Here is a 1,153,433-nt window from a genome sequence, read left to right on the forward strand (position 1 = left end):
TCCTATGTGGCCTCTGCTTCCTGTTCCGACCACTCCACTTCCTATTCAGCTCCCTTTTTGTGGCCTGGGAAAAACAGTAGAGGATGGCCTGGGACCCTGGGAGAAGCTCCTGACTCCTGGCTCCTGGCTTCAGATCAGCTCAGCTCTGCCACTGTGGCCATTTGGGGAGTGAACCAAGAGATGGCAAATCTGGAAATCTGCCTTTCAAATAAAAAGAAAAAAATGAAGCTTTAAGAAAAAATTGGTTTAGCATTTTTAAAAATGAAATCCATGCATAGTTTTCTATTAATGTGTGTTTTCCAAACATTTTGAAGACCCTATGTATGTATTTTTATATTTTTGTTTTTAAAACATTGTCGTTCTGCACACCTCCTGGGTTGGTCTCCCAGTTTTGAGGCTTCCATAGACCAATGGCACATGCAAAAACTTGGGCTTGAAGGCATGTCTGATTGGACTAGGCTGCCACATCAGGCTGCTGCAGCACCCACCAGATTGCAAAAGAACTGGATCATGGAGCAGATTCTGTTGCAGATTTGTAGGCTTGCCTCTGTGGGACTACAGCATCTGTTGGTTTATGGTTTGCATGGAAAGCTGGGGATGGTCACAGGTTAAGCCAGCTTGAACTGCAGAACTCACCTGACACTTGCAAGAACAGGGACTTGGAGGGGGCTGGTCTGGTCTGGGCCAGGCTGCAGTACCTGCTGGCACACATGAGATCCAGGGCTGGGCTGCAGCTCTTGCTGAGGAGCACAATAAATAGGCTTGGAGGCGGGCTGGTGCTTGCAAGAGCCAGAATAGGTGTGGGACAGGCTGGGCTAGTCTTTGGCACTTGCTGGTTCACATGAGAGCCAGGACTGTGGGTAGGCAAGGTTAGGCTAGACTGTAATACCCACCAATGAGAGCTGGAATGAGTGTGGGCCAGTTGGGCTAGGCCACAATACCCACCAGAGTGCCAAGGCTGGGGGCAGACCATGTCAAGCTGGGCTGCAGCACCTGCTGGCTTATGAATCTGGGGTCACACCAGGTGTTTGGGCTGAAAGGAATCAGAGTGGGAATGGTGGAAAGGTAAACAGAGGCGCCAGTGTTGTTGTACACTGAGTAAAGCCACTGCCTGCATTGCTGGTATCCCATATTGGCAGTAGTTTGTGGCCTTGCTGTTTCACTTCTGATCCAGCTCTCTATTGATGGTCTGGGAAAGTACTGAAAGATGGACCAAGTCTTTGGCTACTGTCACCCACTTGGGAGACCCAGATGAAGCTCCTGGGCCCTGATTTTGTATTGGTCCAACCGTGGTCATTTCAGCCATCTGGGGCATGAACAGAGGGAAGTGCTCTCTCTTTCTCTCTCTCTTTCTCTCTTTCTATCTGTCTTTTCCTTCTCTGTAATTCTGACTTTCAAGTAAATAAATAAATCCTTTAAAAAAATACAGAGAACTAAGAGGGTCCCTCTGGTAACGTGGAACTTAAAAAAACAACCTAACTAATGGTTCACACCAGGGGCACTCTACACAGTGCCTGACACAGTCATAGTATAGACACTGCATGTGCTTATTTAAGAAAAACACAGCTTGCTGCTCAAAAAAAAAAAAAATAGGTCATAATTTCATGTTAAATTTACTCAACATGATTTGGAACTCCTTTAAGGGAATGCTGAACTCACAGTTTTATGGTTGTATTACTAAGAACTGTATTTTCCAAACTAGAGGGGAAAGTGCCATTGAATAAATGTGCTCTATTTCCAACTGATTTACACCAGGAGGAGGATTAAGGCATATCTGTATTTATAAAGAACGGAGAGAACTCAGCAGAACTTAATCATGACTAAAGTCAGGTCGGGGGACTGGGCATTCGATGCAACAGTGCTCCTTTTTGTGTACAAAAATTGTGACTTCAAAATGTCAACACAGAATCCTCTCCAGCAACTGAAAAATTTAAGTAACATTTATTTCAGACTAAAGTTTCAAAAAACTATGGTAACAATTCCTCCTTTAAATTAATTAAAGAATCTGACTGAAGGAAAAAAAAAACTAGCTAAGAAACCATTTTGAGCTACAAAGTCAGTGTGATAATAATAATAATAATAAAAGGCAAATACTTTTCATGAATTGTTCAGGAGAAAGGCAGACTGACTCACCAAGGCCACAAAGAAGGTCAGGTAGCTGGAGTTTTCAGTGGCCAGTCTGTGAAGACAACTCCCTCCCTCCACAGCTCCCCACCCCCACCCCAAACTTTTCTCTTTCTTGTAAGCAGTCACAGCCAAATGGGAGGAATGAGAGATAAGAAGGCAGGCTGAGCTCACCACACAAGAGACACTTTCCCTGAAGGACCTTGAACAAACTTTCCAGTGGGCATGAAACCCCAGCTCACTTTCCATCAACACTGTTTTCCTGCTGACAAAGCCCTAACCAGCTGTTTTCCCTCTGTTCTTTCAATCCTTCTGCTCTTTTCAATAAAACTCTCCTGCTAAAAATCATCTTCTCAGTTTGTTTATCTGCCCCTTAATTTGTCATGGACCAGAACAGAGAAAGTTCCCAGGATTCTCATCAGCTGGAACATGGCCACTACATTATCTTTTTACAAATGTTTTTGTTAGTTTTCAAGCTTGGATTCCTAGACCAGCCAATAATCAGTCTGAAGAGTCCTTTCAGTGTCTTGTCCTGAATGTCTTCTATCTTTGGCTTAAGGAGTCTGTGTGGGAAGGTTGGGCTTTATACTTCACACAGTGCCAAAGACAGCCTTGACTTTTATTTTCTGCTCAGACAAATACTTAGGGGCAGCGAGGGGTGTATGAGTCCTATATCTCTTGTCATGTGCACAGCCTGTGCTTTCACATAGCCATTTAGATTTCACAAACAATGCTGAAGCTTGAGGCCAGTGCCATGGCTCAACAGACTAACCCTCCAGCTTCAAGCAATGGTATCCCATATGGGAATGGGTTCATGTCCAAGCTAATCCACTTTTGGGTTTGGTTCAATTCCAGCCATTGGCTCAATTCCAGCCGTTGTGGCCATTTGGGCAGTGAACTAGTGAACGGAAGATCTTTTTTTTTTTTTTTTAAGATTTATTTATTTTTACTACAAAGTCAGATATATAGAGAGGAAGATCTTCCATCAATGATTCACTCCCCAAGTGACTGCAACGGCCAGTGCTGTGCCCATCTGAAGCCAGTAGCCAGGAACTTCCTCCAGGTCTCCCACGTGAGTGCAGGATCCCAAAGCATTGGGCGGACCTCAACTGCTTTCCCAGGCCACAAGCAGGGAGCTGGATGGGAAGTAGAGCTGCCGGGATAGAACTGGCACCCATATGGGATTGTGGCACGTTCAAGGCGAGGACTTTAGCCACTAGGCCACACTGCCGGGCCCCAGAAGATCTTTTTTTCTCACCTTCTCTCTGGGAATCTGCCTTTAAAGAAATGAGTAACTTTCAAAAATCTCTCACTTTTTCTCTCTAGAAAGGAAGAAAAAGAAAAAGAGAAAGAAAGAGAGAAAGAAAGGAAAGTAAGAAAGCAAGGAAGCCAATGCTTTTCAAAGTTCCCTGATTTTTGAATTCTTCAATATTTGATTTCCAGCCTGTTCTTCCTTTTCCTAACTGGAAACACTGCCTTGGGCAACTTCAGTGTTGCAACTTTGATAATACCCTGGGGAAAGGGTGGTTTTTTGTTTTTCAGGTAAACTAAGTTCTTTGTTAAATAAGAGTTACAGACTAGGAAAAAGAGAGATGTTTCCTAGCACTAAAAGTCGGAGTGAAGTATTGATTATGTTCCACAAGTCAGTCCTCTCCAATGCTTACGAGAATGCTGGCTTTTTTGCCACTGTTACTGCTGAGCAGAGGATGGAAAGCAAACAGAAAGAGCATTCCATCCCCAGGTTAAAACCTCCCAGATCAATATTCCTGCCTAAGTTTAATAATTTTGAATAGACAATTTTGTTGTTCTTTGGAATTGGTAAATTTACAAAGTTTTAAGATAGTTGATATCAGTTATTTTGCTTGTGTTTTCATTGCTTTTGTGGAAGAGCAAATTCAGTTTTTTACTTTCTGTTCTGGAAGTTGATCTCCAGGCAGACTTGTTCCCAAACATAATGTAAATAAGGTCTCCTACATGTTTACCGGAAAAGTATTTTATGTTTTCCTGTTTTGTCCAAATCAAAAGCAATAATAAAAAAATAGATTTGTATTAAAATTATTATTTTTATTTAAAATGTTTAAGTTCTATTCATGGGCCCAACATGATGCCTCAGTGGCTAAATCCTCACCTTACTAAATCTTCATCATCCACTGTTGTACCATAGCCCCAGCCTTATCTGCCAATTCCTCACGGTCCAGTGTGCCTAATACTTGTCCCAACGCCAAAAAAGCACACTCCCTTGAGTGCTCACTCTCTCTCTTCCTGGGACCACCTTCCTCTGTTCTGAGTAAAGACCTTCTGTGTGATTAACTGCTTCTGGGAATTGGATTTGTGGCAAATATTCTTTTTTTTTTTTTTGTAAGATTTATTTACTGGGCCTGGCACCATAGCCTAGCAGCTAAAGTCCTCACCTTGAACACGCCAGGATCCCATATGGGCGCCAGTCCCCACATCCCCGCTTCCCATCCAGCTCCCTGCTTGTGGCCTGGGAAAACAGTCAAGGACGGCCCAACACCTTGGGACCCTGTACTCACATGGGAGATCTGGAAGAGCTCCTGGCTCCTGGCTTTGGATCGGCACAGCACCAGCAGTTGTGGTCACTTGGGAAGTGAATCATTGGACAGAAGATATTTCTCTCTGTCTCTCTTCCTCTTTCTTTATATCTGACTTTCCAATCTGACTTTTTTTTAAAGATTTATTTATTTCTATTGAAAAGGCAGATATACATAAAGGAGGAGAAACAGAGAAGATTTTCCTTCTGATGGTTCACTCCCCAAGTGAATGCAACAGCTAGAGCTGAGCCAATCTGAAGCCAGGAGAAAGGAGCTCTTCTGGGTCTCCCACGCGGGTGCAGGGTCCCAAGGATTTGGACCTTCCTCCACTGCTTTCCAAGGCCACAGCAGGGAGCTGGATGGGAAGCAGGGCCGCTGGGATTAGAACTGGTGCCCATATGGGATCCCGGGGCGCGCAAGGCGAGGAGCACCTTAACCACTGTACCAGGCCCCCATTCTGACTTTTTCAAAAATTATTTATTTATTTGTTATTGTTATTATTATTGGAAAGGCAGATGTACAGAAAGAACGAGATACAAAGAGAAAGATCTTCTATCCTGTGATTCACTCCCCAAGAAGCCACAATGACTGAAGCTGAGCTGATCCGAAGCCAAGAACCAAGAGCTTCTTGCAGGCCACAATGGTGGCGACTGAGTTCCTAACTCCTGCTTTGAGTAGGCTCAGCCCTGCTCTTCTATCTGGGAAGTGAGTCAGTGAACAGTAAGTTCTCTGGTTTTCTCTCTCTCTCTCTCTCTCTCTCTCTGCTCTCTCTGTCAAACAAATGCCAGCGAACAGGTATGTGCTGGGATCCTGAAACCTCTTCATTGCACCTGAGGCTCAATAGTGCCCTCTACTGATAAGAGGCTACCTGTAAGTAGGGATTTGAAGATTTGTACTTTCTCTTGTGGAACATTAGAATTGAGAGACACGTGAAATCTAAAAATGATGGATCTCTGGGACTGAAGGCCATGTAGACTTGAGACACAGAGACATGTGTTTTTGTCCAATTCTACTTTCTATTACCAGTGCCTAAATAGTACTGGTCCGTGGTAAATGCTCAATAAATATTTGCTGAGTGCATGTGTGCTGATGAACATGCAAAACCTGCTCTGCTGGGCAAAGCCTAGATGGGATCCTTTATGTTACTAGAAAGATAAAAGAGAAAAATTGCTTTGGTTCCTGACAAGTCCCTGACCAAACTTCTTATTAGTCTTACCTGGGCTTCCTGTCCTCTAGTTCTATGAAATACCCCTGTGTCTGTACAACAAATTCCTTTTCTTATTTCTTTTTTTAAAATTTATTTTTGTTGAAAAGGCAGATTTACAGAAAGAAGGAGTTATAGAAAGAAAGATTTTCTGCCCACTGGTTCACTCCCCAAGGGCCAAGACAGCCAGAGCCAGGAGCTTCCTCCAGGTCTCCCATGCAGGTACAGGGTCCCAAGGCTTTGGGTCGTCCTCAGCTGCTTTCCCAGGTCACAAACAGGTAGGGAGCTGGATGGGAAGTGGGGCTCCTGAGATTAGAACTGGTGCCCATATGGGATCCCGGTGTGTTCAACGCGAGGACTTTAACCGCTAGGCCACGCCGCTGGGCCCAACACATTGTCTTATGTATACCTTTTCATGCTATATTAATTTAGCAATATGAACTAGTGCTCTTGAACATGCATGAAACTGACATAAACTGTATATTTTACCACATCAATTCATGCTTTTAGCATTGTTCCTTTCGTATCATTTGTTTCCATGTTAACCAACTGCACCAGTTAGGAATGCTTCTGCCTGAGAATAACAGAAACTAGAGTGATTTATGCAAGGCAGATTTTTTCCCCTACAAAACAAGTAATCTGGAGATGAATGGCTGTTGGCGTTTTCTCTGTTGCTCAGTAATGTTGGGCCAGAATCTCTGTACTTCTGGCACTTTCCTTCAGAGTTGTAAGCAGAGGAATTAAGCAGTGCCAGGTGCGTTTATCTCCAAAATACTCCAACAAACTTCTGTTTATATCTCACTGATTCTCCGTGTGGCCTCTGTTCAGGAAAGAGGATAGTTAGGAGATTCAGCCTCTGGAGAGAAGGTAGAAAATGGAGAAAGAATCCAGGAATGACTGATAAGCAAATCAACCAGTGTCTGACATATTGTTCCGAAAAGAACATTCCTTCCATTATCACAGTCATTTGAATGTATCATATTTTCTATTTAACCATTGTTCTGTTTGATATTTCAAAATAATGAATATCCTTATATCAGTCTTCCTGATAGTTATTAAAATCTTTATCACATCACTGCACAGAAAAAATTGGCTATGAATTTTGTATCTTCATGTACCAGAGAGGTTTCTGAACCAAAAAAGCTGAATATTTTTTTTAAAGATTTATTTATTTTTATTACAAAGTCAGATATACAGAGAGAAGGAGAGACAGAGAGGAAGATCCATCTGATGATTCACTCCCCAAGTGACCACAACAGCTGGTGCTGTGCCAATTTGAAGCCAGGAACCAGGAACCTCTTCTGGGTCTCCCACGCAGGTGCAAGGTCCCAAGGATTTGGGCCATCCTCAACTGCTTTCCCAGGCCACAAGCAGGGAGCTGGATGGGAAGTGGAGCTGCCGTGATTAGAACTGGTGCCCATATGGGATCTCGGTGCATTCAAGGTGAGAACTTTAGCTGCTAGGCCATGGCACCAGGCCCAAAAGCTGAGTATTAAAAGATTACTCCCTCAGGGCCCGGCGCGGTGGCGCAAGTGGTTAAAGGTCCTCGCCTTGCACACCCGGGATCCCATATGGGCGCCGGTTCTAATCCCGGCAGCCCTGCTTCCCTTCCAGCTCCCTGCCTGTGGCCTGGGAAAGCAGTCGAGGACGGCCCAAAGCTTTGGGAACCTGCGCCCGCGTGGGAGACCCGGAAGAGGCTCCTGGCTTCGGATCGGCATAGTATCGACCCGTTGCGCTCACTTGGGGAGTGAATCATCTGACGGAAGATCTTCCTCTCTGTCTCTCCTCTCTGTATATCCGCCTTTCCAATAAAAAAAATAATAAAAATAAATCTTTAAAAAAATAAAAGATTACTTCCTCAAACATCAGTTTCTTGAGGTGTAAATTCAATTTTCTTTAGTGAGGGAAAGGTCATAAAATAATACTATTTGTAGAAAACTAGTAAACACACAAAAATAATTTCCTTTTACAAAGAAATCAATAAGCTCTCACAACGTAAAAAGTGTGCTCTGGGGTCAGCCTTGTTGTGCAGTAGGTTAAGCTGTCATTTCAAAGTCCAGTGTCACATATCAGAATACTGGTTCGAGTGCTACCTACTCCTTTCTCATTCACCTTCCTGCTAATGCAGTGGAAGATGGCCCAAGCACTTGGGTCCCTGTAGCCCATGTAGGACACCAGCATTGAGTTCCTAGCTGCTGGCTTTGGTCAAGCCCGATTTTGGCTTTTTTAGTCATGTGGGGAGTGAACCAAGAAAGAGAAGACTTCTGTTTCTGGTTTTCCCTCTCTCTGTAGCTCTGCCTTTAAAATAAATTAAATAAAAAACAAACAGCTTGGTATATGCTTGCAATGAAAGAATCTCAACTGAACTTGAACTGTGGCAATGTAACAAGGTGGAGGCATCCACCATGGGGGGAGAGTTGGGGGAGGGGTTGGGGGAATCCCAGTGCCTAAAAAACTGTGTCACATAATGCAATGTGATAAAAAAAATAAATACATAAAATGTAATTTAAAAAAACAAACAAACCTGAATTCTGAATTAATGCATAAACAAAATTAGGACACATCAAAAAAGAATACAAGAATCACAGATCAGACCACCTAGGATGAGAGCAACATTGCAAATCAGAAAAATGCAGGATAGTTCAGAGTCAAACCAAACAAGACCAACGAGACGAGTCACAGGCCATCTGCAACTGCTTAGTGAGGAGGACCAGATTTCTATCTGGGTCATTGAAGATTATGTTGCAAGTGAAGAAAAATTCAAGGCAAGCTGGTTTCATTAGGAAAGGAAATGACTGTTGGTTAAGAATACTGGAAAGTTCAGGGATGATTATGTTTAAATACAGATACCAGAACCTTGCTTCCAGATTGATTCCCTTTCTGGTAGCAGAATGGCTGAAGCAGTCCCAGCAGTACACCCATTAAACACAAAGTCTTAAAAAAGAGTATCTCTTCCAGGAGCTCCATTAGAGAGGGGAAGCTTTTCTACCTAGTAAACACTAGCCAGGCTTCCTTAATACCAGGTAGGTGAGGGAAATGAGATATGATGGTTTAGAGGAGGGGAAACTGGAGGACATGTCTGGGTCAGGCCAAAACATCCACTCACGTGGGAAACATGGACTGGGCTAAATAGCATCCCCTGGGCCCAGCATGGTAGCCTAGCGGCTAAAAGTCCGCTCCAGTCCGGTGCCAGTTCTAGTCCTGACAGCCCTACTTCCCATCCAGCTCCCTGCTTGTGGCCTGGGAAAGCAGTTGAGGAAGGCCCAAAACCCTGGGACTCTGCACCCACGTGGAAGACCCAGAAGAGGCTCCTTTCTCCTGGCTTCCGATTGGCTCAGCTCCAGCGGTTGTGGCCACTTGGGGAGTGAATCAACAGAGGGAAGATCTTTTTCTCTCTCTCTCCTCCTTTCTGTATATCTCACTTTCAAATAAAAATTAAAAATAAATCTTTAAATAGCATCACCTGCCGCCCACTGGCATGTGCTAAAGTTAGGGCTGGAGGCATGCCTTGTATGGGTTAGTTTGAAGTACCCGCCCAAGAGTGTTGCATTGAAGCAGGGGGTGGTGGGCCATGTCAGGCTGAGCTGAAGTACTCAGTGGCAGATTCTGTAGGGAACTTGTGGGCTCACCTCTGATGGACTGCAGCACCTTACTGATTGTGCAGTGCTGGGTTTGGTGACTGGCTGAGTCAGGCTGGATCATGGAAGTTACCTGACACAGGAGCCATGGCTGGAAAGGGGCTGGGCTGAGTCAGGCTGCAGCACCTGTTGGCACATGCAAAGGCCAAAAGTGAGGGAAAATCATGTCAAGCAGGGCCATGGCACCTGCCAGTATGCTTGAAATCTAGGACTAGGAGTGAGCAGGTAGGGAAACTTGCGGAATTGCCCTACTAAGCCACATATCCCACTGAGAAGCACAATAGCTGGGGCTGGGAGCCAACCAGGCAATCAGAGTTATAGCACTCATCAGCATTTGCATGGGCCAAATCTGGAGTCAGGCTGGTCTGGGCCAGGCCACAGTACCCACTGGCACAAATGAGACTCAGGATAGGTTATGGACTATGCCCAGCTAGGCTGGGCTGCAACACCCGCTAGCAAGAGCTGAGATTGTGGGTGGGTCATTTCAGGCTGCGTTAAAGCAGCTGCCAGCACTCACAAGACCTGGGGCTAGGAACTGGTCTGGTAGAACTCTTGGGATGCTTCCACTGGACTGCAGCTCCTACTGGTGACTGCAACTGGGGTTGCAGGTGGATCAGGCTGAGTAAGGATGCAATATCCATCAGCATGCATGTGGGTTGGGTTTGGAGATAGACCAAACTGGGCTGGGGTGCAGTACCTGCTGGTGCTTGTGAGAGCCAGAATGGGTGTGAGACAGGCCAGGCCAGGCTGCAGCATGTGCTGGGTCACAAGCAAGCCGAGTCTGGGGCTGGGCCAGGCTGGGCTGGGTTGCAGCACCAGCTGGCAGATGCTGGGACTAGGTACAAGTTGTATCAGGATGTACCATGATTACCCCTGCTAGGAACAAGATCCAGGACTGAGAACATGCCTGGCAGGAGGGTACCTCCTTATAGCCTGTACCTATTGCTTGTAAGCACAAGAACCAGAGCTTGGAGCAGTCCAGACTGAACAAGGCAGTGGCACCTTTGGCATATATGATGACTGGATCTAGGAGCAGGTCAGGCTGAGCTAAGTGCAGCACCAGATGGGGTGTGGGCTGGGCTGGGCTAGACTACAGCAGAGGTTGGCACACACAAAAACCAGGGATGGGTACAGACCTGGTGGGGATTATTAAAGGTTGTCCCGACTAGGCTTTAGCACCTGCTGGTAAGTGTGAAGACCAGGTCTATGGTGGGGTGCCTGGGCTGGGCTATAGCTCAGTTCCTGTGAGATATGGGACTTAACAAGCTGCAGCCATTGGTATATGCATTGGTTGATGCAGATGGCAGACAGCACCGGATCCTGCATTGACTGGGGTACCCAATGCATTAGTCTGAGATCACTCCAGATGAGGTTTCTTAGGGGACTCCCTAGTTAGACCACTAGCCTCAGACCCTGGCCATAGGGGAAAATCACAGGATGTGTCACCCAATTTTGAGTACTTTCTTAGTTGCTGATGCCTGTGCAGTGGACTGCATGCCCAGATGCACACGGGGGACATGACAGCCAGTTCATCTAGACCAGCAGGGATGTCAACTGCCTTGTCAGAGGACGGAAAGCACAACAGGCTAAACAATTCTCCTGGCTAAGTTTTGCAGCATGTTCCTGGGTCAGTAGATGCACTCAGGTGAACTTGGTCAGCCAACAGACCTGGAAAGATTTTTCTCAACCCTGGTACAATGAAGCCAACAACTTCTCAGAACTATCAAAACCACTTGAGTAGCACCCTTGGAATACTGTTCTCCAGATCAGGGTCTCTAGGGCATCATCAAAGGACATCCCTGGGTGCTTATGTAGTTTGACAGCAAGGAGTGGCCCTCTCCACCTTCCCCTGTACCTGACCTTCCCTACCCTAATTAAAGGCCCACATGGGCATGCATCCCTCTCAGTTTTGTAAACAATATTAAAAATAACATAAAATAAAATAAATACATTTTTAAAAAGACAACACTTAAGAAACTTGCATTCTACAATGGAGTACCTGAGTTTGATACCCAGCTCTGGTTCCTGACTCCAGGTTTTGCTAACGCACACTGAGAGGCAGAGGTGATACCTCAAGTGACTGAATACCTGATCACCCTGTGGAAGACTCATTGAGTTCCAGACTTAGTCCAGCCACAGCCTTAGGGCAGACTAGGACAGATGGGGAATAAATCAGCAGACAGGAGCACCCTCTATTCTGAGTTTGTCTCTTTCTATATCTCAAATAAATTGAAAAGTTTAAGTAAGGCTTGGTGTGATGGCTCAATTAGTTAATTCTCCACCTCCAAGTGCTGGAATTTTACATGGGCACCATTTATGTCCCAGCTACTCCACTTCTGCTCCAGCTCCTTGCTTGTGGCCTGGAAACCCGCAGAAGATGGCCCAAAGCCTTGGGACCCTGCACCCACCTGGGAGACCTGAATGAAGCTCTTGGCATTTGCCTTTGGATCAGCTCAGCTCCAGCCATTAAGGTCACTTTTGGAGTGAATCAATGGGGATGGAGGATATTTCTGTCTCTCCTTCCCTATGTAAATCTGTATTTCCAATAAGAATAAATAAATCTTTTTTAAAAAGTTAAGGTAATAACGATACTACATCTCAGAGCATGCTGAGCCCTTGTTGACAGACTTACACTTTATATGCGCACTATTACTCCTACGTACTGAGTCAATGCTTGTTCACAAACCTGTTTGTTCCAGTTATTCTTGTTTTAATTATGTATTTAATTAAATGTTATGTAACATGATCAAACACTAGGGGAAAAAAAATAACTCTCCCTATGAACTCTAGATGTATTTTTTTGGTGAAAAACTTGAAAAAGGCATATCAATTTTTCAGTTAGGTATGGGGAACACTACTGTGAGATTTAATTGTGGGGTCAGGAAAGTTATAACACCCAGAATGATTCTATATGGAGAAAATTCATATGCTGTTTTGTGTACTTATTTTACTTTAAAAATGTCAGAACAGGGCCCGGCCTAGCAGCTAAAGTCCTTGCCTTGAACACGCCAGGATCCCATATGGGCACCAGTTCTAATCCCGGCAGCTCCACATCCTATCCAGCTCCCTGCTTGTGGCCTGGGAAAGCAGTCGAGGACGGCCCCAAAGCCTTAGGACCCTGCACCTGCGTGGGAAACCTGGAGGAGGTTTCTGGCTTCTGGCTTTGGATCAGCGCAGCATCGGCCATTGTGCTCATGTGATTTGTGAATCATCAAACAGAAGATCTTCCTCTCTGTCTCTCCTCTTCTCTGTATATCTGACATTCCAATAAAAATAAATAAATCTTTAAAAAAAGATGTCAGAACAGAAAGTCATAGGTAAAACACCAATGAAGTGGATTATAGAAGAAAGAGGGATACTGAACTCCAAATAGCAGATTTATCTACAGTAAATATCTTGGTCCTATATCAAAAGATTGGCCAATCCATGTGTGTTGAACCACATGTTAAAATATTTAAGATGGGGTCAGCATTGTTTCGAAGCAGATTAAGGCCAACATCCCATTGGAACAATGGGTCAAGTATGAGCTATCTCACTCCTGAAACAGCTCCCTGCTAACGCACATGGGAAAACAGCAGAAGATGATTTAAGTATCTGGGCTTCTACCATCCCGTGTGAGACCTGGTCAGAGCTCCAGATTCCTAGTTTCAGCTTGGGCCCAGTCCAAGTTGTTACAGATATTTGGGGAGTGAACCAACAAATGAAAGAACTCTGTCTCTCTGCCTTTCAAATAATGTCCTTTGAAAAAAGATTTATTTATTTTTATTTCAAAGGAAGATGTATGAGTGAAGGAGAAATAACAGGCAGTGTCTTCTGTCTGCTGGTTCACTTCCAAGATGGCTGTAACAGTCATTGGGCCCTTGCACCTGCGTGTAACAGGGTTGGATCAGTCTAAAGTTCAGAGCTAGAACTTCTTCCTGCTCTCCCACATGGGTGGTGGGCACACAAGCACTTCAGCCATCTTCTGCTGCTTTCCTGGTCATTAGCAGGGAGCTGGATCATAAGTGGAACAACCATGGCACACAAATCAGTACTCGTTTGGGATGCGGACATCTCAAGCAGAGGCTCTTCCACAATGTGGCATAAAAGGTTAAGCTGCTGCCTGGGACACCAGCATCCCACTGTGGTACAAGTTTGAGACCTGACTGTTAACGCTTCTGATCATCTTGTTGGTGGTGGTCTGGGAAAAGTAGCAAAACATGATTCAAGTACTTGGGCCTCCAACACCCACATGGGAAATACAGAAGCTCTGGGCTTTAGCTGGCACACCTTTGGGTGTTGCACAACCATATGAGGAGCAAATTGCAGAGAGAGGATATTTTTGTCTGTTTGTAATTCTGATATCCAAATAAACAAATAATTATTAAAACAAACAGACAGGGCCTGGTGTGGTAGCCTAGTCTTCCCATTGCATGCGCCAAGATTCCATATGGGAGCTGGTTCTAATCCCAGCTGCTCTACTTCCCATCCAGCTCCTTGCTTGAAGCCTGGGAAAGCAGTTAAGGACGGCCCAAAGCCTTGGGACCCTGCATCCACATGGGAGATCTAGTATCTTCTTTCTGTATATCTGACTTTCTAATAAAATAAATCTTTCTTTTTAAAGATTTATTTGTTTTTATTGCAAAGTCAGATATACAGAGAGGAGGAGAGACAGAGAGAAATATCTTCCATCTGATGATTCACTCCCTGAGTGACCTCATCGGCCAGTGCTGTGCCGATCCAAAGCTAGGAGCTAGGAACCCCCTCCAGGTTTCCCACATGGGTGCAGGGTCCCAAGGCTTTTGGGCCATTCTCGACTGGATGGGAAGTAGAATTGCCGGGATTAAAACCAGTGCCAATATGGGATCCCAGCGCATCCAAGGCGAGGACTTTAGCCGCTAGGCCAGCGAGCCTTTAATTTTCACAAAAATTAAGAAGTGGGGTCAGTGTTGTGGTATAGTAGATTCAGCAGACACATATGGCATCACATATGGGAGATGCCTCCACCTATAGACGCTGGTTTGTGTCCCAGTTGCTCCACTTTTGATCCAGCCCCCTAGTAATGCTCTTAGGAAAGCAGAAACAAATTGCTGAAGTCCTTGGGCACCTGCACTCATGTCGAAGATCCAGATGAATATCTAGGATTCTGGCTTTGGCCTGGCTGTTGTGGCCAATGTGGGAAGTGAACCAGTATACAGAATGTCTCTCCCACTCTCTTTTAAATAAATGAATTAATTTTAAAAAAGATTTATTTATTGGGCTCAGCACAGTAGCCTAGTGGCTAAAGTCCTCACCTTGCATGCATCAGGATCCCATAGGGGTGCCAGTTCTAATCCCGGCAATTCTGCTTCCCATCTAGCTCCCTGCTTGTAATCTGGGAAAGCAGTCAAGGATGGCCCAAAGCCTTGGGACTCTGTACTAACATGGCACATCTGGAAGAAGCTCCTGGCTCCTGGCTCTGGATTAGCTTGGCTCTGGCTGTTGGGGCCACTTTGGGAGTGAATTAGAAGACAAACGATTTTCCTCTCTGTTTCTTTGCTTCTCTGTATATCTTTCTAATAAAAAGAAATCTTTAGGGCCCGGCGCGGTGGCGCAGTGGTTAAGGTCCTCACCTTGCACGCCCAGGATCCCATATGGACACCGGTTCTATCCCAGCAGCCTCGCTTCCCTTCCAGCTCCCTGCCTGTGGCCCAGGAAAGCAGTTGAGGACGGCCCAAAGCTTTGGGACCCTGCACCCGCGTGGGAGACCTGGAAGAGGCTCCTGGCTTCGGATTGGCATAGCATCGACCGTTGCGCCCACTTGGGGAGTGAATCATTGGATGGAAGATCTTCCTCTCTGTCTCTCCTCTCTGTATATCTGCCTTTCCAATAAAAAAAAATAATAAAAATAAATCTTTAAAAAAAAGGAAATCTTTAAAAAAAAGAAACAAAAATTACCTTTATTAATATGTAATTCCCTTTGTCCTTGCTAACCTTTCTTTTTGTTTCTGGAACACACCAAAGCTTAGGGTTTTCTGCATTAACTCCTCTTTCTCTTTGGAATGTGCTTCTCTCACCCCCAGCGGCTTTACAAGGCTGGATTCTTGCTGTACAGATCTGTCAGATATTTCCCAACCATCTAGTATGATGTAACTGTGTGACTCTTTCTATCACATGACTCTTTTTCTGACTTATCTCTGTCCTATCTCACCATTTTTTACTTCTTTGCTCATTGTTTTTCTTTCCCAGTTTGAATATAGGTTTCAGGAGAACTGGGAATTTTCTCATTCATTGATGTCTATTGTAATCTCTAAACAAAACATTAAGTCAATTAATTAACAAAACTAATTAAGTGGGGGACAGCATTATGATTAAATGGATAAAGCTGCTACATCTGACACTGTTGCTCCATGTGAGCACAGGTTCGAGTCCCACCTACTCCACTTCTGATCCAGCTGGTGGTTAATGTACTTGAGAGAAGCAGAAATTAGCCCACATGTTTGAGTCCTTGCACTCAATATGGGAGACCAGGATGAAATTACAGTTTCCTGGCTTTGACCTGACTCAACCCAAATTTGTAGCCATTGAGGGAGTAAATCAATAGATGGAAGAGCACAGTGTCTCCCCTTCTCTGTAACTCTGCCTTTCAAAATATTTTTTTAATATGCAAAAGAAACATTATAAGATTTACAAAAAAAATTTTCTGCAAAAAGATTTACTTATGGGGCTGGTACCTGGTGTAGCATAAAGGTTATGTCACTTCTCCATACAAGCTGGAATTTCCCCCATTCGTGTTTTTAAAAGACAGGAAGATATTCTGTGCATTGGTTCACTCCCAAAGTGGCCATAACATCGAGAGCTGCGCAGATCTGAAGCCAGGATCCTGGAGCTCATGTGGGTCCCAAGGCTTTGGGCTGTCCTCAACTGCTTTCCCAGGTCACAAATAGGGAGCTCCCCGCTCCCCGCTCCCCATCCATTTTCATACTCTAGGGCATCTGATCTAGTTTATTTTGGGCAGGGATAGTTTTAATATATTTTCATTGACTTGAGGTAATTTTGTTTTACTGGTATATGTTTTGTTTTTGTTTGCTTTTTGCACTTTCAGTCCCAGTTTTGTACTGGTCTTACTCCATTACCAATCCCACAGGCTGCAGGGCAATGCCCATATGAGAACTGAAGATGAAGTGGTGAAAGGAAAAGAGCATTTAACTGTTTCATTACAAAAACATTTGCCCTCTAAGGTTTTAATTTTCTGCAACTTTTTTTAAGCTCTTCATGACCTACTGGGAGAGGCAGGGGGCGATAACCAAGGCAGTTTGTATAAACTATTTTCAAGTTCCTGGAAGGACACTGCAGGAACCAAACACGGCATCCAGGGCTGGTCAGCAAAAGCGCTGCCTTAACAAAAGCTGAGATAATCTGTTAATAATTAGTTAAAACAGCGCCTTTTGTGTTTCTGACATAGGTAGTTCTGTGACACTGAGTAAGCTGATGATGGGAATTTAAGTTCTCTTAACAGCAATATGAGTCAGCTTCCCCCAGCGCCAATTCCTGGCCGGACGCGTTCCACTCAAACTGTTCACAACCTTCGAAGAGAGGTTTCCCGCCATTTCACTTCAATGAGTGGACGGTACAAGACCCCATCTTCAAATCACATTATTCATATTCGCAGAAGGCCTGAGCATATCCCACTATCTCTGAAAGACGAGCAACAGAATGCGCGGGGAGGGAGGAGGTGAGAGGCCGCATGACGACCCCAAGGACCCCGACTGCCCGGTTAAGCTCTCAAGGACGGGGGAACACAACCGGGGCCAGCGGTGAACGAGCCGGTTCGCAAGGGCGGCGAAGACCGCGGCGGCGGGCGGAAGGAGCGCGGCCGTTGCCAGGACGGCGGGGCGGGCGCGCCGCATTCGACTCCGGATTGGTCGGGAGCCCAGAGCCGAGTGACGACAGTCGGCGAGAACGCCTAATTTGTGAGGTGGGCGCGCGCGCGGGCGGGGAAGGCGGCGGGCGGGGTGGGGGTGCGGGAGGCGCAGCGCGCAGGCGCAGCTGCTCGGCACCGCTCTCCTCAGCGCTCCGGCCCAGCTCTCGCGGACAAGTCCCGACATCGCGCGCCCCCCCATTCCTCCGGGACCGCCCCCTCCCCCTTCTCGGCGTCGTCGAAGATAAACAATAGTTGGCTGGCGAGCGCCGAGTGTGTCTTCCGACGCTGGATTCGGCGGGCTGCGTGGGGACCGGCGGGAGCCCGGCCAGCCCGGCCATGGCGGGGCTGTACTCGCTGGGAGTGAGCGTCTTCTCTGACCAGGGCGGGAGGAAGTACATGGAGGACGTTACTCAGATCGTGGTGGAGCCGGAGCCGACGGCTGAGGAGAAACCCTCGCCGCGGCGGTCCTTCTCGCAGCCGTCGCCTCCTCAGCCGTCAGCGAGCGCTCTTCCTGGCCGCGAAGTCTCCGGGAAAGGCCCGGCGGTGGCAGCCCGAGAAGCTCGCGATCGCGCCGGCGACGCCGGGGCCTCCCCGGCTCCCGGTCGTTGCTGCCGCCGCCGTTCCTCGGTGGCTTTTTTCGCCGTGTGCGACGGGCACGGCGGGCGAGAAGCGGCGCAGTTTGCCCGGGAACACTTGTGGGGTTTCATCAAGAAGCAGAAGGGTTTCACCTCATCCGAGCCGGCGAAGGTTTGCGCTGCCATCCGCAAAGGCTTCCTCGCTTGTCACCTCGCCATGTGGAAGAAACTGGGTAAGTTCCCTGGCTTGCTGGGCGCCGGCTTTCCCCCTTCTTCCCTTTTCCTCTCTCCGCTCCGGGGTGGTTGGAGGGATTTCTTTTTTCTTTTTTTTTTTTTTTTTTAACCAGGGCGGTCCCGCGCGAGCCGCCGGCGTGGAGAGCGCGGCCGGGGAGTGAAATTGAGACCTCTCGGGCACTGGGCGCACTTCCCGGTGCCGTGAGGGCCGGGCGGACAAAGTGGCCTCCCTTCAGCCGCCCCCCTCCCGCCATCAGGAGGGGGTCGTAAGCGGCCCTCAGCCTTGGGGGGTCCTCATTTTGGTGCCAGTCGGCGACAAAGTGTTTGAAACCTGGCGCCAGATTTGGGTCAGAGGCAAGTGGTAGGACACACGCTGCTGCTCGGGTCAGAGGGAGACAGAGGGGGCTGACAAAAAAAATGGGAGGGTTTCGTTAGAATCGGTCATGATTTTTGCTTTTGAAGGATTTGTCCCTCACCCCCACTCGATTGCCTCCTGTCAGTGGCGTTAGTTCTCCTGAGGGACCCTGGCTGGCTGAGTGGGGTGAAGGGGCTCGGCTCCTGTAGAAGGGCTGGGATGTCATCACCCAGCAATTGGGAAGGGATTCTGCTGGGGATCCCGTAGTGTTTTAGGACCACTCAAAAGTAGAAGCGCAGAGTGAGTTGTTACCTCTTGAATTGGCCCCATGTTAGGGATGTGCTAACTTCCGCTAGGGCTCCCCCCACCTCTTTGATGGAAGCTAATTGCATGCATATATCACTCAACAGTTCCTGCTGTGGTAAAAATACTTAGAAATTGCAAATACCGATCCAAGCGGCAAAAGATAAGGAGAGGAGTTATGTGTGCCAACTGGTTAGAAAGATTGTAATTTCTAAAAATTCCGCTTGATTGTCGTTTGTGGTTACTGTTTCAATCGAAGTTTTGAATGTTTTCTAAGGCAACTAGTGTTGCTGTTGCCTGGACTGGTTATAGTTGTTTATCTCTTGCCATAGATAAATGACATGCATCTTTGTTAGAAAAAAAATACTTTTCATTTCAAAAAATCATTCATGGGAACACATCAGAGTTGCTTATTCCCACTGAAAAGGCAGACAGAGAGAAGAATGTTAAACAGTTGTCAAATACAGAACATTTTAATAAAGGTATTGTTAGAGTTGTAGATTAGCTGGTTTCAAAGTCTGTTTTCCATTTGCTTGGCTTTTTGCCAAGAATTCCTTGATTGACGTAGAGATCCACCAGTAGGCTCATTGGAGGCGGTTCCCATCCAATCCCAGGCGACCCTATTCCGGATTTATTTATTTATTTTTGTTGTTGTTGTAGGGACGGTAGAGCTAAAGGCACTGTGGTGTCTTCTACAAATATGTCGATCATTGAATGCAGAGGAACTGGAAGTGGCAAGCAAGGAAATAAGGAAAATTAGACACAAAGAACTGTTTAGCCTTGCTTATTTTGCAGTAGATTTGCAATAATATGAATTTACCGTTTGCTTGAATTTGAGGAATTAAAAAACATAAACTGTTACTTGACCATTCATTTTAGAAAAAGTTTGTCTCAGATTCTTGAGTGCCCCTTCATTTTTTTTTTTTTTTTAAAGATAACTTTAAATTCTGTTATTCTATAGGCCAAACCTTTTCTGGTCCAGAATCAGCTTCCCTGTTAAATAATACCAGTTTCCCCTGTTTTCTCACATTAATCTATATACCTTTTCTCAGGACATACTGAAATACTGTTTTCTTGGATTCTTTCCCCTGGAAAAAAAAATTGAAACAAAAAAAAATTCGTTATGTAAAATCAAATTTATTTGTAGTTTGCGAAGACTTCTGTTTCTTTTGTAATTAAGCATCTGTCCTGATTTTTTTTTAAGATAGAAAGGAGAGATTCTATACACTGGTTCAGTCCCCAAGTGACCACAACAGCCAGGGCTGAGTGAGGTCACAGCCAGTACAGAGGATTTTAACCCACATTTTCCATATGAATGCAGGGGCCTAAGCACTTGGGCCTTCCTCAGGAATGCTTTCCCAGGCTGTTAGCAGGAGCTAGATTGGAAGTGGAGCTGCTAGGACATGAACTTGCACCCATGTGTGATGCATCTCATGCTGAGGCTTTTCCCTTTCTGCTGCAATACTGGCCCCTGTTTATACTTTTTTTTTTTTAAGATTTATTTATTTATTTTAAATAGTTATACAGAGAGAAAGAGACACGAAACTTTTCCATCTGCTGGTTCATTTGTCAGATGACTTCAAAGACCATGGCTGGGCCAGCCAAAGCCAAGAGCCAGCAGCCAGGAGCTTAATCCAGGTCTCCCACGTGAGTGGTGAGAGTCCAGATATTTGGGTTGTCTTCCATTGCTTTTGAGCAACTGGTTACAAACGTGGTGCTGCCAGTGTTTCAGGCAGTGGCTTTTCCTGCTATGCAATAATATTTTTGTAATCTTCAGTTAGTGGCTTAACACAGTTAAACTTTTTGGACTCAGAAACCATGTAAGGGTTTTTTTTTTTGAGAGGGTTTTTGAAGAAACAGAAATAGTATACTTTAAAATTTGTGTTTAAGTTTAAAAAATTATTTAATGGAAGGAGAGAGAAATCGAGATCTTTCATGTACTGGTTCAGTCCTTAAATCCTGCAACAACCAAGACTGGATGGTGCTGAAGCCAAGAACTCTGTGGGTGGTAGGGACCCAACCACTGAGCCGTCCTCTGCTGTCACACAGGGACACGTGTTAGGAAGCTGGATCAGAAGTGGAGGAGCTGGGGCTCAAGACCAGGTACTCCAGTGTGGGTTGTGGGAAATCTAAGTGGAGACTGACTGAATCAGTGTCGCACATGCTTTCCTTTGAATATCCCAAGTGTTTTTTTTAAGGATGAGTTTATTTGAGACAAGAGTGTGTGCTTCTATTTGCTGGTTCCTTCCCTAAATCGCTGCAACAGTTGAGGGGACTAGCCCAGGACAAAGCCATAAGTTTGAAACTTTTTTTTTTAAAAGATTTATTTATTTATTGGAAAGTCAGATATACAGAGAGGAGGAGAGACAGAGAAGAAGATCTTCTGTCCGATGATTCACTCCCCAAGTGAGCACAGCAGCCGATGCTATGCCAATCTGAAGCCAGGATCCAGGAACTTCTTCCAGGCCTCCCACACGGGTGCAGGATCCCAAGGCTTTGGGCCGTCGTTGACTGCTTTCCCAGGCCACAAGCAGGGAGCTGGATGGGAAGTGGAGCTGCCGAGATTAGAACTGGCACCCATATGGGATCCTGGGGCGCGTTCAAGGCGAGGACTTTAGCCACTAGGCCACGCCGCTGGGCCCGATGTAAAATCTTTTTTTTCTGTCTCTTCTTCTCTCTTTAAAGAGGAAGCTGAAGCAGAGCAGCTGGAACTTAAACAGGGGCCTGAATAGGGAATACGGAGATTGTGAGTAGACATTTAACCTTCTCTACCACAATGCTGGTCTCAATGAGCAAGTGTTTTTTACTTAGTATATTAGTCTTTAAAATGACTGGTGCTCACTTCGGCAGCACATATACTAAAATGATTGACTGGGGCGCACATTGTGTAGTGGATTAATCTGCCTCCTATTATGCTGGCATTGGACTTCCAGTCCAACTCCCTCTAATGGCCTGCGAAAAGGAGCAGAAGGTAGTCCAAGTGTTTGCTTCCCTGCCACCCGTATGGAAGACATGGAAAAAGCTCCTGGCTTTGGGCTGAGCCAGCCCAGCCCTTATGGCCTTCTAGGGAGAAAACCAATGGAAGAAAGAATTTGTGTAACTCTTGCCTTTCAAATAATAACTTTAAAATGTAATTCTTCCTTTCTTTCAAGTAAATAAGTATATATATATATGCTTATTTGAAAGGTGGAGTTACTCAAAGAGAGGGAGAGGGGAAGGGGGAAAGGAAGAGCGAGAGAGGTCTTACATCCCCTGGAAAGACTATCAGAGCTGGGTCAGTCCAGAGCCAGGAGCTTTTGGGTCTTCCACATGGATTGCAGGGACACCGTATCTGCAAGCAGGGTGTATTGCTCTTTGTATATTTTTTTGTTCATTTTATTAGTAATTTTTAATTGTATAAAATTTATTTTTGATAATTTTTACACATTTGATTAGGGTGTGAAGGGTCAAGGGCTAGAGGATGAGATCATTGTTTTGACATTCTCTTTTTTTCCTTTCTGTATCTGGGAGGAGGGTAGAATTAAGGGGAGAAGCCCCACCCAACCTCCCACACATCCCAGGATCCCCCACATGGAGCGTGCTTCCAGGGTCCTGCTCAAGTGGTTTCGATAGTTCAACAGTTCTGTGTTGTTTCCAATCTTGCCACTCCAATCACAATGAAATCTCTCCAGACTCCACTGGCTGGCATAGTCCACCTTAGAGTCTTTGTTTGCCCAGAGTTTCACTGCCAACTCTTGGCTGGGGTTAGTGGATTGATTTGTCCTGTCCTTCATTCTGTGTTATGGTACCAGGTGTCCTCTGCAGGCTCCAGGCAGGCTCCAGTGTACTGCCATGTCCTCTATGTGCATGTGGACATGCTGTCCACTGCACGGTCTAAGCTACTGAGGAGGCCCAGCTCTAACATGTGTTCCATGATCAGACCATGGACCCTGCAGTTTCCTCCATGATTGGAGTTCTGAGTCCAGTAGTTGAGATGAGGGGAATGGTTTCCCAAAGAAGCTTCATCTGAGGTGATCCCAGACCTCATTTTTTTTTAAAATTTTATTTTCAGACCTAATTCTTGTGTGTGCAAACCAATACAGGGTCTGGCACAGTCAGTCCGTTGCCCAAATTGGTCCACGCACACACTGTTAATTGAAATTGCTGGGTCACTTGTCTCCAGCCCTGACTTCTGTGCAAACTAATGGGCACATTCAGGCCCCCATGCAAACCAGTGGGAGCTAAAGTCTAGTCATAGCGACCTACCGTGCCCGCCTCTTGCGCTGGTTCCTGTGCTTACCAGTATGTACAGCAGACTGGTTCTGTCTGTCCCACTTCTCTTTCAGCTCTTATACATGTCAGTGGGTATTGAAGTCTAGTTCAACTCAACCAGGCCCATACACCTGCCGTCGGCTGCCACTCTGTCTAGCCATTGCCTGTCCCAATCCTGGTTCTCATGCTCACCAGTGGGAGTGGCAACCCAAGAGGGAGGTGCCTATTGTTTCCCTACTGGGCCCACTCTCACTCCTGCATCTTGTACTCTCCAGGTGATACTGCAGAGTTTTCCCCCATATGCCAGCATCTGTTAGCTGCAACAAAGCCCAACCAACCGTCACCTACTCTGGCTTATGCATGTTCCAGTAGGTACCGTTGTCCCTGGTCCAGTTTTACATGCAGGCCAACAGGTGTTATAGCCCTGTCCGGCCTGGTCTGCCCCCAACCCCAGCTCTCACACTCACCAGTGGGAATAGTGGCTCAGCAGGGGAGCTCCCTGCAGACCCTCTGCCGAGTCCTCCCACTCTCCCCTGTGCCTCACGTGTGCTGGTTGGGTGCTGTGGCCCAGTCCGGTATGTATGGCCTGCCTCACCTAGGCATTTGCCAGTGGGTGCTATAGCCTGGCCCGTACTCTGTTCCAGTTCATGCTGGTGGGGACTACATCCTAGTCAGCCCAGCTTTTAAAAAATATTTATTTATTTTTATTGGAAAGTTAGATTTACAGAAGAGAAACAGAAAAATCTTCCATGTGCTGGTTTACTCCCCAAAGGGTTACCATAGCTGAAGCTGAGCCGATCTGAAGCCAGGAGCTAGGAGCCTCTTCCGGGTCCTTGTGTGGGTACAGGATCCCAAGGCTTTGGGCTATCCTCGACTGCTATAAGCAAGGCCATAAGCAAAGAGCTGAATGGGAACTGGAGCAACCTGTACATGAACTGGTGGCGGCCTTATGGAATCCTGGCGCTCACATGGGATCCTCATGCTTGGAAACTGAGGATTTAACCATAGAGCCATCACTCCAAGCCCATAGACTGCATTTGTATGTCAGTCTGTTGTATGATTTTAATTTTCAGTTTTCAGATTACTGATTTTTTAAAAGATTTATTTATTTATTTATTTTTGTTGGAAAGACAGATATACAGACAAGAGAAGATTTTCTGTCCAATGGTTCACTCCCCAAGTGACCACAATGGCTGGAGCTGAGCCAATCTGAAACCAGGAGCTAGGAACTTTTTCCAGGTCTCCCACACAGGTGCAGGGTCCCAAAGCTTTGGGCCGTCCTCGACTGCTTTTCCAGGTCACAGGCAGCGAGCTGGATGGGAAGCGGGGTTGCCAGGGCCAGAACTGGCAACCATGTGGGATCCCGGCTGGTTCAAGGCTAGGACTTCAGCTGCTATGCTGTTGTGCCGGGCCCCTGATTACTAATTTAACAGTCTTTTAAAATGTTAATGTAGGACGGTTTATTTTAATATGTATAGATTTGTTTAATTGAAAGACAGTGTAAGAGAGAGAATGCCCATGTGCTCCAGAGAAAGAGGTCATTTTCTAATGGTTCACTACATAAATGGTTGCAATGATTGGGGCTGGGCTGAGCTAGGAACGCCATCCAGGTGTCTCATATGGGTCATAGGGGCACAAACAGTTGGGCCTTTAGTCACTGCTTTCCTAGGCTCATTAGTAGTAGGGATCTTGATTGGAAGCAGAGCAATGGCAGTTTATTACCTTGACTAGTAATAGCTTAATTCACAAATGTACACTTTCATATAGTAGATTTCTTCTGGAAGTTGTTTTTTTTTTTTTTAAGATTTATTTATTTTTATTACAAAGTCAGGTATATAGAGAGGAGGAGAGATAGAGAGGAAGATCTTCCGTCCGATGATTCACTCCCCAAGTGAGCGCAATGGCCAGAGCTGTGCTGATCCAAAGCCAGAAGCTAGGAACTTCCTCCAGGTCTGCCATGTAGGAGCAGGGTCCCAAGGCTTTGGGCTGTCCTCTACTGCTTTCCCAGGCCACAAGCAGGGAGCTGAATGGGAAGTGGAGCTGCCGGGATTAGAACTGGCATGAATATGGGATCCCGGTGCGTTCAAGGCGAGGACTTTAGCCGCTAGGCCACGCTGCTGGGCCCAGTCTTCTGGAAGTTTGTGTAAAGTACATATTATGAAAAAACTGCGTGGATTTCAAAGTGTTTATGCAACAAAATATGCATCTTTTAATTCCATTTTCCCATTAACTTTTTCAAGTGTTCATGTATATATTTATTAGATTTCATCAAACAGTATACAGACTTGATGGCTTCAAACGAAGGCATGTATTGCTTCATGTATCAGGGTTCTAGAAACCTGAAATGAAGGTATTCTCAGGGTTTCTTTCCTTTGGAAGACTTTGAGGAAAAATATGTTTTGTATCTGTCTTAACTGTTGTTGGCTGCTGGCATTCTTGATATTTCTTGATTTGTATCTGTTACTTAATGTCTGCTTCCATCTTCATGTCACCTTCCCCTCTGTATCTTCTCTTTTAAGAACACTGGTGTTGGGATTTAGTGGCCACTTTAACCTTGGATGATCTCTTTTTTAAGGTTCTTAACCTAATTCTGCAAAAACGCTTTTTCCAAAGAAGCTCACCTTCACAGGTTCTGGGTAGATTTTCCATTTTGTTTGGTTTTGGAAGATACTGTTCAGCCTATTAAAAGGATATTGATTTTGTCTCAGATTAACTCTGGGCAAAATACTAATTGCTAAAGGAAAAAGATAACAGTGGAGGAGTGGGGTAGGCAACACCTTAAGTAAATATACCAGCAGTTTTAGTGAGAAAAATCATAGATATATATTCTTTGGAATATTTTGGAAAGAGAAGATCATAGTTAATATTTCTACAATATTTTTGTTGAAACAGTGTAACTTAAATTTAGATGCGAGAAAATGTAAGACCTAAATTGAGAGATGTTATTGAAATGACTGGCTTGATATTCTCAAAAGCATCAGGGAAACACTGAAGAGTTGTTCTACATTGGAAGAGATTTAAGAGATGTGAGAAATAAATAATACAAGGAAGAATTTTTTATATATCAAGCCTGGTATTAGGATAATGGATGAAATTTGAAGGATGAGAATTGGCATCAGAAAAGTTGGTTTAAGACACTACTTGAGGGCCCGGCGTGGTGGCGCAGTGGTTAAGGTCCTCGCCTTGCACGCCCAGGATCCCATATGGGCGCCGGTTCTAATCCCGGCAGCCCCGCTTCCCTTCCAGCTCCCTGCCTGTAGCCCGGGAAAGCAGTCGAGGACGGCCCAAGGCTATGGGACCCTGCACCTGCGCAGGAGACCCGGAAGAGGCTCCTGGCTTCGGATCGGCATAGAATCGGCCGTTGTGCTTACTTGGGGAGTGAATCATCGGATGGAAGAGCTTCCTCTCTGTCTCTCCTCCTCTCTGTATATCTGCCTTTCCAATAAAAATAAAATAAATCTTAAAAAAAAAAAAAAACCCTGCTGCTTCAGAATTAGGCTGGACTGCAACACCCATTGGTTCCAGTGGAAGAGAGGGCTGGAAACAGAACTGACCCAGCAATTGCAACCACCAGCTAATTAGGGCGATGGACTGTACCAAGCCCTGTGCTTGCAAGTACACACAAGAATCTGGTCTGGGATCACCTCAGACAAAGTTTCTTTGGGGATATCACAATCGAACTGCCAGACTCAGGTCCCTAACCATGAAAAGACAGAGGACAGACCAAATCAATCAACTACCCCAGCCATATGTTGGCAGTGAAAAACAGGGCAAATGGAGACTCTAAGGTGGACTAAGTCAATCAGTGGATTCTTCAGCAACCTCATTGTGCTTGGAATGGCGAGACTGGCAGCAATTCATAACTGTTGAACTATCAAAACCATTTGAGTAAGACCCTCGGAATATGCCCCACATCAGGGACCTGGGGTGGGTGGGAAACTGAGTGAGGCTTTTCCTTTTACTTCCCCCTTTATCCCAGATACAGGAAAAAAAATGTAGAAATAATAGTCTTACCCACTTTCCTGTAGCCCTTGAACTTTTGTGCCCTAATTAACTATATAAAGATTACCAAAAATAAAGAAAAAAAAAGCTACTGTTTCAGATGCCTACATTCTGTTTCAGAGTGCTAGTTTAGATCCCAGCTGCTGTGTTTCTCATCTGGCTTCCTGGTAATGCATCCTGGGGAGGCAGCAGCTGATGGCCTACTTGGGCTTCATCTCAGTTGGAGCTGAAACCAGGAGCCAGAAACTTAATCCCAATCTTTTTGGGTGCTGGCAATATACTTACTTGAGCTAACACTTTTGCGTGCCAGAGTCTATCTTTTCAGAAAGCTGGGATCAGGAGCTGGACATGGGATTCCACATCACCTGTTGAGGGATGAGGTAGCTAATCATTAGGCTAAAATGCCTGCTGTGCTGTAAGTTACCTAACCATTTAAAACACTGATATCCTCCTCTGCAAGTTGAAAATAAAGAGAATGATCTGCCTCATTTCATAGGTTTGCTACTAGTATTATTTAAGATAATGCATGTGAAGCTCACAGTACATTACCTGGTATGAGTTCTCAATAAATGTAATTTTAGGCTATAAATATTCAAAAGTTATTTAAAAACACATAAAATAGCTTTTTCTGAAAATCTTCCAGGAATATTAACAGATATTAAATGGCCGGCTAAATGATATCAAAAGCTTAAATACATCATTGTCCAGAAATGTAATTAGGCTTAAGGTAATACATGTATCCTACAATAATTTCTCTTAGATTGTTTAGAGAGTTATAGTGTGATTGTGTTATTTATAAATTCAATTTTTCAATGTATTGATTAATGGATTAACAATTTTTTTTAGTGTTGAAAATATGTTTTTTAAGCTTTTTCATGTTCAAATGTTAACACTCTTATTCAGGATATACTGTTTTTTGTATTCTAACACTATATTAATGTTTATACCTTGAAGAGTAAAATATGTTATTTCTTATTACAGCAGAATGGCCAAAGACTATGACAGGTCTTCCCAGCACATCAGGGACAACTGCCAGTGTGGTCATCATACGGGGCATGAAGATGTATGTAGCTCACGTAGGGGACTCAGGGGTGGTTCTTGGAATTCAGGATGACCCGAAGGATGATTTTGTCAGAGCTGTGGAGGTGACACAAGACCACAAGCCAGAACTTCCTAAAGAAAGAGAGAGAATCGAAGGACTTGGTGGGAGGTAATCATTCTGTTCATTTGTCTTTCTTGTCCTGGTTCTATTTATCCTTTTAGTCAAACTAACCTACTTTTCTCCTTAACTGAAATTAGTTTCTTAGTGTTATGGGTTTTTTAGTTTGCCATATGCAGACCCCATGGGTATCCATGTTTATTTTCTTTTGAGTTGCCTGTTTCACAGAATTGCTCCAGTGAGAAATATTTTGGCCTCAAAATAAGAGTACATAGAATTTCTTACTGAAAATATTTATATATAAAAATACTGCTCAGTCTGGTGCTCAGATTTTGGATAGAGTGGTTCTGTGAGTTTCAGAGTAGAATAGTTTAAGTATGGCTGGGTAGGAAAAGTTAATGTTAGGCATAACCTTCAGCTACTTTGCTTCAATTTTAGATACACTGCAATCCTTTTTAATTTTATTTTAGCTTAGTATCTCAATGTTTAGGCTGCCAACCAAAAACTAAAATTCATTTCATCACAATTTTTCTGTGATTCAAACCAAGATGAGAAACTATTCTAAAAAGTAGGTGAATGATAATATAAAAAGGGTTAGAAAATTCTGACACAATATTTTTTTTACATATTTACTTATTATTATTTTGAAGGCAGTTTTTGTTAAAGATTTATTTATTTTTTACTGGAAAAGCATTTATACAAAGAGGAGGAAAGACAGAGAGGAAAATCTTCCATCTGATGGTTTGCTCCCCAAATGGCTGCAAAGGCTGGAGCTGAGCCAATCCGAAGCTAGGAACCAGAAGCTTGGAGCTTCTTCTGGGTTTCCCACCCGGGTGCAGGGTCCCAAGACTTTGGGCTGTCCTCGACTGCCTTTCCAGACCACAAGCAGGGAGCTGATTGGGAAGTAAAGCTGCCAGGGCTAGAACTGGTGCCCATATGGGATCCCAGCGCATCCAAGGTGAGGACTTTAGCTGCTAGGCCACTGTGCCGGGCCCTCTGTCACTCTTAAACATTTAAAAAGGAGAATTAACATCTTTAAACTGTAAAGAGTTGAAAGATCACTAAAGATTGCTAATGTGGGTATAGGAACAGAAGCTGATACACCAGTGTGCAAACGAGTGAGCATTTGAAAAAAATGTTTCACATTACTGACATGTAATTCCATTTCCTGCTGTTGATCTAGCAAATTTTTAAAAAAATGAAAGAGGCAGATGTTTGGTAGTCTACTTGGAGTGTTCACATTCCATATTAGAGTGACTGGGCTTGAACTCTCCCTCTGCTTTTGAATGCAGTGTCAGGCTAGTGTGGAGGTAGCAGGTGATGATTTAAGTAGTTGGGTCTCTGCTACCCATGTGGGAGACTTGGATTGAGTTTCTGTCTCTTGCCCCTGCTTGATCTTGCCCTAAATGTGGCAGGCATTTTGGGATGAACCAGAAAATGGAAGGTTTTTGTCTCTCTCTCTTTTTTTTTTTTAAGATTTATTTATTTATTGGAAAGTCAGATATACAGAGAGGAGGAGAGACAGAGAGGAAGTTCTTCTGTCCAATGATTCACTCCCCACGTGAACGCAGTGGCCGATGCTATGCCGATCCAAGGCAAGTATCCAAGAGCTTCTTCTGGGTCTTCCACACGGGTACAGGGTCCCAAGGCTTTGGGCGGTCGTTGACTGCTTTCCCAGGCCACAAGCAGGGAGCTGGATGGGAAGTGGAGCTGCCGAGATTAGAACTGGCACCCATATGGGATCCCAGTGGGTTCAAGGTGAGGACTTCAGCCATTAGGCCATGCCGCTAGGCTCGGTTTTTGTCTCTTTCCTACTTTCTCTCTGCCTTTCAAGTTTTAAAATTAAAAAAAAAAATTAAAAAATAAGTTTTAAGAGATTTTTGGGCCCAACACGGTAGCCTAATGGCTAAATTCCTTGCCTTGCGTGTATTTCGGATCCCATATATGCGTCAGTTCGTGTACTGCCTGCTCCACTTCCCATCCAGCTCTTTGGCTCTTGGTTTTGTTTTTTTTTTTTTTTAAGATTTATTTATTTATTGGAAAGTCAGATATACAGAGAGGAGGAGAGACAGAGAGGAAGTTCTTCTGTCCGATCATTCACTCCCTAAGTGACTGCAACAGCCGATGCTATGCCGATCTGAAGCCAGGATCCAGGAACTTCTTCTGGGTCTCCCACGCAGGTTCAAGGTCCCAAAGCTTTGGGCCGTCCTCGACTGCTTTTCCAGGCCACAAGCAGGGAGCTGGATGGGAAGTGGTGCTGTCAGGATTAGAACTGGCACCCATATGGAATCCCGGTGCGTTTAAGGCGAAGACTTTAGCCACTAGGCCACGCTGCCAGGCCCAGCTCTTTGCTTCTTGCAAAGGCCCAGAGCCTTGGAACACTGCACCCACGTAGGAGACCTGGAAGAGGCTCTGGGCTCCTGGTTTTGAATAAGCTCAGCTCCAGCTGTTGTGGTCAGTTGAGGAGTGAGTCAGTGCATAGAAGATCTTTCTCTGTTCTCTCCTCTCTGTAAATCTGCCTTTCCAATAAATACATAAATAAATAAAATAAATAAATCTTTAAAATAAAGTTGTTGGTTAAGAGAGATCTTAATGTTTTGTTGAGATGGATGCTGTATTGTTGGACTATAAGTTGGTATAACCTATTATAAAAGTAATGTCTACCAATAACTAAATATTTATAATGTAGTGATTTTTAGAAATTTCCTCTAAGGAAATCTGAAAAATATACAACAAACATTTTTTAAGATTATTTTTATTTGAAAGGTACAGCAAATGGTACAGAGGTGAGGGAGAAAAGAAAGCAAGATCTTTCTGCTGCTTCACTTTCTAGATGACTGCAATGGCCCTGGCTGAGCTGTGAGCTTTGTCTGGGTTTCCCATAGGGATCTGAGGACTTAGGTCAACCTCTGCTTCTTTCCAGGTGCATAAATGGGAAGCTAGAGTGGAAGTGGAACAGTGGGATTAAAACTGGCATCCAAATGGAATGATGGATTCACAAGCTATGGCTTAACCTAATATGCCACAGCATAGGTTCCCACAAAAATAATTTAAATAGAATTATTGCAGCATTATTCAATGACTGCTAAAGGCTAGAAATCACTTAAAGGCTGAACAGTTTGGAGAATGGTTAAATATATTTAGTACATGTGTATATGACATTTCATTGATGTAGGCAGTACAAAGAATGTTCATACATACATATTAAAAATTACTGTGTTTTGAAAATTTTCAGACTTAGGGTAGAGAGAATAGTAAACTATGATATAGATTTATGTGTCAGTTAATGATGGGGATGCTTTCTAGTAAATATGTTATTATGTTTTTAAATATGGATAGCAAGCATCTGTCTCTTTACCTGGTCTCTTGATGCAGTCAAGATACATGGTAAACCTAGGATGTGTGAGGCTGCTGTTTTGTTGTAAAGCAGTCTGCCATAATAATGAGTTAAAAGTATAATAAATACATATGTCTAGGCCTAGCACGATCGTGTAGTGGTTAAAGTCCTTGTCTTGAATGCACCAGGATTCCATATGAGTGCTGGTTCTAATCCCAGCAGCTCCACTTCCCATCCAGCTCCTTGCTGGTAGCCTGGGAAAGCAGTTGAGGACAGCCCAAAGCCTTGGGACCCTGCACCAACTTGGGAGACCCAGAAAAAGCTCCTGGCTCCTAGCTTTGGATGGGCTCAGCTCCAGCTGTTGCGCTCACTTGGGGAGTGAATCATCGGATGGAAGATCTTCCTCTGTCTCTCCTTCTCTTTGTATATCTGCCTTTCAATAAAAATAACCAAAGATTTATTTAAAAAATACATATGCCAGTAAAATGGTTATTCTTATCAAGCATTATGTGTTGTATATATTTATATGCTACACTTTTATAAACAATGAGTGCTTATAATAACATTATAAATATGGACTAATACATGGTTGAGGATGTTACAAAGACTTTGACATTACTAAGAAGTAGAAGTGTTTCAGCTCTATTGTAATCTTTTTTTTAAATGTATTTTACTGTTTTTATTTGAAAGGCAGAGTTACAGAGAGAGCAAGAGACAGAAAGTTCTCCTATTCACAGGTTCACTCCCCAAAAGGCTGCAATGTCCAGAGCTGAGCTGATTCAAAGGCAGGAGCTAGGAGGTTTTTTCCAGGTCTGTCAATTGGGTGGCTGGGCCCAAGGACCTGAGCCATCCTACACTGACTTCCATTGTCAGATCATTATCATGGAGCTGGATCAGAAGTGGAGCAGTAGGACATGAACTGCTGCCCATATGGGATACAGGTGTTGAAGGGGGAGGCTTAACTTACTATGTCATGGCACTAGCCCCTTCTATTGTAATCTTATAGAGCTATCATTGTATATGTGGTCTGTTATTGACTGAACTGAAGTATTGTTAGGTGGCATGTGATTGCATATGGGGATATTTTAAAAGGTTATTATTTTTTATTAATTTGAAAGGCAAAAGTTACAGATTGAGAAATAGAGACAGAGAAATCTTGTATCTGCTGGTTCATTCTCTAAAATGTTCACAATGGCTGGAACTGGGCCAGTCAGGAATCAGATGCTTCTGTTTTCTCCTATGTGGATGCAGAGGCCCATGCACTTGGACCATCCTATGCTACTTTCCCAGGCACATTAAGCGGAGTTAAATTGCAAGTGGAGTAGCTGGGATTCTGACTGGCACCCATATGGTATCATTTGACTTATCGCTTGAAAGGCAAAATGATGGGAAGAGAGATAAAGTGATATCTTTTTCCCTACTGGTTCTCTTCCCAGATGCTCCTGGCAGCTTGGTTGAGCCAGCCCGAAGCTAGGAGGAAGAAACTACAGCAAGGTCTTCTGCATGGTTAGGTGCACTTGGATTGTAATTTGCTGCCTTGCTAGGATGCATTACAGGAAGCTGGATAGGCAGTAAAGTAGCTAGGACTTGAATCAGTACCCTGATATAACATGCAGCATCCTAAGTGGCACCTTAACCCAGTGTGTCACAACAACCACCCAGGCAGTTTTAATGATAGAGGAAAATGGCTTTTAGCTCTCCCCTCCCCCCCCAGTCATAAAGGTATATTTGAGTCGTGTGTGTAGGTGTGTATAGTAACACTAGTATGGTTGAAATTTGAGTGACATAAAAGCTGGATATATCATGGAAGGTCATAGCTACTCTTGTCCCACAATGGCCTGATTGCCTTCCACTTATAAGGTAACCTGTGTTATATACTCTTCATTTTATATATATACACACACATACATATACATACACACATATATATGGAACTGTATACTGTACAAATGTGTCATCATTTGCTTTAATGAGTTATTTATTTATTTAATTTTTAAAAGATTTATTTATTTATTGGAAAGTCAGATATACGAGAGACAGAGAGGAAGATCTTTCCTCCGATGATTCACTCCCTAAGTGAGTGCAACAGCCGATGCTATGCTGATCAGAAGCCAGTATCCAGGAGCTTCTTCTGGGTCTCCCACACGGGTGCAGGGTCCCAAGGCTTTGGGCGGTCGTTGACTGCTTTCCCAGGCCACAAGCAGAGAGCTGGATGGGAAGTGGAGCTGCCAGGATTAGAACTGTTGCCCATATGGGATCCCGGGCGTTCAAGGCGAGAGCCTTAACTGCTAGGCCACGCCGCCGGGCCCAATGGGTCGTTTTTAAAAATATATACTTCAATCGGGTTTATAAACTAAGGTTTTATTTATTGTTTTCAAAAACGCATTTGAGAAAATGAAAATTCCTATCTACTGCCTTATTCAAATCCCTGCAACAGCCCCTAGGTAGCAACAAAGCTGGGATCTGGGAATTCAATTCTGGTTTCCTACTTGAGTGACTGAAACTCAGTGTGTGAAACTCACTGCTGCTCACAGGATCCACATTAACAGAATGCTGGAGTCAGAGGCAGAGCTTCATGCTGACTGATAAAGAGATGTAGGTAGGCATTGTTTCTTTTTTAAAAAAAGATTTGAGAGTCAGTATGATGGAGAGGCAGATACAGACATAAGAGAGAAATTTCTTTATTTGAAAGGCAGAGTTACAGAGAGAGGAGAGAGAATTGTTAAAATATACTTATTTTTAGGGGCTGGCAAGTTAATCCTATGCCTGCAGTACCAGCATCCCATATGGGTGCTGGTTCTAATCCTGGTTATTCCATTTCTGGTTTAGTTCCCTGCTTATGGCCTGAGAAAGCAGTGGAGGATGGCCCAAATACTTGATCCCTTTCCCCTATGTGGGAGTCGTTGTGGCTAGGTTGAAACAAGAAGCCTGGAACTCCATCAGGGTTTCCCACTTGGGTGGCAGCGTCCCAGGTACTTGGGTTATCATCTGCTTTTCCAGGCTCATCAACAAGGAGCCAGATCAGGAGCAGAATATCTTGGATTCAAACCAACACCTCTCCAGGGAATGCTGACTTTATAAGCAGCAGCCTGTCCTGTTACTATAATGCAAGTTCAAAATTGTTTTTCTTTAATCAGTAACTTTATTTTGTCTTTTCTTCATTAGAGACACAGAATTGTAAGTAATATCCCTGGATGTTAAGGAACAAGAGAGTTTTTAATATGATTAGTTTGAAAGCAGCTACTATAACTACTTCAATATTAGGCATAATGTTTAGGAGGCGTTTTTAGAAAAGAACAATAGGGCTTTAAGGTGGAGTGGAAATTGCCTTTGCTATTTTAGCTGTTATGTAGATACTACCTTCAAAACTGAGGAACTAATTAATACAAATTATGGTAAATTAAACTACTCTGAAATTTCTGTTCTATTTTAGTGTCTATAGCATTTTCTTTCTCCCACTGTCCCTCTTTTTCCTTACTCTTTTAATGTTTCATTTAGTTGCTGAAAGGCAGAGAGAGGGAGAAACAGATTTTCCATCCACTGATTTAACACCCCAAATGAGCACAACAACCAAGGTTTGGTTAGGTTGGAGTCAAGAGCATAGAAGTCTATGTGGGGGGGCCGGTGCAATGGCGCAGTGGTTAGCTTAAAGGTCCTCGCCTTGCATGTCTGGGATCCCATATGGGCGCCGGTTCTAATCCTGGCAGCTCCACTTCCCATCCAGCTCCCTGCCTGTGGCCCAGGAAAGCAGTCGAGGACGGCCCAAAGCTTTGGGACCCTGCACCCGCGTGGGAGACCTGGAGGAGGCTCTTGGCTTCGGATCGGCATAGCATTAGCTGTTGTGCTCACTTGGGGAGTGAATCATTGGACGGAAGATCTTCTTCTCTGTCTCTCCTCTCTGTATATCTGACTTTCCAATAAAAATACATAAATCTTTAAAAAAAAAAAAAAAAGAAGTCAATGTGGGTATCTCTTGTTGGCTGCAAGCATACCAGGAAGATGGATTTCAAGTGTGTTCACGGCGAGGAGTTTTTAGTGCTAGGACACTGTGCTGGGCCGTGCGGGGCATTTTCTATTACATCATTTTGAACTTGTTTTAGTTCTCCACTGTACCTTTCAATATGGTAGCCACTCAGCATGTGTAATTTATTAAAAAAAAAAATTAGGGCGCGGCTCAGTAGCCTAGCAGCTAAAGTCCTCACCTTGCATGTGCTACAGGGATCCCATATGGGCACTGGTTCTAATCCCAGCAGCCCCGTTTCCCATTTAGTTCTCTGCTTGTGGCCTGGGAAAGCAGTGGAGGACTGCCCGAAACCTTGGGACCCTGCACCCGTGTGGGAGACCTGGAAGAGGCTCCATGGTCCTGGCTTCGGATCAGTGCAGCTCCAGCTGTTGCAATCACTTGGGGAGTAAATCAGTGGATGGAAGATCTTCCTCTCTGTCTCTCCTCCTCTCTGTATATCTGACTTTGCAATGAAAATAAATCTTAAAAAAAATTTTTTTTTAAATTTGCCCTGGCTCTATGTATAGTGCTAGTAGCCACTTACAGTGGTTACTGAATTAGACAGTTTAGAAGCAATATTTCTGTCAGTGCAGGAAGATTCTTCACACTACTACTGAAGTGTTCTTATTCATGGTGGGTATTTAGTGTGATGGTTGTTTCTTGAGATACCGTCATCCCAGATTGGAGTCAAGGTTAACTTCTGATCCAGCTTCTTGGTAATGTACACCCTGCAAGAAAGCAGTTGATGGTCAAGTACTTGGATTCTTGCCACTCATGAAGTAGACCCAGATGGAATTCCTGCCTCCTGGCTCCTTCTTTGGGATGGCCAATCATGATCTGTCGCAAATACTTGGGAAATGAAATAGCAGATAGCAAGTGGCTAGTGTTGCAGATTAGCCTGTTAAACTACCAGCTGTGACACCGATATTTTTTTGCAAGTGTGGTTTGTGTCCCAGATGCCTTACTTCCAATCACGCTCCCTGCTAACACACTTGGGAAAGCAATGGAAGATGGCCCAAGTGCTTGTGCCTCTCTGCCCCCATGGGAGACCAAGATGGTGTTCTTGGCTACTCAACCATGGCCATTGCACCCATATTGGGAGTGAAACAGTGGGTGGAAGATATTTCTCTTTCTGTAACTGCCTTTCAAGTAAACAAAAAAAAAATTTTTTTAAGATAGCGTGGAGGCCTGGCATGATAGCTTCAAATAATCTTCCCCCTTCAAGCCTGGGAAAGCAATGGAAAATGGGCCAAAGCCTTGGAACCATGCATCCACATGGGAGACCTGGAGGAAATCGTGACTGCTGGCTTTGGATTGGCTCAGCCTGGGAAGTGAACCAGTAGATAGAAGATTTTTCTGTCTTTCTTTCTGTAAATCAGCCTTTCCAATAAAAATAAATGAACCAAAAAAAAGATGAGTTGTCCTCCACTGCTTTCCCAGGCCACAAGCAGGGAACTAGATGGTAAGTGGAGTAGCTGAAAAATAAACCGGTGCCCATCTGGGATCCTGGTGCTTACATGGCAAGAGTTTAGCCATTGAGCCATTACACCCAGCCCCAAATAAATCTTTAAAAAGAAGAAGGAAGAAAGAAAAACAGGATGGTATTGATGGAAGAGCTCCCTCTCTAAATACTTTTTTTAAGAAAGCTTTCTGCTTTATTAGGAATGTTGGGTTGTATTCACATTTATTTTTATTCAGGAATGATTAATATTTTCTCATTATAAATTTTAAACTTATTTTGCTTCCCTTAGGGCTTTTATTTTATTTTATTCTCTCTTATCTCCAACATTGCCTTGAAGTTGGAGTAAAATAGAAAAAATAGAAGTGATGAGTTGACAGGCTTTACCTTAGCATGTAGAGTATTTCAGAATGACATTTGTCACCTTTACATACTTTTTTTCTTTTAGATTTATCTTTTTTTTTTTTTTATGCAGTGGGGGGAGATGGCTATAGAGGAAGAGACAGATTTTTCACCCACTGGTTTAGGCCCTAAATGGCACAAAAACCAGAGATGGGCTAGTCTGGAGCCAGGATCGCCTTCCTCATCTCTCATGTGAGTGCAAGGGTCCAAGCACAGCCAGGACATAAATTGATGCCCATGTGGGATGTTGGCACTACAGGCCACAGCTTAGTCTACAACACCGTGGCACTGCCCCTATTCATTTTTGTTTATATTATTTCTGTCTGGTGTTGTTTAACCTCTTTCAATAATCTCTAGAATCTCATCTTTTTTTTTTTTTTTAAAGATTTATTTTTTATTATTTTTGTATTGGAAAGGCGGATATACAGAGAGAAGAGACAGAGAGGAAGATCTTCCGTCCGATGATTCACTCCCCAAGTGAGCGCAACGGGCCGAAACTATGCCGATCCGAAGCCAGGAGCCTCTTCCGGGTCTCCCACGCGGGTGCAGGTTCCCAAAGCTTTGGGCCGTCCTCGACTGCTTTCCCAGGCCACAGGCAGGGAGCTGGAAGGGAAGCGGGGCTGCCGGGATTAGAACCGGCGCCCATATGGGATCCCGGGCGTGCAAGGCGAGGACCTTTAACCACTTGCGCCACCGCGCCGGGCCCTAGAATCTCATCTTACCCAGCATTTCCTGAACAGAAACTGGCTTATACATCTTTCAGTATGAACAGACAAGTCACTGCTTTGTGATAATACAATATTACTGTATTAATAAATTGAGCTACTTTTGTTTTGTTTTAGTCAGAGTATTTATATCAGCTCTTTATTTTTTAGCGTAATGAACAAGTCTGGGGTTAATCGTGTAGTTTGGAAACGACCTCGGCTCACGCACAACGGACCTGTTAGAAGGAGCACAGTTATTGACCAGATTCCTTTTCTGGCAGTAGCAAGAGCACTTGGTAAGTATATTTTAACAAAACACTGAATTTTTTCTACTATATGGTGATATAAGACTGAGATTTAATCCCTTACTTGGCACTTGGTAAGTACAGACACATGATAATAATTGAATACATGGAACCTAATTGAGGGATGAATATTTGGTACAACTACTGAGACACCTACATCCAGTGTAGGAGTGCCGTGTGTTAAAGCCCTGACTTTTCAGATTCCAGCTTCCTGCTCATGCATCCCACACTTGGAGGTAATGGGTGAGGAACTGATGATTGGGTCTGTATGACTCATGTGGGGGTCCTAGATTGAATTCCTGGCGCCTCTGTTAGGGCTGTTCCGCCCAGGAAGATCGTCCATCTGATAATTCACTCCCCAAGTGGCTACAATGGCTAGAGCTGTGCTGATCCAAAGCCAGGAGCCAGGAGCTTCTTCTTGGACTCCCGCGTGAGTGCAGGGTCCCAAGGCTTTGGGCCTTCCTCAACTGCTTTCCCAGGCCACAAATGGTGCTGGATGGGAAATGGGGCTGCCGGGATTAGAACCAGCACCCATATGGGATCCCACTACATTCAAGGCGGGGACTATTAGCTACTAGGCTACTGTGCTGAGCCCTTATCAATATTTTTAAATCAAGTGTTATATTTTTACTTGTCTTTTTAATAATTTCTCTGTTTTTAAAATTTGTATTTTGTGAAGGAGGCATGCCCATATGGACCACTGATTAGGATGGGAAGGGTAGAAGAATAGTGGAAAGTCAATAAAATCATTGTTTCCAATTTTCTTTCTTTTTCCTTTTCCTGAGAAGTGGAGAGGGCCACTCTCAGCAGCCCAACAGTGTAAGTATCCATGGATGGGAGATTGCCACCCAGTGTCACCCCAGGTCCCCAATATGGAGCATTTTCTGAGGATACTGTTTAAGTGGTTTCAGTAATTCTGAGATGCTGTTGATTTCATTGCTCCAAGGTTGAGGAAATCCTTCCAAAGTGCATTGGCTGACAAAATGCACCTTAGTGTTGTCTCCACTTGCCCAGATACTTGCTATTAAAGCTGGGCCGGGAGAGCTATCTTATCTTGCCCTCCATGGTATTAGACGTCCTCTGCAGGCCTCAGTGAACTGGTTGTTGTATCCCCCATGAGTATCTGGGCATTCTGTCCACCTCACAGGCCTCCACAACTGTGGAGACCCCAGTTGTGACACATGCACTCTATGATCAGACCACAGATCCTATGATTTTCATTGTGATTGGAGTTCTGAGTCCAGTGATCCAGGTGGGATTCTCCAAAGAAACCTTGCCAGAGGTGACCTGACTCCTGCATGGGCCAGCCCGTTTGGGGTCTAGCTCAGTTTGTCACTCACATCAGCCTACACATACACTGGTAACCTGGTTAGTTCTGTTTCCAGCCCCATCTCATATGCTGTGGTCCAGTCCATCCCTCCCCACCACACAGTTGGCCTTCAAGCACGCCAGTGGGAACTGCAGCCTATTCAGGGCAATCCCAAAATACATCCACCAGGCCCGCCTCTATCCCTTGTTCCTGCACATGACAGTATTTTCAGTATTTTCAACAGACTTATCCAGTCTGTTTCGCATCCCATTCAGCTTTTGTACACACCAATGGGTGTTGCAGCCTCGCTCAGCCCAACCAACCTCAGTATCCAGCCCACACTTATGCTGGTGGATGCCACTGCCTGTCCAGCCAGGTCCAGCCCCAGCCCTGGCCCTTGTGCTCACTGGTGGGAGCTACAGCCCATCAGAGAGGCACCCAAAGTTTCCCTACTGGGCCCACCCCCAGCCCTAGATCTTGTACTTTCCAGGTGATTCTGCAATCTAGTCTGACAGGACTTGCCCCCATACCCAGCACTTCCCGGCTGATGCTGTGGCAAAGCCTGACCAGTCCGCATTTACTCTGGCTTATGCTTGCATCATTGGATACAGTGGCTTAGCTTAGCCTGGCTCTCCTTGCTAAACCAACTCACGTGCAGGCCAATGGGTGTTTTAGTTTTGCCTAGCCCGGTGTGCCCCCTGTCCCAGCTCTCATGTTCACCAGTTGAAGCAGTGGCCCAGCAGGGCAGTCATTACTGCTTCCCTACCACCAATCCCAGATTTGTGAGCATTTGAGGAGCAAGCCAGTGATTGGAGGACCTTTGTCTTTCACTCTCTGCCTGTCAAAGGAAAGTTTTATAAAAAGAAAACCTAATTCTGAGGAAAAAGACTAATGTATTTGCTTCAGTGCCAGGTGCTCTTTGATTGTGATTCATATCTTCTGTTTGGTCAACTTGTAGTAAGGGAAGCATGTGGGTGGGCATTTGGCACATTGGTTAAAACACTGATCCAGAAGCCTGCATCCCATGTAGGAGCGTCTGAGGTTGAGTCTTGGGTCTGCTTTGGATTCTGGCTTCCCTCCTGGTCGTTGTCCTGAATAAGCAGCAGGTGATGACTCGAGTACTTGGAGTCTCTCACTCTTCTGGCTGACTTTAGTTATGTTCTATTCTTGCTTTGGCCTGACTCAACCCCAGAGGTTTAGGCATTTGGAGAGTGAACCAGTGGGTGAAAGAGCTGTCTCTGTGTCTCTGCTTTACAGATGTTTAAAATATATTTAGAAAAGAAATAAAATAAACTTAGGAATTTTTATGTATGTCTAGGCTTGGTGTTGTTCTTTAAAAAAGTATTTTTAAATGTCCTTCCCTACTTGAACTCTTAATATTTCTCCTAAGAACTTTTAAGAATTTTTTTCTTTAATTACTAAATATCAGTTGTATTGAAACAGAGAACAAATTGGAAATTACATGTATATAAATATCTTACTCTGCTATGCTAAATGGGAGTCTTCTTTCTTCTAACAAATGTGTGAGTGCTGATTTGATGTTTGGCATTAGGCTTTGGTGATAAAGTACAGATATATTCTCAGTTCTCATAGCTACATAGCTGAGAAAATAAACCACAAAAAATTAAGCTTATATAAATAAAATAATAACAGAATAGGATATACCATAGAAATCAGATGCTGTGAGGAAAGAATAGTTTAAAGGAGTAATTATTTTGGAATGTGTGGTTTTTCAGAAGTGTATTTTAACTGAAATTTTAATGCTGAAAAGGAGCTAATCTTATGAGGAGCTTATTGGAAGATTGTTTCAGATATGGATCCTGAATTGGGAAGAGCTCAGCATGTTCCAGGAATTGTCAAAAAACTGGAGTTAGTGAGGTAAACTTGGGGCTATCCTGGAATGATATTTACATTCTGGCGAGAAGCATTAAAGAATATTAAACTAAGGAATAACATTGGGTATATGATATACCTTCTATTTTATATTTCACAACTTAAGATTGTGAGCCAACTTAAATCCACTGGTTCACTCCCTGAATGACCGCAACAGTCAAGGCTATGCCAGGCCAAAGCCAAGAACTTTTTCCTTATGTCCCATGTGGGTGCAAGGACCCAACCACCTGGGCTATTCTATGCTGTCCTCCCAGGTGATCCAGCAGGGCAGCTGGGTTCTGGAACAGCACCCAAGGGAAATGCTGGTGCCACAGGTGGCTGCCTCATCATTGTGCCATAGTGCTGGCACCATGATAGACCTTTTAGAAAGTTCATTCTTGGTGACATTTGACCTAACAATTAAGATGCGGGGAAAGTCAGGTGTTCTATGTCAGAGTGCCTGGCTTTAAGTCTTTACTCCCAATACCAGTTTCCTGCTAGTGAGGATCATGGGAGGCCAGCAAGTAATGATTCAGCATAGTTGGGTCTCAACAACTTATGAGAGACCCTGATTTGAGTTTCCAGATCGCAGCTTCAGCTTGGCTCAACTCTTGGTGTTACAGGCATGTGAGAGTGAGTCAATGAATGTGAACTTGCTGTCTCAGTCTGTTTCTCTGTCTCTTTGTCCTCCTCCTTCCCCACCCCCTACTGCAAAGAGTTTATGGTAAATGGACCCAGGGACATTGATAGGGAGCTGAATCAGAAGTGTAAGAACTGGGACATAAACCAGCAACCTGTATGGGATCCTGGCACTACAGGCTATGGCTTAAGTATTATACGTAATGGTCCTAGTGTGTGTGTTTGTATGCGTATGCAGATTCTTTCTTTTAAATATTGATTTATTTGAGAGTCTGAGTTATACAGTCATTCATCTACTGGTTCACTTCCCAGATAGTTATAAGAGCTGGGGTTGGGCCAAGCCAAAACTGGAAACCATGAGCTGCTTCCAGGTCTCCTTGAGTGACAGGGACACAAACACCTGGACCATCTTCAGCTTATTTTCACAGGCCATTAGCAGGAAGCTGGATCAGAAATGGAGCAGCTAGAACATAAATTGGAGCCCCTATGGGATGCTATCATTACAAGCAGTGGCATTACTCACTATGCTGCAATGCTGGCCCCCATATATGGACTTTTCTTGAAGGGGGCTATACTCTAACTTTTAATTAATTAATTAATTAATTTTTGGGGGCTCTACCTTAATAGTATAATAACTATTTATGTAGCATTTATTTGATGTTATAATTTGTTTATAGATGGTTTAAAATATGTAGGAGGTTGTGATAGGTTGTATGTAGATATTAGGGTTTATTTTTTTTTTATTGGAAAGGCAGATCAGATTTACAGAAAAAAGGAGAGACAGAGAGAAAGATCTTCCATTTGGTTCACTTCCCAAATGGCCACAATGGCTGGAGCTGAACCAATCCCAAACCAGGACCTAGGATTTTCTTCCAAGTCTCCCATGCAGATGCAGGGCCCCATGCTTTGGGCCATCTGCAGGGAGCTGGATGGGAAGTGGAGCAGCCAGAACAGAGATTGACACCCTTATTGGATGCTGGCACTTACAAGGTGAGGAGTTAGCTATTGAACCATTGTTCCAGGCTCCAGATTATTTTTATATGGAAGGACATGAGCATCCATGGATTTTGGTGTCTGTGTTGGAATCTGGAACCTCTCTTGGATACTGAGGAACAATAAACACGTGGTAACAATTTAATATTCATTTACCAGCAAGGAACAATATAAGGGATGATAACTCCTGCTTACATTCCATGCGGATGGTACGTTTCAGATTGGCCACTCCCATTTGTATTGTTTGTGAGCATTGAAAGAGGGTAAGAGATTCAATTATTAATGTTGAAAATGGATGGTAACTTACTGGACTAAAAACTTTTACTGTAGATTCAAATGTAAGGTAAACCTTCATTTTAGAAAAGTAGGTGGTAGGTTATGTTCTGTGCAAGTGTGCCAAGGATTTCAAGAGATGCTTGAAACCCTTAGGTGATTTTGCAGGGCTTCTAGAGAGGTCTTAGAACAATCTGCTGGTTTTTCTGGTTCATACAGTTATATTCATTCCAAAAGAGTCTCTGTCTCTTTCCCACTTCTAACCCACCCCAGTTCTATGTAGGTATGGATGGAAAATGTAAAGCAAAGAAGATAAAATGCTAGTAGTTGCATCTAGGAGGAGAATATGTGGTTGTTCTTCGTCTTATTTCTATTATTTTTTTGGAAATTTTACTTACTACTTAACAGGAAAAGATAGAGAAGTAATTCAACCCATGCTTGCATGTCTTCAGTAATCTTAATGTTTCAAGGTACAAACTCCTGAATTTCTAAAAAGCTGTATTAATTTTTATTATGAGTTAAAAATCTGCCTTCTGGGGGCCTGGTGCGGTAGCCTAGCAGCTAAAGTCCTAGGCTTGCACGCGCCAGGATCCCATATGGGCACTGGTTCTAATTCCGGCTGCTCCACTTCCCATCCAGCTCCCTGCTGGTAGCCTGGGAAGCAGTCGAGGACAGCCCAAAGCCTTGGGCCCTTGCACCCTCTTTGGAGACCCAGAAGAAGCTCCTGGCAAGATCTGTCTTCTGGGACGGTGTTAGAGCTCTGTTAGCTGAATCATAGCTTATGAAATAAACATCCTGTATTTGTGACGAGCTTGGTCACAGCTAACTCTGCTTTCAGTCTTGATCTTTGCTGATGTGCCTGAGAGAACGAGCAGTGGAAGTTGGCCCAAATACTTGGGCCCCTTCTATCCATGAGGGAGATCCTTGTGGTGTGACTCAGTGCTGGCCATTCTGTTTATTTGTATTCATTTTATTTGAAAGGCAGATATTCTTTCATTTGAGAGTGTAGTAATGAACTTCCTTTTACTAATTTACTTCCTCCTTGTACCACAAAAGGCAAGAGGCTGAAATTGGAACCCAGGAACTCAGTCTAGGTCAACTGTTGGTAGCAGGACCTCAGTAATTCAAGCCATCAGTTGTTAATGCTTCTGCTTTCCAGGTTTGCATTAACAGGAAGCTGAAATTGGGAGCAGGCACCAGTTATTGAACTTAGGTACTCTGATGTGGCATTTATGCAACTGGATAGGTATATAAAATACCCATCCCTGGTTTGTAATTTTAAATGAAATACTCAGACGAGGCTCACTGAAAAGATATGTGAGTACAGAGATGAAATGCCTGGGAGTGCCTGCTTCAAAGAATGTAGGTTAAAGTAACAAATGCAAAAGTCATCACTACTCAGAAGTTTGAACTGAGTGGTTGGAAGGGTGGAGTTGCCATTAACTGACACAAGAAAGGCTGGAACATCTGTGATAAAGAGGTCATAAGTTTAGTTTTGGTTAAACTAGCTTTGAGACACATACTGAAACATTATTGTAAATGGTAATGTCTTTGAGTTATCTCATGTAGACAGGGGCTTTCATTCTGAGAGCTACCGTGTGAAAGAACTGTCCTTCAAATAAAGTGAAAATGAAATATGATTTAAAAAATATGACAACAAAGAAAGGCATTTGAATGGAGAAAAGAGGTATGACAGGTAAGAGCCGTAAGGGGATGGTGCTCTGGTAGCTAAGTGAAGAAGGTATTTCAGAAAGAATGCTTGAAATTAAGTTGCATTACATTTTGCAACTTACTGGTCATTGTTAATCCTAACAAGGAAAATAGTTTTGGTGTAACAGTCTGCAGCCACAATGAGGATTTGTTCAAACAAGAGCAAATTTTATGAAGAGGAGGAATAAAATTTGACCTAGGAAATTCATATGATTTCTCGTCTAGAGTTTGCTGTTTTAAAGAAAAAAAAAATACTAATAACTGATGAGAAATCCACTGGCAAAATGAAAGCTTGTAGGAAAGAAAATATTGTTATGATTATATTATTCAGCAGTTAATTTTTACTCAATTTTATAAATAAATATATAGAAAAACAGGTCTTGGGAGGAATGAATTTGTTTTAGTAATAAAAGATTCCCTCTGTTAATTTTCTTTTTCTTTCTTTTTTTTTTTTTGCCTTATTATAGAATTTTTTCTCAGAAAAGGCACTAACCTTTTAAATTTTAACACTTAAGCATTAAAAAAGGTATTGCATGTTGCTTTCTCAATTTTTATTCCTATACTTTGGGATTTTTAAATCTTAAAAAAATGATTAGTTTAAAACTAGAGTTACAGAAAGAAAGGAAGTCAGGAAACATATCTTCCATGCAGTGGTTCACTCTTCAGATGCCTGGAGCTCAGCTAGGCTGCAGTCATGGGCCTAGAACTTCATCCAGATCTCATGTGGGTATCAGAAGATCAAGCATTTGGCCTACACTGCTTTCCTTGATGAATTAATAAGGCGCTGGATTGGATGAACAACAGTGAGGATTCAAACATTGGTGTCCGTGGTGGAGACTTAACCTATTGCACCACACTGCTGGTTCCTACATTCCAGAAAAGCTATATGATTGGCTTTCTGAATTAGGCTTATTGCTCGTCAATACTTATTTGCCCATAGAAAATTAAATGTTAATGTTTAGCACCAATCTCATTATTTATGTTAGTTTTCCTTTCAGTGTTTTTCAGAGTCATAGGAATCTCCTTATGATTGATATCCTTTAGGCACTCAGTATGATAGTTTCTAAAGTATAATGTGGTAAAGGAAAGTGCTAATGGCTGCTGTGGAGTTGCATGTTAATTTTATAAATCACTTATTGAACAGATGCGTTTTAGTGCAATATGCAGGGAACACTGCTGTAAATGTGCAAGCACCTGATCTTTGCTGTCATGAACTTTAAAATCTAAGGAAGGAGAAGAGTATTTATTAGATGCACACAAAAATAAATGAAAAATTTCAGCTTTTAATCACTTAAGTATATGTTAATGAGAATTTGAAATATGTTTGTTTTACTTACAGAGGCCAGAGTAGTGATTGAACTGACATTGCTATAATTGCTAATAGGGGAGAGAGAAGAAAAATGTTTTAGGAATAGTAACAGTGTTTGCAAAACGCTTCATGGCAGAAAAGTATGTTCTGGGATGGACCCTATGGAACAGTAGGTTTAAAACCACTGCTTATGGCAGGTATCCATATTTTGGTGATGCTCTGAGTCCTCTTAGCTCTGCCTCCAATCCAACTTCCTGCTATGTTCCTAGGAAGACAGCAGATGATAGCCTGTAAGCACTCTGTGTGTTAAACCAACAGATGTAAGAATATCTCTTTCCTTGTCTCTGATACTATGCCTTTTAAATAAATCTCTCTTTCCCTCTCTTTTTTAAGTGTGATTATGAGACTGATAATGGGCAGTGTAGTTGAAACAAATATGGGAATAAATAAGGGATATAAGTAAAAGAAGAACAGATGCTCATATCAGATGCCATGCTTGGAGCTGGAGGTTTAGCCAATTGAGCTATTCTGTCAGGCCCCAGAGAGAGAGATCTTATATCTGCTGGTAAATTCCCCACGTGGAAGCAACAGCTGGAGCTGATCCAGGAATCCATTCAGGTCTTCACAAGGGTGGTAAGACCCTTCTTCTTGGGCTGTTAAGCATTACTTTACCAGAACATGAGCAGGAAGCTGGATTGGGAAAGTAGAGTATCTGGAACTTTAACTGTTATTCCAGTGTAAAATGCTTGCATTGCAAGCAGCAACTTATTGCAATATAATGTTGGTGTCTAGATTTATATTTCTAGGAGATGATTTTATTTCTCTTAGTTTATTAGAAAGGCAGAGTGATAGAGATATCTCCCATCTGCAGTTTCATTCCTCAAATGGCTGCATTGCCCAAGGCTGTGCCAGGCTAAAGGTTGGAGTCTTGGAACTCTATCCAGGTGTCCCACGTGGATGTCAGGAAGTGAAATATTTGGCCTATCACCTGCTACTTTCTCACTTTCTCAGGCACATGAGAATGGAGCACATCTTTTTTTTTTTTTAATTGTAAAGTCACAGATATACAGAGGAAAATCGTCCATCCGCTGATTCACTCTCCAAGCGGCCCCAACAGTTGGAGCTGAGCCAATTTGAAACCAGGAGCCTCTTTCCAGTCTCCCACGTAGGTGCAGGGTCCCAAGGCTTTGGGCTGTCCTCGACTGTTTCCCCAGGCCACAAACAGGGAGCTGGATGGGAAGTGGAGCAGCTGGGACACAAATTGGCACCATATGGGATCCCGGTGTGTGCAAGGCGAGGACTTTAGCTACTTGGCTACTGTGCTGGGTCCTGGAGCACGTCTTAAGAGGAGCATTTGAGATGCCAGCATCACAAGTGACAGTTAAATTGCAGCTTTGGTCTCATAATTAGCAGTTTTGAGGATGGATTAGAGAAGGCAGAAATTGTTAGAAAGCTACCAATAGCGGGGGCTGCTAAAACACGTGGGGTACAGACCACTGGGTATCCTGTGGACTGCTGAATGCCTTGTGTCGCCAGATTTAGTGAATCAGATGAGCCTACTGAAGCCAGAAGCTTCTTTAGTTTTTATATTGCATCAGCGCCCTCTACTGAAGAAAAAAGGCAAAAAGTCATTGATCAGGCAGCAGTCATGTTTGGTGATGTTGAAGGGTCTTCAGACATGCTGTTCCATGTGGAAGACCTGTATAGCTTCAATCTGGCCCACCCCTGGCCATTAAATCCATTTGGGAAGTGAAAAAGTGAAGGATCTCTCTCTCCATCTCTGTAACTCTGCCTTTTAAATAAACAAATCTTTCTCTTTTTTCTCTGTTTCTCTCTCTCTCATGGGATCCCAGTCTTGAGCAGGGAGGATTAGTCAATCGAACCTTTGTGCTGAGCCCTCCAATAAATCATTTTAGAATATGGTTAGGGTCAGCTTTGTGGTACAGTGAGCTAACCTGCAGTCTCCAGTGCCAGCATCCCCATATGATAGCATGAGATGCTTTATTTGCAACCGGCTTCTTGCTAATGTGCTTGGGAAGCAGCAGAAGATAACCTAACTGCTTGGGACCCTGCTATTCAAGTGGGAAACCCAAATAGAATTCTAGGCTCCTGGCTTTGTCCTGGACCAGCCCAGGTTGCTGTGTACTTTTGGAGACTGAACCAGCATATGAAGATCTGTCTGTGTCTTTTCTTGCCTTATCATTCTACCTATAAAATAACTTTTTAAAAAGATGGCTAACTTGTGGGTAGAAGGTTCCAGTTCATCAATCTATAGTCATTGTAGTATTAACTGACCCATGGAAGAATCAACAAGGATGCTAAAATATAGTATGTTTCAGTGAAGAACAGAGTATTTTACACATTCTTAAACCACTCTTCAGATCAAGAGAAAGGCAACTTGATGGTATGGTAAACAGTACTTGAACCAAATGAGGAAACTTAGCATCACCAGTAATAGGACCCAGTGTCCCTGCTTCTAAGATATTTTGAGAAAAACATATCTGCAACAGTGTATTATTTTGGCCAGAAACAAAGAGTTTAACTTGAGTACAAATGTGTATGTAGGGCCTGGCACAGTAGCCTAGTGCCTAAATTCCTTGCCTTGTGTGCACTGGGATTCCATATGGGTGCTGGTTTGTGTCCCAGCTACTCCACTTCCCCTCCAGCTAGCTCCCTGTTTGTGGCCTGGGAAAGCAGTCAAGGACGGCCCAAACCCTTGGGACCCTGCACCCATGTGTGAAACCCAGAAGAAGCTCCTGAATCCTGCCTTTGGATTGACTCAGCTCCAGCTGGTGTGACCACTTGGGGAGTGAACCAGTGGATTGAAGATTTTCTCTCTCTCTCTTCTTCTCTGCAAATCTGACTTTTCTTTTCATAAAAATAAAGAAATCTTTTTTTAAGACTTACTTATTTTTGCTGGAAAGTCAGATATACAGAGAGGAGAGGCAGAGAGGAAGATCTTCCATCCGATGATTCACTCCCCAAAGTGAGCACAACGCCTGGTGCTGTGCCAGTCTGAAGCTAGGAGCCAGGAAATTTCTCCAGGTCTCCCATGTGGGTGCAGGGTCCCAAGGCTTTGGGCCGTCCTCGACTGCTTTCCCAGGCCACAGGCAGGGAGCTGGATGGGAAGTGGAGCTGCCGGAATTGGAACTGGTGCCCATATGGGATCGTGGTGCATTCAAGGCAAGCACTTTAGCCAATAGGCCATCGTGCCAGGGCCCCAGAAATCTTTTTCTTTTAAAAAGTTTCTCATCAACAGATTAAAGAAATTATATGTTTATCGCAACAGAAGAGCTTTTTTTAAAAAAAAAAAAAAAGATTTTTTTGTTTTTATTTGAAAAGCAGATTTTGATCCCAGCCTGAATACATGTATGGGATCCCAGTGCCTGCAAGGTGAGGCCTTTAGCCACTAGGCTACTGCGCTGGGCCCTGATGAGATACTTTTTAGCTTGGAAATAATTCCCATTGCTTTTTCTTTGTTCCTGCAGGTGACTTGTGGAGCTATGATTTCTTCAGTGGCGAGTTTGTGGTGTCCCCTGAACCAGACACAAGTGTCCATACTCTTGATCCCCAGAAGCACAAATATATTATTTTGGGCAGTGATGGACTTTGGAATATGATTCCACCACAAGATGCCATCTCAATGTGCCAGGATCAAGAAGAAAAAAAATACTTAATGGTAAGAAGTGTTTTGATAATTTGCTAGTATTGTTAAACATTCTAATACTTTTGTCAGGGATCTTAAGTATGAACTGAGGATTTCTTCCTGGGTAGATTTTTACCTAGTAGTGAATAGTCACAGACTTACTGTGAAACCTTGCCTGGCTGTTTTTAAAAATTGAGATTTAATTCACAAACATTCGATTTACCTTTTTAAAATGTGAAATTCAGTGATTCAAAATGAAATCACAAAGAAGCTCCAGCACAGTGATCGCTGATTGAGTAGTATATTACTGCTTCCTCTCATAGTCATTGGCATTATTCACTGTCTTCTATTGGTCATATTCCTGACAGCGATCAGTCTTTGTATGACTCTTTGTCAGTTTTGGATATTTCAGATAAATGATAATTTTAAATTAGTTTTTATTTGAAATACACAGTGCCTTCCTAGTTCACTCCCCAAATGTCCACATGGCTTAAGCTGGGAGCTGTGAATGGCATCCAGGTCTTCCATCTGAATGGCAGCAACCCAGTCATTCCAGCCATCACTGTCGCTGCCTTCCAGAGTCTGCATTAGCAAGAAGCTAGATGGAATTAGGTGAAAGAGTCAGTGATTCATTCCAAATACTCCAGTGTGGGACCGGGATATCTTAACGATTAGGCTAAAAACCCATTCCCATTGATGGTTATTCGGGTTAAGTCCTTTTTAAAAATCTATTAAGAAGAACTGCTGTAATAATTAATGCGCAAGCTTTGATGTGAATATATGTCTTCAGTTCCACATAGGAGTGAAATTATGAAGTTCAGTCTACGGCCATACCACCCTAAACGCGCCCAATCTCGTCTGATCTTGGAAATTATGAAGTTCAGTGGGAACTCTGTTTTTATTTCTTAAATAATTTCATTTCTACAATTAGTAGTGGGAATATTGTTTTCCTTCCTTTCCGATTCACTTGAAAATCACCCCTTTATTCCGAGCAGTGATAAAGAAAGAACCTGAAGAGTGCATTGTCATTAAGGACAAAGACAGAGTTTAGGGTAATAGTCAGTGATGCCCCCTGCTGTAGACAGAGCCAGGTGGGTAAGAACAGGGCATTAGCTATTTTAGTTAGAATCTAAGTGCATGTTCAGAATGATAAATTTTAGTGACCTGATACATGGTTTAAGCATATTGTAAGTAAGTGCTTGCTATGATGAAAGAATATTTTGTAAACTAGGAAATAGACATAGTGATGTTTAAGGGCACAAGAGGGGCTGGCACTGTGGCATAACAGGTTAAGCCTTCTGTTTGCAGCGCCATCATTCCATATAGGCTCTGGTTTGATTCCAAGTTGTTCCACTTCTGATCTGGCTCCCTGTATATGATCTGGGAAAGCAGCAAGAGGATGGCCCAAGTCTTTGGGCTCCCATATCCATGTAGGAGACTCAAAGGAAGCTCCTGGCTCCTATCTTTGGATCAACTCAGTTCTGGCTATTTGTGGCCATTTTGGGAAATTAACCAGCCAATGGCAGACCTCTCTCTCAATTTCTCTGTATCCTCTCTGCAATTCAACCTTCTGAATAAAAATAAAATGAATCTTCTAAGATTTAAGTTAAGTTGATTCAGAACCAGAAGCCTCTTCCTGGTTTTCCATGTGAGTGCAAGAGCCTAAAAATTTAGGCCATTACCCCTTGTTTTCCCAGACCATAAGCAGACAGCTTGTCTAGCAGATCTCAAACCAGCACTTATATGGGATGCTGGTGATTGCAAGTGGAGGATTAGCTTGCTGTGCCATTGTAGTGGCCCCTAAAGTAATACTTTTTTTTTCTTTTTAAATATTTATTTTTATTGGAAAGGCAGATTTCCAGAGAGCCAGAGAGACAGAACGATCTTCAGTCTGTTGGTTCACTCCCCAAGTAGCTGCAACTGCCAGAGCTGAGCTGATCCAAAGCCAGGAGCCAGGAGTTCTGGATTTCACACGCAGGTGTAGGGTCCCAAGACATTGGGCTGTCCTCAACTGCCTTTCCAGGCCACAGGCAGGGAACTGTAAGGAAATGGAGCAGTTGGGAAATGAACTGGCACCCATATGGCATCCCAGCACATGCAAGGCAAAGATTTTAGCCACTAGGCTACCATGCCAGGCCTGCTAAAATAAATATTTAAAAAAGAGAGAGAGAGAGATGTTTAGGGGCACAAGAAATGTACTTATGTTACCTTAAAGTTACTAAGAGTCTTTACCCATCTGTGCTACAACTGCAGCCTTGATGGTGATAATTTTCCCCTCAATATTTATTTGCTTATTTTTGAAAGAGACAGGGAGAGATCTTGTATCTGCTACTTCACCCCCTCCAAATGGCTGCAGTGGACAGGGCTGGGCCAGTCTGAAGCTAGGAGCTAAAGAGGTCTCCCACATGGGTACAGGAGCCTAATGCCTTGGATCATCTGCTGCTTTCCCAGATACATTACTATACTTGATCTTAGCCAGAAGACTAAGAAGCAATCCCAGATACATTAGGTTAGCAGGGAACTGGATTGGAGGTTGAGCAGCCACTGATCAAACAAATGCTTAGACGGGATGTTGGCATTTCAGGCTGCAGCTTTACCCAGTATACCTCCATGCTGTCCCTGATGGTGAGGATCTTCTCGTAGTCAGGAAGAAGATTGAAAGCATTGGAGAAATAACTGGTACTGATGATATTAACGTTTAGCACACACAACACTATGTAAAATAAAAGGTCCAAAAGGAATAGTTGCCCTTAGAAAAGTTGCTCTGTTTTTAGAATGGGTGATGCTGCACAATTAGGGCTATACCAGGTCAAGGCCAGGAACTTGACCCAGGTCTTCCACTTGGGAGACAGGGACCAAACCATTTGAGTTATCACTTCATGCCTTTCAGGGTGCATGTTGACAGGAAACTAGAATTGAAGAGGGCCAGTACATGAACCCAGACACTTAAAATGGAATGTAGGTGTCCCTGCAGCATCTGAGCAAGTTTGTCAAATGCTGCTTTCCCAGATGCTGTTAATGTATTTTAATGTGGTTAAGTACTATTTAACATAGTTGGGAGACTATGGGTAATGCTTGACTATTTGAAGGTTGTATATATCTTGGCTAAACTCAATACCCAATTTTTAATTTGATGCATATGTAGTGGCAGCCAAATCTTGGTTACTAACTTCTTCCTTGTTCTTTTTAATATAGGGTGAGCCTGGACAGTCTTGCGCCAAAATGCTTGTGAATCGAGCGCTAGGCCGCTGGAGACAGCGTATGCTCCGAGCAGATAACACTAGTGCCATAGTGATTTGCATCTCTCCAGGAGTGGACAATCAGGGAAACTTCACCAATGAAGACGAACTCTATCTAAACCTGACTGATAGCCCTTCCTATAATAGTCAAGAAACTTGTGTCATGACTCCTTCCCCATGTTCTACATCACCAGTCAAGGTTAAAGCTCTTTAGTTTTAATATTTTGTTTTTGTTTTGTTTTGTTTTGTTTTGTTTTTCCATTTGAGTGGCTGACAAGAGAGAGCGCCCACGCAGATGGCTGGGACCCAGTTATTTGAGCCATTATTGCTGCCTCCCAGGGTTTGCATTAGTGAAAAGCTGAAGTCAGGAGCAGAGGGCTAGTAGCAAACCTGTGCTTTCCTAAGTAAGGGAAGGGTGTCTGAAATGGCATCTTAACTAGGCTTATCGCCCACCTTTAATGTTGTGTTTAATAGTCAAAATTTTTTTGGTTGGTGTTCCTGAAAATTTTTTTGAGATACATTATATAATAGAATTGGAAATAAGTTCAAGAAACTGATTAATCTTTGTTATACAACTTATTGACCCACCTTCATATCAGTTACAGTGCATGATTTGGAAATAGTTGTATTCTCTAAAGGATTATAGTGTTTGGAATTTTATTCACTCATTCATTATATATACTATTATAAATATAATAAATACATAATCTGAAAGGCAGATCAGATTTATGGAGAGGACACATAGAAAAATCTTCCACCTACTGGTTCACTCTCCAAGTGACTGCATGGTTAGAGCTGAGTCAATCTGAATTGAGAGGCCAGGAGTTTCTTCTGGGTTTCCCACACAGGTACAGGGTCCCAAGGCCTTGAGTCATCTTCTTCTGCTTTCCCAGGCCATAACCAGAGAGCTGGATTGGAACTGGGGCAGCTGGGGTTTGAACTGGCACCCATATGACATCCCAGCATTTGCTAGATGAGGATTTTAGCCATTGAGCCATTGTGCTAGTTCTGTTTGGAATTCCTTGATTTCTTCTTTTTATAAAGATTTATTTATTTTTATTGCAAAATCAGGGATACAGAGAGGAGGAGAGACAGAGAGGAAGATCTCCTGTCCACTGATTCATTCCTCAGGTGGCCGCATTGGCCAAGCTGAGGGATCCAAAGCCAGGAGCCAAGCAGCCTCTTTCAGGTCTCCTGTGCTGGTGCAGGGTCCCAAGCCTTTGGGCCATCCTCATCAGGCCACAAACAGGGAACTGGAAGGCAAATGGGGCCGCCGGCACACAAACCGGCACCCATATGAGATCCGGTGCATGCAAGGTGAGGACTTCAACTACTAGGCTACTGTGCTGCTGCTCCCCCCTTTTTTTCTCTTAAATATTATTTAGTAAAAAAAATATATATATTTATTTATTTTATTGGAAAGGCAAATAAATACACAGGGAGAAGGAGAAGCAGGGAGAAAGATCTTCAGTCCTTTGGCTTACTCCCCAAGTGGCTACAATGGCTGGAGCTGAGCTGATCTGAAGCCAGGAGCCTCTTCTGGGCCTCCCACACAGGTGCAGGGTCCCAAGGTTTTGGGCCATCCTTGACCGCTTCCTTTGGCCACAGGTGGGAAGTGGAGCAGCAGGAACATGAACTGGTGTGTGAATGGGATCCCAGCACATTCTATGCGAGGATTTAGCCACTAGGCTATCATGTCAGGCTCATTTAGTTGTTTCATTACAAACTTTATCACGAAATGGACTTTTCGAATTTTAGGATAATATCTGATTTCTTTTATCTTGTTTTTCAGCCACTGGAGGAGGATCCATGGCCAAGGCTGAATTCTAAAGATCACTTACCTACCCTCGTTCGAAGCAATGCCTTCTCAGAGAAGTTTTTAGAGGTCCCAGCTGAGATAGCTCGAGGGAGTGTCCAGGTGGCCAGACCATCAAAAGATCCAGATCCACTTGAAGAAAATTGCACTAAAGGCCTAACTATAAGGATACATGACTCTTTGAATAACAGCCTGTCTGTTGGTCTTGTGCCTACCAATTCAACAAACACCATCTTGGACCAGAAAAATTTAAAGTTAGCAACTCCTGGTCAGATGAAAGCCCAAGAAGTGGAAAGAACCCCTCCTGCAAATTTTAAAAGGACTTTAGAAGAATCCAACTCTGGTCCTCTCATGAAGAAGCACAGAAGAAATGGTTTAAGCCGAAGCAGTGGTGCTCAGCCCGCAAACCTACCCTCAACCTCACAGCGAAAAAATTCTGTTAAACTTACCATGCGACGCAGACTTAGGGGCCACAAGAAAATTGGAAATCCTTTACTACATCAGCACAGGAAAACAGTTTGTGTTTGCTAAAGTTTATCTGGGAAATAGAATTTTTTCAATCTTAGGATGTAATAGGGCTTTTAAGTTTGGTGCCGAGCTTGAACTTTTTTTAAAAGGACAAAATAAAAAGAGCATACAGTTTGACATATTAGAATTCAGCAGTTTTATCCTGGCCTTGTACTTACTTGTATTATAAATGTGAATTTTGTAGATGTTAGGGAATAAGTTGCTGTAAAATGTGTATAAATTTGTATCTTTCACACAAATTCAGTCTTTTTCTCTGATACATAGTAATTGTGGCAAATAGGGCTAACTGTTAAGAAAAAAACAGAAGTATCTGTTAGATTTTAGAAATGCATTTAACCTTTTTTTAAAATGCCTATTAAATGTTTGTATAAGCCACTTGAGATGAAAACTACACAACTTTTTAAGGTAAATTATTAAACAGATGGGAAAAATGATGTATTTTCATAGTGACTTGTGCTCCACTATTTCCAGAGACTCCTGGTGTGTTTTAGAAGTTATTTTCTATTTCCGATTTCGTAATTCTAAACAATTTTTCCTAGAAGTATTAAGCCATTCCAACATAGCTGGATGGTAATCTTGTCTCAACTAAAATACTATGCAGTATCTTTCCTATTTCATAGGCTTTTTCTAAAACATTAATCATCAGATACATTCACTAATCTTTGGCATAGAAGGAGTGTGTTTACCTGAAACAGTGCCCTTTTCAATCATCCCAGGCCAGTGATTATTTGGTCTTAAAGTAGTTATCCTGTTCTCGTGTTTGCTTAAAATATGTGAAGTTTTTCTTGATATTTCAATAACAGATGGTGCTGCTAATTTCCAACATTTCTTAAATTATTTTATATCATACAGTTTTCATGGATTATATATGGATATATGTTCATTTACCTAATAAATCAGTGGACTATTCCTTTTATTTCTGGACTTAAGTTGGTTGTTTCTTTTAATGTGTATGTTAATGTTCTGTTGTGTTATGACCATGCTTTAGAGCAGGGTGGGAAACCTTTTATCTGCCGTGGGTCAAGGCCATTCAGATATTTACAAGGTCCATTGTACTTAGAAAACTTATCAACTTAAAAATTAACCTTTAGCTTTATTGAGTTTGATTCCTGCTTGCATTTTCTCTGAAAGTGTGAAACCAAATGATTTTTTCACAGGGCTCTTATGACTCATTTTGATTCCTGCTTGCCACTAAGATACTATATAATTTTGGTGGATTTATTATGCAGTGTAAAATTTTAAAAATTTAACTAATTTTGAACAAGCTCTCATTGAGATTAATGAGTTAATTCTTGCATTAATTATATACCTAGACTATGCTACCAATTGTGTCATTGGAAGCATACTTATTTTAAAAGATTTATTTATTGGGACTGGTACTGCGGTTCAACTGACTAATCCTCCACCCTGTGGTGCCATCATTCCATATGGGTGCCAATTCATGTCCCAACTCCTCCACTTCCTATTCAGCTCTCTGCTTATGGCCTGGGAATTCGGAGGATGGTCCAAGTTCTTGGGTCCCTATACCCACAAAGAAGACTTAGAAGAGACTCCTGGCTCCTGCCTTCTAGCTTTGGGACAGCTTAGCTCTGACCATTTTTTTTTTGTTTTGTTTTCAAATTTTATTTTATTTTTATTGAAAAGGCAGATATACAGAGAGGAGGAGAGACAGAGAGGAAGATCTTCTGTGATGATACACTCCTCAAGTCGCCACAGCAGCGGGAGCTGAGCCCATCCGAAGCCAGGAGCGTGGAGCCTCTTAACGGGTCTCCCATGCAGGTGCAGGGTCCCAAGGCTTTGGGCTGTCCTCAACAGCTTTCCCAGGCCACAAGCAGGAGCTGGATGGGAAGTGGAACTGCCAGGATTAGAGCTGGTGCTCATGGGATCCCGGTGTGTTCAAGGACTTTAACCATTATGCTATCATACTGGGCCCATAATTTTCATTTTCAAATCCATCTTTCAAAGTGTTACTCTTGGCAATGCAGCATGGCTCAGTTTAAGCTGCTGTCTGTGACACTGGCCACCTGTATGAGCACAAGCTTGAGTTCCTACTGTTCACTTCCTATCCAGCTCCCTGTTACTGTGCCTGGGAAAGCTGCAGAAGACGGGAGATCTAATGACATTCCGTGCAACTGACTTTTGATTAGCCGAGCCCTGGCCACAATAGCCATTTGTGGAGTGAACTAGAAAATGGAAAGTCTCTCTCATGCTGCCTTTCAAATAGAATCTTGAAGTTTTAAAGATTTATTTGAAAGGCAAAGGGAGAAGGATCAATCTGCTGGTTCAACCTTCATGCAGTAGTCAGGGCTGGGCCTGCAGAAATCAGGAGCCAGGAACTCCATACATGCTTGCAATAGCCACATGGCTGGCAAGGAAATAGTACTTGAACCATAATCTGTTTCGCCCTAGACATTACATAGGAGACTATATCCAAAGGAAAAACTTAGCTTTACTTGATCCCTGACATTGTGATAAGGGTTGCAAGTGTCCCAAGAAGCAAATTAAAGCACTAGGCCACAGTGCATTAATGCCAATCCTTCCAATCAATCTAGAATGAAAAAAAAAAAAGCCATTGATAGCACTGATTCTTTACCATATATCATTTGTTCAGTGTAAGAGTCTAGTTCCATAGCCTACTAGTACTATTGGATGCCTTTTTCATTTTGCAACATACAAATTAGTTTTTTGGAAGGCTGTTATTTGCCCTAGCAATTAAGATGGCTGCATCTTCAGGCCAGGTGTGATAGCACAGCAGTTAAAGTCCTTGCCTTGAATGTGCTGGGATTCCATGTGGTTGCTGGTTCTAATCCCAGCAGCTCCTCATCCCATCCAGCTCCTGCTTGTGGCCTGGGAAAGCAGTTGAGGACAGCCCAAAACCTGGGGTTCCTGCACCTGTGTGGGAGACCTGGAAGAAGTTCCTGGCTCCTGGCTTTGAGTCGGTGCAGCACTTGCCGTTTCACTCACTTGGGGAATGAATCATCGGACGGAAGATCTTCCTCTCTGTCTCTCCTCCTCTCTGTATATCTGCCTTTCCAATTAAAAAAAAAAAAGATGCTTGCATCCTGTATCGGAGACTATGACTAGCAGGCTCCAAGCACTTGGGATATTTTCTGCTGACATTTTTTTAAAAAGACTTATTTATTTTTATTGGAAAGTAAGATACATATATAGAGAGGAGGAGAGAGAAATATCTTCCGTCCGATGATTCACTTCCCCAAAGACCGCAACGGCAAGAGCTGCACTGTTCCAAAGCCAGAAACTCTTCCTGGTCTCCCACATGGGTGCAGGGTCCCAAGGCTTTGGGCCGTCCTCATCTTCTTTCACAGGCTACAAGCTGGGAGCTGGATGGGAAGTGGGGCTGCCAGAATTAGAACCGGCACCAATATGGGATCCCAGCACATTCAAAGCAAGTATTTTAGCTGATTTTGCTGACTAATAAGGCACATAAAAAGAAATGGTGGATTGGAAGCAGACCACCCAGGACTCCAGTCAGTGGGATGCCAGTGCTATGAGTGGTAGCTTAATTTATTGTATTACCACTGGCTTTTGCCTTTTTATTTATTTGCTTTTTAAGATTTATTTATTGGGTGGAATCAAGATGGCGCAATAGGGTAAGGACACGTTTGAACGGATGGAGAAACATTTAATCAGGATGAAGCAGAGAGGACACATTCCAGGAAACAGGAAAGGACAGAACAACAGCAGAGGGGTACCTGGAGACTGACAGACACAGGAAAGCAGCAGACACAATGGTCTGGTATTGTAGTGAGTGAAACTCCAGCAGCATTCAGCTAACAGCGATCTGAACTCCACCAGCAGCCGCAACTCCACCAGTAACAAGGTGGGAAGGGACTTTCACTGGGAGCTTGGGAGGTAAACCCAGACAAAGAACTGTGCATCTCACTGGTCCGTTTGATTTGACCAGGAGCAGAGACAGAGCAGCAGATCCCAGACAGGCAATGTGAGAACAGGGTGGATTTCATAGCCCAGTCAGCCCCTTAGACCTGAATTGGGCGCCATTTTGCGTACGGAGGCAAAGGCAAGGGAAAGGACTGAGCGTGCTCTGAGCTGGGAGTGAACTCATTTCTGACTCAGTAAACTGCAACAACGTGGCATTCTACAGGTTCCACCCAAGACAGGTCTGGGTAGCCCTAAGACCTGATGGCCAGCAGATCAAGGACTGAAGTAATGGTGCGTCAGGCGCCATTTTGCACACTATGGCAACAGCCTTAGGACTGCAGGTGACACGAGTGAACTGCGCATGTGCTGAGCTCACGAGAAGTCACTGAGTTCCGTGGATTGCACTGGTCCGGCAGGAAAATAATACCAACTGTGGCATCTTACAGGTCAAAATAGGTCCGTGTGGCACCCAGACCTATTGTCCAACACATTCCGACAAGATCAGCGCCACCAACAACCTAACTATATAGGACGCTTGGTGTCTCCCTAATCCTGGGACCTGCTCCAACCGGAAGTGGGAGAAAGGTTGTAGAGACAACAGTGCAGCCTCAACACAGTATCACAGGAGGTGGAGAGTGGTGAGCCAGGAGCTGGGATTGTGGAGACCACAGTGGAAATCTAACGTAAGAACCCAGACCTGGAACTCACTGGAGGTGTGGCACAAGTGGCAGCATCAAAGAGTTGTGTACCAACTGCAATAAGTAAAATCACATTGTAGACCTGTGGGTGACACAGCTTAGAAACCTGCCCCAAGGAGAAGACTCTGCTAGCCAGAAGTACAATGACCAAGAGCAAAAGAAGAGACAAAAGCACAATGAATATTATCAAAAACTCCCCTGCAAATGAGCAAAACCCTTTGCCAACCTCAGAGTTAACTGAGGAAGACATCAAGAAAATGGGGGACACAGAATTCAGAAAACTCATTTTAAAGCTTCTGATCAACAATGAGAAGCACATACAAGAGTTCAAAGAATTTAAGGAAGCAATAAAGCAAATCAAGGCTGATATATCAGAAATTAAGAACACAGAAGAACAAATTAAAAGTACAATGGAGAGTCTCCAAAATAGAATGAAGCAAGCAGAAGAACGAATCTCAGAATTGGAAGATATTTCCCATCATTAAGGGGAAGCAAACAAAAAACTGGAAGCAGAGCTGGATCAGGCAAAAAAAAAAAAAGTATTCAAGAATTGAAAGACACTATTAAGAGGTCAAATATAAGAGTTATGGGAGTCCCAGAAGGGTGCAGAAAGAGAAGCTGAGTTTGCAAATGTATTTAATGAAATAAAGGAAAATTTCCCTAATCTAGAGAAAGAATTGGGAAACAAGATCCAGGAGGGGCACAGAACTCCCAACAGGCTTGATCAAAAGCGATCTTCACCAAGACATATGATCTTCAAGCTCTCTTCAGTTGAACATAAGGAAAAGATCGTGAAATGTGCACGTGGAAAAAATCAATTGACATATAAAGGAAGGCCAGTTAAGCTCACAGGAGATCTCTCACAGGAAACTCTACAGGCAAGAAGAGAATGGAGTGACATATTCCAGATTCTAAAAGAAAAAAATTGTCTGCCTAGGATAACATATCCAGCAAAGCTTTCTTTTGCCTTTGAAAATGAAATAAAATTCTTCCACAGTAAAGAAATGTTAGAAGAATTTGCCTCTTCCAAACCTTCCCTATTGTGCTCACTTCGGCAGCACATATACCAAACCTTCCCTACAAATGATACTTCAGGATGATCTCTTGACAGAGAAGAGGAATAGCACCTACCAAAACCAAAGGCAAATGGGAAGAACATCCCAGTAAAACGACAACAGAAGACTAAACCAATGAACAACCCATTCGTAACATGACAGGACCCCGGGCCCGGCGCGGTGGCGCAAGTGGTTAAGGTCCTCACCTTGCATGCCCGGGATCCCATGTGGGCACTGGTTCTATCCCAGCAGCCCCGCTTCCCTTCCAGCTCCCTGCCTGTGGCCCGGGAAAGCAGTCAAGGACGGCTCAAAGCTTTGGGACCCTGCACCCGCGTGGGAGACCTGGAAGAGGCTCCTGGCTTCGGCCATTGCACTCAGTTGGGGAGTGAATCATCAGATGGAAGATGAAGATGGATCTTCAGATGGAAGATCTTCCTCTCTTTCTCTCCTCTCTGTATTTCCGCCTTTCCAATAAAAAAATAATAAAAATAAATCTTTAAAAAAAATGACAGGACCAAAGTACCATCCATACAAATTAAACTCTGAATGTAAATGGCTTAAGTTCAATCAAACGTCATAGATTAGTAGACTGGATTAAAAAACAAAACCCATCTATTTATTGTCTAAAAGAGACACACTTCACCAACAAAAATCAGCAGAAACTATATCACATGGGTTTTATTGTTTTCTGTTGGTTTCATCGCTTCAAAACATTTTCTTCTGATTAAATCATTCAATGACTCGTAGATAACATAGTAGCATCGTTTTCTTCAAGAAGGTTCTTGATTTTCATTTCTTCAGCTACACGTTAGTCATTTAGTAGCATGTTATTTAACTTCATGGTGTTAATTCCTTTTTCTCCCTGGTGTTGATTTTGTTTTGTGGCTTTTCATTTAAGGGGATATATAGTAGCTGTGTAATGGAGACTGTCATATCTAGTAACATGTTATTTAACTTTATGGCATTGTAAATTTCTATTTTTCTTTCTATTGTTGATTTTGTATTATGACTTTACACTTAAGGGGGTTTACGGTAGCTGTGAAATGGAGACTAATATCCAAATGTGAGGATACAATGTAGTATGCATCTCTGCTTCCAGACAAAGATGGACTTACAATGAAACTGTTCACTATATCTTGACAATAGGATGCTGGACTCTCTGCCATTGTCCATGCCCACAATGATGGACATATGATTGTGTCTGAAGAACTGTATGTTAGTAATGACACAGAGGATCTAGGTGGGGGGAGGGAATTGGGAAGGGGATAAGGAGAATGCCAGGAGCCTATGGAACTGTATTATAAAATGATAATAATAATAAAATGTAAAAAAAAGATTTCTTTATTGGAAGGGCAGAGTGGAGAATCCTCCATTTGATGCTTCACTCCCCAAATGGCAGCAATATCCAGGGCTGGGTCAGGCTGAAGACAGGAGATTAAAGCTTCCTCTGAGTCACCCACAGGGGTGCAGGGATCTGAGCACTGGAGTCATCCTTCTGTTGCTTACCCATGTGCACCAGCAGGGTGCTGGATTGGAGCTGGAGCAGCCGGGACTCAAATTGGTACCCACATAGTTTGCTAGCATTGCAGGTGGAGGTCCAGCCCACTATGCCACAATGCAGGCTCTAGATTATTGTTTTAAGGTTATTTTTTTGCACAATTTAAAGCAGAGGGAACACCCTTTCCAAGTCAGCCCAAACTGGCTTGTTTGGGGATATAGCTATTAGAAAATCAGAAAAACAAGTTAGTTTTGTGCCTTCATTTGGGTTGGTCATTTGGACCTATGGTTGAGAAGATAGCTGTCATTAGCAATGAGTTGTGATGGGTCATGGTAGCAAATGAAAGAATCAGTATGGGGTTGCTATTTTCCACTGAAAATGAGACTCCTACCTGAGATAACTCGGTGTGAAGAACAATTTGTTGAATGGTTTCCTCATGTTTCAGTGCATTAGGGTGATTCTTGAACTGGCAATATGTACTAAGGACACAGAAGTTACTTTCGTTTAAAAATGTAATGATGGGCTACAAATTTGGTATAGTGGGTTAAGCCACCATTGGGTCACTGGTATCCCATCTCAAATATTAAAGTGCTAAGTTGGATTCTTGGGTGGCTCCACTTCCAATCTAACCTGCAGCATTGGCAGAGGATAGTCGAAGTACTTTAGCCCCAGCTACCCATGTGGAAGACTTGGAGTGAACTGGCTCCTGGCATCAGCCTGGCTCAGAGTTGGCTATTGCAGCAATCTGGAGGAATAAATCAGCAGACATCAATCTTTGTATCTCTGCCCCTCTATCTTTGAAATGAAATCAACACAACACAGGGAGAGAGCCTCTGACAAAGTGGTTATGATGTCATTTGGAATACCCACATCACATATTGGAGTGCCTGATTTGAACCCTATCTCCTCCACTGGTGTAGCTTCCTGAGTGAGTCCCTGCCATCCATGTGAAGGCCCACACCAAAATCCAAGTTCCCATCCTGACTCAGTCCTGGCTGTCTCAAGTATATGGGGGACAGAAACTCTCTTCTGTCTCTATTGTCTGCTGTGGGGTGTGAGAGAAATCATGCTAGATAAGTCTAGAATGTATTAAGGAGTCTTTTAAAAATTTTTATTTATTTTTATTTTAAAGATATACAGAGAGGAGGAGAAAAAGATCTTTTGCCTGCTGATTCACTCCACAAGCGGCTGCAATGGCCAGAACTGAGCCAATCTGAAGCCTCCAGGAGCCAGAAACTTCTTCCAGGTCTCCCACGTGGGTGTAGGTCCCAAGGCTTTGGGCTGTCCTCGACTGCTTTCCCAGGCCACAAGCAGGAAGCTGGATGGGAAGCGGGGCTTTCGGATTTGAACTGGCACCCATTTGGGATCTTGGCTCATTCAAGGTGAGGACTTCAGCTGCTAGGCTACTGCATCAGGGCCTTAAGGAGTCTTTATTAACCAAGCTTGGTGATAACAGGGCCCACTTGAAATTAGCAAGTGACAAGTCCACGTGGCAATACAGTCTGAGTCGAAATCATGAGAGGAACAAATGGTTATTACCACTAAGTCTGTCTGTTAAGCTGAAGACCTATGTTACAGCTTCTCCAGCAATATAAGTTATCTTGAGAGACATGCAGAGAACAACTTGGACACATTTAGAAAGCTGTAAACATTCATCTTTTCCTGGCTTCTCTGTCCACATTTCATTATTGCTAGGCCTCATCTCTCTGGGAACTTTTGAAAGTACACAAATTAGAAATACAAAGCATCTTAGCATTAACATCTTCACTGAGTTGCCCAAGCAGTGAACAGAGGGTAAGGAATACAGACATACAGGGGCCATACTCAGGGGGTACCTGTCCTCGGAGTCTGCGGCAAGCTAGAGAGCAAGCAGGTACTGGGGAGGTTAAGAGTCGAAGTGCCAGAGTGATGGAAGCATGTGACCAAGAAAGCGAGCCCCTCCCCATCGTGGGCCTTTATAGGGGATAGTGAAGGAGTGGGCTACACAACAATGCAATACCCTGCCCCCTCAGGTTCCAGGTGATGATAGGTGAGCATCACATGCGGGCAGAAAGAACTATATGGGTGGAGAAGGCACAACTTCCAAGGTCATGACCTTGACCTAGCTGCCTAAGAGCACACCTGTGTTTCCCACCAGCTTCCTCCCATCTCTGTCTTTCAAATCAAATGAAAATAAGAAATCTGGTTAGCACAGGATTTATTTTATTCATATTTATTAAAGCTCATGAGGGGATTGTCTGAGCCTTAAGTTTTTGTGGCAATGAAAATGGAGTACATAAAACTGGTTGGTAGTGAATGTAAAGAACTTTTGAAAATATTTATTTCACTTGAAAGGCAGAGTTAGGACAGAGAGGCAGAGAGAAGAGAATCATTGAGCTATTGGTTCAGTCCCTAAATGGGCAAATACAGGCACCCATACAGAATGGTGGCATTGCAGGCAACGGCTTAACTCACTGCACTACAGCGCCAATCCCAGGTAAATACTTAAAAAAGTTATTTTATTGGAAAGTCTGATCAGATTTACACAGAGAAGGAGAGACAGATCATCTATCTGCTGCTTTACTCCTTTCAGGGCCGCTAAGCCAATCCAAAGTGAACAGCCAGGAGCTAGGAGCTTCTTCCAGGTCTCCCACACGCGTGCAGGGGCCCAAGGCTTTGAGCTATCCTCATCTGCTTTCCCAGGACACAAGCAGGGAGCTGTATGGGAAGTGGAGCAAACAGGACACGAACTGGCACCCATATGTGATCCCGGTGCGTGCAAGGTGAGGATTTAGTCATTGAGCCATTGCACTAGATACAATACTTTTAAAGTACTAATATAGATGAAAGAGTATCTTTCCTGTTCAGTCAATAAATTTACTTATTACTGTGAAAGGAATGTGAAAGTTGTTAGAACCAAAGTGGAGTCACCTGCTGGCAACTAAAAAAATATATATTAATGAAATGAAGTAAGGAGGTTCAGAAGAATGGTTTATACAGTCTATTGGCTGATATAAGCTATCATAAAGGATGCTGCCAGAACCACATTACACAGAAGCTATCACAACCGTGCACAGAAAGTATTTCCTACAAGGACATTGCCTGGCAACTGTCTATCCAATTTGGGATTAAAGTCACCTGAGTCATTAACAACTGTGGCCAAAGATTGTTTTTTCAAAATACGCGATGAAATCCTCCTCATCTGCCTTTAAACACTTAGCCTGGCCTCGACCTCCCTGGGCTTGAACACACCCAGAGTTTAGCATGGCACGTATATTCACTTTGCAGTGTTTTCATGAAGAAGCATCATTCTCTTCAGAAAGTCTGTGCATGGCTGGGTATTGTTTGTTTTTATTTAGGTTGATATCATGAGAGAATGGCCAGGGAGGAAATGACAACAGTGGGAGACAAGATCAAGACAGAAGGAAACAGAGATAAATAAGACAGTCCGGTGTGGACTACAAACCTTGTTTAAACTGGCAAGAATAGCGCCGCGCCCCTCTCTCTTAACTCAAGGGCTGACTGGCAGGGACAAGCCTGCCCAGGCTCCCGGAAGGTAAACACATCGCAGGGGGTGGGGCCGAAGGCGGGTTCGAAATGGGTGAGTGGTCAACCGTGAGTGATGGGCAGCTGCCATGTCCACGTGCTTTGGGCTTCGAACCAGCTGTCGCGAGAATTCGATGTAAATACACCGGTCTCCCTTCCTCAGGTACCAAGCCTGAGGCGGACTGGCGAGGTACACTGGCTTCTGGGGCATTTTGCTTTTTGGAGACAAAGCCAAGAACGTGCTGTCAGCAAAGAAAATGAATATGTTTGTCATTCCTCCCCAGTGGCCTGTGTTCGCAACCGAACTTACATATTGTTGTGTTTTCCTCTCAGCCCCAGCGGATTGGCTAACTCCAGGAGGCGGGTCAGCTTCGAGTCTACTTGCTGGTTGGAGAAGCTGACCTCTAAGGGCGGTGCCCGGCCTTGGCCAGTTGGCGCCTGCGATTGGCTCGCGAGCTGGTTCCGCCGAGGCGTGGTAGGAAGTGGGAACCGTCAATCACGAAGGGAGACTCCAAACAGTGAGGCTTGAGCTGGAGCGCAGCGTTTACCGGCGGGGCGGCCGGTGAGAGGGCTGGTGGGGCTTGGGCTTGAGGGGAGGCTTGGCGAGGACGAGTGACGAGCCGCGTGAGAGGACAGGGTTTGGCCGGCAGGAATTCGACGACTGAGAGGTGTCGAGAATGGAGGGGGGAGGGGAGGAGGGCAAGGGGCCAGAGGGCGGCCGGGGGCAGCGCGGCTAGGCATTGGAGGTGAGGTGGCGAGCGCCGGGCGACTCTCTGAGCAGACAGGGGCCTGAGCGGTTGGTGAGGGGTAGCCCTCAGGAAACGGGGCCCCTCAAGGACAGCTCTTGAGAGGTAGTGGTTCAAGGAAGGAAGAGTGGAAGGGACCTGTCAGGGCTGAGGGGGCCGGTCGCGAAGGTTCCTCCTGAGGAGCTGAGGTGGTCGCGGGGCCGGTTGGGCGGAAGGTGTTCTGGTTGTAGGAGGAGGGTCTCGCCAGTTTGACGAGTTTTCACAGGAGGTGATTGAATGTTCTCTTCTCAGAAGGGATGGCTGTAGACTTATTCAAGACTAGTGTCAGGGTTGCTCGTTCTTGAGCTCTGTGAAGAGGCCTCTGGAATTTCTGTCAGTTCTCTTTTTAACCTCAAGCCAGTGGAGTTCAGGCACCCAAAGCCTTTCTAGTGATTCACACGCTGGTAAGACCAGTCAGGGACCAGGGTTTAGAGAAGGGATAGGAGAGTTTAAGGGGCTTCTCACTCATGAAAGTACCTTATGCATTTGCTTGAATGACAGTGATTAGGTTACAATAGCAAATGATTAAAAGAACAAATAAACATTTGTATCGTGGCTAGGCAGGGTTGCTCACAGATCCCCAGCAGGTTTAGTTGAGAAATTGATAGGTATCATGTCACTGCCTCAGTTTGCTTTTGTGGTATTGTACCATGTGTATTTCCACCATTTCAATAAAAAATTCCAGTTATTTGCATTATGGTTTACAAAAGGTAGCACCTGTGTTTTCCTGTTGGATCTTATGCTGCTGTTTTTACATTAATGAAGTCTGGTTACATTAACAGAGGCTTTAATAAGAGCCTTGACTAGTTCTGTGGTTTGAGACTTGGTGACATGTAAAAATGTCTTGATTGTGGGAACATTTTAAAGACCTAATTCTTCCAGTATGTTTCCCTTTCTGGTACAGTAGACATTGATTGAGAAAGTTTCTCCCATTTAAGGCCTTTTTGGCAAGGAGTTTCTAGGGAGTAACCATAAGACTTTACCCTTGTCTCCACAATAATGATTTTTTTTTTCTTTTTCTCTGGAAACAGGTTTTATGAATGAAGCTATGGCTACAGATTCTCCTCGAAGACCCAGTCGATGTACTGGTGGGGTTGTGGTTCGACCTCAGGCTGTCACGTAAGTATATTTCACACTCATCGAATAGCCTGAGAATAAATGATACACAATAATAACCTTTACCTTTTTGTTTTGAATGCTGCTTACTTTTGCAAGTCTTTGCAGTTTTGGCTTATAAAATGCACAGAATGAGTAAATAACATTGTCAATGCCAAATGAAAGGAATAATAGTGAGAGGGTGAAGTATTCAACGCATTTGTGAGGTGCTATACTAAACCCTGAGGAGTAATGCTTTCCAAAATATAAGTTGAACAAATGTGTAGGACATTAAATCAATTTAGTAGGTTCAGGACTAGGGTTTGCTTTTTAAAAATTATTATTATTATTTTAAAAAATTATTTATTTTTCATTATAAAGTCGTATATACAGAGAAGCGACAGAGAGAAAGATCTGCCGTCTGATGATTCACTTCCAAAGTGAGCACAACGGCTGGTGCTGTGCCGATCCAAAGCCAGGAGCCAGGAAGTTCCTCCAGGTCTCCCATGTGGGTGCAGGGTCCCAAGGGTTTGGGCCATCCTCGACTGCTTTCCCAGGCCACAGGCAGGGAGCTGGATGGGAGGTGTGCCCGCTGGGATTAGAACCAGTGCCCATATGGGATCCCGGCATGTTCATGGCGAGGACTTTAGCTGTTAGGCCGTGGTGCTGGGTCCTTGCCTTGAATTCTGTCAGGTTCTTCTATATGAGTGACAGAGTGCAAGCACATGGACCATCCTCTGCTGTCTTCTTTCTTTCTTTTTTTTTTTTTTTTTTTAAGATTTATTTACTTTTATTGCTAAGTCAGATATACAGAGAGGAAGATCTTCTGTTCGATGATTCACTTCCCAAGTGACCACAATGGCCAGTGCTTCACCGATCTGAAGTCAGGAGCCAGGAACCTCCTCCAGGTCTTCCAGGCGGGTGCAGGGTCCCAAGGCTTTGGGCCATCTTTGACTTTTCCCAGGCCACAAGCAGGAAGCTGGATGGGAAGTAGAACAGACAGGATTAAACCGGCACCCATATGGGATCCTGGTGTGTTCAAGGTGAGGACTTTAGTCGCTAGGCCACCGCACTGGGCCCCTCTGCTGTATTCCTACGTATACATATCAGCCGAGAGCTGGACTTAGACTTGTACAGGATGCTAGCATTACAGGTGGTAGCTTAACTCACTTTTTTACAATTTTGGCTCCAGAACTAAAGCTTTAAAAAGTGAAATAGAATACAAAATGTAGTTGGGAGTGAGTATGACTTTATTACATACACAGATATATTCACACATATTGTATGTTTCCAAGATGGTGATGTAAAATATGTCCTCTGCTGTTGGTCTCAGAGTTCTAAATGCAGTTCTGCAACTTAGATATTCTTTGTTGGAGAATTAGCTATACTTTATTGGACTTAATAGTCCAATGTGGTTTGAAGGTTTGAAATGATCAGAAAAGGTTTTATTAAGAATTTAACATTCAGTGTGCATCTTTAAACGGAAAATTGAATTCGGGCACTTCAGGTCAATTATACATTTTGGCAAAAGGAATATGGTGAGAAGCTACGGGAAAGGTGGGCTGCCTTTACAAATGCTCCTGAGGAGAATTGTACTATTTTGGCTCATTTTCTTAGTGATGTTTTCTGACATAGAGAAATACTGACTTCTCAGAGTCCAACATGTAACACGGAATGTTTCTTGTACAAATTAATTTTATTTGACTTGAAAGGCAGATTTTCAGAAAGAAAAGGAGAGAAAAGAAACAGGGATAGACAGAGATAGAGAGAAAGTCAGTTTGCTGGCTCACTCCCCAAATGCTGCAGGGGCTGCAGTTGGGACAGTCTAAAGCCAGGAAGGAGCCTGGAGTTTCTTCCAGGTCGCCTGTGTGAGGGCCTGAGAATTTGGGCCATCGTCTGCTGCTTTCCTTGGCATGCTAGTGGGGAGCTGAATTGGATGTAGAGCAACTGAGACTCAAGCCAGTGCCCATATGTGATGTCTGTGCCACAGTCTGAGGCTTAACCTGCTAAATGTGGTACCAGCTGTACAATGTGGTATTTAAAAAGAGGCTATTTTATGATAATATGTTTTTTTGCCTGCTAGATTTCCAAAACTATGTTTATTTTCTAACTGTGGATTATGGCAATGAATGAAATATATTAAGTGGTGAATTAGATCCTATTTTAATCTTCATTTTACTGATGAGGAAACCAAAGCAGAGAGAAATTTTTGTTGTACTTGATAGTAGCCAAGAAGGGGAGCTGGGATCAAAGCCAGGCAGCTTGTCTCTTACGTGTGGGCTGTTATGTGCTACTCTGTGCTGCCTTACCATACAGCATTCTTTATAGTTGTTTTTCTTTTTTTTTTTTTTGAGGATTTTTTAAAAAGTTACTTTGTGGGAGCTCAGCACAGAGGCCTCGTAGCTAAAGTCTTCAACTTGTATGTGTCCAGATCCCATATGGGTGCTGGTTCAAAGCCTGGCAGCCCCACTTCCCATGCTGCACCATGCTTGTGGCCTGGGAAATCAGTCGAGGAAAACCCAAGGTTTTGGGACCCTGCACCCACGTGGGAGGTCCTCAGGGGTTTCTGGGCTCTGGGCTCCTGGCTTCAGATCTTCCTCTCTGTCTCTCCTCCTCTCTGTGTATCTGCCTTTCCAATAAAAGTAAATACATCTTTCCTTAAAAAGTAACTTTCATTGGAAAGGCAGTTTTTCAGAGAGAAGGAGTTGTAAAAATCTTCCATCCGCTGATTCACTCCTCAAGTAGCCACAGTGGCTGGAGTTGAGCCAATCTGAAACCAGGAGCCAGGAGCTTTTACTGGGCATGGAGCTAGAAAGGAAGTGGAACAAATGGGATATTAACCTACACCTAAATGGGATCCTGGCACATGCAAGGCAAGGAGTTAGCTACTAGGTTGCCATGCCAGGTCCATAAGTTGCTTGTGTGTGTGTGCGCAATACTTAAGTTTAGTGGTTTATAAAAAAATCTCATTAACTCATTGTTCTTTTAGCAAATGATGTTTCTCATCTACTCCATGTCTAAGAGCTGGTGTGTTGATTTTCGAGATCAAAGAAAAATTTGAGAGATTTTTTCCTTCCTGAGATGCAGCTTATATTTTAGTGGATGAAATAGGAAATAAGTAAATAAGTAGCTACAGGTTGTGATCCATGCATTGTGTGCTGTGATGCAGAATAACAAGGGAGTGTGTATTTTCTTTTTAGATTTTTAACATTGTTTACATAGTTGAGAACACATCTCCATGTGGATCTCTGATTAGGGTGGGGGAGGTCAAAGTATGGAAGAAGGTGGGTGAAACAAATGTTTCAGTTTTTATTCCTGTGTCCAAAAGGAAGGAAGGGGAGGAGGCTACTGTTTACTGTAAATCTACATAAGCACCTGGGAATGGAGTGACAGTCCTTTGCTGATACCTTAAAGACCCCTATGTGAGGAAGAGTGTTCCAAGGGTGTTAGTTGAGTGGTTTTGATAGTTTTGAGGCATAATTGGCTTTGTTGTACCTGGTTTGAGAAAATCAAGGTTTAATGGCTGACCAAGTCCTTCTTAGTGTGCATCTATAGACCCAGGAATGTGATGTAAAGCTTGGCCAGGAGAGTGGTCCAACCTGTTCTGCTTTCCATTCCTTGATGAGGCACTTGACATCCTCTGTTGGCCTAGATGACTGGCTGTCACGGCCCCTATGTGCTTATGGGCGTGTTGTTCACCACATAGGCATCAGCAACTGAGGAGCTTTAGTACCAATATATACATTCCAAGGTTGGACCTTATGTGTTGTGATTTTCCCTGTGGCTGGGATTTGAGTCCAGCAATCTAGTTGGGGAGTCTCCCAAGAAACACTGCCTGGGATAACTTCAGACTTGACTTGTGTATGCCAGCCATTGCAAGCTCAGGTGTTGTCGGTTACTTGCACCAGGCAATCGACATATCAGTGGATGCATTTAAATGGTCAGTTCTGCACCCAACCCCTTCTCTCATGTGAACTTATATGTGCTGTGGCCTAGCCCATCCCAGCCCACTACAGATCGGGTCTTCATGCACCAACAAGGTGCTGTGACCACTACCCTGATAGTTCCCACTAGGCCCACCTCCAGCCCCAGTTTTTGTGTGCATTGGCATGTGTTGTGGCCTAGATGGGTCTGTCCTGCATCCTGTCTGGCTCTTTTGCATACCTGTGGGTGCTGCACCTTAGCTCAGCCTAACTAACCCCCAGATCTGGCCCACATAGATGCCAGTGGATGCTGCTGCCTTTACTAGCCTTGCCTGTCCCCAACCATGGCTCTCATGATCACCAGCAGGAACTGTAGCCCAGCAGGGTAGTGCCCACAGTTTCCTTGCTAGTCCTGTTCTCAGCCCTGGATCTTGTGTCTACCAGTAGGTACTGTAGTTCAGCCAGTCATAACTTGGCACACAATCATAGCATTTGGCAGCAGGTGCTGCAGCCTAACCTGGCTGAAATGTACTTATTCTGGCTCTCGTGTGCAGCATTGGGTCAGCATCCTAGCCCAGACTGGCCTGCTTCCAGACTGGCCCACTCCCATTCCCAGTTTTCACACTCACCAGTGTGAAAGATCTCCAAAGATCACTACCAGGTTTGTTTCCAGCCCTGAGTTTTGCAGATACTAGCAAATGCTGTGGCCCAGTCTAAGATGGTTCACCCCTCAATTTGCGTTTGCCAGCAGGTGCTACAGCCTGGCTCAGCCTGTCCCACTCCTATTCCTTGCTCCCACTGACAGATATAGCAGCCTAACCAAACCTAGTCCACTCTCAGCCCTCTTTGAACTAGCAGATGTTTTGATCCAACCCAACCTGGCCTGCACCGTGTTTTGGCTCTCAAACGTACCAGTGTATGCTGTGGGCTGGCCTAGCCCAGCTTGTCCCCAGATCCAGCTCACACATATGTTGATGGGTGCTGCTGCCATGACCAGCCTGGCCTGACCCCAGTTATGGTTCTTGTGCTCACCATTGGGAGCTACAGCCAGCAGGGAGTGCCCATAGTTCCCCTACCAAACCAACTCTCAGCCCTGGATCTTAATGCCTGCCAGCATATATTGTGGTACAGCCTGATGTGACTTGTACCTAGCTTTGGCATTTGGCAGGAGGTGCTGTGGCCTAACCTAGCTGGAACATATCCATTTTGGCTCTTGTGTATGCCGGTGGGTACAGTAGACTAACTCAGTCTTGGCTATCTCATCCCATCTCATGCTCATCAGGGGATGTAGCAGCCCAGCAGGAGAGTTCCTGAAGTTTCCATAGCAGGTCTGCCCCCAGGCCTAGGAGCATGCCTTTGATGGTCTGGGAAGCCCTCTCTGAGAAGTAGTATCTCCCAGAGATGTGAGAAAATGAAGGATGGATGAAGGAATCAAGCAGAAAGAATAAGTAAAAGATGAGCTTGTTATAGTATAAGACATTTTTCTGTTTTTCTTTTTTTTTTTTTAAAGAATTATTTATTTTTGTTTGAAAGGTAGACTTACAGAGATAGAGTTAGGGAGACAGAGGTAGATCTTTCATTGCTGATTCATTCCCCAAATGGCTCTTTTTTTTTTTTTTTTAAGATTTATTTTATTTTTATTGCAAAGTTAGATATACCAAGAGGAGGAGAGACAGAAAGATTTTCCATCCAATGATTCACTCCCCAAGTGACCACAACAGCCAGTACTGTGTCGATCTGAAGCCAGGAGCCGGAGGTCTTCCAGGTCTCCCACACGGGTGCAGGGTCCCAAAGCTTTGGGCTGTCCTCGACTGCCTTCCCAGGCCACAAGCAGGGAGCTGGATGGGAAGTGGAGCTGCCGGGATTAGAACTGGTGCCCATATGGAATCCTGGTGTGTTCAAGGTGAGGACTTTAGCCGCTAGGCCACCGCACCGGGCCCTCCCAAATGGCTCTTACTAGCCAGGGTTGGACAAAGCCAAAGTCAGGAGCTTTAAGCTTCCTCCAGGTCTCCCATGTGGGTATGGGGCTCGAGTATATGAGTCATCTTCTGCTCCTTTCCCAGATACATTAGCAGGTAGCTGGATTGGCAGTGAAGCAGTTGTGAATCATTGCCCATATGGGTTGCTGGTGAAATAGGTGACAGCTTACCATGCTAACATGGTAAACCAAAACATCAGCTGTTATAGTATGTGAATTGATGTTGTGTTGCATGTGACTGAAGAAGAGTAAGTTAAAGAAATAATGAAAAAGTGAGACTGGAGAGGTGGACCTAATTTTTTTAAAGGAAGGACTTATCAGATTTTGTATACCTAGGGTAAATCTTTTAGAAGATTTATCATTTCTTTGACAAGCAAAGGGTCAGGGTTGGAGAAAGACAGAGATCTTTTATCAATGTTTTACTCCCCAGATGGCTTCAATAGCTAAGGCTGGGTCAGTCCAAAGTCAAGAGCCAGAAGCTCCATCCACAGCTCCTGCATGGGTGGTAGGGGCCAACCACTTGAGCCTTCATCAGTAGACTTCCAAGGCAGACTCATAGGAAGCTGGATTGAATTCAGGGTTCAGAACTCAAATTAGCATTCCTGTCGGGGCTGCGGTCTAAGATTTAGGTGGCCCAATCTGTAAAGCCACAATGTTTATGCTGTTATTTTTTATAGGGTTTAGGATAAGTGATATTATATTCTTCAAGTGTAATTTCTAACTTTTCTCCTGAGATGAATTCAATTTAGTTTTTTGAAGAAACTGTTCTTCACTTGATATCCATACACTTCTTAATTAGTGTCATTAACTCTTCACCTTCATGTATTTTAAGATTTCTTGGGCCTTGCACGGTGGCCTAGTGGCTAAAGTCCTCGCCTTGAACATGCCGGGATCTCATATGGATACCGATTCTAATCTTGGCAGCCCCACTTTCCATCCAACTCCCTACTTGTGGCCTGGGAAAGCAGTCAAGCACAGCTCAAAGCCTTGGGACCCTGCATCCATGCGGGAGACCTGGAAGAGATCCTGGCTTCGGAACGGTGCAGCACCGGCCGTTGCGGTCTTTTGCAGGATGAATCATCGGACGAAAGATCTTCCTGTCTCTCCTCCTCTCAGTATATCTAACTTTGCAATAAAAATAAATAAATCTTTTTAAAAAAAGATTTCTTCATCCCATATCTGTACAAATAATTGTCAGAAATTTAATTAAATTTGGTAGTTTGGGGCATGAACCTATGATATGAAAGAGATCTCTCTCCATTTCTTTTCACTGTAACATTTGAATAAATAAATAGTTTTCAAATTTTAAAAAAGAAGTTAGAGAGTGAGCTTTCTTCTATTGTTTCATTCCCCAAATGCCCACATTGGCTGGCAAGGGGAGGCGCCTAGGCGAAGCTGGGAGTATGAGGCTGAAATCAGTCTCCTTCATGGATGATAGGAACTTAGTCAAGTGGTAACCTCTGCTTTGTGAGGGTCTGCATGAGCTTGAAGTCAAATCCTAGCGCTCCAGTGTGGCATAGGACTTCTTAAGCAGCTTTTTTCCCCCTAAGATTTGTTTTATTTTTATTGGAAAGTCTGATATACAGAAAGGAGATACAGAGAGAAAGATCTTTTGTCCGCTGATTCACTCCCCAAGTTGCCACAATAGCCAAAGCTGAGTCAGTCTGAAGGCAGGAGCCAGAGTTTTCTTCCTCCAGGTCTCCCACATGGGTACAGGGTCCCAAGGCTCTGGCCTGTTCTTGACTGCTTTCCCAGGTTATAAGTAGGGAGCTGGATGAGAAGCATGGCTGCTGGAATTAGAACCAGGGCTCATATGGGATCCCAGTATGTGCAAGGCGAGGACTTTAGCCGCTAGGCCAGGGTACCATCAGGCCCTTAAACAGCTTCCTAACTGCTGAAGTATAAATTCTTATCTCCTGAGTACTTTCTAAAACTTTTTAAAAGATTTATTTATTTGAAAGACATGGTGACATGGATAGAGCTAAAGATTTTCTGTCTATTGTTTTGTTTCCCAAATGGCAACAATGGCTAGGGATGGGCCAGGAGCCAAGAACTCCATCAGTCTGCCACATGGGTGACAGGCACTCAAGTACCTGGGCCATCGTGCTCTGCCTTTTCAGGTGTGTTTATTCACTGGAAGGTAGATTGGAAGTGGAGAAGCAAGGACTCCTAACAGGCACTTTAGTATGGGTTGTGGGCATCCCATGCAGTGGCTTGCTTTGCTGTGCCAGAAGTCCCACCCCTAATAACTTGTTCTGGTGTCTGCATCTGCAGCAAATTGTGGGCTGATTTTTCATACAGGTAAGAGACTAGGCTAAGAAACAATTTAAAGAGAATATCTGTAAATACTGAGTCACCAGCAACAATGTTTCTTATTCTAGTTAGGACATTCTTCTGCCCTGACTCAGGAGGAAGGTACTGCTTTAGACAGGTCTTCTGTCATTTCCTTCCAGTTCAAGGTAGACAATACCTATGTCAAATTGGGAGAGCATGACTCTTTTTTTTTTTTAAAGTTTATTTATTTTTATTACAAAGTGAGATATATAGAGAGGAGGAGAGACAGAGAGGAAGATTTTCCGTCCGATGATTCACTCCCCAAGTGACTGCAACAACTGGTGCTGCACCATTCCGAAGCCAGGAACCAGGAGCCTCTTCCGGGTCTCCCACATGGGTGCAGGGTCCCAAGGGTTTGGGCTGTCCTCGACTGCTTTCCTAGACCACAAGCAGGGAGCTGGATGGGAAGTGGAGCTGCTGGGATTAGAAACGGCGCCCATATGGGATCCCGGCATGTTCAAGGTGAGGACTTTAGCCAATAGGCCACACCGCTGGCCCAAGAGCATGGCTTTTTAAAAAGATACAATGTTTAAAATAATTTGCAAGCTCTTTTATATTAAATGATAAGTGCAGAGACTCATGAAACCTCTATCTATATAGCAGATAATTGGGTAATAAGAACAATTTTCCACCTTTGTTGTAATGTTATGAATAACTGTCAGGTCTTGAAAACAGAGCTTTTCCAAAGTCTGAATTTTCATGACTGATTTTGTCATTTTCACTTTTGTCCAGTGAGCAGTCCTACATGGAGAGTGTTGTGAATTTTCTACAGGATGTTGTGCCACAGGTGAGTTTCCATGTTTGATTACAGAGTGGTTTTAGCTTTGGTCAAAGGAACTCTTAATAATCTGGATTTTAAACTGGATACTAATGTCAGAGCAACTTGAGAAAGGCGTTTGATGTTTTGGCATCCCGAGCAATGAGAGGGTGGAATTTGTTATTGTGTAAGATGTGCCTAAGTTTTTGGCTTAACGGTGATGACAGTATTATTATGTCTGTACATTTGTTCTCCTCAAGGGAATCAAGGTGAGATGTTAGCTCAAATTTGTGGGACTTGTAGTCCTATGTTTGCATCCTGTATCAAATCCTTCTATTGTCTGTATTAAATATTACCTGTCAGAGGTGAGAAAAACCATTTATACTCTGATTATTGACATGAACTGCATAATTACACTTCTGCACAAATATCTTTTTTCAGTTTTTTATATCAAAAAGAATGTACCTTATTACTCTTATAAGAGGTTTTTTTTTTTTTTAAAGATTTATTTTTATTATTTTGTTATTGGAAAGGCGGATGTACAGAGAGGAGAGACAGAGAGGAAGATCTTCCATCCGATGATTCACTCCCCAAGTGAGCGCAACGGGTCGATACTACGCCGATCCGAAGCCAGGAGCCTCTTCCGGGTCTCCCACGCGGGTGCAGGTTCCCAAAGCTTTGGGCCGTCCTCTGCTGCTTTCCCAGGCCACAAGCAGGGAGCTGGAAGGGAAGCGGGGCTGCCGGGATTAGAACCGGCGCCCATATGGGATCCCGGGCGTGCAAGGCGAGGACCTTTAACCACTTGCGCCACCGCGCCGGGCCCAAGAGGTTTTTTTTTAATATTACTGTTTTATTTATTTGAAAGGCAGAGTTACAGAGGGAAAGGGAGATGGAGAGAGAGAAGATGGGAGAGATCTTCCATCTGCTTATTTGCTTAAACTCCATCCCGATTTCCCACATGGTACAAGGGCCCAATACCGTGTCCATCTTCCACTGATTTCCCAGGTACATTGTCAGGGAACTGGATTGAAGTGAAGCAGCCAGAACTCAGCTCGTATGGGATGCTGGCATTGTAGTTTGCCACTTAACCTGCTGTGCCACAGTGCTGGTCCTAACTTACAAGAGATGAAAACAGGGAGATCTTCCATCCACTAGTTCACCCTCCAGGTAGTCCACAAAATCCAGGGTGGAGCCAGGCCTGGAATCCAGGAGCCAGGAACTTCATCTAGGTGCTCCATGTTGGTGCAGGGGTCCAAGAACTTAGGCCATCATCCGTTGCTTTCTCAGGCACATTAGTAGGTAGCTGAATTGGAAGTGAAGTAGGCAGGAATTGAACTGGTTTGCCTGACAGATAGACAGAAACATCTAGAGATGTTGAGGTATCTTCCATTCACTGGTGCAATTTCTGCGCGCCTATAACAGATGGGGCTGGATCAGGCCAGAGCCAGGGTGTTGGAACTCAGGTTCTTGAGTCTTCACTTGATGCCTCTCAGGGTGCCCAGTGGCAGGAAGGAAGCTGGAATCAGAAGCACAGTCAGAACTGGAACCCAGTTCTGATGCAGCATCTGGCTGTCTCAAGAAAGCTGTCTCTGTGTAGCCAAATAGTTGCTTGGCAAAGAAATTACAATTTAACATTTTGTGCATTAGGTTTAAGTACTTTAGAAAGTGCAACATTGATAGTAGATTAGGCTTTGCATTCAGCTCTCTTGGGAGTTGAATCTTTCTAAAAACAATGTCTCTATGCCTAAAATAACATTAATTATTGTAGATTTGAGGCCTAAAGGATGTCGTATGTATATATCATAAGATAAAGCATATTTCAAGTTGTCTGGCTCAGAGGGAGTCTGATGAGACTAGAAATCCTGGGGCAGAGGAGGATTTATATCTGGCCCTCAGTTTTGAAATAATCAGAGGAACTGAAATGTTATTGTTTCTAATTACAATGGTAAGATATAGTCACTTAAAGTTACTTATTTGAAGGGCAGTTAGAGAGGTAGTCACTTTAGGAGCAACTGACTATGCTTTCGTTGGGAAACCAGTAACAGAAGTAATTTTGTCTCACTAGACATTTTGTTTTTGATTAATTGGATAAAAATAGGATTTTCTGACATTTTCTCCATGCATTGGATACAGAATTGCACATTAGTATTTTGTGATCAGCCTTTGTAAAAATGATATTTTCTACTGCTATTATGTTTGAGTCCTGCTCTGTTTCTGGAATCATCATTCCCAGGACCTAGGAATTACTCTGTTGCTCTTCACATATCCTCCTAGAGAGAGAATGAGTTGTTGTACTACATAGCAACTTCTTTATTTATCACCTATTGTATTAATTCTGTTTGGGTTCAGCTGATAGCACTGGAAGACTCTTAGAAAGCCCATAGTCATGCTCTGTGGTCTAAGAATTCCACTTAATGAACATCTATTTAAAAAGCTGAATGAACTGTTAAAGAGCGTTTTATTTTAGTATGTGTAAAATTTGCAGTTTTCATGTAAAAAATTGTGGCTATAAAAAATGTCAGTTGGGCCCGGCGCGGTGGCGCAAGTGGTTAAGTCCTCGCCTTGCACGCCCGGGATCCCATATGGGCGCCGGTTCTAATCCCGGCAGCCCCGCTTCCCTTCCAGCTCCCTGCCTGTGGCCCGGGAAAGCAGTCGAGGACGGCCCAAAAGCTTTGGGACCCTGCACCCGCGTGGGAGACCCAGAAGAGGCTCCTGGCTTCGGATCGGCACAGTATCGACCCGTTGCGCTCACTTGGGGAGTGAATCATCGGACGGAAGATCTTCCTCTCTGTCTCTCCTCTCTGTATATCCGCCTTTCCAATAAAAAATAATAAAAATAAATCTTAAAAAAAAAAAAAATGTCAGTTATACTTAAGCATGTGGTGATGTCATTGTCCCCAGAGAACAATGTAGTGTAATTCAAAGTTATACTCCTGGGCCCAGCACAGTAGTCTAGCAGCTAAAGTCCTTACCTTGCGTGCACTGGGATTTCATATGGGTGCCAGTTCTAATCCCAGCAGCTCTGCTTTCCATCCAACTTCCTGCCTGTGGTCTGGGAAAGCAGTGGAGAATGTTCCAAGGCCTTGGGACCCTGCACCCGCGTGTTATACCCTGAAGAGGCTTCTGGCTCCTGGCATCGATTGGCTAAGCTATGGCCATTGTGGCTGCTTGGGGAATGGATCATTGGATGGAAGATCTTCCTCTCTGTCTCTCTTCCTCTCTATGCATTTGCCTTTCCAATAAAAATATATATGCCTGATAGTAGCACATGATTGAAGTTACTTTTTTTATGCTTGTTTTCTTTTTTCTGTTAAGATTTATTTATTTATTTTTTATTGCGAAGTCAGATATACAGAGAGGAGGAGAGACAGAGAGGAAGATCTTCTGTCCGATGACTCATTCCCCAAGTGACTGCAATGGCCAGTGCTGCGCCGATCTGAAGCCTGGAGCCAGGAACTTCTTTCCGGTTCTCCCACGTGGGTGCAGGGTCCCAAGGCTTTGGGCCATCCTCCACTGCTTCCCAGGCCACAAGCAGGGAGCTGGATGGGAAGAGGGCTGCCGGGATTAGAACCGATGCCCATATGGGATCCTGGCGTGTTTAAGGCGAGGACTTTAGCTGTTAGGCTATGGTACCGGGCCCTCTGTTTGTTTTAAGACGTATTTATTTTCATTATTTTTCATTTCAAAGTCAGATATACAGAGAGGAGAAGAGATAGAGAGGAAGATCTTCTGTCCGATGATTCACTCCCTAAGTGACCACAGCGGCTGATGCCGCACTGATCTGAAGTCAAGAATCAGGAACCTCTTCCAGGTCTCACACGTGGGTGCAGGGTCCCAAAGCTTTGGGCCGTCCTCAACTGCCTTCCCAGGCCACAAGCAGGGAGCTGGATGGGAAGTGGAGCTGCCGGGATTAGAACCGGCACCCATATGGGATCCCGGCGTGTTCAAGGTGAGGACTTTAGCTGCTAGGCCACGCTGCCGGGCCCAAGACGTATTTATTTTTATTGGAAAGGCAGACTTAAATAAGAGGAGAAACAGATCTGCCATCTGCTGGTTCACTCCCCTAAGGGCCACAAGAGCCAGTGCTGGGCCAGTCTACAAACAGGAGCTAGGAGCCAGAAGCTTCTTCTGGAATTCCCTTGAGGGTTCATAGGCCCAAGGCCTTGGGCCATTGTCTGTTACTTTCTTAGGCTATAAACAGGAAGTTATGTCAGAGTTGGAGCAGCCAGGACATGAACCAGCATCATATGGGATGCCGGCGCTTTCAGACAGAAGATTAACTGTAATGCTGACCCCTAGAATTTGCTTTTTTTTGTCTTTTTTTAAACAGTAAAATATAAATTAGGAGCTGCAGAGAAAGATGCCTATAGTCTTTGTAGCCATTTCTGGAAGTAACAGTGTTTATGACTGTGTATTTGTGTGTTAAGAAGCTGGATTAGGTATAAAAGACGTAAGTCTTGTCAGTAATGGGAAATGAATTGGGACCCGGCACTGTGGCCTAGTGGCTAATGTCCTCACCTTGCACATGACAGGATCCCATATGGGCACCGGTTCTAATACTGGCAGCCCCGCTTCCCAACCAGCTCCCTGCTTGTGGCCTGGGAAGGCAGTCGAGGACAGCCCAAAGCCTTGGGACCCTGCATCCATGTGGGAGACCCAGAAGAGCTCCTAGCTCCTGGCTTTGGATGGGCTCAGTTCTGGCCATTGTGGTCACTTGAGGAGTGAATCATTGGATGGAAGATCTTCCTCTCTGTCTCTCCTCCTCTGTGTATATCTGACTTTGCAGTAAAAATAAATAAAACTTAAAAAAAAAAAGAATTTTGAATCTGATCTAGAAGGCTAGATCCAATGGCAAGGTGGGGTTATAATCAGTGCTGAGGTAAGCACAAATTCGTGTGGCAGTGCATGGTCCTCCATAAAACAGCATGTGGGACCCAGCAGAGTGCCCTATCTGCTTAAATCCTTGCCTTGAATATGCCAGGATCCCATATGGGCGCCGGTTCTAATCCTGGCAGCTCCACTTCCCATCCAGCTTGTGGCCTGAAGAAGCAGTGGAGGACGGCCCAAAGCTTTGGGACCCTGCATGCACGTGTGGGAGACCTGGAAGAGGTTCTGGGGTCCTGGCTTCGGGTCGGCATAGCATCAGCCGTTGTGGTCACTTGGGGAGTGAATCATTGGACAGGGCTCTTTCCCTCTGTCTCTCCTCCTCTCTGAATATCTGACTTTGAAATAAAAATAAAATGTTTTTTTTTAAAGATTTATTTATTTATTGGAAAGTCAGATATACAGAGAGGAGGAGAGACAGAGAGGAAGCTCTTCGGTCCGATGATTCACTCCCCTAGTGAGCGCAATGGCTGATGCTATGCCGATCACAAGCCAGTATCAGGAGCTTCTTCCGGGTCTCCCACGCAGGTGCAGGGTCCCAAGGCTTTGGGCCGTCGTTGACTGCTTTCCCAGGCCACAAGCAGGGAGCTGGAAGGGAAGTGGAGCTGCCAGGATTAGTACCGGCGCCCATATGGAATCCCGGTGTGTTCAAGGCGAGGACGTTAGCTGCTAGGCCATGCTGCCGGGCCCTAAAAATAAAATCTTAAAAGAAAAATAAGACCGCATGTGAGGACCCTGTGGTCTGTGGATAAGAGTGTCTCATTGAGAATAAAGCATGTGAATGGAGGAAAAGTGGATCATAACTTGAGAGAATGATGCCCAGTACTGATTTTTGAGCAATCCTATAGGAATGTATGCCAGAGGCGATTCTCATGTTCCTAGTCAGCGTCACAATTTGTTCAAAACTTCTTGCCAAAAGAGCACAGAATTTACTAAGAAGCAAGGTAAATAAAGTGACAAAGGAAAAAGCCTGGTTAGTGGAAGCCTTTTACCAACTATGGGGAAGGCAAGAGTTTCAGTGATGCTGGTGCATGGAGGGTTCCCTTTGATGCCAGCTGTTCCGCCTGGAACATCGAAGCAGAGCCTCTGGGAGAAGATGCACCACAGTAGAGATAATGTTGAATGATGCTGTGCCTGGGAAAGAGTGAAAATAAGTCTGCTCCCTTGTCAATAGTTTTAGACCTGTTCCTGAATTACCATATTGAAGGAAAGCCTGCCAGGAGAAAGAAATTGTCCTAAATGTGGTATGGTATTCCAGATTAAATCTTGGAGCAGAGATTTGACAGTAGCAGACAAACTTGTGAAATCTAAAAGTTAGAGTCAATTGATTTTGGTGCCTAATATTAGTTTCATAGTTCTGACAGATGAATTGTGGCCAGGCAAGATTTGATGACATAATTGAGGTTAGGATGAGCTGGTTGAGGAGAAATATAAGTTCTCATCTCTGTGTTTACTAACTTAAAATTATTCAATGAAGTGCAAATTTCCTTTTCTCGATGTCCTACACAAACACAGTGTTTTTTTTTTTTTTTTTTTAAACCAAGATAATTGGAGTTGGTGCTGTGGTATATCAAACAAAACCTCTGCCTGTGGTGCCAGCTTCCCAAAAGGACACCAGTTTGAACCCACTGTTCTGCTTCTAATCCATCTCCCTGCTTGTGGCTTGGGAAGGCAACAGAGGAGGCCCAAGACCTTGGACCTTTGTACCCATGAGGGGTACCTGGAAGAATCTCCCAGCTCCCAGCTTTGAACTGGCCCAGCTGATTTGGGAGTTGAACCAGCCGAAGATCTTTCTCTCTCTGTAACTCTTTCTGGCTTTTAAGTAAAATAAATCTTTTTTTTTTTCTTTTTTTTTTTAAGATTTATTTTTATTATTTTTTTTTAATTGGAAAGGCGGATATACAGAGAGGAGAGACAGAGAGGAAGACCTTCCGTCCAATGATTCACTCCCCAAGTGAGCACAACGGCCGATGCTATGCCGGTCGGAAGCCAGGAGCCTCTTTCAGGTCTCCCACGCGGGTGCAGGGTCCCAAAGCTTTGGGCCGTCCTCGACTGCTTTCCCGGGCCACAGGCAGGGAGCTGGAAGGGAAGCGGGGTCGCTGGGATTAGAACCGGCGCCCATATGGGATCCCGGGCGTGCAAGGCGAGGACCTTAACCACTTGCGCCACCGCGCCAGGCCCAGTAAAATAAATCTTAAAAAAAAAAAAACAAGATAATTGAAATTATATGGTTATCTAAGGTCGTTATTTTTTGGTATAGTAAGTCTGGTTTTTTTAAATTAATTATTATTTTTTTATTATATGACACAGTTTTATAGGTACTGGTACTGGGATTCCCATTACCCCTCCCAAAACCCTCCCCCCCATGGTAGATTCCTCCACCATGTTGCATGACTCAGTTCAAGTTCAGTTGAGATTCCTTCATTGCTAGCATATACCAAGCATTGTGATCCTCATATTATTGCCCAGATAAGTTCAACGGCTTTTTGGAGAGACCTTCTCTAGTCTGAAGGTAGAGCCAACAGAGTAAACCCAATCAATCAAAAGCCCCAACATTGACATTTCCCCATATAAGGTACATAACCGTGATAGGAGGGGTGAGCAGAGAAATCTTCAGCATCTTGGTGAGGAGTCCTTGTTCTGTGTCCTACCTAGCAAAGTATGTTTGAGTCTATACTGACCAAGCTTTCCTTGTTGTTCTCTGTGGTATAGTAAGTCTGTTATGGAAGTACCCCATCTTAGTGTTTTGCTTATTTTTAAAAAAGAGTTATTTATTTCAAAGGCACAGAGAAAGGTATTTTACAGATTTCTTTATTTAGTTCAAAGTTAGACTTATAGAGAGACATAGAGATCTTCCATCCAATGGTGCATTTTCCAAATGGTTACAAAAGCTGGGATCAAGCCAGTCCAGGAGCCATGGTCTCCATTTGGGTCTCCCACATGGCACGGGCTTATCTTGGACCATCTTGCACTGTTTTCCCAGAAGCATTATCAGGGAGACAGAGAGAAAGTGGAGCTGCTGCAGCTCAAACTTGCTCTCATATAGGATACTTGATATTACAGGCAGTGGCTTAATTTGCTATACCTAAATGATTGTCCCTGAGAGTGGTCAGTGAGGGATGAACCAGGAAGCATCCAGGATCCAGAAAACTTTGAGTCTCCCAAGTCTTCAAGGTAGCAGGAGCCCAAGTATTTGGACCATCATCTGTTGCTTCGCAGTCATGTTAGCAGGAAGCAGATGATCCAAGATTTGAGCTGACATTTTGTTATGGGGTGTAGGTAGGCATCTAAGCAGCAGCTTAAGTGGTTGCTTCACATTGCCCCCTCCCCCAACTGCCACCAGGCCCCAATTAGTGGTATTTAAAATAAACTTTTTATATGAACATGAGAGCTAGAGGTAGAGCAGTATTCCATTTGCTGGTACACTCCCAAAATCACTAAATTAGGACCCAGGAATTCCATCCCGGTGTCCCACATGAGTGGCAGTTGCCCAAGCACTTTGGCCCTACTTTGGTGCCTTCCCAGGTGCATTAGCAGGAAGTTGGATTTGGGAACACAGCAGTTAGAACACAGATTGGTGCCCAAATGTGAGATTTGAATGTCCCAATCCTCAGCTTAAGCTGTTGTGCCAGTGTCTGGATAATCTTGTATGCTTTTTTTTTTCCACATAAATTTTATCTGCAAAGTGAACAAGTAAATGTAAAAAGAAGGAAGGGGAGAGCACCTTCTGGGAGGGATCCAGGAGTTGGGGTGTCTCCAGAAAGGAGGGATATTTAAGATAGTTGTATATGCTTTTAATATACATTGTATTAGATAATTGTTCTGCAAATTGAATGCCATTTTATTTTTCCAAAAGTGTAACTGTTAATGCTCTTAAGGCTTCAGAGTATATACAAATTATAAAAAAATTCTAAATAAAACCATATGCATTATGTAGTGATGCCTCTTTTTGAATATTAAGTAATACTGTTGACACTCCAGCATTAATGCATATCTTTGTCACCCTTGTGGGCTACTGGTAAGTTGGGTCTGAACATTAGATAAGAGACTGAAAAAGCAAGACTCCTGTAAGTGTCTTTGTATAGTTGCCTGATCACAAGCATCTAGGAACTAAGCAGGATGGGGGTGGTAGTTTTGCCTTAAGCTGCCTTATTTGTGAATCAGTGTAGGGTGTGGTTTAGTTTTTGTGCGCCTTTGAACAATAGTGATTCTTCATTATGGATTGAGATCAAGTATTGGAAGTTTCTGCAGCTCTTTAAAGGTTGAAGTTTATTTTTTTTGTCTGAGATTATCAGAATTTTTCATAACATTCTTTGGAACACATACTGCTACAGTATGAGCATGTAATGAGGATGTAGGGTTGGTGAGGTTCAACAGGTATAGCGTAAGTTTTACCATTCTTTGCTGTGAACATCAGTATTAGAGTATAAAATATTTGTATTAAAATATTCCTGTTTACTCTGCAGGCTTACAGTGGAACACCTGTAACAGAAGAAAAGGAGAAGATTGTTTGGGTCAGATTTGAAAATGCAGATTTAAATGGTATGGTTTTAGCTTCTTTTTGAATGTATGAATTAGTGCTCGCTTCAGCAGCACATATGCTAAAATTGGAATGAATGTATGAATTAAATGTTTGGCATTGACTTGATTCCAGGTTGGCTTTACCTTTACTTTGGTCAGATTATTTGCTCTTACAGTAACTATAGTTTTCAGAATAAAAAAAAGTTTAAGGATTTATTTATTTTTATTGGAAAGTGATATATACAGAGACGAGGAGAGAAAAAGAGGATCTTCTGTCCATTGATTCACTCCCGAAGTGGCTGCAATGGCTGGAGCTGTGCTGATCCAAAGCCAGGGGCAGGAGCCTCTTCCAAGTCTCCCACATAGGTGCAGGATCCCAAGACTTTGGGCCATCCTCGACTGCTTTCCCAGGCCATAGGCAGGTATAGCTGGATTGGAAGCAGGGCTGCTGGGATTAGTACCAGCAGCCATATGGGATCCCAGACGTGTGCAAGATGAGGCGACTGCACTGGGCCTAGAGTAAATTTTTTTAAGAGTTATTTATTTTTATTGGAAAGTTAGATATACAGAGAGAAGGAGAGATATGATGATTTTCTGTTCGCTGATTCATTCCCCAAGTGGCCACAATGGCTGGAGCTGGGCTGATTTGAAGCCTGAAGCCAGGATTTTCTTCCAGGTCTCCCACAAGGGTGCTTTCCTAGGCCATAGTCAGGGAACTGGATGGGAAGTGGAGCACCTGGGACATGAGCTGGTGACAATATGGGATCCCAGTGCTTTGCAAGGGGTGGATTAGCCAATTGAACCATCATGCCAAGATCCAAAGTTTTCTTCTTCCTTTTATTTTTTGCTTTTTACTAGCACCTAAGAATTGCTGGGGGTAATATTTCATAAAGACTTTGGTTTTATTAAGTAAAAATATATCTGTGCATGTAGAAGAGTCCTTCTTCAAAATTACCTTATTATTGTTTGAACTTATTAGCATCCTTAATGTAAGATCGTTATTCAAATTGATTTATTAAACTCTTAAATTTATTTAGTTTTATTATTTTTTAAGATTTTGTTTATTTTTATTGGAAAGTCAGAATTACAGAGAGGAGTGACAGAAAGATCTTCTGTCCACTGTTTCATTCCCCAAGTGTCCACAGCTAGAGCTGAGCTGATCCAAAGCCAGGAGCCAGGAACCTCTTCCAGGTCTCCCACGTGGGTGCAGGGTCCCAAGGCTTTGGGCTATCCTTAATTGCTTTTCCAGGCCACAAGCAGGGAGCTGGATGGGAAGTGGAGCAGTTGGAATTTGAACCGGTGCCCATATGGGATCCCGGTGGATATAAGGTGAGAACTTTACCCACCAGGTTACCACGCTGGGTCCAAACTCTTAAATTTGTACATTTTCCTATCCAAGCACATTCCCATTCCTGTTCTTGTCTTGTTTTATTCTGAGTCATATTATGTGAGGGTTTGGCCTTCTGTTTTTGTGGGTATACTGTTACAATGGTTACCAATTGAGGCTGTCCAGTGGCTGTTGAAAGTATTGACTAGAGCAGTCAGAGTGAACTGAGTTAGTGAACATATTGTAAGGAAACAGCAGACAGGCAGGACAGATAAATGGTGACTTGCCTTTAGACACTGCAAGGCAGCAGCGGACTGGATAGCTGGAGTCTTTCTACTCCAACATAGGCTATAGCTTGAAATGTATGCTTGCAACAGCAATCTCAGTTATGTTGAGCTTCCCCATGATCCTACATGCTTTTCCTTGTAGGTAGTTTGTTTTTCCAGGCAAAATCCAGAAGTCTGTGTACCTTATCTGAACCTACACCCATAACTTTGGTATTTTCCTAGTGTCCTGGAGCACTGATACTTATTATGTTTGGCATTTAGCAAAGGTCTCATCTTCCAGATACACTTCTTGGTGGTCCTCCCGAATTGGTCCGGCAGAGACCCAGCAGGTGGTGGAGCCTTAGAGCAGAGGGTTAATCTATTCCAGAATTGTTTGTCCACCCTGTTTTGGAACTGTAGGATGTTTAATGTGGAGAAATACGATGTTGAAGGGGTTGGTATCTTATTTGCAGTCCATTTGGAAATGAATTTGTTGCCTTCTAGAGGAGAAAGACTGAATTAGTTTGCGGTGTACATGCAAGCTATTGACTGCTGTAGCGTGGGCCACAATCTTTTTTTTTTTTTAATATAAAGAGTTATTTATTTTTATTACAAAGGTAGATTTATAGAGAGAAGTAGAGACAGAGAGAAAGATCTTCCATCTGCCGATTTGCTCCACCAATGACCGCAGTGGCTTGAGCTGTGCTGATCTGAAGCCAGGAGCCTTTTCTGGACCTTCCACATGGGTACAGGGTCCCTAGGCTTTAGGTCATGTCCACTGCATTTACAGGCCATAAGCTGGCAGTTGGATGGGAAGTGGAACATCCAGAGCATGAAATGGCACCCATGTGGCATGCTAATCTTGCAGGCAGAGGACTAGCCAATTGAGCTATTGTTTTGGGCCCCAGTATAAAAGGAGTTCTTGTAACCATGACTTATCTATCACCCCCAGAGGTTTCCCCAGGTGGATGATGTGCATTTCTGGGTGGGGCTGAGGAGCCTGCACTGTCCTTAACTTTTGGAATTTCTTCATGCCTCCACATAATGCTTTTTGTTTTGTCTGACCCTAATAGTGTGCATGTATCTGTGGGTGTGTATCTGTATATTTTAAGGCGTATTTGACCAGGTTTGATCCATTTATGTACCTAATCACTTATAACTGGTTGAGTTTCTCTCTATGTATTCTTTGTTCAAGAATGTCTGTGTGACAAACCGTGAGATATTCACAAGGTAGTGAAAATTAAAGTATGGGAAAGGGAAAGTAGGGTTCATTCGTGGACTGCCTGCCCCTTTAGCCTCTCTGTGTCTCAATTCTCTGGGCTGGAATTTTTTGGCCTTTCCTTCCCTTGTTGTGCCTGTTGCACCTTAGATACAGTTCCTTGTGGTGTCCAGCGAGATGCTAGAGAAAACTCTTCTGATCATGGTTGTGCTCAGTTTACTTTCTTCATGGTGCGGCAGTTAGGGGTACCTCGAGATTGTATTAGGTATTGAGGCTGTTCTTTGCAGGACATGGAATTTTTCAGGGAAAATACTTTAGAAGCCTCACTGTAGTTCCAAGCTATTCTTTATTATTTAAAGCAGCTACTTTGCTTCTGTTCCACTTTCCTGCTAATGTGCCTCCCAGGATTTTTCATTTAACATATGTCCTGATGTTTACCCATGTTGCTGCATGTCAGAATTCCCTTTTTAAGGATGAATAATATTCCATTGTATGAAATGCCAGCTTTTGTTTACCCATTATTTTCTCAGTGGACATTTGGATTTCTTCCATGTCTTGGCTAGTGTGAAGTAATGTGGCTGTGAACATGAGCATACAAATGTCTCTTTGTGTTCCTGTTTTTAATTCAGTTAGGCCCAGAAGTAGAATTGCTTGCTTATATTGTGATTCAATTTTTTAATTTATCGAGGAACCATCTCTTGTTCTCTGTAGAGAAATCTAAAAAAATTTACTCATACCTGTGAAGGATAAGCACTTAATTTGTCTATGCTCTCTCCTCTCTTGTCATTACTTGCCTCTACATGTTTGCTGCACTCTGGCTTCTTTTAGGAGTTTGAGCAGTGGTTACTCAAGACTTTTTTCATTTATGATTACACCATGTGATCAAAGAAGAGAAAGTATTCATTAGGAGATCTAGATGGCTGAGTCTGGGTCACTTTCCCATTTTTGGAATAGTTTGTGACCATGGCTATAGTCCTAGCATTATCTCAGTTTGTCATGTGATGGTCCTTGTGCTTGAGGGAAAATAATAGCTAATAGTTACAGGATAGGGACAGAAGAGAAAGTGAGTGAGGCACATGAAGATAATGGTTGCAGTGGTGAATCTACATTTTTTTGCTATCTCTTAGACATTCCATTGGTGCCTCAAAAACTAAGTTCTCCACCCATTTCACTATCTCAGTTTAACAGCTATGTCCCAACCCTACTTATCTTTGAGATTATTAAAGACACAAAACTTACCATGTGTTAGGGTCTTCACTCAGTAGACTTCTGGCTTCGATGTTTATACCACTATCTTCATTTACTACTACTACTATTCACTAAAATGACAGTGTACAATACATTTTATTTTTATATATGTTTGCTATTCAGATAGTTGACGAGAATGCAGGCCCATGAGGACCACTGAATAGGATGGGGAGGGTCAAGATATGAGGGAAGGTAGGTAGGACAAATGCTTCCAATTTACCTTTTCTTTTTCTTTTTGTCCTCTCTCCTCTCTCTCCTCTCTCCTTTCTCCTCTCCTCTCCTCTCCTCTCCTCTTCTCTTCTCCAATTTTTCCGGGAGGGAGACACTCCCAACTGTCAAACTATACCACTACCTGGGGTAAAACACATTCTCTATGCTGGATATAGGTAATATGGTTCTGCTTTTAGTATGCATACAGAATACAGAGGAAGCAGGTTTGGGAGGAAAGATTCAATTTTGCTTTACACTCAACCTTTTTTACTTTAAATATTTGCTTATTTGGAAGGTAGGGTTACATAGAGAGAGAGGAGGGACAGAGAGAAATATCTTACATCTGCTGGTTTATTCCCCACATGACTGCAGTGGCCTAGAGCTGTGCTAGACTGAAGCCAGGAGACAAGAGTTTAATTTGAGTCTGCCACGTGAGTGCAAGGGCTCAAGCACTAGGGCTGTCCTCTGTTGTTTTTCTTAGGCCATTATCAGGGAGCTGGATTGGGAGTGGAGCAGCTGAGACTTGAACTGGTTCCTGTAAGGTATCACTGGGATCACAGGCTGTGGCTTAACTCCTCACATCATAATGACAAACCCTACACTTCCACTTTGAAGGTTTGAGGAGAAATACCAGGTCCCTGTCCTCTTTCTACAATTGCCATTTTCTAAGGAGGGAGAATGCCATCACTTGAGTATTGATTGCAGTAATGAGCGTAGCATTACAGATAAGGCTGAACAGGGTTTCCAAGAATGGGTGAGTTATAGGAGGAAAGAATATTGTAGTTAGCTAAATTTACAGCTAAGCCTGAAGTCATTTATAGAGCTTGAATAAGAGGAAAAAAAGGAAAAAACCTTGAAGAAGATAAAGAACATGCCTGGATAGAATTCAGTGGTAATTCAGTGGTGATATGATGTAGGATATGAGAACAAATGTAAAAGCAGGAGGATTATTTGACCCTGTCATAAATCATGACTTTTAAGAATAATACAAACATTTAAAAATTGTTTTACTGAAACAAAGAGAGAGAGAAATCTTTTGAGGTACTGTTGTTCAGGGTAAGTGACTAAGCAGAATCTAAAACAACAATGTAAAAATTCTAGATGATTATACTTGATATTTCTATTTAGTGAAATTTGGCAAAATATTTCATTTTTAAAATTGCTTTCAGATGATTTTATCACAGATATTTCTGATCCCTGATTGTCTAATGAGATTGAGCTTTAGAACCTGCTTGTGCTAATAATTATAGGTTCTGTTTGTATTTTCGTTTTTTAAAAGCTGCTAGTGGTGAGGATGCCTGCATTCTATATTAGAGTACCCAAGTTCAAGTCCTGAATATGTTTCTGATTCTAGCAACTGGCAAGGTGTACCCTGAGAGGCAGCAGGTGGTGGCTCAAGTACTAGCTGTTGTGAATTTTTGAGTGTGAACTACCATAGTAAAGAGCTCTCTGTTTCAGGCTAAACCTTTCAAATAAAATAAAAATAAAAGTTTTAAAGAAAATCTACAAATTTTTGTCATTTCAGCTTTCTTTTCATTTTCTTTTAAATGTCTTCCACTTATACATGTTTTCAAATTGAAAAACAGTTTAAGCAGTTGTTACCCTAATACCACTAAAGAAGTATAGTTATTTTCTTGATTGACACATTTTTAAAATTTGCTTTTTAATTGTGACATAGATACATCACGAAATCTGGAGTTTCAGGAAATACATACGACTGGAAATGAGCCACCTTTGTTGATTATGATCGGCTACAGTGATGGATTGCAGGTCTGGAGCATCCCTGTAAGTATGACAGTGGTTCAATCTCTGTCCCAACTCTCCTGGAGGTTGGCTGCTGGGAGACTGTTGTATGTGCACTAGCCTAAGTAGGTGTTGGCGGTGACGGGGTCAGGGATGAATACTCTGCGTGATTAGTAAAGTGGTTCAGGAATCCTGCACATCACGTTTGTGCAAGATCTTGGTATTTCTCTTGGTAATTTTTTAAAGTGTGAATTATTATTTCTGTTTTACAGAAAGTAAACTGAAGCTTATGAGGCTTTTTTTTTTTTGGTTGCTTTTAATAGCAGCCAGTAGCAGTTTGTTAGTATTCTGATTCAGTTGCAACAATTATGTGGTAGAAAATCTAAAAAGTACAGATATGAAAAAAAACCTTCCTTCTACTCTTTTTCCATGTTTCCTCTGCTTTGAGACAACTTTGATTTCTAGTTTTTGTTACATTCTTACAGATTTCTTTTATGAAAATAAAAGGAGTACAAATATAAGCCCCAAGTTTTGGTCTTGGTCTGAATCTTGCTTTTTTTTTTTTGTTGTTGTTGTTCATTTAGTGTTTGGAGAATTTCTTCATCAACTTTGATAGCTGCATAGTAATTCTTTTTGAATTTTCCTGATGTTATTAGTTTCTTATTTATGTAAACACTTTTATTTTTAATATATTGGGAAGAGTGACACAAATTGGGAAAGACAAAAGAGAGATCTGTCTGTTGGCTCACTCCCACTAATGGGTGGGGCTGACCCAGATTACAGGCTTGCACCTAGGGTCCTATCCAGGTCTCCCTTATGGCAACAGAGGTGGCAGGGGCAGGAGTACTCTGGCTGTCGTCCACCTCCTTCCCCAGCACAGCAGCAGGGAGCTGGATTGAACAGAAAAGAGCAAGGCCTTGAAGCAGTGCTCTGATATGGGCTAAGCAGTGGCTTAACCTGATGTGCTGTGTTGCTGACTTGCTTGTGAAAACTGTAAATGTCCAAATTTTTGTTTTATACTTAAAAAAAGATATAATGGGTGAACATGAACAACATGGTTTCATGTCTGTGTCTGTATGGGATAATATTCCATCAGTGGGTTTTAAAAGAAAGAATTATTTATTTGTTTGTGAGAGCTAGAGCGGGGGAAACAGAGCTTCTACCCATGGATACATTTCTAGATGATTGCAACAGCCAGGTCTGGGCCAGGCCCGGAGCTAAGGAGCTTTATCCTGGCCTCCCATGTGGGCGGTAGGGCCCAAATAATTGGGCCGTATTCTGCTGTTTTTCCCAGGCCATTATCAAGGGAGATTGGTTGGACGTGGTATAGTGGAACTTGAACCAGCTTCTGTAGAATTCTGACAGAGTCAAAATCTCAGTGCATTTGTAAGTGTTTTGCACTGTGTAGTATCAGTACTAGATTGCCTATTTATCTATTCCTACATGTACTCCTTGGGGTGACCAAAATTAAAAGTTTTTAAAAGAAATTGAAGCTTTGTAGCATCAGTAGGTGAGGTTTAGTACTGACTGCATTTTGGCTTGCTTACTGTAAGTTCATGGGATTGATAAATACTTTTTAGTAGATGAGTGGATTTTTGTTTTACAGTAATTTTGCATTTGGAGGTTCTGGGCCAACAGAATGTGAATTTGCACATTTAATAAATTTGTCCACCAAACTACTTTGAAGCCCCTTGAGTTTGTCTTTCAGCCTGATCTTTTTTCTTTCTTTTTTCATTTCTTTTTTTATTTTTTGTTGGATATATGATTTCTCCTTAAGGTTTCCAAGCAAATATACTACTTTGTGTTTAATGGATGTTAGGATATTCTCAAGTATTGATTTTGTCTTCTCAAGTGGCATAGGGATTGTTATTACTAATTTTAAAAAGATTTATTTATTTTTCTGGGAAAGACGGATTTGTAGAGAGAAAGGAGAGACAGAGAAAAATCTTCTATCTGCTAATCACTCTCAAAGCAGCCTCAAGCCCTGGAGCTGAGCCAGTCCAAGGCCAGGAGCCAGAAGTTTCTTTTGAGTCTCCCATTCAGGATCATAAGGTTTTGGGCCATCCTCGATTGCTTCCCCAGGCTACAACAAGGAGCTGAAGGGGAAGTGGAGCAGCTAGGACATGAACCAGTGCCCATGTGAGATCCCAGTGCATGCTAGGTGAGGATTTAGTTGCTGGGCCATTGCACTGGACCTGTTATTACTTTTTATAAACAGTCTTCTAAAATGTATCTATCAGCATTCTTTTTTCATATATAAATGTGTGTGTATATACACATATATTTATTTGAAAGGCAGAGTGGCAGAGAGATACACACATGTAAAAACTAAGAGATGTCTTTTGGCCACTGGTTCAGTCTGCAAGTGTTCACAAGAGCTGGGGATTGACCAGGCTGAAATAAGCAGCAAGGAACTCCATCTTGGTCTCCAGTGTGAGAGATGGTAGGAATTGAAGTATTTGGACCATCATTTATTGCCTTCCCGGGCACTTTAACAAGTGTGGTCCGCAGAGTTAGTCTCCTCAAGGAACTGTTGAATTTAGCTGGGTAAAAAGATACTGGACTCTATGCAAGGCACATGCTTGCCTTGAAAGAAATAAGACTAGATTTGATCTGTAATACTGCAATAAGGTGGAGCAATCCACCATGGGGGGAGGGCAAGAGGAGGGGAAGGGGGAACATCAGAGCCTATGAAATGTTGTTATAAAATTAAATGCAATAAAAAACAAAACAAAACAAAACAAAAAAAAAAACAAGTGTGATCCGGGTCATGATAGCCAGGACATGAACTGATACTCCAATTTAGTATGTAAGTGTCTCAATTGGTGTTTTAACGTGCTGTGGCGTAATGCCTGCCCCAGACCTGTTTTATTTTTTTAATTAATTTATTTTTATTGGAAAGTCAGATATACAGAGGAGAGGCAGAGAGGAAAATCTCCCGTCCCATGATTCGCTCCCCAAGTGACCGCAATGGCTGGAGCTGTGCTGATCCAAAGCCAGGAGCCGGGAGTTTATTCTGGGTATCCCACACGGGTGCAGGGTCCCTAGGCTTTGGGCCATCCTTGATTGCTTTCCCAGGCCACAGACAGGGAGCTGGATGGGAAGTGGGGCTGCTGGATTAGAACTGGTGCCCATATGGGATCCCAGTGCGTGCAAGGTGAGGACTTTAGCCACTAAGTCACTGTGCTGGGCCCAGAACTGTTTTTAGACGCTTGAACTTGGATATATTTTCTTTTTTTTTTTTTAAAGATTTATTTATTTATTGGAAAGTCAGATATACAGAGAGGAGGAGAGACAGAGAGGAAGATCCGTCCGATGATTCACTCCCCAAGTGAGCACAACGGCCGATGCTATGCAGATCCGAAGCCAGGATCCAGGAACTTCTTCTGGGTATTCCACAAGGGTTTAGGGTCCCAAAGCTTTGGACTGTCCTCGACTGCTTTCCCAGGCCACAAGCAGGGAGCTGGATGGGAAGTGGAGCTGCCAGGATTAGAACCCAGCGTCCATATGGAATCCCGGTGCATTCAAGGCGAGGACTTTAGCCGCTAGGCCATGCCGCCGGGCCCAAACTTGGATATATTTTTCAGAGCCTGGAATTAGAAGTATTCTGTCTCTTGTCTTTGGATGTATGTAGTTGATGTTTTCCAGGGCTTAGGAAGCCTTTTCTTTCTTTTCTTTTCTTTCTTTGTTTCTTTGTTTCTTTCTTTCTTTCATTCTCTCTCTCTCTCTCCTCTTTTTCTTTTAATTTATCATCCTAAAGGCATGGAGAAATGAGAACCTGGAGTGTTATTTGTTAAATCTTTTAAGATTATATGCTTTAAGGTAGTGTTCAGAGGTAAGGATTTTGTTTGCGTTTTTTGGTTTGTTTTTGTTTTTTTTTTAATTAAGAGGGGCTACCTTTTCTCCATTATGCGGTTTAACAAAATTGAATGCAGAGTCTGAACTCCAGCTTTCAAGACTGACCTTGTGAGATTAGATGTCTGGACTGGATGGAACACATTCCTTTAATTGGAACTCGGGTTGCTTTCTTTAACTGCTACTTGGCTTTGGTTATAATTAGAGGTAATATTTTTAATAGTGTTAGAATTATTTATCTCTATTTTAAAGGTCTTTATTCTTCCTTATGTTAAAGTAGTTCATTTTTTTTTTAAAGTATATTTATCTGTTTGAAGCATAGACATACATGGAGAGAAGGCAAGACCAAAAAAGAGCTTTCATCTGCTGGTTTACTTCCCAGTGGCTGCAGTAGCAAGGCTGAAGCCAGGAGCCAGGAGTTCCATTTGGTTCTGCCCTGTGAATGGTAGGGAACCAAGAACTTGGGCCATCATCCCTCATATCCTAGGTGAAGTAAGCAGGGTGGCACTAATGTGAACTGGTGCTCTGATACTGAATGAGGTGTCCCAAATGTGATGGCTTAACATACTGTGCCATGATGCCTGTCCCTCAAAATCTCCTTGATGAGATTTTGACTGATTCTTTATTGGCAGTAGTATATTCCTGTGACTACTGCTTCAAAAGTTAGCAGGTTGGGGCCAATGTTTTGGTATAGTGATGCAAACCATAGCAGGCAATGCTATCCCATGCGTGTGCTGGTTCATGTCCTGACTGTCCCACTTCTGTTCCAACTAATGTGCCTGGGAAAAGCAAATGCTTGGGCCCCTGCACGCATGAGAGACCCAAATGAAGCTCCTGGCTTCAGCCTGACCTGCCCCAGCTGGTACAGCCGTTTTGGGAGTGAACAGTGGATGGAAAAACTCTCTGCAACTCTGCCTTACAAATAAAAAAAAATTTTTTTTAAAGAGGAAGTTGTCTGGGACAAGAAGTTTCTGTCCCAGTGACTCAGCTCTTAGTATAATCAGAGAGGTATATATACACATAATCTCATGTAAGGACACTGTAATATAGAAATTACAGTATTAACTGTGGCTGAAGTTGTAGCACAAAAGGGGTAAGCCACTGCTGAGAGCCAGTAACGTGGACACGGCAAGGGTCTGGGGATGAGGCACCCACAAGAGACCAGTGATGATGGAAGTCTCTCCGAAGTCTCTCTTTATTTGCCCTTTCACCACTACTTCTTTACTCTTTCTCCCACACGTTCCTTAGCACATATTGGATACAGCTGAGTCCAATCAGACCAGGTGCTTTTAGCCCCAAGCCCACTCCTTGTAGTGCTGGGCTTAACGAGTGCTAGTCAACTCCCTTAGCCCACAATAAGCCAATGTTTGAAATGCCAACATCCCATATTTGAGCACAGGTTTGAATCCCTGCTGCCTCACTTCCAACCCTGCTCCTGTGCTTAGGAAAACAGTGGAACATGGTCTAAATAGAATTCTGGTTTTGCCTTAGCTGTTGTGACTATTTGGGGAATGAACCAGAGGATGAATAATTCCTATCTGTTACCCAATCTATCTTTGTTACTTTGTGTTTCAAATAAAATTCAAATAATAATAAAAAAGAAATTATTCTATTTATAGATGATAATATCACACTGCTTGGAAAAAGAATTCAAATCTAGTTGTTTCTGAATTTATCACTTAGAAAACTGTGCTTTGGATCCAACACACCTGACACGGTAGACTAGTAGCTAAAGTCCTTGCCTTGCATGTTCTGGGATCCCATATGGGTGTCAGTTTGTTTCCTGGTGGCCCTGATTCCCCTCCAGCTCCCTACTTGCAGCTTGGGAAAGCAATGGAGGATGGCCCAAGGCCTTGGGACCCTGCACCCATGTAGGAGACTTGGAAGAAGCTCCAGACTCCTGGCTTTGGATCGGCTCAGCTGTGGCCATTGTAGCCATTTGGAAAGTGAACCAGCAGATGGAAGATTTTTTCTGTCTCTCCTCTTCTCTGTAAATCTGACTTCCTAAGAAGAATAAATAGATCTTAATAGGGGAAAGGAAAAAGCTCTGCTTCATGTTTTCTAAATGACAGCACAAGGTATCTCATGTGAAGTATTGGGTAGTTTAGTTTTACTCTTTGTAAGCTATTTACCTGAGGGAGTTAAGCTTATGCCTGTGGTGCTGGTATCCCATATAGGCATTGGTTTGAGTCCCGACTGCTCTACTTTTGAGCCAGCTTGCATCTAATGGGCCTGGTCTTGGGCTTTGTGCACCCATGTGGGGGTCCTGGAAGAAGCTCCAGTCTCTGAGTTTTGAGCCAGCCCAACTCTGGCTGTTGTAGCCATTTGGGAAATGAACCAGTGAATAGAAGATTCTCTGTCTCTACCCTCTGTAAATCTGCCTTTAAAAAAACAAAGTAAAACACTAAAACCATTAAGCTGTAACTTCAAAACTTTTAATTATTAGCTGTGACAGTGACAATTATTCACTACTATATCTGAACCTTTCTGAAATTCATCACCTGTAATTTGTTTGTTAATAATATATTGGCCTGTAGATATGGGTCAATCATGAAGATAAATCCTGTCTGTTTTCTTATAGACTAATAATGTAGTAAATGATATATACTGTGTGATAACAAGATATTTTGATATGTAATAAAATTCATTTTTATCTTGAGTAAATGTGTGAGGACAGGAAGTCAACTTTCAGCTTCTAGCTTTAGTTTTGGCTCCCTTGTGTTGATTTTATATAGTCCGTCTGTGAGATTCACATAGTAAAAATAAAAATATTGTGGCTAAATGTTAAAAAAATTAAACAATAAACAAAAGTGAACAATGTATAGATTATAAAGGAATATAATCAGCATCAGCTGAAAGGCAGGACTTAATGTTTTTAAAAGATTTACTTATTTTTATTGGGAAGTCAGACCTACAAAGAGAAAGAGAGACCTAGAGAAAGATCTTCCATCTGCTGGCTCACTCCCCAAGTGGTCACAATGGCTGGAGCTGAGCCAAGCTAAAGCCAGAAGCCAGAAGCTTCTTCCAGGTCTCCCACATGAGTGTAGGGTCCGAAGGCTTTGGGTTATCTTAGGCCACCAGCAGGGAGCTGGCACGGAATAGGAGCAACCAAGACACAAACAGCACCCATACACTGCATTTGGAGGTGGAGGGTTAACTAGTTGAGCCATTGCACCAGTTTTTTGATTTAATAAAAACTATAGTTATACATATATTAATTAAAAATAGTCATGTATTTCATAAGGGGAAAAACAGTTCTGTCTCTTCCCTGTTTTTTTTAAAAATAATTATTTCTATTTATTTGAGAGAAATTTCCATCTGCTGGTTCACTCCCCAAATATTAGCAACAACTGGGTCATGCTGAAGCCAAGTCTGGATCTTGGTTTGGGTCTCCCTGTGGGTGGCAATGACCTAAGTGTTCGACCCATCAACTGCTGTTTCTCTGAGTGCGTATTAATAAAAAGCTAATCTAGGCCCTCCATTAGCATTTGTAGCCTCCCAAGTAGTGTCTCAACTGTCATACAAAACTCCCACTTTTCCCCTCATTTACTTAATTTTTTCAGATTTGTTGACTGGTCTCATTTTAGCATTTACTTCAGTTATTTTATGATACATTTAAGTGGTTAAATCTTTTCTGTCCATCTTAGACATTGATTGACTCGGTGCCAATGAATTATGTGAATTTAAGTAGTGTTTGTTTATTCAGCATTGGACTAAGGTGTATGGTAGTGAGCAGAATGGATGTGTTCTTTGCTGCCATGAAGATATTAGGGGTGTTGGTCTTAAATAATAAAAATAAATGAAGATATAACTTAAGTTATAAGATAAATTGCAATCATGAATTATGATAAAAAAGTGTTCTAGGAGCGAAAGAGTAAGATTTGGTCAGAATAAGATCAGAACTGCAGACAGTTGTCAGAGCCTCGGCAATGGGTATAATTTAGATTTGTCTTTCTGTTCAAATAATATTGTGGTGAATGTTTTTCCCTTCATATAATTTGGAGAGATAAATAAAATTAAGACTTCTTGTTAAATTGCATTCTTGTAAAGCAATGCCACTTACACTTTCCCGTTCACTTACTAATTCATTCACTCAGAATAGATTTATTGATTACCAATTACGTGCTGGAATGTCTTGAGGGTTCTGGGAAAACAACACTGAGCACAACAAAGTCATTCTTCCATTCCACATAGGTGGGTTGGTGGTGGGTAACATAGATGAACAATTATGAATGATGTTAGGAGATGAGAATTGCTACAGCAGGGTCATTGATCTTACTGTGGGTTACTATGTCACACAGGGTGGTCTCAGCCTCTGAAAGACCTAGTGGAGCAGAGGTACATAGGAGCGAGCCCTGTGGATATCTGAAAGAGGAGCATTCCAAGGCAGTCACACGTTCTTTGAAAACATTTTCTCATGTTCAGGAGTGACAGTAACGCAGTTCAGCTGAAGCTATGCGGTCAAGGTAAAGGTTAGGGAAGATTCTGTTCAGGAAATAGTAGTGAGCTAGCTGGATTTTGTCATCCAGTGTGAGGGCTTATAAAATTTCCAAATACAGAGCAGTTGAAACATTTTCACAATGAAAATAAATATTGCTGCCACAATTGTACCATTAAAATTTGAGGCTGGCCTTGTGGCATTCCGCCTGCAGTGTTGGCATCCTGTATGGATGCCAGTTTAAGACCTGGCTGTTCCACTTCCCTTCTAGCTCCCTGCTAACACACCTGGAAAAGCAACAGAGAATGGCCCAAGTACTTGTGCCCCTGCACCCTTGTGGCAAACTCTGAAGAAGTTCCTGGCTCCTGGCTTCAGTCTGGCCCAGTTCCTGCTATTGAAGCTATTTGGGGAATGGAAGTTTCTGTCTCCCTCCTCCCTGTAATTGAAATAAGCAAGTAAAAAATTAAAGAATTTTTTTTTACTATACTTTATTCTTACATCATGTTTTGTTCTTTGCACTTCAGAGTAACCACTGACATCAGTATGCGTATTCATAACTAAAGTTAAGTAGTTAATTAATTTTTTATTAAGATAGGGTTTGCAGAAAATTTAATATACATGCTTTCAGAGTCGTGGAACTGTCAAGTTTATAACCTCTATAATTTAAATTCCTCTAAAGACATAATTACTAGATTTTCATTCAAGAAATTTCCTCATGCTTTTTCACAGTTTCACCTGCACAGTATCTAGAAACAACCACTGTTTTGATGTATTTTCCTATGAAAAATTAATTTGGTCTATTATAAAATTCTCGTACCATATACGCCATGTTCTGTTTTTGTCTAAGGTTTGTTCTCAGCGTGTTAGTAAGGTTCACCATGTCATTGGTTCATTTTATTGTGTGAATGTGTCAAGGTTTATCACTTCTCTTATTGATGAACAATATCCAGCTTTTGGGTTATTATTATGAATAAAACTTCTGTGAAGATTCTTCAGTGCTTCATAAACATGCTCATTTCTCTTGGATAAGTAAATATGGAATTGCTGCTTCATAGAGTAGGAATTTTTTTGGTCTGTTTAAATATTCATTTGTTTAAAGATTTATTTATTTTTATTTGAAAGAAATTTTATAGAGAGAAGGAGAGACAGAGAGACCTTCCATCTGCTCATTCACTCCCCAAATGGTTGTAATGGCCAGAGCTGAGCTGATCTGGTGCTGGGAACCCGAAGCTTCTTCCTAGTCTCCAGTGTGGGTACAGTCTCCCAAGGCTTTGGGCCTTCCTTGGCTGCCTTCTCAGAGCATAAGTAGAGAACTACATCAGAGGTGGAGCAGGTAGGCCACGAACTGGCACTCATATGGGATGCCGACACTACAGGTGGAAGTGGAGGATTAGTTTGCTGTGTCACCATGCAAGTTCCAAATATTTACTGATTTGAAAGGCAGTGTTAAAGAGAGAGAAAGAAAGAACTATTTTCCACCTGCTGGTTTACTCCCCAAATGACTGCAGTACTTGTGGACCAAAGCAAAGCCAGGAGCCAGGTTCACTAGGTCTCCCACATACACACAGAAGCTCATGTAATTGGACAGTCTGTTGCTGCTTTCCTAGCATCATTAGCAGGGAGCTGGATGGGAAGTGGATCGTCTGAGACTGAAATTGGCCCACATATGGAATGCCAGCATTTCAGGCAGAGGCTTAACTTGGTACACCACCATGCCATTCCCTAGGAATGTGATTACTGTTTTTTTTGTTTTGTTTTGTTTTGTTTTTAAAGATGTATCTATTTGAAAGTTAGACTGGTGATGAGGAGGAGAGACCTTATATACAGATGGCTGCAGCAGGTAGGACTTGGCCAGTCTGAAGCCAGTAGTCAGGAGCTTCTTTGGAGCTAACACATGAGTTGAAGGGGCCCAAGCACCTTCTGCCATTCCTCCCAGGCTACTAGCAGGGAGGTTAATCTGAAATGGAGCAGGTGGAACACAAATTGACACCACTATGGGAGTATGCTGGAGTTATAAGCAGTGAGCTTAACCTACTCTGCCATGGGTACATCTCCCCCTTTTTTGTTTAGTACCTTGTCCCTTTGAATCTTTATGCCATTTTATGTCTCCCCAGTGATGTATGGATTGTTCTACATTATTGCCACCATTTGATGTTGTCTACTTTTTAAATTTTAGACATCCTAGTGGGGCATATCTTGACAATTTAATTGCTGCTTCCATGAAAGTGAACAATGTTGAACATTTTTCAAGTATGTTTTAGCTGTTTGTAGAGCTACTCATTTGTCTATGAGTTTTTTTTTCCTCATTAAAAAATGATTTTGGAAAGCATTTGAGAATTTTGAAAGATAGTGCTGTTGCTTCTGAAACTAAGAAGGATCTGTAAGGAGCAGATATGTGTAATAAGATAGTTTGGTTTTAAGTGCTTGGACAGTGGATTTATGATAGGGACTATCTGTTATGTATAGAGAACATGAAAGTATACTTACAGAAATCTGTAGTTATTTTCATGGTGCACCAACCAAACATGGATATGTAGCTTACAGAATTATATGTTTATGTGAGATTGAATATCTAAAAAACATGAAAACAGAGTAATGCATTATCTGTATAAAAATGGTTTGAAAGTCACTCGTAACAGTTAATGGAATTGTTGCCCATGACAGTGATTATGGTTTAGACATAAGGCAGTCATATTTTATTTAGCTCTTCTTTGACCATTAACATTGATGGGAGTAGTTACACATTCTTTGGAAACAGGAGAATAACATATAGAATTTTTGGGGAGGAGATTTGAATTGCAGGGTGAGGAGTTCGGCTTTGTTAGACAATGTGATCTCATTTAATTTAAGATCTTTTTAGTAACAGATATGTTCCTAAAGCTGGTTTTAATAAAGACTGATTTTGTGGCAGTGGTGTGATGAATAGAAAATGTTAGATGTTGACAGCCTAAATTGAGATTGTTGTCAGAGGATGATGAAAAGCTTTAGAATGTGATAGGACACTTAGGAGAGATGAAAATCTTGACCTAGAGGTCCATGTTGCCTGGTATGCGAGATGGCATGATTATTAGACTTGAACTTACATCATATTAAAACATTTGAAGCAAAAATCACACTATGTGTTATCTTGTGTTACAAGTGACAAAGGTTTCTCTTAAAATTTCTAAGAATGAGAAAACCCAAGAGAGTATAGTTAGCTTCTGTTTCTTCATACTTTTTTTTTCTTTAAAAAAATGAGTAGCTTTCTTATATTATTTTGAAATGCTTAATATTTTAACAACATTGAAAATGTGTTCATCTTCCAACTCTAGGCAACTGCCTAGGTTGCCTTGTATCTAGGCTACCCAATAGCTGGCAGGTGTTGTGGGCCTGGTTAGTGCCAAATTTGTGTTAATTATATCAGTGTGCCAGCCTAGTTGCCTATCCAATTTTCTTTTCTAAAGAAATGTGGGAAAAGCAGGAATGCTGGGCAGGGACACAGCACCCCAGCATGGGGCAAAAGGGGAGTGGGGGAGTGGTGGTGTCTACAGATTGCCTGGGGAAGGGAGTCTGGGGGCATGTTGGAGAGGGAGTGGCTGAGGTTATGTTTGACAAGGGAGGAATGATTTCTAGGGGCTTCCACATACCTGGTGAGGAAGCTAAGACTGTGTGTGTGTGTGTTAATACTTTAATTTTTTTTTTTCCCTTAGGAAGTCAGATTTTACAGAGAGAAGGAGAGACAGAAAGATCTTCCATGTGTTGGTTTACTCCCCAAGTGCTTGTAACAGCCAGAGCTGAGCTGATCTGAAGCCAGGAGCTAGGAGCTTCTGGGTCTCCCACGTCGGTGCAAGGTCCCAAGGTGTTGGGCCATCCCTGCTGCTTTCCCAGGCCACAAGCAGGGAACTGGAAGGGAAGTGGAGCACCCGAGTTACAAACCATTGCCCCTATAGGATCCTGGTGCATGCATGGCAAGGGCTTTAGCCACTAGGCTACTACACTTGTCCCAACAAAGTGGTTTAGAGGGAATCGGAGGGCAATTTGCATTAGGCCAAGATACCCACCCACATCAGAGACCTGAACTGAGTTAAATAGCATTGCCTGTAGCCACTTGTGCACACAAAAGTTAGGGCTAGGGCAAATGCCTGGCTGGGCTAAGCTGCAGTACCACCTGCAAGTATTGGAGCAAGGGGGGGTGGGCCATGTCAGAATGGGCTGAAGCACCCTCCAGAACACAAGGGAATGAGATATGGGGCAGATTCTGTAGGCTGCTTATAGGCTTGCCTCTGTGGGATGCAGCAGGAACCCTCTTACATTCAAGGAAACTGGAGCTGGGAGGAGGCTGGGTGGGACCAGGCTGCAGCACCTGCTGACACATGCAAAGTTTGAAACTGAGGACAGACTATGCCTGGCAGGGCCCCAGCCCTTGGTGGCACTTGTGGGATCTGGGTCTCGGAGCAAGCATGGAAGAGGAACTTGGGCAGCTCTCTTACTATATTGTAGCTCCTGAGCATTTGTGTGGGTGAGATCTGGGGTCAGGCCAGGCTGGGTCACACTGGGTGGGTTGCAGGACCCATTGGCACATGCAAGATCCATTGCTGGGAATGAGCCTGGTAGGACAAGTTGGATAATGTTCCTGCTATGTGTAGCTCCCATTGGTGAGTGTGAGAGCTGGGAATTAGGGGAAGGCCAGTCAAGGCTGGGCTGCAGCACCTTTTGGTATACATGTGGGCTGGGTTTGGGTACATGTTGGGTTGGTCCAGTCTGTAGCACAGTTGTCATGTGTAAGAGCCAGAACAGGGAATAGGCCGTACCCTGTTACAATATAACACAAGCCAGTTCACATGAGGTCTGGTGCTGGGAGTGGGCCAGGCTGGGTTGGGCTGTTGCACCAGATGCTGAGAGTTGGACTGGGGGCAGGCTGGGCTGAACCAGGCTGCAGCACCTGTTGCCAAATGCCAAGACTGTGGGTGGGCTATTTCAGATTGGGCTGCAACACCCACTAGTACATGCAAGACCCAGGGCTGAGAGTGGTTCTGGTAGGGGAACCTCTGGACTCTCCTGCTGGGTCACTGCTTCCATGGATGAATGTGAGAGCTGGGACTACGGGTGAGCCAAGCTGGGCTAGGCTGCTTTTCCCTCTGGCGTGCATGAGAGCCAAAGTGGGTGCGGGCTGACTGGGCCAGGCCACAGCACTAGCTGGCAAGTGCCAAGACTGTGTATGAGACACATAAAGCTTAACTGCAGTATTCGCTGGCAAGCACAAGATCTGGAGCTAGGAGCATGCTTGGCAGGGGAACTGTGAGCACTCCCATACTAGTCTGTACCTACCACTGGTGAGCACAAGAACCAGGATTAGGGGTGGGCCAGACTAGATAAAGTGGCAGTACCTTTTGACATTCATGAGGCCATGACTGGGGTAGAGTGGACTGAACAAAACCGTAGCACCCATGGGTGTGCACAAGAGCCAGATAGGATGTGGACTGGACTTGGCTGGGTGGCAATGGAAGCTGGCAGGCACAGAAGCTGGGGCTAGGGGTGGGGCCTGGTGGGAGCTATTGGGTGTTACCCTGAATAGACTGCAGTACCTACTGGTTTGCCCAAGGACTAGGTCTGTGGTGGGGTGCCTGGGCTGGGCTACAATACTTGTTAGTTCATGTGAGGAATCGGGATGGGGTGGAACTGACCAGGCAGGTGTATCCACCATTAAATTCATTGGCTGTGCAAGTGACTCACTGAACCTGACCTTGTATACAGTATGAGTCTGGTGCATACAAGAGTCTGAGGTCACCCCAGGTGAGGCTTCTTTTGGGAATCCCCAACTATATCGCTGGACACAAACCCAAGCCACAGGGAAAATCATAGTATATGAGGTCCAGCCTTGGAGTGCATGTGTTGGAGCTGGGCCTCCTCAGTTGCTGGTGCCTGTGTGGTGGAGAGCATGCCCAAATGCATATGGAAGACACAACAACCAGCTCATATAGACCAGCAGGAAATGTCAAGTACCTCGTCAGAGGATGAGAAGTAGAATAGGTTGTGCAATTCTTCAGAACAAACTTTGCATCATGTTCCTGTGTCTGTGGATACACTAAAGTGGACTTTGTCAACCAATAGACTTTGGAAAGATTTTCTCAACCCTGGAGCACTGAAACTAGCAACTCTGAACTATCAAAATCACTCAGTTGGGCCTGGTGAAGTAGCCTAGTGGCTAAAGTCTTCGCCTTGCATGCTCTGAGATCCCATATTGGTGTCATTTTGTGTTCAGACCACGCCGCTTCCTGTAGAGCTCCCTGCTTGTGGCCTGAGAAAACAGTCGAGGATGGCCCAAAGCCTTGGGACCCTGCAGCCACGTGGGAGACACTGAAGAAGCTCCAAGCTCCTTGTTTTGGATCAGCTCAGCTTTGGCTGTTGTGGGTCCTTGGGAGTGAATCAGTAGGGTGGAAGATCTTCCTCTCTGTCTCTCCTCTTTGTATATCTGACTTTCCAATACAAATAAGTAATTTAAAAAGATTTATTTAATTTTTATTGTAAAGTCAGATATACAGAGAGGAGGAGAGACAGAGAGGAAGACCTTCCATCCATTGATTCACTCCTCAAGTGACTGCAATGGCTGGTGCTGAGCTGACCTGAAGCTAGGAGCCAGGAACTTCTTCCAGGTCTCAAATGTGGTACAGGATCCCAAGGCTTTGGGCCGTCCTCGACTGCTTTCCCAGGCCACAAGTAGGGAGCTGGATGGGAAGTGGAGCTGCTGGGTTAGAACTGTCACCCATATGGGATCCTGGGGCATTCAAGGCGAGGACTTTAGCTGCTTGGCCACCGTGCTGGGTCCCCAAATAAATAATTCTTAAAAAAAAAATACACTCAACATCCTTGATATTATATGTGAATTTTACTCTATGTCACTTCATACTTACCCATACCTTCTGTAATAAGATCTTGTGATGTAATTCATTAATCAACCATTCATAAGAAGCTGATTGTTTATGAGTACCTGAGATGGTCAATGTCCTTTTTATCACTGTTATAAATAAGTAAATAAATAACAAAGAAAAAAAAAACCCCACACATCCTTGGAACACTCTTCCCCACATCAGGATCTCTCTAGTGTCATCAAAGGTCCATCCCTTGTCCCTGGGTGCAGATGTAGTTTCACAGCAAGGGGACCAGGAGAAAAAAAAAATTAAAACATTTGGTTCCACCCACCTTCCTCCACATCTGACCCTCCCCTCCCTAATCGGAGGGCCACATGGGCGTGCCCTCTCAAGTATATAAGAAATATTAGTAAAAAAAAAACCAAGCAAAATAATAAATAAAAATAAGTTTTAAAAGTGAGAAAAAAAGAAAAGGCAATGCGTTTATCACAGTACTCGGAATACCAGATGATAATTGCATTCCGTTTGTGGTTTTCTTGATGCTTTGTATGTACTTCAGAAATGTTACACTAGATGGCGCCAAAAGCTAAGAACAGTGCAGCTGTTCCTTGAAAGGAAATATCTGCCCTAAAGCTTTTAGTGTGGATTTTATATACTAAAAGCTTTAGAACAAACATGCAAGGACATATTTGAGGTAAACAACAATTAGTCTGTTATTTTTTAGAAGTTGGGTGCCAACAGACCTTGCCATGTTAAGATTTTTAGCCAGGAACAATTTTTATGGGTTTCACTTGGGAGTCGTAAAAAGTTAGTGATTTGACTATACTGCTAAGGAGAGAACGTTTGAACAGGCAGCTCAATGAAAATGGCGTTGTTGAGAACAGGGCCTTATATATTTGGCCCGTTCTCCCTGGAAGGAGAGGTGATACACGGCTCTGTAGTTAGCTCTCTGCAATGAAAGGATTAGATGTACATCATGGAATGAATACAGGCAGATGGAAAGAGTAATGCTCAGATAACTTCTGCATCCACCCAAATTGTGAGTGAAAATATTTATTTCTGTAGTTTTTTTTCCTTGATGTGACTTCAGGGAAGTCTTACATATGAAATTTAATATTTCTTTTTTTTTGTTTGTGTTTTAATTGTGGCATTGTGATGTATTGATTTGTCATAGTGGTAGATATTATAAGAAATTGACATGCGTTGCTGTAGATTAGAGCCTTTCTTGTTGATCTTTTTGTTTTTATTTTTTACTTAAAATTCAGATATTTGGAATGCACTAATTTATGAGCCTGTGAAAGTTTTGCTTTAGATTTTATTAAATATTTGGCAGAGTGCACAAATCTTAAGCATTCAGACTGAGTTGCTGGATGTATATGTAACGTAACTATCACCTGCTTTAAGTTACAGAACATTTCCTGTACCTCAGAGGAACCCCTCATACTTACTTTTCAGCACTGTTCTTTATAACCTGAAGTAATCACTAGTCTGACTTCTGTCACCAAATATTAGTTTATTCTATTAATGAACTTTAGAAAACTAAGATTCCTATACAAAATAGTACCTTTTTTCTGTGTCTGGTTTTTCTTTTGATAAATTGTATGACACTATATTTAATATTTTGATCACCACACATTTGAAACAAAATCCATTAAAGGGGCAATAGTATGGCACAGTGGGGTAAGCTGTCACTTGTGGTGGCAGCATCACGTTAGAGCATCACTAATTTGGGTCCTAGCTGCTCTGGTTCTGATCCAGCTTTCTGCAGATGTGTACTATGGGAGCAGCAGGTGATAGTGATTGGTTCCTGCCAGCCATGTGGAAGACTTGGATGGAGTTTTGTGCTACTCATTTCATCCTGACTTTGCGTTTGTTGTGTGGGTCTTCAGAAAGTAAACAAATACAAAGAAGACCTTTTCCCCTGTAGGTTATCAAATAATTTTAAAAGTGAATGAGCAATGATTCTATTTTTTAAATGTCATAGAAATTTTAAAAAAGATTTATTTATTTTCATTGGAAAGGAGGATTTACAGAGAGAAGGAGAGGCAAAGATTTTCTATCCACTGGTTCACTCCCCAAATGGCCATAAGGCTGGAGTTGAGCCCATCTGAAAACAGGAGGCCCTGAACAGTTATTTTTAAAAAGAAACATGTAGGACAGTAATAACTGTTTAGAAATGGAATTGAAATATCTTGTGATTTTCTAAATATCAAGATGAAATTATCAAAGGGCTATTTATTATACAGATCCTCAATATTTTATCAATTTGATTGTTAGTAATCAATTACTTTTCTGACGGGAATAGTAGGGTAATAGGAATTAGTTTTTAGGGGACATTAGAAACTTAAGTGGTGTTTCTAATTTCTAAATTTTGCTTATTTTAATTTTTCAAATTTTGGATTTGGGAATAAATTAGAAGGTTTTTTTCTTTAAAATTAATTTTTTTAGAAAGACAGATTTGGGCCTAGTAGCTGAAGTCCTCACCTTGCATGCACTTGGATCCCATAGTGGTGCTTGTTTGTGCCCCGTATGCTCCACTTCCCATCCAGCTCCCTGCTTGTGGCCTGGGAAAGCAGTTGAGGACGGCCTAAGGCCTTGGGACCCTGCACTCATGTGGGAGACCTGGAAGAAGTTCCTGGCTCCTGGCTTTGGATCGGCTCAGCTCTGGCTGTAGTGGCCACTTGGGAAGTGAACCAAAACAGATGGGAGATCCTTCTCTCTATTTCCTTCTCTCTGTATATCTGCCCTTCCAAAAAAAAAAAAAAAATTAAAAGGCAGTTTTACAGGGTGCTGGTTCACTCTCCAGAAAGTCACAACAGCTGGATCTGGATGTCCATCTTTTGTTGGTTTGAAAGTGGAGCAGCCAGGACTTGAACAAACACCCACATGGGAAATAGGATGCTGGTGTTCAAGTGGAGACGTAACACACTATGCCATGGTGCTACAGCCTCCTGTTTATGATTTGTTTATTTGAAAGAGTTACAAAGAGGGTGGAAGAGAAAAAGAGGATTTTCCATCCATTGGTTCAGTCTGCAGATTGTTGCAAGAGCTTCATTTGTTCTCCCGCATTGGTGTAGGGTCCAAGTATTTGGACCATCTTGTGCTACTTTCCCATGCACATTGTCAGGGAGCTAGATGTGTAGCAACCAGGATTTGACCTAACTTCCATATAGAATACCAGCACTACAGGCCGTGGCTTTACCCACTATGCCACAGTGCTAGCCCTGGAAAATTTCTTTTCTTTGGTGGTTGCTGGTGATCCTAGGCTTATAGCTGTATTATTTGAGTCCCTGGGCCTGTTCCCACATGGCTATCTTTCTTTGTGTTTCTATCTCTCTGTGTGGATCTGAACTAAGAGAATTTTTGAATCCCTGAGCATTTTAAGGAAAAAATAAAACTCTCTTTGCTTATTTTGGTATTTTGTTAGAATCTGGCTGTATTATATGAAATAAAACTATTTCTATTAAATGAGAAGAGAGAGAAACAGCTTGGGAGGGATCTCTCTTTCACTGAAATACCCCTTCTCCTCACCCCCAAATAAATGTTAACATCTGGGGCTGGCCCAGGCCAAAGTCAGGATCCCAGAACTTCATCCCATTCCTGGCTGCCATGTGAGTGGGAGGTGCTCAACCAGTTGTGCCATTTCCTCTGCCTGTTGGAATGTTCACTAGCATTGAGCTTGAATTGGAAAAGGAGCTGAACCCCAAATCCAGGTGTTTAGTCAGAGGATATCGGCAACCCAAACAGGGTCTTAATATTTGTGCCAAATATTTGCCCCAGGAATTTTGCCTTTAATTTAATGTGTGGGAAAATTGTGTCCATCTCTATGACCTTTGTCTATCTGGTGCTGAGTACATTGTCTAGCAAGTATTAGGAAGATCACTGGTTCTTCATACAGTCACATGATTTAGTATTATGTATACTAGTATACTGTACTATGTATTTAGTATTATGTATTATGTATGATCATGTATAAATCATATATCATGTAATATATACGAGAGGCTTCATAAAGTCAATGAAAAAATTAAGGCCTGTGCATGTACAGTTTTTTAAAATCAAGACTTAAATCTTTTCTTACATATCTAATCTAAGTGTCCTAGAAACTCATTTTGAAGGCTCAAACTGAATTTTGCAGTCTGTTCCTCATTGCTGTTAGTCTATTTCATTTGCAGTATAGTTCTTTCTCCTGATATCTCTACTTTTATTCAAAGTATCATCACAATTTTCATATACAGTCACACTGAAAATTAAGGTCTATACCAAATATTAGAAGATACAAATGTAAGATATAAGCACTACTTTGAGGGAAATATTCCACTTGTGGGAAATGTTAGTAAACTTCTGTAGTCTTAATTATTTATTCCCACCCGGGAGTGATTTTGTTCCATGGGGAAATTGGGTTATTTTTAATTGTCATGGATGGGAGTTATTACTAGTGTTTTTGTGTAGAAGCCAGACATGTTGCTAAATTTCCTTCTAAACAACAAATTGTCATGTTCAAAGTACTGATAATGCTGAGCTTGAGAAATCTTAATCTGAGTGCTCACTGAGAACTAACTTGCACTAGAGGGCACTGTGTAGTAATGGGAATGATGCCTGGGAGCATTTTAATACTTGTGCTAAAATTTCCTGGTAAAATTTCTTAGTATTAATATAAGTAACAAGACTATAACTTATATACTTGGGCCCAGCGCGATAGCGCAGTGGTTAAAGTTCTTGCATTGAACATGCCAGGATCCCATATGGGCGCCGGTTCTAATCCCAATGGCCCCACTTCCCATCCCGCTCCCTGCTTGTGGCCTGGGAAAGCAGTCAAGGACGGCCCAAAGCCTTGGAACTCTGCACTCACATGAAAGACCCAGAAGAAGCTCCTGGCTCCTGGCTTCAGACTGGCTCATCTCCAGCCATTGCAGTCATCTGGGGAGTGAATCATCGGAAGATCTTCCTCTCTGTATATCTGACTTTCCAATAAAAACAAACAAATCTTTAAGAAAGTTAATAAATTGGGCCCGGCGCGGTGGCGCAAGTGGTTAAAGGTCCTTGCCTTGCACGCCCGGGATCCCATATGGGCGCCGGTTCTAATCCCGGCAGCCCCGCTTCCCTTCCAGCTCCCTGCCTGTGGCCCGGGAAAGCAGTCGAGGACGGCCCAAAGCTTTGGGAACCTGCACCCGCGTGGGAGACCCGCAAAGGGCTCCTGGCTTCGGACCGGCATAGTATCGGCCCGTTGCGCTCACTTGGGGAGTGAATCATCGGACGGAAGATCTTCCTTTCTGTCTCTCCTCTCTGTATATCCGCCTTTCCAATAAAAAAATAATAAAAATAAATCTTTAAAAAAGAAAGTTAATAAATAAATATATTTAAAGTCAATAATAAATATACCACTTATAGTAACCCCTGAAGTAAATATTAGATTGTTAGAATATTTGCAGAACTGAAAACTTGAGACTTACTGGGTTAATTTCAGGCCATTTGTAGTAAGTCAATACCAGTGTCTTAGGTGAAGTGAAACAGCTTTACCTCAACAATATCAACAATCTGAGAGCAAACAATTTGAGAAAGTATCTCTAATAGAAAAGAGCAGACCTTTCAAAAGATTTCTACAAATAAGCGGAAGTGGAAAACAACATTTTTGTTTTATTTTTGCTTGCCTAACCACAAATGATTCAGTAAATGTCAGAGTGTCAGTATTTCTGCAACCTATTCTGTATACCATCAAGAAAAAAAAATCAACCACAAAAACCACCTAAAATGCATATTTGTAAGGACTAACAACTTATACTACAGATTATTTGGTAACCACATAAAGGAGACTGCAACCCAGTCTGTGTTTTAGTCTTGACACTAAATTCAAAATACAAAACTTGAGGCAAGAAGGAAGTGAATTTCAAAAACAATGTGAAAACCGCAGAACATAAATAATGAATGGAACTTGTAATCATATTTTCATACTTCCAAATTTTTTGCACACATAGAATGGAGTATTTTACGGCAACTTTAACCTTTTCCCTTCAGCCTGATTTTTCCAAAGGAAGATCAAAGAAAATCAGTTTGAACTCACACATTCCTTCAGTTATGCAACTCTGATTTAGACATTACACTTCAAAACCCCAGCCATTACTTCAGCTCCCACCAATCCAAATATCATTCCAGTCCTTTGAAGCCGCCCTAATGATATCTTCCATTTGCAACTAACACTTCTGTAGTCAAAAGATCTTCCTTTGGGTAGATATTAATGTAAAACCACTCAGGCTACTCTGACACACATGCCTGGAGACAGACTGGAGGGTATTTCAAGTCAAGGTAGCACCATTATTGAAAGTGTCAGCCTAGTAGCTGTCATAAACACATCACAAACACTCACCCATATAAACTGGATTACTTTTAATTCATTATTTTATTGCATGCAGAGCAGTACAAATCTAAAAATCTTACAGGGAAAAAGACAACACATAAAAGCTGACATATTATAAGCTCTGCTCTATTCATACAGATTTTGGTACATGCGAAACTCATCTTTGGTCAGAATTAATACCTTACAGGGAGTAGGAGAGAAAAAAAAGGGTGACTGAGGAACTTTATAAAAAAAGTTCTAAATTTTCCTCCTGGTAAGGGTTGTACTCACATTCATGTGGATACACATACATGCATACATACAAAAACACAGATGCACACACAAATATAAAAGTAAAAACTGGGCCCAGTGGCGTGGCCTAGTGGCTAAAGTCCTCACCTTGAACACGCCGGGATCCCATATGGGTACCAGTTCTAATCCCGTCAGCTCCACTTCCCATCCTGCTCCCTGCTTGTGGCCTGGGAAGGCATCCGAGGATGGCCCAAAGCCTTGGGACCATGCACCCAAGTGGGAAACCTGGAAGAAGTTCTTGGCTCCTGGCAGCACTGGTTGTTGCAGTCACTTGGGGAGTGAATCATTGGATGGAAGATCTTCCTCTCTGTCTCTCCTCCTCTCTATTTATCTCTGACTTTGCAATGAAAATAAATAAATCTTCTTTTTAAAAAAGTAAAAACTAAACTTCAGACTTGAAATTTGCTCATTTCATGTATCGGCAGTTTTATTTCAACTGACTACTTACTGTATGATTTCAACTATAGTTATATTTTGGAAAAAAGTAAAATTATAGACTCAGTAAAAATATTTGTGGTAGGCTTTAGGGAACAGATTTTTAGGATTATAAAAACATTCTACATGATGCTACAATGGTGGATGAATGTCACTGTGTTACTAGTAAAAAAAAAATACAAAATAGAAAGTACTGAAAGTGATTCCCAACATAAATTATAAACACTAGGTGACACTGATGTGGCAAAAATGATGACAATGTATTTTCGTGGATTTAATATTATTACCACTTGGGTATAAGATACTGACAGTGGGAAAAATTATAGGGTGAGGTGTATGGGATTCTGAACTCTGCACTCAGTTTACTGGCAAATCAGAAGTCCTTCATAATCAGGTATTTGGGGCCTGGCATGGTAGTCTAGTGGCTAATATCCTTGCTTTGCATGTACTGGGATCCCATATGGGCACCAGTTCTAATCCTGGCAGCCTCCACTTCCCATCCAAGTCCCTGGGAAAGCAATTGAGGATGGCCCAAAGCCTTGGGACCTTGCACCCACATGGGAGACTCGGAAGAAGCTCCAAGCTCCTGGCTTCAGATGGGCTCAACTCTGGCCACTGCGGTTATTTGGGGAGTGAATCAGTGGACAGAAGATATTCTTCTCTGTCTCTTGTCCTCTCTGTATATCTAACTTTCCAATACAAATAAATAAATCTTTTAAAAAAATCAACTGCTTAGAGAATGACATGATGGTATAATTAGACTAAGCCTCCATCTGCAAAGCAAGCATCCTGTGGGGGCAACTTCATGTCCCTGCTGCTCGTCCTCTGATCCATCTCCTCGCCTTTAATGAAAATGGAAAAACAATGGAGAATAACCCATCTTTGGGCCTCTGATAACACATGGGAAATCCAGAAGCTCCAGAGTGGTGGCTTGGTCTGGTACAGCCTGGCCTTTGAGGCTATCTGAGAAGTGAACCAGCAGATGGAAGAACTCTCTCCTTCTGTGTTACTTTTCTCTACAACTTCACCTTTCAAATAAGTTAATTTTTAAAATTAGCTGTTTAGGGGCTGACAAGGTGCCATAGTAGGCTAGTCTTCTACCTGTGGCACAAGCATTCTTCACGGGCACTGGTTTGTATCCTGGCTGCTCCATTTCCAATCCAGCTCCCTGCTTACAGCCTGGGGAAGCAGCGGAGGATCACTCAAGCCTTGGGCCCCTGCAGACAGATCTTTCTCTCTTTATTCCTTCTCTCTATAGATCTGCATTTCCAATAAAAATAAATAAATCTGTTAAAAAAAGTATGCTTAGTTTGTTGTAAAAAATTATTTTATACATGGCTTTTGCATAATTCACATTTTCTATGAACTCACTGAAGACCTCTTGAATATTCAAGCTATATTGCCATTTATATAAATAATGAATAAGGTGTGCTTAATTCTGAGTATATAAGTTATAGTCTTTTTTTGTGATTTATTTATTTTCATTGTAAAGGTGGATATACAGAGAGGAGGAGAAACAGAGAGATGATCTTCCTTCCGATGGTTTATTCCCCAAGTGACTACAACAGCTAGAGTTGAGCCAATCCAAATCAATGATCCATGTAGACTGATAATTGCCATTTGCATTTGATGGATAAGAAAACAAGGAAAAAACTGTCAAATGACCAGTAGGGACAAGCACCATGTTATAGCATTCTTTTTTTTTTTTTTTTCTCCCCATGGCGTAGCATTCTAAGTCTCTACCTGCAGCACCAGCATCCCATATAGGATATCCAAAAGAAACTCCTGGCTGCTGACCAGCTCAGCTACAGCAGTTATATCCATTTTGGGAGTGACTAATGGATGGAAGATTCTCTGTCTGTCCTGTTCTCTGTCTCCTTCTCTCTGTAACTCTGCCTTTCAAATAAATTTTTTTTAAAAAAAGTGAACAATTGGACCTGGCAATATAACCTATTGGCCTAATCCTCACCTTGTGTGCACCAGGATGCTATATGGACAACAGTTCGTATCCTGGGTGCTCCACTTCTCATCCGGCCTCCTGCCTGTGGCCTGGGAAAGCAGTTGAGGGTGGCCCAAAGCTTTGGGACCCTGTACCCGTGTGGAGACCCAGAAGAAGCTCCTGGCTCCTGACTTTGGATCAGCTCAGCTCTGACCGTAGTAGACATTTGAGAAGTGTGCTAGTGGATGGAAGATCTTCTTCTCTGTATCTCCTTTGTGAAACTGATCTGCCCTTTCAATAAAAATAAGTATTTGGGTGCTGGTGCAGTAGCCTAGCAGCTAAAGTCCTCACCTTGCATGCAGTGGGATTCCATATGGGTGCCAGTTTGTGTCCCAGTTGCTCTACTTCTTTTTTTTTTAAAGATTTATTTATTTTTATTGGAAAGGTCGATTTACAGAAAAAAGGAGAGACAACCAGAAATATCTTCCATCCTCTGGCTTACTCCCCAAACGGCAGCAACAACTGGAGCTGAGTCAATCTGAAGTCATCAGTTTCTTCTGGGTCTCCCATGCAGATTCAGGGTCCCAAGGCTTTGGGCCGTCCTCTACTACTTTCCCAGGCCACAAGCAGGGAGCTGGATGGGAAGTGAAGTAGCCAGGATACAAACCAGTGCCCATATGGGATCCCTGTGCATGCAAGGTTGAGGAGTTCAGCCACTAGGCTACTGTACCAGGCCCTAGTTGCTCCACTTCTGATCCAGCTCCATGCTAACAGCCTGAGAATGCATCTGAAGACAGTCCAAGTTGCTGCAATTATGTGGGAGACTCAGAAACTCTGGCTCCTATCTAGTGGTCCAGCTCTGGCTATGGCAGCCATTTCGGAAATGAACCAGCAGATGGAATGTCTGTCTCTCTTTCCTTAAATCTTTCAAGCAAAAATAAATATATCTTTAAAAAATGACAATAACTCTAGAGCTTTAAAAAAATTATTAAAAAGTTATAAAATGTAACTCATGAACACCGGAACATTTTACAGTCATGTAAGAATGAAATTTTTTTTTTTCTGAAATAACATCATGAAGAATACTATCGTGCAAATATTCTTGAGGCCTGTATTATTAATGTTAGAGATTAAGTCACCACCTGCTGTGCCAAGATCCCATGAGTCACAATTCCTCCACTTCTGATCCACCACGATCCCGTCACAACTGGACCAGACTATAAACTCACAGATAGTTAAGAAAAACAACAAAATGCTGCGAGATTAACTAATGCTATTCCAAATAACACAAGTCAAACAAAGATATGGATCAACTTAAAAATATTTTGAACTAAGCAAAAATTAAATCAAGAACATATCAAAATTTGTGGAATTCACTGAAAGCAGATTATAGAGGAAAATAAAAAGCTCTGAATGCATATATTTGAAGATATTTAAAATAAAAAACCTAAGCAGCCACCTTATAAAATTAGAACAGCATAATTAATCCAAAGTAAGCCAAAATAAATATAAACTAGAGAAAGAGCACTGGAATTAAAAACAGGAAATCAATATAGAAAAATCAGTGAAACCAAAAGCTGTTTTTCTGTAAGGGTCAATAAAATCAAGACTTCACATAGGATAACTAAAAAGGAAAAAAGACACAAATGGCTGCTATCAGAAATGACAGAGAGCAAAACACTACAGACTGCATGAACATTAAAGAACTATAAAGGACTAGATGGTGCCAAATATGATGACCAACATGAAAATGAGCTAATTTCCTGAAAGGCACAATCTGCCAAAACTCATGCAAGAAGGAAACAGACAATCTCAATAGGCTTGTGGCCATTAAAGAAATTAAGTCAGTCATTCATTAACAGTCTTCCAAGGCAGAAAGCACCAAGACCAGGTTAGTTCAATGATGAAGTCCACCAAACACTTAAGGAAGAAATAATATCAAAATTTACAATTTATTCCATAAGATAACAGCAGAGAATACTTCCTAACTCTATTCTGCATGGTCAGCACTACCCTAATACCAAAAACACAAAAACAATTATAAGAAAATTACAAATCAGTATGTCTCAAGAACAAAAGCAAAAACACTCAATTAAAGTAAATTCCAATAATATATAGTAAGAATTATAAACCACAGGGCCCGGGTGATAGTGTAGTGGTTAAAATCCTTGCCTTGAACATGCCGGGATCCCATATGGTCTCTGGTTCTAAGCCCAACAGCCCCACCTCCTATCCAACTCTCTGCTTGTGGCCTGGGAAAGCAATCCAGGACCGCCCAAAGCCTTGGGACCCTGCACCTGTGTGGGAGACCTGGAAGAGCTCCTTGCTCCTGGCATTAGATTGGCTCAGCTCCAGCCATTGTGGCCACTTGGGGAGTGAATCATCAGATGGAAGATCTTCCTCTCTGTCCTCCTTTCTGTATATCCGCCTTTCCAATAAAAATAAATAAAATCTTTATATAAAAAAATTATACACTACAGCACAGATGGGATGCATATTACATTTGCTAAGATTGTTCAGTATTCAAAAAAAAAAAAAAGCAAAAAATAGTTAAGGTAACCTGTCACATTCACAAGCTAAAAAGAAAAATTACCCACTCCCATTAAGAGATATAAATAAAACATGACAAAATCCAATACCCATGGATGCAATAAAATAAAACCAGGTAACTGAAAACAAAGGCAGATTTCTTCATTTTAGCTAAATGACCCACAAAAACTATAGCTACCATCATTAATAGAAGAATCAAAAATTTTCTGCTAAGATCAGGAAGAAGGCAAGGATATTCTCTATCATTCCTCCTAGTTAATGCTATAAGTGAAGAAAAAAAATACAGGTTTAGCACTCCTAATTCAAATATCCAAAATCTGAACTTTGTGAAAAGCAACATGGTATCTTAAGTATGATATTTCAATGCATACAGTATTTCAGGCACAAAATTATTTAACAGTTATCTTCAGCCTGTAATTACAAGGAGTTTTAAAAACATAAATGAGTTCCTCTTTTCATATTTTCCATTAATGAATTCTGTGTTTACTCTTAGATACCACATCCAATTTATCATTACATATAAACAAATATTCCAAAATATGATAAAATGTCCCAAGCATTTGGGTTAGAGTACATTTAAGATGCAAAAGGATAACAGGAAAACAGAAACTGATCATAAATTACAGGAAGATCTGTGTATGAAATTAAAGAAAGAACCCAAAAAGACTTACTGCTTTGCAGCAAGTAAGCAGTTATAAAGAGTATATAGATTTCAACCTTTTCTATAGAATGAAAACTTAGAATTTAAAATTAAAATTATGATTTACATAAGCAAACAAAAAATTAAATCCTGTAATGTAAACCTTGTAAAATAACCATAAATTGAAAACTATAAAAATGATCAATGGTATAAAAAAGGATTAAATGCAACATATTTCATGTTCATAAAGACTCAATACTAACAAGATGTCAATTGTTCAGTTTCACCTAAAAATTCAGTCCCAAGCAAAGTCTCACCAAGTTATATTGCCAGTAGTGATAAATTGATTCTAAAATTTATATAGAGACAAAAGATCAAGGATAGCTAACTGAATACTGAATACTACCAAAGAATGACTCTGACAGCAAGACTTGTTATAAATTTGCAGTTATATCCAAACGGATCAACGAAACAAAACACAGGCACAACTGATCCATGACAAAACAGCAATGACAATGCAGCAGAGCAAAGACCATATTTTCAACAAATGGTACTAGACACCTGCAACAATAAAATCAGTGTAAATACAGACCTTACATTCATCACACACGCAAACACACACACGTCCAGCACAGTGGCCTAGTGGCCAAAGTCCTCCCCTTGCACACTGGTATTCCTTATGGGTGCTGGTTCTAATCATGGTGGTCCCACTTCCCAACCAGCTCCCTGCTTGTGGCCTGGGAAAGCAGTGGGGGATGATCCAAGGCCTTGGGACCCTGCACCTGCATGGGATACCCGGAAGAGGTTTAGTACAGCTCCGGCCAGTGTAGCTGCTTGTAGAGTGAATCATCGGATGGAGGATCTTCCTTTTTGTCTCTCCCCTTCACTGTATATCTCACTTTCCAATAAAAATTAAAAACTTGAATAGCCTATCCAGATGCACATCGAGGATATGGCAGTATGTTGGAGCCTCAGAGGACACCTTGTACCATGGCGGAGGACAGAACAAATTAATCAACTGCTGCAACCAGGTGTTGGTAGTGAGTAGCTGGACAGACGGAGAATTTAAGGTAGACTGTTAGCCAGGAGATTCTGGAGAGATTTCTTCACAATTGGAGTGGAAAGAATGACAGCAATTCAGGACTGCTGAACCATCAAAACCTTTTGAGAACTTCATGGTGTTGTAAATTTCTATTTTTCTTCCTGTTGATTTTGTTTTGTGGCTTTTCATCTAAGCGGACGTATAGTAATTGTGTAATGGAGACTATCATATCCAGATGTGAGGATACAACGCAGTGGGCATCTCTACTTTCAGATAAAAGATGGACTCTCAGTGAAACAGTTAATTGTTTAATTGTTCATGTCTGTAATGATGGACGTATGACTGTTTATGAAGAACTGTAATATAGTAATAATATAGGGGAACTCAGTGGATGGCAGGGGATTTGGGATGGGGGTCAGGGAAATCCCAAGGCCTATAAAACTGTATCATAAAATGATAATAATAATACAAAATTTAACAATACACATACACACACAATAAATCAGTCAGAGTAGATTATCTGGGCAGGCATTATAATGCAGTGGATTAAGCCTCAACTTGTGATGCTGCAATCAATACCAGATTGTCAGTATGAGTCCTCATGCTCTGCTTCCAATACAGCTTCCCCTAAGTTGCCTGAGAAGGCAAAAGAAGATGACCCAAGTACTTGTGTTTCTGCTCCCCATGTGGGACCCGTTTGCGAGTTCTTCCCCTAAATATCTGAAAAAGCTATAGCTGCTCTAGGGACAAAACCCAAGAAAACTAGGACCTCAATCCAGGCCTCTCACAATAGTGGCAGGTACAAGATTACTTCACTCCTCTGTACTGCTTCCCGTTTGCAGTTCTGAAAGCTGGACTCCAAGCCAGAGAAAGCAATTAAACTCAACTTTTCCAGGTGTGGGTTAAGGCCCCAACCAATTGGATTTTTTCAAATGGGCCACTATATACATACACTATACATAAAGCATAATAAGAAAATAAGTTTTTTAAAAGATTTATTTATTTGCTTATTTGAACAGCAGAGGAAAAAAGAGAGAGGGAAAGACAGAAACAGATATTTTATATGTTGGTTCACCCCTCAAATTATTCTAACAGCCAGGGCTGAGCCAGGCCACAACCAGAATCCTAGTACTCCATGCAAGTCTCCCACATGTGTAGCAAGAGGTCCAGTACTTGGGTCCCACATCAAATACACAGCTCTTGGCTTCAACATGGCCCAGGCCTAGCTGTTAGGGAATCTGAGGAGTGAATCATTAGGTGAAACATTTCTTTTTCTCTATCACTCTCTCCCATTCTCATCCTACATGCCAAATAAATAAATAAATAAAACTTTAAAAATTTTATTATAAAAACCATTAGATAAAAACCGTATATTTGAAAATATATAATACTGGGGCCTGGCATGATAGCCTAGTGGCTAAAGTCCTCTCCCTGCATGCCTGGGACCCTATATGGGTGCCAATTCATGTCCCAACTATTCCACTTCCAATCCAGTTCTCTGCAGCTTTGGAAGGCAACAGGGAATGGCCCAAGTCCTTGGGCCACTGCATACACTTGGGGGACCAGGAGGAAGCTCCTGGCACCTGGCTTCCAGTCAACTCAGCTCTGACCACTGTAGCCATTTTGAGAGTGAACCAGAGAACAGAAGACCCCTCTTTGTTTCTCCTTCTTTCTCTAAAACTCTAATAAATCTTAAAAAACAACAACAATAAAAAAAGATTTTGAGAATCAAAACTGGTGCCCATTTAGAATGCCATATTGCAGGCAGAGGATTAGCTTGGTGTGCCACTGCACCACCCCATATAACTTTTTAATGAAGAGTTTCAGGAGTTCTTAGAGGTGTTCAAAGGAGAAGATAAAGCGCAGATAAATGGAATTAGGAATGCCTGAATGAATTTGTTGATAGAGGCAAACTTTATTAATATCCTTTTGGCACTAAAATGTACTGCTTGGAATAATCCTTTCAAGATGGAAGGCTATTTTGTATCTACCACACAACAATTATTTGCATTTTTGTGCTTGAAAAGCATTTGCATTGCAGTCACTTTCCTACAAACTCAAAAGTTTGCAAAACAGTTTAAAGAAAAAGGAATGGACTTCAGGTAGAAGCATAGGCCCCAGTGGGACCTGCTGGAGACCTAACGAACTCACTGAAATTTCTTTCTCATTACAAATTCTCCTATTTTTTTCTTGTCATCCACAGAGTCAAAAAAGAGAGGCATTTAAATGGGCTACCAGTTGCAAGATTTAAAAAGTTGTAGTTTTTTTTTTTTAATATCATGGAAGTTTGTATATCAGCAGGAAAAACTTTGAATTATATGCAACAAGTGAATTAATTTCATTAGCATAGAATGTGTGAAAGATGTGTTCCTAAGATTATAAACTATGTGATCCCATGGATAGCAATAGAAGTAAGAATTGTGGTTATGTTTGTTGAGAACTGGGATTAGGACTTGGAAGGGACACAGCGAGACCATCTGCTTATATGTAAAGTTCTTTCTTTGATGTCTCTTCTGTTAACAGAACCGTTTGAAAATTGAAATCTCACGTTAGAATTCTGTGACATTTGGACTGTTTTAATATTCTTTAATATTTGATTGAATCTTCTCATTTGTTATCTAATAGCCTTTGACAGGGTTTTAGGGTTTGGTTGTGAGGACTTGAAAAGCACCTGCAGAGCTCTCCAAGAACTTTGCTAGCCTTTGCTGAGTGTTATTTACAGCCTTGACTGGTGCAATTTCCTTCAGCCTTAGATTGAGTTGTGAGATTCTAAACTTGTTCTCCCCCATCCTTTTTTTTTTTTTTTTTTTGGTTTGGTATGTAATTTGCATATTTGCACCATGCGAAAGCTATTTTCTATGGTTGGAAAAAAGTTTTTTTCCTACAGTGTGAACAAATCATTCTTTGTTCTCCTTATTGTGCCTCCAAACTGGTACGTCCGGTTTATGCCCCAAACAACAAAAGTCTGTCATCAGAAATTAAAATGCCAGTAAGAACAAAGCGGAGACCATGAGGGACTCTTGGAGAGGTTTCCACCCTGCTTGCAGTTGCCAGGGAGCTGGAACACTGTGGTACACTCCTTCCTTGTATTTTTAATCTTGTGTTTATTGTGATTATTAATATAAAAGTGAGCTTATGGCCTCATGTAATTATTTTCAAGATTTGTGAAATCCTCAGTTCTGACACGCTGCCATTTTCAGCACTTTTTAAATAAGCCTGGACATGACATTTTTTCAGAAGCCTTTTAGAAATTCAGCTTCTAGGCACTCATATATTTGAAAGCAAAATTACCTGTGCACATGTTGTGTGAAATGAGCAGAGGCAGTTCTGGGTGGCAGCTGAAGTACAGTCTGTGAGGGTGTGTCTGACTTCTGTGTGGGCTTCTGAAATGCGCGTTTGCAACCTTTCTGTGTGTGCTTGGTTAGCACCTTGTTCCTCTGAAATGAAATTCTGGTTTAGAATTAGTATGTCTCCCATATGGGATCCTGGCGCATTCAAGGTGAGGACTTTAGCTGCTAAGCTACGCCGCCGGGCCCTAATCCCTGCAGCTCCACTTCCCATCCAGCTCCCTGCTTGTGGCCTGGGAAGGCAGTTGAGGACGGCCCATGGCCTTGGGACCCTGCACCCGTGTGGGGGACCAGGAAGAGGTTCCTGGCTCCTGGCTTTGGATCAGCGCAGCACTGGCTGTTGTGGTCACTTGGGGAGTGAATCATCGGATGGAAGATCCTCCTCTCTGTCTCTCCTCCTCTGTATATCCGCCTTTCCAATAAAAAATAAATAAATCTTTAAAAAAGAAAAAGAATTAGTATGTCTCTGGGCAGAACCAGGATGGACTGCAACACCCATTGGTTCCAGTGGAAGACAGGGCTGGAAACAACTGACCCAGCAATTGCAACTACCAGCTGATCAGGGTGATGGACTGTGCCGGGCCCTGTACTTGCTAATACATACAAGAATCTGATCTGGGATCACCTCAGACAAAGTTTCTTTGGGGATATCACAATCGAACTGCCAGACTCAGGTCCCTAACCATGAAAAGACAGAGGACAGAACAAATCAATCAACTACCCCAGCCATATGTTGACAGTGCAAAACTTGGCAAACGGAGACTCTGAGATGGACAATGTCAATCAGTGGGTTCTTCAACGACCTCATTGTGCTTAGAATGGTGAGATTGGCAGCAATTCATATCTGTTGAACTATTGAAACCACTTGAGCAAGACCCTCGGAACATGCCGCACATCTGGGACCTGGGGTGGGTGGGAGACTGGGTGGGGCTTCTCCCTTAAAATCTCTCTGTACCTCAGATACATGAAGAAAACAATGTGGAAATAATAGTCTTACCCGCTTTCCTGTAGCCCTTGAACCTTTTTACCCTAATTAACTATGTAAAGATTGTAAAAAATATAATTAAAAAATGAAAAAGAAAAAAACCCAAAAAGAATTACTATGTTCTCTTTGAAGAGTTCTCTTCTCTGGAAGATTGACATTGTGACTCACAAAGGATGGATTAAAATTATGCTCCTAATTTCAGTGATTAGTACACTTGTGGTTTTAGTGTATTCACAAATAGATATAAATGTAGCAGTGTTTTATGTCTTCTGTATTGGAATATGTTACAGTTAAAGTTCTAGGATCTTAATTGGGACGTGAGAAACCATGTATAGGTAGTGAATATGGGATGCCTCTTTCAGTCTCATTTTTATTTCTTACTTGGTGATTTGCATGGGAGGAAAGATTTAGAATAGAAGTGTAGAACAGGGCATTTAGGTTTTTCTGGCAGGCATGGTTTGTTCTAAGTTTGGTATGTTTTTCAGTGTAAAAGCTCTTGTGCATTAAATGCAATGATAAAGTTTTATCATTTTGAGTGTGCCAAGGTGGATTTGATAAATTCTTTACTGTTTAGTATAATTGAGCTTCGGTATGGTTATACTTTTTTTTTTTAAGCATTAGGGTCTTATTTAAAAACTTGATGGAAATAATAGTATAGAGCAGTAGATTTTGTGATAAGATTCTGTAATTTACTGTAGGTATAAACTTTATAAGTGAGAAATGTTTTCCATTATCCTGACAGTGTTATATAGTATTACTTCATAACTTGTTTTTCATATTTTACTAATATGCTGTATATTACAGAAGATTATTATTTGTCTATCATCCAACAAATAATTCATTTCAAATGAAAATGACCTGGTGTTTGTTCTTTTTGTTTGAAGAGTTAGGTCGGAAGAAGTGGTTATTGATGTATCTGGCATATAATTAATTTATAGTAGTTTTTACCTTTTATTATCTATGTGCTTAATATGAAAGAGGTTGTAAAATTCAGAGAATGTGTGATTATTGCCTTGGTTGGGTAGTTGAACTGTCTATGGTTTCTTCTAAATTGTAAATTCTTTCCTTTAAATAGTTAAATGTAGACTTCCCTGCTGTAGTATGTGATGCCTGTGGCTTTCATTTTGAAAATTAAAACTCCCAGAGGAATTTGTAGAGCAGATACATTTTCATGGCTTGCTGTACTGAGTTTGTAGTGTTTATAAGTCACTGGTGATAGGTGGTGCTGTTGCTGTATGGTTAGTACTAGCAGTGCTTACATTTTGTGCATCACAAGTGCTGCAAAAGAATTTGCTGCTATAGACAGTAGCTTTGTTGTAAGTATCATAAGCAACAAACCTTTTTAAATTTCAATTTTTAAAAATTCAGGTAAATAAGCTGAAAATCTAAAAAAACAAAAAGTTACTCCATAAGGCAGTTCTGTAGTTGCATAGTTTAATATTGGAACATTTATAGGACTTTTCTTTCTCCGTCCCTCCCTCCAACTGTTCCTCCCTCCCTTCTTTCTTCCCTCTTTCCTCCCTCACTCCCTTCTTTCCTTCCTTCCTTCTTTTCTTTCAAGATTTGTTTATTTTTATTGGAAAGTGAGATTCACAGAGACAAGGAGGGACAGAGAAAGATCTTCCATTGCTGGTTCACTTCCCAGGTAGGCACAGTGGCCAGAGCTGAGCTGATCTGAAGTCTCGAGCCAGGAGCTTCTTCCGGGTCTCCTGCATGTGCCATCCTCTGCTGCTTTTCCAGGCTACAGTTAAGGAGCAGGATGCGAAGTGGAGTAGCTGGGCTACAAACTGTCGCTCATATGGGCTCCCGGGGTATACAAGGCGAGGACTTTAGCTACTAGGCTACTGTCCTGCAGCCCTATAAGGCTTTTCATCTTATAATGTGCATATTTTTGGATGTTTTAAACTGCTTTTTCAGGTATGATGTGAAAATACCATCACAAAATTCATTTTTGAATTTTTGTTTTGACTCCATCTTTTTTAAATTCCTGGTTATTTAGAACTAGCTTTATAATGCTTCCTAATTTCTCTTACATATTCCATCAGTTGTTAGGCAATTATATGTAAATGTACTCAAAACTCTGTGACCATTTGGGAGTAAGTCTAGTAAGTCATTCATAACTAATTCTAATTCGGTTTGCTCAGTACTTCATGCAGTAGTTGAAAAGTAGTTGTTTTCACATTTCCATGTATCAGCATACTCTGCATTTCTAGAAAACTGATATGACTCATAATGAATGGACATTCTAGTTCATGCAGTGATAATCTCTGTAATATAAATCACAGTGAAAGATGGTATTATATAATTTTAACTTCACAGAATGTTGAAATTATTAAAATGTGCTTTTTTTCTAACAGTTTTATCTTCTCATTTTATAATTATACAAGAATGTGGGCTTATAAAAGCTAAATGATTTATTCAAAGTTAATAGTTTCAGAGCCATAACTGCTACTGATAACAGGTGAAGGCTGTTACACTATTTTAGTTGAACTTGTCAGAAGATGTTTTCCTCTGAAATGAAAGGAAGTCTTTTAAGAGCTATGTACGTTTCTTATTGTTTAAGCAGAATGATAGATTTCCAGAATAGACTTTTTCAGACTTTCTTTTTTCATATCAAATATGTATTCTGACAGTTTTCTGAAAGTAGTTGTGATAATGTGTTGTAAATATATTTAGTATAAATGATTAGGCATAAGTGAGTATATTACATATGTAATTTTAAGAAGTTATGATACAGTTTAGAAGATTTGTTTCCATGCTTCTGTGTTGTGACCTACATTTTTATGACTGACTTTTTTTTGTTTTCATGCAGATCAGTGGAGAAGCACAAGAGCTCTTCTCCGTTAGGCATGGCCCAGTTCGAACAGCAAGAATTTTGCCAGCCCCACAGTGTGGTGAGTGTAGCCCTGAAGAAAAACTATCATTCAGATCATTTCTGTTTTGTTGGTCTTGGACTAAAGACAGCAAGAATGATAACTGAAGTCTGTTTTTCTCTAAGTGTCCATCCCCCTCTCCCTGCCTAGATAAACTCTTAGTTCTGTCAGTTGAGATGGAAATAGGTAATCTTAACCAATTCAATATGGCTATTCACTTTTACTGTGGTTTTGATTTATCTCCACCCCCTTTGATCTCAATGTAGCCTCTGCCTTTGCTGTCTTTCTTGAAGCCCTCTTCTCTGTTGGCTTTCCTGGCATCATTCTTCTCAGATCCCTTCACTGCTTTCTGTACTGCCTTTGTTAGTTCTCGGGTTTAGTTTTATTCTATGGGGATTCCTTAAGTCTCTCCTGTTCTCATGCCTTTGCCCTTCTTCTCAGTAAAACCTATTGCTTTGGGAAGTTGCTTTTCACCATTATCTCTGCTGTTGGCTCTGCCCAGCTGTATCACAGTTGAATTTCAGATCTCTCCCCTTTCTATTGTGCTCTAATAGCACACTTTTTTTTTTAAGATTGTTTTTTGATTCGGTTTAGTTGGTGCTGGGGTCTCCCTCCCCACTGTACCAAGTACCCTCCCCTTCTATTCTCCTCTCTTGTCTCACAATGGGCGTCTTTTGTTAATTTTCCTAAGTTCATCATGCTGCTGCTGGATTGTCTCCCAACCATGTAGGGGACTGTCTGTCATTTTGTTAAAGCACAACTTTTTAATGTTATCTTTAGCATATATGCTATGTATTTGGTGAAAATCAAATATCAGATTATATCTGCTATTTTGAAGACTAAATAACTCTTGGTTTATTAAGTCTTTAAGCTTTCTAACAGTTGTATGTTTTCACTTTCTTTTGTTCATGTACTTTCTGCATGTACACCAAAATCAGTTGTACTAATTTTGTTTTGATACTTTATAATCTCTTTAAATACAAAGGAGGTATTATCCTAAAGTGTAAAATCTTACTTACGAGACTTCTTACAGCAGCTAATTCTAAGTTCTTTGAATTGATGGGAATGATGCCTACTGTGATTTAGGATTATGTTGTTCATAGTAATTTTGGGAGTTGTGAATGAATGAAATGATGGAATAAAGATGTTGACTGTGTACTGGAGACATCAGGAAATCTTTTGCTTGCTGTACATATGCCTGGCATGTGTAGATTTCTGCTCTGTGGCTCTCTCAGTCCTTCCTGCCCAGCTTTTTAGTTGGCCTCTGTAACCACTGCTATTTATTGTAGTTCCTTGCCATTACAATAAGACAGGAAAATTAAATGAAAACATGAAGATTAGAAATACAGGTATAAGTTTTGTTCCTGGTGATAATTTATGCCTTTACAAAGTACAATGGAATTTTCAAGCTATTTGTATTAATAAGTAAATCCAGCAGAGCTTTTGCATACACGGCTCACTGGGTCAGTGAGCTGATCTCTTCACTGTATTTTCCCCAACATCTTCTGCTATTTTTTAACTTTTTATCTGCCACACTAGTTGCCCAAACAGCATTCCTTTATTGTTGGACTGAATTTCTTCCATTTCCTTAAATAAACTATGCTCTTCATTTCAGGGCCTTTATATTTCTTTTTAAACAGTCATATCAACCTAATCCTTCCTTGCTCCTTATCTCCTGCTGTGTTTTATGCTCCCACGAGACTTAGGGTGTCTGATTGCTCACCTGTCTCTTGCTTGTTAGCTTTGTTGCATATTTTCACATCTTTAGTACATCACAAATATGTGTGTACTACAAACAGTTAATAAGACTTTGTTAAATGTTGCTTCATGGCATTATCTATTGAAAGTTAGTAGTTGGCAGCAGAGTGAGTTCTCTTTATGAAGTTTTTGCTGTGAAAAATATATAAACAGAAGTGAAAACTAAAGGACTATTACTTTATTCATTCATTTGTATATGTTAAAAATATTTAAAAGACAAGGAGTGAGGGAGAGAGAAGGAAAAGGAGAGAGGAAAAAGGTGAAGGAGAGAGAGAGAAAGAGAAAGAGAGAGAAGAATGGAAGTAAAGATCTCTCATTTGCTGGTTGATTCTCAGATGACCACAGCAGCTGCACTGGTCTGGTTTAAACTGTGAGGTGGGAATTCAGTCTAATACACAAGGGTGGCAGAGAACCAATTACTTGAGATACCAGTTGTTGCTGATACTGGGAACAGGAGCTGAGTTTCTACCTGAGTTACTCCAATATGGGAAGCCTGGGTCCTAACTGCTAGGCTGAAACACTGTTTCTGATTATTTATTAATGAATTTGGATCTGTTTTGGATATTTTCAGTACAGTGCCTTAGAAAACAGTGACCATTCAAATGATTTTTTTTTGTATTGGATAAAAACTTACTAATCCTCCCTCAAGTCTGTCCTTTTAAAACTTAATTGGAAATAAATTCTTGCTCATTTTTAAAAAATATGTATTTATTTATTTGAAAGTCAGATGTACAGAGAGGAGGAGAGACAGAGAGGAAGATCTTCTGTCCGATGATTCACTCTCCAAGTGAGTGCAACAGCCGATGCTATGCCGATCCGAAGCCAGAATCCAGGAACTTCTTCTGGGTATCCCACACGGGTGCAGGGTCCCAAGGCCTTGGGCCATCCTCGACTACTTTCCCAGGCCACAAGCAGGAAGCTGGATGGGAAGTGGAGCTGCCAGGATTAGAACTGGCATCCATATGGGATCCCGGTGCGTTCAAGGCGAGGACTTTAGCTGCTAGGCCATGCTACTGGGCTCTTGCTCATTTTTGAAAGTAGTAATTTTAGTTTTCAGTCTGTCAGTTCTGTAGTAAAATATATCATTATGCATAAGTTAATGTGTAACTAATGTTTTAATTAATGTAAGCATGTATTGGCTTATTTGTAAAAGGCATAATGATAGAGAGAAGGAGATACAGAGAGAGTTCTTCCTTCTGCTGGTTGATTCCCAGGTGGCTGCAAGATTAGGGTTGAGCCAAGCAGAAGCCAGACGTCAGTGCTTCATCCAGGTGTCTCATAATTTGCAGGATCGCTTGTGTCATCCTCTGCTGCTTTTCCCTGGCCCATTAGCAGGGAGCTGGATCAGATGTTCAGCAGCTGAAACGTGAACTTGGAACCATATGGAATCTGATGTTGCAGGTGGCAGCTTTACCCCCTGTGCCGCTAGAAGGGATTCTTATAAACCAGGATTGTTAATTTCATGACCAAAGGGTTCTCTGGAGATGGTTTCCTAAAATATCTAGGGATCATACTTGTGGTTCTAATCTCAGGACACTGTATAGCAACTTGCTTTATTTTTTTCTAGAATATATTTTAGTGCTAGTGTTTGAAAGGTTGTATTTTTAGTTCTGCTATGTAAGAAATTCAGTTTCATATCTCAAAATGTTAAAGGCTTTTATTTAAAGTTAAGATTTAAGTAATTTTATTTTGGAATGTCAATGGCAGCTCTCCTGATGCTTATAGTTTTGTAAAAAAGCGATTCATGCAGACAAAAACTAACAGTAGCTATCTTTTTAAATTGATGTAATTAGCTGATGTTTTTGAGTCTTGCATGAGCAGAGCAAGTTGAGAGTGTTTTGTGAGTTTAACTATTTCTTGATGTATTTTTTGCAAATTTTTTAAGAGTGTGCTTTTTATGTACTAATGGTTAGTATTTCTCATAAGCTTCAACTTCCTGTTTTATCCTTTTGGAAAACTTAAGTGTAGTTATGTGTTATGTCCAGAAACTAAACTGGACATAACACTATTTGATTTCTTCTGCTATATGAAGTCAGAATTTATGATTACTTTCTCTAGCATATCTGCTGTAATTTATTTTGATGTAAAAATAAATTTAATGACAATGGTTAAACAAGTAAATCTTGTAAAACACACACACGTGCACACACACACACACACGCACACGCACCAGTCTGCTCAGCCAAAACACTTGCAAACCCTGAAAGTAGGCCAACTGACATGTGCTAGTGCTCATCATGAGTATATTGTGAAGAAGAGGAAACAGGCTTATTGACATTTTAAATGGCTAAACTATGAGATTTAGGGCTTCCCTAATGTTTTCTGCTCTAATTACTTTTCAATTTGCTTGTGTACCTCTTTCATAACACCTAGTCTTTATCATGAAAGGCTAACTGCCTTTGGTCTTTTAATTTTTATAGAATTTTACTAAGTCTTTGATTTAGGTAAACTATAAAATGGGAATATGTTTTGTTCATCTTAGATATCTTTAATGATTATGATTAGAGGACAGTATTTCTAAGGGGGAATTATGTTTTAGAGGTGCTCGTTTTTTAAAAAAAATCCCAGTCATTAAAAAAATATTTTTTCATCTACTTGAAAGAGAGTGAGAAAAAACAAAGAGAAAGAGAGAGAGATCTTCTATTACATGGTTCCCTCCTCAGATGCCTCAGATGTCAGGTTGAAAACAGAATCATGGAAATCATGGAACTCAGTGCGAGTCTTCCATGTGCGTGGCATGAACCAAAGTTCTTCATCCATTCATTACCTGATAATTTCTGTTATGTACGTTAGTGGACAGCTGGAGTAGAAATGGAATAGCCGAGATTCAAATGTCCTCTCGTATAGGATGGTGTTTATCCTGTTTCTAGTTTCTAAATAAGTTACTCTGGTCCGGTGTTTGGCACAGTGGCTTAGTTGTCACTTAGTTGCCTTATCCCATTTCAGAATGCCTGGGTTCCAGTCTCAGCTCCAGTCTACAGTCATTTTGCCAGCACGCACACCGGGAGAGAGCAGGCAGTGACTCAAGTACTTGGATTCTGCTTCCAACAACTTTACTTGGTTTTGGTTTTAGGTTGAGTTAGTCACAACTGGTCTCTCTGTCCTCCTGAATAAATAAATAACCAAATTAAAAAATGCTTAGTCTCTTAGAGCTAACATTTAAAAAATATAACACTAATTTTTTACTCTGCATAGTTTTGTCATTTGCAGAATGCAGGTTTGTGGATCTTTGAGATCTACTGCCTTCACTGAGTACTATGCATTTAACTTTGTACCACATTTTCATGATTTGATTGCTCACTTCTTTCACATGCTGAATAATTCTTTGTTGTTGGATAAATCGCAATTTGTTTAATCCTTCTTCTGCAAGAGGTTGGCTGATTTGCATGCGTTTTGACAGTTATGGATTTCACCTCTTATGAAATTTTTTAAAGATTTATTTTAATTTCTATTGGAAAGTCAGATATACGGAGCGGAGGAGAGACAAAGAGATCTTCCATCCTATGATTCACTCCCCAAGTGGCTGCAATGGCTGGAGCTAAGCCGATCTGAAGTCAGGAACCCAGAGCCTCTTCTGGGTCTCCCACATGGGTGCAGGGTCCCAAGGCTTTGGGCTGTCCTAGACTGCTTTCCCAGGCCACAAGCAGGGAGCTGGATGGGAAGTGGGGCTGCCGGGACATCAACTGGTGCCTCATGATATCTTGGTGTGTGCAAGGCAAGGATTTTAGTTGCTATGCTACCATGCTGAGCCCCATCTTGTAAACTTTATATTTTTTACTCCCAGGGCTGGTATTTTATATTCTTTTAAATATTTTTGGATTTTATTTAAGTATTTGACAATAATTCCATCTTTTCCTCTTTTTTACTTTTTGTTATGTATGCTAATAACCACCTGCAGACTGATTTTCTTCTTTCTTTGTTTTCTTTGATTTATTTATTTGAAAGGCAGAGTTACAGCCAGAGGGGGAGAAACAGAGATCTTCCATCTGTTGACTCATTCCCTAAATAGCTGCAGGGCCAGTCTGAAACCAGGAGATTCCTCTGAGTCTCATGTAGATGCATTTAAGCCCACCTCTACTACTTTCCCAGACACATTAGCAGGGAGCCTGATCAGAAGCAGAGCAGCCAAGACTGGAATCAGCCTCCTTGTAGGATGTTGTCAGTGGATATAGTTGCTTTACTTGCCACGGCAAAACATTGGCCCATAGACATTTGCATAAAGGGCTGGATAGAAAGTATTATTAGCTTTCAGGCCATGCAGTATCTGTGATATACTTGAATATTTTTTTCTGCCTTCATTGGTTAAAGCTCCATTTGATGTACTTAAATGAAAGGCAGTAAGTTGGGGCTTTCATGGGATTCATATAAATTGTTTCCGTGATCACTGATTTCGTGATCACTGTGCTTGACTTCCTGTTGTTCAATATCTAAAAGCTGTTTCCCTTCCCCCCTACTTTTTGCCTCTTTAAGCTTTTCTCACAGGAGGTGAAATCTGTTTTCTCTTTCCCCTCTGCAACCAGTTGTCAAATTTCAAGATCTTGTTATAATTTCATGTTTTGGATATTTTCCTTAAGATTACTTAGAGTAGGGGCTGGTACCCTGGTATAGTGGGCTAAGCCTATCTCTGTGGTGCTGGTGTCTTCTATGGACTTCAGTTTTTGTTCCGCTGCTCTACTTCTGACCCAGCTCCTTTTTTATTGCATGGGAAAGCAGCAGAGATTGGTTCCAGTCCTTAGACTGCTGCACTCACATGGGAAACCTGGAGGAAACTGCTGACACATGGCCTTGGATCAGCCCAGCTCCACCTGTTGCAGCCATTTGGGTAGTGAATGAGAGGCTGCAAGATCTCTGCCTCTCCTCTCTGTAACTCTATCCGTTAAATAGAAATTAAAATATTTTTCAAAGAAAGATTGTTTAAAACAGCATCTAGTACATAGGAAATCTTTGTAAATGCAGAAGAGAAATACATTTACTGTTGGAATTTATCTGGAGAAGTTAAATCTCAGACACTTTGAACAATGCAATTCTTGGGGCTGTTATTGTGGCATAGTGGGATGGGCTACCACTTGTGATGCCAGAATCCCAGTCAAGTCCCAGTCCTGGTTGTTATATTTCCAAACCAAGTCTGTGCTAACGCATCTGGGAAAGCACTGAAGTTGATGTAAGTGCCTGGACCCCTGCCACCCACATGGGAGACTGGAAGGAGTTCCAGGCTTCTGGCTTTTCTGTCAGCCCTATATATGGGGGAGTGAACAATTGGATAGAATATCTCTCTGTCTCTTTCTAACTCTGCTTTTCAAGTGAATAAGTAAATAAATATTAAAAAGTAAAAACAGGATACAGGCTTTAAAGAAAAAAATTTTGGTGGTATTATAGCATCATCCTTCCCTGGCATGCTAGGTATGGTAGCAAACAAACAAACAAACAAAAAACACTTAGGGACTGTGTTTGTATAATTTAATGTTTTTCTTTTTTTGATGATTTTTACGTAGTTGATCAGGATGGTAAATTTCAAGGGCTAAAGGAGGTGGGTGAGATTACCATTTCCACATTCTCTTTTTTTCTTTTCTGTATCTGGGGAAGGGGTAGATAAAGAGAGAAGCCACAACCAACCTCCCAAAAATGCCTCAACACCCTGGGTCCAACCACCCGACACCACCCCAGGGTCCCTGATATAGGGCATGTCCTAAGGGTTCTGCTCAAGAGGTTTAGAGAGATCTTTCATCAGCTAAATCGCCCCCCTTATGGCCATAAAACCAGAGCTGGACCAGTCTGAAGCGAGGAACCAGGAGCTTCTTCTGGGTCTTCTGTGTGGGTTCAGGGGCCCAAAGTACTTAATCCATCCTCAGCTGCCTTCCTAAGCACTTTAGCAGGGAGCTAAGTCAAAAGTGGAGTAGTGGGCCTGGTGTGGTAGTCTACTGGATAAAGTTCTCGCCTTGCACATGCCAGGATCCCTTATGGGCACTAGTTCTAATCCCAGCAGACCTCCCTTTAAATTCAGTTCCCTGCCCGTGGCCTGGGAAGGCAGTTGAGGATGGCCCAGAGCCTTGGGACCCTGTACCCATGTGGGAGACCTGGAAGAAGCTCTGGGCTCCTGGCTTCGGATTAGCTCAGTTCCGGCCAATGCAGCCACTTGGGGAGTGAATCATCGGATGGAAGATCTTCCTCTGTCTCTCTTTCTTTCTGTATATCTGACTTTCTAATAAAAAAAAATCTTAAAAATAAAAAGAAGTGGAGGAGCCAGGACTTGAACCAGTGTCCCTATGGGATGCTAATACCACAGGTTGTAGCTTTATCTGCTTTGCTACAGTGTGGGCCCTGGTTCTGAATATCTTACATGAGCTTTTGCATCAGGGAGGTAACATGTGAGGGTGCTGAGTAGATGTGTGAATCTGTAACACAGTGTGTACTTATAGTAGCCTGTAAGATATAAGTACAGGAAAGGAAATAGAGTAAAATTTTTTAGCAAAGTCCTGTGTAAAAGTATGCAAGTGAATTATGAACATAATTAGAAGACCAATGGGTGGTATTTTGAAGCAGAGTTGAAAGTAGGGCACTTCTCAGGCAAGATTGTGGTGGGAGTATAATATGCGTACAGAGCCATGGGTAGGGATGTCAGATATAAGAAGAGCAAGCAGGAGTTGAAGATGTAAACAATGTTTTTTTTTTTTTCAAATCCAGAAGAATAGATAAATAATTTCAATTCATTAGAGTTGCCATTCAATACAATTTAAGTTTTTATATGTTGCAACAGCAAGCTTGATTTTTTGCATATATTTTCTTTTTTATGATTATATTTGATGTATTGGTATTATTCTCCTTTTACAGATGAGAGTATTAAGGCACTGAAGGATTAAGTGTTTATTGATAATTTTGTTTATCACTTTCAGTCTAGAAGTTGATTTTGGCTTTTTCTGGCAGTAATTTTTTTTCAGTAAGATAACAAGGAAAAGAGCTCTGGGCTGTTTTTCAGATTCAGATGTAGCATTTAGAACCACAACAATTTGGAAATTTTTGGGAAAAAAAAACTTTCTTAAAATCTAATTATGGGCCTGGCATGGTAGCCTAGTAGCTATATCCTGGCCTTGCATGCACTGAGATCCCATATGAATGCTAGTTCGTATCCTGGCAGCTCCACTTCCCTTTCAGCTGCCTGTGTGTTGCCTGAGAAAGCAGTAGAGGACGGCCTAAAACCTTGGGACCCTGCACCCATGTGGTAGATCCACAGGAAGCTACTGGCTTCTGGCTTCGGATCAACTCATTGTGGCTACCTGGAAAGTGAACCAGCAGATGGAAGATCTTTCTGTCTTCCTCCTTGTCTCTGCATATCTTCCTAATAAAAATAAATAAGTGAATCTCTAAAAAATCTGATTATGTCTTTGTTGAATGGGTGATTTGTATTTGATTCTTTTTGGGTCTGATGAGCCTACTTGGTGAAGGATACATTGACTTGGTTATTCCAAATGAAATGAAAGGTGGTCTTTAAAGGTTTAGGGGCGACTCACATACCTGACATTCCACAAAGTAATATAATCAATACACGTTGATGTATTTTTGAGGTCACAGTGGAGGCTGAATATGAACACATATTTGGGATATTTGAGACAAATGGCAAATATGATTTTGGAGATTGTGTTTTAGAGTTCCATTGATGACCCTGCAGCTTCTTTGCCTGTTTTCTTATTTTCCTCCCTTGTCTCCCATATCATCGTTCTCTGTCTCAAAGAATTCCATACGTTTTTGTGTTTACAATTTGAGCTACTCTACAAGTAAAATTTGATGAAGGCAAAGTGAACCAAGTGTTTTTTAATGAAAATGATTCCAGCAGTGTACAAAATGAAACAAAAGGTTTGCAAACAGTTTAGATGATAAAAGGAACTTAAAGTTTTGATGGAATTATCATGGGAAGAGTTTCTTAGTGGAAATTCAGGACATCATCCTCAACATCAAAAGAATCTAGTTGGGATATTTCATTATCACTTGGATTTTTATTTGCCTCTGGATCAGTTTTTGAACATTGGCAAAAACCATTTCCATTTGATATGTTGAAATCTTTAAGGCTGATTTATGGGCTTAAATTCTTTGGGTTAAATGAGTTTACAATGGTGTATGTGGTAGAAGATATTATTTAACATTTTCTGACAAGCAAAGTGTTTTATATTTTATTGAGTGGTAGATGAGTTGGTGACTTTGTGGCAAACTCCGTTTTCATTACTTTAATTGTGTGATTTATTAGGATTTTAAGCTTTTTATAAATGTTTTAGTGTTATAGGACAGAATTAAAAGGATTTAGAATAAAAGGAGTTTAACAAAAGGACTTTGCAACAGGATTGCAATAGTTTTTATATTTGAGGGATTTAGCTAGCCGCTTTTCATTTCAATCATCATGGTACATTCTGTTAAATACTGTGGAACAGGTGTGTGTAACGTCATTCTCCCTATTGTGCATGCAAATAAACACAGAATTTTATATATAAAATGTTAATCCACTGCAATTTGGAGGATTACTTTATGGGAGGGTGCTGACTCCATTAAACATCCTGAAAAGTACATGCTACTATTTATACTGCAAGGAAAAAGCAGGGTAGTAGTTATAATGTTCATGAGGTTCTGGAATTTTTACACTAACGTTTTGTGAGTTGTGTTTATTCACAATAAAACTATTCAAATGAGAGTTAATATTTTGTTTTGCTCTGTAACTTTGAACAAAAGGGCATGCTTCAGAGGGAAAAAAAACACCAAAATGAAAAAAAAGATTATGCCTCCAGTTATTTTGAAGTTGTTATCATTTGTTTATTATGTACTCTGGACTTTACATGGATATTCTAGTAACTGCTTCTGGGTTTATACTCTCCAGTTAGGGCTTTTGATTTATAGTTCAAAATTTTTGCTTTTCTGACTACCCATGAATAGTGTAAATCTACTATTATGTGGCTGACCTGTAAAAACAGTCTGTAGTACTTAAATACCAGTGGGAATGCATTAGAAATTAATGGAGTTCATCAATTTAGGTTTGTGTAAAGCAAAACAATCAAACCATTCTTGCCAGTATTATTTGTATGTTCAAAACCTGATGTTTCATTTTTCAAGGTACCAAATTGGTATGTATGACACAGGCATATACCATAGGACCTTGTGAAGATCAGGAAGTAAAACAAAAATTGGTATTGTTAAAGGTGAAGGTGAAATATGTAGGAGCAAAGAATTGGCCTTGTATGTATGAAGTTTGTTATAATTAATCTGGAACATAAATATTGTAGCTTTTGGATCTGTTAATATGTAACTTGTACTTGGATGAAAACTCCTATTGTTAATTGTAAGCTCTGATTGATGTGCTTAGCAGTGGTAGCGGTTTACAGTCATAGTAAATAAAGTGTGAACAAATATATTCCTGATGCTTTCTCAAAACATTGGCATAGATATCTTTCGTTTTGTTAGTTTGTTTTTTTAAGATTTATTTGTTTGAAAGTCAGGCTTACAGAAACAGTGAGAGGTAGAGATACAGAAATCTTCCATCTACTGGTTCCTGCTCAGATGGACATATGGCTGGGGTTAGGCCAGGGTGAAGCCAGGAACTAAGTTTTTTCCCCAAGTTTTCCAAGTGGGTAATAGGGGCCTAGGCATTTGGGTCATCTTCCACTGCTTTTTCCAGGCCATTAGCTAGGAGCTTGATTGGAGGTGGAGCAGCTCAGATACAACATGAGCCTGTGCCCATATGGACTGCAGGAATTGCAGGCTGTGGCTTTCCATGCCATTCTGGCTCCAGCTTAGCTTTCTTGTGGCAGTGATTGTTACACAGTTCTACAAACTGAATCATACAGAATTTTGTTCATGAATATTTACTGCGTGTTTAGTTTTGATCTCTGTCAATCTCATGTTGATAATGTAGACTTGTTTCTTCAGGATAATGGGTTTTTTGTTATCTTGAATTTTCAAGTATCATTATGATCACAGAAAGTATCATTTTGTAAGTCACAATCTCTATGTGTCACTGTTAACTTGTCCTCATTTGAATTAATCTCATTATTTCTGGAGAGCCCTCCAGTAACATTTACTGTTAACATTACAAAATTCTCTTTACCACCCTGCCTATGATATAACACAAAAAGAGATCTGAAGCCACCTGGCTACTCTACCTTCATGTGATCTTGCTGTATTTATAAAAGGTAAATTTCTATACTGATAATAGGCATTTTTCCTATGTTTTAGTGTAATTCAATATGTTATGTATATTAAATAGCCCTCTATCTGTATACACACAATTTAGGTGACAAAATGTCTTAGTATTGTGATAAAAATAATAAAATTTGCTGTCATAATTATCTTCCAGGTTGCATTGTTTTATACCAGAGCTCTAGAATTTTGTGTAATTGTAACTGTGTATTCATTACGTAGCTCCATAGTCATCCCTTCCTTCTGTTCCCATCATTTTACTTGTTTTAGTGAGTTTGACAACTTTCTATACTTAACGTAATACTACAGTGCCCTTTTTTTTCTTTTTTTTTTAAGGTTTATTTATTTTCTTTGGAAAGGCAGATTTACAGAGACAATGAGGATAGAAAGATTTTCCATTCACTGGTTCACTCTCCAAATGACTGCAATGGTTGGAGCTGAGCCAGTCTGAAGGCAGGAGCCAAGAGCTTTTCCCAGGTCTCCCACATGGGTGTAGCATTCCAAGGTTTTGGCCTGTCCTCTACTGCTTTCCCAGGCTATGAGAATAGAGCTGGATGGGAAGTGGAGCAGCTTTAACTTGAACTAGTGCCCTTTGGTGTGCCTGCACAACAGATGAAAGCTGTTGTGGCAGTCCCACAGTGTTTTCTGTTTTATATTTGGTTTGTTTCACTTATACAGTTCTGAAGATGCTTCTATTTTGTACAATACAACATTTAAAAAATATTTATTTGAAAGGCAGAGTTTTACAAAGAGAGGTAAGGAGAGACAGAAAGTGGCATCTTTTATTCTTTAATTTAAGTCACAGTAATTACCTGGGTTGGGCCAGGCGAGAGTTAGGAATTTCTTCTAGATCTCCTGTATGGGTACGGGGACCCAAGGACTTGACTGTCTTCCACTTATGTCCCAAGTTCATTAACAGGGAGCTGGATTGAAAGTGGAACAGCTGTGACTTGAACCAGTACACATATAGAATGCTGGCACTGTAGGTGCCTCCTACACCACGGCACCATCTCTGACAGTTTCTTTCTTTCTTTTTTTTTTTTTTAAGGATGAGAAAATCATTCCAGTATGTAGTATGTACCATATCATTGAGCAGTCTTCCATCTGTTCACTTCCAAAATGACTGCAACAAGTCAGGAGCCACGAGTTTCTTCTAGGTCTCCAATATGGGTGGAAGCAGTGCATGTTCTTGGGCCAAAATTTTTCACTGCATTCCTAGGCCAATATCTGGGAACTGGATTGGAAATTGAACAGCCAGGGCATGAACTAATGCCCATAAGGGAAGCCAGCATTGCTGGTGTTGGCTTTACTTGCTGTGCCACAATGTCAACCCCTATACCACATTTTAAGCGAAGATTTATTTATATTATTGAAAAGCAGAACAGCAGAGATAGAAGGGAGGGAGGGAAGGAGAGAGAGATGGAGAAAGAATCTTTCTTCAGTTATTCCCAGAGAGTGAGTGAGTGAGAATCACTCTTTCTCTGATTATTCCCAGAGAGAGAGAGAGAGAGAGGGAGAGAGAGAGAGAAAATCATTCTTTCTTTGATTGTTCCCCAGATGCTGACAACAATAGGATTCTGGAGGTCCATTTGAGTTTCCTACATGGCTAGCAGGGGCTGTGTACTTGAGCCATCTTCTGCTGCTTTTCGAGACCCAGTAGCACAGAGCTGGATTGTAAATTGAGCAGCCAGGATTCAAACTGACAATCTGATATGGGTTACTGACATTTCAGGCAGCACCTTTACCCAGTAAAATGGCCTCCATTTTGTGGTGTGTGTGTGTGTGTGTGTGCGTGCGCATTACCAGAATGATGGATTGGAAGTGGTGTACCTATGATTTTAATTCGATGCTCTGATATGGATCGCATGTATTCCAAGTGGTGGCTACCTTGTTACAATACCCACTTCTTTTCTAGACTGTTTTCAGGCTTTTTTTCCCAGCAACTATCAATGACATTGTATTTTAATCTCAGCTTTCATTTATTCATTCCTAGTATATTTTTGTATGTTTATCTTCTAGTTTGATGCCTTTTATTTTGTTTGTAGCCCTGTTTAGGCTGGTAGAACTTGCAGTGTTGTGTTGAATACTTGGGATGAGAATGGACATCTTGTCTTCTATCTGAATTTAGCATTCATTCTGTATGATTTTAGCTGTGTGTTTTTGTCATAAGTCCAAAAGTAATTTATTTATTCAGGAGGGAGAGAGGAAGAATGGTTATCTCTCATTCCATTCCCCACATGTCTACGAGGTCACTCTGAATGTAGAAGATGGGAGTGTGAAGAACCTCATTACTGAAGCCATCACCGCTGCCTCTCAGTTTCTGCATTTGTGTGAAAATGAAGTCAGAGGCCAGAAGTGTATACTAAACCTTGGCACTTCGAACTGTGGGCATCTTAACTGTTAGGCCAAATGTACACCCCTATTGAAATCATTTAAAGCTAGAGTACTTGGTTGAATTTTTGATCCTATAAATAACCAAATTTTTCTCTTGTTCTTGAAGAAGGTTCTGAAATTGCCTATCCCAATGTTGTACTGTTCTATCCTGCTAGTTTTTATGAACTCATATTCTTTTGTTAAGAGAAAAATTTTGAATTATTTCATGGATAATTTTCTCCAATTTTCTCTGTTCTCATTTTAGAATTCTTGTTATTTGTAAACTGAATATTTGATCCTGTTTTTTTTTTTTTTACAGTTTACAAAATGCTGTTTTCTCTTTTATGTTTGTTCTTCTCTCTGGGAAATTTTCCTTAATTTACCTCTGATAGTTGTGTTGAGATTTTAAGTAATATCAATCTTGTTTTTTTAATTTGCAAGAACTCTCTTTTAATGTTTACACATCCGGTTTTCATTGTACTTTTGTGGTTCCATGCCTGTAAAATCTTATATCATGGGAATGATTAATGATGATATTATTTTTGTTATTTTCTTCCTGTGTAGTACTTCTCAGTTTTCCAGATGACTGTTAATCCTTGGCTGTCTGGATATGATTATCAGTGGCACACTGAAAGCTTTACGTTTGAGTTCTTCACAGTATAAAAGTGTAATATCTCAGTTGTGCTGTTTGTTGAGCTTTCTAATGGATAACATATTTTAGTCTTTGCTTATGAACTTGTTATATTCTATGAAGAAGCAGCTGCTGCCCAGGGCGCAAAGTTCTATGATCTGTAAGAAGGAATATGGAGATGGGGCACAGCAGCTTTAATATTAAGTGTAAATGCTGTGATTCAATCCTCTTTCTCTCTCTCTCTTTTTCTTTTGGGTGTGTTTTAGTTACTTTCTACCCAATCTACTTTGATGTAGCCATGCCTGGAGAACAGCCTTTATTTAAGTCCTTTGTTGGAATGAGAAGCATGAATTACCTGAGGGAAGGTCTTGGAATCTGAGTGTTTTTCAAATGGCCTACAACAAATCCTCACCCCTTTATTTTAGCTTCATCTTTCACATTCTGTCTCAGGTGTATTGGCATTATCAGTCTGTATGCCTATTAAAGATCCTGTAGTGTGGGCCTAGCATGATAGCCTAGTAGCTAAATCGTCCCCTTGTATGCATCAGGATCCCATATGGGTGCTAATTCTTGTCCCAGTTGCTCCACTTCGCATCCAGCTCTGTGCTTATGGCCTGGGAAAGCAGTGGAGGATTGCCAAAGCCTTAGGATCCTGCACCCGTTTGGGAGACCAGAAGAAGCTCCTGGCTTTAGATATGCTCAGTCAGCTCTGGCCACTGCAGCCACTTGGAGAGTGAACCAGCTGATGGAATATCTTTCTCTCTGTTTCTCCTTCTCTCTGTAAATCTGCCTTTCCCATACAAATAAATATTTTTAAAAATCCTGTAGTGTTATTTCAATCTCAGGGTTTTTTTTTTTTCTTCCAATATTGTCTTTTCTTTTATTCAAGACTGCAAAGTCAGTCATTTGTCTGTTTCCTAAATTCGATGGGGTTGTTATTTTTAAATTATATTTTAAAATTCTGTTTCACTAATACGTCTCAGAATGGATAAAATGAAATACATGTTGTTAGACTACTCAGTTACTTCCAAAGCTGAAAAAAAACACTTTTCTGTAATATTTGTGTCTGCAAATAAGAGCAAAGCAGAGACATTGGGGGTATATTTGGATAGTCACACAATTTGAAAACTAAAAAGCCTAACTTGTTGATAACAGTGTTTTAATCCCTCTTACTCCTCTTCATCTCTCATATCTTCCTTTGTCTCCCATGGAGAAATATTATTTTTTGATGTGTCTTCTAGAGTTTGGAGGTATTGGTGTATATAAAAACTGTTGTTTTTTTTCTCCATCCTTAATTGAAATATGGTTTACTATTGTATATCTTCCTTTTTCAACTTTGTTTCTTCTATAATTCATTGAGTACTTCATTTTTAAGATTTATTAAAGATGTAAGCAGAAAGAAAATGTGTTTTAATCTAGGACCCACCCTTCCAAGTTCCCTCAAACATCCATTGCATGGAAGATCTATAGGTAGGAGTCAGGAACCTATTTACGGGCGTCACTGCTGCCGCCTCCCAAGGTCTGCATTAGCAGGAAGCTGAAGTCATGAGGCAGAGGCAGACATCTAACCAGGCACTGCGATGTGGGTTTTGTGCATCCAGATTGGCAGCTCAACCAGCTTTGTGGCTAGGCTCAAATGCCTGTTCTATTTTGTTTTTTACTTTTTTTTTTTTGTTCTCCTCCCCTCCACTCTCCCCTCCCCTCTCCTCTTCTCTCTTCTCCTCTCCTCTCCTTGCTTCTGTTCTCTTCTCTCCTTTCCACTTTCTTCTCTTCTCTTTTTCCTTCCTCTCCCATCCTCTCCCTTCCCCGCTGTTTTCCTCTTCTCTCCCTTTTCTCTCCCTTTTCTTCCATCCCTCCCTCCTTTCCTTCCATTCATCCATCCATCCATCTATTGATTTATTTGAATGCCAGAGAGAGAAATCTTCCATCTGTTGGTTCACACCGCAAATGCCAGTAACAGCTAGGGTTGCTAGAGTCTAAAGAGATTAGAATTCAATCCAGGTCACTTACATGAGTGACGAGGACCCAAGTACTTGAGCGTTCATCTACTGCCTCTCAAGGTGTATGTTAGCAGAAACAGAGAATTGGGAAGCAGTTCCATTCCTTTTTTTTTTTTAAAGATTTATTTTTATTATTTTTTTATTGGAAAGGTGGATATACAGACAGGAGAGACAGAGAGGAAAATCTTCCGTCCGATGATTCACTCCCCAAGTGAGCGCAACGGCAGATACTATGCCGATCCGAAGCCAGGGGCCTCTTCCGGGTCTCCCATGCGGGTGCAGGGTCCCAAAACTTTGGGCCGTCCTCTGCTGCTTTCCCGGGCCACAGGCAGGGAGCTGGAAGGGAAGCGGGGCTGCTGGGATAGAACTGGTGCCTCATATGGGATCCCGGGCGTGCAAGGTGAGGACCTTAACCACTTGCGCTACCGCGCCAGGCCCAGCAGTTCCATTCCTTGAACCCAGGAAGTCTGGTCCTGAATTTAGGCAACCCAAGAGGATCTTTAAAATTTGACCTGTTTTGTATTCAGTAAGAGGTAGAGACAGAGACCAGAATGTATAGAACGGGTCCAGGCCAAAGCCACAAGCCAGAACTTATCTGGATTTCTTACATGGGTGGCAAATGTTGTTGAATTTGGGCTGGGCCATTATCCTTTGGTTTCCTAGGAGCATTAACAATGAGCTGGGTGGAAATTGGGGCAGTAGGTACTTGAACTGGTAATTCCATATGGACTGTAGGCATGCAGGTAGCTGTTTAACCTCTTGCACCATCTATACCAGCCCCATGCAAATGGCATTTTAACGTTTGTGGCATCTTACTTCATTCTGTTCTGTCATTGTTGTCAGAAATATTGCATTATACACTTGAATTATTTTAGTACTTTGCAGAGAGTGCTGTAGTGAGTTATAGTAGCCTATCAGTTATTTTTTGTCATTCTTGAGTTATGTGTAGGAGAAAATGCTGGATATGAAATTTTTGGATTGAAGAATATTGGACTTTATGCTTTTAATTAATATGGTGAGAGAATTTTATCATGCATTTGAGTTGTTCAAAAAGTTGTTATGTCAGTGTATGTCAATATAGAGGAGAACTCACAATAAACTCAAAGTACTGTGAATCCTATTATGACTCCTACTTACAACTTGCTATTTGTAGTTACTGTTATTTTATTAACTACTTTCTCTTCTCCCTTCTAATTATTGTGATCTTCATCCCAGCTATCAATGTTAGTTTACTAGCTAATATTTTATTATTTCTTTCTACAAAGCAAAAATCTTAATAAATTAGAACCTTAGTACTGTAGGGGATTTTTTTCTCTTTGACCTCTCAGTGTGTTTTGACTAAACATGAACATACACTGATTTATGATAAATTGAGAGGAGAAACACATACAGATTTTTACTAGACTTTTGTATGTATGTGGAAGCCTTGCTAGAAGTGTATAACCTTAAGTAAGAGATTTAAGTGTAAGCACTTATATGCTGGGTTGAACAGTGCCATTTTGGGAAAAAATACATAGGAAGATAAATCTTATTTAACAGAGTTTTTTTTTTTTTTTAAAGATTGATTTATTTTTATTGAAAAGGTGGATATACAGAGAGGAGGAAAGACAGAGAGGAAGATCTTCCGTTCGATGGTTCCCTCCCCAAGTGGCTGCAACGGCCGGTGCTGAGCCAATCCAAAGCTAGGAGCCAGGAGCTTCTTTCCAGGTTTCCCACGTTTGTACAGGGTCCTAATACTCTGGGCTGTCCTTGACTGCTTTCCCAGACCACAAGTAGGGAGCTGGATGGGAAGTGGAGTTGCCGGGATTAGAACCAGCACCCATATGGGATCCCAGCTTGTTCAAGGCGAGAGCTTTAGCCGCTAGGCCATGCTGTTGGGCCTTTAACAATGTGTGTGTGTGTGTGTGTTTGTGTGTGTGTGTGTGTGTGCACCGAATTCTCTCTTCTACTCTATCTCTGGTAGTTAGAATGTTTCTTTTCTTATAGTGCAAAGATGGCATCTTTTACGTGGCCATTTCCTTTCTTGGTTTCTTGGAAGCAAAAGGAGGTCATTGTGCTCTTCTTAAAACTGTTGTTTTTCAAATGCCATTACCTGAAAATAGTCAGTATGCTAACGCAGCATGTTTTTGAATTGGCATCCCACAAACTCCTTTAGATCATTGCAGTTTGAAGACATGTCTCTTGTGTGTAAGATTTAGATCTTTTCATAGTCTTGTTCATATATACCAATTTCTTCTTACTGTGGGTAAATATTGATTTTATATCCAACAGTATTGTTGAATTAATTTATTATGTTGACTACAGCTTCTGGCGTTGAATAAGAGTAGGATAATTGGGTGTTGTTGTAAATGATTTTGATAGGAATACTCTGAGACATTTGATGACTTTTGCTATGGATTGTTTGTAGATAATCACAATTCAGTTAGGAAAATGATGTTTCTGTTTTATTTTGTTATGGTTTTATGAAGAATTTAATTCTATGCTTTCTCTACATATGTTGAAACATTAAGGTGGCAATTTACACTCTAAAATTTATAATGTGAAACTATTTCTATTGGTAAATCTAAGTTGGTTTTAAATTTTCTTTCTCATATATCAATGTTTACTTCACTAGTATTTTGTTTAGGATTCTTTAGTCTCTATATGTAAATGAACATGCTCTTCAATTTTGTTTTTATTTTCTGTTTTAAACTTACTTGATGGAGTACTGGTAGTAAGAACATAGTACTTTTGGTTAATTAGTTGATGGAGGGGAACATGGTTTTGTTTGAATGTGCATAGGATTGAAATGTTAAAATGCTAGTTTAATTTTTAGCGATGACAGGTTTATTTAGCCTTTCTCTCTGTCCAATCAGGTGCATAAATTGTATCATTTGTAATGACTATTTCCATATTTTCTGTTGCAAATATTTGAAAACATGAAAATAATGGAGGATATAAAAGAATCTTTCTTAGAGATTGCTTTTTTTTTATTCTCCTAAACAGGTGCTCAAAAGTGTGATAGCTTTGCTGAGAAAAGACCTCTCCTTGGTGTTTGTAAGAGCACTGGATCATCTGGGTAAGGATATTTAAAAGATTGATTTGTTTGTTGCAAATTTTCATTATTTCAGAAGGGAAAACTGTCTTAAAAATTATTGCACCTGTAAGACTAAATTCTCAGACAAAAATAAAACTTGTTACTAGGTCATAAGTCTTAATTTCTTTTCTTTCTTTTTTTTTTTTTTTTACTTTTTTTTTAAAGATTTATTTAATTTTTATTGGAAAGTCAGATAGAAAGAGAGAAAGACCTTCTGTCAGCTGGTTCATTTCCTAAGTGGCTGCAATGGCTGGAGCCGAGCCAATCTGAAGCCAGGAGCCAGGAGCTTCTTCTGGGTATCCCTCAAGAATAAATTTTAGGGCAGAAGTAAATATAATTGAGAGACTGCCACCTTTAACAATGGCTTTGTTATATGCATGTTAGTTGAGTTGTGGCTGTTCTTCCTGTCAAGCTTCCTGGGAGGGTCTGTTACAATGGCTCAATGGGTAATTCTCTACCTGCAAGTGCCAGCATCTCCTATGGGTGCCTCTTTATGTCCTGGCTACTCTACTTCCTATCCAGCTTCCTGCTTATGGCCTGGGAAAGTAATAGAGAATGGCCCAAAGCTTTGAGACCCTGCATCCATGAGGGAACCTGGAACAAGCTCCCGGCTTTGATTCTGCTCAGCTCTGGCTGTTGTGGCCATTTGGGGAGTGAACCAGCAAATGAAAGTTGTTTCTCTCTGTCTCTCCTTCTCTCTGTAAAATTGGTATTTCCAATAAAAATGAATAATTATTTAAATAAAATAAAGTGTCCAGGAAAGTAGCAGAATATGGCCAAAGTCCTTGGGCTCTTGCTGTCTATGTGGGAAACCTGGAAGAGACTTCTGACTCCTGACTTTAGCCTGGCTTGGTCCTGGCCATAGTAGCCATTGAGGAGTGAACCTGCAGATGGAAGATACCTATCTCCCTTGCTTCCTTGTGTGTGTGTTTTATACTGTGTAACTCTGTCTTGCAAATTATGAATAACTAAATAAAAAGGTTAAGTGTGATGTCACTGAGAGTTTATCATGTACTCAGCACTATGTTAGGTATTGGATAAGAATGCAAAAATGTGAAAACCAGTTTCTGTATGCCAAAGATTTAAAAACATGGTTGACATAAAAAGTATGATACACACAAAGTGATCATGAATTGGTGATGTATAATAGGAATTCAGAGAAAGTAGGATTCATTTTTTATGGATTAACAGAGGAGGCCTTATTTGGAGAAGTAGTCATGTAGTTTGTATCTTAAAGAATTAAAATTATTATAGTAGATATAGAAGAATAAGAAGGAATTCTATGGAAGGTTATGAATTTTCAACAGTGAAACAGAAACTAGAATGAATACATTTAATGTTGGGAATTTATGACTCAGAACGAACTATTTACCTTTTCAAACAAATTAAAAAACAGTACTTGCAGCTCTGTGGAATTCTACCAAAGAAATAATATTTTGATGTGAAGAGTTTAGAGTTGAGAAACTGTTAAATTTAAGTGGTGATGTATGGCATTCATGGCTGCAGCTGTGTTCATCCCACTCTCTCTTCTGTGCTCGTTTGGTATGGAAGTTGATAAAAAGTGGGAAATTTTGTGTGGGTTAGATTAACACACTGCTTTCTGTGGTTCCAAAATGTTCACTCAACTAGGAGACGCAGGTATTGCTTATTCCTGGGGGCATAGTCTGAAAATTAATGTGTTTGTCATGTGAGTTTTCAGGACCAGTGGCTTCTTCAGTTTAAGGTTGGTTACCAGATGCTTTGTGCAAGTATAAAGGAGACATGGAAAGTTACAGGGTGTAAGATAAATCTGGATAGACTTGAAAGTGCTCATATCTTTTGATCAAAGGGCAGCAACCTGAGCAACTTTGCTATTGAATCACTGACCTACCACTACAATATAAAAACATGAGGACATTTACCCCAACACCAGCCTTTAAGATAAAGAACTAAACCCAAACAAATAATACTGATCATTATTTGTATGTGGAACAAGATAGGTTTTTGAGTTGTCGTAAAATATTACATAAAATGCTTGCTTGAAATATAATATGTGTTGAGAAAAAGGAATGTCAGAGAAAAAAGGGTAGGTGATGCATATGGTATCTCAATCTTAAAAATTGCAGATAAGGGTTTTAAAGCAGATGTTATAGTTAAAATCATGTAATGAAATGGCCAGTCCCTAATGAATCAATGAAAAGTGTGACAGTAGTAATTCAATAGACATAAAGGCTAAGCTAGGGTTTAGAAAGTTTGTGAAAATGAAGTTGGAATTTTAAAATGGGAAAGATATGGAATGTTAGAACATTCATGAGAGGAATTTGTCACCTGATTAAAGCTTATATAGGAAATTTGAGCAAGGGTTGACATTATTGCATAACCATGTAAGCCATCTGCTTTTTGCAGTGCTGGCATCCCAAATAGGCACTGATTTGAGTCCTGGATGCTTTTCTTCTAGCCCAGCTCCCTGTTAATGCACCTGGGAAATCAATAAAAGATGGCTCAAGTACTTGGGCTCCTGCAAGTACATGGGAGACCTGGAAGAAGCTCCAGGCTTCTGACTGGCCTGGCCATGCCTCGGCTGTTTTGGCCATTTGAGAAGTGAACCAGTGGATGGAAGATCTCTAATTCCTTGTCCCCTTTCTGTAAAACTCTGCCTTTCAAATACATGAAATAACTTTTAAAAGATGCTTTAAAAAGACAAAGGAACTTAAGTATTCAAAAGGGAGCTGAATATGAACAGAAACTGTAGAGAAAAGGGTTATGCCGCTGTGATGAAGTATTTGTTGACTTCAGTTTTTCAGGTGCATATGTGTTGGTATATGAAAGCCCCATGGAAGGATGTATTAGATGAATTTCAACTACATGCATATAGGCTTGCTTGGCAGGTCTTAGAAGATTTTTTGTTGTTGTTGTACCTAATCAATCTTGCTAATTGTGATTAAGGAAATTGTTTTTATGGATTTTATTTATTGAGATACCACTTGTCATAAAATAAGCTCAAAAAGAGTGATAGTGTGTTTATGGTAGGTTATTAAATCTTTTATTGATTCAGGCTGGTCATGTTGGAGTTCTCTGTAGAAATATCAACTGTGTGTGAGTGAGAGAGAGAGAGAAAAAAAGAGAGAATGAGAGAGAGAGAATAAGTTGTTTAGTCCAAATATACAGAGGAGGTTGGAAGGCTGTAGGAAGAGATGTGATTTCAGGATAAAGGCAGAATTGTCTCTTCCTCTGAGTATGCCAGTTTTTTTTTTTTTTCTGTAAAAACTTTTAGCTGATTGAATGTCATGAACCCACATATTTGGGGAGAGTCTGGTTTACTCCAGCTCTACTGATCTGTTTTAATTTTATCCTAATCAAATGTCTTGGTGTATAGTGCTCTAGTTGGCACATGAAATTAATCATCATAGGGATAATGAAGATGATTATGATTAAGTGTAATGATTTGTAATGATTTCCTATGAATTTCCCTCCTCTTCCTAAGTCTGTTTTTGCTTTTTTCATAATCCATTTTGCAGTTGAGAAATGATTTTGTCACTATTTCTAATATGTCTGAATCATTTTTTAAAAGATTTATTTATTTTTATTGGAAAGTCAAATTTACAGAGACAAGGAGAGACAGAGAAAGGTCTTCTGTCTGCTGATTCACTCCCTAAGTGGCCACAATGACTGAAACTGAGCTGATCCAAAGCCAGGAGCCAGGAGCTTCTTCTGGGTCTTCCACATTAATGCAGGATTCCCAGCTGTTGGGCTATCCTTGACTGCTTTCCCAGGCCACATGCAGGGAGTTGGATAGAAAGTGGAGCAGTGCTGGGACACAAACTGGTGCTCATATGGGAACCCAGAGGACTTCAACCACTAGGCTATTGTGCTGGGCCCTGTCTGAATTGTTTGCTAGGTAGTTTTTTAATTTTTAAGATCTGTTTATTTTTTGTTGCAAAGTCAGTTATACAGAGAGAAGAGACAGAGAGGAAGATCTTCCATCTAATGATACACTCCCCATATGGCTGCAATGGCTGGGGCTGATTTGATCTGATCTGAAGTCAGGATCCTTTCTTGGGTCTCCCATACTGGTGCAGGGTTGTCCTCAACTGCTTTCCCAGGCCATAAGCAGGGAACTGATTGGGAAGTGGGCTGCCAGGAGAAGAACCAGTGCCCATAAAGGATCCCAGTGTGTGCAAGGTGAGGATTTTAGCTGCTACGCTACTGCTGGGCCTGCTACATAGTTTTGAGAGTAATTATTGATAAGTAATAGAAAGCAACATTTGAATAAGTTCATAGGTCATTTTATGGGATACAGAGCTGGGGTGAATGTTTCTTGTTATTATAGTCCACGGTTCTCTCCTGCCTGTGTGCTCTCCTTTTGTCTTGTTTTCTATTTTCTGATGCAAGAAGTTTGCTCAAAATATGCATGTTGTTTTCACCTATTTGATGATCCAGTTAGAACAAATTAAACTTTTATGTGTTTTCTGTTTGCCAGAATGGTTATCATTTTAACAAGGAAATTTCTGTGTAGGATTGTTTCATAAGAGTAACATCGCATAGTGGATGAATAGTTTATTCTCAAGGAGTATGTGTATGTTAACTTTTTGTGTAAAAGTTGGTGATGTAAATTCTAGGATCTATTTTACATTGTGATGCACATTCTAGGAACTATTATTTTGAGACAAAATCATTTTCTGTAATTTTTTGTTTAGAGGAAATGTTTTTAAAATTTTTTACTGATTTATATTTGTTGTATTTCAGTTTGAATTCATTACAGATAAAGTTGTATCTGTTGGTTCATTCCCAAGTGCCTATGACAGAATAGGTTGGGAAAGGGTCATGTCATGAGCCAGGAACTTCATCTGAGTCTCCTACATGAGTGGCATGTTGAACCAGTACTTGCTGCATCCTAGGCGTAAAAGGAGGAAGCTGGATTGGAAGCGGAGGCAAGGACTCTGATCTGTGATTCAGGCATCCCAAGTGGTGGCCAACCATCTGTGCCTGACTGCCTGTCCCAATGTAGGGTTTCATACCAGATGGCTCTATTCCTCTGAGTTTTTGGAATATACTGCTTTATGGGTCCGGCGGCGTGGCCTAGCGGCTAAAGTCCCTGGCTTGAACACACCCGGATCCCATATGGGTGCCGGTTCTAATCCCGCAGCTCCACTTCCCATCCAGCTCCCTGCATGTGGTCTGGGAAAGCAGTCGTGGAATATACTGCTTTCTTATTAATTTACCACTAAACTCTGAATGGACACATTCCCGTTTTTGATGTGTATTCTTTATGATGATTTCCTTCATCTCTGGTCCTGTATAAACTGAAATCCTTTGTTTTGATTTCTGGGAGCAACACCCTTCATCTCAGATCTGTTTTTAAAATTTCCCTACTGAGGAATAAGGTCTCCTTCATGTGAAAGTAAATCTGATGTGATTTCATTTATCCTGCCACATGTAGGACCATTAATTCTCTTTACTCTCAGTTTTCTAACTGAGCCCTGCTGAAACAGCTCTAGTACAAACTTAACTAATGAATATTCAAACAAGATGGTTCGTCTCTCTCCTAGTTTTTGTGTAGTACAATTTAAGGATGATTTTATTTTTGGAAAATATTTGACATTAGTTGGCATAATGATGTGCAGAAACATGGTCGCAAAAATAGGTGAATTGTGTTTTACTAATGTAAACAGTATTTGTCTTTCTCTCTTATTATAGTATTATGATATTGCTTTCTTTAGTAGTGAATATTTGCTTGTACTATGTGTATGTTATCCCATTCTGTTCACATTTAACTGATAAACATAGAGTTTTGATCATAGAGCTTAAAGGTTAAAATAGGCTGCATGGTGGTATCATCAGATCATAGAAATCATGCTCAGCTTTGTAAGGTATTGTGTCAGAGAATCCTGGTGTCATAGTCCATTCTAATTACTGTAACTAAATACTACCATTGGGGCAGTTCATATATAATAAGAATTTCTCATGCTTCTATAGGATCAGAAATCCAAGATTAAGGTGAAGGCAGGTTTGGTGTCCAATGAGGGCCTGGCAGATGGGCCGAAAAGGTCTACGATTCTTCCCTTAATCTTCTTTATCAGTTGGCTAATACTGTTCTCAGGGGCTTTTATCTTGTGATGCAATAATGGCCAAAAGCCTCATCTCCTAATCTCTCCAGCTGGTAAGTTTCAGTGTTAGAATGGACATGCAGATGCTGGTGAGCCAAGGTTGACCCTGCCTTCCTTGATCTGCCCCCCTCCAGAACCAACCCACACATTTGCTGATGGGTCAAACTACCATGCCTGGCCTAACACCCAGACCTGAATCACATGCTTACCTGTGGGAGCTATGTTAGTGGGTTGGTGTTGAGTCTTACTTGGCATAGTCTGCCCCCTTCCTCCCGACCTTTGTATGAGCTGGTGAATGTTGTGGCCTAGTCTGGCCCTCACCCTGTTCTTGGGTGCACCTTGGGGTGCTGCAGGCTGGACCAGCATGGCCTGTTCCCAATCCTGTTACCACTGAGTATTGGAGAGTTCCATGGTCATTAGGCTGGAAATATTTACAGTTCTAAAATCTGACATAACAGAAGATCAGAGGAGGGCCTGGCGTGATGGCGCAGTGGTTGGGATCCTCGCCTTGCGGCCTGGGATCCCATGTGGGCACCGGTTCTAGTTCTGGCGGCTCCGCTTCCCATCCAGCTCCCTGCCTGTGGCCTGGGAAGGCAGTCGAGGACGGCCCAGGGCATTGGGACCCTGCACCCGTGTGGGAGACTCGGAAGAGGCTCCTGGCTTCGGATCGGCATAGCATCGGCCGTTGTGCTCACTTGGGGAGTGAATCATCGGATGGAAGATCTTTCTCTCTGTCTCTCCTGTCTGTATATCCGCCTTTCCAATAAAAATAAAATAAATCTTTTTTTTCTTAAAAAAAGAAGATCAGAGGATAGTAGCCTGTAGAGTGTGTTTTAATGGAGAAGTCTAGAAAAGAAATCTAGGGTTATATTGGGCTTTCAGTGGGTGCTTTTTGGGTGTTATCTCATAAAACCTCTAGGTATGATGATATTTGTGAACCAGCTGTTGTTTTCTGTAATTTTATTCTTGTGTAGGTTTAAATTAATGTTGGTCCTCCTTAGTTTTCATTGGTACCCCTCAAACTATGGATGAATTTGTAGAATAGTGGAAAGAACAATTACCTTTGAGCTAATTTATTAGCTGTGTAAATTAGGTTGATTGACAATTCTTTTGCTTGCCTTTATTTACAAATTTGTGCTGCATGTAGATACTGTGCTTAGTTCAGAGAAGCAATGTTTTTAGATACTGACTGCCATCTGGGAGGTATTAGGTGAATCTCTTGTTACTTGAGTTAGATTTGAAGCATGGTTAGAGAACATCCTCTAACAGGAGTTTGTATGTATGGCTGTGTTGTTTTATGTGTGCCTATAAATGTGTTTATATTTGTATTCATACACATAATGCAAAAATACTTACTTTTATTCTTCAATCTTTTTTTTTTGTGTGTGTGTGTGTGGTGGGTGCTTTGCTTCTTTGTGTAGTCTAGAAATGTTACTGTGCCAGCATTATACGTGGCTTATGCATGCTTTTGTCCATCCTTGTGGCCTACTTTAGTATTCTATGTAGAAGTTTTTACCTTCCCTGAAAAATTGTATTAAGCTTCTGTTGTCTAAAGCAGCCTTTGTTCTTTAGTAGACGTGAAATTGAACTATGATAAACTATGCTTTCTAAAATGTATAACTTGATCAATTTTGACATTTGTATATACCCATGAAGCCATTATTCCAGGAAATGTAATGAACATAACCATAGCACACCATGCTTTCCTCATGCTCCCATTGTAAAGCTTTCTACATGCCCTAAGTCAAAAGGAAAAGTTTCTTTCCTTCTTTCGTTCTTTCTTTCTTTTTTTTTTTGCGATGCATTGTTTTTATGCAATGCTTTGCCATCACATAGTTCAAAGTTACTTTAGTGTTTAGTTTAAAATTATGGGATGGATGTTTGGTGTACTTCTGTGTGTGCTGCATCCTGTATCAAAGTGTCTTGAGTGCAGATCCCATCTCTACTTCCAGTTTCAGGTTTCTACTGATTTGTGTCATATGAGACAGCAGACAGTTGTTCCAGTAGTTAGGTCCCTGCCATCTTCAGCAGAGACCTAGGTTGAGTTACTGGCTGCTGGCTTTGGCTTAGGCTTAGATGAGTTTGAGGGTTGAACAAAGTGAATCAGAGATTTTACTGATTCTCTGTTTTTCTCTTTGTATTTCAAATAAATAAAAATAAGCCAATTTTTAAAAGTATGTAAATGGGGCTAACATTTTGATGGGAGTGGGTTAAACTACCCATTTGTGATTCCAGCATTCAATATTACTGAGTTTTGCTTCACTCCTGCCCAGCTGTCTGTAATACCAGAGAAGGCAGCAGAAGATGCCCCAGATTCTTGGGCACTGCCTCCCATGGGGTAACTCTAATGGAGTTTTAGGCTTTGCTTTGCCACGGTCTTGACTTCTGCCTTGCCCAACTATGGGCTTTGGCACCCATTTGGGGAGTGAACCAACAGGTGGAAAATCTCTCTGTAATTATGTCTTTCAAGTAAATAAATAATCTTTTAAAAATGTGTCATGAATTCAGAATTGCTATTTGTTCTATCTACAGCTTAAGTTAGTTCTTTTTAAAGTAAAGCTTCTATCTGCAACCAGTTCATAAAACTACTAACGGACTTGCAGTTTCTGTGTAATCATTTCAAAACAACAGGTTTTTTTTTTCGAACACTAAAAGAGAGTGCTGGCTTGACATATAAATAGAAAACAGATTGAGCTTTTGGCCAATATTGCTCTGCTGGTTTAAATATTGGTTCACCCAACTTTAGCCTTAGATTACAAGATTTGCAAATTAAAGAAAAACCAAAAGAAAAAGAATATCTGCATAGATTTGATTTTGTGGAATTCCACACAGGTACATTTCATCTACTTCTGGTTGGACAGGACATTGAATATGGTGAAAAAGTCTGGTCACTGTTGTGTTGTGATTATCTTAAAGACAATTGAGGCAGGTAATTAATCAATTCATTATAGAGAACTGTGACAGTTTCTACATGTAGTATTTCAAGCATTTTGGGGGAGGTCTTTGGTTGATACAACTATATGGCTTTTCATCAGAATGAAACCTTGCCAAATATCACTAATTGTATTGTTTGGTAACTTTTTTTTTTTTTAAATCAAAGTATCAGGATTTGAGAAAGGTAATTTACATTAAGATTAAAGCTTGTTGTAATCAAAGGCTATGGAGGTAGTTTATTCTGAAAGTACAGTGCAGCCTAAATAAAATGTAAATAATCCTATTGGGCTAATGATGTTAGATATATAACTTAAAAATGTTTGCTGTAGATCTCATATTTTGCTCTGTATCTAGAAACACCAAAGAACTATTTGGATGTTCCTTTCATTTTTTTTTTTCCTGAAACTGGTCTGTGCGTTGTATCAAGATGAATTTTTGGGTACAGATTGTGTATCAGTCTACCTTAGAGTACTAATCTGAGCTACTATTCATGACTGGAGGGGAAGATAAACCTTGATAAAGAAAACAAAAAGTAGGCTCTGGAAGAGCTGATATACTAGCATATTGAGAGTAATAATAAACAAGTAAAATACATAGTTTGGTTAAGTGCAAAATTGTAGCAGTGATTAGGTAATGCTGATAGGGCAATATTTTTCTGCTGTTATATGGATAGTTTGCTGTTTGGGGTTTGTGAATAATGTTGATACGAATTCTGTGCTTTTTTTCAGTGTTCATTTCTGTCAATAGACATAACCAGAAGTAAACCTGTTGGATAAGAAGTTATGTTGTTTTGGATATTTCTAACTTCTTTTTTCTGTCTTGTAAGCTTTTATTTATTGTGGGTATATGGAATTATAAATTAATTAGGAAAACAGAGTAAAATGTACATAATTTATTATATTGGTGTACCTGAAAATATTGTGATTTGAAATGATGAGTGTGCTTTATTCCAGGTAAGTCATTTATAATGCATATAAGTTTTCTTAAACCTACTTACGAGATAGATAACTAGGTAAGGAGGGGAGAGAAAGAGGAGAAAACTACATTACATCTGCTGTTTCGTTACTCATATTCCTACCAACTACCATGTATGGATTAGGCTGAAGCTGAAATCCCTGAATTCAAGTTTCCCACGTGGGCAGCAAGGACCCAATTATTTGAGCCATCATTGCTGCCCACTGAGGTCCACATTAGCAGGAAACTGGACTTAGGAGTCATAGCCACGGATTGAACCCAGGTACCCTGATGCTGGATGTGGCCTTTTAGTTAGTGACTTAACTACTAGACCAAACATCCCTAAGCATTTGCTACTTTCTTCTGGTATTGCCATTATGGATTCTTTGAAATATTGTCTATAATAGTAGTAGTATAAATGTTATATTATGGCACATGTCTAGTTGGAAATTTTCTGGAAGATGACAAAAATTCTTGAGGGCATTTAAATTATAAGGGGCAAAAGGACAGAAAGTGGTCATCAGTGACTTTGTAGAAAAGACTGTGCAGAGTGAAATGGGAAAGGAAATGTTTTATAGTGCTGGAAAATCCCAAGTTTTATATTATGTACAGGTGGTACAGGGCCATACTTTCCTTTGTTTTTGTGTGTGATGCTGTTAGCCATACCTTAGGATGCTTGGGTTCAAATACTTGAAGAGAATTTGGAAAAATGCATCACATTCTTTTTGGATTTGTATTTCACTGCAAACTTTGAAAAAGAAAACCTGTTTGAATCTGTGTTTATACACAGAGTGTTATTTCAAAAAGAAGTGTCTTGGCCTCAAAAAGGCAGTTCATGCTACTGATATAACATCCAGGAGGCAAGATTTAATGTTTCTGAAACTCTCTAACAAAAATCAGTTTGATTGAGTTATGATTTTTCTTTAGTTTGAGCTGATTTTATGAGAGAAAACAATTATTGTTTTTTTTATGATAGAAAACAATTATTGTAAGTGTAAAAAAGTGTTCTTTCCCCTTTCGTGTAATTTGTTAAAATCTTGCTTTATTGTAAGATGACTGAAGTATTAATTAGAGCTTCCTCATGGGCGTGGGTAGGTGTACTTGTAGAAGTGGGAATACAGAAGGGACAGCATTTTGCAGTTGCTTTTTAGAAGCACTTATGTGTATATTATTTTTTAATTTTTAATTTGTGTGTGTGTGTTATATTTTGTTTGGGAAAAGATAAGGGGCCATAATAAATTTGTATGTTGTAAAATAATACCACTTCCTGTCATATTTTCAAAATTTTTTCTAATCAGCCTTTTCACTGTTTTGAAGAATTTAAAAGCAGAATGCTTTGGTTTGTGCACCTTTTTAAAACAAGGAAGTAAAATGAACCTTTATGATGATCAGCAAGCTGCATGAAAACAGCTGCAACGCATACTTTTGTGAGCCGCTTGTCAAATGCAGCGACAGTATTGGAAAAATGATAATATACCCCCACACTATTAAAGATAAAACTTCTGCAATTGGGGCCGTTTTGAATTATTAAATACTGTAAACGCCATAAAGTTAATTAGAAGAGGAACAAGCTCTACAAAGATAAATGTGTTTTCAATATGATTCGTAGGGAGGTTACAGTAGAAACCAGTGACTAGAGAGGAAATTTATTTCTGGCAGGACTCTAGACATGGAACTGTGGCTGAACTTTTTACCCTAATTACCTCCTGCTAATGCCTGCAGCGGTCTGGAATCAAAGTGGTGCTTCAGGCCCTGGAAATTCTCTGATGTGGCAAGCGTTTGTTGTGTGAGAAGGGTTTCTTAAGAAAAAACAGAATATTGTGACAGGATTTAAAAAAAATTTCTCAGTTACCACCCACCTCACTTGTTGCCTACAAAAATAGAGTAATTGTTTGCATCTGTGTGTGCTTTTTTTCTCCTTAAGAAATAACTGTTATAAATCAATGTGACATAGATCCAGTGAACTGAACCTTGCTGCAGGTTTTTTTTTGGAGGGGTGGTGTGCAGGGGTCTTTTTTTTTTTTTTTAAATTCAGACTGAAATGTAAAGATTTTTTTTTTGACAATTGAGAAGGAAACTACCCATTTTTTAAAAAGGAGAATTTGGATTTTAGAGTGCACTTTCCAAAATGAATGCAAAAGACTTTTGGAGTATCACAGTGATAAGTATTAAATTGATCCTGGAAGTAGAGTTGGGAATTTCTAGTTTTTGATCTGTATAAGACTGCAGTCTGAGAGAGGCCTCCTTTTAATCTCTCTTCAACTTTATTCCATTTTTCTGTTTAAACTTTCTGGCTTTCCCCGCCCCTTCCCCCACCCCCATTTTTAAATAAATTCTAATTAAATCACTTGCTTTTCATCCACTGCTTTTAAAAGTGGTTTTCCTATTCTGTGTGAGGAGTAAATACCTTTACTTGGGTTTTTTTTTTTTAAGATTTATTTTTTTTTTATTACAAAGTCAGATATACAGAGAGGAGGAGAGAGAGAGAGGAAGATCTTCCGTCCGATGATTCACTTCCCAAGTGAGCTGCAACGGCTGGTGCTGCGCTGATCCGAGGCCGGGAACCAGGAACCTCTTCTGGGTCTCCAAGGCCTTGGGCCGTCGTTGTCTGCTTTCCCAGGCCACAAGCAGGGAGCTGGACAGGAAGTGTAGCTGCTGGGATTAGAACTGGCGCCCATATGGGATCCCGAGGTGTTCAAGGCAAGGACTTTAGCTGCTAGGCCGTGCTGCCAGGCCCAAGTAGCTTTACTTGTTTTTTATTTTTTATTTTTTTATTTTGACAAGCTTTACATAGGTAATTAGGGTAAAAAGGGTCAAGGGCTACAGGAAAGTGGATAAGACTAGTATTTTTTTCCATATTGTTTCCTTCATGTTTAAAGGAGGGTATTAAGGGAGAAGGCCCACCCAATTTCCCACCCTCCCCAGGTCCTGGATATAGGGTATGCTCTGAGGATCTTGCTCATGTGGTTTTGATATTTCATTGGTTATGAATCGCTGCCAATCTTGCCACTCCAAGCACTATCAGGTCTTTGAAAAATCCACTGATTGACATAGTCCATCATCGCTGAGATGGTTGGTTGACCTGTTCTGTCTTCTCTCTTTTCTTCGTTAGGGTTCTGAGTCCAGCATTTAGTTTAGAAAGATCTCCAAAGAAACTTTGTCTGAGGTGTTCTCAAACCAGATTCTTGTATGTGCTAGCAAGTACAGGGCCCGGCACAGTCCATTGCCCTGATCAGCTGGTGGTTGTAATGGCTGGGTTGGTTCTGTTTTCACTCCTGACTTCCACTGGAACCAATGGGTGTTGCAGTCCAGCCTGGTTCTGCCCAGCACATACTTGGCCCTCATATAAACCAGTGGGAGCTGCAGCCTAGTTGGAGCGACCCACAATAACCCCCACCAGGACCGCCCCCTACCCTGGTTTGCCAGTATGTGTAGCAGTAATCCAGTCTGTCCCACACCCCATTCCACCGTCTTAGTTTTATGTCCTCCTGTGGAAGTGGTAACCCAAGAGGGATGAGCCCACTACTTCCCTCCCAGGCCTCTCCCACTCCCAGATTATGCACTCTCCAGATAGTTCTGTGGTTTGACTTGACAGAACTAGCCCCCAGTGCCAGCTTCTGCCAGCTGATGCTGTGGCTAAGCCCAAACAACCTTCGCCCACTCTAATTTTGTTTGCACCAGTAGGAATAATCGGCCCAGCCCGGCTTTTCCCTGATCTAGTCCACATGAGGCGCACAGGTGTTGTAGCCCTGCCTAGTCTGGTCTGCCCCCATCCCAGCCTATGCTCTCCTGCGGGAGTAGCAGTCCAGCAAAAGAACCCTCCCTTATTCCCCTGCCAGCTCTGCCCCCTCCCTTCCTTGTTCACATGCTGGTTGGGCACTGCGGTCCCTTCTGATACAGGCAACCTCACCTTGGCATTCCATATTGTGCACTAGTCTTTGTTGCGACCGAACTTGGCTTGACTCACACTGGTGCTTGAATTTGCCAGTGGATGACGTGGACAGATTCAGCCTGGTCTTCCCCCAACCCCTGCCAATTGTATGTCAGTGGATAACTTTCCATGGCCTGTCTGGGCTGTTTCCTATCATGTTGCTTGCACTTACCTGCCGGGTCTGTGTCCTGCCAGAGGAGTTGCCCAGACTCCTCCATCAGAACCTCTCCCAATGCCAGGTTTCACACTTACCAGTGGGTCCATGAGCCAGCCCTACTCAGTCCACCACCTGTCATAGCAGAAACTGTGGCTTTTCTTGACTGGCCTTCAACCCAATCTGGTTCTTGCTGTTGGATGTTTCAGCCCAGCCATAGTTTGTCCATACCCACGTATGGCTCACGCATGGTTCAGTAGGGGTTTGAGACCTTGCCTAGTCCATCGCACATCTGCCCTGGTCCTCCAGGACACCAAAGGGTTTTGGGGTCTGGCCCGGTTTGGTGCATCCAATCCCAGTCCACACTTGTGCCAAGGGAGACTACAACCGTTTACAGATCAGAATGCAGCCCCTATTGCAGGTCACATGCCCCTTGGCAGGAACCTCAACCCAGCTAGGGTTGTCCCCTTAGCTCCCCAACCAGGCCTGTTCCCAGCCATAGATCACTCGCATGCTAGTGGTTGCTCTAACTCAGCCTGGCACAGCCCCTCACCTGTCCCAACCTCTGCCTTAGATACTGTGGCTTAGCGTCCCTGGCTCATGTGGACCAGTAGGTACATGAGCCTAGCTCGGCATGACTTGTGCTCCCTCCTGGTTTCTAGTTTTGTTTGTGGGCTAAGGTTTGCTCAGTCCTGCCTGATCTACCCTGTTCCATTACCACTTGACACATTAGCCAGCTTGTTGGAGCTACTTTTCCCAGCTTGTCCGACCCCCAGGTCTGGACCACATGTTCACCAGTGGGAGCTATGACTTGCCAAGGGAGTTTCCCAAGTTCTTCCACTTAATCCACTCCCAGACCCAGTTCTCATACATGCCATTGGGTTTAGGCCAGTCTCCGACACAGTCTGGCCTTCCATTTGGTCTTGTATGAGCTGGTGAACGTTGCAGCCCAGCCCACCCCACATCCTAATCAGGATGCACAATCGGGTGCTGCTGCCCTGACTAGTCCAGACTATTGTGGGTTCCTTTATCTGTGATTGATGGCAGGCTCCTAGGTCACACTTAGCTTAGTCCATCACCACCCCAGCTCTTGAGATAACCAGTGGGGCTAGAATTTTCACGGGATGTGGCTCATACATTCCTCACAGAATTTACCCCCGGTTATGGTTTTTGAGTGCTAGTTAATGTAGTGGCTTGCTTAATGTGACCTTTCTCCTGATCCATCATCATGTCAGGTAAAATGATATAATTCTGCAGGACAAGCCACAAGCCATAGCTTCTGCACGGACTGGTATTTGGTGGTCAGCGTTGTTCAGTGATTACAAGTTTTACAAAGGAAGAGTTACTGCCAGTGGGAATCTTTACGAATGTTTCAGGTCCTAGAAGCACAATGGGTTCAACCTGCAACTAATTAAGCAGCGACTCAAAGAACCAAAACTGCAGAGCTCCCCGGCCGGGCAGCCAGCAGGCGGAGCCTGGCACCAAATGGCCCGGGGACAGCTCATCACATGCACATGGTGGCTGTCGTCTGGGATCCAGGCATGAGACGCCCTGTCCTGAGACCCACCACAAGTACCTTTATTTGTAAGAAAAGATTTTAAATAGTCTTCTTATGTTCCCTGAATAGTGTTAAAATAGATTGTCAGTCCTAGCCCTTTATTAATTTTTGAGGAACATAATGGCAAATGAGATAATAATTTTATTGGAGTAGAAATTTATTTTGATAGTATTTTATATAGGTGTCCTATACAACAGATGTGTTTACTTTTAAAGATAAAATACTGCACATACTTCATGGATTCTAAATCATAAAGATAATTTTTATTCCTCATAGTGAAATCTTACCTTTCATCAAAGTTGAGTCAGGAACTTGTATCTTGTTTTAGTTAAATTTTTACAAATTGCTCTGGTATAACCATGGTATTTTACAATCTGTGAACTTATACTTTCATGATGCTTCTACTTCATTTACATAGTAGTTTTTTCTCTTAATTTTCAGTAAGATCTATTTTTAAAAATTATACCAAGCTTCAAAATTATGTGGTAGATTTGTTTTGTTCAGTGCTAATGTTCATAAAACTTTTTAATCACTGGAAAGGTTTTATTTTCACACTTTATATACAATGTTAATATAATGTAAATATGAATATATTAATGTGATGAATGTATCAATAAAAGTAATACATATTTTATACTTACATATAATGTGTCTATTACATAATATTTTCCTCTGTCATTTGGCTTTCTTTGGTTTTCCATTAGTTCTGTATGCCTTTACACTAGAAGCCAAATTGGAAAGCATTTTTCCTTATGTGTAAAAAAATATTTTATAATAACACTGAAGATTGAAAATAACTTACTTATCCATCTGTCTATAAATCTTCAGAATTTGGCACAGTTGTGCAATGTTTAAAGTCTTATCTATTCTTTTTCTGATTCTGATATCACAAGAAAAGAGTGATTGTATAGATATGATTTCATTGCAAATTATACAATTGGAAAACATTTACATAAGCTGAATACAAATATTCTTGGCAGTTATTCTTATTGTGTAAGAATAACGAGTTAGTTGTAAATTAATAGCAAGGCAAATTAGTAGTGATATTAAATTAAAATAGGCTTTTATTTTCTAATCAAAAGAATGTTCATGTTTTTCTATTGGCAATTTAAGCTTTTATATATGTTGCTTTATAATTTAGTAAAATGATTTCAGACATTTTTAGGGTATAATGTGGCAATTAATTATACATCTGTATTATGACATGACCAAATCAAGGGAATTAACATATCTTTCACCTCAAATACCTATCATTTCTCTGCCCTTTTTATGGTTTTGAATTGTTTAGTGCATTGTTAATAAGTATGTTGATCATGCTGTGTGTAATAGACTATCAGAACACTCGTTTTTAATATTAAACAGAACTAGTTGATGAACAATGTTTTGCACATTCTTTTCTGAGGAGTTTCTTGCTCTATTAAGCTGTAACTTAATGGGCATGCTCCATTTTGAGAAGTATATTTTAACTGAAGTCTATTATTTTTATTCTTTTTTGTTTGTCAGTATGTGTCAAAATCTATCATGAACATTTGGTTTCTTGACATGTATAATAAAATGACTTCTATATCATGTGTAATAGATTGTAAATTTTTAAATTGGCACTAGAATCATAAATGCAGGCATGTCTTTCCATAGGGTGGCATGCTTGGGTTCTCTGTGCCTACTTGGAATTAACAACTGATGGAGCTAGAGTCTTCCTGCTGCAAAAATTATATTTTATTCAGTCAGTCATGCATATACATATTTGTTGGTGTCCAAAATGACTACTTTCTTGTTTATATTATAACTGACAAATAGCTATAAAATTGCTTTGTCTTTGGGAAAGAAATTCATGCAAGATTGTGCTGTATTGTTGGTGTTACTACTTCTATCTTAACTCATTAGTCTTTATAGTATACTCTTAATTTTCAGAGATTCCTAATATAATTAGTAAAAAGAGCTACATGATTTTGAGAGCTTTATGATATAGCTCTTAAGTAATGAATAAAACTTTACTTTTTAACTCAATTTATTATTATGTACATTTTTATTTATTTTCATTTCATTTGAAAGGCAAAGAGGCCTTTTAAGGCTGTTCCATCTATTAGTTTACTCCCCAAATACCCATAACAGACAAGTTTGGATAAGGCTGAAGCCAAGAGTTGAAAATTCAGTCCAGGTCTCTCATGTAGGTGGCACAGACCCAGGTATCTGGGCTATCACCTGCTTCCTTTTCTTCTTGTAGTTCCAGAAAGCTGGAATTGGAAGCCAAGACTTGACTCAAGCCCCTGGATTCTGATTTGGATGTTTGCATGTTAATTACATCAATGGATACTTACCTCTGAACTGAAATTTTTAGTTTTGTATTTGTCCTTTTGCATCATACTCCCCTTGGTTTCTTGAAAAAGTAGTATTTAAAGTACATTTTTCATGAAACTTTTGATGTTCCTTTTCATATTACAAAATAGTGAACAATCTATTAAATTTATTAGCATTTCTGATGTTAAAAATTCTTTTACTTGAGACTTTTAAAATTTTTTTAGTGTCATAAATTGCTACTTTCAAACAGTACACTGTGAGTATATTATGTTTGATTATGGTATCTATTGCATGAATATGGGAGGCAGGTTTGTTAGCTTTTTCTTTGTTATGTTGGAAATGTAATGCTAATGAAGCCAAGGTTACAACTTCAACCTTCTTTTAAGCAGGTTTGTTTCTGTATTGCAAGTAAATTGTAAAATGACAACTTATATGTGAGATTCTGTCCTTTCCACAGGGTTTCCTATTACTGCTTAGAGAGGTCTTCATTCATCATTGTTGAGTAACTTTGCTTGGCTGTTTCTGAAAAACGTTGCTGTTTTTAAAGATTTATTTATTCATTTGAAAGACAGAGTTAAAGAGAGTGCAGTAAAGACAGTGGGATAGATCTTCCATGAACTGGTTCACTTCCTGGTTGGTTGCAACGGCTAGGGCTGGATTAGGTTGAAGCCAGGAGCCCAGAACTCCATATGGGTCTCCCACATGGGTGGCAGGAGCCCAGGTATATGAGCCATTTCCCACTGCTTTCCCAGGTGTGTAAATGGGGAGTTGGATTGGGAGTGTAGCAGCCAAAACCTGAACTTGTTGTGGGATGCTGGTATTGTAGGCAGAGACATAACCCACACACCATGACAGCTCTTTGTGCCTGTTATTTTGTGTGAACAGGGAAACCTTTTTTTCCATTATCTCAGCCATCAGACAATGATATACAGTGGTTTTCGTAAGAAGCATGAGTCAAATATTTGTAGAGTAATTTTGATCTGGTATAGTTCTTGAATATGTCATGATTCCATCTGCTGTTTTGCTTTAGCAGTCACCTCCTGCTTTTGATGAACTGGAGGTGCAATCTCAGGATCTTTGTAGTTCTTCTTGGAGCAAATGCTTCTCCCTGTACTCCAGTGTTACATTATATCTTTCCCATATGCCTATCAGTCAGTACACATTTAGATGTAAACAGGCATATATGGACAACCTTCATTTTTAAGGAATTGGATTTTGTCATTTTGGGGCTGGCAACTAAGAAATAGAACAGGCTGGCAGAATGTCCTAATGTCAGGTAAGATTGATGTTGCAATATTGAGGCAGGGATTTTCAGTGTCATATATCTTCATTCTGGAACTGAATGTTCTGGCTTAATTTTCTGTCGTGACTGTTCTATTTGTAAGGACACATTTAACACATTTATTTATTTGTTTATTTATTTACTTGAAATTCAGGGAGAGGGAGACAGAGTCTGCAATGACCAGGGCTGGGCAAGGCCAACGCCAGGAATCTTGAACTGTGTCTCTGACTCTGTGTGGGTGGCAGGTGTCCCAAGTACACTGGCCATCATCTCTGCCTTCCCAGAAGCATTAGTAGGAAGCTGAATTGAAGTGGAACAGCAGGGGTTCCAAACCCTTGTTCATATGAGATGTGGCATAGCAGGTGTGCAGCTTACCACCGTGCCGTAAGACTGCCTCTATATGTATTTTCCTTCTTATTTGAAGTAGTAGGGCGGAGGGTAGAGGGAGGAGTAAAGCATTTGGATAAGCTATTTTACTTGTTGCTTTTTGTTGGAACATATTCTTTTTTATGAGAATGAACAGGTTTTCTTTCCAGTTTTGAAGAAAGTTGATGGAGAGATTTTTATCTTCCAAGAAGCTATAAAACAACCGATTCTCTGACTTTGTTCTTCTTCAGTTCTGTTATTAGCTATTTTTGATATTTGGCTTTCTGTATGAACTTGAAAATCAGTTTGTCATTGTTCCCAAAACAAGTTGTTGAGTTTTTGTAAAATCTATCTCATGCTTGAAAAATAACCAAAAAGAAGTGTTGGGGAACTTCATAAGTTTATTAAGAAAATCTACCGAAAACTGTAGTGCACACTATACAACTGATAGGGGACTATTATCCAGGATCTACAAAGAGTAATCCAGGGACAGTAAAACAAACAACCCTGTGAAGAAATGGGCAAAGGAAATGAACAGACATTTTACAAAAGAACAAATTCAAATGGCTAACAGACATGTGAAAAGATGCTCAGGCTCCCTAGCCATCAGGGAGAAACAAATGAAAACCACACTGAGGTTCCACCTAACTCCAGTGTGGTTGGCTTACATTCAGAACTCTACTAACAACACCTGCTGGTAGGGATATGGGGAGAAAGCTACCCTCCTTCACTGATAGCGAGAGTGTAGGCTAGTACAATCACTATGGAATTCTGTATGGAGAGTGCTTAGAGAACTGCAAATAAATATGCCACATGACCCAGCTCTTGTTCCTAGGAATATATCCAGAGGAAATGAAAACTGCATATGAGAAAAGAATCTGTAATCCTATATTTGCAGCAGCACAATCTACAATAGCAAAGATATAGAAATAATCCAGATTTCTGTTAAAGCAACTGTGGTACATCTACTCCGTGGACTATTATTCAGCTATTAAAAATAATGAAATTATTCTATTTGCAACTAAATGATCCCAATTAGAGATCATTATGCTCAGTGAAATAAGTGAATCTCAAAAGGACAAATACCATATGTTCTCTCTATTATATGGCAATCTTAATGCAAATTATAAGATAAATAACCCTTACAATACTGTTTTTGGTATAACCCATGGGTTTTGATATTGTGTTTATTTTCATTTCTTCAAAATAGTTTCTTTTCTGTTATTAAGTTCTTCACTTACTTGTAGATCATGTAGTAGAATCATTTTCTCCAAGAAGCTTTTGTGTTTTCTTTTTCATTTCTTCATTGACACATTGGTTATTCAGTAGCATATCACTTAACTACATGGTGCTATAAATCTTTTGTTTTATCTTTATTCATGTTGTTGATTTTGTTTCATGGCTTTTCATTTAAGAAAATGTATAGTAACTGTGTAATAGAGACTTTCATATCCAGCAGTGAATGATACAATGCAGTATGCATTTCTACTTCCAAATCAGAGATTGATTCCCGATGAGACTGTTGGGTGTATCTTGAGAATAGGATGCTGAGCTGTCTGCCATTGTATGTACCAGCAGTGTCAGGACACACTTAAATAATGGAATGATGGACTTATGACTGCTTATGAAGTGCTATACTATTGTAATAATATGGAGGAAATTATTTGTGGGCAGGGAATATGGGGAGGGGACACAGGAAATCCCAGAGCATATGGAATTGTACCGTAAAATTAAAAATAAAACAGAAGGGGAAACACATCTTAATTATTAAAAAACTATATGTTTTTCTAGTGAACTCAGGAAAAATCCAAGGATGCCCACTCACTATTCCTTTTGGAGGTTTTAAACTAGTGTAATTATAGGATAAAAGGAAATTAAAGGTATATAAAGGGAAGAGAGAAATAAAAGTGTTAACTTTAAAATTTGTAAGGTTTTGTTTAGTTAATTTATTTTGAAGGTAGAGGCAAATGGCAAGATATTTTTCATTTCCCAAGTGTCCATAGTGGCTGGTGCTGGGCCAGACCAAGACCATGAGTCTGGAGTGCTATTGGGTTCTCCGATGTGGATAGCTAGGGCCCAAGTATTTTGACTTTCCCCTGAGTTTTTAGGCATACTAGCAGGGGGCTGGGTTGGAAACATAGCTGCCTGGACTTAAACCGATATGGGATTTTGTTGTTGTGAGTGGTGGTTTAAACTCCTGTGCCACAACATTGACTTCTTAAATTATATTTTAAATGGTACACCAAAATTAATTTTTTGCATAAATTGTGTTTGAGGTTAATGTAGTTTGGCTTTTGTTTCAGAATTGTCTTAAGTATACAGAAAAATTAAGCATTAAGTATATCCCCTTAGTTTTTCCCCAAGCTTCCTCCTTTTGTGTACCTGTCTTAATCACTCTTGCGCTATTATTGCTGAGCCTATATTGCTACAACTAGCAAACATAGCTTATATGCTTATATTAGCTGTGTATTTTTTCCAACCCCATACCCCTGAATGTCAGAGGGTTCCATGGTCATGCCTAACTCAGGCTGTTAATACCCCCAGCTCCCCTTTTTCTTTTAAAGATTGATTTATTTTCCTTGGACAGTCAGATATACAGAGAGGAAGGGGGACAGAGAGGAAGATCTTCTGTCCATTTATTCACTCCCAAGCGGCTGCAATGGTTGAAGGTGTGCTTATCTGAAGCCAGGAACCCGGAGCCTCTTCTGGGTCTCCCACATGGGTGCAGGGTCCCAAGGATTTGGGCTGTCCTTGACTGCTTTTCCAGGCCACAAGCAGGGAGCTGGATGGGAATTGTGGCTGTCGGGATTAGAACCAGTGCCCAAATTGGATCCCTGTGTGTGCAAGGCGATGACTTTAGTCACTAGCTTACCATGCCAGGCCTTTTGAATGGAGAAAGTAAAAAAAAAAAATGGTATGAAATATAGATTGTTTAGGTCTTCAGAATTACACCTACATTTTGTAGCTTAGGCCTGAATTTAAGACACACTTGATTGAGAATTTGAGAGTTTTAGGTTAGTGTAGTTATTATTTTTTGTTTAGTAGTTCCAAATGTACTTCATTTATATGAAAATGTTTAGTGGTTTCTTGTTGGTGCTTGTTTTCTGTATTTTAGAACATTTTTCCTTTGAGGAAATCTAGTTTAAATGTTTTGTAATATAGTTCATAATTATTTAATTTTACCTTTTCATTTTCAACATATGAAGAATTTTTTGAAATTGGCTCTTTAAGTAGTTGTAATCCACCCGCTTCATTGAAATTAATTAACCATGAAAATTCCATACCTTCGGCTATTGTAAATATATCAAAATGAGGAGTTTTCCCTCCCTTTTAAAATCTTAATAACTTCCTTTATTGGGTATAGGTCAGATGTACCATAGGTTCTGAAAATTTTTTTCAGCTCTGCATTTTACTGTGAAACAAGTTACTTCAGTATAGAAAAGGTCTGTTGAAGACAGTTTGTGTTTCTTTCCATCTTATGCATTTTGATGCAAAAACAAAGAGTGCTTTGTTTTCATAACCATCTAATAACACAGATGGCTTCATTTCTTTTTCTTTTCTTTTTTTTTTTTTTTAACAACCTATGGTCTTCACTTATACTAAGTAGATTGAATTTTTCTTTTTTTTTTTTTAAGACTTCAGAACTTCTTCAAGGGATTTTCTTCTTTTTAAAGTATTAGGTTTATCTTTAAAATTAAAGCTCTGTGTTTAAGCGTCAGACATACAGTGATAAAAATGTTAATTGGAGTTAGTGTTGTACCATCGCAGGTTAAGGCACAGCCTGTGATGCTTGTGTTGTATAAGCCCAGCTGCTCGACTTCTGATCCAGTTTCCTGCTGATGTGCCTGGGACAGCAAAGGAAGGTGATCAAAATACCTGGGCTCCTGCTACCCATAGAGGAGACCTGATGAAACTCCTGGATCCCTCCTGTCCTTGCCATAGCCATTCCTGGCTGTTGCAGCCATTTGCAGAGGAACCAATGGATATAAGTTCATTCTCTCTCTCTCTTTCTCTTCCTCTCTCTCTTTCTCGCTCTCTTGTATTCTGCCATTCAAATAGATAAAATCTTTTCAAATCTTTACATTTGAGTTCTGTAGATATCAAATGAAGCCTGCATTATAGCTGCAACTTTCTTGTAGCACTGTTCTCTACTCTATTTGTGTGATTTTTAACAGAATAGAAATTAAACACTTGTTTATTTCTGTGTAACATGATATGGGGAATGTGTATGGAATTTCTGGAAAGACTTTGTTATTTTGCATATGTGGAAAATTTAGGATTGTCTTGCTCTGCCCCTTGGAAATAGTTGATTTTTCAAAGGAGAAATTGGAGAACAATGTATAGGTTGGACATACTTGCAATTGGGTTATGGTGTGTTGAAGTATGGTGACTCTTATGAAAACCTGAATTTGTGAATTATCTTTATATTGTTATCTAGGAGTGTTTTCCCCTCACATTTAGATAGCATTTTAAGTTTTTTTTAGATTTATTTATTTTTATTGCAAAGTCAGAAATACAGAGAGGAGGAGAGGCAGAGAGGAAGATCTGTCCGATGATTCACTCCTCAAGTAGCCACAAAGGCTGGTGCTGTGCTGATCCGAAGCCAGGAGCCAGGAACTTCTTTCCCTGTCTCCTACGTGGGTGCAGGGTCCCAAAGCTCTGGGCCGTCCTCAGCTGCTTTCCCAGGCCACAAGTAGGGAGCTGGAAGGGAAGTGGGGCCGCAGGGATTAGAACCGCACTCACATGGGATCCTGGTGTGCTCAAGGCGAGGACCCTAGCCACTAGGCCTCGGTGCCAGGCCCCAGCATTTTAAGTTTTGCCCAATCTTGATCAGTTACCTATAAACTTAACTTTCAAAACATTTGTTCTGTTTACTGAAGTCTTGTTGAATAGTGTCTTAATTTTAACATGGGATGAATAAAGTGCCAGTAAAGTGGTTGAACTTCTGTTTCATATATTGTAGCCTAAACAGGTCTCTAAATGAAGGTGACAGGTTGATATTTTCATCTCCTAGGTGCTTAGCAAAATGTTGTGTTTAATTATTATTTATTGATTCCTTACCATTAGAAGACTGCAATAACTTATTGGAAATATTTAGAAATTTTTTTGCCTCATTTCACTTTAAAAAGTTGTTACAGTCCATGAAATTATGTGGTGAAACTAGATGAGAGGGCTGAGGGTGGGAAGGACAGTGAATTACATGTTTGGAGTATTGGGTATAGGAGTATAGGGCTGTGGGTCCAATTATTATAGTTTTGCCTTTTAAAGCTCTCTCTAGAAAGAAAGGAACTCACTGTGAACTTTCATATAAGCATGGCCTTTCTAACCCTTGGGCTGTCAGTTGTTGTTGGTTCATTTACAAGTTGTGTTTTAGTTGTAGCTTGATTAGTTTTTTCAATTGTAAAAGGATAATTCATGCTGAATCTGCATTTTTCTAATGTGGCAATGATCATAGTGACACACCCTATTTAAATTAATTTGTTGAATTATATTAACTGACATTCTGTAGCAGTAGTAGGATTATTCTATAGTAAATCCATCTTGTGTTCCTGGGATGAAGTTTATCTGGTTTAATATTGCTGAATTTGATTTGTTAATGCTTTGCTAATGAGTTTTATATTCTTGCGATATATTTAGTTTTTGGATGGGTGTTACTGGCCTCATAAAATAAGCTGAAAGAAGGCTTTTTCTTTTTTACCGTATAGGTTTGTGTATATCATGGGTGAAATTCCTTGGGTGAATGATGGATATGATTTATGAATAAAGATGTTTTGAGGATTTCTTTTCTTGAAGTGCTGAAATTAGTTTTCATTATATTAAAATGTTTTTAGATGTATTTTGGTAGTGTCTAAGTGTTAAAGGATTTATCTGTGTCTTGTATTTTATTCTTTCAATTCTTTTCTTTTTTACTGATTTTTTTCCCCTGCTGCTCTCCCTGAGACCATAATTTGTTTTTAGTAAACACTGTCCATTAATACACACAGTTATTCCCACAGAATAGTCAATGACACTTATGTCTAGAAAACAGTTGACAGTTAAAAAAAACTTACTAGTTTTCAGGTCCTTTAGTAATTTAATGTTCTCTGTGCCAGACCTTCAAGTATTCAGGTCTTGCTTGATATGCCCTGGTGGTAACACTGAACCTGCTACATAATGGAAACCTCGTACACACCAAAATTCAGTAACTTCAGTGCTTACTTACCTTTGCACACCTAGCTTATCTTGCTTTTAACAGGGATTTGATTTTTCCCTACAAAGAATGGATTAGTCTCACAATAGTAAGCAAACAGTATTTGCAAATGCCCTCTGCCTTTTCGTCTCTCTGCTATCATGAGAACAAGTTGGGTCATCAGCAACTCTATAGGAATTACTCATGAAAATTTGGCCTGGATTCCTGCTTTTGCCAAGTGTGTTTGAACTGGCATGTTCTGATCTGGAAATACAGCCTGAACATGTGCTGCCAGTGTTTTCACCAGTATGCCAAGGATATCGGCTTCATCAAGTTGGATTAAGTAATTTTCTTTGAATGGATGCTCCAAGACATTGATACTTTGGGAAATCATGATAGCTGCTTGTACATGAAATAAACAACTTCAATTAAAAACAAAAAGCCTTCTGAGCCTATTTTGCTTCTTTAAAACAAGAAAATTGGATTTGATTGTCACAGGGCAAACCATCCTGTGGATGAGTGTATAGCATCTGTACTGCAGATCTCAGCAGCGTGGACGGGGAGGGTCCAGGGCTGCCAGTATGTGTTTGAGAGGGTCAGTGGGCCAGAGTTGTAGCATTTAAGAGGCCAAGATCAGAACTAAATCTTCAAGCCTTGAGAACAGGTCTTTGTATTTTGACCTGATTATTTGATCTATAATGGTTTTCTCATCCATTGCAACATGTGTACTTACTGTAAATTTATGTACAGAACTAAATATTCCTTTAGTTAGTTTGGAAACCATAATAGAACAAGTCATTTTCCTTCAGTGTATCTTGCCTTGGAAAAGGAGAACAAATCAGTATACAAACTTTAGGATAGCTTGAAATTTTGTGAAACTAAAATAGAGTCATAATTTATTTTGGAATTCAATGGCAATTTCAAGGATTCAGTTACCATAATCATAGAGACAACAAATGTGAGATGTTTGTCATGCATAACTGTTATTCAGAAGTGGGAAAGGTTCAATGGCAGATTCCAGCCCATGATGTAGGCCTTTGAAAGATTTTTTTTTTTTTATAAATAATACTCTTGGAGATGTCTACCTCACAACCCGGGAGCCGAATGTTTATAAAGTAAGCAGTCAACAGGTGGACAGACAGGGGCCCTCTTGGTGTCAGTGGTGCATAAGCTCACAGAGAAGTGAAATGCCCCTAACCTTCGCTGGTCATAGGTTTATAAAATGTAAGCTGTGAAGAGGCGAAATGGCAAAAATAAAACTGAAACCAGGAATGAAGCATAAATTACATCACTTCCTTTCTGAAGAATGAAGCATGTGTCAAGAGGAGATACCAGGCAAATCCTCGACCCTAGTGTTGCTTCTTTTCCTCAGGTATGAGCGAGAGGCGGGGACAGTGTTGAAGAAAGAAGGTGGCTTCTCCTGAAGTCTCTGCAAGTCAAGTTACCATCTTTTCATGATGTCAGCAAAGACTGAAATGATCAGCTGACCCTCCACATACTGGAGTTCTCACCAGAGGACTTGAAGTTTGCAGTAAAATGGAATTAAAAAATAATGCACATTTTCTGCATTGTTTTGGAAGACCTTTTGCATATCATTTGTGATGTGATTGTACAGCAATCTAATCTTCTTTTAAAGATTTGTGTGTCCACTGAGAGAGAAGAGAGAGATGTGATATATTTGTTCGATCTGCTGCTGTACTCCCCAGTTGACTGCCAGCATTGGGCCAGGCCAGAGCTAGGAGGCAGGAGCTTCATCTCAATATTCCACATAATCAGCAAGGACTTAAACACTTGGGCTGTCTTTGCTGCTATTCCAAGGTCATTAGCAGGAAGCTGGATTAGAAATGGAGCAGTTGGGACACAAATTGACACCCAGCATCTTAGACAGCAGCTTTACCTGCTGTACCATATTGCCAGTCCTCAAACTTCCTCTTGGGGGGAAGAATTAGAGCAAAGCAAAGCAAATCCTGGCTTGGTTCTTTTCCCATTTCTGCCCTTAACCAGGGCGTAGTTCAGATATGAGGCAGCACAGAAAGAAGTTACAGACTCTAGACATTGAAGTCCTATTAATTATGCCAAACACTGGATTGATATTCTTGAATTATTATTATTGAGTAATTTGACAGTAACTGTGGTTTTTGAAAGAAGTGTTTTAGAATCCCTCATTGATTCCTGCCAAACATTGTGCTGCATCAGACAAGCAGCTGTGGTAAAAACAAGACCATTTCTGAGCCGTGAACCACTCCTCATGCATCTCCTGGTAAAAACTCAGACATGAAAACACAACAACTTCAAAATTTTCCTAGAACAGTGTAAGGTCTAACATCTTGCCAGCTCATCACAGAAATGGAAACTAATGTAAAAAGACAGTGAATTCAACAGAAATGATTTTGAACACTGATCATGGGTTCCTAAAGAGCCCCTCTCAACCTCAAGAAGTGAGGTACACTGTTCTGGCACTAGAAGAAAAAGGCATAGGCAAGAGAGCAGTTGCTCCCTACCTTCTGGATCTGGTGGAAATCAGCATCCTCTTGTATGTCTGTGGAAAATGTGATGGTTTTGTACTTGGGGACAGTTGCCAGTGACTGCAAACAACCCTGGGGATGAGAGTGGAAAGCATGTTTCATAGCAGGTAGTATCGTGAAGAACAGGTTAGTCCTGGACACATCTAAGCATTTTAAGATGAAGCAGTTAATCTGTCATTCTCAGGTGTAGCCCACCAATCCTTCCCTTGTCCTTGCCAACAAACCAACTCTTTCCATCTTCCAGGTCTGTCTCTACTACAGTGCTGCCTCCCAAATAGGGTTCCACATGGGGCTATCTGCAGAGCTGAATGAGAAACTGCAGTGCGTTGCTTGGGGAACAATTCCTTACAGAAAGGTAAAACTTGGCCAAGCTCATCATAGGGACAGGCCTCTGATGATGGACTCTTGAGAGAAAGTTTATGATACTAGTCTTTGTGTTTAGACAGTCCATGGCCTGAGGTCATTTACCCAGCAGGTGTGTCCTCCTGCTGCTGATAGGACACTGGGAACCACAGAGACTAGATGGTACTTGCTACACTTTACCCTCAGCATGGCTGTACTTTCAGGTTTTCTCATCCGTTTGTAATTGCACTATAGGTTGGGGGAAGAAGCTGTTGCAGGGCCTCACTCTGTTTGCTGGCCTCTACACACCATATTAGTTCAGAGTGTGTGAGTTTGGATAGCTCTGCTCTCTGGATGATGTTAGTGGTTATGCTTATAGTCCTGTCCTTTGGGAAGAAGAGGCCATGGTAGGACTTCTCATCCATGTTCAACATATGTTCTGGTGTTGCTTCTTGCTGGGGTCTCTTCTGGTGACAGGGAGGAGATATTTTGAAGTCTGCTCATGTTTGGACTTGCACAGGAAGACCTGCCTACCCCTCTGCAGCTCCAGGATGGCCATCATGCTCAGGACGTTGGTACTGGGTGATTGGATTGCACAGCATAAGGGACAGGGTGATGACCATGGTTTTGTTGGTGGCATTGTTGATTAAGTAGTTCAAGGGGTTATGAGATTGAGGATGCTGAAGGCATTGATGACCAGGAACTGCAGTGTTCATGTCTCTGGAATATGCACTTCAAGTTAGTGCTACCTAGGAAAGTTGAGAGGTTCACTAGGATCTAGTAGGGGATCATAAAAATGATGATGTATAGTCCAGGATGTTCAGAAGCATGGGGTAGTGGACCCATGAATCTAATATCTACTTGGAGAATATGTTCTGAAGTTAGAAGTAGAGTGTGGCAGTGAGAAAACTGGCAAAAAACAGTGGCCAGTAGGATGCCACTGATAACGGGATTGAGTGGCAAGTACAGCTGTGCTTTGCTTCTCTTTCATGGTCACTGGGGATAAAGGACCCTCAAGAAGGGCTTCATGGTTTTGGCTTTTTGGCCACGTTATTGCCCATGTTCAGTGTATCTCATAGCAGGCACAGAACTGTCACTCATGTGCCTTTGTGTCTGTGCATTCATGCCTGCTCTTGCCATCCTGCACAAGCTGCTGTCCTAGTTTATTACTTTCTTGGAGTATTTTAATCAGTTCTCTCTGTCTTTGTTGAGCTTTTCATTTCCTAATTTCTTCATCTTTCCTTGTGGAAAGAAGATAGAATCTGATTATAATACCAATTTTTATTTCCCATGCTGTGCTGTGGTGGGTAAAGCTGCCTGCTGGCATCCCATATGAATAACAGTTTTATTTAGGCTACACCATATCTTTTTTATTTGTCATGATATAATTTTCTAAGTTCAGGGGTTCCCTCTCCCTCTACATCCCTCCCCACCTAAACTGTTTCAACCCACACCATAACAATAGTACATTCCTTCAAAACAGTCACAAGTTCATCATTATTCTATTTATGTGTCATGACATTGTCGGTATAGAAAATGGTAGAAAGTCCAGCATCCCATTGTCAAAATAACATTTAACTGTTTCATTGGGAGTCCATTCTTTACTCAGAAGTAGAGATGCATACTGGATTGCTTCCTTATTTCACTGTATACTTGCCTTCATTATACAGTTCCTCTAGATAAATATATACATGTTTACCTGTATATCTGTTGTATTTTGTATGAAGGTTGCTTGGGGTTTCTATTCTTTTCCATTGAATCTGACCTGGCTCAGGTACTTCCAGCAATTCCACGTGCTGATAGCTCCCAGCACCCAAGCCCTGAGGTTGAACTCAGAACCAGCTCTTTGATTCATTGATACTATGTATTGTTCTTTCGGTATCTATTTTATACCACTTTTGATCCAGCTTTCTATTGATGTGCCTGGGAAAGCAGGGAAAGATGACTCAAAATCTTGGGCTCCTGCCACCTGTGCAGGAGACCTGGAAGAAGCTCTGGGCTGTTGGCTTTGGCCTGGCCCAGCCCTGGCTGTTCTGGCAATTTGGGGAGTCGAGCAGTGCAATGAAAATACTCTATGTGTGGCTCTGCTTTTCGAATAAATAAATCTTAAAAAAAATACCAATTTTTGTCTTAGATTTAATTCAACTGATACATTTAATATTTTTAATGATACTGTTGTTCTTTTTTTCACTTTTTCCATTTCTTATTATATTTTTGACAATCTTTACATGGTTAATTAGGGTAAAAAGGTTCAAGGGCTATAGGAAAGTGGGTAAAACTGTTATTTCCATATTGTTTCCTTCATGTATCTGAGGTAAAGGGGGATATTAAGGGAGAAGCCCCACCCAGTCTCCCACCCACCCCAGGTCCCTGATGTGGGGCGTGCTCCGAGGTTCTTGCTCAGGTGGTTTTGATAGTTCAACAGTTATGAATTGCTGCTAATCTTGCCACTCCAAGCATGATGAGGTCGTTAGAGAATCTGATTGACATAGTCTATCTTAGAGTCTCCGTTTGCCAAGTTTTTTTACTGCCACCATATTGGTACTGTTATTCTTTTAAAAAACACAGATGACATTAGTATTCCAAGTCAGTGTTAGTGATCTCAATGAATCAGTGTACTAATTCTGTATGTATTGCAGTGTTGTCTGTGTGCACTTGTCTACTTGCAGTTTTGTATTACTGAGTTTTATACATTTACAGTCAGGTTTGCAGCAAGTAGTGACTGTTTTGTTTCTTCCTTGTAGTAATTGTTTCCTTGACTTATGGTAATAATGGACATTCTTTTCTATTTCTCAATTTTAGGGTTGTGGACCTTTAAATATTTTATAGTTATATAAAGTTATATAAAATATAATTGCAGTGAATATTATTAGTTTTGATAGTTTAATGTTTCTTATTTTGAGTAGTCTGTTAAATTTATCAGGTGCTTTATTCATCTCCTAATGTAATTATGATTTTTCTTCTGCATGGTGTTACCTAGTTGGGTGATGTTTTTCCCCTAAATTTGCGTTGCTAAGATAGGTTGATCGAAATACATCGTAAATATTTTTTTTCTAAAGAAAGTTTTAAACCAACTATAATACAAATAAGGGGTTTTTAATATTAGTTTAATAAGAACATATGGAGTATTGATTTCTCTCATTTTTAAAAGTAATGGCAATTTTCTTCTTTTAGCACAAGCCCACCATACTGCTGTGTGGATCTTTATTCTCTTCGTACTGGTGAGATGGTGAAGTCCATTCAGTTTAAAACACCCATTTATGATCTCCACTGCAATAAGCGGTAAGCATTGTGTTTGTTTGTTTGATTTTAATGAAAGGTAGCTTACCTACTTGACATCAAGAGCTCTACTCGTTTCATTTACTGGATTTACTTAGAAAGTAATTATAAGGGAATATCTTAAAGATTGTGCCCATGAAATAGCTCTAAGACATCAGTGTATATACTCTTGATCCATTAGAGAAATGTGAATTCTCTATAGTGAAATTTTTATTGCATAAATTATTTTGCTCTGGAAGCAGAGCTGGATCAGGGGAAAAAAAATGTATTCACGGATTGAAAGACACAATTAAAAGGCTGAAGATATGAGTCATGGGAGTCACAGAAGATATAAAACGTGACAATTTTAAAATGTAGTTAATGAAATATTAAGGGAAAATTTCCTTAGTCTAGAGAAAGAATTGGGAAACAACATCCAGACGGGCACAGAACTCTCAAGATTGACCAAAAGCAATCTTCACTATGACACATGATCACATGATCTTCAAGCTTTCTTCAATCAAACATAAAGAAAAGATCCTTAATTGTTCACATGGGAAAAAACAAATGCCAGTTAAACTCACAGGAGACCTCACAGGAAACTCTACAAGCCAGAAGAGAATGGCCTGCAAGTGAGCTCAGTTTTGGAGAGGGCTGAGCTAGGCCAGGCCACCACATACACTGTTGCATGCAAGAGCCACAATAAGTACTGACAGGTCTGGCTTTGCTGTACTGTCAACTGGTAACTGCCGGAGCTGATGCAAGTCCTATCAGACCAGGCTGCAGTACTGCCTGGAAAGTGCAAGACCTGGGGCTTGGGAGTGTGCCTTGTAGGGAAACTGTTCTAATGAACTATGGCTCCCACCAGTGAGCTAGGAGTGGGCCTAGCTGGACAGGCCATAGCACCCACAGCTTTAAGTGTGGGATGGATAGTAGGGTTGGTTAGGCTGAGCTAGGCTATTAAATGCATTGGTGTACACGAGAGCCAATTGGGGTGTGTGATGGACTGGACCAGTCTGCTGCAGGTACCAGCATGTTCAGGAACTGGGTCTGGGGGTGGGTCTGGTGGGGGTTAATGGAGTTGCTCTGACTAGGCTGCAGGTCTTTCTGATATGCATGAGGGTCAAGTGTGTGGTTGGCAGGGTTAGGCTGAACTGCATCATCCATTGTTCTCTTGACAGTGAAGAGGAATAGTGCCCACCCAAACCAAAGGCAAATGCGAAGAACATTCCAGTCAAATAACAACAGAAGACTAAATCAGTGAACAACCCATTGCTAAATGACAGAACCAAATTGCCACCTATTTGTATTAACTCTGAACGTAAACAGCTTAATCTTATCAATCAAACATAGATTAGGAGACTGGATTTAAAAACAAAACTCATCTATCTGTTGTCTACAGGAGACACATTTCACCAACAAAGATCAGCGGAAACTAAATCTCATGGATTTTGATTTTTTTTGTTAGTTTCATATCTTCAAAACATTTCTTTGTTTTTTTAGATGGATTTATTTTTATTACAAAGTCAGATAGACAGAGAGGAGGAGAGACAGGGAGGAAGATCTTCTGTCCGATGATTCACTCCCCAAGTGACCGCAACGGCCGGTGCAGTGCCGATCCGAAGCCAGGAACCAGGAACCTCTTCCTGGTCTCCCACGCAGGTGCAGGGTCCCAAGGCTTTGGGCTGTCCTCAACTGCTTTCCCAGACCACAAGCAGGGAGCTGGATGGGAAGTGGAGCTGCCAGGATTAGAACCAGCTCCCACATGGGATCCTGGTACGCTCAAGGCGAAGACTTTAGCTGCTAGGCCACAGCGCCTGGTCCTTTAAAACACTTTCTTCTGATTAAATTCTTCACTGAATCATAGATCAAGCGGTAACATCATTTTCTTCAAGAAGGTTCTTGATTTTTTTTTCATTTCTTCAGGGACACATTAATCATTCTGTAGCATTATTTAATTTCTTGGCGTTGTAAATTTCTGTTTTTCTTCCTGTTGTTGATTTTGTATTGTGGCTTTTCATCTAAGGGGGTGTGTAGTAACTGTGTAATAGAGACTGTCATATCCAGATTGAGGATACAGCACAGTGGGCATCTCTACTTTCAGATAAAAGATGGATTCCCAGTGAAACTGTTTACTATATACTATATCTTCACAATATGATGCTGGACTTTCTGCCGTTGTCCATGCCCACAATGATGGACATATGACTCTTTAAGAACATCTATACTATAGTAATGATATAGGGGAACTCAGTAAGGGTGGAGGGAATTGGGGTTGGGATAAGGGAAATCCCAGGGTCTGTGGAACTGTATCATAATATGATAATAATAAAAAGAAATAAAATTTAAAAAAATGTTCAGTGTAAATTTTGAAAAAACATGTTTGTAAATGAAATGCCTTAATGTATTTATGTTCCATAATGCTTCATAATGGAACTAAAACAGGGCCCAGATTTCTTTCCCCCCCTTTAATTTTATTTCATTGGTGCTGACATGGTGTGTGGCAGATAAAGCTACCATGTGTGAACCTGGCATTTCGTGTTGGTTCTGGTTTGAGTCCTGGGCTGTTGCCCTCTGATCCAGTTACCTGCTAATGCAACTGGAAAAGCAGAAGTTGTGGACTCCTGTGCTCACATGAGAGACCCAGAAGGTTGGGTTCCTGTTTTTTTCCTGGCCCAGCCCTTGCTATTGTGGCAGTTTAGGGAGTGAATCACAGATCTGTGTGTGTCTTTCTTTCCCTGTTGAATAAATTCAAATGAAACAAATATTTGATTTTATTTTGAAGAATTGCTTTGGAGATTCATATAAATGCAAACATGAGAACATATATTCTCATATTAATAATGGAAAGAGTTGTTCAAGTACAAAATTACAAAAATCACAAAATAAGAAATTCTCAATATATTGCTGGAATGTTATAATTAACCTTGAAACATTGGCTAAAATGACACAATATTGTAGAATAGTTAGATTCTGAAGATAATATATATATATGAATATATATCTGTCAAGCAACTTTGTGTAGTTAGAAACTAGATTACATAGCATAAATAGCAAAAAGAAGCTAAAACACATTTCACAAGGAAGACTACAGGGATAATTTTATTTCATAGTTTCTTGGCAGAAACTATGTGCAGAAATATGGCACCAATTAAAAACAAAAAGTGTTTAAAATAAAATGATTATTCAGTTTGAGTAAATTAGCATGATTATTTTGTATCATTCAAGAACTAATACCAAATTACTTATGTGTTCCTTGATTGAGAGCTTAGTCAACAAGAGTTTCTTGTTACTTACTGGTAACTATAGCTATATTTATCACTTGTTCATCATTCCCAAAGAGAATACTAATCAATAAAAGTAGCATGTAAAATCACCTGTAGCTCACGCTTAGTTCATATGCTAGAGTGAATAATATAATTTGAACATTTTTTTTAAAAAAGGTTTATTTATTTTTATTAGAAAGGCAGATACACAGTGATAAGGAGAAACAGAGAAAGATCTTCTGTCTGCTGATTCACTCCCCAAGTGGCCACAGTGGCCAGAGATAAGCCAATTCGAAGCTAGGAGCCAGGAATTTCTGGGTCTCCCACGCAGGTGCAGGGTCCCAAGGCTTTAGACTGTCTTCCACTGTTTTTCCAGGCCATAAGCAGGGAGCTAGAAGGGAAGTAGAGCAGCCAGGATACAAACTGAGGCCTCTATGGGATCTTGGCAGATGCAAGGTGAGGGTTTTAGCCACTAGGCTATCACGTGTGCCCTTATAATTTGAACTTTTTCCCTAGTTCATTCATGAGCCTATTCCAAGGTAATGTGGCTGAAGCTTAGGGTACGTGAAAGGGCAGTCTGTTGCGGATTTATTGGTGCAGACAGGACAATAATGACTTATTCTGTGAACAAGTCATAGAAGACAGAGGGTCGGTAAGCCATTAGAACTGTAGTTGATGAAAGCACTAATGAGTCAGAAAGGTGTTGCAAATTGAGCAGGGAAATGATGTGGCCTTAAAACCTTTGCTGGTGGTGTGGCAGATAGTTTTAAGGAGAATGTTTTTCCAAGTGAGTTAATACAATAAAAGAAAGGTATAGAGAACGCAAGGGCAACATTGACTCCAAGATTGATTGCTCCTTCATCCTAATTGTTGACACTATTTCCAGGTAGTACTGGTCTTACCATTGTGTTTTTCTTTATCATATGAGTGGGAGGGTACATATATTTTTTTGAGGATTATTTTTATTTGAAAGGCCGATTTCACAGAGAGAGACGATATCTTCCATCTAAAAAAGAGATATCTTCCATCGATTAAAGCACTCCCCAAATGGCTGCATTGGCCACAGCTAAGCTGATCTGAAGCTGGTAGCTAGAACTTCTTGGTCTTCCACATAAGTGCAGGGTCCAGTGACTTGGGCCATCTTCCGATGCTTTCCTAGGCTATAAGCAGGGAGCTGGATGAAAACTGGAGCAGCTGGGAAACAAATTGGTGGGATGCTGGCGCAGAAGGTGGAGGATTAGCTTGCTGTGCAACCATGCTAGGCCTAAGGGTACAGATAATTTGAATTTTTAATTCACAACTTGAAGAATGTGAGTAACTATATCTCTTCATTTGGAAATTTATTCCTATGGAACCTCATCTGTAACCAGACCTAATTTACATGAGAAAGCTCCATGCTGATGCAGTAAAGCACGGAGGTAAGAGAGAATATATATAGAGAATGTCAGTAATTTACTAATTTCAATAGAAATTCAAGCAAAGTGATTGTGGTAGATTTTTAGTAGTATAAGGTTCTTTCCTACTGTTTAGTCCAACCAGAACTTAGTTTTCCCCACCTTGAGTATGGACTGGACATAAAGTAGAAATGCTCAGCAACTCAGATACACAAAGCCATAAAAACAAAGCTACTTTCTCTTTGGCATTAAGTTGTAGTCTAAGAAAGTGAGTATAATTTCAAAAGAAAAGGTTTTAATGATTGTATAGTGCAACCCAGAAGACCCCGTTTCAACTGAAATGGGGAAGAGAAAAGTAAAAGAAAATCACCAAACACATTTTGGATGTATTGAATGAAAAATTAAATGGAGAACTATGATTGCAAGTCAGAACAGTAGAAATTATACAGTTTGAAAAGATCAGACTAGAAAATTAATAAAAAGAAAGTGATCAGAGTGCTACCTGTCTGTTGGATAGTATCAGAAGACTCAAGAAGAATAATTTCTTCAATTATTTGAAGAAATAATCAGTGAGTTTCCAAGTTCATGACTGAGAAACACTGTGGAGGACAAATAAATATCAAAACTCCCTAAAACACCCTAGTCTGTTAGGTGAAAATTAAAGGTTAAGAGGAATGCTTGATGGCATGTGGAGAAGAGAAGTTCATTTTGTGTAGGGGAATAGTAATTTAAAGTACTCTGGAGTTTGGAGCACACCAAAGACTCAAAATCTGAGTAATGAGCTCACTAAAGTGAATGCCCCCTTATATAAACAAAAGCAAAAACTGTAAGTTAGGACAGACATTCCCTAAACTTAAATAACATGTGCCATGCCATTTGTTTGGTTCTATTTACTCTTAATGATGGGGTGTATGCTTTCTTTTTTTTTTCCTGCTTTATTTTCAGATATTTTGTGTCTAAAGTAGCTTATAAAGGAACAGTACAAACCTATTTATGAATCTGACATTACTACTTCTATAATGATACATTAAGTGAGTCTTTAAATGAAGTATCATATAGGGGAAATGCATTTGGTCTCTGTTTTAATAAGAAAATGGAAAGGGCGCTTGTTGATGTTTCTAATCTTCTTTTATAAGGGTAATACTACTAAAAGATACGTAAACACATATAGAAAATTGTTATTTAGTAATCTGGTTAGCAAATAAAGAAAAAAATTTTGAAACATTTTTGGTTTTGAATTTTATGCTACAATTCCATATTGTCTGGGCTTCTCCCCCTCAACTCTCACCCCCTGAGAAAAAATTTTTTGTGGATTTACCCAAAATAGAGAAAAAAAAACATTAGGGCAAAATAATATCCATACATTAAAATTGTTACTCATTAGGATAGTATAGATACATTGGAATTGCTAGTCATTAGCAAAGAAAATTTTTGCATTTATTGAATGAACAAAATGATTAGAGCATACCTACTGTAAGTACATATGTCTTTCTCCCATCCATTATTAGCATCTGGTGTGGAGTATAGTATGGTAATTATTTAGTAAAAATCAAAACTTGTTACTTGTTTTTTTTCAATTAACATTAATACCCTCTGAGTGTAAGTATATTATAAGGGCATAGTTTTCTAAATGATTTTAGTGGTTGCTTATAGATCTTTGCATTTGCAAAAGTACTGTTTGTGTAAATTATTATAACTTTTCATATATTGAGTCAATAAGAAATGAATCATTTATATGGAATTCCTGTTTCTCTTAGATTGCTTTGATCTGTTTTGGAATATTCAGTGAACATTTGTATATGACAATGTAAATTCATTTTGTATTTCATTTCATGACTTTGAGCATCACTGAAAAAATACTTCTGAGCATGGAGTTTATGTTTATTGATCCATTTCTATTATGAATGTGTTCAATCTATGAAGAAAGAAAAATACAACTTTAAAATTGTGAAGTGGGAACTACTTGTTTTGTTTTTCTTTTAGTCATCTCTATTTTGTTTATATAAAGGATTGCATTGTTTTGTTTTTATATTTTGAGAGGCAGATATTTCTAGCATAAATATTATGAGAGGTGTTTATCTGTAAATGTAGGTGATTTAACTTACATGTCTGAATTCACAGATAATCATATTTACTTTTTTCTTTTTTACTCTTTCCTATGATTTTAGGATCCTTGTCGTAGTCTTGCAGGAGAAAATTGCTGCCTTTGATAGCTGCACTTTCACAAAAAAATTTTTTGTTACAAGTATGTACCAAATTGCTTTATTTCCTGTCATGTTCATTTGGGTTTATGCTACATAAATGTTACAGTCAGTAAACTATTTGTTATTATGACATCAGCATTTCATGGGTTTTCATTAATCATGAATTTTATGATTCTCTCGGTGAATTCTTTATGATTCTCATTTGTTTGTATGATTTTATGATATGCATTTTCAATTTTTCGCTCCATTTCGTTGGTATTACTGAACAGTCTTTGTTTTGCATTGTTGTAGTTGTTATTTTAGTATTTAAAGTTATCTTGCTTCCTTAAATGACTGTTAAATTAGGAAAATATTCAAATATAGTGTACTTGATGCAAAATAGATTTGATGATATAACCCCTCTTTAAACATTAAAATCTGCTAGACTGTAAGTTGAAAATGGTATCACATTTCTCAGTTGTGTCACTTTTGTTTTATAATACATGAGAAGTTATAAAGTCAGTTGTAGTAGTATTCAAAGAGAGTTTAACAAGTAGATATTTATCTTGTAGAGACTATGTATATTTTTTGTGGATTATTGAAAATATGCATTCTAGTGATAACTTCAGGAGTTTAAAAATATGTTTGTTTCATTATAGAGGGAACATTTAAAGTATTTAGATTTGTATATTAGCTCTGTAGGAATATTTGAAGTAGATAACCTTTTAAATGCTCTATTTTATTTATAGAACAGTACCTTTTAAAGCCTGGACTATTATAATAGCTTTTATTTATTTTCTTTATGATAACTTTTAAATTAAATGATATAGATAATAGCTTCTGTTTTATGTATTAGTTTGTATACTTGAGTATGATTTGTTGATACTATAAGTCATTAATATCTATTATTTTACCAATTTACTTTAGAAAAGTTATATATTTTTAGTAGAAAAAATAATACAGTTTCCTCATGTATTTACCATTCAGTTTTAATACCTATCAAGGCATGAACAGTGCTGTGTTTTGATGTTTTTAATTTCAGTTTTGTTTATTTCAAATAAATTCTTTTCTCTTGTGGCATCATTCCCCCTCCCCTCCAAAATTTAGGCAATCCACTATGGGACATAAGCACCCCAACAGGCATCTTCACTATCAGGCCACATGTTGATCCCAGATAAAATTTTATAAGACACAAAACAGAAATTTTAAAATTATTCCATTATTAGTATAAAATTATCTTATCGTTTTGCTGTTTTAGGTTCTAAATGCCTCTTCTCCCTATTCCTGCACTATCTCTCGTGTACCTGAAATAAACACCTTATGGACCCCTCCCCCCCATAAAAAGATATAAGCAGTCCTCCCAATTATTCCTTACCCAGTTATTTTGAGGCATGTATCAGGCATTGAATGATTTAGATTGTTATGTATTTTTAATTCTATTTGCTGTGGATCTCTTAGAATGTGAAGTGTTTTTTTTATAAAGATTTATTTTATTTTTATTGGAAAGTCAGACATCGAGAGGAGAGACAGAGAGGAAGATCTTACGTCCGATGACTCACTCCCCAAGTGAGCGCAATGGCCTGTGCTATGCTAACCCGAATCCAGGAATCAGGGACTTCTTCCAGGTCTCCCACACGGGTGCAGAGTCCCAAGGCTTTGGGCTGTCCTTGACTACCTTCCCAGGCTACAAGCAGGGAGCTGGATGGGAAGTGTAGCTGCCGGGATCAGAACCGGTGCCCATATGGGATCCTGGCGTGCTCAAGGTGAGGACTCTAGCCGCTATGCCATGCTGCCGGACCCAAGAATCTGAAGTGTTTATTACTGATTAGGTGGAGTAGTAAATGAAAAGTACAACTTTTTGCAAAGGAAATGAACTCAATAAACTTTGCAGTTAATAACTTTTTTTTTTAAGATTTATTTTTTATTGGAAAGTTAAATTTACAGAGAGAAAGAGAGGCGAAGATCTTCCATTTGGTTGTTCGCTCCCCAAGTGGCTGCAGCGGCTGGAGCTGAGCCAAGCTGAAGCTTAGAGCCAGGAACTTCTTTCAGGTCTCCTACTTGGGTGCAGCGTCCCAAGGCTTTGAGCTGTCTTCTACTTCTTTCCTAGGTCACAGTTAAGGAGCTGGAAGGGAAATGGTGGAGCTGGGAGATGAACTGGTGCTCATATGGGATCCTGGTGCATGCAATGCAAGGCCTTTAACCACTAGGCTATCGTGCTTTTTAAGGGCAGATTTACTTAAAATCTATAATGTTCTTTATTTTGAGTCTGGCTGTTGTTTTTGTAAGTGTATGCCGTCTTGATTTGGGTACTTTATATCTTACATTGAAAAATATGAAATTTTATGTATCTGATTTTAGATTAATATGATGGTATTTAGCAAATATTTGAAGGATTTTAGTTGGTCTCTTCAATTACTTTCTATTCTACTTTGAGGAAAAAATTTAGTGGGACTCAGTTTTGAAAATTAAGGAATAAAGGTGCCATTTCATAACTTGAAAGAAGTACATTTTTTCTCCTCTCTGCATCTTTCCCTCTTACTATTTTTCTGCTACTCAGACTAAAGCATTTGGCAGGCTGAAACTTTAATGTGTCATTGTATAGGTGATACGCATTTCTCTGAATTAGACCTTATTACACAGATCTCAATGGATTTGCTTGTTAGAATACTATGATCCAAGACATTGTGATTAGAAGACAGGATTTCTGTTGGCACAGAGAATACTGAGATAACATTTGTGGAATTTTACTTGCCGGACCATATGGTTTTCTTCATTGTTTGGTACCTGATTTTTAAAAGGTAGAATCAGGGCCTGGCACAATAGCCTATTGGCTAAAGTCCTTCCCCTGCACTCCAGGGATCCCATTGAGGCACTGGTTCTAATCCCAGCAGCCCTGCTTCCCATCCAGCTCCCTGCTTGTGGCCTGGGAAAGCAGTCAAGGACGGCCCAAAGCCTTGGACCCCTGTACCCATGTGTGAGACCTGGAAGAAGCTCCGGGCTGGCTTCAGATCAGCTAAGGTCCAGCCTTTGCGGCCACTTGGGGAGTGAATCAACGGACAGAAGATCTTCCTCTCTGTCTCTCCTCTCTGTATATCTGACTTTGCAATAAAAACAAAATAAATCTTAAAAAAGAAAAAAAGATGTAGAATCAGACCCTAAGTTGAATGACAAGATCTTTTAATTAGAGTGTTGTGTTGATCATGCAAACATTTATCTTTGTAGGACTCTTGTGTAAGAAAGTCTTATTTGAGCAGGTTATTCATAATAAACAATGAAGGGACTGTGAAGTAAATGAAGGTAGCTCTGTACATCAGAACAAACATAATGGGAACTTATATCAGTGAGTGGAGGGAACAGTCAAAAGAACTGATAGAGAGCTGGTAATGGATCACATCCAATATGATGAGAAAGGAGACACCTTTGTAGTTGTATATAAAAGTAGCTTTGAGCAGTTGTCTGATGTGGAAATCTAAAACCCAGGTATGATTAGGAGCACAAAAGATAAGGACTGATGGATGTCATTACCAGTCATTGTCAGTGGCCGTAAATTGAAAGTTAGATATGAAGTCTCCAGAGAGTCCAAAGAAGTGTTCAGTACACATTTTAAAACCCATTAAAGAACTGTGGTTACTTTGAAGGGAAAAAATTACTCTTAGGAATCTTAATGTAGTGTATCACTACTTAGTATAGTATATATATGTGTGTGTGTATAAATGTGTATATATAGTGTATGTATATATACATATACACGTATATTAATGATGGACTACCAGTGTAGCTACTAGAAATAAATTTAAAGTGACTTGACTATGCAAGATCTTTTTTAAAATAAGAAATGAAATCTTTATATTTTATCGTAAGACACAAATTTGTGTTCAGTGAAATACTTGTAACTTTTTCATCCCTTGAGTCATGGGATAACATCACTCTGAAACTCATGGTGTATTGGGCCAGGCTGAAGGCAGGAAAATCATCAGTGTTTTCCATGTGGGTGGCAGGGGCCCAGATCCTTAGACATCTTCCTCTGCTCTCTGGGGCGTTGGCAGGGTTCTGTGTTGAAAGTGAAGAGTTTGCTACTCAATCTGGTGCTCAGAGGGATGCCCGCATCACAGGTGGTGGCCTGATTGTGTGGCTCTTTAGTGTTTGTGAGGATAGTATTTGTGACACAGATGTTGTAATGACCAAATGCTACTCATAAATGTGTTCTGAATTTAGGAAAGAATATACAGGTAAGGAAATTTGAAAATGGCTATAAAATAGATAACTCTGTTTATCCAGGTGAGAGAGTTTCCTTGTGTGCAGTATGGTTTTGCATTTATTTAGTATCTGGTATTTATCATGTATTATTCAAGGAAATGGAGATGCAGCAGTGGTGAACAAAATAAACAACAACTGGTGATTTTGCATATTGTAAATCAGTTTCAGAAAGTTAGAAAATAATGAACAATACATGTTCATCATTGCTCAGTGTATTGTTACTAGCTGAAATTGGGAGCTAGAAGGGTGAAACTGAGTGCCTGACATAAATACATAGGACCATGTTTTCTTCCAGTGTATTTCTTTTGTGGTACACTTAGATAGTTTACCTGCTAGCTCTGTGTTTAGGTACTTCCCTTTAATGTTAGCCAGCATGACATCGTGATTTCCTTTTAAATATGCAGGCAGTTTTTTTTCTTTATTTTTTTACAATCTTTACATAGTTAATTGGGCACAAAGGTTCAAGGGCTACAGGAAAGTGAGTAAGACTTATTTCTACATTTTTTTCCCTGTATCTGGGATAAAAGGGGAGATAAAGGGAGAAGCCCCACCCAGTCTCCCACCCATCCCAGGTTCCTGATGTGCGGCATGCTCCGAGGCTCTTGCTCAGGCGGTTTTGATAGTTCAACAGTTATGAATTGCTGCCAGTCTCGCCATTCCAAGCACGATGAGGTCCCTGAAGAATACACTGGTTGACATAGTCTACCTTAGAGTCTCCATTTGCCCAATTTTTCACTGCCAACAACATATGGCTGGGGTAGTTGACTGATTTGTTCTGTCCTCTATTGTGGTGCCAGGTATCCTCTGCAGGTTCTGATGGACTGCCATATCCTCCGTGTGCACCTGGTTATACTCTACACTGCTCTGTCTGAGCCTCTTAGGAGGCTCAGCTCTGGCACTTGCACTGCGTGGCAGACCATGGAACCTGTACTTCTCTTCATGGTTAGGGTTCTGAGTCCGGCAGTTTGATTGGGGAGATTAAAAAAAAAAACTTTGTATGAGATGATCCCAGACCAAATTCTTGTGTGTGCTTGGCAAATACAGGGCCTGGTACAGTCCATTGCCCTATTCAGCAGGTGGTTGCAATTGCTGGGACAGTTCTGTTTCCAGCCCTGTCTTCCACTGGAACCAATGGGTGTTGCAGTCCAGCCTGATTCTGCCCAGCACACACTGGGCCCTCACATAAACCAGTGTGACCTGCAGCCTAGTCGGGGCGACCCACAATAACCTCCACCAGGCCTGCCCCCTATCCTGGTTCCTGTGCTTGCCATTATGTGCAGCAGATTAGTACAGTCTGTTGCATGTCCCATTCAGCTCTCATACATGTCAATGGGCATTGAAGCCTAGTGCAAACTAACCAGCCCTACTATCCAGCCCGCACACATGTGCTGGGGGGTGCCATTCTGTCCAGCCAGGTCTGCCCCAGTCCTGGTTTTCATGCCCTCTAGTGGGAGTGGTAACCCAACAGGGAGGAACCCACTATTTCCCTTCTAGGCCACTCCCACTCCCAGACTATGCACTCTCCAGGTGGTTCTGGAGTTTAACCTGACAGAATTAGCCCCCAGTGCCAGCATCTGACATCTGATTTTGCAGCTAAGCCCAACCAACTCTCATCCACTCTAATTTATGCTTGCACCAGGAGGAACAGTCAGCCCAGCCTGGCTTTTCCCTGACTTAGCTCACATGAGGCCCACAGGCGTTGTAGCCTTGCCTGGTCTGGTCTGTCCCCGTCCCAGCTCACGCTCTCCATTGGCAGTGGTTGTCCAGCAGGGGAGCCCTTCACATTTCTGCTGCAGGCTCTCCCCACTCCCTCCCTGGTTTTCATATGTGCTGTTTGGGTGCTGTGGCCACATCTGGTACAGGTTACCTCACCTTGGCATTCCATAAAGTGCACTGGTTTGGGTCGCAACCATACCTGGCCTGACCCACACGCTGTTCTGGTGCTCAGATTTGCCAGTGGGTGATGTGAACTGGTTCAGCTTGCTCTGCCCCCGACCCATGCCACATGTATGCCAGTGGGTATCTTTCCTTTGCCTGTTCTGGGCTGTTCCCTATTGTGCTTTTTGTGGCAAGCTGTTTCTAAAAAGAAAACTGGTACTATGAAAAAAACTGCGTGGGGCCTGCGTGGTGGCCTAGCCTCTAAAGTCTTCACCTTGAATGCGCCTGGATCCCATATAGGATCTAATCCACTTCCCATCCAGCTCCTTACTTGTGGCCTGGGAAAGCAGTCGAGAACGGCTCAAAGCCTTGGGACCCTGCACCATGTAGGAGACCTGGAGGAAGTTCCTGGCTCCTGGCCTCAGATTGGTGCAGTACCAGCCATTGCATTCACCTGGGAATGAATCATTGGAAGGAAAATCTTCCTGTCTGTCTCTCCTCCTGTCAGTATATCCGCTTTTCCAAAAAGAAAGAAAGAAACAAACAAAAAACCCAAAAACAACAACAAAACAAAACCCAAACTGTTAATTTCAAAGCTGGTTGCTTTGGGATCAACACTTTGGTGTGGCTGCCTATTAATCCACTGCTTTTGAAAGCTCCAAAGCATTATCAGAGTACCTATTTTAGTCCTGGCTTCTCTGCTTCCAGTGTAGTTCTCTGTTAATGCTCTTGGAAAGGCAGCACAGATGGTCCAAGTAACTGTGCCCGTGTTACGATTATGGAGACCCCGATGATGGAGTTCTGGCATACATCTAGCTGTTGATGTCACTGGAGAGTAAACCAGCAGATGGCGGATAGCTCTATTTCTCTTTCTGTTTCTCTTCCTTTCAAGCAAGTAAAAACACAAGTTTTTTTTTTTTTTTAACTTTTTAATTCCCCTTTGAAGAACTCTTCTATGTCTGATTGGTTTATTCATCCTTTGCACTTAATCCTTTAACCTGTTGTTCAGGGACAACTTAACAAAATGCCAGGTAAAGTTGTATAAAATGCCAAATTTCACAAATTCATCCAAGATTTGTTTAATTTGGAACAGAGTCAACATAAAAATGAAATTAAGTAGATGAGAAAAAAACCCATGTAATCTACCTATTATAAAAATGATTAATTAAAGAAACTTCATGCTTTTGGAAAAAAAATGCATTGATTTGATTTTTGTGCTTTTCTGAAATCATCATGTGATATACCAATAGAAAAGTTATGAAGAAATTTCTCAATATTGCCGTTTGACATTTTTTAGGTTGTTACCCTTGCCCAGGGCCGAATGTGAATCCTATTGCTCTTGGGAGCCGCTGGCTTGCTTATGCAGAAAACAAGGTAAAATGTGGTCCATGTTTTGCTTATTTTTTGCTGGAGTAAATGCTGAAGGGTTTTTCCTAATAAATTTACAAATTATTTTGGTGATTATTACGAATGATATTTTTTTTACTTGTTGGTTGGCTTTCACTTGATTTTAATTTTTCAATCAATTAATGGACTCATTTTTAAGAGTTCTTATATATCAATTGTGTAGATCTTAATTTTCTGAAGTTAGTTTCTTATAGGGAAAATTACTTACTAATGTTATTAAAATGTTGACATTTCCATCATAGAGATAAAACATCAGGCTCTGTGAAGATAAAAAGTTCTCTCTTCATTGGTGGTCTAAAAGGGGCATAGTAGGATTTAATTCATTGTGTGTGTCAGCCAGTATGTCTTAGCAAAGGACTTAGCTGTTTTTAAATGATTAATTCACATATATGCATGATTTGATGGATTTTGTATTTATGTTATGTAGTAAGTGAAAACATAATTTATATTAAGGGTTTGATTGATGTACAGTTTTATACAAAAGATACATTTTAAAAAGTGCAATGCTTTTCAAACTTCTTGGAGAAGATGTGTGTGACTGAATGATGACAACTTAAAAATATTATAGACTTTGAAGAATAGTAATTTTGGTATCATTTTCCTGAGTGCATAGTTGTATGTTGGCAATGTGAAATAATACAAGTACTTCTTGATGGAATCAGGAGTTGGTAAGCACAGTGAATGTTTGATGAAGTCACAGGGCTAGTAAATCTCTATTTGGAATGTGCAAAATCAAGAACTAATAACAGATTATTTTTAAGAGATTTTATTTATTTTTATTGGAAAGTCAGTTATACAGAGAAGAGTAGAGACAGTTGATTTCATCCAATGATTCACTCCCCAGTGGCCACAATGGCTGGAGCTGCACCAATCTGAAGCCAGGAGCCTCGAGTCTCTTTCAGGTCTCCCACATGGGTGCAGGGTCATTAGGCTTTGGGCCTTCCTTGACTGCCTTCCCAAGCCACAAGCAGAGAGCTGGATAGGAACTGGGGCTGCCATGACACAAACCAGTGTACGTATGGGATCCCAGGCATGTGCAAGGTGAGGACTCTTGCCACTAGGCTATTGTGCCAGGCCCAACACATTATTTTTTAAAATAAATTCCTCAATTTTGTACCCAGTATTTTATCTGAAACAATTCAATACTTTTATGTTTCTTATTGAATGTTCCTGTTTGTTGTCTTGATTTTGTAGTCATTTTATAAATAGTCTTTTTCTAATTATTCTTTTCAAACAAGACAGGAGGCGTACAGTTAAATGTGGTGACATAGTATCTGTTCCTGCTTATATTCATATTGCTTTTCTCTTGTGTGCTTCCAAGAAGATGTGTGAATTGTCACATGGCTTTTGTAAAACTATTTTCAGATGCAGGCAGCTGTTTGGTTGGGGTCAGTGAGGCCATGTTTTTGCTGGGAAGCCTGCTTGTGTACCTGCTTGTGTACCACTTGTCTTGCCTTTAAAGAGTAGGACAGTTATATCTGCTGTTGTATGAAGAGACCAGGCAGTGTGGCGACAGCCACAAGGAGTTTCCCAGTGAAATGCTGGTTCTATCATCTAGAAATATTTCTGCAGAAGTTTCTTTGCATAGTTTTTCTAATACTTATTATAAGTATTAGAGCTAATACTTATTATAAGTCTGTTTTGTTTTTGAACTGAGTGTATAATTTTAGAATTGAATTAAATATGAAATGCCATTTGTAGAATTTTCTGCAGTGGCATACGGTGATCTGGTCTAGGATTAGGAGTACATTTTGTTGTATTGTCTTTGTTTAAACATAGAATAGTCCATAATATTTTGCATTATTGGTACTTATAAAGAATATAATTCTTTTTGTTCATTCAAGTTTAGAAGTTACAATGATTTTAATTTTTTATTTGTTTGATAAATTTTATGAGCAACAACATTCTGCTTTTTTCCTTCTTTACATTTATCTGTTGATACAGACTCATCAGTTTTATTTTTCACTCATTTATTCTTTATTGCTATCTTTAATTATTCTGGTTTTCAAAATATCTTGAAGGCAAGCAATAGAAGCCCCTCACCGCTGGTTCTTGTGACCTTGTAGAATACCCTAATCATCTAAAAAAAAAAAAAGGGCCTCACACAGTAGCCAAGTGGCTAAAGTCCTCACCTTGTGTGCACCAGTATCTCGGCTGTTCCACTTCCCTTCCAGCTCACTGCTTATGGCCTAGGAAAGCAGTCAAGGATGGCCCAAGAGCTTGGGATCCTGCACCCATATGCTCTAGTCATTGAAGCCCCCTGGGGAGTGAAGCAGCAGATGAAAGAGCTTTCTTCCTCTGTTTCTCCTCCCTATAAATCTGCCTTTCCAATAAGAATAAATAAATCTTTAAAAAACAACAACGAAATCTGAAAAACCTGTTTCTTTACTTGCTGGCATGAGAAAATGTCTAGATTCATATATCTTTACCTTTACCCTTGCCTTAACGTTTTCTGGCATTCCTACTGGTACTTTTTAGTGAACAGTGGTATTAGGGAGTAATCTTAGTCTGATAGGTATACTCTTTTAACCAGGGGTATATAGATTCTTGTTTCTAGACCGTCAGTGGAAGAGCTGGGAGATGCAGGTGCACAAACGTACATATTCATACACAACATGTGGCACATATACATGTATGTTCCCTTGTATGCCTACATATAATGCAATACATAGTTAAAAATTATGCATTCCGTGTTCATGGGTTTGTTTTCTTGCATAACAGGCCCTGGCATCTGCTCATGAATTCATTTGTTTAATTTTGCCACATATTAAAAACAAAAAGCGGGCCCGGCGGCGTGGCCTACAGCTAAAGTCCTCACCTTGAACACGCCAGGATCCCATATGGGCGCCAGTTCTAATCCCGGCAGCTCCACTTCCATCCAGCTCCCTGCTTGTGGCCCGGGAAAGCAGTCGAGGATGGCCCAATGCCTTGGGACCCTGCACCCATGTGGGATACTTGGAAGAAGTTCCTGGATCCTGGCTTCGGATCGGAATAGCATCGGCCGTTGCGCTCACTTGGGGAGTGAATCATCGGACGGAAGATCTCCCTTTCTGTCTCTCCTCCTCTCTGTACATCTGACTTTCCAATAAATAAATAAATAAAAAAACAAACAAACAAAAACCAGAAAGCAAACCATGGAATTGCTTGTCAGGTTTTTGTTGTTGCTGTTTTTGCTCTCATGTCACATTATCAATGCTTTTTTAAAAAAGATTTATTTATTTTTATTGGAAAGTTAGACAACTTGAACAAGTTAGACAACCGGGAACTGCAGCCTAGTGGGAGCGATCCCCAATAACCCCCACCTGGCCCGCCCCTGTCCTGATTTGCCAGCATGTGTAGCAGCCTAGTTCAGTCTGCCCCATATCCCATTGGGCTCTCGTAAGTGTCGAAGGGTATTGGAGCTTAGTTCCATCCAACAGCTCAACTGTCCAGCCCTCACGGATATTGTTGAGTGCTTCTCTGTCTAGCTAACCCAGCCCCTGTCTTAGTTGTTATTGTGCTCTCCCATGGGAGTGTTGACCCAAGAAGGGGGAGCCCACTATTTCCCTCCCAGGTCACTCTCACTCTCGGTTGTGCTCTGTCCAGGTGGCCCTGTGGTTGGACTTGACAGTAATGGTCCCTAGTGCCAGCTTCTGCTGTGGCTAAGCCTGGACAGCTCGCACCCCCTCCCGTTTTGTTAACACTAGTAGGAATAGTCCGCCCGTCCTGGCTCTTCCCTGATCTGGTCCATATGAGGTACACAGGTGCTGCAGCCCTACCTAGTCTGGTCCCAGCTCATGCTCTCCAGTGGGAGTAGCTGTCCAGCATGGGAACCACCCCTTATTTCCATGTTGGCTCTGCGCCCCCTTCCTGATTCTCACGTGTGTTGGTTGGGTGCTGTGGTCTCATCTGGCACAGGCATCCTCACTTTGGTATTCTGTGTTGTATCCTGCTTTTGTTGTGACCGAACCTGGCTCGACCCACACTCTGCTCTGGCATTCGGATTTACCAGTGGACAATGCAAGCTGACTCAGCCTGATCCGTCCCCAACCCATGCCAAATGTATGCCAGTGGTGCACTTTTTCTGGCTGTTTCCTTCCGTGCTTCTTGCATTTATTTGAAGGATCCGTGTCCTGTCAGAGGAATTGCTCAGACTCCTCCCTCAGAACCTCTCGTGGTGCCAGGTTTCAGATTGGATACATTTCTTCCTGTGCAGTTTGTTTAGTTAAATATTCATATAATTTAATATTTAATAATAGTATATTTGTTCTTTGGCATGCTGCTCATATATTTTAAATATTTCCAGGAAGTTTGTCTGTTTGATAGTTTTACAATAGAGAGTATTCCTATTCATGTTTAAGATGAATATTCATCTTGTCAAGGTTTAAATTTGGCATAGTTTGTGTTAAAGATATTTATGCAACTTATTGAATCAAAAGGGAAAGCATGTTGTTTACTTTTTGCGTATTTGAACTTGGATGTTGTAATTATTTGAAGCAGGAAATAGTCCTTCCAAAACATTGCTTTTCTTTACTCATACAGCAGGAGGCAGCAGAGGGATGATTTTTATAAATAAGTGTGGATTTGTATGAATAAGTGAGTGAGGGAGAGATCCTTTTTATTAGCCCAAAAGATCACTTTTCAGATTAATTGCTTTCATCTATGTGAAAAACCACATTTGCCCAGCACTTTTCATTTAGAAAATTTGTCACCGTCCATCTTAAAATCTACTTAACAAGCAATACAGCGTGGGTGTAACAGATACTGCCTAAAAAAAAATTGATTGTGCATGTTTTAAGTGTGTTCCATTCTATAATAATGTATTAATATTATTTTCATGGATTAAAATATAGTGATGTCCATAATGAATAAAATTTTTGTTTAAAAATAAAAGGATTACAAGTTAATCTTCACCAGAGGGCCTGGGTTTAGATTATGTAATGCGTTTTTGTTTTGACATTTTGTGAGATGCAGTTTTTTTATGTTTGTGTATGTGAGCTCCAGGAACTTTTAAAACCTGTTATAGTTGGTTGCTTTTTGAAAATTCTTCTTAGTCTCATTTTTTAAAAAATGCAAACAGACTAAACTGGCTAATTATTTTTTCCCAAATATGGTAACTGCAATACCAGTACAGAATTTAATTGCTTTGTAGTTTAGTGTACGAAGGACTCATGTTATCATAGTAGCAATTAACTTTGCAAATTCACAGGTTGATTTATGTACAGGATGTAAGAATAAGAATATTTCATTTTTTAAAAAAGGATTTATTGGGCCCAGCGAGATAATATAGTGGTTAAAGTCCTCTCCCTGAACATGCCAGGATCCCATATGGTCACTGGTTCTAAGCCTGGCAGCCCTGCTTCCCATCCAGCTCCCTGCTTGGGACCTGGGAAAGCAGTGCAGGACGGCCCAAAACTGGGACCCTGCACTCGCCTGGGAGACCTGGAAGAAGCTCCTGGCTCCTGGCTTTGGATCAGCTCAGCACCAGCTGTTAGATTTATTTATTGTATTAATTTCTTTTTTTTTAAGATTTATTTTATTTTTATTGGAAAGGTGGATATACAGAGAGGAGGAGAGACAGAGAGGAAGATCTTCTGTCTGATGATTTAGTCCACAAGTGAGTGCAATGGCCGATGCTATGCCGATCCAAAACCAGGAGCCTCTTCCGGGTCTCCCACGCGGGTGCAGGGTCCCAAAGCTTTGAGCCGTCCTCGACTGCTTTCCTGGGCCACAAGCAGGGAGCTGGATGGGAAGTGTAGCTGCCGGGATTAGAACTGGCACCCGTGTGGGATCCCGGGCATGCAAGGCGCCATCGTGCCGGGCCCCTATTGTATTAATTTCTATGAAGTGAGTGGATTTTGTGTATTTCACAATACAGATTTAGAAACGTAGTGGTTCCCCCTCTGCTTTCCAGTATTTCCTTCCTAATTCCCGCTGTTTTCCCCTAATTATTGTAGTGGTATATTTTCCTTCCACTTTACATTCACAAGGTTGACACTCCAATAGTATGAAGATACAAAGATGTAAGAAATAGGGGGGAAAATGAAAATGCTATTATTCAGGAAGCATTTCATTTTTTTATGCTTAATGGTAAAAGAAGTAATTCCTGTGCAGTGGTCAACTAGTATGCCTAATTTCTGCCACATTTCTACTGATAATTAGAAATGTAAACATGTAAAATCCTTGGCATACTTTTTGATTTATAATTTTTGTGAAGGAATTGAAAAGACAAAACATCCAATTTGCTACCATGTCAGATATTTTAGTGTTTGAAAGTCATGTTTACGTGCTTTGATTATGTTTTTAAAACTTATTTGTGGAAAGGCTGCCAGACCCCAAATCCTACCATTTCAGAGTTTATGAATTCTTAAAGACTATTCATCTTGTAATTAAAACCGTATTTGAGCATGAAACTGTCTGAGTGGCACCAGTAGATTATAAAAAGGGGTAAAAGTGTCTCAGCAGGGCTTTTAGCTGTTTGTATGAAATACACTCATGCAAACATTCCCACCCACCACCATCGTTATGCACAGTGAATAAGCTCTATCTAATAGCCTGTAGACTTAAACAGTTTAATAGAATGACTTTCTGGTTCTCTCTTTTTCCCCTCAGTTGATTCGATGCCATCAGTCCCGTGGTGGAGCCTGCGGAGACAACATTCAGTCTTATACTGCCACAGTAATTAGTGCTGCCAAAGTGAGTACCTCCACAGTGTTGGGGAGTTTGATTATGTGGAGTAATTATCAAGTCTCTCCTGAAGTGTATTCCGTCTGCCCCTTCCATCCTCATTCACAAATAGGGAATAGCCTTAAGAAGTAAATCAGAATATTGTGTTGCTATTGAGAATCCGTGATTGGACTTGTTATGGTTTATAAGTAATTCTTTATTTTCTGTTTTGATTTGAGAGTTTGTACTTATCCAATTTAAAATATTTTAGTCTGTTAACTAGATGAAAGTTTGGTATCTAATCAATGCCAGATTTGAAAGAAGCTTGTGTGTTTTAAACAGTGGCTTCTGGATGCTTTATGATTTGCTTCGTTTTTACCTACGCTGACATCCCTGTATGTCTTTGAACATTTCTGAATCCTTTTGACTTGAAAGAGTATCAATCCTTAAGAAAACTTGAGTCAGGCCCTGGCACACTCAAAGATTCTTTCATATCAGGGGGCTGGCTGCCCCCCTCATGTTTGTCAAGTGAGTTCTTTTTTGTGTTTTTGAGGGTTAATTTTGATGATGGCTGGTAAACTTTATGCTGATTATAAGGTATTCTTATAACCACTATCCTTTTGAATTGTGAAGTGTACAACAAAACAATTCCAATAATAGGGATGACAGAGTGAATCTAAATGACAGCATGTAATAGAAAGCACAACTATTCACAAAAGAACAACAATTTAAAGTAAACCACAGAAAGGGAATCAAAGATCACACTGCTTTATGTAAAACAAATACAGAAATACTTCAAAATTGATCATAAATGCTTATATGATGTTATTAAGAATGTATTCCTATGTTGATGGGAGAAGAATTACATATTTTTTCTTTCAAAAGGGAAATAATAAATAAGTCTTTATGCTGACAGTACTGTATTTTTATATTTTCAGAAATCTTTGGGAAAATGCTTGTTTTTCTCCTGTAATGTGCTAAGATTGTAGTGGTTTCAAAAAAACAGCAATTCTGTGCTGTCTTGTTAGTGTCTCTGTAATTTATAACAAGGAAACCTCATTTTCAAGTATTGGAATCCCCTTGTATTTGTTTGTTCCACATACTTGGATCAGGATATCTCATCAGGAGAGGGCATTTGAAAAGGTTTGTGATACAATGGCACAAAAGATTTTGAAATTTTGCATACAAGGGCTCATAAAAAAATTCATGGAAAATAAATATTATGAATAAAATATTAATAGGTTTCAGTGTTTGAGTAATCCTCAGTTATGGAATGGAAAAGTATTTGCACAATAAGCAGTGTCAGACCATAGCAGAGAATAAAAAGTTTTATGCTATCAGGACACTGTGATGCTGAGACTACTTAATGATAGCATTATGAAAAATGGAGAAACATAGTCCTTTCTAGTTTGTGAAAATATTCCCCAAAAATGTTTTCAGTAAAAAATTAAGCTGGTAGGCAGTATGATTGTGTTAAAATCCATTTGAGATAATTCCACAATATAAGATTGGTTTATCAAAATTAATCAGTGTAATTTGCCATATTTAAAAAGAATAAGTTAGCTGATTATCTCAATAACTAATCAAAAAGCTAATGAGAAAATTGAACATACACTCAATTACAAAGCTTTCAGTAAGTACTTTCTTATTAAATATTTTCTGTGTATTTTACTTTTCTCATTTTGTCAGACTTATTGAAATCCAGGAGACTTGTTTTTGTTAAAGTTTTTCTGACAACTCCAATTCTTAGTTCTTTGGGTCTTTTTCTGGTCTTTATATCTGTTGCTGCTCATTGGTAATGACATGTTAGCCCCGTTTTTGGCTCAAATTTATTTTTAAACATAAATAAATAAATTTAAAAATAAAACTTTAAAATAATGAAAATTTTTGATATAAATATCAATCATTGATCATCTTAATCCAATTTGAATAATTGATGGCATTTAAATTACTTAAATGAAGATCTTTAAAATATCCATGGCTGATTATTGGAACAGATTCATTCTTTTGTTATATGTCTCTTTATATTTTAACCTAAATTGAAGACAGAATCTTACTGGTAGACCTGCTAAGTAGACTTTGAATCCAGTGCATGAGCATGTTGTTCCATAATTCTGTCATAAAATATTGTATATAAAATTAGCAGGTACCTGTAGCATCAACAGATACCTCTGGACCTAATTGCTCAGCTGCAGTGACTGAATATACGTCCTCTTTGATTCTGACCTAGTAATTCTTTATGACCTTGTTAAATACTCCATGTTTTCAAGCAGCATTTTGTACTATTCTCTCTTTTCTTAGTTGTTCTGTTTGAAATGATTGATCTACTATTTACCTCTCCCATTATTATGGAAAATGAATAATAAGTTTTCTCAAAGGCAGTACTACCATTTTAATCTTTTCTAGATAACACAAATATTTTTGAGATGTATCAAGAAATGTGCTTGTTTAAAAAAGTTTTTAAATGATTTCCTATTCTTTCCAAAATAATTTTCTCTGAAATGGTAATTCTTTCCTCTTTTTGAAGACAGTTTCCTGTGAAGCTATGTAAAAATCATGCAGGGTTTTTTACCTGCTTGTTATACAAAATGATTAGGTCCTCAATTTTTAATTTTTAGTTTTTTGTTTCAATATGGAATTGTGCTAGTAAATATATTTGCACTTGGAGGTCTTTAGAAGAAATAATCCTTTTTTATATTTTATTAATTTTCAAATAGTACTTAAAAGTAATCTTTTTAGGGCCTGGCGTGGTGGCCTAGTGGCTAAAGTCCTTGCCTTGAATGTGCTGGGATCCCATATGGGTGCCGGTTCTAATCCCGGCAGCTCCACTTCCATCCAGCTCCCTGCTTGTGGCCTGGGAAAGCAGTCGAGGACGGCCCAAAGCCTTGGGACCCTGCATCCATGTGGGAGACCTGGAAGAAGCTCCTGGCTCTTGGCTTTGGATCAGCTCAGCACCAGCCGTTGCGCTCACTTGGGGAGTGAATCATCGGACGGAAGATCTTTCTTTCTCTCTCTCCTCCTCCCTGTATATCTGACTTTGCAGTAAAAACAAATAAATTTTTAAAAAATTAATCTTTTTAGTTTAAAATTTTCTTCTTTTGCTTTTTATGACAATTGGTTGGCTTTGCTTATAAGGACTATATGAATGATGATTATTTTATGATAGTAATAAGGAAAAATATTTAAAATTAAAAGTGTTCAATCTGATTACTTGTATGCATTTATAAAATTCTGGTCCTTATTTTCTAGTTTTTTTGTGTGTCTTGCTATAATGTGCTTTAACCCCTCCATGGTCAATTGATTTAGTACAAAAGCCTGCGTTTTCTTTAGCTGTCTCATAACCTTTTATGACAACTAACAGTTTTAATGAGAGCAGCTCCATTAGTACTAATGGGTGGCAAGGACCCTGATATGGCATGGGAAAGGTTCAAGAAGACTACTGACCCTTTGGCAAGCCTGCCCGCAACAAAACAGGAAGAAGTACCTTGTTCATTCTAATTGTAGTTTGTAATGGGCTTCCTCATACTTTAGTTGTAGCCTTTTAGCTGTCTTATGAGTCTTCTTCAGAAAGTTTATGGAAAATATGCATATTTAAAAGTCACTGTGCTAGGATTTCAAAGATTTTTGGCAGCAATATCAACTGATCGTTTAATTCTGTTTTTACTGAAATTGTTTTAAGTACCACTGAGTATCTTTAGGTTTATTTTGTAAATGATTTTTTTATAACTTAACTGGAAATTTAGTTATACATTAAATAACTTAGACTGTGATGATACTCAGTCTGTGTTATCTTTTTCCTTTTGTCAGGTTTGATTTCTTTACTCCTAATTTTTGCCTATCTTTTATCATTGTTTTGTATATATTTGACCAGTTTATCAGGTGCATGCATATAGCTTAGTAAAATCAAATGGTAAAGCAAATGACTGTGTAGTAATTTATATCTCTGTGGATTATGAAAACTGTTACGAAACAGCTTGCTGTAGATTTTCTGGATTCTAGTGCTCATAAATGTGCTTGTTTCTATTATGTAAACAGATTCATCCTAAAAGCAAAGGTCTTTCACCATCATCCTTCACTCATACCCCCATGCTTAATGTATTCTAACTACTACTATCTTGTAGCTTAATATGCAAGTTTCAGACTTGATGATTAAATTTTGGGTTTAGATTTTTGCCAACCAGTGAGATAACTCCATCAGTAGTCATAGTTTTTTTTCCCTTTAAGAAATATGTAGAGCTTTTCATCTAATATGGCCCTTTGAATGTGAAATACATGGTTGTTTTCCAAATCTTTGTGGTTCATTTTCCTAGTTTTCTTATCACTGTTTTGTGCTTTGCTTCAGTGCATAACACTTTTGCTGTGCTCTACCTGTCATTTTGATCCCATTCATTGGTGTAAGAGCATGAACTAATAGGCTCAGGGTAAGTGCAGAGACTAGAATATACAACCAAAGACTTTACAACTAAGAGGCATTCCTGTGATAACGGGATAACTGAGTGAGAATGGAGCATCTCCATTAGCATTAATGGAGTAAGTACATCAGCTAAGGCATTTTAGAGGTTAAACGTGCTTCCTGGCCAGCTCTTGACATCGATACACAGTGGCGCCTTGTTCCTTTGGCTGCTCACAGACTTACTTGACAACACTATAACAGACATTGTGTAAGTCATTTCTTGTGAATTATTGAAACAAACATTTGCTTGCTAATTGAAGAATGCTAATGTGCTTTGTAATCACTGCAGTTTGCGTTTTTAGCACTAAACAAAACAGTTATAATTGATTTGTGGCTTTGTCGGGGGGAGGGTTCAGTCTGCGAAAAATTAGTGTGAAGTTAGCATGTGTTTGCTGGTCATTTTATTTATATAATACATTATTACAGTTATTTTGTTCCTGAAAGTATCAGATGGTTAGAATAAAGGAACACTGGTAGTAACAGAACCAGATTCACAGGCCATGCAGGAGAGTAGCTCATAATGAGACTCTGGAGACAGGTAGTCTTGGGATTGTGTACTGGCTTTGAGCTGCCAGTTCATTTACCTTGCCTGGAAGCCTCAAACTTCTCATCCATGCAAGACAGGCAGTTCATGTTAGGCATGTGATCAGCCCCAACCATGTAGTACAGGAGCCAAGGAACGTAGCTATAGTAGAAGAATGCATGCGTTACTGGTATTTTAGTAGAGAAGTTATTTGGAAGAGACTTTTTTCAGTATTTAATTAATTTATTAGAAAGGCAGAGAAGCTAAGGAGAGAGAAAGAATAGCTGTTCCGTTGACTGGTTTACTCCCACATACCCAGGCTTGGACCAGGAGTAAGTAAGCCAGGAGACTGGAGCTTACTTGGGGTCTCATGTGCGTGTGACAGGGATTCATCCATACTTAGTCATAATCTGCTGCCTCCCAGGCTGCACATTAAGAGGAAGCTATATTGGAAAGCAGAGGAGCTGGGACTGTAACCAAACATTCTAACATTGAATTTTGACATCTCAGACAGCATCTTAGGCATTGTTACTGCCTACTAATTGTTTCCGATATCACATTTTAGCCTTTGTAACCCACCCTCTTTTTATACTCATTTTAATTTAAAATATGAATATGTAAGAATTTCCATTTTAGATTTAACTTCAGAGTCTATAAAAATATGGTTGAGGATATTTTGCCCATAATTATTTTAGAATACTGACTGCAGTGTAGATTAGTTTAAAGTATTTTAGTAAAATTTTCTCCCACAACATGAGAATTGAAAAAAAGTTGAACATAGTATTTGATTTTTCATATGATCTAATAATCTGTGCTGCTTTGTTTGGCCCCAAACAAAATCACTTCTTCAACTATTTATTATTGATTAAATTTTCTGTTTGTCCTTGCTATGATACTTGAATAAGTTATTTGTAGAGAGTGGGAGAGCCAGAGAGAGTGAGATCTTCATCTGCTACTTCACTGCTCAAATGGCTACAACTGCTGGGACTGGGCCATGTTAACTCGTGGAACCTGGAACCCTATCTTGTTCTTTCACATAGATGGTAGAGGCCCAAGTTTGCTGATTTTCCAAGTGTAATTGCAGGGAGCTGGAACGTCAGCCAATGTTCCAGTGTCGGATACTGGTGACGGCTTGAACCAGTGTGCCACAGTAAAGGCCCTGGCTATCTTATTTTCAAATTAAAATCCCCTGCTACTTAACTTTTTTTTTTTTAATGAGAAGACAATTTTTAAAAAGATTTATTTATTTTTATTGGAAAGTCAAACTTACAGAGAGGAGAGATAGAGAGAAAGAAAGGTCTTCCATATGCTGGTTTACTCCCTAAGTGGCTGCAATGGCTGGATCTGAGCTGATTGAAGCCAGGAGCCAGGAGCTTCTTCCAGATCTTCCCAAGAACCATCCCCTTCTGTTTTCCCAGGCCACAAGCAGGGAGTTGGAAGGGAAGTGGAGCAACCGGGATATAAACCAGCTTGCATATGAGATTCCGGTGCATGTAAGGACAGGACAATAGCTGCTAGGCTACCATGCTGGGCCCTGAGAAGATAATTTATATTTAGGGGGATTATGTGAGGTAATTTACTTATTTAAATTTTCTTTAAAAAATTATCTTTCATGAAAATAGTGTTTGTTTAGAATTGTTTTTTGTGGTAAGACAGAAATTAACCCTCTTAGCTAATTTTATATATCTAATAATTAGTATCTTAGACAATAATATTTTACAATTCTCAAATCTTGGTGTACTATATTATATATAGTGTAATTTGCATTGAAATCTAGGCTTTTGTGCATGAATATTCTATCTCATGTCTTAAGAATGATCAAAAATAGATGTAATATTCAATATATAGTATTTCAAAGAGTAGAACCCTGCACATTTTCTCACTTTTCACTATATCACATTAAAAAAATTATTTTCCATGATACAGTTTTATAGGAATAGGGATTCCTCCTTCTTTTTAATCTCCTCTTCTTTTCCCTCTCATCATTTCCCCCTGTGTTATTAAAGTAGTATAATTAGTCCTTTAATAACAGGACTACTTAAGTGTATCATGGCATTTTCAGTATAGGCAATGATAGAAAACCTAGTATTAAATTATAATGGTATATTTAACAGTTTTCATTGTTTTCTCCTTTTTTTTTGAGAGTGTAGTGTATCTTCACTTTCCAGTATGACAGTCTTCAATATAAGTTCATTTATGAGAGTGTATGTATAGTTGTTTATGTATATATAATTTTTTTTTTATTTTTCAGTAAGGTTACCTTATATTATAGAGAACATATGGTATTTGTCCTTTTTAAAGATATATACAGTAAGAAGAGGGAGTAAAGTTAATTTTTACAAAAGTCTGCTGATATGCTTATGTGTTCAAGGTATTTGTTTAACTGTGACTATGTAAATTCTGAATATTTGTTGTTATGTAATGAATTAGAACCTACTATCACCAACAGAATAGTTAATAATGTGTAGATTTCTATTCATAATCTGTATGTACATGTGGTGATGTACTTTTTACCTTTCATTATACAGACCTTAAAAAGTGGCCTGACAATGGTTGGGAAAGTGGTCACTCAGCTGACAGGCACGCTGCCCTCAGGTGTGACAGAGGATGATGTCGCCATCCATAGTAATTCTCGGAGGAGTCCTCTGGTTCCTGGAATTATTACAGTAATCGATACTGAAACTGTTGGAGAGGGGCAGGTAAGAAGAATTCTGAGTCTGATGAAGTTGAGATAAGATCAAGATAAGCCAAAATGTATTTGGCCTCAAGGATAGTTTGGAGATTGAGAAATTATTTTAGATCACATTTTTTTTTTTGTCAAAGAATGGTTAATATGGTTAATGGTTTTAAAATCTGTTATTTTAATTGTTATTAATCCAGCAGGTTGAACAGAAGCTCAAACAATAGTAAATACACTTGGAAAAGATTTTGAAAAATAATTGACTAAATATGGTTGCAATAAGCATAATTTATTATTATAGGTGAATTAATTTTTTTCACGTGCATATTTAAAGATCTAATCCTTATGTTTGATATAAGAAAGCTTGACTATCATGTGTCATGGCGAAGATTGCTTTTGGTCAGTCCTCTTGGGAGTTCTGTGCTTCTCCTGGATGTTGTTTCCCAATTCTTTCTCTAGATTAGGGAAGTTTTCCTTTATTATTTCATTAAATGCATTTGTAAACCCAGCTTCTCTTTCTGTACCTTCTGGGGCTCCCATAACTCTTATACTTGGCCTTTTAGTAGTGTCTCTTAATTTTTGAGTCTTTTTTTTTTTAGTTTGATCCAGCTCTGCCTCCAACTTTTTATTGTTTCCCCAAGATGAAAGGAAATATCTTCCAATTGTGAGGTTCTTTCTTCTGCTTCATTCATTCTATTATGGAGACTTTCCATGGAATTCTTAATTTGCTCTGTTGTGTCTTTCATTTCCAATAATTTGGCTTGATTTTGTTTTATTGCTGCTATTTCCTATGTGACATATTACTTAAATTCCTTGAACTCTTGTATGTGCTTCTCATTGATTATAAGAAGCTTTATAACAAGTGTTTTGAATTCTCTATTCCCCATTTCCTCGATGCATTCCTCAGTTAACTCTGAGATTGACAAAGTCTTGCTCCTTTGCAGGGGAGTCTTCAGTAATATTCATTATGTCTTTGTTTCTGATTTTGCTCGTGGTCATTTTACTTCCGGTTATCAAATTCTCCTTAGGGCAGGTTTCTACACTGTGTCACCCACAGGTTTACAGTTTAATTTTACTTATTGTGGTTGATACCTGGTTCTTTGTTTGCAGTCACTTGCACCACTCTCTCCAGCAAGCTTCAGGTCTGGGCTCTTGTGTTAGACTTCTACCACTTTCTCCATAGCCCTAGCTCCTGGCTCACCACCCTCTATCTCCTGTGATCCTGTTTTGTGGCTGTTCCGTTGTCTGTACAAGCTTTCTCCCACTGCCGGTTCATGCAGTTCCCAGGATTAGGGAGACACCAGGTGTCCTAAATTACTATGTTGTTGATGGTCCTGATCTTGCCAAAACCTGCTGACCATTAGGTCTGAGTGCCACCCAGACCTATTTTGACCTGCAGCATGCCAGAGTCGGTATTATTTTCCCTGTGAGTCCAGTATAATGCACTGAACTGGAAGTCTATTTGCTCCCAGCTCAGTGCAAGCACAGCTCATTATTGTCTCTCCAGTCTCAGTCTTTGCCACATTGTATAGAATGGCGGCTGATGTACCACTGGTGGAGTTCTGCTGGCCATTAGATCTGGGGGCTACCCAGACCTATTTTGGGTGGAACCTGTAGGATGCCACGTTGGTATAATGCACTGAGCCAGAAATGAGTTTGCTCCCAGCTTAGTGTATGCACAGTCCTGTTCCAAAGCCTTTGGCTCCAAACACAAAATGACACCAGATGCAGCTTTGGTCACCACCAGAGCTGGGCTGTGAAATCCACCCTGTTCCAGCACAGCCTGTTTGGGATCTATCTGCTGCTCTGTCTCTGTTCCTGGTTGAATCAAACAAATCAGCAGATGGGCAGTTCTTTGCATGGGCTCACCTCCTGAGCTCCCTGTGAACTCTCCCTCCCACTGGCTGCTGGTGGAGCTCACATCCCTGCGCACTGACTGCTACTGGAGTATCTGGTCATTGCAGCACCACATCGTTGTTTCTCTTGCTTTCCCATGTTCGTCAGTCTCCAGGTGCCCTCTGCCATCACCCTGTCCTCTCTTATTTCCTGGAATGTGCCCTATTTGCTTCACCTTGTTTAATGATCCCTTCCACCCCCATTTGTTTAAATGTGTCCTTACCCTATTCTGCCATCTTGATTCCACTGTGTAAGCCTTTAAATCATTAGTGTGGGAGGGAGGGAGTAAGGGACAGGGATTGGAGGGGGAGACAGAGAGATATAAAGAGATTGATCTTCTATCTGCTGCCTCACTCCTTAAGTTACCACAATGGCTGGATCTGAGCCAATTGGAAGCCAGGAGCCAGGAGCTTCTTCAGGGTCTGCCATGTGGGCACAGGGTCCCAAGGCTTTGGGTTATCTTCTTCTGCTTTCCCAGGCCGTAAGCAGAAAGCTGGAAGGAAAGTGGAGCAGCTGCAATGTATTTTGGCTCCAGTATGGGATGGTGGTACATGCAAGGCAAGGATTTAGCCACTGAGCCATTGCACCGGGCCCTAGTAATTTTTTTTTTTAAGATTTCTTTACTTTTATTTGAGAGACAAATTTAACAGAGAGGAGAGATAGAGAAGGTCTTCCATCCATTCTTCACTGCCCAAATCACCGCAATGGCCAGAGCTGGGCTAGTCTGAAGCTGGGAGCCAAGAGTTTCTTCTGTCCTCCAATGTGGGTACAGTGGCTCAAGAACTAGGACAGTCCCCTACTGCTTTCCCAGGCCATAAACAGAGACGTGAATAGGAAGTGGAGTTGCTTGGACGATCCAGGGCACATATGGGATGTTGGCTCCACAGGGTAGAGGACTAGTTTGTTGTGCCACTACACTGCTCCCCTTGTAAACTAATAATTTTTATAATTGCATGATATTCTGTGGAAATCTGCTTCCAGTATTCAAAGTTTAAGAACTCTTGTTGGAAAATTGCTTTCCCTGGTTATGCATGTGTTACCTCTTATTATAAGAAGTAATTCTGGACCTGGTGCAGTAGCCTAGTGGCTAAAGTCCTTGCCTTGTATGCGCCGGGATTTCATCTCCGACTGTTGCAGCTACTTGGGGTATAAACCAGTAGATGGAAAGTCTTTCTCTCTGCATCTCCTTCTCTCTGTAAATCCGACTTTCCAAAAAAAATTTAATAATAATAAATCTTAAAAAAAAATTAATTCTTACAGTGAACTTCAATGAAAAGGTTCTTGACAATTCTAAGTAAATTTTCCTGCAGTACAGAAGTGTTGCTCTTCAATTTTAAATCTGAATAGTAACACATGTGTACCTTTGCAATTGTAGCTTTACCATTAATCTATTATGTTACAGGTTTGAATTATTGATTAAGAAAGTAGTAGGAAGTTGTTAATGTGTCTTTCTGTATGTGTGTTAGCTAATGTTAGTGTGTGCACACAGTCTTCTTTATTAAATGCAATGAAATCTATAAACCTTTAATGCTAATTGTATTTATGTAAACTTTTCTCCCCCTTTCTTTACATTGCAATTAACTTATTCTTTATTTGAAAGAGAGAGAGAGGGTGAGTGAGTTCTTCTGACAGTTGTTTTACTTTTCAAATGGCTGCAGTACAGGAGCTAGCCTAGGCGAAAGCCAGGCATTGGAAACCATTTCAGTCCTCCCATAAAGGTGGCAGGCACCTAAAAATTTGAGTTGTTATCTATTGCTTCCCAGAGTATGCATTAACAGTTTAACTATTGAGCCCAAGGACTTCTATGAAAAATATACCTTATAGTTTCAACTGAGTTTCCTTTTCTCAATTTCTTGTTTGTATTTTTATGACTTTATTTTAAAGAAAGAAATTCTTGGTCAAATTATATTGAAATTGTAGCTTGTGGAGATTCATTGTTCATTCTTCTGTGATGAGTGAGTTGATATAAACAGCTACACTTATTGGAATGTGTCCTACATATGTTATAAGATAGAGAGTGGCATTATGGTATACTTGGTAAAGCCCCTACTTGGACACTCAGATCTCACATTAGAATGTCTGGAATAAAGTCCCACCTCTGCTTCCTATTCATTTTCTTCTTCTTTTTTTTTTTTTCCCTCGTCCCTCCCTCCCTTCCCCCCTATTCATTTTCTTTACAGTGTATCAACAGTAGGAGATGGTCCAAATCCTTTGGTCCTGATGCAGTTCTGGCTGCTCCTTTGGCCTAATATAGCTGTTGTCAGCATTTAGGGAATAAACCAGTTCATCAACTAGCTCTCTCTGCCTTTAGAATGAGTGAACAAATGTATAAACAAATATTTTTTAAAAAAGTTAAACATATCAAATGTTCATTGCTGAATGTTTTATTTTTTGATGTGGAGGTAGCTGTTCCACTTAGAAATTATTTTAACATCAAGTTGATTAAAAAATTCTAAGAAGAAAAGAGCAAAGAATTAATACTAAGAGATAAGTTGCTATGTATGTTTTAAAGGAATCATCATTTTTATAACAAATTTTTCTAGCATGATGCTGTCTTTCTGTCTTTTGTTAGCATGAATCTGTTTTTCATCAACGAGACTTTTTTCTCTGTTAAGTAGATTATTTGGAATACAAGCTGTTTTTAGATTTTTCTGAATTATATTAAAAAGACTGAAGTGATTAACTTTGTAAATTTATTACATTTAGCCCTTTCCACTGGTGTTTACCATTAACTACAATGTTTTCCTTTTTCTGCATATGAGAACCTGAGAACCAAAATCTGACATTATAATGAATTTGTCTTTTGAGGTTCATTGAGCATTTAAGAATGATATTTTCACGTTTAGAGTGGTAGATGTAAAATCTGATTATCTTCTTTCTGATGCAGTATTGATTAGTTTGATTTTATGGCAATTAATTGTTTTGTGGTAATGGAATTAAGGATGAATTGATGTGACTAACTTTCTGTCTGTTCTGTTATTTTCATATTTTATTTAAAAGATTTCATTGAATAAGATAAGTTAAATGATGCTTATTACAAAAGTTTGCACAAATAAAGTTAGCATTATGGCAAGATTTCCACTGAAAATGAATGCCTCAGATTGACATGAACTTGAGCTGTTTCTTACCCTGAGAACAAATGTTACAAAGATTTAATGATTCGTGAGGTATTTTGTTCACATTATGAAGGTTTGTTTTGCCCCAATTATATTTGTTTAGTGTAGTTGAGTTGTCAATGCATTATTAAGTGTTCAGCCTCTTTATTTATGCTCTTTGACCCCACCCCCATTCTTTTCTCCCAAAAACTTGTTCTTTGCTTCTGTACTGTTCTGATTTGGATAGGATTTTCTGAATGGAATCAAACAATAGGTGACATTTTCAAATGAAGAAGATTTGTTTCTTTGAAAGTGTTACAAAGAGAGAGAGAGGGAGAAGAGGCATAGAGGATCAGAGAGAGAAATTGAAAATCTTCTGTTTGTTGTTTCACTTCCCGAATTGCCTCAATGCCTGTGGCTTAGTCAAGCTGAAATCAGGAGCCAGAACCTTCTTCTGGTTTTCCACCTGGGTGGCAGAGGCCCAGGCACTTGGGCCATCTACTGCTTCTTTCCCAGGTGCATAAGCAGGGAGCATGATTGAAAAAAGCATCTGGGACTCTTACTGGTACCCATATGGGATGCTGGTGCTGCAGGCAGTGACTTTCCCTCTATGTCACAGTACTGCCCCCAGTAATATCTGCTACTTCACTCCCTAGACTTCTACAACAGCTAGGTTTTATCTAGGGCCATCATTGCATGAGATCAAATACTTAGGTTATATTTAGCTCAGACCTAGACATAGTAAGAGAAAGCTGGGGAGCTGTGACTCAAATCAGCACTCTGCTATAGGATACTTAAGTTGTAAACCTTAACCTGCTGTACCGCTATCCTGGGACCATCTTCTCTCTTTTTTATTATTTAATTATTTTTTATTTATTGAAAGGCAGAGTTACAGAGAGAGGAAGAAAGGCAGAGAATCTTCCATCTGTGAGTTTACTCCCCAAGTGGCTACAGTGGTCATCCCTGGACCAGGCTCAAGCCAGGACCCAGGAGGTTAATATTGGTCACCCACATGGATGTCAGGGGCTGAAATACTTGGGCCGTCTTCTGTTGCATTCCCGGACTCATTAATAGGGAGCTGGATTGGAAGTGGAGCAGCCCAAGGCTTAATGTGCCATACCACAATGCTGGTTTCTTGTCCCCTAGTAAAAAGAGCTCCCCATTTGTGAGCTACTGATTTTTCTGTGGCTTTGCCTCATCATGTGGAGAAACATTTGTGGTTTTTTCCATGTGATTGTATTTCTTGTACTTGGTCTGTTAGGGGCATATTATAGATTTTCCTTATTCCAAAGTGAAATGCTTACCTTATATATTGAAAGGAATAGTCTTCAAGTATGTGTATGTTAAAAGTATGTTTTTTTCCTTAGTTATTAAGGTATTGTATAACTTCAGTGTCACATATTGGTAAGAAATTATTAACCTCTATTTACTGTTTTTACCTTTGTGAAGGTACTTGTGAGTGAAGATTCTGACAGTGATGGTATTGTGGCCCACTTCCCTGCCCATGAGAAACCTGTGTGCTGCATGGCTTTTAATACAAGTGGTAAGATTTTTTGGTTTGTTTTTATTTTGATATTTGTAGCATGTGTTTTCCACCCATTTTTAAAAAAATTTCAAATGTGAAAAATAAAATAACTGCTCATGCAGTAGTATAGAACAGGAAAGTTAGAGTTTTTTCGTAATTATTATGGACATCCTTGCATTAGAAAAACATTTGAAATAAAAATTCAGAACCTCTTTGAATCACTAGTTTTGCTTTCAGCAATATGGTGTTTGATTAGGGGTTGTAGTATACGTAAATAGGGTTGTTATTCACATTCACTTTTGTTTTATAGTTATGCCAAAAATTTGTTATACAACTGTAGAATAGTATGTGTGTGAATGAGGGTTTCTTTGTCATTTGCATTTTTAAAATTTGAAACGTTTGAAAAGAAGAGAGAGGATGGATGGATATCCATCCTTATAGTGAGAGACAGAGAGACCTTCCATCCACTGGTTCACTCTCCAGAAGACCTCATCAGCCTGAGCTAAGCCTATCTCAAACTGGGAGCCATGAGCATTTTCTGGATCTTCCATGTAGATGCCAGGAATCACGGACTTGAGCCATCTTTTGTTGCCTTCCCAGAGCATAAACAGGGAGTTGGATTGAAGTGGAGAAACTGGGACTAGAATTGGTGTCCCTGTGGTATGCTGCTGCTGCAGGTGGAGGATTTTCCAACTATGCCACACAGGTTGGCCCATGTCCCTTGCATTTTAGAAACTTGATTCCTTTTATTTTTCCTAGTTTGTTGTTGAGACTCTTTTGGTTGTTTTACATGGAGCCATTTTATAGCAGTGTGGAATGCTATAGTTTTTATTTTTTCTGTAAGTCTTTATTAGGAAAATTTTAGAACATAAAAATCAATCCAAGAGGAGTTTGTGCCATGGTGAAGAAGGCTAAGCCTCTGCATGCAGTGCAAGTATCCCTTGTGGGCACTGGCTCAAGTACTTGCTGCTCCATTTATAATCCAGCTCCCTGCTGATAGCTTGGGAAAGTAGCAGAGGATAGCCCAAGAACTTGAATCCCTGTGCTCATGTGGGAGACCTAGTAAAAGTTCTTGGCTCCTGGCTTTGGACCAGCCACCTCTGGCCATTGCTTCCCATTTGGAAGTAAACCAACAGATGGAAAATCTTTCTCTGTCTCTCCTCACGTTGTAACTCTGCCTTTCAAATAAAAATAAGTAAATGTATAAAAAAATCAATTTATAAAGTATTGCAGTAATTACACATACAGTATTACTTAATCAGGTGATAGATATATTTTATATATATGAGTGTTATCCTGACAAATATGAATATGTTACATATAATGTGATATTGTCTCCAGTTGAATTTAATCATATATTTCTAAGATTTGGGATTTTGTTCTACACAGTCGACTATTCAAGCTCAGGAAAATGGTACTTTATACTAATACCGATGATATTAGTATTTATTTTGCTAATGCAGTTTAGAGCGGTTGTCTTTTTAAATTCTGAATTAATCAGGTTATATCATTATACCATGATGATGGCTTCTGTATTTCCCTATTCCCTGGTTTTCCTTTAGCAGAAAGTAAGGTTTAGAGAGGCTTAAAATTATTCTGAAAAAAAAAAAAAAGAGATTTTATTTTGTCTAAAACTTCCTAATTATTACTATTTATGATGTTTCATTCTAATAGCAGACACATTATATTAGCTTGCCTCCCTGTTTATATTTTTTTGGATCACAATGGATAAGGTTGTAGCTATGAAATATTTTCCGAAAATTATTTGGTTTCATTAGTTACACTTATTTCAGCTTTTTTTTAGCTTTTCTTTTTTCTTTCTCCCTCCCTTCCTTCCTTTCTCTTTCCTTCTTTCTTTTTATTTCCCTTCCCTTCCCTTCCCTTCCCTCTTCCCTCTTTCCTCTCCCCTCTTTCCTCTCCCCCCTTTCCCTTCCCTGTTTTTTTTTTTTTTTAGATGAACATAGAGACAGAAGTTTCTGTTTAATCATTCACTTACCAAATGACAAAAGTAGTGAGTGCTAGTCCCGGCTGCTGTCAAAATCCTGTAACTCAGTCTAGTTCTCTTTGTATGTTTGGGAGCCAACCAACTGAGTCATCTCTGTTGCTTGCCAGAGTGTACATCAGCAGGTCGCTACAATTGGGAGTTCATCAAGTATGAATGAACTGTAGTTCTGCATATAGGAAGCATAAGTGCTTAGTTCTTTCCTTGCCAATTTTCTTCCTATGGAGTTGATATAAAACTTCTAAGACTGGGAAATCAGTTCATTGTAAACAACCTCTCACAATCCCTCCCCCCTTATTTGTTTTTTTTCTTCAGATAAAAGGCAGAACTGCTCCATTGCTTTCAGAGCTTTGTAAATTTGTGGTGTTATTATCTTTTATCAATTTGGCTATGTATTTACATAACCTGCCATTTTAATTTTTTCTTCAAAATAATCGTGTTATAAACAATGGAAAATTGTTGTCTTTTCCTTTTCTTTTAAAATGAAGATTGATGGTAAAAAGTAAGACAGGACACTCAATATTTCACCTTATAATATCCTTGTCTTTTTTGATGAAGAGAGAATTTTGAAGTCATTGGTGATTTTTTTTTAAAGATTTATTTATTTCTTTATTGGAAAGTCAGACATACAGAGAGGAGGAGAGACAGAGAGGAAGATCTTCCACCCGATGATTCACTCCCCAAGCAGCTGCAATGGCTGGAGCTGAGCCAATCCGAATCCAGGAGCTTCTTCCTGGTCTCCTGCGCGGGTGTAGGGTCCCATGGCTTTGGGCTGTCCTGCACTGCTTTCCCAGGCCACAAGCAGGGAGCTGGATGGGAAGCAGGGCTGCTGGGATTAGAACCGGCAGCCAAATGGGATCCTGGCACATGCAAGGCAAGGACTTTCACCACTATGCTATTGTGCCGGGCCCGAAGTCATTGGTGATTAACAAGATTGTTTTAATTGATAAAGACACAGATTTATTGAAAGTCTCAGAATTTTGAGAGAATTAAGGCAAATGTCAAAGTACAGTCTGAAAGTTATGTCACTTAAGCACTCCAGTTAGAGTAGTGACAGAGTAAATCGCTGTCATTTTCCATCTGATATGTCAGATGTCCTTTGTGTTAGTATATATATTGTATAACCCTAGTTAGAATCTTTGACATTTGAGATGTATTGCAGAATTTAAAGAATGTTTTAGTAATCTCTTTTGTTGTCAGCAGTTAACTTTTAATCAAAAATGTTTTCTTAATTTGTTTTTTCATTTCCTGTTTCATTTTTTTGACATCTCATACTTACATTTATCTTTTCTAAATTTTTGAGTATTAGGTTTATAATTTTGATTTAATTTACTATGTTTTAATAGTGGTTTCCCTTGCTAACATTTCTGTTTCTCTCAAGAAGGGACTGGATATCATCTATTGTTTCATCTCTATTTGCTAGAATAGTATTTCAAGAGTAAAGAAGCTCATTGAATGAATTATTTTGTACTCTTTTAGTTATTTACAATGTGCTATGCATGATATTGAATAGCTTGAAACTAAATGTGATAGAATAAACCCCAGTCTTTAAAAAAATTTTTTTTCTTATATATTTTTGACATTTTGATCAAAATATGGTAAATGTTCTTTTGTTTTTTGAAGATTTTTAAAAAAATGTATTGGAGGGGCCAGCATGGTTTCATAGTAGGCTAATCTTCACCTGTGGCATTCGCAACCCATATGAGCACCAATTTTTTTTTTTTTTTTTTTTTTTTTTTTTGGAAAAAGGAGTTTTATTTTTCATGATTTTCATGATACAGTTCCATAGGTTCAGGGATTTCCTCTTCCACTCTCCCTGCTCCCTCTAGCCCTCTCCCTGTGGGTTTTTCCCTGTATTATTACAATAGTATAGTCCTTCAGAACCAGTTACAAGTCCACCATTCTGCTATTTAAGTGTATAATGACATTGTAGGTACAGACAGTGGTAGAAAGCTCAGCGTCTTATTGTCAAGATATATATTTTTAAACTACATTTGTTTCATTTTATGACATAGTTTCATAGGCTCTTGGGTTCCTCCAATCCCTCCCCAAACCCTCCTCCCCGCATTGAATTCCTCCACATTGTTACAGTAGTATAGATCACAGCCAGTCATGATTCCTTCATTATGGACATGGACCATGCAGAGAGTCCAACATCTTATTGTTCATATAAATTCAGCAGTTTCATTGAGAAATCATCCCTGGTCTGAAAGTAGGGCTGGCAGAATATCTTCCCCTCCAATGAAAAGCCACTAACAACTTCAACAACAATTTACAACATCATAAAGATAATTGGCATGGTATTGAGTGACCGGTATATTAGAAAATACAAGTTCTCATTGCTTCTCGGCCTTTTGGCTAAGATCAATGAAAATACAAGTTCTTAACCACATCCTATAACTACTTCATTGACATCTCATTTATAGTTTATACACAACCGGCTGCTATACTCCTTAAGATAGTTATATGGTACTATTCAGCTGTCTCGTGTCTATTTTCATTTATACATTTAGCAGCTTAAAATATTCAAGTGTGATTTCTACTGAACTGCATGAAATTTAGGATAGTCCAAACAGGCTTATAACTCTAACAAGGCATATGTTAACTACTGAGGAGCAGAACAGTTTTAGGAGGGATGTGCAGAGAAATCTTCAATACCTTAGTGAGGAGTAACTAATCTTTGTGTCCTGCCTAGTTAGGTATATGGGAGTCCAAGCTGACTGTTTCCTGTCTAAGCTTTCCTTATTGGTCTCTATCTGATCCAATTTTTTTTTGTGGGGGTTGGGGGCTCCGGGGCAACCCTGATGGTCATTGCAAGAGAGGATCAGGAGCCAAAGTTGGAACTGAGGACAAGAGAAAGCTCCTCTCCCTAGTCCCAAAGGAAATTTACTGTTCTTCTGTTTCTGAGGACTGCTCAGTGCTCCTGGCTGTTGTTCCAATGACATTAGATCTGTGAGGAAGGATCTGGGCTTCTTCCATCCCCTGTGGGAGATCCAGTAGGGAATGGATGGCCTCAGAGTTCTCGGCCTGCGAGGGCACTCCAGTTCCTCATGGTCTCCTTGGCAGATGGGATATAGTCCTTGGTGCCCATACTTGTGGTCCTTGGTGAGGATCTGGGAGTCTCCAGCATTGGGATACAAGCCTCCTCCTGCCCTCCTGCTCCACTCTGGGGTTTCCCCCACTTTGTGCATGCGCCTCCTGTTAAGGGGCTGTCAGGATCGATGAGCACCAATTCTAATCTCAGCTATTCCACTTCTGATTCAGCTCCTTGCTGGTGGCCTGGGAAAGCAGTGGAAAATGACCCGTGGGTTTGGGTTCCTGACACATGTGAAAGAACTAGAAGCTCCTGTCTTCTAGTTCTGGCTGTCACAGCTATTTGGGGATAAACTAGCAGATGGATAAGCCCTCTCTCCCTCTTTGTCTTTCTCATTGTCTGTCTTTTCTCTGTAATTCAGTAAAAAATATTTTAAAAATATATATTTGAAAGGCAGAGTTAACAAAGAGGGATGTGGGAGGTTGAAAGGAGGGAGGGAGAGGGAGAGAAGGAGACGGAAGGAGGGAGGGAGAGAAAGAAAATGAACGTTTCTCCAAGTGGTTCCTAATCATGGTTGGCTGCAACAACCAGTCCTGAGCCAGGTGGAAGCCAGGAACCTGGAACTACTTTGAGGTCTTCCACATGGCTGAAAGGGCCCAAGCACCTGACTATCCTCTGAAGCTTTCCCAGGCAGATTAATACAGAGCTGGAGTGGAAGTGGATCAGCTGGGGCTTGGATTGGGCCATATAGGATTCTGGCATTGCATTCGGAGTTTTAACCTGCTGAGTTTAACATTGCTAGTTACACAGTAGAGGTTTCCCGAAACGTATTCACTTTGAAGCTGTTCATAAGTATAAAGTTTCCTTACTGATCTTAGATAATTTTTGATTTAGCAACATATGAAGACTGTAAATAACATTCAAAGTAATCGTATATGATGTTGCTGGGTCATAGTTTATTTTGAGTTAAAGTTAATATAAAAATGGATTATTTACACTGAAGTGGTAGCTATATGTGTGAGTTTGTAACATACTAATGGATATGTTGGTATTTCACTTTCAGCAAATATCTGTATAGTTATGATTTAAAACCATGGTAGACAGCAGCTGTTGTTCAGCAGCAGGTTTTGGGTGTTGTTTCAACACCAATATCCCATGTTTGGGTGCCAGTTTGAATCCTGACTAGTTTGCTTCCAATTTAGCTTCCTCTCAGTGTGCCAGAGGAGGCAGTGAATGATGGCCCAAATAATTGAACTCCTGCCACCATATGGGAGAACCAAGATGGAGTTCCTGGGTTTGGCTAGCCCAAACCTTTTATATAAATATTCTGAGAAAGGAATTTTCCCCATTCTTCCCATTATTTCTGTCTAGAGTACATTGTACTGAAGTGTTTAAGAGCCTTTTATGAAAAGTGGCTCTCATTTATTTCAGGTATACACATTGGAAATTAACTCTTTGACTAAAGACTCCATTCATGTTGCATCACTCTGAATTGGTAGTTAATAAGAGGGAGTACCTATGCAGGGCCTATTGTGGTGTTACAGATCAGTGAACAATGACTTAGAACAAAAAGTAAAACTGGCACATGTATTAAGGGCAGAGTTCCAGGAGAGAATTGTTAGCCTGGTATTGGAGAAAGTTTTGCAAATGTAATTCATAACTCAGTTGAGAGCCAAAAGATGATTAGTTAGACAATAACAACTCAGTTCCTGAATGAGACAAAAATGTTATTGAACAAAATAAGTGGTGAAATCACCAGATAAATTTTTCAGTGTGTGTTCATTCCTAAAACTTTCTGTGAATATTTCGTTGCTGTTTGACTGAATTAAATGGAGGATTGTAACACAGCAACCACTCAAACAATTGGTTTACATGATACCTATGGTAGCTGGTAGGCAGAAATTGTATTTAGTTACTAACCATTCATTTGAGTTATTTACTCTTCAGCTCTCAATGTTTTTTGTTATTCATGTTAGTGTTATTATTTGGTTATAATCAAAACGGAAGAAAATTCAATTCTCATTGACTTGGAAATTTCGATTATTTATTTTTAAATTTTATCAAGTGGTTTATTTGAAAGGCAGATTGTCACAGAGAATGAAAAGGACAGAAAGAAAGAGAAAAAAAGGATCTTTTGTCTGCTGGTTTACTTTCCAAATGGTTGCAACACTCAGTACCGGGCAGGTGGTAGCACAAGTCAGGAATTCCATCTGGATCTTCCCAAGTCCTCAATCTATCTGTCTGAAACTAGAGAGGGATTAGGCCAGGCTGGTGCTCCTAGAGGATGCCGCTTCCCAGGCAGCAGCTTCATGTGCTCTTCTACAGCACCAGTCCACGCATTTCTCAATATTGTCATAACCTTTTTCCGGTTGAGATATATGTATGCATCACATGGTAGACATGGGTGCTGCAGTTGTGATTTCTTTCCCTTAAAATTTGTTGTGTTGTATTACAGCATTATTTTGGGATTTAAAATGAAAGTGATTAATTAAAGTCCTGCCTTACACATTTACTAATGAGATTAAGAAATAAGATGTTTTAGAATGTGCAAGTTTTCTCTTCATTGATTGACTTGCTTTTGCTCTTTTCTGAACTTTTATTGATTATACTGTGCAGTGATATTTAAATTAACCTTAACATAGTAATAATGCTTTTTATTTACATTGATCTTTCTTATCTATCCAACCATGTATTCATACATCCTTATAAATTTCTTTATGGCATGTAGCTTTAACTAATTTTATTTTGTACAAGTTTTGTTTATTTGAAGCCATTTTCATGGGGTATATGATCTTGCTAATAAGAAAAACATTGTATGTCAAAATATCTTTTATAAGTTTAGGCAAATTCATTTGAAACCAAGAAAATGTATTAAAGGTTGATTGTCTTTTTAAAGCTGATCTTTCTCAAATCAGTTTCTTTTATATATCATTGTTCTAATCAAACATACATACAAGTTTCAAGTTTAAATAGAATTTATTTCAGGCTTTTTTTTTAAATAACAGAAGGACTTTTTTTTTTTATTGGAAAGTCTGATATACAGAAAAGAGGAGAGACGGAAAGGAAGATCTTCCGTCTGATGATTGACTGACTAAGTGGCTGCAATGGCCGGTGCTGAGCCAGTCTGAAGCCAGGAGCCTGGAGACCTCTTCCAGGTCTCCCTGGGTACAGGGTTCCAAAGTTTTGTGTCATTCTTGACTGCTTTGCCAGGCTACAAGCAGGGAGCTGGATGGGAAGCGGGCCACCAGGATTAGAACTGGCGTCCATATGGGATCTTGGTACGTGCGAGGCGAGGACTTTTAGCCACTAGGCTACTGTGCTGGGCCGGACTTTTTTTTCTTAAACTGATTCACACCCAACCCTTTTAGAACATGATCTTCCATTTTTTTTAAGATTTATTTTATTTTATTGGAAAGTTAGATATACAGAGAGGAGAGACAGAGAGGAAGATCCTCTGTTTGATGATTCACTCCCCGAGTGAATTCATTCCCCACCTGCCGGAACTCAGCTGATTTAATGCCAGGATCCTCTTACGGTTTCTTATTCAGGTGCAGGGGCCCAAGGCTTTGGGCCGTCTTAGACTGCTTTCCCAGGTCACAGGCAGGGAACCAAATGGGAAGTGGGGCTAACAGGATAAGGATGGGCTCCCATATCAAATCCCTGTGCGTTCAAGGCATGTTTAGCCTTTATGCTACCACACCAGGCCCAAGAAGGACATATTTTAAATGATAATATTGTAACATTGTCCTGCATTCCAGACTTGTGGTCCTTATGGATAATGGTGCATGTACTGTAACGTGTACATATTGTGGCCCATGTGGGTGCTGCTTAGAGTCCTGTGTGCTCCACTTACCACCCAGCACTCTGCTAATGGATTGGAAAATGGCCCAAGTCCTGGGGTCCCTGCACTTGCATGGGAGATCTAGGTGAATTTCCAGAATCCTGTTGTCATCCTGCCTTCTCTCTTGTCCCCACCATCATAACCATTTGGCAAGTGAACCTGCAGATTAAAGATCTTCGTATTTATTTCGTTTCTCTGTGTGCAACACTGCCTTTCAAACAATTGTTTTTTATTTTTTTTAAAAAAGAGCAATGCAAGATGAATTTAGTAGAAAATTAGGTTTGTTAACTGTGTCATATGCTGTCTTGTTACATTTGAGTTCTATTCACAACAGGAATCAAGGGTTGCCATTTGATTGAGTTGTGAAACTTCTGCTTCAGCAGCTGCATTCAGTTTGGTTTTCAGTTACTCATTCTCATTCTTATTTATTAGCTGTACTGTGAGTCCAAAATTAAGACAAATATTTTAACAGCAACATTTAGTCTTTGTTTAGAAATGCCAGATTAGTCTTCACGGTTAGATGTGGGCTGATTGAATCTGGGTGGTGTGAGTCTGTTGCTTTCATTTATTTAGGGGGAAAAACTCAGTAACATTTCCTAGGCAACATTTTTTGTTGTTAATAAACTTTAAATTTAGAGCAGTTTTAGATTCACAGCAATATTGAGTCTGCTATATTCACCTACCCCACATATGCACAGTTTCCTGCATTACCAACAGCATATACCATAGTAGTTTGTTAATATATGATTGAAAGTTGTGTTGACACAGTGTCATCACATCACTGTAGCTGCCATTAGAGTTTACTCATGATTATGCATTTGTTGAAATTTATAAAACATTTATTTCATTATTAGAAAGGCAGAATTACAGAGAGCAGGAAAATAGCACAAGGCCTTCTGTTCACTGGTTTATCCTTCAAACAATTGCAGATACTAAGACTTCTGAATTGCATCCATGTGCATGGACCCAAACACTTGAGCCATCGTCTGCTGCTTTCCCAGATGCAGTAGGAGGGAGCTGGTTTGCAAGTGGAGCAGTCAGGAGTCAGCCTAGCACCTGTATATAATTCTGTCATTGCAGGTGGCAAATTAATCTTCGTGCTACCTTATGGTTCAAACTTTGTGGAGTTTTGACAGATACTTACTGCCATGTATCTTTTTTAGTATCATATGCAGGTTTTTTAAAGTCCTAAATATTTCAATGAGTTTAAAACATTTTAGCCCTATTTTTTGAAAAGTTCTTTCTGTACCTTTTCCTTCCATTTTCTCACTGCACTGTTCTTTAGCTCTTTATAGATTGTGTAATAGGTCTCAGAAACTTTTTTTCTCCAATTTTTAGGTTGGGTAGCTCCATTGAGTTGTGCTCACTTTGGCCGATCCTCTCTATCAGTTCAGATTTGGTGTTTGAACCTTTTAGAGGTGTTGTTTGTTTTGGTTATACTATTCAGCATTAGAATTTTTATTTTATACTTAAAAATATTTATTTTGTTTGAAAGACCGTTTTACAGAGAGAAGGGGGAAGAGAAAGAGAGAGAGATATCTTTCATTCACTGGTTCACTCCCCAAATGACCGTAGTGGCTGGAGCTGGACCAGTCCATAGCTGGGAGCTGCTCTGTCTTTGCTCCTGGTCAAATCAAATGGACCAGTGAGATGGACAGTTCTTTGTCTGGGTTTACCTCCCAAGCTCCCAGTGAAAGTCCCTTCCCGCATGGTTGCTGATGGAGTTGTGGCTGCTGGTGGAGTTCAGATTGCTGTTAACTGAATGTTGCTGGAATATCAGTCACTGCAATACTAGACCGTTGTGTCCACTGCCTTCCTGTGTCTGTCAGTCTCCAGATATCCATGTGCTGTTGTTCTGTCCTTTCCTATTTCCTGGAATGTGTCCTCTCTGCTTCATCCTGATTAAATGTTTCTCTGTCTGATTATACGTGTCCTTACCCTGTTGTGCCATCTTGATTCTCAGGAAAACTTTTGATTTGTCCTCATTACCCTACTAACTTTTGTGTGCTGGATACTGAGTAAATGTCCATTGCATAGTTACATCAGTTTTATTGAGTTTTTTTTTGAATTTATTGTTTCCTATAGAAACAATAGCAAATAAATGATTGATTATATTGCCTTGGACATTATAAAAGATACGTATTTTAAGTTAATGAATTAGAAATGCAAAGACAAAATCCTTTACTGGGCAAGAAACATGACGTTGCTAAAATAGACTTGTGGTCTTTAAGTCTGTAAATAATTAATTTGCTTTCCAGAAGCATTACTTCTGCCAGTTTTGCAGCTGAGAGCTGTGAATTGCAACACCATCCACATTTTAAATAATTGCCCCTCCTTGGCAGGGAGATTAGTTTTCCATCCATTAATAAGAAGAAATTGAGTGCTGAATTTTGAGTAAAATAGATTAAACATGTGTCACTTTGGATGCTTGACTGCATCTTTAACAGACTTGAAATTCTTCTGGTTACTTAAATGGTGTATTCTGAACGGTGAAGGAGGTCTTGGGTTAATGGGTAAAGAAGTTTGAATTATTGTTGCTTTTTCATTAAACGTTGTTCCCATCGTTCCTCTTAAGTGGCTTAGTTTTTTCATAATATCTGTTAGACTACAGAGAGTTGCCAAATAATATAACTTGTGATTTTTCGTTTGTTAGATTCTAGTTTACTGCTGCTTATCATCTGTATTATATAATTAATTAGAGAAAAAAGATTAAAGAATTTTTGCATTTTATCTCCTTAACAAGAATGTTTTCATTGTAGTGTTGTATTGTTCCTGCTTTTTCATTATCTTGTGAGGTAGCATTTTTTACTCATGAGATGGATTACTCCTTAAAGGATTTACTTTTCTTTCTCCCTGTTCCTTGTGACACTGAAATTGTATGAGAGCTAAAAGAGTCTATTGTAGGGATGGCTTGCTATAATACGTAGTAGGTGCTGTATCTTTGGCTGACAGTACTTTTAGGATCTTACCATAATGCTTTGATTTCTTTTATTTTTTAAAAAGATTTATTTATATGTATCTTTGAAATGCAAAGGAGATAGAGGGAGGGAGGGAGAGAGAGTGAAAGAATGAGAGAGAGAAATCTGCTGGGTTAGTCCCCAAATGATCACAACAGTCAGGTATTGGTTAAGTTAAAAGCAGAAGCTAGGAATTCCATCCTTTTCCAGGCATCTACTGCTTCCTGCATGCTTTCACAAGAAGCTCAAGGAGGTGTGGATGGAACTGTCCTCTGATATTGGATGCAGGTATCCCACACACAGAAAAAACCTCAGTAAATTTATGACTTACATCAAAGCTACAGAATAGACAGTAAATATAGATCTAGTGAATCCCAGCTTCCATATTTTTTCAACTGCCTGTGGCTTGGCCAGAGCCAAAGCCTAGAGCCAGGAATTCATTCAGAGTCTCCTGTGTGAATGGCAGGAATCTTTCCCAGCATCTATATTAGCAGCAAGCTACACTGGAAGCAGAGTCAGTTCTCAAAGTCAGGTAATCCAATAGAGTACCTTGCTGCTCCAGATACAACTTTTTAAAAAAAGCTTTATTTGTTTTTATGGAAAGGCAGATTTACCTAGAGAAGCAGAGACAGAAAGATCTTCCATCCACTGGTTCACTCACCAGATGGCTTCAATGGTCTGAGCTGAACCAGGAACTTGTTTTGGGCCTTTCATGTGAGTTCAGGTTCCCAAGGCTTTGGGCCATCCTCTGTTGCTTTTCCAGGCCACAAATAGGGAGCCGAATGGGAGGTGAGCAACCAGAACACAAATTTATGCCCATATGGGATGCTGGTGCTTGTAAGACAAGGATTAGCTATTTGAGCTATTGTGCCAACCCCTCCAGATCCAACTCTTTCAGTTCATTTGAATTTCTAAAGTGTCACATAATTCAGTAAAGTAAGGATGATGGTCCTCAAGCACCTAGGATATACTTGTGGGACAAAATGAACCATTACTTAATTTCATACATGGAACACCATACTAAATGCATAATATGCTTAATTTTAAAAGCCAAACCTACAAATATACACAAAGAAAACATATAACTGTATCTTTGTGACTTTGGGATAAAGAAACATTTGTTGGGCCCGGCGCGATGGTGCAGTGGTTAAGGTCCTCACCTTGCACGCCCGGGATCCCATAGGGGCGCCGGTTCGATCCCGGCAGCCCCGCTTCCCTTCCAGCTCCCTGCCAGTGGCCTGGGAAAGCAGTCGAGGATGGCCCAAAGCTTTGGGACCCTGCACCCGTGTGGGAGACCTGGAAGAGGCTCCTGGCTTCGGACCGGCATAGCATCGGCCATTGCGCTCACTTGGGGAGTGAATCATCAGATGGAAGATCTTCCTCTCTGTCTCTCCTCTCTGTATATCCGCCTTTCCAATAAAAAAAAATAATAAAAATAAATCTTTAAAAAAAAAAGAAACATTTGTTAAATTGGATACTGAAATGATAAAAGCGATCTGCACCAGCATGGAATGATGTTTGGATAATGAAGATATGCTGCAGACAAGGAGACAATTTTGATGGATAGATAAATGGATGAAATGATTAAAGTTTTAAAAGGTTGACATTATGAACTGTTCATGAACATTTGCAGCTTGTGAGAAAGTAAGATTATGCAGACACTTTGTAAAACGGTTTCTTAAAAAGTTAAACAATGTGTGATCTAATAGTCCAATTCTAAATAATCACCCAAAGGAAAGAAAGTAGATGTTCACATAGCGATTAGTATTTGAATGTTTCTGGATCATGTCACAAGATTTTAAAAGTAGAAAGCAATTGAGAAGTGAATGTAAATTATTTTTTACAGTGTAATACTGATCTTGTTTGTGTATGTGTGTATTTATGAATGAATGCTGCTTACAGTAAAAGGTTGAGAAAATGCTGTGATTGTATTTGTAGTATAAAGCAAGCAATATTAATCCATAATAACCTGTGGTTGCATGGGACCAGAAGGGCGGGGGATGGGTGTATAAACAGTGCATAAAAGGAAACTTTTTCAAATGTTCCTTATGTCAGTTATGGTAGTACCTGTCTATAGGTGTATAGTTGTCAGACTCAAACTGTACAGTTAAGATGGATACATTTATTCTATGTAAGTTATACAGTGGTAAATTTTATAATAAAAGTGTTGAAACTATTCTGAATCTGCAAAGTAATACACTCTACTTCTTGAAAAAATAAAAAAGTAAGCATACATTACTTTTCTGTTTCCACATTAATATTATTATAATTATTACTAATATTATTTCTGTATTCAGGGTAGGGGGAAAGACAAAGGGAAAAGTCCCACCCAGCCTCCCACCCAACCCAGGTCTCTGACGTGGGGCATGCTTGAGGGTCCTGCTCATGCAGTTTTGATAGTTCAACAGTTCTGAATTGCAAGCATGATGAACTCTATTCAGAATCCATTGGCTGACATAATCTCTTCGTGGTTGGGATTCTGAGATCAGCAGTTGGAGGGATTCCAAAGGAACTTCGTCTAGGTGATCCCAGGCCTGATTCTTGTGTGTGCTTGCCAGTACAGGGTTGAGCACAGTCCGTCTCCCCAGTCAACTTATGCACATGCTGATGGTTGCAATTGCTGGGTTAGTTCTGTTTCCAGCCCTGTCTTCCATGCAAACTGATGGGTGTTGCAGTCCAGCCCGATCCTGCCCACTTCATACTGGGCCCTCACGCACACCAGTGGGAGCTGCAGCGTAGTTGGGGCAACTCACTATAACCACCACCAAGCCCGCCCCCTACCCTGGTTCCCATGCTTGCCAATATGTACCACAACTTGTTCAGTCTGTCCCGTATCCCAATTAGCTCTTGTACATGTCAATGAGCATTGAAGCCTAGTTCAACCCAAACTGCCCTACTCTCCAGCCCACACATATACTGGCAGTGCTTTTTTGTCTAGCCAGATCTGCCCCAGTTTTTGGTTTTCATGCTCTCTAGTAGGAGTGGTAACCCAACAGGGAGGAGCCCACTATTTTACTTCTTGGCCACGCCCACTCCCAGATTATGCACTCTTCAGGTGGTTCTGGAGTTTAACTTGACAGAATTAGCCCCCAGTGCCAGCTTCTGCCAGCTGATGTTGCAGCTAAGCCCTACCAACCCTCACCCACTCTAATTTATGCTTGCACCAGGAGGAACAATCAGCCCAGCCTGGCTTTTCCCTGATCTGGCTCACATGAGGCCCACAGATGTTGTCATATCGTGCACTCTCCAGGTGGTTCTGGAGTTTAACCTGACAGAGTTAGCCCCCAGTGCCAGCTTCTGCCAGCTGATTTTGCAGCTAAGCCCAAACATCCCTCATCCATTCTATTTTATGCTTGCCTCAGGAGGAACAGTCAGCCCAGCCTGGCTTTTATCTAGCTCACATGAGGCCCACAGTGTTGTAGCCCTGCCTGGTCTGGTTTGCCCCCATCCCAGCTCACGCTCTCCAGTGGGAGTGGTTATCCAGTAGGGGAGCCCTCCACATTCCTCTGCAGGCTCTGCCCCCTCCCTCCCTGGTTCTCATATGTGCTGGTTGCCCAGTCTGGTATGGTCCACCTCACCTTGGCATTTGCCAGTGGTTGTTGTAGCCTGGCCTGGCCTGGCCCATTCCCAATTCCAGCTCACGCTGGTGGGGGTTACAGCTTACCAGCCCAGCAGGCATCCAATACCAGCTGTAATGTGCACTGGTACGTGTTGCAACTGAACCTGGCCCGACCCACACTCTTTTCTGGTGCTTGGATTCACCAGCAGTTGATGTGACCTAACTCAGCCCAGTCTGTCCCCGACCTGTGCCAAATATATGCCAGTGGGTATCTTTCTCTGGCCTAGTCTGGGTTGCTCCCTATTGTGGTTCTTGTGCTCACCTGCAGGGACTGTGTCTCGACAAAGGAGTTTCCCAAGCTCCTATATCACAACCTCTTCTTATGGCAGATCTTGTGCATACCGCTGGGTGCATGGGCCAGCCCTACTTAGTCCACCTCCTGTTAACAGTAGCCTTTCCTGACCAGCCTTCAACCCATTCCAGTTCTTGCTGTTGGATGTTTCAGCCCAGCCAAGGCTCATCCATACCCAAATACTGCCCACACATGGCTCAGTTGGGACAGAGACCTAGACTAGTCCATCCTACATTTATCCTGGTTCTTCAGAGCCCCAGATGGTGCTGCAGTCTGGCCTGGCTAGGTGTGCCCCGCCCCAGTTCATACTTGTGCCACGGGATACTGCAGTTATATCCAGACCAGAACTCAGCCCCCACTCCGGCCCCCGCACTCATTAGTAGGAACCCCAACTCAGCAAGGGTATATTCTCATAGCTCCCCAAATGGGCCTATTCCCAGGCTTAGATTATGCACATGCCAGTGGTTGCTCTGACCTTGTTGGCTTAGCCCCTCACCTGTCTCCGCCTTTGCCTTCAATGCTGTGGCCTAGTATTCCTGGCTTAAGCAGACCAGTCTGTGTAAGAGCCTATTTTGGCCTAACCTGTGCTCCATCCTGATTTCTATTCTTCATTGTGAGTTAAGGTTTGCTCAGCCCTACCCAGTCTTCCCCCTTCAATTGCAGCTCTGCCCACCCCACATCCTGTTTTAGAATACACATTCGGGTGCTGATGCCTTGACCTGCCCAAACTATTGTCGGTTCCTTTATCCCTGAGTGATCGTTCCTTTATCCATGGTCTCACCGGCTCAGCCCATCACCCCGCTACTTTTGAGCTAACCAGTGGGACTTGTATTTTCACATGGTTGGACTCACACATCCCCCATAGAATCTACCCCCGGACCTGGTTCTCTTACGTGTGTTGGTTAGTGTCTTGACCCTGCCAAGTGTGACCATCCCCTGTTCTACCATTTAGTCAGGTACTGGTACCTAACCCTGCCAGACAAGCCCCCAGCCATAGTTTTCATGTGGACTGGTGTGTGGCAGTCAGTGATGCTCTATGCTAACAGCTCATTCCATGACTCCCATGTGGGTTGGTAAATCATTTTGGCCCAAATAGATCTTATGGCCTCTCCCCTGCAAACCACCAGGTCTCAGTCCCTATGCTTGCCAGAAAGTTCTGTGACCCCATTGCTGGAAGTCACACAGGATTCATCCCTCACCTAAACTTACATTGGCCTTATCCATAGATGACCCTAGGTAGCAATTACATACCTTAAAAACCCTAGAGCTCTCTGCCAGGTGGCCAGTAGGCAGAACCCAAAGCCTAGGACTCTGTCACTATGTGGTGATGGTGCCCTTGGGCCGAGTCCTGAGCATTGGGTCTGACCTGGCTCGGGTACTCTCCACTAGCAGGTTGCCACCTCTGAAGAGGGCTGCTATCACCTGAGCCACCATGGTCGAACTCCCACCCCCTAGCTTTCTTCTGCCACGTGGTGGTAGCTGCAGGGTGGGGCTAGAAGCCCAATCCTGTCGCAGGATTGCCTATGCCGTACTCATCATTGGGGTAGAAATTTCTCTCTCCGGCATCCCAGCAGCCCAGACTCTCACATTGTGTGGTGACAGTGCCCATGGGCCAAGTCCCGGGCATTGAATCCTACCTGGTTCCGGTACTCTCCACAATTGGGTCGCCACCACTGCGTAGGGCTGCTGTCGCCTGAGCCACCAAGGTCGAATTCCGTACACCACTTCTGAATATTTATCTTGTAAATAATTGTTAAAAATAATGCATTTTCTAGCACTTAATATGAAAACCCATAGAATATGGCCAGATATCTTCCTAATTCTAAAAATTTCATTTTTCAAAGAGGAAAAAATGAGGTATATGTATATTAAGATACTTTTTACCTTAAAAATTGCACAAAGAATTATATACCAACTTAAGAGATATATAAATAAAGTAAGTAAGTGAGCTAGAAAGCCACTTGTTGATTTTAGACTTTTCCACATGGACTACATAAGGGCAACATCATATTGTATTGTAATTTATATAGCTTATGTATGTATATACAAGGAAGGGATCAAATAAATCATCTCTTTTGTTTAGTACTGTTTACTTCAGTGTCTTTAACAGGATGTTATGTAGCTTGTTTGATAATGATTTACTGTATTCTTGGCTACTGAGGTGGAAAAATACATTGATGGGTTTGATTATCAGTGTCTTGGTCCAGCTTAAGAAATGTGGTAGCTTAACTGATGTGATCCTTATGGTGGCTTTGAGGCCATCATTTTCAAGTATTCATATTCTGTTAGAAAGTTTTATTAATCAGATGTTATTTTACAATGGTATTATGGTTTTTGCAGGCTGAGTTGATTATGGATTTTGACAGAGGGATTTTTTTTTAAGATTTATTTTATTTTATTGGAAAGGCAGATGTATAGAGAGGAGGAGATACAGAGAGGAAGATCTTCTGTCCCATGATTCACTCCCCAAGTGGCTGCAATGGCCGGTGCTGCACCTATCTGAAGCCAGGAGCCAGGAGCCAGGAACTTCTTCCTGGTTCTCCCACGCGGTGCAGGGTTCCAAGGCTTTGGGCCGTCCTTGACTGCTTTCCCAGGCAACCAGCAGGGAGCTGGATGGGAAGCGGGGCTGCCGGGCTTAGAACCGGCACCCACATAGGATCCCGGTGCATTCAATGTATGTTCAATGTGAGGACTAACCATTACGCTATTGTGCCCACATGGGATCCCAGCGTGTTCATTGTGATGATTTTAACCATTATGCTATAGCACCAGGCCCAACACAAGGATTTTATTTCTTTGTTTTTGTGTGTATGAAGTTGGTTGTTAACTGTTATAAATTATGTGTTGGATGCTTTCAAAGTACTAATCAGAAAGCATTGCATTCAAAATAATTAATTCTAAAGTATAAAATTATTTTATGAGTAATACAACCTAAATTCCTTTTAGGATTTTTGTTTGGCCCAGCATATCAATGTTTATGTTTTTTTTTTTTTTTTTTGGAACAGAGTATGACTAGTTGGTAATTTGTCTTCCAATTCACATGTGTGCACATGTTAAAGAACCATACAATTAGATAGGTGTTATAAATAGGATATGGGAAAAAAGACAGACCTACTCATGTTTCTAGGATTTCATAGCTGATGCCCAGTAGAGCTTTTCTACTCTTTAATTTTGCTTTTTGGGCTAACCAGCTGACGCCCAGTTGAAAAGACTTATGTTCTTATGAGGCCACAAAAGCCTTAATGTTCGTTCTGTAGCAACCTCAGATTTTGGAGAACGCTGTGTACCATCAGCAGCTTCAGTCTCCACCCTCTAACGCTAAGGCTCATCTATCAAACTTGAGGCTGAGAGTGAGGGAGAGGAAGCTTCCAGATAAACATACAGCAGCGCCTAAACAGCTAATCACTCTAGTCTTCCGCTTCCAGGCCCTATAATTAGAAGCCCTTCTTTTCCTTGTATTCCCAGATGACGCAAATGCTTTTTGTGGCTTGGCACCTCATTTGGGGCGTGGGTTTAGTTTATGGCCAGGCCAAAGTCTGGTTTAGTCTTCTGATGCTGCATAAATAGTTCTCAAGCCACAGTCTACTTTGTATGAGTTTTTCCTTTTATGTATATGTGCTTTTAAACTTGTTTTGCAAAAGAAGAAGAAAAGCTTACTATTTTGTTGCAGTGTGTGTACAAAGCAGGAAATTGTGAATTAAAAGAAGTCACATGATTATGTAGTCCAACACTAGCCATTTCTTTCTTACCTTGGAGCTTTTTGCATTTTAAAAATAATTTTATATTGTTTGTATAAAGTGTAAACTCATTGGTATTTCTTGGATTTCAGAGCAAGGAAAATTACCATAGTTAAAGTGGGACAAAAAGGGTTAATTCATGATGCACTAATGGTTAAAAAGAGCTAACTTTTAGGAAGCTGATATAGAATAAATGTTAATGCAATCTTACTTGGCAGTTTAACTCCTATTCAGTAATAGAAGAAATAAGTAGTTAATAGAGATGTTGGAGACCAAAGGAAAATCAGCTGGAATTGCCATTTTAGCTCATTCCAGGTATGTAGGTATATATGGAACAGTTTTCAAGGTATCATCTTCTGAGCCTAAAACGAACTTTAAAAAGTTAGAAATAGTTTTTGTCAAAATGAAACATAGGGAAAGAAACCCAATTAGTTCAAAATTAAGTAACATAGCTTTTTATAACCTGTGATTGAAAGAGGTGGGAGACTTGAAAGAGGCTTTTGGCTCCTGGCTTCAGCCAGCCCAGCCCTGGCTGTTATGACTTTGGAGAGTGAACCAGCAAAAGGAAGAGATCTCTGTGTCTCCCTCCCTGCCTTCCCCCTTCTCTCTCTCTCTGTAATTCCTTCAAATAAATAAATATTCAATAAAAAAAGAAATTTGTATAAAGGAAGAACAAATAACTTGAAATATGGAGAATAAGGGAAATAATAAATTTGGCAGCTTAAAGAAATGAAATTAAAGAGATCATTAAACCAAAATTGGTTACCTGGGAAAGTCTTAGGGAAAAAAAAAAAGAGACACAAACTACTAATATCCTGAAATAAAAAGTAGCTATCACTAAAAGCCACATAGAAATAATCCACATGTTTGCAGCTGGGAATTAGGAACTCAGTCAAGTCACATATGTGATACCAGTAACCCAGTGGTTTGAGCCATCACTGTTGCCTCCTTTGGTATGTATTAGAACGGAGGTGGAATCAGGTACTCTGATGTTTGACATGAATGTAATTTTCAAAAGGATTTATTTATATAAAAAAGATTTATCTTTATTTATTTCAAAGGCAGAGTTAGAGAGAGGGAGAGAAGGGAAAGACAGTGGTCTTCTAGCCCATGTTTGCATCCTCAGATGGCTGCAATGACTAAGACTGGGTCAGGAGGAAGACAAGAGCTAAGAGCTTCATCTGGGTTTCCTACATATAGGTGCCCAAGCTGTGGGGACCACTTCTGCATGCACTCAGGTGCATTTAGGGAGCTTGTATTGGAAGTTGAAGAATCAGGACATGTGATATTGGCCTTTCAGGTTGTAGCCTAACCTGATATGCCACAATACCAGCTCCAAGATGGGTGTAAGGAAACAGCATGCAGAAATAAAAAAATGCAAAAACTATAAAAACAACACCTCTCTACTACCAATGACTAGAATTTGAAAAATTCAGAAAAAGTCAATTTTATTTGAATATAGCAGGGAGGAGATGGTAGTATTTCAAGGCAAAGATGTGTATGATGGTTATGATGCTAGCAGAGACAAGCATATGCTGTGTCAGAGTGCTTAGGTTTGAGTTCAAACTCTTTTTCCCATCCAGTTTCTTGGTAATGCACACAGCAACAGGTAATGGCTCAAAGAGTTGGGTTCTAACATGGGAGACTCAAACTGTTATCTCATATTTTTTGTTCTTAAAAATACTCTGGCAATGTCCTGATATCTGTATATTTATTGTTTATATATTGCTGTTTTTATGGTTTAGCAGTAAGATTGATATTCACATGAAAAGTATGTTTTAATTTTGCTTTTTGAGAAGTTTTAAATGTATCTTAAAATTTTTTCCTTTGTGGATCTCGTGAGTAGCTTTTGAAGATTTCCTCCATTATACATGGTCATTTTTATTTTTAAACTTTTTTTTGTGTGTGTGTATTACAGGAATGCTTCTAGTCACAACAGATACCCTTGGCCATGACTTTCATGTCTTCCAAATTTTAACTCACCCGTGGTCCTCATCACAAAGTGCTGTGCACCATCTTTACACACTTCACAGGGGAGAGACTGAAGCCAAAGTAAGTTGTTCATGTTTCAGAAGGTGATTCATTTTGGGGATCTGACAACTACTCTAGCTGATCATTTGCATCACAGTGGAGTTTAATGTTAACATTAATGAAAAAAATGTGAGTAATGCTTTCTTTTTTTTTCTTAAGATCTATTTATTTATTTATTTATTGGATTTATTTATTGGAAAGGCAGATTTTACAGAGAGGAGAGACAGAGAAAAAGATATCTGACCCCTGGTTCACTTCCCAAGTGTGCCCAACAGCTGGAGCTGAGCTGATCTGAACCCAGAACCCAAGAGCTTCTTCTGGATCTCCCACACAAGGGCAGGGTCCCAAGGTTTGGGGCCATTGTCTACTGCTTTCCCAGGCCACAAGCAGGGAGCTGGATGGAAAGTGGAGCAGCTGGGACACAAATCTACGTGCCCATATGGAATCCCGGTAGTTGCAAGGCGAGGATTTAGCCATTCAGCCATTGTGCCGGTTCTGAGTAATGCTTTCTGTGATGTAGTAGGTTAGGTAATACTAAGAGGCAGTATTTCATTTCGATTCAATAAAGACGTAGGAGGTAGAAAAAAGTCTTGGTGTTTAAATGTTCAGTTACTTTTGGTGGAACAGTAGTGTGCTTAGAATTGTCATTCTACTCCCCCCACCTTTGTTGTTGTTGTTTTTGTTGCAGAGAAAAGTCCTATAATTTTAAAAAAAAATTTCTTTACTTATTTGAATAGCAGAGGTAGTAGTTATGGTGGTCCACCTGGTTTAGGTCCTACTTAGGATGTCTGCTTCCTTGGGGTTAGGGTGCTGATTTGAGTCTCCTCTGGTCTTTGTTTCTGATCCAGTTTCCTGCTAATGCACATGGGAGAAAATGGGGAATAACCTAAGTATGTCAGTTCCTGCTTCCCATCTAAAAGACCTGTGCAGAGTTCCTAGTGCCTAACTGTAGCTGGACACAGCTGTTGTGGGCATTTAGTAAGCGTCAGTCTACTTGTTTATCTCTTTCCTTCTCTGTTCTTCTTCCTTTCAAATGAGTAAATTAATCTTTAGGAGAAAAAATATTGTCTTTCATCTGCTGTCTTACTAACCATATATCCTTGACTGTCAGGATTGTGTCAGGAGTTGCAATCTCAATTGAGGTCTTTTCATGTGGGTGGAAGGGCACAGCAACTTTTTGTCTCCCAGGGTGTGTGTTGGTAATACTTTGACACAGGATCGAGACCTAGGGCTAAAGCTGAGGCCCTCTGGAGTGGAATGTAGACAGACTTGCTAAGCAGTATCTTAAGCATCAAGTCAAATGCCTTTGCCTAATATTAACACATTTAAGAATTACAGGCCATTGTAAAATGTACCTCACATTTTTTGTCAAACTAAGTTTATTCATCTTGGCAAGAATATCACAGAGGCCATGCTGATGCTTCTTGTTGCATCAGGTGGTATGTGATTTTGCTTTGTGCTATTACTGATGATGATCAATTTAACTACCTGACTGTGAGCTTTTTTCACTGTGAAGTTACTCTTTTATACAGAATAAGATTTTATGTAGAGGTGTTTCCAAACTAAATTCTTATTCCTTTTCTGACCTTCTGATTGTTTTATTTTGGCCTCCTAAATTCCTGTGTTATTTGATGAATTGTATATATATCTAGTTGTATTGATTTTCATGTAAAAATATTTCCAAATTTAGAGTCTTAATTTGGTATAACCTCCATGTGCCATTATTCTGTGAACATTCTGTATTTCCTTAATAAATACTAAGTGGTATATTCTTAAGATTAGTTAGCATTTGGTTTTGTTGGTTTTGTTTGGATATTTAGAATCAGACAAGCTTTTTAGGTAAGGATTCAATGTTCCAGTATTCCATGAACAAATTTTATTTTCATTTGTTTACATAAAGGTAGTAGATTTCACTTAAGTCATATGTACAGTTTTGAGAATTTATTAATAATTCTGACTATACTCTACTTTCCTCTCTCTACTTTCATTCTCCCTTTACCTTCCTTTCTTATTTCTCTTTTGGTTTTGGCAGTGGCAAATCTTATAATCAAAAGATTAATCCTCTACTAAATAAAGCATTAAATAGTGAGTAGAATGGCAATTGTTTTGAGGAATGTAGGCAAGTGTATAAAAAATAGTCAAGTCTCACGATGTCTGTTTCACTCATATGCATTATATTTTTTGTACCATATCAGTTACCACATATCAGAAATAATACTTGATATTTCTTTTTGGGGGGCTAACTACTTCACTAAGCATGATGGTCTATAATATAATTGTATCCATTTTGTTGCAAAAGACAGGAGTTTTGTACAACTCAGTAGTATTTCTTTGTTCGTTGTGTGTATATACCACGTTGCTTTTATCCAGTCCTCAAGTGATGTGCATCTTGGCTGATACCATATCTTAACTGTTGTGAGTTAAGCTACTATAAAAATGGGAGTACACATAACTCTTTCATATGTTTATTTCATCTTCTTTGAGTCAACCCCAGGATTGGGATGACTGGATCATATGATGAGTGTATTTTCAGATTTCTGAGGGATCTCCATAACTGTCTTCAATATGGTTTTACTAGTTTACATCCCTACTAAGTATTATGGTACCTTTTCCCTTATATCCTTGCTAGCATTTGCTGTTTTTTTTTTTTTTTTGATTGATAACTATGCTGAGCAGGGTGAGGTGAAACCTCATTGTGTTTTTTAGTTACATTTCCCTGATTGCTGGTGATCCTGAGTATCTTTTCATTTGTTGGCCACTTGCTGACCATCCTTTCAAGGTATGCCTATCCATGTCAATGGAATATTTGTTTTGTGGTTGTTGAGTTTTTTAAACTCCTTATGTATTCTAGACATTAATGCTTTGACAGATCTGTAATTTGCAGGGTTTTTTTTTCCTATTCTGTTGGTTGTCTCTTCACTTTGTTGTTTTTCGCTCTGCCGAAGCTTCTTACCCTGAAATAATCTCATTTGACCATTTTTTGCTGTTATTGCTCATGCTGCTGGGCTCTTATCCAAGGAGTTTACCTTTTCCAGAGTCTTGAAGTATCTTCCCTATGTTTTTCTATAGTACTTTGATGATTTTAGATTTTTAGGTTTAGGTTTTTGATCCATTGTGAATTAATTTTTGTGTGGAAAGTACAGTAGGAGTCTTACTTTAAATATCTGTGTGTGAAGATCTAGTTTTCCTGAAACTATTTGTTCAAGAGACTATCCTTTCTCCAGGGAATGATTTTAGCTTGTTTGTAGATGCATGGGTTAATTTCTGGGGTCTTTACTATGTTTCATTGGTTCACATGTCTGTTTTTATGCCAGTACTAGACAGTTTTGTTTATAATTGTCCTTTAATGTATCTAAAGTCTGGTCTTGTGATGCCTCTGGCTTTACTCATTATGCTGCAATAATGACCTTTGTTTTTATTGTTAAAGATTGTTTTAGCTTGTTGCGGTGTTGGGATTTCTATGTTTACATATAAATTTTAAGGTAAGGTCATTTTTTTAAGATCGAGAAAAATGTCCTTAGTATTTTGATTGATATCACATTGAATATAAATTTTGTTGGGCTGTATGGACATTTTGATGATTCTTCCAGCACATGAACATGAAAAAGTTTACCAAATTTTTAATTTTTCCTATTTTTTCCTTAATGTTTCATAATTTTTCTTATAGAAATCCTTTGTCTCCTTGGATTAATTTATCCCAAGATGTTTCCTTTTCTTAGTAGCTATTATGAACAAGATTGATCTTAAAAGTTCTTTGTCAGCCATGGCATTGTTTGTGTATACAAATACTGTTTTGTGTGCTGATCTCATGTTATACAACTCTGCCAAATTATCTTGGGAATCTCTTGGTGGAGTCTTTTGGTTCCCTTTAGTATAGAAACATATCAGCTGTAAACAAGGATAATTTGACTTTTTCCTTTGTGTTCCTTTGACTTCCTTTTCTTTCCTAACAGTTTTGTCTAAAACTTCCAGAAGTATTTTGAATAGTAATGATGAGCTTGGCATCCTTGTCTAGTTCTGGATATCAATGAAAATGCATCCAGCTTTTTCCTATTCAGTATGTTACCTGCTGTGAGTTTGTCATATATTGCCTTGATTATGTTGAGGTATGTTCCTTTTACATCCAGCTTCCTTAAGGTTTTTATCATGAAAATATTAATTTAATTATCTAAAAGTTAGACTTACACAGTTAAAGAAGAGACAGAAAAAGAGAGAGAGAGGTAGAGACAGAATATAGATAGAAATAGAGACACTTGCATCTTCTAGTGCCCTCCCCAGAGTGTGGCAATGACTGGAATTGGGCCAGGCTGATGCCAGAAGTTTGGAGCTTCTTCTGGTCCTTTTGCATGGTTGCAGAAACCCAAGCACTTGGGCTGTCTCCTGCTGCTTTTCCAAGACTATTAGCAGGGGGCTGCATTGGAAGTAGAGCACCTGGGATATGAATTGGTGCCCAAATGAAATGCTGATATTGCAAGCAGTAGCTTTATGTGCTGTATGTCACAGTGCTGACCCGTAATGTATTTTATCAGATGCTTTTTCTGAATCTATTGAGATGTTCACAAATAAAATTTTATACAGCTTGTTAGTGTTATGTATCATGTTTATTCATTTGTGTATGTTGAATCGTCCCTGTATCCCAGTGATAAATCCAACATTTTTTTAATGTGTTGTTGGATCCAGTTAGCTAGTGTTTTGTTGAGGATTTTTGCATCCATGTTCATCAGGATATTCATCTATAGTTCTCTTTGTTTTTTATATCTTTTTCTGGTTTTGGAATTAAGGTTATGCTGTACTCATAGGAGAAATTTGCGAGTATTTATTCCCTTTGAATTTTTTGAATAGTTTAAGACTAAATGGGTCTGATGCAATGGCTCAACCTCTAAATCCTCACCTTGCAACCACTGGCATCCCATATGGGGTGCCGGTTTGTGTCCTGGCTGCTCCACTTCCCCCCCAGCTCCATGCTTTTGGCTTAGGAAAGCAGTGGAAGATGGCCCAAAACCTTGGGACCATGTACCTGCGTGGGAGACCCAGAAAAAGCTCCTGTTAGTCTGAAAATCAGAGTATTTCTTAACCTTCATGGTATCTCTCATCCTTTACCCAGAAAAAGCTCCTGTTAGTCTGAAAATCAGAGTATTTCTTAACCTTCATGGTATCTCTCATCCTTTAAACAGTGCCTTGTAGGTAACAGGTACAATGAATTGCTGCTAGTACTGATAGTCTTCATTAACAAGTAGGAAAAACCTGTAAATACGATTTTACTCTAAGACACATTTTGTAATGTAGGAGATTGAGAGTTTCTGAACAATAAAACACCAAGATCAAAGAATGTCAAAGTTAATTTTTATATGGGTCTACTGAAAATTATTTTAAAGTGGTATTGGAAATCACATGCATAAAATCACATATTTATGACACATGGGCTCTGTAGCCATCTCTGAGTACTATAAAATCATGTTATTCTAAATTCTTCTAAGAACTCTGTACTTTAATCAGGCAAAGAAAAAAAATTGAATTTGTGGATCTAATTATGTTGAATTAAGTTGTTTTGTGGTCTATGACATGGAATATCCTCTGCATCTGAGAGTAATTTTCCTTTTAAAGCATATAGATTGTAGAAAAATTGTTCCTGTTTTTGGCAGCAAGTATAAATTTTACAAGTATTTTGTTAATATGCTTATGATTGTCTGAGGCAGACTTCAATTCATTTTTGTATTTAAATTAGATAAAGGATAAAGTTGCTTTTGAAGCACGTGATAAGCAAGTGTTAATTTCATTGTATTTACAAAAGTCCTGATAAATATATGTAGTAGTGAAGCAAGTACAGTCCTGCTAAATGATCAGTGTAACTGTAAGAGGAAAAAAACATGCCTCTTAATATTATTAACAGGTAGTATTTGCTGGCCATTTTAGGTAAAACCAAAATGTTTTTTGTGAATATATTCAGATTCTCTGGATGTTTATTTGGAAAGGCTATAAACCTTGTATGAGACTCTGTTTGTATTATTTTCTTCATCTGACCCCCACATAACAGTTTCCTGGAGATATAATAAGCAAATAGTATTCACCAAAATGTTAATGGAGAATGGATTAAAAGATAAGTTATTGTGTTGTCAGAAAATATATTTATATTTTATAGTTTTTTTCCATAATAAAAATTTCATAATAAACATTTTCCATGAACTTTTTAAAGGCCCCCCTCATGCGGAATTATTAGAAAACTTTGACACCAAGATAAATTTAACTTTCAATTCCCATTTTCTGCAGACTTCTTAAAGATATCCTATATCCTAAATTATTTTCATCTTAAAATTTGAAAAAAATTGTGCTGTTCAAATTGAGAAAGTAAGAGGGCAGGAAGTGAAATAACTCTTATCCACTGGTTATCTGCCAGATACCCTGAGGAGCTAGGCCTTGACCAGGCCAAAGCTAGGTGCTGGGACTTCAGTCCCTATTTTCCATGTAGCTAGCAGGCAAAGACATAGTAATTGAACTCAGCTACATCAGTATGCAGAGTAGATGTCTTACCTCTCAACTTTTTTCTTCCCTAAATTTATTTTAATTGTGTTATGGAGAGGGAGAGAGAGAGAGTGCCAGGCCAAAGCCATGAGCCAGGAACTTCCTCTGGGTCTCCTACATGGGCACAGGGTCTTAAGCATTTGGGCTGTCCTCCACTGCTTTCCCAAAGGGCTCTTGATCAGAAATGGTGTGACCGGCACTTGAACCAGGGCCCATATGGCATTTTGGTGCTCCAGGCAGTGGCTCAACCAACACTGGTCCCAACTCTCATCTTGCACATTAGATTACCTGCTCATGGGATTTAAGATTCCGTGGTTGAGAAATATGTTCTCTGAATGATGCAGATCATCACCAGGATCCAATTTCAGAAATTTTTGTAACATTTCAGTATCTGCTCTGTTAGTGTACAATAGGATACATATTAATAATCATCTTCCCAAACATTAGCTAAATACTTTTTCAATCTTTAAGTTACTCATTAATGAAGCATATCTAATCCCTATTTCATAGAGTTTATTGAGAGAATGTCAGAAATTTTTAAGGATTTTATACAAGTTCATGAAGGATATGATTAAAAGAGAGCTTCATTTTGCTACAAAGCATTTTGAAGATCTTCTCTAGTTTTTCTCATCATAGACCTTTTCCATGAGGGTTTTTGAAGATACCCAATACATAAACTGATTAGCAGCAGAGTAGCTGGTACAGAATATACCAGGCTGAATCAGTATTAGTATCTCCATTTTTGGTTAGTATAGTCAGAGGCACTGAATTTACCATTTATACCAAGAACAACTGAATGACGAATACTGTTTTATTTGTTTGGTTTTCTGGTTGATACTGTACATTAGTCATTGAATGGAATGACCCTTTGATAGTTAACAAACAGAAGAGGTAGAAGCTAATCATTCTCCCAGTTTACTGTCTTGGAAAAGTTTCCAGTCCCTGGTACATGGGAGGAAACTCAAGTGGAAACAGATAGTCTTTGAATTGAAGGGATGTTGTTAAGATTCCAAGGACATCAGGCATGTAAATTTTTTAAATAATTTGTTAAAAAGATTTATTCATTTTTGTATTGGAAAGGCAGATTTTACAGAGAGACAGAGAGAAAGATCTTTCCTCTGGGTCACTTTCTAAGTGGCTGCAATGGCCAGCTGGAGCTGATCTGATCTGAAGCAAGGAGCCAGGAGCTTTGTCCTGGCTTCCCACATGGGTGCAGAGTTCCAAGGCTTTGGACTGTCCCCTACTGCTTTCCCAGACCACAAGCAGGGAGCTGGATGGGAAGTAGAGCAGCCGGGATATGAGCTGGTGCTCATATGGGATCCTGGTGGATGCAAGATAAGGATTTTAACCACTAGGCTACCACACTGGGCCTAGGATGTAGATTTTATGGATAGAATGTGAAGAGGGTGAGAACTGCAAAGAATCAGATCTGCAAATAATATCTGAAATCATTGAAAGAACCACCAAGGAAACAGAAAAGAAAACATAAAGGTGTCCTTAATCATGATGACATAGTTATCTATGCAGAAAATGCAATGAGTCCTGAAAGACAGTAAAAATTAATAAATGTTTTTGACATTGTTGCAGTATATTTATCTATGCACCTAGATCAATTGGACTTCTATATACTAGAGACAATGAATGTTGATAACACAAAAGATATTTGAAATTATAAAATATTGGCTGCAGAATGTATAAGACATTCTGTGAAGACTGGAAAATTTTGACATAGAAAGTAAAATGGAAACAATGAATAGTTAAACCATTTTTCTGACATATTTAATACTGTTACAATGTCAATTCGTATCAAATTGATCTGTAGATTTTATGTAATACTCATCAAAACAACAGCAGAATATTTTTGTGGAAATTAACAAGCTAATTCTGAAAGTTGAAAGAAAATGCAAAGGATTTAAACTTGGCAAAATAACTTAAAAAAAAAAAAAAGAAAAAGCAAATTTGGGCCAGGTACAGTGGTTTAATTGGTTAAATCTATACTTGCAAGTGTCAGAATCCCATATGGGCTCTGGTTCATGTCCCAGCTGCTCCACCTCCTATCCATCTCCATGTTTGTGGCCTGGGAAAGCAGTGAGGATGGCCGAAAGCATTGAATTTGGCACCTTGTAATCGCATGGGTGACCTGAAATAATCTGGTTCTTGGCTCCTATCTTTGAATTGGTTCAGGCTTGACCATCACAGCCATTTGGGAACTGAAGCAGCAGATGTAGGGTTTTTCCTTCTGTCTATCCTACTCTTTGTTAATCTGCTTTTCTAATAGAAATTAAAAAGAAGAAAAGGAAAATTTGGTGTGTCGTCCCTGATACAAGCCTCCAATATTCACTAGAAGTCCAAGAACTTTGCTGTACTTGTGGGTTACTGATTTACAACAAAGGAATGAAAAGGTAGCCTTTTGAGCACAGTGATTTAGAGTTAGTCATAGATTTAAATATGCAAGTTAATATATACAATAAATTAACTGTACAATTTATATAAAAGTCTAAATACTCTGCTTTCTTTTTATTTATTATAATTATTTTTCATGATATGGTTTTGTATGTATAGGGATTTACGTCTTCATCTCCCCTTCCTATTTTCCTTCCCTCTTCCCCTTCCTCCCTTCCCATTCTTCTCTGCCCCGCATTCCCCCCATATTATTATGATAGTATGATCCTTCAGCTATAGTCACAAGTTCAACATTGTGCTATTTAAGTGTATTATAGCATTTTAGGTATTGGCACTATTTGATTATCTAGTATCTCATTTTCAAGATCTATTTAACAGTTTCAATGGGACTCCTTTTATTTTGGAGTAGAGATATACACTGCAGCATATCTTCACTTCCTGATATACTAGTGTCCATTCTACATTTCATTTGTGGGACTGTATATGTTTATATATCTGTTTGCTTTGTATTTTGCTTGAAGATTGCCTTATATCAGAGAGAATATATGATATTTGTCTTTTTGGAATTTGCTTGTTTCACTGAGCATCATGGTCCCTAGTCGGGATCATTTTGTTGCAATTGGTAGAATTTCATTATTTTCAATGGCTGAATAGTATTTCGTGGAGTAGATATACCGTAGTTTATATGTTCCTCTTTTGACAGACATCTGGGTTGTTACCCTGTCATCACCATTGTAGGTTGTGCTATTATAAATGTAGGTTGTAAGTCACTTTCTCATATGCAAATTTCACATATATCCACTTCTTCTGGACATATGCTCGTGAGTGGGATAGCTGAGTCTTATGGTAGATCAATTTTAAGTTCTCTGAACATTCTCCATACTGACTTCCATAGTAGTTGTACTAGCCTACACTCGCACCAGCGGTGAAGTAGGGTACCTTTCTCCTACATCCACATTATCAGATGTTGTTAACAGATTTTAAAATATAGCCCAATTTCACAGGAATTAGGCGGAACCTCAATGTGGTTTTTATTTGTATTTCCCTGATAACCAGGGAGCCTGAACATTTTTTTCGTGTGTCTATTAACTATTTGAATTTGTTGTTTTAAAAAATGTCTGTTCATTTCCTTTGCCTGTTTCTTCACAAGGTTGTTTTGCTGTTGTTGAGTTTCTGAAATTTTTAGTAAATCCTAGTTATTAGTCGCCTATCTGCTATGTAGTGTGCAAAGAGTTTCTTCTATTCTGCTGCTTGCCTCTTTGTTTTGTTACTAAGTATTTGAACAGTTATTAAGTATTTTTTCCTGTAGTTGCCATAAAAAATCACTATTAATTTGGAAGCATAATTATCATAAATGTATTCCCTTACCTTGTAGGAAGTGTTTAAAATCAAGGGATAACCATGGCTGCATTTTTTCTGTCATTTTCTAAGAAAATATCTGTGTTTCTGTTTCTTGCTTTTGTTTCCTGTCAGAACTTCTTGACTTTCTCCTTTAACTTCTGTCTCTCATTGACTTAAATCGTACTCACTCTATTTGCTCATGTTCTGTATTTCTTTTGAGGCCATGTGTGATTTTTTTTTCCAGCACAAACCTTCATAATCTATGATAAACTCCATATTTTAGTTTATATAAATCAACATTTTAACAAACTGTTGCTTTCTGGCCCTGTAATGGATGTGAACCTACTTATAATTGGGGATATCATCCATTGCAATGTATATTCTGCCCTCCACAAAGGAGGAGAAAGATCTTCTGTTCTGTGATTCACTCCTGTGGCTTCAATGGCTGGAACTGAGCCAATGTGAAGAAGCCAGGAGCCAAAAGCTTCTTCTGGGTCTCCCATGCAGGTGCAGGGTCCCAAGGCTTTGGGCCATTGTCTGCTACTTTCCCAGGCCACAGGCAGGGAGCTGGAAGGAAGTAGAGCAGCTGGGATGCACCCTGGTATGCATATAGGATCCCAGTGACTAGAATTTAACCACTAGGCTGTCTGTTGGGCTCACATTCATTCTTTGTGGTAAATACGTTTCCCTGACTCAATTTCCTAAAATAGCCCACCCCATCAAAGCATAATCTAAAAGTTCAGAATTTTTAAAAAATATTAACTAAGGGCCCAAATGCAGTAGCTTAGTGGCTTAAGTCTTTGCCTTGCACACTCCGGAATCCCATATGGGAGACCTGGAAGAAGCTCCTGGCTCCTGGCTTTTGGATTGCCTCAGCTCCAATCATTGTGAATCAGCAGATGGAAGATCCTTCTTTCTGTCTCTCCTCCTCTCTGTATATCTGACTTTCCAATAAAAATAAATAAATCTTTAAAAAAAGAAAATATTAACTGCAAATCCCTGATCTTATCATCTAAATCATCTAGAACATATAAAACTGAAATTCTGGAATCTGTTCTCAGGCAAAATTCCTTTTAATCTTTGTATCTATTAAACTGCTAGAGAAGTTATCTGCTACCAAAATAGGATAATAGGATTTACATAGAATGGACATTTCAAGAGGGCAGAAGTGGAAAATTAGTAAAGGATTCAGTGGTCCTGTATAAGTTTGATATCCAGTCTAAGTATTTTGGTATCAAGGCTTCAGTTTCCTTCTGCCTTCCTGGGCAAGAGTTCCCATTTCTTGTGCCATGCCTTTGCTTACCCTATCTTTGTACACGTGATGTGTGTCCCTAGAACTCTGTCCTTGCTCATGGAGTTATTCATCCAGTTCATTGAGGTGTAGGAGTTATTTGTACCTGAATACCTCTATGAATATATTTCCTTCCTGTAACGCTCTTTGACTTCATTCTATTTCTTGCATTTTAGTCCATGCTGGCATTGTTTTTACGGATAAAGCATTCTAATAAACTTTGTGTATTTCCTGTGATTATCATAGGAGTTTCATACCATTATAGGAGAGAATACTGCACAGATCTTAGTTTTCCCTTGTTTTAGTCCTTCCTGGCTTCTGCTGTTCTAATGGATTTCTGAGTCAGTGCCTAATACCTTTTGCAGAATATTGTTCTGTTACACTGTTGGCTTTCTTTCCAGAGTACTCTTTTATAAATATGAAACTCTTGTGCCGTGCCACTGGAAGACCAGGTCCAGGGTCCACCAGCAGCAATGGACATGGTGGCTGTGAATTGTCCCTGGAGTGAGGTTTGGGGATGTTGTCATGGAGGGACCATTGAGGAAGTTCATTATAGGTTTGGAATGACTTCTAAGGAACTTCCAAGAACCAGGCCACTGTAATTGCAGGTAAAGGAGGGGACTGAGACTGGGTGATTTGGAGGTAGGGAAATTGAAGGACATGCTTGGGTCAGACTAGGATACCTGCCAAGGTGGGATACCTGGGCTGGGCTAGCTGGCATCCATCACAGCCCATTGGAAGCTCCAGCAAGGATATCTACCTATTGAGACTAGGCCACAGTACCTGCCAGTGAGTGTCACGGTAGATCATGATGGGCTGGGCTGTGACAATAACCAGTATGCGAGAGAACCAGGTCTGGGATCAGATTCTGAGGGGAATTTGTGGGCTCATTCCTGTAGGACTGAAAAACGTACTGGTTTGCATGTGGCTGAGGGTAATGGTTGCTGAGCATTATCACTGAACTCACCAGCATTCATGTGTACTGGGGTTGAGAGCAGGTTGTCTTAGCCCAAGCTGCAAGACCTGCAGGCGCAACCAAGAATTGAATGTGGAGATGGGCTGAAATGCACTACCTACCAGCACTCATGAAGGCAATGACTAGGTGGTTGACTATGCTGGGCAAGGCCTTAACACTTGCCAATGTGTGTGAGATCCAGGTCTCGGGTGGGCCTGGTGGAAGAGCTTGGGGAACTCCCCTAGTGGGCTGAAGCTCCTACTGGTGAGCACGAGAGATGAAGCTATGGGTGGGCTGGGCTGGGCAAGGCTGTTCTCTTGTTGGCAGGTTGGTGGGCTGGCTAGGGGCTGAAGACTGCATAGGACCAGACCAAACCATAACATACTGGCATGCATGGGAAATAAGACAGGGTGCAGGCTAAGCTGGACAAGGCTTCTATACTTGTCTATTTGCATGAAAGCCGGGTATGAACAGAGCTGGGTTGCAGCACTCATCAGCGAGAGATGGGACTGGTAGTGGGCCGGGCAGGCCAGGCTGCAGCATCCAATGGCAAATGCCAAGGTGGGGGATGGACCATGCCACGCTGGTTGGAGTAACAGGCATGTCACGCTCAAGATCTGTGGCTGTGAGCTGGTCTGGTTGGGGAACTAGTTGTACACCACTACTGGGCTGCAGTTCTCACTGATGAGCGCAAGAGCTGCTACGGGGGTGGTGAACTAGGCTGGAAGTGGCTGCGGCATACCTTGGCATGGATGGTGTGGACTAGGTCTGGGGTGGGCCAGATTGAGCTAGGCTCTAGTACCCTCTGGTGCTCTCAAGAGCTAGGGTATAGGATAGGTTGGTCTAGATCTTGGCACCTGCTGAACCACATGAGAATGGGTCTAGGGGTAGGGGCTGGGCTATAGCATCCAACAGTAAAAACTGGAATGGGTATGAGCCTGTCATGCAGGGATGATATAACTGCTGGTGAATTATGGGACAGGAGTTGGGCTGAATCAGGCTGAGCCAAGAACACACCTCTGTGATTTGGAGGTGACCTGATAGAGGAGCTTGGATAACTCCTTTCTCATGATACAGTCCCCACTGGTGAGCACAAGAGCTGAGATGTAAGCATCTCAGACCAGACCAGGTTGCAATACCCACCAGCATATGTGTGGATCAGGTCTGGGAGTGGGTCGGACTGGGCCAGTTCACAGTACCCAGTGGCAAATGTGAGAACTAGAATGGAGTACATGACAGGCTGGGTTGGATCACAACACCAGTTAGTTCACAATAGGGTCAGGACTGGGGTCCTGCTAGGCTAGGCTGCAGCATCTGCTGGTGAATGCCAAGCTGAGGTGGGCCATGTCAGATTACGGTGTGGCACCCACCAGCACATGCATGACCCTGGGGGTTGGTGAGCCTGTTAGGGAGGGTGTGGGGCTCCTCTGCTGTGACACTGCTCTTACTGGTGTGGTTGAGCAGACTGGACAGGGCTACAACACCCGTTGGCCTGCAAGTGAGCTCAGTTTTGGAGAGGGCTGAGCTAGGCCAGGCCACCACATACACTGTTGCATGCAAGAGCCACAATAAGTACTGACAGGTCTGGCTTTGCTGTACTGTCAACTGGTAACTGCCGGAGCTGATGCAAGTCCTATCAGACCAGGCTGCAGTACTGCCTGGAAAGTGCAAGACCTGGGGCTTGAGAATGTGCCTTGCAGGGAAACTGTGAGTACCTCTCTAATGAACTATGGCTCCCACCAGTGAGCTAGGAGTGGGCCTAGCTGGACAGGCCATAGCACCCACAGCTTTAAGTGTGGGATGGATAGTAGGGTTGGTTAGGCTGAGCTAGGCTATTAAATGCATTGGTGTACACGAGAGCCAATTGGGGTGTGTGATGGACTGGACCAGTCTGCTGCAGGTACCAGCATGTTCAGGAACTGGGTCTGGGGGTGGGTCTGGTGGGGGTTAATGGAGTTGCTCTGACTAGGCTGCAGGTCTTTCTGATATGCATGAGGGTCAAGTGTGTGGTTGGCAGGGTTAGGCTGAACTGCATCATCCATTGGTTTGCATGTGAGATGGGGTTGGGGACAGAAGTGACCAGGAGACTGCAACCAGTGTGAATATAGGCCAGAAGAGAATGGAGCGACATATTCCAGATTCTAAAAGCAAAAATTTGTCGGCCCAGGATAATGTACCCAGCAAAAGTTTCCTTTGTCTTTGAAAATGAAATAAAAATTTTCCAAAGTAATGACAAGTTAAAAGAATATGCCTCTTCCACACCTGCCTTTCAAATGATACATAAAGATGTTCTCTTGACAGAGAAGAGGAATAGTGCCCACCCAAACCAAAAGCAAATGCGAAGAACATTCCAGTCAAATAACAACAGAAGACTAAATCAGTGAACAACCCATTGCTAAATGACAGAACCAAATTGCTACCTATTTGTATTAACTCTGAACGTAAACAGCTTAACCTCATCAATCAAACATCATAGATTAGGAGACTGGATTTAAAAACAAAACTCATCTATCTGTTGTCTACAGGAGACACATTTCACCAACAAAGATCAGCGGAAACTAAATCTCATGGATTTTGATTTTTTTTGTTAGTTTCATATCTTCAAAACACTTTCTTCCAATTAAATTCATCACTGAATCGTAGATCATACAGTAGCATCATTTTCTTCAAGAAGTTTCTTGATTTTCTTTTTCATTTCTTCAGCGACACATTAGTCATTCTGTAGCATTATTTAATTTCTTGGCATTGTAAATTTCTGTTTTTCTTCCTGTTGATTTTGTATTGTGGCTTTTCATCTAAGGGGATGTATAGTAATTGTGTAATGGAGACTATCATATCCAGATGTGAGGATACAATGCAGTATGCATCTCTACTTCCAGCAAAGATGGACTCGCAATGAAACTGTTTACTATATCTTCACAATATGATGCTGGACTCTCTGCCATTGTCCATGCCTGCAATGATGGACATATGACTGTGTGTGAAGAACTATACTATAGTAATGACATAGGGGAACTCAATGAGGAGGGAATTGGGGAGGGGAAAAGGGAAATCCCAGGGCCTATGAATTGTATCATAATATGATAAAATAAAAATAACTAAAATTTCAAAAATAAAAATGGACTTTAGTAATTCGACCATCTTTATATAAAATAAAATTAGCATTAAGACAAAGCTTTTTACTAAATGTATTTGTTAAATTTTCAGGAAGATTTAATTGTGTGTGCATCTAAAACAAAGTTTAAAAACTCACTAAAGAAAAATTCATATTCTTCAATCTGCATTATTGGTTTTGAGACAGCTTGCTTAACATTTGCTAGAACTAATAGAGAAAAAAAGACTTAAATTCATCTACTAACCACATTGTCTTTATAGGCAACTCCTAACCCTAACAGTTTCATAATGTGCATTCCTTTCAGTTTTTCCATTATGCATACTTTGGCTGTGAATGGCGGATAATAGATGAAGCTTAAACCGCAGACAAAATATTCATTATTGATCACTGTAATTTGAATTACAGTCAGTACAGTATCAGGTAATATATACTTCATTGATGGTTTGCTTTCAGTTATTTCTGTCAGTGAATGAATCCATATCCTTGTTATGAGAGACCCAAATTATTCAAATAGCAGTTGTAACTTGTACAGCTTAGAGTCTAAAAGTTTGCACTTGTCATCTGCTAGCATATAATCATCCTGGTAACAGATGAGAACATTGGCTAGTTTATTTCCACTTGGCCCAGGGTCAGTAATAATAAAATGTGTCCAGAGTTTATGTATAGTAGTCAGTAAATATTATTTGAAAGGGCAGATATTAAATATATTTGATTCTTCGGTTCATGTGGTTTCTGTACTCTTATGTCGTCACACAGAAGCTGTCGGGATAAGAGATGAATGAATGAACATGGTTGACCAATGGTGATCATTAGTCTAATTCTGACTTAAAGCAGGATTGATAGCTTATTGTTTTCCTGTGCAGACTTTTCCTTAGTTAATTAGCCTTCCACTCTGGTTGTTTGAGTCGCATAGCATAGTTGCCTAGGCTTGGTAGTCACTCTCAGTTTCATTATAGCTGAGTCATGCCAGAATCAAACAAAAGCATTTAGAGGAAGCTCTATGGATCATGTCCCTGTTGAATGTATAGTCTTTCTTGCTTTCTTTTTTTAAGATCTGTTTTTATTTCTATTTGAAAGAATTACAAGGAGAAGAAGAGACAGAGATCTTCCATCCATTGATTCATTCTCATAATAGCTGCAGTGGCCAGAGCCAATCTGTAATCAGGAGGCAGGAACTTCTTCTGGGATTTCCAAGTGGGTGCAGAACCCCAAGGACTTCAGCTATCCTCTGCTTTTTTGTCCCTCTAGGCAGTAAGCAGAGAGCTGGATTGGAAGTGGAGCAGCTGGACATGAACCAGCACTCATATGGAATGCCAGCACAACACATACAGGCTTATCCTACTATGCCTGGGTGCTAGCTAGCCCTGTATGTTTCTTCAGATATTGTGATACAGTAGATGTAAACACAAGTTTCTTGTCTTCTTGTACTTTGGAGTATCCATTTCCATGCCCGTTATTCCATCTTGTCTTGTTTATTCCTAAGTTTTAGGTGACCTTTCCCAAAGTGGGTCTGGAACACAATACAGTCTTCATGAGTCAGTTTTCAGTTACAGTTTAAATTCAGTAGCAGGTTGGTAGCTGCTGTCTGCAAAAGGCAGTGTACTTGGTTACTGCATCAGGCAGGTGGCGATGTTGTACTGGAATAAACACCTCAGTTTACTTCATCTGCCATTAAGTCCTTTTTTTCTCCTGGATTTCTGTGACACAGGAACTAACTGGAAACCTAGTAGGTTGGGTTTTTTTTTTTTTCTGTACTAATTCTACCAGAACTTGTGTTTACACACTCAGCTGCTCTATAAATAGCTGCCATGCTGTAATATTATCTGGTTGGATGGCAGAGGGAGGTCAGACTGTAGATACTGTGGGACAGAGTTTTTCTGTCACTTGGCCCTTGGAATCATGGTTGGTGTCCTAATGTTAATGTGTTCCCCTGCCCCCACCGTGAATGAGGTGCCAATTTTCACATGTGGTATTAATGTCCAGACACAATAGGACCTTTTCCCTGATTATATCCTGCCTTTGCCCACTACTGCCCTATGTCATCCCCGCAATTGTCTGTCATCTTTAACCTCTTCTTGTCCACTTCTATAGTTAGTTTTAAGCTGCAGTGGGAACCCAAACTCTTGAGCACTGATGAATCTTTGCTGTGATGTTAATAAGCCTTCATGTTTACTGTGTTTTTAAAAATTATTTTTATTTGAAAGAGAAAGAGAGAGAGCTTCCATCTGCTGTTTCATGCCCTAAATGATGACAATGGCCTGCTTGGCTAGGTCTGAAGATGGGAACCAGGAGCTTCCTTTGGTACAGGGACCCAAGGTTCTGGGACATCCTCTGCTGCTTTCCCAGGCCATAAACAGGGAACTAGTTTGAATTGAACAGCCAGGACTCAAACTTGCTCCCATATGGGATATTAGCCCTACAGACTGAGGATTAGGCTATTGTGCCATTGCATTAGCTCCCTCTACATTTAAAAAAAAAAATTAAATATTTGTAGGTTTAAATGATTTGCAAAAAATAATCTCTGAAGATTTCATGTTTTAGAGTATTCATTCCTAGTTTTGCCTCAGTTGTCACATTTTGCAGAGTAATAGTGGATCACAACGAGGATAATGATGATATATTCTAAAGAAACCTCTTTTTAGAATTCGTCATAGTTAATTGCAGTCATTTGTATGAGTTTGTGTAGTTTTAAAGCGTTTTCATGTTGGCTTGTGTATTAGTGGTTATCTTCATAATACTGAAAAGCTTCTTCCTGTTGTCTTTTATTACCAGACATACCTCCCATATGTTTGACTATTTGAATATTCATGTGTTTAGCAACACGTGGACTATATTCAGTTCATATTTATGACTCATATATTAGGTGAACATACTTTTTCATTTCTTTGGTACAGATGCCCAAGACTATAATTACAGGCTCAGTTGTAGAAGAATTTGGAAGATGAAAGTTACTAGTTTTGATGAGAACAAACAGATTTGCTTAGCTTTACTTTCTATTAAAAATAGTTCTTTTACCAATTATTCATCTTCTTGATGTGGGCTCTTAGAAAGCAAAGATTTTTTAGTTTGTTAAGATTCAAGATAGCAAATTTCTCTGTGGGCCATGCATTAAAATGAAGCTAAAGAATGCTTTGCTTAGGCTTCAGTCCTATGTTTGTTATATAACTGATTTTAATCCTTTATTTTTTTTTCCCAGTTAAGCATCTAATGGTGTAATTTCCTTGCAGTACTGCGTTGTTTTCATTTTTGTTATTTTATTACACATTATTTTCATTTTTGTTTAGCTTTGTGAATTTTGTTATTCTCTCTCCTTGGGACTTTGTATTTGAACTGTGAGCTAGAAATATATTGTTTAATTACCATATGTTTAGTGATTTTTCCTTCCCTTATGGATTTACAGTTTTAATACATTATTGTTAGAGAACATATGCTGTATATGATTTTATTTGTTTATGGAAGGAGGTTTTTAGTGGTGGGTGTTAGGAAATTCAAAACTATTGGGAAATTTTCTGTATGGTAATTTCTATTATAGACATTTTTAAAAATGGATTTTCCGCTATTTTATTAAACCATCATAGATTCTTAAAGTATTTCTGTTTCCATCTTTATACAAGTCAAAAATTGAGAAATAGAATTCAGGCTTTGATTTTGACTGTCTTGTAAGATTTTTTTTTCCTGTCTCTAAATCTCCCTTTTCTCATTTCTTTATACTATTTATTTGAACTCACTTCTTTTTCCTGTATTTTTAAGTTTTGTATGCCACAGTGGAATTCTGTTTTGTTATAAATCCATGTTCTTTTTTAAAGATTTATTTTATTTTTTTATTGCAAAGTCAGATATACAGAGAGGAAGATCTTCTGTTCGATGATTCATTCCAAGCTGATCTGAAGCCAGGAGCCTGGACCTTCATCTGGGTCTCCTACGTGGGTGCAGGGTCCCAAAACTTTGGGCAATCCTCGACTGCTTTCCTAGGCCACAAGCAGGGAGCTGGATCAGAAGCAGGGTTATTTTAAGCAAACTATATACATTGAATGATATACATTAAGTGCTTCTGGGGTAACTTTTTGCCTGAAACCTTGTTTTTCAAATTTGTCAGCTGTCAGGTTCATCTTCCGTTATAATATTAATGTGCAATGAGAATGTATCACATTCATCAAGTTGGGCAAATGTGGTTAGATTTTGTGATTTTGCATGTTTGCAACTGTCTAACAACTGTCTAACAAGGAAATGTTTGCCTTGATACATAAAATGAAAACTTATTTTTTTACAAGAGTGTCTAAGCTCTCTTAGAAACTCATACATTGGTGAATATGAAGAGTAGGCTCATTTGAATATCTAATATATTGGGAAGTGCTTGTTTCCTTTGAAGACTTCTACTTAATTGTTGTTTAATTATAGCTTCCTTGATTTATTTACATGTTTTCCAAATCTGGTATGACAGACAGGGGCAGAATTGAGTTAATGGCAGACAGCAGACTGTGGGCCCTTAGAGCTTTATGGTTCGTTATTGAGAAAGAGGGCCACCTGTTGAAAATATTTGCATGTTGTTGCTGTGTGCTGTGCAGTTATTTATTTATTTTTTTAGGGCTTTTTCTTCATCTCAGTTGTCTTCAGAGATCTACTTCCATGGAAGCAACTCCCTGTTTACTTTTCCTCTTAGTCCCCTTCTTAGTTTAGTTGTAGAAACATCCTTCCAAAGCAAATGTTATCTCTACTACTTCTTAAACAAAATAAAATCACACCTTGCTCTGAGTTTGTGCCTTTCATTTGTAATGTATATTTGCACATGTATATCTCATGTGAAATGGCTACACATATAAATTGCAATGTCTTTCCTTTCCTGGTAAGTGAATCTTAAATCAAATGTAAATTCCAGGCCCCTTGGCTATTTTGGTTCTTGGTCTATTTTTTATGTTGTACGGCTACCATCTTGTGGGGGAAATGAGGTGAAAACTTAATCTCGGAGGCCGAGTTCATATTTTCTTTGCTTATTACTTCTAGACCTTGTACACAAGACAGTTTTTTTTGCTTGATATATATTTTGGTTTCATAAGTATTCATGCCTTGTCTTCCTGTTATACTGTAAGCACAATGGTTGTTTCTTGTTTACTTCATTGTTCTCAATGCTTAGTTTGGTGTCCAGTAAATATTTTTTAAATAAATTCTGGCTCAATTATATAGGATGTTTTTGATTTTCATTGCTATTGGAAGCCAGAATTGGGAGATGGACTCCCAATGAAACGGTTGAATATATCTTGACAGTGGAATGGTGGATTGTCTGCCATAGTCTGTACCAAAAATGTCAGGACACACTTAAATAACAGAATGATGCACTTATGACTGTTTATGAAGTACTATGCTATTTTAATAATATGGTGGAAATAAGTTTGGGAAAGGGAATATAGGGAGGATGGAGGGGAAATCCCAGAGCCTATGGAATTGTACCATACAATTAAAAATAAAATAGAAGGGAAAAAATAAGAAAAAAAAGAAAGAAAAAGAAACCTGACAAAATATATGACTGTTTTGTCTTACAGCTTCATAAGTTAATAGAATGAAGCTGCATAGACCCTGTTTTCTGACTTGGTACGTGGTGCACTAAGGGACAGAATTCTTCCTTTAAATTTTATGAAATCTGACATAGAGTTTTGATCAGTCTTCATTGTTAACCTCCTAACTGTATTTATATTTGTAATTTACTCTGAGCCAAATTTTGATGATATATAATATTCTAAATAATTTTAGCCATTTTTGTATGTTTTCTCATTTCTAGGTGCAAGACATCTGCTTCAGCCATGACTGTCGTTGGGTTGTAGTAAGTACCCTCCGGGGTACTTCGCACGTGTTCCCCATCAACCCCTATGGTGGCCAGCCTTGTGTTCGAACACATACATCACCACGAGTAGTAAATCGCATGAGCCGATTCCAGAAAAGTGCTGGACTGGAAGAGATCGAACAAGAATTGACGTCTAAACAGGGAGGTCGCTGTAGCCCTGTTCCAGGACTATCAAGCAGTCCTTCTGGCTCACCCTTACATGGTAAACCTAATTTTCTCTTTCTTTGCTACTCATTCTAGTCAACTTTCCTTACCTTAATTTTAGAGGTCTGGCATTAATTAAAACTTTTTATTACCTGTTCATGTAAAGATAAGTTTACAGACTCATTTTAGCTATTTTTACTCATTTCATCATTGAATAAATTGGAGTTAATATGATACTAGTGGTTGACTATATTTTAATTCCCTCTTGTTCCTGATATATAATTGATATTTGGTATGTTTAGGATATTTAAAGTTTAGGGCCACGTTCATAGCTTGGGAAATGATTGTTGTTCTGCCTAGCTCTTCTCATGTGTTCTGTCACTTCTAAGAGCGTAATTCATGAAGATTTGTTCACTTTTGGAGCGGAATGATCATGCTTCATGTGTATTTTAGATAGAGTAACAGTTGCATTTTATGTTAAAATACTTCTCAGCAGATTTTTAACCAGAATGTTGTAGGAGAAATGAAAGTGTGTATTGGTGCTTGATCTTAGAGTGAGTAGTTGTGTAACCTTCCTCCCAGTCACTAAATGGAACATTATCAGTGTTCCCTTTTATGTGCTCCATAATGTAAAATCACAATTATGACCCATATAGTTGTCACATCTTGACTTAAACAAACAGACCTAAAAGCATCCTTAAGCAGGGTTCTTTCCAGTTTTTATACAGATGGAATTAAATTTTGAGATATTTGATTTTCTTCACATTATACTGGTGAATTTCACTCACATTGTTCCAGGTAGATTTAATTCACTATTTCCAGTGCTCTAACTTATTCTAATCTGCAGATGTGCTTCTGTTTGTTTATTTTTTCTATTACTGTTGTACATTTGTGTTTTTGGATTGGGATTATTAGGTATAATGATGCAATTTTTTTCCCTACTTGTTTCTTGGTATAAAGGCATATTCATTTTTGAATTTTTTGAATTCATCCATTCATATATGAATTAATTGTGTGAGATGAACACATAATAGTATACTATTTCATTGTCATGAATATCCAACAAAAATATTGGCATTAGATAACACTATCTGGAGCATGGCAGAGTCTGTTTTGATGGATGACCATTTTAGTTTTTAATATTGGGAAATTTTAGATAGGTAACTCAGTTTATCCATTCATCCATCTGTGGGCATTTGTATTTCCACTCTTTTATTTTGACAATGGTTTTATTTTATTTGAGAGACAATGAGAAAAATAAAGTGAACTTCCATCCAGGGACAAAGTCAATGGGATCTTGGAATTCAATCCAGGACTCCCATGTGGTTGTAGAAACTCAATTGTCTGAGCCATCACCACTGAAAACCAGAATTTGTATTAGCAGAATTCTCAAGCCAAACAGTGAACCCTAAAATGAACCTGGTTATTGTGATATGGGATGTGGGAGTCTTAACCTGTGTGTTAGCTACTGGGCTACACCCCTGCTTGTTTCACCTTTTTGACTTTTGTGAGTAATACTGTTATGAACATGTATGTGTGTGTATTTATATACTTGTCTGCAATTCTTTTGTGTATACACCTACTTTTATTATTAGTTTCTGTATTGACCACATCACATATGGTCTTGTTAATATTTAGTTAATTTTGTGCATTTGTATTACAAGAGTTTATTTTCAGTTTTTCCTTAAACCTTCCTGTGTGAGTGTACATGTATCCTGAGGAAAACTAGTGTAACTTAAAAATGTAGAACCTCTATTTAAATGTGGTACAAAAAATTGGTGTTTATTTGTGTAATATAAGTTACTTAAGGTTTTTTTTGTGCTGAATATTTTTGGTTTTAACAAGTTGAATGTATTTATTTGAAAGGCAAAACTACAAGGTGGTAAACATGGAGATGGGAGTACATATCTTCAATTTGCTGGTTCTCTCCCCAAATGCTCATATCAGCCGCAGCTGGACCGAGCCGAAATTCAGGACACCAGCACATCTTGTACATGGGTTGTGGGAATCCAAATGCTTGTATCATCATCGCATGTTACTTTCTGGGGTAGTATCAGCAGAAAGCTGTATTGGAAGTGATGCCAGGATTTGAATCCTGCCTGGCATTCTCTCTTGGGCTGTGAGCTTTAGAAAGCAATGACTTTACCCTGTGCACTGTATTGCCCACTGACCATTTTATTTGTTTGTTGTTTGAAGAGAGAATCAATGTCTTTGTGAGGCAACTAGATGCACAAGTGTAGTTTACAAAGGTAGGGGAACAAAATTGATTTTCTTGGTGCAAAAATTTTTCCGTGAATTTCTTGAAGGCTTCTTTTTTGCCTTTTATTTTCTTCCCATTCCTCTTTTTTTTTTAAACTGATCAAACCACACAACAAATTTTTTGCTAGTATTTGGGTGTAATACACACACACACACACACACACACACACACACACACACACACACTGCCCTCTTGTGTCATCTACTCCAAAGAAAGAATTAAATGACTGACCAAATACCTTTCAATATATTTTTGTCAAAGGCTACAAGTTCCAAACAATGACAGATTTTGTAAAATGACAGTAGTTGAAGAATAATACTTGAATTTCAAGTCAAAACATTTTCTTCTTTTCTGTTAAGATTTATTGCTTTCTTAGGTCTTTTGATTTTTTTTTTAAAGATTTATTTTATTTTTTATTGGAAAGGCGGATATACAGAGAGGAGAGACAGAGAGGAAGATCTTCCGTCTGATGATTCACTCCCCAAGTGAGCGTAATGGCTGATGCTATGCCGGTCCGAAGCCAGGACACTCTTCCAGGTCTCCCATGCAGGTGCAGGGTCCCAAAGCTTTGGGCCATCCTCGACTGCTTTCCCAGGCCACAGGCAGGGAGCTGGATGGGAAGTGGGGCTGCCGGGATAGAACCGGCGCCCATATGGGATCCTGGGCGTGCAAGGCGAGGACCTTAACCACTGCGCCACTGCGCCGGGCCCGATATATTTTTTAAAGACTTTTATTGGATAGTCAGATATACAGAGAGAAGAAGAGACAGAGAAGAAGATCATCACTTCCTAAGTGGCTGCAACAGCTGGAGCTGAGCTGATCTGAAGCCAGGAGCCAAGAGCTTCTTTGGGGTCTCTCATGTGGGTGCAGGGTCCAAAGGCTTTGGGCCATCTTCAATTGCTTTTCCAGGCCACAAGCAGGGAGCTGAATAGGAAGTGGGACCACTGGGACATGAACACCTTCCTATATGGGATCCTGGTGCATGCAAGGCAAGAACTTTAGCTGCTAGGCTATCACACTGGGTCCAGATCTTTTGATATTTTCACAGAAGTTTCAGAGCGAGAGTCAGTACTGATAATGCTGCTACAGTTAATTCCCTTTTGAAATCAGCATGTTTCAGGAGGTGTGGTGTTCTAGATGGCAGGTTTTTCCCATCACTTTGTAGATTTTTTTTTTTCCATCCTTGAAGTATAGCTGTTGGAGTGGTGGTCATTTTTCTACATTTTATTTTTGTATCTTAACATGTCCAAACAACACAGGCATTGTTGTTGGTTAGTTCTAAAAACGATGTATTTACAATTTGTGTGGGTAAACAGTCTGATGGTGATTAAAGACAATGTAAACCTTTACGCAGGGAGGGATTCATCTTGAAAATGAATCATGTTTTGGCGCTGGTACTGGTGTTCGTCTGTGCTCTTTTTAGCAAAGTGAAGGAAACTGTTAAATAACAGTTGATATAGGGGAATTTCCTTTTTACTTTTGGAGTTAATCCAATCTATGTTAGGATTATTTTATCAATCTTTCCAGAAGGTGTTTATTTATTTGAAATATATTCTTCCCAGAAATTGTATTTCTTTCCTATTTTGTTGATTGAAGCTCAGTCTAGATGAAGTGTTCCCAACATGAGAGTTTTGAAAGGGAATAGAAAAAGAAGTGCTTTTTATTCATTATCCTCTAGCCAAAGGAAGTATCTCCTTTCAGCTTGGATTTGGAGATAGTGTGACCACAATATTAGTAGTACTTATGTTGTTGGTACCAGTAGGGAATACAGATATTTTGATGTCACATTCACATTGTATGTGAAGGAACTTCACAAAGTCCATGGAAAAATGAAATTAAAAGTCTTGGTTTTTTAGCATCGAAAAATTCTTTTCAATGATAATATGGAAATTTTGTGTTATGAATGAAACTTCACATGGATTTAAAAAAAATCCTTGCAGCAAAGCTTATAATTCTAAATCCATTTTTTGGTGAGCTTCTTAAACCAATCCATCATTAAATATATACTGTGAATGTGTTAAATTATTGAATGAGTTTTGAAATACCATTTGTGCTCATCACTGCTTTGAAATTATTGAATGTGATCGTATATGATTTTAATACCAATTCATGTTACAGCACAACTTTTAAAAATAGTTTGATATTTGTAAGGTAATCATTACCTTTCTAATTACATGAACTTTATAGTGCATGTAAATCTAAGTATTATCTGAGAGTTTGTAGGCTCTCATAGACTATCCATATAGTCACTGATGCTTAAACACTGGTCATCAGTTCTTCATTCTTAGCTTTTTTGTTTTGCTATCACAATCATGTACTTTCAAAACCATAGATGTGATCTGCCAGTTTTTCTGCTTGTATCTCACTGTGCTCTTAAAACGTGTGAAAATGCCTCATCTTTACAGCTTTTTGTGCCGTCATGTTCTGAGTCTTTTTCTTTTACTGCATATACAAACTGTACTGATTTTGGGGGAGTAATTTTTATTGACATACTTCTTGGTATTTCAGATAATTATTATGCCTTTTTACTAAAGTAGCTAAAATAACTAATATGTTCTTAAGTCTTCTTTGGATGTGATATTGCATGTGTCTTTGGTATACTTCACATACTTCTCTGACAATATGGGAATCATTCATTGATACATCTCTATGTTTCCTATTGCACTGACTTCCATAGAAGTAAGTTCTTCATCCTGTTTGTATATTGTCACCCTGCACAGTAGTTGTCAACATTGGGTTTTGTGGCATTCTATCAGGTTTTGTTTTTAAAATTTTATTTATTTAGGAGGCAATGTGGTAGAGTCTCTCTCTCTCTCTCTCTCTCTCTCTCTCTCTCTCTCTCTCTCTCTTTCTCTCTCTCTCTCTCTCTCTCTCACACACACACACACACACATACTCACACAAACACATAGATCCTCTGTCTGTTGGTAGACTCCCAAACTGATTACAGTAGCCGGCTCCGGACCAGATTCAAACTAGGAGCCTGGAATTTCATCTGGGGGTCTCTCACTTTTGTGGCACTATTGCTTTCCTAGGCACAATAGTGGGGAGCTGGAATGACAGGACTTAAACCATTGTGTTCATATGGGATGCCAGCAACACAGCTAGTGATTTAACCAAGCATACCGCAATCCCATCCCCAAACAAAAATCTTGAGCAATCTTTTAATTAAGAATTGTTTCAAGAAAAGTATTATAGATTTAATTTGTTATGTTTCAGTATGAAGAGCTTTTCACTTATGGTAAGATTATTTTTATATTTTCTCATCTACAGAGGGTTAGTTGATATTTCTTGTGTCTAGGGATTGTCATGAACTCAAGTAATGCATCAGTGAAGAAAAGTTTAAAAAGTCCCTGTTGGAGCTGTGGAGAAAAATAAGGACAGGAAGTGGAAAATAGGGAATGCCTAAGATAATTGCAATTTGAGGTTATTATACTTCCTCTGAGCTTCAGTGTGATGACATTTGAGCAAAGACCTGATGAAAGCAAGGGAGAAAGTCATGCAGATAGGTACAGCCAGTGTGAAATTATTTGGGGCTGGAAATATGCCCAGAGTGTTGAAGGAAAGGCAAGGAAGCCAGTGTGAGAGAAATATAATGTGCAAGGTGCATAATAGGTGATGAAGTCAGGGAGGAACTGTGACCTGGTATGTCAGCCTTTGACTTTTACTCAGAGTAAAAAGGTGAAACAATGGAAGGTTTTGAGAATAAGACTGGCAGGAAAGTATTTTTTTTTTTTTTGGTAAAAAATCAGAATGGAAGTTTTCTTGCATTTTTAAATTATATTTTGGATAATCTACGTAGTTAATTAGGGCAAGAGGTTTAAGGGCTACAGGAAAGTGGGTAAGACTATTATTTCCACACACTTTTTTTTCTATATCTGGGGTAAAGGAGCAAGTAAAGGGAGAAGCCCCACCCAGTCTCCCACCCATCCCAGGTCCCTGATGTGGGGCGTGCTCTGAGGGTCTTGCTCAAGTGGTTTTGATAGTTCAACAGTTATGAATTGCTGCCAGTCTCGCCATTCCAAGCACAAACAAATTGTGGCAGAATCCATTGGTTGCCATAGTCCATCTTAGAATCTCTGTTTGCCCAGTTTTTTTATTGCCAACATATGGCTGGGATAGTTGATTGATTTGTTCTGTCCTCTGGCTTTTCATGGTTAGGGATCTGAGTGTGGCAGTTTGATTGAGGGGATCCCTAAAGAAACTTTGTCTGAGGTGATCCCAGACCAGATTCTTGTGTGTACTTGCAAGTACCGGGCCTGGTACAGTCCATTGCCCCAATCAGCTGGTGGTTGCAATTGCTGGGTCAGTTCTGTTTCCAGCCCTGTCTTCCATGCAAACCGATGGGTGTTGCAGTCCAGCCTGGTTCTGCCCAACACACACTCAGCCCTCACATAAACCAGTGGGAGCTGCAGCCTAGTTGGAGCAACCCACAATAACCCCCATCAAGCCCACCCCCCATCCTGGTTCCCGTGCATGCCATAATACAGTCTGTCCCATGTCCCATTCAGCTCTCATACATGTCAATAGGCATTGAAGCCTAGTGCAACCTAACCAGCCCTACTATCCAGTCTGCACACATGCTGCTGGGTGTCCTTCTGTTTAGCCACTCCTGCCCCAGTCCTGGTTTTCATGCCCTCCAGTAGTAGTGGTAACCCAACAGGAAGGATCCCACTATTTTACTTCTTGGCCACTCCCACTCCCAGATTATGCACTCCTCAGGTGGTTCTGGAGTTTAACTTGACAGAGTTAGCCCCCAGTGCCAGCTTCTGCCAGCTGATGCTGCAGCTAAGTCCAACCAACCCTTATCCACTCTATTTTATGCTTGTACCAGGAGGAACAATCAGCCCAGCCTGACTTCCCTGATCTAGCTCACATGAGGCCCACAGGTATTGTAGCCCTGCCTGGTCTGGTCTGTCTCCATCCCAGCTCACGCTCTCCAGTGGGAGTGGTTTTCCATCAGGGGAGACCCCTCATCTTTACCCTGCCGGCTCTGCCTCCTCCCTCCTGGTTCTCACGTGTGCTATTGGGTGCTGCGGCCACATCTGGTACAGGCTACCTCACCTTGGCATTCCATAATGTGCACTGGTATGTGTCACGACTGAACCTGGCCTGACCCACACTCTTTTCTGATGCTTGGATTCAGCAGCGGGTGATGTGAACTGGTTCAGCCTGGTCTGCCCCCGACCCATGCCAAATGTATGCCAGTGGGTATCTTTCTTTGGCCTGTTCTGGGCTGTTTCCAATGATGCTTCTTGCACTTACCTGCAGGGACTGTGTCCTGCCAGAAGAGTTGCCCAGGATCCTCCATCAAAACCTCTCCCTATGCCAGAATTCGCACATACCAGTGGGTCCTGAGCCAGCCCTACTCAGTTCACCTCCTGTCCTGGTAGGAACAGTTGCCTTTCCTGACTGGCCTTCAACCCAACCTGGTTCTTATTGTTGGATGTTTCAGCCCAGCCATGGCTCTTCTATACCCACATACAGCTAACAACAGGGGTCAGTAGGGGCTGAGACCTAGCCTCCTCGGTTCCGCATTTACCCTGATCCTCCAGAGCACAAGATGCTGTTGGAGTCTAGCCTGGCTTGGTGCGTCCAGTCCCAGGCCACACTTGTGCCAAGGGAGACTACAGTCTTTGACATTTACTCAGAGTAAGAAGGTGAAACAATGGAAGGTTTTGAGAATAAGACTGGCATGAAAGTATTTTTTTTTTTTGGTAAAAAAAAAAATCAGAATGGAAATTAAAAAAAAAAAGATTTATTTACTTTTAGTGGAAAGTCAGATATACAGAGAGAAGGAGATACAGAAAGGAAGATCTGTCTGCTGATTTACTCCCCAAGTGGCCACAGCGACCAGAGCTGAGCTGATCCATACCCAGGAGCCAGGAGCCAGGAGCCAAAAGCTTTTTCTGGGTCTCCCATGTGGGTGCAGGGTCCCAAGACCTTGAGTCATCCTCGACTGCTTTCCCTGGCCACAAGCAGGGAGCTGGATGGGAAGTGGGGCCGCCTGGATAGGAACCAGCACTCATATGGGATCTTGGTGAGCAAGGAAAGGACTTTAGCCACTAGGCTTCCGTGCTGGGCCCAAAAGATGGAGTTTGCATGATTATGTTTATATTAAGAGTTGCGTGAAATATTTTTTTGTTAAGTTAGAGTTATGAGGATTTGTAGTATTTATAATCTCAAGCGTTAAAGAATATGAGAGAGTAAGCACTAACACTTTTGATCTGAACAACTGAAAGGATGTTGTTGCTACCAACTAAATGCAAAATGTTGTTAATAAAGTAGGTTTGAAGCTATTGACAGGATCAGGAATTTTGGACAAGTTAAGATGTTTCTTTGACCTCAAAGTGATATTAACTATGTCCTTTGTATAGCTCAGTGGAAAGCATTCAGTTGTATGATGATAAATGTTTGGATGCTGTATTGGTAGTTGAAACACCTGGTTATAACACAGGCAGGTTATGAACACCTGATGGATGAGTGAGAATAAAATAGATGTGTCCTTGGATTGAGCTTTTTGGAGCTCCAGGATTGACTAGACAGCGTGAAAAGGAAAGTCACGTATGAGAATTCAAGGAACTCAAATGAAGATGTTTTTGAACAGAGAATGACTAGTGTTGTCAGTTTTACTGGTAGGTAAATGACGATATGACCTGAGAAACAGAACAAAATTTAGTGAAGTAAGACGTGAGTGTGATTAAAAAGAGCATTGTTACAGTGGTGAGGGCCTGGTCCAAGCTGATTTTGGTAAACACAAGAAGACAAAGATCGTTAAAGTGGGGGAAAGTAAAAGGGAAAGAAATGGCTAGCAAAGGTGGGTGCAGGACATAGAGTTTTAAGGAGAAAGGTGAAAGTGGGAGCAGTGTCCTACAAAAATAGGCAGTCTAGTAACTAAATCCTGTTCAGGGAACAAACCGTCTCTTCCACTATTAGTTATGCTCTAAGCTTGCCATTGTTTTTGAGCTTTATGCTTTCTTCTTCTACATAAAAAGCATGGGAGTTCATGTTTCCTTTTTTATGTATATCCTTTATCTGAGATGATGGTTAATGTTTTTCAGTTACTAGTTTTCAAAAACAATTATGTTTACTATTTATTTTTTTGTTTATTTGAGAAGCAGGCAGAAAAAGCAAATGAATTCCCCAATCTGCTGGCTCACTCTTCAAATAACTATCATGGCCAAGAGGGCTAAAGCTGAGCACTTAATCCAAGTCTCCCCTTTGGTGGCAGGAACACCAATTGCTTGAACCATTGTTGCAGACTGCCAGAAGCTCAGCTGGCAACCAACTCCAGACTCCTAGATGGAATGTCCTGTACCTGTTATTTTTGAACAGATAAGAACAGATCTTAACCAAAAGGCCGAGAAACAATCTATTATTTTTGAGATTCTCCATTACTAACCTCTCAGTTCTCTGGAGATGCAGTTGGAGCCCCTGGAGTTAGACTCAGTAGTGAAGTCTGTTCCTAATGACTTCCTAAATGTGTAAACTTAGGCAAATCTCAGTCTACCTGGAACTCAGTTTGTATCTGTAAAATGTGAATAGTGATACTGACCTTCAAGAGATACTGTGAAGCTCAAAGCATTGGAAGAGATATTACACATGTCAAATGCTCAATAAATAAGTAGCTGTTATCATTAGTATCATCATTGGGACAGCTGCTAATGTCAGACTGATTACATAATTTTTCTTTAATATAGTGATTTTATCCACAATATAGAGGAAATGAATCATTTAATACCTCATTAGTGGGTCAAAGGTAATAGCAAACTTTGTGCAAGCTTTTTTTTTTAAGGTTCATCCATTTTTTATTGGAAAGTCAGATATACAGAAATGACCACAGTAGCCAGAGCTAAGCCGATCTGATGCCAGGAGCGAAGAGCCTTTTCCAGGTCTCCCACGTGGGTGCCCTCCACTGCCTTCCCAGGCTGCAAACAGGGAGCTGGAAGGGAAGTAGGGCCACCGGGATCAGAACCAGTGCCTATATGGGATCCTGGCATGTTTAAGGCGAGGACTTTAGCTGCTAGGCCACTACACTGGGCCCTGTGCAAGATTTTGTATCATTGTTGGACCCTATATAAATTCATTTGGTTTCTCAATGAGGAGTAGATAGAAAAATCAGGGTGAGATGGCACTAGTACTTCACTTTTGAGTCAATATTTGTTCATTGAAGTTTGTACATCAGAATATATCATTTGGTAACTTAATCCACTCATTTTTGAGGATTTACCTTTTGTTTATTTTTCCCATTTTAGGTTTGGGAATACAGAGTTCATTCTGTCTTACGATTTTTAAATGAATTTGTTTTGTCCCTGCTATTTCCATCAGGTTGGCAGAGCAATTTTGGATTCACTTCTGTAGTTCTCCATAGTTCTCAAAAGTTTCTCCTTTTGAATTCATCTTGAGCGGAGGAGTCATTTTGGAATCATAATTTTTGACAATCAAATCCTCCTGTTTCTAAATGAATTCTGAGAATCTCATCAGAGATCTCTGGTTACTTGGACTCAGAGCCTGCATATTGCAGTAAAGTGCTTTTAAAAACTGGCAGTATCATTTTTCTTTTTAGCATCTTTGTGAAGCATTCTTTTTACCACTCAGCGTCTCTGTTTATAGCTTTCATTTGATGGTTTATTGTAATTATTTACTTTTGTTGATCAGTAGTTTTCTTGATACAGACCACATCACAATTGTAAATACAAAGCAGCCACACATTTCAGCCTTATATAGTTTCATCTACTTAAGAGAATCAGTAATAATGTGATGTTTCTTGACTTCTCTTTCCACATCACTGTTTACTTGTGGATTGAAGTTTCCATGTGCATGTTTTAATTTTTTGCCAGGAAAAATCAATCATGTGCACTGTAGCTCTGCTTTAAATTTTATGCCTCATATGACATAGAGTATATAAATAGAATATACATGTTAAATAGAGAAATCTTTCAGAATATCTTAATTTAGTTCCTGGTTTTTCTGATTATGTGTACTTTATTGCTTTAGTTCAGAGACAGTTTTGTTTCTGATTTGTTTTCAAATCAGGCGTTTTCCTGGTGAACTTGCTTTCATGTGAATTCTTCTATCATTCTTTAAAAAATTTTGCTATTACTGTGCCAATTTTGACATGTGCTGTATCCCAAGTCACACACACTTGGCATATTTTTGCAGCATTATTTATAATTTCTCTGAGGAGCAGATTAATTCTTTATAGAACTTGGATAGAAAAGCTTAACTTCAAAAAACTTCATGAAAACAAGATAGTTTCTGTTAAAAATCACTAATGGAATAAACTATGTATTATGTAAAGATAGTATAGTTGTTTTTGAATAGAGTTTATTTTTTTAGACTAATTTTGTTTTCATGGAAAAATTGAGAGGAAGGTACATGAATGGCATGGTGTTGAAGCACAATGTAATTACCTATGGAGTATCTTTAAAAGCCCTAGATGTTATTTAGCTTCAGATTACACTTTTAAGTTTAGTACCATAAAAACCAATCCTATTTTAAAAAATGAGTTAAATATAATTCAAATATTTTATCATTCTATGTGTTTCATTTTGGATAGACTACATTTTTCTCTAAGTTCTCTTTAAGAATAAATCGGTAGGGTGATTAGCACTTGAAACTAATGTACAATTTCCTGTTTTATATTTTGACCATTTACAAAATTGTGTTGCTGTTTTTTGTATGTTTTACACTGTCACATCATAAAGTTCGGGTTTAGGATAGTTTTATTTTTAAATGGTAAATGAAACATGCCTCTAGAGGGCAATGTTTTCTCAACTTTAATTGCCAGAAGGCAACCTTGGCATGACCTGGGATACTTTGAATGTTGATGTCTCATTAGACTTCATAATAGCCCTTCTTTGTTTTTATTATGTTTTTGTGTAACTTGTCTGACTTATCTTTCAGGGTTTCTTTAGAGAATTGAAGTTTGGACATGCATTACTGTCAAGTAATGCCCTTTTCAGAATATTCTGTTCAGATACCTAGTTCCTGTGTGCCATTTCAGAAAATCGAATAAAGTTGAATATTTTAGCTGTATCATTTGAACATGTGGTGTTACTATGTTTTAAAAATTTGTTTTTCTTTTTCGTGCCCTGGAAATTCTTTGAGTTGAAAGGTGGGTTTCCTTCATAGAATTCCTAATTTTCTTCTACCTTTTTAGCTGTTTTCATTCTTTTCATTTTCGACTTTATAAGGGATATTTCGAACTTTATTTTACCATCTTCTTATTTCTTTCTGAATGTTTTTTAAATATGCTTATGCTGTTTTTGAAATTTTAAAATAAAATCCTTTTGTTTTATCAATCAAATCATTCTCCAAGTTGACAGTTATGGTTTTTTGTCTTTTGGCTTCTTGGTCTCTTACATTATCTCTATTTTGTGGGTTCTTTTTTTTCTGTAGTTTTGTTTGATCTTCTGTATACCTTGACATAAAATTCACACTGGCTAAATTAAACAAAATAGTAATGACTAGGCCCCATCAGACTGGTTAGTCAAAATATGGACATCTCTGTCTGGCAAGTTTTGATGGATGAGTGACTGCTGATTCTATTAGTTTATTTTTATTTTATATTTTCATGTTTACTTAGCCAGTTAGTAAGTGTGTATTAGGGTACAGATTGGAAACCCTTTGTGAGAAGGGCATACAAATTTATAGGTCTCAATGGACCATCAGGTAAGATTGGACATTTTGTTGGGTTATTCACAACAGTCACCTCTCAGAGATCTTTTCAGTTAGGCTAATCTGTTCTCCATTAATGAATTCTTCTGTGTGTTCAGGGTGTAGTTGAAATACGTAGCTTTTCTAGTAGTAAACTTAGAGGTTGGTTTTCAGGAATTGAAAGACTTAAGATTACTTTTATGGAGTGATGAGAATAAGAAAAAAAGTTTTGGAAGACTGTTTTCATCTTACTGTTGCTTTTCCAGTGAAGAGTTTACTTAAGTAATAATTCCAGTTTAGTTTCATTGAAATAAAGAAAATTATATGGAAACAAATTTTTTAGTTTTTGGAGTGAATAAACAAACAGTTTCTAAAAGAGAAGTGTCAGGTGAAATAGCTAATTTTGGAAAACAGAAAATGTCCATTTTTTGTATACTAATTAAAAAATGTTAATAGTAAGTTAAGTTTGAGAAGGATGGAGTGGTTTTATAGGATATAACCATTGTCTGAATGACTTAAGTGAACAGATATAAAAGCTATCTCAATGGACTGTACCACTATGAGTTATGTTAAGGTTAATATCTCAGTAGCAACTAGAAATCTGTTGATAGTTTGAAGTTACAAAAGGGGAGATTTGAGTAACGGGTGTGCCAAGGTTATGCATACTGAGAAATTGAAACTATGAAGGTTCTTTACGTAATAGGGTGAATAGTATTTTACATTTGGAGAAGGATGAGAAAAGGAAAAGGATGTAAGGTTCATTGAAAGAGTTATTAGCACTGGGTGATATGTTTTTGCAGGTGAGACTATTAAAGCTAGAAAATAAGCTCTCAGAATGGGCAAAGTGGAATTAGTGTGAGCACAATTTTTGGCAGCTTTAAAAGAGATAAGCTATTTTATATTCAGTGTTATGAATCTTTATTTATATTTTAAGAATCATACATGTTCAGTAGTATTTTAGTCTATCTTTGGAATGTATTGAAATGTGTCCACTTGAATAAAGTCATTCGTAAGGAAAAAAATGACAGTGTTGATGAATAAATATGTATAGCTTTCTGATAGTGTTGCAGATGAATAAGAAAAAGTGTTGCTATTGTAGCATAAAGTTACAGGAAGAGAAGAATCATCACCTCTCAGAATTTGTCTAAGAATGTTCAATCAAGGTGTCAGTCCTCTCCATGGTTCTCATATTTAAGGATTTTCCAAGAAAATATGTACGTAGGTAAAATCATGAATACACTGTTGGAAAAGTACATTTAGAATAAGATAAAGACTTGAGCTGTTAATATTCATAAGGATGCTATGTTGAATTTTTGAGTGTTTGAACAATTGTCTTTCACAAGTCGTTGATAATTTAGGCAGCTAAATTAAGTATTGGTTTCCTGTTTTTTTCTTAAGCAGATTATGTAAGCATATTTTGATAGAAAAATATTTAAATGATTTTAAGCTGGAAAGAAAATATATTTGAATGGAAAAGGTTTTATCTTCCCTGTTGTCAAAAATGCTGATTTGGCCCCGTCTGCTCTACACTCCCATCTTTATGGTTGTTAAAATGTGTTGCTCTTTCCCATCTAAAGGAAATGCATCTTTGACACTTCTCATGACCTGAGTCCTGATGCTGAAGCAGAGCCAGAAAATATCCTTAACAGTCATGGGTAGAAAGAAGGAAGGCTTCCGTGGGGGCGGTGGCGAGAAGGCAGTACTGGAGAGTGTGGGGAGAAGTCTTTGCTATTGTGGCTTGTGTCTTTTTCATTGTTAGAAAAGTTGCTTACATTTTCTTCTCTATATTCAACAGAAAATACTCTGATTTTAATATTTAATTATTCTTCAAGACAAGTTTAAGTTGTTAAGAATGCTTTTGGTCAAATAATCTGCAATTCAAATTTCACAAGGAATTCAATTCTCTGTGTGTTTATTTCTCTACCAATTCTTAATAGTTATGCATCTTGCATGTTCACTAAACAGTAAAATTATGTTTGTTGTATCAAGGTGATGGGATTCTACACTTTTCCTTGAACAGTGATGTACTTCTGTTTGCTTGGTTGATATGGCTTAAGAATACTTCAAAAGTTTGTAGGAAATGGGTTTTTTTTTTTGCAGAAAATTTTTGAAATCCGTTAATTTGGTGGGTCTTTACAGTTTCTGTAGAATCCGTATTATAAAAATAATAAGCTTATTATCTTTTTTAATGAATATTTTAAAATTATCTTGTAGGAAATTCATTGTCAGATAAGGATAGAATTTTATCAAGAAATAATTTCAGTGAACGTTTATATTTTACAAATCTAATTTGTTCATGTGTTTGGTCTCAGACTTGCTTGACTATAAGGTTTATTTCTCAAGATTGTTTTGTGGGGCTAAAAATCTTCACTTCTAAGCATTTTTTTCCAGGACTATATTAGAACTTGATTCAGAGTAGTGGAAATTTTTAAGAAATTTTAATATGATATATTTAAGAACATATAGGCTCTTAAAATGTCAGAGTTTTTTATTGTTATCATTAACAAAAGAATTTAATGTATACTCATTAAATAAATGTAGTAAGTACACCCTATTTCTACACAATATTACTTTTTTATGAATTTAGTCAATTTACTCCTTTACATTTCATTGTCAGAAGAGCATCAGACTGCAATCCTGATATTGAAAATAAGCTAGAATTATTGAAACATCTTAAATGTTAGGAGCCACTAGTTATTAAAAATTTTATTTTATTTAGGAATCTTGGAATATGCCAAGAATAGTAAAGTAGTTAACTTCTTTTTAAGAGAAATGATTTTGTTCAGTTAATATTTTGGGTTGACTGTGTAGTTGAAACTGAATTATGTGAAATTTTTCATGCATTTAAAATAGTTCTGTAGAATTCTCACAGTTAAATGATTTTTGCGTTTTTGTGTTTTCCCATCTTGTGAATATTGTTTCTAACTGTTGATCCTGTCTCTTTTCAACATCTTGTCCTAGGATATCGTTAGTACTTTTTTTGCAATGTTTAAATATACTTGCTCTACTTATGATCTTAGCAGTATTGATTATTTCTCTTTGGCTTGAAAATTCTAAACTTATTGAGTTTATTTTTTTTTTTTAATTTTTAAAATTTGTTTGCAACATAGATAAAGAGGCCGTTTACTGCTTACATTGCCTTGTACCTGCTAACGGCTTGGGCCTGTTCCATTGCATGTTGAGAGCCTTGAACTCACTCCAGGTTTCCCTCAGAGGTGGCAGCAAATCAGTTACTTGAGTTAGCAGCTTCTAGGGACTGCATTAGCAGGAAGGTGGAGTTAGGAACTGGAGTTGGATATTGGACCCAGGCACTCCAATATGAGACTAAGACTTCTTAGTTAGTGTGTTAATCACTAGGCCAAATATCCATTCCTGTAGAGTCAATCTGCACTTTATGGAAAGAAAAATATTTAAATTTATATTATCATAGCCAGTACTTCAAAATAATGATGAATAAGTTGGAATGTGTTCAGAGTAAGACCAAAAAAACTACCTAGAAAATTATTTATAGAATTATTTATACATAAATATATACATTCAGAAATAATTATTAAATAATTAGTACAGTTTTGTTTGGTTTTAGAAATACCAGCAAAACTCCACAGAGGTTACTTTACAGATGTACTGGCAACAAGTGATGACAGTGTCGTCAGTCTTCCCGAAGTGGCTGGGGGATGGTTAGATTTGTGTTTTGTAATCTGTTGTTTGGGACATCTAACTTTCTACCTTCCTATCCTTTCACCTGTAGTAATTCCTATGGTGATATAAGCTATTTGAAAAAAAAAAAAAACAAGCTCACGTGTTTCTCAGTAGTTTTACACCATCATCCAAAAAAAGTTGCAGGCAGAAAGCAATGCCCACTCAGAATTGTCCTTGGACAAGTTCTTTTATTATGTTTCCTACATTGTGTTAGCAGTCTTTTAAATATGAATATCTAAATACACACATATATCTATACCCCCCCCAAACACATCTATGAAGTTCATTTTCTTTTATTTGTGTGTTCTGTTCTCTATTCCTGTGAACAAGCATTGCTTCCGCCCAGTTTGGTATGTGGGTCAGAAGGCAGTGTTTCTCACCAGGGCGCTGCTGTTTCCTTTTCCTACTTGAGTAGATTGCAGATTATACTGGAACATGCCTGAGAAAAGGTCAAAAAGGAGGGTGAAAGTCCTGAAGCTGCAGCTGGGAAGCCTGTCATTTTCATCTAGGAAGGGGAGCAGGGCCAGGCAGAGAATAGGAAGAGGGAGAAGGAGAAACAGAGAAAAGGGGAAGGGGAGAGAGAGAGGAAGAGAGGGAGAGAGAGGGCAGGAGAAAAGGAGGGAATGAAGGAGGGGTAGAGAGAAAGAGAAGGAGAGAGAGGGAAGGAGAGAAGGAGGAAATGAAGGAAAGAGAGAGAGAGACAAACCAGTCTAGCCAAAAGCAACCTACATGCAGGGAACTCCCATTTATGCAGGATACTTTTTATATATTCTAAAAGGATTTTATTTAGTTTTCATGAAGTATTCTGAGTTTTGTTCAGAATGTTTTAATGTTAAATTAGATTGCATGTAAGTGCTAAGCAGTGTTTTTAACTTCAGAGAGCCCCCATTGCCAGTAATTGCATCAAAATTAGCTCTCCTTGTATTGTTTTTGAGTTGAAGCTACAGTTAAGAAAATGACATTTTCCAGCTATGAATTTACTCAGTGTTGAACTCATTGATCTATCTATCTATCTATCTATCTATCTATCTATCTATCTATCTATCTATACATATATCTTTCTTCTCAGTTCTACAGCAGTATATGAGGAGCAAACCAAAAAGTTTGATGTTCTATGGAAGGCAAATGCTTAAAAAATAAAAGCCCTGTAAAACTCAGCACATAGATTTGCTTTGGAAAACCAGTGGTGTGATGCAGGCAATGTAAGGTCTATGTGGTGTCTTAGGGTGTGGGAAGATATTGGGGAGGACACAGGTAATGCAAATATTTGGAAATACGGCTGTTTATGTAGAATTGTCTTATGAAGGGGGCTGAGGAGTCATATTGAAATTAGATTTCGGTGTAGCTCAATAATTCAGGTACAAAATGCATGAGTTCAAAATAGTAGATTAGAGACACTGAAAACCTTATTTATTGCAGCTGTATTGGGTTTTTGGGTGATATGTAAGAGGAAATGAAAATAGTTTGATACAACTGTAGGCGTCTACTGTACTCATCCACATGAATTTCAGAATGCTTGGGAGCACAGCAGGCACTTGGCCCAGCAGTTAAGACAGCAGTTAAGATGCCCGTGCTGCACACTGCGCTGTACTAGGGTTCTGATTCCAACTTTTTGCTAGTGCACATCCTGGGAGGCATTACTAATGGTAGTGATTCAAAGCATTGGGGCTCATGTCACCCTCCTGGGACTCCTAGATTGAATTTCCTGTTTGCTGGTCCCCATGTCTCAGCTACTGTGATAGTTCAGGGTCAAATGAGTGACAGGGCACGCTGTCTCTTTTAGCTATCTTTTTCTGTCTTTCAGCTTATTGATTAAGTGCATTATAAAATGTGCAAAATTTTTCCTATACCAAAATAAGCTTTGCTTTCAAGTCCAATGAGTTATTAGAACGTTTCTTTTGTAAATTTTCAGAAAGTGGACTGCCTGATTTGATTGAGGTGGGTGTGTCCATGATAAGAAGGAAAGTTGCTAGGTGTTCTTAATAACTCCAGGGCATCATTTGTACTGCCTAGCATCCTCTTATTAATTTACAAATAAATCTTTGTTGTTTCTATACTGTATATTCTCATGTTTCTCACATCAATAAAAGGACAGTTCTTCTTTGTCCTCCAAGTGCTTTTATGGTACACTTTATTTTGTTTTCATTCTTACTTCTTAAGACTGTTAACAGTTACTTTTCTGTTTTGTTGATAATTATATTTTAAAGGATCTTTCTGATATGCTTTTATCCTGTGATTGCTTGGTGTTACTCTAACTGATTTTATTTCCCATGCTTCACAATATAGTAGATAGGGAAGCTTTTTTTGGAGTGGGACTATGCTGCTGCCATACATATAAGTAGACTGATAATTTTAGCGGCATAATATGAAGTATCTAACAATTTAAGAAACTTGCTTGCCTCAGAACTTTCTTGCAGCTGGCAGTTGGCCACATTCACATGTTCTCACATCACCGCATTCAGAAGCTAAGAATACCAGCCTAGCAGCTTCTGCATAGAGGGAAAAGATAAAATAGAAAGGAGTCTCACTTTGCAGCCACAATACCTGGGAGCTGCTGCTGATGTCTTTTCCACAAATGTCCAAGTTTGTGGAAGCCCAGTAAATCTTAGAAAGTTTATTTTCCTTGTAGCATCTGTGTTTTATAATGGGTCTTTTAATTTGTTTTTACTTTGTCTGCAGGGATTTCTTTTGTCCGGAGTTTCAGACTCCTTCTATTTTTTTTCCTGTGGAAGTGAGTCCGGTAATGATGACTGGTTTGGGAATAGGCCTTTCTTTGCAAAGCTGACCTGACAAGATTTTTCTCCAATGCAGTGACAAAGCCCATTGTTATTTTCTCTGCTCACAGTTATCCTCAGCTTAATCCATTTTTCCTCTGTGTTTTTGTAGTTAAAGATGTCTAGAGAAACGTGATGTGGGACAATACATAAATAAGGTGGCATTTTTGAAGTTAGCTGAAATTTTAGTAAATAAATCATACCATGTCAATCCCACATTTGAAGGGTGTGGTTCTGTGTGGCAGTGTGGAGACTTGGAGTTTCTATATACCCAAATAATGGGTTTGACAGGTATTTTATATCCAGAAGTCTTGGGGGTAGTGGTGGGAGTGGGAGAAGAACTCATGAGATTGTTTTCATACTTCCTTTTTCAAAAATGCAAACTTGCTTGAGATAAACACAGAAAGTCAGTGGTTGAAAAATCCCAGAATGAACTGTTCTTGCTTAGTGCTTTGTATTTTAACATTAAAAGCAGTAATAACACAAAACAAAGCAAGAAATACCAGTTTTGAACATCATGGCATATTTTTAAAATTCAGATTTTCCAATGATTTTCTATTGCCAAATGGAATTCCTGCTTTAATTTATTGAAAAACCATTTTATTGGAGCTTGAAATACTTTTTCCCCCAGGAGAACTGCATCTATCTTGGGGACTGGTAAACCTCTAAAGGATCAAAGCTCTAGTGGATTTGGACAAAGACCCGAAAGCCTGAAGGCTTATGCAAGTTTATCTATAGAGGAAGCCCAAAAAAGTAGGATGAGAGTCTTAGAAGAGCTTATTTTCTCATGAGATTTTTGGGACTTCCTCTGTCTGGGTGTGCCAGAAATACTGTGAGAATATCCATTCTCGTGGCATTTGTCACTTACAGGTCTTGTCCCAGCTGAAATTTGAAAGTATAATGGTGTGTGAAATATTTTATGTTTCTTAGGGCTCCATAAGACCCATTACCGAAGTGGTCATTAAACAGTCTCTACTCTTTTCATTGTACTTTTGCAGTAAAGAAAAAAGACAAAAAGTGTAGTAAATAAGGGTAGAGAAGGTGACACATTTATGGAGTGACTCTCTTCATAGATCCCAGCAGTGTTTCATTTCATTATTACTATCACAAATATTCTTAGAGATGACACAAAGAAAGGGTGACAATAGGGCTGGAGTTAATCTATCTCCATGAGCGATACTGCAGGCCTCTTCCTGCTGAACCTTGTTATGCCAGTAGTCTTGAGGTTTGATGAAACATCCTTGCTTGAAAACTTAGGCATGATTTATACACAAGGAAGTGTCTGAAGATCTGCTCTGAAGTCAAGGCTCCTGGCCAAATCAATATGAAGCTAAGCAGAATGGTAAGGCTAGGAACTTCAGTCATGCTGTTGTTTCAGTCCTGTCCAAAGTTATCTTTTTTTTTTTTTTTTACGCAGTTCATAAGAGCATGTTTTTTCTCTGTCTTGTAGATTTAGAAAAATATTTCATTTATTCAGGGTTGTCGCACTGTTAATGATCAGTAAGACACTGTCTACTCTGAGTCAACCACTGTGTAGAGGATAAATCTAGAGTTTCATTGTGTTGTAGCTGATTAAAAAAAAGAAAAGACAAATTGCGCAAAATCATTCTAACAAGTTTTTAGCACTAGGACAGAGAAGAAAGAAAAGATTTTCATGCTACTTTATGTATTTCAGTTACTATTTTTAAATGTGTATTACTTACAGATCATATGTCAGCTGTGGAGATATGTATTTTTATACAGCTCCTTTTATGAGCTCTTAATATTGTTCATATATCTCTGATTATAGTCCATGTTAGAAAATCAAAATGTAGAGTTGTTCATCTGTGCTCAAAATTTTTGTTCTCTATTTGGCTTTTTAAATTGTCTGTTAAAGCAATAGTTGAAGTAACTCACTCCTCTTGAGGTATTTTTCATATATCTTTATTAGCATGTTTTTTTAAATTTGTTGTTAGTATCTTTTTCGTACCATTATGTTATGAACTCATGGAAACTCTCTGTGATGTATTCACCCAAGACCTAATATAGGATGGATGTTTTGTTTGGTATGATACTTCATCTTATTAATGCCTTTTTTTTTCAATGCCTGTCCTTAAATCATTTTTTTCTGTGTCAATTACCTTGGTAATGTCTTATCAGTATCCTTTATCCATTGTCATTTACTCTGCAGTTTTCTATTGAAACTATCCTGTTGAAGACGATGAGAAATACTAGCTTTTCATATCTTCAGTTTACCCTTCTTGACCATAAAACTAATTTTTTCTTTCTTTAAAACTGTATTTCTGGGAAAAAAGAAACCCATACACAAGATAAATTTTAAAAATTGAAATATAAAAAAAACCACAAAACTGTATTTCTGGGCCTGGTGCAGTAGGCTAGTAGCTAAAGTCCTTGCCTTGAACGCGCCAGGATCCCATATGAGTGCCTGTTCCTATCTTGGCTGGTCCACTTCCCTTCCAGCTCCCTGCTTGTGGCCTGGGAAAGCAGTTAAGCATGGCCCAAAGCCTTGGGACCCTTTACTCACGTGGAAGACACGGAAGATGCTCCTGACTTCTGCTTCAGATTGTCTCAACTCTGGCCACTGTGGACACTTGGGGAGTGAAAATCAGCAGATGGGAGATCTTTGTCTTTCCTCCTCTCTGTAAATCTGACTTTCCAAAAAAAAAATAAATAAGTCTTTAAAAAAAAAAAAAGGACAACTATGCTTCTTTGGGCCAGCACTATGGTGCAGCCAGTTAAGTTGTGGTCGGCAGTACTGGCAACTGGCATGGGTGCTGATTAAAATCCCTGATGCTTTACTTCCAATTCAGCTCCTTGCTAATGTACCTTGAAAAGCAACAGAAAATGGCCCAGGTCCCTGGACCTCTGCACCTACATGGGACATGCAGAAGAGATTCCTGGCTCCTGGCTTCTGTGTGGCCCATCCACAGTTGTTGCAGCCCTTTGGGGAGTGATCCAGAGAATGGAGGATTCCTCTCACTATCTCTCCTTCTTGCTGTAACTCTGTTTTTCAAGTAAATAAGTAAATATTAGACAAACAAAAAAAACACACAAAAACAGTTTGTTTGCCAGTCTATGCTATAGACTTATTCTCATCAACATAAAATGTGCAAAATTTACTTTCTTGTTTCAGATGTGTTTGCTTTAAGACAAAGAGTACATTATAACCATTTGACAAGGATGCGTGGATGTTTTCTTGAGAATGCAATAGAGGTTGAGAAAGATAGGTCTGGTGCACACTGTGTGCTATGCTGAGGTTCTCTTTTACACTGGTGAGACAGTGAAACATTTCAAGTCATGGTTACTAAACCACAGTTTTTGGATTTTCTCAGTGAATCACTTCAGTTTTCAAGATCACTCATCCTCCACATCCATTTCCTTGCTGAAGAGCTTAACTAAGTTCCTGCTCTTCATTTCAGAGTTCTTCTGATTTCCCTTACACTTCTGCTGTGATTAGAGAGTTCTGCCTCTTGCTTCCATAGTGATACCACTTTACTACCCTCTCTTTGCATTTACCTTTCATGTTTAGAATGTACCATCTTGCCTACACTTGTCCAAAAGTAGGTCAGGTGTTGTTTGCTTCATGTGCCCTTTTCCAAATATTTTTTCCCATGTGTACCTATGTTTAGTTTTAGGCAGTGAGCACTTAATCACTCCTATTTGCACATTGAAGTATAAATTTTGAAATATCCAGCAATGCTGTCCCTTACTGCTTATTTTAGGCTAAACCAGTTGATAGATAATTTATTAGTTTACAGATGTCAGTGGCATATGCAATTGCTGAATTTTATTAGTTTGTGGCATTCACAATGTTACAGTCTCAGTTATTATTAATTAAAGATTCTAATTAATAGCCTTTTCACTGGTGATGAATCTTACACTATTTTCATCTGTATTGGCCATGAAATGATGCAAGAAATCACTTTTAATTATTAAAAGTGTTTCTGTTATCCTTATACAAGTTTGAAAAAATGTCATCAAATTAATCTCTTCCTGTTTTCTTCAAGACTACATTGTTTCAGTGTAATGCAGTCTGATTTGTTAAGCAGGCTAAAGCACTTTGTGTACCTTTAAGTGCTGTCTTTAATGTCCTTACAGCAGGCATACATTTCTTCTTTTAACTATGTGCAATTCTCGTTGGAGATTCAGGGGATATGGGGTAAAGATTTATTTTACTTACATGAATACCTTTATTCCTCCTTAATTTGTGAAAGAGGTATTGTCAAATGTTAACTTAATATTTTCTTAAAGGAATGTGAAAAAGTGGATTTGTGTCCAAGGAGGAAGTGGCATTAGGTTAAGCTTTATCTTAATTCTGAGGCATTGATCTTACTTTTGTTTTGTTTTTTGGAGTTTTTTTCTTTTGTTGTTGTTTTATTTTTTGTGACGATTACATGGTTGATCAAGGTGGGAAGGATTGAGGTTTAGGGAAAATTAGGTGAACTCATTGCTTCTAAGTTTGCTATTTATTTTTGTTGTTTCTGGGGGAAAGGGAGAGACAAAGGGGGAAACCCTCATGATAAGGAACTGCCACCTCATATCAACCCAGAGTCTCAATGTGTACATGTTCTATCTGCTGATTTGCTCCCCAAACACCTTGACACGTCTGAAGCTGGGATCCAGGAACTCAGTTCTGATGTCACCCATGGGTGGCAGGAATGAAATCATTTGAGCCATCTAGCTGCCTCCCATGATCTGCATTGTCAGGCAGTTGGAGTCTACATTCAGAGCCTGCTATAACATGAAATGCTGTGCTTTGGTAGCTGGGCTAAAAGCTACCCTGTATCATTTTGAAAGTGCTATCTTGGAAGAGTAGGCATTTGTCCAGTGATTTTATTTTTCATAAACTTGCTCTCTCTGTTCGCCTTGTACTGGAGGCTCTAGCTGGGGAAATTTGGCAAAAAGAAACAGAAGGTGTCCGGAATGGAAAATAGTAAAACTATCTTTTTGAATATGATACAATCTTGTAAATAGAAAATCCTAAGAAACACAAGAAAAAATGAGATCTAAAAAGCAAGTTCAGAAAAGTTGTAGAATATCAGTAATGTTGTCTATTAGGTAGATAATCAGGAATGTGAAATTAATAAGATCCCACTTATAAATTACTTGAAAAAAGTGAAATAATGAATAATATATTAGCTTAAAAAGTAAAAAAACAAACCTGTGCCCTTAAAATTACAAAACACTGGGACTGGTTCTATGTTACATCTCACATGGTGCCAGTTAATTTCCTGGATGTTTCAATTCTGATCCAGTTTCCTGCATATGGCCTGTGGAAAGAATGGGGATCCTTGGGCTGTGCACCTACATGGGAGACTCAGAAGTTGTTCCTGGCTTCTAGCTTCGGATCAGCTCAGCTCTGGCTCTTGCAGCCATTTATGGTGTGAACCAGCAAATGGAAGATATCTCTTCTCTTTCTCTTTCCTTCTCTGTGTAACTCTGCCTTTCAAACAAAAATAAATAAATTTTAAAAGCCCTGTAAAACATTATGGTAGGACCCAACGCAGTGGCCTAGTGACTAAAGTCCTCACCTTAAACGTGCTGTGATCCCATAAGGGCGCCGGTCCTAATTCCAGCAGCTCAATTCCCATCCAGCTCCCTGCTTGTGGCCTGGGAAAGCAGTTGAGGACTGCCCAAAGCCTTGGGACCCTGCACCCATGTGGGAGACCTGGAGGAAGTTCCTGGTTCCTGGCTTCGAATCAGCACAGCTCCAGGTGTTGTGGTGACTTGGAGAGTGAATCATTGAAAGGAAGATCTTTCTCTCTGTTTCTCTTCCTCTTTGCGTATCTGACTTTGCAGTAAAAATAAGTCTTAAAAAAAACCACAACATTATAGTAAGTAATTACAGAATACCTGTGTAAGTTGAAAAGCATTCTGTATTCTTGGATGACAAGTCCTTTACTTATAGTGGCATAGTATTTGCATATAATTTATCCATACCCTCCTGTTTATTTAAATCCTCTCTAAAATACTTAGGGTCCTTTTTTAAAGAAATTTTATTTTATTTATTTTTTTATTACATTGCATCATGTGACACAGTTTTTTAGGCACTGGGATTCCCTCTCCCCCTCCTCCAATTTAGGGTCTTAATACCAAAGTATTTCCAAAAATTTCTAGGAAATGGACATACAAGATAAGTTTATTTTATCATTGATTTTTTTAAAATGTGTTTTAAAGGGTATGTGGTTTTTAAATAATAGGCATTTCTATGAACTTTTTGAAGACCCTGTGTCTTCCTGAATTTAAAATGTTATGCAAATAATTCTGTGTAGAGGATAATTATGCCATTTGGTTAAGACATAACCATTTGTTCGGTACAGATACAGCTGTCGTAGGTCTAACTGCATGGTACATGAATGCTGTGAGGCAGACAGACTGGTTATACATTATGTGCAGGAGGGAACCTAAAGATTTATGAAATGGGGGTAGGCAACAGTAGGGCATGTGTAGAAGCAGGCTACACATTGCTTCTTTCTCATGGATTTAGGATTGTACTCAGCATACAATGAATTAAAGTTTTTTTTTTTTTTGAAATTTCGTAACTTTTTTTTCTTTCAAATATTTCTAGTTCATAGTTGGCTGAACCCACAGATGATAAACTTTTGGTTGCAGAGAACCAACTGTTGCCCTAAATTGATCAACAGGTTTAATGGACTTCCTATCAAAAGCTCCATAATGTTTTTCTCAGAAATTATGAAGGCATAGACAAAAATAGTCAATTTTACTTGATGTTTTGATGTAATGATACATTTAAGAAAGACACTATGGCGTAGCATGCTAAGCCTCTGCCTGCTGCATCAGTATCTCATATGGCACCAGTTTGATTCCAAGTACTCCTTTCTGCTCCAGCTCTCTGCTTGTATGCCTGGGAAAGTAGAGGCTAGCTGAAATCCTTGGCCCCTGTACCCATGTAAGAGGCCAGGAAGAATCTCCAGGCCTTTGGCTTCAGATATGACCAGCTATGGCCTTGCTGGCATCTGGGGAGTATACCAGCAAGTGGAAGATCTTAATCTCTCTCTCTTCTCTCCTTTCAAATATATATATAAAAGGCAACAAGCCACATTGACTGTCTTGAAAAAGATAAACATTTCATTTCCCTACCCTAAAGAATATATTTTCTGTTTATAATGAAGTCACATTTGTAGTTACCAAAGTTCTTTGGTTATTTTTTCACTATCCCTTTTTACTAACAATAATACATTTGGCATCCATTTTTTTTCTTAATTATGTTCTTAAAATAGTGCAGGAGTGAGTTAAAGCTCTGTCAATGATATGGATCCTTCCTTTGGTGATGCTTTTTGTCATTTTCTTCTTTGTAGGGAAACTGAATAGTCAAGACTCGTATAACAATTTTACCAACAACAATCCTGGCAATCCTCGACTTTCTCCTCTTCCTAGCTTGATGGTAGTGATGCCTCTTGCACAAATCAAGCAGCCAATGACATTGGGTACCATCACCAAAAGGACAGGGTAAGACGTCAGGCTTTGCACATTGTTTGTTTCTTGCAGCTTTTTTGTTTAAAAGGTTTGAACTAACAAAAACAAAGCACAATTTTCTTTTCATGGTTTTGTGTGTGTGTATGTATATATATATATATATATATACATATATACATATATGTATACATATATAAAAATACATATATATGTATTTTTTTTTGATTTCCAGCCTGTATGAAACTTGATGGCACCAGATTAAGTACAAATTGTAAAATTCGCACAGACATACTCACAAATATCCCTAGAAACAATAATACCAGGAAATTTAGTATGAACTAATAAGAAAAAAATCCATCCACTGAACCTTGTGTTTGTTGTTTCATGGCTTTGCTTGCTATTACAATTTGATTTTATTTTGGCTTTGGTAGAGATCACCAGGATTTAAAATGACTAGTAAGGAAAGAGTTTTAGATTGCAACTGTGTATCTAGTTCTTTCTAAAAATAATCTATATTGAAATAGAATTAACATAATTTTCTGTTAAGGGCAATGAGATGTTATGCATAATTTAAAAATTAAAAGCTCTAAGATTTGGCTTAAATCAAGATTGGTCTTTACTCATTCAGAAATTTTCAATAGCTGAAGTTTTTGCATTTATTTTAACTATTTCCGATCTGTGCTTATTTAATACTATTTTACGTGAAATAAAGTACAGAGAGGTAAATATTACATTATTACATAAATTTAGAAACTTAAAATTAATTTCTTATAAATACATAAGTGAATAGTGGTTTTCAGAACTTGGGAATGTTGTAGGAGAAGAGATGGATAGAGAGAAGATGGTTAACACTTCCCAGGGTGTAGGTTGGATAAAGGAACAACTTTAGTGTTCTATAAGCGTAGTAGTGTAACTATGGTGGACACTGATTCATTGCTTCAAATTAGCCAAGAGAGAGAATTTTTAATGTTCCCAATCCAAGGAAATTAAACATGTCTGTGGTGATAGTTAGCTCAGTTACTTTGATCTGATTATTGCACACTTCATAGATATGCCAGTCACAGATGCATAAATATGTATAATTACTATGTTGATGATCAGTTTAAAATATTTTTCTATTTATTTGGAATAGAAAATCATCACTTATTTGTGTTCCTGAAAAAAAGCTGTTATGTCTGTAGTATTGTTATATATTCAGTTATACAATAGTAGTGAAAATTCATTGTTTACTAGAAAAATAATTGAGCATCTTTAAGGCAAAGCACATATTTGCCTTGGGGAGCAGTTTTCAAGTTGCATGTAACCTGAAACAAGGGCTTAAAAATTCTGTGTTTACTCAATAAGCAGCAAACCCTGTTCATCCTCAAATAATTCTCAGGGCATTTCCAATGAAAAGCATAGAGTATACTTTTTCACATGTTGTTAGTATTGTTGTAATTTGTGTTTAAAATGGTCACAAAAATCACTTTTGTGATGTGAAATTATCATTGTTCTTAGGGATGAGGCTGTTTAGCTTGAGGCCCCTTGTCTAGGTGAAGTAGTATTTTGAATATTAAGTGATTCTCTCTTGAATGTAGAAATAAAACTCACTTTGTGGAACATTAGAGGGAAGAAACAAATATGGAAGTCCAACTTCCCAGATCACGTTTTATGGTACTGCTCTTTTGCCATGGATATTTTTTGATTGAGACTTTTAAACTCTGTGTTTGGTAATTGCATAATACAGAATTGATTTTTAAAAAATATTTATTTGAATGTAATGGTGTTTAGTTGGAACTGTTTTGTTGTAAATGGTATAATTTTTTCTTTTTAATGGCTGAGTAGTATTCCATAGAGTAGATGTACCACAGTTTCTTCCCATTCCTCAACTGTTGCTGAGAGACAATACTGTTGTAATAATATAGGAGAAAACAGTGTTGGGGGGGAGGGCAAATGGGAAAGGTGGAAGTAGAAATCCCTGAGCCTGTGAAACTGTATCATGAACAATGAAAAAAAAAAAGATACATTTGAAAGATATAGTGACAAGGAGAAACACACAGAGAAAGAAATTTTTCATGTGTTGGTTACTCCCCAAGTGTCTACAACAGCCTGTGCCAGCTATGCTAGAGCCAAGACAAAGAGTCCACAACACAGGCCAGATCTCCCAAGTAGGTGATGGGGATTCAGTTACTTGTGTGTCATCTTTGTGACCTGCTAGGATGTACATTAGCATGGAATTGTAATCAGGAGACGGGGCTGGGACAGGATTCCTGGTAAGATGCAGGCTCCCTAATCACTAGGCTAAGTGCTTGCTCCATAGAATTATTTTCTCGTAATGATGTCATTCAGTACATAATTATATTTTGACCTGCCCAGAATTGTAAAGGTGTACAGAAATCTTAGAAATTTTTTCTGTCTTGTTGACTCTAAATGAAACTTAAAATTGTACTGTTAGAATGCAATTTTATATTTTAAGTGAGAAGATTGTAAGATCAAAATATTCCTGGAGACAGGAAAGCATTTTCTAGGTCTGTTTCTGGTGTGGTTTTGATTTTCAGTATTTAAATGTAAGAGCCATGTTACTTCATAATGCAGAAAATGGGTTCTCTTTTGAGAACCTCCAAAGGTTCTCAATAAGCTCCTCCAAAGGTGTCTCTGAGATGTTTTGATTCTTAAAATGATAGTAAAGTTAGTTCAGAATATTGTGGGAAGGGAAATGAGTCTGTTTTTCTATATATTTCACTTTTCCCATAAGAAGTAGATAAATCTCTCATACTATCCTCTTTCTGTCTACAGTTAGGTGAGTAAAAATGGGTAATCATCTGGTTTACTTCCCTGCTGTGGGTTTTCTATGAGTTCTCTAAGTTTTGTTACAGCAGCTGGCGTGTGGAGTAGTGGATAAAGCTATTGCCCACCATGCCAACATCTCATGTGGGTACCAGTTTTTACCCCAGCTACGCCTCACTTCCCATCCAGTTCCTTGCAAATGGCTTAGAAAAAGCAGTGAATGGCTCAAGTGCTTGGGTCCCTGGAACCCATCTGGAAGAACTGGATGAAGTTCCTAACTGCTGGCTTCAGCATGTCTCAGCCCTGGCTATTTAGGCTATTTGAATAGTGAATCAATAGACGGAAGTGTTTTTTTAAAGATTGATTTATTTATCTATTTATTTATTTTATTCTAAAGTAAGGTATGCAGTGAGGAGGAGAGATAGAGAGGAAGATCACTTCTGATGCAGCCACACGGCCGGGGCTAAGCCAGTCTGAAGCCAGGCGCCTGGAGCTTTTTCCTGATCTCCCACACGGGTGCAGGGTCCCAATGCTTTGGGCTGCCCTTGATGCTTTTCCAGGCCACAAGCAGGGAGCTGGATGGGAAGCGGGGCCGCTGAGATATGAACCAGCACCCATATGGGATTCTGGCGAGTACAAGGCCACTAGGCTACCACACTCGGCCTGGAAGATCTTTCTCTTTTTTTCTCTCTCTGTTAACTATTTCTATAAATAACTGAATTTTTTTAAAGTGGTAAGAATTCTAACTTTTTGTAAAAGAATATATATTACACACCATGATTTTGTGAACAGTTAGATATTATTGTTCAATGGAGTATTATGATTTTGAGTTATATGTGCTTTGAAGCTAGTATTATTATAAGATACTTACATAGTGTTGACTAGGCTGTGTCTAACAGTTTTAAAGCCATTCTGTTTCTGTCACATTTTGAAATTCCATTTTGTATGTCTTATTACTGAAATGTTTAAGAGAAAAGATGTTTGTTTTGTCCCAAATCGAGTTATTTGATTTCATTTTTTGCCATTGTAGGAGACATACAGACTTATTGCAATATTAAGAAGAGTTCATATATACTAAAAATTCCATTAGCAGTTTAACTTCCTTACTTTATTGTTTATGTTCACTTGTCGTCTACATATACACTAGCATATTTCATTGTTGCTTATTTGGAACATTTTGTATAGACTTGTTACCCCCATATCCTTATGAACTTCAAAGTATAGTTTTTTTTTATTCTACTTTTCAATGTTTAATGTGTAAAAACTAGAACATCATGTTACATAACCACAGTATAATTATCCAAAGAGGAGATCTCAGAACAAATTTTATTAGCTGTCTTTTTTATTCTGTGTAATTGTTGTCTGTAATAAATTTTCTACTTGTGGCAGAGCTACAGAGTACCATAGAATACCATAAATTACCCAACCTACTGTTCTTTTTGTCTTTTTCTATTGACATGGAGTACTCATCAAATGCTTTGATGACAATGGTCATACGTTTTACTTCATCATTGCATGATTGTAAGAGTTAAAAGTTTTAAGTTATTTTCTGTCATGTTTGTTGATTATGATCAGAAAATGCTGTTGTGCTTTCCTTATTCTTTTACTATATCATCTAACTAAGCATTTGATCATAGAATTTCTGAAATATGTTTTTTTAGTTTTATTCCTTTAAAATTTAATGTTTTGAATTAAGCTATGTATAGTTTCCTGGTCAAAAGTAAAGTAATATTTTAGTTGGTGGCAAAAATATTCTGAATTTCTGTTTTTACCATATGCTTAGTTTAGATTTTAAAGGCTCTGTTTATTTACTTTATTAATTTTTAAACCCATGAACAGTTCTCCAAATTCCAGTTAAAATATTTGTGTTAATTACTGTTGTGTTTACTGAGCAATTTGATTGAATCATCACAGTCATCTTAATGATGAATGAATTTTTTTTTTTTGCTTGTCAGTTTTATCTTTATTCTGGAAATTGTAATTTACTAAAACTTTTATGAAATTCTTTTGCTAGTTTTTAAAAACAAAATTATCAAGAAGTTGATCTGTTTATAGGCAATTAAATTCTATGACTACTTCCAGTTTATTTATCTGATAATGTACTTAATAAAATTATATACTTTGTTACATCAGCTTTTATTTGTTTCATGTCCTAGATGTTTTGCCAGAGAATGTTATATTTCTAGAACAGAGATTTATAAGGATTTATTAGGAACTAATATTTAAATATTACCGTTGGGATGGGAGTTTCAACTTAAACCTTCAGGGAACAAGATGTGTGTTTACCCTATTTAACATCTGTGTTCCTATTTTCACAAATATGTACCCCTGAAAGCCTGTGCAGCATTAGGGACCATCTGTCTCATGCAAAGACATACATGCGGCCAGCAGAACTAGAAATGGCAGAAGACAGATGTGTTTACACCTTCTTGTCCAGCACCTTGAAGCAGTACTGGAGGATATAGGGCCTATTATGGCAACAGCTGTTACGTAGCCCTGTGATGGCTGTACATTGATGATGGCAAAAGAAATGCTAGAAGTTATTTGGCTCCAACAGAATCTGTTTTATTCCGGTTTCAGACTGGATGATGGCAAAGCCAAATTTCCCACACACATGATATTTTGTATCATTTAAAAAAAGAACGCCTTTTGCCATCAATTAAAAGTGAAACCGGATGCTAAGAGATTGTTCCCTGTCTTGGATGTAAGTTGTTGGTAGAAGAGATTTATTAGAAGCATTTCATAGATATTTGGCTGAATTAATAAATCTTGTGAGGAGGAACTTTTAAAAAATACTTTCTTGTAGTAATGTGCAAAATGGAAAAATTTTTATCAGTGTACTTAATTTTATTGATTGTAAATCTTAAAATATTTATGTATACACATTATTTTGTGGGTAAAAACCAGTAACGGTAAATTTCACAGAGGTCAGAGTAGTCTAATGGGAATAAATCATATAAAAATGAAAATGCAGTTACTTCCTTGCTCTTAACTAGGTTAACATTTTTAAAAGGAGATGTGACATGATTTGCTCTTTCATAGTATTTCCTTTTCTTGGTTAGAAGGAGCTTCCAGCTCCATTTTTTTTCTTTACCTTTATTCATTACTGTGTAAGATGTTAGGGATAGGTGTTGGGGTGATCTGCACCCTGGGGAAATAGGTTGGGTAATGTACTGGAAAAAATATGTTTAGGAGTCTGAAGCCCTGGCTTTACATATCCTTCTGCCACTTATCATTGATGAGTGCTAGGTAAATTTCCGTATCTGAAAATAAGTATATGTATATGGCTTTTGATTTTTCAGCCATTCTGTGTATGAGAGAATTCTTACCTATTCTTTAGTGGGTGAGTAATGACATTGGCATATTCTCAGTCTTGAAGATGATCCGTTCCTTACTTTAATTTAGTTTGGTCCACTTTATCATATTTATAAAACTTGATCTGTAGCTCAGTTCTTTCAGCCAAGTGCTGAGTATTAGGTGGAAGATTTGGAAAAAGTTCCAGATGTTATGATAGCAGATGGCAATTCCCTACTCATCTTCTGTAACTTTAGATTCTTGATAGTTTGCTGTGAGTGTTTGCTTCTAGTTATGAAATAATAACGAATGTGTTCTCATTAAAATGTAGATGAAATGTTCACATGTGTAATATATTTATTATAGTTTTGACTTTCCAGTCTTTGTGCTAAATTAGTAAGGTACTTAAATCATGTCAGTTTATTGAATTTTACTATGAATCAGTTTTTTTAAAATGGAATCTGCTGTATACTATTTTAAAGTCAACACAAATAACTATGCAAAATTTTCGACATTATTTATGATATAGTAGTTTCTTTATGCCATATATGGCAAAATTTGAACATTTTTTTTGTAATAAAATTGTTTTGCATTTTCAGTTCGTAATTGTGTATCTCAAATTAAACAATTACCTGTTTTCAGCCTCAGTTTTCCTTGCAGATCAATATTTTGAAACCGACAATGTCATAAGTCTCTTTTTAGGGAGTAATTAAAAGAATGGAAAATTAAAAAGCAATATTTGAAAATGACATAATGGGTAATTTGCTCATGTTCATGTGGGAAATGTGAGTTCACTGCAGTTGCTGCCTAATTAAGTGGAGGCACAACAGCAAGTGGAAATTAGTGTTCCTAGAATTTATTTTTATACATTTTTTACACTGAATGCTACATACTGGTTTCTTTTTTTCTCTTCTCAGTCCGTTTAATATTTAGGTCTGTTATATGAAAGTACTTCATTCTCATAAGACATAATCAATTAAAAATAGGATTATAGAGTTTGTTTATAGATGTCTATTAGACTCTAGTTGCTTTTTTAAAAAAATGTGAAGGGAATTATTATAATCTTTTATTATGGGAGTCAGATTCTGGATTTGAATTGTACCAGTCAAATAAGCTTTACTTCCTTTCCCCCTCCATTTTAAAACATCTTCACATTGCCTTGATTTCAACTAATAAAACCAAAATATTTGTAGTGCCATGTGGTAGCCAGCAACAAAATGATTCTGGAAAATGGCATTAATGTATTATGAAAGGTAATATCTTCCTGTCTTCTGTAGTCTCCAGGAAAAACCTTTTGAGAACTAATGATCAGTTCATTTCGCAGTGGTTTATAAATAAATCTGTAATAAACATTTTTGGATTTTTAGTCTCATGACTGATTTTTCCTGAGATTTTTCAATGGGAATTCAGCTCAGAAAAGACATAATTATGACACAGTGAACAGGTTATGTATGGCTGGATTGTTAAGCTTGCTAAGACTTAATAGTATTGGGAAACACAAATGCTTCAGATCTGCATATAGTAATTTGAATTGCATATGTTACTGCAGGCAATCTCCCAATTCTACATCCAGTCCCACTCACATACTTGTCTTTCCTCTTCTGTCCAACCCTTGTCACACTCCAGTATAGAGCTACAGCTGTGGCCCTCCAGCAAAAGAGAGTGGGGGTAAAGTCATAGGTGAAGACAGCTGGATCACCGACTTGTACTTTGTGACTCTATTTTCATTCTTTTGCTACTGAGGAAAGATTAAGCAGGCTTATTTCAAAAGAACAGCTGACACTATCCGTACAAAGTCAGTAATTACGTCAGTCACTATAATTCTTTGGGGTTTGTGGATCTTCTTTCACATTTATGTGGCAATGGTCCAGTGTGTAGAACTAGACAAGAAGTGGGTGAGTATGGATTGGCTATGTGCCAAATGTTCATACTAAACCAGGTTCTTGCCATTTTTCCCTAGCCTCCCTCCTTTTCCGTTAGTTGTGTGAGCTGTGAATCCTTATCTGAGTGAAGTAGGATCACTGTTAACTGATACAACAGATTGACCTTGTGGGTAGGCAACCTTCGTGTCTTTAAATTGACAGTGTTCTTTTTTAGTGTAGGCTAAGAATTCTTGCTGGACACACATTGTTGATGCCTGGAATGCAAGTTTAGGAACTTTTTGCTGTTTTTAAGTTTCTGTGTCACTGATTTATTTGTTCAAGTAATCTATTGTTCAACTAATTTATTTATTAGAAAGCTTAAAATATGGACCAGTGTATTTACAGCTGCATAGGTAGAAATGCCTAGGGTGAAATGTAGAAAGTTGAAAGTTTTATTTTTGGTTGTTTGGTTTTTGGCATCAATGGAGTAAACTTTCAAGTCAGAAAGTATTAATGACTTTCAAGTCAGAAAGTATTAATGAAAAACTTTCACATTCATTGCAGTGAACCAGCAGTATTATGATTTGTTTGCTGAAATGGAGGGCTGTTTGCAGCCCTGACCTTCTTGATCACAAGCACTCCAAAGTGAGGAAGGCACTGTGGGCACTTAGAAGTGATCTGAACCTTATGAGTTTTGGTAATTTCTGTGTGAGGTCACTGTACTCTTGAGAGATGGAACACATCAAGTGGTCTCAGTTATTTAAATCTGTGCTTAGGAAAATGCAGGATGAGTGCTAGTAACATTTTATTTTTGATGTAATTAGTGAGTCTGAAATCAGATAAAGGGATTATGATTTTTTTTTCTGTTAATGAAATAGAAAATACAGTTTTGCTATTGGTTCTGCAGACCAGCAGCATTGCATTATCTGAATGTCTTATGGAAATGGAGAATCACAGGCTTACTGTTACATTACAAAGTGAATTTATGTGTATGCTAAAAAATTCCAACATTAATGTTTATAAAATATTGAAATAAATATGTAAAGTTTAGGAACAACACATTTATTAAAGTGCTTGAATCTTGTTTGTATATGTTCAAGCTCAGGCCAGCATTCACTCTATAAAATTTTAGGTCCACTTTTTGCAATTTGAATGATGACATCAAATTTCTGATTTTATTTTTATTATTACCTATGAGAGAGCCATCCTTTATTTGCACTGATAGTGTCTTTCCTTCTCCTTATCTCCAGCTCTCATTTTTTTGTAGCTCATATTCCTCTGGTTATTTTTGTTTATGTGTAATGTGCTTCAGTATTCTGAATTGTACTCAGTATTGTCAAAATGCTTTTTTCTAGTTTCAGATTGTAGATAAGTATATTCAGTTTAATGGGAAATTAATGCTAATTAGCAGGATTTTAAAAAAATCTAGTACCAAGTTTGAGAAGGTAATACCCAGGTTGTAGCAGTGTGCTTTTTCCTTCTATTTGTTACAGTCAGATTATTATGAACATTTTGTTTTGGATATAATTTAATCACCCTGTCTTATTGGCATTGGGTTGTTCATAGCCTGTCTTAAATACTGGGAGCATCCGTCTCAGAAGGAATGTGTATCGCCAGTTGTACTGAAAAGAGGCAGATACAGCTTTTCTAACTTTAGTTTACTGCATTTCCCTCTAGCCCAGCAAAGGCCAGACCGAGGACTCTAAGCTTCTGTTTCGTTAGGCGATATGCTAGTTTCCTGGAAGTTGACCAAAAGCAGAGAAAAAAATCATATCACATGTATTTAGTACTGGTTCCTTTGGCTGATAATAACCAGTTCAGTGCATAAATAAGCAATTTATTCCTACAAATAAACAACTTAAAAATATGTGAGACTGCAGCTAGTGAAGAGCCATCAATCGGAGTTTTCATTCAGTCATTTTTTTAGCTGGATTTAAACTTTCTGTGTCATACAGCCTTGCGTTATTGCTAATGATCTCACAGTGTTCCATCTGATTATTCCATTGAATTTCTGCTTTGTTTTTAAGGGCCTTAATAGTGAACTTTAATTTCAAAATGCTACAGAGGAATTCCAGAAAAGGGAGAGAAATAGATAGTTTTGAAATTCATGAATCTCTTGACAATTAAGGGCCTAATAACTATTTCATTTTGTTTATTAATTATATCAAATAGTCTGTACAACACTATTGCAGTTGATCACAAGTTTTTCAATTTAATCCATACTCTATAACAGTATGATATACATGTATTTGTTAATGCTAAATGACTTTTTCTCTATTTTTTTGTGCATTTCCCCCCTTTTCCATGAAGGCCTTATCTCTTTGGAGCGGGGTGTTTTTCCATAAAAGCTCCATGGTGAGTTCCAGTTCAGTCCCGCATGCCTAATTCATTTTCTGTACTCTCAAAAAGTGACTCTGTTCTGTAGTTTTGTTTTCAGTTGCATGGCCTGATCACATGTAGATGCACCAGATTTCTGAGTAATTTGTAGATAAGACATGAATGTTAAAATTAAACTTTTAAAAAGCAGGATTATTTCTTATTTCACTTAATTCCTTGAAAAAATTTAATTACTATTACACAATTCTTTAAAAAAAGAATGCTATCATGCTCTGGTAGATATTGCATTACATGGCTAACTCAAGCTTTGAGAATTATTGTGATAGACATTCCCTGCATATCATGCTTCACATTTGAAAACATAATTTATTTTGAAATATAAATATATTTAAATTGTACCAAGAATGCCCTATAAAATTATATTGTAGTTAATTTGGACCTAAAGGGCAACAGTAGTTCTGGTTTTTGAAATCAGGAATGTGAAAAGCTACATGTTGAGTAAGAATGTGTTTCAGATAAAAACTCCCAAATAATTTCTTATTTTGAACTTGTAGGGCCTGCTCATTATACGTTAATTATTTAGTAAATTATTTTATAACATTGGAGAGAAAACAGTTTTGTCAGTTTTGGACATGAACTTGCACGTAAAGATGAGAAATGGAGTATATTATGAACCTGCTATGAAATGTTTATTAGCTAAGTGTCAGAGTCCTCGAATTGGATTGTCGGGGTCTTAAATCACAGCTTACACTTACTAGCTGTATGATCTGATGCAATTTCTAAAACCCTCTGTTTCTTGTTTTTCTTATCTGTTAAATGAATTAGTAGCACTTACCTTATTAGTTATTGTGAGGAATAAATGAACTGATACATACAAACAGTGTCTGGCACATAGTAAACACTCAATAAATATTAGCTGTGACCACTACAAATTTTTTCCAGGTAAAAGGGAAAAAATAATAAGCTTGACAAAAACGTCTTTAAATTATATCAGATTTTTAATTTTTTTTTTTTTTGCTTTAAAGAGTATTTGAAACATGAAAGTTTTGAGAACTATCAGGGAAATTTGTTTTAATTTAGTTATGATACTTAAATCTACACTTTTATATCTTATAACTGCTACTAGGAATTGTTCATGCTATCCTACTGAAGTAGAAGCAACATTCTAAGCTTTGCTGTTACAGATAAGGAGCTTAAATAGTTTTTCAGCATTACTTTTCCTGTTCAAATGCTACAGAGTATTTGAGTATTTTGTTATACAAGAAAAGATGACATACAACAAATGGACAAAATTTTCCTCCTTGAAAGACAACAGCACACTTAGCACACAGTTTGTTAAATTACTGTAAGTAAATTCAGAGTATAAAGGACTATGTGAAAGTCTTCATTCTCTGTGTAATCAGGTTTCCTTTAAAAACAAGCAAGATACGTAGGTCTTACTTTGGATCTTTTAGCGAGCAGTGAATTTTACATGCTATAATAAACATGATAAAATTTCTTGGTGGAAAAATTTAAGATTCTGTTGCATTTTAGAGTGCATTCCTCGTTCTAAGTACAAAGGAAAGGATTTTAGTATGTTAACTTTTCATGTAGAAGTAAAGATGGAGTAACAAATGTTGTCTGTTAAGTAAGAAAAGTTCATTCCTTCAACAGCTTATGTGCTCCTCACATTTAAGCAAAAGCACTTGTCAACTAGAAATGATTTGAGGTTGAAACAAGATTAAAAGAGCCAGATTAAAGAAAGGGATATATGAAATATAGTAGACTTTTAAATCATTGCCTGTCTTTTAGAAGACTGCTTTGTGGTTTGTTTGATGCCATCGTTAGCTCACAAGAAACTCATTTTTAGTCACTTATACTAGACTAAAAGGTCCTCCTTTAAAATACTCTACCAGTATGCATGTTTTTTCCATTAAGATCTTAATGAAACCTCAAATTAAGGCAGCAAATGAATATAAATTTGACAACTTCTTTCATTTGTATATAAGGGCTCCTTTGTTTTGATAGGTTTTGCTCTTTCTCCGTGATATTTAACATTCAATCTGAGAATATTTTTATTTTTTGAAGTAAAATTTGTTAATTATATTTGTAGTATTTGTACTTTTAGTGTAAGATATATATGTTGGATGGCAATAAAATTTTCAGTTTTGAAATTATTACTTCCAAGTTGAACCGTTTGTACTTGATATTTTATACAAAAATTTTACTTTTGGTATAATACAGCTCATACAGCTTTTTCTCTAAACTGGTTCTTAAAACTCATTCTGTTTCCCATTAGTTAGTTTTAAAGTATGATAATTCTCTTTTATGTTAGAGTAAAACAACAAGCTCATTTATTAGAAATAAACTATAAAAGCAAACTTCCACATTTTAGTTGTTTTAGACTTTTGTGGCAAATTGTATCCTCTATATTAGTTTAATAGGTGACTATGAAACAAAGTGAAAGAATTACAAATAGTATGTAATTCTTTAAATATAAAATTTAAGTTGAAATAACTAGTGTGAGTTTTTAAGCTCTTTTACTTTTAGTATTACAGTCAAATAAGTACCAAGTAATTATAAAGCTAAAATGCATGTAATACTTTCTTGAAGCCAAAGTTATTTTTGAATTGCTTATCAAAAATATAACAAATCGATAGTCCATCAGTATATATCCATCATATATATTTATTTTATTATATAAAGTTAATATGACAAAATAATTATATACCTGTAAAGTTAGATTTGAAACTTTCTTTAGTATTGTCTAGATTTTGATGAGAAATTTAAGTATTCATATAAAGGAATTTTGTGAGAATAAAGTTTTATTATTTATTTTTCTAAAAGTTAATACTTCTTAAAAGGGAGAATATTTTCTAATCTAATAGAGATCTGTTAGAACCCAAAGAATAAATTGTGGCATGATGAAATAGTTATAGACAATATGTTTAGACTTTTTTTAGTTATTTTAAATTAGATACTTTGTGTAAAACAGTATTGATCATGAAAGAAAATTTCCATAAGACCTTTCAAAAGCTTAATCATAATAAAGGGCATAAATTTTCTTCATCATCTTATGTTGAAGCTTAACTATCGGCTGTTATTTACGTTAAAGAAAAGGGAAGAAATGGTGCTTCTATGTTGCGTGTGCTCTCTCTACGTTTGTGTTCTGCAGCACGCACGCATCAGCACTGCTTTCTGATCGTGCTGCCCACAAACCGCCTCAAATATCTTGTTCTGTGGCACCTCCTTAGATCAACGAGGTCCCTATCCTACGATTTTTAAACAGATAGTAGTTGTTTGTAGTTGATTGTGGGAGAGAAATTCAATATGTTAATCTGACCAGATTACATAATACAGTAAAAGCCAGTGGGAAGATAATGGGAAACTTCAGTAAGCTTTGTGAATATTTTTGAAGTCCTATTATGTTAATATCCCCATATAATTCTCATGCTGTGCTGAAGCACTTATGCCTTTCCATAGAACATGTAGGACACAATGTAATTACTGATTGTGAATTTAGCATCTTATCTATTAATTTTTTATACTTTAAATGATGTAATTTTGAAGGTTTAGGAATTCCCCCTATTCTTTTCCTTCTTTCCCTACTCCCCAGTGTCTCCTTTATTTTCCCTCACATTATTACAGTAGTGTAGTTTTTTAGTAATAGTTACAAGTTTAATGTTCTATTGATTCACTTTTATTATTTTTGATTATGTTATTTTGTATCAGGCTTACTTAATAGACTATTATTATGATCATTTTTCTTAAACAATGATAGTTAGATTCCTTTTCTCTTATGCTTTGCTGCAGGGTTGTTTATAAAAAGTTAAATGAGTAAACGCGCATGAGATATCCTTAGGAAGAACCCCATTAGGACTATGATCATGTGTTTTGTTCATGTGTATAAGTGTTCTAAGAATCTGCCTTTATAATCCTACAATTGATCTTCAGGACCCATTATACATCTAATTCTTATTTTTATGGTATCCCATTTATTGAATACATGAGCAAGTCAGTGTGAAGAGGCTTCTAAGCATGTGCAGGAATTCATTTAGTACTCACAAATTTTCTGTGATAGGATTTGTTCAAGAAAATTCTTTCAGAGGAAAGGAGATGATGAGAGCAAGAACAACAAATTATAATTAGAATACTGTCTGATAAAAATTTAGTCACCAACATTCATGTGTAAATTCATATGACTTGCAAAGTTAACACTTGTCTATTTTATTCTGAGTCATTGCATGTGTATACCGTTTTACATCTCTATTTTCCTTAAATAATATGATCATTCCAGATGTAATTTAACATTATAAAAAATATGATGTGAGTGTGCTCAGTAGCCGTTTATCTGTTTAATAACAGGTAGCAAGCTGTTTTCAAAGGTGAAAATTCTTTTCATTCTCTGTTACGTGTAATTTATACTAATGACATTTATGGAGGCCCGATTAGAGGAAAAAAATGATTTAAAAACCTTATATAAATTAAACTTGTTTTTATTGTAAAATACTCCTGTGGGAGATATTGAATTAAATTTATATAGAATAACTCTAGGTTGATGATTTTCACTTGTTTGTTCTATAACTGAATTTTATGTAACTTACAGAATTTTATGAGATTTTAGTTTTTGATATGGGCTTATATAAGACCATAAACTAATAAAACATTGGGAATATGCTAAATTCATCTACTATAATTTTTCTGCTTTTTATTATTCTGCTAGCAAGGTAGCCATCTGGCCCAATACCAACTTTGTTAGTTTTGTTTAGGATTCATACTTTAAGAAGAATCATATTTTTTCTTAGGAAGTGACAAGCTCACTCTGTTACCACATGATTTTAAACAACAAAAATCACATCTACTAATTTGCAAAAGCTTCAAACTTGTTCCTTGATGTTTGTTTGTACATGGTAGTTTTGTTGTTCCCTGATGGTTATTCTATTACAAGAACACAATCCCACAATGCAAAAACCTTTAAAATTTTAGGATGGTTTTTCTCTCTCCTCTTTCCAGCAAACCCTCAGAGTTTAAAGATGACTAATGGTGCTTCATAGATGCCATCTACAAAGAACTACCCAAGGCAGTAGTTCAGTGATGATTTTTCTTTTTTGAGGGAAAATATATTTATAGCAGAGGACATCATAATCAGAGCATAGCGGATGCCAGTGACCTGAGTATTGTTAGAGGTTATATGGTTTGCTAGGTGTGGGATAAGTTTAAGGCTGAATAACTTGTGGCTGATCCAGTTATGAAGAAATGAAGTTGATTGTGAAATCTCTGGAAGGTTGACTGTGACTAGTTTTGTGTTTTAAGAATGTTGTGATTTATTAAGAAGGTGATGTTAAGAGTATAGTGAATGTTAATGGTGGAAATGAGATGAATTTTCATGTGTAACAGTAATTGTTATATGTGGATTTGATTCAAAATGTGTTATCAAAGGGAATAATCTGAGTATCCTCTGACCCAGACTCATTGCTTTCTGTAGGAGAAAAATAAAAATACTAAAATATAGTTTTTAGGAATTCCTTGAAAGATACTTGAAAGACTGTTTCAAATGTCATCGGAACTAGAAAGCCAAGATTGCCAACACAAAATCTAATATTTTGTAAACTGATGAGGGCTGTGGGCCTTAGAGAAAGATTTTTGATTGGCATTTTTATACATGACGAAGAAATTGCTCAGTTGATACTAATTGCAAGGAATCAAACAAACTCTGACAACAGACGTAATAGAATCCATGAAATAACTATTGGAGTAGGCTCTGAGTGGTTGAATAACTTACCTAAAAGCCACACAGCTATTGAGCAGCAACACTGAAGTTAAAATTTAGGTTTCTTTTTGACTTCTAAAATCAGTCTACTTGCATCCCGTCATACTTTATCTAAAGATAAAGGAAAGTGACTAGACGAATGGAGCTGTATTGCTTGGGAAGGTTATGGAGAAGAAATGTTAACATCAGCACCAGCATTCACTATATCCCAGCTAAGATATGACAGTGATGCTATTTTCTGATCTATGAGTTTGAGAAAATAATTTATATATGATGGTTAGCAAACTTAGTAACGAGCTTTAGGGAAGCTCTTAATAAGTCCAAGTAAAACTGAAACACAGCATTTGAGAGAAAATGAAAGGTAGATGCTAGAAATTAGGAATATGCAAGTTTATTTGTGAAAAACTTTACATTGGTAGTGATATAAGAATAATTCAAAAAAGATCATTAAAATGGAATTAAAGGATGTTTGTTTTGGTGTAAAATTTTGTGAAATCTGTGTATAGTTTTTTTGTAAGTACATTTCCTGTGAAATTTTTTAGACGTATGTGTGAAGTAATAATTGCTAAATGTGTCCTCACACATATAAAAAATGAGAGATTTATGCTTGTGAGACTATTGATATTTATTTCTGCCTTGGTCTTTTCACTGAACCAAAATAGACAAAATATTATTACAAGTCAAAGAAGAAGCAACAGATAGGAAGATAGGTGAATATACCGTATTGGTTCATTAAGCTTGCTCCCACCCCCATTCACTGCATAATTCAACATGGTATTTTGGCTGAGAGCATTTTCAAGGTTTCATGCAATATCATCTCATTTTCATAACGCTTTTGCCATTCACGTGTGTTGTTAACTCCCCAGTTTTATATCAACAGAAACTGATAAACCATTGTATTATTGTGTATTGTCTGTATTGGTATTACTGCTGCACACTGACTTTCCAGAGAAATGTTACCCAAAGACACTGAATTTTGCCAACACATATGGCACAAGAGGATTTAGTTTTATTGGGCTTTTAAATTGTTGCCTTTACAAGACTGAGTACCTTAGAACTAATTTTGCTTTCACACTAGAATATATCGTCACATCACCAGTTGTTACTTAAGGGAGATTGCATGACCCTGTTGTAGCATTTGAATACTTACAGGTGGAATTTATAGGAAAATCCCTTATTATCTAGAGAACTGCCATTTCATTGTGTTAATTTTTTTTCTGTCATTTTATTTTTTTAAGCAAAGTTAAACCACCTCCACAGATTTCACCTAGCAAATCGGTGGGTGGAGAATTTTGTGTGGCTGCTGTCTTTGGAACATCCAGGTCATGGTTTGCAAATAATGCAGGTCTGAAAAGAGAAAAAGGTATGTATTTTTACTGATGTTCAAATATATTATTTGTGGGTTTTTTTTTTTTTTTGCTTCTTAAGTAAAATTGGTAGTATTATATCTCACAAAATCATAAACCCAATAATGTGGAAACTAGTTTTTCTGTTCAAGTTATATGTCTCCTCAACTACTGGAACCCAAGTTTTCCTCTTAAATAAACATGGCACAAATTGGACATTGAGTACTTTTGGCTTTATTTGTTGGTGACAGTATACAGGTGATCTCAGTGCTATCAATTTCATATCCATTGTATAACTTTGACATTTTACAGGCTAGTTCCTCACTATTATTTGTTAAAATGGAGAGAAAAATGTTTAAGTTTTAACTAGTTTATGAGTGCTAAAATCAGATATTTCAATTACATTTTCTTATGATTTCTAATTTGTTAAAAAAAACTCAACAACTCTGATCTTTCTGTGATCTTTCTTTTTTAAAATTCATTTTTATTTATTTGTAAGACAGTGACACACACAGGGAACAAGAGTTGCCCTCCACTGGTTCACTCCCCAAATTGGCTACATTGGCTGGGACTGGTTTGAGTATGTTGTGATTTTCCCTAAAGTAGGTCACCAACTGTGTTGTTACTGGTCACTTTGCTGTTGAGTTGCATAGACTGCATTGTTCCTGGCAAAATGGCTGTGTACACTTCACACTGGCAGTCAGACGTCAGTCCTTTCCCTTGTTATCGCCTTTCAGTGACCCCTTCTTGGGTAATAGGATCTCAGGCACGGCAGGTTCCTTACCTAACTGAGAGAGGATACTATGAAGTAGGCAAGCCTTCCATTTCCTTATCCTATCTTTATGTTTTTTGTTACCTCCTTAGGTTTAATGATGCTATCAAAAAGACTTTTTTGTTACCAGTTGAAACCTTATGTGAAGCTCGATTTCAAGTTGTTCTCCCTTCTGTTCTAATTACCCTTTTAACTTGCTACTCCTTTGTGTCCCACTGGCTAGTCATTAGCAATTTTCGCAAATCAGCTGTAATTGATTCGTCTGACATAGAGATAAGATGACCCACCCAGCATTCATGAGTGATTTTATATGCTCTTTGGTTTACTTTAAACCCCCAGATAGAAGTCTAAACCTGTTTTGGTAGCAAATACATGTGTATTCCTTATAAAGTCATTTTGATTAGATCCATATTCAGCCACTGAACTCTCAGGGTATTGCAGATCTTCATTTACCACGAACAACCTTAATGCTATTGAAAGACAAGAATTAAGGATTTGTGAAAGAGGGAGGGATTTGTGTGTGTGTGTATTTAATAGGCTTTATTTTTTTATGGTAGTCTCAAGTTCATAGCAAAAGTGAATAAGGGCACAGAGATTTACCATAAACCACATATCCCCACACATGGATAGCCCCCTCCATTGTCAACGTCCCACACTCTGGGAGTACATTTGTTAAAACTGATAAAAGTACATCAGCACATCAGTGTTTTGGTTTGTTTGTTTGTTTGTTTGTTTTGATTCAGTAATTTAAGTTTATATTTAAGTTTCCTGAAATAAAGTAGATACGATGGTAGACTGATTTCGGCATGCTGTCCATGCATTTCACTCAGTCCTTTCCTATACATCTGATAGATACTATTCAATTTTATAACTTGGGGTTAATTATATGGTAGCCAAATAGAAAATGACATAGAATATTATTTGTATTAGAATTTTGGGAATGCTGTTCTTGAAAACAATTGCAGAAAAAATTTTAGGGAATTTTGATAGTGTACAGATTTTCATTTTCCTTAACATCATATTAGAGGTAACCTATAGATAGGCAAGGAGCAAGCAGTACATATAGATTGCTGTCTTTTCCTTTTTCCCTAATAGCCACTGGAGCCCACTGACAAGGTCAGTGACTTAATAAATAGTATACTGTGCTCTTCCATCATCAAACATCCAGATTTTGTTTCTCTGTTTGTAGATCAGTCCAAACAAGTTGTAGTTGAATCTCTCTATATTATCAGTTGCTATGGAACCTTAGTGGAGCACATGATGGAGCCACGAGCCCTCAGCACTGCCCACAAGATCAGTGATGACACTCCACTGGAAATGATGACATCTCCTCGAGCCAGCTGGACTCTGGTTAGGTAGTATTTCCTTTCATTTCATTTTTAAAAACACCTTTGTTGAAGTATTTCATGGATAAATGTTGACACATGTGTACAAGCAGTAAAATTATAACCACAGGTAGATTGAGACACATACCTATCACTCCTAGGTCCATTTGTAATTTCTCCTTCTTTTGTTCTTTTTGTCACTCTAGTTTACAGTATCCAGAATTTTGTGCAAATACACATACAAGATGTTTTTTCTGGCCTGGCTTTTTTCATCCAACAAAATGATAGTTTGCTACTTTTGCATTTGCCAAATAATTTAATGCGGTAAATTTTACCCATTGAAAAGTGACTTCTCATGAACTTTTACACCTATCACTTGCAGACCATTTTCAACATCACAGTGTGAAATCCTATAGGCACTTCCATTTTCCCCAATACTTTAGCAATCTTTATGTCTTTATGAATTTGCTTAATCTGGTCAATATACTTTTTTTTGACAGGCTTGCTACATTTAACATGTTTTTAAGGTCCATTCAAGTATAACCTGTATCAGGGTTGCATTCACTTTTATAATCAAATGTTATTTCATTTTATTGATGCCATCCATTTTTATTTTACCCATTCATCACTTGTTGGAAATTTTTCCTTGTAGCTATAATTGTTAGTGCTGCTATGAACAATGTTGTTGAAATGAAATTTTTCTGTGGACACATGTTTTCAATTTTCTTGACTGTATGTCCGTGGAGAATACCTGTATTTGAACTCTTTTTCTCCTTACTCCTTTTTATTGGCTTTTACTGGAGTTTTGCTTTCCCTGTTTGCAATTTTGTGTTCCACAAAAATAGATGCCCATTCAGGGGAATGAGCACTAATATTAAGTAGATTCAGAATTTTTTCTAAAGCAGTTCCCAAAGAAGAACCTTGGGTAGACAAAGTATAAATGCTGATTAAGGATAAGGGCGACTCTAATGAGTACAAAATTAATACAATATTTATGAGTTACCTCATAGAACAAGAATATGAAATCTGGAATAAGAAGTGCTCAATATAGTATGTTGTCCAGGCTAGGAAAGTTATTCCTGAAGGAAACAGACACAGATGGATTTGAAAATTATCCCTGTCCTTTGCCAATTTAAAGTATTCTATTGATTCTTTACTTCTACTTTACTGTGTTGGATCAGTATCTGATTTACCACACTTATGTAGAAGCAGGTAAAACTAATTAAAATGATTTTACTACTTTGTTGAACTGGTGAATTATTTTGGAAGTTAGATCTTAACTAGATCTGTAAGAAGTCTTCCATTTACAAGCTATATATTAAAAATACACTCATGTTCTATAGATACCTAAAACTATGTGCCCATATTCTAAAAGACTTAAAGATGGTCAGAAATTATATAAAATTAAGCTTAGTTAAATGTGGCATTTGAAATCTGTACTTCCTCTCTGCAGATCTTCTGAATGTCTCATCTGCCTTATTGGAGAATCTTCTGCTGTTAAGCTAATATGGACGCCTTGTCATATGTGTGACACACAGCTACCTTTTAATTCTCTTGAAGCAGATGGCCTAGTGTTTCAGATTTCAGCACGTTCATTTTAATGATTACAAGTTCATTTTAATGATCACAAAAATATTGTGAGTTTCTGTCAATAACTGTGAGCGATGACAGTCATGATGATTTGCAGCCTATATATTAAGCTAAAGTATTAATATTCTTTGTTTTCTTAGAACCCCTCAGTGGAATGAATTGCAGCCACCATTTAATGCAAACCACCCTCTGCTCCTCGCTGCAGATGCAGTACAGTATTACCAGTTCCTGCTAGCCGGCCGTAAGTAATTCTGATGGTTTTGTTTCCCCCGCTTCTATATGACCTTTTCGGATCTGATCTTAAAATCTTACTTTTAAAGCAGCCTTTTATGTTATAACTTGTCTGTATGCCATAGGCCCTAAACTTAGGTGGTAAGATACTTAATAGGATATAAGCCATGAACCTGAGCACATATTCAGTGTATTTCTGATTGCTTATGTTCTCTTCCCATGAAATACATCCCTGCAATGATTATAGGTAAGTTGATGGCAGTATGTGAGGGCTGTTGCAGAATATTGAACAGAACAGAACATTAGAATGCTAGATAGGATATAATAGGGAGTTATGTAAAGCCTTGAATATATTTCTAACAGGAGAAAAAAAGTAAACACTTTTCACTGTGAAAGTTATGTCAGCAGGTTTTTCTTTTGTATACTTTTACTTGGAATAATATATTCCATTGATTTCTAGATATACAGCCTTTTTCTTATGCAAGTGATGCAAAGACAGTATTTATTATCCAATTTGTGTTCACAGAATTAAAAATCCTTTGTAATTATAATTTAATTTTGTAAAATGGACTGAGTCCTAATATAACTTGATGGCCCTGAATACTATGTGCTTTTAAGAAACTCCCAAAAATAAGAACTGACATATTTTTAATGAAGTTTTATTGTAATCAACTTATTATCTTGTCTGGCATAATATAAAGCATGAATTTGAACAGTTTAGAGTTATTTTACTTCACTTTTTATTACATGTTATGTATTATACTGGAGAGAGAAAAATTTTATAGACATCACTGTGAATTATGAAACTCTACAACCAAAGGGAATAGTTGGTAATTATGAAACTACAACTAAAGGGAAATGTTGCCTGGTTGCATAGTTGAGTTCATTGCTTCTTCTAACACATGTTTATTAGTACCTATTATATATCTTTTTATTTTATTTAAAGATAAAACTTTTTATTTAAAGATAAACTGTGTAATGCTTTGTCCTCAGTAAATTTGTTACCTAGTACTAGAGATAGATATTCAGTATATAATTACAATAAAGAAGAGAGGGTTTGTCAGTGGAAGAGCTTGTATTAAACCAAGACAGCAGTGATATAAATTACCAACGTTGATTGGTTCAAGAAACAGGGTACAAAGAAGTTGTTTCTAGGTTTTTAACTCTCTAATGAACTGGAAAAACAATAGCTTGTCAAATGGGTACATTTTCTGCTACCTCTAAAAAGGGCCAAATAAATGATTGTTGACTTATAATCATACTTGATAGTTTCAGAATTGATATTGATTCCTGATTTGATATTTTTATACCTATTTGGTCACAATCTGCAGCTGTCTCTTTTAATTTCTTTGTTCTGGTGATTGGGTTGATCAACATCACCTCAGTTGCCCTCAATACCCTTGTCCAATTCTTAGAACAACAAAAATTTCGAGGTACATAGTTTGATACCCACCATTCAGGTAGACAGTATTAAGACTTCAAATATTTCCCAGCACAGGACTAAAATTATCAGAACTGCATTTTAGAAAGATCACTTCAGCAGTGTTTGCACAAGAATGGAAGTGGAGACAAGCTGAGAGCTTAACTGTTGCAGAGAGGACAAGTAGTTGTTGATGATTTCTGTGGTTTATAACTATAATAAACATTTTATATACCTGTAGATGAAAAGACTTGGATTCCAGTGCCAAGTCACCCTTGATAAATGTAAAATATGAACACTAACATTTGCTTTTATGAAGATCATGAAATTATGCTAAAGTCCTTGTGAAGATTGTGAAGCAATATATGTTTATCATTATATAGCTTTGTTGGTTATCACAGTGATACATATTTTCATATGATAGATTTCTGGTACTTTCTAGTGTTCAACTTTTTAATTTAAAGGAATTTATTAATACATTAATCTCAGAATGACAGCACCTGAATGATAATTACCACATCAGAATTCTTGTGTCAATGTGATATTAATACAAAGAGCATATTAAAGGGGTTCCTAGATAAAATTCTAATAATATAATGCTACTTTCTATCTCCCCTCCTTCTTCCTTTCTTCCTTTCTTTTTTACTTTGTGGGATAACATGTATTTAACTTACATTATAGTTAAAGGCTTAATACTGTGCTAAGTAATGCATTGAGCAAGTAAGAAAACAAAAATTATAGTTCATCAGGATTATAGAGAGGGATATGCTTAAGTGAAAATATGTTCATTTGACTCATATACCGTAAACTAAAAAATAAGCACAGATCATCAGAATTATAATAGTATTTCTTTTGTAGTCTTTGGTTTGACAAAGATCTTAAGCAGAGTATATATTCAACATTAGTGGTGATATATTTTTTGAGTTATGTGATTTTAATTGTGCTAAATCAATAATTAAGTGAAAGAAATGATTAATATATCTTTTAAGTTAATACAATAGATAAAAATTAACATATTAAAAAACTAAGATAATCCTGAAATGATGAATATTTCTCTATTTTATATTGAATGTAGAGATCCAGAATTAGCTCCTACCTAAAACTCAGCTGTTCGTTCCTGTGTGAATATAAGCTATTTGAATGATATCTTCAACATGACAGTATGTTACTTGGATAAAACAATGAAATATGAAAAACATGGGTCTAAGGAGTAGAAACCCAGAATGTAACTGATGAAAGCAGTGCTGGTACCACTGAAGACTACCCTAACCTGTGCATCAGTTCCATGCTTTCAGCTAGTAAGAGCCTCTTAAGAAGGCATTATTCACTCACTTTCTTTGCCATTCCCTTTCCGGAAGCCTCTTGAAAGATATTGTACCTCTTAAAGCAAAAGGATAGCATAATGATGCATGAAAGTATTTTGTTTTTAGTTTTATTTAACCATATTGAAAGCTTGCTTATTTTTCACCTTGAATACCTTGGTAAATATTTTCTAAAATTATTTTAATTACAACTATGTAGGAAATTTAAATGCAAATGTCAGAAATGTTAAAAGCATTTCCTTTATTGAGTTTGAATATGTAGATCAAGTGAAACAGTCTTGTGTAAAACCACAGAAGTTACAATACTGCTACAAAAAGAGTGATGGAAATGGGAAAGAGACATTGTTTTAGAGAGAAGGGAAGAGCAGAGCAGGATGCTTAGTTGCAAATTGGAGTTCAGCCTATGTGACAAAACAGTTGGTCAGTGGGAGAAGGTCAGGGAGATTTACCTAAAGCACTAAAAAGAGTTCATAACTGGGACTATCATTAAGCATTTCTTACCCATATTAGTTGAGTGGGAATGACCAAAATTGAGGAATTTTATTTTTATTGAGAGAGATTAGTGGTCTGTAAGTTGATACATTAAATTGACTGTGTCATAAAGTACACCATTCAAGAATGTTCTATGTGGAGGTCATGATAGTGGCAGTGATGACTTATTTTTCAAAGGCTTAATCCTATGAAATAGTTTTACTAAGTAAAAAAATGGTCTAGTAACAGCAATTTCATACAGTTTATCTTAGTAGAGTGAACAATTTATATGTACAAACTACTTTATATAATCTTGCTTGCTCACAGAAGGTGAAAGTCATGAATCTCATCCAAAGTATTTTTTTTTCTTGTGACAAGCATTTAAAACAAAGAAAGTATAAAAAGGTTACATTAGAGATAAACAATTTTAGAATTACATTTTTCACTGCAAAATGAAAAGTCATAATGACTTTTTCTGACATAGATGTTTTGTCATTGTTTCCTTTAACAGAATCAATAGAAAACCATGTAACAGACCAGTAAGCAACATTCAGCTCTGAGTGTGATCCTACAGTTGTCAGCATTTTCTTTGGTGCGCTTTAATGCTTCCAAATTGTAAACTAAAAACAGAATTTACTAATTTGTTTTGTAAAAGCTTTGTTTAGAGGATAAGTAGTGTTTCTTCATTTTCTTTCAGATAATTTTACAGCAGCAGTAATTTATTTTTATTTTTACTTACCTGTTTAAAAGGTAGAGCTAGAGAACAAGAGCAAGAGAGTGAGAAAGATTTCTATCCACTGGTTCCATCCCCAAATGGGTGCATCCAAAATACAGGAGCAGTTGCCTCCATTCAGATGTTATGCATGAGTGGCAGGGCTCACTCAGTCTTGAGTCTTCATGTCTTCAGTCTTTCATGTGCTACTTTTCCAGATACATTAGCAGGGAACTGGATTGGAAATGGAGTAGCTGGGTCTTAAATCAGAGCTCAAATGAGATTCTGGCATTATTTAGGCAATGACTTAACTTGATGAAATACATCGCCTGAGAAGTATTTTTCAGTTGCTAATATTAATTAGCTTTTGGTGAATGTAGTTTTCATAATTTGGATTTTTGTGTGAAATAGGTTTTCTGCAAATGGTAAGTTTTCCCCCTTGATTTACACTGAGCTTTATTTGAAACAAAAATATATATCCATTCAATGGAAATATTTCATTGATATATGAGCTTCAGAAAGGTGACTGGGATCCATTGAATTTTCCAATGCCTTATTGGTGATGTACAGTCAGCCCCTTCTATCCTTGTGAATGGCATCCAAGTGATTGCAGATAAAAAATGAAGGATGAAAAATTTGTATTGAAGAGGAGTTCTTTCTTGTTATCATTTCCAAAATAATATAACTGCTATTTACATACCCTTTATGTTCGATTAGGAATAATAAGAAATCTCAAGATGATTAAATGTGTATGGGAAGGGTTGCATAGGTTATATGCAAATATTACACTTTTATATAAGGACTTGAAGTTGGGTAGGGTTTTGTATGCATAGGGATTATGAAACCAATTCTTCATGGACACTGAAGGATGGCAGTTATATCTCTTCTTCTACTTTTGGCAGCAACATAGGAATGGGAATGGTAGAGAGAACTTTTCATATGCTTCAATTTGACCTCTAATATTGATTGTTTTTTGAGAGTCCAGTTGAACAGAGCGATCTCACTGAGAAGGGACAACAGATCAGCTTTATTTTTCTGTCTGAAAGAGACAATAGCAAACAGAAGAACTTACTGATGTAAAAACTGTTTTCAACTCACTTACATCAGGATACAAATGAAGAACAGTGGTGATGGGAAGCAAAAAAGGCAAGCCCTGCTGTTGCCTCAGTCTGTTGCCATGACAGAGTTTCTAGGTTGTGTCATGGTAGGAGGTGATGGCAGTGGGGTGAAGCTGAGTGTAATCACAGACTCCCAGAGTTGAAGATTAAGACCAAAAGCAAGCAAACAAACAAAAACCAAAAAAAGAACAGGTGTCAGCAAACTACCATATACTCTTCCTGTAAAGAAAGCTTGCTTGGCTTACAGCCACACCATTTCGCCTGCATGTTATATGGCCAGCTGTAGTTGAGAGAGAGCAACAGAGACCATGTGACCCACAGAGCCCAGCATTGTTTTAGTGCTTTGAAACCTGAGTCTAGAAGTTGTTGAACAGACCAGACAGGAGATCTGTGCACATGGAAATCTCTGAAGATGTGCGAGAGTCTTCCTCTGGAATTCTAGAGAATGTAGATGGGTGTAAGGAATTGTAGAAAAGAACCATCTGAAAGTAAAAAGGTGCGTGGGTGCTCACAGTAGCCTAGTGACATTATGGGAAGAAATGTAACTGTATTCCTTATATAAGAAAAGTAAAGATGTATAAAGTAGAAAGACAGCTGAAAACAATCAGATAGATATGAGAATCTCAGTGCAGATAAGCTGCAGTGGATAAGATTGAGGGCACATTATAATTTGCAGAGGAAAATATTAGTGAACATACAGCAAGAGAAATTATCCAAAATGAAACAGAGATGAATGAATTTTAAGTGAGTATTGCTGAACTGTTAGCATAGTCATGTGTAACTTCCTAGTGGGGATACATTCTGAGAAGCCTAGCATTAAGTATTTTCAGTTTTCTGTAGTCATCATAGCATGTGGTTTTACCAACTGAAATGACTGTGACTTCAATAGTCCAGGTGATGTATGGGATCACCACTGTATATGCAGGCCATCATTGACCAAACCCTGAAGATGGGATGGTAGAACAGATGAAATAATAGTCAATAAAATTCAGATTTAATGCAAACTGTCAAAGCATTGATTGAACAATATCAATAAATACCAAGTACAGGAAACATGATGAATTCCATGCCAAAGTACATTGCAATCAAATTGCTCAACATTATTGATAATTTAAAATTTTTAAAAGATTTATTTATTTAAAAGGTGGAATTACAGAGAAGGGAGAGAGAGAGAAAGAGAGATCTTCCATCCACTAGTTCACTCCCCAGAAGATTGCAATAATATGGGGTTGGTCCAGGCTAAAGCCAAGAGCCCAAAACTAGGAGCTGTTTTTGGCTCTTCAATTTGGGTTGCAGAGACACAAATACTTGCGCCATCTTCTACTACTTTCCCAGGCATATTAACAAGTAGCTGGATTGAAGTAGAGCAGTTAGAACTTTAATGAGTGTCCATATGGGATGCCAATACCACAGGCAACAGATAAACGTGCTATGCTACCACACTGACCCCCAATAAAATTCTTAAAGGCAGCCAGAGGAAAATATACATTCCATAACGTAGAACAAAGAAGCAAATTCTTTTACATAATGGAACAACTATTAAGCTATTATTCTGCTTTCTAAAATATATATTTAAAATGAAGAAAATATAAAAAAAATCCTTTTTATAAAAGCTGAAAAAATCTATCTGCCCTACAAAGAAGTTGTTCAAGTACAAAAAATTGGAAGAGATAAAAAAGATTGAAGAGAATTACTAATGATGAAAACATGGGTAAAACATATCATCTTCTAAATATTAAAAATACACAGTTGACTTGTTTTGCAATACTACTGGCTATTTAACAGAAAAACATTATTGCATTGTAGTTTTTAAACACTCCAATGGACAGAGAGACATGGACATATCCACACATAAGATGTATGACAACAGTATCATAAACGTATATAGGGTGGACATTAGAACTGTTATATGGAAAATGATGTTACTTGAAGGTATTCATTGGTTAACTTACATAAGCTTAAAAGCAACCACTAAGATAAAAAAGTAGTTATAACTAATTTGACATCAAAGGAAGTAAAATGGATACAAGCAAGATGATATAGTCTTAGCTGCTAACATTAGTTATGAATGATCTGAACTTTCTAGTGAAACATTAGATGATTAGATCTCAGGGGTTTTTTAAAAGATTTTATTTTATTTTTATTGGAAAGGCGGATATACAGAGAGGAGGATAGACAGAGAGGAAGATCTTCCATCTGATGGTTCAGTCCCCAGTAACCGCAACAGCTGGAGCTGAGCCAATCTGAAGCCAGGAGCTAGAAGCTCTTCCGGATCTCCCACGTGGGTGCGGGGTCCCAAGGTTTTGGGCCATCCTCGACTGCTTTCCCAGGCCACCAGCAGGGAGCTAGATGGGAAGCAGGGCTGCAGGGATTAGAACCGGTGACCATATGAGATCCCAGATCGTGCAAGGCGAGGACCTTAACCACTATGCTAGCGCCAGGCCCCCAGATTTCAGTTTTATAAAGCCCTTACTCTATGCCATTTATGAGAAACACTTTGAGTTACCACAATAATGCTAGCATAAGTAAAACACTCTAACCAGCGACAAAATACACATTCTTTTTAAGGGCTTGACAAGGAATGTTACTAACATGGTCTTTTCTAGGCCAATAAAATAAGCCTAGAAGTTTAAAAGGGTCCAAGTCATACAGAATGTATTCTTTGATTACAAGGGTTGGCATAAATGAATAACTAAATGAACTTTGTAAAGTTCACAGAGATTTGGAAATTGACACTATTTTGGTTCCCAGAAGTAATTTAAAATGATAACCAGAAATTATTCTAAACTTATTGAAATTGAAATCAAAACCATAACCATGTCTTAGAGTACTACTCAGTTTTTCTTAAAAACAACAACAACAACAGCAACAACAAAAACCAGCATCTTGAGCTTTTAATACCTACAAAAAAAGGAAGTAGCATTGTTTTATAGGGGATACTGCCTGCAATACCAACATTCCATATGATCACCTTTTGTTTTCTATCTGCCACCCTTTTCAAAACACCTCCCTGTTAGTGGCCAAGAAAAGGCAGCGGAAGATGATTCAAGTGCTTGGACCCCTGTTTCCCATGTGAAAGATCTAGAAGAAGTTCCTGACTTTGGAGTGGCACAGCTTTGGCCATTGGAGCCATTTGGGAAATGAGCAATATGGTAGAAGATTTCTCTCTCTCTTTTTCTCTCTGTCTTTACCTCTCTGACTTTCAAGTAAAAGAATAAATAAATTAATCTTTGAAAAGTGATGGATCTCATAAAAATTATGCCCAGCCAAAAAAAAAGACTTTCTTGAAAAATTGAGATGCTCTGTGATTACATTTATACAACAATCTCAGAATGATGATATTTAGTGCTGAGCAGGGTGAAAGGTCTTAGGGACAGAATTGGACAATGGGAATTGAATGTGCCAGAAAATGGTTGGAAAAAAAAAAAACACAAATGCTTGCTATGATGAAATAGTTTTGTATCTTTATTGTAGTGGAAACCACAGAAACTTAGACATGAACAAAATTGATTAGGTCTATGTCTACATAAAATCAGTGTATAGAAAACTGTATATGTGAAACTAAATTCTGATACATTAAAAAAATGTGATACCTGAAGGACATTCTCTGCTTTTGAGCTCTGTTGATGGGTAAGCATAAAATATCTGTTCTATTTCATAACTCCTGTGAATCTGTCATTATTTTTAATGAATCACATTAGTCTTCAAGGATGCTGAATCCTTTAGCATCAAAAGGAAACGTTTGACAGCTACAGCTTCTACACTGAGAACTAGAGTATATTTTTTAAAATACACAAAAATAAGGAAAAAGGAAATAGTAAAGATAATAATGTACATCATTAAAAGGAGAAAATTATGTACTTTTGAAATTACATGAAAATGAATTAAATTTTATAGAATTTTTTGATCTTTGGGTTTATTGTTTCTTCAGATTTGACAATTTTTGTTCAATTGGCCTTCAAATGTATTTTGTATTATCCTTGTTCCTATTACTCCAGTTACGTTTATGGTGAACACTTCCTATTTTCCCTGTTTACCGAATGTTTGTTATTTCCAGAACTTTAATGGATTAATTATTCTATTTTTCTTTGTTGCCAGCCTCATTTAACATATTTGTTATTTCACATGCCATGTTTATCATGTCCCGAAATCCAAAGTGGGTCATTTCTCATTATGTACATGTATTTTGGAACTCTAGACAGCAAGATATGTTAGGATGACAAGTGTAATCAGTGTTTGAACAATCGCTTGAAAGAATGATATAAAAGAGGATATAGGACTATGCTTTGGGAGTTAGCTGAGAGAATAGGGAATTGAAGTAATCATACTAATTAATCATACTAAATCATACTAAAAATCCAGTTGAAACCTTACTTTGAAGTTAGTTTTGAAAAAATTATTCTTAGTTTTTATTATTCCAAAAAAGTCTGTTTCTGCTTTATACTATTCTATTAATGTGTTGAGCTTCACTAACAATTTAATTTTATCTCTATAAATGAGGTAGATTATTCTTTATTTTTAATTTTTTTTTTGACAATTATGTATAGGCTGGGATTTTCCCCCCCAAACTCCCACCGCACATCAGGTTTTTTTCATTTTGTTACAATAGTGTAGTCTTTCATAAGGAATCATGATTCTATCAATTTCTTAGTTAAGTGTACCCCTACATTATTGGTGCAAGCAAAAATTTGAGTGGGTGAGGGTTGGTTGGGCTTTGCCACATCATCAGATGGCAGAGGCTGGTACTGGGGGCTAATTCTGTTAAGGTAAATGCCAGAACCACCTGGAGAGTGCATAATCCGGAAGTTGGAATGGCCTACTAGGGAGATAGTAGGCACCTCCCTCATGGGTAACCTCTCCCACTGGAGAACACAAAAACCAGAACAGGGGCAGACCTGGCTAGACAGAAAGGCACCTGCCAGTATGTGTGTGGGCTGGATAGTAGGTTGATTGGGTTGAACTAGGCTTCAATGCCCATTGACAAGTACTGGAGCTAAATGGGATGTGGGACAGACTGAACAAGCCTGAGGTACATACTGACAAGCATGGGAACCAGAGTAGGAAGTAGGCCTTGTGGGGGTTATAGGGAGTCACCCCAAATAAGATGCAACTCCCGCAGGTTTGCGTGAGGGCCCAGTATTAAGTGGGCAGGATCGGGCTGGGCTCCCAACACCCATCGGTTTGCATGGAAGACAGGGCTGGAAACAGAACTGACCCAGCAATTGCAACCATCAGCATGTGCATAAGTTGATTGGAGTGACAGACTGTGCTCAACCCTGTACCCTGCAACTGAACTGCTAATCTCAGAATCCCAACCATGAAGAGACTATGTCAGCCAATTGATTCTGAATAGGTTTCATCACTAGTGGAACGGTGTGATTGGCAGCAATTCAGACCTGTTGAACTATCAAAACTGCTTGAGCAAGACCCTTGGAGTGTGCCTCTTAAAAATAGTGGTATCTTTGTTTTACACATAGAATCAAAAGTCAATAGTTGAGTGAAGTTAGATTATATGAATTTTGGCTTCTGGCTAAGTTTTGTGCCACTGCCTGTTCACTACAATTATGAAACTAGAATAAGTTGCCTTCTAATATGAAGCCGTATATTTTGAGCACACAATTTAAGTAATTTTAGAATATTTAATAAACTTTTTTTGTTGAAACAGCATATATACAGACAAAAGGAGGTACAAAAAGAAACATCTTCTACCTGCTGGTTTACTCCCCAAGTGCCTGCAGTGGCATGAGCTGAGCCAATCCAAAGCCTGGAGCCAGGATCATCTTCCTAGTCTCCCACACAAGTGCAGAATTCCCAGGCCACAAACAGGGAGCTGGACGAGAAGTGGAGCAGCCAGGATATGAACTGGCTCCCATATGGCATCCCAGCAGGTGCGAGGCGAAGATTTATTCACTAGACCACCATGCTCGGCCCCATTTTAGAATATTTTAATATGTCCTTAGCTTTGCACTTCAGCACTGATATGTTTTGTGCATGCTGTTAGTACTAGCTCACGTTTGTAGAAAGGATAATGATACAGAGTTAAAATATTATTCTCGGGGCTGGTGCTGTGGTGTTATAGCCTAAGCCTCTGCCTGGGGTGCCCGTATCCCATGTGGGTGCTGGTTTGTGCCCCTGAGCTCCACTTCTGATTCAGCTCACTGCTTTTGGTATGGGAAAGTAGCTGAAGATGGTTTAATTCATTGGCTCCTGTTACCCATGTGGGAGACCCTGAGAAAGCTCCTCATTGCTGCCTTTGGATGAGTTCAGCTCCAGCTATTACAGCCACTTGGGGAGTGAAACAATGCATGGTGTCTTTCTCCTCTTACTCTATCTTTACTTCACTATATATTTGCCTTTCAAATAAGAAGAAATCTTTTAAAAATTATTTTAAAAATTGGTGTTCTCTGTCATAGAGAGTAGACTTCAAGAGCAGTTAAATATGTATCATTTTTCTTCAGACATGCTCTCAGATGTTATATTAGATTTAACCTAACATCCTGGATTGCTTTGCTATTGTGGTATGTCCCAAATAAGATGGAGGTACTCAACAATATTTCCTCGCATTGTCCATAATAAATATTTGCCTAAGAGTAAGTAAGGGTGGAAGGGGAAGAAATGTTTTGCTTTTATAAAGGAAACTTGTAATGCAGGACTTATTTTAAGAGTGTTTATAAACTATTGTTGGCAATAGGGTGTGTCGTACCACTATGTTCAGTCTATAATCTTAGTTAGGAATTGTCCTAAAATTGAATTACATTTGATGATTTCACTAATTTATACTCAAAATATATGTAAGACCTTCAAAATGTTCATGGAAAAATGTAACTAAATATAATATGCATTTTTATAAATTTTATGAGTGCCCCTTTTCAATAGTTGACACATGTCATGACAGAGAGAAATGATGTTAGTTAAGTACAAGGCATTTATCTTAAGAAACTGAAAGTTGAAAACAGATGTTGAATTCAGTCCTTAATGAACACATTGTGAAACTGAAGTTTCTTGTTTAATGAAAAAATGTGAAATAGTTGAATGAAAGTACCATCAGCAGTCTGCATGCTTGATGAGTCATGGATTGAAAAGTTTGCAGTGGAATATCCTTTTCACTTAGTACTTAAGGCATACGTTCTTCTTACTTTCTTCCCTGTCACTAGATCTTCAGGCCTGGAACTTTTTCTGTCATTGCTGATATTTGAAAACACCCAAAGTCCTTTTTATTATAACCTCATTATGAAGCTAATCTTGGCATTTTCTGTAATTTCCTGTAATATGAACCGATTGTAAAAATGTCTTATTTGTCAAATCACTTTTTTTATCATAATTGTTGTAAAAGTTAGATATTATATAATAAGATGTTTAAGATTTCTAAATGCCATTCATATTTAATTTACAAAGTTCTGTATGAGATTTAGAACATGGGAATATTTTGGAGTGTTCAAGAGCTACTATTTTTAAGATACGGTTAAGTAGGCCTTCTTTTTATTGATAGTAGTAATATTTATTGCATTAGAGTGGAAGATTCAGCTGCTATTAGTCATTGATTCTGACATTAAAAGAAAGATGGTCTGTTGCTAATAATGCTTTTGTTTCATCTTTTGTTTCTGATTACATTAGTTAATCCCATCTAATGATAATCTACTGATATCTGTAAATGTACATAATTTGATTTCTTTATTTTAAAACAGTTATTTATTTTTATCTGAGAGTCAGATTTATAGAAAGAATACAACACAAAGAGAGACTGACTGACTCTCCAACTTCTGGTTCATTCACCAGTTAGCCCCAATAACTAGAACTGAGCGCATCCAAAGCCAGGAGCTTCCTCTAGGTTTTCCAGTGAGCACAGGGTCCCAAGGACTTGAGCCACCTTTTGCTGCTCCCTCAAGCCACAGGCAGAGAGCTGGATCGGAAGTGGCAAAACTGGGACATGAATAGGTGGCCTGTATGGGATGCCATTGCTACAAGCAGAGGATTAGCTTGCTAACCTATCATGCCAGCTCCCGTGAATGTACATTTGCCAAAGGTTCTAAAGATACAGGATACAGGAGTACCTATTAACCCTTTTCTCCAAAATAAGTAGCCAAAGTAGAATGGTCTGTCTCTGCTTACCTGTGGGAATATAATGACTTGATATTGGCAGGAGTTTGTAGTTTGATTTGCTATCACTTCCATCAGTAGGGTTAATTGCTAATACACGACTGAATGGGAATTTAGGGGGAATGCTGTAACTGTCTGCTATGTTAGTAGTAGCAGGAATTCTGGCGCCATTTCAGGGTCATTATTTGTGCCTGTCTATCAGAGTAAGAATACAGTTGTTTCTCTCAGTTTCAGCCTTCTCTATAGAATTTCTGTCAATTGTTTGACTCCATTAAGTATGTGGAGGAAATAAAAGCCTGAATGACCAATCCACCAGGGGCTATGGATAGACCCTTTCTTTGTCCATATTCAGAGCACTGCATTAGGTCTCATTATCCATTTATAATAAGTGACCTCTGCCCCTTAGGTCATTGAGAAATATTCAGCGTGCTTTTCTGACACATAGGGTACCTTTCTTGGCAGACATACGAAACAATGGGATGTCTGGCTGACTGGAGGATCAGTGTACATTGTAGGATTTTAAATAAATATAAAGCCTTGTACCAAATCACTTTGTCAACATTTTTTCTTTGCTATTCAATGGTTCATAAATGATGCCAGGGTAGCATAAAGCCTATAAAAGGAATGCAGTATTCCTCTCTTCTTTTTGCCTCATTCTTAATTCTAAAGGTTTCTTTTTTCTTTGTTTTGATTTTGTTTTCTAGAAATGGTTTGCCTTCATCTCAGATTTTTCATTTTTTCTGATAGAGAATTATATAAAAACCCTTTAGTGATTAAAGAAAGCCTTCATTTCTGCTAATGTTGGAAGTATGCAGAATGAGCATGTTTGCAAAATTTTTGGCCTCTGTTCTGCTTAAGTGTTGTAACCAAGCCTCTGATTGAAAGTTTGGAAAAGTTAGACATGTCTCTAACTTATTTTTTTGGAGCTTATTTGAGTATTACATGCATAATAGACAAGTAAGTCAGTCATGTATTTAAGATATTTGGGAAAGGAAAACGAGATTGAAGGCTCTTCTTAGCTAGAGATACGAAGAAACTTCCAAGTTTTAACTTACATTTTAGAATATTTGAAATACTTTTGGGAAACACCAAATTTCCCATATCATTTTTAAAGTTTAAATGCATAATTTGCATTAATAAACAGCTTTTCTTTTTAAAAGTCTATTTCTTTTGAACTTGTCACACAGCTAATTTTAGTGAAAGTACATGGGATATACAGTATTTGAACAGTTTCTGACAATGATTTAGAACTTGATATATCCACTAGACTCAGGCATCTTACTACAATGGTGGTGGTGTTCTTAGGTCCTGGGACATGGTAGTACCTCTGCATGAATCACCATTGATTCTAAGCACAGATTTTTCTCTCTAAAATAGTGATGGAAAACCTTATTGTTGTTAGGACTCTTTCTTTGACAAGAATTAATATATTAGGCAGATTATAGCACTGTTTGACAAATTGCTTACTAAATACATCAAAATTGATTGGGCATTCTGTATTTGAATTGACAAATGGCTGCATTAGGGGAAGGAGGGAAATCCATTAATTATAGCTGCTCTCTACCATAGGAAATGTAATCTTATAAATATGGATTTTGCTAAAGCAAAAGCCCCTACTTTATGGTAGAGTTGCCTATATGTATCTACACCTTTTTGTTGTTAATACAAGCACTGCACTTAGCTGCTGTCCTTTAAATAATTTTTAAAATTCTTGTGGACCTAGAAGATGTTCTTTATGCTTTTCTGAATGCATAGTGACTCTCAAAATACTCCAAAAAATACCAGGGAAACCCTTAGCTGAGCCTTTTGTTCAATTTTCACTCACACCCTTTGTGCGCCTTGTTTTTGCGTGTTCCTGGGATTTCCCAGATTCATTTACAGATTTGTAACTGCTCCAGCATACATTCATACTCATATATGGCAAGGCCTTTAACTTTCCTTAGCATTGTTATTACTTTAAAATTAGCCATTATTTTCTATGTCTTACTTTCATTACCTTTGTGATTAAAAAAGACTCTAAGTCTCTTTTAGCGTGCAAATTTTGGAGGAATCCTTGCCCTAGAATCTGGTAATTTGTTCTGAAATTTACAAAAAATCAGGACTGAGACTTTTCTTAAAAAATATTTATTTTTATTGGAAAAGCACATTTATATAGAAAGTAGAGACAGAAAGACAAAAATCTTCCCATCCACTGGTTCACTCTCCAAATAGTTGCATCAGCAAGAGCTGAGTCCATCCAAAGCCAGGAGCCAGGAGCTTCCTCTAGGTCTCCTACATGGATGAAGGGTCCCATGGCTTTGAGCCACCCTCCATTGCCCTCCCAGGCCATAAGCAGGGAGCTGGATGGGAAGTGATGCAGCTGGGGACAGGAACTGGCACCACATGGGGTGCCAGCTCTTGGAGGTGAAGAATCAGCTAATTGAGCCATCACACCAGTCCCATGGGACCAAAACATGTTAAAAGAGCAGGGAAACAACTTCAGCATAAAAAGCCAAGATCTTTGTCATGCTACTCACTTTTGTGGTTTAGTGTATTGACAAGATTAGTAATAATTACTGAATATAAAATCATTGAAATGGAGATATATTATTCTTTCTAGAACATGCATGTCTTCAAACATTTTTATAAAGAGCTATTTATTTGAAAGATAGGGAGAGAGAGAGGCCTTCTATCCACTGGTTCAATTCCTAGGTAGTTGCAGAGGCCTTCACTGGGCCTAGCTAAAGCCAGCAAATAGGAACTTCATTAAAGTCTTAATTGATGGCAAGAACCCAGATACTCGGACCATCTTCCACTGCTTTTCCCAGGTGCATTAATAGGGAACTGAATTAGAAACGGAACAGGTGGGACATGAACCAGTGCCTTTATGGGATGCCTGTGTCACAGGCTTTACCCACTGTGCCATAATGCTGATACCAAAGAAAAATCTGTTTTTTCTGGACAGTTAATTTTGTCAAATGATTTAATTTTCTCTCATTGTGTATAAGCTTTCATGATTATCTTTTCTTTAAAAAATAATGTTTTTCTTCATAATCTTTCTTGTCCTTCATAATCTTCCTGAAAGATAATGTATGGTAACTGACTGCAGTGATTAAGTAAAAGCAAGTGGCTGAATGCTATCGATTGTCTCTCTACAGTTTGACTCTACTTTTGTCAGAAGACAGTAGACCTTGGCCATGTAATTTTGTGGAACTTGGTGTAGAGACAAGAAACATTGTATTGCCTTGGTAACATCATTTCTTGCCTTTCCTGCTATGCTTTCTATGTATTTTGTGACCACATTAAGAACATCTGTAGCCACCCAAACGTATCCATATGAAGCCTCGGGTGAGAGGTGATAGATGTTTTTTAAGGTTAGAGAAAAGATTTTGTTAAGCCAAGGAGCTACAAGGGAACCATAGAAACTTTGCATGAATGGTTAAGTAGATGTTTAGGGGTAAACATTTCTTAAATGTTCACAGAATAAATTTATGTGAACACAATGAATTTACTAAGTAAAGGCTATCTAAATGAAAGAAAAAACAAGAAAAAAACAGAAATCAAATGATAGACACCAAAGAAAATCATAACTGAATGTATTAACATACATGGCATATAGAGTGTTGTGTTTAAAAGAATTATTTTAATTGTGTCGTGTGTTTCATTGAATTGTTTCTTTAGCAGGAAATACACATATTGTGCAATTAACATTATTTATTTAGAAACACTCATAAGGTATTTTTATTTTTGGAAAATTATTATTATGGAAATGTTCAAATATACATGAGATACAGTGAATTGTGTCAAAAATATACCCCTAACCTAGCTTCAGCAATTGACTGTGTTTGGGGGATGGGGCAGGAGTAGCAGCACTGTGGTTTAGCTGGTAAAAGCCACCAGCTGAGATGCTGGCATCCCATATGGTACTGATTTAAGTCTTGACTGCTCCACTTCTGTTGCAGCTCCCTGTTCATGTGCCTGGGAAAGCAGCAGACCATGGCCCAAGTCTGTGGGCCCCTGCATTCACTTAAGAGATCTAGATGTGGTTCCCGGTTCCCAGCTTTGGCCTGGCTCAGTCTTTACCATTGTGGCCATTTGCGGAGTGAACCAGTGAATGGAAGACCTTTTTCTCTTCTTATTATCTCACTCTTCTCTCTCTTTTCCCTCCTTCTTCTTCCATTCCCCAACCCCCTTTCTCTCCTTGTCTCTCCCTCTTTATCTCTCATCTTTAAGGCAGCATAAACAACAAATTTAATCTCCTTAGCTTATGTCTTTTCTGGGAATATTGTAAAGTGTTGGGGGTACAGAAACTAAAATCAGGAGGGCAGAAATATCTCCATGATGTCAGTTGTTCACTTTAGTGTTACCTCATAGACTATGAGGATGTTGTTTTTATAACTATATATTACCTGACTGTTCTTCTGGGAATGTGGAGTAAAAGGAAAGTGAAACCAGAGATGGGCTGCGACTGACTGTTAGAAAACTTTAATAATTAATTAGAGAACATTTCTGGTATCACAGGGTCAGGGAGCAAAGAGGATCATTGATCCATTTAATATATAAGGTAGATAAAGCTTGTTCCCCTTTATGTATTGTAACACTTCAGTTGTTGCATTGGCGTAAGTGATGACTGCTAATAAACAAAATAGCCAATGGTAAATGTGCTAATACATAACTACTCTATGTGTATGAGATTCAGTCAATTATTTTATATTTGAATTACAGCATTTGCAAATCAGATAGTTGTACTATCAATATTTCTCCAAAAATTTAGGTATCTTATTTTTGGCCTGAAAACACTTTTTGAGTTCTAGGTCAGTGGAGGGGGCGTTGCTTTAAGTCTTGCTGTATTTTGATGAATATGAAATAACTTTTATAAACCTATTAGTACTATTTGTGTGTTGGTTAGTTCTTGTATTTGGCCTTATATGTTTGGCCATTTTGTTTTTGGATAGTTGTGTTTGGCACATTTCTTTTTAAAAGACAAATTCTCATTGTTGCAGTAGAAAACCACATTCCCCAGCCAAATTTCACCCTGAGATTGTGAGTGCTTTCTGATCAGAAACAGAGTCCTGTAAAGGGCCCTCTCCTGTAGTATGGCTGCTGTGTAAATGCTGTTTTTAATAAGTTCCAAAATATATTGAAGTTTGTCCTTGGATAGAAGTTTATCACTGTTGGCCTTTGGGTGAACTTTGAGCCTGAGCTGTTTCATTCAAGTCAGCATGACGTCATTTAACTCACAAAATTCTCTGTTGCTAGAAAAAGGAATGTTGTTCCCCTAAATAACCTAGAAAAACTGGATATTTCTGGCACAACATTTTTCACCTCTGAGGTCTTCACAGAAGAGTTTAGCATGGAAAGGGTTTTTATTGTTTGCAGGGGAAGAAATGGGGATGTGGCCCAAAGTAGTAGAAAAACATGTGCTCCTGTATCTCAAGAATTCTTTTCTTTCCACTGGCCACATAAAACTCAGTGGTCATTGCAGTCCAGCTCACACTCTCCCAGTTAGAGACTTTGAGTCCATTTACTAAAAATTCTGGATCAATTTTTCTTTCCTCTCCTCCCTCCTACTTGCATCTTCTGTGCCTCCTTTCCTTTCTTTCTTCCTTCCTTTCAGAGATTTTTTTTCAACTTAAAGTGTATTTTTTTTTTTTTGAGATATATGGTTATCTCACATCTGGGAACAACCTGGAAGCCAAAAACTGAATCTGGCACTTCCTCATAGGTGCCAGGGACCCATGTACTTGAGCCATCACCTGCTGCCTCCTAGAGTGCATATTAGCAGTCCATGGAATAAAGAACAGAGCTGGGATTTGCTCTCAAGCAGTCTAATGTAGGACAGGGGTATCTCAACTAAACATCTGTTTCTTGTTAATGAATTTAATCTTCCTTTATGTATTATAAGGTTTGAATTTCTTCCTAGATATAAATATTCAGCATGTTTTTTGTTTCCAGATGATCTTCAATGCATAATACTAAATGATTATCTTACATAGAAAACTATTTACCATTTAGTGTAGTGCTTGTACTCTTAACTATCAAGGAGTAGAACAACTATTTCACATCAGATAGAGTTGAAAGTCTAGGTTTTCCAATAGCGGAACTTGTGATTAATTACTGTATTCTATAATCACACTGTAATCAACTGTATTCTCTAAAACATCCAGAGCTACAGCTAAGAAAATTTGTTACTGGAAGTTCGTGAAATATAGGGGAAGAACAGAACAGACGCAGAGCAGAACTGCATAGATTTTTCCCTTCATTGGTTTCATAAACAAGCACTGTTCCATGTTAGTATTAGGCTTTGTGTTAGTTTCTATAATGAGTGTAATTATCACTAGTGTAGTTGGTCTTTTAATTTTAAATGCGTTAGCAATTCTTTTCCTTTATTTTTAAGTTAAATAGCATTAGATAGTAATAATTTTTAATCTTCCATCTTAAGTCAGCACTGAAATGCTATAAACTTCAGTTGTAGTAAATCTAATATTTTTTTCTGAATATTCATGCCTAATGCATTAAGAAAAATAATTGCCTACCCTTGTATAAATTATATTCAAAATATTAATGATAAAAATATATCTTCCGTCTTCTAAGTAGAAGACTCAATTTGTTACTGATGAACATAAGTTATTCAGATCTTCTCTTTTTCTTTTGAGGATTTTTTAGAAAAAATTTGGTTCCATGAGATTGAAGTTATACTGAAATGTCATGAAACTTAAATTTCTGTAAGACTTATAATAACTCATTCTAGGAATCAAAGCCTACACTTTCTAACCTACCATATAACCAGTGTTAAAGAAGTAAATTTTTGAAGAAACCTGAAGATCTAACAAGATGTCTTTTAAATATAATGTTTATTGCTCTAGTATAGCTTATCTGTGTGTGTGTATAATCTGATACATTGCACCTGTGTTTCAAAAACTCATAAAACTCATTTTCCATGACTAATTAGAAAATATTACATACCCATTGTTCCTTATGTTGTAGAAAATATCTAAATTTTGAAAAAGAATTTTTTAAAATCTATCTAAAGAACTGAAAACTTGTATTATGAGTTGACTTTGGAATGGTCAGTTTTGTGTGTGTATTTGCAAGTTAAGGCCATTGTTAAGTGGCCATTTAATCTTTCTGTTCATAGTCTCACTTGTTTTTTTCTACATGCTTGGAACTCGGATTAATTCATATAAATTGTTAACACATGTAAAGTAAAAAGACCAACTCTACACAATTCATATACTCTGTAAAGTTTTTCCCTGGTGTAGTTTGTTTCTGTTTATACTTAAACAGATACAAAAATATGTAAATATATAATATACATTTGTTATCACTGTAAAAAAAGCAAATGTACCTATGGTTTTTTTTTTAAAGATCTAGTTTACTCAAAATAAGCATAGTTTGCTTCCTGAGAGCACAGTATAAACAGTCTAGGTCACAGTACCTCATAATGCTGTACGCATCCTGCGTTTGCTTATTGATCTTTTTTTCTTTTTATCAGATACCAGTGTGTATCAGATGCCAGGCAATGCTCTGAAGTTGTATTATGTCTAGTAAATGATATATCCTTTTGGTTAGGTATGTAAGGCATATTCAAAATTACTGTATCAAACATAGAAACAGAACATGGTAAACTGTCCATTTCTGAATTCAACATCCTTGTAACAGTTTGAAATGTCTAAAATTATTTTAGAGAACTGTTATGTATCTTGCTATATTCAATTTGAATTTGAAATATTTATAGCATTCATATAATTTCTCCCAAGTAATCCTTATTTACTTCTACAGTTTAATAACTGTAAAAATATTAAGCTCTGAGACTACATCTAAATTTTGTAGGGCTTACAAAGTGTGAACTAGAGTCTGGGGATGTTTTATCCTTGTTGCTGCCACTGAGATGCCTCAGTATTCTACCAGATAATGAGTCATTGCTTTTTATCCATCTCTGTATGATTCTTGCGTGGGTCTACTCCTCATTCAGTACCTCCTTTGGAATGTCTATGTGATTCTAGCACACATCAGAAAAAAATTTTTCTTGCTTAAGACATGGGGTGCATGGTGACTTGGTCACAGACCTGGCTGTGCAGGCAACAACCTGTATCATACTTTATTTCAATAATTTTTCTCCGTGATAAATTATGCTTTTTATTAAAGTGAGTGAATGTGGAATGTTTTCCATTTCTGAGTTGTGGTATAGTGTAAAGTATCATAAATATAAGGGAGAAGAAAATGCTCCTTCTTTCATGTTTTCATGTCCCATGAGACTTTTTTACTTCTATTTCCTATCTTCTGGTGGATTCAAAGTATTTTTAATTAGAAAATTGTTTTATAGTATATCTTTTTAAAAAACATATGAACCTCTCTTATAGTATGTAATTAAGCCATTTTCCCTTGAAATGGCTTTTGTGTTTTGGCCCATAGAAGTGTAGAGCTCTCTCTCGGAATGGGTATTATGAAATTCCACATGTTCACATCCTTCACTTTCATTTTTTAGGGATCTAGTCTTAGTAGATTTTTTGATACTGATACATGTACAGACATCTCTGGGAGGTGGAAGTTAGAAGGCTGTTTTATGTTTGTCACTGTTTTCTATTATCCAATGGCTTGTTAATTTTTATCTTCTTTCCTCTTTTTGTACTTCTTTTATCCCCATACGTCATTGCCTGGTTCCTCTGAGTTTAAAAATGGTACATGAGGCTAGTGGATGTATTTGAGATCCTTGTATCTTGATTTCTGTATACCTAAAACTAATTTTTTAAAAGGTCTATTTGTAAGAGAGCTCTGCATTTTCCCTTGAAATGGCAGAACTTTTTATTGCAAAGGCAGAAAGATAAAAGACAAAGCAAGATCTTCTTCTATGATTCCTTCTGCCAGATGTCTACAGCAATCAGGACTGAGCCAAACCAAAATCACCCAGAATGCGTTCTGGGTCTTCCACCTAAGTGGCAGGGACATACATACTCAAGGAATCACCTGCTACCTCCATGTGCGTGTTAGTGTGGCTGGAAGTGGAGCTTGTACTTGAACCAGGGACTGTGTAACAGGAAGCAGCCATCTTGAGATGTGTCTTAATGGCTAAAACCATTATGCTAAATGACCATCTCATGGTTCAGGTTTTGAGTGGGATAATATATGGCTCATGGTTGGAACTTAATAAATATTTTACAAATCATTTTCTTGTTTTCAACTAAGCAGAGGATCATTTTTGTATAAAAATAGACTGTAAATGAGAAACAACTAAGTGTTTAGGATTATGACTAGTTTTTTTGGATAAGTGAATTTTTTGAGGAACTGAAAGTACTTTTCATTGAAGTGTGTATTTTGTGCATATGATGTATTTGATGCTGTTAAATGGACTCTTTAAATAGCTTTAATGTAATCTTTCAATGAGCAGATTTGACACTTACTACTCTTTATTATACTTTGCCATTAACATCAGCAGTTTTTTCTTTTATATGAAATATGTCATTACTAAATTCCTATAAAGAAAATACTCTGAATTACAGATTTAAAAAAAAATTTTTTTGGAATTATTTATTCTTTAATTGTTTGAACTGCCTTAGTGCTTTAAGGTCATATTGTGTATGTTAGTACATAATCTGTACTGCTTGTGCCCACCTCTGTTTTCTGCTGCATGGGTACAATGGCTTAAATCCATTTTCTTTGTTCTATAGTGGTGCCCCCTGGAAGTCCTGGACCCATTACTCGACATGGGTCCTATGACAGTTTAGCCTCTGACCATAGTGGACAAGAAGATGAGGAATGGCTTTCACAGGTAAAATTCTGAAATATTTGGAAATTAATGTCAAAATAGAAATCTGTTTTTCTTCTTTGACAGATATAGTATAGTTTTTCACAAGTCTTTGGGATTTGTTTGTGAAGCCAACCTTGTTCATGCTAATTATGGAAGTTGGATGGTATCTGCCTAGGCTCTAATGATGCATGAGTGGGTTTCTTAAACTCCTCTGAAGTTTGGTAATCTCTGAACCAGTCCTGTAACATCTTTAACTGACCATTCCTCCCCTTGCCAGGTAAAACTGTCTTCATCTCCAGGGCTTTGAAATAAAAGATACTTGGGCAGATTTCAAAATGGTGAGATTGCAAGTGGCTTCATTACAGATGCTGTTATGTCTGCTTTTAGTCTGACATCATTTGGTGAAGTTAATGACCTGTCTCTGATTACTAGTCTGGTGGCTTTTCATGAGATAGATGCCTCAGAAAAAGTAGGGATCATTTGTCATTCCATTACTTTCTCAGGGAAGGTTAGCCTAAAAAACTAAAGTGAATCTGAAAACTGGAGAATCAGTTTCTAGGCCATGAATTCATTAAATCACACCCCAGAATACCTACAGGAGACTATGGGCAGTCTATACACCAGTTCCTAGCATAGGGAAATTTTATTTTCCTGATAACAACTCAAAGTAAATCCAAAATGCCTGTGGGTTTTTTTTTTCCCAAAATGAAAATTTCTGAGAATGCTGGCAAATAAACCACTGCCCTTCACTTTATCTTTTCAGTTAGAAAAAAGGGGTAATATGTGCTGTCAGTGTGAAAGTATGTACAATATGTTTGTCCTGCACTCAACAGGAGAGTGAACTGGAACATCTGGCCATTGCCTCAGTGAAATTGCAGAGGCATCTGTTTACCTCTCGGCCCTGTGACACTGATGATCTTGAGCTTAAAATGTACAGAATGCATTATCTGTGGCCTAATTTGCATTGCTGAATACAACTACGTGAATCGAAATTCACTGTCCTCAACCTAAGTATTTTTTCTCCCCATGATTAGTGGGATTATGAATATTGTTCCAAACTATTTTGTATTTTTCCTTTCATACTCACATAGAGCTGTACTCTGTGCACCTTTTCAGTTATGTTTTGTTAAGAATTAATCTCTGCAATTAGAGAAATGTAGTTAAATATAGAAGGATTCAGGGCAAAACTCAAGGCACACAGGATGTTAACTCCATGAAGCATTTGCACAGTCATGGATGTAACATGGGGAAAACATTGAAATACAGTAGACTTGCACCAAATATGTGCATATTTGTGTATTATGCAAGTTGGTCATTTGTTAAAGCATGAAATATGAGTACATGCAAGTTTTGCCCATTGTCATGTACTTGCTGCTTCATTTTTGCAGCATCTAATATAAGTTTGGCAACATTTCTTGTCCCTTCCATAAGGCATGAAATTAAGAAAGAATTTTGATGTTATTCTTTTGCTGCACACAAAATGCTGTGTCAGTATCCATGGGCAGTAGAGAAGTGATTTCTAAGAATCAATAGTTTGAGAGCAAAAATTCCAGTTTGAGGAAAAATACATACTATTTTCTCCTTTTATTCCATGGATATTTGAAATATTTAGAGCAGTTCAGTAGCTATCCCAATATTCAGTTTTAAAAAAGAAGCTGGTGTTTGGTGTTAAAAATTATTTCAGACTTTTTTTTTTCCTTGTCTGGTTCAAGAACAACTTCACGTTTGTATTGAACTTGATCCCCTATGAAAGAATTACTTTTAATCTGTGGAATAATAAGTGTAATATTGAATGCATGCTCATAACATGGTAAGCACTATCTAGAATGAGTAGAAAGGTAGGACCTGTGGAACTACTGCTGGTCGTATAAGGGAAGCAACTTGTCCCTTTGCTTTCTTGAGGTTTTTATATTGTGTATGAACCTTTTCATGTGTAGGTAAATACTATCCTTTTTAATGTTGGTAAAAATCAGTAGAGAGATATTATTGCATACCTTGTATGAATATCATCCCTTTCTTAAAGTGAGTGCTCTGACCCTTTGATTTAAGTGGGTCCCTTGAAGAAGAGTGTTGAGAGAAGGAAGAGAGGGGATTGTGAAAGGTTGCCAGGGAAGGTCGTAATACATTTAACCATGATTCCTACTCTGTTCCAGGTTGAAATCGTTACACACACTGGACCCCATAGACGTCTGTGGATGGGGCCACAGTTCCAGTTCAAAACCATACACCCTTCAGGTCAAACCACAGTCATATCATCTAGTTCATCGGTGTTGCAGTCTCATGGCCCGAGTGACACTCCACAGCCCCTTTTGGATTTTGATACTGATGATCTAGATCTCAACAGCCTGAGGTGAGAAATAAAAACTAGGAAGTGATTTGAATGATAAGAGGTGAGAATCTCATGTAATAGTTATGTTTCCTTTTTTGCCTGAGTACCATGTTACATACTACATGTACTTTTATGTGTGATTCTCTGTCATTACTTGGGGAATATAAAATGGAATCTCATTCCCTACAGCAAAGATTTGTATTTCATCTTATGTTTTATCTAAATCTAATATTCAATGTTCTGTTTATATCATCCTAATTTATTATGCCTTACTCATTTCTAACTGCTTGAAGCCTGATCAAGTCCTTTTTTCCTGGTATTTCTGAAGTTGACATCATCTTTCGATTAAATTTAATTTTTGCATTTCATCAAGTCCTGCAACTCCCTTTTTTGGATAAAAAATTGCTGTAAATTCATTTATCATCCATATTTTTTAGTTTTAGAATTTTTTTAATGTGTATGAAAGTTAGAGAAACTAAGGAAAAAAGGGACAGAAAGATAGAGATCGCCCATCTGTCTTTATTTCCTAGCTGCGTGTGACATTTGGGGCTGGGTCAGGAAAAAGTCAGGAGCCAGCAATTCAAATCTGTGTTTCCCAGATGGGTGGCAGGGACCATTTGATATGAACCATTACCTTCTGCCTCTCAGAGTGTAGATTAACAGAAAGCTGGTATTGAAGTAAAGTCAGGATTCAAACCCAGCTACAATGACATGGCATACAGGAATCTTACAAGGTATAACTGCTGCATCAAACATCTGCCCTTACTAATCAGCTTTGTTTCATGGAATTTTGAAGATTTTGACTTCTACAATCTCCTGTTTGCTTTTAGTTTGTTGCATCTAGACTCCAGTGACAATGAAAAGCTGGATCTAATGCAATATAATCATGCTTACCTTGTTTTCAAAAATTTGCCCATCTTGATTTGAATGCAAAGCAACCATATGAATTTTTCTTGTATTTCTTTTTAACAGTAATTGAGAAAAAAACTGAAAAACAAAAAAATACCTAGAGCCATCACTGTGGCATAGTGGGTGAAGCTGCCACCTGCAAAGCTGGCATCCCATGTGGGAACCTTTTCAAGTCTCAGCTGCTCCATTTCCAATCTAACTCCCTACTAAAGGAGGGAAAGCAGTGAAAAATGGCTAAAGTGTTTGGCACCTGTACACATAAAAGGATACCTAGAAGAAGCTCCTGGCTCCTGTCTTGCCCAGCCCTTTGGTCTTTCAGCACTCTTTCCAGTCATTTGAGGAGTGAACTAGTAGCTGGAAGAGTCACTCTCTCCCTCTCCCTTTCTCTCATTCTCTCTTTCTCCCTGCCCCCTGCTATATATAAATGTGTAATAAATAAAATCGAATGTTTAGATTAAAACAATGGAAAATGTATTCCAGTTGTATATTGACGTCTCCTTTTTTCTCAGCCACACATCTCATGCTTCATTAAGGTACATGGCTTTTATTCCTGAGTACATCTTGAAACTTTCCACTCTGTCTCCTTCCCACCACCAGCATATGAGGAACCACATCTCTTGTCAGTTGGCCCGAACTGAACTTGCTTTTTATATTGCTTATTGCTTCCCCAACTTAGTTACTCTTTATCTCTGATGTTTTCTTTAGCTATACTCCTAAAACCTCCTAGAATTTTCCTCAGGGACTTCTTGTTATACAAAAGAGCTCATAGCATTCTTTATCTAAATGAATTGTTTATTTTTAATGAGAATGTTGTCCTAGTTACTAGATATTAGGAAATTCTATAGTAGAAGTCATATCAATAAATTTCTCTTGATTGTATTTGTAAGTTGATTTTATAATTTGGGCACATAAGCTTAGTTGGAATCTAACCTTAACCCCGTTATGGATCAGTTTGAATGGGAAATTCAGATTTGATGCACATTTAGTTTAGGTGACCTTTTTAGTATCTTTTCCTACATAGATTCCTACTGGAAACTCGATTATTTATGCTTTCCTCCTTTTTGTGCTTACTTTCACTCCATGCCATTCTCTACCCTCTGTTTCATCTGCTGCTCTTGAGGTCTATACCCAGTGACATGTGCCTTCCTTTCTCTTTTAAATTGTGAGGTATTTGCCTAGGCTTTTTCCCCCTTCAGGTGTTCCTTAACACCTTGTACCTTGCCCTTTCCCTCATAAAATGCCACTTAGAATATGTAGTACCATGATAATCTGCCTATCAATGTCCTGAACAAAATGGGAGGTAGGCAGTGTGTTTTTCATAAAGGAATCAGACATGATTTCAACTCATGAAGACCCCTCAGAAATTGTTTGCAGTTATATCCCTTTTTGATTGATATAAACTTCATCTAACATAGAATTTTCCATTTTTAATGTATATACTTCAATGGTTTTTAGTATATTCACAATCTTTTAAACCTATTCCCATTATTTATTACTATAACATTTGTCATCCTAAATTTTGTTAATTATGGAAAACTTGAAATACATGTTAACTTAAGAGAATAATAGGATAAACCTGCATATACCTGCTTCCTATCTTCATTACCTCAGTTTATAACCAGTCTTACTTTGTGCCCAGTCTCACCCATCCACAAGCCATAGCCTGGTATTATTCAGGCTCAGCATACACTGATTAACATTGCAAATTTATTAACCCACAGAGGTTAAGAATCAGATGGGGCTTTACTTTGGATGAATTGATCATACTAAATAGTCTAAATTCTTTCAAGAACAGAAAACCTTATTTTCCTGAAATTTCAAATAAACCATCTTCTTTCTGGCCTTAATTTGCTTAGGCTTGCTTATCCCAGAATGGATTCATTACTGCCAAGATGCAATGGGTGTCTCATCACTGGTTTAGAAACATAAGCATGAGGATTGGAATATTGGGTAGTACTCCATAACAGTCATACGTTTGTATTTCAGTATTTTCAGTTTCAAGTACTACATCAACTGTTTATCTTGTAGCTCTCTTCTATTTCTTTCTTTGCCATAGCAAACAAATATCCATTCAAACTGTGCTTTTAGTAGCTGCTCCCTGTCTACAGTTTCTACTTGGCATTTCAGGTTTTTATGATATATTCAATATTACTTATCAACTTCTTATTCTCCACAAATACCATTGATGAACTCTACCCCTTACACAATTCATGCACATCAAGAAATGCTGCATTTATCATCCTCAGCCACAAATCCAAGATTCTAGTGTGTTCTAGTCCTGAGCTTAAAGGATACTTCTTTTCTTCTTTCTATATCCATATCCTGTTACAATCATCCCTCAGCACCCATGGGGGATTAATCCTAGGATCCATTTGGATACCAACATCCAGAGATGCACAGATCCTTTCCAATCATAGATACTTGAAGGTTGATAGTATTTATTATGAAGGAGTTAGAGACTTGCCATTTGTACTTTTGTCATCATGGTATAGTTTGAAATTACAGGTAGTAATTTTCCATTTTATGAAGGTTCTGTTTGTTTCTTATTTCTGATGGTAATTTTATGCAGGTAATTCTATTAGTTAGTAATGATCCTGTCTAATACCCCTATAGCCACAACACAGCTTTGCTATCCTGTGCTTATTGTCATATATAAAGTAATTTTCATTATTAATTTGTAGGGAACATTTTCAAAATTTCATCTTATATGATGCTGCCTTTTATGGAACTGAGTACTGGCTATGATACCATTTATGAATTTGAAGATTCTTAGACTGCCTCAAATATGTCCTCAAATAACACTGTCATTACACTTGTTTTATTCCACTAAATTAGCATTACCTTTCATCCTCTTACTTAAAAAAATCTCCTGAGTAATACTAAAAGGTAAGTAAGAAGGGTCTAAGATGGAAAATATATATATTTGTAGTACTTTGGCTGTGTGTAGTATTTAGGGAGTTCAACTCCCAGTTTATTTTAAAATGAATGGTTTTTAATGGATTGGGCTATTCTAATATGCCTGATTTAAGGTCTGGAGTAGTATGTGACAGTTGTGATGCCAGTAACATATGTGAATTAAATTGCATTGCAGGATCCAACCCGTCCGCTCTGACCCAGTCAGCATGCCAGGGTCATCCCGTCCAGTTTCTGATCGAAGGGGAATTTCCACAGTGATTGATGCTGCCTCAGGTAGAAAGCCATCTCCAAAATATTTACTGACTAGTTATTGGTGTTCTTCAGTTATTTTTCTTGTATGGATAGAGAGAATAATCTGTATTCGTCTTCTTCATCTGTGTTGTGTGTGTGTGTATTTAATACAGTAATATGCATTTATTTGTTGCTAAACACGGCCATTGATTTTACCTTCTTAAGATAGGGAAATGATGTGGTGGAGTTGGCACTTGATTAGATGTAATAATGAACACAATATTGAAGGCTACAGAGTTGATGACTGCTTTGCCTTTGATCATTAAAATGTGGAGAAGCAACCTTGACAGAGAACGTAAATACAATGTATGGATTCAATTTACTCAACCTGTTGAGTATCAAAGTGTCTGATCCGTGGAAGCAAAGAGTCCAAATGCTGTGACTTGAATGGTTTTATTATTTAAAGCATGAAGTTTAGAAATTCATTAACTTAGCTCTGTTCTATCTATTATATTTATTAATTTTCTATCCCTGGAACTCAGCTATGAATATGTACTGTTAGTACCTGGTAGGAGAGCCTTTGTAAGTGATGGCTGCTATTTTAGTACTGGAAAAAGCTTTTTCAGAGAGGCCTGCTAAATAATGGGTCTGTTGGTAATAATATATTTCCTCATCTCTAAAACAAGTGATCAAGAATATAAAGACAGTGATGCGTTCCGTTATTGTTCAGCTGGGAAACATCAGAAGATAGCACAGATCAGGATTTCATTCCAAAAAGTCTCTCACAAGTAGACTTATTAAATACTCGGCATTAGTCAAACAGTTGAGTCAGGATTTTAATCTATAACAATTTCAAAATCCCTAGAGACTGCTTGATTTGATTGAGGCTTAAACTGTGAAAGAAAATGGAAACAAACACAGATTTGTGAAGGTCGCTTTTCAAAGACCATAGCTTCTGTTTCTGGCTCTGTCTCTGGTTGTATTTTAAATTTACAAGTTAATGGGTTTTCTTTGGTTTCTGAATATTTGATCAGTGTATTGTCCCTTGTGTCCATTGAGCTGCTCACATTCGGAGATTATGCCTTAATTCTTAAGGTAGACTTTTCTTTGGACAACTCACACCTGTTTCTCTGCTTTGACTTGTCAGTCATGTTTTGTTTCCTGGAAATAAGCACAGAAACATATAGTCTCTATTCCTGTTTCCCTGCATTGAGTAAGATACTGAGATAGGTAACTTAAACAATAAATCAGCAATCTCAGCCTGAAAATTTTGCTGGTCTGTAATGCTAGTTTAAAATTGTGAATCTTAGAAATGCTTTGTGTTTTAACCTGAAGTCTTTTATTTAAGATTGCAATCACAGGCCTTGTTGAGTTTTTTAAAAAACTACCACAATATTGACATTAGATTGACAAGTGAACAGCAACTGGGAGAACCTGTTGCCAAAGAAGTTGCCGTGTGCTTTTAAAAGCTGATGTGTTCAGTATTCTACTCTGGATTGAACAGTTTTAGCTCTATTTAAATTTGTCTTATGCAACCTAAAGGAATTTCACTGAATTGTTGTGTCCTGTTTTGTTTTATCTATTGCAGAGATTTTAAGTTTATGTTTGGATAAAAAATTAGACATTTACCTGAATTTCTACCAGGGCTAGGCTGTGTGGCTCTGAGTGTCTGTCTGAGTATCTATCACTTGAAGAGGGAAAGGATTGAGGGCCAAAGCTATAATTACACTTCTAGGTCACTTTTCATTGTGCAAGGCCAGGAATTCTTACTGAAAGGCAGTTAGAGTAATGAAAAATGGGTGCATGGGTGCTGTTCCCTCTGACTTTCGAGCTGAAGAAGCCTCAATGGAGATTAGTAATTAAACTTTCAATTAAAATATATTTAACAAATAAACATTCTATCCATATAAAACAGGAAGTAAATGTCTTCAGCTAAAACTTCAGTGATTTCTGTCATTTCTGAATGAGATTATATGAGATTATATGTTCAATACATTTTTTAAGTGAATAATGTTTTGATATGGAGCCTCTAATAGGTCTTGAGTTTTTAAAAGAATTATTTTTCTACTGATATTTTACAAGATAAGACTCTAAATGATTTGTGTTCTCTATGGAAAAATGTTCATGGGAAAATTCCATTTCAGATTCTCCAATTTAAAAAAAAATCTAATAAATTTTTATAATTGCTCCTGAATCAGGAAGTCCATCTCCGATTATGACCCACATATTGGAGTTAGATGCATATTAGGAAGAAGCTATCTAGATGTTTGGTTGCCTGTTGTTTAGAGATATCCAGTGTGGTGCCTTCTGTATTAGGTTTAAACTTCAGGTTTTTATTCATTTTCATACATTTTTTGTTGTTGCTGTGTCACATATTATAACTGCCCATCTGTTTTAGTGACAGTTTTGCTGTATTAAACTTGATGTTTGTATAATAATCTTTTATGTAATTACTTTCTGGAGTTTAGAACTCTCAGATCTAGGCTGAAAACCTTCGTGAGGGTCCTCATCAAAAACTAGCAGACCCAGAGTCCTGATGTCTGAGGCATGTCTCATATCTGAAGGAAAAGATGTATTCACTTTGTGCATTTGTGTTATCCAGGTCCCATACACAGTGAGGGCTGGCATTCCCCATCTCGTGCAGTCTCACCCTCATGCTAATCCCATTCAGAAACACTTTACTCAGAATAATAACCTTCTTGATTTCATGATATTCTTAAATCCCATCAAGTTGGCAAAATTAACCATTGTGTTTTTTGCATTTCAAGAGAGGAAATGTTGATTTTTTTTACAATTAAAACACTAAATAATTTGTAATATATTAGAGAATTTATTGATTTATTAATTTTAGGAGATATTCTCTGAACAACTAATTTTTCTAATACATCAAAATTATTTTTATAGATGAAATCACAACTGCTTTCATTTTATTAATTTTATAATAATCATGTTTAACATTTGACATATCAGCCCTTTAAAAGCAAATAGTACTGGAGCCCAGCGCAGTGGCCTAGTGGCTAAAGTCCTCACCTTGAGTGCATGGGGATCCATTTGTATGCCAGTTCTAATCCTGGCAGTTCCACTTCCCATCCAGCTCCCTGCTTGTGGCCTGGGAAAGCAGTTGAGGACAGCCCAAAGCCTTGGGACCCTGCATCTATGTGGGAGACCTGGAGGAGATTCCTGGCTCCTGGCTTTGGATTGGTGTAGCACCGGCCGTTGCAGTCACTTGGCGAGTGAATCATTGGATGGGAGATCTTCCTCTCTGTCTCTCCTACTCTCTGTATATCAGACTTTGCAATACAAATATAATAAATCTTTTTTTTAAAAAAAGCAGTTCTTTTTTGACCATTTTTCATTTTATCTTACCCTCACATCCATGCTTAGGGGACATTCTTAGGTTTCCTTTTAACTTGTACAGATTGTTCTGATGCATGGCAGCAGGGGGGACTATTTCTAAGGATTATGAGGGACTTGAAACAGTTCATGGAAAGTGGAATTAAAAGATAAGTTTATCTTAATGCAGAAATGTTTGAAATACAAGCATAGTTTTTCATGACACATTTTTCTCTTGACTTAAGAATTACTAATTTAAAAGGCTGAACCTCTAAGGGAGAGGTAGAAAAAGCTATCGTACATCCTCTGGGTCATTCCCAGATGAACGTAATGACCAGGGTTTTGACAGATAAGGCTAGAATCCCAGTGTCCTCAATGTTTCCCACCCGGAGGCAGGGACCCAAGCACTTGTATCATCTTGTCCTGCTATCCTGGGCACATAGGCAGGGAGCTGAATTGGAAGTGGAGCAGCTAAGATGTGATCCTAAATTCATACATGATGCTAGAACTCTGGCACCAAACTTATATTTTAATTTTATTTCCCATGAACTTTCTAAAGTATCCTTGAATCTGCAGTTGCTTTCTAATCTAAAGCCATCCAACTTGGTCATTGTGTCAGAGACACAGAGATGCTGGCAGTAAGATTCTCTAAGAGATGCCATTCATCCTACTGTGGTGTGGCCAGGTTGATCTGTGATCTTAAAACTAGGTTTGAGTGACAAAAGTTATAATCATGATCTTAAACTTTGCTGAAACCTTCAACAGATGATTTTTATGCTGAGACATTTTTTGGCATCTGTGAAAAGGTTTCCTATTCAATATTTTCTTCTACATTTTTCGGAAATGATATGATTAATTTATTTTCAGAAATAGTTCTCTAGAATGAAGGATATAAAATGCTTTAGAAATATTGTGTTATTTCTCTCAGTAAATGATGTGATTTTCAATTAATAAAGTTCCAAATAAGCTTGGTGGTTATAAAGTGACCAAAAAACTCTGGCATATACCTTGAGCCTGTGTGGAATCAGTAAGAGGATTAAGGATGGAGTAAAATTAAAAGAAGGCTCAGACTTTACCTGTGAATAATCCCTTAGGGGAAAAATATTCAAGCTTAGATATTTAGACTGGCTTTTCTACTAGAAACCAGGAAGAGTGTGCATTAAATCCATTTAATCTTCACATTACCGACTATCTGTAAAAAATCAGAAGTCACCTATATGGATTTAAGATGTAAGGAAAAAACTTGATTTGTCCGAAGGAAAAAGGCTCCATCACATCCATCATGTTATAATGTAAGTATTCATCTGATTTTTGTTTCTAACATTTATAGGATGGTGGAAGATCATGCTAGGTTAACAATTTGAAAAAATTTAGCTCAGAACAATTAAGGAAGAAAAAGAGATTGCCCCATTTGAAGATGAAGAGTTGGCAAACAGAAGTAGAAATTGTTAGAAATGTTTCTTCTGATGACACAATGCTTCTTTAAATAAATTTTTGTGTCCTCTGAAACATTGCCTATGTTATTTTCCATTGTAAGCACAAGGTCTGTGACGTGACTAAGTCTTTCCTTTGAGTTTGGAGAAGGAATTGTGGGGGAATTCCCTCACTGTTGTTTGATTGGGATACCACAAATTATTGTGGGACTTTCTGAGCAACAGACCCAACTTTTCCCTTTGCCTTTGTTACTTACATCCCTCCTTCAGAGCTGAGCTGTTTATGTCATCTGTTGCCTGAGATTGTACTGGCTAGGGGACAGCACTGGGGAGTAGTATTAGAAATTGTTTAAGTCTGAGCCGGGAATTCCATTTGTCTTAGTGACGTAAGTGTCAAACTGTTAGTGCCACACTATTTTAAATTGTGCCCAAGAGCTTCAAAGGCTTATGTTTATAGGTGCCACAACCAGAGCCCCTCTCCATCGAATAGTCCTTCCAGTGGATGGTGAAAGACTGGCCTAGGATTTCACCCAAACCAGTAGTCTCATGTTCCCCTGGATGTGGTTCAGACGTGTTATAGAAAAGCTAAAGCAAATAAAGTGTAAACAATTGTTCCAGAGGAAAATCTTGTTCTGGAAGCTTGTTATAATGGAAAGAGTAATGGCCACTGAGATGTCTCTTTGGTGCAAGTCTCAGTTCTTCCTTAACTGTTTAGCAAAATGCTTCAAAGTCCAGTGCTTTCTTCCATAAAATGAGAGAATTGAACTAGGTTCTTTCTGAAGTCTTTTCCTTCTTGAAATATTGATGAGTCTGTAACTTGGATCACCTGTAAAGATACTTTTTAAGATTACGATATAGTTTACAGCAAAAATATACATTAATCATATAACTCAGTAAAATTTTATGCCCATATAATCATCATTTTTATCAAGATATAGACTATTTCCATCAATCCAGAAAGTTCCCTAATATACCTTTCAGTTAATACTACCTCTGACTTAGAGTTAACCACTTCTTATCATCTAAAGTAGCTTTGCTTATATTGAATGTCATATAATTGGAATCATTCCATTTATTTTTTTATAACTGATTTTTTTTTACTCAGCTTAGTAATGGTGAGATTCATCCAGATGTTACATATATCACTACATTTTTAGCATTACAGCACAGTAGTCCTTTATGTGAATATGTCACAGTTTATGTACCCAATATCCTGTTGCTTACAGCTTTGCAGGAGTTATCCATAAAGTTACTATAAACATTAGTATAGATCTCTCTCTTAAAAAAACATTTACACACATTTCCTTTGAAATGCTAGTAATAGCTAGTAATGAAATTGTTTGGTCCTAAGGTTAACTTGACCAGGAAGTGCAAAACATATACTAAAATGACTATGCCATCTTGCATTAAAACAAAATGAAATAAAATAAAACAAACAAAAAAAGAAACAAAAAAACCCTTCATTTATTTACAAGAGAGAGAAAGAGAGAGAGAGAGACTGATTCAACTCCAAATTGCCATAATGGCCAGAGATGTGCCAGGCCAAGGCTAGGAGCCTGAAAATGGAACACTATCCACTGGTTCACTTCCCAAGCACCTGCACCAGCCAGATTTGAGTCAGTCTGAAGCCAGGAACCAGGAACTTCTTCTGGGCCTCCCATGCAGGTCCAGGGTCCCAGGGCTTTAGGCCGTCCTCTACTGCGTTCCTAGGCCACAAGCAGGGAATTAGATAAGAAGTGAAGCAGCCAGGACCTGAACCAGCACCCATATGGGATCCTTGAATTTGCAAGGTAAAAATTTTAGCCACTGAGCCATCGCACTGCACCTTTTTTCATTTTCTTAATGGTTTATTTTGATAAACAAAGGTCCAGTTATCACCCTTCACCTTTTAAAAAATGTTTTGTGCATCGCACAAAGTTTTTTCCCTTCAATTGTGAATGGTGATTTTTCTCCAGAACTTTTCTTCAGAGCTTAATTGATCTAAAGTCAGGAGCCAAGAGCTTCTTCAGGGTCTCCCACATGGGTGAAGGATCCCAAGGCTTTGGGCCATGCTCAGTTGCTTTCCCAGACAACAAACAGGCAGCTGGATGGGAAATGGAGCAATGGAATATCAACTGGCACCCATATGGGATCCTGGTGCATGCAAGGCGAGGACTTCAGCCATTAGGCTACCATGCCAGGCCCCAATTGTGTAGTTTTTATTTTTATGTTAAGGACTGTGATCCTTTTTAAATTATTTTCTTAATTCAAATCATTTTTTTAAAAAAATATTTTATTTGAAATGCGTAGTGAGACAGAGAGGGAAAGAGAGACAAAGAGAGACAGGGAGAGAGAAATCTCCCATCTGCTGGTTCATTACTAAAATTGTTGCAGGAACCAATGCCATGCCTTGCTGAACTCAGGAGTCCAGAGCTTTTTCCATGTCTTCTATGTGGGTGCAGTACTCCAAGAACCTGGGTCATCTGCTGCTGCTTTCCCAAGTGTATTAGCAAGGAGCTGAACTGGAAGTGGAGCGGCTGAATCTTGAATCAGCAGTGCCCATATGGGGTGTCTGCATCACAGATAGTGGCTTAATGTGTTACATCTCAATGCTGGCCCCCTCAAATTAATTTTTGTTTTACATCAAGGATGAAGATGTACATATGATCAGCACTATCCATTGAAAAGATATGCCTTTCTCTCACTTGCATTGATACCTATTTCTGTATGTTTTATTTTATAGCTTGTACCTATTTGAAAGTAAAGATAGAGAGCCCCCATTCATCATTTCACTCTTAAAGGGCTCACAGAACTAAAGCAAAGTTAGGAGCTGGATCACAATTGAGATCTGCCATTTTGTGGCAGGAACCCCATTGCTGGGCTTATCAACACTGCCTCTCAGGGTTTACACTGGTAGGAAGCTAGAGCCAGTAATCAGAATTGAGAATAGAACTTAGACCCTCTGATGCAGGATGTGAGCATCCCAACCACTAGACTGAAAGCATACTCCTGATTTCTTCCTCACAAACGGTATTGTTTGCATTTCGATACATTGATTTATGTGGATTTCATTGTACCAATATTATAGTTTACTATTTACTTTAGTTTTTAAATTAAGTTTTGAAACCTAGTGCTTGAATGCTTCTACCTTTTTTTTTCCTTTGGGTCTATGGGCTGTTTGAGGTTTCTTGCATTTCTTTACATATGCATCTGTACAAATGTAGTAATAGTTCTCCCAAAATATGGTTGACAGAACCCTGGGAATGCCCAGTAAACTCTCAAGTGGTTCATGAAGTCAAAACTTTTAAAAATAATTGTAAGTCATGATTTTCCTTTCTTAATGTTGAGTTCTTATGCATCATTCCTATAGCTTATTTCTATTATTTGATATTTTTAAAAAGTTAACATACATAGCATGTTTTCAGCATTTTTATCACACCTCACAGTGGTTTTTTTTGCATGCTTAACTTGCATCTAGAAATATTTCTAAGAATTTTACTTTCTAGTCTCTTGACCAAATATTTTTTTAAGATATTAAGTGGAGCAGCCGGGACATGAACTGCTGCTCGTATGAGACCCCGGGATGTGCAAAGTGAGGATTTAACCATTGATGCATTGCACAGGGCCCTGACCAAATATTTTTAAAGATTAATTTGGAGCTCAATAATGTATTTAGAGCCAATTCTCTGCCCTGTGGTGCCAGCATCTTGTGTGGGTATCCCAGCTGCTCTATATCCAATCCAGCTTTCTGCTTGTGACCTGGGAAAACAGTGGAGGATGATTCAAGCTCCTGGCTCCTGGCTTTGGATCAGCTCAATTCCAGCTGAAGTTCAGAGCTCTCTCTCTCTCTCTCTCTCTCTCTCTCTCTCTCTCTCTCTCTCTCTCACACACACACACACACACACACACACACACAAATTCTTGGTCCATTGCTTCAGTGGTTACAGTGGCAATGGGCTGGGCCAAGCCGAAGCCGGGAACCAAGAACTTTTTCCATGTCTCTCATGTGGGTGACATAGGTGCAATCTTAAGGAATCTTTTGCTGCTTTTCCAGTTGCATTAGCATGGAGCTGGATTGAAAGTGGAGCACCCTGGGTATGAATTGGTACCCATGCGTGATGCTGGCAGTACAGGTGATGGCTTGTCTTAGCCTACTGAACTACACCATTGGCTCCCCAGAAACTTCATAAATTTATTTATTCTATTTGAGTCCCTTGGATTTAGTACTGTTTAATTAGGTCATCTGTTAGTAAAGTGGTTTTCCTTATTTGCTCGAGATGCAGAAAAGGAGAGAGAGCATAGAAGAGAATGATAAATATCTCTCATCCACTTGTTCATTTCCCAAATGCCCTGCTGAGGCTTGGCCAAATCAAAGCTGGTAACTTGAAATGTAATCCAGTTCCTCCACACTGGTTTCAGGAACCCATTAACATACACCATCAACACTGGAACCTGTAGTCAAAGACAGTGTTTGGAATCAAACCCAAATAATCAGCGTGGATTGTAGTTGTTTTAACTGTTGGGGTCAACTAGTGCTTGCAGTGAGTGACTTTTAATAACCAACTATGTGTCTTTATTTTTAAGTTCATGTTAGGATAATGGTTTGGAGTTGTGTTAAAAGTAAAGTTTAAAAACTGATGGCTCCATTTTTTAGATTCCTTGGCAGTATAAGAGTCCTGTCTCTGAATAATCAAGAACAGTTAGTATATTTACCATTATATAAAGGAATAAAATGTGGTAATCCATTATACATTTATAAACAGTGACGTGCCCCACACTCTGCTGTATATGTTCACATGTGCTATCTCATCTAATCCTATTTAAATAGAATCATATGTCCAATTCAGAAAGAGTCAAAGAATAGGTTTTAAGACACCTAACTGCTGGTACTTTGAATGACTTTAAGTGCATTATGGTGACACCTCAGATAAGTCCAAACCTCTTTTTATCCTGCCTTGTTAAATATTCATGCCAAAACACTGTATGCTGAAATGAGCCGTGTGGGAGTTGAAGAGAATCAACTATTCAGGTGGTGAAAATGTGTGAATGCAGCTGGCAGATGAAGTTCCAGTATGATGAATTCCCAGCTTGTCCTTATTGCTTCAGGCAACAACTGACAGGCCCGACTGGTCATTGGCTTTCTATTTCTGGCATTGATAGGACTGAAAATTCTTAGTGTCACAGATACTTAAAAGCTATCCCTGTTAGAGTGAATACAAACAGTGCTGGAGGGTCCTTCTTGCATAGAGATGTAATCAATATGGTCTGGAGTTCTTGACCTGAACCTGTAATTATTTGGATATTGTGAAAGCAGCCTATTGTCACAGAAAATGCTTATATTCAGAAGATTAGGGTGACATCCACAGTGTGGAGAAAAATAAATGCTTTGTGTGGTTTTCTATTTTTCACAGTATTTAAGAGACCTTCATAGTAATCACAGCACAAAAAAGAGGTATCAGAGGATTACAGCATTGTATTTTTGTGGCTTTTGGTACATGTCAACCTTGATGTGGTCTTAATATCTTGCTAAATTTGTGACTTTAATGTTATACGTTTTGTGATTGTGTTTTTTTCTAATAGCAAAGTAGAATTTATTTTTTACTGACCTGTATGCCTAGATTTGAAATCAGGCTTTAAATGGAACACATTTGGGTTTGAGTGTTTATTGCCCACAGTGATCAGTTGAGAAAAGGAATTGGATAAGCAGATTTTAGGGTATTCATAATCTGTGGGCAGCAATGAGGTGATGACCCTGGTACAATTTAGGTCTTTATAACTGTACCTATGAGTTTGGGTTTGTTGTGAATAGGATTCTTTTGCTGCATAATATTAGTAAAAGCATTAAGGCATGAAATACCTTAACAATGGTATGTATCCTGTTTACTCTATCACTGTTCTACCACACATCTGAATTCACCTTTACTGGATTACCCTGCACATGAGATTCTTTCTAAAAAGGTGAAAAATAACGCCTTGGATTACCCCATATACATAGGATTCCTTGGAATACAGGTGAAATATAATGCCTTGTTGTCAGTTGTTCCTTGAGAACAAGGTCTTTGTATCAGATGCCTGTACATGGTATTGATTTTTCACTGAGAAAATGATTAATATTTGTTTTATTCTAAGTTTATGATAAAGTGTAAGTCCTTAAATATATTATGAATTGAATAAAAGTTTCTAAATACTGTTTCTCCATTTCGTCGGTTAAACCGGGAAAACACATTCTTGACTTCTTTGTTAGGGATGTCCTTAGGTTGTGATAATATTCTAGTGTTTGGTCCTATTGATAAAGTAGGCAATTCATTGAAATATTTTGCAGAATATTTCGAAGTGTCTTTATGTTATCCTTTAAAAGCGGTGTTATGTTTAAGCAGACTGTTTGTCCTCCGTGGTAGCTTTTACTTATGGCAGATAGTGAAAAAAAAAAAGAATTATGGTCCTTAATTCATTTCTTCTTGAATTTTTAGGCTTATCATAAAAATGCTTGGTTTATGGTGGACTTTATGGTTAATTCTTTATAAAGCAATAACTATAACCAATTTGTGCCTCTTGGGATCTGTTGTCAATTGAGACTGACAAACATGAACTGGACACAGTAGACATGTTTTTGTCTCCTGAATCTTAACAGGAGAACTTCCCAACATAACAAGTTAGGGGCATATGGAGACATCTTTTAAGTTAGTCCAGTTTGGGCATAAAATATTACATGTTTATGTAGTTTTCAATTGAAGACAGTTTCCGTTCTTCAGAAGGGAGCTGTTTCACCTTTTTCTTTGGGTGATTAGGGCACAGAACCCTTTGACATTCTGCTCTTGGGCTGCCTTTTTCTTTTCCTGTACAAAAAAAACAAAAACAAAAACAAAAACTGTACCCATGAATGAATACATCTGAGTAGAGCTTTTGTTACTAAGGGTGGGACGCATTCTTAAGCCAGAGAAAGCTTACTATGGTGCCTGAATCCTTTTCTTGGTCTTGAAGCCTGTTCTTAATCTTACTGTATTCACATCCTACTCTTGTCAAATTAACTACTTTTGCTTTGCTCTTATACTTGTACTATTGTATTTGTTACCTCTTAATTGAGTTGAGCATCATTTTCCGTTCCAGACTTGATCTCATCTTTATGCCCCGCCCCCACCCAGAGCTCCCTAAATGATTCTGATACATGATAGGCATTCAATAAATAAAAATAACATTTAAGCTATGTTTTTACACTTGACTGTAATCAGTGTTTACCTGCTAGAAGGGAAACTGAGTGGTTGGCTATGGAACAAAAAACTAAGAAGGAAATAATATCTTTACTATAGAATATAAACATGAATTATCTGTGCAAATCATAAAGAAAACTTTGTTTTTGACACCTAACATTTCTCAGAATTGTTTTTTACAAATGGGTAAATAAAAGTTGAGGGGTGTTAACAATAAGCTGGCTCATCACATAGCAGATAAGTATAAAGCAGTGTGTAAATCTGAAACCTTCACTCTTTTCTGCACTTGGAATGGTACCTCATTTAAGATAACCTAACTTGATTTTGTTCATATAATCACCATTCTGTATGTGACCTAGCTATTTTCTGTACATATTCTTTCTGCATGTACTATGGCCATCACAGGTGTCACAAAGTATATTATCTCTACTCTTAAAGACATCTGCATTTTAAGAGGTAATTGACAAAATCTGTTTGATAAAGTTTGGGTGTTGGAAGACTAATATATTCATGGCTCACCAGGATATCCTTGCAAGCAAAAAAGAGACTCTTTTTTGTTTGTTTGTTTGTTTCTGTAGTTAATAGTTGTTTTCGGCTAGGAAAGCCACTGTCAATCATGCAGTATCTTATTCAGTTGAAATAGTATTTTCTCCAAAGAGTGATGATTGCCCAAAGTCACATCTAATTTCATTTGTTTGTGCCTAAATGCAAACTTAAAGAATACTAAAACTTGAAACTCACAGTTAGCTCTATATGAAAGATTTGGGATTAAGGGGGTATTGTAGTTTCCTTAAAATAGTGTTAATTGCCTTTAAACAGTTTAAAGCTTAAAATAAACCTAAAATGTACTGATTCTAAATGATCCTGACACCTTTATCTTCAGTCATGAAATAACTTGAGTGAGGATTCCCAATGGACCATTGTTCACTACAATATTTATTACTGTAAGGATCTAAGAGCTCTTAGACACTTAAACTTATAAGGGCTCTTCAAATTTCATCCCCCTGACTTGTGTTTTCACATATTATAATTATTCTGGTTTGTTAGCTATATAGTATATTCAGAAATGTGTCCCATCTCAATTGTAGAATATGTAATAATATTGGCTTTTCAGTAAAGTTAAAGGAGTAACGTGGATTTAAATTAAACCAGAAAGGTGAATGTATTTTCCTTTTCTGCCTTTTCCAGTGTATCCTTGGGGTACTACAGAGTGGTAGCTAAGTTTTGCTGTCTGTTATACTCATATGATCAAAATACTAATATACTGAAACAGTCAAGCATGATAGCTTTGTCAGCTCTCAATCTCGATGGTATAATTTTCACTGTAGTTTGCTTGATGCAAATCATTTTAAGAATAAAAAAAGAAATAGAAAAATAACTTCCTGAGTATAGTGCCATTGTAACTTACAAAAATAGTAATAAAAAAATAAGTAGAAATGGGTGTGCTTCATGTTTAAGAGACTGGTAGAGACACCTCCAACCCACAGCAAAATACCAGTGCTTGAAACTGGGCTCTAAACTTGATACCTGGCTCAAACTCTTAATTTCATATTCCTGCTAGTGTAGTGGTGGGATGTAGTATTGTCTGGGTACCTGCCACCTGTGCAAGAGACCTGAAAGAGCTCCTGGCCACTGCAGTCATTTGGAGAGGGCAACTATAGGAAAGAAACGGTTTATTCCTCTCTGTGTCTCAAAGAAGTATATATGCTTTTAAATTAGAATTTTTTTCAGTTATGGTGATGAAAAATAATCTAAAATGATTCAATTTTTGTTTACATGCTTATGAATAAAACCTGGGCTGAATAAATAGGGCTAAAAAACCTGGGCTGAATAAATAGGGCTGAAAACCTGGACTGAATAAACCTTAGGCTGGTTTAATCTTGTAAAGTTACACAAATATAATTAAGTAGATTATTTAACATCTTTGCTTAAATCTTCAGAGATTCCGCCACCTATGTTTCTAAGTTGTATATTAAATGATTTATAATGAAGTAGTGGTGGTTTTAGGTAGCACTTGTTTCATAGTACAGTGAGCTAAGAATTTCACATGTGTAATAAAGTCTCATGAGATTAAGGTATTTTTATAACTGAGATGAAAGAGAAATTATTATTATAACTGCTTCAGAGAAATTAAATATAATATGCTACCTTCTGTGTCATTTTATTACTTGTACTATATAGGATTTTATAGATAAGTGTTTTAAAATAAAAATACCTTAGAATGCATAGGTATGTAGTGGAAGTTCCTGATTCTTGTGGTCAAATATAGTTTTGATTTCTATTTTTTGGTTTTTGTTTGTTTGTTTGTTTGCTTAGTGGTTTAAGCCATAGCTTAGGTGGATAACAAGGACTCATTCAGTGTTGGTTCTGTCCTTCATACCTTCTTTATCCAGTAATTCTAATTGCTTTTGCTAGGTTCAACTCTTTTTTTCCCTTTTTGTTTGCACTATACATTGTGTTGTATGTACTCATCTTTAAATTTTTAAATTTGTTCTCATTTTTATTTGAAAGCCAGAGAGACATAGACAAAGATCTATTCTCTGGATCATATGCCTAAAACCACCAGAGCTGGGCTAAGCAAAGGCCTAGAGCTTAATACTTTATCCAGGCCTGTGGTTTCTTGGGAACCAAGTACTGGAGCTATCATCCTGTACCTACACATGGTGTGTGATAGCAGGAAGCTCATTTGGAAGTAGAGAAGCTAACATTCCAGTAATGGAAGATGGTTATCCCAAGCAGTGACCTAACCTCAGCACAATACCTACCCCATTGTTTATTCCTTCTGACTGTTCTATGGAAATAGGCAATACTATTATCCTTATTCTGTAGAAAAATGGATTTAAAGTTTCAGTAGATCCCATGTTATCTGATTCCAGAATCTGTGTTCATAACTACCATGGACTTTGATATGACGATGTGTTCCTGTAACAACAGATTAGATTCTGACTTTTCGGTCAAGAATGCAAATCTTAGGAATCATATTACTCTCTACTCCAATATCCAGTTCTTCCATTATTAGTTTATGCCAGTATATTTCTTATGTTTAATTCTCTGTTGGCTCCAGTAGTAGTTTCACTGTAAGAGATGTTCTAACACCCTCTGATTCTGAAATCTTTGGTTCTGTATCACTGGATATAGCTTTCATAATCCTTAAAGCAATAAATATTTCTGACTGTTGGTTAATAAAGAATATGTTCACTTTTTAATTCTTTTTTTCCTTTAAACAATCTTTTTTATTTATTTGAGAAAGAGAGACAACTAGAGACCTTCCATTTGCTAGGTCATTGCCCAAATGGCTGCAACAGACAAAGTCAGGATCCAAGAGCTTCTTCTGGGTCATTTGAGATCAGGGACCTAGTGTCCTGGGCTATCTTCTGCTGCTTTCTCAGGCACATTAGCAGGAGCTGGATCAGTAGTAGAGCATTTGGGACATGAACTGGCACCCGTATGGGATGCTGCTGTCACAGGTTTATCGGCTATGCCTCAATTCTAGCTATCACTTTTTTTAAAAAAATTCTGCATCTCCAGGAACTCCTACAAAACTCACCATTTTATGTGATTTTCAGTGTGGACTAAGGAAGGGGAATTAAGTCCCCAGATTTTCTGCCTTTTAAAAAAAACTCAAAATACACTGTTCATATGGACTTGAACTGAATCACATCTGTTTTTATACCTAAGTACATTTTGCTCAACTCAAAACAGGTGAAGAGATGAAGCCATTTGAAAGAGCAGATCACTTTCATGAATGTGTCAGAAGGGACTCTTGCATTTGCTTTTGGCTCTTGATTTATCCCTGTCTCTCTTTCACGCTTGTTTCCTTATCTCTCTCTCACTTCAAGACGCCTTTTCTTATTTGATACACAACCTTACCTCAGAAGGAGGCTCGTGCAAGGATGCTGAATATGTAGATATTTTTATTACAGTCCCTGCATACATGAAAGATTTTGACTTAACTGTGAAACGCTATTTTGGTATAAATTTAGCTGATTGTTTTTAACCCCGGGTGAGACTTTGCTTTGGGATCCTGAAAGTGTTAGGATGTGACCACCCTCCACTTTCGCTTGTTCAAGTTTGACATTAGTGGTTTTCAGTTCTTGTTGGCCATTCTTTAAACTGAAGCTTTATAGCCTATTAGAGCACATTGTGGATTTTTTCTTATGATACATTGGAAAAGAAGCAAAAACTTCTCTGTTACAAATGGTTTCATTTACTAAAATGACCATTTCGCTTGGGAAGTTTTGTCTTTTCTCTAGAAATTCTAGGATTTAGGTAGGCTTGGTGTCCTCTCTCCTATTACACCTCACACCGACTCACACTCCTCTAAATGGAGATGCTGAGAACTGTAATCCAATTCTGTAACAGGAAAGACATTAACCTGGGAATACCCAAGATAACATTTTTTGCTTTCATTTTGAAGAAAAGTTGTTTTTTTAACTGGGACCATAGAATGTTTTCATTTTGTGTAACAATAAAGCTGTTTGAAGAGAAAACAAAGAGATACCTCAAGGTTGCTTTAATGTCTGTTTCATCATGTAGCACAGGATAAATAAAATGCAACATCTGTAAGTTGTGCTTGAGGCAACCTTGGAGAACTGATCTCTGTGTCTCAAATATGCATTTACTCTCATAGTTCATCACTTATCGGGCCAAACAGTATTATTCTTTCCTTAGGATTTGTGTTAGTGCTTTGAGCACCAAGTAGATATTAACATGTTATCTTGTGAAAGAGTCACTGCATTGCCCTCACCTGCTTCATTAAAGGACTTTATTACAAGCATTGCCATTTTCACAGTGTATCTCAAGACTTTAAAGAAATGTTTTCCTTCTCCTTATGTTTTGTTTGCCATAGCGCCTTTGCTCAAACCTGAAGCAGAAATTCTTAATATAAACCCAGTTAGCTTAAGTTTCTGTTGGTTCCTCAAGTAACCATTGCTCCCTCCACTCCCCAAAATAAATGATGTCCTGTTTGTCCTTTTCAAGGGAACCAGCTTCTGCTGGAAAGCTAGCTATAGGGAGGAGACACTTAGCATAGCAGTTAAGGTACCTGTGTCTCACATCGGGATAGATGGATTCAGTTCCCAGCTCTGCCTCCTGTCTCCATCTGCTTGTCAGTTATGGGCAGTTGGAAGATGATCCATCAGTTAAGATTCTTCCTCCATGCTTCCTTCCTCTTCTTTCTTCCTCTCCTTCTTTTCATTCCTCTCACTCTCTCTCTCTCTCTCTCTCCCCTTTCTCTCTCTCTCCCTCTCACACAAATAAATAAATAAATCGCTCAGTACTGAAATTGGGAGAAGTGGTGAAGCTTTTTACGATCTCAGGGTGTGTCAGAGGACTTCAAGATGTTCACAGAACATTGAATTCAATCTAAGGTTTATTTTGAAACAAACTTTTAAAAATACATACATAGTAATTTTTTTCTTCCTAATTTCTTTTTTCAAAATTTGTTTTATTTATTGGAGAGAGAGACAGAGACAAGGAGAACTTCTCATCCCAAATATTTAGGCTAGGATACCCCAAACCTAGGAGCCAGAACCCTAGTCCTGGTCTCCTACATGAGTGGCAAGTATCTAAGTTCTTGAGCCATTCCCTAACATGCCCATAAGCAGGAAGCTGGAGGCAGGAGTAAAGCTGAGACTTGAGCCCAGGAACATTGTCCAATATGGATTTCTAGCATCCAGTCAGCACCTTGCCTGCTAGGATGAATGCCTATCCTAGTTTTTTAATCAGATGTGTTTTCCATGAACTTTATAAAGTACCCTCGTATATATTATAATACACGCATTAGGTTCCTTCCTGAGGTTCCATCCTACTGTTGGCTCAGCTGTGACTTTTAATGGAACCATATCTCCCCTTCATCTCTTCTCTTCCTTTCCTTTTTATGAGACTGAAAAGCAAATTGGGTGCTATTTCAATTTTCTTTACTTAACGTTTATTGAAAACTACCCTGCCACAGGGCATGGCACTTTGGAAAACTGTCTTGTGCCAATCCAGTTTTCCACCCAGGTGGTTTACCCCAAAACCTGAGCTTTTCTTTCCTTAAACCTTTTATTTATTTAAACCAAATGATCACAGAAAAACTTGGGAGGTGCCTAGTTTCATTTGTGAGGTTTTCAATAAAGCTTAAGTGGAATGTGGCTAGAAAACCAGAGCCATGAAAAGCTGTGACTGTGCTGACATTAGAGGAAAAACCTATAGAATTGCCAAGTCTCTTGATTTTAGTGTATAGGGAAGGAAGAAAAAGAAGAAAAAAGAAAGGAATTTGAAAGAGCTCTGATGCTGACACTTTGGTAAAGAAAAAGAGCTAGGGATCTCTGTTCACATGTATTCCTCACACATTGCTGTTTCACTGAAAATATTGTCACAGGAGTGGGTATCCTGGTGCAGCAAGTTAAGCCACTGCTATGGGTGCTGCGTCCCCTGTCTGAGTCCTGGATCTTCTTCCTAAGGAGTCTGAGAAGCAGAAGATGATGGTTCAAATGTCTGGATTACTACCACCTGTGTGGGAGACCTGGCCCTAACTCCTGGCCCCTGAGTATAGACTGGCTGAAACTTTACTGCTCTAAACGTTTGGGAAGTAAGCCAGCACATGGAAGAACTCCCTTTCTCTCTCCTTGTGCCCCTCTCTCTGGAACTCTGGCCTTCAAACAAATAAATAAGTTAATCTTTAAAAATACTGTCTTGATTTTAAGTAATATGCTTATTCTCAATTTTTGAAAAATACAGAAAAGCATATTGAATGAAATTTGTGTACAGTGACACATGTGCCAGTTAGATCAGAACTCATTGTATATGTATATTAAAACATTACTGTAGGCTTGGCACAGCGGCCTAGTGGCTAAAGTCCTCACCTTGAACATGCTGGGATCCATATGGCACCGGTTCTAATCCTGGCAGCCCCGCTTCCCATCCAGGTTCCTGCTTGTGGCCTAGGAAAGCAATCAAGGATGGTCCAAAGCCTTGGAACCCTGCACCCCTGTGGGAGACCCAGATGAATCTTCTCGCTCCTGGCTTTGGATTGGCTCAGCTCTGGCCATTGTGGTCAGTTGGGGATTCCCCAAGTGAATCATCAGATGGAAGATCTCTCTGTCTCTCCTGTTCTCTGTATATCTGACTTTGCGATAATAAAAAAAAAAACTTTAAAAAATATATTGCTGTGTACCCCATATAGTAGTACTTAACAATCAAAGTAAAAATTTATAAAATTGAAATTTGAAATTTAAAACCCAAATAATTTCAGATATGCTTATACATAATAGTTTAGCATATAATCTATAGGTACTTGATTTCTTTTAAAGATTTATTTATTTGTATTGGAAAGCCAGATATTCAGAGAGGAGGAGACAGAAAGGAAGATCTTCTGTTTGCTGATTCTCTCCCCAAGTGACCGCAACGGCAGGAGCTGAGCCTATCCAAAGCCAGGGCTAAGACCCTCCTCCGGGACTCCCATGCAGGTTCAGGGTCCCAAAGCCTTAGGCCATCCTTGACTGCCTTAACAGGCTACAAGCAGGGAGCGGGATGGGAAGTGGGGGTGTCAGGACACAATCTGGCGCCCATATGGGATCCTGGCACATGCAAGGCAAGGACTTTAGCCACTAGGCTACCACACCAGATCCTGTACCTGATTTTTTAATTTATAAATTATTTTATCAAATTAACAAACCTTTATTATCAATTTCTTTCAAGCCATTAAATATTTTTTTATACATCATTTTCTGGGCCTGGGACAGTAGCCTAGCAGCACCTTGCACACACCAGTTTCCCATATGGGTGTCAGTTTGTGTCCTGGCAGCCCCGCCCATCAAGCTTCCTTCTTGTGGCCTGGGATATTCAATCCATTCAGTGATTCATTCCCCAAATGGCCACAATGGCCAGGGCTGGGCCAGGTTGAAGCCAGGAACAAGTAACTTCTGTGTGGGTCTCCCACATGAGGACAGGGACCCCCAGTGTGGGTTCAGAGGCCCAAATATTTGGGTCATCATCTGCTGCTTTCCTAGGTGCATTGGCAGGAAGCTGGATCAGAAATGGGACAGTTGGATCTTGAACTGTTGCCCATACAGAATGCTCATGTCTTAGGAGATAACTTGACCCCCTGCCACAATGTCAGTTCCTGCTCAAAGCTCTTCATTAAAATGACCACTCCTGTTCTTCATTGTACGGTTGCATGTTACATATTTTTCAATTCTTTATTTTATTTATTCATATCGTTATATTTAAATTAATTTCCCATAAGCACAACATAGTTATGTTTTAGAAAAAAAATTTTTTAAATCCATTCTAGCCAAATCTGTCTTCTGTGGTATTTCTAGACTGTTTATACTGAATGCAGTTGGATCCAATTATTTACATATTGGGACTTAAATCCACCATTTTAATAGAATTTAAAATTGTCCTACATACATTTAGAATAATATCAGAAAGTGTTATCATTTTTACCTCAACTCCTAAACCAAATTCAGAAAAGTCAAAAAGAGAAGGAAAGCCTTGTTGTGTTTATACTCATTTTTGTCTACTATATATATTTTCCTTTCTGACATTATAGGGTTACTTCAGTTTTTCTTCAACTCAGAATGTCTTAATTGCCTCCTCATTCCTGAAAGATAGTTTATCAGGTTGTAGGATTCAAGGTTGACAATTAGTTTTTTTTTCTAATATTCAGAGAAACATTGTGCATTGTGTAGAAACAAGACTGCCCTACAAAAATTTACAAAGTGTCAACTGCAAATAAAACTTTAAAAAGATACATGTCACTTCCTTTTAGTCTCTATTCTGATGAGAAGTCTGATGTTGTTTGAATGTTTTTCCCCTATGCCTAAAGTGCCATTTTTCTCTCAGAGCCTTCAAGTTTTTCTTTTCTTTGCTTTTGGTTCTGATGTGTCTTCAAGTAAGTTCCTTTGGAAGTTTCCCATTTGGAATTACTTACCCTCTGTAATGTGTAGATTTATATCTCTTATAAAATTTGGGTGGTCTTCAACCATCGTTTTTCTAATGCTTTGCAACCACATCATTAGTTATCTCTTTCTAGCGCTAAACTGACTAATTTTAGGTTTTTTACAATAACGCATTGATTCAATTCCCTCAGACTTTCTTTCTTCAGTCTCTGTTTTCTCAGTTGGTATTGAGTAAGCTTTGTTTTACATCACAATTCACAGGTGCTTTCTACTTCTTTCCATTTGCTGTTAAACTCATGTACTTAGCTTTTTATTTTGATTGTTGTACTTTTCGTTTCTAAGATTTCCAGTTGATTTTTCTTTACATTTTCTTTGCTTTCTTTCCTGTAGATCTTTAATTTTAAAATGTTTTTAAAAGTGTTTTTAGAGTTTTAGTTTTGCAGTAAAATTGAGCAGAAGATACAGAGATTTCCTTTACACACACTTGTCCCCATCCGTGCATGGCCAGTCCCACTGTCAGTGTCCTCCAACAGAGCAGTAGAGGTGTTACAGATGGAGAGCTGATACTGACATGTCGTTATCACACAATATGCGTAGTTCAAATTTTTCATTTTAATTTCTTTTGTTTCTAGCATATTCATAATTACTTAATGATTTTTTTATCATGATTTCTTTAAAATCTTTATCAAGATACTTTTAACATCTCTATCATCTTATTGTTCAAATCGATTAATTGTTTTCCATTAGATTGAGTAGCTTCCTGGTTGATAGCATACTGAGTCATTTTCACTTGAAACCTGGACATTTTCCTATGATGTGGAACTTATTTTAGCCTTCTGTGTTAGCTAGCTTTCTCCCACACTGTTGTGGCAGGGGAAGTGATGTTCTGTTACATTTCTACCAGTTGGAGGTTGATATTCAAGTTCCTTACATAGCCGATGTTGCCTCGCATAGTCAGGCTACTGTTAGGTAAAGATGGGAGTTCTGTCTCTAAATATACACTATACTGATACTCATAGTGTGATGGGAATGGCCTCGTTGTGTCTGGAAGAGATAATCAAAAACCCCGAGAGGACTCAGCCTCAGGCCTTCTTAGAAGTCACATTCGAGTGGGAAGGAGGAGCAGTACCTCTTCACTGCTGATGGTAGCCCCAGCTCCCTATTCTGCAGTGATTTTGCATGTGTGTTTGAAGAGGTAGACTGTTTGTTTTGTTTTTTCGATTAAGCCTTTTTAAACTACACCCTACTCTAGGGAGAAGGTTAAGCTTCCCACTCAGCATTTCCTGGAATGCACAAAAGGTGTGCCACAGATTTTTCTTTAGAGTTTACACAGTTATTTTCTGTAAGTTTCTGTTTTTCTCATCTTCCCTGTCTTGTATCTCTGTCTAGAGAAAATAGGCTTTTCTTGGGCACAAAAAAGCACAGGCAAGCTTGCAATGTAGAAATGTTTAAAAACATTTACTACTATAGGGACTAACCTCTCAGTATTCTGGTGATAAGTATTATTTGGGCTTTTTCTCTAACCTGAATTTCCTGTTTCTTACTGCTTATTAACACTACCAAAAGTGTGTTATGGCTTTTAAATTGTCTTTCAAAGAGTTGACTATCTCTGCATTTGTCAATTGCTTTAATATTCTATACTTTTAAATGGATGGTTGGTTGGGAGTCTCTAGACACAACACTTCACACTGAGTAATGCTGACAGTTTAGTGATGTGGAAGCCATTATCTCACCTTTGTGTTAACAGTCCGTGGCCTTTGCCTATTTCATAATAAAAAGCATTAGCATTGAGGAACTTTTTAACACCTATTGAGGACAGAATTTTTTTCTAACTCCTCTAAGCAAGGCTTTTAGAAATAAATAACTCAAAGCTGACCAATACAGCATACCCAAAACAGAGCTGTGCATCACTGTTATATGTGATGGTGGAATTCCAAATAAAAAATCATCAAGCTTATACTTTATAATAGAATGATCATATAGCAGAACCACCCCATTATAAAATGTATTATAGAAGTATGTACTATTGTTCTAATGAGAAAGCACAATTGTCTTAATACCTGCAGAAAGATCATCTGAAAAAATTATTTCTTTGTAGGATTTAATCTGAGATAGCCAAAAATTGAAATAGCTATCTAAAATTAAAAATGAGCACCATACTCAGTATGAAATGCTTTGGACATTTCTGCTGAAATAATTACTCTTTGTACCTGACAGTGACATCATATATGAAACATATAGAAATTTATTTACAAAATTTTAATTTACAATCGATACATTTTTGGCATAGAAAATTCAGCTTTTAAAGGACTTAGTAACTGGCCAGATATTTGGTAAATAAACAAAATTTTCTTGCTATTTCCATATAACAGGTGAAAAGTAATTGGATGGCCCGACCTTTATAATATTCTACTTATGATAATACCAGAATTTGTGAAATGCTTTTGACTGAACCTTAGAAGAAAGATTTAACACCTGTGTAAAGAAAACTGGAATCCTGCAGAGTGATAGCAGAAAATAATTTACATAAAGTTACAATGTATGTTCTAAATAGGAAGGCAGAGTTGTTTAATCTCAGTGATTTAAAAATTAGTTTGGAACTTTTTTGCAATTGTAATAAAATACCAGTGGATTTAAAATATTGATGAAGGTTATTCACTGCATATGAAAGTATAAACAAACAAGAATTGCCAAGATAACTAACTTATTAAATAATGACCATTAATATTTTATATGCAACCTTTTATTATGAAAACTTTCAAAGTTACAGAAAAATTTTAAGTATGGTGCAATAAATATTGATGTACTCTCATTACATGTAATAGTTGTTCTTATTTAGTAATATCTTTCTACATAGAATAGCAATTTAAATAAAGATGAATAAAGAAGTCTATTTTTATCAGCACTAGTTATAAATTCTTTAATTTCTCTTAAAGTATAATTCCTCAAAATAATTACCTGTGCTTGCTGTTAACACTTTCTGTATATGTGTATATGCACATATGCACATTGACATTTTCTGTTTTCTCTCTCATGAATAATTTTAAATGTATGAAAATATAGAAAAAGTAATGTAATGCCCTCTAAAACTTAAGGAGCACCAATGCCTAACAACTCATGATCAAATTAGTTTTATAACTTAGCTCACTAGTTAATGAATTATTTTGAACTCACGAAGTTCAAACTAATTCTATAATACACTGCAATTGTTTGATACAGCTGTAGATAAATTGTTTAGTATACAGTTGACCCTTCACATTTATGGGTTTAACCAACTACAAACCAAAACTGTTTGGAAGGGCTGCTGTTGTGTTGAAAACAGTTACTAGCTATGAGTGATGCTAACATCCTTCTCGAGTCCTGACTGCTCCACTTCTGGTCCAGCTCTCGGCTGATGCCCTTGAAAAAGTGGCAGAGGATGGCCCAAGTTCTTGGGCCCTGTCCCCAACATGTGATACCTGGATGAAAAATCCAGGCTTCTGCCTTGGTCTGGCTCAACACTCATCATCGCAGCCATTTGGAACAGTAGAAATAGTAGAACTCTGTGTCTCTGTTTCTTTCACTTTGTTACTCTGCCTCTCAGGTAAATAGTGTATCATATAGCAATATGTATTATAGATATATAATTACTCTCTCTACTGAAATGTAGAGGATATTTACTATTTCCTAAACAAATACTATGTTAGTGATAAGAGACAGCTCAAAGTGATTGGGCATGTGTGCCGGTACAGGCCAACACTACATTAGCTTATGCAAGATCTCTGAGCATTCTCTAATTTTGATGTCTGCAGCAGGTTCCAAAAACAATTCCTCACAAATACCATGTAACATTTATATAGATTTATCTTCCTCTTCTTTTCTATCTCTTTACACTTTATTTGTTGGCATTAGATTTAGAACTATTATAATATCAGATTTCATATTTTGGGAAGATATTTCATTATCTTTTGTATGTTCTCTGCAGCATTTAGTGTTACATTTTAAGTGAGTTAGATTTATCTCATGAATTATGTGCTTATGACTTCTGATACACAGCTTGTCAGGGGCTTTATAGGTGTAAGGTAAAATCTCACTTTAGTGATATTTCTATTCTCCTTATATTTTACAAAAAAACAAAAGTGGTGATGTTATGGTATTTTATATATAGATATTTATAGCTATTGGGCTTTATTGTAAAATAAAATATACCTTTTAACACTTCTAGCTTCTTATTTTTCTCTTTGTGTTTTTGGTTTGTTTGCTTAAGATGGTGACTACTGCCTTGCTTTATAATAAGCATAGAAGTTCATATAGATTTTTCTGAGAAAATGATGTAGTTTTGTGTGGTATTTTTATGTATAAATATTCATAGATGAAACACTATGGAAAGAGATTAAAATATAAAAGGAATTTATCCTCTAAGTGATCTGACTATGGACCATATTAATTTTCTTCTTTAAAAGTTTTTCCAAAATTTTCTATAGCAAGCTTGTGTTACCTTTATAGGTTCCAATACATATTATTTTCTTTTTTTTTTAAAGATTTATTTTACATTTATTAGAGAGTTAGACAAACAGAGGAGCAAAACAGAGAGGAAGATCTTCCACTCGTTATTCACTCCCCAAGTGGTCGCAATGGCCAGAGCTGCCCCCATTTGAAGCCAGGAGCCAGGAGCCAGGAGCCAGGAGCCTCTTCTGGGTCTCCCACACAGGTACAGGGTCCCAGGGCTTTGGGTCATCTTCTGTTGCTTTCCCAGGCCACAAGCAGGAAACTGGATGGGAAGCAGCACCACTGGGATTAGAACCGGCACCCATATGGGATCCTAGTGCATACAAGGCAGTAACTTTAGCCACCGGGCTACCATGCTGGGCCCAAAACCTATTATTTTCACAGAAGAATTTTTAAGGATAATTTTAAATATATTTTTAGGAGAATTTACTTATGTATTTGAAAAGGAAATAAAAAGATAGAGGGGGATATTTTTTCCATTCACTGGTTCATTCCAAGTAATCCTGGTTTCTCACATGGGTGGCAGGGACACAAGAACTTCGTTCATGACCTGCTGTATTCCCTGACACATAAGAAAGCTGGATTAGAGTTGAAGGAAATTAAACTTCAGCACAGCACTTCAATTTGGAAATGCTTAACACACTATGCCCCAATACTAGGTTTACAAAAGAAATTTCAAGGAAAAGATTCAAAGTGTTTTTGATTTAATGAATGTTGTCAGTATTTTTTTTTTTTGCTGCAGCTGAAATATAATGAACAAAAGAGAGTGTTAAATATTCCCCTACTTCTAATTTTAATCACAGCTACAGTCCTATCCTGGGGGTCTTAAAAGCATGATGCATAAAAAATGGGAACATTTGATTACTAGGAATTGTTACATGAATAAAGAGGAATTACAGGGCCCGGCGCGGTGGCGCAGTGGTTAAGGTCCTCACCTTGCACCCCCGGGATCCCATATGGGCGCCAGTTCTATCCCTGCGGCCCCACTTCCCTTCCAGCTCCCTGCCTGTGGCCCGGGAAAGCAGCAGAGGACGGCCCAAAGCTTTGGGACCCTGCACCCATGTGGGAGACCAGGAAGAGGCTCCTGGCTTTGGATGGGCATAGTATCGGCCATTGCGCTCACTTGGGGAGTGAATCATCGGACAGAAGATCTTCCTCTCTGTCCCTCCTCTCTGTATATCTGCCTTTCCAATAAAAAGAAATAATAATAAAAATAAATCTTTAAAAAAAAAGAAGGAATTACAAAAGTCTCTGATGACTTGAGAATTAGAAGTAGAATCCAAGAGTCCTCCTGAAAATCTGGCATTTCCTCAGGCTTCCTTTGGTTATGAGCCACATAAAAACCCTTCACTTGCATTTGTCTTTGTCCAGACACTAGCTTAAATGAAAGTAGACTTAACTTGGAAATGTCGTGTCAGGTTTTGGCTGGAAAAGCTGTTGCAGAAGAGCTTCTTTAGATGTGAAGCCATTAGGGAGTTCTCTGAGTACATGTATTTTCACACATCTGCTAATGCAGAAACCCCAGTGTGAGCATTAGGACTCAGGAATGTGATGTGGATTTGAGATGATATCCACAGGATTTTGGCAGGTCAGGACAAACATTATCTTGCTCCCATATGTTTTTGTAGGATCTTAAAAGGAGAAATCATATACATTTCCTTAAACTGACAGGCTGAATTTTCCCACATACACCAAAAAACCCTCATAGCAAAAATTGATTGAAGAATATGTAGATAGGTATCCATATATTTAGCATCTGTTGTCAATACAATGTAAGCTGATGGCTATTGAAATTCACATCACTGTGCTTTTACTTCATAGTCTAACTCTTATCTCAGAAAACCTGGCCCAGTGAATAAAGACTATGCAACAGCCCATTTTTGGAGTAAGTCCTTTTTATTTCCCTCTACTCTGCATTTCCTTAGGTGTAGCATGCTTGTGACCCTTAACTCTGCTGCTTCCCTGTTGACAGCGCTGTTGCCCCAAGTGGACACACCTCTAAACAGATTCGTAGTGTCTGTTATAGATCTGACATACTCAATATAAAAACAAACCAGGGAACCCTTGTGAAACTAAAACAATTCTGCTTTCAAAAATTGTAACTCTCATGATATATGAAGTCCATATCTGCTTTTTATCACCTTGGAGCAAATCCAGTCCTGGTTCAGATGGGGTTTGACATACAGTCGGTATTCATTAAATGTTGACTAATTTTTTCCTAATTTTTTTTCATACTTCAGTTTTTTTTTTTTTAAATCCCTCTGAAGGTTGATCTGCAATTTTCCCAGTAGTTTTACTCCTTTTCTCTGCAAGGATGTTGCTAGAAGGTGAATAAAGAAGTAACACATATGTCAACAACATTAATACCCTACTTGGCCAGGATAATGTATTGGTTGATTCTCATTATCATTGGGCTGACAGAGTCCATCTTATTTCATTTTTATGTCACATTTATATTCTCCTGTAGACCTGAAAATAATTTTGAGAGGAAAATAATTCCTAATTAGTATTTGTTTTCATGTTCTGTTAGTTTTACTGCTGCTGTGGTCTCTATGTGTTTAAGTCAGTCTTTCAGTTCTTTTATGTGCTTATATCATTTAGATTTCAGATTATGAAATATTATTTAAAACTTATGTAGTATGTATTTCTTTGTTTATTTTCCATGTTTAGAAAATAGTCTTTGACTTCATTTCTTTGTTTTCTATTTGTTTATTTAACATCAGTGGATTCGTATTGGATTATTAGCTGGGAGAGTTATTTCTTCAGCTCTCCAAGACCTGGGACTCAGCTCTACAAGATGAAGCATGGGATGCTAATATTATCAATTTAGTATATTAACAAATAATTGGCTTTCAGTTCTTTTCCTGGCATGTTGAATTACTGAGGTCATGTAGCTTTGCTTGGTCTAATTTTATCAGTCTATAAAGTGGAGATTATAATATAACAATACATCTTTCTTATTTAGCATGTTAACTGCATTCTGTTGTAAGACTTTGTTTTTCATATCTTAGGGATCCTTAGAAAGATATCTAGTTTGGTGCCAGTTCTTCATGCTTTATAGTATCTTGGCGTTTTGACGTAATTTTTCACATCTCTTAATTTTTTTTGCAGGGGGCTGCAGGGGAGAAGGGCAGGGGGAAGCTTACTTGAAAAACTTACCTTGATTTACAGTTTCAGTAGTTTTCCTTGGTGAATTATATACTTAGTTATATAAAAATGTTCTTCAGTTCCAAAATTTGAGAGATTTTTCGATCCTTTGGAAAAAAAAATTTTCAGTATATTACTCAACATTACAGAGCTGCCTGCCAAATGATCCCAGGTGTGGATTGCAGCAGGTAATTTCCTGAGCTGTATGGTACAGGTGATTTTCTGTGTTAGAAGATGCTATCGGCTCACCTGGCCTCTTTGTGACAGAGAAATCCTTTGTTTATTCATTTAGTAGGCAGATTAACCCTAATGAATATTGGCTTCCTGGAAATAGATACAGGTGACAATAGCAAAGTGAGGAGCAGGCAGAAATAAGAAGACAAATTCCCTTTCTTTCTTCGCTTACAAATAATGGCAGCTTTCACAGGAGAGTTTTTTAAATAAAAAAGGGAATGCAAAATATTTGAACTAAAAACCTAGATTTAAGTATTCAACCTTTAATATTTAGTTTTGAAAACATATATATATGTATTCTTTTCAAAAATTCAATGTTCTAATTTTAGCAAACGGAAGTTTTAAGTTTCTATTAGAGTTAAATGAAAATGTTAAATTCATTTTTGCTGAGTTGGGCAGAGCGACTCATGTTCCTAATGTGTCCTTATATGCTCAGTTAAGATTTTGACAACTGGAGAACTATAGCCTTCATCAAGTCTTAACACATGAAAGAACATGTTCCTCATTCTCTGTGTGGCTGTAGTGTGTTCATACTTATTCAATGGCATGTTCATTTGTTTTCTTAGGAGCAAGATTGAAGGTTCAATCTAGACATGGTACAATTGTTAATAAAGTAATTTTGCAAGTTGTGAAAAGCTTATACTAAAAAAACAACTTCAAATTCTTTGTTTTAGCTTTAAGCAGATATCATATTAGTCACAGTTTCTTTCATTAGTGTAATTTTATAGATATTCATTGTATCCTCATTAAGATGATGAAAAAAAAGTTTGCAAATGCAAGTCTAGGTTTTGCTTACTGAAGGACACTGAAACTTACAACATTTTTCTGTGAATGGTTTTAGAGATGCATGAGTCCCCTGATGGGAATGTATAAGCACAGATGGGAAAATCTCTTAATGCTTGTCCAGAATTTTCCACATCTTACAGGTATGATTTATTCTGTGCTCTCCCGAAATGTCTTCTTTTACATAACTTTGTCCATTGGAGGAAAAGTTAAAAATTCTCTCCACATGCAAATTGTTGAAGGAAGTTTTCTCCCTGTGCCTTTTGTAGCTGTAAATAAAGGCTCTAGAATTTCAAGGAAGAAGTGAAAAAGCAGTTTACTTTTCCATTAAGATGTTAAATTTATGATTTCTCTTAAATACATGGTTGCAATTCTGCTTGAATTGTGTTAGAGAGATTTGTGTATGGTGTGATATATATTTGAATAGGAAGCAGTAATAAATTCTGAATGAATCTTTGGTTTTTGCTTAAGATTACATTATCCTTAAAACTAATGTTTTTGTAACCTCTGACCAAATGCAAAAGATCGAGAATACCTCCAAGAGTGAGAATTTTTCCTTGCCTGTTGTGAACAGTTTAATTTATTCCAATTGTGTGATGTGTTATGTGGCTCATGAGCACATCAAAAGCATACTTGCAAATTCTTAATTTACCTCTGAGGTTGCCAACATATGAGGCAGTTTCTTACAGAATTCTCAGTAATATTTATTTTCAAAGATATTGGAAAAAAGCAAAGTAAATATATATGTCATGGTCTTCATATGAACCAGTGCACATGTGAAATGGATTTTTCTTTCGTTTTAGTCAAGAACTAGGGGACAACAGTCATTATACGATTTTGTATTTTAAGTATTTTCATAATCCAACATAAATTGGCCCACCCAAGGATTATGTCTGTCTTGTAAAGATGTGTTTATATAGTCATTGGGTGAAAGATTGCAGAAGTTGAACCACTAGTTTTGAAAGTTGAGCCAGACCAGGAAAAATCAGGATACAATTTGGCACTTATGGAGACGAAATGATTTCCTTTTTAGCTGCTGATTTCTACTGGGAAATGTATCCTTGGACTGAAAATTGCATCCGGAAAAATGTTTATGTAGTGTTTTTCAAATGACTGATTATTCTTCTAACCTTTAACATGAACTGTGTCTAATTTTGGTCTCTCTTAACTCTTTCATGACTAGAGGATTTTTCTCTTTGTGGGAAACTTACTACTAATACAGCCTGTCATTCCATCTGTCTACAGGAGTATGTTACATAAAACAAGAAGAGAAAATGGCTTAAAATTTCTCCTTGAGTTATTTTTCCAAGCAGGTAGCAAAACACCTAGCATTATTTGCCAAGCTTTTATGATAGGACTTCAATTTAATATTCTAATCTTCTCGGGATAGCTCAGTCAGCCCCATTTACCTCCTCTTACTCTACCATGACCTGTGTGTGTGAGGTGGGTACTTCTTGACAATTTTCACTGGTCATGAGAGTTTACATAGAAATCAGTATTCATGTTTCTGTTCCTGTACATTTTGTGCACTTTCTTGCTACATTATTGCTAACCCTTGGCTGTACCTTGGCTGTACCAGGTTATGGGACTTTCTGCTCTGTGTTATCTCCACTCAAAGAACTTGGCTCATGATGCCTTTAATATTGAATTATTGCCATTTACCAGGGAAGGGGGAAGAGGACACTGGCGGTCTCTCAACTGATCACTCCTATTCACGACTCATGAAATAGAACTATGATGTCCAAAACGATAGTCACCAGCAGTGACTTAATTTAAATTAAGACTATTAAACAAAATTTGAAATTCAATTCCTCAGTTACATGCACCAGGATGTTATCAAATTGGACAGTGCAAATGCATTTCCATCCTTATAGAAAGCTCTGTAGGAGATTGCTGGACCAGAACTTGATGAGGATAAGAAAGTGCCATCCAGTAGTGTTCTCAAGAGTGAAGAAAAGCTGATGTTACTAAACCGCAGTACAGGTTGAGCATCACTAATCTGAAAATCCAAAATCTAAAATATTCTGAGGTTTTACATATTGGAGGATTGCCAGTATTACAAAGAAAATAGGAAATCTGAAATACCTCTGGACTGGTTCCAGACCGTCAGATGAAAAATATGCAGCCTTACTCTTTGCAGTTGTTAGTAAACTATATATGTGCAAATTTCTCCTTAGATGTTCTGTATCCATTTTTTTTTCTTTTGGGGTGAGGGCGGGAAAAGGGGACTAAAAAGTTATGTCAGTGAAAACAGAGGGGAACCCTGTGATGGTTTAAAGAACCAGTTTGGGATGTCTGCATCCCAGGTTGAAATTCCTGGGATTGAGTCCCACTTGTGCTTCTAATCCTGCTTCCTGTTACTGCATCCAGGAGGAAGCAAATGATGGCTCATGTGCCTGAGTCCCTGCCACTCATGTGAGAGACCCAAATGGAATTTCTGGCTCCTGGCTTTGGCTTCACCAAGTCCTGACTGTTACAGGCATTTAAGAAATGAACCACAGGATGGAATATCTCTGTGTTTGTGTGTGTGTGTGTGTGTTTTTGTCTGTCTCTCTCTATCTCTCTCTCTCTCTCACACAAACACACACACACACAAACATACACATCATCTGCTCCTGTCTGTCCCTTTTCTCCCTCCTTCCTTCTGGAACTGTCACCTTTCAAATAAATAAATATATATAAAGAAACATTTAAGAAAAGAAGTGGTAGAGAGTACACTTGAAAGTGAATCTTGCCAAAAGGTCATGCTTTTATTAGATATCTCTTTGAAAGAAAAATCTGAAGTGCACTTGGGTGGCTTTGGAAAAGATATTCTGCAAAGAAACATCACAGCTCCCAATGAACTCAGAAAACGTGATTAAGGAATTTGCAATTATCCGAAGTTTGGCTTTTCTTTTAAAGAACATTTTAGAGATTCCTTGATACTGTAAATCTGACAACTAAATCTGGTTTTCTCTTGGACATCTTCCACCAGGAACAGTGTGAGTCAAGGATGAGTACATAAAAATGAAGCCAGAGCAGCAAGGCTGGCCTGAGTTGTATTATTTTGTCTTAAATCAGCTTTTATGTGTGTCTGTGATGCAGAGGGGATCTTCAGAAGAATGTGCAGAGCTCCATTCAGTCTCCTGTCTTTATCTGATTGGTGTTCAAGCTTATCTAAGTGAAAAGTGGGACACCAATAGATGCCGAAACAAATCCTCTGCAGTTATTACTGAGCACCAGAATAATAATAATAATAATAGATTTGGAAGATTTTCTGTGTTTTCAAAGGCAGAATCTGACATGTAATAGACAAAGCATCAGTTCTTTTCTTTCCTAATCCATTTAGTGGCTGCATAAAATCCCCAGCACTTGTAAAAAGTATATGTAAAGAGCAAGAGAACAAGTCACCCAGCCGAGTTTGTGACAGAAACGATTAGCTTTCCTTTGTGCTGTTTCTGCGCTGCCTTGTCAGACATCTGGAAACCAGCATGTTTGCAGTCGTCTCGCAACATGAGTTTGCATTTACATCATTGCACTAGCTGGTAGAACTTTTTTTTTTCCTGAAAGAAAAAATCGGCAACTTTTGGTCTGTCATGAGGTCAAGTGATGATTACTGATGCAGTCTCTCTTAAACACATGGTTAGCCCCCAAAAATTAAATCAGTTTCCCAAAAATTTGGTAACCATTAGAGTACTTCCTAAGTCACTTCCGGATGTCGGGCCCACAGTGAAGAGAGGGACAGGGCTATACTGATTTTTCTCTAGTTTTCTTCCAGAGGGATTTAGTCTGGCAGCTGATCCAGCCAGGGAAACACTCACGCAAGGGCAGAGCGAGACAGGAAACACTTTTGAAAGTGCTGTTTTGATAGAGGATCATGAGATCAGGCAGAGAGCTGTGAACTTTCTATGTCACCTAGACCACGTAGCACAGGCTAGCCACCTGAGGCTACAGAACAAGAAAGGAAATTAAAGGACAGAGGCCAAAGTTTTCTTAGAAAGGAATGCTAAAAATACAAATTTGTTTGAAGTAGAAGAAAAGTGGTGAATTCCCTTGTTGTTGTTTGTTTTTTTTGTGTGTTTGTGTGAAGCATTCCACTGTCATTACTCACCTTTATGTTTTTAACATGATTGTTAGTATAGACTACAAGAGCTAACCTCATCATTTTTAACCACCTTTTTATAGCTCTCAGAAGAGCTATCTTCCAAAGAAAACACTGCATTGAGAAAGGTTGTACTTTGGGAAGATGGACGTTTTATAATGATCAGTTTTGACAACTTGCTCTGGCCGCCATGTGTCTCCCAGTCCTGCTAGTGGGTGGGTATTTGTCAGGAATGAGAATATGTCTGAGTCAGGCTGCTTTATAGGAGCCAGACTTGATGTTCAACTTGCAGGGTTTTCGGCATTCATTGAGCACTCTGGAAACATGGGAAGGGGCTTTGCTGCTCCCCACTATTTTGCCAAGTACTCTGTTGTGTATAGTGTTAAGCCCAGTTTTACAGTCCCTCTTGGACACCTTCCCTTCTCCCATGGACCCTGCTATGTCTTTCCTGTCCACATTTTAGAAACTTCAATGGGCTTTGTTTCTTCCAGTGAGCCATAAAACCTCCTTTAGCTATTTTTGCTTATAAATCAGACTTCATCGTTGCTGACAGCCAATCACTAAGTCCGTGACTTCATTGCAAAATTCAGGAAAAGAGCAAATCTTTATCCATACCTAAAACCTGCTCATACTTTTCTCTAGGCCTGAAGTGAATCATGTTTTGCTTTCCCCCCCCTGCTCCATCCATGCCTCTACTTCCCTCAACCCCTGCCACTCTGCTTCTGGGACTCAGACAGTGCATTGGGTGATGCACCAGAGATCCAGTTGCTGTCATTACATATTTGTTAGATATTTTAAAGGTCCACCCTTACCTGTGTTAACTTTATTTAATTAATTTTACTATAAACATTTTTATATGAAGCTCTTTCAAATGTCAATAAATAATAATTATTACTATATATTATATGTTAATATATATTGCAATCATTATTATTGCAAAAGTATTTCAGTTCTATGTTCTTGAGGGCCTTAAAAACCATCACACAGAAGATGTTTAATTAATTAATGGAAAACAAAACTGTAGAATTTCCTGTCATTCCTTTTCTTCAACCCAAAAAGTAATTGATAAAACTCAGGACCCTGTTCTCAGTTAGTTCTTTTTGGAGTACTGTGGAAGTATCCCGTTTATTTCTGTAAGTCTGCATTTCCCCTCCAATTCTACTTTTTCTCCTGTCATTTCTCTTCTCATGAACTTGGATTGGATCCCATTTTAGAATATGAAGCTCAAATGTTTTGAACAGAGATTCTAAAATCTAGTCTGGTTTCCTGTAAATCACCTCCAAAAAACCATTACACTAGTCAGTCTGTCCTTCTCTTTAGTCAGCTCCGCTCCAAGGAGCTCCTGTACAGATTCTTAAAGTCAGCAGTAAGTGATGTTTCTCCTGAAATGTTAGGGGAGTTTTTCCATCCTAGAGTCAGTGGCAAACTAGGGTTCTGGCTGAAATGCTTGCTCTGGTTAGACTTAGGAAGTATTCCTGCTTATGACTGTGGCTAGTTCCTTAGTTATAGTTGAATGACACAGGAGTGGGCAGATACTCTTGTTTCTTTACTATGTGTGACTTCTTCAGAGGAGGGTGCTCATGTGGAGGACAGCATCTCCATGTCAGGCTGTGGCATCAACTTTCACAGAAACAAAAATCTGTAAAATACCCTTGAAGTTCAACCAACTTCTTGGCTCCTGAGAGAACTTATGTTATCTTTACTGCCATGCAGCACCATGTGCTTGGCTTACTGTTAACTATGTGGTTTTTTTTTTTTTTTCTGTAGTCAATGTTGTATGTACTGGCTCACTAGCACATAGATAAAAAGTAAGCTTTAAGTTTGGCATGAAGAAATTGGGCATCAGTTCTGGCTGTAGACTCAGTACTTGGCTTATTCATTTGCATGGCAGGCTGTATCTAGTTTTATCTCTCTATAGTGATTTTATATCAGAATCTGTTTCCAGAAGTTTTGAAAGTATTTTCCTTGTGTGGAACCATCTTCCTGTGAAATGTTATTTTTCTGTATTTTACATGAATCCTCTTAGCTCTTCAGCTTATTAATACTCTCAAAAATATAATTTGTAATAATCTTTAAAGATTCATTTTTGTTTATTTGAGAGATAGAGTTATAGAAAGGGGAGGGGTAGAGACACAGACATCTTCCTTCTGTTCCACTCTTATAAGTGGTTGTAATGACCAGGGCTGGCCCAGACCAAAGCTAAGAGCCAGCAACTTCTTCCAGGTCTCTTGTGTGGGTGCAGAGGCCCCAAGCACCTGGGCCATCCTCTGCTGCTTTCCCAGGCATTTTAGAAGGGAGCTGGATTGGAAGTGGAACAGTTGGATCTCAAACCTAACACCCACATAGAATGTTGCTGCTGCATTTAGAAGCTTAACTTGCTCTGCCACAGCACTGCCCCAAGTTTATAATTTAATAGTACCTTTAATTTATGGGGAATTACAGCAACTCTAAACTTTATTCAAGAAAGATGTGAAACCTATTTTGTAGAAAAAGATATTGAGATGTATGTTAAGTGATCTGATCTAGGGAGATCAGTTAAGGGACAAACAAGCAGTCACATTTCCTGACTTATATTCTGCTGTTCTCTTCATTTTGCTAAAGAGAGGAGTTTGTATGGCCTTCACAGTCTGTATAATTGATTTTATTTCAGTAAGTGACGCATGTCCTGTTCCCTATGTTGTTCTAGATTCTAGTGTGAATTTTATTAATCAGCTAATGACAAATCTATTTAACTTTTTCTTAAGTTATTTCTAAGACACATTAGTGAAGAAAATACCAATATATATGATTTTATGATTTTAATTACATATAAGTAAGTCATGTCATAATCATTAGAGTGATCTTATCTGCAATACTTTGTTTGTTTGTTTTGAGAAAGATGTATTTAGAAAGCAAAGTAGAAAAAGAGGGAGAGGAAGAGTCAGAGGGAAAAACAAAACTCTGCTGGTTTACTCCCCAGATAGTTGCAATAACCAGAACTAAACCAGACCAAACCAGGAGCCAGGAGATTTCTTTGTGTCTCTTCATGGGTGGCAAGGACCCAACCACTTACACCATCTTCTGCTGCCTTCCCAGACCCATTACTAGGAAGCTGGATTGGAAGTGGAGCAGCTGAGACTCCAACTGGTTTCCATATAGGATGCCAGGTTTGCAAACTTAACCTGTTACACCACAATGTGGGCCCTTAGTGGCATCATTAAATCTATATATGAGTAGGAGCGTTTCTGATTTTGATTATTTTAATTATTTTACTGTATCTTCTTTTATTCTGACCTGGCTTTATTAAATTTTGAATTAAGTATGAAAATTATTAAACTAAAACTATAAATTACAACTTATGAAATAATTTCATGAATTTTTATGCTATAAAAATTATATTCTAGCTCTTACAGTGTGAATCCTGAACTTTTGAGGCCCATTCTGTCTTCAGTAACTGACTTCTCCAGAAAGTCCTTTCTTCCTCCAGGCTAGTGAGCCTGCAGGCCTTCTCAGTCCGTAGTGGTCTGCACTTCTCTGTTTTTCTTTCCCTGAGAGTGCTGATTAGTGACTTGTGGTGTGGATTCTGATTTATCGCAGACCAGAGCTGCCCCTTAGGGGCTGAGCAGAAACACTCATGAAGGAGCTCTGATTAAAAAGAGTGGTAATGAAGACAAATGTTTCAGAGGGAGTTGAGAGAAAACCAGTCCTTGGCATTCCCCTTAGCTCCTTTGAGCTTTTGAAAAGGAGGCAGTGGTAGCCAAAGGAAATATTTCTTCTTTGTTGTTTATTTCTCATGGCACTAGAAACATTTTTCTTTTCCTCCTGGGTGTTCTAATTCTCACTTGTTAACTGCTTTCCATGCAGGGTTGCAATTAACCCTTGGCAGATACCTCACCACGTCTTCTTTATGCCATTCTGTCCCCAAAGAAGTTTTTAATGCTTTGACCTATAACCATTTAAAAATTCTTCAGACTTAACACTTTTGCCTAACTTCTCAGATCATTAAATTGCACTAGTGTTTTTTTTTTTTTCAATGATTTTTACTAAATTCAATAGTGGGTACTTAATAGTCATTTTCCTTTCTTATTTTTACAAGAGAGGATAGGATGTCAGGAGAAAGAAAAAAAAAACCCAATTCCTGTTCCTGGTATGATTTTAATTACAAGTAGGCTAAATATCTCAAATCTGGTGTTCTGTCCAGCTGAAAATACCTTACCTGGATCACCTGTGTGCTAGGGGCAACCTTGCAGACAAGTATCATGTTTGACCTGGGTCCTGCCATCTGAGGCTACAGAAGCTGTAATCTGCTGCTTTGGTCACACTTAGCTAAAATCCTCTTTTCTTTGAAGATTCACCACACCAAATGGTAAAAAACATGACATCAGAACATTTCAGAAGAAATAGAAAGTGTCTTGGAAGCTCCAAAATACTCCAGTGATCAAGAGCAAACTGCTATCCAAATACAAGCACTTGCATACTTTGTGTGCTGCATATTTAAATGCTAAGGACACAAGACAAAGCAATGGAAAGCCTAGAGAAACAGAAGATGGAGGCACCTCATCAAGAATGGCTCCTTGCCAGATCCTGATGGATTAATGGGAAAACAACCAGGATTCATGACCTGACCTACTGAAAGGTTTGATGTCCAGAGGCAGTCAAAAGGATTGTCTGACCCAATCAAAGAGATTATTTTATGTGGCAGAGAAAAAAGCCTCACACTAGAAAACTTTGTCATCGCTTCTCGGCCTTTTGGCTAAGATTGAGTGTAGAAAACTTTGTCCAATATCCAAGCCTAAAGGCAAATTTAATCCAGTCAGATGAACGAACTGACGAGGGTGACAACATCAGTACAAGAGAAGCATCTAAATTATCTCAATGGCTTTTGTGAAACACTAGCTTCTGAATTAAACAAAATAAAGCAAAAGCTAGCATAGATTGACAACAACAGATTATGAATTTAATGTTTCAATTTAGTCCATTCTGCTGAGTGTATAAAGATGAAAAATCCCACATTGATAGAAGAGTTGAGAAGACATTTCACACTTAGGCTGTTTCTGCTGAGGTTGGGTCTCTCCAAAGTTAAACTTTTCATTCAGTACAAAGGCAGGGTCACTCAGGGTCTGAGTCTAGGCTAAATGATGCAGAGTAATAGGAGTACAGGAAAAGCCAAAAAGTTGCTGCAGCTCATCTGCCAAGAACTAGAAAGTCGGTCTGTTGGACTTACTGCCAAGTGTTATAGGCACTTGTTCAAGGGTGGTAAAGTCATATGCAAATGTGAACTATTTAGACAGGACTTCCCTCTTAACTGGGACATGTCTGCCACCATTTAATTTTTTTTTAAAGATTCATTTATTTTTATTACAAAGTCAGATATACAGAGAGGAGGAAAGACAGAGAGGAAGATCTTCTGTCTGATGGTTCACTCCCCAAGTGGCTTCAACAGCCAGTACTGCACTGATCCGAAGCTGGGAACCAGAAATCTCTTCTGCGTCTCCCACATGGGTGCAGGGTCCCAAAGCTTTGGGCCATCCTCAACTGCTTTCCCATGCCAAAAGCAGGGAGCTAAATGGGAAGCTGAGCTACCAGGATTGCAACCAGTGCCCATATGGGATCCCGGCACGCGTTCAAGGCAAGGACTTTAGCCGCTAAACCATGCCGCCGGGCCTGCCACTTAATTTTAATGACAAATTCTTGTCCATAACTTTTTTCAACTTGGGAGGGTGAGCTTTGCTCATGGCAGTGGCTTGGGACACTTACAGAGTCCTGAAAAATGCAATCAGGGAAAATATTTTCTAAGATTTAAGTATTATTATTTGAAAGATTTTACAGAGAGGAGAGAGAGAGAAGGTCTTCCATCCTCAGATTCACTCCGCAAATGGCTGCAATGACCAGAGCAAAGTTGATCCAAAGCTGGGAGGCAGGACCTTCTGCTGAGCCTCCCCCTTAGGTACAGGGTCTGATGCATATGGGTCATCCTTCAATGCTTTTGCAGGCCTTAAGCAGGGAGCTGGATCAGAAGTGGAGCAGCCAGAACATTAATTACTACCCATAAGGGTTGCCAGCACTACACAACAGAGGACCAGCATGCCCCTGGAAAACATTTTAGTCTACATTAATCTGATCTGTATGGCTAGATAGAAGTTACATCTGGATAAACAGGAACATTTTGCCTTCATCTTCAAAATGGGATGGATGAAATATAATTTCATGATAGGAAGATTCAGAATAATAATGGCAAACATGTATTCATTGTTCAGAAAATATGTGTTAGAGAAGCAGGTGGTGAGTTTAGTGGTTATAACATCTGTATCCTGGGCTCAATATCCAATTCCAGCTCCTGACTCCAGGTTCTTGCTAAGGGAGACCTGGAAGATGGCAGTCATTAGGCTAAAGTAATTGGGTTCCTGCCACCCACATGGGAGATACAGGTTGAGTTACTGACTTCTGGCTCCAATTCTGGATTTTCCCCAGATGTGATGAGTATTTATGGAGCAAACCAATGTGTAAGAGCTCTGTGTGTGTTTCTGTCTGTCTGAAGGGATAATAAAATTGAAATGTTCGGGGCTGATATTCTGGCATAGTGGGCACAGCCCCTGCATGGGACACCAGCATCCCTTATTAAAGACTTGGTGGCTACACTTCTGAGCAGCTGCCTGCTAATATATATGGAAAAGCAGTGAAAGATGGCAGAAGTACCTGGGTGCCTCACACCTATTCAGAAGACTGGGAAGCTCCTTGCAGTTGGCTTTAGTCCTTCAGTCTTGCCATGCCCTGGCTGTTGTGGCCATTTGAGGAGTGAACTTGCAGATGGAAGATCGATCTTTCTCTGTCAAACCTTTTAAAAAAAAATAACAAATTTTTAAAGAAAAGATTCAAATCACTTTTGTTATAATATGCCCTTACAAAGTCATAAATAATTAGAATGATTAAAAAATAAAATTTTTAAAAGAATTGTTTCATGAATAATGCAATGCAGCATTTTAATTAAAGCACAAAATATTTATTGCTTCTACATAAAGTCAACACCAGTAAATAAATGCCACTGATCAAAATCAATTTTTGAAATTATGTAAAATTTTATTGTTGATAACTTTGTATTTTTCTGGATACTATGTAAATCTTTAAAAACAATTAGCAAGTCCAACAGTATTTTGTACATCTATGAATTTTTAATGCTCTCTCTCTTCAAACTCAATGAAATTAACTTCTGTTAAAAAAAAAAGCAGAATTGTTTCATGGCTGGTTAAACCAGTCTACACTGTTGGCATCCCAGATGGGTGTCAGTCTGGTCCCAGTTGCTCCATTTGTAATCTAGCTCCCTGCTTATTCACATGGGAAGAGCAGCAGAAGTTTCCCAAGTGTTGGGCCTGTGAACCCCTGTGTGATATCAGGATGGAGTTCCTGGTTCCTAGTTTTGGCCTGGTCCAGCCTGGATATTGTGGCCATTTGGAAAATGAACCAGTGGATAGGTCTCTTTCTCTTCCTTTCCCTCTCTCTATAACTTGCCTTTCAAAGTTAGCAATAAATAAATCTCATAAAAAATGTTTCTCAGTCTTAATATGCTACTTTTTTCTTAGTTTTTACATTTGAAAAGGCAGAGACATAGAGATCAATCTCTGTCCCTTATCTCACTCTCCAAATGCCACAACAGTAAGAGCTCTCTGCCAGACAGAAGCCAGGATTCTGGAATTCATTCTGTATCTCCCAAGGAAGGGCCAGGATCCAACTACTGAGCCATCACCAACTACCTCCCAGCATGCACTGACAGGAAGCTGGAGTTGGGAATGGAGCCAGGATGTGAGCTTGGGCACTCCGATATGAAACATGGGCTTCCCAAGTAGTGTCTTACCTCTAAAGCAAATGCTCTCCCGCTTTTTCAAATGTTTTCAAAATTTAGTATAACTGATATATTTTCTTTATGGCTCAAAATCTTCTTATCAAAGCTGCCTCATGACAAGAGTCCCAAATTAAATAAGTGAAATTTCCAGGAGGCTGAATTTTCCAAAATTTTGACTTGCAATCAAATCAGAGCTAACAGTGAGGGCACCTAACCTACTAAATGCCCAGTGCCCTGTTTTATACTTCTCATAATGATTCTTCTGTAGCTAGTATGCTCTCCATATTAGCATATGATTATAAATAATATTGGTTGGTATCTTAATAGCTTATATTTTTTGTCACTTAGCCCCAGTTCTCTTAATTCAAGGACATACCGTGTTAGTTCTGGGGAGCTAGTTTAAGACTGATTTTGTTACACTAATCAAATTACATCAGTGTCAAGTGCCCACTAATTAACACGTAATTTATGTCTACATTAAGTAAATGTCATTTCACCACAGTTGTTTGAAATAAGCTTTCTGTTCCTTTCAGTAAACCTGCCTTCTCTTTGTAAGTGTTACAGACAAGTCCATGAAGAAACAAACATAGAACCACGTGTGATTGTTCCTTAGGAGAAAATAACTAGAAGATGTCAGTATTTCCAGAAATCTGACGGGAAATGCCCTGATTGTTTTTTTTATCAGATCATCAACTTGTCTTTGAGTTCTATAGTAGACACTATAGAAAAGCTTGGCACACTTCTGCCACCACATGTTTGTGTTCAACTCATGGACTGTGAAAACTTTTCACTTCTTTAAATAGTAGAAGAAAATTAAGAGAAGAAGAATATTTTATAAAGACTAGAAATTGGGGCCCGGCACCATGACCTAGTGGCTAAAGACTAAAAATTACACACACATATAAAATATATTAAAATACATATAATCATATATTATTATAACTAACACATTATTATAATAAAGTTATAAATATAAAGCATAAAGCAAATATTAAAAATAATGAAATTACTATTATACATAATATGAAGTAATTTTATATTATTTTAGACTCATGGTTTTCATAAAACATAGTCCTCATTCACTTAGGTGTAACCGTTGTCTCACTGAAATAGTAGATTTGAGTAGTTATAGCAGACACTGTATTGCCTAAAGATACCGTCTGGTTTTCTCTTAGGGAATAGTTGCCTACATATACCCGTAAGCAAGCTGACTCAACTATTCTAAACTAATGGTGCTGCTTAGATCCGCCATGCTTTTGACATGTCTAAGTGTTTTCCACTGCCATTCCCTTCACCTGAAACCTTGGCTTTCTATATCAAGTATGCTTGGTAATTTTCTGTTTGTCTTTTAGTTTTTCAACTCCAGCATCCTATGTTCTCTACAATTTTAGCATCTTGGGCATAGCTTTGCTTCCTTCTCTCTCCCTCCCTCTACCCCGCGACCCCCTGGAAAGTTTTTTCAAGACACTTGTTTTCTTGTGTTTGTCTTCGTATTCCTAGAAGGTAATTTATCCGCCTTAACACTGTTGGTGTTTTACACAGGGTTATTCTTTATTGTGGGATGTAAAATGTTTAGAAATTACTACCCATTAGAAAATAGTATCATAGTCTCCTCCACCCAATGTCTCTAATCATTATTAGTTATCCCCTACTGTGTAAAACTGCCATTCTAGAAACCAGCAGTAACCTGCCCATGGTATGGGCTGAGTCAGTGTTGCGTTGAGTCTTTTAAGAAACTGAATTCACATTGAATTGTGTACTACAAATGTATGAATTATGAATTATATTTTAATAAAACTTTTTTCAAAAGACGTAGTTTATTGTCAGTTTCTATTAGTGGTATAATTCTTGTGGTTTTTGTTCATTATTCATAATTCTTTCTAGTGCAGCTGGTTAGGTCCTACACTGTGCTAGCTAATGAAGAGGGATATTACTTTATTTAACAGTACAAATCTGAAAAGCTGGCCTGATTATTACCCTCTTATTTTTAGGGAAAAAATAAGCAAGCACTTAGGAAGGGAAATAAGGCCTGTGTTGATTGTGATCACAAAGTAGCCACATAATCAACTTCTTCTTTAGGTGAAAATGCATTTACCTTTCAAAGACATTGTATGTATACTGCACAAGTAATAAAAATAAATGTTATTTATTATTACTTTTTGAAGATTTATTTTTTATTGTAAAGTCAGATATATAGAGAAGGAAAGGCAGAGAGGAAGATCTTTCATCCATTGATTCACCCCCCCCCCCCCCCCCCCGAAGTGGCTGCAACGGGCTGGAGCTGAGCCAATCCGAAGCCCGGAGCCTTTTCCGGGTCTTCCACTTAGGTGCAGGGTCCCAATGCTCTGGGCCATCCTCGACTGCTTTCCCAGGCCACAAGCAGGGAGCTGGATGGGAAGCAGGGCTGCTGGGATTAGAACTGGCACCCATATGGGATCCCAGGCATGCAAGGCTAGGACTTTAACCACTACGCTATCGCCCCAGGCCCAAATAAATGTTATTTTAATTTTTATTCCAAGTGTTAAATGCTGAGTCTCTTATCCATAAAAGAGCTCTCATACTCTATGGATGAAGGTAGAATTTTTGTTTTGTGGTGGTGTTTGTTTTGTTGGTGGCTGGTTGTTTTCTTTGAGTCTAAACAATAAACTACTTCTTTGATGTCTTTAGACATGGAGGGGAATGCACAATGTATTCTCTAAACACATATATTTATATATTCAAATATATATATATTTAAATTGAAGGGCAGAGTTACAGAGAGAACAGGAAAGACAGAGAGATCTTCCGTCTACTGGTTCACCCCCCAGTTGACCATGCTGACCAGGGCTGGCCCATACCAAATCAGGAGCCAGGAACTCCATCCAGGTCTCCCAGACTGGTAGCAGGTACCCGAGCACTTGGGCCATCTGCTGTTTTCCCAGACACATTAGCAGGTAGTTGGATCAACAGTGTGGCAGCCAGGACATTAACTGTCACATATGGGATGCTAATATCACACTCAGTTCAGTCTATTTAGAAGAAGACAAAATGTATAAGTGGTGTTATCTATTTTGTCTTTGGAAAAGCATCTTGGAACAAATGCTACTTAAAATAATTATGTCCTAAAAGATTGATTTTTGGAATGACACTGTATGACTTTAGGAATAAAGTCATAATAAAACTCTCTATAGCAGTGAAAATGTGCTGTCCAATATATGATAACCCTGGAACTGTTTATTTCATTTTAATTAATTTTTATTTAAATATCCTTATGTAGCTAGTTGTTATGGTGTAGCACAGCCCACTGTCACAGTAAACCCATAAATCTAAGCGTAAGTGCAACATTCATCTTTGGAGCCAGACTCTAGTTTTTGACTAATTCTTATTCATACAGAAAGTCTGAGAATATATGCTTATAAAGTATAGATTAAAAAATAATTGTTGTTGGGATTATTTTGCCTAGAGGTTGGGATGCCTATAATCTGTACTGGAGTGCATGGTTATAGTCCTGACTCTGTTTCTGATTCCAGCTTTATGCTAATACATACCCTTGGAGGCAGCAGATGGTAGTTCAAGTACTTGAATACCTGCCACCCACATTGGGAAACCTAACCTGGGTCCCAGCTTCTGGCTTTATTCTGGCTCAGCCCTGGCTGTTGGGAGTTAACCAACAGGTGGGAATTCAAGATACCTGCCTATCTTTCTCAGAAAAAAAGAGGTGGAGTGGGGTTGAGGTAGGGTACAGGTTACTATCCAGTCTTGGCTATATCACTTATACATGAATACAGCTGCCCTGTAGCAGGTGAATTCATTTGTAGGGTGCTGTTTAAACATTTCTGAAAATCTGTGAATCAATTTTCTTTGTTTAACTTACTTGATTGCTATAGTAATTACAAAATAAATTATCCCTAAATAGATATTCCTAGATGGATCAATATTGAGATATTAAGGATATCTTAATATCTGGATAATGTGATAATTAATTATGGATAATGTGGATAATGTGATAGATAATGGATAATTATGGATAATAATGGATAATGTGATAGATTTGATTATTTCAGGTGCTTAGGAAATTTTATTGCAATAACAGATTCTTGCTTTCCTCAAATTTTATAGTTTTTCCTAGAAAATTTTGAGTTTTTGACTCTTGCTCCAAGTTACAGCTGAATTTAGGAATTAAGCAGGAAAATAATAGTTTTTCTTCTTTGGACGATTTTCTCAGTCATTTCGCAGGACTCTATATCTTAGAATATTCTTTTCATACTCATGAGTTTAATTATGTAGAGCAAAATTATGTTGACATGTCATCATCAGTAGTACATTATTTAAAGAAAAAATATTGTCAGATTCCATCCTGAAGTAGCTATAATCTTGATTCCAATTTTTAGTATATGTGATGTTGAAGTGAGCACAGTAGCTATAATCTTTGACAAGTTAGATTTAAATTCACTTTATGCTTTTGCTTTGTGTTTATTAAATCTAAAATATGTAGAAAAAGGCATCTTAATAATGAGGCTGAGATGAAATTTTTATTATTGGATTTTTAAGAATCATTACCATTCAGCTCATATTTATTTTCTCCCTGAATTTTGTGTTAACTGTTAGTGAATGAAGTTCTGAATGCTTAAATATTATACGTGTTCCTCCTTGGATTATAATCTAAGATTATAATCTGAAGATATAGAACACTTTATGAAAAAATTAGGTATAAAGATATATTTTCCTTCTCCAGATTTTCTTCCTTTAAGGGAATAAAGGAAAGTTAAAGATGCTGTGATCTGAAAAAGAAGATTCACAACCTTTTGCATTCTTTAGGTTTTGGTGTGTCCTCTCATATATGGGCTCTTGCTTACTTGGTTTCTCACTATGTTATGATAGAATTGACAGCTCCCTTATATTCTGGGCACAGAGCATATACGGAAAGTGTAGGTTTTGTCTGGGGGAAAAAACCTTACCGACCAGAAGTTGGTGAAATAGATTTTTCAGAAAGTTGATGCATGGGCTGCTCATCACAAACCATGTCTGTTGTTGACAGTTTTCTAGATCTTATATGCACAATACTCAGTGTGGTTAAAAGTCACAATTTGGGGCAGTGGTTGTGGCACAGTGAACTAAACCAACACTTGATTGCTGTCACACCGTTTTGGAGTGTTGATTTGAATTCCAGCTACTCTGCTTTCAATTCACCTCTCTGATGTTTGTGGGAAGCAACAGAAGTTACTTAAAGTACTTGAGTTCCTGCCACCCACATGAAGAAGAACAAAATGGAGTTCCATACTCCTGACCTCAGCTTGACCGAGCTCTGGCTGTTGTGTTCATTTAGGCAGTGAACCAGAGAATGGATAAGTGATCTCTGTCTTTCTCTGAATGTAGTCTGCCTTTAAATAAGTCAATGAGTATTTTTTTAAAATACACACCTAATTTACCATGCTCATGCTATACCAGATACAAAAAAATAAAACAAACCAAAAAATTAAAAAGGCATATTCCCTAACCCTTCAAACCTAGAATTCAGTTGATAAAAATAAAACACTTAGGGTCCTAAAACGAGGCAGATGTACTTCTCTCATGTCACAAAGGAAGGATGGTTTAGTTTTAAAGGATGATCAGAGAATGTTTTATGGACAAATAGCATGTGAGCTAACACTTGAAGAATAGGTAGAATTTGACAGATAAAGATTGAAGAAAGGGGCTCCTACTGACAAGGAACAAAGGCAAACACATACTGTACTAATTTGGGAAAGAACAGGAGTCTGCTATGAATATTTAGAATGGGATCTATGAGGGGAAGTTGTGGAAGATCCAACTGTCAAGGGAAGTTGGGACCAGACTGTGAAAGGAAAGTGTTGGTAGAAGAGTTGAAGGAGGCTGGGGGAGTGGGAGGAGGAACAGAGGGTTTTGAGATAGGAAAGAGTATCCTAGCAGCAGGATTCCATGCAGTTGGGAAAGAGCCCTGACGAGTTACCTCCTTAAGTAGTTACCACAATCAAACCAGTCATATCAGTAACCAAGACTCCATTTGTGAAGGTGTATGAAATGTCCTAATCTTTCCTGTAACTTGTTAATAGAGAAATACCTTCATGGCATTTGGGCCAGTCTTAGGATGACTTATATTATAACTCCAGAATGCAAAAGAAAAAAAGAGAGAAAATAGTACTCTCTTTGTAACATCAGTGGAAAGCCTCAGGTTTGTAGTTTTTAATTAATAAATAGGTAGATAGTTCTTAGATAAAGCTTTAAATTTGTTCTTTTCCTGATGAACTGCCTCTATGACATTGGGCACATAACAGCTTGCAGTGTAGCAGTTTGATAATGCATGATTTAAGATACATTTGTGCTAATCTGCAAGTGTCCTGAGAAGTTTGGAAAAATCAGAAAGTATGCTTCCTTATGCCTTTGGTTACTTGGAGTAATGTTTTTCAAGCATAAGCTTGGAATGCTGCAGGCATACATCTCATGAGAGAGCCACAGTCGCTGCTGCTGCTTCTGCTTCTCACCCTCAGGACTTCTCTTTGGCCTGGTTCCCCTGTACATGTTGACGGTGACGGTTCATTCATAGACCAGTTAGTGAGTGTGCATCCTCAGTTACCTTGAGTATTACACCAATATTCAAATAGTACTCCCTTCAGCCAAGGTCATTTACATTTGTGTATATGACATTTGATTGCTTAAAGGTTTCAACAATTTCAAACAGCTTGAATCACCCATGGTTTAGATTATGAACATGTTGAAAGGTTGCATTCAACAATAAGACAGAAGTGAAGTTCTTGAAATACATTAGTTAAGGCTAAGATTTATGAAAATGGAGATTTCTTTTTATCCCTGTTTCCTCTCTCATTCCTTCCTTTCTTCCACATACCTTTTGATTATGGGTATTCTTTGATAAGTTTAGCTATTTATCATGCTGTTTGTTATGCTTTTAAAAATCAAGCACAGAGCCCTGCCCTGCAGCCTAGTGGCTAAAGTTCTTACCTTGCACATGCCAGGATCACATATGGGCAACAGTTCATGTCCTGGCTGCTCAGCTTCCCATCCAGCTCCCTGCTTGTGGCCTGGGAAAGCAGTCGAGGATGGCCCAAAGCCTTGGGACCCTGCACCCAAGTGGGAGGCACGGAAGAAGCTCCTGGCTTCTGGCTTCAGATTGCCTCAGCTCTGGCCAATGCAGATACTTGGGAAGTGAAACAGTGGATGGAAGATCCTTCTCTCTGTCTCTCCTTCTTTTTGTAATTCTGACTTTCCAATAAAAATAAATAAATAAAAATAAAGCACCATTCTTATCATTTTTAAGTACTTTATATACTTTTTTTTCATTTACTCTTCTTGGACATTCTGTTAAATAGGTATTAATTCATATTTAGAGAGGAGGAAGCAGAGAATCAGACAGGTTAAGGAATTTGCCCAGGAACATAAAAGTAGCCATTGGCAAACCCGACTTTAAATCCAGGTCTGAATAACTGCTGTTGGTTGCCTAGGTGGTAGATCATGTGACCCAGCTTTGGGGATGAACAGTGGTGCAGGTTGGTATTTTAGTAGAGGAGCTTGAGTGTTATAAGGATTCAAGTGTACTTGGAGGACATCAGCTCTCAGGGAGAATGAAAATGTCATGTAGATTTGTACATGGTAATGGTAGTACTGTTTAGTATTGGTAATAACATTCTGGATGTTGGTAGTGGAGATTTGTCATCAGAAAACTTGATTTAAAACTTTTTAAAGGTGAAGGCAGTCAGTCTGGAAGAGATGTCCAGGGCAATCTCTGATTTCCCGCTCAACTCTGTCCAACCGAAGTAGATCTAACAATACCCAGTCAGTTTGCTGACTGACAGTTTGCTTTGAAATAATCCAATAAGAGGAAAGCAGACTGGATATTGGTGGGGCAGAAATGCCCTGGTTTAATGGTAGTTAGAGTTTTATGATGAATGCATGAAGTTTTACTATATTTTTCTATTTTGATATATGTTCAAAATGCTCCATAATGTTTTTAAAAATTTATCCAAAAGCACTATTTTCATGATTTTTGTAGTGGTTAGATGATGTATATGTTTTCTTATCCAAAAAAATTCTTGGAAGTTTTTCTCAGAAGAAGTGGTTTTTCTAGCATTTGTTTCCTCTCTGTCATGACTTTTTCTGATTATTTATTAAAGAAAAAACTTTGCTTTTTTGGTGCTAGAGGTGAAATTAGCTGTCAGTTCCTGATAAAATGGCAACATTGGGGTAATTCTTTAATTTCACTTATGCTTAAGTTATTTTTTTACTATTTTTGAACTCAGAGACTTGCTTGCATTGTTCCTTTTCATAAAAAAAAAAAATGGCTAGGATGTACTTAGTAATTGGAGTCAGCTGCACTTAAGACCGGCCAGCCAGAATGTTATTTTAGCCTTCTCTAGTAGGATTTTTAACACCAGCTTGACCTTACTTTGAAACATTCTCAAAATACCGTACTTTAATATCAATTTATATACTTTCATATTAAGGCAGGGCAGATTCCCTGTGAAAAAATAATGAAAATCTTACTTTCCACAAATACAGAATAAAGCTAGATTTTCTGATTTTGTTTCTTAAAGTCAAAGGTAAGGAGTTTGGACTAAGTTTTCTTATGGTCAGAGCATAATGCCAATAAATGCATTCTGTGGTATAAGTGAGAGAATAGGGCGACACCTACAAATGAGATTGAGTGGTGCCTGTGGCCTATGTGTCCCACTCCTCCTTGGTGACAGATTCCTAAATATATGACACTGTGTAGGTGCTCAGTGAATTCTTTTTCTGGATGCTAAATAGTAAATTCCCACAACTTTGTGCCAATTATATTTTAAGCGAGTCAGACTCACGCTTCAAAAAAATGTTTCCTAAAATAACTTCTAAGTTTTTGTGCATTCCGGGGGAGTAGGGCTTCCTGGCCCTCTTCTGCCATTTGCTCTGTGTTGTTGAAGTTATTTTTGCCACTCATAGACCCCTGTCTAGTGGCATGTGAGAGACAGCACAAGCAGGACGACAGATTTTGGGGGCAGGTTGAAAGGGTTTTAGTAGTCTCAAGACTTCTTCCTTGGAAGACAGAACTATTAGCAGACCCATATAAGGCAAACACCTCTCACCCCTCTGCCCCCATCTCTTCTGAAGTTTCTGTGTGTGTGTGTCTAGATGAGGTGCAGTGTCTGTGAATCCCTGGAGCACTTCAGACATTAAGTCAGGCTATGTAGGAACTGAGCAAGTGTTTTATAATGAAAGGTCCCTCAAGGCTTTTTGCATCTTCTGATTATGCAAAACCCTCAGACACCTAGTACACAGGCCTTTTTCAGTCTAAAATGTTGGCTTTTTTATCTATTATGTTTCTGAAATGTTTGGCCTAATCCCCTTTTTAAATTAAATAATAAAATCTTTGTGAACATTGGAAATTTTATAATTGTTTATCCTCTGGAGCTAAAATCCTCTGGTCATACCTCTCTGCCTGTTCTTGAGCCTGTAATTTCAGTTTGCTTTTATTAACCCTTTATTCTCCTAACTTCCTTTATTCGGTGGTTAGAATTGTTTTTACAAGTTGGGGAGGAAGCTAAAGGTTAAAGATATTTTCTTAGTGAGTTGATTTACATCAAAGAATGGCTTCCTATAAATTAACTGTAAGGATGATTTTGGTAAGATCCCCAGACCCAGATCATTACAGACTCTTGAGTGGGCCCTCTGTGACAAATTGCCCCAAACCTGTTCAGCTCTCCACCCTAATGTTTAAGACATAAAAACAAAAAAGTGTTTAAATGTTCTTTCTGATTCCTTATCAGAAATATTCATTTAGACCATAACAACTGTTAGGACAAGATAACAACTCCAGGCCAGCTGTCAAATGTTTACCATTATCAAAACTCTCCCTGGAGGGAGATGCAGCTTTGGCTCGTCTCACCGGCAGTAATTTAATTTTTCCTTCATTCTGACTCGGAAATGGCAGCATTTTTCAAAGCTTCCTCCCACTGATGGCTGAAATTTTCCTTGTGAAATGATTTCCACCAGTCTTGAATCTTTCTTGTTTCTGCCGTCTTCACCTTTGCTGATGGTTCTGCAACTCATCACCAGCTATGCAAACTGACAGTTCACATCCTGGGGCAGCAGCGGGGTCTGGCCTGCAGAAAGGAGCAGCCTGACCAAATTTACGCTCACAAGATCTCTTAATTCACAAAAGCATTTGCTCTAGTTCCTGTTCTCTGCTGCAGGGGCTATGGGGAGGGAGTGGGGGCTGGGGCAGGACCACTGGGAGAATGTTCGGAGAAGAAGAGAGGCTCTCTTCACACTCTACTGAGTACACAGACTTTGGAGATGAAAAACAGACAGAGAGAGGCATTTCCAATCATCCTGCTGCTCTATGCAGGGGTTCACTGAACTGCATAGCATAGCACCAGACCTGCACACCACGTCACGTTACTTTGCAAAGTTTTTCTTAAATGTTCAGCTTTGACATCCCTCCACCTTCCACTTGACGAAGAATCTGAAAAAGTAAAAAGGAAAATTTTTTTTAAAAAAGTAAATCTCACTATGAGAATGACCAGAAATGGTCTCCCTCTCAGAAGAGTTCTGTTTGTTATGAAAGTCTTCTAACAAGAGTGGACAGAGGAAGTTTTAGGTTTGATTTGAACTTCATGTACATGACATATCTCATTTTTCCCCCTTCTCTTACAAATTTCCATCCAGACCATTTGTTTGCACAAGCCACCAAACCTAGCGTGCCACTTCCAAGGTAGTCCTGGAATCTGAGAATAGCTTTCACCTTCTTGATGAGACCTGGTTTTGTCCTTTTCCTACAACTGCTTGCTCCCTCAAGGGAGGACCCAGTCTCCTGTACACCCTGTACTCCAGATGATGTTCACAGTACTTGTGTGCAGTTTAGGTCACTCTGAACATTTCATTTTTAATAATTATTTAATTGAAAGGCAAAGTTACAAAGGGAGGAAGAGACTGAGGCAGAGAGAATCTTCTATCAGCTGGTTCACTGTTGGGGGCACTGACCATTTCCTGCCTTGTGATTGGCCCTTTGCCCTGATTGGTGTGCCTTGGTTATCTTTAAGTTGATTGGTCAAGTTTGACAGTTAGGCGGGGGGCTTGGCGGGGGAGGGGCTGGAGAGTAACGGTGATAACGGTTATAACGGTCACAACGGAGTTAACGGAGGGAACGGGAGATCAGAATAAAGGCGCCTTGGAGACTCTCTCAAGTGTCGGGTGATTTCTTCCGCGGGACGGGAGGACCCCCGATAGTTCACTCCCTCAAGTGGCCTTAACGGATACAGCTGGGCTGGTCAAAAGCAGAAACCTGGAGCTTGTTCCTGGCCTCCCGTGTGGGTGCACGAGCTCAAGCACTTGGGCCATCTACTGCTTTCCTGGGTACCTTAGCAGGGAACCAAATCAGAAAAGGAGCAACCAGGACTTCACAGGTGCTCTTATAGGATGCTGGCACCATGAAAATTTCCTTTGAAAATTTTTGTTTAAAAAAAATAAATAAAAGAAATTTGGTTTAAAATACATGGACTCTCAGTAAGAGTTTCTGCTTATTCTCCTTGACCTGAGATGTCTGGAGTGATTTAATTAAATTGTTCTTTCCATGACTTTGAAAATGCAATTTAGATTAGGTAACAATGATAGGACAAATAAAAGTGACAAATTGGAATGCAAAACTTTGTACTTCCTGGTGATGATGTTGTTCCCTTTCTGTCATGGTGATACTCAAATCACAGTAAATACGGCGGGAGTGTGGGTGATAACTGTCAAGTCCCAATTTAGATCCACAAATACAGAATGTATGATTATGCAAATTGAGGCTAATCTTTGAGCTGCTAATGAGTTTGTTATGCAGATTGGCAGGATCAGTAATATTTCAGTAAGAAACATCCACTTACTAAAGAAAATGAAAATATTTCAGATGTGCTGATACAGGTTCACTACTACCTAGAAATGTTTCTTACATAAAAGTAGCTCTGGTGCATTTGAATATTCACCGAGCATACTTCTTCTATATAACTCACCTGTTTCCTGCTTTTCAGCCTGGGACTTCCTAAATTGCTTGATCTCAGAGGCATTTTTATATTCTCAGTGAAGTTTTAGAGAACATACAGTTTACTCTGTAAGTTGATTGGGGATATGAACAAATACAAAAAATAATATGCACTTAATTCTTCTAGAGTTATTATGAAATGTTACCAAAGTATTAGTTAAGTAGAGACATCCAAAAGGCTTAGAAATCTGTGTGTATGAGGATACTTTAAAACTATCACGGGGCCCTGCCCTGTAGCATAGCAGCTAAAGTCCTGCCTTGCATGCGCCAGTATCACATATGGGCAACAGTTCATGTCCTGGCTGCTCAGCTTCCCATCCAGCTCCCTGCTTGCGGCCTGGGAAAGCAGTCGAGGATGGGCCAAAGCCTTGGGACCCTGCACCCACATGGGAGGCACGGAAGAAGCTCCTGGCTCCTGGCTTCAGATTGGCTCAGCTCTGGCAGATACAGGCACTTGGGAAGTGAACCAGTGGATGGAAGATCTTCCTCTCTGTTTCTCCTCCTTTCTGTATATCTGATTTTCCAATAAAAATAAATCTTTAAAAAGATAATGCTGTATGTGACCCTAACAATGGGAACACCATGATTTTCAAAGTGGCACACTTCACCCTTACCAACAAATTGGTAAGCTTTTATTCTTAAATCCCCCCAAAATCTTTTAATTTCATTTTTGAAAAATCTTTTCTATATGATTTGTATCATTGTCCTGGAAGTGTTTTATTCTTTCAGAGTGGGGTGGCTTCTCTGCTTTATGCAATATTTCACTGATATATCTATGATATCTTCCTAAAGTTTGGAGTATGAACCATTTTTTTTGGGCCAGTTGTTCTTCTAAAAGTCATCGAGTACTTATTGTGTGCCAAACTATGCTGTTCTAAATATTGTGTTCCACCATTTTGTGGAGGGTCCACAGTCTCAGATACTTCATTTGTTTGGTTTCAGTGATGGGGACTCTAAAGTTACCTTTGCAAAAATGTGGGCTTGGAATTGCTAGACTTTCCATTTAGTCCAGGGAAACAGGAAATTCACATTTTTATTATGCTTCCTGATTTTAACTAAAGCAGTTTGTAATTTTTGCATTATGTGTTGAACTCTATCCTCACCTCATTTCAACAAGATAGTTGCAAGTCTTTTGTTCATACCTACTCCTGGGATGGCTCATGAAGAGCTGAAGTGGACACCTGCCCTGAGTCTGTCTTGCTCCAAACACTTAGCTGTGATTGTGCTGCCTTCGCTGTCCTGTGCTTGTGGGGTTGGTGCTGTTTGGTTAAAGCTAGGCGCTTAACCGAATTACCATGCCACGTGGTACTGTGCCATCTTCTGGAAAACAGTTATTATGGCTTTGGTGAAACTAGCTGTAACATGATGGTGTTGGTGACTGGAAATATCAAACAGAAGTGCCTTTGCCTTTGCTACAGATTATTTCATCCTCTTGGTACTTCTAGAAAAGCTCCACAAAAACTAACTCATTTGCAGAGTTCTTCAAGTTTCACAAAGTAGCACTAGTCTTAGTGGCAATTTTATAAGGCCTGACCTTCCCGGAGAATGAGGACAAATCAGTAGTTCTCAGGATCTACTAAATATTTAATCACTTTTATTTAAGTTCTAAATGAACTTTGTGGCCTAAAGAAGTTAATACACCTCCACAAACCTGCCTTCAGCTGGGCATGACAGACCCATTATTATTATTATATACAGCTGTAAAAAGCTGGTTCCATAGCATAAATTGCACTGAAATACTTAGGCCCCGAGATTACTTGAGAAGAATTGTATTGCTTGTTCAGTCGTATATTTTGATCTTTATTGCTGGTAGTTTATTCTCATGAGAGTTGGGGATTAGTCTTGCTTTTAATGTAAAAAGTATATCTGTGTGGGTAAAAATATAAAACGAAAATAGATTTTAATGGTAACGTTGGTTCTTAGCATTAATTTTACATGCATTTTTCATTCTGAACTTTTAAACAGTTTTGAGAAACATATGAGAGATTTGTGAACGGGGGCAAGAGCGGGTCAAATGTATCAAATCCTTGGATTCCAGCAAATGTAGGGTTTGTGGAAGAACAGGGAAGCACACATGTGTTGGGAATGTAAATTAAAATAAAACCCCACTTTGGGGAGACTTTGAGAAGTGAGTGTACCCCGTTAAAGCAAATGACTGAGGCATTTGTCTTCTTAATAAATTAACCAAATATGAATGTGAACATTAATTTTATCAGTCTGCATTTTCGTCTCTGGATGAAAGTGTTTCAGGAAAAATCATAAAAGAATCCATGGTAGCTCTGAGAGGTTAAACTCAACAGTTGTTTTCTTTGAAGTTCCTGGCCATGAGGTTAATTGCCAAAACTGCTTGTGGAAAAGGTGGTAACAATTTAACAAGACTGTACAACTGCAGAGACTCAGATGAATATCAGGTGTTCGCAGATGTTTTTTCCTAACAGGAAAGAGGGTGGGGAGGGGAGGCGGAACAGAATGAGAAACAGGGGAAGAGAGAGGCCCGAATAAAGTCCCAACTAAACAGCCAATAATTCTTTGTTTGCTTAGCCAATCATCCTGTAATTGGCCAGGAGGTTAATAGGAGTCTATTGATTGGTCAGGAGGATTGCTTACTGCGGCTATTTTTACAGTATGCTCCCAGACAGAAGGCTGCAATTACTGGAGCTCTCATTCCCACTCTTTAGGGCCACTGCTGCTCTGATTTATGAAACCTGATCGGGTTGCTGTTGGCAGTTTGTGTTTTAAGTGTTGCCTTCTGGGTCTCTGCTGCTTACGGGTCAGTGTGCTATTTCTCATCATTTATTGTGGTCATTGCAATAGGGAAACTTATTTATGACTTAACTAAGGTAGGAATACATTAAAAATAATAACCGCCACCCACGTGGACTGAAAAGTGGGAGCAGTCCTACTAGATAGGTGACAGAGCCCAACCTGTTCTAGAAGGAGAATCTCCACTGCCAGGGTAGAGTTAACAAAAGAGATCAAGAACATATAGTCCTCATTTTCATCTGTCTTTAACAGATTCATTAACTTCATTAACTGCTACTAATCGATTACACTTAGATTTGCTTTTGTAAAACTTCTGGCAATTAGATTTGGTTGCTGATGTGTTTAATGTCAAGAAAACAGGCTAAGTCTGCAGCATCTTTAAGCAACCAGGCTGTTTCTGGGGCTTGTGACTGGGTCCTTCTGTGGTAACCCATCCTGACCTGATCTTGACCTTAGCATTACTAATAAGGTACTTACCTCATCGTTTCATTTCTCACTTGCTAAATGTGACTATAAATCCTCGCCTTACTCAAAATCTTGATTTTCTCTGCCTGTTCGGCCTTCTCCTATGATTCAGAGATTCCTGGGAGCCTACTGGTAGGAGATTACATCTTGGATGCTGAGAAGGCCCTGAGCCACAGACTGCTGGGGAGCCACCTCTAGACAACTGACTGCCTGCCAACTTGTCATTGAAAGCTGTGGTGGTCTCAACTCCTATCAGCACTGTGGCAGGTGCTGTTCCCTTCTTGTCTGGCTAGTACTGATTGTGCAAACACATGTTCCTGAAACACTGTACAGGATTTGTAGCAAAGACCATTCCATAAATGACTGTACAACATAACTTTTCTGTGTACCTGGAGTCGTGTGACAGGAACCACAGTGACTCCAGTGGATATCCTGAGCCAGTTTCCAAGGAGAGGACTATCAAGCAGTAGGAAGAAAATTGTGAGGCATGAGTGCATTTGGCCTGAGTAAATTGCCCAAGCGTAGAACTAGCAGAGGCCCAGCGACTGACTGCTGTAAGCACTTTGAATGGGTAGAGCATAGGAAAAGGCCAGATCTTGCCATTCTAAGTTTCCCCACCCCCTGCTTTATGAAGACAACAAAACTTTAAATCTTTAGGTTATTTTTCAGGGGGAGAAACAACCACTGTCACTCCAATCCTCCAGGTCCCTGATTGTTGTCCTCCAAGAGCTTCCTGGCTTAGTGGGCCCACCTGTCACTACAAAGCAGTAGAAGCTATGATTACTGATCTAGATCAAGGGACTAGTCCAGCTGCCCACAGATTAAACTGTTGTTGTTAAGGGACACTTTAAATTAAAAAAAAAATTATCTGTACATTAATGCCTTTCCTAATTCCTTCTTTTGAAAGCTGTCATACTATACAAACCCTACTAAACAACACTTTCACTGTCCTCCTTAGCTTACCAGAACTCCTGAGAGCCTCTGTAATGTTCTGCCTTGACATTTTACTTGGAACTCCTCTCTGTCTGTAGCTTCTGCACATGCAATGGGGAATTTTTATGCCCATCACTCTCTTGCTGTTTAGTCTGCACTTATTGTAATCTCACCTGTCATGTGGCCTTTTTTTTTTTTTTTGGCTCATCTAATGGACATATTGCTACCATAATGCAATGATGGGGAGTAATATTCATCTAACTTGTCTTTCACTATGGTAATTATAGCTCAAGGAAAGCAAAACATGGGTCATCAGATCTCCCATAGGGTAGCCTACCACCAATTCCGCTGGTAGAGAATATAATTTTTGTCCTTCCTGGTTCACATTTAGGCAAGATTACCTTTCTCCCCAGTTTCCTACCATTTTAGTATGAATGTCAGAGGGAAGAAGGTAGATGTTCAGTGCTTAAAATTTGCCACTCACATGACTTCTGCAACTTCATCAAGCCCCTGAGGTTTCATCTCCTGTCTACTTCCTTCAGCGGGGTGGCTTGTGATTTTTCAGTAGGTCACAAGGCTCTTTATCCCCAGTTTCCTCAGTCCACTGGTTTGAGCCCCCAGAGAAGGATTTCTGAAATGCATTCTCTCTAATGTCATTGTTGTGTGCCTTTGGAACTTTCATACTTGGCTTTATTCATTAATTTGTTTTGCTAAATTTCTAGGGTTTCCTCATTATCAATTTTCATATCAGAATTCAACAGCATTCCTAAGAGTCTAAGACTAACACATGAACTTTCATCTTCCTACTTGGGGTTAGAATTTGCTGGTTTTGGCCTGGCACTGTAGCCTAGTGGCTAAAGTCCTGGCCTTGAATGTGCCAGGATCCCATATGGGCGTCGGTTCTAATTCTGGCAGTTCCACTTCCCATCCAGCTCCCTGCTTGTGGCCTGGGAAGCAGTCGAGGACGGCCCAAAGCTTTGGGACCCTGCACACCCATGTGGGAAACCTGGAAGAAGTTCCTGGTTCCTGGCTTTGGATAGGCTCAGCTCTGTTTTGGTCTCTTAGGGAGTGAACCAGTATATGGAAGATATTTCTTTCTGTCTCTCCTCCTCTCTGTATGTATCTGACTTTGCAATAAAAATGAATAAATCTTTTTTTGAAAAAAGAATTTGCTGTTTTCCAAAGAACTTCAACCAATCACTGTTAAAAAAAAATCAAGCAAACCACATCCTGAATCTAGAAATTTGAAGGCTGCATTGTTTTTCATATCCTGGTACTGCTAATAAAAGCATCAAGGAGAGGAGGACAGTCCATTCATCTGCAGAAGGGAAGCGAGGGATGGGTGAGCAAATGTGTTGTTCACTCCCAGTCAGCACTTGGTTCTCCTAAAGTGCCTTTCCTGCAGATATCCGTCATACTGCTTCTTTATTTTTTGTTTTGTTTTTCTTTGTTGTGTTTTGAATCAGCATGCCCTTTGCCAGACAGAGCAACAGAGGAAGGGGGAGAAGAAAATTCATGTAATACAGCAGACATTACAAACCCAGAGGTGGTATAAATGCAATAGTTGGAAACACTATTTATAAAGCTCTGGGTTCTGACCCAGCCATGACACTCACCCTTTTAGGACAAGCCAGGGAGACATTTTATCTAGTGTCTAGGATTTTTTTTTTTTGTTGTTCCGGGACAAAACTGTTACCACAATGTTTTACATTCTTGAGAAGTAAAACAGGGCTTCAGTTAGTCATCAGAATATTTACTACTTAATGTGTTTAATGTAAAAAGTAATAATATTTATTATAAATGCAACTATTGGCACTAAATATGTTTTTATATTTCAATGCAAATGTGTACTGTTTGCAAGAGATAAAATAAATTATCTCAAAAATATACTTCTCTCTGTACTTTCCCTTGACATTATCTTGTCAGTATGGAAAAGTGATCAACAAACAGCATAGAGAGTTTTTAACTAGACATTGCAGACATCCTGTAGGAACCCTGTATGGGTCACTCACATGACATGACTTTAACACAACCGTTTTACTAAGTAAAAAAAGAAAAAATATCTTGGAAGTTTATCTGTGATTTAAAAAACATTTTTCTATCTGTATTGTAGATGAAAGAAGTTTTAAGCAGAGCAAAAACTAATGCAGTTTGACATAAATTTTAATGAATGTTATCAAAAGCAAATAGTGGGTCAAATAAAACAATGCATTTATTCTGAACTTTGAGTTGGGACAATCTCTGTTTCCTGAGGCTTTAGTGGCATCATAAAGCACTGGTGATTTAGACTTTATGATGTATTGCATTATTAACAGAAATAAATACTTATTTTGAGAAATGGATACTTCACATCTAAACTTTGTTTTCTCTTATTTAATAAAGCTTAAAATAGTGGCCAAAAAAAGGAAAAGAAAAAACAAAAAACTACAGAGAAAGTGTAACATTTGGTTGAAACCTTTACTTCAGTTTGCCACCCTTGGCTGGATTTTTACATCTGTCTGGGAGCAAGCCTCTGGTGTTCGTCAGTAAGCAAGAGAAAGATACTCGCTCTCGGATAACAGGCATTTGGTGAACTGGCGACAGTCATGCAAGCGAGAATGTTTAAATGACTTCAGCTCTTTCTAGCTTCATTATGTCAGGCTGGCAGATCACATATGGCATTATGGAAATCAGCAAATGAAAACCATATTGATCAGCATTGAGAACAAATGTAAAAAAGGTGGTCTTGGGGAGAAGCGGGAGGAGAAGAATGCCTTCCTGGTCAACCTGATAGGGCCCTGTGAAGGCCTTTTAATCATTTATTAGCGTACCCCTCCCTCTTCCCTCTGCACTCAGGTTACCTCAGCCACACAGCATCCTGCTCCATTTATCTTTTAATGTTTCCTTTATTTAATTTATTTTTAAGCTCCAAGTTATACTCTCATTTCAGAATTGAGTTTTACTTTTCAAGGGATTGTTTTAAGTGACTTAAATGACTCTTCCCAACAATCCAAGCAGGCATTCGAAGGAAGAATAGCATTTTCTGAGATTAACATATCAGCAAATAATTTACTTGGTGTGCACCGCAACCAAAAGCAGAGAGAGAGTGACAGTCAGCCAGTCAGCCAGCCAAAAAAAAAAGTAAAATCTGAGTTGTTCACTCACCCAGTTCTCTGGCTATGGTTTGGGTCAGTGTACTCATTTTCATATCTTCTTCACAAGTTTTGGAAGTTAGTCTGGAAAGATTACTTCAGATCTAACCCTGGAACCTCGGTTACCTTTCACTTTCCTCTCTACTCTGTGACTTTAGGAAAAAGGTCTCATTTTCTTTCATCTTGTTTCTCTGAGGGAAGACTTAGAGCAGTAGTTGGTTTGCCAAAATGAGATAAAGAAATGAACCTGAACCTGTGCCTCCTGGAGGGTCTGTTGACCTTGAGTCTCCTCACCTGAGCTTCCATTGCCAGCTTTGTGGCTTGCTTCCTTTCCCAGGCCACATTTCAGCCTGGCTTTGCAGAACAGCCACACTGGTTTCTCCCACTCTTCCCACTCTCACTCCTGCCTCCCCTTCTGTTTGTTTGTCCAGGTTCATCATTTGGGAAGAAATGTCATGGACTTGTTTGTTTTTGTTCTTTTTAATATGAACCTCTCCTTTGTAGTTGATGAATAACCTGTAGATGTGAGTTTTTGGAATACTCATTGGCAAATAACAATGGTTGTTTCTTCATTGCTTTGGGATGTAAATAACTCTATTAAAAGACTCATACACAGAAGACATTTGGGTTATGGATGTAGGTGAATGCCATGAAACTGATCCACACAAACCAACTCAGTGATGGAATCTTCCACAGATGATTCTGGCAATGGACAGAACTGCATTTTTGCATTTTTTTTCTTTTGGAAGATAAAGCTTATATTTCACTCTCCTATTAATTTAGCATTAAATTCTGAAATCAGTATTCTTAGAAAACATGGGGTCTATCTCTGGGTGCTGTGGGTGATCAAATCATTACACTTTCTCTGTACTCTGCACTCCTTGTCTGAGGCTATTGGGGAATGGTTATTTTTCACTTTGCTTTTCTGTTTCTTGGCTTTCCCAGTGAGTACATCATGGAGCAATCTGATTAATCTGAATATCAAAAAATGCACAATGTGTACATCTGAGTTATTTCCATAGAATTCAAGACTTTTATTGCATTTTGTTTCCCCCTGAGGACTCCCAAGATATTTTCAGTAATACATTCAAAAAATCCATGTGTGAAATCTATTTTATCTTCTCTTCTTCTTGCATACTCATTGATTTCTAAGTGCTTTTCCTCTTAGACTCACATTACTATCCCATTTTGCTTTCTGGGCTCCACATCAAACAGTGTATGAATTACAGCAGGCATGCTATCTGTGCAAGACTTACTCCCCTTGTTTGTGGCAGAAGAGCAGAACATTCAACAGTGAGTGCTCTGTGCAGAAATGCTTGTCTTTCTTTCTCTCTGCCTCCTCCCTCCTTTTTTTTTCACTCTTCCCTCTCCTTCTCTTCCTCCCTTCTCTCTCTCTCCCCATTCCCAATGGGAGTGTTGTTTATAGAGCATTATAATTTATAACTGAAGAGAGTGGATTTAATTTCAGTGGAGAGGCTCGCCAGCAGGGCGCCAGCCTGCAATCATATGAATCAGCAAGCTGCAAACTCTATTGAATGGAAAGTATTATCGCCGGCCACAAACGGACACTGTTTCTCCTAAACAACTCCCTTGGTGCAGGAAGACCTTGTCTTCATTCATCTATTTTACATATATACTTCTGTTTTAATTTTGTCATTTCCTAAAAGTCTTTTCTCTTTAGATTGCAACTTTTCTTTAACTACTTTATTTCCTGACCCAACATTGAAAACTGCTATTGCATATTTCAGACCCATTGGATATCTCATCTATCCCTGTCTCTTATTATGCATGACTTTAGGTTTTCCATTTGCTTCTCCTTCCTGCATACAACTCTTTTTTTCTTTTTTAATGCGAGCTGTTAAACATACAAAAAAGACTATGATGAATAATTAGTGTGGATATTGTAAAATGCTAGTCAATTTCAGTCACCTAAATGTTTATTTAATCGTGGATATTTTCTTTATAGTTGAATATTTTTTCTACATTCACAGAAAGATTGATTTTCTTGCTTTTGATATCATCTCTGGAGATGATTTCTTATTCTTTACCTGGCCCATCCAGTGTCTGGTAGTATTAGTGCTTATACCTTTACTTTGTATTTTTTTCAACTGTTGTCATTTTTTATGAAGAGTACTGGAATATGTGAATGACTTTTATGGTTCATATTTGTTTCTGGCTTTAACCAAACGTGAACAGCTTTAAACTGAGTCATTTTAGAAATCAAGTTAGACTTACATGACTGATAGCTTTTTCTAATGCGTTTCACTGAATTCGTGTAGCTGTTAGAATTAGGAATTTTGGTAGCGATTCTTTAACTGACATTGAACTGGTTGCATTAATATTGCATAAAGTACTAAGCTGTCTTCATCCAGACTTTTAAGTAATTTCAACACTCCTGTCTTAACAATAAAAATTCAAATTGCACAAGTGCTGGTAGCTAATGTTGATATTTTGTTTCAAGAGAGAGGACTAGTACATAAAGCAATAACAGCTCAAATAAGGTATTTTGTTTAGATACCAGAGGAAAATATAGACTAATCTGCTTATGTTTGTGTAAAATAAAGATCTTCCATGGTTAAAAAGATGCTAACTGAAATAAATGCTAATGTTAAAAAGTAGCAAAAACATGCTGAAACCTCAGAAATTTTGTTTGAATTTGCATGTCTTGTCAGAAATGTATCTTTCTCTTGTGTGTATGAAAAGGGATATAAATCAGTTTGCATGTTGACAAAATTTAACATTAATGAATAAAAATGTTGTTTCTGTAAGTTTTCTCCATTCCAGCACAAATTATAAAGCCATTTACATTTGTAAATTTTCTTATATTACAATTTAATAGTTAATAGTCTTCACTTGTCTAAGCTAAAAATTTTTAAATTTTTTATTACGCAATAAGAATTACACTTAAAACAGAAAAATCAATATGTTTACCTCTGCTTTTTTCCAAATTAAACGTTGCTCTGTTTTGAGATCAGAGAAGGTGGACCCTGGATCGGCTTCGAGAGTTTTGGTTTGGCTTTGTTTTAGAGTCCTTGTGCTGGTGGATCCTCCCTGCAACAATTAGCTATCAGCAAAAGTAAAACTGCCAGTTTCCCCCCCAAAGCAATACTATGTGAAATGAGGAAGAAAATCATGAGGTGATTGCAGGTGAATCTCTCTAAATCCTTGTATTTGTCTTGAAACCACTTGGTAAGCCTGACCTGTGCTGCATGGCTTTTTATTGAATTGCTAACATCACACAGCTGCGTGCAGCTCTGTAATCCCTATCCTGATAGAGCAGTGGAGAGCGTGGTTAACAGCCTGGAGGAGTGGGAGTGCAGTACTGACTCAGGAAGGCTGGACTAAGCTGGGATGACTCACAGCGGTGGAAAGGACCTTGGTTTTTATCTGTCTTTTCAGAAGCCTGGGGAGTGAGGCTCTTTCTTCTTTCTTTTTGAGTCCTGGGTTCTTTGTTTTCATGTTTTGCTTATTTTCTTTTTGCCTAAAAGATTCATCTTTCCACCTGTGATGGAATGTTCACGTGAAATCTGGTTTGTGCCTCATTCTGATTACTTCCTATTTTTAAAAAAAGATTCACTATGCGAATTCTCAAATTGCAATGATAATACAGATAAACTCCGTTTGCCTATGAATTCTAAGCAAAAAAAAAATTTCTTTTTAAGTAGTGCTCACACATTCAATTAATTCCTTTGAGAGTTTTCTGCAGCTTAAGTAGAAGGAAAAAAAATGTGGTTACGTTTGGTTAAATTGCAATGTATATTGAAAATAGAATCATCTAAAGATAGTCTTGTCTAAAATCTACATTTTACTATGTGCAGAGACTGAAATTTAATGCAAGGAAGTTCACTTAAAATTTGTTTTTTATCATGTTAAGCATGGGGTTGTTTTACAGAATTTTTGCATGCTCTAAGGGCCTGACTTCTTAACATATTATCTAATTCCTTGATCAGAGAAACTTTGTAAGACTAAATCTGAGACACTTTTTTTCTTTTTTAATTTAATAAATGACCTTGTGAAAGTCCCTAAACTGATCTTACAGTGTATATGTGCTGTTCTAATAATTGCTGCTGGCTTCCTTGACTATTAATACAGAGTTTCCAAGCCTGCTTGAATAAAACTTGTGCCAGCATCATGACACTCCTTCCCGTGGTGTGACTGCCCTTGGGCACTGCGCGTGGCAGTCTGTGCAGTGTCGTAGTTGGTGGGATCCAGCTCTGCTTTGACTGAGCACAGCTGTGTGTTCATTTGTTTTCTAATTATCACAAAGGTTTTGTTTTTCACTCACTGAGGTCTTGTCTTTCCTTCCTTTTTTTAGTGGGGGTGGGTATTTTATTGGGTTAACAGTCTACCAATTTCTAATGTCTGTGCTTCTAAAATATAAAGAGGGTATATGACTGTAGTGGGAAACACCATGGGTGCTCTGCGTGAAACTGTGACCTTGAAGGGTGGAGGGTTGGGTCAACCCTCTTGGCAGCTGCTTTCCTGAGAGGGGAGGTGGGGTGTCAGGGAGAAGGAGCTGGCTGGCAGCTACAGATTAAGATATTTCTGACCCACAAGAGTAACCAAATGCCCATATTTCTTCATTTAACATAATTAATACCTTGTATTTCCATTGACTTTGATAAAGTGGCCCTCCACTTTCCACCCCATCCCCCTTCTCACAGTCAATTTCAGGAAGACTGCAAGAAGTCTGCAGTTAGTAATACTACAGAAGACGAAAGATTGCATGCCTTTTAAAAGCTAGCATCCAAAGTCTCAGTTAGGTTGCTGCCTAGCCGGAAGCTTGTAACCACATTAACATGGAAAAACTATTCCATTTCTAGTATACTGTGCTTTAGCAGCAGGGGTTGTAGTGTACAGTCTATGTGAGACATTTTGGTTCGGCTGCAAAGAAGATCCACATATAAAATTGATGTATAATTACAGGAACTATATGAAAAGTCTTAAACATTTTTCATCAAGTATTGTTCAAGAGGGATTCTAGTTGCATTTGCTGTATGAAAAAGAGGTCTGAGATACATTTTGATCATGTTACAAGGTCCACTTGTTGCATTTCATTTAAAACAGTTGTTCTTATTGCATTACGCACAAATCCTAGTGGTTTTCAATTTATTTCTTTAAAGGGAGAGACAGTGGCAAAAAATTTGCATATGAGTTATGCAATATTGTATTTTTCATGTCACTTTACCAGTGTCTTGTTTGCCTTCCACTTTGCCTCAGTGTACACATTTCTGAATGAAAAGGACATACTGTCTTCATTTTAATAACCTACATATGGCTGAAGCACTACCTGAGCAGGTGACATCCGTGGAAGACAAGGGTGGTTGCTGGTTGAAGATAGTCAGCTGCCCCTCCTTTCCAGCACACACACCAGCCTCTGCAAATCCAGTTTCATGGTGCCTGCATTGCTGTCTGGTTAGTTAAACCTATTCTCCTCAGCTGATATTTAACTAGTAGCTTGGGCTGGAAAAGTGTCAGCTCTGCCTCTCTGGCCTTCACAAACATGATTGCTGGGCAAAGATGAGCTGCCCTGATCTGCTGTGATGGGCATAATTCAATTATGTTACTCTCTCAGAGGGAAAAAAGTGCATGTTTAATGCCATAACCAAATTCAATTCCTTCTACTAAGAAATCCTAAATTTGTGTTTCATAGCCAGCCAAATGTAGAGCTGATTTACATTTGCAGACCGGTTGTGAATCATTGAGTTTGAGAGAATAGGAAGTTGACTGTGTATGGATATGGCTTTACTATCTCAGTGAAATAGATGTGCTCTGTTCCTGCCATGTATATATATTCCTATATGTATATATATATTCCAAATATAAAATATATATTCCAAATATAAAAAATATACACACACACATATATATATATACATTTATATTTATATTCCCTTAGGTAAAAACTCAAGTACTCTTACTGGAAAATATACTTGGTAAGTAAAGAAATTGTGATTGCAATGTATATGGAAGCACAGTCTGGCAGGAAAATGCTTGATAGATGGAGGAAGTGGAAGCCATCAGGATTCTGATTCTTGGTAGGGTGGAGGCAGCTAAAGAATAAAGGTGAGCGGGAGGAGTAGGGGGAATCCCAGTGCCTACAAAACTGTATCACATAACACAATGTGATTAACAATAAAAATAATAATAATAAATAAATAAATCTTTAAAAAAAAGAATAAAGGTGAGCTTATGACATAGGTAGAATTGCAAAAGTATTCCTGTTGGCCAGGTTCCTTTTTTATTCCCAACAAACCGATGTTTCATATGCTTTTGACCCCACAGAAGGGCAAGTTTCTCATCCTAGTTATGTGGAAAGGGTAAATATGTGGCACTTTGTTAGAACATGTCCGTGCAGAATTTCCCACTCCCTTTTCCATGCCACAGTCTATTATTATTCAGCAAGACCAAGATGATCCCAGTAGTAAATCTTATTGGTATGGTTCACTGATTTGTTTGGACTCTGCATTTATTTTACCAGGCTTCTCTGATAGTATTTTGCAGTTTTCAGCTTTTTGTTGCTGAAAACAAAAATAATAAGTAAACCAGTTCAGGGGCATATTTCTTTTTCTAAAACTGTTTGCATGTCATGGTGCTCTGCTCAGGGAGGAGCAACATCTCCAGGACAGACTGGGACCTGAGGAAACACTGCTAAGTGGAATGTGAAAGATCTGAGGGTATTATTCACATTTTTATTCTTTTGTACTATATGATGATACATTCAAGAGGTTCAACAATTTTTGTCTTAAAAAATTATGTACATCCAAATGTATCTTGTTCAGTTGCTATACATAATTCTGTAAATTTAGTCATACTTTGGGAAGCACCAAGGCAGCATTTTATTAATTCATGGGCATGCATTGTGTGACCTAGAGTGAATACAGTAGATATTGTTGACATTTTATAAGTGAAGTACTGTGGCATACATTGTAGATACCATTCAGTAAAACAAAATTTAGCAGATCAATTCTCAACTATCAGGAAATGGCGTAATCTTTGCTTTCTCACTGAACAAATGCATGATCAGTTTATTTTTTTTAATGAATCATATTACCATTAATTTTTAAGAATATTTTAAAATTGAAAAGTAGGGAGATATAGGAAGAGAGAGATAAATACACAAGTATATTCCAACTGCTAATTCACTTCTAACAAAAGCTGGTGTTGGTGCTGGTTCAAAGCCAGGACCTAGGAATTCGGTCCAGGCCTCGCATGTAATGGAGGGACCCAGTCACCTGAGACATCATTCAAAGCCTCCCAAAGCTAAGGCAGGAGTAGAACCCTTACAAGTGACAAGACATCTTAACTGCTGTGCCAGATACCCACTCTGACCAAGACGTTTCAGATTTGCAAAGGTGTAACTATAAAATGCTTTTCCAGTGCTCAGTTTTTTAGAATCTATTTTAGTTTAGATTAAAGGTTTCATTTTACAATCCTTTCTGGACTGTAGTTTAAGAATTAAAAATATTCTATTTATCTAGGAGTGTGAGAGAAACAAAAGAACTCAAACCACAATTTTAATTGAAATTACTGTATTTTTAGGAACTCAAATCAATGACAAAGACATGATTTTTCTTTTCAAAACCGTTCTTAGAGTAACATGGAATCATGTATTTGGTGATTATGAAAACAGTGGTATGGTATTGACCCATCTTCTAAGCCATTAAAGAAATAGTAAATTAGATTCTGGTGTTAAGCGTGCTTCAGAATTCTCTAGCTCTGAAGAGCAAGTATCCCAACATGATGAATGTGTGCATGCAGGGTTGTGGATGGGTACTGTTGCACAGTTGTTTAAAAAACCACTTGAGTTACCCATATCATATTGAAGCATGTGGGATCGAGTCCCACCTGTGCCTCCAATCCAGCTTCTGGATGATATGTCCCAGAGAGGCAGCACTTGTTGACTCAAGTACTTGAAGAAGACCTGGATTGAGTTCCAGGCTCCTAACTTCAGCCCAGCCAAGCCCTGGTTGTTACAGGCCATGTGAGGGAGTGAACCAGCAGGTGGGAGATGTATGTTTGTGAATGACTCCCTTTCAAATAAATAAGTAAAATACTCAAAAAAAATTAAGAATGTTCTGTTAATCCTAACATACTAGTTACTGATTAGACTACTTTCCAGGAAAACTAAACCAAGCAAACTCCTGTTCCACAAATCACTGGGAAGCCATATTGAGGCATTTACATGATTTTAAGATAATCACCATATTATAGTTTATAGAGAACTCTTCAGTGGGGCATGTGAATTGGTAATACTCAAGAGAAATCAAGAGGTAGGAATTACTATTTTCTCTTTTACCTGTGAGTAAGCTGAGGCTTGGAGTTGTTAAACTATTCAGCATACTGGGAGTCACAGTGAAATTTTCTAAGTCCAAATCCTCTCTTCTTACCATGAGACAGTGCATAATTGTTAAGATGGTAATGATCATAGTTAAAGTAAATGGTTGCTACTGCAGCTTCTTGATGAGTAAAGGAAATAAGTCTCATAATTTGTCTCCCCTTTATTGCTAGTGAATCTTTGCAAAACAAAACATCTTTGCTTGGAGCTGCTTCTGGCAGATTATCAGCAAGCAAAATGCTTGAATTCCCTCGTGCCATATTTCGTCCTATACAGTAGCTTATGTCACTGATAGCTTCATCACAGTCTTCCCTCCCGCTGCTTTTAGTGAAAAGGTAGTTTCATCAGGACCTGCTTAGGGTTGCTCACAGCCCTATAAGCATTTTCTTAAAGAATCTATCTACTTTTTGAGATATTAAATAGTTGTTGAATGCTTATTGTATTATTTTTTGTTAAGATTTTTTTTTAGAGGCAGAGTTACAGAGAAAAAAAAAAGAAACAGAGCTTACTGTGTTCATAACTGTGGGAGATAAGAAAATTTTGTTTCTTGGGACCAGCGTTTGGTGCTTCTTTAGTTGGGAAATTTGAAGGATACATGCATTTGAGTTATTTATAGACAACATTTTGTCTTAAAAAGACATAGGAATTTAGTCTAGCCAGTATTGTGTTGCTTGAGATGCCTGCATCCCATGTCCAAATGCCTGAGTTTGATACTGAGTTCCACATCCTAATTCCAGCTTCTAGTTAATACAGCCCTGGGAAGTGGTGGTGATGTCTCAAGTAGTTGGGCTCTTGCCACCCACATAAGCAACCTGGATTGAGTTTTTTTCTGCAGGCTTTGAGCCCCAGCCCAAGGCCATTGACCTGGAGTGAACCAATGGAGGAAACCCTCACTGCCTCCCACCCAGCACCTCAAATTTTAAAAAGATTGAAAATAGTTTTAAAAAAAGATGAACACCATTAGGTGCTGCATGACTGATTACAAAGTGAATGGCACAGGTAGTAAATACTTTGCATTCTAGAAGGGGGAAGTTCAAGCTACTAAAAGAATACTAGTGGAGTCATTGTCGGACTCCACTTCCTTCTTAAAAATTGCAGCTCAAAAGAACTAACATATGGGCTTCAGATTACAGAATGAGACTTAAATCCAAATCCTCTGCCAGGATTGTACTCCGTATAAACTGTAGACACCTAGATTTTTGAGGATGTAGTTCCACCATCAGTATTTGAAAGTTTCTGACATGATCTAGCAAATGTTTGTGGAGCCTAGTGCCATGCCCTGGGCAGTTTCTTGGGGTAGATATTTGTGCAGTGTGTGCCTAACTGAACTACAAGGTAACCTTAATACCAGAGTCTTACATAAATATGCTGAGAGAGACCAGGGCAAGTGGTAAGAAATCCTGTTTATGAGGAATGCAATGCCTTGTAAGGGACATGTTTCGTAGTACAGAGAGGAGCTGTGATTTTGTTTATGGTTGCTAGCACATCTCACATCTTTTCTTTCTCTCACATCTCATATCTGTTTTTCACCATCTTAAACACTTGTACACTTGCCTTGCTGATAAACTTACTTTTTGATATCTGCAGTAACTTTTGTAGGCTTACTTTTCCTCCTCTTTGGTACACTATAACTCTGCCTGTCTCTTGATAGTATAAGTAATTGTATTTCTCCATTGGCTTTTAAACACTCATTGAAAACAAATGGAATTTATGCTGGTGACAGAATTCAGCATTAGCTTGTTTCATTTGCAGGGTCAGTGTTGCTGTTTCTCTTTTCCCATCCTTCTGTGTATGTTTCTGTTTTTCGCTTATGTAACTTGGTGCCTTTTTCTGTCCCCTCACCATTTTTCCTCTAACTCTTATGCCTTGGATGGTCTTTGTCCTCTTCAACACTGTATCTCTTTACACCCGTCAGGAGATTCTTTTGTTCCTTGATTCTTTTCTATATCTCTGTTCTCCTACTTGAGATCTGGCATTTAATTACAATGCTACGCAAAGGTTATGATCATTTTGTATGAAAAATTCAATCAAATAAAAGTTAGTTTCTGTTTAAAAGTGGCTCTGGATATATGGAGATTAGGTCATAGTTTTCTCACCTTTTCAAATATTTATTTCTTGTTTTACCTGCTGCCAAAGTCTAGAATTCCAGAGTGTTTTTTCCTTGGTAATTTAATTAGGCCACAAGTTTGGAGCTTAATGGTAGATCAAAAAATGTATGATATGCTTGAGAGATCAAGACAGCAAATTGATTGCTGTTGTAGCAAAAGTTGGCAGATGTGGGAGAGGGAGCAGGTACTGCCCTGTGCTGCAAGATCTAAGTCAGTGATCAAGGTCAGCTTCAGTTCATTAACTTCTTCTGAGGGCCTATAGTCATTGTATCTATAACTACACATAGATTATATTATAATTATAATGCAGCACAGTTTTAGAATTACTTATGCTAAATTCAGTCATTCCTAGAATAGGATGCTAAAAGTTCTAAAGTAGCATAAATCAATTCCTGTCCATTTTACCTGATTTCTGAATGCCTGCAAATTGAGCAATCTCAGCTCTAAAGGTGTAGACATGGATAAATCAACTACCTAGTCCCAGGCTAGGAGTAGGCAGCAGTGTATTCCTGATCCAAATAATGATAAGTTTGAGTAGCAATATAAGGATTTTTATTGTGCTGTCAGCTAAGGTAGTATTGAAAATGGAGCTCACTCTCAAGAAATGTTTTCTCAACAATCCTAATACTTATATTTTAGTCCTGTGTTTATACAGTACTGTAAATTGTTTGGACCCTGAATTCCTAAAGCATTTCACTTGAAACAACACAATGAGAAATTTTAAGCTCAGCAGAATTTAAGAAATCCAGAATTTAGATAATAATTATGTGTTTAGTCTGATACACAAAGCATAATAATATGATTTGGGATTCTGTACCTGGATAACCTTATTATGCCATGAGAATTCTTCTGTTTAAGAATATCTTGATGTACTTCACAAGTTCTGCCTACCAACCTTCATAAATAAAGATAAAATACACAAAAAATCAATATGCTTTTTCAGTTATTAAAGACATGTTAAAGACTGAGTAGCAGACTGGAGTATCAGTTATAATACCAGTGTTATTAAGCCAGCAATATCTGAGGATATTAGATCATTTTTATTTATCTCATTAAAAATGGATTTTACTCCTTTCATGTTCTGTAAGTTGGTTTTTCTAAAAGTAGATTAATTAATATTAATTACAAACACTTGGGGGTGGGTATTTCATACATAAAGCTTACAAAGCTGGCACCAGCCTTACTCTTCTACCTGAATCATATAAACTGGTTAGGTACATGAAATAATTACTTCAGGGTATTGCTATCAGTCATTTATGACAGTGATCACTTAGGGGTAGGAAACAAATCTCTCAAAGCTAATACATATTGCAAAGAGGGGAAATCCAAGTGGAGTACAGTTGTGTCCTTGAGCAGGCCAAATTAATCTAGGAATCTGAGGTGACTAGGTGACCAGAACTCATAGAGCAGAGTCCCCAAGAGCAAAGAGTTTCACAGTGAGAAAGAGACATGGGAGTCTCTAGAAATCCACAGAGATGCTGCCCAAGGCTCAGGAAAGAACCACTTGAGGTTGTTCCCAGTCATGTGAGCCGCTTACATGGGGCTGAGAATAATTTGTAGCACACAGTCCAGAATGGAAATATCTTGTCAGTTTCAAGTAAACAGGTAAGAGAAATGGTTGTTGTTGTTATTTACTTTTTGCTTCATTTTTAATTTGATAGTAGGGCAAAATTTCTCTTAGATTAAGGTGCTCTAGTTTATCTAGCAAACTTAAAATCACTACTGAATATACATAATGGGCATTGCTTTTAACCAGTGCTAAAGAAAAAAGTTGTAAGGTTGCTGCATCATTTGTAAGGTTTTATGGCATTTCCTAAAGGTCTGAAGTACTTGAAAGTCTAAATTAAACATTGGTCATTAACAAATATAAAATAAAATAATAAAAAATAAAATGAAACAAATACAAAAAAGTAATGACTATATAGCCATTATAACTAATAGGTAATCAAATAAAATGGATTTATAAAACTTCTATTTTCCAAAGTAGTGATTGTTAAAAAAAAAAAAAAGAAAGAAATGAGAAAGGAAAAAGTGACCAAATAGAAATCATATGGCAAACATATCAAAAATCATATTAAATCTAAATGGTCTGAACACCTGATTAAAAGGAAAAAGTGTCAAATAGGTTTTCTAGAGGGTCGAAATTCAGTTTTATGCTACCTACAAGAAGCCCTATTAAATATAAAGACACAAATAGGATAAAAATAATACAATGGAAATAACAATATGCTATGTTGACATGAACAAAAAGAAAAACAGCAGTATTAATTGACAAAGTATACTTTAGAATCAAGAAAATGCCTCAGAAGAAATTTCTGAGGAAAATTACAGATAATGAAAAGGTCAGTTTGTAAAAAGACCATCTCAGTTCTGAATGTTTAGGTATTTGTTTATAGAGCTGCAAAATATGACCCAAAACTGAAAAAAATACATAGAATTAGATAAATCCTCAATTGTAATTGGTGATTTCAACATCCTTCACTCAATAAATGATAGAATGCACAATTATTCCGTAAGTAGATAGAATATTGGAATAACTCTAATAGCCAACCTAATCTCATTGGCATTCATTTCAAACCACTAGCAACAGTGGCATTACTTTCTTTCCACAAACCCGTAATCACAATAATCTGCATTGTAAGCTACAATACAAGTCTACATAAATTTAAATCATATACAGTGTTCTTCAACCACAGTGGAATTAAAATGCAAACCAGTAACCCATATGTATTTGGAAAAATCCCCAAATATTTGGAATCTAGCACTTCTACATATCTCACAGATTGAAGAAGAAATAAAAAAAAATTAGAAATTATTTTCAACTGAATGGAAGTTCAGACAAATCATCAAAATCTGTGCAATGCTCTAAAGCAGTACTGAGAGGTAATTTTATAGAACTACTGCCTATATTAGGCAAGATGATAGGTCTTCTTATTAGTGACCTTGGCCTATCTAAGTAGACTCATGATCTAAGTGGAAATGTGATAAATAAAAACAGAAAAACAATAAGTTCATTGAAATCTTGATTTCTTAGTTTCATTACCAGTAGTGTGGTCTGTGAAAACATAATAAATTGTACTTTATCAAAATCAAGCTAGGACATAATTTCAAAACAACGTAACAGCTGAATTATATAGTTCTACATTCTTCACAATGGCTCTGATAGTGTATACTCCCACTAACTTCCAAGGTTCCTTGGGAGAAAATATTACTATAAGTAACACATCAAGAGGAGATATTTTCAGATTACATAAGTGATTAAAAGGGCTATAATCCAAAATATCTTTTTTTTCTTTAAAAATCTATTTATTTTTATTGGGAAGGTAGAGAATGAGAGACAGAAGATCTTCCATCTGCTGGTTCACTCCCCAAATAGCTGCAATGACCATAGCTGAGCCAGTCCAAAGCTAGAAACCTGTGGTTTCCTCTGGGTCTCGCACATGGGTGCAGGGGCCTAAGGACTTGGGCCATTTTCACTGCTAACCTAGGCCGTTAATAGGAGACTGAATCAGCAGTGGAGCAGTCAGGACACAAACCATCACCCTTATGGGATGCTGGCTCTTGAAGATGAAGGATTAGACTGTTGAGCCACAGTCCCCAACCCCGAATATCTTAAAAATTAAAGCTAAAATCCCAGTAATAAAGAAAATTAAGTAAAACATGAAGCAAGTAAAAATGTTAAAACCAGGTAATGTTGTTGGTTTAAGGAAAAGTGTATTTGAGGTGTCTTCATGGAGAATGTAGATTGTGAAGAAGCCATGTATAGATTTCACGATTGCTTTGTGTCAATTTGCAGCTACTGCATAGGTTCATATTCTGCCCTACATTTCTGTATTTTATAAAAAGATAAACATTAGGCAATTGTATTTTTTTCAGCATTTGAGTTGGCATTTTGCTTTGAACCATGCAAATATAGGTTTAAATCATAATTTTAAAAATACCTCCCCAGATTTACAAATTTTGATTTGGTGTACCATACTTGCAATCTGCTATCTAATTCTGTAGAGGTCCTGCTTGGACATTATATTTTGAAATCTGTATTACAAAGTCTTTTATCCTTTTATTGGTTTAGTACTTTAAGCCTGAGACATGAAAAAGAAGACTATCAGCAAAAATCAATTGAAATGCAGTTAGATAAAAATCTGATGTACTAGGCAGAAGGCTTAGTAGCAGCACTATATAATCAATTAGGACCCTCCAGCTGCATACAGAGTTTTACCCATCCAATCACTTTTCACACGTTTCCTCCATTAGCTTGACTAGAGTTCTCCTTCTTCTTTTTTTTTTTTTAATGTGAATTATGATGAATGTGGAGATGGGTCATTATCCTACAGGAACCAGACTGTGCTGGCATTTAGTGAGTAGGACTAGCTGCTTCTGCTAACAATAAAGTACAGATTTATCTGCCTCAAAGTATGATTGGGAAGCTGTGGTCATTGTTATCTAATTCACTTAATGATGTTACAATACAAATTTGTTACAGTACAAATTTACAGCATAAAATTATTTTGGTTCATCTGGGTAACTTACATAATTTTAAAGAGTGAAGGAATATAATTTGTTAAAAAAAAATGTAGGGATTTTTCCATGGCTTAAAAAGCAATAACAAATTTAACAAAGCAGGTGAGGCCCTTAAATGTTCAAAAGTATAAATAACAAATGAAGCTGCCAGTCCTATGTGAAGGCACTGGGGCTGTGTGAAGTAATGCACATTAACATATGCAGCAGTCCTGCAGGTGTCATAATCTAAAAATGATGTGACTACAAGAAATGTGATGGAATTACTGGGCTTGATTGCACTCACCAAGTGACTGAGATTCCATTATTAGGTAAACTGGACCAATCAGAACAATATTAACATATTTTATTTTCAAAAATTCAGTGAAATAAAACTACATGTTAGATAAGCATATGTTATCTGTCTTGTACTTGAATGTTCCTTATAAAAAAGAAAGGCCCTCTCACTTGAAAAACTCCACCTTGGCAGATTCAAATATTCCTGCTATGAACAACTGTTAAATTTTAATTTGTCCTTAAATTGGATTTTGTTTGTTGGTTTTAAGAGTTTCTTATTCCATATTCCTAATGTCACAGATAAAGGCTTTTTTAAAAAATCGAAAAAGGAAAAAAAAAATCTAGACTATAGTGCTTACAGTCCAAAGTGTCACTGATGTTAGTGCTTGGGGGCATTGTAATGTAAAATGACCTGGAAAAGCAGAACCTGTTTGCTGACTGTGATGGGCACCAAAGAAAGGCCCAATAGAGATGCTGTTACTGGAAGCTTAAAGCAGGCAGACCTTTGATGTGTTTTGTGCCATGACAGTGGGAGTGGAGTATGGCATGTTCAGTAATAGAAGAGTTAATAAACACCCAGAGCTGTGCTCATCTTGTAGCTTTAGTGAGGCTTAATCTGTAAGCTTGATTACCTCCTAACTCTCTAGCTCTTGTCTTTCCCTTCAAGCACTGCAGGGGCTTTATGGCGGGTATTAGTGGCATTTTGCCCAACACTGGTTTTAGGGAATTCATTCTACAAGATGGGAAAGCAGAAAGACTGAATATGTCTGCTGTGTATGGTCATTAGCAGGAGAGTCACCTTAGGAGCTACAGAAGCGCAGGAGGGGATGTATGACTTTACTAGAAAACCACAACTGAAATTCCACATCTCTCTTTTCTAGCCCAGCTTGTTCTAGGCTTGGTGTCACCGGCACGTAGAAGGACTAACTGTAGACATTTCTGGCAGAATATTCGCTTGTATTTCATGGGGAGTCTATTGTGTCCTCTGTGACACAACATTCATAAACATTTATCTGCCAAGATGTAGCTATCTGGAATATTTTTTGGAGACACATACAGAGATTTGCTCTGTAATTGATTTCTGTATTGAAATATTCTGGAGTCTGAGAGCAGATTGAGGGCTCAGTGTTTTTGCCAAACATCATTAAGTCGTTAGTGTAGGGGACTTGTAAAAGACCGATTAAAAGCTCAGTGTAACTCGTGTACAATTTTATATTAATCCCAGGAGCTTTCCAATATTCTTTTTTCTCTTTCTAATGAGGAGTCTGAGAAGATGATGTATTATTTCATTTAAATAAATCTTGAAAGATAAACTAAGAAAATTATTACAGCCGCAGATAAGAAATTAAACTATTCTGCCAACGAACTGTAGTAAATTCTGAGCCAATATCTGTTAAACTTGGAGCCATTGGGTAGAAATAATATTTCTTAAAATTTGACACAAAACCTTTGAGAGGAGAAGAGAGGCACAGTATAAGCTCTCACTTCCCCACAGGGTATTCCAAAATTGGTTGTCAGGTTGCCTAAAGGACATCTGCTATGCAAATATAGGGGTACTAAGGCCTGATGGCCAAGTGATGGGCTTTGAAATCAAGTGATGGCAGAAGCTTGCATGCCTTGCTGAGATCAGAAAACACAGCAAACAGAACTCACAGGTGACCATTTAGCCACACAATGAAGTTATATCTGTCATGTCACAAATGAAATAATGTGAAAGTACATTGACCATTGAAGCCTGGGGATGGAACCTTCTCTCAGTGAGTTCAGGATCCTATCATCTGTCATTGCCTCTCCACAACTTGGAATAGTCCTGAACCTATAATAGCAATTTAATTTTTTAAATTAATTAATTGAAATTATTTTAAATGATTGGTTTATTTACTTGAAAGGTGGAGTTAGAGAGGTCAATCTTTTGTCCATTGGTGCTGGGGCTAGGTCAGGCTTTAGTCAAGAACCAGGAGCTTCACCTCAATTCCCACTTTGTTGTGCAGACGGAAGCACCTGGTCCCATCCTCTGCTGCTTTCCCAGGTGCAGTAGCAGGGAGCTAGATTGGAAATGGAGCAAACCAAAACTTCAGCTGTTGCTCTTGTGGAATGCCAACTTCACAGGTGGCTGCCTATTCTGATGTGCTATAATGCTGGCTGCTCTTGGCATGTGATTGGTTGGCATAATTGTTGAGGGACAAGGAATGATTAGATCTTTAGATTGTTGCCAGAAAACATCTTGTACAGTAATACCTGAAACTGCTGGCCCATTGCTAGTGATCAAATGTTAGAATCTACACAAATTAGAGACACATATGTAGTTCCCATGAGAGGATTCTGATGGTCACTAAGATGAACAAGAAAATACTTATTTCTGTAACTGATACTATCTTTGAACCTTCTTTCAGCTATTTATCAATCAGTACATCCAGAAATAATCTCTTGTGTGGTAATGCAACCAAAGGTCTTGAATACTATAGTCATATGCTTTTGATAGTCTGAAGTAATTATTGTGTCTTTGAAAAAAAGACATATGAAATAGGTATACTGCTCAGTCCGCTTTCTCTTTTTCTCCTGAAATATTAATAGCTTTAGCTAGGTTTTCTGTTTTTGTGTATATAAAATAACACATTGTTGAAAACTCGTAATAAATGAAGAGTATTGCAGTTTTCCCAAAACCCCATGTCCCAATGATAGCCTGAATTTTTTTTTTTAAGTTTATTACTTTGAAAGAAAGGGTGACAGAGAGATAGGATGACAGAGCAAAATCTTCCATCTGTTGATTCCCTTCCAAGATACCCAGGCAAAGCCAGGAGCCTGAAACTCCATCTGGTTCTCCTTTGTGGGAGAAAGGAATCCAAATACTTAAGCTATTGCCTGCTTCTCCTTTCTCCCAAGGTGCACATTAGCAGAAGGGTGTATTAGAAGCAGAATAGCCAAGACTTGACCCCGGCATTGTTGTGTGGGGTGCGGACGTCACAAATGCCATCTTAACCTAGTGTGTGTCATAATGCCTACCCCCCTCACTTTTAACATTTTTTTCCTGTGGTTTCCAGACTTCTCTGTGTGTATGTCTTTAGATGTATTATTACTAACAACACTACTATAAATTCTTTTTTATATGTCTACCTGTGATGCACTTACTGCCGTACAGTATATTCCTGGAGGTATATATTCCTTGAGTTACTTCCTTAGAGTATACATGTTTTCAGTTTGTATACATTTTACTGAAGTGACTTTCAAAAACAAATTACTATATTCCTTTTAATAGAAACTTTTCTGTTATAGCCTTACCATAGTCTGGTCAGGTTTTCTCTACATGTGTTCATGTTAGATAAAAAGGTTTTTATGATGATTTATTGTTTAGTTTTGTGAATTTCCTTTTCACGTTGCTAATTTTTCTCTGAACTGTTTGTTACTTTCTCAGTTGTTTGGATTGTAAGGACTAAAATACAAACAGTTTGTCATATACATTGCAAATACTTTCCCATTTTAGTTCTTCATAAAGGACCTATTAGGGATTCTCTCCTTTGTTACAATTAAAAGTTTCAATGTACCTACTGTTTTCATTATTGATGTCTGTTCCCAAAAAAACTCCCTAGTTTGAGTATGTTGAAATTCATTCTTTCTTTTAGTCTTATCTCTTCACTTCTGGTCAGTCCAAAGAATGATGACTTCAGAGATGATAGATAGTCACATGTGTGAGGATTGACCATGGCTCTCAACTCCTTTGTTTAAAATGAGCAGTGGGTGAATCCTCAAGTTATACAGATGAAAGAAACATCCCTGTCTTCCTTTCAGCAGTTTGTTGTGCTGTTCCGCATCTATGGGGCGTATCAGAGCCAGATAAACAATTTCCATGTGTTTTTATGTGCAGCAATGTCGACTCCTGAAGAATGGAGTCAATTGCTTTTTTCCCTGGAGATGTATTGTCTTAGGAAATTCATACCCTGAGATTCAATAGACTTTAGAGAGTATTTTCTATTAATTTACATAGTGCAGATGTGACTCTGCTTCTGTTACTCTGATCACCTTTGTAGAGGTATACTGGATGAGCAGAGTTAGCTCTCAAAAAAGGACGTAGATGTCCCAGCATGACTTGTTTATTATCTCCCACAAAGAATTTTTCCTTTATTCTAGAGTACAAGTAAAAAAAAATTAGTTACTTAATGTTTTATTTCCTTTCCAGCACCACAAGCTTATGTCTTACTTGAGTTGAAAGTGGAAATGCTCTCTGCTAGTATCCCATCATTATAAACTTTGTGAAAGCATACCAGAATTTTGAAGAGGCACTTAACCAATTTTTAGCAAATATTTCTTACCTTGTTTGTTTATTAAGGAGTTGGGTATGTGTAGTTTGAGTTTCATGTTTCTTTCCTTTTCTAACTTTTTTGTTTAAAATAAAAAGCATATACAATATTAAAGTATTATTGTAGTTTGCATCCATAAAATTCATCCATTATCTGGGTATAATTTAATTATTTATAAAGTGAATTTATGGTTGTGCTGCTAACACCATAATAATTTTAGAACATTTCTCTTCCTATTGTCATGTGACAGTAAACTGCCATTCCCAACACTCAGTTCTAGGCAGTCCTTAATCTGATTTCTGATCTTGTGTATTTTTTATTTCAGACATTTTCTAGACACTTTATGTACTTGGTAGTGATGCAATATATGGTCCTTTGAGTCTGGCTTCTTGCCATAAGGCTTTTGAGATTCATTCATGTTGTAGAGTGTTGTGGAATGTATCAGTAGTTTCTTCTTGTGACTGTGGACTCCTGTTAGTTCAGTTTTATTGGCTTGAATTTGTGGGCTACATGCTGAATAACTTCCCTGTATCTTTTAGTGTTGTTTTGGAGGGAACGAAGGATACCTCCTGTGGTTCATACTGGTGTCTAAGGAAATAATTATTTCATAGGAGGATCTTCTTTCAAAGTCCTCCTACTTTTTTCCCAATATTTAATATTAATTTAAAAATTTCGCTATTATGTCACATATCTAATCTATGGAAAAATAAACTGATGAAATCTTATTTATCAAAGTTAATACTCAAAAAGACAAAACTTTTTTTTTTATTTTTTTTTTTAAAGATTTATTTTTATTATTTTTTTTTTTATTGGAAAGGCGGATATACAGAGAGGAGAGACAGAGAGGAAGATCTTCCGTCCGATGATTCACTCCCCAAGTGAGCCGCAACGGGCCGATACTATGCCGATCCGAAGCCAGGAGCCTCTTCCGGGTCTCCCACGCGGGTGCAGGGTCCCAAAGCCTTGGGCCGTCCTCGACTGCATTCCCAGGCCACAGGCAGGGAGCTGGAAGGGAAGCGGGGCTGCCGGGATTAGAACCGGCGCCCATATGGGATCCCGGGCGTGCAAGGCGAGGACTTAACCACTTGCGCCACCGCGCCGGGCCCAAAAAGACAAAACTTAGTTTCCCCTACCTTACTAAGAAAATTCTTTATTTTTCTTAAATCATAGTTTCATAGGAAAAATTCTCTTGTTTATAATTTATATTGTTTCTTCCTTTAGAAAAGAAAGTACTACCTTAGAATTTGTTATTTGATTTGTCAGTTGCCATGTTTTCCACCATAAGCAAAAGCTTTGTCAAGAGTTCATTAGAGGAAAGACCTAAATTTTAAGTATATTTGAAACACTATGTAGTTTTAAATCGGTAAGAAATTTCCCTTATCCCTATAGTTCAAAACAAATATATTTTCATCTAATTATACTAAACTAAAATGTATAAATTCATATAGGAACTTTGTTAATATGTTTAAAACAGCCCATAAGCATACTGATGAGTTGCTCTCTGATATTCCTGAGTATGCTATAATGTGCCTTATGAGGAAGACACATGTGTAAACTTTATTTAGGCAAGTATTATAGTGCTATTGGCTATGAATTCAGAGTTAGGGAATCAACACCATGGTACATCCTGAAAAGGGAAGGGGAAATTTGCCAGTATGTACATGAGATTGCCTTGGATATATAAGGGGTGGTAACCACAATGCTTGATGAAGCCATGGGAAAGAGAGAAAAGTGGCTGCACTTGTGGATTTATGAGATGACAACTGATTTTTTTTTTTAAAGGTACAAGGGATGACATTGTTGAGAGGCTGAAAGCCAAAGAAATTTACAGTCCCGTTACTCAGGGTCAGGAAAATGTTAGACTCTAATCAGCTAGTGCTGACTGGCTTGAACATTTCAAAGGGAAATATGGCATGAAAAATGTTAAACTTGTGGGCAATGCAGGTTCTGTAAATGCAGAATTTTTAAAATACTGTCTAAGTGTTAAATAGAATAGGATTATTTGAGGAGCATATTTTCAGTGATAGGTAGACTTATTTTCACTGTGTTCCAAATCTTCCTAAACACGAACTTGTATAATACAATGGTATTGTGGTTGATGAAAATGTTGTAGCTAGTCATGTCGGAACCTATGCTGTTTTTCCTCAGCGTAAATTCAGTATTCACTAATCTAGTGTTCATGGTGACTTTACTAGACTGTAAGTATCTTGAAACAAGGATGAATTGTATTTGACAAAGGAATTATACACCATATCTGTGAGGAACACTCAAAACTCAATAAAGAGAAAAATAACTTTTAAGAAGTATTTGAGCAGTCACTACAAAAAATTTTGAAAATGACTAAAAAGTACCCATCCTCTGTACTGGTATGGCTAAAATTAAAAAGACTGACAATCTAAAGAGTTGGTGATATGTGGGAAAACTATAGAACTCTTGCATGTTGTAGCAGAAATGTGCAATAGTATTCCATTTTTTAAAATTGCTTGATGGCTTCTTATGAAGTTAACTTGCCGTGTAATCCAATAAGTCCATTTGTAGGTATATATTCAAGAGAATGGAAAATTTGTTTTTTTATAAATATTGCATATAAGTACTCATTGAAGTTTCATTCATAACAACAAAAAACAGAAAACAAGCCAGATGTTCATCAGTTCATTAAGGGATAAACACCACTCTTTAGCAATAACATGAAGTGAACAACTTATATACATGACAATGTACATGAATTTCAAAAGTACTATGCACATGAAAAATAGATGGAAACTACTACTTAAATAATGTGTGATGACATTTGTATGAAATCCTGAAAAAGGAGACTGGTGATGTGGTGTTACAAATTAAGCTGCCACTTGCAATGCTGACATCCCATATGAGTGCCACTTTGAGTCACAGCTGCTCCACTTCTAGTCTAACTCTCTGCTAATATTGCTGAAAAAACAGCAGAAAATGACCTAAGACCTTGGACCCATGCACTCATGTTGGAAAACCAAATAAAGCTCCTGACTCCTGGCTTCAGCCTGGCCCCCATTGTGGTCATCTGGGAGTGAACCAGATGTCTCTCTGTTTCTTCCTCTCCTTCTGTAACTCTGCCTTTCAAATAAATACATAAGTATTAAGAAAAAGAGAACATATAGTGATAGAGTGCAGACTAACAATCACCACAGACCAGGTGTAGTAAACGGGCCTTTTATTTTTTTTTTTAAGATGTATTTAATCCTTTGGAAAGTAGATGCAGAGGGCTGGGGGTCCTTCCATCTGCTGATTCACTTCCCAAAGGACTGCAATAATCAGAGCTAGGAACTTTTTTTGGATATCCCATATGGATCAGGGGCTCAAGCACTTGGGCTGTCATATGCTGTTTTCCCGGGCACATCAGCATGGAGTTGGATTAGACGTTAAGCAACTGGGTTCAAACTAATGCCTCTATGGGATACACTGGCACCACAGGCAGCAGCCTTACAAGCTATGCCACAGTGCTGGTCCTACAGATTTTTTTAAAGTGGAAAAAATATCTTAATTGTGGTGATGATGATTACATATTGTATGCATTTGAATAAAAAACATCTCATCAATTCAACATATAAAATGAATGAATCTAATTCACTGCAAATTGAGGCCATAATAAATTGAATTAAAGTAACAGCAAAAACTCCTTATGAAAACCTTCGAAGCCCAGTGTAGTGAAATCAGTGAATACTTTTTTATCTTAAAAGTAGAGCAAGTTTTCTTTTCTTTGAATTTAAGGACCTTAGCTCAACAGAAGCTCCCAATGGGGTTGGGCTATCTGTCTATGAGGTGGTAATAATTAAAATTGTCCTTTCTTTGAATAGCTAATGGGTTAATGGTTTAAATACTTATCCATATTCTACTCTGTACTTCTCCTCAATGACCATGCTGTGACCTCTCAAAACAAAAGTTAGAGATCGGAAGTAACTAACTGACAATTACAGTGGTTGATACACTCCAGTTTAAATAGAAGTGTCCTCGGTTAAAATATGGTTCATTCATCGGTCAAACTGTCCTTATTTCCTTTAATTGAATTAAGATGGACAAATGAGAGATGTGTGCAAGACAGGAAAAAATCCTTTCACAAATCACTGTTATCCTCTCTCTGAGTGTAAAACGAATCAATTAAAAGCATGTCAAAGCATCTTTTACTCTTGAACAGCTTTAATATAGAAAACATTCTCTAAAAATAAAATTTTGAGGTAAAATTGACTATCCTTTATAGTTAAATGTAATCTGATGTTATTTTTGAGAATTGTAGCTTATTTTATATACACTTATTTGATTACCAATAATGTTTTTATGCTGAAATAAGTCTTTCTTTTTCGTTTCATCTAAAAGTTGGGAACATAGAATCAGTTTTCAAAATACAAAATATTTTTTAAAATGACACACAGTTGTATGTATGAAATTTTTCTTCAGCTATTTACTAAATAGTATTCCTTGAGGAGATGTGTGGCCAGTAAGATGAAGGGTAAAATATAATTTTTTCCCAACTAGCTTTTAAAAAAAAATACAGTGTCTCTTCCAAGTGCATCTCACTAATACCTAATGCATTATAGCTTGTTTTTTGGATTCATATGCATTCTAGAAAATTACATTAACCTATGTATTAAAGTTTATTTTCTTAAAATTAATTCCCTTGTCTTCTCTCTAGCTTCAGAGCCTGCTGACTAATTCAGCCTTTTTTTTTTAACTTGTGTTTTCCTCTTGCTTTCTAACTTGGGTAGAAATAACTTTTTTTCAACTTTGAATATTTAAAAATTATTAATCAGTCTAAAATTAAGACATACAAGAGTCCTAGTGAAAATCTTTGTCCTGCCGCTGTTTCCAGTCATATTTCTTCTTATAAAGGTCACCAATATTTCAGTTTCTTTATCCTTCCAGAAATATTTTGTGCAGTATACGATTGAATGTGAGGGGTTGGGGAGAAGAAAGCAAGCCTTATTAGTTCAGGCTTTGCATAGTGTTGACTGCATCTGTTTCTACATGTGAATTGTTGCAAGTCAGCATGACAATATAAACCAACTGTAGGATTCTAAGTGTTATCCAGGTTGTCCTAATAGGCTCTTTACAAAGAAATCTGAAGAACTCGCTCAAAATACTCTGAACATCAAGCTTTCTGAGTTTCCTATCCTTGGTCTTTCTATCTTTGACATGTGTTCTCAATGAGGTTTCTGGTGTGGCTCTGTAACTGCTCTCTTATCATTCCTCTCTCAGTCTGGCCCCAGCCAGGGAGAGCATGTGGATATGAATTACTGAGGAGCAGTGATCACCAACACAACTATTCCTGTTGTCTTGCCTCAGTTTTATAGCTATGCTTAAAATTTTTTTCTCCTAAAATACTCAGGAACTGAGAATAAAAATTGTAACTATTTTCTCCTCCATGGTAAATAAGCAGTTTTAAAACACTGGACAGGAAACTATAATATTGGCTAACATGTTTAGTATTATTTATTGATGATTTTGCTCATTGGCAGCATAAAGTGTGTGTCACTTATCATTAGCAGTAACAATTTCAGCACGTTATGTCCTCTTTTTATTTACTCTGGTGGCAACATGTTTCTGAACAGGGCCACTGGCTGTGGGTCAAGAGGTCAGTCTTTGAGGTTAAGAGTGGATGGGGTCATTTGCTATTAACCTAAGATTAGCAGCTAAGGTTTGTTGGTCCTCCCTTTTTTTCTTTTTAATAGATTTCCTCCTATTTATGTAGTTTGTCAAATTAATCTTGTCCAATTTTAGGAGCGTTTCTCCTTTGCGATCTGCATTTTATTTATTTAAACTTACTGTCAAGGTGTCTTTATTCTGTCTGCATTTTTTTTTTTGATGCCTGTGCTGGTTCACAGAGTGAGGTTAACTTCTTTTTCTAAATTGTAGAAAATTTTCCTATCTGGCTGTCTCCCAGTGTGTAAATACAGCTATCAGTTCTGTACTTTTGAAGAATTTTCTTCCGACATATTTACATTCAGAATGATCAGTTCAAGGCAGATTTTAAAATACCAGAAATGTGTTCTCCTAAGACTTGTCTATTAGATTCCAACTCTGAAACTGACAAGTTTTATTGTTATCTAAAGATCTGTTTACTTGGTGCCATACTACCTGCAACAACCTCTTCTTTCTGTTCCTCAGCAAAAGAGATCATATACCATGATGTAGTTTTCTCAGTCTTCTTTGAAAACCATTTAAATATAAGGGGACTACCTGCAGAAAGTGTTCTCTGTGGAATTTCCCCACTGAGAATTTTCATTTTAATTTTATTTGTAGATTTTATTAATGGGAAAGATAGAGACAGAGGCAATGTCTTCCTTCAATTGCTCGCCCCACAGATGCCCACGATAGCTGCAGCTACATCACAGTGATAACTCAATTCAGGTCCACCACACGGGTGACTGGAACCTTACTGCTTGATCTGTCATCACTACCTCCCATGGTGCACATCAGTAGAAAGCTGGAATTGGGTGGAAGTGGAGCTGGAGTGTGGTACTTGGGAGCCCAAGTGGAGTCTTACTGCACCAAACACCTGCCCCAGAATTTCTGTATTAAATTCCATTATAGATCACAAGCCTAAGAGCTAAGTGGATGTTATTTAAGGAATTTATACTTCGTACTTTAAGGAATGGAAAAGATAGGAGTGACACACTGAGGCTTCTATGCATACATAGTGAATTAAAATACAAATCGGTAGTTGCAGAGAAGACAGATTTGAAAAAAGGTTAATACTGGAATCAGTGAGATGACTTAAAAATGTTGACCTGACCTACGACTGAGGTAGATGGAGATGAAATGAAAAGATTAGAGGGGAGAAGAAAGTTGAGAAATGCCTGTGAATAAAATTTTTCAGGCTTAGATTAGATATCAGATATTATAAGGAAGAGAACTTCACTATAAATTTTGAGATTTTGTCTCTGCTAATTAAATGGATAGAGAACATAATAGAATCGGTCTAATGAGAACTTAAATGCTTTCAGGCTTGTTGACCTCGATGCACCTAAGTGCACCTAATGTGGCTTAGAGTGAAGTTTTTGGAGTTATATGGTACTGGCATTTTGCCTAATGGCTGAGACCTGTGCTCAGAGCCTGATTCTGGCTCCTGACTCCAGCTCTTTGCTTCAAGTGCTTTGGTGCCTGCCGCCTGGGAGATGTGAGTTGTGTTCCTGAATACTGGCTTAAGCCTAGTCCTACCTTATCTGTTGCAAGCCTTGGAGAGTGAACCTGTGGATGGGAGAACTCTCCGTTTTTGTTTTTTTCTCCTCAATCCCTCTCAGAATGAAAAAAAAAAAAACGTTTTAATGTGGGAGTTATCAGCATTCAGCTGTAGAAGATGAAACATAAAAAGTGTAAAGTGAGAAAAGTGACACAGACACAGAGAAAAACGACACAGAAGATACTATCAAATAAGCAAGAAGAAACCCCCCACCCTCAAAATGCAGGGCCATCAGGAATGACTATCTCAGTGAGGTGAGACACATTCTGAGAAATGCAATATTGGGCTGTTTCATCAAGAATCACAGAATGTAGTTTTCCAAAATAAGGGGACTAGAATACCACCAGGCAATGTATCCACTGACCAAAATGCCTTCTTGTAGTAGGTGGCTGTATAGACTAGGACACTATTCCCAAAGATAAGGGTGGAATTAGATCTTGTAAAGTACTTTGCAAGAGCTGTTTAAATACAATAGTAAAGAGAAGAGATCACAAATTATCACAAATTATGAAATAAATAAAAATGACTGAAGTGGGAAAAGAGACCTGGGATGCTTCTTCCTTAATTCCATTTTCTCTCTTTTTTGTTTGTTTTTTAAGATTTATTTATTTATTTGGAAATCAGAATTACTGAGAGAGGGAGAGACAGAGATCATCCATCCATTTATTCACTATCTAAGTGGCTATAGTGACCAGGGTTGGGTTGGACAGAAACCAGGAGCCAGGTGCTTCTTCCAGGTCTCCCATGTGGGTGCTGGGGCCCAAGGAAGTGCGCCATCCTTCACTGCTTTCCTAGATGCATTAAGAGGGAGTTTGATGGGAGGGGAAGCATCCAGGACCTGAATCTTTGCCCATGTGGGATGCCTGTGTCACAGGCAATGGCTTCAGTTGCTACAGTGCTGGCCCCTTCGATGTTGTTGTTATTGTTGTTGTTGTTGTTGTTGTTACTACTACTAGAAGAAAGTGAGTTCTACAGAGAGAAGGGGAGACAGAAAGATCTTTATTCACTGGTTCACTGCCCAAGGGCCATAATAGCCAGAGCTGAGTTGATCCAAAGCCAGGAACCAGGAACCTCTTCCGAGTCTCCCACACGGGTCCAGGGTCCCAAGGCACTGAGCCATCCTTGACTGCTTTCGCAGGCCACTAGCAGGGAGCTAGATGGGAAATGGAGCAGCCAGGATATGATCTGGTGCCCATATAGGATCCTGGCACATGCAAAGCGAGGATTTAGCCACTAAGGTACTGCACCAGACCCTTGTTATTTTTAGAACAATTTTCCCTGTGTGATGTACATGAACGTGATTATCATTTGAATAGAATATAAAAGCAAAAGCTGAATTAGAAATGATAGGAAAGGTGAGTAGTGTAGCAAGCTAATCTTCCACCTGTGGTGATGGCATCTCATATATGTCCTGGCTGCTCTACTTTCAATCCAGCTCTCCATTTATGACCTAGGAAGGCAGCAGAGGTTAGCCCTGTTCTTGGACCTCTACACCCACATGAGAGACCTGAAAAGAGGCTCTTGACTTGAGATTGACTCAACTACAGATGTTGTGGTTGTTCGGGGAGTGAACCAGCAGAAAGACCTCTTTCTCTGTCTCTTCTTCTCCCTTAGTAAAAATCTGCTTTTCAAATAAATATACCTTTTTAAAAAATGATAGGAAATTGCTAGTTTGACAGAGGCTGATCTTGATCATGCAGGGGAGAATGGAATTGAAAGCCTTAAAAAAGGAATGAGAACTTAGATTCATATAACAGGCAGAAGTAGCTACAGGTAGCTAGATGTACATTTTCATTTATCAGTAGTCAAGCCTCAAGCTCATGTCATCTCCCTTGTTTTTCTTTCCATGTTCTTAAGAATTAATCTATTGGCTCCCAGTTGATTTTTACTGTTTCCAGAGAAACATTCTTTAGCAATAAAATTCTCAATTCTTACTTTAAAAAGAAAATATTAACACACTTGCAGGGAAAATTCTTTGCTGTAACATTTTACTTCCCTTGTCTAAATGTGTGTATAGTTATTAAGTGTGTAGTGTTTTCTGTCTTAACCAATTTCTGATCAATGAATACTTTGTTTTTGTTTTTGCTGGTATTGATTTGGCTTGATTGTGGTTTTGCTTTCTAAAATAATTCCCTGTACATTTTCACATGTGTATTTCATTTGGATAATTTTCTAGAAGTAGAATTTCTGGAGCAGTAAGCATACGTTTTGTTTGTGCTTTTGATGTCTGTTTCCAGGTTACTTTCCAGAGGTTGTTAGAGTTATATATACTCCCTTATGTAATGTAGAAAATGATTTTCTTATGCTTTTTTGCTATGAATATTATTCTTTTGAGTGTTAAAATTTTTGTTTGAGTTTTTATTTATTTAAAGCCTAACTTACTCCAGTTTCTTTTTATAGCTGAATAATATTCCATGGTTTGCCAATACCTTTTTTTTCTTTATGTATCCCTCCATTAGCGGGGCCCTAGTTTGAATCCATATTTTGAATATTGTGAGTAGTGTTGCAATGAACATAGGAGGGCAGATACCTCTTTGATACAATGATTTCATGTATAACAAGTAATTTGTACCAAGTAGTGGGGTTATTGTATTATAGGGTACTTCTGTTTGGAGTTTCTGAAGACTCTCCATATTATTTTCCTTGATATGTATTAGTATCATCATTCTTTTGTTCACCAACTCAGCATGCAAAACCTTTCGCTTAAATTGGCACTTCCTTGGGATTGAATTCTTTTTATGTGTTCTGATCATTTCAGAGAGTGTATTTTGAGTATTTTCCGATGGTTACTAAGCTTACAAGTAACCACTGGTAAGTTATAATAAATTATTTCAATATAAGAAACGTTCAGTATGGCTTTTATATGTAAATATCTCTGAGACAGCAGGAGTAAGGCTGGTACTAGCACTGCAGCTCCAGACTCTTAGCTTCAGTCTGGCAAGTGCCCAACTCTGTGGCCATTTGGGAAGTAAACCAGCAAAAAGAAGAGTTCTATGTGGAAGGCTGCATCTGTTGAGAAGGTAGGAAGATTTTAGCACAATTCTGACTTGAAAGGAGTCTGCAAATCAAACAGCAAAATCCGTAGACTAAAGCAATACATTTAGTACCAAGAAATCAGAGTACAAAATTAACATACAGGAGATGAATGTACTCAATTGGAAAGAAGGTAATAAAACAAAGTGAAATAAAATTTAGGAATCTTAAAAAGACAAAGGAAAGGACCTAGAAAACAAGTTATAAAATAAAAGACAACCTGCATGAAACAAGACAAGTGGAAATGAAAAAGAACCACTTCAAATTAACAATAAGGCAATAAATACACTGAAATTTAAACACTCCAACAAGTTGCACATTTGGGCAGTAGTTCACTCCAAAAGATGCACAGAAGCATAAGAATAGTGAAGAAATATAACTTCCTGCTTGTGGTTTGGGAAGGCAGTCAATGACTGTCCCAAGCCCAAGATCTTGGGACCCTGCACCCACATGGGAGCCTTGAAAGAAAGTCCAGGTTCCTGGCTTTGGAGAGGCACAGCCCTAGCCATTGCAGCCACCTGGGGAGTGAATCATTGGACAGACCATCTTCCTGTCTGTCTCTCCTTCTCTCTGTATGTCTAACTTTCCAATAAAAACAAATAAATCTTTTTTAAAAAAATGCTTTAAAAAGAATAAATGAAGATAAATTAGGGCCCGGCGGTGTGATTTAATGGCTAAAGTCCTTGCCTTGAATGTGCCAGGATCCCATATGGGCGCCAGTTCTGATCCCAGCAGCTCCACTTCCTATCTAGCTCCCTGCTTGTGGCCTGCGAAAGCAGTTGAGAACGGCCCATTGCTTTGGGATCCTGCACCCTCATGGGAGACCCGGAAGAAGTTCCTGGTTCCCAGCTTCGGATCAGCGCAGCACCAGCTGTTGCACTCACTTGGGGAGTGAACCATCGGATGGAGGATCTTCCTCTCTGTCTCTCCTACTGTCTGTGTCTGCCTTTGTAATAAAAGTAAAATAAATCTTTTAAAAAAAAAGAAAAGAAATTAAATTAGATCTAAATTCTTTGAAGTAATATTAAAGGATATTGATTTTTTAAAAACTAGCCTAAAGTAAAGATGTATTACCTTACACAGATATAAAAATCAGGTTAGTGATAATTTTTTTAGTGACAGTTGTACCAAAGTGGTGAGCTAAAATAATTCTTATAATTCTATACCCAGCTAAAATAATCTGTCAGTGCTTTCACACAGTGGATAGAGTTTACCATCACTATCATGCATTTTTTGAAAAAAAAAAAAAAACTTAAAGATGGACTTGATCAAGTAAATGCAAAATCACAGATAAGAGTGATATGCAATATTATAATACTGGTATGGAACTCAATAACGAAAAGGAAGATGTAGGGATGTTCAGCGGCAATGAAAGCATGTTCAGGTCAAATATTGAGCTATTGTAGGGAAATGTAAAGAGTATGTATAATAAAAATTTAAAGATAAATTATTACTGAAATAAATGTTTTCCTGCTATACACAGAATAATATATAGAAAACTCTCCGTGCATATAGAACAGGAAAGAACAGATCATACAAAATAAGATAGCAGCAAAACCCCCATTATATGAATAATCAAAATTAAGTTACCAAATCTATAATGTTTTAAAAAATCTACTTGTACTCTACCTACAGCAAAATTTTATCTGCAGATTGTGCCGTGAGAGTAGACTGAAGGCATAAAATTTTAAGTCAGCAGCACATGATTCCATTGTGTTCTTACTTTTGCAAATATGCTGAGTAAGAGAAAAGAAAGCATTGCCTTATAATGTCATGGATTTTGTTATTAGCTAGTCAAAGTTCATAGAAACTCTAAAGACCTCATCAGTTAGTTCTCTGAGAACTGAAAATTTTCATTTCAAGTATAGGTTGACTGAAATTTTGAGCAGCTTCAAAACAATTCCAGACCTCAAACTTCCATAGAGGTTCAGAGATATACTAAGTATGTAATTTGTGAATTCATAAGCTAAACTTTCCTTTGGATTGTTTTTCAAAGACTGAAAATGCTTATGTTAGGAAATATCTTTACTCTTTATCTCATAGCCCCTCCACTCATATTTGTCAATTGTTCCACTCTGACCTCTCAGATGGAGTTCACATTTTAATTACAATTATGTGTGGCAGTCTCCATCTGCCATAGGCAGCCAGCCTGCAGGCCTGCACAAAGAAATGGAGAGAGCCGAAGGCAGACCTTCTTGATGAGCTCTCACATTACTTTCCCTTTGGCAATTAGACTCTGAATAATTGTCTGTTAAATAAATGAGTGAATGGTCTTGCAGATTATATTATGAATCTCAAGTTTAGGCCCATGCAACACTTTAAAAGTACATTCTTCATCCTTCAGATGTGCCATTTGTGCTTATATCCAGAAGTACTTGATACAGTACTTATATTTGAAAGTTACAAAAATTTATTTATTCACTTCCCACTTAACTACAGATAAAAATATCACTTGTCTAGGAAAAATCATTCTTAGTGAAACATTATCACTCAGGATCTCCTCCCCTAACTGTACTGTCGCTAAGATGCTCTCTAAGCTTCCTAAGTCACAATGATTTTTGTGTCATCTGTAAATTAAAAAGATTTATTCTGGTTGGTCATTAGCATGAGGAATGATCTAACTGACTGTCCTGAGGAATAACATTTATAGGCAATAGTGTTGATCAAATGTGTAAGAGAATCTAAAATGTATGGGCTGACCTCAGAAACATCTGTAAAAATATGTAGCTTAAAAACTACAGCTTCTTTTTCCTTTGCCTCTTACTGTAGAGACAACGGTTGTCTCTGAAAATCTGTCTAGAGATTGTTTCAGACTCATACACACATGTCAGCTTGCTGCTGCTGCTGCTGCTGATAAACTCTTGCTGCACACTAGCTGGAGTCAGTATGTCCTGAATGACTGCAGAGAAGCTGTTCCGTAACACAGTGATTCGCAGAATTTATTTTTTCAACTGATACTTCCAGCTCTGGATTCTTTGACATTTGCCCAAAGGGAAACACCGGTCCCTTGTATTGCACTGTGCATCCATTGTCTGAACTGTCACAGCAATAGCGCGTAAAGCTGTTTGCATAGCGTGCTAACTCTATCAGGGTCAGTTGCAGTCTGTGGCCGCTAAAAATGAAAACCATGCCCCAACCAGGACAAGAGCAGGGTCAACAGCTGGCAAAGGATATGGCAATCATTTATATAAATATGCTTTCTCAAGCCCACAAAAACACAAAACTCCATCCCAACAGCTGGGAAGGGTTGGAAGTAGCCCCAAGGCTGGTTAGTCCCCTTCCAGATGGGGAGGTTATACTGGGGCTAGCCAGACTGCTCCACATAGACTTCCGATTCGCATTAGAAATGAAAAGAGGAGAGGAAAAGGAAAAGGAAGAAAGGCTACAAGCATGACTGCTCTGTTTTTCACCTAACTTAATCAAATAAGTGAGGACTTTCCGAAACGGAAGGCTTGCATTTATCAGTATTCATGCTTTGTTTTTTCTGTTTATTGTAGTGTCTAATACACTTCTTAACTGCCTAAACAAAAAGCATATATGCTCTAAAGTAATAGTTTATATATAATGTCATGGTTATTTGTAGACTGAAGAACCAATCTCAGATTTATGTCCTGTTTACATCTTCCAAACACTTATGTAGAACGTTCAATGCTAAGGAAGATAATAATTGTGGTGTTGGCTCACTCCCAGAATTTTATCCAAGGGATAGTGTTCACTTTGTAATTTGATTTACTTTATAATACATCATTATTGCACATCTAATATATCCAACAGAATAACGAATACCATTTTCCTGGGTTCATTCTAAGGTTGCATACCATGAGACAAAGTAGTATTTTTGTAACCTGTTGATGCTTCAAGAAGCAAAGGTGGAAAATATTTGACTTTCAAACACTTGCAGAGTGACAGGAAGAAATCAGACACCACAGTGATGATGAAAAAGTTGCTCTCATGGTCTGGAAATGGGCAGCATCTTCTAATAATGGAGAGTTCTACTGAAGCCAAAGTGAAGGGCAGTCAGCCTTCTGCTTTTTCCAGCCTTGCTCCTACTTAAGGAAAGCTTACATATGAATACATTTAAAGGTATAGGATGATCTCATGCTCTCAGAATCCATAGAGACAGAAATTAGAGTCTTTTGCTAGAATTGAGACACCATTTTACAGAATGTGCTAGTCTGACATGGAAGTTAGATAATACAGTTTCATTCTTGTAATCATCTCCCTGAAACAGAAGTGTTAGTTGTATTCATAGAATGTCAAAACCAGGAGAAATAGCAACATGCATCTCAAGATACTTCCTTGTAACTCACTACCAGTGCAAGGGCAATCTGAAAAGAAGAACATGTAGCTGAGCTGAAGGATGCCATGGATCAGTGACCAGGACCGCAGCATCCTCCAGCTGTTTGTGTACTGGGAAGGAATCACTCGTAAACCAAACTCGCTGAAGTTGTGTGGAGACCCACAATACCAAAGCTGTTTGCCGATTCCTGATGCCCTGTGCTTTGTTGTATAATTGTATTTCCACTTCACTTTGTTTTGTGATTCTGTTGTTTAAAAACAAGTCTTGCTCTGGCATCAACATTTTATTTAAAGTTCTGGTTGTTTCTATATTATATTTGTTCAGATATTTATGTCCCTAATAAGATGGGTGTTAGATGCTGACTCTGAGGGTCTAACCCTTTTTTTATATAGTGCTGGATTTTAAACTTGGGATGGAGAGAAGGAAGATGAGGCTATTCCGTTTTCCTCTCTACAAGCTGTAAAAGTTTTCTGGTCATTTTTGGTGAAAGCTTTTTTATCTCCTTAATTTATACAATGGATCAGTTGTATTTTGCAGGAGAATACAAGTGAATGAAGATGTTTCTGACGATTGTCATTGTTCCTCCTGTTGTCTTGTGTTCTGTTGCCTGGACCTTTTGTGGTTTCTGTGCAGTTAGTTTTAGGTGAGCTGTCTGGAACATACTGTTCCGTTCATCTCAAACACTTTTAGCATTTGTCTACAAATTTTAAGTGTCAAAGTAGAACGGAGGCGCAGAGGTGTGCTCAGAATTTGCGAACTGGTGGTTTAATTTCCTGACTCTGAGAATTCAAATGTTTCTTTAGATTGATGCAGATTAGTTTAACATAATTGAAAGTTTGAGAGCAGCATGTTTCTGAAGCTTTTAAGATAATGATACTTAGCAGTCCTAGGTTCTAGCCCGAAGACAAATGCCTGTAAGGTATGTTTACAGTATGTTTATGAGCATCAAAGCTTTTAGTATGCCATAGTATATTCTGATTACTTGAAATACATAATAGAAGCAAACAATTTCTCTGTCTTGGAATCTGGAGTGAAAAGAAATATCCAGTGTCATGTGTCCTTCTTGAACTTGGTTAAAGAGGTTCTTGTATGCTCTTGTATCCTAGTTTTATGTTTTATGTTTTTTAAACTTTCCAAGGAGGAGGCCTGCGTTCATGTCCCAGATATGCTTCTTGTTTTACCTTCTTGCACATGGGGTGGCAGGTGATGACTTAATTATTTGGGTCCTGATTGATTTTCTGGTTTCTGGCTTTTGTATTCCAGTGATGACTGATGCACACATTTGGGTAATAAACCAAATATGTAGAACTTTTGTCTTTCAATGTCTTTGTTTCTGTACCTTTCCAACAAATAAATACCTAGTCTAAAAAAAATTTTAAAGCATTTCCCAATCTAGGGCAGTTTTATGGTCCTGAAAAGATAGGATATACTAAGTAGACATTTCTTCCCATCTCCCTGCCCCCCATTTCTTCTTATTTTTAGCTCTCCAAATACCGTGCACAAATTTTTTAAAAGGCTGTGGGTAGATCTGTACTATTGTATAGAATGTATAGAATGTGTATTGTGTAATGTGTAGTGTGCCTCTCTCTTTTTTTTTTTCTCCACACTAGTACATTAGAAAGCCAGAGGTAAAGGGTACACATTTAGCCTACTAGTTAAGCCACCAAAATCCTGCACCGAAGTACCTGGGTCTGATACCCAGATCCAACTCCTGGCTGCAGTTCCTTGAGAATACTCCTCTGATGAAGCAGCATTGATGTTTCAAGTCTTTGGGTTCCTACCACCCTCATGGGAGACCTGGATTTAGTTCCCAGTTCCTGGCTTTCACATTGGCACATTGGAGGCATTTGGGAGTGAACCAGCAGAACTCTGTGTCTGTTTCTCTCATTCTCTGCTTCTCAACTAAATGAAAGTCAAACAATACAATGTTACAATAATAAGAGCTTGACATTATCCTGACTGTAATTTCATTTCCTCTGTATAAAGGCCAAGGATACTGACCACAACCAAATGCAGGCTGCTATTGACACCACTGTTTAGGAGTGTGTAATTCATCATGATTAATATAATCACACACACACGTATGTGTGTATATGTATACACACGTATATAAACCCCCTCCAAGTGGCATGGTTGCACTTTGTCAAAGGCAAAGGACTGGAATAACAACTATGATGAGCAAGGCAAAAGAAATACTTTTAATGAAAACAAATGTTGCCTTCAAACAATGAGTTCAAAAGCATTAGTTTGTTAATACTGTAATTTCTTAAACAACAGTAATAGCCTCAATTTGCCAGAATCCATATGACCTAAGTGTATTCATACCAGTAATAATGTTCTCTGCATTAGATCCTATCTCTTTTTTCAGAAATCGCTGTAAAGTTCATTTGCTTGAAACTACCTGAAAACATTTTTCTAGACATCCACCTTACTTCAGGGCTGAAGGGTCATAACCTCTTAACCTTAAAGGTTAAAGGTCTCTTGCTTTTTGATCTTTCTTGGTTCCTTAGTTTCTGCTTACTTCCTCCACAACATTCAAGCCTTGTTAAATAAGGAAATTGGAAACACCAATTTTGGATGAGATAAGTTACCCTCTCTTCCAGAATAATGCAAAAAGATGATGTTAAATAGAAACATGCTTGGGAAAATTGAACAAAACTGCAGCATCCTGTCTAAGCCAGTTTGAAGTTGAGCTCTTTCATTTCTTATCCTCTCAAGGAAAAAAGAAAAAACACCAAAACTTACTTACTGTTGACTTTAGTGATAAAAGTTTTACTTAGATCCCAAGACAGCTTATTTGAGACATCAGAGGGAGTCTGAGTGAATAGAAGAGGATTACTTAGATTAGTGGGCCAGTCTATTATTCTTACCTTACTGGCCAATATACTGTTTCATGCTAGTAATACAAATAACGCCAGTATGGCACTTTCTATGGACAAAGCATCATCACAGTTATTCTTTTATAGCCATAGCATCTGGGTAAAAGATATATTTTTATTTTCATAATGTAATGGAGGAATTTAAGCTTTCAAAAGGTCTAGGACTTGTCCAAGGCCATGTAACAAATCTTCAGTGAAGCTGGCATGGATGGTGAGCCTATGGGCCATGGTCCTCTGCATCCTCCTGGCTCTTCTTGCTGGACAGATATCAGAGACAGACCAGGCTTCTTTTGAGTCTCAGTAAAAATGATAGGGAGATACCCTCAGTTATTTGACTGGCTGACTCTCTTATTCCATTCAGATCATTTTCATCTTATGTTGTTTCTGTTTGAACCAACAGGTTTTTAAAATTTCATTTTAGTTATTTGAAAGAATTATACGGAGAGAAAGAAGGAGGCAAAGAGAGAAAGAAAGAGGCAATGAGTGAGAGCCAATGTGTCTCTCATCTGCTGATTCACTCCCAAAATGGCTGCAGCAGCTAGTACTGGGCCAGGCTAAAGTCAGGAGCCAGGAATTTCATCTGGGCCTCCCACATCAGTGCAGGGGTCCAACTACTTAGGCCCGCTTCTTCTGCTTTCCACATGCATTAGCAGGGAGTTGAATTGGAAGTGGAGCAGAAGGGATACAAACCAGTGCACATATTGGTTGCCCATGTCAAAGGCTGTGGTTTTACCCTCTGTGTCACAGTGCTGGCTCCAAACCAGATTTGTTTCTTTGATTCATCTGTAAGAGCCAAGCATGATTCTCCAGTCTGAGCCAAATATTGAAGTAGCGAAGTTCAAGATAGACTAGGATAGCGTCCTATTTTGGTGGAACACCTTTCCTCTCCTGCCTTGACCCAGGAGTCCTTTCTTGAAGGGTTTTGAAACTGAGATAGGAGCTGTAAGACAGTTTTAGCATAACAGGTGTTCATCTTCAACTTTGACTCACAAGATATTGTTTACCCATTCAGCAGACAAAGCAAAAGTGAAAAAAAATGACAAAAAGAATTACAGGCTATTATTTAGTCCCTTTAGTTCCTTTGACACTATGAGATCTTACTTTTAAAAAGCTTTAAGATAATGTTTAGGTAAGTAAATTTTAAGTGAAACGTAAAATCAAACAGTGGTAGCGGTATTTATTCTCAAATGCACTCTACCTGACATTCATGAGTCTCTACTAGTAGCAAACTCAGAATAGGAGGGCTTTGAAGGTTAATCATACTTCCATTCCATATTAATCACCCACTTGTCTGACTCACAAGAGCCTTGGAGTGTGTGTGTGTGTGTGTGTGTGTGTGTGTGTGTGTGTCTTTTGAATTTGTTTTGATTTGATCTGCCTTGCCAGCTGAATAAGGGGGCAAGGAATGTAATGTGGAAACCATCCATTGCCACTGCAGAAAGGATCCAAGAGGAATTCCTAAGCTGGGAACATGAGCTGTGAGCAACATGTTTAAATAACTGAATATCCAATTTCTGAGTCATGTCCATTTATTTTGGGGGTACACATTTTTCTTCAAAGCTCATAAAGTTTTTTTGACTTAGATTATAACCAATGTGGTATAAGAAGGGGTAGGAGGCTGGAAGCCCTAGAGAGTTTGTTTAGGTTATGGGGAATGGTGAGAGAGAGTGGAATGGCTCTATTCATCTTGCATAAGGAAAGTGTTTCTATACTGTCAAGTGAGAGGAAAAGGTAGGAGTAGGAAAACAAACAAACATCTGGGAGACTACTTGTCAAAAACTATCCAGATACTTGCAGAAATATCACATTCCATTCTGGCAACACTTCAATAGAAAGAAAATTTTATGCCCACTTTGTGGATCAGGAAACTGATGATATCTGAAATGATTTGCCTAATATAACACAGTTACGAAGGATGGGGTCAGGTGATCTCAAGGTCTGGTGCAATAGCCTGGTAGCTAAATCCTCAATTTGCATCCACCAGGATCTCATATGGGTTCCAGTTCATGCCCCGACTATTCCACTTCCCATCCAGCTCCCTGCTTGTGACATGGGAAAACAGTAGAGGATGGCCCAGTGCCTTGGGACTGTGCAACAACATGGGAGACCCAGAGGATGCTCCAGGCTCTATTTTCGTCTCAGATCCGGCCACTGCAGTCACTTGGGGAATCAACCTTTCGCTCTCCTTCTCTCTATAAATTCACCTTTCCAATAAAAATAAATAAATCTAAAAAAGTTAATTTGATCCCAGATTTAACTCCAAAGAACATGCTTGTCTCAACTGCCTTGAAACATTAACGCTCAAAGCATTTGATAAAGCTTTTCTTTGTCATTTATTTGAGAAACAGGCAGTACTCCTATCCACTGGTTCACTCCTCAGATACCCAAAATGATCAGGGCTGAGCAAGAGGTGTGACTCACACCCAGGCACATGAAGGACATAGGCATGTTAATCACTATGTCAAAGCTGCTTTTCTGATTTTTTTCTAAAGTATTCGTTTAATTTTAAGTAGATGGGTTACCTTCTTTTCGATCTTTTTTGGTTTTTTTCTCTAGTAGCTTTCTGAGATAATTGCTCCATTGGTTATAATGATGCTTGTGGGTCCCAAATCTTGTTTGAGTAAGCTGGATAAGCTGAGTTAATTTTTTTACAAAGAATACTTAACAATTACATGGTGTCACTATTATCCTGCCCTGTCATAACGCTGTGAAAGATGAGCTGAGAGTGTATCTGACCCAATATCAACGCAGAAAGTAACTCAAAAGCACATGTCTTCCTAAGCCCAGATGGTCTGAGTGTTAAACAGGAGAAAAAAAAAGAGAGAGGTGATAGAAATCAGTAGCCTGAATCACTTACATACTAAGTCAGTAGCTTTTTAACAGAGAAACTTGCCCTTATGTCACTAAGTAATGTCAGTTTGGGTAGTCAAGGCACTGAATTTTCTCTAAACAAGTTTGTCAGCACTGTGAATGAAGTCATCTTCCTGTGTTGTGGGTTAGGATTAGTGTTCAATGTTGTATGGTTCCTGGAGAGGTTTGCTGATGCTCTTGATTATTAATGCTGTCATAAAAAAATGGGGGAAGCCTTTTTTGGTACTTGCTTGATCTAAATAGGAAAAAATGTCTTTCCTCATGATTTCAAACCTTTCTTTTTGTAATTGAACACAAGCACCTTACTGTATCTGCTTCTGCTGGTCATAATGGGTAAGAACATGCTTTTTGCCTGTCCTACCTTCTTTTCACTTAATATTTTTAAAATATACATTTTTGTTGTTGACATATTTCTCATTTGAAAAATGTTTTGAAACATTAGTTTTTGTTGATTTGTTTTCATTTATGCTCTAGTTTAAGTACAGAGTAACCGTGTCTGTCTGGGCAGGCTGATTTGGTGTTGGGAAAGAAGGTTTTTAAAAGTCACTTTTAGAGAATGAAGAGGATTAAGGAGAAGTGTTTCGGTCCTGTCAGGGAGAACTTTATGCCTGGGGCAGTAGCTGGGGGTACATGCTCCCAGTGTCTCCCTTAGCAATTCTTATTACATTTTTATTTTGCTTTATCTTTGTCTTCCTGTCTTCTAGGGGGACAAGAGGGACGCAAACCAGATTGTTTAAGGAGAACTTAATAGTTTCCATGTTGTCCTTTCTGTAAAACAGGGGGAAAAATCATGAACAGATATATCTTAGGGAGAATAGTAACGAAAAAGCAAGTGTTTCACAATCCATGGAAATGGCCAGCTGTGCATTTTTCCTTTTCTTTGTCCTTGTAAACTTGTTTTGATTTTTTTTTTTCACATCAAATATGACCTCCCCCTTCCTAGCTGGAACTTTCCATCTCATTGCTAGAACCTAGCACTCAGTCAGCACCACTGCAGATGCCATACTCAGCGTCTCAGGGTCTTCGCCTTGGCACTCTGTAGGGCCAGTCAGTACCAGCCTGTGGCTCTGGGCTCATTCATCCCAACCCAGCAGAGCCCAAGTGATAGAGAGGAAAGGGCAGAGAACAGAACCTAGACAGAGGTCCAAATGGGGTTCAAGCTTCGAAGTGATGCCTGGTCCCCTTCTTTCACAGCTGGGGTTTTGGCACTGTGTCCCCGTGGTGGCAGGGCTGGGTGACCCTGTCTGCCTGTGATTTACTAACTGTTTTGCAAACATTTCCTCACTCTGGGAGGTTTGATACACTCTTCATCCTCCTCAGCTCACCAGAGTCGCCTAGTCTCTGAGCCAAACCTGCCTTTGTTTACAACTTTTTCCGGAAATTTTCACAGAGGGGGGAAAGCCTTTCCTCCTCCTCCTCCAGTGTTTTATTTTTAAGTCAACACTTTTCTCAAGTTTATTTGTGCTAAACCAATTTCTCCTACAAGGTATTGCTCTATATTCAAATGGGAATTGCTGTATTTCTATAAATAGAATGAAGGTCATGTGAACGGGTTCAGAAAAATCTAGATATCACATTTTACGGGACCTTTACATTTAGCTCACTACTTTTTGAAAATAATATTCCATGTTTGGATTCGTCTTTTTTTCCCACATTCATATTAGGCCGAGCATTATGTGAAAAAGTTGAATTTGGGAAATACTGAGTGGAATCTTTTATAACTAAAATATCCATGTTAAAAATAACAGAAATTGTTGTTGTTTCGTCACCGTAACTTTTGGACAAACAGCGTGTGTAGTCCTTTCATTAAATATTTCTGGAATAAATTGCTTTGGATAGCATAGTAGCAGGGTTTTTTTCTTTAATTCTACCTTCCCTTATGTTACTCTGCCTTTACCTTGTCTGAGAATTAAATAGTGCCTTAGAACTTATTAAATGCGTTGTTTGGTAATTTGAAGGAAAATTAAAGAGTGATAGGAAAAAAAATTAGGGAGCCTCACTCAGTTTGAAATCAAAGTCTAACTTTCGGTCCACACTGAGAAGCATTCAGCTGCAAGCACAAAAACATATGCAAAGGATGACCCGATTCTGTTCATTTTCCCTGTCCACTGTTAAAATAGAGATCAGTTGGCAAGCCTCTCCTATCTAAAAACTGACTTTTCCTAAAACTTTGCCTGGGAAATACAAAGTAGAGCATTATTTTTCTTGTTTGTACCTGTCAAAAACGAAAGTTGAAACTGAAACAACTCAGTGTCATCTTCCTCTGTCTCCTTCATCTACAGCCAGAACAGAGTATGTGTCAGTGGGTTGAAGCCAGAGACCTGATACAGTGTGCTTTAGGAAGGAACAGTTGTCTTATTTCAGCAAATCCATTCAGGCTTCGTGGTGGGCCCCCTACATTGTCAGTATCATTGTCAGTATCATTAGCATTTATTTGGTGAGCAACAGGAGACCACCATAGCAAGATGTTTCCATATCTGTACGGTCTAGGTTCTACAAGGAAAAAAATAGCTTTGGAGAATGCTGGTATGAAGGAAATGGTAAACAAACACCATAGGTGATCCCGTGACATTCAGGAATTCTCGCAGACTTTCAGTGCTAAAGACAGTCTCCTCAGCCATAATGTCATTGACCTTGACATACTCAGAACAAATTGGTCTTTGTGATTGCTACCACATGCTGCAGCGCTTCCTAACCCTGCATGGCCTGGCAGGACGGGCAGAAAAAAAGAGCTGCCTGTCAGAGAATGCACTTGCCCGGCACACTTCCCACCCTGGTACTAAAATGGCCAAGGTGTACTTCATCTTATCCAAGTGCTGAGTAGGTGATCAGTCTGTGTTCGTAGAGTATGAGCTGTTTCAGGAGCAAAGGATCAGGGAGACAGCCACAGAGCCATTCCTGCTCATCGTAAAAACTTGTTTTGTTTATCTAGAGCTTTGAAATTGTCTGTACATACCAGAGGAGTAGAATTTGAACTCTGTCACCACTTAAAAAATCAGCTGAAACGAGTGGTCACCATCGTATGGATTCTCTGTGCCACTTTCTCTTCTGTAGGTTTAAGGAAAAACCCAAAATTTTCTATTTTCTTTTTCTTTGCAAAGCAGAGACAGAGATCTTCCATCTTCTGATTGACTCCCAAATGCCTAAAACAGGGTTGCGCCCTACTGAAATCAGGAGCCTGTAACTCAGTCTGGGTCTCCCACTTAGGAGTTCAGGGGCCCAAGTACTTGAGCCATCACCTACTGCTTCTTGGGGTGTGTGCTGGTGCAAAACAGAGAGAAGTGGAGTACCCAGAATTTGAACCAGGAAGGCACTCAGATGTAAAAAGTAGGCATCCCTAGCTGCAATTTTAACTGCTGTGCCAAGAAGGGATTCTGTGTAATTACAGGATTTTTTTTTTCTGTGTAATTCCAGTTGATTTAAAAAATCAATTTAAAAAAAAGAACAGAGATATGGGAGATGTCATTGTGGCACAACATTTTAAGCCACTGCCTACAATGCTGACAATCCCTTATGGATGCCTGTTTGTGTCTTGGCTACTCTACTTCCAATCTAGCTCCCTGGTAATGCACCTAGGAAAGGAGCAGAAGAAGGCCCATGTGTTCGAACCCTTGCCTCCCATGTGGAAGACCTGGATTGCAGGATCCTGGGTTGTAGCCATTTGAGAATTTCTCTGTCTCTCTTTACCTCTTCCTTTTAAATAAATAAATAAATAAATAAATAAATAAATGCATCTTACACCAAAAAAAGAAATAGGAACATATGGCATACTTGCAAAAAGGGGTAGGCTTTTTGAGAACCCTTTCTTTTCAGAACAGAGTGTTGATGTTTATTCTTAGCACCTTTCCCGAGTTTTCTTCACCTTAGCGCTTGAATTCTACCAAAGGTAGCAAATAGCAGAGATGTTTCTTAAGCTTTTGTCAGCCACATGCATAACAGAGAGATTCCAGCTTTCCTTCTCTATCCTCCCATCACTGTACTGTGTCATCTGTTCTGCAGCCTCTGTTTTCTCTCACTTGTAGACATGGTGGGTGTCATCTTGCTGAGTGTGTAATGTACTTATAGATCCATCTTATCATTGTCTTAAAATAAAAATAATTATCGTTTCTACAGGGAGGTATGTATAGATTGATTTCAGTTTCACCCTAACTTTAGATTGTAGGTCCTATTACTCTTTGACAGATGTGGGAAATAAAGTATTACAAACAACAATAATCACCAAGACTGGTTTCAGAGTGAGGTCCTTTGTCTCCTGAGCATGTCCCCTAATCGTGAAGCACCTCTTGTGCTATTCTGTTGTGTACAGATGCTATCATTTATTTAATAGCTGTACTTTGGATATTGTTTAAATTTTTTTGCCTTAAAAAAAATTATCCAGGGGCCTGGCACCATAGCTTAGTGACTAATGTCCTTGCCTTGCATGTGCTGGGATCCCATATGAGTGCCGGTTCTAGTCCCAGCTGCTCCACTTCCCATCCAGCTCCCTGTTTGTGGCCTGGGAAAGCAGTCGAGGATGACTCAAAGCCTTGGGACTTTGCATCCATGTGTGAGACCTGAGGAAGCTCCTGGCTGCTGGCGTCAGATCGGATTGGCTCAGCTCCGGCCATTGTGGCTACTTGGAGAATGAACCAACAAATAGATCTTTCCGTATCTCCTTTTCTCTATATACTTGCCTTTCCAATAAAAAATTTAAAATCCATTTATTTAAAAATCAGAATCATGGAGAGAGAGGAAGAGACAGTTCCATCATCCAGTTCACCCCCACTGTCTATAACTGTATTTTCCTACATTGGTGGTATAGTCCAAAATACTGCCACTTCCTAGCAGTATAGAACTGAACCAGACACAGAGAAGCCAGGAATTATACCAGGTTCCCTGATATAAGACATGAGTTTTCCAGGTGATGACTTTAACCCACTGCATCTCAGTGCCAAGGTCCTGGTTTTGTTTTTTTGGGTTTTTTTTGTTGTTGTTGTTGTTGTTGTTTTCTTTTAGAAACAAAACATAGTGAACAACTATATGTATATTCTTCGTGCACTGTATACCATCTTAAAAGCATGCCGTAACTGTCTGTGCCTCCTATCAAGCAATTCCTGTGTTGCTTCAGAGTCTAGAAAAGGAGAAATTCTGCCCTTGACCCATAGCTCAAGCAAATTCAGCAGGCAGAGAATCCATTTTCCAAAGTTTTCTTCAAGCTTCAGCATGTAAACTAAAATCAAAACATTGTCTGATGTATTTACATCTTGTTCAGTAAGAAGTGGTGGAGAGGACTACTTGGTTTGTTTTGCTGAGATTTTGTTAGTAACATGGCTAAAAACACTAACTGGAGAAAATTCTCACTGATGCCTTGTACTTAAGTAGAATCAAAGGATAACAAAGTAATCTTAGTCTTAATTTCACAAAGAAGGATATTGAGAAAATGAAAAACGTAGCATTGAAATTAATCATCTTTTAAAGTTATTATGATCATAATAAGACTTCCTAAAATCCTCTTCAAAAAAAATAATTCAGCCTTACATGCAAAACTTTTAAAATTCTGGATTATTTATAAACTCAGAAACAAGTCCACAGAAATGCTACTGTCTTGGGGCTGGCACTGTGACGCAGTAGTTTAAGCTTCTGCCTGCAATGCTGACATATGGGCACCAGTTCGACTTGCAGCTGCTCCACTTCTGATCCAGCTCCCTGTTAATGTACCCAGGAAGGTAGAAAAAGATGACTTAAATCCTTGGGCATTTGCTCCAGGCTGCTAAATGTGAGTCCATCCAACTGTGGCTGTTGTAGCCATTTGAAGAGTGAACCAGTAAATGGAAAATCTCTCCCTATCTCTCCTTCTCCATATGTAAATCTGCCTTTTAAATAAAAATAAATAAATCTTGTGTTTTTTTTTAAAGGAATGCTACTCTTTATCTGTGGGGGGAAATAAATTGGGTTCTGTCTCTTAGCCATTATATCTTCATAGATGACTAATCTTTTAGAAAGTGGGCTGTAAAAAAATTTGACTGTCATTTATTTCAAATGTCCAGGTCAGAGTGGGAAATGTTTGTGAATTTTCCAAGGTTTGAGGCTTGTTATTCTCTTGCTTTCTTCTGGGCATTTTGGTTATTGTATTGTCTTCTTAAATATAACTGGCTTTTCATGGCATGGCATTTCAAACTGGATGCTTCTTTCAGAGACCAGAGAAACTTCTGTTCTGCAAAAGTCTTCTAATGCTCTGGCTCAGCCTAATTTAAATCCATAGTTTATTTTCCAGCATTATTAATGATTAAGATTGAAGCACCAAATAACAGAAACATGGTAGTAAGCTCCATTGAAGTACTGAAGTATCTCCTCCTGTTCAACACAGCTCTTCTCATCAGCATGACTTAAATCTCATCACTCCAGATTAATTTTAGGGTGTTCTAGGAAAAAAAAGAGAGTGAAGTCACAGGCATGGTCATCATAAATGCAAATGTCATCAGAGAATTCATTTTGTAGATCTTTTGGATCCATTCTTCTCTAAGGAAAACAGGGACAACCACACATACGTTTTGTTCCCAAACAGAATCATAAGGAAAAAGTCTGCTTAACTGTTTCTTCCTGTTTAAAATACAGCAGCCCATGAAGTGAGCCATCATCAGCTCCCAAGTGCTCTGTGCAAACTTAAATAACAAATCCACAACACGAATAGTATGTAGTAGGATTGTTGCTCAAGAAATATACTAAACACAAAACAAAACAAAGGCTCTGTGTCTTGTATAGCTGAGATCCTGTGTCACTGGGCTACCTAAAGTACTTTCAATAAAGGATGCTCCAGATAATACCTCTGGTTCCAAATTGTTTCAGTATTGAAACATATGGTCTCATGTTGCTTTCGTTAGGAAACTACCAGCTGTTCTCAGCCTGCCACATCCAAGTAAACATCCACTGTGTGAAAGAGAGGATCTGAAGTGGTGCAGTAAAAACATAAAAGCTGTTTTTACTGAAGAGGAGGAAGAAGGGAAAGAGAAAAAAGGCCACCCTGAAACAACAGTTAGTGGAGAAAGAGAACTCCTGTCTTGACACCATGTTTTCCCTGACTTGCCCATAGTGTACCATGGAGTATGAATGGCTCCAGAGCTGACTCAATTAAAAGATGTGTAGGTTCCGTGGCTTGCCTTCTGCTGGTGAAAATCATGGCATTCTTCCAATCACTATGATTATTTTAATATAACACAATTATCTGAATAATTAATTTGACTACTCTACTGTATCCTTCATTCACAGAGGCCAAAATGTCAAAGATCAAGTAGATTGGGAGAACAGGGAAATTCTCATTGTAAAGGCGAGGGGAGGAGGGAAAGGATGAAATATTTGGAATTGCAGTGCCGTGGTTTCTATTTATCCGAAATGTCAAGGGCAATGTAAAATGTATTTTTAAAATGTGTTTCTGTATGGTTTGTGCCCATTCTTGGCGTGACTGTGGCTCTACAGAGGCCATTGTTCTTTGAGGAGTATGAGGGGGTGTCTTTGTCCAAAGTGACAAAAAGAAGACTTGGAAGACTGGGCTGCCTTTGTTCCTGTGCGGTGCTGTAAAATCTGGTTTGAAATTAGGACCTCAGGGAAGGACCGTCAATAGAGAGCTTTCATTTCCTGCCAGCATTTTAATCACTCTGGGGTTTAAAGTGGATGGCCGGCCAGCATAATGGCCCTATGTTTAATAGAACAGCTTGTATCTTGAAGGCCAGTTAAGGGATCTGTCATCCGCCCAATATTCATCTTTTCTGTTTCCTGTCCATTTGTGAAGATCGCCCACCCTTTTAGGTGGCTTCCCTGGACCATTTTGTAAGAGGACTGCTGCCGCTGCTTCTTAGAGGCAAAACAGAAACTTGGTTGAATGCAGTCCAGCCTTCAGTCCCTGCAGGAATGTTCTGGAAAGTGCTTCAGTTAGAGATGAAATTCACCAGATTTGGGAGTTAATGCCATCAGTTACACAAGAAAAGTGTCAGATTTCACACAAGTGCAGAATTCAAGGAAGATTAAAATTTATCTATTCCTCGTCAGCTATCCGCACCTGTGAATCTTCTCTGTTCTCACACCACTGCTGACCTGAAAGTTCAGTTCCCCCTTTCAGTGGAGGAGTGATTTGCTTTCTGGGAGGTAGAGTAACAGGGTGGATGAGATCCTGTTGTGTAGCAAGAACACTTAACTGCAGTTTTTCTGATATAATGGCTTATTAGCTCTAAAGGCCCCCTTTGGAACAGTTATAAATTTACCTTTGTAGTTTATTAAATGATATCAAGAGTCCCTGAAGGAATAAATATTGAGATATAGGAGAGGAGTGGGGTGGGAGGAAGGAGAGTGAAGAATGAGTTCTCAGCATCTTTAATGTATGCCTAGTGGCTAAGAGTGAGCTAATATCATTGAAATCCTCAGATTTCCTAAATTCTAACCTGGAACCTGTCACTGCAATTGCTCTGTGGACAGGTGCTAGGCACAGCCTCTGCTCTGCCCAGAGGGGTGAACTTTTTGGGAGAGGGAATGACAAGGATAGCTGTCAAAGAAGATCACAGAATGTTTCCTTGACTGAGGGATTAACATCCATTCACAAGAGCAGAAAGGGCAGGGACACTGTGGGCAAATGCACACGCTCTGTTCCATCTCATAGAGTATTTGGGAATTGGAGGGACCCACTTTTCCAGAGGTATTTCTTTTTGTTTTTCCTTTTTTGCTATTGTTTTTGTTTTGCTTTATGACTAGGTACAGATTATTATGTGGATTCCTTCATTCGAAGGAACACATGAGCCTCCTTAAACAGAGCTGAAAATTGTGTTGCCAGTCCATCTCAGAGCACTGTTAAGCCATCCAACATAGATGGCTAGAACTGAGCCTGAAGCATAGCTGCTCATAGCCTTCCTTGAACCAAGGTCCCATATCTAGGCGGAGGGAAGAGGCCGTTCTGGAGAACAGCACACAGAGGCTTACTCACTTGGGTAATTGAAGTGTGAAGTGTTGGAACCACAGAACCATGGTCACCCCCACACCCCTTACCTGTGTAGTCAATAAGTTCTGGTGGAGAAATAATCCAGGTGGCCACCACCAGGTTGTGTGTCTTTCCTAACTGACCTTGTGACCTCCAAAGGCTTTTCAAACACAACTATCAGCATGCAGAGACTTTTCTGCCCTTTGAGGGCCACCGTCCCTCCAAAGCCCTGCTTTTCAGCCTGTCCCTGGCTGCAGACTTCATAGCTGCCCAGCTGGAGCCATTTTGATTGAGTTAGCTTCCCCTGGGTGGGTAGTTACTTGAGAACTGATTGTAAGTCTGTGTTGTTCCTTATAAGAGCTATTGTCTGCAGAAAGCTCAATTTCTGGAAGCGGAGATGGCTGAGAGGCAGGCTGTGCTGAGGGTGGCTGTGTAGACTACACGATCATAGCAGGAATCAGGCATCATTATCCTGAGGCTCTTACTTCTGCAACCAGGTTATTTCTCCAGAAAAAAAACCACTTTTGGCAATTCAGCCCACGAACCTTCCTCTATCTGCACCAGTGTGTTCCAACATAGGAGATGTTGAGACTCACATACCATTCAGTGCTTCAGCTCAGAGTCCAGAGTATATTTACTGGATCAAAGTTCTCAGCAAAAATTTGGAAAGAAAGTTGCCCACCAGAGCAGGGCCTTAGCATAAAATTAATATGGTCAAAGATCTGACTATAATCCATTTCATTCACTGTTATACTCTGCTGTGTGGGTGTTTCCACAATGTGGGAAACTCATTTCATTGAAGAGTCTGAATATTTTGTAAGGATGTGAAGAGTTGCAAATAATCTTTTCTGTAGGGCTGTAAGGAAGAACAAAGCAGCTAATGTTAGAAAGAACTGGTGCACCATTGTTGCCTGTCGTTTGTAAAGCTCAATAGAAATATTCTAGCCGTAACAGATTTATATCCTGAACTGCTGCTGCTTAAAAGTTATACAAGAAGTGTACCTGTGATGAGGTTGCAGGGATACCCCCTTTTGAAACACAAATAATTTTAAAATAAGATGATATATGTAAACCCTAAATTCTTTTTCAATAGAAAAGAATGTGTATATTTTTCAGAGCCACTCAAAGCCCTGCTATGTTAGCAAATGAAAAAGTATGAAAGTATGGAGCGACATTTTTGTATATATTTGAGTGTTTAAAAGTAATATGTATGTGCACAATTTAAAATGCAATATAGATAAATGTATGTGTGTTCCATTCTGTAGTTAACCCGGATGCCTTCCTTCTTTTCCTTTAGGCAGTGGGTGAGATTATCCTAGCCTTAGCTGCACCCAAGGCAGATATTAGACTCAGTGGTACTAGTTCTCAATTTCTAGTTCTCAGCTTTTCTCTAAAAACTTACTGGGAAATGAATTGGCCTCTGTGGATGTCCTATTCTCATTTCATAGTATTCAGTTAGTATTGTCTCTGTAAACTACCTTGAGAAAATCTGCCTCTATTTGTACGTGACAATTCTTCAAAATCTTCATGGAAAGTGAAATTTAAAAATTAGTTTGATGCCAACACTTTTGAAATTCAAGCATGAATGGAATCTTCAGAAAGTTAATGGAAAATGCGTATTATGAAAAAACTATATGTGAATTTTCTTTTTCTGCACCAGAATAAACTTATGTTTTAATTCCAGTTTCCACAACTTTTTTTTGAAGTCCCCTCATATTCATCAAGTCCTTCCCTTCAAGAGGCTTTCCTAACAGTTCATCCATTAATCAGTTAATCCCTGTTTTATTATATTGTACACATGTAGCTTTAGTAGTTTTATGGCTTGGAATTGAAACCCATCCTGCTAGTCAGCTTCTCTGCAACCAGGCACATGTTTCACTTGTTCTGTGTTCCTTGAAACCCAGTACACTATTTAGCATCCAGGTGTTTACTTTCCTTGTTAAATGGCTATCCATTTGTTTTCTGTAGAAGAGAATTAGGCATGAAGAAAAGGTTACTTGTTTAGTTGACAAGAAATATAAAATTAAAAAGTAGTGCATCCTATCTGGAAGTATTATATACTTTATATTCCTTTCTGTGTAGCTCTTCTTCTAGACTTTTAACTCTTTTACTGATATGCTTTGAAAAGTCATTTGATTTTGAAAGTAATGAAAGAAAGTTTGAAAATGAATATCTAGACAGACGAACCAGATACATTTCTAAGACGCTGGATTAAATCTCAGAAACTTAGATGTGCTTTAGTATATCATGAACACCAAATCGCATCTCCCAGTGTATGACTGCAAGGCTGGCAGACAAGGAAGGATTCAGTGAGATTAAATTCTGCAGTCTTCCTTTCTGTAAATGTCTGGGGTTGTCTGTAAATGTCTGTAGTCTTTCCCTTTTCAAAGGAAAGATTCATGTGGATTAATGGCGATCACATGAAATAACAGAAAATGAGGAGTTGATTTCATAGTAGGCTAGACACCTTCTCTAACCTTATAGAGCTCTTCACAGGATTTCTTTTAAAGCTCCTTCCAACTCTAGGAATATTTTGATGGAATTCTTTGCAATTAACAGGCGTATAAGCCAGTGAAAAACATTGCTGGAAAGTATTGAAAAATCTTTAAGATATTCTTGCTGAGAGTATACTAAATAGATGTTAAGTACTATCTGGCAACCCAGCTCTTGTTACTGTTTACAGTTTGGGAAATTAAGCATTGTCATACTTTGAGCCCCAAAATGCCCAGGGACAAGAATTTGACATAGTTGTGTAAACACAAATTGGGATGCCCTTATCCAATGTCCAAGTGCCTGAGTTCAAGTCCTGACTCTAATTCTAATTCCAGCATCCTGTAAGAGTGTACCTTGAGAGGCAACAGATGATGACTCAATTAGCAAAGTCTCTGCCAACTTCATAGAAGAATTGGATAGTGTTCCCATTTCCTGGTTTCAGCCTAGCCTAGCTTCAGCTGTTGCTGGTATTTTGGAAATGAACTAATAGATAGTTTCTCTGTGTGTATCTTTCTCTGCTTTTGAAGTAAACAATAGATAAAATTGTTAAATTCAATCTTTCAATTGGCTCATTCAGTAATGAATCTCTGATACTGTAAAACTTTGCTAAACGCTTTACTGACTGTATACTTTATTTTGTATTCATTTTTTTGATTACCATAACCTTTCCTTTGAAGGAATAGCACCATTTAAGAATAGGCAGCATGATGTAAATTTTGTTTTGTTTCTATTCCCTGTAATTAAACTCTAACATATGAGGCAGATTTCTCAGTGCACCGTTGGATGTCCAAGAAATTGATTTTGGTCTTGAACATGACTAGGATCAGGGTGGTGTTGATAGGAGTTTATTTATAAATCCTATTGTGATTTGTATCACTATTTTGTCAGATTTCTCTTAACTCAGGGAAAAGAAAAATTCAGTGGAAAGTTTTTTTTCTTTAGGAATTGGCACTACCTGAAACAGAGGTTTAAACAACAAAAAATTTAAAAGAAATAACCGATTAAAATACATACAGAAAAGCAACACTGAATCCATAAGCATGGTGATTCAGTAAGTATTTGTAGATTTTATATGAAGTGAGAAATAGTCAAGTATATTATTTCATCAAAAATAGATTTTAAATATGCATTTGCACAAATCTGAACACATTCATTAGGTTATCTGGATTTGAGACCATCATACTGCAATGTAGGTTGCCTAACATGTCATTTGAAGTTCACATTAGTTTTAAACCATCCTCCACTATTTATGTGAGTGAATATCTAAAATCCTGAAAAGAATTTATTTTTTTCCCACCTGGATAATTTCCTGTGCTTCCATTGGTTTGGAAGCATTTGTCAGCCCAGAAATCATTGTGGCTTGGTTTGGCTTGCCCCAGTGATGTAAATTATAGGAAACCTTTCTTGAAAAAGATAAACAGGAACTTAGAGCAGAAATGCTTTTTCTTTCCACCCATGGATACTTGGAGCTATTAAAGGAATGGGCAAATAAATGAAGGGCATATTCCCAGGACCTAGGCACACTCCAAAATTCCACATTTTTATCTCAGTAGGTTTGACTGATTTGATGGCAATAGGCCTTTCACTTATTAATTTGCTTGAGAAATATATGTTTGTTTTATCAAGTAGCATCCCACCCTGCATTTCTCTATTCCATGCCATATTTCCCTCCCTTAAAGTGATTTAAAAATTTTTTTCTAGTGCTAAGTACATAATAAGCTATATCAAAAACATATCCACACTTCTCTGAAGCAGTCTTTTCCAAATAGCTCTTCATTTAGTACTGCCGTATTTACAATCTGGTTTTAGCATTACAATCTTGATCCAGGCAAACAGAGATGACTAAAGGAAAAAATTGCTAGATATTGAATATAAAGGGTTAAATTGACGCCTCATTTTTTTCCCTTGCGGAACTGGAATTTCCTTCCCACCTGCCTCATCCCAAGGTTCTTATATTTTAGTTTTCACAGAGACTCTGCAACATTCCTAAGATGGGTAGGTTCCTTAACCTGGTTCAAACTCTCTATAGACTTCTGTCAAAGTGGAAAATGCCCAAACCCCGTTCTTTCTGTCCTTCAGGATTTGTCCTTAGGACCAGAGTAAAGGGCACTAAGGCCTGAGGCTCTTGGCTTTATTTAGTTTGATTTCATGGAAATGTGTTCTTGCTGTCCTATGATCCTGTACTCTTGTGGGTAAAAATACAATGTATAACTTTGCATATATTGTAATTATTGTGGTCATGACTCCTTTCTTCTCACTAAGGAGAGTCAGGACTGGGTCTGTGCAGTTGCCTGTGTGAGTACTATGGTCAACCTGGTATTTATTGCCAGCATGCATTCAGCTCATGGGCTGAACATACGTATCCCGTCCATTTTCTATGTCATCACATTACTTTCAAGTCTGTTTTTTACAAGGACTGGGCCTTAGTTAGGGGTTGCCTGGGACACAATCTCATTTACAGTGCCAGTTGTTATGCCTGTTTGGATAATAGTCACCCGTATTAAACTTTGGGGAACCAGAAGAAAGAGCTAAACTAGTGTAAATGGGAATATACCATATCTGTGTTTCTGAAATATTGTAACTGGTCTATATATCCTGGGCTCAATATAAGTAGAATATTGCTTGACTCTAAAAATGTTGTAAGTTATCTTGTTCCTCATTAGAATTCTGAGCTCTGTAACTGATGTTTTTTGAATCTGATACATCACTGAAATGCCAAATCAATTACGTTCTTGGGCCTTTTCCATTTGACCTGACTCTTCCCCTGGGTGGTGAATGTAGGTAGGTGGGTGATAATGGAGCCCAACAGTACCCTGGAGAGGAACATTGCAGTAATTCCTTACTGGGCATTTTTTTCTTTTTCTTTTTCTTTCCTTTTTTTTTTGGTTTAAATTGGAAACGCAGATCAAATTTGTGAAGAGAAGAAAGAAGAGAAAGAAAGATCCTCCATCTGCTGGTTCACTCCCCAAATGGCTGCAATGACTGGAGCTGAGTTAATCCGAAGCCAGGAACCTCTGCCAGGTCTCCCATGTGGGCTTTGAGCCATTCTCTACTGCTTTCCCAGGCCATAAGCAGGGAACTGGATGGGAAGTGGAGCACCCAGGACAGGAACTGGCACCTGAATGGGATCCTGGTGCTTGAAAGTGAAGATTTAGCCATTGAACTATCATGCCAGGCCCTGGGTTTGTTTCTTAGGGAATTTTGGGAATTGTACAATATGCAGGCTCAGGATTTTGAGGTCAGATTTCAAACTAATGGGCTTGATCTTCCCATGGCGGCCCGTATGTCTACAGCTGCCACCTCAGCGGCAGTATGAAATTTTGATGGAGAAATTAGGTTGTTACTTATCTTGTACCATCTTGCTCATAGTATTGACAGTACCACTGAATTGCTGGAGGCAGATAGCATCTCAGCAATCACTGTGCTATTTCAGCTTTCTGCTGCTGACAACATCAGAAGTGTTTTAACAGGGTTTTAATGGGCAGCCTCTGTAGCTCCTTGGAGGGTTGCAAATAGCTGCCGTGAGAAAGCCTCTCCACTGCTCTGGGCTGACATGCCCTCTTTTCTCATCCAGCTGCTGCTTGTTTAGATGGCCGCCTTCCTGGTGACAAGCACTTCTTATTTGGGCTGTGCAGTACTAGGACGTGAATTCCAGAGATGAGATTGTGTAATATAAAAAAGGAAAGGTCTTCTAAGGACGTTTTCTTCCCATCCTGTTGGGGGCAAGAGAAATAAGGCAGGTCATGGGCGAGGCGAGCCTAGGGCAAAAAAGAGGGTCTGATCAGAAATAAATCTGCTTTTCTCAGAACCTTTCCTAGGAGACACTGGCATGTCTTTAGAACTAAGGCTTTCTCACTTGACGAACTTACTGGCATCTCCTTGAAGAAGGTCATACCCAAAGCCTCTGCTTTTGTTTTTGTTTTTACCTTGGTCACATTTTGGAATGTAGACAGAGAAGAGGAAAAGACCTTTTCTACAAATGAATACAGTTTTCAACTGTTTTATGAAACTCTTGGATTTTTCTGTTTCAAAAGTGAAAGCGCTGTGAATCAATGCTGCCTCTGCTTTTGTTCCATTATTTAATCTTCAGATTCAAGTATCTCAGTTCCCAGTAGTAACATAAAATTTCAAATTGTAGAATGAAGAGGATCAATATTCAGTATTCCTAGACTTCTCCTTGCTATCAAAATGGGATAGTAAAAAGTGGCAAAAAAACAAAAATACTACAGGGTCTTCCACTTTTGATACCAAAGACAGTTGTGTGCCCAGGGACCACAAGGTACCATAAAGGCCACTACTGCTAAGAATGAAGAAAGGGTGCAAGAATTATGGTTTAGTGGGTTAGCTACTTTCAAGACTGGCATCACATTTGTAGGGCCAGTTCAAATCCTAGTTTCTGGACTTCTAATCCATCATACTACATGTGTGTCCATGAAGGCAGTAGAAGGTGGCCTGATATTTGGCACTCACGTGGGAGACCTAGATGGATTCTGGGTTTATGGCTTTGGCTTGGTCCAGATCTGTATAAGAGCAGTTTGGGAAGTAAGCCACTGGATGAAAAATATTTTGTGTGTGTCTCTCCCTATCTCTCTCTCTCCCGCTTCTCTGTCACTCTTTCAAATAAATAGGCATTTAAAAAAAATTAAAACGAAAAGGAAGAAATGGCTGCCAAAGTAACAAATTGGAATAATATGGAACTCTACGTGATCAGGGGGTGCCTCCTGAAGAGGAGATTCCATGTTCCATCTAGATAGTGTAAGTTAACAGGGGGATCCCAGCATTTTAACATCAGTGCAGACCATCAGCCACTGTGTTTGTGTCATGACCTTCCCAGGGACTTGAAAACGGTAGCTTACCCAGGTGCTTTTAATGGAGGGTTGAGACTACTTCCTTCACTTTTTGTTTTTTTTCTAATCATTATCACACACAACAGTGTTTTCAGGCTGTCTGAAAAAACATCTCCTATCAGACAGTTAAGGCCATTTCACAGCCTCCTGTTCCCAAAGCACACTGATAGTAAGGCGTGCTATCAACTCTCTTTCACAGATGTGAGATTCTTAACTTGTCACCAGCAGAGGCATGATGTTCACTCTTAAGAGCTAAATCTGATTGTGAAGGTTGGAAGAAAATAAAAGCCAGCACCCCTCTGGAACACACTCTGAGATTGGTTCCCCAGAGGGCGGAGCCAAAACTGTTTACCCTTTGCTCGCCCACTCCTGGATGCCTGCCCTTAGCCACAGGTGCTGTACAACTCTTAGGACCTTTAGTCCACCTGAAATCTCTAAGAAGGCTTCCCGAGCTATGCTCAGGTTTGGGGCCCTCTGCAAGACACAAAAGAACAAAAACTACCAGAAACTGAGCAATGCAGAGAGATGCAGTGATCTGTGGGAAAATATCCTAGTCAGAAAATTGCAGATGACATTAACTAGCAAGTGCCTTCACACCTGGCAACACACCTCAGATACCTCATCTGTCAAATGGAAATTACATAAAAGCAAGAACTCCAGTTCAGACATCATAAGTTTGTTGAAGATTCAGTCAGATCAGACATCAGACAGCATGGTGCCTGTCTTGCAACTAAGTACTAGCTTATCAGGGGCTGACTGGTTACTAGAAGGCACACGTGAAGTTGTTGTTCAGCCAGCACTTGTATTATATTCCCACCATGTGTGTAAATGCTTGCTTTTGGGGGAACTCCCTGGAAGTCAGACTGACGACAAAAATGTAAAGGACTTGAGTGGCCAAGTAAAATCAGCATATTAGGCCATGAAACAGCAGTGGGAGCTTGAAGGAAATGATGAAACAAAAACATAGCATGGATCCCTTGCCTTGTCATATGATAAATTTCAGTTTGAGAACTTAGGTTCTATTATACTATCTCAAATCCAGAGACCGGGGTTTGAGTGACTAGTATGGTCATGAAATGGTTCTTTCTCTAGTCTTCATGGTTTGGCTTTTTCTTTTCTTCTTCTTCTTCTTCTTCTTTTTTTTTTTTTTTCAGGAAATCCCAACTTCGATAGGTTGGTTCTCAGGATACTTTCTGGCCTGAAATTCTTCATGTCCATAGGTGGTAGCCTACTTTTTCTGCACTTAGCTGTATGCTGTTTCAGGTTCAAATATTTTGTGGCTGTCACCTGATACATCTTTTCTATGAAATTTCAAAGTCCTGCCTCCTGTCTTCACAGCTTAGCTGTAAACTTCACATGGCTAACTTGTTCTGTTTTATTGCCAATGATGTGGCTTATACCCCATAGGCAAGTGGGAATTTTCTTCCCCTTGAGGCACAAGTGGGGTTGGTCAAGGCAGGCCATGGCTGTGCTGCAACTTCTGGTTGATTCCTCTATTGGGCTTTTCGGTTTCTCTTTGAAGTTGCTTTTTGCCTTAATCAGCTGCTGTGAACGAAATCATTTGTGCTTGTGATTTCCTCTACTTTCCTGTTTCTCCTCTTCTAAAAAGTAGGGACTGTAAATTGTCAAGTAGAGAGGCGCTGGTCTTCCAGGCTTCTCCAGTGACAATCCCAGCCCACTGAGTTTTTCTTCTCCTCCCCTTTATTTGTTCCCACATACACTCTTTTGATTCTCTGTTTTTGAAGAACACCAGGGCATACCTCTTGCCCAGTGATCCTTGCTGCTGTTGATAATCATAGAATATGTTTCCTGCAAATATGAATTTTAAATGTGATAAGGGTATACAGCAATATTTTTAAATAAATACTCAGAACAATTAAAAACTAGTAATAACTGTAATCAGGTCCTAGAGGGCTTAGGCACTGCCTGAACTAGATGGTCTCCCTTATGTCACTGGATACTGTCTCATTTCACGTTCATGCGTTTCCTTATTTTTTACACAAATTGGACATCTCTAATATTCAGAAGTTGCCAAGCAACTTGATAGAACAAGTGGAAAATTTCACTCCTGACTTCATAATGGATCACAGGAAAAATACACAAAAAATTTTAAATTATACCACCACAGATTACCTTCTGGCTATGTGCATAAGACGTAAGGTATATATGAAACACAAATGAATTTTGAGTTGTAGACTTTGGTCCCCTACCCAAGATAGTTCATGATTTATATGTAAGTATTACAAAACTTTAAAACCCAGAATATTTTTGATTTTGAGAGTTTTTAATAAAGGATGCATAATTTGTACCACCTGCCAAATCTGACTGTGAAATATCTTCACTTGGGAAAGGGGAAGGTGGGGAGAATGCTGTGACATAGCCGTTTAAGCTGTTGCTTGGAACTCCCATATCCTATATTGTAGTTCCTATTGAAGTCTCAGCTACTCTGAGTTTATTCTGGCTTCCTCTTAATGCACCTGGGAAATAGCAGATTGTGGCTCAAGTACTTGAGTCCTTGACACTCACATAGAAATGAAATTCTGGCTCCTGGCTTTGTCCTGGCCCAGCCTCAGTGTTGTGGCCATTTGAGGAGTGAACAATGGATAGAAGATCTCTTTCTGCGTTTGGAAATCAGGGTTGTACAGACAAAGGGAGAGACAGAGAAATCTTCCATCTGCTGGCCTATTCCCTGTAAGCCACAATGGCCGGCACTGGACCAGGCCGAAGCCAGGAGCTTGATCCAGATATCCTGCAGGTGTGGCAGGGAACCCTATTCTGACTATCTTCCACTTTCCCAGGCCTTCAATAGGGGAGCTGGATTAGAAGTGGAGCATCTGGGATGAGAACCAGCATCCACACAGGATGTCGATGTCATAGGCGGTAGCTTTACCTGCTATGCCACAATGCCAGCCCCTCTTAATTTCTTAAAATATCACATGTAACAGCCCAGTGCGGTGGCCTAGCAGCTAAACTCCTCATCTTGAACGCTACAGAATTCCATATAGATGCCATTCTAATCCCAGCAGTGCCTCTTCCCATCCTGTGTATAGCCTGGGAAAGCAGTCGAGGATGACCCAAAGCCTTGGAACCCTGCACCTGCATGGGAAACCTGAAAGAAGCTCCTGGCTTTGGCTTTGGATCAGCATAGCTCTGGCCGTTGCAGTCACTTGGAGAGTGAGTCGTCAGACAGATGATCTTCCTCTCTGTCTCTCCTCTCTGTATATCTGACCTTGCAATAAAAAAAAAAATCTTTATAAAAAACATCACATATAACAATTTTTACTTGAGTTTCTGAAGACTTTTGGTGAGGTGGCCATATAGTGAGTGACTGACACTGCTCAGGCACTTTCAAAGCTGCTAATGTCTCTCACATGGGTTTCTTGAGGTATTTGTGGTGGCCAAGATTTGTGTCATTGAGCCTGTAGTTGTCAGCCACGCAACCTCTCTTAGAGCCCAGTCGTGGTGTGGTCAACTGTGAAGGATTTCACTAAGAACCTCCATGCTCAGGTATGAATATAAGCAGGATGTAGGAGGGAGGGATTCATGCTTCCGATCCTGCCAACCATCTCTTACCAAAAGTAGGAAAACCTTTGTTTCTGTTAGTATGATAGTTCGTGGAAAGTAGTTTCTGTTTTTATCCTGTGTATGATACTAGATGCCATGAAGTGGTGCAAAAATACACAAAACAATTCTTGTTAGTGAGATGATAGACAAGTCTTCAAAAATTCATAAAAACGTGTAGTATGAAAAACACTTTGCACAAAATAAAATCGTGTTTTTATTTCATTTCCCCATGAACTTTTGCTTCAGTACTACTACCCCCTCACCTATACAATAAACATTTCAAAATATGTTCATATTAAAACCTTAAAGTAATATCAAGGGTACAGGTGGAGTGAGCAAGTGGTACAGTGATTAATCTGTTAGGAATCTCACATTGTTTAGTGGAGTGTTTGGTTTTGTATCTCAGCTCCGTTTTGTATGCCACTTAATGCATCCCCTGGCGGGTGGCAGGTTTTGACCTAGGCAGTGGGTTCATTCTGCCTACGTGGAGGAACTTTGTTAAGTGCAGGGCTTCAGCCTGACCAAGTCTTAGTTGTTGCAAGCATGTAGGGGTATGAACCAGCAGATAAGATTCATTCTGTCTCCTCCTCTTCCCTCTCTTTATCCCTCTCCTGTACCCCTTGTCCCTCTTTCCTTCTTTCTTCGCTGTCCCTCCCACCTACAGGTGATGGAGTACATGTTTGGCTTGTGATAAAGATTTGAGTTAGGATGTCCACTTGGCTCCATCTTCCTGCTCATGTGAACTCTGGAGGTTAGCAGTGTTGGCTCATAAAGTTCAGTCCCTGCACCCAGCTGAGAGGCATAAAATGAGTTCTTGGCTCCCAGCTGTGCTCCTCAAGGTATTGCAAGGCATTTCGGGGAGTGAACCAGTAGGTGATAGTGCTCTCTCTTTATCTCTCTGCTTCTCAAATAAATTTAAAATTTCTTGAAGTACAGGTGAAGAAGGAGGGGCATTCATAGGAAGAGAAATCTGTTTCTTCTTGAAGATCTGTAAGCCTCATAGAAGAAGTACAATTTGATTTTAGGGTTTCTTTTAAGCTGTATTTTATTTTTTAATTGGAAAGCAGATTTACAAAGAGAAGTAGAGACAGAGAAAGAGAGATCTTCCATCCGCTGGTTCACTCCCCAGATGGCCATAATGGCTGAAGCTGAGCCAATCTGAAGCCAAGAGTCAGGAGCTTCATCTGTTTCCCACATGGGTGGAGGGTCCCAAGGCTTTGGGAAATCCTTCTCTGTTTTCTCAGGCCACAAACAGGAAACTGTATGGGAAGTGGAGCAGCTGGGACATGAACTAGAATCCATATGGTATGCTGGTGCTTGCAGGTGGAAGATTAATTTTGCTGGCCCCTGAGCTGAATGTTATATAGACATGGGAAAGGCAAGTGCAAGTGGTCCAAAGAAAGGAAAACAGTGCTCAGGAAACAAACAAAACAAGAAAAACAGACTTACATTTAAGGAAAAATAGGTGGTTTGGTTTGGATGTGGTAATAAGGACAAGGGAAGGAGGTGAGGCTGGACAAGTGAGTTAGACTTGAAAGAGAAGGGCTTTGAATATTCTGCATGTCTCTGGAGTTAGTTGATCAGTTGACATTTGCATCTTGCTTCTGCTGCTTCTTACCTCTGTGAGCTGGGTGTATTCCTAACCATCTAAGTACTTAAGTTTCTTGGTCTATAAAAATTAATAGACAGATGAATTTATGAATGTTTTTAATTTAATGCACTGTATCTAGGATACTTTATACATTTTTCATGCTAAATTCAAAATCTGCCATGTGTTTTATTCTTAGCACATGTTTCCATTCAGATTAGCCATATTTCAAATGTTGAATAGCACATGTTGTTAATGTCTATCATATTGGCAAAGCCTAGACATTTGGAACTCATTCCTCACTTCTTTTGCCTATGACTAATATTTTTAAGATTCATTATTTGTTGGAGAAAGAGAAGGAGGGAAGGAGAGAGAGAGAAAGAGAGAGATCTTCTATCTACTGTTTCATTTCCAAAATGCTTGCCACAGCCAGGACTGGGTTAGGGCAAACCCAGTAGTGCTGTTGGGATATCCCACATGGGTGACAGGAATCCAATTATGTGGGCCTTTATCTGCTGCCTCCCAGGCACATCAGCAGGGAGTTAAATCAGAAGTTGAGTTAAGACTCATTTTGTGCCACAACATTCATCCCTGCCTTTAGTTTTATGAATAAAAAGAGTAAAACATTAGGATTGAGCTCCAAATTCTTTCCATGATGAAATGCGTAGTTACCTGATTCAGATGTTTTTGAGATGGCAGAAGTTAATCCGGGCAAATTTTGGTCTTGACCACAGAAGATTGTCAGCAGTTGTCTATAATGAAAATATTTGTTGGTGACAGGTCCATGCTGGTGGACATGTAAATTTTGTTCTGGCAGGGTGCTTTTTTAAGCCAAGTAAGATTCATCTCTCTTTTAGTCTTTTGTGACCATGCAAGTTTTTTTTTTTTTTTTTATTCAGGTCTGACAACTTTGGCAGCATACAGATTAGGTACTAAATATACAGTCACCCTTTTCCACTTTAATACGTGTCATTCTCAATTCCCAGCACTGATCTAAATCCAATTGCTCCTAAAGTTTACCTTTTACACTTGTGTTGGTTTTAGCCAGTGGCTATTATGTCAAAGGTCATGAACTTTTCTACTTCCTCCCCAAAGAATCCCAGTTTCAGTGCCCAGTTTGTCAGGATCATACTAGTTTCATTTATTTGATTTTGCTGCTATTGCTTAATTTATAAAATTGTAAGTCCTTAATATTCTTTAAAATAAACAGCAAACAAGGGACATAGAAGGAAATGGGAAAGGAGTAGAATTATTCAGCATCTTGAGTATCTTAGTTTTAAGTTCTCCCTTAAATGTGCCTTTATGGTTATCATTGTACTAACTTACAACAACTAATTGAAACCAGATCCTTAAATCTCTGGATGAAGTAATAGTAGGAAGCCCATTTCTCCCTACAACCCACAACCATGTCAGTGTTCTTGAAAAGTTAGTATAATCTAGTACAGAATGGAAGGATATATTTATTTCTATTTTGTTATTTTTTATTTACTTGGGAGACAGAGTCTTTCCATCTATTGATTCATGCCAGAAGCCAGATCACAATCCTGGGCGTCTGTGTGGGTGGCGGGACTCCACTGCTCTGAGCCTTTCCTGATACTTCACAGGTTCAGCACTGGAAGGAAGCTGGAGTCAGGTGTCAGAGCCAGGAATCAAGGCTAGGCACCCCGTGTGGGATATGGGTGTCTGAACTGATAGCCTAAATGCTCATTTTCTGTTCTTACTTAAAATGGTTGCAGGTAGAGAAGGGTTTTGGCCTATTGATTAAGATGCCTAAATTCCATATCATAGTAGGGAGGATAGGATTTAGTTATTGGTGAATGTTGGAGGTGTGCTTTCCTTGTATTTAGTTCTCTGGAAATAATCCATTTGTTTTCAGCTACAGAATATGTACCTTTTTTTTCTATTGCATGTTGATTCTGATTCGATACCGTTGTGGCCCAAGAAATAGTGCATGATTTCCTAAAAATGCCCATGAAGCACAATAACATCTATTACATGCACTTTGCTTTGTTGCTCCTGGATCCAAACTCCTACATAAAAAATTTCAAAAAAATTTTTTTCTGAGACGCCTACTTTTCATGTCACTCCAGCTTGTTAAAAGACTGACAGTATTTGAGGAATTCAGTATGTTAACAAATTAGTCTACGTAGTAGGAGAAAATATTCAGAAAGTATAAAAATGTGTTTAAGCCTCTGCCTACAATGTCAATATCTTACATGTGTACTAGTTAGAGTCCTGGTTGCTCCACTTCTGATCCAGCTCCTTGCTAAAGCACCTGGAAAAAGCAGTGGAAGCTGAACCATAGTCCTTGGGTGTGTGTGCTCAGGTGAAAGATCTGGATGAAATTCTTAGCTTCTGGCTTTGGCCTGACCCAGCCCTGACCTGGCTTTTGCAGCCATTTGGAGAGTGAAGCAGCAGATGGAGGATTCTCTCTCTCTTTCTTTCTCTCTTCCTTTCTCCCTGTGTGTATGTGTGTGTGTGTGTCTTTCTCTTTATAAATCTGATTTTCAAATAATTAAAATAAAATTTTTAAAAATCACCATTGAAAAATTTTGTTTGTACAGAGCCCTATCTCAGGGAGATTTCATGCTTGTCTATTTCTTAAATCAGAATGTGTTACTTTATTTTAACCCAGGCAGAGCCTGGCCCACAAGTAGGCATGCAGTTCTCAATGACTATTAGAGGTTAGGAGCAGTTAAGTTTCTGCTGGATCTTAGGCCTGAAAGGTTTGATTTATTGTTGCACTCATGTGTATTTTTTCCTTTTCTTGTCATCAAGTCCAATAACCTTATTTCATACAGGGGAAAAAAGCCTTCACTGACCACTCATGGGTGCTAAAACCAGATGGCTTGATGTAACCTTCATAACAATCCTGTAATGTCACTGTTTTGTCACATTTCTGTGGAAAAACCCTGAGGCCTAGAGATGCTTAAGCTTTTTCTAACTTCTGTCACTGCCCTGGCCAGTATCTTATAGTGTTCTTCTTCATATGCTGCTTCTAGTTTCAAGGATCAGAAATGCAGCTCACTGGGTTACAAATGGCATAAAATCCTCTCCGGTAGATTGCCCTGACAGGTTGATCAAGACTGGGGAAGGAGTTGTAGGCTGGGATGCTCGAAGTGCTCTATCTAGGCACCCCTACCCATTCTGTTTAGGATAGTATTCCTCCACAATTAAGCTCTTTGTTGCTGTTAGCCAGCCTGAATTGATTTTGCCTACACCATTTGCCTAGGAATAGAGAAATTGCCACCGACTATTTTGGAGTGGTCACAGACTGCTCTGACAAGCTAGTAAAATTTCTGTCTCTTCTAGAAAATGTTCAGATCTTTATCCAGATTAATGTTACCTGTGCTTACAGGGACTTCAGGAGCCTTCTGGACCTGGTTCCCAGGTTAAGATAATTCATCTGCCCTCCCTGGGTGGTTGCTAATCAGTCACTGATGCAGATATAGTCCCAATACCAGAACTGCAGAGAAACTCCAAGGAGAGGGAGATGTTTGAAGCAAAGAAGGCTGTATCTTTTGGTGGAGGAAATTGTATTTGCTCTTGAATTCAGTGAGAAGGGCAAGGCTAATGAAGCTGTTGCTGGACACTGACAGACCTCATGTGTTCTCAGGCTCCGTGACTGAGGCAAGGGCTAGAAGCCAAGGAAGCAGCAACTGCCAGCCATTCTGGCTTAGACTGAGGATAAGCCCTAGAATTTGAAACCTGTACTTAGGAGACATAAAAGAGACAGAGAGAGAAAGATCTTGGATCCGCTGGTTTACACCTCAAGTGGCTGCAACGGCCGGAGTTGAGCTAATCCAAAGCTGCGAGCCAGGAGCTTCCTTCAGGTCTCCTGCACGGTTACAGGATCCCAAGGTTTTGGGTTGTCTTCTACTGCCTTTCCAGGCCACAAGCGGGGAGTGGGAAGGGAAGTGAATCAGCTGGGATATGAACATGTACCCATATGGAATTCGGCATATACAAGGCGAGGACTTTAGCCACTAGGCTACCATGCTGGGCCTGGTTTATATTTTCTATACTGATTTTTTTTTCTTTTTCCTTGCTTTTTATGTAAGTTGTGCTAAGATTAAACACAGTTGTACGAATTCTCTGTTGATGTGGGTGAAACGGGGGCCAGCGTTGTGGTGCAATACTGCCTCTTGCATTCCATATTGAAGCACTTGTTCAAATCCTGGATATTTCTGATCCAGCTCCCTGATTTTGTCCCTGGGCTCCCTGGCCAAGTATTTGGGCCCCTTGGCCCAATTGAACATCCTGGAAGGCAGGATGGAGTTCCTGTCTCTTGGCTTCAGTCTGGCTCAGCCCTAGTCAGTATGGTCATTTGGGGTATCAACCATTAGAAGATCTCTGTGGTGCGTAAGTATCCCTCTCTCTAGCCCACTCTTTCAAATAAATAAATCTTCTCAAAAAAAGAGTGATTGATATAGTGATGCTAGTAGCACTTTGCCTGTAACTCCAAAGCAAACTCCCAAGGAAGTCAAGTGCAAGAGTTGAGCCACAGGTATGAGGTAGAACCCTTTTCCACCTGAAGACTCTCCTTTCAGATTACCTACCCTGAAGGGATTAGCATAGTATAGAAACCAATAGTAGGAGCTGCCTCAGTTTTTGGCAAATAAAACTCCTATTTGGAGGACCAGTCCCCTGGCTCTTTGACTGCTTCCAGCAATAGGAAAGTCCTTTATTATTTTGCTTCAGGATTCTTCTAAGCCTCAGCTGTGTTATGAAATTATGAAAGAATCCATAGATACATTAAAATCTTTAACCAGAAAAGCTGCCTTAACAGGAAACTGTAGTTTATAATTGTTTTTAATGGATCTGAAAGCACTGAAGCAGAGGGTCCTTAAGTACTGTATTTTCTCAAAACAGGGATAGCTATCCTAAAGAATGCAAGCCAACGCCTTTTTAAGTCACAGACCAATTTTCTCTGTCTAAATGAGGTACTTTTTTATCTGAGCATCTGCAGGTCAAATAGATGAATCATATTCTTATGCTTCTAAAACTTCTCTATTTAGTAGGCCTGATAGTGGAGAAGAGAAGCTATACTTCCCTGTTTCCTAATGTCTGCTACAGGTATTACCTTACCTTTTACCAACTACAGTTTTCATTCAAGCTGGAGTTTTATTACTTTTTGTACAGATTTATTTATTTTATTATTTTTTAAAGAATTATTTTATTTTTATTACAAAGGCAGATATACAGAGAGGAGGAGAGACAGAGAGGAAGATCTTTCATCCGATGATTCACTCCCCAAGTGACTGCAATGCCGGTACTATGCTGATCCGAAGCCAGGAACCGGGAACCTCTCCGGGTCTCCCACATGGGTGTGCAGGGTCCCAAGGCTTTGGTCCGTCCTCGACTGCTTTCCCAGGCCACAAGCAGGGAGCTGGATGGGAAGTGGAGTGCCGAGATTAGAACTGGCACCCATATGGGATCCTGGCGCATTCAAGGTGAGGACTTTAGCTGCCAGGCCACACTGCCGGGCCCTATTTATTTATTTTGAAAGAGTTGCAGAGAAAGAGAAAGAGAGAGATATTCCAGCTACTGATTCCCTCCTTAGATGGCCACAAGAGCCTGGGATAGGCCAGGCCAAAACCAGGAGCTTCAACCTAATCCTGCTTATGGATGTCAAGGCCACAAATATCTGTGCCACATCTTCTCAGGTTGTTACCAGAGAGCTGGCTCAGCAGTAGAGCAATCAGGACATGAACTTACATCTATATGGGATGTCAACTTGCCAGTGGTACTTTAGCTATTGGATCACAATACCAGCCCCAGGATTTTGTCTTAAAATTAGTGTTGGTACTGTATTTTCTTCATGTGTATATACTTTTATTATGTAAAGCCATTCATCTTTCAAGTTATCTAAGCTTTTCTTTCAAAATTTCAAGCAAAACAGCTCTCTCTGACCTGCTATTATGTTATCAAGTAATACAAGAACTTTGGTGGAGCTTATGTGTTTTGTTAGTAATTTTTATTACATTTTGCAAATAAGTTTACAAGTTTCATGTGTTTGTTCAAAGTCATACAACTTATGAAGTGGCAGAGTTGTTTTAAAACTCCTACCTCTCAAATAATGGGAAGGCAGGTTTGAAACCATTGCACAGGGTGATGGCTATAGATTATTCATGTACAGTGTGCTTGGTTTCCTAGATAATCTAGAAACAGTGATTTTGGGAAGGCAGGTGTGTTATGTGTAATTGTAGGTGCTGACAGTGTTTTGTAATGAGATACATTTTGACGAAAAACAAAATGGCTAATATTTCTTGTACAATAAAGACACTGCGTTCTGTGTTGCATAGAGCAAGGTTAGAGTCCTTGCTCTGTGTCTGATTCCAGCTTCTTGCTAATGCACACCCTGAAGGCAGCAAGTGATGGCTCAAATACTTGTGTCCTGCACTCATGTGGGAAACCTAAAAGGCATCTCTCTCTCTCTCTCAAATAAAAAATAAATAAGAATGTAAAAATCAGAAGGTAATTTTTTTCAAAACCGTTGTCTAGCAGAATAGAGGCTCATTCACTTTCCTGCACAGTGAAAGAGTATCAGGTAGGAATCTTTATTGTGTACCCAGTGGTTTGACAGAAGTTTGAAATACAGCCTTTTTCATGATTCATGTTCTGGTCCTGCCCTGCAAATCCCCTTTGTGTATAAAGGAAACCCTGAGCAACCCTAAGACTGTGAGCCCAATGTTCTCTTTCTTAAGAGGAAAAATAATCAAAATGACAGAAAATTCCTTACAGGTCTTGTTTTAGTCAAAAGGAGCTCTCTCCTCCTTTTGACCGTGTGTATTAGGAATAACAACTATTGTTGTTGTCAATATTAAAGTAACTTTCTTTGTTGTTTAGAGTTGAATATCTGTTTAGCAGACTAGTACAGCTACCCTTGAGCTACTATTGCAAGATACAAAATTATGTTGCCTGCATCAGCTGGGAATTCCATGGAATTTGCTTCTATTTGACTATATTTCCAGATGGAACCATGTGCCTAAGTGTTTGTTTTAGGCCCCTAAGAAGTCATTCCTTTGCAATGATCTATGGCCAGACTCTTCTCCCATGGGACTAACCTGTGTGACTAATTTGAGTAGGAGTGTGATAAACTTTGTTCCCACTTAAGAAGCAGCTAAAAATACTTCTGTCCCTCCACCCCACCCCTTCCTATTATCTAGCAGCACTCTTTGAGGGATAATGAAAAGGAGGTGGTGAGATTAGAGCAGATTGGGAAGATTTTGAATGCCCAAATTTTATTTCGGAAGCTTCACACCTTTGAGCCCTAGAGAAAAGTTTTGACCCAAGGCTTTTACAGATTTTCTAGTAAAATCCAAGCTTCCCAGAACACTTGGTGTCTAATGACTTTTGCAGACGTGATTTTACAGCTAAGGATGGCCATTGACCAGGCTTGTCTTCATTCATCCTGCAGAGCTAAAAATGATGGTTAGTTTGACTCCCTCTGCACATTAAATATTTCTAAGGAAACATCTTTTTAAAGAAGTATTCTCTGATCAAAATACAGTAAGCAAACAGCTTCCCTAACATGTGGAGTAAACATTGGTGGCTTAAAGGTGCAGTGCATACTTTACTGGAAGACCCAAGAGGTTCTCACCCTGGCCATAGATCAACGAAGAACTCTGGCAAGCCACAGCCTTCATGTCCTGTGCTTCCTATATGTTGGAATTAAAGAAGAAGGCTACCTGTTTGATTTTAAAACTCTTTCTTTGTCCTCCCTGATCTAATAACAAAACCCCTTTCCTAATAAAATTGTATGCAGGTCCCCAAAATATAAATCAGACACAAGTAGAGATGTTTAGGTTAATGGGAGGTATACAGGGTGAATCCCTTTTGGGCTTCACTTCTCGTCCCAGAGGCACTTTCTTGGTCCAGTTTATTTCAATTTTCACTAAGTGCTCTGCCAGCTGTGGCATTCTGTAATGCTAATGAATGTGAATTAAGTATTAATACAAGATTCCATTTTGTTTCTTATTGTTTTTCATTCACTACCTGCATCAGGGAGGAAGCATAAGATGTTGAATTGTGGCTAGATTTAAGCTAGCAGAAGGTGTAATCCACTAACAGTAAGTGCTAGTACTAGTCTAATCCTAAAACTACTAGATGTATGGAAACTCACCATAGAAATCCACTCTTTGACCTATAACTTATGAAACCAGAGTGTAGAGAAGGACACACCGGTGACCAGCTAGAGCTTACATACTAAATACTTCCCATTGAGCTCTAGCATCCAGGTCTCCCTTTTCCTTCCTCTTGCAACTCCTGGACTTCAGCACCACCACAGAACAGTTTGGAAGGTTGGCCTGCCAGGGCTCCCCTAGTTCCCATGATGTGATTTGTACCTGTCATGCAAAGCTGACCTGTCCTATGGAATATATTTAGCGTCTTCCAAGGAAAGCATCAGAATGTTGTAAAATCAGATCTTCCTTCTCTTCTGGCAGGCTTCCCTCCATCAAGGCCAGGAGCTGATTAATATTTGCAATTCAGGACTAGCCTAGAACTCTCACAGTATCCTCAGGGTATAGCATCTCACCATGCACTGTGCCTGTGGCCAGTCACCCAGCTGCTTCTAAGCTGAAACTTCTCCAAAACAGCAGTTTTCACACTATTGAAGCTGTTCAGGGCTTCCACAAATAATAATAATGATAATGGATACCTTTGCACGTTTTCTCTCCCCCAAACTGAAGGGCATGCTAGGCACAAGCATTTCCTTCCTGGCTAGCCGCAGCCTTCTTGACTTGCAGACAGACAGGCTGGGCCCATCCCATATGAGTGAGTGTCTTTTAATGAAAACAAGCCATCTTGAAATTTCAAGGTTTTTTTTTTTTCTTTTTTGACAAACAAATGAGCCATTCGAGTGGGTTATGTATGAATGTGATTGTTTGGCAGGTGGCGTTATTATTCTCTTATGTTAAAATTTATTAACAAGGGCTTAATTTCATTCCAGACAGATTGTGTCAAGGCGACTGTGCAATGCAGAAGTACAGTGAAATATGAGATTCTTGAGCCTTGAGTGGATACTGAGCTAGAGACCCGTTAGTCCTACCTCTTTCTAAACAGCCACAGCCATGAAACTTTCTTGACCTTTTCACCTTTAAACTTTGTTTGAACTTGGAAAGAAGACTTTCAGATTTAAAAAAAGAAGAAGGAGGAGAAGGAAAGAAAGACAAGGGGGGAACAAAGGTTGGGGGAGGCTGCGGAGGGGCTGGAGTGGCGGCGGCTGGGGGAGAGGACTGATTATATGTTAGCGTAACCGTGATGCCGGGACAATAATCCTCCTCTGTGTGTGAGTTGCTGCTACTGGGAGCCTCGGGGTCATCAGCTCACATGACATACCCAGAGGCTAATACTAGCCTGCGCTGTTTTTGAACATATTCAAACAAAGGCTGATTATCCAAACAAGAATTTGGACTGCAACAGCCGGAGCAGTTAAATTATAGTTAGTAAAACTTGGCGCCTTCCAAGCCTGGAATGTTACAATTGCAGCTGGGTCCTGGCTGGTCCGGCAGCCTAGCTTTCCGGCAGCCTTACTAGACAATAAAAGCCAAGAGTCTCATCTCCTCAGGACTCACTTTAACTCCTTGGGTGCAAAGAAGCAAGTGGCAACTCTCCTAGCTGGAGTGCTTGGACTGCTTGGACTGCATCTGACTCCAATCCTGCTGGAGTTTGTGAGACACTGGCATTTTCTTATAATGGAAGTGTGTGGGCCAGAGACACTCTTTTACTTAGTTTTTACTTTGGAAGCAGAGTAATGGTTATTCATTCCTTTAACAGCATTTATTGTTAAGTGCTCCCGTGAACAAAGCCCTGTGTAGATACTTTGTTTACATATAAATGACTGTGATGAATAGCATAAAACAAGCACTTGTAAAATGGTTACAAAGTATTATGAGTAAGGACTGATATGTGGTGCAGCAGGAGAAGCAGATGCTTAGGAGGCTGGCTTCCCACATCCCAGAGCTGGTTTGAGTCCTAACTGCTCTGCTTCTGATCCAGCTCCATACTTAAACCCCTGGAAAGGCAGCCAAAGATGACCCAGGTACTTGGGCTCCTGCATGCACATGGGAGACTCAGATGAGGATCATGCCTCTGGCTTCACCCAGCCAGCCCAGACCTAGCCATTTTGAGCTATTTGGGGAATAAATCAGCGAATACAAGATCAGTTTCTCTGTCTCTCTTTCTCTCTCTCTCCCTCTCCCACTTTCACTCTCTCTCTCTCTCTGTATGTCCCTATCCCTCTCTCCGTCCTACCTTTCCTCTCTCTATCCTCTGTCTTTCAAACAAATAAATAATTAAAAATAAAGTATGAGTAATTTAGTGAATGAGGCATTAAGAAGACAAAGGCTTTTTTGGTCAAGGTGTCATTTGAACTGACCTTTAATTGGATCTTTAACAGTGGTTCATTGGTGGGTTGTTTTTTTCCTTTTTGCTTTTTTTTGGAGGGTAGTAAAATTTACTTGCTTTACTTAAAAGAGTTACAGAGAAAGAGAGAGAAATCTTCCTTCTGTTGAATTACTTCCCAAATGGTCACAATAGTAATAGCTGGGTTGATCTGAACCTGGGTGCCAGGAGCTTCTGGGTCTGCCACATGGGTGCAAGGGCCCAAGGCCTGGGGCCATCCTCTGCTGCTTTCCCAGGCCATTAACAGGGAGCTAAATGGGAAGTAGAACAGCTAGGACTCTAACCTTTGCCCAATTATTGGGATGCCAGTGCTGCAGGCAAAGGATTGGCTTGCTGTATTATCATGCCAATCCATGGAAGTGTTTTAAAGATCACAATACAGTAATATTATTTTCCTGTTATGGTTAGTAATATAGTAAGAAGAACAGTCAATTATATGTTGTAATTTTTGATAATTAGAAGGTCATCTGTATCCACAATGCTGGTGGTTTCAAACAGCTCAAACAAAGGAATTGAATCTGAGAAGGTGGATCATGGATGTGAAAGAATGTAGCAAAAGAGAATGCCAAAAAGGTAAGCAGAGACTGTGTGGGGAGAGCTTAGGATATAAAATCTAAGAGAGGTAGCTTAGGTTGAAAGCATTTAACACTCTTATGTATGTATTTTTGGACATTCAGCCCTCAAACTAATTCTCTCAGAAAACAGAGATTCAGAAAAAGTACGTAACTTTGCCAAGACCACACAGCCCTTAGTGGCCAGCTGGAATTCACCCCCAGATTGACTATAGCCCCCCCTTACTGTATCACTATTTCTTTCAGATTTTCTGATCATAATGCTAAATGGATTCAATGTTTCTGTGTGGCAGCAGGAAGCTTGGTGGGGATGGATCACCACTGTTCCTAAGTTGCATGACCATGGTGATAAAGCTTGCATGGATGGGTTTTCTGCTGGAGAAGATGGGTGTGTTCATACGTAGGGTTGCAGTGAGCCTGTGTGAACAGGAGCATTTACTACTGACCAGTTCCATCCTGACCAATCTGCTCTTCTCATACTGGGTCTCATACCCTCGTGGCACTACCTTGCTGGAAAATCACATTTGATACCCCTGGGAGAGGCTGTACAGTTCCTAGTTTGCATAGGGGCTCTTCCCCGTCTCCTTATCCTCTACTGACCTTGCCACTGTCTTGTTTTCCTTCCTGTCTTCTTTGATATACTCTGTTATTGTAAGTCAGGCTTGTGGCTTCTGAGAGGGGTGATTGGCAGGGTCAGTCAGACAAGCGCTCAAACGTGTGTCCCAGAGGTGGAAGCCAGATTTCCTTTCTGGGCCCTGGGGTCTGCCTCCTGTGACGGCTTCATGGCTAGGAATAGCGAAAATGCAAATGGATATTGCAGACACTCCAGAAAAACACATGGAAGTGCAAATGCTTGGATACTTGAGATTTTTAAATTTACTAACAGATTTTTTTTAATAGTAGAGCATGTTTTTATGCCTATTTTCCTGGGTATGCACAGATAAGTTGACATTTACAGTTCTTAGGAACAAACTCAGCTCATTTTTGAAACACAAAAGTAAAAATAAGTAAAATAGCAGGTCACCGTAGTTGAGATAGTAGGAGTAATTAGCACCAGCATTCTTATTTAGCTGGGGTTAAAGCAAATTCTCTTTATATTGCATTAGGAGAGAAGATGTTAATTTCATGACAGTGGCATCAAGGATTACTTCATATCAAAGAGGAAAGCTTGCATATGAAATACTGGCTGTAGCTCTACAGAGTTTTAGCACTTCGTATTGTTAAATCTGCAGAGGTTCTAGCAGGTAGCTCTAACGCATTTGAGGAAAGCTATTAAAATTCTAACTTTCTGTAATTTAGGAGTACTATTGGAACTTTGGTGATCTGATGCTGAACAATCTTCCTTTTGATGTTAATCATGTGCATTGTATCAGTGGCTCCAAGATTAATATAAAGAGGGAACTTCATTTACGCTAAGTGATCATGTTTCAATGTGTTAATGTTTCAAGAGTTGCAGAGGATAACATAAAACTGTTAAGATCTTGATCATGCTAAAAGTATTAAACTTGGATTTTGGAGATTAGCTTTTTCCTACTTAAAATTAAGAACTTAAAGATTTTAATCAAGATAATACTAAAATGTCTTAAGGTGCAACTTATTCTGGAGGTGATACTACTTGGAATAGTAAAGACCAAAGGAGACATTGTGAGTTAATGTTTACTCTTTTATTACTATTTTAATCAAATGGCTTTACAACTTGACCTTTTAAATGTGAATATATTTTTTAGAACATTCAGGTATGTGGAGCCATAACTGTTGTGTTAGAAGTTCACAGTCCTGAAAGTCTTGTGCTTGACTGTTAAGTGTATGATAAGTGTCTTGATTGGGGTTTTCCATGTTGGCAGTTATAGTCTCCAGGTAATAGGTGTTTTTGTATGGGAAATTCATCGTATGGTTATTGGGATCTATAACCATGCTGCTTTTGGTGTTGCTTGAGGTGGCCCCAGTAATAATAATGGGAGTGTTAGTGAGATCTCTACACTGTGAAAGGCACTCCTACAGGCACTGCATGGATGTAAATTTTTTTTTTAAGATTTATTTATTTTTACTGGAAAGGCAGATTTACAGAGAGGAGGAGAGACAGAGAGAAAGATCTTCCATCCCATGATTCACTCCCCAAGTGACCACAACGGCCAATGCTCTGCTGATCCGAAGCCAAGAGCCAAAAACCTCTTTCTGGGTCTCCCACGTGGGTGCAGGGTCCCAAGGCTTTGGGCCATCCTTGACTGCTTTCCCAGGCCACAAACAGGGAGCTGGATGGGAGGTGGAACTGCTGGGATTAGGACCGGCACCCATATGGAATCCCGGCACATTCAAGGCCAGGACCTTAACCACTCCACTATCGCCCCAGGCCCCGGATGTAATTTCAAATCATTAGAACCATCTTGCCACAATGAATAGTTACAAAAAATTTTTTCATGAGCAAGTAAGATAACTAGTTGGGACAGGTTCTTCTGACTCAAGTCTGTGTTTTCACTAATCATGTTATATTAAAAGGAAGACACTGCAAGCAATGGCCATCCCAAAGCCTATGGAATTGTACCATAAAATAAAAATGAAATAGAAGGGAAAATTTTTTTTAATTTTAAAAAGATACATTGACTTCACAGTGCCCTAAACAGTTCAAAGTAAGTCATATCTTCATCACTAGACAAGTTGATTACCTATTCATTGAGCCCTATATCTAATATACCCATTTATTTTAATTTGATCTCAGATACACTCAGGTATATCTTACCTAAATATCCCCAAAGAAAAGCATTCTTAAGAGGTTCTAAGGGTTGTTATTCTTTTCTTTCTTTTTTGATTTAGATTTATTTATTTTTATTGGAAAGTTAGATATACGGAGAGGAGGAGAGACAGAGAGGAAAATCTGTCCGATGATTCATTCCCCAAGTAGCCACAGTAGCTGGAGCTGAGCCAATCCGAAGACAGGAGCCAAGAACTTCCTCCAGGTCTCCCACATGGGTGCAGAGTCCCAACCCAAGGCTTTGGGCCATCCTCAACTGCTTTCCCAGGCCACAAGCAGGGAGCTGGAAGGGAAGCGGAGCTGCCAGGATTAAATCCCATATGGGATCCTGGTGTGTTCAAAGCAAGGACTTTAGCCACTAGGCCACGCTGCCCAGCCCCTAAGGATTGTTATTCTTAAAATGATTCTGTAAAACTAAAAGGAAAAGTACTTTGAGGCATTTGATTAGGTTTCACTGTGTCAATCTTGGGAATTATCTTTTTTTTTATTCATTCATTTATTTTTATTGGAAAGGCAGATATGCAGAGAGAAGAGAGACAGAGAGAAGTAACTTCTGTCTGCTGATTCACTCCCCAAGTGGCCCAAATGGCTGGTGCTGAGCTTATCCAAAGCCAGGAGCCATAAGCTTGTTCCTGATCTCCAATGTGAGCGCAGGCTCCTAAGGCTTTGGGCTGTGCTAAACTGCTCTCTCAGGCCACAAGCAGGGAGCTGGACAGGAAGTGGAGCAGCCAGGACATGAACCGGAACCCATATGGGATCCCGGCATGTGCAAGGCGAGGACTTTAGTCACTAGGCTACTGCTCCAGGCCCGGGAATTTTTTTTTCTTTGGACATGGAAGTATCTTTGCTCTCCTCTCTCTCCCAATTATTACTGACTCTCTGTTACTTGTCCTGTCAAAGAATACATCCAGCAATTATGTTCTGTCTACTGGTTCACTTCTCAGATGCCTGCAGCAGCTCAGGATGAGCTAGCCTGAAGCCAGACTTCAGTCCAAGTCTCCCACAGGAGTGACAGAGACCCCAGTATTTTATCCATCGTGTCCTACCTCCCAGAGTGCCATTAGCAAGAAGCTGGAATCAGAAATAGGGCAGGGACTCAAATCCAGGCACCTTGGTACAGGATGCTGATGTCCCAAGCAACATCACTGTGCTGAACTCCCATCATCTGCCTGGATAGGTTCACTTTTTCTGAGCCATTGTTGAGTTTCAGGAATAGTAAGCACAGTTAATCATTCTGTAGCCATTGTTGCTTTCCTTACTGCCTTTGTGGGTTAATCCTAGTTTATATAATTCTATAATCTTAAATTTTAAATACACTCTGTTCATGGGAGACTCAGGAGAGGTTCTGGGCTCCTGACTTCGGATCGGCACAGTTCCGGTCGTTGCGACCATTTGAGAAGTGAATCAATGGATGGAAGATCTTCCTCTCTGTCTCTCCTCCTCTCTGTATATATGACTTTCCAATAAAAAAAATTTGTTGATTGATGTATAAAAAATTGAATATACTTAATGTAAATAGTTTGCCGGGTTGGGAATAAATAACACCTGTGAAATCATCCCCACAAATCTACATCCATTAACCTATCCATCACTCCCAAAATCTTCCTCCTGCCCCTTTTATTTTATATGTATCTGTATGTGTGTACATATAATGAGAACACCTAATATAAGATCCACTGTCTTCAGCAATGTGTATGTACATCTTATGTGATTACTAACTTCAGGCACTGTGCTGTATGGTGGCCTGTAATTGGAACTTGGCGCTCTTTGACTGATACCATCCTTTCTGCTTTCCCTAATCCTAGCGATTACCGCTTCTCTCTGATTCTGTGAGTTTGACTATTTTAGAATCATTGTATAAGTGGTACCATGTGTTATTTGTCCTTCCATGAATGGCTTGCTTCACTTAGCATAATGTCCTCCACGTTCATCTATGTTCTAATAAATGACAGGATTTCTATCTTTTTAAAGATTAAATAATCTTCCTTATATCTGAAACCACGTTTTCTTAATTCTTTCATCCATTGATGGACTTTTAAGCTGCTTCCATACATGAGCTCTGTAAATAATATTACAATGAACCTGGTAGTACCTCTTTATAATCCAGATTTGCATTCCTTTAGTCATATACCCAGAAGTGTTACTGCTGAATCATATTATAGTTTAGTTTTAAGTTTTTAAAGATTTATTTATTTTTATTGGAAAGTCAGATATGCAGAGAGGAGGCAGACAGAGAGGAAGATCTGCTGATTTACTCCCTAAGTGGCCACAATGACTGTACCTGAAACAATCCAAAGCCAGGAGCCTGGAGCCTCTTCCTGGTCTCCCACATGGGTACAGGGTCCCAAGGCTTGGGTCATCCTCAACTGCTTTCCCAGACCACAAGCAGGGAGCTGGATGGGAAACAGGGCCACCAAGATTAGAATCAGTGCCCATATGGGATCCCAGCGCTTGCAAGGCAAGGAGTTTAGCCACTAGGCCACCATGCCAGGTCCTAGTTTTTAATTTTTTTTCTGTGTCCACCATACTGTTCCATAGTACTGCACCAATTTGCATTCCTTTTCTGTATATCATTACGTAGTTGTCATCTTTTGATTTTTTTTGTAATTGCCATTCTAACTGATGTGAAATATTATCTCCTAGCCCACTCTTGATTTGCATTTCCCTGTTTTTTTAGTGATATTGAACATTTTTTCAAATCCATATTGACCATTTTTATGACCTCTTTGGAAATATAGCCGCCCACTTTTTTTTTTTCAACTGCTAAGCTGAGTAGATGATTCTTGTGTAAGTTAGATATGATTCTTTGTCAGGTAGATGCCTTGCAAATATTTTCTCCTGTTCCATATGTTGCCCTTTCATTTGATTCATTGTTTCCTTGACCATACAGAAGCTTTTAATGTGATATAATCTTGCTTATCTGTTCTTGCTTTCATTGCCTATGCCCCTGTAATCATATCCAAGAAACACTGCAGAATCCGTTTTAAGAAGCATTTCCTCTGCTCTTCCCACCATCTTTCTCTGCTGCCATAATGGTTCACATAAATGCCCTGAGAGCATGAGCAATACTGAAAACAGTGGCAAATATCATGTTCTTTAAGGCTGTCATTAGGTTTCCAACTTATGATGAAGCAAGATTACTTACATGGAGGAATTTGAAATCATTTGCCATCAAAAATTTGGAAAGATTGTTATAACCCTCACAAGCAGGTTAAGCAAGTGTGAAGCTATTTGCCCCGGGTTTGATGTACAACTAAAAAAGAAAAATGTTAAAAATCATCTGCTCCCATCCTGTCAGTTGGTTTCATTGTAATGACTACTTTTCATGGTAAAATAAACCTTTTAGAAGCATGATGAAAATATATCAGAAGCCGAATCCTTGGACCCTTTTTCTAGAGATGTAATACATACCTGCAAAGAAAATTATTCAGATGTGCAAAAAAAAAAGTGGCATTTCCTTGTTGGACTTCTTACAGTTTCAAATCTTACATTTAAGTTGAAATACTTTGCATAAGCTCATATATTCTTCCAAAAATTTCTAGCATCATTATTATTTTTTTAAGATTTTTTTAAATTGGGAAGTCAGATTTACAGAGAAGGATTATATTGAGAAAGTCTTCCATCCACTGGTTCACTCCCCAAGTGGCCACAATGGCCAGAACTGAGCTTCTCTGAAGCCAGGAGCCTGGAGTTTCTTCTGGGTCTCCCAAGTGGAGCAGAGTCCCAAGGATTTGGGCCATCCTCAGCTGATTCACCAGGCCCAAGGAACCGAAAGGGAAATGGAACAGCCAGGACATGAACTCTAGGCACTTTTTTAATCTTATTTTTAAGATGTATTTATTTTTATTGGAAAGTCAGATATACAAAGAGGAGGAGAAACAGTTAGGAAATCTTCTGCCCGATGATTCACTCCCCAAGTGGCCGCAATGGCTGGAGCTGAGCCAAAGCAAAGCCAGGAGCCAGGAGCTTCTTCAAAGGTTTCCCAAGCCGGTGCAGGGTCCCAAGGCTTTGGGCCATCTTCAACTGCTTTCCCAGGCCACAAGCAGGGAGCTGGATGGGAAACAGGGCCACCAGGATTAGAATCGGCACCCATATGGGATCCCAGCTCGTTCAAGGTGAGGACTTTAACCATTACACTATCACACCGAGCCCTGGATCATTATTCTTGAAGTGCTTAAGGTATAAGTAATTATGTTCCATGAAAAAGCATAAAGAACAGTCACAGACCCATGAATTATGGTTTTGCTTTAATTTGTCACATTGAGTGGGACTTTTCTGTAATGTAGGAAGATTTAACAGTGAGTGTTATCTCCCTGAATCTAGAATAGGCAGTATTATCTTGACCTTCAGACCTTTCACTCATCTGTGTTCTTCCATAGAGTACCATTTCCTGTCTGACACATTCAACTGGGAGGAAGTGACTACTAGTGGCTTCTATTTTTACATTCCTTGGGAATAAGCCTTAATATGCTAATTAAGTTATTTTTGAAGTAGTATATGATTCTGAAACATTTTAGTGTTTTTTTTTTAACTCAAATGGTAGTTTACATAGGGATGCTATGAAAAAATACAGAGGCAAAAAAACACACAAAATCATCCATAATTTCATTGAGTTTGCCACTGTTAACATTGTAGTATTTATTCTGTAGGATTCTTTGATGCATCAAGGCATACACATACATGTTTTTGTAAAAAGTAATCACACTAAATTCTTATGCCAGTAGGACAAGTCTTGTCCCTGCAATGATGTTGTTCTTTTGTTTCTTATTGACACTGTATTGCGGACATCTTTTTTTTTTTATTTTACTTATTTTTATTATTATCATTTTATGATACTGTTTCACAGACCCTGGGATTTCCCTTTTTCCCTCCCCAGTTCCCTCCCCCCTCATGATTTTCTCTATATGATTGCTATAGCGTAGTTCTTCATACACAGTCATATGTCTGTCATTGCGGGCATGGACAATGGCGGCCAATCCAGCATCCTGTCATCAAGATACATTTAACAGTTTCACTGGGAGTCCATCTTTGGTCTGGAAGTAGAGATGCATACTTCATTGTATCCTCACATCTGGGTATGATAGTCTCCATTACATAGTTACATCCCCTTAAATGAAAAGTCACAATATACAAAATCAACAAAAGGAAGAAAGATAGAAATTTACAATGTCATGAGGTTAAATTACATGCTGCTAGATATGATAGTCTCCATTACACAGTTAGTATACATCCCCTTAAATGAAAAGCCACAAAACAAAATCAATAACAGGAAGAAAAAGAAAAAGAAATTAGCAACACCATGAATGTTGCTACCCCTCACGTGCCCATTTCCACTATATAAACCAGGATGTGTTGTTAAACTTATAAAAGAAATAACACTTTGAAGTTATTCCTGGTCCACGCCTTTCAAGTTACCTTTTTTTGTTTGTTTCATTTTATGACAAAATTTCATAGTCTCTGGGATTTCCCCAACCATTCCCCTTGCCTTCCCCGCCCCATGTTGGGTTCCTCCACCTTGTTGCAGTATTACAGTTCAAATCCAGTCATGATTGCTTCATTGCAAGCATGTACCATGGATAGAGTCCCACATCTTATTTTCCAAATAAATTCAGCTGTTTCTTGGGGAGACCGTCTCTGGTCTGAGAGCAGAGCTGGCAGAATATCATCCCATCCAGGGAAAAGCCACAACAAAACGTCCACTTCAATTTACAACACTATGGAGTTAAATGACCTGGTATTGAATGACCAATATGTTAGAAAATGCAAGTTCTTATCCACATCCTATGACTACTTCATTGACCTTTCAATTTTAGTTTATACACAGCTGGCTGCTATATATGTTAAAATTGCTATAGGGTACTATTCAACTGGTGGACATCTTTTTTTTTATCAAAAAATACAACTTTATAGCATCCCCATTAGTGGATACTTAATATTCAATCATTAACTATCAGGACTTGTTTTTCATTATCCTTTAGAAGAAAATGCCTTTAAGAGATGAAGAAATGGGTTTTCAGTAGTCTTTTTTAATTAGAAAAGGCCATTCAGATTAAGGAAACAATAGACACAGAGGCGTGAGTATATAAACAGGGTAACAAGCTAGCAAAAATATGTATTGTAAGAAGAAAACTATAGGAGAAATTGAGAGATTATTTTTTTCAGTGTAAAAAATATTTCTCATATACTTTACTTATTCTACACTTGAGAACTGAAGTGGAGGAAGGTGTGGTGGTATTTCAGTTTATGCTTCACTTAGGATGCCTGCCTGTCCTTTCAGAGCACCCGTTCAAGTCCTGGTCACTCCACTCCTGATCCTGTTTCATGCTAATGCACCAGACAGACATGACTCACATACCTGAATTCTTGCCACCCCTGCAGAGGTCCTGATAGAGTTCCTGGCTCCTGGTTTAAGCCTGACCTAGCCTTAGTTGTTGTGACCATTAAGGAAGTGAGCCAAAAGATGAAAGATGAAATCCTCACTCTCTCTCTTCCTTCTTCTCTGAGATAACCAGCCTTTCAAATAAATAATTCTTGTTTTAAAAGATGGGATATTCAATGAGAGAACATTTTTTAAGAGTCTAATATAGTTGCGTGTTGATTTCTGATTTCACTATTCATCTTTCTAAATGTGGTATATTAGACTGTAATTTTAGAAAGCATTTAAACAGATGTGAGTCTGTATAAAATCACTTGTTTTAAAAAGTGTAAGAAAAATTGTTCCCAAAGAGTTTCAGGTCAGCCCAATTTTTCTGAGTGGTTGACAATTTCGTATGTGCAGATGAAAAATGTGGATGTGCTTCTGCCCAACAGGTTCAGTTTTTAGGTATTAATGTCACAGCTGTGAGAAGCTGGCCCCTTGCAAAAAGCAGTTCCATAGAAGCATCTACATTCAGCACTTTGTCATGATTATGAAGTGCTATTGCAAGGAAAGACAACAAGAACCACTAGGTCCCTCCAACTTTCCAATGCAAGTCACTAACACTGAGACCTGTGTCAGATCAAAGCTGGAAGGTCTCTTCCTCTGTGGTTGGACAGGAGTTGAAAGGAACTGCCTGGGTTCAAGTGAGCCACCTGAATCTCCAGGGTTCTGGTGACAGAGGATGAATGTGGCTTTCTGATGCCTAGATCTGTCCCACCTTGCATATGGACAGAGATCCTTTTCCATCCTGGGAGAGCTCAGTCATTGTTGCAGCAGATCATAGTCATCTGTGCAAGTACTGATCTATGGATGGTGAGGTCAGGAACAAATTGACATTATTCTCTTTTCAATTACAAAACTAACTGAATATGTTCTAGGAATCCAGTACTAGCATTCCCCATGTTTTGGGCATGGCTTACCTGGTATAGCCTCGTTGGCACCAATGTGCCTGAGTTATACAAGTTGCTGCAGATTAGCTCTCTTGGATGTTAAAAGAATTTTCTGTTTCAAACTGCAAGCCATGTTTGCGCTTTAATTCAATATCAGCCATCCAGCTTTGACATGATTTAAAATGAATGTGACTAGTTTTGCCTTTTAGAGTGTGTATGTTGGAATAACTTAATTGACAAGCAATCATGAAGTTTTCTTTGAGCCTGATGTTATCCCGTCACTCAGAGATCCATTTGGTTTAATTTGTTTTTATATATATATAGTTTCTGGTGGGAAAAAAGGCATTGCTTTGCTGCTGAAATTAACTTGATTGAAATGTCTTGGACTTTGTCATTTTCCTGCAGCTCAAATGGTTATTTCCCAAGTGTTTAATTTTTGAAGTACAGTATATATTAATTTAACTGCTACTTTGTGACATTCATAATTCCATAAAAGGTTTACACAAGTGAATACATTGAATAGATTTTTTTATTTACACCCCTATTCCTACTCAACATAGATTTTTAACTTAGAAGGCATCTGCAAATTTGATCAGGATGAAGTTTCTAGGATTTGAATCCTTTATTAATGTGTTAAATATAAATTTCATAGTTTTTTGGTAATCTATACCTTTCTGAAGGAAAACACCTTAAAACAAGTGCAATTTACATGATCCTGTAGATTCTGTAAATCCATCAGAAATAAGGAGTAGAGATGTCACTTATCAAGCACATATTACTTGAAAGTCTCATATTTAAGGATTTCTAGTCTTTGAGGTTAAAAAAAAAAGCCATGAAAAATAGGGACACATTGGGCTTCTGAAAATTCTCTGCAGCATGTCACGATTTTTGCTCCTGAGCTAAAGATAGAAAGTAAAATAAAATGTTCTTTGTCCATTTAGTTATCCTTGACTCCATGAAATTCTCCAAAGTAATTACTGGTGACCACAATACCACCTACCAGCTAGAGCAGCATTGACCATGTGCCAACTGCCTTATTGCTGACCACAGCTGCTCTTGACTGGAGCAGATGTTTCTCCTTTTGCCTTGGCAGTAAAATTTTATTGAGCAATTTTGCAAATATAGAGCAGCATACTCTGCCTGATGATTGGCTGGAGGTCGCAGCCACCGTGTACACTCAGGTGAGGTTTCTCCTGTCCGCCATCCTATGCACCATCCAAACCCCCAACCCTAGTTTCCATGCATCTAACTGCTCAGCCTCAGGACTGTAAACTACAATCCTCTTGGCTTTGTTTCCCTACCCACCCATGTAATTTTCCCAAAGAAAATAATGTTGGATGAGCAACCACACTTGTGGTTGCAACTCACTGCTTAAAAAGGCTGTCACATTGAAACTTTGCTCCTACCAGTTGTGGGTTTACAAAAAGGAGTTAGGGTACTTTGTTGGGATGTTTTGTTAGGATACTTTTCTGAATTTTTCCACATCTTTTTGGTTTGGATGTTGACTTGGAAATCTCTTTTGAATTAGCTTCTTTTGGAGAGTATTCTGCCTTTCTGAGCACTTTTTGAATCTTTTCCCTGTCAAGGAATCATCTTCTGATCCTGCCTCTGTAGACCATGCCCTGTTTGAGGCCAGAAGACTGAAACACTTACAGGCCTACTTTGGCTTCTAAATTGAATTGGATGATTTAGCATAGTGTCTCTCTGTGTTCCTTGTTCCTGGATTAAGGGATAGATCTTTGAGTTGTAGCTTATATTTCTTAAAGCTAAAGGGCAGTCCCTATGATGGCCACAGCCTGTTTCCCAAGACCTTTGAAAGAAAACAACTTACAAAGATACCAGCAGTTGAGAGTCCAAGACCCAGCTTGGCACAAATTCCCTCAGAAGCTGGGGCCTTGGGAGGAATGGGTAAAATAGAAGATCAAAGGGCAAAAGCTATGTGGTGAGAATGTGCCTGATTTGTGCTTCCTCAGCAGCGAGGAAGTAGCAGTCATCTCAGTCCAGAAGGCCATTTCAGGAGGGTGTCACTGTGGGAACGTGTCTGACAAGCTTTGTGGCAGATAACCAGTCCTGAGAGCCTGATCTTGTGGCTCCTAATGCATATGATACTAGGACTTCAATGAATGTTCTGTTTAGTCCATATTAAGATACATAGGACAAGGACAGTGATCAGATATTTAGGTCAAAAAGTCTGAATTAGTGTGTTTACTTTTTTTTTTAACATTTATTTATTTTTATTGGAAAGTCAGATCTACAGAGAAAGGAAAGATAGAAAGATCTTCCATCCATTGGTTCACGCCCCAAGTGGCCGCAACAGCCAGAGCTATTGTGAAGCTGATCTGAAGCCAGGAGCCAGGAACCTCTTCTGGGTCTCCCATGTGGTACAGAGTGCCAAGGCTTTGGGCTGTCCTATACTACCTTCCCAGGCAACAAGCAGGGAACTGGAAGGAAGTGGATATGAACTGGCATCCATATGGGATCCCAATGCATGCAAGATGAGGAATTTTAGCCACTAGGCTACCACACCAGCCCGATGTATTTACTTTAAATACGTTAAACTACAGGGGTAGCTAGAAGAAGTAGTGTACTCTTAAACGCTTACAATGCAAAATGACAGGCTAATGTGGTGTTAAAGTGAAAATTTTGTTGACATTAAAATGTTCTTTCCATGCTTTTTGTATTTATTCTGAAAAAAAAAAGAGAAGAAAAAGAAGGAAGGGAAGGAGGGAAGGTGGGTCATTAATAGCAGCATTAGCATTGAAAAACTGGGTATTTGGCTCAGGCCTCTGTCTTTTTTTTTTTTTTTTACGTTCCCAGAGCAGAACTTGTCTTAAATTTGGATGAGAAAAGTTAATTTTAATCCTCCACAGGCTTATTTGCTAGCACAAAAGGTCACCAAACATACACTCAGAAACTGCATTGCTGCAATCTAACAGAGAAGGATCTGGGCAGCAGAGGTGTACTCCCATGCCCCAGCATGGAGTAGTGTAGCTAGCTGGGGAGACATTTGTTCTAGAAGTACCAATTAGTACAAAGTGTGTGGAATAGAGCATTTTCTCTATTAAGTGGTAAAGGAAAACTTGCTTCTGTTCATTTTATTTCAGGAATCTCAAAATTCTTCAGAAATGTTTATAAAATGATGGTGGCAGGAATTATTTTCAAGAGTGTTTAAGTGAATACTCTCTGCCTGACATATTATAATATTAGAAATGTGTAATATTTTAGGACTTACATTATTTTGTCATATTTTACACTTTAATTTGTTGCCTGTCAAAAGGGTGCAAGATTCTACATCTGAGCCAGAGCCCCACGGGATATGGAAATGGGTTGATCCCATTCACATGTAAGGCTTTTAAAGCTTTCTTTTGAAATGATTTCTTAGGGTAGTAAAATATCACCTGCCCCAAAAATTGAAAATCAAAGCTTGAATGATGCAGGCTTGATAAAGATCAAAAAGCAAGCTAGCAAATAGCAGTGGCCATGGCCAAGCCAGCAGAGCTGTTCAGCTGACCTTGCTTCTCTCTAAGAAAAAGTCTCCAAAGTTCAGGTTAGACCCGGGTATGTGAGGCAGACATTCAGGGAGAGTTCTGCCTCTGGGCCCAGGCAAAAGCTTGGCTCCAAGATTGTCTCTTCACAGTTTGACAAACCAAAGACCTCCGTGTTGCGAGTCTGCCTTCTGTGCACATCTGTAGAGTAAAGGTAATTAATAGGAGGGAAGACGGAAAAGCCTCACTGCATTTGCAAAGTTAGGATCATTCCAAGTGTAACAAGGAGATCCATTTACAACTGTTACAATAAGGATGAACTCTGCTGTATCATAAAAATAGGACTTGCTAAGCCATTAGAAGAATTCTAATTCAAAGCAGCCTTGCCAGCCAGGCTCCAGGTCCTTGCAGACTGGGGACTCAGGGCAAGTAACTGCCTGGTTCAGCTTCAGTTTCCTCACCTGAGAATGAGTGAGAAATTAGAGTGTCTCCATGGAGCCTTTATAGCACCAGGAGTTGGTGCATCTGGCTTTTGACCATCATCCTTTCATGGTGGGTAACCTGCGAAAGGTTTTATGATTTGTGGCTTCCTGTCAGTGGGACCACCTAATACCTCAGACTGCTCAGGAGAGCAGTGTGATTTGAGTGGAAAGACAGCCTTCAGGAAACTCAGCTCAAAAAGGCCATTTCACTTCCTGTGAGCTTTCTTACTGGTACAAGAACTGAGCACTATCTACCTTACTGGAAGTTGATTTTGTTGTTTTTTGTTGTTGTTGTTGTTTTAAGTTAAGCCTCAAATTCTGTGCTTGATTTTCTTTTTCTTTCTTTTTTAAATTAATTTTATTTTTGATGATATTTACATAGTTGTTTAGGACACAAAGGGTCAAAGCCTAGGGGAACATGGGTGAGACCATTATTTCCACATTCTCTTTTGACCTTCCTGTATCTGGGAGTAGGGGAAGATAAGGGAAAAAGCCACACTTAGCCTCCGAACCATCTGCTGAGCCTGATTCTAATGAATTTGGAATTTGTTGCTGAAGAACACCTGGACCTGGGGTAGGTATTTGGCATATTGGTGAAAGATTCCCAATGGGACACTCCTATCCCATGTAAGAGTACCTTGGTTTGCTATTAGCCCTCTTACTCCTCTTCCTAATGCAGACCCTGTGAGGCAACAGTGATGGCTCAAGCATTTAGAATTCTGCCACCCACAAGGAAAATCTTGATGGAGTGACCCAGGTCACCCTTGGCCATTGCAGGCATTTGGGTAGCCAACCAGGGGTAGACGTTCTTTCTTTCTCCCTCTTCCTCTCAAGTAAATTTTTTTCAAGTTCCTTTTAAAAGCTGGATCCTGGTGCTTCCAAGACTCTGTCCTTGAAACCTCTGGGTTGATAACTGATATCTTAGTCTCTTGGGACAGGGCTGTACAGTTGAGAAAAGTAGCAAGAGCATCAGATCTCTGCAGGTCATCTGGCCCCCATAAAAAAGCAATAGCAACTGGGAAAAGGCTAGACTGCTAGGTTCCCAGCTATACAGGATTATTAGACAAAGCCATCCACTCCATCTTTGTTTATAGAACTGATTTTCAGGCACAAGTGTTTTATAGTAAGATGGAGATTGTAAAGAAGCTATTTATAATGAGGATCCCAGATACTTAAATATGTACCTTCTATCAATGAGTTCTAACAGAGCTTTACATGGGTGGCAGTTTAGGAAAGAAATGGAGAAAAGGATAAGGGGGAAAAAAACTAATAAAAATAACTGAGATCACTCAGCAGTTATCAAGAAACAGATACTACAGTTTTATAACATGAAGTACTAAAAGTATATGCACTCTTAAAAGGCAATTAAAACGTATGGTCTGAAACTATAAAACATTTTCTTTTCATCTGCAACATCGAGGGTAGATTACAACACATTAATAACGTTTTGTTTAGAGTTCAGTTTCTGATGGTTTCCAAATGTAGTCTGTGTAGATTAACCAGAAGGAGTCCAGTTCCCTTTTTTAAGAGCGCTTGTAAAGGAAAGCAATGTGGTAAGATTGTTATGAAAAGAGAGTGTATTTAGGAAATAGCACTTAGCAGGGTCTCTCTGAATGGCTGCCAGGTCAGGAAGCTGAAGTGCAAGGCTTGGCCCTTGTTCAGCCTCCCCCCCAGTTCCAGCTCCTTGACCACACAGTACGTCAGGAACATGTCACAGGGCAGCCAGGAAGACTCAGCCCCGCCCCTGGATCAGCTTGGCACCGCTGCTTTCACATAACCCAAGGCTCCAGAGGGGCCAGAGGCAGGCATTCCAGGGCCACGGGAACATGCCGTTTTTAAAATAGAAATGAGGAACTTTTAAAGGGGGGGGAAAAGAAGAAATAAAAAAAAGCCTGGGAATTACACAGTTGCTGAGTCCTTGTGGAACATGGCCCCTCGTGCAGAGTGGTAGTGGGGAAAGGTGGCCTTTAAGGTTATCTCAACCTCTGCCTCTGGCTTTCAGACAAGGAAATTGCCTGCCCTGCCTGGGCCTGAGCACTGGAACTGCTGTGCGCTTGCAGTTGGTTGTGCCTGCACTGAGCCAGGCCTCCAGCCCCAGGGGCTGGCCACCCTGTCCAAGGGCCCTCTTCCCCATTTGGACTTGGCACTAGGAGGCTCTTCAGCCATCCCAGGCTTCACTGTTTGCTTCACTATTTGCCTGGCTTCTGACTCTCAGTCTTTGCAGTAGAGATCCTATCAGTATCTACTTCATAAGTTGTGAAAATGATTAAGTAATACATGGAATCATTACTAATATTTCTGATAATATCATTAATAATGGGAGTGTGAGTAATGTACTATCATTTTGTTATAATGATTTCCACAATTGCCATATTAGCAGTGACCCTCAGTGAGCTAGCCTTAGGACATGCAGCATGTCAGCTCCACAGAGGCAGACCCAAACCCAGGAGTGTGGTCAGGGCCAAGTAGAGGGTGTGATGGGTCTCAAATACCTCAGGCCAGTGCTTCCAGAGCCCTTATCATCAGATGAAACAGGTTCAGATTGTTCTGTTGCTTCTTTGTTTTTTGTTTGTTTGTTTTGCTTCATTTTGCTAACCTCATTTTACAAATTCTGTTGAAAGAGACTTTGCCTCCTCAGTGTGCTTGTTGGAAACAGCCACTCAGAAGGCCAAGTGCCTTGCCTTATGTCTTGCTAGCCTAACTTGGTAATTGAATATAGCTCCTGTCCAGTTGATGTACAAAAGGAAACCCAGAGGACAAAGAGCCTCAGGATAATACTCTTAAGACCTAAATCCTTTAGCCTTTCTTTTACATGAGGCCCACTGGGAACCCATTTAAAACCCCAGTTGATGCCTTGTTCCCTTAGTCAGTGTGGAGACAAGCCTGAGGAAAATATTCAAGGGACCTGCCGCCCTCCTCAGGTATTATAGAAGAACAATCCCCCATAAAAGTTAAGTGGATGTTTGCTTTTTATTTAAAACCTTGAATAGCTGTAGTGCTTAACCACAGCAAGTAGGCTGGAGACTGCGCACCAGACTTCTGCCCTCCGAAAACCCCACTCTCAGGTCACTCCAGCCACCAGGGCAAGTGTCTTTGTTTAGTATAAAGCTGACTGGTTTAGAAAGTAAAATTACTTTCATTGTTAATGCCTCAATTATCTTTTCCTTTGAGCTCTTATCTTTCCTTTGCTCTAGTTATTGTCAAGTCAGTTTTCCTGTTTTTCTAAAACATATAATCAGGTTTAATGTGAACACTTTTAAATTGCTTTAAGCCAATGAGCCAGTTATTTAATTGTGGGAAAGATCTTTACTATTTACCTACAACAGCAAGACCACTATTTAGAAAAAGCCATCTATAGATTCTCAGTGAAAATGGTTGAAGTTCTGGTGTTGCCTTGTTCCACTGAAACAGCCTTCTTGTGTCATCCTGCATTCTATTTACTGGCACTTTCCTCTTTGAACTTTGGGTTCACTTGTCTCAATTTTTTTCTGAAGGCACTAAGGCAGCTTTTTAAAGGCTATAATTGTCACAGAAGGAGCGTTGTGACTTAATGAAGTTCCACATGTAGCTGCTTTTGGGAGCTGCCGGAGATATGAATGGATTCTCCGTCCTTGTCTCCATCCCATGATTAGATGAACATTTCGAAAGGTTTTGCTTTTGTGGTACATGTCAAAAGTACCGTTCCAACTAATTGTATTCCTGACTTACCAAAGAGCAGAACCAAATTTCAGGTGGTAACTTCCTCATCTCAAGGTCACCTGACTAGGTGAAAAGAACATTTGGATGACCCAAAGAGCTTGTGGGAGAGCTTCCAGAATATACCATTGTAAGTTTCCACATTCAACTATACTATAATTTGTTTTAATTTAGAAATGACTAGAAAGCATCACAGGAAACTGGTGATGATTACAATGAGGCAGAGACTTTTAAATATTATCTGTATCCATAACTCTTTGTATCCTTCTTGAAGCCACGTGGGTACATCTCACACCCTATGGAGTCAGTGTGAGTCCTGAAATCAGAATAGTTTGGTTTGTTGCTTCTGTCTGGGTAGTTGTCTTAAGTGCTGTGTCTGTTGAGGAAAGTTTTCTCATCAGAGCACTCATTCTTTGGAAGCCTTTCATATACTCTTTTGACCACACTGTGTGACGGATTTGGGGACTAACAGGTTCCTGCTGTAGCTGCTCATGTGGAGAACCTCACTACAGCTTTCTTTTCCCTGAGCTATTTGTGGTGATGCCCTGACAGTTTGTCTAGATGTTTGGTGCATGATATCTAATAAAATAGTAAGTGGATGGGGTTTGACTAGAAGGACATTTGGGGCCTTAATTCCTGCCAAGCTACTGTGTGCGAGTTTGCTCCTAAGCTTTGGAATTGGGAGTTGCTGCTGCATGCCTTTTCCCCTGAAAATTGAGCCATATTAAACCAAGAAGCTGCTTCCTGAAATTCCAGACCATAGTTGTGTTATATCTGTTTTCTGATTTTGATGTCTTACCTGTCAATACATGTTGCTTATCCTATTGTTAACTTTAGGCAGGGTACTAATACACTAAATGGACTTTATGTGACTGAAGAGTTCCTCTTTTTTTTTTTTTCATGAAAATATCATGTTCACCTTCAGAGTGACCCTGACCTTGACCAGACTGTAAGAGTCTTTAAGACTTTTGACTTCAAGCCAGGAGATAGTTAGTTTTGTGTTTGCTGGGTTTGTTTTGAGGCTTTTTTCCGTGGAATGCTCACATTTTGCCTTGGACTCCATTGAATCATGAGGCCTGAGAGAAGTACAACACAGAGGTGACTTGAGACAAGAAAATATAGAAATAACAATTTAAAAAGAACCCGGGGGATTTAAGGATTGTTTATAAACTGTGGCACAACAACCCAGAGTAATCTCAGGCCTCAATCCCATCCTCTGGAGATGTTAATTGAGCAGCCCACAAAAAAAAGGGTAGACCTTAATCCTGCCCATAAATACCCCTGTGCATCTGGGGATGAAGTGAAGTTCCTAGAGGTATTTTCTCCGCCAAAATCAAGATGTTTGAATTTTTGAAAGTTTTATTTTTTGTTTTATACTTAAAGAATATTTCTTTTATATTATTTCCTTTTAAATCTAAGCCCTGTGAGGTGGATACTATCTTCTCCATGATCAGACTTAAGGAAGAAACTAAAATTGCTAATAAAAGACAAAATTCTAGCTTTCAACCCTTGTCCTCAGTCATTTCCTCAAGAATACCCTTTTTACCAAGTCACCTTTTTCAGAATGGAAGACTTTACCAACTCCAGAAAGGTTTCCCTTTATTTTAAAGTGTCAAATACTTTAATCATGTTGAAATGTTTTTCTCCTCAATAGCTTGACTGACATATTGTGGCTTTTAGAAAATACAAATCCACATTTTAATGTCTTTTGTCTTTTTTGAAAAAAAGATATATTTATGTATTTGAGAGAGTTATAGAGTTATAGGAGAGAGAAAATCTTTCTACTGGTTCATTCCTTTTGCAAATGGCCACAATAACGGGCTGTACCAAGCTAAAGCCAGGAACCAGGAACTTTTTTCAGTCTCCTGTTTGGGTAGCAGAGACCCAAGCAGTTGGGCCAACTTCTACTTTCTCAGGTACATTAGCAAGGAGTTAGATCAGAAGTAGAACAGTTGGGACTCAAACTGGAACTCTCATAGAATGTCAGCATCGCAGGTGTTGGCTTAAGCAACTAAGCCACAATGCTGGAGTCTAGTATCTTGTTTCAGGTAACATTGTACAGTGAAAGGAACGTAAAATTGGGGATGAAGGAAATAATATGAGTCTGCTCTACAGTAAGTGTGTGGCCCTCACTTGACCAGCTTGTTCATCCATATCAATATGAGTGACAAGCCACTTCTAAAGGATCGTAAGTTTTAAATGAAATGACATAAATATAACACCCTACTTGAATAGGAATCCAATAAAAAAAATTTCCCTTCATTCTCACTTTGATAAAAACTGATCCTTGGACCCAGCAGCGTGGCCTAGCAGCTAAAGTCCTTGCCTTGAATGCGCCGGGATCCCATATGGGTGCTGGTTCTAATCCCGGCGCTCCACTTCCCATCCAGCTCCCTGCTTGTGGCCTGGGAAAGCAGTCGAGGATGGCTCAAAGCCTTGGGACCCTGCACCCATGTGGGATACCCAGAAGAAGCTGCTATGCCGATCTGAAGCCAGGTGCTCACTTGGGGAGTGAATCATTGGACGGAAGATCTTCCTCTCTGTCTCTCCTCCTCTCTGTATATCTGACTTTCCAATAAATAAATAAATCTTAAAAAAAAAAACCCTAATCCTTTCAATCTTACCTCCCACTTCTTACTTACATGAACTCTGTGCAAAAGTGAATCGTTTATCCTCTCTCAACTATGCATGCATTTTATTTTCCCACTTGACTATGTCTTCCATGCCACCTATAGTTGTTTGGGTGTGCTGTTTCTTCCTGCAAAGAACCCTTCTTTCATCGGTTTTCCCTTTGGATCCTCCTGGTTTACTATCCATGGAATTTCTGCCCATCTCTCACAGTTTAGTTTAAATACCACTCTTCCTTCAAGCTTTTTCTGATAATTTTGGTAAGATTTTTTTTCTCTAAATGTCTGTGTGTTTCATAATCTGTGTTCTCATTACAGTACTTAGCTTGTTTTCCCTTATCTCTTCATTTATGTGTCTTTATTATTTTTTCTCTTACACTTTAAATTCATCAGGGTAAGAGGCTGTGACTTCTTACCTCTGAACACCCGCCACCACGTGTGAGCATGGTTCCAGGGACGCTACATCTGAGCAGCAGGCATATCTGCGTTTGAATCCTGAATCACCCACTTCCTTCCTAGCTATTGATGTCATACAAATTACTGCACTCTCTGAGTTTTTATAACATAGAAAAGCAACATTATTTCATATCATTCTGTACATTAAAGGAGATAACCTATAGAGTACCTGACACTGAATAAGTATTTGATATATGTTATATTTTTTTCTGTTGATCATAATATAAAAAGGATTGAATAGAATGATATTCACACTTCATGTGATGATTTACCAAAGAGAGAAGTTATAGGCAATAAATGTTATAAGACTCATTCAGTATACCAGAGTGACTGGCATATACCCTCTTAGTTGATTTGGAAAAACTGTTGTCACTCAACACAAAACCCAAGCTAGCTATTGACAACTGACTCTTCTACCCTATTCCAGCATATGGATTTGTGTCTGTAATTCCCCCAAGATAAGAGTTTACCATCCCTCTTAATTTTATTAATCCATTCTAAACTGACAGATGTTGTGGTGAGCCTTGAGCTCTTGGGGATTCTTATTTTGTTTCTGATTAAACGATGAGTTTCCTTCTTAAACCCAAGGGTCTAAGAATATGCTTGTTGCCCTTAAACAGCTTGTTTGAATGCCATAAGTAGACTTTTTACTTTGCATCAGATACTCTGAATATCTAGGACCTTCTAAAATGTTTCCTTCTTATAAGTGGAAGACAAGTGTTGCAATGGTTTAGACTTTGTAGGTTGTTAATAAATAATATATAGCATAATCTTTATTTACTTTTTGAATATTGAAAGAAACCAAGGAAAATAAGCAGAGCTCACAGAATTAATCTGTGTTGATCTCCCTTGTTCTCAAGGGCTGACCGAATTTGAGAACACTGAAATCCTGCCAGATAATGACCCAGAGTTACGGTCAGTGTTCCAGTATGGTTTGTGCTTTGTTGTTTCTTATTAGACTGCAGCACTGGCTTTAATAGCATGACAATTGCCAGTCCTTATCCATACAGGTTGAGATCATCATCAGATGATGTGTTTAACACTGGAGAGACTGGAGTTGCCTAAGATGTGGTCCATTCTTAGGTTACTAGCTACTATGTGGGCGGCTGCTCTGGAGAACAAGTTGATCAGCCTAAGAATTTTAGTATAGTCATTTACATTTTCCAGCCGTGAGAGAACCTTCTCTTATTTTTTCCCTTCCATCAGCCTACTTCCAAGAAGAGGCTCATGTTCTACTCCCAGAACAGCAACTTTAGAGTGGGCAGTTGTCCATGACTGCCCTGGGACAATCATGTTGGAGATCTCCCTTGACACCAGACACTTGCTATCATTTCTGTTCTCCTGTTGGCTGGTCCTGCTAGTGCTTTTGGAGGTACCTCAGGTCATCTTTCTCCCCAAGGAGTGTCACTCCGTGGTGTCGTCTCGAATAGGGCTCTGGATATACTTTCTGTCCTTTGGGCTTGATAATAACAACCATTAGTTATTGAACTTCTGTTTGAGTTAGGCACTGTTCACATTGCTTAACCCAGATTGTTGTCAATCCTCACAATAGCCCTGTGAAGTAGGTATTATTATCCCCATTTTACTGAAAAGTATTGAAAAAATTAAGTGATTTTCCCAAGGTTTAAGGAGCTACTAAATACCAAAGCCAACTTAATTTCAAAGCCCCATTTCTGCCCTGTTAATGGAAAGCTCAAAATAACCCCCAGAAACTGAAATCACTATGGTATTTCACACTAACATTACCAGAAATTCCCCAGGCATTAATTCAGTGATCTGGGTTGAATGTGTAGAGAGATTTGCCAATTTGAAAACAGTAGATTTCCACACTTTCACAAGAAGACCCCGAGAAGCCCAAAGACATTAGACAAATTGGAACTGAAAAGCTTAAGTAAAAATACTCATTTTAAGGCCAGCTGTTTATACTGACACCAGGTCTATGGAAAATGAGGGAGCCAGCATCATGTTTCTGAAGTATGCAATTTTACAATGGGAATGTGTTATAAAACGCCCACCACTGTTGTTTTCCTTGGGATTTAGGGTGAGAGACATGAAGGCTGACAACTCTCTTCCTGTCGTAGGTCAGAGCTTCAAGGAACTCTATAATCTTCCCACCAGCTTTACTCTCTCCTGGAGCTCACGGGTAAAATTAGATGCTGGCTGGACTTCAGTAGTTATGTTTGAAAGCTTTCAGAGGCCGAGTCAGATGAGTGCAGCCAACTGCTTTCTCACAGTACACTTTGAGAGACACTCTGTACAGACTAACAGGGTTTGGTAAACTGATGAGTGCTTGGCAGCCCTGCCATAAAGCACTGTCAGTGACAACTCCCGTAAGAGCAGAAGAGACTTATCTCTGTGTTGCTGATCTCGGCAGCAGAATCAGGCTTTGTCTTCCCTTTGCCTGTGTCTTTCATTCGCTCCCTGTTGCTGCTTTACTGTGTGTGTGTCCTTTTACAGTTGTAACAGCACCAACAGCAACTCTATTTGAAGATTTCATTGGAATCATTTTATTATACAATTCTAATTGACTCCAGGAGGCAGTTATGGTGGAGAGGGTATGGGAAGAAATCGTTTAGAGACTGAGTGTTCTCCCAAACTAGCATTGACCACATTCATCTCATTTGACACATTTTGCCTGGAAGTCATGAAAATAGACTGCAGTACCCTTATCCAAATATAAAGAGCCAATGACCAAAATCAGATTGAAAAATTCTAACCCTGCAAGGGAAGTACTTCCCTAGGGAATGGGTGGGGAGGGAAAGCAGGTTAGATGGCAGTTATTGAACACTGACTCAAGGATCTTCCAAAAGATTGTGACCCAAGAAAATCCTCACTCCCAGGCTTCACTGGGCAGGGACAGCTCAGAGAAAGCAGCTCTGCTTATTCTCTGCTGCAAGACGCTATACCCTTGACCCCTTAGAAGTCAGCCTCGCTCAAGTCCTCCTTTTAATTCAAGACTCAAAACAGCTTGTAAAGTTTTTTTTTTTATCATTCCATTCCAGATTGTGCGGGCTATACTGTAGCATGAGCTCTCCCTTTGTCCACATCTGTTTTCCAACCTCATTACTCTTCTGTTATTACATTCATTAAAAGAGAGAGAGAGATGTTTATTTCTTTTCTACGTGTTTCCCCCCTAGTTTCAAAAGCTAAAATGGTAAATCATGTAGTGTTTGATGTGACCATCTCCACGATTGCTAGTATATGAGACCATGGTTGCACAGACAGAAGTTGGCTGAGCTGTATTGTTTAAGTTAGTTATATCCATGCCAAGGCTCACAACACACATAGATTGAGATTGTCAAGACTTCTTCTGTCTCTATCAGAATGTCTTGTCTTTCTCTTCAGGGCACATAATAGTACAGTGAACTTTTTGGTTAGTGTGACTCCTAAGCACTTTAGTGTAAATAAAATTATTTGAAGAAAAGTAGAAACCAAGAGGCAGAATTTTAGGATTTAGGAGGGTTCAACTCAGTGAAGAGGAAAGATTTTAGGATACTTGCTATGCCACCTATAATCAATATTGTAGTAAAACTATAAGCCAATTGCAATGAAATATGAACAAGAGAAAGAAGTGTAAAAAATGGAGGAAAAAGAGGGAGAATGAGCTGATCTCATTTGCAGATGTCATAATTTGCTACTTAGAAAATGCAGCAGAATCCGTTGTTACAATTTGCAGGAGATTTCACCGAGATTGTTGGATGTATAAATTAATGGTATTCCTATATGCAAAAAGTGGGGGTGATTTATAATAGTCAAAAATACAATAGCACGAAGAAGATGGCCAGCATTGTGACACAACAGGCAAAGCCACGGCCTGTAATGTCAACATCCCTTGTGGATGCCAATTCATGACCTGGCTGCTCCACTTCTGGTCCAACTCCCTGCTTCTGGCCTGAGAAAATAGCAGAAGATGGTCCAAGTGTTTAGGAGACCCAGATAGAGCTTTGAATTCAGCCCAGTTAGCCCTGGCCATTGCAGCCATTTGGGAAATGAACCAGCAGACACAGATGGAAGATGTTCTCTCTCTATCTCTGTCTCTCTCTCTCAGTCTCTCTTTGTAACTTTGACTTTCAAATAAATAAATCTTGAATTTTTTTTAAAAAAAAAAAAACCACCACACACACACAAAGAAGCCATGCATAACCTTTGTAAAGTGAAGCTGTAAGAATTAAAGAGGGCCTGTGGAGTGAATGGGCTTATGGCTATGAACACTTACTGTTTTAAGTTACTACTGATGGGCCTGGCACAATGGCCTAATGGCTGAGTCCTCACCTTGCATCTGCCAGGATCCCATGTGGTCGCTGGTTCATATCCTGGCTGCTCCACTTCTCATCCAGCTCCCTGCTTGTGGCCTGGGAAAGCAGTAGAACATCATAGGGGCCTTGGGGCATGTGCCCACATGGGAGACCCAGGGGAGGCTCCTAGCTCCTGGCTTTGGATCACTTGGGGAGTGAACCAGCAGATAGAACATCTTTCTCTCTGTCTCTCCTTCACTCTGTATATCTGCTTTTCCAGTTTAAAAAAAAAAAGTGGATCTTAAAAAAAAATAAGTACTCTTTATTACCAAATTAATCTAGATATAAAACAGAAATTCTAATGCATACTGGCAGGAAAGCAAACATAAAAGTGTTTGCCATAGAGTGTCTAAAGGCATTATATTATATATAATGAGAAAGGTTTTGGGAAAACCAGGTAACCCACAGGAGCAAGTGAAGTAACTAAAGGAGCAAGAAACCTTCAGCCACTGTAGGCCTGAGCTGCCAAGACAAAGAGCAATGATCAGAACAAAAGTGGCACAGTAGCAATTGCTGAAGGTGAGGCCCACATCTGGATGGTTGGTTTCCACCTGTGGACTCAGTGTTATGGAGCTAAGGGCCAAAATGCCTGGATCTCTGTTGTTCCTGTCCTCCATTCTGTAGACTGTGGCTTCCCAGCTGAATCTAGGAAGAAGGAACCTGGCTGATGGAGTCTCTTTGGAGGCCAGCCGCATGAGTCATAGACTTAGGGAAAAGAAGAATCTGTACTGGGAGTCTACTGACTCTTCCCATAGAATTTTTCAGGGTGATCTTGAACTTCCTAGAGAAGATCAAAGTCAAATCCAATGCTTCTTTTATTTGACTCATTGATTTTTTGTCCTTCCAGGTATTAAAATGTAAAGCCAATAATTAAGGAAAATTGGTGTTATTATTATTGTAATGGGGAAAGATTAATAGGAAAATAAAATCCACATATATGTGGAAATCTGATATATGACAGAGGTAGCATTATGATCGGTGCTGAAAGATGGAGTAACCAATAAACTATGCTGGAACAAATGTTTATCTTATTCTAGGATAGCAATTATTAAAATCCTTGACCATAAGTTTGTGAAAGCAAAGAAGCTGGGACTTAAACCTATTCTCCCATGTGGGACATCAGCATTGCAACCAGAAACTTAACCCACTGTGCCACAATGCCAGTCTCAATAAGCACTGTTTAAACATCAGTCAGTATTGTTGCCATTTTACAGTTTTAGATTTCTCTTCCTAGATATAAATTCCAGAAAAAAAAGTCTGACTGTGTGTTAAAGAAGACTCCTTCAGTTATGCTCTTTGCAAGTAAAAAGAATGAATATTAAGACCATGATGCATTCAGTGACTAACACTAAAAGTTAACAAGACCTCCTTGTGCTAGCATAGATAAGCCTGAAAAGTCATATTAAAGGAGGATATAAGAAAAAGCTGCAAAAGAATAAGAGTAAATACTGAGAAGGCAGAAGATAGGACTGGGAACAGTCCTCTGAGATTACAGCTGTATCTTCACTGTTTGTCATATTTACATTAAAAATATTTTTGATGAAACTTTTGAAGAGAAGTTCATTGGCTTTTAAAAAGCTTAAAAGGGATACAAGAAGTGTGACAAAAAGAAACTGCTGATCTTGAAGACAACTCAGGTTCAATTCCATTGTTAAGTCAGTGCTTTATGTTGTAATTATTACAACCTTTATTAGCTTTGCAACATTATATACGTTACCTGGCTTTAGTTTGAGCCTTCAGTGAGGTTCTGTAAATAGCACAGCATAATCATAGTTGATACTCAGTAATTGTTCCCTTCCTTTCCCTCTTGTTCACGGCAGGAAAAAGACTAACCAACACTTCCCTTGGAAAATATTCTCAACCAAATGTCTGCTTCTGTAGGCCTGGTTTCTGCAATCTTGTCTTGGCAATAGTTCATGTTGACTTTAAGTAGATTGCCAACTCATGCCCAAACTTAGTGAAACTAATTCACTTAGTAAAGAAATGAACTTCAGACTCTCACGGTATAAAACCATCATTTTTTTCCCACCAAGTAGTATATTTGCCAGGGTTTACTCTTCTATGTAAGAACTTAAATAATTGTGGTTCTTACCCTTTGTCTTAGTAAAATCCTGTGACTTGTAAACTTATACCTTCTCTTGCTAACTGAAGAATGGTCACACCCTCCAATAAGACAGCTATCTTTGGCTTAGAAAAACCCAGTCCCCCCTTTCTATGGATGCTAAAACGTCTGCCCTCCTAATTTCTGGTAACAGTTTGAGTTTTCAAAATTTTTGCTGTTTTCAAGAAATTTTATTGACAAGATCATTGTGCACAGTTATGGGGTATGATGTGAAATGTTTACATATATGCTTATATCTAGAACAAGTTGAGATGATTAGCATTTCTTTTTCAACATTTATCCTTTTCTTAAAGTAAAGATTTATTTTCTTGAAGGAGTTTCAGAGGCAAAGGGAGAACGAGATCTTCCATGTTCTAGTTTACTTCCCAAAGGGCTGCATCATGGGCTGGACTGAAGCCAGGAGCCAGGAATTCCAGCCATATCTGTCATATGGGTAGCAGGTAGCACAGCTGCAAGCATTCTGGCTATTGTCCTTTGCCTTCTCAGGCACATTAGCAGGCAGCTAGATAGGAAATGGAGCAGGCAGGATTCAAATTGGCACTTCAATACATGATGGGAGCCTTGCAGGTAATGGGAAAACCTGTTGCATCACAGTGGCAGCCCCTCATTTATCATTTCTTTATGTTGAAGACCTTTAAATCCCTCTCTTCTAGTTCTTTATAAAAGATCCTGCAAAGTATTCTGAACTATAGTTACCCTGCCATGTTATAGAACATTAAAACTTACTCCTCCTATGTAACTAATTTTAGTACCTGTTATCCACTCCCCTGATTATTGTTTATATAAAGATGTGAAAGCTGTATAGTTGGGGTCAGTTACTACCTTGGGGGAACTTGTCCTAACTTTCATTGAAATCTCACCTCTTTCTATCATTACTAAGTAATTTGATGTTTTTCATATGAACATTTCTGTAGCAACCAAGTTAACAAATACAAAACTGTGGCTTAGGATTTTATCTTGTTTTTTTACTCTAGTACTGCTTGGGAAGGTAGGTGTAATATTCATTGCTATGAAGGCAATAGCTAAAGAGACAGTTGACTTTAAGGAGATAAAGACAAACATACCTATAGGTCTATATATGGACAAAGAAACTGAGTGATGTGTGCGTATTAAAAGAATGGTCTGCACTCACGCATGCTTCTCACAAGGAAGCTCACCCTAGCAATTTCATTTGAGTAGAGGTTTGGGAAAGGAGAATTAGTTTCCAAAGGAAAGTGTGAGAAGCACCTTAGGCCTGAATGATTTAACACTAGGACATGCTATCTGAGAAGCTACAGCTAAGGGTAGAGAGATGAAACAAGAGGCCTAGGAAAATTGTACTGGCTAGTGATCTCAGGATTTCCCAGACTGGCCTTACATGTAGACATCGCCTGCTATAACAGGCATGTTTAGGGAATCTTCTGAAAGATCTAATTGCTACAATAAACATGACTCACAGCCCTTTGCACCTTCTGTTGCTGTGGAATCTCTCCCATGCCATGTTAGAAATTTTCTGCAACCTAAGCCTATTTAGTCTATTTTCTCCCACTCTGTAAACACCCTTCTTCCATAGTTGCAAATGTCTCCACCATTATTTGTTTCAATTTGTAAATCGCAGAAAGGCTAGAATAAACAGTGTCCTCACACACGCACACTCATCTGTTGCCAAGGATGAGACATCTTCAGCCAGAGGTGCATTCACAAGGAGACCCTCCGCAATTTCCTTAAGGAACCAAAGTTCTCACTGGAAGCAAGTGAGGTCCCGGTCTTCTTGACCCCTTTGTGCGTGGATGGAAAAGTTAACTTTTAAATTGCCACAGTGGTTAGTAACTTAAAAGACAATGAAGCAGTGATGTCAAGACTTCTTAGATTCTTTGGAAATAAACAAGTGATTGACTGGCCCCTAGGAAACATTCAGGACCTGAACAAACAGCTGCAGTATTGGACTGTTGTGTTTATCTTTGAATTTTCAACACTTGACCATGGTTGCTGGATGAGTAAATGACTGAATGAGGAAGTGAATAAATGAATGCATGTCACATTGCCAAAAAGTGGGATCCTCAGTGAGAAGCCTGAGATACCCATGGAATGACAATGTGATCCACAACTCAGGGAGGGAGATGGCACAAAGATGAAACATGGAACTTTCCAAAAGAAAGCCAGGCAGAACTGTGGAAGAAAGGACCATTTGACCTGTAACATGACCGTAGGATACACTGATCTCATTTGTCTTGTTCACCTGGGTACTCTAGAACCTGCCCTACATAGGCCTTTGTGTGCACAGGGTCCACTGAAAATCCATCTCCCACCTGCCAGCAAATAGCGACAACAAACAAATAAAAAGCCAGGTCATGTGTCCCTTGAATATTTAATGTCATGCCCTACATTAAGTGCCTGGCCTCAGAGATCTGTCATTCACTGGAGATTCCCTTGCTCATGCTCTTGGTGCTATTCATGGTATTTGACCCTGAGGATTCTCCTTACCAGCTACTTCTACCCTTGCCGGTTTTACGTTTGTTATTCATCCAGCACTTTCTATTAACTAAAGATTCTCTTCACTACTCAGTCTTGAATATGCATATTATATCAATTCTGTCTCTAAAATTTATTCCTCAATCCAGTTTGCAAGGCAAAATTATGTAGTAAGTGGTATTTTATGTCTCTCTGTCCCTCTTTTTCTATATCACCAGCAACAACCCTTGCTACTCCCATAGCTTCTAATTTTCTTTTGCTTTCCTTTGACCAGATAAAAATGATTTTTTTTATTATGGTATAAGAACACATAGAAGGTGGGCATTTTGAATGTTTGCTAAGTTGTTTCCCATATCAGAGTGTCTGAGCTCAAGTGTTAGCTCCACTTCCCATCCTGGTGTCCTTGTTGTATGTATCCTGGGTGACAGTGGGTGATGACTCACAGACCGAAGTCACTCTTCCGGCCCATGTGGCAGGACTGCATCTCCCAGTCTGGTGAGACCCAGATTGGGTGCTTTGTTCCTGACTTTTATCTGGGCCAGCCCCAACTATTGTGGGCATTTGGAGAGCGAACCAGCAGATGGTAGATCCTTCTCTCTGTCTCTCTCTGTGCTTCTCTCTGCCTTGCAAATAGAATAAAAATAAATTTAAAAAGTTAAAAACGTGTAACATAGTTTTACATCTTAACCATTTTTAAGCATATAATACAATAGTGTGTATTCGTGCTGTTGACAGCAGATCTGTAGAATTCTTTCATCTTGTGAAATTTAAACCATTGAAAATAACTCCTCATTTCCTTTTCCCCATTCACAAAGCCTCAGTAATCACATTCTACTTTGTATTTCTATGAATTTGACTACTTCAACTACCATATGTAAGTGGGAGCATACAATAATTGTCTTTTTGTGACTGACTGACTTCACTTACCATAATGTTTTCAAGGGTTATCCATGTTTTGGCATGAGACAAGAATTTTTTTCCTTTCTGTAAAGTTGCATGATACTCTCCTGAACATCTGTACTCCGTTTTCTTTATTCACTCATCCACTTACAACTATTTAGATTCTTTCCACCTCTTTGCTCTTATCAGTATTATAGCAACAGACGTAAATGTTCAAATATCTGTTGAAAATTTAATCAAATCCTTTGGCTACATACCATGTAGAGTTGTTGGGTTGTATGATAATGCTGTTTTCAGTTTTTTGAGAAATCTCCATACGGCTTTCCATAGGAACTGCCCCATTTTACATTCTTGCCAGCAATGCACAAGGGTTCCAATTTCTCTACATCGTTATTAGTATTGTTGGTTTTTGTTGTTGTTGTTATTGTTTGGTAGTGGCTATCACAAGGTATGATGAGAAGCATGTTTATATTTGTAGATAGATAGATAGATAGATCATTTGTTTATATTCTTTGTGTGTCTATTTTAAAAATCTTAGTTTGTATTTGAAAGTCAGAGAGAAACAGACAAAGAAACAGAGAGATCTCCCATCTGCTGGTTCACTCCCCAGATGTCTGCAGTAGCCAAGGCCAAAGCCATTAGCTGGGAGCTTAATTCAGGTCCTGAAAATCTCAAAACTTTTTAAATTGGGAATTATTATTATATTTAGAGGCAGCCAAGTTATAGAAAAATAAGATTTACATAGACTCTTGTTGGATAGTTAATTTTTAAAAGTAGGTTACTTTGGGGGATTAAGAATATTTATGAATTTATCAGCTTTTTAAATTTTATGATTTTAATTATCTTCTTCCCATTCTAATTAAAAATTACTTTTACACTTAAATCTCAATTTTGTCTCAAATCTCAATTTTCTCAAAGGAATCCCCTGATATTGTATATGTTTCTGGCTACCCAAAATTGCATCTATTCCTATTCAGAGAAAAAAGAAAAATAAACAAATTGGACATCATCAACTTGAAAACTTTTGTGTCTCAAATCGTGTAACTAATAGTGGACTGATATCTAGAATACATGAAGAATTTCTGTAACTCAATAATAGAAGTGTGAATAACAGAATAGACAGAGGACCTGAGTAGGCACACATCTCCAAAGAAAACATGTGACCATATGAAAAGATGCTCATTAATCATATGAAAAGATAATCATTAAATATCGGGAATATTCAATTCAAAACCACAATAAGATATCATTCAGTATCCATGAGGATTGCTGCCATTGGAAAGAAAGTAGCCATTATTGATACAAAGATGAGTATGTGGAGAAATTGAAGGGTTCATACACTGCTAGAAAATATGGAATTAACGCAGCCCCTTTGGCGAAGGTATCTGGCAATTTCTCAGATGGTTAAATAGAATTACCATATGATACAGCAACTCTATATCTAGATTTATACACAAGAGAAATGAAAACATATCCACACAAAACTTGACTTGATTCTTACAAGCAGCATTTCTCCTAAAGGACAAAAGTGGAAACAAATGTCTGTCAACTGATAAATGTATATGCCCACAGGAACTGAGAGCAGGGCTAGGAACAGATGCTTATACCCATATTCACTGCAGCATTATTCATGTTAGTCAAAGATGGAAACAACCCAAGTATTCATCAGTAGATTAATGATCAGACAAAATTTGATCTGTAAATGGAACAGTATTCCATATAAAGAAGTCAATTTCCTTTTTAAAAAAGATTTATGTATTTGAAAAAGTTATAGAGAAATAAAAAGACACAGATTTTTTTTTTCATCTGCTGGTTCACTCCCCAAATGGCTGCAATAGGTGGAGCTGGGCCAGACCAAAGCCAAGAGCTTCATCTAGGTCTCCCATGTGGGTACAGAGATTCAAGCATTTGGTGCATCTGTTGCTTTTCCAGGTGTGTAAGCAAGGAGATGTATCAAAGTAGAGCAGCCAGGACTCAAACCAGTGTAATATGGGGTGCCAGCTTTGCAGGCAATGGCATAACTTCCTGCTGTCAGCCCTAGGAGTCAAATTCTTGGTTGCATTGCAGCATAGATGAACATAGAAAAACCTGGAGAGTGGAAGAAGACATGTGATTCCATTTAATGTCCAGAATAGACAAGTCTGTAGATAGGGTACTTAGATTCATAGTTGTCTGCAGCTGGAGATAAGAAGAGGTTGAGACACCAAAGGTAGACAGAACTACTTTTCACAGTAACCAAGGTGTTTTTATATAGGTTGTAGTGATAGTTGCACAATTCTGTGAGTACAGTAAAAGCTTTGACTTCTACCTTTAAGTGCATAAATTCTGTGGTTAATAAATTATATCTCAGCAAATTTTTAAAGCAACCTCATACTCACACATTCAAATACAGTAGCTGCTCTGGCCTTATTTCTTCCATTTTCCTCAATGATTGCCTTGGTGGGCACACGTGTGAGTAGATAGGGAGCTGCATTCCATTCCATTCAGTTAAGTTTTTCTTGAACAGCAGCTTGTGCCTAGCCTGTAGTAGCCCAGAGACTTCAGCCACTGTTTGTATTTTGCACACTTTCCCTTGGGGCCTCAGCAGAAAGAGTATTTTTAGAACAACTGTGGGTCTAAATTCATGTGGCCCAGCGTCTGTTCATTAGTTCCCATCACTGCCATTGGGATAAGCATGGGTTATGTTCGGTCTTAATCCCTCCCAGGACACAAAGTTGTTTGGGCCATCCTAGTGCAGACCACAAACTATGTTTCAGAAAGCAAACCAAGCCAGTGGGCTCCATGGTGAGGTGGCACTGGTCCCTAAGCATGAGTGAGGAAAAAGAGAGAGAGAGAGCCAGGGAAGTAACCACAAGCCAAGCTGGGCTTGGCTGCTCACTGAGTAACTGCAACAGTGCAAGCTGTGCTAAGGCCTCTCGGCTCACCCTTTCTCCCTCTTGCAGTCTCTCTTCACATTAACTCTTTATTTTGCTCAGTTCCAGAGCTATGCATGAGTACTTTTCTTTGTAGTTCCTTGTTCATTGCCCACATATTTCTTGCTCTACTATCTGTAGCATTTGTGAAATTTGCCTAGTGCAACAATATAGAGTTGAAAGGGGTTTCAGGACTGGTATAATCCATATCCACTACATTATGTTTCCGGGTTATGATACCAGAGTGACCCAGCTAGGGCTGGAGTTGGTTCTATTATCCCTCTCCTGATTCAGGGCTCTTCTCACTCCTGAAAGCAGCAGGACTCCAAGCATATTCCAGGTGCCTACAATTCTTTGTGATATATCCAGCTATAGTATGAATAATCATCCCCCTCAAAGGCAGGTGTGGTTTTCTAAGGTTCAGGAGGCATTTGGGTGCTGAGAATCTAGCATGTAGAGGAACCATCAGAATTGTATTTGGAAACAAGTGTGAGGTCTTCAACTTGATGGAAAGAGTGTTGAGTTTGGAATCAGAACCCAAGCATGTCATGACTTTGCCACTGGTCAAGTTTTCAGAGCTTTGCTATGCTGGATCTGTATAATGGGGAGGAATCATAGCCTACTTTAGAATGGGCTGTAGAGATTTGATGGAATGAAGAGTACAATAGCTTCTTGTCACTTTGAGAAAAGCTTGCTTCTGTTGGGTAAGTGCATGTAGTAAGAGGCAGCCCCTCTAAGGATGTTCTTGTGACACCTAAGTGCCTAAATGGTCACCATCAGAGCTCAGTGTTCTTTGTACCTGCTGTCCTCACACATGCCTGCTCACTGGGGCCAGTGCTGAAGAATCACCTGGGCACTTGTGGACCTGTATCACATTGAAGGCTCTATAAGAACTGTTGATGCATATGCTTGCTTGATTCCCATGGTATCTCATCTTCTTAAGTAGATTTTACATTTTTACTGTGCAGTTCTAAAAGAAAAGTTGGCACAAAATAGTATGTAGTGACAAAAATCCCTGCCTTCATTCCCAAGTGTTTCCCCAGGGGTTCTCTCCGTTCCCTTATTTCCCATGTGTCATTCCAAAAACAGGCTGAGTCCTTTTTCCCTTACATCAAAAGGATACCATACTACTCACACTGATTTTATGTTTCAGTGTATCTTGGAGATTTTGTCCCATTTTTTGTGTTTGTAGAATTTTTGTATTATTTATAGAGAGAATGTGCTTTTCCATAATTCTCTCAGCTACCCCTCCCAATATTGGTCATATAGATCTCTCATCATCATTAACATTGCTTCAGTGAATATTTTGTATCTTTGAGCATTTATGTAATTTTATCTGCACAATTGGTTCCTGGAAATAGAATCCCCAGATCAATGGGTACATGACTGCAGAATTTTTTGTGATTTTATTATTTCACATCAATGTTCCCATAGTACTCACTATGCTGGTTCATATTCCTGGCAACAGCATATTCAAGAGCTTATTTTCTCCATCCCATGCCCATGTAGTATGTTACCCGACTTTTTGGCTATCGCTTTTCAGATGCGTTAACAGTGTTACTTCACTGTAGTTTTAATTTGCATTTCTCTTAGACTGCTATTGAGCATCTTTTCACATATACAGATGCCGTGTTGACTTTATTCTCTCTTCGTGTTCTTTGCCCATTTTTCCATTGGCTTATGGATTTTTTTCCATATCGATTTGAAGAAGCTTTCTGTATACAAAATTCATTAGGTCTTTAGCCTATATATTTAAGTACTTTTTCCAAGTTGTCATGATCTTTTAGCATATATATGCTCTTTTCCCTTATATTTTAAAGCTTTATCTTTGTGAAGTATCAATAATTTTAATATTTCTGGAGTTTATTTATTCGAATCGCTTTCTGCATTTCTTGTTTTAAAAACTATTTTCATGGTAAATCTTCTCTTCTGATTAGTCACTTTCTTTTCACAAGAATGCTGCACACATCTTTAATGTTCAAAAGGTTTTTCCTAAACGTTTGCAGCTTAGGAACTATGAATTTGGTATCAAAGACCTTACTGAAAAGTTTAACATATTCACACCAGGTAACGGGCATGTACCTGCCTCTGGATTTTCCTGAAGATGTTATAAGATCAAATGAATTAACATATGAAAAACTGCTTTCTAAAGTATAAAGGAATTATTTCAGGCAGTTTTTCAGTGCACGCATTTATACATGTTTTTGTTATTTTTCTTCCTAATTGGTCTCAGATTTGAAATAAAATTTGTCTCTAGGAAAAAGCAAACCTCATAAATGTGAGCTTTCATTTATTGCTTCTTTGGGAACCTCTTACCAATGAGCAGGCTTTCCTGAGCCCTGGTTGGGAGCTGAAAGAAGATGGGAGCATTGGGTTTCTGGTGAGAGGGCTTCCCAAGTGTCCTTACTGGTAACATGTGAGTCATATAGTTGCAAAAGTGGGCAAGACATTTGAATAACATTCAAAGATAGAGAATCCAATGTATTTTTAGTGTTAAAATAGTTCAAAGGCAAAATGTTTTGGGAACTGAGACTGGATTAGATGGTTTACACTTAGGCAGATGTGACTTCCTGTGTCAGCAAAGGAAAAATCCTCTAGCCTAACCTACCAAGGCTTCAGAGATGTGGTCAGTGTCCAGTTACAGAAAGCTGTATTGGGATTGATGCAATACAGTGGAGGGGCAAGTGTTGTGATGTTGTAGATTAAATTGCGATTTACAGTGTTGGCATCCTCTGTCCCATTTTGAGTCCTAGCTGCTCCATTTCCAATCCAGATTCCCACTGTCACACCTGGGAAAGCAGCAGATGATGGCTCATGTCCTTGTGTCCCTGCCCCAAATGTAAGAAACCTGGATGGAGTTCCTGGCTCCTGGCTTCTGCCTGGTCCAGTCTCTGCTATTGCTGACATTTGAGGAGTAAACAAATGGAAGATGTGTGTCTCTCATTGTCACTCTCTGGCTTTCAAATAAATAAATAAATCTTTTTAAAATTTGTGGAACACAGTTGAATGAAAAAGAAGGAAACTCATCAACACGGGATGCTGGGGACTATACCTTCTAAAAGTCTCTCTGCCACACTTTGAGAGAATTGGACACTAATTTTTGTTTCCATCTTGGGTTCATGAATTGGCCAAATTATGACATCCCCTGAATGAATTTTAGATCATTTTTTTCATTGTAGAAATTTTAATAAAGTGAAATTACATCCCTGGGATGTATCATTAAATCAAGTTTGTGAAATGGACTGACATATTTTTGGCTGTGATTTCTCCCTTCTTTAAAATTAAAAAAAATAAGGCAGCTTTGGCACCTTAAATCCTGATAGCATAACATGATATTGTTATCCCAGAGCTGTGATGATTTTGCTCCACATGACTCCTTTGTGGATTGAAAGCAGTTGGGCAGCCAGGGTATTCATTGGTGCTGCCTGGTTTTGTAAGAGATTGTGCCATTTAATTTATGGTTTAATACAAATGTGACCGTTTGTACTAGAGAAGTATCCATGAGTCCAACTTGATCTTGTCCCTGCCTTCGGCCCATCAGCATGCAACCCTCTGTACTGGTACTTGACATTTTATTTGTTTCATTTGCCTAGCTTCATCCCTATTTAGAAAGAGGCTGAGGTAATTTACAGGGAATTTATATCCAAATGAAGCTGAAAAATCAGAAGATTAGTAAATGTTCAGAACTTGAACTGGCTTCCCTGGGTAGCCCTGGCTGTCACAGGCTGAAGGCATGGAGGCCCTGGTGCTCCTGTGCAGTCAGCAGTGCATTTCCTGTTTTTCTCTTGTTCCTGTGATTGAAGCTTTGTAGGAAGTGGCTTCTGAATGTGCTGTGACATTCACTCGTTTCCTAACACCAAGGCTAGGAATGCTCATAAGAGCTGCCAGGGCCTCTGCTGGGAGGGCCGCTGCTCACCAAAAAGTGGCAAGATTTGGCCAGACCTGGCTGGGCCAGCGCAGTGACCTGAAACCCTTCCAGAAAGAGCAACATAAGTTTTAATCAGCACAGAGCTGACGCTCAACACCTGGTCTGAAATCATGGAAGAATGACATTCTCCTGCAGTTGACACTAGACACTCTCTCCTGCTAGTCTAAGCTGTGGGCTCTTGTTGCCCTAAATTCTTGTCCTTAGCCTCTTTCCTGGCTGAGCTGCTTGCTCTTTCTTGGCCTAGTCACTGATGTTGACCTCGGGGCCGCTTCTGCCCCCTGCTGATAGAAACCAGCTGCCCTGACACTGCCTCCATGAGCAGACCAGGACTCACATGAGCCAAAGGAACAGAAAGTATCACTCGAGAGCTGAGTTGGGGTCCTGTGCTGACCCTTCCTCCCAAGTTGTGCTTTCTCCTTGCTCAAGTGCAGAAAAGGAAGATGGAACAGGTATACTCTTTAGTATGTATTACAGACTAGGTGCTAATTGATGTTTATACAAGAGAGAACTGAATGCTACTTGGCAGCCTAGGGTGGCCCCGGGACTGAATACTCCCCTTTGTCTCCTGCACTTTTTCAGCAGGTGTCAGGTATACTTTCTTGGCTCCAAAGTGCAACACTCTCCATGCTTCCTTCCATTTACCCATGGGCTCTAGACTAGACTGGGGAATTGACTCAGGGAAAATGTTTACTTCTCTAATTAAACAGAATTAAGCTCTGAACTCAGAACTGACTTGGGCTGAGCTGGGCATAATTAAGATGCATGGGTTATGTGTAAATAACGTACCTCTAATTGGCTTTGATTAAGTGCAAATTAGTATCACACTTCAGTCCAGTGTGATTTACATTCCTCCTTCCTTTTTACTCACCGGAGGGCTGTGGGTGGCCAAAAAGACTTATTTATGCAGGAGAGAGACCACAACCAGGAGTTGGGGAGCCCGGGAGAAGGCAACCTACAGCTGAGATTCCTGTCTCTGACATCTCTTCTCCATGTCTCACTCCTGCTTTGGGACGAGTCCTCTCTAGTCTTTCCAGTTCTGAAGCTCCACCAGTTGCTTTTAGGTTTTCAGGACTTTAGAAGTTAAAGAATTTGCCCTGGCAACCTCTGTCCCACAGCTGCCCCAGGCTTTGACAGGCACTGGATCTCCACACCTTTGGTATTCAGAAACATTCCACAAATGAAACAGCTGGTGGGAACCTTCCTGTCAGAATCCCCAGTGCATGGTTGTGAGTCAATAGCCTAACTCCACACTTGCATTCACAGAGTAGACCTTTGCATCCAGCCCTTGGGGAGCTAGTGTGAAGGGGTGGCCCCATTTCTGGCTGCTTCTCACTAGTCTTGAGTTTATCCTGGGAAGTCATTCCAAGCAGATGAAGCTGCCTAGCTAACTTCTTAGTGATGCTGGCTCCTACCCTGAGCCCATGCAGCCTGGCACACAGAAAGGCCCTTGAGTAGTGACAGCCTGGTAGGGAGCAGCAGGGTGTGGAGGTGACATGATGCCTATGACCCTGTCTGCCATCAACAATTGGATCTAGAAGGAGTTTCTGCAGATTTTCTCACATTGGCATGCTGCTGTTTAGGAGTGCTAACGGGTGCCAGGGTCTGTAGGAATGCTCTTAGGAGGAATGAATTAAATGCCACTTCACACCTTCACAGAAACCTCTCCCAGCATGGCCAGAGAGGCTCCTTAAGAGTGTCACCTTCAGAGATGTTTGATTTCCAAAATGCTGCAGGCTTAACAGAGTAAAAAGGTGATGTATTTAGCCAAAAATGGCACTGCAGAAATGCTGATCTAAGTGCTGGAAGTCAGAGTGTTTCCCAGGTCTCTGAAACTACATTCATTGAGCATGCATGGCCCCTCCTGAGCCAAACATTAGAGATGTAATAGGCTGTCTATCCCACCTTTACAACAAAAGAGCTCAGAGTCTCTGGGGGCAGGTCTCTGTAGATATGATAGGTGCTGTGGCAGAAACAAACAGCAAATAACTGGGCTGCTGCCACGTCAGTCCTGGGCAGCATGGAATAGTGCAAGGGTCACTGTTGTCCGCAAGAAGAGCACCTTGTTTGCACCCAAGTGGGAGCATCACATAGCTCTGAAGGAAGAATGTTCATGCAAACAACAATGAAACAGTCACAGCACACACCAGATGCTGGTGGCCATGCTTGGTGTTTCTGTTCATCCTCTACGGAATTGTCATAGCTCTAAGTAGTAGGTACTAGGGACAGATCAAAACTGAAGAATCTTGGTAGGGTCAAGTAACCTGCCCAAGGTCCCACAGATGTGAATCAGCCAGGACTCACTGGCTCTGGTGTCTCTCCAACTCTCTCTCTCATAACTGCTGTGACTCTTCATCGGGTGCCAGAGACTGTGACGCCAGGACTTTGGGCTCTGATGTTGACTTCCTTGCCAGTTGGCTTTGTGCTACTGGCCACATCTATGCTTCAGCCTACTCCTCAGCCTAACCATCAAGAAACATTCTTAGCAAACTTTGAAAATCAAAGAAAATACAGGGGCTGTGCAGAGAGAAATATGAGGCTCTTTCCCTATTTCTGTTGCTACTGTCAGTCATGCATTTGGTGACCTTGACTTGCCATCTTCCAGCCTTAAAGCATGCAATATTGATCTCTGTCAGTTTTACTTCTTGACCTGTGTACTTGATTCCAGAAAGCCTCTTAAAGAAGGGCTCTGTATCTTTCTTTGTCAGGAATAGACCGGGCAGCAAGGGCCCAAGGTTATCAAGTACAAGGGCTTTGTCCCAGGGCCATCTCTGGTACAGATTGTGCTGGTCTAGATCGGCATGCACTTTCTACTTCAGATTCCCAGTCAGGTCTCAGTGGCAAGTAGTGCTTACTCTTTTAAAAGAGGCCGTTCAGACAGAGCCTTAACTGAAGTGAGTCCTCCTTCCCTTCCAGTGGCTTGAAAGTACTGCTTGCTTGTCTAACTAACAGCATCAAGGGGCCATGTCTGCAACCACCACACAGCATGTCCAGCCAGAGGCTCAGAAGCTCCCTTGGCAGTTTGTAATGCAGAGATGTTGAGGAGGGAGCACTGGCCCTATGTACCATCCTCATAACATGCATTGTACCCAGCACTGGGTAAAGTGCTAGTCTAAGGATTCCTCCCAGCAACCCTTCCCCAGTCCTAGGCCTAGGCCCCACATGCCAGCTGGCCTTTTACAGGTACCCTGGTTTTAAAGGAAGCCTTGGACCAGATGATTTTGGTTTGGAAGGATAAGGGTGGAGGTTGAGAAACTTGCTTATAGTCTGTCAATCTTGTAACTGTTTGGAATTCCAAGTATCAACTTCCTAGCATCAGTCCTTCATTCCCTCCCACGCCAGAAGACTCACACAGGCATAACTGCCCTACCTGGCACATTTTTTCTTGAGCAGGGCCCAGTGCGAGTGCTGCTTAGTTCACTGCTTAGTTCACTTGTTGGAATAGCTTGTTTTAGCCTCTTAGTCTTGTCTCATTCTTCTTTCTGTGTCTCAGAACTTTGACTTTGAGCTGTATTTCCAAATCCTAGGGAAGTCCCATTGGGAAGAAAGTGGCATCATTACTCAGCTGGATCACTCACAGCAAGTTGGGGAGGGGAGTTAGAGTTATGTCAAAGTACTGACCCAGCAGATTCACTCAATTGAAAAGGGTGCTTTTCTTCTGATCACTTCTGAACATCCTCAACTGCACCAAATTTAATTTTTAGCCTCTGTTACTTTTTTTTTTTTGCTCTTTGCTTAGAATTTCTCAACATCATACATAGCTGTTTACCTCCATATACAGTTAGTGCAATATGAAGCCACTCTACTCTCTGAAAGCGAATAAACTAGCTCTAATGGATGTGCTGTCGCACAGCAAATAAAGGGTTAATAGCTTTAGCAGGCAGACTGGCCAGCAGGAGTTAGTGGTGTGGAGTAAGAGGGACGCCAGGCTGTCTCTAAACTTTTTGGCCCTCCCCAAGTACAGAGATGAAGGAAGAGCTGCTATAAATCACAGGAGATTAGAGACCCTGTTCTTGCCGACTCCGCAGGCTTGCACTGCTTAATGTCAAAGCCTCACGTATTACTTTAACAGCACTCCTTTTCTTTATTAAATCCACTTTGAAATATATATATAAAAAAATGATGATCTTTCCAGTAAGGGGGAGAAGGCTAAAAGGATTTAGAAAGTATCTGCGATGTTACATTACAGAGACTAATAACTGTTTAGGGAGTAAGTAACATTTTTGCACCATCTTAAGCTATAAAAAGACAAAGAGGTATAAAGGTCTATTGCTTAGAACCCACTGGTCTGAGTGTTTTGCATGGTCTTTGCCTTCAGGTTCCTTCAAAGTGTGAGCAAAGAAACTGGGAAGCCTGGTATGAGTGCTAGTGACCAAGACAGTGTATCTGGGAACGCGCTTTTTGTAAATTTGGGGGAAAGTTGGTTGTGTACTAGGTGATTGTGTGTGTGTGTGTGTGTGTGTGTGTGTGTGTGTGTGTGTGTGTGAAGCCAGGAACCACTGTGAGGATGGAAAGAGTTTCCACTTTTATTGCTAAAAGAAAAAAATTCAAACTCCATGTCCCTTTGGAGGTTGAAACGAGGCTTATCTTCTTCATCTGACTTTAATGAAGATATATTTTATGCAGCTGCACCCATGTCAGATGTCATATTTTGGCTCAAAATGTCCACCTTCTGAGTGGGAAGTTTTTCAAAATTAAGATGTGTATTGCAATTATAAACTAATTGGGGAGTACCAGGCAAAAGTGTGAGTATCACAAAAGTTAAGTGAAAAACAAGTTCATACCAAAGAAGTAGGAGCAACCGCAAACCCATAATTGTTAAAGCTGATGATGGATATGTGGGCTGCTATTTACCTTTTTCCCTCTTGTATTTTTTAATATTTTTCATAATAGAAAAATTATCACTTTATAGCATTTTGTAAAACAGAAAATAGGACAAACAAAAGTGAGCTAAAATGTTGCATTGCCGCTTACTGCACTTTAATCTGTACCCTCTGAGAGTTCTGAATTCAGCTAAAAGCTGCACAGGGAACTCTGATTTGTTTCCTCCTAGTGAAAGCCTGAGGCTCCTTTCTGTTTCTTCCTTCATCATCAGATGACCAAATTACTTGGAGAGAGGTATTTGGCTTCAGAATTTTAGGAGAGAATGTGGTCAAGGGACCTTTGGGGTTACATCTTTGAGCCAAGCACCCACAAGCCAAGTCCCTGTGTTTTTGGGATTTCACTGTTGGCCCAACAGAAATCTGATCAACTACCTCAACCACCACTAGACACACACACACCGAGCCTATAGCCAGCTGATTGCTACAAATCAAATAGAAATATAAAAATACAGATTCAAGATTAGCTAGGCCTTAAACCTTAGAAAATAGAGGCCATTTTGAAATGTTGCCATCTTTGAGATGGGAAGGGGCACTGAACTCTCCTTCTGCAGCACCCAGGCTCTGTTAGGGGAAGGATGGAGAGTTTTAGGATGAGCCCTTCGAGCTGATGGCTGCACTGGTGCAATGCTGTTTCCATCTGCATTTCGAAGCTTGGAAAGCATTCACACCTTTAAAATGTGGTTCATATTTGCCAGGAAAAAATGGCTTGTTTTCAGAGCTTCCCATCCAAAAGCTGACAGGTCACAGCTTTGCCTCCTGACAAACAGCTTGAAGGTATCTCCTCTGCAGACTCCTGACACAATGAATTGCGGTTCTTCATTTATGGCAGTTTGTGCTTCGTGTGTGCTTTCATGTGCTTAGGACGGCTGCCCAGTTTTAAAGTAGCAGCTTTTAAAATAGCTGGAAATGGATGTGGCGTTCAGGTTGGGTTGAAAGGGGGTTGACACCGCCTGTGTGTGTGTGTGCGTGTGCACTTTCAAGTCTGCATGCATGGCAGCCAGTGACACGGCAGCATGCACAGAAGTCTGTTGTGAGAAAAAAAAATACAAGGCATGGGGGGTGAGGAAGAAGAGAGAAAGAACTGCATCTAGTGATCCTGGAACAGTTGCTCAAACCAGCATTTCATGTTTTATTAGGAGAGAACAACTCTATAAAAGGAACAAGAGGTTCGATCATTGCGGAGTGGGGCGACAGGAGGCAGCTGCCAGCATGACTTTGAAACCCCTTAGAGATCCTAGGCAAGCTGCCATGCATCACGTGCTGCAGCTGCTGGGATCATTTAGCAGAAATGCAGAGCTTGGCACCCACCTAGGGCTGGATTCCAGGATTACCTCTCCCTTTTCTTAGGTAGTTTCCAGCCCAGCCCTTCCCCTGCTTCCTTCCTAGTTCTCGTCTTCTTGTTAAACTTTCTTCCGGATAGGTTCCCAGTGAATTTAGAGGCAAAGATAGTCCCCTAGCTTGATTTTTAAAAGAAGTTGAGGGATTATGTTTGTCTGTGCAATGGGCATCCAAGGCCAGCTTAGAAAGAAGAAAGAGCAAGCTCTAACCCCACACCTAGTATTGGAACCGAGCAACAAGTTGCCTGAGCCTGGCAAGCTATCCCTTACATGACATCATGCGACTACGAAAGCATGTGCATTTCATTTTTAAAGATCTACCTGGGATGTCTGTTTCTCATCAGTAGGTAAAGAATACTTGCAAAGTTGAACCCTTCAACTTTAGAACTCTCCAATTAAATTGTGTAAAATTAAGCCAGAGCTAATGTTCATGCAAGCAAGCAAAAAAAAAAAAAAAAAGGTCATTTGCAAAAGGTGATTCTTGTCAAATGTATTATTTAGTATATGTATAAAATGGTTTACAAAGATTTTTCAAAGTCTGAATGCCAGTTACTGCTGAACTTTGGCAACTCAACTAGTTTCTGTGAACTCACACTTCATGAGCAAACTTGGAGACCACCAGAATGTCAGTAAACAGTATTACTGGTATAATTTTGAGTGAGAAGTGGCTCCATCCTCACTGGGGAACAAATGGAGGGCCCATTGGAGGGGCAAGTGTGGAAACGGTCACAGTTTAATTTTTAGAAGGGATGCAAGAAATCCTTTAGATTAGAAATCCCAGAGTTTGAGGAAATCCTGTCTCCTCATAGGATAAAAGATTCTAATAACCTCTTAACTCCCTAGCTCATTCCAATTTAAAAATCATTCTCATTCTTAACTAATGGCAAAACTCAGTATCTTGCAGATGTATTCAGAGGGAGCAAAACAGTTAGGAACTGTTTAATCTTCCTGGCTCTTTGTTTCCCCTTTATTTTAATTTTTTACTGACTTATAGTTTTATGTATTTATGAGGCCTGGTCTCATAATTCTGTATATGTATGCCATATTTTATGATCAAATCAGGATAATGCGTATTTACATTTCCTTAAACATTTATCATTTCTTCATTTTGGGGCACTTGTAACTTCTCTTTCCAACTCTTATAAAATACATAATAAGTTGTTATGAATTGTATTGTCTCACTTGTAAAATAAGGAAACTGGAGCCCATAGAACTCCTATCGAGAGAGGCAGAATAAGGTCTTCTTACTGTGTCATTTGAAAGTGGTAGCTAGTATGGACCCAGACAGCTCTGAGACATTAAGTCACAACCTTCAAGAAGTGGCCAGGTAGGACCCGGCGCGGTGGCGCAAGTGGTTAAGGTCCTCGCCTTGCACGCCCGGGATCCCATATGGGCGCTGGTTCTAATCCCGGCAGCCCCGCTTCCCATCCAGCTCCCTGCTTGTGGCCCGGGAAAGCAGTCGAGGATGGCCCAAAGCTTTGGGACCCTGCACCCGCGTGGGATACCCAGAAGAGTCTTCCTGGCTTCGGATCGGCATAGCATCGGCCGTTGTGCTCACTTGGGGAGTGAATCATCAGACGGAAGATCTTCCTCTCTGTCTCTCCTCTCTGTATATCCGCCTTTCCAATAAAAAAAATAATAAAAATAAATCTTTAAAAAAAAAAAAAAAGAAGTGGCCAGGTAACCAGGGATCACCAGTTATAGTGCAGAAGAGAAGACTATGGAGCTGGTGAGATGATGGAAGAAACTGCATGCTGGAGCAGATTCAGAAGTTATAAGGGTAGGAGCAGCTCATTTGCTGGAAAATAAGTGGTTTTATCTGTGCCCACGATAGTTAAGGAAGAGATTGTGACCTTTAATTCTGATATCTTCCAGTTACTAAAATAACTTCTTACTTCAAAAGATGATAAATGTGTAAAAGAGATCCCTACTAGTATAGTTAAATTCACAATGGAATCATTTATGTTTAAGAAGAGGCCTGACTTGAGTGGGCATACCATGATGTCCTCACAGTCACCGGTCCTTTATCTATTTCTTTGGGGACAGAAGACTTCCACTAGACTGGAAAGAATTACCCAGCCTCCGTGTCTTTGAACATTTGACTCAGCCATCCAAAGAACCAGCAGAGTTATGCTAGCCACAGCACAGTATCTGGAATTCCTTTTGTTATTAAAAAATTCCACACTGCTTCTCTGAGTTCAGGAAGCCCAAGGAGGGATGAGAATTGAAACGTTTGTCTAGTGCTGTTTTACAACATTGCTTCAAGTGTCATTGGGCAAGCTGGCCTGGAAGTTACCCTTGATGTGTTCACACAGTCTTTCAGGCCCAGGCTGGGTGGGCAGAAGTACATGGTTCCATGGGGTCCTGTGCTGCTCTGTCTCTCCTGCCACCGTGTTTGTCAGGATTCTTTAGTGTTTTTTAAATACAGTACAGGAAAACTGCATCCAATCCCAGATACAGGGATTTAGCCTGTATCTAATGCAGCTGGTCTTTGGGCCAGGCTCAGCCTGTTCCAAACATTCTTGAGACTTCTGGTTCACTGCCGACTCTTTGAAGTCTTTGCCCCCACATCAGTTGTCTCTGCTTCTTGGTGCTGTCAGTAGTCAGGCCAGTTAAGCATCCTGCCACCCCAGTAATACAGAAAGTAAAGGCTGATCCCGCCAGCATGACCAAAACCTGTGATGACATCACCACTCAAGACTGTAGCTGACACAAGGCCTTGGTGTGGCTTTATGAAGAAGGCAGGCTGAGAATCTCATTTTTTGCATAGTCCCTGCTGGGTGATGAAGTCTTGGCTAGGGAATGTGCTTCCCCTGAGACTTATCTCGAAAACCTTTGGAGAGGGCACTCCCTGACAAGCTGCCTGAGATGGCAGTCCAGACGAGGAACGCCCTTGAAGTGGATCACAGCATCTAGAAAGACAGTGCTGGGCTGTGAGGCTGCCTCTCCAGGCACCCCTTTTTCCTTCCTGAAACTTAATTCTCAAGTGAAGTGGTTTCCAAGGAGCAAGTGATGGTGGCAAGAAGGTGTTTGTGATGGGGGCTCCTGCCTAAGTGCAGTCTGGCTCCTGGGGGAGTAACAGGCAGAGGTCCTGTGGTGCCCAGCTTCCTCCCCAGGCACAACGTACAGGACAGTCTGGGAGAGTGTGCTCAAATGAGTTGTTGTGGTTCTGCTTTTTGTCTAATTCTTCTTTTTAAAAAAATTGATTTATTGGTTCAAAGGCAGTATGTCAGGGGTTGGGGAAAGACAGAAATACTCTTCTGTCCACTGGTGCACTCCTACTCCACTGGCGCCTTTTGTCCAATTCTTTATCTGATATGGTAAAGCTTGGTTTCTGGTCTCACAAGATTGGGTCACAAGATTAGTCTTGTTGAGGTGTCTTTGTTAGCATTTGAAATTTCCATAGGTCACCATGACAGATGTCCTGACAGCCCCTGCATCACTTAACAGACACATGAAATTTTTTTATTTCTTTTCTGGAAGTGAATGTTGTTTGGCCAATGAAATTTAGGAAAAAATATTCTTCCAAATAGCTTCCTAAAATCATACAGCTTTAGTTCATTACCGTAGGAGGCAAATGTCTACCTGCATGCTCCCTTATTTCTCCACTAAGATGGAAGGACCTGACCCTGAGGTCATTTGAGCTCTCCAGGTTACTGGTGGTTACCTTAAGTTAGCTCTGTTGATAATTTGATGGGACAGACAATTCTGGTAAAGTCAACAGGGGCAAAATAACAATCTCACTCTGATTTCAGAATAGCACCAGGAACTTATCAGATGAATTTATGTTACTTCTCTGTCCCAAACTTCAGGTCCTATGTAAGAAGCCTCTTCTGCAAAACCTTAACTACCTTTTGAAAGTTATGATTCTGGGTCCGGTGTGATAGCCTAGCAGCTGAAGTCCTCACCTTATATATACTAGAATCCCATATGGGTGCCAGTTATAGTCCTGGCGGCCCTGCTTCTCTTCCAGCTCCCTGCTTGTGGCCTGGAAAGGCAGTCTAGGATGGCCCAAAGCCTTGGGACCCTGCACCGGATTGGTGAACTCCGGCCTTTGTGGCTACTTTGGGAGTGAATCAATGGACGGAGGGATCTTCCTTCTCTCTCTCTCCTCTCTGTATATCTGACTTTGCAATAAAAATAAATAAATCTTTAAAAAAAGAAAGAGTTATGATCCCCAAAAAACTACATGGAACCCAGTGGTTCTGCCCAGGTTGTGATATTGACCTTACCTGCAGCCAGAGCTGTCATTTCCCAGCCCCTTTGCTTTCCTTTCTGCAGGCATTATGTTTCTGTGAAAAAGACCTCTGCTCACTACAACCTGTCTCTGCCTTTTGTTGGATTTGGTCATTTATTCCACAAAACCTTAGTGGACAGCAAGCATGTGCCAGGGAAGGCATCCTGAAGGAATCAGTGCTTGACCTGAGTCATGAAGATCATGTAGAACAGGGGCAGGCATCAAGAGGGAAGGAACAGTGTGTAGAGAGGGTCCATGATGAGAGGCTTCGGCAGTTCCAGAAGGCCAGGAGACAGGGAATTCGTTTCTGCAGTTGTGGAAACTGACATGGAACATCTCCTGACAGAGGGCCTAAAGGCTTCGAGAACCCTCAGAGAACTTAAAGCAAACCAACCTCATCAGTTACATGTTACAGAAAACACTTTGTGTCTGCAATATGGAAAATGGGTTGAGGTAGGACCAAGACTGGATTCAAGACAACCAGCAGGTATCAGCTGTCAAGTGAGGAAGGCCTAAAGTAAGGGAGCAGTGGGGTTAAAGGGAGGGGCTCCTAAGTGCCTAGAACCTATGGGATTCTACCTGATCACTGGGTGGGAAGCAGCACCATTCATGGAGGAAGGGTAGGGATGGAAGAGAGAAGGTTGGTCTACTTCAGAACAGATTAAGTTTAAGACCAGCAAAAGAGAAATAGGGGCTGAGGTTTTACTTCTTAACTTTGTCTTTGTTGACTCAGATTGGCTTGTTCTCTGATGTTTCCTGTGTGCTCACACGTGTGTGCCTGTATCTAGGCTGGAGGGTGGGGAAGTGCGAAGCACAAAAAAGAGCATGTGGAAACTTTCAACATACAAGAGAAGTTAGCATAAACCATTCTGTTGAGATTATTTCCAAAATCTGACCATATGTTTAAGCAAATTAACAAATGATTAAAGCAGCAGTCGGCAGGGACTTGGTCTCCTGTGGGAATAAGCAAAGGCACAAGGATACAGAGCAAGTTAGGCCCAGGTGTGCTCACTAGGAAGGCAGTCACTGTGCTGTGGGTCCCCAGCGGCTGATGGGCTGATTGGGACAGAGCAGCTGAAACAGCCAATCTGGAAGAAGGGCAGCTGTTCGTGTTTGCTGAGGAACCTCTGCCCAGTGTGAGGCTCTCAGAATGTTTTTATCCCAAGCATGTTAGTATTAGACTCTACTTTGTCTTACCATTGGTATTTAAAGGGCTTTCATCCCTTAAAAAGGCCATTTCCAAGTCATCCAGAGAGAATGGTATCATGAAGAACAATCACTTAGCATTTTGTCGCAGAAAAATGGATCAGAGGTTGAGAGAGTACATGAATTGCCCTCCAAGAGCTTCAGTAATGGTTCACTTAGGGTCTTGGGTCAGACATAGGCCCTCTCTGGATCCTAGCTCTTCCCCAAAGGGTGAAGAGCATCTTCCCCAGCATTTTCTTGGGTTACTTTCTTCACTGTCGCTTTCTGTCTATGTCCGTTTAGGGTTTAAAAAGGCTACGTGTTTTGCTTTCAGTGACAGTCTTCTCACTCAAACCAAATACACGGGCCTGGACATCAGCAAAATACTTGAATAAATTGTGCTTCCCAGCACAGTTTATGCCTGGTGTGTTACAGGGCTGGAAAAATGCCACAAAGACAATCAGTGCAGTCCTCAGCCCATCAAGGGTCATTGAGAACATCAAATTTTAGAAATCAACTACCCTTCCACCCCCAAAAAAGTGAGTACCCTGGCCAGAGACTGCCTTCCTGGTAGTTCATAAGATAAAAATGAGAAAGACCTTGAGCTCTAACATGGAAGCTCTCTCAGATGCCCCAGTCTATGCTACCTTGGCTCTCATCATCTTCAGTCCTCAGATAACCCAAGGACTCAGAACCCTTCCTCCCATAGGGGAGATCTGGAAGGAGTTTCAGACTCCTGGCTTCAGCCTGGCCCAATTCTCTTGGTTGAGGCCATTTAGGTAGTGAGCCTATGAATAGAAGTATCTCTCTCTCACACTTTGCCTTTTTTTTATAGATTTATTTATTTTTATTGGAAAGTCAGATATATCGAGAGGAGGGAGGCAGGGAGGAAGATCTTCTATCTGATTCACTCTCCAAGTGGCTGCAACAGCTGGAGCTGAGCCGATCCAAAACCAGGATCCCAGATCCTCTTCCAGGTCTCCCACATAAGATGCAGGGTCCCAAGGCTTTGGGCCATCCTTGACTGCTTTCCCAGGCCACAAGCAGGGAGCTGGATGGGAAGTGGGGCCACTGGGATTAGAACCAGCGCCCATATGGGATCCCAACGCATTCAAGGCAAGAACTTTAGCCAATAGGTTACCGCACCAGGCCCCCCGCTTTGCTTTTTGTATAAATAAAATAAATCTTTAAAAAGTGGGGCTAGCTTGCAGTCAAAAGTAGTCATGCATGTGTAACTTAAAACTTACGTTGCAAAAAGATGGGATTTTGAGTAAGTTCAGGATAAGATCTTTGAATTCATTCAATGCGATTTCAAGGCATTCTTCAGAAAACTTGGGTCTTTACCAAAAGAATCTAGTCACTACTTGTGCCACTTATGTATTAAAATGTTTGTTCCACCCACATGCAGCACAGAGCCAGGGCAGTTTAGTTTCTCGCTTGTTGTCGCACAGCAGGAGAATGATCTATAAGGAATAAGAGCAACCTGGTGGCAATGAAACGGATGAGTTTGGACTCAGACAGCAGAGTTCAGGGAAAGGAGGGTGGTGCTTATACAGGGGGTTCCGCTTAGCCTCCAAGTTCCATAGCTCTCCTGAATTCTGTTATGACATATTCTTTTTAATGATTTAAAATTTATGTGTATGTACGTGCATGAAAGTATGTGGCTGCTCACAGATACATATATCGAAGATGAAAGAGAAAAATGGACAACTTATAATTACGGATATTTTTGTTCATCTGGATACCAGATGATCTCCCTCGATTCTGACAGTTTTGACAAATCAGTTTATTAAAATTGCAAATATAACCCAGAGCTGTTTGGTACAGTACTGAGCAGGAGGTGCTTTCTCCTTTCATTCTATTTTGCTTTAGCATTGTCAGAAGTAAAAACAGCTCATGCTTCAAGGCTGAACTATTGGCCTTCTGTGAAAAGGCTGTCGCTTGCCGCATACAATCCCCATTGGATTCAGTGTCCTGGACCCTAAGTGTATTATCATGGGGCTCGGACCTTGGCCAGGCACACAGAAGCGTCTGCTCTCCATACTTGCCCTCCTCTCCTTACCGCCTCCCCTACTCCTTCAAAGAGAAAACTTGCTCCCTAGGCTCCCAGAAGGTAACATTTGAGGAAGGAGACAGAAAGCAAGTTTTAATTTGGGGACTGTATAATCCTGGAGTTAAGCAACTGGTTTCATTGTAAACTCTTGGGGAACCCATGTAGTGAAAAGTGTCAAGGCAAGGGAAGACAGAGTGGAAGTAGTTGGGTGCTGCTATTAGTGATGAGAAAGAAATACACACTGGATAGGAGGCTGCAGTCTCTGAGACTAGAGAAAGGAGTAAATTCCTTCCTTTTCACAGTGCTTCTGATTCCTCATCTTACTGTAGTTGGCAGTGTCCTCTGCCTCCCTGATTTTTGCCTCTGCTGCTTTCCTCTACCCTTGCCTCTAGCCTCTGTCCCTGAGTCTTTCATGAACAACAACAGGCATCATTTCCTGAGTATCAAGGAAAGGTGGCAGTCTGGTAAAACCTCTGGATCCCTCCTGAGAATACTTTAAAATAAGTAATATAAAACACATAGGATTATAACTATTAAAATATTTTAGATTAACATAGTACTTAAGATGCCTGGATTCTAATCCTGGCTGCAGCTCCCAGTTACAGCATCCTGCTAATGTAGATCCAGAGAGGCAGCAGGTGCTAACTTGACTAGTTGGGTGCCTGCCACACACACAGCCCTGGATGAAACTCCTGGCTCCTGCATGGCCCAGCCCCTGCTGTTGCAGGCATTTGGGTAATGAAATAGCATATGGAAACTTTCTTTTTCACAGCCTCTCACATGAGACATTTTGCAACATTTTTTAATTACTTATTTTTATTTAAAAGGGAGATTGACAGAGAGGAGAGGTGCAAAAAGGTCTTCCATCCTCTGGTTCACCCCCCAAATGGCCACAGCAGTCGGAGCTGAGCTGATTTGAATTCAGGAGCCGGGAGCCTCTTCCAGGACTCCCACAAAGGTATAGAGTCCCCAGGACTTGGGCCATCCTCTGTTGCTTTTCCAGGACATTAGCTGGATTGAAAGTGGAACAGCCAGGACTCCAAACAGCGTCCATATAGGATGCTGGGACCACATGGTAGAGGATTAACCTGTTGAGCCACTGTGCAAGCCCCCTTTAAAAATCTTAAAGGCCTACACATTTATGGTATTGTAATATATGTACTTGTTTTTAGCATGTTTTACCAAAACTTATCACTACTATAATTTCAGTCATAGTACATATATACCAGAGGATGGCAAAATAGGATCTCACAGTCTGGTTTTGTAAGTAAGGTTTTATTGGAACTCAGCCATGTTCATTTTTCTACCCATTGTCAATGCCTGCTTCCGTGCTCCATTAACAGAATTGAGTAGTTGCCCTAAAATCATGTAATCCTCAATTTAAACTACTTGTCATCTGACCCCTTACTCAGAAAGGTTTCCAATCCCAGGTATAAACTGCAACAAAAGTAATGTCTAACAGAAAGACTGATTTATAATGGTGACAGGTTTTTGTCACCATTTGTTTTTTGCCCATATCCATAATTAATTTAACCTAAATTTTACTTAGAGGCTAGTCAAAATATAGTTATTTTTTTTCCATCCAAACTCCCAGATCACCAAAAAAATTTTTGACATTTTTTAAATTTATTTGAGAGACATATTTAGAGAAGGGAGGACAAGACAGAGATAGAGATCTTCCATCCTGTGGTGTACTCCCCAGATGGTCACAATCGCTAGGGCTGGGAAAGACCACAGCTGTGAACCAGAAGCTTCTTCCAGGTCTCCCACATGGACTTAGAGGCCAAAGCACTCAGGCCATCTTCTGCTGCTCTCCCAGGTGCATTAGCAGGCAGCTGGGTGGAAACTAAACAGGTAGAACTTGAACTTGTGCCCATAGGGGATGCTGACATCACAGGTGGCAGCTTTATGTGCCAACCCCCACCTGAATTCTTCTCATGGATTCCTCAGAGGGCTTTTTACTTCAGGTTAATGACCTCTTAACCTGAAAATGGAATTACACTGTAAAGGACCTCTTAGCAGAAGGAAATCATTTCTTTTCCATGTGAAATAGCTATACCTTTCACCCCCACTCATCAATTCCTGCATATATTCATATATGGGAGTTCTAGGTGACAAGTGGGAAAGAGTCCAGATAATCCTTCATCAAATCAGATGAGTCAGCACCTCTTTGGACTCTGAGTGCCATCTTGCAAGAGTCACACCCTACCAAGCAGTCTGCTCCTTAACCACTACCCCATTCCAGCATGTCCCGACAGCAGAAGCCAGAATTTGCTCAGTCCCCTTCTCTTATTCTCCCTGGTGTATAACTTGACTTTTCTCATCTTGTCTATTAATGTCATGCAAAAGCATACCACAAGCTAGGACTTTGCCATTTCTGTGGCTGTAACACCTTCATCTTCAGAGATAATTTCAGGTGTTCAGTAATGACTCAAGTCCACTTAATGTGTGAGATGGTGCCATTGAATAGAACCTCCTGCGTGGTAAGCACCCTGTTCTCATGATGCAATAAAGATTTTTCTGCTTTTATTAGTGAAGTCACTTTTAGACTCATGGAATGAAATATCCTCTGGGTTAGGAATCGGAAGCTGGAAATTAAAATGCAGCGTGCTCCTGTACTAATTTTACACAATCTCCTTACTTAAAGCCCTGGGCTACCCCCACTTAATCCTCACAACAGACTTAAAAGATCCCTATCATTATTGTTAAGAAAACCAGTGGTGTCGGGAGGATAGGTTACACTGGTAAGTGACAAGATTGTAGGATTCTGAAAAAGACTACTTTATCTGATATTTGATTCTCGCAGGATCAGCTGTGGCCCCTGGGTATGTTTTCATCTGAAAGACTCCTTATGGCAGCTCAGACTTCTAGAGCAAGGTAGTAAGAAACAGTTTGGCTGTAGACTTATGGGACGTAGAGTCTACACCACTTCCTGAGTTTCTCTGCCATAAAATAAGTGATTTGTGAAAAAAGACTATATATCAAACCCCTTATGGTACCATTTGGTTATCTGATTCTAGAATGTTCAAAGAACATTTGAGAATGTCCACGTCATGGCACAGGAGGTTAGCTGCATGCCATATTGGAATGATAATTTGAGTCCTGGCTACTTTTCTTCCTAGCTTTCTGCTAATTATATGCTGAGAAGCAGCATATAATGACTCAAGAAATTGAGCTCCTTTTACCCACATGGGTGACTCAGAGGGCATACCTGGCTTCAGCCTGACCCAGTCCTGGCTCTTGTAACCATTTGGGGAGTGAACCTGCAAATGGAAGAATTCTTTCTTTTTCTCTATCACTCAGCCTTTTTAATACATAAATAAGTACATTCAGAAGAAGAAGAGAAGGAAAGGAAGGAAAGGTGCAGCAGCCCCAGGTGAGTTGAGCCCCATGCCTGTCTTTCAGCCTAGCCAGCGAAGCAAAGGCTCCCCAACTTCAGAATCTTAGGGATCAGAGCAGATGCCATGGCCACCCCCTGTGTGCCAAGCAGCTCTACTGATGCAGCAGCACTGGACATTGTATTGATCTTTCAGATAGTGTTTGAATATCATCTCACAGAGACAAAATGATGAAGATTGATGGGGAGCCAGTGTTGTGCATTGCCACAGGAGGCCCTGTCTGCGGGCATCTTCTGAGCTTCAAGAAGAAAGGAGTCCCTCATCTCTCACCGTGGGGAAGGAATATAAACAAGCACCTGTGTTTGGTGACACAACAGCCTAGGACTCCTGAACTGCCTCAAAAACATGCAGGGGCTGAAAAGGAACGCATGGGCTTCTCTGAGCAATTAGTGCCATAGGTTTCCTCACATCTAAGTACTGATCTGGACTCGACTTCATCTCTGCTTGCCTTCAGCGATGATTATTTGAACTGACAGCCTCACCACCTGTTGTTAATTGGACTTTGGTGCTTTCTCCTCCTGCTGTCATTTCTCATTACTGCCCTTGACTTCTTTTCAGAGGATTGGGTACAGTGGGGAGTGACCAGGCTGCAGGAAGAGGGCAAAGAACTTTTCAGCTTGACTCTTCTGTTTGTGGCCCATCCTGGCTTGAGGCAGCATCAGTACCTCCCCATCCCACAGTTCCCTCTTTACTGAGCACTTGGAGCTTTCAGCTCTAGTTTCCAGCTTGCATGTCTGATCTCATTGTGCACTCTAGGCTCCAGGAAAGCAGAGGCTGAAGATTTCTCTTGGTGTCCCCTGCCCTGAGCTCTGTACCACATGCTTTGTAGGTGTTCAGCTGCCCCATTGAGTAAAGAGTAGGCATAGTTGTCCTAGCCCAAGCCATGCCAGTCATCCTGTGCTATCAGCACTGCCATCTGTTGCTATTTTCTGAAGCCACATCTGAACTGGTAGCACCACCATCTGCCTTGTCAATACCACTGGAAATGTGGGAGTCATCCTCCCCACTGCCTCCTTCTACTTCTCCTTTATGTACAATTAAGTGGCCAATTCCTACTGATTTATTCCCTATAAATCATTCTCAATTTTTTTTTCCCAATCATTCCTATAGCCACATCCTTGTTTATTGCCTCCTTATTGTAATTATCTGGCCTTCCTACCTTCCTTCACTTTGGCTTCCACTTACTGCTCCTATGATACTGCTTCTCTTGCCGTGTCACTGATGTGTTGCTACCATATCTGACATCTCTCAAAGGTTCTTTTTGCCCTCAGTGGAAGCTCAACTTGCTGAAAAGACCTGGGGAAGTTTTCCTTGGCCTGGCTCTGCTTGCCTCTTTGTCCTCTTTGACCACTTCCTGCCATGAATTTTGTGTCTCAACATTTCTTGTAGGCATCCTAATGTGTTACATTACTCCGTTTGGCACCTAGAATGCGCTCCTGATGCTTGCTTTTTCCATCGCCATTTGTACTAGGAGATTAAGCACGTATCACCTCTGCCAGGAGGGCTTGTCTGACGCTGTCTCCAGGAAGAGATGAAGGGAAAGGGGGAAGCGAGGGTTAGTCCATGTACTTTGGACTTTCATAGAGGTCTTCAATGTGCTTGACACAGGTGGTCACTTCCAGAGATTATTGAACTTCCAGTTTGTGTCTTCCAGTAGCCAATGTCCATAAATTCTATCAATTTTCATGCTGAGTCCTTTGATGAAGTTTTTGTTCATATCAGGGTGAAAATAGCAGGTTTGTTCTTTAGAAGCTTGCTGTTTTTCCTGGGCCCCTTCCTTTGCTCCAGCAATGGAATGCCAGCCTTGGTGTGTGGGGGAATGTCTTGATTGATCAGCCAAGCTGCTGTGGTGGGTTAACCATTTCCTTTCTGCTCAGGGTGGTGTGAGGCATGGAGGGGCCACAGAGACCCTCGTATCACTGAGAGGGGCAATGAGCTGAGCCACACAGGAGGAAGCATGAAGGGGGCTGGCCTTTGAAATTTTGACAGACCTGGGTTCAAAGCCATTGTCTATAAACTTGAACAAGTTTGTTAAGCCCCCTGCGCATCTGCATAGTGGTGAGGACCAAATGAGATCACAAATGTTATGTGCTCCAAGAGTGTCTGGACTGGAGTAAGCAATTGATAACAGTGGCTGTATTTGCTGTCATTTTCTCTATGTTGATCCTCTGGTGGATGTCCCTGTGCAATAGAACTAAGAGGTCATTCCTGGCCCCTATGCACTTCCTCCTGGTGTCCCTAAACTTGATCCCCAACTTTAACCAGAGTTCCAAGTAACTTCTGACTTAAAAAGCTTCAACACCCTTGTGAATTTCCAGTTTTCAAACAGTTGAGGAAAACCTGAGTAAGCCCCAAACCTTGTATCTAGGGAAGAATGTGGTATTCACTTCCTGTGGGATTAAAATTGGGATACACTTCAATTGTGGTCCTGATTTCCCCTCTTGGCAGCTCAGTAAGCTGGGGTTCCTCCCCACGAGTCTCAATCTCAGGAGTAAAGAAGTTTGTAAATGTGGAACTTTGTGTTGCTGGGTGTACTCTTTGTATTTCCTTATGGGTAGTTTTCTTACAATTGAGCATTCTGTAACTGTAATGGTGGAATGATTATTTGCCAGACTTTAGCGTTAACTATAGCTATCAAAAATTAGCAGGTTTTGTTTTGGTTTTAAATGGGGACAAAATTTGCTTTTAAGACGTGAAGCATGTTCAGTAACCCCAAATACAAATATTTTCAGTGTAATTCAAGAAGTTATTTGCTTCTAAGTAGCAAAATAAAGGCATAGCTACTATTTTCTTTCAAGCGATTTTTTGATTTAGATGTATTTATTTTTCTTGGAAAATCAGATTTACAGAGAGAAGGAGAAAGAGATAGAAAGATGTTCCATCTGCTGGCTCACTCCCCAAGGAACCGTGGCTGGAGCTGAGCTCAAGCCAAAGCCAGGAGCCAGGAGCTTCTTTCAGGTTTCCCTTGAGGGTGCAGGTTCCCAAGGTTTTGGGCCATCCTCTACTGCTTTCCCAGGCCACAAGCAGGGAGCTAGAAGGGAAGTGAAGCAGCTGGGATACAAACCAGTGTCCATATGGGATCCCAGTGCATGCAAAATGAGGACTTCAGCCATTAGGCTACTGTACCGGACCCTACTATTTTCTTTTGGTCTTCACTTTGATTGATCATTCCTTAGTGAGATTTTGAATTTTTCTCCAGGCTTAAGTGCAGTGGTTATTCTAATTTTCTGTGGTTCTCCTGACATTAGGTCCCAAGAGCAGCTCTGTTCTCTTGGCTTGGTTAGTACAAAAGCCACCAGGCCTGTGTCCTCAGCTTCTTTGATTCCTTTACGAGTCTGTCAAGATTGATGCGAGTCATTGCCACAGAATCCTGCAGCTTTCTCTGCTTTTCCCACAAGCCACAGAATGAGACAAGGCAGACATAAGCGCTGGGCATGAGTCGATACTCACCTCAGACCTAGCTCCCCTCCCTGCAGTCACGAAGGCTGAACACACCACAAGCCCCATCCACTGTGGGGTTTCTGCACCAATGCTCCCGGGAGAGACTACTTCTTACTTCTGCTAGTTTTGCTTTTTGGAAAACAAAAGATCCTGCCTGTGTTTAGTAGAGTTTACTAGAATTGCACTCAAGATGTTTGAGAGAACAGTCTCAGGGAAGAGATTTTTCTTTCTTTTCTTTCTTTTTCTTTTCACATTTAACACAGCTGTAAGAACAATAAATGTTGAATTAACTTTCTTTAGCCTCTAGACAATTTGTAAGCCTCATCTTCTGTGTCTGGCATCTACTTGTATAAAACAGGAATAATCTCAATCTTCCTCAGTGAGATTGTGACAGAATAAAAATGGTGAATCCTGAAGTGAAAGGCACCGTACAAATCTGAAAAACTGTAGAGGCTTCTGATTTCATTCTGAGGTTTCCACATTGAAGAACCTTTTTACAAGTGTTCTAGGAAAGGTTATATTCCTGGGCATGAGTTTAGTGGCCAAGTTGGGAAATAGCCATGACCAGATTAAAGCTAATGCAGATGGTTCTCTTGTTAGATTAAATTAATTAATTTTGATTCTTTCAATGGTGTCAACATGTCTCAATACATATACACATTGCATAACGTTCAAGCCAGGTAAGCCTATATACCGTCTCAAACAAGTGTCATTTTCTCGTGAGAAAAACATTTAAAATTCTTTCTTCTGGCTTTAAAAATATATATATAGCTTTTACTCGGAAAAAATTGATAGAAAATGCACATTATTGTTTTTTTTTAGAGGCAGAAACATACAGAGACAGTTAAAGAGAAAGCACTCCCCAAATGCACATAATGGCCTGGACCAGGCAGAAGCTGTGAGCCAGGAATGTAATCCAGATCCACCACATAGGTGGAAGGAGCCTAATTCCTTGCCATCACCACTACCTTCCAAGTTCCTAAACAGCAGGCAGCCAGAACTCGAACAGGGCACTGAACCCAAGCTCTAGGATTTGGAACATGAACATTTTAACCACTTGGCTTAAATGCCTACCCCATGTTATCCTCTAGTTTCCTTTTTCCACAGACTTTGTAAAGTATGTTATTGTTACCTGTAGTCACCTGGATAACTTTTTGCAATACCTTCTAGTAGACATTTCCATGTAACCTATGTAAATTGCTGAACAAAACATCTGAGTCATGGCTACATAGATGTAGCACATACAATGTTCCATTGACCGACTCCACTTAATACACCGTTGTACTGTGGAGATTTAGGTTTTTCCAAACACAAATTAAGTGAAGCAGATACATAATCTATTCCAACCAGTTGCCTTCTGTTTTCTCTATTTAGCAAGTCCTTGGAAGAGAGCTGTGTGTGGGCCTCTAAAGGAAGCATAGAAATTTGGGTTAGAAACTGGACTGGCCAGGTTGTGGAGTTTGTGCATCCCAGAGCTGTCAACAATAGCGTGGGCACAACTGGCCCAGCACTGTCAGCATAGCTGAGTCTGCAGGGACTCCCGGTGTTGTTGTTTATGCTATTTGGCAAATATTTCTACTCAAGCCTTCAGCTAGTTTATAGCATTACATTTTACAGCCCGTCATGATGATAGTAACCAACCCCAGAAAAACATCAACAAGCCAACAGCAACCATAGTGTCAGAAGACAAATGTGACCCCAGAGACCGCCCACCCCCTTCCCCCGGTGTATCACATACCCTCTCGATTTCAGTGCATCTCTGGCTAAAGTGGTTGCCATGGATCTTAGGTCAAAGGAGGCTATTTGGAGGGATTGTTCTAAACACACGCATGTGAATGTTGAGAAATACCACTCTTGGAGAGCAAGAGGCACATACAGACCCTAGCCCCTCACAGTGACTAAGACAAAAGGCAGTGGGATCTACAAAGAGATCTAGAAATAGTGTAGGGCCTTGCAACAGGCCAATAGATCAGTCTGCAAGGGGCGGGTGGCATTCAGGGACTCGAGGCAGGGAGTGCTCTGAGACCCCAAGCATGCCTCCCCCGGCAAGCACAGCCTCCTATGACTCTTTCTGCTTTTGAACAAGAAAACAACAACTGCATTTTAAGTTGCTTTGGTTTAGAACAGAAAAATATAACTTGGCTTGAGTTCCCATGCTAGCCTTTAAGAGTGCGTTGGTCTGTAACACCATGCTAAGTCTGTTTTCTATCAGTGATTCCTAGCCAGCTTATTAAACAGATTTATACAATGAAAGAATCTAATAACAGAAACATTCACCTTCTTTATTACTTGGCATTATTTATGGTTGGAGTCTTTTTCAGCTACTTTTTTATGCACTGGAACCTGCCAACATCATACTTATAAAGTTTATGTACCAAAGTGTAAGTAGGTGGGGAGTGTGTTGTGTGTGTCTCCTCTGTCCAGCCATGTGGCTTCCCCCAGCAGGGACTACAGGGACCCATTGGGTCTGTGCTCTGAGTGTTTGCAGCATGCACTCTTGTTTCCTTCTGGAATTGATACCTTTTGACCAAAATTAGATTTACTTCCCCTGCCTACCACCCATCTACCCCCACTCCCACCTCTTCTTGCCACAAGGAATAATGAATGCTTCCTTCATCTTAGGGCTTAGGCATAGAAAATAGAAGGACCTTAGTCTATGTGCAGATGTGTATAGGGATCAGATTATTTCCTCCTGATTTGCAGTCATCTCTTGCAAGTGTCAAGATATCTGGATTCCTCCCCATTCATTCTCAGGAAACAAAGAGTGGAGAAACAGTAGTAGGGATTTTTGGTGGGAAATGGTATGAGCAGATGCAAATACTTGAGGCTGAAATTATAGCATCCCTCCCCAGATTTCCCTTTTGTAAAAGAGGTGGCAGGCACCATGTAAATGATTCAAACTGGGCATCTGAAGTGGATGTCTGAGGACCCAGGCCATGGCAATCCTGAGCAGGCCTTGCCTGCTTGCCTTCTGCCTTCTGTAGCATGAGAAAAATAATTTATATATTTTTCCTGAGAAAGAACATGCCAGATTTTGCCTCCTTCCCTGATGCGCATCCTCTTTTCTGTCAAACACTCACCCACATGGAAAGTACCCCAAGCAGTGTCTGGGGCTGGAGAGGTGGCCACAGCTTCTGTGGGACTGTGAGGAAGTGGTGGCTGTTTGTGGGTACAGGTGGGGAAAGAGGACAACAGGAGGATGACCAAGGGCCCCTACACCCTTGTGAGAAGACTCCTAGCAATTCAAATGGCCGCTTGTGTAAGAAAGCTGCAAACACTCACAAATTAGTAAAAATGAAGCTATGGTGAAGGGAAAGGCTTTAGTTGAATATAGGATTCCTGTTAACAAGCATAGCGTTCAAGCTACCGTCTACCTGTTTCCTTGTTGCAAGAATCAGGCAGCACCTGCCATGTGGTTCATAGTAACAGTTGTAAGGATTCAGAGGCTGATGAATTGGTGAATATTTCCATTGGCCTGTTAACAAGTGGCTTGGACGCCATCAGCTCTTCTTTCCAGCATCGATCTTTCCAGGCCTGCCTATCGCCATGCCTTCATGCATTGGAGCTTCAGAATCATTGACCTACTAACCTCTATTCTGAAGGATTGTTTGAATGATATGGGAGGAAACCATCTCAAAATTGTTCATCTGTTGTATGTGTGCGTCATCTCCCAGATGCAAATGCTTCCCCTGAGCCCATGTATTTTTTTTTTTCCTGTTGAAGACAGAAAAGTTTATTTGCAAAGAGACCAGGTGAGCAGGAAAGGGAAGGGGAAAGTATCTCCCAAGAGAAAGCCAGCAGATGGGGTGCCTCTCAAAGGAGGGAAGAAGGGAGAGACACCAAAGGTTTGAGGAAGGGTCTTGGGGTTTTAAGTGTTCTCTGACCCCTCCTTGTTGAGCAGAAAAATACAGTAAGATGTTGCCCACTGGTGGTCTCTTAACCAGTTAGGAAATGAGTTGGTGATGCTTGTGCCACCCACATAACAGTGCGGCCAAGATCTCAGCAGGCTCGGATGGTCTCAGACACCCCCTGTTGAAATCCCACGTCCTAATTCTGTAGGGGTAAAGGACAACGATGTCATCTGGCTGCTTCCTGCTGAAATGGAGTGTCATTTGAGTAAAGGGTCCCCTGGAAGTGTGGGATCCACAGAAAGATGGTCTGGGTCATCCAAGCTGCTGTGGCAGAAGTTGGTCATCATACAAGTTTGCATGTGCAGGGCCACCTGGAATCTGAAGACCCCTATTCGGAAAACAAAGAACGCAAGACAGTTAAGAATACAAGGTCCTGCCCATAGGGTCCACATTTCTGTTAGACCTGTAGCAACAATAAAAAGTTGCAATGATGGTATTGGGTGACAAGATGGAGGAGGGGCACATAGAAAACACTTATCTGTTAGGTGCCTTTTTGAAAAACAGCTTTAAATCCTCCGATGGTTCACAGGATGATTCTGGAGAATCTGGTTGACCTCAGACTATAGAGTCAATATCTGCCTCAGAAGGAAAAACAGCCTTGCATATCAGCGGCTAAGACTAAACTAGGACCTTCACCATATATTTCACCCCCAATAAAGGGACCAGTAGACTGAACCCATGTATTAATCCAAGCCCTGAGCTGAGAATTAGAGATGGGAGAGACTTGCAAAGGAACAGTCCTCCATTCACAAGCTCCCGGTCTCTTCTCAGAGCGTACGCTGTAAGCATAAAACTATAGTTGTCAGTTCTGTGGGAGGAAAAGGATTCCCAATCCTGGGGCGTATATGTGCAAGGAGAGGCAGGTGGCATGCCACAGAGAGTGGACCAGGCTCCACGTGGCCTCTGGGCACCTAGGAGTTGAGAGACAGTTTGGTTCAGTAGATGAGAACTTGGGTCCTCAAGTTTATTTGGACTTCAAAGCCCATTTCTGCATCCCAAGAGCTGTGTCACTTTGGGCATGTTCCTGAACCCCTCTGTTCCTCAGTATACCTACATTCTGGGAGGCTGGGAGGAATCAATGAGTTCCTGGCTGCAGGACACTTAAAATTCTGCCTGCCTGTCCCACAAAGAATCCTGCCTGGCAGTTAATGCCATTTAAGAATTAGCTATTACTGTTATTGTTATCCTCACATATATTTATGGGTGTGTATGCATTTGGTGTCTGTATATCTTATTTTTAATCCAATTTTGGGTCATATATATAGAGAGCCTTGCTTCCCATATTAACAGATATGTGTTTACTGTAAAACACTGGTTTAAAATTGACTTTCTTCTGCAAAACTATATCACTAACTCCTTCAGAACTTACCCCCTCCAAGGCTGGGTGAGTCTTGCTGTGGTTGATGGAGTACCATCCTGCAAAGTCCCAATTTGGGGCCTCTCTTCAGGCTGTTTGGTTTGTGAAAAATTTAGATTATTTGTTTTCTAAAATCCATATTAGGACATGCTATTCACTGTTTGGAGAAATGGTACTGCTGTCTAGGCTGTTTGATGAAGTGGTTGGGTAAACGTTTGCTCTCCGATCTCCCTAAAATAGAGGGCTGAAGGGAACTTGCCTCCTGTGTATAAAAGATATGTTAACTCAAGTATAATGTGAGTTGGTCACATCCCATGTTGGCCTTGGGAAGCCTGTACTTCTGTGAAGTGTTGTGGTGTCTGAATGTACTGGTAGAAACAAAGCAGAAGTCTTTGGATCTGGTGTTTGTACAGAATGTGCCCCTGGTCAACTTTAAGAGATGCCAACCCTAGGGTCTGGTACAGTAGCCTAGCAGCTGAAGTCCTTGCCTTGCATGTGCCAGGATCCCATATGGGAACTGGTTTGTAGCCCTGTGGACCTGCCTCCCATCCAGCTCCCTACTTGTGGACTGGGAAAGCAGTCAAGGACAGTCCAAAGCCTTGGGACCCTGCACCTATGTGCAAGACCCAGAGGAGGCTCCCAGCTCCTGGCTTCAGATGGGCTCAACTCTGGCCATTGCGGCCACCTGGGAAGTGAATCAGTCGATGGAAGACCTTCCTCTCTGTCTCTCCTCTCTGTGTATCTGACTTTGCAATAAAATAAATAAATCTTTGAAAAAAAAAAAAAAGAAATGCCAGCCCTGGCCAAGTCACACTGTTCGTGATTCACTCCCCAGGGACCAGCTCCAATAACAAGAGGATTCTGCTTGTTGTGGTAGTGGTTGTTATTTGGACTCTGGAGACATACGATGGATAGATCTGTCCCAAGAAGAGGCAGGGAGCAAGGAGTGGTGCTGTCAGCCAAGATAGGCTAACAATGTCCAATAGGTGATGCCCGATCTCCCTTAGGGAGCCACTCTGTATAAATCCCATCTGATACCAAAGAGGCCACAGTGGTCAGCACACCACAGGTTGACACTGACCTTGGCCACGCTGTTGGGGTAATTGGACTTTCAGGATGAACTCCCTGAACAATCCCACCACTGTGGCTGACACAAACAGGCTTTTCTTTAGCAACAGACGTTCATGTCTTCTTGCTCCAACTTTTTTTTCTTGAACAAACATATGTATTGTGGCCAATGCAAGGGAAATCCCACTCACCATTTTGATCTGAGTTGCTTCTGTCCTGGAACAATGGTCTAGTGTCCCAGGGGCCCGCAAGAATCTGTTTTCCATGCCGGGTCCAGTTTTGTGAATCTGCTAAAAAGCCCCAAAGGCCGGAAAGGACCTCCTCTGGCCGTTGGTGACAGCAGTGACTTTCTACCTGATTGCCTTCCTTTTCCTTCCATTGCTGGGAGAGTGAACTTCAGCAACACCTTCATGGTTGGCATTGAGTGGTTCAGAAAATCTGGGAGCTTTTGAAGTACCTGCTCCTCTCCCATGAGGTGGCCTCTTCATAACTTAAGCAGGCATAGCCCCACACTTGCATCCCTTCTTAACTGTTCACCTCCTCAGTTAGCAAAGCAGACTGCAGAGGCCAGAGCTATGGCGTGGTGTGCTAAGTCACTGCCTGTGATACCCATGTCCCATATGGGTGCTAGTTCAAGTTTTGGTTGTCCCACTTGCAATCCTGCTCTCTCCCTGCTAATGAACCTGAGAAGCAGTAGAAGATGACTCAAGTGATTAGGTCCCTAGGCTCATTTGGGAGACCAGCGTGGAGTTCCTGGTTCCTGCATTTGGCCTAGCTCAGACCTAGATGTTACAGCCATTTTTGGAGTGAACCAGCAGATGAAAAATCTCCCTCTCCATCTCTTCCTCACTCTCTAGCTCTACCTTTTGGATGGATGGATAGATAGATAGATAAATAGATAGATAGATAGATAGATAGATAGATAGATAGATAGATAGATAGATAGATAGATCAGGCTACAGACTGGTGAGTAAGCACTGTCTAACTTCCACATCTTTTTTTTTTTTATTGTTGTTAACATTCTATTATGATGTGATACAGTTTTATAGGCACTGGGGATTCCCCCACTCCTCCCATACCCCTCCCCCCATGGTGGATTCCTCCACCTTGTTGCATAACCACAGTTCAAGTTCAGTTGAGATTTGTTCCTTGCAAACACATATCTAGCATAAAGTCCAGCGTCTAACTTCCACATCTTTAATCCTCCAAGTTCTATTAGGCCTTGAGTCACTGACTGGGTAGCGCTGGCTGAGAAAGCAACTCTCTCTTGGGCTAGGACCACAGAGTGATGAGCAAAGCCCTGTTTGGAATCCTAGGAGTTACTGCCAAGTAGAAGGAGTGGCTGCCACCCTTCCACTAGAAGAGGAGACTGCGGTTTTGTCAAGGCCCTACAGCTACAGAGGATGGAGCCATCATTGGCACAGCTCTCTGACTGTAAAGTGGCTGTCCACTTCCACCATGCCATGCTGCCTTCCTATAGGAAGCTTCATCTGTGGTTCCACTTAAAATGTGAGGAAACATCTGGAATATTAGTTTTCAACCACATTTCAGACACCAAAAGTGGAGCCTAAGGAATAGCCTGGTTGGCTCCTCTCTGTGAGTGGGTAAGAGTGGAAAGGAATTGCTGATCTCAAGCATTTCGTTACCAGAATAACCCCCAGGACAGGCCTGGCTGAGCTGGGATTTGTGTGGGCCAGACACTGTAGGGGATTTATTTCCGAAGTTGGAGGACAGAGCTGGGATTCTGGTCCAGCTCCGCATCCTCCCCAGAGCCCAGCTTGCTGAAGACACATAGCCCCTGGATGAGGCTTCCCGCTGGGAGAGGCTGCAGGGCCGAGGCAGTTAACGATGAAACAAGACGCAGCCTTTGGCTACAAACCTAATGGTTTGGGTTCCAGGACACAGGATAAAAATACACAACTGGAAAGGCAAGCTCCCAATTAAGTTGAAGAGCCTGAGCAGGAGATGTTTCAAGACGGCGAAGCCGCGACCACACGCGGGCCTGCTGTCTCCTCAGACGGCCCTGCTCTCCACGCCCCATACTTAGAGCTGGCTCCGGAAGCCTGGGGGGCCAACCACTGGCAGCACCAGGCATTGCTTGTTTCCATTCAGAGAAAAACTTGCTTGCCTTCAGCCCAACAACTTATCTCCTTTGGCGTCGTGGAGTAGTAAAATGTGGAGTGGCACAACCAAAAGATTTTTTCAAGAGTGGCCAACTTCACCTGACACCCTGATTTCACATTGTGGGAACTGAGGCACACACAAGAGACATGAGCAGAGTTGGGAGGAGGTTTAAAGTGTTGGCCTTCTAATGCTTGCATCCCCTTCTCTCCATCTTGAACTTGGCCCATGCCATTTGGCATTCTGCCAGTCAAGCCTCCTTCCAGTGCTCTCCCAAACATCAGAGCCATCAGCTTCCTTGCCTTTAACTGGGGGCAGCGGTAGGAGAGGGGGTGGGCACCAAGAAACTGGAGGCAGTGTCCAAAGAGCCGACAAGAACAGATGCCACAGACTTGGGCCCTCACTGTCTGACTGCACACCCTCTTGTAGAACATGCTGTGGGCAGGACCCAGTTTGGCCTCTGAGTCCCAAGGCTGCCGAGGTCATTCTAATGGCTCTCACATCCCTGGCTTTTCCTGCTGCTAACTTTCCCCTCTGTCGCTGCATGTGACAACCTTACAGCTACAAGTGACTTTGAGTCTTGCCAAGACAAGCCCAATGGTTACTTTAGGACTTCAGTTCCTGCCAAGCCTGAAATAGTAATTGCCTGGAGGCTTCCAAAAAGCTTGGCTTTATCTACAGCACAGTCTTAGTAAATCAAAACACAGGTCTTATCTCCCTCTCCTCTCCCCTCTGTTGTGTGGTCTCCTACATGAAAAATGTTACCTAATTGCTTACAACAGCTGGCCTGATGTTTAATTATTTCAGCTTTCTAACCTGATATTCCAGGCCAATAAATTGTACATAGGGAGGGAATCATGCTCTCTGCAGATCATACTTTTGTAGGTTTGCTTTGTGAGAAATGTTGAGTTCAGCCACCAGAGGGAATTCCTAATGTGAATGCTGTTAGCAATAACTACCTCCGTCTGATGCTAGAACTCCTCTTCACCCATCTGAAGAGCAGTGTTCTTGGAAAATGCCTTTAATCCTCTCCCAAACATTCCAGCGGCATGCCCTTGTGCACTTCTGCACGGTTCAGCACATACTCCCTGCTCCAAGGCCCTCAAGGCCTAGAGAACAACCTAGGTGTTCTTGCTGTCACCTCAGGCCTGAGAGAGTTGGTGCCCACCCAGGAGGCAGCCGGGTGGTGCTGGTGAGTGACAGGCCAGCAAACTCCAGGGGTTCTATGCTGCCTTCTCCCTGACCTTGAGGTTTCTGCAGCCTCACCCCTTCACCTCAGAGTATCCCATATGGAGCCAGCATTGTAACAGGACTGTAGTTCTCTGACCCCGGTCTCTTTGCTTTGATCATTCTCTGTGGTGTCCCTATCTGTACCTCTCACCTCACCTCCTCTTCCCTTCCATCTGCCAGATCCCACCTGGCTTCTCCTTCAGCAGTCCTTTCACCTGGCAGTGCCTTTGCATAGCCTCTTCTGCTTTACCTCTTTGTAAGTTCAGAGGGCTCCATAACCAATACCCAAAGTTACTTTCATTTCTGTCCCTTTGTCTCTTTTTCTGAACCTCTTCAGGATCAAGATTTTACTTTTTATTTGTAGTTTTTCAGTATCTAATACATAGCAGGTTCTTAGTTATTATGTCCCAAAGGGAAGATGTATTTTGAAGGAAATCTAGGGTGTTATCCTTAGAGCAGCATAAAATGGGTTTACGTAGCTTTGCAATTGGTGTCTGATTAAGGAAGAAAGGGTGGAAGGTGTTTGGCCTAGCAGTCAAAACACCTGTGTTCCATATCAGAATGCCTGCATTCAATATCCCATTCCAGCTTCTGACTTCAGCTCCCTGCTAAAGCGTACCCTGGGAGGCAGAGACAATGGGCCGAGTAGCTAGGTCCCTGTCACTCACATGGGAGAATGGGATTTAGTTCTCAGCTCCTGGATGAGAGGCAGTTAAGGAGTGAACTAGCAGATGAAAGATGTGTGTCTGTCTCTCAAAGAAATAGTGTCTGTGCCTTCTGAATTGTACGGTTGCCCTGTCTTAAGTAAACAATGCTCAAGCTGATGGGTGAGACTGTGTGCCATGTCAGCTTCCTCAGAGTCATGTGCAACAGTTCCTGCCATTTAGGTTTATTAAATCAGTTTCAGCTTAAAATCTGTTTAGCTGCTCTTCCCTCTAAGGAATTCCTCATCTGTTTGACGACTTTGTTTAAGAAGCTAGCAGCAGCCGTTACCTGTCCTTCTGTGAAACTGCTGCTGTGAGATTCTGGACTCCTTTATGTCTGATGCCCGTAGAACCGGTGGAGGCCGAGAGTGTAATTCGCACAGTTCTGGCATGAGCATGGCATGTACTGAAGACCACGTTCGCTGCTTTGTTTCCTTAGCTAGATTTCTAAAGCAGATTGTTTTCTCAAAATGTAATGTGTTCACATGTTATAGTCACTATGTCTCATTTGCAGCTTTCCCTTAAATACTTGATTTGTATATTTTGCTGCATATCTTTCCCAAGAAGACACATGCTTTGGTCCCTTCATCTGCTGGTACTGTTATTAGTTATCTCAGCAAAGGGCCTTTCTCAGACCCCTGCTTCATGGGGCTGGGCTGGAAATAAGGTCCCATTAACCATGTTTCTTGCTTCTGGGGTTCTAGGCTAGGGAGCTGAACCCCCTGGTGATGTGGGGGTCTTCATGTACCCATAGTGGGGTGCTAGGGACTATAGCAGAGAGCCTTGATGGGAGAACTGAACTGACTGGGCAGTAGTAGCATAAGGGGAGGTGGGCAGGAGGCCTCAGTGGTGTTTGGAGAATCCAGCAGTAGCCTGTGGCTGGAGCACGCAAGTGGTGACTGACAGGAAAAGGCACAATTTTGTTCCTGGAAAACTAGGGCTTACGAGAGCAGGGCCCCAACACCTAGATTGGAGGTCTCAACCTCAGCATAGGACGGCAGTCTGAATATGAGAGCAGAGATGGACTGAGAGCCAGCTGAGGGTCTTGCTCCACTAAGACACTTGATGCCCAGCCTCTCCCTCTCCCTTCCTAAAAGAAGACCTACCCAGAGAACTCTGGTGAGGTATATGGGTACAGAGGGCCCTGGCTAAGACTGTCCTGATGGGCCTGGCACATGGAACCAACAGTGAGTGATGATGTCCATGGTGCGTGGTCTGCAGTGCCTGGGGGACGCAGAATTTAGGACAGAGGCCTGCTTTGCTTGCTGGTGCCTAGTGCCTGCCTCTAGGATCCTCCCCGTCCACCTTCACACTAGGAGCTGGGTTCCTGGCTGGAAAGAACTAAAACTGACTAGAAAAGGCTGTTCATAGAAATGTCTCCTCTGAGGGAATGAATCTTTCATTGAAGAGGGATGAAGGGCTGTATAAGGCCCTTGAAATCTTTGGACCTGGCCCTGCCAAGGCAAGATCAGAAAGGACTCAAAATTCAGTAACTCTACAGCAGACTGATTTTTTAAATATTTATTTATTTTTCTTGGAAAGTCAGATTTACAGAGAGAAGGGGAGACAGAGAGAAAAATCTTCCATCCACTGATTCACTCCCCAAATGGCCACCAATGGCCAGAGTTGAGCCATTCCAAGCCAGGAGCCAGGAGCTTCCTCTGGGTCTCCCATGTAGATGCAGAGTCCCAAAGCTCTGGACCATCCCCACTGTTTTCCCAGGCCACAAGCAAGGAGCTGGATGGGAAGTGGAGTAACCAGGACATGAAACTCCATCCATATGGATACTGGCACTTGCAGGATGGGGCTACTTGCACCAGGCCCCAGCAGGCTGATTTTTAAGCTGATAATTTTGTGTGGCACACAGTGATGTTCTCAATCTCCAGTTGGCCCTTGTCAGAAGAAAAGTTTCCCCAGCCCTGATTAGGGTGTAGGCTGTGACCAGAAGTTCATAAGGGTCCTACTGTTTAGCTCCATGCAGGCCGGAATAGAGGTTCCAGAATGGCCTGACCTTTCTAAGTTGGAAGCTCCCTTCTCAGAGCCTATTGTTTGCAATGTTTGTGTTCCTTGGTGCCAACAGAGAAGGAATCATCTCCTCCCTTCCCCTTTCCTCTTGTTGCAGCCAGATGTGCTCTTTCCATGTGTGTGCACACCAGGGTGGCACAGTCTCCCCTTCCCCTGCAGCAGCAACACATACATTTCCAACATTTCTGCCTCCTTAACAAGGGATGCACAGCTCGCTAGTACATTGGACGACATAGGACAAGTTCTTTCCTTTGCTCCCACCCAGCCACAGGGAGGCTGCAGCCTACACCCAGGGCTCCTGAGAAGTGAGCCTGCCCTGAGGACAAGGGCTGCCTCCTGTCAGAGCCATCCACCTGCAGCCATCCAACTGCTGCCATGAGCAGTTTCACCTCCCGTCATTAAAGTCCAGCTGGAGTGTCTTTGAAGTGGGTCCTATAATGGTAAATACTAACTGTGATTTCTCCCAGCCCTTCTATTGGGGTTGTGGTGACTGTAGCTGTGCTGGCGGTGGTGTAGCTGACCACCTCAGCAGCTGCTTCTGTTCTATGCTCTGTCCCATGCATCATGGAACTTGGATTTTGACCTGATTATGCCAGATGCCCTTGTAGCCATAAACAAGTTCAAGTTCATTCTTTCTTCTGATCCTCATCTTCCTGCCATGCAAAAGGCCAGCTGAGGGCCAGTAGTCTCTAAAGCCATTTCATGCTTCCAGGATCCAGAGAATGCACAGTGATTTCTACTGGGGATTCTCTCTAGGAATATCATCAGCCACAACCTAGTAGCATTTGACAGAGCGCCTAGGTCATTCTGACCATTTGAACTTGTAGTCCTTGGAGAGCTTTTTATTCTAACAAAAAAGGGTATAGTATCCATGGTATGACATCTCTTACATCAAGCCCTATTATTTGAGGGAAACCTGAAAACTTAGATTTGCAGTCCAGGATTGATCATTTACAATTCTTCTGCAGTTGGTATGAGGAAAATTATGTCTATTTATTTATTCCACTGTCAGAATGTTGACACCAGATTTTTATAATGTCTCTGTCACTAAGTTTATAATTAAATAACATGTCAAATGTATTGATCATATTCTTATAAATTTGCTTGATATACTTTAGAGGTCTTTTGTTGTTATAGTATATTGCAAGATTAAATTCAAAAGTTTGCCAACTCATCTAGGTCTATTTAAGAGTTTTTTTCCTGCATAAACCACAGTTTTATGATGCCTTGTCATTTTGACATTGACTAAAGTAATTTCTTTTTCCTCCCTAGTTCAGTCCTGTTAGCTTTTAGTCAGACTAAATAGCTATAATGACATTAGAATGTAAAGTAGGGTATGTCTGTGACAGCAGATTTTAAATTTCCTTTTCTGTATAAACTTACAAGTTTTCAGAATAGAGTCTGTGATTTCCTATGAATTTATTATGAGACATTTTCCTGTCTTTTTCCTTCTGTGTCAGAGGGTCTATACCAAGACAGCCGCACTGCAACCCAACACCATTTTGTCTCCCCTCTCGCCCCTGGTCTCTGGCGAAGGAGTACTGGTGTGAGCATGGGTGTAGCTGTAAATCCTCCCATGTGGCTTCTGCTCTTCTTGAGACACATTTACCTACATCAGTGATAGGACCTGGGGGTACAGTCGAACTTCTCATCCCTGCTCTGGCTGTTTCTTTCTACACGGCATACAGGATTTCTTCAGTCTTCCAGAAAAATGTGTGCTCAACTCTTAAGTCATGACATCAGTCCATCACTTGTGTTTAGCTGTGACTTTCACAAAGAACTTTCATGTCCATTGTTTTGGGTGAGCCTGAAAGAATATGTTGGGCCTGGTATGAATGTTTTACAGATTTTATTTTAAGATATTTTAAATGTATTTGAAAGAGCTGCAGAGAGAGGGGGAGAGACAGAAACAGGTCCTCTATCCACTGGTTTACACCCCAAAAGACGACAGTGGCTGGGGCTATGCCAAACCAAAACCTGAAGCTTTATCTGGACCTCCCAGGTGAATCTACAGGCCCATGGACTTAAGCCATCTTCCGCTGATTTCGCAGGTACATTGACAGGAAGCAGCAGAACAGCCATGAAGTTAACTGGAGCCCATATGTGGTGCTGGTATCACAAATGGCTGCTTAACCCACTGTTCCATAATGCCAGTCCCCATTTTTCCAGTCTCTAACAAAGATGCAGATAGTTTAAAATTTCTCCTATAATTAATGAAAAGTAAAAGCTGAGGGCCCAGCACGATGGCTCAATAGTCTGATCTTCCCCCATAGGTGCTGGAATCCTATATGAGTGCTGATTCACATTCTGAATGCTCCACCTCCCATCCAGCTCCCTGATTATGGTCTAGGAGAGCAGTAGAGGATGCCCCAAAGCTGTGGGACCCTGCACCCATGTGGAAGACCCAGAAGAAGCTCCTGGCTCTTAGCTTCAGATCAGATCAGCTCTGGCCATTGCAGCCATTTGGGGAGTGAGCCAGCAGATGGAAGATCTTTCTGTCTGTCTCTCCTTCTCTCCATGAATCTGTCTTTCAAATAAAATAAATAATCATATAAATCTTTAACAAAAAAAAAAAAAAGAAGGTAAAGCTGAGGCTAGAACTCATGTCTTCTGAATCCTGAATCTGTTGTATTTCGGCATCCTGTGCTTTTTTCTAATGAGTGATACAAACATAGCTGAAGATGTATCTTCAAATTAGCTTTTTTTTTCATGTGTTTAAAGTAGTCTCTCTGTTTCCTTCTAGCATCCAATCCTCTGGGTAGATGAGACATGAAATAATATGGATGCCTCTTATTATCCCAAGGGACAGAGCAGTAGCAAAAGAAGACTAAGAGGTGGACTTAAACTCCACCTACTCTACCTGCCATCCATCGTTGGCTTCTTGGGGAAGCCCAAGGCTTCTGTTCTCAGTGTTGAGTTGTGGTCCTGGACCAGCAGAAAACACAAGTGGTGGTAAGTGGCAGGTGATCTCTGATAAAAAGGCACTTGGGCTAGGATAGTCCCAGGTTGTATTCAAGAACCACCAGAGATCAGACGGCTCCTTGCACTCTGTCTTCTTCACCTTCAGAAATTTTGCTCTGGGGCCTGGAGCAATAGCATAGCAGTTAAAGTCCTAGCCTTGGGCGTGCCGGGATCCCATATGGGCACCAGTTCTAATCCCGGCAGCTCCACTTCCCATCCAACTCCCTGCTTGTGGCCTGGGAATGCAGTTGAGGACAGCCCAAAGCTATGGGACCCTGCACCCTCAAGGGAGAGCCAAAAAGAAATTCCTAGCTTCTGGCTTTGGATTGGCACAGTACCGGTTGTTGCACTCACTTGGAGAGTAAATTATCAGACAGAAGATCTTTTTCTCTCTCTCTTCTCCTCTCTGTGCATCTGCCTTTCCAATAAAAATAAATAGATCTTTAAAAAAATTTTTGCTCTGGAGACTGTACTGAGGTTGGCATCTAGTCTTGGTTACTGAAATTCTTCATCAGGGAGCAAGCCCAGCAAGAAAGACCAGCAGGTTGTCCTTGTGATTGCTCTAGGTGCTGAAAACCAACCAGTTATAGAGCTTTCCATTCTGGGCTTTGTTTGGGAGACCAGCGAGATGGCCAAAGGAGCCCTAGAGGGCTGGACCTTAGTTCTTACAATCTATATGACATTAGGCAATTTCTCTGTTTGAGCTTCAACTTGGTTCTTTGTCAAGTCTGTGGATTCGCAGGTCATCAGTAAGAGGCAAGCATGAGCTCTTCTGTGGAGATAACTTTGCTAATTCTGAAACCTGTGCAAACATAGGGACCTCATGCCTGGGAAGATATTCTTCTCTGAGAGACTCTGTCGTAGGGGAGCTGCCCAATGGACAGTGGTTAAAAAAAAAAAAAAAAGGTTACTTCCCTGCATCCCTCTTGGTGAGGAGCAAAGTTGCTTCCTGGACTTATATCTGCAAGCCCTGTGCCACCTCTCAGGCCTGAGATTGTAATACAGTTGCTCCTTGGCCATGACGTTTCCTTAGCCCTGATGCTAGGCCAAGAACATGGCTTTTCTTCTCTCTCCTTCTCCCTCTCTCCATCTTCCCTGACTCCTTCTCTCCTCTCCCACCTCCCCTTCCTCTGTTGCTTTTCCTCCCATTCTTGGCCCTTACTTCATTCAAACAAATGAGTTGTGCTTATTGGATTTTTCAGGGTTTCTAGCTGATCTTTTTCTTTGACCATAAAGAACCCCTTGTTACTTGAAGCTGAAAATAGAATTTGTCCAAAAGTGAGCTGAAAGTATAGTCTTATTGGTGTTGATATTTTTAAGCCTCTCTTTAAAAAACAAAGAAGAAGGAGAAGGACAAAACAGGCTCTGGGAGAAGAGAGGGGCGTGTCATGGAGTGAGTTTCAGCTTGAGTAGCCCAGGGTGAGGACTTTATATCTTCTCCTGAAAACAAGGCGCCTTCCTTCTTTTTTTAGGGAGTGTCGTGGCTATTTTGATGCCTTTTGAAAGTGCCACAATTAATTTGACTGAGCTGCTAAGTAGTTTCTTGAAAAGGGAGAAAGGAGAATGGTCACATGGATTTAGCATCACATGGGGGAAATTCACTGTAATGCAGCAGCCTTTTAGACAGCTGATGACCACGGGCCAGATTGTTCATTTCACAAAGGGAAGTCTTTCAAAGATGAGAAGACTTTTGTCCAGAGCCCGAACTTCCCCAGGGGGCAGGACTCATTTATAACCCACTCTGATTATTCTCTTCCTCTCCAGTCTCACTCGTTAAATATGGGTTTATGTGGGGCACTCAGCTACAGCATGGGAAAAAGGGGTGCAGCGAGGCATTGGCGTAGTGAACTCGCCTGTGTTCCAACCTTGGCATTGGTCCTTGCTAGAAAGCCATTCCGGCACAGAAGTGACTCTGGACCACCCTAGGTTTAGCTTTCTGGCTTTGTAAAATGAAGCGATAACATGAATCCTTCCTACGAGGTAAAGTTAGTTGGTCATGTGTTAATGCTATGAGCAGTGCACAGCAGTTACCAAAATGATAAACCTGAGAGTTGTGGGGTAGGTGACTTTGGGTATGGAACTGCTGACAAATTCTCTGGCTTCTTCCTGCATGTGACATCTCCATCAAAAGGGGAGTCTGTCAGATTCCAAGTCAGTTCAGTATTTCCTTGTCCAGTCCTTAGGAATAAGCAAGTAGCCTTTCCTAGGTACGTCGCTACTCATTAAGATTCCCAGCAGGACAGGCAGCCATCCCTGGTCCAGAGCTACCTAGTACTGTACAGTTTTACACTTTCCCTTCTTATTTATCTGTCTCTCCCACAGAAAGAGAGAGCTCATGAATGGGCCAGGAGACCCAGTTAAAGCCACTCCTGTGTGTGAGACATGGGGGTGGTTTTTCATGTTCACCCTGGCCTCCAGCTGGATCCTCGTGCTTCCTCACTGGAGTCCTCTTCCTCTGGGTGCCCAGGGCATTCCACAAGTCTCTCTGCTAGAGCTCTGAGTGCACAGGACACATGGGGGTTGAGTACTCAGCACTGGGCCCTGCTCAGAGTCTGACACATGCTAAGCACACAGTAACGGCTAGATCAGGGAATGAATTAGAGTGAAAAGGATCAGGCCTTCACTATATCCTCTGGCAAAAGTGAATCCCACAGGGAAAGTTAGGTTTGAGATCTGCTTCCTATTTCTAGGATATCCTAAATCCAGTTTGTCCTTGGATCCTATCAATCTTTCTATCCTTCTGTCAGTCAGTCAGTGGATCTGCCCTGTGTTCAGTTGACTATGTGTTAAAGAATCAGCGTGAAGAAGTCTCCTCTCAGCGGCAGAGGTAGCACTGAGTAGTTGGAAAGAGCATGCAATAGTCTGTAGCCTTTCCCGCAGCCTTGCCCTGACCTTGGTTGTGTCATTTCCTGTTCTTCATCTCACTGCCTCCTTTATAAAACAGAAGTGTAGCCTGCATGATCCCTCAACTTCCTCCATATTCAAAAGTTTTGTGCTATAGGAGTTGCCGGGATAAATATCTGAGCTGTTTGAGGAAATGTGTAAAAAGTGCAAGGATTTTGTTAGAGAATTATTGCAGGGGTAGCCTTTTATGGAAGCTGCTAGAAGTTCTCGCCTTAACACCTGTGTCCCCTGCAGGCCAGTCATGTACACTGCTTGTGCTTCAGAGACCTCATTGCCACACTGCCCACTGGGTTGCTGATTGGAAGCTTCATATGTGTGTCTCCCCATCACACCACAAGCTGCAGGCTGTGTCATGGATACAGTTGTATTTGTACAGCTGATAGGAACCAATGCAAATAACCTTCAACTGTAGTAAGCACTGGGGCACTGTGAGCTGCCAGCAGGCCTCACAGGGGGCAGAAGGAATGGCCCTCTGCCTAAGGTCATGGCTGAGCTGGTCTTGGGAAGCCCTGTGTTGGCTCTCCCCCAGGGCTTTCCACACCAATTCATTCTTAGTGGCAGGCACATTTCACACTGACTTCCACCCCATGGGGCTGTGTCTAATTGGACAAATTTGAACAGCAGGCAGCATAGCCACTGCAGCAGGGAGCATTGATATATGGCCCAAGCAAGGGACTAAAATCTTAAAGTGGCAGGGGTTCCTTTTGAAAGAATAATTGGCAGGATTCCAGGACTAACCAGCCTGACAGTGACTGGCTGTCCAGGGGGTGGGCACAAAGAGGAGATGCTGAAGCTTTGTTAGAGGTCTTTGGGGATAGGTAAACAGGTTAGGGTGGACCCCAAGGACCCTCGTTGGGTTCCCAGTTATCTTGATGCCTCTGCCACCAAAAGTTCTCAGTATTTATATCTGTATTAAATCTGGCTAAACTACTGGACAAAGAAGCCACAAAAGAAAAAAGGATGAAAAGTCCTGGGGTTATATATTACTGAATCCCAGCATCCAATAATTTGGCATCCATCAAATATCTATTCAGTGCTACTAAACATAAACATACTCTGCTCAGTAACAGTGGAGCTTGTGAAGTTCATGGCTTAGGGTGGGGAAAAAGACATTAATCAATCTCACAAATAAACTTAATTACCAATTGTGTCAAATGTTATGAAGGAAGAATTCTCTGTGGTCATATCTGAAAGGGGTATTCAGAGAAATCTTCCAGAAGGAGGTGACGTGTAAGCTAAGTTCTGATGGACAAGCTAAGTTAGCAGAGAGGCAGGAGTAAGAGAGAAAGAGAAAGGGGTCATGAAGTTGAAAGAGGTCCTGTATAGCTAGAGCTCAGTAACTGGGTGGGGAAGGAGATGCGCATGCACTGAGGCTTCGACGTTTTGATGCTGTCATAGTTTTTGTGTCATCCTAAAAGCAGGGACACATGTGTGTTCAACATCAGAAGATATGGTCAAATGTGAGATTCTGGAAAGGTGTCTCTATAATGTGAAGTCCAGTAGACTGTGAGGGATTGGGTTAGGCTGGTATCAGTAGCAAAGAAAAGTAGTATCTGGACATGAGCAATATTTAGTTTCAATAGGACTTTGAAAAGGAATGGATATGAATGGATGAAAGAGGAGATGTTGTGGATGTTCCCTAGTGTTCTGGCTTATTATTTCATTTGCTTCATTCACTGAGAGTTGTCAGTCATCTGGAATAGGAGACTGGAACACATTGAGTTTCCACTGAAGAGGTCAAGATGTTGAATCCACACTCAGATCTGTGGGTCTGGAGCCCAGCAAAGATGATGTGGGGTGGGGCATTTCCTTAGAGAAATATGAAGGGAAAGGAGTAAGTAATGATAAACAGGTGGGTTGGATACCATATCTCCTTTGCAGCAGCTTAAAGTCTATTTGTAGAGGCAGCAGGATCACAGAGTCAAAGAGGCATTTGAAGATTGACATAATAAATGTAAATGTGCATGATTTTGTAGAAGTATGATGAGATTTTACTGAGAGTTAATGTCAGCCGAGTGTGTGGTATATAGCACTGAGGAAAAACACAGTGGATAGCAAATGAGACAGGTCTGACTAATTTGCTCTTACAAAAATGACCAGTTCACTGCAGGTTAACAATAAATATGTCATTATTAAGTTTGTATTACTTAGTCAGATACTGCAGATGAGAATATATATTAGTACACCCTTTTCTGGAAGGCAATTTGGTAATAAGCATGTAGTCATAGTTTATTATTTTTGACCCAGCACTTGATTATTTAGGAATTTGTCCTGTGAATATACATGTGTCAGGGACCCAAGTGCTTGAGCTATCAATGCAGCATCCCAGGATCTGCTTTAGTAATAAGCTAACAATCAGGAGCCAGAGCTGTGCCCTCCACACAGTTACACTGATATTGGATGCAAGCATCTTATATGTTAGACTGATTTCTATTCCAATAATAGATTTCTAAGACAGATGTGAGGAAGTAGAAATAACTGCTGGCATTGGGTAGCTCTTCAGAATGATGCTAGTCAGGGATCTGGGGGTGGGGTGGGAGTGTTCAGTGCTCCCGACTGTCATTTGCTCCTGCTCCATACTTGCCTGTGATTCAGACAAAACAGCAACAGCCCTGGAGCCTTCAGCCCTAGGGGAGGGGCTGGGGTGAGAGGTGGGCTGTTTGGCTGGGCCATTTCCAAAACTCTTGCTAATGCTCAGAATCTGCCCCTTTATAAGACACACACCATGATTGTTCTGGGACACCCTTTTCCTCGAATCAGTTTCTGGCAGGGCATTAGCACCAGTGCTTATGAAAGGTCATCAGGAATTAGGATGGGATTGCAAAGGAGCCAGGGCCCTGCTCTTCTGTTTTAGAAAACTTAGCTGCTGACCTCAGCAAGGGTAGAGATCACCTTGGGGAAAGTCATGTTGGTTTACAACATTACTCCAGAAAAAGGTCCAAATAACATGACTCTTCTTAAATCCAAACTTCCATAAACAGGGACTGCATTGTTGTGTCACTTTCTGAGGAGTAGCCTTGTCGCTGAACCTGTGGCCTTGTTGCTAAGCCTGTGAGCCTGGCCCATGGCATGTGTCCAGCCATGGCTTACTGGTCCAAAGTGACTGCCCTTCCGAATCCCCAGCCTGTCACTGGGGTGCTAAGAACTATATCCACCTATGGTAGAGCCTGTGAATCTTTGGGTATCCTTTCTTTGGTTTATACCACATTAACCTTTCTGTGTATCATCTGTGCTGCTGTGTCTCTTTTGCATATTTGGACTTTCTATATGTGTATCTAGTTTGGCAAGGAGGTCTTGACCTCCTGTGAACAGGGTGAGGCCACCTTAGACAGCACAACGTCATGGCCCAGCCTGCTGGGCTCTAGGGATGAGGCACTGGCTGCCTCTGCAGGGCAAAACCATCTCTTCAGGCATTCTCGTTCTTGTAGAGATGCATCCCAATGGGTTCTCCCTGGGCTTACAGGGCAAGAGGATAAGGTGTTCTTTGAACTGGAACAGCCTAGTGACCCACCTTGGACAGTGGGCCTGCCATGTGCCCAGCTCACATCAGGAGTCTTCAAGACCATGAACTTCCTATTCTGACTACCAGCAGCAACCCAGAGATTAGCTCCCTCCCACGAAGCCCTTGCTTGCCATGTTTATGAGGCTTCTTGCTGGAAGGGACCAAATTGACAGCAGAAACCAAGGCTGTTGCCATTATTACAAAGTTCTTTCTAATTTATGCTGTAATCTAGGAGGTAAGAATCATATCCCCACCTTAAAAGGGAGAAAACGTGTTGCGAGATCCATGTCCTTGTTGCAATATGCTTTCCAGAGGCTTGCATTCTCCAAATCAGCATTGCCACAGCCCTGTGGTTTTGCAAGCACTCTTGGTAGACCTCCATCAGGTGCTTTACCGGGGCCCTTCCTCCCTTGTTGGATCCAGTGCAGGCTTCATCTGTGGACTTTAATGGCATAGGAGTCAGAGGGGAGACCTGGAGGGGCAGAAAAAATAAACCCCTAACAACAGAGCAGGTACATTTAGCACACAGAAAGCAGCTGACCCCTTGATCTTGTAAGCCACTGCTGTTGCAGCACCCACCTTGGAAAAGCCATGTATTCAGAGAGGTTCATGTCTAGTGGCTGCTTTCCACCTATAATCTTCAGAGCACACCAGTTCTCATCAGGCAATAGGTTTTCGTGACCTCAAGCCAGGCCTAAATAAAATGAGGACATTGTGTGAAGCAGGCAGCCTCTGCCTCATCCACACTGATAGGATACTTTCCTGCCAGCCTATACCGTTGCCAGTCCCAGGCATAGCACATGATAAATGCCAGCCCTACTGCCCACCGATCTCAAGAACACCATTTTCTGCCTACCACAGCTATCTGACTCCTCACAATAAAAGGACTAAGGAGCCACCAAAAATAATGAGTTGTGTTAGGGGCAGATCATGGGTCACAGCTTATCATAACAGTAGCTTGCATTTGTGCATGTCCAGTGTGTACTTGGTCCAGTTCACTGAAGCCAAGGTGTCACCTGCACATTAGGTTTACTGAGCATAAGCTGGCCTTGACAGGGAGAGCCTGAACCTGCAGCCGGCACAGCACATCTTTAGTCATCAGAAATCCAGCTCTGTGACCTGGGCACTGCTATTTCATCCCAGGCCACCTGCTTCGGGCCAGCATGGCCTCTTCAGGCTCATCAGGGCCCCTGCTTCCTGCCACGTGGAAATAGGCACACTTCCTTTAAGGAGCCCAACTTGAGTCTCCAGTCTACCTCAATGCATGTCCCGAGGCCTTCTGATATTCTGCAAATTCAAAGCAGCAGCTTCTTCCAGGGCCAAGAAGGGGACTTTCCCTCAGGCCTGGCATGCCAGGCATCTTAATGTCTCAAGATTGCGTCTTCATTCCCTTACCCAGAGCTGTGTTTCCTGGCTGCTGACTGAGTCTGACCCCACTGGCACCCCAGGCCATTGCAGGGACCTGCAGTGACCACCCACCCGGTACCCCTTGGCCATTGCCCCCTCAGTCCCACTTCATATGCAGAAGCAGCAGGAAGTTGGGGTCTCTAGGAGCCTTGCTGGCCAGTGTCCAGTCACCAGAGCTACACCTTCTCTGGATGCTGACCCACTTTGAGAAGTGTCTTTCCGACTTTGTGAATTAATTACCTTTCACAACAGCTGGAAGAAAGAGAAGGAAATGCAACTTCTGGTTGTGATTTCTTTTCAAAAATCCACAGACTATAGTCTGACCAGAACAGAGTGCCAGAGCCTTACTGAAGATAAGGTACTGGTAAAATTGGCACCTGTGACACTTGCCAGATTGTTGGCTGTCTTCAGGTGCCACTCTAGGGTCACCAGACACCACTGCTTGGTGAGCTCTGTCTACAAGCCTCTCTGTGCTTCTGCTCAGATACAGCATTCACGTGCCTTCCTTTCATGCCGGAAGCTCCAGAGGCCCTGCCCTTATGGTGCTGCTCTGGATCAAGGCCTTGCTAAACTCCCAGCTCCCCGGTTTGCAAAGCAAACTTCAGCCTTTTACTATTTACCTTGGCAAGTCCAGGACCGGATTGATGATCTGTAAAGTGGATTTGTTATTTGGCTGTTTGCTTTGGCAGCTCTTGAAAGCGCTTTGCTGATTACAGTCCCAGATGTCACTGCATACATTACCCTGCTCTATAACGGGGCTTTGAATGCTTTAATTTAACTACAAATACTATTAAGCTTTTTCCACCTCTTCTGCCTTTAGTTCTCAGATACTAAATATCAGAACTGACAGCCTATGTTCTCACAGACTTCTTTCTTGTTATCTGTGCCAGTCCCCTCCCATGAAGTGCTTCGGGCTTTCCTCACATTCTCTACCGTTCTTTCTAGACACCTGACCCTCCTCTGCCCATCACAGCCCTGCTACCCTGGCAGCAACCTCACAGGTCAGCTGGCTTCCCCATGGTCATGAGCCTTTATACTCTTTTCTTGTGCCCAGTTTCATTCATTTGCAAGAATTTTCTGTATCTATGTTTTGTTTGAATGTGAATGACAACATTCTTCTGTGAAGGCTAGATTTGGAATCATGTTGTTCTACCCAGAGAGGATAGAGTGGTACCTAAGGTTAGACAAAAGACAGCTACAAAACCAGTAATAACTGTGTACTTCCTGAACACTCGAAGCTGCTTAAACCACTGAGCTCCCCTTCTCGTGCTCTCCTTGGGGTCTCCCTACCTGAGTGGGGCAAGGAAGAGACTAGGGGCAGGGTCTGAAGGGAGTCACGTGTCTTTGGGAGTTATTGGTGGCGAGTTCCTGCCTAGCGTTCTCCAAGGTAATTGCTGCTTCCTGTTGTAAATAAACCATTAGCTAGGGCCCTTGCCTCAGGAAGCAATTTAAAGCCCAAGGGAAGTAGCCAGTGAAGGCAGCCTGCAGTTCCTAGACCAGAGGCTGGGCTTTGCCCACAGCACCTGGACCCAGGTCTGGCCCCTTGGAGCACCAGAGGGCTCTCAGCCAGCCAATCTTCAACCAAACCCCTGCCCCAATTGCCTCGACCTCACACTTGCCAGATTTTGCCCTCATTTTTCATTAAAAAAAAAAAAAAATTACCACTACTCCTCCTCCTCTGGTAAATCTTTATGGGATTTTCTGGTGGTAGTGGTGGTATTAGTGTTTCTGCCTTTTCTGCTCCCATTCCCTGAAGGTCATTTTATTTGGGGGGAGCACTTGCTCCCCTTTGACCTTTCTGTGTCCCCAGGGTTCTTAGCTGTGACTTTTCAGCATTTCACAGGGCTTTAGAGAGAGTCACCCTGGCATCAACAGCTTGTGGCATTCATCCATAGTGGGCCTCTCAGTTCATCCTTACACCGGCCATCTACAGGGCCGACGGTCCTGTGGAGTGGAGGGAACAGAGGCTCAGGTTGGTGTTCACCTTGTCCCACCCATGTAACACAACCATACCAGGGCTCCCCTTGGCTGTGCCACCTGTCCCTACTGCTTTCAGCCAGCCCTTCCTACTTTAACTGGACCTGTGTTCTTCCTGAGAATCCCCAGCATCCCCTCCTTGTTGTAAGCACTTACAGGGCAGGATTTAGGTTACACTTGATGGTATAGCCCAATTCATGCCAGTCCTGGACTCAGCTCTTGTAGGTGCCAGGTACGTGCACGTTGAATAAAAACTCATAAATCCATTCACATGGTTTTCAGTTTCACCGCTTGCTTTTTCTCTGAGGGCAGTCTCTGTGTCAGGGGTGGGGGCTGAGAGAGACAGGCGTACTTTCAACTTTGAAAGATGTCAGCTGAAGAAGTTAATTCACTTTGTAAATTTACTTTTGGAATAGAGATTATTGCAGTATTTTTTGGCCACCATGCTCAGATTCTCCTAGACCTTTACTGTAATAAGCAATTTGAACAGATTAGGGACATACTTAACTGCCAAATGGTGTTCTGAACTCTGTAGGGTTACCCAGGGTGGCTCCCCCCCTAATATAAAAGATTATGTGGGTTCTGTGAACTTTCCTGCTTTTTTTAGCTCTTCCTGTTTTATTGTGTTTGAAGTATCTTTGTGGTGACCTGTGGGGACTGGATTCTTCCATATGGAAGTGTTTCTTTAACTTTTTAATCATTTCTTTGGGGAAGCGCAGGGTTAGGGGTAGCAGATGTTTTTCTGGCGTTGTTTGCTGCATGGAGGTGGGGACTTGGGAGCTGTGATCCAGTGTGGAAGAAGGAGGGCCAGTGTGGGAGTAAGATCTCTCCTGTCACACCCTGACTGAAACCTTGATCATTCCTGGGAAAAATACGTTTTCCCTTAATACACTGAAGTTGTTTTTTTCAGTGTCCCAATGCAAATCTTTATCAGTCCTCTAATGGGGAGCCTGTCTGTTGCCCTTCCAAAAAATAACAGAAATGACAAATGAACCCTTATTTTCTCCTGATGGCCTTCATGTCCCTCTTCATACCCTATTTCTCAGTAAAACAAAGTTTAACATCTTGGTTTTTAAAAAAAATGAATGAATGGAAAAGAAAAAGTTGGTTGAGGCATGCTGATTCTCCCACATTTCCAAGTTCTTCTGGGCTCCCTTTCACAAGTGTTATCATTTCTCAATTGTCCCTGCCTCCACCCCCCAAGGTTGTTTCTTTTTTTTTTTTTTTAACTTTGATTTCTTTGAAAGGCAATTACAGAGAAAGCAAGAAAAAGGTATCTTCCATCTACTGGTTTATTCCTCAGATGGCCACAATGGCCAGACTGGGCCAGGCCAAATCCCAGAGCCAGTAGCTTCTTTCAGGTCTCCCATGTGAGTACAGAAGCTCAGACAGTTGGGGCATTGTTCACTGCTTTCCCAGGCATATAAGCAGGGAACTGGATTGGAAGTAGAGCAGCTAGGATATGAACTAGTGCTTACAGGGGATGCCAGCACTGCAGGTGGCAGCTCAGTTTGATACATAAAAGGACGAGACACAAGGAAGATTGTTCTGTGTACATCCCAGAAACAGATGGTTGGTGGTCATCTTCACACATCTCAGCCTGAAAACCCATGCACCAATGGCAAGTCTCTCTTGGGCTGCTCTATTCTGTCACCCCCAGTGTCTGCCTCACCTTTGTCAGGTCATGTTTGGAAAGTGAATCAAGGAAGAATTCTGGTTCTCTAGGTAAGAACTCCCAGGCAGAATTGGGGGAGATTACAATGGGTAAACATTGTGGGCAAGGACCTAAAGAAGTACAACCATTTCTTGACTAAACCTGGAAACTTGGGAACCTCAACAGCTAAAGATTCCGAAATGCTGATATTGTGGTGCAGTGGGTTAACTCACTGCTTGAGACATCTGTATCTCATATTGGGGTGCTTGGGATTGAATCTTGCCTCTGTTTCTAATCCAGTTTCCTAATGTATAGCCTGGGAAGCAGCAGGTAATGGCTCAAATATCTGTGCCACCCATATGGGAGATATGGACTGAATTCCAGACTCTTGCCTATAGCCTGGCCTAAGTTCTGTTGTAGTCATATGGAGAGTGAATAGTGGATGCAAGATCTTGCTCTCTCTGTCTCGCTCTTTCTCTCTATGCCAATAAGTAAATAAATATGTGTTTTTTTTTAAAAAAAAAAGTTGAGATGAGCAAAAGAGTAAGTAGAAGAGGCTGAAAAGCAGCCACCTGAAAGAGGGGTGACTTGAGGTGAGGACACTGTCCTGGAAGCCAAGCAGAACACCCTACTGTATCCAGAGCACATGTGACCTGCTGCCAGATCAGATCAGGTGACAGCTGAGGGAAGGAGATGGGAGTAAATAATATGTAGTTCATGGACTCCAGAAGAGCCATGTCAGGGAAGGGATGGGAGCAAAAGTCTGATTAGAGTGGGTTCAAAGAGAGAGGGGAGCAAAGAAATTATAGACAGCAAGTTCAGACAGCTCTTTCAAGGAGTTTTGATTAAGGGAAGGGAAAAAATGGGACTGTAACTAGAGGAGGAAATGGGGTCAAGGAGGTCATTCTTGCTTTTTTTTTTTAAAGGAAAAAATGTTAGCATACTGATGGCAATAGGTGGGGGTCCTAGTGCCTGATGGAAGTCCCAGCCTTGGTGGGAGAGGGGAGTATGAGCATCTTCAGTTGCAGGTGGACCATAGATGCCATGATGGCACTTAAAGCCCTATGCCTACTTCCTTCTGCCAAAGCCCATTCATAATACCGTCATTCTTGGGCCTTGCAGCTATCAGCCTAAAAAATTAACATGACATGGATTTGTTGAACTCCCAAGATTTGCCTGAAGGTGCTTTGGCAGGGCTATACCCAGCGATTTCTCCGGCCTTATGCAGCCCTACACCTGATAGCCAAAAATGAAAGAGGAAGGAAAGTAACTGCGGTCTTAGGAGTGAGGAAAATGTAAAGTGAGAAGAGAGGGGAGTGGGGTGGACACATTGAAAAGCATACAGGGGTCCCACATTGTGATGAAGCAGGTCAAGTCACCGCCTGTTACACCAATGTCCCACATGGGCATGGGTTCATGTCCCAGCTGCTCCAGTTTTGATCCAGCTCCCTGCTAATGACAGCCTAAGTGCTTGGACCGTTTGCACCCAAATGGGAGACCTAAATGAAACTCTTGGCTCCTAGCATTGAGCAGGCCCAGTGTTAGCCATTGTAGCAATCTGGGGAGTGAACCAGCAGATGGGAATGTCTCTCTCTGGGCATGTTTCTCCCTCTCTTTCTCTCTCTAACTCTGATTTTCAGAATAAATAGATCATAAGAAAAAGCAAAGAAAGCTAAGCACAGGGGCAGTAACTCAGCTCGAGGTAGAGAACCAGAAAGAGACGTGGGGCTTTTGTGTGGTGTTTGAAGTGGAGCTGGTAATGTTGCTTGTGGTGACTATTGACATCCCCAGGGGCAACCGCAGCTGTGTGAAGCAAAAGCCAAGGAGAAGGAGCAGAAGTGGGGCTGTTTGAGAGCTGAGGGGCCCAGTTACTGATGGTTTCCAACAGGAGTCTTGGGGAGTCCTTCTTTTTTTTTTTTTTAAGATTTATGTACTTTTATTGCAAAGTCAGATATATAGAGAGAGGAGGAGAGACATAGAGGAAGATCTTCCATCCCGTGATTCATTCCCCAAGTGAACACAACAGCCAGAAATGCGCTGATCCAAAGCCAGGAACCAGGAGCTCTTCCGGGTCTTCCACGCGGTACAGGGTTTCAAGATTTTGGCCCATCCTCGACTGCTTTCCCAGGCCACAAGCAGGGAACAGGATGGGAAGCAAGGCCACCAGGATTAGAACCGGCGACCATATGGGATCCCGGCCCGTTCAAGGCGAGGACTTTAGCCACTAGTCCACTGCACCGGGCCTTTGGGGGTCCTTCTAAAGGGAACCAGGTCAGAGTGTGATGACCATGCCAAGAAGAATTGGGACACAGGAGATGCAAAGGCAAGATGAACTGATACACACCTTACTGAGTTTTACTGGGCAACTTATACCATGATTTTTGCAGGGCAAACAGACAGATAAAAGTTACTAGTTAACTAAGCAATAGCATACAAACTACTCCAACAATAGATCACAAGGGATTTGAGAAACAATCACCAGGCTCCAACAGGCAGTATAAGCAAACATGAGTTACATGAGTCACAAGAACCAACACCAGTAAACATCTAACTAGAAAAGGAATCTAACAGAACTTTGTTTGTACTCAGATGCATTTAGGCCATAATCACTAAAAGAAGAAGATGGTGAGGATGCCTCACACCTCCCCAGGAACACTTCGCCAGCAAGGTATCGCATAATCTCAGCAGGAAGTTTGCTTCCTGCAGAATTCTCAGTCTGCTGAGAATATCTGAGATTTGGAGTCCTCTACCTCTCTTCTCCCCTCCTCCCCCCATAAAATGAAAATAATTTTTAAAGGTCTTGCATACTTTTAAAAGTAAAAAAATAAATCAAAGTACAGCAGTCTGAAGAGGGGAAGGCTTTCCCTTGAGCAGCTTATTGTATAGCATGCAGAGCAGAGCCACAGAGGGCCTCAGGAAGATGCAATGACCTAGCCATGAGCAGAGATCGCAACAGGCCTCACAGCCTCAGAGGGTACCTCAGAATCACTGGTGAACTCTGAAACACAGACACTCACACTGCAGTCCTGGACTAGAGTCTGACTGTGGCCCGATGTGGCCCTCGCACTTCCATTTGTTGAATCTCACTAGTTGATGTATAGCTCCAGATGAGAAAGTTAATGCAGAGGCTTGTGCCAAACAGCGGGATGGCAGGCTGGCCGACACCCGCTCCAGTCCTCCATCAGGCCTGTGTGTGATCAGATGTCTCCCCAGGCGCATTCCCTGCTCAATATTATCCTCCAGAAACTTGTGATTATCCTCTGTCTAAGTCAGAGGCAGCTTAATTCCTCTAAAAACAGTGCCAGTTGGGCATTTTGCCTAGAAAGAGAGATGTGAATCTATGCCAGCGTTCTCACTCAGTTCGGCCTCCATGGTCTCTGCCTATGCTTCCTTCCACAAAGCCAATGCTGTGTTGGGTACTGGTTGGTGAAGCCAGCTCATTGCAGCAGGTTTAAGTATAGTCAACCAGATGAAGTGTGGATGGCTGGAAGGTCTTATGTGGGCTAAGCTATGCAGATGTTGGCAGTAAGATGGGAGAGCAGCTGGGCCAGGAGCCCAGAGTGGAGGCTGAAGATGAGGACTACACCTGCAATAAAACCCAGATCCAACAGTAGCCTCTCTCTGACATGCAGAAAGTGCTGAAACATGCTAAATTCGACTTCTGAAATCCCACTTTGACATTAGATTCCCTGGGATGTACAGGCCCATCCTCTGACAGTCACTTCTGCTTCATCAGACCCATAATGTCAAACAGAACGACACCTGCAACGTCAGCTCCAAGTCTCCTGTGAAACTCAGTTGTATCTTGGACCCCACTACCTCTTTGCCAGTGCTCTCTTCCTGCTGAGCACCAGTGGGCATGTTCTGCTGGTCCTTACCCTCTGAGGTTCTCAAGCCGGTGTAGAAGGTGAGTTCTGCGTTTTGAGGATACGGTAGGAGAGCAAAGCAGGATGGTTCCTCAGTTCTTCCAAGGCTTATATTCTGGAGAAGGAGGCAGGCCTCAGACTGGCTGTAGTAGAATGTGTTCAGAGTTGACAAGAAAGGTTTAGGGGCACCTGATCTCGGCGGCGGGGGGGGGGGGGGGGGCAGTGGAGATCCAGGAAGGCTTCTGAGGAGTTCTGTTTAAGCTGTGGTCAAAGGAGGAACAAGGCAAGGAGGGAAAAAAATTCAGAGTTGAGAGGAAGTGCAGTGTGTTGGAGAAGCTGATGGAAATTCACTGTGACTTTGCCAAATGTGAGGTAGTTGGGAAAGAGGAGCCTGGAGAAGGGGGCAGGACTCAGGTCATCAAGGAACTTGGCAACAACAGCGGAGTTGAGGTGTCACTTTAGCCCCGTGTGGACTACCATGGATAGGTATTTTCTGGTCACTGAATGACTCTGAAATGCACACATACCCCCTCTCAGGAAGTATGCCTTCTCTGTCTCCTCTCCTCTGCAGAGAGCACAAGGTTATCTGGATTATAAACCACCTGCTTGGGGCAGGGCCTCGCCTGCTGGAATCATTGTCTTCTTCCACCTTAGGATGCCACTCGGCCTCACACAGTACAACTCCCTGATGAAGAACAAAAGTGACAAGGGCAAAATCAAAAACTCTCCAGGTTGTGTTCTGTGGAAAGCTAAGATGGGGAGAGTTGTGCTCTTGCTCCCAGCCTACTCTTCCCACTCCTGCCTTCTTCTGTAGAGGAGCCTGGGCTCCCACTATGCCTGACTGGCTGGCTGGGCGATTCTTCAGGGGCTGTGTTGTGTGCTTGTCATTCGCACACTCGGTTGCTTTTAAGATGCATAGACTTCTGAATCTTTAAAAGAAAGAGCTAGAAAGGAAATCCCAGAGGCAGTGAGTTGGCAGGTCATCTGCCAGGAATGAGGAGAGAATTGTGACAAGTTTGGGGAGCTTGAGAAGAAGGGGAAGTACAGGAGGGAACTGACCAGGAACAAATGGGAAAAATAAATAAATAAGGGATCAAGAAGTGAGCAGGGCCTGGCTGTTAAATTTTTCATGGTGCCAGTTGACACAAGGATGTGGTTTTTAGCCAGCACAGCACAGTAGCCCAGGATTAGAGGAAGTAGATGGTTGAATAGATGGTCCTGGGTGGGCCTGGCAAAGCAGGCATGGCACACAGACAGGAAGAGCAGCAGCCACAGGGACACAGAGGGAGCAAGGGTGGCAGACCCATGGGTCTTCAGCACCAGAGGGTTAGTGACTCTGTGTTACCAGCAGGAAGCCAGTGCCTGACATAGTGGCAGGTGCCAGGAGATTCAATGAGGTTAAAGAACAGGATGCACAAGAATAAGGTAGGGAGGCAGGCAGATGGAATATCAAGGCTCCCAACACAAATATGGGATCTCCAAGCAAAAGCACTGGCAGAGTCGCTTGCAGACATTGTGAAGAACCAGGCAGTTGAGTTGCTGGAGCAAAGCTGAGAGCCAGGGTTTTGTGGGGGCTGGTGAACTGCAAGGCCAGAGGAACTGATTTAGTCAAGTACTGAGAGTCAGTTTCTTAGCATTTGGCAGTATGGTTGGGAACGTGACTGCAGCACAGGTGCTACAGTCCTTGCTGATGTTGAGGGATTGCCCTCAAAGGTCTGGAGTCAGTGACCAGGGTGAGAAGCACTGGACCCCTTGGGTACTGTGAGCTCTGAGCACCTATTCGTGATGTCACTCACAAAGAGCATTTGTATTCCCTTGGAGAACGAAGTAATTCCTTTTATTGTCAGGTTGTTTTAGCCTGATTGACAAATGAGGGGATAACATTTTATTAAATGTCTGAAAAAAATACTGTATGAGATGTCTGAAAATACTGACCTTTAGTCCAGTCTCCATGCCCAAGGAAGAGGCCCCTTCATGCCTCGGCTTGTCTGTGAGGCAGAGGGGCGTGATGTCCTTTGCAGGAGCTGCTAAGATGGTAGCCAGCTCAAACCTTCATGCATGTCAGCCCCTGTGTCCAGCATATTCATCTAAGCCTCTATGGTTTTTATTATTCCCATTTTATAGATGAATAAAATGAGCCAAGAATTTGCTCTGATCATGCAGCTGCTAAAGACAGAATAAGCTGGAGCCTTTCCCTCCATCTCCTCACAAGTCCAGCAGGTCCCATTAGGTTCCACAGAGAAAGCACTTGCCGTGCAAAGTTAAGGAGAAGATGTGAGAGCAAACCGTGTTGCCACGCCCCTACATATGCTGTGGAGGGGTGACTACAGGCATACTCCACAGAGCAGCTCACTCTGACCATGAGTCTTGAATAGCCAGGAGGCAGCTTGTATGCCCCTTCCATTGGTCTGCAGTGTACCAGATCATTGTCTTCTCCCCTCCACATCCTGTTTCTGAGGCCACTCACCACCTGTTCCTTTTCCATAAAGCAGCTCCTCAGATAACTAAATACTAGAATCACAGCTCTTTCTTCTAGGATAAACAACCTTGATTTCTTCCTCCCAGATATTAGGAGCTGATGCACTGTGCTATGCATTGGGTCATTCTGCAGGAGCTTAAAGCCTAGTGGGAAGGACAGCCCAGGAAGTATTGTCTTACTCTTGGTCACAGTCTGCTTTTCCCATATTCCTATCAGCCAGGGTAGTGGTCAGAGTTAACAGACACCTGCCTTATAAGTTATTGACTTCACTTGTACTCTGGAGGACCTGTGTTTGGTATCAAGCCAGCATGGGAGCATTCAGTTTCCCTAGCTGACCCAAGCCCTCAAGGACAAATGGGACTTAAGCAGGGAAGGACTTTGTAGGGAGAGCAGACAGCACATGAAGAGGCAGGGGGGCCAAGGCCCAAGTTGGGGTATAGCAGACAGAGCCTGGAAAACTGGTGTGGGGCAGGTGTGCTCCAAAAATCAGGTTTCCTCTTAAGGACATCTTGCAGTTGTATAAAAGGTCATGCTGGTAAGCACTAAGAGTAAACTGAAGGAAAGTTATGTTATGAAGCAGGAAGACCAGCATAAAAACTCTTGGAGTAATCCCAGTGAAAAATAAGCCAAATCCCATTGGCAGTGGAGTATGGAGGACAGATTCAAGAGGGCTTGGGAAGCAAAGTTCTCAATACTGCCTGATCAGTCAGGAAAGGGGAAGGGCAGCTGGACAGCTGAAAAGAGTCCATTGTTGTTCACTTAGGCAGGAAGTTTGTTTGTACTTGTTGTATTGGAGGTGCCCATGTAACACCAAGTACAGGTGATTAGTGTCCTCCCATGTGGATCTGGAACCCAGTGAGAACTGAAGGGGAGGCATGCTTAGGAAGTAAGGCACATGTTAGTGATATGTGTGACTGCTGAAATGGGTATATAGGTGCTCAGAGAAAGAGGAGGGCTCACGGTAGAGTGGGGGGTGGGTGCGGGGCACCACGATTGGAGTTACAGATGGAATAAAGAAGACCTTTTTGGAGACCTGGAGATGGTCTGAGGGAGGAGGAGGCTGAGAATAAATCAGGCAGGAATGGGAATAGTCAGCACTTTGTCCATGGAGTCAGCTTCCCCTTAGGGTGTTGGTGCTGTGCTACACCCAAGCTGAACGGTCGCATGGTTTTGCAGTCTGGGCAGAGATTCTGATAGCTCAGTTTGAGGAGCTGCTGCTTTACAGCAATGGTTCCTGAAGTTTCTGAGTGAGAGTCAAACTGCCCAGAACCACCAGCTTGGCACATCCAGGAGAAGGGCCTGAAAAGCCTGACAGGGGATTCCTCTGACTGGGGAAGCCTGGAAATGGTACTCCAAGGTCATTCCATGACAGCCTGGGGCTCTTTCTGATTGCACAAGTCACACCCCCACACTGACACCTTCTGCCCTGAAGTTCTTGAGATCCCCATAGTCAGACCACAGTTCTCAGTGAAGGTTTGTCATGAATGCTTCAGATGGTGGCACTGAGAGTGCTGTCCCAGGCTGCTTGAGGAAAGACTGTGAGGACCTATACGTTGGCGGCCCTAGGGGAGGTGCTGCACTGGAAATAATGGTGAGACACCATTGCTCTGATAGCATGGACTGGCTGATCACCCATTCTGTTCCCATGGGGTGGTGGGTTCCAGTATTCGAAAATACATGTGTGGGTGAAAGCTGACTCAGAAGGAAGTGAGGAAGAGGACAAAGACGCAACAAGGACATCTTGGTGTTGTCACCGTAGGAAGAGCTGGCTCCACCTGCATCCCTACCCAGCCCCTTTTGCTGCCTAGTGTTCCCAGCGGTGAGTCATTAAGAGTGCCGCTGCCTCTACTCTCAGGAGAAATTTCGTACATAAGACTTTGTACCTGCCAGAAGTATTTATTATGCATAATAGTGACTGACAGGGCCTATGCACTTGGTGTGAAGTTGCTAATGTGTGAACTTAAAGCACTGCGATTGTATTAATGGATAGTCCAAATAAGTAGCCATTCCTAAACTATTGACTATGGACATTGTCTTTCTAGAAAAAAAAATAGAAACACAAACTACAGATATTTTAATATAGCAGGCAGAAGGTACCTACTGACCAAAAATTTAAGATATATTTCTTTCAAGAGTTCAGGGGCATCTCCTTTTTAGAGTTACTTAACATTATTAAATAAATTGAGTTGTGAATATTTAATCTGTATTCAAGGAAAATGCAATCCGCTGCATAAAGACACCTGCACTCCAGTTACTGCACTGCTATTCACAAACAGCCAAAAATAGGAGATAACACAAGTGTCCCATCAGTGGACAGTCTGAAGCAGGAGCTTCTTTCAGGTTTCCCATGCAGGTGCAGGTTCCCAAGTCTTTGGGCCGTCCTCGACTGCTTTCCCAGGCCACAAGCAGGAATCTGAACGGGAAGCAGAGCAGCCAGAATTAGAACTGGTGCCCATATGAGATCCTGGCATGTATAAGGCAAGGACTTTAGCCACTAGGCTACCATGCCAGGCCCAGTTCTTGTATTTCTTTATTCAGCATTGGGCACCTATTACGTGGCAAAACTTATGCTAGGGCTGTCTTGGTCCACAGCTGTCTTTGGGATGTCAGGGAAGCCCAGGGTGAGCTCTGTTTGATTCTGCAGGACAGCAGTGAATCTAGTGCACTAAGCAAGCTCCAGGGAAGTCATCACGGCTGACTCCCCACTCTCCACTCAGCAGGGTTCAGAACCGTGTGGACATGCCTCCTCATCACAAAGCCAAGCAGCATGGGATTTAGCCAGACCTGTTTATTTGTGCTTTTTCCATCTGTCTGAGGAGTGTGAGAAAGCTACTCTAGTAGCTTTTCTACCCTAAAGACAATTCTAAAACTCACATAAAACACAGTGAGCAATTATTCCTTTGTTCAGTTGTTACAGGGTCAGATGAGAGGTCCTTGCCTGTCTGATGAAGTAACCTGAGGTCACTGCAGTCCCACCCAGGGGCCCTTGGCCTTTTTTTTTATTCCTCCTTATGCATGAATCCAGTTTTCCTCTAATCCAATTATGTATCTCAAGTCCAAAGATAAAAAGATAGGTTCCTGTACACACACACACACACACACACACACTCTCTCTCTCTCTCTCTCTCTCTCTCTCTCTCTCTCTCTTTCTCTCTCTCTCTCTCTCTCTCATCCTGGGCTGGCAGTAAATCTGCTATTTGCCTTAGTGCAGCAGAAATAAAATATGTTGCTTCCTCCTCATGGGGGGAAACTAGTGTTTCTTACATGAGGAAGGGGCAACAGGAGGCTCCCCTGGCCTCTCTGAACTTGCTGCTCAGCCGAGGAGATGAATAACATCCTGATTGGCCTCAGTGGAATACATGCCGGGAGTAAGGAGGGGGATCCTGGCCCCACAGTGCAGCTGGGGCTTCAGAATCCAGCATCAGGCCTGGGCACCCGGGGAGACCCCTGAGTTGGAGGGAAGTTGTAACCAGATTTACACCGTTATTTGGGCTTTTCTCTACACTTGCTGGCCAAGTGCATTTGGTACAGGGCCCAAGCAGGACCTCTTAAGCAAGCAAGCTGGAACTCCCCCAGAGCCTGCTCGCAGTTTGCAGGGTGAGAAAAGGGTGAGAGAGGCCTCACCTTAACCTGCCCCAGGAGCCTCACAGGGAAGGCCCCCAGGTGCTACTACTACCAGCATGAAGCTGTAGCCGAGAGGAGAAGGTGTAGGGCCAGATTGATCTCATGGTGAGGCAGGATGGAGGAGAAAGGAAGGGGGCACACCAGTCAAGGTCAGCTGAGGAATCAACAGGTGTCCCAGACCCAAGACTCATTTCCAAGACCAAGGCTCTGTCTGCTCCTGCACCATCCCTACCCTGGGCCTTGTTTTTCTTGTTTGAACCCAATACACTCTAAGGAGTCAATGACTACAAACTGCTTCAGGGTGAGAGGTAGTTGTCCCAGCTTTTGTGAGCACATGTATACCCGGGGAACTTATTTAAAGGAGCGTCTGAGAGGCTGCTGGTCCAGCAAGCCTCCCTGTGCTCCACGGCAGCTGCTGCTGCTGGGCAGGCTACAGTCAGAGTAGCTCGGTATGGCTCATGCTGTGTCTCCCATCTCAGCTCTGCCCCAGCACCACATCTTCAGTTGTGGAACAAGCACTAGTGTAAGTCTGCTTGGCTTCCTTCCCAGGGGTACGGGAAAAATGAAGGGAGTAAAAGCCTATGGGAGCCCCTAGTCAAGGGCAAAGCAGCGTGCCAGGTAAAGGGTTATTGCCACTATAAGTGTCTGTGCCCCGCTGTTCACCCTGTGTGTCCCCACAGTATTTCAGTCTCCCTCTGCATCCTCCTTGGTTTTCAGGCCTGCACTGCTGACTCAGTGTGGCCCCTGCCAATGCTGGACAGCTACATTGACATGTCAAAGCAGCAAATGATGGTTCCCAGGCACCTTGCTGGCTCAGGAGTGAAACAGATCCTTAAGCAGGCCTTGGATGATGCCAGGCTCACCCATACTCCCACTACTGTGTCTGCAAGACCAGGAAGCCAGGCACAAAGTCAGGGCAGTCCCTGTGTGATGGAAGGACTGAGTAAACACCCGTCTGCTCTTGGCAAAGGCACTTGCCGATTCACGTTCACACTGTGGGGACGCTGCCGTGCATTTGTTCACAGAGACCTTCCCGGACACTGCCACAGATGTCCTGGGCAGTGGGAAACAAAGGGGCTGAGCCTCCAGAACCCCATCTGTGAAAAGATGGTGCCTGCCGTGTGTGTGGTAACAATCTGCTGAGGTCCCATAACTAAAGTGAAATGTGTATGTGAAAACGTGGAAATAGGAACCCTGTTCATGGTAGACTCTGCCCACTGCTCCCATATCTGCCTTCATGCTCAGACTGCTTCCTCCGTTGTGGGATGTCCCCTGCAGGGCTTGAGGACCTGCAGAAATGATCCCCAAGCTCCCAGAGGTGTCGTCTCCATTGTCCAGTGGTGTTGCTTCTCATCTTGCTTTCCTCAGGTCCCTAGTTCAGGTCTTGCCTGAGCAATTTCAGTGGAAGGACCTGGAATGTCAGGATCCTGTCACATGCCTTACTATGCCCCACCCCCACCCCATGCGCATCACAAAGGCAGGCCAGGCCCTGATGTTGGTCCCAAGACTCCTGCAACTGAAACCCTGGTAGAGGTCTGGTCCTTTGAGTGAGAGCTGGCGGCTTAAGTGGCAATAACGCTGCAAGGCTGACCACATGCTACAAATAGAGCTGCTCATTGCCCAAGCTGCCAGCATCATTTTCAAGCCCCTGTAATTAGGTGGCTGCCAATACAACCCAACCAGTCAACTCCAGCACCCTCAGCCACAACAGGACCCTCCCTTTCAGTGCTGAGTGGGTGCCTCCCTTCCTTTCCCCACAGCTGCTGCTGCTCCAGGGTTTTCTGGGGAGGAACAACTAGATGTGGCTCCAGGTATTAACCAGTTTGCCCACCCATTCCTCTTTAGCTTTCAAAGTCCCAAAATCCAGCCTGGCCCTAGGCCTGCAAAATTAGGCCTCCCGACACTTCAGCCAGCTGCAAAAGCCAAAAGGTCTCCCCTCTGAGGAAAGACAGAGGTTCCATGGGGAGAGCAAAAGGTCAGGAATAATCCACAAGAACAAACCACTTGGGTTTGTGTGTGGATGAAGTTTCACCTCTGAAACTCGGTCGTGAGAAATCCTATGGTTTTGGAAATGTCATGCTTGATTAAGGAGAAGATGTTTTGGTCCATGGTTTCAGGCTGCAGAACTCTCCGCTGAGAGCCTCATGTTAGACTTATTTGCAGAGCACAGAAATCACAGAGTTGTAATGGGATTGCTCCCCCAGCTCAGATGCCCAACTGTAAGAGCCTCTTTAATGTCTTACAGTAATAGCAAGACTGAGCTGAAAACCTCTACTCTGTGCTGCAGCCAGAATTCAGAATTAAGGGATCAGGTGTTGTGGTGCAGCAGGGCAAGCCGTTGCTGGGCTTCTGCATCCCGTACCAGAGCACCTGGAATTAAGTCCTGTTTCTGTTTCCACTCCAGCTTCCTGCTCATGCACACTCTGGAAGGCAGGAGGTGACAGCTCAAGTACACAGATCTCTGCCACCCACATAGGGCAGCTGGGTGGAGTTCCTGGCCTCTGGCTTCTGCCTGGCCCAGCCCCAGCTTTTGCTGACATTAGAAGACTAGACCTTGAGATGAAAGATATCTCTCTCTTTTCTCTCTCTCTTTCTCTCTCTCTGCCTTTTTAATAAATAAATGAAGGAAGGAATAACCCTTTAAAACATTCAACATAGATTTTAGGTGGCAGGTACAGACTTTGCAGGCAAATGTGCCTAGAATCAGAATCCTGGTTATACCCTTGATGCTGCAATCTTCAACAAAAATTGTACTTCTCTCTAGCTCATTTTCTTGATTGGTAAAATGGGGACAGTGGCATCAACCTGATAGACATATGGGAATGATTAAATGAAATATAATGTATGTAAAGTAGGTAGCTATGTGTGGCACAAAATAGATGCCCAACTACTTAAGTTCACTTACTGTTCCTGACATCTGATCTGACGGCAGACCTAACTATGTTCCATCAGGACTGTCCCAGAAAACCCAGCATGGATGCTTGTTGCCTTGAAGGATACAATTCCATGAAATGTTTCCATTCAATGAGCTGTTAGGTTTCTGAGGACACAGTGCATCTTCCAGTGAATTCTGAGCCTTTCCCTGGGAATCCTATAGCTGAACACTGTGTATACATTTTCTTTCTGTTAGGAGAATCAGGCTGAGAATATCTCAAAGGAGCCATTTCATTGCAGTCTAGCTGCAGAAAAATTCTTCAATTCTCAGCTGGAGGGTTAGAAATCTTAAACTACACTGGATTTAGAGTGGGGTGTATGATGGAAGTGTGTTCGACCTGGCAGTTAAAATGCCAGTTTGTATACCCATATCCTGCTTCAGAGCAGTGGGATGCCTGAGTTTGATTCCTGGCTCTAGCTCTACTGTCCTGCTAATTCAGACCTGAGAGGCAGCAGATAATGGCTCAAGTATTTGGGTTCCTGGCACCCATATGAGAGACCTGGGTGATGGAGCCCCCAGCTCCTAGCCTCAGTGCAGTCTCAGAAGTCCAAGTGTTGCAGGCATTTGAGGAGTGGACCAAAGGATGGGATCTTGCTGTCTCTCCCATTCAGATAAATAAACGGATAATTTTTGAAAGACAAGTTTTTAGAAAGAGAAGGAAAAGCAGGCAGGGGGAGGCAGTAAGAGCATCTCAAAAGCCCTCAGCTTCTCTGCAACAGCTGAGAGTGAGAAGCCAATCCAAACTCTCCTTACTGGGGTCCCTAGTGATGACTGATCTCTCTAGGGGCACTGCTCAGTGACTTCATCATGTGTGGAGGTCACAGATAATCCTAGACAGTCAGAAAAAGGTTGTCTCCTAGGATGCTGTGCATCCAAAGGATAGTGGGCAGTGTCAGATTAAGAAATTTGGATTTTAAATATTTATTTATCTATTTGAAAAACAATTACAAAGAGAGAAAGAGAAAAAGATATATTCTGTCTGTTGATTCACTCCCCAAATGATGTAATGACCAGAACTGAGCTGATCTGAAGCCAGCAACTGCTTCTGGGTCTCCCAGGTAGTGCAGGGGCCCAAAGACCTAAAGTCATCCCCACTGCTTTCCCAGGTGCATCACTAGGGAACTAGATAAGAAGTAGAGCAGCCAAATCATGAACCAGCACCCATGTGGGATGCGGGCGTCCCAGGTAGCATTTTTTTTAAGATTTGTTTTTATTGCAAAGTCAGATATACAGAGGAGAGGGAGAAAGGAAGATCTTCCAATCCAAAGCCAGGAGCCAGGAACTTCCTCCAGGTCTCCCATGCAGGTGCAGGTTCCCAAGGCTTTGGGCCGTCCTCGACTGCTTTCCCAGGCCACAAGCAGGGAGCTGGATGGGAAGTAGGGCCGCTGGGATTAGAACCGGCGACCATATGGGATCTCAGTGCATGCAAGGCAAGGACCTTAACCACTACACTATCGTGCCGAGCCCCAGGTAGTGGTTTAACCTGCTATACCACAAGGCCAATCCCAGGATTTGATTTTTAAACCACTTTCTTTTGGAGTTGCTCTTTTTCTTTCTTTTTTTTTTTATTTATTTTTATTTTTAAGTTTATTTTTATTTATTTTATTTATTTTTATTGGAAAGGCAGATCCACAGAGAGAAGGAAAGACAGAGAGAAAGATCTTCCATCCGCTTGCTTACTCCCTAAGAGGCCACAAAGGCCGGAGCTAAGCCAGTCTGAAGCCAGGAACCAGGAGCTTCTTCTGGATCTCAAATATGGTTGCAGGGCCCCAAGGCTTTGGGCCGTCTTCTATTGCTTTCCCAGGCCACAACAAACAGGAAGCTAGATGGCAAGTGGGGCAGCTGGGATATGAACCAGTGCCTGTATGTGATCCAGGCACTTAAAGAGGGAGAATTAGCCAATTAAGCCATTGCACCACACCCTCAGAGTTGTTCATTTAGCCGTTTCTGAGCTAAGGCATGAAATATGTACAGAGGTGGAACTGCTACTGCCGTTTTTCTTTTTTTCTTTTTTTTTTTTTTTTATTGTTGCTTACATTGTATTATGTAGTACAGTTTTATAGGCACTGGGGATTCCCCCCACCCCTCCCATACCCCTCCCCCCATGGTGGATTCCTCCACCTTGTTGCATAACCATAGTTCAAGTTCAGTTGAGATTCATTGCTTGCAAACACTTGCCTAGCATAAAGTTCAGTGTCTTATTGTCCAGATAAGTTCAGTGGCCTCTTGGGGAGACCTTCTATGGTCTGAAGATAGGTCTAACAGAGTAAAGATCCGGTCAGTTAAAAGCCCCAACAAAGCCTCAGTATCAATATACAACATTATGGAATTAATTGACATAGTATTGGGTAAACAATATGTTAAAAATAATGCAAGTTCCCTTCTTCGAAACATCTGGGTTGAGACAGTATCAATGACAGGTTCAAAAAATAACAAACAACCAAACAAAAAATTACAGGTTAAATCAAGGCAAACATGTGGTATCTAATCTTTTGGGATTCGCTCATTTCCCTTAGCATTATACTGCCGTTTTTCACACACTAGTTGGTGCACATTCCTGATTCAGAGTGAAAAGAACTAGGCCATAGGTACACAGGGATGGGTCCACATCGCGTGCAGCCAGCCAGGCCACTGGGAGAAGAGTCAGGCCTGGGCCACAGAGCTGCAGCTTCACCTGGTGCCAGCTGAAGGGGACTGGGGCTCAGGGCTTCCACGGGGGGCCACAGGGTGAGGATAAGCTTCCCATATAATTTCTCCCTACCTGCTAGCAGGCAGGCTGCTCTTTCAACTTTTAAGGGTTTTTTTTTCCTTTGTTCTTAATTTAATTTTGTTTTGTTTTTATTGATTATAAAAATTGTAGAAAGCATCTAGAAAGATAACAGAGAAGCCCCCTATCCCTGCTCTCAGAGGCACCCCTGCTGTCCCTTGGGCACAATTCCTGTAGAATGTTTTCCTGTGCTTCTCATGTGTGTTCACTCCACAGTTCTGCCTTGCTGTTTACGTTTAACCTGGTCTGAAGACTGTCTCCTATTGCAAGCATCCTTTACACGATGACTTAATGTTCTGCAAGGATTACATAGAATTCACCTAGCCAATATCCCCATTCACCACCACCACTGCCAAGATAAAGTGACAGCGAGCATCCTTGTGCACAGTTTCTTGGCTTTCTAGGTTATTTACTGGGGCATTCACAGGTCAGTGGTTGGATATGTTTGTAACCATTAATGTGTATTGCCAGGAAGCCACTCAGAAAGCTTATTCTGCCGGTGTTTATCTCATTCCATCCTTACCCATACAGACTGTGGTTCAGTTTATTAACGGGGGAATGGGCATGTCAATATAGTAAGTTATGACATCCACATTCCATATCATAGTGACTGGGATCAAGTCCTCCTGCCTCTCCTTCTAATTAACTCCTTGCTGATGCTCCCTGGAGGCAGCAGGTGATGGCCCAATTCCTGGGCTCCTGCCAATCATGTGGGAGACCCAAGCGGAGTCCCGGGATCCTGGCTTTGGATTTTCTCAGCCCTGGCTGTTATGGGCGTTTGGGGAGGGAACCAGCAGATGGAAGAGCTTTCTCTCTCTGTCTCTATCTCAATTTCTCTCCCTCCCTTCCCACTTTTCTCCCCGCTCCCAACCCTGCTCTCTGCTTGCATTTTCATTTTAAATAAGTAAATAAAACCTTTAAGAAAATAATTTAGGGAGCTACAAGTCCTATCCCCAACCTGTGATATGGAAGGGCATTGGGACTTAGGGAACCAGAGAGCTAGGGGGCCCTTCCCTGCTCTCCTGAGCTCCAAGCAGGTATCCTCAGGGTAATGGGACAGGCGGCCTTCTTGTGTGCCTCCGCCAGCTAGCAGAGGCCCCTTCCTTGCAGTTGCTGGCAAGCAGTCAGACTTCAGGGTGGAGTTGCTCAGGCAGGAAGTCGAGGCTGCTGCTTGCCCCCCAACACACAGGGTTTCCTCAGGGGTTGTCCTCACTTTTTTTCTTTTCTTTTTTATTTTTTTTAAGATTTATTTGCTTGTGTTGGAAAGTCAGATTTACAGAGAGAAGTGGAGAGAGAGAAAGATATTCCACCCACTGGGTAACTCCCTAAGTGGCTGCAGTGGAAGGAAAAACAGAGAGAAAGATCTCTTCATCTACTGGTTCATTCCCCAAGTGGTTGCAATGGCCAGCGTTGAGCTGATCTTAAGCCAGGAGCCTCTTCCAGGTCTCCCACACAGGTGCAAGGTCCCAATACTTTGGTCCATCCTCTACTGCTTTCCCAGGCTAAAGGCAGGGAGTTGGATGGAAAGTGGAGCAACCAGGACAGGAACCAGCATCCATATGGGATTTAGTGCATGCAAGGCAAATTACTTTAGCCACTAGGCTACTGCACTGGGCCCTGTCCTCACTTTCTAAGGCCTTTCACTGAAATCCCAGTATCCGCAAGAAAAGCTGCTCACAGTCAGGGTAAGCCCTTCTGCTTGAATGACCCTGCGTGGTTCTACAAAGGTCTGGCCAAAGGAAAATATTGAACAAACACAGTTACAGACTCAATTGGGTTTCATTTGTGATTCATGAAGGAGCAGTATTCACTCTATAAAGTGAAGATATAGCTCCCCCAAGCAGAAGTAAAACAGGGATTTTGTGAAGTGGGAACAGGAAACAGAACAACAGGGGTAAAGCTGATTGGTTAACCTCAGGTTCCAGCAAGGTTATTTGCTTGATAAAGGTTAAAGTAGAGGAGAGTTTTAGGATGCTGACTCAGGTGGACCAGAAGCTTCTGTTTGGAAAACTAGTTGACTGGGCACTTGTGGTCAGCCTTCTCAGTGATTGGGTCAAGTTCTGCCCTGTTTAGCATGAGTGATCTTGTTGATTTGGTTTAGGTCAGTGCAGGAGTGTAACAGTGGCCTCCTGTGGTTCTGCTAAACAAACTCTTGCTTACACTGTGTAATCGCATGCTCACGGTGGTCCTGAGAGTCGTGAATTCTCTGGTTTATAGGCACGCTGTTCTCCTGGGGAAACTGTGGCAAGCTACCACAGATAAAGCAGCAATGGTCAGGGCAGTGCTCCTGGAAGGTTCCAAGGGAGAAAGCATACTCGGCTCTCCCAGCTTGTGGCAGAACCTGGTGTCCTTGGCTTGTGGCTGCATCACACCAGTCTGTACCTCCACATTCATGTGGCCATCTTCTCTGTCAGTGCTCTCTTCTCTCTTCTCTTTTAAAAATACCACTCTGGGCCTGGTGTGATAGCGTAGTGGTTGGAGTCCTCGCCTTGCATGTACCGGGATCCCATGTGGGCGCTGGTTCTGGTCCCAGTGGCCCCGCTTCCCATCCAGCTCCCTGCCCGTGGCCTGAGAGGGCAGTCGAGGACAGCCCAAGATCTTGGGGCCCTGAGCCCATGTGGGAGACCTGGAGGGGCTCCTGGCTCCTGGCTCCTGGCTCCTGGCTCCTGGCTTCGCATTGGCTCAGCTCTGGCCATTGCAACTGCTTGGGAAGAGAACCATCGGGCAGAAGATCTTTCTCTCTGTGTCTCCTCCTCTCTGTATATTCACCTTTCCAATAAAAATAAATAAATCTTTTAAAACAAACAAAAAACACCACTCTGGGCTCAGGACCTACAAAAAATCCAGAATGATCTCATTGTAGGATCCCAAATTATGTCTGCAAACAGCTTATTTTCAAATTGGACCACTTTCTGAGTCTCCAAATGAACTTACCTTTTAGGGAGGACACCATTCAACTAAGTGCATGTGGTTAAGGAAACTGACATCCAAAGAATGGAAATGATATTCTCACGGTCATACTGTGAAAAAACAAATAGCTGGCAGTGGCACGTGAACCCAGGCTTCCTGCTTGCCATTAACTGTATACTTTAATAAGGCAAAAGCAAGATTCTTTTTAAGATTTATTTATTTTTATTGGAAAGGCAGATATACAAAGAGAAGGAGACAGAGAGGAAGATCTTCTCTCCTCTGGTTCACTCCCCAAGTGGCCACAACAGCTGGAGCTACGCCAATCTGAAGCCAGAGCTAGGAGCCAGGAACTTCCTCCAGCTCTCCCGTGCAGGTGCAGGGTCCCAAGGCCTTGGGCCATCCTCAGCTGCTTTCCCAGGCCACAAGCAGGGAGCTGGATCAGAAGCAGGGCTGCCAGGATTAGAATCAGAATCCATATGGGATCCCAGTGTGTTCAAGGTGAGGACTTTAGCCACTAGGCTATCGCACTGGGCCCTAAAATTTATTTTTTAAAGGATTTTCTTTAAAATTTACTTTTTTTTATTTGAAAGGCAGATTTACAGAGATAAGGAGAGATAGAGAAAGAAAGAGGATCTTCATCCAATACCCCAAATGGCCGCAACAGCCAGAGCTAAGTCAATGTAAGGCCAGGAGCGAGGGCCTCCTTCAGGTTTCACACATGGATACAGGGTCCCAAGAGCTTGAGCCATCCTCTACCACTCTCCCAGGCCACAGGCAGGAAACTGGAATGAAAGTAGAGTAGACTAAAACTGGACCCCTTTAAAGATTTGCTGGCACTGCAAGGTGGAGAGTTAGCCTGTTAGGACACCATGCTGGCCCCTAAACTTTATTTTATTTTTTGCTACTGTGATCTTCTGTTGTGATTATAAGGGTGAGCTCATTGTCCCTATGACTCCTCTATGTTGAAATGAGAAGGAAGTCTTAGTTTTTCAGTCTCTGTTGAACTCCCCTTCCCTTGGTGTAAGACACTTGGATATGTTGGCCACCCAGGGTTCTCTGTTCAGGAGCCTCTGACCAGTGCACAGCCCCTTCTCTTGGCTTTTTAACATTAGCTAAGGGGTACTTTTCTCCTTTGCCTTAGTACATCCTTTAAAAATAACCTACTGCCCAAACCCCAAATCCCAATCCAAATTAATAAATATGGGATGCATAGGGCTTACTTACTATCACCAGTTTCAGGAGCCTTGGATCATCTGAGTTATTAAAGATTGCTGGAGCCCAAGCCTTTTTGCTCAGGACCGCATGTGCCTGTGGAGGTGGGATTGTAGTTGTATGGGGAATCAACCTAAAGAATGGTGGGGACAGATGGAGTCTGCTTATCCTCTCATCCTACCTGCCCTCCCACAGTGAACCAATCTGTTAGAAATGACATGGTGCACATTGACATAATGAAATATGCCGAAGTAGATTAACCAGGGTCCTCCAGGAAAACAAAACCAAGGGGAGTTGGTGTGTGTATGTATGTGTATAGGCAGATAGCTCTCCGAATTTACTGCAGGAAATAAGTCACGTGATTGACAAGACTCTAAAGTGCCACTCTGTTAGCATGAGCTGCAGCACCAGGACAGCTGGAAGCATTGTGGGAAATCCTTGGCATGAGCCCTGGCCAAATTCAAAAGCCTGAAACCATGTGGGCAAAGGGCTGATGGGGCAAGTCCCACTCAGGACCCAGAGGTCAGAGAACCAAGAACTCCAGTGTCCATAAGCCAGGGAAAACAGCATCCCAGCTCAGGGAGTTTGTTCCTCCTACCGCTTCTTGTCTTTAGACTGGCGACTGAGCAATACATTGGTAAAGACAAATCTTCCTTACCCTATCTGTTGGTTTAGATGCTAGTCTTCCAGAAACACGTCACATTTTGCCAGCTCTCTGGGCATCCCTTAGCCCCATCAGGTTGTCACATGAGATTGAGTGTGGCACCAAGTAAAGCTCAGATCCTCAAGCTGGTGTGGAGAGGACAGTGCTGCCCTGTGTCAGCTGCCAGCTCAGTGAGAAGCAGTTTGGGACACAGGACAATGAGGCCGCCCACGGGTTGCCTTCATGGCATACTGGATGGTCTGTTGGTTATTGTTGATATCACTGTGATCACGAGCTTCCACCCAGCAGGGCCCACCTCTTGTGAGACACCATGCAGGTTTTCCTATAGGCTTCCCTGGTTGCTGGAAATCTGATCAACAGACTCTCAGCAAAGTCCAAACCCAGGGCTGAATGGAATTGATGCAGAACAGAGGCTGAGCCATGGTCTTGTCAATAGCAGGATGTGATTAGATGCTATCAGCTTCGGGAGCATCCCACCTGCCCCACTCCGCCTCCACCACGCAGGCTTCCTTGCCCCTTTTACAACACTATACAAAAGGAGGGCACGTGTGGCCCTCCTCCCTACACACTGCCAGCTTGTCAGCTGTCAAAGCATGCCTTTAATAGGTTTGTGAAACCCAAGAACCTGTTCTATCTCTTCTCTGGGGAGAGAGAATCACACAGGATGCCAAGCCAAGAAGCAGGATTCAGGAAGCTCCCCTGTATGCCATCAACATTCTGTGCCGTCCCACCGAGATTGCTTTCCCCCCCTGATTCCCAAGATCTCCAAGTCTAAACTTAGTGTGCAGAAGGAAAAAGAGTGGAATACATCTTCTGTGTTCTAATATAAACTCCATTTTCTGCCTACCCTAGCTCTAGGTGCCTGGGCTCCACCTCAAGGGTATTGGCTCCAAAGGAACAGTTGGATTTCTCAGATGGTCATAATGTCATGATGTCATGAAATGTGCTCTGAATGAGTGTAATGTGGGAAGCTCTGCGCTGTTTTCCCATTATACAGAAATGTATGCCCTCAGGAGCTTCTGAGCTGCAGAATGTGTGAGCAACAGACGGCAGGTGGAACACAGCCATGGGCTGGTCTGCAGAGTCCACAGAAGGGCTTCAGAGGCAGTCTGCTTGCACAATTCTGTATATATAAGCACACAGTTTGGGGGGAGGGAGGAATTCCTAGCTTCCACCAACTATACTCCTAAAGATTAAAAAGAAAATTAATTTCATACTGTTGGAGTTTATAGGTGAGTCCAATGCAAGTAGCTGTTCAGGATTTCCTTGAGCAGGGTTAGACTTGAACTCCATCTGGAGAAATGACACTCAGGGAGTAGCAGGGCATGAGACAGCCCTTTAGAGCAGACCCTTGGGTGACCTCCTGGACAAACTGTCAGCCTCAGGACAACTCTTCATGTCTCTCAAACTCCGTGAGACACCCATTGTGTTGTGGTGACAGTGGCTACTTCCTGTCATTTTGTGAAAGACCCTTCCCTTCATTTTCCTTTTTGGCTCACTGTCACCATACCTCAGTATAGTGCTTGGCTCCTGTCATAGTGGACAGTAATCCATATTTGATGAATGTGTGAGCTAACTGAAGTAATATGCATGTGGGGGCTCGCCGTTTCCGTGTGTCTTTGTGACTGAGCTTGTGCGTTTTGACTTTTGCAAAAGACTGCACTCGCTAAGCATCTTCTCCCCTAAAGCTGACCCTTCCCTGCGTGATGCGATGTAAGGGCCTGCCCTCTGACAGAGTGTCCCCGGGCTGAAAGATGAATGAGAGCTGTTCTGTCACCACTTACAAGATGTGCAGCTTCCTAAGAGTCCAGAAATGACCTCATCCTCCTAGGGCTTGGCCTGTTCACCCCTCTGCCTGCTGATGACCATGTACCTGCAGCCAGGGCAGCAGCAGACTGGGAGAGAAGGCAGAGGGCGGGGAAGAACGGCACAACCTCTGCCAGGACCTTTCTAATCAAATGAACAGGGGCCCTGCCTTGGCTTCTGCAGACAGTAGACGTGACCAGGTGTCTCCAACCTCCTACCCATAACTCCCCAGCTGTGCCCAGGCTAAGAGAGGAAACATGTTCTGTCTTTCCTGTGTGCTACATGGTTGGCAGACTCATCACCATAGCCATGGATACAAGGATTGGGGGTGGTTACAAGTGAAAAAAAATTCTTTAAAAACCATAGATGAAAGTAACAGGAGTTCTCTAATCCAGCTGAGAAAGACGGGAAGGGAAGCAGCATGTGAGCTGACAGAAAGAGCTCTGGGCTTGTACAGAGACGGAAAAAGGGTTATCTTATGTGAGTTACATCGCCAACATGGTCATCTGTCCCTCCCTCTTGCCTCATGTTATGACCTTGGTCATGAATCCCGTATTATGACGTATTAATATTATCCACCTGTGCTTTCAGGGAAAAAAAAAAAGGTGTGTGTGTATGTAACATTCCATAGGAAGTGAGTATGGTAAAATGTTTTTGAAAAGAATGTGCTACAAGCTGAGAATTAAGAACTTACGAAGTTTATGTAGGCTCTGTCAATTTCCCACTCCTCCTACAGAGCCGACCTGCAGAATGTGGTGGTCTACAAAGGTAGACATTTGTGATTGTTGCAGGAGCACCCTGTGATGTGCAAGCACTACTTGCTTTACCTCACGTGGGCATCATAGCAGCCCTACATGCTTGGAGTCCCATGGCTGACATGTATGTGAATCAATAAGTCTGGATTTATTTCTCTGCCCCATATCATTCCACCCTGTGATACAATTCAGATCCTTTTCTCCTTCGTGCCTTGGGATAGCGCACACTCCTCTGTCAGCTGCAGCGTAGGCCATTCTTTCACTGGAGCCCCACCCACTTACCCAGGAGGCCTTTGCCCCACTGTTTGTTCCTTTCCCAATGTTCCCCACTCTCAGCCACCTCTGTCTGTGAGAAAGCCACATGTCCAAGCAAGAGGAGGGCCCTTGTTTTCCTGTCATTCCTCTTATTGGGTAAGATGGAGCATGGGAAGCATGGGCTCCTGGGAAAGCCTTTTGTAACTGTGGAGACAGGGCAAAGAAATGGAAAAAGGAGATACAGGCCCTCAGTTAATGTCACAGGGGTGTAGGCAGTAAAGCTGGCAGCCTAATTTACATCAGCAGCCCTGTGTGTCCTTGGGAGCTGGGTCAACATTGAATGGGCTTTGGTGCTAGACCTGAGGCTGCTTAGTCTAGGCCCACAGCAAATTGCCTGACACTTAGCACCCAGCTCTCCAGAACACCACCCTGATCCAACTTGATGGACAGAGAAGGTTAGAAAGGGTGGTGCACCTTTCCCAGTTCCCACCCCACAGGCTGATGGCAGGCCACCAGCTGCCAAGATTGCTTCTTTGGGGAGACACAGTTAAAACTGCTGCTCCCCACTCCCCAATGCCAGGCGTCTGCTGCACAATTAGGTAAGAGATAAATCAAAGCCAAAGTTGGCTGATGAAATTCAGGAGCTGGTGGTGACCCTTGCCACACATATAAATCCCCACAGGCTGACCAAGGGCCTTTGTCTGGGCAGGAGAGTTCAGGATTATCTGGCCTACTTTGCTGATGTATGGAGTCACCGGCTGTCGAGCGTTTACTAACGGTTATCACCTCGATGCTTTGGCCATTATCAGAGGCAGGGCCGCCTGCCGGGGCTGGGGCTCACACCCTCTCTATTACCACCTGTCATTGGCAGAGAGTGTGTGCTGACACTGCCCAGTCCCGGCTGCCGAGGGAAGATAGTTTCTGACGGCTGATCAAAGAAGAGAAGCGAGACCCGATAAAGAGTGTGTGTTTTGTGTACTTTTAACTTTGGGGAACATTGGCATTTGCATTTCCCCCCCTCCACTCTGTCTTCCTGGTGCTGGCAGGAACCAAACCCAATATATGTGGTGGATTCAGTTACCTAATCACTGGGGAAAAGGCATGTGCTTAAAGCAGCAGAGCATGATAATAATCCACCCAAGAGAAGGTGGATAATAATCCACCCAAGAGAAATAAGTGTTCACAGAAAACTTGCTGTAGAATACAGTAGAATATTATAATAAATCTTAAAAAAGAATACAGTAGAATAATTTAAACTTGCACTTTGGAATGATCTTGCATCTCAAACCTAATCTTGGCATTGAACAGAACACCATGTACTTTTAGAGTTGGAGAGCAGCTTTGGATTAAAGAACACTCACTGCTGAAGATGCTGTCACCCAACTCTACTGCCAGTGTCCGTACGTGAGACCCTGGCTATGCATATGTCCTTGGGCATGCAAGGAGACCTCATGGTGGTGTAGAATGAGTTGCACAGTAAGGCATCAAGCCATCTTGACCCCTTGGACAAACACGCTGGCTGTGTGTTGTTGCACTATCGCTTCCTAAAGCTTCTAGTGGGAAATGAATTCTTTGTGAATAGGTAATAGAATGTAGTGATTTAGAAAAGTCTATTTTGCCATTTAGGCCATGTAACCCCCTCTTTTGAATGCATTTTAGGTGGAGTCCTGTTATATCAGATAGAGAAGTCAAGATGTATTGGGTGAACTTGGAGGAGGGACAGTCCCTGGATAATAGAGGAAGCCTGCTCCCTAGTTCCTCCTTGTGAAACTTCCTACAGTGGTAAGGTGGTCTGCACCACTGCAGTGGCAGGAGCCGTTTTCTTCGGCACCACCCATGCCTGTCCCACAGAGGCCACTTTGTGTCTGGCCCATGGAAGTGGTCATGTAGTAATGGATGGAAAGAAAGAATGGTCTGCCCTGTGAAGACATGGACTCAATGCCAGATGTCCTCTATGTGCTACAGGTACCTTTGACCGGAGTGTGACCCTGCTGGAGGTGTGTGGGAGCTGGCCTGAGGGCTTCGGGCTGCGGCACATGTCCTCCATGGAGCACACAGAGGAAGGCCTGCGGGAGCGCCTCGCTGACGCCATGGCCGAGTCACCCAGCCGTGACGTCGTGGGATCTGGAACAGGTAACCATGCATCCAGCTGCCAGCCTGACTTGTTGTGACCGCACGCATTGGCGTAGCACTTCTTCAGCAGGTGAAGGTGTAGATATGTCTTGTCTGTTAGTTTCTGTAGTAGCACTTGGTGCACTGTTCTTGTTCACAGCTTCTGGTGTTGGGAAACCCTGCATAAAGGGGACTTCCCAGTGGAACCACCCACTCCTGCAGGCAGAACACGGGCACAGATACCATGAGCAATGCAATGGGACTGTGTAAAGAGACTCCAGAAGGGCTCCCCTGGGAAAGGCAGTCCCCAGGTCCCTCAACAGCCCTGAATGCTAAGGCCGCACAGTGTCTCTCACCAGGCTGACACTTTACAGACCAGTGGGTGAGGGGGTGCAGCCAGCCTGCGAGGGAACACTGTGAAGCATGCAGGGCCAGTTTCAGCCTCCACAGTCCTTTCTTGGGCTGCCTTTTGCTCTATACTCTTGCCCTTGAGCATGTCTAGCAACAGGGGCCTCCTGCCCCAACAAATGAAGCGAAGATCATCCTTAGATGATACACAGACACTACCCTGAATGGTCTCTTGTACATGGCACATGACTCACCCATGTTCACATAGCTCTTGCACACGATTCTGGCTGACATGCACACAACTTTTGAACACACAGTCCTGCACACATACACACAACTCTCACACGCTGTTCCTTGTGTGCATGTGATTCACACACACATTCGCAGCTCTTGCTCACATACCTGTACACACACCATCCTCCCATCTCCACCTAACTGTAACACAGGCCGTGCTCCATCCTGCCACCTATCTGCTGCCTGTTACTGATGCACCTCACAAAAGACTGCTGGCTCTTCCTGCTTGCTGAGGTTGATGTGAGCTTCATGACGGGTTGGGCAGATGCTAAATGGAGCCCTTTCCTCCCGCAACTGACTGAGTCCACTCAGGACTCTTACTGTTTGATGTGAGCTGCTACATCCCTGCCTCACAGGCCGGCCAGAAAAGGGGAGCCCAGTGGGCAGTTAGAACCTTGGTGGTTCTCACCAGGTCCGGAGGGGCACAGAGAGTCACAGCTTCTGGAACCAGAAGCACCTGGCACTGTCCTACAATGCCCCCATCCCTCTCAGATGGCGGTTGGCAGTTGGGCCTCCCCCAGCCTTCTTTCCCATCCCTAAATCCATCCCTCTGTTCCCCCATGAAGGGGACAGAGACATCATCTCCACAGCAGTGAGTAGTTGAATGAAGTAAATGAAAAGGTGAGGAGGAAAGGTTGGAGCCTGACTTGGATCAGAGAGGCACTTTATGGGATGGAGTGTAGAGACACCCTTCTGCCTTCCCCACCACCTCCTCTATAAAGAAGGGAGGTTGGCCTCACAGGTGTCATGGCCATATCCCACCCATAGAGCACACATGGGCACAGCCACATTCCCTGCCACTCACTCCACTCCATGCTAAACCCCCTGCTTGTGGATGACAGTCACTGCGCCCCTGCAGGTCCAGAGATGAGAAGCAGCTCTGCCATTCGCTAGGGTCCTACCCCAGTTTCCATAGGAGCTGCAGGCATGGAGACTTGGTCTTCTAGCACTTGGTTCCCAGCCTGCTTTGCCCTGCACTCCTGAAGCCTGTGTTGCTAGCCCACTCTCCAGGAGCCTCCCTCCTGTGAGCCCTCTCCGCCCCAGCAACACCCAGAGGTCTCCTCCAGCAGATGGGAGGGTGTTCTCAGCGAGCACTGGGCCTGGACGCAGCCACACAGCTAAGGGATTCAGGGGAGTCTTTGTGGCCTTAGCCAATTCATGAAATTATGAAGAATATTAAAAAATAGTAAGTGAAAACTGCATGGCTCATAGATCAGAAGAGAGAAGGCTTCCCTCCCCCCTTTTTTTTAATCAGCAACTGTCACTGAAAGAGATTCACTTATTGCTCTGTGGTCATAATAGATGTATGTTTTATTTATTTAAGCTTCTCAATTTTGAAGGCCAGTGAGAAAGTTAGGCAGTTCCGTCTACGGCCATACCACCCTGAACACGCACAATCTTGTCTGATCTAGGAAGCTAAGCAGGGTTGGGCCTGATTAGTACTTAGAAGGGAGAAAGGTTGTTCCCCTCACCATTGCTGAGAGTTGCTGTTAGCATTTCTTAGCCAGGGATAAAGAATCAGCCTGGTAATGCAGTACAGACAGCCCCGTACACCCAGCCCAAGGCAGCCCAGTGCCCACAGGGCTGGTAAGTACAGAGTGACTTAGGTGAGGATTTCCAGCCAGTCACCTTTTGCCCATAGCAGCCTCTTCAATGCTCTCTGCCTTCCCACAGTGCTGCTTAGCTCACAGAACAGGCAGAGAGAGTGGCATCAAGCGTTTGCCTGCTAGGTGCTCTGATGCACCCAGATAAGCAGTTCCTTGGATGCCTTCTCTCAGGCACTCCTGTGATACCAACAAACGAATGCAGCATAGAGGCCAAGTCCAAGCCTGCTCTCACGACCCCTCACACAGAAGCGCGTGATGCAGCATGTCTCAGTGTTATCGAAGGTTGGCTGGTGGTGTGTTAGTAAATATTTAACAACTGGTTCCCCAAAGGAATGCAGGGAGGCCCCAATTTGTGGATTTCTGAAGTGTAAAAATTATTGCAGTGAGTTTCAGGTTATTGGTGTATAACTGACTAGCAGAATTCCTGGCAATGTGTGGGCTCTGGCACCCCACTGGGAAGTCCTTCCGTGGGGCAAAGGGAAGGGTGTGTGGTACACAGGCTCTGATGCCACCTGGGACCTTCACAACCTGTATCTGAGTGCTTGTTTTGAGTCCCAGCTTCACTTCCTATCCAGCTTCTTGCTGCTATGCACCCTGGGAGGGAGTAGTGATGGCTTACACACGCTTGGTTTCCTGCCATGCATAGGGGAGGCCCAGATGGATGGAATTTACAGCCACTTGGAAAGTGAACTAGTAGATGAGTGATATTCTTTCTCTCTCTCACTCTCACTCTTTCAAATACGTTGTTGGTAAAAAAAAAATACATATATATTTTTATTAATTTATTTATTGAAAAAGTCACAGGTGGTAGAGGAGGGATGGGTGAAGTGAAGCTATTGATGAGCCCTTGGTCTGGATAGGGAGCTCGAGTTTCTGAGAGATGTTGTCATGGTGACAGTAGTTAATAACAACACATTATGTCTTTGAGCATCACCCTAAGGACATGGTACAAGAGTTCGTACAGATGTTAGCGTGCTTGATTCAGCCATTCTGTAGTATGTAGTTATTTCAGAGCATCATGTTGTATGTGATAAATGTATGCAGGTTTTATCTGTCAGTTTAAAACTAAGTTTATTTTAAAAATAAAAAAAAAAAGGAGAGGGTACCTAAGGCCAGAACTACCACCATTACCTAGGAGCTGGTGAGAAATGCAGTGTCAGGCCCCACCCAGCCTTCCTCAGTCAAGTTTGTACCTTAACAACAAGTAGAGTTCAAGGTCTATTTTTAAGCCTGGTGATCTATCCGCCAGGCTAAGGCCTCCAAGCCAATGTCCCTTAGGTCATGTGTGTGGTGAACAAATCCAGCTCTGGCATGACCATCTGTGTGGCCTTCTCGCTGATGCTTTCAGCCCTCCCCCACCCCCACTCCTGCTGTCTTCCACCATTTCATGTAATTCCACGTCACCCCCTGAACTCTTACACCTGGGCTGCTGAGGAAAACTCACATCTTGATTCAGTTGGTGCCATGACGCATTTGAGGTCTGCACCCTCTCATGAACCCCACCCCACGTTTCCCTGTGTCCCGCAGCCATATTGGACCCACACCACACAAACCAGACCCCTACAACATGGCAAGGAGGCGGTTCTTGTTTGCTGTCTGCTACCTAAGCCCCGTGCTCCACCCAGTGCAGCCCTGGAGTGTCCTGTGGCAGCTTCTGGTGTTTGTCTTTTTGTATGGAGTTCCCATTTCTCTGCTCCACTAAGAGTCTGTGTCAGATGCTTTCTGTTACCACAGTCTGTTCAGTAGGGTGCTGCATACTGTGCCTTATCTGAGAGCCAGTCGCTTTGCTTCTCATGGATACTGTTTTAGGGGTTCCTAGGCATCTGAGAAAATGGAGGCTGTTGGTGGAGACATCTCTCTTGCCTGCTGCCTGAGTGCTGAGGGGCAGTACCCCTGCCATGAGCCACCCAACCACACTGTCCTCTCTGCCATGGCCCTGCTGCCCTCAAGAAGTGATCTCCCCATGGGGCCTGTTTTACCAACTCAACGGGCTTTCCTCCTACATCCCTATTCTGCGTGCTCCTGCCCTGTCCTACATAAGTCTTTCTGAAGGCTGCATCCTGGCTCTTCCTGTCTCCTTCATCCCCTGGTGATCTCTGCCTTCATAGCTGTAGTCTCTGTCTCTTAACTGATGACTTACAAACTGTGTCCAAACTAGTTTTGCCCCCTGGTCTCCAGAACCTGCTGTCCAGTTAGCTGCTGACCTACCCAAAGTCTGAGGACAGACCTTCTCTCCCTTCCCCTCCTGCAGCTTCACCCCACCTTGGTGTGAAGCCAACCCTGCTCTCCCTCCACTCTGCTCTGACTGCCCTGTGTGCCAGCTACAGCTACACTGAGTTCCCCCAGTGTCCCCAAGCTCACAGGCTGCTCTGCCGGCCAGGCCTCTGCACATACTTTTCCTTTTCCCTGGAATGCTGAGTTCCAAAGCCCCATCCTCTCCATATCCCCCTAAGAATAACTTCACTAATTCCTGCTTAGCACACATTCCTTTCAATATTGCCTTTTCTAGAAGAAAATAGACTGTTTTAAGTAAACAAAACATTGACTTATTCCAGTTGTTTTGTGCTTAGGTAAAACTATAACTTAATATAAAAAAAAAAGGATTTTTTTTTAAGAAACACCTGAGTATCCCAAAAGTGCTTTTTCTCTTTAGATTTTAACTCTTCAGTCACTCTTTGATTAAATCTTATATTCCTTTTTGCTTTCCCCCACATGGGACATCAAAACCTCGGCCTCTCAGACAGATCCTAGTCCTGGATTTCAGTCATGCTTGACAAGCTCTGCAGGAGGCAGTCTCCTCTGCCTCTTACCTTTGCTCATAAATTACATTATCACTCGATTCACATACATACACAGATTTTCCCAAAACAGTACCACAAACAAGACATTCTAATACTTTCTCTTTTATTTTTTAAAAAATGAAATAGGAGCTCACAGAATGGATTTCATAATAGTTTGGTGAGAGGTGATCTGCATTTTGAAACCTGCTTCTGCAACTCATTCTGCAAAACCCTCTGTGTTCTCTGGTTGCTTTGTTAATTATTCAGCAGAAAATACTGATTGTTTTCAGCAAAAGCTGTTTTGAAGACTTCTGTCAGAAACTGCTTTTTTAAGATTTATTTATTTTTATTGGAAAATCAGATTTACAGAGAGAAGGGGAGTCAGAAAGATCTTAACATCCGCTGGTTCACTCCACAAGTGGCCATGGTTGGAGTTGAGCTGATCTGAAGCCAGGAACCAGGAGCTTCTTCTGGGTCTCCCGCGTGGGCACAGGGTCCCAAGGCTTTGGGCCGTCCTCAACTGCTTTCCCAGGTCACAAGCAGGGAGCTGAAAGGAAAGTGGAGCAGCCGAAACACAAACCAGTGCGTACATGGGATCACAGTGCGTGCAAAATGGAGACTGGTCACTAGGCTATGGCGCTGGGTCCAGAAATTGCTTTCAGTTCTTGAAAGAGCTGTGGCTTTTTCCTTTGAACTAGAACAAAAGCCTACTGTGAGCGATACACAGTGTTTTCATGGTTACAGGGATGCTCAGTCAGCTAATGAGAAAATATCTACTGATTGTGTTTTATAAAAGGTGACCTAAAAGCACCATTTCTATCTCAGGGTGTACATATGTGCATGTGTGCTAGCAACGTCTTTCATATCAGGACTGTAGAAATTAAGACTCAGTAGATGGGAGCTGTGATGGCCAAGGAGATCAGAGGATGCATCCTTAGCCAAATGACCCTGCCTGTTTGCCACTTCCTGCTTCTCATACCTCCAAGGTTTGCTCTTCTGGTGAGCCTGGGATTCATGCTTGTTCCACTGCCCAGAGCCAGGAACACTGCCTAGATCTGTCAACAGGAACCACATTAGTCCCCTTCCATTGCAAGGTGCCACATGATCAAGTGACAATAATTTCAGGCCCAAGGGCAGTGATTTGATTCCCTTATCTTTTAGACATTGCTGCTTGCTGGTCCACCCCATGTTCAGAAGAGATCACTGAGGTAGCAGTATGGACTTCATCAGACTTGGCAGATGTTTCAGAAGATGTGGCCACCAGGATTTCCCTGTCTACACATGAAACATCTCCAGCTCAAGGAGGGGACTTTGCTCCATGCAGGTATACCCTGCTAACTTAGCCCTTGTGAGCTATAATGAGAGGAACTAGCAGTGTCAGCCCTCGTGCATTGTGTGGCCTCTCAAGCCCCTTTTTCAGCCCCCAGTGATCTGATTCTCAGTGAAGGGTGAGCCTGCTCTGTAGGCCCTGTGAGTTGAAATGACATGCACCTTCAGATGCCCTGGTAGGACACCTTGTTTATTGTCTTGCAACCTCCTGCTGGTCAGACATCCGTCCCCTCCACAGTGCCTAGTGTGGCAACACCGTAGTCTTTACAATCTCATGTCTCTCCCCTGATCACACTGCTCCCACTTCCTGCTTCTCAAAATGGGAGAGGGTGATGTGTCTCATTGGACCCCATCACCTTTTCAAGAGTCAGACATGGTCTCTCTTTTGCCCAAGTTGCTACAGTCTGTGGGTACTGTCTCACATTGCCAGGTCCTCCTGGATATGCGCTTTCCTGGCAATACCAGGTTCCTGGGCAAACACTGTTCACCAACTTAGCCAGGCTCCTGGGGCCTTCATTCTCCTCTGCCCAGCTGGGCTCTAGAATCATCCCTTGGGGAAAAAAAATGCTCATGGAGAAATGTCTTTTCTCCATGCCTGCCTCCACAGCCCCACACGCTTTCCCTGTAGACATCTGCTGGTTCTGCACACTAGGCTGGTAAGTATGACCTGGTTCCTGCCCTCAAAGCAGCAGCAGTGCTAGCCTGGGGGTCTATTGCTATCTGGCTGCCAGCCTCAGTTTCCCTTGCACCAAGGAGAAATCAGGGTTGCTCCCCTGTGCACAGGTCATGTAATATAGGGACAAAACTGCCAACTCCCCAACCCAGAGCCCTCGGTGCTGAGGATGGAAGGAGAGAGTAAGCACCCATAGGTATAGGGCCCCCAGATACAGAGCCCAGGCATGCTGGAAGGTCACAGGCACCCTGCTTTGGGTGGGAGGCCACAGCAGGAATGGCATTGGTGATATCTCAGTTCAGTGACACAGCGCCTGGTCTGGCTCTTACCTGCTGGGAGGAAGGGTCAAGCTGAAAATCCCAGCACCCCAACTCCTGCCCCGGGAGAACATTTGTTGTTTTCTTTTCAGTTGGATTTAAAAGTCCTCTATCATTTCACTTGTTAAAAAAAAAAAGTTCATATTCTCAAAATTATGGGGGGATCTATTTTCATTTTCTAGATTATTTATATAAAAAGAAGTTACTTCATTATACTTAAAAATAGTAAATTTCTTTTTTAAAAGTCCTCTGCTGGGTGTGGGGAATGTCCTGGTCACCTGATCCTGAGGACTCTCTTCCACTCAATCATCTTTGTAAGCCAAGTTTAAACCCCGGTTCCTCTGTAGCACTTTTCCTGTCCATGCAGCTGTATGTTCCTGCCTGCTCTCTGTACATCCCCACTATGCTTCATGGAGCACTTGGCCCCAGGCAAGCCATGTGAACTGCCCTTTCTGTTCATGGGTGATAACTGATTCTCCTAAATGTCCCTCCTAGAAGGACTAGCTCAGGTGGTTCCTCTAGTCCCTCCGTGATTCCATGAATTTGACTTAACCCAACTCTGTTTCCTTGAGCTGATTCTGATGCATCTGTTACCTTTAACCACCAGCCTTTTCCCCACCCAAGCCCCTAGCACTGGGATAGGAGCCAAGCTGAGCTTCAGTTAATGTTTGTGGAATGACTGGTCGGGTTTTTGTGGCCTCCAAGAGGTAAATGAAAGCCAGGCTAAGCAATGGGAATAGTTATGGTGCTCCAAAGATACACTTGTTAGTTGCCAGCTATGTCTCCAATATGATTCTAGGTCAGTTCTCTTCTCTATCTTCTACCCTCCCTCTTGTTCCCCGAGGCCACTGGACCCAGCCAGAGGCAGCCCTGTATGGGGGTAAGGACTGAGAAGCTCCCATGTGCATTGCTTGGTTGCCTTTGGTCTAATTTCAGCACTTGGACCAATTTTGTCCTCAAGGAGAAAACAGACCCCTCAGAGTGCCCCTTCCAGGTGCTGTCCCCATATGGAACACCGTGGAAAATGTGCAGCCAGGCCAGAAGGTGGGGGCAGTTGCTGGCTGGGGCTCCTCTCCAGAAGCATTAACGCAGGTGAATGGTTAACCCAAGGGAGGATTTCTCCTGTTCCTCCTCTTGACTTGAGAGTTCACCTTTAACTGCCACCCTTTCTGGGCGGTGTGAGAGCTGAAGCAGGTTGGCCGGGTCGTGAGTAGCTAAATGTGTATCTTGCCCTTCTGCCTTCTCAGAAGATGGCTCTGGGTGTGTAGAACTTCCCTGCTCCCCGAGCTGATGGCTGGCCAAAAAGGAGACCACATGTGACCCTCTCTAACCCTGTAGGGAGAGCAGAGCCCAGCACTGTGCAAGCTAAGCTAGTTCATGGCATCTGACAGAGGAGGCACTTGGGATACCCATTCCAGAAACAACTGCCCACCAACTTGGGGATTTCATCTTGCCCACCCATGTTTCTAATCCAGCCCTTCCCCACCCCTGGTAGCAGACACCTGCAGCAGAGAATCCAACGCTGACTGGCAGAGTCCCCCAGCAGCTTGCCAGGGCATTACTCAGTGGCAGCTCCACCCACTCCTGCGTGTAATTCAGTTTGAGGAGAATTCACCATCCACTTGTTCAGGATGATTTTCCATTCCATGTCCTCCATATTTATGTTACTGGTATCTTCTTTTTGTCTCCAGCTACTTTGGTGGTGACTGTACTGGCCTTAGGACTGGCATGGGGGTGAGTGGGCCACGCCTAATGGTCTGAGCCCTTGGAAGGCTTAGGACTTCTTCAGTTTCATGCTTTTTTTCATTCCTAGGCCACTGGGCACAGAAGCGGAGTGCACAGTAAATATGTTTGAGCTCATCTTCATGATCCATGATCCTGGCCTCTATTGCCCACCAATCTGCAAATAACTTTGAACTTCAGGCCCGTATTCTAAATCCCTGGAACCCAAAAGGAACAGGAAACCCTGAGGGGCTGCCCAAGAGCCTGGCTGTCCCTCCACCTGCTCCCTGGCACTGCCCCAGCATAGCACAGAGTGAGAAAGGAATCTGCAACTCCCTGGATATGCTGGGAATACCCCCTTTTGAGCTCTCAGTGGTCAGACCAGATTCTGGCAGCCACTTGGTCGCAGCTCAGCTCTTTCAGCTCTCTTAAAGGTCCTTTTGTGATCCTTTGTAAGGACATGTTTTATTTCTATGTAGACATAGCCCTGGACAGTACCGGAAAGAGCATCCCTCCTGAGAGACAGGGCTGCAACGTGTCAGGGTGTTGCCTCCTGTCTCTGCTTCCCCAGAGGCTTTGTCCCACTATCCTTCTTCCCCACACCAGGAGATGATGCCTCCCTACCCCTTGGTGCTGTGGCTCCTGGAACCACAGGGTGAGGGCGACAAGGTCAGCTTAGCCAGGAGGTCCCCAGGGCAAGGACTGGTCAGAATGGGGAGCCCTGAGGAAGAATACTGTCCTTCACCCAACAAGAGTCTCTTTGAGAACGAGGCTCCCCACCCCCTACTTTGAAGATGGAAGTCAAATTTTCGGACTCTGCTGTGCAGAGCAGAGAGGTCACTAGGCTCTAATGCATTTACCATTGACTGCCCCTCTTGTAGTGCGTCTATTAGTGAGTAATTTGATTTGTACCTATTCATTTGCAGTCCCTGCAGGAGCCTGGAGCTGGCCCCTAGTATAATTGGTGCTGTCTCTATTTTTACATCATTAGATTAGCCCCGACTCCTGGCCACTTGTTGTCTGCGCTTGTCTGTCCATTTATACAACCTAATGTAACACAAAATTCATTACTGATCACATTACTTTCAACTCTGAAGCCAGCCTTGTGATAAACATTTGGTTAACCCCTTCCTACCCACGGGAGGCCTGACAGAACAAATGCACTTCTGCTCGACAGGCAAATCAATATCTTAATACAGCAAAGTGGAATTGCATTTCTAGATTTGTTATTCCTCCTGGAGGAGCAAATGGAGAGGCTCGTCTGAGCTGGCTGAATTGAATAATGAATAGAGCCCCGGCACCAGCAGCCAGTCTGGGAGCGCAGCACAAAGGCAAACCTGGCATCAGCCTGGGAGCTCTCAGCTGGACAGGCGGCACCAAGACCAGCATCCAGGGTTGGAACTCTCTCATAGCCTCAGCATGTGGGAGTGAAAGCATCAGCTGTGACCCTGAAGGAAACCCCAGGGATCTTTCCCCAGCACCACTGCTGGGCTCAGCTTAAGGACAACTGGGCCTCAGTTAGCTTGGTTTCCTTCCAACCTCATCATGGACAGAAAGGTCACCAAAACGTGTGGACCACACCCTAAAAGCCACCAAGAAACCATGCCCATTATTAAGGTCAAACTTGCCATCTGGAAACAAACACAAAATGATGACTTTTCTTTGGAGCCAGCTTGGTGACACTAGACACTTGGTTGGTTCACACTGATGGGTGTGCGTGCTGTACCCGTCGCCTGGCCCACACTCTTTGGCACCCAGATACCATAGTCCGTATGTTGGTGGTTCTATTCTGGTAGGTTTGTGGAGAGCAAATGGGACTTCCACAGAGACCTCTGCCCAGCTGTTTAATCCAGAATATACTCCCATCTCCCAACCCTCCTGTTTGTCTCTGAGCAGTCTCCACACCCACAGTTAAGGTTTTAACTCATGGGACAGTTCTTCTGTAAGGAAAAGTGCCCCCACTTACTGGGAGACTGGTAAAGCTTGTACCACAAGGCTGAGGAAAGTGGGTGTGGAGGAAGTAGAATGGAGCCTATTACCATTCCTGAGTGAAAAGAAATCTTAAGCTGGAGACATCCAGGTGGGAAAGCAGGCTGGGAGGTGTGCTGCTTGCTGCAGGGTGAACCCCTAGTTAAGTCCTGGGTTGGTGAAGTCTACCTCCTGCTGAATGGGATATCCCACAACTCTGCCAGGAGAATCTGCTGTCCTGTCACTCGCTCAGAACCCTGGAGGCTCCAGGGAGGCCTTGGGAGACTGAGCTGCCACCCTTGGCCTTGCCCCAGTGTCAGGGAGGGAGCACCTCTTCCAGAAGCCCCAAGATTGCAGGGTGAATGCTGGGAGTTGCTGGAGGAAGTACCCCACCCTGACTGGGGCTGTGGGACTGGGCACCAGATGGCTTCTTGTCCCAAGGACTCCAGGAGCACAGCTCTCAAACCCTTGCTGTTGCGAGAGGTCACAGAATTCCCTCAACAGGGTATTATGAAATACCCTGCATCCTAGTGGCAACAGAGGGACACTGGCATGTCCCTGATGTGAGCCTGGGCATAGACCCCCCTAAGGAGTGGTGACATTAACTTTCCCCCAGCCCTGATTCCCAGTGTACCAATCTCAGGCTCAGCAGTTAGCCCTCTCAGATGGATTCAGGAAATTGTAGGGTGTGGGGTCTGCATGGGCTTACTGGCTCAGCCCCTCAACAGGTAAAGGAGATAAGAGTGCAACCCTTCACCCCTGTGGAATAGAAGGAGTGCAGATCTGCTGGTGGAATGAGAGGCTGTGATTCCTTAACCCTGATGGAAAAGGGGAAAAGCCACATCTTACCAACCTCTTCCGCTGCGTCGTCGAGAATTTAATTACATTTGGACATCTGAATGAGAACCAGATGTGTCTCCGGCCCCGAGACTCAGCAACATTCAAAGAGCAGCGTGGCCCCTGTGGTCTGCAGACCTCTCTGCTCTCAGCACAGAAGCCTAACTCAGGGAGCCCCTGTTCACCAAGGAGCGGGGTGGCATTTTCCAAGCATTCTCACTAAGCTTTTGGAGCCAAGCAGGTCAAGACCAGCAGCCAGGCACCTGGTTCTGTGCGAGCGGTTGTCTGCTGCCCTGTCTGTGCAGGATGGGCATGTGGGCGCATCCCCATCTCCAGCATCCCCGTGGGCTCTGAGTCCACCTTGGTGGCAGCCGCTGAGTTGCTGCAGCTAGTGTCATGTGAGGCCCTAAGACTAGAAGAGGCCCCTCAGCTTTGTCCTGGGTACCAAGTGCTGCTCAGGGGCCTCAGCTTGCTGAAGTCACAGAGGCAGTGAGGCCTGTCCCCATGTGTGTTCCTTCCCCTCAGAGCCTCTCACACCCAGGGAGGTAGCTAGAGTAGGTGGGCCCAGTCTGGCTTCTGCCATCCTCATGCACCGGGTGCTGGTGGGGTGTGCTTGGCCTTGGTTAGTTACAGCGCTGCTGAGAGGGTCCCTGGATGGTATACTGGTCTAGTGGTATCTTGGGATTGGGTGGGGGACCCTACTGTTCTCTTGAAAGCTCAGACTTGGTTTCCTGGGATTAAATATTTCTAGTTCAAGTCCTTCCCAGCCTGGGGAACAGCTGCTGCCCCCAGCCAGAGCAGCATCCCCTCAGCTCAGACCTCTCGCCCCTCGTTGCTCTTCATCAGTTCTCAGGCTGTGATAGAGAAGCCCTCCAGCACTGGGCCATAAGGGAGGTCTGCCTGGAACGCCAGTGCCCCCACCCACACCCCCGCCAGACTTCAGCAGAGAGTGGATGGACCCTTAGGGACAACCTGCTGAAAGAGAGGCCCCTCCCTTACCCACTTCTCTGCTTTCCTTTTCCCTTCCTTGTATTCCAGCCTGCATACCTCCTGTCCTCATGCCCCTGGCCCTGCTGGGCGCTGCAGAGCCTTGAGGTTGCAGCCTGCCTCTGTGCCTCTACTCCCTGGGGTTCATGCCAGCCTGGGCTCGTCTCATGAACAGGGCCCCCAGAGGCCTGAGAACCTTCCATTGTGGCTGGGGAGGAGAGATGAGGGGAGCTAAGGTGCAGAAAGGGCCCTGTCTACCATCTGCTCCATTCTCACCCCTCCCTGGGTATCCATTGTGATTTTGCCCTGTGGGGCCATGGGTCATCTGGGGCACTGTATATGTCCCAGGCACCAGATCTCCCACCGCCCAGGTCCCATGGATGTTCTGGGGAATTTGAACACAGCTCCAGTAGCCAAGGGAAGTGACCCCAGAAATGCCCCCACCCCAAGCCAGGGTCACCTGAGACATGCCTTCAGTGTGTGAGCCAACACTGGCAGCAGGAGTGATAGGTTAGGCTGTACACATGATCTAGGGCTTATTCTGTTGTAAAATTCTGGATCTCCACACCTGCAAGGGTCAGGACCAGGAGCTGGGAAAGGAGGGGACACAGTATACCATTGGTCCCAGTGGGATGAGAGACTGCCTACATGGGGAGAACCCAGAAGCAGGGAGCATTGCTCAGACATAGGTGTTAAGCCCCAAAGAGCAGAGCAGGCCCTGCTCTTCTGCTGCTCCCTGCTCCCACAGCCCACACTGGGATTCCTACTGTTAGAATATGAGGGAGCCCCAGACCTCAGATGCTGCCATCCTTCCTAACCTTGAACCTACCTTGGAAGGATGAAAAGACCCTTGCTGGTGTCTGCTGGCCATAACTGCCTGCCTCCCCACCAGTTTCCAAGAAGACCCCAGCTCTGTTGATGTCTCTGTAAGCTCAGAAACTGAGAGAGGTGCTCAAGGAGCTTGGAGAGGGGCCCAAGGCGGGTGTACCACATAGGAAGCCAGGTGTGCTGAGTGCAGCCCAGAGTAAGGCCATACCATAGGTCACCTCCTTTAACTGTTGCACTTTTAACCTCCTGAAAAGTGCCCTGAGGGCTGAGGCTGGCTCCTGCTCTGCCTGTGGTCCCTGACCTGGCCACCAGGGTTTTGATGGGGGTTCAGCCAATTCCACCTTATACTGGGATCCTTCTGAATAGACCTCCACCTCCTTGGCCACACTCGTACACAAAGTGCTGCCATTTCCAGGCCCAGGACAAGACAAGTCAAGCAGCCCTGAGCAGTGTCTACCATGGCCACCTCCCCACTGTCATTGGGATCATCCAGCACCAGGAAGCCAGCTGGCCAGTTCCACAGATTGCATGGAAGCATCCCTTCTCCCAAGCCTCTCCCTGTACACTCATGGAGCACAGCTCCATGCCCTATTTGCAGATCCCTTGATGATAAAAGGCTGGCCTGGGGCAGACCCCATTTGAACCATTTTGCTGAAGTCATAGCAATCCTATGGCCCTGCAGTCTCCACAGATATCCCATCAGGAGAAGATACTGAAAACCCTTAAGTTCTTAAGGAGGGGACTCTGTGTAGGCACACCTGACCCGTTACCCAAGTTGAAGGACAGAACTGTTGCTATTTTCAGAATTTTTCTGAAGCTCGGTACTAAACAAAACAGGACAGAGGGTTGGCTGTGTCCCATGGCCATCCACTCCCTAGGCTGCCATCAGGCTCAGTGCAGGCCTGGGTCTTAACCGTAGCACCTGCTGACATGGGAGAACTGGGAGGTGGGTGCAGGAGGGAAAAATCAATGCATGTCAACAGGGTTGGAAATTTATTTTCCATCTTGTGAGAGGGGCTTTGCAGAGATGCAAAGAGGGAAATGAAAAGCTATAAACACGTATCAGCCATCCTCCTTCCTGGGCCATTTCTTGATTAAAAAGGACTCCTTCCTAAGCTCCCGTGAGGGTCTAGGTGGCAGAGACACCTGCCTGGGAGAGAACCAAAGAGGTACCCTGAAGTTCTGCAGATAATCATGATGACTAATCCGATTGCAGCAATAATAGTAACGCACATTTGCTGACTGGAAGCTTTAAGCACTCTGTGATGTACTCCACATGCATTATTTAATTTCATTTTTATAGCCAGGCCACCAAACAGACATTATGAGCCTCCCATTCAGGCAGCCGAGGCACAGCAACTGCCCTGTCTCCCAGGTAGCTGATAGCCAGGGCCCACAACCCTAAGACTTCTTGGGGTCACCTCCACCAACCTTGGCTCTATGAGGCTGCTGTCAAGGCTGGGAAGAGCACCCCCTTCTCACTGTTGGAATTTAGGGAGCTGTGGATTTGGAGCAGGCTCCTGCTCCCACCAGGTGGCATGGGTGATTAACTTGGAACTCTGGTGCATGGCTGCAGCCAAGGCCCATAAAAGTGCACTGCTAATCCCTTTAATGAGTAGCATTGTGACACTCGATGGAACAGAGCTGGTTGACGGGGGCCTGGAGGAAGCCAGAGGGACAAGACAGTAGATGTTGTTCCTTTGTGCTGGTGGAAATGTCCAAGGCTAGCCAGAAGCTGAGCCAGGGATCCCAGGCACCCCCTTCCCAAGTGTTGAGCCCTTTGGCCTTCCCTGGAGTCCTGAGACCTGGGCTGTCTGCATTGTACCCCACCACCACTGGGTCTCTGATTGGCCACAAGTGTCCACTGCCATCTAGCTGAGAAGATGCCCCAAGAACAAGCCCAAAATGACCTTTATTCTGACCCCTGGCCAAGGTCTCCAATTCTCATTTAGGACATTTCTCCCCATCCCCAGGATGTACATGGGAAGCCAAAGGCATGGTGTTGAATAAAGTGACTGAAGCGTGAGAAGAGGCCTGTGTCCAGGCTGCTCCCAGCACTACTCTGCCAAGCTCCCAGCCAGTCTGGGCATCTCAGCAGGGGGCAATGGGCACAACCCAGCTTAGGAGTTGGGCCAGGAACAGAGCACAAATGAAACATGCCCTCCCTGTGCGTCCAGGGTCATGTCCCTGGCCAGGCTGATCCTCTTTTGGTCCCCTCTGACCTGTGACCCACAACCTGCAGAGTGGGGACCACTCTATCACCTTGCTATGCTTATTTCTTCTGACCTGAGTCTCCTCCCTTTGGTTTACTGCTCTTCTGTTGCCCCCTCTGCCCCTGTGGCCTGCCCAGCAGGGAGGTACAGCAATGGGCAGCAGACATGTGTTCTGGTAAGCATTCTCAGGGACTGAGGGAACAGAGCCCATGGCGGGCACTGGGGGCCAGACCCAGCAGTGCACATCTAGAATGTGGTCTGCATCAGCACCAGTTCTCCCTCAGGTGAGAACCCAGGTGGTACATGGGCCAGATGGTGCGTGGCTTTTTCTGGATTTTCTTGGGGGTATCTGTAGAGTGTGTGGTCCTGGAAGATTATCTTGTGCCTGAGTGCAACATAAGCTCTTCTTGAGTCACCTTGTCTCCTGGCCAGAAGCTGCCAGATCCTCTCCATGGGGACTGCTGCTGGGCTGTTCCCCGTCAACACGCTTGACCAGGCACTTGCCAGCTTCGGTGGATTCTCTGCATAAGGCCATGCCAACTGCGAGACAGCAGTGGGGGGCAGGGTTGATCTGGGGTGTAAGGAGGAGGGCGTGGCCAAAGCAGGACCCCTGAGTTGGAAGATCCGGAGGTTCCCTGACAGCTGTGCTGCCCAGCTCCCTACCCCATGGTCTCCTGCCAGTCCAACTGCATGGGGCCCTAGCCAGCACTGCATGGGTCATAGGTCCTGTCTTCCCCTTCCCAAAGCTGCTCCTTCTCTTGCTCAGTGTGATTCTTCTTCGTGAAGGGGGCCTTGGCTCCATCATACCAGTTCCATCTCAGGGAACCCCCTCCACTTGCATGCCACCGTCCCCAACTGCAGAGCCCCCACTGCGAGCCTGCCCTGCCCCTGTGTGACACCCCCACCTGCACCTCCAGATAGCCCTGCACCCGCTTGCAGAGATCACTGTACTTCACCATCATTGTCCATATCTTTTCCAAAAAGATTCCTCAATGCTTTTCTTTTCAAAAGGGAAAAAAAAAGGAAAAAAAAAACAATGCCAACAGCCCAGCGCCCGTGAGCAACCCAACAATAACAAAGCGTGCGTTCGCGATGGAGGCAGGTAAGGCCGCGCCTTTCCCTTTGTAGTCGTCCAGGGCGGGCAGTGGGATAGCTCCATGGGGTGGGGGCTCATGCACCCCTCCTCTCCTCCACAGCCCCACCTGTTCCTGTGCTACTCTCAGCAGGGAGAAGGCATGGCAGAGGGTGCCCAGGAAGGCAGTCAGGGGACCTTCCCCGGTCATGTCTATACTGGAGACTGAACTTCCACTCTGCTCGCTGCCCTGTGCTTGTCAGGGATCCTCCAGTAAGGTCGCAGAGACAAAGCACAGCATGCCTCCCCATCTCCAGCTCTCCACCTTACTGGGGAGGGCACCTGCAAGCTGCTAGAAGGCCTGGCAGCTCTGCCAGGGAGCAGTTCTGGTTCGCTAAGGAAGGAGCCCTGAAGCTAAGCTTTTGGGAGAGGGGAGCTACTAGCCCCCCCCCAACTGAAGGAAGTGGCATGAGCACAGACCCAGAGTGTCCTGCAGCCTGGAGCACTCCTGGCCTGGCCTCTTGCACACAGTGGCAGATAATACCTGCGGGGCAGAGCCCCAAACTTGCTGTTGGTAGCATTGAGTGGGACAAGGTGGGGCAATTTAAACCTTCCCCCAGAAGCTGTGAGCAGCCAGGGAGGTTTTTTATCTGGGGCAGAACACGAGGTTTGTGCTACAGCCTGACCCCTGTGGTCAAGGAGTGGGTGGGATTCAGAAGATCCAGGTGGGCCATCCAGGCAGATCCCCAGGGCAGAGGCAGCAGACAGTCGTCTCATAACAAATCCCACTGAGTCCCTGGTACTCCGGGATGCAGGTGTGCAAAGGAGAAGCCTGGGGCCTGGTGGGTAGTGGGACAACAGGAACCTGGCGGCTGGGGCCACATGTGGGCCAGAGGGCTGTACATTCATCCTGTGAATCGCCTTGACAGCCGTCTCGGCTCTGCCACACCATGGATGGAATTGGGGCAGGCATCCACTCACTTGTGTGCTGGGGCCACTGGGGCTGCTTGGGGTGTTGCTGGGAGCCTGCACCTGGGGGTTATGCGGGTGCTGTGCATGGTCCTAGACTCTGGATCCCGCAGCTTCTGGAGCAGCATGGATGATCTGCTTTTGCGTCAAAACCACAGAGGCTGCTCTGCAGCCCTGGAAAGGGGTTCTGCCTCCCCTGAACTCGCGGCCTTTCCTGCTCCTTCACCTGGGGCTTTATTCCTTGCTCCTGGTGTGCTGATCCTAAGGAAGCCCCTGTTTTTCTTGCTACTTCCATGCACCTTCCCTGCCCTCCTGGCCCTGCTGTCAGCGCCCCCTAGTGCCAGGATGGTTATGCATGAGGATAAGGGCCTCTGAATCCAAATGGGGCCTCAAACTCTTTGGCTTGCCTGCCACAAACAAGAAAGCAGAGGGAGCTCTCCTGGAGCCCAAAGCTTCTATGTAGCATTTCTGGGACCTATTCTTTGCTTTTCTGTTCTCTTCCTCTGGTGGCACAATGGTCTGTACCCCCAAGCCAGGGCACCCCTGAAGGATGAGATCCCAAGCCAACTGCGCCTGCCCACTTCTCTGTCCTTCTCCTGATAACTCTTGACTGCCCCAGGGTCACAGCCCCAGGAAAGCTGGTGTCTCCTGGAGACCAGGGCCCCTGCAATCAGCCCTCAGCCTGCGTTTCACTGCCCTGCTCCTCCCACCCCTGGTCGGGCCTGGCTTCTTAGTGCACCCATTCGGCCTGGGCCCACTTGTCAGCCTGGGCAGATGCATTCCTTTTGCCTATCCATTCTGCAGTTGTGGCTTCTGTCAGCTTCAGTGTTTCAGGGGCAGCTGGCAGGGAGTAGGAGCCAGTGGATGGTTCCTGCCCGGCTGATGATGGTGGCCCAGGAAGAAAGGCCATGACCCAGTCCTTCCCTAAGCAGAGCCAGTTGTGCTGTATATGGATGGGGCCTGAGGTCCAGGAGCAGCAGCAGGCTGGAGGAAGAAATTAAAAGCCAGGCTAGCTGAATATACTGGCCAGGCACACCTTGCAGGTTGCAGCGGCCACTTTTGAGGCCCTGGGCAGGATGGGGGAAGTTAGAGTAAGTGGATCGGCAAGCCTGCTCAGACACAGGCAGGTATCCCTTAGAGAAGGGTAGGCTGCATATCATCACATCTCAGCTCCAAGCAGCCTCTACAGAGTTTCCAGGCCTAGGACTGGCTACATCTCGGAGCCCACAGAAAGGGATTGAAAGGGAATAAGGCTCAGTCACCTGCAGTGAGCCAACAAGTAATTCCTCCTTCCTTGTCTTTAGCAAGCAGAAAATTCTATTCCCAGTCCACACAGCCCAGGACTATATCAGATAATGAGAGGATAGGACAGTTAAGATGCCTGTAGTGGAATGAGAAAGGTCAAGTTGTTGAATTCATGGTGTCATGGGCCAGGGAAAGGGACACAAGTGGTTGGGGCCTTCCCACCTGCTTTACTGGTTGATTTGAACATGCATATTCTGAGTGATGCCCAGGAGGCCCAGAGGCTGGAAGAAAGGGAGAAAGGCAGCGCTCCAAGCAAGCAGGGAACCTCCCTGCAGTGAAACATGCCCCCTCACAGCCAGCATCCTGTGCTGCAGGGTCACGGAGTATGTTCCAGAAGGTACTAAAGATGAGCCAAGGCCCAGCCAGCAGGCTGCTTGAGTGGATGAGAATGAGTGACTGAGCCAGGGCACAGGCTGCAGGGGTGGGCGAGACAGGCAAGGAGAGATGGGCACAGATCAGGCCGGGAAGCCACAGTCCTTCTCGTGTCCTGGCTTCTGCCCACCTGCCTCTCCTGGAGATGTGAGATGGGAGGCAGCATTAAGGAGCTGCAGGGAATGCCAGCCAAGTGCAGGTGCAGACACAGGCCCAATGAATCACAGATAACTGTGCCCCTGGCCTTAAAGGGCTTTTCTGCAGGGAGGGAAAGATGATCCAAATCTGGATGGGGCCAGCCAAGGGGCAGGGGCAGCTCTGCTTGCTGGCTGCACCTCCCTGGGACCTGACCTACTGCCTGGCCACTCTGGGGAGCAGCATGGCGTTCCCTGCAGAAGGATGCAAGTGGGCTGGGGCAGAACAGGGCCTCCAGACAGGTGGCTGGCCCAGGGTGCACCCCTGACTCCAGCCTCAGCTCTGACCAGGCCCTGCCTTCTGTCTTACAGAGCTTCAGCGAGAGGGAAGCATCGAGACTCTGAGTAACAGCTCAGGTTCCACCAGCGGCAGCATCCCGAGAAACTTTGACGGCTATCGATCTCCACTCCCCACCAACGAGAGTCAGCCCCTCAGCCTCTTCCCCACTGGTTTCCCATAGTTCCCAGCAATCTGCTTCAGACCAGCCAGCCCACTCACCCACTGGAGAGAAGGGAAAAGGCTCCCACACCTCAACCCTAACCCTGCAGCCTCTGCTCCTCTGTTGTCACCATTTCTCCAAGCCCGGTGATATCAGCCACCTATCTTGAGAAGAGCCCCCTACCCAGAGTACATCCTGATCTCATCTGCCCGCTTGGCAGGGGGCTGTGGCCTCAGAAACTGCAGATGCTCAGTCCCCATCTCCGTTCGCATTTGATGTCCTGCATTGGATCCGCTTTTGTATTTTCTAACCATACCCACAGGGGCCCTGGAACACTGGGTTGGGAGGGGGTAGTTGGGTCCAGCCAAGGACTTGAGCCTGAATGGACAGGCTCAGCCCCAGCCCTCTGAGCTGTGACACACTCTACCCCTGTGCTGCCCTTGATCACCTGTGGCATGGCTTGAGCCAACGCCCAGTGTACCAAGGAGGGAGTGCCTCCCCTCCCTATCAGCTCACAGGGAGGGTCTTTCAGATCATTACACCCTTTTACCCTGGTTCCGTGCTGTTCAGTGGAAGAAGCTGTAGTTACCGAGGCCCTGTCGGAAAGTGCACGTCTCGTCCAATAAATCACGCTGCAATTGGTGTCCATCCCTGAGTTGCTGGAATCAGGGGCCTTGCCAAAGCCTGAGCAGATCCCTGTGGGCCTGACCCTGTGCCCTGGCTCCCGAATCCCAACCCTTGAATGCGCAACTGAGAATGGAGCACCATTGGGAATGAAAAGGACAAGTTCTCCTTGGGAATTTGGGTGAAGCCCAACGTAAGTCCTCCCGCTCCTCACCTGTTACCACAGCTAGTGCATACTGGGTGGCAGTCAAGGCCTGCCCAGCCCTTGATGCGTGCTGGCAGGTGGCTGTGAGACGCATCAGAGCTTGACAAAAGCCAGGGAGACTTTATCTTTAGGGCATTTCTTTGGGGAATTGTGTCTTTTCAAACTCAGAAGATGAAAGAGCAGTCAGGTGGAGGTGGGTGTCATGCATAAAATTCTGTTGAAATCTTAGATGAGGACAGTTTTGTTCCCTCCTCCTCTCCATTCTGTATCAAAATGAGAAGCAACAAAGAGAGAGGGGCTGGGAGCAAACAGGCTGGGCAAGAAGATAAGTGCTGGCTGCCACTTCCAAGAGACCCCAGGTGGCCTTGCAGGATTGAAGGAAACCCAAGGAGCCAGGCATGGTTGGGCTGAAGTTTAATGACCATCTGTGGAGGAGTCAGGGTCACAGACAAGCAGGATTTCCCATCCAGCCCGCCTCCAACCAGAGCCAGGGCAGCTCCCCAGCCACACACCCTGTCCCACCTCTCACCCCATAGCAGATAATCTCCAGCCCCTCCTTGTGTCACTTGGAAAAAGGGGCCTGAGTCACACTAGGCTGTGCAGGCTGTCCCTCCCACTGGGACACTGCACAGGGGAAGTGTACTAGAGCGAGGCATGCTGGAGCCAGTGGAGGGCCTGGGCAGACAGAGGGGGCCCACAGGAGGAGTGACAGCCTTTTCCCCCTTTAGATGAGTTGGAGACACTAATGTACCTAGAGTGGCCCCCACCATCCTGCCTGTCTATGGGGACAGGGGGCAGGGCGCCCAGTTCCCTATGGATGGGACCAGAAGTTCAGGAAGCCTGCAGCCCTCTGAGCTCACCCTGGGGCATATCATAGGGTTGGGGCAAAGACCTTGCTACAGGGGACTTTGGATTGGCAGCTCACAGTCTGGAGATCCCCCTGCCTAGCCTTTCCCCTACTGTGGGGGTAAACAGCTGTGGCCACCTCCGGCCAGGGAAAGTGGTGGGTGTCTCCTAGACTTGGCGGGACAATCTGGTTATTCATCTGCTTACAGTCAGGGCAACTCTTGGAGGAGGGACAGGGATAAGAGAGGCCAGATAAGCCAGGCCCCATGGTGGCTGCCCCTGGAGTTCAGGTTATCAGAAAGGCCTTGGGCCTGGCCCCTGGCTAATTGGGGACATCAAGGACTCTGCCATAGGCCACAATCAGCTGGAAGTGTGAGCTGGGGCCCTGAGCTGGGGTGGGTATTGCCTTACTGCCACTGGGCCTGGATGTGCCATATATTGTTGGCTACAGGTAACCTCCAGGGCAATCTCCACTTCACCCCCAGCAGCCAGTGACCTCATGAAGGCATCAACTAGGAGGTCATCATTGAAACATCAATCTAATAGCTGTGGGCCAGTGACCTTAAGGAAACTACTGGACCTGATTCTGGGCAAATTGCTAGGGACTCCTCAATGTATTGGAGGATAAACGTAACTTCATAATCTGGATCAAGAAGCTGAGGGACTCAGAGAGGCATCTCCAAGAGGGCCTGGGGTTCATGGGAGAAGGTACCCAGGCACACACAGCTCCCAGGGACATAGGCAGGGGCCCAATCAGGCAGCCTCAGGCCACAGCTGGAGATGGATCCTGAGTAGTGGTCACAGAGTCTAACCCAGAACAGCACTGAACCATCCTCATTTTGCAAATGCCAGGCTGAAACCAGATAAGGGCAGGGCCTTGTCCAAGGCCACAGAATCACACAGCTGGTCAGCTAGTCCCTGTCTGCACCTTGCACCTAGTCCCCTTCCTGGGGGGCCACAATCTGAGCTGTCCCCCTCCCTTTTAGGACTTGCCCTCATACTCCAGTGCCCTACCCCTCCTTAAGCTCCCTTCCTGTCTGTGAAACTGCTTGTCCCTGTGTAGCTGGGAAGGCATACCATCTATGTGTCCTCCCTGCAGAGCCCAGGCCAAGGCAGAAGGTGGAGGCTGGCTCCACAGCCATGGTGGCATCCGCTCCTGGGAGGGGGTACATCTGGGCTAGTTCTCCATCCCAGCTCTGCCCCAGAAGTTGCAGGACCTCAGATGCTTCAGAGTCTTCCTCGGTAAGGAAGGATCTGTGTGTAAGGAAGGGCCTGGGGACAAAGGGTGGGGAAGGGAGTTTGGGTGCAGAGGCTTGAGATGTTGTACCAAGGAGTCCATGGCGCGGCACAGGGAGGGAATAGGTGGCCGGGCTGCATCCTGCAACGTGACTCTTCCACCACAAGCTGCTCCCTGGAGAAGGCAATCAAGAGCCTGGGCTGAGGGTGGGGGTAGTGGGGGGTGCCAGGCGGTGCCCCAGCCGCAAGTGGGTCCGACCTGGAAGTTCTTCCTGAGCTTTATCTCCTTGCCCGAAGCCGCGCATCCGTGCCCTAGCAAGTTTACAGGTGCGAGTCTCGCTGGGGCCTGGCCTCCAGGTCCCAAGTGCACAGCTGTGAAACACGGGTTCGCAGCCCCAGCGTTCAGCGATCCCCAGGCCCTGGGGAAGTCACGCAGGGCAGGATGAGGTGACCTGCAGCTGGTTCTCCTATTCTGGCCCTGAGCGACGCCCCTCCCCCAGGCCAGGTCTGTCCCCTCTCTGGGAAGATAAGCTGGGCCCCGCCTCTGCAGCCACCGGGGAGACCAGGGCCCCGGCCACACAGGCCGGCAGATGCACTTCCCGGGGCCTAACTGGAGGAAGTGTCCCCGCCGCCAGGCCTGGTGCAAGACGGCGGCCACACGGCCACCAAGAGGGGTCATGCCATCGGGCCCCACCCCTCAGCCCCAGCCCAGCGGCCGGCCCTGCGCGGGGTAATTGGGACAGGAGGGAGGCGAGCGGCAGGCGGAGGCCCCAGAGAGACTGCGCGCCTGTCAGCCACAATTTGTTTAAGTGGACGGGACAGCCGGGCCGCTGCGGGCTGGGGTCACCGAGGCCGCGGCCCCCATCTCAGCCAGACCCGGGACCGCGGGGGAGCCCAGCCGGGCCGCTAAAGCGGGCTGGCTGGCGCCAAGGCTCCGGGAGGTATGGGGCCCGCGGAGAAGCCGGGCAGGGGGAAGCCGAGCGTGCTGGTGGGGACGCCCGCCCTCAGTCTCCCCGGGTATAAGGAAGGACTTGCGCGTGTGCCCGCAGCGCCAGACTGTCACGCACGGCCCCGCGCTGGACCCAGGCGCTGCCCATGCCACGGCAGGCGGGTACCAGCCTCGCGCCAGTCGCCCACAGCACCCACCCCTGCAAGACTTGCCGCCGTCCCTCCACGCGGGTCACGCAAACCCAAGCCCCACCACACAGGCGAGGACTCCAACGGGAACCCCGGGCACGGCCTCGACATGACCCTTAACCCCAAGGACGCTGCAGGCGGCACCCGCCTTCCCCACTAGGCTGGCCTTTAGCGGGAGACTGCGGCCCCGCTGGCGCCCAGACCCACCCCGCCTCGTTTCCTGGTTGCGGGAAGCGCGGGGGTGGACGGACCGCCGCGCGCACCAGGGCTGAGGTCGCCAGGCTGCACCGCCCGATGCCCGGGCCCGGGACCGCCCGGGAGAGGGAGGGGCAGCTGAGCGCGCGTCCCCCGCCCGTCTGTGGGGCCCAGCCGATGCGAAGTGACAGGGGCCGGAGCTTTGTTGTGGAGCCTCGGCCGCCTGGCGCCAACCGCCCCCGCCCGTGCCCTCCCCCTGCATCCCCGGGCGGCCCGCGAGGCGCCCCCCGGGGCCTCTTAAAGAGACACGCACACTCGGCCCGGGGACTCCCTCTGGGGCGCCGGCTCCTGGGAAGCAGGAGGGGGCAGGGCGCGGGCGAGGCGGGGGAGGGGCCCGGCGCCGCTCCTGGGCCGCCGGCCTCCCCAGCGCCGGCTCTTGGAGAGGGGGTTTGCTTGTGGCAGGACCCCGGAGCTGCAGAGAGAAGGAAGGTGGGGCGGGGCAAACGGTGGGATCTAGCCCGAGAGCGAAGCCTGTGACCACCGAGGGAACAGCCTATGGCTGTGTAGGTGGAATCGCGGTCCCCAAGTGCTGCCTCCACGGGTTTCGTAAGCAAATAGCCCAAGCCTGTGGGACCCCCCCCACACACACCAGGCCAGCCTCGGACTCTTCCCCCTGGAGAATGTCCAAAATGCATATCCTTCAAGGCGCACACTTTCTAACGAATACTACCACACACACACACACACACACACACACACACACACACACACACACACACACACACACACAGCCCCCAGGCCCGACTCGGGCACATGGTGGAAGAAAGCCGCCCCAGCGGTTATCTGGCCACAAACGTGTCCACACACACACACTGCTCTGCAGGGTTAGACGCCAGCCCATGCCGAAGCCCACACGGTTTTGGCCCTGGCTGTGTAGACGCCGCCGCTGCCCCTCTGAAGCTTTGTTCCCCCCAGAAGCTTCGTTCTGGGCAGAAGGGAAAGACCCAGCGGCTGCGGGAAGGCGGCTGTGGGGAACTGCGAGAGCCCCAGGGCTGGCTCCAAAAAGTAGAAAAACGGTTTCAGAGACCAAACGGGCTCTGGGATCCAGAACCCGCCTTGGCTAATACGACCCAAAAGGGTGCGCAGCGGCGGGTAGAGCACCACTGAGTGTGCAGTGGACGTGCCCTCCGCGTGTGTCCAACTCAGCTGCACAGGTATGGGCGGCTGGGGGACGGGAGGGTCACTGGCGGTGAGAACAGGTGCCGTGTGGCCTCTCGAGACGCGCCCTCCAGGAACCAGCGCTAGCCCGAATGGAGGCAAGTACTGAGGTCGCTTTCCTTTGCCTGCGCACACCTTAATTTGCTGCGGCACCACACCAGGCGCCTCTGTCTCTCCCACCCCCTATCTCTCACTGCGAGAGAGGGGGTGAAAATCCTAGGGCTGCCAGAAGGCAGAAGACGGACCTATCCCAGAGGGGGCTCAACTACAGGTGGCTCGCAGACACCCAGACTCCCACTTGCGTTCCTTAGCACTCTTGAACCTGGGAGGCTTGCGCTTCCGAGACGCCACCAAAGTAGCCTAAGTGGCCCGGAGCAGAAGGAGGACGCGGGTGTGCAAATTGATCAAAGGGACGTGCAGTCTCCCGTACCGGGTGCAGCGAAAATTCACTTGGGCACAGGCGGAAAAAACCGAGCTGGGGTCGACCTGCGCTGGGCAATTCCCGCGCCTGCCAAAGTGCGCTCCCCTTCCTAGTCCCGAGGATCCACTGCTTTCTTGACCGCCCGAGGGCTCAGGTGCTGGGTTGCAGACCCAGACCAAAGCTGAGTCCAGAGCCTGCTGGGAACTCCAGGTTTCCTCCGAGTCCGTCAACAAGAGGAGGGCAGGCCAGGGATGCCCCGTGCTTCCCGAGTGCTGGGTTACGTCCCGCTCCCGCCCGCGCCGGCCCCCTCGGGGACGCTGCGGTGGTTCCACTCACCAACTCGCGCTACCTGGGTTCTGCTCCGGGACCTCGGCCGCCCAAGCCTCCCGACTCACCCGCCCACCGGCCTCGCTTTCCAGCTCCCGCAGCCTCCCTCCGGAGAGCGGGGTCCCCTGGGCGGCGCCGCGACAGGGAGCGGGGTCGGAGGCCGGGCTGGGGCGCGGGCCAGAGCGGCCTTGCCTCCGGGCGCAGGAGGAGGGCGCCCTCTCTCCTCACGGGGCCGTGTCAATGCTTTGCACTTGGGGCCGGCTGAGGCTGGGGTGGGGGGTTGGGGGGTCTTTCTCCGAGGCTCCTGGACCCAGACGGCCCCCCGCCTCGGGCTCTGTCCCAGGTCAGGTCGGCCCTCCACGCTTTCCAGTCCCCGCGCCGGCGGCGGCGACGGGCGCAGGCGGTGGGGTGGGGGCCGGGGCAGGGGGAGGGGTCTAGGGGCCCGTCGGCCCGTCATTGGTTAATATTTTATTCTGTTGACATGTTTTCTTACTGCTGAGGCTTCCGACACCTTCTCCCTGGTCCCCCTCCCTCGGCCGGAGCTTGGCCGGAGCTGTCAAAACCCCGCCCCCGGAGACCCACAATTGGTCCAAAAAGCGTAAAATCAGCAATCAAGGGGGGCCTGGCTCGTTAGCGCAGGGGATCCGAGCAGAGCAGGACATGTGAGATAGTCACAGTTTTCCAGAGATCACGACAAGATCTTACCAGTCGCGCGTGGTCCCCGGCGCCGGAGAGGGCCAGCCCAGCCCAGCCCAACCCCGCGCGCGGAGTCCCCTCCACCCCCGCGCCCAGAGCGCCCCGCGCCCCTTTGCGGACCGCGCGGGACAAGGAGCAGAGAGGAGCGGAGCCGCTGCCGCGCCCGCGGCCAGAGCCGTCCGTCCTCAGCGCGCAGCCGCCCGGGCCGGGGGTCCGAGCCGCGCGCCCCCGGCCCCGGCCCCCGGGCGCCTGGGCCGGATGTCCCGATGAGAGAGCCGGCGCTGGCAGCCAGCGCCATGGCTTACCACCCTTTCCACGCGCCACGGCCCGCCGACTTCCCCATGTCCGCCTTCCTGGCGGCGGCGCAGCCTTCCTTCTTCCCGGCGCTCGCGCTACCGCCCGGAGCGCTGGCCAAGCCGCTACCCGACCCGGGCCTGGCGGGGGCGGCGGCCGCAGCGGCAGCGGCCGCAGCGGCGGCCGAGGCGGGGCTGCACGTCTCGGCACTCGGCCCGCACCCGCCCGCCGCGCATCTGCGCTCGCTCAAGAGCCTGGAGCCGGAGGACGAGGTGGAGGACGACCCCAAGGTGACGCTGGAGGCCAAGGAACTGTGGGACCAGTTCCATAAGCTGGGCACGGAGATGGTCATCACCAAGTCTGGGAGGTAGGGAGCCGGCGGGCGAGCGGGCGGGCTGGCTGGGGACCCACGGCACCGGTCAGCGCCGTGCCCTCAACTCGCGGCTCGGAGCTTCCGTCCACCCCTGCGCCTGCTTCGCTCCGGCAGAAGATACTACATTGGCTTTTCTCTTTTGGCACCGGGGCGAATTTTTTTAAAAAATGAAAACATCAAAATCCTACGAATGAAATAAAACGAAATTTTGCTCCAAAAGAACAGTCCGAACCGTTCTGGGTCACAAAGCCGAGAAGGCCTGGAGGCTCGGTCTTGGCCGGTGTCTTCAACCCCGTGGCCTCACTTTGCGGCCTTCGGGTGGGTCTCAGAGCTCCCAGCAGATTCAGTGTCCCCCCATGCTCTCTACCTGGATCCCGGGGCCCTCATTCGGGCCCCACGCACCACACACACCAGGCCGAACGCTCGGCTCTCGGCTGAGGCCGCAGTGAAGCTGAGCCTGTGGTTCCAGGCGGCCTAGAGTCTTTCCCTGGCCGGAACTTGGAGCTAGGAACGCACACCCGTGCTACCACAGGCCTTAAAGCCAGCAGGAAGCCACAGTCCCCCACCCTCCACCCTGCCACTCAGCCTCAGCTTCAGAGGATCCAGGCCTGGAGCTCACCCTCTTCCCCCGAACTTCAGGGTGGAGGTTCCTGGTTAGGCTCTGCAACCTAAAACAACACCTTCTGAACTTACTTTGGGAGCTTCCCTTGCAAGTGAGCGTTAAACCCTGAAGGAGGTTCGGGAAGATTCAGGAAACCTGATGTATTTCTACAAGGGCCCAGATTTCTTTCATCTGGGAATCACAGAGAGGATCGCCAAATCTGAGCAGCGGGGTGGGGGGTAAGGGGAAGCCGTGGAAGGGACGGTCTGGCTACCAAAAAGGGGATCTGGGAGGAACAAGAGGGCAGAACAGGGACCACAGGGGTTGGAGTAGGCCTTCCAGGCACTGCTGCACAGCTGGGGACAAGGGTCCTGGACACAAATCCCAATGGCATCTCCCCTACCCCCATTCCTAGGCGGATGTTCCCCCCCTTCAAGGTTCGAGTCAGTGGCCTGGACAAGAAGGCCAAGTACATCCTGCTTATGGACATTGTGGCCGCCGACGATTGCCGCTATAAGTTCCACAACTCCCGCTGGATGGTGGCAGGCAAGGCTGACCCGGAGATGCCCAAACGCATGTACATCCACCCGGACAGCCCGGCCACTGGGGAGCAGTGGATGGCTAAGCCTGTGGCCTTCCACAAACTGAAACTGACCAACAACATCTCTGACAAGCATGGCTTCGTGAGTGTGGGACAGAGGTGGGGATGGGGTCCAAAAGCCCAGCACCCCACCCTATAACTGGGCAAGAGCTGGGTGCCAGGATCTTTTGGCCCAGAATGCCCCTGCCCAGGACACCACCTGGTGAACTACACCTGCAGGGCCTGGGGGAATGACCTGGCGGGTGGCGGCCAGTAAGCTCCAGGCCACTTCCAGTTCCAGGTCCTGTCTGACCTTTGAGAGTAGCTCCTGAAGTCAGGCAAGAGGCAGGTGCTGTGGGACTGGCCGGTCGCAGCCGGTTAACCACTTCTGGCCTGTATTGTTGGTACGCTCATGACTTCAGCTTATACCTCATTCTTCCCTTAAGACTAGAGGATTTAAATGTTGAGCCAGCCTCGCTGAGACCTTTCCCTCCTAGCACAGACAGGTGCCCAAGCTGGATATTAGAGAGCTCTCCACTTAGCCTGAGCCCCGGCAAGCTAGGCTGGGGTGCCCATAGAACAAAAGAAAATTCCCCTTGTGAGGTAGGGCAGTCTGTGAGCTATCACCTGGGGAAGGTCCCACTGCTTTCTTCTAGGAGGAACCAGGAAGAGAGGTTACAAATGAGCTATAGGTAGCTTTCGTGCTTTGCGTTGTTGTTTTGTTTCCTTTAATTTCTGACTTGTAGGGGAGTAATTTATCAAAGGTGAAAGAAAACGGGTGTGAGAAAGAAAAGTAAGAGAAAGAAAAAAAGAACTGTACATTAGGAAAAATGAGAGTGGAATGAGGCAGAACCAAAAAAATGAGAGATAGAGGGGCGGTCTGGTCCCTGGAGAGCAGGAGACTGGAACCGGGGGCTGGGGGCTGCTGGCTGACCCGCACCCTCCCCGCAGACCATCCTAAACTCTATGCACAAGTACCAGCCGCGCTTCCACATCGTGCGGGCCAACGACATCCTCAAGTTACCGTACAGCACCTTCCGCACTTACGTCTTCCCGGAAACCGACTTCATCGCGGTCACCGCTTACCAGAATGACAAGGTGCGCGCCGGTGGCATGCCCAGGTGCCCCCTCCCTCCAGCAGACTCCAGCACTCCACTCACCCCCCACCCCGCATCTTTGGCTGTCGCTCACCACTTCTGTCCGGTCACACACCCCCCCACCCCCCGCCGTGGCACCCACAGCCCCAAGGGTACCTATGCACCCTCTCCCCAGAGACACCCACAGCTGGGCGCTCGTTCGCAGGCAGATATTTACTTAGTAATTAACAGAAACTAGGCGCCCGTGCTGACATTTTTACGTTTTATTCGTTTATGTCTTGGCTCAGGAATAAAAATTTAAATGAAGCGAAGCGAAGGCGCGGGGGCATTCTGCCCAGGCTTTACCAACACTAGAACTAGAGGCCAGTTTTCACTTTCCCAAGGGAGATAGAGGGTGGAACAGATGACAGCCCCCTCCCCAAGTATCCCACGCTACTGCTGCTTTCGGTTTGGCCAGGCTCATGACTCTTTGGGAAGCGCTCAGAGAATTTTCACTCGAGTTTAAGGATTTATCCTGCTGGCTACATATCTACCACCCCACCGCCCAATGCACTGGGATAGAGACACCTCCCCATACACACACACACTAGGCAGGCGCCCTTGTGCACCACTGTTTGGAGAGCAAAGGGGTCCCAGTGGCAGCAGAGGTCCTTTCGGCTTGGTGGGTCAGGGGACCCGCCCGGCTCGCGTGCATGGTTGGATTCATGCTGAGATGTGTGAATTCATTTGGTTCTGTGAGCGCGAGTTTGTGCTGTGTGCGCAGAGGTCCGCTCCGGCCGTGCGTGCGGGGATCGGTGCGAGTATGGGCGGGCTCGCCTGCACGGGGCTCGGGTAGGTGTGCGCCCGCTCCTGAGCGTGGCGTTTCACTCGCGGTGAGGGCAGGCCTGTTTGGTTTACTGGCTTGAGCTAGTTCAACCACTAGGGCCTGTGCGTGAAGATTATTCTTTGAATAAACTTACTGGGGGAGAGACCCTGACACCTTACTTTGGGCGCATGGGCTGGCGCGGGGTGAAGGCAAGGGTATTGCCAAGTGGACACTACCCGGGGCTTCTCTTTGGCCGGAGGCCTCTGGTCGAGCCGTGGCCTGACCCAGAGCCTTCCTCTTCCCGCCTCTCCACCCCCCCCCCCCCCCCCCCGCGACCCCGCAGATTACGCAGCTGAAGATTGACAACAATCCGTTTGCCAAGGGCTTCCGAGACACCGGGAACGGTCGGCGCGAGAAAAGGTGAGGGCTGAGCGGGCCGGCCCGCGGCGGGTGCCCTGGGGAGCGGGCCGGCGCGCACCGAGCTGACCTGCTCGCTTGCTGGCCCCCAGGAAGCAGCTCACGTTGCCCACGCTGCGGCTGTACGAGGAGCATTGCAAACCTGAACGCGATGGCGCCGACTCGGACACCTCATCCTGCGACCCTCCGACTGCGCGGGAACCGCCGCCTTCCCCGGGCGCAGCACCCAGCCCCCTGCGCCTGCAGCGGGCCCGAGGTGAGGGTCGAGCGGCCAGACCAGAGCGGGGAGCGGGCGCTGGGGAAGGACCGCTCAAGGCCCCGGATTGGCCTTTAGGTCAGCGAGCGGGTTTCATTTGCAAGGCCGGGTTAGACGGGGGAGTCAGAAATGAGTCGGTGCGGCACCTCTCCCCCACTCCCCAGCCCGGTGGCTACTGGTGCGCTCAGAGCGCAGGCCCTGGCGCTTGGTGGGACTCGACAGTCCGGGTCTCTGGACCGAAGCTCGGTTTCACTGTCAATACGGGGTCCTGCTTGAGGTGACTCCTAGTCGCTCTCTCGCCCGAAATCCCGGATCCCTGGGACTCGACCTCCGCAAGGACGGACAATCCCAGGCCGCCCGAACGGGGTACAGACCCTGGGGAAAGGCTTAGCATCGCTGCCCGCCCAGGTCTCTCATTCAGTCATCCTCTCTAACCACAGCCGAGGAGAAGTCGTGCGCTGCAGACAGCGACCCGGAGCCAGAACAGCTGACGGAAGAGCGCACCGGGGTGGCTTTAGGCCGCAGCCAGGCTCAAGACAGCGCCAGTCCCCCACGCTTGACCGAACCTGAACGTGCCAGAGAGCTGCGCAGTCCCGACAGGGGAAAGGAGTCTGCCGAGAGTGGTGGAGACAGTCTGTTTGGCCTGAGGAGCCTGGAAAAGGAGCGAGGCGAGGCCCGGAGGAAGGACGAAGGGCGCAAGGAGACGGCAGAAGGCAAAGAGCCTGGCTTGGCGCCACTAGTGGTGCAGACAGACAGCGCGTCCCCGCTGGGTGCCGGACACCTGCCCGGCTTGGCCTTTTCCAGCCATCTGCACGGGCAGCAATTCTTTGGGCCTTTAGGAGCCGGCCAGCCGCTCTTCCTTCACCCAGGACAGTTCGCCATGGGCCCTGGCGCCTTCTCCGCCATGGGCATGGGTCACCTGCTGGCCTCGGTAGCAGGTGGTGGCGGCAACGGTGGAGGTGCAGGACCTGGGACTGCCACGGGGCTGGATGCAGGCGGGCTGGGTCCCGCAGCCAGCGCAGCGAGTACCGCAGCTCCCTTCCCGTTCCACCTCTCCCAGCACATGCTGGCATCTCAGGTAAGGCTTGTGTTGCCATGACTGCAAAAAGGAGGGCGAGGGCCGGAACTAAGGTGGGCGGAGGATTTGAGGGGCGCCACTGGAGCCTCCAGCTGGCACAAACTCCAAGGGGGTAAGGTGGAGAATCCACCTGATTTCCATCCCACCTGCATTCTGAGAGGAAAACTAGGTTGTGGGTCTGGCCATGGCGATGCCCTGACTCCAGGGTGCACTTGGTCAAGTCCTTGCTCTTTTTTGGACCTGTTTGCTCCCCTACAATCTCAGCTGGGAGTCACTGGTAGATACTTTCTCACTGACTGGGGGGTGCCCTGGGAAGTTCACTCTCCTGGTTCCAGAAAACTTTGGAGGGACACAAACACTGCTGGCTTGCTCTCCATCCTGAGAGTCTAGGGTGACAGAAAGAGGGAGGAGTGAATCCTTCACCATTTTTTTCACCACTGGCCACCAAAACGCACCCCACTTCCAGACACCTCTTTCTTTGCAGTCCCTCTCAGAAGTCCCCCTCCCAGACCAAGGACAGGCTGGGCTTCCTCCACCTGAGCCCCCTCTCACTCTCCTCCCCACATCCCATCCCATCTCAGCATAGGAGGGGATTCAGTGCCCTGGGGCCCAGATGAAATTCTGAGCTCCCAGGAGACAGGTTATGAAAATGTGGCCAGCGGCATAAGAAGGAGATCCAATGGGGAGAACAGCCTCTTTGGTTACTTGAGTGGAATATCCCCTGTGGAAAGATTTGGAATCTCTTCATTCATTTTCTTCCCTCTGAGGTTTCTGGCAAATTGAACCCTTGAGATCTTATCTCAGGAGCAGGAAAAGAGTTCAGATTTGAGAAAGTGCCTTTGGTTCAGAGATGCGTTGTAAACAGCTCAGCATCAGAGTGTGCACTGGTCTTCTCACACTGGCTATTGTCAGTCTGGAGTGTGCTGGAGGGGAAACCTTCAGGGAATGGAGGTCAGGGCCGGGGCAGGGAAGTGGTACAGAAAGGGGGGCAGGGGTGCTGTGTGTGAAGGGTGCATCCTCCCCAGACCCACTGGTGAGCAGCAGGGGCCTTACAGGTGTGCAAGGCCTGGGTGCGTGCTCCCAGAACCCACTAGCTGCTGCTGGTAGGTTCCCAGGCCAGCCACCAGGTAGGGCCGAACCCTGGTGGTGGGGAGGGGAGGCAGGTCCTGAGGGCCCTTTCTTTCCTCTAGACCTAAAATGACATCTGAGTGTGCAGGGGGGCTGGACCCCCTTCTGGAAGGCTATTTTCTCCCAGCTTGAGTCAGGCCAGGCCACTTAGCGGAGGGAACCCTTCTTGCACAGGTTGGACGATTTTTAATTGTCTGAACGTGGTGGCCACCAGAGCTCAGGCACAGAGTGGGCAGGGCTTCCTGGCTGCTATACTCCCCCATTACTGGGGCCTGTGGGCCTTCCCCCAGCTGCACTGAGGGCCTGCCAGGAGTTCTTTGGAGCCTATGTAGGCCAGTCTATGAGCAGGTTGGCACCTGTGCCCTGCTCCTGGCCAAGGCAGGAGGGGATCTGACCAAGCTTCCCTTCAGCCCATGCTCCCCTAGCCAGGCTCCTCTGGTACTCATAGACAAGCAGGGGTGTGAGGGACACTGTCCTCCCTGGCAGGACCTCTGCAGGCAGTCGAAGAGGCCAGAGTGTTACCTGGCCCTGTGCCTGCACTATTCACCAAAGATTCCAGGCCTTTGCCCATGCTAGTGCAGCCACCTGGAATGTCCTCTGCCTTCCCCCTCCCCACCTCCTGTAATTAATACCCAGCCCAGAACTTGGTGTTGCCAGGCCTTTGCATCCTAACCTGCAGTCATTGCACCTTACAGTGGAACTGGGCCATGGCCCCTGGCGCCCTGGTTCTTGCCTGCCTGTGCTGTCTGCCAAAGCTCAGGGTTGTGTGAGATCTGGCTTTCCATTTCCAAGACAGTAGGAGGCAAGGATTGCTTTATGGAGGGGGCACCTTCCATACCCAGCCTGCCCCAGAAGGCCCTCGGCAAGCTGTCTAACCTCCACCTTGTTCTCTGTTTTTCAGGGAATTCCAATGCCCACTTTCGGAGGCCTCTTCCCCTATCCCTACACCTACATGGCAGCCGCAGCTGCCGCCGCCTCTGCCTTGCCCGCCAGCAGCGCTGCGGCGGCGGCTGCTGCCGCTGCGGGCTCCCTATCCCGGAGCCCGTTCCTGGGCAGTGCCCGGCCCCGCCTGCGCTTCAGCCCCTACCAGATGCCGGTCACCATTCCGCCGAGCACTAGTCTCCTGGCCACCGGCCTGGCGGCCGAGGGCTCCAAGGCTGCGAGCGGCAGCAGCCGCGAGCCCAGCCCCCTGCCCGAGTTGGCCCTCCGCAAAGTAGGGGGTCCGGCCCGTGGCACCCTGTCGCCCAGTGGGTCTACCAAGGAGGCTGCCAGCGAACTGCAGAGCATCCAGAGACTGGTGAGTGGGCTGGAGAGCCAACGAGCCCTCTCCCCCGGCGGGGAGTCACCCAAGTGAGGGGGCTGAGCAGCCGCTCTGCCACTGCTGCCGCCGCCGCGCAGACCTCCCGGGCTGCCTGCGCCCCTGCTGCTTGGGACGTGTACAGCACAGAATGGGTATTTATTTAAATAAAGGAGCAAAAGCGGGCCGCAGCAGCCAAACTAGAGCCTCATCTGGCCACCGGGGCCGTGGGACAAGTCCCTGACCCGCAACCGGGAATCGAGTTGTCGGAATCAAGGTCACTTCAGAGCGACTGGGGTCGGTCCCGATCCGCTCCGGTGTGCAGGTGTCGATGGCGGGCTCTCCGGGCCTCCCACGCTCTGGAACAGGCCTCACCCTGGGAGCAGGGGGGCCTCGGAAAGAAGAAGGGGCTGGGGTCATCTGAGGGAGTCCCAGAGACCCTGGCCTTGAGCCTGGGCCGCTGCGTAAGGAAACGGGGATACAGGGGATGGCTGGAGCGGGTGAGGACTGCAGTGTAGACTTGACCTGGAGGGGTGTCCTGTTAGTTTGCCGCCTCTTTGAGAGTCCGGCGCCCTTCCCACCCAGCACCCGGGCAGTGCAGGGAGAGGCCTTGAGTCCCCATGGGATGGGGGGAAAGAATATTTATGAAATAAATGGTAATTTGTGTAAATAAGCTTTAAGGTCCCCAGAATATGCAAATTGGTATTAATTTATTCAAAGGTGTACATTGCTGTGTACATATATTTAGAGAGTAACTCACAGCGTTTAATTTTTTTTTCATTTTACATGAGCATCTATATTGTACAGGGCTGGGGGTGGGGTGCCCTTGGCGGCAGGAGAAGGCCCAGAGTCCACCCGGGGGCCCCTTCCTTTGCCAGCCCCTCTCGGCCCCTCGGCCCGGGCTCGGCTCGCCCCGGCCTGCGGGCTCCACCTCAGGTTTTCACTTTTCGCTCCAGAGAGAGAACGAAACGACAAAAAAACACGAGAAAACAATAAAACGCTACAACGCGAAGCGAACAGTGCGCTCTGTGGACCGCGGCGGGGCTGGGGCGCAGCCGGCGCGTGAGGGACTCGGCGGGGACCGGAGTCCAGGCGCCCCTCGCGCCTCCCGGGTGGCGGGCGGCGCCGGCGCGGGGCGCGGGCGGGGAGGGGAGGCGCCGTGCCGCCGCGCGCCCCTCGTGCGCCCCTCGTGCGCCCCTCGTGCGCCGCGCGCCCGGGCTCCCTCTGCTGGCCGCTGGCCTTCTGTGGGCCGCTCGTCTCCCTCCAGAGGCGCGGGAGTCAGGGGAGGCGCAGCCAAGGGCCGGGCCTCCGTGTCCCTCTCTGGGGAAACAATGCGAAAGCACCCCCGCTCGGCACTTCGGGGTGAGTGGACTGGGAAAGTGGGTGTCCCTGGCGACCTCAGCTCTCCTTCCCGAGCCGAGGTTCGACTCCACAGTCAAAAGCCTCCGCAAATACAGCGGACCCCCGAGTCTCCTCTCTGCTTCCGCCATCTGAACCTTGAGGAGGAACTTTCCTGTCAGGGCTAAAAGTTCTTGTCAGTCCTTTAAGTCCCTCCTGGAGGCTCCGTAACCCCACGCTTCTCTGCCTCCGTTTCCCCCTGCACAAGGGCGTGGCTGCCGTGCTCCTCTTAGAATGCTCCTTGCTCTTGACCCCCGCCTGTCCGCAGCGGAGAGCCCCGCACCTCACGGACCGCAGACGCCTCCATCCCCGAACCGGGCAGTGGGCAAGGGCCCTCGCTGCCGCGCTGGGCAGCCCGCCTGCCTCCTCTCCCTCTCTTCCCTGAACCTGGGCACTCTGGGCGAGCAGGCCGCCCACTTGGTCACCACGGGGTTCGGCGCAGGCGCTGGTCACCCACTCACCACGCGGGCCACGCGGGGCGGTGGCGTGGGCGTGGAGGCAGCGGTGAAGGTCGAGGCGGGACGCACCGTTCAGAGCCTCGGAACGCCCCGGACGCCCCGGAGGATCGTCACGTCCGCGAGGAGAGGAGCAAGTCCACCCCTTGGAGGGACGGGGCTGCCCCAAGGGCACGCTTGACTTCGGCCGGGGTGGAGGGTGCGGGTGGCAGGGAGGGTGGAGAGGGGAGCTGGACTAGGGCGGGAGACGGTGCGAGAAATCCCGTCTCCACTCCCAGAAAGCGGATTCCTGAGGGCAGGAACCTGGCGGGGGCCAGAAAGTCCCTTCCCCCCTCGCAGCACACGGGGAGCCCTTCGTAAACCGAGTGTTTACTCGACGTCGTTTCAGGTTAACGTGCCCCTAAAGTGCACACAGCAGGGGCGTGACGGGGCAGCGGGCGGCCTGTGGACACCAGGGGGCAGCACGGCCCGGAGGCCGCGGGCGGGCGGGCGAACGCAGCCTCCCGCCGCACGCAGCCTCGCGCCGCACGCGTCCCCCTCTCCAGGGCTCCCAGCCCGCGCTGCGCTCGGCCCCCGCTGCAAGTCCCAGTGCGGCCACGGGAACCCTGGGCCGACGACCCCAGACAAAAGCCCAATTAGGCCACCCGCCTTCCCAGCCTGCCGGTCCCCATTGTCCCCGGGGTCGCCAATTAGCGCAGGCGCCCGGCGTACCCGCCGCTGCGGTACCCAGGGCCTCCTTAACCATTAGGGGTCTGCCGCCAGCTCTCCGGCGTGCGCGGGGGTCGTAGGAACTGAGGGGACGCTGCCGGGGACCTCGCGCGTCGCCCGGGGACCCTGCGTGTCGGAAGTGTGGGGTCTGGGTGGGAACCCGGGGACTGCGGCTGTGGGTGGGTGGGACCTCCGTGAGACCCCTGGCGGCTAAACTGCCGGACCCGTGACCTAGGGGAACTCCTTTCCTCGGGCGTGAAGGAGGCGCCCCGCTGGGAACGAGGCGGTTCCGGGCTCTGGTGGCCTGGCCCTGCCTTCTCGAGGGCTGCAAAAGTGGGGTACCCCACGGGCCGTGGACTTCCTCGTACGGCCCTCCTGGAGCGAGGGGAGGCGCCAGTCCTCGTCTCGGGGACCCTACCTCCACTACCCCGGTATAGGAAGGCCCTGTGAATGACAATCTCATCAGACCGAGGTGTGAACCCCCAGCCTGCCTCCGTCCCACCCCCAAATCCCGATCCCGCGTCCGTCCTTCCTTCACAGTCCTGGATCCCCAGAAGGCTGAGCACGGGTCCGACAGGCGCCGTCCAGCAGGCGCCTGGGCGATCGGTGGCCTTGGGGACTGGGCAGCGGTGGAGAGGGGCGCCTGTGCGCTTGGAGAGCCACCACATGGAGGCACGCTGGGCCCCAGGGCTGAGCCAGCACGCTGGGGCCCTTCTGCTCTTGCAGTTCCTTCCAGGGTCCTCAATTGTAGGATCCGGGACCCCGATCCCATTCCTCGAATTCCCAGAGTCGGTGGCCACTGCTCTGATCCGCCCGGTCTCCTGGTCCCGCCCGCCAGTCCGTGCGCCGCACCGGGAGCCGGGGACGCCTAACCCGCAGGCCGCCGCGGCTCCCCCACGTGCCCACGAGATGGCGCTCCAGGCTAGGGCCGGGCCTCGGCCGCGCGGCGCGCCCAGGCCGGAGCTGGAGCTCACGGAGGGACCCCGGGGAGCCGAGGACTCCCTGACGGCCAGGCTCCGGGCGGGGAGAGGACTGAGGAGACTCGGGTCACGTCCTCTCCCCTTTTCGGGGGCCGCCCTGCAATGCCTACTCCCCGATCGGCGGCGTCTGACCGCTCACCGGTCTCCTTCCCGCGTGCCTGGCTGGGCTGCAGCCCTTGGCAGACGTCTCCCTTGGGGAGTCCGCCCGTCCCCGGCCTTCCCAGCCAACGAGGTGCAGAGCTCTGGGCTGGGATCCGCCGCCGCGCGCCCGCCTGGACGGGGCGCGCTGGGGGAATGGAGGCCGCCCGCCGCGCCGCCCCGAGCCCACGCTCCTCCCGCCCAGGGTTTCGCCTCCGCCCCGTCAGCGCCCGAACTCGAGGCTCCCCAGCTAGGGCCCTGCCTTCCGAGGCCCAGGGAAGGAAGGCTCTGAGTCTGCGCCCTTGCTCGCTAGGGCCGGGGATCGGAAGGGTCGCCTGTGAGGGTGTGGGAGCAGGACGGTGAGGGCGGAGCCCGGTGGCCGCGACATGCCACCGATCTGAAGGCGCCAAGCTTGCGGGAACCCCAAGTGCCCACGAGTCCGGCTTCGCAAACCCGCCTTGCCGCTCCCCCTGCGGCTCTTTCTCAGTCCTGTGGGCTGGGATGCTTGTTGGGCAACGGCCGCTGATGAAGTGATGATGGGGGAGAATCAGCCTGGCCACTGGGAAAGGGCGAAGGCGCTGGGCCAAGCGCCCTGAGCGGCCCGGCCCTGGATGTCCCCAGCAGAGGCTGCGTCCTTTTGAGCTAGGGAAGGGCCACCAGCCGGGTGTGCCAGGGTCCATGGCGAGGCAAGAAGGGGAACAGGCCTGCGACCTGAGGTGGCACCCGGCACACGCTTAGCCCAAAAAACAGTTCATTCTTTCCTCCCGGAAAGAACAGGTTGTCCTTGGCCTCCTGGCAAGGAGCTGTCCCTCAGGAGGCGCCTAATGCTGCATCCGTGTTCTTGCTCAGTTCTCAGAGCTAGGGGGGGGGGCAGTGTGTGTGTGTGTGGGGGGGTGCTTGTCTGCATTCCATAGAGAACACCTAAGGCTGCAGAGAGACCGAGATCGCAGGAGCCACACCAGGGTCTGTCTGTCTGACCACGGGCACTGCAGGTTCTTTCCTGGGGCCTCAAGGGCTCCTGTCCACAGCCCCTAGGCCTCGGAGGCCTGTGCAGTCTCCGGGGACTGGTTTCCAGTTGGCTCTGTACTAGCTCCTCAGTCCTCCTGGCTAGGCTGTGTGCAGCCCCCCTCAAGTCCCACATTTTGGGACCCACCCACAACAGGTCTGATTTTAGGGCTTCTACCTTGTGTCCTGGGAAACCTCTGGATTCTGGACACACTACCCAGTAGGTCACCCCTCACACACACACCTCATCCCCACACTGGGCATGGGCAGCTGGGCACCTACCCGCAGACAGCCTCCCTACACAGCATACACACAGGCATACACGGCACAGCACAGACACACACTGGTGCACACAGGTTTCCATGCAGAAGCCAGGCCAGTCACTGCAGGGCTGTGGGGGCTCCCTCATGCATCCCCAGGCCTGCACATTGGTTTAACATTTCTGTCTGCTACTACATCATTCGCTCCCTCTGCTCAAGGGGGGGTAAAATGTTTGTTTTACTCATGGCTGGGTCCCCAAAACTAACACTGCTTAACACAGGCTGGGGGGTGGGTCTGTTGAAGGAGTGAATGAATGAATGAATTGCACCCACCAGAGATAGGGCCCCCACCTGACCCTCCAGGATCCATTCCCCCCACCCCACACACACAGGGGATCCCTGCTCCAGGCTGCAGAGAGCTCAGGGGGCTTGGGTCTCAGGCCCAGCCAAGGGGGCCTCCTCTTCCAGGAGAAGCTGTGTGTGTCCTGCCTGAAGACTGGCCTCTAAAAGTTTCCAGCCCCTCTCCCCCCTATGGCTGCCCTCAAAGTCTGCTTTCCAGTTGTACTGAGTGATTTTCTGTTCCCTAGGTGGTCTGCAAGGTCTGGCCTTGGCAGCCACACCCTTACTTCCCATTGTCCCAGGCCAAAGCAAGGCCCTTGGACCCTTGGTGGGAGGTGGGGACACTGCTTGCATCAGCTTTGTAGTATTTCCTGTGTAGCAGAGAACATTCCTGCTGGCAAAGTTTCTACTGCTCTTGGGTCAAATTCACACTCAGTGAGCAACTCCTACGGGCTTCCCCCGTCCCAGGGCTGCACGACCCTGGACAGCTGCAAGGGTCTGTGTCTCCCTCTGCCTGCAGAAACCGTTCCTGCTTCCCCGCAGAACTCAGCCCACGGGGGTTTTTGGTTCCCGGGCCTCGGGAGTCCAGGTGCCAGGCACTTGGTTTTAGGCTCAGTAGTCTGTGACCCCAGTGATCTCGGGTAAATCTCCCACCCCCTGTCCCATCACTCTTCCCCCGGGAGACTGGAGCACCCGGCTCTCTGAACTGTTTTGAGGAGCGCATGAGTTGCTGCTCCGAGTTACAAACAGAGCCTTGAAGATCTGCGCAGTTTCCCGCCCCTCGGAGGAGGCCCTGCCCCTATGAAGAAGCCCAAGGGGTTCTGAGGGTGACCTAGGTGTGCCATTCCCCTCTGCCAGGTCCTGCTAGATGATGATGGCTCCTCCTGCCCCCGGACACCACAGGGAGTCAGGCCCAGGCGCGGGTGGGGCGTGGACGGAGCGGGGCAGTTATTTGGAATTTCTGAGGCTGAGCCGTTGCGGGGAGAGCCGGAGGGAAGGCACCGCACTGCGCACTCGCCCAAGGGCGTCCTGCAAGGAGCCCACGCCGGGGAAGGCGGGCGTTGCTTGCGGCTCCGACCGTGGACAGGAGCTGCTGGCTGCAACCCGGGCTCCTGGGAGCCGTGAGGGCAGCGGCTCTCTCCTACCACTAGGTGGGGATCTGGAGTCGGCCAGACCTGGATTCTGGGTCTTGAGTTTCGGCCAGGAGCCGGATTTAAGGCAGGGCGCCCGCCGGCCTGGCTGCATCCCTCCTGGGTCCCGCCAGCTCTCCGCGTCTCCACTCCCTTGCTTGGCGAGGTCCTGCTGCCGGGAAATAACGTGCAGGGAAATAAGAGCAACCAGAGACACCTGGGCTCCGATCCCAACTGCAACTTGAGCTGTGCGTCTTGGACCCTCAAGTTTCCCTACTGTAACAGACTTGTGAAGGGCAAAAGAAAACCCTGTCTGTAGCTCTAACCGCTGCCCGCTTCCTTGGTAACAGTGAATGGGGGCAGGGTGCTTGCCACCTGTCCAGTCCAGCGCCCCTCCCACCTCCTTCTGGTTGGAGCTCTGTGGGGTCCTAGGGAAGAATGCCCATCCCCCTCCCCAGGTTGTCCCAGAAAGGTGTGGATTAGGCATAATGAGTCCTCCCGGAGGTGGCCATCAGGTGGGCTGCCCCCCTCCTCACCTGTCCCCAAAGCATCTTGTCCCTTCACTCCCAGGCTCCTGTAGCTCTGTGAAACCCCTCTGCAGACACCAGGCTGCTGGGCCAGGGATTTGGGTCAGACATCCGTTCTTGCCACAGGGAGTTTGCTCAGGTTGCTGTGAGACGGTTGTGAGGCAAGGACTTCCTAAGAGAGCCACCCTGACAAGACCGGGCAGCCTTCCCCAGCTCCAGGGCTGCGTGGACAGGGGGCCACTGTCCCTGGCTTTGGAAAATGGGTGAACTCTGCTGGGAGGGCAGGTCCAGGAGGGGAGGGGCCTGGGTGGGGGAGGACAGGGCCTAACTCCTTGGAGGGCCTTCTTTGAAGTCCCAAGCTGGAATATACGCTGACCTGGCCGAGGTCAGGGACAGGGGCCGAGTCCAGAGCTGGGTAGTGGTCATGGTATGTTCATGTGCATGTCCTCCTTGGGGGTCATGTCACCTGCCCCAGCCCTTGACACCCTACCAGGCCGGGTCTCTTCCAGCAACCTCAGCAAGACCAAGAGGGAACCTGCCATGGGGCTGGGAGCCCTGGGGGGTGGAGAGGGGAGGGTACCCCCTGTGGTCCCACCGGGACAGTTTCTAGTCCTCTCCCAGATCAATTTACAGGGGGAGCAGCTTAGAAGAGGTGTTGTCTCAGAACAGGAGACAGAAGAGGTGTTATTTCTCGAACAGAGCCCAGCTCCTCCCCAGCCTTGACTTTGCTGATGTCAAGGCTGAGCCTTACGCTAGTTTGTGGTTTCAGTGTGGCTTGTCCGTAGGAACCCTCCTCTAGTCTTGCATCCTGATCCCCAAGATGCTCAGTGCCCTTCCATGTACCCCTGAACAACAAGCACCCTGTGTTCCAGACCTCCCTGGCCCCACTACTCCCTGATGGAGACTCACCTGTCTTGGGGTCCCTCCTTCAGGCCTCATGGGAGAGGGCCCTGCTTGCTGCCAAGTCCCCCTGCAGCACCATGGAGATCAGACTCTGGTCTTGCGTGGAAGTCTGCTCCCCATCACACAAAGGCACTGCTTCCCTTTCTGCAACCTGGCCCAGCCTGATAATTTCTCTTCCCTCCCATTCACAGTCAGCAAAAACTGAGTCTGAGAGAGCCCAGGGCAGGCTTGGGGCAGGGAGTGGAGGAAGCGTCCCTGGCAAGAGGGCCATGGGGCCTGGCATCGCCCCTTCTGAGGCACCGCCACTACCCACCCTCCTTTCCTTAGTTCTGATGTCTCTTCATGGCTCTTCCCTGTCCTAGCGTCTCATCCTCTGCTCCCTCCTGCACTCTCCATCTGAGGTCCCGACTTTAGCACCTGGCATGCTCTGGCTGCCCTAATCACTTAGGAGTGTATTGTATCTCCTCACAGGTCTGCGAGTACACATTTGTTCCCTTTTATCCCTTGCTGCTTGAGTAGAAGCTGGCTGTGGCAGGTTCTCTGTGAATCTCTGCTGGGTGACTCATGGACACGGACACACAGGACGCTGTGCTTTGCACATGGGGAGGTGGAACAAGGATCACAGAGGGGCCTTGACCTTGTGCTGCCCACCTGGCACATCTGCTGTGGAGGCTGGGCCCACATCCTCACCCGCCAGGGGGAGCAGCCTGGCTTTCCCCAGTATGATAAGCCAGGGGTGCGGGGGGGACAGAGGCAGCTTGTTGGCTGCACAGCCATTATGACAAGTCCGTGTGTCAGAACACCCATCTGGTTATGAGAGACAGTAGGGAGGGTCTTTAAAAAAAAAAACAAAAACTAACAATGGGACCATCACATGATCCAGCATCTTCACTCCTGGGCACACATCCAAAGGAATGCCATTGGTGTGTTGAGGAGACGGCTGCACTCTTGTGTTTACTATTGCACTGTGCTCAGAAATAACGGAAACAACCTGCGTGTCCGTCCACTGACGAATGTGGAGCACATGGAATACCTCCGAGCTATAAAAAAACATGCTATTATGTTCTCAACAACATGGATGGAACTGCATATCATTACATTAAGTGAAGTAAGCCAGGCACAAAAAGACAAGTATCACATGACTTCACACATATGTGAAGTTTAAAATAAAAGTGAGTTTTGAGGGCCTGGCACAGTAGCCTACTGGCTAAAATCCTCATCTTTCCTCTGCCAGGATCCTATGTGAGTGCCACTTGCTGTCCTGGCTACTCTGCTTCCCATATAGCTCCCTGCTCCTGGGAAAGCAGTTGAGGCAGGCCCAGAGCCTTGGGACCCTGCATCTGCATGGAAGACTGGAAGTAGCTCCTGGCTCCCAGCTTCAGATGGGCTCAACTCCGGCTATTATGGCCATTTGGGGAGTGAGCCAACAGATGGAAGTTCTTTCTTTCTCTGTATCTCCTTCTTTGTGTGTGTCTGCCTTTCCAATAAAATAAACTAAAATACGTTTTTTAAAAAGTGATTTTTGAAAGTTGAAAGTATGATGATGATTGTAAGAAGGGTGGAGAGGGAAGAGGGGAGGGGTGAGGAAAGCTTGGTTTCCAGCTAAATTATAGGCAGGTAAGGGTAAGAAGTTCCCGGGGCTGGTGCTGTGGTACAGTTAGGTAAGCCACCACCTATAGCACCAGCATACCGTTTGGGTGTGGGTTCGAGTTTTGACTGCTCTACTTCTGATCCCCTGGGAAAACAATTGCAGATGCGTCAAGTCCTTGGACCCCTGCACCCACGTGGGATCCTGGATGAAGGGCCTGGCTCCTGGAATCAGCCTGGCCCAGCCCTAGCTATTGCAATTATCTGGGGGGGGGGGGGGGTGATCCAGTAGATAGGAGATTCTTTCTTTGATTCTGCCTTTAAAATGAATAAATATTTTTTTAGCAAAGATTGACTATAGGTAATGTTAATGCACTTTGTATTTCTCTGTAAAAAAAAAAGCCTAGAAGATAGGATTTTGGATATTTTCAACATAAGGAATGTTAAAGGAAGAGCTAGATATACTTACCCTGATTGTACATTTAAAAAAAAATATTTATTTTTATTCGAAAGTCAAATGTACAGAGAGGAGGAGAGACAGAGAAAGAGCTTCCATCCGATGATTTACTTTCCACAACGGCCGGTGCTGCACTGATCCAAAGCCAGGAACCAGGAGCTTCTTCCAGGTCTCCCACATGGGTGCAGGGTCCCAAGGCTTTGGGCCATCCCTGACTGCTTTCCCAGGTCACAATTAGGAGACTGGATGGGAAGCAGGGCTGCTGGGATTAGAACCGGCGCCCACATGGAATCCCGGTGTGTGCAAGGCGAGGACTTTAGCTGCTAGGCCACCGCACCAGGCCCTGATTGAACATTACACCATGCAAACATGTATTAAAGCCGCAGATAGTGCCCGGTGTATATGCAGCGCTATTTTTTTTTTTTTACACATCTTTAAACATTTCAATTAAAAAAAAAAGGAAGGAAAGGCTCCTGTTCTGGGTGGAAGTCAGTGGAGTACAGACTGGAGTCTGGTTCCTGCCGAGTCCCTCAGATGAGCGACAGGATGCAATGACCATGACCTGCACTCTGGCCAGTCGAGATCATTTTGGACCTCCGTTCTGTTTTTCCCATATCTGTCACCCCTGCAGCATTGTGATGTGTACTGAGCTGATAGGCCCACTTTCTCATGCTTGAGAGCCACATGGTCCAAACCCTGTGGCTGCTCCTTGGACACCTGTCAGATTCACAGTATCACTGAGTGTGGCCATCCAGCGCCAGTGGTGCTGGTTGTGTCCCTGGAATGGCACACTGTGATGGTTGCACCTGCCTCTCTCCTTACGGGTCATCTCCACACTTTCTTTTTCACAAAGCTTTCATGACAACTGAATCTGAGACACCACTGTGTTCTATACAGATGGACTTTGCCTGCCATCCTGGGTATCCAACTATGAAAGAAAATGCCACTACTTGCCTTGGTCTTCGAGTGGGTGATGGAGTGCAGGGCAGCAGTGTTTCAACTTGGGCATGCGAGGGAGCCATCGGGGGCTCACTTCTGGGCTCCTTGCACAGTTTCAGTTCAGCAGGTCTGGGGGATGCAGCTGAGCACGTGCACTTCTAGAAAGTTCTGAGGTGATTCTTAGAGCCACATCGTGTTAGCCATTGGTGTATGAGGATTAGAGTGAATGTTCTGGAATCAGAACATAATCTGTTGGAACCTTCACATCTAGAGACCACCCACCCACCTCACTGGGTGCTTATGGGTGAAAGTGCATAACAAAAGCACTCAGCTTGGTATCTGGTGTGTTAGAGATGCACAGATACTGTTGTTGATGTGAACCTGCCTGTGGATGCTTCTGTAACAACTGCTTTTGTAAACTGCTGGATAACTTTGCTGAGTAACTCATCTGTACACTGGAGAAGGGGCTGGTCTACAACTGGTTTAGGCTTTTCTGGAGCTGATCTGTATAGTGGGTGAGTTTCAAATTACATCAGCTAAAGGAAGTAGATTGCCTGGCCAGGAACGTGTGGGAGAAGGAGGATGGACAGGGGAAGAGGATCCCTTTGAGTGCTGCTTCCCCTCTGCCACTCACACCACTCACCTGGTCCCTTTTGGTGCCATCCATGCCTCATTTTCCATGTTCATCCTTAGAGTGTGAGGCAGGGCAGACCTCATCCTGGCATTTGCTTAGATCCAGGCCTCTTGCCTTACTGTTTTATTTTTTGAAATTTATTTACTTTTTTTTTGAAGGGAGAGTAACAGAGAAGGGAGTCAAAGATCTTCTATCCATTGGCGCACTTGTCGGTTGACTGCAGTACCTGGGGTTGGCCTAACTGATTGAGTCTGGAACCCAATCTGCATCTCCCACATGGGTGGCAAGGATCCAGTGACCTGAACCATCACCTGTTGCTTCTTAGAGTTTGCATTAACAGGAAGCAGAAATCAAGAGCAGATCACTGCAATATGGGAGGCAGTTCTTCAACAGTGTGCCACACACCCTCCCCAGTGCTGCTGAGTTTAGTAAAGCAGCTCTGTGCTCGCTGATGCTGTGTTCTTGGGCACCCTGGGGTTTCCTCTTCCCTGGACTGGTTCTGGTCTTGCTGCTGTTGTCAGAGAAGCTCGGGCCCTCGGCTCACAATTGCTTCCTCTTTTATTAGCAGATGCAGAGAGACAACTGGCTTGGAAGAAGTGCCTTGGAGGACCAAGCCAGGCCTGGCCAGAGGCAAACAAGATGTTGGATGAGTGTACCCCACATAGAGACCAGAGAAGACACAGGATGCAGCCCTGGCATCTGGAAGGAACACTGTGTTGAGAGCAGTGGCTCAGGTGCTGGCTTTTCTGACTCTGCTTCTCATTTGGCCGCTTCACCTTGCTGCCTGGGCTTCCTTGTCTCTTGAGCACATTACCTGCTGCTGTGAAAAACAGGCAGGAGGGGACGGGCATGGGGGGGCGCGGGGGGTGGTGGTGGAAAGCACTCAAGTCAGGCAGCACACCCAGAGAGCCCCTGATTTGCAGGCTGACACAGGAGTCTCCTTGCTAGGCTGAGAACAGAGACCCGAAAATAACCAGGCATGGCTGAGGCTCAGAAGTGGTGCTGGACAGCAGCTGGGACTTCCTTTGAGGACACTGCTTTCTTGTCTGTAATGCTCAGTGAGAGTGGCAGGTGCCTCTGAGCCTAGAAGTATGTTCAGGCTGCCTGGGCTGTGTAGCTAGAGCAGGTGTCAGTTCCCCCCAAACCAGCTTGAACGACAATGTGGACAAATTGACAGTTCACATTGGTAGCTGCTGTTTGTAAAGCATTTGTATTTTTCGTTCTCTGTGAGGAACTTTCAGAATCTTCGGCTGCCTGCAGCATTTCTGTGAATCTTTTCAAGATGTTGCAACTCTGTTGACCAAAAAAAGATTGTAAGCCTCAGCCAGTGGCACTAGCATCCCCTACAGGTGCTGGCTTGTGTCCCGGTTGCTTCACTTCGGGTCCAGCTCCCTGCTTAGGCCTGAGAAAACATCGAAAGATTACTCAAGGTCCCGCACCCATGTGGGAAACCTGGAAGAAACTCCACACCCCTGGCTTTGGATTGGCTCAGATCTGGCTGTTGCAACCATTTGAGGAGTGAGCCAGTGGATGGAAGATCTCTGTCTATTCTTCGCTCTGTAACTCTACCTTTCAAATAAAAATTAGATAAATCCTTAAAATAATTTATTTGGAAGTCAGAGTTACAGAAAGAGAGGGAAAGACAGAGCCAGTGGAGGGGGAGGGCGACTTAATCTTCCATTTGCTGGTTCACGCCCCAAATGGCTAAAACAGCTAGGGCTGGATTAGGCTTAAGCCAGGAGATAGAGGGGTTTCATCAAGCCTGCCACGTGAGTCCAGAGGCCCAAGTACTTGGGCCATCTTCTGCCATTTTTCCAAGTACATTAGCGTAAACTGGATCCAAAGTAGAGTAGCCAGGACTCAAATCAGTATCCATATGGAATGCCAGTGCTACAGGCACTGGTTTAACCAGATGTGCCATAATGCTGGCCTCTATCTTTTAACTTTTATTATTATTATTTTTTGTAGATAATTATTTCTTTTCTGTGTTGGGTCAATTAGCAAAAGTTTAGACTCGCCAGAATGTCTAACATTAAAATAGAACAAATGAAAAAATGACCAACAGGGATTTGTGGGGGGGGGGGGGGGAATCTAAATGGCCACACACAGAGGTACAAAAGGAGAACCATCATCAGCGATTGTGGATTGAAATAAATTGGAAGAGTTGCAAACTGAGGCCCTAAACCAGTGTGTGTGTGTGTGTGTGTGTGCCGCGTGTGTGTGTGTGTGTGTGTGCCGTGTGTGTGCCGTGTGTGTGTGTGTGTGTGTGTGTGTGTGTGTGTGTAATTATATTTAGTGGAGGCAGCAGATAATAAAATCCTGCTGCTTATCTAGAAGCTGGAAAGAGACCCAAACCCTCTAGCGGTGGGATCTGTGAGCTTTATTTACTCCCTTTAACCTCAATTTTCTCATTTTTGAAATGTGGAAGGACCTGTGTCATAAAAGAAACATAGCAACCGACAGAGAACACCCCTACTGGCCAGTGCTGGAACAGTTTTAGCAACATAATAACATCCTATTAGATTACAACCCAAAGTCTAAAATAAATATCCATGAGATTGCAACGATATAAACAAATCATTGAATAAATAAAGTCATGGCGGAGGAAGGATGATCCTATGAAGAATTCTCAGTATTTAGGAACACATTCTGTGTGTCACACCACACTCCTGAATCACAGGCTGTGCACTGCAAATTCCTTCCAGCTACCACGACACGTGGAAGTATGCGTGCCAGTCACTTTACAGTGGGCACCTGGCGTGAAAGTGGTCAAAGTGATCATCCTTAGTGATGGCATCCTAGTGATGTATGCTTGTCATATGAGATGAGGACCGTGTGAGACTTTACTTTTGTGTCCTTCCTTCTCAAAAACCGTGACTCCAACCTGATGATAAGAAAAACATCAAGAATCCCAGGGCAGAGGCATTGCACAAAATGCTTGGCCAATGCCCTTGAAAACTGTCAAGGCCTTCACCAACAAGGAGAGTCTGAGAAACTGTCACATCCAGGAGAAGCCTGACGATATCTGGTGACATGTGAGGTCATTGGTAGGATCTGGGAACAGAAGGGGGGCATTAGGTCAACAATAAGGAAATCTGAGAGAGGTGTGGGCTGCAGACAAGGCAACACGCCTTACTGCAATAGGGGGTCAGCAACAGGAGGTGAGTGAGACGGACATGGGAAGTGTATTGTCCCTACAATTTTCTATAAACTCCTCAAGATGAAATTTGCTTGACAAGTGGATAATAATGCTCATATTAAATTATTGTAGTCAGTAAGAAAGCTTATAGCAAGTAATTTTAACATTAGCATATAGCAAATGTTTAATGTTAGCTATCTTTCGTCATGAGTATCCTTGTTTCTATTTTCCTTATTGGAATAACAGTGCATATTTATTACAGGAAAATTTACAAATGAGACAAAGAAAACCATAACCAAAGTAGAACAAAGAACACTCCCCCCACCTCCCAGACAACTCCTGGGCATTCCTTGCTGTGGATCCCTGCAGAGGTGTAATTAATTTTTATAAGACTTGGATTACACCACACATACAGTTTGGTAAGTGGCCATGATTTATTTAAGTAACACTATAAATCACTTGACATTTAGGCTGGTATAACTCTTTGCTCTTACAAGTAGCAGGAATACAAGCAATAAACTAATGTTAATTGTGGAGAGAAAAAGAAAACTCTAAATAATTACAGAAACTGGACACTAGTGCGTCCATGTGCAGCTTAGTAGTTAATCAGATCACACACATCTGAACATGTGATGCTTGGCTTTTTCCCCTTGAGATCAATTTTGTTTCATTATTTAAAAAAAAAACTTTGTAAAATTAAAAGGATAAAGAAAAAAATCTGCACAATTTTTAGAGCAAAAACCTTCATTTATTTCTAATGGTGGAAATGATGAAAGAGAATCCATGTTTGCTGCCAATATAATTAGAGCTCCTGTTCTTTCACATTGTATATGTTTTTAAAATAGCATTTTGGTCTTTTAAAATTGTTTTTACTTGATAGGCAGAGAGAGGAAGTGAAACAGAAAGAGAATAGATCTTCCATCTGCTGGCTCACTCCCCAAATGCCTGCAGCATCAGTGGCTTGCCCAAGGTGGCCGGGGCACAAGCTCTTGAGCTATCACCTGCTGCCTTCCAGGGTGCACTTTAGCAGGACCCTGATTCAGAGGGACAATAGTGAGATTTGATCCAGTCCCTCTGATGTGAGAATTCCAAACAGTGCCTTTACTCCTGTGCCAAAAGCTTGCCCTTCTATCTGTTTTTATTCCTGGGTCTTGTGAGAGTTTATGTTTTAAAATTGTATGCTTAGGGCCCGGTGGCATGGCCTGGTGGCTGAAAGTCCTCGCCCTGAACGCACCAGGATCCCATATGGGTGCCGGTTCTAATCCCGGCAGCTCCACTTCTCATCCAGCTCCCTGCCTGTGGCCTGGGAAAGCAGTAGAGGATGGCTCAAAGCCTTGGGACCCTGCACTTGTGTGGGAGACCTGGAGGAGGTTCCTGGCTCCTGGCGTCGGATCGGCACAGCAGCGGCGATCGGCACAGCAGTGGCCGTTGTGGTCACTTGGGGAGTGAATCATCGGACGGAAGACTTTCCTCTCTGTCTCTCCTCCTCTATGTATATCTGACTTGCCAATAAAAATAAGTAAATCTTTTTAAAAAATTGTATGCTTAAGGTGCACCACTTGATGATTTTATAGGCATTGTGAAATGATGGCTACAATCAAGCAAATTAACATATCCATCACCTAACACAGTGGCCCTTCTTGGTTTGGGTGGCGAGAGTGTTAGGACCTATTCTCTTGCGAATTTTACATACATAGAACACTATTGTTACCTATAGTCTGGACATTCTGTACAAAACAGGATGGACCAAAGGAGGGCAAATGCTGTGTCCTCACATGAGGAAATAAAGAAGCATGGAGCCCAGGCTGGTTCCTCCAGTCCTCACTACTTAACCCTTTTCCCTCCGCTCTCAGTGCCACTACACTGAGAGTTAAGTTTCAGTACATGGACTTGGGGGGACATTTAGACCGCAGACTCATGTAGCTCTTCAAGATCCTGATTATAATTCCTCTGGATGAGAGCTGGCTGGGTTTGTAGAGTGGCTCTAGTTGCAATTTTTTGAGTAAACTCCTGTGGTTTTTCCTTAGTGGGTGTATTAATTCCCACCAATGGTGTACACAGGCTCCTCTTCCTCTATGCCATCAGCAATGCTTGTTATTATTATTTTTCAAAGATAAAGGCCAGCGTTGTGGCATAGTGGGTAAACCTGCATGAGTGCCTATTGGTGTTGCAGCTGCTCTGCTTGCCATCTAACTCCTGCCACTGGCCAGGGAAAGCAGCCAAAGGTGGCCCGAGCTCTGGGATCCCTGAACCCGTGTGGGAGGCCTAGATGAAACCCATGGCTTCAGCCTGTCTCAGCACTGGCTATTTTGGCCATCTGAGGAGTGAGCTTGTGGATGGGAAAGCTCTCTCTGTCTCTCCCTCTCTCTCTGTAGCTGTCTTTCAAATAAGTAAATAAATCTGGTTTTCAAGGTGATACCATATTGTTTTGATTTAATTTGCATTTCTCTGGTGATTTTCATGTTGAATATCTTTTAATGTATCTGTTGTTTTCCTTTTTTAAAATCTTTTTTTAAGATTTATTTATTGTTATTGAAAGGTCAGATATACAGAGAGGAGGAGAGACAGAGAAGAAGATCTCCTGTCTGATGATTCACTCCCCAATCGGCCTCAACAGCTGGAGTTGAGCCAATCTGGAGCTAGGAGCTAGGAGCCTCTTCCAGGTCTCCCACACAAGTGCAGGGTCCCAAGGCTTTGGACCATCCATGACTGCTTTCCCAGACCACAAGCAGGGAGCTGAATGGGAAGTGGGGCTGCCGGGATAAGAATCGGTGCCCATATGGGATCCTGGAACATTCAAGGCGAGGACTTTCAGCTGTTAGGCTATTGTGCCAGGCCCTAAATCTTTTTAAAATAATTGTTCCTTTGAAAGGCAGAGGGAGAGAAAATACTTCTGTTTGCTGATTCACTCCCCATATGCCTAAAATAACTGGGGCTGGGCCAGGCTGAAGCTAGTAGCCAGGAACTCCCACATGGGCAGACACCCCAAGTGCTTGCGCCAACACCTGCCACCTCCCAGGACACATGTCTGCGGAACATAGAATCAGGAGCACATTTGGGACTTGAATTCACACATTCCAATGTGGCATTCTAAATTTTGTTTTAGCTACTGTGACAAACACCTGCTCCTCTATTGGCAATTTTTAAAAGATTGATTTATTTTTATTTGAAAGACAGATTTATAGAGAGCGAAGGAGAGAGGACCTTTCATATGCGATACCAGCACCTCAGGCAGAGGTTTAACTTACTGTGTCATGACATGGTTCTGTTTTGGCCATTTTTGTATTGTCTTTGAAAAAATGTCTGTTCAGATCCTTTGTTTGTTGTAAAATTGTTTTAGATTTATTTACTTAAGGGCATGGCACAGTAGCCTAGTGGCCAAAGTCCTTGCCTTGCACATGCTGGGATCCCATATGAGCTCCAGTTTGTATCCCTGAGGCATTGCTTCCCATCCAGCTCCTTGCTTGTGTCCTAGGAAGGAAGTTGATGATGTCCCAAAGTTTGGGACTTTGCATCTACATGGGAGACCTAGAAGAAGCTCCTGGCTCCTGGCATTAGATCAGCTCAACACCAGCCTTTGTGGCCACTTGGGGAGTGGATCAACAGAGGATCTTTCTGTCTCTCCTCCTCTCTGTACAACTGACTTTCCAACACAAATAAGTAATTCTTTTTTTAAAAAAGCTTTATTTATTTGAGAAACAGAATAGCAGAAAGAGAAATGAGGAGACAGAAAGAGATCTTCCGTTTTCTGTTTTACTTCCCAAATGGACACAATGGCTGGGAGGGTGGCCCTGCCAAAGCCAGGAGCTGGGAACTCTAGCTAGGTCTCCCTAGGGTGGCTGGGGCTTGAGTGTTCAAGCCATCATCTGCCACCTCCTGTGCTGATTAACCTGGAACTGGATTGGAAATGGAGCCGCTAGGATTGAACCAGTGCTCTGACATGACTTGACTATTCTGGATCTTCTCTGTTACCAGTGAATTTTAGTTTGCTTTTCTATTTCTAAAATAATACTGTTTGATTTTCACAGAGATTACATTGAAACTGTAGATAGCTTTGGTAGTATGGACAGTCTAATAATACTAATTTCTCTAATTTATGTGCATGGCGTATCTTTTCATTTATTTGTGCCTTCAATTTATTTTATGCTTTATAGTTTTCAGAGTATAAGTCTTGACTTTCTTGTTTAAGTCATTTATTTCTAAGTATCTTGTTCTTGTTGATGTGATTATAAATGAGATTCTTCTACAGATGCTTTACTGATCAAGTATGGAAATGCAACTTGTTTTTGTATGTTGATTTTGTGTCCTGCAACTTTATTGATCATTAGTTAGTTTTAACAGTTTTTGCTTGTTTTTGAAGTGTTCAGGATTTTCTGTGTATGAGCTCATGTCTTCAGAACAAATCTGATTTCTTCCTTTTTGGATTATTTATATTCTTGTCCAGTTGCTTTGGCTAGGGTGTCTAGTACTATTTTTAAAAAGATTTATTTATTTTTATTGGAAAGGCAGATATACAGAGAGGAGAGACAGAGAGAAAGATCTTCTATCCAATGCTTCACTCCCCAAGAGGCTGCAACAGCTGGAGCTGACTCCCAAAATGTTGGTGCATCCTCCACAGGCCACAGGAAGAGGGCTGGATCAGAAGTGGAATATTCAGAACACAAAACTGCACCCATGTGGGATGTCGACACTTGCAGGCGGAGGATTAGTCAGGTTAGCCATTGTGTCAGCCCTGCTAGCGTTTCATGGAGTGCTGTTTCTTTATTGTTTTTCCATGTAGATGATCTAACCAATGTTGATCATGGACACTGAAGTTACCTAATATTATTACATTCTTATCTATTTCTTCTTTTATCTAATTATCTGGTTTAGATAGCTTTGGTTTTCCAGTGTTGTGTGCGTATATACTCATAATTGCTTTTTTTTCAGGTTTTTTTTTTTATTGGAAAGGCGGATATACAGAGAGGAGAGACAGAGAGGAAGATCTTCCGTCTGATGATTCACTCCCCAAGTGAGCGCAACGGGCCGATGCTATGCCGATCCGAAGCTAGGAGCCTCCTCCGGGTCTCCCACGTGGGTGCAGGGTCCCAAAGCTTTGGGCCGTCCTCCACTGCTTTCCCGGGCCACAGGCAGGGAGCTGGATGGGAAGCGGGGCTGCCGGGACAGAACCGGCACCCATATGGGAGCCCGGGTGTGCAAGGCGAGGACCTTAACCACTGTGCCACCGCGCCGGGCCCTCATAATTGCTTTTTTTTAAAAAATGATTTTATTTATTTTTGTTGCAAAGTCAGATACATAGAGAGGAGGAAAGGCAGAGAGGAAGATCTTCCATCCACTGATTCACTCCCCAAGTGCCTGCAATGGCTGAAGCTGGGCCAATCTGATGCCAGGAGCCAGGAGCTTCTTCCAGGTCTCCCTTGCAGGTGCAGGGTCCCAAGGCTTTGGGCCGTCCTCGACTGTTTTCCCAGACCGCAAACAAGAGACTGGATGGAAATTGGAGCTGCTAGGACATGAACTGGCATCCATATGGGATCCTGGTACATGCAAGGTCAGGACTTCAGCCACTACACTATCATGCCAGGCCCCTGTACTCATAATTTTTAAACCATCTTGATGAATTGACTTATTTATCATTAAACAATGGACTCAGTTTTTTCTTTTTACAATTTTGGTTTAAATCTATTCCATCTAATTAAGGTCAACTCTGCTCTGTTTTGATTACTCTGTGAAATATCTTTGCTCATACTTTCATTTTTCAGTGTATCTGTTTCCCTAAACTAAAATTAGTCTGTTGTAGTGATTATACAGTTGGATCTAATTTTTTAAACTCATTCAGCCACTCTATATTTTTCATTTAGAAAATTTAATCCATTTTACATTTAAATTAATTGTTAATAGATAAACACTTATCATTTTTTTGTTTTCTGACTTCTGTCATTATTTCCTTTCTACCTTTTGTTATGATTTTTGTAATGTTACATCTTGATTCCTTTTTTATCTTTAGTATAGCTACTGTAGATTTTTTCCTTTGTTATAGCATAAAACCCATATAAGACAAAGTTATAATAATCTGTTTAAGCTGGTAATAGCATAACTGTTTTAAAAAAGATTTATTTATTTTTATTGGAAAGGCAGATATACAGAGAAGAGGAGAGACAGAGAGGAAGATCTGTCTGATGGTTCACTCCCCAAGTGGCCGCAACAGCTGGAGCTGCACCAATCCAAAGCCAAGAACCAGGAATCTCTTCTGGGTCTCCCATTCGGGTGCAGGGTCCCAAAGCTTTGGGCTGTCCTCGACTGCTTTTCCCAGCAACAAGCAGGGAGCTGGATGTGAAGCGGAGCTGCTGGGATTAGAACCAGTACCCATATGGGATCCCAGCGCATTTAAGGTGGGGACTTTAGCTGCTAGACCATTGTGCCAGGCCCACATAACTTTAATCACATACAAAAACTCTGCACTTTTTTCTTTTTCCCAGTCTTTTATGTTGTTAAACACATTTGTTTATTTTTATTGGAAAGGCAGATATACAGAGAGAAGTATCTTCTGTTCACTCCTCAAATGGCTGCAATGGTCAGAGTTAGCTGATCCTGTGTGGATACATAGTGCCTGCGCTTTGGACCATCCTCTACTGCTTTCCCAGGCTACAAGCAGTGAGCTGGAATGGAAGTGGAACAGTTGGGACACAAACCAGCATCCATTTGGAATCCAATGGAGGCAAGGTGAGAATTAGCCACTAGGCTCATGCCAGGCCCATTTATGTTCTTGACATACTTACATCTTTAGCAAAATTTATCCATTAATAAATTAACATAACTATAGTTGTTTTCTAATATTTGTTTGAAAGGCAGAATTATAGAGGGAAGGGAACAGACACACAAAGGAAGAGATCTGCCATTTGTCGACTACTTGCCAAATGACTGCAACACCCAGGGCTGGGCCAGAGCAGACCAGGAGCTCAGAACTTCTTCTGGATCTCTCAGGGTCCCAACCACTTGGGCCATCTTCTGCTGCCTTTCCAGGTGTATTAGCAGGAAGCTAGATCAGAAGCAGAACAGCCACGACTTGAACAAGTGCCCTTATATCCTCTGATGTTCAGTCCTTTCGGAATTCTTTGAGTGCCATGGACCTTGGTGTTCATTTCCATCCCTGAATTATAGTGTGTGTGTATGTGTATTTGATTACTATTTTTAAAAAACATTTTTTTAAGATTTATTTTTTATTTTTTTTTTTATTGGAAAGGCGGATATACAGAGAGGAGAGACAGAGAGGAAGATCTTCCGTCCGATGATTCACTACCCAAGTGAGCGCAACGGGCCGATACTATGCCGATCCGAAGCCAGGAGCCTCTTCTGGGTCTCCCACGCGGATGCAGGGTCCCAAGGCTTTGGGCCATCTTCGACTGCTTTCCCAGGCCATAAGCAGGAAACTGGATGGAAAGTGGAGTAGCCGGGATATGAACCAGTGCCCTTATGGAATCTTGGTGTGTGTAACGCGAGGACTTTAGCCACTAGGCAGGCTACTGCACGGGACCTGGGATGTGTGTTCTAAAGACTTTTTCTCTGTAGAAGATCTTCATCTTCTCTAGTCTCCAAAGTCTGAGATAGGGCTCCTGAGGGAATGTCTTGCTGCTGAGTTGTAACCAATATGTATGAGTGAAGGCCAGGATTGTGGCTCCTTTCCAGAAGCCAGCCCAGTGATGCTTCAATTATCTGAGGAGAGGATGGCTGATTTCCTCCCATCTGCTCAGTCTGTGCCTGCTCATTCCCCTTTCCTTGTCATTTGCCTTTCCTCCTGGACACTCTGGTTTTTCACAGTGCTTATCACTTCCTCACTCCAAACATCTGTGCTCTTGCCCAACTCATTTCTTAACTGATTTTTCTTAGGACTCTTCGTTGATTTTGTTCTACTTTTCCATTAGACTCCATTTCTTTGGACCTGACATAGTAACCTAGTGGCTAAAGTGCTCAATCTGCATACTCCAGGATTCCATAGGGGTAGTGGTTTGTTTGTTTTTTGTTTGTTTGTTTTAGGGGTGCTGGTTCTAAATCCTGGCTGCTCCACTTCCCATCCAGCTCCCTGCTTGTGGCCTGGTAAAGCAGTCGAGGACGGCCCAAGGTCTTGAGACCCTGTACCCACGTGGGAGATCCAGAAGAAGTTCCTGGCTTTTGGCTTCTGATCGGTTCAGTACCAGCTACTTGGGAGTGAATCAGCGGAGGCAATTTCTTTCTCTCTGTAAATCTGAATTTAAGTAAAAATAAATAAATAGATAGATAAATAATTCTATTTCTTCTTTTCGCTCTAGATTCTACTCTTGGTCTTCCCTAGGAATTCTCTTTTAGTGGTCTCATCAACCACTAGCATGAACTTTCCCTATACTTTCAGAGTCCGAGATCAGGATATTCAGCTCCTATATTGCTAACTTTGATCTTATTATGACTAAAATTAAATCCAGGTCCACCCACACCCTTACCTGTTCTCTCATGTTCAGACATGGTTCTGTTGTTCAGATTGTGAAAATGTGCCCAGTCAACTTACACTCAAAGGAGATTTCTAGGAAGGACAGGGCAGCTCACTGACTGGATCAAGAGCCTGGAGGTCCCACCTCACCCTTGGGAAGAAAGAATTAAGGCTCCCTATGGTCTTTCCACTTCTTAAAAGAGTTGTAGAGGCCCTCCACAGCCTCATTTCTGCACAAGCCTTCATTTCCCCATCCTCCAGCTCTACCATTCTGCAAACTTGCCTCTCTATGTCGTCCCTCATGTATGCTCTCCCTTTCTCCTGCCCCAGGATGCCTGTCCCACATCCTCTGTCTTGCAGGATCCACTCATATTCACCTCTCAAAGATGGATTCAGATAGCATCTCTCACGGAGCCTCTGTCTGCAAGCCTAGGTGAGTTGGTTCATCTTTTCATGCTTTCATCACTCTCAGCCAGGACTTAGATCATAACCCTGAGTGCGTTAACTGTTACTCCTGTTGACAGTTCTGTTTCTTTCATCAGTCTAGAAGCTCCCCTAAAGCAGACCCAGAGCTTTCCTCAGCCTCTTCAGGTTCCTAGTGCTTAATGTGTAGTCTGTGTCTTCAACTGACATGGATGAAAAAACTGGTGCTTTGAGAGAATAAGACACACAGAGAGAAGGAGGAAGCTCCTGGGTGTGCATGGATTTGGGGCTGTGAGGACTCAGACTGTGCTCTGTCATCCATCTAGGCAGTTGCTAAAGACCATGTAGGGGAGAGAGCAGAAGCTGGCTGTCCCACCCTGCTCTTGGGGAAATGAGGCTCAAATGGTCAGGGAGAGTGGGGATTTAAGTTAATGGAGAGGAAAACTTTCTTGTTTTTGGGTCTGGTAGACAAAACAGTAAGCTGACTCAGAGTGCTTGTGTATTGGCCCTCTGGATGCTTTTAAAACGAGATAGACGTTATCAGGCCCGAGGAAGAAGGCCTGTTAGAGGCGGGTGAGCAGCTGAACTCGGGCTGAAGAGGCAGTCTCCCGAGGAAGCCAGGAGGCAGAGGGGCCAGCCAGCAGGCTTCTGTGTCTCCACCATATTCACATGGAGCTCAGGGGAGCTTGGGGGAGGGGACAGAGGGATGAGGGAGCCCTTGCTCATTAAGCCTCTGCCCACGAGTAAATGTGAGGCTAATAAGGCGGCCCCATTCCAGGGCTCCTCCACACCCAGCCAGCCGGGCTGCCTGTTTATTGCCCGTATGGAGATCATTAATGCCTCCTGACACTAGGGTCACTCCTGGGGTCAATCCCAGAGCCCATTCTGCAAAACAAGGGGAAATGAACTTCCCAGCACATGTGGCTCCAGCTGAGCGGGGAGGGGGACTCCGGTCACCCCACACCTCAGCTCTGGGAGAGATCAGCACCCCAGGCAGCCAGACCGCCCCCCCAACAATCCCTTCCGTGAATGAACACTGGACTCCGGGAGGAGGGGTCCTGGGGAAGGGCAAGAAGGGGATGGAGGTCCTTGTCTGTGCCGGGACAACCCCCACTGAGGCTGTCCCAACCGACAGACTGGACACTAATCCCCTGGCGACGGGCTGGGGTGGTGTCTGGGAGCTGCAGCTGCAGCTTGACAGGGGCAGGCTGCCGGCCACAGGTGGCGGGAAGGCATGAGCCAAGCCCTGGGCCCTGCCCTCACCCGGTCCTAGTCGTGATTGGGCTCCTTGCTGCCTCAGAATTCAAGATGGCAGAATGGGGCGGGTTTCCAGGCAGATGGGAGCTACAATTGTTGAAAACAAACTCTTCCAGTATCAGTGGCCGCTCAGAGAGTACTTGGTGGGGGTGCTGACTGTTCAATCACCGTTCCTCACACTTCAGTAGCCAGCCCAGCTTCCTGAGTCCATCTCCTGCAGGTGGGGACGGCCTGCAAGCTGAACGGAGGAGCATCCAGATGTCCTCTGAACATGCCCCTTATAGTCTGGGGTCTCAGCTTCGGAAATTACAAGAACTGGGAATCGGTCTTATCGGCCCAGGAAGAAGTTGGGGGAAAACCCCCAACTAGCTGGGAGGAAATCGATAGGATTATGAGGTTAATACCAGATCAGGCCGAGTGACAGTTACCAAATAAATGATCCCAGGAGGACACGGCTGAGGTTAAATGAGGCCCAATAAATAAAGAAACGTGTTCAAAGGGGAAACTTCAGAAAGCACACGGATGTGTGGGTCAGGCCCAGAGACATTCTCCTGCCCCCGCTGTCTAGGGCCTGCTGCATCTCTGGAGGAACTCTGGGCCCAGGCCTGCCTCCCAAGAATGCACAGGCACAAGTCTTCATCCAGCTCCGTGCCAATGCTGGCCTCACTCCAGGACACAGCACGTCTTGGACAGCTCTCACCGTCCAGCTTCAGGGACCAAATGAGGGAATGGAAACTTACTGTGGAGGTCCAGTGTGCCTCTGATTCCTTAAAGAAAGAAGTAAGAGTCGCAAGAGAGGGTGGAGCTAGATGTTAGGAGGCACTTTCCCAACGTTAGAGGGATGGAGGGAGCTTGTGGATCTTGGAGGCAAAGTGCCTCTCACTCAGCCCTTGGTGAATGTACAACAAAAGGGTTTGTGTTTCTGATCAGGAAGCAAGATCACTTCTCCAGCCTCTTATAAATCGTCCCACTGACACCTGTATCAAGCTTCCTTCCATCCCTTTAGAGTTTGAGAAAAGTCCATGGCTGACATGTAGAGAGCCACTGTGGGTGAGTGGGCCCCAGGCTGCTGGCGGTGTTTGAAAGAGGGGGAAACCGTGGGAAGAGAGCCATGGAAAGGCACCCAGCAAACTCTAGGACACTGTGGGACTACAGATGGAAAAGAGCTTGGAACTTGGTACAAATTGAGAGAAGGGCCTCGTGACGTGAAGAGGCAAGGGAAGACATTTAAAAGTGTGTCTTTTGCTGGAATTTCACTTGGCAAGTATTTGGCACTGTTGTCAGGGACTACTTGGTTTTGTGGATGTGTATGGTAGCAAATCTCACTCAGAGATGGAGAGAGGTTGGTGTTCTGAGGCCACTCTACAGTCCTTGCAGTGTCTCTTCCCACATCCTGAACTGCGCTACCACGGGGACAGTGGGTTTGTGCCCCAGTCTATGGCTGGGTAGCAGGGGCAGATGGTTCTTTGCCCATTGGATTGTGCTAGAGGATTTTATTGGAGATGAAAACACATTATTTCTTTATTTTTGTTTGTGTCTGGTTTAGACAATAACTTCCTGTTTTCAGCCAAAGCTGTGTTCCCAGCTAGAAAGGGCCGTTAGCACCATCTTTGCACGTGGCACATTAGCAGTAGAGTTGGGAGTCTGACACCCTCCCTCGGTTGAGGGTGAGTCCCGTGAATGAATGGCCACACCTGTGGGTCCTGCTGAGTTTCTTCCAGGGCTCCTGGAAAAAGCATGATGTTGTTGGGATCATGGAGGATAGAAGTGGCTCTCTGGAGAGTTTGAACAGAGAGGTTTATGTCTTTGCTCTCTGGCTGGGGAGTTTGTCCTTTTTTAAAAAAGATTTATTTACTTTTATTGGAAAGGAAGATTTTATAGAGATGAGAGAGAGAGAGAAAGATCTTCTGTCCACTGGTTCACTCTCCAAGTAGCTGCAGTGACTGGAGCTGAGCTGATCTGAAGCCAGGAGCTTCATACAGGTCTCCTGCATGGGTGCAGAGTCCCAAGGCTTTGGGCCGTCCTCAACTGCTTTCCCAGGCCACAAGCAGGGAGCTGGATGAGAAGTGAGGCTGCTAGGATTAGAACTGGTGCCCATATGGGATCCCAGTGCTTGCAAAGCAAGTACTTTAGCCACTAGGCCACTGCGCCGGTACCTGGGAAGTTTATTCTGAAGGAAAATATTAATTGTATCAGCTAACAAGTGGAGAACTCAGGCTCTAGAAACCTGTGGGGGTCATGATCTATTCTCTTATTTTGAGATTTTGGCAACTTCTGTTCATGAGCATCATATTGCCAATACTGGAGTCTTACTGTGCGTCAGGCACTGGGTTGCTCTCACAGCATGGTGAGGGGAGTTGAACAGCTGTTACTGCTACTTAACAAATGAAGCTCAGGTTCAGGGACCACAGGAGAATAGGATATTTAAAAACATGAATGCTGACTATTCAGACTAACTTCAAATCCTGACTCCATTTCCTGATTGTATAGCATTGGGAAAATCATCTGACCTCACTTTATTCACCTGTAAAATTAGGTTTCTGATAGTTTCCCTGTAATAGAGTGGTGAGGTTGAAGTGAGATAGTGCACGCAAGGGTTCTTCCGACACATCGTAGGTGGATAGTAAGCAGTTGCAACAATTGCGAGCCACCGGCACTGTCATCCAGGTGACTCCACATCACCCTGCCACCCTAAGCGGTGGCTGCTGTGAAAGTCACTGTGTAGAAGAGTGAAACACTAACCATGCTTTGGGGCTGCCTGGAAACAGTCTCTGGTGCAGGGCTTGAAAGGTCTAATTCCAAGAGCTTTCTGATAGCCTAGATACCCTCCAATTCCTTTGTAAAAATTCATTTTATTTATTTGAAAGGCAGAATAACAGAGAGAGGGAGAGTGAGCGAACAAGAGAGACATTAAAAAAGCATCTTCTATCCCAAGTTCACTCCCCAGATGGCCACAATGGCTGGGGTTGGGCTACATCCAAGCCAGCAGCTTTATCTGAGTCTCCTGTGTGGACAGCAAGGGCCCAATCATTTAGACTAACTTCTGCTGCTTTCCCAGGTTATTAGCAAGAAGTTATATTGGAAGTGAAGCAGCAGGGACTCAAACTGGCAACCATGTGGGATGTCAGTGTTGCAGGAAATGGCTTAACACACTACACCACAACCTCAGCCATTCATATTCTTGAATTCTAATTTGTTTCAGCTCCTCATTCATTGCTGCTTGACTGCTTTCCCAGGCCACAAGCAGGGAGCTGGATGGGAAGTGGAGCTGCTGGGATTAGAACCGGCGCCCATATGGTATTGCAGCATGTTCAAGACGAGAACTTTAACTGCTACGCTATCGCACAGGGCCCTGAATAGGAATTTCTTGCACCTAACACAAACCTGGCAGACACACTTTTATCAGTCAGTAAGATGAGCCTACATCTCAGAGAAGCCACATTGGAGGGAATGTCAGCTCAGAAGCACGTGGTAAAGTGAAGTAGGTGAGTTGGGAGCAACCTGCAGAGACTCACATACAGGTAAGGACTTCAGAACACGAGCCTGGATTTCTGGTCCAGGTTATCCATCCTTTATCTCTGCAGAGTCCCTCCTGGCAGGTAGAGGAAGGATCCACCTGTGCTGTTGGAGAGTTGCGTGTCTGCTCTCAGTCCTGAAGGGGCTCCAACCAGCCCACCTCACCCAGGTCAGAGATTGGGACAGCTCAGTCCTCTATTCTTTTAACAGGAAGTTTCCTAATTCTCTTGGGTAGAAGGCCTGGGAGGCTGGGGCGAGAGGTCGGGTGAGCAGCCTACATCTGTGGTGGGAGGGGAAGCACCTGCGCCAGCAGCTGCCCCTTTCCTCAATTCTTCAACTTTTCAGAATGAGTTCACAGTCCCAACCGTGCCCCAGCTGTCCTGAGCTTGCTAATCCCAATGGGATGTGGGTTGGGGAATCTGGAACCTAGATTTGGGGCTATTGGGTGACAATAAAACCATAGGGGAAAGTTACTTTCACTGCTGCCTGACCCATCTTTCCCCTGCTGGAGGCTTAGTAAGGATCTCAGACCATAGAACTCAGAATGATATCGCTAGGAAGTAAGGGGGAAGGATAGTCAGTACGTGCCTTTCATTCCCGAGTCCCCGATAGACTCTTTCCACGTCTGGCTGGGACTTTCCCATGTGTGTCAGGGTGGATTTGGCAGTAAGTAACAGATCTGGACTAACAGTGATGTAAAGGAATAGGGCTCATTTTTCTCCTCTTGCAAGAAGCAGGCTGGACTGAGTTTAACTTCTCAGTGATGCTGTAGGGAACCCAGACTTCTATCTTATTTCTCTTTACCTCTGCCTTTCTTTTCCATACCAGGTTGATGCTTCTTGCCTTAAGGTCTCTAGAGGGTGAGAACTTCAAGAACCTCATCCACAGGGGGAAGGGAAGGGTGTATCCTCCTCTTGAACAAGAAAGCAAAACATTCTGTACCACCATCTCCCCTCCAGGCTTCCACTGGACTTAGTCTGGCTGCCATGACAGATTCCTGCCTACAAGGTGGAGGGGGAAAGCAGAGAACAGGATTCCACACTTGGCACAAAGCAGTGCTTCTCACCCTTGGCGCTTCTCTCAGAGATTCTGACTCAGTTGGTCTGGGTTGGGGCTTGGCATCAGTACTTAAGAAATGCTCCAAAAAACGTAATTGCTTTTCACGCCACTGTGGTGCCAGTTCAAGCAATTGTCCTCCCCAAAGCCACCTTACTGGACTGCCAAGCACCCCCTCCCCACTCTGCCAGCCTTTCCTGTAGCCCCTGTTCGTAATAGGATCTGTAGGTAATAAATTATAAATTAGTGAGTTACTAGGTCATTCCTTAATGTATTTGCAGTTAGTACTGGCTAGCCAATCAGTTGGTTCACTAGGAAAATGGTTCATTGCCCTTTCTGCTCTATATGTACCTGGTACACAGTAAGCACTTGGTAAACATTTCTTTGAATGAATAGATCTACATATTAGAGAAAAGTGGGGTTAACACAGCATCATTTTGTGTAAGAGAAGACACTGTACAGACGCAAGAATAAAAACTTCTGGGGCAGATGTTCAGCTCAGCATTTCACACTGCTGGGACATCAACGTCCCACATGAAAATGCCTGGGTTTAGTCCTAGCTCTGCCCCAGCTTCCTTCAGTGTGTACCCTGGGAAGCAGTGGATGATGGCACAACTGCTTCCATCCCTGCCATCCAAATAGGATATCTGGATTGATTTTGTGTCTCCTGGCTTCTGCCTGACTCAGCTGTGGTGGCTGTGGGCATGCAGCAGATAAACCAATGTTTATGGGAGATCTGTGTTCTTTTTTGTGTCTCTAGCTCTCTCTTTCTCTTTTAAGGAGATGGAAAGAAAAAGCATCCAACAAGATCTAAAATAATAAAAGAAAGGAAGGGAGGGAGAGAGGGAGAAAAAAGAAAGAGAAGAAAACAAATGTAGTCCTTCCAGAGTTCCTGGCCAGGAGAAAGCATGTCTCCTCACCCTGTACCAGTACCTTTCCTGTGTTCTGAGTTAGAGCTGTCCACTGCTGGAAAGCCTGATTTGTTCTCAGTCTTAGCGATTTTGTTCTCACCTAGAGATGGGTATGTGCTTTCTCCTTTTTTCCTTGTTCCTAATTGGTCTTCCTACTCATATTTTTATTGGCTTATTTTGGTCACAAACCACCTCAAGCCTTCTTTGGATAGAGGATGGGCGGGTGGAGGGAGAATCAAATACGTTTTTTAAATACTAGGTCTAATCTTTATTAACCACCTGCCACATGCCAGGCACCGATACGCCCATGTGGCTGACTGTCATAGAAAGCTTGTGCCTTGGCACGATTGCTCCCATGTTGTGTAGATGTGAGGGAACTTACCTAGGGTTACACAGTTACCGAATGGTCATCCAGGACTCAGAGCAGAGCTTTAAAACCAACGACAAACCAGGGCACTTTCCCTCAAGCCATATCACATCAGTGTGGGAGACTTTTAGTTATAGCCTGGCATTGTTTAGCTAACCCAGGAGGAGTTTTGTATCTTGAAATCCAAAAAGTTTTGGAGGGAGGGGAAAAAACCCAAGCTTATTTTTTTCATGTGGGTTTATATTACACTTCATCAAATGTAAGCTACTGTAATACTTTGTGCCACTAAGAAGACACTGCTGGTCAAACAAGGTGTTTGTGTGGGGGGGGGCGGGGGTGTGGGAAGGGAGGAGAATCTGAGCATCTCACTGCACCTTGTTTTTTTTCTGTGGAAGCCTTGCTGGTCTCTTGTACATCTCCTTTCATAATCGCCACGACCCAGTTCATGCTGATTTGGAAATCTCGGCCAAGTCTCCAGAAAGCCTTGCCCTTCTGGGAAGGCAGCAGTCTACTTGTTCACAAGAGCCACACTCCACTTTCTCCTTCTCTTCCCAGAGCCTGGCCTAATCCTCCTCTTCCCGTGGTGCCTGGTGATTTCACTGCCACTGCCACTCCCCACTCCACCCAGAGATTGGCTCCTCAGTCTATAGTTTATCTGCAGGACATCTCCAAGCTGGCTGTGGGAGAGGGCATGAGAAGGGACTTGGGGACAAAGGTCCAGGCAAGTCCAGTACTTCCCTCACACAGGAAACACCCCTCTCCCCCACCCCCATCTCCTAGCACTTTCTTTTTTTCCTCTGGAGGCAGAGGACTGAGCTGTGGCAGCATCAAGCTTCTCCATCCCTCCTAGACCTTCCTTCTTCTGCCTAATGTGGGACGTGGTCCTGCAGGGCAGGTGGGAAGGGTCTGGCCCTGCAGGTGCAGTTGGGCTCTTGGTGCAGCTGAGTCGCAGGTTCCTGGTGGAGTGGTGGCAGGTTGTTTTGCTTCCTCATCCTAGCATTCAGAAAGGGTGGTCAAACACAGCCTGAAAAGGCCCTTCCCTGTTATCTCCAGGCTGGAACCTTCCGTCTTACTACAAGTTATAGCCTGTGAAGCAACTGGAGGCTGCTTGGAGAGATTGGGGGTGGGCTGTGCTCCCCCCGCTGCCAAGTGAGGGGCTCTTTGGGGATCTTGACTGTCAGGGGATGGGGGCCAGGCCCATTTTATCCTTGCCTCTTTGTCGCAGGTGTGTGACTGGTTGTGAGGCTGAACACCCTGTGAGGAGCTCGCTGGTCTGTGTGCCTGGGGCAGCTGCACCCGCCCGCGAGGAGGTAAAGAAGCGCTTGGAGGTTGAGCCGTCTCTGCCGGCCGAGGCAGCCCCGGGGCTACTCCTGCGCCCTTCAGGACCTGGGGAGGGGTTGGGAGTTGGACTGCTGTGGCTGTCCGGTTCTTGACTGCGGCTTTCCGGGAGAGGCCCTGCCAAGCCTGGCACGGTGGAGCCCTCCTGGGCTCTGTCAAGGACTGGGCCGAGGCCCAGGCTACGACTCAGAGGCCAACCCAGCACCGTCTCGGCGCCGCCAGCGCTCCGGGCTCTGCAACTGGGTCTCCAGTCGGCCGGAGCGTCGGGCCTCACCCACGACCTCCGTGGCCGAACGTGAATCTGACGCCCGCGGCTCCCGGGCCCAGGACGACGAGGAAGGGTGTCCGGAGCTGGCAGGTGTGAGGACGTAGTGGACATGGCGGATAAACCATTGTAGGGCCCCGAAGCGCCAGGTATCTGCTGCACCTGGTAAGTGGACTGGTGAATTGCGCGAGTGCGCTCGCGGCTGGGAGAAGGTCGGAGGAGGGCGGGTGCGCGAAGGGAGCCTGCGGCCCCGGGGGTCGGTGAAGAAGGCTGCCGGCGGCCGGGCACAGAGGAGCCAGGCCCGGCCTTGGAACGCACGTCTGCGGGTCCGCAGCGCTGGGCAAGCAGTCCTAGTTGTCGAGGCCTCCCGTCCTCTCTTCCCGCCTCCCTAATCTAAACCATGCGGGACTCTGAGCCACTACCCGGCTAGCGGGGTGCAAAGGCCCTGAGAAGAGAACTGGAGCGTGCGGTGGAGAAGCCGGCGGCCTGCCCCGAGCTTTGGGTCTTGGGGGGTCCCGAAGAGCCCAGGGACCCTAGCACCCCTCTCTGGTGGGGGGCGGCGGGCACGAGCTGATTGACAGTAGCGACGTCAGCGCAGTTGGGGGTGGGGAGGCGGCCCTGGAGGGAGGGATGAAGGGAGGGAAGAGGAGGAAGAGGAGGGGGAGGGAGGGAGCTGAGGCCCCAAAGTGCAGCGTTGGAGATCAAGGGCCCACTCCAGAATCGAGATGTGTCCGGCTCCGAGGGCGCGGCCGGCCACGGGACCCTGACCCAGCGGCCCTTGACGGAGTCCCGGCTGTCCTGCACTCCTCGGACCCGATCCTGCAGTGGACTCTGCATGCCACAGCGCAGTTAGGGTGAGTGTTCAATGCGGCGCGGAGCGGATGCGGGTGCGCGATGCGGGCGTGCTGTGTGCAAGGGCCTAGGGTTAGGCTGCAGGGTGCAGAAGGATGAACTGGAAAAGGGCGAGGGAGCCGACCAAGCGAAGAAAACTCAGGGACGGACAGAGCTGCTGGAGGGCTGCAGAAGGCGCCTAGGGTCGGGCCGCAGCAAGGGTCGGCCACCCAGGGGTTGCGGCGCAAGGTCCCCTCCTTGCCAAGTTGGCCAGGGCGGATGGGGTCTCAGGCACCCAGGAGCAGAAAGGCAGGGGAACCTGCAGGCGCTCTGACAGAGCCCTGGCCTTGAAGCTGGTGTTTGCAGAGGGAGAGGGGCCTGCGTATCAGCAGAGAGACGCTGTGCAGAAGTGCGATTGGGACTGCTTTCAAAGCCTTTGAGGCGACACGTCGATGTGTTGAAATGAAGATCAAGACCGTGATATCTCAATAATAACCGATGACCGAAAAATGATCAGAATGTGAGTGAGTGGCTACCAAAGCAACACAGAGAGCTGCCCCACAAATTGATAGAACACTCGGACTTTAAAACAAGTCACTTTCAAAATGAAATGAAAATATGAATCAAATCTTCAAAACTGAAGACAAAGTAGCCCTCGCGTAAGGACTACTGTTTGCCAGCCAACAACAGTATAACAAATAGTGGTGTAAGGAATTGTTAAATTGTAAGAAGCAAGCTGTAGTAAAAGAAATGAATCATGAAAAGTACTAAGGGGAGTACTCTTAGAAAAACTGGTGGAATATGATCACAAAATGTGTTGTGGATGGTAAAAACAACGAATACAGCAAATATCAACCAAAATCTGAAGAACAACTACAGGACAAATACGATGAGAATTGCTGTTAATATGACAATTTATGACCAAGGTAGTAACAGTCACAACATTATAAATAACGGCTGGATAATAATAAGTATTGCACCAGTATGATGAAAAATAATTGGAGGACAGAGCTATAGCAATATTACAAATTACGACAGAGTAGCAAGATGTAATGATGTGATGAAAAATAACTGGTGAATTAATGTCTGTAAATGTTACAAATAATGACGAAGTAACAAGATATTGTAATGGTGAGATGGAGAATAATATCTGTAGTATTTGAACCATCCCAACAAATCAAATTATAGTGCGATAATATTTGAAAATTAACGTGACTCTAACACCCTTAATGTAGGAGAGGTAGTAACTAACAAGCTATCCTAACAGTATGGTAAATTCTAAGGAGATGTTAAAAAGCTAACAACGGAACAGCACCAGAAATACAGGGTAAATATAAAAAATAGCAGTAGATTGATTGATCTATGGAAACACTATACTTAATTACTCAGAATCTGTTAACAGCATCACCAGCGTGCCAGAGGGAAGGGACCCACGGCCGGCCGAAAGCAACACCGCATTTAATAAACCATGGAACCAGATCAGTGCTTCGACCGTGCGATAGTAAAAATAAAAGTGCTAGCATTCTCCATGTTTCTGAACAAAGCGAACACTACTCTGAAAATGGGGACAATTTTTAAAAAATATTAAAAGTAGCACAAAGTGTTAACAACGCTTTCAGCTCAAGAACAATATCACCAGTAACCCTGAAGCGAAAAGAAGAACACGACCCTCCTCGGAAAATGAAGCAGCTCAGAGCCATCCCCCCGGGCGCAAGGGCAGTGGAGCCGGCTGGCAGCGCCCGGGAACCGGCGAACCGGGGCGACACGCAGCGAACCGGGCGAGAGCCGTGGTGCTGGCGTCTGGTGTCCGTTTGCGCAGGGCTTGATGGCACCGTCGGTGCTGGTCTGAGGGCACCGCAGGGGACTGCTGCTGGGGGAAAGAAGACCTTGGAATAGGGCAATTGTTTTAAGAATGTTGCCTCGGAAGAAGTGAAACCAGCAGAAAGAGGAATCCGGGGAGTTCGGCAAGCCCCTGCCCGCAGTCGAAGCTGTGCTGCATTTGGGGCGCCAGCGCGAACCGGACTTGTCTCCGGGCTTGACAAGTGCCGGGCAGAAGACTCAATGAAAGCGCCCCCAAATATATTCCTTCTACACTGGTCCCGCCGGCTGTGGCCCCTGGGACAGCCACCTAAAGGCACCCATCCTGGTTGGGCCCCCAGACATGTTTGGAACCACAGCTTTGGTGTCGTGGGGCAGCCTCTGTTTGGGGTCTTTTGGTGTCTAGGGCCGGCAACTCGCATATGCTCCAAGACGGTGCCAGGCGGACCAAGTCCAGTGAGCCTCACTCCCCGCCGGCTATGGCCAAAGACCAGCCGGGTCGTCAGCCTTATCTTTATGGGCTTTTCCCAGCCAGGGCTGGCCCGGGCCCCCTTTTTATCTCTTCAGTTGCACTTGGCTTGTTTACATTAGTGTTTGGGGGACAGGGGAGAGTCTGGGATCTAAAGTGTAAGTCCCAGGTGGAAGGCCACTGAACTGGGTTACGGATGTGTCCTGAAGCTTGGGGTGCTTATGGACAATCAGGAGAGACTAAAGGGAGAGCTTTCTGAGCCACCCCACACTCCCCACCCTTTAGAAAGACACACTGACAGTCCCATCAGAAGCAGGGTCAAGAAGGGGCAAGAGCAGGAGACCCAGAGGGGAAGCAGACAGCCAGCGGTGAAGGACAGGTTGGTTGGGCCTTGGAGGCTGCGGCGGGGGGCAGATCCAGGGATAGGTGAGTGGCCAGGCCCCACTTAGTGAATTGGGAGCGCAGGGGCTGAGCTCTGAGTTTGTGCCAATGAACTGGACCCTACCTACCTACCTGGCCCTTGCATGGAAGGGTCCCTGTCCTTGGGCTCAGAGCAGAGCTACTTAAAGCCAAGGAAAGAGTGGGTGAGCTGAGTGTGAACGTGAAGACAAGGCTGGAAGGTTCCCCCGCTCCCCCCTCCCCGCTGAGTTCAGGAATCAGCTAGAAGTGAGGCTGCCGTTAAGGCTGTGTGTGGATGTGCAGACGCCTGCTCTCCGCGTGTGGATGCGTGAAAGTCCAAGTATTTGGATGGGGAGGCTCTACCTGGGCCCCTTCTGAAGGACTGTGTGAGGGGCAAATGAGTGTGTAGAGGCAGAAGGGTCAACGCCCAGCCGGAGGCCCGCCCTCGATGCAGGTGTGGAGCTATAGGAGCCCAGGAAGTGCCCTGGCCGGCCTGCCTCCCACCTCACCACCAGTGGAAGCCAGTTGTGAGGAACACCCAAACAGACCCAGGCCTGAGCTGCACGGTACCCAGCAGGAAGGAGGGACTGGGGGTGCACCTGGGGTCGTGCCCAGGGGGCGGTCCTTCCTCCAGACTTACGCATGGCATAACCCCACATCCAGGGCGGGCAAACACTGCAAGCAGACCCTCCCAGGTCCAGAACCTGGCGAGAGGAGGTGAGGATCCTGCCCTCCCCGATTGGACTCAGGAAGGGGCGGGGTCCACGTGCGCCGGGGCAGCCCTGCGCGAAGCCCCCACAGCATTCCAACTCTGGCTAGGCTGCTCAGGGCCCCTCGGAGTCTCCTCCCGACAGTGTGGGTCTGGGCGGGTGATTCCCTGTGTCCTGTACCCGCAGGAGATGCTGCAGGATAAGGGTCTGTCGGAAAGTGAGGAGGCCTTCCGGCCCCCGGCCCCAGCGCTGGGCGAGGCCAGCGTCACCAACGCCACTAACGCCCCGGAGCCTGTGCTGGCCACACCGGGCCTCGGCGGAGCCGCGCTCGGCAGTCCCCCGGGCCCCGGCACCGACGTCGCCACCGCTGGTGTTTCGGAGCAGGTAGGGAGGGTCGTGCCAGCAGTTGGAATCGAAATCGGGCAGCGGCCTAGCACGGCCGCCAGTGCTGGTCACTCTGTCTCACCGCGGGCAGGACTCGCGAGGGGGGAAAGTGGCTGCCTGTTGGTTTGCTTTGGCTGGAGGGTCTTTCTCCACTTTGAGCCCTTGGGGCTGCTCTGGGTCAGGAGGAAGAAAGAGACCACTGGCCATGGAGTGTCCTGCAACGTTGGTCGCAAAAGGGTGGTGGGAGCAGAAGTTGACCTCTGGCGGGAGAGAGCTTGGGAGCGCGCAGGAGCTGCCGCGGCCCCGGAGGTCGCGGGAAGCTTGCGTGGTGGTCACCAGGTGAGCTTAGTGAGCAGAATACAGCCTGTCTGGATCTGCGTGCGCGCCGGGTGTGCGCCCCTCGCTGTCGGCGTCTGCCCAGTCGCCTGCGGGTGCAGCCCGCGCCGGCGAGAGTGTTTCTGACCAGGTCGTCTGGGTCACCGAGCTTTCCTTACCCCGAAGGAAGGAGTCTCCGCTAGTGACCAGATTTTAAAGAAAAAAAAAAATGCCAGTGTTTTAGATTAATTTTTGCGAAAAACCAAAATCTCCCCGCGCACTTCTTTGCGTCTGCGTTCTCCTTCCCGGGGGGCCCGGCAGACACGTGTCCCTCTCCTTCCCACCCCAGACCATCGAGAACATCAAAGTGGGGCTGCACGAGAAGGAGCTCTGGAAGAAGTTCCACGAGGCGGGTACCGAGATGATCATCACCAAGGCGGGCAGGTCAGCGCTGGCGCAGGAACTTGGGGGATGGTGTCCGGGAGCCTCTATGGAGGCCCCTCAGCCGGCCACTCTGGACTCAGGGCCACATCCAACCCTGACTTGGGATCCTGGGTTTGGGGAAAGCCCATGGAGGAGGAAGATAAGGAAGGTACAGAAGGGAAGGAGAGGAGAGGTAGTGTTGGACAAAAGAAATACGAACTAACAACTCGAGCTTGCAGTTTGAAGCAACGGGTTCCTGCAGGATTGCTTTCAGAAATCTCCACTCCCAGATGGTGGATGGAGATGGAACATTACTTTTTGGTTTCTGAAATTTTCTAGGAGCCTGGTTATCCCCAATTCTCTCATCCCAGTTGCTATTCCTCTCTCCAGTCTTACAACAAGGACAAGGCGCTTGTTGGGCTGTGTGTGTGTGTGTGTGTGTGTGTGTGTGTGTGTGTGTTGTTTGGGGAGCAGAACTGGGGTGGCTGCCAGAGAGCGATGATTTATAAAGTGGAAACATCTTTAAAATGCACTGGTGTCTGTGGGAGAGAAGCAGGGAGGACAGGGTGAGAGGAGGAGGATGCAGACAGGGATGACAGAGATCTGATGGGGTGGGGCAGGAATGGCCTAGGAGTGGGGGGCTTCAGAAGAAAGGAGAGTTGCTGTCGGTGCAAGTTCAGGTTCATGAGCCTCCTCCCCATATTCAGTGTTTCTGCGGGTGCGCAGGTCTCTGGAGCCAAGTTGGGTGGGGAAGGTCTCCCTGCCTGGTTGTGGGTCTCTAAATTGGGGATCTGGGTGGAGTAAGGCAATGAAGCCAGAAGAGCCTGGACTCCAGAGCCAGACCCTGGAGGAGGGGGTGTTCTGCCTCTGACTCAGCTGCTTCCCGGTGCAGCCTTCAGACAAGGTGCTTTCCAGTCCCTGCTCCCTGCCCTGTGCCATGTGTAAAAGAACAGATCCTGCCTATTGCAGTTGACTGTTGGGAAAGCACTCAGCATAGCTCCCAGCACACCTAAGCACCCGTAAGAAACACCACCTTGTAATATTAATAATTAGGGAACTGCCTGGCATGCACTTGATATCGTATTTTTTTTCAGGGAGTGTTGGACTGTGGGAAAGAGAAAGCCCATGGTTTATTGTGTTCAGTGTGGGGGTGCTGCAGTCCTCCCTGTCTGCTCCCTGGCAGGCCCTTATTCCATAGAGAGTGGAGGCCTGGGTACCTGGTTGCCTCATGCTTCAATGAAGGAGACAGCACCGGCCACCAAGGACTTTCTCAGGGGAGTAACAAGTTGCTTCTGGGGACTGGTAAGGAGGATGCGAGGATGAGTTTGGCAGAGTTGCTATGTGGAGTGAATAAGGAGGAGGCTGAGGACCAGGGGTCACAAACCTTGCCTTAGCTTGGTATACCTGGGCAAGTCACGTGGAGCTGGATGACCAGACCCACCAGCCCTGCTTTATAAGAATTCAGCCAGTCTCCTGGGAGTGGTGCCTGGCAAATTGTCAAGTAGACTACAGGTGTGAAGAGTGCCATTTTCTTCCTTGCCCCCTGCTGGGGTTGAGGGGAGGGAAGAAGAAAGAGAAGGAGCCAATGCTTCCGGTTCTTTAGGCAGCAAGCATAACCTTTTCTCTTGAAAGGGAGCAGCCAGCATGTTTTCCTGGCAAGCCTGGCCTCTACCATTTCAAACAAAGTGCTTGGTGGGTCTCCTCAGTGGGGTTTTCTGCACCTGTGTACATCCACCTCCTCCTCCCTCACCCTTCCTCCCTCTGCCCCCCCCCACTTTTTCCCTATCCCCATCCCCCCCTCCCCACTTGCAAAGGTGGCCAGCTTCAGGCAGATGTGCCTGGTCCTACTAAAGGCAAGAACTGGAGTTTGAAATGCCTGTGATGGTACTGGCCAGTTAAGAATCCATCACAGATTCTTATTGTACCAGCACAAAGTTATCCTTAAGAAAGTTTCCAGCTGTATCCCTCTGCCCCTGCCCCTCTGTTCTCCTAGAGCCCATTTCCTTCAGCCTGGCTGCCCACTGCTTTAATTGCTCTGATATTGCTATGTGCACCCCTTGCCTTCCCCCACCCTGTCACCTCCCTCAGAGGGAGGCTTCTGCATGCAGCTTTGCTGAGGTTTGTGGCTCTGGTTGTGCCTCTCTTTGCTATTCCTGAAACAGTGTGTGTTGCCCCCTCCCCCAGAACCCTTCCTGGGACACTGGAAGTTGGTCCCAGCAGTTGGCCTAAGGTTTTCTCTCCTGTACCCAGGACCTGGGCGAGAGCAGGGAGAAGCAAAACTGCAGGGAAAGGCTGTCAGCAGGATGATGGGTCTATGCAGGCCAAATAGCTGATGCAGTCCACCCCCAGAACAAATCCCCCTTCAATGTGGGGCTGTTGCTTTGCCCTAGAGAGCCTGGTAGCTGCCCTCTGGATGAGGGAGAGCAGAGCAGGGCAGGCCCTGGAGAGAGAGAGAGAGAGAGGGAGCCACACATTCTCAAACCATTTTGAGTTTTGGGGTCCCAAGAAAGTCTCAAGTCCAAAGGGGACAAGTTCCCTTCCTTGGTGGTAATTTTGAGTTGCCAGACAATTTGAATAGCCAATAAAACGCCAAAACAAGAGGCGGATCTCTGAATTCTCAGGTGTACGATGAAGTCAACCCTCCCCAAGCCGGCCACTTTGCCCACTGGGGCTCAAGTTGGCAACTGCTGAGAGCACATCCCTCTCTTGGCCTCCTCATATCCCTGCCAAGCTTGATCTTGTGAGAAACTTCATCTCCTCCAAAACACAGATAAAAGCAAGCGCTACAAAAATTTAAATATAAACCTCTCCCAAATGAAAATTTCCCAACCATCTGACTGGCCAACTTGTAGGTCATGGTTCTGCCACCAGATAAATCTCCACTATCAGCCCTCATGGCCTGTTGAGTTCAATGTTGCTTGTGTTAGTGACAGTGAATTTGTGTTTGAAAAATGAACTACCGATGAGAACTCCTGTTGAACCTGGTTGTTTGTTATTCTGAGGCAAGGATTTGGCCCGACTTAATCCATGGCTTCAAAGCCGATTGCCCTTACTCTGTATACAGAGCGTCAGAGCCCAGTGGCGTGGATGATAAGAGAAGTCAGACTTGAAGACACTGGGAAAGTGGGTTGGGGATAGAGTGCTTTGATCTCTTCTAAAAGTATTTTCTGAAAGCAAAAGTCTATCAGAAGGGAAGTTCCTTAGAGTAAGAAAAAAAAAAAGAGAGAGAAACAACTGGTCTTCCAAAATAACATCCACTTCGCACACCCTCACTCATTCCCCTTCCCTCAGAGAAAATAGTTTTGAAAACACTTTGGGTGAATGAGAAAGCCGCAAGTGGAGAGAAAGTAGCCACCAACTTGGTACAAAAGCTGTGGCCCCACCAGGAACCAACAACCTGGCCACCCTCCCTCCTCAGCCTCAACCTTGGGTGCTGGGCTCTGGCCTCTTTCCAGCAAATCATAGACTCTTCTTGGGGACTCCTTAACATTAGCAATAGAAAACATGAGTAGGGTTTTTTTGTGGCTCCCTGTCCTTTCCCTGCAGCCTTTCAGTCTCTGGGCCCCAAAGCACATACAAGTGACATACACACACATACACTATTTAATGCAAATTTTATAGAAGTGGAGTGTTCTTGGTGGAAGAATGCATTAATCCTAAGTATAGGGTTCTATAGCCATTTACAAAAAAACACAGCTGGGAAACCAGCACCCCATAAAGAAGCTTCCAGGACCCCGCCAGGCACCACCACTCCCACCCTGGAAACCCCTCTCTCTCCCAAGACTTCTCACGCCTTCGGTTTGATTTTGAATCTTCCTTTAAGCCAAGGCACAGGCGGTTGCTTCTGCAGTCCCTGGAGAAGTTAGGGCTGCGGTGGAGGTTTGGAGTCCTGCCAGGCAGCGGTTCCCCTAGGTCCACTGTCCCTGCCTCCCCTGAAGAGGGGTGAGTCTGTCAGCACCTTGAATTTGGCAATAATCTCTTTGGCTCAGGAGGAGACTGCCAGTGACTATGTGTCCCCCCTCCCGGGCAGTAAGTTCCTATTCAGGGGTTTGTTGCCAAAAGTCAAAATGCCCCAAACCCTCGCTGCTGGGGGGCCTGCTTGCAAGCCTCTGACACCGAGAGAAGCGTCCCCAGAAGCTTATCTTAGCAGTTCATTCCAAAGCCATTTCCGAGGATGAATGGACCAGGGCTTCAGCCGCAACCCGTTTCATGATCAGAGCAGAAGCCCGGACTTTCATCTCCTTGTTTATTCGCCCGGCGGGGCCGTTTCCGCGCTTGCGACTGGGACTGGGGGAAGGGGGGGGGCCTGGTCCGGTCGTGGGTACGGACGTGAGGGACAGGGACAGCAGGGAGGGCGCACGTGCAAGAGATTGGCGATGCCGACCTCGTCATGGGCCCCGCAGGCCGCCCGCCCTCCCCAGCCACTGCGGTGTCCGCGTTCCCCAGACGGTGCCGGTTTTCAGGTGCGTTTTTATAGCACGAGCTACAACCTCGGTTTGCACCTCGCCCCGCTGCTTCCACGGCTTCCTTAGAGAGAACTTCACAGAGCCGGGCCCGAGGGAGGGCCAGGTCCTCAATCCAGCCTGGCCACTGAGTCGCTGGGTCGTGCCCACCTGAGGAACGTACCAAGGCCAGGTCCCAGTGCTCTAGCTGGAGCTCCAGGGAAAGCTAAAGGGCTGAGGCGGCTCCCCCTGCCCGAGCCTGGAACTCCGAGGGAATGAGCGCCCAGGGCACGGCAGACAGTTCCCAGTGGCCTCGGAGCTGTCCTGCACTGGACCCCGAGGAGGCTCTGTAGCCTCAGCAACCCCAGCCTGGAGCCCAGCGGGAGTCTAAGCAGACAGAGCGACCTTCCCGCCCAAGGAAAGGGGAGTGGGTGGGCGGGCAAGAGGAGGCAGAGATCTCGGCTCCTGGTCTTCCTCTGTGCCCGCATCCCTGCCATGACTCGGTGACCCATCCCTCGCCTGCCACACAACTCTCCCTAGCAGTCACCCCGGCGGAGGCAGCATGGGGGCGGCAGACGGGACTCCCCTGCCCGCCCCGTGCGGACAATGCCCGAATGACTTCAGGAGAGACGGGTTAAGTGTGGGCCACTGGTGCCAGCCGGCTCCAGCAAGGCCAGGCTGCCCCATTTTGCGGTGGTTTCTCTAGCACTTACAAAATGGTGGCTTGGAGGGCACAGGATTTTGGCCTCTCCCCACCCCACCCCTCCTCACTCCGGGAGGGGATGATGCAGCCGCCACCCTCCCCCTTCTCCTCTCCAGCTTTAAGCCCACCAGGGAGAGGCAGGGCCAGGAAAGAGGGTGGTGCAGGCTCCAGCTGTGCCCCCAGGCCGGACTAGTAGTAGGGGCGGAGGTTGGGAAGGAGGAGGCAGGCTGGGGTTCCTCAGCCACTCATTTCCCCCGTTCTTGGAGAGGGGGTGGGGTGGACATTTGAAAATGCTTTCAATTGACATCTGAGACAAATTCTTCCACACGGTTTATAAGTCCCTAGACTTGCAGCTAGAACTTCCCTCCTGCCCTGCCAGCACGCACACAAGCACACATGCGCACTGGACTCGCACCACGTGTTCACCCACTTACACCAGGGTGCATGCACGTTTGCTCGCTCCCAGCCCCACACCTCGCCTGCTGCAGGGTGCTCACAGGCCTCTGTTCCTTCAAAAGAGGATGCAAGTTGAACCCCAGGGTTCTGGCCAAAACTTTCAGAGGGTGTATCAGCTCGTGAAGATCCTCAGTCCCGCCTGGAAGCCCTGCCCTGACCAGGTAAACTGGTGCCCTCGTGGACGAAGTGTGGCCATGTTATCCGTTTGGTGGTCCGGAACACTTCCTTGAGGGCGCTGTACTGTCTTGCTTGGCGAGAGGATCCCCTGACAGTTCCTGGTGTGGACTAACGGGCCTTATACAGTCCCCCCTCCGTTTCCCTCAGGGTCTTCAGCGAGTTCTGGCTCTGCTTCTCTCCTGGCAACATCTTTGTGGGGAATCAGCTCTGAGGGGCAGGGGGCATGAGGAGGACTGTGAGGAAGCTACCTCCGCAGCTGTGTGGTGAGGGCCAGTGTTTGGTGATTGGTAGCCAGGGTGAGAGCCTGCCCCAGGTCCTGCAGGGTGTGACTGTGCTGGGGGTGCGTGGATACCTGAGGGCTCAGGGTCCCCACAGCCTCGTGTTTCTCTGTGAGTGCATTTTCATGGAAGTAGATCATACTCCTGATTAGTGGAGGGTGGAGTTGGGGGGGGGGGTTAGAATAATAGCGAGCAGTTGACTTGTGCAATCTACACAGTAAGCCAGGTAGTAATATTATTATCCTCCTTGTAGAGCTGAGGGAACCAAGGCACAGAGAAACCCATTCTTTGGTGCTGAGATGGGCAGTCGGGAGCCAGGTTGTGGGTAGTTCCACAGGCCCTGCTCTTGTCCACAAAACTCCTAAACTGACTTCTCCCCAACACCCGGTTAGGGTGTATAGCTCAGGTGTGTCGGGGGCAGGTCTGTCACCCCTTTTGAACACACCAAGCCAAATTTTCCACTATACTCCCTCTCCTGTCTCCCTGGTGCTTGGTGTAAGGTCTGAGGGAGGAGGCATCTCACTGTTGCATGGCTGCAGCTGGCAGGGCCCTCTGTCTGGCTCCTTACCAGGGCACTACAAAACTTCAGTTGGGTGTGGTTGGCCAAGGACAGCCGGGAAATGAAAACAGTAAGCCTGACAAGGAAATCCTCTCCTATGGTCCTGGCTGCGACTTGTGGGCTACAGCAGCCACTGGGCCCATGTCCTAGGGGACCTGAATTTGAGGGACCAGGTTAGCTTTATTCCTGGACAGACTGCCAGCTTCAAGGCCTCAGAGGGGGTTGCCACTGGAGCCCCATCCTTGTACCACAAGGCAGAGGGACAGTGGGCTGGATCAATAGCTATGGGGCAGCACCTGTGAAGGCCTTCTGCTTCCTGGCTCACCCTGCTGTCTCCCCTGGCCCTGTCTATGCTTCTCTTACCCCTTGGCTCCTTCAGGAGGATGTTCCCCAGCTACAAGGTCAAAGTCACAGGCATGAATCCCAAGACCAAGTACATCCTGCTGATTGACATTGTCCCTGCTGACGACCATCGCTACAAGTTCTGTGACAACAAATGGTAAGAGGCACACGACCCTCACCACATTGCCACCCCTCCCTCTGGGAACCAGCTGCAGTGTTTGGGTGTTTGCTGCATCTCAAAGGTCCATACTCCACCCAACCATGCGCAATCAGAACTTGGTGATCATGTTCTCAGGTGACAAGGAATGTTAACGCTGAGCAGATTCACTTCTGTCAGTGCTTCTGCAGACAGTGGGATGGGAGCTGTTTCCTTAGGGGACTTAATTGTTAGGGATGTCACCTGGTCTAGGTGGCCCTTTCCTGGCCTGTCCTCAGCTCTTGTTCCCGGCACTTGCTCCCTCACAATCCTCTGGCAGCAGAGTTCCTCCCCCTTTAGCCCTGTGTCCACTATGAAGACTGAGTGAGTGGCTGCCTGGGACTCTGTGACAGGACCCTTTGGTGAGGGGATGGGAAGGAAGGCAAGTTGAGTAGTGAAGTTCACCTGTGGCCCGTAGATAAAAGCTAGGTTGCCCTTTCCAGAGGCCAACTCCTTTGTACCCTGTGTCACTGTCCCCCGGGTTCAGGGCAGTGCTTCCTGGGATGGACATTTGGCACGGTAGTTACTTCATACTCCGAACACCCGCGCCCCTGTTAGAGTGGTTTGAGTCCCCTCTACTCCACTTCCAATTTCAACTTCATACTGATGTGACCCTGGAAGACAGAAATGATGGCTCAAGTACTTGGGTCCCTGACACCCAAATGAGAGACTGGGTGGCATTCCAGGTTCTTGGCTTTGACCTGGCCCAGCCCTCATTGTTTCAGACATTTAAGGAGTGACCCAGCAGATGGAAGATCTTTCTGTGTAGTGTCTCTCTGCTTTTTAAACCAAGTGAAAATAAGTGTATTTTTAAGAAAAAAAGATTGAAGGATTTTTGCAGAGGGCATGGCTGGCCAGGGCAGGTGGGTGGTAGAGCTGGAAGAGTCTGAGCTGTGGAAGCAGAGCTGGGACTGGGTTCGGGCAAGGGCTGAGTTTCTGTTCCTTCTCCGGCCTAGATTAGAACTCAGAGTAGGCTTTGGCCAAGGGAAGCTAACGATCAATTTCCCACCATTGCTTTTGGGGCACATGATTAGAAAGTTCTGTCTGGTCTCTAGGAAGCCCTCTCTTATGACTGTAATTTGTGACGTTCAAAAAGTGTATGTACAGGAGTGCCTAAATCTCTTTCGGATTTCTTTGTGATTAGCTACAATTCTTATAAGTGGTTACATTTCCAATTCCTATAAGTTTTTCCTTCTTCTCCTTCTCCTTCCTTTTCTTCTATATTTATTTACTTGAGAAGCAGAATTGAAAAGAGAGAGAAAAAAAGAAAGAGAGAGAGAGAGATCTTCCATTTATCTGCTGGTTAACACCCCAAATGGTTGCAGCAGCCATGGACTTGGCCTGACTGTAGCCACTTGCCAGAAGCGTCTTTAAGGTCTCCCACTTGAGTACAGGGGCCAAAACACTTGGGCCATCTTCTGCTGCTTTTCCAGGTGCGTTAGCAGGGAAGTGGATGGGAAGCAGAGCATGTAGGATTCCAATTGGCACCTTTATGAGATGCTGCATCACTGATGGCAGCTTTACTCGCTATACCACAGAGTCGGCCTCCTTCTCTTTTCTGCAATTAAACACAAGGGGTTTGTAGCTGTGTCTCCTTGTCAACTGTCTCTCCCATGACCCTCCCTGCCTTCTCCATAGACCCACAGTGACCGAGTGTGAGACCTGCAGCTGCTGTCCTCCTTGGTCACCGGGTGGGCATGCTGTCAGAGGGAGCAGGTATCTGGGTGATTTCAGCACTGTTGCCATGGCTGCTCTGTTGGCAGGATGGTAGCTGGGAAGGCAGAACCGGCCATGCCAGGCAGGCTGTACGTACACCCGGATTCTCCTGCCACTGGGGCCCATTGGATGCGACAGCTGGTCTCTTTCCAGAAGCTGAAGCTGACGAACAACCACCTGGACCCCTTTGGCCATGTAAGCAAGGAGCCCAGTTGGCCTCGGGGGTGGGAAGGAGACAGGAATTGGGGCCAGGTTGGGAGGGTGGGGCAAGTGGGGACCAGGAAAGAGATGGAAGAAGCTGGACTCAGCATCCCAAGTCAGCCCGAGCTGCTTACCGGCTGCTGTGCTCACTGCAAGTTGTTTCACTTTGTGAGCCATGCTTTCCTGGTACAGATGGGGAGATGACCCTGGGTACCTTTCCTGATTGTGAGGTGGGAATGAGAACAGGTGAGGAGTGTCTTGCCTCACTGTTTGGTTTCCCTCACAGGGCCCTGACCTCCAGACAACGAGGCCTAGCCCTGGCTCCTGTGTTGGTTCGCCCTGGCTTTGCCTGGGACCTGGCTGTCACAAGCCAGGGGTGCTGTGACTGACGCCCTATCCAGGCTGCTCAAACTCATTCTTTCCCCATCTCATGCTAGCTGGCCTGCAAAAAGGAGCTTTTTATGTGGAAATTTTTAGCTTCAGTGTGTGGCAGAGGCCTGGGACCTGGTACTATCTGCCAAGGTCTAGGCCCTGCCTCCTTCGATGTTCAATGGTTGCTCTGGGGATACAGAGAAAGGTTGCAGAGGCTGATGAGGAGGTGGCAGTGCTTGCCAATGCAACCTCCTGAGCTGTGCCTAGAGTGTGCAGATTTGTCGCTTCGCATGCCTCAGCTTTGCTTCTGGGGAGCTATGTGCACAACAGTGTTCTGGGAACAGTTGCTCCTCACACAGAATGTCAGCAGGGCTTCATATCTGATTGATGGGTGTATAGCTGGTGGGCAGCTCCTGGCTTTAATTTCTCAGAGTGTGTTCTATTTGCTCTTAAGTTGCTAGTGATCTATTAAGTGATTGCTTCATGAATGTGCCTATCTCCTGACTTTCTTGTACTAGACTTCACCATCCAGGGCAGGCAGATGTCTCATGGAAAATGGTCACCCAAGTCCCTGCCTTGCAGAGCAGCGGAGCCTGTGTGCCGAGAAGCAGAAGGTCTCCTGAGTGCCACCCTGGCTATAGTTTTGTGCCCTGTAAACTCTTACCTGCTCTCCTCTGCCTGGCTGGGTTGTAGCCCCAGCCTTGCAAGCTTAGGAAGAGCCTCTGTGGTGGAAAGCTAGGGAACTTTGTCTTCAGATGTGGTCTCTGCCCATGACTGCACACATGCTCAGACCCATGGCAGGAGCATAGGGTTTTGGTCAAGGCTCTGGAAGGGTCTTTGGATGCACTCCCTTGCTGCCACAGCTCCTGGCTGCAGGGATGTCCCTCCCATACTCCTGCAGAGGGCAGGAGGGGAGGGAAGGGTTGAAGAGCTCGGCCTTCATTAGGTGGCGGAAGAAGGAGACCTGTTCTTAGTCTTCACAGCCTGGCCTTCCTGTGTGGTGGTTCTTCCTGGGTCTCCCAGGGGGTTGTGAAAACCATGTGGATAGTATTAAGTGTGGACTGCTGGTGGACTCTCTCTCTCTCATTTATTTTCCCCAAAGATTTATTTGTTTTCAAAGGCAGAGTTACAGAAAGACAGAGAAACAGAGATCTTCCATTTGCTGGCTCACTCCCTAAATGGCTGCAATGACCAGCACTGCGCCAGGCTGAAGTTGGGAGCCGGGTACTTCGTTTGGGTCTCCCATGTGGGTGCAGGGGGTACAATATACTTGGATCACCTTCCACTATTTTCCCAGGCCATTAACAGGGAGCTAGATGGGAAGTGGGACAGCTGGGATTCCAACTGATTCCCATGTGGGGTGCTGGCATTGCAGACAGCTGCTGCTGGGGCTCTTGTGGCTGGGGTGCTCCTGGCCACACCCGTGACTCCTGCCTGGGGCTCACCCACCACAGCAATAGGGCACCCACCTCTGTGAATCCACTTTTCCTTCTGGAGGGGTGGGCTGCAGAGCCTTTCGCTGCTTTCCCTGCTGCCTCATATTTGTGCAGTACCCACTGTTCCTTGATTCAGGGAGCAGGGGAGGTTGTCTCTGAAGCTGCAAGGAAAGAAGCTATTGCATGATCTTTGAGTTCCTTGACCTGTATGTTTTTATCTGTCTTTTCAAACACTGGGTGCTGGTTGTCCCCTCCTCAGCTGTTGGGAGCAGCCCTGGGCTGTGTGGATGATGGGGTATGAGGCAGAGAGGAGGAGCTCCGTGTAGCAGTCCTGGAGACCCTGCCTTTCGGCTCCCAGACCTGTGCCAGTGGGAACAGTGAGCCCCACTGAAGGTGGAGAATCCACCCCTCTTGGCTTTTCTGTGCCAGAGCTGTGGGGGCAGAGCCATCCTGTGCCATAAATCTGCCCCAAATCTGTGCCCTTTGTTTTATACAAGTCACCACGGCGATTTCCATTTCCTCCCAAGGGATTTGTTCCAGCCAAATCATCTTTGGCCATTCCCCCTGGGATGGTCATGGTGTCCTAGGACCTTTAACAGCTGTTTCCTTTTGACAGCCTGACATGTGACCCCATTATCCTGTCCACAGAGCTGGGATCTGGCTTTGGTAAGGAAGCCTAATCCAGGAGGGAGCTGGCACTGTCATTGTCACAAAGTTGAGAGTCAGTTTGAATGCTTGTGATGCTATATTGGAATTTTTCCAGTTTACAGACCCTTGCGTCCAAGCTACCCGATTTCTTCATCCCGGGCTGGTGGAGAGGCTGAGTGTCTGTCTGTGCATAAAGACCCAAGGAGAAGAGGGACCTATAGAGCAGCCACATAGGGGAAAATCTATACTCCTGTAGGTTTCTTATCTTCTAAGCACTCCCCTGCACCCCTGCTTCTCCTGATTGTCTGAAGATCTAGAAGAAGGGGATGTGGTTCAGGTGAGGGCCTGAGCCTAGCAGTCTGTCTGCCATAGTGGGTGGGAGCTACAGCAGATGCCCCATAGCTGGGACACTCCACCTCTGGACACTCCTGACAGACAGGAGGGTAGGGTCAGCAGGGCAGGCTCAGGAATGACCAACAGGTTCCAGGATTAAGCCCAAGGCCAGTGGCTACCCAGGCAGCCTGGGCAGAAAGAGTCATGGAACAAGGGCAGTCATAGAACATGGGCGGGACAGTGTTGCCCCTAGGGCCTGGAACCAGCTCTCTTCAGTCTTCCTGCCAATTGTAGCTGTGGCCTGCCCATCTCCACTCTTCTTCACCACCTCTAGTGCCCTAAGTTTCGCTCTTCTGCCACTCCCCCTCTTCAGAATAAGATTCCAGCAGTGCAAGTGAAGGTTAGGTGTGTCATCCTGTGACAGGACACAGAAGAGGCTGACCTGGGAACCTGCTTTTTTTTCCTGGAGGCAGGAAGGAACTGGCCATCATGGACTCTGTGTGTGTGTGTGTGTGTGTGTGTGTGTGTGTGTGTGTGAGCATGTGCAAATGGATGTGTGTGACTGTGTGTGTGGGTATTGTGAGTGTGTGCACTGCAGAATTGGTCATCTTCACTAGCTTCAGGGGCCAGGACTGCCAGGTTGCTGGGGATGGTGGACCAGCATATAATCTCAGACCTGGTAAGTACAACTCTTGCACAGACCAATTTGGCACAGCCTGGGAGTGTGGGCTGCAGAACAGCTCCTGCCTAGTGCCGTCCATGAGCCCCTCCTGCTCAAGCCATGGTTTTACACACATCACCAGCCTGCCTGACTGTCTGCTGTCCCACCCTGTAGGCTTGGGGTACTCTCCCATCTTCTTTGTCTGCTTTTTGGAGCCTTAGGATACAAGTCCAAATGCAGCTTCTTCAGGGGGAACATTCATTTCCTATTCTGTGCACTCTGAGTTGCAGGTACCTTTTCGCTTTTGCACTTACCAAAGTTATCATCTCCCTCCACCTGCTCTGCCTGATTCCTTTCTGCCTCTTTCACAGGTAGCCATTCTAGTTTGTGTGTTTCCAGCCTTTCCTTCTGCACATAATCTCAAGCCCCCTTGTCTACACACAAAAAGCAGCTTATTGCAACATTTCTTGCACCTTGTTTTGTAAACTCAGTAGATCTATCCTTACATTCATAGAAAATGACCTTCTTCCTTCCCACCCCCAAACCTGGAATGGAATTTTACCCTGTTTGTCCCATTGACTGTTTGGCCAATTCTTACTGAAGGATTGTCATTTTGTCTTGGGCATCTGTCTACACAAAGCTTGCTGTAATTGTGAAGACACCGCCATTACCCTTTGTTAACACCACACCAGTGTGCACCACACCATGACTGCAGCCTGAGCAATAAGATGGGCAAGCACACACCTAGGGTTTCTGCCATTTGGACAGGTAAAAAGTGGATCTCCCTCTTGGTTTTCATTTCCTCTAGAAGCTCAGAGTCCTTGAATGTGTGTCCCTCCTCCGGTGAAGTGCTGCTCTTGTCCTTGGCTCATTTCCCTCCTGGATGTTTGCGCTCATTAACCTGCAGGACGGGAGCTGCACAGGCTGCCCAACCGTGTCATCCTATGTCACCCGTGGCATTGGATTCTGTAGTTCCCGCACAGCATTTGTGATTGGATCAGTGTTTCCTGAAGGATTCTGGGTTTGAAATAATTGGGAGCCTTTTTTCCATTCCTTATTTACAAGGGTGATTTTCTTCTATTTCTTTTCTCTGGATTTATTTGTACATTTGAACCACTGATCCCTTTGCACTTTATCCTGGCATCTGATGTGAGGTGAGAACCCAACTTCCTTTTCTGTGCTACTTATTTGTTTTGGTTGTCCAGCAGCAGCAGCCACTGCATAGTCCTCTCCTCCCTGGGTCTGGGTGCCTAACCTCTGCATGCCCGTGTGCTGGCGTCTCTTTTCACGTGCCAATGCCATGCCCATTGAGACTTCAGAAAGGTTTCTGTGCTTGTCATGGCTCCTCCTTCTTGCTCCTCTCAGTCTTCTTGGCTTATCTTGTTTATTTATTTCATAGGAACTTTAGAGTTGGTTTGTGGTGGCGAGAAAGAAACCTAGTGTCCTTTTGATTGATTTTGCTTTCCATTGTCATTTGATCTCAGGAGGATGGTTAGGAGCTCCTTTGCTGAAGTCCCCTTGTCTTCAAAGCATGCTTGAGTTTCCTTCCTAGCATTTTGCCCGCATCTCAATTTCTGGATTACTCTGTGCCTTCTGCACTGGAGAGTCAACCCTTGTGTCCACTGTGTGCTCCTGTGGTGGGCAGGGTGGTTGTGGACAGAGAAGATGCTGATGTCCCCTCGTATCCATGCTGTTTGTTAACTTACCAGGAGCTGGGGATACAGAGCTGTTTATCCCCCACTAGTCCTCTTCTGCTCCCATATTGACCAGGCCCTATCCATGAACCAAGAGCTGGCCTGGTGCTTTGAGAGCATCAGGAGCCCACAGAACTCCACACTGGGACATTCTGTCCTCTGCGGGTGGATGAGAACTCAGTGTTGGAAATCCTCCCCGTTCTGGCTCTACATCAAATCTGCTGCTTGATGTGGGGCAGATTTCTTCACTCTCCTGACCCTGAGTTCCCTACTAATAATGCCTGCTTTATGAAGATGCTGTAAAGATCAATTTTTCAAGGGACATAAAATACCTAGTGAAGGGCCTGGCACATGGCACAAGCTGGGTACACACTGGCTGATATCACTGCTACTGTAAGAGAAGACAAGAAGGCTCCAGGCTCTAGGTGTGACCTAAGGGTTGCTGTCCTGGCAGGAAGGCCCAAGGCTCTGCCTGGCCAAGGCCTTTTGAGAAGATTGGAATCGACCGTCTCAGTTCTGGTTTGGCTCTTTCTTGGGCAGTCCTCTCTAGGTCTCTCTTTTTTTTTTTTAATTTATTTTTCAGTTGCAATTTCTCTCTGTTCTACTCCATCTGCAGTGATAGGGAGAGGAAGGGAACCTTAGAGGGTAAAACAATGATGCAGGTCAATCTGTTGTTAACGTAGGACACAATGGACAGCTTAACATTAACTTCCACCCCAAGTTGCTGAGAACCTGTGGGTTCTGCCCGGAACTCTGTCTGCAGTCAGCTGAGTGTCCTTGGATAAGTAAATCACACGTCCATCATGGGCCTTCAGTTCCCTGTCTGGACTTTGGTGATCTTTAAGAGCTGCTCCTCCATGTGACTCCCATGAGAGGGAAATCTGGGCCTCCATGGCTAAGCATGCTCTGGCGTTCTTTGGAAGAGATGGATGTCTGGTGCTATTGCGATTGTTAAAATAGAACAGGCTTCGGAACTGGGGCCAGAACATAATGAATCCCATTTCTATGAAACAATGATGATGACAGGACCAGTTGTGTAGTGGGGATGTTGACGTGGCTAGCCCATTTGGCCCAGCATCCTTGGCCGTGAAAATAAATGTGAGATTGGTGAAGCTGCTTCATGTGGCGCCTAAGGAACTTCCAAACAAAGCCAGGTACCTGAGTCACTGAGATGATTTCATGTTCTCCCAGGAGGATGGGACTGAGGCTCAAGCTTGGATTTTTTTTTTTTGAGGCTCAAGTTTTTATTCACATTGGTTCCATAGGAAGGGGGATTGGGAGGACTTTCTTCTAGACACCTGTCCACGTTCCAGACTATCAGAGAGTCTGAAATCTGGGACCATTTAGTGTAAGGCCTCACATTATAGGCAAGGGACCTCGATGCTGGAGGAGAAACACTTGCTCAAATTGTGCAGCTGGTCAGCAGAGGTCCACTGATGGCCCTTCATGACATCTTTGTGGCTGGCCTTGCACTCCTCTGGTCGGGCAGTTGCTCTCTTCCAGCTGCCTGGCCAGCAGTGTATCACAGTAACAGTGAGGGTGCTGCCAGTGGTCCCAAGAACCCTGCACAGCTGCCCTGGGGCAGGAGGAAGAATACTGTGTTCACTGTTTTGGGTTCAGTCATCTGTCAGCTCTGCTGTCTCTGTGCCCCCTTTGTGTGGGTTCTTGGGAGAGTCAGCGCTGCTAGGGGCTGTACCTGCATGCGGGGAGCAGGGACACACAGGTATTCATAGAGAGGAGAGTTCGAGCCACATCTGAGTACCATTTTCAACCTGACAAAATGTCTTAGAGACAACCTGTGAGCAGAGAGAAGCCTGAACAGTGAGGGACTTGCAGGCATCCCCACTGAGTCTGTGGTCCTTGTCCGGAGCAGCCCGATCTTGTCCTTGCTAGAATCTGTGTTAGGGCAGATGAGCTCAGAGGGCAAAGGAGCCAAAGATCCGGCCCTTTTTCTTGAGAAGTTTATAGATTGACTGCGGGATGAAGGGCAGGAAGTCCTATGCAAGCAGCCTGGCAGCCAAGTAGAGCGGTGGCCAAGAGAAAGTTCTAGAACTGAAGTTCTAGTGGTTCCAGGGCTTCCCAGATGGTGGGCCTTGAAGACAGAGATGTCAAAAAAGGAGGACTGAACTCTGGTTGTCATTCCCAGAGATGTCCTGCTGCATCGTGGTCTTGAGGGAGATTGAGGGTTCTTTGTAGGCTCATGTGCTTCATGCCAGCACTGGATGACAGAGAACTGCAGGGACTAAGGATTGGTTCCCAAGACTCAGCCCCTGTATTCACAGGAGCACCTCTATCTCCCGCCAGGTTACTGGGCAGGGTTATACCTGAGGCTTCCCCAGAAAGCATTTCTGTTCCTTAGGCTCATTCTGGTTTTGGTCTGGCAGGCACTCAAACGGACAGTGGGTCCTCTGCAGAGAGACCTGGTTTGGGTTTTGGAAAACTCCAAACTTTCTCAGAAGGGTCCAGAAGTTACCTCTGACAGAGGCAGGAGTGGCCAGGGCAAGGGGCAGAAAGGCTGGTTGATGCTGGGTAGGGCCACCTAACCAAATTCAGGAGCCCAGGGCAGCCCAAAGTTCCTGAGGTAGCCCCTTCCTTAGCTGAGGGTGCTTTCTGGACTGTTCCAATGCTTTAGAGAGGTGAGGGGAGCAGAGCCTCCCCACACCAGGACTGCAGCCCAGGCTTGCCTTTGAAGAGCCTCACTTGACCTTTCTCTTGGCACCCTGGTCACTAACAGGTTCAACTTTGTACCCAGTGTCAGCACCAGGCTGGGTCCCAGGGAACCTGGCAGGGCGGGAGCCAGCAGGGCCATCCTTAGCAAGTGACACTTCTAGGCAGAGAGAAAGGCACTCAGGGGTAAAACAGGACCTGAGGCCAGCTCAGGTAGGGACAGAAACCGAAGGGTTAACAAAGGCAGCAGTGCTGATAAAATACCCCAAATTCTTAGTCCTGCCTCCAGTGGGGAGGGTGTCTGGCAAATATCAACGATAAAAAATGCATTTTAATGGCACGCGATGCCGCCGCTACTGTGGGGCACAGCCAGATGAAGCAGCAACAGGCTTGAAACAGCAACTCCCAGGGCTTGCAGCCAAGCCTCCTGGGTCCTTGGCTGAGCTTTGTCCAGCCTGGCAACCTGTCCTTACCAGCCCATGGCGTTCACAAGGGGCCCCTGGCCACCTCTGTCTATATTTTAAGAATTTTGCTCATCCTTTACACTGGGGGCTGATCGCTTGACCTCTGGTCCTCAGGGAGCTTTTTTCCAGGCTGGGAGTTGGCTTGGGCACTCTGAGCATCCACAGCCCTGTGGGCCTCTGTGAACATTGACAAATGCAGGAGCAGTGAAGGAGAGAATGCCTGGAAGGCAGTGGGCATTAAGTCCTTTTCCTGGCTTCTCCATGCTCCCTAGCCCTTTAGTACTATGGGCTATGAACTGCTTTTGTTGTCACAATAGGCTGGATGCCTCTAGGAAGGACCCTGCTAAGAGAGGTAGGGAAGGCCTGGTGCAATAGCCTAGTAGCTAAAGCCCTTGCCTTGCATGTGCTGGGATCCCATATGGGTGCTCCTTTGTGTCCCAGTGACACCAATTCCCATCCAGGTCCCTGCTTGTAGCCTGGGAAAGTAGTCAAGGATGCCCAAGCCTTGAGACCTTGTACCCACATAGGAGACCTGGAAGAAGCTTCTGGCTCTTGGCTCCTGGCTTTGGATCAGCTCAGTTACGGCTGTTGCGGTCACTTGAGGTGTGAATTAGCAGAAGAAAGATATCCTCCTCTATCTCCTCCTCTCTGTATGTTTGCCTTTCCAATAAAAATAAATTTTAAAAAATCTTTTAAAAAAAGGAGACAGATTGACAGGGAAGCAGATGTTAGTGTAGGGCAGGGAGGCTGAGTTGGGAGCTTTAGAGCTTTTCTGGACTCAGTCCTGTTAGTCAGGCCTGGAGCATGGAGGCAGCCAGGGCCAGCTAACAGGGCCAAGGAGCAGAGAACAGGGACCTGGAGCTCACAGTGAGACCTCTGTGTTCCAGATCATCCTCAACTCCATGCACAAGTACCAGCCGCGGCTCCACATTGTCAAGGCCGATGAGAACAATGCCTTCGGCTCCAAAAACACGGCTTTCTGCACCCATGTGTTCCCAGAGACCTCCTTCATCTCTGTGACCTCCTACCAGAATCACAAGGTACATTGCTTCTGTAGCCCTCACCGCTATCACCCTGGGCACTGCTGCTGCTGCCATAGCAGAGAAAGCACAGCGAGGCTAGGCGGGCCCCATGCAAGGACTTCCAAAACCCACAGTGTTCCTCAGAGCCCTGTGGATATCCAGTGGGGACCAGGAAAGGGCCTGGACACGAAGCTCCAGCGCCGTGTAAGGGCGCCCCTGTACTTGGAGGATGGGCACAGTTGGGGATATAAGAGCTGTGAGCATGAAGCCTGCCTTGTGGTTTGGATTAGGACTTCTTGTTGCATAGTCTCGTCTGAAGGTATGCTTCGAGGTTCTGGTTCTGCAGGGAGAGGGAAGGAAGATTGGGGGAAGCCTCTGTCAGCTGTGTGGGTGCATGGGGACTGAGTGGTATGCAGGCCCCACCCAGGTTAGGGTCTCAGGTGCCTGGGATGTCCCCACTTATACCCTCTCCATGGCTCACCCTTCACTCAATGCCTGTGTGGCTTTGTTCATGCCACGCTTCCTAGGTTACTGTCCATGTTATGCACAGAGACTGGCTGGGTGGATTTTTGGCAGAAGAGTAGCAGGGTCCAGTTTGCACTTAGCATTGTGCCGTTGAACCTGATGTGGTAGTTATTCTGGACAGGGCTGGGTCCAGGAAGGTGTCGGGGAAGCCATAACAGGTACAGGGAAAGACTGAAGCCAGGTGGTGCAGTGGATTGGAGAGCAGGACAAAGAATCAGGGTCTAGAACAGGGGGAATGGAGAAACTGATGATCCAGGAGCAGGCCAAGTGGGCACGGCAAGGCCGGTAAGGCTCTGGGGTGCCTCTCAGCCAGCCTGCTCTGTGTCCCTCTCCTGCAGATTACACAGCTGAAAATTGAGAACAACCCTTTTGCCAAGGGGTTCCGGGGCAGTGATGACAGTGATCTGCGTGTGGCCAGGCTGCAGAGGTGAGGCTGCCCAGCCCAGGGTGGGGGCCAGGCTGGGTTAAGGCATGTGGACTTGGTGATCCCCACAACCCCTTCCCTCTCTGACTCTCCAACTGTCCTCCTTGCCTACAGCAAAGAGTACCCCGTGATTTCGAAAAGCATCATGCGGCAGAGGCTTGTCTCCAGCCAGCTGGCGGCCAAGCCTGACGTGAGCCCCCTGCACAGTGCCCACCAGGCGCTGCAGCACTACCAGTACGAGAACGGGGCCCACATGCAGTTCACCGCAGCTGAGCCACAAGACCTTCCTCTCAACACCTTCCCCACCCAGAGGGACTCCAGCCTCTTCTACCACTGCCTGAAGAGACGAGGTAGCTCGCTGTGGTCTGCAGACCCTGGAGGGACAGAGTGGGTGAAGCTTTCCCCACACCGCTCCCCACAACGGACACATGCATACACACACGTGCGTGTGCACACACCTGCATATATACTCACTGTCACACAGCCTGCACACATAATCTCACACATATTCTCACACACATCCACACACCCACTCACACATACAACCATGAGAGTTCTCATACACAGGCGCCCAAAGCCCTCACATGCACACATCCGCACACACATGCAGACACTGTCACAAACACATGCACACATACATCTTCACACACACATGCATTTTCACACCCACTCCCATGCACACATACCCACTGTCCCACACACCTTCTCACATGCACACACTCACTGACATGCAGACACACCCAGTGTCATACACACATATTCTCACACAGGCACTCTCTCACACACACACTGACATATCCACCGTCACACATGGGCACGTACACTCACATCCACAGGCACACAGGTACTTGTGTGGCCTGTAAAAGTCAACTTGAAGGATTGGAGCCAGGCTCCATGCAGACTTTCCCAGTGCAGGGAAGCCGGTTTTCATCTTGAATGAAATCTTCACAGGCAGCCTGTGGTTTTGGTGTTCCCAGACCCTGTCCTCCCTACCCTGTTTCAGGTATGGCTTGGCGGTCACTGCTCTGAGAGCCTCTCTGGGGTAGGTGAAGACACAGAGGCAGCCAGGCTAGCAGTGAGGGGAGGCTGAGGGCCTACAGTGTGAAGTCTTGAGGGTTAGGGCTGTCATTTACCTAAGCCTCTGGGTCTCGGGAATGTGCACAGCCTACTTGCAAGTTGAAATGAGCTATTGTGGACGGAGCAGGGGCCCAGGAAATGGTAGTGGCACTGTCCAGGCTGGACTTCTTTGTAGTTGGAACCCTGAGCTGGAAATCAGAACACCAGCACCGTGCTGTGGCAACTGGGTCTCAGTTGTCAATGGGTGGAGCTAGCATGGTCAGTGTTACTCCACTAGAGACCTCACCAGACTCCTGAAATTCTTTTGGGAACAAGTCTAAGACTTTTGCTTTTAATTTAGAATGTTCTCTCAGCCACGTCTCCAGGGACCAACTGGGATGAATTCTGGGTATCCCCTGTGCAAGCCCCTAATAAGCTTCATGACTGGAGCAAGTTGGCAAACTGGGGTGCTTGAGCCCAATGGATGTGCTGCCTATACAAAATGTTTTCTCACAGTTTTGAGATGGTGGAGGAAAAGATCAAAGTGAGAATGCCCCATGATACGTGAGTGTCATGGGAAGTTTGAAATTTAGTCCCTGGACCTAAAGTTTTGTTGGCACATGGCCATCCTCTTTTATGTTCACACTGTCCATGGCTGTGGCTGGGAGCCAACCTCAGGGTTGAGGACTTGTGGCAGATGCTGTGTGGTCAGAAGCTTGATCTGTTTCCTCGCTGGCCCTTCATGGAAAATATTTGCTTATTACTAATGTAGAGTCATTGAGCCACCTGCCAAGTCCCAATATCTTAGTGCAGGGAGAAAAAAAGGACTTTGTTTTAGGGGAGAATTGGAAGGAGCAGGGGGAGAGGAGACAGCTGCCCCGTGGCAGGGAAGATGCTTCCAGAGAAGAATCTTGACAGACATGACTATGACCGCAGGCCTGCAGAGGGAGAGGCCACCCCCAGCCTGCCCTGCCTTGTGCTGTGCACACACCCAGAAAAAGCAGAAAGAGGTTGGCCAAGATAAGCTGTGGATAAGTGTGCTTACATTTGTTGAGTGGGTCACCACCCAAGCCCTCAGGCCTGGATGGTCCCAGGATCCCTGGGGAGGACAAGCCACTCAAGCGAATGGAGATGGCTGGACATCTGCGTCATGGTCACCAGCTCAGCAGCTGAGTCTGAGAACCCCAGTCAGACTCATGATGGGCTCCATCTCCTGATTCTGTGGATACCGTGACATCGCAGAGTCTGTGTGCTAATAGTCTGGTGGGGCTTTTCTGAACAGACGGGTGAACTCTTCTCTGCACGCCTGGGAGGCTGCTCCTTGGCAGCCGAGACCTGAGGCAGAAACAGGGAAAACTTGGTGGCCCTCATTTTTCCGGCGAGTTCCGACAGATGCAGCCTCCGAGCCTGGGTGGGCCTGACAAGCGCTGCCTCCACTTTGCTTGGCTAGGGCCGGTCAGGGAATAGCAGCTCACATCAGGGTCTCTCACCATGCTGAGAGGAAGGCTGGCGAAGGATCAAAGCCTGGCCCTGCCTCTCCCTCAGTGTCCAGGGCTGTGACATCCTCCATGGCCTCCAAGCAGGGGTCATAATCCAACCACTTTCTACCTGCTGTCAGCTTAGAGAAGCTGCAGATGATGAAAATGGTTGTGGCAGTGCTATGGGAACCTCCTGGAGTGAGGGTGGGCACTGAGGGATGAGGAAAGAGCAGCTGAGCATGTTTCTGTCTTCCAGCAGACAGCGCCCGCCACCTGGATGTGCCCTGCAAGCGGTCCTATCTGGAAGCCCCCTCTTCGGTGGGGGAAGATCACTACTTCCGTTCTCCCCCTCCCTACGACCAACAGATGCTGAGCCCCTCCTACTGCGGCGAGGTGACCCCGAGAGAAGCGTGCATGTACTCAGGTTCGGGGCCCGAGATCCCCGGGGTGTCCGGGGTGGATGACCTGGCCCCGCCCCCGCTGAGCTGTAACATGTGGACTTCGGTCTCACCATACACCAGCTACAGCGTCCAGGCCATGGAGACTGTGCCGTACCAGCCCTTCCCCACACACTTCACTGCCACCACCATGATGCCCCGGCTGCCGGCCATCTCAGCGCAGGGCTCCCAGCCCCCGGGAAATGCCCACTTCAGTGTCTACAACCAGCTGTCACAGTCTCAGGTGCGGGAGCGGGGCCCTGCAGCCTCATTCCCGCGCGAGAGGGGCCTCGCGGGCGCCATGTGTGAGCGCAAGCCACCCTCTCCACATGTGAATGCTGCCAGCGAGTTCCTGTACTCTCAGAGCTTCTCCCTGTCCCGCGAGGCCTCCCTACAGTACCATTCAGGAATGGGGACAGTGGAAAACTGGACTGATGGGTGACCCCCGTGTCTCCTCCTCCGTGCAACAGAGGAGTGACCTCCGTGTCTCCTCCTCCTGAACCTTGTCAATCCAGGACTGACTGTGGGTGGCCTGTGCAAGCAGGAAACACAGGAAGGTATTTCACAGTGTGTGTGTGGGTATGTGTGTGTACGTGCATGTGTGTGCACCTCCGTCCATGCTCCTGGGCCGTCCGTCTTCTGATGTACAGTTGAGGCCGTCCCAAGAAAAACAAAGCGAGCTAAGAAGCATGACTGTGGCTGCAGGCTCTGGGCCCAGCGCTACCTGACATATCTGGATGTGCCGGTGGGGGGGTGGGCAGAGGAGGTCCACAGGGGTCTGTTTAGAAGTTTTTAAGCAGTCTTGGATTTACTCAGGGCCAGGGGCCAGGGTTCTCTCCCCCAGGGAAGGCCCCTCCCTGCTGCAGTGGGAAGGCTCCGTCCATGTCTTGGAGGTGCAAGGGTGTGCAGAAGGTCTTTTTGGGCAGTGGGCAGTCCACTGCTGTGGCTTCTGGAGCGCCCCTCTGGGAGCGGCCCGTGTAGGCTTTGAGAGGGGCGCTTGGTGCTCTGTCGGTGTGTGCCAGGCAACAGACCTGGAGCACCAAGGGCGAGGCTGACTTTCAGGAAGGGTTCTGGGTTCCCTGATGAGTTTTTGCTTTTTTTTATTTTTCCTTTTTTTTCTCCTCTCCTCTCCTCTCCTCCCCTCCCCTCTCCTCTCCTCTCCTCTCCTCTCCTCTCCTCTCCTCTCCTCTCCTCTCCTCTCCTCTCCTCTCCTCTCCTCTCCTCTCCTCCCCTCTCCTCCCCTCTCCTCTCCTCTCTCTTCTCCTCTCTCTTCTCTCCTCATTTCTGCCCCTATCTCTCTCCCTCCCTTCCTTCCTCCCTCCCTCCCTCCCTTCTTTCCTTCCTTCCTTCCTTCTTTCCTTCCTTGTTCTCTCTTTTCTCCCTTCAATAGGAGGGAAAATGCAACCCGTAGCATCCCTGTCACTGCTCAGATTTTATCCTAACACCTTTCCCTTTGGTTCCTGGCTCACAGCCCTTCCTTCTTGTCTCTCTGGTGGACAAGGTGCCACCCCTCTGGCACCATCTGCAGTCTCTAGGGGCTGGCATTTTTTGCAGGTCCCCCATGTGCCCTGGAACCCACCCTGGAGCTGATGTCAGATATCTCCTGGGCCTGTCCCACCCCTGGGATGAGAAAAGCCCAACCCGTGATGAAAGAAGAGAGAATGGAGGAAAATTCATTTCTTCCAGAAAATTCAGTCAGTGTCTGTAGGAAACAAAGGTCTCTCCTCGCCAGTCCTCGGCCTCGCTCACTGCCTTGGACATTGCCAGACTTGTCTGTGTGGCCAGAGTGAGCTCTGAGTCAAGTCTGGGAAGTCACTCAACTTTTTGCATGCCAAATAGCTATTTATATATTATATAAATGAATAAATAAATATATATCTATCTATCTCACAAATGCAGGCCACATGTCAAATTCTGCTTTGCTTTTTTACAAATGACTAAATAAACTTCATCAAAATGAACATTGAGGGGGTACTTGGAAAGACATCTATTTAAATTTTTATTACATGTCTAATGTTAAAAACGAAGAGTGGTTTAGATAAAACATATATATATATTATATGATACATAAACACACACATTCACTGCAGATAAAGCTTTATTAGGAAGCACGTTAGCTGACAGGTGATATGGATCGTGGGGAGTTTTGTGATCCAGCACAGGCGTTTTATCTTGCGTATCGGAACATAAAGCCATTTTACAGCTGTGCAGTGTGTGGAGGCTCTTTATTCCCAACTCGTCATTGCGGGCTTGGCAGTGATACCCGCCTCTCCCTTTGCTTGTATTTTCCCTCACTTAGGACCAGTGCAGCGACGGACAGTCCCTTGACTCCCTTGCACTGCTTAATTCCAGAGCCCATCACCAGTGCAGCATAGTGCAGTGCAAGCTCTGAGTGAGACTCCGCCTTTGAAGTGATCAACAGCCAACCCAGGCATTAGGGAGGGCAGATAAAATTCTTGCTGGGATTTGTGTATCTGCTTCACAAGAGGAACTGAAGAATAGGGTAAGGGGCAGAGTCTGGACTTTCTGGGCCTTTGGGGTATGTGAGTTCTGCCAGCTGCCAGCCTTCACCCCCCACAAGAGGAGCCTGGTCCGCTGCAACTCTGCACCCTCCCACTTCCATGTGCCTTTCTCCAGTTCACTGAGGCTTGGCCTGGATCAGAAGAAATGCAGGTAGAGGGGCCTGCTGCTGGGCTTCCCTCCTCACTACCCCTGGCTCCTGCCCCCTCCAAAAGTTGCTCACATGTCTCCACAGCCTCTACTGTGGGCTGGGAGCCCCCTGTAAAATCCTGTCCTTAGCAGGACCCATAGCTATGTTCCTTTCTCCTTCAACCTGGGGCTGGTTGGTCACCAGGAAACCTAGGAAGGCTCTTTCCAACTCAGTCCCATTTGCTCCTTTCTTTCTGGGTGAAGCTTGCATACCTTCTAGAATTCTAGGAGAGGGCTGGAGCAAGACCTATGTTCCCAGGCTCTCCCAAGCCACACAGCTGGCCAGGTTCATGGTGCAGAAAGACACTTTTTCTTTTTCTTTTTTTTTAAGATTTATTTTATTTTTATCAGAAAGTCAGATATACAGAGAGGAGGAGAGACAGAGAGGAAGATCTTCCTTCCCATGATTCACTCCCCAAGTGGCCACAATGGCTGGAGCTGAGCCAGTCCGAAGCCAGGAGCCAGGAGCTTCTTCCGGGTCTCCCACATGGGTGCAAGGGTCCCAAAGCTTTGAGCCGTCCTCGTCTGCTTTCCCAGGCCATAAGCAGGGAGCTGGATGGGAAGCAGAGCTGCCGGGATTAGGACCGGCGCCCATATGTGATCCTGGCACATTCAAGGCAAGTACTTTAACCACTATGCTCACTGGGTCCAGAAAGACACTTCTTAAGGGGTATTTTGCCTTGAGGCAGCCCACATCTCTTCCTACCCACCTTCTGAGAAGCCTGAGGTCTTGGGCTTAACCACCTGGGCATGGCGAAAACTGGGCCTGCCGTGGGATTTGTGGAACTTTCCTGCCCCTCGTAGTCAACAGCTCAATAAAAAGGGGGCACATGGGAGCTCCTGAACAAAGGGCGCCATTCAGGAGCCCAAGCAAGTCATCCATCACCAGCCAAAAGCTGCCACAGGAAAGGTCCTGCCTCTGCAGTGCCCTGCGCGCGTCGCGAGGCCCCAGGCTTGCAGCCGCCCAGGGCTCTGTGCTCTAGCCCAGACTCAGCCACCAGCAGGCCCTTGGTGGAAGACCCTGGACTGACAAAAGGGAGAAAGGAGAGACAGAGGCAGGCTCAGACTGACAAATTGTTAAAAAACCAAACTGACTTGCAGCCTTGGCTGGGCCTCGGGGGTCAAGAGGCCTCTACTGGGGCAGCTAATGGAGCCTGCTGGTGGAGCGGCAGCCGTGTCTTATCTTACAACATAAAATTAAAACCCACTTAAAAGGCCGGAGGGCATGGTAACATTCCCCCTGCTGTCTAATTGAAGTGGTTCCTACTGCACAGGATTTCACTTGAAAGCTGCCTGCCTCCTCCCAGCCTGGTTCTCCTGCTTGCTCCAAAGCTCCTGGGGACAGTACGGCATGGGGAGAGACCCAGCACAGCCAAGACCAGCAAACAAACAAACAAAAAAATTGCCCTTTCTGCTGATCACCTCAACCCCCTCCTCTGTTCCTGCCACCCTCCAATGGGCAGCAGGTGTCAACAGCAAAGGTTATGTATGATAGGTTGGGTTGTTTTGCCTTTTTTAAAAAAATTGCAAATTCATTAGCAGTGATGTGGGCAGAAGCCAGGCTCCAGACAAGAAGTTCTGGTAATGACTGAACTGCAGGCCAGCCCTGCAAATGCAAGTTTGTAGCTCCCATAGCCCAGAGGTTCCCACTTCTCCCCACCCTCCACAGAGTCCTGCCCCTGCTATGCAAATGCATAGCAGGACTCCCAGACAGCCGGAATCAATCAGGGACATCCTGTAAAGGTGATGAACTTGCATTGGCCATCCCAAGTAATGGGAACCAGTCAGACTGAGGCCAGCAGACCCTGAAAGCCAAGGTGACAGCTATTAAGCAATTGTGTGCAGAACAAAATGGCGAGGGGGCCGGGCAATCGGTTCCATTTCCATGGGCAGCCCCAGCCACCACTACTTCTGTCGCAGCTGATTAGGGAGGGCCAAGCTGGGGCTTTCAATGTGAGCCCATGCCAGATCAGAAACAGGCCCGGGGATGAAAAGAGAAGGAGCTGTCTCCAGAGAAGCAGGCGATGAAGGACTCTGTTTTATGTGACTGCGTTCTTCCTTCTCGCCTTGAAGAGAAGGCAGGAAAAACGCTAGCAGTTGGGAGATTAGATAGTTTTCTGTTCAGCCATCTATCATTATGAAGGAAAGTAGACAGGGCAGAGGCAGAAAATTCTCCAGTGGGGTTTCTGTGAAGTCTCACTAAGAAGGCCCTGGCTTACGCCTCGCCAGTCCTGATTAGCGTAGCCCAATGGGGTCTGCGGAATGGCCAGGGTCCCTCTTCTCTATCAAGTGAGTGGGCCCCAGTGCTGGAAGGATCAGAGGGGTTCTCCTTGCCAAGCCACCCCCTTCACTCCCGCTCCCCTCCCCCCCCACCAGATTATAGCATTTGTGAAAATGAAAGCCCGAGGCAGACTAATGGGGAGAAGAGAAGAAAGGAGAGGGTTGGGCCAAGTCCCTGCTGTTCTGGTCCCAGTGGTGGCCTCCATTCTTCACCTTGGATCCCAGGTCAGAGCTGTAGAGCCCCTGCTGCATCTGCTGCCTGTCAGCACTGATCTGGGACTCCTGACAGGCCCTGGAAGCCTCCTGGGAAACTAGGCTTTTGCTTGGTCATTCAGCACTCTGGGCCTGGGGCTTGGAGCTGTAGAGCAAGAGACGAGCTTGGGAGCCACGAGGAAGGGCAGCTATGGGGCTGTGAGAGATGGAGAGGGCTTGTGAGAAGATGGCAAAGATCCCAGGGGCAGAGGGCCATTTTGGAGCCAATGGTTGGACAGGTGGGATCAGGTGAGTGGAGAAGGAGGAAGGGCTGACTTTGAAAATTGATGCCATGGATGCCTGCCAGCAGATCATTCTGTAAGAGAGGACTAATGAGAGCCCAGCCTGATAGCCTAGTGCTAAAGGCCTCACCTTGCACATGCCAGGATCCCATATGGTTGCCAGTTCTAATCCCAGCGGCCCTGCTACCCTGCCTGTGGCCTGGGAAAGCAGTTGAGGATGGACCTGAGAGACCCAGAAGAAGCTCCTGGCTCCTGGCTTTGGATTGGCTCAGCCCTGGATATTGCGACCACCTGGGGAGTGAATCATCGGACGGAAGAGCTTCCTCTCTGTCTCTTCTCCTCTCTGTATATCTGACTTTCCAATAAAAACAAAATAAATCTTAAAAAATAAAAAAGAAGACTAATGAGTAGATGGTTGACCTGGACAAAACTGGCCCACAGTGTTTCTGGGAAAGGCAATTGGGCAGTGTGGACAAAGACTTCTAGTGTTCATATCCCAAAGAAACTAACTGGAAATGTGGACACTGCTTAACACCTTATAATGTTTGTTGTGGCAGAAAGTAAATGAGTGAATGATTATACAGTTTAGAATATGATGCAGTCATTGTGACTGTGTTTATCGAGAGCCTTTAGTGATGTGGAAACTGATTTAAAAGCAAGTGAAAGAAGACAATGATAATCTACAATATGTTCTCAAGAACGTTTAAAATTAAATACTTGGTGAATCCAAACAATTAAAGATCCTAAAGTAGCAATTAACAAGAGCTGATATATACGTATAATGTCTATAATATACAATGTGGAAAGATTTCTGAGTAATGAGAAGTGTCCCATTTATATGCCATACAAAACTAAAAATAAACCTCTGTGATGCAAAAACTTTGAAATCCATGCATAGTTTTAATTAACATGCATTTCCCATTAATTTCAACATTTTTGCAGAGAGCTCCCATTTAGTGATTTACTCCCCAAATGTCTGCAACAGCTGGGCCTGGGCCAGCCTGAGAGCAGGAGCTTTAAAATTCTGCCCATGTTTACCACATCAGGGGACCCAGCTTTGGAGCCAGCACCTGGTGCGGTCCAGCCTGGACGTTCCAGGAAGCTGGAACTAGAAGCAGAGTTGGGACTCAAACCCAGACCCTCCAACAAGACATGCTTGCAGCTTAGCCTGAAGGCCGAATGCCCAGCCTAATGAAAACTCCAGCGTGTGTGTGTGTGTGTGTGTAATTAGTTACAAATGGGGAATTGAAGTTGCTAAGCAGCCACTGCTTGGCTTCCCCAATGCACACACCCATTTAAACCCCAAGGTTAATGGCCCAGGGGAGGGTGGAGTCTTGGGAGGTGGGTCTAGTGGGCGGGCCTTAGTCGTTGGGGGCGTGGTTTCAGGAAGCTAGTTCTCGCGAGAGCGTTGGTTCTAGAAGCCTGAGTGGGTTCTTCACGCCGTCTCTGCCGGAGTTCCGCCACCCACTGAGGAGATCACCTTGGACCGGGAGCTTTGGAAACCGTGGGCTAAAGTAAGCCTCTTTCCTCTAGCCGAAGCCGGTGTTCGTTCTCACAGTAAGGAAAAGCTGATAGAACCCGTGGTTAACGGAAACTGTTGGGAAAGGAAGGAAGAGCGTTGGAAGGCGACGGTGTGGAGACGCCGAGGGCCAGCGGCAGGGCCTGCCCGCCTCACCTCCTTACCGCCCCTCACCGTGTCTTCCTCCTGCCCTGTGGGCTTCTGCTCTCAGACACCTCTTCATTCCCGCCCTGGTTCTCGGCTCAGCACCTCCAGGTTCTCGCCGGGTCTCCTCCCGAGGTGGTGCCGTCCGTGTCCGTGGCCTCTCTCACCGGTGTATGCCAGGGACCTCCGGGCCCACCTCACTTCCTTGTCCTGACAGAAATGTTCAGACTCCACCCCGCCCTGTTCACCTGAAACCGAACCCTCCGTACCCCATTCACGTTGTTTTGGTGAGTGACACTGTCACTCAAGTCCTTAGTCTGGCTTGGATGCTGACTTCCGCTCCTGTGGCTGGGCCCATCGCTGGCAGGTGACACGGAGTCCAGGAAGTGGCACCGTAATGGGCTTTCTCTCCTCCTCCCAACAGCCCGGCAAAGAAAAGGGCTGCCCTGCCACCTCAGAGAAGAAGGCACCAAGCCTGCAGGAGGCAGACTCAGGGCTGAGGGCTGGAACTGGCTTCAGAGCCAGCTGCTGCTTGACCTCTAGGCCATTGCAGCCATCAGCATAGTCATGCTGTCACCTGTCTTGCCATGATCCTTGTCCTTGACCTGTGGAACCCAGCAAATTATTATTTGCAGTGATTTTGAGCTCCTTAACCAAAAGAAAGCAAGCATGTTTACATGTAATTTTGATTTGAAAGGTACACAGTGGTGAAGGGTTACCCTCCACCGACCAGTCACCCTCCACGGAGGGGTCTTCAGCTAGGCGTGTCTTCTGGCCTCCACTTTGCAGAGCTGTGGCTGATGGCAGCAAGGTCTGTCATCATGTTAGATCTCACCTTCTCTGTGGGGGCCCAAGCTAGTGGAGTCAGTAAAATAATGTAGGTACCAGGGCAGGCAATTGAAATGTAGTTAAGGATGCCAGCTGGGATACTCACGTCCCATAACTGAGCACAAATTCTGTCTTGCTTCTGGGCTAGCTTCCTGCCACTGCACACTCTGGGAGGCAACAGGTATACAGGACATATACTTGAGTCCCTACCACCCATGTAGGAGACCCAGATAGAATTCCTGGCTCTGTTTCAGTCACTTGAAGGTACACAGAAGGTTTCTCTCTTTTCTTTCTCTGTCTCTGTCTTTCAGATAAATAAAAGCATTGCAAGTGTGTCTAAAACAGCTGTTCAAAGTGTTTTGGGAGAAAACTGTGTTTTGAGGAGGGGCCCAAGTCTCACTGGGCTTGGAAGCAAAGTCAGGGTGTCCTTTACTTGCCTGTCCAACTCCTGGTCCCAATATGCTTCCTTGGCATAGCAAGAAGACTTGTTGAAGAGTCACATTTTTTTTTAATGCCCAAGATTCCTAGCTGGTATGCCTTAAGCAAGGGCTGGGTGTGTAAAATGACGTGGCTGTGTGAGGAATGATGGAAAATATGTGGGCTGCTTTTAATAGCATCCGATGGAGCATGGCCCAGGCTTCCTTCTCCAGGCCCCACGTGCTGGTGGCCTGGCCGGGACTGGCAAGCCAAGGGCATCTCGTTAGGGCAGTCGATGGACCTGATTTTATTCCAGATGCAGTTTGGTGTCTCAGAGCTTAGGCTCTGCCCAGTCACACTAAAGATTCAAATATAATTTTCCAGTGCAAGCAAGTAAATGTTTGGCTTCTTTCTCTCACCGTAGAGCAGGGAGAAAAACTTGGGCCTGGGAGCCTTGCTCCAGACTTATCACTTGCTGGCTCTGTGACTTGCCTGCTTCCTCAGCTGCTTCATGTTCGTTCTTACACATGGTGTGTCTCATCGCTTGCAGCACCTCAAGGCCATGCGTCCGTGACTAGTGTCTGCAATGGGGAATTTTCTAGATATTGCAGGGCTCAGTCAGAATCTATAGCAAGACTCTCCAGAGTTAGGCAGGGAGATAGTGGGCTTTCTCTTTCTGCTTATTTTAATCTCACCCTTTGCAAATAGCTTGAGTTTATATGCCACCCTTACCTTCTCAAACACTTGGTGTTGGTTTGCACCGGTTTCATTTGAGATGCTGATAAGATGGGAGTTTTTTTTTTTTTTTCCTGGAAAATTCTGTTTACTGCTTTTCAGAAGTTTATTGCTTCTCCTGTCTCACAGCTAAGCCTTCTTTACCAGATGCCAAAGCCCAGATTTGCATGCAGCTGGGTGTGCCATGCCAAGTGTTGGTGGCAGGAAGGTGATGCAGGGACGGAGCTTGCCTGGCCGGGCCTCTGAGCACCGCATACTTCTGACTTTGGCATTTGTCCAGACACCTGGAGGAGACTCCCTGTGGTTAAGCCAGGCTCCAGGGGAGGCAATGGCCAAGCTCAGGGCATCAGGACCCAGTCTGTGGCAGAAAAGTCCCCACTGTACTCCTGCCTCGTTGAGGCCTTGGTCAAGTCCCTCTGCCTGGCTTGACTCTGTTCCCTTCTGAGAAGGCTGAGTAAGGTCTGTGTTGCAGGCCTTCAGGGTGTGGCTTGCCTGGCCCAATCAGATGCTTCCACGAGAAATGAAGGGGATTGTGACTGTTTAATTCTTCTTGGCCCAATTAGTCGCTGGTGGGTCCGGCTCATTTCTGCGTTTTCATGAAAAATACAAAGCCAAGTCCATGACTTCTCACAGATCACTGGGGGCCAGGCAGGGGTGGGTTGGGAGGGGCGGTTGGCATGATACTTTATAGGCTGTGCAAAGGACATGATTAGAGTCATTACCAGCCTTCTCCTCCCTCTTGCCAGGTCTGTCCTCAGTTTTTTAGACCACTTTCCAGTATACCCGAAAAAGCTAGTGGCTGCACGGGGAACAGTCAGCCCTCTTGGGGGTTGATCCTTTCATTTCCTCTGGCTGACTCCCACAGGGGAGCAGGTTTTGGGGTTTGCATGACTCTCCTGGATTAATCATTTACAAGGGACATTAGCACTCGGCCCTCTCTCACTTTCACTGTCCAAGGACTGCTCACTGGGATACAGTCCCAGCCCAAGGACCACAAAGACTCCAGGAGCCGCTTCACTGGTCCCTGACTCTCCTGCAACCAAAGAGCAGGTGGGCCCATGGCATGCATGAGGCTGCTTTGGAGCCTGCTTTTCACACTTTTAATAAACCGCAATGTTATTAGCACTCACTGAAGCTGAACTTAATGAAGGGCTTCAGGCCCTGGGGCCTGGAGTTTTCTTTTGTATTACAAAATGAAACCAACTGGTCAATGTAGATTAGCCTCAGCGAATGCATAGATCTTTAATTATGTTTCTTTTCTTTTTCTTTTTCTCTCCCTTTCTCTGTTCTCTCAAAATTTCAAACTTTGGTGGTGATTGCAATCTTTTGAAAGAAAAGACAGTGCCCAGGAGAAAAAAAGAAATAAGGGAAGCATTTGGATGGTCACGACTTTGAGATTCAAAAAGGGAATGTCACTAATCACCAGCATACATTCTGATTTTTAAGAAAGAAAATGAAAAGTCAGGCACACACACATACACTGACACTCCCCTGAGGTTGTGTCAGAAGTGCATTTTCTGAATGCAGCTTCAGTCCGTCTTGCCAAGCATTTACCCTGCACCATCCTGGTGCTCCCTGAGCAACAAACAGATCTTCATTCCAGAAATAATGAGGACACCCTCTTTGTTTTTCAGGTTTCTGGGGCTAAGCCCTGGGCAGTCCTGCAGGGGGAGGGGAGCTGGAGCTGCCTCGCACCTGGCCTTAACTCCCCCTGAGCTAGCTAGCTGCTTGGGCAGGAAATGGCTGTGCTGAGCTTCTGTATTTGCAGGAGTTCTTGTGAAAAGACATCTTTTTTCCCCCTCAAAGCTACGTTCCTAAACTAGCATGCTGTTGCAGCCCTCGCTCTGCTTGGCATGCGTGGGCTCAGTGGAGTAGGCTTTCAACGCCTGCTTGTCCTTCATGGGCCAGGAAAGTGTAGGCGCCCACCCTTAAGGTTGGGGCACTCTGGGCCATTCCCAAGTCAGGCTGGGAAACCCTTGCTAGGACTCTGGGACTAATGGTAAAGTCACTCCCTCCCCTTCAAGTTGGGAGGGAAGCCAGCTAATGCTCTTCCTTTAGCGGCAAGAGGCTGTTGGTGAAGGGGGGCTAGGAAAGCCCCTAGGGCCCAGGGCTGCCTTTGTCTTGGCTGGTTCCTCCTGTCCGGATCAGGCTCTGCTCCCTTCCTGCAGGGAAGTCCCTGCTTGGCATCAAGGCTGGCCTCAGGCATAAGATCCTAATTATTTGAATGGTATTTGTTTTCATAGCTCTCCCTCTCTTTTTTTTAAACGTGTCCAGGTCGATGGCATTTTAATGCCTTATTAAACAGGGGTTTTACAGCAGTCTGTCTGTTCAGTCTCTGGGCCCAGGCCTGTACTTTGTGTGCGGGGATTTTATCTTTCCTGCTGGCCGAAAATATTTTCCGAATTCCCTATAAAAGTTTTCGAGATTTCCTAAGACAAATAGAGCTCCACCAGCTCTGAAATGACCTCGATGCAATGGGAATTAGGTTCAGACACATGCTCTCTCCCTTGTTTACACAAAGAACTGAACTGCACTTGTACTCATTAACTGCCACTATGAGCACACCGAATTTACTCCACAAATGTGCATAAAAACCCAGCCCTACCTCGGATGGCTCCCCAGATTCCCATCTTTTACTGGTTTCTTCCATCCTCTCAGATGGTTGCCTGGGCTTTGAAGGCAGCCTGCACAAGGCCTGCCCTGGATGAGGGGTTTACATAAGGGCGGCAGCTGCTCACAACCCAGGGGAGCAGCCAGGCCTGGAACAGGACACTGGCTGTCCTAAAGAACACAGAACTTCTAGAAGAAAATCGGCTGAGACTGTCTGTTTATTTGCCAGTGTTTAAAATGCTATGAAAAGTGAATTGTCTCTCCAAAAGGAGCTGAAGTTGAGTAGTTTAGTGGTGTGGAAAGAACCTAGAACAGACAGGAGTTCAAATCTATTTTGTGGAAAATGTAGAATGTGATAATTGGGGAAAAAAGCAAAAATAAACAAAAAAACAGTAAATTTTTGTTTAAAAATAAGGAAAATTGGCATAGTAGTGAAGGCACTAGAATGCTATATCCCATATTGAGTGTCTTGGTTTGAGTCCTGGCTCCGCTTCCATTCCCAGCTTTCTGCTAACAGATACCCGGGAATGCAGCCAGTGATGGTTTATGTCACCCATCTGGGAAACCCAGATTAATTAATTTCTGCACTCCTGGCTCTAAGCTGGCCAAGTCCTGTCTAAAGATTTTTTTTTTCTGTCCCTGTCTGTGTGTATCTGAGTATTTCAAATTAAAAAAAATTTTTTTTACTTCTTTTTAAAATTATTTTTGTAATTTTATGATACAGGTCCATAGGTCCTGGGATTTCCCTTCTTTCTTCCCCAAGTCTCCCCCTCCCATTGAGTTCTTCCATATTATTAGTATAGTATAATTCTTCATAAACAGTCGTGTGTCCATCAGTGCGGGCATGGACAATGGCAGAGAGTCCAGCACAATCTAGTTAACGGTTTCATTGGGAGTCCATCTTTGATCTGGAAGTAGAGATGCATACTGCATTGTATCCTCACATCTGGATATGATAATCTCCATTGCACAGTGACTATACATCCTCTAAATGAAAAGCCACAATACAAAATCAACAACAGGAAGATAAGTAGAAATTTACAATGCCATGAAGTTAAATAACATGCTGCTAGATATGATAGTCTCCATTACACAGTTATTATACATCCCCTTAAATGAAGCCACAAAACATAATCAACAACAAGAACAAAAAAAGAAATTAAAAACACCATGAATTTAACAATATGCTACTGAATGACTAATGTACACTGAATGTAAAAGAAAATCAAGAACCTTTTTGAAGAAAATAATGTTACTGTTTGATCTATGAATTGGTGAAGAATTTAATAAGAATTTTGAAGAGATGAAACTAAAAAAAATCAAAATCCATGAGATAGAGTTTCCACTGATCTTTGTTGGTGAGATATATCTCCTGTAGGTAACACATTTATCTAGTCTACTAATCTATGATGTTTGATTGATGAATTTAAGCAATTTACTTTCAGGGTTGATATGAATGGGTGGTAATTTGGTCCTGTCATTTAGCAATGGGTTGTTCATTGATTTAGCCTTCCGTTGTTATTTTACTGGGATGTTCTTCACATTTGCCTTTGGTTTTGATGGGTGCTATTTCTCTTTGTCAAGAGAACATCTTGAAGTATCATTTGTAGGGCAGGTTTGGAAGAGGCATATTCTTTTAACTTTTCTTTACTGTGGAAGAATTTTATTTCATTTTTAAAGACAAAGGAAAGCTTTGCTGGTATGTTATCCTGGGCTGACAATTTTTTGCTTTTAGAATCTGGAATATGTCACTCCATTCTCTTCTGGCCTGTAGAGAGGTCTCCTGTGAGTTTAATTGGCATTCCTTTATATGTCAGTTGATTTTTTTCATGTGCTCATATAAGGATCTTTTCCTTATGTTCTATTGAAGAGAGCTTGATTATCGTGTGTTGTGGTGAAGATTGCTTTTGGTCAACTTTGTTGGGAGTTCTGTGCCCCTCCTGGATGTTGTTTCCCAATTCTTTCTCTAAACTAGGGAAATTTTCCCTTATTATTTAATTAAATACATTTTTAAACCCAGCTTTTCTTTCTGCACCCCATAGCTCTTAGTAGTGTCTTTCAATTCTTAAATACTTTTTTTTTAGCTTGACCCAACTCTGTTTCCAGCTTTTTGTTTGTTTCCTCCTGGTGACAGGAAATACCTTCCAATGCTAAGATTCTTTCTTCTGCTTCACTCATTCTATTTTGGAGACTCTCTACTGTACTTTTAATATGTTCCACTGTATTCTTAATTTCTGATATATCAACTTTCATTTGATTAATTTCCAGTGTGACATATTCCTTAAATTCCTTGAATGCCTGCTTTATGTACTTCTTGTTGTTGATATGAAGCTTTATAACAAGTGTTTTGAATTCTGTATCCCCTATTTTCTTGATGTATTTCTCAGTGAACTCTGAGGTTGGCAAAAGTTTTTGCTCCTTTGCAGGGGAGTCTTCAGTAATAGCCATTGTGCCTCTGCCTCGTCTTTTGTTCTTGGTCATTGTACTTCTGGTTAGCAGATTCTTCTCCTTATGGCAGGTTTCTCAGCTGTGTCACCCACAGGTTTACAGTGCAGTTTTACTTATTGTGGTTCATACGTGGCTCTTTGCAATCACTTGTGCCACTCCCTCCAGCAAGTTCCAGGTCTGGGTTTTTATGTTAGACTTCCATCATGGTCTCTGTAGTCCCAGCTTCTGGCTCACCACTCTCCACCTACTGTGATAACATACTGAAGCTGCATGGTTCTCTGTAGAACATATCTCCCACTTCTGGTTGGAGCAGGTGCCAGGATTAGGGAAACACCAGGAGTCCTATATAGCTAGGTTGTTGTGTTGGTGGTGGGACTGTTCTTGCCGGAACCTGTAGACTGTTAGGTTTGTGTGCCCCACAGACCTATTTTGACCCTTACAATGTCAAAGTTGGTATTATTTTCCCTGTGGGATCAGTGCAATGCAATCGGAGCTGTGCAAAGATGGGGTCACCCATCCTGCATAAAATCCCAAAGCACACTTATGTGTACATGATGCCCCAGCTATGATGAAGGCCTCAGTAAAGCAGAACGAGATGTTGCTGGCCCCACAGGGTGTTCGTCTGGAGCACAGTGAATTCTGATCTCTGAACAACAACGACCCACAAATCAGTTCTGGACAGACCGTGATCCAAATCTGAAACACAGAATATGATTTTTACAAGAAAACATGGAAGAAAAGGTCCATGGCCTTGGGCTAAACAGAGGTTCCATAAAGGGAACACAGAAGACCTAACCATAATGAGAGAAACTAGTATATTGGTTTATATTGAGTTAAAAATTTATGTGTGGCTAAAGATATCAATAAGACAATGAGAAGCCAAGTACAGAATAGAGGATATTAAAGATATTATATGTAGACCTAAATCCAAAATGTATAAAGAAATTTTATAATCCCATAATGAAATACAGGCAACCCAAATGGAACAATGGGCAAAAGTCTTGTACAGACTGTTAGCACCAATTTGCCAAGAAGCATGAAAAAGTGTTTAATTGTTACCAAGAAAATTACCTAGTGTAGTATTACTATACCCACAGTAGAATTGCTAAAATTGTCAAAGACAGTAGTGGGTGTTGGAACTTTCATACACAGCTGAGAGGAATGTCGGTTGGTATAACCACTTTAGCAATGTGTTGGCATTGTCTCTTACAGTGTTTGTTATTCTACAGTTATATTTAATAAGATCATAAGAACATACTCAGTGGCCAGTTAGTTTCTCTCTGTGGCATACACCCCAAAGTGTATACTACCAAAATGTATACTAATAGAATGGCATGTAATGAATACTAATGAGGCATTATTCATCAAATTTCAAATATTTCTGCAATCAAAGTGGGAGCAACCCAAGTATCCACCTGCATCAGAAAGGATAGACAGATTATGTTTGTGAGATAGTATGATACAGCCTTTTAAGCTGCTACTTGCAATACTGGCATCCCATACCCAAGTGCCTAGTTCAAGTCCCCTTACTCTGTGTGTAGTCCCATTTCCTGTTGATGTGTCTTGGAGGCAGTGAATGATGGTTTGAATGGGAGACTTGGATGCAGTTTCTACCTCCTGGAGTCATCCTGGCTGAGCTCTGGCTGCTGCTGACATTTGGGAAGTAAATTAGGTGAAAGATTCTCTCTGCCTACCTCTGCTTTTCAAATAAACAAGCCTTTTTTTTTTTTTAAAGATTTATTTATTTTTATTGGAAAGGCGGATATACAGAGAGGAGGAAAGGCAGAGAGGAAGATCTTCCGTCTGATGGTTCATTCCCCAAGTGACCGCAATGACTGGAGCTGAGCCAGTCCGAAGCCAGGAGCCAGGAGCTTCTTCCGGGTCTCCCACGCGGGTGCAGGGTCTCAAGACTTTGAGCCGTCCTTGACTGCTTTCCCAGGCCACAAGCCCGGAGTTGGATGGGAAGTGGAGCTGCTGCGTTTAGAACCGGCGCCCATATGGGATCCTGGCATGTTCAAGGTGAGGGCTTTAACCGATACGCTGTTGAGCCAGGCCCAAATAAACAAACCTTTAAGGAAAAAAATATATATTTAGTAAATCTTACCTAAAAATAAATTTTAGTATATTTATTCACTGGACTGTCAATAGTAATAAGAATAAATGAATTATATCTCAATGCAAAAAACATAGCTAAATCTTACAAACATAAAATTCAGTGCTCCCTCCTCCCCCGCCAAAAAAAAGCCAGACTCAGGTGTGTACCTGCCAAATAGGCAGAACTAGTTTGATGCTGTTGGAAATTGAGATGGGACATTAGAAATTGTGGCATAGTGGGTGAAGCCACTGTTTGTAACACCAGCACGGGTGCCATTGGAGTCTCTGCTGCCCCACTTCCCCTCCAGCTTCCTACCAATGTGCCTGGAAAACAGCAGAAGATGGCCCAAGTTCTTAGGCCTCTGCCATGTAAGTGGGAGACACAGTGAATTGGCAGATGGAAGATCTCTCTCTGGCTTCGCTTTTCAAATAAGCAAATATAAATCTAAAAAAACCAAGAAGACGTAAGTTATATAAGAAGCCATCATGAATTTCAAAACTTAAAAGAAATTGAGGCAGAAATTTTGCTTGGAAGGAGGGGCGGTGACCAGAAATACACAAGGAGGCATCTGGTTGCGGGCAGTTTCCCTAGTATGGGTATGAGTTGGAGTTTCTTACAGAAAAACAGAAGCATGACCCCAGTGTGACTGTTATTCAGCAGATTAATTTTGTGGGGTTTTTTTGTTTGTTTTTGTTTTGCTTGTTTTTGTTTTTTAAAGATTTATTTATTTTTATTGGAAAGTCAGATATACAGAGAGGAGACAGAGAGGAAGATCTTCCGTCTGATGATTCACTCCCCAAGTGAGCGCAACGGCTGATGCTATGCCGATCCGAAGCCAGGATCCAGGAACTTTCTTCCGGGTCTCCCACATGGGTGCAGGGTCCCAAAGTTTTGGGCCGTCCTCAACTGCTTTCCCAGGCCACAAGCAGGGAGCTAGATGGGAAGTGGAGCTGCCGGGATTAGAACCGGCGCCTATATGGGATCCCGGTGCGTTCAAGGTGAGGACGTTAGCTGCTAGGCCATGTTGCCGGGCCCAGCAGATTAATTTTGAAAGGTCTGTTACAAAGTGCGTTCAGCTGAAGCAGCTAAAGCAATGGGAAGGTGGACCTAAATCTTGTCTCAGGTTGGGGCAGAAGGTTAGGTTACTAATTTTGATATAGTAGTATTTCCTCATTAGTTTACCAAGTGATAAATTCCCTCTGTGAAGTCACTGAATTGGGCTGAGTCAGGCAGTTTCATCCTTCTTGTATGCTCCGTTCACTGAGCACAGTGGAGTCCAGTGGAGAAGCAGCAGAGTGGGAGCTGATTAGTTATTTGGGGACTCAGTAGGCCAGATGCATGTGTGGTTACCACCCAGGGTACAGGCCTAAGGAAGCTATGAAAGTTACCTGTGGTTGGGGCCCTGACGTTAGTGAGATGTGAATGAATCGGAGTGTTTGAATATATGTAGATGGGAAAAGAAGCATGTGCATCAGCAACACAGGCACGATCAGTGTGCTTGGGGTTACCACAGTGACATTTGCTGCTGGAAATGTAGGATTTTAAAATGTTTTTTCTTTCTTTCCTTCTTTTTTTTTTTTTTAATTGGAAAGGCAGAAATATAGAGAGAAGGAGATACAGAGATAAAGATACTCTGTCCACTGGTTCACTCCCCAACTAGCCGCAATGGCTAGAGCTGAGCCGATCTCAATGATCTAAATCCAGGACCCAGAGGCTTCTTCTGGGTCTTCCATGCAGGTGCAGGGTCCCAAGGCCTTGGGAACTCTACAGCTCTCCCAGGCCACAAGCAGGGAGCTGCATGGGAAGAAGAGCAGTCGGGATATGAACCGGTGCCCAAATGGGATCCCAGTGGATACAAGATGAGAATTTAGCCACTAGGCCATTGCATTGGGCCTGCCTATTAAGATTTTTTTTTATTTTATTTTAAGATTTATTTAATTGAAAAGCAAAGTTAGAGAGGGAGAAGACACACAGAGAGAAATCTATGTACTGGTTCATTCCCCAAGTGGCTGCAAAAGCCAGGGCTAGGGAAGACCAAAACTAGGAGTCATTTTTTATCTGGGTCTTCTGTGTGGAAACAGGGCCCCAAATGCTTGAGCCATCCTTTGTTGCCCTTTCTCCCCTGCCACCCGGGAATATTAGCAGGGAGCTAGATCCAGGGCTCAAACTGGAGCCCATGTGAAATGCTGGTGCTGCTCGTAACAGCTTTATTCACCATGCCACAATGCTGACTGACACTTATTTTTAAAAACTTATTCTTAATATTTAAAAAGTAGAGACAGAGAGGCAGACACACACATAGATCTTTGATCTCTATAAAGGTTCACAATAGCTGGGGCTGGGTCAGGCCAAGGCCATAAACCTGAAGCTCCAACTGGGTCTTCCACGTTGCAGGGGACTCAAGTGCTTGAGCCACTCCTGCTACCCCATGATGCACAATAGCAGGGAGCTGTATCAGAAGTAGAGTTTACCCTTGAACCTCAGGCACTCTGATGCAGAATGCAGGCATCCCAAGCAGTGTCTGAGCTGCTGTGCCAAACACTCCTAAAAGCACATTTTAAAAGTAGAGCATTTGCTGATGAAATGAATGAATGCAGGAAGGATGTATTACTTGTGATGAGAAACTGAACTGTGATCTGGCACAACATACCAAGTGGTAAAGTCGGTAAGACAAAGGAATCAGGGATTTCCAAAGAATGTTTGAGATCTAAAATTGATATGCTTTCTCAAAAATAAGCTTGGCTAGAGAAACTGCAGGTAGCTTAGATGAGAACCTAAGTACTTTGAGAAGTGCTTTACCAGTATTCTGGGGGGTTGGACCGGTGAGGGTAAAGGACTTAGAAAGCTGTTTGGATTCTTCAAAAAAGAAGAGGAAGATGGAATTGGAGAATATGAACCAAGACAGCACTGCAAATGTCCGCTGAGTCCCTAATCTTTGATACCTTCTCTGGGAAGATTATGGCAGTGAAGAAATGCATTTGTAACTATATGTTTTATTAATTATATGTGGCTGCATGCACATTACATTATGTTGCTGAATTGAATTTTTTTTTTTTAGATTTATTTTTATTATTTTTTTATTGGAAAGGCAGATATACAGAGAGGAGAGACAGAGAGGAAGATCTTCCGTCTGATGATTCACTCCCCAAGTGAGCGCAACGGGCCGATATTATGCTGATCCGAAGCCAGGAGCCTCTTCCGGGTCTCCCACGCGGGTGCAGGTTCCCAAAGCTTTGGGCCGTCCTCAACTGCTTTCCCAGGCCACAGGCAGGGAGCTGGAAGGGAAGCGGGGCTGCCGGGATTAGAACCGGCGCCCATATGGGATCCCGGGCGTGCAAGGCGAGGACTTAACCACTTGCGCCACCGTGCCGGGCCCTGAATTGAATATTATTGTGTCTTAAATACTTGCACTGGAAAATGCCCTGAAAAGCAAGAAAACTGCAATATTTTTTGCATGTGTGCCTGTGTGAGATGTGATGTGTGTTTGAGAGATGAGAGAGGGACCAGAGGGAGAAAGAAACAGAGAGAATGAAAGTCTAGGTGGCACTTGGTGAGAGATTCTTAGTGATGAACAAAACCAAAGTCAGAACAGACAGTTTACTCCGTCCTTAATGAGCCTCCCTAAGATTTTGTGCTTGTAACAATATCTGGCTTTGTGTTTGACAGATCCACAGAATGTGGTGAATGGTGCAAATATTCCTGAGTAGTTAAAACAAGACCCAGAGGTCTGACTAATGTTTCCATTATGGTCTTCATCAAGGATGTGGGGCTGGGGATGCAGCGTGGCCTGAAGCAGAGCTGGCAGAGGGACCGGGTAGCCCTTGTGAGGGAGACAGAACAGACAGCTGTCCTATTACGCTGGCTCCCAGGATACTGGAGGCAGGTGTGGCTTCTTCCATTTAAACAGGCAACGAGGCTGAAGGTCAGAGAGCTGCTGGGCAACCGGGACATCAGGCCTGTCCTGCTGCGTCTCACCATAGCGCCAGCAACCTTAAGCCGGGGGGAAGGGTTCTTTTCACAATTTCTTCCTGACTCTTGGAAGCAGAAATCTTTGTGGACTGTGATGGCTGCTTGATGCTAAGCAGAATTTTCATACAACAGGTGAAAGTTATCAACAAAAGCCAGTACTTTCTGGAGGCCTCCAGAGATAGGCTTCTAGCTTGCAGGGGGAAAAATGTGTAAAATAAAGTGAATCAACTCCAGATTCCTCCCCACCAGCACCATCTCAGAGTAGTAAGGGGAGGCGCTTACCCCAGCTTAGTTTTCCTCTTGCAAAAAGCAATTATATAAGAAATGAATACAGGTGCTCATGGCAAACTGTGGAAGCCTGTGCATATCAGAAGTATACTGCAACACATTAACTGACTGGGATATAGCTTATATAAAGAATCACTATGAGTTAATAAGAAAAATTTCATAAAAAACTAGGCAAAAAATCTGAACACATACTTCACAAAACAATTGAGAGACATAACTGATACCATCTCAGCCTCTTTAGAAATCAGAGAATTACATGTTAAAATTACAAGAACTTCCATTTCACATTCACTAGACTGCCAAATGTCAAGTAAAAGCAAGAATTAAAAAGAACATGGTAGAGGGCCTGGCCCAATGGCTCACTGGCCTAGTCGTCACTTTGTAAGTGCTGAGATCACACATGGACACCAGTTCATAACCCAGCTGCTTCACTTCCCATCAAGTTCTCTGTTTATGAAATGGGAAAGCAGTAGAGGATGACTCAAAGCCTTGGGACCCTACACCCACATGGGAAAGCTGGAAGAAGCTCCTGGTTCCTGGTTTTGGTTTGGCTGAGCTCTGACCATTGTGGCCTTTTGGGGAGTAAACCAGGGGATGGAACATATTTTTCCTTGTCTCTCCTCCATATATCTGATCTACCTTACCAATAAAAACAAATCTTGAAAAAAAAAAAAGCCTTGTAGAGACACTGCCTGTGATACTGGCATTCCTTGTAGGCATTGGTTTATGTCCCAGCTGCACCATTTTTGATCCAGCTCCCTACGAAAGGCTTGGAAAAGTAGCAGAGGATAGCCTAAATTCTGCACCCACATGGGAGGTCCATAGAAGACTCCTTGCTCCTGTCTTCAGTGTGGCCCATCCTTGGCTGTGGCAGCGAACTAAGGAATGAACCAGCAGATGGAAGATCTCTGTCTCTTTCCCACTCTCTGGAATTCTGACTTTAAAAAAAGTATGAAGCAAGTGTGCACTGTGGCAATTATGTATACCCAGGGAAAACAGTGTCACTGCTGGTGACACTAGAGACATGGAACTCCATGATTATCCAGAAAGCAAAACCTAGACACAGCCTGGCTGTGCTGCCCAGGGAACAGGGTCTGGACTCACTTGAAATTGCTATCATTGGACAAGTTAAATAAGCTTCTTAACAAAGTGTGGCATATTATACAACAGTGCAAGTGAGTGAATGATAGCTTGCATATAGCCATAGGCCTACATGTGACACCATCTTTGTGGACAGCGTAGTTCAGGGATCTATATTCACAAAATGAGTCTTGGCTGGAGAAGAGTAATAAACATGGCATTCAGCAGAGTCATCTCCAGGGGGACAGGGAGAATTGTTGATGACATGAGTGCTATTCTTTCCCTTAGCTTGTGTTTTGAGTATTTATCTTACTGGATCCTTCGCCTAATACACACTTGAAATACATTCTTATGGATGCATTGTGACTGTTGCTCTGTTGACTCCCTAGGAATGGCATTTGCAGCAGGTAAAAGGATGAGATAGCAGCAGGTAAAGTTAAGTGTTGGCAGAGCTGTAGGTTGCTGTTGACATTTAAAAGTGAAAGTGATGTCTCAGGTTGGACCGACCTCTAAACCCTTTGTTGATGGAGCTGTTGCTTCAGTGGGAGAGATCACGTTGGTGCCTTGAACTCAGGCTGGTTCTCCGTTCTGCTCCCCAACAAGGCGCCACAGCCACACAGGAATTCCTTTCTCTGGACTCTCAGGCAGGCAGGGAGGTAGGTAGGCAGGCCTCCATTCCCAGCCTTCTAGGAAGAATTAGGGAGGGACAGAAAGATCTTCCATGAGTTGGTTCATTTCTCAAATGGTGACAATGGCCAGGGCTGGGGTAGTCTAAAGCTAGGAACCAGGAACTTCTTTTGTGTGTTCCACATAGGTACAAGGGCCCAAGCACTTGACCAACCTCTGCTGCTTTCCCAGGCCCATTAGAAAGGAGCTGGGTCTAAAGTGGAGCATTTGGGACTTGAACTGGTGCTTATATGGGATGCTGCTGCCACAAGCAGAGGCTTAACCCGCTGCACTGTGATGTCAGCTTTGTCATATTTCAAAGCACTATTTTTGTGAATTCACAGAGGCAAACCTTTGCTGCATCACAGGCCTATAGTTTAGAAACATTCATAGGGCCCAGCATGGTAGCCTAGCGGCTGATGTCATCTCCTTAAATATAATGGGATCCCATATGGCTGCCGGTTCTAATCCCAGCGACGCCACTTCCCATCGGCTCCCTGCTTGTAGCCTGGGAAGACAGTCGAGGACAGCCCAAAGTCTTGGGACCCTGCACCCGCAAGGAAGACATGGAAGAGGCTCCTGGCTCCTGGCTTCAAGTTGGCTCAGCACCGGCTGTTGTGACCACTTAGGGAATGAATCATTGGATGGAAGATCTTCCTCTCTGTGTCTCCTTCTTTGTGTATATCTGACTTTGCAATAAAAATTAAAAAAAGAAAATCTTAAAAAAAAAAAACGCAAAAAAACCTCACATTTTTAACAAACAAAGCTTTTGGGGGTATTTGTCGAAATCACCTCCCCAACTCCTGAAACTAGAAGTATCTCTATTTTTGAGCACACAGCTTAAAAAGAGGTAAGAGACTAGATGCCAAACTTCACCTCAGAGTGAGTTTTTATGGCTAGAGCTGTAAACCTACGAAATTAGAGGTTTAAAATGGAAATGGTGACACAGTCTTTGTACTTCCTAGAACATCAAGTGCTGGTGAGGGTAGTGCCTTCTGCTGGGGCTGGTGGTCCCTGCTGTGCCAGGAAACTCCCTGCCTGGCTGTCCTTACTCTGGGCGCTCTGATTCTCTTCCTGGACCTCTGCAGGACTCTCTTGGCTTTCCTGAACAAGTTAGTTAAGTTCCAGATGCATCCAGAGATGGTCAGTGTCAGACCTGGCCTGGCTGCAGGGCCCCGCCTGGGAAGGCCTTACTGGGCTCAGAGCCCTCCAGGGGCTGCCCTGGGCTGACTGCTCCCCTGCTGACCAGATCCCTCTCCTGGTGGCCCTGTGGGATGCAGTATCATGGGGTGCTCTTTCCTGGGCTAGCTACCAATTCTTGGGAATCCCCAATGACTGCAGCATCCAGGCGCTTCCCTGGATTTGCTCAGGCCTTTTGGCCAGCGTTGATTTTGCATCCTCCTGGAAGGAAAATCTGCTAAAAACTTTGTTCTTCATGGAGCCAAGCAACAAGTACTTATGGCTGCCTGCAGGTTCCCTCGAATCAGCGTTTCCACAGATGTGCAGACCGGGAGTCAGATGGTCTGGATTCAGACCTCGCAGGAGCAGCCTCAGCCTCAGCTGAGTTCTATACACAGAGCCTAATTCTCTCCCTTGGTGCATGTTGGGCGAAGGCAGAGCTGCTGCAGCCTGAAGCCAGGTCAGGGACCCTACATGAATGGCTTTGGGAGACTTGTGCAAGAGTAATGCCAAAGGAGGGAAAATGGCCATTGAAGACTTCAAAATTGGCATAGTGCTTTATTATATGTGGTCTTGTTATAGAATTCAAATGTCTCAGAGGTAGATTATGTCCACTTTACAGACTCTGGCTCAAAGGAGTTAAGTGACTAAAGCCAGAGCTTGAAACATGTCCTGATGCTGTTTGTGTTTTTTTCCCCTGCCGTCTTATATAATAGCCAGTGGTGATGGTGCAGTCCCCCTTGACCGATAGAATCCTTTTTGTTTGTTTTTTAAGATTTAGTTCTTGAAAGGCAGGCAGGGAGGGAGGGAGGGAGAGAGAGAGAGAGAGAATGAATGAGAATGAGAATGAATGGAGTTCTTCTATCCAGTAATTGACTTCAAAGCCAGGGCTGGACCAGACTGTTATCACAAGTCTGAAACTCCATCATGGTCTCTCACATGGGTGGCAGGATCCCAAGTGTCTGGGCTGCCTTCTGCTACCTTCCTAGGCGCATTGATAGGAACTTGATAGGAAGCCGGACAGCCAGGACTCCACTGGTGCTCATATGGGATGCTGGCATTGCAGGTGGCAGCCTAACCTGTGGTGCCCTAATGCTGGACTTAACTGATAGGTTCTTCACTTGAATTTTTATTTATTTTATTTTATTTGGCAAAGAGACAGATCTCCCACTCTCTAATTTACTCCCTAAATCTCCATGACAGCTTGAGGCTGCTCCAGGCTGGAGCCAAGAGCCTGGCGTTTAATCTTGGTCTCCCACATGGGTGGTAGGAATTCAGCGACTTGACCATCATTGCTGCCTCTCAGGAAATTAGAATACGGGGTGCAGGTGTCCTAGGTGACATCTAAGCACAAAACCCAGCCCCCACCCCAGGCATCTTTATTTAAAAACTGATATTGTTCCTTATTTTGTTCATTTAAAAGGCAGAATTACAGAGAGAGGGAGAGAATGAATGACAGACTCCCCCAAATGGCTGTAATGACCAGGGCTGGGCCAGACCAAAACCAGAAGCCAGGAGTTTAGGTCATCTTCTGCTTTCTCAGGCACATTAGCAGGGAACTGGATCAGAAGTGGAACAGATGGATCTGGAACTGCCACCACAGATGGCAGCCTACCTGTTATGCCACAGTGCTGTCCCAGTTTTATTCCTTTTATAAAGTGGTAGGCTGGGGTTGGTCTGGTAGTTCAACAGGTTAATCCTTAGCCTTCAGTGCCAGCATCCCATATGGATGCTGGTATGTGTTCTGACTGTTCCACTTCTGAGCCAGCCCCCTGCTCGTGACCTGGGAAGGCAACGGAAGATACCTGGAGTGCTTGGACTCCTGCAACCATGTAGGAGACCTGGAGGAAACTCCTGGTTTTGGATCAGCCCAGCTCTAGCTGTTGGGCCATTGGGAAGTGAACCAGTGGAAGGTCCCTTTCTCTTCCTCTCTCTGTGAGTCTAGCTCTCCAGTAAAAATAAACACATCTCTAAAAAGTGGTAGTCTGAAGAAAGTGTATTACTTTTTTTTTTTTTTTTATCACTGAGAAGTCCAGAGGGTAGGTTGGTCTTAGTACAAGCAAGGCTCAAATGAACATATTAGTATTAAAACATACTTGACTTTACTAACTTAATTCTGCTTTCTTTTATACTTTCTTGATTTTAGCTTTTGTAGGTTTTTTGTTTGTTTGTTCACATAGTTGATTAGGGTGGTAAGGATCTAGGGTTAGGGGAAAGTGGGTGAACCCATTTTTCCACATATTCTATTCTTCCTGTATCTGGGGGAAGGGGAGGGATAAGGGGAGAAGCTGTACCCAGCTTCCCAAATACCTCAGTACCCAGGGACGGGGATTGGCCATCAGTGTCATCCCAGGGTCCCCAATGTGGAGCATGCTGTGAGAGTTCTGCTCAGGTGATTTCAACAGTTCTGAAATACTGTCAATCTTGCCAATCCAATGATGAGGAAAATTTTCCAAAATCCATTGGCTGACATAGTCAAACTTAGAGTCTCCTTTCACCCAGATATTTGCTGTCATCACTTGGTTGGGTGGTTGTCCAATTTGTTCTGCTCTCCTTCCTCTGCTATGGTACCAGATGTCCTCTGTCATATCCTCCATGTGCATTTGGGCCTGCCATCCACCGCTCCATCTTTTCCACTGAAGAGGCCTGGTTCTGATGCATGCTTTCTATGATCAGGCCACCAATCCTGAACATGAACCTGCATGTCCCTCTACACACACCTCTGCCATTCCCCAGGCCCCCTGTAAGCCCACACACCAAGTCCCCACAAGTGTGCTACTGTGTGAACAGTGGGCTTTGCCACGTGAGAGCAGTGATAGCAGGTAGCAGAGCCATGGGGGTGGATTGGGTAGTTCTGGGCTGCCCTCTGTGGTGCTCACAGGAGAAAAAAAGTGGCCCGCAGATATAAGAGCTTTGACTATTTAGGAGCAGGTAGGAAACAGTTTTGCCAGTGCTGTGGAAGTACAGTTCAAATGATGGCAATTACAGATCAAACTTGAAACAACTGCAAACAGAAATGCCGAACATTTTCTGCAGTTAGTAGAAACATCTGAACAAGGTGGACCTGTGAGGAGTCTAAGACTGCTTGAGACACATAGGATCAGCAGACAGCAGGCCTCCAGCCAGTGAAAGTCAAGGTCTGGACAGGTTGAGGAGAGCCATTCTGCCAGTTCCCAGGTAGCAAGCAGCTGGCTGTAAGTACTGGCCACAATAAATGATATAGTTGTGTTTACAAATTTATGTTCACATGAATGATTTGATAAAATTGTTTATTCTAGAGTATACATTCCGTCATGACACATCTAGTCAGTCCATTAAAAGGATTAGTCAGAGCCTTTTACAAGTCTTTATGAAGTCTTGAGTTCAACAGACAAAATCCTTTAACTACTGATGATGCTTGAACTAAGAGGATTCTGGCTTACAGCTGTGGCCAAGGTTCCATGTCAAAAATTGGTACATAACAGGTCAGACTAGTGCTCGATGAAGGGTGTTTGTGGCCTCATGTGTCTGTAGTGAATATTGTGCTGTTGTCTTTGTGTTGGCTTTCACAAACTTGTCTAGCACTCTGAACTTTTTTTCTTTTTTTTATGGGTGGAAAATTGTGGCTGTTCTTCATCTCTTAGCATATCATGCTATCAGCCTTTCATAGTGCCACTGCTACACCCTAACGAATCTTGTGTCTTATACATTTGGACCATATCTTTTATGTAAACCAATAAGCAACTAATATATCCGGCAGCACAGCTAAAACCAGGAATAAGAGGAGTAATGTAGGGTGAACTAGATAATGAAGTTTAATGCATCACTTGCCATGTGTCTCAAATACTTGTTATATAATTCATACGTTTATTTTTATGTAATTTTCCCAATCCCTCTAAGTTTTATTTTCTCCATATAAAGATGATCAATCAGAGAGATCAAGTAACTTGCCCAGGGTCACACAGCTAACAAGTAGCGAATTCAGACTTGGGCTCCCTGACTACAAACTCTTATTCTTTCCCCTATACCACAGGCTTTTCCCTAAAGGTTTACAAAGATTCAAGAACTTGGATTCAAAGTATGAACTTAAACTTTATAATCAGTTTCCAGTGCTGCTCTGCTTACCATGGGGTGATAACCAGTAAAACCCAAATCTGTGGAGAATATTGTTGAGATTTACTCAATACACTTGGCATTCCAAATGTCATAGGTTAGCCTAGCCAACCTTAAATGTGTTCAGTGTGCTTATCTTAGACTATGGTTGGACAAAATCATCTAACAAAGTCATTTTAGAATAAAGCGTTAACTCTTGTGGAATTATTGCATACCTGCATCCCCAGAATGCTGGCCACTCAGCATATTGCAGAGTGGTTACAGCTGCTGGCCAGCGTTCTGAGAGAGCATGGAGCCCATGTCACTGGCTTGGGGAAAGATCCATATTCAAAATTGAAGTTTCTACCGAGTGCCCATGGCTTTCCCATGGTCATAAGTCAGAGAATCATTGTAAATGGGGGGCCATCTGTGTTTTGTTAAATGTAATTGCTTGAAGAATGAATCCTCATGCAGAACTTGGTTGTTCCTTTTACACATAATTGTTAGATATAGTTGTCTGGTTCCTAAACTCTGAGATTAGAAAGAAGCAGCATACTAAAAAGATGGGATTAGGGTTTCTCTGAGCAAGTACACTGATTACAGTAAGAGGAGACAGACAATAGCTTGGATAGTAAGAAAACCACATTGAAAAGCAGATGTAAGAAAGCACAGAAGTGAACAAAAGTTTCTGATGATACTAGTACTAAGAAGTGTTACCATTCAGTGTTTATTAAGTGTCAGGCTCTGTGCTAAAGGCAGTGGCTTAGGCAGCTCATGTAGGAGCAGGTGTTCAGCTAGGAGTTAAAACACCTGTGTCTCACCTTGGAGTACCCGGGTTCAATTCTTAGCTCATCCCGTTCCCTGCCAATGCAGACCATGGGAGGCAGTTGTGATGGCCTAAGCAATTGGGCCCCTGCCACCCCTGTGGGAAACCTGGAGTTCTTGGCTCCTGACTTCAGCCTGGCTCAGTCCTTGCTGTTGTGAGCATCTGGGCATCTTCTAACCCAGGGATAGAAGATGTCTTCCTGATTCACTGTTGCTTTACTCAGCAAATAAAAATAAGTGAACTTTGAAAAAAAGATGATTTAGAGTGAAAAGTAAACCATCACACCATCTTCATACTGTTACATTTGATTCTGCCATTCCGCTTTTGCAGATGAGAAAATGGAGCTTCAAAACTTGGCAGCAGTTTTTCCCAGGTCACATGGCTATGAACAGTGGGAAGTAGTAGTCAAAGACATTTTTGCTGATTTTCAGAGCCTGTGTTGTCTCCACTGTCAGGCCACCCCCACTTTCATTTATGGGGATGGCTCTGAGTCATTAAAGGAAGATGAGGTTGTAACTGTGTTAAGAATCCAGGGAGCCTGCATTGGTTAGAAGTCACTGAACTACCTGGAAAACTTGGCTGTCTGGAACAACCAGCTAGATAATAACAGGGGAGCCACTGTGTAAACAGACTTCTCACGCCTTTCCCAGAGCTCTTTGCACGAACATGATTTCGTAATTTTTCACATCTTTTTCTTGCAGGTGGACTTCATGTGGTCATCTCAGTGGGAATTTTGAAAAATATCCACTTCAGACAGGGTTTCTCATGGTAATCATGAGACCAGTACAGTTGTCAGTTGCATTAAGTTCTGTCTGTTTTGGTACCAATGACTTTATTGAGCCATTATTCACAAGTAGAATTTGCACATGTGTATATATATATCACCCTCAAATCATTGAAAAGTGCATACTTATGAATAATCATCTGTGGGCTTACAACAGAGTATCTTTCATGGGATCTTCCTAAGGATATTGAAGGGGGGAAAGTAGTTATAAATCAACCCTCCCATCCTTTAAAGGTTGAAAGGTAAGTACTAACAAGTCATCTTAAGGACTCATTTGGTTTACAAGTTTATCCTTGAATAGGTTCATGACTGAGAGTCAGCCTCATTAATCTTAATCATATCAACCTGGGTACCTAGTAAAGTTAGGTTAGCAGTGGCTGCTATCACAGGCAGTCGGGACATACTTCAGACAAGAATGCACTCACTTTGTAGACAGGCATACACAGGCCAGATAACAGCCGGGATTTAGCAGAGATTGGCTGGAGACACAAATAGTCTTAATCACGACAATAACTAAAAAGAGGATCTCAGAACCAAACACACAGCTAATAAAACCACAGAGGTGCAGAGTCAGACTCGAGTTAACACAATCCTCCACAACACTGCTGACTCAATTAAAGGGGGGGAAAAGGCAGAAGAAATCTTTTGTGTAATAAGTGATCTATTTGGGACCCCAGTAGGTGGAGTACGGCTGTGCTGGGAGACTGGACCAGATAGCATCAAGGTCAGGGAGAACTCTGAGCCTTTCATTTAGACGTGGGGAGATCAACATCAGGGCAAGGAAACAAGACAGGGATGGAAGGAGAAACTACACGCTATAGATAAGTATTTGTTGGCGGTGTGAACTCTCCAAGTTCAGACTGACCTGACCAGAGATGAATCATCTCTCTCAGGCTAGTGAACGTGTCGTGTTAGTATTTTTCCATTTTTAACCTTCAAAACCACCAGAACTTGCCAGGAAACTTGAGGGTGAATATTCTTCTATGTTCCCCCTATTTCTTTCCTTTTTCTTTTTCTTTCTTTCTTTTTTTTTTTTTTTTTTTTAAAGAATTTGTTTACTCTTATTGGAAAGGCAGATATACGGAGAGGCAGAGGGGAAGATCTTCCGTGCAATGATTCACTCCCTAAGTGGCTGCAATTGCCGATGTTGGGCCTATCCGAAGTCAGGAGCCAGGAACTTCTTCCAGGTCTCCCATGTGGGTGCAAGGGTCCCAAGGCTTTGGGCCATCCTTGACTGCTTTCCCAGGCCACAAGCAGGGAGCTGGAGGGGAAGTGGAGCTGCCAGTATTAGAACTGGCGCCCATATGGGATCCTGGTGTTGTTCAATTGCGAGGACTTTAGCCTCTAGGCCACTGTGCCAGGGCCTAACTCGGTGATTTTTGGTGCACTCACAGTCTGCGGCCATCACCTCAGTGAATTTTGGAATATCTTTTTCACTGCAAAATAGATCCTATGTTTCTTAGCCATCGTCTTCTTGCTCCCAATGCCTTCTAGCAACTTATCTGCTTCCTGTTTCTGTAAATTTACCTGTTCTGGATGTTTCATAGAAATGTCATCATACAGCATGTGGTCTTCTATGCCTGATTTTTTAGTGTAATGTTCTCTAGGTTTATCCATGTTGTACTATGCATCAGTATGTCATCTTTTTTATAGCCGAATGATATTCCACTATATATATGTACTATTTCCACTTAACCACTCATCAGATAACAGATACTAGGGTTGTTTCTACCTTTTTGCTATTATAACTAATATTGTTATAAGATTCAAGTACATGTTTTTGTGTGGATAAATGTTTCCATTTCTCTTGGGTACTGTTGTTGGGTCATGTGGTAACTAGCTGAGGAAATGACTGTACCAGTTCACATTCCCCTCAGTGGTAAAATGAGTTCTGTCTTCCCCACACCTTGAGTAACCTGTTGTTTGTTGTTATCTGACTTTTAGAATTCTAGTGGTGTTTCATTGTGGATTTGCTTGACATTTGTTTCATGACTAACAAATGATGTTGAGTATCTTTTCATGTGCTTGTGGCTCAGGTGTTTAGCTTTTTTGCAGAAATATCTATTCAGATCATTTGCCATTTTAAGTTGTATTATTGATTTTAATTAAATTGTCAGAGTTCTGTATATATTTTGAAAATAAGTACCTTATCAGAAATAGGCTTGCAAGCATATTCTCAGATTCTGAGCTTTTTTTTTTCAAATATTCATTTTCTTGATAATACCTTTGGAAGCACAGAGGCCTTTTATTTTTTTTTTAAAGATTTATTTTTATTATTTTTTATTGGAAAGGCAGATAGACAGAGAGGAAGATCTTCCGTCCAATGATTCACTCCCCAAGTGAGCCGCAACGGCCGATACTATGCCGGTCCGAAGCCAGGAGCCTCTTCCGGGTCTCCCACGTGGGTGCAGGGTCCCAAAGCCTTGGGCCGTCCTTGACTGCTTTCCCGGGCCACAGGCTGGGAGCTGGAAGGGAAGCGGGGCTGCCGGGATTAGAACCGGCGCCCATATGGGATCCCGGGCGTGCAAGGCGAGGACTTAACCACTTGCGCCACCGTGCCGGGCCCCAGAGGCCTTTTATTTTGATGAAGCCCAATTTGTCTACTTTCTTTGGCAGTATGGGCTTTATGTCATATCCAAACTTTTGTTGCCAAAGCTGAGGTCATTAGACTGTCTCCAGCTCCATCCTTTCTTCTAGGAATTTCATAGTTTCAGCTGAGGCTTTTGATTAATTTTTAGTAAATATTTTGGTATCTTATGAGGAGCTCAACTTAATCCTTTTGTATGAGGTTATCTAGTTGCCCCAACATTGTTTGTTGAAAAGACAATGCTGGGCCCGGCGCGGTGGCGCAACTGGTTAAAGTCCTCGCCTTGCACGCCCGGGATCCCATATGGGCGCCGGTTCTAATCCCGGCAGCCCCGCTTCCCTTCCAGCTCCCTGCCTGTGGCCTGGGAAAGCAGTCGAGGACGGCCCAAAGCTTTGGGAACCTGCACCCGCGTGGGAGACCCGGAAGAGGCTCCTGGCTTCGGATCGGCATAGTATCGGCCCGTTGCGCTCACTTGGGGAGTGAATCATCGGACGGAAGATCTTCCTCTCTGTCTCTCCTCTCTGTATATCCGCCTTTCCAATAAGAAAATAATAAAAATAAATCTTAAAAAAAAATAAATAAATAAATAAATAAATAATACGAAAAGACAATGCTTTTTCCTGTTGAATGGTTGTGAAACTGTTCTTAAAAATTAGCTGTCATGGGCTTTTTTTTCTGGATTTTAATTCTATTCCATGGATTTATATATCTACACGTGGCCAAAAAATACTGACTAATGTTCATTTGTGAAAGTTTGGAATTTGAAAGTTTTCTTCAGCATTATTTGCTTTAAAATGATTTATTTAAAAAGCACAGTGAGGACCACAGAGAGTGGCCTAGTGGCTCAGTCCTCACCTTCCAAGCTCCAGGATCCATTGTAGCTCTAGTTTGTGTTCCGCTGCTCCACTTCCCTGCCAGTTCCCTGCTTGTGGTCTGGAAAAGCAGTAGAGGACAACCCAGATCCTTAGGACTCTGCACCTGCCTGGGAGACCTGGAAAAAGTTCCTGGCTTCTGGATTTGGATGGGCTTGGCTATGGCTGTTGTCGCCATTTAGGGAGTGAACCTAAAGGTGAAAGATCTTTCTCTATCTCTCCTTCTCTCTGTAAATCTGCCTTTTCAACAAGAATAAATAAATTTTAAAAAAAAAAGCACACACCCAGAGAATGAATGAGATTTCCTGTCATCTGTCTCACTTCTCAAATGCTTGCACTAGCCAGGTAGATATTGGCCATGTGAGCCCATGATTTCAATCCGGATATGCTAGATGATAGCAAGGACCCAGCTACTTGAGCCCTTACCTGTTGCCTCCCAGATATTCATTAGAAGGAAGCTGGAATTGAGAGCAAAGCTGGGACTTGAATCCAAGCATTCTGATATGGGATGTGACCATCCCATGCAGCAGCGTATCTGCAACTCCAAATGCCCACTACAAGTTCTTCAATTTTATTTTTCTTTTTCAAGATTGTTTCAGCTATTTCAAGGTCCATAAGATTTGCATGTGAATTTTGCTACCAGGTTGTCAATTTCTACCTAAAGTCATCTGAGATTCTGATAAGGACTATAATGCATTTTTGGATCAACTTTTGCTGTGTTAACAGTAGGTCTTTCAGCTGTGGACATGAGCTATTTTTTCATTTATTTAGACTTTAAAATTTTTTTTTCAAAATAGGTTCCATAGTTTCCAGAGTTGTACTTTTTGATTTTTTTTGCTAAAGTCATTCATAAATTTCTTTTTGATGCATTATAAATGGAATTGTTCTTATTTTTTTTTCATTTTCAAGTAGTTCATTGCAAGTGTATAGAAATTTTTTATTGATTATATATCTTGAAACCGTGTTGAACTTGTTTGCTTATTCTAATTATTTCTTAGTGGATTCCTTAGAATTTTCTCAGTAGGTCATGCCTTCAGCAGAGGTTGATTACTTCCCTCCTCTTCTGGTTTTTTTTTTTTTTTTTTTTGAGGAATTGGTGAAAGGCTGGTTTTGATTATTCTTTGTATGTTTGGTAGAATTCTCTAGTGAAGACATCTGGTTCTGGGCTTTTCTTTGGAATAACTTTTGGTTATTAATTAAATCTCTACTTGTTACAGATTGATTCTGATGTCTATTTCGTTTTGATTCTGTTTTAGTAATTTATGTATTTTCAGAAATTTTTACATTTCATTTAGGTTATCTAATTTAGAGCATACAGTTGTTCATTGTACTCCTTTATAACCCTTTGTTCTTTTTCTTTAAAATTTGGGAGGGAGAGAGAGAGAATGAGAATGAGGATGAGCTAATGAGCCCTCTCATCTGCTGGTTTGCTCCCCAAACGCCCATAATGAGGCTGGGCCAGAGCCAGGACTGGGAACTCATTCCAGGTCTTCTACTTGAGGGGCAGGAATCTAATTAGGTCTGCATTTCCAGGAAGCTAGAGTGGGGAACTGAACCCAGACCTTACAATGTGGGACATAGTCATTTTTCCTAAAACAAGATTTGTTTGTTTATTTGAAAAGCAGATTTGCAGAAAGAAGAAGAGGCAGAGAAAGAGAAAGAGAGATAGAGAGAGAGAAAGAGAGAGATCTTCATCTGTGAATTTACTCCACAAATGCAGTTATAGCAGTAGCTATAACTGATCCCATTTGAATCCAAGAGCCACGAGCTTCCTCTGGGTCACCCACGTGGGTATAGGGTCCCAAGGCTTTGGGCCATCCTTTGCTGTTTTCCCAGTCCATAAGCAAGGAGCTGGATGGGAAGTGGAACAGCTGGAACACCAAGGGGATGCCAGCATAGCAAGGCAGAGAATTATACTGTTGAGCCACTGTACTGGCCCCATGTTTTTGTTTTTTTTTTAGATTTATTTTACTTGTTTGAAAGGTGGAATGACAGAGAAAGTGGACCAGACACAGAGAAAGAGATCTTCCATCTGCTGGTTTATTCTTTAAGTAGCTGAAATGACTGGGGATAGGTCCAGCTAAAGGCTGAAGCTCCATCCTGGTCTTCCACATGGGTGACAGGAGCCCAAATGCTCAGACCAGATTTCGCTGCTTTTCCAGATGCATTATCAGGGAGCTGGACCTGTGAAACAGGGCAATTGAAATTTGTGCTGGTGCTCTGGTAGGAGAAATTGACTCTCTGATATAATTGTAGGTAGTGATTTAACAGTGCTAGTTCCAGAACACAGGTATATCAAATGATAGCTTCAGCCCCCAACCCTCCTTTTCTTTTCTGATTTTAACTTTAATTAATGTATTTTATTTATGTGAGAGGCAGAAAGTGAGACAGAGGGAGATCTCCAGTGTCTTCATTCCCCAAATGCCCAACAGTAGCTGAGACTGCCAGGCTGAAGGCATGAGCCAGGAGCCAAGAAACCAATCTGGATCTCCCATGTGGTGGCAGGGACCCATCCATTCGAGCCATTTCTTGCTGCCTCCCAGACTACATTCTATCAGGAAGCTGGAATCAGGGGAACCAGGACTTGAACCCAGACCCAGGCACTCCCATGTGGGATAAGGACATCCCAACTGATGTTTTAGCTATTGAACCAAAAGCCAACGGGGCTACAGTAATTTGAATCTTTTTTCATTGTCAATGTAGATAAGGTTTTGCTGATTATGTTGCTCTTTTACCAAAAAAAATAGCTTTTCTACTTGATTAACTTTATGTTGTGTTTCTATTTTTCCCAGTATCTTAAGGTAGGAGGATGGGTTACGGCATTGAGATTTTTCTTTTTCCTTGCAGTCATGTGTAGTAGTAAATTTCCTTTCTAGCAATGCTTTAGCAGCATACCGTGAGTTTCAGTCTGTTGTGTATTTCCAGTTATTCCTAAGTGTTTTCTAATTTCCCTTTTGATTTTTTTTTTTGCCCACTTGTTATTTAGCAGTGTGTTAATTTCCTCAGATTTGTGAGCTCCCTAAATTTCTTTGTTACTGAATTGTAATTTTACTGTGTAGGAAACCATACCTTAGATTACTTTTATATTTATTGACAGCTTTTTTTTTTTTTTTAAATCTAGGAGGTGGTCTACTCTAATCCTTTTTCCTTAAACTGCAGGTGGTTTCCTCAAATCACAGAAACTTCAAATATGCAAATATGATAGGAAGTAAGTGCCATTCTGTTGGATTGTGATCTAGCATTTCCCCTTAGCAGCAGTATGTTCTTGGAAAGTCCGTTTATCATCTCTAGGATTCAGTGACCCTGTCTGTACAAAGAGGACTGGATAGAACTTCCAAGCCTGCAGGACTGGCTCTGTTGTTATTTGGAGAGGCAGAGAGAAAGAGTGAAGGTCAGAGAGAGTTCCTATCTGCTGCATCATTCCCCAGGCGCTTAGTATTGGAGGAGTGGGCAGAGCCAGGAGCCAGAAACTCAATCCAGGACTCCTGTGTGGGTGGCAGGAACCCAGCTCTTTGAGCCATCACTGCTGCCTCCCAGGGTGTATGTTTGCAGGAAACTAGGATCAGGAACTGAGCTGTGGAAGGAACCACACTCTGATGTGGGCTAGGGGTGTGCCAACTGGTGTCCTAATGCCCTCCCTTCCTACAGGACTGCTTTCAAGTTTCAGGTTTTTCACTGTCTTGAGTAAATCCCGTAATTTCACTAGTTTTCTTACTTACAAAATGAGGCTAGTAATATTTTGTAATTTGAGAGTTGTTTTAAAACTAGGATAGCATGGGGCTGGCACTGTAGCATAGTAAATTAATCCTCTGCCTGCTAGTGCTGGCATGCCATATGGGCACTGGTTTGTATCCCAGCTGCTTCACTTCTGATTCAGCTCTCTTCTTATGGCCCGGGAAAGTAGCGGAGGATGGCAAAGTCCTTGGGATCCTACACCCAAATGGGAGACCAGGAAGAAGCCATTGGTGAGTGGCCATTTGGTGAGTGAACCAGGAGAAAGAAGACCTCTCTTTCTCTCCTTTTACTTTTGTAAAATATGTCTTTCAAATACAAATAAAGACATATTTACAGAGAGAAGAGTCAGAAGGATCTTTGATCTGCTGGCTCAATCCTCAAGTGGCCACGATGGCTGGAGCTGAGCCAATGTAAAGCCAGGAGTCCTTTCAGTTAGAGGAGTTCTTCTCTCCTCTGTAGATCTGCCTTTCCAATAGAAATGAATAAGTAACTCTTATGGAAAAAATAAAAGCTGTGGAAAATGGAATGAGAAGATGCTTATCTTCATGCAAGCGTAAATCATGCAGTTTTCTCATAATATTCATTTCGGGAATTTGAAGACCCCTCATATGCATAGATTTCAAAATTAGTACTAAAACTATCTTTTAATGCCTTTTTCAAACTTTTTGGAGTAGCTTTACAGTACTAAAAGGAGACATCTCAAGATAGCATCAGTCTGAGCCTGCATGATAGTGACAATGATTGTTTCGTACCATATGTTCACCATCATTAGAGATGCTGCAACATTTCTTGCTTTGTAATTTCTTACTAGGTGGAACTTTTCACCTAACAGGTTTGCAGCCAACTTCTGTATGATGTGTAGAAGCAGCAGAGCAGCTTGAAATTTAGGGAAACATTGATGCGTCTTGGATCCTAAATCCAGGTTTCTCCACACCTTCTCATTTCACTGTTTTAGCAGTCAAATCTGTGTGAGCTGCTAATCTTCACTGAATGCAGCTGAACTAGAGGCAGACAAAGTAGATTTCTGAAACCCAGCAGGAAAAAAGGAAGAAACTCCTGCTAGGACCAGGTAGTGTATGTAGAAGCAGTCTCATAAGATAGAGCTGAGGGGCCAAACCTGACAATAGAACTAAAGCTAACATCAGATTAACACATTCTATAATTCAGGGTTGGGGAGGGGGAATCCAGGTCATTTTGTGGTGGGGAGGAGAGCAGTTTGTGGGAAAGGAAGGTCATCTGATAATTGTTGGGCTCAGCCCACTGATACCATAAGAATCAGCTCAGATCTAAATGGTGATTTGGGGTTACATTTCTTCGCTAAAATATCTGGGGGTGAGATCCTGTCTTGAATGGGTAGGGGAGAGGTGGGCTTGACCTCAGACACTTAAACTGTGTTAATCAGGAGAGAATGAGTCCTCGGCTATGTCCTGTGATAAGAACACAATCCCAATTGGGGTGGTGAAGAGGGAGGTAGAGGCAGCAGATGAATTTACCCTCTCTCTTTCCAGAAGCTAAGCCTGTGCACGACACTAGTATCTCAGTTAGTCCACATTTTGAAAATACAAGAAAGCAGTCATGGATAATTTATTCCTGGTCAAGGATTTACAAGGAGTCTACCAGGTGCCCTAGCCCACATCCCAAAGAACAGCAAATTCACTAAAGGAATTGGCAGCTCTTCCAAACCTCTCTGCTGGACCAGGGCTCCAAACATGTAGCAGCCACAATGCTTTCCTTGGACCAGCCTGCAAGCTTTTATTAGCTTTTTGCTGTTTTTCTAGGTTAAACCCATTGGAAATTGGATTCTCTTGAAAAAGAACTCTATTTTGGTTGAGAATAACAGAGTATGTGGAATAATCAAGTCAGGTAATCTCTGGGACTTTGGATCAAGCATTCTCTGCCCATGATGCATCATATTTAGCTTTTATTTCTGATGAAGGCTAGTGTAAGAAATGGTGTCGAAAACCAAACAGGAACAGTCTTTGAAAGAACAGAAATGATGTCTGACTTAGCCGCTAAATGAACCTGGAGGGTCCTGGCTTTGTCCTTACATGCTTTCAGTTGACAGGTGTTTCCAGAAAATCGAATCCTGTTTATATAAGGCCAGTATTGGAAACCAATAAAAAATGCTGAACCTCTTGGCTCTCAGCTGCAGTGTGATTTTGGATTTTTCTCTTTACTACATTAACCACACATTCCTTAAACAGTACTTAGAGTCCTGGGAAGGATGTAAAATGTCAACACTAAACTAAGATCACAAAGTTCTTGGAATCACAGCAGATGTGTTGATACTGATCAAACTGAAGATGTGCAAATCAAAAGCAATACTTTACACACAGCACTTAGCTTTTCAGCTCATCCCCAAAACTCGATGATTGCTCCAACACCAGTGTAATGGCGACTCCCAGCCCTTCTGGGCCCTTCGAGGAACTGGGGGTACTCTGCAGACATGACTTCATTTATGCTTCCAGGCACTGTCCCTGCAGGAGAGCAGAGCTGTCCTCGCTGTATTACATGTCAGGGAAAAGTGGCCTAGGACAGAAACTGTTCAAGTCACCCAGGGTGTCAGGTTAAGGGGTCCATGTGTGTCCCACAGCCCCTGACTGGCAAAGGCTAAGTCTATAAAAGCTGAAACCTGGGGCAAAACACAGATGCCATCTAGTGCTGGGGCTTCCAATCTTCGAATTTTATATACAGGGGAAATGTCAAAAACATTTTTCAAGTTGAGTTATAAACTTAGCCCACAAAGGAATTAGAAGAACAGTATGTGGAACATGAGATGGTTAAAGCCCGAAGTCCTTGGTTGAGGCTACTAACAGGGTGGGCCTCTGGGTCCTGAGGTCATTGGGGGTGTGGCCATGGGAGGTGGTGCTCAGGCCGGGGGAGGGCTATGTAAGGCAGAGCTGTGCTCAGTTACCCTCTCGCTTCCTCGCTTCATGTATGTTCCTTCTGCCCAGGGTCAGCCTTCCAGCTGCCTCGTGAGTCACCAGAGCAGTGAAACCACGTGAACTTTTGGGCTGAATCTCCGAAAAGGTAAGTCACAGTTACACTCCTTCATTCTTATGTCGCTTGCCTAATGCGTCGGCTGTGGGGGAAGTGCTCTGACATGGAAAACTGGGACCTAGGAGCAGGCTCACCACTGCTGACCTTGAGGAGGGTTGCGAGGAGCAGCTAGAGAAAGTACGGGTGCTGTAAGCGGGGTGCTGTGAAGAATGCTCAGGGGAAGGTCATATGAATGAGGCCTAGGGTACAAATGAGGCTTCCAGTGGGAATGGGACTGAGGGCCACCTTTGTATGGAGACCTCAGCTCTGGTGTCCTGCTCTTAGGTTGTGCTGGGCTGCAATGAAAGATGGTGACTGGTTTGTTGGGTGTACAAGTGTTTGGGGTGCAGCCTGGGCGTGACCAGCGGCTATCAGCAAAATTGGCCATGAAAATGAGGAACAAAAGAAAGAAGGACAGAAAGATTGGGCAAACTTGCTGCTAAGGCAGAGGAGGAGAGGCAAGGCAGTGGAGATGCTTACAGGTGGGATCTATAAGGTGATGAGCTAAGCAAAGGCAGCATTTTTAGAGGTCTTTGAGGCCCTAAGCAGGCCTAGAGGTTTCTAAGGGAAAAGTTGTTCCCTGGATCCTGGTTTGCAAAGTAGCATACATGGAACCCCGTGCAACACTGATTCACGTGGGCGCAGGTGAGTCTTATAGTAGTGGCTGTGCTCAGTGTGGCCCACGTGTGCTGCATTAACAGGTGTGTGGAATGTGAGAGTTACAGGGTCGTGGAGGCCTCATATGAGGTTGCAGGACACACCTGGGAGGCGAGGCAGGTTTGGGTCACAGGGTTGGAGCTTCTAAAAGGCTAATGCTGGTGGAGCTGCAGGGGAAACTGGAGTCTCTGTGGGAAGTGAGATGTGGTCTATGACCCACAGCGCCAAAACGGTGGGGTTGCCCCACCATACCCCAGCGGCCAGGATGCAGGACACAGAACTTGAAGACTCTGTCTTCCCTTCTGGACTGGTTTTGTTTATATTAACCCTTTCAGTTCCCAGTCTTTTGGGGACAGAGTTGTGTGCTCTGTACCTGTCCCTTCGTTGTGTCTTGAGATTACTTAACTTGAGCTTTTTGTGCTTGACAGGGACATACAGCTATGGGAGATTACCCTGAGTCTCACAGGAGACTTCTGATTTTGGAATTAGTGTTGCGATTCGGAACTATTGGGGCTGGAATGATTGCATGTTGTATGTGGGTAGGGTATGAGTTGTCAGGCACCTGGGGCAGAATTGAACATGATTTAGCTTCCCAATACGTGCAGATAGTTAAGTCCCAAAGTCATGTGCCAATGTTACTAATACAGTGGAGGCTTGATCGAATTTCAGTGTCTGAGGGGTTGGGCCTAGTTGGAGGTGCTTATGTCACTGAGGGCTAGCTCTCAGGAGAGGGTGGTTGGGAGCCTGGATCTGCCATGCTGCTCTGTTTCCCTGGTCACCAGGTGGTCTTTCTCTGCAGGATTTCTGCCACCCACTGCCTTGGTTAGACAACAGACCATGGAGCCACTTGATCCTATACTTGAATCTGATTTTACCTCCTTTCCCTCAACGTGTAATTTCTCTTTACCTGTTTAGTTGTGATGATGAAAAACGAACTCATATAATACCATTGAGATGAGGAAAACAATCTAAAGTGAATGAGAACTCTTTTCAATGAAAGAATGTTTGCAGGGCCAGCATTATGGTGTGGCAGGTAACGCTGCCACCTGTAGCACCCACATCCCATACAAGTGCTTGTTTGTGTTCAGGCTGCTGCACTTCCGTCCAGTTCCCTGCTAATGACTTCAGAAAGGTGGTACAAGATGACCCTAGTGCTTAGGCTCCTGCCACACACATAGGAGACGCAGATGATGCTCCTTGGACCTGGCTTAGTGTTGGCCATTAGGGCCACGTGATAAGTTGAACAGTGTGTGGAAGTTCTTTTCATCACTTGCTCTTTCTGTAGCTCTGACTTTCAAATTAGGTAAATAAATCTTTAAAAAATATTTGCTACTTTGCATGAACACATGCACACAAACACTATATTTTCCTAATTTTGCTCCCCCCCCATAGACCAATATCAATACTGTGGTAGACCTACATGAATTTAGCCTGCACTTTGATTTTTTTACTTAGGAGAAAATTAAGATTTAGAAAAGGAAGTAGGGCTGCCAGATAAAATACAAGACACCCAATTAAATTTGAGTCTTATGCAATATTCAGGGCATAGTTTTGCTAACTAATAATTCGTTGTTTATCTGAAATTCAGATTTAATGAGGCATCCTGTGTTTTTATTTGTTAAATCTGGCAACCTTGAAAGGAAATGACTTTTGGTTACTTCACTTGAAGTAACCATTGCTTAACTGTAGAATTGGGAGAAATCAGCTTTGAATTCAGTGGTTGGTGAAGGTGGTTTTTAAAAACTCTGCTGTGCTATCTTTTGATGCATTATATGCCCTACTCTGAATACAGTACATCATCAGCTAGGCTCATTCATGGTTTGGGTGCCTACCATCTTCAACTCTGTAATTCTTTTTTGCATTCATAATACTGTTACTTCTTTACATTTCTTCTCTCTATACCAGCAAGTATCAAATCTTTTGATCTCAGGACCCACCTCTAACAGTTTTCGAGGACTACAAATAGTCCTTTTATTGATACTTTATTGATATTTATAAGAAAGTAAAATTAAGAAATTTAAATATTAACTTAAAATAATAAATCTATTACAAATTGACATGAGTGACATCCATTTTTTAAAGCTATAGTTTAAAAACAGGGGTACCAAGAGTATGATAATGGGCATTATATTATTTTTACAAATTTCCTTAAAGGCTGGCTTCATAGGAGACAGGATTTTGATATCTGCTACTGCATTTGATATACAGTGAAATGTTGTTTTGGTTGAAGAAGTCTTTACAAAGTTTGTGAAAAATACATCATGTTTATATTGCCCATTTTCACGCAACTTTTTGAAGTATGCTCATGGAGAAAAATGAACCTTGTAAGGCATATAGTTGATAAGAGGTTTCAGTTAGTCTTTGGAGAGAATTGTGGCTTTTTTTTTAATGCCACACTGAAAAATTGGCATGTGATAGTTTCTTGAAGGTTAGTTGCAGTGTAGAATCCAAAATCCTATTGAACCCTTTTATATTTTTACGTTAAGAATCTTTGATCTCATGCCCACCTTGAGAGGATTATTTACCCATGAATGATTTTTTTCTAACAATCTAATGATAACTTGGAAAATATTGGTTCACTGAGTCATTTGGATCTTTGAACTGGTAACCCCTTTCATTATGTGATAACGAATGATTGACTTTAATATCACCAATGATTTGATCAAATATCTTAAAGTTTTCCAGAATTCTTTGGTTGGGATCTGAAGTTTTGTCTTTGGCAACACATAGTATGTTGGATGAACAGGCACCCTTTATTCATCACAGTGTGTCTGCAAAATTGAAATAACTATAACTTGACTGTCAAACATCCTTCAAAAAATAAGGTTCTGTAGAAAAAGTAGCGAGTTGGACTCAAAACTGAAGCAATCAGGGTAAGCCTTGTACTCGGGTGTGTAGTAGACAGCCTGGTGTGTACTTCTCATCTGGTCACTCTGACCATTGACACAGGAGCTGTAACAGGAGCTGAGATTTAATAAGCAATGGTCACTTTTTCCTTAAAGATGTCTCTGATGAAACTGGCTGTTACTGGTTTTCATTTTTCTGAGAATTCACAATAGGGAAGCATAAAATGACAACCAACACAGTTTGGTGACAGCATTTTTACTTCCTGTTGCTTCCCACCCCTCAGTGCCGATGTGAACAACATATTGGAAAAGATGAACAATGTCTGAGTTTTGTTGGTAAAATAATTTTGCCCTTGGGGACCCTCTGGAAGGGTATTAGGAACACCCAGAGGTCTGCTGACTGCATTCTGAGTTGCACTGCTCTGGACCATGGCTGCCCTTTTACCCCCACATCCAGTGGAAGTGCGCAACAGAAATCTCAAGTCCAAAACTCATGGAGAGGGACATCCCTTTGTTAGAGCTCCCTACCATGGTGTGTGACCTGTAGGGAGACCTTCATACTTAATAAATTACCAAAAACAACTGTAGCCTACATAAAGTAACTTAGACTCTGTGAATTGCTCTAACACACTTGTCTAGAATATTCTTAGTCCTCCTCTACCCCTAACTGCTGAACATGCTTGACATTTCAGCTGAAGCATTGCCTCCTTGTGAAAGCTTCAAGTCTGTATTCCCATGGCCTCATGCTTATCATTGTGGACACAAAAGTTCATATTGCACAGGACACTTAACATTTCCCACTCCCCAAAACCTTAAGAGATAGTTCCATAGATAAGAAAACCAAGATTTAGAGAGGTTGAATGATACAGCTAAAAGAGCTACCTGAACCCAAAGCTTAGGCTCTTCATAGGTGATGAATTTGTTTTCTATTGCATAGAGAATTTTAATTTAGTTAAGATTTCTCTCATCTTCATCTCTACAAAGGAGTTTAAGTCAGTAATGTCTTTGGTTTCTTATAATTCTTAAAATTTTGAGCATATGATTCTTGGGTATTTATAGAGCTACCAACCGTTTAATGGTCTAGAGAGAACTATTTTTCTACTCCTTTTTCCGAAAGAGAAGAAGAGACTATACTGGAGATAGAAAGATGGTGAGCAAAGACAGGGAGAGGAGTCTATCGTGTGAACTGTAGAAAGATGATTGGTCCACTTGAGCAAATGATCAAATTGCTGGAAATATATAGTTCAAGTCACACTGTTAGAAAAGCTAGGACTAAGTATACTCACAAATTCCAAAGACATGATTCCAAAAAAAAGCAGGTTGTGAAGTATATTTATTTTAAGACAAAAAGCATAAACTACAGAGAAAGAGTTGGATGCATTTGACTATCTCTAAGTGTGAAAATGTGTGTTTAGGAAATGTCCCAGCACAGAAAAAGTGAAAACAGGAGATAGACTAGCAAAAGATACTTCGGATACATGGAAACATAAAAGGACATTGTGTAGATCTCTATGGAACTGATAAATCTGCCCCCCAAAGAACTGAAAATACAAACTGACAAACAAGAGATGTTATTATGTTAGGCTAGATACCCACAAAAATGAGAGATTTTGCGTCCCTTAGAGTAATAAAAATTGGAACATCTTGTAATGTGAAGTGTTCGTGAGGTAGTGAAACAGACCCCACAGGTGGGAGTGTATTCAGCCAGTTTGCAGAACCGAATGAAAATAAATGGAAAAAGTGAATATGCACTTACATGATGGTCGCCAGTTCCACTTTTGCAGTGAACTCTAGGGAAATTCTTGTGAATTTGCACAAAAAAGACACCTGTGAGGATTCTCAAGGTAGCATTGTTGAGAGTATTAAAAAAAATAGGCTAAATATTCATCAACAGGAAATTCATACATAGGCTGCAGAATAGTTATACAGTGTAATGCTGTACATCAGTGAAAATGAATTGGAGCACCTGCAGAAATGGGGTAAATCTCAAATGCAGTGTTGAAAGAGAAAAGGCAAGGTTTTAAAATAATGCACAATAACAGGTAAAGTTTTTGGTGATGGGTATTGGTATTCTCTTGTTGCAGAGTACTTAATGTAGTACAGAGTATGGAGATGCAGAAGTTGTGCCCGTTGCATTCCCTCACCCAGAGCACTGGAAAGGGGTGCAGTCTGGGAGGAGAACACAGAGGCCTCATGTTTCATTGTTGACGTTCGACTTCTCAGACAGTGGGCACAGAGGTGTTCACCCTGGAACTTTTTAATGTATTGTTTCATATATCCTAATTTTTTAGAAGCTAAAGGCAAATATCTGAAAAAAAGCCAATCTTAAGTTACACCCAAAGCCATGTTTTTTCCTCTAGGCCAGCCCTAAACTTTTTTTTTTTTCTGTATTAGAGCATTGGATTTGAACAGTTAAATGACTCTGAGGCATAGTTTCAGACAAACCAACACAAAAACTCATTCTCACACGTTAGGTTTCACATTCTGTGCCTTCCAGATGAAAATGCTGCCGTGCGGCATTCAGCTTGTGTCACACGGGGTCAAGGCAAGGAAAAATACAATGCTACCTTGGAAAATGGTGGGGAGCAGTAGACCCTGTGTGCATGCAGTTTATTTGTTCAGGCTTGTAGCAAGGAGTAAGGGAAACACAAAAATACCATAGTCATAAATTGTCATAGAAAAGACAAAGAGAAAGTCTGGAATATTATGAAACTATAAATTACTCCTGCTGAAAGGGCAGAATTTGCAACATTCCGTTAACCGAGGCTTCACCTCTCCACTTTTGACAGAATAACTCCTGTTCTGTGGAGAAAAACACATGAAATAAATGTAAAACCCGAGAGGGAAATTATCTAATATGTATACCACCTGCCCAATAAAATAAGAATAAATTTGGTATTTTGGCTAAGTAGATTTGCTTGTGTTTTAGTTCAGAGGCACACGCCATCTAAATTATAAATGTATTTTTGTTGCAGAAGCACCACCAAAAAAAACCCCAACCAGAAATGCTTCTGGTTTCAAAGCAGACACTATCCTGATAGAATCTGTTTGCAACCTAAGTTGCTGGTGGTTCTGAGGTTGACATAGAACCATTTGCTAACTGGTCCATTTGCTCATGGTGCTAATGAGAATGTGCAATTGGCAGCTCAAACCTGGCTCCTGCACGGCTGTGTTAGTGCTCAATTACAGGGCGACACACACTGGTACTTTCCAGGGATTCCCAGCTGCTGAGCTAATGGCTGCAGGTAGCAAACAAGGACCACTCAAAAATAAACATACCCACCCCTTAAAAACGCTTTCTCCCAAACCCCAGAAGCAGCAGGCTCCATGACGAGCTACCTGCAAAGCCTTTCTTCCTTTGAAGATGTACACAAATGAGTCAATCTCCCGGGAAGGGATTTGCTAAAAACAAAGGTCCAGGAAGCCACGTAAAAATGATTTGTGTGGTTGCCTGATGCCTGACGTTTAAGGAAAAAAAAAAAAAACACCCTTCCTATGTCCCATTAAAAAAAAAATCTGCTGGCAAATGGGCTGCTATTTAAGGCTAAATGTTGGTCTCAGATGCGTATTTGAGGTGTCTATTCAATCTGGTATGTCTGATGGCCAAGACCTAAACCATAAAAATGGAGTTGGTAATGAATACATGGAGAACTTGAGCATGAATCTAAGCCAGATTGCTTTCCTGGCTCTCCAGCACCTTTCACTTAGGAGTGTTTCCAGCCCCATGGAGCTGGGGTGGCTGCAGAGGGAGCCTCGACTCTGCCGGCCACAGGTCCCCCACATGGATGGGACACTGTGGGGTCTGGAGGCTGTGGTACTGCTGTGTTAGTGAGAGGGTCAGCCAGAACCCCAAGGGCCATCTGGTGTGCTGGACTGGATGGTAGGAGCAGATAGCTGCTTCCTGATCCTCTATTCCAGATGAGGGAAAAAAAAATAGCCCAGGTCTAGGTGTCACTGTGGAATACTACTGCTTATTCTGATACTATCATTATTGAGATAAAAGATTGAAAGAAATGCAATTCAACAAGCACTTGTAATGAATAATAATAACTTTGATTTTTTTTAAAAAAAAATTTACTTGGAGACAAAGAGGACAAAGGTATGGAGAGTTCCCATCTGCTCATTCATTACCAAATGTTCACATGAGCAGAAGCAAGGAACCAGAAATTCACTCAGGGTCTCCTGCCTAGGTCAGAGACCCAGCTGCTTAGGCTGTCACCACCCCTCTGCAGGTCTGCACTGATAGGAGTCTGGGCAGGGCACAGAGCCCAGGTACTCCCATGGGTGATGCAGGCATCCTAGTTGGCACCTTAACCACTGAGCCAAATGCCACCCCTACTTGCTCTGGTAGGTTTTAGAGATGCTGAATTATGTCATCATCTCAGTAGTCCCCCAGATACGACTATTACCCTTTTTAAAATATAAATCACAGATTTAGTCACCTGATCCAGGTTACACATCTACAGAGAGGCAGATTTGGGATTTGAATCCACATCTAGTTGAGCTATAAGCCCTTTTTCCTTGTGTTGAAATGCTTCTTCAGAGTGACCATGTATGTGAAGTACAAAAGATGCCACAAGATCAGAATTTTAGGGTCTCAGTGTTGAACACCCACATCACTGCATGGTGTACCCTGGTGGAGGGAGACCAGACCCCGCAGCTTAGATGACAATACCAAAGAAGGGGTCAACTTAGTTGACTATAGCACAATAAGGAAGATCTGTGGTCTTGACCCTTCTGACTTTACTGCTCTAAGAAAGTTATAAAATACTCCTGTGTGACTCCTCTGATTCTACTAGTGTGTTTGATCTGACAGCAAGAGTTTACAAAAACCCCTTTGTTCCCAAATAATGGTAAGTAATAGAAGTTGGGGGAGGGGAGAAATTGGTTGTTTTTTCAAAGTCATGCCTCAATAGGTTGGCTAAAAATGCAAAGTAAGAGCTCTTTTTGGAATCAGTTCGTTGAAATGCACCGTTACAGTATCTGTATGTCTTCCCATCAAGTTTCCCATCTGGAATTTATTTCTTAAGACCCTCATTGCTTCTCACAGGTTCAATGTTGGCCATTTCACACCATTGAACTATTGAAAGCACTTGAAATTCCGGACCATAGAAGCAGAGCCAGTGTGTTTCCCCATGATGCAGCTAATGTGTCAGACTTGTAAAATAGCTCTTAGTGGCGGGCCTCCATTTAGAGAAAGACGGAAACTGGCTTTAAATACTGAGAGCTTTAATATCTAGTCCATTATACTGAAGCAGGGTCTTGTAAAGAGTCAATTATGGGATCCTTCTGATTTGATCCACATGCAAGGGAAATCCGCTTCTTTGCCTTTAAATCCCTGTTGTAAGTGTCTTGTTTAAATAATTAGTGACACTTTTTCTTTGATCAAATTGATTCATATTGTTATTCTTCTATGCTAATTTAAACCTTAATCCATGTAAAACTCTAAAACCAGATTTTTATCTCTCACAAAGAAAGCTTTCTCCCCAAGAATGGATTTTTTAGGAAAAAAAATGACAATTTTTAAAACACTTGAGTTGATTGAACATAAATGTACTTTTCTGTGATGGATACTATTGTGGGTCAATCACCAGACAGACTGGTAGTATTATTTCTGGTGCGTGGAGTAATGCATTTCATAACACATTCAAGCTGTATAGTAATGCATGTTTACTAGTACATTTGAGTGATTAATATTACTGAGACTCCTAAAAAGAAGCAAATGTAATCTTAGTTTATGATTTGAGGGCTCAGAAGTTTATGTGTATTTGCAACATCCTGCCAAAGGGTCAACATTCCTGACTTAAACTTCATTCAGAATCAAAAGATTGCTAGATGAAAATAAAAGCAAAATGCCAAATTATTCTTCACATGAAGTTTTTGCAAGCCTAGATGTACTTTTGGTCAGATCCTGGGAAGCTGGTGTTCTCGTGCGCTGCTGCTGGATATTAAAAAGTCGTTTTTCTGAAGTGCTTTGGCCTAGAAAAAGCACACTGCCTCTGATCCAGCAATAACAGTTCCAGCGATTTAGGAATCTGGTCTGGGGAAATCATCACAGTAAGCATTGAGTTATAGAGATGTTTCAGCACTGATTCTAGTAGTGAAATACTGAGAAAGCCTGGGAGTATAACAATGGGGGACTTGTTGAGTGTGCTGCGCTTTTATATGAGATTGTATCCCTAGGATTTATTGACAAATCAAGGAACATATGTCCATTTTCACAAGACTCTGTACATAAATAATTTGTGTTAGGGAATATGATCACTATTTTAATTTTTTAAACGCATATATGTGAAAAAATCTGGTAGGCCATATGCCAGTATGTTAATAGGGGCTGTTACTGGCAAATTTTCCTCCACTGAACTTTGTAAATTTCTTTTTTTTTTTTTTAAGATTTATTTTTATTGGAAAGATTTACAGAGAGAAGGAAAGACAGAGAGGAAGATCTTCCATCTGCTGGCTCACTCCCCAAGTGGCTAAATGGCAAGAGCTGAGCTGATCCGAAGCCAGGAGCTTCTTCTAGGTCTCCCACTCGGGTGCAGGGTCCCAAGGCTTTGGGCTGTCCTCCACTGCTTTCCCAGGCCACAGGCAGGGAGCTAGAAGGGAAGTGGAGCAGCCAGGATACAAACCAGTGCCCATATGGCATCCCAGCACATGTAAGGCAAGTGCTTAGCCACTAGGCTACTGTGCCAGGCCTTCTAAAATTTCTAAAATAAAAGTGTTGCTTTCATAATAAGGGTAATATTACAAATACAAATAAATCTTAAATTATTTATGCAATCTGTAGTCTCCATATTAAAAAAAAAAAGGCAGATAACAGAATTTAGAAAGTGCTTCTTTCCCATTTCTGAACCAGGCCCAAATTCTTTAAGATGTAGTTACTATGAGTAGTTCATTATCGCCTTCCTGGCCATTTTCTAATAATCATATTACATGTATATATTTTGATTTTTAAAATTTTGCTCATAAAATAGAATTGAATTCTATGAATGCAGGGAATTCTAGTCTGTCTGGCTCCCTTAATGTTTGTTGCTTCTTTTTGTTGTTTGATATCATAAACAATGTTAAAATAGCAAAATAACCTCATATGTATGTCATTATATACACGTATAAGTACTTAGGATTAAAACTCAAGAAACAGAAGTGATGATTTGATAAGAATAGGAATTTAAAATCGCCTTTCAGAAAGTCATTTGCTATTCACCATGATGTGGTACTTTTGAACTTACAATGACAAATGATTATTGCCCAAAGTCTATGGCTTACATCAGCATTCACTCTTACTATTGTGAATTGTTAATTTGATCAGATCTATCACGATATGGGATTCACCCCTGGCATCCCCGATGGGGCAGTTCACTGCCCTAAGATCCTCTGTCCCTTAGGTCAAGGGGACCTCTGATCTTACTCTGTCCCAGAGCTGTTCTCCAACATGTCCTACAATTGAACTCTGTGAGTCCAATCAAACTGGTTTCTTTTTCTTGTAATACACATTTAAGTTCTTTTCTTTTGTTTTCATGGTTGGATAGCCTTTTTTTTTTTTTGGAAAGCACTGAATATTATATGGTTATATCACTGTGCTTTTTAAAAATCTCTTCACCTATTGAAGGATTTGGAAGGTGGCTTCCAAATTTAGTCAGTTTTAATAAAATGTCCATAAATACCTGGGTGTGGACATAAGTTTTCAACTGATTTAGGTAAATACCAAGGAGTATCTGTTGAATATCATGGTAAGTTTAATTGTGTAAGAAACGGCTAGAAAAGAAGTCTCTCAAAGGAATTTTACCATATCCTGTTCCCACCAGCGTTGGAGGAGAGTTGCTGTTGCTCATATTCCTGTTGGTACTTGTGTTATTTGTGTCACTGTGACAAGCCTATAGTGGTAGCTCACTGCTTGAATGTGCATGGCTCTGATGGCATGTCACTGGAGCATCTTTTCGTGTGCTCATTTTCTGTTGGTGGCCCTCCTCAGGTGGGGTGGCTGTTACAGTCCTGTTCTGTTTTTTTGTTTTGCTTTTTTTTTTTTTTTTTAAAAAAAACCTAGTTGTCATCTTACTCGTTCTTTGTATGATTGTTCAGTTATGCTTTTTATGAATATTTTCTCCCAGCTTGTGCTTGCCGAACCTTTGCATTTTAATAGCACCCAACTTAACAGTTTTCTTCTGTGGACCATCTTTTTTGTATTTAAAAAGTGAATGCCAAACTTTAGGACATCCGAAGTTTCTTTATTATGTTACAGTAGTTTCATTGTTTTTGTTTTGGAGTTATTTTGTGGAGGGTGTTAGGTCTGTAACTTTGCTCCTTTGACAGATTAGGTGACCATTTTTGTGGATTTGTTTTTGAGTGCTCCATTCCAGTGATGCATTTCTACAGCTATTACACTGTCTTGGTTACTACACCTTCATAATGCTTTTTCTAAGGATTTATTTTATTTGAAAGAAAGATTTTACAGAAAGGTGGAAGGACAAAGAGGGGGAAGATCTTCCATTTGCAGTTTCACTTCCTGAATGGCCACAGTGGAGGATTGGGTCAGGCTAGAATCAGGAGCTTAATCTGGATCTCACACTGGGGTGCAAGGCCCAAGTACATGGGCCATCCTCCACTGTTCTCCAAGGCATACCAGGGCAGAGCTGGATCCAAAGTGGAACAGCTAGGACTTGAACCACTGTTCATAGGAGATGCTGACATTGCAGGAGGTGGTTTAACCATTCCCTATTGTAAGTCTTGAAATGGGATAGTGTCAGTTTTCCAGGTTTGTTGTTCTTCAATTTTCTGTTGTCTAGGTGCAGGAGTTTTGGCAAAAGTTAAGCTACTACTTGGGACACCCATATCCCAAATTAGAGTGCTAACTCAAGTTATAGCTACTCCTCTTCTGATCTGACTGCATGGTAATGCAACTTGGGAGGCAGCATTTGATGATGGCTCTTGAGCTTGGACCTGTACCAACCACATGGACCCAGATGGAACCCAGACTCTTGACGTTAGCCTGCTCCAGGTCTGGCTGTTGGAGGCATTTGGGGAAGCAACCATGGAATGCAAAGTCTCTGTATTTCTATATATTTCAAACAGATGAAAATAAATATTTAAATATTATATTTCAGGCCCAGCACAGTAGCCTAGTGACTAAAGTCTTTGCTTTGCATGTGCCGGGATCCCATATGGACACTGGTTTGTATCCCAGCTGCTCCACTTCCCTTCCAGCACCCTTCTTGTGGCCCAGGAATACAAGGGTGAACTGCCCAGAGCCTGGGGACCCTGCACCCACATGGGAAACCTAGAAGAAGCTCCTGGCTCCTGGCTTTGGATTGGTTTGGCTGTGGCCATTGGGGAGTGAACTAGTGGATGGAAGATCTTTTTCTGTCTTTCCTTCTCTCTGTATATCTGACTTTTCAATAAAAACAAAATTTTAAAGATGTGTCATATTTAGTGTGTCTTTTGCTTATGAACTTTAACATCGTAAACTTGCAGATATCAAATAACTTGCCAAGATCTTAAGAAACATTTGCTTGTCTTTTGTATGTTTAAAAATATATTTTAAAACAATTTTAGAAAAGCATTTGAGAGCAGGAGATGTAGCGACAGGGGTGGAGAGCAAGCATGCACATGTGTACTCATCTGCTGGTTCACACCCCCAGGTGACAGTGCTTGGTTAAGCCAGGGGCCAAGAACTCAATCTATGTTTCCACTGTAGGTAGAGGAAACACTATTTGGATTATCACCAGTGCCTCCCTGGGTGTGCATTAACAGGAAGCTGGAGACTAGAATTGAGAACTGAACTAAAGCGCTGATTGAGGATTTGGGCATCTTAAATGCTATCTTACGCGGTAGGCTAAATGTCTTTGAAGATGTTAAATTGACACAAAGTAATTGTACAAATGTATTAGGTATAGTGTGTACATGTATGATGATTAGGTAATTGGCATGCCTGTGAAACATACATCATTTCTTTGTGTTGGGAGAGATTTTGACTGGCATTGTATCACAGATGATTGTTGGGAAGAATTGAAGTCTTGACAGAATGGAACTTTGACCGTAAACATTGAATAGCTCTCTGTTCACTTACTACTTTGACTTTCTTTGTGTTTTGTAAGACTATTTCATATTTTGTTACACCTAAGAATTCCAGCTGGTAGCAATACTAATGTAAAATGCCATTTTGTGTGTGTGTGTGTGTGTGTGTGTGTGTTTAAAGATTTATTACTTTATTTGAAAGAGTTACAAAGAGAATGTTTCATCTGCTGGTCAACTCTGCAACTGACAGCAAAGGCTGATCTGGGCCAGGCTGAAGCCAGGAGCCAGGAACTTCCTGTTGATCTCTCAAGTCGGTGCAGAGGCCCAAGGAGTTTAGGCATCTTCTGCTTTCCCACGGTCATTATCAGGGAGCTGCATCAGAAGTGGAGCAGCGAGACTCAAACCAGCACCCATATTGGATGCTGGTGTCATGGGAGTCTTCTAAGCCACAGCACCGGTCCCAGTTATGCTTTAAATTTCAAATTCCACTAGCTTGTTGCTGAATACAGCAATGAACATATGTATATTAACCCTGTGTGCTGAAACCTTGCTGTAATTGTTTCTTAGTGCCAGGGGGGTTTCTTTCTTTTGTCATTTCTCTGTTTTTCTATATAGCTGTTTGTTCTTTGTGCACAAAGATGTTTTTAATTTTGCTCTTCCCAATCTGTAAAACCTTTATTTCCTTTTCTTGTATCAACTGCATTAGTTAGGATTTCAAGTTTGATGTTGAAAAGCAGTGGTGAAAAGGGATATTGTTATAATATCAGAAGTATGATGTTAGATATGTCTTTTAAAAAAAGATTTATTTGGGCCCGGCGCGGTGGCGCAAGTGGTTAAGTCCTCGCCTTGCACGCCCGGGATCCCATATGGGCGCCGGTTCTAATCCCGGCAGCCCCGCTTCCCTTCCAGCTCCCTGCCTGTGGCCCGGGAAGGCAGTTGAGGACGGCCCAAAGCTTTGGGACCCTGCACCCGTGTGGGAGACCCGGAAGAGGCTCCTGGCTTTGGACCGGCATAGTATCGGCCGTTGCGGCTCACTTGGGGAGTGAACCATCGGATGGAAGATCTTCCTCTCTGTATCTCCTCTCTGTATATCCGCCTTTCCAATAAAAAATAATTAAAATAAATAAATAAATAAATAAATAAGATTTATTTATTTTTATTGGAAAGTTTGATTTACAGAGAGAAGGAGAGACAGAGGATCGTCCCTCTGCTGGTTCACTCTCCAAGAGGCCTCAATGGCTGGAGCCGGGCCAGTCTGAAGCCAGGAACCAGGAGCTTCTTGGTCTCCCATGTGGGCACAGGGTCCAAAAGTTTTGGCCTGTCCTCAATTACTTTCCCAGGCCACAAGCAGAAAACTGAAACGAAATGGAGTGGCTGGGACATGAGCCAGCATCTGTGTGGGATTCTGACACATGCTAAGTGAGGACTTTTAGCAACTAGGCTTATGCACCAGGACCATTATATATGTCCCTCAGATAGCCTGGGAAAAGCAGAAAAAACAGCCCTGCTATCCATGTGGGAAACCTGAATGAAGCTCCTGACTTTGGCTGTTAACAGATATCTGGGGAGCCAACCAATGGATGAAGATCACTGCTTCTCTCTTCCTCTGTAACTCTGAAAATAAGTATTTCTTTTGAGAAAGAAAAACTGCAAAATAGCTAGGATTTGAACCAGAACTATGGTTTGTAGGTGTTCCCAAATGGTGGCTTAAGGCATGCACCATGAATCCCACTCCTCTAAGTTCTTATTTTAAAAAATTATCTTATTTATTTTTAATATTGCTTATAAGTTTAGTTGATAAGTTGAGGTATTCCCACATAGTTGAGAAGGAGGTATGCCCATGTGGACCACTGACTAGGATAGGGAGGGTTGAGGCATGGAGGAAGGTGGGTGGGACAAATGTTTCAATTTTTTTCCTTTTCTTCTGTATCTCTGGGGCAGGGGGCTGCAGGATGGGAAGGGAACCACTCCTTGCTGCCAACCTACATCAGTACTCGAAGTGGGGAACAGCCATTCGATCTTAGCCATCTTAGAGACCCCGATGCGAGAAAAAATGTTCTGAAGGTTACTTAGTGCTTTTGATAGTTCTGAGACATTACTGATGTTGTTGCTCCTGGGTTGAGAAAAATCTTTAAGATCTATTGGTTGGCCAATTCCACCTTAGCACATCCACATACCCAGATACTTGCTGCGAAAGCTAAGCCAGGAGAGTTGTCCAACCTGTTCAGCTTTCCATCCTCTGATGAGGTACTCAGTGTCCTCTGCTGGCCTAGATGACCTGGCTGTGATATTCCCTGTGTGCTTCTGGACATGTTGTCCATTGCATAGGCAATAGTGACTGAGAAGACCCAGTGTCAACACATGTACTATAAGGTTGGACAAGATATTTTTGTGATTTTTCCCTGTGACTGGGGTTCGAGTCTAGTGGTCTAGTTGGGAAGTCCCCTAGAAACCTTGCCTTTGGTGACCCTAGACTTGACTCATATGTGTGTGTGTGTGTGTGTGTGTGTGTTTTTAAAGATTTATTTTATTTTTATTACAAAGTTAGATATACAGAGAGGAGGAGAGTCAGAGAGGAAGATCTTCCGTCTGATGATTCACTTCCCAAGTGGCTGCAATGGCCAGTGCTGCGCCGATCCGAAGCCGGGAACCAGGAACCTCTTCTGTGTCTCCCATGCAGGTGCAGGGTCCCAAAGTTTTGGGCCGTCCTCGACTGCTTTCCCAGGCCACAGGCAGGGAGCTGGATAAGAAGTGGAGCTGCTGGGATTAGAACCAGCACCCATATGGGATCCCGGGGTGTTCAAGGTGAGGACTTTAGCCGCTAGGCCACACTGCCAGGCCCAGACTTGACTCATGTGACAGCTAGTGTGGGGTCCAGTTCATTCCAACACCACATCAGCCATACACAGACTAGTGAAAGCAGTTGTCCAGTCAATTCCAACCCCAACTCCATCTCCTATACAAACTGACAGGTGCTGCAGGCTAGCCTGATCCAGCCCACCACAAACCCTGTTCTTAAGTACAGCAGCAGAAACTGCAGCCTAGTTGGGGTGACCCCTAATAATCCCAATTAGACCCATCTCCAGCCCCAGTTCCTGCATGTGCTGACATGTGCAAGAGACCAGTCAGGCCCTTACCACATCCCATTTGGCCGTTATACATACCCATGGGTGCTGGGGCTTAGGTCAGTTCAACTCACTCCCAGACCCAGCCCATATATGTACTGACAGGTGTTACCACTTTTTCCAGCCTGACCTGCCCCCAGCCCTGGCTCTCATTTTCAGCAGTAAGAGCTGCAGCCTAGCAGAGGAGAGCCTATACTTTCCCTACTAGGACCATCCCAAGCTCCAGATCTTGCACTGCCTGGGGGTACTGTGCTTCAGCCTGACATGACTTGCATCTAGTCCTGGAACTTGCCAGTGAATGCTGTAACAAAGCCCAGCTGGGCCTGACTTATTCTGGCTTTTGCATGTGCCAGCAGGTGCAGTGGCCTAGCCTAGCCCATCCCTTTCCCATACTTGGCTCACATGTAGGCTAATGGGTGTTGCAGCACTGCCCAGCCCTGGTCCACCCCCACTTCCAGCTCTCATGCTCACCAGTGAGAACAGTGGCTGAGCAGGGTTGTCTCCAAAGCTCCCCTGCCAGGATTACTCTCAGCCCGGGGTCTTGCATGAGTTAGTGGGTTCTGTGGCCAGAATGGCATGGCTTATCCTCAGTCTTTGCACTTGATGTTGAATGCTTCAGCCTAGCCTGACCTGATCAGCCCCTAATTCCAACTCTAACAGAGTGCTGCAGCCTAGCCCTTCCCAGCCTGCTTCCATCCCTGGTTGACATATGAACCAGCAGGTGCAGTAGCCTAGCTCAGCACAACCCACACCCTATCCTGGTTTGGACATATGCCAGTAGGTGTTACTACTTGGCCCGGACCTGCCCAGCCTTCTCCCTGAGCCAGCCCACACACATGTTGACAAGTAGTGTAGCCTTGCCTGGTCTGACCCACCCCAAGACCCAACTCTTGTGCTCACTAGCTGGAGCTATAGTCTAGAAGGGAAGTTCCCCTCAAGCCCACTCCTAGACCCAGATCTCAACGGTGTTGACAGGTGTTAGGCCCTTGACCAGCATAGTCCACTCCTAGTCCTCACTTTGTACTGCTGAGTGCTGTGGTCTGCCCCCTCACCCAACCTGTACCCAATTCTCAGGCACTCCCTCAAGTGTTGCAGCCTGGGCCAGTCCAGCCTGCTCCCAACTCCAGTTCCTGTGAGTGTTGATTAGTTCTGTAGTCATACTTGATGCTGCTCATCATCAACCCCCAGGTTTTGCATAAAACAAGGGGAATGGGTGCATCCCCAGAGGAATGAGCCCACAAATCCCCTTCAGAATCTACTCCCAGATGTAGTTCTCCTGTGGTGCCAGTTGGTGCCATGGCCCAGCCTTGTGTGACTGATCCGCCGGCATGACATTCACTGTTGGATACTGTGGCCTAGCCCTGCCAGGCAGATCCTCCAGCTCTAGCTTTTGTGTGTTCCCACAGTGCAACACTGTTCCCACTGTGCTGCTTAGCCCAGTCCAGGTCTCCTCTGTGGGTGGGTGCATTGTCTTGACCTAAACACACCCTCCAGTTTCTCCCTCCAAACCACTTGGTCTCAGCCCCTTTATTTACTTGCAAGTTCATGGCCTGGAAGCCCCCAAAAGTCATTCCACACCTGTAAGGTACTCCCCCACTGGTCCTCAATCTCCCACACATTCCCCAAACCCCTTCCTCAGGAAAGCCCCCACACCAATGTGGGCCCCAGGCTTGGCTAGTTCTTATAATAACGTTTAAATTGAAGAAATTCCTCCTCGGCTGCTAATTTACTGAAAACTTTCATCATTTCTCATTACTGTGTTTATGTTTTGTCAAACACTCTTTCTGCATTTCATGATCATGTGACTTCTACAGCTTATTGATCATGAATTATAAGAATTGATTTCTTTATATTGAACCCACCTTGCATGTCTGTGATAAAGTCTATTTGGTAGTGTTTTGTAATTCTTTTCATAAATTATTGGATTCAGTTTGGTAATATTTTGTTGAGAGTTTTTGTATCTATGTTCATGAGAGAGATAATTTTGTAGCATCCTTTCTTGTGATGTCTTTTTGTGTGTGTGTTAGTTTTGGGGTAATACTGGTCTCTTAGAATGAGGTAGTAATCGTTATGTTTCTGTCTTCTGAGTGTAAATGTTTAGTAGAATTCACTCAAAAATACATTTGGGCCTGGTGCTCTCTGTTCAGGAAATTTATCATTCAATTTCTTTAACAAAGTCTTATTCAGATTATCTGTTTCTTGTGAGTTTTACAGATTATGTCTTTCAAGTAACTGGTCTGTTTCATCCAGGTTATCAGATTTACAGGCAGAAAATCTTTGTCACTGTTTTCTTTCCGTAATTTGGATGTCCACATGGTTTGTAGTCATATCCCCTTTCTTCTATCTAATATAAGTAGTTTGTGGCCTTTCTGTTTTTGGTTAGCCTGGTCAGAATTTTAACAAGTTTATTGATATTCTCAAATAATGAAGTATATTTTCATTTTTATTTTTTCCTATTTGTTTTACTTTTCAATGTTTGTTGTTGTTGTTGTTGTTACTTTGGATTCAGTTTGCTTTTCTTTTGATTTTTCTGAAGATAGGAGCTTAGAGAATTGCTTTTAGTTATGTTTTTTTAATGTGTACATTCAGTGCTATAAGTTTCTTGCAAAACACTGCTTTTGCTGCATTCAACAAATTTGTGTAAGTGTGCTTTCCATTTCATTTAGTTTGAAGTACTTAAATTCTCTCTTTTTTTTTTTCTATTTATATGTGTGTTATTTAAGCTCCAAATATTTCGGCATTTTCCTTTTCTATGTGAATTTTATTTTTGATGGAGTTTACATAGCTGAGAAGGATGTATGCAAATGTGAGCCATTGATTAGGGTGTGGAGGGTGGAGGTATGCGGGAAAGTAGATGAAGAAAATTGCTTCCAATTTTTTTTTCTTCCTGTATCTGCAGGATGGAGGGGTGAAGGGGAGAGGACACTCAACTGGTGGGTACTGTGGCCTAGTCCTGCCAGGCAGGCCCTCCCCACTCAGTCCTAACTTCTGTGGGCACCAGTGGGCTGTGATCAATGCCAGCTAGCCCAACCCAGGACTCCCACATGGGCAGGGTCCTCGTCTGACCCAAACATGATCTCTGGCCCCTCCCCAAACCACCTAGTCTCAGCCGCCTCATTTACCTGCAATTGCAATGGCCTAGTCCGTGGAATTCCCCCAGAAGTCATTCCTTGTCTGTAATGTACTTCCCCAGTGGTCCCCCCGACCCACACATCCCCAGTCTCCCACCCCACCCCTCCCACCTGACCTCGGGACAGTTCATAACCACCACATCTGTAGCTGAGTTCTGGGCAGCACAGTGTGCACTGGCCTGGGATATTTTGGCATTTTCAAGAAACCCTTCTGTTCCTGTTTTCTAGTTGAGTTTCATTGTGTTCTTAAAAGTAGAGATTACCTGATTTAGGTTCTTTTAAATAAGATTTTATTTATATAGCTTTATAGTAAATTTTCAGATCTTTCAAAGCAACTTCCTCCTCATTATGCATTATCAAGTAGTTTTCTTATAACCTCATTCTGCTTCTTTTCAATAATTATCAGCCTGTCAAGTTCTATGGGAATAGTGGAATTTTGACTGAGATTACATGACAGTTATGAGTAATTTGAGGAGAACTGACAGCTTTACAGTCCTGTGTCTTCCATTCCAAAGTATATTTGTCTCCATTGATTCTTTTTTAGTGACTTTCACTGAAGTTCAGTAATTCACTTCATATAAATAATCACACACATTTCTTTTTAGATTGCTTCTTCAGAATTTATTTCATATAGTTTCTGGAATACAAGAAATTGATTTTTTTACATTGATCTTTAATTGACTGCTGGCTTAGTTCAGTGTATCCTGCAGTAAGAGGATTTCACAGACTGCGTAACTTCTGAAGAACAGAAACTTTTTTGAATGGACGTAAAACAACTCAAAGGAGCTGTACCTGATGAGGCCCTCCTTGGTACGTGGCAGTGTTGATGAAAGTATTACATGGATGAGAGTGGGAAAGAAGACAATGCATGCTTTTATAAAGAGGCTGTTCTTGAGATAATAATATTAATCCATTCATGAGAGCACAGTCCTTGTGATCTAACCATTTCTTGAAGGTCCTGCTTCTCAACACTGCTGCCTTGGGGATTAGGTTCCTAACATGTCAGCTTTGGGAGACAAGTTACACCACAGAAGCTGCTTTGAAAAACCCTGTTTTAGCTGTTAGAGCTGTTGATTTTCCCAATTAGACTATTGCAGAGTCTGCAAACAATGACACTTTTGTCTCTGTTTTCATTATTTATTGTTCTATTTTCTCTTTATATGGCGCTGGCTTTTAGTATGACATTAAACAGTAGTTATTGTGGACATCTTAACTTGTTCCAGATTTAGAAGTGAATGCTTGCACATTCGCCATATATTATATTTGTGATGGATATACTTTACCAAGTTAAGGAAGCTTACTTCTACTTCTCATTGACCGTTGTTACTGTTTAATGAGGAGTAACTGCTTATTTTGTTATGTTTTATGTTTAGAGATGAAGACCATTGGTTTGTTGTTGTTGTTGTTAATCTGCTTCCTTGTGGGATGCCAGCATCTCAGGTGGTAGCTTTCCCATTGTACCACAACACCTTTCTGATGTTTATTGAAGTTTTTATTTTTCTGTCATTTATTCTCTATCACTTGTGTGCATATCTCCACAGCCTCTTTGGTCCCCAGTGTAACAAGTGTTACCAAGTGTCCCTTTATTTCTACTCTCATTCCTCTTCCACCATTATAGTTATTTTTCATTATGCATACGCATCATTAGATGCATTTTAATGTTTGTTTCTTTGCCTACCTCTTGTGCATTAACTCTTTTGTATTCCTGTGAATGGTGAGTTTTTTTTTTTCCTGAAGGGAGGGAAAGGATCACATTAATTCTCTAAGGACAAGATTTGTGAATGATATGCTTCTGTGTCTGAAAATGCCTTAATTCCCCTCCCTCCCCACTACTTAGCTGTTAATTTGGGAATAAGAATTTGAGATTGAAAAATTTGCCATTATACTGAGGTATTATTTCATATTAATGTTATGTTGATATTTAGTAATGTTTTAGCATCCTTGTGTAAATTTGTTCTGCTCTTTCCCCTTGGTGTTCTGATGTAAGCCTCTGGTGTAGGCCCTGTCAGTCTGATCATCTGTTTCTCTCTAGATGTGTAAGATTTTCTTCTGTTAATTCTTTGTTTTCTCCCTTCCATCCTAAATGGTCTACAATCCATGAGCTTTTCAAGCTCAGGTTAATTCTTGACTGAGTAAGTATTTGTTGTGGGAGCATTAGCACATGACTAGTGGCATTTCTGGCCTCTGATCAGCATATGCCAGTAAATCACCCCACCCCGTCTCACCACTGACAACTAGAAATATAGCCAACATCACCAAATGTCTCTGGGAAAGCACGATTGCATGTGCGCGCACACATACACAACATACTTCTACCACTACGGAGGACCACTGGCCTAAGGAAAAAATAACTACTCTCTTATGGAAATTATGATAGTGAAAAAAAAATAAATAAGTGTGCAGGGCCTGGCACAGTGGCCTAGCGGCCAAAGTCCTCACCTTGAACACACCAGGATCCCATATGAATGCCAGTTCTAATCCCGGCAGCCCCATTTTCCATCTGGATCCCTGCTTGTGGCCTGGGAAAGCAGTGGAGGACAGCCCAAAGCCATGGGGCCTTGTACCCGTGTGGGAGACCTGGAGGAAGGTTCTGGCTTCTGGCTTCAGATTGACTCAGCTCCGGGCCTTTGTGGTCACTTGGGGAATGAATCAACAGACGGAAGATCTTCCTGTTTGTCTCTCCTCCTCTTTATATATCTGACTTTGCAATAAAAATCTTTTTAAAAAATGTGCAAAGGAAGTATGATTCATTCTTTCTGGATTCAGGTGAATTTTACAAAGCAGAAGGTTTGCTTGGCTTGGTATATAATGGAAGAGGTGGGTGTTAATGAAGTAAACAGGAGTGAGAAGGAAAACAGTCACATTAGAGAGAACAACACTTGAAGACAGTAGGTTGAAGTGGTTCAGTACAGACAGGGAAATCTCAGTTCTGTGCATGGTCAGAACATAGGTTTGAAGGTGTGGTAAGTAGAGAAGGAAACCACAGAGCTAGAGAACCGTCAGGGTCAAGGTTAGGAGAGGACTTGAAGGCTGTGCTTTACTCAATAGTGATGGCACACTGCTGAATATGTTAAGCAGGGAAATGACATTTATAAATGATTTCCACAAGATAGTACTGGAAAAATGGAGGCTGATTAGAAAACAGTAATAATTATGTTAAGGCCCATACTAGGGCAGTGGGGGCTAGAGAGGAGAGCTGCCACCAATTATATGCAGCAGATAGAGTTAAGATTAGGTGTGCATTTGGGCTAGCAGTTAAGACTCTACTTGGGATGGCTATATTCCATGTCAAAGTGGCTGGGTATGAGTCCTGGCTCAAATCCATATTCTAGCTTCCAGCTGATGTGGACCCTGAGTGGCAGGCAGCAGGTGATGGCCCAAGTACTTGGGTTCCTGTGGAAGACTTGGAGCTTCTGGTCCATGGTCCAGTAGATGGGATTTCTCTTACCCTTTATTTGCTTCTCTCTTTCTAGCATCTAAATAAACATACATACAAATGATAAGATTTAGTGATTGTTTTTGGAGAGTAAGGAATTGAGAAGAATTAGGGACAATGTTAACTTTGGGTGAAAAGAGGAGTAAATAAAGATTTCTCAGTGAATTGTGTTTATATGCAAAAATTAAAATAAAAATTGGAACTAAAAGAAAAAGCAGTGATACTGAGTATCTTGTAGTTTCCAGTTCTGAAAACAACCAGTTTGTCAACAGGCAGCTTTTGGAAAGCCAGGGTCCACTTCCCCCACCCCCATCGTTGCTTTATTCTATCCTAAGAAGCCTTAAAGTTGCCTCTAAACACTTTCTCATGGTTGTCTTATTCCAAAATTTTAAGAGATGATACGTATATATATATTTTTTTCAAATATTCCACTGTTGAGCCACTAATTTTTGATACACTATTTCAGCTATTACAAGACTCTGAAATTTGAAGCCAAGACCAAGCAAAGAGGACTGAAAATTTTCTCCTTTACTAATGACATAATAGACAGTTAACACTCATAAAATAGCTCAAGTTCTTCCATGAATGCCCAGTCATTCAAGGGGAGCGGGGAGGTGTTGCAGCCCCTGTTTGAAGAGCTGTGGCTCTGAGGCCCTCTGCTGTTGAGAATAGGAATGGCATCGTTGTAACGCTTTGGCTGTGGGTCCCTCAGCTGCTGCAGGAATGCAGAAATTCCCAGCAAGGCTGAGCTGGCGAGGGAGAGGTTGGGTCCCATCTCTCCTGGGCTGCTGCTGGCCTGCCACCACCTGGCCAGTGGCTTCCTGAAGTTACCTGATGGCTGTGCCTGACGGTGTTGTTTTTTGGTTTGTTTTTGAGGCATAGTAACAAGGCCATTTGCTGTTTTTAGAATTTAAATCCATTGATGCTAAGAGTTGGAATAAACTTTTCCCCACTGCCTCCTTGTCTGTGTTTTGATATCCCTAGGGAGCAGAGTACTTCTGTCCATTCATTACCTCCTCAGGGAATACGGTTAGTGTTTAGAAATGTAAATGGTCCTTGCAGATAGGATCTTTGCCAGGTAACTGTCAGGTCATTTAGATGCTGGAGTGTTGACTGAGAAGTACCAGACACACAACTCACTTCCGAAAAAGTCTGATTTCAAGAAATGTTTGGGTCTGCCAAGCCAAGCCATTGAATCTAACACACACATTTCCCCCACTTGTCCCACAATTATCTGAGATTTTTATTGTTAATAAAATCTCCATCTTCCCTTTTTTTTTATTGCAAAGTCTGATATACAGAGAGGAGGAGAGACAGTGAGGAAGATATTCTGACTGATGATTCACTCCCCAAGCAGCTGCAGCAGCCGGTGCTGTGCCAATTCGAAGCCAGGAGCCAGGAACCTCCTCCAGGTCTCCCACGCGGGTGCAGGGTCCCAAGGCTTTGGGCCATTCTCGACTGCCCTCCCAGGCTATAAGCAGGAAGCTGGATGGGAAGTGGGGCTGCCGGGATTAGAACTGGAGCCCACATGGGATCCCGGCACGTTCAAGGCAAGGACTTTCGCCAGTAGGCCACTGCGCCAGGCCCCCACCTTCCCTCTTGAGTGACTTCCCAAATGGCTGCAATAGCCAGACTTGAGCTGATTCGAAGCCAGGAGCCTGAAGCTTTCTCTGGGTCTTCTAGATGATTGCAGGTGCCCAAGTGCTTCAGCCATTTCCTCTGCTTTCCCAGGCTATAAACAGGGAGCTGGGTGGGAAGTAGAGCAACCTAGAACTAAGAACTAGCTCTCATATGGGATGCTGGCACTGCAGGCGGAGGATTAGCCAACTGCACCACTGTGCCCACCCCAGGACAATCACCTTTTAAAGTAAAGTCTTTTGTGAGGGGCTTTTTTCACATACCACAAGTTATGTGGTCACAAACACTTCTTTCCCTGGGCTCCCGTTTACCACACGTGTGGGAGTTGCTCTCTATTCAGTGAGCTTGCTGCTCTCCGGAGAGGGAAGCTCAAGGATACTGCTGCTTGTGGCAGCAACTGAACCGGCCCATGGGCCTCTCCGGGCAGCATCCAGCCCACAGCTGTGACACACAGGAGCCTGAGCATGAGCCCTACTTCTTCATTCCATTCTTACTAAGGAACTGCCTCAAGCTGGTTAACCTCTCAGCTCAGTTTTCATGTCTGTTAAAATGCAGGAAGACATTATTTAGCTTGAGGGTTTTCTGAGATTTGAACAAGGCAAATTTGTTAAATCATATAAGACACAAGCTGGCATAAAATGATAATGTTTCTAACTTACCCTTTCTTTACGAAGGACTCAGTAAATAATAATTCAAAGTGAGAAATACCTGTGTTTTAAAGTCAGCTTAGCAGGGTTCACTGTTAACAATGCGTTTTGAAGTTAGATGTGAATCGGACCAGGTTCTTGTCTTTGTCAGGTTGTGACTGGACTGCAGGAAAGGCAGAGACCATGTTTGTCAGCAAAGTCACAAAGGTATCCTCTGTGTGGCAAGAGAAGTTCTGTAGAATTACAGAATAGCTATCTGCTTGCACAGTTGCCTGTGAATTGTCAAGTTTAATACGGAGGAATGTGTAGGAAAGGAACCTATAAAACTTGAAAACGAGAGGTGCTCAAGGCCCAGGTGTATCGGTGGCGCACACTCTGACACTGTCTAAACATGTGATGGCACAGAGCAGGAGTGTGCGGGGCACTCTGCCCAAAGACCTGCATCCCCCGGACTTCCTCTCGAAAGTTCTGAGATATGGCAAGCCATATGCAGATGTGTATATAAATTCCAGCTACTGCAAATATATTTGCACACTCTCAGGAGATTTCACTGTTGAATCCTTGGAGGGAATTGTGAAAGCTAATTGTTCCTGCTCACTGGACAACATAGAGCAGCTGTCTAGTGTGAGGACTAGTATGTGAAGGAACAGGAACCTCAAAGTCATTTATGCTGCTGTGTATCTGGGTGACTGAGGAAAATCCTCTAAACAAAATGCTTGGGTTCCACCCCCCTTCTACTCCTTCCAGGATCATCCAAAGAGCAATCCTGGCTTGGATCCAAAAGGGAGAACTAATACACAGCATACGGTGCAATCTTCCCAACCACGGGCTTCTATAATCCTCGTAACCGCCGCTTAAACCTGCAGGGTGGTGGTTGTCACCTGGAGGAGAGAGAGCAGTCATTCTCTAGTCCTTCAAGTGTGTCAAGGAAGGGGCGGGTGAGCGGCATGAAAACCGGGAGAACGGCATGAAAACCGCAGTGCTGGGATCAGGATGACTTTGTATAAAGCTCAGTTTTCACTCAGGACTTCTGCCTGTCTCAGAATGGATGGCTCTGGATACAGAGTAACCTCAGTGCTTTCAGAAGACAGGGTCCCAGGCACTTGACCTGGAGATCTCACAGCCCTGATGCACCTGTGCAGAGTTGCGATGTCAGCATAACCCCGGGGAAGAGGATGCCCACAACTAAGGCAAAGTCCCCACTGCAGCTACGATCTCCAGACTCCCCTCTAATACGGTCATGTGCAGATCAAATGTGGTAATGGACAAATGCGGCTTACTGGTGTTGAGGACTCACTCGTGAATGGGATCTGGCACCCAAAGATGATTAGTTGATTAGTAGGGAAGATGAACAACCTTGTTTGTTGTTGTGATGCTTAATCACATAAATCTCACAGTACTAAGTGTGTCTGAGCAGCAGGAAATTAAACGTTGACAAAAATAAAACCAAAGCTCCCAAGTCAGTCCTGGCACCTGTTCCCAGGAATAAGTGCTGTCAGATTATGTGCGAGTAGCTGTGTTTCCCTGTGAGCATCTTGACTGGGTGAATCTCCGCTTTTACACCCTGGGATTCATTCTCACAGCAGCAGCTGCTTTTTAGATAATGTAGACATGCATCATGCTCTGGGTAAAAACCAGACCGGATTCTAACTGCAAACAGCTATAGTCTCCTCTAATTGTGGCCTCTTGTTAGTGAATAACTTAGCTCCTCTTCCAGTGGGAAGCTGCCTTAGGGATTTCCTTTAAATCCCCAAATGCAGAAAGTAAAAACTGCTCACACTGTTTGATTCTAATAAAAAGCCTTGCATTATTTAAATGAAATATTTACAAGGCAAACTAACTTAGTATTAAAGATTATTATTTGTGCAATGTAACAAGGCTTGTCAAACTTTTCTTGGGCAGGAGAGTGGTCAAAGAAATTTAGGTCTTTAGTTTCTACACAAGTATTCTGCCTCAGAAAATCTACATTCTACTTTTTATTGAAGGCCACAGATTCAGAACCACGTGCAGGTCAGTTAAACATTTGAGAAATTACTGTTTAAAAACCAATGGAGAACATACCCTCTTCAGAGACGAACCTGTCGTTCAGAGGTAGCACTTAATGGTAAACTTTTTATTAGATACTTTAAAAAAAATATGTAAAACAATAAGCAGAATTCAGGTTTTCTACCAACAGTGCAGATGGGTAGAAGATTCCATAGATGGTCCCAACAGAGCAACCTCCAGCAGACACAAATTAGGAAAGAATACAGGAAGCTTTCCATGGCTGCTGGAGGGAGTTGGCTCCCGAGACCACAACTTTAAAAGCAAGAAAGAGCTGCTAGATGAAGTCTTTTTCTCAAAGGTTTGATTTTACTGAACTTCAGAACTAGGCAATTGTGGCTCAGCTTTGCCTCCCACCCCCCAAAATCAGCCAGAATGAGGCAAACAGGAGAATAAATAACATACCTTCAGCTCTTGTTCTGGTCTGCTGCCAATTACATTTGAGTGGTTTGTCCTGCTCCAGTCAGATGTGCACTGGTGGCTTCCAAGTGCCCTGTCATTCCATTCCACCTTGAGCTCTAGGAGGGAGAAGCCATTCTCTGGGGGGTAGTATTTGTTCTGTTTCAAAGTTACCGGCACTGTTTGCTGTAATCCATGAGGAAAACCTGTATTAAGGTTCATTGAAGCTTTTCTTGGGCAGGAAGGTGACCAAAAAGATTTTGGTCTTTAGTCTCTGTGTAAATCTTCTAAGTGAAAGATGATTTACAGTTTGGCAATGAAGACATGAACACTCTCAAGCCTGCAAAGTTCCAATCCGAATCCAGGAATTCCAAACACTACACAAGGATTCTGCCTCACAAAACCAACAGTTCTCACAATGTGGACTGTCCACACAAATCTTGTTAATAAATTGTACAGGGGCCACAGGCTATATAGTGGAAGTTAAGCTAGTTTCAGCTGAGGAATTGCAACTATTTTCCTATGAGACACCAAGGAAAGAATGACAGGGCTTGCATTTAAAGATAAAATAGTACAAAATGCCACAACATGAGCACAAAAGGATGATTTTTTTCTTCAGAAAAATAATTTCTGATAACTCAGTCAATGATAAAGGGAGAGAGGTCTTGCCAGGCTCTTGTGCTTCTTCAGGGTAAGCTGCAGATTAAGGTCAGTTTTTACAAATATGATTCTCAAATTATAATTCTGACCAGTCGGGATGATCAAGTTTAGGGGTCTTGTTGGCAGAAATACCTTGGTTTCCCAACTCTGGACTTAGCCGGGACCTTTGCCCTGACACAGAGATCATATTTCTGTGCAGCGTTGTGGAAGGACCATGGCTATAACCCTGGTTTGGATTGAGGCTACATAACTCTAGGCAAATTTCATATGTAAACAAAGAAATTAAGCAACCATGTATTCCAGTTGAAAACGCTCACTTCTCAGTACAGTAAGAGCACTTGCGTAACCCCATTCTTCAGGGCCCCTCTAGGACCTTTGGATCAGTGCTATACAACTATCCAGCTAACTGTCAGAATCTTGAGAATAAATATTGAACCAAGAAGCTAGGAAATTAGGGGAAAAAAGATGAAAATTAATTAGGCAGGTAAAATCTCTCAGAGAAAGCAGCATAAAAAAGCTGCCATGCATGATGTAGGGGGCGTAAGTTCATCTTCAGAGGGTGAAAGCAGACGCAGAGACGCATAAGTGGAGACCACAGGACAGGATGAGCATCAGGAAAAGAGGAAGAGGGGGCAAACCGCATTTAGACCCCTCAACAACTATGTGACATGGCCGGCATTTTCTAAAGGCGATATGGATAACCCAGGGCTAGGAAGGTGGCTCTTGTCCCAGATTGCTGACAAGATGTGACAGAGAAGCCCAGTGGTCCAGATTCCATTTGACTCACCTGTCCTTTCATTTCTAAGAGGAAGGGGATGAGCCTTGAGAACCTTTTTAGATTAATTCAGGAGGGGACTGATCAGAGTACTACCATTTGCTGGTTCACTCCCTAGATGCCTGCAATTGCTGGGACTAGAACAGGCTGAAAATTCAGTCTGAGTCCCCCGCATGAGTTAACAGAATCTATCACTTAAGTCATCACTTGCTTCTTTCCAGGATCTGCATTAGGAGCTTGAGTGGGAACTCATACCCCAGCACTCCAGTGTGGAATGTGGGCATCTGAACTGGCGTGGAAACATTAGACTAAACGCCTACCCAAGACTTTGTGCTTTTTAAGTTTCATTTGAGATCTTCGACTTTACAATTCCACCTGCTTAAATTTAGTACTTAAATTCTGTACAGGGGCCACAAGCTATATAGTGGAAGCTAAGCTAGTTTCAGCTGAGGAATTGCAACTATTTTTCTATGAAGTTAGTGAGAATCTAAGAAAGATTTGAAAAATTAATATAATGGCAATAATACCCACTTCTACATTTTGGATAGATTTGATGGAGCACTGTTTGTGAAACATTTTGTAAGCCATCAAACACTACAAACGATGGTGGTAATAGATATATTTGATCAATGTTGATGAAAATTTCAGCACATATAGGTAGTCAGCATATATACTTGGCGTAAATGGATGCAACATCCAGTCTCATAAGAAAAATTGATAAGCACATTGAAGATTTAAGGGGGCAGCTCATATCCATGCTTTGGACAATATAGACAAATATGAAGGATCTTCATTGTTAGTTCACTCCCCAAATGGCCATAATGGCTGGAGCCAAGATGATCCGAAGTTAGGAGCTGCTTCTGGGTTTCCCATGTAGGTTTAGGGACTCCTCCGCTGGACTTGGGCCATCCTTTGCTGGCTTTCCAGCCCATAAGCAAAGAGATGGATCGGAAATGGAGCAGCTAGGACAGAAGCCAATGCCCATAAATGGTGCCACACTGCAGGTGGAGGATTAGCATGGTATGCTACATGCAAAACCCCAGCTTTTGAAATTTTCTAAGCAGAACTCCTTTTTAAATTCATATACTAACATGAGTGAAAGACAGTATTGTGTCTAATAAACTATATCAAAAAAGTTATATATCTAAATATGTACATATTTAAGGCATGGACTCTCAGTTTGACTCAAAACACTTTTTCTAAAAAAGATTCTTTTTTTTTTTTTTTTTTTGCAAAGTCAGATACATACAGAGAAGAAAATCTTCCATCTGATGATTCACTCCCCAAATGACCGCAGTGGTTGGAGCTGCGCCAATCTGAAGCCAGGAACTTCTTCCAGGTCTCCCAGGCAGGTGCAGGGTCCCAAGGCCTTGGACCATCCTTGACTGCTTTCCCAGGCCACAAGTAGGGAGCTGGATGGGAAGCAGGGCTGCCAGGATTAGAATCAGTGCCCTATTGTGTTCAAGGCGAGGTATTTAGCCTCTAGGTTACTGCATCAGGCCCTCAAAAATACTTTTAACAACTCTGGCTTGTGGATCTTTCTGTCCCTCAGTAAATCGGCCTTTCCAGTAGCTAAATCCTCACCTTGCAAGTGCCGGGATCCCATACAGGTACCAGTTTATGTCTTGGCTGCTTTACTTCACATCCAGCTCCCTGCTTATGCCTGGGAAAGCAGTAGAGGATGACCCAAAGCCTTGGGACCCTGCAGCCACATGGGATATCAAGAGGAAGCTCCTGGCTTCAGATCAGTTGTACTCCAGCTACTGCAGCCATTTGAGAAATGAACCAGTGGGTGGAAGATCTTTCCATCTCTCTCTGTAAATCTGCCTTTTCAATAAAAGTAAGTAAATTTTTAAAAACAAATGCATCTCTGTCTTCACAGCAGAATGGGCTAAAACCTGTTTCTCTGGCATCCCATATCTGTTCTGGTTTGTGTCCCAGCTGTTCCACTTCCCACCCACTTCCTGCTTATGGCCTGGAAAAGCAGCAGAGGATAGTCCATGTCCTGGCAATTCCGTGCTCACATGGGAGCCCTGAAGGAAGTTCTAGATCCTGGCTTAGATAAGCTCAGCTAGGGAGTGAGCCAGTGGATGAAAAATTGTTCACTCTCTCTCCTCTGTACATCTGCCTTTCAAATAAAAACAAGTAAACAATTAAAAAAAAAAATAAAAACTCCTGTTTCTGCAGGTGTTTAGCAGTGAGCAGTAAAGCAGGCTATTTGGATGGTCTGGTGCACATCTTATTTCTTTCTTTGTCCCAGTGCATTCTTGGCTTTCCTTCTGGAGGGGTATTGTGTCTTTCTACCCTCTTTTCTGTCACATCAGCCCCTGTTTGCTTGTTAGCCTGGTTGAAATACCTTTCCAAACCTGTCCGCATGTCCAGTTAATCTACCCTGTGAGGGACTTCTGCCTGGTACAGTGGAAGGCACACCGTCCTTGCTGCCTTCCCAGATCCTACTGGCTTTGGGCCAGATTTTAAAACTGGAAATTCAATCAGAACCATGCTTTACCATGGAATTTGACCTTATATTATTTTTAACACTTGCAGTCCAACAGAAACAAATACCCATGAAAAAGGAGCCTCACATATGAGGCTCGTAGCAAGCTGCTAGGTGAAGGCGCCACGTTGCACCAGTTGTGTGCTGCCCAGAGTGGCACCCCTCTCGTCACTGAGCATTCTGAGGAGAAGCACGGCCACCCCATCAGCAGATAGCTGAGCAGTACACAGGCAGGCAGTCTGGTCTGAGGCATTCTGGAAAAGACGATTCTGGAAGGATGGCTGGGAAACTGTGGGTTTTTATTTTAGCCCTTGTATTTCCCATGTCCCACAAAGGTCAACCTGCTTTTATGAAAGGAAATGAAATGTTAAAAACCAGCACTAAAACGAAATTGCCCCATTTTCTCACCTAACCCCACCAAAGTCTAGGTATTTGGAGCTCATATCTGCCCATTTCCACCAAGCTGTGGATCTCAGATTTTTTTTTAAGTGTCTGGTCATTTCTCAAGCTGTTACTCTTTAGAAGAAAATATTCTGCTGTCTTAAGTAAATTAGATGGTATGGACTGGACACTGGACTTCCAGTTGGATTGTTCGAATTCTTTTTTTTTATCATTATTATTACTTTTTTATTGGAAAGGCGGATATACAGAGAGGAGAGACAGAGAGGAAGATCTTCCGTCCGATGATTCACTCCCCAAGTGAGCACAACGGGCCGATACTATGCCGATCCGAAGCCAGGAGCCTCTTCCGGGTCTCCCACGCGGGTGCAGGGTCCAAAGCTTTGGGCCGTCCTCGACTGCTTTCCCAGGCCACAGGGCAGGGAGCTGGAAGGGAAGCAGGGCTGCTGGGATTAGAACCGGCGCCCATATGGAATCCCGGGCGTGCAAGGCGAGGACCTTTAACCACTTGCGCCACCACACCGGGCCCTCGAATTCTTTTAAAAAGTGACAGCAGCAGAGATGTTGGTGCGTCTAGTCTAGGTGTGCTTCTGTCTTCATCCACACACATAAGCCGGAAGTAAGCAGACCAGAAGCCACTTCTGAGAAGACTGGCCTGTGGGCAGGTGTATTTCTTCTCTGTAACACTTTGGTTACAAGTTGAATTAGCTTACTTTGATAAAAGCGTGAGATCTCTTTTTTTTCCCTTTTTAAAAAAATTGATTTATTTTTATTGGAAAGGCAGATATACAGAGAGGAGAAGAGACAGAGAAAAGATCTTCTGTCCAATGAATCAATCCCCAAGTGAGTGCAACAGCCGGTACTCTCTAATCCAAAGCCAGGAGCCCGGAGCTCTTCCAGGTCTCCCACATGGGTGCAGGGTCCCAAGGCTTTGGGCCGTACTTGACTGCTTTCCTGGGCCACAAGTAGGGAGCTAAATGGGAAGTGGAGCCACCGGGATTAGAACCGGCGCCTATATGGGATCCCAGCGCATTCAAGGTGAGGACTTTAGCTGCTAGGCCATGCTGCCGGGCCCTAAAAGAGTATTTCTAACATAGCATGTGCCTAGTAAATGTTGGCTATTATTATCACCTTTATTATAAAGGAGAAAACTTCCTTCAAAGGAGCAATTTGCCCAAAGGCACTTAGCTAAAATACAGTAAAGCTACCAACAAGAAAACATTGCTGGGACTACTAACAAAGTGCATTCTAACAACCTACAAATATTTGTATCCTATTTACTTTCATAGATGACTCAAAAATAGAAATGGGCTCAGCAGATACATAATGTATATGCAAAATCTGTATGTTAAAGATTTATAGGAATTTATGTTGTCACATGGTAAAGGGTCTTTTCAGTTCAAACCAGGACCTCAGGAGAGGGTGCTGTTTGAATTGGGGCCAAAAAGATAAGACTTAGTCATGCTTTTATATATGGGAAGGGCAAGATTGAGAACAACAGAAGGAAAGCACTGGAATGACGCAGCAATTAGTGTGGTTATAACAATAAAACAGGGGGCAGGTATTGGTGTGGTTAAGACACTGCTTGGAACCCCACATCCCCACATGATAGCATCTGAGTTTAAGTCCCAGCTCCATTTCTAGTTCCAGTTTTCTTCTAACAGGCATCCTCAAAGGTAGCAGGTGAAGATGACTCAAGTTGTTGGGTTCCTGCCACTCACATCTGAGACCTAGGTTGAGTACCCCTGCTCTGCAATTTGGCCTGGTCCCGCCCTAGCTGTTGTGGGCATTAGACAGGAGAACTGTCCTTGCCTTTGAAATAGTTCTGTTTTTTTTTTTTTAAAGTTGCAGATTTAAAACAAATGTACAAAAGGCAGGTGTTACTAGAACATAAGGTCGCAGATGGAGAGATGTGGAAGACAAGCGTGGGCTGTGGGGGACATGTCTTCCACTGAAGAAGTAGAACCTTATTCAGTTAGCAGTGAGAAAGCCCTACAGAGTTAGGGGGTGAAAGACTTCAGCAGATTGTTTTGGTTGCAGCATGGGTGGCAAAGTTCAGAGAAGATGAGGCACAAGAGTGGCTGTGATATGCAGGCTGGGCTGTGATCCCAGAAGTGGCGATGGAGGGACCCTGAGGCTGTAAATGCAGTGTTGGCAAAACCTGGCCAAGAGAGAAACCCCTAAAAACACTTGCCCGTGCTAGTGTCTTTGAGACTGCACGCTGGTAAAACACCCTAAGAAACAACATTGTCCTTTGTTGACAGTTCAGCTAGCTATTAGTGTTCTTGGTGTCATGGATAGCTAATTCTGGACATACCGTTAGTACGCAAGTGGACTAGAGCCTTTTGCTAACTAGAAGACAAGCCTCTTGGAGGCTGTACCTTTTCTTGTATTTATGAAACAGCAAGTAGCCCAGTCTTGAGCAGAAGTAAGCCTACTACTTGTTGATTAGTGAAGCTTCATTATTATGACACAGTCTTACAAGAAAATGTTGCTTACAAGGAAAAGCGTGTTTTTGCCTGTAATAAAACTTAATGGAAGTTACTAAATGTATCTAAATAAGAGGAATACTAAAAGCAAAATCTGTAATCTCATAGTGGCCAGTAAGCACTTGGTACATTACATTTATGCAAGTTTTTTTTTTCTTTTTAAAGCAAAACCAAATAAAGATGTTAAGAAACTTCCAGAAAAGGAAACTATACCTTTAATTATAGTTGCTACCAGTCTGGGAAAGTCTTTTCAAACACATGATCAAAGGAATATGTGTTCAATTTAAAAAGCAACATGCACACCTGCCAAAATAGTTTTCTGTGAATGTTTACTCGGCAGTGGCCTCCGTGGTATTCTTCTTATGCCTCATATAGGATGGGAAGTCAACAAAAGGTGATTTCTTTGTATCTTTTGAGAATACTGCATCTGTCTAGAAGCTGGAACTTCTTTTGCCCTCTTCTTTGTTCTGTTGTACATGTGGGTGGAGTCTTATTTAAGTGACTCACTATTGAGGCAACTTGTGAAAAGTTCAGCATAGCTGGTAATTAAATGAAGGCATTTCAGAAAACATTACAACTTTTGTGTTAATGGGTGTAACCCCTGAGATGGGCCCATGAATACTCTTTTATGTATTATGCTATACCACATTCAAACCAGATGATAAATAAACATGAAATACACTTTAAAGAACAGGCATTATCCACAGAAATTGTTGATCTCATTCATAACATGTTGACCATGATCAGACAATGGGTATGTATGAGTAAGAGAATGGAGAGTGAGCCCTACTGTGTTCTGTCAGAGCCCATTCAAACAGTTCCTTGGAATTCTTTTAAGAAGAAATAATTACTAGAAACTATTATCTCTATGAAAACAAATTAAGCTGAAAATTCTATAACAAACACCTATTTGCGGAGCTACATAGTTGGGTATCAAGACATTTTAAAGCTTAAAGCTTCACAAACACTAGATTTACATTTCAATGTAAATCCAGTGTTGACCTGTGAGTCAAGAAGCTGCATCTTAATTATTCAGGTTTCCTTTCAGCTGAGTTCAAAGCAGTGCACTTTGGAAGGTTTCCCGAGCTACGATGACTTACTCTACCTGAGAATGATTCCTTTCAGTGTTTGAAGTGTTCCTTGTGCAGCTTTGTTACTCAGACAAAGCTTTACCTTAGGTATGGAAAGTTGTCCCCACCTTCCTCTACCTGCCCTCATACCTTTACTTCCAGGTTCAATATGCACCAGGCAAAGAAACCAGAAAGAGTACAAATGTGTTAGTCTTTACTATAAGCCCTTGAAAATTGGACATATTCTACAGGTTCAGTTTTAGATCCTGTCTCTGTTAACTGTCCACACTTCTGTTGACATAATGATTCACAGAGAAACATAGAGCTCACTTTTGATAGATCAACAGCAAAAAATGCTACCCAGGGAAATGCCATTAGTGAATGAGATCCTGAGGAGCACTTAGCCAGAAGGATGAGTAAATGAATCACAAACCTACCACCTCTGGTGCTCAGGATCCTCATGGGAGCCAAACCTTTAGGCTGTCCTGGAGTTCTCGCGACTGATAACATGAGCACCTCGGAGTAGCACCACAGGGAGCAGTGAGCACCACAGTAGCAGAGGGAAAGAGAGGATGGGAGAGGTACACTACACTCCAGGCCAGGACTGGTGTCCTGTTTGAATGGAAGGAAAAGTTGCACCTGCTCCCGTCGCCAGATGTGGTAGGGAGGGAACCGAAGTTGGAAGGCAAGAAGTCAGAGAAGGTTCTGATCCACTAATGGATTCCAAAGTGCCTACAACAACTGAGACCCAGGTGTCCCAGGTGGGTGAAGCATTTGCAGGAAGCTGCCGCAGAGAGCAAAGTGAGGAATTGAACTTTAGGCACTCCAGTGCGGGATGTCCGAGTCTCAACCAGCATCTTAACCACTGTCTTTTAACACCCATCCCTGTCTTTAAATCTTTTACAAATTTAAAATTATGTAACAAATTTTTACCACTTATTTTAAATGTTGAGTCAAGAAAACAAAATGCAGTGGAATAGGTATATCTTTGGGATAGAGGCTGCCTTGGGTGGGGGCAGGAGGGACAGGAATGGGGTCAGAAAGGGATACAGAAAGAGCCTTCACCTCTACCTGGCATATTTTATTTCTTGAAGAGCAAAATTGAATTTGATAGATGAAAACATGAACATTTACTAAGTCTATTCATCAGTTGATTGACAGTTGGATTGTTTTAATCTTTTGGTTATTAAAAATCATAGTACTGTGAACATTTGTGATCAATTTTTGGCATGAATATGTATTTTCAATTCTTTAGGGATATATGCGTGCAAGTAGAATTGATAGGCCACATGGTAATTGTGCAAGGTCTGAGGAATAACCAGACTTCTTTCCATAGCAGTTGTGCCATTTTTCATTTCCAGAGCAATGCACAGGTGTCCCAGCTCTTCTATGTCCTTGCTAATTCTTGTATCTTCCTATTTTAAAAATTATAACCATCTTAGTAGGTACTAAGGGGTATCTTGTCAGTTTACTTGGAATTCCGGTATTTAAAAATGATGGTAAATATGTTTTCAAGGACTTAACAGAATTCAAGTCTTTTACTTATTTTAAAATTGAACTGTATTTGTTGTTGAGTAGGAAAATTGCATAATCTGGTGCATGATTTACAAACGTTTTCTCCCATTCTTTGGGTTGTGTGTTTGTTTTCTTGATAGAGTCCTTTGATGCATTCAGATTTTTCTTTTGTTGCTTAGGCATTTGGTGTTATATATAAAAGTCCATTGTCAACTTCAAGGTCATAAAGATTGTAATACTTAAATTTTCTTGAGTTTCACTATCTTTGCTTTTGTGTTTTGCTTTGATCCATTTTGAACTAATTTTTGTAAAGGGTATGAGGTAGGGAATCAATTTTGTTTTGCATGTGGATGTCCAGTTGTTTCAGCACCATTTGTTGAATACCACAGACTGGTATAAGTGCATAATACATTTGTTGAATACCATAAATTGGTATAAGTGCATAATACATGGGTTTTATTTATGGACTGCGAATTCTATACCATTGAGCTACACGTCTGTCTGCCATCAAGAATAAGGATGTGCTTACCCTCTGCAGAACAAACTAAAGTGATTCCACCATAAAGAACCACTGTGCTGCTGTGATATTCTAGTGTGCAGCGATAGTGCTAACTCAGAGTCCTTCGAAATAAATGGGACTTTTGCACAGTAGAAAATCTCAGGTTGGCATTTTTTTAGTTATTTCAGTTTTATCTGTTTACCCCTTTGCTTCCTACTGAGATCTTTTTTTTGTTTTTGTTTAGTTTTTGTTTGATTTTTGCTATAGTGCCATGTCATAAATTGGAATTTCATTTTCCAGCCCTAATTTATTATTTTTAATGCTATGAATTCAGATAACTGGGTTTTATGCATTCACTAAGCATTGTCAGTGCCCACAATAATCATTTATAAGCAAGTGTTGTTGTCTCATAGATGATTGTAAATATGAAAGCACCCACAATTTGATAGGTGGATGTTTATATGGGTTTTTGTAAAGCAAATGACACATCCACTAATTCTGGTAGTAATAGTATTGTAGGATATATTGAAACTAGGCCATGAAGAATGAACTGAATTTTGTCAGATCCTGTTGACGGGTTAGAATTACATTGCAGGGAAAGAGAACATACTATATTTAGAACACAGTAAATAGGTCAGGGTCATTAAAGCCCTCATACACAGCAAGGCGGTGACTGAATGGAGATAAAGAAATGAAACATTCAAAGCACAGGGCTAGAACAGCTGTGAGTACTATGCCAAGGAGGCTGGACTTCATTATGAAGGGAATAGGAAGGCGGTAAAGAATTTTATTTGGCACAGTGATGTAAACAGCTCTGCTTTAGGAAAAGAACTGCCAGTGTGACTGGGAAAGTACAGGAAGATGGTTTAAGCTTTATCTGGGTCTCCTATGGTAGACACAAGGGCCCAAGCAGAGCTATGGGGCCAGCGCAAGGCTGAACCAATGAATCCTCCACCTGCAAGTGCTGGCATCCCATAAGGGCACCATTACTGTCTCTGCTGCCCCACTTCCAATCCAGCTCCCTGCTTATGGCCTGGGAAAGCAGTGAAGGGATGGCCTAAAGCCTTGGGATCTTGCACCAGTGTGGGAAACCCAGAGGAAGCTCCTGAAAAGAAAGCTCCTGGCTCTTGGCTTTGGATTGGCTCAGCTCTGGCCATTGTGGCCATTTGGGGAGTGAGCCAGCAGAAGGAAGTTCTTTCTGTCTCTTCTCTCTGTAGTTTGGCCTTTTCAATTAAAAAAAAAGCAAAGCTGCCAGTATACTAATTGGTACTCACAGTGGAATGTTGGCATTGTAGACATCAGCTCAATATGTTATGCCACAATCCAACCCCCAAATTATACCTATTTTCCAGTCTGGAAGTTTCCTGCTCCCACCTACTAGCCTTCTGCTTCTACAGAGAGGCAGCTATAATGGCTCTGAAGGAGGTGAACTTTTTTGTTTTTAAAGTAGTTTATTTGAGAGGCAGAGACTTCCCATCTGCTGGCTCATTCTCCAGGTACCCGAGGTCACAGAACTCAGTGAAGGTCTCCCCCATGTGCTTGTGCTTTGAGCACATGAACCTCCCTTGGTGCACGTTGGTAGGAAGCTGGAATTAGGGAGACTCAGGGCTTAAACTCAGATGCTCTGAGACAGGATATGTATGTCCCAAGCTGAGAGCCACTCCAACCCCAGACCTGGTCTCTTAGTTTAAAACTCTGTATTCCAGCCTGATATTCTCTTAGTTTAAAACCCTACATTCCAGTCTGATGATTCTAGTTCTTGTTCTCTGTGAAACTTGGGGAAGCCATTGAATCCCTATGTTCTCCTGCAGATTCAACATACATGCAACCTAAGGTTTGTCTTGTGATAATATAAGGCAGAAAAGAGCCTCATGTGGTGTCTGTCATGCAGTGAGCTTTCTTCTGTTAGTTACTGATCATTTTCTTTGGTTATCAGTTAAAATCAGAAAATGGCTGGAAACAGAACAAGGCCTGTCCTGAGACAGTTGGGTTTGTCGTTCCGTGAACTCGGATGAATCTGGCACCTAGAGACCTCTGTTAAGTTTTATTTTCAGCACTACTATTTTCACCAACTCCAGAATGAACCTGCTAACAAAAATAAAACAAAGCAACATGCAGGCCTCAAAGTCACGACTGGTCATAAATAACGTGCAGGTTATTTAAATGAAAATATATTGCCTCTATAATGGGGTACTGTCTATAAATCAGGAAGAAAAACAAACAAATAAAAGGCCCATTAATGAGAAACGCTGGCCAATCTGCTGGCAAAGGCCTTCCAGTTTGGTGTTCTCAGGAGCAGCAATAAAGCACAGGCTCACATCTCCCAGACCCCTGCTCCCCCCTCCCCCAGGCAGGCTCCAGGCAGAAGCCTTGTCCTCCTGGTGCTCCTGACGAGAGCACCCTCCCAGCTGCAGTTGGTGCTGCCGGCTCCCCCACTCCACCCCTTGATGCGGGAGGCTTTGGGAAGAATGCCTTGGTGCGATGCTGCCACCTGCAGCCAGAGTTGTCCATCTGCTCTGACGGAGTCACAGAAATCTGATCAGTGTGGGCCTCCTTTGAGTATGCTTCCCAGCAAAAAGAGGCCCTGAGCCCTAAAAGAATCCAGAATGGGGAGGTGGGTGGTGGTGCTGCTGCTGCTTTCCCAAGGATCTGTGCTTCACTTTAGGAGAGTTCTCCTATAGATAGTGCATGCCCCTTGCATGAATTTTCCTTGATTTCCACAGCTAAGAAACCTGCTAATTAAGAAACCTGTTACAAAGAACTATGTTTGAGGGACAGGTGTTGCAGTACATCAGGTTAAGCTGCTATTTGGGATGTCCATATCTCATTTTGGAGTGTCCAATGCATCCTGCCTCCTCCATTTCCAAATCTAGTTTCCTGCTCAAGTACCTAACTGGGAGTCACTAGCCATCGCACTGCCTCCTCACAGGAAGCGTGAGTCAAGAAGCTAATGTGGAATGTGGGCACTTTTACTGTCCAGCTAACTGCCCACTCCTTGAGCATGTATATTATCAATAATATTAGAATTATAAGTCAGAAGAAGGAAGCAGAAATTGTAAATAATTCTGACCAATTAAAATAAATTTAGGGTCACAGAAACTCTTTCTAGCATTTTACATTATATTTTGGTACCATCACAGATAATCCTTAATTTTTCTTCATTAAAGGGATTTCCAAGTAGGATTTGGTAGATGATGGAAATTATTTTGTTAACTCTGAATGTTTTACATTCTCCCCATCAAACAGTATATTGAATGAAAAATCTACCTATAGTGCCAGTGCAGTAAACAGAAGCAGTAACTTGGTGTATTGTCTGGACACAGTCATATAATGTTCATAATGATTTAATTGTACATCCATGGTGATGGTTGTACAGTTCTGTAAGAATACTAAAGCCTCTGAATTGTGTACTGTCAAAGTGGGGGTTGTAGTCTGTGAGTCCTGTCTCAACAGGGCAAAAAGCACATCTGACTAAACATTCAGTAAGAAAATCTTGCTACGAAATAGATTTTTTTTTTCACTTGCTGGCACCATATTTAAGAGGATGGCCCACAATAAAAAAAATGTTCACTGCAGTGCAAAGGAGGCAGTGCTGTAATTACAACATGTAAATTCTGATGTGTAGGAGTCCTGTGAAGCTTCCATTGAACCCAGTGAAGACTCCTCAAAGCTGAGGTGTCATCTGGCCCATCTTGTATTGTATTTACATTTTTAAAGGATCCTTTCATCTGCTTCTCTTTAACTGATGAAAGGATCAGGAAAAGGGTTTGCTTTCAAAGGGTGTTTCTTTAAAGGAAATCTGGTTAGAAACAAGGAAAGTCGCCCTAGTCCAGCAACGGGGATTTTAACTCGGGGACAGTTTATAGAAATAAATGTTGCATGCACTGGCCATTTGAGTAGTGGAGGAGTCATTCTCTGGTGTAACAGTTCTAACAGCACCAGAGAATCTTCTCTTCGTTTAAGGAAGACAATTTTCACTTCAACAGATGCCCTGCCCTGGCAGTTGCTTGCCCTTTGCAACTGTAGGGTGAGAGAGAACGGGTCCTTGCTCTGTCACAGCGTTTGTGGGCACCCATGGCGATGAGGAGGATCCTTTCCTGGTCTTGCTGAGACACCCCCGAAGGCTGACCAACAACCCGGCTTTCTGCTGTCAGAGATGTGCACATCCATCAATGAGACTCCATATGGCATCTGTTCTCAGTGATCATGTCACTTGCTATCAACATCACAGTAAAGCCTGGCAGGAAAAATGGACTCTTTCTCCACATTCAGAAGCCGTTGATTTCTGATGCCGTCCCAGGGCCTCTCACAGGGGAGGCAGCGCAACGCAGCAGTGTCACCTGCTGCCTGTAGGGGAGTGGACACCTAGGCCCCCATCAGCGGGAGCCTGCACTTCATCTGGAGCCATACCTGACTCCCTCCATGTCTTTCTCCACATTCCATTAAAATGCACTTTGAGTTTTTCATTGCTCATTTCAAAGGGTAAGAATGTCATTCCCTCTGCTATTAGGAGTCTTTCACTGTTAAGCAGTTTCTCACATTCTTTTGATCTTTCTCATTTCTGCCTCCCCTGAAACAGGCTCTGCTCAAGAGAGCAGGTTCATTTGGGAGCACAGTTGGCTCATCAGAAGAGTCTGACTTTGAGAAGCTGGAAGGGAAAGCTCTGATGTTGGCCCTATTTTCACAAGTTTGGCACAACACTCTGGAGGGGTTCCTGGACAGGCGCCACTACAACCCACACAAACACGAGCTGGCTTTGGGAGAAAAACGTGTGTCTGGGAGCAATCACACTTGTGCATATATCTTCCTCTGATGCAATTTTGTGAATCCAAAGTGATAAAAAGAAGTTGTGACTTTTGACATCAGTGTGTAAATTCTGAGGTCCTGTTTGAATCAATCAGGTGATTTCTTCCCGGAAATAAATCCAGCCTGTTGACAGTCTTACCATATGTCAAAAGAATGCACTGGAAATCTCATGAATGAGTTTTTTTTTTTTCTAAAAGCATCTGTGTGGTTGGTGGGGGGGGGGTGGGGAATGGTAGAAGACTCATGTAGAAGATTAGAAGATGGCACAGCATTTGTCCCATTCTCTCCCTTCTTCCCCCAAATTTCCAGTGAACTCTGCAGTTTCTAAGATCTGCTCCCAGGGAGTGTCTGGTTTTCATTGTCTCCTGCTGAAGGAAAATTTTTTGACGAGCACTATTGGTTGCACCTGTTTTGGAGGCCAAAGCAACTTCCTTGGAGTGCAAGATAGTGTTTTATTTGTGTTCACTTTAGGGAGATGGGGCTGTTATCTTCCTTGGTCTCCAAACAACTAGGGATGTGGGGTGAGCATGACAGGAAGCCTTGGTCTGTTAATTCCTGGGTTCTTGGAGAACCAACACAATCCTGAGCTCTGAAATCAACCGTCTACTCTGACCCACAGTGCTGACTGTCTGACTGCTATCCGACCTTGTCCCCTTTAGAGTCTGTCCCTACTTGTTCCAGAATTGTCCGTCTTACCTCCAGAACAGGACAAGAGGCCCATCTCCTTAGTGTAGTCCCTCAGCCCACTTTACCCTTACTGAAATGGTGCAAATTTGTCTGGGCCTTCAAGAGTTCAAGGCTACACCAGCAAGCCCTGGGAGTGCTATGCAAAGCAGGGTGTTAATATCTGCCTGTCTGCCCAAGTGTCCTGCTCTGACGCTATAGTGGGTAGCAGCTTAATAAGATATCTTGTCAGTTCTTTCTGACTTGAAAGTGTGTTGAGTGTGGGCATGTTTCAGTTGTGAAGATTTGCTTCTTCCTTTTATATGCTTAAGTGTAGTACTGAAAGTTCTGACTTGGCTTGAGTGAAAGAAACAGAGATGTTTTCAGTTTGAATAAGCATTATTATCTTACCATTGAGTAGTATTCTTGTCTCATCTTAACATGTCACTTTGTATACCCCGAGTAGGGTAAATACTTGAGCTGACCCATGGGTCAGTGTTTGATCTCGAATTTTGCTTTGCTTTTGAACCAGGACCCTCCTACTCCTAGACACCAGGTGCCTGCTCCTCTTGGGATGGAAAGTGACATTTCTGTTGTAGCCTCAGGTAAATGTGAAATATAAAGCAAAGATCAGAACAGAACAACAATGAGGGGCCACTAAAACTCAGGAAACACAGTTACCCGTCTTTATTTTTCTTCCCAGCAGGTTGTTGTGGCTAAACCACAAATAACTCCTAGCGTAAAGTGAAGCCAGAAAGTAGAAGACAAAAGAAAAAAACCCTTCAAATCAGTTATAGAAAAAAGAAAATTTTAAAATAAAAATAAAGTTTCTTGTAGCATGTTAGGTTTAACACTGTCTGTAATCTCGCTCTCAAGGGAGGGCTCATCCCATTTCTGTTTGCGCACAATGCCTGCAACAATAAAGGCACTCAATGATTATTTGACAAATGAGAGAGTGAGAGCGCCTGAATAGCTGGTGTCCCTTACTGCTGAGATCCAGTTTACAGCTGTGTCTGAAACACAGATCTAAGAGGCAAAACATAAAGAATCAGAAATCAAACACCTTTAACCTGGATTCCTGAAACTAATCTTGGAATTCATTTGAGAGAAAACACTTGAGAAGGAGCTCTGTAGAAGCAGCTATTATGGAAAAGAAAAAGGAAAAAAAAAAAGAATCTTGGGTGTTGGGAAGGTTCTGGGTAGCTTCTTAAATTCATGTTAATGAATGTCATTGTCAAATATTCCTCAGCTTTTGTTTTAAATAACCTGCAGAATTACTTCACAGACCTTATTCAGTCTCACAATGTATGCAGATACTCCTTAGACATGAAGGATCATGTTTTTCTAAGGGACATTCAGCTTTGTAAACCATAATCACAGGGAACAAAATCCTATGGAGGCAGCTGATCTGCTTGCTGGGAAGGAAGGAATGAATTTGCAGTCCTCATTGGGATCAGGGTCAAGAACACACCCAGCTGTATTCGTATTGAGGGCGATTCAGCAAATGTGAGCATATGGTACTGATTTGGGAACAGAGGGATGGCTCCACAGTGGTACCAGGCAACTTGGTAGGCCAAGAGGCAGAATTCTAAGTGGTGTTGCAAACAAGGCTGAAAGAAGAAAACCACTGAAAAAGCACATCATTAGATTCAGAACCAAAACAGTTCCCAACAAGTGTGTACATAAAGCACAGCACCTTGTGGAGTGGAAGATAAGTGCTTCACTGCACCACGTGGGAATGATGTCACCACTGAGATTACACAGAGATGCAGCCTCTGAGCTCCAGATGGTCGCCATTCCAGCTCCCTAGTAGCTCTCCTATCCCGAAGTAAGTGTAATTTGTATTCCATTAGATTGTATTGAAACACATTGCCTCTTTCATGGGTGCAAGAGGATCAAGCACTGTCTTATGACTCTTCATTCTGGATTATTGGGTTTTTCTGCATGATTTATTCTGATAATGGTGAGCACAAGCTCTACCCGAACAATCAGCAGGGACTGCTGGAAGCCTTTTTCCATGTGTTTTTCAGCAGTGTCAGAGACTCTTTTCAATGTTGCTAAAACTTTTTGGCATTCAAAGCACCACAGTGCTTTTCTTACCACATGAGAGATGCTAGCTAGGTACCCATGTATTAATGTGAAAAGGAAAGAGTAGCTGATTCTTACTTGATGCCACACATATTCCAAATAGTCTCAAATTGGTCTGCTCCTAAGATGTTTCAAAGTTTATAAATAAGTGGTACAACACCTTTGTCTTTACAGTTAGTAAGCTGAGGGCCTGGTAGAAATCAAGACATCACTCCAAGGTCCACTGTCTGATGCCAGCAGAACCTAGGCCACATCCTAGCCCTGATGCCACTCCTGGTTCCCCTCCTGGTGTGTTCTCTGCCATCAGAGACAGCGTTGCTCAGGTGGAGAGTGGCTCTTAGATGAGATTTCTAGATGGAAAAATTCATTATGCTTAGCAGCTATGCTATTTAGTCAAAACACTATCATTCCCTTGTGTTTTTTTATATTTCATGTCTTGAAAGTGATTGTGAAGCTTCCCTCTGATATTAATAAAGCTACTTCACTCATATCCTAAATGTGATCATTTAAACCATGTACTTTACATTGAGATTGGCTTTGTTGTCTGTGTATTCTTAAAACCAAGATAATGGAAACACTTGATTTTCCCATTAGCTATAAAAGCAGTATATTTTCTTTACAATGAGAAAACAACATAGGTATTTAATCTGTTGCACATATGAATTCTGCTAGATTGTTGGCAGGCCTGTATTACACAAGTTTGATGACAGCTATCTTGCGTTTTCTAATTGAGGGAGCTTTAAGTAATTGTGCCAAAGCCATGTTCAGGGTGTGTAGCATTGAGGCAGCCCAGATACTGGAAAGAAATCTTTCACTGGAGTTGCTAATAGAATCCAAATTTCAGTTTGCAGAGTAGTCAGCTGCAACCCACTTGTGACACAGCATGTGAGAAAGACCAGACAAATCTAATGCAAGTGATTTATTGGAGAAAGCAGAAATCTACTGTCTTAAATTCACACAATTTGATTAACATACAACAAATTAATCTTTCCTTATAGGCTGTTACACTGAAATAAGTGTAGATAGCCTCAGTAGAAATTCTCAAGCATCTGAAAAATATGTAGTGTAATGCTGGGCACATGTGACATTGTTCTGTTCAAAAAGTGTTTTTGTTTTAAAGGCATTAGAATGTCACTCATACTTTTTTTCCTAACTATTTTAAGAATGAGTCTAAAATTCAGAAAAGCTGTGTTTTGTATGGCCCATAGATGATAAACACAGTAATCCATTCCCAAATGAGTCTGATAATAAAATATTGATTCAAGCACAAGAGATTTCTTTCAAAGGAAATGTACATATTTTGTCAGGAATAAGGATAATGTTAAATATCTTAAGTTAGCTTGGACTGGCTTGAAACTAGCCTGTGTCATCATGAATCTATATGGTATTTTGCTTTGCTTTGGTTTTAGTTGTGCATAAGGGATTTATAAATAATAGGTTTTGAGCTATTTTTTAGGTCCTGACTAGTACTTTTTATAAAGTTCTATTTGAAAAGCAAAATACAGAGAGCGCGCTCATCTTCTGGTTACTCTCCAAATGCCTGCAATAGCTGTCTGGGCCAGGAGGCAGAACAGGAACCTGGAACCCCATCTAGGTCTCCCACATAGGGAGCAGGGACTCAGCCACTTCAGCCATTACCACTGCCTTCCAGAACATAACCAGCAAAAAAGCTGGATCAGAAATAGTGTAGCCAGGCCTCAGATCAGGCAGTCAAATAAGAAATGCAGCTGTCTCAAGAAGTAGGTAGCTCCCTGTGACCCATATCTTCCCCATGACTAGTATTTTTTACATGTACCCAGGGACTGGCACTGTCCATAATGCCAGTAGCCCACCTGGGCACTCTTTGGAGTCTTGCCTGCTCTACTTCCTAAGAAGCTCCCTTGCTAATGCACCTAGGAAAGCATCAGAGGATTGTTGAGGGACTTGAGCCCTGACACCTACAGGGGAGACCCAAGTACAGTTTCGGGCTCCTCATTTTGTTCTGGCTCAGCTCTAGCCGTTGTAGCCACTTGGGGAGGAAACCAGTAGAGGAAAGATCTCTCTTTCCCTCTCTAATTCTGCCTTTCAAACAAATAAATCTTTTTAAAAATAATAAAATGTGGATGGTATCAAAGGCGTATTACACAGAGGGTAATTACTTTACAGAGTGTAAATCTTTTTTAAGATTTATTTTTTATTTGAAGAGCAGAGTTAGAGAAGGGAAGGGGAGAGATTGATTTTTTTTATCCACTGGTTCACTCCCAAATGGCACAATGATTGCGGCCTGGGTCAGGCTGAAGCCAGGAGCTTCTTCCAGGTCTCCCATGTGAGTACAGGGGCCCAAACACCAGGCCACTTTTCAGTTACCCTAGGTGCATTAACAAGGAGCAGAACCAGGGCCAAATGGGTTTCCAGTGCTGCAGGCTTAGGTTTAACTCCACACCCCACAGCACCAACCCCTACTTTGAATCTTAATATAAAATTTATTTCTTACTGTGAGTCATGGTTAAAATGCTAAAAATATAGTAACTTAAGAGCCAAACAATCTTAAAAATCATACCTTCAATATTTTTTTTTTCTTATTTGCTTTCTTTATTGGTAATGCTTAGCCCTTTTATCATTAATTATCAGACCTTGGAGCATATTTTCTACACTTTAAAGCTTTCTAGAAGGAAGAAGTACACATCCTAACATATAACAAAAGAACATGTAGCTAAAACTTCCTGGAAATGAGCCTATTAAATAAATAACTAGAAGTCAACACATCAAAATGTCATTTCTGTAACTCTCAGGGGACTTTGTACAAATCATGTTGTGATTTATTTCTCTAATATGTTTGGTGGGAATGATAATTCCTGCTGCTGAATTACTTTCCAGAGCTCTCGGAAAATTAGTGTTAGCCGACTAATACTGTAGACTCCTCTGAGCATTGTGTTGGGTGAGTGCACAGGATGGAAAGCCCCAATAGAAATTCAAGCTCCTTTTTGGTTTTCCTGATTTCATGTCTTCTTTGTCATTTGGTTCCTTAGATCTTTGAAGAGAATCCTATTGGGTAAGACTTTCTCACCCTGTGTTTAACCTTCTCGTTACAATCTAAAAGGTTTTTGAGACAATAGATGTCATGGCTTATAGAATTCTGTCAGTATCGTTTAGGATTCCACAAACAAAACAAAACAAACTATGAACAGATGCTTAGAGTAAGTAAGCCATATTTATGATACATGAATGTTTATAATAAGATAATACTTACGAGTGACATGGGATAGATGAAGAGTTTTTATTTTGAAAAAATGATAATGTGTTCTCATTTGTTTGTTCGACTCTCCAAACAGTCACAACTACCAGGACTGGCCAAAGCAGGAGCCATCTCCCATAAATGGCAGAAACTCAAATACTGGAGCTATCATTACTACTAGCTGGAATGGACATTAGTGGGAAATTGGAACCAGAGCCTGGATGCAAACTGGGGCACTCTGATTTGAAATCTTAATCACTAAGCTAAATTCTGTCCCTTCTGAAGAGCTAAAATGTACACAGTGGATAGGCTTGTGGCACAGCAGAATGAAATACCACCACTGAGGACACCTGCCCACATCCCAACTCAGAATGCTGATTGGTTCAAATCCTGGCTATTTTTCTTGCTGCTAATGTGCCTGGTAGGTAACAGAAGATGGGTTCCTGCTGCCAACATGGCATGCCAGAATAGAATTCCTGGTTCCTGGTGTCAGCCTGGACCAGTCCTGATTATTGTGGCCATTTTGAGAGTGAACCAGCAGATAGAGGATCTCTCTCTCTCTCTCTCTCTCTCTCTCTCTCTCTCTCTCTCTCTCTCTCTCAGCCTCCCCCTCTTTGCAATTCTGGCTTTCAAATAAGTAAAAAAAAAAAAAAAAAACTTAAAAATATTGTATGCTTATACAATAGGCATGTAAAGGGCCCAGCACGGTGGCCTAGTGGTTAAAGGCCTTATGTTAAATGTGCTGGGATCCCATATGGGTGCCAGTTCTAATCCCGGCAGCTCCACTTCCCATCCAGCTCCCTGCTTGTGGCCTGGGAGGGCAGCTGAGGACGGCCCAAGGCCTTGGGACCCTGCACCTGTCTGGGAGACCTGGAAGAGCTCCTGGCTTTGGAGTGGCTCAGCTCCAGCTGTCACTTGGGGAGTAAATTTGCAGATGGAAGATCTTCCTCTCTGTCTCTCCTCCTCTCTGTATGTATCTGACTTTGCAATAAAAATAAATCTTTTTAAAAAATAAGCTTGTAGATAGGTAGAGAGAGGCAGGCTGCAGCTGTGTGTGCATGTAAGTGTTTTGTTGATCTTAGTGGGGGAAAAACTTCTTACTCATCTCTAATTTCCTGTCTCTTGATGCTTCGCTGTCACTGGCCACTATAGGCCCTGGCCTGCTAGTCTTGCTGCTGTTAAGCCAAAAGGCAGGCGTACTGCGCCAGCTTGCCCACCCCAGGCAAATATAGACAAATTTTGTGTGTCTCGGAAAACCTGACCAAGGGCACCAAGTTAAAAGTGGTAGTTTAATTTGGCTCCATCTCTAGACAACACAGTGATAAGAAAAAACATCTTAAGAGTGGCTTCTCTGGGAATCTGACAGTATGGAAGCAGGGTCCAGACCCTATTTGGACAAGGAATAGATATCCTGTCTAGTAACAGGAAATATCCCATATACCACCACTCCCCCAACTCTTCCCAGTTATCTGGAAAATTCCCCATGGGCATGATTGGCTCACTGCCCCTCTACATGGAGCAAGGATCAGAGAAAGTAAGTTTCAACGGGCAGGTCAACTGAGTAGACAGACAGGGCCAAGCCAGGCCTGATTCTGCAAGAAGGGAGAACATAACCAGACAATCTTAGTGAGACTGGGCCACCAAAGGATCAGACAGTAGGCTGTGGAGACATTGGCTGGAACTTCCACATCCCATATCTGAATGTCTTGATTTGAGTTCTGGCTCTGCTCTCAATGCTAGTTCCCTGCTACTGTGCACCCTGGGAGGCAGCAGGTGCTGGCTTAGGTAGTTAGATCCCTGCCACCCAAAGGGGAGACCTGGAAGGAATTCCAAGCTCCTGGCTTGGACTTTGATCCTGAGGTCATTGCTGGCACTGGGGAGTATACCAGTGGATAGGAGCTCTCTGTGTCTGCCTTTCTGAAATTAAAAAAAAAAAATTATTAGAACTAAGACCTAGTTTTTATTGTTTTGGCCTGAATCTAATTCAGTGGTAGAAAGCTCTTGGCAACTCTGTGCACTGTGCCTGCTCAATGTAGTTCTACTAACTGCTAAATATATGATAATAGAGTAATTAACCTCTCTTAGCTTTCATTTCAGAAATGAAAAATGACACCTGCAAGTTAAGTGCTTAGCCTCACATAATTTCTGGCACATTGTGGAGATCTAAATGTGATCTACTATTGTTGCCCTTCGAAGGGAAGATTGATTGACCTGTGTGGTTCTGTTTTTGCCTGTGATTTCCCTTGTGGCTAATAACACGTACTTTGCGATGTCTGACCAGAGTCTGAGGGCACCATCTGTGCAGAGAACCTTGAACTTGCTCATTAACGTCCATAAATCGAGCCAACCCTATCTCACAGTGGCTGGTGCCCTGGAGAGCTATCTAAGCTGGCAAAGGACTATTCCATATTTCATAATGTTTTTGTTCAGGGAAATATTTCAGGGAGGTGGACTAAAGTAACTGCTTCGTGGTGATAGGTGTCCAAATGATGGCGACGAATAGTTGCAAGTGCTCTGTGTATGAAGTGTTCACAACGGTGATGAAGGTAAATAAGATTGGCTTTCATTTCTAAGCTCTGTCTACCATGTCATGCCCTCCCTGAAGCTCTGAGGAAAGCTCACAGGTACACAGAAAATGCATCTAAAGCAAACAAGAATTTTTAAAGTTTTCTGACTAGGTGTATCTATTATGATCCTGGCCCCCTGCAACAAGACCTCCCTTGGGAAACTAAATAAACATTGTAACAGCCCTGCCTCAGCTCAGGAGGTTTTTGGAACTTCTCTGATGGAATTGCCTTATAACCCAGTTTATGAGCCATACAAAACAGTCAGACTTATTAATTTATGGCCACACACAATTTTCTACCTCTGATGTTAGTACATGGTTCAGTTGCCCAGGTTGGCTCAAAGTATCAATATCCATCACTATCTAGGGCACCTAGGAAAGCATACTGCATGTTCTGACCACAATACCTACAAGAATACAAGAATTTCAGATGCTAGAATAAATATTGTCAGGGACAGTGAGCCTGTGTGGGGCTGGGTGGAGGGCAATCTGTCCCGGGCAGCAAGTTTTTTTTTTTTTAAGATTTATTTATTTTTATTGGAAAGTCAGGTATACAGAGAGGAGGAGAGACAGAGAGGAAGGTCTTCTGTCCGATGATTCACTCCCCAAGTGACCACAATGGCCGGAGCTAAGCAAATCCGAAGCCAGGAGCCAGGAACCTCCTCCAGGTCTCCCACACGGGTACAGGGTCCCAAGGCTTTGGGCTGCCCTCAACTGCTTTCCCAGGCCACAAGCAGGGAGGTGGATGGGAGGCGGAGCTGCTGGGATTAGAACCAGCGCCCATATGGGATCCCGGCGAGTTCATGGCGAGGATTTTACCCACTAGGTCACGCAGCTGGGCCCAGGCAGCAAGTTTTAATACATTTATGGTTAAGACCATTCTTTCTACCAACAGTTACTGATTGAAACTGTGGTCAGTTGATTCTTTCATTCGTTTATACATGATTGCAGACAAACAGTGAGTACTCACTGAGTGTAGGAAGATTGAGAGCCTTGTTCCAGCCCTGCAGAAGCAAATAGGACCAGTCAGACATGACTCTTATGGAGATGTTAAGCAGATAAGGCAACTGTGGAAAAGAGACGAAGTGTGGTGGCAGACTTCAGGGATATTGGTGCTAATTTGGAGAGCAGGGTAAACTTCCCTGAGGAAATGACACCAGAGTTGAGTTGAGTGAGGGTGTTTTAGAGAGTGGTAGCCACTTGCAAAAGAGCTGGGGGAGTGGGCAGGGGAGCAGGATGTCGCAGGCATGGGAAGAAGGTCAGCATGGCTAGAGTGCCTTGGGGGAGAGCCAGAGACCAGCAAACACCAGATGCAGAAGGCTTAATGAGCCACAATAAAGAGTTGTGATGGCAGCAGCAGCTGTGTGTAGGTTGAGGATGTACAACCCTGGTTGCAGAATGGATTGGAGAGAAATGAGAAGCAGGGCTGTTGTTGTAGGATGTTACAAAAACCTAACAGGATGATGGCAGTTCAGGTGGAAAGAAGTGTAGGCATTTTAGAAAAGCTCAGGAGGCAGAAGCAACAGGACTTCACAGTTTCTTGGATGTTAGAGATGAGGGACAGGAAGGGTTCAGGATGATGCTCACGTTGATTTTGGACTAGCATTGTGATGGTGACTTTCACTGAGCTGGACACACTGGAAAAGGACCTGTGGTTGTTCAGGAGTTGGGGGAGACAAGTAGTACATATTTAGATGGTTGAGTTAGAGATGTCAGTAGCATGTAGAAGTGAAGGTGATATGTAGAAGGTTAGATATACAAGATTTTGTCTCAGGACAATGATGAGACTTGGAAATACAGATGTACCAGTCACCAACAAGAGGAATGGACCAAATCATCCTCCACAAGTGTGCAGAGTGAAAAGAATCCAAGGCCTGAAGGGATCCCGGATATCCACTAGTACTACAGCAGAGCTGGACAGCCAAGGAGATGCTGAGAAAGGAGGCCATGGAACGAGCCGCAAAGGAGGGTGTGGTGGTGTAGCAGGGGAAGCCACCATGTGGGATACCCACACCATGTATCAGAGTGCCTGCCAATGAGCAAGTCTCACTTCCACTTCCATACTAGGTTACTGGAAGAAGGTAATGGTGGCATTAGTACTTGAGTACCTTGCCACTCATGTGGGAGATCAGAATGGAGTTCTGGATCCTGGTTTGGGTTTGCTCCAGCCCCTGCTGGCTTTGGGGAGTGAACCAGTAGATGGAAGATCTTTTTCTGTTGCTTTATCCCTCTCTGCTTTTCAAATAAAAATGAAAGTTAAAATGCACCAAGAAGGAAAGAAGATGATCAGGAGAGTTTGATGACAAAGAGGATTTCAGAGTAGTTTTCAGAATTGATTTCAAAGTAGATTTCAGTGGTGTCACATTCTGCTGAGAATCAGAGATGTAGGAAAGTGCCTGTTGGATTTAGAAAATGCAAATGACAATGACCCAGGTGGGAGCATGGTGGAAACTGTTTTACTTACTGTGTTACAAGAGGGACTGGGGAATTTGTCAATGGTCAAATACTGAAAGAGTGATTAAGTGGGGGGATAATTAATTTGCACTCTGTTGATTAAATAGAGGTGAGTTACAGGAGCTCTTACAGGGAATGGCTCCAAAGGAAGATAGATTTGCAGTGAGATGAATGGAAGGAAAAGTTAAAGAAATGGAAATATTGAATTAGACCACTGTTTCAAGAAGTTAGACTGAGAGGGAAAGACTGCAGGCGTTGAAGACCTAATTATGGCAGGGGATAGGTAAACACATACTTCACCTTACAACACAGAAGAGACCCGAGCAGGTATAAATAGTAAAAGGAGTAATTAAGAACAAGTACATAGGGAACAAGACTACAACCAAAGGCTCTAGGAAGTAGGTGTGGAGTGGAGAGTAGTTCATCCTGGAGAAGAGGAAAGGCACGCTTTATAGTGCAAAAGGAGAGAAAGATCAAGACATTGGTTGCAGAACAGTTCATATCTGGTAGCACTCTTTACGGAGAAGCTGGAAGAAGCATTTGAGGGGAAGGCAAAAGAGTTACGGGTTCATGGACAGTGGAGAAGATTTAAGAGTTGTGGTATAGGATGAGGAAAGCAATCATCAAAAAAGAACCCAGAGTGGGATTGTAGCTGCTTGGTGTTGAGACCCTAGGCATGTCCTAGTGTGTGTTAGGTTGCACAGGGAAAATGGCAAGAGCATGAAAGACATAATTCCTATTGCTCAAGCAGTATTACTTGAATGATACTTATTTAGACAGGCATCTAAATAATTATTTTAAAGAATAGGAAATGTAAATCATGGCATACCATGCAAATGAATTAGGGCTACACATTGCTCCTGTAACTAAGCTTAATAAATCAGTGCGAGGGACAGGTGCAGTGGTGTAGAAAGCTAACCCTGTTACATTGCCGACATCCTGTACGAGTACCAATTCATGTCCTGGCTGCTCCATTTCTTATTCAACTCCTTGCTTATGGCCTGGAAAATCAGTAGAGGATGACCCAAGTCCTTGGGTCCCTGCACCCACGTGGGAGAGCCAGAAGAAGCTCCTGGCTTCACAGCTCAGTTCTTGCCATTGTGGCCATTTGGGGGAGTGAACCATCACATGGAAGATCTCCCTGTTTCTCCCCTCAATGTAAAATCTGCCTTTCAAGTAGAAGTAAATGTATAAAAAAATTCAATGTGAATATCAAAGATGAGTGAATATGTATGAATTCAAACTGCATACTTTAGATGCATGTGATATTTTTCAAATAATTTGTACTTCATGTTTAAAAATCTCACAAAGCCTTTTTAAAATACATGAATTTCTGTCGTTAAAAAAAAAACCCCACATAATGTTGAAAGAGGCATGATAGGAAAGATAAGTGAAACACAATTTGGTTTATGTAAAATTCAAAAGCAGATCAAATGGACCATTATTTAAGGAATGTACACATACCTGTGTAAGTAGAAAATAAAGGAGCTCACATGCTTACATGACAACCATGAGAGGCAGATGGTAGTTCACTGTGGGAAGGAGGAAAAAAGTGTGACGGGGAAGGGACATGCAAGGACTTCCATTGCCAGTGAGTTGTGTCTTGACCTGGGTAATGATGTATTAAGTCATACCTCCAATTGCAAAGTGTCTTTGAGCTATAGGATAATGTTGGTGGGGGTTGGTATGGTAGCTGGCAAGTTAAGCCACATCCTGTAAGGGTGCTGGTGAGAGAGAGAGAGAGAGAGAGAGAGAAAGAAAGAAAGGGAGAGAGATATCTGATCCATTGGGTCACTCCAAAAACATGTGCAGCAGCCAGGGCTGAGTCAGGCTGAAGTTGGGATCCCAGAGCTCTGTCTGGGCTATCCCAAGAATCTGCAACCTGCCTACTACAGTAAGGTTGGAATCAGCGTGGGACTCAGAATGGGCACTCTGATACTGGAGGTGGATTCCCAAGTTGTGTCTTTTTTTTTTTTAAGATTTTATTTTTATTCCAAAGTCAGATATACAGAGAAGAGACAGAGAGGAAGATCTTCGTCTGATGACTCACTCCCCAAGTGAACGCAACAGCCGATGCTGCGGCAATCTGAAGCCAGGATCCAGGAACTTCCTCCAGGTCTCCCACACAGGTGCAGGGTCCCAAGGCCTTGGGCCATCCTTGATTTCCCTTCCAGGCCACAAGCAGGGAGCTGGATGGGAAGTGGGGCCGCTGGGACTAGAACCGGCAAACATATGTGATCCCTGTGTGTGCAAGGCAAGGACTTTAGCTGCGAGGCCATCGTGCCGGGCCCCCAAGTGGTGTCTTAACCTGCTGCTGCTCTGCAGCACCGGCCCCACATTGTAACATGTGCTGAAAGTTTTTTTTTTTAATGCTGTGATAAAGTGTTTGGATCTTATAATCAAGAGTGTCATTGGGAATTAACGAGTAAGAAAGTAGTAATATCAGACTTAGCAGGATTTTTTGGGAAGATTTATTTTTTTAATTTTTTTTAAGATATATTTTTATTATTTTTTTTATTGGAAAGGCGGATATACAGAGAGGAGAGACAGAGAGGAAGATCTTCCATCCGATGATTCACTCCCCAAGTGAGCGCAACGGGCTGATACTATGCCGATCCGAAGCCAGGAGCCTCTTCCAGGTCTCCCACGCGGGTGCAGGTTCCCAAAGCTTTGGACCGTCCGATTAGAACCAGTGCCTATATGGGATCCCGGGCGTGCAAGGCGAGGACCTTTAACCACTTGTGCCACCGCGCCGGGCCCGGGAAGATTTATTTTATTTATCTGAAAATTAAAGTTAGTGTGAGGAGAGACAGGTCTTTCATCTATTGACTCATTCCCCAAATGGCCTCAACAGTGAGAGTTGGGCCAGGCCGAGACCAGGGACTTCTGAGTCTCCCATGTGGTGTCAGGAGCCCAAGCACGCTTATGTCGTGTGTCAGGGCTATTTATTCACTGCACCACAGTGCCCACCCCAGAATAAGTAGTATTATCCCATTACGTAAACCCTAAAATGGAGGCTTGGTAAGCTAATAATTAGCCCAATTTTAGTTGCCTTATGAGTGACAAAATGAGAACCCGTTTTCTAATTCCTTATCTTCTGCTCTTCTTCCCATATCATATTGCCTAACTCACTCTGAGCAAACGGGAAATGAAAGAAAACGAAATGTATCAAAATCCCCAAGCATTTCCTAGTAACCTATAGCCAGATCTAGCACCTTTTCTGTTTTTTGAATCCTGTGAACTGGGAACTGACCGGCATCATCATCTTTTGAGAAGTTAGATTTTAATCTTGGAATTCTTACTGGAGCTAAAATTACGTGACTCATAGATATGTTGTGATTTAAAGCTAATGACAGTGAAAGGATTCCTGGAAGGAATGTAGCAGTTCTAGGTATACAAAAATTTTATGTTTTAAGATGAAGCAAGGTTGTGTAATCATGATGAATGAAAGTAATTCATCCTAATGGCCAAATCAGAAAATGTGCCAGGCATCTCAGAAAGGAAAGTCGCTGAGTAGGACTCAGCGTGAATGCCCAAGCCAGAACTGGCAGGCTCCTTGGGAACCCAGTGTGCATGTCAACCCCTTGCGTCCACAAATGGGGGATTTCCTCCACTTCAGGATTCCTGGTTTGGAACCTTGTGTTGGTTCATTACTATTTCTGTCATGCTGTGACAGCTCTGCCTACCTCTATAAAACCCAAGGTCAGGAACATCTTACTGATGTGTTTCCCAGTGGGATCTGGGTTTTTAAACTGCAAGGGATGGACAGGTGCATGCCTAGGAACTGGGCCCTCAGCATCTCTCGAGTCTCTGGGAGCAGAGGCCACCTGAGGGCTTGGTGCATGCCCTTACACGGTGATGCTGGGAGCCCTCAGGCTGCTCTCGGTCACCTATGCTTGGCATTCAGAATTGTACAGGGGTCATCAGGGCTCTAGGCCCATTGCCCTTCCCATGACATCACACGCGTGTCACTCTGTGCAGCTGAGCAGCTAGATTCTTAGCTATTTCCAGTGCATATTCAGATTTCCTCACTTTTTGGAACTGCTTGTGTCTGAAGGCTTAAAACTAAAGGTAGATGTAAAATATACATGTTCTAATGCATATAAAATATTTATCCCTCCAAAGTAATCAAATAATGCATTTTCCTTTCAAGCAAGAGAAAATGATTCAGGATAGATATGGAAGCATCACACAACAACCTTTAATATCATTTAAATTGGGGATTTTTCAAAACTTTCATTCTTCTCACCTGAATTGAAAGATGCTGCTTTACACTTAGCCAAAAACCAGGAACAATTCAGGGCTAAACATTTGAGGGTTGAGTGTATTGCAGCTGTGATGCTGGCTTTACCAACCTGTTGGCTCTCATCCACATGGAATCAAAATGGAAAATATACCTAATGAAGGGTTATACAGAACTTCTGGGAAACTCTTTGGATTTAATTTTAAAAAATGTAACCCTATTAGTCATTTCATATAAGTGGTCCCCAAGAGCTCCCCATAAGAGGCTGACCTTAATTTATATACCTCTGGGAGTCGAGCACTTGTACATGGCTGGCTCTGGTCTTACCATGACAGCTTACTTAGTCCCAGGCAGGATACAGCAGAGTCATACATTCTACCTCCTGCTTATTTAGTTCCCTGGATGGTTACTCTAACTGCATCTGATCAGATATAGTGGCTGAATCAGACTTAATCTATTGTTCAATACCAGTTCCTTACGTCGCATTAGACAGACTGTCTTGTCTTTCTGCACACATGAATGGGGATTAGGTGCTTGCATTTAGTGATGAAATATTAAACTCTTGGCTTTTGTTGCCACTACCCAAGGGCTTAGGGCTTTTTCCTTTTTGTAGCTTGGGAAAGTAGCCCTTATTTTCTTTTTTGGTTTCTCTTTTGTCTATAGCAACCTGCCATTAAAGTGTTCATCTCTTGAATGGGAAAACATTCTTTGGTACTTGTTGAGTCTTATAAAAGTTGAAGTAAATAGAAGCTGACCATCACTGGCAAGTGGTTGCTCTGTGGTCTCATTTTGTAGTTGCAGACAGTAAACTTCATAAAGGATTTTTTTTAAGATTTATTTTTTGGGTCTGGTGCTATGGCCTAGTGGCTAAAGTCCTCGCCTTGAACGCGCCAGGATCCCATATGGGTGCTGGTACTAATCCCAGCAGCCCTGCTTCCCATCCAGCTCCCTGCTTGTGGCCTGGGAAAGCAGTACAGGATAATTCAAAGCCTTGGGACCCTGCACCTGCACGGGAGACCTGAAGGCGGTTCCTGGCTTCTGGCTTTGGACTGGCTCAACTCCAACCATTGCAATCACATGGGGAGTGAATCATCGGACAGAAGAGCTTCCTCTGTCTCTTCTCTGTATATCTGACTTTTCAATAAAAATAAATCTCTAAATAAAGATTTATTTTTTATTAGAAAAACAAATCCATAGAGAGAAGGAGAGAAAGAGAGAAAGATGTTTGGTCTGCTGGTCCACTCACCCCAAGTGGCTGCAATGGCTGGAGCTGAGCTGATCCAAAGCCAGGAGGCCAGAGCCTCTTCCAGGTCTCCCATGCAAGTGCAGGGTCCCAACGCTTTGAACTATCCTATACTGCTTTCCCAGGCCACAAGCAGGGAGCTGGATGGGAAGTGGATCAACCAGGACACAAACTGGTGCCCACTTGGGATGCCAGCATATGCAGGGTGAAGATTTAGCTACTAGGCTATTCTGCCAGGCCCAGGATTTTGTTTCTGATGACCTCTGCTGCTCCTCCAGTCTGTCCATTCTGAATCCTTTTCTAGTTGATTGTGGTTGAAGTGTTAGTGCCACCTCTTTTTCACAGGTGAGGATGATGTGTGAATTGGTGTTCTGTGCTGTGTTCCTGCCCTTTCTCTGTGGTTAGATGTTAAAATGTGCTCCTATCTTTTGAAGTGATCTGGCCCTGTAGGAATGTTTGCTCTCCTTCATACTCCAGTGCTCTTGTGAGGTCTTTCCTTCCATCATCAGGCCTCTCTTTTCTCCGCAATCATGCGTTTCATGGACTTGTTTTCCTGTTGAACATTGGATTTTAATATTTTAATTGCATATGTTTCCTTCTGCCTTACTAGACATCAGCTGCTTGAGGACAAGCACCATGGTTTCTTTTGTCTTGTTCTTCTCAGAGCCTGTCGTAATGCTTTCCAGATATTACAGCCTTAAAAAGGTGTTGGTTTTAACTATGGCTTAGGAACTATGGGAGATGATAAAGACTAAAAATAATGGAGATAGTGTGTTCATGCATTGGATGAATGAGTATTCTTAAACTATCAGATCTTCCAGTGATATCTTAGAATTTCTGTGAGCTGATGCTAAAACTTATGTGGAAATGCAAAGTTCTTAGGGGTCAGTACAGCTTTTGTGAAACAGGGTGCCCAAAACAGTGCAGTATTATAAGCAGAGAAAAATGAATGTAATAGATACAGAATGCAGAAATACACCCATATGTAAGCAGAAATTTTAAAGGAAACATGGATTTTCTAAAAATGTTTTATTTACTTACCCAACAAGTATAGAGGCGGTCACAGAGATCACTCCCAGCCATTAGTTCACTCCCCAGATACCAGGATCTGAGAAATCCAGGGGGAGGAGGGGAAGAACTTCATGTGCTGGTTCAGTTCTCAAATGCCCTCAATAACTAGGTCTGGGCCAGGCCCGAACACCTAGGAAGACAAAATCCATCTGTATATTTCCCATAGATTGCAGGACCTGGAAGAACTTCTTAGGCCATTATCTACTGCCTTCCCAGGTGCATTTAGGGGGAAGCAGGACCAAAAATAAAAGACCTGGAAATTGAACTAGCACCCTGACGGGATATGCAGATGTTTCAAGCAGCAGCTTCACAGATGGTGCCAAAGTGCCAGCCCCAGGGACCCAACCACCTGAGCCAGCACCACTGTCTCCCAGAGTCCATGTTAGCAGGAAACTGCAGATGAGCCTGGAGCTGGGACTTGATCCCAAATACTTCAATACGAGCTGCAGGCATCTTATTTGGCATCTTTATCCACTAGACCAAATGCCTGCCCCTAAATAATTTATTCTTCATGACAGTGCCCATGGCAGTCTAGTTGAGAGGGAGGATGCTAATTTCAGCAAAGGCTGATGGAACAAAAAGATAAACCTTGGCCTATACCTCATACCATCTCCAGAAATTAACCCAAGTCATCACAGACCTTAAATCATAACACTTCTCAAAGGCAGAGGAGAAATACCTCTGTAACCTAGGGGGTGGGAAATGATTCTCCAATGTGATAATAAAAGCATAATATAGATTCTGGTGTGACACAGTGGGTTAAGCTATCACTTTTGATGTTAACTTCACATATCAGAGCAATAGTTTGAGTCCCAGCTGCTTTAAGATCCACTTTCTTACTAATGCACCCAGGAAGGTATCAGAAGATGGCTCAAGTGCGGTGGAATTTGCCATGCAAGTGGGAGACCAGAAAGGAGTTCCTGGCCTCTGCCTTCTGTCTGGTGCAGACCTGGCGTTTGGAGCCTTTCAGGGAATCAGCCAGTGGTAAAATACTTATTTCTTCTTCCCTCCTTTAGTGATCCCACAGTCATTCTCCTCTTCACATAAAATAAATCTTTTTAAAAGATTTATTTATTTTTATTGGAAAGACAGATATTCAGAGAGGAGAAGAGACAGAGGAGGATCTTCCATCCACTGATTCACTCCCAAAGTGGCCACAACGGCTGAGGCTGAGCCAGTTCGAAGCCAGGAGCTAGGAGCTTCTTCTGGGTCTCCCACACGGGTGCAGGGTTGAAGGCTTTGGGTCATCCTCAACTGCTTTCCCAGGCCACAAGCAGGGAGCTGGATGGGAAGTGGGGCTGTCTGGATTAGTACTGGCACCCATATGGGATCCCTGCATGTTCAAGGCGAGGACTTTAACCGTTATGCTATTGTGCCAGGCCCAAATAAATATTTTTTTAAAGAGCATGATCCATTGAAGAAATATTGACAAATTTGACTCCATCCAATTTAAGTTTGTTTTTGAAAGACACTTTTGAGGAAATAAAAAGACAAGTAATAAACTAGAAGAAAATATTGTCAAAACTTGTAGTATCTGATGGATTCAAATCTAGAATAGGTAAAGAATTCTCAAATTCAGTAACACAAAAATAAAACAATTTAAAAAGTGGCCGCAAGATTTGAACAGACTCTGAGCCAAATAAGATCCACAGGTGGCATGCTAACACAGAAATGAATACTCAATATTGTTACTCATTAGGGAACCATGAATTATGATAAAATGTTATCCCATGCCCTCTAGAATGGCTAGCTTATTTAAAATGGGCTATATTAACTTGGCAAAAATGTAGAGGAACTTAAACATTTATGCCCTGCTGATAGGAATGGAAAGCAACATATAATGACTTTAGAAATAAGGTTGGTTTGTGAATAAGTTGGTCAAACAGAATGCTCTAAAACTTTCAGGGATAATAGGAATTATGAAAAAGATTTGTGCATCAATTTCCACTTGGTGGGTGTCAAGATTGGTCTCCTTTTTATGGCATTCACCATGAGTTTTGGGAGGAGCCTATGTGCACTTTCAGAATACTACACAATTATTCAAAGTTGCTGAGTTCTACTTTGATTGGTATGGAAAGAGCCATTTGCAAAGTCTTCTACACAAGCATATTTGAATTTTTAAAGTATTTCGTGGGCAAAAACTTGAAAATCACAGCAGTGTGTCATTAGTGGTTTTGCATGAGAGGTGAGACCGTAGGTGGGAGTTCCACTCTTAAACATTTTTGCGTTGCTTGATTTGCACAAAAAATAGATGGCATTTATGCATAGAAGTCAGAAAAGGTTTCTAGTTAAGCAAAATATCTGACTGTTCAGTAAGAATTTTATAACGAAATTACTAATACAATTCTGAACTGTGCTGTTTAGGTTTGGTAATATTATTGTTTGATTGTCGAAAGCAATGGCAAGTGTTATTTCTATGGAAGGATTATGACTAACTTTTGGGAGTGGTGGTTTTGAAGCTTGTAGCAGGCACTGAGAAGCACGGCATGTGGTGCTGTGTACCCAGCTCACAGTCAAATACATCTCTCATCACATTGTGAGGAAATTCCCACTACACAAACACCTGGGCCAAGAAAATTAATGGATAAACCAATACTGCAAGCCTGGGCTACATTCATATATATTGGATTAGTTTATATTCACATCATTATTTCTTGTTGAAAAGTATTCCATTTAAATCGTTTAAAAAGTCACTTTTTCACAATATATTGTCACATTTAAACACATGCTGAAAATACTGTGTAGAGTATGCCAAGGACAAAGAAACCAAAAATTATTTTTGAAAAGATACTGTGTAATAATCAAATGAGCAGTATATTTAGACATGAAACAAAGCACAATGAGAAATGCTGCCTGTTAGAATAGCCAAGTGAATCATCTTCAGATTGAAAAAGATGACTCTTGAGGATGTTGGTGAGATCAAGGCATGATTGAAGCTAATAAGTTATAAATCAAATGTGAATTGCATCATTTCTCTCTGTATCCATTTTTTTCATTGCTGCCTGTGACAATTTAAACAAAAGACCTAAACACGTTATAAATCACTTCTCCTTCCCCACAGTCTCTGATGCAAAAACACCTACCAAGTACACAATCAGAATTGTGGGAGAGATTTATTAGCTTAAAGATGGTCCTAATTATTTGAAATACTTAAGTTCAATAGCAACGTTATTCAAAAGCACATTTCATTCTTAGGAAAGGGAACCAAATCACGACCATAGTGGCCATGTGGAGTGCTTATGAAATCCGCGTTGTAGGACAAAGCAAACTCTTGGCAGGCCTCACAGGTTTGTTTCCAGCAAGCGCACAGTAGTGCTGAGCCTCGGCCACTGTGGAGAAGGCCCGCTGTGTCAGAGATAGAGTAAAGCAGACGGTGTGTGGGGAGGGGGAAGGCGGGAAGATTTATTGCCTTCAATTATTTTTGTTAAAAACTCTCCTCAGGGCACAGTCACATAATATATTGTACTTTCCATTACTTAGTGCAAATGTAAAACATATCTAAAAAACACATTTCATCCTCCTAACATATTAAAATAACAAGTAGGATGTCATGACGTTAATTTGACAGATGGACTGTCATTTAGCAGTGTTGTACAACATTAGTTAGCAGCAAATTAATATCATCATACTCAATTTTTCTTAACATCTAGAAGCTATCACACTAGTCAAAGATACCTAGCAAGTTGGTTAGTCATCTAACGGCAAAATAACCAGCTAAAACTTGCAAGTGTAATTCACCGTTAACTTCACCATTGCTAGTTTTTGACTTAACAAATGGTAGAACAGTCTGAACATTCTGATTTCAAAACCCTCTCCCAGCTTGGTCCCTAAGTTACTGATTTTTTTTTCTGAAAGGCTCATATGTACATTATGAATTGACTCATAAAAGTTTTCAGCATATTGTGCTGGGTTTATTATAACCGTCCTTACTATATATTACCAGTGTCTTTTCATCAGCACTAACTGTTAAGAAAACTCAGATGACACAGTAGATTCATGATTAGGGCCTAGAAAAGAAAACCAACACAGTGACCTGAATTTCATTACACTTTGGCATCCAAAGCCACATTTTATACCTTCGTGACCACAAATGACTTCTCTGTTGTACAACAATCTCAACCCACACAGTTTTAGTTAACAGGGTTAGTTTAAATTCTCCATATCCAATTTTGATAACATCTAAATAACCTTAGTAGTGTGGGAATAACCTGACAAAATTATTTTGTGTGTATGAGTTTATGCTCATTAATGTTCTTTAAGAGATTCTGTAGGCCCTTTCTGTTGATGTTTTTCCTTCATTTTGTGCACAAAGGGCAGAGGAAAGAAAGAAATTTTAGTCAAAACTCATGGTTTGGATCAAAACGCCAGCCTGACCATACCTGCCTCATGCAATAGGAACACAAAGAGTTTGCAGAAACATGATTTTAAGTCTTCAGCAGCTACATTCTGAAAAAGCCTGCAACAGTGATGTCACAGCATGAAAATACAGAGCTGCCTCTCTGTAAAAGGAGCTGGGCTTCACTGGAGGAGATTACAATTCCTTTTAATATGAAGTTTTTACACGTATGAGTACACATACAAACACATACACATCATTTCAGGAAGAAACTTACTGATCATGACTTAAAACTTGTGAATTCTATTCTTTTCAAAGACGCTATCTCATTACAAACCAATACCATGTCACCTATTTCTCTAGTTTCTCACGTATGTTAACTTGGTTACTCTGTTGTATTTTGTATTCTTGGAAAGAAGAGACTGTGTCTTGAAAGTGTCCTTCACTGCCTTGTTTGCATATTGCTAAGCACGTAGTATGCACTCGGTAATGATCTGATTGTGGAATGCTAGCAATGTGTATCTGTTAAAAACTACTAGATATATTTACTCCCATAGTCCACTGTTGTTAGCTAAATTTATCTCTTTTCTTATGATCTTTTTCTGTCATCCTATTTGTTACCTGTGAAATCTTTTTCCTTTACATTTCTTCCTATTCCTCATGTATACACATATATCAATTTTAGAAAAAACTATGGATTTCAAAAGCTTTTTTTGCATCGAAATAAATTTACTTTCAAGTTCTATTTTCCATGAACCTCCAGATGGGGGTGCAGTGCACTGGAGCAGCGCAGCCTTTTAAAAGGGGCGTCAGGTGGAGAATGAAGTCGTGGGCCAAGGCCTTGGTATAGACCATGGGGCTCAGGGACTTTGCTGTAGGTGAACATAGTGGGGTGCCAGTGAGCAGGCAGACTCCATAGGGGCTGAAGTTCCTCTAAGCATGACCCTTCCTGACCCTGTTCTGTGTGTTGCCTGGTCCAGCCACTTGTTTGTGGTTTTCACAGAAACATAAGGTTAAGTGTAAGGCTTGCTGAGTCCCATGCATTGTCCAGGTGAGTGTGGTGAGGGACAGGAGCAGGTAACCCACACATAGGAAGACAATGAAAGGGAAAAGAGGAGCAGTTGTGGGAACCTCCATCCTGTAGCTGACTGGACCTTAGGAATCTGAGGGGCAGTGGGACACTGAAGGGCCCCAACCCTTGGTGTCTGCGCTAACTCCATGGGGGTGTCATGTCTGCACTGGAGAACGTGAAGCCCACGTGGTGTCAGACAGCTGCATGTTGGGACTTTGCAGCAAATGCTTCTGACAATTTCCAACCTGTGAATTTACTTCCATCTATAGGCCTCTTCCTATGTGTATCTAGCCAGTGTTAGCAGTCTTGAAGAGATGCCACAGTGATTAATTCGGATGGTATTTTTAAGTGCTATTTTAAATAGCAATTTTTAAAACCACAGTATTTTCTAATAAATGTGCAGAATGCATGGGGTATGAAGATAAAAGCCATCCTGTCCCATTTAAGATTATACACTTTTTTTTTAAGATTATTTCACTAATGTCTCTAGAAAAATGTCTTTGTTAATCATATGATGTGTGCTGTTTAAGATGGAAGAGACCATGAACTCTAGATAAAATGCATCCTGCTCATTTTTAGTTTTGCGATAAAAAAAATGCATTGCCATGGAAAGGAGAGATTACAGAGAGCCTTGAGTGGCAGCATAGGCTGAGAGTTGAAATATCTCTGTAAACCTCAGTGAATGCCATGCGTCTCATGGGATTAGCAATTCTGCAGACAGATGAAAAACAAATGGAGTGAACAATGACGTTGCCACAGGGTTAGGTAAAGTCACGGCCACTATTTTTGCTAACATTTAATCATCAACAGCTCAAGCATTTACTAAATGCAAATTAGAAACTGGGGGATACAAGAGTTACTTGTAAAGAAGGTTCAGAGAAATAAACTTTCACCTCTTTCTGGGACAATGTAGTTCACAATTAACATTATCCATCTGGTGGTGGAATCTACAGAAGGCTTTCTGTAGCATACCTTGTCCACTTATCATGGTATAAGCAAGTAAGAGGATTTCAATTTGGTGACTTAACCTGTAGCTTTAAATCTTCAATAAACAAACTTGAAATTCTAAACTTTAATAATGAAAAGGTCATAACTGAAATGATGTCAACCCTGGATATGAATCTCTTAGCAACATGATGAAAGCCCCACTTGTAGCCTGCACTTCTGGTCAGCAGCTGCATTTTTGTTTTAATAAAAAGAGAGGGTGCCAGCACACCAGTGTGATCCAAGACACGGTCGCTACATAAGCAGTGGGATTAATTGCTTTTCCAGAAAGCTGGAATAAGCTCTCCTTCCACTGTCCCATCAGGATCAGCTTCCATAAAATGAGTGTAATAAGATAATGTATTACATACGCCAGTAACTCCTACCAGTGATATTCAGCTGAACAAAGCCATACGTATTTATATCAATCAATAAAAACTTCATTGCTACATACATTTCAGACGTTGCATTTTAGCTGTGTCTTAAAGGTGGAGATAAGGTGGGCTATAAAGAAGCAAAATCGGTTTCCTGACTCACTCAGGATCTGTTCACCTTTCCTCTAATAGCTCATGGCTAATGAGATTTTTAAAAAATGAACATGTATTAGGGATTTGGAGAAAACAGCTCAGCCAATATGAAGGTTTAGATTCACAAAAATATTAGCTGTGGGCATCTTAATTAGCATCTAAACAGTTAGCGTTTGATTTCATGATTGGTGGAGTTGGGAGCCGTTAGCTGATTTTCCCATAGTGAATATGAGATGGTCCGTTTAGGTTGTTATGTATCATGATGATCCCATAGGCTTACATCACCCTTTTGAAGTGAATTCAGAGCATTTTTAAAATGGAAGCTTAACATGGAAAGGAACCTGACAAAGGTCATATCTAGTCATAGAAAGAACTCTTTGCTTTGGGTTTCGTGGTCTGGCACTTTACTAAATCATTTGGATTTCCAGACCACAGTCTAAATGTGCCTCTTCACAACTGTATGTGGGATAATCAAGTGATTTGTCCAACCCATTAATCATTTTAGAAACTATAGTGGAGAGCTTAGGTTTATTTCACAGCTACAGCACTTCTGAGACTTACACTCGTAAATGGGCCAGAGTTTCAATATGACATAATACACTATTTTAGAGATTAAAGGCTTCCCTTGCAGTTTTTATTTAATTATATAGGTCTTTGTCTTTAGGAGAGTAGAGTGATTTTTGTTGTTTATTGAAATCTAAACCTGACCTGACCTCTTGACTCACACGGGTGTCGTTTGTTGAAATGGTTTGAAGAATTGTCAATGTCTATGCTTAAAATATAGGGAAGAAACAAAATTAAAGTTGATATTAAGCTGCTAATTTTTAATCTTACAGATCTTCTTAATTTCTTTATCACTGAAAATAAATAAAAGGAGAAATTCCTACTTTTATTCAGAAATATCTACATTCACTTTAGAAACAAATATATACAATATTATCTATTTCAAAATAAGCCATGAGCTACTAAAAATGTTTTTAACAATATCAACATTTATTTTCAAAATTCTTGATGAAATTATTTTTCTGTTTTAGACATTGCCTGCCCTGAGAAAAAACACGCAATACTATTCACCCTGCGTTGTGATGTCTCTGATGGTTTCCAAATGTTTCTTTGCTATGCAGCAGCAGTATATGATTTCTGATCCAGATGCTTCAAAAAGCAATCCTAACAAAGAAACTTAATCTGAGCTGAACTTGGCACACATTCCAAGAACCTATAGAATGATGTTTTGGAAGCTGCTCAAACAAAAGCTAAAACAGAAATATGCATCCACAACCATATATCCCTAGCAGTTAGCAATAAATGAAGGATACAGACTTTTTCCATGAGCATGGGTGAATGGAAGTTAATGCTTATAAAATACAGTTTAAGCACCAAAACAGTCTTTGAGATTGATACTTTTTTTTAAAGTGAAAGCATCCGTTTAATTCACAGGAAGGTAAAAATCAAATAAAAATAGTATGTATGTTCTTTGAAAGTTGTGCAGAAACTTTGGTGTTACCCTCAAGTAAGAAATTACTTTGTGATATGTAACACATTTATGGTGTAATAATCTAAAAGTATTAATATAGAGATACAAAAGAAGTTTGGGTCATTTCCTCCAGTTGACAGGGCAGGTATTTTGAGATTCATTTTAGAGTCCTTAAAGGAAAGGGGACAGAGAATATGCCAGAAGTAATATTGAGATTATTTTTTAAAGTTCATGGAAAATTGGGTTAAAAGATATTCATTGTGATGAAAAATTTCAATCCATGCATACAATATACATTTTCTGTGAATTTTAGAAAACTGAAAGTAAATTTTTTGAAGCAGAGAGACAGAGAATGTGTGTGTGTGTTCCTATCCAGTGATGAACTCCCTTCTCCCTGATTCCACCCAAATAGCTGTGGCTAGTCCGGAGCTGAAGTCAGATTCTGAGAATGCAATCCAGGCCTCCCACATGGGTGGCCAGCACCCAACTGAACCATCACCACTGCCTCCCAGGATCTGCCTTGACTGGAAGCTAAGTCAGGAATGCAAGCCAAGTACGCTGATGTGGGATATAGGTTTCTAAACCACCCTATTATATATCTACTCCCTCCATTAACATTTTGAAGACCCCTCACATTTGAAGAGATAATGCCTGAGGATTTTCTGAAACTTACAAATATTAGCAAGCTATATATTGAAGAAGTGCTACTCCAAAAGCAATAGAAAAATACATAGTAGATTCATAATAGTAAAAAGTGCTGAAACAGAGTCACTCAAAAGTAGGCAGAGGAGAGAAAGGATATGTGACACTTCAGTGAAAACAACGAAAGTCAAAAGACAATAGATTATTTCAAAGAAATAACTCCAACCTACAGTTCTGTACCAAGTGAAAATATTCTTTGAAAATGTGAAATGTTCTTAATTCATATCAGTCTAAATATTAAAACATTCATTCACCAGCAAACACTAAAACAAATAGTACTGTATAAAAACTCATTTTTGTAAATTTATTTAAATTCCTAAAATCTTATTAAATACACTGAATAATTTTTTTTCATAAATTCTCTCTAGGATTTCCACAAAGGTTATTACACTGTGTGTGAATAAGAATAGTTTTACTTATTTTCTGGTCAGTGTTACTTTTTTCTTTTATTGCACAACTAGTCCAATGTTGAACAGAAGTAATGATGATAGAATCTATTCTTACTTTGTTTCTGATATCTGGGGAAAGCCTTGAACTATTTACAATAATTAGTCATGTTGTAGGCTGTAAGTTTTTAACAAGATAGTCTTTTTAGCTTGTTTTTTTTTTGACAGTAAAGGGATGAAAATATAGTATGGTAAAACTTTCTTTTATATCTTTGTCAAACAAGTGGTTGAATGTTACACTATAATTTTAATGGTTCATGTGTGATTACTTTAAAATTCTCTGCATTTCCATTCAATCACTGTTTATGGCCATTGTCTGTATTCACACTAAAGTCTTCTTTAAGTGTGGGTTTGTGTGCATGTGTGTGAGAGAGAATAAATCTAACAAAAGATGTGCAATATCTCTAAATAGAACATGGAGAAAAAAATAGCAGGGAAAGCTAGACCACATTCATGTACTGGAAAAGTAAAATATGTGAAAGTAACAATTTTACTAAGCTTTGCTTTTAGGTTCAAAGCAAACTCAGCTTATATCTCAGAAATACGTCTCTCTTGATCATCTTTCATTTCATCTCTCCCTGCCTTCAATCTTTGCTCCTCTTCATCCCTTCCCTACGGTGTTTCTCTGAAAATTTCTAAGGTGGTTCTTTGCAACCTAGCCAGTTCTGAGGAGAAATAAGATTTGTTATCAAGATTTATTAGACAAGAACAGTGTTTAAGACTATGCAGGAGATATGGAGAGACAAAAGGACTAATGGAAAGAACGGAGTCCAAAGATAGATTAGCAAGCATGTGGATACTTGATCCACGGCCAGAATGAGACTGCAGAGTGTTGGTGAAAGGACAAATGTTTCAGTAGTGCTGCTGAGCCACTGGCTATTCTGCAAACCTCAGCCATGCACACAGTAGGTCTGCACTGGTGCTCTAAACATGAATGGCAAAATAATAGTGGAAGAAATATTCCTAACGACAGTAGATAGGAAAAGATTTCTTCCTAAGAAATCAGCAGTGCCCGACGTGGTAGCCTAGTGGCTAAAGTCCTCATCTTGCATGCACTGGGATCCCATATGGGCACTGGTACGTGTCCCGACCACCCTGCTTCCCATCCAGCTCCCTGCTTGTGGCCTGGGAAAGCAGTTGAGGATAGCTCAAAGCCTTGGGACCCTGCACCCATGGGGGCGACCTGAAAGAGGCTCCTGACTTCAGATTGGTACATCTCTGGCCATTGTGGCCACTTGGGGAGTGAATCAACAGACAGAAGTTCTTCTTCTCTGTCTCTCCTCTTCTCTGTATATCTGACTTTACAATAAAAATAAATAAAAAATCTTTCCAAAATCAACAATACTAAATAGAGGAACAAACTTGTAATTACTGCTTTAACATTGAGAATGTTCACCAGGAAACATCAAGAAAATGAGAAGCTAGGGTATATAATGTAGAAATTTGTGGCACACACAGTTAACTATGAAAAATGCTGATCTCTAGGTGCATAATGAACTACAAATCAGTGAGGCAAACACTCTTTAAGATGGGTGTGAATAGAGATTTTAATGTGTGCTTACAAAAAGATGTCACATGGCTAGTGAACTGTGAGAGGTGTTCTACATCATTAATCAGCATGGAAGTATGGTGGATTTTGTTTAAAATTTGCTTAAGAGGCAGATGGAGACAGAAATTTTCGATCTGTTGACTGACTCCCCGAATACTGGCCTAGGCCAGGCTGGAGCCAAGAGCCAAGAACCCCATCCAAGTTTCACACAAGTGGCAGATACGTAAGCACTTAGACCATCTGCTGCTAGCTTCCCAAGCACACCAGCAGGAAGCTGGATTGAGGGCAGAACAGTTGAAATGAACCATTACAGCAATGTGGATTTTCAACATCGCTACCAGCAATAGCTTCATCTGTCACCATACCACATCGCCAACTCCGGAAATACAATTTTTTAAAAAAGATTGATTTTTATTGGAAATGCACGTTTATAGAGGAGGAGGAGGAGAGAGAACAGTCTTCTGTCTGCTGGTTTACTCCTCTGGTGACTGCAGCTGGAGCTGAGCTAATCTGAAACCAAGAGGAGCTTCCAGGTCTCCACATGAGTGCAGGGTCTCAAGGCTTTGGGCCATCCTCCACTGCTTCCCAGCCCACAAGAAGGGAACTAGATGAGAAAGGGAGCAGTTGGGACAGGAACTGGTGCCCATATGGGATTCCAGAGCTAAAATGGGAGGATTAGCCAGTTGAGGCATGGCATGGCCCTGGGTTCCCAGAAATGCAAGCTAAAATACAATTACATATTACTACATACCTACCAGAAATAGCTGAAATTAAAACCCAAGTATGGGTGAGAGTGTGGGGCAGCTGGTTCTCATTCACTGCTGGTGGGAGTGTAAGTAGACACAGTGACACTAGAAAACTGTATCAACTGTATGTATTTCCTATAATGCAGCAATTCTTCATCTATTAGATATCCAACAGAAATACCTATTTACACCAAAAATTTATTATTATTTATAGTAAAAACTGTAAACAAGATCACTGTCAGTAAGTAGAACTGAGGGGGCTGACGTTGAGGCATCATAGATAAAGCAGCTATCTGTGATTCCTGCATCCAATATGGGTGCTGATTTCAGTCCCAGTTGCTCCTGTGGCTGCTGTGCATTCTCATCACCTCCAGTATTGAGTGGTTCTTCCACCTGCCCATCCTCAGCTCTTTCTCTTTGTCATCGTCTTCATTATTATCATGATCATCATCCTCAAAAGCTGCTGTATCTCCAGTTCCATTAATTTATGATGCTGCTGAGAAAGTTCTGGGTCTATGGTAGCTGTTGGCCAATTGCAGTTATTGGTGCATCTGCTGGTGTAGGTGCTGCTGCAGGTATAGCTGGAGGTTGCGTGATGACACCCATTGTGGTAGACTCCGTCCAGGAGTTTACACTCTCACAGGCTGCATTTCTGGTGCCAATTATTGTAGCACAATAGAGTGCTGAGGCTGGAAGGTATACCAGGTTTTGTTGGCTGCCCTCAACCCTGGCAAAGCTGGCCTGCTTGTGCTGCAGGAGTCACACCCACAGGGAGTGCAGAAATAACAGCTGTCACAGCAGCCACCCTACTCCATGCATCTGTGTGTTGTCAGCCTGGAATCCTGACCACTAACTTGTGGGGCTGGGCTGGCTGTGACACAGGAATAAGGACCTGCTGGGCCTGAACCTGCCAGTGCAGTAGATGTTGCTGTTGAACTTGTAGTAAAAGTGACTTCTCTTTGGAATGGCATCTGTCTACTGCCCTAGGTTGTGTAGATTTATTCTCTAGTAAAGTTTTTGAGTTCAATACTTGTTCATCTGTGCCATTTTCTGGAAAGGTGTTTCTCACATCATGAATGCCATCCTCAATAACAGAGCTGGTAAAATTTAGGCACAGTGTAGTGTGTGTATCTATCAAGTCTTGCGATTTCCACACACCACACAAATGAGAAGTAACCCTGGGAAAACAACACACACACACACACACACACACACACGGTGACCTATATCATCACATGCTTGGGTCTAAAATACAAATAAAGTTGATTCCGAAAGAGGAGAGCAAGGGAGGGAGAGGAAAAAGAGGCAGATAACGCTCCTCCGGAGCTAGAAAACCTTGAGAAATGCCTTAAAAAAAAAAAAAGCAAGCCACAGTCCCTGAGGGGTCTTCAGGGAGTTGCCCTCTCTCTGTCTTGCTCCAGGAAGGGGAACCCTCAGATGTCCCAGCACCAGCGATAGCCGGGATGCTGCCTGTAGCTTACAGTCCCCTCAGTTGCACACACGAGTTCCCTGTTCATTGCGACTTTCCATCCCTTGCAATTGCTCATCTTTCTCATTTCCCAAATGACTAGTGCTAGCAAGTGTTTTTGTCTGTGAGCTGATTGTTGGCCATTTTTATTCCTCCTTTTGAGTAACATCCATGTAGGTATGTGGTCCATTGCGAAATCATTTTTTCTTTGTTTTCCATTTTGTGTTGAATTTCTTTGATATTTGAATATGGGCTCCTGATCAAATGTATGATTTGCAGATATTTCCTCCAATTTTGTAAGTTATCTCCTCACTCCGCTGATTCCTTAGTGTGTAGAAACTGTTTAATTTGACAAAATCTGATGATTTTAGCATTTGTTCTCTGTGCTTCTTCCCAAAAATCTTTGCTCAGACTATTTTCATAAAGTGTTTTTCTGTTAGTAGTTTTATAGGTTGAGGGCCTAGGTTTAACTCTTTAATCCATTTTGGGTTGGTTTTTATTCAAGTTGGAAAGTCAGTCTAATTTCATTCTTTAACATCAGGCGATCTGATTTTCCTAGCATTGTTTGTGAAAAGACCTGTCCTATCTTGGCATTTGTGGTCAAAATAGAGATAGGAAAAGAAGAAATGTATTCCTTGTTTCCGTGTTGGTTAACATGGCTGTTGCATTGCTGTTTGATTACTACATACAGTGCTGTAGTGTCAAGTCAGGGAATGTAAGGCATCTAGCTTTGCTGTTTTCACTCAGAATTGCTTTGAATATTCTGGATCTTCTGTAGTTCCATTAAGACTGTTTTTTTTTTTCTCCTACCTAAACAGGAAAAATGACATTGGAGTTTTCATGAGTATTTTATTGAATCCATGTAATGTTTTGGATAGTGTGGGCATTTTAATAATGTTATTCTCATAATCCATGGGCACAGGACATTGTTTCCTTTGTGCCATTCTGAGTTTCATTTTCAATGTTTTTATGGTCCTCAGTGTATAGATAATTTGCTTCCTTGATGATACTGCTTATTCCTTAAATAATTCATTATTTGCATGATTGTAAGACTTCTTTGCCCCTGTAATTGGACTGTAAGCTCTAGTATCTGCTTTTGCTGCCCACTGCATATCCACTGTCTAGACAGGACTTAGTATAAAACTATTTGTTGAATGAATGAACGAATTTAAAAATCTCAAAAGTTTCATAATCCTTTTTTAACTTAAAGTATTAGTATATAGTTGAGTTTTACTTAGTGAGCCATTCAAACTATTGCTAAATTGCATTCAGCTCTCTAACATGCTATGTAACATTCCTGGGAGAAGTCAATTTGCAAATTTTAAAATTCATCTTACTTAATGTCCTTGATATTGTAAAAATTGGTCACATGCAGTTATTATATCAGTTAAAGAAAAATGAAACTGGAAATTTAAAAGTATTTACAGATAAAATAACTCAGTTATATTTACAAAAGATACACAATTTTGGAAATAATCCTTTCACTTTTTCCTGTTACTTAATGTTTTGAACTCACTAGAAATAAAATATCAGACAACATGCCAATACCAGAAGAGTGATTTAGACCTTATTACACCTAAAAGGGTGCCAGGATAGCACTATCTACAGTAGTTGCAATTGCATAGAAAAGACTCTTTGTTAGATTACACAGCAAGGTAACCTTTAATTCCTGGTTTTTCCAGCTCCTCTAACTAGATCCTGATTTCAGTCGCAGGACTGCAGAGTTCTAGTTGAGGAAGGCAGAGACACATTGATTGGCAAATGACAACATGCCCAAAATGTTTTCAGCACATGTGACCTTTGGAATCTCACATGACAAATTTCTAAAACAAAATGAGCTTTCCTCTTTAAACATTGTTTCTTAGGATGCAAAATTTATCAGATTTAGTCACATAGTTTAAGGAAAAATCCATTTATAAGTGAATTTATAATGGCTAAACACAAATGATAGCCAAAAATATAACTACATGTGCATTAGCTAATAAAAGTTATGTATAACCTTTTGTAAAATTTGTCAAAATGCAATGATGAAAGGAAAATTGTACATATTTGTTTTTACAGAATTGCCTCAATATTTATTTACTTAACTAGAAATCCATTCCCCTCCCCCATAAATTGACTATATATATATTCAGAATTGATATAAAATTTAAAAATCCTTGCTAGAATTTGAGTGCTGGCTAGAGAAACTGGTGTAGAATGCATAAGATGTATTTTCAAATGTTAATGTTGTTCCATCAGTGGTTTCATTCTTTCCGTTTCAGTTATCATTCCACTTGGGGAAGCATAACTTTCTTAAGTGGCAAAAAATTTCAAGAAGCAGAGTGCGACTTGGTCGTTAATAATAAAAATTTCAATCAAGTAAATATTGGCATTTAAAATGTTCCCCCAAAATGTGCTTATTGGAAAAATATGTGCATGTTTAAATTTTGAATAGATAGTGCACTTTTATGATTTTAGTAACATTTCAGTGTGGCTCAGGGTTGTGGATTTAGACAGTTAAGGATGTCAGACTGAATGTGCAGTGATTCTGGAACCCAGCACAACGGAGTTTCTTGACTCACTTCCATCTGGTGTTTTCTGAGACTAACAATGTGTCTGTTTCTCATGATGGCAACAGACAGAAATGACAATGGTGCAGAACCCAGACAAGGGGAACCTTAGAACCTTACCTGGTCATTCTGTTCACTCACAGTTTGAAATACTGACCTCAGCCTTAAAAAATGTCAGACATCTTTTTTCATTTAGCAAATCATCTTTTAAAAATATGTGTCTGTATTCATTTGCATTGACTTCCTCTTGGTGCACTAAAAAAAGTTAAATATAGATAGCTTTTTAAGTTTCCCAAGTGCTTCATTTAACTCTTGAAAATCCTTGTGAGTGGGCAGCACAGATATTATCTCGGACTTATAAATAAGAACCCCTGAAGTTGTAATAAATGAAGTGATTTGCCAAAGAGAATCCACCTAGTAAGTCAAATCTGGCGATGACACACAATACAATGTGAACAGATCCACAGGCTTTGCCAGCAATTAGACATGGATTTAAATGCTGAGCCTCCTGCTTAATTGCTGTCTGACATTGTGCGAAGGACTCGACATTTGTGTGTCTCAGTTTCTTTCTTAGTGAAGTGACTACTGGCCATGGATGTGAGAAATACCATCCACAATGCACAGTCAGCACTACCTTTCCAAGCAGCATCTGCTCTGTCTCCCTTTTGATCCCTTAGGAGAGCTCAGAATTGTGCAGGGAGCCCTGTGTGACACTTGCATGTGCTCACGCCTGCGATGTGACACTCACTACTTTGAGACGCAGGTACAGCGAGCAGGACACTTCCCAGTGATGGATGGAAGCAGTTAAGCTGTAGCAAATATGAGCAGGTGGCCCAAACAGATTGTTACAGCAGTCACAAAATCAAGATCCTTATAATAGAAGGCATTTTGTTAGGAAGAAAACTTTTCCTTTTACTGAGAAAAATACCATGAGACTGGGGGAATCCAAGAAGTTTCTGAGGGCATGGATAGCTGGAAATGCCAGTGCAGGAACTCACACAGCTGCTCTAGGCTAGAAGCAAGCAGGACCTGGGAAGCATGGGAGCATGGGAGCATGGTCGCAGAGGACGCAGAGGAAGGCAAGGGACATGAGCAGTGCTGGTGTCCCAGGAGCCCCTGTGTGGAGTGCCAAGTTGGCTGTGCACTGGGGAGCCTCGGGCCATACAGGCCCTCCCCCACTTCCTGTTAGCATTGGCTGCTCGTGGTACTCTGAGAGCAGCAGTGACGAAGAGATGAGTTCTCTCTCTCTTTCTCTTTTTTCAATTTATTTGAAAGGCATAGACCCACACATCTCCCATTTGCTGGTTTACTCCCCAAATGCCCATACACAGCTAGGGCTGGAGCACGTAAAGTCAAGAGTCCAGAACTCCATCTTGAATTTCCCAAGTGGGTGGTAGGGCTAAGAGTACTTGAGCTGTCACCTGAGTCTTCCCAGGGCACACAATAGCCGGAAGCTGGAATCAGGAGTCCAACCCAAGTACAGCAGTGTGGGAAGGACGCGTCTTCACTCATTCCAGGAAAAAGTGTATTTTTTTCTAGGCAGAAGAAGAATAATAAGCCACAGAATGATGCACGGATTCGGACATGTTGAAGAAGGGACTGTCTGGGAGACACAGCATTCACTTTGATCGATTTTTATTATCAATCACACTAGAATGGCTGTCTCGAAAATAGTGTCTCGTGGAGCAATAAGAGACCTGTATCATTTAATGAAGCATAAAATCAGACATGAAGTGGTTAAATATGTAGATGAGATAGGAAGCAGTGTCAGCGCAGTGAGAGTTTGTAATGGTCTCCAGAGGGAAGGTTGACTTCACAAAGGACGTGAATTCTGGACAGCAGAGGCAAAGTCACTTCAGTTGGTGGAAAGAAATATAGGACCAGGGAGGTTTATGCAAAGCATCTAACATTGGTTCAAGACTGGCTAGTTGAACATCTGTAGTGGAGCAGTGTTTTACTAGGCTGTGTTGACTAATATCTCCATAAATAGATGATACTCTGTTCAATGTAATATATCATTTGTCCATTCATTATCAATTCTTTAGGTCCCTTGGTAGCTAAATCCGTTTAGACCGTCACCCAATCCTTCACCATTTGGTTCTATTTTTATGTAGTAGAAAAGATTGATTCAGATAATACAAAAAGATTTCCATTCAAGATTGAAAGTTTCAATCTTAGATATCGGAATCGGTTTTCAACCTATAAAAACTACTTTATTCAGAAAATGTTCAACTTATCGCTAGTGTAATGAGGATTTGTGAGGATTTAGTTCCTTGATAAAATATAAAATCCTAAGTATCATTCCCTGTATCCCACTGCTCAGAAATAGGAAGGCTAACCCGCCGAAGCTGGGCACTCAAAACTTTAAGTCAGATTATAAGGCTAAGTCCACCTGAGCCCTTCTTGGGTGCGGATTTCATTTCTGAGACCGCAGTGGCTTCGTGCATAGCCATATCTCAGCTCCAGGAGCAGACAGATGACCCAGGACTTTCTGGAAACCAGTAGGAAGCACATCCTGCTTAAACCAATTACGTGAAAATCGTCAGATTGCAGATGATGGCCAAGTTCACACATCTCATGTCTTGCAAACTTACCTAAGCCCAATAATACAAATAGCAACCAAAAGAGCTCACTATGTGTCATTCTTCTGGGAAATTGAAATCTTGGATGGGTATTTTGTGTATGAAGCAGCTCAGAAAATATAATTCTCAAGTAAATATGTTTGAAGAAGTGAATTTAATAAGTATGTTACACATTTGTGATTATTCTGTTTTTCTTATTAATGCATTTGAGGAGAAAAATAATATCTAAGTTCTAAATACTGTGTCTCATCTCTTCTTCCTTTCTACCATTTGAGCAATATAACTATGTGGTAAAATAGATGAAGGTAGATAAACAGTGCTTAATGTACAGATTTCTCACTTTGAATTTCCCAAGTGGGTGGTAGGGCTAACTCATAACTTCTGAATATTGCTTTATAATACACACACAAGGAAGCAGTTTACTAAACATCATTAGCAGTTCACGCATCCTTCAACATAAAAACTTATTTTGAACCAATTGAAACCCATGAGCTGCTTCTAAGGCAGTTCTTTGTTGTATGTTTGCATAATAATCAGTCCTAATCTGTTGGAAAACAAGTAAAGGACAAATGAATAAGGTCATGATTTTGGTCTAATGCTGCTTAGTGCAGTTTTAGCAATCTGCTCAAGACAAAAGGTGGCCGCTCAGCCAGCCAATTACACGTTTGTGTGGCAGATGAATCTTTAATGAGGAATCTGATTAACATTCAATAATAAACATGCAGGCGGAGAAGGCGACCATGCTAAACTCCAGCAAACATCATCAACGAAGGCTTTGTCCAGATTGAGGTCACAGTGGCATCCCAGAAAAGGCGCATTAAATGCAAGTTTATCAAACGTGTTGACATGGACCCTCTAGAGTGACGCAAAATCCCTGTTATACAGAGGCTACCTCATCAATGGCAGACTTGAACAACCAGTTATGAAAATGATGGACTGACCTGGGTTTATGAGGTCCAGGCACTGTTTCATTTTCAGAGCAACTCCATGTTGATTTGGTTTACTCTTGGGACATTAATTGCATGATACAATTACCATGTAGAAGATTTGACAGTTCCTGTAGCTTTAGTTTTTCTATCAATGACCAATTATGAGCAAATCGTAGGGACAGAGTTGTACTTGGATTTGTATCTCTTAAAGGCATAGGATCCCAAAAGGACAAATATGTTCTCTCTGAGATAAGGCAACCCTCATGTAAAACACAAAACATATATAGGTGAACAGGTATATATGTTTTCATAGATGAATTGTATAATGGAGATTAGCGTACCAGGAATTGAAGATACATTGCAGTTTGTACCTCTTCCCAGTGAAACCAGTAAGCATACCTTGATAATATAACACTAGATTTTCTGCCTTTCTTGATACCTACAGTACCATGATGCATTTAAATAGAATGTTAAACTAGTAACTTACTAAAGGACTGTATTACTGAAATAAGATGAGGAAAATCGTGGGAAGGGAGATGGGAAGGAAAAGGGGAAACTATACTTACAAAAATGTATTGTGGAGAATAATGACAATTTTTTAACAAAGGCTGTTAATTTAGAGAAGAAGATCAGTGGAACAGAATAGAAACACCAGAAGGAAATCCACACATGTATACTCACCTAATCTTTGACAAGAAAACGGAAAACAATCCAGGTAAAATACCTGGTTTATTCAACAAATGCTGTTGGGACAACTGGATAGCAGCTTGCAGAATAAAGAAGCAAGACCCACACCTGTCGCATTATACAAAAATCAGCTCTAACTGGCTCAAGGACCTAAATTTACACGCAGAAACCATCAAACTATTAAAGGAAAATATAGGAAACACACTCCAAGATATTGGAACAGGGAAAGACTTCTTAGAAAAGACACCCAAAGCAAAGGCAATTAAATCCAAAATGAACAAATGGGACTACATCAAACTAAAAAGCTTCTGTACAGCAAAGGAAACAATTAATAAAGTGAAGAAGCAACCAACAGAATGGGAGAAAATTTTTGCATACTACACAAGTGATAGGGGACTAATATCCAAGATCTACAAAGAGCTTCAGAAACCCAGGGACAGCAAAAACAACAACCCTGTAACAAAATGGGCAAAAGAAATGAACAGACATTTCTCAGAAGAACAGGTTCAAATGGCTAACAGGCATATGAAAAGATGCTCAGGCTCCCTAGCCATCAGAGAGATACAAATGAAAACCACGTTGAGGTACCACCTAACTCCAGTGAGGCTGGCCTACATTCAGAACTCGAATAACAACACCTGCTGGCGTGGATGTGGGGAGAAAGGTACCCTCCTTCACTGCTGGTGGGAGTGTAGGCTAGTACAACCACTATGGAAATTAGTATGGAGAGTGCTGGGAAAATTGCAAATAAACCTGCCATATGACCCAGCTATCCCGCTCCTAGGAATATTCCCAAAAGGAGTGAAATCTGCCTGTGAGAAGGGGATCTGTAATTCTATATTTATAGCAGCACAATCTACAATTGCAAAGACGTGGAAGCAAACCAGATGTGCGTCCAAGGAAGAGTGGTTAAAGAAACTGTGGTATATCTACTCCATGGAATATTATGCAGCTATTAAGAAAAACAAAATTATTCTATTTACAACCAGGTGGTCCCAACTAGAAACCATTATGCTGAGTGAAATGAGTCAATCACAAAAGAACAAATACCATATATTCTCTCTCATATAAGGAAGCCAACATGGAAAGGGTAACTCCGACAGTCCAATCTATGCTGGTTTTTTGATGTTTTTACTTCAGTTTGGTTGCTTCCAAATAATCTCTATTCTCTAGTAGAATTCATCATGTGCTTATGAAGTATATGATGGCACCATTTTTCCCAAGAGACTTCTGTGTTTCCTTTTTGTCATGCATGTGTTGGCTATTCAGTGGTGTTACTTTTTTTCAGGGTGATATACTCTGTTGTCGATGTTGTTGGTGTTGTTGTTGATGTGGTTGTTATGAATTGATGTCAATCTGAAACAGTAATATTATTTCAACCCCAAACAACCTGTATCTCATGCAATAAGATATTGTGAAGTAATCAAGGAATCAATAATCAAAAAAAAAAAAAACAAAGGCTGTTAATTTAAAAAAATTTTTTAACAAAGGCTGTGGAGTCAAGTGTTTGAAGGTTATGTCTTTTATGAGTACCATTACTTAAAGATGGGAATATCACATATTATTTTTAATTAAAACTTCCTTGGATTATAGCAGATACATAAAAAAAATACTCTATGCATTTTACAAGACTTTCATACCTGTTAGCTCTTAATAGAATTTTAAAAAATGAAGAGAAAGAAATAGCGTCCTGGTTGGTTCTTTGTAGGCACAACATTCCTGCTTACCTGTCCGCCCAGGTGACTTCAGGCACTGTGTGTTCATCTTGCTGTTTTGCACTTCTATGCTGCTTTTTCTCTGTTACGTTCGTGAAACTCCTCAAAGCTTTTGAGTATAAATACTCTTCACAATACATGTCTTTGATACATATGGAGTCCTGTTGGTCAACATTTATATTATTCTCCCATTCCACTGCTGCTTGTGGCTTCTTGCTGCCACAAGTCTTTCAGTGACAAACAATTCATGTGTCTTCTAGCGAACATGTAGGCATTTCTATTGGTTATATTTCCAGGAATATTGTTGCGGCATAAGATAGACATAGATTCAGTATATAGGTACTGTGAGACAGTTTTTCAAAATGGTTATACTCATGTTCCCATTAATAGTGAAATGAGGATACTGGCTGTTCTACATTCTCATGAATCTTTAACGATTTTTCATCTTAGTCATTTTGGTATATATGCAGTGATATGATGCGGAGTAAGTTAGAAAACTCAGGGAAAACAGAATTAAAAGTTTATTTTGGGACAAAAAAACTTTGGAATCTGCATTTCATGAGGGATTGTCAAAAAACTCATGGAAAACACATTTTAATGAAAACTATTTGGATTTCAAAAATTTTTGCACCAAATACTGTTTCAATTGTTCTTTTTAAACTTTTTAAAAAGTTTATTTTTATTGTAAAGTCAGATATACAGAGAGGAGGAGACACAGAGAAGAAAATCCTCTGTCTGCTGACTTACTCCCCAAGTGGCTACAACGGCTGGAGTTGAGCCAATCCAGAGCCAGGAGCCTTCTCCAGGTCTCCCATGCAGACACAGGGTTCCAAGGCCTTGGGCCATCCTTGACTGCTTTCCCAGGCCACAAGCAGGGCTGCTAGGTCATGAACTGGAACTCACATGGGATCCCAGTGCGTGCAAGGCGAGGACCCAAGCCACTAGGCTATCGTGCTGGGCCCTCACTTTTTTTTTTTTTTTGAAGATTTATGTATTTTTATTGGAAAGCAGATTTACAGAGAGACAGAGAGACAGAAAAATCTTCTGTCTGCTGGTTAACCCCCACGTGGCTGCAATTGCTGGAACTGAGCCAATCAGAAACCAGCAGCCTGGAGCTTCCAGCCTCCTCCAGGTCTCTCACATGGGTGCAGGGTCCCAAGGCTTTGGGCCATCCTCGATTGCTTTCCCAGGCCACAGGCAGGGAGCTGGATGGGAAGTGGGGCATCTGGGATACGAACCAGCTCCTGTATGAGATCCCGGCACTTGCAAGGTGAGGACTTTAGATTGTGCTGAGGCCCTCGATTAGTTTTAATGAACATTTTAAAGTACCTCTTATTATGGTTTTAATTTATATTTCCCTGATAACAAATGAGATTGATTATTCACTTGTACTTTTATTGAGCATCTGAATGCCATGTGTGTGTGCACTACCATCTACATTTTTGGCCCATGCATTTTGTTACAAGCTGAATTATATTTTATTATTGTTACTAAGGTGAATATATTTCTAATGAACTTGCAAGTAAATATAATCTAAGGTTTTGCTTTATTTTAGAAATCTGGTAGGAACTGAAATCCATCTGTGTTTAAGCTTCTGAGTTTATACTGAAAACAGAAAAAATAGACACAGAAATTAATAGTGTAGGATGCTGGTGAACCAACTCATTATAACAATTAGAGTAAGAAGGGATATGTAGCACCTACTCTAACTTTCTTGCTGAAATTGTATTCTGGGTATCCAAAAAATAGATAAGGGAAAATTCTAAAACTATTCTACATACCCAGCTGTAAGCAGCTGGCCAAGTTGCCGTGTATCTAGGCAAGCATAAGCTGCTGGGAGAAAAGCAGCCAATAGCTGGTAGGCATTCTGGGCCTGGTTGATGCTAAATCTATGTTAGTTATACCAATGTGCCAGCAAAGTTACTTATTCTTTTTTTTTATATATATATATATGTGGGAAAGGCAAGGAAGGAATGCCAGCTAGGCAAGGACATGCCACCACAGCCCCCAGGTAGGGGGGCTACAGACTGTCCAGAGAAGTGGGGCGTTGTGGGGAGGGTCTGGTGATGTATTGCAGTAGGGACAGCTGAGAGCATGTTTGACAGGGAAGGAGTCACTCCTGAGGTCTTTCAGGAACTTGCAGGTACGCAAGGGAACATGTATTAGGACTGGGCCTCCTCAGTTGTTAATGCCTGTGTAGTGGACAGCATGTCCAGATTTATCCAGGAAACATGATGGCCAGCTCATCTAGGACAGCAAGGGACAGTGACTGTCTTGTTAAAGAATGGACAATTCTCCTGGCCAAACTTTGCAGCCATTCCTGGGTCTGACAAAATATGCCAAACCTGAGCAAAGATGGTGGTTCTGAGCTGCCCTGGACTGGAGTTAAGCTTGAACCAGGAGTGAGAAGGCCCCCGGCAGCCCTTGCGCTCACCCAACATCTCCTACCGTAGTCCTGGTTTCCTGTGGTCTTAGCTCTGCTTGGACAAGGGATTGATCACAGCTTTGCAGAGCTGCCCAAGACACAGCCCCAGGGACCCAGAGGGAACACAGAGCAGAAAGGAGGAAATCAGATGACCCTGGGCAGGAGGAGGAGTCCCGCAGGGGTCAGAGTCCTGGAGCATTGCAATCCTCATGGCCCAGGGTCCTCTCTAAAAGCGAGTCTGTTCAAAAGGACTTCCTGGGTTTGGACACACCTGTTCATGCATCCTAATGCCCAGACTGAGGGGATTCCTCCAGGAGAGCTTTTTTCACCAGCACTTAGGCCTGTTACATTTCTTTTGTTTTCACAAGCCTTTGCTCAGATCCTTGGCAGACTGGAGCCACACCTGCTGTTGCTGTGCCAGCCAGCCATGCCAATCAGGCCTCTGTTTCAGTTTTACAGATTGGCTGTGGTGGCCATGGTAACCGGCAGGCAGAGTACACCACTGTGTCCCAGTGCCTGCCAGGGATGGAGGGCCCAGCGCCAGTGAAGGGAGATGGAGGTGGCTCTGGAAAGGGCAGCTTGGGACAGCTGCCTGGGGCACCCCAAACCTGACTGTTACATCATACTTACTAACTTCTTACTGTGGCATGTCAACATATAATTGTCTCAGATATAGAAAGCTTTATCTTAAGAATAAAAAGAATGTTGTCATTCCCTAAGTAATAAAAAAGCATAATATGGAAAGATACAGTGTGGGTAAAACTATGAGAAAGTTGTGTTCACAAGACAATTTCTGCTGGTTCCCACCGATATATGACTGTGCTTACTGTCTTGTCTGACTTATCAGACAGGCTAAAGGACAAAACCTTGTTACAAAGTCTATTATATTTCCAGCAGGGAAGAATATATTTTAGAGAATAAGATATCCAATCTTTCCAGAACTTTTCAGTGTTCCCATATTGCCCGTTTCTGCTCCCTTGGAAGAAAGACAAGCCCAAACGTTTTCCCACAGAGAAGTATTAATTGTGAGGTGTAATTCACCAGCCCACATGGGAACAGTACTTAACTGTGCTCTTCCTGTGAGTGCTCAGTTAACTGCATGCTTCTGGATGGCATTTCCTCTGAATGTACACTGAAAATCACCTTATAAAACCCACAGCAGTGGAGCAGTGCTTGGTGCTCAGGGGCTGTGATACGATTTCATCATGCTAAAACAGGAAGATCATGGTTCAGCTTGCTCATGCCTAGCCATCATGACAGTTTGAACACTGAAATGGAAAAATGTTCTAACCTCTAGTCGCCTGATTTTGTATTGAGATAACAAATAATCCTGTACTTTCCAATACTAAAGAATCAACTATAAAATAATAGCAACAATAATAATAATACATGTGATTTTACTTTATCCTCAGTATAGCTAGTTAATACTTACAGGACTGTTGCCTTTTGCCAGGCACTATTCTAAATAGTTGACGTGAATTACTTTATTTAATCTGCATGATAATCCTACTGGCTCCAAAGCGTTTCTCTGGTTTTTCACAAAATAAATGACAGCACAGAGAAGTGCTTCCTTAAGATCATACAGCTAACAAGAACGCAGAAGTAGAATTTGATACCCAGCCATACTTCCTGCCTCCTCACTTCCACAGATGTCTCACTGTGTTACATCAGGAAAACGCTTAAGAATGTTAACTGCATTTAGTTACCTGGGAATTGCTATTTTTTAATGTGAGGTTATTCATATTTCTTCACGAATAGGCCTGTTCTTATCCCTGCAGAATGTTTGCTGAATATGCTGTCATCCCCTGATGGAACTGTATTTCTGACCAAACAATGTTACAATTATAACTTTGCTTGGCTTAAGGATGTGCATCAGGAGTCTATGTTGAGTTGGAAATCCAGTCCTTATTTTACAAGGCTAATCTGTGGAGCTTATCTTTGTTTCCAATGAATATTCAATCCTGAGTAGACTTAAAAGAGCAAATTAAAAACTTAGAAAGAGAGAAGGCTACGTTGCTTTAACCATGCCAGTTTTCAAAGTATAATTTTACTGTAATGTGGAAGAATAATCTGTCTAAATTTTCATGTTGCTGTTATTAAATGCCTTTTTAGTTTTGCCTTTGAGACGTAGAGTTTATGCAGATTTACTGACGTACCAATGTAGTTATATCTAGAGGTTTGTAGGAAATAAAATTGATGCATTTATTTTGTTGCAAAAAATTTGAAAATCCAGGTATGCAAGTCCCTTAGGATCACTTTGCCTTTGGACTAAGATCAAGTACTTAGGAATAGTTCATTTTTAATAGTGTATTTTAAATAGCATATTATAGTCTTCAAAACATGCTTGGAAAATGCTCATTATCTTTGCAATTTTCCTTGAACTTGGTGAACTGCCCTCATTTTTTAAAAATTCAGAACTCAAATGGGCCTTATTAATTACATTTATCTCTAGTATTCCACTGCTTTATATGCCTTCATCATTATGTAACAGAGTTATACATAAGCAGTCCCATACTAAAATTCAAGAATAAACATATATAAGCTTACTCTTAATTCAGAATTTCCAGGGCCAGTTACTTCAGTTCTAATTAAAGCACATGGTAATAGAGACTGGTTGATACAGTTTCTACACTTTAATAAGCTGATTAAAGAGCATTCTTTTGTATTCCAGATATCATTTAAAGATAACCCTGCCTCCCTACTTAAAAAAATTTAAAGCCTTTTATAACCTGGACTGGCAGACTCAACATCTGTTTCACTGGTAAAGGCCTAAAAGAAAGTAGGATAGGATATTAAGACTGTGCAGTGTTTTTTTTTTAAGATTTATTTTTATTTATTTATTTATTTATTTATTTATTTATTTTATTGGAAAGGCAGATAAACAGAGAGGAGAGACAGAGAGGAAGATCTTCCGTCCGATGATTCACTCCCCAAGTGAGCGCAACGGGTCGATGCTATGCCGATCCGAAGCCAGGAGCCTCTTCCGGGTCTCCCACGCGGGTGCAGGGTCCCAAGGCTTTGGGCCATCCTCGATTGCTTTCCCAGGCCACAGGCAGGGAGCTGGACGGGAAGTGGGGCTGCCGGGATAGAACCGGCGCCTATATGGGATCCCGGGCGTGCAAGGTGAGGACCTTAACCACTGCGCCACTGCGCCGGGCCCATGTGCAGTGTTTTTTAAAAAGCATTAGCTCAACATATTCAAAGGGGGAAAAGTTAACATGAGCAGTCATTAATGTGGAATAAAAAAATAAGTTTAAAATGAGTCTGAGCCTGGATTTACTAATGACTATTCATTTTTAAATTTTATCCTCATAGCAACTCTGTGAGATTTAATGCTGTCATTTTATGGATGAGGAAACCGCTTTAGGGAGTATAAGGTGAAGTGACGCAGAGTGGGGCAGGACTTTACATACAGGCTCAGACCTGAAAGCCACTGTCACGCAGGTGCCTTTAACTTACCGCCTCTTTAAAATCAAAATTTTACATCAAGAAAAATGTAATTTCTTAAACTATGTGTAGATGAGAGTACTATTTTACAAATCTTCACATTCTGTAATAAGAAAACCTGCCTGTATTAACTAAAAAATGAAGTTATACTTTCAGGAATCTGACACCCTATGATCTAATGTCATATAAAAACATGAAAATGAAATTTTTCCTGAGAAGTTTATAATAGAAACAACACAGATCCTAAAAACTGATATTCTAAGAAGAGGCAATTTAAAAGCAAATCTCAGCAATGGAAGTATTGCAGCAGTCTTGTAGCTCGGAGCTTCCCACCCCTGTGTCCTGTGTTGCAGTGCCTGGGTCCCAACACCAGCTTCCCAATGGAGCAGACCCTGGCAGACAGTGGCTTGGGTGGTTGGTTCTTGCCCTGCAAGGAGTCCTGGGTTTCACCCCCGGAGCTTGGCTCTGGTTCAGGCCCAGTCCACCTGCATGGACATTTGAAGGCTGCAGCAGTAGATGGGAGCCTTCTGACAGCCTACCTCTCAAAGAAGAAAGAAATGAAGTGTTTTTTATTTGCACTCAGAAATAATAAATTTGCTTAAGCTGCCACGTGATAGCGCTTCTGTGGAAGCAGTAGTGTTCCTTTTTCAGGACATGGCTGATTCATAATAGTATTAGATGTCACTGTTGTACTTCTGATTTCAAGCTGAAATGTTCTCCATGCTTGTGGTTATCTTATTCTTCCTCCTCTTTTTTTTTTTTTTTTGTCACAAAGGTAAAATGACGGGCAGACAGAGGTCTTCCATTTGCTAACTTATTCCCCGAGTACCTGCAGCAGCCAATAGGCCAAGCTGAAGACCAGCCTGGCCTCCATCTGAGTCTCCCCTTGCACTAGGACCATCGCCTGCTGCCTCCCAGGGTGCAGCTGAACAGCAAGCTGCAAGGGAAGTGCAGGTGGGACTCAGCCAGCCACTCCGGTGTGGGATGCGAGTGTCCCAAGAGGCAGCCTACCCTACAGCACCACAGTGCCTGCCCCTCTCCACATTCTTCAGTGGAACAGTTGACCATGCAGTTCAGATTTCAACTTTGCAAGGACAACTGCATTTAATTAGATTGCCACTTGTGTACATTTTTGTGGAGGAAGGGAGAGCTGCAGGCATCAAGTGGCTTGTGACGATTACAAGTGAGCAAGTTGCTGCTGGTGTGGGAATCAGTGGTGTGGGAACACAGATACTTGGGGCAGAAGGACAGTAGAGAGAGCATCTCTGTGACTCCAGTCTTACCTGGGATGTCACCGTCCCTTGATTGAAATATAAATAAATAAAAGGAAACTTAGAATTAAGGAGAGCTTGGACAGTGTAGGCAAAAAAAAAAAAAAAAAAAGTAATGCAATCTCCTACTTCAAGTTCAAGGCTATGTAACTGAAAATGGGAAGAACGTGCAACAGCAGGGCTGTGAATCCATGTAAGGCTGCATTTCTCAGGAAAAATGCTTACAGTCTTCCATATTTCAAGAAGCTAAAAAATTCTGAACAACCACATACTCATTTTTGATAAATGAGTACATTACCACAAGAAAGAATTTCCAATTCCAGAAAAAATATTGAAATTGGTCAAAGCTGCAGAGAACTAAGGGGAACATGATCAGAACCATATGATCTGGCCATATGCTTTTGCAGGCATTTGTAACCAAAATAAACATTCGGATTCGTCACGAGTGGTCTGCCTTGGAGTGAGGAGCAGCAGGGAAAGTCCCACGTTTTATTTTTAAGTGTTGAATGAATGAATATTATCATAACATTTGTTATCCTCAGATTTTAAATAGGTGGAAATACAGTTTAGGTGAATGCATTGATTTTGAAAACAGGGGTTTGGTGTAATTGGGGCTATTTGGAATCAGTGTCCTGGACAATAGGTAATGTGCTTCTGCCTGGTGAGACTGTTGGGGTGAGTGGATGTTAGGATTACTTTTGGTGCATGCATGGTTTGGGATAAATCCACCCCCATGTGAGAAACAAGTGTTGGTGGGATAAACATGAGCATGGTTGAATGTGGTTCAGAGATTGCCGGACAGTAGAGAACTAGAGGCATTTATGCAGGAGTCTTTGTTTGAATCCTTGCCTTCATCCCAGTGGGTTCTGGGAGCAGTTGTTGGGAGCCACGTCTGTTTATCCTGTAGTTGACTTCATGAGTAACTGCTCATCTTATGCCAGGATTGCACCAAAGCATGAATCTCTCTCTCTCTATGCTTTGGCACATTTTGGGGGGACGGGGGAGGCAGGAGATACGCCTTATCAGAAACAGATGGATCAACACGTCATCTGTTCCAATGTGTTGTTTCTCATTTGAGCATTTCTTGGTCTGATAAAGGTCGAGTTTGAAAAGCAATTTTCCCTTTCCTTTTGCAGTCCGTGGGATAGTGGGAGCATGTTTTGAAAAGTGGTGTCAGATACTGCTTTTAGTTTCAGAACTCAGGTGATAATGAAATGTGTTGCATTTACACTTGAAGACATTAAAGTGACAGAGGAGCAGCATGGCCCTCAGAGGCCTTCATTCTCCAGTGGGCTTTGAAACAGTGCACACACAGCTTTGTCATTGATGACCTAAAATAGCTTCTGCTTCTGGTCCATCCTCTCCTTTAAGGAATGACAGAAGGATTTTGTGCAATTTAACATTCAGGGAGATGCTTCAGATATTTCCCTCTATTAGAAAAAGATTTCAAAAAACATTCCTAAGGATAAAATAAGGTGGAAAAGGTTTAGGAAAGACAAATCACACAATCACATTTTCTTCATACAAAACTGCTGCCTTAAGGTTTGTTTGCAGACAGCTCCATGGAGGGCTGTTGCAGGTGGTAGAAACAACAGATGAGCAGCTGGAAAACTCTGTCACCAGTGTATATGAGGGGGTCTTTCAAGAGTTCTTAGGAAATGTGTGCTGGGGAAAACTGCATGGATTTAAAAAAACCTGTAAACTTGTATGCTTTTTAATTCCATCTTCCCATGAACTCTGAAGTGCTTTTATACTTCTCTTCATAATAAACCCAGTTGTTACAATCCAAAGGAATATGGCTTAGTGACTTTTAAAAATTGGTACTTTAATTTGCTCACCTCTTGAACAAATATTACTTTTTCCTGCCTCCCCCTAAGAATTCCTTGAGAAAGTCAAGTTAATATGAACTCGACTACACTAGGAGGCAGCGTGTTGCTAGCAGTGTATGGTAGGCCTAGGTACTTGATCTCTATGCACCTGTTACTCCTAATTTAACTGAAAAGTAGATGACTTATACAGTGCTAGGCTACTTGAAAGTACGGACACAGCAATATGTTATAACAGAAGCAAAGCAATGCCTCAACCAAAGCAGCCAGTTGCAACATGGCATTGTTCAGTTCCATCTGAGAAAAAGGATGGTGTGATAAATCGGGTATTTGCTATTTAAAGACGTACAAAATGAAAGGCCAAATACATAGAACCCTTTTGCCAACTAGGGAGAACTGTAAGGAGCTCCTGGCTTCAAGTTAGCCCAGCCCTGAAGCTGCAGGTTTTGAGGGAATGAGCCAGTGGATGCAGGAACTCTGTGGATACATCCTTTTTTTCATAGCATGCATTTTCTATGAACTTTTTGAAAACCTCTCATAGGTACATTGACATTTTTCTGCACCAAAATAAGCTTTGCCTTTTAATTCCATCTTCCATATTTTGAAGGGCCCTCTGTATGAGAATTGGGAGCCAAATAAGCTGTGAGTAGAATGCTCCATTCAGTTCATTTAGGCAGTGAATATGATACTGGGAGTATAACCAAACGGTGACCCAGAAAGCCCTTCAAGATGTTGTCATTGGAGTCCATGGGCTTCAGTGTTCTTCTGCAGTAACACTGTTTGCAATGTCTACCGTCTCTTTTTAAATTTACTTAATTGAAAGACAGACTTCCAGAAGACAATCTTCTGGTCAGTCTTCCATTCACTGGTTCACTCCCCAGATGACCACAATAGGACTGGACCAGATAGACCAGTCTCTCATGTGGGTATCAGGGACCCAGTCTTCCACTGCTTTCCCAGGCCATTAGCAGGGAGCTGGATGGGAAGTGGAATAGCAGGGATATGTGCTGGTACCTGTATGTGATGTTGGCATCACAGGCAGCAGCTTTATCTGTTACGCCACAATGTCAGCCCCTTCAGTGCCAATGTTTCGAGATAGATGAAAGCCCTAGGAAGGTAGAAGCTGATGACTTCAGCTGGCCCAGCCCTAGTGTTCCAGGCATCTGAGGAATGAATCAGCAGATGGAGGATCTCTGTCACTCTGCTTTTTAAATAAATAAATAGCTTGGGGCCAGCATCATGGCACAACAGACTAAGCCAGTATCCCATATGGGCACTGGTTCGCGTTCTTGGGCCCTTGCACTGAAATGGAAGACCCAGAAGAAGCTCCTGGCTCCCAGCTTGTACCTGCCCAGCTCTGGCCATTGTGGCCATTTGGGAGCAAACCAGTGGATGGAAGATCTCTGTCTCATCTTCTCTCTGTGATCCATTCAAATAAAAATAAGGAGCTATTTAGAAAACATCTTTAAATAATAACAGAAAGGAAAGTGCCATGTTTAGATCTTCACAGTAAAAAAATAATATGTAGTTTAACAAGCTCAAAATAATTTTGAGCATGTGGCCAAATCCTAGCACGTTTATTAGTTCTTTGAAGGACACTAAGATATCAATTATAATAGATTATTCAGTTTCCTTGCAATTAATATTAAGATAAACTTCAGAATGTGGAATATTGCAATCATTTCACATAACTCATCTTTTTATTACTTTGCCTTTTAGAGTAGAAAATAAAGCTCAATGATGTAAATATGACCAAGGCCAATCAGTTACTAGAAGGACAAAACTCAAGCTAACCCCAAAGTGTGTTCCCTTTTTCATTACTTAATGCAGAAAGCTTCTGTATACTCTGTTGTTTTTGATTCTCATGTTTATTTCTTATAAAGTCATTACCTGCATAATTAGATGAAAAGATGTGAGTGGAGAGGTTATATGAACTTGTCCAAATTAAGTCATCAGGTGAAGGTGTCAAATGGTGGCAATATTCATTTGTTTTGCTAATTAACTTTAAAGAATGAAATGTGCAAAATAGTAATATGTGAATTTGGTTTATTGTATTTATACTTAAAGCTTATACTATAAATCCTCAGTTTAAAGTTATACTAGATTTAATACTAAGGTTGGAATAACAAACTCATAGGGCTCCTACTTCTTTATGCTTCAAGCAGTAAATCAGCTCAACAAGCAATACATGAAAGTACCACCTGGCAAGGCAGATGGGTCCTTTTATAGCAGATAAAACGGGGATGGGTGTTTGGGATGCTGGTGTCTGAACTCTTATACCAAACGAGAGTGCATTAGGTTCCTGCTAATGGCGCCGGGGGAAGCAGCAGAGGATGGCTGACGTTCCTGACCCTGACACGGGACACCAGGATTGTGTTGTGTGATCCTGGCCTCAGCCTGGCTGTGCTCAAGGTGTTGGAGGTGTTCGAGCAGTGAGTCAGCTGATGGAAGATGTCTCCACCTCTGCCATCTGTCTATGTGTATGCCTTTCAGAGAAAGGAGAAAAGCCCTTTCAACTGCATGAGGTTATAAATGGTGGAAAAGAAACTAGTTGGTGGAAATAAAAATGCTACTTGTATCTAGTACTTTAGAACAAGAGGACAAATTAAACACTCTTGTATTGAGTTCTATAAATATTATTACAATTTCATGCAAACGATAAAATTTGAGGGAAAAATCACGAATTGATCAAAATATCTACCCCTTACTATAAGAGGACAGCAAATGAGTATAAATTTGTTGTTAAAAAATACTAGTATATTAGCTTATTTGTGCTTTGTTAACAAATACTCTTTTTAGCTGGTGTTTACCACTACGGTCTTAAAGGTTAATTATTAGGAACAACTTTTGTTTTCTTTCCAATATAATGAAGCTTGTTTAGCATAGAGTGAAATTTGGTATAAGATGTGTTGTTTTGGACCTAGGCCAAGAGGGTTTAGTTACTGAAAGCACCTCATTATAAGGTGGTCTTACCAATAAGGCGATCCACTGGCTCAGTCCCATGGATATTCTAACAAGGCAGCATTGTGGACCACAGGAAGCCAAACAGCTAATGGTTCTATCAAATGAAACCTTAAGACGCAAAAATGCAACCCCCTCCTCCCAACCTCCCCTTTTTTTGAGACATGAAAATCATTTAGAGCTAGTGGATCATGAACCTTTGTTCATTACCCTGAATTTCTGTTTCCTGAAGGGACATTCTTCAGAGTATGTTTCAGAGCTAAAGAGAAACTTCACATTAAGGGTTTAGTTTCCTTAGACAGCAATTATCTGATGCAATCTTTTTTGATCATGAGAAATTTCATTATCATAACTATATTAAAGATTGACCACATTAACCTATGGAAATACACAAGAAACTGCCAAAAATTCATAAAGGTTCAATTCTTAATAAGTTTAGAAAAAAAAATTTTTTTTAAAGATTTATTTATTTTTTATTACAAAGTCAGATATACAGAGAGGAGAGACAGAGAGGAAGATCTTCTGTCAGATGATTCACTGCCCAAGTGAGCGCAACAGCCAGTACTGTGCCAATCCGAAGCCGGGAACCAGGAACTTCTTCTGGGTCTCCCACATGGGTGCAGGGTCCCAAAGCTTTGGGCTGTCCTCAACTGCTTTCCCAGGCCACAAGCAGGAAGCTGGATGGGAAGTGGAGCTGCCGGGATTAGAACTGGCACCCATATGGGATCCCGGTGCATTCAAGGCAAGGACTTTAGCTGCTAGGCCACGCCGCCGGGCCCAAGTTTAGAAAAATGCCATAATGCTGGCATCCCATGTGAGCACAGGTTTCAGTCCTGGATACTTCCCTTTCAATCCAGCTCCCTGCTAATGCACTTGGAGACCTGAGTGGAATTCTAGGTGTCAGCCTGGCCCAATCTTTTGGCCATTGTGGTCATTTGAGGAGTGAATCAGTGCATACAAGGTATTTATAAATCAATACTAAGAGTTGTTTAATAGAAACATTAGGAGGTTAAAAAAATATGAATTGTATGATCATCAAACAGAAGCCATCCCTGAGGGATACCTACAATAACCAGTTGTATAACAAGCAATTCAATTTCATAAGAATTCTGTATTTTGCATGTTTTATTACAGAATAATATGACAAAATCTTGTGTCAGAAAAATAATGTAAAGGAAATATTAATTTACTTTGGAGAGTTAGAGGAGACAGATGCAGAAAGAATCCCCTGTCCACCAGTTCAATCCCTAAGAGGCTCCAATGGCCAGTTCTGGGCCAGGCCAAAGCCCGGAGCCTGGAGCCCAGAGCTGCTTTCAGTTCTCCCACGTGGGTGCACATGGGCCACCCTCTGCTGCTTCCTCACGCACATTAGCAAGGAGCTGGAGCATCCAGGGCTCATGTTGGTGCCTGTATGGGATACTGACTTTGCAGGCAGAGGCCTGACCTATGAAGCCATAGTCCTGGGCCCTGTAGGGAGGAACTTTTTTTCTTGAGATTTCTTTATTGTTATTGGGAAATCAGATTCACAAAAAGAGGAGAGACAGTGATGTTCCATCTGCTGGTTCACTCCACATGGCCACAATAGCTGGAGCTGAGCCAATCTGAAGCCAGAAGCCAAGAACAACTTCTGGGTCTCCCACATGGATGCAGGGTTCCAAAGCTTTGGACCCTCCCATGCTGTGTTCCCCGGGCACAAGCAGGGAGCTGAACGGAAAGTGGAACAGCCAGGAAACAAGCCAGCGATCAAGGATGCTAGTCTAAGTAAGATGAAGATTTAGTCATTAAGCCATTGCACTGCACCCTGTAGGAACCTTTTAAAAGAGTAATGTTCTGAATAGGAAGATCATAAGAATAAGAAGAAAGCCTATATGACCTTAGAGTGCCACAATTAAACCTATGTAATAATGAAATGTATAAGTGTATTAATACTTCTCATTAATTGCCAACACAATAGCTTTAAATGCTTCCTCTAAAACTGATCAAGTCATGAAACTTGTACTTTCCATTGTACCTTTTCTCCATGAAGAAAGCTTTTCCTTCTTCTGAAAGTTGATGTGGCTCATAGATTAGAAACTGTTTTCATTTCCTGAATAAATTCAGCATTACACAATTATTTTATATGCATTGAATATATATCAAATTATCTGATTTTTATTTATTTCAAAAACCCTAAAAATAAAGTACTAAGTTTGATTTACTAATTCTTTTTCAGTTGACCTTTCACTAGGGAAGGCTTCATTTGTTTAAAAAAAAATGCATTCTAGGTCTGTGGCTGATCTTTGACCATGTGCCAGACATTGTTTTAAATACTTTCATGTATTTTAACTCACTTAGCTATCTAAGCCTCTTAGAGACTTTTTATATATTTGTTCATTGTATTTGAAAGAGTGCTCATTCTAGTATCTACCTGCTGGTTCATTCCCCCAATGCATGAAATAGCTGGAGCGGCGTCAGTCTGGAACTCAATCTCCCGTGTGGCTGGCAGAGGCCCAAGCACTGGAGCCATCTCCTGCTGCTTCCCTGGGTGTGCATCCGAGGAAGTTGGAAGTGGAGCCAGGGCTCAAACCCGGGTGCTATGATATGGGACATGGTGTCTCAAGCAGTGCCTTCACTGTTACGCTGAGTGTACACCCCTAAATGGGTTGCTAGTGTAAGTGGCTTATCTTCTACTCTATTACAGTCTGATGTTTACTTCCTGGAACATTATCTTGATGAAAGTCATGATCTGTAGGGACCACATGCCTATTGTAACAGCAGTATCACTTTGCAAATTTTGGGGTTGACACTGCAGTTAAACAGTTACAGTAGGTTAAGGTGCTGCTTGTAACAGGTTTGAGTCCCAGTCCAGCTCCCTGCTAACATTCCTGGGAAACAGTGGATAATGACCCAAGTACTTGGACCCCTGACATGGACCCCTGACATCAATTGAGACCCAGAAAAAAGTTCTGGGTTCCTAGCTTTTGCCTGGCCAAGCCCTGGTCGTGTGCCCATTCAGGGAGTGAAGCAGTGGATAGAAGAGTGGTCTCTCATGCTCTCTGTTTCTTTGATGCTATGCCTTTGAAGTAGATATTTTGTTCATCAACTCTTCAAAATGCAATGTGAAATGTCCCCATAATGTTTCAATAGCACCATTGTTAAAATAAGCAGTTTTCCAAGTTACCATCCATGTAGTAATGACTACAGTCATTACAGCTTTTATATAAAATATGCTTTATTTTAGAGAAAAAAATCAACAAGAGGCTCCTTTAAAATTAGGATTTTCTAAGCTGAAAGGGATTTTTATAACATCCTGGAACTAAATTCTGCATTGCACAGATGAAACTAATTCCCTTGAAAGGCACAGCATTACCTACACGACTTAGCAAATCAGTGGCAGAATCAAAACTAGAAACCTCTTGTCTCTAGTAACCTTTCCACTATCCCACCATCATTCCGCTGTAGTATAAGGAAGCCCCCAAGAGGGAGAAATGGTTTCATAACTTTTGAAATAAGACAGGAATTAATTTCTCATCCAGTGTTTGGTATGTACTACTCATGGATCAGCCAAGATAATTGTATGATATTATGTGAGATCTAGTACATTCCAATCTATAAATTCTTTATTTGGCCAGCTGTCACATTTCTTTGAATTATGCTTATATCTGTACTCTAATGCGATAGAAAAAAGAAGCCAAATTAAATCTAAACACCATAAAAACGAAAGCCAACATACTCATTTAGAATAATTTATATAAATGAATGTAAAAATATGATTTAGAAATTTTGCCTTGATAGTAGAATATACTCACTACTTAGAATAGCTCATCAGATAACAGTTGAAATAAATCAGCATGCTCACTAAATAACAGAAGTTTCTTAGAAAAAGAGCAGTGAATGTATTTTTGGAATGATGTCAAAGCTGAGCATCTTATAAGAATTCGTTTAGATGTATTACTTTATTTATATAAGCATAAACAGCTCAAATTCACAGAAGAGTGTGCTCTAAAGGAATATTTCAGCTCAGTTATATATGAAGATACTTTACAAAGTTCATGGGAAACTGCGCATGGACTTAAAATTTTTTTGCACCAAAATAAACATGTTGATTCCATTTCCCAATGAACTGTGTAAAGTTCTCCTGCATATATTCAAAATTATGTTTGAAGTTTCTATCTTAGTGACTCCATCAATAAAGCTTCATGTTGGAATGAAGCTTTTTTCCCCCACACTGATGATGAAGCTAAATAATTACAAATGAAAATGTGTAATACTTTATTTATCATTTTATACTGTTAAATAAATGTATTATGTGATTTTAGGGTTATCAAGCAAAATACATGCTGTTTACATCCTTAATTCTCCTTATTACAAATAAACATTTTAATTTAAAGTTTTATTTAAAAATTAAGTCTCAGAGCAGTATGTGTTAAAACCTGTCATGAAACCTGGCCAGGTTGTGACCAGATCACACTACTACGAGTCCACATCAGAAAGAAAAACACAGTAGACTACAGAACATGAGTATTTGAGTGAAATGAAAAATGCCTTCAGAAACTCAAAGTATCATCCAGGTTAATTTTAATTTGTATTTAGCTAAAAGAAGATTTATTGGAAAAAATATTTTATATGAATCTACCAAACTATGAGTATTAAGACTGCATTTCTGACCATAAACTACTTAAAAATCAGTGAACTAAAATATAAAACATAGCTGCAAAAATTAAAGTATACCACTTACTCAACACATGAATTATTAACTACAGCAGAATGTAACACAGGCTTGATAATGTATTTTCTTTTTTTACAGCTTGACAGTTAAGTATTATTACTTAACCCTAAAGTTCTTTAGATCTATTCCATGAGTGTTTTCCAGTTTCAACTCATTTACACAAGTTGTTTTTGGAATACCATCGATGTCATCAATGTAACCATCTGTGTGTGGGCAATCCTGTTCTCCCTTCTGTGACTGAATCCACTCATTTCATAGTTTCAATTTCAGAAAGATCTGCAGCCAGAATCTAATTTGAATTATTAGCCAATGTGCTATCTTCATCACTTTCAACAAGTTCACTGCCGTCTTCCTCTGTGTCTACAGGATCATACAGTTCAGGTGTAAAATAGATGGAGTCATCTTCCACTTCTGTCTCAACAGGTCTGCTTGAAGCTGAGTGGACAGGTTCTTCATTTTCTGCAGGCGACTCAGTGTCTGAGTCCAGGGCTTCTTCATAGCTGGGCAGTTTGGACTGATCGTCCATCTTTATTGATGACATGATGGTTTCTGATGGAGGACATGGTTCAAGTGATGTCTTCACTGTCAGACATTTATCAGTGGGTGGCGAAGGAGTTTTATTATTCACTTCCTCTGTTGTGAAAGTAGGCCCGGAAGTACAGTTCTTTGGTGACTTGAGCTCAGGAGTTGTGCTCTGTGTTTTATCAGTGAAAAACTGTCCCAAGGAATTAAAGTTAGACCAGCTGCCTCTGTTGGTTTGTTTGCTGAAAGTTGGGCTTGTAGATCTGGAAATGATAATCCTTTCCTTTTTCCTTGAGTGGGCAGGCTCTTCTGGTAATGCTGGATCATCTAAGAACACAGAAATTTAAGAACTTTCAGTTTCCTAGCTATTCATAATCTTTAACTATTTGATTAAAATTGTTAGTCACTGCAAACACTGAAACAGCTGAACAGGATACATGATTTAGAGCCCACAAGCAGTAGTCACAGAACTTCATCTCAAAACTTCTGGAATGTGAGCTCTAAAAGGAATTTCAGGTCTCTAGTGGTTCCCAGCTCAGGTTATAATGCTTTCTGTTAAACTATCGAATTCCACACCAGAATCAACAAAGAAAGGAGGAGTAAAAAGGTGGAGGAAGAAAACTGAGAAAAGGTGTGGACAGGCTGTTACACACACATAAAAAAACCACCTTAAAAATCTGCCAAACAATGAGTAAGAAAAAAAGTAATTCCTGCATTTAATAAATAAGGAAAATGAAAACCACAAAGCTAACTCATTTACTTAAGGTCCTAAAATTAGTCAGTAGTAAGGCTAAGGCCTTCAGCATCCAGTTCACTGACATTCATTTAGAAGCACATATCATAAATATAAATGTTTACTAATCAATAAATTAAGCCAGAGTGATTTTATAATTTTAATTATTTCTGATGAGAGTTCAAGCTTTTTCTGTTCAGGTCAGGTAGTAAATATTTCAGGGTTTGCTTAATATCTCTAATTATTCAGTTGTGCATACAATGTTGGCACTATGCAAATGAACTGGCGTGACTGTTCCATTAAACAGACTAAATTTGGTTCATGGGCTGCAATTTCCCAATTCCTATTACATATTATTTTTTAGTGCATTAAAAATGTTTTCATAATTTAGAATATGATCTTACCCCTGAAAACAAAGAAGCCAATCTGGAAAGTGTGCATTAACGTTTGTATAGCATTGTGGGTAACATGTAGTGTTGGTAAAGTACTTCACAATCCCACAGTATTTATTATCTCACTTGACCTTTACATCCTGTCTGGAGGGACAGCCACACAGGTGTTCCTCCTTCCGTTACAATTCAGCAAGGTAAGTGACTTGCTCATGATCGCAAAGCTAGTTCAGAGAAAGAAAAAAAATAGACTGGTCTCCCGACAAAAGTTTGTCCCCAATCCAATCGACTGTACTATCTCATTATTTTAGGATAACCTTATAAACCAACATATTAAAGAGAATAAATCTGTACCTAAATGAAATTTCACTAAATATAATGAATTCTTTAGCAAATATAAATAAGTAAAACTGTTCATACTCTCGTGCTTTCCAGAGATAGTTGGTAGAGAGACACTGTCAGTTGTTGTGGGGCATGGTAGTTCCTGGATAGACATTTCTGTTTCGTCTTCCTTAGGGTTTTCTGGTGATAGATAATTTGCCGCTTCCAGCAGGTACGTTGGGGTACTGTCCTTCCAACAGGCTTCTTCAAGAGTGGAGTCATGGTGCTTCGCACGCTTTCTGTGCTTTTCAGTCACATCAGTTCCTTTTTGGTGTTTTTTGGAAAATTGAGCCAGGGACTCCAGTGCACTTTCAAAGGATGAATGGTGTTGAATCTGTTGTCTTACCCACTTAGAAAGTCCTGAGAGAGGAATAATATAAAACAAATGCAAGGGAAAGTTTAGTCACCTAATTAAGGTATTAAGTATATGCAATCTGAAGAGTTCATGGAAAATGTGTTCTTTGAGAAAATGATAGATGGATTTCAAATTATTTTTCACCAGAATAGACTTCTAATTCCATTTCCCATGAACTTTTTGATGTACTTTATTATTAAGTTGAAAGTTTTTAATGAAGCATTTTTCCTGCAATTTTTACATTTTATATACAGCATGCTCCATGACTTACTGTGGGAGTCTGTCCTGAGAAACACACCATAAATTAAAATATTGTTAATGTGAATATTCATGTACTATATCTCACGTAATGGTCATCACAGTATCCTGTGGAGCATGGATACTTAACTGTGACTGCAGGGCTCACTGGGGTCAGCAGCTGGCCAGTTCTCTCGGTGCCATGAGAATGCTGTTTCCAGGAAACAGTCAAAATTGAAAGTTTTGGGTTGAATGCCTATTGGGTTTCATAGGTTGAATCATGTGGACCATTTATATTCTCTAGTTGGGAATAATGGAAACCTAGCAAATTTAATTTTACAAGTTCCCAAAAAGCTTTCCTTCCTTTTGCATGTAGGACAACTAGAAGTTTTAAACAACAGAAGCATGTGGAAATCCCAATATTCTGAATCTCGCCATTAAAAAAAATACATTAAAAACTTTAGCCAAAGATGAAGGAGGGCTTCAAGCAGTTTGAATTATTGTACTTTCATTTTAAATGCATTACATTAGTTTTTTGTCTTCTAATAATTATGTAAACTGAATTCAAACAAAAATTGGTCATCAAAAAAAATGTATGTGTTGTGCTAGTGTTACCATGATGAGAAAGCATTTATATTACTTGCATGGCAGCAAAAATACAGTAAAGTCACTCAGAAATAATGGAAAATATTTCAGTATACACTAAAGGTTTTAAAATTTAAAAATAAGTAATCATTTTCAATAAAGTTCTATATGTTGTTTGGGGAAAATGATTATACCAAATGCAAATATGAAATTCGCTAAAGCTTAAGCATTTTAACATTTCACGTTTCACTGTGTGCTTTTACCATAAGATGTCCTTGTTTGCTTCTGAAAACTTGAAAGAATCTGAGCTCCACCTGCTGACTAAACATTAGCACTTAGCATTTTGCCTGTGGTTACTGGGTGGCCTAAGTGACTGCCTGCTTTACATAGAAAAGGAAGAAAACCACCAAAGCAGAGCCTTCATCAGTAAGCTAAAATTCAGAATCTCTGTATTCACAGTTTGACAAACTTTGAATTGTGAAGGTAATAAATGCAGCTGCATCCCATGGCTCTATGTTCACTTGGCCACTTGGTGCTCCTGGCCGGCCTGTGTTGCTGCTGCAGGAATGTTTGCAGGATGCTTGCTAATTTGTGTTGAGTGAAAAATAATGATCTGCCTGATCTTGCTGCATTCAGTGGTGCTTCATTTCCTTTCAGAAAATATTACTTTTAATAAGCATAAATTAGCTGAATAAAAGAGAAAAGCATAAAAACTGCATGGCAGCCCAGAACAAAAGAGTAAAGAATTCTAAGCAGCCAAGTGATGTGTGCTTGCTTCTTTGAATGTAAGACTTAATGTCTTAGAAAATTCATTTCTGTGGACGAGCTCTGGTCTTGACAAAGGCAAACAAAGTACTAGTGTGCTAGTGAACTGTACCTTACATCCAGTGGAATTGAGGAATCCTACTTCATTTTCTACTGCACTAAAAATTAAACATTGTCATTTGTAAAGAATTTCTCTGAACATGTATGTGAATTAGATTTCCTGTCAATGGAAATTATTTGTGTGGTCTCCAATTCTGTTTTTTTTTTTTTTTAAGATTTATTTTTATTTTTATTGGAAAGGCGGATATACAGAGAGGAGAGACAGAGAGGAAGATCTTCCGTCCGATGATTCACTCCCCAAGTGAGCGCAACGGTCGATGCTATGCCGATCCGAAGCCAGGAACCTCTTCCAGGTCTCCCGCGCGGGTGCAGGGTCCCAAAGCCTTGGGCCGTCCTCGACTGCTTTCCCGGGCCACAGGCAGGGAGCTGGATGGGAAGTGGGGCCGCTGGGATTAGAACCGGCGCCCATATGGGATCCCGGGCGTGCAAGGCGAGGACCTTAACCACTGCGCCACCGCCCCGGGCCCTCCAATTCTGTTTTTAAAAATGGAAGCCGTTAAGTAGCCAAGACGGTATGGGGGATGGGGGAGGTCTCAGCGCTTCCTCCCTGCTCGGAGACTCTGGTTCTGCAACAATGAAAGGGCCTAATGACTTTGTGAGAAATGCAGGAGCCACAGAAGAGGCCCTTGCTCCAAGCTGTGTTGTGCTGGTACACACAAGTTGGTCCTCACCTAACAGCACTGTCAAACACTGAGCTGCTGTCTGCCTCTAGGAAGAAAAGAGCAGGCCAGAATGTGGGACCACAGTCTGACTTTCTGGACAGCTGCCTGAAGTAAAGCCCTGTGTTGCCCACCTGTAGGGTATGCCGGGGGGACCTTGCATAGTGTAGCGCTGGGGCTGCCGGGGACAAAGGATCTGGTCTGAATGCTGCTGCACCAGGAGAAATACTGCACCATGGCCAAGTGCTAACTCACCCAGCAACCATTGTGCTGGAGGCATCAGGAAGACTTTAGCAGGACCTGGTGTGGTCCACATGTCTCCTGAGAGTGAAAGAGGGGACCAGGAAACTTCTGCCTAAAGTGCCATGATGTAAGAGGTGAGAGGGAGCAGGATGTTACGATATCTAGAAAATAACCACAACAGCCAGGCAAGTCTTACCCTTTAGACATCCATAAACACTGGCCCAGAGAAGCCAGATCCACCAAACAAGATCTAAGAGGATCCCAGAATGCCTACCTGGGTTAACAGATATAAGTCTTTTCCCATACAAAACCAGTCATGGGGTGGCTGGTTTTTCACATAGTAGAATATCAAAACAAAGTTACAAGAGTTGCAGAGAGAAAAGGACAAAGAGTGCCACCAAAGAAACAAAATGCCAGAAATTGACCTTAAATAGAAGTATATGAATTATCTGACAGATAACTTAAGATGAATGTCAAAAAAATGATATGGGAGGCCAGAGGAAAATATCTACAACGAGAGAAGAGAGAACAAGTAAGAACCAAAGAAAATTTGTAGCTGGAAAAATGTAAGAGCCAAACTGAGGGGTTCAACAGACAACTTGATTAAGCAGAAGTAAGAATCAGTGAACTTGACAAGAAGTCACTTTTTACTTCTCCAACTGGATAATCATAAGGCGAGACAAAACAAACCCTGGGGGCCCAGCAGTGGCGCAGTGGTTAAGGTCCTCGCCTAGCACGCCTGGGATCCCATATGGGCACCGGTTCTAATCCCGGCAGCCCCGCTTCCCATCCAGCTCCCTGCCTGTGGCCTGGGAAAGCAGTCGAGGACGGCCCAAAAGCTTTCGGACCCTGCACCCATGTGGGAGACCCGGAAGAGGTTCCTGGCTTTGGACCGGCATAGCATCGGCCGTTGCGCTCACTTGGGGAGTGAATCATCAGACAGAAGATCTTCCTCTCTGTCTCTCCTCTCTGTACATCTGGCTTTCCAATAACAATAAATAAACCTATAAAACAATGATGAAGTTGCTATGAAAATGGTATGGAGGTTTCTTAAAGATTTAAAACTAGTACTATCGTGTGACCCAACAATCTTTTCTGGGTATTTACTCAAAAAAATTGAAATCAGTTTCAAAAATACAGCTGTACTGCCACATTCACAGCACTGTTCCCAACACTCAAGTAGAAACAACCTAAGTACATAACGGCAAGTGGATCAAGAAAATACAGTGTGTACACAGTGAAATACCATTCGAATACAAAATAGCGGTAGAGAAGACAATGTGGATGAACCATTAAGAATTAGGATCAGTGAAAAGAGCCCATCACAGGATTAATACTGCATAACTCAGGGCTTAAGAGGTATCTAAGTAGTTACTGACACAAGCAGAAATGGTGATTGCTGGGAGGTAGGGAAAGGGGCAAACAGCACCAGTGTTCAGTTTGTGTAGTGTCAGTTGTAGACATAAGTATGCTCATCTGCGCCCTTAAAAACCTGATGAGGAAGCAGATCTCATGTTATAAATTTAACCACAAACTAAAAAAAAAAAAGCAGTCCGCTCTTGTTTGAGTGCAGGTGAGAATCTTACCAGATATGTAGCGGTCTGGGTTACTTCCAAAGCGGTCATCCACTAGAATAAGAGCTCCCCAGTCATTCCTGTGTCGGATACACCTGCAAAAAAAATAAGGCGGAATAAAATAATCATAACGTAGAAAGTTAAAGTCAGATTTCTAGAGAACAAGTACTACCTGTATGTCAATCCTAGTTTTAATTTGACTCTTGTGTATTTTTCTTGGTCATGCTAAATGTACATTTTGTTGTTCTCTCTATAAAATCAACTTTTTGTTAAACAGTAGAAGAAATCAATTTCATTTGTTTATTATTCTTATCTCTTTTGTTCCTTTGTTCTTGATTTGGTTTTGTCTTTTCCAAATTCCTTAATGTAATGGAAGGTTGGATTGTTGCCTTCAAATGTGTCTTCTTTTTAAATACAAATTTTTAACAGCTCTAAATTTCCTTCTGAGCACGACTTTCATTTTATCCCCCAATTTTGGTATACTGTGTTTGCACTTTCATTTATCACAAACTATTTTCCAATTTCCCTTGTGATTTCTTCTTTGACCTACAGGTTAGAAGTGAATTCTGGGCTTTCTGGTTTTCCTTCTGTTAGTGACTTTTAGTTTCATTCCATTATGGTAAGAAAAGATACTTTTTATTATTTCAGCCACTTAGAATTTGTGGAGACTTATTTTTTGCCTAACATGCGGCTGGTCCGTCCGAAGAATGTGCCACGTTCACTTGAAAAGAATGTGTATTCTGCCGCAAGGGGGCAGGCGCTACAAATGCGATAGGCTTGTTTGGAGTTGTAGGTTCACAGTGTTCAGACTTCTATTTTTTTTTGATGATTTTCCTTCTAGTTGTTCCATGCATTATTCCATGTAGAGCATTAAAGTCTTGAATGGTTATTGTTGAATATTTCTGACAAATTTGCTTCATGTGTTTTGGGGCACTTCTGTTGCATAAATGTTTGTCCCTGTCATATTCTTAATAGAATATCTGTATTATTGTAAAGTATGCATTGTCTGAACAGTTAGCGTTACAGCCTGTTTTGTCTGATAACAGCATAACCAAAGCAGCTCTCTTGCTTACTACTTGCTAGTATTTCCTTTCCACTCTTATCTTCACCATGGTTATGTTCCCTAACCAAACTATTTCTCTGGCATCCAGCATGTATTTGAATCGTGTTACTTTAAATATCTTATTTTTATCGGAAAGTCAGATATACAGAGGAGGAGAGACAGAGAGGAACATCTTCCATCCAATGATTCATCCCCCAAGTGGCTGCAACAGCCAGAGCTGATCTGATCTGGAGCCAGGAGCCTCCTCTAGGTCTCCTATGTGGATGCAGGGTCCCATGACTTTGGGCCATCTTTGAATGCTTTCCCAGGGCATAGCAGGGAACTGGATGGGAAGTGGGTCTGCCAGGATTAGAACCAGTATCCATATGGGATCCTGGTGCGTTCAAGGTGAGGAGTTCAGCTACCAGGCTACTGCACTGGGCCCGATCATGTTATTTTAAATTTATTGTCTTTATCCTTTGATTGGAATGTTTAATTCATTTACATTTAATGTAATTTAGCTATTAAAAAACTCATAAACTCATTACACCATAAATAGGTGTAATGGTTCCTTTTCCATCACTTCATTTTTCTGTGTTAAATATATATTTTTAGTTTACCTTTTTGGATCTTTCTATTTATTTTACTACATATTTTATTCATCCATTGCTTTGAGAAATATAATTTTTGATCTAGTCTAGATTAATATCAAGTTAATTTCCATAATGAACAAAAATTTTTTCTAAAGATGTCAGTTTCTGGTTCCTTCACTTTGTGTTACTTTCTGATACATTTCATCTTTGTACAGATATGCAAAAAAGGGTTAACATTGAATATCTGTTTGAAGATATCTCTTGGTTGGTGTACAGGAACTTATGTTTCAGGAGTTTACCAACACTAATAAATTAAATCGTCTCAGAGTTTCTAAATAGTTTATGTAAACAATATGTTAATGCAGAACATCTATTTTCTTCCTGAAAATTTACACCTTTGACAAGTGCTAAGAAAAGGGCCTTGCGTGATAGCATAGTGGTTAAGTCCTTGCCTTGCACACGCGGGGATCCCATTTGGGTGCCGGTTCTAATCCCAGCCGTCCTGCTTCCCATCCTTCCTGCTTGTGGCTTGCGAAAGCAGTCGAGGACGGCCCAAAGCCTTGGGACCCCACAGCCGTGTGGGAGGCTCAGAAGCTGCTCCTGGCTTCAGACGGGCTCAGCTCCAGCCGTTGCCCTCACTTGGGGAGTGAACCATCGGCTGGAAGATCTTCCTCTTTGTCTCTCCCCTCTCTGTATATCTACCTTTCCAATAAAAATAAATAAATCTTAAAAAAAAAGTTAGGAAATGGCTGCCTCCATGCAAAGCCCAATAAAATTGTGGGTGCCAAGTCTCTGAAGTTTCTCTGGTTGGCAATAGTTAACATGTAGGCATAACTTTTGTGAAGATAAATGGGTTTATTTTCTTATTATTCCAGTGAAAACCATTAAGGTTGCTTCTCCTGGATTTTGCTCACAAACTTTTGATTTTACAGATAGTTCTTCTTCCACGGTGGCAAAATTCTAGCCAGGTGCAAAACTGTATGCTGAGGCAATCACTGTTTCAACTGAATTACTGAATCTGAGGGCGGTATGACTACCCTTGAGGAAATCAACAGATTTATCACTACTCATATTTATCGTTTAACTTAAAAGAAAATGATGACAAGCCACACACACTGACTGACATACTTTTGTGGATGTTCTTTATTCTGTCATGTGGATAGGTGCTACTGTTCAAGGCTTTTTGGTACAGTCTAGATTTTATCATTTTTACAGATTTTGTTGAACATTAATACATCCAGTTTTTAATTCCCTCTCCAAAGGACAGTTTTATCCAGTTCCAGACTTCGTGGTAGACACTTTTCCATGTTCAGAACTGTGAGCCCATCAGTCATCTGTTTCAGATTCTCCCTAGTTTTGATGTGAAAATGCCTGTTAATGCTAATGAGGTTCCCCGTCCATGAGTTACTTCTAGATTCTTTTACTTAATTACTTAATTTTGCTCATCTGTTTTAGGTCTTTCTGAGTTCATGCATGACTTTCTTAGATGTGTACCTAAATGTTTTTCATCAAATTTGTTAAGTCACAACTTTTCACATTCTTTCTGCCTCATTTTCTCTTTCTTCCTTTGGAACTGCTACTCGGGGTGTGTAATGTGCTTGACGAGTTCCCTGGCATGATGCTCCTTAGCCTTTATTGTTCTAACATCACACATTCCAACTTCAGTTGATATCTGTATAAGCAGTAGGCCCTTGAATGAATCTCTCCTATCAGTTAATGTAACCTTAATTCCAGAATTTCTAGTAGGCTCTTTTTCAATACATTTTGTGTCTTAATGATACGTCAATATTCTTTACCTGGTGTGAGGAGCTGTTGTTCTCATGGTATCCTATAGTTAATTCTTTAGGCACAGTTTCCTTAATTCCTAGCCATTTTTTATTTTATTTCTGTACCTTTGTCTGGTAGAGAAATAAAAATATGGGCTTCCTCAAGTACTGTTCTTACTGATCATTTCCCCTGGCTCTTGGGGTATGCATCTACTTTTTCCATGTTATATATATAAATATATATATATATATATATACACACACATATATAAATTGTTGTTGAAAGCAGTACATCTTGCTTAGTAATAACATGGCAACTCTAGAACTCAATTCTTTGTCCACGTCCAAGATTTTTATTGGTAGAGCTTGCTTCCTGAAGTATTCTGTAATATGTCATGGTTACTGAAGACTAGCTAGTATAGTGGTCAGCAAATTATTAGATAGAAATTTCCTTAAATATTTGGAATAATCATACCTCCCATTAGGATAAACTTTCAACTCTCACTAAAGGAGGTAGCTACTCTTCCTTGTTCTTCATTTCTTGCTTCATTATAAAATCAATGTAAAAGCTTGGGCTCTTCTCATATCCTTAGCACACAGCATGGTTATGATCCTATACGTACATACAGTTCTCTAGAGTCCCAGAAAGTTGTCAGAACTTTTGTCTAAGATTTATTTTATCTTTATTGCAAAGTCAGATATACAGAGAGCAGGAGAGAGAGAGGAAGAACTGTGTGATGATTCACTCCCCAGGTGGCCATGACGGCCTGAGCGGAGCAGATCTGGAGCCAGAGCAACTTCTGGGTCTCCTGCGTGGGTGCAGAGTCCAAGGTTTTGGGCTGTCCTCAACAGGGAGTTGGACAGGAAGCTGGGTGGTCAGGATTAGAACCGGGTTCCATATGGGATCCCGGCGCGTTCAAGGCAAGGACTTTAGCCGCTAGGCTACTGCTCCAGGCCCAGTTGTCAGAACTTTTAAAACCCCTATTGAATCCTCAGTTATCAGCTTTTCTCTGTACATACATTAGATAGCCTCTAATGTGCCCCCAAATGTCATTCAATATCTCAGGTACCTTCACAAATCAGTGCTGGGTGAGTGTTGAGTCAGGTCAGAGAAGCTTGTGAGTTGCTGGGTCCTTCAGGGAAACCAGGAAACAGGTCACATAATGGCAGTTTTTCAGTATTGGGTCTGCAATGGTTGTCAAGTTTCTGAGTTTAACAAAGATTGTAGTTGGGTTTAAACCTTGAACTTGGAGAGGGCTATGGCAGTTGGTTAAGTTAAAATGTCGCAAAGCTCACTGTATTTAATGAGAATAAAGCACTTTTTACTGATTAATGTTTCCTGGAATGCTTTAAGCTTTGAGTAATATGCAGTTTTGGTAGGGTAATTCTAATTTAGTCTGTTTTTTTATTGCTTTCAGAATTTCCAGATGTCTTGGTTTTGCCACTTTTGAGGACTTCTCCCAATTTGCAAAAAGTAAGGATATCTTCATTTATGTTTATGGAGGGATATTGGTTTATATTTTTGTTTTCTTTTCTGTTAGTATATATATTTTGTAAAGACTTATTTTTTATTGGAAAACCAGATTTACAGGGAGAAGGAGACAGAAAGAAGGCTCTTCCATCCCCTGGTTCACTCCCCCGGTGGCGGAAAAGCTTGAGCCAAAGCCAGGAGTCTTCCAGGTGTCCCAGGTGGGTGCAGGGTTCCCTAGCCTCATAAGATGAGTTGGGACGTGTTCCATCTTCCGTTTTCCAGAAGACATTATGTAAAATTGATGTTATTTCTTTACATGTTTTGTAATATTTGCTAGCAAATCCATTTGGGTGAACCTTTTTTTAAGGAAGCTTTTAACTTTATACAGTATTATTCAGGTTATTTACTTCGTCTTGGACTAGATTCAGTATTTGATAGCTTTTGAGAAAGTAGTGCATTTTGTTCAAGTTGTCAAATATATATACTTTCAATGTCTACAGAGTCTAGTAACATCATCTCTCGAGTTCCTGATTTAATAATTGTGGCTCCTCTTTTTTTCTTTGGCAGTTTTGTTATTTTTGCTGTTCTTTTCAGCATCTGCTTTTAGTTACATTAATTTTATTTTGTTTTCCATTTCATTGACTTTTACTACTTCCTTCTTCCTATGTTTGCTTTACATTTATTATGCTATTTTTGCTAGCTTCTTAATCAATGTCTTAAGATCTTTACCCTTTCCTAAAATAAGCATTTAATTATGTTGCCCTCTGAGTATTGCTTTAGCTTCAGCTCACAGGTTTCCATTTTTGATCAGTTCGCAGTATTTCTAATTTTCCTTGAGACTTCCTGTGTGACCTATGGATCATTTAAGTATGCTGCCCAACTTCCAAGCATTTGGACGTATTTTTCTGTTACTGATTTCCAGTTTGTTTTGTTTCGTTATGGTAAAATAAGATTTTTATGGTCCACATATGGTCATGCATATTCCATGTACACCAGAAATGGATGTTTACCTTCTTAGTGGAATGCTCTACAATATCAATTTAATCTTTTTGGCTAATAATGTTCAAACCTTTATTAGTTTGTGCATTAGTTATATTAGAGTGGAATTTCTAAAGCTCCAATTTTAAGAGTGAATTTGTTTATTTCTCTCTTCAGATCTGACTGGTTTTATTCGATGCATTTGAAAATTTTTTCAGGGGCATACACAGTTTAGAGTAATATCATCCTAAGAAATTGGTCTGTTTTTATTCCTACTAATTTTATTTGCTCTGGATTATTCTACTTTCTCTACAATTGATGCAGTTATCTCCAGCCAGTGTATTGGCATTTTGAATTCTGGTGTTCTTTCCATGTCTGCCTGATAATGTATTTATTTTCCATAGTACACAAACTGTACCTGCTGCACTAGGCATTCTGTCTAGATTCTTTACACAACATAAAATAATTTTACTACATCTTAGTATGCGTGCATACACTATTGAAACCTCTACACTGTCAGGGCTAGGATGAGGCCAGGAGCTCATAACTCTTTAGGTCTTCTCCCGTACAGGTGGCAGGACCGTCATCTGCGGCATTCTGAGGTGCGTTAGCATGGAGCTGGATTTGGAAGCAGTTTCCAATATGCTATGAAAGCATTGCAACCAGTGGCTATGCCACGACAGTAGACTTCCATCAACCTTTTGTAGAAGTTGATTTTAGCTTTGTAAATTTTTACTCACAGTAAAATACACATGCATGTTTAAAAAGATGTAGTATCAGAATATTTTCATTATGAAACAGAAGTGTTATACCCATTTTTCTTCAATTTTCACGTTTCTGAAACGATTACTTTGGACAGTTTTGCTTGTGTACTGACATTTTTTTTTAAAGATTTATTTTTTTATTTTTATTGGAAAGGTGGATATACAGAGAGGAGAGACAGAGAGGAAGAACTTCCGTCCGATGATTCACTCCCCAAGTGAGGGCAATGGCCGATGCTATGCCGATCCGAAACCAGGAACCTCTTCCAGGTCTCCCACGTGGGTGCAGGGTCCCAAAGCCTTGGGCCGTCCTCGACTGCTTTTCTGGGCCACAAGCAGGGAGCTGGAAGGGAAGCGGGGCTGCCGGGATTAGAACCAGCGCCCATATGGGATCCCGGGTGTGCAAGGCGAGGACCTTAACCACTGTTCCACCGTGCTGGGCCCGTACCGACATATTTTTAAGTACTATCTATGTTATTTACTACTTGGGTTTTGGCCTTTGGCAGTTACGTATTAACTGTCCTCTGTGGAAGACGTACTTCTCTTATATCCCGCATAGTTGAACTTAAATCCCAACATTCTGTCACTTACATGTACAATTCTGACATAATTTGGTATCTGCTGGATTACTATTAAGAACTGAGCCACATCGTATATTGTGAGATTTTACTCTATTTTCCTCCTAAGATGTACTGACTTTGGGCGCCAGTATTGAGGCTTAGTGAGTTAAGCCACTGATTGTGACACCAACAATCTTGTATGGGCAGCAGTTTTAATCCTATCTGCTCCACTTCTGATATACCTGCTGCTAAGGTGCCTGGGAAAGCAGCAGAATATGGCCTGAGTACTTGGATCTCTGCATCCAGGTGGAAGACCCAGAAGAAGCTCCTGGCTCTGGCTGCTGTAGCCATTTGGCAGGAATAAATCAGCAGATGAAAGGTCTCTCTTTCTCTGTCTTTCTCTGTAACTGCCTTTCAACTACTTCAATCAAAACAAAAATTATTTGAAAGTCAGAAAGCAAAACAATCTTCTATAACTGGTTTACTTCCCAGATGGCTACAGCAGCCAGGGCTCTGCCAGGTGGAAAACAGGAGCTAGGAGCTTCTGCAGGGTCTCTGCATGGGTGCCAGAGGCCCAACTACTTGGACCATCTTCCACTGTTCTTTCCAGACCATGACCAGAAAAAGGGACTCCCTCATGGGATGCCAGCAAGCTAAACAGTAGTTTTTAACTATCATGCTGTAATGACCAAATGGTGGCTCCAAATTTTATTTCTTAAGTGAAAATTTGGTCTTCTGTGAGCTATCTCTCCCTTTGTAAAAAAAATTTTTTGTTACTGATTCCTAAATTTTGCCAAATCTGTAAAGGTTCTCATCATTGTCAATCCCTCCATCCTTTATCATCAATTTAAAATAGCCACTCGTTGGGCTTGCTGCACAGGGGTCTCAGAGTTCCCCTTACTGATTACTGCAGGAATTCTTTCTGCCTCTTCTGGAGTGGAGCCCCAGCCTGCTGCATACGTGACAGTTGTCTTTCTGGGTACTTTGTTTATGGAGCACATCCTACAATAACAGCCTAAGGCAGTATTCACTTGCAGTAAATCGTTAGGTCTTCCAATTTACAGTTCATTGGTAGTTTAGTTTCCATAGGAGTCAAATTACAATTTAAAAATTTCCCTCAAAAACTTGAATGCAATTTCATCTCTTTTTGCTTCACTGTTGCTTTTTCAGAAGTCAGGTGATTATGGAGTTCCAATTTTGTAGAACATTTATCTGCTCTGGAATGTTTCTTTTTTTAAAAAAGAATTTATTGGGAAGGCATATTTGCAGAGAGAAGGAGAGAGAGAAAGATCTTCCGTCTGCTGGTTCATTCCCCAAATGGCTATAGAACCGAGTCTGATCTGAAGCTAGGAGCTTCTTCCCTCTAATGGAGATGCAGAATCCCACAGAGCTGGGTCATCCTCCACTGCTTTTCCAGGCCATGAGCAGGGAGCTGGATGCAAAGTGCCGCGGCTGGGATATAACCGGCATCCATATAGGATGCCAGTGCTTGGAGGTGAAGGATACACCTCAGGTACATAGAAACTGCACAAATAGATGGTGTACAGCTTTAATTCTTTATCTGTGCTTCAGCAGACCATTTCTAACATGAACCATCACACTCTTCAATTTGGGGGAATTGTCATTTTTTGATACTTACATTCTCTGTTTTCTTGCTATGTCTCCTATTTATGAGAAGCTATTGCATACTTATCTGTTTTTCTGTTTTCTCATTGTCTTTTGCATAAGGGAAATCTCAGTCCTGTCTTCATAGCCCTATACTGTGTTTGAAAACTGTCAGGTGTAGTTGAATTTTTCATTTTGTTTTCATTTCATGAAGGAATATATTACTTTTGAAGGATATTAGTAACAGATTCTTTGAGGACTGTTCTAAAGGTTGGCCAAGTGCAAACTACAAAAACTGTGGCCCATATCTTATTTTTGTCTAACCAGCAAAGGACTAGTAATTATATATATTATATTAATAGTATATATTAATACTAGTTATTAATACTATATATAATGTATATAATAAATAATATATACTACATGGTATTTATATACTAGTATATAGTAGTTATATATATATATTAGTATTTATTTTTAAAAAACAAAGAGACAGGAATGCTTGTTTTCTCCAACACCTAAAACACATGCTGTGGCTCTTTACAGAAGAAATTGTCCACCCCTTGTTCTCTTCTAATTACTGCTTCTTTTCTCTAAGTGCTTTGTGCTGGATATGTTTTTGCTAGAAGTCTATCATTGTTTTGGTTGTTACAGACTTGATTTGAATATGTACTGAAGATTTTTCTATCTATATAAGATTAAAGGAGTATCAGCCCTGCATGCATGCTTGGGGCTCACGCCGCAATTCGATACACTCAAGGAACTTTGTTATGAGGTGGGAAGTTTTACACATTCCTTCCTGAAAACTATAAGACTGTTAGCCTACTCACAGTATGTGGTAGGATGTATGCATTAACCTTGCATCTTTAATAATTTATGCCTGTGTGGCAGAATATAGACACTCTGGCTCAGACTTTGCAGAATACCTGGATGAAGGAGGAGCCTCATTAGACAATCTTGCAACCAATTCTGTGTTTCCTTGACATTTTAGATTGTCTTAAATCCTAAGCTTTTCTATACACGAATCTAAGATTACACTCACCACTGTAGAACTAAATCTAGCCTTCTGTGGCCTCTTAAGTCATTTTATCATTCAACTGGTTTTCACAGTTGAGAATTTACTGTCTTTTCTAGTCTGCTGTTTGACATTTTTATTTCTTTAATGTCATGGAATTCTAAGAAAAAAGACTAGTGCTCAATTGTTCACCGAACTTTTAAATGTTGCTCTAGTTTGGGTAACCTGTGCCCCACAGGTTCCTTCACCAGTCACTGGAAGCTTGGTGCCCAGTGTGGCAGTGTGAGAGGTGTTGCAGCCTTTAAGAAGTCACAGGGGCCCTACCTTCAGGAACGATTAATACAGTTCTTGCAGAGCCCAGGCCACTGCGTTAGGGTGAGAGCAGGTAGTTAGACATCACTGAGCCTGATCTAGAATCCTCTGGCTTCTCTCACACACGCTCCTGCTGTGTCATCTGCCATGCTGTGACACAGCCAAGGAGAACCTCTGAAGAGGTGTGGTCGCACAGCTGTGAGCTAAATGATTCTCTCTCTCATTTTTATAGTGTACCTAGTATTAGGTATTTTGTTGTAGCAACACAAAACAGAATAATACAAATATAATTTTATTTGGCATTATATTTATGTATTAAAGTAATTTCAGTTCATAAAAATTGGCCACAATAGGAAGTGATCTAATACTGTTGAAAATTGATGGAACATCAGGACACCACTATCAAGATTTCTATTTGAAGTATCGTGTAGAAGTGAGGCATTTAAGGTAATAGTTCAGGGGAAAAGGCTGCCCCTGTTTTCAGTGTTTCTGCACAATCTTGCTCATGTGAATTGTGACCAGTCAAGACAAAGATTACACTCTCAGTTTAGCAACAGGGTAAGCTGTTTGCTTTACTGTCTGGGATGCTTCCAAGGTTGCTAATATATTTCACAGACTTCTAAATCTTCAAATACCGTGTAAGTCTTTAAAAATTAGGTAACATAGAAATGAATTGCTTTCTGCTTACTCTGTACCATCTACATGTATCCTACATAAACAATACCTCAGATTAATAAGCCCCTTTTGTGCAAATTAGAAAACACTTTTATCAAATGACATAAAATATTCACTTGATTTTGTTTTAAAAATTTTATTTTTATTTACTTGAAAGACAGAGACCAATATTCTAACTTCTGGTTCATTCCCCAAATGGCCCCAATAATCTGGGGTCAGCCAAAGTCAAGGGGTAAGTACTCCATCATGGTGTGGTCCTTGGGCTGCTGTCTACCTTCCCAGGCACATTAGCAAGGAGCTAGACTGGAACCTAAGAACTGACACTGTGATATGGGATGTGAGTTGGAGGCAGCAGCTTATTAACCCACTGCACTGCAACGCTGCCCCATCAATCTTTGTTTCTAATTTTTTAAATTACATTTTTGGCAGACTGCTGCTGCTATCCATTGTATCCTCCAAGGAACAGTGGAATGGTGGCTGGCATTGCACAACGTTTAAACTTTTGCCTGGTTTGCGAACATCGCATGTATGTGCTGCTTTGGTTCTGCCCTGCTTCACTGCCAATCCAGTTCCCAGCTGTTGTGCCTGAGGAAGCATTGGGAGATGACCCACGATGAAGTTCCAGGCTCCTACTTTCCAGCCTGGTCCAGGACAGCTGTTGTGGACATGTGAGTGAGGAGTGAACATATCTTTGTCGCACTTTGCCTAATTAAAACTAGGAAAATGACAGTTGTTTAAATTTACTTGAGCTCTATATATTTACCATTAGTTTGAAAAACATAAGTACTATAGGGCCCAGCATCGTGGCCTAGCGGCTAAAGTCCTTGCCTTGTATAACCCGGGATCCCATATAGGCACCGGTTCTAATCCCGACAGCTCCACTTCCCATCCAGCTCCCTGCTTGGGGCCTGGGAAAGCAGTCGAGGATGGCCCAAAGCCTTGGGACCCTGCACCCATGAGGGAGGGAGACCTGGAAGAAGTTCTTGGATCCTGGCTTCGGATCGGCATAGCATCGGCCATTGCGCTCAGTTGGGGAGTGAATTATTGGACAGAAGATCTTCCTCTCTGTATATCTGACTTTCCAATAAACACATAAATCTTTAAAAAAAAAATAAGCATTATAGAAGTGTTACAGATTGCTGAATTACATTATAGTCTACAAACACCTGACTAGAAGGTACAGAATACCAATATTCTTGAATTTCAGAGCAGTGCTTGTATTAGAAGTTAAGAAACTGAGGTAAGAATATGTATCTTCCTAAAATCAAATGATTAAAACCCAGGAATTTTAAACATAGTTTTTGATGGAAGTTTGAACATGTTAGTTGAAATATTAGCATTCAAACATAATAGGTAAATCAGGGATAGACAAAGTAAACAGATAAATACTTTAAGAACCTGCAGTGTAATTTAATGTCAAGTAAAACAGGATTTCTAGGCAGAAAAGAGCAACAGGAAGCCAGTCATGGAACAGAGCTGTCAGGTTGAACACCACTCTACACTGACAAGAACAGCAGATGACATGTTCCAAGGCTTAAACTTTTTTGGTACTATGTCAGTTAGCTCGGTGCGGGGGCTGGCACTATGGTAGCAGCCTAGGCCTCCACCTGCAGTGCTAGCATCCCCTATGGGTACTGCTCTGAGTCCTAGTTGTTCCACTTCTGACCCAGCTCCCTGCTTGTGACCTAGGAAGGCAAAGAGTAACTTAAAGTCCTTGGCCCCTGAAACCACATTGGAGATCCAGAGGGGCTCTCAGCTTTATTCTGAGAGCCTAGTTCTGACTGTTGTGGCCATTTGGGGTGTGAAACAGTGGATTAAAGATATCTCTCTCTCTGTCTCTCTAGAGAGAGCGAGCTAATTTTTTTTTTTCTGAGAATTCTTTCATGTAAAATATTTCCAAAAAATTAGCTCTATGTAAAAACTTAAATGAATTTAGTCTGCTTATGTGTGAATGGTCTATTGAGTACATAAGATACTTGTGAGAAGTTCTGAGTTGTTTTTTTTTTTAAGGTAACCTTTTTCTTTCTTCCTGCTACTGTCCTTCCATTTCAGTGTTTTCCAACATTATCATTTAACATAGGAGACAAAGCAAAGTATAGATAACTTTCACAGTCTCACTCTTCTTTAACCTGTTTTCCAAATTTTAAAAAAATGACTTTAGGATGAAAAACTGCCTCCCTGTCAGGTATCTTTACATAGAAACGAAACAGATTTATATTTGATGAAAGTAATTTAAGAATTCAGCACATCTTTAGCGACTGAAGGTACGGACTGCAAATAAAAACACTTTCTCACAGTGGCTGGTGTTGCAACACTTATCTGAAAGTCGGAGGCAGTGTGTTTATGCACGAAGTAGTCACCTGTGCATACATGTACTCTGACTCGTAGGTTATAGAGACCTCCCAGAGGGCTCGCAGTGCCGTTTTCACCTTTCTGATGCACGTAAGCAGGGACTGGGTTGGAAGCGGAGCAGCTGGGACTCAAAACTGGTGCCTACACATACATCAGTTTAAAAATATTCTTCTGGGTTTTCATGTTTACCAGGCATTGACTGGTTTCTTCAATAAATATCTTTGTATTCCATTCATTGTTTATCCAGTTATACAATTACTGTAAACTTCTGCCAGTTTTGAGTTTTGTTTTAGGTAAGATTTGTACTGTTTAACTTGCACTTGTGACATCTATCACTAAAAACTGACCAATTCTTAAGGTTCCTGTTTCATGAAATTTTGCTAAAATAAATGTCAAGTGCAGCACTAAATGCACATGTAACTCTGGTCACAGGTAATACTACAATGATACTATATACAATTTCTCTCTACTTACCTACCAAGGGCCTGGTTTAAGGCCCTGTATGCTTGAATTTCATACCACTGCCGTCCAGGTAAGAGACCTCTTAATTTTGAATGGTGGTCATTGTACTTGCGCTTCAGTTCAACCTGAAAAATTTTAAAAACAAAGTAGATCACTAAAGCTCATTAAAAATCCTATTAAGTTCTAACCTTTTGAATATTAAAAGGAAAAAAGTTGTTTCATAATTACTAAAACTTCCCTCCTTTTCTGTCAGTTGCCTTTTTTATTGATGGCTTTGGGCAGTTCTGTTTTGACTTTTCTTCAGTGTTGTATAGAATGTAACTGATTTTCTTCATTTTGAAATTAACACATTAAAATGCAATTAAGTAGTTCATTCTTCTATGCTTATCAGTCTGATAATCTTTGTGACTTTTAAGTCAGATGTAAAGTTTCATGTGACTGGGGTTGACTACTCTAGCTATTTTCATAACTTTTAGTATCTGCTAAGAAGATACTAAACCCTGAAGAACTCAGGGTTTTTTTTCTTTAGCAGGTTTGAGGAATATCCAGTACACTGTAGAAGACCTACAATATCATTTTGCCTGACCTGCTAAGGCAACCTCTATTGGAATTCAAAATTCACTAAATCTATAGCAGGCTAATGTTTAGGTTGATGTTTATGTTGCCTGAAAAAGGAACAGCCATACTTCAGCATTAATTTCTCCCAGTACCAGGCTGAAATTCTCAGTGTGATTATGGACAGTGTCCCAGGCATTGAGGTGCTTCCTGTTCTAGCTCAGCACGTTATGTGCTCAAGGGGAGCCCTTTGCGGGTATCTGGAGCTTTGCTTCTCTGTCTTTCCATTGCTGGCTGCTATGACCTCAGCACAGTTACACTGCCATGCTCTGCCTGGGTTTATTCTCCCTCCACAGTGGGCTGGTAACTGGTTTCAAGCAATAATCTGGCACAGTTAGGTAATTCATCCTGTTACTTTGTTCTCCGGAATATCAATTGTTACACTCTGGCTAATGTCTAAATGCTCAGTTTTCGACTTTTTACACAGAAATATGAATCTGATCTGTTACCTCCATGCTACTATTTTGTAAAAGGTTTTCTAATGAAAAAAAAATCTACTTATTCACAAAGGTAATTATTTTATGTACCTTCATTATGCAATATTTAATATAAATGCTTGCTTGCGATTTCTTGTATATGTGTCTGAGTTCCATATGGTGACTTACAGTCTGGTACGATCCAAATATTTCCAAACTAAAAGCTGTAACAGAGATGTTCTCAGAACAGTTTTTACACTGTTGAATAATTTCTTATATTCTAGAGGGAAGTGTTCAAATTCAAATACACGTAGCACTGGAAAGCTAAAGAGCAGGCTTCTGGGACTTGTAAGAGATTGACTTTGTTCTGTGCCCATGTATCTTATCCTGAGGACTGAGTTCATAGCTTTATACTATATTCTTAATAATATTCAGTCCTTTTTAAGATCCTCAATACTAAATTGTTTTGTAAACTTAACTTTGAGGAAATTTACCAAGCAGTGTCAGACTTTCATGAACCTATATCATGAAGTTGGCATTAGGAATAATTTTTGAAAAACAAAGCTGGATATTATATCATTTTCAGAAATAAATTCAAGATATACTGAAAGCCTAGAAATAGTCTTGAGGGATTATGAAGCTCCTAAACTGTTCCATGCACACAGCAGTGATTAACAGGAATTATCTCCATTTAACCTTCTTAATATATTGTCATTGATGGGGAGGAAGCTGGATTAGTAGAGGAGCTAGAACTTACACTCTGATACAGGATGCCAGGATTGTGTGCCACAGTATCAGCTCTTATAGTACAACTTTTCTATATGAAGTCAGCTAGGTCTGTTACACTGTACTTGTCTTACTTAAAAAGTAAGAAATGAATTTAAAAATGGCTTCAGAACTTAATAGCAGTTATAGAAAACTTTCTGGAACTTCCAGTGCTAACACTTCGTTTTAGGTGCGTAAGTCACCAGCACTGGAATTCGGTGTGAAAAAGGAGGAATGAATCCTTTCAGCCTGGTGGTGTTAGAAGATGTCCTCTTAAGCAGTAGTACTGGATCGGTGTATCCAACAATTTACTTTTACAGGAGGGTACAAAGAGATACCTTTTTTGTAAAGACTTAGTTGTATAAGATTTGGACTTAATAGTAAATCAACCTAAGAAAATATTATACATTATGGGAAACAGCATTACATATAAACAATCAAAATCCAAAACAACTTTGGGTATGCCTCATCTGAAATGTCTTTCTGTGAAGCAGCTTTAGACTTGGAAGAGTAGAAATTTATCTTACATGCCCTCAAAAGAACCTATCAAGTTTCTAAATCAAACCAGTGAAAGAACATGGCACCATAGAAAAGTTAGATACATAAAAATTATCTCTACTTTTCTCAAAGAAATTTTACTTTTTTACTTGGTCACTGATAACAGGTAAGGTTTTCAAAATTTGCAATACCATCTCAGACTAACAAAAATATTAGTTCTATGACAAAAATTGCACAAGGAAGCACTGGTTATAAAATATATGTAAGGGTAAATAAAGTATGACTATTTTAATTTCAAATTTTCAAAAATTAGAGCATTCCAATTGTCTTAAATATTTCCCATGTGGTAGTATTTTAGATGTACAGTAAAAATGGACTTGAATGACATAAGATGATTACTTGAAATAGCTTGTTATAAAATCAGACTTTTAAAAATTGTAATGCTGGGCCCGGCGCGGTGGCGCAAGTGGTTAAGTCCTCGCCTTGCACGCCCGGGATCCCATATGGGCGCCGGTTCTAATCCCGGCAGCCCGGCTTCCCTTCCAGCTCCCTGCCTGTGGCCTGGGAAAGCAGTCGAGGACGGCCCAAAGCTTTGGGACCCTGCACCCGCGTGAGAGACCCAGAAGAGGCTCCTGGCTTCGGATCGGCATAGTATCGACCCGTTGCGGCTCACTTGGGGAGTGAATCATCGGATGGAAGATCTTCCTCTCTGTATCTCCTCTCTGTATATCCGCCTTTCCAATAAAAAATAATAAAAATAAATCTTTAAAAATTGTAATGCTCCTAAAGATTTGCCACTAATTAAAGGAATGATCTTTCATAGGTAGTACGTGTATTTATTTGTACACTTATGGACTATCAGGCATGAAAATCAACGTCCAATGTAAAATGACATGCAGCATATGTGAAAAAGCCAGTTCCTCCTGCCAGCAACTGGCCTAAATGTTAAGTAAACCAAAAGCTAGAAGGAATCAGTCAAAATGTCAAAAGACAACCTTTTACCTGCTCATCCTTATAAATACATTGGAAAGCATGCCTGAGGAGAACCAAACAAAGTTTCAATGTGTGGCAGCAGAATGCCCAAGGCAAGCTCTACCATCTTGGCACTGTCAAAGAAATTAGTCTTTGATCTATTTGGGAGGTCATGCCCACATTCACATCGGCTACATAGTCTAACATTACACCTATTGACCGATGCTTCCTCAATGCGTAACAAGATAGACATTTTATATTATGGAAGTTAACTGCATTAAAAAAAAAAAACTTGATAGAAAAAACCCACCATGACCTTAGCTCAAGTGTAGTTTGGAAAGATGATCTTTCAGACTACCTAACATTAATTTGCAAATGTGTTTTACAAGCATTTCTCAAAATACAGTTATCTTTCAATGTTTTTTTCTGGAAACACTTAAAACCACCTGCTCCCGTCCTCACTGAATTAGTGCATGTGTAATTTATGTGAACATCCAAGAGAACACAAACTACTTTATCAAAGGGCACTGACTGAAGACCTGTAACCGTGGGGCCCTTACGGGTCTTAACATAACAATCTGCTGATGTGTAAAAATCTGACCACTTCACCACTGTCATTCATTTAAAAAACCTGCTTACCTCATTTAGCTGTTTGACAATCCAGTAGTTCAGATGCTGCATTAAGTCACAAAAATGAATAGCATCTCGTTTTCTTTACATCATTTTATCATTTTCGGCTCTGATTTTTACCACTACGTTATAATATACTGGCTAGTAAACAATTTCCTTGAGTTCTGTATTGCAAATAGCATAAAAACATGCTATTTCTTACAACACTGGATAAAATATCAAAAGGATTATGGTGCATGTATATGTCATCAAAAAATTTGGGGCACTTTTTAACATCGGTGGCCTTAAACAGCTCTATACAAAAGCAGCTTTTTAAAAGTAACTCATATCTGCCACACTATTTCTTCATTATATACACTATAAACACATCTCTTTACTACTAACTTATAGGAAAGATATTAATTTTCAATTCACGTGATTGTATTTCAGTACATGCCTTACTGAAAGCAATCAACAGAAGACTATTTTTTCTTGTTTGCAAGCTTGAAAGAAGTTCAAGCCTGCAAATAAAACTAAAAGCAAACAATCAGCTAAACTCCCTAACTAAAAGAAATTTTAAAATGTTACTTCAGAAAAATAAGCACATTTGTCTAACAAACACTCAAAATAGTTTTTATCTGTAGCCAATGTACAGAGCATAAATGTAAACATTGACTGCCAACCCAATCCAGCAAAAACTTCACTGCTGCATATCATCACTGTAAACACTTTTATCAGAGCATTAGAGTATAAATCCCAACTGCTTGAATTCTAAACCCAGCGTAAGATCCTGAGGTGAAATAATTTAGCCAGATAAAAGGAATATAATTGGCTTTATTTTATCTGGCTTATTTTCAAGAGTGCTGAAACATGAAGTTAACCAAATATAGTATAACTATACTACTCTTTTTTTTTTTTTTTTTACTGGAGGGAAAGCAGTTTCTGCCAACAGCTGAGAAGCCATGCTGCTTTTTTTTCTTTATTTCTCAAGCACATTAGAAACCATTTCGTTGTTACTTCCCCTGTTACATTAGTGCTTGACCATAACATAACAATCTTACCAAAAAATAAGAATCAAGATACAGGAACAGCTCTGTAACTCATTTTATATGTTTTAAGACACTGCTGGTCAGACAGAAAGTTTAACACTGACATTTAAGGTACAGAAATCTGTACTAAATAGCCCATACATTTCAGCTTGAGACCAACATATTGGTCTCAAGTTAGGTATCTCCTATTCTCAACATAGTAAACACCAATGATCAGATTAATCAATCTTGTACTTACATTACAGAATGGTTTCCCTGGTACTTGGTATGATTTAAATACTCCTGATTAAATGTTTTGGCTATAATATTGCAAATACATTTTGTCAGTACAAGTTCTGATATTACAGCTTTGTGAAAAGCAAAAAAGTTACTATTGTAATTTTTGTAATGAAAAGGCAGCTAAACTTTGAGACATACTAGAAATCCTAATCTGATTATTGAAGGGGTAAGTTAAAAATTTTTTTAAACATTAAACTTTGTACCAATGTTGGTATTACTGCTACTGACACACCTGTAAATCCCTAAAAATCTCTAGCATTTTTTTAAAGCAATTTTTACACCTTTTTGAGGAAAGGAAGTATAACTGAAAAAGCATATGGCTTGCAGTCAAGGCCTGGGCACTTAGCGATTTGTGACCGTGCTCAGGTCATAGTGTATCTAGAGAGACCCTTTTTCAATTTCTGCTCCTGTAAAAGGAAGAATAGAATTCCTGTAACACTTCCAATAGAGAGCTGGCTGAAGAAACACATGCCAAGGAGTATAAAAAGCTGTAACATGCTGGAACTGCACTGCTACGTCCTGAATTATCCCAGGCTTCTGAAATCCAGGGTACATTTTGGTGCACTTTACCTTCTGTCGTAACATATTATTGCATCTCTCTGGAAAAAGCCATAGAATATGTAGACTCTAAGAAGGGACTCCAAACAGCTTAGGGAACATGGAATCAAAGTGTTTACTTTTATGCAAAACATTCTGAACACTATTCATATGAAGATGGTTTAAAAATTTCATTAAATGCATATTATGAAGCAATTAGGTAATGGATTTTAGTTTTTTGGACTTTCAATTCCATTTTCTCCCAACCGTAGTACTCCTGTACAGTCATTACCTGAGGCTGTTCACCTTAACACCTGGACCAATCTTCTTTGAAGGGCCTTTGACTACATTACCATGACTTACAAAATAACTTTTTTTACTTTGTGGAATGCCTACGTCAAAAACCAATGAAAGTATGTGCACTGGCTGGACAGATAAAGAAGAGTCATCTTTTTCTAGTGTTCTCTGCAACCTCTGAGATGTTTTTGACAGAAATATAAACCCATTCTGCAGTAACTGCCAAAATGAACTGTTCTGCAGTGTTCCACAAGCTTTTGAATCTTAAAGTTGTGCTGCTTTCAGCGAGTAAGAGACCAATGTCTATTCATATACAACCCTGCAAGAGGCTTGTGGACCAGAGATTATTATATTATACACTATGACTGTAAGAGTTGTTAAAGAGTTCAGTGGTAATGACAGTGATAGAAAGTAGAAATTCATTCCAGGGATAAGTGGATTAGAATTTGCATGATTAAACATGAGCAGCAGAAAGTTCACACGTGGCAAAAAAGATTAAAGTCTACTTAAAATTCTAAAACCGAACTTTTAAAAGTACTAATTTAACTCTAATAGTCTAATAAAGTGTAAGACTTGTCTTCAAAATACAAGGTTTGATTTTTTAATAAGGTTTCATTAAAAAAACCCACTGCTGCCTATGTTTTAAACGTTACATCAAGGACAGGCACGATGGCTCAAATGGCTAATCTTCTGCATGTAGGTGGCATTTCCTGTCCTGACTGCTCAACTTCCCTTCCGGCTCCCTGCTGGCAGCCTGTGAAAGCAGACAAAAATGGCCCCAAGTCTTGGGACCCTGGACCCATGCAGGGAGGAGCTGAAGAAGCTTTGTATTGGCTCACCGCTGGCTTTACACCCATTTGGGGAGTGAGCCAGTGGACTGAAGCCCTTTCTCTCCCAATAAAAATAAAACTGTCTTGGAAGTGTTTGATTCAGAGGATTTCAAACACGTGGCTAGAAAGTAGTCAGAGATCATACCACATTCATAACTGATACCTTAACTGTAGAAAACAAAAAGCAGTATATCCTCTCCCAGTGACTCTCAAATAGTTTGACCAAACTGAAAGGCAAGAAAGAAACACACATAGTCTCTACTTTCAGTTAAAGTAACTAGTATCTACACTCAAGCTCCCAAGCATCACCCTGAAAAACCTGTGAGCAAATGGTGAATAATAAAGAATGGAATTCAAACCAATGCACCCACAGAGTTACTGCTGGGAACTGTGGCCTTAAAATTATAGGAGGGGGTAGAACAGAGGAAGGTATTAACTAACAATCACTCCTTGGCCTTTTGGCTAAGACCAAATGTAACTCTAAAGTTTGAAACAGGAAAAAACAATTGATTATACTGAGCAATATTTTCATACCCATGATAAATACTGATTCAATAAAGATTATAAGTATTCAAAGGATGTAAGAGAAGAAGCTAAAATCCTTGTTTCAGGGCCCAGCATGATAGCTTAGTGGTTAATGTCCTCACCTTGCATGTGCCGGGATCCCATCCAGCTCCCTGCTTGTGGCCTGGGAAAGCACTCGAGGATGGCCCAAAGCCTTGGGACCCTGCACCCGCATGGGAGACCCAGAAGAACCTCTTGGCTTAGGACTGGCACAGCTCCAGCCGTTGCAGCCACTTGGGGAGTGAATCAACAGATGGAAGATCTTCCTCTCTGTCTCTCCTCCTCTCTATATATCTGCCTTTCCAATAAAAATCTTTTATGTATAAAATTTTAAAAATATAAAATTCTTGTTTAAAATACAAATAACGGCTGTAATTCATTAAATCTATGAAACAAATAAAAGAAGTGGAAGTCACTACCTCTAAGAAGCAGGGGCTGAGGTAGCAGAAGCCAAGAGATTATTTGTAAGAAGCAATCTGCTATATTGAGTATATATTAGACTCACAGTAGCAGCAAAGGACCTTTTTCAACTTCATAGAAGGTTATAAATGTATGTCATGAATTACAATAAATATATTTTTTTGTCATACTAAAGAGATGATGTTCAACCGAGAGCAGTTTTGCCTGTCTGGAGATATTAGTGGTGGTCGTAAGTGGTGACAGCAGTGGGGTTGCTACTGGCATCTAGTGGTTCAGTTAGGCAACAGATGCTGCTCAACATCCCATAATGTATAACTATGTACAGTTAATAGTTCCAACTGAGAAACTCTGCTTTAAAGCAATTTGAGGCCATGGATCTTACATACTAGATACAGTAGGAATATCTGCTATGCATTTTTGTAAAACTTTCCAGCACACTGGTATTAGGTGTTCGACAGATAGAAAGCATAAACAAACTCATTCCCCAAGCATCAAACCTACAGTCTCTTAGGAGCAATAAAGAGTAATATGTATTGCAGGCCGCGTTCTTTGAGAAATTAAAGCATTACAGTTGGAAAAAAAAATCAAGGGATGTACTCACCTAAAACCCATAACTTCATGTTAAGGGGATCTGACTGAGTAAACTTATTAAAATCACGGCTGGCATTAGGACACATCCCACAGGAAGCCTGAAGCTTGTTTGTGTCCAGGCTGCTCCACTTCCAGTACAGTTCCCTGCTAATGTGTCTGGCAAGGTGGTGCAAAATGGCCCAAGTCCTTGGGTCCCTGCCACGCACATGCAAGACCCAGAAGTTCCTGGCTCCTAATTTCAGCCTGTGCTAGCCTTACGTAGCCATCTGGAGAGTGAACCACTGGGGAGCTGTGAAGAAGTCCGTGTGTCTCTCCCTTTCTTCTCATAATTATGCCTTTCAAGCAAATAAATCCTTTTTAAAAACCCACAAAATTTTATTCTGAATAAAAAAAGTACCAAGAAGCTGAAAAACATTTTCAGTGCTTCCATTGATTCCTGCTGATTATGCTTTATGCCAACAGTCTGCATCAGCCTTTCAAGTCCTCCACAGATGGTCACGTCACACTTTAAAACCTTCAATCTTGAGAAAAGCATTCAACCTAATTTTAAGGCACAGCAAACACACACACAAAAACCCAGCAAAGTTCATGTCCTGGCCAAAAAGGGGAAAGAAAGGAAAAAAAAAAGAAAGAAAATAACTTTAAGAGCTGGCACTGTGGTGTAGCAAGTGAAGCTGCTGCCTGCAACACCCGTATAGGATTGTCCATATAAGTGTGAGGTACTCTGCTTCTGACCCAGCTCCCTGCCAGTGCCTGTGGGAAAGCAAGAAAAGAGGGCTGAAGTACATGGAGCCCTGAATGGAACTGCTTTGACCTGGTCCAGCAAGGCCACTGGGGAAATGAACCAGTGGAAGGAAGATCTCTCCTTCTGTTTCTCAAACATTAAAAACAAAGGATGTGGGAAGGGATGAAATTTTTAAAAAACCAAAACTAGTTTTTGTTTTATTAACTATCTGAACATTTTCCTATAGCCATATAACAGTGCTTCAAAAATAAATTAAAAGAAAAGCTTATTTTTTGTTGCAATTTTTAAACAATATCTATTCTCCTTGAATATTTTGAAAAACCTTTGCTTTATGCCATGGATTTTCTTCTTCTTTTTTACATTTATTTTGTATTGGAAATATATACAGAGAGGAGGAGAGAAAGAGAATAAGATCTTCTGTGCGCTGATTCATTCCCCAAGCAGCTGCAATGAACGGAGCTGAGCCAATCCAAAGTCAGGCACCTGGGGCCTCTTCCAGGTCTCCCATGTGGGTGCAGGGACCCCAGGCTTTGGACCGTCCTTGACTGCTTTCCCAGGCCACAAGCAGGGAGCTGGATGGGAAGTAGAGCCGCAGATATTACAACTAGAGCTCGTATGGGATCCTGGCGCGTTCAAGGCAAGGACTTTAGCTCCTAGGCAACTGTGCCAAGCTCCACAGTTTTTCTCTTCAGGAAACAGTAAAATTAGTACTGAGAAAAAGGTTATCAGCCAAATTTGCTTAATCTTTCAAAAATGTTTCTAGTTTTGATCTTTTTAAGAAAAATGGAGCATTAAAAAAATCACCCTTAGCAATTCATGCATTTATTGTGACAGCATGGAAAACAAAGGCTTTCAACTATCCCATTTTGTATAGTATAATGAAAACACACATATTGGCCACCTAAATAAAACCAGAAGATTTAAAATAGATTTTAATTTTGGAACACAAGGTATACTCAAACTTTTTTTTAAATAATGCTTTTGGTAGAATTCTCTGTGTGTTTGTGTTAATTTCTCTTCTGAGGAAGAAAAATAGGTTTAAAAAATTGAGATTTACTTGGACTTTTAGAAATTAAATTGTTCTGCCATATCTGTGGGACAATTCCAACAGCAAGCTGCTGGATTTTAATGTTAGAATTCTGAATTATAGCCTTTAGGCTTATCCATAGCCATTTCCTCAGGGCAACTACCTTATTACAGAAGCTGATAGATCCAGGTGGGTCTCTATAGCAGATGCTACTATATAACCAAAACTCCAATCCACTCTGACCCTGGACTCTGCTTACTGGATCTGGTTTCCCAAATCTTTAAAAATGGTACCCAGAGCCAGAACTGATTTTGTCCCTAAATACCTGTGTTCACATGCCATTCTTCCAGTTCTCTCTCTACTTCAGCTTCTTTTAACTCCTGCAAGCAATCCTCTTTTACACTTTGTGACCTTAGCGTACTCTTCTCTATGTTGAGAAAAAAATCATCCATTCTGTTCTACTGTGTAGCTACTAGTCATTTTTCCTGTGTCAACTTACATATCACTTCCTCAGGAAAGCTTTTTTGACCCTTAAGGAGCTATTGTAACAGTTTCATAGTTCATATGATTATTTACTTCATCATAACTGAAGTTGTTTCTTTATCAAAATTCAGTGCTAGACTATAAACTCCATGAGGCAAAGTGCTGTAGTCTGCAGCATAGCACAGTGTTCCCAGAGTATATCAGCTTAGCCAGTTTTTTTTTTAAAGGCTGTTTTAGTATTCTCTATAGTTTTATTATCTGAATAATCTTTTTGTCATCTGGCCTCTAATAAAGCTAGTTTGTTTTAGCTAGTATTTATATATTTATATGCCTGCTTGTCAATTCAGTTAAGATTTTTCTCTCTCTGGATCTTCATTTCTTTAAGTCATCTAAGATAAGAGAAAAAGCTATCCTTCAGCTTCACTTTTCTTGAACATATGAGCACCCAATTTCTATTCTACCAAAACATCCTACACATTCCCCGTCTTTGGTGAACTACAGAAACAGCTAATGCAAAGAAAGCATCTTGTTCATATTTGCTCTTATTACAAATCAGACTCCTACAAAATTATAGCAGCCATAGAAAAGTTAACACAAAGGAACATCCACTCAAAAGTAGTGGATGAATCTCCTAAAAGAGCTTTTGTTTCTGAAATCAAGTTTGTCTTGATGTATTGCAGCTCTTCATACTCATCTACTCATGAATATTCACACTATTGTCAAAACAAGAATAATCAACAGCAGTCCCCTTAAAAACACATCTATTAGATTTAAAAATTCTAATACAGTGATCTGATAGTATTTTCTCATTTATAAGCACTGATTTCACATTAACATGCTAATGTGCCCATCCATTGAAACAAGCACCCTGTCTTTTGCTGCAGCCTTAAGACACTGCACCTGTTGGGGAGATCTGGAAGTAACTCCTAATTTCTGATCAGCCCAGCTCTGGCCATTGCAACTATTTGGGGAGTGAACCAGCAGATGGAAGATGTTTCTGTCTGCCTCTACTTCTCAAGGTAAATGACTTTCCAATAAAAATAAAATCTCTAAAAAAAAATGCAATTAATATGAAAACCCATCAATTGATACAGGTATTTTTGTGATCAAGTCAGAAACAAATGTAAGAAAGCTGAAATATACTGCAAAGGAAATATAAGAGGCTACAGTCAGAATAGGAGAAAATATTTGCAAATCGTGTATCTGATAAAGGATTAATAGAGGATCTATAAAGAGCTCAATGACAAAATAAATAATCCTATTAAGAAAGAGGCAAGGGGCCCAGCAGCGTGGCCTAGCGGCTAAAGTCCTCACCTTGCACGCGCCGGGAACCCATATGGGCGCTTGTTCTAATCCCGGCAGCTACGCTTCCCATCCAGCTTCCTGCTTGTGGCCTGGGAAAGCAGTCAAGGATGGCCCAAAGCCTTGGGACCCTTAAAAAATAAATCTTAAAAAAAAGATTTATTTAGTTATTGGAAAGGCGGATATACAGAGAGGAGGAGAGACAGAGAGGAAGATCTTCTGTCCGATGATTCACTCCCCAAGTGAGCGCAACGGCCGGTGCTATGCCGATCCGAAGCCAGGATCCAGGAACTTCCAGGTATCCCACATGGGTGCAGGGTCCCAAAGCTTTGGGCCGTCCTTGACTGTTTTCCCAGGCCACAGGCAGGGAGCTGGAAGGGAAGTGGGGCTGCCGGGATAGAACCGGCGCCCATATGGGATCCCGGAGCGTGCAAGGCGAGGACCTTAACCACTTGCGCCACCGTGCCGGGCCCTAAATAAATCTTAAAAAAAAAAAGAAACAAAGAGGCAAAGGATATTAGCAAGCTTTCAGATGGCCAACAGACACATGAAAAAATGCTCAGGATCACTAGCCATCAGGGTAATGCAAATGCAAACCACAATTCATGCTGCACTTCACTCCAGTGAGAATGGCTATCGCCTGAAAATCAAAAACAGTAAGTGCTGGCGAAGACATTGAGAAAAAGGCACCATAATCCACTGCCGGTGGGGATGTACACGAGCACAACTGTTATTTTACTGTGCCGTTACTCAGAAGCCGGAAGAGACCTACCATATGACCTGACCATCCCACTTCTGGGAAGTGGCTCCAGTGGCTCCAAGGAAATGAAATCGGCATATGAAAGAGCTGTATGCCCCCCCCCCCCAGTTACTGCGTCTCAATTCACAACAGCTGAGATACCGCAACAAACCAGATGCCCATCAACTGAGCAGAAGATAAGGAAATGTGGCATAGCTACGTTGTGGAATATAATTCCTATCTGTAACAACAAAATAGATGTATCTGGAAGCCATTATGCTAATAATAAGAAAGCCCCCCAAAAGACTAATGGCATAAATTTTTCGCTGATACGTGTCAATTAAGAGAAAATGCAAAAGAAGCAAAAATGTATATAGATAAAACAGACATCTTGTAAAATGACTGCTTTTATTCCCTGCATATACTCATGTGGAACTGCACTCTTTGCTGATTATTATGGTTAGTTGGTGAATTAAGGTTATGATTACAGAATGGACTGGTGTCTGAAGAAGAAAGAAGAAGAATGAGGGGGATAAATATGCTTATCTTCTTAAACTCTGTGAAATGCATGAACTCCCTTTATTGCTTAAAATTTAAAAAAGAAAGCTGAACTAGATGGAGAGGCAGCGTTCTTCCGCCGGGGATTGGGCCTGGACAAGCCAGGAATCACTAACTCCATTAAAAAAAAATTATTTATTATAAAGTCATATACAGAGGAAGAGAGACTGAGAGGAAAATCTGTCCATTGATTCATTCCCCAAGTGACTGCAACAGCTGGAGCTGCACCACTTTGAAGCCAGGAGCCCAGAACCTCTTCCAGGTCTCCCATGTGAGTGCAGGGTCCCAAGGCTTTGGACCGTCCTCAGTTGCCGTCCCAGGCCAGAAGCAGGAAGCTGGATGGGAAGTAGGGCCGCTGGGATTAGAACTGGTGCTCATATGGAATCCTGGCATGTGCAAGGCAAGGACTTAGTTGCTATGTTACTGCACCGGTACCAACATTTTTAAAGTATAAAAATTTTTAGTTACACATCGTGGTTTTATGAATTTCATGAAGGGAAATATTTTCATATTCTAATAAATTATGCCTAGGAATGCAAATGAAATGCAGTTTTTAAATCTAAATATCTTACCAGTGCCACAAGCCTTTTCTATGTTACCAGTTTCAAATGAGCATGCCTGAATTACAAATTCTAATTATGTGGTTGTCAGATCATATTAACTGGCCAAAGGATTTGCTTTACATATCCATGAAAAAGGAAGCCTTGTTATACTGCAACTTAATATTAAAAAAAAAACAACTTTTCATTTAGTTCTACTTTTCCATCAACATCTGATCATGTAAAGCCCTCAGTTTACTCTCCTGCTCCTCCAACACTTTGGTGCACAGAGTTTTCCTTTTAGCTTACACGATTAAGTTTAGTCCTTCTAGGATGATCAGAAGCATCTGGGAAACGTGGAAGTTAAAAAAAAAACACCTCACTGGGAGAGTTGGCTTAATGCTTGTCCTTCAGAGTAACCCATTATCAACATTTCACAGTGGGTTTCTTTATTTTCAGGTCCCTGTGGTATGTGTAATAAATTATGACTTGAACTAAACAAGTCACACTTGGCTCCAAAATGAAATTTTCCTACCTCTACTTTCTAGTCCCCAAGGTAGGAAGAGGAAATCCTGGCCACAGCCAAAGAAGTCATATTTTTGGCTCTAACTTACATCTTCCTGCGTCTGTAAAAGCCAAACTCCATTCTGAGACGGTAAAGTCTTAGGTTAGTATTTTACACAGTTTCCCTCAAACTTGGGGAAAAAATGAAGTTGATGAAATTAAAGTCTCTGTCTTCTTCCTAGATTACGTTTGTGCCTCAAACACCAATGTCAACCTTATATAGTCTGCATTCAAATGAAATAAACTGTGATGCAAAATAGGTGTTTTATTGCTGTAAGAATTTAAAAGCTTCTTTTCTTTTTTAAGATTTATTTATTTATTGGAAAGTCAGATATACAGAGAGGAGGAGAGACAGAGAGGAAGATCTTCTGTCCAGTGATTCACTCTCCAAGTGAGTGCAATGGCTGGAGCTATGCCGATCCAAAGCCGGGAACCAAAAACTTCTTCTGGGTCTCCCACATGGGTGCAGGGTCCCAAGGCTTTGGGCTGTCGTTGACTGCTTTCCCAGGCCACAAGCAGGGAGCTGGATGGGAAGTGGAGCTGCTGGGATTAGAACCGGCGCCTATATGGGATCCCAGCGCGTTCAAGGCGAGGACTTTAGCCGCTAGGCCACACTGCTGGGCCCTCAGTAACTTTTTTGATCATGTGTGAATAGAAGTTACTGACATTCAGGCCCGGCACGGTGGCGCAAGTGGTTAAAGGTCCTCGCCTTGCACGCCCGGGATCCCATATGGGCGCTGGTTCTAATCCCGGCAGCCCTGCTTCCCTTCTAGCTCCCTGCCCGTGGCCCAGGAAGGCAGTCGAGGACGGCCCAAGGCTTTGGACCCTGCACCCGCATGGGAGACCCGGAAGAGGCTCCTGGCTTCGGACCGGCATAGTATCGGCCCGTTGCGCTCACTTGGGGAGTGAATCATCGGACAGAGGATCTTCCTCTCTGTATATCTGCCTTTCCAATAAAAAAATAATAAAAATAAATCTTTAAAAAAAAAAGAAGTTACTGACATTTCCAAAAATAACAAAATGAATTCATATTCATAAAAACTGCATGCCTACACTTACGACAACTTACAGCTATCCTTTACACATGAAAACTCATGTCGGAGTTTCCTTCTGCAGTTATAACTCTAAGCCCTTTGCCATATGTGGTAGAAACCATCACCTTAGTGTTTGGTGTTTGATGTGCTGGTTAAGATGAGGACGGAAATGTCTCATTCCATAATGCAACGCCTATGTTCAAGTCCCAGCTACACTCTCAGTTTGTTCCCTGTTGCCAGGGACTCCTGGAGCCCTCTGCTCGCTGACGGAGGTGTTCCTCACAGGAGGCCAGGGCACCTGGCATTTTGGCCTCAGCTACACGAAGGCTAGACTTGAACTCGGGGCTGTTTTAGCAACAGGAGCTAAGCGAATCCGAGGTTCCCTTTTGCAGTCCCCTAAGGTGGGAAGAGATGCACTCTGGGCTTGAATGCAAACAAACTGGCACCCATATGGGATCCTGGTGAGGATTTATTCATTAGGTTATTGTGCTGGGCCCAAACTACTAACAGTTTTAAAGAGGAACAACAGTTTGGAGAATCATGGCCAATGAGAGAAATACTGTTTATTGCTGTTATTGGTAACGAAATACTGCTCTGACTTAAGTAATTCAAAGAAAAATAAGTCTCAAGTACCCAAATGATGTTAACACTAAAGAAGGATTCCACTCTGAGAATTCCTCCATTGGTAGGAGACCTTAACTGGCTGTACTTTGGGAGGAGCTATATGGATCAGTTTATTACATCACTGATCAGAAAAACTTAAGTTTTAATCTTAGACTAATTAGCACACTCAGATGCCTATAGCAAATAAAAGAAAAATTCTCTGTGATGCAAGGTAACATTACTTTAGGTTTATAATGTTTAGCAAACAGCAATAATGAAGCAGTCTTTTTCTGGCCAAGGCTGAGTAAGTGGCTTGCAAATGTCTCCTTCACTTTAAGTAAAACTGAATAAAAATAGAATAAATGCTTTCAGGAAAGTTACGAGGGGTGGCAAAGAACAACAGCCGTGGAGATAATGGGGTTCATGCAGTGAATCCCCCTTACGTCCATCTCTCTGCTGACCTTAACACAGCACTGAAGTACAGCAAGACACAGCCTACTCTGAACTCAGGTCAGAGATCAGCATTGGGAGGGCACTGAAGGTAACGGAAACTCAGGTAGGAAACAGCTCTGGAAGTCCCTGGGACATCTTCAAAGCTTGGCAATTGCTGGGTTCCACCCTTAGTGTCTGATTCAGTACGTCTGCATAGAGCCTGCCAATCTGTTTGTTAATCAACTTCCCAAACCACACTTTAAAACTAATTACTACTTACCACAACAACTGTGCAAGTTAAACAATAAGTAAAGCTATATATTCAAAATCTTTCTCAAGGAGAAGAAGGGAGGAAAGAAACCTCATTATGCTCTTAGAATTCTATCTACTAATTATATCGACTATCAAAAATTAAACTGCTTAAAAATCTAACTCATTTATCAATAAATAAAATTGTTTAGACACAATAAGTATTTATAATTAACTTTGGACAAAGCAGCGACCTCTATGATAGTATGTAAGACTTCAATGGCATACCTGTAGGTCTTTCACATTTGGAAAAGGAATTCCTATTGTTATGACAGCACGGGCGTTGTCATCTGAGAAATCCAGACCCTCACTCACTTTACCACGACACACTGCTACCAAGAGGGCTCCATCTAGGGAACAAAAATTGAACACTTCAAAAAATACACCCAAAATTTTCAGAAGCTGCCTACTCCTATCATTTTTGAGAAGACCAATTACTAAGTAATTACAGCAGAATATCTAAAATAATCAAATTAGAACATTACTATTAAGTAAGAATTCCAAAGTTCATTATCTATAAACAAGGCAGACAAAATTATAGTTAGTTATAATAAGGTAACAAAGCAGTAACCGCATCTCCCAAGTAAACTATAGAGCAAAGCCACATCTGAATGCAACCTGCATGTGAAATGAGCATGTATGAAACAAGTTTCACATTATAAAAAAAATCATTACAATCCTCAGCTATGCCCAACAAAATTCTCAGAACACTTCACTCTAATTTGTCCTGTGTCAACATTAACTCAGTACAATGTTAAAAATTATTTAAAACACAGAGAATATGAGTTTCATAAAGTGCATGCAATCATACAATTTGGAAACTGAATCTTCTTTCATATTTTAGTGTTTGTGCTGCCAAAGCAAGCATAGATCTTCAGTTATATTTTGAAAATTCAAGTTGAGCCAGCATGGTCGCTAAATCGTCTGTCTTGTGGCACCAGCATCCCATTGGAGCACTGGTTCATGTCCCAGCTACTCCATTTCTGATCCAGCTTTCTGCTTATGGCCTGGGAAAGCAGCAGAGAATGGCCCAAGTCCTTGGTCCCCTACATGCATGTAGGAGACCCAGAAGACGCTCCTGGTTCCCAGCTTCAGATCAGCTCAACTCTGGCCATTGTGGCCATTTGGCAGTGAACCAGAGGACTGAAAAGCTTCTCACTCTATCCCTCCTTCTCTATAAAATCTGCTTTTCATATAAAACCAAAGCTTTAAAAAAAGAAAAACTCAAGTTTGCCTTCTGTAATAGAATATAAGCACCAAGTATTATATTTGCTTTATACTGTAGATTTCATTTGGATAGTAAGGAAGGCACTTATACATATCCTAGTTGCCTTTCCACCGTATTTCAGAAAGTCAAAGGAGGATCGTGGATAATTCATGAATACAAGCTGTTTCTTAGAGTTGAACTGTTATACTTAAGTGCAAATATTACAGAAGGATAATTCCTAATAATTTATCTCAGCTACCTTTTCTTTATTCAGAAATATAAAATGTAACTTTTCTCCTAAATGCAGTTCATTTAAAAACATAACAAAGGGGCCAGTGTAGTGGCAGAGCAGGTAAAGCCAACTTCTGAGTTACCAGCATCACAGGTTTGAGTCCCAGCTGCTCCATTTCCTATGCAGCTCCCCTGCTAATGGCCAGAGCAAGCAGTGCAGGATGGCCCAAGTCCTTGGGTCCCTGCGTCCAACGTGACAGTCCCGGAGGAGGCTCTGGTTCCTGATTTTATTGTAGCCTTCTTGGGGAGTGATCAAGTAGATGCGAGATTCTCTCTTTTTCAAATAATTTATCATTTTTGCAAATAATAGTAACATAAGTAAAATTCTAGTAAGAACATTTTTACAATGAAAAATTTCAGTTGTTCTGAAATAAATTCCATTTACCTTTGTTGCCTTTGTGCTTGATTGCATCATAATACACCTGCAGTAATTCATCAAAATCAGTTTTCTCTCCTCCTTGTGGTTCTACAATCACTGTCTTCACCAACTCCAGATTCTCCCATAAACCAGTGTACAGCCAACGATCTTTTAATTTCTCTAAAAGCTAAAAAAAAAATTCCAGAAATTAATTTCTTTGTCCAGCTGCATAAACTTACATCTTTAAAGCTAATGTACACATAAAATGAATATGGCGTGCTTATTAATCTATGTTTTTCCTCATCTATAAAAATGAGAGAAACAATAACATCACTTAGAAATGTTACTGGGTTAAATTTATTAACAGATTTAAAGAAATCTGAATGAACCCTGGAACACAGGAGGAGTTAAATAAACATTAGTTGCTGCTGTTATTTAGTTTCTATTACCTCTAGTACTATTGGTACTGTTACTGCCACCTTGGGGATTTCAAAAGCAGGGGGAAAATGACTTCTGTCAAAGCCAATGCATTTTATATTCTCTTGATATGCTTATGGTGAAGTTTCTTAATGAAAGGAAAATGAAGGTTAAGACCGTTTTCTGGGCGCAGCTCAGTGGCCTAGTGGCTACAGTCCTCGCCTCGAACACACTGGAATCCCATATGGGTGCCAGTTTTAATCCTGTAGCCCCGTTTCCCATCCAGCTCCCTGCTTGTGGCCTGGGAAAGCAGCTGAGGACAGCCCAAAGCTTTGGGACCCTGCAGCCTCATGGGAGATCTGGAAGAGCTCCTGGCTCTTGGCTTTGGATTGACACAGCTCTGGCCATTGTGGTCACTTGGGGAGTAAATCATTGGACGGAAGATCTTCCTCTCTGTCTCTCCTCCTCTATGTGTATATCTGACTTTGCAATAAAAATAAATAAATCTTTTAAAAAATCATTTTCTAAGGGTCAGCATTGTGCAACTCTGTATCTAGTATGTGTACCAGTCATACATCCAGCTCCCTGCACATGGCCTGGCAAAGCAGAGGAAGACAGCCCAAGTGCTCGGGCCCCTGCTACACACGTGGGAGCTAAGAATGAAGCACCTGGTTCCTGGCTTCTGCGAGGCCCAACCTTAGCTGGTGCAGCCACTTGGGATGTAAATAAATATGAGGAAGGTTGCTTTTGCTCTCTCTCTCTGTATCTTAAGAAAAAAAGATAATTTTCTTAATGCATAGGTAGCTAAGCTCATATCTGAAAGTGTGATTATTATTAATAACTGAAACTGATTCAAACACCTAGTAAATGGAAATACATACTAACAAATAGAACACTAATAGAAATAACCATAGGCGAGATTTCAAAAGGACTGGGTCTCCTGCATGGGTATCTGTAGCCCAAACACTTGGGCTACCTTTTGCTGACTTCTCAGGCTCACTAGCAGGGAGATGGATTGGAATTGGGACAACTAGGACATGAACTAGTGCCCACACAGGATGCTAGCCCCCAGAATAATTTTTAAATTTTTTTACATTTCCCTTGGATAATCAAAAGAGGTTAAAAATAGTAAGAGAATATAAAAACTGGATAAAATATGTCATTAGTTTATGTGACTGTTAATTTCACCCACTGATAAACTTTTTCCCCTTATATCTGTAAACTATTCCTCTATTTGAGAACATAAGCAACATCTCATATCGAAGTCCCTGATTCTGAAATAACATCTTCTGATACTACTGGTTACAAATGTTCAAAATCTGGATAAAATTTTCTCATGTTAATAGGATAAGACTATTATGCTGATGACTTCAGAAAATTTCACAGCCACATTAGAAAAAATTGAAAATGGAAATTTTGAGGTATAACAAAGAATTGGTTCAGTGTATAACACTCCCCCTGAAGAAATGCAAGCAAGGACTTTCCACCTTCATTATATGCAATTTAGAATAGCAGAGTTAAGTATGATTTTAAAAATTAAAAACTAGGTATGAAATGTGCAGTTATTTCAAAGATGGTTCAGGGATGAGGAATAAAGGCATTCTGTGCACTGGTTTTCTGGTTTGTAAGGATGGTGATTTAGTCATAAATCCATAAAAGAACATACTGAGAATCACAATAAAAAAACACAGGAGACAAGATCAATCTCATAAGAAACTTTCTCAGCAAAGTGTAAAATAATTGTCATATAATTTTACTGGGTCCCTAAAAAATTTTGTCCTCAAAACAAATTAGGACATCTGAGTTAACTTGGTATTAAGATTGACTGATACTATTCAATTCTAAATAAATAACATGCAAGAATGGTATGGCAGGGAATAGGGAAGGGAAAAAAAGGAAAAAGCAGACACCAATGCAATCTACAGTTTCTAGATTTGCATTAGTTTTAGAATTTGTTAATGTAACTTTCATAACTTGGACAAATTGTTCCCTGCATTGAAATGATTCAAATTTGCTTTAAATGGATAGAACCAGTTGTTATCCAAGTAGTTAAGATATTACTGAACTACTATTTTTTCCCTCAAAAGACAGCAAGAGAGGAAAAGAGGAACAAAACAAAAACAAAAGCAAGGGCCTGATGCGATAGTGTACTGGTCAAAGTCCTCGCCTTGAACACACCGGGATCCCATAAGGGCACCGGTTCTAATCCCGGTGACTCTGCTTTCCATCCAGCTCCCTGCTTCTGGCCTGGGAGAGCAGTCAAGGACGGCCCAGGGCTTTGGGTCTCTGCACCCATGTGGGAGACCTGAAGAGCTCCTGCCTTCAGATTGGCTCAGCTCCAACTGTTGCAGCCGCTTGGGGAGTGAACCATCAGATGAAAGATCTTCCTCTCTGTCTCTCCTCCTCTGTACTTCTGTGTTTCCAATAAAAATAATAAATAAATCTTAAAGAAAAAAAAAGCAAAAAGCTACCAATAAAAAACATTCAACAAAGTAACAATACAGTCATTCCTTTAATAAAAGGGGGTTAAATTCCTCAGTCAAAAACTAAGTGTCTATTGCAATGAAGGAATCTCAACTGAACTTGAACTGTGGTTATGCAGCAAGGTGGAGGAATCCACTATGGGAGGAGGGGTATGGGAGGGGTGGGGGGAATCCCCAGTGCCTATAAAACTGTATCACATAATACAGTGTTAATAACAATAAAAAAAAAACTAAGTGTCTAAATGAACAAAAACCCAGTCCGACTGTGTACCACTATTAACGCTCTAAGGACACACATATGCTGAACACAAAGGTTAAAAAAGACATTCCTTGTAATAACCAAGATGCAGCAGAAACGGAATTCTTATACCAGGCTTTGAGCAAAAGCAAAACAAGAAAAGACATTAACAGTAAACACCAGAAAATTTAACACTTACTTATGTACCCAACATCAAAGGATCTAGATATTTCAAGCAAACTGAAAGGAGTTCACAACACGCATTGCAGAACTTCAACACTCCACATTCAATAATAGATAAAACAGCCAGACAGAAGTTCAGCAACAAAACAAGGAGACTGCACAACAGATGAATCAAACAGACACATAGAACATTCCGTCCAACAGCCAGAAAATTCAGGTTCCTATCAGTTGTGTATGGGACATTCTCCAAGGCAGATTACATGTTAGATCACAAGACATGTATTAACAAGTTTGAGAACAGAAATCAATTCCCTTTATTTTCTTCCACTTCGGAATGAAACTATAAATCATCAGCAGATTGAAAATATAAAAATTTGCAAATTCTTCAAAGTACAGTACACATTTTTGGATAATCAATGATTGGATGAGGAAATTACAAAATTATCCTGATATTTTAGAAAATTAAAACATAGCAGATCAAAAGGGATGCACCAAAAACAACACTAAGACAGGTTCATGGCAGTAAATACTGACAATAAAAGGGGAAAGATCAAGTAAATAATTCCTTTTTTCTCTTCCAGGAAACAGAAAAAATAACAAGGTAAGCCCCAAATCAGTACAAAGAAGGAAATACTAAAAATCAGAGCAGAAATAAATGCAACAGACAACTGAAAAATTGAGGGGTGGGAAAAGGGATGAAACTAAAACAATGTAAAAACTGATAAACCTTTACTGAGACTAATTAAGAAAATAAATTAGAAAATGAGATTTACAATTTATCACAAAAATGGATGTTAAAGAGATTTTCTGAACAATTATATATCAATGGAATGAATAATCTATAACAAATGAACCAACTCTGGGGCAAATACAAACTGAATCAGAAAGAAACATAAATACTGAACACACCTGCAACCAGTAAGGAGACTGAATCATAATAAATATTGTCCTAAAAGTAAAGCCTAGCGCCTGAGGGCTACAGTGCTCAAGTCCACATCCGAGGAGTACAGATACAGATGTGAAACAAGCCCTGTCGAAATCCAGCGTTATCTGTTGTAGAAATAGAAACCTCAACTTGACATGAAACTACAAAGACTGCAGACAGAACAGTGAGGAAGAGTCCAGCTAGGGGCTAGCCACCACCTGTGACAATTTCCACCGTCCCATGGGCCAGTGGTTGGAATTTCAGCAGCTGCTATCCAGTCCAATCCAGCTCCCTGCTAATGTGCCCAGGATAAGAGCTGAAGATGGCCCAGGCGCTTGGGCTCCTACCATCTATGTGGGGGACCTGGAAGAAGCTCCTAGCTCCTGGCTTTGGACTGGCCTAGCTCCAGCTGTTGCTGCCCTTTGGGGAATAAACCAGAAATGGAAGATATTAATCCCTCTCTGACTCCCTCTTTCTCCTATATCTCCTCCTCCTTCGATTCTGCCTTTCAAATAAATAAGTAAATAAACAAACCTTTTAAAGAAAAAAGCAGAGAGGCCAGTGATGTGGCATAGTAGGTAAAGCTGCCATCTCTGGGGTCTGGCACAATAACCTAGTGGCTAAATTCTCGTTTTGCATACACCGCCAGGATCCCACAGGGGAGCTAGTTGGTATCTCAGCTGTACCACTTCCCATTCAGCTCCATGCTTGTGGCCTGGGAAAGCAGTTGAGGACGGCCCAAAGCCTTGGGACCCTGCACCCATGTGGGAAATCTGGAAGAGGTTCCTGGCTCTTGGCTTTTGGATTGGCTAAGCTCCATCCCCTGTGGTCACTTAGGGAGTGAACCAGCAGACAGAAGATCTTTGTCTCTCCTTCTTTCTGTATGCCGCCTTTCCAATAAAAAGATAAAATAAATCTTTTTAAAAAAGAAAAAAGTTGACACCTGCAGTGCACTGACATCACAAAGGGGTCTGTTTGAGTACCAGCTGCTCCACTTCAGATCCAGCTCCCTGCTGCGTGCCTGGGAAAAGCACCTGGCTTCATCAGCCCCGACTCATTGTGGCGACTTGGGGGGCAGGGTGGTGAACCAGTAAATGGAAAATCTCTCTCAGTTCCAGAAACACCTCTCTGCAACTTTCAAGTTGCATTTTTTAAAAAAAAGCAAAGTCAGAGGCATCACACAAGCAAGCATAATGTAAAATGTACATTTTATGAATCAAATTTACTATTGAGTGGCAGGCATTAAGTACATTAATAATGTTATATAACTATTCCCAGTACCCTTTTACAAAACATTTTGGAAAATTCCAGTCGGAAACACTCCCTTTTAAAGAATTCCTTATTCTCTCTTATTTCTAAGTTGTGGTAACCTCTGAACTTTTTTTTTTTTAAGATTTATTTTTATTATTTTTTTTTTATTGGAAAGGCGGATATACAGAGAGAAGAGACAGAGAGGAAGATCTTCCGTCCGATGATTCACTCCCCAAGTGAGCACAACGGGTCGACACTATGCCGATCAGAAGCCAGGAGCCTCTTCCGGGTCTCCCATGTAGGTGCAGGGTCCCAAGGCTTTGGGCCGTCCTCGACTGCTTTCCCGGGCCACAGGCAGGGAGCTGGAAGGGAAGCGGGGCTGCCGGGATAGAACCAGAGCCCATATGGGATCCTGGGCGTGCAAGGCGAGGACCTTAACCACTGCGCCACGGCGCTGGGCCCGGTTTTTTGTTTTTTTAAACGTCATCTCCTGCTTCCCTTATTTCACCCTACATGGCTACACAGACAAACCAGACAATTGTCGCTCCAAAGAAATCTACTTTTCCATCTCAAGGATTGCTCTGACATAATTACCCCAGAAGTCATAATTGTTTATTCAATGCCACCATCTCAGGCTTCTTGAACAACCTAATTAAAATTTGGAACCAATTTCTCCACTGCCTCTGAATTCTCTTTTTCCCCTTTGCTTTTTCAGTTTTCTGCATTGCACTGTATTGATCCCTTAAGGCTCAGATAAGAAAATATCACAGGGGTGAGCCTGCAGCAAGTGGGGTTAACCTGCTGTGTCCAACACTGGACTACCAGTTCAAGTCCTTGCAGCTCTGCTTCTTATCGTTTTGATGCATCCTGGGAAGCAGCAGATGATGCCTCACGTGCTTGGACCCCTCCTACCCACATGGGAGACCCAGGTGGAATTCCTAGCTTCAGCCTGCCCTAATCTGGATGCTCTGGCCATCCGAAAGTTACGTCAGCGAATGAAAGACATCTCTCTCTGGCTGCCTTTCTAGTAAACAGGAAAAAAATGTCAAAGCCTCGATGACTTAAATAGAACAGTTCTGGAGGTTAGGAATTCCAGGATGAAGGTGTGGGCCACCTTGGGTTGTGGTAAGGGCAATCTTCCTGGCTTAGCGTTGGTTACCTTATCTCTGCATCCTCAGAAAGCCTTTTTTTTTTTCACGTTTTATCAGAGAAAACAAAGTTCTCAAGCATCTCCTTACTAGGATACAAACCCTATCAGATCCAGACACCATCCCCTTGAGCTCAGCTAACTGTAATACTTCCCTAGATTCTCACCTCCTAACACAGTCATACCAGGAATTAGAATTTCAACTCAAGAAATCTGACTGGACACAAAATTCAGGCCTTAACATGACGCTACCTATGAGTATCTTTGTGTAGCTGTATTTCCTTTTACTTGTGGCATGATGATATTGACTTTTATATACAAGTGTGATGGTTTTTATCTTTGTGCTTACTACTGCTTGACCAACATTTAGAAATAGTACCTGACACGCAGAAAATACTTAGTCAGTGAGGGAAAAAGGAAGATCTACAATAATAAAAGATTGGGAAAGAAAATAACAATAAAATCAAGTATCAAATCTAATTGAAGAGAAGTTAGCTGGTTTATGGGATGACAATAAAGATGAAGGAGCAAGAGTGATAAGATTAAAACATATCAGCTCAGGACCTGGTGTGGTAGCCTAGTGGGTAACTTTCCTTGCATTTGCCAGAATCCCATATGGGCACTGGTTAGAATCCCAGCTTCCTTGCTTCCCTTCCAGTTCCCTGCTTGTAGCCTGGGAAAGCAGTCAAGGATGGCCCAAAGTGTTGTCACCCTGCACCCACATGGGAGACCCAAAAGAGGTTCCCGGCTTTGGATCAGCCTAGCTCTGGCTGTTGCTACCATTTGGGGGGGTGAATCAATGGACAGAAGATCTTCCTGTCTCTCCTCCTTCTCTCTATAACTGAATTTCCAATAAAAATTTTAAAATAAAAATAACAAAAATAAGCTCAGACTAGAGTTTTTCTTCAAGAATTATTCAGTTTCTTTAATTAAAAAGTATAAAAATTTAGATTTAGAAAAAAGATTACATAGGATAGCAAATCTGATGCATTCCAATTATGTCAAGGAAAAAATGGTAGTAACCTAAAAAGGCTGAAATAGAAGTGCTTATCATTTGGGTACATCCAGCTTTTAGTTCAAGTAGACATACAAGGATACTCTGAAAAAAGATTTAATGATAATGAGATATATTTCCCCAGAGCACATAGTACTTACTTATTTCTTCAGTGAAAACCTTTTAAAAACACCCTAAAAGCTTTCATTAAGGGAATCATGGGAGCTACCTGCACATACGCAGTATGGTTCCATTACTCAAACAAATGACTCACAATTAAAATGACAAGTGAACAATTAAAAGGGTCTACAAATTTTCATATAACAAGATATATTTAGATGTGACACTCAACTTACACATTTATATAGCTTATTTCTCTGTCAGAGAAATAACTAAACATACAAATAACTGATTATATTTTCTTAATATCCTTAACTAGCCTCCTAAAATTCAACTTAAAAGTACACCGACACAGAGCCATCTTTTAGGCACTCAGAGTTACATATGTGACAAGGGTAAGGTATGTATCACACAATTTTTCTTAATACCTCACAAACTGTACATGTAATTCACATACAATGCTAGAAACTATTTAATTTACCAAGCGCTGTTCACATTACTTGGGTTTGTTAATCTCAAAGGCATTTTTTAAAAGAGTCAGATCTCATAAATTAAGATACTATGGAATATCTCTGCCTTATCTGGATATTGTCATTTTACTTTCTCTAATGTCTTAAACCCACTATCTCACTAGGGAGGCAGTAGGTTAGATTGCAGCCTAGTGGGGAAACCCTGCATCTGCTCTATGTTCAGAGTTCTTACACAGTTCCAGATGTTGAGTACATTAATATTATACGAACTCAAAGTCTCTTTTTGAAACTTTAGAAAGTGCAAATTGTATTAAGACCTCTTTGCCCTCATTAATGGTATTGTTATAATCCTAGTCCTCTGGAAAATGTTTTTTGGCATGTGTTTAACTTTATAATATTGCCTTTACTTACTTTAATAGCCAGTACTCAAGCCTTAATGCTTTTAATGGACCTACCTAAACAAACTACCATCTTTTGTAATTTTATTCACATAATTTAATTGGTGCAATTTGTCATATTTTTCTATCTTAAGATGATAATTCACCCTCATGATGTATTCATATTTAAGAAATGTTTTCTTTTACTCTGTTGATACTGGATGTGGCACATGTTAGAAACAAAATGCAGTCCTCTTAAAATAAATTAAGTAACATTTTAAGGTGCTTTTTACTGTATATATTTTTGTATACAAATAAAATATAACACAAAGAAAATATGTTAATTTCTATTGGTACACCTTCCAGTTTAGTGATAGCTGACTTTAGTGATAGCTGAGATCGGGTTACATTTCAGAATCAAATTTTCAATGAAAACAAACTTAGTAGTGAACCTGAAGGAATTATATATATGAATACTGTTTTGAAGTGAAAATAAGCCCGTAGAATTGCTTGCAATCCAAACAGAAGAATTCCACTGTTCTCTGAAAAAGTAGTCCCTCACATAAATTAAAAATGTAGGAGCTTACAGACTCTGAAAACACTGGAGTTTTCCACTGACAATTTAGAGTCACTAATTGAAAATTCTGATTAAAAATAAAATTGACAATGCAAAAAAAATTCAAATGAAATAACATATCTAAACTACCTTGAAGTTTTACTCATGCAATCTGCTTGGCCAAAGCTGCTTGTGAAGTAAAGGCCGGCACTGTAGTGCAGCTGGTGAGCAACACTTGGGTCCCATAGTAGAGAGATGTCTCACCTCTGCAAATATCCCTGACAAGGCAACAGAGAATGCATGAAGATTTGGGCTTCTGCTGTAAAAGCGGAAGACAAGAATGAAGTTCTGGCTCCTGGCTTCAGTCTGGCCCAGCCAGGTTGAAACAACTGTCTGAAATAAGAATTTTAGATTTGTGTTGATCATTGTGTGAAGTAATTATTTTAGTTAACATATATGCATATTTATGTGACCAGATTTACCATTCTACAACCAAGAAGTATTGACTTAGTATATGTTACTTGAAATTTGTTCACACAGATTCAATTAGATTTTTCATTTCTCTACCTGAATAGACTAACCATAAGGGAAAAAGGTGGGAGAGGATGGAGAATGTAGAGCTAGTGTTTGAACTAGCAGTTAAAATACCAGCTGAGCAGTAAAAGCAGTGCCATAACAAGCTAATCTGCCTGCAGCCCAGCATCCCAGATAGGTGATAGTTCAAGTTCCAATTGCCACAGATCAGCTTCCTGCTTATGTGCTGGAAAAGCAGCAGAGGATAACCCAAGGTCTTGAACCCCTGTACCCACGGGGGAGACCCGGAAGAAGAGCTCGGCTTTGACTAGCTCAGTTCTAGCCATTGTGGTCATTTGGGGAGCGAACCAGCAGAACGAAGACCCCTCTCTGTCTTTCCTTCTCTGTAAAAATCTTTCACATAAAAATAAATAAATCTTTTAAAAATAAATTAATAAAATGCCAGCTGACACCCCTGTATCCCACATTGGAGTATCTGAAGAGCAGCAGGTGACAGTGCAAGCAGTTGAGGTCCTGCTACCCTGTGAGAGAGTCAGGCTGTTCCTGGCTTCCCATTTCACCCTGACCCAGTCCCAGCCATTACAGACATTTGGAGAGTAAAACAAACAGATCAGATTTCTCAGTCTCTCTGCTTGTAAAACACACACACACACACACACACACAGGCTGTGGTTACAGTAACACAGATGAATTAAATATACTAGACATTTTGAAATTATTAAGAGTAAAGTGTAAATGCTCTCACAACACACAAGTAGTATTTGAAGGGATGGCTATATTAACTCACTTGATTTAATCATTCCTCATTGTGCTCATAATTCATAAAATCTTTCTTTAAGCCACAAATATAATTACAATAATCAATTTATAATAAAATTTTAAAAACTGCAACCTCCTCATTGCTATTACATGCATGTAGCCAGGCAGGGGAGGTGGCAGCTAATTATGCCTTCAGGGTAAGAGGGCTTTAACAGAGTGAACTTTTGAGCTGGATAACAAATATAAAATGTCTGAATAATAAGTATGTCAGGATTGAGTCTAATATGATACAGCACTATAAATAAATTGTATTGTTTTCCATTTCTTTATGACCTATTCCCACAATTAAAACAATATTCATTTTTAGAACACATTTTTTAATCATAGTAAAACACATAAAACTTATGTTCAGTGATAGCATTAAGTATATTTATATTGCTGTGCAGCCAACCTTTAGAACTCTTCTCAGGCTGTAAAACTGATATTCTACCTCTATTAAACAACTCTCATGCCTCCTGTCCGCCCTGGGCCATCCCCCTTTTCCTTTCTGTCTGACTACTCAAGGTATGTCACACAGTGGAATGATACAGCTTCAGCCATTCTGGATTCATTTAATACATATGCTCTAGATTCATCCTTCTTGAAGCATGAGAGCCATACCCATTTATTACCTCACAGTTTCTGTAACCTAAATCTCAAATCCTTAATGTGTTAAACTATCCTAACTCTTTACTACTGCTTCTTAATGAGTGCTTTGTTTATTTATTAAATGTATAATTCAAGCGTGTGAACTTCATCTGTTAGTACTTTTGTCCCCTGTCATGTGGGGTAACCTATTTGACAAGAGATTTAGAGGCTACTACTGCATCAAGATTTAAAAAAAAAAAACAAAGCTTCCTTTCTGACAATACCCAAATCGCCTAAATTCAGATACTAATCTGAAGCTCTCAACCAAAAAGGAAAAATGATTGCTATCATAGGTTAACAATAGACAGATACTAAAGATCTTAACCAAGATACAATGCCAAGAGCCTCTAAGTTTTTCTAGCCCCTATCAAGCACACAAATTACTTCCCTATGAAACCTTAATAGTAAATGAAGGTAAGTTATACTTAACCAATTTGTCAAGCATTTCCCATAAACTGAATTCTTTGTCTATTCTTCATCCATGAAAAATATAGTTTAGAAAAAGAGGTTTGGAAAACATGGGAATTTAGATTGAACTCAGGTTTCAGATTTCACTATTTGATTCTTGTTTCTACAAACTGGCTTACATGGCCACTTATGACTCTAGTTTAACCTTAATTTATCCAGCCTCATTCTCCCTAGATTTCTCACTTTAAAAATATATAAATACATAAAACAAAATATAGAGACAATAAAATTTTAAATATATACACACTTTAAAATATATGAATAAAACAAATATATATTAAAATATAAATATATAAATATTTAAAAAATAATAAATTGTTTTATATTTTTGGAATCAGATATTATACAAAAGTATGCATGTTTTGACGGACAAAGGGTATAGATGATTATATATATATATGCATATATATGCACAACTCCTATTAAAAAAAATAGTCCAACAAAATTTGATTAAACTTCTACTTTCCCAAAACCTATTTTCTTTCAGAATATTTAATCATTCGCAATAAAGACCGCCAATATAGCCCTTCAGAGTAGCTCTTGTACGTCTTTTTACTTTTTAAGGGTAACAATTTAACCCATATAAAAAACAAACATGCAAAGCAGATGCATATAGATATACTGATATATAGGTATTTGTCCATATGTGCATATCAGACTAGTTAACAATGACAGATCAAATTAATATTTACCAGATGAACCAAATTCTACATGTTATACTCAAGACAGCTATTATGGAAATGACACTAGAATAGAAAATCAAAAGTTCTAAGACAACTGCTTTGGCTAATTAAATGTGTGAGCTTGGCTAAATCCTTTGAATAAGCTATCCAGAACAGAGTTATGTGCCAAATAAATGTCAAATGAATTAATGAAAGAGCAAATGATGTGTATTCCTTAGTTCTGAAGAACTACACACCTCCAACCTCTGAGAGTTGTACAGACTCCCTGTCACATCCCAAACACCTAATGCCATGAAGACTCCTTCCACTTGACATTAGAGAAAAAACTAAAAGTTTCCTGAAGCCACTCAGGTGATTGCTTAAAATACAGCAATCTACAGAAATTTCAAGCATCTAAGTAAGAAAAAAAAAAAAAAACCCTGAGAGGAAGGCATTTGCCATAGCAGTTAAGGCACTTCCTGGCATGCTCACGTACCAGGACTGTCTGCCTGATTTCACATCCTGGTTCACCTCCAAAAGAGCTGGTTGAGGGTCTCCATATGTTCATCACTCAATAACAAAACTATAGACTGAATAGAAACATTTGCATTTCATTTCTTATCTGACATTCAGTGGTGAATACAAAATGTTCCCTTGGGAAAATGGTTTATGCGCTTTACTAATAAAAATGCAAAGAAAAATCAGAGCCTGTAATGTACAAACAAAAAGACTCAAGTTGCTACTTTGGCACCAGAGTGTCTCCATACAAAATTATTCAATGGAAACTTTTCTACCCATAAAAATAGTTTAGAAACGATCCCTCCCATTAAAATGATCTCCAAGAGTTCTTCTAAATCAATGGTGCTACTAGCTAAATAACAATAGAATCAAAATTAAATTTATCTTATTAAAGAATGGAATTCTTAACAAAATTATTGTAATTTCTAGTAATTTTAGAAGGCTTTGAAACATATGTAGGGGGAAACATTTGAAATACCAACTTTGTCACTTTTATCCTTAAACAAATGTTGCATTTTATAATACAGAGAAGTTAGTTTTATTTCTGACAGAGTAAGAGCAGTTTCAAATAAATCATTCATTCCAAGTCTCTGGACAAACAAGGAAATGTGTTTACACATCTTACAAACAAGGATGGTTTGGAAAGCTTTAAACTTCGATCTTACGTTTCTTTTATGAAAATTTGAAACTTCCTGTCTAGCCTTTCCTTTTTTCATAGAAGCCAAGCCAAACTCCAGGGCTAAAAATATTTTCTGGGCCTTTTTCAATAGTTTCAACTCCATCTCAGATGCCATATTCCTTACTCCTACACTCACAATGCAAATCTACCATCTTTTCTTTAACTCTCACTGAAATATCATTCCTTCAATCAAATTTGATGTGTACTTTTAAATTCCTTATTCTAAAGATTGCATTAATTTATTTTAAAGGCAGAAGAGAGACAAAGACTTTCCACCTTCCATCTACCAATTCACTCCCCAAATGGCTAGAATGGCTAGGCTGGGCCAGGCCAGGCCAGGCCAAAACCAGGAGCCAGACACTCTCCAGGTCTCTCCTGCGGGTGGCGTGCTGACAGGCAGGCAGTTAAGAAGCACAGCACCAGCTGTGTAACATTACCTGATGTGGAATGCTGGTGCCACCTCACTATCAGTTCCTTATTCTCTAGCTCTCTAATGACTATGAAGAGATTTTTAAAACTAGAATCAAGATTTGAACATTTATTTCATTCCATAACAAAAATGGAATCTTGAAGAGGTAATAATTTGTTCAACTCAATATTTAACAGGGCTTAGCATAGCCCTTTGCACAAAGTATACATTTAATAACTGTTTCCTCAGTGGACTAAGTAAAATTCAGTGTGAAATAAAGTAGTAACTTCTCAGGAAGACACTAAGTGTAATGTAAGCAAGATTCTCAAGGTACATATTTTTCTTATTTTTTTTTCACATACAGTTAAAGACATTAAATGTTCTCTCAAGAAATAATAAACATTAATAATATGTTCTGTTCCATAGTGTCCATCACAGGCATTTTAGTTTTAAAATATCTCTGATTTCAAAGGCAATAAGAAAGACTTGGAGTAAGAAGAATTGAACTTCATCCATTCATACGATGATTCAACCAGTATCAAGGAAGAGTTTTTAGGGGCTAGTCAAACTGCCTCTGAGACCTGACAACTTCTCACACATCTCATTTCACCTTCAGTCATCAATCTTCTCATGTATCACAGTAACAATTTTTTTTGGCCAAAGTTCTTCTTTACCCTTTTGTTTTCCTAACCTATTAGCCCTTTCCACCACCTCAAAGACAGTGATTAGCTTTCTGCTCCAGCAGACCAAGGCTCAAGGGTCTATATGAACACCTCCAAGGATGGTTCAACACTCACAAATCAACACATCTTCCATCTGCTGGTCTATTCCACAAATAGTCCTAATGGCCAGTGCTGGGCCAGGTTTAGACCAGAAGCCCAAATTTCCTTCCAGGTCATTCACATGGGTGGCAGGGGAAGGATTTAGGGGCCGACTCCTGCAGCTTTCCTAGGCACATTAGCTGGGAGCCAAAACAGAAGCAGAGAAGTCAGACTTGGACCTGGCACTCTAATATGGAACACAGGCATTGTAAGCAGCAGCTCAATGCACTCTTCGTAACACCAGCCCCAGAAATAAAAAGAATGTAACTCAAAATGATAGACTGCATATGACAACCAATCTTGTTCAATGGGGAAAAGCTTAAAGAATTTCCCTCTAAGTTATGGAGCCAGACAAGGATGTATACTCTCTCTGCTCTTACTCATTTTAGTCCTGAGCCATTAGGCAAGAGAAATAAAAGGAATACAAAGCAGAAAGGAGGAAGTCAAATCATCTCTGCACGTAAGTTTCTCAACAGAAAGAAGCCTAAATATTCCACCAAGAGACTATTAGATCTGGTAAACAAACTCAGGAAAGCTGCAAAATACAAAATCATCACATACTAACTAGCATTTCCTACACATCAATAAGGAACTCACTGAGAAGGAAAATATAAACGAAATCCTGGGGCCAGAATCATGGCATGCAGGAAAACCTACTACATGTGATGCTGTCATTCCATTTATGGGTGCTGCGTTGTGGCCCAGCTGCTGTACTTTAAAAAATTTTTGATGATCTTTACAAACTTGATTAGGAACAAAGGGTCAAGGGCTTAAAGAAAGTAGGTAAGAACATTGTTTTCACATTCTCTTTTTTCCTTCCTATATCTGGAAGAAGGGGGAAGATAAAAGGAGAAGCCATACTCAGTCTCAACAATTCCAGGGTTCCCAAGGGGTGGCATGCTCCGAGGGCACTGCTCAAGTGGTTTTGATAGTTCAACAGTTCTGAATTGCTGCCAGTCTCACATGATGGAATCTCCAGAATCCACTGACTGACATAGTCCACCTTAGAGTCTCCATTTGCCCAAATATTCACTGCCAGCACTTGGCTGGTGTATTTGATCAATTTATTCTGTCCTCTGTCCAGGTGGCTCCAGGCAGGCACAGCGCAGAGCCATCCCTGCTGCTGCAACAGCTGGGAGGAGGCCAAAGAACCACTTAGCAGGGTCTGTGAGGCCACCAGCAGCTCCTGCAGAGCACATGGGATCTAGGTTGCTGCTCTACTTTCAATCTAGCTCCCTTCTAATGGCTGGGAAGAGCACCAGAAGAAGGTCCAACTGTTTGGGGGCCCTGCACTCAGGTGAAGATCTGGATGAAGCCCCTCGCAGTTGCAGCCATCTAGCAAATAAATCAGTGCAGCATTAAGATTGATCTCCCTCTCCTGCTCTGTTTCAAATGAAGTCCTAAAAATTATTTTGTAGATCATTTTTTTGAAGATGTATTTATTTTTATGGTAAAGTCAGATATACGAAGAGGAGAGACAGACAGGAAGATTTTCTTTCTGTTGATTACTCCCCAAGTAACTGCAACAGCCAGAGTTGCACTGATATGAAGCCAGGAGCCAGGGCCAGGAGTCAGGAGCTTCTTTTGGGTCTCCCACACAGGTGCAGGATCCAAACACTTTGGGTCATCCTCGACTGCCCTCCCAGGCCACAAGCAGGGAGCTGAATACGAAGTGAGGCAGCTACGATTAGAACCCATGCCCATAAGGGATCCCGGCACATGCAAGGCGAGGACTTTAGCGGCTAGGCCACCACACAGGGCCCTGTAAATCTTTTTTTAAAAATCTTTAAAAAGAAGTTCCATTCACAATAGCTGAAAGACATCTACAATGAAATTATAAAATACTGCTGAAATAAACAAAGACAAAAAATGCAAAGATCTTCCATGTTTATTGGAAAACAAAATGTTCCTACTATGTAAAGTGATGTACAGATGTGAGCAACACCCATCAAATATCGATGATACCCTTCACAGAAAATAGAAAAGCAATGCTAAAATTCTTACATAGGTACAAAAGCACTACCAAGTCATTTGTGCCAAACAAGAAGAAATCTAAAAGCAACACAAGAACGAGTTGAAGACATACTGCAAAGCTATTACAACCCAAACTGCAGAATATTGGCATGAAAATACATACAGACCAATGGAACACAACAGAAATTCCAGAAACTAATTCAAGTAATTCAAGTACAACCAAGTAATTTGTGACAGACGCCAAAGACATGCAGTAGAAAAGGAACAATCTTTTAAATGAATGGTGCAGGAAATTGGGTAACTATATGTAGAAGACTGCCACCACACCTCCTTATATAAAACTCATCTAAAATGTATAAAAGCTCCAAATCTAAGATCTAAAGCTAAGAGAAACACTTTCAGCTATCTGTATAGGTGATAATTATTTTTGATAAGAGCCTAGAAGAACATTAAAAAAATAAAAAAATAGACAAATGGGATTATATAAAACTATTTTGTTGTACAGAATCTTCTTAATCAAGAGTGAACTGAATCATAGTACGTTGGCAGATTATGCATCTGACAAAAGATTAAAAATATCCAGAATATATTTTTTAAAAACGAAAAACTCAACAAAAATTCAGTTACGATACAAGAAAAGGGCCAGGTGGGTATTTGGCACAGTGTTTAGGATGCCTCTTGGCATTTCAACTCCTGTTAGAGTGTCTCAGTTTAAGACTCAGATTTGTTCCAGATATTAGGAAGCAGCAGGTGAGGGCCTAGTAGCTAACATGCTCACCCCACGCCCCTCTGCCCCATCTGAGTGCCTGAATGTCATGCCCAGACAGGGCTCCTGAATCCAGCTTCTGGCTAATGCAGACCTAGGAGACAGTAGTGACAGCAATGACCCTGCCCGAGCCCCCTGCTCTCAGTCACGGTCCTGGCTGTGGGGCCACTACGGGCGTCGGGGGGGTAAACCAGTGGTGGAAAATGTGCACACCTGAACTCTGACTCTCAAATAATTAAAATTTTTAAAGAAGAAATACAAATGGCAAACAAATACATGAAAAAAATGCAGGGATGAGGAAATTAAAACCATAAAAAGGCGTCGTCTCCAGTTATGACGACTATTCTACATGGTTCCTTGGAATGCAGATTACAGCCATAATGGAGAAGAATAAAAGACTGATTTTATTATAATAAACATTGCATGTGGTACTTTGAAATGGAAGGGATATCAGCTCCCTGGTTCTCCAACTGACAGGTCTTTATGCCACAAGTTTCCTAAATTTCCAGCTTGCAGATGGCTGATTATGACATTTCTCCTTCTCAACCTTCATACTAACATCTATACATACGTGAAAATATTTGTGTGTCTATGTGCATGTGTGCTTCGTGTGTGTGTGCATCTGTGTATCCTACTGTTGCTCTTTCCCAGGAGAGCCTGGATTAATATTTTCACTATGAAGTCATGACACAAAGTGATAGTTTTAGGATTATTTTCTTGTTAGATAAAGAAGGTTGATATACTAAAAATGTTTTAATGACAAAAGCATTTTGCAATGGTAGCAAAAAACATATGAACATCAGTATCAGAAGTAAAAATCACTTGGAAAGCCAAGATGCTTTTAAGTAAGATTAAAATAAAATCCATTATGGTTCATGTCGCCAACTTGTCTGCAACCTAACGTAGCAAAGCCTGGTACATTCAACTCAGATATTCATTCAATTTGTGTCTCTTCAAAAACAAAGTATCCAGTGAAAAATGCTTATGCCTATAAATCTTAGTATGATTCATCAGCCTAGCGTTAACCACCTGTTTTCTGGGAAGCAGCTTACAATGTTACCATAATTAGAATTTTTCTTAAATATGTATTTATTTATATTGGAAAGTCAGATTTATGGAGAGAAGGAGACAGAGAGAAAGATCTTGTGTCTGCTAGTTCACCCCCTGTCTGGCAAGGAGCCAGGAACTTCTTCCAGGTCTCCCACGTGGGTGCAGGGTCCCAAAGGTTTGGGCCATCCTAGACAGCTTTCCCAGGCTACAAGCAAGGAGCTGGATGGGAAGTGAACAGTCAGGATTAGAAACAGCTTCCTTATGGGGTTCCAGCGCACGCAAGGCCAGGGCTTTAGACACTAGGCTAGAGTGTCAGGGCCACATAGACAGTTTTTACAAAGATTTCATTTAGTTGAAAGAGTGACAAAGTAAGAGAGAGAGAGAGAAATCTTGTATCCATTGGTTCAGTCCCAAACTGGCAGAAATAGCCAGGCTGAAGTCAGGAACCTCCATCGGGGTCTCCCACTTCAGAGGCTCAGGCACAAGCACTTTCTCAGAGCCAGATGGGAAGTGGAGCAGACAGGACAGGACCTGGTGCTCCTGGATGCCAGCATCACAAGTGGTAGTTTATAACACAGTGGGTAATACACACTCTATAATCACATGCTTTAATACTCTGAATTATATGTCTTTAGGACAATAATAAAGCTTTTCTAATTGTGCCTGTTATAATACTAATTATGGAACTGTGTTTAATATTAATACATCAGGGCCCAGCACGATAGCCTGAAGTGCTCCCCTTGCACGCTCCAAGATCCCATATGGGCACCGGTTCTAATCCCAGCAGCTCCACTTCCCACCCAGCTCCTTGCTTGAGGCCTGCAAAAGCAGTCGAGGATGGCTCAAAGCATTGAGACCCTGACGAAACTCCTGGCTCCTAGCTTCGGATCGGCTGTTGTGGAGTGAATCAACAGATGGAAGATCTTCCTCTCTGTCTCTCCTCTCTGTATATCTGACTTTGCAACAAACACAGATGAACCTTAAAAAAATTAGTACACTAATAACATTTGTAACTTAACACTATCATCATTATAGACATTAATTTTAAAACAATTTCATGATCTTCTCTGTGCTATTAAATAATTTTAAACATCTTTCCCTTTCTACTTCTTTCTGGCTCATTAGTTGTTTTATTTCTTGGTTGCCTCTTGTGCTCACATTATTAAACAACCTAGACAGATCATGAAGCTGAAATTACATTATTGGAAACATCAACTATACCAAAAGATCAAAATACCTGAAATGCATAATGTGTCAAGTTATATAAACAATTCTTAGTGTTCATTTTACAACTAAATCTGTACTGTGTTCAAACAAATATATCTTCAAACAGGATAATTTTTTCCATGATTTATTTATTCTGAAATATCAGCTGTCCTAACAATGGCAGAAGGTACCTGTTCATGAACTTCAGTTAAAGGGAGAGAGATTGAGCCTGTGTTGAGCTACACTGGGCTAAGCTGCAGCCTGTAATCCTGTCATCGTGTAAGTCCAGAAGGAAGCTGCACTCTTTTATCTATTGTCTCAAACAGATTTGAATACTTTCTGGCAGAGACTGCTCACAGGATAATTTACTAACACACAGAGGATCAGGATTCGTCATTTCTAGAATTTCATATACATGAAATCACACAGTATGTTCTCCTTCGTGTCTGACTTTTTTTGGGGGGTGCGGAGGGAAGGGATAACAGGAAGGTACCATTTTTCTGCAGTCTCTAAAAGTAAAAATAGTATCTCAAAAAGAAAACTAGATTTCCAGCCTCCACCTGCAGAACTGGAAAAGTACTGAGGGCAGATAGTGTTTCTTGGCTCAAGCAAGTGCAGTGGGAAATTGAGAACAGAACCAACCTAAAATGGCTAATGTTATTTTAGGAGTCTTAAAAAAATACAAAAACAAAAACAAAAACAGGGGATCCCTCATGGACTGCTAAAAACCAGCCCTTCCACCAAAAACCTGGCACCCTTTATAATTTAAAATTAAGAACATGGGAGGGATGGCTGGCAAAGCATCTATTGAAAGTTTACTCAGCTTGGCTACCCTGCAGAAATAAAGCTGCAATGAATAGCCTTGTGCAAATGTTTATACATGATATGCTTTCATTTCTCTTGGACAAAAACCTGGGAAAGGAATGTTAAATCACATGATTTATGTATAAAATATCTCCAAAAATTTCATTGGAAATCTGTATTGTGAAGAAAAAATACTATGCATGAGTTGCTCTTTTTTTTTTTGCACCCAAACATTTTTTGTTGTTGTTGATGTTGTTATTAACTGGAAAGTCAGATATACAGAAAGGAAGATCTTCTATCCGTTGATTCACTCCCAAAGTGACCACAACGGCCAGAGCTGCACCAATCCAAAGCTAGGAACCCAGAACTTCTTCCGGGTCTCCCACAAAAGTGCAGAGTCCCAAAGCTTTGGGCCGTCCTCGACTGCTTTCGCAGACCACAAGCAGGAAGCAGCATGGGAAGTGGAGCTGCTGGGATTAGAACTGGCACCCATATGGGTTTCCGGTGTGTTCAAGGGCAGGACTTCAGCCACTAGGCCACCGCCAGGCCCCACAATTTTAACTTTCAAAAACACTGAACAGTTTTCCAAGGACAAAATTTCCAGCAGTGAAATATCAGTTCTAGTTCATCCACATTCTTGGTATGATGTGATGTCACCACTCTAAGAATACTTGCTATGACCAGTCACATGAAGGTTAGCTACTGTATTAGGAATATGGAGTGGTATATAGGATTTCTCTGCATTATTATCAACATTGGCCATTAATAATATTTTATAAGAATAGGTATCACACTGTAACTTTAAAAAAATATATGTATTTTCTTGGAAAGGCAAATATATAGAGAGAAGAAGAGACACAAAGAGGAAGATCTTCTACCCTCTGGCTCACTCCCCAAATGTTTAACAGCCAGAACTGAGCTGATCCAAAGCCAGGAGCCAGGAGCCTCCTCTGGATCTCCCACATGGTGGCAGAGTCCCAAGGACCTGGACTGTCCCCATTGATTTCCTAGGACACAAGTAGAGAGCTGGATACAACATGGAGCAGCTGGGACACGAATTAACACCATATGGGATCCCACAGGATGCTTGCAGGTCGAGGATTAGCCAACTGAGCCATCACACCAGGCACTTATAGTTTTGTTTTGTTTTTTAAAGACATTTTTATTATTGAAGAGAGATGGGAAAATAAAGACACATAGATTGACTGGCTGACTGGTACTTAAGCCAGCACCTGTTACCTACCAGGCATATTAGTGAGAAGCTGCACTGAAGGGGAGCAACCAAGTCTTATACCAGCACTCCAATAAGGAATGGAGTTGCTTATCCACTGTGAGAATTTTAATTTGGATTTCCCATGATTGAAGATGTTCCTATCTTTTCATGTTCATATCTGCCATAGATTTTGCAAAGCTTTTGGCTTAAGTTCATTTGTTTTTAAAATAGAATGTTTAATTTCTTAATTTTCAAAGTTCTTCATCCAATGTATGTATTTCAAATGTGTTCTCCAGACCTTCGCTTACATCTCATCTCTTTGCAGTGTCTTTAATGAATATATCTTCTGATTTTGGAAAAATCTGTCTTTGGGACCAGTGCAGTGGCATAGCTGTTTAACGTGCAATGCCAGCATCTCATATGGATGCCACTTTGAGTCCTAGCTGCTTAAATTCCAGGCCAGCTCTTTGCTAATGTGCCTGGAAAAGCAGCGGAAGATGGTCCAAGTGTTTAGGGCCCTGCACCCACATGGCAAAACTTGATAAAGCTCACGGCTCCCAGCTTCAGTGAGGCCCAGCCTCTACTACTGCAACCATTTGAGGCCTTGGCCAGCCCCTGACCATTGCATCCATCTGGGGAGTGGACCAATGATGGAAGAGCTCTCTCTAAATCTGCCTTTAGAATTAATAAGTACATTTTCTAAAAAGCCTTGTCTTATAATAATCTTGTTTAAAGATTTATATGATTTGTATCTTATCTAAGAACAAAAGTAACAGATCTTGCAAATTATCTTACAAGAAATTTTATAGTTTTAAAGGTCTTAATTTCTTTTATGTCTTTTAAAGTCATTGAAATTTTTAACCAAAATCAGTGCAAATATATATATCAACTTTAGGAGAATAGATACTTTACCAACAATGAATCTTTCAACCCATGAATATGGTATCTCTTTACAATTATATAACTAACATATAGACCACTTTCCTTCAATAATATGCACTTTCAGGGTTCTGTTCATGTATGCTATGGACATATTTCACATTTGCACGCTATCTTAACTAGTGCTGTTTTTATCTCTCAATTTTTTTTTACTACTTTTGTTCACATACAATCTATGTATGTTTATAGGCCATCTTACAGACTGAGAGACTGCTACACTCATTGATTCCTAATGGTCTTTTGTAAACCCCTAGAATTTTCCAAGTATACAATCATGATGTCTGAGCAAAGAATTTCATTTCCTCTTCTCAAAACATTACATCCTTTAAACAGTCTGTCTTCCTTACTGAGTTAACATACTTAAATAGCTAAAAAGGAAAAAAAAAACCTCATCTGAGAATTCTCTTTTTCCTACAATTACCCTTCAGGATTAAAGGAGAAAGTATGTGATATGGATAAACAAAAGCTGAGGGAGTTCATGGTTAGACCTACTCTACAAGAAATGGCAAAAACCCCATTTAGAAATCAAGATGGAAGCTCGATGTATTAGCAAGACCAGTAAAGATCACGGACAAATGTAAATTTCATTATTGTAATTTTGTTTGCAATTTCCTTTTTGTTTTCCACAGGTTTTCAATGACACATGCACAAAAATACAAACCTATGGTACTAGATACGCACTGCATAGTAGCCTAATGGCTAAATCCTCGCCTTGCATGTGCTGGGATCGATACGGTGTTAGTTTGTATCCCGGCAGCCCCACTTCCCATCCAGCTCCCTGCTTGTGGCCTGGGAGGGCAGTCAAGGACGACCCAAAGCCTTGGGACCCTGCACCCATGAGGGAGAACCAAAAGAAGCCCCTGGCTCCCAGCTTCGGATCGGCTCAGCTCCAACCATTGTGGCCACTTGGGGAGTGAACCAGTGGACAGATCTTTCTGTCTGTACTTCCTCCTCTCTGTATATTTGCCTTTCCAATAAAAAAATCAATCAATAAAAAAAAAAAAAGACACACATGTCCCATATCCTGGTACCTGGGTTTTATACTTCATCTCAGCTCCTGATTCTAGCTTCTAGAAAATGCAGACTCTGGGAGGCAGCAGGTGATGGCAGTGGGTTCCTGTCACCAGTGTGGAAGATCTGTCTCCCATGTTGGCTTCAGTGCTGCGTCACCCAAGGAAAGCATGGTCACTGCAGCATTCCAGCAGCAAACCAGTACATAGGCCTGCCTATTTGCCTCTCAACAAATTGTTTAAAATAAAAGGAATCTCAAAGTAATCATTGCATACCTTAATAGGGCAGAAAAAGTAGTAAACACAAAGCTAAAAGAGTAATGAAAGGAAAAAATGTTAAAGAAAAGCAAATGAATATACAGAATATAAAACAGGAAAGATCAGCAAAAACTTTCTTTGAAAGATCAACAGAACTTTCAGCTAGTTTCTAAGAGAAAAAAGAAAAGACATGAATAATTAAAACCAGAAACACAATGGGGACAAATCTACCAATTTAACAGAAGCAGAAAGGATTAGCAAATAACCAAAGCAAAAAAAAAAAAAAAAAAAAAAAAAAAAAAGCCAAAAAGTAAATAATCAGAATCATACCAACAAATTGGGCATGCTAGATGAAAAAAACAGATAGATTTCTAGAAATATGTATCCTACTATAACTGAACTATGAAGAAGCACACAACCTGACTAGAGCAATAGCCAATAGGAAAATCAACAATTAGTAATAAAAAAATCTTCAAGAAAACAAAAGGACAACTAAATTCACTGGTGAATTCTACAAAATGCTGTAAGAATTAACACCAATCCCTCTCAAACCATTTCAGAAAACTGAAGAAGGGACCATACTTCTTAATTTATTTCATGAGGCCAGCCATCACCCTGACACCAAAGGCAGAGGAAAAGAAAACTACAGATCAACAGAAATCTCAACATTATTAGTCCATATACAAAAGACCTCAGCTAAAATCATAAATGTGAAACACAGAAACTCCCACCTACATCCCCCCTTTCCTGGCCAGCAACAAAACAAAGACACTTACTTTCACCATTTCTAGTCAAACAAATTCTAGACAGTCAGTTAGGCAACAGATATAACAGGCATTCAAATTAGAAAAACAAGTAGTAAAATTGTTCAAAGATGACATGATCTCACATGTAAGAAAATCCTAAAAACTTTCCCCAAAACAGACACACACACACACACACACACAGTAAAAGACTGTTTAGTAAATTCAGCAGCTGAAGGATACAAAATCATCACAGAAAATCTGCTACATTTCATATATTCAGAACAAACTAAAAAGCAATTTTTTAAAAATGGTCATTTACATTAATGTCAAAAAGATACATTCAAAAATTGTGTATTAAAAATTAGAGGATATTATTAAAATAAAACAAAGGATATAATGGAGACATTCTACTTGCACAGAATAGAAAACCTAATGTGAGTTTAACATAACCCAAAGCAAAGTGCAAACGCAATACAGAAGCTCAATGACATCACCTTCCGCAACAAAAAACCCGTTCTAAAACTGCATGTGGGAATTTCAAGAAACAGCACAGAAAAACCCTGAAAAATAACAAATGATAAGGCCATCTGTGATGCCAGTATCCAATATGGTGCCAGTTTGTGTCTGCACTGCTACACTTCCCATACAGCTCCCACTAACGGCTTGGGAAAAGCACCAGGAGACAGCCCAAGTTCTGGGCCCCTGTGGGAGACCCAAATGAAGCTCCACACTTCAGCTTGGCCCCATGCTGGCTGTTGCAATCACTGGAAGATAAACCAGCAGGCAGATGGAGAAGTTCAGTCTCTTCCTTTCTCTCTAGTTTTTTTTCAAATAAACTAATCTTTAAAATGAAAGAAAAACAACAAACCAATTCTCAACACTGGAAGGTTTTGAGAAAATGTGATTTTACTTTCAAGAATTACAGGTACAAAAGATCTAAACAATATGATAACAGAAGCATAGGCAACTAAAGCAAAAATAAACAGATGGGTTTACATCCAACTAAGAAGTTGTATCCGTATGGCAAAGGAAACCACCAATAATGTGAAGAGGCAGCCAAGAGAATGGTAGAAAACAGTTGCAAACCACACAGCAGGTGGAGGACTAATACCCAGGACTTAAAAAGAACTACAGAAACTCAGCAACAAGAAAGCAAACAATGCAACTAAAAAATGGGCAAAGCAAATGAACAGGGATTTTTCAAAGAATGAAGTGCAAATGGCTAATAGACATATGAAAAAATGCTCAGATTCTCCAGCTATCAGGGAAATGAAAATAAAATCCAACCACAAAGAGCATTCAGTTCATCCCAGCAAGAATGGTATTATACAGAAATCAGAAAATAAACGTTGGCAAGGATATGGGGAAAAAAGCACCCTCATCCAAGGTTGGTGGAAATGTAAACAAATGCAACCATTATTTATCAGGTATCTGAAAATACATCTACCACATGACCCAGCCATCTTACTTCTGAGAAAACATCAAAACAAAATAAAATCTGCATATGGAAGCACAATTCACAACACCCAATATATGAAACCAACCCAGACACCCATCATATATACTATGGAATACTATGCAGCCATAAAAGAGTGAAATATTATCTTTCACAACAAAATGGATCTAGCTGGAAACAATTATGCTCAGTGAAATACATCAGTCCCAAAAGGGGAAATATCACATATTCTGTCTGATTTAGACAACTGTTACAGAGAGCACAAAAAGTAATCTCTATAAGGAAGACTAGTTACTGTTCATAGCCCGTCTTCATTCCTGAATAATAGTAAGATACTCTTTTTTCTCCCCTTTTCCTCTACTTGCTGTATCTTGATATCTTTATACATTGGAATGTTAAGCTTGTTACCATGAAGTGAAAAATATGCCATTGTAATAACTTAGGGGGGAAAAAAAAACTGGAAAGGAGTGGGTGGAGAGGGAGTGTGCTTTGAAATCAGCTAAGTCTGCTTATTCTATACAAATTAAAAAAGAAAAAGAAAGCAATTACAGGCAGTATTTTAAATATTAGGCAGACCAAAATATATTAATTCTGACTTAGCAGAAAAAGATTATGAAAATAGAATGTCTCTAAAAAAAGTCCACAAACTTCTCTTCTGGCCAGATGCATCAAGTTCAACAATAACAACAAGGAAAGTTTTACTTAGATTCACTTTACTGAAATACTCAGAAGTATAACTGATGAAAATGAAGCATCCTTTCCTTCAATGTGGAAAACATCAAGTAGTGTCTAAGAATAAAAATGAAGCACACATCAACAGTCTTATGTTATCAACACTACTTAACGACTTTCATCCATTTAAAAAAAAACTTATCTATTTGAAAGGCAGAGTTACACAGAGCAAGGGTTGGGGAGGGGAGGTACAGAGAGAATTTCCATAAAATGGTTTCAACAACTAGGCCTGGGCCAAGAGGAAGTGAGGAAATTCTTCTGGGTCTCTCACATGGGTGCAGGGACCCAAGCATGTGGGCTACATCCTCCTGCCCTCCAAGGCACACTAGCAGGAAATGGGATTGAAAGTGCAGCAACTGGGACACATGAACGGGTCGTAGATCACAATGCCAGCCCCATGATTATTATTTCAGGCAAGTAAACAGTGATATAACAATTATAGTTTCTTAAAAGATAGAAAAAATTGTTCAGGGAACTGTAATTATTACCTTACTGCTTCTGAACCTATGACGTTTATCATGGGAATTCCTTATGATCTTTAGGAGCCAGCATTGTGGCAGAACAGGTTAAGCTGCTGCCTGGGACACCAGCATTCCATATGGTCACTGGTTCAAATCCTACCTGCTGCACTTCTGATCCAGTTTAGTGCTAATGTGCTGAGTGAAACAACAGAAGATGGTTTAAGTGCTTGCATTCCTGTAACCCACACAGGAAACCCAAATAGAGTACTTGGCTTAGCACTGCCCCAGCCCCAGCAAACAGTAGATATATATCTCTCATTGTCTGTAACTCTGAGTTGCAAACAAATAAGATTTTAAATACATGTAGGTACACATTCACTTCTACATATAACAGTACTACCACATGATTCTTTAAAGATCAAAAAAAAAATATTCCTTTACCTTGTAAGATGGCAGAAAACATAAAATTCCTTGGCTCACAGTCTGGCACACAGATAACACAAGAGCTCCCACTTCATCCTGGAACTCAAACGTCTCAGTATGCTGGAAGGTAGCACAGAGATTCCGGCCATTGGGGCCTGAGCCAATAGTGCCAACCCAAACCTGGAATAGGATTAAATTAATATCAATATTATACGTAAACTTGGAAAACTAATATTTTGCTTAAGAACGTAAAAGGCATGTGAAACAACAAAATCAGTGGGAATTTAGTTTTAAATTGCTGGTGTTTTCTCTGTCTTTAATTCACCATATACAAATTAAAGAAGTTTGACTTGAGATATCCAGCACAGTAGCACAGCAGGCTAAAGCCTTGGTAACCCACATGGATGACAGCTGGAGTGCTGGATGCTCTACTTCCAATCTAGTTCTGTATTTATGGCCTGGAAAAGCAGCACAAGACAGCTCAAGGCCTTGAACCCCTGCACCCAGTGGGAGACCCAGAAGCAGCTTTGGACTGACCCAGCTGCACTCATTGCAGCTACTTGGGGAGTGAACCAGCAGATGGAAGATCTCTTTTTCCTTCTTTGCAACTCTGCCTTCCCAACAAAAATAAATAAATAAATAAATAAATAAATAAATAAATCCTTATGGAGGAAAAAAAAAGTCATCTTTCTTTAGACAAATAAATAAATAAATAAATCCTTATGGAGGAAAAAAAAGTCGTCTTTCTTTAGACAAATAACTGGGTTTTCTTAGAATAAATTTCCTTAAAAACAAAAAGGTCTGTGCCTGGTGCGATAGCCTAGTGGCTAAATCCTCACATTGTACATGCCATGTTGCCACGATCCCATATGGGAACCAGTTCATATACCATACAGCTCCCTGCTTGTGGCCTGGCAAAGCAATAGAGGACAACCCAAAACGTTGAGCCCTGCACTTGTGTGAGAGACATGGAAAAAGCACCTGGCTGCTGGCTTCAGATCAGCTCAGCTCTAGCCATTGTGGCCACTTGAGGAGTGAATCAGTGAATGAAAGATCTTTGTATGTCTCCTCTCTGTAAATCTGCCTTTCCCATAAAAATAAATAAATCTTAAAAAAAAAAAATCTAAATTTTTTTTAAATGTAAAAAAAGAAAACAAAAAGGTCTACTTGTCTTTAAGTTCAAGAAAATGCATACTGTCTTATTTTCTTTTTTTAATTTATTTTTATATTTGAAAAGCAGAGTCACAAAGAAAAAGAGCTCTCTCTGTTATCTATTGGTTTACTACGAAAAAAGCCACTGCAGCCAGAGCTGAGCCAATCCAAAGCCAGGAGCCCGGAGCTTCTTCCACAGTACAGAGGCCCAAAGATTTGGATCATCCTCCACTACTTTCCTAGGCACATTGGCAGAGGGCTGAATCATAAGCAGAGCAGCCAGGACACAAACTGGCACCCATATGAAATGCAGGTAGAGGTATTCCTGATAAACTATGGAACCAGCTTCTCAAATTTAACTTTACTTCTTCTACAGATTGGCAAAATTAGCCATACAACCATTTTTATGAAAAAGTAAACAAATGAAATGAGTATGTCATATCAATATAGCAGTAATCAAATAAGGTTACAAAACACTGAGGTACAAGGGTCTACATGATGACATAGGCAAGGCTCAATGATGACAGAAACTGTTCTTTGAGATATACATTGTGATAAATTAATAATACAAAAAAATAAAAGAATGTCTCCTGGCATGATACAAAGAGAATTATCAAAGTCACTTACATAGTGTTCTTGTCTCACCTGTTTAACCTCAGTCTGATGGGTGAACAGTTAAACAAATCCAGACTCTAAAGCTTAATGACAACTGGAGATGTGAATTATACAAAAACATCAGCTACTGGGGCCAGTGCATGGCAAGCTGGTTAACCCACCAGCTGCAAAACGTACCCCACACTGGGGTGTCAATCTGAGTTCCAGCTGCTCAGCTTTTAATTTAGTTTCCTAGTGATGTTCCTGAGAAGGCAGTGGAGGAAAGTAAGAGTACTTAGACCATTGCACCCATGGGGGAGACCAGGATAGAGTTCTTGGTCTCTGGCTTTGAACTGTTGCAGCCATCTGGGGAGTGAATCAGTGGAAAGAAGATATCTTTGTGTCGCTCTACCTTTCAAATCTTTTTTAAAGTGTATGTGTATGTGTGCATTTGCCAAGATTAAGTTGCCACTTGGGATGTCCACATTCCGTGTAAGACTGCTGGCTAGAGTCCTCGCTGCTCTGCTTCCAAGAAGCTCTCTGATAACGTGCCTGAGAAGCAGTGAATGATGGATCAAATGTGTGAGTTCCTATCACCCACATTAGAAACAGGGCTGGAGTTCCAGCTCCTGCCTTCAAACTGGCTCAGTGAACCCGAGAATGGAAACATCTCTCTGCATCTTTCTCTTTCACAAAAGTCTAGGAAGCATAGTAAAGAAATCATTCTTTTCAAAAACTTAAATGAAAACCTTGCAATACAGTTTCTGTAACCAATGTGAACTGAAGAAGTACTCTCTCTGCTTTGTCAGTATGAATAAACAAAACCAGAACTGAAATGTCAATTATCTTTTCAGTGTTTGTTCACTGGCACTTCAGATGTTTTTGTTTATAGTGCTTTACAGTGAGGTAGAAAAACTAAGGGTCTTCAGAAACAACAGTAACTAACCTGTGAATTATTAATGACATGATTGGCCTCCAGTTGGATAGTGAAGGTAACGCCAAGCTCTGATGAGAAAGATTTCATTGGTGATAATGTGCCAGATGACAAAACAATTGTTCTAACTTGGCCATTAATATCTGAAAAGGCCTAAGAGGAAAACAAAATCAGATAAACTAAATCATCTGTAAGAGTCAAGCATGTTCACTTAACTGTTGGTTATGAGGAAAAAAAGATGTTATTTAGAACATGACGGGCTTACCACAGCTGGATTTAAGCACCAGAAGTTGAGCACATGGACCGCAGTTTTCTGTCGTGAACGTTTCTTATTTTTTGGTAGAGCCAAGATGCCATTTTTTTCTGAAATATCAGTCTGATTTATCCAGGAATAAGTCTGTTGAAGAGCAATTTTATAGTCATCTGCAAATCTAAATGCAAAGAAAATGCTAATAGTAAAAGTTTATTAAATTTGTCAGTTATATACAACATCAAAACTAGTTACATTAAATAAGCTCAATTGAGAATGCTGACACCTTCCCACTCAAAGGTAATACTCTCCCCCAACTAATTCAATAATTCTGATATAAATTAAACCATTGAATCACAGAATCTACCAATTCTTACAAGAAACATTAGAAGTCATTACACATCACTTTTCTGCTCTCTACCATTCAATTTTTTTTTTTTAAATAAAATACATAAATCATGGGAGAACCAGAATTTAAATCCAGGCCTTGGGGTAGGTAATGAGACGCCACACAACAAACTCAAGTGTCTCCCTTGAGTCCTTGCTTGGATGATTCCAATTAGGTCTCCTGCTACTCTACCTTGGGAGAAAAGTATTGAACCCTTGCCACCCACATCACCCACATGGTAGTAAGGACAGAGTTCTGGACTCCTAACTTTGGAATGGCCACGCCCTGGTTATTGTTAACATTTACAGAGTGAACAAGGAGAAAGGAAACTTGTCCAAATTGTCACACTATCGCTCTATTTTATTTATATTGGAGAGACTGATTTACACTGAGATGGAGGCACAGAGAGAAAGATCTTCCATCCACTGATTTACTCTCCAAGTGGCCACAATGGCCAGAGCTGAGCCAATCCAAAGCCACTGAGTCAAGAACTTCCTCTTGTCTCCTACGCGGGTGCAGAGTGTCTCCCAATGCTTTGGGTGTCCTCCACTGCTTTCCCAGGCCACAAACATGGAGCTGGATAGGAAGTGGAGCAATCAGAACACAAACCAGTGCCCATCTGGGTGTGAAACATGAGGATTTCACCCCTAAGAAACTGTACCAGGCCCCCGAATTGTCATTCTTATAGACAATGTTAAAAGAACATACATGGGCCCCAGTACAGTAGCCTAGCAGCTAAAAAATCCTTGCTTTACATGTACCAGGATCCCACATCGGTGCCAATTTATATCCCAGCTGTTCCAGTTTCCTTCCAGTTCCCTGCTTGTGGCCTGGGAAAAGCAACAGAGCATGACCCAAAGCCTTGGGATCCTGCACCCACATGGGAGAACCAGAAGCAGCTCCTGGATTTGGATCAGCTCTCTCTCTTCTTCTATCTGTAAATCTGACTTTTCAATAAAATAAATACATCTTAAAAATTTAAATAATGGTTAAAATTTTTAATTTTTCTTAGGTATATTTTACCACCCATCCACCCACATATACATGCAGTTAAAAAAAAAATGCTGGATTTAGGAGACATTTAAGGAATAGGGTAGGAGCATTTGATTCTTTTGATTCTTTATAACTCACTAAATAGAGAGTTCGTGAAATATAGGAAATACTTCTTAGCATGGGTTAACACATACCTGAAACTATGACAATATATTTTTTGAAGTTTCATTTTTAATTGGATCCCGGTGCATGCAAGGCAAGGATTTAAGCTACCACGCCACTGCACCAGGCCCTTAAACTATGTTTAAAGATTGAACTAAGTGTTTATATTTCATAGTGGAGGACCATCAATTTAGGTATGAATTATTTATTTTTGGTTAAGAAAAATTATTAGTTTCAACTCATCTGAGTCTATGCCAATAAGAACAAATACTTCATAATCTTACAGCACAGGCTTCAGACCAAATAGTTACCAGTTAGGGTGCCCAAGTCCCACATCCAAGTACAAAGGCTCAATTGCAGCTCTGGTTTCCTGATCCCAGCCTTCTACCAGTGCGTACCCTGGGAGGCAGCAGTGTTGACTCAAGCAATTCAGTTCCCATCCCGAACATGGGAGGCCTGAATTAAGGTTCCAGCTTTCTTCTTCCACCCTGGGATTGTTTGGGGCTTCTGGGGAGTAAATCAGCGTGCGACAGCTCACTCTATAACTGTGGAATTATATCTATTTCTCAAATATTTTTAAAACACATAATAGTTGTTTATTATTCTCCTAAACCTATTAATATACACAAAGTTAGTGTATCATAAAAAAACACTGACAGCCAATTAGGCTGATATTTCTAAAAGAAAAAATACACATATCTTACCTGCTATTTTGACGAAAAAGGTAGTCAAGCACCATAAACAGTCCTTTGAGCATAATTTGAGTTGAAGCACTAATAATAGGTACTTCTACTGTCTCTTCCTTCCCATGAATTTGTGAGATTTTTTCCTCTTTTTGAAGAACCGTAGAAAGATGACTCTGAATAAATTACCACATTAAGTTTGGGAGGGCAGGTTATGAGAAGCAATTTCTTAAAATCTTAATGAAATCCTAAAGGTATATGCATTCAGACTGTAAATGAACATTATTAATGCACAACATTAATACACTCATTTTAAGTTACAAGGTTCATTACTGCTTCAGGCAATCACAGAAAATACAATAAATTAAAAATATATGAGTCAGCCCAATAGCTCAACTGGTGAATCCTCCACATGCAAGCGCCAAAATCCCCCAGGGGTGCTGGTTCATGTTCCAGCTGCTCCACCTCCTGTCAAGCTCCCTGCTTGTAGCCTGGGAAAGCAGTGGAAAATGAACCAAAGCCTTGGAACTCTGCACCTGTGTGGGGGACCTAGCAGAAGCTCCTGGCTTCAGATGGACTTAGCTCTGGCCACTGTGGCCATTTGGGGAGTGAACCAGCAGACAGAAGATTTTTCTCTCTTCTTCCCTCTGTTAATTGCCTTTACAATAAAAATAAAAATTTAAAAATATATATACATATATATAGTTATATATGTAACAGTTTTCTCCAAGACGCTTAAAAGAACTGCAATACTGCTGTTAACACCTGATTTACTTCCAGAAAGGTATTCTGATGCTGAGAATAATGATATAAAAAGTATAATGAAAATGACTCAAGGAAGCAATACACACATTAAATAATAAAATGTATGCTACATTAATTTTTAACCTGACTTACACTCCAATATGGGCAAAACATAGAGGCAGATATAAAATGAGAACAACACAGCGAAGTATGCTTCCTCACAATGTGAAAAAGACAACTCAATACTGAATCAACCAAAGATATTGGCAGCAACTCTGTGTGTCACTACAGTGTGCACAATGAAAACAAGATGGGGAAATAGCATTAAATAAGATAGGCAAATTAGGGAAGTGCAAATCATAGCAATGAGGTAAATAACTATAATATACACCCATGAGGAATGACTAAAATTCAAAGCACCAATAGTATCAAATGCTTGCAAAGATGTATGCAGAGCAACAAAAACTCTCACTCATTGCTGGTGAGAGTATAAAATACTACAGATACCTTGAAAGATAATTTGGTAGTTTCTTGCAAAGCTAAATAGTCTTACCCAGCTATTGTGTTCCTAACGACTAACTTGAATAAGCAGAAAATTTGCCCACCCAAAAACATGAATAAAAGTGTTTACAGTGGCTTTATTCCTAACTGCCAAAAATTGGAAATCATAAATGTCCTTCAGTAGGGAGGACACACACAGAGGGTACAGACAGCAGTAAAAGAAATGAGTTGCAAACTGCAAAGACACAGTATTACATTAATGCATATTGCTGAGCTCAATAAGTCAATCTGAAAAACCTATTTATAATGTACAATTTCAACTATACTGCATCCCAAAAAAGGCAAAACTATCAAGTTAATAAAAAAGTATCAACGGTTACCAGGGATTTGGTGGAAGAGGGGGTGTGTCACAAAGGAATACAAAGGCACAAAACAAAAGATATTTAGGAGTGTGAATACATTATGCATAATGCAATGGATTATGTGGTAACCTGGGTAACCTGTATCACACAAAAAAGTAAACCCTAAGTTCAACTATGGACTTAAATTAACAAAATGCATCATTACTGATTCATCCATTAGAACAAATATATTATACTCCTGCAAGATTCAGTAATAGGACAGCTATGCCTAGCATGGAGTAGGAATTTTGCAAGAACATATTCAAGTAAATTATAATTACTGCTAAATTTTCCTCACAACTTAAAAATCTCTTAAAAATGTGTATTAATTAAAAATTTGAGACTATGTAGGAAACTATCTTTTATCAAAAAAACACAAACATTCAAGCGCATACTTATGTTACGTGCTATTTCATTAGATTCATAGTTTTCTATCCATGAACCCCTTGTTTATAATCTCTAAGTTAAAATAAATGAACAATGATAAATTTATAACCCAAAAATATTGACTTCACACTCAGCTTCAAAAAGTTAAATCGTAGTTTGATTTCTTTCCAATAAAGCTTTTTTAACTGATAATTATCCATGTCATCACTTAAAAGCTTATAAAATTTAATGAAAGATAAAAAAATAAATTCCTCGAGTTAAAAATTTTATATTATCTAATGAATTTACTCTTGATTTGTTTTCTATTCAATCTTTTTTTTTTTAAGATTTATTTATTTATTGGAAAGTCAGATATACAGAGAGGAGAGACAGGAAGATCATCCGTCCAATGATTCACTCCCCAAGTGAGCGCAACAGCCAATGCTATGCTGATCCAAAGCCAGGATCTAGGAACCTCTTCCAGGTCTCCCACATGGGTGCAGGGTCCCAAAGCTTTGGGCCGTCTTCAACTGCCTTCCCAGACCACAAGCAGGAAGCTGGATGGGAAGTGGAACTGCCGGGATTGGATCAGGAGCCCATATGGGATCCCGGGGCGTCTCAAGGTGAGGATTTTAGTGCTAGGCCATGCCGCCGGGCCCACAATCATTTCTTTTTAAGAGTTAATTTAGTTGTTTGGAAAGTAGAGTGGCACAAGTGTGAAGGGAAACCAAGAAGAGGAAGACAGCTTGCTCCAGCTCACTCCCCCAGAAAAATCAATGCCTGGAGCCAGAATCTTTACCTGGTCTGCCACTTGAATGACAAGAACCCAAGTACTTGGCCATTACTTAAAGCTGAATCAGGAACAGAGGACCTGATCCCCGACCCATGAAGATGGGACCTAAGTGTCCACATTTACCCCACTATGCAAAAATTGCTGTCTTCATGAAATCACTTCTAATCCACTATCTAAATTTTACAGGAAAAAGAAATCTTACCTGTAAAATGGGGAAAGTAGCAGTGGTGATGCCCATCTTGTGAAAATTTAAGAGCATTTCATTTCCACTCCATATTTTACAGGAAGATTCATAATCTCTTTCCACAAGATGTTCAGTGTTTGCTTCTAACCAACTGGAATAAAAACAGTTCTGTCAATCAGTATCCCCCTTACAAGCACAATTTCAAACAAGACATTTGTAACTCACACTGTCCTGAGCATCATCTCTCCCAGTGGGAATGCCTCTTTGGTACTTATTCCTCATATACTTTAAAGGAAATGCAAAGTGAGCTAGTAAAGAAACTAGTGTACTGCTTATTAACAAAAATGTCAAACAAAAAAATGGAGAAAAATATATTAAAAATTCATAATTTTCAAATTAATTGAAAATATATAAAAAATATACACACCAGTTTGAACAAAGTGTCTGAAGGTTCAGACAGCTAAATAGTAGAAATAACAAAGGGTGAACAAATATCCTTATTCTCAATTTATGTTGCTAAGACAGAAGTATACAAATACATAAGCAAGAAAATATCAGTAGTAATATCAAATGAAAGTAACTTATGCTAATATAAGCTGGATGCTTGCTTTGACAAGATTTTCAACAGTGATTTTTCTGAGGTGATATAAATTTAGCTAAATGTAAAAAGTGTCCAGGGTGAAAAAAGCAGAAAAACGAATTAGTGTAAAGATCCTGAAGAGGCTAACAAAAATTGTTATTTTGAAGATCTGAAAGACCAACATGGTTACCACACAATGGGCAAAAATAAATAATGGTTTAAACAATGTGAGAAGGGCAAGGAATCAGATCATCTTAAGCCAGAAAAATACATTTGGATTGTATTCAAAGTACAATGAGAAGGCCCAGCGTGATAGCTTAGCAGTTCAGTCCTCTCCTTGCATGCACCAGGATCCCATATGGGTGCCGGTTCACATCCCAGCTACTCCACTTTCCTTCCAGCTCCCTGCTTACTGGCCTGAGGAAGCAGTCGAGGACAGCCCAAAGCCTTGGGACCCTGCACCTATATGAGAGACCCAGAAGACACTCTTGGCTCCTGGCTTTGGATTGGCTCAGCTCTGACCGTTATGGTCACTTGTGGAGTGAACCAGCAGATGGAAGACTTTTTTCCTCTCTTCTCTCTGGAAATCTATCTTTCCAATAAAAATAAATAAATCTAAAAAAAAAAAAAAAAAAAAGGTACAACGAGGTTTTAAGAAGCAAAGAGACCAGCTACTTGAATTGTTTATGAGATAACCCCAGCTTCAAAACCAGAACAGATTACAGGGAAGAAAGCAAACATCTGTTCGGAGGCTATTACAATACTCCAGCCGAGAGATGGTTTGACAGTGACAAAGAGAGTTAAAGAAATTTATGGATCTGGAACAAATTTGAGATGGCACCTGGTAAGACTTTCTGATGAATTGGACCAAGTGAGATAGTAATCAAGGATATTATTTAATTTTAGATTACAGGAACTGGTAGATACTGTTCTCTTAAGTAGGTAAGACACAGGGCAAAAGGGGAGGATGACAGCGAAAAGGAGGGCTCTTTCCTTTCATCTCCAGAATCCTGCCATTATTCTCCCAAATTAAGACAATTCACAATTTTTTTGTACTTCATGAAAACTTTTAAAACTATTTATGCATCAAAGCATGATACCAACATATTATAAAAGCTATTCACAGAAAATACATGCAAATGATATATCTGATGAGGGAATATAATCTGCAATATACACAGAACTCCTAAAATCAACAATAAACTCATTTCAAATACGGGCAAAGACATTTCTCCAGACATAAAATTGGCCAACAAGCACATGAAACTACAGTGAGGTCTTACTCCAACTGGGATGGTTCCTGGCTCAAAACACAAGAAACAGTATCAGTTAAGGAAAGCAGACATTAGAATGTTTGTGCAGTGCTGGGTAGGAATGTAAAGTGGCAGTACCACTATGGATAACAGTATTGTGTGTTCTCAAAAAATTTAAAAATAAAGTTATCATATGAGCCATCTATTCCATTTCTGGGCTATATACCCAAAAGAAATAAAGGAAAGGCCTAAAACATTTGTTTACTGGTAGTCACAGCATTATTCACAGTAAACAAAAGCTGAAGCAATTCAAGTGTCCGTACATCCAGACTAAGCAAAATGTGGTACATGCCTACAGGGTAATATTAAGCCTCAGAAAAGAACAAAATCCTACTGCATGGTGAAGTATGGATAAACCTCCAGTATGTTACATTGAAGGAAATAAACCAGCCACAAATATTAATTTGTGATACCTCATATATAACACTCAAATCCTACAGACAAGAAAGAGACTGGTAGTCAGAGCCTGGGGTTGGCAAAGGAGAAGTTACTGTTGGATGAGCAACAAAGTTAGTTTTTATTTTATTTCATTTGTTTTTTAAGACTTATTTTTTTTTTTTAGAGGAGACAAAGAATCTCCCATCTGCTGGCTCACTCCCTAGATGGCCGCGATGGCCAGAGCTGAGCCGATCCAAAGCCAGGAGCTTCCTCCGGATCCCCATGTGGGTGCAGGGTCCCCAAGTCTTAGGTCATCTTCTGCTTTCTCAGGCCAGTAAGCAGGGAGTTGGATGGGAACCAGAGAAGCTGGGACATGAACCAATGCCCATTTTGGATGCTGGTGCTTGCAGGGGGAGGATTAGCCTGTTGAGCTGCAGCATTAGCTACAACAGAGTTAGTTTTACAAGATAAAAATACTTTGAGATAAAAGGTGGTGATGGTTGCATAACTATGAATGATTTAATATACTGTCCACTTTAAAAAAAAACGATCACTGCTTTCTGAGGTGGCTGTGTCCTTTGTCCCATCAGCAATGTCTGAGAGCTCCCAATATATATATATTTTTTATCACCACCTTTTAGTAAGCCTCATGGCTTTAGTTGGCATTGCTCAATTAACTTACAGAGCTCAGAATGTTTTTCATGTAGATGTCTGCATTTCAAATGACTCACAATTATTAATTAAAAAAAAAATTAAGTTCATTCTGTTTTTTTGAACAAAACAAAAGGTTAGATTACTCTGTCTTATAAATTTTAACTGGCAAGAAAATAACTCATTTCCCAAGTATCCTAGTTAGTCAGTTTACTTAACTTTGAAATGCTGGCATAGGGCCTGTGCAGTAGCCTAGCAGCCCAAGTCCTTGCCTTGCATACACAGGGATCCCTTATGGGTACCAGTTCTAATCATGGTGGCCCTGCTTCCCCTCCAGTTCCCTGCTTGTGGCCTGGGAAAGCAGTCGAGGATGGTCCAAAGACTTGGGGATCCTGTATCTCTATGGGAGATCCAGAAGAACCTCCAGGCTCCTGGCTTCAGACTGGCTCAGCTCCAGCCATTGCAATCATTTGGGGAGTGATTCAATGGATGGAAGATCTTCCTCTTTTCTCTCCTCTACATATAATATAAAGCATATCTCACTTTCCAATAAAAATAAATCTTTAAAAAAAATGCTGGCATAATGAAACATGTTTGAATAGCATAAATATACCATCAGACATTCTTACTTAATGAGGCTGTAGCACACAGCTCGTAGAGGTTCATGGTCCTTCTTCCTTATATTACTGCTGACCAAACTATCTAATTCATCTCTAGCAAACCGAAGCTGGACTTCTGTCACGCTGTAGCTTGCCGATTCCCGAGCACAATCCTCAATGTTATGAGCTTCATCTAAGATGACAACCTGTTCCTTCAGATTTATATCCATCTATAAGACAAAAGAATTTTCCTGTAAAACATTTGGCAAAACAGATCTAACAACCAGGCACGATAATTTATTTAAAAATCTACCCTCAGGCCTGGCGCAGTGGCCTAGCAGTTAGAGTCCTCACCTTGCATGCACCAGGATCCCATATGGGCTCTGGTTCTAATCCCAGCAACCCCGTTTCCCATCCAGCTCCCTGCTTGTGGCCTGGGAAAGCAGTCGAGGACGGCCCAAGGCCTCAGGACCCTGCACCCACATGGGAGACCCGGAAGAACTCCTGGCTCCCGGCTTCAGATCAGCACAGCACCGGCCATTGCGGTCCCTTGGGGAGTGAATCATCAGATGGAAGATATTTCTCTCTGTCTCTCTTCACCTCTGTATATCTGACTTTGCAATAAAAATAAATAAATTTTTAAAAATATGTAAAAAAATAAAAATCCAGCCTACTGATTCTAGGTCATCCATAAAACTTGTGAAGCACTAAAGCCAAACAAATACCAACTCCCTGCTACATTTGCCATTTTAACTCTCAAAATAATTGACAAAGCTACCAATGAGAAAAATAAGTGTCAACTGAGCTTGAATCAAGGTACTCCTGGTTACAAAGAAAGATATAAAATTCTATCATGAGAAAGATTTCAACCTAATTTTTAAAACATAAAAATTATGTTTTTGAATATTGTTTCTAAAACATAATATTCAAATGACTCAAAACATTAACAGTGTGTATTTATTACATTTTAATTTGTTTTGCAACCCTTCAGTTTGAGAATTTCTCATCCCTATTTGCTATGGGATACTAGCAGAACCACAAGACTACCTCAGAAGATTCAGAAAATGGGTGTTACTAAAATATTTTTTAAAAAGAACTACATATGGTTTCCAAATTTTTAAAAATTGTTCACCTATTCATTTGAAAGAGAGAGGACTGTCTGCCAGTTCATTCTCCTACTGTGCATATAGACTAGCACAGGTAAAGGCCAGACAATGGAAGCTGTAAAGGCAATCCCAGTCTCTTACACAGCCGCAGGAATCCAGTCCCGTGATCCACCATTGCTGCTTCCCAAGGTGTGCACTCACAGGAAGCTGGGGTCAGGAGCCAGAGCCAGGACTCACACTCAGGCACTCAAATGTCAGACGTGGTCATGTGGACCACAAAGATAACTGCCTACCCCTCAGAAGTTCATTCCACCATGATTATTTCTCAACTTCATTTTCCCATGAACTTCTTAAAGTCTTATTAGTCTATACAACAGAACATATCACCACTCCCGCAACAGGAGTAGGGTTTATCATGCAACTTCCGATCCTTCTGAGGACAGCAATGGGTTCAGGGTCAGACACCGGTACGTGATTTAAGTAAACTACACAATCAGACTAACTTGGGGCAATTAGTATTTGGTCACGTCCTTTCCTCCAGATTAGCTAGCTGTTTATGATTAATTACCTTCATTCTCATAAGGAAAATAATTATGAATAAAGACATTGCAATGAAGGGAGAGCTGATTATTTCTGCTTAAACTTTAAGTGGGAATTGAATCTGCTGATACTCAAAGAGGCTTGAGTAACCCAAAAAAGGCAATGTCATAATGCAATTGTCATTGAGTTATTCTGTGAAAGGAATAATCTATAGAGGGCTAAAAATGACTAAGAATCATGGAAGAACAGGAAATACAATAGGGTTTGAAAGATGAATAGCTTTTTTTTTATTTGGACAGAGAGAATCAGTGCATTGTGAGAGAAGTGCCATCAAAAGCAGAGAATTGGGAGAGAACAAAGTGTCCTCAGAGTACTATGAGGTAGTTTTCCAAGTTCAAGTTGGAGGTTTTGGCAGAAAAACCAGAAAACACAGATCTAGGTCAGACTATCAAGCAGCCTGGGTATAAGCTTAACTCATAAGCAGAAAGCAAGATGAAGGATGTAGTCAAAGCAATATTAGGAATACTGACTAGGCATTGATAATGTACTGTGGCTTGCAAGGAAGAGATCTTGATAATAATCAAAAGAGGAAAGAAGACTATAGAAGTAGTAAATATAATACCTATTAATTATGTGCTTAAAGAGAAAGCTAGAAAGAATTGTACAGTCAGACCTAAAAAGATAACAGACTGTACCAAATACTCACTTTTTGTCAGGCTGTAACAAGAGGATATCTGTTGAAGGAATGAGGCAAACAAAGCCACAAATGGTTTATCTGAAGGTGACTTCTCAAAAGCTCACAAGGTATAATTTGCATAGTAGATATATTCTCTCAACATCAGTTCTTAAAAACAGATTTTTAAATAAATGTTTTGAACAATTCCTTTTTATTATTGCTGGGTGGAAAGATTAATAGCTATAATCAAAGCGGGACAGTTTTGTCCCTGGGACACATTTGCCAAAGTCTGAAACATGTTTGATGATGACAACTGAGGGTCCTAATGATACCTAGCAGAAAAAAACAAAAATAGGGGCTTACATGGTGGCATGGTGTGGGAGATCACCCCTGGATCTCTTCCTGCTTGGCCTATGTGGAAGGGCATAAGGACACAGCACACCGTGTGCCCAGAGAATCCCCTGGCAACAGTCTTGGCTCACCAACACCTCAACTTGACCTTATCACTGGCCATACAGGCGAGAGCAGTGGGCTGTACCCAAGTTTATCTTCTCTGTCCTTGGAAAAACTATGCTGGGATTTCCTTGATAAGCAACTGTGAGAAATCAGAGTTATTAAGCTACATTATCTTCATTTTACATGTTGTATGTGACCTACAGCCACATGTGAACATGACCTGCCGCATACCTGCCAGCTATGTGTGTTGTATGAGACCTACTACATGACTGGAGGTCCATGGGGAGACAGACATGCCTTCTAGCCAATTACAGTGTCACTATTGGGTGGGAGGACTGTTGGGAGACGGCCTTCTGACTTTCCCCTTTCTTAATCTATATAAGCTTGAACTTGCTTTCCAATAAACAGACGTGCTCGATCAGACTGTCTCTGGTGGTTCTTGCTGCTAAGAAACACCGTAGCCTCACCCCATTGATGATTTCAGGGGGCTACTGCTCAGGAAACTCCCAAGAGTATGACACACTAATCCTCCGCCTATTTTGTCAGTATTCCATATGGGTGCCAGTTCGAGCCCTGGATGCTCCACTCCAATTAGATGCTCCACTCACTTCCAATCTAGCTCCCTGCTTGTGGCCTAGGAAAGCAACAGAAGATGGCTCAAAGCCTAGGGATCCTGCACCCACATGGGAGATCTGGAAGAAGCTCCCAGCTTCAGTTCAGCTCAGCTCTGGCCATTGAGACCATTTAAGGGGTGAACCAGTGAACCAGTGAATAGAAGAGCTCACTCTCTCTAATTCTTTCAAATTAAATAAATGAATCTTAAAAAAAAAAGGAAGAAAGCAAGGATGGTGGTAAATATCTTACAATGGAAGACAGTGAAACACAATAAGGAAAGATTCATTACTAGCAACACTGAGAAAGCCTGCTACAATCACACTCGGAGTCACTAGCTCTTTAAAACTGCTTATCATTTTGGAAATTAAAGTGACAAGGTCTAAAAATTAAGTTTTTAATATACTTTAAAATATTTTCAGTACTGTAAGTTATTTACATAATATAAAGCAAAAATAGACATTAAAACACCTACAAATTTATATCCCAATAAATAGGAGAAAAAATTTCCTAATTTGTAAATATATACTCACACTTTCCCTTATTTGCGCATCTAGAAGATAGTTGTAGGGACAAAACACTATATCAGCACCTTCCACTAGCTCTCGAGCTGTGTAATACGGACACGCCTTTAGTTTCTTCCCCAGGCTAATGAGGTCTTCTATTTCCCAAGCTTTGCACATTCCATGGAATGCCTGCAATGTGTGCTGATCGCTGATTTTGTGAACACCATGAAAGAAATAGCACGACTTTCCCTAAAAACAAAGGTGCATAAATGAAATAGGAATACTGAAATAAAAACACATTTCCAAGAATTAACGCTGTTAAAGCTACAAGCCGAAGACCTTACAGAGAAAACAGGTTTTGGTACATCAACAATCCCAATCATTTTTAAGAAATTATATTAGTTTGGTCAAATTCAGAGTGCCAGGTCAGTATAACTTCAGATATCCATGTTAATTCTTTGCGATAAAAATATTTTAAAGAAAGTATTCTTTCATAAAGATTTCTTTTATTCATTTATTTTCCACAGATTTATAAGCATAGGGGATCATCCCTCCTCCTGAAACATATTCTTTTTTTTTAAAGATTTATTTTATTTTTATTGGAAAGGCAGATATACAGAGAGAAGAGACAGAGAGGAAGATCTTCCATCTGATGATTCACTCCCCAAGTGAGCGCAATGGCCGATGCTATGCCGATCCAAAGCCAGGAGCCTCTTCCGGGTCTCCCGTGTGGGTGCAGGGTCCCAAAGCTTTGGGCTGTCCTCGACTGCTTTCCCGGGCCACAGGCAGGGAGCTGGATGGAAAGCGGGGCCGCTGGGATTAGAACCGGTGCCCATATGAGATCCCAGACGTGCAAGGCAAGGACCTTAACCACTGCGCCATCGTGCCGAGCCCAAAACATTTCTTAAAATTATGTTTGCTATGGTCTTCTGAAAGAATACACAGAGCAGTGGAATCACGGAATGTTTTTACGGATGACAGCTAACTGCTCCAAGTATAAGAATGGGTCCGATTGTTCTTGATATGGTTCTGTACCTTTTAAATTGGGTTATAGGACAGTATTCAAACAGAGGGAAGGGTGGATTGTTGGGTGTGAGGAATGGGGAATTTACCAGGATGGAGAAGGGACAGAAAGAAGGAAGAAACGCTAACTGGCCTATGAGAAAAAGCAGGAAGGTACACTATCAAAACACTCCAAAATACAAAATAACCAGTAAGCATCAATAACTACCACAAAAAAATGCACTATTATATTGATGAATTTTATATTTCTTCTAAACAGATGTAGAAAAGGAGACATTTCTACACTGTAACCCAATAACAGCAAAAAGATAATTTTTCCTCAGGTACTGATGACTATTAGTAATCTAGTCACAATAAATAAATGTTTTGATGAAACTGGATTTATCTCTCCCTCTGTCTAGTTCACTGGAAATCCTATCCTTAAAATCTCACATCAATAAGTAATTTTGCATTGCTGCTCATGCTCAGATAACAAACAGTGAATTAATGTGCCATAGTGGCACATTTCCTTATTAAGGAAATGTCATCAATTTCTGTTTATACATAATGCTACAGTGATAGTTCTGATGCCAATTTCCAAACATACATGTTTTTAGAAACTGTATTGTGAATTCCGAGAGCATGAAGTATTTTTAAGTTTCTTGAGAATATATTACCAAATTATCCTCCAGAAAGTACATACCATTATATATTATACGCTTCTACAGCCTTATAATTGCCAATCAAGGAGAGAAATCCAAACTTATTTTAATTTGGGTATTTGCTAATTTCTAGCAAAGTCCAATATTGTATCACATGACGTTCTAAGAAGGTTCAACAGGAATCTGTATATCTTTATTGTATGCTATTCCTGCCCCTTGCCATCCTAGCAGAAAAAAAAAAAAGCTAATTTTTAAAGAGATGTTTGATAAAATTCAGTATTTACAATAGTCTCATACAGTACGAAATAGTATGAAAAATTAGGAGAAGCATAAAAACACATTTTTAGAAGCACAAACTGCCAGAGCAGAAGTAGACAGGCTATTTGTCAAAAAAAAAATCAAAATTTAAAAATTTATCATGAATGTGGGTATGTGTCAATAGCCCCAAAAATCTAAAATAAATCTAATGTAGTTCTACAGGGACATTTAAAGTTATGATGGGGCCTGGCATGGTAGCCTAGCAACTAAAGTCCTTGCCTTGCATGCGCCAGGATCCCATATGAGCACCAGTTTGTATCCTGGCAGCCCCACTTCCCATCCAGCTCCCTGCTTGTGGTCTGGGAAAGCAGTCGAGGATGGCCCAAATCCTTGGGACCCTGCAACCATGTGGGAGACCTGGAAGAGGCTTTGGGCTCCTGGCTTTGGATCAGTTCAGTTCCAGCCATTGTAGCCACTTGGGAAGTGATTCAGTAGATGGAAGATCTTCCTCTCTGAATATCTGACTTTCCAATAAAGATAAATCTTTTAAAAAATGATAGCATATTCACATAAAAGCCAAAGCACATAAAACATGTTAGCTTTGTAAAGATAAATTAAGTGTGAAAAAAAGTTGAATAATGTACAAAGCAGGATTAATTTCAAGTAAAATTTTAAAGAATACATATATATATACATGTGTGTATATATACATTATAGCAAATAATTTAATGCGCTGATAAAACACACATACAACTTTACAGTTGGGGTCAAACACTTATGCTACCTGTTAAGACACCATTAAAGACTCAGCACTGCCGTACTGGTTAATCTGCTTATGACACCAAGTGTGCCAGTTTGAATCCCAGTCAATTTGCTTCCAATCTAGCTGCCTGCTAACATGCATGGGAAAACAACAGAAGAAAGACCAAGTATCTGGGTCCCTGCCACTCATGTGGGAGACTAGCTTGGACTTCTTGTCTCCTACCTGTAGTCTGGCCCAGACCAGCCATTATCATCATCTGGGGAGCAAACCAGCAGAGGAAATCAATGGATCTCTCTCCGGTTTGTGTGTGTGTATCATGGTCTTTCAAATAAACGAATGTCTCTAAAATAATAAATACCAGCTGATGCAGTCCTGTTCCAGACCAGGACTGTCACCCAATGAGATCTAGATTGAATTGCAGCTCTAGACTTCCTCATCTCACTGTAAGCAATGGGGAACAGATTAGCAGATGGGCATCTCTTTATATCTATTCCTCTCTCTGCCTTTCAAAAAGGTAAAAAACAAAATGCTTAGTAAGTTTCCTAAAAAGGCTAAGGAGATGAAGGAAATCGGATAGAGCTTCTCTTTTCACTTTATGCTTTTCTGTATGAAATTACTTTTTGTTTTATACTTTCTTATTTATTTCAGAGACAGTGCTCCCATTCAGGGATTTATTCCCCAAATGCCTGCAATGGCAGAGCAAAGCTGAGACTGACAGGGACTCAATCCAGGTCTCACCATTAGGGTGGCAGGAACTCAACCACATGGGCCAGTACCTGCTACAACACCAGCATATGGATTAGCAGGAAGCTGGAATCAGAAGCCGAGCTTAGCCTTAACCCAAACACCCCAGCCCAGAGTTTTACGTCTAAATCAAACACACTCACTGCAACCAGTATTTGGGACTACCTGGTGGAATACAGAACCACTTTACTTTTCATTAATTCTGTTACCAGGAGAAATTTTAAGATGAATTTGACATAAAAATATTTATCTTTGCCAAACTCATACCATTTTCAAAAAGTTCATTAAAATATCTATTATGAAAAAAACCAAATGGATTTAAAAATTTTTGTTTCAAAATTATCTTTTAATAACGCCATTTTCCCACTTTTCATGAATTAAAAAGACAATTTTTAAAGAACAGTTGGTCTATTTGAAAGACAGAGAGGGACAGAAAGACATCAATCTATTCATTGGTTCACTCTCCAAATGGCTGCAACAGCTGGGGCTGGGCAAGGCAGAAATCAAGAGCTTCTTCTAGGACTTCCATGTGGGCGCAGAGGCCTAAAGATTTAAACCATTTTCCACTGTTTTCCCAAGCACATCATCAGGTAGCTGATAGGAAGTGAAGCAGTCAGGACACAATCCAGCATTCATGAGAGATGCTGGCACTGCAGATGGCAGCTTAACTAGCCCTGCCAAAACAGAAGACCCTACATTAACCTTAAAAAGAAAAAAGACCTGGCACAGTAGCCTAGTGGCTAAAGTCCTCGCCTTGAACATGCCAGGATCCCATATGGGCACCTGGTCTAATCCTGGCAGCTCCACTTCCCATCCAGCTCCCTGCTTGTGGCCTGGGAAAGCAGTCGAGGATGGCCCAAAGCCTTGGGACCCTGCAGCCACGTGGGAGACTCAGAAGAGGCTCCTGGCTTCACATTGGATTGGTTGAGCTCCGGCCCTTGTGGCCAATGGACAGAAGATCTTCCTCTCGTCTCTCTTCCTCTATATATGTCTGACTTTGCAATAAAAATAAATACTTAAAAAATAAACAAATTAAGAATAAAAAAGATTTATTTAGTATTATTTTAAAGGCAGAATTACAGGGACCAGAAGAGTGGCATAACAAGCTAATCCTCTGATTGCAAGCTCCAGGAGCGCAAACAGATGCCAGTTCATGTTCCGGGTGCCCCTCTTCTGATCCAGCTTATGGTACAGGAGTCCAGCAAAGTCATTTGGCTCTTGCACCCTTCAGTGTGGAAAAAACTCCTGGCTCCTGGATTCAGACTGACTCAGCTCTGGCTGTTGTAGCCATTTGGGGAGTGAACCAGCGAATGAAAGAGCTCTCTGTCTGTCCTCTCTGCCAATCTGTTCTTCAAATTAAAAATAGTAAAAATGCTAAATTTTAAAAAAGACAGAATTACAGAGAGAACAGACAGAAAGAAGTATCTTCCATCTGCTGTTCATTCCTCAAATGGCCACAAGCGCCGGAGCTGGGCCGGTCCAAAGCCAGGAGTTTCTTCCAGGTCTCTCATGTGGGTTCAGGGGCCCAGGCACTTAGGCCATCCTCTGCTGCCTTCCCATGTCATTACCAGGCAGCTAGAGCAGAAGTGTAGCAGCTGGAACTCAAATCAGCACCCATATGGGATGCTGATATGCAAGTAGAGACAACCTGCGAGGCCACAGACTGGCCCCTTGACTTCATTCAAGCACTTTTTATACAATTCAGAAAATTTATCTTAGTAAAAAATATATATTTATATTGTTAAAGTGAACAGTTGCATCTCATCTTAACAGCAAAAACAGTATGTTAAACACACAAAAAAATTTTTTTAGGCTTCTCTTTGGCTCTAGTTAAAATTATTTTTTCATAATTGAAACAAGAATTAGCTCCCAACAGATTAAGTACACTTCAGTAAAAGTAACAGTGAACAAAAAGCCCGTGTGACTTGGATCAAGCCAAAATCAGAAAGTTTACACTTGAAGGGCACTTACAGTGACACCCTGGTACAGGCTGATAGCAAAACCAGAAAAGCTCATCCATTTTAGCAGTGTAACACAACCCTGCAGAGAGTCTGTCAATTAAAGTGTTATCACACTTTAAACTCTTTTCACTCACATTGCCAGTTATCTATTTATCATTTCACTCTGGTAATTCAGTCACAGTAAACACAGACACCTACAGTGACTTTGTAATTGGCCCTCATTACAATACCAAATTACTCTGAGGGCTTGGGAACAAGAAAACAAATGTTCATGTATGCCTGTGAAGGAAGCATTCCCAGGCAGAATTAGGTCAAGGCAAACCACAAGCAGGTATCACCAATTATTTATATCACTAATATTAAAAATCAGCAACAATCAAAAAAAAAACTTGCTCCCTTAAGACAAAGTAAAGGTCAGTGAAAAACTCTGAATGTTGGAAGTCTGCTGACTTTTTACTTTTATATGATTCAAATTTATCTGGGTAATGAATAGCCAAGAAATACAACCAGCACAACGGGATTCTAGGTTACATAATAGACTATTTCTCTTTAACACGTAATCTTCACCTTCATAACTGTTTTTTTACTAATGTATTTTTACAGGTATATAATAATTTACCTAAGCTTAAAAAAAGGATAAAAATACTTATACAATTACACCCCCAAAAATACTTAAGTATTCAAGGCATGTAGCAAATCCATTAGCCATTTAAGGAAAGAAGTCTACTTAAGCATTCAATTTATGGAGTTTGACCTAGTAGTTCCTTTCTCCTTATACTTTTTTGGGGTTTAGTTTTTTAATATTTTCATCTCTCCTTGAGAATTCTTTAAATCTCCTGAGTAAAGAGATTCCACAATTCCTCAGTAAGTTATGAGGTACTTATAGAGGAATAAAAGACTGTAGAATTTCAATAATAGTTTTGTTTCAGTAGTTTCTTTCTAGCTCTGAACAATCCAATCAAGTTTTTTCACTGAAGACCTTTATTACTTATCTTATGTTGGAATATTAAGGTATATTTTAAATATTCCTGAATCAAGGCTGAATAAATTCAAATCTAACTTAGAGAAACAAAGAAAGGAAAGCATCACGTGAAATCATGTATCTACATGATATGTTAGAAGGTGGTAAATCAATGAAAATGAAACCCTGAGGCATGTATTGTTCACAGCATCTTGTGTAAACTCAACCTGAAAAATCACAAGGGAATTTCAAAAAGTTCAAGTAAATTTAATTACATAAATTTATTTTAGTGCAAAAACTTTGACATTCCATGCCATTTTATTTCATAGTACATATTATCTATGATCTCTTAGAAGATAACTTATGTACACTGCTTTCAAAACCATTTTGCACCAAAATAAAGTTACCTTTTTATTCCACTCCCATAGACTTATGGGGCACCTATGTACAAGTTTGAGACAAAACAACTTCTTCAATGTTTTAAAAAAATCATTTGCTATTTCATATACTATTAATTTCATGTTTATCAATTACTTCTGGTTATGGTTTCATATTTGAATCTTGAATTTCAGAATTAGGACAACCTACCGATCACAGATTCCCAAACTCATATTTGCAAAAACTACTAAGATTCAAATCTTCACTAAGCAAGACTTTTCTGACTCTACTTAATCTAAACTTGCATTACTCCAATTTCCCTGGAAAACATCGAAACAACTACTAACATCTTTCTACAGTTAATAATTTAAATTTTAATAAAAGGTCATTCCAATTAGAATTACAAAGCAAGAAAATAACCAGATTTATCACTCAATTCAAAAAACATTTTAATATCTGCTCAAAGAGAAAGCCTAAATGAACTACCTTCTTTTAAAGTTTTTAAGTGTGCAAAATACACTAAATCTAAAGAGATTAATTCATTTAAACAATTTTATCTCTTCATGTCATTCACATTAGACTATTCATGGTAGACAGATTTAAAAAAAAGTGACATGTGAATATGATACAAGTTAATTCCAAAGAATATTCATAATCTTTCAGACCAAAACCTACCATGTTAAAGTTAGATATTTCTTTACGTTAATACTATTTTTCAAAACATTTCAGTAATAGCAATTAATTTCATTTTTTTATGTTATTGTCACTAGAAATGTAAATTTGAAAGTCTTTTTTTTTCTCTGTAGCAAGGTAAATTTACTTACATTTTTTCCATCCAACAGTTCCATGCACTTTTCTTTCCTATTGAAGTTACCAACTACTTCAGGATGGACGCAAGTATGATCCCTGCTGGAGAGAATAGTCATGGGGACCCCCGAGTATGCTGTCCTCCGCAGCTCTCTAGTAATCTGAGCAATCTGCTTGTGTGTGCGCGTTCCAAAATATATTTTGGGTCTCTTGAATTTCCCCCCTGGATCCTTCTTGATTGTATTTGCAGATTCTTGACTGCTTCCTTGTTTAGTAGAACAGCAGCACCTAGAACAGTGGCTAGGGGGCTGTAACAGAGGAAAAAAAAAAAAAACCAAAAACTCACATCTAGACCACCGCAGAAAACATTAGCAAACTTGTTAGAACCTATAAACAATGAATTTCAACGGCCCGTTAAAGAGAAAATCCAAGACATTACAGTTCTTAAACTTTCCATTAAATAAACTTCACATTAGTTCTGATTTTAAAATAATTTTTTCATATTTATACTCTTTCCTACACACAATTTCAAATTTGTTAACTACAGCTCAAATCTTCTCTTTCACAAATTATAACAATGATAAGAAAAAGTGTAAGAATTTTAATTATTGCTCAGGTATCATGTAAACTGTGATAGTTTACATGAAGTTGATAGCTTTATTTATGGAATACATCAATAAAATATTCCATAAAGTATCAATTATTTTCAAAATAAAGTATTTTAAATGTAGTTTATAAAAAATAGAAATACTCAAGTTTAAGTACCAATAAAATTAAAAACACAATTCTTCTCTAGCAAGGTTATGAAAATGAATGTAAAATATTAGTATTTAATAACAAAGTCAGGATACTTGTGTGGAACAAGTTTTTATCTTACTGCCAAGTGCCTGATATGGAATACAAACTCATCAGTAAAATCATCATCCAGGACTGTTTTTCCTGGGAAATTTCACTTGTAATCCAGGTTCATAATTTTTAAAATTCTATAAATACTGCCTTAAACACATCATAATCTAATATTTACCTTTGTCTCCCATTTCTAAATTAACCAAAATAAAAAATAAATAGTAAAGCTGCATATTAGCACTTACAAGTTCTTAACAATTGCTCCCTTCAAAGCCTTGGTCAATCACAACTCAATGAGACAGAAAGAAGCTTCATTTAAGAGAAATGCTATGAAATGTTAAGTTACAAAAGTAGCCACCAATAGAGGAAAAAGATAGCAACTGAGAATGATGATACACACTTCAAAGTTTTAAATAAAACAAATACTCAGAAGGTTTTTTTAATTGTAATCAGTAAGATCAGCCTCCATAAACAAATGCTAAGTCATAGCATGTTACACCACAGTACTGGGGATCAAGCTGTCTTTTAGCCTCAACTCAGTGGAAACGCAAGTTCAAATTACTCCCAGTCTCACTCAACCTTGTCTGCCATTAAATATTACAATACATGATAGAATGGATGTAAATGTGACCCTTCTGGAGCTGTCACTCACTGGGATAAAAGGTTCACTGATGTGCCAAATAAACAGTCAGTCCAAGCAGATAAAGTTACAGCCATGCTGGAATTGTTACATTCCCCTCTCAGGTTGCCAGTAACAGCAGATTTCATTACAGAGCACTGCCACATTAAATAGCCAGTTCCAAATATCCTGCCTTCTATATTGAATAATTACTTATTCTCTGAAAGGATAAAAGAAGAGTTATGAATGGGGCTCTTGTCAATAGTGAGGCAGGAAACAGCTGAGAGGTGGCTTATGTTACATATGTTGCAACATCTAGCAATTTATGGTCATAAGAAAATGAAATGCAAATTACAGCATATTTCTGACTTAACTTTTTTTAGTCTTTGTAATGATCACATTAGTTAACATACTAAACAAGGTAACTTCAGGTAGCAGAATTAGCTTACTTTTCATATCTGAATTCTTTCCCTCAAGTTCTCTGCCTTATGACATGTGAATATCAGAATGCTGAGCCCAATGTATCATTCTGTACTACATGGAAACATTACACCCAAGCATAAGTAATCTATATAATGTCTTTTCTCAGGCTTGGAAAATCTACCTTTTGATGTAACACTTCTTAGTATCCATTCCACTTAAAAGCTTTGCCATCACACCTTTTAATTCTACTTTTTTTTCCTGAACAAAAAATTCAAATATAAAAATTCAAAAAAAAAACCCATAAACAAATAATATATCACTTACTTGAAATATGTTTATATGTGAAGGTCTGTAATTTCTTCTCCAATTTTAAAGGGATGCTGCCATACACTTTCATCACTTGATACTCTGTATTCAAACTTACTAATTTTTAAGTGATCAATTTAAATGTGTGCTTTACTTCTCTTGCATAATGATATTTTCCTTTTGCCTTTAAATTCAGACTATACTAGGAAACTGGAGTAAAAAAATTCTAAAATATTCACTTACATCCACTAAGACTGAAGGTCAGTAAACATATTAGCTCCCCCACATCTAAACTCTAAGACCTCACAGTAACTACATAGAATTTTCTCCACAACCAGAAACTGCTCAGAGTCCTTTTACTGTAACAAAAGGCAAGAAAATACAACCCAGTAACAAAAATGCATGTGACTGTGACAACACTAATATTCGCACGCAGGAATTGATTGTACAAAGATGCATTTCAAATCCACTGTAGCCAAAACTACTTTCTCAGAAAGTCAACTAAGGATATTTAAAAAAAAAAAAGCTAAGGATATTTTAAAGATTTAAAACATGAAATCCGTGTTTAGTCATTTCTGTCTAGTTCCGATTGTCCTGTTATGTACAGATGTATCTATTCCTTCAAAGAAACTGCAAGATTTGATCTATTTTTTTAAAGATTTATTTTTATTATAATTTTTTTATTGGAAAGGCGGATATACAGAGAGAAGAGACAGAGAGGAAGATCTTCCATCCGATGATTCACTCCCCAAGAGAGCGCAACGGCCGATGCTATGCCGATCCGAAGCCAGGAGCCTCTTCCGGGTCTCCCACATGGGTGCAGGGTCCCAAAGCTTTGGGCCGTCCTCGACTGCTTTCCCGGGCCACAAGCAGGGAGCTGGAAGGGAAGCGGGGCTGCCGGATAGAACCGGCGCCCATATGGGATCCTGGGCGTGCAAGGCGAGGATCTTAACCACTTGCGCCACCGCGCTGGGCCCAAGATTTGATCTTTAAAGAAAGGCTAACTACTGAGTGTTTCCTACGACTCCTTTCACAAAGCTGTAATTTTAAGTTCAGTAGTGGGCCCTAAGTTTTGGTCTAACAGGTAAGCCACTGCCTGACACACGAGTATCCCACAGCGGAACTGGATTTGCAACCCTGATGACCCATCAAAGCACAGGAAGATGGCCCAGGTGCTTGGCTCCTGCGACCCAAATAGGAGACCCAGGGGAAACTGCTGGCTTTAATCTGCCGCAGCCCAGGCTGGTGTGGCCATTGGGGAGTGAACCAGTAAACTTCTTCCCTCTTACACTGCATTTCAAAGATTTAAAAATCTTTTAAAAAGCTCAATAGTGGGGCCTGGTGTCTAAAGTCCTCCCCTTGAATGCGCCAGGATCCCATATGGGTGCTGGTTCTAATCCCAGCAGCTCCACTTCCCATCCAGCTCCCTGCTTGTGGCATGGGAAAGCAGTCGAGGAGGGAGACCTGGAGGAAGCTCCTGGCTCCTGGCTTCAAATTGGCACAGCATGGGATGTTGTGTTCACCTGGGGAGTGAATCAGTGCACGGAAGATCTTCTTTGTATTTCTGACTTTCCAATGAAAATAAATAAATCTTAAAAAAGAAAAGTTCAATAGTAAGATACTACAATCAACTACAAGTATAGTTATAGTTACTCTGAACTTTTCATCAAAGAAGAGAAAAACAGTATTATGCCTACAATACTAGAAAAAAGAACATAGAAATCGAAAACAATTTTTTGAAGATTTATTTTTATTGGAAAGTAAGATATAAATAGTGGAGAAGAGACAGAGACAAAGATCTTCCATCTTCTAATTCACTCCCCACGTGGCTGCAATGGACGGAGCTGAGCCAAGCCAAAAGCCAGGAGCTTCTTCCAGGTATCCCACTCGGGTGCAGGGTCCCAAGGCTTTGGGTTGTCCTGCATTGCTTTCCCAGGCCACAAGCAGAAAGCTGGAGGGGAAGTGGAGCAGCTGTGACACAAACTTGAGCACATACGGGACCCTAGCACTTGCAAGGAGGATTAGTTTATTGAGCCACAGCATCAGCACCTATATTCACTAATAGCACTTACCAGTTATTAGAGCTGTACATGTGCTAAAGAATTCACACATACTAACTCATTTCATTCATGAAACATTAGAATTCTTGACATATTAGACTAAGCAGAGACACCAAAAAGGGCCGCCTCATCTTACTAAGATACAGTGACAGAACCCAGCATGGTAGGCTGGCGGCTAGAGTCCTTTTGCCTGACATGCGGCAGTTCTAATCCTGGCAGCCCCGCTTCCCATCCAGCTCCCTGGTTTTGATAGGCTTGGCTCCAGCCACTTGGGGAGTGAATCAACAGACGGAAGATCTTCCTCTCTGTCTCTCCTCCTCTCTGTATATCTGACTTTGCAATAAAAATAAAATTAATCTTTAAAAAAAACTGACAAAGACATTCTCCAGATGTTCTAGAAAGTACTGCTCTTAGAGAATATCAATACCAGTTTGACTAATAAATTAAGGAATCATTTCAAGTTATTTCTAAGTGCACTGTTTTGAGTATAATTATAAAATATTCTTAAGGGATAAGCTATAAACTTTATTTCATAAAAATTATTTTAATTATTAGTTGACATTTAAATCAAATATTTTCTAACAAGATCCATGTTTTATCCCAGAATGGAAAAAAACCCCAAAACTTTTCATGAAAAGACTCTTTTGAGCAAAAGCCAAAAAAGTTTTCATAAAAGGCTTTGTGATCTATGTGGTATTTGTTTCTATACAAGAAAATGACTTTTATGACCTAAATGTAGAAAAGGGTTCTTGAAACAATAAACCAAAAGCACAAACAACTGAAAATGAAGCCTTATTAATATGTGGGTACATCAAAAAGTTCATGGAAAATGCATGCAATTCAAAATTTCTTGTGCCAAAACAAACGCTTAAATTCCATTTTTTAACAAACTTTCTGAAATTTTCTTGTGAAACTCCTACAGATAGCCTCCTTAAAGGAAAAAAAAAAAGGTGAAAGAAAGTACAGAGATTCTATTTGTAATATACAGAAGTAAGGATCAGCTACCTATAACATTCAAGGAATTTCAATAAAACGATTTTTAAAAGATAAACCAATAAATACCCAAGAATTAAAACAATTATTATACTGTATTACACAACCATCAGATTGCGTGTTAGAATACGAAGCAACAGCTCACCCAAGCACAAACTGGCACATCTCTTTCATAGCAATTAAAGATAACACAGACCCTTTAACCCAGCATGACATTGCTAGGCATGCATGTTACAGAAAATCTTGTACATTAAAACAGATATGTTATTACTTTAATAATAAAGAAGACAGGTTAAATGTATCAAAGAATGGACAAATAGCTTACGAGGTTCTTCAATCAATGGCATTATTTATGCTGTACAATGAAAAGTTTGAACTGAACTGCATGTAGTACAAATAGAAAACAATACTGAGAAGGCTGACTATAACTTCAAAACTAACTCCTCCCACAAAACTCCAAATAAACTGAGAGCAGGAATAAAAATACAGAAACTTCAGGGAGATTATTAGAAATTATCCCTATGGTAAATAATTTACTCAAAAATGGTACAACTGCAAAACAGAAAACAACCAATAAACTCTATGTTGGGTTCTCTTAGCTTAAGGTCTGGTAAAATAGCTCTCTCTTTTGCACCTCATCTGTTGGGAAACATTCTTAAGCTATAGTCCAAGGGCTGTTACAAAGGACTGACAGCACCAAGAAAAGACAGACACAATTTACACACATTTTTAGAAAGTGAAACTTATTTTCATCAGGTGCTAAAAGGGGATTCTGGATTATTTTTATGAGGGCTTTATTCCAGTATTTACATCTGATTTTAGAATGGAAATCAAATGCAAAGAGCTTTCTTTACAGCCAACTTAACTAGTCATTATTCTCTTAAGCAACAAATACAATCAAAATAAGACATTTTATAAAAGTTCCTCCACTGCTTGTAAATTATTTTCTATTTTAACTTTTGCCACTTACCAAACATTAAAACAATGCTAAAATACATGGGCAGTGCACTAATGTACAATTTACAGCCAAAAAAGAAAAAGAGCAAAATATAAGAGTCCTTCAACTTGCTGCAAAATATGTAATAAACGTGTAGATACTGAAACTCATAACCTTCATCTTAAAATAAAGCTTTAGGCTCATATCCATTTACCATTTAACTAGGCAAAAAGCAAAACATTGTTTTTCCTTATTTCAAAAAGTTGAGCACATAATGAGCTAAAGGTAAAAGACCAGTGAACAAAGACATAAAAAGCCTGTTCATCTTTATCAACCATTAGCTCTTGTCCAAGCCATCTAAACAGGTACTGAATGCCTGTTGTGCAAAATCTCACATAAGCACACACTCCAGTAAGATAGCCAAGTGACATAACTATACCTTTTCAACAATTCTTTTCTAAAAAATTCAAACAGTAGTACTCTACTGCCAGTTTCATGATTAAACTGCACAAAGCAGCTGTTTATCCACTCGCAGCAACCAGCAGGTGAACCTGATTCAATATTTATCACAGGCTTTCACAGATCACTGCTAACCAAGCAAACGTTTTAATTAAGCTGGAACTTGCTTCAAAGAGCTCATTCAAGATGTCAATCAGCAAGTAAGGGATCAGATACAGTGTCAGGTGAGAGTGTGTAATACAAATCCACAACTTTCTTCATCCCATCACTGTAAATTAGCCTGCTCTAAAGTTCAGACTCTGATTGTAACAGACTGCCAGTCTCCTGGAATGTGTAACTGAAGTCACTCAAATTCTATTGTGAAGGTTGTAAGCAATATGTTAAACTGCAATGGGCTAGCACATTAAGACAGATCCTTTTCACGGTTGTTTTTTGATACCGTAAGTGTTTGTTACCCTATTCTGCACTTACTATTTACTTTCTTGCCTGGTATAAATGGAAATTCCTTAACACACAGCAGGCCCCAGTTTCTGCAAAGTCCATTCCAGTAGAATTAATCAAGAAAGGCCCAAAGTGGAGCAATTTTCATCTAAATTAATACTGGAACAGTATTACTCAATAAGAATTCTCAGGTAAAGAATGAATATCTCATAAATATGACCAAAGTGCTATAAAGCAACAATTCTGACATATTAGCACTCTCCACCAATATGACAATAGCAATGAGTCTCTAAATAGTGCTGATCAACTACATGAGAAATACTTGGGGTGTTGATAACAAAAAGGAAAAAACAGTAAACACAAAAGGCAAACGTGCTGGAAGTACAGATCCTTGCAAGAGTATGCCAGCTAGAAATTATAAATGGATAAATTATAAATGGATAATTCTAAACCACTATTTTAAAACTCTTGCGTAGTATCTGATTAAACCCAAAAGTTGCTAGGAACAGGATCTTCACAGTCCCTAAGTATTACCACACAGATAACTTAGTAATTACAAAAGGCAAATGTACCTCTACAATGAAGAGACCCTGTGGTAACCATTTTAACTCAGGGATCAAATTTAGCATCAACAATAGTGAGACAAACTGGTATCATGAGAGGCAGACTTATGTACCATCCTGAAAAGTCACACAATTATTCCACCCAGACCATCAAGACATGGTTCAAAAGTCACTAGGGACGAAGAAACTGTGGTAAAATTGTATCTGCCTATCATTTAGTTGACAATCCAACTGTATACTTTCATGCACTGACATAATTCAAAAGGACTTTTTAAAATCTGTGGGATTACAAGTGAGTTTCACTTTTTAATATTTTGTAATTTTTCAGGCTTTCTTCAGTAAGTTAGAAAATTATCCTTCCAAATCATGTCACACATATCGACCAAATACTTTTGATAAAAAAACCTATTAAAAAGGAAGTTGTTTCTTTCAAACATTAGAAGCTACAAGTTATTATCAACATAGAAACATCTAAAACAGCACCTTCCCCAAAGAATCTTCTGTGATATATACTCAATCTTCAATATATTTGCCATGATCCACATAGGGCTGTCAGGCACTTGAAATGTGCTTAGTTCAAGTAAATAGATTTTAATTTTAATTAACTGAAATAACAGTCACATATTCCCATCAACTACCCTATCAGCATAGATTTAGAGACCTGCCAGTTTCTTGGGTCTTAACAGAGTTTACAATGGTTCCTCTCTGTGTGTGGGAGAGGCAGGGAGGGAGCAGGGATTGCAGGTGAGGGTAATTTTTCTGTAAAATGAAGAGGAAAAGGTAGACGCTCACTGTAAAACCTGCATGCTCACATGCACAACAGGATCTATAGAGCTGCAAGCTTATAAAAACTGAGCCCACAATGTTGGGATGATCTAATCTTTTTCTGGACAGAGATGTTTATCTCCTCTCTGGGAATCTGTTTCCAATAAAAATAAATAAACGTCCAAAAGAAGAAAAAAAAAAGCAAGATGCTCTAAGAAACAAAAGGGATATGAGAGTTCCTACCACTTAATGAACGTCATCACATTCCTACATACATGTAGACTTCTCATGTCACTGTACTACTGAGCTGGGGATTATCTAAATTGCCAACTCCTAGGACTGGACTGTGAAAAGGAATAAAACCAGTAAGAAGAAGTTTGGAGGGGCAGTTCATCAATAAATAAGCCTGTAACATATTTCTAGGATCAACAGATAACTTATAAGAGGAGAAAAAAAAAAGCATGAACTTCACACAAGGCATGCTTCAGGGAAAAGGACAGCTACCCTACTGAGTCAGCAGGTCTACCACAAGGGGTTGGTGAGTAAAGCTAAAGCCAGCAAGTCATATCGCAGCACTAAAATCACACCAACTAAACTAATCAGCTTTGCTACCTAACACTTGCACAGTCTATTATGAAAACTAGGCAATTAGACATAGAAAGATGGGAGGATGGCAAACAGTTTTTTTTTTTTTTCTGCCTTAAATGTTAACCACAATCAAGGACAATCAGTATATAACAAAACTAACACAGTAAAAGAGAAGGAACAAAATTGAAAATTTGTGCTAAAGGAGACCCATGTAATTTAGGAGTCATTTAAAATAGTAAGTATGTTTTTCATTGCTGTATTCCAGGAAAATAATTCCAAGAAAACAATCACAGCAAAATAAAAAGCTCTTTAGGGCTAAACACTTAATTGTTGAAAACAGTGGAAGGGCTGAAATTATCATAAAAAGACAGAACTTCCTTAAATTGGAGAAGCCCATGGGTTTTTAATATAATAAAATCCACTCTGAACTAGTGCAATGTGAAAGACAACCATTGTAAGACTGGAGGGGAGAACAATGGGGGGTGGGGGGAACATAGGAAGGGAGAGAGGAAACCCCAGTGCCTATTAAACTTGTGTCATAAAATTTTAAAAAAGACTGAATCATGCAGAAGCAAAGCACATGAACAGAAATATAATCAACAAAGTGCCTTGCAGGAAGATGTCATTACGCAGTTCAATAATTGGTAAAGTAATTGGTTCACTGAGAAATTATGAAAAATACAACTTAAATGTACTGAGATTAGTATTTTTCAAGAGTTCTGCAGACTGCTTTTAATAGGCCTATATGCAAAATTTGTGAAACACCACAGCAAAAGACCATGTAAAAATCTCATTACAGAGATCACAGCTTGATAGGACTATTAAGTCATTAAGTAAAATGCTGTATGATTCATCAGTTTCCATTCAATTAGAATATTGTTTTATTAGCATGTCAAATTAGTGTATTTGTCACAATTAAAGAACCACATCCAGAAAAAAAAATGAGCTAGTGTAATGAATTCTCCATTACACATCTAGACAAAGGAAATTATAAGTTACAGAAAAGCTATTAAACAGAATGCAATGCAGTCATGAAAAATGTCAAAGCATATTTAATAACATGAAAGCATGCTCAATTTATAGGAAAAACAAATGGATATAATTTGTCTCCCAAATTACGGTTGTCTTACAATTGTAAGCATGTAGCACTGCCAATGTGTTATTCAAGGAAACAAAGACAAAACCAAATCTGAATCTAATTCAACCTCTAGATGGAACTACTATTCCCATACTCCCTGGGAAAGTAAGCTTTCCTAAATGACAACATGGAAATACTAAGTCCAGAACAGTGGAACTCCTGTGGGGGTGGGGGAACACCCATTTTTTTTTTTCAACAAATGACATTTCTTTTAAATGATACATATACCTTACTTGGATTCTGATTTTTTTTAAAGCCAAGTTTAAATGCCGATTTTGTGATAATCAAAGACAATTCTACATAGACTGTTTTTCACCTATGATAATGTTTAAAATGTCAGTAGGCAGGTGCAACAGCTCAGTGGGCTAACCTAATCCTCTGTCTGTAAGCACAGGGATCCCACACAGGTGCTGGCTTGTGTCCTGACTGCTCCAGTTCGATCCAGCTCCCTGGGACTGGGAAGGCAGTGGAGAATGGACTAGAGTCTTTGGACTCTGCACTTGCGTAGGAGACCAGAAAGAAACTCCTACCTCCTGGCTTTGACTCAGCTCAGCTCCAGCTATTGTGGCCATTTGGGGAAGTGAACAAGTAGATAGAAGATCCTTCTATCTCTGCTTCTCTCTAAAAAAATCTGCCTCTCCAATAAAAATAAACCCTTAAAAAAAAATCACTGCTGGACCAGAGCCACGGCATAGAAAGCTAAGCCCTTGCCTGTAGTGCTAGCATCACATAAGAGTGCCAGTTTGAGTCCTGTTTGCTCCACTTCCAACGGGCACTGGTTCGTATCCTGGCTGCTCTACTTCCTAAACAGCTCCCTGTTTGTGGTCTGGAAAAGCAGTATAAGATGGTCCAGCACCTGTGTAGGAGACCTGGAAGAAGCTACTGTATCCTGGCTTCAGATCAGTTCAGCTCCCACTGTTACGGCCACTTGGGGAATGAACCAGCAGATGGAAGATTTTTCTCTGTCTCTCCCTCTTTGTAAATCTGCCGTTCTGGGAAAAAAAAATTCTTTTTTTTTTAAGATTTATTTATTTTTATTGCAAAGTCAGATATACAGAAGAGAGACAGAGAGGAAGAACTTCCGTCCGATGACTCACTCCCCAAGTGACAGCAATGGCCAGTGCTGTGCTGATCCAAAGCCAGAAGCCAGGAACTTCTTCCAGGTCTCCCACACAGGAGCCAGGGTCCCAAGCTGCTTTCCCAGGCCACAAGCAGGGAGCTAGAATGGGAAGTGGAGCTGCCAGGATTACAGCCGGTACCCATATGGGATCCCGGTGCGTTCAAGGTGAGGACTTTAGCCACTAGGCCACTGAGCTGGGCCCCCAAAATAAATAAATCTTAAAAAATAAGGAAGGAGTCAGTGCCATGGCATAGTAAGTTAAGCTTCCGCTGCAGTGATGATATCCTATACTGGTAACAGTTCAAGCCCTGCTTGTTATACTTCTGATCCAGTAGCTGCTGATGTGCCTGGAAAACAGTGAAACATGGCCCAAATCCTTGGGACCCTGCACGAATATTGGAGACCGGCTCCTGGCTTCACATCAGCCCAGCTCTGGTGCTGCAGCCACTTGGTAAATGAACCAGCAGATGAAAAATCTGTCATTATCCCTTTGTAAATCTACCTTGAAAAGGGTAGATTTTGAGAGGGAGGTCTTCTATCTGCTGGTTCACTCACCAAATGGCCACAATGGCCTGAGCTGACCTGATCCGAAGCTGTGAGCCAGGAGCTTCTTTTGAGTCTCACACAGGTGCAGAGTCCCAAGTGAGTCATCCTTCGCTGCTTTCCCAGGCATGCCAGCAGAACACTAGGTGGGAAGTGGAGTAGCCGGGACATGCACCAGCATCCACACAAACACTCCAAAGTATCCACTGTTTAAAAACCCTTAAAATCTCTTCATAAATTGCTCCAACACTGCTATCAATATCAACTAACTGGTCAAATTAATTCAACATTTGTCTTACAGGAGTTTTTACTTAGAGTAATACACAGGTATGCAAAAGTCTTCCAAAAAGCACTTTCACAAAAACAGAAAATATCCTTAAAAACATAAATGTAGGAACTTCTGCTTCTGGATGTAAGGAAAAAGCAGCAATCTTAGCTATTTTTCCCCACTATAAACTTTCAGCTAATTGGACAAACAAAGGAAACAATAATTTGGAACTACTGGCAATATAGGATTGCATTCTGGAGTAAAGCAAAACAAAAAGAAGATACATAAAATGACAATCTTTGGTCTGGCACTCTGGCATAGCATCCCATGTGGGCTGACAGTTCAAGTCATGGACACTCCATTTCCGACCCAACTCCTTGCTAATATGCCTAGGAAAATGGCGGAGGATGGCCCAAGTGTTTGGGTCTCTGCATCCACTTGGTAGACTGAAGAAGTTCCTGGCTTCAACTTTGCCTAGCTCCTGCTGCTGTAACCAAATAAGGAGTGACCCAGAACATGTGATTCAATCTCTTCTTTTCTCTAACTCTACCTTTCAAACAAGTAAAATAAATCTTAAACAACTAGAATGACAAAATTACTATCTTCTACAAATGAATATACAATTGAAAAAAATCTACTACATGTGATTAACATCAAATGAAAGATCAGAAAATGCAAAGTCTCAACACTGCAAGTTAGACCAAATGAAGCACATGAGAAATTCTTTTAAAAATGAACATAGAAGTGTACACGATAATGTTTTAAAAAATAATGGCCCAAATCTTGCTTAATTTGATGAAAATTAAAAACCCACAAATCCAAGAAGCTCAAGGAATGTCAAGCACACACAGCAAATCTCAATTTAAAAATGTCAAACTGGCCAACTTTGTGCCACATCAGGTTAAGCAGCTAGTAGTGATGCTGGCATCACTTATAAGATCACCAGTTTGAGTTCTGGCTTCCCTGTTCCCTACTAATGTTCCTGGGAAAGCAGAATAGGGAGCCCAAGTGCTTGGACCCATACTGCACTTGTGGGAGACACAGATGAAGTTCCAGGTACCTGGCTCCTTCCACTGCAACCATTTGCAGAGGAACAAACAGAAGCCCAGTTATTCACATTGCCTTTTCTCTTTCTCTCTCCCTCCCTCCATCACTGAGCATTTCCAAACTAATAAAGTATTTTTTAAAAGAATTAATTATTTCAGTTAGATACGCAGATTTAACTAGAGAAAGATCCATCCACTGGTTTACTTCCCAAATGCCCGCAATGGCCAGAGCTGAGCAAATCAGAAGCCAGGAGCTTCTTCCACAGCTCCCAAGTGGGTACAGGGTCCCAAGGCCTTAGTTCATCCTCTGCTCTCCCAAGCCATTAGCATGGACCTAGACGGGAAGTACAGTAGCTGGGACACAAACCAGTGCCCATATGGGATCCCAGCACTTGCAGGTGGAGTTATCACGCCAACTGAGTTATCACGCTGGGCCCCATAAAGTTTTAATTAAAAAAAAAAAAGACCAAAAAAAAAAAGAAAAAATACTGAAAACTGAACCCAACAATACATGAAACAGATCTGCCACAATCAAGTGGAATTCACTCTAGGTGCATCATAAGCAAACCAATAAATGTAATATATAACAAATAGAATGGATTAAAATCAGCTGATAATAAATGCAGAAAAGATGCTAAAAAATATTCGACATCTAATCATAGTAAAATCTCAGAACCAATTAGGTAAGGAAGGAACAAAGAAAATTTACCTCAACATAGTTAATGGTAATAGTACTACTGCATGTAACAGGACTTGAGACAGTGCACTAATGAACTATGTGGGGCTGGTGTAACGGCTCACTCAGTTAATCCTCCACCTCCAAGCACCAGGATCCCACATGGCCACATGCTTGGGATCCTGTATCCATGTGGGAGAACCAGAAGAAGCTCCTTCCTGGCTTCAGATCAGCTTGCTTCTGGCCACTGCAGCCATTTGGGGTATGAGCCAGCAGATGGAAGATCTTTCTCTCCTCCTCTTTATAAATCTACCTTTTCAATAAAAACAAATCTTAAAAAAAAATAATAAACAGTCGTCGAAAGGTCATCTAAAAGAGGTCATTTAGAGACATAATGTTGAGGTGGTCAGGAAGACCGATCCTGGAGTCTAGGTTTTAGCCCTGCCTCCACAGCTCAGCTTTGTGATACGAACACCATATTAAATTCACTGTGCCTTAATTTCCTTACAGAATTGGGAAAAATATCAGTATCTTCTCTGAGACTTACAAAGATTGAGTTAAATTACTCTGTTTCCATACCATTTATACTAAGTACACAAATTTATGGGTATGTTTCAGTAACTCCATACATGTATATAACTCACAATGATCAAAACACATCATTCATCATTTTCATTTTTTTAAAAAAATTCAGTCTATTGGTGAAATGATAAACTTTCCCATCCAGTTATTTTCTAAAACAACTGTCTATATTCCCACTAATCTAGGGCCTTTTTGCTTTTACTTATTCAATCTCTTATTCAGTGAAGTTTATTAAGCCTTTTTGCTGTAATTATTTGTTATCTCAAAAACTAGCAAAGAAAGACAGGCAGAGGGAGGAAATAGTGGGAGGAAGAGAAGGATACAATGAGGTGGAGAGAAGAATTAGCATCATATTAGAATTGTATTCATGAAGTACATTGCATCCGTTAAAAAACAAATTAAAGGGTCCACCATGGTGGTATGACAGGCTAATCCTCCGTCTGCCAATGCTTCCATCTCCTACGGGTGTGGATTCATAGCCCTGCTGTTCCACTACCTAATTCAGCTCCGCAACTATGGCCTGGGAAGCATCAGAGGATGTTCCAACTTTTTGGGCCCCTGCACTCACATGGGAAAGTTGGAAGAAAACTCTTGGCTCCCAGCTTCAGACTGGCCCAGCTCTGGCCACTGCAGTCATTTGGGGAGTGAATCAGCAGATGAAAACCTGTCTCTCCCAGTCTCACTGTAACTCTGGCTTTCAAAGTAAAATAAAATATATCTTAAAAACAAAAAGAATTCTAAGAAAAAATTAAAATTCTTAAACTAAAATCTTAAGCCTAAAACAATGTTAGTTTTTCTTCTGAATATAGTCAAACACAAAGTTAAATAAATTTGACAATCAGCATCCAAACATGAGCCTGTAACTGTCAGTTAATATTTCTGAACAGCTTGGAGGAAGAGCAGATAATAAACATTTGCCACATATGCCACAGTAGTACTAAAAATAAAACCATGAGAAAATGACTTACAGAATACTGATAAAATGGATTTTTCCTTCTGATACCCTAAAGAGTATCTTAAATATTTGGGGAGGGGGAAAAAAAAAGCAAGGGACTGGAAAGAATAAACAGCAAAGCTATCAGAAGATCAAGAGCGCACTCTGCTGGACCAATGCCTCCTCTACACAATAGGAAAAGGGAGTGAAATAAAACTTGCTAACCATTCCTCTAACTCAGATATAAATAATGTTAGCATCTAATTAATGAGTAAACTAAACACAAATATAAGCAGAAGAATGCGTCTGTAAGAGTATCTTCCTCTTTGTCAAGATTTAATTATACAGTGAATAAAATACAAATTAAGAAAACTAGAACAGGAAGAACAACATCACAATGCTAGCAACTGATGCTTCACTAGGATTCTGACACATGAATTATTAATATAAAAAAAGAATCTAAACTGAAAGAAAACATGTGGTATACACTATAAGCTTATTCATATAAAGGAGATCTTGACACTATTTCCCAACTTAAAAACACTAGAGAGCCTAGATGATGATCAGATAAACCAGCAACTACGCGGATGGGATAAGCTGCCAACCAACATGCCATAATCCTGTACCTGGAGCACCAGTTCAAGTTCCAGGTGTTTGGCTTGCAATGCAGCTCCCTACTAATGTGCATGGGAGAGCAGCAGGGTATAGCCCAAGAATTTGGGTTCTTGTCATCCACATAGGAAAGCTGGACAGATTTCCAGGTTCTGAGCATCTCCGAGGTGCTGGCTGTTATAGCCACTTGAAGAGCACACAGTGAATGGAAGAGCTTTCTCCCTGTTACTCTTTCAAATAAACTAATCTTCAACTTAGACAACCACTGAATTTTCCAATCCATAATTTTGAAACCGAGTTACCACAAAGTAAAATATTCAAAAGAAACAAGTTTAATGTCAAATTCAAGGAAAAACAGCAATCATTAATTTACCAATTAATTTACACAGCAAAGTTTCTTAAAAATAAGTCTCCTTCTGCAAAAGGGCCATCCTTGACTGCTCTCCTAGGCCACAAGCAGGGAGCTGGATAGGAAGTGGGGTTGCCAGGATTAGAACTGACACCCATATAGGAACCCGGCGCGTTCAAGGCGAGGACCTTAACCACTATGCTATCACGCTGGGCCCCAATTCTTTCATTTTACAAATGACTTGAGGCATGCATCTCATGTATCAGTAGCAGAGATATGACACCACCTAAAACTTTCAAGCCTTTTTACTAACATTATTTTTTTCATTTTTCGAAAATGAATTCAGAAAATTCCATTTTACTTCTTTAAAATAAAAAATGGCATAAATACATACTTTTTGTGGCGAAAAAGAGTTTATCTTTCTTGGAGAGTTGAGCTTTATAGCATCTCCTGAAACATTTGTATTCACGTGACTGTCTTCCCTTTCAAAACAATGACGTTTTCTCATCTGTAAGCAGACAAAAAAGGAACTTCAATGTAAACTGCAAGTGTCGGACAGTCTAGCTGTTCTCAAACATCACAATTCTGTTTTTTCATTACACATCCAAAAATAAAAGAATGACTAATGGACAATAATTAATTTTTAAAAACAAACACGTCCTTGTTAGAGCACTTAATAGAAAAAGTAACAACTCTTGAGTCCCAATAAAAACAGCTTTAGATGGTGATATCAAAATTATCATAAAATGATCCTATAGAAGTTCTACCACAAAGACATCAAGCAAAGCATTCAGAGTTTAACCACATATTTATTCAGAAGGTGAAAGTCAAAACATGATTCTTATTCTACATTAATGAGAACACAAGATAAAAATTTTAAATATCATGATTTCCTATAAGATCTTTACAAACTTTATACATCCTTATTCCTGCTACCAAAGACTTATTCAAGTTATAAGGGGAGAGAAAAGTATTTCTACTGAGAATCTTCCTTGTAGATAAATGACAACCAGTGAAGTAAGACTATAAAATTTTTGCATTGAGCCCCACTTTACAACATTCATCTCTACCTATACACTGCATAAATGGTAGCAGTAGGGAGGACACTTCATTTGTGGCTGGTACTTTCACAAATAGGGCTTAGAGCTGGGGCACACTGAGTCAAGAAGCCTCTTACAAAGTCAGTACTCCACATTAGAACACCAGCTCCAAACCAGATGCTCTGCTTTCAATCCTGCTTCCTGCTACTACACACAGAAAGGCAGAAGAAAATGACCCAGCCATTTGGTCCCCTACCACCCACACAGAAGATGCACATGGAGTTGCTGGCTCCTGGCTTCAGCTTAGTTCAGAACCTGATGTGGTGGTCATTTTGGAAGTAAGCCAGCAGATGGGAGATCAATCAATCAATCAATCTCATTTCAAATAAATGCAAACATCAAAAAATCTCAAAAATACACTAGTTTACTTCTAAAAACAATAAAAAATTAATGCTTTATATGATTACAGAAGAATACAACCACAATTTTGGAACACTCAATTAAAAGCACTAAATTACTTACCTACAAAGTGCATGCTAATAATTATCTTTATTATCTGTAACTAAGTGTGTTAAGATCACAGCTTTCCTAACCTGACATGAAACCTGAGAAAACATTGTATTTTTATAAGAAGTATACTTCATTAAAATATCCAATAACTGAAGCCTTTTATTAATTCTCAGAAATTTATATATCAATTTTTAATAATGTACTTACTTGAAAGGCAGAATAACAGAGAAAAAGAGATAGGGAGAAAGATTTGTTGGTTCACTCCCCAAATGGCTGTAAGGCAGAGCCGGGCTGAACCCAGGTGACTGAAAGTCCATCAGATTCTCCCCTACGGGTGGCCAAGAACTAGAGTCAGTCTCTGTTGCTCTCCCAAGTGCCCAGCAAGGAGATGAAATGGGAAGCAGAGCAGCCAGGACTCTCACCAATGCTTCAATACAGGATGCTGTTGTTACTACCTGTCTCTACTGTGCACCATGACACTGGCCTTGATCAATCTTCCTGAACAGTTAAGCATTGTCATTACGCTAAAACTGTTATTAACGAAGTGGCCCACAACATAAACACTGTTATTTTGGTCAAAGGAAAATGTCACTATTAGACACTAGTAATGAAGCAGTTAAATAGTACAAAGAGCTGTACTACCAAGACATACCTTAAATTAAATACTGTTCAATTCCTCACAGGATGACATCCAGGATTTGAACATAGGTCTGTTTATCTCCAGATGCCACAGCCTACTGTCTAAATGCATAGGAGGAAAAGAAATAATTCCAGGTAACCACAGTACTCCCCACAACCAGAAAAATAAATATTAGACTGTGGGAAGGGTGGTAGAGAACCATCGTGCAGTTTCATCTTAGTGATATGACTACAAATAATCTGTAGTAAATCTCTTTTAACAAAAAATGAAGTTGTAATAAATGATCATTTAATCTACTGCAGTAATGTTAACCAACTAATCTCTACAAGTGCCACTGAAACCCTAATACTTGACTACCATGGTCAGCTGCCTTTTCTTTTTTTTTTAAAAAAAAATATTTTTTTTATTGGAAAGGCAAATCAGATCTACTGAGAGAAGGAAAGACAGAAAGATCTTCCATCTGCTGATTCACCCTCTAGATGGCCATAACAGCTGGAACTGAGCCAATCCAAAAAGCCAGGAGCCAGGAGATTCTTTCAGGTCTCCCACGCGGGTGCAGGGTCCCAAGGCTTTGGGCTGTACTCGACTGCTTTCACAGGTCACAAGCAGGGAGCTGGATGGGAAGCGAGGCTGCCGGGATTAGAACCAGCGCCCATATGAGATGCTGTCTCTTCCAAGGTGAGGATTTGGCCATTGAACCTCACACCAGACCCCCACGGTCAGCTTCCAACACAGATTATTTCACAGCCAACAAATGCTGCTTACCTGCTGTGCAGTTTCTAATGGTCGAATTCTTTTCTTCTCTACTTGAAAATCATCATTTTCATCTCTGGATTTGCTTGCCTGTTTCTTGGCAGATAGCTTTGCAGCCAGAGTGTTTTTTTCAGGAGAGGCTTACATAGAGAATAAAAAACACATTACACTTAGGGAATGAATAAAGAAAATTGAAACAATAAGAAGTCATACTTACATCTGAAATTTTGATACAACAGTTTAAAACATGAAACACCACACATGTTTCAAAAGAACTTTAACATTCAATTTACTTTACCAAACCTAATAACCCCGGAACACAGGAAACACCTTTCCTTTTTCCTTAATACCTCTAACACTGTGCTTCACTATTCCTAGTCAACTTATTTTTTTCTTAATTTATTTTTGCTTGAAAGATTTACAGAGGAGAGACAGAGAAAGATCTTCCATCTGCTGTCTCACTCCCCCAGTGTGCACAACTGCCAATCCTGAGCAAGGAGCCTCCAGCGGGGTCCCCCATGCAGGTGCAGGCTCCCCTCAGTTTTTCCCTTCTACATGTGTTCTGAAACACAGCATTCTCTTTGTTCCTCTCTGTACATTCTTCATTCTATATACCCCTCATTTGAACTAATTTTAACATTCACTTATTGTAGTGACTTCATACACTAATCAGATAACCAGATACTAAGAAAAAGATACAGTTCTTGGTCTTAAAAGATTTACAGATGCCTTCCAAGGAGAGAGATCTATGAGAGTCCAATATACTCTTCAAAAAAGGGGGGAGATTTACACAAACACAGAGGTGAATTTATGTCACACAGCACAGCTTTTACATTTTTTAAAAGATTAAAAAAAAAAATACTGCTTCAAATTTCTAGAACAGCCATGAAAGAACCTCCCTAACCCACTTGTAAGTCACACTTCCTCAGCGTCTTAGGGACATATGTAATTCTTTTGAAAACCACTGTGTTCTAAAATCCTAACAGCTTTGCCTTCAATATCTAACTCTTCAATCTACCGAGAACATACTTTTCAGATTTATTTTTATTGCAAAGTCAGACGTACAGAGAGAAGGAGAGACATCTTCCGTCTAATGATTCACTCCCCAAGTGAACACAACGGATGGGAAGTGGGGTTGTCAGGACCAGAACTGGTACCCATATGGGATCCCATTGTGTTCAATGTGAGGACCTTACCCACTGGGCCACCACGCCGGGCCTGAGAACACAGCTCAGTGCATGGTGTAAAGTAGACTTCCAATTTCAGTATTTCCCCTATGGATGTGTAACAGTCCCAATACCACATTATGGATAAGTCGTCCCCTTTTCCCTATATTCTACAATGAGTACTTATAAAAATACAAAGCTTCTAGATACATGTTGGACTCCAAGCTGGGTCTCTATACATTTAGACTGGTCTATCACTGTGCTAACATTACACTGTATTAATAACTGTAGTTTCACAACCTGTGAAATCAACCAGGGCTTCTGGTAGATGAAGTTGTTCACTCAGACCTGCTATTTCTACAGTATCTTTGCAGGGTTAGTATTGTGATATAATGCGTTAAGCTTCTGCCTGTGACACTGGCATGCCATACAGATGCCAGTTCGAGGCCTGGCTACTCCATTTCCCATTCACCTCTCTAACAAGGTGCCTGAGACAGCAGTGGAAGGTGACTCAAACTCCTGGATCTTTGCACCCATGTGGGAGAGCAGGAAGAGACTCCTGGCGACCAGGCCAATGCAGCCATTTGGAGAGTAAACCAGTGGATAAAAATCTTGATCTCAATCTCTCCCTCTCTAGAACTACACTGTAAATGAAAAAAAAATGGGGGGTGGGGGGGGCGTGAATAGGAAGGGAGTGAGGGAGATGACACAATGGCTTAATGGCTAACCATACATCTGCAAATGGCAGCATGGATATTTGGACACCAGCTGCCCATACAGATACTCATTTGTGGCCCAGCTGCTCCACTTCCTGTCCTGTCCTGCTCCCTGCTTATGGTCTGGGAAAGCAGCAGAAAATGGCCCAATGCCTTGGGATCCCGCACCCACATAACAGACTTAGAAAAGGTTCCTGACTCCTGACTTTGGATTGACCCAGCTCCAACCACTGCAGCCACTTGGGAAGTGAACCAGCACATAGAAAATCTGTCTCTCCTCTCTGTAAATCTGCCATTCCAATAAAAATAAATCTTGTTTATAAAAAAAAAAGTGACTTGGTTATTCCTCAGATTTTTATATAGGTTTTTAGGGAAGATACTTAACTCTGAGCTCTGCATCTTCCAAGAAAATTAGTTCAAGCACCACAAAAACAGATCTGGATCAGTGATTTTCAGTCACGGCCCAGGTTAACACTACTACTCCCTCCCTAGGGAAACAGACAGACTGTTGGATGTCCAACCAAGAGGCCAGGGGTCCTGCTAAACATCTCATAGTGCTAAAGATTGTGGCCAAAATAAAGAGTTCTCCCAAACTGCCAATAGAAATAGTTGAGAAACCCTGTTCCAGACTGTCAATGGTGCTGGAAATGGCTGCCAGAAATCCTGCTTTAGTTTTAGGAAAGCTTAACTGCCAAGTAACAATTAAGGATAATTCCAATTTATGAAAACAAAAATTAGAAGTGAGCATCTGACAGAACAGTTATAAAGCTGTATATATCCCACTTAGGAGTTCAAGACCCAGTTTTGCTCTCACTTCCAGCTTCCTGCCAACACAATACACACCCTAGGGGCAGCAGGAGACAGGTCCTTGGGTCACTGCCATGAGCAGGAGACTCAGACTGAGTTCTGGGCTCCTGACTCAGGCCTGGCTTAGCAAATTGCCTGTTACCAACTTCTGGGAAGTAAACCAGAGGCTAGGAGATCTGTCTTTGCCTCTCAAAGAGATAGGGGAAAAAACTACCTAAATGACTATATACATATAAAGAATGCTCAATATTTGGCCTGGTGCAGTAGCTTAGCACCTGAAAACCACACCTTGCAAGTGCTGGGATCCCATATGGGTGCCGGTTCATGTCCCGTTGACTCTGCTTCCCATCCAGCTCCCTGCTTGTGGCCTGAGAAAGCAGCTCAGGACAGCCCAAAGCCTTGGCACCCTGCACCCACATGGAATACTCAGAAGCAGCTCCTGACTTTGGATCGGCTCAGCTCTGGCCAATGCGCTCATTTGGGGAGTGAACCAGCTGATAGAAGAGCTTCCTCTCTTCTCTCCTCCTTTCTGTATCTCTACCTTTCCAATAAAAATAAATCTTTTTTAAAAATACAATGAAATGTTTTGGAATTAATTGCAATGACTGTTATACACATCAATGAATATACAAAAAGTCACTACACTGCACATTATAAAAAAAATGCTCAACATTTAACAACAGGAAGATAATCTCACAAATAACAGGAAAATGATTTAAATGGACTTTTCAAAGATTTATTTAAAAAGGCAGAGTTAGAAAGAGAGGGAGGGAAAGATGGCGAGAGAAAGGTTTATTTGCTATTTCAATCCCCCAAATGCCAGTAAATAAAAAAAAAAATTTCCAGGATTTTTGGCCATGTTGTATATTATCTTAAAATAATTCCAGAAAAACTAAGTAGAGACACATTAAAACTTACCTGCTAACTAAATTAGGTCTTATAACTAATAATTAAGGCTTCTATTACAGACGCACATTCCTATATAAATTACCTTGACAACTTGATAAAACTTCATTTCTCTCAGAAGGTAGCTTGCTTGGACTATTAAAATGATGTGATGTTCGTTGGTCCATGTCATTGTTTGCAAAATTATTCAAGTGGCAGACACAAGAACAGGATGATGATTCTTCAGCTTTTTTATTTAAGCCCTCATCCACTGGCTTCCCTAAAAATGAAAGGAAAATATTTATTTATAATATGAAAGAGTACTTCAAAAATTCAAGGAGGTGGAATTAAAAACTTTAGAGGCAGATGCTGGGCATAGTGATTTGGCACACGGGGGCTGCCTGAGCTTCAGGCACAGCCCTACTCCTGCTCCTAGCTTCCTGTTAATGTACACACTAAGGAGCAACAGCTAGCTCCTCCCACCTACACAGGAAACCAGGACTGAGTTCCAGGCTCCTGGCTTTGGCCTACCACAACGCCATTTAAAGCAGGTGAAAAATCTCTGCTTCTGTGTATTTTGTCTTTCAAATCAGCTACATAATCTTTCAAGTAAAAACACTGGGTCCAGAGCAGTAGCCTAGCAGCTAGGTCATCACTTTGCACGCACCAGGATCCCATATGGGCACCATCTCTAATCTGGGCAGCTCCACTTTCCATCCAGCTCCCTGCTTGTGGCCTGGGAAGGCAGTCGAGGACGGCCTGCGGTCTTGGGACTCTGCATTGGCGTGGGAGACATGGAAGAAATTCCGGGCTCCTGGCTTCAAATCAGCAGAGCTCTGGCTGTTGAGGGCGGTTGGGGAGTAAATTAATGGACAAATGATCTTCCTGTCTGTCTCTACTCCTCTCTATATCTGACTTTTAAAAATGAATAAATCTTTACAAAAGTAATATTCTTTTTAAAAAATATGATTATCTTACTGAAAAAAAATTCTGAAATCCATACTTATGAGGGAAACTCAAACAGATCACAAAAAATGTGTATGAAGAAAATCTATGAATGGATTTCCAAACTTCAGGCACCAAAATAAACTTACCTTTTAAATCTGTTTTTCTATAATTTCTGAAGTATCTGAATACCTAATTAAACAAACAAGTATCTTTCTCTTCAGCAGGAGTAATCATTCCAGTTCATCAGGATTAGGAATTATCCCTGAACACAAGATTTTTAGTGCTACAACTGGGCAAATGCTGTGTGTGTAACAAACACGGACAAGCTGCTCACCTGTCTGGAGCATCAAATTAGCATAGTAGAAATACCTCACAAACATTTCTAGAGGGATTTACCTATAATATACAAAAAATATAAAAAGTACTAATATATGAAATTACAATTACTCAAATATACACTTACACTGAAATTCAAAAATCAAACAGGTAGCTGCTAAAGTCCTCGCCTTGAACGCACCGGGATCCCATATAGGCGCTGGTTCTAATCCCGGCAGCTCCACTTCCCATCCAGCTCCCTGCTTGTGGCCTGGGAAAGCAGTCGAGGACGGCCCAAAGCCTTGGGACCCTGCACCCATGTGGGATACCCGGAAGAAGTTCCTGGATCCTGGCTTCGGATCGGCATAGCATCGGCCGTTGCAGAGCTCACTTGGGGAGTGAATCATTGGATGGAAGATCTTTCTCTCTGTCTCTGCTTCTCTCTATATATCTGACTTTCCAATAAATAAATAAATCTTTAAAAAAAAAAATCAAACAGGAGGAAGGCATGTAGCTTAGTGAAAAATATTTTTCTAAAAGTAAATATTATCATGTATTTGTTGCAAAAGTATTTGAATGGTATTAATTTATATAAAGATTACAATAAATTATCACCCAGAATCAGGGGCCCGGCAGCATGGCCTAGCAGCTAAAAGTCCTAGTCTTGAATGTGCCGGGATCCCATATGGGTGCTGGTTCTAATCTTGACAGCTCCACTTCCCATCCAGTTCCCCGATTGTGGCCTGGGAAGACAGTCAAGGATGGCCCAATGCTTTGGGATCCTGCACCCGTGTGGGAAACCTGGAGGAAGTTCCTGGATCCTGGCTTTGGATTGGCTCAGCACTGGCCGTTGCGCTCACTTTCTGTATATCTCCTTTCTGTATATCTGACTTGTAATTTAAAAAAAAAAAATCTTTAAAAAAATAAATTATCACCCAGAATCAAATAGACTATGTAAAATAGCACTATCTCCAGCATCTTAAATTATCTAATACTTTCTTTTAAGACTTATTTATATTTGAAGGATTTACAAAGAAAAGCAAAGAGAAGCAGAAGTCCTCCATCTGCTGGTTCACTCCCCAAATGGCCACAACGGTCAGAGCTGAGCTGATCTGAAGCTGGCAGCCAGGAGCTTCTTCCAGGCCTCCCACATGGGTGTAGGGCCCCAAGGACTTAGGCCATCCTCTACTGCTTTCCCAAGTCATAAGAAGAAAGTTGGATGAGAAATGGAGCAGCTGGGGCACAAACTAATACCCATTTGGGATGCCAACACTGCAGGCAGAGGATCAGCTTGCTATGCTAACTTGCGAAGCCATCCCCCCATCTACTCATTTTCTTTTTTGTTGTTTTGTTTTGGTTAACTCACCTTCTAAAACGTCTATATACTCTATGGATGAACAAGCTAGATTAGTCCAATGCCATTTGAATAGATTGAAATATATTTTGATATATTGAAACTTGTTCTTAAAGATTTACTTATTTTGGGGACGAACATGATGGCTCAACTGGCTAATCTTCTACCTGCAAGCACAACAACCCATATAGGCACCGGTTTATGTCCCAGCTGCTCCACTTCTAATTTAGCTGTTTATGGCTTTGGAGCACAGTGGAGGATGGTCCAAGTACTTGAGACCCTACATACATGTGAAAGACCATGAAGAAGCTCCTGGCTCGTAACTTCAGATCAGCTCAGCTCCAGCCATTGTGGCCATCTGGGGAATGAACCAATGAATGTTGGATCTTTCTGTCTCTCCTCTCTATGTATTTATTTATTTACAAAGAGGAGGAGAGAGATCTGTGCCCTACTCCCAAAGGTCTGTAATGACCAGAGCTGGGTTCATCCAAAGCCCACAGCTTTTTCCAGGTCTCCCAAATGGAGGGAGGGACCCAATGACCTGAGCCATCTTCTACTGCTTTCCTAAGCCACAAGCAGCCAGCTGAACTAGAAGTGAAGTAGTCAGAATAAAAGAGTATCTTACTATTTTTATTCAGGTTTCAATAAAAACGTTCAAGCTATCAAGCAACTACTTACCATTAAGAAGAGACTGCTGCCATGCCAAAGCAGAACAAAGTAAGGCCAAGCTTTTTCCACTTCCTGTTGGGCTCTCCAACAAGCAATGTTGTTTACTGTTTAATCCTCTCACAATCTATGGACAAAGAAATCAACTTTTTAGAAACATCAATATTATTAGTTTTTCTCCATGAGGACAAACAGAACAAGGAGATTAAGCCTACCCTTCAGGGAACTCAGCAATTCCAGAAAAAACTAGTATTTAGTTAAGACTAGAATTTATTTCGTTATATCTTTCGTTGTATCTTTCCCTAACATTATGTTAGATTTACAAGGTTATCAAACCCAGGGAAGAAATTGAGAAAGCAATTTGTGGCTAACAGTGTGAACATCAGTCATCTATATAAAACTATGATATATTAATATCTATGGCATCTCTCATGAAAAGTTAATTAGGGCTGCTGCTAGTGAGATTAGAAACTGTTAAAAACCACTTTGCACAGAAACTAATAATTTCTTTTATTTTTTTTTAAAGATTTATCTTATTTTTATCAGAAAGTCAGATACACAAAGAGAAGAGACCGAGAGAAAGATCTTCTGTCCAATGATTCACTCCCCAAGTAACCACAACAGCCGTAGTTGAACTGATCCATAGCCAGGAGCCCAGAGCCTCTTCCGGGTCTCCCACATGGGTACAGGGTCCCAAGGCTTTGGGCTGTCCTCGACTGCCTTCCCAGACCATCAGCAGGAAGCTAGATGGGGAAGCAGGGCCGCTGGGATTAGAACCGATGCCCATATGGGATCCCAGTGCATGCAAGGCAAGGACTTCAGGCACTAGGCTACCTTGCCAGGCCCAGAAACTAACATTTCTAATGAAGTTCAAGACACCTGAGTCTAGCAAGTTCAGTCCTAAGTACAAACCAACACCTCTGCCAAAGTAGTGTGCAAACAATGCTCAAAATAGAATTTGTAATGGCAAAAGAATATAAACAACCTAAAGGCCTACCAGCAGGAAAGCAGATCATTCCTGGTATATTCATATAGTAAGATGCTACACTGTTATTAAAACAAATGCATCAACAGGGCTGCATCTTAAAGTAATATCAAGCAAAATTTTAGTTCCATAGAGACAGAGGTAGAGCATGATTGCATAGTTTAAAAAATGTAAAATAATATCTGTCATTTATCAATATATAAACATATAATAAAAGTATAAAATATGACTGGGATCTAAAAGATATTATCCTGAGATAACACAGACACAACTGAACAAATATTGTATGTTTATTGTATGTACACCCGATTCATAGTGGCAGTTGCAAGGGGCAAGAGAGAAAGGGAACTCAGGGTTATTGTTCAGCTGCTTCAGACATCCATATCCCTTGTTTTTGGCTCTACTTCCAAGACTCCAGCTTCTAACTAATGTGTATGCTAGGAGGCATGGCGCAAACAACTGGCTGTCTGCCACCCAGTGGGAGACCCAAAAGGCTCCCAACTTTGCCATGACTTAACCTCAGCTGTGAGCATTTAAGGGATCCACCAGCAACTGACAAGCTTGACAGCTTTCAAATACATACAGAAGTAAAGAGCACTCAAGAGACAGTGCTGTGATGCACGTGGTAGGCATCCCACCTCAGCACCAGCTCAAGCTCAGCTGCTTCACTCTCTATCCACTTCCCTGCTAATGTCCTTGGACCTCTGTCACTCTCACGGGAATCTGGATGAAATTATATGCTCCGGGCCCAGCCCCGGCTTCTACAGATATTTGGGATGTGAACCAGTGCATGGAATGTCTCAGTCTCTCCCCTCTTCCCTGAAACCTTGCATTCCAAAACAATGATAATCAAATAGAAGCCATTAAATATAAGTGACTTCCATCATCACCCAGATTCTGACATAGCTAACAATTTATTTTAAAAGTTCTTATTTAATGGGTGCAGCTTCAACTGAGGTTTTAACAGCTGAGACAGGAGAGGTAGTAATTCAAGGGCAGTAATCATCCCATTATCAATAAATCAAATAGGAAGCAAAGGGGCAATACATTAAGATTTAGCAAGCTGAGGGCCCGGCGCGGTGGCATAGTGGTTAAGGTCCTCACCTTGCACGCCCGGGATCCCATATGGGCGCCAGTTCTAATCCCGGCAGCCCTGCTTCCCTTCCAGCTCCCTGCCTGTGGCCTGGGAAAGCAGTCCAGGACAGCCCAAAGCCTTGGGACCCTGCACCCACGTGGGAGACCCAGAAGAGGCTCCTGGCTTCGGATCGGCATAGTATTGTCCGTTGCGCTCACTTGGGGAGTGAATCATCGGACGGAAGATCTTCCTCTCTGTCTCTCCTCTCTGTATATCCGCCTTTCCAATAAAAAAAATAATAAAAATAAATCTTAAAAAAAAAAAAAGATTTAGCAAGCTGAAAACCTGGTTTATTCCAATCTGCATGTTTGCTAATAACTAAAATAGATAGCTGTCCATGTCCATGGATATGGATGGGAAGGCAAGGAATGCATCTGTATGCAGTATCTACTACAGACTGTCACCATTAATTCAACACAATAACAATTGTTTTCACAGCATTTACACTTTCAATGAATTTCCTAGAAAAGATTTAAAGCATGTGGGTGAATGAGCAGAGGCTACATGCAAATAACCATACCCTTTTATATAAGATTTACAAATCAGCAGATTTTGTATGAGGAGAGGGGAGAGGGTTACAAAATAGTCACCAGAGATGAAGGACTTTTGCACGTCAAAGCAATTAGTTTGCAAATAAATAATTCTGTATTAAACACAGTAAATACTTGTAGAAAGCAATCATTCTCAAAAGGGAACACAGGTTCCAAATGAGGTGACAATAGCTCAGTAATGTTCTTCCATGCTCTGACTGTGGATGTAACATATTGTTTTCTAAAGGATGCTCTTCCAAATGAACCCTAGCGACATGCTTAATCCGTTTGCTACCTGAGAATACACATGCAGGCTCACAGACAGTTCTTACTGAAGGCTTAGCTGTGAACAATACTTACAGAATTCATCATAGCAAGCTGTGAGGGGTAAGCTTTACAAGGAAAGTTAATCTTCACCCCACCAATGGTATATTCAGACCACACTGAAGACATGGTGCTCTCTTGTTTACTTCAGATTGCTAACTGCAACAAAAATGAAAATCAATATTGAAACCACCCCAAGAAAATCAGGAATCTAACACTAAGAAATCTTGAAATCAACTGGAATCAGTAAGGGTACAAAGGTACTTCAAAAAGCTTGTGAAAAGCTTATTCTGGGTTCATTTTTTAAATCCATGCAGGTTTTTTTTTCATAATATGCATTCTCTACTAACCTTTTGAAGTACCCACACTAAAACAAATGGAACTAAAAGAATGTCCTCATCTTATAAATCCTAATGGTTGAGTGTGTCTTGCTTGATAAATCCAGATTTGCATCCTTATTTAGCCACCAACTATTGGTGAGACTCCTAGCAAGTTATCCAAGTTCCCTAGGCCTCAGAGCCATCATAGAAAACAATAAAAATATCCACAGCACAAAACTGTTGTCAAGGTGTAATAAATTAACAGCCCAAAATGACCCAGTACCTGGCCTGATGAAGCAAGGGCATTCGCAATTATTTAAACCACCTGTAATCAACCGATGGGAATAAATTCTTCAGGCAACCCTCCCTCCCACTCCATAGCCCCATTCTTCCTCCTATCTTCCTCTTTCTGCTTCTCTCTCCATGTGTAATTCTCTAGCAGATATAAGGAAAACCTGTACGGGTAACAGGCAACCAGGGATTGCTCTGACAAGCCTTCTTCCCGGGTCTAAAATCTTGACCTGTAATAATTCCTAAGTCAAAGACTGCTGTTAACGGAGAAAAAGACTGGACACAAAAGGAGGCTAGCAATCATTCCCATTTAAATCTCACTAGCAGGTGTCTTCACAGAGGGGGGGCAGTGGGGCTGGAAGAGTTTGTACGAAAATGAGCCAAGACAGGATGCTCCTCAGCTGCGTCTGAGCTGTAGCAGGGGGATCCCCACCTCAACAACACACACTGCAACTGTGGCACCACTGCGTTCCTGGGAAGAAACAAGTCCACAGACTTCTCTCCCCTTAAGTATCACCTAAGGAAATCAAAATAAAAGCTGAGGGAAACAGTATCTCCTTGCTACCACCTGGCAAAGCGGGACGCTGGCCCGACCCGCGCGACCCAGCCGGCGCCGCCCGGGCCCGCCCACGGCCAGCGCGTGGAGGCCACCGGCCGCCCGTGCCCCAGGTCTGTGCGGGCTCCCTTCCGCACACTGCTCCTCCTCCCTCAGCCGGCGGAGGAGCCCGGGCGCCCGAACCCCCCGACCCGTCGGAAAACAGCTCAGGCAGACGGCGCGGGGCAGGCGAGGTTCGCTCCCCCTCAGACTTGCCTGTCCGGGCAAAGCCGAAGCAAGCTGACTCGGTTCCGAATCACCAGAGAAAAAGAAAACCGATTTCTGACAGCAAAGACAGCGGGCGCTTGGCAGAGGAAGGGGTCCAAGCCCAGCGGCCGCTCAGCGTTCCTGTAGGGGCCGCGGCGCGCGGGGTAGGTCTCCCTGTTCTTTCTAGAAAGCTCAGCTCCCTCCTCAGCACAGCTCCGGATGAATTCCCGCCTCCCACCCCCTGGGCCCCCTGCGCCCAATCGCCGAGCGAGGTCAGGCAGCCAATCACCCGCCAAGGACAAGAATCAGGCAGCCAATCCCGGCACGAAGCTAGAGGGACGAGCACTCCGGCACCCAATGGAAGCCTCGGAAACATAAGACGGACGGAAGGTACCTGGCGGCACCGGAAAGTCATCAGCAGTTTCCAGAGATTTGTTTAGAAGAAAAAATATCTCTGCCCCATTTCTTAAATCGAAAATCTAATCCACGAGGCATATTCCTAGAAGCTCGAATGCTCATTCCTAAAACATCCTTATACCCACGGAGAGGAAGTGTCATTAACTTGCCACGCTTTTCTCTCAGCTTTGGTCAGTGCCTTCGGTTAATCTGCTCAGCATGCAAAAAACAGGCGGGAATTGGCCAGGTTACAAAACCGGACCAGAAGATACTGTGATCACTAGCTAATAAAAATGCCAGGCATATGCAGCTGCAGATAGCATCTACTTCATTCAAGCTTGCTTGCTTTCCATCTTTCCTAAAGTAGTTAACAAAAACCAAAGGGGAAAAAAAGTTAAGGGCCATTGCGTTTCTTCAAAGACCCAGCTTTTTAAAAAAAAAAAAATTTTTTTTTACTTTGTTGGTCTAAATCCAGACACTAGTGTCTCCAAAAGTGGGGAAAAAAAAAAAACCTGAGCAGCCTCTGAAACTCAGGTAACCACATCCAAGAAGAAGGTTTGCTGGGAGGAGGGAAGAGGGGGACTTCTTAATTTGTCTTTCAGTTTCACATCTTCCCAAAAATGATAGTTGTCATAAAAGTAAACTCCACCCCTTGGCCTGGTAAGCTCAGTCCTATTTATCCTAAAGATAAAATTAAAAATCAAAAAGTGATAACACCACAGTTGCTAAGTGCCTCTTTGCAAGACAGAAACGAGAGACCTGCAACGTGGGAAGGGACAGTGGGCTAAAAGACCAGCATTCTAGATGAGTGCTGGTCCCAGTCTCCCAGTGCTGCTACAGTTCCCATCCAGCTCCTTGCTCATGCACCTTGTTAAAGCAGAAGATGACCCAAGTATCTGGTTCCCTGCATCGACTTCCCTCATCCTCCCCCTAACCCTGCCTTTCAAATACATAAGTATATGTTTGTAAAAATGATTAGGTCTTATTTAATAAGAAATATTAGTCACTCAAAGGGAAGTGCTTATATTATCATAGATTATGAAGCCCAAAATAAACAACTTGTAAAACAAAAGATTAAGTGAAAAAAGTTAACGTTGAGTGAAAAAAAAGGCTCCAATTTGAGTGTTAGGAATACATGGATAGGTAGAGATGAAGGAGACATTAAGACAGCAGGATGAAGGATATTTACTAAAAAAAAATCCTTTAAAACGTTTTAATGTTGTCTTTCTTTTATAAATTTTTAAGCCATCAAAACTTTTAAATAACCCCTCTAGAGTAACTGTCCTAACTTCTAAGACTTTCAGTCAGCCTTTGTTGTATACAATGACTGGGGTAACACAAGGGGATACACTGAGACCTAAAGTCAGATGTGCCTGAATTCTGGTTCCTTCAACTGTTCCTTTCAGGTCAACAGTCGTGGAATGAAACACACACACACATACACACACACACACACACAAACTACAAGTTAATTTAATAAAGAATATGAAAGTTTATAAATCAATATGCAAAATAGCTGCACACATCTGTTTTTACTTGAATAAAAAATCACATTGTGACAATTTATAACTTTAACTTAAAATACATGAATATTAACATTTACTAATGTATTTACACATTTTATTTACATCATCAACAAATCTGATGAAAAATCGCATGTTGTTATTTTCACACAGCAGGTCTTGACCAGTCTTTAAAAAATTGGTCCTTGAGAAATTGTACTGCATTTAGTTAGAAAACATACTTCAGCCTTTCCAGAACTGCTGGGGTAAACCTATTCACATGAAGTATCTCAAGGCCTCATTTTAAAAACAAAACAGGAGCGATTGTATTTACTATTAAGGGACTACAAAACAGCCTTGTTCAAAAATACGGAAATTCTTGTGGGATTTATTAGTATATATTTTCATTTTCACATCAAAATTACTTAATTGAATGCTAATTATCGGATAAAAAGTTATAAATACCTCTGTCACATCTGATACTATGCACTTAATGATTTGAAACAGCTACAAACTAATTCTTAGAGAATACCCTTAGAGATAGGGCCAGTAATTAATCCCATGTTACAAAAGAAGAAAATGAGATGTGATGATTTGCAAATGAAGTGGCTGCAGTTAAAATTTTTTCCCTTATAAAACACTTTGTTATCAACCTTCCTGACTTTGAAAGTGAAGAGGTCTATTCTGAGTTCAGTGGGGAAGGGGGAGTGTGTGATCAAGGTATATCTCAGAGCAAAGAGAAATACCTTCTGCATTGGATATTTAATTTTTAAAAAAGTGAAGATTATGGGTTACCTGAATGCATCTACCTAATCAACAGAAGTTACTAACAGAGGACTACAAAATCCTTCAGTGAAACAGTATTTTCCACATTTTAGTTTTTCCTGAGGTTCCAACATTGTATATATATTTTCTCAAAAATCTACTCAAAGTAAATGGAAATTATAATCCTGCTGACAAGCCTAAAGCTCTTCAATCCAATGAGTCTTATTGCTTTAAATTTCATTTAATTTGCTATATATTCCTGCCCTCGGAGCATTAGATAAGTTAATAAAGCATTACAAAAATAAATTAAAACTAAATGAGACCTCCCTTCAGGCTCTTCTTTGCACAGATGTTTCTGTAAACACTTTTAAGTCAGTTTCTTACAGTCCCAAATTATTCAAGTATCTCTTTAAACGTATGGCTTCATATATTAGTAAGAACTGAAGTAAATATGTAAAATCTTTAAATCCTCATCTGTTATTCTATGAAGTCATTTATAAAAACTATTTGCCTTTTGGAAAGCCTTCTCCAGACTGTTTCTTAGCCTAATATCCCATTACTGTTACTGTTAACTTGTGCTGCAAGTCTACAATTTCAACTTGAGTACTTCACTTTGAATTTTTCTGAATTCTCTCCTCCCTTGATCCCTTTTCGTCTCTCCCATCTTTCCATCTCCAACATCCTGTGTTAACAAGCTCATGTAAAAGTTAAAGCAGACACTAGGATTACCCATACACTCATTTTCATAAGACATTAAAGGCATGGCAGTCTTTCTTCATTTCAAAAGCTAAATACAAGGCCAAATTTCATTTCTGGTAAAGAGTTTCTGTGCTCCCAACGGAGGAAAAAAAACCCAGCTGCAATGATATAAACATACCAGCCAAGGAGATTCAAAGACATGCCAATCAAATTACAAGCAAGCATAATTCTCTAAATTGTATGCATGTGGAATTGAATCGTTTTAGCAATTCCAACACATTACTGTTTCCATTCACTTTAAAGTTGTATAAAACACAGATTCATAATGGGTGTATGCAGCAAACAGCTATGCTTTCTGCTTCTTTTAATTTTTTCTAAATCCCACTAACACTCATGTTTATAATTTCAATTATTGTGCTTTCAATACAGTGACAGAGCTGTACGTCAGGATCCATACTTCCAGTGTCCCTGGATCCATTTTTGTAAGATGGATCTTTACAGATTTGAGACCATCCACCTGGCTTCTCTTTTATTTGCTGAAGACCTAAAAACATTAACAAAAACAAATTAATGCATGAAAACCATAAGGGAACTTGTTTTTTTAGTTTGAGATATTAAAATAATTCAGCAAGGAGTTAGCTCTCACGTGTAATAATTGGATCGATGTCTCTTGTCTGAGTGGCGACATCAGAGGCACAGACTTGCCCTATTTGGATGAGCAAAGACATTATATCCTCATACAGCGGAGGAAACGCTCGACAAAAAGAGACCAAACTTGGCAGAGTTGGCATGAAAAAAGCATACCGCTTAGCCTGTGTTAGCACTGTTGGAAAGAAACAAAAGATTTTTACTTTATAGATATCACTTCAACACAGACAGCCTATGTAAGATACTAAGTACCATGCTAGAAATACTGTTTTCTAAGACTCAACCTTTGCCTTCAGAAAGCTTTCAATCTAGTACTCAGTCATCACCCTAGAAATAAATTCCTTTATGTCCAGTTCCCTGCTGATACACCTGAGAAAGCTACAGAACACAGTCCAAGCACAGCCCCTGCCGAGGCAGGAAACTTAGATGAAGCACCTGGCTCCTAGGCTTTGGAGCTCCTGGCCCAGTCCCAGACACTGCAACCATTTAGGGAGTGAATCAATGGGTGGAAAAAATTTCTTTTTCTGCCTTTGCCTCTCTCTTATTGTAACTCTGTCTTTCAAATCATCTTTAAAACGAAAATTGTTTAAGATCACACACACCTGCTTAGTGGAGGTCGGATTACATACAGCCAGTATGCTCTTAACCACCATAGATTATTACGAGGCATATACAAAGGAAATAAAAATCAACAGAGTATGATGAGAACACTGAGAAGAAGTGTAAGTTACATCATAATTTTAAATGACTGAATTACACTTCACATAGTTTAAAGTAGTTTAATACCATTTTACTGTATAAACCAGAAGGTAATTAAAATCAGGATACGTTTTAGAAATTTAGGAAACAACTTATCTCTTATTTATATACAATTATATTTTCGAGAACTCTGAACATTTGATATAAATCACAACTTGTTGTCTACCAACAAGCTGAGAAAGTCTATATATGTTACTAACATGAAAAGACAATGTGCATATCTATTCACTTCTTCTGTATTACAATTCACATATTTAAATATGAATATTATCAAATGATGAATTATTCAAAAGATGTCATAGATTATGGGGTTGGTGTTGTGACACAGCAGGTTAAGCATCACCAATGATTTCTGCATGCCATGTGGGCACCAGAACAACTCCCAGCTGCTCCACTTCTGATCAAGCTATCTGCTAGCAAGCCTGGGAGAGCAGAGGAAGATGGTCCAAACACTTGGACCTCTGCCAGATTAGTCTCAAGGCTCCTGGCTTCAGTCTAGTGAGGTCCCAGGAGATAAAATCATTTGAGGGATGAACAGGCAGGTTGAAAACTTCTCTCTCCCTGTGTCTCTGCCATTCCACCTTTCAAAACAAACAAACAAAAAACTTTAAAAAAATGTCAAAAATTAAACTGGTAGGGTCACATATTGTGTTGTATGGTCCCATCGTGACAGAAAAAAAAATAACATGCTAGTAAATTCAGAAAATACATGTATGAATTTAGGAGGACCAGTGGCACAGCAAGCTCAGCTGCTGCCTATAAAATCAGCAGTCCTGGTTCAAGTCCTGACTGCTCCACTTCCTTTCCAACTCCCTGTTAATATTCCTGAGAAAGCAGCAGAGGATGGCCCAAGTACTAGAGCCCCAGACTACTGGCTTACATCTGGATAAGATACAATCATCATGAATCAGCAGTAAAAACTTCATCTGCCTCTCACTGTCAGTGTCCTCTTCAAACACATAAATTTTTAAGCACAAATGAAAAACAAGCAAACAGAAAATATATTAAAAAATATGTGAATGTGTTAGAAATATTTACTATTGATATTGATTGGTTACAAACCTGTTAGCAAAGTTCCCATGACATTGACAGCTAAGCGAGCCACACTAAGTGACTTTGGTAATGCATACTGTATACATAAATGAGAAAGTAACTGGATGGCAAATATCTGTAATAAAAAAAATACAAGTATCAAAATTTCAATATCTTTAACACAAACGAAAAAACATCTTACATAATTAGCAAGACTGGAAGCAGACCAAAATTTTATAAAAGCTCCGAAATGCTCATTACCTGTTTTTCAAGTTCTGGCTGTGCAATAAGCTCCGGAATAAAATCCAGACAGATATGCATAGATGGGATGCCTGCAACTGTCAGAGGCAAAAGTTCACATGGATAACCCTATCTCAACAGGAAAAAACAGAAACAAAAGGTAAGTTAATTACACATAAAATACAAATAGATTTCATTTCTTTACTGTCACCCAGAATGCAAAATACCCTAATAGAGATGAATTATTTGAATACTGAGTTGAAAAAAGTAGTTGTAAATCTGGATTTTCTGCATATTTCAAAGGTTCATAATCATTATGTTATCTTTAGTCTCTAAACTATCTATTAATTTGGTATCCAAAGCCAAATTTCTGTATTAAAGAAAAATAACTCAACCATCAAGCATCACCCTTTGAAAACAGACCTGAAAGTGAACAAGCTTAGCAATGTTAGGATCTGCAATGTACATTTGGTGCAACAGACAACAGATAAGGCACTGAACTTCTCGAAGGTTACAGAGCAAATTGTCTTCTCCTTCTTCAGTTCCTTTACTTGGAGTGCTGGTGGTAATAACACTTTGAACATTCCTTAGCAAGCTGTCTGGATTCACACCCTTTGCTTTCTCCTCTTCAGTAGGTAAACAAATCTCTAAGAGAATCTGAACAGCCGCACTATCCTACAAGGAAACACAACATAATGAACATATAAGATTTCTGAGAAGTTGGTTTGAAAGCCAAACCTGATTTTCTTGTAATCAGAACAGAGAACCTAAAGCACCTACCTGCTGAATCAAACACTAGAGAGGTATTTCTAAGAGCAGAGTGAGCAGTTTATACAGCAACAGTTTCCACCTTTGGCAGTCACAAACTCCTTAAGAAACTGAAGAAAATTAATTCTATTCTCATAAAAATCGATATATATATATAAAGGCCAGTACTTCAGAGCAGCAAATAAACCTGCAGTCTGCAACACTTGCACCCTGTGTGGGCCCTCTTGGAGTTCCCACTGCTCTACTTTCTTTAAAAATGTATTCATTTTTATTGGAAATGCAGATATACAGAAAGAAGGAGATACGCAGAGAAAGATCTTTCATCCACTGGTTCACTCCCCAAGTGACCACAATGGCTAGAACTGAGCCAATACGAATCCAGGAGCTTCTTCCAGGTCCTCCACACAGATGCAGGGTCCCAAGGCCTTGGGCCATCTTATACTGCTTTTCCAGGCCACCTGCAGGGAGCTGAATGGGAAGTGGAGCATCCAGGACATGAATTATCACCTTTATGGGATCACTGCGCATGCAAGGAGAGGACTTTAGCCACTAAGCTACTATGCCAGGACCAGCTGCTCCATTTTCAATCCAGCTCCCTGTGAATCCATCTAGGAAAACAGTGCAAGATGGTTCAAAAGCTTGGGCTCTTGAACCCCCAAGGGAAACCTGGAACAACTCTTCGCTCCCGGCTTTACTCTGAAACATCTTGAGCTGTTGTGCTGCCTGGGCAGTGAACCAGCAAGGCAAGAGCTTGCTTTCCCTTTCTCCCTCTCCTTCTCTTTCTGTAATTCTGCCTTTCAAATAAAGAATTTTTTTTTAATTATACCATAACCTCGCATTCTACATGCATAACTCAATGTTGTTACAACCTTGAGTTTCACTTCAGGGAACAATAGCTTGAAGGGGTGATCTACTTGAGGTCCATATATTCAAAGAACTATAATCACTCTCATTTAGTAGGAAGATTTCTAAAACAACATAAGACATGCATCTCGGAAAGACAACTATCACCAGGGGCAGAAGGAAACCATTATTTGATCTGAACATTTAAGCACTTTATTTACTATCAAGGCTCAAGGAAAATTAGCCTTCCTTTACCATCCGCTGGCTTGGATTTGGGAGGGGCCAGTGTTAGATATTGTTAACTGTTTTGGTTTTTGTTGACAGGCTCTGGAGTCAGAGTGCCTAAATAAATATATAACCTCACACCAATTATTTAATCTCTCTAGGTCACATTTTTCTTACATATAAAAATGAAGATGATAACACTCTAAATCCTGTAAGTTGGTTGTCAAAATTAAACAAGTTTTATCATGTCACAAACCTACATTATTTAAACATGACTACTTCAGCCTGGCACAGTGCCTAGTGGCTAAAGTCCTCGCCTTGCGTGCGTCAGGATCCTGTATGGCCGCCGGTTCTAATCCCTGCAACCCTACTTCCCACCCAGCTCCCTGCATGTGGCCTGGGAAAATAGTCGAGGACAGTCCAAAGTCTTGGGACCCTGCATCCACGTGGCAGACCTGAAAGAAGACCTGGAGGAATCTCCTGGCTTCGGATTGGCTCTGCTCCAGCTGTTGCAGCCATTTGGGAAGTAAATCAGTGAATGTTAAATCTTTCTGTCAGTCTCTCCTCCTCTCTGAATATTTCACTAATAAAAATAAGTAAAATCTTAAAAAAAATTTTTTTTTAAATCTTGCCTTAAAAAAAAAAACTACATAAGACCTCAATGAAACTACATTATTATAAAACTATTCTACAGTTCTACTGCTCTTATTATTATCATGTTAATTATATTGCCTGGGATTCTGTTATGTAAGTGAATCTTCTCCTGTTGATATCTGTCTTCACTATTTGATTTTTCTTCCTACTATTTGATTGCAAGAAACATCTGAAACAGGCATTTGCCTCGGTGGGTTAAGGAGACTTGAGGTACCAGTGTCACATCAGGGTACCTAATTCAACTGATCTGCTCTCAGGTTACCTTCCTGCCAATAGATCCTGCAAAGCAGCAAACAGTAGTTCAAGTACGTGGGTATCTGCCACGTGGGAGAATCAGATGGAGTTCTGGGCTCCTGCCTCACCTTGGCCCAGTCCTGGCTACTGCCGGCATTTAGGGAATAAACTAGGAGATAGAAGATCACTCCTTCTGTCTTTCAAATACGATGAAAAGCAAGAGAGGAAGGAAGATGGGGAAGGCCAAGGGTTTTTATTTTTGTTACCACTATATGGACAGGCCCTAGAATAGTACTTAGCACACAGTAAATATTCAGTAACAATTTTTACATGAATGAGTAAACATACAACTACTACCTCAGAACAGTTACCACAACAGTCATATCTTTTGTTAAAATATAAGCCTCATGTAAATGGCTACTAAATTATTAGTATAGAGATTACTCCTGATATCAGTAATATAGCCCATGTGACAGTCAAAAGCAAAGGTAACAGGACTATTTTGTAAGATTCTATAAGAAAAGAAGGTGTATACCAGGTCACAAATGTACATGGAGGGGTAATATGCCATCTACATCATGATTTTTTTTAAGATTTTTTGTTGTTGTTGTTGCAAAGTCAGATATACAAAGAGGAGGAGAGACAGAGAGGAATATCTTTCATCCAATAAATCACTCCCCAAGTGGCCGGTGCTGCGCCAATCCAAAGCCAGGATCCAGGAACTTCTTCCAGGTCTCTCACGTGGGTGGCAGGGTCCTAAAGCTTTAGGCCATCCTGGACTGCTTTCCCAGGCCACAAGCAGGGAGCTGGATGGAAAGTGGGGCTATCAGGATTAGAACCGGAGCCCATATGGGATCCTGGGGTGTTCAAGGTGAGGACTTCAGCTGTTAGGCCACCATGCTGGGCCCTACATTATGGTTTTCATTAGCAGGGAACCCCCTTATCCTTTTTGATAGAATTTACTTGGGTTCCTGCACTCACATGTGAAATCTGCCTCAGCCTCAGGGACCCACTTCAGGCATTTGAGGAATCAAATAATGGATGGGGGGGGTGGTGCTCTTTGCTGCTTTTCTCTCTTTCTCTATCTCTATCTGATTGCCAAACAAATTAAAAGAAGAAAAAGGGAGGAATACTTTTTTACTGATAATAAATTTTTCTTCAATAAAATTTACCTGAGCAGCCAGTAATGCATTTTTCAGTTCTTCTCTCGTAACTTCTGGGGCATCAGCTTGTCCAACTAAGCCTATTGTGTTATTCTGGGATGGCCTGTCTTGCTCTGCTGTTTCCTTCAGATGAGCACTAAGGTAGGCTTTAGATGCAAGAAGGTATCCATTCAACATGTGCAGAGTAATATCCATCAGTGGCGGACATCTTAACAAAAAAAATAAAAGAAAGAAAAATGTATAACAAAGAACATAAACTTGTAAAGAAACCACAATATAATCAATCCAATGTAAATTTTTAAAAACCTGAATACCACATTATAGTAACTTTTGTCACAAAATCATTCTCTCTCTAAAATAAAATTTGACATATATTTCTTATTCCCTACATGTGGAGATTATATGGTTATCCATTTCACCTTATCAGCTGAAACCAAAGTATCCTTAAATTGTAGAAAAAAGCCATCTTTTTTTTGTAGGAAATGATACTTGGAGTAAAACTCTAAGAAAGAAGCCATAAACCCATCTTCAAGGACTCATACATAGACAGGATACCACAACCCTGAGTAGGACAGCCACGTGCTACCTCACAGTGACTGAGTCTGATGCCGAGCTTTGGCTTCTGACTCCAGTTTCCTGCTAACATGGGAAGACAGCAGTGACAGTCAATGTCACTGGATTCCTGAAATACAATACGGCATGGGCTCCAAGTTCATCACGCACCATCTGGGTTACAAACCAAGGATCATACTGCTCTCTTCTTTCTACCTACGTCTGTCTCTCTCCACAACCTCTCAAATAAGTTTTTTGGCAAAAAAAAAAAAAAAAAAGATGAATCAAGGCTGGCACCATGGCATAGTACATAGTATACTTGCAGTTTCAGCATCCTATAAGGCCACTACTTCAAGCACAGGTTGTGGCCACTTGGGAAGTATACTAGAAGACAGAAGATCTCTCTCCGTATGGCTCTCCTTCTCTCCATAAATAAGAGGCACAATCTGAAGCCACCAGCAGGTCAAGTTACTGCCTGCAAGGCCAGCATCCCCTGTGGGTGCTAGTTTTGTGTCCTGGCTGCTCCACTTCTGATTCAACTTCCTGTAATAAGCCTGGAAAAGCAGCACAAGATGGTCCAACGGAGACCTGGGAGAAGCTCCTGACCCCTGGCTTCAGATGAACTCAGCTCCAGCCACTATGGCCACTTAGGGAGTGAACCAACAAATGGAAGATATTTTTATCTCTAATCTCTGTAAATCAGCCTTTCCAATAAAAATAAACAAATCTTTTATAAAAAAAGAGGAATACTTCTTAAACGAAACTGACACCTTTATTTTGATGCAAACAATTGTTGAAATCCATCCAAACAAGAATTTTAAACATTCACAAAAAATGGGGGCTGGTGCTGTGGCACAGTATTTAACATGTTGCCTGGTACATCAGCATCCAACAAGGGACTCTGCTCTGATTCTGACACAACCTCCTGCCAATGCTCATCCTGGAAGGTGGAAGGTAGTGGCTCACATATGTCAGTCCCTCCTATCACACGGGAAAGCTGGACAGAATTCTGTGCTGATCTCAGCCTGGCACAGCCTCAGCAAGTGCAGGCATTTGGGGAGTGAGTCAATGATGGAAGCGGAACCTTTCTTTCTCTCAAAGCCACTCTGCTTTTCAACTAACTAAATAAATAAATAAAACTTTTTTAAAAGCCGTGAAAAATTAGAAAACTACGTAGGATTTCAACATTTTCTTGTACAAAAATAAATTTATCTTTTAATTCCATTTTTCATAAATTACCTAAAAAAAATCTGTTTTTATTTGAAAGGCCAAGTAACAGAGAGGAGAGACAGAGAAGGGTATCTCCCACCCACTAGTTCACTCCCCAAACAGCCAGAGTGACCAGAGCTGGGCCAGTCTGAAGCCCGAGAGCAGCAGCTTCTTCCAGGTCTCCCACATGGGTGCAGAGGCCCAAGGTGGGCCATCCTCTGCTGCTTTCCCAGACCATACGCAGCTAGCTGAACCAGAAATGGAGCAGCTGGGACCCGAACCAGCCCCACAGGTGGAGGCCTAGCCTACTACGTCATTGTACAAACCACTTTCATGAACTTTTTGAAGTATTCTCCCAAAGTTCATAAGTATACACAGGATAAACAGAACACAAAAACTCACACAAGGTCACACTAGATAGCTACCCACAAGAATATTCAGATACAATTAAAACTGAATTTCTTCAGATTTTTGTTTTGTTTTGTTTTACTCCAAAATACAGTTCCATAACAAAAATGAAACTCACATGGCACATACCTGTGTACCCTCTGATCACACCGTAGGACAATGAGAGGATCTATCATCAGGTCATTCTGAGTATATTTTTGTTGTCGTACAAACTTTATCGAAGGCTGAAGTGCATTTACTGTCATTACCCACAACCTAATAAAGAAAAGATCAAATATGCCAAGCAACTATAATAATTGAAGTCTGTTGTCATACAGTATTTTTGTATTTTAGAAAGTCATATTCAGGAAAAAATGAGAAAACAAGTTTAAATAAATCATGAAGAATGAAAAATTACAGCTATCCAATCTAGCATTACACCTCTGAAACAAATGAAGACAAAGTAGTAGACACAGTGTTATGCTAAAAATATTCACAACTATAAAGGAATAACCATGGCATAAAAATTAAAAAGAAAAGAAAATGAAAACCCCAGTTACGCCACACATATTCTATGATTCTGGAAGTCACTAAGGTGCTCTGGACTCGCTGCTCATCTGCAGCGCGCAAGCAATGCAACCTCTGTAAGTGAGGCAGTGCTATCCCAACACTTGGAATTTCCTGTGCCCCAAAGATGTGAGCCCTGGTTCTATACTTACCATTATGGTCACAATGTGACAGGCTACTTTGAAAGTAGATAATAATAAATTTTAAAAAGTGGTTACTAAGCTTTGCACAGTGGCAGTATCGTAGCCAATGAGGTTTATCCTAGGCGCGATTATTGCTAAAAAGTGGTTACTAAACTGACACCCAACAAAAAAATAACCAATGTGAAAGTAACCTGATATCACAGTAAAACCCAAGAAACCACTTGCCCCAGGTCACACGAATCTTCTCAAGCACAAATATGCATGGACAATCAAGAACCATCAGACATTAAATGTTTTTAAAGCTTAAAATATAAAAGCAGAAAAAGAAAACATCCAAGAAACAGAAAACATAGGGAGAAAAAATATTACTAATATCATTAAAGAACAGACAAACCATACATAAAACAAAAGGCATTTAAAAATACTCAGAGGGGGCTAGTGCAATGTCATTGCATGTAAAGCCACTGATTGCAACATTAGCATCCTATGTGTATAGCAGTCAGTGTCCCAGCTGCTCCACTTCCACTTTTTTTTATTTATGTGAATGGTATAATTACAGAGAGAGGAAGAGCTAGAGAGAATCTTCTACCCCCAAATGGGACTGTCATAGGTGGCAGCTTAACCCACTGCACTGCAGTGTTTAACCACTTTCTATTTTTTCAGATAAAAGAAATAGAATAGTGTTACAACAACTCTTTCATCACATTTTTTCCCAAAAATTAAAATTATAGACTTTTGAATCGTATCCCTCCTATACATTTATCTATCACATGGACCGAAGGCCTGAACTTACCTTCTGGGCATCACAGTATTAAGAACCATCCATAATTTATTGACCGTTTGGAGAATTCTCCGGGGGACCCCTGAGTTCAACAGCTGACTCATGTTGGATGTTAACACTTCCGCATATGGTATGAGCTCACTGGCCGACAGCAGAGTCAAGTGTTCTACAATTTGCATCACTTGCGTGTAACTGACTGAAACAGCTGAAAATGCTAAAAACAAAGTGAATGTAATGATCAATCTAAATTCCATATGCTTACCAAGCAGGTAATAATACTATCCTCTCAGAATATAGGCCACATAAATCAAGAAAACTGCTTCTAAAAAGGAAAAGTCTCAAAACTAGCTACAGTTTTGACTAAACTTACAAAACGGACTTTTTTTTTTAAAGATTTATTTTTATTATTATTTTTTTTTATTGGAAAGGCAGATATACAGAGAGGAGAGACAGAGAGGAAGATCTTCCGTCCGATGATTCACTCCCCAAGTGAGCGCAACGGCCAATGCTATGCCGATCAAAAGCCAGGAGCCTCTTCTGGGTCTCCCACGCGGGTGCGGGGTCCCAAAGCTTTGGGCCGTCCTCGACTGCTTTCCCGGGCCACAGGCAGGGAGCTGGAAGGGAAGCGGGGCTGCCGGGATAGAACCGGCGCCCATATGGGATCCTGGGCGTGCAAGGCAAGGACCTTAACCACTTGTGCCACTGCGTTGGGCCCACAAAACGGACTTTAAGAAAAATTTATGGGAACACAGTTTTATTTCATAAAGAACAAAATTTTTTTTTTAATTCCGCTAGTGACACAAACATTCATCTTATTTTCTTGTTGATTCAAACTGATTATAAAAAGAAGATGGGGACTAGAGGGACAGGCAGGTAGCATTGTGACAGAGTAGATTAAAGTGCCTAAAACACTGGCATCCCCTATCACTTCCAATCTGGGTCCCTGGGAATGGCCTGGGAAAATAACTGAGGAGCGCCCAGTACTTGGGCCAGTACACCCATGTGGGAGACTAGATAAAATTCCAGCATCCTGGCTTCAGCCTGGCCCAGTCCCAGCCACTGCGACCACTTGGGAAGGGAATCAGGGGATTGAAAGTGTTTTCTCTCTTCCATCTATCCCTCTTCTCTCTCAGCCTCACCACCTTTCAAACAAATAAAATAACCTGAAAAAAAGAAAAAAGGACAGAAGCAGGAAAATATATGAAACAAAGCATTACTTTTCACAGTTAAAACTTTTTTTGACAGTTAAAACTTTTAAAAGGTTCAGACTTCTTTATATTTTATTCCACATGTTCCCATCATTGAATGTAGGCATCCAGTAGATTACTACTACTACTAAAAAACATCTAGCTCTGCACTCTCCGATACAGCAGCTACTAACCCATGTGGCTTTTGAGTATCTGAAAAGCAGCCATTTGAAACTAAGTATAATGTAAGTACTAAACACATTCCAAACTGCAAAAGCTTATACAGGGGAATATATTTCAATTTTCATATTAGCTACATGATGAAGTAATAAGTTGGATATAATCCATTAAATAACTATTCAAGTTAACTTGGCCTATTTCTTCTTACTTATTCAAGTAGGTACTAGAAAGTGTATAATGTGGCTCACATACTTCTATAAAAAAAACTTACAGCATTACCACTTAACAGTAAGCATATTGCTCTTTTCTATGTCATTTATTTCTAAACAGCTTTTGTTTTTCCTAAAACCTGTATTACCTTTGTAGTGATACAACACAGAATCTATGAGGGAAAAGATACAAGCATTTATCAGAAATAAATGGTTAAAATTCCTTAAACTCAAAGAAAACTATTTAAGATAATGACTAAGAGTAAGTTACTATACGCCCAGGAAAATGCTGCAGGATCATGAGATCTTTGTAAGTCCAGCATCTCAAAGGAGTGTCAATGCAGTTTACCTTCTTGAAGTTGTTTCGGAGAGTGACTTTTGGCACTGTTAGTCAGGAGCATTCGCCTTAACAGAGCATCAGTCCCTGTGATTTCCTCTTCACAGATCCAATCATCCACAATACATAAGTGTGGGTAGTTAGTTGCAAGTAGACGTAGTAAAGCTGAATGCAACCCTTGAAAATTTACAGCAAGTCAACTGGATTGTCTGTTCTCAAACAACAGAATCTTCCCCAACCCTTTATCAGAAGCTGTGGAACACAGACCTTAAAATATTTACTTCAACTGGTTATAAACTGTACTACTATAACAATATGGAGGAATTCAATATGGGGGAAGGGTTTGTGGAGGGGATGGGGGAAATCCGAGAGCCTATAAAACTGTGCCATAAAATGATATTTAAAAAATAAAAAATAATAATTTTTTAAAAATAATATGCACTTCATTTTTTTAAAGACTATTTATTTAGGACCAGGATTGCGGGTGGTGAATGAAGCTGCTGCCAACAACAACACCATTTCATATAGGTATCATGTGGCCAGTTCAAGTCCAGGTAGCATCCCTTCAATCCATCTCCCTGCTAACATTACCTAGGAAAGCAGCAGAAGGCTCAAATGCTTAGGCACTGTCTCCATGCGGAAAACCAGGATGAAACTCCTGCTTCCTGGATCCTGGCCCACTCCTGGCTGTAGTGGATATTTGGAGGGTGAATCAGGAATAGAAGATACCACTCTGTAACTCTGCCTTCCAAATAAGTACACTAACTCTAAAATATGTACTTTTAAAAAAAAAAAAGATTTATTTATTTTTATTGGAAAATGAGATATAAAGAGAGAAGGAGAGACAAAGAGGAAGATCTTTCGTCCACTGATTCACTCCCCAAATGAGCACAACAGCCAGTGCTGAGCCGATCAGAAGCCAGGAGTCAGAAACCTCCTCCAGGTCTCCCACATGGGTACAGGGTCCCAAGGCTTTGGGCCTTCCTCAACTGCTTTCCCAGGCCACAAGCAGGGAACTGGATGGGAAGTGGAGCTGCCAGGATCAGAACCAGTACCCATATGGGATCCCGGCATGCTCAAGGCGAGGATTTTTGTTGCTAGGCCACCACGCTGGGCCTGAATATGTACTTTTTAAGCACCTGTACCACAGCTTGACTTTCTATAGATCAAAAATAGTTGATGAGTGGACATTTGATGTGGTGATTAAGTTGCCCCATGGGACACCCAAATTTCACATATGAGGCCTGATTCCACTTTTGATACACTTTCCTGACCATGCTTACACAAGAAGGCATAAACAATGGCTTAGGTGCTGCTGTTTCAGGCATTTGTGAAGTCAACCAGCAGATAGAAAGCCTACCCTGCCACTCTCCTCCCACCCCTACCTTTCAAATAAAATGAAAAACTTTAAAAACTGAAACATAAAAAAAGGAAGATTGGGTCAAGTGATCTCTAAGGTATCTGAGATACAATCACAGAAATAGATTCACAAAGCTACAACAATTTTAAGTGTTAGTCCTGTTTTCCTAGAAAAAGTAGCTGAATATATGTAAATTCACAGGGTATATCCTACGAAATTTCAATGAGAAAATGACTGATCACTAGTACAAAACTGAAAACAGCTGTGGTCTTCATTGAGATGTGGTTTGCAGAAATGGATTGAATTTTTCATACTTAGCATTTATTATTCATTTTATGACATTATAAACAAAATATATTTAATAAACAACTTTAACATAAAGAACAAATAAAGTAAACATACCTCCCAACTCCTGCTGCAGCCCTTGAGCCTGTCGAATAAGGAATTTGATAGGAATCTGATCCATCAAAGACGAGGAGTATGATTTGGGCTTTCTTTGCATAGCAGCTGTCAGTCAAAAAATACAAAGTGTAACATAAATAAAGTGTCGGGACAATAGAAACCTTAACCTTCAACTCAAAAGGGAATAAAAGCAAGAGTGACTTTTAATTCACGTAATCTGTGAATACAGCATATAAAAATCACAAAATCACTACCAAACAGTAGCCACACAAAATAGCAGGAACATACCAAGGGTTGAAATTCAAACAAGTGATGAGAAGTAGCCTAGTAAGAGAGAGAAACCACATACAGAAGTAGTGTCCACTAAAAGAATCATCCAGTCAATATTTCCCCAAATCTAGTTAAACATCATGAACACAGTCATGAACAAGGCTCAGAATTTCCACATTCTTGATCCAACCACACTAACCGTGACAGAGATAACTAACTCAAAGAGAGCTAGTCAATATGAACCAGCAATATAAACTCCACCTCAACCTCTTACAACTCATACTTCAGTCAACAGGTTAATTTTTAAGGAAAAAAATACCAATCAGTACCCTACTCATCCTTTGTTCAATATCTACTAAGAACAATTTCCCTGCCTTTGGCAACTCACATCTTTACTTAAGCCACCAGCATGCAGCTGTAGTCTCCTTTTTTAAATACATATTTGACCAAATCTCGTATCTGCAGCTCTACACTGAACCCCTCACTGTATCCTAGATCACACAGAAGAAAGGTCCTTGCCAGTCAACATTAACTTTGCAGGCCCCCACCTCTCCCGTATTGTACACATCTGGAATCCTAATCTCATTCACTATACTTACATACAGCATAAATACAGGAGGTTCTCATCACAGAGATGAAAATCTGAAAAGGCACATCCAACATACTATTTTTCAAATCACAATATGTAATGTACAGCTTTCAAAAAATTCTTTTATATGAAAGGTACAGGATAACAGACATACACACAGAGGGAAGGAGAGCTCCCATCTGCTGATTCACTCAGTAATTACTCTCAACAGCCAGGGATGACACAGGGCCAAACCTGAAGGCCAGACATAGTTCAGGTATCCCACATCAGTACCAAAGACCTAAATCCTTGAATCATCCCAAGTGTCTTCCAAGGAATGCATTAACAGGAAAATGGATTCTGGAAGTGGATCCAGACAAGAACCCAGGTACTACACGTAGAATACAAAGAACTTAACCACTGGGCTAAATGCCCGCCCAACATTTTCATAGGCTGAGGAGAAGTATATAAGCTCAACAGTTATAACAAAATGTTAAAAATCACTGGGAAGTAGCATTACATTCTTAGAACTGTATCTAGGGATTGGTTGAATCTGCTTTGCCTATTAGTATCACATTAGTATGAGTATCCATGAGAATTCCGTTACAGTAATTATCACATATTTGTTATGTCCCTAAGAATACAAAATATTAATACATTCCTTTAAATTAAAAAGTAAATAAATAAATAAATGGTATCTTTACACACCACAAGCTTATGACTAGCTACTCTCCCTTATAAATTAGTAAGCTGGACCCTGCACAGTAGCCTAGTGCCTAAATACTTGCCTTGTATTCCCAAAGATCCCATATGGACACAGATTCATATACTGGTTGCTATACTTCCCATTCAGTTCCCTGCTTCTAGCCTGGAAGGGCAGTAGAGGACGGCCCAAAAACTTGAGATCCTGCACCTGCATAGAACACCTTGAAGAAGCTCCAAGTTGCTGGCATCGGATCAGATCAGCTCCAGCCAATGCAGCTACTTGGGGAATGGACCAGAAGACAGAAGATCTTTCTTTCTGTCCTTCTCTTTATGCAAATCTGACTTTCCAATAAAATAAAAATAAATAAACCATAAAAAAACTAATAAACTAAAACCCTGCTTTATCCATCTTTTATAAACTGAGTAATGGTATGTCAGGGAGCAGGTACTTGGCCAGATGAAGTTGCCTGCTGGGATGCCTGTGTCCCATATCAAAGTACCTGGGCTGGGTTCCGAGCTAGCTCCTAACAGCATTGAAATTTCAAGCAGTTGAGTTCCTGTCACCGACATGGGACAACCAGATCCTGATTCCTGGCTTCTAGCTTCAACTTTTCCTCTTTCCCCCTAAGCTGCCATGGCTTGGCGAATGGGAAATAGATGGGAACCCTTTTATCTGTCTCTATTGGCCTCACAAATAAAAATATAAAGAAATAATTAAAGGTTTATATTTATTTTTCTTTGAAACTTGGATACACAGAGAGGAGGAGAGACTGAGAGAAAGATCTTCCATCTGCTGGTTCACTTCCCAAGTGGCTGCAATGGTTGGAGCTGAGCCAATCAAAGCCAGAAGCCAGGAGCCTCCTCCAGGTCTCTCATGTGGGTGCAGCATCAAAAGGCTTTGAGCCATCCTCAACTACTTCCGCAGGCCACAACCAGGGAGGTGGAAAGGAAGTGGAGCAGCCAGGATATGAACCAGCATCCATTTGAGATCCTGTGGTTGCAAGGTGAAGATTTAGCCACTGAGCTATCCTGTACCAGGCCTAAGAAATAATTTTTAAAATGCATTATAAGGCAGATAAAAGAATAGTTCCAGATTTGGGGGCCAACATGGGCATGTATCCTCTTCAACTGTATAGACAATATTGAAAAGAGAATAAAAAATCTGGACACTAAAAGAATAGTTACAGGTTCCAACAGTCAAACCCTGGTTCCAATAATTCCTACCTAAGAAAGTTACCTAAATCCGCTGTAACTATCTCTCTTGTAAAAATAAAGACAACTACCACCTATTTCACAGAACGCTTGTGAGGGTTGGCCTGACCTACAACCCAAACAGTACTCTGGTAGTCCAGAGCACACAGCAAGGACTCAAATATTAGCCAGTCTAAGGACACAGTCTGCAAGATGAGCTTACGGTAAAATATCAGAAAGCAAGTGTCTGGACCTATGAAGCCCAAAATTCTGTCCTGAAACTATTTTCACAGTTCCATCAGAGAACTGGTAGCCCATGAAGCCAACCAAGAGTAATGATTTTTTTTTTTTAAGATTTATTTATTTTATTGGAAAGGCAGATGCATAGAGAGGAGGAGAGACAGAGAAAGATCTTCCGTCCAATGATCCACTCCCCAAGTGGCTGCAACAGCCGGTGCTGACCCGATCTGAAGCCAGGAGCCTCTTCCAGGTCTCCCACGCGGGTGCAGGGTTCCAAGGCTTTGGGCTGTCCTCAGCTGCTTTTCCCAGGCCACAAGCAGGGAGTTGGGTGGGAAGTGGAGCTGCCTGGAGTAGAACCTGCACCCAAATGGGTTCTTGGAGCTTTCAAGGAGATGAAATCCAGGGACCTATTCCATCCCTGTGAGTTCAGACAACTTGACAAAGAAGACTCAGACAGGGAGTAGCAGCTGATTTTGGACAAAGCATGGACATGGTCTTCCCTGTGTGATGTTGACCATCACTGACCTTACCTTTTCTTTTAAGTAGCAAGAAGAATAAAGCCATGGTATGATTCAAAAATAAATAAATAAATCGATCTTTTTTAAAAGTCTTTGGATAAATCCTTACCAATACTTAATATACACGGATGAATTCTAAATATTCTAAAACAAATTAAAAATATACATATATTTTTTAAAATCCCTATAATATTTTCATGCCTTTCCTCAAATTTCAGAAATCTATTTTATAGCTTTTGCAGCTATTTGGAAGCTGCTAATAATTTACTAAAGGGTAACAACTGTGCAAGAGCTAGCATACTACAACTATACAGGCATAAACACATCTAAAAAGGAATGAATGTTGTTCCGGCTGTAGAAGAGCAACATTCTCTCATGTTATGACAGTCTACAGTTACATGAATATGTCCCCTTGAAGGAAAAGTTCCACAAGAAAAAAAAACATCACTTGCCTTTCACATACCAACTACCTATGAAAGACATCAATCCAGAGTGTATTCGCTCTTCTGTTTCATCAATCAATAATCCACTAGATTATTCCCAACTAATTTTCTCTTTTATCTTTTGAAAAAAAGGAGGGGAGGGAGGGGCAGGGCCATAGTGTAGTAAGCTGAGCCTCTGCCTGTAGTGTGAGTGTCCCATGTGGATACAGGTTCCTATCCCAGCTGCTCCATTTCTAACTCAGCTCCCTGTCTGTGGCCTTGGAGGGCAGTAGAGAGTAGCTCAAGTCCTTGGGCCCCTGCATCCACGTGGGAGCCTAGAGGAAGCTCGTGGCTTTGAATCAGCTTAGATCTAGCCATTGCAGCCATTGGGAAGCGAATCAGCTGATGAAGACTTCTGTCTCTCCTCTCTCTGTAAATACGCCTTTCACATAAAAGCAAATAACTCTTTTAAAAAAAAAACCTGTCTCCTCTGTCTCTAGTGTATTTCCTCCTTTTGAATGCACTACAATCAGGCTTCCATCCTAACACCACCAGGAAAAACGTAAAGGCCAAATGATCCCCTAGCAAGCTATATGTAGCTGTTACCTAAGCCTCAATTCTGTCTATCAAGATTATTTGACATCAGGGAACACAACCTCCCCTTTTAGACATTCTTCTGTTGGCACAAAGGATGTCCCACATCCTCCTGATTTTCCTTCTGTACTCCATCCCCTGGTTAACTCATTTATTGTGTATGAATTTAAATATCACACATATGTTAAAAAGTTTCAAAGCATCTGTGGCAATACCTCCCTTAACTTCCAGGCTACATGTGCAGCTGCCTGTGCAATATGGCCTGTTGGAAGTCTGGCATGTCAGTATGTTCAAATTTAGCTCCTATTCTCCTTACAAATGTGGTCTGCCTGCAGGCTCCCTCTCTTAAGATTTGTCTTATTTATTTTGGAAGGTGGAAAGCGAGAGCAGAAAGGGGAGGGAAGGAAGAAAGAGAAAGAGAGAGACAGAATCTTCCATTTACTGGTTCATTCCCTAAATAGTCCCAAGAGCCAGGACTGTGCCAGGCCAACGCCAGAAGTCAGGAACTCCACTGAGACCTTCTACATCCGTGATGGGGCCCAGTGCTTGGGTTATCATCTGCTGCCTTCCCAAGCACAGCAGAGAGTTAAAGCAGAGCAACCAGGACTCAAACTACACTCCAATAGCAGATGCCAATGTGCCAAATGGCATCTTAACCTGCAACATGTAACACAATGCCAGTTCCCTCTATTTTAAGCTCAAGTTGAAATCTCTGAGTCACTCTTCACTGCTTGATCTCACATGTAACCCATTAAAGTAAAACTAAGGGTCCAGCACTGTGGCACAGAGGTTAAGCTGCTGCCTCCAGTGCTGGCATCCCATACAATGACAGATTCGAGACTCAGTTGCTCTGTTTCCAATCCAGCTCCTTGTTAATACACCTAGGAAAGCAATGGAGGACCACTCAAGCAGTTGGCCCTTGTACCAATATGAGAGATGTAAAAGAAGCTCCTGGCTACTATCCTCAGACCTGCCCAGCTCCAACAACTGCAGCCATCTGCAAAGTGAATCATCTAATAGAAGATCACTCTCCCTCTGTCCCTATCTACATAACTTTGCCATCTAAATACATAAATCTTTAAAAATAAATAAACAATAAAAACTAAGCTGTATTTGGTTCCCTACTAACAGTTATCAGTGCCCCGAATTTTTCCCTAGAATATCTCCTCAGTATGCCATTCCTTTAGTAGCTATTTATAAAATCAAACTTCTCTTATTCACAGAATCCACTCTCCATATGTGGATAAAAATAAGGCATTACCTAATGCTTATTACTAAACCATCTTTTACCTAATATAACAAAGACTGTAATAATAGTCACAGGATATCATGTGTATAACCACAAAATCATAATCAGAAAAAAAAGCAATTGAGAACTCACAATATATTTACAATGTACTCACAATATATTTAAAATATAATATTCCACACAAAAAGGAACTGACTTTCCAAATATTTAAAACCAACCTCAATTTACAACTTTTTAAAAATACGATCACTCAGCTGTGGAAAAACTAACAGTCTTACAAGAATTTTCCTTGTAATATATACTCAATGGCAACATTTTTTTAATATTTGTTTTTCCTTCAAATGTGAAAAACGGGGCCTTTGTTGTGGTACAGCAGTAAGCCACTACTTCTAACCCCAGCATCCTATACTTGAGGTCCAATCTCTCCAGTTCCAATTCAGCCTCCTGCTAATGCATTTGGGAAGGGTACAGAGGATGGCATAAACGTTTGGCCCTTGCCAACGAAATTCCTGGCTCTTGGCTTCCGCTTGGCCCAGACTTGGCTATTGTGGGCATTTAGGGAATGAATCAGCAGACAGAAAGAAGGTATGTCTCTTTCTTTCCTTCTCTATCACTCTTTCAAATAAATAAATACATTCTTTAAAAAAAAAAAAAGATTAGGGCCTGGCATGATGGCCTAGTAGCTAAATCCTTGCCTTGCATGCACCAGTATCCCATATGAATGCTGATTTACATTCTAGATGCTCCACTTCCCTTCCAACTCCCTGCTTGTGGCCTGCGAAAGCAGAAGACAGCCTTAGGACCCTGCACCTGCGTGGGAGATCAAGAAGAGGCTCCCAACTACTGGCTTCAGATAAGCTAAGCTCCTATTGTTGTGGCTGTTTGGGGAGTAAACCAGCAGATGAAAGATCTTTCTCTCTCCTTTCTGTAAATCTGCCTTTCTAATAAAAATAAATAAATCTTTAAAAAAAAAAAAAACAGCTTAAAATACATGCAATGAATAAGCCCATACACAGGTAAATTTTCTTTTACAAATACAGGAAAACATACTACTTATTTTGGTATCTCACATACTAAATCTGATGTTCAGATAAAAGAAGAAGTAGCTAAGTTTGAAAATCCAATTTGGTGATAATGTTAATGGCATAAGGAAAATATTCAACAACATTTCTGTTGCTTCTGATAAGGTTAGTAACGGGAAGTAATCAGAGTAACAACAGAAAGCAAGCAGAAATTTAACTTACAACTCCTTCACATTTATCTCAACTTTAATTTAATGAATGAAGCCACTAAAATTGTCAGACTGCAGACAGTTCAGTCATCTACTAACTGAGTCGGCTGAAGGAAGACTGAGCCCTAAGCAGTGGTTGTGTGCCCACATACAGTTTTACTTACCTATCAAATACACAAGCCTTACAGTGAAAGGATTATAAAATGCTGCTGGAGCTCATTAAAATACTTGCCCTTATTTTATCCTAACAACTTGCAAAGTAACAAATTACAAGCAAATCAAATGAACTTTCAGCAGAACCACTGCCCTGCACACAACTTACCTAAAGTCTTGGTGTTTGCTAGTAGAGCCTCTTCGTAAGACAGTACATAGTAGAGCACCAATAGCTGTGCTGTGATACTGTAACGCTGAGGAAGGCGCACGTTGTCCCCCTGCAGGAAGCATTGCAAACACTTGAAAACACTCTTCAGTCTCAGGAGGGCTGTTCACTTAGGGTTCCGATTTTATTGAAAATAAAACCATCATAAATCACATTATGTGCTGCAAGCTTTTGTAAAATGGGAGATATGTACGTACTACACTCAAAGAGACAACATGCAGCTTAACTGAAAACTGTGACGGTATGGAGAGGAAAGACAAAATGCTTCGCCTTTAAGACACCAGAAACACAGACTTCAGTTACCACTCAACATCATTTTTAATAGCTCCTGGCAGGCTTACCCAAGTCTAAAGTGCAATCTGACATTACCATGAGGAAAGTACCTCCTAAGTAAGATATTCTGTTAAATACCTAGTAATATTAACTACTCAGTTTCTAAATACATGTGCTAAATTAAAAATACAGCTTTCTCACTTCTAACTAAACAGAGTAAAACATTTTCATCAAATTATCCAGCCATTTGGGCTGGTACAGCAGTGTAGCATGCTAATCCTCAGCCTTCAAGCACCAGTATCCCATGTGGGTACCAGTACAAGTCCCAGCTGCTTCACCACTCAGATTCATTTCACTGCTAATGGCCTGAAGGCAGCAAAGGATGTCCCAAGGCCTTAGGCCCCTGTATCCACAAGGGACGCCTGGAGAAAGCTCCTGGCTCCCAAATGGGGACCAACCCAACTCTGGCCATTGCGGCCATCTGGGGAGTAGGCTAGAGCATAGGTTTCTCTCTGTGTAACTCAAGTAAAATAAATAAATCTGAAGAAAAATGAAAATATTCAGAAATGAGCCTTGGGTATTTCTTAGATTCCCGCTAAGTTTCACAAAGCTTTGTTGAACATGTTACATGCCCACAATCCTCATTCAGTGATTCCGTAAGGAGCTGGCATTGTGGCACAGCAAGTGACACAGCATCCTGTATGAGTTCCAGGTGAAGTCCCATGTGCTTCACTTCAGATCCAGTTCCCTAATGCACATGGCAAGGCAGCAGAGTACAGGCAGTAGGGCCCAAGTGCCAAGGCCCTGAAACACAGGCAGAACCCACATGGAGTCCTAAATGCCAAGCCAGAGCTGGGTCCAGTTCCAGCCATTATGACCCCACCTGGGGAGTGAACCAGTGAATGGACCATCTCTCTGTCTGTCCCTCAGTCTCTAACTCTACCTTTCAATTAAATAAATAAGTACTTTGCATATAAATAATTCCCCAAAAGGTATCTATTTAATAAATGGCCTACATTAGTAGCATTCTTCCATTTTCCCAAGTGATCCAAGGAAATTTATCGTCATTTTAAATTAAAAATCATCTAGAATGTCTATGGTGAAAAAAAAAAGTATAATAAGTCAGAAGAATAAAATTTTTAAAACCAGGTAATAGGGTCCGGTGCAATAGCGTAGTGGTGAAAGTCTTCGCCTTGAACACACCAGAATCCCATATGGGTGCTAGTTCTAATCCTAGCGGCCCCAAACAGCTCCCTGCTTGTGGCCTGGGAAAGCAGTGGAGGACAGCCCAAAGCCTTGGGAACCTGCACCCGTGTGGGAGACCTGGAAGAGGTTCCTGGTTCCCGGCTTCGGATCAGCACAGCAGTGGCCATGCACTCACTTGGGGAGTGAATCATCGGATGGAAGATTTCCTCTCTGTCTCTCCTCCTCTCTGTATATCTGACTTTGTAATAAAAATAAATAAACCTTTTTAAAAATTAAATAAACAAATTTTAAAATAAATAAACAAATAAACAGTTAATAAATGTGTAAGGAACACTATTTTACCCCAATGACTCCTTGGAAAACATTGAGTATCTCTTGTTCTGTGACTGGCTGATTAGTAGCTTCTGGATTGGATTTAGATGCAGGGGTGAGTACAGAATTTATGTACACGTCGATCAGAGGAAGTAGCTGAGGATGGAGCGGAGTGGAGGTTTCACAGAGCTGTCTATAAATCCAGTCCTAAAACAAAAGGTCAGAGACCGTGAGTCACTGTAGCAATAAGAAAAAACATTTGAATCTACAGAGGCACATGTACAGCTTGATGTGGTGGAATTCACTACTCATTGTTCGTAGCTCCAAATATATTATCTAGTTTCATGATTTCTTTGGATTAGAAATATGTACCATTTTTGGATCCTAACAGAAAAAATTTTCCAGCATTATCTGAACCTAAAATGAGAATCTTAGCTGTGAGAGTAGCTAACTGTTTTTAAGTAGTGAGAAAAATATTTTCGGCCCCAGTATTTTTGTATTCGGAGTATGGTGTGTGTTGCCGCAAAAGGCCTCACAGTCAAGAGGAACTTGGATGGTGATAGATCTACACAGCAAAATCTCAGAGATTTAAGAAAGTGACTCATAGGAACTTAGAAAAGATTATCACTTCACTATCACTGATGAAAAGACATGTACAAATGTCAGGTACATATTTACACTCTTAATTCATAACTCCTACACTTGAAGAAAATAAAACCCTCAGAAGAGGTAATCTAGCTAGAAAACAATTACATTAAATCATTAAAAACAAGAGTAACTGGGACTGGCATTGTGGCATGGTGGGAAAAGCCCTGGCCTACAATGTCAGTATTCAATCTGGGCACAATTTGAAACAGAGTTAGTTAGGCAAACAGCACTAACGGATGCATTCTCAGATAGAAATGCCATACCTTTATCGACACTTTGTGCTTGGTAAAGGAACGACTCCTGAGAAGCTGGTAAATACAATGAATAGGCAAAAACCCAGTGATGTTGGCACTCAGGTTGCTTGTAACAGGGACCCGAACTGCATGAGCTGTGACAACCTAATAGGAAAAGACAGTATTAATACACATGGCCACAATAAATATAATACTAATTTATGGGTAGTCGAGTGAATTCCCTACAAAAAAAAATCATAAAAATTGACTGTTCTATATTTTAATTGCTTTGAATGATGAAGAACTACACACACAATGATTTACAAGGTTCCCTTTACTTTCCATTTAAGGATAATGCACACAATGGTGTAACAATGTAAAAAAATATCTAATTGGGCTTCTAGACCTTAGGGAAGCTATTTTATCTTTGGAATCTACTTTCCCATCCATAAAATGGAGTCTTACATTCCTCAAAGGATTGTGAAGGGGAAAGGAATTTTTTTGGAAAAGCATTATGTGAATCACAAAGTACCACATAAAAATAAACAGAATGTGCCTGGTGCGAGAGTGTAACGGTTGAACTCCTCGCCGCCAGGCCCAAAATAAATAAATCTTAAAAACATACATATATAACTTACCTTAAATATATTAGCTGTATATATATACGAAATTTACGTTCATATATACTTATATGTAAATATATTTGTATGCTGCTTTTATATTATTTATATATAAAATTCATGTATTTATAAATATATAAACTATGTAGATAAAATATAACCTAATAAATATATACTTCATAAGATAATGAAAAATAAAATACCCATAGGCATATCCACGGACAAAAGTATTAAAGCTAAATAAGAGCATCTAAATCAAAGAATAAAGAATTGAAACACTACCTTGTAATATAATTAAAAATGAACTTACAGTCCAAAGATTTAACTACATATTTATCTTATTTTCCCAAGTACAGAAATCCAAATAATTACGGCATGCAAGTATTCCATCATCAATATTTAAGACTATATTAAGTATCTACTCCAAGTCTCAAAAATACATTTTCTTGGCAACATGCTTTGTAATCAGATTTCCTTAGGGCTAGAGACATGGCTCAACTGGTTAATCCTACCCCTGCAAGCTCCAGAGTCCTATGTAAGGACTGGTTCGTTCCCTAGCTGCTCCACTTCCCAGCCAGCCTCTGTTTATGGCCTGGGAAAGCAGCGGATAATGACCCATAGCCTCAGAACCCTGCACCCGTGAGAGACCCAGAAGAAGCTCCTGGTTCTTGGCTTCAAATCTGTTCAGCTCATTTGCAGCCTTCAAAGGAATGAATCAGCAGATGGATAATATTTCTGTCTCTCCTTCTCTGTAAGTCTGCCTTTCCAATAAAAATTTAAAATAAAATCATTAAAATAGATTTTAAAAAAAGAATTCTTTAAAAGTGTATTTTAAGAACAATGTCTGGTCTAGCATTTAACATGCTGCACAGAATGCCCACACCTCGTCAGAGTACATATTTCAAGCTCTGCCTCCACTTACGATCCAACCTTCTGCTATTGTACATCCTGAGGCACAGGGGATAGCTCAAGTACTTGGGTACTTGCTACCCTCATAGGACTTCCAGATCTACCTCCAGGCTCCCACTTCTGTCTTGTCGGTCCTCTCTATTACAAGTACTTGAGGAGTAAATCAGCATATGGAATATTTCTATTAGTGTCTCTCTACTTGTCAATAAATCTGAAAATAACTAAAAGCATACTTTAAACAGATTATTATTTATTCAAGCTTCAAATATATGTCAGCAGTAAAAAACTGAAAAGGCAGGGAAGTATTGTACCATAGTACATAAAACCATTTCCTGTGACAGTAGCATTCCCAATAGACACTGGTTCATGCTCCAGCTATTCCACTTTCAATCCAGCCACCTAATATAATGGGAGAAGCTGGAGATGACTTGAGTGTTTGGGTCCCTTCTACTTAATGGGAGCCCAGATGAAGCACCTGGCTCCTGGTTCATGGTCTTGGCTTGGGCCAACAACAGATATTCTTTTTTTTGGGAAGTGAGCCAGCAGATGAATGATCTTTCTTTTTCTCTCTGTCACTGAGACATTTAAATAAATAATTCATTAAAAGGAAAAAATACATTGAAAACAGAAAAATCCATATTTATTGTCTACACAAATTTTTCACATAAGAATAAAAATAAGTACCTGCTCAGTAAAAATTTCCTGTGTGAAGATAGTCTTCATCCTGCTCAAGGAGCCTGGCTTAATTACAATCTAAAATAACCAAAAGTAAAATAGCATGTTAAAATGCAATACATGAAGCATAACTAATAACTAATGCTGGGAGCATTATTATCTAAAAATGGCTTGGAACATATAAAATTAGTATTCAAACATAAGTAATAACTCTGCTTTAAAATAATGTCTGGGCACCTAGTGCAGTAGCCTAGAAGTTAAAAGTCCTGGCTTTGCATGTGTCAGTATCCCATATGGATCCGGAAGCATATCCTGGATGCTCCACTTCCCTTCCAGCTCCCTGCCTGTGGCATGGGAAAGTAGTCAAGGACATCCTAAAGCCTTGGGACCCTACACCCATGTGGGAGACCTGGAGGAAAGTTCCTGGCTTCCGGCTTCAGACAGCTTAGCTCTGGCCGTTGCAGCCACTTGGGGAGTGATCCAAGATATGGAAGAACTTTCTTTCTTTCTCTCCATCTCTCTATAAATCTGACTTTCCAATTAAAAAATTTAAAATAAATAAATAAATCTAAAAAGAAAAGTCTGAAACCTAAAATAATTGTATTTTCCCTTAGAAATAAAACCAACATACAAAGGACTAAGTAAACACTATTACTGTCATTTTAAATCAGTGGAAGGAAATAAAGTATGCAGCTACCTTGTTTTGTGAGCAGTACGAACATGCACAAAAATTTTCGTCGTACACACAGTATCATACACCCAAATTAATCCAACTGGATTGTAAATATAAAACATATAGCTACAAAAAGTTAAAACAAATGTCAAAAACAAATTACAAAAACCAATAGAGGGCCCGGCGCGGTGGCGCAAGTGGTTAAGGTCCTCGCCTTGCATGCCCGGGATCCCATATGGGCGCCGGTTCTAATCCTGGCAGCCCCGCTTCCCTTCCAGCTCCCTGCCTGTGGCCCGGGAAAGCAGTCGAGGACAGCCCAAAGCTTTGGGACCCTGCACCCGCGTGGGAGACCCAGAAGAGGCTCCTGGCTTCGGATCGGCATAGCATCAGCCGTTGCGCTCACTTGGGGAGTGAATCATCGGATGGAAGATCTTCCTCTCTGTCTCTCCTCTCTGTCTCTCCTCTCTGTCTCTCCGCCTTTCCAATAAAAACATAATAAAAATAAATCTTTAAAAAAAAAAACAAAAACCAATAGAAAAAAACATGTCAAAGCAAAAACCATAATAGAAACACCTGCTATGCTACATAAAATGATTAATTTTCACATGGCCAAAAACACTAGGCAAAAATCAATTGTAAAATTATACTTCACTTTCAAAATATTAAGAAATAGAAGATACAGGTGACCAACATGATGGTTCAGTGGGCTGATCCTCCTCCTTCAAACACTGGCATTCCATATGTGGATGCCAGTTCATGTCCCAACTGCTCTACTTTCCACCTGCTTGTGGCTTGAGAAGCAGGTGGAGAATGGCTCAAAGTCTTGGGACCCAGTATTCACGTGGAGTCTCAAAAGAAGCTCCTGGCTCCTGGATTTGGACTGGGTCAGAACCAGGCCACTTGGGGAGTGAACCAGCAGACAGAAGATCTTTCTCTATGTCTCTCTTTCTCTCTGTCAATCCCACTTTCCAATAAATAAATATTTTTAAACATAAATACATAAGACATGTCATCAACATTTTTCCTTTTCAAGGGAAAAACGTAGAAGCGAACAACACTACCACATTTACATTATGCCAGTACAAAATCAATCCAAATTTCAGTATTGAGTTACGAGAATGTCTTGAAATCAACGAGACATAATCTAAGGCAAAATGGCTATCTATAACAGGGAAGACCTCTGAATCAACGAAAAGAAAAATAAAATCTCTACAGAAAAAATAAAACACTAAAATGCTTTTCACACATACTCCTACACAGAACCTGCCAAAATACAGATTTGAAAAAGTACAGTTCTAACAATAAGCAAAGAAGTTCAAAATAAATGAGAACACTCTCCAACAATTAAATTCGCAAAGATTTAAAAAAAGGGGTGGGGTAATGGCTAATCATAACAGGTTAGAACAGAGAACTTCTCATACACCAATAGAAACGGTTACACTGGTGTAATCTTTTTGAAAGATAATCAGGCCACACTCACGGAACACCGTATCATGACACCCTTTTATTTAGTCAACTACCTTCCAGAACTTGATCCTAAGGAAACAACCTGGGCCCAGACTCATGGCTCAGCGGCTAAATCCTCGCCTTACATGCACAAGGATCCCATACGGCCTTTGGTTTTTGTTCCGGCCGCTTCACTTCCCATCCAGCTCCCTGCTTGTAGCCTGGGAGAGCAGTGGAGGATGGCCCAAAGCCTTGGGACCCTGCACACATCTTTGTGACCTGCAGGAAGCACTTGGCTCCTGGCTTCAGCTCCGGCCATTGTGGTCACATGGAGAGTGAACCAATGGAGCGGAGACCTTTCTCTCAGACCTTTCTCTCTGTATCTCCTTCTCTCAAGTGAATCTGCATTTCAAACAAAAAATAAATAAATCTTCCAAAAAAATAAAAAAACAAAAAACTGACACATGTTTGAATACATATATGTGTGTAAAAATCTGCATACATGAAAGGTCCCCAGTTTACTGAAAACTGTTAATTATGAAAAATTAGGCATGGAGTTTCAAAATTTTTACATCAAAATAAGCTTATTTTTAATTCTATTTCTGCATGTACACTTTGAAGTGCCTTCAGAGTTACATAAAAAGCCACTTTAGGGCCAACAGGTAAAGCTGCCACCTGGAACCCTGGCATCTTGTAAGGTGTTAGTTCAATTTCTGGCTGCTCCTCTCCTAATGAAGCTTCCTGGTAATGGCCTGGAAAAACCAGCTCAAGTGCTTGGAGCAATTCTGATATTTCTTAATTGAAAGAATTACACTGTTCTCTTTTTTGTGCTTTGAAGATTTCTTCATTGGACATTTACAATTCATACAAGTAAGTGTTCTCAAAGTCTTTTTTCCAGGAGCTCATGATGAAACTTCAAACAACTAAAACAGCACATGAAAATAATCTACTTACTTTGTGCCACAGTCACACATCCAGTTTAGAAATACTTTCTTTTAAAAAGCAGATGTAAAAAACAAAATTACCTTCATTCCCAAGGTGGAACACACTAAATCAATGATTGCGCTGAGCTGGTTGCTGTGAAAATACATGGCCACCAACAGTAACATCTCCCCAAAAGAAGCAGAGACTCCAGAAGTGCTGTTCAAACAGAAAAGAAAGTATGAAACTCCAAAGAGAATGACAACAGCTTTCCCACAGAAAAAAACAAAATGAGTCACCTTACCTCTCAAAGTAGGCTTCTTCTTTTATCATCCAGCTGAGCCACATCACCATCAGCTGCTCCTGCTCAGGGGTACTACAGAGAACATACCAAGCCATCACAGGTTTACATCAAATGTAATAGCAACTGAATAAGAAAGCACTGTCAAATTATTTTTGGAAGAAATCCTTATTTCCTTCTCTACTGTGAAATATCAAGCCAGATTAACTACTTGCTGAACTGAGCCAGCGTCACTCAGGCAGGAAACGGTAGTTCCAGATCTCAAGAGTGAGGATATCTACTCTTTTCAAATCTCAACGGTCACAACTTCTCAAGGTCTCGGCCACACACGTAAAGGCTGGACACCATGAGCACCACATTCCTTAGAAGAGCAAATATTTGGGGGATGTTTGGAATTAAAATGCAAAAAGAACTCCAATAACTCAATAACTGAAACTAATCTTACATTAAAAAAAAACAACTTAGTAACAAATTTAAACAACAACAACAAAATAAATAAATAACATTCATACCCTGAAAAGTAAAACTTCATTTACAGAAATTTATTTTTTAATTTATTTTTTTATTGGAAAGGCAGATGTACAGACAGGAGGAGAGACAGAGGGGAAGATCTTCCATCTGATGGTTCACTCCCCAAGTGACCGCAACGGCTGGAGCTGAACCAACCCAAAGCCAGGAGTCAGGAGCTTCTTCTGGGACTCCCACATGGGTGCAGGGTCCCAATCCTCTGAACTGTCCTCGACTGCTTTCCAGGCCACAAGCACGGCTGCTGGGATTAAAACTGGCAACCATATGGGATCCCAGCACGTGCAAGGCAAGAACTTCAACCACTGTGCTGTCACGCCAGGCCCTACAGAAATTTTTAAAGTAGAACTCAAAATTATAGAGAAAAGAATGCTGACTAAACATCCATGTCACCCAATGGGAGATCTGGACAGAAGTTGAGGATCCCAGTTTTGGCCTGGCCTGGCCAGTCAGTGAAGATGTTTCAAAAAAGAATCAGCAAACAAAAAATTCTCTTTCTGTAATTTTGCTTTCAAATAAATAAATAAATCTTAAAAAAAAAATGCCAGGAAGAACAGGAAGAAGAAATAAGATAACGAGGAGGTCCTGACAAACTGTCAGACAGTCAAGGACTGTCACATACAAGCACCAGTTTGTGTCCCAGCAAACCCACTTAAAAATCATTAAAAAAAAGTTATGATGCAAATACTTGAAATCCACTAATGTACACTTTCCATTTACTTTTTCAAGTAACTTCATACATTTAAACACTATGTACAAGGCTAAATTTGGTTATTACATTAGATATCAATAAAGGTTTAAAAAAAATAGTTTCTGGGTATTTCACATGCTGAGGCACAGTGTGTTAAATGTTTACATGGGATGCCCACAAACCATGTCAGAGTGCTGGAGTTGATGTCCCACCCCCACTTGCTATTGAGCTTCCTCTTAATAAGAACCTGACATCCGCACGGAATACCTAAATGGAGTTCCATCAGCTGGTTCACATCCCATTGCTCAAAACAACCAGAGCAGCAACAAGAAGCTGCTAGGAGCCTGACCTCCTATGTAACACAGACCCAGTACTTCAGCCATCATGTGTTGCTTCCCAGCCACATAAGCAGGGAGGGGCACAGCAGCGGAGCAGCTGAGATTCAAACCTGCACCTTGATATGACATGTTGGCATCACAAACAGCAGCCCAACCGCAGTGCTACATCACTGGCACCAATACATGCATTTTAACAATAAAACTAGATTTAGAAAAAAGATAGATCAATTTACAAAGTAAGGTACCTGACCAGTGTGGAAAAGGCCAGCAGCATACAAAAGGAAAGGGAAACAAAGCGAACCCCCGCTGGTGTAGCAGGAGGACGGCTGGTCATCAGCTGGAGTAACTGCTCAGCTTCTTCTTCTGTTGGCCTAAAAAGGAACATATGACTGGGTTTCACTTTTTAAACTAAGGGCAGAAAAGACGAAAGCATAAATGCTCCATCATTGGAGATGCAAATTTTAGCAGATGTAAATTTTTTTTTTTAAAGACTTATTTTAGTTTTATTGGAAAGGTGGATATACAGAGAGGAGAGACAGAGAGGAAGATCTTCCATCCGATGATTCACTCCCCAAGTGAGCACAACGGCCAATGCTGTGCTGATCTGAAGCCAGGAGCCTCTTCCAGGTCTCCCACGTGGGTGCAGGGTGCCAAGGCTTTGGGCCGTCCTTGACTGCTTTCCCGGGCCACAGGCAGGGAGCTGGATGGGAAGCGGGGCCGCTGGGGCTAGAACCGGCGCCCATATGGGATCCCGGGTATGCAAGGCAAGGACCTTAACCACTTGCGCCATCGCACTGGGCCAGCAGAAGTAAATCTTAAATTTAACAATAATACCTCACTAGTTAAAATCTAAAAAAAAAAAAACCCTTTGCCTTCTCATGTTATTCCAAACAAAAAACACCAGGGCCACATTAAGTCATGGCCTGCAAAGCCAGCATTCCATTGCAGAGCATGGTTCGAGCCCTGGCTGCTGTGCTTGTCCTGCAGCTCCCTGCCAATGTGCCCAGGAAAGCAGCGCAGGATGCTCCAAGTCCTCAGATCCCTGCACCCACGGTGGAGAGCTGCATGAAGTTCTGGGCTCTGGTTTCAGCCCGATCTAGATAGACCCACCAACTACAGCCACTTAAGTGAATCAGTGTATGTAACATTTCTCTCATTGCCTCTGCTTCTCTGTCCTTCCGTCATTCTGCCATTCATACATTTTTTTAAAGTTCATTTAAAAATAAAAAAATGTTGGGCAACTGCATTTACAGTGTTTATCCATAGACACAAAAACAGGCAATCCTAACTTTGCCCACCATTATAGGACCATAAAAATGACTCTACAAATTAAAACCCATACAATGTGATCTTCATAATAAAGTATGTCAAAGCATTCCAAACTGTGTCAGTAATAATACATAGAGATGTGGAAAACACCAGTAAAACAAATATTTATACAGCACTCTACAACAGAGAAGCAAACAGTGGGAACCATTACATTCTTTTGTGAAAACCTTATCAAGAGTATTTTAGGGCTCAGTGCAGTAGCCTAGCATGCGCAAAGATCCCATATGGATGCCAGTTCTAATCCCAGCAACTCCATTTCCCATCCTGCGCCCTGCCTGCGGCCTGGGAAAGCAGTTGAGGACAGCCCAAATCCTTGGGACCCTGCACCCACATGGGAGACCCAGAGCAGGCTCCTGGCTCCTGACTTTGGATTGGCACAGCTCTGGCCATTGCGGCCGCTTGAGGAGTGAATCAGTGGGTGGAACATTTTCCTCCCTCTCTCTTTTCTCTGCATATCTGACTTTCCAATAAAATAAAATAAATCTTAAAAAAAGAAAATAAAAGAGAATTTTAATAGCCACTTCCTTTCTTATTTTCTAATTTATAAAACACACTAAGCATCTTCTGAATGCCTTGATGAATTGTCATATCCCTTTCAAGCAAAAAATAAATACATCTTTCTTTTTATTTTTTAAAAGATGTATTTATTTTTATTGGAAAGTCAGATATACAGAGAGGAGGAGTGACAGAGAGGAGGATCTTCCGTCTGATGGTTCACTCCCCAAGTGAGCGTTATGGCTTGAGCTGAGCCAATCCAAAGCCAGGAGACTCCTTTAGGTCTCCCATGTGGGCAAAGGGTCCCAGGCTTGGGCCGTCCTTGACAGCTTTCCCCCAGCCCACAGATAGGGAGCTGAATGGGAAGCAGGGCCACCGGGATTAGAACCAGCGACCATATGGGTCCTGGGGTGTTTAAGGCAAGAACCTTAACCACTATGCTATCGCGCCAGGCCCAATACATCTTTCTAAAAAAATGTCACACGGGTTTACCACCAACAGACAAGAAGTAACACAACCAACTACTTTAGTGCCTGTGCATATGCACTGTGACTACAAACAGATTTTAAATGATGTGATGCCCTTGACCACTGCTCACATCATCCACTATTTCAGTCACGACATATATCCTAAAGTATGCACAGCAAAATTTACACTTTGTATAATTATATGATTAAGATATCATGGTAACTGAAATTTGAATTATGTTGAGGAATCAATATTTAACTAAACCAGCAGAAACTGAAATTTGTAGAACGCAAAATGAACAATATATGCATTAACAGTTAAGGATCTGACAGACCACACACTACTGTCAGGCAGGGCTAGGCTAAAACTATAGATTATATTTAACATTTGAGGCCTACAAACTGCTCTGGTCCTCCCATATTTGCATTATTCTGTAGGTTAATTACATCCTGTTGGGAATGATTAGCCTTAGGACTTTATTCTTGACATAAGCTAGCTCACTGCCTTAGCTGAATATAAGACCCAAATGCTCAGAACAAAAGGCCTTTGGCTTGCTTTGGTGAGATTAGAGACAAGAGAGATAGGTAAAATATCAAAGGATTGAATACTTGAGTCCAGCGATCCCCATTAGTGCACAGTACAGACGTAAGAGTGCGCTGGCTTTCACAACGTGCTCTTCCTTCAGCCCCGAATACACAGACACATTGGGCTCCATGTCCACGTCAGCTTCCTCCACAATGCGGGTACTCCTTACTGTGGGAAGAATGCCCATCAGCTCCAGGAGAAGCTGCCTTCTCATTTGCCAAAGAACAGAACTGCTGGTTTCTTTCTTTCTCTGGAAAAAATGGAAATCATAAATGGAAGAAAGCACAGAACATTAAGGAAGCTCAAGCGGCGGCTAATGTTCACCTTAGGAGACAAGTGATGACCCAGTAGTCAAGTCCCTGACACCTACCTCAACGACCCCCTGACACCTACCTCAACGACCCCCTGACACCTACCTCAACCACCTGGATTGAGTTTCCAGTTCAAGACATTAGCCCCCAGCTGTTGTGGACATTTGAAGAGTGAATCTCTGCCTCTCAAATAAACAAACATATTTAAAAATCTAAAGCAAAAATAAATTTAAGAAACCTCAAATAAACCTTAAACACTTAAGATTGAACCATTTGACAAGGCTGCCAAAATTGCAGAATGTCCTTGCTTCAGTAATATAGCCTTGGGCCTGGCACAATGCCTCAACTCACTAATTCTGCACTTGCTGGGACATAGATCCCACAGGGCACCAGTACATGTCCCAGTTACTCTACTTCTAATCCAGTTCCCTGCTAAGGTGCCTGGGAAAATAGTGGATAATAGCCCTGAACCCATGTGAGAGACCCAAAAGAAGCTCATGGCCTCTAGCTGCAGACCAACCCAGCTCCAGCCATTGCAGCCATATGCAGAGTAAACCAGCAGATGGAAGATCTCTCTGTCTCCCCTCTCTCTGCAGTTCAGCTTTCACATAATCTTTGCTTATCTATTTGAAAGGCAGAGAAGAGAAAGTCACATTCACATTTAATAGGATTATTCTTTCTAAATGTGTTAAGTTTTTCCAACATCTCAGTTTCAATTTCTAATATGGTAAACATCAGTACCTCAAAGCCACAGAAACAAAAACTCTACTATTCTTAGTGATGTTTTAAGATGTAAAGATGTCCCTGGATGAGAACCACTGGTCAAGCAAGACCATTCAGTAACTGCAAAGATCTCCCAATCTATTACACATACAGATACTTAACCCTCTCACCTGCTGTCCATTTCGGATAAAAGTTCCAAACCAAGTGCGGACTTTGGCATTTGTTCCAAGAAGCAAACCACTAACGAAACAAACCAAGTCACTCACTCCATCTTCACAAGCTTCATTTTTAGTATGATCCAATGTCAAAGCCACTCCTAGACCTGGCAAGTGACATTCCTCCACCTAACACAACCAAGAAAACAAATCAAACTCAAGGTCATACAGCAAAGGAAGAGGAAATCTCACACACATTAACTCAGATAGAAAGGTAACTCCCCTAGCATTTAACATAAATTCTAAACATCTTAGCCTTCAGCCTGTTAGAAAGGCTTTTGACCTGTAGAACCAACAGGTTTCTTACCACCATGCCTCGGACCTTGAGGGCCTGGGAAGGATTCATCTTACATAAGTAGCGTAAAGCATCTGTCCTACGCCTTCCTCCAAGACTTTCTTCATCCTGTCGTTCTCCATTTTTTATCAGGCCCCTACAAACTAAATATTTAACAGTCGCTATTACTTCAGGTTACATAAGTAAGATGTCAGAAAGAATTTTTTTTCAGCCTTAAGTATCACTCATTTATGAACGTTAGATATTACAGAAGGAAAAAAAACAGGGGCCTTGAAAGCACAACCACGCAAACTGGTCAAAATGAAGCAAAGAATTAAGAGATTCAAAATTGAAAGAGTAGCCTATGGTTCAGCACCATACCATCAAACACACTGCAACCACAGTTGTAGAAAGAACCGGGAACAGCAGGCAAACATCAACTTAAAAAAAGTCTTGCATGAACTTTGAAGTTCAATGAGCCTCAAGCACAACAAAGAATATCATACAAAAGACAAAGAGGAAAACAGAAAATCATGAAAGTAATCTTAAGGAAATCAGATAATATAATAAACCCAGAGGAGAAAAACATTATGAAAGAACACAGACAAAAATCATGAGACAGTAGGATGCTTTTTTGCAACTTACTTATTAAACATTTTTCTATTTATTTGGAAGTCAGAACTACATAGATAAAGGAAGAAAATTAGGAAGAAATCTTGAATCTACTACTTCAATCACAGTGGCCACAATAGCCAGCACTGGGCCAGATTGAAGCTGAGGATGGCCCAAAGCCTTGGGACCCTGCACCCACATGGGGAACCTGGAAGAAGCTCCTGGCTCCTAGCTTCACATCAGCTCAGCTCCGGCCACTGCAGCCACTTAGGAGGTGAACCAACAAATGAAAGATCTTTCTCTGTTTTGAATATCTGCCTTTCCAATGAAAAAATAAACAAATCTTTAAAAAAAAATTCAACATTTAACTTGGATACTCAATGAGACACAATTAAAATCTGAGGGAGCAGGCTTTGAGTCTCCCAGTTAAGACACCCACAACAGAAGACCCAAGTTTAACCCGTGATTAAGATCCTGTCCCCCGTTTCCTGCTAATGCACACACTGGGAGGTAGTGCTGACGGCTCAGATGCTTGGGTCTCAGACACCCACACACGGCAGCTGGACTGAGTCTGTGCACTGCAGCCACAGGCTGGCACAACCTGACCATCGCTGGCATGTGTGGAGCTAACCAGCAGATGCAGGAGCTCTGCCTCTGTATTTCTTTCTCAAACCCTCTCTCCATATACTCTATATCATGCTCTGTCTTTCAAATATATTATTTTCAAAAAAAATCTGAAAATCTCAAATGTTTCTTCTTAGCTCCAAACAATAGATTCTATACATGCCCATGCAAATCTCTTCAATATGCCACTTTGATATTATATTTACCTTCATTAAAACTATCAGGAACATTGGCCACCAAAAGACATAAGAACCAGGCACCATTTCGAACATGTAGCAAGGCCTCAGCCACATCAACTATTGGAAGCAAGGAAGGAAGCTCTGTAATAAAATAAAGACAAGGTTACTATAAAGAGTGATTTACCATTATATTTTACATTGAAAATCTTCTGACGTTTCAGATATCATCCAAAAGTAATTTTATTACTTTCTTTTCACAGTTGAAATGACAGTCATTTGCCACATATGCATGATAGCTTCCGCTAACAGCACAGCATCAAACACTGTAGAAAGTTTTAATGAGAAGTGTTTTTTAAAAAATTATTTTCATGAACATTCTTTGCATTTTTATGTCTTTTCCTCTTTTTCTCATATTTTCTAATACATGAACTTGGAACATATAATCAAAATCACCTCTAATCTCATCTCAGTTAATACATTTTAAACATAACCATGAATATAGTCTTATTTCAAAATATAACAACTGGGATTATATTCCAGCTACTATTTTGTCCTTTACTTTCTTCATTTGACATACTTGGGACATTTTCCAAAATTATTAATGGACACTTAAATCACCAAATCAAACATATAATTTTAATACCTACATAATACATCATACTGTGGAAACAACATATTTTACTTAATAATTGTTCAATATGAATCACTTTCTAATTTTTGTAGGTACATTTTTATTAGAAGATTTTTAAAATAACACAACATGCCAGGGTAAGAAGTTACATAGTATCATTCAGTAGGAAAAGTGTAGTCCAAATGTATCTTAGCACTAGGTGTAGTACCTGCTTGTAAAATGCAAAGCACGTCCGCAGCTTCCTCCAAATACACTGGACTCTCAAAGAGTTCAGAAGACTTGAGAAAAAACTCTCCATTGGATTCAGAAACCTAAAAAACAAAAAACAATTCTATTAAATTCAATAATGTGGGCAGTGGGATAAGCCACCGCTCATGACAATTACATCTCACGTCAGAGTGCCAGTTCAAGTCCTGGCTGCTCCACCTCCAATCCAACTTCCTGCTACTGCAGCTGGGAAGGCAACAGATGATGGCCCATGTACTTTGGTATCTCCCTTACAGAAGACCCAAATGCAGTCCTAGGTTCCTGGCTTCGGCCAGCTGCAGACATTTTAGGAGTGAAACAGTGAATGGAAGATGTCTCTATCTCCCTCCCTATCTACTCTGCCTTTCAAATAAATAGATACATGCATTTATATATTTATACATATATTACATACACTTAAAATATTAATAAGTTTTGGTAATGAATTAAGCTCATTGCTTCTGAAATTATGTTGAGCTCACATATCATGTCTCTTAAAATGTCAATTATCCAATTCTCAAAGATTTATAAGGAAAATGGAGTTAAAACTCAGAGCAGCAGAAACACTCTCTAAATTCTACATAGTGCTAGAGGGGAAAAAAAAGACAAGCTCCTAAATAAGAAAGTCACTTATTTTATTACAGCCATTAAGTGATGTATTAAAAAAAGATACAGAGCCAGTGCTGTGGTACAGTAGATTAAAGCTGTCACATGCAGTGCCAGTATTGTAGATGGGCACTGGTTCAAGCCCAGGCTGCTTCACTACCAACTGACACCTGGGAAAAGCAGGGGAAGATGGGCTGAGTGCTTAGGCTCCTACACGAAGTTCCTGGATTCAACCTGGACCAGCACAGGCCATTGAGACCATCTGGACAGTGAAGCAGCAGATAGCAGATGCCTGCCTCTCTCTCTCCTCTCTAATCCCACTTTTCAAAAGAATAAAATATATCTTTTAAAGAAATGTATAGGAAAAATTTGGGTTGAAATTAAAAAGTAATAGTATAACAGGAGAGAAGAAAATTATAATTTGTGATAGAAATTTTACAAAAATTTGCAATATATCTTAAAATCTTGACCTAAAACCAGCTAAAGCACACTACTCAATGTCCTCAGTACCTATTATTAAACAAAAACAAATCAGCCATCTAATTTGTAAGGCTAGTCAATCACCTTACTTCCAGTTCAACTTTAATACACCCAACTCATTGTTACACACGAAGTAATTAGGGCTCACCCATTGTCTAAATAAATCAGTTTTCAAGTTATACTTCACTATTCTAATTTATGGGGGAAATTGGATCCTCCAAGAGTATTATCAATCTCGGTAATCCATACAAATCTGGAGATAAATTCCTTTGGAAATGTCAAGGGACCAGCCCTGTGGGCTAGCTGGCTAACACTCAGAATGCCAGCATCCCCTGCGGTGCTAGAGCAAACCTCAGCTCCTCCATTTCCAACGCAGCTCCCTCCTGATGTGTCTGGGAAAGCACAAGACGTTGACCCAAGTGTTTGTACTCCTGCACCCATGTAAAATACTGAAACGGAGTTCCACGAAACTGGCTTCAGCCTGGCTCAGCCCTGGTCACTGCAGCCATTTAGGGTGTGTACCAGCAAAATGAAAGGTATCTTTGTGTAACTCTGCCTTTCACATAAACAAGATTAAATCTTTAAACTAAATAACATCAAGATGACACTGTATGGGAGCAGCTATCATGGTACAGAGGGTGAAGCTGCACTGGAACATGCCCAGCACCACGCAGAGTGCCTGGGATCAAGCGATGCCTCTGCTCGGATGACAGGCAGCAGGTTCTGGTTCAAGTGTTCGGGTCCTGCTATCTACAGAAGACGGGGGGATGTTTATAGCTCCCAGCCCTGGCCAAGCCCAGGCCCACACCGTATGGATGCATGAGGAATTGGAAGATAGCTCGTTTGCTAGCTCACTCCCTCTCTTTTTCTCTCTCTCTTATTCAGTGTCTCTAAGTCACTCTACCTTTCAAGCAGAAAAATAAATAAAAATTCATTTTAAAAAAAAGGAGAAAAAGAAGGCATTTTATGGACCCCACAAAAAATGGAGTTCCTGTGACAGAAAATGTAGAATAGGCATAAATGAGAGATATAGGCATAAATGAGAGACAGTAGTAATTGTATAATAAGACTGAAAACCCTAAGCCTTTGAAAGTAAAACGTGTCTCAAATAGAAATAGGAGTACAATAGGATAGAATGTGCCTTGCTGCTCTGGTTTTCACAGACATCACATCATGAATACCCTCAGCTGTGCTGAAATTACCTTGTTCATGATGGCCAGCAGCTCACTCAGCACCAGCCGCAGGCGCCGAGGAGAGTCGCTGTGTTCAAACTCCAGTGTGAGTCCGTGCTGGAGCTGCGACACCAGGATGCTCTCTCCACTGCCTCCCCCGAGCTTATGCCTAGTAAATTACAAACACACAATAGCAATGACCAGGACATTTGTAAAAAAAAAAAAAAAAATCATCTTCTTAAAAATGACCTTATTTGAAATCGTCAACGAAACAGCATATCAATTTTAAATGTTTTCTATGACTCGTGAAGTATCACTTAGTTTACCTATCATTTTGGGGACTCACAATCTACAAATGTAAAGACTCCCTCACAACCAATCGCTAGCAATGGCTTTCAAGAGGACAGCAGTTTAGTCCTAGATTCACACAAGGGAAGAAGAAACACAACACCCACCTGGAACCTTTGTGAACCAGCGAAAGCTGCCCAAGTGGAGAGTTCGCCAAACCCTTCCCACAAAGTAACTGCCTTCATAAATTCAATCCACCAGCCACAGAATATATAACCCAACTTCTCTAAGACATTCTATAAGAAGTGAGAAGACACTAGAATTTTAACCATAAATGGAAAAGACCTAAGTAAAGCTGACACTATCATTCTGTTCTCTGGAGGAGGTTCTGCAAAGGAAAACCATTGGACATTCTCCTCCCAGGTAAATTCAAGCAAATCCCAACTTGCCCGTCCTGTTAACTCCACCTTACCTAAGCTGCTGTTCCTTGCTGGCATCCTGTTCTAAAGCGTGGAAGTCCACGGACAGCAAGGCCACGATGGAGTTGACGGCTTCCACTCCAGACAGAAGGCGGAGGATAAGCTTTTTATCTTGAGCCCAGCTTTGACTCTGGTCGGCAGGAGCGCAAAGCGCCATCCGCACCAAACAGGGCAGGAGAAGCCTGAGTTCTGGGTCACTGAGCGAAGCCAGGCGCACAACATCCACCTTCTGCATCGCCTCAAAGGCGAAAGGGCTGACAAACTGAAGGCTCGAACATTCAGTCATCATCACTGTGGATCCTAGTGATAAAAAAAAAAAAATGTAGGGGTTCAACTTCCATAGATATGAATACCCTCTTTTTAAAAATATCTGATCCCTACACCATTCAACCTTGGTCTGTCTGCCTTGGTTCCTCCCACCACATGGGTAATAATAACACAGGGGCTCTCCGTGCCTCCCCCAGCCCAAGGAATCTTCTGCTCTCAGGAGGTTTTCAAAGCTTGTTGTAATCGTGTATCTGGCACACAGTACTAGAACTAGGTAGTGGCAAAGCCCAAAGTTTAACTCTCACCTACCAAGTGCTCGTCCACGCCCTCCCCAACAACACCTGTCCCAGGAGCGCCACAAAACACCAGTAGCTGCCCGCAGCACAGAGGAGCTAACAGCAAGTGCCAACTAACGGCTGCCTCCCTCCACACGCCTACTACCCCACTCCCCCGCCAGTCCATCACCTGGCTGGCCACAAACCAGGTCACACTCAGGCTCCCTGGCTGCCCTGTGTGAATGGGTCAAAACCTCATGTGTAGGCTCAACAGAAAAAGCAGCGTGCCACCTAGGAAGGTGCTTGCAGTCTGTCCTCAGGAGTCGTCAAACTTCCCGCTACGACCCTCCCTCCCCAAACAAACACCCCAAAAAGCCAGTAAGCCAGTGGACAATTCGTCAAAGCCATTTCCTGCTAAGAACAACTGAGCAGCCCAACCGTGGGCACGGGGCGTGGGCAGGAATGCCGCTCGGCTTGCCAGCGGGAGGAGCTGGGCTTTGAACACCGGGCTTGGACGGCATGGGGCAGGGACATCCAGACCCGCGGGCTCACAGGGACTTGCCCCGGAACAGGCATAACACAAACCGAGAAAAGCCCAGCCGGCAGCCGACAAAAGCGCTCACGCTTCGTACCTGAATATTCTACCCTCCAAGCCTCACGGGCCCCCACGGGAATTCTGCGTCCAAGAGGCGGACGCGGCAGAAATCGAGAGCGCGGTCCGACGTCGGGCCTAAGCGGTAATCTGAGTCCCCAGACCCCAGCGGTGCCCGACTCGACCGGGGACACCCAGAAATCAGACGCCGGGGCCGAGCCGGTGGTGGGCTAGAACGGGGGCGGGATGGGGACGCCGCACCGGAGGGGGTCGGGGAGCACCCAGGCTGCAGGGAGGGAAAAGCCGAGGAGTCGTTTTCGACCTGCACCCAGTTCCTTCATTCATCCCCAGCGACTGGCTCCCGTCGGCCACCGTACTGAACTGAGAGGAAGAGCGGCTGGAGGAGGAAACCCTGAGAGGACGGCGACGGCGCCCCGGTGCGCGTGCGCGGCCCCGCCCCTTCCTCCGGGCCGGGGTTCGTGGCCCGGCTCGGCCGCCACTGGATTAGAAGACGTGTTCTGGCCTCTTTCCCGAGTCCGACAGCTGTGTCCTTTGGACCGGCTCACTAGTCCCCTGGGAACGTCGGTGACTTCATCACAAGATGATCGTGGCGTTCCAATGTCGTGACGTATGGAGAAAGTGTTGACGTTATCCTCTGCTCCTGAGCTGAACCCCTACGTAGTCCAGTTGCATCTCTGTCTTTAGCTCTTTCCTGTGCCCACCTCGCATACAAGTCCTAGAATCTCAGGTGGTAGTAGAAGAATTTAGAACATAATCTGGTCCCAAGACTGCATCTTCCACCAGCACCGTCCTAAATCCACAATGTTCCTTTCAGCCTTGGGGTTCTGTTGAGACACTGTTGGCACTTCCAGAGCTAGAGCCCAGACCTTCTCCAAGGCCTGCAAAATAGCCAGTAGTCTGCATGTGAAGAACCACTAGCCTCTATAGTTCGTCATGCTGTTTTCTTGTTCCTAGTTGGATCCATGTGTATTTACCCAGGACTGTGCTAGGTGGAACTTGGCAGCATCCAGGGCCATCACAGATGAATAATCTCTTTTAAAATAAGCTCTGACATTTAACAAATATCCGCAAAGGAAGGAAAGGAGAAATATATATGTTGCAGTGTTTCCACCTGACCCAGTAAGACATTTCACATTGTGACCCAGAGGTCAGGTGCACATGTATTCACACAATTTATAGGTCAAATTGTAAATGTGTATGCTGTACAAACATATGTAACAAACCCAAGTTTACATGAAAATAAGACTTCAATATGGGATGCACAAACTCCATGCTGTGACATCTCTGCTCACCACATACAATGAGTTGCTGACTTACAACATTGTCTTTCTCAAATTAATAGTAAGGAATGACTTGTTTATTCAATATTTGTTAAGTCCCGGGATAGTACTTTCTATCTGTTACCTGTTTTAATCATTTAAGGGCAGTAATATTTTCCAATTCACAATTATGGAGATTGAGGCTGTGAGAGCCTAAGAACTTTAACTCTCTTCCTATGGACAGCCATTCTATAGGAAGACTGTTAAAGGAAATAAAAAATTGGTTTGGGGGTATGAGTGAGGGAGAATGAATGGGCATTAACAAAATGATTTTTAAAACCTTCCCAAAACAACAATACACAATAAGCATTCTCTCCATCTTGGCCTACAGGGAAAAGAAAAATAAAATTCAGCATAAATAAGGTAGCCAGATGTCACAGTGATGAGTACTGACACTCAGCTAGCTCTAAATCCCACCTTTCTCCTCTGGGAATTTCAGTAAATAGCCCCACCACTTGACGTTCCAGAAACCTGGAAGTCATCCTGGCTTCAGCCTCTGCTTCTCAAGTTACTTCAGCATTGAAAGTCTTTCAAATCATTGGGGGAAAAATGCTTGCCAATGAGATACTTCTGTTTATAGTTACAAAGAACACATATACTCCAGGTGCATAAGCAAGTAGCTGCATCAGAAGTGGGGCAGCTGGGTTCAACAAGCATCTATCCTGGCTGCAGCACTACAAGCAGCAGCTTAACACACTAGACCAAAATTCAGGCTTCCCAACAACTGCTAAATCAAACTTTTTTGTTGTTCCACCCTCCCCTAAACTAATCTTCAAACTTTTTTATTTAAACATTTTATTTGGGAGCTGGCGTGGTAATCTAGCACCTTAAGTCCTTGCCTTGCATGCACCAGGATCCCATGTGGGCACTGGTTCTAATCCCAGCTGCCCCACTTCCCATCCAGCTCCCTGCTTGGGTCCTGGGAAAGCAGTTGATGATGACCCAAAGCCTTGGGATCCTGCACCTGCGTGGGAGACCTGGAGGAAGTTCCTGTCTCCTGACTTTGGATTGGCGCAGCTCTGACAATTGCAGCCACTTGGAATGTGAATCAATGGATGGAATATCTTCCTTTCTCTCTGCTCTTCTCTGTATATCTGACTTTCCAGTAAAAATAAATCTTTTCAAAAAATTTTTATTTGTGAGGCAGAGAGAGGGGATAAAATCTTCTGCTCACTTCTGCCCTGAAAGTTCACCTATAGCTGGAACTGAACCAAGCTGATATCAGATGCCAGAACTCACGGACTGAAGGGCTTGAACAACTATGTGCTGCCATTCAGGGTGCACATAAGTAGGGAGCCATATCACAGCCACAGGAGCCAGGACTAGAGCCAAGAGCTTCAGTGTGGGTTGCCGCATTCAAAGTAGGTTGTGCCATCCCTACTGAATCAATATTTTTAAAAGATTCATTTATTTTGCTTGAATGTCAAAGTTACAGAGAGAGAAGAAAAGACAGAGAGAGATCTTCCATCTTCTGGTTCCCCCCCCCCCCCCCCCCCCCCGCCCCGCCAAGTGGCTGTAAAGCCCAGAACTGGGCCAGACCAAAGTCAAGAACCAGGAGCCAGTAGTTCTTCCAAGTCTTCTATATGCATGCAGGAGCCCAAGGCCTTGGACCATCCACCAAGGCTGCATCAGAAATGAAGCAACCAGGACTTGAATTGGTACCCAAATAGGATGCTAGCACTGTAGGTCAAAGACTAATTTGCTGTGCCACAGTGCTGGCTCCTACTCAATCAATTTTTAAAAATGGCTTGAAACCCTGAACCCTGCACAACAGCCTAGTGGCTGAATCCTAGCTTTGCATGCACTTGGGTTCCATGTGGGTCCTGGTTTGTGTCCTGCCTGCTCCACGTCCCTTCCAGCTTCTTGCTGGTGACCTTGGAAAGTAGTAGAGGATGGCAGAAAACCTTGGGGCCCTGCACCTGTGTGTGAGACCCAGAGGAGGTTCGGGGCTCCTGGTTTCTGATGGGCTGGCTCAGCTTTAGCCATTGCAGCCACTTGGGGATGAGTTAGCAGACGGAAGAACTTTTTCTTTTTCCTCTCTGTAAATCTGACTTTCCGATAAAAATAATAAACCTTAAAAAAAATTTTTTTTAAGTGCTGATGCTTTTCTATTTCTCTTCTCGAGTGACACATAACAATACAAATTAGCTTTAACATTTTTTAAAGGATTTATTTATTTTTATTGGAAATTCAGATATACAGAGTGGAAGAGAGATAGAGAGGAAGATCTGTCCATTGATTTACTCCCAAAGTGACCATAACAGCCAGTGCTGAGCAGATCCAAAGCCAGGAGCCAGGAGCCTCCTCCGAGTCTCCCACATTGGTGCAGGGTTCCAAGGCTTTGGGCCGTCCTTGACTGCTTTTTCCCTGGCCACAAGCAGGGAGCTGGATGGGAAGTGGAACTGCCAGGATTAGAACCGGTGCCCATATGGGATCCCAGCACATTCAAGGCAAGGACTTTAACCATTACACTATTGCGCTAGGCCCAAATTAGCTTTAACATTGAATAGATCACATATCACAGTTCTCAATGTACTATCTTACATAACTACCACTTTGTGGTTAAAAATGCTTGAGAAGCAGACAACAGGGAAAAACTAAGTCCATTACCATTTCTAATCACAGAAAGTTATATTTCACCAATTCTCTGATACTTTTTTCACATTTTGACATCTCAAAAGCTGGGATGTCTGAGAGATGTGTGTTAAACTTTCCTTGACAGCATTTTAAAAAATATTTATTTTATTACAAAGTCAGATATACAGAGAGGAGGACAGAGAGGAAGATCTTTTGTTCATTGATTCACTCCCCAAGTGACCGCAATGGCCAGTGCTGTGCCGATCCAAAGCCAGGATCCAGGAACTTCCTCCAGGTCTCCACATGGGTGCAGGGTCCCAAGGCTTTGGGCCATCTTCGACTGCTTTCCCAGGCCACAAAGCAGGGAGCTGGATGGGAAGTAGGGCTGTGGGACTAGAACTGGCGCCCATATGAGATTCCAGTGCATTCAAGGCAAGGACTTAAACCACTAGGCCACTGCGCTGGGCCTGACAGCATTTTTTTTTTTTAATGTGGCACATAAAATAATGATGTATTAATACTGGTGCCTTTGATTTGACAAAATGTTACATAGTTACTGTATTTTAAGTCCAAAAAGAACAGTCTGTCTTGCATAAGCTTTCTCCTATGACTGCATTCTTTTTGATTAGTTCTTTTCCACGTAGCCATTTTTCAATCAAAACAGATAAACAAAAAGGAATAAAAGAGTATCACATTAGAATATCTACTACTTTTTAAAGTCTGTTAACTTTATTGACACCAATCATGAATCAGCCCAACTACTAAAACACCTTCTGCTTCTGGGTGAAATTCCATTTGCTTATGGCACAACTCAAAACACAATTTTCATGTTTATTTTTAAAGATTTAATCCATCGATTTGAAAGGCAGTTACCGAGAGGGAGAGAGATTCTTCCATTGCTTCACTTTCCAAACAGCAGCAACGGCCAGGGTTGGGCCTGCACCAAGTCAGAAGCGTAGACCTTCATCCAGGTCTTCATGTAGTGCAGGACTCCAAGGACTTGGACCATCTGCTGCTGCCTTTCCACAGGTGGGTGAGAAGTGGAGCTGCTGGGACCTGAACTGGCACCTGCAAAGTATGCAACATAACAGGTGGCAGCTCTACCTACAACACCACAATGCTAGCTCCTTCAGCTGGAACTTTAAACCAGTTAAAACCAGTTTAAACTTTAAACTGCTCAGTTCTTAGATTTTTTTTTTTCATCATTGCTGGATTTTCTCCCCACAGTTCCTACTGTCCAGAATGCCTCTTTTTCGTATGTAATAAACCCCCTCTGTCTAGTATTACCTTAAGAAGCCTACCCCTGACAGACCACCCACCCTTCTCCATGTATCTTCTAATTATACCCTGTCCCTCTGTCAGTCATATTACCTTATACCTGCGCTGCAATTAGAACTTGTCTGTATCTCCTGCCACAAAATACTTTTGAGAATAGGGGCCACATTTTTTCTCCTGACACAGTATGGCACTTGAAATTGTTTCGCTGAGGGACTGGTACAGCAGCTTAGCAGCTAAAGTCCTCACCTTGCACACAACAGGATCCCATGTGGGTGATGGTTCTAATCCCAGCATTGTGACTTCCTTTCCAGCTCCCTGCTTGTAGCCTGGACAAGCAGTTTAAAGACAGCCCAAAGCATTGGGGACCCTGTATCCACGTGGGCTCTTGGCTCCTGGCTTCAGATCGGTTCAGCTCTGGCTGTTGCGGTCACTTGGGGGGTGAATCAGTGAATGGAGGATCTTCCTCTCTGTTTCTCCTCTCTATATCTGACTTCCACACCCCCCCAAAAAATCCTTAAAACAATGAGTTTGCATTAGTAATAAAAACACAAAGATACCAAGAAAAAAAATATTAATAACCTGCTGAATCATGATTGCAGTACCCATCAATGTTAGTGCCATCAAAACTTAATGAGGTTTGTTACTGTGTCTTGTTAAGTGCTGCACCATTCGTATCACTTCTTATCCAACTAATTATAGTTATACAAGTATGCTTCCTAGTAGGTGGGGGCTTAAGATCAGAGATATGCTATCTCATAATTAGTAATTACTGCAAAAATGTTTCAGTGAAATTTTTAGTTCTTGGTCATCAACTAAAATTTTCTAAAGATTTATTTGAAGGCAGATAGAGGAATAAAGGAAGAGACAGGTTTTTTTATCCACCGGCATGCTCCCAAATAGCTACAACTGCCATGCTTGCGCCATGCCAAAGCCAAGAACCAAGAACTTGGATCTGGATCTCACACATGGGTGGCAAGGATTCAGCCATCATCCGCTGTTTCCCACGTGTCAGCAGGGAGCTGCCCTGGAAGCAGAAGCAGCAGCACTCTGGCAAGGATTGCCTATCCTACACTAGGCCAACCCCTACAATTTTAAAGTCTTAAAATTTGGAAAAGTTGCCCATTTTCACTCTCCTGGGTTCTTAGCTTTTTCACAGCTTTTCTGAAGCCCTATTGAAGTTCATTTCAGATCATAATTCATTCCATGGCATAACTCAAGTGGATGTGAAGATCTGAGCAACTAGCTCCTTTGAATCAGTTGGCTGCCATTGTCAAAATCTACCATAAACATGTTATTTCACATTTGAGGTTCAAGATCCTTGAGGTAACTTTTAATTGTAGTGGACTGGGACACAAGGGAGGACTAAATATTTTGTATTTTATCCATCCTTACTCTTGCTTAAAAAAAAAAAGAGGAAAGAACACTACCAACTGACTTAAAAGTCCTTTTTGTTACTATTAAGTGTCTATTTTTAAAATTTCTCTGAAAGGCAGACTAAACTCTTCCATTCTTTCACTTCCCAAATCCATGAGGACTGGGATTGGGCAAGGCTACATCCCAGAGCCAGGAACTGAATCAAGATACATCATGTGCGTATTAGGGGACCAACTAAAAGGTAGACATTAACAAGAACCTAAAATGAGCAAAGGAGCTGGCACTCAAACCCATGTCCTCCAGCATGGGAAGCAGGTGTCCCAAGTTGTGCCTTAACCACTGCATCAAATATCCAACCTGTTTTATCTTGTAAGCTTCAGTTCCTTTTGGATTTGATTCTTCAAGAAAAATTATTTCAATTATGGAGAGCAAAGAACAGAAAAGGAAAGATCTTTAATCTGCTGTTTCACTCTCCAAATGGCCACAAACAACTGGATATGGGCTGATCTGAAGCCAAGAGACAACAGCTTCTTCCCAATGTCCCATGTGGGTCCAGGGGCCCAACTACCTGGGCGATCTCTTCTGCTTTTGCGGGTCACCAGCAGGGAGCTGGATTGGCCAGAGCTGAGCCAATCTAAAGCCAGGAGCCAGGAGCTTTTTACAGGTCTGCCACAGTGTTGCAGGGTCCCTAGGCTTTGGGCTGACCTTTTCCAGACTTCAAGAAGAGAGCTGGATGAGAAGCGGGGCCGTATCTAAAAGGCCACAAGAACAAGAAGAGAGGCTCATGTTGAGAAAACAAATGGGATAACATGCAAGGCTCTAGGTATTTATTATCTATAGAGTAAGTAGTAGCCAATAAGTGTTTTAAACAAGCAAGTAAAGACCAAGAGTGGACAGATCAACTTACAAGTATGCTGAAGTGGTTCAAAGTAGTTTTGTTTAATATTTATTTGATATGGCATTTGATAATTTAGACCACCAGCTCAACTGAAATGGAAATGGTTTTACACATATTTTTATTAGAGACAGCTCCTATTTCTTGAGTGCTCCCAATTGCCTGTAGTATTTAAGCCTGAGTTAGACCAAAGCCAGGAACCAAACACCCAATCCAGCTCTCCCAAGTGGGTTGGCAGAAAGTGAATTACTTTAGCCTTCCCATGGTATTCATCATCCTAAAGCTGGAGGAACCAGTACTGGGTATTAAACCCATGTATACAAATATGGGTACAACAAATGCCTTTGAGGTAGGCAGCCAGGGTGGCATTGCAAGCTGCTCTTCCACCTGTGGCATGGGCATCCCATATGGACACTGGTTGATGTCTGGTTGCTCCACTTCTGATCCTGCTCCTTGCTTATAGCCTGGGAAAGCAGTGGAGAATGGTTCAAGTCTCTTTGGCCACTAGTCCAACGTGGGAGACTCAAAAGAAACTCTTGACTCTTGAGTTGAGAGCTAGTTTTGGTATATCAGGTTAAGTCACTGAATGCTATGTCAGATTGCCAGTTTGAATCCCAGCTGCTCTGCTTCAAAAGTAGCAGACAGCCCAAGTAACTGGTACCCTTGCACCCACATGGTAGATGTGAATTGGCACTGCAGATTCCTGGCTTCGACCTTGTCCATCTATGGCTATTGTGGCTAGTGAAGGAATTAACAAGCAGAGGGAAGACTGAGACCTTTCTCTGCTGCTCAGTCTTTCAAATTTGCGCCCAAATGCCTACAACAGCCAGTGTGTAGCAAGACAGAATCCACAAGGCAGGAACTCCATCTTGATCTTCCATCTATGTGGCAACAATTCAAGCACTTGAGCCACGATCTGGTTCCTTCCTAGAGTTGCAGAAAGCTAGATCAGAACCTGAGGCGGATTCAACCCCTGGCACTCCAGTACAAATGCAGGCATCTCAAGCAGTGGGTTGATGCACTAAGTCTTAGTACTTAAACAACACACAATGACTTAATGGGCATTTCAATTTTAGACCAGATGCCTGCCACTAGATGAACATATTTAATAGTCAATACAGAAGATCGGTAATCACTGATAACTGCTTACAAAGCTTATGGTTTGTACACTTTAAACAATGTATAGTACCATATATAGCAACACAGAATATTTTAAGCACAAAGTGGATTCTATGGGGGAGAAATGTTACTTTTAATGATATATACAAACTTGCTCGGAACAAAAAAAGAGGACAGAACCAAATCTTAAACTCAGACATTCTGAATTCAAGACTGGAAGACACTGTGTGGTACAGGGGCTAACTAAATTTTGCATTCAGTAGTATTTTTTTTCCTTTGGTAAAAATGCTACAGAATAAGCATTAACTTTTGAATCTCACAATAGGTCATGTTTGACACAGTTCTGTTGGATGACTTTGGGGAAAAGAAAGCTAAGAAAAAGATCAACTTACAACTGTCTCAAGCAGGACTTTGCAAATAGAGTTAATTTTTAGTCCAGCATTGATAACACTCCTACAGTAAGCACAGGAAAATGTTAAAAGTTAGATAATGAAAAAATACATTCAAGATTGATAAATTTACCTTACACCAGAAACCAAAACTATGTTTCTCTTTCTTCTTTGCTTTTGTGTGTCCTGGTCAAACAACTCCACTTTAAAGTTCTTGAGAGGTGGGGAGATATGTACGAGGAACCCTGACTTACCTGGGTTAGTTGTTACCAGAGTAGAACTTCTAAACACCATGGTAGGCAAAGCCTAGACATTTCCAATTCATGCACTTATGTGATTATGGTTGCCACTAAACCTCCAGACTTCCTAGTACTATTTCAAAGGTTACTTTACCAAAATGGTTTGAATGGAGTTCAAACTGTATTTCTAACATTATCCTGAGTCATTTCTCTACTTCTCCATCTCTCAGAAATCTATAATGATCATTATATGCTGAGTATTTCTGAATAATTCTTACTTTAATCATTCTGTCTCAGGCATATTCCAATAGCTAAACAGAAAAAAACTATCAAAACATGTTGCAATTTGGATTCTAAAATTCCATAAATATATTTATACACAGAGCAATCAGCTAGTGGTATGAGTAAATACATACATTTACGCACATAAATATATTAATATCAAGAGGCCAAGATAATTTCCATAAGTAATTTATTATTTACTTCTAGAACATTTCAAAGTGCTCACCAAAATTTCATATACTTTTACCTTCAAGTGTGTAGCTCTTGACTTTAAAAAAATTCACATGGAGAACTCTGGCAAATAATTTGCAAGAACATTCTTATGGAAGGGATGAACTAACATTGTAGGCTTTCAAAGTCTTAGATTTTGCAAAGGTAGAGCACACTGATTACAATGTAAAAACTTTTTTCTTAAGGTAGGGGACATGTCTGTCTAACTAAGCAGCTTGGATTCGTAACAAGTATAAATACCTTATACATAGTACAAACAAGTATGTGATTTAAACTATGAAAGAAAAAAATTCATTTCCTTCAGTAACCACTCAATAAGATTTTCAGATAGTTTTCAATATTGAAAACTACAAATAGAAAAGAAAGATTGTGTGCAGTTGTGCAAAAAGTAATTAACTCCTTTTATAAAAAGTTTCATTTGCATAGTTAATTTTTAGTCATACACAGACTATAGTAAAGAAAGTGGAAATAAATCAGAGGTAATATCAACCACGAGACAGAACATAGTTTAAGAGGCAATTCAGCAACGTACAGCTTTCTTCAAACACAATGTGCTGACAGAATCCATTTCAAAATAACCACAATAATTTTGGAGTATGTTCTTCCTCAGCCCAAGTCTGAACAAAAATATTTTAGATGGCTGCTTTGAGAATATTATAGCAGAGTTATTTTTGATGATTAATCATATTTAAATATTTTTCTTGGGCTTAAAATGTATTTATGCATCAAATAAAAATAGGGTAAAGCTAAGCTTTATTTAATGGTAGCTTATTAGGACTAGAAAATTATTACCAAACTGACCAACCTAAAAGAAATTAGAATATATATACATACGTAACTATCCTACACATTGTACACTGACAATTAAAATTATTTTTTAAAAACAAAACCCTCAGATAAATTAAAAGTGCATTAAGTATTTCTGGGTTGCTTTTGGCACAGTAACACTGCTATAAGTTTTTGCAAATTTGAGATGGAAGTGTTTTCAACAGAATAAGACACCACAATGAAGGCTTCATGAATAATTTATTCCATTTGAAGTTTCTTTCTTTTTTTTTTTTTGTTGCTTTTGTTGTTTTTTTTAAAAAGTATAAACTTTTTCATTTTCCTCAATCACAATTTGTACAACTCAGTGTTATGGCATTCGGCAGCAATAGTGTTTGTTCCTTATTCTTTGTCACGTTAAAAAGAAAAGCAATTGGACCATATTAAATGTTACTACTCAACAACAACTTTAAAACGCCCCTTCATAAAGTGACCAAGCTATTGAGAGGATTGATGCTGATATGTCCAGTAATGACATTACAAATTGTACTTTAAATTCAGCAACTTTAAGGTCCACGAATCCAGTTTCTATCTTAAAACTCCATGAATACATCAACCTGAGGAGTATTTTAGGTCCCAAATCCAGTTTTTGAATTCCTACTCCGAAAAAAAAAAAAAAAAAACCAAACCACATATAAAAATTTAAACCACAATTCTGGGCCCATTAAAACATTAAGAGAAACCAAAATGTGATTTCCAGCTGATTTGGTGGGGAGGGAAATAAACACGTATGTTAAAAAGGTTTTGCCATAATTTAGACAACTAAAATCTTAACAGGAAACCCAGGCCAAAATACCACTCATGCAACATTAAATGTAATAATAGACTGATATGAAATGCCACAGTGGAGAAGTAGCAAATTATATGATGCGACAGCATTTAAAAACTTCCTTTTAATCTATTCAATTTGAACATTTTAAATAATGCAACATAGTATTTTGATATTACAGTATTAACATAGTGCTTGATTAAAGATCTGCAAATCTTTGTTGTAACACATTAAGTTAAAAAATTACTTCAGAAGGTAAATATGAAGACGAAAGGAGATATTTTAATACAGTAATCTCTGCCATACTGACAATTGAGTACGAATACAGCTGAGGATGGCTGATTAAGTACTAAGAGCTCAATTTTAGTGGTTTAAGAAAAGTTTAGAAATATTTAAAAATTACAGCTACTTTAAAATTTAAGGATTACATATAAGTACACTTGGTGGCCTTCTGGCCAAACAATAGGGTGTACAGAAATTTATTATTCATACAGTGTTAATTCACAGTCCTGATAACTGAATGGCTTGCAGAAGAAAGGTATGGCTAGATGTTTCTCACTTGCTGGAAGCAGACATTATATAGCTAATCTTATTTAAATGCCATGATATTGAACTTCCACCCTGCTTCATAATGGATAACTACACCCAACCCAAAACAAAACAAAACAAAACACCAAAACACACGTACAGACATTATCACTGTAAGGAAGAAGTCAAGCTGTTGGTAATCCACTGGCATAAAGTAATAATATTTTGCTTATCTATATAAATAAAACATGATTACCCATACCTGTCTGTGACAGTACATTAGGAAATCAGAACCATCATCTTGTACAAAAGGCTTCATTTCTTTTTTTCCCCAAGTCAGCTGACCTTTTCTAATGGCTATTTAATAATTTTCAATTGAGTGTGAACTGGTAAGGGAAGGAAAAAGTCTTTTCAGCGAATCCTGTATATTTGGGAACTATTCCCTGATTTTCAGATAAAATAAATTGTACACTGGGTTCCCTCCTTATGGCTCTATATAAAAGAACTTTCAAGGAGTCATTTTTTTTTTTAACAATCTATTTTCAAACTGAGGTGTGGTTATCATATGTTAGTGATTTTAAGCAACTGAGAACATAGTTTTAATTTTTAATAACATATATAAAAATGATATTAATTTTGTAGAAATTCCAAATAAGCATCCTTTCCCTCAAATCTCAGACAAGTTTTTGTTTTAAAATAAACTATATAACTTGTGGTGCGTAGAATAATTTAAAAACAAATGAAGAGATGGAATCTTCAGATTTAGTATCAAAATATATTGACCACAGAGATTGATTATAGTCTTAAAGAAATTGTTGGAAACCCTTGTCATCAACTGTGTTTTCTTCATAGAAAAAAACACTTGCTAATGTTTTTATTTACACAATTTGATGAAGTAATATTGTTCATAAGAAAGTGATATTTATGCTAAGCAGATTATTTACATACAAAACAAGTTCCAGTAAAAAAAAAATAAAATATCAAATTAAAATCCCAATGGTGGTACCTCATTCTTTACTTAGCCTTTGTATTGTGTTTTTCAGAGGAAAATACTAATGTAAATTATAGAGTCAATACATAATTATTGTATGCAATTTGTTACTGTTGGCAATGTCATCTGGAGGAAAAGATATTCACTATTAAAAATAGTTTTGTAAATAAATGGATCATCCCCTTGTAGATCACTAATTAACATACAAATATGAATTTTGTTAGACTGCTTCCAGGAAAGATAGGTAGACTTGGTGACTGTGAATTCAAGTCAGCAATGCAGATAGGAGGCTAACTTGGGCTCTCTGGTGAGTAGCACTGTAGAAAGGATTACTGGGAAAGTCTGCATAAAAGCAGTTATCTTGGCATGTGCAAATAAGAAGGGGTAAAAGCTGTACTGAAGGAAGGGGTGAATTAAAGTCCCTACAATTCAATCCCTTCTTTAGGGAGGTGAGAACCTCCTTGGCATCTGCCCTATCTTAATCTGAGCTGTGTTAAAGAAAAGCACAGACTCTGGTGTTTGGGACTGCCATCTCCAAACCAAGAAAATTTAATAAATAAAAAAGGAAAAGGGAAACAGGTTAAGTTTAGAACTGATTCTTTCACTAGTGGAATAGAGTTTGAATACCAGAATTCACTGAGAATCTATTTACACCACAGTTTGATTGCACACACACACACCCAAACATATGCATACACTCACACACATTCCCAATCTTTAATTTAATAATAAAAAAGTCAAACAATCAAGAGTGATTGCTCTTAAAATAATTTGTAAAATGCCTAGAGCTGGGCTAAATTTCAACCTTGTAGCAGATCCTGAAGATAAATTTCATATAATTAATAATATCCCCATGCCTAAATGTGCCACTGTTAAAACTGAAAAAACTTTAAGCATTTAACATTAAACACCAAAATTAGTTTAAGCATTCAGTAGCAAATGTTTTTCTTGTAAAACTAAGTTTCTTTCACTGGAAATGGCCTGAAATATTAGTCATAGCCCTAAACCATAGTACAAAATATAACTGAAGAATTCTCATTTTATTCTAAGTTAAACCACCTAACAATATCACTTGTATATTGCCATCATGTTACTCTGTAAAGGTGTGATATATAAAATGCTGTAAGACCCGGTACCTTTTCCATTTATAAACACAGTGAACTTCATTACTGTACATGTACTCTGCAACTACAGCTTAGCTGTAAATTCTCCACACACAATGGTATGGACATTATTTCTCCTCTATCCCCATTAAACTGTACATTGAGACAATACAAATTTACTGTCCCACCCACCCCCTTACAAAAAAATAATACTCTAAAAGCAACCCTACTGCAACTTTTTAATTAAGACGATTACATATATTTTAGACCAATTGCTTTAAAGCAAGAAGGCAGTATAAACCTTCTAGGAAAATTTTTATAAAAGAGGTTAAGAAATATAAGACAATTTATACATTTAAAAACTTACAATAAATAAGAGATGCAGGCATTTTTGAATACTAGATACTATAATCCAATACAAGAACATCTTGATGTTCTAAAGCCATATGTTGAAATTCATTGTTCCTCATGTTTCCTCTCCATGCTTTTAATATTCATTTTACATGACTGGGTACTATGGCTCATTACTCTTCACAAATACTGTGACTGGAAAAAAAAGGTTAATTTTGCTACAAAAATGTTATAATACGTTTTGTATTGATCAGTCATCATCCTAAAGAGTTCAGTAAAGTCAATGAAAAATAGCAGGGTTATAGCCCCCCCAAGTCAAAACAATATTTGTTGAAGTAATAAGAATTAGACCCCATCACAAATGACTCTCACTGAGAAGATAAATTTAACTTAATCCTGCAGCGAAATATCCTTTTTCCTTGTTCTTTTCTTGCACAGTTCTATCAAATGAAGATCACAGCATATTCATGATAAAGTTATATAATTGATTCAGCACCACAAAATGAATTGGGAGACATGAGCGTCTGTCCTGGATTGCAGGGTCACAGGTTAGCCAGGAGAGTGCATTGTACTGTTCCAAAACAAACCTGAAAAGAAATAAACCACGTAAGTCATAAATCTATTTGCAACAGAGATTTTTGGAAGTACTTTTCAATTATACTATTAAAGCTTCAAAGTCACCTAAAAAAAAAAAAACAGTGAAAGATATGAAACAGAATCCTTGGGGGAAAAAATTATCTTCATAAAATGTGCTGAGAAATAATAACCTGTGTTAGGAAAACCCTGATTCTGAACAACACAACTGAAAACTGTAAACTCTTATCAAAACTGGAGAAAAATAAGAATTGACATTATATTCTTTTATAATTGCAACCCAGAACCCTTAATGATAAAACTGCTATACCTGAGGACATCTGAAGTCTGATTTGAGTCAAGTGGGTGGGAGTGTTTACTGTGAAGCAGCTCATCAGATTGCACTGAAGGCACGTGGAGGTGCAAAGAGGCCTAAAAAGTTAACACGGAATCAATCAGTTGACTATAAGGAAAATAATGTAATACCTACTTTTACCTAATTTTTCCATTCTGTCTTTTTCTGATGAAACACATTTTAGCTTAATGTTATGAATGAGAGGAAATATACAAATTCTTGGTCTACTTGCTTAACTAATTCATTACAAAACTAATTATTAAGTGCAAAACTCACATTGATTTGTCCTATATTTTCTTTAGCCTTACTGTTTTTGAGATGACAAAATAATTGACCCAAAGGATTTCCAGTTATTTTCAAGGTGTAACTTGCCTAAATGTATGAAATGAATGTTTAACTGGAACAAAGCCTCAGAATGTAAACTATGCAGACAAAGCTAGGTCTAGCACTAAAAAAGCTAGCAGGAATAAGCTTATGCAAATGCTTTACTTACATAAACTGTCAGCACAGCTTTGGTTCAACTGTGAATACTCTTAAGTAATACAGTGCACAAATTCCTTCTTTGCGCAATTTCATAACAGGCTTAGCAATGCCTGACACACCCATTTAGATATGGCAATGAAGAGTGAGAAAAAGGAATGCATTACTCTTCTTTGCATTTCACCTGAATGAAGTAAATCATTTTGTTTGTAAGACAATATATATCAGAGTTACAAAGATGGTGGTTTCACTAAAGAAATTATTAGATCTCTCTGTACCGTAAATGATGTGTTTTTTATATTTAGGTGCAGTCGCCTATGCAACTGCTATATGTATAAATTCTTGTTTAGTATATTCAGGAATATAACTAGAGAAGTTTATGTTAGAACTGCAAAGTCTTTATGAGTTACAATGAAACTTTCACATGGCATCACTATAAAATGTTATTAGTACCAATGCTTTAACTCATATGATAAAGAAATTTTAAATTATCTAGGTAACAGTCCACTATTTTTCCAAGCAAAGAGAAACATACCACGTGGTTTTACTGCTTATAGTACAAAACTAAAATGGGGTGCATGGAAAATAAGGTGAACAAAAATCATGGCCATTGATGCCTTACCTGGTGATTCAGAACCAGAAGTTCTAATCTTGTTACACTGTATCTGAGAGGTGAATGCCCACTTTACACTATCCTTTCTGCAAATAAATATTGAGTAGAAAAAATCTGGATAGTCCTTTGAACTTTTTGTACAGGTTTCCTTACAAAAATGTGTATTGAAACACTTGGTTCATTGAGCTATTAGTAGGTGTTATTCAATCCTTCTCTTGTGTACTAGAATAAGTTTGGGCAATGATAACTGAAGTTATTTATTGTTATTTTTCTAGAGCCTTTGATGCACACGCATGATTATGATTACAAGAGAGCAGACAGCATATGTAACCCTTTCCAAAGAACAAAAGAACTCTTCACTTCATAGAGACTCCAAAGATACTACTACTCCAGAGAAAATTCCTTGCGAATATATCCAAGATGTAATCTCTATACAGATGTTCTATACAACATCTATTGGAAGAGGAAGAAAAGTCATATACTGAAGCTAATTTTTAACCTGGTTGCTGCTGTTTAAACAAATCTCATAAACAGTCAATTCAGGTGATCAGCTATTGTTTTCTTTATGAATGGACCACAGAAGTCCATTGTTTAATCCTTAATGTCACTAACTGAATGGGATGTCATCAAGATATTTACATTTAATAGCAATATGATTGAAGGACAGCAAGAAGCCCACTACCCACTAAAACATAAACACAAGAAATTAGAAAACATGCTATCCAAATTTGACCCTGTATCTAAAATTCAGTTCACAAGTTTGAAATGGCATGACATACAGGATTAAAAATGGTAAATTTATGTAGGCTTATGTAGTAGGTAAATCAGATATGAATTTGTTATTTTGGAATAATAGCAGCAGCAACAGTAAACTACCTTAATATTTAAGTTATATCACTTACTAATAATTACTTATTTTGCTAAAAATAAATAAATAAATAAATAAATCAGGGCCCGGCACAGTAGCCAGAGACTAAAAGTCCTTGCCTTGCATGCCGGGATCCCATATGCGTGCCAGTTCTAATCCTGGTGGCCCCACTTCCCTCCAGCTCCCTGCTTGTGGCCTGGGAAGGCAGTCAAGGATGGCCTACAGCCGTGGGATCCTGCACCCATGTGGGAGACACACTAGAGGTTCCTGGCTCCTGATCAACTCAGTTCTAACTGTTGTGGTCACTTGGGGAGTGAATCATTGGAGGAAGGATCTTCTGTCTCTCCTCCTCTCTGTATATATGATTTTACAACAAAAGTAAAAATAAATCTTTAAAAACAAATAAGTAAATCACTATGTATCTGAAAATCATTACTTATGGAATACTTAATAGAAATTATGCAGTTAGGAAGTTTTTATAAGGAGAGAGTAAATGACAATAAAAAGCTGGGATTATTACAACTGTTAATTCTCAAAATAATGAACTGTTAATTCTCAAAATAATGCAACCTGAGAATACATTAAGATGTAATGCAAAAAATAACACAGTAACAATTAAGAAATTCAAATCTGGGAGGGTAGATGACAGCATCATGGTGTAGCTAGTTAAGCCACAGCCAGCATCACACATGGGCACTGGGATGAGAGCCAGTTGCTCCACTTCAATTCAGGTACTTGGGCCGACCCCAGCAGTTGTAGCCTTTTGGGGAAGTTAACCAGCACATGGAAAATTTCTGTCTTTAACTCTTCCCACTTCATTTGAATAAATTAAGACACATTGGGGGGAAGAGGTCCACTCTTTAGTCTGACACCCACTATAAATCCATGGATTTAGGCAGGTGAGATTTTCTGAATGTAGCTCACTTAGAAAATAAACAGGTTAGAAAGATGTAAGATTTCCTTTGATTCTAGACTTTATTTCCACATGGATAAGTTGCAAATAATAATCAAAACCAAGGTTATCCAGAATCTGACTTCAGGAAAAAGCTCAAACATCAGTGTAAAAATTGTGATAGTTTCACAATTACATAATTTTCTTTGTGATCCTGCCAATAGAGTTTGCAGTGGCATCTTAGACAAGTTGTAAGGATTCAAAACCCCACTGTTATATTTCCCAGTAATTATACCATAAATTATGATTATATAGGAATTGACATCAAAATAGTAATACCTTAAGAAAAAGGGGACACTGGTATTGTGCTTGAGGACATGCTGACCAGAACCAGTCAGGTAATGGACCCGCTTTGGCAGTTGATACGAAGTAACCAAGGGCCAATGGTTGCTGAAGAATATTAGTTACTTCATCATGAGATTCTGTTGAAAGTAGCCGATCAGTACCCTGACCCTTGAAAAGAAAAAAATTGAAAATATTTTAGTTCATTCAACATACCTAGATATCATAAATAAATCTATAAAAAACAGGATATTATAGTCTTATCACTACATGATGATCAATTTAAAAAGAATGCAGGAAGATCCTGAAAAAAATCAACAGCTATGCTCTTAGGAAGAGTATAATTATTAATAGTATTATAAGAATGAGCTCTTAAGAGTTGCACTAGGGAAAAAAATATGACAAAATCTTATTTTTAGGATGTATCTACTTGTGCATTTATTTGAAAGATAGAATGACTCAAAAAGAATGTGGGAGACAAATTTTTTTTTTAATTTGTTTTTTTTTTTATTTGGGAAGGCAGATTAACAGAGAGAAGGAGAGACAGACAGAAAGATCTTCCAACCACTGATTCACTCTCGACATGGCTCCAACAGCTGGAAACAAGATGATCCATAGCCAGGAGCCAGGAGTTCTTGTGGGTCTCCCACACAGATGCAGGGTCCCAAGGCTTTACTCTCTCTGGTCACAAGCACAGAGCTGGAAGGAAAGTGAAACAGCCGAGACAAGAACCAGTGCCCATGTGGGATCCCGGTGCATGCAAAGTGAGGATCTAATAAGGCTATCAAACCAGGTGCCTAAATGGTGGAAGTGGCAGTTTTTTCGTTTTTTAAAGATTTATTTATTTTGGGGGGAAAGTCAGATTTACAGTAAGAGAAGGTGAGACAATCTTCCTTCTGCTGGTTCACTTCCAAATGCAACTGCAACTGCCAAAGCTGCACTGATCTGAAGACAGGAGCATCTTCCAGGTCACCCACGCGGGTGCAGAGTACCAAGGCTTTGGGCCATTTCCACAGTTTTCCCAAGTCATAAACAGAGAGCTGGATAGGAAGTGGCCCAGGTGGGACACGAATCGACACCCACATGGGAAGCCAAGCTTGGAGGTGGAGGATTAACCAGTTGAGCGAACATGCCCCAGATAAGATCTGCTGGCCTTGGTGCTAGAGTGCTGAGCATAGCTGCCTTCCAGATAAGAAAGATAATCCATCTGCTGGTTCACTCCCCAGATGGTCACAACAGCTGCTCCTAGGCGAGGACAAAGCCAAAAACTTAGACACCACCTAGGTCTCTGGTTTGGATGAGAACAACTCATGTTCTTAAGTCATCCCTCTGCCACTTGCCAAGGAGCTTCAGCAGGGAGCTGGAACTGAAGCAGAACAGCCAGGATTTGCAACCCTATGTATTTCAATGTTGGCCCCTGCCAATGTTAACCAATTTTATTATTATCCCAAGTCTATGCTGTTAGTGAAAACTATTCTAGCAAAAACTATGAAACGCTCTACGAAACCTCTGATTTCATCAACTAATTCTTGAGAGCCATGCCTTCCCAAAACAAATCTATCCCATAGATAAAACAAAGTAGTGTTTTGGAAAACATGTCAAAATAAAGAGAAAAGCATTAAGTGATGTTTGTTTCTTCAGGATTAGTTACTATATCTCTTGGTATTTAAGAAAAAGTTTAAGGGGCCCAGCACTCAGGTATAGCAAGCTTAAGCCACATATTGTAATACCAGGAAACTACACAGATACCAGTTCCAGTTATGGATGCTCCACTTAAAATGTACCTCCTTGGGCCCAGCACGATGGCGCAGTGGTTAAAGTCCTCGCCTTGCACACCTGGGATCCCATATGGGCGCCGGTTCTAATCCCAGCGGCCCTGCTTCCCATCCAGCTCCCTGCCTGTGGCCTCGGAAAGCAGTCAAGGATGGCCCAAAGCTTTGGGACCCTGCACCCACATGGGAGACCCAGAAGAGGCTCCTGGCTTCGGATCGGCCGTTGCGCTCACTTGGAGAGTGAATCATCAGATGGAAGATCTTCCTGTCTCTCCTCCTCTCTGTATATCTGTCTTTTGAATAAAAATAAAATAAATCTTGGGCCCGGCGCTATAGCATAGTGGTTAAAGTCCTGGTCTCACACACATAGGGATCCCGTATGGGTGCAGGTTCTAATCCCAGCAGCCCCACTTCCCATCCAGCTCTCTGCTTGTAGCCTGGGAAAGTAGTCAAGGATGGCCCAAAATCTTGGGACCCTGCACCCACGTGGGAGACCCAGAAGTGCTCCTGGCTCCTGGCTTTGGATTGGATCAGCTCCAGCCATTGCAGCTGCTTGGGGAGTGAACCATTGGAAGGCAGATCTTCCTCTCTGTCTCTCTCCTCCGTGTATCTGCCTTTCCAATAAAAATAAATAAATCTTTAAGAAAATAACAAAAAATTCGTTAAAAAAAAAAAAAAGAGGAAGATGCTACAATGCCAAAGATTTTGGGAGAGGCAGGTGTCTTGGTACAACAGATTAAGCCATGGCTTGGGACTCAGCTGCTTTACTCCAATGCAGTTCTCTGCTAATGTGCCTTGGAAGCAGTGGTTAATGGCTCAAGAGCTTGGGTTCCTGCCACTGGCTTTACCTAGGCCAGCACTATCTGTTACCACCATTTAGAGAATGAGCCAGCAGATGGAACAAACTACTCTTCAACCTTTTAAATCAATAAACCTTAAATAAATAAATAAATAAATAAGAAGGGGAGACAAATTTTAGTGTCCAAACAGTATAATAAGCTGTAAAATAAATATATGTTGAAGGAAGTTAGCTGACTAAAAGTAAAAGTGGCTTCATTCAGGTGATGGAATTATTCTTTGTTACATGTGCTTTCTCTCAATAACCTCATTTCTTAGCAGTTAAAACATGAAAATACGCACAGTGAGACTGGACAGATGCCTCCCTCCCTATGTTCAAAATGTAGATACTTCATATATACATACTAAAATAACAAAGTGACAATTATATTCAATTTCACCAAAATATTATTCAACTCAGCATGATCAGTTTTGACTTCAAACAGAAGTACAAGACTGCCTGCTTTCTTAATTGATAAGCATAAGAAGGGGAATGGTGCTCAATATTTAACTTCTTTTGTCTTTCTTCTAAAGATTTATTTATTTTTATTGGAAAGGCAGATTTACAGACAGATAGAAACACAGAGGGAAAGATATTCTGTTCGTTACGGTCTTGTGCAATAGCCTAGTGCTTAAGTTCTCTCCTTGCATGTGCTAAGAGCCACATGGGTGCCAATTCTTGTTCCTGCTGCTCCATTTCACTTCTAGTCTCAGCTTCTGGCCTGGAAAAGCAGTAAGATGGATGAAACCATTGGGACCTTGCACCCATGTGGGAGACCAAGATGAGGATCCTGGCTTTTGGCTTCAGATGAGCATTCCATACGCATTTTCTGGTTTCCTGTTCATATGCTTGGGGAAAAGCAGATGATGGTACAAATAACTCACTCCCTACCACCCACATGGAAGACCTGAATAGAAGTGTAGTTTTGGGCTTCAACCCAGCTTAGCATTGGCTAATACAGCTATTTGCTGAGTGAACCAGTTAATAGAAAATACACCAGTTGCTATGCTTGGCTTCCCTCTCTCCTCTCTCTGTGCCTTTCAAATATATATATATATTTTAAATGTATAAAAAACTGATGTCTATGAGGCAAGAGCATGAATATACTGATTATCACCTCTTGCTAATATCCAAGAGAAATCAGAATCTTATTTCATATGTTAATCCCTTACTAAATTAAGGAACAACATTTGGGTAAACTAAACTTTCTAATAGGATTACCTTGCCAGCGTCACCTCCATGGGGGTAATGAGATCCTGGAGAATGCACAGGAGACCCAGTAGGAGATGCAGGAAGGATATTAATGATATCAGGATCCAGATCATCTGCTGTGTCCAACAAATCGAAGATACCCATTGCATCTGCCCCATCTATGCAGAACAAAGAAACAAAAAAACAACCAAATACTTTCCATACTCCATGGTCATATACATAAAATGAATGAATACATTTTAACCAAAACAGGTTCACTAATATTTAATGAGTGTCCACCATGGCCAGAGTATTGTGTAACAATTATATAAATAATTGTACAGAATCAAGCAGATTGTAGGCTGAGTAACGGCCCCCCATAAAGATGTCCATATCCTAATCCCAGCAATTTATGAATGTTACCATAAAGGACTACGTAGATGTGACCAAGCTAAAGATCTTGAGATGGGGAGAATATTCTGGTTTACCCAGGTGTGTTCAATGTGATCACAGAGCTCCTAATGAGAGGGAGGCAGTAGGATTAGAGCTAGGAAAGGAGACAGGATTGGATACTACACGTCTGACATTCAGGATGGAGGAAGGAGCCATATGCAAAGAATGTGGGTGGCCTATGAAGCCAGCAAAGACAAGTAAACAGATTTTGTCCTAGAGCCTTCAGAAGGAATCAACTCGACTAACACATGACTTTAACCAACTTGGACTGATTTTTAGACACTTGATCTCAGAGCTGCAAGACAATATTAAAGTACTTTGGAAAATTCATGGAAAGACAGGATTTGAAGATAATATGAGTTTTCCATGATTTTAAAATATCCTTTGGAAATGGGTGTTAAGCAATTCAGTGAACGGTAATTCAGGCAATAGGAAACTAATGCAAAGCAGGGCAGAAAGTGAAAATGTTTGAAATGAAATAATTTAAAGTATTTTATTACTGAGCAAAATATTAAAATTACTGCACAGTAAAATAAAAAAATAATAACAGGTATCTAGAATTATGTCTTTAAAGATGACATTTCTGCGATTTGCATTGGGGCACAGCAGGTAAGACATTACTTGTGATGACAGCTTCCCATATCAAAGTACAGTCAAGTTCCACCTGCTCTGCTTAACTCCCTGCCAGAAGATAGCAGAAGTTAGCTCAAGAACTTGGGAGAACATGCTGCAGTTCTTTGCTCCAAGTTTCAGCATGGCCCAGGCCTAGCTGTTATGACTATTTGGGGCATACACCATTGGATAGAGGTTCTCTGAATTTCTGCTATCCAAATAAATAAATAAATCTTTTTTAAGATGTCATATTTTGTAAGGCAGATCAGAATAACAGAATACCAATTATTTTCTGTTCTAATAAAATGTATACTGTAAGCTCACCTAGAAAAAACTACTTCCTTGCACTAGCAGTTTATATTACTACTTAAACAAATTTGAGTTGTTGAAATAAAACCAGAATAGTTGTATTCTTCAACAGTTCTGTAGTGGAAATCAGTTGCACAGAGCTGAAATCAGGGATATTACTAAATTAAAATAAGGTCAACAAGGCACCAGCAGGAATGCTCTCCTTCTGCAAGTTTTAGAAGAAAATCATTTACCCTGTCTTTTCAAGGATCCAAATCCCATATTGGCTCACATCCTCTTCCTCATTCTTTGGAGTTAGGCCACAGCATTTTTATTCCTCTGACTTGATTCCCTTTACTTTCATTACAGGGCCTACCATTCTATTGCAGATAATCATCAGACTTTCCTCTTTATGTTTCTCAAAAGAATACATGTAACTTTATGTAGGGATCATCTGAATAATCCAGGATAATCTTGCCATCTCAAGATACTTAATTTAACCACACCTGCTTAGTCTTTTTTCACAATGCAAGATAATGTCCTCAGGTTTTAGGGCTATAACATGGGTATGTTTTGGAAATGGATATGTTTTCAGCCTACCAGAATGATCAATATTTAAAAATTTCCAAAAACAATTGCCTACCATTGTTGGGATTGAAAGCTAAATCCAAATTTTCAGTGGTGTAAGTAGCTGATGCTACTTGCACAGAAGCAGAAGTAGGAAATACAAGTATGTGAGTACATGATGTATCCTGTGGTGTATTTAACTGAGATGTCTGCATGTTAAGAGTGGTGCTTCTTCCAAATACAGAACCAGTTGACACAGAATCTGAAAAAAACAATGAAAAACACCTTCTCTTTTAATAAATGATGTTTTATGTAGTATCAAAATACTTAAATAAATAAATAATTAAATCTACTATAAAACAAAGATAGCTAACCTGGCATAATAACAAAAGAGCCTTGGGGTTCCATTGCTACCAAGCAAGCACTGAGAATGCTGGGAGAGTCTGCAGCAGATATACCACACATTCTACACATGTCTTTGAGTCTTTTACTTAGAGATTGCAAATTTCGACGACTCAGCAAACAGCTCCAATCTGTGGATATCAACAATTGTTCTACAATTAATAATATTCAAAGTAACAATATTAGGGAACCAAAGTTAGAAAACACAATTCATTTTACCTGAAAGCATGAGATACAAAAAAGACAGTCACAGAGACCTTTAAATTGCTGAATGACTCTCCAAATGACTCTAAACAGCCAGGACTAGGCCAGACAGACTAAAGAAGCATTAGTTAATTTAGGTGTATGTGGGAGACACCTAAGAACTTGAATGACTACCTGTTACTCCAGAATGCAAATCAGTAGGAAGTTAGATAACAAGTAGGGAAGGTGGAGCTCAAAACAAGCACTCTAAAAATAAAGAATGTGGCCATCCCTAGCAGCAACTTAACTACTGAGCCAAATAAATCCATGTCCTAGCTATATTCTTTAAACAGGAATCATCAAGCCAAAAGTTTGTTGTTGATACTATTCTTTGTCTCTGCAAACTTTTATAACAAATACTAAATTCAATTAGTATGTTCTGAAAATATCCATTTTTCTCTCACACATATGTGGTTTAGAGAGTTTCCATCTGCTGGTTCATTCCCTAAACGGCCACATCTGGGTCAGGACAAAGCCAGAAGCATGCCTAACAGAAGTCCATTAACTTGGATGATTTTCCACTGTTTTCTCAAGCACATTACTCTGATTGGAAGTGTAGCAGCTGGGACTTCAACCTGCACTGTCGTGTAATGCCTGCTCATATGTAATGCATGTTTTATAAACATTAACTTGCAGTGCCACAATGCCAGCTACTGTGGTTCCTTAAAAATCATGAGATGGGTGTGGTTCCTTAAAAATCATCACTGGTGTGATGGCTCTACTGCTTAATCTGTAGCCTACAAGCACAACCATGCCGCATGGGAGCCAGTTGGTGTATTGGATGATCCACATCCAATCCTGTTCCCAGATTATGGCCTGGAAAGCAGCAAAGGATGGCCCAAACCCTTGGGACTTTGCATCGGCATGGGAGACTCAGAGGAAGTTCCTGGCTTTTGGCTTTGGATCAGCTCAGCTCCTGTCAATGTAGCCACTTGAGGAGTGAACCAGCAGATGAGTATCTTTCTTTCTCTGTCTCTCCTTCTCTCTATAAATTTGCCTTTCCAACAAAAACAGATGAATTTTTTTAAGAAGATTTTTAAAAATATTTTTTTTATTTTTATTGGAAAGGCAGATATACAGAGAGGAGGAGAAACAGAGAAAGATATTCCCTCTGATGATTCACTCCCCAAGTGGCCGCCAATGACTGAAGCTGAGCTGATCCAAAGCCAGGAGCCCAGGGCCTCTTCTGGGTCTCCTATGCGGATGCAGGGTCCCAAGGCTTTGGGCAGTCCTCAACTGCTTTCCCGGGCCACAAGCAGGGAGCTGGATGGGGAGCTACATGGGGAGTTGGGTGGTAAACTGGGCTGCCACTGGGATTAGAACCTGTGCCCGTATGGAATCTCCTCACATTCAAGGTGAGGACTTCACGGTCTAGGCTTCTCTGCCGGGCCCAAAATAGATGAATTTTAAAAAAGGAAAAAAGGAAACAGATAACTCTTGCATTTTATTCAGCACATATACCTAGCAATGGTCTCGATGTATGACTAACACATTTAAGTAATACATTATAAAAGCACAAGATTACCTTTCAATTCTCCATGACCAATCCTTCCTAGACGACCAATTACAACTCTCCATGGCAATGAACTCATTTGCACAAGTCCTAAGCACCATTCCCAAAGTTTCTGCAGACCAAACCTTCTGGCAGAACCTTTTTTCCGACGAGCCCTGTAAAGTAGATTATAAAAATAACCAGGAATATTTCTATAATTTATTATGATAACGTCTTAATAGAGCTCAAAAGTCAAAACACTGACTCCTTAATTTTAATGCTTTATATGATTATGTATATCACAACCAAGAATATACATAAATACTCAATTGATCAACAATACTACTTTACACCCATACTATTCTACATCAGCAAAGTGTTTTTCCACATCCATACTATAAGTTTTTCAGGTCATTAATAAGATTCTGTCAGAATTCAATTCAGCTGCTGCAGCAGAAAAACAACCATAAACAATACACAGCTAAACAAAGAGAAATGGTCAGTACAAGGCCAATCCTTGTATGATATATATGCAAGCCCTTTACTAAGCAAACACCTAACAGAAGAACTCTTGCTCAGCAAAACTAATCTTTATTACATATAAACTATACCCTAAACAATGTGTCTAATAAGGTTGCATTTCAATACTTTCATTTTAACAATCATGAAGCAGATAAAATTATCTTCTAGATTTTACAGAAAAGCAAGCTGCCTAAAGTCATGCTTTATATTAAACAAAATACAGGTACCTATTTGGAACATCAATGTTAATGATACAAGTTTCTAACAGTTCTCCATACAGATCTGTACAAGATGCAAGAATCCATCTCTGATCATGTGATAAACAGTAGCCCACGAAAAGAACATTATATTTTTGTCCAGCCTCTCCAAATGTTTCACCCAACTCTGTCTGTTTGTCCTTCACTGGGGCCAGAATGAAAGGAGGCGTATAAAGTCGAATACAGTCTGGTCTCTGTAAAATAAAAAATAGAGATGCTGTGTACAATACTGTATAATCTTAGTCATTAGAAAATGAAAGCCAAACTAAACATTTTACTTACTTTTCCATAAAATCACAAAATATGCAACCATTCAATAACTGAAGTCATGGAAAACATACTTACATCAGGACTTTTAAGAGCAGTTTCCATGGCTAACCCTGGACCAAAGCCTGTCAGTGTTTTCACATTGGTTGATGTTGGAAGTGGTCTCCGACATTGGGTAAAGGCCGAAAAAGCCAGAGATTTTAAATGCTGGGTATAGATTTGCCTGTCTTCATGCTTCACAGGTTGCAACAGGTATTGACAAGGGACAATCTAAGTATAGGCAAATATAACAAATATTAAACTTCTAATAATGAAGCAAAGGAACTATGAGCCTAAGACTCTAAAAACTCCTTACTAGAATGTTTAAACAAAGTCTAATTTAAATTATAATCTAAAGAATTATCTTCTCTTATTTATTATAGAGGTTTTTGAAAGGCATTTGGCCCTGTACTAAATAACTGTATAAGAATCTTTCAAAATGTCAATAAAGGTGACAGTGCAACGGCTCAACTGGCTAATTCCTCGCCTGCAATGCCAGGATTCCATACTGGGCACAGATTAATCTCCTGACTGCACTACTTCCCAATCAGTACCTTGCTGGTGGCCTGGGGAACCAGCAGAGGATGGCCCAAAGCCTTGGGATCCTGCACCTATGAGGGAGACCTGGAAGAAGCTCCTAGCTTTGGATCAATTCAACTGGAGACATTGCTGACATGAGTGAAGTGAACCAGCAGAAGGAATATCTTTCTCTGTGTAGATCTGTCTTTCCAATAAAAAACAAGTAATTCTTGGGCCCAGCAAGGTAGCCTAATGGCAAAAGTCCTTGCCTTATACGTGCCAGGATCACATATGGGCACCAGATCTAATCCCAGCAGCCTGCTTCCCATCCAGCTCCCTGCTTGTGGCCTGGGGAAGACAGTTGAGGATGCCTCAAAGCGTTGGGACCCTGCATCCACATGGCCAACCCAGAAGAGGCTCTGTGCTCCTGGCTTTGGATCAGCTCAGGTCCAGCCATTGTGGCTGCCTGGGGAGTGAATTATCGAAGGGAAGATCTTCCCTCCTCTCTCTCTCCTCTTCTCTGTATATCTGACTTTCCAAATAAAATGAAATAAATCTTAAAAAAAAATTCTTGTTCAATTCCTTCCAATTTTATTTGTAATATGCCCTATTTAAAATTCTTTAAATTTTTAGGCCCATGCCATATTTTCCTGCTTAGGCTTATGAAATTAAAACCTGGATTAAAAAATAACATGGGATCAGTATTTATCATCATTAGCGCAACCTTTTTATTCTTCACTATCACTGTGCTAGGACAGTAAAGTTGGTATTTTATAAGATATCTATATAACATTACAGTATATATTCTTATAACATCTAATCTACATAACTTTAAGTCAAATTAGAATTTTAGAACAATAATTTGAATGCAGGAAATCAGTGTCTTTCAAACACCAAATTGTGTTACAGATATTTAACTCACACTGTTTATCAATGTTACCTGGACAGAAACAGTACTCTTGATATGTGGAGGAAGCGTTTGGACCATTTCCAGGAAGCATCGAAGTAGCCCCAAAGTCCACACATTAGAAGAATTAGTGCTTTCATCTTTATTTTCATAGGTAAAAGGATCGATTATATAAACAACAATTGCAGGTGGATAGGTAATAGCATGTGAATCACCATCAGTGGGGATTCCCACTTTATCCCGATCCATTGAGCTAAATCATGAGGAAGAAAAAAGACAAAAAGTTGTACACTATTGCTTTGACAGACATCAAAGCAAATTCATACTATGCACCACCCCCTGCCTTTTTCTGGTGGGAGGTATACACTGGACATACAATTTCTCAGTATACAAAGTTCCCTGGTTTAGATGGAGAGAGAGAGAAAAAGAGAATAGAATTCTTTTATTATTTTATTATTATTATTATTATTATTATTATTATTATATTTTGACAATCTTTACATAGTTAATTGGGGTAAAAAGGTTCAAGGGCTTTAGGAAAGTGGGTAAGATTATTATTTCCATATTGTTTCCTTCATATTTAAAGGTGGGTATTAATAGAGAAGGCCCACCCAATTTCCCACCCTCTCTAAGGTCCTGGGAGAATAGAATTCTTAAGACTATATAGCATATCAAAAGTTAAGCATTCAATGCTTAAGAGATCAAACAGATAAATGTAAGTCCTACATCTGAGACCAATTTTGGCAGCAGCTACAAAACAAAAAAATTAGCTGGAAATAAAAGCTAGATCAAAAATGAGCTTCCAAACCTATTAAAAATTCTGCTACCCTTTTAGACTATATAAATTCATTTCCTACTTCACAACTTCAGTGGTGAACAAATTACATTCTAATTTTCTGAAAACTTTATCATACTTGAAAGAGTTACAGTGAGAGAGGAAGAGTCAGAGAGACAGAAAGATGATCCATCTGCTGATTCACTCCCCAGATGGCAGCAGTGGCCATAGTTTGGCCAACCTGAAGCCAGGAGCCAAGGGTTTCTTCCAGGTATACCACAGTGTTGCAGGGTCCCAAGAGCCTGGGTCATCCTCCATTGTCTTCTCATACAGGCGACACGGATGGAGTTCCAGGCTCCTGGCTTTGGCTTGCCTCAGTCCTAGCCATTGCAGGCAAATGGGGAATCAACTAGCAGATAGAGGATCTCTTGCCTCTTTCTCTAATTGTGCCTTTCAAATAAATATTTTTTAATGAAAAAGTCTGAGAAACACTATCAATGTTCTCATTATAAAAAACTTGAGCATTACATAAAGCACAATGTATATGTATTATATTACAACCCATTTAGCAGATATGAAAAAAAATTCATAAAACTCAATACTAAGGAAAAATGAAGGATCATTGGGCCCGGCGGCGTTGTCTAGCAGCTAAAGTCCTCGCCTTGAATGCCCTGGGATCCCATATGGGCACCAGTTCTAATCCTGGCAGCTCTACTTCCCATTCAGCTCCCTGCTTGCGGCCTGGGAAAGCAGTCGAGGATGGCCCAAAGCTTTGGGACCCTGCACCCGCACGTGGGAGACCTGGAAGAAGTTCCTGGATCCTGGCTTCAGATCGGCATAGCATCAGCCATTGCACTCACTTGGGGAGTGAATCACCGGACGGAAGATCTTCCTGTCTCTGTCTCTTCTCTTCTCTGTATATCTGACTTTCCAATAAATAAATAAATCTTTTAAAAAAAAATGAAGGATCATAGTTTTTATTTGTGTAAAAATCAGCATTTTTAAAGGTACCTTTCTGATACATCAGGATGTGGCTGAGTAGGGAGTGAAGATGACTCTCCAGAAATTCCAGCTGTCTGTAAAGTTGATGACTGTTGCCCTCCTAGCTGGCCATTTTGAACTGTACTTGCTTGTGTAGATATGGATCCTGTAGCATTACTGTTCATACTGCCAAAGGGTGGAAATGAAGGTAGTTTATTTGATGATACTCCACTATTCAAATTGGAGGATGATGAAGATGAAGTTGTTGTCAAAGTTGAATTAGCTGTAGCAATTGAAGTAGGTAGTGTAACCCCTGAAGTCACTGTTATACTGCTGCTGGCTGAGGGTGCTAGGGTAGCAGATGAAGTATTAGCATTTCCAGTACTTGTCATCTGAGATGGAGTAATCAAAGACTGATTTGGATGGGCAGCTAAATTTGGCTGGGAAAGCAGAGAGCTGTCCAAAGGCTGGGAAGCAAGATAAGGACCTAAAGAATAAAAACAGGTAAGGTATTTAATTTCTCTACTCACTGATTAGTTCTTTTCCAAATTTTTTAAGAACAGAATAATAACCTAATTGATTGTTTCTTGGTAATTACTTTCCCAAAGCAACTTTGCTAACAATCAGAAACTTAAAATGGAATTATAAAAGCCAGCATTCCTATGCCAATTAAAGAAATGATTATCATGAAACACTAACAAAATTCTATTTTCTAGGCACAATTATTTTTCAAGCAAAAAATAAATTTCCATCAAAATAAAAAATACTGTCTATACTAACAACTAAATTAAACAAAATGGTAGTATGTTAGCATAAGGTTCAAATTAAGAATGAACAAAGAATCAACTACTTTGGTTCTGCTCCTCTGTGGACTAAGTCTAAAGGAAGTTACTAATCTTTAATTCAAAGGTGTTATAGGAACCCTAAACTACTTGTCATTGTCTTAGCTATAAAATGCCCTGTGTTATGGCAGGGTTCTCTAAAAATCTTACATCTAAACGATTAGCAAATCAAGAATTCTACAAACTTAAGACATTAGACCCTACAAAGGCAATAGAAAATAGTCTATAAACCACAATTTCCTCATACCTGTTAGGATTGTTACACTAGGGATTAATAAACTTTGTATATAATGGTTCAGAAAGGAAATATTTTTGGCTCTGTAGCCAAAATGTGCCTTTTATGCCTATTCAACTCTGAATGTGTAGTACAGAATAGAGACAATATACAAATAAATGAAGATGACAATCATATTATTTATAAAAACATTTGGTGGACAAGATAATATTTGGATAATAATGGCCTTATATAGCAAATACAAATTGAGTACCTAGGTCATATCTGCAGACTTGTGCATAAAGCTTGAGCTTAGAAAATGCCTCGTTGTTACCATCAGCTGCCTGAGAAAACCATTCTGCTACCAACTTTTCTGATAGCTTCTTTGATGCAGTAGATCCAACTCTCATGATCCCATCTGCCAACAGTCGTGAAATAGGTCTATGTTGACCTAATCGACAGGACTATAGATAGGCATACAGAATGCAGAAAAGAGAAAAATTTACTACAGGATTTAGGCATATATATACACACAGACACACACACACACACACACACACATATATATATATAAAGCATTTAAGTTATTTTTAAATAATCTTAATCATTTATATTTAGCATTAATATAACAATATCAAGAGTGAAATGGAACCGAGTTTTCTTCCTTTAGAAACTTATTAAAACTGTGAAAATTTAGATATCTCTAATAAAAAAAACTAAATAATTTTATTACAGCCACAGACTTTGAATAATCATAGTTTATAGAATAAAGAAGTCAGCAAAAACAGACTCATACATCTAGGACCATTCTCTTTAAGTCAAAGCAAAATAAATTTTGGTATAGAAATACACTATTTTCCTGCTGTCCCTTAGTTCTGTGGGCTACTGAATTTTCTTAAAGGAAGCTCTATGTCAAACTAGAGTTTGACTAGAATTCGTACTACTTTATAGGAATTTCAATGATTTTAATAACTCCAGATGAATTGTGAATCTCTGGAAGTTTAATGTAATTTACAAGATTTCTCCAAATGTTTTTAATTATGGAATTCTAGGAAAATTTTTCAGGACTAGTATTTCAAACAACACTTCTTAGATAATGTTTATTTATAAAACACTACAGACATACTGAAATTAAGGAGAAACTTAAAAGGAAACTAAACACAGACTAACAAATTCTTATGCTTAAACAAATAAAGAAAAAAATGGATTTCCAAGAATTTGTGGAAAAAAAATGCACTAAGACTTCATGCCCCACAAAACATAAAACTTATAATCCTTGTGCATAGAGGTGTAAACAACAGGAAAACTATGATTTATTCTAAGAATAGACAATAATTCAAAACTGAAATAGGTCTTAGTGATTTCTAGCATAATTTCAATTATTTAAGTAAAATGATGCAATAGTGTCACACCTCAGGTCCTACAGCACGGATGAGAAACCTTTTTTCTGCCACGGGCCATATAATATTACAAACTTAAAAAAAAAAAATAGCCTCTCACACAGATTTACTGAATTTTGAATGCTGTCTGAAGTTCCCTTGGCAGGGCCAAACCAAATGATTTCACAGGTTTTATATGGCCTGTGGGCCAGCTGTTCCACACAACTTGTCCTAGAGAATCAGTATGAGAATTTTTACAAATTTTACAATTTGTAGCATTATACCTGGCTACTTAACGATGCTTAAAATTATTTTAGCAAAGGTTACTTTAAATAGGATATATAAGAAAAATTTTCATGGAAAGGTGGAATGAGAAATTCTGACACAAAAATTTTTGAACTCCACAGTTTTTCTATAACACATTTTCTGTGAACTTTTAGAGATCTGAACATTAATGAACATCACAATTTTTTTTGCATGAAAATAAACATCTGTTAGTTTCATTTTCATATCAATTCTTGAAGTACCCTCATACATGACCTCTATGTTTTCCTCCCAAAATTGAAATTTCTACCATAGGCCCAGCGCAATAGCGTAATGGTTAAAGTCCTTGCCTCGAATGCACAGGGATCCCATATGGGCACCGCTTCTAATCCCAGCAGCCCCGCTTCCCATCCACCTCCCTGCTTGTAGCTTGGGAAAGCAGTTGAGGTCGGCCCAAAGCCTTGGAACCCTGCACCCGTGTGGGAGACCCGGAAAGAAGTTCCTGGCTCCTGGCTTCAGATCGGCGCAGCACTGGCCATTGCGGCCACTTGGGGAGTGAATCATTGGATGGATGATCTTCCTCTCTGTCTCTCCTCCTCGCTGTATATCTGCCTTTCCAATAAAATAAATCAATCTTAAAAATAAAAAAGAAAAAAAATTTCTACCGTGACTATGGTACACACAACTAGCAAAGAGACCGAGTTAAACTTGGCAAAGAATTTAACTGGCTAGAATGAGAACTAAACATCTGATTTAAGATCATCATTACTGTGTCCCAATCAATGGAACTTACCACTATGTTTTACATACATCCAAGTCACAAGGCGATTTTAAAATTTTACTTCTTTTTAGAATACATACCTCATATATTGCAGTAAGATCTCTAAAAAAGCTTTTAGCTCCATTTAACAAGGCTTCATTCTCTGGACATAGTACAACATAGGCTATATCTCGTTGAGATCCATAGGGTTCCAGCATAAGTCTCTCCCAATAAGGGAGAGCAAATGGAGAAAGCACCAGAAAATCATAATCATAACCCAACAAAAACGTGGGGATTGGCAGTGGTTCTGGAGATTCATCAGTTCCTATGTCAAAAAAACATTTTAAGAAAGCACTTAAGACTTTTAATTTAAATGTCAAAAGTTAATAAAAAAATTAAGAAAGATATTTTATAAAGACTAAAAATAATAGTGTTTTGAATTATCATTCCCTTTATCACTTTTTATTGTATAGTAAAGATTTGTTTTACATACTTGAAAGCAGACAGAAACAAAGAGAGAAAGGACTGATTTTAATACCCAAAGATCTGCAACAGATGGGGCTGGGTTAGACCAAAGCTAGGGGCCTGGAACTCAGAGTGTTGGTCTCCTGTGTGCTAGTAACAACCCAGAACTTGAGTTACATGCTAACTTGGATCCACAGCACTCTGAAATGGAATATGGACATCACAAGCAGCATCTAAATGGCTTTGTCAACTACCTGCTCCTGATCCATTTTCATTAAATCTTATAAAATGACAGTTTACAAAAGTAAGCTTTAGCCTCTTCAATTTAGAAGTATAACCCTTGTTCACATAAAGTTGCTTTGGAAAGTTTAATACATACACAATGATGCAAGTGAAGTTACTTGAATACAATAAATTGAGTGCTGGAAACTTTCAAAGAAAGGCTATGACTGGAACTAGACCACAAAAATATTTCAGAAGACTAATGTGCTTATTATAATCAGGCATAGAAACTCTGAGGACTGATAAAATTAATCACTATAAGTCACTATAAATGACTTACCGTAAGAACCTCGGCCAGCCATTTTATGAAACTGCTGCCAAGTGAGAGGACCTTGAACCCCCCAAGGTCTAATTGTTCTTTTTTTCTGAATGGCATCCTGAAGAACTGGCTGAAGTGAGAGGAGCATTCGAAGTATATCCTGTGAGCACTGCATACTCACGTCTATAAGCATTTTAAAAATGAGAATAGTTATTACCAACACACAAAATTTTTTTTACATTTTATTATTATTCCTTTTATGATACAGTTCCATATTCCCTTAACCCCTTACCAATTCCCTCCCCCGACCTAGTTCCTCTATATCATTACTAATACATAGTTCTTCATACATAGTCAATTTAAAAGTAAGAAATACATCTAAGGAACTCTGTTAAACTTTAAATCTGTTTTTTTGTGTTTTTTTTCTTTAAAGATTTATTTATTTTTTTTTTATTACAAAGTTAGATATACAGAGAGGAGGAGAGACAGAGAGGAAGATCTTCCGTCTGATAATTCACTCCCCAAGTGACCAGAATGGCCAGTTCTGCGCCGATCCGAAGCCGGAAACCAGGAACTTTTCCAAGTCTCCCACACGGGTGCAGGGTCCCAAGGCTTTGGGTCATCCTCAACTGCTTTCCCAGGCCACAAGCGGTGAGCTGGATGGGAACTGGGGCTGCCGGGATTAGAACTGGAGCCCATATGGGATCCCGGCACGTTCAAGGCAAGGACTTTAGCCGCTAGGCCAATAAAATATCTTTATTTTTAACACTTATTTTGGATATTTGCATTGTTACTGGTATTTTGCCAGAAAGAACTATAGCGCACAGAGACAGGAGTTACAAGTCACGCCCTTTAATTAAACCACCAGCATGGTAAAATGATCAGCTATCTTAGACTACTTATAGTCATTAAAGCCTAATTGTGGGAAAAAGGCACACTATAAGAACTCTCAAACATAAAACTTGAATAAAAACAGATAAACCTGGTTGCACTGCTAAAATGTATTATCCTTACATATGTAAGTATGAATGGTGATGCTCATAAACATAAAATAGCTAAAAGAAAAATCGGTGCGGTGGCGCAAGTGGTTAAAGGTCCTCGCCTTGCATGCCCGGGATCCCATATGGGCGCCGGTTCTAATCCCGGCAGCCCCACTTCCCTTCCAGCTCCCTGCCTGTGGCCTTCCTGGGCCACAGTTGAGGACGGCCCAGGGCTTTGGGACCCTGCACCCACGTGGGAGACCCGCAAGAGGCTCCTGGCTTCGGATCGGCATAGCATCGGCCATTGCGCTCACTTGGGGAGTGAATCATTGGACGGAAGATCTTCCTCTCTGTATATCCGCCTTTCCAATGAAAAAATAATAAAAATAAATCTTTAAAAAAAAGAAAAATCACCATATGATACTGATATAACTAATGTGGCCTCTGATATGTGTACAATATCACTGCAACTGTCTGAGTATACTATTACATGATTCAACTTTGAATAGCATTGCCAACCTTAATCTCCTATAACCAAATACAGTACTTAACGATCATTACATATAAACTATTAATTTCTAGAAAACATTTTCACTGAGTAAAGTTGGTTTTACAACCACATGGGAGACTTGTAAACACAAATGAAGAGCTCAACTCCAAGAAATTCTGATCTGAATAAACCTGAGGAATTTCTACTTTAACTTAGTACTATTCTAACAGACATCCTTTTCTCCTCATTAAATATTACTGAACATGAAATATCTATTGAAGATGTACTACGGAGCATAAATTATACTAGTTGCTGAGAACACTAAATAAACAAATTCCTATTTATGTTTTCAGGCATCTTATAATGCTGGGGAGGAAAAACTGACCTGAAGAAAATGTAACTTTGTAATTATTATAATTTTACTAAGCAAGGAAAATAATTATATATATATGTTGGGCTAAGAAAGTTTTTGAAATGACACCAAAAACACAAGCAACAAGGAAAAAAACTAAACAAATAGAAAAACCTTTGTTCTTCAAGGAACACCATCAAGAAAGTGACAAGAATAATCCCTAAAATAGCAGAAAATATTTGCAAATCATATACCCTCTAGGAACTTTTTTTAAAATCCTTATATCCAGATCGTATGAGGAACTCTCATAATTTAGGAACAAAAGATATAAAAATTGAGAAGAAGCCCTGAAAAGACATTTCTTCAGGAAAGATATTAAAATGCAAAATAAACGAATGAAAACATGAGGCCAGCACTGTAAAGCACTGGGTAAAACTAGTGCTTTCAATACCAACATCCCATTATGTGTGCCAGCTACTTCACTTCCCATCCAGCTTTCTACCAATAACCTCAGAAAAGCAGCTGAAGATGACCCAAGAGTTTGGGTCCCTGCCACCCAATTGGGAAATTCAGAAACAACTCAGGGCTCATGACCAGACTGGCCCAGCCCCAGCTGTTACAGCCATTTGTGGGAGAAAAGATCTCCTCCTTCTTCATCTCTCTCTCCATCCAGGCTTTTTAAAAAATTAAACAAAAAATCTTAAAACGAAAATATATTCAACATCATCATTACTAATGATGAAAAGGGAAACCAAAACCTCAATGATATACTACTTCCTACTGATTACGACTATAATCAAAAGACATACGAAGGCAGGTATTTGGCTTAGTGGTTAAAACCAACATATTCCATACTGTCACCAGCTCAACTCTACCTTCCTGACAATGGAGACCCTGGGAGGCAAAAGGTAATGAATGGCTCAGGTAGTAGATTTCCTGCCACCCATGGGAGACATGAATTAAGTTCCAAGCTCCTACTTCTGACTTTTCATGGGTAGTTGTTATATAGGAGTAAACCAGTGGATGGACTCTCTCTGACTTCCAACTATTAATTAAACAGAGAGGGAACAGAGAGAGGGAGAAAGGAAGAGAGGGAACAGGAAGAGGAGGAGAGCGCAAGACGGACAGAGAGAGACAGAGAAAGGGAAGGGGAGAAGAAAAGGAGGGAGGGAGAGAGGAAAGGATTGGAAAAAATAGAACCTTCACACATTGCAGACAGGAATAAAAACAATCTGGCAGTCTTTCAAAACATTATGTGAGTTACATGATTCAGCAAGTTCACTTAAGAGTCACAAAAACATATGAACACATCCAAACTTGTACAGAGATCTTCACATCAATATTACTCATAACAGTCTGAATAGATAAACAAAATAGTATATTCATACAATGAAATATTATTTGGCCTTTTTAATATTTAAAATTTATCACTGCCAAATATTAATTATGCTATAACATGGATGAAACTTAAAAAACATAATGAAAAGTGAAAAAAGTCAGCCACTGATGAACATATACTGTATGATTCCACTTTATGAAATATCTAAAAGAGGTAAATCTATAAACACAACATGCAAACTGCTGGTTGCTCACATTTTGAAGGGAAAGTAGGAAGGGAAAAAAGAAGTAGCTAATGGACATACAACTTATTGTTGGGGTGATAAAATATGTTCTAAAATCAATTATAGTGATGGCGAAAATGGCTGAAAGCATGATGTGTTTACAAAGCTCCTTAAGACAATTAGCGAGACTAGGCACAATCTACAGCAATTTTTGAGTCTGTATTATTACAGAGGGAAAGACAGAGACAGAACGACACACAAACACACATAGAGCATGAGAATCACCCATCTGCTGGCTAACCACCCAGATGCCACCATAATCAATAAATCACACAGCACATTCAAAAGTGACAAAGCAAGGAGAGCAAACAAAAAGGCTGGCTTCTAATGTTATACTGAGAAGATGGTAGCCAGTAAGATATACAGGAGACAAGAGAGTGATCTGCTTAAAAAAAAGGGGTCAACGCAGAAGGAACAAATAGCCAAAAGCTCTAATATAGTAACTTGCCACTTGATCATACTGCACTAACTTAACAAAACTATTCAAACACTAAGCATTGTTTCTTTTCTTGTGTTTAATTATTTTTTGATAATTCTTAAAATGAAACTAAATTTTATGTTTATAGAACTTTGTATCAGTGTTTACTATCTAAAAAACAAAACAAAACAAAAAAACCTACCAGGTAAAGATCAATAGTTCCTACCATTTGGCAAGTAACTTTGTTAGACAAACACTAGTAAGCACCAGGATCCTACATGGGCACTGGTTCATGTCCCAGCGGCTCCATTTTTCATCCAACTCCCTGCCTGTGACCTGGGAAAACAGTAAAGGACGGTTCAAAGCCTTGGACCCTGCATCCACAAGGCAGATCTGGAAGAAATTCCTGGCTACTGGCTTCGGATCAGCTCAGCTCTGGGCCTTGTGACCATTTGGGGGAGAGAACCAGTAGATGGAAGATGTTTGTCTCTCCTTCTCTCCATAAATCTGATCTGCTTTCCAAAAAATATATAAAATAAATGAATAAATAATAATAAACCTTTAAAAAAACCCTGAGTTTCACAGTGTACCAAGCATCACTGTGTTATATAAATCAGCCATTCTGATGCTCTCAATACAGTAGAGGTAAATCTGTTATTAATCCTGAAACTAAATGACATGCTGAAGATTACTGGGAACGCGTACTGAGAGTTATGTTTCAAACTCAAGTAATCTGACTCCACAGCTTGTGTAAGTTTCTTTTTCAATTTTTTAAAAAAGATTCCTTCCTTCCTTCTCTCCCTCCCTTTCCTTCTTTCCTTTCTGTCTTTATTTGAAAGGCAGATTTACAGAAGAAGTTATGGAGAGAGAGATCTTCCATCTGATGATTCACTCCCCAAATGACCACAGCGGCAAGCTCAACTGATCCAAAACCAGGAACCAGGAGCCAGGAGCATCTTCTGTTTCCCCTACAGGTGCAGTGTCCCAAGGCTCTGGGCCATCCGCCACTGTTTTACCAGATCACAAACAGAGAACTGGATAGGAAGTGGAGCAGCCAGTACTAGAATTAATGCTCAGGGCCTGGCGTGGTCGCCTAGCAGCTAAAGAGACTGCCTTAAACACGCTGTGATCCCATATGGGCGCCGGTTCTGGTCCCGGCAGCTCTACTTCCCATCCAGCTCCCCGCTTGTGGCCTGGGAAAGCAGTCGAGGACAGCTCAAAGCTTTGGGACCCTGCACCTGTGTGGGATACCCAGAAGAAGTTCCTGGCTCCTAGCTTTGGATCAGCATAGCATCGGCTGTTGCGCTCACTTGGGGAGTGAATCATCGGACGGAAGATCTTCCTGTCTCTGTCTCTTCTCCTCTCTGTATATCTGACTTTCTAATAAATAAATAAAATCTATTAAAAAAAGAATTGGGCCCGGCGTGGTGGCGCAAGTGGTTAAAGGTCCTCGCCTTGCACGCCCGGGATCTCATATGGGCGCCAGTTCTAATCCCGGCAGCCCCACTTCCCTTCCAGCTCCCTGCCTGTGGCCCAGGAAAGCAGTTGAGGACGGCCCAAAGCTTTGGGAACCTGCACCCACGTGGGAGACCCGCAAGAGGCTCCTGGCTTCGGATCAGCATAGTATCGGCCCGTTGCGCTCACTTGGGGAGTGAATCATCGGACGGAAGATCTTTCTCTCTGTCTCTCCTCTCTGTATATCCGCCTTTCCAATGAAAAAAATAATAATAATAAAAAAAAATAATAAAATAAAATAAAAAAAGAAGAATTAATGCCCATATGGGATCTTGGCACTTGCGATGGGAGGATTAGCTAATTGATCCACTATACTGGGCCTACCTTGCCTGCTTGTTTTTAACAATCACATTTGTGTTACAATAATCTTGCCCTTTATTTTAACATCTAATATGCACTTACACATTTTCCTTTAAAAAAATTTTTTAAAGAGTATCTTAGTTCTCCCCTACCACTAAGATTTATTTACTTATATTGGGAAGTCAGATCTACAGAGAAGAGAGAGACAGGGAGAAAGAGCCTCCATCCACTGGTCCACTTCACAAGTGGCCACAACAGCCAGAGTTCAGTCAATACAAAACCAGGAGACAGGAGCCAGGAGCCAGGAGCCTAATCCAGGTCTCCCACGCTGATTGCAGTGTCCCAAGGCCCAGGGCCATCCTCCACTGTCTTCCCAGGACACAAGGAAGGAGCTGGAAGGTAAGGGAAGCAGCTGTGTTCTCAATTTCTTTTAATATTAACAATAATAATGTTATCTCACAGCCTCAAGAAATAAAATATTACAAAAATGATCTTTAGTGCCCATCTATTTTTATTCTTCAGTCATTTCTGGACACAGGCAAAATATCAAGAATTAAGCAATACAAATAAATATATTTAACTTTGCTTGTTTTATAACTTTAGCAAAGGTAATACTTTGAAAAGATATATTGCTGTATTATTATCTTCTGGGATGTTTTCTCTCTTCTTTCCCAAAACACTAAGATTCAGCTATTTGTTACATGTGACTTAAAAAAATACTCATTTAAAAGTTAGAAAAAAAGAGGGAAAAACAGAAATCTCTTCTCTCACTGGTTCACTCTCCAGATGTTGCAATGGTAGGGACTGAGCTAGGCTGAAGTCAGCTTCCGGACCCTCCTGTTCTCCCACATGGGTTCAGGAACTAAAGCATTTAGGCTATCTTCCAAGCGTTCTCAGGCACATTAGCAGAGCTGGATTGGAAGTATAGCAGCATACTGGATGCCAACTTTGCAGGCAGTAGCTTTACCTACTATGCCATAGTATCCAATTTCAAAGCTATAATATTTCACATGTACTACTATAATTATCCATTCTCTTCTGGGTGGGCATTTTTAAAATTTTTATTTCGCCCAACTTTGTTTTATGGTTTTATTTATTTTTACTGGAAAGTCAAATATACAGAGAGGAAGATCTTCTGTCCAATGATTCATTTCCCAAGTGGTCACAATGGCCAGAGTTGAGCCAATCTCAAGCCAGGAACCAAGAGCTTTTCCCAGGTCTCCCACGTGGGTGCTGGGTCCCAACGCTTTGGGCTCTCCTCCATTGCTTTCCCAGGCCACAAGCAGGGAGCTGGATGAGAAGCAGGGCTGCTGGGATTAGAATCGGCGCCCATATTCATATAGGATACTAGCACATACAAAGTGAGGACTTTAGCCACTAGGCTACTGTGCTGAGCCCATTTTATAGTTTTAGCTCCCTTGTAGTTAGTAGCAATTTAAGGGCAAAATACCCGTGGTTAATAGTTCTCAAAATACCATGTACATGTGTTTTAAAAAGATAAGAATCAGATAAAAAGGTTTTAAAATTTTGTTTACTCATTTATTTATTTGCAAGACAGAGAGAGATCTTCCATCAATTGGCTCATCTGCAAAATGCCCACAGCAAAGACTAGGATAGGCCAAAGCCAGAATCTGCTCCAATTCTCCCATGCAAGTAAGAAAGGACTATTTGATCAACCTCTTCCTGCCAGGATGTGTAGAATTGGAGCTGGCACTTGAATCCAAGCACTCCAATATGGGTTATGATCATCCTATACCAAATACCTAGTTCCAAATAAAAGTTACATGCTATACACCCCTTAAGAGATTCTCACAAGAACTACATTCTGAAAGAGGTAAACTTTCTGCATATATTAGTCTATATGACTTAAAGCTTAAAAAGTTAATCAGTGGCATATTGAAACATTTTTAAAAAATATTTATGTATTGTTATCTGAAAGGCAGAATGTTTTTGCAGAGACAGGAGAGAGAGAGAGTCTTCCATCTTCTTTGGTTCTCAAATATATCAAAATGTTGAGCTGGCACTGTTGCACAGTATGTTAAGGCTACCACCCACGATGCCCACATTCCACATGGAAATTAGTTTGTGTCGTGGATACTCCATTTCTGACTCAGCTCCCTTTAATGTAATGGCCTGGGAAAAGCAACAAAAAATGACCTAAATGTTTGGGGCCTACCACCCATGTGAGACACAAGAATAAAGTTTCTAGCTCCAGGCTTTGGCTTGGCCCACCTCTAGAACTGGAAGATGGAGGATCAATTGACCAATTATTCAACTGACCAATTATTCAACTATTCTTTCTTTTTCTCTCCATAACTCTTTAAAAATAAACAAGAACATCTTAAAAATACTCATATATTCCAAGAGTCTAATACATAAGCCTCTAATGCTTTCCATCTGTCCGAGCAAATATCATGAATCTCCTGGACTACTGAAAAAGCCTTTCAATGGATACAACTGCTTCTACTGTTACTTTCACCATCTCTAATCCCTAGGCTCCTTTCCACATAACACCACAACAGTTAGCTCTTAAAAAAACAACAGAAAATAGGATGCTATTTCTTCAAAACTAGTCAACAGTTTCACATCTCACATGAAATGAATTACAGAAGTTTTCCATATAAAGAGACCGAATGTGATTTTGGTATTTAGCCACATGTAAGATTTCATGTCCTATCATTTTGCCCATAATCCAATACAGTTGCATGACAGTAGTCTTGTTAATAATCCTCAAATATATCAACCACATTACTTCCTGAAGATCATGGCACCCAGCTTTGCCACTTTTGAAATGCTTCTCCTTCAGTTAACCACATAGTTCACATTTCCTAGTTTATGTAGTTTATTCAAATGCTCCTTTTTCAGTAACATCTTCTCTGATCATACATATAACACCAACTTAATCATTTTTAATCCTAAACATCACTTCCTCATCCTATCTATTCTTCCATGTACATGATCATTTTCTTGTTTACTGTCTGTCTCCTCCACTAAAGTATGGGTTCAAAAAGGTAAGAAAGGCCTGTCATCATTGCATACTCAGTAAAGCTGCCTGCCTGCAATGCTAGCAACACAAATGGACACTGGGTTGTGTCCCAGTTGCTCCACTCCCCATCTGGCTCCCTGCTAATATGCCTGAAAAAGCAGCGGACTAAGACCAAGTGCTCAACTCTTGCTTCAGTCTGGCCCTACACTGGTCATGATAACCATGTGAAGAAGGAACTAGCATATGGAGGCTCTCTTTCTTCATCTCTCCCTCTCTGTAACTTTGCCTTTCAAATAAACTAAATATCTTTTAAAAAATCATCAATAAGTGTATTAAGTCCAAATTAAGTGTCCATATTGTAACTCTGCTTTTCAAATAAATTAAACATATTTTTAAATAACTATTAAAAGAGTTTTAAGTAAAAAAAAAAAAGTTTTTAGTCCAATAATAAGTGTCTATATTAACTGATGGGAAACTACCTCTAAACTCTTTGCTAGAAAACCAAAGCAAAGTCATACAGTTACAGGAAAACCAGCAATTTATACAAGTATTTTGCAAGCAAACTTACCATTTCTTTTGGACCATGGATGTAAGCATGAACTTTTCACAAGTGCTTCATCAACTTTTCCTCCTGACATATTATCCATGAACTGACGCCCATGTTCCAACGCAAGGTAGCAATCATTGCAACAGTCCCGCTCTTCAACACGTACCCAATTGCTAATTACACCAATTTTGGGAAAAGGATCTTGGTCTGCCACTCCAAAGGGTGAAAATAAATTAGTGCATTGATCTTGTAGCAACAATATTAATTCATCAGGAAGCTTTTCAGATTCCTTTAGTCCTCCATTAACTTGTTCAGAAGAAGTAGCCCTGAGAGCTTCAAAACGTTTTTCTGCTTCTTTGCCACAGTCTGTGTTGCGTCCTATGATATCTAGTTCATCTTCAAGAAATAATCCTGAATTATTTCCAAATTTTCTGTTCATGACTGCACTGAAGCCGCAGGTACATCTATACTGTGCTTCCTGCGTTGGATCTGGAATGTAAACTCCAACATCGGCACCCTTAATATTCATGTTGCAAACACAGATGCAGCAACTATCAAAGTTGCAGTCTTTAAACAAATTCATAACTGATTCTGAAAGGATGAGGTTTACGTAAAGACTGTGTGCTTCAGGGATAGAAGGAACAGTTGCAGGTTCAACAGAATTGAGGGGTCTGCATGTGGATGGGGTGGAAGCTGGTGAATACAAGTCTGAATTTTCGTATTTAACAGAACCTTGAGCACTGGCAGGTCCACCTGCTCCACGAGGAGTCCTAGGAGTCCTTGGAGTCCTTGGAGTTGGAAACCGAGGCGTGGATGGTGAAGGAAGAATTCCTGCTCCACTGTTACTAGGAGGTGCACTACTAGGAGGCATTCCAAAAGAAGTATGGGTTTGAGGTGTGTAGGCAGGGCCGTACTCTTGATCCATGTTACTTCCATCACTACTGCCACCAGAGTAAAAGAGAAAATCACATACAGGCATTACATAAGTAGTGTGAAATATAACTAGAAGCATCCCAAATGTTTCTAGTTAACACTGCAAATTATGAAAGAACAATCAGTAAAAGGTACAAGGAGTTTTTTTAGTTAATACCTTCTGGGTGATTAAAATGTAAAAAGAATGGGCAATATGAAAGTGTACAAAGGGGGTAATTTTGAACTATTTATCAACAGAAAAAATGCTCCCAAAGACAAGTAATTTAACCAGATCATTTTTAAAGGATTTTCAAAACCCTATATTCTTTTGTCAGCCCGTCAGTTCCTTCTATAAATAAAATATTATGATAAGCATTCATATACCACAATAACTAAATAGTGACAACAAACTCATACCCTTCTTTGATGAATGGCATTGTAGGTCCTGAAGGAAGCAATTCCAACTTTCCAACAGTCCAACTCTGACGATAAATACACTCTTCTGGCAATTTGATAGGTGGCAAACATTGGCTTGGTAGAGTTTTTAGCGGTGCAAACATGGAACATCCCACTAGAACTTGACAATTTTCAGGCTTATAGACATAAGAAAAATCCTACAAATAAAAATCAGAGTTATCAGCATCTAAGTATCTGGGGGGAATAATGGAGGCTGTAGGAGGAATCAACAAAAAGCGAAAAACATTTGGGCTTTTTCTCCTATTCTTTTTTTTTTTAAGATTTATTTATTTTTATTGGAAAGGCAGATATACGGAGAGCAGAGGAGACAGAGAAGAAGGTCTTCTGTCGATGGTTCACTCCCTAAGTGGCCGCCATGGTTGGAACTGAACCAATCCAAAGCCAGGAGTCAGGAGCTCTTCCTGGTTTCCCATGCTGGTACAGGGTCCCAAAGCTTTGAGCTGTCCTCGACTGCTTTCCTAGGCCACAAGCAGGGAGCTGGATGGGAGGCAGGGCAGCCAGGAGTAGAACCTGCACCCATATGGGAACCCGGTGTGTTCAAGGCAAGGACTTTATCCACGAGGCTATTGTGTCAGGCCTTTTTTCTTCTATTCTTAAAATGCAGTGATAGCAGACAAAAAAAAGTCATACACATGAATAAAACTCACATCTTGAGATTTGATTAATGTCTGTCACTCTTGTCTAAACTCTAGAGAACACAGTGGTCTTTCTACTTTTTACCTGTTGAATTTGTAGAGACAAATTAGGTTTGTGATTATAAAGTAAATTTTTTAAAGTATGCTAATGTAAAAAATAAGAGAAAAATAAGTAAGGATGTTTTTAAAGCATATATATGAAAGATGTGTCATCTGTCAACTTTATGCTTTCTCTCTATAAGTAATTTATTCTCTACATACACACATTCTGAATAGTGTTTGATAATTCAGTCCTCAAATTTGTAAACTACAAAACTATAATCACTATGAAAGGGTTTTTTTTTAATATTGCAACAAACTAATTATATAAGAAAATTAAAAAGCGAATTGCTTTTCTAGAAAAATAAAATACTTACTTTAACTTCAGATGGTTTTGGGCTACAGAATCCCTCATCAACTTCAATTTTGAACTGTGCTCCTACACTAGAAGTATTTCCTTCTAGAACAGTTCCTCCAGGTGTTATATCCATACTTCCATACTCTTTATTATTCATATTCATTGGGGAAAATCCCATAATATGTTGTTCCAATGATGGTGGTGTAGGATACATCTTATGAAGATCTGCAGTGCCTATATTTAATAAAGCAAACATCTTAATATGAGACCAAAAAAAAAAAGGAGAATCAGTTTTTTTAAAAAGGGAGTGGGAATTTTAAGATTAAAAATTTGCAAATTTATGCTATAAACTACTAAATACTAAAATTAAAATAGACATGAGACAGCTGAATAGTAATCTATAGCCATTTTTAGGTGTATAGAACCCAGTTGTATATAAACTAATAATTGTAATGTCCATGTAGAAGTCATAGGATGTGGTTCAGAACTTGCACTCTTTTTTTTTTCTCTCTTTCTTTTAACATGTTGGTTACACAATACCATGTCAACTAATTCCATTACGTTATAAATTGTTACTGATGTAATGTCGGGGCTTTTAATTGATTGGGATGATACTCTGTCGGCTCTACCTTCAGACCAGAGACAATCTCCTCAAGAAACGGTTGAACTTATCTGGACAATAAGATGCTGGACTCTGCTTTGTAGATGCTTGCAAGGAAAGAATCTCAACTGAATTTGAACTGTGGTAATGCAACAAGGTGGAAGAATCCACCATGGGTGGGGGGGTTTGGGGAGGGGAGGGTGGAATCCCAGTGTCTATAAAACTGTGTCACATAATGCAATGTAATCAATAAAAAAAATGCAAATTTATCTGGAACAGATATAGAAAGCTTACTTATGCAAGATAACGGGTCCAGATTTCCTGTCTTTGATTCCTTGCAGCTGGCCTTATCATCAGATCCATTTGCTGATTTTTTAGATCCAGGCTATTTTTAAAGAAAGCAGTACATATTTATCTGAAATTTTACATTCAATATTATCTCAAACTAGCAATTACCCAGACATAAAAGAAAATTCACCATCAAAAATATTTTGTATCTGCAAAAGTCAAACACACACTAAGTTTCAAAGATAGAGACAAAACAAAACCTTAAACAATCACTGACTCCCGATAAGTTGCTCTGAATAATGACTCAATAAGCCTTCTGATTGACAGAGGAATAAGCTCCAAATAACCCAAATTCTCGAAACATAAAGAAGAATAAGAAACAATTAAAAATCTATTAAAATAAAGAAATCTGCGATAAAGGTCTTAAAACTGACATCAAAATTGCTTTGTAGTAAAAGATACTCCTAAAACATTTGTCCTTTTAATTTAAAGACATGAACTTTTCCTATATAATCAACAATATCTCTCAATTTTCCCCTTTGAAATAAAATGTATTCATTTGAAAGGCAGAGTTACAAAGGAGAGACAGACAGAATGAGATCCGGTATACACTAGTTCACTTCCCAAATGTAGCCCCAACAGTTAAGGATGTGCCAGGCCAAAGCCAGGAACTTCATCTGGGTCTCCCATAGGTGTGGAAGGGTCCAAACACTTGGCCTTTCCCTGGCACTCATTAGTAGAACTGGATGTTAAGTGAAGCAGCTGGGACACAAACATAAACCCATATGGATCCACTGTCATTGCAGGCAGTGAGTTTACCTGCTAGATCACAATTCCAGCCCCTGAATTTTTTTATGTTTTTACATTCTTACAACATTCTTCTTACTTTTCTAAACATACACTAATAGGTAAAACTAAGCAAAACCTTCAGAAACCTAATGACAGGGTAACAGGGTTCTTAACTGTAAACAAGTTTTAACATATTGACCAAAATAAGTTTTATTATCACCAATCTATCACCAATGTTTTTAGTACTGACATTTGTAGCCTGTCTTCTATTAGTCCCTTTGAGGCAAATATGCAGACTGAGTTCTGACTACCAACTTCTTGCTTCAGGGGAACCACAGCTGATACAGGAATGCTAACTAAGACAAACTTATCAAAGAATTCAAGGATTTATACTCATGTAGTACACAGTGCCCTGGTAAATGTTTCATTATGAGATAATCAAGTATGGCTATATCTGAGATATATACACAAACAAATATATAGGCATATATATGCTTTGTTATGGGATTTGGGGTAAAAGTCTATGTACAGTATATTTACCATACACACACACACAAATACGCATATGCTGAGAAGGCAAAAATCATGTTATACAGGACAAGACCAAAAGTACCACTGAAATTTAGAAGCAGATAAAAAAGGAATTCCTCTTCATAATAATACAGCACTCGATTGATTAATCTGCCAGACTTGACTTTCTTGGCCAACTATTTCTGTTCATTTTTGTTTATTTATTTGCAAAAGAAAGACCCCCAGAAACAGAGGAAGATCCAGAGCTCCCATCTAAGTTATACCCTAAATGCCCATTATAACCAGTTTGGCCAGGGCCAAACCCAGGAACCAGGATCCAATTATTTGAAAGGAAGCTGGAAGCAGGAAGAGCTTGGTACCGAACTGAGGTAATTCAACATGGGACATAGAGTCTTAACTTATAGGCCAAATGCCTGCCCAGAGAATCTCATTTTTCTGAATTTTAATTACTTTTATGCTTACCTTTCTATACAAATGAATATTAAACACTAAATACGAATTCTTTCTCTTTTACTGTTATGGTGTGGACCTATCTTATTAACAAAACATGCAATTTTAGTTTTAATTACTTATGCATTCTCTAAACAAGTCAATTTCGTAGTTATTTCTCAAGTTAGAGGATTAAAAAAACGGGAAAATCTGCTTCCTAAGAACTACAAAAAAGACATGACAGAGCTCAAGTCAAGCTGAATCACATGTCCTTCAAAAATACTAACAAAAGGAAGACAATTCAAAGCTTACAAGTGACTCTATAAACATGACATTAAAATATAAACTAAAATCTTATTTTAAAATATCTTATTCAACGATAAACCATTACTCAACACACAAATAACTTCTGAAAAACAAAAACTTAAATCAAGGAAAAAAATTCCCACCATTCTAATGATTAAGAGAATATACTCACTGTTAGTTCATCTTCATCAGAATTGAAGAGATTATCAAGGTCAGTGTAAGAGACAGCAAGGTCTGAGTCATAAATCAAACTGGTTGATGGAGGACGAGCATGACCAGTTGGGCGCGGAACATCTAGATGTGTTAATCAGAAACAAAACAAAAAACTCTACTACTGACCAAGTAAGTATCATTCTATTTATTTAAATTATATACATAACTTAGCTTTTATGGAAATTATTTCTTTTAGAAAATCTAGAATTTTGCTGCTATTTTTTCTGATAAAATGTTGTAAATAATGGTGGCACCTTAGTGAGGAAGCTCACTGCCAAAGGCCAGATGAATACATTAACATAGCTAATACTTCCAAAATGAATTCTTAAAATTATAAACAGTTTTAGGACAACAAATTAAACACACATATTTTTCTCTATTTTCCTGAAAGGTAATGACAGTACAATATAATGACTAATGGCTCCAGCTCTTGAGTCAGAGTAATTCAAGTCTAGGTCCAACACTAATGGCATGGTTCTGGGCAAGTTATTCAACTTTTCTATGCCTCACCAATGATGTGTATACCAAGAATTAAATATGACAGAATGTAGGTAAAGTCTCCCACACACTGCCAGGCATTTAATCAATAAATATTATCTTTAAAAATTTTTATTATTAAATTTTCTTTTTAAAATTTTGGCAAAAATATGATTGTTTCAGAAAAAATACAAATAAAAATTAAGTTCTGCTATATTTCCAGAAGAGAAACAAAAACAATTTTGAGCCTGATATTTAACTTTGCAAGTAATTCTCTAAATGTCAAGTTATTTCAGATAAATCCCTTTTCCAGTCCTTCTCACTTAGAAATAACTTTGAAATTTTAGAGTACATACAAATCATCACAGATGGGTAAATGGTACAGTCTTCAAGTACCTGGGTTCAAGTTACAGGGCTATTTCCAACTCCAACTCCCTAAATGTATATTCTGGATGGTAGTTGTTGACAACTCAATACCTGGGTCCTAGTCACCCATAGAGGACATGTAAGGACTGAGCTATAGGACTCTTAGTTTTAATGTGACCTAGAAGTTGCTGTTACAGGCATTTTGCAAAGTGAACCAGCAAATGAGACATCTGTGTTTCTCTGCCTTTTTGAAGAAACTATTTAAATTATCAAGGGTACTTAGTAAAAATTAAGATTTTAAAGCTCTATTTGAGATGCTCCAGAGTATGATAAATGGTCTACATTCCTTAAAAAAATAAAAAAAAAAATTCTTCCATGCACTGTTTTACTCTTCAAATGCCTGTAATAATCAGGCTGAGCAAGGCTAAAGGCAGGAGCCCTAAACACAAATCAGGTCTCCCCTATGAGTGGCAGTGATGAAAATGCTTGAGCCATCATCTGATGCCTTCAAGGTGCGCATTAGCAGGAAGCTGGGTCAGAAGCAGGGGAGACAGAACTCCAACTAGAAACACCAATGTCATGTGTGCAGCTCAATCAATCAGCAGCCTAACTCCTGCACCAAATACTTGCCCCAATGGTCCACATTTAGAAAAACCTGCACCAGCGGCACAACAAAAAGATAAAAAATTTCCATCATCTGAGGAAATATCCTAAGAGAGGATAAATAGGCTAAATAAAACCATTTATTTCATTCATTTGATATGCATACATATTGTTGAATGACTGAATTAAGCTACATTTGCATGACCTCACATACTGTTTCCTGGTGAGAATAATTAAAATTCAAACATAATACACTTTTAAAAATACAAAAGACTACGATGGTTACCATGATTGAGTTTAATAAATTTTTTTAGCTTTAAATGGTATGAAAAAATGCACATGCAGCAGAAACTATGCTTTGAACTGTGATCTTCTTCTGAACTGGCGACACGTGTCGTGATCCTCCTGTAATGAGGGGCATCCGCAGTGTGTCACTCCTCCCATTCGGCCACAAGATCACAAGGCCAAGCAACTGATACGCTACAGTATACTATGTTACCAGTGTCTTTTGGAAAGAGGTAGTTCATAAACTATGGACTATGACATACTCAACACCTCATTTTCTTATTTCTTTTCTTTTCTTTCTTTCTTTCTTTCTTTCTTTTTTTTTTTTGTTGTTGTTGTAGAGAGAAAAGTTTATTTGCGAAAGGACCAGGTAAGCAGGGAAGGCAGAGGGAAGGGGAAAGCACCTCCGGAGAGAAAATCAGGAGGTGGGGTGCCTCTTGAAATGGGAGGGAGAGAGACACCCAACACTTCATTTTCTAAATGCATAATACACATGTATATGTGACACACACATTATATATATATATCCTACTTAATAACCATTTACTTTCTATGTTCGAGTCCAGAAGTTTCAGATTACACATACAAGTGAGATCACAGAGTGTTTTATTTAACATAATGTACTCCAAATTTACCTATATTGTGGTCATAAAAGACAGTATGTCCAATTTTAGCTTTAAAAAGCTAAAACAGCGGTCTGCATGGTGTTGTAGCAAGCTAATACTAAGCCTGCAGGATTTGTACCCCATAAGTGCCAATTCTAGTTCTGCCTACTCCACTTCTGATCCAGCTGCCTGGAAAAGCAGCAGAGGATAGCCCCAGGCCTTGACCATGTGGGAGACACAAAAGAGGCTCCTGGTTCCTGGCTTCAGATTGCCATAGCTCTAGCCATTGTGGCCATTTGGGAAGTGAACCAGCAGATGGAAAATCCATCTCTCCTTTCTATAACTCTGACTTCCAAAGAAAATTAATAAATCTTTAAAAAGTAAAACTGAAGACTGAATTACATTATCTATTAAATATGTGTATGTGTGCATGTATATGTATGTGCGTATGAATAACACAATTTGGTCACTCATGCATTGATGAGTATTTTGACTATTGTTAATAATACTGCAAAAAAATATGAGCCAGATATCAGTATGGACAAACTGATTTCAATCAGCAGTGGAACTATCACATCATATGGCAGGTATTTTTAAAATATTATCGAACATACACATTTTGAAAAAACTGCAGAGATTTAAGATTTTTGCACTAAAATGAATCTTCAATTTTCCACGAACTTTCTCAAGTATGTTTATTATTGTGACTTCATGAAGAAACTCCACGTTACTTTCCACGATGGTTATCCTAATTTATATCCTTACCAACAATGTATAAGGGAATTTATTCTGTTCACAAAGAAGTGTAGTTAAGAGATGTTTATTCTGATACAAAACAATTTGAATCTATGTATTTTTTTGGAAGCCTACATTTCTATGAACTTTTTAAACAACCCTTCTCTCCTGCTTCTCTGCATCCTCATGAATACTTGTTATCTTTCACCTTTTCCATAATGTCTACTTGGTATCCCACTAGAGCCTTTACTTACACTTCCCTGATGGTTGGTCACATTGAGGATTTTTTCATACACCCATTGGCCATCTATCTGCAGTCTTTGTGAGAAATGTCTAATCAGGTCCTCTGTCCACTTTTTAATCATACCGTTTTCTTGTTATTGAGCCATGTATCCTTTATGCTTTGGATATTAACCTTTTATCAGACAGTTTTCCACAGTTGGCAAACAGTTTCCCACTTCATAGGTTGTCTCTTCAATCTGTTGACTGCTTCAATTACTATGTAGAAGTTTTTTGGCTTGATGTCAAATATGTATATTTTTGCTTTTGTTGTCTGCTTTTGGAGTCACAATCAAAAAATCTTTACAAACATCAGTGACATGCAGCTTTCTACCATCTTTTCTGGTAGCAGTCTGTAGTTTCACATATTAAGTTTTTTATTCATTTTAATTAATTTTTAATGACTTATTCATTCATTTGAAAGGCAGAATTAAGATAGGGAGGTACACAGTAATTTTCCAGCTGCTGGTTCACTCCCTGACTCCCCAAATGGTCATACTGTCTGGAGCTGGCCAAGCCAAAGCCAGGAGCCTGAAACTCCATGTCCTAGTCTCCTCTGTGGGTACAGGGTTCAGGCACTTCAGCCATCTTTTGCAATTTTCCCAAGGAGCTGACTGCAATAGAAGCAGCAGGACTCAAACTAGCATCCACACAGATGCCAGCACCACAAACAGCAGCTAAACACATGGTGTCACAATGCTCGCTAATTCAGTTGGTTTTTATATATGCTCTAACAATCAAATTTCATTCTTTAATATGTGGATATAATTTTCATATACCACCTACTGATCAGATTGTCATTTCCCCACTGTATGCCCTTGGCATGTTTGTTGAGAAATCAGTTGACAGTAAACGTGTGGATGTATTTCCAGGCTATTTTGATCCACTGGTATTTGTGTCTTTCTTTAAGCAAGCACCATGCTGTTTTATAGACAGCTTTATAGATTTTTCAAATAAGGCAGTGTGATGCCATTATCTTTTCTTTCCCCCTTCAACTTTGCTTTGAGAAGGTAAGTGTATGGATTCCTGGTTAAGAGACCACCTGGGGGGCCCACCATGATAGCATAGTGGTTAAAGTCCTCGCCTTGCACCAGGATCCCAGGTTCTAATCCCGGCAGCCCTGCTTCCCATCTAGCTCACTGCTTGTGGCCTGGGAAAGCAGTTGAGGATGGCCCAAAGTCTCGGGACCCTGCACCTGCATGTGGGAGGCCCAGAAGAGCTCCTGACTCCTGGCTTTGGATTGGCTCAGCTCCAGCTGTTGTGGTCACTTGGGGAGTGAACCATCAGATGAACGATCTTCCTCTCCGTCTCTCCTTCCCTCTTATGTATCTGCCTTTCCAATAAAAATAAATAAATCTTAAAAAAAAGAGAGAGAGAGAGAGAGAGACCACTTGGGATGCCCACATCCTTTACTGGAGTGCCTGGGTTGAAGCTTGAGCTTCATTATCTGATGCCAACTCCCTCTACTACACAAACTGAGAAGTAGCAGGCGATGGCTGACTTAAGAAGATTCATTCTTGGGGTTGTGTTCCTGGTCTCCAGCTTCAGCCTGACTCAGCCCCCAACTTCCATAGCCATTCAGTGAAAGAATGGAATAGGAGATCTCACTCTGTCTGTTGCTCAAACAAAATAAAACAAAATAATTTTAAGATGTACTTGAATAAAGACTGCTTTAAGTTTTTTGTACTTCCATCTGAATTTTAGGATTTTTTTTTCAACCTCCACAAAAAAATCTTACAGTATCTTTGATATAATTAAATTTGTAGGTCACTCTGACAAATAACCCAAACCATTCAAACAAACTAGTTAGAATCATCAACTAAATAAACTTAGTGAAAGCTCATTTATTCTTTGTTCAATTACACTTTTCCTTTTCTTCTTTTTGGTTGTTCACAGACTGACCCTCTCCTGTCACTCAAATGTTAAAACAAAACCTTTTCCCAAAAGAATTTATTTATAACAAAAATAAGTTCCTCTACACTCAATAAAAGTGTGGGTGGGGCTTGGCCTAGCAGATAAAATGCCCGTGTGTCTCTCATATATCAGACATGGGATCAAAGAGACTTGGGAACAACATCCCAGCTCCAAATCTTGAATCAAGCTTAATACACATGTATATATAACACACATGTATATTTTTATATATATATATATATCCTACTTATTAACCATTTGCTCCCTATGTTGGAGTCCAGAAGTTTCAGATTACACATACAAGTGCTAATACATAACCCTGGAAAGCACAAACTATGGTTCCAGTAACTGGATTCCAACAACTCACATAGGAGAGCTGGACTGTGATCCTGGCTCCAGGTTTCAGCTTGCCTATTTATTTCCACCACGGTGAGCATTTAGGAAACCAGAAAACAGTAACTCTATCTCTCAAAAAATTTTTTTAAAAAAGGTTAAACGGTATATAATACTGACTATAGCTAATAAAAACATATTTTGCTATTAGAAATTGGTAAGTTTTACATTTTCTTACCACAAAAGATTAGGTAATGCAAATATCAGCTACCCAGATCAGTGATTCCACTGTGTGTGTGTGTGTGTGTGTGTGTACACATATGCACATGTATATATCAAAACATTAACTTGGAGTTATGATGCCTCTGCCCCACAGAGTCCCTGGGTTAAATTTCGGTTCCTGTAGATCCTGGAATGTGGCAGTACTAACCTAAACTATCTTCCCACCACTCATGTGGGAATCTTGGACTGAGTTCCTTGCTATGGACTTCAGCCCTGGGCCATCACAGCTATTGCAGCTATTGTAAGAGTGACCAAATGTTAGATGGGAGTTCTTTTTCTCTCCTTCTGTCAGACAATTAAAAATAATTAATTGTAGTAAAAATTATGCTGTAAATTAAGAATATTCACAATTGTTTCAATTAAAAATATAACAAATAATTGTTTAATGAATGTTTAACTGTGTCTATCTCATTCAAAAGGGGCAGAGGTTAGATACTTTGAAATAGCATCTCGTCTACTACAAAATAGTGCCTACACACTTAATAAGAATACTTACTGAATTATATTGCCCAAGAAACAGCTTTCCGAAACTTGTGTGAAAAGGAAAGATGCATTTCCATAAAGCTTAATTTAAAAAATGAGTTTTTACATGTGAGAGATCTTAGGTGATGATTTTATCCAATCTTTGCATCTTAGAGAACCTCTTCTATTTAAGACAGAAGGTGGTTGGCATTTTATCACAGCAAATTAGCCTTCATTTGAGATGCCTGCGTTCCAGAATGCCTTAAAACAAGTCCCACCTCCATGTCCCATCAAGCTTTATGCTAATGAACCAGAGAGGACGTGAATGAGGTCCAAGCACTCGAATTCCTGCACCAACAGAGATGCTCCTGGATTTCCTGGCTCCTAGTTTTGGCCTGGCCTAACTTTGGTTGTTTTAGGTACTTGGGGCATGAACCAGTGGTTGAAAGATCTCTGTCTTTGTCACTTTGCCTTACAAACTAACTGAATATTTAAAAAGTTAACGATTTCAATCACCTCACCATGTTTCTTCCAATAAAAATAAAATCTTCTTGGGTCATGTTGGGCATAGCAGGTAAAGCCTGTGTCTGGGCACCAGTTCACAACCTAGCTGTTCCATTTCGAATCTAGCTCCCTGCTAGTATGCCTAGAGGGGCAGCAGAGGATGGCTCAAGTGCTTGGGGGCAGAGAATGGCTCAAGTGCTTGGGGGCAAAGGCTGAACTCCGCAGATGCTACCACTTATGACAAAATCTCAACAAATAGCAGGTTGTCTAAACCTCTGTTCAGTGGGAGACTGGAACTTTCTGGCTCCTACTTTTGGACAGGCCCAGTTCTGGCCACTGCAGGCATTTGGGGAGTGAGTTAGGAATCAAAGATTTATTTCTGTCTCTCCATATCACCCCACTCCTACCCTGTGTAGTTGTTTTTCAAAAAATAAATAAACCTTAAAAAATATATATATATATATATATATTCATATATGTAACAGTAAGTCTGTAACTTTAAGGAAGTACTCTGAAAAGTTCATTAATTATGCAAAAAAGAATACTAAATACCAATAAGTTATCAGTCTGTAGTAACAATATTGGAATGCAAGATTTTTATTTGGGAATCAAAGTGTTACCTTGCTTGACAGATGGACTAAACAATGACATAGCATCTTCTTCATGTGACAACACTGTTACAGCAGATGTCCCATCTTCCATCTGCAAACAACAATACATACTAAATACGTAATTTACCAAAATAAAACTACCAATTATTTATTTACATGTTAACCATTCCGCTAAGTTTTCCCTACATATTATTACTAATTCTTACATTTAACAAGTAAACAGTGAAGATAAAGGTAGAGATATCTAAAAATAATATGTCCCAGAAAATGATCAAATAAGTAGTGGTAGTTAGGATTTAAACCCAGATGTATAAAAATCCCCAAATCTGTGTTTTTTCTATTATACTTGCAGTCTTTCCAGCTGCTAATGCCTGCATATATACAGAAAGACAACTAAATAAAACTTGGTGAAATTCCTTCTATGAAACATCACTGAGTAATTTTTTCAGTTTCATAGCATTCAATATTCACATTTGTATGTAAGCCAAATTTCCTTCCTATTGATTGTCATCTTAATTTAAAATATCTTACTCAAATAAATATTTCAATGTCTCATACTTAAAATAAATATTTATTTTTAGGAACATTGCAATTTCCTGACTCACAAATCCTAAATGCCATATATGTTTTAACTCACATATTTTATCTTTGAGCACTGGTAATCCCCTTGCAGTATACTTTTAAGTCACTGTCAAAAAATCTACCTAAAAGTTTTGATTTTAATTATGACAGAAGCTCATGTATTCTTGATAAAACTGAAGTAATTTTAAAATAAACAAGATCTTTTCATCAAGAGCATCCATATTCTATACCACATGCCTGATTCACATATTCCGTCCTCCCAAAATCTATTCTTTTCTCAGTAATTTCTCAGTGTGATAGCACATTACTGCGTAAGAGTACTATAAAATCATCAATGACTCTTCAGTGTACATTTGTTTCTCTGACTTACCTTGTGTTTCTTTCCAGTTTCTCTCTCATTGTTTTGTCTATCTTTTTTATCAGGAAAAGGGAATTCTTCATCTCCGTCAACAAACGCATATGGATCAATTTTAGGTTCCTGTTCTGCATCAGATGCTATTGCTGAAAGATACTGATTTTTAACCTGATATTGCTGTATTAATTCATCAGAAACTTTTAAAGGCTTCTTACATTGCACCATTAACCTGCATCAAAAAAATTAAAAATTTGTATTTATTATACAAGAACACTTGAAGTTTTTATAATTACTTAGTATTATCTTACCTGAAATACTTCGTGTTACAATAACATAAAATATAGAAGGCTTACATAAAATATAGAAAGGCTTACATAATTTACTTAAGTCTCAAATTTAGTAACAGTTAAAAACACAAGTTTTCTATAATCCAAGATTCCACCTATAAAATACTTTCGGTAACCTGCTCTGCCCTCAAGCTCTCAAGCACAATGACTTGTCCAAATCCTCTCAGCGAAACGGAAGCTTAAATCTAAATTGCTCCATGATGGTGACTCACAGTATAGGATTTTAGAGACAAGATATTTTAACATAAGCTATATATTTACGCAATAAAAGTATCCTTTCCTGACTGCCACCAGTGGATATAATCAGAGTTCAAACCTATTGAGGTCCTGATTTATATTTTATGAATAATTATTACTATTAATCTTGGCAAGATATATTGCAAACAAAATGGTAGTTCAGTTCAAGCACCTTTACTTTATAATCACACTGGAAAATCAATTATTACATAATGAGTCTTCTGGTTTCACACAGTCCAAGAACAATGTTTCTATCAATTCTCTTGATATATTAATAAAATTACAAGGGAAGACAGACCAAGAGAGATAACAGTGAAGTTGCAAAGATAGCTAGTGGAAAGGAACTGGCCAGAGAGAGGTGAAATCAGAAAGATAAAAGATGGAAGTAAGCTTATCTGGAAAGCATCAACATTTTTATATCAGCAAAGACCTGTGTGCTTGTACTGTGAAAACAAAGTTATTAGTTTCTGATTTGTATAAATCACTTTTTGACTCTCAATATTCTTGTCTCTCAGATTTACAAAGCTATAGTTCAAAGATACTACAACAATGGGAGCGAAGCTTCTGTAAAGAATATTTTCAAAGTTATGCAATGATTTCATTGACTAAAAGCCTAAATTCTTACAATATTCTGCTAAAGCCTGCTACCTTACTCCCTTTTTCCTCTCCAGATCCATCTCCTTCTAGTCTATTCTCCTATCTTTCCTTCACAGTGTTTGTATTAGCTTCCTTGATTTTCCTCAAACAGGTCACATTTTTGGATGTTTTTTTATTTGGAACATTCTTCCTCCAAATCTTTGCATATTCAAATACTTTATTGCCTTAAATTTTACAGAGGTATTATCTTCTCTATGAGCCCTTATCCTGATTATCTTGTTTAAAATGGCAATATTACCCAAATGTCTAAGCAGTAATACCCTGCTGTATTTTCTATCTTCTAAAATATAAATTGCATATAACAGTTCAATAAATATTTGCTAATAAACAGATGAAACCACAAAGTCACAAGATGATATACTTTTGATTTAGTAATCCTAAAATACATAATTTTGTACTTCTAAATAAATCATTTTTACACATTACAAATTACTGAGACTCTGCTTATCTGTTTAGAACTGAGAGAAAAATTATCTAAGGTTTAGCTGTAAGGAAGGTATAAGGGTACTTCAAAAAGTTTGTGAAAATGAATTTCAAAATATTTTATACCAGGCACTGCATGGTAGTCTCGCTAAATTCCTTGCTTTTCAAGCACTGGGATCTCATATGGGCACTGGTTTGTACCCTGGGTGCTCCACTTCTCATCCAGTTCCCTGTTTGTAGCCTGGGAGAGCAGTAGAGAACAGCCCAAAGCCTTGGGACCCTACACCCATGTGGGGTACCCATAAGAAACTCCTGACCAGCTCAGTTCTGGCCATTGCAGCCACTTGGGGAAGGAACCAGTGGATGGAAGTTCTGTCTGTCTTTTGTTCACTCTGTAAGTCTTTCTAATAAAATCTTAAAATATATATATTTTGTGCCAAAGTAAACAATTTTAGTTCCTTTTTCCACAAATTTTCTTAAGCGTCCTTGCCAGCCTAAAACTCTCTGAAGGACAGAGATGTCACAGCTCATTCATCTATTTACTAATATCAGCACTGATAGTATTCTACTCCCTATTAACTAACAGCAAAAAAGGCACCAAAACAAAAATTAACCTCCTAAACCTGCTATCAAATATTCAACTATTTATCATTATTCTAAATATACCCCAGATTTATTTCAAATACTAAAATGTCAGCCTAGAAAACTTTCCACTGTGGCAACACAATGCTAACACAACTTGTCAATGGGGGATATTTTATAATTGATCATTACAATAGCATGTTACATAAACATTTAAGAATAGCTCTGTATCTCATATTAGACTTTAAATAACTGCTGGGATTATCTATAAGACATTTTCTGACACAAACCATACCAAAATAACATTTGTATCTATTTGGGCAAGTCCTTTAAGTATTTTATTTAAAATTTACAATGATTCTGTAAGATAAGAAATGGACATATGGTCTCAGAATTTGATGTAGGAATTAAATACAAATGAGTGATTTGTGGATCTGGTGCAGTGGCACAGCAAGTTAATCCTCCACCCTTTGGCACCAGCATCCCATATAGGCACAGATTCTAAATCCTGCTGATCCACTTTTAATCAAGCTCTCTCCACGTGGCCAGAGAAAGCAGCGGAGGGCAGTTCACATCCTTGGGACCCTGCACTCACATGGGAGACCTGGAGAAGGCTCCTGGCTCCCAGTTTTGAACTGGCTTACCTCTGGTCGATGAGACTATATTGGAAGTAAACCAACACTCAAACTACCTAACTCTCCTAAAACCTGCTTTTCAAATGAGAATAAATCTTAAAAAAAAAGAAAAATGATTTGCTGAAGTCATTCAGTGGCAATGTCAGGCCTGGTAGGATTTCTAAACATTCATATTCAAATATCTATTCATCAGAAACACAGTATCAAAAAACACCACGCCTAGCTTAAAAAGTATTAGCACTGTTTGTGTAAGTAAATAAAAATTATGCTTTTCTATTAAACTGTCTTCCTACAAAACCAAAAAACTGTCATACTGTTTACATAGATAGTTGCTAAACTATTGTGCAGCTAATATTGTTCAAAGGTCTAATGTTAATACACAGTTTCGTTAATAATGAGTAAACCAATGTATTGCCTAAAGGTGACTTTTTGTCATTTTATTCAATAGCTCTCATAGACATTAGGAGATGCAGAGAATTTAATGTAGTCATTAATACCAAAAAACATCAAGTCACAATTTAAAAGTATAAATCATTTACATTATACATTTTCCATATTAAAATCTGTAAAAATAAAAATTATAATTTTAAGAGATGCCATTGTTACTATTCACTAGTATTGCTTACATATTCTGCTGTAAGTAAGAATAACATGCCCCTTTTCTGAAAGAAACTTCCACATATAGCTAAATAATAAACTACAGAAGTAATTTCAACTATAAATGAAGCTAAGTACAGATAAACTGGAAAAGGATCACATACAGCTATGAACAATAAGTACTGCAAAATCCAAAGCAAATTCAAATTACTTTTATATTACTCATTAATTACATGTCCTTCCTGTCACTATGACAACAACATACTATTGTATGAGACGCTGGCTTCAACAAGGCTTATCGTAGTATATGCTTTTTTACTAAAAATTTTTTCAGAAAAAGAATGACAATATTTCAAGACAAAAATTATAGGAAGAGATAATCTATGGAAGGAACTGTAAAAGAACAAATGAATTTAACAAATCTCAAATTCCTTTTCCTTTCTAAAACAGGACTTTTTCTAGTGCCACTCCCATATACAGTATAAATTCTCAGTCAAACTAGCTGTTTAAAGAATCATGTTACAAAACCATTCAAAACTACCTGTTTGAACATATACAATTCATTCCACAAAAATCTGGAAAATCACCAACACAATACAGGAGCTGTTTCTAATGATTAACATCATGCTTAGGATAGCTTGATGTGTCCTCACCACAGAACAAAACCAGACAAGAATTATGCTCAAGAATAGTCTCTTGGTTCAGGATTTAGAAAGGTTTTCTCTCTGAATCAAAACAGTACACTCCCTTAACCAAACACAAACTCCACTAAAACTAAGTATTGGGACTGCCACTGTGACATAGTGGGTTAAGCCATCACTTACAATGCTAACCTACAAGTGGTGGTTCTAATCCCTGTTGCTCCAATTTCAATCCACCTGGCTGCTACGTGTGCCCAGCAGAGGATGGCCCTCTAACTCTGCCTTTTAAAAAACAAATAAACAAAATGGTAAGTACTAAATCCTTGGGGGAAAGTTACTGAAAAGAAATACAATGCTTTGGGGTAGAAAAATTGCCATCTGTGAAACTTAAAAGATCCTCAGCTTATACTCTGCGAAAGATGCTGCCACTCACTATCCAACAAAATAAAAAGATCTGCCATCTTTAAATGGTGTATACTATGTTTCATTCTCAACTCCTTAGTCTCCCAAGTAAATTCTAACAAGTTAGAAAAGTCACTTTACTGTTTATGAAAAATTAAATTCTTAGAAGTGATAAATTCTATTATTCTGTACTAGTTAGGAAGTTATCATTATCTAAAACTGACTAGAAAACTCAAGATTATTATTTACTATCATTTACCTGCAATTAAAGGAAGATACCTTCAATAGCAATCAACTGAAAATACCTATTTAAACCAAATGAAAAATTAATTTTCACCTAATTTTTAAAAAAGCTCTTAATTTCTTCTCATTCTATAATTTTCTATGAAGGAAAATACAAAATTAAACCATTAAAAAGAAATCTCTTTACAGTGATCCATTTTTATTCTTTGCAATCTACATCTATTTTAAATAGGTTATCAATATTTTTTCTTTTAATTCAGAGACATGATTCCAATTACTTCTAAGTAGACACGTCAAATTGAAATCACACTGTCACACTGTATACAATGAAGTGATTTAGTTAGTACATACAGAGATGGATGCAACCTCAATCCCTCTCTTCCAGGGTAACATGATTACATAGCCGTTTATATTATTAAGTAAAAAAAAATGAACACACATAAATCACATGACTTTTATATATATATACTTTATAATCTATCTACAGATCTTTCCAGATCAGCCCAAATGGATTTCCTCTCGTTTTAACTGCATATGCTATTACTACTCAATTATTTAACAAAATTCTACCTTCATAGAACGTATCATTGTTCCAAGATACTCAGATCTTGAAAAACTGCTTTTAAAATGCTAAAATCCAAGTTCAGTAAGATTAAGCCTATAGTGAATAAAAAGAATGGTAGGAAAATCTTGAAATTTTTTTAATCTTTTCATCTCAGAAATTAATCTGCGAGTCTTTTTTTAACCTCTCCTATACTCCTGTATTTTGCTATTCAACTGGCTGCAAAGTTCTTCCCAGTCTACTTCACAACCTCAGTAACCTTTGCACATCCCTGAATCACTGCTGTTTCTAATCTCCTGGGATCAGTCTCTTACACCACTCTTCATTCTAGCCCCTGAAACACATGTCCAAACCAATCTCTTTTTATACATTCCTACCTTTTCATTATTCAAAGGAACTTTCAATCATGTTACTTTGTCTTTCCGAAATCATTTTGCTCCAAAACATTATTTTATGTCTCAAAAAACTTGCATGTCCCCATCATCCGAAGGATGATATACAAACTCACGAACAATACTTTGCTATTCCATTCTATTGCCCTACCTCACTTTTCAGGTCTCATTTCTCATCATGACACACCAAACCACAGAGGCAGCACCCCTATAATCTAATCATGCCAAACTACATAAAGCTTCTGGATGTCTATAAATGGAATTAAATTATTTCCTGCTCTGTGGCTCTGCATCCCCATTGTATTTAATTTATATCTATATCAAAGAATTTAGTCTGTTCATTTCCATTAGAGGACAACTTCATTTAAGACCATGACCAAATTTATTTTATATCTCGACAGAGCCTCAAGGTACCTTACATAAAACAGAAATTTCAGTTTTCATCTGAACTGATGGTAGAAATGTATCTTTGAAAATTAATGTAAAAGAAAATCTTAAGAATTTGGAGAACTTTTTAACATTTCTCTAGCTTCATTGAAATTAATGACTACACAATTAAACATCCTTTTAAAGCTCAAAACATGGGGAAAAACACTACAAATTTGCAATGACTAGGATACTAATTAACAAATTTATTGAAATAAAACAAAATAGGCTTTCTATGGCTAGCAATGCATTATATATCATACTACATCTTTAAAGAAGTTGGTTCATTATCACTAAGAGATCCTAACAATACTCACAGAATTTATTTTAGTGTCAGGGGTTGTCATCTGACTTTGTTCATTGGTTTTGCTAGATTTTGCAGGTGTCTGTTCTTTTGATTCTTATAATATAACATTTCATTCAAGCAATATCAACTAATAAAAAAGTACTGAATTATCAAGTTATCCCAATGACATCCTTTACACCATGGGGGAAACACAGTACAAACGCTGAAGACTATATCAAGTATTTCATTGTGGGATTGGGATGGAAGGAGGGATGTGAGTGCTACATACCCAGTTTGTCTACAGTAACTGCCAGAGCTCACCTGGGTACAGGCTGAGGGTACAGAAAAATCACCCCAACTAAGAACTACTTCCAAAGGACAATTCCAGGAAAAGGGCACACTCACTTGACTGAAAAAACAAAACAAACAAAGCAAACACACACACCTCTATCCTACTAAGTATAGAACAAATATATTCCATAAGTGTTTTCTCAGTTTAGATAGCAGCTAAACCTTTGATAATTGACCTTTTGAAATATTTACCCCATCAGATAATTTACTATTACTCTATAAAACTAGGCTTATAAATAGAACTGGATTGTGACACAAAATACATTTTAATAACTAGCACACTAAAGTAATGTTCACTTGAGACAGAATTACCACACCAAAAAATAACTTTTATTCAACTTTTTTTTTCTACAATGCAAAAAATATGGTGGCCAGAAATGGCCAAAAATAAGTATGTTATGTTCTTAACTTATGTAATTATAACTGAGTACCACTTTTTACCATGTTACCTTTCTACATTATTTCTCGTCTTTCTGATTCTTACTGAGAAAAAATGTTAAATAATTCAAGAATAAATCCTAAGTTGTTTACTATTAGATTCAATATTCTTATTTAAAGCTATGCTTAGAATTCTCAGATCTATGAAATACGATGTGCTCTTTAAAACTCATGGGAGTTTTCAAAGCTTTAAATGTTCTAACAATCACATTTTTAACACTAAACAAGAAAACATAACCTAAAGACAAGTTCTAAAATACTGAAGTGTTCAAAGGGAATACTGTCATTTTATTCATCCAAATATTTGCTAAATTTTTACTAGTGCCTAGCAGTGCTCTAGGAGTAAATATGTTTGTATGTGTTTATATTAGAAAAACATAACAATAAACACAGTCCACCCCTTCATAAGGCTTATATTTTACTAGAAAAAAACATCAATAAATATGATAAGTCAAATAATGACATACTTAACATAAGTATAATTAAATATTTACAGAAATTAAAAGCAGCCAATAAGGTAGACAAGGTTATGGGAGAAAAAAAGACAAATCATAGTTTAGACAGAATGATCAGAAATAATCTTTCCTAAAATGGTAATTTCTGAGCAGGACTGAATTACTGAAAGGGTTAAGCAGTTCCCTTCCACTCTATAATGTCAAATGCCAAGAAGGAATGACCTTTGATTTTTGAAGGAATAGCAAGAAAGCTCATGTGGCTAAATCAGGAAGCAAACAGGATAATTGCAGATAAGAATGAAGAACCAGCTGAACAGGAAGCTGTCTGAAGTCCTACACATCAGGAGAAATGATTTGAATTTTATTCTAAGCATAAAGGGATTTCATACTAATTTACAATAATTACTCTGACTGCTATGTACAAAATGTATGTAAGAGTAATACACAAACAGGGACTTTGATAGTTTGCATAAGAGCATAGGGTGGCTTACATTTATATTGCATTCAGCACAGGTAAAATTGGGATTTTTAAGACCTGTTTCAAGAGACCCAATGACATACTATTAAATGAGCTATCAGTCTTCCATGACCAGAAAAATGTCCTAAAATAAATTTAAGGTAAATTTCATTGATCTCAAGTTAAATCAAATGAAAACACAGTTACAGTCAAATGTAGATAGCACTGCAGCATAGCTGGTTAACTCATGCAATGCCAGAATCCCACAAGGAAACTGGTTTGAGTCCCAGGTGTTCCATTTCTGATTCAACTTCCTGCCAAAACACCTAGGAAAGCAGCCTAAGATGAACCAAATGCTTGGGTACCTGCCATACATGTTGGAGATTGAGAAGGAGCTGCTGTCTCTTAGCTAATGACTTCAGTCTGGTCCAGTCCTGGCTGTTGCAGCCATTTAGGGAGTAAACCAGAGAATGGAAGACCTCTGTGTCTTCCTATCTCTAACCCTGCCTTTCAAATAAATAAGTAAATGTTGAGGGAGCAGAGAGAGGCAAGATCAAGCACAAAGATTTGTCTGATAAAACGATTAAAAAAAAAAAGGATCTTTCAAAGAGAACAAATTTTTAGCAGCAGGGAATGGACCACACATTTCGTTAACTCTCAAGAAATTGTCAATCAAATGAAACAGTAGAGGAAAAATCAAACTAGAATTCCATTAAGGGGATTACAGGCTAACTATACAGACAACTTCAGTGGAGTATGTCTAGAAAAATCCAAAGAAATCTGGATTTATATAACAGACAGGAAAGAGAAGTTGTTGAAAATGAACAGGACAGGCTACTTTTGAAGGCAAATGTATAAAAATAGGACATATAGTTAACATTCTAGAATTTCACAAGCAGTACCTCATGACCCACAAAAACTCCTTTTTAAAAAAGATTTATTTATTTTTATTGGAAAGGCAGATATACAGAGAGGAGGAGAGACAGAGGGAAAGATCTTCAATTCAAAGGTTCATTCCCCAAGCAGCTGCAAAGGCTACAGCCTAGCCAATCCAAAGACAGGAGCCCAGAGATTCTTCGGGGTCTCCCATGCAGGCACAGGATCCCAAGGCTTTGAGCCATCCGTGACTGCTTTCCCAGGCCAAAAGCAGGCAGCTAGATGGGAAGCAGGGCCTACAGCTAGAACTGGTGCCCATACGGGAAATGGGTGCATTTAAGGTAAGGGCGTTAGCCACTAGACTATCGCACCCAGCCGCCTAAGAATTCTTTACCTAGTCATCCTAAAGCAAAATGCTCAACTTTGATATAGCAGATATTAAAATATTGACTGAGCAATGGCTGCCAATCAACAAACTAAATACACAAAATTTTTCATCACCCCATCTAAAATGTATACAAATAATCACCAAAAATATGAGAAGCTTGATAAAGAGACCAAAATAAAGCAACTAAAAAGGAAAAAAAAAAAAAAACAGGCCATTTAACAAGATGATATTTAAATTAGTTTGAAAGGTTCTTAACAACTGTTTTTCAGCAGCAGCATCATGGACTTGGGAAAATTCACAAAAGACACTTATTATGAAACTGGAAGGGGAGAACAGAGGGAAGGGGACGGAAATGGGGAAGAGGGAAGGGAGATTCAAGCACCAACTAAATTGCAACAAAAAACAATTAAAAAAAAATCATTTCTACCAAAGGGAAAAAAACAACTCTTTTCGCCTGTTTCTCTTATTTCTATTGATATGTAAGTCCAGATTTTTCTGTGATTCTATTTTTTTTACAAGATTTATATTATTATTTTATATTGGAAAGTCAAATATACAGAGAGGAAGATCCTCCATCTCCTGATTCACTCCCAAGTGATTGCAATGGCTGGAGCAGAGCGAATTCGAAGCCAGGAGCCAGGAGTCTCTTCCAGGTCTCCCACATGGGTGCAGGGTCCCAAGGCTTTGGGCCGTTCTTGATTGCTTTCCCAGGCCACAGGCAGGGAGCTGGATGGGAAGTGGAGCAGCCGGGACATGAACTGGCACCCATATCCTAGCACGTACAAGGTGAGAATTTAGCAATTGGACCATTATGCCATGCCTTCAAAAATATTTTTAGTCGGGCCCGGCGTGGTGGCGCAAGTGGTTAAAGGTCCTCGCCTTGCACGCCCGGGATCCCATATGGGCGCCAGTTCTAATCCTGGCAGCCCCGCTTCCCTTCCAGCTCCCTGCCTGTGGCCTGGGAAAGCAGTCGAGGACGGCCCAGGGCTTTGGGAACCTGCACCCGCATGGGAGACCCGCAAGAGGCTCCTGGCTTCGGATCGGCATAGTATCGGCCCGTTGCGCTCACTTGGGGAGTGAATCATCGGACGGAAGATCTTCCTCTCTGTCTCTCCTCTCTGTATATCCGCCTTTCCAATAAAAAAATAATAAAAATAAATCTTTAAAAAAAAAACATAAAAAATAGTTTTAGTAAAATTAGAAAAAACATAAAGCACACTATTGAGTAACAGAAGTTCCAGCAAGAGCTTCTGGAAAACAAATGGAGACACAGTGATGAGACTTTAAATTAAATTAGCCCTTCAAATGTCCGGCACAAAAACTGGAAAAAAAAACCTGAAGGAAAAAAATCATCATATGTGCACATATTTTTGTGAAATGTCTCAGAATTCTAAGCTGAAGACCCTCAAAGCTCTAACTGCCTCACAAGGTAACAGATGATATTTTACAAACTAAGAGTGAGATGTATCTCCTAATTCATTTGATGTCATAAACCCTAGAAGACAGTAAAGCGATACCACAGAGCTCAAAGGAAAAATCATGTCCAACCAAGAATATAATACCTATCCAAATTAGTAACCCAAGCAAGAAGGCAAAAATCAAGTCATTTAAGGTATGAAAGAATGTCAAATTTATCTCCCACAATTGTTGCTGAGGGAACTAATAGGTTCCCAAACAAACAAATAAAAGACTGGCAAAAAAGAAGTAAAATCACTAGTTTATAACAGTAGTATTAACTTATTAGTCTACTGAAATAAAATTGTATAAAGAACTAGAAAACAACTTTAGGGAACAACTGGTCCTAGCATTGTGATGCAGCACAGTTAAGCTGCTGCCCACAACACTGATACTTCGTGTGAGTGCTGTTTCCAGTTCTTTATACTCCACATCCCATTCAGCTCTGTGCTAATACACTTGGCAAAGCAGCAAAAGATGGCTCAAACAATAGGGCTCTTCGAACCACATGAAAAACCCAGGAGTTTTACACTCCTTGGTTTGTCTGGCCAGACCCAGTAATTTTAGCTATTTGGGGAGTGAACTAGTGGACAGAACTCTCTGTCCTGGACCAATGGCTGAATTAGCTAACACCGTGACTGCAAGTGCCAGAATAGCATATGGGTGTCAGATTGTGTCCTGGTTGCTCCACGTTCTATCTAGCTCCTTGCTTTTGGCTGAGAAAGTAGCAGGGGTTGGCACAAAGCCTTGGGATCCTGCACCTGCAAGGAAGACCAAAACAATCTCCTGGTTTAGGATCAGCTGAGCTTTGGCCAGAGTGGCCATTTGGGGCATGAGCCATTGGATGGAAGATCTTTATCTCCATTTCTATTTCTCTCTGTAAATCTTTCAAATAAAAATAAATAAATCTCTTTTTTTTCTTTGAAGAAATATCTGGGCCCGATGTAATGACTCCTAGCTAATGGGTCCTAGTTCATGTCCCAGCTGCTTCACTTCCCTTCCAGCTTCCTGCTTGTGGTCTGAGAAAGCAATCAAGAACGGCCCAAAGCCTTGGGACCCTGTACCCATGTGGGAGACCTGGAAGAAGATCATGACTCTTGGCTTTGGATGGGTTCAGTTCTGGCCACTGCAGCCATTTGGAGAGTAAACCAATGTATAGAAGATCTTTAGGTCTCTCCTCCTTACAAATCTGCCTTTCCAAGAAAAATAAATAGATCTTTAACATTTATTCATTTTGTTATTAGAAAGGCAGATATACAGAGAGGAAGATCTTTCGTCCACTGATTCACTCCCCAAATGACTGCAACACCTGGAGCTGTGCGAATCCGAAGTCAGGAGCCAGGAACTTCCACCAGGTCTCACATGCAAGTACAGGATACCAAGGATTTGGGCCATCCTTGACTGCTTTCCTAGGCCACAAACAGGGAGCTGGATAGGAAGCGGGGTTGTCGGGATTAGAACGGGTGCCCATATGGGATCCTGGTGCGTTAAGGCAAGGACTTTAGCCACTGAGCTACTGCGCTGGACCCAAAAAATAAATAAACATAAAGAAAAATTAATCAATCTCTTTCTATAATTCTGCCTTTCAAACAAATAAAATAATTTTAGTAATAAATTCCATAGTAATTATATCAGCATATAAATATACATAAAATCAAAAATAGAAATGTGATATCTTTGAAAATAATTTCAGACATTTAATTTTAAGGAGCATTTAGATAAGGGAAAGCAATTTATGAATAATAGGTAGATCATAATGGAATTTTGTTGGTTACTTTTCACTTTTTAGAAAGACATAAAACTCCAAAAGGTTTTAACAGAGTTAGCAAAACTAGAACACAGAAAGTAAACAAAAATCTGAAAACAAAAGCTTTCTTTTCCTGTGAATACAGCACGAAGTGAACAAAGAGAAACCAAATAAAGTCAAAAGCACCCACAATATAGGATTAATATTCAGAATATATAAAAATATAACCAAAGTACTGAAAATTATGCTGAATATCACTTCAAGACACACTCAATGTCCAATAAACAGTTAGATGAAGCTTAATCTCACTGTGAATCATAAAAATACATGTATTAGGACAACTAGATGCCACTTTGCAGATTAGTGAAGCTAAAAATCTTGTATTCCCTAAGCTTTAAGGCAACGGTAGAGAGACTAATAGTCATTCTCATTGTCCACTGGGTTCTGAAGGTATAAGCTATACCCTAGTTGTTTGGAGACAATGTGGCTTTAATCTTTACTGTTGAAGTAGACAGATCTCACAGCTGAGCAACCTCACTTGTAGATGCATTTTCTAGAAAATTCTTATACAACTGCACAAGGAAATATGTACCCCCACCAAAAATTTGTTACATTTTTTGATACACACAGCTGAACATATCTAATATCCACCTTCAACAGATAACATAGTATAAAAGGGATATTCAAAAAGTTCATGAAAATGTGTTATCATCAAAAAAAGTAGATTTGAAAGTGTTTCTGCACAAAAATAAACAACTTAATTCCATTTTACATGAACCTTTTGCAGTATCTTTGTATTCCTAACAAGGATGTACCATAAAGCAATAAATAACTAGAATCACATGTATAGAAATGGTACTTAATTCAAGACAGTGGAAGGATGAAAAATAATACACAATAGTTCTATGTTCAAACTCCTTAGTTCGGCTGATAAATGTGTATTATTTTGTCCCTTTCTTTGTGGCTAAAATATTTAATAGAAGCTCCTTAAAAAATATATCAAGACATATACAAAGATATAAAGCTAATACTCAAAGGATTTGCTACCATAAATCCTATCCTGAAACCGATCCCAGGATACTAATATTAAGAACTCTCATCACTTCCACCCTTAACTTATAATAGCAACTGGTAAAAAATACATACTCTGTAACAGATGTTACACTTTCCTGTCCAATAGGTCCAACTGGATCATCCTTGAATTTATCACTTGGAAGTTGAGGTGGTAAAAACTCTACATCTTTTTTCTTTGGGACCTTGTAATACTTCCAGGCTATATTAGCTTCATCTTCTTCCAAATTTACTGCTGTACCAACATAGACTGTAGGTTCTACAGTTTCCTGGAACTGAGGTGGGAAAGACTGAGACAAACTGTCTATCCTATCTTCCATTGGTTTTGAAGGAACCAAGGGATCTGGTGTTGGCATTTGATAAAAATGTTGACTCTGAGGGGTTGAAGGTGTCTTAGTCACTCCTTCGTCACCCACATCACATGGGTGAGGACTAAGAGGGGGTGGTTGAGGTGAATTTGTCATTTCACTACCATGCATTTGAGGAGTCTTTGCTACATCAGTTCGGATATTTGAAAATCTCACTTGACTGTCTGGAGCAGAAATCACAAGTCTTTGACTGGCTGAATCTGTATCCATGCCAACATCATCGCTAATAGACACACGATGGTGAAAAGGAGTCAAGGGGCGTTTCTGTGGCTTTTCACTCTTTTCTTGCTTCTCATTGGCCTTGTGCTTAGGAAGTACTTGTTGTTGACCTAAAGATGGTGCCTGTCCAGGTTGTCCAGCATTTCTTGATTTGAGATTTTTGTGCCTAAGAAATGAAAAAAAAAAAAAAGCATTAATATTCACAGTACTGCCACTGCAGTAAAGTATGTAAGTTAATATTTACAGTACTGCCACTGCAGTAAAGTATGTAAGTTAACATTCAGACATTTCAGATATGATTGACCTTAAGATGAGAACATAAAGATTTCTAAAAGTTAATTCCCTCATGTTGATTCAATAGTGACCTTGGTCGCTGAACAAATATACCTAATATTTAGTCATTTTAAGAAAAAGTAATCAAAATGTTTGAAATTTGCTCATCAATACCTTAGAGTTAGTAACTGTTATAAACGAACAGTGTTTTAGAGCTCAGTTATCACCTGTGATTCTTCAGCAAATGACTGCAAAGCAATTCTGACTTTATACTGAAGTAAAAGATTAGTCTGGAAAGCACTGGAAATGACTGACTGATGAGCTTCACACTAATCTGCCTTCTCCCAGTGATGGCAACATGCCTTGAAGTAGTTCTTCCTCATCAACATAAAGCAATTCTGAATTCAAAAACTTACACTATATACTTAAAAATCAAATAATTTCATCCACAGTTTTAAATAATATTACAGTCTGAGAATAATCTATACATAGGTGTGTGTGTATATATAAATATATATAATATCTTTTACACTAAAAATAAACTTTAAAAAAATTGGTAACTATGGTGCTTACACATTCAGTACTTAAAAGGTTTACTTTTTCCTTTTAAAGTATTTGAGCCCCTGGCACCCAAACAGGACACCCAGACTGAGTTTCAGCCTCCTTTTGTAAGTCTGGCCCAGTTCCAGTGTTTGCAGCCATTTGGGAAGCAAACCAACAGTTGGAAGATATACATGTCTATCTCTCTTTGAAACAAACTGAAGATAATTTTTTTTTTAAGTAAAGGGTCTTGAGTAGTAAAATTCAATCATGAAATAAGTTAAAACCTAAAAAATAAAAAGAACACCAAACCTCATTATTGCTTTACACTGACTATATATAAAAATATTTTAAATGAGTCAACTTTAATGGATGTCAAAAATTTAAGGTATCTTCAGCTAAAGAAAATATGTAAGAAGTAAGCATTTAAGTAAACATGGAGAGTTGATAAATACAAATTTATTGTTCAATTCTCTTATCTGTATTTGGAAAGTTTCCTAAAAGAATAGAGTTAAAATATTTTTGAGAAATTTACAAAAAGGGGCCCTGAAGCAATGACTCAGAAGCTAAATCCTCGCCTTGGAAGTACCAGTATCCCATGTGGGTGCCAGTTTGTGTCCCAGCTGATCCATTTTCCATACAACTCCCTGCTTGTGACTTGAGAAAGTATTGGAGAATGGCCCAAAGCCTTGAAACCCAATGCCTGCAAGGGAGACCTGGAAGAAGTCTGGCTTTGGATGGGCTCGGCCATTGCAGTCACTTAGTGAACCAGCAGATGCAGGATCTTTTTGTCACTCCTTCTCTCTGTAAATCTGCCTTTCCAAAAATCCAAGTAACTCTTAAAAAGTTTAAAAGAACAAGACTGAAGTATTCTAAGATTCTGACTCCCACAAAAAGAAACACACACAATAAATGCTTAATTTAATTAACGAAATAGTAAAAATAGGACATCAATCTCCTCAGAAAGCAAAGATTAAAAAAGGAAACAATATTAATAACAAGAAAGAGCAAGGAAAGCAAAAATAAACGACAATATCACTTACTTATCATTTATTCAAATAATTGAAAAGCTATTATGGTATTGTGCCAAGCATGGTTCATCAATCTTTTCAGGGACCTAACAGGGACTAAAGCTATTCTTATAATAGCATCAAGACATTATTTGCCTTTTTCACTATTTTGACACTTAGAATGATGGTGCAAAAGCAATGGACAGTAAAACTGCTGGTTACTAAACATGAATCACAACAGTGGTACCAATCATACTAGTTAATAGTTATTATTTTCTGCACTGTTATATGCTGTTTGTTGGTCTTTTAAGAATGTTAATAAAGCAAACAATTTTTATATTAAATCCATTAAAATTAATTTTTAAGAGTATCCTAGATCATAGATACACATGGAGCATGTTCAGGGGTGGAGTGGGTTGGGACAGGAAAGGTTAGAGGGAAGGAAATGTTTCTACTTTCCATTCTGCCTCTGAGGGAAGACAGAGTTTGTCCCTCAGTGTTGCCGACCTTCATATCATCTTGGGAAAGGGAGTAGTTTCATGATAATGCCCAAGTCCTTGTTGAGGCAAAACAGATCCTGGGGGAGAGATCTGATCTGTAGATAAAGGCTGGTTGGATTTACAAAGAGTAAAGGGAGTATGGCATCCAGCTTGAGACTCTAAGCTAGCTACCCTAATCTGTCTCATTTCATTCCACCCTCAGAAATTTTTCAACTTCTATAGTTACTCTCTGTTGATTAGGGGAGTAGGCTTGGCTATCCTGAGTTTTTAACTCTTCACCTCATCTCATGGATCCCTTTCACAAGCAAAATTTCCACTCATGCCAATGGCTACATCCTTCCATCTTCATCATGCTCTGAGCTGCTGTTACCTTCTTTGCACAGAGTCAACAACATAGGTGGTCTAATAATGCACCATGTACACCAAGCCCAGACCATACACCCATGGGTCCTAGTTCAGAGATCAGATACTAACCTGCTTGAGGCCATCATAAGAAAGAACATGAATGTGTTCTATTAAGTTCTTATGATCACCAAGATTTTAACTTCACATAATTCCCTTGTGCCACAAAATACACTTGAACTTTGTCCAATTATTTAAGCATTCACATTTTAAATTCACAGGTCATACAAAATACAAAGCAGGGGACCAGCTTTAGCAGTAGGCCAAATCTGACCAACTAAACATAGTTCACTAACATCATAATTGTACACAAATTATATCTTAGACTAGGTATAGATTTAATTATTTTAAATTATTAAATAATAGTTAAATATTCAGATATTCATTCTACTCACTCCATCAACAAAGCCAAACTTTCAACAATGTTACTACACTTTTTCTAATACAAAATTCTGCATGAGAACATTTAATTGATTTCAAAAGAATCTGTCATTGCGTTTAAACAAATAAAGCTAATTTAAGAAAATCCCTGGAAGGTACTCCATTCCATTGCCTCACTTCCCTGAGAAATAGCTGCGCTCATCAATTTGATCACCAGTCATAGTTTGGTATATCAAGGCCAATATTTCCCTTGACTGCAAAAATATATAATTTATCATTAATTTACAGAGTAAAATAATAAAATCATACTATTATCAAATCTCATCAAAAGGCTATAATATACAAATGCAATTACCTAAAAAATTTAAAGTATACACATTCTAACAATATATCAACAAAACAATCCATTAAAAATCTTACATTTTGGCAGTATAGCTTCAGTCCTTTTCAGAATCACATTTACAACTTTATTAGTTTCAGCTTAAAATTTCAGTTTCCCAAAAAATATTGTAAGAAGTTACTGTATAAAATTAAAACACATTTACTACCTAACAATAAGATTGTGGAAATTTTTATCTAGTATTTAATTTGTCTTTAAAATACTGAGAAAAATTTCTCAAGAACAGTGTCATCAAGAAATGCCTTGTTCCAAAGACTTTCATGACTTTCACATTACAAATTCTACCTCAGAGTACCTATAAAAGTTTACAGAAAATAATTTTGGAGCACCATTTTTTCATAATATTTGAAAACTATGAATAATAAAATAACTATGCATGGATTTCTGGAATGTTTTATACAAAAATAAGCTCATAATTTTAAATTCATTTTCCCCACAAGTTTTTGGATAAAACAGTCTTTTCAGATAAAACATAACCCAACATAACTTCTCTTTTATTTGGCTGCTAGGAAACAAAGTTTCACAGTTCACCTCTGGTAACTGTGCTTCAGGCAGGTGTCTGTATGTATTTCTACAATCAGCATCAAATTATGTAATGTTTTTCTTTTGAAATCCTAGCATACTATCTCACAAACACACACACACACACACACAGACATCAGTTAACTACTGGAAAAAAGCATACCTCAAACAACTGCAATTCGTTCTTTGTGTGGCTTCTACAAAATCCCAAGATGCTACTTTATCAGCTGTCTCTTCTTCAGACAAGCCACCCGAGGAAGCAGAATACTTTCTCCTAAGATTTCAAATTATGAAATTCTTTAAAATCATATATTTTTGTTATAATTGAATTCAAATTTTTTTAAATCAACTTTAATTAAAGTCAAATTAGTTTGTATTTTAAGTAATCTCCTAATTCCAAATATGAAACTTGGAAATACATACTTGTTCTGTGCTCTGTTCATAGTGCATTCCTGCCAAACTCTATCCACCACATGATTTGCTAATTTTCTTGGTATTTTCCCACCATGGTGGCTAGTACTATCAGAATTGAAGCCATCAGTTACCGAAGAAAACTTTACCCACTTCTGGGCAGACTGAGGATCAACTGAAACAAACAAAAAACACTCTGTAGGACAACAGAAGTAGGTTTAAAATAATATTACTGGAGTTTCTCATTCATCTGTGGTAAACTTGTTGCAGATATGATGAATCTATTTTATCTTGATGCAAAAAGTATATTACTGTTTAAAAATCTTTTGAGTATTTTTGAGATAATAAATCACACATTAAACTATTTATCATAATTAGTATCTGTGAATCTACCACTTAGCTCTGCAGAATTACTTTTTACCATATTTGCTTCAGAGCTTTTAAATTTTAAAGATTTAATCGTTTTTGTTTTTTTTGTTTTTTTTACTAAAAAGGCAGAACCACAGAGGGAGGGAAAGATCTTTCATCTGCTAGTTGTCTTCCAAGTGGCCACAATGGCCAGAGCTGAGCTGATATAAAACCAGGAGCTAGGAACGCCTTCTAGGTCTCCCACATAGACACAGGGTCCGAAGGCTGTGAGCAATTCTCCACTGCTTTCCCAGGCCACAAGCAGAGAGCTGGATGGGAAGTGCAGCAGCCAGCATATGAACTGGCACCCACAACGGGATTCCAGCACTTGAAGGGGAGGATTAGCCAGATGAACCATTGTGATAGGCCCTTTAATTTTTATATCCTCTTTTTGAAACTTGCAGAAAAGTTACAATCGCAGTTCAAAGATTCCCCTATACTTGCCAATTTAGTGTTCCATATGCCCCCAAAGCTGTAATATTAAATATTTACATATGCCTGATGGATTATTTTGGCTTTTATTCCAGGTCACAGAGATAACAATACAAAAACAGAGGCATTTACGTATTATAGAAGTACAAAATCTATTTCAAAGTGAGAGTAGAAAGATAAATTCATACATGAATACAGGCCACCTGACGTGGGAAAAATAAAAATCACAACTGGGTAGAAGAAACAGAAAAAGAGTGGTACCTCCAAGTATGCTTGAGTTGAAAAGAAACCTCTCCTCTATTTTCAGCCTCTTGTTTTAGTTGGGGGTACTATCTTAATAGGATGATCAAATGGGATTGTGTATTGCCTCTGTTGTCATGCAACAGGCCAAGTCACTGCCCATGATAACAGCATCCTACATTAGTGCCTGCTCAAGTCCTGGTCCCTCCACTTCTGATCCAGCTCCCTGTCAATATGTCTGGAAGGACAGCAAAAGCTGGCCCAAGTGCCTGGGCAACTGTATTCATATGGGACATCCAGAAGGAATTCCAGGCCATAGGCATGGTCATTCAAGGAGCGAACCAGCAGACAGAGACCCCTCTATCTTTAACCTTTTCTCCCTCTCAGTGTAATTCTTTTCCTCAAATAAATCTTAAAAAACAAAACAAAAGAAAAGGATGGATGGATGGGTTCTTACCATGTGTTCTGGTCCCAGATGAGACACAGGTGCATGCTGAGAAGGTGAGCATATCAAAAGTATAGTTAAAGAGGTTTTTTTCCTTTTTATTTTGTTTTGTTTTTAAATTCATTTTACTTATTTCAAAGATGGAGAAACAGAGAGAGACTCCCATCTGCTGGTTCATACCTCCAAATGTCCTCAATAAGCAGGGTTGGGCCAAGTTCAAGTAAAGAGTTGGGAAGTCATTCAGGTTTCCATTCAGCTATTGAGCTATCACTTGCTCCCATGATGTGCCTTACTAGGAAGCTAGAATCAGGAGCAGGGCCAGAACCTGGACTTAGGCACTCCCATATGGGAAACAGGCATTCAAAGCAGCATCTCAATCACTGTACCAAACGCCTGCACCAGCATGTTAAGAACAAAAAATTTCAATAAGGGATGTCAATTGGATGATGGTGTATCACTTTTAATTTATTTATATGTTTTTAAAGATTTATTTATTTTCATTGGAAAGTCAGATATACAGAAAAGATGAGACAGAGAGGAAGATCTTCTGTTCACTGATTTACTCCCCAAGTGGCTGCAGCAGCAGCTGGAGCTGAGCCAATCCAAAGTCAAGAGCTTCTTCTGGGTTTCCCACATAGGTGTAGGGTACAAAGGCTTTGGACCTTCCTCTACTTCTTTCTCAGGACATAAACTGGGAGCTGGATGGGAAGTGGGACTCCAGGGACACAAACTGGAGCGTATATGGGATCCTAGCGTGTGCAAGGTGAGGACTTTAGCCACTAGGCTACCATGCCAGGCCCAACTATTACTTTCTTGACTTCAATGATTAAATAAAAGTTACAAAGAGTATCTTTATTTGGGGTATACAGTGAATATATATAGAAATTATAAGGCAATGCGTCTGCAGCTTACTCAAAATGGTTCAGAGAAAGACTGATGATGATGATGAATATACACACATGTGCACGTGTGCACACACACACATACACACAGGATAACGCAGTAAATGGTAACAGTTTGGGACTCCAGAAGAGAGAGTTCTTTGTGCTATAATAGCAAACTTTTCTATATTTTCAAAGTATTGCAAGATTAAACATTTTTAAGTGTTTAGAGTACCCAAAATATGATTTATCACCAGAGACGATGAAACAAGATAGTACAATACCTGTCTGTACTTCCTCAGGAGATGTAGGTGGTGTAAGAGTAACTGAAGACATTGCAGGATCTCTTATAGAAGCAGGCACTTGATGAACACCCATGCAAGAAGCTGAACAGTGAGAGGATCCCACAGAGCTAGGAGTAGGAATGTCTGACTGAGGGACTAAAACAAAACATGCTGGGTAGATCATTCGGACACCAGCTGAAAGAAAAAACAATTGCACAGAAAAATGAACTACTATCATAACTACAATAAAATTAGTTTTAACCAAAAGTACTGTAATAGAAAAAGAGATATGAGCCTATTTATGCAAATTTATTTTAAAGATATGCTCTACTACATAAGATTTTGTTTCTGAGGGAAAAAAGCTAGATAGCAGTTTTTTTCTATTAATTCTTTCCTTCATTTTCTAACTACAAATGCGTCTGGGTTTTGATTTAGTTTTTCTTTTCTTTTCCTTTCTTTTTTTTTTAAGCATATCTCAGCAACCATAATATATTACTGCTTCTTAAAATGTATTTTACAAGTTTAACAAACGCTATCTGGGCACAACAATTTTGGATCATTTTCTGTTTTTTCTTTTTTTTTCCTCTATATCTATTTTAAAATTTCAACAAATATTAATGTTGCTTCTCCTAACCATGCTAGTAATAATGAGTTTATTGAAACTGAATATTAGTAATGTTTTCATTAAACAAACAAAAAACATTGAATGAGGAAACCTTCATACGGAACACTGATACAGATTGCAACAAATATAGCACTATATTTTTTGACTGCAATTATTTGCTCAATTATGCATTTCCCATGCCTCCTATGTTTTCCTAGGGTGGAGTATATTTTCTCCTTATTGTGAGGTTTGAATGTAACTTACTCTAAAATCTAAGTGCAAGCAACATATGCTACACTCTGTCAGGAGCTTTAAATGTGTTGGAAAAAAAATCAGCATAGTCTCTGATTTCTGTCTTATAAGAGATTACCACATGCCATTTACAAGTTAGCTTGTTAACCTGAGTACCTGAGTAAGAGGATATTCAGAGTAAAGCCAAATTGGAAAGGGCTTAGAGCACACCAAAGCCAAAGTTCTTTAAGTATATCTCCTGTCTTTTAAGTTATTGGAGGTAGCAACTTTAACAAATACTAACACATTAACACAATACAGGTTTCACTTTTCAGTTTCCAAATACTAGTTCATTATAATCAATGTCCCACCCTCAGCATACTATCCACTATGACACAAGAAATGTTTCTATATTCCAAGATATTTCATGAAGATGTGTTGGCAATGGACATAGTTTTGTCGAATGTAATGTGAGATATACCATGAATTTTACCCCAGTAGAAGCTTTAAACACAATCACATGATTAGACTTGGTCCCTACTATTCCTCTGCTCTTTTAACACAATATGCACCCAAAATTAGGTGTTCCTTTGACCTAGGCTGCAGAACGAGAAAACACTTATGTCAAACCATAGCCAAGCTGCAATCCTTAAGTAATATGAAGAAGAAACATACAAGAAATAAATGCTTTTTGTTAAAGTCATTGATATATCACATTTGTGTTTTTTTTTAGCAAAAACTAATACGTTCAGCCAGGTACTTCCTCTTAAGATTAATATTCAAAATCCATACCAACAAGAACTTCTACTGCAGCTAACGAATCATCCTCCCAATCCATATCTTCCTGTTTCTCTTCAGACATCTCCTTAGAGCAACATGAGATAGGATAGAACTGTTTCCATTCACCAATCAATTTTTTTGTAGCTGAATCAGACATCTTGAATGCCTGTCCTGTGAGAGTGCCGTTTAGTCCAAATGGGCTTAGGATAACTAGAAAAAGCAAACATCAAGTAAGTAACTAAAGATGAAACAACGTGGCAGACAATTAACACAATTCTAAAAAAGAAAAGGAATCTCATAATGATATCTGAGAAAGCAAACTTCCTTACTGCGAAGATAAAGTATAAAATTGAATTTATTATAAAACTATTAGGGTTAGTATGTGGTATGGTGAATAAAGACACTGGCAAGGATGCCAGCGTCCCATATGAGTACTAGTTTGGGTTGTAGTTGCTCCACTTCTGATCCATCACCCTGATTATATGTCTCGGAAGGCAATGGAGGATGGCCAGAGAGCTTGGGTCCCTGCAATCCACACAGGAGACACAGATGAAGCTTCTGGCTCTTGGTTTTGGCCTGGTCCTGGCTTAGACAATGTGCTCAGGTAGGGAGTGAACTGGCAGATGGAAGATATTTCTCTCTCTCTCTGTAACTCAGCATTTCAAATAAATAAGTAAATATTATGTTCAAAAAACTGCAAAAATATTTGTCTACTCTCAAATTTCAAACAGAATTTCAATGTGAGCTAGAGATACCTTTTTGTTCTTCAATTTCTCTTGATTCCCACTAAGAAAAAGCAAATTGAGTAAACCACAATGGAAATGTACCAATCTACATGCTAACATTTACTGTCATGCAAATTTTTCAATTAAGCATTATTAAGTTGAAGTAAAATAAGAACATACTTCTAGTCCTCAAAAATAAAGCAACAAGTTTATAAAATACTTCCTTAGACCAAATGTTTGACATGGCAATTAAGATGCAACAAGGATTGTCAGAGTGCTTGGGTATGATCCTGGATCCAGTTCCTGATTCTCTCTGGGAAACAGCAGCTAATGGCTCAATTAGTTGGGTCCCTGACACTCACACAGAAGACACACGATATGTTTTCAGTTTTTGGCTCTGACCCCAACTCAGTTGTGGTTATTATGGGGTATGTGAGAAGTGAAACAATGAATAAGAGGTACCTATTACTCTCATAAAGTAATTTTTAAAAGATCTTGTGCACATATGTTAAACATTACTTATATAAGTGACATACAAAATGATCTTGAAAACATTAACAAGTATACCTTAAATATTTTACTTAAGAGAAAACTTCAGAATATACTAACATGTCCAGGAACTTTCCACATTTTTTTTTTAAATTTATTGGGGCTGGTGCTGTGGCACAGTGAGTTTAGCCATGATCTACAACACGAGCATCCCATATCAGAAAGCTAGCTCAAGTCCCAGCTGCCATGCTTTTATTCCAGCTCCCTCTTACCATGATGGCAAAGCAGTAGAAAACACTTTCTGAGCTCCAGCTACCCAGATATCAGACCTGGAGGAGTTCCAAACCTCTAGTGTTGCCTAGCTCAACCCCAAGTGCTGGAACTATCTGAACAGTGGATCGATGAGTGCAAGCTCAAGCTCTTCTTGTCTCTGTCTTAGCTTCTCTCCATCCCAGTGCCCTTCTCTAATGAACAAGAACAAAGCAGATAACATCTGGATCATTATACTTGGGGGAAATACTATCAATCTCAAAACATAAAATTATCAACTTTAACAAGGACCTTTCTAATACAATAACATTAAAAAATCAATAATTAAGACAATAAAATAATCTACCTTGAAAAGGGCTATTAGACTGTTGAGCAAGGGTGATATGCTCTTCACTGAGAAGGTATACAGGTTGATGTTGGTTAATTTCCACGCTGGTACAAACATTGCTATCTCCATGCAAGAAAAAGGTGAAAGAGCAGGACAAGTGTTCACTAATAAAGAAGAAAAAGTTATATTTTAGTGATAATTAATGGCCAGAATTGTTAACTTTTGTTTAATATGAAGTTATCCAAAACGTTTACTCCCACCAGTCCAGAAATTCTACATCATCTGAAGCCCCACCAAAAACCACATGAATATAAGCATATATTTAGCTTTAAAAAAAATGTTCACATCATTGTTTACCATAAGTCAAAAAGCTGCAAACAGAGGAACCAGTTAGATAAGTCAGCTACACTCTCACACATAATTATCATGCAACTACAAAAATAAGGTTGGGGGAGTAAGCTTATGAGGAAGTGACAAGCTATCAAAATAGTATGGTTTCTTTTTGGGGCGGGGAGAAAAAGAGGGTTTCCTTTGTTAAAAAAAAAAATTCTAGGTAGGCAACAGAATTTATGGATACTTAGTGTTTGATTATTTGACCCTTTCTATACCTAGAAAATCAAATACATTTTTCTCAACATCTCTATTTCTAAACTAGTTTATAAACCAATCAATAATCTAAAATTAGTCCCCTCTAAAATAACAGTTGAAGGCACCCTAAAATCAAGGATAAATGCCAAACAGTACATTCTGGTTTTTAGAAAGATTTATTTATTTTCATTGGAAAGTCAGATATACAGAAAGGAGGAGAGACAGAGAGGAAAATCTTCCATCCAATGATTCACTCCCCAAGTGGCCACAATGGCTGGAGCTGAGCCAATCCAAAGCCAGGAGCCAGGAGCTCTGCAGATATTTGGAGACTGAGCCAGAAGATGGGAAAGGGAAAGGTCCCTCTCTGCCTCTCTCTCATAAATACAATTTAAGAGCACAATTTATTTATTTACTTGAGAAAATAATCTGGCATACATAAAACTCATCAAGGTAAATCTTTCAACTCCCCAGTAGCCTTTCCATATGCACCATCAATATTCGACCATTTTAACTTTCAAATTAGGAAAGAACACTTGTCTCCTTGATGAGAAGCAATAAATTTGCCTCCAAGATCTTTGTAAAAAGCTCAGTATTTCAAAGTAGAAAACATGACTGCTGCTCTCAGCACCATTTAGGTGCATTGTTCTACTCTGCACCAATCCTTTTCAATTTCAGGAGTTGTTGATCGAAGAACTTCACTTCCTATACCCCAGCAAATTATCCCCCACAAAATCTAATCTTATTGCAATATAAAGTAGGTTAGAATGAGAGCAGGCATTTGGTGTTTAGCCTATTGGCCATGATATCCACATTCCATATCAAAGCTGCCAGGTTCAAATTCCATTCCAGAGTCCAATTTCAGCTTTCTGCCAATAAAGAAGTTCCTGAGGCTCACATGGGAAACCTGGACTAGGCTCCTTGCTCCAGGTTCTGGCCTAGTCTGTTAGATGCATGAAGTTAGAGAGTAAACCAACAGATGAGTGCTCTCGCCGTGTGTTTGTTCCTTCATATATTTAATAACATGCTGGAATATTACTTTAGATACACTGAATTAAATAAAATATATCATCAATATCAATCCCAAAGGCTTGGCAGTGTGGCAAGCTGAATCACTGCTTGCTATGCCAATTTCCCATTATTAGACTGCCAGTTTGAGTGGGCTCTAGGTTCTTGCTCATGTACTGAGTGAAGAAGGCAACATAAGACAGCCCAAGTACCTGGATCAGTGAGGGAGGACAGGATGAAGTTCCTAGGGCCTGGCTTTGTTTTTGGCAGAGTCTAGATACAACCACTGTAGCAATTAAGGGAGTGAATTAGAAGATGGGAGAGCTCTTTCACTGTATCTCCCTCTCTGTCATTCTGCCTTTCAAATAAACATCCTTTTTAAAAATTAATTTCAACTGGATATTGAGGTTTTCCCTTTAATGTGTCTATTAGAACATTTAAAATTACATATGTAGTTTACATACTGTATTTCTACCGGACAGTGACTCTCTAGAAAACAAAAAGAGCAGTACTTAGAAAACATATCTCTAAATAAGGTTCTTAGCAAAGTTTGGGTTTTCAGAGTTAAAAGGAATACAACAGGATATCCTAAAACTACGAACAGCTACTAATACACTTCCAATGTAGACTTACACCTCATTGTACTTAAATTAATTTTAGATTACATAGAAGCCCTATTTGTGGCAGAAGGTAAAGGCTTTATAGGGAAATTTAAAGCATATTCTTTCACCTACTGTCTTTAAAAAATGACCACCTTCTTTAGTGCAATATCAAAGGTATTGTTTTAATCATAAAGGTAAAAGCTCTGGTATAAGCAATACTATCTAAGAGAACATTCTGCAATAATGAAAATGTTCTATATCTGCACTGACTATTAAATAGCCATTGGTCATACAAGAAGCTCTTGAAATGTGAAATGTGAGACTGAGCAACTCAATGTTTATTTAATGTAAATTAACTAACTTCAGTCATTAGTGCCTGGTGGCTACCATATCAGATAGCACATATAAAAACATTTTTTAAAGGGAAAGAAAGAGTTAAATCTCACATGTTAATTACAACTAACTGGGAACAAGTACCTAGGGAAGCATTCATTTCTTTCCTGGGAAATCTATTACCTCATTTCACAAAGTCAAAAAATATATATCTTTTTTTTTAATTTACTTATTTTTATTGAAAAAGCAGATTTAAAGAGAGAAGGAAAGACAAAGATCTTCCATCTGCTGTTCACTCCCCAAGTGGCCAGAATGGCCAATCCAAAGCCAGGAGTCAGGAGTTTCTTCCAAGTTTTTTCTCTGGGTACAGGGTACCAAGGCTTCAGTCCATCCACAACTGCCTTCCCAGGCTACAAGCAGAGAGCTGAGGGCAGAAGGGAAATGAACTGGCACCATATGGAATCCTGGTGCATACAAGGGGATGACTACTAGGCTACTGCACCGGGCTCAAAAATCTCTCAATCTTAATGGCCCAGGTTTTTTCTTTGTTTGTTTGTTTTTCCTAATAATTTCAGGACTCAGAACATACTGAACCAGACATCTGATCCCACCACCTTAAGGTTATTTTCAGCTCCAGCAAGAATTTACATATCTAATATGTATGTATGTACACATGTGAATATCTGTCTGTGATCTATATGAATAGGTACACATATGCTTGATACGCCCTTTCAAACTGGGGTTTAAAATGAACTATCTTTTACAGAATAAAAGTATCTAAAATCATATACCAACTCTGCAACTTTTTTCTGTAGAAATTTATCATTATCTGTAGTTGTGGCAACAGGTAAGATTACAGTATATACTAAAGCGATGGTATTATAGCACAGCAAAGAAAGCCGCCTCCAGTGACACTGGCATGTCACGAGCACCAGTTCGAATCCCAGCTGCTCCACTTTTGATGCAGCTCCCTGTTAGTAACCTGGAAAGAGGAGCAGAGGACTGCTCAAGAGTTTGTGGTCCTGCCGCCAACATGGGAGATTTAAAAGAAGATCCTAGTGGCTGCAGTCATCTCAGAAGTGAATCAGCAAATGGAAGACTTCTGTCTATCTTTTTGTCTCTCTGTAACTGATTTTCAAACAAATAAATAGATCTTTTAAATACTAAAATTAAACATGTTCCCTATTAATGTATTTATTTCCTATACAATCTCATTTGCCACTTAGCAAAGCCTTTTCTATCTGTAATACACACTATTAGACATACTGAACTAATGTCAGAAACAATAGTGAAGCATTTAAAACTCTGGCTGGAATGGACAGTTAGGCCAGCAGTTAAAGCACTGCTTAAGAAGCCTGCATCGGGCCCAGCATGATAGTGTAGCGGTAAAAGTCCTCACCTTGAATGCACCATATATGCAGGATCATATATGGGCACCGGTTTTAAACCTGACAGCCCTGCTTCCCATCCAGCTCCCTGCTTGTGGCCTGGGAAAGCAGTCGAGGAGGGCCCAAATATTGGGGACCCTGCACCCGTGTGGGAGACCCAGAAGAAGCTCCTGTTTCTGGCTTCAGATTGGCTCAGTTTTAGCCATTGCGGTCACTTGGAGAGTGAACCAACGGACGGAAGATCTCCCTCTCTGTCTCTCCTCTCTGTACATCTGCCTTTCCAATAAAAATAAATAAATCTTTAAAAAAATAAATAGGGCCCGGCGCGGTGGCACAGTGGTTAAAGGTCCTCGCCTTGCACGCCCGGGATCCCATATGGGCGCCGGTTCTAATCCCAGCAGCCCCGCTTCCCTTCCAGCTCCCTGCCTGTGGCCCAGGAAAGCAGTCGAGGATGGCCCAAAGCTTTGGGACCCTGCACCCGCATGGGAGACCCAGAAGAGGCTCCTGGCTTCGGATCGGCATAGTATCGGCCCGTTGCGCTCACTTGGGGAGTGAATCATCAGACGGAAGATCTTCCTCTCTGTCCCTCCTCTCTGTATATCCGCCTTTCCAATAAAAAAATAAATAAAAATAAATGTACCACAGTCCTTCCTTATCCAAGAGCAATACTTTCAGCAAATAATGCTGAATTCTATATATATATAATACTTCCTTTCCCTGTGCATAAACACTTACTGTAAGTTTTAACTCATAAATTAGGTATAATAAGATTGAGAATTAATACAAATTGTCCCTCATTTTAAGTTGGTCCAATTTAAGATTTTTTAACTTTATAATACTATAAAATGATGGGCATTCAGTGGAAACCATATTCCAAATTTTGAGTTTTGATCTTTTCCCAGATGAGTAACAGGCAGTACAAAATTCTCCGGAGATGCTGAGCAGCGAAGGGTAAATAACCAGCACTGTGCAGTACACTATATTGGCAGCATTTTCTGGATAAAAACATTTAGCTACTTTTATGATATCCAGTACTTAATTACAAAACAGGCAATGGGTTAGATTACCTTGTTCAATACAGAATAATGCTAAGCTTTAAGGCTAGGCTATGTTTGCTAGTTTAGATATATTTAATCCATTTTTGACACATTGTTTCCAACCTGAACTGAGTTTATCAAAACCTTATCACAAGTCAACTTGTAATAAACATAACAGATATGAGAATACACTGTAATAAAAATTACATGAACGTATTCTCTCAAAATATCTTTACTGTATTTTGACCTTTTCACTTGAAGAAAGCATTTCATTCTTTTCTTAAGCGCAGACTGCCACTTTCACTACTCTTCCATTTTGGGACCATTAATAAGCAAAGTAAGGGTAACCTGAACACAAGCACACAACACTCGATCTGATAACCAAGACCACCACAAAGCAGGTAGCAGTAACAGACATGCTGAACAAAGGGATTCACTTAACGAGTAGCAAGACATGAGGCACCAGAAGTTTCTTCACATTGCTCAGAATAACATGCAATTTAAACTTTTAAATCTTATGTCTGGAATTTTCCATTCTGTATTTTCAGAGCACAGCCGACCACAGGAAATTGAACCATGAGAAACTACTGTATATGGCAGATGTAGCTGTTACTCATTTTCCCTTCTTCTAACTGTCTATCCAATTTAAAAGGGGGGGAATATAAATTTATTTTTAATTGGAAAGTGATTTATAGACAGGAGGAGAGACAGAAAGATCTTTCACCCACTGTTTCACTCCCCAGTGGCCAAAACAGCCAGAGATGAACCCATCCAAAGCCAGAAGCTTCTTCCTGGTCTCCCACATGGGTGCAGGATTTCAAGGCTTTGGCCGTCCTCCTCTGCTTCCCAGGCCACAAATAGGGAGCTGGAAGGGAAGTGGAATAGCCGGGACATGAACCAGCATCCATATGGGATCCTGGCACATGCAAGAAGACTGTGGCCACTAGGCTATCATGCTAGGTCCTTTCCCTTTCTTCTTAAGACAATAGCCCTCTTCTGTTTACAGTGGTATGTTTCCAACTAAAAAATACTTAATCTGTCAGGACAGCCAATAACCTATCAACTCCAGTTTCTAGGAAATATGTACTTTGTGACACAGATGCCATTTCCATTTACTTCCCATCTTCCATCCTCTTCTTGCATGGAACTCAACTGTAAGATCCGGAAGCTTAATACTCATTAGGATCTTGGAAGACAAAAGATACTTGGAATCTTGATAACATCACTGAACATATGCACCAGGACTGAAATACCTACTTCTGGACTGCCTACTATTAAGAAAAAAAATCAGTCAATCTTGACATAAGCCAGGTAGCCAGGTTTCCTGTCATTTGCAGAGGAATTAATTCCTCACTGGTATACTTAATTATTATGTTAAAATACAAATTAATACTAATTTTCAGAGAAAAACATGAAATTGTTTTTATTTCTCAAAGTTTATCTACTCATCCACTTTACAAAACAAAAAGAAAAGCTTAAAAAACCCTTCAGGCACACATAAAAAAAAAAAAGATGTACATAGGGCCAGCACTTTGTACAGGTGGTTAAGACACTGTGATGCAAGGATCAAATATGGGTACCAATTTGTGCCAGAGTTGCTCCATTTTTGATCTAGCTCCCTGCTAATGAGCTCGGAAAAGCATTGGAAGATGGCCCAACTGCTTGGGCCCTGGTCACCTGCAGATGCAAAAGAAATTCCTGGCCCTGGCCTGGTCCAGCTCTGGCTATTACAGCCATCTGGGGAACCAGTGCATGGAAAAATTCTCTTTCCATCTTTCCTTCTCTCTCTCTCTCTCTCTTTCAAATCAGCAAACTTTAAAAACAAAACAAAAGTGTACATGATATGAAAGATGGCAGCTCAACCATGTTTACAATTATGAACAAACATTTCTTTTGAATTCACTTACATTTTTCAGGAAAAGCAAATTCCCTTCAATTTTCTCTTCTCCCACATCGTACATTACTTACCACGGTTTATCTTGAAGTGTTACTAATTCAACAAATGCTTGACACTGAATCTTTTGACAGACTATGTTTTACATTATTTACATCATAGAGAAGTAGCATAACCTGAAGCTTTTACAGGAAAAGGAGGCACTTATCTTAAAATCTTCTAAACTTCATTTGCAATCACTGTACTAATTAGCATCATAAATTTGCTCAATTAAAAAAAGTGCAAGCTCTGCAAGAATTATATAAGAATTATGTTTATCTTAAAAAAAAAAGAATTATGTTTATCTTATACAGAAAAACAAACTCAAATCATTTCAATAAAAGCAAATTCAAAGACTGGATAATAAAACGAGTTATCTTCACACAAAACATAATCACTATCTTTGACAGATGTTAATACTACTTAATGTTACCAGACTACTTCACACATATTTCCACTAGTTCTAAAACAATGTATTCCTCCGTTTTTGTTCAACAATTTCTCTACAGATCCAAATCAAAATTTAGGCCACTACACTAAAATACAGCCTATTTACATTGTAACATAATCTTCAGACTCTGTGAAGGGAAGAGTGAAACAAAGAAAGCTGAATACTCTTCTTCACCAAAGTTAACCTCCAAAGTATGTCTGGGATGTATTACCTTATTTCATTCCATATTCTCTGTGAAGTCATAAGAACTAACAAATCTAAGTGAAAATTCAAAGTTTAAGATACTTACCTTTTATTTATAGGTTTTTCATCTTTTTCATAAGGCTTTACAAACCACTTGCCAATCCTTACAAAGTTTCGGTTCATTAAACACCGTTCTAACAGATTGTGAACTGCTTTGAAAAGCAAAGTACGGCATTCATAGGAAAGCCCATTTTCCCAAACTCCATCTTCCTCTTCTAAAAGAGAAAAAGAAAGTAGCGGCACTGTATTTAGAACCAAGTAAAAATGTTGACAATTTAAACTGCATACCAATTAAACAGGAAAGATGCTGTGGTATTGCATGTTAACCTGCTACTGGACATTCAAGTAACATTGCAGAGTGCTAAGTTTGAGTCCTGGCTACCCAGGTTCTCATCTAGCTTCCTGCTAAGCCATGCTGGGTAGCAGTAGGTGATAACTGAAGTTCTTCGGTTCTTGCCACCCATGTGGGAAACCTGGATGGAGTTCCAGGCTCCTATCTGCAGCCTGGTCAAGTCCAGGCTGTTGTAGGTATTTGGGGAGTATTTCAGCAGATTAGAAGACTTCTCTCTCTGCAATCCCTGATCGTTCTGTCATTCCAGTGGATCAACAACGTTAAAAAAAAAAACCTTCAGCTCAGCATTACTGAGCTACACATACTTCAATGTTTCTCTAAATATTAAAACATATTTCAAAGTTATTCCACAAAGAATCAGACCTGTCAGTGCATTCTATCAAACTATGTGAAAATTATTTTTTCTATCATATAAAAAGGTAGTAAACAAAAGGAAAAAGGTAAACATAAACATAAAGATTTTGGGACCTGGCACAGTAGCTTAATGGCTAAAAGTCCCTGCCTTGCACGCACCGGGATCCCATCTGGGTGCCAATTTATGTCCCAATGGCCCTGTTCCCATCCAGCTCCCTGCTTGTGGACTGGGAAAGCATTCAAGGATGGGCCAAAGCCTTGGGACCCTGCACCAGCCAGTTAATAATTAAGCTCAAAATATTTCATGTCCATCGGCATTCTAATCTATGGCTCAACTATAAAACTAAGTGATGAATAAAAAGGAAGCTACTGGCATAGAGCCTACAAAGCAGCACGTTATCAGCCACCTAAGATCTCCTTTCAAACAAACCAGTCCTATGGTTACTATGCAGTATAGGATCCTCTAGTGAAGAAGGTATTTTAAAATTTAAGAACTTAAAAATTTTAAATGGCACTTCTGTCATATAGAGTTACAACTTTTTTCACTAACTATGCAGGCTAATTTTTGCCAACAAATCTATTAATCATTCCAAATTAATATACCAGCAAGATTAACAGTCATTTTGGGATATATGAATGTAGCTTAGCTCTTTATTTCCCATCTGTAACAGAGTACACAATAAATTTTGTTCCAAATAATGATAGCTACCACTTAAGAATCTCAACTTTGAGTCTAATATTTTAAGTTCCTTAACAGACATAGACATATTATTACATATCCTTCTTTAACTTGATATCCCTTTATAACTATTTCCTAAACATAAGTCACTTCCAATTCAATTTTTATGTAGGAGAAATGACAATACATTTCTCAGTTCGATACTAAAAATGTATACATAGATTACTACTCAGAGGAAAACAGATACACCAGCTTTTCAATAAAAGCGGAGACATGTGTTAAGAGTAACACACAGTTCACATTCAGAACCTAAAAACACAAATGGGTAGAATAAACATTAACTAAAAAAGCCTAATGACAGTGGACTTTAACTGCACTAGAAACCATGTACCACTACAAAGGTTAATGTCAATTTCACACTGTTCTTTCAAGCGTTGTAAATTATACGTCTTTCAAAGCAACTTTTTTTCCCTATGATAAGGTAAACCCATTTAAGAACAGATAATATGTGAAGCAATTTTAAAAATCAAATAGGGCACATCTTCAATTTCATTCTCTTGGAGATATTTTTGTACACTTTCATTTAAAGCGAAAACATTCACTGAATTAATTCTATTAAAACATTAAGCTAAAAGAAAAGGGAAGTAACAGTGATTTCATTTTAACTAAAGTTCTAGATCATAAGCATATTTGTGACACTGAAAAAAAAAAGAACTTTTCACAATCAACCTCTCTCAGCTTTATGAGGTCTTATTTCAAAATTAAATAGTTTACACATTAAGATATTTAACTTAAATTATGTGCCTTACTACACAACCACACATGTTCCTAATTCTGGCAGAAGTACGTTGGGGGTATCTCCCAATTGTTCACTTCTTCAGATCTTTATGATTTATCTTCTACGCTTTATTCTTATTATCTTTCACACCAAAAGTCTACCCTTCAAGTACAGTAGCTTCAACATCTATCTTAAGTTGCCATTTCCAAATATTTTTCCTAACCACATGCAAGTTTTAAAGCTTCAAAGATCCAAGATATAGTTTCTATCACACACATCAAAGCTATACAGTTATAAACACCAAAACTTAAAATTTAAGAATGAATCTGTCTTCTTCCTAACACTGTAAATTTAAAAATCTTTGGAACAATAAAATGTGTAACATAATCTATTAATTTTCAGATAAAATTATGAAGTTTCATGGTTTATTTTAAAAACTCATTTTAATCCTAGTAATATAACATTAAATCTAGCTTAGAAAAGTAATTGGTATTTTAAAGTATTTCTCCCTCATTACTGTGAAACTGTTAGACAAATTAAGATGAACTACATACTTCAAGTGAGTCTTGAGTCTCTGCCTCAAATGCCCACAATTCTCATTAAGATTAAACAGAAGTTGTATATATAAAAAAAAGTACAGACAACATACTGTGGTTTTTTTTAAGCCAATAAATCTCTGAAATGTTATCTTTAGCTATACATAAAGTGGTTAGCAATCATGAGGCTAAAGTGACAGAACCTCATTTTTCAATGCTGAGAAAATAAGTCAATGAAATGGATGTTGGTTTGATTTTAACAGTGTTGAAGGGGAAGCAGAGGAAGTGTGTTACGGAGAAAAAGTCTACTGAGCCAATCTTCTAACTTCGATGTTGCAATAACCTTAAGAAAAACATTTCTTACTTATTTTGTTCAGAAATATAGAAAGTGAAGTAATAATGCCAACCCACTCAAGACTAAGTGATAGGTAAGCACTGTGAACCAGCAGGTTAAGCTGCCTCTTAGAGGACACTCACAACAGTTTCAGATCAGGTTCCCTACTAATGTGCCTGAGAAGGCACAGAACTGCTTGAATGGTTGGCAAGAAGCCACCCACTGGGAGACCAGAATGGAGCAGGCTCTTGGCTTTAGCCTTTGAGAGTGAGGAATAGATACATGATCTTTCTTTTTCTCTTGACTGCATTTCAAATAAATAAAACTTTAAGACAGTAGTGCACAAATCTAATTAAAATGGTCCTTGAATCTCAATACCAGCTTTAAAATAGGAAGAGGACAGAGACAGGAATGCAGGGCAAACCAAACCTTCATTCAGTTCTTCTGAGCTTAATCAGTGATGGCCTAATGAAAAAAGTCTGCTTAATTAAAAAATTTCTTCCTCTTTTTGCTTTTTCCCCAGAGAACCTCAATTCAACATTTTTAGTACTTTTCTGTTGTTTTAACTTTAGAACTCTCAATCTTCAATGTGACTCGAGAATCTTCACCAAAAATTTGCAGAAAATATCACTAAAATTTAAATACTAAATTTGATAAACATAGTTTTTCCTGAGGATACAGAAGATGGTGGTATGAAGGTACGTGCTAAACAATCCAAATAATTTTTTACTGAAGAGGGGAGGAAAAGTCAAAAATGGTTGATACAGCCATTAATCAATTTTTTTCTTTTTTTTTTATCATAAACTCAAAGTTTGTGAATGATATCAATTTTGCATTAAAAAAAATTACTAGGAAGTGAGAGGTGATGCTGGAAAAAGTAATTGCTAGGGAAAGGAGAAACATACGTTGAATTTTGCCTGAAAGTTTTCAAATCATCAACAAGAGCATCATTTTAAGAGTCTGAAAATTTTTTCTTAAAATTGACATCTTTAGGGTCCACAGTAGCCTAGTGGCCAATCTCCTCGCCTTGCACGTGCTGGAATCCCATTTGGGCATGGGTTCATATCCCAATTGCTCCCAATTCCTTTCCAGCTCCCTGCTTGTGGCCTGGGAAAGTAGCAGAGGATGGCTCAAAGTCTTGGATTTTGCAATCACGTGGGAGATCCTGGCTCCTGGCTCTGGATAGGCTGTTGTGGTCATTTGGGGAATAAACCATCAGATAGAAGATATTTCTTTCTGTCTCTCCTTCTCTCTGTAAATATGATCTGATAAAAATAAAGTAAATCTTTTTTAAAAACAGCATGGGTGTGGAGTGGATTTGCAACAATATCACATATCGGTTAACCCCATAATGTTGGAAACGGTTGTTGATGTTATGTTATGACATTTAATTGGTCGGAACGATAATCTGCCAGCTATGTCTCCAGACCAGAGTTGATCTCCTCAAGAAACTGTTGAATTCAGCTGGGCAATAAGATACTGGACACTATGCAAGGCACATGCTTGCACTGAAAGAAACAAGACTAGATTTGAACTGTAATACTGCAACAAGGTAGAGCAATCCACCATGGGAGGGAGGGCAAGGGGAGAGGAAGGGGGAACATCAGAGCCTATGAAATGTTGTTATAAAATTAAATGCAATAAAAAAAAAATATATCACATATCAGAACATAGGTTCAGGTAATGGCTGCTCTACTTCTGATCCAGCTTCCCACTGATGTGCCTAGGAAGGCAGTGAAAGACAGCAAAAGGTACTTGGGTGACAGAACTCACGTACGTATGAAGTTCAGGGCTCCTGAGTTCAGCCTGGAACAGTCTATCCGTTATGGCCAATTGGGGAGTAAAGCACCAATGGAACATACCATCTCCCTGCCCCCTCTGCACGTCCAATGAATGAACATATAAACCTTTTGAAAGAACAGCTTAGTATGTTGTCAATTTTTGATTTGAAATCTTCTAAGACAAAATTTAATGCTGAAAAGGTGTAGTCAACAGAAAAAATATAGCAAGTGAACTGATCACCTAGAAAACTAGCAATACTAAGAACATTGTTTTAAAAATTTCATTAACAGATAATAAAAAATGAATTAATTTTTTGTAATCTCTATGGTTACAAAACAATGTTTTAACTTGGCTAGCATTAGAATCCCACACTTAACTGTTGGTTATCTATTTGTTGATCCTGTTAAAAATTGTCATTTAATGTTAAAGACCATCATGATTAATATGCTTCAATGAAACCATCAAAAATTAAATTCAGAACAATAGTGCATTTGCTTTGTGCTATATTCACTATGATGAAATTCTGATACAAAGCACTTGGACATGCTTCCAAAATCTAGTATACTGATCTTAAAAGCCAAGTAAAAGAACGAATATTTTTAGTTACGATTGAGTCTGTACTTTCAGTTCCCAAGGTATCAGTTTTCTCAGTCTCATCAAAGTCTAACTTACTATATTTTTTTATGACATCAAAGTTGGGAAATGAAAGTTTCTGCTTTTATTTTTATTTTAAAGAAAAATGAGAGAAAAAATTTTCAAGATTCGACACAGAATAAAAATACACAGAAAACTCTCAAGAACAATACTAATAAACTTTTGCATGGAAGCAAAAACAGTACACTTAAAAGAACCAGTAAGTCTTACTGTACAGATTTTTATGGAAATATTTATACATTTAGCTGAGAAGAGAGATGACAAAGACACAGTAATCTCCCACCTACTGGTTCACTCGCTGAATGTCCTTAAAGGCAGAGACCTGGCCAAGTGGAATCCAGGAGGACCTCGATCGGTGCCTTCCACATGGGTAACCAGGACTCAAGTTATGCTGCTACGAGTGAGTACTCTTGAAGAAAGCAGGACTAGGAGCAGAGCCAGGACTCAAACCAAGACACTCTGACATAGGGTGTATCTTAAACACTAGATCAAATTCTTGCCTTATTATATAGACTTCTGATCAAAGACATTAAGATTATCCCACCACCAATTTTGCATGTATACCCACTAGCATACAACCACTAAGCAGTTTGCTACAAAACTAGGGGTAGAGCAGGATATACTGTAAGCAGCAAAACATGCTCCCACAGCCTGCATTCCACATTGCAGTGCCTGCATTCAACACCCGCTTCAGGTCCTGACTCCAGCTTCATGCTAATGCAGACCTTGGGAGGCAGCAGGAATGGCTCAACCTGCCAACCAGGAAGAACATGCAATCAAGTTCCTAGCTCCTAGCTGTGACCAAGACCGCCACCAGCTATTACAAGCATTTAAGGAGTAAAGCAGTATGTGGGAGCTAGCTTGCTCTTTTAACTAAAATAACAACATCAACATAAAATTATCCATTCTGATAGAGAAAAGCAAAAAGGTAAAACAAAACAACAACAAAAAACCCACATTAATGTTTGGCTGACATGCCAGAGATTTTCTAAATTAACATCTTTCTCAAATGTTGCAATTAGACTAATACTAGTTAGAGCAAATTCTGACTCAAAATTATCAGGTTTTGCAAACTCTTTTGCTAAGTAATACTGACTACTGCTACAGGATGAGTAAATGAAAGCTTAAAGTTTATGCCCAGTCTTACTTGTTTATTGTAATCGATGTTCACCAATCAATTAACAGTTAGATAAGAGGCCAGCACCCTGGTGTAGTAGGCTAACCCTCCATCTACAGTGCCAGCATAACCATAGAGGCATGGGTTTATGTCACAACTGCTCCATTTCTGATCGAGCTCCTTGCTTATGGCCTTGGAACGCAGTGAAGGACAGCTCGAACCCCTAAACGCTCATTTTGGAGACTCAGAGGAAGCTCCTGGCTCCTGGTTTCAGATTAGCTCAGCTCTAGCCATTACACCTATTAGAGTAAGTCAGTGGATTGACGGATGAATGAACAGAGGGATCAACCAGTCGAGCTATTTCTCCGTCTCCTTTCTCTCTGTAACTCTGCCCTTCAAATAAAAATAAATCTGTACCAAAAAAAAAAAAGTTTATATTCTATTTAAAATGCATTATGAAACTGACCAGCCTTTTCAGAACTGTCAAAATAATAATTGTCTATTTAGAAACTGTCAGAGTCTACCACAGACTAAGGAGACAACACAACTAAATGTAATATTGTTTCCTGGATGAGTTCCCAGGAGAAAAAAAATATGTTAGGTGAAATAAAGGCCAGCCAAATAAAGTATACACATACCTTAAGTAATAACGGATTAAATACTTAGAAAAACGATTCATTCTATAAAACATGTTAACAATATAGTAAACAAAATGACAGTGCACAGGAACTCTTCATACTAACCTTGCAACTTTTTAAAAAACTAAATCTAGCATTATCCTAGTTATTACCTTATTTTAAAAATGCAGGTGGGAGAAGGAAGAAGCCCTATGCCTGCAAAACTGTAAAACAAAAAATAAGAATTAAAAAAAAATACACTATGGATGAGGCTGGCTGGCATTATGGCACAGAGGTTAAGCTGTGCTATCACTTGACACTGACACCAGTTTATATCCCTGCTGCTCCACTTTTGATCCAATTCCCTGCTAATAAGCCTGGGAAATTAGTGGAAGACAGCCCAAGTACTTGGGTCCCTTTACCAATACAAGATGCCCAGTGAAGCTCCCTGCTTTGGCCTGGATCAGCCCTGGCCACTGGAGCCATTTGGAACAGTGAATCAACAAATGAGAGATATCGCTCTCTTTGCCTCTACCTCTCTCTCTCTCTGCAATTTTGCCTTTCAAAAGAAAATGTTTTTTTTTTAAACAAACAAAACCACGATGGATGACAAGCAGGTCAGAGGATTAAGTAAAGACACTCTGTAGTTCTGTGACTGACTACCTGTGCTAAATAAGAAAATTCCAATCTTTATAAAAAGAAATAGCTTTCCTCTCTAACCACAAAAAAAGTAGGCAAATATTACCACCATGATCACAAACATTTCAGTAACAAGATATGGTAGGCACAAAACCAAACAGGATACTATGAAGGGCAGGACCAAGCTAATTTAACCAGCTTTTCAGCTACCACCTGGGTCCTTCCGGTTCGCCTTCCCTGAGTGCTACACCTCCACTTGGAACTCCGGGCTGCCTCCTGCAGCTGATGCCACCCCCACTGTCCAGCTGCTCTCTTCTCAGGGGAGATTAAAAGAAGGGAACAGAGTGCCACAGATGGGAAGGAATGAAAAAGGGGTTAGCTAGAGAGACAGAGGCAGACTAATTACCCCAAAAGGGAGGCAGACGGTGTCCCTGGAGCAAAGGAAAGGGCAGGACAAATATAGCCCATCTGAAAAGACCTTATTATTCTTTAAGATGTGTCTGATTTAACTAATAACACGCTAAAGTAAATGACAGGCTTTCTTTTAAAAAAAAAAAAGCTAAAACATTATATATCTAAATACCACTAACTATGCTTTATGCAAACAACAACATTATAGGAGAGGCTTTGGAACATGATTACATACTGCTCTTAATTTTATTTTGGTTTACTATTTCAGTCATTTCTACTTTGATAACTTTTAAGAAATTATTTCCTACTCAATAGCATTCAGCAAAGTTTGACAATAAAAACCTAATCTCCCCAAATTACCTTTATCAGTCACGATTAATAATTACTGTAAAGCACATGTACTACCATTTGTACAAATTATGCTAAAAATTAAAGATAACTAGAAGAAAAAAGTTAACTACATTTTTTGAAACATAACCAAGCTGCAGCAGAGAAAACAGGTTTGATAACATAAAACTTAACAAAAAGTAAAACAAACAGTATAGTATTTTAGCATACATCAAAACAGCTCTGATCTATCTCCAACAGGCTCTTCAGTTTAAAAATATTAGTCCTAACACAGCAAAACTAACTACTATATACATCTGTTAAAATGATTTCTCATTTTTAAAAACAGTATTTCATGGAATCTTAGGGGAAAAAGTGTTCCAGATTCTTCAAAATCTTAAAATAGTCAAAACTAACAAGGACAGTATTACAATTTTATCAATAATGTTTTAGCAAAAAGTAAAGCTGTATGAACACTTTAGTTTTATCTACAAAATTAAATAACTATACAAAAATCCCCAGTAAGGTGATTTTCTTATGATCACTTACAGATTAAAATTACTCAAGAATACCCAAGTCAATGAAAGAAAAAGTAAGTTGGCAGGCTTTGCTTTTGGTACAACACTTAGAGAGTATCACCTTTCTAAAACCTAGAGGGATTTTTAAATCCTTACACATGTGCACACACACACATACATACACTATATATACAGGCATAAATATATATACACATATAAACACATTTCAGAAGTTCAGAACTCTTATGTACTTAGAACTAAGGACTAGATTCTCTAAGCAAGCATATTAGGAAAACTGGAAAGCCTTATCACAAAGAATTACAATTACTCTCAAAACTAATTAACACTGCAGAGGAGGTAGTACATTCATTAGAAGGTAAAAGCAATTATTAAAACAAAGACACAAATTCCTACATAATGTTGGTCTAAAGCACTAGTGTAATATACAGCTATCTGGATTATATTTCATCCAAGAATAAAACAAACCCTATTTTGGATGGTTATATTTAGTGGATTGTAACAGGAACTTTGGACTACAGTAAGGACACTTTAAAAAATTTTACCAAAAATCAGAAATCTGCCTGTCAAGGATCACTATTAAACTTTGGTACTTTGTGGAATACAACACAACCAATCATTTATATTCCTATCATCAAAGTTATTTAATACTGACTCTAACAATAAAATCCAAACTTTGGTTATAACATGAAGAGCTAGCTACAGCTTCTCTAAGGTAGCTTTTAGTCTAAAGGAAAGTAACATTTGCTCACAATAAAATTACTTCTGTGTAACCTTTTAGATTATGCTTCCTCAGCCTATAAAAAAGCTAAAAGAGTTGGCACTTGTCTCATATTAATACAATCCTTAATGGAACAGTATCTGACTCATTTTTAAAAATAAAAAAATTAACATATGCCTTCATGTGCTGATTAAAATCATCATCACAAACAACCATAACAAAGTAACTATAAGCCTTTAAAGAACACAAGAGAAAGTTACATTTCTAGATACTCCTGAGTCATCTGTATAATCATGCAAAAAAGATGAGTAGAACTGACTTAAAGTTTGAGTTACACTTGGCTTCAAAAGCATGATTTTAGTAGAAACTTTCTGCCGCCCCCCTCCATATTCCTGAGGTTAATGTATGCCTCAGGATCTAACTACCTGTGAGAAATTAAGAAGGAAGCTGGGTGATAAAAGGATAAAATTACTCTCAGTTTAAAAACTAACCACACATTGACATTTAAGTAAAACAATCATGGTTGGATAAAACAGGATGCGGATCTTTTGTCTGGTTTCATACCAGTGTCTCAAATACACATACACACACTCCTTTAATTTGTAATACAAACATTTTGAAAACTCTACAACAGTACCATTATCAGTAAGAAGTAAGTTACTTTCACCTGATAAGTCATGATGAATAAGGTCAGCAAAACTGGGATCTTCACCCCACCAAAATATCCACAGTTCTCGTCTTCCAGGTCTTTGATCTCGCCGCCAAACACCAAGTACATCTGCCTTAAGGCAGCGGCTAAAACTGCTCAAAATGGGGTCTTCTTCTGTCACCGGAAACAGAATAGGGGCAGAAGTTGGGCCTTGCCAAACGTATCGTTTCCATTTAATCCCTGTCAAGTCAGCCTGGAGGAAAGAAAGCATGATTTATTATTGCACATTCACTGAAAGTCATGAGTATTCATTATAAAGTACCTCATTTCATTAAGACACTACAATTTTTCAATGAAAAATACTGAAAGTAATTATTTTTAAACTGCATGATTCTGATAATAAAACAACCAATAACCTACAGGGAAAAAAATCAAAAACTTAAAAAAAATGAACATCAACATGTCACTGAATAGCAAGTTAATGGATGTGTCCCAAGGAGAAAGAAATTTAATGATGCTAAATATAAATCTGTATTTTAATACTGCAGAGTATATATTTCCTCTGTCCTAAGTTTTCTTCTAACTGGTGACATTAGCTCCTTGGTGTCAAACTTCCAGCTGAAAATTAATTCTTGAAACTCTACCTGTTTACTGAAGTTACATCTAAACAATTCTTTAAAGAAAAAAAAAAGTCACATCTTCACATACATCCTTAGGACAAGTTAAATAATTATCACAAAGAACTGTCAGATTTGGACTAGGCTATCATCAAAGAATCTAGTCCTAAAGGTAACATAAACAAACAGAGTTGGGAAGACACAAATGCAAAAACCTCATGTTTGCCTTACTATATCTCACAAGATGTTGATAAATGTATTTTTTTAGCGGGAGGCACATTAGAACACCTCAATGAGTATTATGAAAGAAATCTGACAAAAGGAATTCATTAAGTTTTTAAAGATGCAAAGCATAAGGTGCCAAAAATGAAACTGCTGAAACATGACTGACTGGCAGATCACGCTGGCCAGCTACTTGTGCTCCGCCCACTTAAATCACTTACCTATCATCTACTCTTAATATTTCACACAGTACAGGGGAAAATAAGAAAGTCACTCAAATTTCAGGTCATTGATGAACCTAAGCTACTGCCTACTTCAGGTCAATATTATTATTACCGACACTTGATACTTATCAAAGTCTTAACTGTTGGGTGCCACCAGACCTGGGCGATTCTACGCGATGTCATTCCCTAGATCCAAATCGCCCAGACTTTTTAATCAAACAAGGAGTAGGCTGCTCCACATAGTCTTAAAACAGCAAGTGAAACGGACAAATATAGAAACCTTTAGTGCAAAACCACAGCACCTCCTCCATTAGTCCTTCCACTCTCAAGACAAACATAATGTTCTAATAAAAGCAAGATGGCTAGAAATTGTCAAAATGGCAAACTGTTTTCAAAGTTTAAAAAGAAGGCATCTGAAACAACATCTACTCGTCTTTTTTTTTTAAACACAAAGCTCTGAAGTCACCCAAGGAAGAAAGTAACCCTGCGTCAGTTTGACTCGTGCAAACCAAACGAAAATAATAATAATAATAATAATAATCACAAAGAGACGTTTTTAATGCTCAAGTTCTAGGGTCCTGTTTATGAGGGGGTAGGAGCAGAGACCCAAAGGCTTTGGTGGAAGTAAGGGCACGCATGGAAAGTGTGAAGAAGCAACACACCGTCACTCGCGAGAAAAGCAACAGTTAAGCAAGAAACACGGCGGGGGGTGGGGGGGGATTATTAAGTCAGTATCCTGCCAGATCAGGGGTCCAAGTTGAAGACAAGAGCCTACGGTGGAAACAAACAAACAAAAAAGAGTCCGAAACAGGAGCAGGGAGCGCGGAGCCCGGGACGGTGGGTGAAGCCAACGCGGTCCCCGGCGCTGGCAGCCGAGCTTCGCAGGGTACACCGGCTCGCGCTGGGGCCTAGCCCGGGCACTCGGGCATCGGGATCCGACCCGGCCCCCTCCCCCGCCGCCGGTCCCCTACCTCCCCCGTCCCTCCCGGCACTCACCAGGCAGAACAGGTTACAGTGACAATCTTCCAGGCTGGCCCCGTTCGGCACGAAGGAGGAACTCATCGTCCCTCACAGCAGCCGCCGCCGGCGCCACAACCCACCATCCGCCATTACCGCCGCCTCCGACCAGAGAGAGAAACACACACACACACACTCACACACACAGACACCGGGGAGGGCGGGGGGGGTGGTGGTTGGGGAGGCGGTGGAAGACGAGGCCGCCGGGCCGCCCGCCCTCCCCACCCACCCACCCACCCCCGCCGCCTGCAGCCCCCGCCGCCCGGCCCGGCACCCAGCCGCCCGGGGGCCGAGGGCCGGAGGCGGGAGGGCCGCGCCGCGTTCGCCCGGCCGGCCGGACTGCGGAGCTCGCGGCGGACGCTCGTCCCTCTCGGAAGGGACAGAGGCGATGTATATGCTCCTTCCACGAGACAGAGAGAAGGAAAAAAAAATAATAATAATAATAAATTAATACAATAAATAACCCCAATCGAGTCCGAGAGCGGCAGAGTCCGAGCCCTGGACGGTCCTCCCCGCGGCGCGCGGGAGCCCGGAGCGGGGCGGGAAAGGGCGAGCACCGGGAGCCGAGCTCAGGGCCCCCGGCCCGGCGGCGGCGACGTCCTTAGAGCCCAGAGTCTCCTCAGTGGCCGAGCTTGCTTGGCGGTGTCTGCGGGCTTTAGACCATTCCCTGCCTGTGTCTTCGTGTCGTTCACCCCCGGCCCCGCCGGCCTTAACGTCTGCTCTCCTGCGGCCTCACCGCCTGGACGCCGTAGTCTCCCCCATTTTGTGGGCCCAGCGGGCGGTGTTTTTTTTTTTTTTTTTTTCCCCCTTTAATCCGAATTCACGGGTTTTCCCTTCGCTTTAATGGCGGCCACAGGGACCAGCTCGCCCTCTCTGCTCGCCCATTGGCCGCCTGGAGGTCACGTGGGCCGGGCTCCGTGGGGAGGGGGAGAGAGAAGGGAGTGAGGGAGGGCCGGGAAGCTTTCGGCTGAGGCGGTGAGCCCAGGGGACTGGGCCAGCCAGCTGGTGGCTACTAAGACAGCGCCATCTACCGGGTGCCCCCGGCCAGTGTGAAGTGACCCGCGGCCCAGGCGCTTCATCCTTCCCCTGGAGGATGGAACTCCTCACAAATCTCTGAGAATTACGTGGAGAACAGTTTGAATTCTTTGGAAGAGAAAAAGCGTTGGCAAAAATTCCAAGGCATTCTAATTTATTCTACGAGGCTGTTGCCGGGGTGCAGTGCCAATCCCTACACTTGGGAGATGGTGGTGGGGGGATCTGGATGGAGACTGGATCCGGCCTCTTTGAAACATTAGGATACCAAAAAAGCAACAGAAAGGAAACAATACAGCTTTGTGGCTAATAGCCTGGAAATCCTAACCATTCCGCCTGTGCGTAGTCACCTACGTATGCCTCGGTTTCTTTTTCTGTATCAGGCCAAGGGCCGACCCCCTTCCGCAGCCCATAGGCTTGCTGTGATTGCCTAGAAATGTCAGCAACTCGCCCAGTGTCAGGCATATTCCAGGTTCCCGCTACGCCGTCCCCCGCAGTGACAGCCCACCTGGGTCTGTTTGCAGCTGTCTCTAGCTCGCAGCAGGTGCTCCGTATCTGTCGATTTACAAATGAATGGTCACAAGAACCGGTAAAACGTTAGCTCCCTTTCTTCCGAAGCACTCCGTTCTTGTTTGCATTGGCCCTCGCCAGAAGAGTTCGCACGCTTTGCCTCATAGTGTCAGAGAGGATCACAGCGAAGGACCAAGTCCAGTGGCCCCGTTTAGATCCACTCCTACATCTTTTAGCTGAGTCCCTCTCAGCTTCGGAATCCAGCTTCCTGCCAATGTGCGCTCCTGGAGTCAGAGGTTGATGGTTGAAACAGATGGGTCCCCACCGAGCATAAAGTTATACTTCTGGTTTTGGTTTTCTCAGTCCTTGTAGACATTGGGGCACAAACCAACAGAAGATGAAAAAAATCTGTTTCTGTGTGTCATTCTGCCTTTCGATGAAATCAAAATAAACTTTCTTTAAAAGGATGAAAGAAGGGGGCCGACATTGTAGTGCACTGGGCTGAGCCACCACCTACGATGCTGGCCTCCAATATTGGCGCAGTCGGAGACTGGACTGTTCCATTTCCTATCCAGCTCCTTGCTTATGCACTTGGAAAAGCAGCAGAGCAAGGCCCAAGGCTTGTTTTCTTGTACCCACTGGTAGACCAGGAAGAAGCTCCTGGATCCTTGGCTATTTCGGCCATTTGGAGAGGGAACCAGCAGATTCTCCCTTCCCCCACCGCCGTAACTGACTTGCAAATAAATTTGAAAATCCTAAAATAAATAAATAAATAAATAAATAGCAGGCACCTTGTTAAAAAAAAAAAAGAATGAAAGAGGAAATGATTCAGAACTTAGAAACATCAGTGAGTTAGGACTTACCATACTTTTCTTTGTAAATTAATGTTGGATACTTCCAGTCACTCATTCAGCCATGGAAATGAAAAGCATTCTTCATCCAAACTTTTTTTTTTTAATCTGTGGTTGGGTAAGAGCCTATATCTTAAAACCAAAAAAAAAAAAAAAAAAAAATTCTATCACTCATAGTTGACCTTGTATCAAATTAATTTGTTTTACTCTCAGTAACTGTAAAGTGGGGGATAATAAAAGCACTTTTCTCCTGAAGTATCTAGTGAGTGAAACAATGTAGCTGTAGTGTTTGCTACAGAATTTACTCCATGTTAACTATGAACGTAACCTTTAAAAGCCACTGTTGAGCAGCTGCTGCCTCAATTAATTGTGCTTCTGGTCTGTGGTAGACCTGGGATACAAACATGAATGAGACACCTGCCTGGCCTCAAGAGTCCTGAAGGGAGGCCATCAGGGAAAGATTTTGTACAGAAAGGATGAGCTGCAGTGGGGACAACTTGTACAACTGTGTCTCAGCCATGGCCAGGTGGGAGCACTGGAGCAGGAGCATCAAAGCTCAAGAAGGCATCCCAAAGTAGGTAGCGTCAGAAATCAAATCTGAAGGATAAAATGAATTCTTATAAAGCCCTTTGAAGCAGTTAAATCTTATTAAACCCAATTCAGACCCAAAGGCCACATATCAAAGTCAATTATACAACCAGGACTAATTCAATCCAGGAGCTCAAATCAACTAAGGTCAGCGTCCTTTCTAAGTGACTGCCAGCACCAGCAGACAGCAGTCCCCAGCCCCAATGGTGTTAGAGCTCCTCTGCTGGCCTCAGAAAGCCCTCAAGGCGCGCTGGCTGCCTCCCGCAGCCTGAAGGATCCTCCCCAGCCAGGGATTTCTAGCACATCTATGCTCCTGAGGAGTCTTACCCTCCCAGGACTCCACTCTGAGCCTAAAACCTATGGAGGTTCTTCTTCCTTATAAATGCTGATCTTCTAAAAACCCCAGAAAGGGGAGAAGACAAGCAAGGAGGATGATCTGGGGGAAGAAGGCTGGGAAGACCTTGGAAAAGAGAAGGGGTGAGGTAAAGGGAGGAGGAGGAAGAAGAAAAAAAAAAAGAGGAAAGGGAACGATGAGGAGGAAGGAATGGAGGATGGGAGAAAGCAGATGCAAAAACACTGAGAGGGGAAAAAATAGAGAAGCCATGTGGAAGGAGACTGCCAAGCAACAGTGAGTGGAATGGAAACATGGGAAGGAGGTGATGAGAAGAGGGCAGTATTGGCCTACCCAGAGCATTCTGGAACCACATTCCTTCTGTCAAAATGGTGTTCTCAGGGGCCCGGTGGTGTGGCCTAGCGGCTAAGGTCCTCACCTTGAATGCCCTAGGATCCCATATGGGCACTGGTTCTAATCCTGGCAGCTCCACTTCCCATCTAGCTCCCTGCTTGTGGCCTGGGAAAGCAGTCGAGGACGGTCCAAAGCTTTGGGATCCTGCACCCACGTGGGATGCCCAGAAGAAGTTCCTGGCTTTGGATCAGCTTAGCATCAGCCATTGTGCTCACTTGGGGAGTGAATCATTGGACGGAAGATCTTTCTCTCTGTCTCTCCTCCTCTCTGTATATCTGACTTTGTAATAAAAAAATAAATCTTTTTTAAAAAATAGTGTTCTCTATATATCCAAAGAGCAACCAGAGTATGGATTCAGGTGATAGGGAGGTGGGCCCACTGTTGCAACAAATGTATCTCCCTGGTAAGGGATGCTGGAGAAGGTGAAGGGTGGGCATGTGTGACAGCAGGTGCAAAATGGATGTAAAAATAAAGAATAAAAGGAATAATGTAAGACTAGACACATACAGTCAAAAGTCTGGAATAGAAAAAATATATAGAGATAAAAATTTAAATATATCTCCATAATTAACCATCTTTTAATATTTTGAAGTATTTTCTTCCAGATTTTTTAATATATTGTCATATACAAGGAATCTTCAAAAAGTTTATGGAAAATACATAATGTGGAAAAAAAAGACTATACGTGGATTTCAAAGAATTTTTGCACCAAAATAAACTTATATTTTCATTCCATTTTTCCGCCAACATTTTTTGAACAGCCTTGTATTTTTCCATTATGGTTGAGGTCGTATACTGGTGCATGTCAGGTCATGTGTAGAGAAGATAGAATATTCAAGGAGATCATGTTTTTACTAGATTTGGTATCTGCACAGTTGAATCAAGTGGAATGAAAACTGCCTACTTGCTAACTTCCAATTACTCATTTTTAAAATGTGTATGGAATAATAGCACCTAAATTTCAGAGTAGAATTTTTAAAAGAGTTATTTATTTGAAAGGCAGAGTACAGAGAGAGGGATATAGAAAGCAAGGTCTTCTGTCCTCTGGTTTATTTCCAAAATGGCTGCAACAGCCAGGAGTGGGCCAGGCTGAAACCAGAAGCCAGGAACTTCATCCAGATCTCCCATGCAGGTGCAGGGACTCTAGTACCTAGACTATCTTCCACCGCTTTCCCAGGCTGGGAGTTGGCTCAGACGTGGAGCAGCTGGGACACAAATGGTGTGTGTGTGGGGGGGATGTCATATGGGCCACCAGCATCACAGGCAGCTTCTTACCCTGACTTACCACAACACTAACTCACTTTTTTTTTTTTTTTAATGAATCATTGTGTCTGTATGACAGACAGAAACTGAGCACTCTCTTGTACTGATTCACTCCTCAATGTCCACAAAGGCCAGGGCTGGCTTAGGTGTTGGGAAACCCTGGGATGCCAGTACATGAGACACCGTCTTCTGCTTCATTAGCAGGTAGCTTGAATCAGGAGTTCAAGCATGCCAAAGGGGTATGTACCCAAGCAGCAGCTTAATCACTTCACCAGACAATACCACTGGTATGCTAGCCCTGTGAAATGTAGATTTACTCAGTGGCCTCCTTCCAGCCTCTAAGGACTCTACTCTGAATGGGATCTTAGAGGCACCGGCTTACCACCTACTCCTTGGCCTCCAAGAAAGCGGCTGAGTTACATCATCCGAGACCGAGAAGTCCATGGCATGGAGATGCCTGACCTGAGGAGAAATGCTCCTGAACTGATCCTGAAAAAATATCTCCATGTGAAGAGCAGAGCTGTCCAAGTAGCAATACAAGGAACTAAATGTTATCTGAAATATTTTAGTGCCCACAACAAAAATTAAAAATAGATTAAATTAATGGTATACATTTATTTAACATGATACACACATATATAATATCCTTTCACACATGTAAATCTAAAAAAAATTTTTGAGATAATTTGTGTTCCTTTTTTTAACCAGAACTTCAAAATCTATGTATATTTTACTTACAGCATTTATCAATTCAAATGAGCCATATTCAAGTGTTCAAAACCAAGTGTGACTAGTGGCTACTGTGTTAGCTAGCACAAGTCTAGAGAGTTAAAAGCTGAAACTAAGGACCAATTAAACTGTAGAATGAGTGGTCTTGAGCCTAGGGACAATATTGATTTTCTTAAGGTCATTCTGATGGTTTAATGTTGTAATTCAATAGAATGAAAGGCTAAGAAGTTACAAGCCACAGTATTTAGTGATTGTGCAGACGCTACTTCCCTGAATACGGAAATAAGAAAGCTCTAAACTAAGCAAATTAGCAAGTTGGGACAATTAAGGAAATATCTCAGTTCTTTGCATCGAATATTCTGAGTTGTGTCCAAAGTTGTCATGACTTGTTTTTTTTCTTTGGAGTATACACTACTTTAACTTCAGGCTTTCGTTCAAATTTTAATATTAGATTTAAAGTAAATTCCGCTTGATTTCCTTACTTTGAAATTAGTTTTGTAAACTTTCCTAAGCAAATCAGACATTCCCTTCCACCTGCCTTTTTCTGTTTTAGCCATTTGATCTCCCTGAATCTCTCTATTCTTTTTTTTTTTCTCAAATGTGATGCAGAGATTAAGTAATTGCTATGATTTAACACCTGATATGCGACACTGTATGACAGGCACGGTGCAGAATATCTTTGCTACAAGTTCATAAGGTAAGTACTCTATTATTCCAATTTTCTAGATTGAGATAATGAGGTTTAAAGAGCAGCTTGCCTAAGTCCAAAGAGGTCTGTAAAGTACACCCAGGAAGCCTAATACATCACAAAGAGCTCCAGTGAAGCTTCCTGCAGGGACAGTTGAAACTAAATCTTGAAGGAAAAGATGGGTAGTACCAGGAAAAGACTGGAAGAGGGGCCTGGGTGGAGAAGAGACACGGAAAGAAGGGATGAGAGGAGTAAGCAGCTTGGTGTCATTGATGAGGAGAGATTTGGGTGGAGCAATCATCACAGGACCAATGATGGAAACTTTGGATTTTATCCAGAAGAGTATGAGTAATCACTGAAAGACTGTATGCATCAGAGTGACGAACTAAGATTTGTTTTTAGAAACAAGATGCCAGGAGAGGACTTGGGGGTATTGTGGTCATCCAGGCAGGAAGTGAAGAGGCCTGAGCTAATTAGGGAGGGCTTGTCTAAAAACATCCCTTCTGTTTCATGTTTTATTCCTTCTGTGAGTGCATCAGCAAAGAGAAGTGGGGCAAGTAGAAGAAACAACCTTTGCAATGGCTGAGACCTCTTTCCTTACTGACCAAACGATCTTTCCAAGAGTGGCCAAGGCTGAAGGGAGACAAATGCAGTTCTCTGAACCTACACCTGCTGCTAAAAGGTTCCAGGCAGAACTTTGGTCTCACAGGATAATTATTCCTGCCCCAAAACAAACTGGTTTGTAATTTTATTGCTCTCTTCTCCCAAGAAAAAGTTAAAAAGATGTTGGCTGGCCAAGAAATGAGGAATATTATTTTGGAAACTCCAGCTTTCATGAACTCTATAAGGGATTCAACAGGTAGCAGAATTTTGCACCGTTTTTACCAATGGCCTTATATTCATTCACTTCACAGATATCAGCATTCACATGTGCAAGGTTCCATCCATAAGAAGATGCATCCAAAGTACATCTGACCCTCTAGAAGCTTACTGATTCTCAGAGGATCAGACATGAACTAACTCACCCAACGTTGTATTTAGGGACTTTAGGGACTGACATTGTGGCATGGAGGGTTGAGCTGCTGCCTGCATTAATGGCATCCCATAGAGGAAACTTCTGGAGTCCCGGCTGCTATGCTTCTGATCTAGCTTCCGGTTAATGCATATAGAAAGGGAGCAGAGGACAATAAAATGCTGAATTCCTGCCGCTTACATGGGAAGCCTGGATGGAGTTCCAAGCTTCTGCTTTCATCCTGGCTCAGTCCTGGCCTTTACAGCCATGGGGGTGAATGAATCAACAAATGCCAAGATCTCTTTCTCTGTCTTTCCTTCTGAAATGCTACCTTTCAGTCAAATATGATCACAAAGAATCCAGGGCTACCTCAGGGAATGAGGAAGAAAAGGTTAGTGAAGAACAACTTTTCCATTTAAAGTAGATATTAAGGGTATGCAGTGGCCTAGCAGCTGAAGTCCTCACCTTGAACATGCCAGCATCCCATATGGGCGCCGGTTCTGGTCCAGGCAGCTCCACTTCCCATCCAGCTCCCTGCTTGTGCCCTGTGGGAAAGCAGTGGAGGATGGCCCAAAGCTTTGGGACCACATACCTCCATGGGAGATCTGGAACAGACTTCTATGCTCCTGGCTTCGGATTGGCACAGCACCAGCTATTGCACTCACTTGGGGAGTAAATCATCAGACGGAAGATCTTCCTCTCTGTCTCTCCTCTGTATATCTGACTTTGTAATAAAAATAAATAAATCTTTAAAAAAAGACAAAGTATATATTAATTGATGAACAACGTCTGGACTTGAGGATATCTGAGGAGGAATGTCATTAGGAATTCCATGTAAAGAGAGTTCTTGGAGATAGGCAAATTAGGTGCAGCTGTTAGGTCATTGCTTAGAATGAATATCAGAATATCAAAATTCCATGGTTCAATTCCCACTTCCAACAGCCTAATCTAGCTTCCTGCTAAGGATACCCTGGAAGACTGTAGATGATGGATCAACTACGTGGGTTTCTGCCAGCCACAATGGGAGACCTGAATGGAGTTTCTCTAGCCTAGCTCTGCCTATTGTGGACATTAGGAGAGTAAGTAAATGATGGAAAATCTCTCTCCCTCTCTCAACCTTTCAAATAAATGAAAAATAGATACAACTTTTAAAAGTAGAGTTCTTCAACAGATGGAAGATCTCCCCTTATTTCCCTCTGTATAACTCTTTTAAGTAAAACAAATAAATCTTTTTCTTAAAAGCAGTAATGAACCATAGAACAATAGAGTTCTTAATTATGCTGATAATACTCGTACTTATTCTCAGATTAATTTCTTCCTTTCCCTCTGCTTTTGTTCTATATTATAAGAGGTGGCTCCTGGCGCTGGCATGATGGTTCAATTGGCTATTCCTCTACTTGAAAGTGCCAGCATCCCATATGGGCACCAGTTCATGTTCCAGCTACTCCACTTCCCATCTCCATGTTTATGGCCTGGGAAAGCCATGAAGCATGCCTCAAAGCCTTAGGATCCTACACCTGCCTCGGAAATGCAAAAGAAACTGCTAGCTCCTGGCTTCAGATTGGCTCAATTCTGGCCACAATAGCCATTTGAGAAAAGAACCAACAGGTCAAAGATCTTTCTTTCTGTCTCTCCTGTTCTCTGTAGATTGCCTTTCCAATAAAATTTTTTTAAAAACCACCACCAAAAAAAAAAAACAACAACAACAAAACCCAATAGGTAGTTTCTTGCAAATGACATCCTCTGGCTCCCTTATTCATTTCCTTGTGGTTTTGTGTAGCCATTGTAAGCAAAAGTACAGATGAGAGGCCAGGAAAAGTACCTTAGCTCCTCCCTGTGCTTCATGCAGTGTTCCCAGTATTGGCTGCACCTCTGTGTCTTCATTTGCACATGCTCCCCCCCCTTCGTGATTCCCATTTTGGCTGGCTCCTAGGCTCTGGTGTGCTGATTATTTATTGCTGTATAATAAATTACCTAGAAACTTAACGGCTTAAAGCAGCAAACATTTTTTATTATCTCACACTGTTCCTGAAATGTAGGAATCTGTGAGTGACTTGGCCAGGTGGTTCTGGCTCAGGGTCTCTCATGAGGTTGCAGTCAAGATGTTGGCTGGAGTTGCAGTCATCTCAAGGCTAGAGCAGGGCTGAAAAATTCACTTCCAAGCACACTTACTTGGTTACTGCCAGGACACAGTTCCTACTTGGCTGTTGGCCAGTGGCTTCGGTTTTCTGCCAGCTGGGTTCCTCCTTAGAGCTGCATACAACAAGGCAGCTTCCTTCTCCAACAGGGAGTTATCCAAGACGTGTGTGTGTGTGTGTGTGTGTGTGTGTGGAGAGAAAGAGAGAGAGAGAGAGAGAGAGAGAGACAACATAAGTTTTTAGTAAGATCATATCAGAATAATATACCATCACTTCCACCACACAGAACAATATTAATACAAACAATTAGGGGATTACACAAAGGTGTGCATGAGAGGGTGACTTCATAGACCAACTGCCACAGTCCACCTTCTGATCGCCAGTGATTCATGCCCTTCCCACATGTAAAAATGCACCCATTTCCTTCTGCAGTCACCAAAACTCTTGTTTCATTACAACACCATGAAGTCTGGAACCTCGTGATCTAAATCAACTCTGGTACAGCTGAGACTTTTTGGATCTGTATCCTAGAGTTCCTTGAGTGCAGTTCCTTTCCAGCTGTAAAATGAGCCAACTTATCTCCCCATCCATGAACTCAACCTGCAATGATGAGACAGGCATCACAGGGCACTGGCATTGGATGTTTCTGTTCAGAAGGGAAAAAATGGCAGGCACAAAGGATCCCTGGTCCAGTTTAATTCTGAAATGCAGCTAACCAAAATATTTAAAGTATCTCAACTCTCCAGGCTTGAAGACAGTTCTCCATATTGGTGCCAGTTCATGTCCTAGCTGCTCCACTTCCCACTCATCTCCCTGCAAATGTGCTTAGGAAAGCAGCAGAGAATGGTTCAAGTGCTTGCACCCCTGCATCCATGTAGAAGACCTGGAAGAATCTCCTGGCTGCTGGCTTCGGACCAGTCTAACTTCAACCATTGTAGCCATTCAGGGAATGAACCTGCAGATGGAAGAGCTTACTATCTCTCTTCCTCTCTCTGTAAAACTAGGCCTTTCAAATAAAATAATCTGAAAAAAAAAATTGGAGATGAAAAAGGAAAATAGAAGTAACCACAGGGAAATAGTGATCCAGTAATTAGGAAAACAACATTCCTTCTGAAAAGCTTAAATGGTAGTATTTGTTACGTACCTATTTTTTTTTTTAAGATTTATTTATTTTTATTGGAAAGGCAGATATACAGAGAGGAGGAAAGAGAGAGGAAGATCCTCCATCTGATGGTTCACTTCCCAAGCAGCTGCAATGGCTGTAGCTGAGCCAATCCAAAGCCAGGAGCCAGGAACTTCTTCCGGGTCTCCCACATGGGTGCCGGATCCCAAAGCTTTGGGCTGTCCTCGACTGCATTCCCAGGCCATAGGGGATACGAACTGGTGCCTATATGGGATCCTGGTACATTCAAGGTGAGGACTTTAACTACTACACTATCACGCCGGGCCCTACTTATCTATTTTTGCAAAACAAATTAACCCCTAAACTTTGTGGCTCAAACAATAAGGATTTATTATCTCTCATGGTTTCTGTGGCTGGACAGCTTGAGTTGAGAGCTTCCTGTGGGGTGCAGTCAGATGGTAGCTGTAACTGCAATCCTCTTAGGACATGAGTTTGGGTCTATACCCAAGGGCGCACACTGACATACATAGTACTTTGGGGATGGTTCTTGGCAGGAGGCTTCATTTTCTCTTCACATCTGTCAATCTTTGGGCATCTTTGCATCCATGGCAGCTGGCTTTTCCTAGAACCAAGGATCCAAGGGGCCAAGACAGACATTATAATGGCCTTTATTATGCAGCTTCCGAAGTTTCATCCACACTCTTCCTTCTATAGTCATCTATTTGCCCTTACCATCATCATAAGGTATCTTGGAGTCTGAGCAGCACATCATGCTTTTCATCTTTGAGAATACTGTTTTCTTCAACAAAGCAAAACATATTCAAGTGCAACTTCAAAAGGGTTATGGAAAATGAGATCCAAAATAAGTTTAGGTAAGGGCATTTAGCCCAGCATTTAGTTACAATGCTGGTAAAGAAGCTTATGTTCTATATGGGAATGCCTGGTTTGATTCCCAGCTCCAGCTCCTGACTCCAGCTTCTTGTGAATCCAGACCCTGGGCTGCAGATGTGATGGCTGGAGTGATTGGCCACACACGTGGGAGACCTGGATTGAGCTGTGAGGTCCTAGCTATGACCCAACCATGGCCACCGTGAGTATCTGGGGGAAGTAAACCAGTTAACGGGAGCTCTGTTTGTTTATCTTTGTCTTCCTGACTCTCCAATAAATAGGAAATAAATGTTTAAATCACAGGCAATAAAAGAAAAAACAAACTGGAGTTAAACTTTTTAAAAGAGTTCTGAAAAAAAATTTTTCAAAAGCAATTTTGAAGTCAATTAACAGATTCACTTCGTCTCGCTTTGTTTCTCCTCTCCTCTTCTTTTTCTGATTTATTTATATTTGAAAGGTAGAGTTATAGACAGGCAGAGACAGAGCTTTGATATGATGGCTCACGCCTCAAAAGATCACAACAACCAGTGATGGACCAGGCTCAAGTCGAGAGTTTCATCCAGCTCTCTAATGTGGGTGGCCCGCAACTGGGCAATCTTCCACTGTCACCTTAAGTGTATTAGCAGGGAGTTGAATTGGAAGTAAAGCAACCTAGACTAGAATGCCAGCACTGCAGGCAGTAATTGATGCAGCACCACCATCAAGGCTCCATAGTTTCCCAATAGGTTACATTTTTCATGGATTTGTTGAAGTACCTCCATGTGTGTGAATTTCCATTTTTTTCCACCAAGATTTTTTTTTTAAGATTTTTTTTTTATTGGAAAGTCAGATACAGGAAATGAAGAGACACAGAAAGAGCTTCCATCCACTGATTCACTCCCCAAATAATCGCAACGCCTGGAGTTGCACCCATCCAAAGCCACGAGTCAGGAGCCTCTTCCAAAGCTTCCACGCAGGTGCAGGACCACAAGCTTTAGGCCGTCTTAAACTGCTTGTCCAGGCCACGAGCAGGGAGATGGATGGGAATCAGGGCTGCCGGGATTAGAACTGGTGCCCATATGGAATCCCGGCATACGCAAGGCGAGGACTTAGCTGATAGGCTACTGCACAAGGCCCTTTTAATTCTACTTCACATATATTAAAAGCATCCCAGCACATTTTGAGCAGCCAAAAAAAGTGGACTATTAAAAAACCACTCCATTATCTGGTCAGGCTTTAAATTATTGCAGTACAATTTTAAGCTACTCTTTTTACTTTTTATACTTTTTTAAAAATTTACGGGACTCGGGGCCTGGCACAGCAGCCTAGGACCTGGTAGGCTCTGCTTGTGGCCTGGGGAAGCAGTCGAGGACAGCCCAAAGCCTTAGGACTCTGCACCTGCATGGGAGACCCAGAAAAGGCTCTGGACTCCTGGCTTCGGATTGGCTCAGCTCTGACCAGTGAAGTCACTTGGGGAGTGATCATCGGACAGAAGATCTTCCTCTCTGTCTTTCCTCTTCTCTGTATGTATGATTTTCCAATAAAAATAAATAAATCTTTAAAAGATTGATGGGATTCCCTGTTGCAGAAATTAAATAAATCAGATACATCACAGGAACAAAGCTTGATCCAAATGTTTGAAAGTACAGCATTAATGAAGAAAAGCAATAATATGATTCTGTTTTAATACATCTACTTGCCATTAACAAATGCATGGGCTTTTTCTGGGACAAATAAGAGTAATATGCAACATGCTTAATTTTGGAAAGTTTCTTTTTTGAAAGCATGAAAACCATATACATATTCAATAATTTTTTCTTTAAAAAGTCCAAGATGTGTTCTTTGAAAATCTTTATCTTTCAATGCGGAATACATTGCAAAGTATATGACTAGGCCCAGTATGACAGTCTATTGGCTAAATCCTCATCTTGCACATACCAGAAACCCATATGGGTTCATGTCCCAGCAGCTCTACTTCCCTTCCAGCTCCCTGCTTGTGGCCTGGGAAAGCAGTCAAGAAGGGCCCAAATACTGGGGACCCTGCACCCATGTGGGAGACCTGGAAAAAGCTGCTGGCTCCTGGCTTCAGATCAGCTCAGCTCTGACCACTGCAGCCATTTGGGAAGTGAACAAAAGATCTATCTCTATCCCTTCCTGTCTCTGTAAATCTGATCTGTCTTTCCAATTAAAATAAATAAATCTTTAAAAAAAGTATATAATCAGAATTAGCAAAAGGATGACTCTTTTACTCATAGGAACAACCTCCATATTTCTACAGTTCTCCTCCCTGAGACGCTGAGCAGGGATCCTTGCTAGACCTGCTCTAGGTTCTTGTCTCTACAGCAGAAAGAATTCAAGGAAGAGACATAGACAAAGGTGAATAGGAAAGCAGGATGTAGTTAAAGAGGAAATATGAGCTCAAGGAGTAAGTGCAGGCAAGCGTAGCTGCCATCAACAAGGTTCAGGACTGTCCTTGTCACCCCCTGCTGACCCTCAGGGTGCATAAATATTGCAGGGTATTCTAATATGGGATGCAGGTATCCCAAGCCAGCTCTTAACCACTGCACTAAAACCTGCCCCAATGATAGTTAACAAGTATTTGCGAATATGATGCTACCCACAAGAAGTTAATCTGTTGGCCTTCAGTTTTTGTCTACCAGTTCCACATAGCTATTCACAATTATTGAATTTCCAGTGTTGAAATGACTATGACCATGATAAAATGCTCAATATACAGATGTGTTATCTTTACATTTTTTTTCCCTTTGGATGTAAGGTATTGATTTAATAGCTCTATTCCAACATGAACTCAAACTTTTCCAAAAAACTGCTTTTTCTTACATAATGATTTTTAAGAAAAAATGAGATACACAATATCTCATACATGAACTGATCATTAAGTTGTCATTCTGAGCTTAATTTCTCCAAATGCCATAAATTTTGAGACAATTTGGAAAGTGAAGAAAGAACTTTGGAAGCATACAACTTTGTAAGACTCTGTATTTTCCAGTTTGGGGAGAAGAAAGATACTTTCCAAAGCCTTTTAAAAATATATATTCAGGGCCCGGCGCGGTGGCGCAAGTGGTTAAGTCCTCGCCTTGCACGCCCGGGATCCCATATGGGCGCCGGTTCTAATCCCGGCAGCCCCGCTTCCCTTCCAGCTCCCTGCCTGTGGCCTGGGAAAGCAGTTGAGGACGGCCCAAAGCTTTGGGACCCTGCACCCGCGTGGGAGACCCTGAAGAGGCTCCTGGCTTCGGATCGGCATAGTATCGGCCCGTTGCGGCTCACTTGGGGAGTGAATCATCGGATGGAAGATCTTCCTCTCTGTCTCTCCTCTCTGTATATCCGCCTTTCCAATAAAAAATAATAAAAAAAAATCTTTAAAAATATATATTCAAATGCAGAGTACTTATTATCCAATAATTGAATCACACACAAAAAATCAGGTGTTGGCATGGAGAATTAGCCTGGTAATCTTTTGTCTGCTTTGCTGACAACCCCTACGAGTGACAGTTCAACTCCTGGCTGTCCCACTTACAATCTAGCTTCCTACCTATGGCCTGGGGAGCAACAGAGGATGGCTCAGGTCCTTGGATGCCTGAACCCATGTGGGAAATCCAGAAGAGGTTCCTGGCTTTGGATTGGCTCGGCTCGGGTCATTGCAGCCACTTGAGGAGTGAACGGATGGACACAGGATCTCTCTCTCTGTAAGTCTGTCTTTCAGGGGAAAAAAAGAATCTTTTAAACAAAAACACAAAGAATAAACCAGTATTTAAATACATACGTATTGTGAATCAGTAGTAAATAGACTCACTTTTTGTACAAAATCATTTTTCACTTTGTAGATATTTATGTCTTAATTCTTTCTGTATAATTAAGAAATATAACAATAATAACATTTAACAAACATGTAAGATGATTAGGTTTACTTTTGGAGATTAAAATGTAAGTAAACTATATTTAGAATGTTTTAATATAACTTACAAAGTGATTAAAGTCGCTATTTTATTACTAAAGATAATTCACATATATGCTAATGTCCTGACTGGTTTTCTTTCTTTGTGTGACTCAAGATGGTGTCCATAAGTAACCAAGGCCTGTGCTGATATGACGGAATGCCGTGTGGCTACTAAAAATGAGAAGAATGTAGTTTCTGTCCATATATGGTAACATGAACATAGATTACTATGAATGGAAGAGATTACAACATAAAATATACAGTCTGATCAAGCTTTGTAAAATGTGTAAATATATATTTAACTCCACAGTGGGAAGGGAATGAGACTCAGACAACCTGAGTTCTGGTCCTGCCAGGCCCATCAACACTGTTTACTCTCTGAGCATTTTATTGTTTGCTTTCAGTTTCCTTATTCATGAAGGAAGGACTTCATCTAGGCTGATTCCAAAGATATTTTCAGCACTAAACTTTAATGATTTCATGTTCAGAGATTTAGAGTGACATAAACATAGTTTGTTCTTTATCATTTTTCTGTCAAGTTGTGGAGGTCAATAAGAATACTCAAAGGACATCACATGTCTTGAGTTAGGCAGGCTCATGAAAACAATAAAGATAAATAAGACTAATCAAACAATAAGAATCAACGATAGATAATGATGCTATTATTAAAAGATTATTTATTTATTTCTTTGAAAGACAGAGACAAGAAAGACAGAAATCCCAACTGCTAATTTGCTCCTTAAATGCCCATATTAGCCAGGGCTAGTCCAGGTCCAAGCCAGGAGTGAGAAACACAGTTTGGATCTGCTACGTGGGTACTAGGGAACCTGGTCGTATGTGCCAGGGCATCAGGTGCTATGGCCCGGGGTACCCATTAGCAGGAAGCCAGAATCGGGATCCCAACCAGGACCTGATCCCAGACACTCTGATAGCAGAAAATGGTATCCCAAACAATATTTTAACCACTGAATCAAACACTCACTCTAGGATACAATTTTCTTTAAACTTTGCTTTAAAAACAGACAATAGGAAGTCACTGAGGTTTTGAAGTGTAAACAAAATAGAATTAATGTGCAGCACACAAAAATCAAACTGTATTGTGTATCATGTTTGACAAGAAGCCCAAAATAAGGCAAATACTGCCAACTGGTGATTGACAGCCAGGCATGGAATGGAAGGATAGGAACCAGGACAGGGTGGCTGTTCACTCATTTATTTGAAAAATTTGGAGTCCCTCAACAAGCTAAATGCAGGAGAGCAAAGATAATGTGACTACACATAATTCTTTGTCCCATTTCCCAAATTGTCTTTACAGAATTTACAACTACTTCAATTTTTGCTTATTTATTCTTTTACTTACTTTTGTCTCAGTCTCCATAAGACAGTTCCACCAGAGCTGACAATCCCTTGTATGTAAGCACTCAACAAATACTTCCCTAACATAAAAGTAAAAATTACCATAAATCTTATGTACAGCATCAAACATCTTTTTTGATGCATTTCTACATCCTTGTAAGGCCTCATAAAAACTTAGCAGCAACAAATTCTTTTTTTTTTTTTTAAAGATTTATTTTTATTATTTTTTCATTGGAAAGGCGGATATACAGAGAGGAGAGACAGAGAGGAAGATCTTCCGTCCAATGATTCACTCCCCAAGTGAGCGCAACGGGCCGATGCTATGCCGATCCGAAGCCAGGAGCCTCTTCAGGGTCTCCCACGCGGGTGCAGGGTCCCAAAGCTTTGGGCCGTCCTCGACTGCTTTCCCAGGCCACAAGCAGGGAGCTGGAAGGGAAGCGGGGCTGCCAGGATTAGAACCGGCGCCCATATGGGATCCCGGGCGTGCAAGGCGAGGACCTTTAACCACTTGCGCCACCGCGCCGGGCCCAGCAGCAACAAATTCTAAAGACTGTTGCCACGTTGCCACCATGTTTATGGTAAAATCAATTCCTCCTTTGACTGCCCTTCTTTTCAACCTGTGAATAAAGTATTTCCTCAGAATTTTCACTCTCAAAATAAAAAAATTAAAAATCTTAAAAATAAAATAAATAATAAAATATAAAAAACACAAGAATTTTCGCTTTCTTCTGTTTACAAATTATTCTACACACAAAACTGCAAGATGAAGATGATCATGGTTTATTCTCGAGTCTTTTTTACATTGGGGATTATCTTTATCCATCAACAAATTATTAATTTAGTACTGTGATCGCATATATGTACTAGCTCATGCTGACAACCCCATTCACATGCCTGGCTGAAAGCAAATCACACCAAACATCTCAAAGGAAGGGACAGAGGCAGGGTGGTGACCTCACAAGGTCAGCAATCAGTAACAACCTCCACCTCCTTTCTCTACGATTTTCAACCAGCGTCTCCAGTCTTCAGACAAAGCAGCATTACGGGTTGGTTTGAGGTGCACAGTGCTAACATCTCATATACGTGCCAGTTCCAGTGCCTGCTGCTTCACATCCAAAGCCAGTTGTCTGCCAATATGCCTGGGAAAGCAGCAGATAATCAAAGTGCTTGAGCCCATGTACCCACACGCGTGACCCCAGAAGAAGCTCCTGGCTCAGACCTTGCCTACTGTGGCCATTTAGGGAGTGAACTAGAGGATAGAAGATCTCTCCCTATGTCTTTCCTCTCTCTGCCTTTCAAATAAATACATCTTAAAAGATAAAAGTAGCATTAAACATGAGTAGAACAAATAAAAGTTTACAAATGCTTCTTACCTCCATGATTTTACATAAATCTTAGTCCGTGTCTTTATCCCCTACCAGATTATTATTTTTTTCCTCTACAGAAACTAAACAGAAAACAAGAATAGCACATGTGGGGAAAGAAAGTGCTGCAGATCACATGTTTCAGACTGAGGAAACATTAACATTGGGATCAAGACAGCATCAAATCTGTTTGCCTTGGTTCAGATATTTCATTCCTGGTAGCAGCAACTCATGCCTGTTCAGTGGTGGTTTTTTTCCCTCTGTTCTCCATTGTCTGAATAATCCACCTCGAGTTGTTCTAGAAGATTGGTAACACTCCAACGAAAATGCACGTTGCACTCATCTTTATCAGCCTACCTGGTACCTAGTTGTAAATTACTTGCAAGCTGGAAATAGGCAGCTCCTCAATTAATAACTCCCTTTCCAGGTAATCCCCCCAAATGACCTGTTGAGAACCTGTTGCCAACTACGGAATAAATAATTCTGTGGTAGATGTTATGGTGTTCTGCAAATCTAACATTCCATAAAAGCACCACTTCGAGTTCTGGTTGCTCTACCTTCAAGCAGCTCCCTGCCAATGTACCTGGGAAAGCAGCTCAGGATGGCACAAGTGCTTGGGCGCCTGTAACATGTAAGAGAGCAGGATGAAGCTCCTGGCTTCAGCCTACTGCTGCTCTGGCCATTGAAGACATTTGGGAAGTAAACCAACAGATGAAAGATCTCTCTCTCCCTTCCTCTCTCTCTGTAACTCTTTCAAATAAATAAGTAAATCTTCAAAAGAAAAAACTATTACTTTTGTCCTACTGCTTCTTCCCTTGCTTCTTTTTCCTATTCACCTGACTACAGACTATTTTTATTTTTCCTTATAACTTTTCTTGTTCTAAAGTTTCCAGCCACTCTACTTTCATCTTGTTACATGGGTAGCTGATGACCTGCTGTTTGCACTGTCTTAGGTTAACCGTTCCATCTGCTTTCTTGGGATTAATCATTTAGGAGCCCTAAGGAATCATGTTTTCTCAAAGGCATCGCAATATATTCTTTTTTTTTTAATTTTTTTTGTTGGAAAGTCAGATATACAGAGAGGAGGAGACAGAGAGGAAGATCTTCCATCTGATGATTCATTCCCAAAATGGCTGCAATGCTTGGAGCAGTGTCAATCCAAAGCCAGGAGCCAGGAACTTCTTCTGGGTATCCCACATGGGTCCCAAGGCTTTGGCTTGTCCTCAACTGCTTTCCCAGGACACAAGCAGGGAGCTGGATGGGAAGTGGAGCTGCCAGGACTAGAACCCACACCCATATGGGATCCTGGCATGTTTAAGGTAAGTTCTTTAGCTGCAAGGCTACTGCATTGGCCCTGTCTCATTACATTCATACCAGGGCCAGCTCAATACTTTGGAGATTCTAATAACAATAAAATAGTAATTACCATTATTGTATTTACTACTATATAATGGCAGGAAATTTACATAGTTTATTTTATTCAATCCTCTCTATAATCCTCAGAGATCAAACTTGAGCAGGTGAGTCAGTAGAGGTTTTTTTTTTGTGTGTGTGTACTGTAATGTAATGTAATGGGACCCGGCACAGTAGTGTGGTGGCTAAATCCTTGCTTTGCATTCACCAGGATTCCATATGGGTGCCGGTTCATGTCTAAGCTACTCCAATTTCTATTCAGCTCCCTGCCTGTGGTCTGGGAGGGCAGTGGAGGATGGCCCAAAGCCTTGGGACTCTACACCCGTATGGGAGACCCAGATGAGGCTCCTGATTCTTGGCTTTGGATCAGCGCAGCTTTGGTTGTTGTGGCCACTTGGGGGAGTGAAACAGTAGGTGAGGGTGGAAGATGTTTCTCTCTGCCTCTTCTTCTCTGTAAATCTTTCAAAAAAAAGGAATAAATCTTTTTAAAAAAAAAAAAAGACAGTAGTTGTATATGTGGAGATTCATGGTTAGTCCAAAAAAAGATGTGAGCCCTGCCCATCACCTGACCATAGCCACATGACAGACCCAAAGGAGGCCAGCAGAAATGACCAACAGAACACCTACCAGTCAATGCATATAATCATGGGAATCATGGGAAGTTTAAAAAAATGCAATGTTGTTTAAGCTTGTAAATTTTGGAGTGGTTTATGTTGAGCATTAACAGAAAACTAAAACACCGCTGATCTTCATAATGTTAAAAGTAATGTTTGGTTTGGGGTCCTATTAGATTACACTGGGTCAAGAGGAACAAGAATACTGAAATCCCACTTTGGACCACAGCTGTCACTTTCACTCACCTTCACCAAGGTTTGGAGAGCAAATAATTTTTTTTTTTTTGAAAAAAGAAAATGACATGTGGGAGAGGTTGAATAACTTCTTCAAGGTCATGTAGTTAATAAGTGATAGGAATTGCAGGGGTGGGCGGGGAGAGTTACTAGGCAACACTAAAGGGAGACAATTTTTGAGTATGGGAACATTGTGAAGTCACTCCCAGTGTATCCTCAGTTGTTTTTTGTTCATGTGCAGAGCAAAGTCACAGGAAAATGCTGTGCCGTTAGAAGCCCGATGACACAGGGCCCACAGTCGTTCTTTTATGTGGCTTAGTAGGGTAACAGGTGGGAGGGAGAATCTCTCTCTACCCCAGCAGGGCAATGGCTGCACAATAACTGTGGTTAGTGACATGAGTCAGTGATGGCTGCACACTAGCTGTGGTTGGTGACGTGAGTCAGTGAACAGCCACTAGAAGTGCAGGTGAGACTCCCCCTCCCCCATATATCCTTGACAGATGTGAGAGAGGGAGACCTAAGACTCCAATAACTTCTTTACGAGGGCTGCTACTTCCCATTTTACCTAAATGTACTGCCAAGATAGAGTGGCCCGGAGAAATGTGTGTTACACAAATACTATGTCCCCAACAGAAAATTACATTTGTTCCACATCCCCCTCCCCACCCCCATACACCATTCAAGTTCCCAGAAGTTTGCAATTATTTTCAAAAGGCATTTCTAAACAAGGCTTACTCAGCTCTAGTTTTCAGTGGGATGAGACTGTTTTGTTTTGTTCATTTCTTTAAACTCAGCTGACCATTATCATCGCACCCTAGGCCATGTTCCTGTGTCGACTCCCTCTTTATTTGCTCATTTTTACTCTCCTCCCTGTGGACCCATGGCCCTTGTACTGCTTTATTTTCTGTCATTACAACTAAGCACCTATGACAACTTACAAGGGAAGGGGGCTCATTGTGGCTCCATTTTAAAGGCTCACAGTCCAACATCAGATAGGCCCCACTGGCTTGGCCATCTAAGGCTGGAAGATAACCGTGTGGAGTGCACATGGAGGAAGGATCATATGACAAGCCAGCAAGCAGGAGGAGATGGCTGGGCCTGACTCAGGCAGGAATAGCCAGTTCTCTGGTGAAAGCCTCACTTTAGGGGCATGCTCCCAGGGACCAATCAATCTTGCATTAGGCCCTTCCCCGCAGACACCATAACTCGTTCAAGCCCCATCCTTATTGGTACCATCAGGCTATGACTTTGGAGCATAGTCATCTGCATTAGTTGGCATGCCAAATTATATTCAAACTATAGAAAATACGTATTGTTTTTCTCATTCCTTTGTGGGCAAAATCTTCAGCTAATCTTTAAAAGTGTTTTTGAAATTTCCTCTGTATATAAAATTCAAAGATTGGAAGCCCCAGCACTGAGTGGTATCTGTGTTTTGTCCCAGGTTTCAGCACTTACAGACTTGGCCTTTGCCAGTCAGGGGCTGTGGGATGCACACAGACCCCATGACCTGACACCCTGGGTGACTTGAACAGTTTCTTTCCTAGGCCACTTTTCCCTGACATGTAACACAGCGAGGACAGCTCTGTTCTCCTGCAGGAATAGTGCCTGGGAGGGTAAATGATGCCTGCAAAGTGCCAAAAGCTCTTCAAAGAAGGCCCAAGCAACCCTATATACCACCAATTTGATAATGTATCTCCCTTCTTCCTATATCAAGTTTATCCTTTATCGTTTTATTTTTATCTGTTATAATTTTAAGACAGAGAGATCAGGAGGGATCATCCACTCACTGATTATTCCCTGAATGCCCACAACAGCACGGCAGGGCCAGGCTGAAGCCAGGAGCCAGAGACTCCATCTGGGTCTCCAACATGGGTGGTAGGGATCCATGTTTCTTGAGCCCTCACCTGCTGCACATCAGTAGGAAGGAGGACTGGAAACCAAGTAGCTGGGACTCAAATCAGGCACTGCCAAGTGGGACATGCTGATCCTAGTCGTACCTTAATCACTGTGACAAAGCTGCCACCTTTATTTTTTGCAACCCCACTCTACTCCCTACTGAAAACCTTTTGGGTCCTCTTGGGCTTTGACATCCAACCAATCTTCAGCTGGGCTAACTCCTCCAGCTGGGTATCCCACTTTGACTTAGTTAAGGCTGCCCATATTAACTTCCAGCATCACAGCATTTCCCCAGCCCCCAGGACTTGGGTGGCACGTTTGGTCCTATGCCTTGGAAAAAGAAATTGCCTGGAAGCAACAATGGCAGAGAGGAGGGAAGAGGAACTTGTAAACTGCATTTGCTAAAGGTCTACCTGCTTATCTCTGCACTCTTTTCCTTCTGACTCCAGGAGACTTAGGAGATATATATACCTCCCTGGTGACAACAATTTTGAACAATTTTGGAAAACTTTTGGCAGAATCTATTAGAATTGCACATATGCATATACATAATTTTACTCAAGAATTCTTCTAGAGACATACCAACAGAAATGCATACTTATGCTCATCAAAAGACATGCACTAGACTGTTCACAGCAGGGCTATTCGTACTAGAAGAGAACTGGAAACCTTCCAAAAGTCCAAGTGGATAAAGATAGTCAATCCATATAAAGGAGTACATAGCAGTGAAAAGGAACAAACTATTTCATAGACAACATGGATCAACCTTGCAAACACAATGCTGAACCAAAATTCCACACAAAATAGAATATGTAACATCCGAATTTTATGAAATTCTAAACCAGGCAAAGGAATCAATATTGTTAATACTACTACAAGTTAAAATAGTGGTTGCCAGACGTGGGCATTGTTCAGAATAGTTGAGTAATTACTTGGGACTCCTATATCCCATGATAGAGGGCCTGGTTACAGCCCCAGCTCCTCTGTCTCTGATTCACCCTCTCGGTAATGGACATCCTGGTAGTTAGCAGGTGAAGGCTCAAGTACTTAGGTACTTGCAACCCATGTTGAAGGCTTGGATTGAATTCCTGACTCTTAGCTACAGCCTGTGCCAGCTCTGGCAGCTCCAGACATTTGGGATAGTAAAGCAATGGATGAAAGATATCTTTCCTTTTGTCTGTCTCATTGCCTTTCAAATAAAATGAAAACAGATAATTTGTTTTAAAATGTTGTGAGATTAAGAGAAATTAAATGATTTGTTTACGCCCTCATAGGTTGAAAGCAGTAGTGAAGGGATACAATCATAGGTTTAAAAAAAAAGTTTAGAAATGCCCCAAATAGTGGTTTCACATGGGGAGTGGTAAGCAGCTACAGATGCGAGAGGATCCAGGGTTTGTAATGTTCTATTTCTTGAGCTAGAAACTGGTAAAATGAGTGTGCTCACTGTAAAAATTTAGCTAGCTGTATTTTCCAATAAATAGAATATATAAATAAAGAATATCTTCCTTTTTTCTTCTGAAAATATAGCTGTTTAGAAATGTAAAGGAGTGACTAGGTAAATGAATTGTCTTGTATTCCCACTTGCCATCTAGGAAAATCTTTTTCTATTTTTTATTTATCTTTTTAAAGATTTATTTTGTTTTTATTTGAAAGGAGGATATACAGAGAGGAGGATATACAGAGAGGAAGATCTTCTGTCCGATGATTCATTCCTCAAATGACCGCAATGGCTGGTACTGCTCCGATCCGGAGTCAGGAGCCAGGAGCTCTTCCAGGTCTCCCACATAGATGCAGGGTCCCAAGGCTTTGGGTGTTCCTTGACTGCTTTCCCAGGCCACAGGCAGGGAGCTGGATGGGAAGTGGGGCTGCCGAGACTAGAACCGGCACCCATATGGGATCCCAGCACGTGCAAGGCGAGGACTTTAACCACTACACTATCGCGCCGGGCCCCATTTAGGAAAATCTTACAACACGCGATTCCTCTGCTACCACGGATAACTATCCCTTCCGCAAGTGGATATTGTGGCATCCCACAAGACATGACCAGTGGCGTAGCACACAGCTAACATGGTCCAGGGCTGCACTTTATGGTCCTCAGGTGGAATGGAAGGAACATCACTGTGGAAATAGCCCTGAGAAAGACTTGGCAGCTGTTCCTGGGTGAGTTAACCGATTGGCTGGGTAAAAGTGCAGGAAACAGAGCATGGGGACAAAGGAAAGCTGAGGGACACTGTCAAGGTTGAAGCTGGAATCAGGGACCAAATTTTCTTAGAGAATCACTTAACCAAAGAAGTTACACACAGGAACAGAAGCCAGGTGTAGGAAAACAGGCTGGAGGTGGAGACCAACAGGAGAGACAGAGCTAGTCGTTTTGGTAGAAAATTAAGCGTGGGAATGCGCGGACATTTCCAGGTTTTCTACAGGGGCATTTTGGTGTCTACAGATCAGCAAAGAACTTTGAATGAGCTCAGATGTTTTACACAAGAATGATATACTCAGGGCTGGTGTGATGTATCAATAGGCTAATTCTCTACCTGCAATTGCCAGCATCCCATATGGGAGCCAGTTCATGTCCCAGCTATTCCACTTCCCATCCAGCTCTGTTTTATGGCCTGGAATAGCAGTGTAGGGTCGCCCAAGTCCTTGGGACCCTGCATCCACTTGGGAGTCCAGAAGAAACTCCAAGCTCCTAACTTCAGATCATGTCAGCTCTGGCCATTTGTGGCCATTTTAGGAATAAAGCAGCAGTTAGAAGATATTTGTCTCTTCCTCTCTCTGCAAATCTGCCTTTCCAATAAAATAATTAATTCTTTTTGTTTGTTTTTTAAATCACATACTCTTTCTGCTACTCTTTCTGGGTTCTTTGATTAGGTGACATCCTCCAAATGCATACTTCCTCAGACTGTCCTTCTAGCTTCTAGGATTTTAGCTCTTTGAATATGTCTCAGCTCTCTTTTATTCTATGATTTCAGCATTTCTCGATGTCTAGATGACAGTTCTACACTTTTGTTAACATCCCTGCTCTCCAACTCCTGACTTTCCCAATTCCTTACACGTCATCTGTAACCCTCTTCTTCAGGCACTATCACTCTGAGTGTGGGAATATTCAACAGAAATAACAATAGCGGCTGGCGCCTAGGAAGCGTATGACCTTGGCATGCAGAATCATTTCTTTGCTACTGGAACCTGCACCTTCTCTGATATCTGTCCCTGTTCCAGTCTGTTCCCTTTAGATCTGTTATTGGACGTGACTAATTCATGAAAGTTAGCTAGGGACCCTTATGAGGAAGTCCACTCATACCTGTCTTCCATGTTGGGATTCCTTTGATAATAGTCCTTTCTATCCCCTTTGTTTTTACTTTTTCATCAGCTTCTCTTTTTCTTCCACCTATATTGGCTCTATGCCTTGGCACACATCTCAAACATTAAGATTGGGTGACATGATACTATCCTACTTGGCCATTATTATCTCATTTTATCCTACTAGGAGAGGGTAATCAAAATTCCCTTAGTTTCTATAGTAATGCTTGCTATTTATTTGGCTTATTTGATCTGTAAAATAGGGATCAAGTTTTAGAGGATTGCTACAAAAATTTAACCAATGAGGATATCACCTGCCTCATGAGCTTTTTGATCAATGCAATCTGCTGTCCTTTGAAAATTTGTTGTAACGCTCATTGGGGCTGGCATGGTGGTCCAATAGAGTATGTGATTTAAAACAAAGATTTATTTATTTTTATTGAAGGGCAGATTTACAGAGAGAAGAGACAAAGCTCTTCCAACTGCTACTTCATTCTTGTAAGTACCAGCATCCCATATGGGTGGCATTTTGTGTCCTGGCTGCTCCACCTCTCATCCAGCTCCCTGCTTATGGTCTGGGAAGGCACCCTAAGTCTTTGGGATCCTGCACTCATGTGGAAGACCTCCAAGAGGCTCTTGGCTCCCAGCTTCAGAACATTTCAGCTTTGACCATTGCAGCCATTTGGGAAGTGAACTAGCTGATAGAAGATCTTCCTTTATCTGTCTCTACTCCTCTCTGTAAACCCTTATTTAAAATAAAAATCAATCAATCAATCAGTCTTACGGTCTGTACGATGGCTCAATTGGCTAATCCTCCCCTTGTAAACACTGAGATTCCATATGGGTTACAGTTGTATCCTGGCTGCTCCACTTCCAATCCAGCTCCCTGCTTGTAGCCTGGAAAAGCAATAGAGGATGGCCCAAAGTCCTGGGACCCTACACTCATGTGGGAGACCCAGAGGAAACCTCGGCTCCTGGCTTTGGATCGACTCAGCTCTGGCTGTTATGGCCATTTGGAGAACGAATCAGCAGATGGAAGATCTTTCTATTTCTCTTTTTCTCTGTAAATCTTTCTAATTAAAAAAAAAAAATCTCAAAAATTATCTACCTTCCCAGCTACTGACTAGTGTTCAAGAGCTTGGCTAAACTAAAAAGTGTATACACCTGCTGAATATACAAATAAATTCCTCTTTACGAATGTCAGCTAGAGTAGCTTAAATCTCAAAGTGCAAACAGCCTATTCTGAGATACAGAAGAATGCAAAATAGACACCAAAATCACATTATACAATAAAAGTAGAGATACTGAGAAATTGAAAGAATCAAGAAAAACTCACAATGCTAGAATATTGCTAATTTCAATAAATGGCTTTAAACAGCAGCAGAGCCTAAGGAAAACTGGCTCCTAAGTAGCAGATGTTGGGTATGCATGTATAGACGTCTATAAAGACATCCTGGTGTTCAAGACATACTAGTCATTATGAGTATAGCAGCAAGCTCAGTATATGGAAGAACAAGGCCACAAGAAATGCAAGGCTTTGGGCAGCAATAAGATAAAAGGCAATTATTCAACAGAAATCAAGAGTAAATAAATTTCAGAGGGCAGAACAAGATAGGATGACCAAAGTACATGCAAACAGTCTGCAGGGAGGAAAGCTATTGATCAGGCAAACAGTTGGCCAGGGGGAGGGTCATGGGGAAGGAGAGACAGAGTTGGAGGGAGAACAGAAATGTGCTGAGACCAGTAGAGCAGGAGTGCTTTCCGTACGGGGGTGACACCTGCTCTCCACCACAGTAGCCATCAGAGTTTCTCTCACCTGGTAGAGACATGCTATTAGCGAGCTTGGTCTTTGCTCTTGCTAGATGAGCAGCAGTGGGCAGGGGCGGGTCAACTTGCTAAGGCCTCTGGAAAAGGGTCAGGGATCCCCTCACTGGCTTGGTGTAGCCAGATTTATCTCAATGTCATTGATAGAAAAAAAGTACTTGATTGGAGGATGACTCTGATCCGTGAATTCTCCTGACCCATTTGCAAGGTTCCCAGGTAATAAACTGGCTTAACGAGGGTTTTTTTTCTGATAAAATTAGTGTGTCTAGCAGCCTTCCTGTTTCCGCACCATGATGGAGAAACAGAGGACATATTTTGCTCTGACATTGAGTTTTATATATATATATATATATATAAAATAAATATATTTTTTTCTCTCCATATTCCCAGTGTCATCTTTTTATTTTTTGCATAACGACTTTTTAAAGAAATATATTTATTTCAGAGACACCGTTCCCATCTGCTGATTCACTCCTCCAACACCTGCAATGACTGGGGCTGGGCCAGGTCAAAGTCAGGAGCCAGGAATGCAAGCCAAGTCTCTCACACAGATGGCAGGAACCCAACCATTTGAGCCATTGCTGCTGCCTCCCAGGAAGGCAGAGTCAGGAGTTAGACAGGCATCAAACTCCAGTACTCTGATATTAGTTACAGGTGATCTAATGGCATTTTAAGTGCTAAGCCAATCCCTTGCCTGAGGTTCTCTTTTTAGGTGTTCAGTGACAAGTATATCTTCAAAATGCCCAAGGAAGTCCAACTTAAAGACCCTGAGGAGACATTTTGTGTGGTGGTGTATTGATTTGATAACAATGAGCTAAGCTCCACAGAGAATTGGGAAGGCCTTGTGATGTGGCAGGAAGCACACAGATTTTGGTGCTTGACAAACTTACTCAAAACTCCAACTTCTTAGTTAACAGCCATGTGATGGACACACATTCTTTAACTACTTTGAATCTCAGCTTCCTCTCTATAAAACGGAAACTTCTACTGCAAGGGTTGTTGTAGAAGCTAAATGAAGCTCACTATACCCAGCATAATGAAGCTAGCAGCACGTAGTAAGTACTGCCTGTCCTTCCCTTCGGCAGATTTTTGATAGAAAGAGTCACAACTTATTCCTCATGTGAGGTTCTCTCCTTCTAGGAACCCGCTTGAACATCTGGAGTTACTGGACTTACAACACATGCTATCTTCATCCTGTATGTTTTTATAAGAATATAGTGGGATTTGTAATTATTGTGTGGAAGTAATTACTCTCCTAAAAGATCCACGTTTCAATTCCCTTAACTTGTGAATGTGTTACTTCACTGGATAAAAAAGAACTTTGCAGACAAGTTTAATTGAAGTTAAGGCTCTTGAAGGGGAAGATTATTCCGAATTTTCTGGGTGGGTCCAACCTAATCCCCTGCATCCTCAAAAACAGAGAACATTTCTCAGCTGAGGTCAGTCCAATGAGGCAGAGCCAGAGGGGGTGATGTAAAAAGGACTCGCTGTTAGCTTCAAAAATAGAAGACAGGAACCATGAGCGAAGCAACACAGGCATTCTGAAAAGTGGAGAAACAGATTCTTTCCAGAGCTTCTAGAAAGGTGTGAAGTCCTGCCAATCTTCTGTTTTTTTTCTTTAAACATTTATTTATTTTTTTATTTGAAAGTCAGATATACAGAGACAGGAGAGACAGAGAGGAAGCTCTTCCATCCATTGATTCACTTTCCAAGTGATCACAACAGCTAGAGCTGTGCACAGCCAAAGCCAGGAGTCTCACCTGGGTCTCCCATGCGGGTGCAGGGTCCCAAGGCTTTGGGCTGTCCTCGACTGCCTTCCCAGGCCACAAGCAGGGAGCTGGATGGTAAGTGGGGCCACTGGGATTAGAATCAGTGCTGATATGGGATTCCGGCATGTTCAAGGCAAGGACTTTTAGCCACCAGGCTACCACGCTGGGCCCATACTGTTTTAGCCCAGTAAAGTGCACACTGGACTTCCAACCTCGGGTCCATAAAATAACAGTCTGTGTTGTGTAGGCACACAAGTGCATGCCTACTGCACTAGCTTTAGAAAATCAATAGACAGGGGACACCCCAAAGGGCTCAAAGGATCATAAGACTGATTTATAGGATGGCTGCCCATAAACCAATTGTAGATTAATAATCAAGTAGGAAGTATTGGTTCTGGGCCTGGCATGATAACCTAGTGGCTAAATCCTCATCTTGCATGCACTGGGATCCCATATGGGTATGAGTTCATGTACTGGCTGCTCCACTTTCCACCCAGCTCTCTGCTTGTGGCCTGGGAAAGCAATAAAGGATGACCCAAATCTTGGGACCATGTACTGTGTGGGAGACCCAGAGGAAGCTCCGGCTCCTGGCTTTAGATTGGCTCAGTTCCGGCCATTGCGGCCACATGAGGAGTGAACCAGTGGACTGAAGATCATTGTCTTTGTATCTCCTTTTCTCTAAAGATCTTCTTTTCCAATAAAATAAATAAATATTTTTTAAAAGCATTGGTGTTGACATGATGGGAATGAACTAGCTCTGACTCCCCATAAATATAATTCTAAAATAATATTTTTTTCTTTCTAATCTTCACTTAAAAGATGCAGATGTAATCAAGTAAAATTGTTGAGTCTTTCTCAAGAGAGCAACACATGGTAGTTGGCCCAGCTTGGTAGCCTAGAGACCATTTGGGCATTGGTTTGCTTCCTTACCACTCCACTTCCCTTCCAGCTCCCTGCTTGTGACCTTGGAGGGCAGTAGCAGATGGCCCAAAGCCCTCCTGCACCCTCGTGGGAAACCTGGAAGAAGCTCCTGATTCCTGGATTTGGATCAGCTCATTCCAGCTGCTGCAGCCACTTGGAAGTGAATCAGCAGATGAATTATCTTTCTCTCTGTCTCTCCTTCTCCCTGTAAATCTGCCTTTCCAATAAAAATAAATATATTTTTAAAATGTGGTAGTGGGACTGGCAGTGCTATGCAGCAGGTAAAGGTACTCCGCGCAATGCCAGCATCCTACATGGGCACTGGTCCAAGTCTTTGTTGTGAGGAGGAAGAGGGATAGCAGGGTAGCTGTGGATTCAAGGCAGTTCTAGAACTCAGCCACAGGTTTCTATGAGTCTTTACTCTGGCGTGACTCAGCCACTCTCTGAGAGTCTGTCACACGCCCTAGTCAATACTGCCTGACTTTCACATCCTCTATTTGCTGTGTCTTTTCTGCATCATGGATCCTGCTTACTCAGAACTTGGCTTACTCAGAACTCAACTTAGTCAAACCTTTGATTCATTCATGTCCTTTCCTGATTCCCCAAACTCCTCTTGACCCCGACAATCGTTCAGCTTGTTTTGTGAATTTTTTTTCACTGTTTTGAAAAATGCTTGTTGAGCATCTACTCTGTGTTCCTGTGTGGTTTATCGTGTAAAGAGAGAGAGACCATATAGTTCCAGCAGCATCTGAGGGGTGCGCTCCTATGGACTCGTGCCTCACAATCAGTTTCTGGATGCTAACTGACTGCCCGCGGAGAGCAGCAGCAACCACTTGCTCTATTGGATACCACAATCACTTCCCGTTTTCCCAAGATCAAGGCTGGCACTTTATCAAGGACAATTAATACACTGGCTGGCCAGAAACCTGCAGTTTAACTCAAATTAATAAGCTTCTCTTAAAAGAAAAATTTTAGAGTGGAGTAGACACTATATAACAGTAACTCATTTATCATAGTGAGATAAACCTTACACTCTAGAGCAATCATTGGAATGTGGAAGGATGCCAACCACAGGCAACGTCCTCATCTGAGAAAGACAAGTTACAGTGCACTTGCTCGATTCATGAACTCTGAGCAGGAAGCAGAACAAAGAGAGGTGGAGGGGAGTGGAGAATTTGAACATTACTCAAGTGATGCCCAGTGAGGTTTAGGGTAACTGCAGTAAGTTCCTTACAGGAAAGTGGCATGGCCCTGAAGAGGGGGGCAATTCAGTGAGTTTTCCTTAGGTGTGCTTTTTAGGGACAATCATTAGTCTGGGCCCAAGTGCATAGGCTTAAACCTAGCACTGGCTCACATTAGCCACAGGGAGTTCTCTGTGAATCATTTTGGAGAATCTATGGCATTTGGGACAAGCCCTAAAGAGGCCTCATGGCACACCAATAGCACATGATTTTGAGCTGTCCTGCTGGAGCCCACAGATAGGAGTTTACATGTAGAAGGTTGGATGGGAGGGCAGCATCTCACCCTGTTCTAGGTAGACTGGCAGCAGAATCAGCTGTATGTACTGTGTGATGTTACTGGTATGACTGGAAAGGGAGTTAGGGCACAGGGATGGTAAACAGTAACAGTGTTTTCTAGAAGGTGGGCTCATTAAAAGCCTGGTGGTTCCTGGGAGTGTGTGTATTTTGATTTTTGGAACAGGATACTGGCACATTTGTTCTGTTGTCTGTAGATAGGTCTTATTTTGAAATAAAAATACACAAAGAAGCAAGTTTCCTCTGGGACCATCTGGCTGCATGTCCCATGCCCGGCTTGTTGAGAAGTATCTGGTGCTGATCCAGGGTTACTTGAGGTGATGATGGCTCATGTGGATCCTAGTCACGGTCCTGGAACACAGAAGCAGGCATCCAGGAACCATTGATTTGGCAGGAATAGGAGAACACTGGCCAGAAAACTGGATGCATTGGCATTCACTGCAAAAACTCTGAAGTTGGGGAAGGACATGTGTAAAGGCTATTTAAGAATCTGGAAGAAATCTAACTGCTAAAGACCACTGACCTCCCACTACTCCCACTTTAGGACCATCTGGTTCAGTGTTCTCATGGTCCTGGTATAATTATAAAGGCCCAGAGAAGTCAGCTGACCTTGTCTATTTCAATCGATGGACAAGCAAAGCAAAGCAAAGAAAGGTTCTCTGGGTGACCTCCTCTTGACATAAGGGCAGGCATGCTGGTGGTCAGAGCTGAAAGGGCGTCAATGAAATGCCTTCCATGTGGGTTTCACAGTCACAGGGATGTGGATAATCCTTGTGCTCAGTGGTTTCTCAGCATGTAGTGATGGTGTTGGCAAAATTACCCTAGATTCTCTGTAATGACTGGAAAAAAACCTTCATTTAATCACCCAAGTTGAGCAATCCAGGATCCTCTGTGGCCTTTTCAACACCACCTTCTCACCCTTCTTTTTCTCCATTACCATTATTGCCTGGGTTACCATCATTTCTTGTCTGGACTTTCTGGACCATTTTTTTAATGTTCTGCCTACATTTTCACTTTTCTCATAACAGCTGTTGATCTTTCTCCCACTGCTTTATTTCTTAAAGTCATTACCTGTGTTTCTTAGAGCAGTTTTATAGGTATACCAAAAAAACACATCACACAGAAGTTTCCTTATACTCTCTTTCTATTCCACTCAGTCTCTTTGGTTACTGACATCTTGAGTTAATGTGGCCCATTTGCTGCATCTGAGGAACAAACACAAATTCTTTACTATTAACTGAAGTCCATGTTTACATTAGGGTTCATGCTTGTACAATTCTAGGTTTTGACCAGTGCATAATGCTGCACAGCCACCACAAACAGAATTACACTGAATAGTTTCATTGCCCTGAAAGTCCCCTGGGTTTCACCTGCTCTTCAGTTTTTTTTTTTTTTTTCAAAAAATGCATATCTCCCCCTGCTTCTTCCCTCCCTCAGCCTCACCTTGTTCCACTCTAGAGTTTTCTGTCTGTGACCATACAGGTCATTTTTATTTCACTTCCTCAAGCTACACAAAACAGTTTTGCACTTGCTCTTTCTTCTTCCTGAATTGCTCCCTCCTGGCTCCTGGACTCACTCCTACATCTGATCCTAGTTTGTAATCATGTTGATGCCTGTGATAGTTGGATTTACCTCCCGCCTGAACTGGGAGCTCCTCACTGGCAATTTGTGCAATTGTATAGCTGTGAAATACACTCATCAGTAAGTGAACAGAACAATAGGACCACATTTCATCAAATTGAGTGACACTTGGGAAGAGAAGTGTAGATTTGGAATGATTACTAGGGATGATGATGGGAAACAAATACTCTTATCCAAGTGGTTGAGCATACAATTAAAAATTTGTAGAGGCCTCAATCCACTGAAGCAGGTCAAGAGAGAAGGCTTGATGAATAGGTAAAGTGATGAAGAGTTTATTGTTTCCTTAAAGGTACAAACACATTGGCCTGGTAGTTAAGACACGCATGTCCAATACTGTAGTACCTGGAACAGACACCCGGCTATGCTCCTGGATGTTAAATCCCTGCTAATGCAAACTATAGGCAATAGCAGTGATAGCTCAGGTGACTGGGTGCCTGCCACCCATGTGGGAGACCTCAACTGAGTTACCATTTCCTAGCTTTGACCTCTGGCATAGGACTGCTCTAGACATTTGGGAAGTGGACCGGAGAGATGGGTGCTCGCTATCTTTCTTTCTGTGTGTGTGTGTCTGCCTCATAATATATTATTTAAAATATACTATTTTAAAAATTAAAAAAGACTTCCAGGGTAAGATGATTTTGATGGTGACAAGTATCGCGTGTGGCCACAGGAGTCCACTGAAGTGGTCTGGAAAAAAAGAGGCTGGGTTTAAAGGTCAAGGACTAAGAAGCTGGCCCCTGGGGTAGGTGGTGAAGGGAGTCAGCAAAATCTTCTCCCTACCCTCCAGAACCAGTCTGGTACTGACCATGAGCACACAATGAGATTGTTAGATGACAGACATGAATGGAGATGCAGGGAATGGGCCTCAGCAGGCAGTGACTTTTTTAGACCAGAATGGAGAAGAAATGTCTTGGAGAACTGGAAGAAGTCTGCTAAGGCCTCGCTGTATGTGGGCCATAGTGGAATAAATAGCTTCTTCTTATAAGGACTGTAGGGGAAGTGGTTAGCCCAGGGGAAATCCAGGTTTCAGCTCAAGCTAGAAGGTGAAGGTGAGTGTGAGGTCTCTGGTTGCACATAACAGAAAGCAATTCCAGTTGTCAGGGACCAGCAGGTGGGGCATGGTTGGAGGACTCGAGTGTCTTAGAGATGCTGAACAAAATGGCATCCACTGGCCCACCATGGCAGGGGTACAGGGAAGGTCACTGTGAACTGTAAAAACACTCTAAAAAAGATGTCCACTACAGATAGCTCCATGAAGAAAGAGGAGAATTTGCTCATCAGACAGGAGTTCCATGGGACAGAAGGTCTGGTGCTTCAGAGAGAAGCCAAAGTACAGATCATTCTGGGGATTTACTGGCCTGTGGTGCCATTAGGAAAACAGCATCTTGAATGTGCATGGCAATGTTTGTCCTCACTGTGCAGTGCCTGAACCCCTGGTTCACTCCAGATACCTGTCTGCTCCCTGATTCAGCTTCACCCACTGAATCTGAATTTCTGACATTCTTCACCTCAATCTTCTCCTTTGCCTCAGAACATCTGTAAAATCACCATGCCATTAAACCTCCTTTTAAAAGTTACTTACCGGTTAATTTATTTAACTAACCTCAGTGCATGGATCTGATGCTGACCTAGCCTAAGCCTCCAACTTGTAAATTTACCATACTATGTCATAAAACATTTATATCTTCTTTGCCTTCTCATCTGAGTTTCTTCAGGGCCTGGAACATTTTTTGTTCTTATTTCTAATCCTCCCCTCTAACGTTTAACACATTGTCCATTACCCAGACAGGGGTCAATTTGTTGAGTGGATGGTTGAGAGTGAATGGGCTTTGATCACTTATTGCCCTACTCCGGTAACCTAGAAATGTTTGACTCTAAAGAGACAGCTTTGCCGGCTAGACTTTCCCGTCCTTGCCCACCCTTTTCTATGATTACCAATTTCCTGGCCTCGATTCCACATTTGCCAGACACAGACCATCTGCCAGGCTAGACGACCCAGCTCGCAAGACACCCTGTCCTGATTCCCCCGGGCCTGCCTTCCCACCACCCTCTTTGAACTCAGACCTGACTTCCACCGAGAGTTTCCCTCATTTCCTAACATGACATCTTTACGCATGCTGAATCCCCTTCCCTGAGCACTTGGGGTAAGGCCCAGATTACCTGGTCTATGTTCTCCAGATCATTTTCCCACCCTCTACAGCTCTACTGTTCTAGCAGAGAGGAAGCCTGGGGCAAGGGTACAGAATGGCTGAGGATTTACATGACCATGATCATCCCTGATTTCAGGCAAATGATTGCTTCTAGAACAGGAGTCAGGATGAGATACAAGGACAGACTCTGGGTGCTACAACTGTAGGAGAATTAATTTATTACTGAAAATGGGCACAGAAGTAGTCATAATTCCTTAGATCATATTGTAATTCACAAACATTTTAGTGAATTAGAGATACTCTGTTTTTGCCTAAGTGGAAGGCATTTGGTGGATCTGGGCTTAGAGACAACGTCAGCTGAAGGACTAGAGCAGCTCGGGGAAAATTAAATCAAAGTGTTCGGCAGAGAGGACAGAGGAGCAGGGAGGGCTCTGGGCTTGGAGCCAACATTTTAGCCCACAAGGCTGTAAGCTCTGTTTGACTGACAAAGTCCGCAAAATCTACTGTGTTTACTGGTGAAAAGCCTCAAAATAGGCAATTCCCAGCTTATTGTTTATCTGTTGTTATGCTGTCTGGACCTGGACATACGTTTGCTTATAGAAATCATCGCCAATGGCAGCTGTATCCCAGGCCAGGACACAAAAGCTTAGAGAACCCTAATGTACCTGAAATGTGGTTCTAAGAATATTAAAGACCCTAACCCTATTTATAACAGTATTACTGTGGGAAAGTGCATTTCGAGTCTTAGTGCTCGGAACACACATTCCACAGCGCTGTGAGTCCTCTGGTCTCTTGACCCTGTTCCCACAATGCTGATTCTTATCAGAATGGCTCCATATGCGGTGGAAGGCAGACTAGTTGCTTTCTCTTGCTCCAGGATTCAAGCTCGAATTTCAGGCAATTCATCTTCCCCGAGCTGACCCCAGCCTACCACATAGCTTGGCTTGTAATCGAAGTTCAGCCTTCCAAGTACAATATGGAGTCTCTTACACATCAAGGCCTTGCACACTCAAACACAAGCTGGGCTGTAAACTCTTGTCACATAATCCGTATGGTTCTTGGTTGCCAGTAGAGAAAAACAGGAGTCCTCATGTTGTGAGAGAAGTGGCATGGGTGACTTCAGAATTTGTACAATCCATGAGATGCTAGCAAGGTAGATGAATCTTGATAATCTCCAAAAGGCCAGAGAATATGGTCAAAAACAGAATTCACCCTGATGATGGTTGGAGGGAGATGAAAAGTGTGCCCAGGACAAAACATGGATAGCGTTGGCAGGGAGAAGTGTCCTTGAGTGTGACACAGATACACAAACACCCTCACTTGGAAAGAACTGAAACTCAAAGATCCCTGTGGCCTTTGAAGAGACTAAAAATAGAACTATCATTTCTTTATAAAAAGTGTCTTCCAGTTGGCCATGGAAGTTGTAATTGAAGGAAACTTTTTTCTGCATCTAGGGTCTCAGCCTCAGTGATGGAGGATAATGGCCCAAAGTCTTCCCAGTGGCCAGAAGTGGCAGAGACTCAAGACTGGACCCTGAGAAAGCGACATAAACCACTGAGGGAGAGAAGGGCATCCCTGGAAAGCAGGGCCTAGAGCCCTAATATTACATAGGACTTCTCGTGGTAGTATTTGGGACAATGGTTGGCCCCTACTGTGCATAGGCTTGATTGGATTGTGCATCAAACTGATCTGTTCTTGCACTAGACAAGAATCTGGGCAAATTGGGATTGAAAATATATTTGTAAATGTTTAGAAAAAGAAAAAGAAAGAAAGGAAAGGGAAGAGGGAAGACGGATATGGGGAGGGAGAGCAGCAGCAGAACGAACAGAGGAAAGATTTTTTCAGCTACTGGTTAACTATCAAAGTGTTTTTGCAACAACCACAGTTGGGTCTCTCACATAGGTGGCAGGGACCTGAGTGCTCATTATCTGTTTCCTCCCCGGACACACATTAGCAGGAAGCTGAGTCAGAAGCGGAGGAGCCAGGACATGAACCAGGCACTGTGATTTCAGACGCAGGCAACTGTTAACCACTGAGCTAGACACCCACCTTGTGAACTTCAATCTTGATGGAAATGTGTTTGGAATCTATAGCCCCGGGGCTGTGTCCTCAGCCTGTCAAGGCCTTTCTGGCTCCTATACCTCCAGCGTTGCCCTGCTACTGTCCTCCAAGCAGATTCTCCCACATTCCTATTATTTTCATCAGGTTCCTTCCGTCCTCCTAATGTGTTTATGTTCTGTTCAAATTATCCAGGGTGTTTCCTGGTGTAGGATTGAGAAGCTCTGAGCAATGCAGAGCCTGAGGGCAGAAGGCTGACAGATAAGGGGAAATCTTTCACTACAACTTATAAAGCAGCTCAAGCAAAGTTATGACATGTCATCTCCACATACTAAATGTCAATTCACATCAACGAGATATGATGAAGCTCAACTGGTGTTTCATAAGGCAAAGATGGGTGGATAGAGGGAAGGTTAACACGAGCATTATCCTTAGAACACATTACCAATTTCTAGCCACACACTGGGCTATTTACTCTAATGACATAATAAATAAATGGTTGGGTCCAGCGTGATGACCTAGTGGCTAAATCCTTGCCTTGCATGTGCTAGGATCCCATATGGGTGCTGGATCATGTCCCGGCTTCTTCACTTCCCATCCACCTCCCTGCCTGTGGCCTAAAATAGCAGTAGAGGACGGCCCAAAGCCTTGGGACCCTACACCCTCGTGGGAGTCCCAGAAGAGGTTCCTGGCTTTAGATCGGCTGAGTTCTGACTGTTGCTGCCACTTGGGGAGTGAATTAATGGATGGAAATCTCTTCTGCTCTCTGTATATCTGCTTTTCAAATAAAAATAAATCTCAAATAAATAAAAAAATAAGCAAAATGGTTATATCTTGGTAATACCTATGTTTTTGTCTCAATTACCTAGGAAAATAAGTAGATTCACTTATATTGATAAAATAAGTTTTAGGAAAACAAGCAAATCACAATGTTGTTTTTTCTTTTTCATCATATAACAGGATTGAGGGGCAGGTAATTGGCACATTGGTTAGAATGCCATTTGTGAAGCTCATGTCCTATACTGAAGTGCCTAGTTCAAGTCTCGGCTGCTCAACATGTAGGAGATCCAGACTGAGTGCCATGTGCTTGACTTTGGCCTGGCTCAGCTCTAGCTATTATAGATACTTGGGGAATGAACCAGCAGATGGAAGATCTCTCGTTCTTTCTCTACTCTTTCAAATAAACATAAAAAGCTTTAAAAATATTTTAAAAGGACTGAATTCAGATTTAACATTAGTTTACAGATGATAGCTATGACAAAGGCATCTGAAAATGTGCTTACTTAATTAGAACAGTCAAATAAAGTGACATGTGGTTCAACTCCACTAGTTTTCATGTTCTTTTTTGCTCCAGGTTTAGCACAGTGGGTATCTACGCTTGTCTGAGAAAGCAGTTTCCTTTTTCAATGGGTACTTGATCCAAAGATGAACTGTTGGGCCTTAGCCCATGGAGTAGCTTGGTTGGCATAGGGGAGGTGTTTCACATCCTATTGGAGTTGAGGTTGGTAATGTCCAGTGTAAGGACTGAAACAATGCACTTAGGATGGTCAGGAAGTTATGCCAGGTTTAGCTGATTTTGCTCCCACTTGACCTGTGGTGCCCACTGTGTGGTTAGAAAGCAGGGTATCTGCTTTGATAGATCTCTGACTTTTGACACAAATCTTTTAAAAAATATTTATTTTTATTGGAAAGATTTACAGAGAGAAGAGACAAAAGACTCTTGACACAAAACTGAAGAGAAAGAAAGAAACAAAAGAAAAGAAAAAGAATGAAAGAAAGAGGGTCCAGTGCAGTAGCCTAGTGGCTAAAGTCCTTGCTTTGAAAGTGCCAGGATCCTATATGGGTGCCAGTTCTAATCCCAGTGGCCCTGCTTCCCATCCAGCTCCCTGCTTGTGGCCTGGGAAAGCAGTCAAGGACAGCCCAAAGCCTTGGGACCCTGCACCTGTATGAAAGACCCAGAGGAAGAAGCTCCGGGCTCCTGACTTTGGATCAGCTCAGCATCAGCCATTGCAGCCATTTGGGAAGTGATTCAGCATATGAAAGAGCTTCCTCTCTGTCTCTTCTCTTCTCTATATCTGACTTTCCAATAAAAACAAATAAACCTAAGAAAGAAAGAAAGAAAAAGAGGGGGGGAGAAGGGAGGGAATCTGGTCTGAGAACACCTCCCCAGTTGAAATGCTGGACTCAGAACCTAACCAAGAAAAGAGAGAAGACAGAACAGGTCAATCAACCATCTCAGCTATATGTTGGCAGCGAAATAAGGGGCAAACAGAGACTCTATGATGGACTAAGTCAACTAGTGAATTCTTCAAAGACCTCATAGTGCTTGTAGTGGCAAGACTGGCAGCGATTCATAACTTGAAATATCAAAACCATTTGAGCAAGAGCCTCGGAGCATACCCTATATCTGGGACCTGAGGAGGGTGGGAATTGGGTGGGCCTTCTCCTTCAATAACTCCCTTTAAACATGAAGGAAACTATGGAAATGATAGTCTTACTCACTTTCCTGTAGCCCTTGAACCTTTTTACCCTAATTAACTATGTAAAGATTGCCAAAATATAATAAAAAATTAATATGAAAAAAGGTACTAGAAGAAAATATGATGCTTATCTGTTAAATAAGGAATTATCTGTAATCATTAAATCAATAGACAAATGCCAAAACAATCAATTACACAAAATAGATGTATCTCCCATAGCCAGCAATAAATGCCAGTAATTAATATGAGAAAAAAGTTGATGTACTTTAAAATATTTATTTTGATACACTGAAATAAACTCTTAAGAAAAACACTGTAAGTCAGGTTGAGGAAAAAAAATCAGCTAAGGGACATAAATAGACAATTCACAACAGTACAACATGATAAAGAATGGTAAAAAATACGGAAGCTGGAGTCAAGAGCCAGAGTCAGCTGTCAACCCCAGGACCAGTGCTATGGGACACCAGGATCGTAATGGCTTAAAGCACAGGCTGCATGTGCACTCCTATTCATACAGTTAAAAAAAAAATAAGATTTTAAAAAGGGGAATTGATGAGATTACAAGTAATGTTTTGTTTTAGTCTTCATAATTTTCTATGCGTCGAGTATTTCTGTTAGCCAGATTGTTCTGAACTTTTGATTAGTTGTGTTATTTTCTGTAACTGTGTAAAATAATGAATTTCCTGGTGATATATGAAGAACTGTAGTTTAGATTTTAAAAAATGACACTTTGACATATTAGATAGTTACATATTAAGTAAATTTGCACTTTGGTATCTATGACCTTGGTTCATGACTGAATTAATCAATGGTTTAAGACTGAGATGATAATGCTACAGCTCAGTCTGAATTTTGGCAGAGCCCTCCCAGATGGCAGCCTGCAGAACAAAGACTCCGTGAAGGGCTCATGCCCTCTGCTATTCTTGCCTTGCATTGTCCATTATCTGGCTGTCTTGACCTTATCTCACTGCATGTGTCCAGTTTGGTTTGACAGCTGCCCCTGTGCTCTGGGCTTCATGGTCTGATGCTTTTGCTTCTCCAATAGTTTGATGCTTCAACCCAGAACAAGCATGTATAGGGACTTGCTGAGGCTCTAGGATTGCGTAGCATCTTGTCCAGGTTCTCTAAGGGTGCCCCAGAGTTTATCCCGGCCTTGTCCCAAGTCTCAAGGGCCCACAGCTGGCATAGCACTCCCAGGAAGTCAACTGGGCAAGTTTTCCTTGGTTGACCATCTTCCTGTTTCTTCTGGGAGTTTGAGCACGGTGTCTTAAGCCAGTTGAGACACTATCTGGGCCAGCTCCCCATTCTGATGATCTGGCAGCCCCTAGGTGGCCGTGAGTGGGTGAGCCTTGGCAGTGAGTTGGCCCTGGATCCTGGGTAGTATCCCTGGGTCTTGGGCCATGTCCTTGGGCCCATCAGCTCCCTCTTGAGACAGCTTAAAGCAGATGCTATCAGAAGGAATCTCAGAATTGGAAGATATTTCCTGTCATCAGGGTGTAACAAACAAAAAGCTGGAAGCAGAGCTGGATCAGGCCAAAAAACGTATTCAAGAATTGAAAGACTCTATTAAGAGGCCTAATATAAGAGTTATGGGAGTCCTAGAAGGGTACAGAAAAAGAAACTGGTTTTACAAATTTATTTAATGAAATAATAAAAGAAATTTTCCCTAATCTAGAGAAAGAAAGATCCAGGAATGGCACAGAACTCCCAACAGGCTTGATCAAAAATGATCCTCACCAAGACACATGATCATCAAGCTCTCTTCAATCAAACATAAGGAAAAGATCCTTAAATATACACATGAAAAAAAATCAACTGACATATAAAGGAATGCCAATTAAACTCATGGGATACCTCTCACAGGAAACTCTATAGGCCAGAAGAGAATAGAGCAACGTATTCCAGATTCTAAAAGCAAAAAATTGTCGGCCTAGGATAACATATCTAGCAAAGCTTTCTTTTTTCTTTGAAAATGAAATAAAATTCTTCCACAGTAAAGAAAAGTTTAAAGAATTTGCCTCTTCCAAACCTGCCCTACAAATGATACTTCAAGATGTTCTCTTGACAGAGAAGAGGAATAGCACCCACCAAAACCAAAGACAAATGTGAAGAACATCCCAGTAAAATAACAACAGAAGACTAAATCAATAACAACCCATTGCTAAAATGACAGGACCAAATTACCACCCATTCATAATAACCCTGAATATAAATGGCTTAAGCTCAGACATCATAGGTTAGTAGACTGCATTAAAAAGAAAAACTCATCTATTTGTTGTCTAGAAAAGACACATTTCACCAACAAAAATCAGTGGAAACTAGATTGCATGGGTTTTGATGTTTTCTGTTAAGTTTCATCTCTTCAAAACCCTTTTTTTGATTAAATTCTTCAATGACTCATAGATCATACAGTAGCATCATTTTTTTCAAGAAGTTCTTAATTTTTCTTTTTTTAATTTTAATTTTTTAAAGATTTATTTTTATTATTTTTTTATTGAAAAGGCAGATATACAGAGAGGAGAGACAGAGAGGAAGATCTCCCGTCCGATGATTCACTCCCCAAGTGAGCGCAACGGCCGATGCTATGCTGATCCGAAGCCAGGAGCCTCTTCCGGGTCTCCCACGTGGATGCAGGACCCCAAAGCCCTGGGCCGTCCTCAACTGTTTTCCCGGGCCACAGGCAGGGAGCTGGAAGGGAAGTGGGGCTGCCGGCATAGAACCGGGGCCCATATGGGATCCCGGGCGTGCAAGGTGAGGACCTTAACCACTTGTGCCACTGCGCCGGGCCCAATTTTTCTTTTTTTTTTTTTTTTTTAAAGATTTATTTATTTTTATTACAAAGTCAGATATACAGAGAGGAGGAGAGACAGAGAGGAAGATCTTTCGTCCGATGATTCATTCCTCAAGTGACTGCAACAGCCGGTGCTGCACCAATCTGATGCCAGGAGCCAGGAACTTCTTTTCCAGGTCTCCCATGCCGGTGCAGGGTCCCAAAGCTTTGGGCCATCCTCAACTGCTTTCCCAGGCCCGAAGCAGGGAGCTGGATGGAAAGTGGAGCTGCTGGGATTAGAACCGGCGCCCATATGGGATCCTGGCGCGTTCAAGGCAAGGACTTTAGCCACTAGACCATGCCGCCGGGCCCATTTCTTAATTTTTCATTTCTTCAGTTACACATTAGTCATTTAGTAGCATCTTATTTAACTTCTTGGTATTATTAATTTCTTTTCTCTTCCTGATGTTGATTTTGTTTTGTGGCTTTTCATTTTAGGAGATGTATAATAACTGTGTAATGGAGACTGTCATATCTAATAACATTTAACTTCATGGCATTGTAAATTTCTATTTTTTCTTCCTATTGTTGATTTTGTATTATGACTTTTCATTTGAGGGGATGTACAGTAACTGTAAAATGGAGACTAACATATCCAGATGTGAGGATACAATGTATTGTGCATCTCTACTTCCAGAAAGATGGACTTAAAATGAAACTGTTTACTATATCTTGACAATATGATGCTGGACTCTCTGCCATGGTCCATGCCCGCAATGATGGACATATGACTGTATGAAGAACTATACTTTAGTAATGATATAGAGGAACTAGTTGGGGGCGGGGGAATTGGGGCTGGGATAAGGGAAATATCAGGAGCCTAGGGAATTGTATCATAAAATAAATAAATCCTGGTTCATACAAAAAAAAAAAGTAAAGCACACAAGGAATAGGTCTCTGGGTCGAGTTCACGGCCACCCCTTTGAACCAGGTGTCCAAGCAACTGTAGTTATTGTCATGTGGCTCACTGCCCACTCTGAGGTAAATAAGAATTTTACTAGAAAGGAATGTAGGCAGGGCCAATAATAACTGACATCTTTGATCAAACCTACTTAAATGTTTAACTTGAAATCTTGCCAATAAGAAAAATTAAAAATGCTATAAACATGGGCAGCCCATTTCCCAAAGATCCGTTCTAATTATCTCAAGTTGGCAGCAGAGTCAGTTCACCTTCTGGTACTTGTAGCATGTGTACTATCCTCTACCTCAAAGCACACCTTCTTCAGGTTCCCAGTCCCAACCGCACCTGCCTCAAACACTCTGCAACGAGCCAGACTACTCCACTCACGTGGGAGTCTATTAATTTTTTTTCTCCCCTTAACCACAGTAAAGACTTTGCTTAGTAAAGCATTTTGAAGATTTAGAAAGTGACTGCTCAGTCTGCTTAGGATTTATATCCTAAACAGATGTGCCAAGAAGTCATAGAACCAAACTGCTGTTCTGTGAGTAGAATAATATATTAACATGCCTTTTAGCAGCTTCGATTACACAGCTGTACAAATTACAATGGAGTATTCATAGCTAAAGATGCTTTTATCAAAAGTACATCCCTTCTTTAGGGTGGAGGTTTTAGCGAAGCAGGCATCTTGTGGGGGCTGGGGGGCACATATACATGTCTCCTCGTAACATTCTTCTCATTGCTTGAGAGATCTTCCAGTAATTGAGGTATGGTAATACTTAACTCACCATGAGGCAATTGCTATCCCTCATCGTAATAAACAAATTGGATATTACTTCAAAGTAGAAAACAGGAGATGATATGCCATTAACAGGACCCTTCCTGTATAGTTTCAGTTCTCTGAGTCCAAGTCTTCTTAGTTATCAAATGGAGAGTTCAGTACTCATATTACAAGGTGGTTGAGACAAGCAATGAAACCTTAGCAAACTGCCAAACATCAGTACTCAATAAATGCTAGTTACTACAATTGTATATCATTATTCCCTCATTTTTCAAAATGTTTTTTTAGCATAATTTCTCTTGTTTAGCCTTGCAATAACCTGTAGAGGAGGGATAGTGGTGATTACAGCCACATTTTACAGTACAACAAACAGAACCAGAGAGATTAATTTACCAGGGATAAGTGGTTTCTCTCACAGGGGTGGGGAAACTTCTCTGCTAAGGGTCATTTGGGTATTTGTAACATCATTTTCAGGTCATCCAAAATGATCAACTGAAAAATAAACCTGCTACAGATTTGCTGAATTTTGTGGTTGCCTTGGCAGGGCCAGACCAGCAGGCCTTACATGGCCCACAGGCTGGACTTTCCGCATCCCTGCTAGGCAATATAGATGACAATTTGCATCTCTTCAAACTGAGATTCGTTCTACAGAGAACTTGTGTTTTATGACTGGGTCTCTAGTGGAGGGATAAGGTGAATACTATGCTGAAGGAAGAATTCAATATCATGCTATTGAAGAATCATTACCCAGCTACAACTTTTGTGTGAACATCTATTTTTAACAGCCTAGGAAGCTACATAAAGAACCTATTAACTGTGATAGCATTAACTACTAAATTTCAGCCATAGCTAACACGCATTTTAAAGTTTTTCTGGAATGTCATGAAAGGCATCCAAGAAAAAACAACCAAACAAAAAATAAAAACAAACCAGAAAACCCTGAGCTCAAATAAAAAGAAGGAACAAAAAGCAAATATAAAAGACAAAGTTGGAGCTTGCATTTGGCCTGATGCTTAAGATTCTAGTTAAGACACCTGCACCCCATACTGCTGTGCCCAGGTTTAAGTCTCAGCACCACTCCTGATTCAGCTTTCAACTAATGCATACTTGAGGGATGGGATGGGCAGCAAGTGATGATTCAAGTATTCAGGCTCCTGCTACCCAAAGGGTTGTCCAGGAAAGGAGTTCTTACCTCCAGCATGACCTAGCCCTAGTCCTGTGAGCACTGGAGAATAACACACGGATGGGGAGTCTGTCTCTGACTCACTCTCTCCCTGTCTCTCTTTCTCCCTGTCCCCCCAATGCATCAAGAAGTATGTCATTGAATAAAAGTCAGAATTGAAAGGTGGAAATGCATCACCAGTCCTAGAGTAAGGATTTTAAGCTGGAAGGCAAAAGTGTGGAATTACACAAAAGATTCTTGGAGCTGGCTCTGCAAGTACACTCCCGAGAACCCTCAGTAGTTGAATTGCAAATACATAGGGCGCCATGAGTTACAATCAATGGAAATAACATAGACTAAATTTATTTGCACAAAAAATGAAGGGGCTGGCGTGATGGCTCAGTTGGCTAATTCTCAGCCTGCAAGCAGTGGGATCCAATAAGCCATGTCCTGACTGCTAATCTTCCCATCCACCTCCCTGTTTATGGCCTCAGAAAGCAGTAGAGGATGGCCCCAAAGCCTTGGGACTCTGCACAAGTGTGACAGACTTGGAATAAATTTCTGACTCCTGGCTTCAAATAAGCTCAGCTCTTGCTATTTCAGCCATTTGGTAACAGTGGAGGGAAGATCTTTATCTATGTAAATCTCCTTCTCTCTGTAAATCTTCCTTTCCAATAAAAATATATTTTTTTAAAAATGAAGAATTGGGCCTGGCAAGGTGGCCTAGTTGTTAAAGTTCTCACCTTGCGCACACTAGGATCCCATATGGGCGCTGGTTGTAATCCTGGCCGCCCCATTTCCCATCCAGCTCCCTACTAGTGCCCTGGGAAAGCACTCGAGGATGGCCAAGGTCTTATGATCATGCACCCACATGGAGACCTTGAAAGAGCTCCTGGCTTCAGAGCAGTTCAGCTTCAGCAGCTGTGGCCACTTGGGGGAGTGAAGTATGGCAACTTGGGAAGTGGATGAAAGATCTTCTTTCTTTCTCTCCCCTACTCTGTTTATCTCACTTTCCAATAAAAATAAAAATAAATCTTTTTAAAAATAGAAGAATTCAAATTGTCATGAAAGTCACTACATAGACTTATAAACTAAAGAAATGAAATATGGAATAAAATAGCATAACAAACAAACAAAAAACCTTAAGATCAACAAAGACAAAAAAACATAACTTGTAGATCCAACCAGTAAACAGATTTTGGGATCAGCACCATGGCTACCAAGCTAACCCTCCAACCTTCAGGTACCACTATCCCATATGGACACTGGGTCTTATCCCAACTGTCCCATAGCCTAAGAAAGCAGCAGAGGTTGGCCCAAATCCTTAGGTCTCTGTACCAGCATGGAAGACCAGGATGAAGCTCTTGGCTTGGGATGGGCTCACTTGTGGCCACTGTGGTCATTTGGGGAGTGAATCAATAGATGGAAGATCTGTCTTTCTCTCATTCTCTATGTAAACCTGCTATTCAAACACCAATATATATATATATATACAGATTTTGAAATGAGCAACTCAGTGGATAACTTAAAAAAAAACACCAAAAAAAAAAAAAAAAGATTTGGAACCTAGAAATTGTATCTGAAGAAATAACTTACAATGCAGCACAGAGGGTAGAGGAGATGAAAAATATGAAAGACAGGTTGGAAGACATGCACAGTGGAATAGGCTAAACATATGTCTAGTTAGAGTTCTAGAAAGAGCAGGAAAAAGGCAACACTGAAAAATACACTGACAAAGAATCTTCCTGAACTGCTTAAAGATGCTATTCAAATAAATGACTAAATCTTTTAAAAACTTCTGGGCCAGTGTTGTGTTGAGCTTAAACCACTACCTGTGGCACCAGCATCCCATATAAGCACTGATTCAATTTCCAGTTGTTTCACTTCTAATGGCCCAAGTGTTTTGAACCTCTACTGCCCAAATGGGAGATTGAGAGTTTTAGGCTACTGATGGGCCTGGCCTAAGCCCCCCACCCAGGATCCAGCCCAATCATTGGAGTCATCTGGATAGTGAACCAGCCAATGGAAGATTTCTTTGTCTTTCCATCTCTTCAAATAAACAACTTTTTTTTTTAAGTTTCAAATTGAAATACTTAAAAATTTTCAGATTTGGGGTAGTTAGCATGAATACCACTTAAAAATATATACATATATAATTATATCACTTCTAAAAAAGCAAGAGTATGAGAGCAGATGTTTAGCCTAATGATTGACACCAATTTGACATTGAAGTGCCAGGATTTGATTCCCAACTCTGGATCCTGGCTCCAGCTTCCTATCAATTGGCTAACAGAGACTCCACAGGTAGCAGTGATAGGTCAAGTGGTTGGAATCATACCACCAGTGTGGGAGACTTGGAATGAGTTCCCACTCCTGGCTTTGGTCAACCCTATCCCAAGCCATGGTGGGTGCTTCGGAAATGAACCAGCAGACGGGAGCTTGGATTCTGTTTTCCTCTTGGTTTCTCCTCTTGCAAAAACAACATAAAATGCAGGACAGTGGTTACCTCTTGAGAGGAGAGCCAGAAGACTGGAACAGGTTTTTTATAGGACACACGTTTCAAATTGATATACAACCTGCATTGTTCCATATGTATCACATGTTATGTAAGAAAAATAACATGAGATGAGTTGCCAAAGGACTAATTTTTAACTAGAGTGTTATGATGTGTATTTGAAAAATCACTGGCTAATCTTTCTGGCTGATGGTTGAGGGATATAATCAAGCTGTAGGATTTAACTGCCAAATTTTTGCTGCAAATCTCCAAAAGGCTTTCTACATAATTAGTGGAAGACAATGGAAAGAGTCATTCCTGGCCCAGGATTTTAAATTTCTGGTTTTTCATGTTCTTTCCAAATAGGACAGTCCATTCACATTGCTCTAATAAGAGATGTGTTATTCATGTCATTTTAAATAATGTTTTCAACTTTGTATTTCAAAGAGCAAAACAATTTCTTCACAGGTAAAATATGCTTATATGATAACCACACTTGAAAATGAAAGTTTCACTTGTTTTTCATGACCTGAAATTGTTTCATAAAAATGATGAAAGTGAAAAATGAAATGAAAAAATATGTCAAATTTTCTCTTTTGCCAGTAGGATTATAAAATAGATTCACTGGTTTTGTATCAAAAATTTTATGAAACAAATGTTAGAAAACTAAAATATATGTATATATAAAAATATCTTTATGGGCCCAGCGTGGTGGCACAGTGGTTAAGTCCTCACCTTGCATGCCTGGGATCCCATATGGGCGCCGGTTCTGGTCCAGGCAGCTCCACTTCCCATCCAGCTCCCTGCTTGTGGCCCGGGAAAGCAGTCGAGGACGGCCCAAAGCTTTGGGACCTGCACCCGTGTGGGAGACCTGGAAGAGGCTCCTGGCTTCGGATCAGCATAGCATTGACCGTTGTGCTCACTTGGGAAGTGAATCATTGGACGGAAGATCTTCCTCTCTGTCTCTCCACTCTGTATATCTGCCTTTCCAATAGAAATAATAAAATAAATCTTTAAAAAAATATCTTTATATACCTTAAGAGAAATAACTCTGAAATTGTGTCATTTTTCTAATTCTTAAAATTCAAAATTACAAGATAGATTTAAACAATATCTCTTATCCTCTCAATTTTCCTCATATTTTAACAGTTTGTAATTATCATTTAAACTTATCTGAATTGGATTAGTTACCTGGTACCAACATTGAGTTTCATTTACCTTGTGTGTGTGCGTGCACATGTGTATAATGAATATGGGTCTATACTGTCTTCCCCTAGATAAAGCCAATTCCTCAAGAATTTCACCAAAACAACCCAGCATCTCAAATTCACTTAGTATGGGAGAGTGTTTTCTAGACATAATACACATAATTTTTCCTTCATGAGCAATGAAGATTAATTTGTTTTCTTAGGGGTAAATCAGCTTAGTGGCTTATTAGATTTAATGCATTATAAATTGGAAGACATGATTAAAAAATTTCTGTATAATGTTTCATTCCTTTCATTAGCAATATAATTTGAAATTAATACTATAATTTCCTAACAAAGTAGAAAGGATTTTCCCATACATGATTAAGCTAAGCTCTTAAAAACGCATCCCTTTTGTATCTATATTTACTAACACGCACAGTCTCCTATATGCAGCCTATGAAATGCTCCTTGTACTGTTGCTTTGCGGTTTTCGAGCAATAGCCAGGGGTGACCACTGTGGCAGTGTGTTAAAACTTTCACTTGAGATACATGCACCCCTTTCTGGAGGTGCCTGCTTCTGGTCGATGCTCTTTAGCAATTCCAACCCAAGTTTTTGCCAATATGCCTGGGAGGCAGCAGAGGATAGCCCAAGTGCTTGGATTCTGCCACTTTGATGGAAGAAATGGAATTCTTGGCTCTTTTTAAGCCTGGCCTAACCCTGGCTGCTGCAGGCATTTAGGGAGTAAACCAGTAGGTGGAAGAGGTCTCTTTCTCTGTCTCTCCCTCTCTTGGTAGCTCTTTCAAGTAACATAACTTTTTTTTTTAATAAATCATTTTTTAAAAATCTTTCAAATAAAATGAAAACAAATACAGTAAAGAAGGGGATCTGAACCAACCTGATCGAACTATTACAGGTAAGATTTTGGGGCCCTGAGTAAGCAATCTCCTTAGAGCAGGCTGCCCCTTCTTTCTGGGTGGGCCACAGGTTAGTTACACACGTGCTCTGGCATGCGTGGTGAGTGAAAAGGACAGAAGTATTTTGGTGTACCAGTTCACTACCACACAGCACAGGTGGCATCTCTATCATTAAAGCATAATGCTGAAACAAACCAGATGCATAGCTTTACGACTTCCTTCTCCCAACTGACAGGACAGAAAGAAAAACATACGTGGGTCAGTGTTATTGGGAAGTGATTATTAGTTTTGCTGAAAACATAATGCCTTTGGGGCTTTCAATGAAGATGCTAATTTAAACCATATGTAAATAAATAAATATTCAGAAAGAATAGAATAGAAAGTTGGCTTGCCTCAAGCTAACATTAAGTATTTATGATTCTATCATATATGTTCATTGGACATTGTCTTTCATCTGAAAAGTGATTCTCTGATACTCTTTAAGGATCATTTTAGGTCCAAAGCAATGACAGCTTGGACTTTGCTCTATGTACTATAAATCAAACAATGCCATGCCTTTCCATAACAGCAAGCCAGTAAGCCAAATGAGAATGCTTTAAATTAACTTGATTGACAAGATCTAGTTAGGTTGTAAATCTATAAAAGCCTCACAAATCTACTGTTTTTATATTTTCTTAAAGATTCATTTGTTTTTATCAGAAAGGCAGATTGACAGAGAAAAGGAGGGACAGGAAGATCTTCCATCTGCCAGCTCACTCCCCAAATGGCCACAACAGCCAGAGCTGAGCTGATCCGAAGAAAGGAGTCAGGAGCCTCTTCCGGGTCTCCCACGCGGGTGCGGGGTCCCAAAGCTTTGGGCCATACTCTGCTGCTTTCCCAGCCACAAGCAGGGAGCTGGATGGGAAGTGGAGCAGCCAGGACTCAAATCTGTATGAAAAGCCAGTGTCACAAGCTCTCGCTTAAGCTACTGTGCCACATGTCCACCCAGTTTTTATTTTTGAAGAAAGAATTCCAATATACCGTGACATGATCTTTTTACTAATATTTTTATAGGTGTTTCTTTTTCAGCTTGACAATTAGGTATAGGTAATACTACGTTTAAATGTCATATTTAGGGCCAGGTGCGGTAGCCTAGCACCTCAACTCCTTGTCTTGCACAAACGGGATCCCATATTGATTCTGGTTCTAATCCCAGTGGCCCTGTTTCTCATCCAGCTCCCTGCTTGTGGCCTGGGAAAACATTCAAGAACTGGCCAAAGCCTTTGGACTCTCCACCTACATGGCAGACCCAGAAGAGGCTCTGGGCTCCTGGCTTTGGGTCAGCTCAGCTCCAGCCATTGTGGCTGCTTGGGGAGTGAATCAATGGACAGAAAATCTTCCTCTCTGTCTCTCCTCCTCTCTGTATATCTAACTTTCTAACAAAAATAAATAAATCTTGTTTTAAATGTCATGCTTGAGAATCAAGATGGCGGAATGGGGTAAGGACATGTTTAAATGGGCAGAGAAATATTAGCTAGTGTGAAGCAGAGAGGACACATTCCAGGAAATAGAAGAGGACAGAACAACAGTAGAGAGGCACCTGGAGACTGACAGACACAGGAAAATAGCGGACACAATGGTGTGGTGTTGCAGTGACTGACACTCCAGGAGCATTCGGCTAACGGCCATCTGAACTCCACCAGTTGCTGGAACTCCACCAGCAACCAGGTGGAAGGGATGGTTACAGGAAGCTCAGGGGCAAACCCAGACAAAGAACTGTCCGTCCTGCTGGTCTGTTTGATTTGATCAGGAGCAGAGACAGAGCAGCAGATCCCAGATGTGCAGTGCAGGAACAGGGTGGATTTCACAACCTAATCTGCCCCCTACAGTTATCAGTGTCATTTTGTTTAAGGAGGCAAGGGCTATGGGACAGTTCTGCACATGCACTTAGCTGAGACTGAACTCATTTCTGACTCAGTGAACTGCAACAACGTGGCATCCTGCAGGTTCCACCCAAGATAGGTCTAAGTAGCCTTCAGACATGATGGCCAGCAGATCAAAAACTCTAGTAGGGGCAGATCAGGTGCCATTTTGTACACCGTGGCAAAAGCTTTAGGACTGTTTAGGGACAACAGTGAGCTGTGCATGCACTGAGCTGGGAGCGAACTCACTAACCTCAGTGCATTGACTGCACTGGTCCCACAGGAAAATAATATAGACTACGGCATTGTACTGATCAAAATAGGTCCATGTGGACCTTAGAGCTAACAGCCAACAGGTTCTGGCAAGATCAACACCACCAACAACCTAGTTATATAGGATACCAGGTGTTTCCCTAATCCTGGGACCTGCTACATCCAGAAGTGGGAGAAAGATTGTACAGACAACAGTGCAGCCTCAGCACATTATCACAGGAGGCAGAGACTGGTGAGCCAGGAGCTGGGGCTACAGAGACCATCGTGGAAATCTAACATAAGAACCCAGACCTGGAACTCGCTGGAGGTTGTGGCACAACTGACTGCAAAGAGCGATGCACGAACCACAAAGAGTAAAATCAAACTGTAGACCTGTGGGTGACACAGCTTAGAAACCTGCCCCAAGGATAAGACTCTGCTAACCAGAAGTACAATGACAAAAAGTAAAAGAAGAGACAGAGGAACAAGGAATATTACTGAAGACTCCCCTTCAAAGGAGCAAAACCCTATGCCAACCTCAGAGTTAACTGAGGAAGACATCAAGAAAATGGGGGATACAGATTTCAAAACACTTGTTATAAAGCTTCTTATCAACAACGAGAAATACATAATACAGAAGTTCAAAAATGTAAGGAACATATCATGCAGGAAATGAATCAAGTGAAAGCTGATATATCAGAAATGAAGAATACAATGGAGCAAACTAATAGTACAGTGTAGAGTCTCCAAAATAGAAGGAAGGAGCCAAAGACGCTCAAAATTAAAAGATACTTCCTGTTACCAGGGGGGAAACTAACAAAAAGCTGGAAGCAGAGCTGGATCAAGCTAAAAAAAAGTATTCAAGAATTGAAAGACACCATTTTTTTTAAAAGATTTATTCATTTATTGGAAAGTCAGATATACAGAGAGGAGGAGAGACAGAGAGGAAGATCTTCCGTCCAATGATTCACTCCCCAAGTGAGCGCAACGGCCGATGCTATGCCGATCTGAAGCCAGGAACCAGGAACTTCTTCCAGGTATCCCACACGCAGGTGCAGGGTCCCAAGGCTTTGGACCGTCCTCAACTGCTTTCCCAGGCCACAGGCAGGGAGCTGGATGGGAAGTGGAGCTGCCTGGACCAGAACCGGCGCCCATATGGGATCCCAGCGCGTGGAAGGTGAGGACCCTAACCACTACACTATCCAACAGTATATTCATTACTTTTATTTGAAATTTAACTTGGCTTCTGAATATAAATTACTGCTTTCATTATCTGAAGTTTATTCTGGTTACAAGTTGCTTCTCACAGAATGTCTACTGATTTTATCACTGATCTTCACCACTCAGCTTCATAGTCTATCAGTTGTTCTTTTTTTTTTTTTAAAGATTTATTTTTATTATTTTTTCATTGGAAAGGCAGATATACAGAGGGGAGAGACAGAGAGGAAGATCTTCCATCCGATGATTCACTCCCCAAGTGAGCGCAACGGGCCGATACTATGCCGATCCGAAGCCAGGAGCCTCTTCCGGGTCTCCCACGCGGGTGCAGGGTCCCAAAGCTTTGGGCCGTCCTCGACTGCTTTCCAGGGCCACAGGCAGGGAGCTGGAAGGGAAGCGGGGCTGCCGGGATTAGAACCGGCGCCCATATGGGATCCCGGGCGTGCAAGGCGAGGACCTTTAACCACTTGCGCCACCGCTCCGGGCCCTATCAGTTGTTCTTAAGTGTTTCCCTTTATATGAACTTTATTTCATTTCTCTAAAAACAAATACATCTAATAAGGGCCTGGTGCAATAGCCTAGTGGCTAAAGTCCTCACCTTGAATGCCCCAGGATCCTATGTTGGTGCTGATTCTAATCTTGGTAGCCCCACTTCCCATCCAGCTCCCTGCTTATGGCCTGGGAAAGCAATGGAGGATATCCCGAAGCCTTGGGACCCTGCACCCACATGGGGGACCTGGAGGAAGCTCCTGGCTCCAGATCAACTCAGCTCTGGCCATTGCGGCCACCTGGGAGTGAATCCATGGGCAGAAGATCTTTCTTCTGTCTCTCCTCCTTTCTGTATATCTGACTTTACAAATAAAATCAATCTTTTAAGAAATACATCTAATGGGCCCGGCACGGTGGCGCAAGTGGTTAAGGTCCTCACCTTGCACGCCTGGGATCCCATATGGGCGCCAGTTCTAGCCCGGCAGCCCCGCTTCCCTTCCAGCTCCCTGCCTGTGGCCCGGGAAAGCAGTCAAGGACGGCCCAAAGCTTTGGGACCCTGCACCTGCGTGGGAGACCCGGAAGAGGCTCCTGGCTTCGGATCGGCATAGCATCGGCCATTGCAGTCACTTGGGGAGTGAATCATCGGACGGAAGATCTTCCTCTCTGTCTCTCCTCTCTGTATATCCGCCTTTCCAATAAAAAAATAATAAAAATAAATCTTTAAAAAAAAAAAAGAAATACATCTAATGACGACAAGAGAGAAACTCTACATATCTACCCAAATTAGAAAGCTCTACATTCTCACATGATTTACTAAAACATTTCAAAGTGTCTTCCCATATTAGGCTTGAGATGGTATATTTCAAATGACCTTAGCTGAATTCCAAAAACATTCAAAGTCACTTGAGTGCCACCCCCAAAGAAGGGAAATGTGGAGCAAGTATTGTTATGGTGGTTTGGCTGCCACCTGGCAGGCCTGCATCCTGTATCAGAGTTCCTGGGTTTGAGTCCCAGCTCAGTTTCTGAAGCCAGCTTCTTGCCATCGTACCTCCCAGGAGGCAATGGGTTATAGTTAGGTTCCTGCCACCCACATGGGAGATGCAGTTTGAGTCCCAGGCACCTGACTTTGGTCTGTTCCAGCCCATCCCTGAAAACTGTAGCACTTGGGGAATCAACCAGCTGATGGAAGATCTCTCAAGTGTCCCTATTTTTCCCTGTGCCTTTCAAATAAATTAATAAACATTTTTAAAAGCAAAATTTCCACAAGAAAAAGAAAGAGGAGGAAGAGAAAAAAGGAGATGCGTTGGAAAAGAAGTCCAAACAGGAAGATACAGTAGCTTTAACTGATTTTATCAACACAGCTTTGGAAATTTTACCAAACGCTTATAACTAGGACACTGCCAGAAAGATGCCCATGGAAGTGAAGGTCCCTGGGTGAGTGACTGGTCCGAGTCACCATCTCATGCCTGGCTGACCTTTGATTTGGTTTTCTGAGGGTACTATTATTCAACATCCCTTCTTGGTCACACTGGGGTACCTGCCCAGGGACACACAGAGGGCAGGAAGACCTACTGACAACTCTACGCAGCCACAGTGGGCAGCCACTTCTCGGGACTCTTCTCCTCCCTGGCATGAAGTGAAATGTGAGGCTCAGGCCCCTTCTGCAGCAGATCCTCTGAGAGACTCCCTTGTTCCACTACCCCTCAGGACCTTGGCTCCCACTTCCAACCAAGCCTGCAGCACCCACCACTGTCTCCATGCACCTTACCATCCTCCTAACCGTCCTGGAAGAAATAAAGAGATGCCCCTATGACCTAAATCCTCCCAGGTCAAAGTATTTGACATTTGTAAGACTTTTCTCTGTTGTTTTCCCCCTTGAGGCAATGAGGGCCTTATCATCTAGCTATCAATTTTGAGAAAAGGCTGAGGAAAGAAAAATTAAAACTAAACTAAATATTTAAATATATTGTCTTTTGTATTTTTATCTATTTATTTTTGTTATATGAAAGGCAAAATTAGAGAGCAAGGGTGGAGGTGGGGGAAGATACAGAGAAAGTTCTATCTGTTGGCTTACTCCCTAATGGATGTAATGGCCAGAGCTGGGCCAGTTCAAAGCCAGGAACCAGGAGCTAGAAGCAGCTTCTGCATCTCACACATGGGCACAGGAATCCATGTACTTGGGTCATCCTCTGATGCTTTCCCAGGTAGAAAGTAGAAAGCTGGATGAGCTGTGGAGTAGCAAGGACTTGAATCAATGACCATATAGGATTCTGGCATTGCAGGCACTTCCTCTTACATGACAATATAGAAGACAACTATGTAAGTATCATCATCTCTTAATTTGTCACTCGGCCTTCCCACAGACTTCCTGATGGGGGTGCACTATATCCCCAGGACCCACCCTCCCTCTTCCTTGACAACCATAGTGTTTCCCTAGCTCCCCTAACCCAGTATTGCTGCCCCTACTTGGGTTTGTATTCAAGATTCTTCTGCCATATCCACTTGATGGAAAGAAGTACTCACTCGGGAGGTGTTTCTAAGGTACAACTCAAAATGATCTTATAAACGGAATTGGCCAGTTTAGTATAAAGGACAGCTCTTACAAACATCCTACTCTCTCTCCCTTCCCTAATTCACTCAGCCTTCTGCAGCTGGATCTGCAGCCTTGACACCCAGCAACCTAAGAGTGCTTGTGCTGATGACAGCCACTGCGAAAGGCAATGTTGATCTGTGGTAGGGAAATCGGAAAGTAGAAACTCCAGACCAAGTGGGAGGGAGGGAGGGAGGGAGGGAGGGAGACAGGGCGAGAGGGAGGAAGAGGGAGTGAGAGGAAGGAAGGGAGGGAGGGAAGGAAGGAGGGAGGGGAGAGAGGGAGAGAGAGAGAGAGAGAGAGGAAGAGGAGAAAGGGAGAGAGAGCGCACACAAGCAGTTGTTTCCTTCACTCTTTTCAGAGTTTGCATTACGGGGTCCTGAGTGCCCTTGTATGTTCTTAAGGAAAATTCTGCCCTCCTACGGTATTTCTTAGCTTCATCTTCTCCACAGTTCACCTATATCTCTCACCATCCACTGTCCCAATGCCACAAACTCTTCCTTCCTCAAAACCTCATTCCCTCTTGAGCAGCCTTCAAGTTCAAACATCACAGTCTTCCAACTTTCCACAGTCCTTGCCTCAGCTCATCCTGCCTTCACCACCCAACCAGCTTAACTATCGCCCACCCTGGAACTTCTTTACACTTTACTTACCTGTACGTTACAGCACTGACCACTTGGAATCATGTGATATAGTCTGAAGCACCTGCCTTCCTACCATGAGTAGGAGCTGGTGACCCTTAGCACCCTTGGGGGAGGATTCTCACCTGGTTTGTGTCTGTCCAGCCTCTCAACCCCCAGCATATCACTTTTTCATAACAGGAGCTTGGCAATGTTTGCTGAGTTACTCCTTGCAGGTGTTGCTCCGCTGGCGACCCCCGGGGCTCTATGTGTGCTCTCTGCAACTTCCCTGCCTTCCGTGACCCTCTCCTCTGCTTTGTCTGGTCTTTCCCTCCGCAGCCTCCATCTGCTAGCTCAGCTGGCCGCCCCGTGCCCTGCTTCAGTGCAGACAATGCCCCCCACAAAGAAATGAGCTTTTTCTGACAGCTGTCCGTCTCCCTGGCTACCACGTGCTCTTCCTGATGGCGACAACCTCTGTTCTATTGACACAGCCTGCCCTGTAGGCTCACTCAAAGCAGATTTCACCTGTTGAACCACAACAACAAATAGACAAGAAAGCTTCAAAGTTCAGCTTGCGCCCAGTCTCTCCCAACCCTAGGGAGAGTCCTTGGAACTGAGCCCAACATTAATAATAGGGCAAAAATGGAAGACAAGAGTAGCACCTGCCTTATAATCATAGTACATTAGCCTCTTCGTGTATGTTGCTGCTCTTTTGAGAGGCAAGACCTAACTTGCTCTAGATAGACATCTCTGTAATGATAAGCTGGGTTCTATAGTAGCTTACATTTACCCTTTTTCTGATCTCAAAACACTAAACCTGAAAGAAGAAAATATGCCTGTAAGGAATGAATTCTCTGAATTTTTCTTATCAATGTCTTAGCATGAATGTGTATGTACTTTTTAGAAAAAATATTTCTAACCATTACTCTATGCCATAATTGGATAAGATGTGTGCCTGTCATATACTACCATGGAGACGCTTGGGCTTAGCGAGGTCTGCCATCTGGTTCCTGGCCCTACAGCAAGTAACTGAATCTGGCTGGAAGATCCCATTCTACAGTAAATGATTTCAGAACTTTCTTTGAACTTTCATCTCTCACCTTCTTATATGTGACACCTAAATTGTCTTTCATAGGAAGAAAATTTTCGTTAGACAATGTAATATAGGGTGAGCGATGATAACAAAAATTGACATAACTATGGCAGACTCTACTCACTGCCTTCCTCAAATACATTGTCCTCTTTTTCTTGCTAACAGAATCTCTATATCATATGTAGCACCCAACTAAAAAATCAGCTTCCCTTAAAAATTTTATGACCTCATGACCAAATTCTGATTGATTACAAGAAAAATGTCATGAAGGCTTTGGGAACAGACTCCTCAGACACTAACTGACCAGCCTAGAGGGCAAGTGTCATTCCCTCCGTTGTTTTCTCTGCCAGGAATGTGAAATTGATCACCAGATTTCAAACAGCCCTTTATGGACCATCCCTGGCTATTGTCCTATAGTGGCTAATCTGTAAGACAGAAACAATCTAGGTCTCTGATAACTGTGAAGCTACCAGACCAGCCCTAAAGACCTCCATCATGTGAAAGATAAATAAGCCACCTCATTTAAGCCTTTGCTGGTTTACATTTTCAATAACAGAGAGCTGAATCAAATCATAACTGACAAAAAAAATCTACTAACACCATTTACTAAGTTTTAGATAACAAATGAAGATTTGGTACAACTTCTTTCTTCTCCCCTTCCCAAATTATAAAAAGTTATAAGCTTGTCTATTTAACTTTTAAATAATATATTTTAAAAGATTTATTTATTTGGAAAGTCAAGATACACAGAGAGGAGGAGAGACAGAGGAAGATCTTCCCTCTGATGATTTACTCCCCAAGTGAGCACAATGGCCGGTGCTATGTCAATCCAAAGCTAGGAGCCCGGAACTTCTTTCGGGTCTCCCATGCGGGTACAGGGTCCCAAGGCTTTGGGCCGTCCTCAACTGCTTTCCCAGGCCACAAGCAGGGAGCTGGATGGGAAGTGGGGCTGCCAGGACTAGAACCAGCTCCCATAAGGGATCCCAGTGCGTTCAAGGCAAGGATTTTAGCCACTAGGCCATCACACTGGGCCCTAAATAATATTCTTTTTCCCTTGGGGAGAGCAGAGTAAATGTAAAAAGGCATGAAGGTGTTTCTGGAATGCTGATAAAGTTTGTTTCTTGATCAAATGTATTCAGTTTGAGTCATACTCAAAATATGTGTGTGTGTGATTATTTAAGAGGGAGAGGGTGAGAGACTCATGCCAAATGCCTAAACAACTGAAGACAAAACCAGAGGACAGGAACTCATTCGGGGCCTACTGTGTTAGGTGGTGAGGACCGAGTTAGCTGAGCTATCACCTGCTGCCTATCAGGGTCAGATTTAGCAGAAAGTTGGATTTAGGGAGCCAGAGATGGGAATCAAACCTAGCTACTCTAATATGGGAGGCTGACTTTTTAAATAACGTCTCAAGTGTTGGCTAAATGTCCACTCCTTTGTTTATATTTTCTATATCCATGATAAGCTTAAAATATATATGTTGTAAATTGTTCTTTTGAGTGGAATGAAAGTTAGAAATTTTAAAAGGTTAAATCCTCAGAAAATGGTGCAGATGCAATGAATAATGAATGAAAAAATGAAATCACAAAGTTAATCAGTTGTAACATATTCAGTTCTGTACCCCATGAGTACTTTTGGAGGACCTACTAAGCATCAAGCCTCTAGGGGCTGCTGTGACTATTAGCATTCACGTAATTGCTTTGTGATTCGTTGTTCCTCCCCATGGAAGGAACCTCACTCCATGGGGACAGGGACTAACCTATTTTGTTCTGGTTGGACCCACATTTGTTTAACACAGCCCCAGGCAGATAGTGCACTTGATGAAATCAATGGAGAAGCAACTATATTGTAGGTTAAATAACCTCTTGGGGACAACTAGAAAAACGCCTTTCAAGTATCTGACAACTGACTTACAAGTGATCTTTTGGAATTCATTTGTAAATTAGAAGCAATCTTGGGCTCTTCAGTATCAGGATCAAATCATGAACTACAAGTAACATCTCAAGCAATTCTCTTGAAGCGCCAGAAATTATGTAGTCTAAAACACAAGAGGGTGAAAATTATCAAGCAATTATCACAAGAAACCATCAAAAGCCCTTAACTACACTGGTTTAAAAGAGTAGAACAGATTAACTTCTTGATATCACAATGAAAATGCAAACACTATGACTAACACACACCCTATCAAAATAGAACATTTTCATTTCATAGCAAGAAAGAAGTCTGCGTTTTAAGCAATCAAAGAACAAAACTGAAAATGCAAGCAACTGGAAAATGGCAGCCCATGGAAATTCTGTGTTAAAATACAGTAAGCGTATGACTATAAGTTTTCAACATAATTTAAAATACTCCTTAGTGGGTTTTAAGCCTTATCTAGACCCAAAAAGAGAGCAGTACCACTTTGACATATCTAAGAGACCTATTTGGTGCTATACAACCAGCCTGCAGTGCTTGTTATGGAAACTGCTTCCGGATCTAAGAGCAAGCCTTGACAGTCATTTTGATCAAACACTCCAGCCACAACTAATTGGACAACTGGAAAACTCTTGACCAAAGCTGAACCAATCAGAATGTGTATCCTGAAAACCAGAATCAGTAGCACTATATCTGTAATACCGATGGGCTCCAGAATTTGAAGGCCAAATAGAGTTGAAGCTGAGGTTGGCATCACAACTAACCAGTTTCACACATGCCAAAATCACAGAGGAGCAGAAAGCGTAAGTAGGGAAATGCAGCCCACTCAAAGCCCAGGGAAACGAAATGTATATGCAAAAGGAGATAGAGGCAAGAGACCATGGTTTGGCAGGCAAGGTAACAGAATGAGTTCTGCTTCTGAATTTTCAAGTTCCATGGTCTCTAGCTGATTGGATTTCTTTTGGCAATCATCAGACTAATCAACTCTCAATCCTAACCCTGCTCAGTGTACTCAACCCTACTTTTCCTTCGATTAAATATTTCTTCATTCCTTAGCATTTGTTATGTTCTTTGCATAAAGAATGTGGTAGTAAATAAAAGAGAATAAAAGCATGTCAGATAATTATACTGAATATATGGACAGATAAATATAATGCATTCTAGGGAATACAGAGATTGTTATAAACACTGAGTATGAAAAAAGAACAGCTCATTCAATAGTTTCTCTGATAGAGCTAAACTTTTGTAGCTTGTAACAATAAGCAAGAACACATTATTTAGATAAATACAAATTGTTTACCTCACCTCACCTCACCAGGAGTAGTTAAGAAAGCAAAGAGTTATCTAGATTAGAATTCAGGCTCTACCACTCATTGGCACATGACCTAGTATTCATTACATAATCTCGCTGCATCAGATGTTTCTTTTGCCTCATGGGATAGCTGTAAGGACACAATGGCAATTTATATAGAGAACTTTTGAAGTATACCTGATCTTTGATAACTGCTCAGTGACTGCTAGTACTTTTATGAGTTTTGTTATTCTGCTGGTGGTGGTGGTGGTGGCTATTATGTGAATACTATGTTTGATGCGATCTGAAGAACCGTCAGCTGGAAAACACTGGACAGCACTACTTACTTGTGATTACTAGGTTTCAAGCCTGGTCCTCACTTTGGCTAATCTAAATGTAGACAGTAGGGGCTGGCACTGCTTGTGACTGATATCCCATATCTGAGTGGTGGTTCAAGTCCCAGCTGTCTACCTTCTGACCAAGCTCCCTGCTAATGCACTGGGAAGGCAACGGAATATGGCCAAAAGGCTTAGTCCCCTGCCATCCACATAGAAGACCCAGATGGAGTTCTGGGTTCCAGCCTTCAACCTGACCTGGACCAGGACATTGCAGCACTTGGAGCATGAAACAATAGGTGGAAGACACACACACACACACACACACACTCTCTCTCTCTCTCTCTCTCTCTCTTTCCCTTTCAAATAAAATAAACCTTTTATTAAAACTCCTTTCCAGACCTGTCTCCTGAGGGCACTCCAGGCTACCCTGAGTGTATTATGGGTGTGCCCAATTCTTCAGTCTCATTTGAATAGATTTCTTGTGTCTGTCATTCCTGCTGGTGGATGATCTCATCCAACACCTTAGGAGTCTTTTCCAATTTGATTTCTCTGAGGAAAACCTTACCTTCAGCTTTGATGGGGCAGGATAGGGGGTCAAGTCATTCTTAATATGAAAGATCATGTCAACCATTTAAAAATAAGTTTGATTAGTTTAAGATTACTACTTGCTTTCAGCCACAAAAATAAATGAACTAACATTCCTTGGTTGAATTTAAAATGCTATTCCTCCCATCTTGAAATCCTTGCTGTTTGGATAACTCCAGAGGGGCAAATGCTTAAAGCACTGACTCTTCTACATGAGAGAGAGTGCGTGGCGCTTAAGTGTGTTTTAATAGCTATCACTCTGCAGAACAGATGTTTGTATATTTCGTGGGCACCATAAATATTAAGAATGATGCTATATGGTTTGAAAAGCATTTCCCATTAATTGTTAATGCTTAGTATGTGGATGAGAGAGGGAAATTCCTTGGGGAAAATCAAGATACATTTTTATGCCTAACATTACTGTATTTCCATTTCAGGACTGTAGCTGGAGAGAATTACTCTTTGATTTCTGGAATATCATATGAAAGTCCTAATTAATCTAATGTCTGAGTGTCCATTGTTCCTTATAGCTTCATGGCAGATAGGTGATGTGTAACTAGAAATAGCAGATATGATGGAAGAAGGCAGCAGTGGACTCAAGGACCACTTTTATCTTTCCCTGGCTCAGGGATCATGGACTGAATTAGCCTTTCTGAATGTAATTACTTAACCTATAATATGGAGGCTAATAACACCTGCTTCACACGATTGTTATAATAATTTAATTAAAAAATTTAGGGTCTGGTGTTGTGGTACAGTGAGTTAAGCTGCAACCTGCACCACTGACATCCCCTACAGGTACTAGTGCAAGTCCCAGCTGTTCCACTTCTGATCCAGCACCCTGCTAATGCATCTGGGAAAGCAGCAGAATATGGCCCACATGCTTGGGTGTCTGTACCTGTTTGGGAGACCCTGGTGGAGTTCCAGGCTCCTGGCCCAACCCTAGTCCCTGTGGCCACGGGGGAGTGGATTAAATGAAAGGACTTTCTCTGCCTTCTTATGTGTCTCTCTTTTCTTCCCTCTTCTCCTTCCTCTTCCCTTTCCTCTCTTGCTCTCTCTTCCCCTCTCTTCTGTAATCCTACCTTTCAAGTAATTAATTTCTTAAAGAAATATTTATGGGGCCACCACTCTGCAATAATGGCTGTTACCTATGATATCAGCATCCAATAAAAGAACTGACCCCAGTCCCAGCTGCTCCACCTCTGATCCAACTCCTTGCTAATGACCTGGGGAAGCAGTGGAAAATGGCTCAAGTGCTTGGGCCCCAGCACCCACATGGGAGACCCAGATGAACTTCCTGGCTCTTGGCTTCAGACCAGTCCAATTCTAGCATTGTGGCATTTAGGGAGTGAACCAGTGGCTGGAAGATTTGTCTGTCTCTCTCTCTGTAACTGCCTCTCAAGTAAGTAAATAAATCATTTTTAAAAGAAATATTTGTATAGATCCTTAGTACCTGGCTTACATTTAATTCTGTTCTGCATAAATAAGAAAGAGAGTGATAAGGGCTATCCCCACAAAATGGCCTATATGTGCCTCAATTATTTACATTTTTTTGTCAAGGAAGGATTGTCCAGTGTTTCTGACAACACATAAAGGGCTCTGCCCCCCCTAGGCTGGTGCTACGACATATCAGGTTAAGCTGCTGCATGTGGCATGAGCATCTCATATGGGCATACTTTTGAGTTCCAGCTACTCCATTTCACATCCAACTTTCTGATAATGTGGGTTGGAAGGCAACAGAAGATGGACAAAGAGCATGGGGTCCTGTCTACATGTGAGAGACTCAGATGAACCTTGTGATTCTTGCCTTCATCCTGGCCCAGCCCTGGCTGGTGTATTCAAGTGGCACTTGAAATGCAGTTGGAATATTTCTCTTTGTCACTATTTCAAACATATCAATCTTTCCAAAGAAGGGTCTGCCCGATGAGACTGAGGTCTTTCACCGATGTCTCGTATATAGTTCTAGTGTGTTAGCCTCCTAGCTATCTATGACATACATTCATTTATTTATTGAGTTCCCATTAGGCACAGTGAAATCCCAAGCTAGCCGATAGTGTAACAGAAACAGTGAAATCCATTACAGTACCATAAGCTTGAGCTCTAGTGGAGGCCATGGCAGGGCTGGAAAGGTCAGCAGGAGTGCACAGTTCTGCACAGGGACAGAAATGCATTCAGGAAGAAGAAATCTGGGCAAACACATGATGGGCCAGCACAGAAGTTTAGTGGCTAAAGTCTTTGCCTTGCACGCACCGGGATCCCATATGGGTGCTAGTTCCAATCCCAGTGGCCCCGCTTCCCATCCAGCTCTCTGTTTGTGGCCTGGGAAAACAGTAGAGAATGGCCCAAAGCCTTGGGATCCTGCACCTATGTGGGAGACCTGGAAGAGGTTCCGGGTTCCTGGCTTTGGACTGGCTCAACTCCTCATCTCTGTATATCTTACTTTCCAATAAAAATAAATAAATCTTTAAAACACACATACACACACACCACGGAAACCTGAAATGTGCTGGGTAACTGAGGTTTCTGCATCAAAATCCTTTTATCTTCCTGATGCAAGACAGCTTGGCTATGTGTATACTAAAGAAGACAATACTTTCAAGATGGAACATTTTCTAAAGACTTACTGTGTTTGAATGGCAGAGTTACAGAGACAGGGAAGGAAGGAGGTAGGAAGAGGGAGAGAAAAAAAGAGATATTCTATCCATTGGTTCACTCCTCAATTGGCCACCACAGCTGGGGCTGGGCCAGGCTGAAGCCAGGAGCAAAGAACATCATCAGAGCCTCTCACACAGGTAGCAGAGGTCATCTTCTGTTGCTCTTTGAGGCAATTAACAGGGAGATATATTGGAAGCAGAAATCAGGGACTCAGACCAGCATCCATATGGGATGCTGGCCTTGCAGGTGGCAGCCTAACCCCATACACCATAATGCCAGCCCCAGATGGAAATTAAAACACCAACAAACAAAAACCAAAAATCTCCTCTTGCAAGCTGACCTGTCTGTTGATTAGTTTTGCCATGAGCAGCTGCAGATGAATTCAACTGAAATTTTGAAATCAAATCATGCATAGCATCAAGCTGTTTTTTTTTTTCTGGAATGAATTTTAAACCATTGCACAGTCTAAATTTTAAATCGTTTGGTATGTCTCCCAAATAGTCTGATTCAGTAAACTGTAAAAGAAAAATAGAAATGAGGGCAAGAATTATAGGAAAAAAAATGAGATTTCTTTTTTTAAAGTACTCTGACTCTACCTCATCCATGGGAGCAACAGAACTGTTTTCTTCTCAATACAGTAATAAAAAGATGGGTTTCTCCCTTACCCCACCTCAGCAAAGGTCGAGATGTATATTGTTTGGAAAATGTAGCAAGATATCCATCTGTTTTCAGGTCTCGATCTCTCTGGAAGAGGGGGGCATACAGCATCAGGATGAGGGTGGCCACCTCCAGTGATGAGGACGTCCTTACCAGGTAGGGAACTGGCAGCTATAGGACATGACACTCCAAACAAAGAATCCAGAGCCAGCACAGCAGCTTAAGCTGTTGGATGCGATAGGAGCACCCCATGTATACACCGGTTCCAGTCCTGGCTGCTCCACTTCTTCTTCTTCCTTTTTTTTTTTTTTTAACTTTTTTTGCCATGCATATTTACTTTATTTTTTATGATACAATTCCATAGGCTCCAAATCCCCTTCACCCCATTTCCCCTATGTTATCACAATAGTGTAGCCCTTCATAATTAGTCATAAGTCCATTATTTTGCTATTTAAGTGTAGCCTGATACTGCAGTTTCAGACAATGGCAGAAGGTCCAGCATCCTATTGTCAAGATATATTTAACAGTTGCATTGGGAATTCATCTTTGCTTTGGAAGTAGAGATGCATACTGCATTGTATCTTCACATTGTAATATGATAATCTCTATTACACAGTTATTATACATTCTCTTAAATGAAAAGCCACAAAACAAAACCAACAACAGGAACAAAGTTAAAATATTTACAGTGCCATGAAGTTAAATAACATGGTACTGAATGACCAATTCGTTGCTGAAGAAATTAAAAAGAAAATTAAAAAAAACCTTCTTGGAGAAAATGGTGCTACTGCAGGATCTGAGTCAGTGCCGAATTTAATAAAAGATTTATTTATTTTTATTGGAAAGTCACATTTCCAGAGAGAAGGAGAGACAGAGAAAGATCTTCCACCTGCTGGTTCACTCCCCAGGTGGCCACAATGGCCAGAACTGACCAGAAGCCAGGAGCCAGGAGACTCCCCTTGGTCTCCCACGTGGGTGCAGGATCTCGAGGCTTTGGGTTATATTCTACTGCTTTCCCAGACCACAGTAGGATGCTGCAAGGGAACAGCCAGGACATGAACCGGCAGCCATATGGGATCCTGGAAACAAGCAAGATGAGGAGTTTAACCACTAGGCTACTGTGCTGGGGCCACTGTTTCACTTCTGACTAAGCTCCTGGCTAATGTGTCTGGGAAAGCACAGATGGTCTGAGTGCCTGTTTCTCTGCCATCTATGTGGGAGACCTGGAAGAAATTTCAGGTTCCTGGCTTTGGCAACCATATGGAGAATGAATCAGTGGATGGAAGATCTCTTTCTTTCCCTCACTATGACTCTTTCAATAAATCTTTTTTCAAAGTTCCTTTTTTCCCCACTTATTTTATTATAAAGGCAGAAGTAGAGAGAGAAGGACAGAGAGATATTATATTGGCCTGTCCACAGGACAAGAAGTTGAGCCACTAGGATCCAAATGCAGTGCCTATATGGGATAATGGTGCTGCAAGGAGAGACTCAGCCAACAATGCCATGGTGCTGACCCTCAAATAAATCTTGAGAAGAAGGGAGAGGGAGTAAGACAGAGACGGAACCTATCTAAGATCCTGGTCACGGTGACCTAGAGGAGAACCAGAACATTTCTTCTCACTTTTCTCTCTCTTTTTTAAATAAATTTTTTTTTTCCATTGGAAAGTCAGATACACAGAGAGCAGGAGAGACACAGAGGAAGATCTTTCATGTGATGATTCACTCCTTAAGTGGCAGCAACAGTCAGAGCTGAGCTGATTCAAAACCAAGAGTCACGAGTTTCTTCTGGGTCTCCCACGTGGGCGCAGGGTCCCAAGGCTTTAGGCCATTCTCAACTGCTTTCCCAGGCCACAAGCAGGGAGCAGGGCCACTATGATTAGAAGCGGTGCCCATACGGGATCCTGGTGTGTGCAAGGCGAGGACTTTACCTGCCAGGCCACCACGCCGGGCCCCTCACCTTTCTCTTGACCTCAAATCACAAAGTGTGCATCTCTGCACAGCACATCACATAACGGCATCCATCCACAGCCATCAATGGTCAGTTTATCCACTGAGGATTTTCAGACCTTTGCTATTTTTCTGCATTCTGTTCACTTCCTTTTCCTGTTGCTTCTGCCCTCGGCTCCTGGGAACCACATTCTCCCATCTTTCTGGTTGTTTTTTCTCAGTCTCTTTTTAAGCTCTTCTTCCTTAACCTATCTACGTCAGGGTTCTTAGCCTGGGTCCTAAATCTCCACATTCCCCACACCCACCCACACTTCTGAGCATCACCTTGCTCACACTGATGGCTCTCTCTCTGTGAACAAAACAGCATGCAACCCAATGATCTGCAGGCCAGGCTTCCCAACCTCTCCTGGGTCACAGTCTTTATTCATGTCCCTTCTGGATATTACTGAGATGGCCTGCCAGCACCTCAAGCCACCAAATGCAACACATCATGTCATTTCAATCTCCTTCTCCCTTCTTTATTAAGTAGGTCCTTCACCAGTAATGCAAGGAACTCAGCTGGCAACGGCCAGGCATGCAGGAGCCCTCCTTCAAATCGTTGGCACTCTCTACACCACACTCTCATCCTTTCCATTCCCATGAAAGACTTTTTTCTGGTCATTCTGACCCATGAGAATTTCTCCTTCCAAACCATGTTATAGGGACTAATGCTGTTGCAGGCTAAATCTCTGCCTGCAGTTCTGGAATCCCATAGGAGTGCTGGTTCAAGTTTTGGCTGCTCCACTTTCAATGTAGCTCGCTGCTAGTGGCCTGGGAAGACAGTGGATTATGGCCCAAGTGTTGGAGCTCCTTCAATGTGTGAGAGCCAGAAGAAGCTCCTGGCTCCTGGCTTCACTGGCCCAGCTCCAGCCATTGTAGCCACTTGGAAAGTGAACCAGCAGATGGAAGATCTGTCTTTGGCTCTCTTCTCTGTGTAACTCAGTCTTTCAAACAAACAAATCAAACTTAAAACAACAACAAAAAGCATACACACACACACACACAAAAGTATAACAGACATAAAACCATGTCAGCCATTCTTACATGTCCTGTTCTGTGGTGGTACAAACATTCACACTGCCATGTCATCATCACCACTACTAATTTCCAGAACTTTCTCACCTTGCCCACACAAAACTCTGCAGCTATTAAACATGAATTTTGTGTTTCCTCCAGGTCTCCCGTGTGGATGGCAGAGACCTAGGTATCTGGGCCATCATCCCAAGGTACATTAATAGGAAGCTAACGCATCAGAAACTTGGGAGTATGTGGGACTTAGGCCAGGGACTCTGATATGGATTTCAACATCCCAATTAGTGACTTAACCCTTTGTACCACAATGCCCTCTGATTTTTTTTTTTTTGCTTGCACTTTTGATATCATTTCCAAATCCAATGTCATGAAGGCATTTCCTCTTTTTTCTTTTTTTTTTTTAAAAATTCTAAGAGTTTTCATTCTTACTTTTAGGTCTTTGATCCTTTGAATCTATCAACTCCTTTCCATACCCACTGCCATCCCTCTATTTCACAAAATCACTGTGTCACATATAGATCAACAGCCCCCTAAATGATTTCCTCTCTTCCCTTCTTGCTCCTGACTAATTCATACATCAGATCACTGACAGGGCAACTTCACCTAAACACCAGTCTGCACCTTTCATTTCTTGGAGTCAAATATTTTAATGGCTTCCTTTTGCCTGGAGGATTACTGTGTGTTAATTACCACAGCTCTTTCTGTTTGGCCTCTAATTTTCTATTCTGTCACATACTCAACAACCTGCTCTTCTCAGCATAGGCCATATTCACGTTCTTTACTTCCACTTGGTTTCTTTGTGATCCTTTTAGTAGTATTCCTCCCAAATCTTCCTCATTTGATGCCTCCCCCCTTTTAGCTGAGTAACTTCTCTACCCCTTTCAAGATTCAGCTGGAATATAAGCCTGCTTTTACAAAGACACTCCTGACTGCCCTTGCTCCTTTTCACAGGAGGACTCTTAGTTGCTGCCTCCCCTGGGCCTCACAGAGATGCAGGCATGCACTTATCACATTAGATTCTAACACTAACCAATTCCTCAACTCCTACCAACAATCCACTCCCACATAGCAACTTGAGTGAGTGATGCCCAAAATCCAAAACCTCTCCTCTGCTTATGACCTTGCAATGTCTTCCCATCTTAAACAATGCAAAAAGCCCAAATCCCTACACAGGTACAAAGCCCTGTGCACACTTCCTGCCTCCTCTGACCTCATCTCCTGTCACTCTCCCTCCCCTGTCATGCTGCTTAGGATCTCACTGGCTTTAGTCCCTCAGGCAGCTCCTGCTCCCATCTCTTCCTGGGAGGCTCTCCCTCAAGATTCTGCACGGTTTCTTCCCTCTCCCACTTTAGACCATTGCTCAAGTATCACCTAGTTAAAGAAGCCTTCACTAATCACCTCAAACCCTACCCTTTTTACTCCCTCTTCCTTCCCTGTATATTTTATATTTACTTATTTACAGTGTATTTACCACCAATATTAGCAGGTAAGTGACATTAAAAATTAGAGATTTCCATGTCCAGTGTTATGACATAGCTGGTTAAAAAACCAACTGTGACACCAGCATCCCATATGAGCACCAATTCAAGTCTTGGTTGCTCCACTTCAAATTTAATTTCCTTCTAATGTACCTGAGAAAACAGGGGAGGTCTTGGAGTTCTACCACCAATGTAGTTCCAGGCTCCTGGCTTCAGCCTGGTTCAGCTGCAGCCACTGAGTCATATGGGGAGTAAACCAGCAGATGAAACATCTCTCTCTCGCTCACTTTGCAACTCTGCCTTTCAATTAAATAAATAAATCTTTTTTAAAAATAAACTAGAAATTTTTATTTATTTTGTTTATTTAGATACCTCCATAGCCTAGAATAATTCCACAAGTGAATAAAATCAGAACTACCTGTTTATCTCTTCCAAGAAACTCTAAGCTCCTTAAAGGCAAGATTTGTGCCCACAGTTATGCCTAGTGAGATATTTGCTTTGGGAAATCTGTGTCTAATACTTTCTCTAAAAAACAACAACAAAAAAAGATTGTCTGAAAGGAACAGTTACAGAGAGAGAGGAAGAGGCACAGATCTTGCACCTACCTGGTTTCCTTCCTTAAATGGTTGCACCAATGAGGGTTAGGCCAGGCTGAAACCGAGAGCCTGCAACTCTATTGGAGTCTCCATTTTGACTAGCAGGGACCCAACCACTTGGACCATGTCCCTCCATCTCTCTAGGCACATTAGCAGGGAGCTGGATCAGCAGTGGAGCCATTAGGACTCACACTGGCATATCATATGTGATGCAAATGTCCCAAGCTGGGGCTTCAAGTTGGCCACAGTGTTTGTTTGGGGTATAACGAACAATTTAAAATATAATCCAAGAATCAACAGTTATAAAAGACAACTTTCATATATTTCCTTGCCTTGAAAACAGGAAAGAAATCAATTAGGTTTTATGAGTAGAAGTGGGAAGCAAAAAAGAGGAGGGAGATAAAGTCTATAGACATATCTAGAGGCAGCTTCTCATACCTTCAGAATGGTTTACACATACGTGGAAGAGTTGATGTTAGGGGCCATTGCTATGATGTAGCAAGTTAAACCTGCACCTGCAGAGCTGGCATCTGAAATGGATGGCCAGCTGGAGTCATGGCTACTCTACTTACAATCAAGCTCCATGCTAATAGCATGGGGAAGCAGCAGAGGAAGGGCAAGTGTTTGGGCCCTTTGTATCCACGTGGGAGATGCAGAAGAAGCTCCTAGCTCCTGGCTTTGGAGCAATCCAGCTCTGGCTGTTAGTAGGCATTTGGGAAGTGAATAAGAAGATAAAGATCTGGGCCTGGTACGATAGCGTAGTGACTAAAGTCCTCACCTTGCATGCACCAGGATCCCATATGGGTGTCAGTTCACGTCCAGGATTCTCTGCTTCCCTTCCAGATCCCTGCTTGTACCCTGGGAAAGCATTAGAGGATGGCCCAAAGCCTTGGCATCCTGGATCTGTGTGGGAGTCCCAGAAGAAGCTCCTGGCTCCTGGCTTTAGATTGGCTCATCTCTGGCCGCTGCAATCATTTGGGGATCTTTCAGCTTCTCCTTCTCTCTTTAAATCTGCCATTCTAATAAAAATAAAATGAATCTTTAAAAAAAAAAAAAGATGATGATCTCTTTCTCTTTCAAATAAAAAATAAAATAAATATCTTTAAAAAGAAAGAATTCATGTTGTTATAGGTAAGCTTGGTCTTCGGAAGACCACAAATCAAGATATAACCATGGAATCAGGCTGTCTGAGAGCAGTTCCTTATTTGACTTTTCCTGGAAACCATACAAGCATTTCACACTCTGCTGGTGAGGCATTTCCATCAGGTTTGTTAGCATTTCTTAGAAACATTCCTGAATTGGCAAGCCACTGAGATAAATTTCATGATATTTGCTTTTTTTAAAAAAAAGATTGATTTATTTTTATTGGAAAGTCAGACTTACAGAGAGAAGGAGAGACAGAGAGAAAGCATGGAGCAGCAAGGGAAGTGGTACAGCTGGGACATGAACCAGCAACCATATAGGATCCTGAAGCACGCAAGGTGAAGACTTTAGCCACTAGACTACTGCGCTGGGTCCACATGGTATTTCTTGACATATGATTGTGATTTGAGATTATTAGCTAAGATTCCTAAAAGGAGAAGATATTTACTAGGCTAAGGCTCATGGGACTTGGATCCAGAGGACCTGGTACAGGGCGCAGTGATTATAGTTTTTGGTATAGGAATTCAGTGAAATTCTCTTTTGGGCTCTGGGAAATAGAATTTAGGGGGTCCTCTTCTCTTGAGCTCCAAAACAAGAGCTTCCCTTTAAATCCAATGGAAAAAGAGCCTGAGGATGCTGAGCAGGCCTGACGGTCTGAGTGGGCCCCTCAGGCCCCAGGCTGCATCTCCTTGAATCTCAGTAAGAAGGTGATGAGAACTGGGCACTGGCAATGCTGTGCTCCCTGTAAAAACACAGAATCTGCACAGTGGGTCCCACTCCCTGCGTTATGGGACTCTTCTTCTCTCTCTTTACTGTCAGTCCTGGCATGCCCAGAGTAAAGCGATTCTTTCATTCATAAGCCTTTTCGATTTCTTTTTTTTTTTTTTAAGATTTATTTGTTTTTATTGGAGAGGCAGATATACAGAGAGGAA

The 1,153,433-nt window shown here is 41.2% G+C and overlaps 8 protein-coding genes and 1 long non-coding RNA gene across 21 annotated transcripts; 6 read left to right on the top strand and 3 right to left on the bottom strand.

The window, feature by feature from the left end:
• The first annotated feature begins 17,499 nt into the window (after positions 1-17,499).
• PPM1D (protein phosphatase, Mg2+/Mn2+ dependent 1D) lies at positions 17,500-56,752 on the top strand. Its single transcript, XM_041000358.1, has 6 exons — positions 17,500-18,208; positions 28,102-28,330; positions 38,356-38,480; positions 50,083-50,273; positions 53,436-53,678; positions 55,272-56,752. The coding sequence occupies exons 1-6, from the start codon at positions 17,737-17,739 to the stop codon at positions 55,824-55,826; spliced, it is 1,815 nt and encodes a 604-aa protein (XP_040856292.1). The 5' UTR covers positions 17,500-17,736; the 3' UTR covers positions 55,827-56,752.
• A 10,214-nt stretch (positions 56,753-66,966) lies between these two features.
• BCAS3 (BCAS3 microtubule associated cell migration factor) lies at positions 66,967-599,907 on the top strand. Of its 7 annotated transcripts, XM_041000471.1 has the most exons (26): positions 66,967-67,061; positions 68,316-68,403; positions 77,347-77,401; positions 86,722-86,797; positions 92,725-92,831; positions 128,327-128,408; positions 148,308-148,380; positions 180,172-180,279; positions 187,084-187,160; positions 194,531-194,607; positions 201,232-201,315; positions 208,790-208,960; positions 215,382-215,475; positions 236,858-236,991; positions 258,368-258,632; positions 285,286-285,436; positions 295,636-295,680; positions 302,650-302,774; positions 304,719-304,884; positions 306,585-306,685; positions 329,463-329,563; positions 331,696-331,892; positions 335,872-335,969; positions 578,858-579,025; positions 595,919-596,009; positions 599,132-599,344. In XM_041000471.1, exons 2-26 carry the CDS (start codon positions 68,321-68,323, stop codon positions 599,166-599,168), a joined length of 2,766 nt encoding a protein of 921 aa, XP_040856405.1. In that variant the 5' UTR covers positions 66,967-67,061; positions 68,316-68,320; the 3' UTR covers positions 599,169-599,344. The 7 variants fall into 7 exon arrangements, with proteins under 7 accessions (XP_040856405.1, XP_040856403.1, XP_040856407.1 ...); XM_041000469.1 differs by lacking the exon at positions 595,919-596,009 and having other exon boundaries at positions 599,132-599,907; XM_041000473.1 differs by lacking the exon at positions 295,636-295,680 and having other exon boundaries at positions 599,132-599,270.
• On the top strand, positions 165,138-175,492 carry LOC121169777 (40S ribosomal protein S29-like). The gene is made up of 3 exons (XM_041000474.1): positions 165,138-165,155; positions 165,706-165,739; positions 174,364-175,492. Exons 1-3 carry the CDS (start codon positions 165,138-165,140, stop codon positions 174,471-174,473), a joined length of 162 nt encoding a protein of 53 aa, XP_040856408.1. The 3' UTR covers positions 174,474-175,492.
• Positions 512,959-514,521, top strand: LOC121169778. Its single transcript, XR_005885916.1, has 2 exons — positions 512,959-513,811; positions 514,165-514,521. It is a non-coding gene; the product is annotated as an uncharacterized LOC121169778 (long non-coding RNA).
• Positions 599,908-605,943: 6,036 nt separating the features above from the next.
• Positions 605,944-614,322, top strand: TBX2 (T-box transcription factor 2). Its single transcript, XM_041000965.1, has 7 exons — positions 605,944-606,825; positions 607,848-608,115; positions 608,964-609,110; positions 610,258-610,334; positions 610,424-610,587; positions 611,028-611,665; positions 613,695-614,322. The coding sequence occupies exons 1-7, from the start codon at positions 606,431-606,433 to the stop codon at positions 614,145-614,147; spliced, it is 2,142 nt and encodes a 713-aa protein (XP_040856899.1). The 5' UTR covers positions 605,944-606,430; the 3' UTR covers positions 614,148-614,322.
• Positions 614,323-650,681: 36,359 nt separating this feature from the next.
• TBX4 (T-box transcription factor 4) lies at positions 650,682-674,374 on the top strand. Of its 5 annotated transcripts, none has more exons than XM_041000852.1 (9): positions 650,697-650,879; positions 651,174-651,200; positions 651,556-651,650; positions 658,624-658,743; positions 660,546-660,693; positions 669,862-670,014; positions 670,860-670,948; positions 671,060-671,295; positions 673,739-674,358. In XM_041000852.1, exons 1-9 carry the CDS (start codon positions 650,697-650,699, stop codon positions 674,356-674,358), a joined length of 1,671 nt encoding a protein of 556 aa, XP_040856786.1. The 5 variants fall into 5 exon arrangements, with proteins under 5 accessions (XP_040856788.1, XP_040856789.1, XP_040856786.1 ...); XM_041000851.1 differs by having other exon boundaries at positions 650,697-650,877; positions 651,166-651,200; XM_041000853.1 differs by having other exon boundaries at positions 650,697-650,877; positions 651,181-651,200.
• A 137,108-nt stretch (positions 674,375-811,482) lies between these two features.
• On the bottom strand, positions 811,483-930,700 carry BRIP1 (BRCA1 interacting helicase 1). The gene is made up of 20 exons (XM_041001151.1): positions 930,585-930,700; positions 927,587-927,701; positions 924,398-924,571; positions 920,730-920,857; positions 918,179-918,282; positions 906,030-906,071; positions 901,524-901,806; positions 893,998-894,219; positions 890,105-890,304; positions 886,572-886,704; positions 883,586-883,740; positions 881,354-881,519; positions 881,101-881,241; positions 878,427-878,588; positions 850,699-850,858; positions 849,044-849,165; positions 832,051-832,163; positions 818,459-818,541; positions 813,948-814,268; positions 811,483-812,732 (listed from the first exon to the last, which is right to left on the bottom strand). The coding sequence occupies exons 1-20, from the start codon at positions 930,675-930,677 to the stop codon at positions 812,173-812,175; spliced, it is 3,477 nt and encodes a 1,158-aa protein (XP_040857085.1). The 5' UTR covers positions 930,678-930,700; the 3' UTR covers positions 811,483-812,172.
• A 3,170-nt stretch (positions 930,701-933,870) lies between these two features.
• INTS2 (integrator complex subunit 2) lies at positions 933,871-982,657 on the bottom strand. Of its 2 annotated transcripts, none has more exons than XM_041000678.1 (25): positions 982,456-982,657; positions 976,052-976,327; positions 975,322-975,460; positions 972,996-973,098; positions 972,184-972,297; positions 970,775-970,905; positions 970,423-970,596; positions 969,242-969,468; positions 966,587-966,712; positions 964,791-964,862; positions 964,591-964,705; positions 961,456-961,524; positions 959,273-959,407; positions 958,392-958,568; positions 956,514-956,622; positions 949,204-949,308; positions 947,454-947,618; positions 945,541-945,742; positions 944,188-944,313; positions 941,899-942,097; positions 938,426-938,677; positions 938,024-938,131; positions 937,793-937,898; positions 935,970-936,146; positions 933,871-935,867 (listed from the first exon to the last, which is right to left on the bottom strand). In XM_041000678.1, exons 1-25 carry the CDS (start codon positions 982,473-982,475, stop codon positions 935,698-935,700), a joined length of 3,597 nt encoding a protein of 1,198 aa, XP_040856612.1. In that variant the 5' UTR covers positions 982,476-982,657; the 3' UTR covers positions 933,871-935,697. The 2 variants fall into 2 exon arrangements, with proteins under 2 accessions (XP_040856612.1, XP_040856613.1); XM_041000679.1 differs by lacking the exon at positions 982,456-982,657 and adding an exon at positions 977,233-977,412 and having other exon boundaries at positions 976,052-976,358.
• Positions 982,658-984,887: 2,230 nt separating this feature from the next.
• MED13 (mediator complex subunit 13) lies at positions 984,888-1,080,569 on the bottom strand. Of its 2 annotated transcripts, none has more exons than XM_041000802.1 (30): positions 1,080,314-1,080,569; positions 1,078,273-1,078,507; positions 1,067,815-1,067,983; positions 1,060,207-1,060,352; positions 1,058,389-1,058,586; positions 1,056,762-1,056,956; positions 1,054,084-1,054,246; positions 1,053,824-1,053,934; positions 1,049,121-1,049,798; positions 1,035,393-1,035,606; positions 1,034,450-1,034,531; positions 1,026,944-1,027,065; positions 1,024,723-1,024,813; positions 1,023,847-1,024,061; positions 1,022,736-1,022,932; positions 1,021,428-1,022,344; positions 1,012,218-1,012,379; positions 1,011,292-1,011,515; positions 1,009,062-1,009,251; positions 1,007,762-1,008,218; positions 1,006,009-1,006,228; positions 1,004,589-1,004,780; positions 1,004,214-1,004,437; positions 1,003,498-1,003,640; positions 1,001,702-1,001,860; positions 1,001,404-1,001,589; positions 999,438-999,586; positions 995,604-995,777; positions 992,388-992,488; positions 984,888-992,070 (listed from the first exon to the last, which is right to left on the bottom strand). In XM_041000802.1, the coding sequence occupies exons 1-30, from the start codon at positions 1,080,377-1,080,379 to the stop codon at positions 991,938-991,940; spliced, it is 6,513 nt and encodes a 2,170-aa protein (XP_040856736.1). In that variant the 5' UTR covers positions 1,080,380-1,080,569; the 3' UTR covers positions 984,888-991,937. The 2 variants fall into 2 exon arrangements, with proteins under 2 accessions (XP_040856736.1, XP_040856735.1); XM_041000801.1 differs by having other exon boundaries at positions 1,021,428-1,022,347.
• Between the last annotated feature and the right edge of the window lie 72,864 nt (positions 1,080,570-1,153,433).

The sequence above is a fragment of the Ochotona curzoniae genome, unplaced genomic scaffold (genome assembly GCF_017591425.1).
Source record: "Ochotona curzoniae isolate NIBS_2020 unplaced genomic scaffold, NIBS_Ocur_1.0 scaffold_2453, whole genome shotgun sequence".
In the NCBI taxonomy this organism is placed as follows: Eukaryota; Metazoa; Chordata; class Mammalia; order Lagomorpha; family Ochotonidae; genus Ochotona; species Ochotona curzoniae.

What these genes read in the sequence shown, in the direction of transcription:
- PPM1D (XM_041000358.1), top strand. Translation starts at nt 17,737, where the DNA reads ATGGCGGGGCTGTACTCGCTGGGAGTGAGCGTCTTCTCTGACCAGGGC. An exon ending in CGCCATGTGGAAGAAACTGG is followed by an intron (nt 18,209 to 28,101) that starts GTAAGTTCCCTG and finishes TTCTTATTACAG; the next exon opens with CAGAATGGCCAAAGACTATG. An exon ending in GGCAGTAGCAAGAGCACTTG is followed by an intron (nt 38,481 to 50,082) that starts GTAAGTATATTT and finishes TTGTTCCTGCAG; the next exon opens with GTGACTTGTGGAGCTATGAT.
- BCAS3 (XM_041000466.1), top strand. Translation starts at nt 68,321, where the DNA reads ATGAATGAAGCTATGGCTACAGATTCTCCTCGAAGACCCAGTCGATGT. An exon ending in CATGGCTTTTAATACAAGTG is followed by an intron (nt 215,476 to 236,857) that starts GTAAGATTTTTT and finishes TGTGTATTACAG; the next exon opens with GAATGCTTCTAGTCACAACA. An exon ending in TTTTCCATAAAAGCTCCATG is followed by an intron (nt 295,681 to 302,649) that starts GTGAGTTCCAGT and finishes TATTTTTTTAAG; the next exon opens with CAAAGTTAAACCACCTCCAC.
- LOC121169777 (XM_041000474.1), top strand. An exon ending in AAAAATTATATTTTATTCAG is followed by an intron (nt 165,740 to 174,363) that starts TCAGTCATGCAT and finishes ATTCCTGCTTTT; the next exon opens with GCCAAGTGTGTTTGAACTGG.
- TBX2 (XM_041000965.1), top strand. Translation starts at nt 606,431, where the DNA reads ATGAGAGAGCCGGCGCTGGCAGCCAGCGCCATGGCTTACCACCCTTTC. An exon ending in AACGGTCGGCGCGAGAAAAG is followed by an intron (nt 610,335 to 610,423) that starts GTGAGGGCTGAG and finishes GCTGGCCCCCAG; the next exon opens with GAAGCAGCTCACGTTGCCCA. An exon ending in GCGCCTGCAGCGGGCCCGAG is followed by an intron (nt 610,588 to 611,027) that starts GTGAGGGTCGAG and finishes CTCTAACCACAG; the next exon opens with CCGAGGAGAAGTCGTGCGCT.
- TBX4 (XM_041000851.1), top strand. Translation starts at nt 650,697, where the DNA reads ATGCTGCAGGATAAGGGTCTGTCGGAAAGTGAGGAGGCCTTCCGGCCC. An exon ending in AAGTTCTGTGACAACAAATG is followed by an intron (nt 658,744 to 660,545) that starts GTAAGAGGCACA and finishes CTCTGTTGGCAG; the next exon opens with GATGGTAGCTGGGAAGGCAG. An exon ending in CGTGTGGCCAGGCTGCAGAG is followed by an intron (nt 670,949 to 671,059) that starts GTGAGGCTGCCC and finishes CCTTGCCTACAG; the next exon opens with CAAAGAGTACCCCGTGATTT.
- BRIP1 (XM_041001151.1), bottom strand. Translation starts at nt 930,677, where the DNA reads ATGTCTTCAGTGTGGTCTGAATATACCATTGGTGGGGTGAAGATTAAC. An exon ending in CAAGCACAAAGGCAACAAAG is followed by an intron (nt 849,166 to 850,698) that starts GTAAATGGAATT and finishes TTTGTTCCCTAG; the next exon opens with ATGGAGCCCTCTTGGTAGCA. An exon ending in CAAATGTGAAAGACCTACAG is followed by an intron (nt 832,164 to 849,043) that starts GTATGCCATTGA and finishes AAAATTTTTCAG; the next exon opens with GTTGAACTGAAGCGCAAGTA.
- INTS2 (XM_041000678.1), bottom strand. Translation starts at nt 982,475, where the DNA reads ATGACTGACAGAGGGACAGG. An exon ending in AGCAAGGAACAGCAGCTTAG is followed by an intron (nt 975,461 to 976,051) that starts GTAAGGTGGAGT and finishes GTAATTTACTAG; the next exon opens with GCATAAGCTCGGGGGAGGCA. An exon ending in TCCGAAACAACTTCAAGAAG is followed by an intron (nt 945,743 to 947,453) that starts GTAAACTGCATT and finishes CTTTGTTTTTAG; the next exon opens with CATTTTCAGCTGTTTCAGTC.
- MED13 (XM_041000801.1), bottom strand. Translation starts at nt 1,080,379, where the DNA reads ATGAGTTCCTCCTTCGTGCCGAACGGGGCCAGCCTGGAAGATTGTCAC. An exon ending in AAACTGGAAAGAAACACAAG is followed by an intron (nt 1,034,532 to 1,035,392) that starts GTAAGTCAGAGA and finishes TGTTGTTTGCAG; the next exon opens with ATGGAAGATGGGACATCTGC. An exon ending in CATCCTGATGTATCAGAAAG is followed by an intron (nt 1,006,229 to 1,007,761) that starts GTACCTTTAAAA and finishes CTCATGATTTAG; the next exon opens with CTCAATGGATCGGGATAAAG.